General features: G+C 40.1%; 4 protein-coding genes, 1 long non-coding RNA gene, 1 other non-coding gene and 6 pseudogenes across 6 annotated transcripts; 3 read left to right on the plus strand and 9 right to left on the minus strand.

Moving 5' to 3' along the window:
* Positions 1-92,600: 92,600 nt before the first annotated feature.
* Positions 92,601-94,055, minus strand: LOC132229352 (F-box only protein 31-like). Its single transcript, XM_059686037.1, has one exon. It carries the CDS (start codon positions 94,053-94,055, stop codon positions 92,601-92,603), a length of 1,455 nt encoding a protein of 484 aa, XP_059542020.1.
* A 5,774-nt stretch (positions 94,056-99,829) lies between these two features.
* Positions 99,830-100,638, plus strand: LOC132231876 (N-acetylgalactosamine kinase-like; annotated as a pseudogene).
* Positions 100,639-136,252: 35,614 nt separating this feature from the next.
* Positions 136,253-136,532, minus strand: LOC132229353 (barrier-to-autointegration factor-like; annotated as a pseudogene).
* Positions 136,533-240,313: 103,781 nt separating this feature from the next.
* On the minus strand, positions 240,314-241,632 carry LOC132231877 (nuclear prelamin A recognition factor-like; annotated as a pseudogene).
* Positions 241,633-297,677: 56,045 nt separating this feature from the next.
* LOC132229354 (methylmalonic aciduria and homocystinuria type D homolog, mitochondrial-like) lies at positions 297,678-299,167 on the minus strand (annotated as a pseudogene).
* A 9,063-nt stretch (positions 299,168-308,230) lies between these two features.
* Positions 308,231-311,560, minus strand: LOC132230564 (liprin-beta-2-like). Its single transcript, XM_059688203.1, is given in 3 exon segments — positions 308,231-308,435; positions 308,437-308,486; positions 308,796-311,560. Coding segments are annotated over 3 exon segments (2,730 nt in total). The 5' UTR covers positions 311,385-311,560; the 3' UTR covers positions 308,231-308,344.
* Positions 311,561-375,604: 64,044 nt separating this feature from the next.
* LOC132232269 (U1 spliceosomal RNA) lies at positions 375,605-375,739 on the minus strand (annotated as a pseudogene).
* Positions 375,740-411,377: 35,638 nt separating this feature from the next.
* Positions 411,378-857,766, minus strand: LOC132229355 (uncharacterized). Its single transcript, XR_009451670.1, has 3 exons — positions 857,318-857,766; positions 598,106-598,218; positions 411,378-412,471 (listed from the first exon to the last, which is right to left on the minus strand). It is a non-coding gene; the product is annotated as an uncharacterized LOC132229355 (long non-coding RNA).
* On the plus strand, positions 706,995-710,342 carry LOC132231878 (small ribosomal subunit protein uS15m-like; annotated as a pseudogene).
* A 7,205-nt stretch (positions 857,767-864,971) lies between the features above and the next one.
* Positions 864,972-870,244, minus strand: ZIC1 (Zic family member 1). Its single transcript, XM_059688204.1, has 3 exons — positions 867,720-870,244; positions 866,166-866,329; positions 864,972-865,642 (listed from the first exon to the last, which is right to left on the minus strand). Exons 1-3 carry the CDS (start codon positions 868,699-868,701, stop codon positions 865,445-865,447), a joined length of 1,344 nt encoding a protein of 447 aa, XP_059544187.1. The 5' UTR covers positions 868,702-870,244; the 3' UTR covers positions 864,972-865,444.
* A 2,225-nt stretch (positions 870,245-872,469) lies between these two features.
* On the plus strand, positions 872,470-892,864 carry ZIC4 (Zic family member 4). Its single transcript, XM_059686203.1, is given in 6 exon segments — positions 872,470-872,562; positions 876,439-876,456; positions 876,458-876,527; positions 882,416-883,033; positions 887,715-888,039; positions 890,137-892,864. Coding segments are annotated over 6 exon segments (1,125 nt in total). The 3' UTR covers positions 890,138-892,864.
* An 83,203-nt stretch (positions 892,865-976,067) lies between these two features.
* On the minus strand, positions 976,068-976,175 carry LOC132232064 (U6 spliceosomal RNA). The gene has a single exon (XR_009452227.1). It is a non-coding gene; the product is annotated as a U6 spliceosomal RNA (small nuclear RNA).
* Positions 976,176-1,153,433: the final 177,258 nt, after the last annotated feature.

Genomic DNA, 1,153,433 nt, shown 5'->3' on the forward strand with positions numbered 1-1,153,433 from the left:
TTCTCTTGTTGCTTTTAAGATTCTCTGTTTGTCTTTTGCCCTCGGCATTTTAATTATGATGTGTCTTGGTGTAGTCCTCTTTGGATTCCTTTTGTTTGGGGTTCTCTGTGCTTCCTGGACTTGTAAGTCTATTTCTTTGACCAGGTAGGGGAAGTTTTCTGTCATTATTTCTTCAAATAGGTTTTCAGTATCGTGCTCTCTCTCTTCTTCTGGCACCCCCATAATTCGGATGTTGGTATGCTTGAAGTTGTCCCAGAGGCTCCTTATACTACCTTCATATTTTTGGATTCTTTTTTCCTTTTGCTTTTCTGGTTGGGTGTTTTTGCTTCTTCGTATTTCAAATCTTTGACTTGATTCTTGACATCCGCTAGTCTGCTGTTGGATCTCTGTATATTATTCTTATTTCAGTCAGTGTATGCTTAATTTCTAATTGGTCCTTCCTCATATCCTTGAGGGTCTCACTAAATTTCTCAGAGATTTCTAGAAGATTCTTGAGTAACCTTATAACCATGGTTTTGAACTCTATATCCAGTCGTTTGTTTTCCTCCATTTCTGTCATTTGTGACCTGTTTCTATGTCTCCACATTTTTTATGCTTTCCTGTGTTGGTAGAGTGGCTTTGTGTGCTAGGTGTCCTACAGGGCCCAGTGGCTCAGCCTCCCCAATCACCTGAGGCAGACACCCTTGGTGAACCCCTTTGTGGGCTGTGTGCACAGTCTTACTGTAGTTAAGCCTTGATTGCTGTTGGTATCATTGGGAGGAGTTGACCTCCAGGCAAATTGGCTGTGAGGACCAGCTTGTCTACAATGGGAGAACTACTGTGCTGGAGACACCCTTATGGGGCAGGACTTGCTTCAGTGGGGCTTTGGTGCTCACTGAGTCTGCCTCTTGAGTCTGTCTCTTATGGATCTGAAGAGTTGTAATCTGGTGTGGTCTCACTCTCACCACTGGGTACACTGGCTCTTGGATCTCCAAGGAGGTGCAAAGTCAGCCACTGCCTGAGGCCACCCAGCAAGAGCTACAGAGATATCTGCAGATTCCTCCTCTTTGTTTGGGATTTGGAGGTGCCCAGATGAGGCACAGCTATGAAGCAATGCAGGTTACTGATGAGCTCTAGGCCTTCTTTTGGAAGTTCTGCAGTTCTTTGACCCAGCTGCAGTTTGTTAGGTTTCAGATTGCAAAAGGCCAGGCCATTCATATGCAAAAGCTGCTGTGCACAGCTTGTGTTGGGTTGTAAATTGGGTGGGTGGGGTCTCAGAGCATCATGGGGTGTTGCAAACAGCAATGGTTGCCCGTTGGCCCTGCCCCAGATAGGTCCCTGGGCCTCTGTGTCCTGCGGCCCCGTGCAGGAACAATGAATGCTGCAAGCACCTCTGAGAGAAAGCCGCCCTCATGTTCTGGCCCAATGCCAGACAGTCCAGTTTCTCCCGGTATGAGTCTGGGTCCCCAGAGTCTCACCCGGAACTGGAATTCAGAGCAGTCGGAAGTTTGTATCTCCCTCCTGATTAAAAAAGACCACAGCATACCTAGTCGCCAACCTGTTTTTGTGCGCACCTCTGTACCTCTGCTCTTCCACACCTCTGCACCTCCTACCAATCTAGATGCTCTTTTCTCTTTCCCCCTAGTTTTCGAACTTCCACTCAGCCAGCCTTCCCATGGTTCTGGATGATGTCCATTTTGTCTTTTAGTTGTAGTTTTGATGTGGTTGTGCCAGGCAGCAAGTTCAGGTGTTTACCTATGCTGCCATCTTTGTTCCTCTCCCATGAGTGTGTGCTTTGCCACTCCTCAAATGCAATTGGAAAAATGCCACTCCCAGCTAAGCCTTCATTCTTCCCACTTTTCTATATTCAGTAAGAAACCCCTCATGTGTATATACATATGTAACTTGGAAAAATACATCTCGTGTTTTTCTTCCTAAGATGTCTATCACATTACACAATTAATGGTTTCTTGAACCATTAAACTTTACTTTGGAATAATACATATAAATATGTATATTTATACACAACAAATATTCAGCTGGTGGTATATTCAGCTGAAAAAAAGACTTTGGGGTCTTTTACTTAGAATTAACTTATATCTAGTGATGATTTATAGGGAATTCAGAGGATAGAATGCTACATAATGTTAATTGTACTGTACAAGTTAGTACCGATGTTAAAGTACATATTTAGAAATCTAGTCTCTCAGCTCCAAACACAAAACTCCACTCTTTCCTCCTACTCAATACAAAATTATTTTGGGAGAACAGGAAGAGAACTCATAGAAATACAGCAAAAGTACATATAGCACCAGGGCATATGTGTTCTTCATAAACAGTTCTTCGTGAGTCAGACTTCAAGTTTATAGTCTTGTTTTTTCTTTTGTCTGCATTTCAGTGGCCTTGCTATTTTTGTTAAACATAAGTGGGAGAAAAGTTTTATTAGAGGTTTGGACTAATTGCCGACTCTCATATGCCTTAAATGGCACATTGAGATCTCTCACTGCCAGGTACTAAAATAATGGGAAATATTCTGACATTTGCAGTGATGATTCTCCAGAACTCTCAAAAACACATGGTTTGAATTAAATACATTTGCTTTCTCTATAAAATTAATGTGATGTTTTCCCAGAAACACTGTAGAATTTCCAAGTCTGCACATGTATTTATTTTGTAGAACAAGACAGCCAATGAAGCAGTCACTGTGAAAAACTCATGAGAACAATCAATTAAGCTGATGACTAAATTTGGAGTAGGAAAATGTTAATGAGGTACTATCTTTAGCCCTTTCTAGAACAGCTCACTTTATTTTTTCCTCCAATTCCTTTAATCAAAATGAATAGTGCCTAGAACTAGAACTTTGGCAGATATGGATAAAAGAAGCTGACAAACATATTCTCAAAATTTCAAGCTCTTTTTTTTCTTTCTTTATACAAATATTTAAAAACAATCAAAATCTATTTCCATGAAGGTCTTTTTTCTTTAATAATGATCCTGAGACATGAGACCCAGCTGAGGCAGCGACTTATAGCAAGGAAGGAAGGAAAACACCTGGAGACCAGTAGGAAGGGAGAGGTTGTGAGAGGAGTGGGCCCAACTCCCAGGAGTGGCAAGCGGTGGGCAAGACAGAAAGGGAGTGCTGTGCTATGGGAGAGTCTGTTCCCTCAGAAAAATAGAAGCCAAACCCAAGCTGAGCACCAGAGCCACGACCTGCAGCAGCAGGCACAACATCCTACTGTGAAAAGGAAAAGCTGCAGAGCTGCTGGATGCTGGAGAGTCTGGTCCTGACCCCAGCCACCAAAGGTGGCACCAAGAACTTGTATGCATGCATATAAGCATAACCAATGGACATAAGACACTGGGGGGTAGGGGAGTCTAGGGGACTGTCAAGGGCCGGGGGGGGGGGGGAAGGACACATATGTAATACCCTTTGTAATACTTTAAGCAATAAAAAAAAATAAATGTCTAATGAAAAAAAAAGAAAGGGAAGAGCAGCAGTGCTAGTAGGAAAGAAAGTCCCAGTTTTGTTGGTGTTATTTGTTTGTTTGTTTGTTTGTTTGTTTGTTTGTTTGTTTGTTAATCTTGAAACCCAGAACACAGACATTATCAGTTGCAACTATTCAACTGAGGCTTTGGTGCAGGGAGGAAGGCTTGGACTTGAGGTGCCTGAGGAGAGGTGGGAGAAGGAAGCAGGGCAGGAAGAGGTGGCCAGGACTCCTGCATTGGGATGTTCATATGCTTCCAAACAGAAATCTCCAGAGAGGAGCTAGCCATTCCCTGTAGCCTCAGGGAACTGCTAGCTCCCTGCATTTTTAAAAATATATATATTTTATTGATTTCACAGAGGAAGGGAGAGTGAGAGAGAAATAGAAACATCAATGATGAGAGAGAATCATTGATCGGCTGCCTCCTGCATGCCCCCAAACTGGGCATGTGCCCTTGACCAGAATCAAACCCAGGACTCTTCAGTCCCTAGGCCAACACTCTATCCATTGAGCAAAACCAGGTAGGTCCACACCCTGCATTTTGAGCTTTACAGAGAAAAGAAAGGCAGAGGCCAAGCTTATGGGTCAGAACAGCTTCAAGGAGCTCTCAGTGACTATATTGGAGGAAAGGAATCTCTGTCCAGACAAGGGCAGAGTAATATCTTGGCACACTCACAGAGAAGTAGCACAGGGGCAAGAAAACACACACACCATACTCCCCGAAAATGAAATAGGACATCCCTCCCCTTGTAGAAACAGACTTTTGAGTGAGTAAGATTGACAAAGGGGGCCAGAGGTGAAGTCCCGGGAGCCAGGGAAAATATGACCTCACTCATATGTGGATTCTAATGAACAACATAAACTGATAGACAAAAATAGATCCAGAGACACAGAAGCATAGAACGGACTGTCAAACCTTAGAGGGAAGGCAAGAGATATTGGATGGGTGGGAAGAGATCAACCAATGTACTTGTATGCATATATGCATAACCTATGGACACAGACAATAGGGTGGTGAAGGCCTAGGGTGGGGGGCAGAAGGAGGTTGGGGCAGGCTGGGTGAGGTCAATAGGGTTAAAAGGGGACATATGTAATACTTTCAACAATAAAGATTAAAATAATAATAATTATTATTATCCTGAAAAAAAAGCCACATTAAACTTCATGGCTTTTTGCTATTCTATATTGGCTAGGTTTTCATAGTATTTTATACAGAGAAGAGAAGCAATTTATTATTTGTGTTCAGTCCTTGAACTCTAAGAATGAGGGTTGAAAATGATTAGGAGAGGCAGGAATAAGTACCCATAAATGAGTCTAAATATAAATGTGGGCTTCTGTCATTGAGTGAACTTCAGAACTGTTATAGATCTAAGTTGCCTACAGAAGAGTTAATCCAAAATAGTGTTTTCCTGTATTGTATCATGATACAAATATGTCATTATTCATTTGTTCATTTGAGTACCCACAACACACTAGAGGTTTTCCTAAGTCCTGAGCTACAGAACAAACAGTCTACCTTTAAGAAGCATCATTTAGTAAGGAGTCGGATACATATACATAGTTTTAAATATTTATGTGAATACTATGATAGAAATGTGCACAGAGTAATCTGAGAACATGAAAGAGAGACACCTCTTCTAGTATGAGGCCCCTAGAGCGGTTCTCAACCTGTGGGTTGCGACCACTTTGGGGGTCGAACGACCCTTTTTGACCATCAGAAAACACATGTATAATTACATATTGTTTTTGTGATTAATCACTATGCTTTAATTATGTTCAATTTATAACAATGAAAATACATCCTGCATATCAGATATTTACATTATGATTCATAACAGTAGCAAAATTACAGTTATGAAGTAGCAACGAAAATAATTTATGGTTGGGGGTCACCACAACATGAGGAATTGTATTAAAGGGTCATGGCATTAGGAAGGTTGAGAACCACTGTTCTAGAGTATATTTTTCAAACCCATAAGCCCACCTGGTTGACTGCAAGAAACTCCTTATCATGCTTTTTAGCACTGAGGAGCCCATGAGAATAATAAGAGAAGCTCAGAAATGGCTCCAGACCCAGACCCTGCCAGGGACATTAGACACAGACAGATGGGCCAGGGAGGCTCTCCCAGACGTGGAACCCAGATGGGACCTGAATTTGGAGGACAGGAGGGCCAGATTAGAGAGATATCAACTGGCCTTCCTCCAGGGGTCCAGGCTGGGGCCAAAAAGCCCACTAATATGGCCAAGACCTCTGAGGTTTTCCAGAGACCTGATAAAAGTCCAACAACCTTTTATGAGAGACTCTGTGAAGCATATTGACCCAGAGGCCTCAGAGAAAAAACTATGGTCAATGCAGCCTTAGTTAGTCAGGCTCAACCAGACATAAGGAGAAAGCTACAGAAGGTTGAAGGATTTTTGGGAAAGAATGCAATTGAGCTACTAGAAATAGCAAACAAGGTTTTCATTAATTGGGACAATGCAGCTAAAAATGAGGCTGAGGAGAAACTAAAAAGGAAAGTCACTCTGACTGCCGTGGCTGTTATAGAAGCTAGCTCCCAGAAAAGGAAAGGGAGACAGCAAGGAGCCAAGTCAGGAAAAGGAAGGATGTATCTTAAACGGGACCAGTGTGCCTATTGTAAAGAATTAGGACACTGGAAGAATGAATGTTTGAGCTGAAGCAGGCAAGGCCATCCAAACCACCCAGCTGCTATCAGCCAGAGCTGCCTGAGGCAGACCTCATTGGACTGGCGGCAGCCAACTCTGACTAGGACAGACCAGGCTCTTTCCAACTGGGCCCCCATGAGCTCATGGTTGACATGAAAATCGGGGGCCAGACTGTGAAGTTTATGGTTGATACAGGGGAAGAGCACTCAGTAGTTACTCAGAAAGTAGCCCCCCTTAGGACAGGAAGTCAACATTATTGGAGCTACTGGGGACCACAACCGCAGAACATTCTGCCGCTCCCACCAATGTCAGTTAGGCAGCCACCAGGTGATTCATGAATTCCTGTACTTGCCAGATTGCCAGACCCTCTAATGGGCAGAGACCTTTTAGCCAAAATGGGAGCAGAAATCACTTTTGCCCCAGATGGCTCAGCACAACTGTGCTTAGGTGAGGAGACCTCTCCAATGATCCTGTCTTTAGCAGTGTCTAGGGAAGAAGAATGGAAACTTAATACCTCCCAGTCAAAGGACTCACTATTAGAGCCTGAACTAGAGAAGGAATTACTGCTGGTCTGGGGAGAAAGAAATCCCCCAGGCCTGGCTAAAAACCATTCCCTAGTGCTCATTGACTTGAAGTCTGTGGCACAGCCTGTAAAACTTTGCCAGTATCCAATTCCAAGGAACTCACACTTAGGTATCCAGGGCCACCTAGAGCAATTGCTTCAATGGGGACTTCTTAAGTGGTGTCAGAATCCATGGAACACCCCTCTCTTACCTGTCAAGAAGCCTGGAACCAATGATTACCGCCAGGTACAATGAGGTACAATGTTAATGAGGCCATTATAACCCTGCATTCGGCGCTGCTGAATCCATACACCCTCCTGGGACTCATTCCGTCAGAAGCGGAATGGTTTATCTAAAAGATGCCTTTTTCTGCCTTCAGCCCTTGTTTGCCTTCCAGTGGGAAAACCCAACCACAGGGTCTAAGGAACAGTTCACCTGGACCAGACTGTCACCAGGGTTCATGAATTCCCCAACTCTTTTTAGTGGAGCACTAGCATCAGATTTGTCCAAACTTCCAGGACAGGATGTGGGGTGTATTCTACTCCAATATGTAGATGACCTCATACTGGCTAGCTCCATGAAAACTCAGTGTTGGGAAGGAACATGAACACTTCTAAGCCTCTTAACTGAAACAGGTTACCCGGTGTCCAAAAGGAAGGTTTAAATTTGTCAGAGGGAATTTAAATACCTAGGTTTCTGAATTACCCAAGGGAAATGAAGACTAGGGACTGGAAGAAAACAGGCAGTATGTGCCATACCAGTCCCCAGCACTGGAGTTCCTAGGGGCAGCATGGTTCTGTCAAATTTGGATCCCAGTATTCTCAGATTTAGCTAAGCCCCTCTATGAATCCTTAAAAGGGAAAGAAAAGGCACCCATTAACTGGGGTCCTGAACAGGAAAAAGCCTTAATGACCATAAAGACAAAGCTCACCAAGGTGCTGGTCTTAGTGCTCCAAGATGTGGCATGGGACTTTAACCTGTTCATTCACAACAACATCAGGGTAGCCCTAGGAGTTCTGACTCAGGAGTTGGGACCCAGGCAGAGGCCAGTAGCCTACCTCTCCAAACAGATTTACCCAGTTGCCTCCGGGTGGCCCCCATGTCTCAGGGCCCTTGAAACCACAGCCTTATTAGTCAAAGAGGCAGACAAGCTCACTCTGGGACAGAACTTAAATGTTAAAGTGCCTCATGCTCTTGTCACCCTAATGGAAGCTAAAAGGCAACATTGGCTGACTCATGCTCAGATGACTCAATATCAAGGGCTCCTATGTGAAAATCCACAAATAAGATTAGAGGCAGTAAGAACTCTTTTTTTAAAAAAATATTTTTTATTGATTTTTTTACAGAGAGGAAGGGAGAGGGATAGAGAGTTAGAAACATCGAAGAGAGAGAAACATCGATCAGCTGCCTCCTGCAAACTCCCCACTGGGGATGTGCCCGCAACCAAGGTACATGCCCTTGACCAGAATCAAAGCTGGGACCCTTTAGTCTGCAGGCTGATGCTCTATTCACTGAACCAAACCAGTTAGAGCGAGGCAGTAAGAACCCTTAACCCTGCCACTTTCCTACCCATTGCAGAGGGAACCCCTGAGCATGATTGTCTAGAAGTCCTAGAGTAGGTTTACTCTCCAGCTGGCCAGATCTAACAAAGGCCTCTACAGAATCCAGACTTAGTTTTGTTCACGAACGGTAGTAGCTTCCTTCCTAGATGAAGGAAAAAGATGAGCCAGTTATGCAGTGGTATCAAACTTTGGGATAATAAAGGCACAGGCCCTGCCTGAAGGATGGTCAGCACAGAGGGCAGAACTTTGGGCCCTAGTCAGAGCCTTAAATATTAGTGAGGATAAGCACACCAACATCTACACTGATGAGTGCTATGCCTTCACTACCCTGCATATTCATGGGGCCATATACATGAAAAGGGGGCTCCTGACTGCCAGAAGATGGGTTACTTATCAATTGCCCATCTCTCAGAGGGAAAGGAATCAAAAATCAGAATGAGATCTTGAAGTTACTAGAAGCAGACTGGGAGCCCAAGGAAGTAGAAGTCATCCATTGTAGAGGACACTAAAAAGGAAAAGATTCAGTATCAGAAGGGAACTTTTGCACATACACAGTCGCAAGGCTAGCTGCTAAGGAGCAGGTGGCACCATCGTAGATCATGCTCATGCTGGTTCCTGAATGACCTGAACCTCTGAAATACACCGCTCAAGAAGAAGAATGGGCCCAGCAAGAAGGGGGTAAAAGGACAAAGGAAGGTTAGTGGATATTCCCAGATCATAGGGTTTACATTCCAGAACAGTTAGTTCATAGAATAGTCCTCCAGCAGCATAAAATTATCCATTTAGGGAAAACGGCTCTAGAAGCCTTTTAAGCAGATATTATCTAATTGCCCATCTCCCCTCCTTATGTGCCTCAGTCTCTCAGCACACAGAACAATGCAAGGCAGGGTCCTGTAGGACCAATAGGAATTCAGTGCTGTGGGCAGGCTCCCTTTGAAGATCTAGAGGTAGACTTTACAGAAATAGAGGCTAGTAGAGGAAATAAATATCTTTTAGTTTTTGTCTGCACTTTTTCAGGCTGGGCTGAGGCATATCCTAACCACACAGAGAAGACAAGAGAAGTCACTAAGGGGTTACTGAAGGACATAATTCTGCAGTATGGAATGCCATTAATGATAGGATCAGGTAATGGCCCAGCCTTTATAGCTGAGATAGCACAGCAGGTAGCTAAGGCCTCAGGAATTAAATGGAACTTACATAGGCCCCAGAGTTCAGGGAAAGTAAAATGCATGAACTGGACTCTCAAACAGGCTATGGCTAAGCTATGCCAGGAGACGAACTTACCCTGGACAGATATCTTACCACTTGTGCTCCTGTGGGTGCACTGTGCCCCTAGACCCAGGGTAGGGTTCTCTCCCTTTGAAATTCTGTATTGCAGACCCCCCTCCCTTAATTTGGCCAAAGGGAGATTTGGGGGAAATAGGGAACTTAGAAATTCAGAAATAGCTACAAGTGCCGGGAGCCGGTCCATCCTTGCTGTTTCAAGGGACCTGGCATATATGGCATACGGTTCTTAATATGTTTGCTCACCTTCTTGGCGCTGTGTTTTAACCAAGGTCACCTCTCCGAGAAAGGTTGAATCCCCAGGTAGGGATTTTCCCCTGAAGTTAGGGAGGGAATAAAACCCCTCAATTAAGTGCCAGGCGGGTAATTAATCACTTTAACTATGAACAATCATGCTTAAGCTACATAATCTTTACTCCCTGGAATGGAGATAAGAAACTCCCTAACCTTTGTAATAGAGATTGATAGGATTGAATCAACTGGTATAAATACAGATGTAACAGGACAGCAACACACACAACTTAGAAGTCAGAATTCAGAAGACAGAACCTACGCGGAACCTGGAGATGGAGGAGCTTCGCTGGAGAGAACATGGCAAGGGATCCTGGACTGAACCTGACTGCAGAGGTTGGCAAGAGAGCCTGACTAGAACCTGGTGACTGAACCTGGCTGGAGAACCTAGCAAGAGAACATGGACACAGAACCTCTCTGGAGATCCAGACCAGAACTTGGCTGGAGATCCTGGCTGGAGATCCTGGCTAGGCTGCTGATCAACTGAACACTGTCTCCGTGTCCTTCCTTCTTCGCCGACTCCATCCACACCTTTGGGGACCCCTGGACATGCTGGGGTTGGACCCCGGCATCTGGCACCCGAACAGGGACCCCTAGGTAAGCGCCCCACACTCGGGACAGATAGGACTCCACCATAGGAAAAGGGTGGATAGTCTTCGCCGACTCCGTCCACACCTTTGGGAACACCTGGAAAAGGATTCCCCTAGGTAAGCCCCCCCCATTGAGAACCCCCACACTCGGGACGGATAGGACTCCACCAGGGTGCTACAGACCCCCCTATAGAGGATAAGTAGGGTAAGAAGGTGGATAGTACAGAACTTAGATTGAGAAGATGTGCCATACTGAGTCCAAAGAAAGAAGACTCTGTATTGATCTTTAGATTAAGAAGATGTGCCATACTGAGTCTAAAGAAAAAAGACTCCGTATTGATCTTTTAACACATATGCTTGCTAGCAGAGGAGTTAAGGTTACTCCCAGTCAGATGGAACATTTTATACAAGAAATACGTCCATGCTTTCCTGAGGAAGGAAAGGTAAATGTAATGGCATGGGAGAAGGTAGGCCCAAGGAGCCTTATCCTTAACCCCACTGCAGCCTTTCCACCCTGGGAAAGTGCAGGATTGGCAAGCTCTCCCTGGGATGATAGATCAGGACTCAGGTAATAGCGGAAAGTGCAGGATTGGCAAGCTCTCCCTGGGATGATAGATCAGGACTCAGGTAATAGCGGAAAGTGCCAATCCTACTCTTAAAATGGATACAAGAGAGCGTTTCAGGTTTTTCTTTTTAATGCCTGCTTTTAAAAAATAAAAAAGGGGGAATTTGCCGGGAGCCGGTCCATGCTTGCTGTTTCAAGGGACCTGGCATATATGGCATACTTTTCTTAATATGTTTGCTCACCTTCTTGGCACTATGTGTTTTAACCAAGGTCTCTGAGAAAGGTTGTTTTCCCCAGGTAGGGATTTTCCCCTGAAGTTAGGGAGGGAATAAAACCCCTCAACTAAGTGCTAGGTGGGTAATTAATCACTTTAACTACGAACAATCATGCTTAAGCTACATAATCTTTACTCCCTGGAATGGAGATAAGAAACGCCCTAACCTTTGGAATAGAGATTGATAGGATTGGAATCAACTGGTATAAATACAGATGCAACAAGACAACAACAGACAGAATTCAGAAGACAGAACCTATGCGGAACCTGGAGATGGAGGAGCTTCGATGGAGAGAACATGGCAAAAGATCCTGGACTGAGCCTGACTACAGAAATATGGCAAGAGAACCTGACTAGAACCTGGTGACCGAACCTGGCTGGAGATCTCAGACAGAACCTGGCTGGAGTACCTAGCAAGAGAACATGGACACAGAACTTGGCTGGAGATTGTGGCTAGAGATCCTGGCTAGGCTGCTGATCAACTGAACGCTGTCTCCATGTCATTCCTTCTTCGTCGACTCTGTCCACATCTTTGGGGACCCCTGGACCTGCTGGGGTTGGACCCCAACATACAACGACTTGGGGAAGCAACCCTGAAGTCCACAGATGGGTTATTGATCGATTGCCCATCTCTTTAGGAACAGCTGTGCACCCTCACAAGCCTGGGGACCAGGTTTGGGTAAAATATTGGAAAAAGGAACCCTGGAAGGGACCCTATCCAGTCATACTAACCACCCCCGCAGCTCTCAAAATTGCAGGACTGAACACCTGGATCCACAACTCCTGGGTAAAAGCAGCCCACCAGCTGAACAATCAGCACCCAGAGTAGATGGTGACGTCTGACCTGAACCAACCCCTGCAGATCATCTTCAAGAAGACAGTGGATCCGGCTGACTGACCTATATCTCCTTATCCCCTCCTATCTGGATAATTATTGTTTTTGTTTTTTTCTAACAGTTTTATTCTATCTTCATACAAGTTTCGCTTCAACCCCAGACTGGTACCGGGAGGAGAACTTCTCTGCCTTGCTACTCCAAAAACCCCCTTGGGGAACATGGGGAAGATTCGGGATACTGAACCCCCTTTTTCATCACCCCCCTTCAGCAGGAAGTAGCTAGAGCAGTCCTCGACCTTATCCCCAATTCCTGAGTCTTTTGTAATCACAAAGGCTAAGAATAGCTTGTGGAACAAGAGGGGGGAATGAAAAGGAAAATGAAGGGGCTTGCAACCTAGTTCAGTATCTAGTTAAAAATAGTCTTACTTCCCCACTCTGACTGACTTGGGCGTAGCTGCAGAGCTTGTCTTCAAGGCCCTCTGCCAAGACTAACTTGGGCGGAGCTGTGGGGACCCTCAGGGACACACTACAGGAGGAGATATATAAGTCAGAGCCTCCCCAGTAGTTCAGTTAAGGATTTGGATCCAGAATTCCCCTGGACTAGCATATCTGTGAAATAAAGGTTAAACTTTCCTCCCTCAGAGTGCTGGTTGATCATTCTCCTATGCATTCTGCCACAACACTAAAAATATATCTTTAGTACTAGAAATTTATCTTTAGATCTAAGAATTTATCTCTAGAAGTATTAATGTATCTTTAGATTTAGAAATTTATTATTTGGGATTAGTAATGTATTTATAGAATTAGGAATTTATCTTTAGAACACCTGAAATGAATATGTATAATATCGTATGTCCATTGTGATTTAAAAAAAATAAAAATTATTAAAAATAAAAAGAACTAAGAATTAAGTTGAGATCTATAATTTATTTTTAGAATGAGGAATTTATCCTGAGATCTAGAAATTCAGTCTTTGTTTGGAACTAGTGATTTATCTTTAGATCTAGGAATTAAGTTTTGGAACTAGGAATTAATTCTTCAGGACTAAAAATTATGACTTTAAATGTAATGCTATATGTAGGAATTTATCTTTAGATCTAGAAATTTAGTCTTTGGTATTAGAATTTATTTTTAGAGCTATGAATTTATCTCTAGAACTTAAAATTTATCTTTGTGTTAGGGGCAAAAAATAGAATATTGGGGACTAGTTATGGTTATGTGAAATATTAATCATGCTCTGTTAACCATGATTGCCTTGTGTTGGTTAAAGAAAGATATTCTGACCTGGCTGGGAGTTGTATGCCCCCAGGGCCTGGGAGTCAACCTTGGACCTGGGAGTCAACCTTGGAATGTGGTCCATTCTCTTTCAAGACCTGTCTATTATCATGGAAAGATTAACAACCTTGTTGCCCAAACAATGGAGTCCCACCCTACCTCCTACTTCCCTGTGTTTGTAATCTCTACTTCCCCATGTAATCCTTATCTTACTCTATATAAGCAGCTGGTTTATGGGGGACTGCAGATCAGATTTTTATGATGATCTGCTATTCTTCCATAATGCCTGAAGTATTGGAATAATTGCTCATATATGATTCAACCCTGTCTCTGCTTAATTGGCTCAAGTAGTGACAGGCAGCATGGACCCATTGATTGTCTGGTTACATTTAGGTCTATGAATTTATTATTAGAAGTAGAAATTTATCTATAGATGTAGGAATTCATTCTTTAAGACTAGGAATGTATCTATAGAACTAGCAATTTATCTTTAGAACTAAGAATCTGTACAGTTGAAACAAATATAATATTGTATGTCAACTGTAATTTAAAGATAAATATTACTTAAAGTCACCATAAGAAAACTAAAAATTTAAATTTAGATCTAATAATTTATCCTCACAACTAGGAATTCATCTTTAGATCTAAGAATTCAGTTTTTGAAACTAGGAATTCAGTCTTTGGAACTAGAAATTTATCTTTAGAACTAGGAATTTATAGTTATAACTAACTAGAGGTTCTGTGCATGAAATTCTTGCATGTGGTGGTGGGGGTCTCCTCTCAACCCAGCCTGCACCTTCTTCAATCCAGGACCTGTGGGATCAAGCCTAAACCAGCAGTTGGACATCCCTCTCACAATCCTGGACCACTGGCTTCTAACTGCTCACCTGCCTGCCGGCCTGATTGCCCCTTACTGCCCCCCCCTTCTGGGCTGGTCACCCCCAACTGCTCCCCTTGCTGGCCTAGTCACCCTAACTGCCCTCCCTGCCATCCTGGTTGCCCCTAACTGCCACCCCGTGCCGGCCTAGTCACCCAAACTGCCCCCCACTGCTGCCCTGGTTGCCCCTCACTACCCCCCCTGCTGGCATGATTGCCCCATCTGCCCCCCCACCAGACTGGTAACCCCCAACTGCCCCCCCGATATGGTCACCCCCAATTGTCCCCCCGATCTGGTTGCCCCCAGCTGCCCCTCCCTGCTGTCCTGGTCACCCCCAACTGCCCCCCCCCCCCACTGGCCTAGTCATCCCTCACTGACCCTCCTGCCAGCCTGGTCGCTCCTAACTGCCCCCCCTGACAGCTCAGTTGCCTCCAATTGCCCCCCCCCACCGACCTGGTCGCCCCCAACTGCCCCCTCCCCACCAGCCTGGTCACCCCCAACTTCCTCCTTGGCTGGCCAGGTTGCCCCTCACTGCCCCCCCTGCTGGCCTGGTCTCCCCATGCAGCCTGCTGTTCAGTCTTCCATCCGTTGGGTTGTTTTGGTTGTGACATTCCCTGGCTTTTTATATATTAGGATAATATAGTTTTAGATATAGGAATTTAGTCATTGGAACTAAGAATTTGTCTGTAGATTTAAGAATTCAGTCTTTGAAACTAGGATTTATTTTTAGATCTAGAAATTCAGTCCTTGGATCTAGAAATTTATCTTTAGAACTAGGAACTTTTCTTTAGAACTAGAAATTTATCCTTATATCTTTGAATTTATTTATTTATTTGGTTTAGTACTAGGAGTCTATCTTTAGTTTTATGAATTCAGACTTAGAAATAGGAATTAATCTTTAGATCTAGGAATACAATGTTTGAAACTAGGAATTCAGTCTTGGGAAATAGGAATTAATCTTTAGAATATCTGGAAAGGGATCTAATTCTTTCGAGCCAATGAGTAGAAAACATTGGTTCTTATCTTTAGATGCACTTTAGAATCAGCTGGAAAGCTTTTAAACTTTGGAAACCCAAGTCACACCCCACACTACTAAATCAGTATTGCTTGGATAGGAGCCAGTAACCAGTAGTTTTGAAAGTTTCATAAGTGATTATGATATGCAGTCAAGCAGTGGCTTTCAAACTTCAACACATATCATAATTATCAGCAGGGCTCAATAAAATAGAATCTTGTAATCCAAACCCAATTTCTAATTTATTATGTCTATGTTAGGGCTCAAGAATTAGAATTTAAAAAAAAAAATTATTGTTGAAAGTATTACATGTCCCCTTTTTCCCCCATTGACCCAGCCCAGTGGACGGCAAACTCATTAGTCAACAGAGCCAAATATCAACAGTACAATGACTGAAATTTCTTTTGAGAGCCAAATTTTTTAAACTTAAACTATATAGGTAGGTACATTGTTATTAACTTAATTAGGGCACTCCTAAGCTGGCCTTTGTTAAAAACGTCCTCAATCTGATTGAGGTACGTTCGCTGAGGTCGACCCCTTCCAACTCTCCCATCCACACTCGTCTTGTATACTTGTTTCGTCTATCTCCTTTCCAAAAACTGATTTCTGCACATGGGCCACAAAGTTTCAATTGCACTGTACATGCGCGCCCACACATGGCATTTTGTGGAAGAGCCACACTCAAGGGGCCAAAGAGCCGCGGTTTGCCGACCGCTGACCTAGCCTGTTCCTCCACGGTTAATGGAGTGGAGACTCCCCTACCCCAGGCATTCACCACCCTATTGTCTGTGTTCATGGGTTATTTCTATGTTGATACTAATGTTACTGATCCAGGGACCACACCAAAATGGAAAACACTAGTTTAGAAAGTAAGCTTAATAATAAAAAGATTAAAAGTGAGCCATGGAGAATTAAGTTTAACTTCCATTAGATTTTTCAGTATTGTCTATTTTACATGTTGTTGAATCATTTTAGTGGATATAAAGTTAGTATTTAAAATATCCTTGAGAATAGTAATCAACTATTTTAAGTTTTTCTTTTGTTTCCAAAATTAATTATTTTATTCAGATTCGCTTTCCCCTTTTTTATATCTTGGTATTTTGTTTTGTTTTTAATTCTTTCGCATTCAAAAGTGTAGATGAGTTGTGGATCAACAAGTTTGGAATCTAAATTCATGTCATTAACGCAAATGAGAGTACCTACATACCTGGCAGTAATCATAGTGTGTGCTGATGGAACCCTGACCACAGAAATTGTAGCTATACAGAGGGAAGATGAGCAGCTATAGCAGAACAGGCTCTCTGTTAAGGGATGAAGACAGTGTGTCTACGAAGTACCTATCTTCACAGAAACTCTACATTAAATAGTACCCTTGCTTTTCTCTGGCACCAGGGCTCGTTATGGGAGGCTCAGGTGTCTACTTTGGAGCACTACATGAAGGAAGTTACTGGCTTTGCCACTCCACAGCCAATCTTTTTTCTTATAACAGTCTGCATAATGATATCCCTCTCCCTCACCACCCTTCTCCAAAAAAAAGAAAGATAAGGATTAAACAATTTACTAAAAAACGAATTAGGGAATTAGGGAAGAAGATCAAACTGAACAATTAAAAAAACAATAAAAAAATGAGAGACAGAGAGAGAACAAGGGAGGGAGAGGGAAGGAGAGAAGAAGTTGAGGAGAGGAGAGGAAAGGAGAGGAGAGGAGAGGAGAGGGGAGGGGAGGGGAGGGGAGGGGAGGGGAGGGGAGGGAAAGATAGAGGCAGTGGTGTTCTCTCTATTGGACTGTTGCATGCTCATCTTCCTCTCATGTACCTCATAATTATATTGTATGATTTAGAATGTGATTGTATTAGTGCTATATCCTGTTGCTTGAAATGAAACAAAGGCATAATTCAGAACTGATTGGCCACGCCATTGTCACTGTACTAATGCTGGTTTCATTGCACTGGTTCATCTTCCCTCTCACATCACCTGTTGCCACTTGAAATATACATGGGTTCATTATGGTGCCAGGTGGTAACGTGGGAATGTTTAGAGAGGAGTTAGCTTGAAATACAGGCATATAGGGCAGGGGTCCAGTGGAAAACAAAGGCAGGTGAAACATAGGCAGGGGCAGACATGGAAGTTTGAGCAAGCCTAACCACAGGAACCAACCAAGCAGAAATAATAAAATTATTCTGGACTCAAAGCAGGAGGCATGGAAAACCAAGGAAGAGCCTGCAGTAAACAAGACAAGTATGAACACATAGAAACAGAAAAGGTTCAGCATAGGAACAGAGAAAGAACACACAGAAACAGGGAAAATTTAGGTCCATTGCTGGGCAAAAACAATTGAGGGAATCAATCAGATGACGACACCGATAGACATTGAAGCAGGCTTGTAGCAAATATATATGCCTGGACTACAAGGCTTTAATGGGCAGCCCATTCTTGGGTCCCCCGCCCCTTGTGGAGAGTCTGAATCTGCTTGTAATAAATTTTCCACACTTTTGCTTAAATCTTCTGGTCCATGTAGTTCATTCTTCGGTGTCGCGACACACGATCCCGGGGAAAAACCTCTGCTCATCATTTCTATAGAAGACATATCTATACATCTATATTAATATCTACATCTATGTCTACAAAATTTGAAACTGTGAATAGTGAGAGAAGTTAACTTGAAACGCAGGCAGATAGGGCAGGGGTCCAGCAGGAAACAAAGGCAGGTAGAACATAGACATGGCCCTAATATGGAGCCCTGACTGAAGAACCATAATATGGAACCCTGAGCACCTTATGCTAAGCAAAATAAGCTAGTCACAATAAAACAAATACTGTTTAATTTTATTTATATGAATATTTTGAGTATTCAAATTTATATAAACATAAAGTGGGTAGAGGGGGAAGTAGAAAATTGTTTAATGAGTATAGTTTCAGTTTTGTGAAATAGAACACTTTTAGAGGTTGGTTGCACAGCAATATAGATATATTTGACACTACTTAACTATAAACTTAGAAATAGTTAAGATGGTAAATTTTGTATGATATTTATTACCACAATTTTAAAAAAGAAGAAGCCCTAACTGCTTTGGCTCGGTGGATAGAGTGTTGGCCTGCGGACTGAAGGGTCCCAAGTTCGATTCCGGTCAAGGGCATGTACCTTGGTTGCAGGCACATCCCCAGTAGGGGGTGTGCAGGAGGTAGCTGATTGATGTTTCTCTCTCATCGATGTTTCTAACTCTCTATCCCTCTCCTTTCCTCTCTGTAAAAAATAAAAAATATATATATATTAAAATTTAAAAATAAAAAAATAAAAAAAGTGAAACAAAACAAAAAGCAACGACAAGGTGTCAGTACCTGTCTGGTTCTATTGGTTCTGAAACAAACTACGGAGTTAAAATTGGGAAATGTTTCCTATGACTTCAGTGGCAAGAAGAGGCATAAGTCAGAATGGATACCCAAACTGAACTGAATCAACAATTTCCAGGTTGTATAATAAACAGTATCAAGTAAACACACAAAAAGCCAAACAAATGAGATATTCTCCTATACACAGTATGCAAAAAGGCATGAAGCATGAGTAGGACTAATGCTTCTATTCTATTATCAGTGGCAAGTCCTCATGGGGTCTTTAATCTACTTAAGTCAACACAGGATATGTGGCAAAACTGTAGTGTGTTCAGAAAAAGTACTTCATAAGAACTAAAAGTATATATTACAGCAGATGTGGGGAACCTTTTTTCTTCCAAGGGCCATTTGGATATTTAAAACATCAGGCTATATAAAATTAACAACTTAAAATTTATGTTGTTATGAAAAAAGCTCCTAGATTTATTGAATTCTGAGTCCCGCCTGATATTGCCTTGGCAGGATCAGACCAAATGATATGGTCTGTGGGCCGGACATTCCCCACCCCTGTATTATAGGAACATTAAACAAGAGGATAAGTTAAAAATTTACATATAAAATATAAAATAATCCAGATTTATTCATGTATAGAATAGAGAGCTAGGGAAAATTACAAGATAGGAATTTTCCAACAACTATTTATTTCAACACAGAATTGAAGGCACAGACCTCAATCTGGCAAGAAATTTTCCTGGTAATAAAAGCAGATAAGCCCTGACAAAGAGAATGGTAGACTATCCTTACAGGCTGTGTAACAAATAAGTTTGTACCCCCACTTAGTAGTTTAAACAACACACATTAACCATTTATTATTTTACTCTTTCTGTTGAGCCTGGTTTACCTGGCTTCTTTGCTCAGGGTCTCACAAGACTTACATCAACCCATCAACCTGTTGGCTGAAGGTACAATCCTGTTATCTTGGAGTCCTCTTACAAGCTCACTAGTTATTAGCAGAATTCAGTTATTTGCAGCATGACCCTCTCCACACCACAGCAATTTGCTTCTTCAAGGCAAACAGGCCTGATTTCCAGGCCTCATCCTCCGAAAATTTTGTTTATTGCTAATGTTGTGGCCCCACCCCATAACAAAGAAACAGAATTTCCAGAGGATGAGGCCCAGAAATCAGGGTTTTAAAAAGATTCCCAGGTGATTCTAATGTGCAGCCAAGGTTGAGAACTAATGCTCTAGAACAGCCGTGGGCAAACTACGGCCCTCGGGCCAGATCTGGCCTGTTTGAAATGAATAAAACTAAAAAAAACAAAACAAAAAAACCGTACCCTTTTATGTAATGATGTTTACTTTGAATTTATATTAGTTCACACAAACATTCCATCCATGCTTTTGTTCCGGCCCTCTGGTCCAGTTTAAGAACCCATTGTGGCCCTCGAGTCAAAAAGTTTGCCCACCCCTGCTCTTGAACCTCTTTGAGAAGGCTCTCCTGATTAGTTCATTCCCACCTGGATAATACTTCTTTTGATTAATTCAAAATCAACTGATTAAGGACCCTATTCACACCTGTGAAATCATTTATTTTTAATCCCCACCCAAGGATATGTTTCTTGATTTTAGAGAGAGAAAAGGGTGGGAGAGAGAGAGAGAGAGAGAGAGAGAGAGAGAGAGAGAGAGAGAAACATGGATGTGAGAGAGACACATCAATTGGTTGCTGAGGACTGACCCTGAAATGCAGGTAACTGCCCTTGACCTGGAATTGAACCTGCAACCAGCCAGGGATGAAATCACTTTATTTTTATTATATAATAAAAAAGTCATGGAATTAATATCCCATGATATTCACAGGCCTCACTAAATTAATGGTGATAGGATTTTGCAAGGCATGTGCATAAAAGGGCACGACTCTTGGAGACCATCTTGGAATTCTTCCTACTATACAATCTCAATTTGGCATACCTGACCCCAAACGATAAGTCTTTTTGTATAATTACTGGGTATTTACCCTAAATATGGGCTAGGTGAAAGTCCCATTCATTTCTATCAATAATACTTACAGCACATTTTCTCAAGAGGAAATATTGTGGATAGGCCAGTTTAGCATGGAGGTAGAACAGTCAACATTATAATGTTTGAAGGAATGCCATATGATCATACCTGCTTAAAGATGTCCTCCCAGGCTTGCAATGAAATCTGACACCAGCTTCAATAGAATCTTTCTACACAATTTATCTCCAGAATTATACCCAGTTAATGGTCAATAGGTCACTGAGTTGGCTGGAATGGGTCAGAGGGGTCACTGATTTGAAATCAGTGTTGATGATACTCCCTTACAGAAAAACCTCAGTACTTCTGGACTGATATTAAAACGTCCATACATGTGCATCTCCTAAAGTAATATTCATTAAAGCATCACACTAAATTCTATGTTGACTTCAAAACCAAAATATCACTATAATTTTCCCTTTGTCAAATCTTGTATTATAGCATTGGGATTATTTTATTTCATGTTGTTCCCATATCTCCTAATTACCAATGCACAATGAAATGATGAGAATTGTACTGTTCCCTTTAGGAGTCATTTTTTATTTGTTTGTTTCAAATACAGCGGTGAAATTATGTTACATTTTCTTTTCCCCAAGGGGAAATTCCTTAATTTTGTATAATAAATGAGGTGTCATTTCATTATTTATAAATCTCAGAGATTCATCATTTGGTATATTACTTTAACTCAGTTATATTATTTTCTTCCCTCTAATAAAGAGCAATATGTGGTATTGACTAAAACATGACATTTATCCATTTTACATATTTTCATATTTACATGATAGAGGAACATAGCATGATCCAGAGCACACATGATGCTCTCTTTTAGGAAAGAAGAAGCACATGTTTATATAAACTACTAGAGGCCCAGTGCATGAAATTCATGCATGGGGGGAGGGGGTTGAGGAGGGGGGAGGTCCCTCAGCGTGACCTACACCCTCTCCAATTCGGGAGCCCTCAGGGGATGTGCTACTGACAACTTGGGCCCACTCCCCATGGTTCTCTGCTCTCTGTGGGGCCTGCCTGCTCCACACCACTGGGATGGGCAAGTTTGCCACCGTCACTGCCCAGCAGGCCCTGCTGGGTGCTGCCTGCAGCCCCACTTGCCTTTTGGGCTCACATTGCCGGGTTGACACCGCCAGTGTCCTGCCCAGTCTCTATGGGTGACGCCATCTTTGTTGCAGAGTTATGGTTAATTTGCATATTACTCTTTTATTAGATAGGACTAGAGGCCCAATGCATGAAATTTGTACAAGGCACTTGGCCCTCACAGCCCTGGAGGCTTCCCTCAGCCTTCACAACTGCCATGGCTATCTTGGCCCTTGCAGCCCAGGCTCCATCCAGAAGGACATCTAGAAGGTCATTTGGCTGTCTGGTCTAATTAGCATATTTATCATTATTATTATAGATTACTTTCAAGATATGTAGTGAGTTCTGATAAATTGCTGACTCATTGTCCTAGCTGATTGTGTATGTGTCTTTCATGCTATTTAAGGAAAGTGACCACATTGTATAGATTTTTTTCTTAGAGTCTGTTAAAGTAATAATACAGGAAGCATCTATATTTATAAAAGCCCAGTGACTAGAATGGTGGAATGACTAGAATGACCAGAATGACTAGTCGCTATAATGTGCACTGAACAGGCAGATAGGTGAGCAGTTAGGAGCAGGCAGGCAGGCAGGCAGGCAAGCAGTTAGGACTGGGCAGGCAGGCAGGCAAGTGGTTAGGAGCAGCGGGTGGGCAGGGAGGCAGATGAGTGCTTAGGGGCAGGTCCCAGATTGCAAGAGGGATGTTCTACTGCCAATTCAACAGTCAGACATCCCCTGAGGATTGTGAGAGGGTGCAAGCTGGGCTGAGGGATCTCCCCGCCCCCCATTGATGAATTTCACGCACTGGGCCTCTAGTGTTATTATTACTAAACCTATAGCATTTTTATTATCAACTTATATCAAAGACTATCTGGAACTCTTTTACACATAATATTTTCACATTAGTAAGCAGTTTTATATTACAGACAAAATATTTGTAAGCATTTTTACTTGGCCAGGCCACTGCCACTGTGTCACATTTGTTTTTTCTTATTTTATACTAGAAACCCGATGCATGGATTCGTGCATGGGTGGGGTCCAGAAGGGGATGGGGAGGGCTGGGATGTGATTGGCTCTCCAAGCGGGTGGTGGGATGCACTTGCTGGCCTGGGATCTGGATCTGTCCTGCTGATGTTAGCACTGATTGTCCCGAGCCACCTGGTGGCTGCTTTTATATCCTTTCTTCTTTGCAGAGCATCTAGGGAGGGGAAGCAGCCACGGTGCCCAAGGCTGATGTCCAGGAGGCTGGCAGTGCTGTCAGGATCCTGCAGGTGGTGCTGGTCTGCTGGTGCCTGGCCCATTCTCCAGAGATTGGACCTACAGGACTACTGAGGGAGGGAGTGGCTGCCACTGGGCTGGTGGACCACCAGGGCAGGTCTGTCAGCTGAGCAGTACTCCCACTGTGGGAGTACACTGACCACCAGGGGCAACTCCTGTGTTGAGCATCTGTCATTTGTTCAGGTCATTCAGTCATTCAGTCACAATGGTTGCTTAGACTTTTATATATACAGATGAAGTTATTTAGAAGAAATTGCATTGCCTTCCTCTCCTCTAGATGACAGATATGGTTTACTACCAGGCCACTTAGTGAGGCCTACTAAATAATGCTCTATTATGTACAGTAGCATAATTTGAAAATCACAAATCACTAACTCATAACACATGTCAATATGCCCAGTTAGTTCAAAGTCTAGCCTTGTACAGGTGATTTTATATCTCATTTTAAAAATCTTCTTTATTGCCTCCCCTACAAACAGTTTAGCTGATTATCTCTGAACTATTTTAACATTTTTTTCATACTTTTATGAGATACACAGCTATATATTACAATTGAACAAATAAACTAAAAAGAAGAAATCAAACTTTTAGCTAATAATAGTGTTGCAGCAACCTGTACTTAGAAAATCTATCAACTAAATTAGGAAATGCAATTTCTCTAATTGTGACTTCCTTTCCCACATTTCCTTATCACTTCCTTGTCAGGGTCGGCCTGACAGGTTGAACGGGGCTGAGGTAGGGAGGTGGGAATTGAGAAAAGAAAAGAAAGAGAGGAGAGCAGGATGGGGAGGACTACAGCTCAATCGAGGAGCTGCAGCAAGTTTATTAACCATGCAATGCCTTTTATACACAAAACACTAAATAGGAGGTCTGCCCAGAGGAATGTATTCTTTGTTCCTCTTAATCTCTAAGGGAGAGACAGAGCAGAAGGACAAATTCTCAGTACAGCAAATCTCAGTAAATAGTTACAGACTTCTTGGTAAGCCATGAAAGGCTGTACTCACTCTACAAATGTTGCTCTCATTCTACTGATAACCACCATCCAAACAAGTCTGGGAAAACTGTGTGGGTAAGGGTCTCAGCCTTGCTAGCCCCTTCAGGTGCAAGGACCATGTCAGCTTACACCCGGTCTCCAACACTTCCTCCCCCAGGCTATACTGTTATTATTCACTGATGTGGATCCTCTTTAAAATCCTGGTAGACAGGTAGCTCCTGACACCCCACATATTTCCACTGGCATCAAATAATATCAGCATGAGTGAGTCTACCATGGTTGTCCTTTCTAAATCTCCTCTCAAAAGCAGAGAGGATGAAACTGTCTCAGTAAGCATAATCAAATTCTCAGACTACATACTCCAGTATTAGTGTACAATGTGGGTTTTAAGGAATACTTTCTTGTCATGATTAATATGAAGGCTACATACATCTACTAGATAAGAACACCCCTCAACTCTGAGTAATTTAATAATGACTTTCCTGCACATCTGTTTACAGTAGGAGAGATCTTCACTACCCTGAAGACTCCAGGGGAAAAAATTCTGCTAAATTTTTCTGCTTTGCACTCTAATCTTTGTTTGACTGTTCTGGGTCTTAGCTATTGGTGCAGCTCCCAATTCAACTTTATCCTAAATACTTTGTAGCCCCAATTTTAGTTGATAACTTGCATGTACAGATATATTGAGTTTTTTAGATGGCAAAATTTTTTAGGACTAGAGCTACAACTTCAACTGAATAAAAGCAAATATAACATCGCAGAGCCCTATTAGCTACTATCCAACTTAGAAAATTCTCCAAGAATAATTTATCAGTGAATGATGAAAATGACAATTTAATGCATTAGAGCAATCCATAAAGTAACCCCAAGAGGAAAAAGCTACATCAGAAGTGTAGCTAAATTTGTATAAGTATAACACATTTCTCCTATAAATTTCTGATGAAGGGAGCAAGCAGAGTATAACTGAAACAAGACAATTAAAAAATGCTAAGGGTAGGCACATAATGCAATATACAGATCATGTATCATAGCAATGTACCCTTGAAACGTGTATGATCTTATTAACCAATGTCATCCTAATATTTTTAAAGTGCAAAAAGATACGGCCAGTAGTCCCAAAAAACATTCTTTTTATAATTATTACCTGTTACAAATTCTTAATGGAAACTAAGATTTAGAAATATATGGAAAGCTCTGGAGAATTTCCATTTAGTATTAAGTAACTAAAAAAAAATAATTGAGTTAATTATGAAGTGTGACATGTATTATTTGAATTTTAGATTCAACTGCAAACATTATTGAAAGAGATTATTGAAAGCATAAGTGTTTTGACTGAACTTAACACTATTAATTTTTTTCTAACTCAATTAGTTATCTGTTTTTAAAAGTCATATTTAGTAAGATGATTGCATAGTCAGCCACAAAATTATATAATTAAATCACAAGTAGTTACAGTTAGTGATAGATCCTATTGCCATAAAAATATCCTAAAGAAAGATTTACATGTATTCTGCCCATTCTCACCACTCCTGTTTGACATAGTATTGAAAGTGCTAACCATAGCGATCATACAAGAAGAAGAACTAAAATGCATCCAAATTGGAAAAGAAGTAAAACTGTCATTATTTGCAGATGACATGATATTGTACATAGAAAACCCTAAAGACTTCATCAAAAAACTATTAGATTTAATAAATGAATTTGGCAATGTAGCAAGATACAATATTAACACCCAGAAATCTAAGGCTTTTTTATACACCAACAATTAACTCACAGAAAGAGAAACAAACAAACAAACAAACAAAAATAATCCCAACTACCAATGAAACAAAAAATTAAGATACCTAGAAATAAACTTAACTAAGGATGTAAAAGACCTATACTGAAAAAAACTATAGGACATTGAAAAGAGAGATAAAGGAAGGTATAAACAAATGGAAGAACATACTGTGTTCATGGATTGCTAGAATCAAATATCATTAAAATGTCCATACTACCGAAAGCAATCTATAGATTTAATGCAATCTCCTTTAAAATAATCTATGGTCCTTTTATACACTAATAATGAACTCACAGAAAGAGAAGCAAAAAAAAAATCCCATTTACCATTGCACCAAAAAAATTAAGATAACTAAGAATAAACTTAACTAAGGACGTAAAAGACCTGTACTTGGAAAACTACAGGATATTGAAAAAAGAGATAGAGGAAGCCATGAACAAATGGAAGAATATACCATGTTCATGGATTGGTAGAATCAACATCATTAAAATGTCCATACTACCTAAAGTAATCTATAAATTCAATGCAATCCCCATTAAAATCCAACAGCATTACTTCAAAGACCTAAAACAAACTGCAAAAATTCATCGGGAATAAAAAAAGACCCCGAATATCTGCAGCAATCTTGAGAAAGAAGAACAATGTAGGAGGGATCACAATAAGAGATATCAAGCTATACTACAAAGCCATCATAATTAAAAGAGCCTGGAACTGGCACAAGAACAGGCAAATAGACCAGTGGAAAAGAACAGAGAACCCAGAAATCGACACAACCCATTATGCTCAATTAATATTTGACAAAAGAGGCAAGAGCATACAATGGAGATAAGACAGTCTCTTCAATAAATGGTGTTGGGAAAACTGGACAGATATTTGCAAAAAATGAAACTAGACTACCAACTTACATCATACACAAAAATAAACTCAAAATGGATAAAGGACTTAAATGTAAGATGGGAAACCATGAAAATCTTAGAAGAAGCCATAGACAGCAAAATAGCAGACATTTGTCATAGCAATATCTTTACCGATACAGCTGCTAGGGCAGGGATCCTCAAACTTTTTAAACAGGGAGCCAGTTCACTGTCCCTCAGACCGTTGGAGGGCTGGACTATAGTTTAAAAAAAAACTATGAACAAATTCCTATGCACACTGCACATATCTTATTTTGAAGTAAAAAAACAAAACAAAACGGGAACAAATACAATATTTAAAATGAAGACCAAGTAAAGTTAAATCAACAAACTTACCAGTATTTCAATGGGAACTATGGGCCTGCTTTTGGCTAATGAGATGGTCAATGTCTGGTTCCATATTTGTCACTGCTAGTCGTAACAAGTGATGCAAGTGTGCATCAGTTAGTCTAGATCTGGTTGGAGATTTCAGATGTTTCATTCTGGAAAAAGGCTCTCCTAACTTCAAAAAAAAAAAAAAAAAAAAAAAAGGCCCCACTAACTGCAAAATAAAAAAAAAAAAATAGACCTCCTAACTTAAAAAAAAAAAAAAAAATCCTAACTTGTTCTTACCTCGGTCCTCAGGCAGCAACAGGCTCTGCACAGGCAAGCTCGTGACTCATCTGATCACACCCGAGACTGAGAGGAGGAGTCGAGAGACAGAGAGAAGGAGGGGGGTCGGAGAGTGAGATGCACTGCGGGCCTGGGACAAGTTGGCTGCTAAGCAACAGGTAGTGGCGGCAAAAACACCCAGCAAGCCCTAACTGGTTTGGCTCAGTGGCTAGAGCATTGGCCTGCAGACTGAAGGGTCCCAGGTTCGATTCCAGTCAAAGGCATGTACCTTGTTTGCAGGCACACCCCCAGTGAAGCATGTGCACGAGGCAGCTGATCGATGTCTCTCTCTCATCAGTGTTTCTAACTTTCTATCCCTCTCCCTTCCGCTCTGTAAAAAAATCAATAAAAATATATTTAAAAACAAACAAACAATAAAACACCCGGCTGGCCGGATAAATGTTTTCGGCGGGCTGCATGTTTGAGGACCCCTGTCATAGGGCAATGGAAACTAAGGAGAAAATAAACAAATGGGACTACATCAAAATAAAAAGCTTCCACACAGCAAAAGAAAGCATCAACAAAACAACAAGAAAGCCCACTGCCTGAGAGAACATATTTGTCAATGTTATCTCTGATAAGGGTTTAATCTCCAACATTTACAGGGAACTCATACAACTTAACAAAAGGAAGATAAATAATCCAATAAAAAAATGGGCAAAGGACCTAAATAGACACTTTTTGAAAGAGGACATACATAACAATGAGAGACATATGAAAACATGCTCAAAGTCACTAATCATCTGAAGATGCAAATCAAAACGACAATGAGATACCATCTCACACCTGTCAGAATGGCTATCATCAACAAATCAACAAATGACAAGTGCTGGAGAGGATGTGGAGAAAAAGGAACACTCGTGCACTGTTGGTGGGAATGAAGACTGGTGCAGCCATTGTGGAAGACAGTATGGAGTTTCCTCAAAAAGTTAAAAATGGAACTCCCATTTGACCCAGTAATGCCACTTCTAGGACTATATCCCAAGAAAACAGAAACACCAATCAGAAAGGATATGTGCACCCATATGTTCATAGCAGGACAATTTACAATAGCTAAGATTTGGAAACAGCCTAAATGACCATCAGCAGATGAATGAATTAAAAAACTGTGGTACATCTACACAATGGAATACTACACTGCTATAAAAAAGAAGGAATTCTTATCATTTGCAACAGCATAGATGAAACTGGAGAGCATCATGCTAAGTGAATTAAGCTAGTCAATGAAATAAAAATACCACATGATCCCACTCATTTATGGATAATAAAGAACATTATAAACTGATGACCAAAAATAGATACAGAGGTAGAGCAGCATTGGACAGACTGTCAAACTATAGCAGGAGGCTGGGGAGGGTTGTGGGGAGGTAAGAGATCAAACAAAGGACTTGTATGCATGCATATAAGCATAACCAGTGGATGCAAGATACTGGGGGTTAGGGGAGGCTGGGGGAAGGTCAATGGGGAAAAAATGAGACATATGTACTACTCTTTGTAATACTTTAAGTAATAAAGTAAAATTAAAAAAATAATACCAATGGCATATTTCACAGCCTAGAACAAACTCTCCAAAAATTCATATGGAACAGAAAAAGACCCTGAATAGCCACTGAAAGACTGAGAAAGAAGAACAAAGTTGGAGGGATCAAATACCAGACATCAAGCTATATTTCAAAGCCACTTTTCTCAAAACTGCCTTGTACTGACACAAAAACAGACATATAGACTAATGGAACAGAACAGAGAACTCAGAAATCAACACAACCCATTATGCTCAATTAATATTTGACAAAAGAAGCAAGAGAATACAATGGAGTCAAGACAGTCTCTTCAATAAATGGTGCTGGGAAAATTGGACAGATACATGCAAAAAAATGAAACTACATCATCAACTTACACCATACACAAAAATAAACTCAAAATAGATAAAGGACTTAAACATAAGATGGGAAACCAAAATCTTAGAAAAATCCATAGGCAGCAAAATATTAGACATATGTCGTAGCAATATCTTTATCAATACATCCCCTAGAGCAAGGGAAACTAAGGAGAAAATAAACAAATGGGACTACATCTGAATTAAAAACTTCTGCACAGCAAAAGAAATCATCAACAAAACAAGAAGAACGCCTACTGGGAGAACATATTTGCCAATGTTATATCTAATTAGGGCCTAATTTCCAAAATTTATAGGGAAATCATACATCTTAATAAAAGAAGATAAACAATCTAATCGAAAAATGGGCAAAGGACATACTGTAAATAAACACTTTTTAAAAATGGACATACTGAAGGCCAAGAGACATTTGAAAACATGCTCAAAGTCACTAATCATCTGAGAGATGCAAATCAAAACAACAATGAGGTACCATCTCACACCTGTCAGAATGGCTATCATCAACAAATCAACAAATGGAAAGTGCTGGAGAGGATACAGAGAAAAAGGAACCCTCCTGCACTGCTGGTGGGAATGCAGACTGGTGCAGCCACTGTGGAAAATAGTATGAAGTTTCCTCAAAAAATTTAAAATGGAGCTCCCATTTGACCCAGTAATCTCACTTATAAGAATATATCCCAAGAAACAAGAAACACCAATCAGAGAGGATATATGCACCCCTATGCTCATAACAGCACAATTTACAATAGCTAAGATTTGGCAATAGCCTAAGTGCTCATCAGCAGATGAATGGATTAAAAAACTGTGGTACATTTACACAATGAAATACTCCACTGTAAAAAGAAAGAACTCTTGCCATTTGCAACAGCATGGATGGGCCTGGAGAACATTATGCTAAGTGAAATAAGCCATTCAGAGAAAGATAAATATCACATGATCTCACTCATTTGTGGAAAATAATGAACATCATAAATTGATGAACAAAAATAGATGCAGAGACAAAGAAGCATGGAACAGACTGTCAAACTATAGTGGGAAGGCAGGGGATGGTTTGGGGTTGGGGGGTGGGTAAGAGGTCAACCGAAGGACTTGTATGCATGCATATAAGGATAATCAATGGCCACAGACTTTGGGGGGTGGAAGGGGGGATGAGAGCATGTGCCTGGGGATGGGGGAGGCCAGGGTGAGGTCAATGGGGGGGAAAGGAGACATATGTACCACTATGTGTAATACTTTAAACAATAAAAAAAATAATAATAAAATAAAAATGGAGTCAGGTTATTTACTTTTCAGTATGTTAAGATCCTTAACCAATAAATAAAGCTTTTTCCTTTTTTCCTCTTAAACACAAATGAAGTGTGGACTTTTAGGGATAAAGAGAGGAAATAATAAGTACTTGTTTTTTTCAGTACATAATCCCAATTTCCAGATTTTATCTTTCATTAATTCCATTTGTCCAACTCAGTTTTAAAAATAATAAGAAAAACAAACTATTTTTAGAGCAGCATACACTAGGTTTTTAGTTTTCTTTGATGACTTCTAAAATCCCTTTGATATCAACTCCAAAAAAAGGCATTTTCATCCTTAGAAATGTGTTTTAAAACAGTATACCTTGAGAATTGTAGAATTGGATATTCTCAGCTGCAACTGTGAGAAAAATATGGGTACAGAGATTAAGCCTTAAAGTAAAATTTTAGAAGCTGGCTAAGAAGGAGATTTAGTGTCAGAAACTAATCAGCTGGTCAAATAATAAAGAGCCCCTCTCACAGGATAGTTTGAAGCCAGTTGAGTTATTTGGGAGATGGAAAGGCCCACATGACCAGTGCATGGATGGTGTGCACATGGCACTTCCCCCCACTGTGCTGTCCGCTCAGCTCTGCCAAATGTGTGCTAATGATTCAAACTGACAAGAACCTTGCTCCCTCCCTGATCCAGAAAGAAAGTCATGTCAAGTTGAATATCCTGATTTCTACACAGGAGCAGGGTTGCCAGAAACAATGGGGGGAACTCAGAATGTGCTCTCAATCAGCAAGAGGCCCTGGGCCCTGGCATGGCTGCTCGCAGGGCAGTGAGAAATGTAATTGTAACTTTAATGTCATTGCATTTGTTTTAGAAGAAATGCTGGTTTTGTCATTAAGTGGTTTTTTTTTGTTTGTTTTTTGCTTTTTGTTGTTTATTGTTTCCTCCTGGACTTTGAATATAAATGTGTAATATAAAATACTTATCTTTTTTTAAGGAAAATAAAATAACTAATAAACAAAATTTCCCCTGAAGAACACATTCAATCAAACCTGGAAATGTATGCATTAAATTCTATTTATGCCATGTAGAGAGCCACTGTAGGGTGTGGGTATAAAAATAAATCTTTGGTCTGGAGGAAACCAACACAGCCTAAAAGGAGGGACGTTGTGCATTTCTTAAGAAGATGTCTGGAGATCATGGAATTTGAAGGCGAGCTTTCCTTCAGATTGGCATTTATTTCCTACTAGATGCCCAATGCATGAAAATCCATGCAAGAGTAGGCCTTCCTTTCCCTGGCTACTGGCACTGGCTTCCCTCTGGCACCTAGAACCCCAGCTTCCCTCTTCTGGCTGCCAGCAGGCACCCAGGACCTGGGTTGCTTCCCTCCAGCCCGGGCTTTGTCAGGAAGGATGTCTGGAATGACATCCGGAAGATTTCCAGTCTAATTAGCATATTACCCTTTTATTATTATAGACTACAGTCCTGATGCATGAAATTCATGCATGTGGGGGCAGGGGGAATTCCTCAGCCTGGCCTGCAATGATGCCTGCATCCCTCACCTTGGACTCTGGTCCCAGGCCCCTGCCCTCCCCTCTCTTCACCTGGCCAAGCACACATGTTCAGCTTTAGAAGTTATTTACTTACTGATGGTTAGTAAATAACTTCTAAAGCTGAACACATTGCCGTGAGCCCAGTGTTCCTTGCTGCAGACTCCAGCCCGAGGCCCTTCCCTTCCCCTCCCCCAACCCAGCAGGGGTGTGGACCCTGGGCATCCCTGGAGGGGGACTCCACGAACCCAGCGTCCCTCGCCACAGACTATGGCCCGAGGCCCCTGCCCTCCCCTCTCTTTGCCTGGCTGAGCACACATGTTCAGCTTTAGAAGTTATTTACTGCCCTGACTGGTTTGGCTCAGTGGATAGAGCATCAGCCTACGGACTCAAGGGTCCCAGGTTCGATTCTGGTCAAGGGCATGTACCTTGGTTGCGGGCACATCCCCAGTAGAGAGTGTGCAGGAGGCAGCTGATCGATGTTTCTCTCTCATCGATGTTTCTAACTCTCTAATCTTCTCCCTTCCTCTCTGTAAAAAATTAATAAAATATATATTTTTTAAAAAAGAAGTTATTTACCTACTGATGGTTAGTAAATAACTTCTAAAGCTGAACGCATCACAGCAAGCCCAGCATTCCTCACCATGGACTCTGGCCCAAGGTCCCTGTCCTCCACTCCCTCCGCCCGGCTGGGGTGCAGATGCTGGGCATCCCTTGAGACAGACTCTGGCCCAAGGCTCCTCCCCCCCCCCCTCCCTCCACACAGCCAGGCCAGATGCTGGGCTTTAGTTGCCAGGGCAACACCGCCAGCATCCTGCCCCGGCCATTATGGGCGCCGTCATCTTTGTCACTGAGTTATGGTTAATTTACATATTACTCTTTTATTAGATAGGATACTTGCTGAATGATCTTTGGCCAGCCATTTGATTTCTCTGGAACCATAATTTATTATCTGTTGAATAGTGTGTGTGAGGGGGGAATCCCTCAGCCTGGCCTGGAATGATGCCAGCATCCCTCACCTTGAACTCTGGCCCGAGGCCCCTGCCCTCCCCTCTCTTCACCCAGCCGAGTACACATGTTCAGCTTTAGAAGTTATTTACTTATTTGTTATAACAACAAATTCACAAGGAAAGTGACAATTAAATAAAAAATTTTAAAAATGCATTTTGAATGTGTGAAGTAATATACAAATGTTAGTTAAAATTTTGTGGAAGGCAGGCATGCTGCCCTCAGGGTTTCTAGCTTATGCTGCTAAGTTACCTCACTCCATATTTTCAGAAATAAGGTCCCCTCAGAAATGAGGTCCCCTCAGTGATTAAAATCTACCTTCCAACAGAATATATCTCAAGAAAGCATTAAGTATGATAGATATGAGGAAGTGCCAAAATAAATAAATAAATAAATAAATAAATAAATAAATAAATAAATAAATAAATAAGCAAAGCCTGAGGAATAAATCATCAAATCCTGCTGAGGTAATAGCAGAAGTCTTCTCAATTAGAGCTAAAATACACCTAATGGAAATGACACAGATTCACAGAGAGGGACACTTTTTTCTGCTATAACTGCCTAGAAACAAATGTTCACAGTGTTCTAGGACTTCCATTAACAACTTCAATCCAGTTTGTGAGCATTTAAGAGATTGGTCATTAGCAATGAGGTGGTAGTATGCAGTGCACTGGCCCCTAAGCTCGGCTTTGCATTTCCTTTCTTTTTTCTTTTTTCTTTTTTCTTTTCCTAAAACAATTAAGAGAATGAGATCTTTGCTTAGAAGTTATACATTCCACCAAATGTAATTAATTCTTTCTGTTTTCTAAAGTGAGAATATCTTCAAAATAAGAATAACTTCTATGAAAATAAAGTTTCTGTAAAATAGTGAGGAAAGGGTGACATAAGTTTGTGGTTAGGTATCTATAAAACAATGTCTATAAAACAAACAGGTTAATGCTGATATTTGTGAAAAAAGCTAGATCTGTGGTCCTACAGTGTTAGAAATACCTGAACGCTTGTTAAAAAGAAAGCTACTGAAGCAATAGCTTTAGTGAGAGATTAGAGCCTGGACACTGCATTTGAAAAGAAACTCAGACTAAATTAGGTCTATAAATTTCCTTTTTCAAACATAACTTAGAATGTATTTAAGAACTTTTATCTCCTTCTGATTTTCCCATGATTAAACCTGTAGAGCACTTGCTTTCCATGGGAGAAGCACTGAATATAGAAAATTAAAAATGGCAACAGAGTAAGTGAATGTTGCACAAATACACTCCCAGGATAAAACTGGAATTACAATTAAATACAGAAAAACTTCCTGAATAAACAACAGAAGACTCACTGGAGAAAACCCTGGTAACCAAGGATAGAAGTGAAGACCCAATAGAGACTGGTAAGAGGGGCGGAGGCATGAAAGGGTTGGCTGGGCTCCCACAGGCAACAACTGAAGTTCCAGACAGATATCTCAGTTGTGGGAGATTGCCACTGAGGACTCTGGGGTTTAACTCCAAAGCTGGGCCCCCCAGCAGAGAGCACCAGAACTGAGAAGGGTACCCACATAACATTGGCTGTGAAAAGCAACAGGGTAGCTGTCTGCCAGGGAGAGATGGCTGGAAATGCAGGCACCCTCTTAAAGAGCCAACACAAAATCCCCTGTGGAGCCACTCACTTTGTGCTCTGGCAGAGGGAGGACAGAGTAGACAGGAGCTGTGTAAACAGACTCCAGGATCAGGTACTCTGGGATTAGAGCTCCAAAAGAAGAAACCCCAGTTACCTGTGCTGAGTCATTCCCTCACGTTGCGGAGGTCATCTTTCTCACAGACACCTGCTATACAGGCAGCTTTGCCTGGAGTGAAGACAGTTGACTCAGCCTATTGGAAAACACCTTGCCCCACAGTGTTTTGAGGCCCATTAAGAGACTGAGGGCGGCGATATAGGCAGACGCGTCCCAGGTCGTCTCCCGGAGCAAATGGAGTAAGCAGCTGAAACTAATAACACCCACCCCAAATTGGTGAAACTACTCAGCTGGTGAGACAGTTTGCAGCCGGGAAGGGCAGAGCTCCCCTGGAAAGGTAAAAAACCAGGGATCGGGGCAGGAAAGTTTGCCAGACCTCTGAGCCCAGAGGGTTAGAGGGAGACCACGTGGTAGATAGCAACGTCCCTTGGGACAGGCACAGCCCCTGACGGGGGAAAGGAGATCCGCAGGATTCCTGGCACCGCCGGGGGTTTTGAGAGCTGGGTTCTGTGAGCACGGAGGGCTGAGCCTACAGGGGAGCAGCTTGAAGAGCTGACCAGAGCATGCAGTGCCGGTAATAGAAGAGCTTATAGAAAGTCAGCCTTCCCCGTTTCCGTGGCTGGCTTTTACTTGTTTATTTTCACTGAATCCTGTTCATAAGACATTAGGATACAGACACTCACCTGTGCTGAAGAGAGGGAGAAGGTGCGGACGAGTGGAATCTGGGGAGAGACTGAGGAGAGGGGGGGTGGGTCGGGAGAGGTGGCAGCGGATTGAGTGCTGAGACACCCCTGGGCCCAGGATCGGGGCAGCCATTCTTTCCAGAGGGTGGGACTCCCCTACCTAGCCCCCAGGAAAGGAGCACAACCACACCCAGATTCCACCCTGAACAAGATCAAGGATTAAAATAATCTGATCACTCCCTGGGAGTTAACAGGGTCTGGACTATAGAGGGATTATCAATCCCAGCAACAACACAGAGTGGTGCCTGGTACGCGGTACCTTGTTGTGTTGTATTTTGTGCCTTTAAATCAACGCAGCAGATCCAAACAACAGCAGCCTCCTGAGCACCACACCCTCTGTCTGAGGAACAGCAGCTGTACGTGAAACCTCCCCCTATCAGCCAGAAGAGCTACCACAGCTGTGAACAGCACCCACTAGAGGAGCTGCTGCCAACTGAGAAGCAGCTGCTATGGCAACCGCCCGAAGAGCAACCACAGCCCAAGGAGTCACTGCCACCAAGGGAGTAGCCACTGAACGACTAAACTTCTAGATATGTCAGTGAGATCAAACATGGGTAGACAAAGAAACCCCCAAAGGAAAGAAAAAGAGGACTCGCCAGAAAAGCAGCTAAATGATACAGAGGCATGCAACATGACCGAAAAAGAATTCAGAAAAAGGGTCCTAGAGTTCATAAACTGGACGGAGAAAAAATCAATAACATGCAAGAAGCTAGAAGAAAGAGATGAAAAAATCAACAACTTAAGTAAGACCTAAGAAGAAATGAAGAGTGATATAGCTGCAATAAAAAAAAAAAAAAGTATCAACAGTAGACTAGGAGAAGCGGAGGACCGAATTAGTGAATTAGAACACAAGGAAGCAAAACACACCCAAACTGTACTGCAATTGGAGAAAAAAATTAAAAGACAGAAGGAGAGCCTAAGGGAGCTTTGGGACAACATGAAACAAAACAACATACGAATAATAGGGGTGCCAGAACAACAGAAAGAGGAACAAGGATTAGAAAACCTACTCGAAGAAATAATATCAGAAAACTTCCTTGAGGTGGGGAAGAAAATAGTCACACAAGCCCAGAGAGTCCCAAACAAGGTGAACCCAAAAAGACGCACACCAAGACACATCATAATTACCATGGCAAATGTTCAGGACAAAGAGAGAATCTTATAAGCTGCAAGGGAGAGACGGAAAGTTACATAAAAGGGATCTCCCATTAGATTATCAAATGACTTCTCAACAGAAACACATCAGGCCAGAAAAGAATGGATGGAAATTTAAAAAGTGATGCAAAGCAAAGGACTGAATCCAAGAATACTCTATCCAGCAAGGCTATCATTCAAAATTGAAGGGGAAATAAGAAGCTACACAGACAAAAAAAGACTAAGGGAGTTTATCAACACCAAGCCAGCAATGCATGAAATGCTAAAGGGACTGGTGTAAAAAGAAGAAATAAAAAGCTCAGAAAGAAAACAGCCACACAAAAAAAGAAATGGCTACAAACAAGTACCTTTCAATAATAACTTTAAATGTAAACGGACTAAATACTCCAACCAAAAGACATCGAGTGACTGAATGGATAAAAAAACATGACCCATACATCTGCTGTCTACAAGAGACCCACCTCATTAGAAGGGACTCACACAGACTGAAAGTGAAAGGATGGAAAAATATCTTTCAGGCAAATGGAAAGGAAAAGAAAGCTGGGGTAGCAATACTTATATCGGACAAAATAGACCTCAAAGTGAAGGCCATAACAAGAGATAAGGAAGGCCACTTCATAATACTAAAGAGATCAATACAACAAGAAGATATAACTCTGGTAAACATATATGCACCCAATGCAGGAGCACCCAAATTCATAAAAAAACTCCTGGAAGATATCAAAGGAGAGATCGACAACAATACAACCATACTAGGGGACTTAAATACACCACTGACATCACTGGATAATCCGCTAGACAAACAATCAGCAAAGATACAGCAATCCTAAATGACTCACTAGATCAGATTGACATAATAGACATCTTCAGAGCACTTCACCCCAAAGCCACAGAATATACATTCTACTCAAATGCTCATAAGACATATTCAAAAATAGACCACATATTGGGACACAAGAAAAGTATCCCCAAATTCAAGAAGATTGAAATCATAAAAAGCGTCTTCGCAGACCACGATGGCATAATATTAGAAATAAACTACAATAAAAACAAACCAAAATACTCAAACACCTGGAAGCTGAATAGCATGCTATTAAATATTGATTGGGTTACCAATTAGATCAAAGAAGAAATTAAAAACATCCTGGAAACTAATGACAACGAAAACACAACAATCCAAAACCTATGGGACACAATGAAAGCAATCCTGAGAGGGAAGTTTATAGCTCTACAGGCCTATCTCAAAAAACAAGAACAAATGGTAGTAAATCATCTAACTCTACAACTCAAAGAATTAGAAAGACAGCAACAAGAAAACCCCAGAGTGAGCAGAAGGAAGGAGATAATAAAGATTAGAGCACAAATAAATGACATAGAGACCAAAAAAACAATGCAGAAAATCAATGAAACCAAGAGCTGGTTCTTTGAAAGGATAAACAAGATTGACAAACCTCTAGCCAGACTCACCAAGAAGCAGAGAGAGAGGACCCAAATAAACAAAATCAGAAACGATAGAGGCGAAATAACAACAGACCCCACAGAAATACAAATGATTGTTAAAAAATACTATGGACAGCTCTACTCCAACAAACTAGACAACCTGGAGAAAATGGACAAATTCCTAGAAAAATACAACATTCCAAAACTCAATCAGGAAGAATCTAAAAACCTCAACAGGCCAATAACTATGGAAGAAATTGAAGCAGTCATCAAAAAGCTTCCATCAAACAAAAGCCCAGGACCAGACGGCTTCACAGGGGAGTTTTACCAAACATTCAAGGAAGAACTAAAACCTATCCTCCTCAGACTACTACAAAAAATTCAAGAGGAAGGAACATTTCCAAGCTCATTCTATGAAGCCAGCATTATCCTAATACCAAAACCAGGTAAAGACAACACAATGAAAGAGAATTACAGACCAATATCCCTCATGAACATAGATGCCAAAATCCTCAACAAAATCTTAGCAAATCGGATCCAGCAGTACATCAGAAAGATCATACACCATGACCAAGTAGGATTTATCCCAGGGATGCAAGGATGGTACAATATCCGCAAATCAATAAACGTGATACATCACATAAACAAATTGAAAGAAAAAAACCACATGGTCATATCAATTGATGCAGAAAAAGCATTTGACAAAATTCAACACCCATTTTTGATAAAAACTCTCAGCAAGGTGGGAGTAGTAGCATCATACCTCAACATAATAAAAGCCATATATGACAGGCCCACAGCCAGCATCATACTCAATGGCCAAAAACTAACACCATTTCCCCTAAGAACAGGAACAAGACAGGGATGCCCCCTTTCACCACTCCTGTTCAGCATAGTACTGGAAGTGTTAGCCATTGCAATTCGGCAAGAAGAAGAAATAAAAGGCATCCAAATTGGAAAAGAGGAAGTAAAACTGTCCATATTTGCAGACGACATGATATTATACATACAAAACCCTAGAGATTCCATCAAAAAGCTACTAGACTTAATACATGAATTTGGCAATGTAGCAGGATACAAAATTAACCCCAAGAAATCTGAGGCATTTCTATACACCAATAGTGAACTTTCAGAAAGAGAGATTATAAAAACAATCCCGTTTACCATTGCACCAAAAAAATTAAGCTACCTAGGAATAAACTTAACTAAAGAGGTAAAAGACCTCTACTCAGAAAACTACAGGACGTTGAAAAAAGATATAGAGGAAGACATAAACAGATGGAAGAACATACCGTGTTCATGGATTGGTAGAATCAACCTCATCAAAATGTCCATACTACCCAAAGCAATCTATAAATTCAATGCACTTCCCATTAAAATACCAATGGCATACTTCATAGATCTAGAACGAACTCTCCAAAAATTCATCTGGAATTAAAAAAAAGACCCCTAATAGCTGCACAATCCTGAAAAAGAACAAAGTAGGTGGGATCTCAATACCAGATATCAAGTTGTATTACAAAGCCACTGTTCTCAAAACTGCCTGGTACTGGCACAAGAATAGGCATATAGATCAATGGAATAGAATAGAGAGCCCAGAAATTGGCCCGAACCAATATGCTCAATTAATATTTGACAAAGGAGGCAAGAACATACAATGGAGCCAAGATAGTCTCGTCAATAAATGGTGTTGGGAAAATTGGACGGATATATGCAAGAAAATGAAACTAGACCACCAACTTACACCATACACAAAAATAAACTCAAAATGGATAAAGGACTTAAATGTACGACAGGAAACCATAAAAGTTCTAGAAGAATCCAAAGGCAACAAAATCTCAGACATATGCCAAAGCAATTTCTTCACTGATACAGCTCCTAGGGCACTTGAAACTAAAGTGAAAATGAACAAATGGGACTACATCAAAATAAAAAGCTTCTGCACAGCAAAAGAAACCATCAACAAAACAACGAGAAAACCCACTGTGTGGGAAAACATATTTGCCAATGTCATATCTGATAGGGGCCTAATCTCCAAAATTTATAGGGAACTCGTACAACTTAACAAAAGGAATATAAACAATCCAATCAAAAAATGGGCGAATGTCCTAAATAGACACCTTTCAAAAGAGGACATTCAGAAAGCCAAGAGACATATGAAAACATGCTCAAAGTCACTAATCATCTGAGAGATGCAAATCAAAACAACAATAAGGTACCATCTTACACCTGTCAGAATGGCTATCATCAACAAATCAACAAACGACAAGTGCTGGAGAGGATGTGGAGAAAAAGGAACACTTGTGCACTGCTGGTGGGAATGCAGACTGGTGCAGCCACTATGGAAGACAGTATGGAGTTTCCTCAAAAAACTACAAATGGAACTCCCATTTGACCCTGTGATCCCACTTCTAGGAATATATCCCGAGAAACCAGAAACACCAATCAGAAAGGATATATGCACCCCTATGTTCATAGCAGCACAATTCACCATAGCTAAGATCTGGAAACAGCCTAAGTGCCCATCAGTAGATGAATTGATTAGAAAACAGTGGTACATCTACACGATGGAATACTATGCTGCTCTAAAAACGAAGGAACTCTTACCATTTGCAACAGCATGGATGGACCTGGAGAGCATTATGCTAAGTGAAATAAGCCAGTCAATGAAGGAAAAATACCACATTATCTCACTCATTCGTGGATAATAGAGACCATTATAAACTGTTGAACAATAATAGATACAGAGGCAGAGCTGCCTCAAACAGATTGTCAAACTGCAGCAGGAAGGCCGGCGAGGTTTGGGGGGCAAGAGGTAGGGGGTAAGAGATCAACTAAAGGACTTGTATGCATGCATATAAGCATAACCAATGGACATATGACCCTGGGGGATAGGGGAGGCTAGGGGACTGTCTAGGGCGGGTGGGGGAAATGGACACATATGTAATACCCTTTGTAATACTTTAAGCAATAAAAAATAAATAAAAGAAAAAAAAAGAGACTGAGAATAACAATTAGCCTCCAGACAGAAGGAATTGCCCCACCATGTTGAAAGAACTCTTGCTACACCAGTGGATGATTGTCTGAGGGCTATTAAGACAGAATCCTCTCAGTGTGTAGGCAATGACGGTATCTGGAGGCTTTGAGTCTGTGCCTGATTTAATTAGTCAGAAACAGCATTGACACTCTCCCACACTAGAGATTGAGAGGTGTAGCACAGGGGTCCTCAAACTTTTTAAACAGGGGGCCAGTTCACTGTCCCTCAGACCGTTGGAGGGCCAGACTATAGTTTAAAAAAAAACTATGAACAAATTCCTATGCACACTGCACATATCTTATTTTGAAGTAAAAAAACAAAATGCGAACAAATACAATATTTGTATTTGCATGTAGTCTGCTGGCTGTAGGTTGAGGACCCCTGGTGTAGCAGATCTACCTAATACATAGGTAGTCACAAACCCAAGCAGAAAGCCAAAATGAGGAGACAAAGAAGCAACCCCCAAATAAAAGAACAAGAGAATTCTCCAGAAGAAGACATAAATGAAATAGAGATAAGAACTTTATCTGATATAGAGTTCAGAATAATTATGGTAAGGATGCTCAATGGCATGAGAAAAAATATGGTAACTATGAAAACAAAAATAAAGAATGACACAGACAAATAAAAAACACTTTGGAAGAAATACACAGCAAATAAGAGGAAGCTGAGGATCGAATCAGTGAATTAGAAGACAGGGTTGAAAAAACCCCTCAATCAGAGAACCAAAAAGAAAAAAAAAACAATTACAAAACAGGAGGACAATTTAAGGAAGCTGTGGGAAAGGTAACAATATTCTAATAGGCGTGGCCAGAAGAGGCAGAAAGAGAGATAGAGATAGAGAACGTGTTTGAAGAAATAATGGGAGAAAACTTTCCTAACCTGGTAAGGGAAAATGTCACACAAGTTTAGGAAGCACAGAGAGTCCCAAACAAGAAGAACCCAATAGGCCCATGCCCAGATCCATCATAATTATAATGCCAAAAATTAAAGACAAAGAGAGAATCTTAAAGGTAGCAAGAGAAAGGCAAACTGTTACATACAAAGGAACTCTCATTAGGCTGACACCTGATTTCTCATCAGAAACTCTGCAGGCCAGATGGGAATGGCATGAAATACTCAAGGTAATGGAAAGCAAGGACCTGGGACCAAGATTACTATATCCAGCAAGGCTATCATTCATAATAAATGGTCAGATAAAGAGCTTCCCAGACAATAAAAGACTAAAGGAGTTCATCACCACCAATCCAGCATTACAAGAAATCCTAAAGGGACTGCTGTAATGAGAAGAAGAAATTGAGAGATAAACCTAGGCATACAGAATTAAAATGGCAATAAATAAGTACCTATCAATAATAACTTTAAATGTAACTGGATTAAATGTTCCAATCAAAAGACATAGGGTAGTTGAATGGATACAAAAACTTAACCCAAATATATGTTGTTTACAAGAGATCCACCTCAGAACAAAAAACTCACACAGGATGAGAGTGAAAGAATGGAGAAAATTTTCCATGCAAATGGAAAAGAAAAAAGAAGCTGGGGTAGCAATACTCTTATCTGACAAAATAAACTTCAAAATGAAGGCCATCAGAAGAGACCAAAAAAAAGGTCACTACATAATACTAAAGGGATTGATCCAAGAAGAGGATATAACCCTGGTAAGCATATATGCAGGCAATGTAGAAATAAATAAATGAATAAATAAACAAGTAAATAAATCTCTTGTCTGATAAAAGAGTAATATGCAAATTAACCATCACTCCCTCATTCCATCACAAAGATGGCAGCAGCCATGGAGTTGTAGCAAGTAGTAGGCTTGGGTAGACCCCAGCGATGGAGGAAGCCAAGTTTCCCACCTGCCCTCGGCGAACCTGAGCTCCACTCAGGGCTAGAAAGTTTCAATTATAGAAGATAAATAAACCTCAGATACCTGCTGAAAAAGAAAACAAGGAGTGGTTGGGAGCTTGGGTTGCCTGGAGGCTTGGCCAGCCTGAAAATGGCCCTAAACCCCTCACCCAGGCTGGCCACACTCCCATGGGATGAGGGTCCCGAATGGGAGGCTTGACCAGCCTGAAAACAGCCATCAGCCTCTCACCCAGGCTGGTCAGGCACCCAGTGGGGATGCCCACACTGAAGGGTCTGTGGCCAGCCTGCAAACAGCCATCAGCCCTTCACCCAGGCTGGCCAGGCACCCCAGTGGGGATTCCCACCCTGAAGGGGGTGTGGCCAGCTTGAAAACAGCCCTGATCCCCTCTCCCAAGGCTGGCCAGGCACCCCAGCAGGACCCCCGACCTGATCTGGGGCACCCTTCAGGGCAAGCCAGCTAGCCCCTACCCGTGCACCAGGTCTCTATCCTATATAATAAAAGGGTAATATGCAAATTGACCCTAACAGCAGAATGACTGGGAATGACTGGTCACTATGACACACACTGACCACCAGGGGGCAGATGCTCAATGCAGGAGCTGTCCCCTGGTGGTCAGTGTGCTCCCACAGGGGGCGCTCTGCTCAGCCACAAGCCAGGCTGACAGCTGCCAGTACAGCAGTTGTTGTGGAAGCCTCTCCTGCCTCCTCAGCAGCACTAAGCATGTCTGACTGCAGCTAGGCCTGCTCCCCGCTGGCAAGTGGACAACCCCCGAGGGCTCCCGGGCTGCCAGAGGGATGTCTAACTGTCAGCTTAGACCCAATCTCCCAGGGAGCGGGCCTAAGCCAGCAGGTGGACATCCTCTGAGGAGTCCCAGACTGCGAGAGGGCACAGGCCGAGCTGAGGGACCCCCGAGTGCACAAATTTTTGTGCACTGGGCCTCTAGTGGTATCATAAAATACAAAAATCACATTCTACATAAGGCGGGTTCTCCATACCCATCCAGTTCTTACTCTAGGGCCATCCAGCTGTCACTTTAGAAGAAATAGCATCCTAATAGCAAAAAATAGAAAGTCAACCTCCCAGAAGCCTCTGCGCAGAGACTGTTGAGAACTGTGAAGGTGGAACCACATTCTTCTGTCCTACCCTTTCCTCCTCTTCCTGCTCCCTGGCTCCTCCTCAAGCCCCTGCTTGGCACCTGTCCCAGGACCCTAGTTCCCCTTCCCATGGCAGCAGGACTGATACTACTGGCTTCAGATGACATTGGGTCACGACCTGGGGATAGTGGTGAGGGAAACCCAGATTAGCCCAGATGCAGCCCCTTGTCCAATGGGCACCACTGGCAACAGTGGCAGGATCTGTGGCTGGAGAAGTTAGGTGCATGGCTACTTTCTTCCTGCTGGTACTCAGGGAGGCAGTGAGAGCAGAGTTACGTGGCATCCCATCACTCTTCAGGGCATTTAGGAAGTCAGGAACTTTTCTTAAAAAAGTGCTGGAGTGTGCTCTGTGCCTCTTCTTCATCTTGTTCTTCATCCTGTCACCTGGATATACCATCTTGGATAATGAGACCAGGAGTGGAAGGTTCCACAGGGTTTCATGGAACAGAGCTGTCCCATTAGCCATGGAAAGAAAATATGGAGAGAAGAAAGAAAAATTTACCTTGTTTATAAATATATATACTGGAGGCCTGGTGCACAAAAATTTGTGTACTCTGGGGGGGTCCCTGAGCCCGGCCTATGCCCTCTCACAGTCTGGGACCACTTGGAGAATGACCACCTGCTGGCTCAGGCCCGCTCCCCGGGGGATTAGGCCTAAGCTGGCAGTCAGACATCCCTCTGGCAGCCCGGCAGCCCTTGGGGGATGTCCACTTGCCAGCAGGGAGCAGGCATAAGCTGCAGTTGGACATCTTTAGTGCTGCTGAGAAGGCAGGAGAGGCTCCCACCACCACTGCTGTACTGCTGTACTGGCAGCCATTAGCCTGGCTTGTGACTGAGCAGAGCTCCCACTGTGGGAGCGCACTGACCACCAGGGGTAAGGCTCCTGCATTGAGTGTCTGCCTCCTGGTGGTCAGTGTGTATCATGGTGACCAGTCATTCCCAGTCGTTCTGCTGTTAGGGTCAATTTGCATATTACCCATTTATTATATAGGATAGAGGCCTGCTGCATGGGTGAGGGCCAGCTGGTTTGCCCTGAAGGGTGTTCTGCATCAGGGTGAGGGTCCCACTGGGGTGCCTGACCAGCCTGGGTGAGGGGCTGAGGGCCACTTTCAGACTGGCCACCCCCTCCCTTCAGGGTGGGGGTCCCCGCTGGAGTGCCTGGCCAGCCTTGGTGAGGGGCTGATGGCTGCTTGCAGGCTGGCTATGGCCCCCAGCCACCTAAGCTCCCAGTGGAGGCTGGCTGGAAGCAGGTATCTGGGATTTATTTATCTTCTATAATTGAAACTTTGTTGCCTTTAGCGGAGGCCACAGCTGGCCAGGGCAGATGGGAAGCTTGGCTTCCTCCATCGCCTGGGCAACCAAGCCTCCTGCTTGTTCCAGCTCCGTGGCTGCCATCTTGGTTGGGTTAATTTGCATATAGTCCCTCTGATTGGCTGTTGGGCGTGGCTTGGGGCATAGCAATGGTAAGGTCAATTTGCATGTTTCTCTTTCATTAGATTAGATATATATGCTATCTAATAAAGAGTAATATGCAAATTAACCATCACTCCGTGACAAAATGGCAGCACCCATAACAGCTGGGCAGGACGCTGGTGGCGTCACCCTGGCAACGTGAGCCCAGCAGGCAAGGGGGGCTGCAGGTAGCACCCAGCAGGGCCTGCTGGGTGGTCTTGGCAGCGACTGCAGAGCAGGCAATCAGGTGCCACAAGCAGCACCAATCAGGGCCTGTTGAGCAGTGGCGGCGGCGACCAGGGAGCAGGCAAGTGAGGACACAGGCAGCACCCCAGCAGGGCCTGCTTTCCCATGCCCATGGTGTGAAGCAGGCAGGCCCTCCAGAGAGCAGAGAACCACGGGGAGTGGGCCCAAGCTATGAGTAGCACATCCCCTGAGGGTTCCTGAATTGGAGAGGGTGCAGGTTGGGCTGAGGGACCTCGCCCCCCATGCATGAATTTTGTGCACCAGGCCTTTAGTATGTATATATATATATATGTATATAGATAGATAGATAGATAGATAGATAGATAGATAGAGAGAGAGGTAGGTGGGGAAAAGTAGTTTTACAGTTGTGAGTACGCAAAACACAGAATTAGTAAAGCTATTGTAATAATGGTAAACTACATGTCTTTTTCCATATGAACAACTGTAAACTCTCTTTTACCTAACTCATACAAACAGAATCCTGGAAAGATAAGTAGGCATTAGCCAAGAGAAGAATAGTCTACACATTTATAGAACAACATATCCAAAACCCCTGAAGTGTCAAAAGGCTTGTCACTTCAGAGGAAAGTTAAAATATCTTAAGTAAGTCATTACAACAGTTAACTCTTAATATTATTGGATCCAAAACAGGTCACCATTATTTCCTGTGGGTGGCAAAATCTGCCTACCTTAGCTACTAGAAAACCAGAAGCTCTAGGAGGACCTTCCAACTCTAGGCTACTCATCAGGTTGTTCTGTAATGGTAACATCTTCAACCACATTAGTCACCTGATTGGCATCCCCAGGGTCTGAGGATGGCGGATAGGAGGGATTTTTCTGGTGCTCTAGTTTAATCAAAATACTATATTAAAAAATTTTTTTTTGACACGAAAGAGGTTTCTGTAACCAAATTGTATTTTCTCCAAAAAGTAATGATTTTTACAGCAGGTTCACAAAAATCCATCTATTATAGTTGTGTGAGGTCATTTTGCACTTCCATGTCCAGAGTGTTAGCATGATGGAATACCAGCAGCCAGAGTTGTATTTCTTGGCAACTCTTTTTGCTTCACCCATTTTTTTTTTTTGCCACAATCATTAAATCAGTGCTGCCCCTTAATATTAATTGAGAAATATAATTTTCTTTTTTGAATGAAAGTTCTAGTTGAATTTCATTTTCTTATGGGTACACAATATGTCCTCAAGATTATTTTAATTCTACCATTTCCCAAGATTCCAATTGTCATCAAAATATTAGGGTTCTTGAATAGCTTCCTTCTCTTGTATAAAAGAAAAAATTTTATGCAATGTTTGCTCTTTGCTTTACAAAGGACTTATACACTCTTGTTTTGATATATGTGATATATGCAGTGTTTACCCACTAGCTGTTTCTGCCCAGAGAGAATTTTTACGACAAACTACCAAATGCTAAAACAGTATTTATAATGTAACTACTGATATGCCATTATTTATACTTCAGTTCAGTAGGAAACATTGGTTCTATGATAAATAAACTCGTTATCCAATCATTAGTTTATTGTAGCCACATTGACAAGTCATGCCACAGGCAATACAATATCACTAATGGAATGAATTAATTTATCTTTTTCAAAAGGCCATTGGGGAATTGGAAATGTGTGTTTTATAGCAACACTCCAAATAGAAAATACATCTAATAAATCAAGCAATTAAGTTTATTTTACTCAACAAATATTTATTGAGCACTTCTTATGTTTCAGGTACTTTTATAGAAAATGGGAATAAAATTCTAATTGGGGGAAAGAAAGCAAGGAAAGGAAATAAAGACTAGGCAACTCCAAATTCTGATAATTATTATGAAGAGAGAAGGAAATAAAAAAAGAGAGAAACTCAAGTTAATAAGAATAGTTTGACCAGAAGCTTCCATTTCATAAAGTGACCACAAAACATTTTACATTGTTTCAAGGCCCTTTTCTACTATAAAAGTCATGGTGATACGTTGGAATTCAATAAATTTCTTATAAACATTTTTTACCCATAAAAATAGCAAGTTAATGTAATTTAACCTAATAACTAATAACCTGAGAACTAATTACAGATAGAATTTTAATAGCTAGGATTTTTATATTAAAGTTTTATTTCAAATATATAATGTCTCTAAGCCTGAATTATGGAATATTCAGGGGTTTGTTTGTTTTTCAGACACTGTACCTAGAGGGATGGAAACCTATTATTCTGCAGGTCAGACAGATATCTCAGCAGTGTTTCCAGTCCATAAACAGGTTTCTTAGGACATGATATCTGATGATAAGGATTTCCAGTATTGGAAAGGGCCCTGGGAGCTTTTATAAACAATGCAGCCCCAACTAGAGCACTGCAGCTAGAATGCTAGCTGGAGAGCTTCCAGGCTCCAGTGGGAACACAATGTCCTCAGAGGCACTGCTCCTTCCCACTCAGCTCTACTGGCTGCACAATATATAGCATGTCATTTGACCTCTCCTAGCCTAGTGTTTTAGCTTTTCAATGAGAATAATTTCCCTACTTTGCAATGGTTGTTGCAAGTATTATAGATATAGTTTAATAATACCATATGTACATTCAATTCTTGGTAAAGCAAATTCAGCCTTACACATTTGGTTCTCAAGAGTGGAATAGAGAACCAGAAAGAGCACTTTTCAAAGACATAGGAGAGTACACCTACTTCAGTATTCAAAGGACATGTCCAGTGTGAGTAAGCACTGGCTAAGAGGTGTGAATCTGTGCTTCCATGGGTCTCAGATCTTGTGTATCTCTTGTGGTGTAAGCATCTTGACACCTTGAGTTATTTTTATAGTGTTTAAGATAATTGCTTCTCTTTAAGTACAATTTATTGAATCTGTGAATCAAAACAAGAAAAAATGATTTATTCTAAAGCTGATTGGTTCTGGATTTATTAAGAGATGTGATTTTAGTTTCCATGGTGAGGTTGTTATAAGAGAATTTCAGGAATAATTTTTATATTAGTGAATCTGGCTCTATAAGGTAATTTTATAGCAGAAGATGCAGCTCTAATGTAAGATATGTAAAATGCTCCCAGCAGTGTCTGTCAAACTACTGATGATCAACATAGTTATTTTCTCCTTGAGGAAAAACAAAACAAAAAAACAAGCTACTTATTCAGGTAAGGGATCCAGAGCTAGTGTGTCTGATGGCCACAATTTAAATTTACCTGGCAGTGTACTTCCTTGGTGCAATTTTGCACTTTTTAAGCTTATTCTTGTATGTCGCTGTGTTCTGACTAGCTCTATGACTTATACATGATGTCTCACACACTGGAAGGATTTGAACAAATTCATTTATTTCTTGGTTTGTGAAAGAATGTAGGGGGTTAGCAGACTGACTCTGTACCTAGTTAATCAGTATCCCTAATGCACATTCTTGTTAGCCTATGATTAAGTCACTGCCCCTTCCTTAACTATCTGGTTTGCAAGACCTATTTACCTAAATATTCCTAACTTACAAGGGCCATAAACCAAGGATGTAACAGCTTATCTAGAGGGAGGTCACTGGCACCATCCAGGTTAGGCCTTTAGATATAATCTAAATTCCCCATTCTAACTGACTGAGGAGGGGCTGTGAAAAGACACCACAGAAGCCCAGTAGTTAGGAAACAAAGAAACTCAGAAATATATATAAGGAAAAAGTTCATTGTATAAGTTGCTCAGGCTTTGGATCTTTTAAGTCCCTTGAGCCAGCAGTGCTGCTTTGATTAAAGGCCACTTTCCTGAGACCTCTGAGTGCTCAACTGTTTAGTCTTTCATGCCAATTCCACAACAGGTTGAATTAATATAAAGTTGATATTCTTTTGAAACCTTTTTTTAGTTATATTGAAGGACCAAATTTATAACCAAGTACTTTGTCCTATAGAGAATATGTAGAAAGGCAAAAACAGTCAATCACCTGTCTCTTTTCTGTGATTGTATTCTAGAAAAACAAACGAACAAAAAGAAAAAGAAAAACATAAATCACAATAAAGAGCAATTGTCAAAACTGTATCAGAGCAGGTATCATCCTATCAAATAAAAGAGTAATATGCAAATTAACTGTCACTCCACAACAAAGATGGCAGAGCCCATAGCTGCTGGGCAGGACACTGGCAGCGTCACCCCAGCAGCGTAAGCCCAGCAAGCAAGGGGGGCTGCAGGCAGCACCCAGCAGGGCCTTCTGGGCAGTGGAGGCTGTGACCCATAGGCAGGCAATCGGGGCCCACAGGAAGCACCCGTTAGGGCCTGCTGGGTAGTGGTGGTGGCGACCCATGAGCAGGCAAGCAGGGCCCGCAGGCAGCACCCAGCATGGCATGCTGGGCAGTTGCTGTGGCAACCCACAAGCAGGAAAGCGGGGTGCAGGCAGAACCCAGCAGGGCCTGCTGGGCAGTGGTAGCAGCAACCCGCAGGCAGCACCCAGCAGGGCCTGCTGGGTGGTGGTGGTGGCAACTGGGGAGCAGGCAATTAGTGCCCACAGGCAGCACACAGCAGGGCCTGCTGGGCAGTGGCAGCAGCAGCCCATGAGCAGGCAAGCGGGGTGCAGGCAGCACCCAGCAGGGCCTGCTGGGCAGTTGCCACAGAGACCCATGAGCAGGCATGGGGTCCTGCAGGCAGCAACCAGCAGGGCCTGCTTGACCATCCCCATGGTGTGGATCAGGCAGGCCCTGCAGAGAGCAGAGAACCACTGGGAGTGGGGCTCCAAAATTGGAGAGGGTGCAGGTTGGGTAGAGGGACCTCCCCACCCATCCCTCCCGCCCGGTGCATGAATTTCTTGCACCAGGCCTCTAGAGCTATTCCAATTGTCGGTACCCTTTCAGTTCAAGTGGTATCCATGCCTTTAAGATTTAATACATATGGAAATATCTCTCATGACAATGAGACAAAATTTTCTAATCAGAAAACTTTAAAAAGTTTTGTTTCAATTACAGTTGACATTCAACATTATATTAGTTTCTGGTGTATAGTATAGAGGTTAGATATTTATGTAACTTATAAGGTAATCCCCTTGATAATTCTAGTACCCGTCTGACACCATACATAGTTATTATAATACTAGAGGCCCAGTGCACAGAATTCATGCACAAGTCGGGGGGGGAAGGCGGGTGGGAGGTCCCTCAGCCCTACCTGCACCCTCTCCAATTTGGGAGCCCTCAGGGGATGTGCTACTGATGGCTTGGGCCCACTCCCCATGGTTCTCTGCTCTCTGCAGGGCCTACCTGCTCTGCACCACAGGGATGGGCAAGCAGGCCCTGCTGGGTGCTGCCTGCGGCCTCACTTGCCTGCTGGGCTCACGTTGCCGGAGTGATGCTGCCAGCGTCCTGCCCAACCGCTATGGGCGCTACCATCTTTGTCGCAGAGTGACATTTAATTTGCATATTACTCTTTTATTAGATAGGATTATTGACAATATTCCCAATGCTGTACTTTAGATTCCTATGACTATTTTGTAACTACCAATTTGTACTTATTCCTTCACCTTTTTCACCCAGCCCCCAAATATACCTACCATCTGGCAACCATCAGTTTGTTCTCTGTATCTATAAGTTTGTTTCTGTTTTGAGTGTTCACTTACTTTGTTTCTTAGATTCCACATATAAGTGAAGTCATTTGGTGGATGTCTTTCTCTGACTTATTTCACTTAGCATGTTACCCTCTAGGTCCATCCACATTGCTGCAAGTGGTAAAATTTTATTCATTTTTATGACCAAGTCATATTTTATTGTATACTAGAGGCCTGGTGCATGAAATTTGTGCACTTCGGAGGGGTCCCTCAGCCCAACCTGCACCTTCTTACAGTCCAGGAGCCCTTTGGAGATGTCCAACTTATGGCTTAGGCCCATGGGGATTGGGCCTAAGATGGCAATTGGACTACCTTAGCACTGCCGCAGAGGCAGGAGAGGCTCCTGCCACTGCTGCTGCACTCACCAGCCATGAGCCCAGCTTCTGGCTGAGCAGCGCTCCCCATTTGAGAGTGCACTCATCACCAGGGGACATCTCCTGTGTTGAGCATCTTCCCCCTAACAGTCAGTGCACATCATAGTGACTGGTCATTCTGCTGTTCAGTTGATTTGCATATTATTCTTTTATTATATAGTTATGTACCACATCTTTATCCAATTGTCTCTTGAGTGGACACATAGGTTGTTTCCATATCTTGGCTATTGTATATGAAATGTCCTTCTTTATCTCTTGTTATAGCCTTTGTTTTAAAAATTATTTTGTCTGATATGAGTATTGCTACTCCAGCTTTTTTTCTCCATTTATGTCTGTGTGTCTTTCAATCTGAAATGGATCTCTTGTAGAGAGCATATGTATGAGTATTGTTTTCTTATCCATTCAGCCGCCTTATGTCTTTTAATTAGAGCATTTACTCCATTTACACTTAAGGTAATTATGGGTAGTTTTATAGTTATTGCCATTTTATTATTCATGTTTTCTTCTCCTTCTTTTTCTTCTTCTTCTTCTTCTTCTTCTTCTTCTTCTTCTTCTTCTTCTTCTTCTTCTTCTTCTTCTTCTTCTTCTTCCTCTTCAAGAAGTCCCTTGAATATTTCTTGTACTACTGTACTGATTTGGTGGTGATTAATTCCTTTATCTTTTTCTTGTCTGGGAAGCTCTTTATATATCCTTTGATTCCAAATGCTAGCCTTGCTGGGTAGAATAATCTTGGTTGTAGTTCCTTGCTATTCCTCACTTTGAATATTTCTCACTAATCCCTTCTGAAATGAAAAGTTTCTGTGAGAAATCAACTGACAGTGTTGTGGGAATTCCCATATAGAGAACTAACTGCTTTTCTCTTGCTACTTTTAAGATTCTCTCTTTGTCTTTAACCTTTGCATTTTAATTATGATGTGTCTTGGTGTGGGTCTCTTTATGTTTATCTTATTTGGGACTCATCACTTCCTGGACTTAGATGTCTATTTTTTTTTTTTTTTTTGCCAGGTTAGGGAAGTTTAAAAATGACTTTTTTTGAAGTCATTATTTCTTCAAATATGTTTTCAACCTCTTGCTCTCTCTCTTTCTTTTCTGGTACCCCTATGTTGTGACTGTTGATATGCTTGATATTTTCTCAGAAGTTATTTACATTATCTCCATTTTTTTTTCTTTTTTGCTATTCTTATTGGATGTTTTCTGCTATCTTGTCTTCCAAATCACTGATTTGATCCTCTGCTGCATTTAATCTGCTGTTGATTCCATCTAATGTATTTTTCATTTTAGTTATTGTATTTTTTATTTCTGACTGGTTCTTTTGTATGCTTACTATCTCTGCATAATTTCTCACTGTCCATATGACCAGTGTGTTGAACTCTGCATCTATTACATTGCTTGCCTCCATTTTTTTTTAGTTCTTTTTCTGAAGTTTTATTTGGGATATGTTTCTTTGTTTACTCATTTTGGCTGCCTTCCTGTGTTTCATTCTATATATTAGGTAGATCTTCTATGTCTCCTAAAGTTTTGACAAGGTTGTCCTGTGGGTTCCAATGGTGCAGGCTTTCTGGTTACCTTTGTCAGCTGCTCCAGTGAATAAGTTTTTCAGCTTCTTTTTGTTAGGTCTGATCAAATAATTGAATCAATACCCCCTCCCCTGGTTCCTGACCTTTAGGCCACTTCACAATGGACATTCCACTTGCTTAGACCACATTCCACTTGCTAGAACCATTATCTCTCCCTTCTGGACTTCCCAAAGTCTGGACCTGCACAGAGAATTCTCTGTCCAGAAAAAGCCCTCCAAAAATCCTTTAAAAATGCTGACTCCTGTCACTGGGTGCTAGAGCCATCCAGGCTCAGCCACCTGGTGTGCAGATGATCAAATAAATTCATAAACCCTCACCATTCTGTCCTTGTGCATTCCTCCTTCAGCGACCTAACATTTGGTGCCAAAAACCCAGGAGGGTTCCACGGGGATGGGGAGCCATCTCCCCGGCTTTGGTCATCCCGAGTTTGGTACTCTGAGAGCAGTAGGCAGCAGCAGCTTGACCAGAGCTTACCTCCGAATCCTACTCAGATGACTCTATTGATGCCCTCAGTCAGGCCTCCCTCCCTTATGGGGTTCCCCTCACCCCACAACCAGTCAAGGAGGATGCCATATCAGGAATCTTTCCTTCTCCATTACTGAATCTCCATACCACACTGGCCAATCTTCTCTAGGTAAGTGACATTCCACAATTCCCCTGGTCCTGAGTCTTCTGCCTACTCACTCTCACTGACTTCTCAAAAGTCTCTCATCTCAAAAGTCCTAGTGCTAGGCCAGAAGACTCCTAAGCCATTTGGCTTTGGGTTCTTCTGGATTGGGGATGCCAAGTCCAGAGGGTCACCTCTCATTTCTCGTGGTGATTTGTTTAGCAGCAGGAACGCCTGCCGTAAACATTTACCTTTGGATTTGTGGTCTGTCACTCACCCTTCCTCTCTTGTGGGCCACGCCACACTCCCTCTGCACACTCATAGGGGAGATCACGCCCAATCATTTCACTTTATTTTGTAACACTGTTTGGCCACAACATAAACTAGATAATAAGTCTCAATGGCCTGAAAGCATCACTTTCAATTTTAACACACTGAGCAATTTAGATAATTGCTGTCACTGCAATTGAAAATGGTCAGAGATTCCCTACATCCAGGCCTTTTTCACCTTCAGTCCCAATCCTCTCTCTCAGTCCTGCTGTACCCATCAGATCTTTCTCCTTCACACAAAACATCATACCCCTAACACTTCTGATTCTGAATCTACTTTTGACCCAGCAGACCACCGACCTCCATCCCCTTACATATCCCCTCCCTCACCTGCAGTAGATTCCCAAAATCCATACCTTCCTAACCAGCAACCACCTTCTCCCCAGCCCCTGAGAGTTCAAATCCCAAGAATACAAGCTCCAAACAGCCTTTTCCCACCTAACACTTGCTCTCGGGCCACCAAAAGACCACCCTCCTCAGAAGCCTCTTCTATTCCCGTGCCCATTCCACCCCTGATGGAGGCAGCAGGAACTGAGAGTATTGTGGTCAATTATGACAAACTTAATGACCCTGACAAAAACCCAGCTCTCTTTCTCTTCCTCCTCAGGGAGGCCTTACAGAAATTTACCACCTTAGACTCCACCACCCCAGAGGGAGCCCTTCTTCTGAACACCCATCTTCTATCCCAATCAGCCCCCAACATATGCCACAAACTTTGAAAAATAGACACAGGTCCACAAACCCCTCAAAAAGACCTTGTTAAACCGACCTTTAAGTTCTTTAATAATACAGATGAGGCGACCCAAATCCAAAAACAAAGGTGAGATCAGGTCAAGGCTGAGGCCCAGAAAGAAGCCTTCCAGCTCCTAGCCACCACTCTTATGAAACCCAAATGAAGTGCCGGTCCTCTTACCAAGGGTAAGTTAGGGGTTAAACCTCCTCCAGACCCATGCTTCAAATGCAACAAGAAAGACACTGAGCCATGTCCTGCTCAAACTTGAGACCCCCACCTGGGCCCTGGCCAAGGTGTGGAAGGGAAAGCCACTGGAAATCAGACTGTAGTCTGGCCCCTCCGGGTCAGACCTCAGCCAGTCCAGAAAGGCTGCCCTCTGGATCCAGTTTGGAGCTTCCAGACCTCCTGGGACTGGCCACTGAAGACCGAAGCTGCCCAGGCCCTGACAGGGCCCCACAGACTTACATCATCAAGACAGAGCCTCAGGTAACGATTGTGGTGGCAGGTAAGCCGATCTCCTTTTTAATTGACACTGGGGCCACTCATTCTGTCTTCCTCCAATTCATTGGGACCCTTGTCCCCTCCTCAATCTCTATTATGTGGGTTGACAAATTCGTCTCACAGCCATTAGCCACCTCACCTCTACACTGGATCTTACTAAATACGCCCAATCACACTTTTCTCATTCTACCTCAATGCCCGGCCAGGCTACTATGCATTCCCTCATAAAACCCATTTGTCCCAAATCACAGTCACCTACCTTGGTTTCACTCTCTCACCCCACAAGGCCAAGCCATTCCTTGGACTGTAAACGCTTTATCTCCTTCATGACTATCCCCTCCTCTGAACAAGAATTTTTCTCCTTTCTCAGACTCACTGGGTACTCTTGCCTCTGGGTTCACAACTTTAGTCTTCTTGCAAAGTTCCTCTATGACATGACATGGCGAAGTGACCACCCTCACTTAGCCTTTAGATCCCAAGGCCAACATTCTCACCCCCTTTAATGCTCAAAAAATTGCTCTTACCCTCCCCCTCCCAAATAATAATTTCTTTACTAAAATTGCAAATGCTTACTTAATAGCAGGGCTATTTCAGGAGCTGAACTCATTATCACCCAAACCTTAGCATGTTATCTCTAAGGAAAATGTGGCAGTTTTAAGTCCAAGCCACTAGAGGCCTCGGAATAGGATGCTGGGCAAGCTCTCTCCTTCCCCCACCTTTTCTTCAGCCTCATATACCTATACATAATTTTCCAGTCTGTATTAAGTTAAAGGCTTTGGAGCATTGCTGGGTTAAATAATAAACTTCTAAATGTATTTTTAAAATAACATAAAATACTGAAACATTGATTGTTAGACAAGTTTTAATTCACCTGATCATAGTTTTTATTTCAGAAGGTCTCTTGTACTTTGTTGAATGTATATTTTCTTGAAAGTAAGAGTGTGTTTAAAGTATGGTCATAAGTGTAAATGCTGGTTGTTTACTTTTTGGCTAAAGCTGGTTATTTGTGAATGGGTAGAAGGTTTGTGTTGTCCAGTGAGTCAGGACCTGATCACCCCTGACATTCGAAGGGACCCCTCTCTCCTAGGAAGCTAAAGCAGCCCTGCCCAGGCTCTCTCCTGTTGCTTAAGTCCTTAGAGACTTTCTTTATTTCCACCGCTCATTCACAATCTTTGACACTGTCATTGAAAGCCTCAACAGGTTTTCCTGCTTGGTATTTAGGAACTTCTCTCTCCTTTTCTAGCCTTATTAAAAGTCATACACTGCAAAGAACACCGAGTCAAGAATGATCCCATAATACAGGGAAATAACACAGCAGACCAGGAGGCCAAAGCAGTGACTCAGAGGAAGCCTCCATCTCTCCAACTCTTAGCTATACCTCATATAACACCCTAATACACTTCAGAGGAACTTCAGTGCCTATTAACTCTTGGGGTCACTCAGGAAGAACCACGGTTAAAATTTCAGGGAAAATGCATCCTTCCCAGGGACAGGCTCCCGATATCTTACATGCTATTCACTATTCCCTACATATAGGATACAGAATGCTTTTACAGCTCCTAAAACCCCTCATCACATGTCCTAGCCTAGCCTCTCTACTGCAAGATATCACTAAAACCTGTTCTACTTGTTACTCAGTATCTCCCCAAGGACAGGTTAGACCTCCTTCTTTCCCTGCTCATCAGTCAAGGTGTCAAATCCCTGGACAAGACTGGCAGATAGACTTCACTCACACACCCCCTATTAAAATAACCAAATATCTTTTAACCCTCATAGATACTGTCTCAGAGTAGGTAGAAGCCATTCTCCACTATGTCTGACACACCTCATTACAGTCAGAAAATGGGCCTGCTTTCATATCTCAAATAACTCAACTGGTCTCCTTCACTCTGAATATCCAGTAGAACTACATTCCCCTACCAGCCCCAATCTTCAGACAAAATAGAAAAGGCAAATTCTTAATTAAATTTCACCTAACTCAGTGATGGCAAACCTATGACACGAGTGTCAGAGGTGACATGCGAACTCATTTTTTTGGTTGACTTTTCTTTGTTAAATGGCATTTAAATTTATAAAATAAATATCAAAAATATAAGTCTTTGTTTTACTATGGTTGCAAATATCAAAAAATTTCTATATGTGACATGGCACCAGAGTTAAGTTAGGGTTTTTCAAAATGCTGACGCGCCGAGCTCAAAAGGTTCGCCATCACTGACCTAACTAAATTAACTCTCAAGACTAAATAACCTTAAACTACTCTACTACCTCTACTATGCACATCAGGGCAATTCCCCCATGTAGCCTCCTTTCTTAGTCCATTTGAACTCACCCTTCTTATTAGGAAACTTCCCTTCCACAGAGACCCCTCTCAGAGACTACATCCCCATTTTAAATCTCATCATACAATTACTGAAGAACATGCTGATCAGGTCTTCCCTCATCTTTTACAGGAGACATCCCCCTACTCCTCCTAAAGGAAACACATCAATAATTTACAGCCCTGATGGCAAGGCCCTTATTAGGTACTCTTAACTGCCCCAATTGCAGCTAAACTATCAGGACATACCCCAAGGTTCCACCTTTCCTGATTAAAACCCATCCCCAGAACACCTCCATCACATGAGCTGGAGTCCCCTAAGTATTACAGCCACCTGATGAGGCCAACCAGAATCCACTTTACTCACATCCCAGAAAAAGAGCACAAATGAGTGAGCACCCCTGCAGGTTCTCCCTATGTGCCCTAATAACCCTGATATCCCTGAAAGTCCACCTCCTCTCCTAATAAAAATCCTCCAGGTCCTAGCTACTGCCCCCTCTCCCTTTGCATCAGGATTATCACCTTTCCATGGGACTGCCTTCCATAAAGAGACTTCAATTACCCATGGGACAAGATTTCCTTCTTTCTAGATCCTAAACATACCCTTTCCTCCCTTGGGACAATCCTGACCCTGAAAGTTTGAATTAGCTCTCCTTCTCATCATATTCCAGCCCTCCTCTCCTACACCCATAAGAAACTTTCTCACCTCTGCTGGGAGCCGGTCCATCCTTGCTGTTTCTAAGGACCTGGCATATATGGCATACTGTTCTTAAAATGTTTGCTCACCTTCTTGGCACTATGTGTTTTAACCAAGGTCTCCTCTCTGAGAAAGGTTGTTTCCCCAGGTAGGGATTTTCCCCTGAAGTTAGGGAGGGAATAAAACCCCTCAACTAAGTGCCAGGCGGGTAATTAATCACTTTAACTACGAACAATCATGCTTAAGCTACATAATCTTTACTCCCTGGAATGGAGATAAGAAACGCCCTAACCTTTGTAATAGAGATTGATAGGATTGAATCAACTGGTATAAATACAGATGTAACAAGAAAGCAAGACACAGAACTTAGAAGACAGAACCAAGAGGCACAGAACTTAGAACACAGAACCTACACAGAATCTGCACAGAACCTAGGCACAGAACCTAGAGACAGAAGAACTTTGCTGGAGAGAACATGGCAAAAGATCCTGGACAGAAACTGGCCAAAGAACCTAGAGACAGAACCTAGCGAGAGAACCTGGCTGAAGAACCTAGAGACAGAACCTGGCTACAGAACCTGGATAGAACATGGCAAGAGAACCTGACTAGAACCTGGTGACTGAACCTGGCTGGAGAACCTGGACAGAACCTGGCTGGAGAACCTAACGAGGGAACATGGCTACAGAACCTGGCTGGAGAACCTGGACAGAACCTGGCTGGAGAACCTGGAGAACCTAGCAAGAGAACATGGACACAGAACCTGGCTGGAGATCCTAACCAGAACTTTGCTGGAAATCCTGAACAGAACTTGGCTGGAGATCCAGACCAGAACTTGGCTGGAGATCCTGGCTGGAGATCCTGGCTAGGCTGCTGATCAACTAAACGCTATCTCCGTGTCATTCCTTCTTCGCCAAATCCGTCCACACCTTTGGGGACCCCTGGACCTGCTGGGGTTGGACCCCAGCACACCTCCACTTATCTCAAATGAACACTTAACCTTACCCATTCCCTCCTTAGCCAGGACTTGCTGGCTCTGCCTTTCCCTCTCCTCTTCAGCATATACCACCATTCCTATACCAATCAAAAGATAGAATCAGGCAAAATCACTCTAGCTTATGAAAAGGAAAAGGGAACTATATTTCTAAAAAAGGCAGACACCCTTCTAGGTAGTTATCCCAAAGCCCTGGCAAACAAAACCTCTCTTCTTTTCTGTTCTTACTAGAGGCCCAGTGCATGAAATTCGTGCATGGCGTGGGGGTGCCCCTCAGCCTGACCTGCACCCTCTCCAATCTTGGACCTCTCAGGATCAGGTCTAAACTGGCAGTCGGACATCCCTCTTACAATCCGGGACTGCTGGCTCCTAACTGCTCACCTGCCTGCCTGCCTGATTACCCCTAACTGCTTCTGCCTGACAGCCCAATTGCCCCCAACTGCCCTCCCCTGCCGACCTGATCACCCCCAACTGCCCTCCCCTGCTGGCCTGTTTGTACCCAACTACCCTCCCCTGATGGCCTGATTGCCCACAACTGCCCTCCCATGCCGGCCATCTTGTGGTGGCCATCTTGTGGGGACTATCTTGTGATGATGTGAGGATGTCGCACGAGGGCGTGAGGATCACCTAGGCTTTTTTTAGTATATATATTCTATCTCTTACTAAGGTAGCTCCTTCCTCCCTCCAAGTCACAGGTCCTATCACTCTACACATCCCACTAATTGCCCAAGGACCTTTATGCTTTACAAGTTCACAGGGCAATATAACAAAGGTCATCTCCCATCAACAGCTTGCAACACCACAGTTAACCTAGAACTACCAAATGGCCATTGGTCTCATTGGGTTGACTATCAGGTCTCCCCAGAAGCCAATGGTTATTTCCTACAGCCAGTCTGTTTTACTTCTTATGCAACCATCCAGGCCCAGGCTTAAACTACTACTTTCCTTCCCTTTCTCTTTTCCTTTAGATAACAGCCCATTCTAGCATTCCCTCCCACTTTCACTCCAATAAAATCTCAACCATTCATCTGTCACCCCTTATTGGTAGTGCCATTGTAACTACGTCTCAGCTTGGAGCATGGAACCTGGAAAGGGAATCTCATATCCTTTAGTCCACCTCTTCTCTCTCTACCTTTCATCTTATCTCCATGATCAGGGATTCTTCTTCCCCTGTGGGGAGAACACATACATCTGTCTTCCCACCATCTGGACAGGAACCTGTACTCTCATTTAACTCCCATCCAATGTAGATATAGCCCCCAATAATCAGTCTTTACATGTCCCCATAACACATCATATCTGACACAAAAGAGGAGTCCAGATAATCCCATTCCTAATAACCCTGGGCATCAGCAGGTGCTGGAACTGCCATAGGGAACTTAACCACTATTAGACCTATTTTGAAACCCTGTCTCAGGACCTACAAGAAAGCTGTGGATGCCCAGCAAGGAGAAAAACTGGGAAAACAAAAATCTCACCCCGAGGGTAACCTATTCTCCCCTTTCATATCACTAGTCAGGCAATTTAGACTCCTGATCTTTTCTTCCCTAAAGATAACATCTAGGCCTCAGTTGTCTTTCAGCTCCAGGCCCAGAAAAGCAGAAAAACCAGACAAGTGATGTTGTGGAAGCCTTAGGATCAGCTTTTACCTCCCAAGTCACTCAACAGGACCATTTTCGAGCCTTCACCAACCAATCTCTTGGGGAAATCATGCTACTGTGACCCCTCATCCAGCTGACTACTGTCAAAGTCCTTTCCCCTGTGATCTCAATGTCCACTTCAGCAGAAAGTAATTACAGAAGATATGACCTTTGTCCCTATTCCATAAAACAAAAAGGCTGGAATGTTAGGTCTGATCAAATAATTGAATCAATACCCCCTCCCCTGGAAACTGACCTTTAGGCCACTTCACAATGGACATTCCACTTGCTTAGACCACATTCCACTTTCTAAGACCATTATCTCTCCCCTCCAGACATACCAGAATCCAGATCTGCACAGAGAATTTTCCACCCAGAAAAAGCCTGCCAAAAGTCCTTTAAAAATTGCTGACTCCCATCACTGGGGTGCTGGAGCCATCCAGGTTCAGCCATCTGGTGTGTGGATGATCAAATAAATTCATAATCCATCACCATTCTGACCTTGTGCATTCCTCCTTTGGTGACCTAACACTTTTATGCATTATAAAGAGATGAAAGAAAGATTGGTAGAAAGCAAGGCAGGGATTACATTATAGGACAGTTAACAAGGTTATGTGCTATCTTGAGGGTTGATACCCCTTTGAGATATATTACTTCTGGTATCTCAAAAGTGTGTTAACCTAGATGCATAAGAACAATGGACAGGGCTGGTTTAAGACCTTTTATTAGAGAATTTATGGGATTGGGGCATGACTATCAGCCATGAACTGCTCCATTAGGAATTTATGATCAGATCACTCTGTAAGCTTACTTTCCATAAAACCCCTTTTTATCATCCACATTTCTCAGGGGTGGTTGTTCTATAATTTAGTTGTTATTGTGATGCGGTTGTGGGAAGAGGCAAGCACAGCATTTACCCATATTTAGAAGTTTTATAGTAAAGAAATTTGTAAGTTATTTTTTCCAACTCACTTTAAAAAACTATTCTGTGCATTGTTCAGAAATAAATATCTTCTTGTTTGTTACAGGAAAGACACATAATTCAAAGAATGAACATAAAAATTGTGTAGAGATATACTTTTTTACATTTATATCATTTTAATTAAAGACTGTAGATTCAAATAGATCTGATAAACTGAAATGTAGAAATAAACATAACAAAACCTGTGCTACATTTTCATATCTATACATATGGTTCACAATCCTGGTATGAGGGGCTAGAGAATAGGGGAGAAGGTATATATTTGAAGTAAGCCTTGAGAAAGAGATGGACTTTGTAAAAGTAATCAGCTTAGAAAACAAAGCTCTTATTCATATAAGTTCCCCAAGAAGTATTTATTTTGAGGAAGAAACTGGTCTTGCAAGGTGTGTCAGGCCATAAAAACTGCAAACAATGCATTGCCCTGGGGAAGGTCGTTATAGCTGGCCCCAGGACAGATCATTGGATATGGCCTGGAGACCCCCAACACCTGGGGGCCTTCCTGTAAGCCCACGAAAGGGGGCAGAACCATGTATGCAAGACAAAGACCCCAGAAGGTTATAAAAAGTGAAGCCCTCTGCATGTTACTCACTCTGATTTGGAAATTATTCCCGGAGTCCACTAGTGTTAATAAATGGGGTCCTTCCCTTTCTCTAGGAAGCGTGCTTGTTATTTCTTTGGTCTTCTGCAACATTTGGTTCTCTGACTGGGAAGCTAACCACGTTTGGCTCTTGCTTCCAGTGAGTGAATAGGGTTTGGGGTCCGGGGGCGCGGGACAGGCCTCCGGAAGCCGCGAGCTGCTGATTCTAGCAGAATTGAACCAGCGGGAACTCCAGATACTCCCAGACCTCAGCCCAGAACCCGCTGGCACCTGGAGAAAGTGGACGGACACCTCTGAACCTGTAGACAGATTTGGTAAGGTAGGGGCCCCAGTGAGTCAGGCCCATTCCAAGTGAGTGGAAGGGGGAGCTTGATCACCTCCCTGGAAGTCATAGGACTTCGTCAGGTAAATCAGGAATCAGGACTCTGGAGGTGAGTTAGTTCAGATTCGACTAAGGAATTATGGATTCACTCTTCTGTTTGTTTGTGTGTGGGACTAGCCAATTTGCTACCAAGAAGCGGGGCTGGGCGCAGTCTTAACTTCTCTGATAAGTTCTCACCGAGACATCGGTCGAGAATTCTATTCTGGGGTGTGAGTGCCAGGAGTGTCCCCATGCCCATCTGGGGAGTTGGGCATTATCTGCTCAGCTCCAGTCTGGGCCAGTCTACTGAGAGAGTGTGAGTACGGATGTTTGTCTGTCTTGGCATAATTATCTGCTGATTAACTGGTCTGTGTGAAAGCGAAAGCTACTTTGATTTTCTGTTTGCTCATCTGGTTAAAACGTTTGATTTACTGAAGGCTGAACCTGTGATGGTCTGCAAAAGTCTCAAGCAGCGCTGTTGAGTTAGTTTTCTCAGAGACATTTGCTCTCTATTACGGAGGGATAGTTGATAAAAATTTGTCTATGTTTGTATACTAGGGGCTTTTGTTTGCTCTGTGATTTTGCTGTGTTAGGTTGAAATTTTGGAATTCTGGGGTAGATTTAAAGATATTTATGGCTTTTCTTGTCTCTTTTGGCTGGCTGGGACTTTCAGGGGTGGGGCTCACAGCTCTGAAGGGCAGAGGGATTTTACCTGCCCTGCCCCTGTCTGTGCTGATTAAGGATCTATTCTTTAAGGAGACCCTCCAGACTTTTAGTAAATTTCCCTGCAACCTTGTCTGTCTCTCACCACTGGTCATCATGGGGTTGGGACAAAATAAACCCATTGTTCTTAATTGCATGTTGGAAAATTTTGAAAAGGGTTTTATTGAGGACAATGGTATTATAATGAACCCCAAAACATGAGGAAATTTTGTGAATTAGAATGGCCAGCCTTTGGGGTCAGCTGGCCCCTGGAAGGCTCTTTAGATGTAGGACTGGTCAGGGTGGTCTGAAATGTAGTCATGACAGACCCCCGGACACCCAGATCAGTTCCCTTACATAGACAGCTGGTTAGGAATTGCTCAAATCTTGCTGCCTTGGGTCCGGTTCTGTAAGGTTTTAGTAGTAGAAGAAAAGAAACAGGTCTTTCAGAAGGGAACCCAACCCCTTGTTTTGCCAGGATCCCCTGAGGAAGTCCCGCTAGTTTTACAATCTCTATATGTGCCACAGGCAGCACCAAGTGCTTCCCCAGCTTGTCTGAAAGGTCCAGAAACACCGCCCCTTTCCGTTTCTCCTCAACCAGGCTCTCCAGAGCCAGATGGGTGGTGCTTGCATTCAGCAAATCAAGGGCCCAGGCCACAACCAGCACGTCAGATGCCTCTAAGAAAGATTTGGGGTGCCAAAGTAGTTGGCCAAGATGGGACCTTGTAGTAGGGAGGGCCAGTCTATTATTATCAGCCCCTTGCCATCTTGAATTGGAAACATCACACCCCAGTTTATTCTGAAAAACCTCAGGCCATGATAGACCTCCTAGAAACGATCTTCCAGACCCAGAAGCCCACCTGGATGGACTGCAAGCAGCTCCTTTTCACGTTCTTTAACACTGAGGAGCGCATGACAGTAGCAACAGAGGCTTGGAAGTGGCTCCAGGCCCAGGCCCTGGCAGGAATATTAGATACAGACAGATGGGCCAGGAAGACCTTCCCAGATGAGGAACCCGATTGGAACTGAAACTCAGAAGATGGAAGGACCAGGCTAGAAAGATATCAGCTGGCCTTCCTCCAGGGGGTCAGGGCCGGAGCCAAGAAGCCCACCAACATGGCTAAAATCTCTGAGGTTTTCCAGAAGCCTGATGAAAGTTCCGCAGCTTTCTATGAGAGACTATGTGAGGCATACTGGATCTATACCCCCTTTAGACCTGAGGTCCCAGAAAATCAAACCATGGTAAATGCCATTTTTGTAGGCCAAGCCCAGCCTGACATCAGGAGAAAATTACAGAAACTGGAAGCGTTTGCAGGAAAGAATGCTACTGAACTGCTAGAGATAGCTAACGAGGTTTTCATTAATTGAGACAGTGCAGCAAGGAAGGAGGAAGAAAAGAGAATACAAAGAAGGGCCAATATAATAGCAGTGGCTTTTAGAGGCTCAGGCTCCCAGACAGATCAGCAAGGATACAGACCAGGGGGAAAAGGAAGAGTGAGCCTGAGATGAGACCAGTGTGCCTATTGTAAGGAAACAGGACACTGGAAGAATGAATGTCCCAAAGGCAAAGTAAAAAGACTGGACCCCCTTTTCCGCCCAGTTGCTATCAACCAGAGCCACCTGAAGCAGATCTCATTGGGCTAGCAATGGCTGATTTCAACTAAGACAGATGGGGCTCACTTCAGCTAGGCCCCCATGAGCCCATGGTCAGAATGAAAATTGGGGGCAGACTGTGGACTTTATGGTTGATACGGGAGCTGAGCACTCAGTAGTCACTCAGAAAGTAGAGTTTCTCTCAGGAAAGGAGGTCACCATTATTGGAGCTACTGGGGACCAGACCGTAAACCATTCTGCCATCCTTGCCGATGCCAACTTGGCGGTCATCAAGTAATTCATGAATTCCTGTACTTGCCAGACTGTCCAGTGCCTCTAACCTTATAGCCAAAATGGGGGCAGAAATCACTTTTGCTCCAGATGGCTCAGCACAACTTCGCCGAGGTGAGGAGACCTCCCCAATGATCCTGTCCTTAGCAGTACCAAGGGAGGCCGAGGGAGGAAGAATGGAGACTTTATACCCCCAACCCCCAGACAAAGGCCTCACCATTAGAACCTGAATTAGAGAAGGAATTCCCACTGGTCTGGGCAGAAGGGAATCCTCCAGGCTTGGCTAAGGACCATGCCCCGGTGCTAATTGAGTTAAAGCCTGGGGCACAGCCTGTTAAAATCCACCAATATCCAATTCCAAGGGAAGCATGCCTAGGAATCCAGGTCCATTTAGACCAGATGCTTCAGTGGGGACTTGTTAAAAGATACAGGTCTCCATGGAACACGCCTCTCTTGCCTGTCAAAAAGCCTGGGACTAATGACTACCACCCGGTGCAGAATCTATGGGCTGTTAATAAGGCTGTTATAATCCTAAATTCAGCACTGCCAAACCCCTACACTCTTCTGGGACTCATCTCATCAGAGGCGAAATGGTTTACATGCCTAGATCTGAAAGGTGGCTTTTTCTGTCTTTGATTAGGACCTTCCAGTCAGCCTCTCTTCGGTTTTGAATGGGAAAACCCAACTACAAGGGCCAAGGAGCAGTTCACCTGGACCAGACTGCCACAAGGGTTGAAGAACTCCCCTTCTCTTTTAAGTGGAGCACTAGCATCTGATCTGTCTAAGTTCCTAGGATAGGACTTGGGGTGTGTTCTACTCCAGTATATAGACGACCTCCTACTGGCCAGCTCCACACGAGCGCAGTGCTGGGAGGGAACACAAGCCCTTCTGAGACTACTAACTGAAACAGGTTATCGGGTGTCTAAGAAAAAGGTACCGATTTGTCAGAAAGAAGTCAAGTATCTAGGCTTCCGGATCACTCAAGGGCAACAAAGGCTAGGGACTGAAAGAAAGCAGGCAGTATGCGCCATCCCAGTCCCTTGCACCCAGCGGCAGATTCGGGAATTCCTGGGAGCAGCAGGGTTCTGTCGAATTTGGATCCCAGGGTTTTCAGACCTGGCCAAGCCTCTCTATGAAGCTTTAAGAGGAGAAGAGAAGGCACACATTGACTGGGTTCCCAAACAGGAGAAAGCCTTCATCACCATAAAGGCAAAGCTCACTGAGGCCCTGGCACTAGGGTTACCAGATGTGATGCGAGACTTTAATCTTTTTGTTCATGAGAACAGTGGCGTAGCCCTAGGAGTTCTAACCCTGGCAAAGACCAGTAGCCTATCTCTCCAAGCATATTGACCCAGTTGCCTCCGGGTGGCCCCGGTGCCTCAGGGCCCCTGCAGCCATGGAATTATTAGTCAATGAAGCGGATAAGCTTACCTTAGGACAAAACTTAAATGTAAAAGTACCTCATGCTGTTGTCACCCTGATGGAAGCAAGGGGGCAGCACTGGCTGACTCATGCTCGAATGACTCAGTATCAAGGGCTGTTATGTGAGAATCCACGGGTATGATTAGAAGCAGTGAGAACACTTAATCTTGCAACCTTTCTGCCCATTGCTGAGGGGGCCCCTGAGCATGATTGCCTGGAAATCCTAGAGGAGGTTTATTCCAGCCGGCCAGACCTAAGGGATAGGCCCCTGCAAAACACAGACTTGGTATTGTTCACAGACTGCAGCAGCTTCTTAGATAAAGGAAAAAGATGAGCTGATATGCAGTGGTATCACACTTTGAGACAATCGAGGCACAGGCCCTGCCTGAAGGATGGTCAGCACTGAGGGCAGAACTTTGGGCCCTGGTAAGAGCCCTAGAACTCAGTAAGAATAAGCATGCCAACATCTACACTGACTCATGCTATGCCTTTGCTACCCTGCATGTCCATGGGGCCATATATAAGAAAAGGGGGCTCTTGACACCAGAAGGGAAAGGAATCAAAAATCAGAATGAGATTTTAAAGTTGCTAGAAGCAGTCTGGGAGCCTAAGGAAATAGCCATCATCCATTGCAAAGGTCACCAGAAAGGGAAAGACTCAGTATCAGAAGGAAACCAGCATGCTGACACCACAGCCAAGCTGGCTGCTAAAGAACAAGTGGCACCGTCACAGATCATGTTGGCACCCGAATTACCTGAACCTCCAAAATACACTCCTCGGGAAGAGAAATGGGCCCAGAAGGAAGGGGGCAAGAGAATAATGGAAGGCTGATGGATACTCCCAGATCATAGGGTGTATGTCCCAGAACAGTTAGCCCATAAGGTAGTCCTCCAGCAGCATGAACTCACTCATTTAGGAAAGGCTGCCCTAGAAGCTTTGTTAGGCAGGTACTACCTAATTGCCTGTCTACCCTTCTTGTGTGCCTCAGTCTCTCAGCATTGCCTCCTCTGTGCTCAGAACAATGCTAAACAGGGTCCTGTGGGACCAATAGGAGTTCAGCGCTGTGGGCAAGCTCCTTTTGAGGACTTAGATGTAGATTTTACAGAAATAGGGCCTAGCAGAGTGAATAAATACCTGCTGGTCTTTGTTTGCACCTTTTCAGGTTGGGTAGAGGCATATCCCACTCGCACTGAAAAGGCGTGAGAAGTCATTAAGGCATTGCTGAAGGATATAATTCCACGGTACGGAACGCCTCTGACCATAGCATCTGATAATGGCCCAGCCTTTGTAGCAGAAATAGTACAACAGGTAGCCAAGGCTTTAGGAATTACATGGAATATACATACAGCTTACAGGCCTCAGAGTTCAGGGAAAGTGGAGTGCATGAACTGGACTCTAAAGCAGGCTAAAGGCTAAGCTATGCCAAGAGACAGCCTTACCCTGGACAGATATCTTGCCTCTTGTACTCCTGAGGGTACGCTGTGCCCCAAGGGCCAGGGTAGGTTTCTCTCCCTTTTAAATTCTATATGATAGACCCCCTCTCTTAATTCAGCCAAAGGGAGATTTGGGAGAAATAGGGAACTTAGAAATCAAAAAACAACTACAAGGCCTTGGAAAAACTGTCTTTGAAGTCCACAGGCGGGTTATTGACCGACTACCCATCTCTCTAGGAACAGCTGCACATCCTTATAAACCTGGAGACCAGGTTTGGATAAAGGATTGGAAAAAGGAGCCCCTCAAACCTACCTGTAAGGGACCCTATCCAGTTATATTAACCACCCCCACAGCTCTTAAGGTTGCAGGACTAAACACTGAATCCACCACTCCCGGGTGAAGGCAGCCCACCAGACGAGTGACATCCAGTCTGAGAGGAAGGTGACCTCTGTCCAGAAACACCCCCTGCAGATCACCCTCAAGAAGACAGTTCCTTGGCCGAGCAACCTGCTCCAAGGAATTCAGATAACACCCTGCCAAATTCTCCCTAACACTAATCTTTCTTTCTTATCTCCACCTAATGTAACATGCTCTAGTATTTCTGGATAATCACTGGTTTTATCTAATAATTCTTATTTTGTCTTTTTATGAGTACCAGCAGAATTGGAGACTAGTACCAGGAGGAGAACTCACCTGCTTTTGCTGGGACACAGAAGCACCATAAAATTACTGCTCCCCACACAGAAAGGAAACAAAGGCCTTATCATAAATTGTTGGATTAGACCTTGTCATGCCATCCTTTGCTCCTTGCTTAGAAACTCGCTACCCAAATATGCTAGACCGGGTAGTCCACAAGAAAACCCAATCAAGCCAGATTTTTGTTAGCTATACTTATCAGCCTACAGCATGTTACAACTCTACTACCAAATGCATGTGGGGGGAGGGAGGGAATTGTATTGGATAGGACCTGTCACAGCCAATGTGCAGCTAACTAATGGTGCTCCTATTTGTTTCTGCAGTACGCAGGGCCAACATCCAACAGGTCACCTCCCAGATGAACTCTGCAACTCTACCCCTAAGGCTGAAAACACCACCTGCCCCTGGTGCCCCCTGCAGGAACATTCTATGCATGTGGGACCACTGCTTACCTCTGCCTTCCTGAAACCAGAAGAACTCCCTACAAACCCCTCTGAGAGGACGAAGCGGGATGCTAACCCCTTGGTCATCATCTCTTTCCAGCAGGAAGTAGCTAAGAGCAGTCATCACCCCTGTTCACCATAACATCCCATGGTTGTTGCTCCACAAGGCTAAAAGAAGCTTGTATAACAAGGAGGGGTGGGGATGAGGAGGAAACTGGTCTTGCAAGGTGTGTCAGGCCATAAAAACTGTGAACAATGCACTGCCTTGGGGGGGGGGGTCATTATCGCTGGCCCCAGGACAGATCATTGGATATGGCCTGGGGACCCCCAATACCTGGGGGTCTTTCTGTAAGCCCACAAAAGGGGGCAGAACCATATCTGCAAGACAAATACCCTAGAAGGTTATAAAAAGTGAAGCCCTCTGCATGTTACTCACTCTGATTTGGAAATTATTCCCGGAGTTCACTAGTGTTAATAAATGGGGTCCCTCCCTTTCTCTAGGAAGCGTGCTTGGTATTTCTTTTGTCTTCTGCAACAATTTAAGCATTGAGAATAGGAAATATATGCTTAGTATGTGTACCAAGCAATTTGAGAAAACCTTTCTCATATATTATGTTTATAGTGTTTGGAATATTTATTGTTTTCAATTTTTCAAGAACTGTAGTAGCTTATTTTTCAAGTGAGAGCAAATTGTGGACCAAACTATTTGTTTGTATAGTTTGTTTTTATTTTGTTTGTTGTTGTTGTTTCATTGCAAATGTATTGACAAAAATATTTTAGTCAGAGCAATGAGTTCATTAATAAACATACTGAAAGAATAAATTAACTGTGCACAGACTCTGATAGACTTTGGGTCCTCAGGTGGGTTTCTGGTCAGCTCTCCCAAGAGCTTTGACCCATGCTAACTTTGGGGACCATGAACAGAGGCTATCCCAGACTACCCACATAACGCTGAAGACCACAAAAAGCTGTCAAAAGGAGAGTAGTGTCATGGACACATTTTCCAGTCCCCATGAGTCTCTAGGAAGCACTATGCAGTTTGCTACCTCTGGTGGAAGTAGTACCCAGAGGTCAAAGGCATGGAAAATTGTTTGATGAGGGCACGAAGAATTCCAAGCCTGCTCTATTAGAAAAGGAAAAGTATCTCTGGCCTCAGAAGTGTCACAGATGAGCTGGACATAGAGGTCCTGACTTCTCACATATGTAACCTGAAGAGTATCAGACAACTTTTGGACTCTGCCAATCCAGAATCTCTAACACTGGTCAGACATGTGAACAACAGGCAAAAAATTTCCTGTAGCTCGACAAGGAGAATAGAGTTGAGGGAAAATATGTGCTTATTCACTACGGGATACATTTCTTTGTTCATTTAGAAAGACATATCAGAGGTATCTTAAAAATAAGTTTATAAATGCAAGCTTTACAAGGAGTATTTATTTAAACAAATTGTTAAACACCCGACCAACACACAGTGACTAAAAAGGGACTTGAACTTAAAGATGCAGGTGGTCTAATATTATGAAAGGGTATTTTCCCAAAGGTCTCATATAATTTAAGGCATATGATTTAATGTGAATTTACTCATATGAATAAATGTAAAGGCTGTATTTTTGATGTGCATAAATCTCCAGACAATGTGGCTTAGGGGCAATTGACCTTATTATTATTACTTTTTATTTTGTCATGTCATGTCACACATTCTTTTTTCCTTTTATTTTTTAAAATTATCTTTTCTAAGTTATATAAAGTCTCTAAATCAAAAGAATCTTATTTTTGTAAGGCCTTCTCTAAAATTACTCTGAGTGCTCCCTCCTAAGTATAACACGGTATTGTGTGGGTTCTAGTTCCTCTTCAAAGGTTTTTAATCACATCTAAACATATTTCTAAACTTTTTCAAATTTTTAGCAACAGTGTTGAAACCACAACTTAAGGAGGACTCAAGTAATATTGTTATAGGAATAAAAAAGAAAATTTAATATTAATAAGACAATCATTACCAAAGCTATTCAGAAAATTTTTGATACATGTAAAGTGAGACCAATAATGTTAGATATTTTGTATCTATTTGTCAGAAAGTGATGTTGCCAAGTGACAATACCCAAACACAATGTCTAGTTAACTCTCCACCTGACCTTTTATCATTTTATTTTTAGGCCTTTTTTTTATCTTTAACCCTCACCTGAGAATATGTTTTTATTGCTTTTAGAGAGAGAAGAATGGGGAGAGACAGAGAGAAAGATCAATGTGAGAGAGAAACAACAATTGGTTGCCTCCTCTATGCGTCCCAACTGAGGATGGAACTCACAATGTAGGAATGTTCTCTGAACAGGAATCAAACCCACAATCTTTTGATGTATGGCATGACACTCCAACCAACTGATCCATCTGCCAGGGCTCTACCTGCCCCTTTAAAATTACACAATCTCTGACCATTTTTTAAGTTTGCTACACAAAATAACAATAATATTTTTCACACTTTTTGCTACTTACTTATTTCAAAATACACATAAATAAAAATAAAAATTATGCAACAGGTACTATGTTGAGTGATCATCATCTTTGATTATTCCCATTTTAAAGATAAAAATGAATTGAGACTTAGTTGGATTAAATAACTTGAAAAGATTTTAAACTAAGTTTTAGTGGATTCCATAGTTTACCTCTATTTTGCCCATATTTCTTTGAGAAGTATTTAATGGGGATTTAATGGTGATAGAAGGACTGATATTAGCTAAAGCCAAACTGTAGGATATTGAGAGGAGAGGAGGTGGTGAGGACACAAAGGCAGTAAGAGTCACCCTCTGGATGGAGCCTTTTGGGATCAAATGTTAGAGAGAGGTATGAGGTTCAAGTAGAAGTATTTTTTTTACCTTAGGATAGATAGAGATTTGTATATTTATAGGCAGATTCTTTTACAAAAAAAGGAAAACATTTCTCTCCTGTTAACAAGAGATACAGACATCTCCAGTCTAAATGTCTAAACAGTATAAATTATGAATTAGGCACAGTGTTTTTTCTTAAAACCCTTTTTCTTTTCCTCCATTTATTCTCCCAGAGTTATCACTTAACATAAATAACAATAATAATTATAACAGCTGCACATTAAAATAATTCAACTCAATATATATAAAACTCTAAGCAGTGTTCTAAGTATTTTACATAAATTAACTCATTTTATTTTCACAACACTTAAAATAGGATGGTATCATAATATCATTTTATAAATGAGGAAACCATAGCACAAAGTGATTAAGTAACTTTCTCAAATTACCCACAAACAAAAATACTTGCCTCCCAGGATCCTCACCCACTATTGTCATGACCCTCTCTCTTCTCTCTTTTCACCCTTATCAAAACATGTTTCCTGTTTCCCTAGAATATATCCAGCAATATATTTAATTGGCTGAGTAGATTCATGCTAACTCATTTAGGTGAATGTATTATGTTTCCAAGATATCATATTTGTGTAAAATAAAGAAGATAAGTGAATACTTGTGTGTTTTTTTCTATCAAAAATCACCAATTTGCAGAAATAAAAATACTTTCATATACCACAGAGAGAAGTTTATTAGTCTAACAGAGACACTGGGTTACAGAATTTGAAAACAATTTATTTTAGATTTGTTTTTTAATTAAAAAGTAAGGAAATATAAACAGACAACAGGTTTTATAACAATATGTCCTATATAATAAAGAGGTAATATGCAAATTGACCCTCACACCCTTGCGTCATCACAAGATGGTCACCCCATGTCGTCACAGATGGCCGCCCCCATATCAACACAAGATGGCTGCACCCACATTGTCACAAGATGGCTGGCAGGGGAGGATGGTTGGGGGTGATCAGGCCAGCAGGGGAGCAGTTAGGTGTCAATCAGGCCGGCAGGGGAGCGGTTAGGGGGCGATCAGGCAGGCAGGCAGGTGAGCGGTTAGGAGCCAGCAGTCCCAGATTGTGAGAGAGATGTCCGACTGCCCTATCCCTGTGGGCCAAACAGGCAGCCGGACATCTCCGAGGGGTTCTAGATTGGAGAGGGTGCAGACTGGGCTGAGGAATGTCCCCCGCCCCCTCACCCCAGTGCACAAATTTTGTGTACCAGGCAACTAGTTTTAAAATAAAAGTGTATTTGGCAGCCAGACAGTCCCGCTTCTCCCGTTTGAGTCTTGGTCCCCAGAGACTCTCCCGGATCTGGAGCTCAGAGTCTGAAACTCCCTCCCGATTGAAAACAACAACCGCGCCCTCTGCCTCCAGCCCGCTCCGTGCGCGCACTCCGCACCTGAGTATTTCACTTCAGCACTGCGCCTCCTCTGAGTCTGGGGAGACGGAAGATGGCGGCGATATAGGCAGACGCGTCCCAGGTCGTGTCCCGGAGCAAATGGAGTGAGCAGCTGAAACTAGTAACACTCACACCGAATTGGCGAAATTGCTCACCTGGTGAGAGGGTTTGCAGCCGGGAAGAGCAGAACTCCCCTGGAAAGGTCTAAGGCGAGCCACACTGAAGAATAGAAGAAACGAAGGACATTCACTACTGCAATTTTTTTTCTTTTTTCACTTTTTAACTAAGAAACCAATTTTTTTCCATTCTTTTTTTTCTGTTCTTTTTTTTTTCTTTTCTTCTTTTTCCATCATCTGATTTTACCCTTTTGATTACTACCTTCTTATTTTTAACCAGTATTATTACTGCTACCATTTTACCATTTTTTAAAGTGCCATTTTATTTTCTCTTTATTGTATTTTGGGATTAGTGTTCTCCATTCTATTTTCATCATTATATTATTGGTTGTTTCTAGTTTGCATTCATATCCAGGGAGCTGTTGCTGGAATTTGTTGGGATTAATGGCTGTTCTATAGGAGTATTCTCCTCATATAAAAAGTCTCTTCCCCTCTTCCACTTCATTATCTCTTTTCGCTCTTTTTTTTTTCTTTTCTTTTCTTGCTTTTATTTTCCCCCTTCCTTTTTCCCAATTTCATTTTTGCACTCCTTTTTTTGGTCCTTAGTTTTCTTTTCTTTTTTCTCTTTTATCTTTTTCTCTTCCTTCTTCCTTATCCCCTAATTCTCTTAATTCAGGTGGTCACCTTTATTTGGGGTTATTAATATCGTGAATATATTTGTGTATAGTGCCTGGTACGTGGTGCCTTGTTGTGTTGTATTTTGTGCCTTTAAATCAACGCAGCAGATCCAAGAAACAGCAACCTCCTGAGCACCACATCCTCTGCTGAGGAAGAGCAACTGTACGTGAAACCTTGCCCCACCAGCCAGAAGAGCCACCACAGCTGTGAACAGCACCCACCAGAGGAGCTGCTGCCAACTGAAGAGCAGCTGCTACCGCAACCGCCCGAAGAGCAACCACAGACAAAGGAGTCACTGCCACCAAGGGGGCAACCACTGAACGACTCAACGTCTAGATATGTCAGTGAGATCAAACACGGGTAGACAAAGAAACCCCCAAAGGAAAGAGAAGGAGGACTCTCCAGAAAAGCAGCTAAGTAATACAGAGGCATGCAACATGACAGATAAAGAATTCAGAATAAGGGTCCTAGAGTGCATAAACCAGATGGAGGAAAAAATAGACAACCTCTGCAAGAAGCAAGAAGAAACAGATGAAAAAATAGATAACATATGGAAGAAGCTAGAAGAAACAGATGAAAAAATCGATAACATATGGAAGAAGCTAGAAGAAACAGATGAAAAAATCAACAACTTAAGTAAGACCAAAGAAGAAATGAAGAGTGATATAGTGGAATGAAAAACTCCATTGAAAGTATCAACAGTAGACTAGGAGAAGCGGAGGACCGAATTAGTGAATTAGAAGACAAGGAAGCAAAACACACCCAAAATGTACTACAATTGGAGAAAAAAATTAAAAGACAGAAGGAGAGCCTAAGGGAGCTTTGGGACAACATGAAACGAAACAACATACGAATAATAGGAGTACTAGAACAACAGAAGGATGAACAAGAATTAGAAAACCTACTCGAAGAAATAATATCAGAAAACTTTCCTGAGGTGGGGAAGAAAAAAATCACACAAGCCCAGAGAGTCCCAAACAAGGTGAACCTGAACAGACCCACACCAAGACACATCATAATCACCATGGCAAATGTTCAGGACAAAGAGAGAATCTTACAGGCTGCAAGAGAGTGACGGAAAGTTACATACAAGGGATCTCCCATTAGACTGTCAAATGATTTCTCAACAGAAACACATCAGGCCAGAAAAGAATGGACTGAAATTTACAAAGTGATGCAAAGCAAAGGACTGAATCCAAGAATACTCTATCCAGCAAGGCTATCATTCAAACTTGAAGGGGAAATAAGAAGGTTCACAGACAAAAAACAGCTAAGGAAGTTTGTCACCACCAAGCCAGCAATGCAAGGAATGCTAAAGGGACTGGTATAAAAATAAGAAATAAAAAGCTCAGAAAGAAAACAGCCACACAAAAAAAGAAATGGCTACAAACAAGTACCTTTCAATAATAACTTTAAACGTAAACGGACTAAAAGCTCCAAACAAAAGACATCGAGTGGCTGAATGGATAAAAAAAAAACATGACCCATACATCTGCTGTCTACAAGAAACCCACCTCATTAGAAGGGACTCACACAGACTGGAAGTGAAAGGATGGAAAAATATCTTTCAGGCAAATGGAAAGGAAAAGAAAGCTGGGGTAGCAATACTTATATCGGACAAAATAGACCTCAAAGTGAAGGCCATAACAAGAGATAAGGAAGGCCACTTCATAATACTAAAGGGATCAATACAACAAGAAGATATAACCCTGGTAAACATATATGCACCCAATGTAGGAGCACCCAAATTCATAAAAAAACTCCTGGAAGATATCAAAGGAGAGATCGACAACAATACAATCATAGTAGGAGACTTTAATACACCACTGACAGCACTGGATAAGCCCTCTAAACAAACAATCAGCAAAGATACAGCAATCCTAAATGACTCACTAGATCAGATGGACTTAATAAACATCTTCAGAACACTTCACCCGAAAGCCAGGGAATACACATTCTACTCAAATGCTCATAAGACATATTCAAAAATAGACCATATATTGGGTCACAAGCAAAGTATCCCCAAATTCAAGAAGATTAAAATCATAAAAAGCATCTTCGCAGACCACGATGGCATAATATTAGAAATAAACTACAATGAAAACAACCCAAAATACTCAAACACCTGGAAGCTGAATAGCATGCTATTAAATATTGATTGGGTTACCAATGAGATCAAAGAAGAAATTAAAAACATCCTGGAAACTAATGACAAGGAAAACACAACAATCCAAAACCTATGGGACACAATGAAAGCAGTCCTGAGAGGGAAGTTTATAGCTCTACAGGCCTATCTCAAAAAACAAGAACAAATGGTAGTAAATCATCAAACTCTACAACTCAAAGAATTAGAAAGAGAGCAACAAGAAAACCCCAGACTGAGCAGAAGGAAGGAGATAATAAAGATTAGAGCAGAAATAAATGACATAGAGACCAAAAAAAAAAACAATACAGAAAATCAATGAAACCAAGAGCTGGTTCTTTGAAAGGATAAACAAGATTGACAAACCTCTAGCCAGACTCACCAAGAAGCAGAGAGAGTTGACCCAAATAAACAAAATCAGAAACGATAGAGGCGAAATAACAACAGACCCCACAGAAATACAAATGATTGTTAAAAAATACTATGGACAGCTCTACTCCAACAAACTAGACAACATGGAGGAAATGGACAAATTCCTAGAAAAATACAACATTCCAAAACTCAATCAGGAAGAATCTAAAAACCTCAACAGGCCAATAACTATGGAAGAAATTGAAGCAGTCATCAAAAAGCTTCCATCAAACAAAAGCCCAGGACCAGACGGCTTCACAGGGGAGTTTTACCAAACATTCAAGGAAGAACTAAAACCTATCCTCCTCAGACTACTACAAAAAATTCAAGAGGAAGGAACACTTCCAAGCTCATTCTATGAAGCCAGCATCACCCTAATACCAAAACCAGGTAAAGACAACACAATGAAAGAGAATTACAGGCCAATATCCCTCATGAACATAGATGCCAAAATCCTCAACAAAATCTTAGCAAATCGGATCCAGCAGTACATCAGAAAGATCATACACCATGACCAAGTAGGGTTTATCTCAGGGATGCAAGGATGGTACAATATCCGCAAATCAATAAACGTGATACATCACATAAACAAATTGAAAGAAAAAAACCACATGGTCTTATCAATTGATGCAGAAAAAGCATTTGACAAAATTCAACACCCATTTTTGATAAAAACTCTCAGCAAGGTGGGAGTAGTAGGATCATACCTCAACATAATAAAAGCCATATATGACAAACCCACAGCCAACATCATACTCAATGGACAAAAACTAACACCATTTCCCCTAAGAACAGGAACAAGACAGGGATGCCCCCTCTCACCACTCCTGTTCAACATAGTACTGGAAGTGTTAGCCATTGCAATTCGGCAAGAAGAAGAAATAAAAGGCATCCAAATTGGAAAAGAGGAAGTAAAACTGTCCTTATTTGCAGACGACATGATATTATACATACTAAACCCTAGAGATTCCATCAAAAAGCTACTAGACTTAATACATGAATTTGGCAATGTAGCAGGATACAAAATTAACCCCAAGAAATCTGAGGCATTTCTATACACCAATAGTGAACTTTCAGAAAGAGAGATTATAAAAACAATCCCGTTTACCATTGCACCAAAAAAATTAAGCTACCTAGGAATAAACTTAACTAAAGAGGTAAAAGACCTCTACTCAGAAAACTACAGGACGTTGAAAAAAGACATAGAGGAAGACATAAACAGATGGAAGAACATACCGTGTTCATGGATTGGTAGAATCAACATCATTAAAATGTCCATACTACCCAAAGCAATCTATAAATTCAACGCACTTCCCATTAAAATACCAACGGCATACTTCAGAGATCTAGAATGAACTTTCCAAAAATTCATCTGGAATAAAAAAAGACCCCGAATAGCTGCAGCAATCCTGAAAAAGAACAAAGTAGGTGGGATCTCAATACTAGATATCAAGTTGTATTACAAAGCCACTGTTCTCAAAACTGCCTGGTACTGGCACAAGAATAGGCATATAGATCAATGGAATAGAATAGAGAGCCCAGAAATTGGCCCGAACCAATATGCTCAATTAATATTTGACAAAGGAGGCAAGAATATACAATGGAGCCAAGATAGTCTCTTCAACAAATGGTGTTGGGAAAATTGGAGAGATATATGCAAGAAAATGAAACTAGACCACCAACTTACACCATACACAAAAATAAACTCAAAATGGATAAAAGACTTAAATGTACGACAGGAAACCATAAAAATTCTAGAAGAATCCAAAGGCAACAAAATCTCAGACATATGCCGAAGCAATTTCTTCACTGATACAGCTCCTAGGGCACTTGAAACTAAAGAAAAAAATGAACAAATGGGACTACATCAAAATAAAAAGCTTCTGCACAGCAAAAGAAACCATCAACAAAACAACGAGAAAACCCACTGTGTGGGAAAACATATTTGCCAATGACATATCTGATAAGGGCCTAATCTCCAAAATTTATAGGGCACTCATACAACTTAACAAAAGGAAGATAAACAATCCAATCAAAAAATGGGCAAAGGACCTAAATAGACACCTTTCAAAAGAGGACATTCAGAAAGCCAAGAGACATATGAAAACATGCTCAAAGTCACTAATCATCCGAGAGATGCAAATCAAAACAGCAATGAGGTACCATCTCACACCTGTCAGACTGGCTATCATCAACAAATCAACAAACGACAAGTGCTGGAGAGGATGTGGAGAACAAGGAACACTTGTGCACTGCTGGTGGGAATGCAGACTGGTGCAGCCACTATGGAAGACAGTATGGAGTTTCCTTAAAAAACTGAAAATGGAACTCCCATTTGACCCTGTGATCCCACTTCTAGGAATATATCCCAAGAAACCAGAAACACCAATCAGAAAGGATATATGCACCCCTATGTTCATAGCAGCACAATTCACCATAGCTAAGATCTGGAAACAGCCTAAGTGCCCATCAGTAGATGAATGGATTAGAAAAAATGTGGTACATCTACACGATGGAATACTATGCTGCTCTAAAAAGGAAGGAACTCTTACCATTTGCAACATCATGGATGGACCTGGAGAGCATTATGCTAAGTGAAATAAGCCAGTCAATAAAGGAAAAATACCACATGATCTCACTCATTCATGGACAATAGAGACCATTATAAACTTTTGAACAATAATAGATACAGAGGCAGAGCTGCCTCAAACAGATTGTCAAACTGCAACGGGAAGGCTGGGGAGGGTTAGGGGGCAGGAGGTAAGGGGGGTAAGAGATCAACTAAAGGACTTGTATGCATGCATATAAGCATAACCAATGGACATAAGACACTGGGGGGTAGGGGAGGCTAGGGGACTGTCTAGGGCGGGGGGATAAAATGGATACATATGTAATACCCTTTGTAATACTTTAAGCAATAAAAAAAGGGAAAAAAAGTGTATTTGGGTTCTTTGAAAGGATTAAAAAGATTGGTAAACCTCTCACCAGGATCACCAAGAAACAAAGAGAGAGGACCCAAATAAACAAAATCAGAAATGAAAGAGGTGAAGTAACAACTGACCTTACTGATATACAAAGGATTATCAAAAAATACTACGAACAACTCTACTCCAACAAACTGGAAAACCTCGACGAAATGGACACATTCCTAGAAAAATAAAAGCTTCCAAAACTCAATCAAGAAAAATCAAAAAACTTGAATAGGCCAATAACTACTGATGAAATTGAAACAGTAATCAAAATGCTTCCAGCAAACAAAAGCCCTGGACCATATGGCTTCACAGGGGAGTTTTACTGAACATTCAAAGAAGAACTAAAGACAATCCTTTTCAGACTATACCAAAAAATTAAAGAGGAAGGCACACTTCCAATCTCTTTCTATGAAGTCAGCATTACCCTAATCCCAAAACCAGATAAAAACACCACAAAGAAAGAGAATTACAGGCCAATATCCCTGATAAACATAGATGCTAAAATCCTCAACAAAATTCTAGCAAACTTGATCCAGCATTATATTAGAAAGATCATACACCATTACCAAGTGGGATTTATTCCAGAAATGCAAGGCTGGTACAATATCCACAAATCAATAAATGTGATACATCACATAAACAAATTGAGAGACAAAAATCACTTAATCATATTGATTGATGCAGAAAAGGCAATTGACAAAGTCCAACACCATTTTGTGATAAAAACGCTCAGCAAAGTGGGGATAGAGGGATCATACCTCAACATAATAAAAGCCTTATATGACAAAGCTACAGCCAACATCACTCAATGTGCAAAAACTAAAAACATTTCCCTTAAGAACAGGATCAAGAAAGGGATGCCCACTTTCACCACTCCTATTCAACATAGTACTAGAAGTGCTAGCCAGAGTGATCAGACAAGAAGAAGAAATAAAAGGCATCCAAATTGGAAAAGAAGAAGTAAAATTGTCATTATTCACAGATGACATGATACTGTACTTAGAAAACCCTAAAGACTCCATCAAAAAATTATTAGATGTAATAAATGAATTTGGCAATGTAGCAGAATAGAAAATTAATGCCAAGAAATATATGGTATTTTTATATGCCAATAGTGAACTTACAGAAAGAGAAATTTAAAAAAACAACACAATCCCATTTACCATTAATCCAAAAAAATTAAGATGCATAGGAATAAACTCAACTAAGGAGGTAAACGACCTCTACCCAGAAAACTAAAGGACATTGAAAAAAGAGATAGAGGAAGACATAAACAGATGTTCATGGATTGGTTGAATCAACATCATCAAAATGTCCATACTACCCAAAGCAATCTATAGATTCAATGCACTCCCCAATAAAATACCAACAGCATATTTCACAGATCTAAGAAAGAACTCTCCAAAAATTCATCTGGAATAAATAAAACAAAAAACAAAAAACAAACAAAAAAACACACAAATAGCTGCTGCAATCCTGAGAAAGAAGAACAAAGTAGGAGGGATCTCAATACCAGATATCAAGCTGTATTACAAAGCCACTGTTCTCAAAACTGCCTGGCACTGGCACAAGAACAGACATATAGACCAATGGAATAGAATAGAGGACCCAGAAATCGACCCAAACCACTATGCTCAATTAATATTTGACAAAGGAAGCAAGAACATACAATGCAGTCAAGACAGTCTCTTCAATAAATGGTGCTGGGAAATTTGATCAGACACATGCAAACAAATGAAACTAGACCACCAACTTACACCATACACAAAAATAAACTCAAAATGGATAAAGGACTTAAACGTAAGATGGGAAACTATAAAAATATTAGAGGAATCCACAGGTAGCAAAATCTCAGATATATGCCAAAGGAATTTCTTCACTGACACAGCTCCTAGAGCAATGGAAACTAAAGGGAAAATAAACAAATGGACTATATCAAAATAAAAAGCTTCTGCACAGCAAAAGAAACCATCAACAAAACAACAAGAACACCCACTGCATGAGAGAACATATTTGCCAATGATATCTCTGATAAAGGTTTAATCTCCAACATGTACAGGGAACTCATACAACTTAACAAAAGGAAGATAAACAACCCAATCAAAAAATGGGCAATGGACCTAAATAGATACTTTTTGAAAGAGGACATACATAATGCTGAGAGACATATGAGAACATGCTCAAAGTCACTAATCATCTGAAGATGCAAATCAAAACGACAATGAGGTACCATTTCACACCTGTCAGAATGGCTATCATCAACAAATCAACAAACAACAAGTACTGGCAAGCTTGTGGAGAAAAAGGAACCCTAGTGCACTGCTGATGGGAATGAAGACTGGTGCAGCCATGGTGGAGAACAGTTTGGACTTTCCTCAAAAAACTAAAAATGGAACTTCCATTTGACCCAGTGATCTCACTTCTAGGAATATATCCCAAGAAACCAGAAACACCAATCAGAGAGGATGTATGCATCCGTATGTTCATAGCAGCACAATTTACAGTAGCTAAGATTTGGAACCAGCCTAAATGCCCATCAGCAGATGAATGGATTAAAAAACTTTGGCACATCTACACAATAGAATACTATGCTGCTGTATAAAGGATGGAACTCCTACCATTTGCAACAGCATGGATGGAGCTGGAGAGCATTATGCTAAGTGAAATAAGTCAGTCAGAGAAAAGATAAATATCACATTCTCTCACTCATTTGTGGATTATAATGAACAACATAAACCGAAGAACAAAAACAGATGTAGAGACAGAGAAGCATCTATCAGATGCTCAAAACTCAGAGGGAAGATAGGGTAGGGTGAGAGTGAGGGGGAGAGATCAACCGAAGGACTTATATGCATGCATATAAGCATAAGCGATGGATGTGGACAACAGGGGGTAATGGTGAGGGCAGGATTGGGGGGATGAGGGGATATTGGGGGGATAAAGACACATTTGTAATATCTTAATCAATAAAGGGAAAAAATAAAAATAAATAAAATAAAAGTGTATTTAAGTTATATGTCATTTCCATATACTGATCATTTAAGGAAACAAAGAGGATATAAAGAGTAGATATCGATAAATACAAAATGTAGACACAGAGAGAAAAAGAGGAAAGATCCACTTTTTTATTTGTTTCAGCAAACAAGTCTCTGTAGCTTACAATCTCTCCATAAAGGCCCCAATCTCTTATGAGTGGTGTCGATTTCACAGCCCAATCTTCTCTACCCTCAACCTTCTTCCATCAGTGTTAGCTGGTCCTCATTCTTTCTTAAGACTGACCAGAGAAGGACAGCCCACCTTGGAAGAACAAGAGAGTCAGAGGGCCAGATTTAAGTCTATACCTCACCTTTTTTAGTTTGATGCACTTGGTAAATGGCTTTTCTTTCCTATGGTGGACAGAATACTTTCGCTCTCCCCAAAGGCATCTATGTTCCAATCCTTGAAATTTATAAATATACTATGATACATGGCAAAGGAAAATTACGTTTTCAAATGGAATTAAGTTTGCTAATCAGATGACTTTAAAATAGGGAGATTGTCTTGGATTATCCCAGTGGGTACAAAGGGTCTTTTAAAAGTTGAAAGGGAATGAGAAGACAGAAGCAGAGAGATGGCAGCCTGAGAAGGACTCAGCTCAGTGTTGCTGGTATTGAAGATGGATGAAAAGGTATGAGATAAAGAATGTGGGCAATCTGTAGACCCTGGGGAAGACAAGGAAATGTATTCTTCCCTATTATCTCCAGGGAAGATGCTGCCCTGCTGATACATTGACTTTAGTCCAATGACAACCATTTTGGATTTCTGATTTAAAGAACTGTAAATTTGTGTTGTTTTAAGTCACTATAACTGTGGTAATTTGTATAGCAGCCATGGAAAAGTAATACACTTCCTAAACTTTTTTACTTTTCCTTCTATAAAACAGAGATATGGAAAATAAGTTGTAACCTCACAGAATACCATGAGTATGAAGAGAGCACTGTAAATTAAAAACACCAAGCTAGTTTTAGATATTGTAATTCATAGGAATAGTAATCCCTCTTGCCCTCAAACTTTCTTTAAAGAATTTGCAATTGAATTGATTGCACTCTTGATTTTGCATTTGGCACTAATGATGCCAATTTGTACTTTATGAAGAAGTCATAAGCTGGCATTTTTTTATATCCATGATTTATAACTTGAGACTGAGAATAAAGTGTAAATTAAAGCACTATGAAAAAAAATTTAGATTTTACTGGTAAGTATGCTTAACTATTTCCTGCTTTCAACTAATCAAAATGACCCTAGATGTGATTTTTAGACATATATCATCCATAGTTCACAAAGATAGACTACTTCAAAAGCCAATGAAAAAACTATCAGATCTTCAAAACTTAAGTTTTTACTGAGTTATTAATAACTTTAAAATTTGTTCCTACATATGTATAAGAATTTATACTTGTGAAAAAACTTTTACTTTTGTTACTATATCCAATCCTTATAGCTATTCTATAAAGTATACGGCAGTGATGGCAAACACGTGTCAGAGGTGACACGCAAACTCATTTTTTTGGTTGATTTTTCTTTGTTAAATCGCATTTAAATATATAAAATAATATCAAAAATATAAGTCTTTGTTTTACTATGGTTGCAAATATTAAAAAATTTCTATATGTGACACATCCAGAGTTAAGTTAGGGTTTTTCAAAATGCTGACACGCCGAGCTCAATAGGTTCGCCATCACTGGTATATGGGAATACTGACATATTTCTCTTTTTCCTCATAGAAGCAGAGGCAGTTTGACTAGTTCTACATAAATGCTAGTTATTATTATGTGACCTCGGGACATTGCCACTCTTAAGGAGTCTGTGAGGTCAAAACTATTTTCAAAGCAATATTGTTTAATAACAACATTATTTAATTTTTCAATCTCTCTTGCAAGCATACAGTTTCCATTTCTAATATAGTGAATATTAATAGATAAAACCCACATAAACAAAAGTACTTTGGAATTTTTAATACTTTCAAAGAGTAAAAAGTGGTTGTGAGACATACTGATTAAGTCAATTCTCTAGATAAATTGCTCAGGATAAACCAGATGTAAGGAAATGTGATGGCTTTAATGTATTTTGATAGAAGGAGCCAGGAAAGAGAAACACAGTTGAAAGAGTCATTTAGATTTTTCTTTAAGGCTATGTTATCATGTGGAAATGGGGTAAGGGGTGGGAGAGTACAGTTTATTCCATAGAACCCTGATGGCCCCAAAAATAAAATACAAACTTCCTCAAAGTGCCTAATTTACTCCAGGGGAGCTGCTCATGCTTTTTTATGGGCCCTAAATTGCAAATAAATGCACAATAATAAAAGCAACAATAATATTGCAAGAATATGCCAGGATAACAACAGGAAAACAAATTTGTGCACAGAATGATTCCCAACCATAGAATAACCTTTGCTAATTCCTAATATCCTATATTAACTATTTCATCTAGGCATTGGAATATTTCTCAAAATTACTTTTGACTTATTCACTGATGATTACAGATGTACTCTCCTTTAATGTACTCTCCTTTGATTTCATTGCAACTCTCCATGTCTTGGCAGTGATAGGGTCTTATTGATTCCTTTCATGAAATATCTTGCAGCTTTCAATTCCTCTTTACTTTCAGTTTTGATATACAGAATCTCCCTGCCAGACTACTCTGACATGTGCATTTCCAATTTCATATAAATAGGTTAAAGTATTTTAATGGCTTCTTATTTTTATTCATTTAATTAAAATTACTATCCACCTATTACATTTAAGGAGTGCCTAGAAAAATGGTTTTTAGTTTCTGGAGACATTGTGGGGAACAAGAGTTGACATCCTGGTAGAAGGAGACAAATAATTAACTGGTAAAGTGATATAGGAGGTATTCTCACATAACTAAAAACTAGGAAGAAAATGCAATTGGGTAATAGAACATGATAGAGGTGGTATTTAGATAAGATGGTCAGTGAGGTTTCCCATGTGGACTTGGTATTTAAGGTGAGTCTTGAATAATGAGGAGAAAACTATGAAGAGATGAGTGAAAAATACTTAAGGCAGAGGGCATACCAAGAGCTAGGTTCCTAAAGCCTATTAATACCCCATAGTTTCTAGAAAATTAGGAACATAAAGAAGACATAGTTGGAGCTTGGTGAGACAGCAAGCTTCTTGGAAAAGATAGTAGGCAGAGTAGGTTATGCAGGATCTGTAGGTCATGGCAAGAAGTCTAAATTTTATTTTAAGTTCAGAGGGAAGTTATTGAAATGTTTGAACCTGTGTTGTGTGGAGAATATAATGTAAGGGTCCAAGACTGGAAATAGGGAGAAATGGTTTCAACTTGAATTGCACAGGCAGGAAAGGAGAATGGATTGGGTGAGAGAGAAGCTAGGTCCACCAAGCATTACAGCCCACTTTCATTGTTTGCTTCTTCTTATTGAAATTCCATTTTACATTATTTGTTGCTTCATACTAGTGAATATAATGCCCCAGATATACAGTTTCTTTATAGTAAGCACCATACCTTAAGTTATTTAGAAACCAGTACACCAACTAGCCATATTTAAGAAATAAATCCTTGCTGAATAATAATGAAAATTACTGAATATGAATTTCTGTTCTCCCATATGTTATATACCACTTAGCTTTTGACATAATTCTCTTTGAATTGCTATTTGTCTTTCAGGCTTCAGCTCAAATGTCACTTCTTAGGTCTAACCACTCAAGTATAAGTTCCCACTACCCATTACCACTGGTCACTCTCTATCATATTTCAGTAACATGTCATTCTTCATAGCATTTATCCCTAATTTTGCTATCTTATTTACCTGTTTACTTGCTTATTTTCTATTTTTCTCATTAGAGGATCAAGTCATGAGAGCATAACTTGTCTACCTTGTTTACTCTTAGATCCCAGATCTCAAAACAGTGACTGCCCTAGAGCATCATATTCTGTGTTAGGTACTATCCTAGAGCCTAAAAATCCTATATAATAAAAGCCTAATATGCTAAGTGTTCAGTTGTCCGGTCGTCCATTCAACCAATCAAAGCATAATATGCTAATGATATGCTAAGGCTGTCCAATCGCTCACTATGACGTGCACTGACCACCAGGGGCAGACAGTTGACTGGTCGACCAGTCATTATGATATGTACTAACCTCTAGGGGGTAGATGCTGCAACTGGTAGGTTATTTTGCTGTTGGGGTCCAGCCGATTGGGACTGAGCGAGAAGGCCAGACATGCCCTGGAGCCCTCCTGTGGTCCCTCCCCAGCTGGCTAACCTCCCATGTCCCTCCCCAGCCCCAATCGTGCACTGTTGGGGTCCCTCTCTCAATCCTGGACCCTTTGGGGAATGTCGGAGAGCTAGTTTCGGCCCAATCCTGCAGAACAGGTCAAGGGATCCCACTGGTGCACTGGGCCTCTAGTAAAGAAATAAAACAAGAAAATTCATTGTCCCATGAAGTTTATATTCTAGTGGTAGAGACTGACAATAAATAAGATTAGAAAGTAAAATATACAGTCTATTAGTAGTAAGTGTTAAAAAAAATCAAATCAGGCAAGGAAGATACAATCTGTGGGGAGTGGGGAGGTACCACATCTTGGGATGAGCAAGGAAGTCCTCAATGAGAAGGTGACATTTGAGTCAAAACCTGGAGAAAATGAGAAAGTGTGTCTGACAGGTAGCTGGGATGAGCTTTCCAAGCAGAGAAAACAGTCAATCAGAACATCCTGAAGCAGAAGCAAGGTGGGAAAGAGATGGGAGATGTAGTCAGAGAGGCAAAGTGAGGGTAGAGGATTAGAACAGGTCGTCTAGGGTCTTTGGGGCCAGCAGAAAGATTTTGGCTTTTACTCTTAGTGAAATGGGAAATGACTGAGAGATTTTGCAGAGAAGAGTCGTAAGATGACTTCTACTTTAACAGAATCATTCTGGCTGCTCTTTGACAAAAAGAGAACAAGAGTTCTATTCCAAGGCTACTGCAATGACCCCGGTGAGAGATGATGATAGTGCCCAATGGAAGAGGAGTAGTGAAATGGGGAGAATGAATAACTTCTGGTCTTCATTAAACTAATGAGTAGTAAAATGTTTTCCACTTAATAGTGATGGTTTACATTTTACTTAAACATATAATGTTCATAAATGGAATAAAAGATATGTACAAAGATTTTTATTAATTAGACAGTCTTTAAAAATGTCCATAAGTATATGTTTCTACTTTTGTTAATAAAAGTCATAGACTATTTATTTACAGACAGTTATATTTACTTTTACAGAATGACCAAATAGATTATCCATCTGGTTTATTTGCTCTTAAAACATATATTTCCCTTTGAAACTAATTCTAGATGTCAGCATTTATAGAAAATTCAAGAAGAATATCTTTATTTGGAGGGGAAAACAAATTTTACAAAAGCTTGAGGGCCCTGGCCAGGTGGCTCAGTTAGTTCCAGTGTCATCCTGATGTGCCAAGGTTGTGGGTTTGATCCCTGGTTGGGGCACATACAAGAGTCCACAAATGAATGCATAAATAAGTGGAACAACAAATTGATGTTTCTCTCTCTGGCCCTTCTTCCTGTTTCTCTCTAAAAATCTATAATAATAAAATGGTAATATGCTAATTAGACCAGATATCCTTCTGGATATCATTCCGGATGTCCTTCTGGATGAAGCCGGGGCCTGAATGAAGCCTGGGCCCCAGATGCCAGAGGGAAGCCAGTGCTGGCAGCCAGGGGAAGGAAGACTTACTCTTGCACAAATTTCATGCATCGGTAAATAAATAAATAAATAAATAAATTAATAGCACTGGCTGTTATGGATCAGTGGTTAGAGCATCAGCCCAGGCACCAAAGGATATCAGATTTGATTCCTAGTCAAGGGCATGTACCTGGGTTGCAGGTTAGATCCCTGGCCCCCATTGGGGCACATGCCGGAGACAACCAAATATCTGTCTCTCTCACATTGATCTTTCTCTCTCTCCCCCCTCCCTCCCTCCCTTTCACTCTCTCTAAAAATCAATGGAAAAATTATCCTTGGATGAGGATTAACAAAAATAAATAAATTAATTAAGTAATTAATTAAAAATTCAATAAATAATTTTTTAAAAAATTTGAGATCTGCCACTATTCTGTATGCTTTGAACATAACAGAGATGTTAATTATATCATTTAAAATTCTAAATTAATAGTTTTAGGAAAATGAAAATCATTTTCTTTCCTGTAGAACAGATTTGTTTATTTGGGTTTTTATAAACTAACTAGTAGCCCAGTGCACAAAATTTGTGCACTTGGTGGGGGGGTCCCTCAGTTATTAAACATTTTACGGCACAACACTGACCACATTGGTGGTGGTGGTGGTCTTGTCAGAATGTGTCATATTATGCAGATGAAAATCTATTTAAACAGATTTGATGTAGATATTTTCTAAGATGGAAGAATTGTCCCTGTCAACTATTTTAGCTGATTCATATCTTCACTAATTGTCATCATTGCAAAGTTTTCAGTCCCCATATGGATTGCTGGATATAAAAGGTCATGCGCTGTCCCTGTCCTTTGTAGCCTTTGTTACCTAAGGACTCTAGTTTTCCATTTATATGTTTAAGTACCAACCTTACTGGCTTAAAAATGTAAGCTTTTAACACTGCTCTCTCTGTTCTGTATCCTTCCGATGAAAAGTGGAGTTGGGTTGCAGCACAGGAGAGAAATTCAGAAGGGGAATATTGAAGTAATGACTACAGTAGGAGAAGAGGGAACCTGTTTCCCTGGCCACAGGGGCTGGCGCCCTGGACCACAGGGCTGGCAGCTTCTCTGGGTGGCTGCAGCCTGGGACCTCTGGCTGGTAGCTTGTCTGTCTCCTGGGCTGCAGCCAGCCCCAGGTGCTGGCACCTGGACCAAAGGTGGGCGGTTTCTTCTTCTAAATTCTTTTTCTTCTGTGCTTACAGGGAGGGCAGTCAGTTATGTGTCATCCAAAAATAGGCATCACCAATCGCAGAAGCTGGGCGTGGGGCAGGGAAGCTGTGGCCGGGGACGCTGGCAGGGCTGCTTCCCTGCCCACGCACCTGGCTTCTGTGATCGCCCCTGCACCTGGGTTCTGAGGTCACCAATTGCAGAAGCTGGGTGCAGGGCAGGGAAGCCGCGGCCGCTGGCGGCGGCCTCTTCCCTGCCCCTGCACCAGGCTTCTCGGTCACCTGCTGGTGGCAGGGCAAAGGTGGCCTCCATGGCCGACCTTTGCCCTGCTCTCTGGCTCTTGCCTGCACCTGGGTTTCTGATCACTGTCTTCCATCCTTCCCCTTTCTCCTCCCATCATTGCGAGTATGCAAATTAACCGCCATCTTTCTTGGCAGTTAATTTCATATCACCCTGATTAGCCAATGGGAAGTGTAGCAAAGTTACCATTAATTACCATGTTTGTCTATTATTAGATAGGATTTTTATTAGTGTTTTCATTTGATACTTCCTAATTACCTCTTTTGGATGAGTGTTAATATATTTTCACAGTGCTATCTGGTTGGATGTCAACTTTAGAGACAGATAGTTGAGTTCTACTCTGTGTTTATCAATAAAACTGTTTTTGATTGATTCTGCAAATAAAATGTGTGTTCTTGAACTATGGTCAAAAAATATTCAGAGCATGTGAATTTTTTTATATCAATTAATTAGTTTGTTAAAATTTCCTTTCTGTGCCTCTTTGAGTTGGTTTACACTCAAATTTTTTTCAAAACAGAAAAATCTGTGATCATCTGCAGTTAAAAAAAAATCTAAACAAAAGATCTCCAAGTTCCAAATAATGTAAAAGATAATATATGTGACAGTTTACAACTTCTTTTTCCCCAGTGGGAATATCCTGCATGGTTTATTGCAAGTCATCAAAAGCAGAGCTATCAAAAATTGCAATATGGTGTCTCAGTAGTTCTTACAAAAATTAGCTCAAGCTAATAGGTTGCAAAAAACTCAAACAACAAAAAAAAAGAAAATGCACCTAATATTTTGAAAATATGTTGCTGTGCACAAATCAGTCATATTCTCTAGATTCAGTGCTTATTTCTGATTTAGGCAGCTTTAGAAATACTTCAGGATATTGGACACATTGTAGCACATTTTGCCATCACCCAAAATTCACTGGCTTTTGATACTGGTATACCAATCACTTTCTCTGGTGCACAGAGACAATCTTGTTTACATTTCTAACATCTTTGGTTACATTCTGGCAGTAAGGGCACTATGATGACTAGAACAGAGAAAGATGTCATGGGCTTGCCACCACATGGAAGAGATTGAACTGCAATCTTCAGCACCATTCATACACAAGCGGTGAACAACAAAGGCCATTGAATTACAACCTGCCGAGCCCAGATTACATACCTCAAAAGCAAATGTTAACTCAGTGAAAACTCTTCTAAAATTTAAAATCAAACTCAAAATGTCCCAATATTTCCTTTAGAACTCAGACACTGTGTGTGAGAATGTTTTTCACAATGATTTTAGAGTGATTCGGTGATTAACCCTCTATTTATTCAGTTATGTGCAATCCCTAAATTGTTTGGCACAATTTTTCTCACAGTTGTTTTTCACACCCACAATACTGCCACATATGTTCTGGCCCTGGATATGGAAGCACTGTATGTTTCCTTTTATCTTCAGCATGTACAGTACTATTCATGTTAGAATTTAGAATTTGTTCTGCAATATGAGATTCAAAGATCATAGCACTGGACAATTATAAGCATACTAGTTGGCCCTCATGAAGTCTTATTTCTAATCATTCCAAACTAACTCTGCTTTATTGACATACACACACACAAATACATACACACACATACATGTACCACATAAATAAATTATTAACTTCAAAACAAAGGCAACATCAAAGTGAGAAAGATTCTTTTTTTTTGAATGTTTATAAAACCTTTATTTGTCATTCTGCTTATTTTTTTTATTAACTAAGATGTCTATTTATTTTTGTGTATGTGATTAATCACTATGCTTTCATTATGTTCAATTGGTAACAACATGAGGAACTGTATTAAAGGGTCGCAGCATTAGGAAAGTTAAGACCACTGGTCTAAGGTTTATTTCGACCTCAACTGCTGGCCCCTACCCAGCCTGGCCCTGTTCCGGGCTTGGGCAGGAGGCAACCAACTGATGTGTTTCTCTCCCATCGATTCTTTCTGTCTTTCCCTCTCTCCCCCACTCTCTCTAAACATCAAATATCCTCGGGTGAGGATTAAAAAAACAAACCAAGGTGGGTAACTTGGTCAGAAGGTCAGATCTTCAAAGTGCATGCCAGCCCGTCCTCCCAAGGGGTCAGGACTGAATGCTGGAGAGCATTTCCAGGAAGGCCTGGGGGGATGGCGCCTCCGCATTCCGGAAGGTGTTCTGGACTCTGCCGAACAGGCTGAAGGCTCTCTCCTGCAGACACAGGAACCCGAAGCGGTTCTCATCGAACAGGGTGACGACTCCAGTGCTGGACTCGGTGAAGCCATGTGAGGTAGAAGTGTGCACGCCATAGAAACACATCCTGCAGGTTCGGGGGTAGTTCTGGTCCATTGAGCGCACGCGCTCAGGCAGAACAAACGGGACAGGCTGCTCCTCCGCAGCTGCAGCCCCGGACTCCCTGACGCTGGGCTGGGCAGGGCTCTGCCAGCCATGGCCCTCGCTTTCCTCAGTCCCGTCTTCTTGCTGCTGCTGCTGCTGCTGCTCCCAGGTCACCTGCTCGGCAATCTCCTGGACCACGCGGGAGAGCTCGTCGACGTCCCAGAAGATCTCGCCATCTCGCATCTCGATGCGGCGCATGAGGTGGATTTGTAATGTCTGGAATAAGGTTCCGGTGATCTCCGTGACCCTGGCACACTTCCCGTGGAAGCTGAGCATGGCGATCATCGGGCCATAGCGATTGGATCTGCATTGGAAGAGGCCTGGCCTGATGAGGTCGTCCGGGTGGCTGGGCGGGAGGTAGAGGCGGCGGTAGGTCTGGCAGTCATACTGCTGTCTGTCCTCCTGCACCAGCATCCGCCCCCATTCCACCCGAAACTGCATTAGGAAATCATTCAGGTGGTCTGTCTTCTTGCACCAGGTTTGGAGCCTGTCCTTCCGAATCTGCAGGTGGCGGCCGTGGGGCCTGCGGTGGCGGCCTTCCATGCACTCCACCGCGGCTGATTTCCGCTCCGTCAGGCAGATTCGGAAAGCGGGTTTGAATGGCATCGGGCCGTCCACCTGGGTGTGAAGACAAGGCCTGTACGTCCACGCAGTGATGCCTAAGCCGTCCACCGCTGCATACAGCAGTGTTTTAAAACCCTCAGCATCTCGCTGCCACAATCCCAAAATGTGTCTGTATGGGTGGAGCAGCTTCTCATAGACTTCTCTGTAAGACGTACCCACCGTCTCCAGATTCTGCAAGTTTTCACAAACGCCAAACTCCTCCCGGCAGCGCTGTCTCCAGATGCTGTCAATGTGCAGGATGCGGCGAAATTTGGTGCAGACCTGGGCCAGACTGGCCAGGTCGGTGCCAGGGAGCGAGGCGAAGATCTCCACCAGCATCTCCACCGGCAGGTCCTGCAACGAGCAGTGCAGGGGCGGCCTGGGGCTCGCAATTCCTCCACTCCCCGCCCAGCAGCACGCTGCGGCATCCGCCTCGAGGTGCTTTTCTGCCGGAGCCTGCTTGCCCTCGGCCGCTGCCGTCTCAGCTGGGCCCCGGGGCTCCTGACGACACCAACATCCCCGCGAAGAGCCCAAGCCGCAGAGGCAAGCGCACTCCTCCATCCTCCTCGCTGAATAGCCACTGCAGAGTGGGCTGCTGCTCCTCCTCCACGGGCTTTTAAGCTGGCTGGGTCCGCCCTAAAGCCCAGCCACGCCCTCCAGGGCCTAGCCACGCCCCCTCAGAGAAGAGCCAATTGTAGGACTTTAAACCCATACCCATTAACAGTCACCTCCCTTTCCCAGTGCCCCCTCCCTGTCCTCCCGCCCTAGCCTCAGGCAGTCACTAATCTGCTATCTTTTTTTAAAATTTTTTTAATTAAATCTTTATTGTTCAGATTATTACATTTGTTCCTCTTTTTTCCCCCATAATTCCCCTCCTCCCAGTTTCCCCCCCCCACCCTCCGCCCTCACTCCCCATCCACTGTCCTCATCCATAGGTGCACGATTTTTGTCCAGTCTCTTCCCGCATCTCCCACACCCCTTTCCCCCCCAAGAATAGTCAGTCCATTCCCTTTCTATGTCCCTGATTCTAGTATGATCACCAGATTATTTATTCACTTGATTCTTAGATTCACTTGTTGATAGATGCATGTTTGTTGTTCATAATTTGTATCTTTACCTTTTTCTTCTTCTTCCTCTTCTTAAAGGATACCTTTCAGCATTTCATATAATACTGGTTTGGTGGTGATGAACTCCTTTAGCTTTTCCTTATCTGTGAAGCTCTTCATCTGACCTTCAGTTCTGAATGATAGCTTTGCTGGATAAAGTAATCTTGGTTGTAGGTTCTAGGTATTCATCACTTTGAATATTTCTTGACATTCCCTTCTGGCCTGCAAAGTTTCTGTTGAGAAATCAGCTGACAGTCGTATGGGTACTCCCTTGTAGGTAACTGAGTTTCTTTCTCTTGCTGCTTTTAAAATTCTCTCTTAGTCTTTTGCTTTTGGCATTTTAATTATGATGTGTCTTGGTGTGGTCCTCTTTGGATTCCTTTTGTTTGGGGTTCTCTGCACTTCCTGGACCTGTAAGTCTATTTCTTTCACCAGGTGGGGGAAGTTTTCTGTCATTATTTCTTCAAATAGGTTTTCAATATCTTGCTCTCTCTCATCTTCTGGTACCCCTATAATTCTGATGTTGGTACGCTTGAAGCTGTCCCAGAGGCTCCTTACACTATCTTCGTATTTTCGGATTCTTTTTTCATTTTGCTTTTCTGGTTGGGTGTTTTTTGCTTCTTTGCATTTCAAATCTTTGCCTTGATTCTTGCGCTCCTCTGGTGTGCTGTTGGGAGTCTGTATAGTATTGGTTATTTCAGTCCATGTATGCTTAATTTCTAGTTGGTTCTTTATCATAACATCGAGGGTCTCATTACATTTCTTGAGGATCTCACTACATTTATCGGCGGCTTCTAGACAGTTCTTAAGAGACCTTAAAAGTGTGGTTCTGAACTCAATATCCTCCATTGACAGTTCTGTCCTGTTTCTTTGTCTCCGCATTTTTTATGCTTTCTTGGTGCACCCCCTAGGGGTCTTTGTGCCCAGTCTTGTTGTAGTTAAGCCTTGATTGTTGTCGGCAATACCGGGGGGCGGGGGGTGATTTGACCTCCAGGCTAACTGGATATGAGAGTCTGCTGTGTCTGCAGTGGGAGAGCTTCTGTGCTGGATCTCTAGGGCGGTGCTAATCTAGCGTTTGCCTGAGGCTATCTGGCAAATGGCTCTGTGCAGGGCTTGGGCAGGGCGGGTCCCCGGGGATCTACAGGGTGGGCCAGAGCGAGCAGTTATGGCTGCTCTCAGTTCCGTCCCTAGGGGCTCTGCCTCACAGAGTCCCAGCAACCGCTGCAAACCTCAGAGAGAAAGCTGCCTTCGAGTTCTGACCGAAGCCAGACAGTCCCTCTTCTCCCGTTTGAGTCTGGGTCCCTAGAGACTCGCCCGGATCTGGAGCTCAGAGTCTGAAACTCCCTCCCGATTGAAAACAACAACCGTGCCCTCTGCCTCCAGCCCACTCCGTGTGCACTCCGCACCTTAGTATTTCACTTCAGCACTGCGCCTCCTCTGAGTCTGGGTATGATATTCTCTTTCCTCCTAGTTGTAGAATTTCCACTCAGCCAGCCTTCCTGTAGTTCTGGATGATGTCCGTTCCGTCTTTTAGTTGTTTTTTGAAGTGGTTGTTCGAGGCAGCAATCTCCGGCGTTAACCTATGCCGCCATCTTGGTTTCCTCTCTCAAATTGAGAAAGATTCTGTCAAAAAATCCTGTTTACTATGTTTACTTGTGCCCTTCAAAAAATAATTCCAAAGCAGGTTTGTTTTGCCCAGTTTTGTGTTTCCATCATGAGAACACATTTGTAAGAATGAGAATCACTCCTATTGAAAATGTACAAAATCATGTCCCATGTTATCATTAAGTTTATATATCCAGTACAGTTATTTGGAAAGGTTTCCAAAAATCTAAAAGAATTCAATAGGAAACGCCTCTCCATTCTCAAACTTCGGTTGTTTAAAGTGACTCCAACTGGACCCAAGCAGTCTATTTTCATCACTGTTCACTGCTCATGTTCACAGCCAGGAAGTGTTCAGTCCCAGGCAGTGCACGCCTGCAGTGATATTTTATCACCTCACTAGCTGAATCCATCGCTCCCCCACCTGTTACCTGATAACACCTCTCACATACCCCATCACAACACCTACCAGACTACATAACAATTATACGTCCTGTGTCCGTTTCCTCCCAGAGCATGGGGTTTTTGAGAGTGGGACCATATTTCTCATCTTTTATTCTAAACACTTAGCATGGTGCTTGGTACATAGGAAGTAGCTGATATCAGTAAACATTGATTAAACAAATGCATCTCAGCCCAAATCTGCTTTCTTAGTATCTCAGTGAAAAACTATATTGTCTAAAAATGTATGGTCTTGAACAATGGCATATTTTGAAAATGTGATTTCCAAATGAAGAAACTAAAAAATGCTTATGTTTATATCACAATTTTTGAAAATTATAATTTGTGCAGAACCTCTAAAGTTTGCGATAAATACATTTAAAATGAAATTCAATAATGATATACTGCTATGCACCCATTAGCAGTAATTAATAATTCTGACAATACCTACTGGGACTTCCAAATATCACTGATGTGAATGCAAAATTGTACAGCCACTTTAGAAAACAGTTTGTCAGTTTCTTACACATTTTAACATATATTTATCATGTGACACATAAATTCCACTCATAGATAGCTACAAAAGACAAATGAAAACTTATTTTCACACAGAACTTGTATACTAATGATTACAACAGCCTCTTCTATCTCCAAGAACTAGAATAACCCAAATGGCCTTCAAGTGGTGAATACATAAGCAAATCATGGCCCATTCTTTAAATGGAATGCTGCTCAGTGATCCACATAACAGTATGAATGAGTCTCATTGCATTTTTGTTGAATGAAATAAGCCTGCCCCTAAAGGCCACATAATCTATGATTTCCTGTGTATGACCATTAGTTTTCTATTGTTACCTAACGTTACCACAAAATCAGCAGCTTATACTTCTCTGTATGTCAGAAGTCCAAGGCAGGTTCAGTTGAGCTCCGGTTAGGATCTCACAGGCTAAAACAAGATGACATCTGGACTGGGCTCTTCCTGGACTTTTGGAGGAGAACAACTTCCAAAATCATTCAAGTTGTTGGCAGATTTTAGTTCCTTGTGATTGTGTTCAGGTGTTTGGCTTCCTGCTGCCTGTCAGTGAGGGTTTGCTTTCTGCTCCTAGAGGCTTCTTTCAGGTGACCCTCCTTCAACAGCAAGCAGCAGAGGTACCTTGAATCAATTTCCTTCCTGCTTTTTATATCTGATTTCCTTTTCTGTTATCAGCTGACAGAAATTCTCTGCTTTTAAAGGGCTTGTATGATTAGGTCCACCCATATAATGTAGCATAATAAGGAGTTTTTATTACCAGTGGTGACTGCCATCTTAAAATTGTGCCTCCCACAACTTTCTGAAAAAGGCAAAACTATAGGGAAAGAAAGCAGATGTGTTGTTGCCAATGGTTAGATGCAGGGGCGGGGCTGACTAATAAGGGACTAAGAGGACAGTGAGAGAAAATTTGAGAGGGTGGAGGAAATGTTCCAAATGTTGATTTTTGTGGTAGCCACATGACTTTCTGAAGTTCTCAATACTCTTAGAACTGTATACCAACAGTAGTGAATTCTACTGTTCCTTCATTAAAAAAAAAGTTGAAAAAGAAAAAAATAGACCAAATTTTAAGACATCTTTTCCTTCTAAGACTGAGCCACCTTAAATATCATTCTAAGTGAATTTGAACTTAGTTTTTCCTATTCTTGATCATCTTGGGTACAGTCTAAAGGACAGATTAATTTGTAACAACATATTTTCATTAGAAAACCTAGATGCAAATAGCAGAATCCTTCAATAATACATTTCCATTCTAGCTCACATTTTTACTAGGAATTCTTATTCAACTTTCAAATCTTTCAAATAAGCCTTTCCCTCTACTCCAATTCCTGATTGTTCTCTCCTGTGAACATCAAAAACAACACTTGATTTTATGTCATCAGTTATTTCTTATATTGGAACTTTATCTTCCTCCCCATTTTGGATAATTACACCTTCAGAGTATAAACCCTGAAGTCTAATAACTATTCTCCCTTTCTAATCTCCATGTCAAATCACTGTTCAGGTCTTATCCACTCTCCTACCGAAATGCCTCCCATGTTCATTGTACTCTCAGCTCTTCCTACCATATTCATTCATTTAGGAGTTCATTGCTTCTTAATTAAATCATTCTTTAAAAATCCATTTTTACTTTATATTTTCCATTTTCAAGCATTTTATTTTTTCTGCTACTTATTTAACCATTCTCAAAACCCAATTATTTCATTTTCTTCCTCAGAAATTTCAATGCCATCCCTCACACACTTTCCCAATTGAATAAAGTTTAAGCTTTCTAATCCTAGCATTTATGACTCTCCAAAGTCTGGCTGAAGCCTTCCTTTTTAGTTTTTTTTTTTTCATATATTATACATAAGATTTTACTAAAACCAAGCCTCCAATATTTTCACTATATCCATGCTGATTCCTCAATCTGGCATACCACATCTCTTATTGTAATCTCCTACCATATTTTTCAAGGCTGAGATGTAAAGGAATTCCTTCTAAGACCTTAGTGCCTCACCTTTCTCAACCAAAGTGAATCTCTTTTTCTCTCAATATTCACAGAATAGGTAGATAGATAGATTAGATAGATAGATAGATAGATAGATAGATAGATAGATAGATAAGAGATAGATGAGAGAGAAAAAGAAAGAAGAGAGAGAGAGAGAGAGAGAGAGAGAGAGAGAGAGAGAGAGAGCAAATTGAACCTGCTGCCTTACCCATAGCCTAAGGCCCAACACTGAGCCCAGTTGACTGTCACGGCATTGCTATGTGGTTTCTTTGCTTTTGGTATCCCTGAGATAGAATCTGGGAAGTCATGGCAGGAGTCAGTGCCACCCCAGAGACAACCGCCCTCTCCCCAGCAAGTGGTCCCTGCCTGCAGAAGAAGGTGGCCTGTGTCTCGGTTGGCCTGGCTCGGAAGCCAGCGTCCCGACCATGAGGTCTGCCGGGCTGTGAACTGAACGCTGCTTATGATTACACAGCACCACCTGTGGAGAAAACCCTGGTGAAGCCACCATTCGGACAGCTCTTCCTTCTGGTTCTGTGGAAGAGTAGCCCCATGGTCCCACTTGGCTGCCAAACATCTCCAAAATGCATGCACTGGTGTCCTAGGTGAGGATTATATAAGAGATATTGGTGTTCCGATTAATTTTGGCAAAGACAGGTTTCAAGAACATATGGATTACTGTGGATATTCTGTGCTTCCTCTGGCTATAAAACAAGATTGTTAATAGCTATGAAAATACTCTGTCCAACTTGCCATACCAGATCCTTGCACCTGGACTTCAGGACTCATGCTAATAACACTCCGATTGACAAAACTAGGCCTCTGTGGCGCAACTATTTTCTATGTGAATTTAAAGGAATTCAGGAACACTTTGGTCTTAATAACCAAAACTGGGATGAACTGCTTGGTGTACGGAACCTACCCACTCAGTCCTAGTCTCTCCTGCTCCAGTGCTTTGGTCTGTTGTGCTGACTTAGGGACATTCACAATTTGGGAATGGACCTATCCAAGGTGGAACTTGCAGAAATCTGCGTCAAGAGTGAGTGTTTTTACTGGCACCAAAGGAGGAGGGATGGACCAGTCTATATAATTTCTTACAGAAGAGGAACTGCCAATTTGATAGAGTTCAGTCCTTGGAAGGAAACTAATATGAAACTCCCAAGTGGAGAAGTGTTTGTGATTGCTAACAGTTGTATGGAAATGCATAAGGCAGCAAATTCCCATTTTAACATCAGAGAGACAGGGTGTCTGCTGGCCTCAAAGCTTCTGACTAAGTACAAAAGCTTGCAATGGGATAAAGTATAGAAGCTAGAGGAGGTACAGGCCAACCTAGGGTTCAGTCTGGAAGAAATGCTGTTGATCACAGATGATGCTCTTCACCCTGGACATGATAGTCCTGAGTAGATCTGCAGGTGTCTGGGAATCAGCCTCCTCAAGCTGCCCAGTTTTCTAGCAAATGGGCGTGAAGCTCATTACTAGAGGAGTGAAGCCTAGGACCTGAGAAACAGTTTGTTTGCTACTAAATCTGGAGGTGCGGCTGTGTTTTCCTCTGAGGCCTTAACAATGTCGGAATATCTCAGAGAAACTATTTAGGGCATTTAGGAACTTGCAGGACTGCTTATGCCAAAATAAAGTATCCCTTTTTGTTTTGTAATATGATGAACCGTTGCTGTTATTAAGATGTGTTTCTAAAGAAATGATTGAAAGCTCTCTATGCTTCATAATAATTATTTTCCACCTTAAATTATGTTTTCTATCAATAAGAGCCAAAATTATGGTTGTACCGGTATCTTAAGAATGATTTAGTGGATTTACTGATTTCAAAATTTTTAAAAGATGAATTATAAAATTCACTCAATACTGACCTCATAGTTTGGACTTGAATTAAACACACTGCTACAATTAAATTGAGAAAAAAAAGGAATTATTGAATGGATTAAAGTATTAATTTATAGTAATGAATTATTTTACAACTACTATTCCCTGGTACAAGCAGAAAGCATAACTTCAAAGTGGACTAAATTGTTAAGGCCTGACTGAAAGGAGAGGAGAGACATTGCTCTGTCTCATAGTGAATGGCTTCATCAGAGATTAAGAATACTGGTATATATCCACCTAGAGCAGTGGTTCTCAACCTTGGCTGCACATTAGAATCACCTGGGAATCTTTTTAAAATCCTGATTTCTGGACCTCATCCTCTGGAAATTCTGTTTCTTTGTTACTAATGTTGTGGCCCCACCCCATAACAAAGAAACAGAATTTCCGGAGGATGAGGCCCAGAAATCAGGATTTTAAAAAGATTCCCAGGTGATTCTAATGTGCAGCCAAGGTTGAGAACCACTGACCTACAGGGACCTGGAGAGCAACATGATAAGTGAAATAAGTCAGTCGAGAAAGGCAAGTATCACATGATTTCACTCATATATGGAATCTAATTTAAAAAAAATTAACTGATGAGCAAAGTGAATCCAGAGACATGGAAGCATTGAATAGTGTGGAATCTCAAAGGGAAGGCAGGGGACGGTGGGTGGGTGGGAGGTAATCAACCAAAGACCTTGTATGCGTATATGCATAACCCATGGACACAGACAGTGGGCTGGTGAGGGCCTGGGGTGGGGGTGGGGAGAAGGAGGGGCTGGAGGAGGTCAATGGGGAAAAGAAGGAGACATGTAATATTTTCAACAATAAAGATTTAAAAAATAAAATAAAAATAAAATTTTATTTAAAACAAAAGCATATATAACACAGATTCTGTTGAATATTGCAAACCCACATCTAGGCCAGATACAGGCAAGTCCTGTTCCGAGCAGAGAACAGATGCAGAAATCCAGGTCTTGAGAATGGCATGGTTTTTGTCTCTGCACTTATGTGAAATTAGCTAGAAAACTAATAATGGGGTTTAAAATTGTCATAATTGAGGTGAGTATTCACCTGAAAATATGAATAAATAGAGATGCAGTAATAAATTGAGATGCAGTACATTTGGTAATATTTCCTTACCTAATTGGCCTCGTTCTTTCCCCTAAAATCTCAATTTTGGAGAAGCAAGAGCCTCACTTTTATGATAGATATCTCCAAAAAGAAAAGAAGGGTAGGAGCATGGAACAGACGAATCTCAGAGGGAAGTGCAGGGAGGGGTCTTGGGAAGAGATTAACTAGAGAACTTGTATACTTATATGCATGACCCATGGATACAGATGATAGTGTAGTGAAGGCCTGGAGGAGGGGTGAGGGCAGGGAGTGGGAGGGGAGATGGGGATAAATGGGTAAAAAGGGGACATCTATAATACTTTCAAAAATAAAGATAAATTTTAAAAAAGAGAAAAAAATAAGGGTATATTAATACCAACCATCATAACAGGATGTTAAAGTAAAGTCTTTCTTAGTTTTAGACAAGACCCCAAACTTAGGGAACAAATGTTATAAGTGCTGAAGTACCCCAAAATGTGGGGTAAGGTCACTTATGTAAGACTTGTAAAAGAAGGTAGTTAAAAAACAGTTTTATAATTCTTACCTTAAAAAAATTTTTAAGAATATTTAAAGGTTGGAAAAACCAAGAAAAACAACTGTTTCTGAAGAAAGAATTTCTTTAGAGAAGAGTGTTGAATTTTCCTTTACTATGAGGAATGAGTGGGGATAAAAAAAAATGTGAAGGGACCACTCACAGGGAATTTCTAGAATCAGGTGGCTTTTGACCTGCACATGAAAAATTAAGAGGCTAAAGACTATGGCTAGAAGGCTCTGTGTAGCAGGAAAGCAGGGATGAGAGGGCTGTGAGAAAGCTTCATATATAGAAGCAAAGGCATGAATTTCTCATAGGCCAAATGTAGAACATGTGAGAGGAAGCCAGATGCAAGCCAGCTTGAGAAGGACTTTTGTTGTTATTAATTCTCACCTGAGAATATTTTTCCATTTAGATAGAGTGGAATGGAGGGAGAGAGAAAGAGAAAGAGAGAGAGAAAAATTGATGTGAGAGAGACACATTGATTGGTTGCCTCCCCAATGTGCCCTCACCCGGGGTCAGGGATCAAACCTGCAATCCAGGTACCTAACCTTGATGGGGAATCAAACCCTGGACCCTTTGGTGCATTGCCTGATGTTCTTAACCATTGAGTAACACAGGCCAGGGCTGAAAAGGACTTTTCTAAGAGAGATTCCTAGAGTGATAGTGGAGCTTCATCAGTGAGAGTCTGTGTGAAGTGGACCTTCCACACCCTGAAAACTGAGGTTATAAGCAGTTACCAAATAGAAACTTCATCACATTAGGTAACTGCAACTGAAATATCTCAGCAGGGTATTCTCCAACTAATTCATATAATCATCCTCTGGGAGAATCAGAATTAGAAATCTGGGGTGTCCTGTCTAAGAACAGTGAAAGGGTGAGGGCTACTCCCTCCATCTTGCACCAGAGCGAGGGCTATGCAATCCATCTTGCCCCAGAGCGAGGGCTATGCCCTCCATCTTACCCCGGATCCTCCATTTTTGGGCAGCAGCTATTAGCCATGTGCTCAGTAAGGAGCTTCTTCCCTTGTGGAAGCCCAAGCCTCTGGTAGCCACACCTAGGATTTCTTTAAACTAACCAATGATAATCAAGGGAAGTGCGTGCCATAGACACAACCACATCCTGTGTAACAAGACACTGACTTGCGCCCAGCCAATCGGCAGGGCCCACAGTCCTCTCTCTTCCCCTTACTCCAACCCCCCTATAAAACCCCTCTTCACACAGAGCTCCCTCTCTCTCTGCCTCCTGCTGCTGCGTCGGTGAGTGTGGTGGACGGGGAGCTTGAGCTAGCTCAAATAAGGACTCTTTGCTTTTGCATCGGACTCGGCTGGCTCCCTGGTGGTCTTTTGGGGATCCTGAAATCTGGGCATAACATTTGGGGGCTCGTCTGGGATCCCAAGACCCTCGAGGGACCCCCGATCCGGAGAGTCTGACTGGCTGCAGTAGGTGTCTGTGTGTTGTGTATTCTGTTCTGTGTGTTATATGTTCTGTCCTGTGTTGTGTGTTCTGTCCTGTGTGAGCTCACTTCTGAAATTCTGTAGTGCCCAAAGTGGTCTAGGTGGATGCACTGCTGAAGGACCACGGTCGAGGAGAGTCGGAAGACGTTCCGCTCCCCAGGAGGGACGTGTATTCCCCTCAAGGATCTGAGATGAGGTGGGTTGCTCCCGCCGGTTGGCATACGGCCATCATCTAGCTTTCAGTTTTGCTTCCATAGAGTTGGAAGACTGTACTTTTGGGCCCTTTAGTTGTCTGTGTTTGTGTTTTTTTTTCTGTTTTATTCTGTGGACTTACTGGACGGACATTATGGGACAGACTCAAACTACTCCTTTAAGCATGATGGTCATTTTAAAGTCAAGGGCTGGGCCAAACCTGCTTGCCAGCCTCAGGTGTGGTTTTCCAGAACAGCTGTGGAGTTGGGACCTTGGAGCTTACTAAATTCAAATGATAAAAACTTATGTCTAGGTATTTTGAAGTGAAATAATACTGAAATATTTCTAGAGGACAGAATTGAATCTGTTGGTTGATTATGTCTTGCATTTTTGAAGTTTACTCTTAAAAATGTTACTGATTGAGAAATGCTGAAAATTTGAATTGCCAGCTAAAAGTTTAAGGTTCAGATTAAATTGGGAAAAATTGTGTGTTGTGGTAGCTAAATGCCTTTGATTATTGGTCTGATTAAAAAAGAGGATTAATTTTATGACCTCAACTGAAAATTTTTAATACAAAAACCGGTTTAAATTTAATTGATATTCTTTGAGATAATTATAAACGGTATAAACAGCTAATGAGATTTCAGTTTGCCTGCAATATAATGTTGGCCATCTATCTTTTAGGGATTTTGGTTTACTCGGTCAAATAAAAAACAGTGTAGACAGCCACCATTTGGGGCTGCATGACTTGGCAGCCGCCATGTCAGCCACATGACTTGCTGTGCCCCTGGGGGCCGCCATCTAGAAACAGCAAAGGCCCCTCCCTCTGATTTAGTCAATCACAGAAGGAATGTCTGCTCACTGAGGCAGGATGGAATTTCAGGGGTGGAGCTTTAAGGCAAAGTTTTACTACAGAAATGTGGATGGGGCAGAAAGTGTGCTTGTCTCGCGGATTTATTTAATACTATTTTTAAGAAGATATTTTTAATACTTAATTAGCAATCACGGTCTTAATATCATTTCAGTGACATGATAAACCAATGTTTCTGAGCAGTTGGCTTTAAAAGGGCCGACAATAGTAAATCTAGAAAACCCTGCTTTCCTTAAACTAAGGACAATTAAAGGTTATATGTTCCCTCCCTAAACAAAAGTTAAGTAGCTTATGTCTAAGTCTTTAAAAGGGACTGATAGCAGTAATATGGTAACAATTATTTCAGGTAAAACATGAAAGGATTTATTCCCTTCCACTGTGTGGAAGGCCCCCTGGGAAGGCACTTAAGCATTCTGTATTGACCTCTCTTGACCTTTTTTTTTTTGCCAAGAGGATTCCAATTGTCTACAGCTGTTATCTGAGCTCTCCGTTCAAGCTGAGATCATGAAAAGCTGGTACCATGGATCTGTCTCTTGCCCAATGGTGTAAGCTGGGCCCTCTCTGGAGAAGAAACCTGGGCTCCCCATGATCAATGCCGAGGTCCTGCCAGCAAGTGAGGGGATCCAAAGGCAGTTGCTGGGCATGGAGGCCAGAGGGACATAGGTTAACAAGGAGACAGAACTGAACCTCACATCACCCTACTTGGCCCAGAGGATGGCTGGTAGTCAATGACGGGTAAGGACCCTCCCCCCTCAGGGAGGGGCGACCTAAGACAGGCACAGTCTTGGGGGCCAGTAGGAGAGAACTTGGGGTTCAACAGAGGTGGGGCACAGATCCTCACCCCCCCAATGGTGCAGGGGCTTGAACACTCGCCCCTTCTGAGGAAGGTCTCCTGTCCCCATGGCTGCTTCTTGCTTCCCATGCCCAGCCCACATCAGGAACCAAATAACAAAAGATATTTGGTCGAGCTGAAATCAGAATTCAGATAAACGGAGGCTTGGCTAACAGACCCTATGTCTAACTCTAGCCTAACAACAGGAATGCTCAGAGCCTTCACAAGGATGTAAATTAAAATTATTATTAGAGTATTAAATTTGACAGTAAAATAGTTGTCAAGTTTTCAAATTAATTAAATTTGGCTAACATAAAATAGGTAATTATTCAAAAGGTATTAACCAAAATTTTCATTTCATGGTAAGCTGCTGGAAGACATCTTACCCAGGTATGATTTTCCTGTTATGATAGGATTCGACAACGGAACAGCCTTTATTTCACAGGTAATGCAGGTAGTAGCTAGGGCTATTGGGGCAAATTGGAAATTCTTATAGACCCCAGAATTCAGGGCAGGTAGAAAGGATGAACAGAACTCTAAAGGAGACCCTTACCAAATTAACCATGGAGACTGGTGGGGACTGGGTGACTCTCTCACCATACACTCTTTACTGGGTAAGGAACTCCCCTTACACCCTGGGCTTTACTCCCTATGAAATCATGTTTGGCAGCTCACCCCCTATCATTCCTAACCCTGCCTGTGACTGTGTTTTGTTTGACTTGTTGTTTTCAATTGTTTGTTGGAATCCTCATGGAGGATGCGGCCTGGTCTTTCCGTTCCTCCCTCCTCCTGATTCTGAGAGCGTCTATTACTGGATTTCGGGTGATCTCCAGGCTTTCTGCCTGCAGGAGACCTCCCTATGCACACATTGCCTTTGCAGTCCGACTAGGAGTCATATTTCCCCACAGGTCGGACCCCAGCCTCCGGGAGGGAGGACTCTATGGGAGCAGTTTGCAGTTTTCTTTGAAACTTCCATTTCTTAAAGGGAGACAAGCAACCGGCCTGGGCTGAGACAAGAGGTGCGGAGGTGTTAGCAGTTATGTTATCAGCTGCAGACCGCTAGAAAAGCAGAGGAGGAACAAAGCTGAAGTCACAACACTGCCCAGCTCCTGAACCACCTGCTTGAGTCCATGGCACTGCGAGAGGGCAGCGGCTTCTGGGATTTGCTGGGGGACGTTCTGGCCGGGCCCCCGGGAGACCCTAGGCGAAGCAGCTGGCTCACAAGGGGGGCTGATGTCCCCTTCCGGTGCACTCCCTTGGAGGAGGCCTGGTTGCTGCTCTGCCACAAAGGGAACTGGTGGAAAGGCAGGAGAGTGGAGCGCTGTGGCTGATGGGAAAGTTTAACAAAGGAGCACTCTCCCTGGACCTGGAAGCCATCGGAACTTTGAAGTTCTCCAAGAGAGGAGGAGTCTGACTCAGAGACTGGCCGAAACCTCGTTGAGTTAGGAGAACTGGAGGCTGAATGTTGAGCTTGTAGACTGCAGTTTGCTGGGCAGAGATCCAAGCCCAGTTGTATAGGGGTTGAGCAACCTGTGTGCAGCAAAACAACTTTCTCCCATGCCAGAATACATTTTAAGGAAATTAGACAGACTGTGTTTGCCGCTAGAAAGAAGAACTGGCCACAGTGCACAGCCCTGACAGTGACCTGCAGAAAACTGTATAATAGACTCAGGTGATGCCTGCATCTTCATAGACATGGCTCCAGAGAGATGAGGACAATTTTGCCTTATATAGGAGGGTCAGGAGTGGACTTTAGTCACCTCCCTAAGATGTTTATATAGCCCTGCCATATCTCATGTTTAGTAGCGGAGGATTTGGCTGCCTGAAGCGGCCATGGTGCCAATATTATGTTTCACTGTATTAATATATTGTATTAACCTTTGATTCTCTTACAGGTTTAAATGTAGCTGTAGCTGCCAGCAGTTGCTGTAGACCGGTGATGGTCTACAATCCTTGATAGTCTTTGGGAGTAACTGGCAAGTGTCCAGTCTCCCACACTGAGGGACATTGTTATAACTATGTATTAGCTGTCCTGGAAGGTGGTCAGTTACCATTCTTGTTGTGTTTAAGTTGTTGAAGATGAAATGGTTTCTTTCCCTTCCACCGGACCATTTGTTGTAGTTTGTCTCTGCCAGGTCACAGGCCCAGCTCCTTCTGTGCCCAGGTCAGCAGGGAGCCTGAGTGGAAGGTGACCTCTGGCCAGACACACCCGCTGCAGATCACCCTCGGGAGGACAGCGGACCTCTCTGGACCCCTTGTAATCCTCCTAATACTGTTGACTTTCGTCCCTTGCATTATTAACAGACTAGTCCAATTTGTCAAGAAGCGTATAGGGGTGGTTCAGTTGATAGTTCTGTGACCCAGCACAGGCCTCTAGCAGCAGAAGGTGAAATAGAAATGCAAACTGACCCATGATTGGGCCTGTAAGTCTCAAGAGAAGGGGGCAATGAAAGGGCGAGTGCTACGCCCTCCATCTTGCCCCAGAGCAAGAGCTATGCCCTCCATCTTACCCCGGATCCTCCATTTTTGGGCAGCAGCTATTAGCCATGTGCTCAGCAAGGAGCTTCTTCCCGGAAGCCCAAGCCTCTGGTAGCCACACCTAGGATTTCTTTAAACTAACCAATGATAATCAAGGGAAGTGGGTGCCATAGATATGACCACATCCTGTGTAACAAGACACCAACTTACACCCAGCCAATCGGCAGGGCCCACAGTCCTCTCTCTTCCCCTTACTCCAACCCCCCTATAAAACCCCTCTTCACACAGAGCTCCCTCTCTCTCTGCCTCCTGCTGCTGCGTCAGTGAGTGTGGTGGACGGGGAGCTCGAGCTAGCTCAAATAAAGACTCTTTGCTTTTGCATCAGACTTGGCTGGCTCCCTGGTGGTCTTTTGGGGATCCTGAAATCTGAGCATAACAAACAGCACCTTAGAAAGGATTAAATTTATATCATCAAATAAAATCTTTACTAATTCTATTTTTTTTTTCCTTTTTCTCACTTCATCTGTGTAAAATTAGAAACCTCGACTAGCAAGAGAAGTAGATACAGGATGGAAGGGTTAAAGCTAAGGAATAAAGATAAAGCCAATCATGCTCTTCCTCTTTTTTGCCTTACATCTAAAGCAGTACCAACATTTAAAGGGTAAGAAGCTTTGATTGTATGTGAAATTCAGGTTATTTTTTTTTAAATATATTTTATTGATTTTTTACAGAGAGGAAGGGAGAGAGATAGAGAGCCAGAAACATCGATGAGAGAGAAACATCGATCAGCTGCCTCCTGCACATCTCCTACTGGGGATATGCCCGCAACCCAGGTACATGCCCTTGACCGGAATCGAACCTGGGACCTTTCAGTCCGCAGGCCGACACTCTATCCACTGAGCCAAACCGGTTTCGGCATGGTTATTTTTTAATATTCTCCTACTCTGGACATTTTCATAATACCTATGAGAACTTGTTTTAGCAAAATTGATTATAGGACTTATTCCAAGAATGCCAGGAAAAGTTATAGTATTTACTTGAGATTTTATCTGTGGAGCAGAGAAGTCTGGAGAAGTTTGAATGATTAAGGTGAGGATGGTGGGGGTGGGTAACAGGAAGAGGGGTGGGTGAGTTATCATCTGGTGGCATCCATGGATTCTCCCTCCTTTAGGGTACTGGATATACTCCAGGAGATGCCAGTGCAATGAACTAATGGAAGATACAGTGTGTAGAGGAAAGGGGCCACATGCTAACCTGCAAGCTCAGGGAAAGCCTGCATGGCAGTCTTGTAAACTCAAAGACCTAAAGTAACCACAAAGGATGGACTGAAATTGAACTTCAACTTAAAGCAGTTATGGTGGGTAGTCACTTTTTAGGCTATTATCTTCTCTGAAAAGGTCAATCTTTATCTTAACAGAGCTTATCATCTTTTTGCATATACAATAACATATCATTGAAATGTCGGAGTAACTTGTAACTTCCTTTTTCTCCCCAGAGAAACTACAAATTCCTTCATTATTAAGGTTATCATGTTAATTGTTGACTCTTAACTATCCTGTACCCACCTTAGTTTTCAGGGTGTGGAAGGTCCACTTCACATAGACTCTCACTGATGAGGCTCCACTATCACTCTAGGAATCTCTCTTAGAAAAGTCCTTTTCAGCTCTGGCCTGTGTTACTCAATGGTTAAGAGCATCAGGCAATGCACCGAAGGGTCCAGGGTTTGATTCCCCATCAAGGATAGGTACTTGGATGTGTTCCACTTCTATGGGAACGTATGCACAGGTGACCCAGTTCGCCTCATTTGGATATACCAATACAGACATCAAAGGGTACTTTATTATTTAGGCCGAGCTTAAACCAAAACTAAGAAGAGAGGAGACACAGGAGACAAACAGAGTGCAAGAATCACACAGGTTTATTTACCAGAGAGCTGATGTGTTTCAGTACTTGGCAGGCCACCCGGAGACACTTGCTGACAGAGACACACGGAGGTCGTCAGATACGCATCTGCAGGTGCTCGGTCTCTTGACATGAAGAGAGGCCTCTAACAATCTGGGCTCAGGGCAGAGCAGGAGTGGCAGAAGTTCCAGGGGCAAGGAGAACGTCTCGTCTGTGGAGGGCAGACAGGCGTCTGACTGCTGGTGTGAGAGTCCTTCTTTTATACCCGATGGATGGGCTTCTTCAGTGTCTCCTTTCAGTGTGCTCTGGTGGTGCCTTCTGGGCTTATCGAGGTATACATGCAGGGGTTTGCAAAGTACTTATCTGGGATGCACACACACACACACACACACACAGGTTAAGTTTCACTTCTAATACAAAATGAAGTTATGCCTCCAATATAAGATGGAGTTTTAGAAAGAACTTTATAATACCAAACCACACACTAATACAATTTTATTTCCTATCACTATAAATTCAAACTAATCTATAACAGATTGCAGGTTTGATCCCTGGCCCCTGGTGAGGGCACATTGGGGAGGCAACAAATCGATGTGTCTCTCTCACATTAATTTCTCTCTCTCTCTTTCTTTATCTCTCCTCCCATTCCACTCTATCTAAATAAATAGAAAAATATTCTCAGGTGAGAATTAACAACAACAAAAGTCCTTTCCAGCCAAAATTCTCAAAGGAAGTTCTCAGGTTGTTTAAAGTAATTGTCTACAACTTTATGTTTACCTTTTGAAGCAGAAGCAGAAGTCTAAATTTTTTAAAAAATTATCTTTATTGTTGAAAGTATTACAGATATCCCCTTTTCACCCCCCAATGGCCCCCCTCTCCTCCCCACCACCCAACTCCTGTTCCTTCCCAGGCCTTCACCTCATTATTGTCTATCCATGGGTTATGTATATATGCATATAAGAAGTTTAAAATTTAATGATCTCTTTCTGTACTCTTGCATTATTTCAGTGATATTTATTTGACCTCCTTTAGGCATCTAGTGTCTTCCTATCTACATCCCAGAGAAACTAGAAAGGAACTAGTAAACCTCTTAATTTTTGAATTAGCAAAACAAAGCATTTAAGCCCTCTATCTCTATTACTGAAATTGTGAATTCTCCATTCATTTTTTTCTTCTTTTTAGAAAACAATTCAAAAGGGAGAAATCAGTTGAGGAATTTTCAATGAAAAGTTCTTATTGCCCCTAAAACTTAAAAATGCCTAACATTGGCCTTGAAAGAAAAACTATTTTTGATGTGTAAAGGCTAGGTCAAGGAAGCAGAAACTCAGAACCTGTACTTCTCAATTATCAATCTACTTGGTTTTCAAATGTTAATTTCATTTTCATGTGGACTGGGATCATAATTTATGTTTTCTTACCACAGTTCTTGGAACTTCCTTTGTTCTACAAATATTTATTTAATAATACCTGTGTTATATTAACTGTGTCTAACACTAAGAAACTATGGATAATTAAACAGTGTTTATTTTTAGATATTTGTCTTCCAATCTAATATAGAACCGGTGTTACTTTCTGATACAAAGACTTTCCAGCTTGATTTCAGGCCAGCTTTGAACTTCAAGGTCCTAGCTGTTGCTGATGACTTCAGTCAAGGACAAATACAAGGTGACTCCAAGAATATTGGTGTGGATTACAGTTGAAAAAAATCCACACAAGTTTCCTTGGTTTTCATAGATCCTATCAAATACCAAGATTTTGTCATATTCTGACCTTGAATAAATTGCCAAATTCAGATCTAGATTTTTACCAGTTTGGCCTCAGAGAGTTATGAGTAAAAAATTAGGGCTGACATTGCAACAAAAAGAAAATATGCCTTGTTAAATTATCTTTTTTTTTGTCCCCAAACACTTTTTGTTACACATATGGTTCTAGAGGGAATAATTGCCATGTTCAATGTAATTTTTGAACATTTTTTCTATGCAAGAACTAATCCTTATATGTTTCACAAATTACCTGATATATTATGAGCATTTAAGACATGTTTTTTTAATATATATTTTTTATTTTTTTATTGCTTAAAGTATTACAAAGGGTATTACATATGTGTCCATTTTATCCCACCGCCTTAGACAGTCCCCTAGCCTCCCCTACACCCCAGTGTCTTATGTCCATTGGTTATGCTTATATGCATGGATACAAGTCCTTTGGTTGATCTCTTACCCCCCTACCTCCTGCCCCCCAACCCTCCCCGGCCTACCCGCTGCAGTTTGACAATCTGTTAGAGGCAGCTCTGCCTCTGTATCTATTATTGTTCAAAAGTTTATAATGGTCTCTATTGTCCATGAATGAGTGAGATCATGTGGTATTTTTCCTTTATTGACTGGCTTATTTCACTTAGCATAATGCTCTCCAGTTCCATCCATGACGTTGCAAATGGTAAGAGTTCCTTCCTTTTTACAGCAGCATAGTATTCCATCGTGTAGATGTACCACTGTTTTCTAATCTATTCATCTACTGATGGGCACTTAGGCTGTTTCCAGATCTTAGCTATGGTGAATTGTGCTGCTATGAACATAGGGGTGCATATATCCTTTCTGATTGGTGTTTCCGGTTTCTTGGGATATATTTCTAGAAGTGGGATCACAGGGTCAAATGGGAGTTCCATTTTCAGTTTTTTAAGGAAACTCCATACTGCCTTCCATAGTGGCTGCACCAGTCTGCATTCCCACCAGCAGTGCACAAGTGTTCCTTTTTCTCCACATCCTCTCCAGCACTTGTCGTTTGTTGATTTGTTGATGATAGCCAGTCTGACAGGTGTGAGATGGTACCTCATTGCTGTTTTGATTTGCATCTCTCAGATGATTAGTGACTTTGAGCATGTTTTCATATGTCTCTTGGCTTTCTGAATGTCCTCTTTTGAAAGGTGCCTATTTAGGTCCTTTGCCCATTTTTTGATTGGATTGTTTATCTTCCTTTTGTTAAGTTGTATGAGTTCCCTATAAATTTTGGAGATTAGGCTCTTATCAGATATGACATTGGCAAATATGTTTTCCCACACAGTGGGTTTTCTCGTTGTTTTGTTGATGGTTTCTTTTGCTGTGCAGAAGCTTTTTATTTTGATGTAGTCCCATTTGTTCATTTTTTCTTTAGTTTCAAGTGCCCTAGGAGCTGTATCAGTGAAGAAATTGCTTCGGCATATGTCTGAGATTTTGTTGCCTTTGGATTCTTCTAGAATTTTTATGGTTTCCTGTCGTACATTTAAGTCCTTTATCCATTTTGAGTTTATTTTTGTGTATGGTGTAAGTTGGTGGTCTAGTTTCATTTTCTTGCATATATCTGTCCAGTTTTCCCAACACCATTTATTGAAGAGACTATCTTGGCTCCATTGTATGTTCTTGCCTCCTTTGTCAAATATTAATTGAGCATATTGGTTCGGGCCAATTTCTGGGCTCTCTATTCTATTCCATTGATCTATATGCCTATTCTTGTGCCAGTACCAGGCAGTTTTGAGAACAGTGGCTTTGTGATACAACTTGATATCTGGTATTGAGATCCCACCTACTTTGTTCTTTTTCAGGATTGCTGCAGCTATTCGGGGTCTTTTTTTATTCCAGATGAATTTTTGGAAAGTTCGTTCTAGATCTCTGAAGTATGCTGTTGGTATTTTAATGGGAAGTGCGTTGAATTTATAGATTGCTTTGGGTAGTATGGACATTTTAATGATGTTGATTCTACCAATCCATGAACACGGTATGTTCTTCCATCTGTTTATGTCTTCCTCTATATCTTTTTTCAATGTCCTGTAGTTTTCTGAGTAGAGGTCTTTTACCTCTTTAGTTAAGTTTATTCCTAGGTAGCTTAATTTTTTTGGTGCAATGGTAAATGGGATTGTTTTTATAATCTCTCTTTCTGAAAGTTCATTATTGGTTTATAGAAATGCCTCAGATTTCTTGGGGTTAATTTTGTATCCTGCTACATTGCCAAATTCATGTATTAAGTCTAGTAGCTTTTTGATGGAATCTCTAGGGTTTAGTATGTATAATATCATGTCGTCTGCAAATAAGGACAATTTTACTTCCTCTTTTCCAATTTGGATGCATTTTATTTCTTCTTCTTGCCGAATTGCAATGGCTAACACTTCCAGTACTATGCTGAACAGGAGTGGTGAAAGGTGGCATCCCTGTCTTGTTCCTGTTCTTAGGGGAAATGGTGTTAGTTTTTGTCCGTTGAGTATGATGTTGGCTGTGGGCCTGTCATATAAGGCTTTTATTATGTTGAGGTATGATCCTTCTACTCCCACCTTGCTGAGAGTTTTTATCAAAAATGGGTGTTGAATTTTGTCAAATGCTTTTTCTGCATCAATTGATAAGACCATGTGGTTTTTTTCTTTCAATTTGTTTATGTGATGTATCAGGTTTATTGATTTGCGGATATTGTACCATCCTTGCATCCCTGGGATAAATCCTACTTGGTCATGGTGTATGATCTTTCTGATGTACTGCTGGATCCGATTTGCTAAGATTTTGTTGAGGATTTTGGCATCTATGTTCATGAGGGATATTGGCCTGTAATTCTCTTTCATTGTGTTGTCTTTACCAGGTTTTAGTATTAGGGTGATGCTGGCTTCATAGAATGAGCTTGGAAGTGTTCCTTCCTCTTGAATTTTTTGTAGTAGTCTGAGGAGGATAGGTTTTAGTTCTTCCTTGAATGTTTGGTAAAACTCCCCTGTGAAGCCGTCTGGTCCTGGGCTTTTGTTTGATGGAAGCTTTTTGATGACTGCTTCAATTTCTTCCATGGTTATTGGCCTGTTGAGATTTTTACATTCATCCTGATTGAGTTTTGGAATGTTGTATTTTTCTAGGAATTTGTCCATTTCCTCCAGGTTGTCTAGTTTGTTGGAGTAGAGCTGTCCATAGTATTTTTTAACAATCATTTGTATTTCTGTGGGGTCTGTTGTTATTTCGCCTCTATCGTTTCTGATTTTGTTTATTTGGGTCCTCTCTCTCTGCTTCTTGGTGAGTCTGGCTAGAGGTTTGTCAATCTTGTTTATCCTTTCAAAGAACCAGCTCTTGGTTTCATTGATTTTCTGCATTGTTTTTTTGGTCTCTATGTCATTTATTTGTGCTCTAATCTTTATTATCTCCTTCCTTCTGCTCACTCTGAGGTTTTCTTGTTGCTCTCTTTCTAATTCTTTGAGTTGTAGAGTTAGATGATTTACTACGATTTTTTCTTGTTTTTTGAGATAGGCCTGAAGCGCTATAAACTTCCCTCTCAGGACTGCTTTCATTGTGTCCCATAGGTTTTGGATTGTTGTGTTTTCATTGTCATTAGTTTCCAGGATGTTTTTAATTTCTTCTTTGATCTCATTGGTAACCCAATCAATATTTAATAGCATGCTATTCAGCTTCCAGGTGTTTGAGTATTTTGGGTTGTTTTTATTGTAGTTTATTTCTAATATTATGCCATCGTGGTCTGCGAAGACGCTTTTTATGATTTCAATCTTCTTGAATTTGGGGATACTTTGCTTGTGACCCAATATATGGTCTATTTTTGAATATGTCTTATGAGCATTTGAGTAGAATGTATATTCTGTGGCTTTGGGGTGAAGTGTTCTGAAGATGTCTATTAAGTCCATCTGATCTAGTGAGTCATTTAGGATTGCTGTATCTTTGCTGATTGTTTGTTTAGAGGGCTTATCCAGTGCTGTCAGTGGTGTATTAAAGTCTCCTACTATGATTGTATTGTTGTCGATCTCTCCTTTGATATCTTCCAGGAGTTTTTTTTATGAATGTGGGTGCTCCTGCATTGGGTGCATATATGTTTACCAGGGTTATATCTTCTTGTTGTATTGATCCCTTTAGTATTATGAAGTGGCCTTCCTTATCTCTTGTTATGGCCTTCACTTTGAGGTCTATTTTGTCCGATATAAGTATTGCTACCCCAGCTTTCTTTTCCTTTCCATTTGCCTGAAAGATATTTTTCCATCCTTTCACTTCCAGTCTGTGTGAATCCCTTCTAATGAGGTGGGTTTCTTGTAGACAGCAGATGTATGTGTCATGTTTTTTTTATCCATTCAGCCACTCGATGTCTTTTGGTTGGAGCATTTAGTCCATTTACGTTTAAAGTTATTATTGAAAGGTACTTGTTTGTAGCCATTTCTTTTTTGTGTGTGTGTGGCTGTTTTCTTTCTGAGCTTTTTATTTCTTCTTTTTATACCAGTCCCTTTAGCATTCCTTGCATTGCTGGCTTGGTGGTGATAAACTCCCTTAGCCTTTATTTGTCTGTGAAGCTTCTTATTTTCCCTTCAAGTTTGAATGATAGCCGTGCTGGATAGAGTATTCTTGGATTCAGTCCTTTGCTTTGCATCACTTTGTAAATTTCAGTCCATTCTTTTCTGGCCTGATGTGTTTCTGTTGAGAAATCTTTTGACAATCTAATGGGAGATCCCTTGTATGTAACTTTCCGTCTCTCTCTTGCAGCCTGTAAGATTCTCTCTTTGTCCTGAACATTTGCCATGGTCATTATGATGTGTCTTGGTGTGGGTCTTTTCGGGTTCACCTTGTTTGGGACTCTCTGGGCTTGTGTGACTTTTTTCTTCCCCACCTCAGGGAAGTTTTCTGATATTATTTCTTCGAGTAGGTTTTCTAATCCTTGTTCATCCTTCTGTTGTTCTGGTACTCCTATTATTCGTATGTTGTTTCGTTTCATGTTGTCCCAAAGCTCCCTTAGGCTCTCCTCCTGTCTTTTAATTTTTTTCTCCAATTGCAGTACAGTTTGGGTGTGTTTTGCTTCCTTGTCTTCTAATTCACTAATTCGGTCCTCCGCTTCTCCTAGTCTACTGTTGATACTTTCAATGGAGTTTTTCATTGCAGCTATATCACTCTTCATTTTTTCTTTGGTCTTACTTAAGTTGTTGATTTTTTCTTCTGTTTCTTCTAGCTTCTTCCATATGTTATCGATTTTTTCATCTGTTTCTTCTTGCTTCTTGCAGAGGTTGTCGATTTTTTCATCTGTTTCTTCTTGCTTCTTGCAGAGGTTGTCGATTTTTCCCTCCATCCGGTTTATGCACTCTAGGACCCTTATTCTGAATTCTTTTTCTGTCATGTTGCATGCCTCTGTATTACTTAGCTGCTTTTCTGGAGAGTCCTTCTACTCTTTCCTTTGGGGGTTGCTTTGTCTACCCATGTTTGATCTCACTGACATATCTAGACGTTGAGTCATTCAGTGGTTGCTCCCATGGTGGCAGTGACTCCTTGGTCTGTGGTTGCTCTTCGGGCAGTTGCAATAGCAGCTGCTCTTCAGTTGGCAGCAGCTCCTCTGGTGGGTGCTGTTCACAGCTGTGGTGGCTCTTCCGGCTGGTGGGGCGAGGTTTCACGTACAGCTGCTGTTCCTCAGCAGAGGATGTGGTGCTCAGGAGGTTGCTGTTGCTTGGATCTGCTGCATTGATTTAAAGGCACAAAATACAACACAACAAGGCACCACGTACCAGGCACTATACACAAATATATTCACGATATTAATAACCCCAAATAAAGGTGACCACCTGAATTAAGATGATTAGGGGATAAGGAATAACGAAGAGAAAAAGATAAAAGAGAAAAAAGAAAAGAAAAGTAGGGATCAAGAAAAGGAGTGCAAAAATGAAATTGGGAAAAAGGAGGGGGGGGAATAAAAGCGAGAAAAGAAAATAAAAGAAAAAAAAATAGAGCGAAAAGAGAGGATGAAGTGGAAGAGGGGAAGAGACTTTTTATATGAGGAGAATACTCCTATAGAACAGCCATTAATCCCAACAAATTCCAGCAACAGTTCCCTGGAGATGAATGCAAACTAGAAACAACCAATAATATAATGATGAAAATAGAATGGAGAACACTAATCCCAAAATAAAATAAAGAGAAAATAAAATGGCACTTTAAAAAATGGTAAAATGGTAGCAGTAATAATACTGGTTAAAAATAAGAAGGTAGTAATCAAAAGGGTAAAATCAGGTGATGGAAAAAGAAGAAAAGAAAAGAAAAAGAAAAGAAAAAAAAAGAAAAAAAATTGGTTTCTTAGTTAAAAGGTGAAAAAAGAAAAAAAAATTGCAGTAGTGAAGGTCCTTCGGTTCTTCTATTCTTCAATGTGAATCGCCTTAGACCTGCCAGGTATTCAGGAGAGTGTTGAGTTTCCCTGCGATATACTGTTCCTCTGTGTTGTAAACCACAGTCCTTATTGTAAAGCAGGCCGCATTTATTTCCCAGACTGCCTTATTTTGTGTTTAGCAAAGAGTCAGTTTGTGGGTCAGCCTCTGGGTGGCAGTGTTCTGGGGTTGGCCTCTGAGGCTATAGGGCCTCTCTGTCCAGTGGAAGTTCACTGCCCAGAGCTGACTGCGTAATAGTTAGTTACCGGCGCTGTGTTGTTGCTGGGATTGAAAATCCCTCTATAGGCCAGACCCTGTTAACTCCCAGGGACTGATAAGGTTATTTTAATCCTTGATCTCCTTCAGGGTGGAATCTGGGTGTGGCTGTGCTCCTTGCCTGGGGGCCGGGGGGAGGAGCCTCACTCTCTGGAGAGAATGGCTGCCCCAGTCTTGGGCTTAGGGGTGTCTCAGCACTCAATTCGCTGCCACCTCTCCCGGCTCCCCCTCTCTCCCCAGTCTCTCCCCAGATTCCACTCCTCAGCCCACTCTCCCTCTCTTCAGCACAGGTGAGTGTCTGTATCCGAAATGTCCCATGAACAGGATTCAGTGAAAACAAAGAAACAAATGCCGGCTGCGGAAGCGGGGAAGGCTTGGTTTCTGTAAGCTTCTTCTCTTACCGGGACTGCATGGTCAGGTCAGCTCTTCAGGCTGCCCCCTTTAGGCTCAGTCCTCCGTGATCACAGAACCCAGCTCTCAATTTCCCTGGCGGCGCCAGGAATCCCGCGGTTCTCCTTTCCCCCGTCAGGGGCTGTGCCTGTCCCAAGGGACGCGGCTGTCTGCCACGCGGTCTCCCTCCGACCCTCTGGGCTCAGAGGTTTGGCAAACTTTCCTGCCCAAATCCCCGGTTTTTTTACCTTTCCAGGGGAGTTCTGCTCTTCCCGGCTGCAAACCATCTCACCAGCTGAGCAATTTCGCCAATTCGGTGTGGGTGTTACTAGTTTCAGCTGCTCATTCCATTTGCTCCCGGACACGACCTGGGACGCGTCTGCCTATATCGTTGCATCTTCTAAAGTGTTAAGACATGTTTAATGATGAAACAAGGGCAACTAAGAAACTACACCCTGGTTGCCTGTGTGTGTTGTAATCTGGAGTGAAATTCTGCTTTGACAAAGAAGGAGGAAAAATCACTTCAGTTACTGCAATATTAGAGCCTGTTATACCTCCTGTATTACTTATTAGAGATTTCCACATTTTATTTTGTTTAGAAAACATTTGGAACACAATCTAGTTTTTCTGGAATGCTACAACTCAAATTACAGAACATTAGACTGGCTAGGGTATATATAATGAAACTCTGAGAGGATTTAGAAAAATAAACTTCTATTTCATTATCACAGTATGATTTTAGGAACAGGATTCTAAAAGCCTTGTTGGAAAAACGGCCACCTTCAAGAAATACACAGAGTATATCAAATCAGACTACTATGTTATCATTTTTCTTTCATAGATAAAATATTTTCATGTTTAACTTGACACAAGTAACAGACTCATGACTCTTAGAGGGAGAATATTAAAAATTCTGCAGCTCAACTTTGTAACCTGACATTTCCAGATGATTTACTTAAACAACATTGCCATTATTAAAGCCCTAGATGCAGAGATTCATATTCATATTTTTAAGAGCCAACATGACCAGATAAAAAAGGATTTTAGAACAATAAAATAAAAGATAGAGGGAAGAGACAAAAAAAAGTCAAAAAGATCTTCCCATCTCCCTTTAAGAAGACTTTACTTTATCTAAAGAGTAAAGCAAATGCTTTTAGATCCAAGGATACCTGGATCTAAAATCAGCAGGGGCTGATTTCTCAAAACCTAAAAAGGCACTCTCTCTATTAAAGAAACTGACTTAATACAGTTATGTGGACCATTACTGTACAGAATGGGAATTCACAAATTATTTTCTAAATGGGGTCTTTTTGTGAATGTACAGTAATTCTTAGAAAATCCTTTTAAAATAAAAAAAGGAAAAAATGGGGCAAGAATTTAAGATCCCATGATTTGAGCCTTTAATAACTACTGGTGAATTAGAGAGAGCCACCTGCAGTAACACAGCAGACCTGGTCCTCCTGCCAGTGATCTGAAAAAGCATTCTCCAGATAAAAGCTTAATATTTGTGCAGACCTCAGATGCATAGAAAAAGCTGAGCAAAATATGCATTGGCTTCAGTGCTGAACCTTGAAATGCATGGTCTCCATGGAACTTCATTAAATAGGAAGTAATACTCAAACAGTTCATCATAAAGACACTATTTTGCCTGGGATTCCCACAAGAAGACATTGTTGAGTAAATTTTCATATGACACCATAATTTCCTGAAAATCATCCTTAGCAGTGAAACCATGAAACACATGTGGCAAACATTCTATCTAATCCACCTTATAGGGGAACTCTGAGGAAACTGGTAGAAGTCTAATTCTACATAAACTTATATTTGGAGAGCAATCCTTGATCTAGACTCAACGTTTTTGTGGTAACTTGTATTAATGTCCCTGGGAACATCATTGAGGCTAGAACACTAACTTTTAAAAATACTTTTTCTTCACCAGCTTTATGATATAGAATTCTCTGGTACCTACTGGAGTCTAAATAATTGCAAATATGGGCAGAGATTCCAAAATATGGGTGTCCCAAACATCAATATTCTTTTCAGAAGTGAAATTTATTTCTTACAGAATAAATCTGAGTACTGGGTCAATATTTCAGGTAGAGAAGATAATTTATTTAAGACCTAAAATTCATTCCTACAATACCCAGAATTTTATAATAAATATTCTATCTGTGTTATATTAGCTTCAAGTGAAAACAAAAGAAATAAAATTTAAAAGTTCAAACTGGTTTAAAGAAAAAGATGTAGACAGTTTACATGATTAATAATAAGAACTAGCTTGAAAGCAAAATTAGATTCAGAAATTCAAAAGATGACATCAGAAGTCAGTCTATTCTCTCTGCCTCTCAGGTATTCTCTTTAGGTTGGCTCCTCTCTAAGACAGGCACCTCTCTCAGACTCACAACAAGGCTGTTGGCACCTCCAGGATTACACACATTTTCACAAACACGTATCCTGTGAAAACAGCTATTTCCTCCAATATTTTAAATTGAAATCTTTTCTCAGAAACTCAAGAAAACACAATTATTGTTTCATTGAATTGATCTATATGTAAATAGTAAAATATACAGGGATTTCATTTAATTTTAGCCAGGTGATATAACAGAAAACCATACATGTGGGTTTCCTATGAGTTTAAACAAACAAAAGAATAACCTTTGGTTTAAAATGTCATCTGCCTAAAAGCTATTGACTTAATAAATTCTGACATGAAAATAATATATCTAGGGTACATACATGAACATACACATACATACATATATACACACACACACCAAAATCATATAGTTTTGGAAATTAAGACTGAGAAATAATATAGGGTCAGAATATGGAAAAATTTTAAGTAAGTATAAAGCTATTGAATCCTGCTAAAAAATATAATCTTTGTAACATAAGAAAAGATAGGAGAACCATAGTCAATTCTCAATAAGTATTGACTAAATGAATAAATAAAGTAATTAGAATAAAAACAAGGTGATATGGCATGGAAGCTGACAGAAGAAGTTGTTTCAATGAAGGCAAAGAAATAAAATCTAGTTAATATTCTCAGTGTATTAAAAGTGACAGCGAGTGTGGGAAGCTCAGAAAAACCTGGATAAAAAATAAAATTCAATATTAATGAACATTTAGTTGAAGTTTGAAATTTTTGAAATTTTGGATCTGTAAAATTATTCATACATCAATTTAACAAACAAATAATTATATATTGAGCATACACTATATATCTGATATGATGATAATAAATTTTAATATGATATGAAATTACACGTCTGCTTATCAGGATATCTCTACTGAAAACAACAAGCAGGGAAATGTGGGAAAAAGCAGAGTAGGAAAAACTCAAGACAGATGGAGAGAATTGAGAGATTAAGCTGAATCATACCAAGTAGTGTGTGTGGGGTCAAGAATAACTTAGGAAATCAAGCTATTGGCTCTAAAAGAAAGCTAACCATTTTCCTTTCACACTAAGAAATTAATAGAGTGTGTCTATACGTATGGCAAGAGTGAGGTTTAGCATGGAACCTAGGAGACAGATGTAGACAATGAGTGTCTGGGACAAGGGGCATAGAATAAGGTGAATAAATAAGACAATGTCATCAAGAAAGAATCTCAGTGTGGTCGGGCACTTTATAGACAAATCTTAAACATTGTCCAGTGAAGCCCAATGTATCTTTCAGGTGTTTTATCTAGCATGTCTACTATTGTATTTCTTTGATTTGTGGGATTAATTATCTACTTAATAAACTCTGTTATTAATATTTTTTAGACTCACTAAAAGGATCCACTTCTGGAGAAGTGGTCTTCCAGTAGCCCTTAGGACAGCCATGTATTTAAAAATAGTCTTTGCTTTCATCAAAAGAAATTTGAGTTTGGGCCAAGGTGAACAACACATTAAGTCTAGCTAAATCAAGAGCTTGTAATCCAATAACATTTAATTTGAGGATTTCAAATCATAGTGCAAAGCATTTTGGCCATAAAACTTTTCTGAGCCTCACATACCTCAACTGTGTAAAGAAGATAATAGGTACTTCACAAGATCGTTGGAAAAATTAAATGAGATGCTGTAGGGAGCGGCTCTAGGGTCAAGCCTCAGGCTGACCTGTGGCAGGGCCATAAATAAGTCCCAGCCTGGAGGGCAGAGCTCTCCTAGCATAATTAAGCCAGACCTTGTAGTCCTCCCTAATCCTTCCTAAGTAGCTAATGGGCTGTGGGAGGTGCAGCAAGTGTTGCCAAAACAAGAACATTTGTATACATGTTAATCTACCCTTGTTTTAATCAGACTGTAAAATAAAGCATCAGCTTGCAGGCTGGGTCTTTTGTGTCCTCATCCAGGCACAGGAGATCCACTGAGCTCCAGCTGTATTCTCTTGTGTGTCTTTTCTTCAATCCTTCACTGCCCCTCTTCAGGTTCATCCTTGGCTGTGCTGGCACCGCACAAGATGCTATACGGTAAATTATAGTACAAAATGTACAGCACTCCACAAATTCATTTTTTTAAATATTGTTCTGCTTGATTTCCTAACCATACACCAAAAAATCCCCATTTGCCTTAGTTTTTAATAATTCATATTAAAATTTCTTTGTAGTAATAGAAAATTTCTGGCAGTGAACTTCTCAAGTGTTTAAAATCACTTGTCCTTTAGCCTCTTGCTTAAAAAATCTCAAGAGATACATTAAATGGTCCAGAAATAGATTGCCTGTTATGTTTTATTGCTTAATTAATGGCCAACTAAGATAACTTGAATGGACTGCCCTGAGTAATTGTGAGCCGATCCTCCAATCAGGGAAACTGTCTGGCTCCACACAGCAGCACTATCAGAGCGTTCATCGTGTGTAAGTTTCTACAACCCTTAGAAGAGACAGTGTATACAAGGGCTGGGTAACGGAACATGCAAACATCAGCAGAGCAGATAAACAATGTTCTGTTGCCTATTGTGCCAGACAAGGAATCATACATTGCCGGCTTCTGAAAACTGCTTTGTGAATCAAATAAAAAGCTACCAAGTAGGACTTTTTATTTTAGCTGCATTTGGGACAGAACTGGCCATCACCACATCCTATATAATAAAGAGGTAATATTCAAATTAACCCTCACACCTTCACAAGATGGCTGTCTACAACCAGGCTGGCAGGGGGTTTAGTGAGGGATGACCAAATGACTGAACAGCAGGCTGCATGGGGTGACCAGGCCAGCAGGGGGGCTCATGAGGGATGACCAGGTCAGCGGGGGGGGGGCAGTTAGGGGCCACCAGGCCAGTGGGGAAGGGTTGGGAGCAATTAGGCTGTCAGCGGGGCAGTGAGGGGCAACTAGGCCAGTGGGGGGACAGTTGGGGGCGGCCAGGCTGGCAGGAGGGGACAATTAGGGGCAACCAGGCTGGCAGAGGGGGTCAGTTAGGAGCGACCAGGCTGGCAGGGAGGGGGCAGTTGGGGGTGACCTGGCTGGCAGCAGGGAGCAATTAGGGGTGACCAGGCCAGCAGGGGAGGGCAGTTAGGGGCAATCAGGCTGCCAGGGGAAGGCAATTAGGGGCAACCAGGCTGGCAGGCAGGTGAGCAATTAGGAGCCAGCAGTCCAGGATTATGAGAGGGATGTCCAACTGCCAGACAAGTAAGTAAGTAAACCGGTAATCGGATAACCCCCAAGGGGACCCAGATTGGAGAGGGTGCAGGCTGGGCTGAGAGGGACCCCTGCCACCCCCTCCCCTATGCACAAATTTCGTGCACCGGGCCTCTAGTTTTTAAAATAATAATTTAAGGGGAGAAGAAAATGGCAGAGGTATAGACAGACGTGTCCCATGCCTTGTCCTGGAGCAGATAAGGGTGAGCAGCTGAAATGGGTAATATACAGCCTGAATAAACAGAAGATATTCAGCTGGGAGACAGTTTGCAGCTGGGAAAGACAGAGGACTCCCGGAGAAAGGGGACAGTTGGAGACTGCGGCTGAAATCTCTCCCAGAGTGCCACGGAGGACGCGCCATCTTGAGTGGCTGTTATTGGAAACATATACATCCAAAGACCCGGCATCCAGAGATCGGCTACTAACCCAGAAACAACGGATCACAAGCAGCACGACTACGTGAACTCAGACGAGCCCTGCTTCTCCTCAAGGAAAGGTCAGATTTCGCCTAACGGTGCAATTTGCAATTCAGGTTGGAGAAAGGAACACACGTGGGGGAAATCTGAACCCCACAAAGTCCACGGCTGTTGGGGCCAGCATGATCTGCGAGTGTGGAAGGGCTCCCGCAGGGCTGCTGGCGGAGGGGAACACTAAAAATAAGCCCATAGCTGGACTGGATGCAAAAAAGCAGCCTCGGATTTTGCCAGTGTGCCGGCTGCTTAGTGCCAGGGTAGAGAGGACGCGCGGAAGAGACTGCGCAAAGAGCTGGAAGGTGGAGGGTTGCGAATTAGCGCAACTTCTCAGGCTCTTGTTTTTTCCCTTCCCCTTAAATCTTTGCGTTTGATTATTAAACCCAGTGCATGGGATTGCCAAGTTGGGGTCACTCGCAGAGACTGCAGGGGAAAATTGTTTTTGTGGAACCTGGGAAACAGAGCAGGAGTAACGATTAAAGAACAGGCTCTAGGGCAGTGGACCCTCCCAAACCAGTTTTAAGTGCGATAGGGAAAATAAACCCTAACTGCTGGATAGAGAGGATTTATAGCCTCAGAGGTCAATCCAGAAACACCGCCACCCAGGGGCTGATCCACAAACTGACTCTTCTGTAAATACAAATAAAGGCAGTCTGGGAAATAAATACGGCCTGCCTTAAAATCAGGACTGTGGTTTACAACACAGAGGAACAGTGTATTGCAAGGAAATTCAACACTCTCCTGAATACCTGGTGGCACTAAGGCATTCCAGAAAGAAGAGTAGCGGACCTGAAGCACCTTCACTACTGCACATTTTTATTTTTAATTCTTTTCTCACCTTTTAATTAAGAAACTATTTTTTTTCTTTTTTCATCACCTGATTTTACCTTTTTAATTACTACATTTTTATTTTTAACCAGTATTATTACTACTACCATTTTACCATTTTTTAAAGTGTCATTTTATTTTCTCTTTATTTTATTTTGGGATTAGTGTTCTACATTCTATTTTCATCGTTCCTTTAGCATCATTTTTCTCTACCTCAACTTTACCTTTATGCCAAAACTCTCTTCCTCACTTTTCCCCTTTTGTTGCCCTGTTTCTCTTACCCTATTCCTGCTTTATATTTTCTCTATTCCTTCTTTTTACCCCCTGTCTAAATTACACCCTACTTATATATCTAATTTCCAATCCCCTGTTCTAAATCCATATTCACCTCTCTCTTATCTTTCTTCACTATCCAAATTTTTTTCTCTCTGTTGTTTTGTTATTGTTTGCTTGATTTTTGAGTATATTGGGTTTTTTTATACTTGTTTGTGAGATTGTTTTCTTTTTTCTTTTTATTTTTCTGTTGTATTTTTCCCTCTGGTTATTTTTGTGCTTCTGTTTTCCCTCGCCTCACTTGATATTAGTGGTTGTTTGTAGTTTGCATTCATCTCCAGGGATCTGTTGCTGGAATTGGTTGGGATTAGTGGTAGTTCTATTGAAGTTTTCTCCCCATATAGTCTCTTCCCCTCTTCTATTTCATTCTCTCTTTTTTCTCTCTTACTTTTTTTTCTCCCTTTTCCCAATTTCATTTTTGCACTCCCTTTTTATTCTTTTTCTCTTTTATCTTTTTCTCTTCTTTCTTCCTTACCCCCTAATTCTCTTTGCTCAGGTGGTCACCTTTATTTGGGGTTATTAATATCATGAATACATTTGTGTTCAGTGCCTTGTACGTTGTGCCTTGTTCTGTTGTATTTTGTGCCTTTAAATCAATGCAGCAGAGAGAGAACTACATAACCAAACACCTGGAGAAGAGAGATCATGGTGAAACAAAGAACCAGCCCACGTATGAAAGAAAAACAGGCATCACCAGAAAAGGAAGTAAACGAAATGGAGACAATGGAGGCAAACAACCTGTCTGAGAAAGAATTCAGAGAAATGGCCATAAGATGGATGAAAAGAATGGAAGAGAAATAAAATAATAATTTAAAAAAATTTAAATGTGGTTTGAAATTGTTCCATTGGAATATAAATAGAACTATGGAGAATGGGAAGCAAATGTATTGTGAGAGTTCACTGATTTGAAATGGGCAGTATATACCAACATAAAGGAAAAACTGGTGATATTTAAAATTATTTTTCTTTCAAGATAGACAGTAATATGAACCAACTTGTTAATAAAATACCACCAAATTTTTTGGATGTTTTATAATGAATACAAAGTGTTTATGATTAAATATGAATTTTAATCTCTCAGAGCTTATAACACTTAGTAAGAGTTTTAAAAGTGTGTTCTCTTGTGAGGTAAACCATCCTTTCTCCTTCTTTATTCTTATTTGAAGTATTCTTTGACCTCCCTCCCCATTCCTACTACAATCCATTGTTTTATTTCAGTGGGATAAAAATGCAGTGTGAAAATGAAAATAAGTAATGGATAAACCCTTTACCAATTGTGGACAACAAAAGGAAGATACTGTCCTGGTTGTGGAGGGTTATATAATCCATCAGCTAAATCTCCTAATTCTTCCTATCCTGATTCTTACATAAGTAAACTTACATTTTTCTGGTCTTGGAGAGTGTCCAAAGCTGAATTTAAGAGGTTTGTATTGTAGCCAATGAGGTTTATCCAAGATGTGATTATTGTTAATTGAAAACAAAACTGAATTTAAGTATGGTAGTGATGGTTTCCTCCTATTTCAGATATAAGTGGCAAGGGGAGAGAATGAGGCAGGGAGGCCAGTAAGAAGGCTTTAGTGAATATGAGAGTATTAAGTGATCAGAGTCTGGGAGAGTGCTGGCTGGTCCAAGGAACAGGGAAGGAGATCCTAGGTGGGAAGGATTCACAGAAGTAGTTGGTGGATTAAATCAACCTCCTCAGCAGGGGCAGTATAGTCTTTCTACGGCACATACCTGTGCCCATGTGCTACCCTTCAATCTACTCATCAGTATGTTAGAATACCATAGATGTATTACTAGAGATGAAAAATAATGGAGAAAGGAGTGGCCTTCTTTATTTTTATGTTAATTCAAATATAAAAATCATTGAGTTATACAGTGCTTTTCATTTCATACTATAGGAACAGAGAAAGATAAAAAAAAGAATAACATTTTCAGGAATAAAACAGTTAGAGTCCCTAGTTTACTCATCTCTGGAATATTGGGACCACTAGAATTCAGAGATTCATTATTGTATTTTCAAATAACATATTCATTATGTCCACAAAGCCACAAAGTTTTTAGCTTTAAAAACCTATTTTAAGATCCAATAAAAAAATGGGCAAAGGACCTAAATAGACACCTTTCAAAAGAGGACATACAGAAGGCCAAGAGATATATGAAAACATGCTCAAAAGCACTAATCATCCGAGAGATGCAAATCAAAACAACAATGAGATACCATCTCACACCTGTCAGAATGGCTATCATCAACAAATCAACAAACGACAAGTGCTGGCAACTATGCAGAGAAAAAGGAACCCTTGTACACTGCTAGTGAGAATGCAGACTGGTGCAGCCACTGTGGAAGACAGTGTGGAGTTGCCTCAAAAAGTTAAAAATAGCCAAGACCGGTTTGGCTCAGTGGATAGAGCGTCGGCCTGCAGACTGAAGGGTCCCGGGTTCGATTACGGTCAAGGGCATGTACCTGGGTTGCGGGCACATCCCCAGTGGGAGATGTGCAGGAGGCAGCTGGTCGATGTTTTTCTCACATCGATGTTTCTGACTATCTCTCTCCCTTCCTCTCTGTAAAAAATCAATAAAAATATATTTTTTAAAAGAAGTTAAAAATTTGACCCATTTGACCCAGTAATCCCACTTCTAGGACTATATCCCAAGAAACAAGAAACACCAACCAGAAAGGATATATGCACCCCTATGTTCATAGCAGCACAATTTATAATAGCTAAGATTTGGAAACAACCTAAGTGCCCATCAGTAGGTGAGTGGATTAAAAACTGTGGTACATCTACACAATGGAATACTATGCCACTATAAAAAATAAGGAACTTTTACCATTTGCAACAGCATGGTTGGAACTGGAGAGCATTATGCTAAGTGAAATAAGCCAGTCGGAGAAAGATAAATATCACATGATCTCACTCATATGTGGGATATAATGGACAACATAATTTGGTGAACAAGAATAGATCCAGAGAAAAATGACGGGGTCGGGAGGAAGGGTGTTTAGAGAGCAACCAAAGGACTTGTATGCATGCATATTAGCATAACCAATGAACACAGACACTGGGGTGGTGGGGGCTTTCCCTGGTGTGAATGGCTGGGTTGGGGGTGTTAATCGGGGGAAAAAGGAGACATATGTAAAGCTTTAGACAATAAATAAATAAATAAATAAATAAATAAATAAATAAATAAGCCTATTTTAAGCCACTTTGAGAGAGGAATGGTGTCCCTCAATCAGAAAGTGGCAATTCCCTCACCTAAATTTTGGGGAAGGAGGGAGGAGAGGGGAAAAAATGAGAGAAAAATAATTGCCAAGTAAAGATCAGTGAAAAAGAGACAGCAGGGCAAGGTCAGGGTGAGTGAGCCAGGATGAATGTAGAGTTCCTGGGAGAAAGGAAGATGGAGTTCATGCTGTTGGGACTAAGAAGCAGTGCCTTGGTGCTGTTTGCAAATCAAAATGCTGTGCTTTTAAAATAAGGTGACTTTTTAAATCATTAACTAATTCATTTTTTATTTTTATTTTATTTTATTGATTTCAAATAGAAAGGCAGAAGGAGAGAGAGATAGAAAAATCAATGATGATAGAGAATCATTGATCGGCTGCCTCCTGCATGCCCCCTACTGGGGATGGAGCCCGCAACCCGGGTATGTGCCCTTGACCAGAATCGAACCTGGGACCTTTCAGTCCACAGGCCAACGCTCTATCCACTGAGCCAAACCGGCTAAGGCTCATTAACTAATTCTTAAATTCATCTGTGCAAAATGACATTTTCCTCATTTCTTCATATTGATTCCTTTGAAGAAACAACAGATCTACTTAGGAGAGTAAATAGGCATAGCATGTGACCAGAAGTCAACAGCCTGTGGCAGTTACTGAGAGTCAACTGCAGGATCCATATATTGAGGACACCACACATGCCTTCAGTATTTGTTTTGTAGTTGGCTTATCAACCTGACCATTATCCAAGTCACCAAGTGTAACATTATGCCATTTGTAACTCAATGTTTCATCAACAGCATTCATATTTTATAGACATATATAAGACAGGAACCTTGAAACTAAAAGGTGGCTGGATTAATAGGACTGACATGAAGCCCAATGTTAAATGGCAAAGGACCAATAAACACAATCATGGTGTTCTGTGATTTGTTTTTTGGTAACTTTGCCTTCCTGCCTAGCGCATGGATTTGTATTATCCTTAAATTGCTACATAACATCAAGACATAAAATTTGAAGGATTTGAAATGAATGTAACTAAATGGAATATTTGGATGGGAAATCTCTGGTTTGTTCAGATCTGTTCAAGTAATAGGGGAAAGCACAAAAGGATCCAGGAAAGAAAGACCCCAATCTTTGTTGGATGAGTGATAAAGCAGCATTACTTAGGGTGAAATTGGCCTGACCTTCACCTGCATGATGCTTCTGCTGGCTCAGTGATTCTTGCTTCACTCTGATTAGGTAAAGATTGTCCCTTTCCCAGCAAGAAAAAGTCAAAGAACAAAAAGGGAAAAAAATTCTTGACTTAACTATAAAAGATTTTTTTTTAAACACAGTTGGGCTCAACCAAGCCAGTTTCTAATCTTATTTTTTAGGCTTAAAAGAAACAAAAACAAACAAAACAAACAAACAAAAAAACCCCTGCCTTTTAAAATAAATTCTTTGGATCATTTTTTTTACAACCTCTAGTCTAGATCTCAATTCACATTTCTTGGCTGTATTTTTTAAAAGTCTTCCTCACTTGAAAATATGGCTTTTTATTTCTCTCAGGCTATCCTCTAAGTTCTGCTGGGAGGTGACAGCAGGGAGACAGACACAGGACCCTCAGCTGGTTGGAATAGCAGGTGGAATGCATCAGTTGGCAGAGTCCTATCAATGTTCTGAGGAAACCTGAGGCAGCTCCCCACTCCAACTCCTCTGTGGATTCTTGGGAAAGGAGAGCTCTATGGACCCATGCTATTAAGTTGCAGACTCTGCCTAATCATATAGACCAGAGCTTTTCTGTGACGTTACTGTCAAACAGTCCTCTGTATGACTAATATTTTTAACAGCATGCTATTTAGTATTTGACAAGGGTATAATAATTCATTCTTCAGATACTCAACTATAAAAGTAAGTTAAGTTTTCCAAGTGTCTTTCAAAGGGGTTATTAAAAGTAGGTTAATTTTTCCCACTATAGTATGCAATTTCATTTTGGCTCTCCCACTTCAACCACATAAAATTAAATTTGACTTAAGAGTGACCTACTGAAAATCAGATGGAAAAATAAGGCGAGAGATTTAAATTACTGACTCAAAGGAAACTAACATGTCTGTCTGCAATTCAGCAGTTTGCTAAGCCCTCTGAGAATCTTATGTTTCTGGTAGTCAGTATTTTCCTCTTTGGCTTTAGATTTTGTTTTCAATGGAAATGATGTAGAACTTAATAATGGAACATAATATCTTGTGACATACAGACGTACGGTAACACAGGAAAAAATTATCTATACATTTTTCTGCCACAATCCTCCTCTTTACTCCCAGCCTTCTTATAACCTATGATCCAGCTCCCAGAGCACCTAGACATTCTCTAAAATAAACTATGCTCTTTAAAATTCCTATAAAGTTGTTACCTACTAGTCTCATTTGAAATTTTCCCCAACAATCAAAATTTATTCCAAATCATTATAAAACTATAATGATTTTGAAAACTCAAACTTCAGAAGGGCAACATAAATTAATGTGATTATCCTAATAAGAGTAGAATGTGTTTACAGAACTCTTAGAGACATTTACTGCAGAGCTATAGATAGTATATTCAATGGGAATGACAAAAATGTGGAGGACAGTTGACCTTTGAACAGCATGGATTTGAACTACACAGCTTCACTTATACACAGTTGTTTTAAATGCCTGTCAATAAATGCATGTTTGTTTTTTGATCTGTGGTTTGGAATCTGTGGATGTGAAGGGCCAACTATATGCATTGATTAATGCCATTTTATATAGGAGACTTGAGCATTCATGGATTTTGGTATCTGTATAAGGTCCTGGAATCAACTTCCCACTAATACTGAGGAAAAACTAAGTTTCTGGATAGTCAAAAGTTATATGTGGATGTTTGACTGTGGGTGTGGAGTTGGGAGTGTTGGTGTCCTTAACAGCTACATTGTTAAAGGATCAATTGAATTTCAAAAACAATTTTTGGTGTCTTTCATTTTGAGTTGTTTTTAATCACTAAGGTTTTTTTTTCTTTAAATGTTTGTATACATATATTTAAAAGTTCACATATAAAAGTTTATATGTGTGTGTGTGTGTCAATCTGGATAGGCCAGGGTGTGCTGCTGTAATGAGTAACACTAAAATCTCAATTATTTGATATAATAAAAATTAAATTTTTGATCAGAGAAGTCCACTGCAGTCTCCTTGGTCACTTTCCACAACACCTTAGTTCCTGAGTTTACTTGGAGTTAGTGCACCTTGTTCTGTGGCGTACATACTTCCATAGTCATCTCTACAGAGGAGCAAGAAGAGTGTTCAAGTAATCCAATGCTTCACCCAGCCCCTCTGTTCAGAGTTCACTGGCCATAACCTGTCACATGGATAAAAACCATTATCAGTGGGACAGAGAAGTGCAATTTTTCCATGTGCTGAACAGAAGATGAGAACCAAAGCTTACTGATCTGCAGCGATGCCTACAAGTGCAGACAGAATTTCACAAAGGCCTTGCTCTTCCTTTATCTCCAAATTACTCTCCAGTCTGTGACAAATAATTATTGCTGAGAGCAAAGTATATTGCAAAGCGAATATCTATTTTACTCCTACGTAAACAAAGAACATCATCCTTCAAGTTCTCAAATATTTTTGGTATCTAAATATATGTTTAACATAACTTTTTACAAAGTATTAAAAGTCTTAGAAAAAGTAAACCAAGTAACAATAATACTCTATAAATTCACCCACAATAAGAATAACCTAAGTAGAATATGAAATAAAATGCTTCAAACAGGCTAACATTTTTCTTTTCTATTATTTTATAGTAGAAATGTGTAGACTATACCTGCCAATTTTAACTGCTTGGCAATTTTTCCAAGGATTTATTCACGGCATGCATTTAATGACAAATGTGTCGGCATCATCTGAGATGGGAATTGAGATACTCGAAACTGCAGTCAGTATCTCCTATTGCTTTATACCCCATCAAAGATGATGCAAGCTGACTTCAAAGGGAACTCAGTCCTTGCATCAGCTCTGCAGGGGTGTTGAGAAAAATGAGGAATGAAAAAAGGAACACCATTATGTTTTGAATTTCAAGTCCTAAATCATTATTTCCTAGCTGTGCATGAGGTTACATAGACAGAAAGTAAAATAGCAAGTGGTCATGTTATTGGGATGATGATATAGGAGGATCAGGAAGAAGAATTTTTTTTTGTCACATTAAGAAAACTCTCTCCCCTGGTGTTCAAATATTCCTAGAACATTTCTCAGTGATGGAGAGACACTCTGGTACCCCCATAATGCCCAGGTGCCTGCTGGGGACTGACCTGTTTCAGAACTCTCTTCTCTGGAGCAGCAATCTACTACCTCTGAAGATAATTACATGTGAGGTATCTAAATAGTCACTTATATGTGCTGTCAGGCCTCTTTTTCTAAATGGAAATTTGTATACCTAATTGTCAGTAATGGGGTATTTGCTTGTCATTAATCTTAGGAAACAAAAATTCTTCAATTTTATTTTATAAACACCTTTATTTTGCCTTTCCAATGTGTGTACAAAATATTGTTCTCTACTGGCTGTATTCATAATGTGGACTTAATGGCTTCAAAGAAATATAATTCATTAATTTAAAAAATTTTAAAGTGCCTAAGTATTGTTAGAGTCAATTTCTAAAATAATATCTCTATTGAAATGTGTGTGTGTTTATATCTGTGTATTTAGTGACAAAAGGCAAGATAATTTATAGTAACAATTCTGGGTACATGTTTAAATAGGACAAAATTCGTATTTTCTTGAAAAGCAAGAATGCCTCTGGATTTAGTTAAGTATCTCAATATAGAAATATGTGATGGAAGCATTTTTTAAAGCATTACTTCTGAAAAATAAATGAGGAAATTCTCAGCCAAGGCTATACTTAAATTATGTTGTTATGATACATCATGAAGCACTACAAAGGCACAGAAGGCAAATGAAGCTGGAACTCAGTGTGTTTCTCACAGTGTCATTAGAAGAGAATTGGCCATTTTTTTGAATTAAACTTTTACATTGGGAGATCTTCGAAAATTCATTATATGAAAACACACACATCACCCCCATAGAATCGTGTGATCATTTTGACAAAGCAGGATAAGAAATCTTGATCCTAGGACATCTTAGGGTTATGTATTGTTAATCATTACACCACTGTTATGTCTTTATTTTTCTAGTCACTACTGCCACCATTCCTCATTGAAGTATCTAGTATTTTCTTCACACAAGTTACTAACCTGTGTCTTTTTTCCCATATATAGTTACTATTATGAATATCAGAGTATTTAGATCAGTTTTTAAAGTAGGGTACATGTAACAGCACTTCTGCAAGTCAACTCTTTTAAGTGAAAATAGACATAAATAAAAGTTATATTTCATTATATTTATTTTTGTAGGCTTTATGAAGTATATGTTCTATTACATATAAAAGTACATGTATTTTAATTTTAAAAATACATATTTTGGGAGTATACACTTCAACATTTATAAAGAAAAGGATGTACAACTAAAAAAAAATTCAAGATCACCAGTTCAAAATGAATAACCAAATACCAGATGTAGTTTCAGATTAACAAAGGATGGATTGTCAATGGAAAAATTATGGGATCAAATACTAATACTTTTGTCAGGGATTCAGCATTGTGTCACTTAAGAAGTATTCTAATGAATAGGACCAATACTTTTCAGGTACACTAGGTTTTGCTTAATATAGTATTTTATTTCCTAATGCAAAGTGCTTGATCTATGTAACTAGTTTAAAACTTTGATATGAGAAATTGTTTTTGCATATAAAATTGTTGACTAATAATTTGAAAGTCAAATGTTTATAAATATGGCTAATTACTTTCTTACTGAAGAACTTCTACTTCTGGTATCTACAAAGATGGTGAGTATAGAGAAACTGTGTCAATGTAGAAACATAGGGACTTGGTAGGTACCATTTAACATATTTTTAAAATATATTTTATTGATTTTTTACAGAGAGGAAGGGAGAAGGATAGAGAGTTAGAAACATCAATGAGAGAGAAACATCGATCAGCTGCCTCCTGCACACCACCTACTAGGGATGTGCCCGCAACCTAGATACATGCCCTTGACCGGAATTGAACCCAGGACCCTTCCTTCTCAGGCTGACGCTCTATCCACTGAGCCAAACTGGTTAGGGCTAACATTTTATCTTTGAATCTAAAAGATTTCATTTATCATTACTATAATTTCTCTCTTTTTTTTGGAAGGCTACTGACTTTATTGATTTAAAAAAGAATATATGGACAGTGACTGTTTTGCCAAAAGAGAAGCCAATGTCATTAAACAGATCAGAGATGAGAGTGGGGGTGAGGGTAGGGACCAGAAATCCACTCAGAAAAGCTGATTATTGACCTGAAATTGGCAGGGGACAGAAAAAGGAGATGCATGCAAGAGTGAGAATTCCAAAAAAGTTGAAATGGTGAGGGGAGAGAACTCCCGTAAAGACCAGGAGGACATTGGTGATGAGTAGACAGCAATCATTTCCTTTGTAGAGGACAAGGGAGTAGCCTATCACTCAGCTGCAAACTCTGAAGACTCAGGCTGGTGTTAGGGATTGGGGGCTCCCAGAGAGCATCACAAGAAGGTGTCACACCACTCTCAAAGGCACCTAAAGCAGTCCCAGGACTGCTTGGCATTGGCGCCACATGTGTCCTTTAGCCATTCCTGGAAGAGGTCTTCATCTTTCTTTAGCACCAGAAACTGGCTAAGGACCACATAAGCCTTGTTACAAAGGCCCTTTCCTCCAGCTTCATGCTCAGGACTTCACCAATCCTGGAAGGCTCTCCAATGGCTTTTCCCCCATGGGCTCTGCCATGAGCTCTCAGTGCTTCTGGGAGATTGTCATCTTGATCAGGATTAATAGGCACAGGCCGGAGCTGGCACACCTGTTCCCTGCCCTTCCAGGTCCATGCCTGGGCACTTATCGCGCCCCGCCAGCCCCTGCATTACTACAATTTCATAAGTCAATTTTGATGGAAATAGAATGCTAAGAAATATTTTACAGTTAACATTCTACAGGCTCAGGCTTCCAAAGGTGCCCAGGCCCCAATGAGGCTCCAGAGTAGAGGCCTCTGTCTGATGATATAAGGACAGAAGAACTGGTGTGATCCCTGGGCTGCTGTTGGCCTGGGGCTGGTGTCCTTCTGTGCTATTTGTACAAATTAACCTGAGACAGGAAAAAAAAATTGACATTCCATCCAGCTAGGTTTGTGAGTAAAAGGGTATGTTTTTTGCACCTTTATTTTTTCCTATTTGTGCATGGGTGGGGTCTGGCTGGCCTTGCTCCCAGGTCAAAGTGGAAGGGGGGGAAACTGGAGGTGGGGCTGGCTGAGGGGAGGGGCCACCCCCTGGTTTAACTCCCAGATGAACTCCTGGTAGAGAGGACAATTTGCATATTAGCCTTTTATTATATAGGATTATATAGGATGATAGATGTTTTGTTTGCCTTTTTGTTTAAAGCAATAGTCTTACTAGTATGCTTTAAAAGCACTGACATTTTTATTATTCTATTACATGTATTTCCCTGTCACAAAATGAAGAAATAAATTTTAAAAATATACATTTCTACAATGAATAATATAGTTTGACCAATTATTAGAGTAAGGAGTTATTAATTAATGATTTCTTGCTTGGTTTATTGGTATGTAAAGAGGTAAGAATAGGAATTGGGTCAAGCTAGGGAAATAAGGCTAAAAGATAAAACCTTAAGCCAAGAATAAAATATGTTAAATGCTACATTCCACAGACAGCATAACTCCTGAAAAAAAACTAAAAAAAGATCCCAAAAAATCACATTCTGATGAATAAATTTGAATGTCATCCATAGAATTGTGGAATGTTATCTGGACCTAGATTGATGAAATGGTGTCAAAAGGGTTTAGGGGAGGCTGGCTGTCAAAATAGGGGTGATGATTTCAGGTAGATTGTATGGCCTGGGCATGTTTAAATTTTAGGTTCTAAGCTATACCACAAATAACCATGCTGACCCTCTCCATTCCTACCTTCCAAGACCCTTCCATGGACAGAAGTGATCACATGTGATTTGGACATTAAGCCAACAGATTTTATTGGTCACTTACTATGTTCCTGCCACTCTTCTGTATATTAGGAGTACAGTAAGTCCCAACTTAATGTCAATAGGTTCTATAACATTAAATGACATTTAATGAAGCCAATTTTAGCGTAGACTAATTGATATAAACAAGAGTTGAGTTTCTACAGCATCTTATCAATGTTATAACAAAACAATGTTGAACATCATAATTAAATGACCTGTTTATATTTGTGAAAAAAACAACAACTCCCTTTCCCACTCCCATCTCAATCCATTTGAGACTGGAATATCTCTCCATAAAAAGCTATATCTTAAATGCCAGAAAATATTCTGAAGCACCATCACTGTGTGTCACATGAGATGACTAGTGTCATAGACCATCATAATATTCATTTGTGATCCCAGGAGTCCTTAGCTTTTCCACACCCTATGTATTTTGGGATTTAGACTGGGAATTGGCCTGTCACTTTTCAGTAATGCTACCAAGCTTCCAGCCTGCCTCACCTGTTACAATTTAATAAGAAAAATTAATGACAAGCAGGTGTTATAAACAGTTATATTAGGAGAATTGAACCCTTTTAGTTCTAATCGAGACATTTTTCACTCAGCTGAAGATAAGAGAAGTTACTTTTAAAGGGTTATGAATCAATGGGAAAATATGTGCTGAGAAATAAATCCTCCCCCAAAAAATAACCTCACTACTCCTGAGGGAAACATTTCTAAATGTTCCCACAATTCGATATGCTATTCTTTTAAAATAGTGTGAGTTATAAAATGATATATTATAGTTGGTATGAAGAGGAGTGGAACTTCTTTATACATTATTCATTTTAGCATTTATTTAATGAACATTCTTTGAGCACATTATATAAAAATAATTGTTGTGAACAGTAATGTTTGGAGTCCTTGCAGTCAACATAACTAACGTCTAGTTGAGTAAATAATTTATAGACTCAAGTAAAGTTAGATTGTAAATCCAATTAAGCAAGATTAAATAACAAAGTCTGATGAAGTTGCCACTCTTGATCTGAAACTGTGTGACCTTGGGAAAGTTAATTAATCTTCCTGATTAAGGAAATAAGTGTTGCAATCATAGATTTAAACAAAACAGTTAAGAGTTTGGGATTGTGAGATTTCTCTTAATTGTACCTCACGCTGGCTATTCCAAAATGAAAAATCATTTTCCTTTTTCATGTTTTCTTTCCTCCTTTACTTGCTGCCACATTGTGCTTGTTGTGTGTAGAAAAAATGTAGGGAGTTCTATTATTCATCTGGTGTGGCATTCTCTGTACCAGCATCCAATTTTCTTGTTACTACTATCATGACATCCAATGATTGCACATGAACTCTCTAGCCTTCTTTGTAATATACAACCCTAGCAGCAGATTCAGACCCTGGTGCTCTATTTCCAACCCACTACATTCCATCAAATAGAGGGGAGATTGAATAGGTTATGTATGCCAAAGTTATCACTAGAGCAGGACACTCTCTTATTGGCCTCTCCCATTTCCTTCTCATACTCAGGTTTCTTGTATCAGTGTCAGCTTAGAAACTACGCGTTCAATCCATTGAGGAAATTCTTATGTTCATACTCAATGGATTTCCCTTCAAATATTGCTTTGACACAGAGTGGATACGAAATTGATTCAGAATTTTTATAACTCAGGTGCTTCAGTTTCTCACCTTTTTTAGACTTCAGTTTTATCTATAACTGGCTGGACTAGAGGCGCCAAAAAGAATGGATCCTAATCAAGTCTTTCCCAAACTTAACTTCCCCCTCTGCAACATTGAGATAGTATGAAAAACACTTTTATTTGCTCTTCTCCATAACACACATTGTCTCCATAGATGCCCAAGTCAACTATATTCCCTGCTTCCTCTGTGACTAGATATCAACAAAAGATGTATTTTTTCCACAGGTAAAATGTGAAAAAGAAGTGAAGTGGTGGTGTGAAACTACTGCTTACAAGGCACTAGCCTTGGATATGCTGTTTCTCTTTCCTTCCAATTTGCCTGGAGATAAATGAAAATGGCTGGGATAATTTTGGAAATCATATGTAGAAGATGAGTTTTAGAGTTTCAAATGTGTAGTCCAGTAACTAGCATTCATAGTTGGCTGTACATGAGAATCACTTATCAAATTTTTGCCAACAAAGAAGTAACCACTTTCTACCTATGGTGGCTACCTGATATGGGGAAATTCTAAGGGAGGAAATCATTTAAAGCAAACATAACAAAGAATCAACAATTTCTTCAGTTGTTAAATTTGCCTCTCATCAGTTTCTTGCTCTTGCTTTTGTCCAAGCAGCCAAAGGAATCCCTTAAAATACTAAATCAGATCATGTCGCTCAAAGAGCTTCAATGTCTTTCCCTTTTAATCAGAATAAAAGCTAAAGTTTTTACATGTCTTACAAGGCTCCATACACTATGGTCCCTCAGAGCTCAACACCTACTTCTCTTCCCTTTGCTCACTCTGTTCCTTATCTATTGGCCTCTTTGATCATCATGGAACATGTCACATACACTCCATCCAAGGGTCATTACACATATTCTGCATATTTGGGTGCTTCTGCATATTTGGGTGCTCCTTGCATCCCTGGGGAAATCCTATTTGGTCATGGTGTATGATCTTTCTGATGTAATGCTGGATCTGATTTGCTAGAATTTTGTTGAGGATTTTTCCAACAATTGTCCATAATTGGAATACTCTTTTCCAAATAGCCAACAGATAAATTTCCTCACTTCTTTTGAGTATTTGCCTGTCACCTTTTCAATCAGTTCTATTCTGGCCATCCTACTTAAAATTGTAATGTTTTTCATCCCTCAGCACCTCAAATTGCTTTTGCTGTTCTATTTCATTTGAGAATTATTACATGATTACAAACCATATAATTTACTTATTTATGGGGTTTACTTTATTCTCTTTGTTGATTAAGACATTACATATGTGTCCTTATCCTCCCATTGCCCCCACCCCCGCTTGTGCCTTCAACCCTTAGTGTCTGTGTCCATTGGATGCATACAAGTCCTTTGGTTGATCTCTTCCCCTTACCCCCACCCTCTGCTACCTTCAGTCTGAGGTTTGACTGTCTGACCGATGCTTTTCTGTCTCTGGATCTGTTTTTGTTCATCAGTTTATGTTGTTCATTATATTCCATACTAGAGGCCTGGTGCACAAAATTCGTGCATGGAGGGGAGCGTTTCACGTCAGCCCAGTCTACCCCCGCTCCAATCCGGGACCCCTCGTGGGATGTCCGACTGTGGTTTAGCCCTGATCCTGGAGATAGAGCCTAAACTAGCAGTCGGACATCTCTCTCACTACCTGGGACCACTGGCTCCTAACTGCACACCTGCCATCCTGCATGATCACCCCTAACATCCCCCGCTGCCAGCCTGATCACCCCTAACTTCCTCTGCCTACCAGGCTGATTGCCCCTAACTGCCACCTCCTGCCAGCCAGGTCACCCCAAACAGCCCCTCATGCCAGCCTGGTCTCCCCCTACTGCCCTGCTGCCAGCCTGGTCACCCCCATCTGTACCCCCCAACAGCCTGGTTACCCTCAACTGCCCCCCCTGTCGGCCTGGTTGCCCCACAAAGCCTGCTGTTCAGTTGTTTGGTCGTCCAACACTAACCCCCCTGCCAACCTGGTCGCCCCACGCAGCCTGCTGTTTGGTCATCCATCTGGTGGTTTAGGTTATGATGGCCCCTGGCTTTTTATATATTAGGATATGAGTGAGATCATGTGATATTTATCTTTCTCTGACTGGCTTATTTCGCTTAGCATAATATTCTCCAGTTCCAACCATGCTGTTGTAAATGGTCAGAATTCCTATTTACCACAGTTTAGTATTCCATTGTGTAAATATACCACAGTATTCTAATCCACTCATCTGCTGATGGGCACTTAGGTTGTTTCCAAATCTTAGCTATGGTGAATTGGGCTGCTATGAACATAGGGGTGCATATATCCTTTCTAATTGGTGTTTCTAGTTTCTTGGAATATATTCCTAGAAGTGGGATCACTGGTTCAAATGGGAGTTCCATTTGTAGTTTTATGAGGAAACTCCATACTGTTCTCCACAGTGGCTGCACCTGTCTGTATTCCCACCAGCAGTGCATCAGGGTTCCTTTTTCTCCAGATCCTTGCCAGCTTTTGTCATTTGTTGATTTGTTGATGATAGCCATTCTGACAGATTTGAGCTGGTACCACATTGTCATTTTGATTTGCATCTCTCAGATGATTAGTTACTTTCAGCATGTTTTCATATGTCCCTTGGCCTTCCTTATGTCCTCTTCTAAAAAGTATCTATTAAGGTTCATTGCCCACTTTTTCATTGGATTGTTTATCTTCCTTTTGTTAAGTTGTCTGAGTTCCCTGTAAATGTTGGAGATTAAACCCTTATTCGTGATAACACTGGCAAATATGATCTCCCATGGAGTTGGCTTTCTTATTGTTTTGTTGATGGTTTCTTTTGCTGCACAGAAGCATTTTATTTTCATGTAGTCCTATTTGTTTATTTTCTCTTTAGTTTCCTTTGCCCTAGGAGCTGTATCATTAAAGATATTATTTCAGCATATGTCTGAGATATTGTTACCTGTGGGTTCCTCAAGATTTTTATGGCTTCCCATCTTATGTTTAAGTCCTTTGTCCATTTTGAGTTTATTTTTGTGTGTGGTGTAAGTTGGTGGTCTAGTTTCATTTTTTTTTGTATGTATCTGTCCAATTTTCCCAACACCATTTATTTAAGATTGATTCCATTGTATGCTCTTGCCTCCTTTGTTAAATATTAATTGAGCATAATTGCTTGGGTCAATTTCTGGGTTCTCTGTTCTATTCTATATGTCTGTTCTTGTGCCAGTACCAGGCAGTTTTGAGAACAGTAGCTTTGTAATATGGCTTGATATCTGGTAGTGAGATCCTCCTACTTTGTTCTTTTTTCTCAGGATTGCTGCAGCTATTTGGAGTTTTTTTTTTTATTCCAGATCAATGTTTGGAGAATTTGTTCTAGGTCTGTGAAATATGTCATTGGTATTTTAATGGAGATTTCATTGAATCTATAGATTGCTTTGGGTAGTATGTACATTTTAATTATGTTAGTTCTACCAATACAGGAACATGGTATGTTCTTCCATCTGTTTATGTCTTCTATCTCTTTTTTCATTATCCTGTGTTTTTCTGAATACTGGTCTTCTATCTCTCTAGTCAGTTTATTTCTGGGTATCATAATTTTTTGTTGTTGTTGCAATGATAAAGGGATTGGTTTCTTAATCTCTATTTCTGTAAGTTCACTATTGCTGTATAAAACTGCCATAGATTTCTTCGTGTTAATTTTGTATCCTCCTACATTGCCGAATTCATTTATTAAGTCTAATAATTTTTTGACAAAATTTTAGAGTTTTCTATGTACAGTATCATGTCATCTGCAAATAATTACAGTTTTACTTCTTCTTTTCCAATTTGGATACCTTTTATTTCTTCTTCTTTTCTAATTGTTATTGCTAGCATTTCCAGTACTATGCTGAACCGGAGTGGTAAAAGGGGGCATCCTTGTTTTATTCCTGTTCTTAGGGGAAGTGGTTTTAGCTTTTGCCCATTGACTATGATGTTGGCTGTAGGTTTGTCGGATAGGGCTTTAATTATGTTGAGGTATGATTCTTCTATTCCCACTTAGTTGAGGGTTTTTATCAAGAAAGTGTGTTGGATTTGTCAAATGCTTTTTCTGCATCAATTGATATGACTATGTTATTTTTATCTCTCAATTTGTTTATGCAATGTGTCACATTTATTGATTTGTGGATATTGTAGCATCCTTGCATCCCTGGGGAAATCCTATTTGGTTATGGTATATGATCTTTCTGATGTAATGCTGGATCTGATTTGCTAGAATTTTGTTGAGGATTTTGCCATCAATGTTCATCAGGGATATTGGCCTGTAATTTTCTTTCTTTGTGATGTCTTTATCTGGTTTTGGTATTAGGGTAATGCTGGCTTCATAGAATGAGCTTGGAACTCTTCCTTCCCCTTCAACTTTTGGAATAGTCTGAGGAGGACATGTTTTAGTTCTTCTTTGAATGTTTGGTAAAACTCCCCTGTGAAGCCATACGGCCCCTGGATTTTGTTTGCTGGAAGCTTTTTGATGACTGCTTCAATTTCCTCCTTAATTATTGGCCTATTAAGATTATTTTATTTTTCCTGATTGAGTTTTGGGAGGTTGTATTTTTCTAGGAATATGTCCATTTTCTCTAGGTTGTCTAGTTTATTGGAATAGAGTTGTTCATAGTTTTGTTGTTGTTGTTGTTGTTGTTGTTTTTACAGTCCTTTGTATTTCTGTGGGGTCTGTTGTTATTTCGCCTCTTTCATTTCTGATTTTGTTTATTTGGGTCCTCTCTCTTTGCTTCTTAGTGAGCCTGGCTAGAGGTTCATCAATTTTGCTTATCCTTTCAAAGAACCAGCTCTTGGTTTCATTGATCATTTGTATTATTATTATTATTATTATTATTATCATTATTGTGTTCGTGTGTTTTAATTCTGCTCTGATCTTTATTACCGCCTTCCTTTTGCCCACTCTGGGCTTTCATTGTTGCTCTCTTTCTAATTCTTTGAGTTGTAGAGTTAGATGATTTATTACAAATTTTTGTTGTTTTTGAGGTAGGTCTATGGAATTATAAACTTCCCTCTCAGGACTGCTTTTAATGTGTCCCAAAATTTGGATTGTTGTGTTTTCATTGTCATTCGTTTCTAGGATATTTTAAACTTTTTCTTTGATGTCTTTTGTAACCCACTCATTGTTTAATAGCATGCTATTCAACTTCCAAGTGTTTGAATTTTTATTGCTTTTATTGTAGTTTATTGCTAATATTATGCCATAGTGGTCAGAGAAGTTGATTGATATAATTTCAATATTCTTGAATTTGGGGAGACTTTTCATGTAACCTAATATGTGGTCTATCTTTGAAAATGCCCCATTTGCACTTGAACTCAATGTGTATTCTGTGGCTTTAGACTGAAATGTTCTGAAGCTGTCAATTAAGTCCATCTGATCTACTGACTTATTTAGGATTGCTATTTCTTTGCTGATTTTTTGTCTACAGCATTGGTTCTCAACCTTCCTAATGCCTCGACCCTTTAATACAGTTCTTCATGTTGTGGTGACCCCTAACCTTAAAATTATTTTCGTTGCTACTTCATAACTGTAATTTTTCTACTGTTATGAATCCTAATGTAAATATTTGATATGCAGGATGTGTTTTCATTGTTTGCAACCCACAGATTGAGAACCGCTGGTCTAGAGGATTTATCCAGTGATGTCAATGGACTAGTAAAGTCCCCTACTATGATTTTATGTTGTCAATTTCTCCCTTGATATCTTCCAGGAGTTTTCTTATATATTTGGGTGCTCCTGCATTGGGTGCATATATGTTTATCAGGGTTATATCCTCTTGTTGTATTGAATCCTCTAGTATTTTGAAGTGGCCTTCCTTATCTCTTGTTATAGCCTTCGCTTTGAGGTGTATTTTGTTAGATATAAGTATTGCTACACCAGCTTTTTTTTTTTTCCATTTCCATTTGCCTGGAAGATATTTTTTCATCCTCACTTTCAATCTGTGTGAGTCCCTTGTTCTGAGGTGGGTCTCCTGTAGACAGTATATATGTTTGCTTAACCATTCAGCCACTCAATGTCTTTTGATTGGAGCATTTAGTCTGTTTATGTTTAAAGTTATTATTCATAGGTACTTGTTTGTAGCCATTTTTATTTTCTGGTGCCTGTGTTTCTTCTTCCCTTTTTATTTCTTCTTTTTTACACCAGTCTCTTTAGCATTATTGCATTGCTGGCTTTGTGGTGATAAATTCCCTTAGCCTTTTTTTTTTTTTGTCTGTGAAGCTCCATACTTCCCCTTCAATTTTGAATGATAGTCTTGCTGGATAGAGTATTCTTGGATTCAGTCCCTTGCTTTGCATCACTTTGTAAACTTGCCTTCCATTCCTTTCTGGCCTGATGTGTTTCTGTTGATAAATCATTTGGTAATCTAATGGGAGATCCCTTGTACATAAATTTCTGTCTCTCTCTTGCACCCTTTAAGATTCTCTCTTTGTCCTAAATGTTTGCGATCATACTTACGATATGTCTTGGTGTGGGTGTTATTGGGTTCATCTTATTTTGGACTCTCTGTGCTTGTGTGTCTTTTTACTTCCCCAATTCACGGAAGTTTTCTGACATTATTTCTTCAAATTGGTTTTCTTTTTTAAAAAATATATTTTATTGATTTTTTACAGAGAGGAAGGTAGAGAGATAGTTATAAACATCGATGATAGAGAAACATAAATCAGCTGCCTCCTGCACAGCTCTACTGGTAATGTGTCCACAACCAAGGTACATGCCCTTGACCAGATTCAAACTTGGGACCCTTCAGGCCGCAGGTCAACGCTCTATCCACCGAGCCAAACCAGCCAGGGCACAAATTGGTTTTCTAACCCTTGTTCCTCTTCTGTCATCTGGCACCCCTATTATTCATATGTTGCTTCATTTCATGTTGTCCCAGCTCCCTTAGGCTCTCCTCCTGTCTTTTAAATTTTTTCTCCAATTGCAGTTCAGTTTGGGTGTGCTTTGCTTCCCTGTCTTCTAATTCACTAATTTGGCCCTCCGCTTCTCCTAGTCTACTGTTGAAACTTTCCATGGTGTTTTTTATTGTAGCTATACCACTCTTTATTTCCTCTTGATTCTTACATAATTTGTTGATTTTTTTCATCCATCTGTTTTATGATCTGCATGACCCTTATGCTGAATTCTTTTTCTGTCATATTGCATGCCTCTGTTTCACTTAGCACCTTTCCTGGCAATTCCTCCTATTCTTTCTTTTGGGGGTTTCTTTGTCTCCCCATTTTTGCTCTCACTGAAGGACCTAGGTGTCGAGTACTGCAGTAGCTGCTCCTCAGGTAGTTGCAGCAGCAGTAGCTGCTCCTCAGTTGGCAGTGTCTCCTTGGGTGGGTGCTGCTTGCATGGCTGCTCGCAGCAGTGATGGTTCCTCCAGCTGGTGGGGGTCAACTTCTAGCACAGGTGCTCTTCCTTGGATGGGGGCAGTCTGCACACAACTGCTTATCCTTGTATGGGGCAGCCTACTTGCACGGCTGCTACTCTTTGGATGGGGGTGGGCTTTGTGCAGCTGCTGCTCATTGGACAGGGGCCAGCTGCTCACAGCTGCTAATCCTCAGATGGGGGTGGCCTGCTCACGGGCCTGCTGCTTTTCAGACAAGGATGGGTAGCTCATGCGGCTGCTGCTCCGAGGATAGGGGTGGGCTTCCCACGGGGCTGCTGCTCCTTGGGCAGAGGAGGGAAGCTCGCACAGATGGGGGCAGGGTGCTTGCATGAGGTTTACTTTTATTTTCATCTTACCTCCACTGGAATATAGCCTCTATGGGGGTAGCAATATTTTTTAAGTATATTTTTATTGATTTCAGAGAGGAAGAGAGAGATAGAAACATTATGATGCACACCCCACACTAGGGATCAAGCCCACAATCCAGCATGTGTCCTGATTGGGAATTGAACCATGACCTCCTGGTTCATAAGTCAATGCTCAACACCTAAGTAACACCAGCCAGGCAGGAATAACTATTTTTATTTTCTAATTTGTTCATTCCTGTATTCCAAAGCTCTGGAAAAACACAGAATAAATATTCAAATATTAAAGAATGAATAAATGAAAATTACTAACTCATTTAGTTAAGTTTTATTGAGTATCTCCTATGGAAAGACCAAATAATATAAATGTTTTATGTTCTCAAGTATTTCAAAGAAGGGTAAAAATTTGATTTTGGAGTTAAAGAAGATGGTGCCATCATTGTATGATTTTCAGACCTCCAAGTAGAATTCTCACTCCAAACTACCATATTTTTCCACATATAAGATGCCCCCATGTATAAGATGCCCCCCACTTTTCCAACCCCAAATTAAGAAATCAATATTTTAAACATTTTGCTGATTTTCCTCTTAAGGCCTTCTTCTTTTATTTATTTTTTTTTTGGGGGGGGGGGCATCTTAAGGAGTTGTTCTTCCTGTTTTCTCCACTGTCTGATCATACACACAGTGGGAGGAGGTCCAAATTGTCTCTCTCTGCAGCTCTATTTCCATGCTCTTTTGCATAGCTTATTACATTCAGTTTGAATTTTGTAGAGTAAGATGATCGCTTACTGGTATTTATCTTTATTTTTTGACATCTTCATGTGCTCAGAATGCTTGGGTCCCTGTTGCATCTGAGCACTTGTCCACCTCCACCTCCAACTACAGCATCAACTGATTTCAGTAATAATCAGGATCATGATTGGAGGAAGCCTGTTTGACAAGGTATGGGCAGCTATGTCCCCTCAATTTTCAGTCTAATGACTTTAGAAAAAATTAGTGTCTTACACAATGAAAAATACAGTACTTTTTCACACACAAATAACATACATTTTCTTATTATTTTCTTATTGCTTTATGTTAGTATTGGATTTCAACAACTTGGGCCTTCATAAATAAATGTTTGAAATCAATTATAATTGATAGGAGAAAGTAAAGTACTAGAAGGTGGAATAAATGAACGATGAGTCCAGGAATTGAAGAGTCTTAGAAGAGAAAAGAGAAAGGTCTATAGAAAATTTGCTTGCTTCACAAATTGCTTAGAAATGACCCTGATTACACAATTCTGTATCAATAAACTGATGAAGGTTAAAAATAGGCTATGGCATAGTGTCCAGCACATAGTAGTAGTGATTCAATAAATATTTGTTTAATGAATATATGAATGAAGAGTAAATAGCATGATTTATGATTGCCTTTTCATTGCCTATCTTTTCCTATAAAATAAAGATTAATATGCTTACTTTATACTCTTTGTTTCCCCACAAAAAAAAGCTGTGAGGTAAATGAATAAAACAATTGTTTCCTGGTGATTCTGGCTAGAGGTTCATTATTTTGTTTATCCTTTCAAAGAACCAGCTCTTGGGTTTTTTTGAACGTTTGTATTATTATTATTGTTCTTGTTATTTTGGTCTCTATGTCATTTATCTCCACTCTGATCTTTATTATTTCCTTCCTAGTACTTACTCTGGGCTTTTCTTATTGCCCTCTCTCTAGTTCTTTAAGTTGTAAGGTTAGAGATACTTTATTACCAGTTTTTCTTGTTTCTTGAGGTAGGGCTGTAGTGCTATGAACTTCCTTCTCAGGACTGCTTTCATTGTGTCCCATAGATTTTAGATTCTTGTGTTTTAATTTGATTCCAGAATGTTTTTATTAGTGCTTTGATCTCTTTGACAACCCATTGTTTAATAGCATGTTACTTAGCCTCCATGTGTTTGATTGTTTTTGAGCATTTTTATTGTAGCTGATTTCAAATTGCATGGCATTGTGGTCTGAGAAGATCTTGATATAATTTCAATATTCTTGAATTTTTAGAGACTTAGCTTGTGCTAACATGTGGTCTATCTTTGAAAATGTCCCATGTGCACTTGAGAAGAATGTATATTATGTAGTTTTGCAGTGAAATGTTCTGAAGATGTCAATTAATTCCATCTGATCTAAGATGTCATTTAGGATTGCTGTTGCCTTGTTGATTTTTTGTCTAGAAGATTTATCCAGTGATGTCAGTGGGGTATTAAAGTCCTCTTCTATGATTTTATTGCTGCCGATCTCTCCATGATATCTTCCAGAAGTCATATATCCTATATAATAAAATGATAATACCCAAATTGACCCTAACAGCAGAACGACTGGGAATGACTGGTCACTATGACACACACTGACCACCAGGGGGCAGATGCTCAATGCAGGAGCTGCCCCTGGTGGTCAGTGCACTCCCACAGGGGGAGTTCTGCTCAGCCACAAGCCAGGCTGATGGCTGCCAGCACAGCGGTGGTGGTGGGAGCCTCTCCTGCCTCCTCAGCAGTCCTAAGGATGTCCGACTGCAGCTTAGGCCTGTTCCCCACTGGCAAGTGGACATCCCCCAAGGGCTGCCAGGCTGCCAGAGAGATGTCTGACAGCCAGCTTAGGCCTGATGCCCCAGGGAACAGGCCTAAGCCAGCAGGTGGACATCCCCCGAGGGGTCACAGACTGCAAGAGGACACAGGCCTGGCTGAGGGCCCCCCTCCCCCCAGAGTGCACAAATTTTTGTGCACTGGGCCTCTAATATATATATATATATTTGGATGCCCTTGTATTAGGTGCATATAGGTTTTCCAGGGTTATAGTCTCTTATTTTATTGATCCATTTAGTATTATGCAGTGGCCTTCCTTATCTCTTGCTATGGCCTTCACTTTGAGGTCAATTTTGTCAGATATAAGTATTGCTACCCCAGCATTTTTTTTGTTTTCATTTCCATTTGCCTGAAAAAAATTTTTCATCCTTTCACTTTCAGTCTGTGTGAATCCTTTGTTACGAAGTGGATCTCTTGTAGACAGCATATATATGGGTCATGTTTTTGTTTTTTTTTTTTTTTTTTTTAATCTATTCAGCTACCCTATGTCTTTTTATTGGAGCATTTAATCAATTTATGTCCAAGGTTATTATTAACTAGAGGCCCAGTGCATGAAATTCCTGCACTGAGAGGGGGTTGTCTCTCAGCCAAGTCTGCACCCTCTTCAATCTGGGACCCCTGTGGGATAGGGCCTAAACTGGCAGTCGGACATCCCTCTCACAATCCAGGACTGCTGGCTCCCAACTGCTTGCTTGCCTGCCTGCCTGATTGCCCCTAACTGCTTCTGCTTGCCAGCCTGATCATTCCCTAACCACTCCCCTGCCAGCCTGATCAATGCTTAACTGCTCCCCTGACAGCACTATCTCCCCCAACTGCCCTCCCCTGCATCCTCGGTCCCCCCCATCTGTCCACTCCTGCCAGCCCAGTCCCCCAAACTGCCCTCCCCTGCCAGCCTGGTTGCCTCTAACTGCCCTCCCTCCCCTGCTGGCCTGATCACCCCCAACTGCCCTCCCCTGCTGGCCTGGTTGTCCCAAACTGCTCTTACCTGTAGGCCTGTTCTCCCCAACTGCCCTCCCATGCTGGCCCAATTGCCCTCAACTGCCCTCTCCTGTCAGCCCAGTAACCCCCAACTGCCCTCCTTTGCCAGCCTTGTTTCCCCAAATGCCCTTTCCTGTTGGCCCAGTCACACCCAGCTGCCTCCCCTGCTGGTCTGGTTGCCCCTAACTTCCCTACTCTGCTGGCCTGGTCACCCCCAACTACCCTCCCCTGCCGGCCATCTTGTGGAGGCCATCTTGTGTGAGGGCATGACGGTCAATTAGCATATTACCTCTTTATTATATAGGATAGGTAGTTGTTTGTTGCAATTTTTATTTTTTATGCCCATGTTCCTTCTTCCCTTTCTATTCTTTTTAAAACAGTCTCCTTAACATTTATTTCATTGCTGTTTTGGTGGTAATAAACTCCTTTAGCCTTTTTTTTTCTGAGAAGCTCCTGATTTCACCTTCAAATTTGAATGATAACCTTGCTGAACAGAGTATTCTTGGATTCAGTAGCTTGCTTTTCATCACTTTGTATACTTCATGCTCTTCACTTCTGGCCTAATGTGTTTCTATTTAAAAATCGTTTGATAGTCTAATGGGACATCCATTGTAGGCAACTTTCTCTCTCTCTCTTGCAGGCTTTAAGATTCTTTCTTTGTCTTTAATATTTGTCGTTTTAATTATGAGGTGTCTTGGTATAGGACTTTTTGGGTTTATCTTGATTGGGACCCTGTTCTTCTTGGACTTGTGTGACTATTTTCTTCCCCAAGTCAGGGAAGTTTTCTGTCATTATTTCTTCAAACAGATTTTCTGTTTCTTGCTCAGCTTCCTCTCCTTTGGGCATCACTATTATGCAGATGTTGTTTCATGTTGTTCCAAAGCTCCCTTAAATTCTCCTCTTGATTTTTAATTTTTTTTCCAGTTGCTGCTCTGCTTGTGTTTTTATTCTACCTTGTCTTGTAACTTGCTGTTACAAGTTTACTGTTGAAGTCTTCCATAGTGTTCTTTATTGCAATTATGTCATTCTTCATTTACTCTTGATTCTTATTCATGTTACAGAAATTCTCATTCAGCTCCTTATAATTCTCATTGAGTTGCTTGTAATTCTTATTTAGGTGTTGAAGCATCCTTATAAGCATTACCTTGAATTCTTTGTCTGACAAATTACTTGTATCCATTTAGTTTAGTTTCTTTTGTGGTGATTCCTCCTTTGCTTTTATTTGGGAGTTGTTTCTCTTTTCCCCGTATTTGCTGTTCCTTTGTATTTGTTTCTATGCATTAGATCAAATTGCTATGCCAACCAGATTTTTTGGGATTGTTCTTATGTAGCAGATATTTTGTTGGACCCAGAGATGCAGTCTTTCAGGTCTTCTTGGCTGGGTGTTCTAGGAAGGCCCCCTACTTGAAATATTTGCATTCTCCTGTTGTAGTTGGGTCTTCAATGTTATTGTCCTGTTCATGGATAGAGTCTCCTCTCAGGGTGTCTGATTATGTGGATCACCCTGATCATGTTTTGCCAGCCATTGTGGAGGTGCTGATCAGACAACATAAAATACAACAAAAGGAAACACAACACAGAAGAAACAGTACCAGAATGTACACAAGACTCCTATGTTGCCAACAAAAGTGAGCACCAGAGAAAAGAGAATTAGGAAAAAGAAAAGAGAGCAAGAATGATAGAAAAAAGAAAGAAAATACATGGAGAAAACAAAACAAACAAAGAAATAAACCAAAAAGCACAAACTAAAAAAACACCAAAATATGGATGGGGCAGAATCTGCATATGTAGAGCTTAAATAAAGAAAATAAGACTAAAGAATTAGAGGAATAGGGGAAGGAACACAGTTTATACTAAAAGAGGGATAAAAGAAATGAGAAGACAAGAAAAAAAAATTGAAAAGGAGAACAAAGGATAGATCAGATGGGCCTAAACTTAGAAAGTGAAACAAGTTAATAAATTAGGAGAAGAAAAGAGAAAAAGAAGAGAGAGAAAAAATTGAGTAGTGATGAAAAGAAAAAGTGAAAGGGATATTGAGTAGGAGCAGGGAAGAGGAAAATTAGATACATGAACAAAACAACAGACACTAGAATAATAAATAAATAAATTTGATAAAGAAGATCAATTAATTTTTAAAATGGGAAAAAAGAAATGAAAGAAAAAAACTAAAAAGGAGAAAGAACAAGAAAAATGGGAGGAAAAAATAAAAGAGAGGAAGAAAAAGGTACAAAAAAATGAAGTGTCATTTGTGTCAGCTGAGTTTTTATGCCCCATGTTAGCTGTCTTGGGACCCCAACTATTCTGTTCTGTCTGCCAATTCTGTGCTTCCTGTTAGGTACTTAGGTGCTAAACACTGTCAGGCATTTTCTTTTGGCTTTTAGCACCCTGCTTGAAACTCCAACTGATACACTGCTCCACCACTTGTGTCTGTCTCCACAGACCTTGGCTATAAGCAGGAGGGACCAATCTACCCTCTAGAGTAGTCCGTTAACTGCCTGGGATCCATGGCTGGTTCAGCACACTTCTCCTGATTCCCCATGTTCAGCCTCTCCTGATCTTTACTTCTCAACCCGCTGTCAATCTTAATCACTCAAAAGTATGTTTTTGACAGTGCTTTAAGTTGGGTAGGTGCTCTTTTGCTTTCAGGGAATATGATAGGTGTGTTTTTGTGTCCCAGAGCTAATCCTCCACAAGTGGCTCAAAATATTACTCTGCCCTTGGTTGGACAGAGATTCTTGTATGGAGACTAATGAGGTCAACTGGGACCCTGAAGTTTTTATCAATCTTGCTCCCAGAATAGTGGGGCAGATGGCCCCTCCTTCAATCCAGTCACCAAGGGTTCCTTGAGACTGTTCAGACCCCTAAGCTTGACCTCTGCCTTTGTTTATTCAGTAAAGCTCAAAATGCAGGGTGTGGCAGGCTGTATCACCTAGTGTGGGTTCTTTTCCTTTACCTGCCCTCTGGGTGATGGGAGGAGATAGCTCCTCTCAGGAAAAATAGCCCTTTTGGAAGCATCTGAAAGACCCAATGCAGGACTCCTGGCTACTGCTTTTCCAAGTCTCCCTGCCTTGCTTCCGACCTCATCCTCTCTGATTCAGAGTTTTTGGACTGGATCACACTGTGTTCCCCTGGGCAGGATGGCTTCCCTGGATTCTTTGTCCGTTGGAGTTGAAGAATGAATCCATGGATGGAAGATGGTATAACAAAGGTGGAAATTTATTGAAGAACAAGTACAGACTCCCACATGGGGAAGGGGAAAAAAATTTCACAGCACAAACTTCCATGTAGAGAGGGGGAAAGAGTCCCACTGAGTTCCTTTTTTCCCTGGTTTATAAAGGCTGGAATATTTGTGCCTCAATATCCCCTCTGATTGGCCAATATTTCCCTTTGATTTAGTCACAATAGCAACTCGTGAGCTCAAAGGTCAAAGCACACATGGGACATGTGAGGTCCGCTTCTTTATTTTGTAAATACAGACTTTTGGCTACTCCCAGTTTCCTTGTCTTATGGAAATGTAAGTTCTGCTGGCTCCTTGCTTCCTTGTCTCTTTTTAAATTTTTTTTTCTTTATTGCATTAAAGTATTAAATATGTCTCTCTTTTCCCCATTGACCCCTGCTCCCCACTCACAGCCCAGGACAAGCCCCCACTGCCCCAAAGTCCGTGTCCATTGGATATGCTTACATGCATGCATACAAGTATTTTGGTTGATCTCTTGACCCTCCCCCCCGCTTTATCAGTTTATGTTGTTCATTATGTCCCACACATGAGTGAGATCATGTGATATTTATCTTTCTCTGATTGTTTATTTCGATTACCATAATGCTCTTCAGGTCCATCCATGCTGATGAAAATGGTAAAAATTCTTTCATTTTAACAGCAGCGTAGTATTCCATTGTGTAGATGTATCACTTTTTTTTAAATTCACTCATCTGCTGATAGGCACTTGGGCTGTTTCCAAATCATAGCTATTGTAAATTGTGCTGCTATGAACATAGGAGTGCATATATCCTTTCTGAATGGTGTTTCTGTTTTCTTGGGATATATTCCTAGAAGTGGGATTGCTGGGTCAAATGGGAGTTCCATTTTTAATTTTTTGAGGAATCTTCATAGTGTTTTTCACAGTGGCTGCACAGTCTGCATTTCCACTAGCAGTGCCCAAGGGTTCCTTTTTCTCCACATCCCCTCCAGCACTTGTCGTTTGTTGATTTGTTGATGACAGCCATTCTGACAGGTGTGTGACAGTACCTGATTGTTATTTTTATTTGCATTTCTCAGGTGATTAGTGACTTTGAACATGTTTTCATGTCTCTCAGCCTTCTGTATGTCCTCTTTTGAAAAGTGTCTATTTAGGTCCTTTGTCCATTTTTTGATTGGATAGTTTATTTCCCTTTTGTTAAGTTGTCTGAGTTGCACCCTGACTAGTTTGGCTTAGTGGATAGAGCATTGGCCTGTGGACTGAAGGGTCCCAGGTTCGATTCCAGTCAAGGGCATGTACCTTGGTTGCGGGCACAACCCCAGTGTGTGTGTGTGTGGAGGGGGTTAAGAGGCAGCTGATCAGTGTTTCACTCTCATTTATGTTTCTGGCTCTCTATCCCTCTCCCTTCCCCTCTCTAAAAAAAAAATCAATAAAATATATTTAAAAATATATATAAATAAAAAAATAAAAATAAGTTGTATGAAGGGGAAAAAAGATGGCGACTAGCAAGAAGGTAGAGAGGGAGTGTGTGTGAGAGAGCGAGGGAGCGATAGAGGGTCTGTGGATATGTGTGGTGTGTGTGAGTGAGAGCTAGAGACAGCTAGATCCTACAGATCTTCCAAAGGGGCTGCCAAACCGGGCAGTCTTAGATGGCAAAACCCCGCTGCCGCTGCTAACACTCCAGGGAGGAAACCGCCGGCACAGAGACCGCGCCACCATGAATAACAGAACTGCTTGAGACTAGGTTCCTAGCCTCTCCACTACCCAATCTGGTTTCAGCCACAACAGGACCCTACAGCCACTCAGGTAAAAGACCCGGGACCACAGCTGCAAACCCATGGACACCAAGAACCCAGGCACCCTGGCCTCAGATTTCTGTGAGTCACAGAGCCAATCCCCGCTGGCCCCGCAGCAGTGACATAAGAACTGCCAGACGCACTCTGCACAAACACACAGCAGTGGCAGCTCTACCTGAATTTGAGCCTGGGTGTGCGGACACGGGAAGTTTGTTTCCATGACAAGAATACTGCCCAGCAGGGAGGCTCTGCTGAATTAGAACCTGGGGCCATGAACTTTGGGAGTTTTTTTTCTGTGACCAAGCAGAGAGGCTACACTGAATTTGAGCCTGGGGACGTGGACTCTGGGAGTTTGTTTCTTGTGATAAGACGCCGTGCCCACACAGTGGGGCAGCGCTGAATTTGAGCGTAGCTGCACGGATACAGGGAGTTTGTTTCCCACAGTGCACACTCGCATGACCAGACCCCACGCCCACACTGGCAGTGCCACCTGACTTTGATTCAGGGGAAGCGCCCATGGAAGGCTGTTTTCTGCAGCGCAGGAGTGGACCTCCTGCTGACACAGTGCAACTGTGAAACCTGGTCCCCCAAGCAGACCGGGGATCCTGATTCTCCACACAACAGGCAGCACTGAGCACTAGTGACATGGCTCTGTTTCTCATCGCGTGCACCTGGGATCTTTGATTCCCAGTGCATTCACACTAACAGCCAATGACTCTAATTCTTGGCACATGCACACACTGATTCTCAGTGCAAGGCTGCACCGAGCAACAGAGACTCTGATATTTGATTCTTGGCGTGGACACAGGGGGTCTCTGACTCCTGACACTCACTAGAGCACTCTGATTTTTGGCACATGTCAGCAGGGTCTCTGTTTCAGCCTGGTGCAGGCAGGGTCCTTGAATCTAGGTGCACACATGAGGCCACACTAAGTGCGTGTGACTCTGATCCTGGGCGAGCGTGGCTCCCACCAACCTATGGCAACCACATGTCTTGGTGTCACAGCTCTTCAGTGACACTCGGGGGGTGCAAAGCTCCCACTGCACACAGCCCAGGTTCCAATAACTCGATATTTGAACCTTCTGGTAATAGTCAGAATGGGAAGAAAATGAAACAATCCACAGAGGAAAGAAAAAGAGGAATAGCCAAGAAAGAAAATAAGTGAAACAGAAGCACGCACCATGACAGAAAAAGAATTCAGAGTAATGGTAGTACAGTTCATACACCAGATGGACGAGAAAATCAACAACCTATGCAAAAATCAAGAAGAAATGAAAAGTGATATTGTGGGGAACTGATATAGGGTTAAGCCTTGGACTGACCTGTTGGCAAAGTCACAAACAAGTCCCAGCTTAGAGGGCACAGTCCTCTTAGCATAATTAGGCTTGACCTTATAACACTCCCTAGATCTTATCTGGGAAGCTAATGGGCTGAGGGAAGTGCAGGAAGTGTAACTATGCTCAAAACAAGTGAAGCTCACAAGAACTGTGTAACTATGGTGACCACTGCCCTGTTTACCTCTGACTATAAAAGGTTGGTACGGCCTGAGCACAAGTGGAAGTCCTTCCTCCTGAGTTGGACTTAACCTCCTGGCCCCCAATATTTCCAAATTATCTCGTGTCTTTTCTCTTTCATTTGTGTGTGGCTCTTCTTCCAGATCCTGAGCCCTGAACCACGTGGGATGTGGAGGGAAACATTTACAACATGGTATAGCTACAATCAAAAACACCATGGAAGGTCTCAACAGTAGACTAGAAGAAGTAGAGGACCGAATTAGTGAGTTAGAAGATAAAGTACTGAAAAAAGTCCAATCTGAACAGCAATTGGAGAAAAAAATTAAAAAGCAGGAGGAGAGCTTAAGGGAGCTTTGGGGCAATGCAAAATGAAGTAACATATGCATAATAAGGCTGGAAGGACAAGAAGAGCAGCAAGGATAATAAAATCTATTTGAAGAAATATTGATAGGAAACTTCCCTGATATGGGAAAGAAAAAAGTTACACAAGTACAGAGAGTCCCAAGCAAGATGAATCCCAAAGACCCACACCAACACCCGTCATAATTACAATGGCAAATGTTAATGACAAAGAGAGAATCTTAAAGGATGCAACAGAGAGACAGAGAGTTGCCTACAAAGGATCCTCAATCAGCTTATCAAATGATTTCTCAACAGAAACACATCAAGCTAGAAGGGAATGGAAGGAGATATATAAAGTGTTGCAAAGCAAAGGATTGCATCCAAGAATACTCTATCCAGCAAGACTATCAATCAAAATTGAAGGGGAAATCAGGAGCTTCGCAGAAAAAAAATGCTAAGGGAGTTTATCACTGCCAAGCCAGCAATGCAAGAAATGCTAAAGGGAATGCTGTAAAAAGAAGAAATAAAAAGGTAGTCAGGAACACAGTCACAAAAAAAAAGAAATGGCTACAAACAAGTGTCTGTCAATAATAACTTTAAACGTAAATGGACTATATGCTCCAATCAAAAGATATCAAATGATTGAATGGATAAAAAAACATGACCCATATATATGCTATCTACAAGAGACCCACTTCAGAACAAGGGACTTACACCGACTGAAAGGGAAGGGATGGAAAAATATCTTTCAGGCAAATGGAAATGAAAAAAAAAGCTGGGGTAGCAATACTTCTATCTGACAAAATAGATCTCAAAGTGAAGGCCATAATAAGAGATAAGGAAGGCCATTTCATAATACTAAAGGGATCAATACAATAAGAGGATATATCCCTGATAAACATATATGCACCCAATGCAGAAGCACCCAAATACATAAAAAAAATCTGGAATATATCAAGGGAGAGATCAACAACAATACAATCATAGTAGGAGGATTTTAATACACCACTGACATCACTATATAATTCCTTTAGACAAAAAATGAGTAAAGAAATAGCAATTCTAAATGACTCACTAAATCAGATGGATTAATTGACATCTTCAGCACATTGTACCCCAAAGCCACAGAATATACATTCTTCTCAAGTGCACATGGGACATTTTCAAAAATAGACCACATATTGGGTCACAAGCAATGTCTCCCCAAATTCAAGAAGATTGAAATCATACCAAGCATCTTCTTGGACCACAATGGCATAATATTTGAAATAAACTACAATAAAATCAATCCAAAAAGCTCAAACACTTGGAAGCTGAATAGCATGCTATTAAACAATGACTGGGTTACAAATGAGATCAAAGAAGAAACTAAAAACATTCCAGAAATTAATGACAATAAAAACACAACAATCCAAAATCTATGGGACACAATGAAATCAGTCCAGAGAGGGAAATTTATAGCTGTACAGGACTACCTCAAAAAACAAGAAAAAATGGTAGTAAATCATCTATCTCTACAACTAAAAGAATTATAAAGAGAGCAACAAGGAAAGCCCAGAGAGAGCAGAAGAAAGGAGACAATAAAGTTCAGAGCAGCAATAAATGACATAGAGACCAAAAAGAAACAATACAAAAGATTAATGAAAACAAGAGCTGGTTCTTTGAAAGGATTAAAAAAAAAATGATGAACCTCTAGCCAAGCTCATTAAGAAGCAAAGAGAGAGGACCCAAATAAACATAATCAGAAATGATAGAGGCAAAATAGCAACAGACTCCACAGAAATACAAAGGATTGTTAAAAAATACTATGAACAACTCTATTCCAACAAACTAAACAACCTAGAGAAAATGGACATATTCCTAGGAAAATACAACATCAAAAACTCAATCAGGAATATTCTAAAAATCTCAATAGGCTGATAACTAGGGAGGAAATTGAAGCAGTCATAAAAATTCTTCCAGAAACAAAAACCCGGGGCCAGACGGCTTCACCGGGGAGTTTTACCAAACATTCAAGGAAGAACTAAACCCTATCCTCCTCAGACTACTACAAAAAATTCAAGAGGAAGGCACACTTCCAAGCTCATTCTATGAAGCCAGCATCACCCTAATACCAAAACCAGGTAAAGATAACAAAATGATAAAGAATTATAGGCCAATATCCCTCATGAACATAGATGGTAAAATCCTCAACAAAATTCTAGCAAATCGGATCCAACATTTCATCAGGAAGATCATACACCATGACCAAGTAGGATTTATCTCGGGGATGCAAAGATGGTACAATATCCACAAATCAATAAACATGATACATCACTTAAGCAAATTGAGAGATAATAATCATATAGTCATATCAATTGATGCAGAAAAAGCATTTGACAAAATCCAACACCCTTTCTTGATAAAAACTCCCAGCAAGATGGGAATAGAAGGATAATACCTCAACATAATATGAGCCATATATGACAAACCCACAGCCAACATCATACTCGATAGATAAAAACTAAAACCATTTCTCCTAAGAACAGGAGCAAGAGAGGGATGCACACTCTCACCACTCCTGTTCAACATAGTACTGGAATTACTAGCCATTGCGATCAGACAAGAAGAAGAAATAAAAGGAACTCAAATTGGATCGGTAGAATCAACATCATCAAAATGTCCACACTAACCAAAGCAATCTATAGATTCAATGCAATCCCCATTAAAATAACGACATATTTTACAGACCAAAAATGAACTTTGCAAAAATTCGTCGGGAATAAAAAAAGACCCCGAATAGCTACAGCAATCCTGAGAAAGAAGAAAAAAGTAGGTGGAATCTCAATACCAGTTATCAAGCTGTATTACAAAGCCACTCTTCTCAAAACAGCCTGGTACTGGCACAAGAACTGACATATAGATCAATGGAATAGAATAGAGAACCCAGAAATCAACCCAAACCAATATGCCCAATTAATATTCAACAAAGGAGGCATGAACATACAATGGTGGCAAGACAGTCTCTTCAATAAATGGTGTTGGGAAAACTGGACAGACACAGGCAAAAAAATGAAACTAGACCACCAACTTACACCATACACAAAAATAAACTCAAAATGGATAAAGGACTTAAATGTAAGACGGGAAACCATAAAAATACTAGAGAAATCCACAGGCAGCAAAATCTCAGACATATGCCAAAGTAATTTCCTCACTGATAATGCTCCTAGGGCAATGGAAACTAAAGAGAAAATAAACAAATGGATTACATCAAACTAAAAAGCTTTTGCACAGCAAATGAAACCATCAGTAAAACAACAAGAAAACCCACTGCATGGGAGAACTTATTTGCCAATGTTATCACCAATAAGGGTTTAATCTCCAACATTTACAGAGTATTCATACAACTTAGCAAAAGGAAGATAAACAACCCAATCAAAACATGGGCAATGGACCTAAATAGATACTTTTTGAAAGAAGACAGAAGGAAGGCCAAGAGACATATGAAAACATGCTCAAAGTCACTAATCATCCAAGAGATACAAATCAAAATGACAATGAGGTAGCATCTCACACCTGTCAGAATGGCTATCATCAACAAATCAACAAATGACAATTGATGGCGAGGATGCAGAGAAAAAGAAACCCTCGTGCACTGCTGGTGGGAATGCAGACTGGTGCAGCCACTGTGGAGAACAGTATGGAGTTTCCTCATAAAACTACAAATGGAACTCCCATTTGACCCAGTGATTCCACTTCTAGGAATATATCCCAAGAAGCTAGAAACATGAATCAGAAAGGATATATGCATCCCTATGTTCATAGCAGCACAATCCACCATAGCTAAGCTTTGGAAACAGCCTAAATGCCCATCAGCAGATGAGTGGATTAAAAAAACCGTGGTACATCTTCACAATGGAATACTACATGGTGGTAAAAAAGAAGGAATTCTTACCATTTGAAACAGCATGATGGAACTGAAGAGCATTATGCTAAGTGAAATAAGACAGTCAGAGAAAGATAAATACCACATGATCTCACTCATTTATGGAATATAATGAACAACATAAACTGTTGAACAAAAACAGATCCAGAGACAGAGAAGCATCGATCACACTGTGAAACCTCAGAGGGAAGATACGGGAAGATGAGGGTAAGGGGGTGAGATCAACCAAAGGACTTGTATGCATGTATATAAACCTAACCAATGGACACAGACAACAGGAGGGTGAGGGCATTGGTGGGAAGGATTGGGGGTTAATGGGGGATTGAGAATACATATGTAATACCTTAATCAATAAAGAAATTAAAAAAATAATTTGTATTAGTTCCCTGTAAATTTTAGAGATTAAATCCTTATCTGAGATAGCATTCACAAATATTTTCTCTCATGCAATGGGATTTCTTGTTTTGTTGATGGATTCTTTGCTGTGCAGAAGCTTTTTATTTTGATGTAGTCCCATTTGATTATGTTCTCCTTAGTTTCCATTGCCCTAGTATCAGTAAAGATAATTGCTATGACATATGTCTGATATTTTGCTGGCTGTAGATTATTAAGTCCTTTAACCATTTTTAGTTTAGTTTTGTGTATGGTGTAAGTTGGTAATCTGTTTCTTTCTTTTTTTTTTTTTTTTTTTTTTTTTTTTTGCGTGTATCTGGCCAGTTGCCCCAGCACCATTTATTGAAGAGAGTTTCTTAAAATATTGCATGCTCCTGCCTCCTTTGTCAAATATTAATTGAGCATAATGGCTTGGGTCAATTTCTGGGTTCTGTTCTGTTCCATTGGTCTATATGTCTGTTCTACTGAAAATACCAGGCAGTTTTGAGAACAGTGGCTTCTTAATATAGCTTGATCTTTGGTATTGTGATCCCTCCAACTTTTTTCTTCTTTCTCAGGATTGCAGCAGCTATTGGGGGTCATTTTTTATTCCAGATGAATGTTTGGAGAATTTGTTCTAGGTCTGTGAAATATGTTGTTGGTATTTTAATGTGTAATGCATTGAATCTATAAATTTCTTTGGTTATTAATTACATTTTAAAGATGTTGATTCTACCAAACCATCAACACGGTATGTTCTTCCATTTGTTTATATCTTCCTCTAACTCTTTTTGAAATGTCCTGTAGTTTTCTGAGTACAGGTCTTTTACCTCCTTAGTTAAATTTAGTACTGGGTATCCTAATTTTTTTTGCTGCAATGGTAAATGGGATTTTTTTTTTGTTTAGTTTCTCTTTGTGTGAGTTTATTATTGGTGTATAAAAAAGCTATAGATTTCTGGGTGTTAAGTTGTATTCTACTACATTGCTAAATTTATTTATTAAGTCTAATAGTTTTTGATGGACTCTTTAGGGTTTTTTTATGTACAATATCATGTCATGTATGAATAATGACAGTTTTACTTCTTCTTTTCTAATTTGGATTGTTTTTATTTCTTTTTGTCTAATTGGTATGGCTATCACTTCCATTACTATGTTGAACGGGAGTGTTGAAAGTGGACATCTTTGTCTTGTTCCTGTTCTTAGGGGATAAGGTTTTAGTTTTTGCCCATTGAGTATGCTATTGGCTGTAGGTTTGTCATATAATGCTTTTATTATGTTGAGGTGTGATCCCTCTATTCCCACTTTACTGAGAGTATTTATTAACAATGGGTGTTGGATTTTATCAAATGCTTTTTCTGCTTCGATTGATATGATTATGTGATTTTTGTCTCTCAATTTGTTTATGTGGTATATCACATTTATTGATTTGTGGATGTTCTAACATCCTTGCATCCCCAAAATAAATCCCAATTGGTCATGGTGTATGATCTTCCTAATGTAAAGCTGGATCTGATTTGCAAGAATTTTGTTGAGGATTTTAGCATCTATGTTCATCAGGGATATTGGCCTGTAGTTCTTTTTTGTGTGGTGTCTTTATATGGTTTTGGAATTAGGGTAATGCTGGATTCATATAAAGACTTTGGAAGTGTGCCTTCCTCTTGAATTTTTTGAATAGTCTGAGGAGGATAGGTTTTAGTTCTTTTTTTGAATGTTTGGTAGAACTCCCCTGTAAAGACATCCAGACCAGGGCTTTTGTTTGCTGGAAGCTTGTTGATTACTGCTTCAAATTCTTTGGTAGTTATCACCCTATTCAGGTTTTTAGATTCTTTCTGATTGAGTTTTAGAAGGTTATATTTTTCTAAGAATATGTCCATTTCGTCTAGATTGTCCAGTTTGTTGGAGTAGAGTTCTTTGTAGTATTTTTTTTTACAATCCTTTGTATTTCTGTTAGGTAAGTTGTTACTTCACCTCTTTCATTTCTGATTTTGTTTATTTGGGTCCTCTCTCCTTGTTTCCTGTTGAACCTGGCTACAGGTTCATCAATTTTGTTTATCCTTTCAAAGAACCAGCTTTGATCTCTATGTCCTTTATTTCCATTCTGATCTTTAGTATTTCCTTATGTCTGCTTACTCTGGGGTTTTCTTGTTGATCTCTTTCTAAAACTTTAAGTTTTGTGATTAGAGAATTTATTACCAGTTTTTCTTTTCCTTTTTTTTTTTTTTTTTGAGGTAGGCTTGTTAAGCTATGAACTTCCCTCTCAGACTGCTTTCACTGTGTCCCATAGATTTTGGATTGTTGTGTTTCATTATTGTTTGTTACCAGAATGCTTTTTATTTCTTCTTTGATCTCTTTGGTGACCCAATCATTGTTTAATAGCATGCTATTTAGCCCCCAAGTGTTGTATTTCTTTCATTGTTTTTATTGTACTTGATTTCTAATTTTATGCCATTTTGATCTGAGAAATTGCTTGATATGATTTCTATCCTCTTGAATTTGAAGAGACTTTGCCTGTGTCCCAATATGTGGTGTATATTTGAAAATGCCCCATGTGCACTTGAGAAGAATGTATATTCTGTGGCTTTTGGGTGAAATGTTCTGAAGATGTCAATTAATTCCATCTGATCTAGCGAGTCATTTAGGATTGCTGTTTGCTGATTTTTTGTTTAGAGCATTTATCTAGTGTGTCAATGGGGTATTAAAGTCCCCTACTATTACTATGTTTTCCTCCCCAAGAGTATTGCTGTCAATATCTACTTTGATATCTTCCAGAAGTTTTTTTTATGTATTTGGTGCTCCTGTATTGGGTGCATATATGTTTACCAGTGTTATATGCTCTTGTTGTATTGATACCTTTAGTATTATGAAGTGTCCTTCCTTATCTCTTGTTATGGCCTTCACTTTGAGGTCTATTTTGTCAGATACACTGGTAAGTATTGCTACCCCAACTTTTTTTTATTTCCATTCATCTGAAAAAAATTTCCATCCCTTCACTATCATTCTGTGTGAGTCCTTTTTTCGGACGTGGGTCTCTTGTAGACAACAAATATATGGGTCATGTTTTCTTATCCATTCAGCTATCCTATGTCTTTTGATTTGAGCATTTAAGCCATTTATGTTTAAGGTTATTATTGATAGGTGCTTGTTTTTTGCCATTTTTATTCTTTATGACTGTGCTCCTTCTTTCCTTCCCTTTTCTTCTTTTTACTGCAGTCCCTTTAGCATTTCTTGCACTGCTGGCTTGGTGCTAATAAACTCCCTTACCCCTGTTTTATTTGTAAAGCTTCTTACATATCCCTCAATTTTGAATGATAGCCTTGCTGGATATAGTTTTCTTGGATTCAGTCCCTTGCTTTGTATCACTTTTTATATTTCATTTCATTCCCTTCTGGCCTGATGTGCTTCTGTTGAAAAAACAGTTGATAGTCTAATTGGAGATCCCTTACACGTAACTTTCTGTCTCTTTCTGGTAGCTTTAAGATTCTTACTTTGTTGTTGGTATTTGCCAATTTAATTATGATGTGTCTTGGTATTGGTCTTTTTCTGTTCATCTTGTTTGTGACTCTGTGTGCTTCTTGAACTTGTGTGAGTTTTTTCTTTCTAATATCTGTGAAGTTTTCTGTCCTTATTTATTCAAACAGGTGTTCTATTTCTTGCTCCATTTCCTGTCCTTCTGGTACCCCTATTATATGGATGTTGTTTCATTTTATGTTGTCCCAAAGCTCCTTTAGACTCTCCTCTGCTTTTTAAGTTGTTTCTTTGTTTTTTGTTTGTTTGTTTTTGTTTTTGGTTTTGTTTATGCTGTTGCTGCTCTGCTCGGGTGTTTTTTCCTACCCTGTCTTATTGTTTGCTGATGCTGCCCTCAGCTTCTTTTACTGTTGGGAGCCATTAGAGATATTGGCTTAGACAAAGCAATCTTAAGAACTATAAGTTTCTGGTTCCTCCAGAAACTCCTAATTACCAGAAAACACCTGTGTCTTGCAATTTGGCCAGCAGTTAAAAGGTAAACTACCCTCACACAGCCCCTAAATCACACATCTCCACTGATAAGCACACAGCCATCTGGAGCCTGCTAAATCACACATCTCCGCTGATAAGCACAGCCATCCCGAGCCTAATAAATCTTTAGTAATAGGTTACTGCCCATAGACCCCTTTACCCACCCCCCGTCCCTAAAACAGTATATATCCTGCCGCTGTAAGAATAAAATTTGAGGCTTGATCAGAACATTGTCTTGCCTCCATTCTTTCGTGTCCCTTGTTTGTCTCATTCTCCTAGGGTGTCTCTTCGTTCCCCCGTTGTTGTCCCGCGGGTTGGGGCAGTCTGGCGCCCAACATGGAGGCTTGGGGACCCCCTGCGAGAACGTCTGCTTGAAGCGCCTGGCCAGGCACCCCTTAGAGTCGCCACGCAGTATTGACTCGTGAGTGAAGACTCGGCATCTTGATCGCCATGGTTTCGCCCGCCCGTGAGACAGATCGTTGTGAAGGTAAGCAGACGAAACTTTTCAAACAAGAATCTCAAAATACCTCTTGAGAGCCTTCACCCTCTTTGGCACCCTCTTTTGGCTGGCCTTTTTAGTTTTCTTGATCTCCCTCCAGTCCACTAATAAGCGCTTCACCTCGCCGTTCGGGGAAGTTGACAGGTACCCGAAACCGGCAGTGAAAACTCTGAATCACTCAGAAGAGTAATTCTTCTCTGGCCCGACCTGTGTCACCCTCTCTGGCAAACTCTGAGCTCGCTAAGTCTTAGTGGTTGCCATCCTGGTATGGGGCTTATACATCCCGACCTATGACACGCGAGCAGAGGCCGTAAGGTAAAAGGAGAGCGGTTACATAAGGATCACCAGTGATTTAAGAAATTCCGAGCTGACCTGGAACGGGGTTTATACGGCCCAGAGGCTTACGTGGAGGAGGAAATCTTGAGAACTACCCAGCCAAAATAATGGGCAACTCATTGAACTCTCATGAGGTATTTCTAGATGGGCTCAGGGAGTCCCTCAGGACACGGGGAGTAAGGGTTAAGAGAAAGATTTAAGCATTTCTCAGGGGGCTCAGGGAGTCCCTCAAGGCACGATATTTTCGGGTTAAAAAAAAAAGATTTAAGAATTTCTCAGAGGACTCAGGGAGTCCCTCAAGGCGTGAGGATTTTGGGTTAAAAAGAAAGATTTAAGGAATTTTTTCACTTTCGTCACTGGCCTTTGCTCATGGTTTATTATAGACTTTTGATTTGCATGTTTAAAGTGTTAAAATTTTAGAAGGTAATCTTTTATAGTTTTTGCATGTTATTATAGAACATAACCCTTGGTTTCTTGAAAAAGGTACATTAGATCTTAAAAATTTGCCAAAAAGTTAATCAGAACTTGCCAAAAATTGTTTCCCCTTGTGGAACACTGCATTTCATTTCCTAGAGGCTTTAGGAGAGGTCAAGGAGGATGGATCTCCTCCCCCTTGCACCCTCCGCTCCTTAGGAGGAGCAGAAAGAAAAAAAAAATGGGAGAAATGGCCTTCATGGCTCCCTCCACCTCCATGTCCTAATCCTGAAATGTTTAATTTGCCGTTAATAGAATCACCTGTGCAAAAAGGCCAAATTATAAAGAAATTGGAATATTAAAAGGTACTCCTTAAAATCAGGCTGAAAAATAGTACCATGGTCATCTTAATGTGTTTTCTTATCTTAATTTTTATTTGGAATCCAAAATCTGTAATAAGAAATAAAATCCCGCTACCGAATCCGCCTCTGGTGTGGAGAGATTCAAAGGTGGCAAGAGAGAGCAGAGTTACAAGCTCTCCCGCAATGAGATTATTTAATGTTTTATTTAAAAATTACCGGAGAACATCTTATGACAACCAAACTTTGGCTAAGATAACTTTGGGTGCTAGCCATGACTTTAGAAAGCAAAATAGGAAAAAATTTAAAATGTCTTTTTCTATAAGCATGACTTTGGGGAAAATACGCCATCTGAGTCATTTGCTGAAACTTCCCCCAAAGCAGGATGTGGGGAAAGGAAAGAGGGAACACGTGGCGATCCAGTGTGGACGCCCCCTCCCCAAGTATTCTAAAATTAAAGTCCTTCTTGTAACTGAAAAGCTTTTACAAATTTAAAAATGCATCCGGGATTTCTGTGCACATGTAAAGGGAAAAGGCCAGTTTAAAATCGAGTGCGCATAGTTTTGAGCTGAACTTGACCTTTTGCTGAGTACAGAATAAAAACCCGAGACTGTTTTGGTCTTAAAAATGGCAAAGATGAACCTGAGAAAGAAATACAGACAGGTTTCCCAAGGCGATTTAAAGTAGCTCTTTTGAAATTTCCCGCCCCGAGGCAAAGTACCACCAGGAAGTCGATAGTCAAGTTTACATGTGAATAGCTATGGTTTTGCTTCTTAGCTGGAAACTTAAAACTTTTAAGTTCAAATCATCTAAAAGTATTGAGATTTATAATACTGAAATGTTGATCTGAATATGCCTAGTCTAAATGATAAAAGTTAATCTATTAATTGAAAATGCCTTATATTTTATTTGAAATGTATCCTTAAATGTAAAAGTATTGATTTGAAAAATGCTAAGCATTTAATTTGCTATCTAAGATTTAAAGCTCTGAAAGTTTTTAAAGTCTCTTTTTTTAAGAAGATATTTTTAATACTTAATAAATTAGCAATCACGGTCTTAATATAATTTCAGTGGTATGATAGACCAATGTTTTAAGCAGTTGGCTTTATAAGGGCCGACAATAGAGCTCATATTTCTTAAAAGGCTTGTAGATACATTTTTAAAAGATATCTTAAATTCTCAGTAGAACCACAGTTATGCATATATCATAAACAAATTAAGAGTAATTGATTCCATGGTCAAGGCTAGATCCTATTATGTTGAGAACTGTTTAAAAAGTGTTGAAAATGTTTTAATTAGATATGTATTTGGAAGTTTTTCCCGAGTGCAATATTTCAAAATATAATATGCTTGGTTGCATAAGGAATTTCTGCCAAATAAAAGAAAGAATTGATTTATTAGTAGCAAAGTCTTTATTTAAACTATCAATGTCTTTTATTTAAAAGCTCCTCACTATTGCATTTTAAATTAGGCTGGAAGTGGTGCAGCGTTTGCCCCTTGTGAATCAGAAGTTTACTAAATACTAAATTTACTTGCTTTGCTTTTTAAAAAATACTTACTTAAATTTACTAATCTTTGTAAGCAATTGAATCCTAGTAAAATAAAAATCTTCTAAAAAATTACTGAAGGCTTCCCATGATCCCTCTGTATATGCAAATAAGCCAAAAGGGAACGCTGTTTAAAAACATTATTTTAAATTTAATAAAAAGGAGAAATTTTAATATTTTGAAATATCTTCCACTAATATTTACAGGATAATCTAATGATTTGCTGTTAAAATACCAAATCTGAAAATAAATAGAGTCACCATAAATGTTTAATGACTTTGACTTGGAATACATGGCCTTGTGGCACTATCAGTCAACATCCAAGAAGTAACCCTATAGGTTACTTGGTATGAAAAAGAAAGATTTTTCTTTTTTAAGTTAAAGTTCTCCAAGTGTAATCCAGCAGGAGGAAGACAAACCAGACAACCAACAGCCCAGAGACCACCGGGGACACGGTAAAGTGAAGTATGTTAACAATTAATTCAGGTAAAAACTGTAAGTTTCATACTGGTCTTAGAAGGCACATTTTTCCTTTACCTGGGAAGGACAGCACAGCTATCCCAAACTCAGAAGGCTTCAGTTAGCGTGTCAACTCAGTGCTCTGGAGACCCAGAACTGTAATTTAGATAGCATGCTGTCTCTGCTTCTGTAAATTGCTTTTTTTTTTTTTTTTGGCTAACTAGGTTCCTCATTCCAAACCTTGAGTTTAAAATTAAGTTGTCATGACCTAAAGCAAAGAATATTCTTACATTATATTATTCTACAAATTTCATTAATAATTTTTGATGCTTTACAACAGTATATTGTGCATTTATCCCAAACAAACTTACAAATTAGTATTTACTTTGGATATTTTGAGAATTTGAAGGGATTTATTCCCTCCTGGGGAAGGCACTTAAGCATTCTATATTGACCTCTCTTGACCTTTTTTTTTTTTTTTTTTTGCCAAAAGGAGCTGTAGCTACCAGTTCCGCCGGATTAGGTACAGCATTACACAACTATAATAAATTATCTAACTAGCTAATTGATGATGTCCAAGCTCTCTCAGGCACTATCAATGATCTCCAAGATCAGATAGATTCATTAGCTGAAGTAGTACTTCAAAATAGAAGAGGGTTAGATTTGCTCACAGCAGAACAGGGAGGAATATGCTTAGCCCTACAGGAACGCTGCTGCTTCTAAGCCAACAAATCCGGGATCGTCCAAGACAAGATAAAGAAGTTACAAGAAGATCTAGTGAAGAGACGGAGAGAATTATTCAAAAACCCCCTGTGGAGCGGCTTAAATGGACTCCTACCCTACCTGCTTCCTGCTCTTGGCCCTCTTGCCAGCCTTTTCCTATTCCTAACCTTTGGCCCCTGGGCTTCTAGAAAATTAACAGACTTTGCAAAACAGCAGGTTGATAGCATCCTGGCTAAACCCATTCAGGTGCACTACCATCGTCTAGCCATGTTAGACCGTGAATGTGATTATAATGACTGCTAAAACTCCCTCCCTGCGGGGACAGCATGACGCCAGAGGGATGCTTGCCTACTCCCCATAGAAGGAGAAAGGCATGGGCACAGACCTGGGTGCATGGCAAAGCACTGCAAGGGAAGGTCACAAAAATTTTTTTTCGACCTCCTCTGGATTTCCCTGTGAGCACACCTGGTTTGAATAGAGGTTGGTATCCATACATAACTAGCGGCTCTGCCTCTCCTCCCCAAAAGATACCAAGAGCCACTGACGGTGGGATCCCACAATCCCACGGGAGGAACCAGGTCCCTACTCCCCCAGTCAGTTAAAGCCCACCCTTAATAAATAAAAAGGGAGGAATTGTTGGGAGCCATTAGAGATATTGGCTTAGACAAAGCCATCTTAAGAACTATAAGTTTCTGGTTCCTCCAGAAACTCCTAATTACCAGAAAACACCTGTGTCTTGCAATTTGGCCAGCAGTTAAAAGATAAACTACCCTCACACAGCCGCTAAATCACACATCTCCGCTGATAAGCACAGCCATCCCGAGCCTAATAAATCTTTAATAATAGGTTACTGCCCATAGACCCCTTTACCCACCCCCCATCCCTAAAACAGTATATATCCTGCCGCTGTAAGAATAAAATTTGAGGCTTGATCAGAACATTGTCTTGCCTCCATTCTTTCGTGTCCCTTGTTTGTCTCATTCTCCTAGGGTGTCTCTTCGTTCCCCCGTTGTTGTCCCGCGGGTTGGGGCAGTCTGGCGCCCAACATGGAGGCTTGGGGACCCCCTGCGAGAACGTCTGCTTGAAGCGCCTGGCCAGGCACCCCTTAGAGTCGCCACGCAGTATTGACTCGTGAGTGAAGACTCGGCATCTTGATCGCCATGGTTTCGCCCGCCCGTGAGACAGATCGTTGTGAAGGTAAGCAGACGAAACTTTTCAAACAAGAATCTCAAAATACCTCTTGAGAGCCTTCACCCTCTTTGGCACCCTCTTTTGGCTGGCCTTTTTAGTTTTCTTGATCTCCCTCCAGTCCACTAATAAGCGCTTCACCTCGCCGTTCGGGGAAGTTGACAGGTACCCGAAACCGGCAGTGAAAACTCTGAATCACTCAGAAGAGTAATTCTTCTCTGGCCCGACCTGTGTCACCCTCTCTGGCAAACTCTGAGCTCGCTAAGTCTTAGTGGTTGCCATCCTGGTATGGGGCTTATACATCCCGACCTATGACACGCGAGCAGAGGCCGTAAGGTAAAAGGAGAGCGGTTACATAAGGATCACCAGTGATTTAAGAAATTCCGAGCTGACCTGGAACGGGGTTTATACGGCCCAGAGGCTTACGTGGAGGAGGAAATCTTGAGAACTACCCAGCCAAAATAATGGGCAACTCATTGAACTCTCATGAGGTATTTCTAGATGGGCTCAGGGAGTCCCTCAGGACACGGGGAGTAAGGGTTAAGAGAAAGATTTAAGCATTTCTCAGGGGGCTCAGGGAGTCCCTCAAGGCACGATATTTTCGGGTTAAAAAAAAAAGATTTAAGAATTTCTCAGAGGACTCAGGGAGTCCCTCAAGGCGTGAGGATTTTGGGTTAAAAAGAAAGATTTAAGGAATTTTTTCACTTTCGTCACTGGCCTTTGCTCATGGTTTATTATAGACTTTTGATTTGCATGTTTAAAGTGTTAAAATTTTAGAAGGTAATCTTTTATAGTTTTTGCATGTTATTATAGAACATAACCCTTGGTTTCTTGAAAAAGGTACATTAGATCTTAAAAATTTGCCAAAAAGTTAATCAGAACTTGCCAAAAATTGTTTCCCCTTGTGGAACACTGCATTTCATTTCCTAGAGGCTTTAGGAGAGGTCAAGGAGGATGGATCTCCTCCCCCTTGCACCCTCCGCTCCTTAGGAGGAGCAGAAAGAAAAAAAAAATGGGAGAAATGGCCTTCATGGCTCCCTCCACCTCCATGTCCTAATCCTGAAATGTTTAATTTGCCGTTAATAGAATCACCTGTGCAAAAAGGCCAAATTATAAAGAAATTGGAATATTAAAAGGTACTCCTTAAAATCAGGCTGAAAAATAGTACCATGGTCATCTTAATGTGTTTTCTTATCTTAATTTTTATTTGGAATCCAAAATCTGTAATAAGAAATAAAATCCCGCTACCGAATCCGCCTCTGGTGTGGAGAGATTCAAAGGTGGCAAGAGAGAGCAGAGTTACAAGCTCTCCCGCAATGAGATTATTTAATGTTTTATTTAAAAATTACCGGAGAACATCTTATGACAACCAAACTTTGGCTAAGATAACTTTGGGTGCTAGCCATGACTTTAGAAAGCAAAATAGGAAAAAATTTAAAATGTCTTTTTCTATAAGCATGACTTTGGGGAAAATACGCCATCTGAGTCATTTGCTGAAACTTCCCCCAAAGCAGGATGTGGGGAAAGGAAAGAGGGAACACGTGGCGATCCAGTGTGGACGCCCCCTCCCCAAGTATTCTAAAATTAAAGTCCTTCTTGTAACTGAAAAGCTTTTACAAATTTAAAAATGCATCCGGGATTTCTGTGCACATGTAAAGGGAAAAGGCCAGTTTAAAATCGAGTGCGCATAGTTTTGAGCTGAACTTGACCTTTTGCTGAGTACAGAATAAAAACCCGAGACTGTTTTGGTCTTAAAAATGGCAAAGATGAACCTGAGAAAGAAATACAGACAGGTTTCCCAAGGCGATTTAAAGTAGCTCTTTTGAAATTTCCCGCCCCGAGGCAAAGTACCACCAGGAAGTCGATAGTCAAGTTTACATGTGAATAGCTATGGTTTTGCTTCTTAGCTGGAAACTTAAAACTTTTAAGTTCAAATCATCTAAAAGTATTGAGATTTATAATACTGAAATGTTGATCTGAATATGCCTAGTCTAAATGATAAAAGTTAATCTATTAATTGAAAATGCCTTATATTTTATTTGAAATGTATCCTTAAATGTAAAAGTATTGATTTGAAAAATGCTAAGCATTTAATTTGCTATCTAAGATTTAAAGCTCTGAAAGTTTTTAAAGTCTCTTTTTTTAAGAAGATATTTTTAATACTTAATAAATTAGCAATCACGGTCTTAATATAATTTCAGTGGTATGATAGACCAATGTTTTAAGCAGTTGGCTTTATAAGGGCCGACAATAGAGCTCATATTTCTTAAAAGGCTTGTAGATACATTTTTAAAAGATATCTTAAATTCTCAGTAGAACCACAGTTATGCATATATCATAAACAAATTAAGAGTAATTGATTCCATGGTCAAGGCTAGATCCTATTATGTTGAGAACTGTTTAAAAAGTGTTGAAAATGTTTTAATTAGATATGTATTTGGAAGTTTTTCCCGAGTGCAATATTTCAAAATATAATATGCTTGGTTGCATAAGGAATTTCTGCCAAATAAAAGAAAGAATTGATTTATTAGTAGCAAAGTCTTTATTTAAACTATCAATGTCTTTTATTTAAAAGCTCCTCACTATTGCATTTTAAATTAGGCTGGAAGTGGTGCAGCGTTTGCCCCTTGTGAATCAGAAGTTTACTAAATACTAAATTTACTTGCTTTGCTTTTTAAAAAATACTTACTTAAATTTACTAATCTTTGTAAGCAATTGAATCCTAGTAAAATAAAAATCTTCTAAAAAATTACTGAAGGCTTCCCATGATCCCTCTGTATATGCAAATAAGCCAAAAGGGAACGCTGTTTAAAAACATTATTTTAAATTTAATAAAAAGGAGAAATTTTAATATTTTGAAATATCTTCCACTAATATTTACAGGATAATCTAATGATTTGCTGTTAAAATACCAAATCTGAAAATAAATAGAGTCACCATAAATGTTTAATGACTTTGACTTGGAATACATGGCCTTGTGGCACTATCAGTCAACATCCAAGAAGTAACCCTATAGGTTACTTGGTATGAAAAAGAAAGATTTTTCTTTTTTAAGTTAAAGTTCTCCAAGTGTAATCCAGCAGGAGGAAGACAAACCAGACAACCAACAGCCCAGAGACCACCGGGGACACGGTAAAGTGAAGTATGTTAACAATTAATTCAGGTAAAAACTGTAAGTTTCATACTGGTCTTAGAAGGCACATTTTTCCTTTACCTGGGAAGGACAGCACAGCTATCCCAAACTCAGAAGGCTTCAGTTAGCGTGTCAACTCAGTGCTCTGGAGACCCAGAACTGTAATTTAGATAGCATGCTGTCTCTGCTTCTGTAAATTGCTTTTTTTTTTTTTTTTGGCTAACTAGGTTCCTCATTCCAAACCTTGAGTTTAAAATTAAGTTGTCATGACCTAAAGCAAAGAATATTCTTACATTATATTATTCTACAAATTTCATTAATAATTTTTGATGCTTTACAACAGTATATTGTGCATTTATCCCAAACAAACTTACAAATTAGTATTTACTTTGGATATTTTGAGAATTTGAAGGGATTTATTCCCTCCTGGGGAAGGCACTTAAGCATTCTATATTGACCTCTCTTGACCTTTTTTTTTTTTTTTTTTTGCCAAAAGGAGCTGTAGCTACCAGTTCCGCCGGATTAGGTACAGCATTACACAACTATAATAAATTATCTAACTAGCTAATTGATGATGTCCAAGCTCTCTCAGGCACTATCAATGATCTCCAAGATCAGATAGATTCATTAGCTGAAGTAGTACTTCAAAATAGAAGAGGGTTAGATTTGCTCACAGCAGAACAGGGAGGAATATGCTTAGCCCTACAGGAACGCTGCTGCTTCTAAGCCAACAAATCCGGGATCGTCCAAGACAAGATAAAGAAGTTACAAGAAGATCTAGTGAAGAGACGGAGAGAATTATTCAAAAACCCCCTGTGGAGCGGCTTAAATGGACTCCTACCCTACCTGCTTCCTGCTCTTGGCCCTCTTGCCAGCCTTTTCCTATTCCTAACCTTTGGCCCCTGGGCTTCTAGAAAATTAACAGACTTTGCAAAACAGCAGGTTGATAGCATCCTGGCTAAACCCATTCAGGTGCACTACCATCGTCTAGCCATGTTAGACCGTGAATGTGATTATAATGACTGCTAAAACTCCCTCCCTGCGGGGACAGCATGACGCCAGAGGGATGCTTGCCTACTCCCCATAGAAGGAGAAAGGCATGGGCACAGACCTGGGTGCATGGCAAAGCACTGCAAGGGAAGGTCACAAAAATTTTTTTTCGACCTCCTCTGGATTTCCCTGTGAGCACACCTGGTTTGAATAGAGGTTGGTATCCATACATAACTAGCGGCTCTGCCTCTCCTCCCCAAAAGATACCAAGAGCCACTGACGGTGGGATCCCACAATCCCACGGGAGGAACCAGGTCCCTACTCCCCCAGTCAGTTAAAGCCCACCCTTAATAAATAAAAAGGGAGGAATTGTTGGGAGCCATTAGAGATATTGGCTTAGACAAAGCCATCTTAAGAACTATAAGTTTCTGGTTCCTCCAGAAACTCCTAATTACCAGAAAACACCTGTGTCTTGCAATTTGGCCAGCAGTTAAAAGATAAACTACCCTCACACAGCCGCTAAATCACACATCTCCGCTGATAAGCACAGCCATCCCGAGCCTAATAAATCTTTAATAATAGGTTACTGCCCATAGACCCCTTTACCCACCCCCCATCCCTAAAACAGTATATATCCTGCCGCTGTAAGAATAAAATTTGAGGCTTGATCAGAACATTGTCTTGCCTCCATTCTTTCGTGTCCCTTGTTTGTCTCATTCTCCTAGGGTGTCTCTTCGTTCCCCCGTTGTTGTCCCGCGGGTCAGGGCATTTTACTCTACTGTTGATGTTTTCTATTGAGTTCTTTATTACAGCTATGGCATTCTTTATTTCCTCCTGGTTCTTCTTCATTTCCTCTTGATTCTTACACATGTTGTTGAATTTGTTTTCCATCCTTTTTAGCATCCTTATGACCATTGCTCTGAATTATTTCTCTGACAAATTGTTTGCCTCTATTTTGTTTACTTTCTTTTACGGTGATCCTTCCTTTTCTTTTGTATAGTGGCTGTTTCTTTGTCTTCCCATTTTTTACTCCTCTCAGGATGTCTTGATATGTGGCTCACTCTCTACCATGTTGACCAAAAGGCACAAAATACAACTTGACAAGGCACAACACAGAGGGAACAAAACATGAATGTATTCACAACACTGATAACCCCAATAAAAGTGACCACCAGAGAAAAGAGAATTAGGGGAGAAAAAAGAGCACAAAAATGATATTGAGAAAAGGGGAAAAGTTAAGAGAGAAAAGAAAAAGAAGAAAGAAGAAGGTGAAAAATATACATATATGGAGAGAAACTCCAAAAAACAAAGAAATAAACCAAAAATTGCCTACAACAAACACCAATAAAAAAAGGGGGGAACTGAATCTGAAGAGGCAAATCTTATTTCCAGAAGGTAAGGTAAAGGAATTGAATGAATGGTAGAATGGCCCTAGTTCAGTATAGAGGAGGTAGAAAGAGAATGAGTGGATAAAAAGAAAAGTAAAAAACAAAATAATCAATAAAAAATATCAATAAATAATTTTTTTCCCTTTCTTTAATCTATTTATATATTCATCTACGTTTGCAAAAGGAAAATAGAGTAGAGAGCAAATAGGCTTGAGTTTGGTGAGTGAAACCAATTAAGCAATTAGTATAGGTAGAGAGCAAACAAGGAAAGGAAAAATAAAAGCACAAAAAGTGGTTAGTGAATAAAGAGACAAGAGAAGGGTTCATGGACTTGGGGTGAGGAAATTAAATATATGAGTAAGCCAACAGAGACTACCATAATTGTAACATGTCAATAAATCAGATAAAGAAGATCAATATTTAATAAAGAATAAAAAGAAAAGCAAGAGAAAATCTAAAGCAGGTACTGGCGAAAAGAAACAGGATGAAAAAGAGAGAAGTGTGGAAGAAAGGTTGGCAAAAAGGAAAAAATGAGAAAAAGTAAAATAATGATTAAAAAATGAAAATAAAAATAGAATGCAGAACACTAACCCAGAAAAAATAAGAGGTTAAAAAAAAGATAATAACAATAATCCTATCTAATAAAAGAGAAACATGATAATTAACTGTACCTCCGTTACCCTTCCCATTGGCTAATCAGGGCCATATGCAAATTAACTGCCAGCCAAGATGGCGGCCGACAGCCAGGCAGCTTGAAGCGAACAGGAGGCTTGCTTGCATCAGTGACGGAGGAAAACAGGTTCCCTGCCTGCTGCTGCCGGCCTCTGAGCTTGCAGTTTGAAACACTGTTACAAATATAGAATCTAAACAAACTTCAGAAACCTGCTTTCAGCCAGCCAGGATCTCAGAGCTGGAGTTGAAACAGTGTTTGGATTATAGAACCCAAACAAACAAGATACCTGCTTCAGCAGCTGAGGCCTCAGAGCTGGAGCCAAGCCTTAGAGCTAAAGCTGGCCCAGAATAAAAAAAAAGAAAAAAAGGAGCGGTTGGGAGCTTCAGTCCCCTGCCAGCCTGAAAACAGCCCTCAGCCCCTCACCCAAACTGGCCAGGCACCCCAGTGGGGACCCCCACCCTGAAGGGGGTGTGACCAGCTGCAAACAGCCATCATCCCCTCACCCAGGCTGGCCAGGCACCCAAGCGGGATCCCCACCCTGATCCAGGACACCCTTCAGGGCAAACCAGCCGGCCCCCACCCGTGCACCAGGCCTCTATCCTATATAGTAAAAGGGTAATATGCCTCCCGGCACCGGGATCAGCTTGACAGGGGGCAGCACCCAAACCCCCTGATAGCCCTGCGGCTCTGTGTGTGACAGGGGGTAGGGCCACAACCTCCCTATCCGCCCTGCTCTGTTCGTGACAGGGGAAGGCACCCCAACCCCCTGATCAGCCCTGCTCTGCCTGATAGGGGGGAGCTCCCAACCCCCTGATCACCCTGTGGCTCTGTGTGTGACAGGTTGCGGCGCCGCAACCCCCTGATCAGCCCTGCTCTGTGTGTGACAGGGTGTGGCGCCCCAACCCCTCCCCCCCCACAGGCCCTGCTCTGTGTGTGATGGGGTAGAGCCATAACCTCCCCATCTGCCCTGCCCTGTGTGTGAGTGGCGGCGCCCCAACCCCCTGATCCGCCCTGCTCTGTGTGTGACAGGGGGCAGTGCCCCAACACCCCTATTGGCCCTACTCTGTGAGTGACAGGGGGGAGCTCCTCAACCCCCTGATGGGCCCTGTTCTGTGCGTGACAGGGGGCAGCGCCCCAACCCCCTGATCGACCCTGCTCTGTGTGTGACAGTGTATGGAGCCCCAACCCCCCTGATGGGCCCTGCTCTGTGAGTGACAGAGGGCAGCGCCCCAACCCCCTGATTGGCCCTACCCTGAGCGTGACTGAGGGTGGCATCACAACCTCCGGATCTGCCCTGCACTCTGCATGACAGGGGGCGGAGCCCCATCTCCTCAATCAGCCCTGCTCTGAGCCTGACCAGGGGCTGCACCTAGGGATTGGGCCCTCTGCCACCGGGAGCAGGCCTAAGCCAGCAGGTCGTTATCTCCCTAGGGGTCCCAGACTGCGAGAGGGCACAGGCCAGGCTGAGGGCCACCCCCTCCCCCAGTGCACAAATTTTTGGGCGCCAGGCCTCTAGTAATAATAATAAATAAAATAAGAAAATACTTTTCTTTCTTTAGAAAAAAATAAACAATAAAAATGTGAAGTAGTGAAGTGTCCTTTGCTTCAAATGAGTTTTAATGTCCCATGGGGGCTGGTTTAGGACCCTTCACTACTGCTTTGTCTGCCACCTCTCAGCTTCTTGTTAAGTAGTCAGCACTGTGTTGAAGTTCCCAGCAATCCATCACTCCTTTGTGTCTGTTTCCACAGCCTTGGTTTCAGACAGGGGGATCAATCTGCCTAATTTGTTAGTCTGCCTATTTTCAGTCGTATTTACACAAGTGTCTATTCCCGACATGGGCTCTAGGTGGGGTGTTGCTGTATTAGTTTCCAGGACCAAATGGCCCCCCAACCCAGTCCCCAAGGGCTCTCTGGGGATATTCAGAATCCTTGTTTCCTTGCAGAGCTCAAGGCTGGGTGCGGCTGTCTCTTATGGAGAAAAATTGCTGTTTAAGGTTGGAGGGATTGGACTGTTCATAGTTGGATTCCTGGTCACCTCTCCCTGCTTTGCTGCCCAGACTCCACAAAATCACTCCACCTGCATCACAGCCTGGGTGAGTGTTTGTAATTGAAAGATCCTATGCACTGGGTTTAGTGAGTAAAATCAAGGAAAATATAAAGACAGAGCAACCATGCCACTGCGTGTATCTCCCCGCAACACTGCACGGCTGGTGCAGAACTTCAAGCTTCCTTTCTGGGAGCAGCCTCCCATGGCTGTGGACTTAGATCTAGAGTTTCCTGCTGCTAGCAGCCCTGTGGACTCCCTTCCACAGTCTAGTGTTATGCGTGTCCCCAAGGAATGCAGACTTGGTGCAGCGCAGTTTCCTTCTGACCCTCTAGTCCTGGTTGTGCACGACTCTCTCTCCAGCTCAGATCCCAGATCCTACCATTCTCCAGGCATCCCCTGTCCTTTCCAGCCACGGATTGTCTTACCAGCTGTGTTTAATTTGCCAATTCCAGGTGGATGTTATTCTATTCAGCTGTTTCTTCTATCTGCTCCGTTAGAAGGCACAGGACCTGTCCATCTATTCAACTGCCACCTTGTCTCCCCCTGGACAAACTCCTTAGGCATCCACAGCCAGGGAGACTGGAGTCTCAGTGTTTGTGAGTTCACAGCCAAGTCATCAGGTCACTGGTTGGTGTGGCTGAGGGTCCTGGGTGGTGTCTGAGGGTTTCCAGGGTTGAGGTGAGGCTGGGCTCCCAGTAACAGCCACTCTCCCCTTTAAGATGGTGCAATCTCTGTAGCAAAGCCAGCCACCCCAGGAGAGACTGCAGTGGTAATAGAGGCTGCCCGGTTAGGGGAGCCTGGTCCGCCAGATTCCAAAAGTCCTGAGGAATATAACTGTCTCTCACTCCCACACACACACATGGCCCACACATCCACGCACTCCCCTTTTGCTCCCTCATTCACTCACACTCTCTTCCTCACTGCCATCCTGTAAGCTGCCATATTGGATTCCTGCTTCCTTGTTTTATGGAAATGTAACTGCTGCCTCTCCCTTGTCTTATGGAAATATAACATTTGTAGCTCTGTAGTTCCTTCCATACACTGGACTCCCTTAATTTTAAAAATTCCCTAAATATGCCTTTTTCACTCCTAAAAATTCCTATTTCATCTCCATAGGCAGCTCAAGTCCATGCTTCCCTCCCTGCACCAATGCGTCTGGTTTGTAGATGCAAAAGAAAACTCTTGTGCTGTAGGTTCAGAGATTAAAAAAAAAAAAAAAGCAATGAAACTGTGGCTCTGTCTCCCACTGGCTCCCGTCTGCCAGGTCTAGACTCTGCTGCCATGAGCAGTCCTGCCACATTTTGAAGCTGACTAGGTAATATATGTGTCATGGGTGTTGTGGGCTTCTGAAGCTCAACCTGTGCTCCAAGAATAGTTCTCCCGTAGCTCAGCATCCTCCTCTTTGGGCTCCCCACCTCTTGCGGCCTTACCCTTCCTACCAGTCTGCAGGTCTTTTCTGTTTTTTATTGTTATTGAAGCATAATAATCTCTATTTTGTAAAATTATTGTTTAAAATTCTCTGCTATTTTGAGATGTTCCCTTGTTTTATGTAATCAACTCTGTTATTTTTAGATGGTCCCTTATTCTGCAAATTAACATTGCTTTTTAGCTTGAATAATAGGGAAGATAAACTTAGCTGTCTGACCTTGCAAGCTAGCCATCTAATGTAAGGGGCTGATACGGATAATACTCCCATATTCTCATGCCATGTGTTTACTAGATATATGCTCAAGGTTACAAGCTGCCTGCAAAACTAACTTACGCAGAGCTCTTTGTAAAATCTGCAGAAGGTCTGGAAGAATCCTTATTTGGGAGACAAAGAGGTAGAAAGATATAAACGGGGAAAGCTTCCTCCATCTTTTGGCTCAGAATTTGACAATATATTGCTCTGATCCCACTAGCATAATAAAAGATTCCTAATTAATTTGGCTTGTTAAGGCGTTTTCTGTTAAGCTCGCTGACTTACATCATAAGTCATGTCCTCACCTGGACCTCAGTTGGTAATTCCAGGTAAATGTTCTCCAATTTAATTGTATTTCCAGTCTGGCCTGGGACGAGGTACCCGACAGGTTTGCCTACTTGGCCACCATTTTCTCCTCTCCATAAAACCAGTGTTACATGAAAGTTGGAGGGTATTCTTTAATGTTGAGATCTATTGTTGACTGAACATGGAAAGGAGGGGTAGAGTGATGGAAGGATGTTATTATTTGGAATGGGAGTCCCCTTCCATAAATACATCAGGTTCCTCTGGGCTTCTTTCTCTCTTTTGTCTTTTTGCTCCACAAGAACTTACTTTGGGCTCACTGGGCTTCTGTCTCACTAAAAACCTATTGCTAGACCCAATCTTAAATACAGAGAAGAGGATCTTTTTCAAAGTATTTCATGTGATACTTCAGGATCTACCTGCCAGGGGTTTCAATAATAGATAATGCTGATAAAAAATTAATAGTATTCCTCTGAATATGCACCCTCCTTCTTTTATCTACACTAATAAAAGAGAAACATGCAAATTAACTGTCCCTCCACTACACCCACAAGCCACGCCCACCAGCCAATCAGGAGTGAGTATGCAAATTAACCCAACCAAGGTGGTGGTGGCCTCGGAGCTGGAGTGAGCAGAAGGCTTGGGTTGCCCCTGGTAATAGAGGAAGCTAAGCTTCCTACCCACCCTGGCCAGCCCTGGCCTTCACTCAAGGCTACAAAGATTCAATTATAGAAGATAAATAAATCCCAGATACCTGCTTCCCTCTGCTCAAGGAGGAGCTGAAAAAAGAAAAAAAAAAAAGGAGGGGCTGGGAGCTTGGGGCCCAGGTCCATGGCCAGCCTGCAAACAGTCATCAGACCCTCATCCAGGCTGGCCACACCCTCATGGGGTGAGGGTCCCCGCTGGGGGGCTTGGCCAGCTTACCAACAGCCATCAGCCCCTCACCCAAGCTGGCCAGGCACCCCAGTGGGACCCCTCACCCTGAAGGGGGTGTGGCCAGCTTGAAAACAGCCCTCAGCCCCCACCCAGGCTGGCCATGCCCTCCCACCGTGGGGACCCTCACCCCATGGGGGCGTGGCTGTCCAGCAAACCACCACAGACCCCCTAGCCCAGGTGGCCCCACACCCCAAGGGAACCCCCACCCTCATCTGGGATACCCTTCAGGGCAAACCAGCTGGCCCCCACCAGTGCACCAGGCCTCTATTTATACTAATAAAAGGGTAATATGCTAATTAGACTCAGAGACCTTCCAGGAGACCTTCCAGAACACCATGGATAAAGCCATGGTGGTGGGGCCAAGGTAGAGGCAGTTAGCGGACAAGAGGGGAGGGCAGTTGTGAGTGATCAGGCTGGTGGGGGGTGAGGCCATTTTGGGTAAGCAGACCAGCAGGGGGGTCAGTTGGAGGTGATCAGGACAGCAAGGGGGGGAAGTTTGGAGTGAGCAGGCCAGGAGGGGGGTAGTTGGGGGCAAGCAGGACAGTGGGGAGGAGAGGTGGGGTGAGCAGGCCAGCAGGGGGGCAATTGGGGGTGAGCAGGCTGGCAGGGGGCATTTGGGGCAAGCAGGCTGGTGGTGGAGGGTAGTTAGGGGTGAGCAGGCCAGCATGCAGAGTGGTTAGGGGCAATCAGGCAGGCAGGCAGGCAGGTGAGCGGTTAGGAGCCAGTAGTCCCAGATTGCGAAAGGGATGTAGACTGCCAGTTTAGGCCCGATCCCTGTAAACCTGCAGTAGAACATCCTTTGAGGGGTCCCAGATTGGAGAGGGTGCAAGCCGAGCTGAGGAACACCCCCTCCCCCGTGCATGAATTTCGTGCACGAATTTTGTGCACCAGGCCACTAGTGTGTGTGTGTGTGTGTGTGTGTGTGTGTGTGTGTGTGTGTGTGTGTGTGTGATTTTCTTACATAGAGGAAGGGAGAGGGATAGAGAGTTAGAAACATCGATCAGCTGCCTCCTGCACACCCCCTATCGGGGATGTGCCCGCAACCCAAGTACATGCCCTTGACCTGGAATTGAACCTGGGACCCTTTAGTCCGCAGTTCTATGCTCTATCCATTGAGCCACACCGGTTAGGGCAACCCTCCCTCTTTTTTGGAAGTTCTCACTCTCTCTTCAAAATATTCAGTCATCTACTTGTGGAGTTCTTCAAGAGCTGTCTGCTGTGTATCAGCTGGCTTTATAATCTATTCTTGCTTAAATTCAAAAGCTGATTAGTAATCTGTTGCCAACGATGCTGAAGGTAACAGAGCTGCTCCAGAAGTTTGTGATTTTTGACAAGGTCTACATCAAAGCTGCCAATATTTGCTGCTCAGAGTACTGCCTGTAACAAAAGCTAAAATAGCTATGGTTTGGCACAAAGTCCCATCACTGAAAAAACCTTGGACACGGGGTCTCAAGGCTATATAAGCTGATAATAATCCATTCATATGCCAAGGCCACATTATAAATTCTGTCTGTTTTTGTTCTAAAACAGTGACAGATTTCATGCCAATGTGACATCAACCACTCTTTCCCACCTTTTGAATCTCAGTGTATTGAAAGTGTTCAATTTTGTGCTCTTGCAATATTTAAAACTTTATAGTCACAGCCTACATTATTATGGTTTTGGCTTAAATGCCTTAGTGGTGAATGGTGTGTATATTATGGAAAAAGGAAACACGAGGAAACCAAGCAGGGTTGTCAGTAAAGAAAGACAGTACAAACTAAATATTCTCACATATCAGTGCCTTCCACAACAAATACATTTTATACTCGGTCTCTCTTTCCGCAAAATAAATTCCTTCTAAAAGCCTCAAAAATCCCTGAAAAAATTAACCCTCTGGCAGTCCTGCCCTCAAGACTCCCCAGTTACTTCTATACACATTAACTTATGATAAGAGATAATATATATCACATAACCTCCACCCCACTATGTAAAACTCATTTCAGATACTCGGTTTCATTGCTAGAGTCTCAATCAAATATGGGATTATTATATGGCAGCTACAGTGACACAATTTTTAGTTATAACTTATTATTGATTATGCATTCAGATTTATAGTTTAACAATTCTTTCACAATAGAGAACAAGCCTACCAATATCATGATTTTAAGTAAAAGAGCACAGAGTTTAGAGTCCTTTTATTGGTAAAATATTAAAAAATACAGTAATCAGAACACTAAGAAAGAAAACTATAGATTTAGAGGCGAGAGAATGGAGGATCAAGCTTAAAATTATAGGCACTCTGGGGGGGGAGGAGGGAGGAAAAGAAAACAGACAAATAATGACATAATAGAAGAAAACTTTCCTGAGCAAAAGAAATATTTCTTCCTATAGATTAAAAGATATCAACATGTTTAAAATAATTATTTATAATCATGTGCTTTTATAAAAGTACATATACCTGAGCTCAATCCCTGGGGATTCTGATTAATTGAAAGTGGGGTGGTACCTTGTTAACTGTTTTATAAAAATTCTTCAGAAGGGATCTGATAAGCATAGCTAGGTTAAGAATGATTCTTCTACACATACTTTTAATATAAAATAATATATCTGAATAGCTTCTAAAGAAAATGAAGGCAGTAGAAGGGGGAGAGAAAGGAGGAAAGGAAGGCAGGAGGAAAATAAGGAAGGAATATGGGAGGAATGCAGGAAGGGAGAGAGAAAAGAAGTTGATATTTTAGAATCAGGAAGAGCACACTGGCTGGTGTGCTCAGTGGTTAGAGCATTGGCCTGTGCACTGAAGGGTCCTAGGTTTGATTCCTAGTCAAGGCACCTACCTGTGTTTCTGGTTTCCTCCCCTCCCCCAGTCAGGGCTTGTGGGGGAAGCAGCCAATAGATCTCTCTCTCTCTAGATCTCTCTCTCTCTCTGTCTCTCTCTCTCTCTTCCCCTTCCTCCTTTCTCTCTCTCTCTCTCTTCCCCTTCTTCCATTCTCTCTCTGAACAGAAATGAAAAAATATCCTTGGATGAGGATCAACAATAACAACAAAAATCAAGAGGAGAATATAAGAGTGGTTTAAATTAGCAGTCGCCAACCTTTCGGACCTCATGGACCACCAGTGGTCCGTGGACCACCAGTTGGCGACTGCTGGTTTAAATGACCTTAATTCTTTCATATTTTAATATGAATTTAATAAATATTGTACAAAATTAATAAATAAATAAACAGTAATAGTCACATCACTTAGAGAAAAAGAATCACTGAAAAAACAATTATCATTGTTATAAGTGGCTTCCTCTACAGACTAAGACTTTTGGTGTGAAGGATAGGCAAATATAAGACTGTATATAATATTTTTATTATTCCCATATAGTATTTTCAAAAGCAATGCTAAAAAATAATAACATTTATATTTATAATAATTACTAACATTTATTGAATATTTGTTTTTTTCCATGTTACTATTGTACTAAACATTTTAACTGTAATACCTAACTAAATATTCAAAAAACCCTATTAGGTACGTAAAATTATATCTATTTTCTATTGAAAAAAAACTGAGGCTTAATTAAGTTAAGTAACTTGCCTAAGGTCACAGAACTGGCAAGAGATGGATGTCTAACTTTCAAGCCCATGCTCTCAACTGCTTTAACAAATGAGACTCTAAATACTGTACTCATTTATTAATTGACTCTATAATAATTCACTTTATCACTTAACCCTCTGTAGCTATTATAAAATTTTCTCTATGAGACTTGAATCAAATAAATATAACATTTTTCTTTTCTAAACCAATTAAACCTGTGTAGATAGAGGAAATTCAGTAATAATCATGATTGAAAGGGCCCTTCTTTCTTTCTACTATCATGACAGAATTACAAGATGGGGTTCATTTTGTTGTCTTAAAGAACTGATAAGAGGGCACTGGGCTCAAAGTGCACAGTGATGACTATCATGGCCATTGTGCTTTCTGCTATCCAGCTTCAAGCTTGCATTTTTGCTGTCTTACAGATAACTTGCAGTGGTTTACCTGAGTGACCACAACCTCCCTGGACTCTGGACCATAGTGTCAGCAGTCCTTGGTCAAAGCGCCAGGTCTTCCAAAATTTCCTCACTTAGTCTGCTCCAAGTCCAGTGATTCTCAGCATCCTTCTTGGGATCTGGAGGGTTCATTTCTGCTTCTTCCAACCCTAGGATGCTTCTTCACCAGACAATCCAGCTCAAACACCTCATTAAGAGAGATTTTTTCCCCCTGATGCTGTCTGCAGTATTCTTTAGATGGAAGGGTGAGAGGAGAATATGTTCAGCTGTGAAAGCAAAATACAGATGAGTGTCTCAAAAAGCTATTCTGCCTCAATAAAGTTAAAGGAAAGCCAAGCCAAACTTTATTATTGACCTCTCTAGAAAAAAAAAAAAAAGACCAAAGGGGATATTTATAAAATTATATATATTCAAACTTAGGCCAAAGGAGAAAAAATAGAATTGTGAAGCAATTCATCACCCAAGTTCAACAATTATCAACTTACTAGAGGCCCAATGCACAAAAACCCGTGCAAGAGTAGGCCTTCCTTCCCCCGGCTGCCAGCACTGGCTTACCTCCGGCACCTGGGACCAAGCTTCCCTCCTCCAGATGCCGGTAGGCACTGGGGACCCAGGCTGGCTTCCCCCTGGCCACATGCAGGCACCCAGGACCTGGGCTGGCTTCCCCCTGGCTGCCTACAGGCACCCAGGACGAGGGCTGGCCTCCCCCAGGCCCTGACTTTATCTGGAATGATATCCAGAAGATGTCCAGTCTAATTAGCATATTACCCTTTTATTACTATAGATGGTTTTAATTGTATACCCACACATTCCCCCCATCTGGCATTCCTCAAAAGTATCCAGAAATCTCATTATTTCATCTACATTTTGTTATGCACCTTTAAAACATAGTCTATTTTTATTAACGTCACCACAAAACAATATCCAACCTTAAAAAATAATCTGACTTCTTAAAATGATGGAATATTCAGTCAGTGAAATTAAATTTTTAAGGACATTAAGCAAGAACAATACGTTATTAAAAATTCCTTTTAGAGATAATGAATGTTCATGATGATTTTACGTAATTATTAAGAACCTCTTTTATATCAATACTAGTAGCCCAGTGCATGAAATTCATGCACATTAAAAGGGAATTAATTAGCAGAAATATTTCAATATTGCTATTTGCCCTTTCTCTAGAATAGAAGTGTGAGTGATGAAAGGAAATTAGTAAAATGTATATGAAAATAATATATAAATTTATTAATAAATAAACAGTAACAAAAGGACATAACAACCGAGGCATGATATAAACACGATAAAAACATGATATGAAAACAACAAAAACATGATATAAAAACAACAGTGATGCAAACAATGACTGATAAAGTGATTAAACTTATTCTAATATCTCCCCTGTACACCACATTAAGAGTGAAAACACTTTCAGAGTGCTTGACTAATTTCCCTTGTGATGAAGTATTTAGAACTTTAACTTTAATGTCACATGCTCTTCGAACTCTAGAGAAAGCAACATATAACTGACCATGTGTGAAAACGGGTTCAGGTAAGAATATTCCTACTCTGTCTAGAGTTTGTCCTTGTGATTTGTTAATAGTCATTGCAAATGCTGGCATCACGGGAAACTGTCGTCGTATTAATTTAAATGGGAGGCCACTGTCAGATGGGGACAAATCAATTCTTGGAATCAGAACAACCTCTCCCTCTGAAGATCCTGTTAATACTTCAGCTTTGATAATGTTATGTTGTACTCTTTTGATAATAAATATGGTACCATTACAAAGACCCCACTTACTATTAAGATTTCTCAATAGCATGATGATTGAATCCACTTTCAATTTTAATTTATGACATGGCATTCCTGAAGGAGTAATACTATTAAGAAATCTGATGAGAAAATTTTCCTTTTCAGCATCATCTGTGGAATCAATGGAATCATCACTCAAATATGGGTGCAAATCTCCATCGAGTATATCCAAAATTTCTTCATTTAATTTTTGAACATGCTCATTTTTTGAACAAAGAATTGCACGTTTAGATATATTTTTAATATTATCTATAGATATACTATTTCCAAAGTGGATCAATAATAGATCCATTACAAATCATTTCACTGGGGATTTCAATAATATCCATTCCTAAATGAAAACTGCTATCAAGTTTGCCATCTCCAAGTTTTATTAACCATTAACTATAAGCAGAATCTTCTGATCTCATATTTGTTGTAAGAGAAAACTTTCTGACACATCCCCAAACATCACTGTACTTTAAACTCGTTTGTACTATGGCCAATTGCATAGCATGAGACATTGTCGAAAATCCCCTCCAAGAAGGAGAACTTTCCCACCAAATACAACATTCAAATTTCTCTTAGTAATCTGTCTATGGTGTTTATAGCATGACTGGATGTCATGGTGCATTCATCAATAATGAGAAGTTGGGCCTTTTTAATAGTTTTAGCAACTTCACTGTTTATATTGAGTCTAGAAATTGAAGTTTCACTTAGTGGAATGGGTAATTTATATTGGCAATGAAAGGTCTTCCACCGAGAAGCAAATTTGCATCAATTCCTGTAGACGCTGTGGGTAAAACAGTACTACTATGACCTCTAATATAATATATTAAAACTTTATAAAGATATGCCTCCATGCTCCGGGGGCCAGTTCCTCCCTCAAACCTTGCTCTTACTGGAAACAGCTCAGGGAGGGCGCAGCTGTGGCTAAGAGGACCCAGGACTCAGTGCATCCATGCTCTGAGGGAGGGTTCCTGCCTGAAACCTCACCGCCCTCATGGGAAACAGCTCAGGGAGGGTGCAGCCATTTCCAGTCAGTCTACAGGACTGACTTCCTTCCAGTTGGTTAAGCCTCGGTCTTGACATTACACCCAGGGTTTTTATATAAACAGATATTTATCATATTTTAATATTATTTTTCTAAAAATAAACTTTTACTTCAATATTAGAGTTTTAGAAGTAATGTACTGACTATTAGTCTGCATTTTATTCAGATTATGTAAATTTTCTTAACAAAAGCCACACAATAATGAGCAAGTTAGGGAAGCCATTATTTTTCTATTTCTCCAGAGGGTTTTGCATCATCATTGTTAGACCCTCAAAAGTCAGAATACAGCTTTTGTTTGGAAAAACAAAAATTCAGGTAGCTTTGCTTTCTTGATTTTTTACTGCAAAAGGCTTACTTTCTCACCTCTTCTTCTCTACTAGCCTCTCCCATCTCAAAAAAAAGAAATAAAAAAGAAATGTATATGTATAAATTTCAGAAATTTAGTGTGAAGAAATGTATAAATTGATTATTCAAGACAAACAAAATAATACACCAAAATTAATTTATAATGAACTGACTTGCTGGGCAAATATTTGTCCAATCATTTCTCTAGGACAGGGGTTGGCAAACTGGCCAAGTCCAACCCAGTGCTTGGTTTTGATTTGTACATCTCACTGGCTATGCATGGTTATCATATTTTCAAATGGTTGAAAAAAAATTGAAAGAAGAACAATGTTTTGTGATGTAAAAATTGTATGAAATTTTAATTTCAGTGTCCATAAATAAAATTTTATTGGAGCAGAGTAATACTCCTTTATATGTGGATTGTCTATGATTGTCTGGGGTTGCAACAGAGACTAGATGGCCTCAGAGTCTAAAATATTGACTATCTGATCTTTGCAGAAAAAAAAAGCCATCCCCTACTCTAAGAACAAAAAATTTTTCAAAAAAAATATTTTTTTATTGATTTCAGAGAGAGGAAGGGAGAGGGGGAGAGAGATGGAAACATCAATGATAGGAGAGAATCATTGATTGGCTGTCTCCTGCACACCTCACACTGGGAATGGAGCTTGAAACCCCGTCATGTGCCCTGACTTGGAATTGAACCATGAACTTCTGGTTCATAGGTCAACGCTTAACTACTGAGCCATGCTGGCCAGGCCAAAAAACCTATTTATGTGTCAATTATTAGCTGTTATTGACAGGACATAGACACTATCCAGTTATAGTGTTCTTAATGGCATCCTCACCGCTTCCAGGCAAATAACTTACCAAAGGTTACAATGTATATAAACACACCTATATTCATGCATGTACATGCATTCACAAAAAATATTAAGAAGACAAACACAATGAAAAAATTGTTTGCTTTTGTTGTGTTAATATTCAAATATGCACTGAATATAACTTAAGTTTCTTGGGGACATTATCTTCCATAGTTTTATTATGTTTAATAAAGAAACAATTGCTTCTGTAGGAAGAAAAACATATCCTTCTACAGCTGTATCAACAAAAGAGTCTTTTATTTTGGAATACAGCTGACATTTCATGTCAAGTTTGACATACTTGTCCAATGATGAAAAATATGATCTCCATTACCTATGAGCATAAGTTTGGAAGACTTCCCCTGAAATAGTTTTCTTTTTTGAAGAAAAAGAGCTGGAAGGTATAATTATTGTTCTTTAATTTATGATTCTATAATTTACTTAGTCTATTTAATTTATAATTCTATAAGCTATTTAATTAAACACAAATGTCTAATTTTCTACAATATATTTTTTCTTATATAGAATTATGTAAACACTATAGATTTATAATTTAAATTAAGTACTAATCACCACCTATGGTCAGTGTGAGGGCAAATACCTGAGAATTATTTTCTGTTGAACTAAATATAGTCCTCTTTTCAACCACTAATTCCAATAAATAATGTATAATTTTTTAGCATTCATAAATTCTCTTAGTGGACAATAAATAACGAATACAATGATAAGAAGAATACTGACATGATTCAAATGTGTTCTTAAATAATTCCACTTAAACATTCTAAACCCCCAGATCTGAAAATACTTACCAACAATAAAATAACTTTCTGTTGGTTAATGTTCTTGGTCTTAGCATATATTTTAATTGTTATTTTAAGTTGTTACAGTAAAAACACACTAAATTTTGAAACCTCCATTTTACTCTAAAATATTATAGTTAATTTACAGAACACTGACAGTGAAATTGTCTGACTTCTAGAAGAATTAAAAGTTATCTACATATACAACTGGAGGCTGATATGCACCTCTCTAAATAAAAAGCCATAGCTCGATTTACATTCCCTGTGAAGAGGTACTAAGATTGAGACACTCAGAAAGTCACATTCCTTATGCAAATATTCACAGCCTGAAGAGCACATTTATTTATAGGTCCTAGAAAGAACCACAACACAATAATTATTATGTAGGTATTAAAATGTTTTCCTAACCCATACACTATCATACCTTGATGTGGGGATGGGGTGATGAGAAGAGATAAACAAAAGAACTTATATACTTATTAGAGGCCCAGTGCACGAAATTCATGCACAGGTAGGGCCCCTACACCTGGCCGGCGATTAGTGCCAATCTGTGGGGTGACCGGGGGGGGCAATTGTACCCACTTTGGCCTGGCACCGCCTGCTCATCTGTTCCACCATCCCTCCACAATCCTGCTCTTGTGGGGGCCCACTGGGGCCAGCAGCGCCTCCACTGCTGCCTGCTGCCAGCACCATGTCACCGATGCCTGCCATGTTCTGCGCAACCCCTGGTGGTCTGCACACATCTAACTCCCAGTTTGGTCGAACTCCCACCTGTGGGGACAATTTGCATATTAGCCTTTTGATATATAGGAGTAGAAGCCCACTGCATGAATTCATGCAACAGTAACGTCCCTCGGCCTGGCCTGTGGGATCCTGCTAAAACCAGCTCTCTGACATCCCCTGAGGAGTCCTGGATTGTGAGAGGAAGCAGACTAGGACGAGGGACCCCACTGGTGCACGATTGGGGTCAGGGAGGGACACAGGAGGTTGGCCAGCCAGGGAGGGACCACTGGAGGACTCTAGGGTGTGTCTCGCTCAGTCCTAATCGGCTGGACCCCAGCAGCAAGCTAACCTACTGGTTGGAGCATCTGCCCCCTGGTGGTCAGTGCATGTCATAGCGAGCAGTTGAGCTCCCTTGGCATATCATTAGCATATTACACTTTGATTGGTTGAATGGATGACTGGACACTTAGAATATTAGGCTTTTGTTATATAGGATATGCATAGCCCATGGACAAGGGCAATGGGGTGGTGAAGACCTAGGGCTGGGAAGGGTGGTGGGTAAGGACTGGAAGGAAGGGAATAAAGAGAGAATGGGAGATGTTGAAATACTATCAACAATGAAAAAAATATTTTTTAATAAAGTGTTTCCCTGTGATCTAAATCACAGGACAGTAGATGAGACACATTTTAAACAGTCTTTCACTTCTTTGACCTACTGAAAGTGTCCATGCTGCTTATGCTTACCCTGAGGGTCTAGTATCCATTGTGAGTTATTAAATAAATTCATTTCCTATTGAAATGATACTGTTTTACATGATAAATACACTGCAATGAAAAAAGGCAAGTAATACTCCTTCAATACTCGGACACTGAACTTAACACTAAATCCTGCTAATCACAGAGGGACCCTAAATATGTGATTTCTTAAAGGGCGAGGACTATGCCCTCCATCTTACCCTGGGTCCTCCATTTTTGGGCAGAGCCATGTGCTCGGCAAGGCTTCTTCCCGGAAGCCCAAGCCTCTGCTAGCCACACCCAGGATTTCTCTGGACTAACCAATGATAATCAAGGGAAGTGCACGCCATCAATATGACCACATCCTGTGTAACGAGACATCGACTCGCGCCTGGCCAATCGGCGGGGCCCACAGTCCCCTCTCCTGCCCTTACTCCACCCCCCCTATAAAACTCCTCTTCCCATCTGGCTAGTTCTCTCTCTGCCACTGGGCTTACCGTTGCATTGTTGCATCGGTGAGTGTGGTCGGGGAGCCGAACTAGTTCGAATAAAGGACTCTCTGCTTTTGCATCGGACACGGCTGGCTCCCTCGCGTGGTCTGTTGGGGATCTTGAAATTGGGGCATAATATTTGGGGGCTCGTCCGGGATCCCCAAGACCCTCGAGGGACCCCCAATCTGGAGAGTCTGACTGACCGCGGTAGGTGTCTGTGTTGTTGTGTGTTCTGTTCTGTGCGAGCTCGTTTCTGAAATCTGTAAATGCCTGTAATAATGATCTAAGTGGATGCACAGGGGGATCACGGGTGGAGGAGTCGGGGGACGCCTCGATCCTCCATCTGAAGGGGTGCAGTTTTGCTTCCGCGGAGTCGGAAGGTCTGTAGGAGCCCCTCAATCTGAGACAAGGCAGGTCGCTCAGACTGGTTGGCGCGCAGCCATTGTCTAGCTTTCGGTTTTTGCTTCCATGGAGTTGGAAGGCTGTACTTTTTTGGGGCCCTTTAGTTATTTGTGTTTCCGTTTTATTTTGTGGACTTGCTGGACAGACATTATGATGGACTCAGACTGATCCTTTGGGTATTGTGATTGATCATTTCAAGGAGATTGGGGGAGGCTTTAGAGCTCCCTCAGGAATTGGGAAGTTGTTAGGAATTGAATGGATTCTTTAAACTCTGAATGAATGTCTGGTGAAAGTGTGTGAATGTGGAGGGAGGGGGCCTGCCTTCTCCCCTCCTTTGTGTGGCTATCTGAGTATACCTAGTATGAAGTATAGATGATAGAAGTTAATCTATTAATTGAAAATGCCTTATATTTTATTTGAAATGTATCCTTAAATGTAAAAGTATTGATTTGAAAAATGCTAAGTATTTAATTTGCTACCTAAGATTTAAAGCTCTGAAAGTTTAAGGTCTTTTTTCTTGCAGTTAAAAAGTTTAAAGCTACACCTTTTTTTAGTGGAGGGAGGGGTAGACACGCCCTTCCCCTAGCAGGCAGGTAATCCAATTTCCACCAGCAGCCATCTTAGGAATGTTAGTTTGCATTTAAATGGCTACACCTTTTGCTAGCCGACCTTCCCAGAAAAGGTCAAGCAGCCAAAAGGTGGCTCCTTTGAAATCAGCTTTCCACCAGTAGTCATTTTTTTTAATACCTACAAGTTTGCTTCTCAGTTTCCCTAGGCAGAAAAAACATGGTTTAAAGTTCTGCAGTATAATGTTGGCCATCTATCTTTTAGGGGTTTTGGTTTGCTCTTCCCTTGTTTATTGTGAGAATGAGGGCATCCGGGATTTCTGTGCACATGTAAAGGGAAAAGGCCAGTTTAAAAATGAGTGTGCATAGTTTTGAGCTGAACTTGACCTTTTGCTGTGTACAGAATAAAAACCCGAGACTGTTTTGGCCTTAAAAATGGCAGAGATGAACCTGACAAAGAAATACAGGCTGGTTTCCCAAGGCGACTTAAAGTAGCTCTTTTGAAATTTTCCGCCCTGAGGCAAGTATCACCAGGAAGTTGATAGTCAAGTTTACATGTGAATAGCTATGGGTTTGCTTCTTGAATTCCCCAGCAGGAAAATTGTGACCATTTTGAAATTTAGCAGCTATGCCAGGATAGCAGTAATCCAATTTCTAAAGTAAAGTACAATTATTTCAGGCAGAAACTGGTTTCATACTGATCTTAGAGGGCTCCAGTTCAGTGTTCTGGAGACCCAGGACATGCCTAAGTATAAGCAATGTTACCCAAGGACTCTAGATAATGTATTTACCCAAGTCTGTGGTTTAAATTGTATGCTGTCTCCGCTTCTGTAAATTGATCTGTCCGTATTGCTTAAATATGTACCTTTGTTGTTTAAAATTGTTTAGTGAAATTTCTGTGTCTCTTAAAAAAATTTTTGAATGTATTGCTAATCACCTAAAAATTAAGGCTAAGAGTTCTAGCTGCCTGGAAAGCATGGCCTTGGTGTGATGGGAGGAAAAAGAAATGTTAAATGGATGGTAGACCAGTGAGCTGGGACTGGTCACTGATGGTGGATTGTGAGAAGGGCTGGACGTGGCCTAACTTCTCCTTCCTTGGTACCCCTGAAACATCAGAGGGTACTTCTGGCCTTGGTTTTCCAATGTGTTTAATCTTTTGATTTTGTTGTTTCACTGAAATCCTCTTGAAGGACATTGAATGGTTCTTTCCTTCCTCTTTAACTTTTGGGAGATTGTGTTAATGGATTACTGATGTAGATTATCAAGGATCTCTAAGGGACTTGTCCTGTACCTGGAGGAATGGCTTCTAGATGGTATTCACCGTCTCTGGGACTTGTGGAGGGAAGTCAAAACTCAGAATGGCTAAAGGTTCAAATCTGGCCTATCTTTTTAAAAGGTAGAAAAGAAGCATTCCTAGGCAGTTTTCTACTGCCCTCTGTTCAGGGACTTGTTCTGTATCCCAACACAACTGAAACTGATTTGTTGGTATTTTGTGGTATAAATGTGGCATGCACCTCAAAGTTCTTAATGGGGAATGTATCTAGTTATCGTGTCTATTTAGTCTTGATTTCCTTATTCAATATGAGTACCATTTCTGACTGGATGAGACATAGGTCAAGAATCCTGTCCTGGGATGCGGGAAAGGGAGGCCCCCACATCTGTTCCTGTCAGGCCCCCATCAGGGGACTTGGGTGGTATTCCTGTTATCTGCTCAAGATCCCAAGACTGTAAAGGTACTTGTTCACTGAAAGGGTGTAAGTATGGATGTTTATTTGATGTTTGTATGTCTACTTGGATATAATTATTTGTTCATGTAAGTGTGGAAGTCTGTGAAAAAAAAAAAGGCACATGCTTGATTTCTTTAAGGCCAAGTGCTCTGACGGATAGCAAAGCACCTTGAGTGGCCACTGGGATCTTTCCCCAAGAGCGCTTGCTCTCTGTCAGAGGTGGAATCGGACCGCCTAACTAGTAAACATCCGTCTGTTTGTTTGCTGGGAACTTTGATTTGCTATGTGATATTCTGTGCTGGGTTGGGATTTTGGAATTCTGGGACAGATTTAAAAGGTATTTGTGGCTTTGCTAGTCTGATTGGGACATTTAAGGGTGGGGCTCACAGTTCCTCAGGGCAGAGATTTCATGGACCCTTCCCCCTGCCTGTGCTGAATTAAATAATACAGGCCAGTGTCATTTGGCTTGCTGGTTGAAGGAAAACAATGGGCCTTAGAATCCGTAAAGGTGGGAAGGAATGAAGCTGGTCAAATGTACTGAAAGGGTTTGGTACCTGTTGCTGCTAGCAAAGGAGGGGCTGACACCCTCTTCTAGCGCACTCCCTTGAAAGAGGCCTGGTTGCTGCTCTGCCACAAAGGGAACTGGTAGAAAGGCAAGAAAGCAGAGTGCTGTAACTAATAAACATGGTTACATAGAAGCCATCAGGACATTGAAGTTCTCCAAAAGAGGAGGAATCTGACTCGGAGACTGGCGGGGACTGGGTGGCTCTCCTATCATGTTTGGCAGGCCACCCCCTATAAAACCCTTTTCTTTAACTATCTAGTTCCTTGAGAGGGCGCACGAGGACATTTGGCCGTGCCTCCACTCTATCTATGAGACCAGCCCAACCCCAACTCCTCATCAGCACAAACCAGGAGATTGGGTCTACGTCAGAAGGCACCACTGAGAGACCCTTGAGCCACGTTTGAAGGGTCCCTACACTGTGGTGCTGACGACCCCCACCGCTCTCAAGGTAGACAGCGTCGCGACCTGGATCCATCACACTCACGTCCGGTCAGCGGACCCATCCATGACCTGGAAATACTTCATCACCAAATGGAGCATCGATCGAGATCAATGCAACCCACTCAAGCTCAAGTTACGGTGTGCTCGACCTGCCTGATGCTGGTAATATGACTCGCGATCACTCCTGTCACCAGGAGCCCCCACAATACTGTGTAATACACTTAGATAATGCCTGCATCTTCATAGATATGGCTCCAAAGAGACAAGGACAATTTATAGGATCACATGTTTAGTAGCAGAAGATTTGGCTGCCTGAAGCGGCCATGATGCCAATATTATGTTTCATTGTATTGATATGTTATATTAACCTTTGATTCTTTTGCAGGTTTGAATATATGTTGGCTGTCCTGGAAGGGAGCTGTGTGGGGTGACCCCCAAAAGTAAAGGGTGTCTAGCTGCCAAGAGGGCAGGTGCCCAACTGGGCCGGGAAGTGTGCCCATCAGGTTTTGGTCTCTGTTGAGAGACAGCTAACAGTTGGCAGCCTGTAATACTGTCTTGCAGGCCTGAGTCACCATGCCCATGTCAGGGGTAGTAATGCTGGAAAAAGCCTGTTTAGAATAGAAGGTCTGAGGCATGGTTATGCATAGAAAGAAGGTTTTATGCCAACAGTTACTGTTTTGTTTTAAATCCATGAAAAGGAATTAGCAAGGAAAGTCAGAAAATCTTAGAGTATATCAGTATGTTTTTCTCCTTATGTAATTCCTCCAAATCTGGCAATGCTAACTAAGTCATGGGAATACATTTCTTTGCATATATTCAATAAGACTGGTTCCTAATAGTGGTTTTATTAATGGAAAACTTTGACTGGAGTATCATGTTTTAAAGAGCCCTGTCTGAGCTCTAAAGACTTGAAGCCAGTAAGAATGCCACGAAGAAAGCCTAGTATCCTGCTTGGAAGCCCTGAAGATTGCTGGCGCTGTAGCATCAGGCCCAAGCCCTACCATCACTGGCGGTTGGTAAGAGTAGAAGGGGAGCATTAAAGATGCCTCTGCATCCCTGCGGAACCCCCACACACTCTGGGCCACAACAAGTAGGAGGGCTACTGAGATGGGCCTTAAAGCCTGGAGCGTGGGCTCAGGTGGAGTTGCTACAAGTGAGGGATTCACCTAACTCAGCAGATACTGCAGGTAGGCCTGATGGCAGCTGGATGGCTTGGCTTCCTGGCCCTACGGGGCACATTAAGGTTCAACCATGAAATTCCAGCAAAGGTAGTCAGTTACCATTCTTGTTGTGTTTATGCAAACATCAGGACAGTAGATAAATTAATCTTGATTTGGCTTTTTGATAGCCATGGAGGAATTTTAAGAAGAAAAATCCTATTTCAATAGAAGTTGTTAAATCTAAAATGGTTTCTTTCCCTTCCACTGGACCATTTGTTAAGCTTATAGGGATAGTTCAGTTGATAGTTCTATGTGCCCAGTATGGGCCTCTAGCAACAGTGGAATAAAAAGTCCGTTTCATGATTGAGCCGGAAGTTCCAAGACAAAGGGGGGAATGAAAGGTTGAGGACTATGCTCTCCATTTTACCCTGGGTCCTCCATTTTTAGGCAGAGCCATGTGCTCAGGAAGGCTTCTTCCTGGAAGCCCAAGCCTCTGCTAGCCATACCCAGGATTTCTCTGGACTAACCAATGATAATCAAGGGAAGTGCACGCCATCAATATGACCACATCCTGTGTAACGAGACACCGACTTGTGCCTGGCCAATCGGCGGGGCCCACAGTCCCCTCTCCTGCCCTTACTCCACCCCCCCTATAAAACTCCTCTTCCCATCTGGCTACTTCTCTCTCTGCCACTGGGCTCACTGTTGCATAGTTGCATCGGTGAGTGTGGTCGGGGAGCCAAACTAGTTCGAATAAAGGACTCTCTGCTTTTGCATCGGACACTGTTGGGGATCTTGAAATTTGGGCATAACAATTTCTCCTTATACCTCCACTTTCTCTCCACAGGAGACATCTCTGAGATGCACCAGATCCTACTTGCCATTCATTTCTTTTTATTTTTGCCACAAGTAGATCGTCAAAAATAGGTTGTTCTTTAGAAAGAACACCTGCAAGTTGTTGCCAACTTGTATAGACATCTAAAGTATTATTTGTGGTTTTCTCTTTTTAAAAAAGTTTAAGAATAAAAAGCCTAGAAGCTCTGAAATAGTCTTCACAGCACTCAGTTCTTTTCAGATACTCTTTAATGAAATGCTATTGCAAATGCAAGTTCCAATTGATACGGGATTTTTGGACTGGAACACACGGTGTTCCCCTGGGCAGGATGGTTCCCCAGATTCTTTGTCCATTGGAGTCAAACCATGAATCCAAGGATGGAGAGTATGGCAAAGGTGGAAATTTATTGAAGAACAAGTACAGACTCCCACGTGGGGAAGAGGAAAGATTCTCACAGCACAGACTCCCACGTGGGGAGGGAAAAGAGTCCTACTGGGTTTCTTTTTTCAGTGGTTTATAAAGGCTGCAGTTCCTGTGTCTGCTATCCCCTCTGATTGATCAATATTCCCTCTGATTTGGTTACTATAGTAACTCCTGAGCTCAAAGGTCAAACATCACATGGAACATATTAGGCCCTCCTCCCTCATTGTTCTTCTAGTCCCTCTGGGCTTTCTTCCTCCTTCTTTATTTTGTAAATATAGACCTTTTGTTACTCCTAGTTTCCTTGTAATATGTAAATGTAACTGTTGCCTCTCCCTTGTCTAATGGAAATGTATCTGCATCTGGCTCCCTTGTGTTATGAAAATGTAACCTCTGCTCTGTAACCCTGTGTTGTTTCTCTCCCTCCCCCTGCCCCCCATCCTTAATTTTTAAAATTTCCTAAACCTGCTTATTTCACCCCTAAAAATTCCTATTTCACAATGACTCATTACCTTAAATCACTGTTCTAAAAGATCAGTCCAAACAATATTAGAAGCCTGCCTAACTCATTACACTAAAGACACACAATAAAAAGGGGTGGGAGTTCCTGTATTTTTCTTTTTAAGAAATCATATCTATGGGACATGGAAGAAGTTATTTGGATGCATGTTGCAAATCTTCCAAGTTTATAATGAATGTCAATGAAGTTTGTGGCTGGATAACAGTAGTCCTGCATCAAGGAGATTTATGGGGAGGATGCATTTAGTATTATTCATGAGCTACTTAACAAGCTTCAGCCAAAGATACAATATGGCCTTCGTTTATAGTCCCAAGAAGTCTTTCTAGGGCTTTTGAAAATTGAAGAGATTTTTTGCTAAATGATAGAGAATCTTGAGGTGGGCCTGGAAAGCTGTACATATGTTTTACTATTACCTGGAAGAGTCCTACATTTCATCCTAACTTCCCTGTGTCCTCAATAAAAAATTATCATACATTCTGCTGGTGTTTTATTTTGCTATTGTTCTACTACATTAAATAACCAAGAGGGACAAGTTTTGTAGAAAAATGTTCATTTCACTCTCTATTACAGAAAATTGAAGCATCTTAACAGGCTATCCAGACTATTTGAACAGAAATGAAGCAACATATATTTGAAACTGTCTTTTATATTATATTCTTTATGTTTATTACCCACGTTCTTCTCAATGAATTGTCATTTATGGCAACTTTTGTATATAATAGCTTTAACTTAACCAAGAACTTCTGCAGCTAACTGAAAGACTTGAGAATCAGACAATTACCTTAGTGTGGCTTGGTTAAATTAAATTAGGAGAAAGATTCTGCCAGTCTTAGTGAGAGAGTGAGTAGCAAGTTAACTCATAGAATGGTTAACTGAAAGCAATAGTTGATATATTTAGAAAAAAATACTAAACTCTTGGAATATCAGTGGTTTTCTTAGCAATTTATAACCAAAAAATACCTTCAGAAGGTGACCATATCAACAAGGAAGAAATAAATAAATTTTTATTTTAGTGAGAGCATAGGACATGACTGAAAGGTTAAAATCCGCAGGGGGTGCAGGCTAACTAGCCATCTCAGATGGTGATTATGTTACAGAAGACCAAAGAAATACCAACCATGCTTCCTAGAGAAAGGGAGGGACCCCGTTTATTAACACTAGTGGACTCTGGGAATAATTTCCAAATCAGAGTGAAGAAACATGCAGACAGCCTGTCTATATATATCCCGCTGAGGTCTTTGTCTTGCAGATATGTCCCCTTCCCCCTTCATGGCCCTGCAGGAAGGCCCCCAGGTGTCAGGCCACATCTGATGGTCCCTCCGGGCACCAGCATAACAAACCCCACCCCCCCAAGGGCAGTGCATTGTTCATAGTTCCATGGCCTCTGCATTTAGATAACAAGTTCTGCAAGACCAGTTTCCTCCTCATTCCCCCCCCCCACCACCACTTGTCCCACAAGCTTATTTTAGCCTTGTGGAACAATGAATCTGCAAAGGGTGTTTCTGGTATCCAGGTGTTCGGTCCTGCAACCTTGAGAGCAATGGGGGTGGTCAGGATGACGGTATGTGGTCCCCTCCAGGTAGGAGTCAGTCCTTGGGTGGTCTTTACCCAAACAGAGTCACCAGGTTGGAAGGCAGAACATCTTGGACATGCTTCTGGATTGCTTTCTGGGTAGACTATAAAGCCTGTAAAAATTTGAGTAAAAATTAGTTATGGATTTCAGCCTTTACCCACCAGAATCTGTAGAGGCCCCACTGGTTTCCAGGACAGCCTTCCAGGCCGCTTCATCTGTGGCCCGGTTCCCTCTTGCCTCTGTAGAGTCCCCATACCCTGCAACAGCACTCCGCACGTGAGCTGTTTCAATTGCATACCTGCCATCAGCACAAATTGTCACTGATTCTTCTCTTGCCCACCAGGGAGCCTGAATAAGGGCAATCAACTCAGCCTTCTGTGCCAAAGTCCTATGGGCAAGCACCTGAGATCAGATGGTTCGGTCCAAAGCAACCACCACCGTCCCCACATACCTGATTCCTCCCTGGACAGAACTGCTCCCGTCCATGAATAGTACCTCATCCAGCAATGCTATTGGGGTGTCAGTGGGGCCCAGGTGGGCTGTCTTTACAAAGTCATAGACCTCTAAACAGTTATGTAGAGGTTCCTCAGGGTCATCATCAAGAAGGAGGCTGGTAGCAGAAGAACCTGAAACTGGATGACTCGAGCATTTGACATCCAAAGCTCTGGTGTGTTCCCGAGAAAAGCCTCAACTGCATAGCTGTGGCCGCTACCGCCCAGAGGCAAGCAGGCTAACTGGAGCAACAGGGTTGAGTTTCTTGGACAAGTAGGCTACTGGTCTTTTCCAAGGCCCAAGACTTTGGGCGAGGACCACTTTAGCTATGCCCCTTGTCTCACATACACATCTGGTAGTGCCAGTTGGCCGATCATCTTGCTCCGCTCATGTCTGTCTTACTGCCTAATATATTACCTCAAGGATCCTGGCTCTGAATTCTTTCAGGGAAAATGGGTATTGAAATTCTCTTCTGTAATTACTTCCATGCTGAGATGGGTCAGAAGTTTCTCTCAGAGCCAAGAGATCCTTGCTGTCTGTCAGAGGGATGATGAGACCTAGACACAGAAGGAGATGGGCTTGTGACCTGGCAGAGACAAACTGTAGCAATTAGAATAGTAAGAGGCACAACAGCCATGTCCATGAAGACTCAGGCATCTTCTAAATCTATTATACAGTTTTCTGCAGACCACTGTCAGGGCAGTGTGTGGCGGCTGGTTCCTCTTTCCAGCCACAAACACAGTCTGTCCAATTTCCCAAAATGTATTCTAGCACGGGAGAAAGTTGCTTTACTGTACACAGGTAGCTTAACCCCTATACAACTGGGCTTGGACCTCTGCCTAGCAAACTGAAGTCTACAAGTTCAATATGCAGCCTCTGGTCCTCCCAACCCAACGGGGTCTCATCCAGTCCCTCAGTCAGACTTCTCTCTTGAAGAACCTCAAAGTCCTGAAGGCTCCCTCCCGGGTCCAGGGAGAGCAGCTTTCCTTTGCCCTTTTGTTAACCCTGTTTACTAGCTACAGGGTCCTGCCATAAGCTGCCAGTCCAAAACAGCCAGAGGTGCAGTTAGAAACAGCCCTGCATATTACAGAGTGCTCCTGTGGCAGTGGGTTGGGTACCAGGCCCCTGCCTTTGTACCCGTCCCCTGTGCAGAGCAGCAATCAGGCCTCTCCCAAAGGAGTTCACTGGAAGGGGATATCAGCCACTCTTCTGCTAGCAGCAACAGGTACTGAACCCTTTCAGTACATTTGACCAGCTTCATTCCTGGCCACTTTTACAGATTCTGGGGCCCATTGTCTTCTTTTAACCAGCAAGCCAAATGACATTGGCCTGTATTATTTCCTATTGTGAGTTATAGGAAGACAATTCCTACAGAGGGGAGAAATAGAAACAGCGGGCGTTTCAGAGAAAATTACAGGCCATCACTGTAGTAGCCCAACCTCCTGGAGGCTGGGGTCCAACCTGTGGAGGAAAATGACTTAATCAGCCTGGAAAAGAAGGCAGAGGATGACAAGGGTGCAGGGAAATTTTACCTAAAGTCTGAAGGTTCTCCTGAAAGAAAAGATCCTCAATTCAGCACAGGCAGGGAGCAGGGCCTGTAAAATCTCTCCGCCCTGCGGAGCTGTGAGCCCTGCCCATGAAAGTCCCAGTCAGTCAAGAAAAACCACAAATACCTTTAAATCTACCCCAGAATTCCAAAATTTCAACCTAACACAGAAAAATTACAGAGCAAACAAAAGCCCTTAGTACACAAACATAGAAATTTTTATCAGCTATCCCTCCATGATAGAGAGCAAATGTCTCCGAGAAAACTAACTCAACAGTGTTGCTTGAGACTTTTGCAGACCATCACGGGTTCAGCCTTCAGTAAATCAAACGTTTTAACCAGATGAGCAAACAGAAAATCAAAGTAGCTTTTGCTTTCATACAGACCAGTTAATCAGCAGATAATTATGCCAAGACAGACAAACATCCGTACTCACACTCTCTCAGTAGACTGGCCCAGACTGGAGCTGAGCAGATAATGCCCAACTCCTCAGATGGGCATGGGGACACTCCTGGCACTCACGCCCCAGAATAGAATTCTCAACCGATGTCTCGGTGAGAACTTATCGGAGGAGTTAAGACTGCGTCCAGCCCCCCTTCTCGGTAGCAAATTGGCTAGTCCCACACACAAACAAACAGAAGAGTGAACCCATAATTCCTTAGCTGTATCTGAATTCTCTCACTTCCAGACTCCGATTCCTGATTTACCTAATGAAGTCCTATGACTTCTGGGGAGGTGATCAAGCTCCCCCTTCCACTCTCTTGGAGTGGGCCTTACTGACTGGGGCCCCTACCTTACCAATTCTGTTGACAGGTCCAGAGGTGTCGTCCACTTTCTCCAGATGCCGGCTGGGTCCTGGGCTGAGGTCCTGGAGCACCTGGAGCCCCCCGGGTTCAATTCTGCTAAAATCAGCAGCTTGCGCCTTCTGGAGGCCTGTTCCGTGCCCCTGGGCCCCAACTCCCGTCCACTCACCAGAGGCAAGAGCCAAACATGGTTAGCTTCCTGATTCAGGCAACCAAATGTTACAGAAGACCAAAGAAATACCAAGCACGCTTCCTAGAGAAAGGGAGGGACCCCATTTATTAACATTAGTGGACTCTGGGAATAATTTCCAAATCAGAGTGAAGAAACATGCAGAGAGCCTGTCTATATATATCCTGCTGGGGTCTTTGTTTTGCAGATATGTCCCCTGCCCCCTTTGTGGACCTGCAGGAAGGCCCCCAGGTGTCAGGCCACATCTGATGGTCTGTTCTGGAACCAGCTTAACAACCCCCACCTTCCAGGGTAGTGAATTGTTCATAGTTCCATGGCCTCTGCATTTAGATAACAAGTTCTGCAATATCAGTTTCCTCCTCATTTAAAGAGAATTGAATTTATTTAAGGAAAAAGGGATGGGAGATGGGATATCCAAAAGGAAGGGCTACACAGGGAAAAGGGGGCCTTGGAGATAGGTTTGGGTGGTTAGCCTGGGATGTACCGCCATTGCCCATTGCTTCCATGGTAGCAAGTCTCATGGGGTCCCTTAGAGGTTAGGGGCTATGTGCCTGTTGGGGAATAGCACAGGCATTGTCCTGAGTGTATTTATCTCTTTCTTGCAGATGGAAATCTTAGGAGAGTTCTAAGGGGAAGGTCTTAATAGAATATTCATCAGCTTTCCAGGTGTGCTCTTTCAGGGTCATGGTCTCCAATGATTGATTGGTGCCAGGGCAGGGGGTCATTATTCAATGCAGCTGGTCCTGAGGCAGCCATGGAGTCACTTGTCTGGTTTTGCTGCTTTTCTGGGCCTGGAGCTGAAATACAACTCAGGTCTAGAATCTATCTTTATGGAGGAAAAGATCAGGGGTTCAAACCACATGACCAGTGATATGCTATGGGAGTATAGATTACCCTGGGGGCATGTTCTTGTTTTCCTAGTTTTGCCCCTTGCTGGCACCTGTGGCTTTCTACCCTGGTGAGTTTCTGTACCTGGCCCCATTGGCCTTGCTCTGAGGGTCTAACAGTGGCAATGATTTACTTTATCTTACCTAATTCTTAAAAATGATTCCAGAAGTATGTTTAAGTATTTAATTCATTTTATGGCCACTTTGTATGAGATCTTGAATTGGAGAGCCTAAGTCTACAGACTTCAGTTTACAAAATGGACCAACTGTGTGGTTTACAGACTTATTTTATATCTGGTGTTCTTTATGCAGAGTCCTGAATGTTGGGTAAAACGCTTCACTCTCAAGCCCATCCTTCCCTCCAGTTTCAGTCATGGAGCTCTAGTCAAACCGTCAGAGGTAGGGCCTTGGGTTTCCTGTCCACTACGGTGTCTAATATGACTCCAATGTGGAAGTAACTAGCAGAATCATCTGTGTTAAGTCTGTTATTTATTAGATGTAGACATGGACAAATTAACTGCAAAAATCACACTGTGTGGGAGGTGACAGAAAACTTTTTTATAAGTTTGTTAATCTGTCTCTAATCAACTATCAGAAATGATTTAAATGCCCTCTGACAAAGTCAGAAAAGCTACTAAACTGATTTTTCTAGAGAAAAATCATGTTAAAGAAGACATGTCAACTTTTATCTGCTTGAAATTTAAGCCATGGCAATATTACAGAAATTTAAATATGGTGTGGCTGTTGGAAAAAAGATGAAGCTACCATCAACAACTTATTCACCAGATACTAAAAAATACACCACTTTTAATAATTTAACACACACACACACACAACATGTTAAGATAATTTGTAGGTTAACACATAAAAACTGGGGCAGAGAGAGGAGGGATAAAGAAGGTTTTTCTCAAAAATTCTATTAATCCTCACTAATGTTCTGTTTTGCCACCCCTAGGCTCTAATTCTCCAGGAGAATGCCAAATATTAGATGACATATTACCTTGGGTTTCCTGAGTGGGGAGCTCCTTTTTATAGTGTGATACAGCACTGCTTATGTCATAAAGGCAAATGAGTAAACAGGACTAATGATTGCAGAGAGTTAATCTGGAGTCTATGAAAGGTATTTTGTTTATACTTCAAATAAGCCAGTAGCTGGTCAAATAATGATCATGGTCTTCCTTACTTGTTAGCATCACTTGACATTAATACATGAAGTTAGGAATTTTGCTGCATTCTGCATTTTAAAACAAAAGACAAGCTCTAGAAGCATATTCATTTATTAACTCCTGTGGCCAGTGGCTACAGCCCTAGCTTGTGCAGTGAAATGGTGCATTTCTTCAGTTTAGTTGCTGGCATTTAGCTCCCCAACCCTACATTTTTAACAACCCATTAATTCAAATCTTCAAACTAATAACCTATATTGGCAAAGCAAGGGTACTTAAAAGTAAAGGTGCTGACAGTTTTCAGATAAAGGGGGCAAATTTCTATTTAAAATCCCTATAGTGGCTTACCTAATTTTGTCAAGGCAGTGAGTATAACACACAAACAACACAGGGTTCCCTAGTAAAGGTGATGTGAGTGATTGTCGACAGAGAATTGACAAAAAGAATATCTTCACCTGAAATTGTGTCTATATTCAACTTTAAACACACCCATATAGTCACTTTCTTGGCAGAATTAGAGGTCATTTCCAAAGGTAGAAACTTGATTGGCCTTCTCTCTGGACAAAATGTTAGCTCTTTCTTCACAAGAAACAAGTGATTTAGCTTCCAAATTTAAAGTTTATAATTTTAAAGTAAACTTATTTTTACTTATATAAATATCACATAGACTCAGTTCCAAGATCTCAAAAACACTGTAGGTTTTCATATGGAAATTCATATAGAAACATACTAGGACACAGGATATTGATGATGTGAAGTTCCCTTGTCCCTCTCCTCTCTTCAGAAGGCCCACTGACTTCAGAAGCTGCCCCAGCTTTAGGTTCTTCAGGCTCAGGCAACAGACAGGACACTGAGTGAAAGCCATGGAGAAACAGATGCAGAGAAAAGAGTGGAGTGATTATTCTGTCAACCTGTGAGAATCAAATGCCATCAATGACAACACTTTTGACCACATCTATATATTCACTTCTGTTCTTTCCTTCATCTGATATTTATTTAAGAGCAGTGACTACTGGACACTAGACAAGGTTATTAAGAGTATTAAAATAAAAGGAAAAAGAACACCTAACCCTGCCTTATATGAGAAACACTTGCATGCAAATGGCTCTAGTAATAATATATTGGTTTCACACTTGACATAACTTGCCAACTTAACATGCTCATCAAGCCAATAATTCAGATATCATGATCTCCACTTCACATATAAAGAAACAGAACATAGACAGGTTAAATAATTTGTCTGAGCTCACACAGCTGATAAATGAGACAGCCAAGTGTCAGACCCAGACCGTGGCTCCAATGTTCTGGTTCTTGCCTCTCATACTACACTGCCACATACTTAACCTACAGTAGAAGGACATGAGAGAAAAAGATACAGGTGAGGGTTAGGGGAGGCAGGGAAAATGGTGGGGGAGGGATTGCATGGCAGAGAAGGAAGAAAAAGCATTTAGTGTGATCAAAAAAACATTTCAGAGGAAAAGGAGGACATGAGTTAAAACTTTAAAATTTAATTTCACTAATGGCTGCTGTGAATAAGCAAAGAGTTCTTCTCAACAATTTTGAAAACTTTATTTTTTGCTATTTGTTTTCCTCTACTTGTATATATATATTGTGTTAACCCTTTCCTTTATATCAGTTTCTCAGCAACCTGAAAGTTTGCATTATGTCTCTCAGAAACAATGGTTATTCCGTATTCATAATTCAGTTTATTTAGAAAATGTTGTCATACTCCTCAAAATACATAAATTACTTCTTCACAACAATGGTTATTTTAGAGGATATACAATTTGATAAAACAGAAGGAAACTGTCTTGCTTCTAGTTATCTAAATTTAAATTTCATTAATTTAATTAAAGGAGGTGTTTTTACTCTTTTTTCCCCCCTCATTTCTCTTTAGTTGGTCAGAATTGCCTCACAATCTCATAGTCACACTTCAGTGTTCTGAGAGCCTGAACTCTTTTTGTTTTGGAAAGCTGGTAATCACAGAAAATGGAAGGAAGAGATGCATTTGATAAAGTATATTTATATAAAATTCCTGTAGACAGAGTTACAGGAAGGTATTTGATAGAATGTGCTATTTAAAATTACAAATTTGGGCTGGAGGCATTTTACACTCATTGTCATGGACAGATATAGCCTTTCCTTCTTCCCTTCCTTCTTCCACAGCAAATCTGTGACAACTAGAATCCAGCCATTTGGAGAGATGCTATACTGAATTGTAGGGTAGTAAGAAAAGTCTTGTGGTTAATATACTGTGAGGGGAGCAGCTTAATAGCAACTTTAACTGATAACTCCTAAATTTCTGTAGGTTCATTAGTGAAAACAGTGCAGAATTAGTGAAATGCTATCCTAAATCAGTACAGTTGTAAGTTAGGCATCAGGTGTTAGGATTTCCAGAAATTGGATCCCTGATGGCTCTTAGAGCTATAGCCTATGTCTTATTTCACTATCCTAAACCACTGGAAAAAATAATGGCCACAGCATGTTTAATTTCAATGTTATTTAAGTATTGGGGAAAAATTCTTTTAAAATCACTTTTTTGATTTTTATTAATATATTTGATAATTTCTTGAGAAATTTCTACAAGGCAGCCAGTGAGAATGTGATACTTATAAGGTCTAAAATATAATTAAGTATTTTGTTTGCTTTTTATTCAGGTATATAGAGTTGCACAAGGAAAATATTAATAATTTATGTTCTAACTTGTCAGATTTGAATTAAAATTGTCTTATACATCTAAATTGTACTTGCTAGAACATGATGATAAATTTCCAGTATTTGTGGACTAAGTGAAATTTCAGGATTCAAACTAGCAGTCACCCAATCCCACTTTGAAATAATGAAAATAACATAAAAATCAACCAATTACATGAAGTATGAAAGTTTAAGTATTCTGGTGACAGCCTGTAATAAGAATAGAAAGTGGAATACCATTAATCAAGTTATTTGATATGTGTAGAATGTGGAATTGGTGGAAAACAGATTTTCTCGAGACAGTAGTGTCTACAGGTATTCTTCTGAAGACTTCGCTCTGAGGACCCTTTTGTCTAAGCATTTTAGGAGGTCTCCTGTGAGCCCTTTCATTAATCATCAGCATAGTCTACAGGGTCATTTCTCAAGAGGGATGGAAGAGAGTCTTGTGTTGAGAGACCTTCAGAAATAGATGACAAGAGCACCTCTGGCCCAGAGACAGGGTCATGTAGAGTAGAAATATGAGCTCCTAACCCTTGACCCCTCTGCCTCTTTATTTTAATTCCTTGAACAATACGCAGTTGGCAGGCACAAGCAGTGGCAAGCCTTTCCCTCTTTTGTTAGGCTTGGGAAAAACTCAGGGCAGCTCACTGTGACTCCTACCTAAGGGCTTGCTTGTTTTTTAATTAAAAAGAATTACAACTCACACCATATTTTTTCACATCATGGTTTTTAAAGTGTCCCAAGCAATAACATATTTTGCAAATTTCCACAGTTAAATAAACTTGTTCCAAAGCACCATTATTTTGTGAATGGAATTTTTGTTTGGATGGATCTGCTTGGATATTTACAACTTGCTGTTTTTTTCTCCTATAGTTAATGCCTTTTTAATGTGATTTTACAAATCTAGTAGCCCCAGATCCTTCTGGAAAAGCAAAAATAACACTATCCATATATATTTTTACAATTGTGGAAAAATAAAAACAAAAATATTGTAACAATTTCTCATAGAACTGCCCATTCAAATATGACCCCAGAGTAAAAATTTTAAATAGAACTTGTCCTAAAAACTTACCTTACTCTAAATTAATGCTAAATTTATCTGGTTCCTACCCCTTTGCTAGGTTCTGAGATTCTAAAAGCTTGTGTTATTTGTTGCCTCAGTCAAGTTAGTTGCCATGGGTTTTTATCTAAAGAAAAGAAAAGAAAAGAAAAGAAAAAAATAACATACAAAAAAGCTGTGGAATAAGTGTCACATGACTCTGGTTCAAACATTTCAAAAAAGAATGAGCAGAGAGTTAATAGTCAACTAACATTCTGATACAAAATACAAAAAAAATTCATATTTTTAATTTTTCCTAGAGAAATACTTGTTCTTGTACCCCTCTCTTTTTAATTACCCCTATCACTTCGTCCTGTTCCCACACAAACAGAAATATGTAACTCAGTTTTACCATATTCATTTAGAGTTGTTTCACTGCTTAGTATTTACATTCCATAATCGATCTAGACTTTTACAAAAGTTATTTGAGGTTATTCCACACCTGGTGCTGATAAATCTATTGTCAAAGGTAATCAAAGTAGTTCCATTTGTTCAATTTCAGCTCAGGTTCAAATACAAGCACCAAAGCTGAATATTATAATTATAAATTTGATATTTTTATTACCTTGACACTTAATGATACTTTAAAATAGACTTTACAAATAGTGATTTTTGTTTTGTTTATTTTTGGCTACTCCCCAAATGCTAACCCATTACTTCCTCAATTAAATTACATAGGAAAAAAATTAAATATGATACGTTTCTTCTCTGGGATGCTAAACTCCTGCCCCAGCTTCCTGGAAGAATGAAGGATGCATTAATCAGTTACTCATTCATGGAAGACAAACCATGTCCGTCAAAATATTTTCAAGCATGCCATGTTATTTTTCAATTTAATTACATACTAAAAATAGTTAAAAATGTAAAAAAAAACACAGATTTACAGAGGTTATGGAGTTTGAGGTGAAAATATCTAAATAGAACTCCTATTGACAGTTAGAAACATGGTACTAAAACTAAAATACTGAAATTAGGAGAGAGCACACGTTCACATGGAAGACATCACAGAGAAAAAAGAAAAGATGCAAAGGCATATGATTGTGATTAATATCCTAATATTTTTAAGAATATCATAATATCAAAGATAAATTGTTGCTTTTTCCAGATTTGGAAACCTACTATAGACCCTTTAATTTTGTAACATGTTCTGGGAATATATCCTAAGAATCCAAAAACACCAATTTGAAAGAATATATGCACCCCTATTTTCATAGCAGCATTATTTACAATAGCTAAGATTTAGAAACAGCCCAACTGCCTATCAGTAGATGATGTATAGAAAAGTTCTGGTACATTTACACAATGAAATATTATTCAGCCACAAAAAAGAAGGAAATCTTATCTTTTGTGACAGAATGAATGAACCTGGGAGATTATTATGCTAGGTGAAATAATCCAGTCAGAGAAAGACAAGTATCTCATGATCTTACTTATATGTGGAATCTAATGAACAAAATAAATTGATGAACAAAATATGAACAGAGGCATGGATACATGGAACAGACTGACAGCTCTCAGGGATGAAGGGTAGGAGGAACTGGATGAAGGAAGGTGAAGGGATGATCTAAAGAACATATGTGCATAACCCATAGACACAGACAGCAGTGTGGTATTGTTTGGCCAGAGGGAAGAGTGGGGAAATGGCTGGGTGGAGGTGCGAAAGCAGGGGAGGGTGGAATGGGGACATATAGTAGTAGTGTAAACAATAAAAACAAAGTTTGCCCTTGCTGGTACAGCTCAGTTGGTCTGGCATCATCCTGCATCAGTAAGGCACATATCCAGGTTGCAGGCTCACAGTAAGGGGTATGCAGGAGGCAACCAACTGATGTTTCACTCTTACAAAATGTTTCTCTCTTTCTCCCTCTCTCACACCTCTCTCTCTAAATTCAATAAACTATTCTTTAAAAAAATTGTTGGAAAAAAACATGTTCTCTATATTAATATTAAACTATTTATCTTATTGTAATCTAAAAGATTTCAGAAATTGACTTTTCTTAAGAAAACCTAAAAGATGTTAATAATACTGTTTCAATTTTTAAAAAGGTCCATTTTTCAGTCAAATAGATTGAATTCAAAATTGTCTTGGTTTTGGGAAGATGGTGGCTAGCAGGACGGAGGTGAGGGAGAGGGTGTGAGTGAGTGAGTGAGAGGGTGAAAGGAGAGTGTGTGGTGTGTTGTGAGTGAGTGAAGGACAGTTAAATCTGACAGGAGTAGCAGGGGCTGGCAGACCAGGCTTTCCTAGACAGGGAGCACCTACCACAACTGCAAACACTCCCCAGGCTGCAGTGCTTGGGCACGGAGTCCACACCATCTTGTAGGGGAGAGCAGCCTCTTCTAGGAACTCATCAGCACCATCACCGACAACCCTGAAGACTGCAACCCTGCAGCCACTCAAACCAAAATAATGCTGCCCCACCCTCAGACTTGTAGACCCTAGGACAGCCAACTCCATGGGTGCTTGGCTCCTGCAGCAGTAAGTGCAACTTCTCCTCCCCAACTGCTGACTTCTGGACACCTCAGTTGCGCCTTCCAGCATTCAGGTTTGCTGAGCCCACTGCCCCAAAGGCCGCTCTTGGGTGCCGCTCTGAGCCCCCGCTGGGTGCACTTGTATCAAAACAAAGACTCATGGCCCCGGCAGTAGAAATTCGGATTTCCCCCTTCCCTGCTGCCTACCCACAGAAACCATAGTCCGTGGTTGCAGCATGCAAGTCCCCTGAGGCTGCCGCCCCAGCAGGCAACTCCCAGATGCCCCTGTGAGCTACCATTAGGTGCACTCGAATCCAACCAAGGATGCAAGGCCCCAGCAGCAGAAACTTGGACTTCCCCCTCCTCAGCTGCAGACCTCCAGTCACTGCAGTCACACCAACGAAGCACGCAAGCCGCCTGAGCCCGCTACCCTGGCAGGCAACCCCTGGGTGTTTATCTGAGCTGCCACAAGGCACAGCCCCGGGTGGTGGCATCCAATCCCTGTGGTAACACTGCTCTAGCACATGGGCCCCCTGAGCCCACTGCCCCAGCATACAGCTCCTGGGCACCTTTGTAAGCAGCTGCTGGGTGCACGTATCCAACAAAGGGTTCACATCCCCCAAAGGAGAAACTGGGACTTCTCCCTCCACGGGGCCTGTGGCACACCACAATTGCTCTGATCCAGTGTGTGCACCCCACAAGCACACACCCCTTGCAGACACCTCCTGGGCCCCTCTGTGAGCTGCCACATGGCCTGTGACTCTCCAAACAAGGGTGCATGGCTCCCTCAGCAGGATCCACAACAATCCCCTCCCAGGTACCTACTTCTGGACAGCTTGGTGAGTTACTGAGGACTTGCCTCCCTGGACAAGTTCACGTTGTTTCAGCCACGGTCTTTGAGAATCTCACATCCCCAGCTGCTGGATCCTAAACCCCCTTGTGATTCAGAGAAGGAAATCACATTGGTCAGTCTCACAGCCTCAACCACAGACTATGAGACACATGCTCCCCAGTGTCACAGGCTCCAGTACCCTAGTAGTGAGTTGCAGAGTGACACTATTCCAGCAAAAGTCACACTACACTACCAAAGTCACGTTGCCAGACCCTCAGGCCCCAAGACTCATTCCTCCCAGGCAGTGGACTCTGGGAACCTACAGTGAGCATACACCAGCAAGACCTCAGACAACCTTTTCCACAAGAACCAGAACCAAGATCACAAACCAAACAGCTTGCAAAACAAAGCTGGGGTGAGTCACATTGTCAACCCATGATGAGACTTCATCCAGGAATAAGAAAGTAACATTCATGATCCAACAATATCAAGAGAACCCAAATAGCTCAAGTGGGGAGCTCTGCTAAATAACCAAGTCCAGGAGACCTGAGAGATCACACCAGTAGCATCACCCTTAAAAGACCCTGGGTAGCAAAGAAGTTGGATCTAGGACACTAAAACATTACAGAAAAAAAATGGGAAGACAAAAAAAAAAAATCTCAAAGGAAAGAAAAAGAGAAATGACAGAAAAGGAATTAAATGAAATGGAGGAAAGTAATTTGTCAGAGAAAGAATTCAGAGTAATGGTTATAAGGATGTTCAAATGGCTGGATGACAAATACACACAACTCAATGAGAATTATAAGGAGCTGAATGAGAATGTCACCAACGCGAAAAGGAGCCAAGAGGAAATGAAGAATGACATAGCTGCAATACAGAACACAATGGAAGGCATCAACAGAAGACTAGAAGTGGCTGAAGACTACATCAGCAAATTAGAAGACAAGGTAGGAAAAAAAACACAAACACAGCAGCAACTGGAAAGAAAACTTAAAAAGAAGGAGGAGAGCCTAAAGGAGCTTTGGGACAACAGGAAATGAAAAAATATTCACATAATAGAGGTACCTGGAGGAGAGGAAGCAAAGTAAGAAATAGAAAACCTGTTTGAAGAAATAATGACAGAAAACTTCCTAGATGTTGGCAAGAAAAAAAGCATGCAAGTCAAAGAGACACATATAGTCCCAAACAACATGAACCCAAAAAGACCAACACCAAGACACATCATAATAAAACTGGCAAACATCAAAGACAAAGTTAGAATCTGAAAGTTACCTACAAAGGATTGCCCATTAGAATATCAAATGATTTCTCAACAGAAACACACCAGGCCAGAAGGGAATGGAATAAAATACAGAAAGTGATGCAAAGCAAGGGACTGAATCAAAAAATACTATACCCAGCAAGGCTATCATTCAAAATTGAAGGTGGAATTAGGAGCTTCACAGACAAAAAAAGGGCTAAGAGAGTTTATTACCACCAAGCCAGCAATGCAAGAAATGCTAAAGAGACTGCTGTAAAAAGAAGAAACAGAAAGGCAAGAAGGAACACAAGCATAAAACATAAAAATGGTGACAAACAAGTACTTATCAATAATAACATTAAATATAAATGGATTAAATACTCCAATCAAAAGACATAGAGTAGCTGAATAGATAAGAAAACATGACCCATATATTTGCTGTCTGCAACACACCCACCTCAGAACAGAGGATTCACACAAACCGATAGTGAAGGGATAGAAAAATTTTTTTCAAGAAAATGGAAATGAGAAAAAAGTTGGGGTTTCAATACTTATATCTGACAAAATAAACCTCAAAATAAAGGCCATAACAAGAGATAAGGAGGGCTTCTTCAAAATACTAAAGGGAGCAATTCAAGAAGAGGATATACTAGTAGCTCTTGTAAACATACATGCACCCAATACAGGAGCACCCAATTACATAAAACAACTTCTGGAAGATATCAAGGGAGAGATGAGCAGCAATATGATCATAGTAGGGGACTTTTAATACCCCACTGACACTACTGGATAAATCCTCTAAAAAAAAAATCAGAGAAGAAACAGCAAGCCTAAATGACTCATTAGATCAGATGGACTTAATTGATAGCTTCAGAACATTTCACCCAAAAGCTAGAGAATATACATTCTTCTCAAGTGCACATGGGTCATTCTTAAAGATAGACCATATATTGCGTCACAGGCAAAGTCTGTTCAAACTCAAGAAGATAGAAATCATAAAAAGCACCTTCTCAGATTACAATGGCCTAAAATAGAAATAAGCTACAATAAAAAGAATGAAAAAAATTCAAACACTTGGAGGCTAAATAGCATACTATTAAACAATTATTGGTTTACCAAAAAGATCAAAGAAGAAATAAAAAGCATCCTGGAAACAAATGACAATGGAAACACAACAATCCAAAACCTATGGGACAGCAACATGAGAAGCCCACAGACACCAGAAGGAAGGAAATAACAAAGATCAGAGCAGAAATAAATGATATAGAGACAAAAAAACAAACACAAACAAACAAACAAAAAAACACAATACAAAAGATCAATGAAACCAAGAGTTGGTTCTTTCAAAGGATAAACAAGATTGGTGAACCTCTAAGCAGGCTCACCAAGAGAAAAAGGGCGAGGACCCAAATAAACAAAATTAGAAATGAAAAAGATGAAGTAACAACAGACCCCATAGATATACGAAGGATTATAAAAAAGTACTATGAACAACTCTATTCCAATACATAGATATACAAAGGATTGTAAAAAAAAAAAAATACTATGAACAACTTATATTCCTAGAAAAATATAAGCTTCCAAAACTCAATCAGGACGAAGAAAAATACCTGAATAGGCTGATAAATACTGATGAAATTGAAACAGTAATCAAAAAAATTCCAACAAACAAAAGCCCTAGACTGGATGGCTTCATAGGGGAGTTTTACCAAACATTCAAAGAAGAACTAAAACCAATCCTTCCCAGACTATAACAAAAATTTCAAGAGGAAGTCACACTTCCAAACCCTTTCTGTGAAGCCAGCATTACCCTAAAACCAAAACCAGTTAAAGACACTACAAAGAAAGAGAATTACAGGCCAATATACCTAATGAACATAGATGGTTAAATCCTCAACAAAATTCTAGCAAACTGGGCCCAGCATTAAGTTTGAAAGATCATACACCATGACCAAGTGGGATTTACTCCAGGGATGCAAGCCTGGTACATTATCTGGAAATGAATAAACCTGATACATCACGTAAACAAATTGAGAGACAAAAATCACATAATCATATCAATTGATGCAGAAAAAGCATTTGACAAAGGCCAACATCCTTTTCTGATAAAAATGCTCAGCAAAGTGGCAATAGAGGGATCATACCATACCTCAACATAATAAAAGCCTTATATCACAAACCTACAGCCAACATCATACTCAATGGGCAAAAACTAAAGGCATTTGATTTAAGAACAGGAACAAGACAGGGATGCCCACTTTCACCACTCTTGTTCCACATAGTCCTGGAAGTGCTAACCATGGTGATGAGACAAGAAGAAGAAATAAAATGCATTCAAATTGGAAAAGAAGAAGTAAATTGTCATTATTCACAGATGATACGATATTATACATAGAAAACTCTAAAGACCCCATCAAAAAATTATTAGACTTAAAAAATGAATTCAGCAATGTGGAAGGATACAAAATTAAGGCCAAGAAATCTATGGCATTTTTATAAACCAATAGTGAATTTATAGAAACAGAGATTAAAAAATAATCCCATTTACCATTGCAGCAAAAGAATTAAGATACTGAGGAATAAACTTAACTAAGGAGGTAAAGGACAGGTACTCAGAAAACTACAGGACACAGAAAAAAAAGAGATAGAGGAAGACATAAACAGATGGAAGAATATACCATGTTCTTGGATTGGTAGAATCAACATCATTTAAATGTCCATACTACCTCAAGCAATCTATAGATTCAATGCAATCCCCACTAAAATACCAACGGCATATTTCACAGACCTAGAACAAACTATCCAAAAATTAATCTGGAATAAAACAAGACCCCGAATAACCGCATCAATCCTAAGAAAGAAGAACAGAGTAGGAGGGATCTCAATACCAGATATCAAGCTATATTATAAACCACTCATTTCAAAACTGCCTGGTACTGGCACAAGAACAGACTTATAGACCAATGGAATAGAATGGAGAACCCAGAAATTGACCCAAACCACTATGCTCAATTAAATTTGCCAAAGGAGGCAAGAGCATACAATGGAGTCAAACAGTCTCTTCAATAAATGGTATTGGGAAAATTGGACAGATACAGGCAAAATAATGAAACTAGACCACTAACTTCCATGATACACAAAAATAAACTCAAAATGGATAAAGGACTTAAACCTAAGACAGGAAACCATAAAAATCTTAGAGAAATCCACAGGAAGCAAAATCTCAGATATATGCTGAAGTAATATCTTCACCGATACAGCTCTGAGGGCAATGGAATCTAAAGAGAAAATAAACAAATGGGACTACATCAAAATAAAAAAGCTTCTGCACAACAAAGGAAACCATCAACAAAACAAGAAAGCCAACTCCATGGGAGAACATGTTTGCCAATGTTATCTCCAATAAGGGTTTAATCTCCAACATTTACAGGGTACTTATACAACTTAACAAAAGGAAGATAACCCAATCAAAAAATTGGCAATGGACCTAAATATATATTTTGAAAGTTGACTTAAGGAAGTCCAAGAGACATATGAAAACATGCTCACAGGCACTAATCATCTAAGAGATGCAAATCAAAACAACAATGAGGTACTATCTCACACCTGTCAGAATGGCTATCATCAACAAATCAACAAATGACAAGTGCTGGAGAGGATGCAGAGAAAAAGGAATCCTGTTGCAATGCTGGTGGGAATGCAGACTGGTGCAGCCACTGTGGAGAACAGTATGAAGTTTCCTCAAAAAACTAAAAATGGAACTTCCATTTGACCCAGTGATTCCACTTCTAGGAATATATCCCAAGAAATCAGAAACACCAATCAGAAAGGATATATGTATCCCTATGTTCATAACAGCACAATTTACACTAGCTAAGATTTGGAAACAGCCTAAGTACCCATTAGTAGATGAGTGGATTAAAAAAAAAAAACCGTGGTACATCTTCACAATGGAATACTATGCTGTGTCAAAAGGAAGGATCTCCTCCCATTTGCAACAGCTTGGATGGAGCTGGAGAGCATTATGCTAAGCGAACTAAGTGTCAGAGAAAGGCAAATATCACATGATCTCTCTCATGTGTGGATTATAATTAGCAACATTAACTGATGAACATAAAGAGATCCAGAGACAGAAAAGCCTCAATCAGATGCTCAGACCTCAGAGGGATGGTAGGGGAAAGTGGGGGTCAAGGGGAGAGATCAACCAAAGGACTTCTATGCATGCATATAAGCATAAACAATGGACACAGACACCAGGGTATGAGGGCATGAGCAGGGGGAGGGCACTGGGGGGAGAAGGACACAGATGTAATACCTTAATCTATATATATAAAGAGCCAAGGGCCATCATATCTGAAACAACCGAATGGACTTACAAGTAGGCTGCATGGGGCAACCGCACCGGCAGGGGGGTTAGTGAGGGATGACCAAATGACTGAGCATCAGGCCGCGTGGGGTGACCAGGCTGGCAGGGGGTGAGTTAAGGACAATCAAACGCCTGAGCAGCAGGCTACATGGGGCGATCAGGCAGGCGGGTGGGGGGGAAGTTGGAGGCAACCAGCCATTGGGGGGGCAGTTGGGGGAGACCAGGTCAGCAGGGGGGCAGTGAGGGGTGACCAGGTTGGCAGTGGGGCAATTGGGGGCGACAAGGCCATCAGGGGGGGATGTTAGGGTGATCATATAAGCAGGCAGAGGCAGTTACAGGAGATCAGGCTGGCATGGGGGCCAGTTATGGGTGATCAGGCAGGCAGGCAGGTGAGCAGTTTGGAGCCAGCATGCCTGGATTGTGAGAGAGATATCTGATTGCTGGTTTAGTCCTGATCCCCAGGATTGGGCGTAAACTGGCAGTCGGACACCCCCTGAGGGATCCCAGATTGGCGAGGGTACAGGCTGAGCTGAGGTGACCACCCCCATGCATGAATTTCGTGCACCAGGCCTCTAGTTAATAATAAAAAGAAATTGTCTTTTACATTATCCGAGTTTTGTATCCTATCTCCTATTTTTTCATTAGTCCTCTTCTTTTCTCAATTACTTCCTATTCATTTATCTATAACCCTTCCACCCTCTCACTGGCCAAAGGTGAGTCCCCATCACCATTTAAAAATCCTCTCACTTTTCCAATTTAAAGTCAAACAACAAACAAAAAACACAATTTATTTTCTAACTCCAGCTTCTTCCATACTTCTCTCATTTTCTTACAACTAAAATCCATGATTTGGTGCCACATCAGGTCTTTGCCACTTAATGGCAGGCAGTCTTCTCTCCCTACAAAGCCCTGGAAACTGGCATCACTAGCAATTCTCTGCTATTAAATGAAATCCAAATCCAAAATCTTACTTCTCTCTGTAGCATTTGACACTGCCAATGACATCTTCTTTTCTGAATTCCTCTGACAGCACATTTCCTCCTCCTTTGTTTAAACTTTATATTTTGAAATCATTCTAAACAAACATAAGTTGAAAAAATAGCACAAATAATTCCCTTTACCCAAATCAACTATCTGTCATAATTTGCTACTTCTGTGCTTTTTCCCAATACCTGATAGATAGATAAATAGATAGATAGATAGACAGACAGATAGATAGATATAGATATGTTATTTTCTCCTGAAACTTTTTAACATCTAAATGTCATACTTCATTTCTATTTAACCCATGTCACTTCTATATATCTTCCTTAAGAAAAAGAATATTCTTTTACCTATCCACAGTACAATGATAATATTCAGAAAATTTAATCCTATATAATAAAGAGGTAATATGTAAATTGACCGTCACACCCTCACAATATGGCTGCCTAAGACCAGGCTGGCAGAGGGGTTAGTGAGGGACAACCAAACAACTGAACAGCAGGCTGTGTGCGGTGACCAGGCCAGTGAGGGAGCCATGAGGGGCAATCAGGCCAGCAGTGGGGGGCAGTTGGGGGCAACCAGGCTGGTGGGGAGGGTGCAGGTGGAGCCGACTAGGCTGGCGGGATCAGTGAGGAGCGACTAGGCTGGCAGGGGGAACAGTTGGGGGTGACCAGGTTGGCAGGGGGAGCAGTTAGGGGCAACCAGGCCAGCAGAGGGGGGTATTTGGGAGCAACCAGGCTGGAAGGGGGAGCAGTAAGGGTGACCAGGCAGGTGGTGGGGGGCAGTTAGGAGCAACTGGGCAGGAATGGGGGTCAGTTAGGGGTGATCAGGCAGGCAGGCAGATGAGGGATTAGGAGCCAGCAGTCCAGGATTGTGAGAGGGATGTCTGTCTGCCGGTTTAGGCCCGATCCCAAGGGCCTAAACCAGCAGTCAAACATCCCCCAAGGGTCCCGGATTGGAGAGGGTGCAGGCTGGGCTGAGGGTACCCCCACGCCCTGTGCACAATTTTTGTGCACCGGGTCTCTAGTATTGATATAAAACTGTTATGTTATACAGCCCATTTTCCTGTCTTTTATAGCTTCTTTTTTTGGTACAGAAAGTCAACTTAATATGAACAAGTTTCTTAAGCTTTCTCTAACTTTGAAGGTATAGACATTTTGGAAGAACATAGGCCAAGTGCTTTTCTGTATGAATTTTCTGGTGTTTCCACAACATTATTCAATTTTCAAACATTTTGGGCTGGAATACTACATAGGGAACCTTATGTGTTTTAGGGGATATCAAAACTTGTGAACCATGATGTCCATTTGCCTCTTACTAATTATATTAATTTGGATCATTTGGTTAAAACTGTCCAATAGCTCCAGTGTCATTTTGTAATTATAGTTGAGTGCCATTCACAGTAGTTATATTCTATAAAGTTTCTGCAAATTTTGAGTGTTGCTCCCAGAGGAAATGCTGAATTAGATTCCTATGAGCCTCTAGACACAAAATTTTCATCAAATAGTTAATATATAATCTGTAGTATATGTTTTTTTGTTGTTTAAATATATGTTATTTAATATATATTTTTATTTTTTAGCATTAAACTTTAATAGCATTATAACTCATGTCTAATGAAGCATATCTAACTAATTTTCTCTGTAAAGCTTATCACAATGTTCTCACACTTAGGAACACTGGGAAAGACATCATTGCTATGTTTTGGAGACATTTTAAAAAGCAGAAAAACCAAGAAATATAAAAATAATCAACAAAAAGCACAAACATGCAAAGATCTGACGTCAAAAAAGACACCTGTTTAAAGTATAAGAGTTGAAACAAGAAGGCAGAGTGTGACCTCCTTCAACCTTAGCTGAGAACATGCACACTGTGTGACTCTGATTTTACACTCCTATGAGTGTTTCCATGAATGATCCAGAGAGTGCTGTGAGTATTGAATTCCAGTTTACAAATGAAATTTTCAAAGGTTTTTAAAAATATATACAAGTAAATTTAAGCAATGTTTAACATTCTCACCAGTGAGTTGGGTAGTTGTGCCACAAGATGTAAAGCAGATTATTGTTTGTAGAGGATACGAGGTAATAGGTGCAGGACGACCTCAAGTCAGCACCAATGCTGCAAGTCAGCACTCTCACAGGGATGGAGTTGTTTCTCAAGTATATAAAAAGGTCTGGACAGAGCAAAAAACACTCCAAGGTAAATGGTAAAACCATGCTAATAGACAAAAGAGTGGAAAGTAAAAATAATTGGTATAATTTATTTTTTCAATACACAACCCTAATCTGTAGTATTTGAATTTTTGCAGTAAATATAAAAATGGGTGAGGTAGAAGTGTAATTGCTGGTGTGGATTAATGGCGTTATCCATCATTATTTCACTTATTTTTTTGTTTGTTTTTAGTTCACTTGTTTTACTATCAGCATGGAGAAAAATAGTCAATTCAAGCGTGACTAAGATATTAATGGTCAAACTAGAATTGGAGGTTTCAGTGCTACCTCACGAAAATCTACTTTTTACTGGAATGTGCGTAAGTTGAATTTAAAAAAAAAATCTCAGCTTCTAAGATGCCAATTTCAATGTCCAGTTAAAATGGGAAATATTCTAATTTTTCAATTCATTGGGCATGTAATATTTTAATTTTCTCTTGATATGTTGACTAGACCCTACAACTTTAAATAGCTATATTAGAGTAATGAGTAGAAAATTTAAGGATCATAGTACTATATGATACTCAATTCCAGTTTATAACAAAGAAGAAAGAAATAATAAAGAAAAAAGAAAAATAATTAAAAATAAAGAAACACTATGGATGTGATTCTGCCAACATATATATCATTTAAAAGTCATTATGGATAGCAGTTTGTTTAGATGAGGTTCTCTATTGACCTAATATAAATTAGTTTCTATCTTTGTAAATGTTTAACTTACTAATCATTTATTAACATCTACTACATGGATGATTAAAAATCATATTCCTATTGTGAACACAAGGACTAATAAGCAGTCCAGGTCTATTGAAGGCAAGCCATAGCCTTGTTTGGGTAAGTACTTGTACTCAATAAACTCTTAAGTTCTATATAAATGGTATTTTAAAAGATATGCTTTGACTTCCTCTTTCAAATTATTCCTTGTTCTAGGACAAGCCTATAGCAAATAGAAAAGGAAAGTGGTAAGCAGAATTTGCTTTTTGGTTACTTTATTAAAAGACAAGAGAAAAGTTGAGCTTTTATATGTAGAAGAGACCTGCTTGACAATTTCAAAGAAGATGGATGGAAATCTGGAGTCTATAAATCACTGAAATGTTTTCCAGTTTTAGGAATTATGACACATGGAAATAATGTAGCTCTGGTAATGAGAAATCTTACACATCTTTTTCTAGGATTTGACTGTTTAGGTCACACTTTCTATAATAATATTTTAAATGTGGAATTACTAATCAATGAGCATAAAGTTTAAGTTAATCAAAATAAATATACTCTAGAGATCTGCTATTTAACATGGTATGTGGGGTCAACAGTAATGTATTGTACACTAAAAAGTTTATTAAGAGAGTTGATCTCACATTGTGTTCTTACTACAATAAAATAAAATAAAATAAAATAAAATAAAATAAAATAAAATAAAATAAAATAAAATAAAGAATGAAACTGTAAGATTAACTAATCACAGCAATTTGGTGCTTGATTACATTCAGAACATAAATACTGAAAGGGCGAGGGCTACGCCCTCCATCTTGCCCCGGATCCTCCATTTTTGGGCAGCAGCCATTAGCCATGTGCTCAGCAAGGAGCTTCTTCCCAGAAGCCCAAGCCTCTGCTAGCCACACCTAGGATTTCTTTAAACTAGCCAATGACAATCAAGGGAAGTGCGTGCCATAGACACAACCACATCCTGTGTAACAAGACACCGACTTGCACCTGGCCAAGCGACAGGGCCCATAGCCTCTCTCCTCCCCTTACTCCAACCCCCCTATAAAAACCCACAAGGCTCTCTCTCTCTCTGACCCCGCTGCTGAGTTGGCGAGTGTGTTGGACGGAGAGCTCGAGGTAGCTCGAATAAAGACTCTTTTTGCTTTTGCATCGGACTCGGCTGGCTCCCTGGTGATCTTCTGCGGATCCTGAAATCTGGGCATAACATTTGAGGGCTCACCAAGGACCCCAAGACCCTCGAGGGACCCCCAATCCAGAGAGTCTGACTGGCCGCGGTAGGTGTCTGTGTGTTGTGTATTCTGTTCTGTGTGTTATATGTTCTGTCCTGTGTGAGCTCACTTCTGAAATTCTGGAAGGCAGCTATGCTCACCACTATACCACCAACGCAACCTTACTTCTGAAATTCTGTAGTGCCCGAAGTAGTCTAGGTGTACTCACTGCTGAAGGACCATGGGCGGGGAGAGTCGGAAGACATTCTGCTCTTTAGGAGGGACATGGATTCCCCTCGAGGATCGGAGAGGAGGCGGGTCGCTCCCGCTGGTTGGCGTACGGCCATCGTCTACCTTTCGGGTTTGCTTCCATGGAGTTGGAAGGCAGTACTTTTGGGCCCTTTAGCTGTCTGTGTTTGTGTTTTTTTCTGTTTTTATTCTGTGGACTTACTGGACGGACATTATGGGACAGACTCAAACTACTCCTTTAAGCATTATGGTCGATCATTTTAAAGAGGTAAAGGGAAGAGCCAGCAACCTCAGTGCGGAGGTCCGGAAAGGCCGGTGGCAAACTTTCTGTTCCAGGGAATGGCCGACTTTTAATGTTGGGTGGCCGCCGGAGGGGACTTTTGACCTCCCCACCATCCGCTGGGTTAGGGACGTTGTCTCCCAACCCAAGGAGGGACATCCTGATCAACTCTCTTACATTGTTACTTGGCAGGACCTCGTGGAAGACCCGCCATCTTGGCTTAAGCCCTTCCTACCTCCACGCCCTCCTGGGCCGAAGCCCATTCCAGCAGGGCTTATTGATCTGTTAGATTCTGTCCTTTTCACCCACCAGCCTACATAGGACGACTGCCAGCAGCTTTTACAGGTCCTGTTCACAACTGAGGAGAGGGAAAGAATCCTCAATGAGGCCCTGAAAGTGGTTCCAGGCATGGACGGGGACCCAACCACCAACCAGACCCAGATATATGTCTCCTTTCCCTCAACTAGGCCTGCATGAGATCTCAACACGGCAGAAGGTAAGGAGAGGCTTCGGGTCTACCTCCAGACTCTAATGGGGGAGTCTCCGAATGGCTGCTAGAAAGCCAACTAATTTGGCCAAGGTGGGGAATGTTCAGCAGGAAAGGGATGAGTCTCCAGCTGCCTTTTTAGAATGGATCATGGAGGCTTACCGCACCTACACCCCCATGAATCCAGAAGCTCCTGAAAACAAGGCAGCTGCAATCATAAGCTTTGTAAACCAATCGACTGTGGATATTATATAGAGTTTTGAGCTGCAATCTCTTTACAAATGTTCAAAATAAAACCCAAGACTGATTATTTCCTAAGAAAAATGGCAAAATTTTACCCAAAGGAAAAAAAGATGCTGGCTAGATTCTAGCAGCGGGATTGGCATTTCCATAATAAAGAACAGTTTTTAAATGATAATGAAGGGTGTTAAAAAGTTAACTTCAAGGCCTAAAAGAAAATTCAGTAAAATTGTCACTGTTACAAAAATTTGCTAAAGAATATGCCTTAAAATAATAATTTGTATTTGAATCTCAAGAATTATTGAACTATATTAATTATAAAAATCTAAGTATCCCAGGTACAAGACAGCTACGCCCTTTAATTAAGGCTGGCTTCCCAAAGCAATTTCTAATGGAGGAAGGGCTAGCCTCCCTTCCCCCAACAGAACAAGCAGGTAGGCGAAATATTTCCCGCCAATGGCAACTTCTAAAGACAGGTTTGCTTCCCAGTTTCTCATCCTTGGGAGAAAGAATGTAACTAATTTGCATTTTAATGGTTACCTGTTTCCAGTCAATGGGAGCCCAAGGTTTTGGGAGTTTGCTAAATTAAATTAGATATCCTGAAACAACAAAATGCTAAAATATTAATCCAAATTTGCCTCATGAAAAATCTAGAGGACAGAATTAAATCTGTTGGTTGGTTATGTCTTGCATTTTTGAAGTTTATCCTTAAAAATGTTACTGATTGAGAAATGCTAAATATTAGACTTACCAGCTAAAAGTTTAAGGTTCGGATTGAATTGGGAGAAATTGTGTAGTTGTGGTAGCTAGATGCCTAAAGTTATAGAAATTTATTTTCAAAAAAATAATTTTTGTTTTCTCTGAAATAATTAGGAATTCAAAATATGTTACTCATTGGTCTGATTTTAAAAGAGGATTAATTTTAAGATCTCAACTGGAAATTTTTAATACAAAAACCAGTTTAAATTTAATTGATATTCTTTGAGAAAATTATAAAAGGTATAAACAGCTAATGAGATTTCAGTTTGCCTGCAATATAATGTTGGCCATCTATCTTTTAGGGATTTTGGTTTGCTCTTCCCTTGTTTATTGTGAGAATAAGGAAATCATCTTTTCTATCAGAGAACAGTTTAGACAGCCACAATGTTGAGTTGCATGACTTGGCAGCCGCCATGTTGGCAGCGTGGCTTGCCGCTCCCCTGGGGGCTGCCATCTTGAAACATCAAAGCCCCTCCCTCTGACTTAGCCAATCACAAAAGGAATGTCTGCTTACTGAGGCAGGGTGGGATTTCAGGGGTGGAGTTTTAAGGTGGAGTTTTACTACAGAAATGAGGATGGGGCAGGAAGTGTGCTTGCCTCGAGGATTTATTTAATACTATTTTTAAGCTAATTTCTTAAGTCTAGAAAACCCTGCTTTCCTTAAACTACAGACAATTAAAGGCTATATGTTCCCTCCCTAAACAAAAGTTAAGTAGCTTATGTCAAATTCTTTAAAAGGGACTGATAGCAGTAATCCAATTTCTAAAGTGAAGTATGGTTAAATTAAGTTGTCATGATATTCTTACATGGTATTAGTCTACAAGTTTCATTAATATTTTTTTTGATGCTTTATCCCAAACAAACTTATAAATTAATTCTTTGAATGTTTGGCAGCAATTTAAGGACATGAAAGGATTTATTCCTTTCCACTGTGTGGAAGGCCCCCTGGGAAGGCACTTAAGCATTCTGTATTGACCTCTCTTGACCTTTTTTTTTGCCAAGAGGATTCCAATTGTCTACAGCTGTTATCTGAGCTCTCCGTTCAAGCTGAGATCATGAAAAGCTGGTACCATGGATCTGTCTCTTGCCCAATGGCGTAAGCTGGGCCCTCTCTGGAGAAGAAACCTGGGTTCCCCATGATCAATGCCGGGGCCCCGCCAGCAGGTGAGGGGATCCAAAGGCAGTTGCTGGGCATGGAGGCCAGAGGGACATAGGTTAACAAGGAGACAGAACTGAACCTCACAACACCCTACTTGGCCCAGAGGATGGCTGGTAGTCAATGACGGGTAAGACCCCCCCCCTCAGGGAGGGGCGACCTAAGACAGGCAGTCTTGGGGGCCCGTAGGAGAGAACTTGGGGTTCAACAGAGGTGGGGCACAGATACTCACCACCCCCCTAATGGTGCAGGGGCTTGAACACTTGCCCCTTCTGAGGAAGGTCTCCTGTCCCCATGACTGCTTCTTGCTTCCCATGCCCAGCCCAGATCAGGAACCAAATAACAAAAGAGATTTGGTCCAGCTGAAATCAGAATCCAGATAAATGGAGGCTTGGCTAACAGACCCTATGTCTAAATCTAGCCTAACAACAGGAATACTCAGAGGCTTCACAAGGATGTAAATTAAAATTATTATTAGAGTATTAAATTTGACAGTAAAATAGTTGTCAAGTTTTCAAATTAATTAAATTTGGCTAACATGAAATAGGTAATTATTCAAAAGGTATTAACCAAAATTTTCATTTCATGGTAAGCTGCTGGAAGACATCTTACCCAGGTATGGTTTTCCTGCTATGATAGGATCCGACAACAGACCAACCTTTATTGCACAGGTAATGCAGGTAGTAGCCAGGGCTATTGGGGCAAATTGAATTTGAAATTACATTGTGCTTATAGTCCCCAGAGTTCAGGGCAGGTAGAAAGGATGAACAGAACTCTAAAAGAGACCCTTACCAAATTAACCATAGATACTGGTGGGGACTGGGTGGCTCTCCTACCGTATGCCCTTAACCGGGTAAGGAACTCCCCTTACACCCTGGGCTTTACTCACTATGAAATCATGTTTGGCAGGCCACCCCATATCATTCCTAACCCTGCCTGTGACTGTGTTTTGTTTGACTTGTTGTTTTCAATTGTTTATTGGCATCCTCATGGAGGAGGCCTGGTTGCTGCTCTGCCACAAAGGGAACTGGTGGAAAGGCAGGAGAGCGGAGCGCTGTGGCTGATGGGCAGGGTTAACAAAGGGGCACTCTCCCTGGACCTGGAAGCCATCAGGACTTTGAAGTTCTCCAAGAATAGGAGGAGTCTGACTCAGAGAATGGCCGAATCCTCGTTTGTTTAGGAGAACAGGAGGCTGCGTATTGAACTTGTAGACTGCAGTTTGCTTGGCAGAGGTCCAAGCCCAGTGGTATAGGGGTTAAGCTACCTGTGTACAGCAAAACAACTTTCTCCTTTGCCAGAATACATTTTAAGAAAATTGGACAGACTGTGTTTGCCGCTAGAAAGAAGAACTGGCCACAGTGCACAGCCCTGACAGTGACCTGCGGAAAACTGTATAATAGACTCAGGTGATGCCTGCATCTTCATGGACATGGCTCCAGAGAGACGAGGACAATTTTGCCTTATACAGGAGGGTCAGGAGTGGACTTTAGTCACCTCCCTAAGATGTTTGTATAGCCCTGCCATATCTCATGTTTAGTAGCGGCGGATTTGGCTACCTGAAGCGGCCATGGTACCAATATTATGTTTCACTGTATTAATATATTGTATTAACCTTTGATTCTCTTACAGGTTTAAATGTAGCTGTAGCTTCCAGCAGTTGCTGTAGACCGGTGATGGTCTACAATCCTTGGTAGTCTTTGGGAGTAACTGGCAAGTGTCCAGTCTCCCACACTGAGGGACATTGTTATAGCTATGTATTAGCTGTCCTGGAAGGTGGTCAGTTACCATTCTTGTTGTGTTTAAGTTGTTGAAGATGAAATGGTTTCTTTCCCTTCCACCGGACCATTTGTTGTAGTTTGTCTCTGCCAGGTCACAAGCCCTGCTCCTTCTGTGCCCAGGTCAGCAGGGAGCCTGAATGGAAGGTGACCTCTAACCAGACACACCCACTGCAGATCACCCTCAAGCGATAGTTCTGTATACCCAGTACAGGCCTCTAGAAGTAGAAATGCAAACCGACCCATGATTGGGCCTGTAAGTCTCAAGACAAGGGGGGAATGAAAGGGCTAGGCCTATGCCCTCAATCTTGTTCTGGATCCTCCATTTTTTGCAGCAGCAGCCATTAGCCATGTGCTCAGCAAGGAGCTTCTTTCCGGAAGCCCAAGCCTCTGCTAGCCACACCTAGGATTTCTTTAAACTAGCCAATGAGAATCAAGGGAAGTGCACGCCATAGACACAACCACATCCTGTGTAACAAGACCGCAACTTGCACCTGGCCAAGCGGCAGGGACCACAGTCCTCTCTCCTCCCCTTACTCCAACCCCCCTATAAAACCCCTCTTCCCACAGGGCTCTCTCTCTCTGTCCCTTGCCACTTCGTCAGCGAGTGTGGTGGATGAAGAGCTCGAGCTAGCTTGAACAAAGACTCTTTTTGCTTTTGCATCGGACTCGGTTGGCTCCCTGGTGGTCTTTTGGGGATCCTGAAATCTGGGCATAACAAATACCTAAAAGGACACCCAAATAGTCTGGCGAGCATGGCTTAGTGGTTGAGTGTCCACCTATGAACCAGGAGGTCACAAGGTTGATTCCTGGTCAGGGCATATGCCTGTGTTGTGGGCTCAATACCCAGTGTGGGGCATGCCAGAGGCAGCCAATCAATGATTATCTCTCATCATAGATATTTATATCTCTATCTCTCTCCCTTCCTCTCTGAAATCAATTTTAAAAAATCTTTTTTTTTAAAAAAAAGGACACCCAAATGAATATTCTGAGAAAAATTTCTTGAGATACCAGAATAGAAGTTAATTTCTTTTTTATTAATTAAGCCAAATATAGAAATGTCTAATTGCCAAGATATTCACTCCACATTGAGCCTCTAAGTTTATATTTTCTTTATTTAATCTCAGTAAAAACTGGGGGCATGTCCTAACCAGTATGGCTCAGTGAATAGAGCATCGGCCTGCAGACTGAAAGGTCCCAGGTTCTATTCTGGTCAAGGGCATGTACCTTGGTTGTGGGCACATCCCCAGTGGGAGGTGTGCAGGAGGCAGCTGATTGATGTGTCTCTCTCATCAATGTTTATAACTCTCTATACCTCCCCCTTCCTCTCTGTAAAAAATCAATGAAATATATTTAAAAAATTACTTAAAAAAACCCAAAAACTGGGGACATGCTATAGAATTAGAATGGGCTGTCAGCAGTTATCACACATACCATTAGATTGTCTTCTCAAATACCCTGATGTGTCTCTTAGGTGATGTAATTTTCTTCTGCACGAAAAAGCCTTTTCAGGATCCAGTAAATAACAGAACTTGGCACATATCTTCTAAACATAGGGTAAAATGCAAAACATACCTGTAAGTAAAATAATTTCAGTTTTTAATTAATAAAAATTTGCCTTCTTTTTCATCTTAATTCTTAATCTTGTAGAAATTCAAAATTTCAAACTCTGCGGGTGGGGGGGTAATAACAGACTTTGAGTTAAGTAAAATCCTCAGGAAAACAAAGTTCAATGTCCTGGGTTTAAAATATGCTTTAGAATTTCCAGCTAAAGAGAGACAAAGAGAGAATGTCTCCCAGTAAGTAGGGAAGTGACAGGTGTGGTGTGCAGATCTGAAACTGGATTTTGGCAGCTTTCTTTCCTAGTCATGGGAGATGGATTCTTTCCTATAGTGAAAATATACTTAATGACAGTCAGCCAAAATGTTAGAAATATCCATTAAGTGCAAGCACATACTCTTGACTATGTAATGGTTTGTTATGGGAATTAGAGGAATAACAATTTAGTTTTTCACTGTGCAAACATAAATTTCAGTTGAAGAACTTTCTCATATTTAGTTTCAGAATACCAACAGTGACAGGAAACATGACCAAAGTTTTCCCTTTTATAGGCACTCTCATTATTGGAGGGGTTTTAATTGTAGCCATGTGGTTCATATTGAATTTTGCATATGTGATTCACATTGAATTTGACAAGTCATGTAGTGATTAAAGACTGGAATGCTTTGACAGCAGGGTGAGTGAGCATGAATTTCAGTTTCCTTGTAACTCTCCATGATAAGGAGAGCAAATGACTAGGCTCCAGTCTGGGGAGTTTTTAGCATCAGCGCACAATGCTGAAACAACTGACAGTTCTCACCAAGACAGCACCTGGGGATGGCAGATACACTGATCAGTTCCACTACTTTCTAGTCTTTTCCTAGTGTTGTTTTCCTGTAACAACAAAATGGAAACTGAGTTTTTGCAACCTTGGAATGTAGGTATCAAATTAGTTCAGGTCAAATGAGGGGTTTGAATACAGCCTCATATAAAAAATATATATGTATTTACATATACATATACTTTCTTGTGAAGAGATATCACATTATCAAAGCTATTATATCAGTGAGCAAAACTTAAGGATGGGAGAATTACATAGTGTTCTAATTCCTATTCATTTTTATTCAATTTCAAGCAATCTCTAAGATAATTGTTTTATCAGTTTTTTCTACTTTTAGCATAAATTAAATTTTATTTTCATTTAACTTATGTCTTGGTTAATTATATAATATTATTTTGCTGGTACTGATTGATTTTCAGGGTTTTAGAAAGCATGGTACTAAAAACTTCAGGTTTAAAATTAATGCTATTTATAAGGGAAAGGAATGATTCTGAAAGTTGTTTCCATGTATGTGTGAATAAATTTGTTTACAGTTAACATTAAAAAATTATTTTTCAGGAGAACTAGTATGTTCTAAGTGTGGTTGAACCCATGGAATACAAATCAAAGAGACCAAAGTGGAAAGTTCAGAGAAGGAAGATAATAAACTTATGATAAAATAAGTAAATATTATTTACAATATTAAAATCCATATCATATATAAGACAAACTTTGTTGACTTGATGTGTAGTTGTATGCACTGTGAGGAACACTCAAATTTTTAACCTACACCTTTTTAATATTTTAGGCTTGATATAAAATGTCCTTAAGGTGCATCTCACTGAAAGAATTATAAGTAAATATCACATAGGCTAAATTGACCATTTGAAAAATGTAATTTTTTATAATTTTGTTTTATCAATTTTCAAAATAGTAAGATGGTGCCTAAGCAACCTCCAATGATAACTAATTGTGTGTGTTTTTATGTGTTTTGGTATCATTTTGAGCTCATATGTATCTTTTTTAAAGTAGACTTCATATCTTTTTATTGCTGAACTAGAGGCCTAGTGCACGAAATTCATGCATGGGGAGGGTGTCCCTCAGCCCAGCCTTCACCCTCTCCAATCTGGGACCCCTCAGGGGTTGTCCGACTACCAGTTTAGGTCCGATCACATGGATCGGGCCTAAACTGGCAGTCAGACATCCCTCTCACAATCCAGGACTGCTGGCTCCTAACCACTAGCCTGCCTGCCTGTATGATTGCCCCTAACCGCTTCTGCCTGCCAGCCTGATCACCCCCTAACCACTTCCCTGCCAGCCTGATAGATGCCTAACTGCTCCCCTGCTGGCCGATCATTCCCCAATTTCCCTCCCGTGCCAACCCGGTTACCCCCAACTGCTCTCCCCTGCCAGCCTGGTTGCCCCCAACTGCCCTCCCCTGCAGGCCTGGTCCCTGCCAACTGTCCTCCCTTGCCAGCCCGGTCACCCCCAACTGCCCACCCCTGCCAGCCTGGTCACTCCTAACTGCCCTCCCCTGCTGGCCTGATCTCCCACAACTGCCCTCCCCTGACAGCCATCTTGTGGTGGCCATCTTGTGCCCACATGGGGTTGGCCATCTTGTGTGAGGTTCATAATGATAAAGGGATCAATCCAAAAAGAGGATATAACCCTAGTAAACAGTTATGCACCCAACATAGAAACATCTAAATATATAAAGCAAATCCTGAAAAACATAAAGGAGAGATTGATAGTAATACAGATGTACTAGGGGATTTTAATACCCATTGACATCAATGGATATGTCAAACAACCAGAAAATCAATAAGGAAATCATGGCCTTAAACAACACACTAGATCAGATATTTTTAATTGATATTTTCAGAGCATTTTAGCCCAAAGTAGCAGAATATACATTCTTTTCAAGTGAACATGGAACATTTTCTAGGATATAACACATGTTAGGACATAAAACAAGTCTGAGTAAATTTAAGAAGATTGAAATTATGTCAAGCAACTTCTCTCACCGTATGGTATAAAAACAAAATCAATCACAAGAAAAAAAAACCTGAAAAACACACAAAAACATGGAGACTAAATAGCATGTTTCTAAACAATGAATGGGTTAATAGTGAGATCAAGGAATAAATCTAAATGTACCTTAAAACAAATGAAAATGAGAGCACAAAAACCCAAAATCTATGGGATACAGCAAAAGCAGTACTAAGAAGGAAGTTGATAACATTATAGGCCTACTTAAAAAAGAAAAATTCCAAATAACAACCTAACTTTACACTTTAAAGAACTAGAAAAAGAACAACAAACAAATCCCAAAGTGAGTAGAAAAGAATTAAAGATCAGAACAGAGATAAACAAAATAGAGTCTAAAAAAATTACAAAAGATCAATGAAACAAAGGGCTTGTTCTTTGAAAAGATAAACAAGATTGACAAACCTTTAACCAAACAGAGAGAGAGAGAGAACCTAATTAAATAAAATAAAAAATGAGAGAGATGTAATGATTGACACCAAAGAAATACAAAGGATTCTAAGAAAATATTATGAACAAATATATGCCAACAATTTGAACAATCTGGATGAAATGGATAAATTCCTTGAAATATGCACTTTCAAAACTGAATCAGAATGACTCAAAGAATCCAGACAGACAGATTACAATATGTGAAACAGAAGAAGTAGTAAAAAAAACTTTGCAAGAAACAAAAGCCCTGTACCAGATGGCTTCTGTGAATTTTACCAAACCCTCAAAGCAAACAAAAAACAACAACAACAACAACAACAACAACAACACACACACACACACCCACACACACACACACTAACCCGATTCTTCTCAAACTATTTCAAAACATTCAAGATGAGGGAAGACTTCTAAGCTCATTTTATGAGATGAGCATTGCCCTAATTCTAAAACCAGATAAAGAGACTACAAAGAAAGAAAATGATAGGCCAAACAGATTAAAAACTTAAAAGTATCACTTGAAATAATAAAAATACCAGAAGAATACATGCATAGTAAAATCTAAAGTATTTCTCGTATGAATGTTTTCTGATATAGCTCCTTGGACAAGCTAAACAAAAGAAAAAAAATAAGCAAATGGGACTATATGATGAACATAGATGAAAAAAATCCTCAACAAAATATTAGCAAACTAGTTTCAGCAATAAAATATGAAGATCATACACCATGATCAAGTGGGATTTTTTCTAGAGATGCAAGGTTGGTACAATATTAGTAAATCAATAAATGTGATTCACCACATAAATAAAATCAAGGCTAAAAACCACATGATCATATTAATAGATGCAGAAAGCATTTGATAAAATCTAGTGGACATGATAAAAACTCTCAGCAAACTAATAATAGAGGGAACATACCTCAAGGCCACATATGAAAAAATCTTCCACTCAGTGGTCAAACACTACCAGAGTTTCTCTTAAGATTGTGAACAAGAATTGGGATGTCTTCTTTTACCACTCTTATTCAACATAGTCCTGGAAATTTTAGCCACAACAATTAGACAAGGAGATATAAAAGACATTCAAATTGGAAAGGTAGAAGTAAAACTGTCATTATTTTCAGATGACATGATATAGTACATAGAGAACTATAAAGATTCCACCATAAAAAACTACTAGTATTGATAAATGAATTCAGCAGGATATAAAATAAATATGCAGAAACTAGTTGCCTGTTTATACACTAGTTGCCTGTTATACATTATTCTAATAATGAACTATCAGAATTGGAAACTAAGAAAACAATCCCATTCAAAATTGCATCAAAAAATAAAATACTTAGGAATAAATTTACCATGGATATAAAGGAACTGTACTGGAAAAATTATAATGTATTGATGAAAGATATTGAAAAAGATACAAGTAAGTGGAAGCAGATACCATCTTCATGGATAGAAAGAATTAAAATGATAAAAATGTCCATACTTCCCAAAGCAATCTATAGATTCAATGCAATTCCTATCAAGATACCAATGGTGTGTTTCACAGAACTAGAGCAAATATTCAAAAAGTTTATATGGAACAACAAAAGACCCTAAATAGTCACAACAATTTTGAGGAAGAAAAACAAAGTTGGAGGACTCATGCTACCTGATATCAAACTACTGTACCACAAGGCCACAATAATCAAAACAACTTTGTACTGGCATGATGAGGCCAGAAATAAACCCATGCTTTTATGGTCAATTAACATTTGACAAGGGAGGCAATAACATACAATGGAATAAAGACAGTCTATTAAATATATGGCAGTAGGAAAGTTGGACAGATACATGTAAGGAAATGAACCTAGACCACCTTCTTATACCATACACAAGAATAAACTCAAAACAGATTAAAAACTTAAAAGTATCACTTGAAATAATAAAAATACCAGAAGAATACATGCATAGTAAAATCTAAAGTATTTCTCATATGAATGTTTTCTGATATAGCTCCTTGGACAAGCTAAACAAAAGAAAAAAAATAAGCAAATGGGACTATATCAAACTAAAAGATTTTTTTTTTTGTACAGCAAAGAAAACCATCAACAAAATTAAAAGACAACTCACTGAAGGGGAGAACATATTTGGCAATGATACATACAATAATGGGTTAATATCCAAAATTTATGAAGAGCTTTTGTAGCTTAACACAAAAAAACAAACAACTCAATTTTTAAAATGGGTAAATGACTTGAAGAGACACTTCGCCAAAGAGGACATAGAGTAGGTCAATAAACATATGAAAAAATGCACAGCATCACTAATTATCAAAGAAATGCAAATTAAAACCGCAATGAGATGTCACCTCACACCTGTCAATATGGTTATTATCAATAAATATACAAACAACAAATGTTTGCCAGGAAATAAGGAACCTTCATGCAGTGTGTGAAGGCAGCCACTGTGGAAAACAGTATGGAGTTTCCTAAAACAATTTACAATGAAACTGCTTTCTGACCCAGCAATTTCATTTCTGAGAATGTAGCCAAAGAAAACCAAAACTCTAATACAAAAGACTATATGCACCCCTATCCTATGGTCATTGCAGCGTTGCTTTCAAGAGCCAAGATTTGGAAGCAGCCCAAGTGTCTATCAGTACAGTAGATGAGTGGATTAAAAACTATGGTACAGTGCAGATAGTGTGGCTCAGTGGTTGAGTGTCAACCTATGAACCAAGAGGTCACAGTTCAATTCCAGGTCAGGGCACATGCCTCGGATGCAGGCTTGATCCTCAGTGTGAGGTGTGCAGGAGGCAGCCAATTGATAATTCTCTCTCATCACTGATCTCTCTCTCTCTCTCTCTCTCTCCTCTCTCTCTCTCTCTCTCTCTCTCTCTCTCTCTCTCTCTCTCTCTCTCTCTCTCCATCTCTGAAATCAATAAAATATATTAAAAAACAATAACTGTGGTACATTTACATGATGGAATACTATTCAACCATAAAAAGGAAATCTTACACTTTGCAACAACATGGATGAACCTGGAGAGCATTATGCTCAGGGAAATAAGCCAGTCAGAGAAAGACAAGTACCACATGCTTTCACTCATATGTGGAATATAATGAACAAAATAAACTAACAAACAAAATAGAAACAGACTCATTTGTAGAGTACAGACTGACAGCTATCAGAGGGGAGGGGAGATGTGGGGCTGTGTGTAAAAGGTAAAGAGATTAAGCAAAAAAAAAAAAAAAACTGGACAAAACAAAAACCCAAAACTCATAGATATAGACAGTGGTATAGTGATTACCAGAAGGAAATGGAGGTGGGGGAGGTAGAAGAGGGTAAGAGTATATATGAGGGAAAAATGTTGATGGAAGGAGACTTGCCTTGGGGTGATACCAGTAAACACACAGCACAATATACAGATGATGTATCATAGATTTGTGCACCTGAAAGCTATATCATTTTATTAATCAATATCATCACAATAAATTAAAAGACATGTAAAATGAATTAATTAGCACGAAAAGAAAAAAAATTAAATTGAAACAATTAATCCACATCATTTATGGAACACCTATAAAATATCTAATCTTAAAGAATAGTAACCATCAATAAAATTTAAAAGGTAGAGTATAGTTGTTAATTATACTTTGGGATAAAGAGGTTAAAAATTTAAAAATACTTGAGCCTTTTTATCATATGTCTTTAACAAATAGGAAATTTGGATTTGTAAATAAGAGATCCAAAATAGGTTTTACTTCAGGACTATTTGCAAATGAGACATAATAGCAACAGCTGTTATTAAACAAACAAACCAAAAGATTTAAAGTTCATAGCTCACTGAGTTTGTGCCACAAATCAAGAGATCAACACACTAATAAATATATTAGCACTTGGTTCATTCTATAGTCAATTGTGGTTAGTAGTCAATACAGACATCAGCAGAATAATATCAGTTTTAGGAGAAAAAGCATATTATATCTTTAGAAACAAAAGGGGAAAACAAGTACTAAGAATACAATGCAACATAACAACATAATACAAAGTAGTTATACTCTTAAGAACTACATATAATTTACACTCAAACCACAATATATTATAAATATTAAGTCTTATTTAACAAATGTTGAATATTGCCATGTACCAGACATTAATTTAAGTGCTCAGAATATCAGGAGCACACAAAACAGATTCTAGGGAGACAGGCAAAAAACAATAGCCATAATAAATCACCAACTATAAAGTATGTTAGAAATTAATAAGTGCTAAAAATGTAATAAAGAGGGTCAAGGGGATTTGGATTGCATGGTTGAGGCTTGTGATTTTAAATATAGTTGTCATGGCAAGTCTCACTGAGAATGAGACATTTGAGCATCCTTGAAGGAGAGACAAATGTTCACTATGTGGCTGTCTTTGTGAGGAGTTTCACAGGCAAAGGTAATAGCTGGTGCACAGGGCCTAAGGCAACAGCATAAGTGGTGAGCTTGAGGAATAGGTAGAAGGCCAATGTGACTATAACAGAATGAGAAGGAAAGGAGGAGATGAAGTCATAGAAATACTAGAAGGTAGGTTCTTTAAGGACCTGTAAGTCGTTGTAAGTACTTAGCCATGTGTGATGGAAGAAATAGACATTAGAAGGTTTTGAACAGAGGGATAATAAGACCTGAGTTAAGTTTTAATAAAATCACTCAGAAATGTGTTAATACAATGTGGAATGAGGTTAGGCAAAGACAGAAGCAAGAGAGGGATTGTGGAAACTGAAATACTGGGGGAGCTATGAAGGAGGTAAAATTCTTTGATTCTAGATAAAGTTTAATATAGAGTAAATTAGAAGCCTGGTGCACGAAATTCATGCACTGGGGGGGGGATCCCTCAGCCTGGCCTGCACCCTCTCACAGTCCAGGACCCCTCAAGGGATGTCCCCCTGCCAGCTTAGGCCCGTTCAGGAAACAGGCCTAAGCTGACAGTTAGAAATACCTCTCGCAGTCCGAGACCTCTCGCTCCTTATAGCCCGCCTGCTCACTGCTCCTTACCACTCAGCTAGCTGCCCCTTAGAGCTGCCATGGAGGCAGGAGAGGCTCCCGCCACTGCCAATGTGTTCACCAGCCGTGAGCCCTATCTTTCTGTGTAGTTGTCTGTGGGCCAACTGCTCTCTTCCTTCTCACTTAGGGCAAGCAGCATGTGAGGGCAGAGTGCACTGTTGTGGAATGCAAAGGGCTGCCTGGAGCTGAGGGGAGGGCCCACGGAGTGAGAGGTGGACACAGAAGATGCTATCTCACCCAACTGTGGGGTGGGCTGGCTGGCCTTCATCTGCCTGACCCCACGCAAGGTGGGACCAAGCAGGGTGTCTGCTTCTCCATTCTCCATCCTTCCATCTGTGACACCTGTCACCCTTGCCAAGCCTCCCTCAAAGTGAGTTCAGCTTAATCACTGAGTGTAAAAGGGCACGGGGGCAGCAGGGTGCCTCCACTCCAGTGCCCCCTGATTCTCAGCAACAAGACCTGGTCGATAGGACCTGATCTCAGGACGATGACCACAGCTGCAGAACATAGATCTGTTTCAAGAAAAGTTGGAAATGCAGACTTTAGTATGAGCCCCTATTCCAAAAGGTGGAAGTTTATTCAAATTGTGGCAAAGACACCTTCAAGAGTAATATAAGTGGGTAAAGTCAGGGCCAAACCGGGCCATTTCCTCATCTAATCTCTCTGAGGCGCGTGGACAGAACCAAGTCTCAGCTCTTCGCAGGACACTTCCGGGGTTTTTTAAGCCTAAAGGACATTAGTTTGTCTCCATTCTTGTGCTTTGGGATTTTTTCATCCCAAAGATAAAAGGATACGTACATTGGGGCAATCCTCTTGAGATACAATATTCCAGTTGCACCCATGTGATGAGGACAGCACCCCTTAGAGGAAGAGAGCCGATAGATGGGGAGCAGGGAATTCTGAAAACCAAAGTAATGACAGAGATGCTAAGCCTTTCCTTCAAGTTTCAGACACCCCTCTTCAGGCAGCCTGAAGGCTGGGCATCTGTGGGACCTTTACCACTTGATGTCCTGGCAGGCTGCCCTGGGCCCTGCTAGATGGTGTGCAGGACCACCTGGACCCAGGGGGAGTCTAGTCTCCCTCACTCCAGCCACTCCTGGTACAACTCCTGCACATGGGCGCTGGTCTTGGGGGGTCACACCGGGATGGCAGCATAGATGCCTTCCATCTGCCACAGCAGAGCTCTGTCTGCACACCCATCATCTGCCTGGGCCTCACCCCTGCTGCTGAGGCATGCCTGGTGCAGGCCAGGACCTCCACAAAGTGGCAGGGGAACTTGCCCCTCTATAGTTTCAGGATAACTTCTGGATCTTCCGAAAGCCATAAGCAACCTCAAAGCTTAGCAGAACCTCTCTGTCCCTTTCAAGGGTGACCTCCTGGAAGTCTTTGTTCTTCAAGGTGCGGTAGGTGAGCACTCCCACATCCTCGTTGAACAGCTCTTTGGCCATGTGCCTGAAGATGTGTGCCAGGTACCCCTCAGAGCTGGCACCCTCGTGGAGCCTCACCTCCTTCTCCTTCATGTCTCCAAACAGAATGTCCACAGCGGCGTCATTCTAGGTAAGGTCATTTTGCTCCATTATCTGGACAATTTCACCTGAGATTAACATGCAGTCAGTGCCTTGGGAACTATGTAAAGCTGTGGGGACATCTTCTCAAAGGGCCTCCAGTTTCTTGTCATAACAGGGCCACAATGACATGAAAAATCTTGTCTGGGGACAGGTTCTGCCATCTGGTGAAGTAATCCTTCACCAGAGAGCCCATGATCTGCTGGGGAGACTTGGCCATTCAGAGGTGGGGGTGATGGGGTGACCCAGCACATGCTCTGCATATCGGTCCCAATTGGAGCAGGCAGAGGCCAGCATGGGTAACCAGGGCTCTTCCTCACGGTGCTGGCAGTACTGACACACAAAATCCTTCTGACTCTCCAGGATGCTGAAGCCCGAAGCTATCTTCATGTCAAAGACAGTGCACCCCAAGGCTTTTGAGGAAGCCGCAGAGCCTCTGGATGCATCAGTGACACTGAGGCTGAATTTAGCAGCAAAATAAGGCAGAGACTAAGGACACATGGACAGTGCTAGTGCTTTGTGCTGTGAGGTATCACATTTCTTAATAAGGTTCAGAACATGGAAAAAGTCCTTGGTGTTCTGTTGAGAAACTTGGATTCCTTCCTCTGTGGTCACACAACTGTCACACGCCAGGCAGTCACTCACTTGGCATTGGCCAACTTATGGAATTCTTTCTTCTCTCCGTTCTCCTGAGCCAGACTCCAGAAACGTTGACTGCGGCATTCTCTTGGTCATCGATTTTTGTTTTTTTACTACATTCCTTCTGTTTGCAGTAATCACACTTCATCTGGAGTGGGACGGGCGGGGGTTGGTTCAAGTGACCTGGAGGAAGCACAGGGAGAGAAGTCAGTCACTGCTAGTTGCCCCTGGCACTGCTGGCGGTATCCTTTCTTCCTTGTGGAGCATCTAGGCAGGGGAAGCGGCCACAGTGCCCAAGGCTGAGTTCCAGGTGGCCGGCAGTACTGTGGGATTGTGCCAGCAGCACTGGTCCATTGCTGCCTGGCCTGTCCTCTTCAGATTCAACCTGGAGGACTACTAAGGGAGCCAGTCCAAGGTAGGTGAAGTGGCCTCAGTGCCTGAGGCCGAGTTCCAGATGGCCAGCAGCACTGTTGGGATCATGCTGGAGGCACTGGTCCATTGGTGCCTGGCCTGTCTTCTGGAGATGGAAACTACAGGACTACTAAGAAGCCAGTCCCCAGTTCCACCCCACCTCCACCACTGATTGACTGGAGTCTGAGGGCCAGGAGGAGGGACCAAGAGGCCTGCTTCCAGCTGCTCACCAGTGCCACCACTCACTCTGGTTCTCTGCTAACCATCCCCTGATCAATGGGAGCCTTTGGGAGGGGGAGGGACCAAGTGGCCTGCCTTTTGCCTGCTCACCAGTTGCTGCTACCATGAATTCATTGGAGCCTGAGAGACCCTGGTTCCCCCATTAGCCATCTCCTGATCAATGGAGCCTGAGGGCCAGGGGATGGACCGGTCATCCATTCAGTCATTGTGGGCCCTGGGTTTTTATATATTAGGATAGTATGTTTTACCAAATTGGGGATGGAATGAGAAGGAATAACAGAAATTAAAGATAATCCTGCACAGCAAAAGCAAACATAAACAAAATGAAAAGGGAGCCCACTGAATGGGAAAACATTTTCACCAATGCTACATTTTATAAGGGGTTAATTTTTAAAATATATAAAGAACTTATACTGCCCAGCCAGTTTTGCTCAGTGATTGACCAATAACCATGAACCAGGAGGTTGAGGTACAATCTGGTCAGGGAATATTCTAGAGTTACAAGTTACTAGCTTGATCCTCAGTATGAGGTGTGTAAGAGGCAACCCATCAGTGATTCTCATCATTGGTGTTTCTATCCCGCTGTCCCCCTCCCTTCCTCTCTCTGAAATCAATAAAAACATATTTAAAAAAAGAACTTATATTAGTCAACACCAAGAGGACAAACAACCCAATTTAAAAATTGAAAAAAAGGGCCTGAATAAACACTTTTCCAAAAACAAACATACAGAGGGTCAACTTACATATGAAAAAATGCTCAACTTCACTAGTCATCAGGGAGATGCAAATTAAAACCACAATGATATATAACCTCACATATGTCAGAATGGCTATCATCAATAAATCAACAAACAACAAATGCTGGTAAGGATGTGGAGAAAAGGGAACCATTGTGCACTGTTGGTGGGAATGCACACTGCTGAAGCCACTATAGATAACATTATGGAGTTTCCAAAAAATTTAAAAATGGAACTGCCTCGTTTTTAATATATTTTATTGATTTTTCACAGAAAGGAAGTGAGAGGGATAAAGATTTAGAAACATCGATGAGAAAGAAACATCGACCAGCTGCCTCCTGCATGCCCCCCCAACAGGGAATGTGCCCACAACCAAGGTACATGCCTTTGACCAGAATTGAACCTGGGACCCTTCAGTCCACAGGCCAACACTCTATCCACTGAGCCAAACCAGTCAGGACTGGAACTGCCTCATGAATCAGTGATTCCACTTCTGGGGATATATCCAAAGAAATCCAAAACACGAATTTGATAGAATATATGTCCCCTATGTTAATTTTAGCATTATTTACACTAGCCAACTTTTGGAAGCAACCCAAGGGTCCATCATATATAAGTATATATAAAAGCCACGGTACATTTACACAATGGAATACTACTGGACCATAAAAAGAAAGAAATCTTACCATTTGCAACAGCATGGATGAACCTGGAGAGTATTATGCTAAGTGAAATAAGTTGGTCAGAGAAAACAAGTACCATATGATCTCACTTATATGTGGAATTTAATGAATAAAATAAACTGAAGAACAAAATAGAGCCAGAGGCACAGCTACATGGAACAGACTGACAGCTGTCAGAGGGAAGGGGAATTAGGAGATAAATGAAAGAAGGTGAAAGGACACTAATAAAAGAGAAAAATGGTAATTGGCGTACGACGCTACCCTTTTCATTGGCTAATCAGGGCTATATGAAAATTAACTGCCAACTAAGATTGGCAGTTAACTGCCAACAAGATGGCGGTTAATTTGCATATGTAGGCACAATGCAGGGAGGCGAAAGGGAAAGCAGGAAGAAGCCCCCTGCCACTGACAGTGATCGGAAACTCAAGGGGGAGCTAAGAGCTGGGGGGCAGGGCAAAGGTGGCCCTGGGGCCGCCTTTGCCCTGCCCCCCAGCCATGATTGGAGAATCAGGTGCCTTTTCCACCCTGGCCAGTGATAGCAGGAAGTAGGGGTGGAGCCAGTGATGGGAGCTGGGTACGGTCAAGCTGGCAGTCCCAGGAGCTAGGGGTCCCTTGCCTGGGCCTAAAGCAAAGCCCACGATCGCGGGGCCGCTGCAGCTGCAGGTCCCCGCTGCCCGGGCCAGCGCCTCAGCCAGAGGTGTCCTGCAGGGGCAGGGGCGGAGCCCGCATGATCGTGGCGCCCCCCACTGCCACTGCAGGTCCCTGCTGCCTGGGCTGGACGCCTAGGCCAGAGGCATTAGGCCTGGGCAGGGGCAGAGCCTGCAACCGCGGGGAGCTGGGGGTCCCCTGCCCAGGCCTGACACCTCTGCCGGAGGCCTCAGGCCTGGTCAAGGGGCCGATCCGGAGATTGGTGATTGGTGGGTGATGAAGGTCAACTCCTCTGGCCGAGGCATCAGGCCTGGGTGGGGGGCGGAGCCGGGGGTTGGGGGGATATAATGGTCCCCTTGCCCAGGCCTAAAGCCTGGGTCAGAGGCATCAGGCTTGGGCGGGGGGTGGAGCAAGCGATCAGAGGGAGATGGGGGTCCCCTGCCCAGGCATGATTCCTTGGCCAGAGGCCTCAGGCCTGGGCAGGGGCCAGAGCCAGTGATCGGGGTGAGATGGGGGTCCCCTGTCTAAGCCTGACACCTCTGGCAGAGGCGTCAGGCCTGGGCAAGGGGCCGATCAGGCGATTGGAGGGTGATGGGGGTCTACGCCTCTGGCCGAGGCATCAGGCCTGGGCAAGGGGCAGAGCCAGAAATCGGAGGTGCCTGGGAGTCCCCTGCCCAGGCCTGATGCCTGGGCCAGAGGCATCAGGCCTGGGCTGGGGACAGAACCAGTGATGGGGGGAAATGAGGGTCCCCTGCCCAGGCCTGACGCCTCTGTCAGAGGTGTCAGGCCTGGGCAAGGGGCCGATCCAGTGATTGGAGGGTGATGGGGGTCAATGCCTGAGGGTTCCCAGTATGTGAGAGGGGGCAGGCTGGGCTGAGGGACACTCCCCCCCACACACCCAGTGCACGAATTTCACGCACCAGGCCCCTAGTCCTATATAATAAAAGAGAAACATGCAAATTAGTGTCCCTTTGCTACACTCAAGCCACACCCATAAGCCATATCCACCAGCCAATCAGGAGCGAGTATGCAAATTAGCCCAACCAAGATGGTGGCAGCCACAGAGCTGGAGCAAGCAGGAGGCTTGGGTTGCGCCCGACGATGGAGGAAGCCAAGCTTCCTGCCTGCCTTGGGCTCCGCTCAAGGCTACAAAGTTTCAATTATAGAAGATAAATAAATCCCAGGAAAAAAAAAAGAGACTGGGAGCTTGGGTCTCTGGGGGGCGTGGCCAGCCTGAAAACGGCCTTCAGCCCCTCACCCATGCTGGCCAGGCACCCCAGCAGGATGCCCCCACCCTGAAGGGGCTGTGGACAGCCTGAAAATGGCCCTCAGCCCCTCACCCAGGCTGGCCACACCCCCAGGGAGTGAGGGCCCCCACTGGGGGGCTTGGCCAGCCTTCAAACAGCCATCAGCCCCTCACCTGAGCTGGCCAGGCACCCCAGCGGGACCCCCACCCTGATCAGGGACACCCTTCAGGGAAAACCAGCTGGCCCCCACCTGTGCACCAGGCCTCTATCCTATATAATAAAAGGGTAATATGCAAATTGACCCTAATAGCAGAATGAGTGGGAATGACTTGTCACTATGACACACATTGACTACCAGGGGGCAGGCACTTAATGCAGGAGCTGCGCCCTGGTAGTCAGTGTGCTCCCACAGGGGGAGCTCTGCTCAGCAACAAGCCAAGCTGACAGATACCAGCACAGCGGTGGTGGCGGGAGCCTCTCCCGCCTCCTCAGCAGTGCTAAGGATGTCCGAATGCAGCTTAGACCTGCTCCCTGCTGGCAAGTAGACATCTCCCAAGGGTCTCTGGGCTGCCAGAGGGATGTCTGACTGCCAGTTTGGGCCCTATCCCCCAGGGAGTGGGCCTAAGCCAGCAGATGGACATCCCCTGAGGGGTACCAGACTGTGAAAGGGCACAGGCCAGACCAAGGGAACCCCCCAAATGCACAAATTTTTGTGCACCGAGCCTCTAGTCTATTTATATAAAAACCCTGGGTGTAACGACTGAGGCTTGACCAATGAAAAGGAAGTCAGTCCTGCAGGGGTCATCTTGGCAAGAGCTGTGCCCTCCCCAAGCTATTTCCAGCGAGGATGAGGTTGGAGGCAGGAAGCCACCCTCAGAGCATGGACGCACTGAGTCTTGGGTTGCCTTGGCAAGGGCTGCACGCTCCCCAAGTTGTTTCTGGCCAGGGCAAGGTTTGAGGTGGGAAACGGCCATCGGAGCATGGAGGCATTATTTATAAAGTTTTAATACATTATATTAAAGGTCGTAGTGGTACTGTTTTACCCACAGCATCTACAGGAATTGATGCAAATTTACTTCTCGGTGGAAGAACCTTTCATTGCCAATATAAATTACCCATTCCACTAAATGAAACTTAAATTTCTAGACTCGATATAAACAGTGAAGTTGCTAAAACTATTAAAAAGGCCCAACTTCTCATTATTGATGAATGCACCATGACATCCAGTCATGCTATAAACACCATAGACAGATTACTAAGAGAAATTTGAATGTTGTATTTGGTGGGAAAGTTCTCCTTCTTGGAGGATATTTTTGACAATGTCTCAGTATTGTACCACATGCTATGCGATCAGCCATAGTACAAACGAGTTTAAAGTACTGTACTGCTTGGGGATGTTTCAGAAAGTTTTCTCTTACAACAAATATTAGGTCAGAGGATTCTGCTTATAATGAATGGTTAGTAAAACTTGGAGATAGAAAACTTGATAGCAGTTTTCATTTAGGAATGGATATTATTGAAATCCCCAGTGAAATAATTTGTAATGGATCTATTATTTATCCATTTTGGAAACAGTATATCTACAGATAATATTAATCCACTTTGGAAATAGTATAACTATAGATTATATTAAAAAAATATATCTAAACGTGCAATTCTTTGTCCAAAAAATGAGCATGTTCAAAAATTAAATGTAGAAATTTTGGATATACTCAATGGAGATTTTGACACATATTTGAGTGATGATTCCATTGATTCCACAGATGATGCTGAAAAGGAAAATTTTCTCATCAGATTTCTTAATAGTATTACTCCTTCAGGAATGCTGTGTCATAAATTAAAATTGAAAGTGGATGCAATCATCATGCTATTGAGAAATCTTAATAGTAAGTGGGGTCTTTGTAATGGTACCATATTTATTATCAAAAGAGTACAACATAACATTATCAAAGCTGAAGTATTAACAGGATCTTCAGAGGGAGAGGTTGTTCTGATTCCAAGAATTGATTTGTTCCCATCTGACAGTGGCCTTCCATTTAAATTAATACAACAACAGTTTCCCGTGATGCCAGCATTTGCAATGACTATTAACAAATCACAAGGACAAACTCTAGACAGAGTAGGAATATTCCTACCTGAACCCGTTTTCTCACATGGTCAGTTATGTGTTGCTTTCTCTCGAGTTCGAAGAGCATGTGACGTTAAAGTTAAAGTTCTAAATACTTCATCACAAGGGAAATTAGTCAAGCACTCTGAAAGTGTTTTTACTCTTAATGTGGTATACAGGGAGATATTAGAATAAGTTTAATCACTTTATCAGTCATTGTTTGCATCACTATTGTTTTTATATCATGTTTTTGTTTCTTTTATGTCATATTTTTGTTGTTTTCATATCATGTTTTTGTTGTTTTTATATCATGACTCTGTTGTTATATCCTTTTGTTACTGTTTATTTATTAATAAAATTATATATAATTTTCATATACATTTTACTAATTTCCTTTCATCTCTCGCACTTCTATTATAGAAAAAGGGCAAATAGCAATATTAATTAATTCTCTTTTAATGTGCATGAATTCAGTGCGCTGGGCCACTAGTACATATGTAAAACACATAGACACAGAAACAGTATGGTATTAACGAGCGTTAAGACGAGGGTGGGTGGAGTTGGGAAAAGAAGGGGAAAATTAGGATAGAAAGAGACTTTGCTTGGGGTGATGGGCTCATGATGCAGTGTGCAGATGATGTTTTCTTGAATTATACACTTGAAACCTTTATGGTTTTGAGAACCAATGTCACCCCAATAAATTCAATAAAAAACAAACAAAACATAATCCCAAAAGTTTTTGTTTGATCAACAGAAATGGAGTTGCCACAGAATTTGAGATGGGAATGGCTATAGGTACAGCAGTTTTAAGGAAGGGGATAAGGATATTGGTTTAGGGCCAAATGTAAGCTGGATCTTAATGTTAAAATAATGCATAGCCTCTAGGATCAAATTTTCAATTAAAATGTCCTTTAAATCAGAGACTATGTCTCTCAGCTTTTAAAATCGCACAAAATACCTTGCACAGGTCATTGCAAACAGAATATGTAATAAGAATACTTGATGAATGAAATGTACTCAGTTCTTGCAAATTACTCATCCTCCCAATACTCTGTGTAAAATATATAAATATAGCTTCTCTCAAATCATTGTTTAACATTTTGTTTATCCACTATTATAACCAAAGAAACATTTTTAATGGATAAAAAAGCCAAACTGATATTTCTAATATAATATAAAGGTAATATGCAAATTAACCCTCACAAGATGGGTACCTACGACCCCGCCAGCGGGTGGTTAGTGAGGGACAATTGCTGGGGTCCAACCCCAGCAGGTCCAGGGGTTCTCAAAGGTGTGGACGGAGTCAGCGAAGAAGAAATGACATGGAGACAGTGTTCAGTTGATCAGCAGCCTATCCAGGTTCTCTAGTCAGGTTCTCCAGCCAGGTTCTATCGCTAGGTTCTGTCTGTATTCTCCTGTTACATCTGTATTTATACCAGTTGATTTTAATCCTATCCATTCTATTCCAAAGGTTAGGGCCTTTGTTATCTCCATTCCAAGATCACTACTCTATTGTTCTGTTAAGCTATAAGGAAGTAACTGAAGGAGATTATCCTAAGTAAATATTATGTAGTTTAAGTGTGATTGTTTGTAGTTAAAGTGACCCGCCTGGCACTTAGTTAAGGGGTTTTACTGATTTATTCCCTTCCTTAGTCCTGTTAATCCCTAACTCCAGGGGAAAATCTCCACCTGGGGAAACAACCTTTCTTGGAGAGGTGACCTTCGTTAAAACACATAGCTTTAAGAAGGGGAGCAAACATATTAAGAACAGTATGCCATATATGCCAGGTCCCTTGAAACATATGCTATGCAGATGTTTCTTCCCTGTGTCAAGCAGCAAGGATGGATCAGCTTCTGGCAGACGACCAAACGACTAAAGAGCAGGCTGCTTGGGTCAACCACACTGGCGGGGGGTGGGGGGAATGAGGGGTGACCAGGCCAGCAGGAGGGCAGTGGGGGGTGACCAGGCTGGCGGAGGGGTAGTTAGGGGCAACCAGGATGGCAGGGATGGACAGTAAGAGGCGACCAAGCTGGGGGGGGGGGCAGTTAGGGGCGACCATGACAGCAGGCAGGCAGGTAAGCTATTAGGAGCCAGCAGTCCAGGATGGTGAGAGAGATGTTCAACTGCCGGTTTAGGCCCAATCCCCGGGATGGGGCATAAACAGGCAGTCGGATATCCCCCAATGGGTTCCAGATTGGAGAAGGTGCAGGCTGGGCTGAGGGGACACCCCTTCCTGCCATGCATGAATTTTGTGCACCAGGCCTCTAGTATAACAAATAATATTTATTTATTTATTTATTTATTTATTTACTTTAATATAAATTCTTTATTGTCTAAAGTATTACGAGTGTCATTTTTTCCCCATTGACCTCTCCCCAGAGACCCACACACCACAGCACATGCCCTCATCCCCCTACTGTCTGTGTCCATTGGTTATGCTCATATGCAAGCATACAAGTCCTTTAGTTGATCTCTTACCCCCTCACCCTCCCCTTCCCACATAGATTGGACAGTCTGTTCAATGCTTCCATGTCTCTGGTTCTATTTTTGTTCATCAGTTTATGTTGTTTATTATATTCCACAAATAAGTGAGATCATGTGATATTTATCTTTCTCTGATTGGTTATTTTAATTAGCATAATGCTCTCCAGTTCCATCCATACTATTGCAAATGGTAAAAATTCCTTCTTTTTTTTTTACGGGAGCAAAGTATTCAATTGTGTAGTTGTACCACCGCTTTAAAATCCACTCATCTGCTGATGGGCACATAGGCTGTTTCCAAATCTTAGCTATTGTAAATTGTGCTGCTATGAACATAAGGGTGCCTGTATCCTTTCTGATTGGTGTTTCTGGTTCCTTGGGATACATTTCTAGAAATGGGATTATGTGTTCAAATAGGAATTCCATTTTTAACTTTTTGAGGAAACTCCATATTGTTTTCCACAGTGGCTGCACCAGTCTGCATTCCCACCAGCAGTGCAGGAGTGTTCCTTTTTCTCGGCATCCTCTCCAGCACTTGTCGTTTGTTGATTTGTTGATGATAGCCATTCTGAAAGGTGTGAGATGGTACCTCATGGTTGTTTTGATTTGCATCTCTAGGATGATTAGTTATTTTGAGCGTGTTTTCATATGTCTCTTGGCTTTCTGAATGTCCTCTTTTGAAAAGTGTCTGTTTAGTTCCTTTGCCCATTTTTTGATTGGATTATTTATCTTCCTTTTGTTAAGTTGTATAAATTTCCTGTAAATGTTGGAGATTAAACCCTTATTGGTGATAACATTGGCAAATATGTTCTCCCATGCAGTGGGCTTTCTTGTTGTTTTGTTGATGGTTTCTTTTGCTGTGCAGAAGCTTTTTATTTTGATGTAGTCCCATTTGTTCATTTCCTCTTTAGTTTCCAATGCCCTAGGAGCTGTATCGGTGAAGAAATTGCTTTGGCATATATCTGAGATTTTGTTGCATTTGGATTCCTCTAGTATTTTTATGGTTTCCCGTCTTACATTTACATCCTTTATCCATTTTGAGTTTATTTTTGTGTATGGTGTAAGTTGGTGGTCTAGTTTCATTTTTTTGCATGTATCTGTCCAAGTTTCCCAACACCATTTATTGAAGAGACTGTCTTGACTCCATTGTATGTTCTTGCCTACTTTGTCAAATATTAATTAAGCATATTGGTTCGGGTCAATTTCTGGGCTCTCTATCCTATTCCATTGGTCTATATGTCTTTTCTTGTGCCAGTACCAGGCAGTTTTGAGAACAGTGGCTTTGTAATATACCTTGATATCTGGTATTGAGATCCCACCTACTTTGTCCTTCTTTCACAGGATCACTGCAGCTATTCAGGGTCTTTTTTATTCCAGATGAATTTTTAGAGAGTTCATTCTAGGTCCGTGAATTTGATGTTGGTATTTTAATGGGGAGTGCATTGAATTTATAGGTTGCTTTGGGAAGTATGTACATTTTAATGATGTTGATTCTACTAATCGATGAACATGGTATGTTCTTCCATCTGTTTATATCTTCCTCTACCTCTTTTTTCAACTTCCTGTAGTTTTCTGAGTAGAGGTCCTTTACCACTTTAGTAAAGTTTATTCCTAGGTATCTTAATTGTTTTGGTGTGATGGTAAATGCAATTGCTTTTTTAGTCTCTCTTTCTGTAAGTTTACCATTGTTGTATAGAAATGCTGTAGATTTCTTGGCATTAATTTTGTATCCTGCTACATTGCTGAATACATTTATTAAGTCTATTAATTTTTTATGGAGTCTTTAGGGTTTTCTATGTATGGTACCATGTCATCTGCAAATAAGGATAGTTTTACTTCTTTTCCAATTTGGATGCCTTTTATTTCTTCTTCTTGTCTAATCACAGTGGCTAATACTTCCAGTACTATGTCAAACAGGAGTGGTGAGAATGGGCATCCCTGCCTTGTTCCTGTTCTTAAGGGAAATGGTTTTAGTTCTTGCCCATTGAGTATGATGTTGGCTGTGGGTTTGTCATATGGCTTCTATTATCTTGAGATATGATCCTTCTATTCCCACCTCGCAGAGAGTTTTTATCAAAAATGGGTGTTGGATTTTGTCAAATGCTTTTTCTGCACCATTTGATATGACTATCTGGTTTTTTTTTTCTCTCAAGTTCTTTATGTTATATATCACGTATATTGATTTGCTGATATTGTACCATCCTTGCATTCCTGGGATAAATCCTTCTTGGTCATGGTGTATGATCTTTCTGATGTACTGCTTGATCTGATTTGCTAAGATTTTGTTGAGGATTTTGGCATCTATGTTCATGAAGTATATTGGCCTGTAATTCTCTTTCATTGTGTTGTCTTTATCTGGTTTTGGTATTAGGGTGATGCTGGCTTCATAGAATGAAGTGTTCATTCATCTTGAATTTTTTGGAATAGTTTCAGAAGGATAAGTTTTAGTTATTCCTTGAATGTTTGGTAAAACTCCCCTGTGATGCCATCTGGCCCTGAGCTTTTGTTTAGTGGAAGCTTTTTGATTACTGTTTCAATTTCTTCTCTAGTTATCAGCCTATTGAGATTTTAAATATCTTCTTGATTGAGTTTTGGAAGGCTGTATTTTCCTAGGAATATGTCCATTTTCTCTAGGTTGTCTAGTTTGTTGGAGTAGAGTTGTTCATAGTATTTTTTAACAATCTTTTGTATTATTGTGTGGTCTGTTGTTATTTCGCCTTTATCACTTCTAATTTTGTTTATTTGGGTCCTCTCCCTTTGCTTCTTTGTGAGCCTGGCTAGAGGTTAATCAATCTTGATTATCCTTTTGAAGAACCAGCTCTTTGTTTCATTGATCTTTTGTATTGTTTTTTGGTCTCTATGTCATTTATTTCTGCTCTAATCTTTATTTTCACCTTCCTTCTGCTCACTCTGGGCTTTTCTTGTTGCTCTCTTTCTAATTCTTTGAGTTGTAGAGTTAGATGATTTACTACCATTTTTTCTTGTTTTTTGAGGTAGGCCTGTAGAGCTATAAACTTCCTTCTCAGGACTGCTTTCATTGTGTCCCAAAGGTTTTGGATTATTGTGTTTTCATTTTCATTAGTTTCCAGGATCTTTTTAATTTCTTCTTTGATCTCATAGGTAACCCAATCAATAAATAATTAATTACATGCTATTCAGCTTCCAAATGTTTGAGTGTTTTGGGTTGTTTTTATTGTAGTTTATTTATAATATTATGCCATTGTGGTCTGAGAAGATGCTTGATATGATTTCAATCTTCTTGAATTTGGGGAGCCTTTGCTTGTGACCCAATATGTGGTCTAATTTTGAAAATGTCCCATGTGCACTTGAGAAGAATGTATAATCCATGGCTTTGGGGTGAAATGTTCTGAAGATGTCAATTAAGTCCATGTGATCATTTGAGTCATTTAGGATTGCTGTTTCTTTGCTGATTTTTTATCTAGAGGGTTTATCCAGTGATTTCAGTGGTGTATTAAAGTCCCCTACTATGATTGTATTGTTGTCGATCTATCCCTTGATATCTTCCAGGAGTTTTTTTTATGTATTTGGGTGCTCCTGCATTGGGTGCATATATGTTTACCAGGGTTATATCTTCTTGTTGTATTGATCCCTTTAGTATTATGACATGGCCTTCCTTATCTCTTGTTATTGCCTTCACTTTGATGTCTATTTTGTCAGATATAAGTATTGCCACCCCTGCTTTATTTTCATTTCCATTTGCCTGAAAGATATTTTTCCAACCCTTCCCTTTCAGTCTGTGTGAGTCCCTAATTCTGAGGTGGATCTCTTGTAGACAGCATATATATTGGTCATTTTTTTTTATCCATTCAGCCACTCAATGTCTTTTGATTGGAGCATTTAATCAATTTATGTTTAAAGTTATTATTGAAAGGTCCTTGTTTGTAGACATTTTTATTTTTTTGAGCCTGTGTTCCTTCTTACCTTTTTATTTCTTCTTTTTACAGCATTCTCTTTAGCATTTCTTGCATTGCTGGCTTGGTAGTGATAAATTCCCTTAGCCTTTTTTTTCTGCAAAGCTCCTGATTTCCCCTTCAATTTTGGTTGATAGTCTTGCTGGATAGAGTATTCTTGGATTCAGTTCCTTGCTTTGCATCACTTTGTATATCTCCTTCCATTGCCTCCTAGCTTTATGTGTTTCTGTTGAGAAATCATTTGATAATCTGATGGGGCATCCTTTGTAGTTAACTCTCTGTCTCTCTCTTGCAGCCTTTAAGATTCTGTTTGTTGTTAACATTTTCCATTGTAATTATGGCATGTCTTGGTGTGGGTCTTTTGGGATTCACCTTGCCTGGGATCTCTGTACTTGTGTAACTTTTTTCTTCCCCATATCAGGGAAGGTTTCTGTCATTATTTCTTCAAATAGATTTTCTAATCCTTGCTGCTCTTCTTGTTCTCCTGGCAGCCCTATTATACGTATGTTATTTCATTTTGCATTGTCCCAAATCTACCTTAGGCTCTCCTCTTGCTTTTTAATTTTTTTCTCTAATTGCTGTTCAGATTGGGCTTGTTTCTGTACTTTATCTTCTAACTCACTAATTCGGTCCTCTGCTTCTTCTAGTCTACTGTTGAAGCCTTCCATGGTGTTTTTGATTGTAGCCATATCATTTTTCATTTCTTCTTGATTTTTCATAGGTTGTTGATTTTCTTATCCATCTGGTATATGAACTGTATGACCATTACTCTGAATTCTTTTTCTCTCATGTTGCATCCTTCCGTTTCACTTATTTCCTTTCTCGGTGATTCCTTCTTTTCATTCCTCTGGGGATTGTTTCATTGTCTCCCAATTCTGACTATTACCAGAAGGTTCAAATATCAAGTTGCAGTAGCCTGGGCCATGTGCAGTGGGATTTTTGTACCCCCCAAGTGTCACTGTAGAGGTCTGACACCAAGACATGTGGCTGCTGTGGGTTAGTGGGAGCCACATTCGCCCCGGGTCAGATTCTCAGGCGCTTAGTGTGGCCTCGTGTGCACACCTAGTGTCCGGGACCCTACCTGCACCACGTTGAAACAGAGAACCTTCTGGGGTGTGCCAAAAATCAAAGTCTCCTAGTGCGTGTCAGGAGTCAGAGGCTCCCTGCGTCCACGCTGAGATTTGAGTATCAGAGTCTCTGTTGCTTGATGGTATCTCACACTAAGAATCAGGGTCCCTATGTACGCATGCACCAAGAATTGGAGTCGCTGGCTCTTAGTGTGAATGTACTGGAATCAGAAATCCCAGGTGCATGCACTGAGAAACAGAGTCTAGTCACTGTTGCTCATTGCTGCCTCTTGCGTGGAGGTCCAGGGTCTCCAATCTACTTTGGAGACCAGGTTGCACAGTTGCACTGTGTTGGCAGGAGGTCCACTCCTGTCCTGCGGAAAACAGCCTTCTGTGTTTGCTTGCCCTGACTCAAAGTCAGGTGGCACTGCCGCTCAGTGTGGGTGTGGGGTCTGGTCACGCGGGAGTGCACTGCAGGAAGCAGACTCCCCGTGTCCATGCTGCCAGGTTCAAATTCAGCGCTGTCCCCCTGCATGGGCATGGGGTCTGGTTGCAGGAAACAAACTCCCTGAGTTCACTCGTTCAGGTTCAAATTCAGCGCAGTCTCCCTGTTTGGGTGCCAGGTCTGGTCATGGGAGGCAAACTCACTGGGTTCGTGCCCTCATGCTCAAATTCAGCACTGTCTCCCCGCGTGGGCATGGGACCCGGTTGTGGAAAACAATCTCCCCAAGGTTGCGCACCTAGGCTCAAATTCAGTACACTCTCCCCACTTCAGCACAGAGCCTGGGTGAGGGCAACAAGCTCCCCAGGTTCGCATGTCTAGGTTCAAATTCAGTGCAGCCTCTCTGCTAGGGTGCAGGGTCTGGTCATGGGAAACAAACTCCCTGGGTCTGCACCCCTAGGCCCAAATTCAGGGCTGTCTTCCTGCATGGGCATAGGACCCGGTCACAGAAAACAGTCTCCCCAACAATGCACACCCAGGCCCAAACTTAGCACAGTCTCGCTGCCTGGGCACGGAGCCCACTCACGGGAAACAAATTCCCCGAGTTTGCACATCCAGACTCAAACTCAGCGCTGTCTCCCTACCCTGCATGGGTGTGGAATCTGGTCCTAGGAAACAGTCTCCCCAAGGATGTGCACCCTGGCTCAAATTCAGCACAGTTTCCCTGCCTGGGTGCGGATCCTAATCACGGGAAACAAATTCCCCGAGTTCGAGCATGTCCAGACTCAAATTCAGCACTGTCTCCCTGCCCTGCATGGGCGTGGGATCTGGTTACAGAAAACAGTGTCCCCAAGGATGTGCACCTAGGCTCAAATTTAGCACAGTCTCCCTGCCTACAGAGCCTGGTCGCGGGAAACAAACTTCCCATGTCAGACACCAATGCTCAAAGTCAGGCAGAGCTGCTGTTGCTAAGTGTGTGCAGAAAGCCCTATTGTGCAGCTGGGGTCTGGCAGTTCCTATGCTGCTGCCATGGGGGCAGTGGGGGAGGGGGATTGGCTTTGTGACTCACAGAAATCTGCCCTTGGGGTGCCTGGAGTCTTGGTGTCCCTGGGTCTGCAGCTGGGGTCGCAGGTCTTCTACCAGAGTGGCTATAGGGTTCCAGTTTGCTACTGAGACCAGACTGGGTAGTGGTGAGGCTAGGATCCTACTCTCAAGCAGTTCTGTTCTTCAAGATGGCGTGGTCTCTGCGCCACTGGTGTCCTCCCTGGAGTGTTTGCGGCAGCAGCAGGATTTTGCCGTCTAATACTGCCAGGATTGGCGGCTTCTTGAAAGACATGCGGGATCTAACTGTCCCTATTTCACACACACACACACACACACACACACACACACACACACACACACGTCCACACACTCCTCTATAGCTCCCTCACTCTCTCACACACTCTCACTCCCTACCTTCCTGCCAGTTGTTGTAATGTACCCCGCGAATCACAGAAGGACGCCTCAAGAAGTCGAATTAAAGAGTCACGTTTATTGCAATCCAGGACTATGAGGGGCCATTCCCAAATCTCATAGCAGCCATTTGGTCACAGTTCTAGGATTATATAGGCACAAAATCACAAAGGTATTGATTACATCTCAGGGTTTGGAATGAGGCACCTGGCTCGCAAAAAAGCAGATTACAGAAGCAGAATTAAGCATGTTAACTACAGTTTCGGGTCTCGGGGTCACTGAATTGACAGAAATACATTATCTAGAGCTCTTGGGCCTCCTGACCACTTAGTTGTCAGGAAAATTTAGAGTAATTGTGCTGTTCTGGTCTCGGGACCACTAAGTCAGCTGGAACGCACCACCTGTGGCCACTAAAACAATTTAGGGTAATTGTGCTGGCCTGTTTCCCAGGTACAGAAGAATGTGCTCTCTAAGACCAGTATGATAACAATCAATGGGATGGTTGCTGTGCCCAGATTTCAAGATTCCCAAGACCCCCAGGGAGCCAGCCAGTCCGATGCAAAAGCAAAGAGTCCTTTTAATTCAAGCCGGCTTGCGCTCCTCGTTCACCAGACTCACCAACACAACGGCAAGCCCAGTGGCTGAGAGAGAGAGGCCTGATGGGACAGGGGGTTTTATAGGGGGGTGGAGTAAGGGCAGGAGAGCGGACTGTGGGCCCCGCTGATTGGCCAGGCACGAGTCGGTGTCTCATTACACAGGATGTGGTCATAGTGATGGCGTGCACTTCCCTTGATTATTATTGGTTAGTCCAGAGAAATCCTGGGTGTGGCTAGCAGAGGCTTCTTCCGGGAAGAAGCACATGGCTCTGTCCAAAAATGGAGGACCCAAGGCAAGATGGAGGGTGCAGTCCCCACCCGGGCTCCAGGGGCTAGTCCGATCACCGGGGGTCCAGCAGATCGACCAGTTCCAGCCCAGACAGGAAGTCCACGTTCTCCGTCTCGTCCCCGGGGGCACCGGCGATCTCCTCCTCCTCCGTCTCCTTGGGCTAGGGCATGCGCCCCGCTCCGCTGCCACCGCTGCCACATGGGTCCGGTCCGGGGGGCAGTGGGCGGGTGGCAGCCCGCACTGGGCTCCCACTGTGGACCGGGGAGTCGATGCCTGAGGCCGCCGGCAGCACGGCCAGGCTGTGCCTCATGGGGCCCGGCGGCCGGCCCACGCAGGCCCCGGCCCCTCTGACCGGGCCCTGAGGGTCGCGTGGACCCCCAGCCCCAGTGTGGGCAAGCGGGGAGCCGACCACGGGGGAAGAGAGGAAAGAGCCAGGCGGTGAGGCCTTCCGCTCCCACAACCTCCCTGGTTGGTTCCCGCTTGGCCCCACCCCTCAGCCCGCCGCCTGCCACGCAGCCGGTCTGGACACTCGGACCCACTCCGGAGAGGCCAGGCCCTACGGCAGGCGCGGAGGGGTTCCAGAGGCCAGTGGCCGGACTCCTCCTCCCGCACTGCCCAGAGAGGCGGGTGGTGCGCCTTTCAATAGTCATTCAATCGAATGGGATGATTTATACAATTCAGAAAATCAAAATAACCTGTCCATTGTTAAACAAAGCAAATAGGTACATAAGCCAAACAGTAGGGTTAAAGTTAAACTATAGATGGTAGCTACCATACTTCACAGTCGCCATCTTTCCAGATCTCCTCTGTTAGTGATTCTCCATTTCTGCTGAGTTTTAATGCCCCATGGGGGTTGGTTTAAGATCCCACTCTTCTATATTTTCTGCCACTTCTCAGTTTCCTGTTAGATTGTTGAAGTTCCAAGCATTCCACCACTCCTCTGTTTGTGTCTGTCTTCACAGCCTTGACTGCCAGTTGGCGGGACCCATCTTCCCACTTAGCCTGTCTGCCCGCTTTCAATCTTAATTTTTCAAGCAGCTGTTTCTGACAGGACTATAGTTGGGGAGTTTGCCGTATGGCTTTTTGGGACTGAATGGCCTCTCTTCAGCCCAGTCCCTGAGGGCTCTCAGGGATTATTCAGATTTTTTTTTTTTTTGTATCCTTTGTAACACTCAGGGTGTAGTCTGGGTGTGGCTGTATTGGTTGTCTGGAGATTGCAAGTAGGGGCATCTTGTTCAGGAGAAAATGCCTGACTAGGTCCGGAATGTCAGGTATGTCTCAGTGCCAAACTCCCCACCATCTCTCCCCGACCTGCTCTTCTCCCCAGCCTCTCCCCAGACTTCACAAGTCCACACCTCTACCTGGACCTCAGCCATGGGTGAGCATTTGTATTTGAAAGGTCCTATCAGCTGGGTTTAGCGAATAAAGCAAAGACCAAAAAGAGGGGAAAGAGCTGTGCCACTGTGAGTTTCTGTCTCCCCAGCACAGTGGGCTTGGGCAGTTGTTCAGAATGCCCCCTCTGGGCTCAACTTTTTCTGGCTGTGGGCTCAGATCTAGAATCCCCTGCCACCAGCAGCCCTGTGGACTTCCTTTCCACAGTCAGATGTTACACCTGTCCCAAGGGATGCTGCCTTGATTCTGTGCAGCTTCCTTCTGACCCTCTGGGCTTAGAGGTTTCAGAATTCTCTCCAGCCAAGATCCCTGATTTTACCATTCTCCAGGCATCCTCTGCCCTTCTTTGCTGTGAATTGTCTCACCAGCTGTGTCTACTTCACCAATTCGGAATGGATTTTATTTGATTTACTTGTTCCTTCTATCTGCTTCAGGAGAAGGCTTGGGACACATTTACCTGTTCTGCCACCATTTTCTCTCTCTTGACCTTTGCTTTTTGATTTGTTAACAAAAAGGTAAAATGTGTGTGGGTTTGGTGTATCTAATGACAGTAATTAAATACATGTAAATATTTATTTATTTATTAAAACTTTGAGTAACATTATGTTAGCCACTGTGCAAGTAATACAGATACAAAGCTGAAGAGAGTCATTGCTCCAAGTGGTAGAGGGATTACAGAAAACCACTGATGAGTAAACAATCCTTATTGTTTGGTGCATTTATTAACCAAGTAAGCTTAGGTGGAGGGAAAGGTGAGGAGGGGATTCAGGCAAAGCTTCACAGAGAAATGGCTGCTTGGCAGAATGATGGGACTCAAGAAATGCTACCCCAAAATATGGCATCTTGACACAGTGAACATTTTAAGTTGAAGGTGTTTGAGGAAATGGCCAAAACAGGAAGGCCACTCTGACCTTTTCCCATTCTTCTCCCCAAAACACTTCATGACAGAGGTGCCCTCTCTGTAGCACATGAAAAAGAGCATCCTTATCTCTACAAAGGGGTGCTGAGAATCCTGACAAACAAACCCGCTAAGTTTCTTCAGTTTACAACATTGACTCATAATCCTTAACCTATCATATTTCTACCATAGTTGACTTACCCTCAAACCTAGCATAAAAATAATTAGTCCTGTTACTTCAGGTCTTTATTTTCTTATGAAGGTTCCCATGTCATGTCAAATTTATTTTTATTTTTTTGTTAATCCTCACCTGAGGATATTTTTCCATTGATTTTTCTTTTTTAGAGAGAGTGAAAGAGAGAGGGAAAGACAGAGAGAAATATTGATGTGAGAAAACACATTGATTTGTTGTCTCCTGCATGATCATTGATCAGGGCCTGGGCCAGGTAGGAGTCTGCAACCAAGGTATGTGCCTTTGACCAGAATCAAACCCGGGACCTTTTGGTCCGCAGGTCAACACTCTATCCACTGAGCCAAACCGTCTAGGGCTAAAATTGATATTAAATAAATTTGTATGCTTTTTCTTGTTAATGTATCTCTCTTTGTCAGTCCAATTTTCAGACCAAGCCAGGAACCTTAAAATATCAAGGAAAAAATATTTCTCCCCTAAGCAATATAGCAGGTTTAGCAAATAGTATGTTCATCAAATATAGTTATAAAGCAGCATAGTAGAATTGGGGAATTACAAATGATCCATCACAAATGAAATAGAAAGGAAGGAGGCAAGAGTTAAAATTTACTATGTCATTGTAAAGACTTTTTTGTGGGTAATGTGATAATATTAAATAGGGAAGAGGAATGATCAATGCATGTTAGAGAGCAATCTCTAGTCTGGAAGCTATGTGAAAGTGAATTAAGGGGGGTAAGGACTAAGAAGCCACTATATTCATTCAAATGACAAATTATGCCTTGAACTAAGTGGTCCTGGCATATTTAGGAGATTTTAAAATCAATTAGATGTGGAACTGTGAGAGTAGGGGGGATCAAGAATGGGCTTTAGAAAGTCTGTAAACCTTCCCCCAGAAAGGAAAACACATTTTTCTGGGGGAAATAATGTATTGTTTTCATCAGATCTCTAAGTAAGTTTATAACTAAAACAAGGTTTAAACTATCATACTGTGCTAGTATTATACTCACACTTCATTTAAAGCATCAAACCTTCCCTTCCTGGTATGGCTCAGTTGATTGAGCATCATCCTTGTCAGGGCACATGCCCCAGTAGGGGTCATGCAGGAGGCAGTCAATGGATGTTTTCTCTCCTTCATCAGTGTTTTTTCCTCTCTCTCTCTCTCTCTCTCTCAAATCAATAAAAAAATATTTAAAAAATAAAAATAAATACTGAAAACTTTTCACAAGTGTTTTTTTAGGGTAAGGTTGCCAGGGTCAACTAATGAAGACAGAGTAAGATACAGGATATAATAAGATACAGGATATAGCAAATAAAAATTTATGTTTAATTAGGTGTCTTGTACTTTTTTTTTTGTATCCCTCCTGAAAGACAGTCAATCTGTAAAATAACATTTCTCTGGGATAACATGCTATATCCCTCATTATTCAAGTACAAAGTTCCTTCAATTCACTTCCCTTAATTAATTTATTCATTCAACAAATACTAATTGGTTGCCTACTCTATCCATATGAGTACACATTAGTAAAAAAACAGATTATAGGCCTTTTCCCTAGGGATTTTACAATGTAATAGGGGAGATAATTTTTGGGGGAAAAGTATATTAAAGAATTAATAGTGATAGAGAACAGTGTGAACTTCACTCAGTGGTAAGGAAGCTGACCTAAGGTGAAGGGTTGTGAGGAACCTGGTCCAGCAGAAGGAAAGTTTTGGTGAAAGGACTAGAGGCAAGAAAGAACTATGGAGTTGTTAAAAAAAAAAAAAAAAAAAAAAAGATTTCATGTAGTGGTCAAAGGAGAAAGAGGAAGCAGGAAGCAGAGTCATTTTGTAAGGCCTATTGAATATAAAATTGTGTCTCCTTATTCAAAAGGCAGAAAAAGGTGTCATTAAAGGTCCTAACAGATAAGATCTTTTCCTTTGTTTCATCATCTCTTTTGATTTGTCATGATTTTTTTTACTTGTTATTTAATATCATTCTAACTTAAAATTTTTAAGTTATAGTATTAAATCATTACCATAAATCTTTCCATTTATTTTATATTGGACAATGCCACTTTTTGAATGCAAATATAAAAGCATTTACTAACAGGCAGAATCACCAAAATTACACAACTTGTATTTCATAGTTCATACACACATGCATTTTATTCTTACTAGAACAGTGGAAATGGTGTTCAAAACTAACTCAATATTTTTTATTAATCTTCTTGATACAAAGACATTTTTCCAATACTCTTTGATTTCAGCTTTTATTGATGGATAAGGAAGAAGGACTAAGTAGAAAGGAACTATAGGCTTCCATATCTTTCCCTTCCCCTCTATATCATCTCTTTCAGTGTAAGAGATTGGCTAATGCAGAGGAGTAAGAGTAAGGGTCCCTTGGTCCTTTGTATTTCTTAGAATGCTATTGCCTTTTTTCTGCAAAGGAAGTAAAGTCTGTTTTTTTGTTGTTGTGGTTGTTTTTGTTTTGTTTTAAGATGGCCTTTGGATGTTGTCAGCACTCTCTATTTACTCAGTTGTAGATACAACACACTTTAACACACCATTCCATTCTAGCTTTACTTCACTTTGCAGTTAGTATTCACTTTGAGCCTCACTAAACTCCCACATATTCATGAATCCAGTGGAATTTTGTGCTTTTGGGTATAGGAAACAAGCATCAAGGAATGGTGGGTTCATATGTTGCACATATTTCTCTTGCTTGTGAGCATGCTCTATTGTCTCACTGGACTTCACACCACAAAAACTCAAAGATGAAATTGAGAATTTCAGAATGGCAACAACAGAGCATTAAACCAAGTATGTGGTCCTGTGTGTCACAGGCCCATGAAGACAGCCTTACATGGGAGGAGATGGAGTGGAGAAAGGGAGAGGGACCAGACCATAAATTGTTGTTGTGCAGTTAGGATTTTTTGGTGTCTATAATTTTATCATAGCTTTCCACAACCTCAACTCCTCTTTCTCCTGTATGAAAAACCTATGCACACTTTAAATTTAACATTCCTTGCCCTAAATCTATGCTATTATACCAATATAATTTATTCCTTTCAACTAAAGAAGATGTGAAAATGATCAAAACCTTCAATATCTATCTCTAGATTTGTCACAAAATAATAATAATGACATAACAATAATAACATATCCTATATAATAAAGAGCTAATATGCTAATTAGACTGAACAGCCGAACAACCTTCCAGACAACCTTCCAGATGAAGGTGGGGCTGTGAGGGGCTGGGAGGGCCGAGCCCTTGCATGAATTTTGTGCATCAGACCTTTAGTTATAAAATAAAGAATCAACTATGAAGGGCAAATATTTGATGTGGTAGTTTGTAGTGAAAAAAAAAAGCATTCAGGAGCAGACCTCATGAGTCTCCAAGAACTCTTTCACGGATAAATTTTGCCAGTTTGCAGGACTGTTGGATCTGGGGTGTTGGCCTCTTAATCTGTGTTCTGACACCCATTAATTCATTTCCTCACTTCCATGACTGAAGTACATCATGCACTGGTCATTGATTTGGGGTGTGCATGTCCATTGAATTTTAAAAAGGAAATCTTTAACACTCCATTCCACTCTAGCCTTACTTCACTTTGCAGTTAGTTCCCAGTGTCAGTTGCTGCATCAGAACTAGGTAAAAGAAAGAAAGAGGGGGCAGAAGAAAGAAAAAAAATTAAACTTGTAGACAGAGGGCACTCTCTGAATATCTCCTTGATAGTATTTTTGCTTGTTTTTAAATTTTATTCTTATAGGACATGCACCATTGAATCACATTATAATTCTGCCCTGATCTTTTCCCTTCCTGAACCTCTGGAAGCTGGTTGTCATTATGGACTCATGACACACCTGTGCAATGTTAAACTGCATAGTCTGGAATCTTCCCTGTTCTTGGCAATCATAAATGTCTGGGCTGGGAGACTGGCATCAGCTGAGAATAGTAACAAAAGGTTGTACATTGTTTTTGTCTTTGTTTTCCTTTAGATGCTCCTGTCTTTTTTTTTTTTTTTAAAAATATTTATTGTCTAAAGTTTTACATATGAATCCTTTATCCCCAATTGACACCCCCACTCCCCAGCCATTCCCAACCTGGGCAAGCCCTCACTGCCCCAGTGTCTGTGTTCATTGGTTATGCTAATATGCATGCATACAAGTCCTTTGGTTGCTCTCTAAACGTCCTCCCCTCCCCCGGCCCCATCATTTGTCTCTGGATCTATTCTTGTTCATCAAATTATGTTGATCATTATATCCCACATATGAGTGAGATCATGTGATATTTATCTTTCTCCGATTGGCTTATTTTGCGTAACATAATGCTCTCCAGTTCCATCCATGCTGTTGCAAATGGTAACATTTGCATAGTGGCATAGTATTCCATTGTGTAGATGTACCACAGTTTTTTAATCCACTCATCTGCTGATAGGCACTTAGGTTGTTTCCAAATCTTAGCTATTGTAAATTGTGCTGGTATGTAAGATGGGAAATCATAAAATCCTACAAGACTGCATAAGCAGCAAAATAGCTGACATATGTTGTAGCAATATCTTTACAGACACAGCTCTGAGGGGGATGGAGACTAAGGAGAAAATAAACTAATGGAACTACATCAAAATAAAAAGCTTCTACACAACAAAAGAAACCATCAACAAAACAACAAGAAAGCCCACTGCGTGGGAAAACATATTTGCCAATGCTATTTCAGATAAGGGTTTCATAAATATAATTTTTTTTGCATAAGTTTAAATAAATTGAGTTTCTGCAAGATCATCTTCCCAGCACACTTCTGTCACTGAGTTTATCCTGTCTTATTTTTGCCAATTCTTCTCTCTGGGTCCCAGCCACAGATTTTTGACTGCTTGACTCTCTTTCCTTCTCTCTCTTCTCATTCCCATTTCCTCCAAGGTAGACAAGTTCTTTAAATTGTCCCAACTGTAGCCTTCATTTATCAGCAGCAGTAAGCCCCCTGGATTTGCTCTCTGCAGTCTAAAAGAGAAACATTTTTGTACCAAAAATTCCAGCAGCTCAGTGCTGAGCTTCTTAAAATATATATATGATAGTATTACAGATGTCTCCTGTTTCCAACACCCCACCTTTACCTCCCTTCTCCCAGCCCCTACCTCCCCTCCAAGTCTTCACTACCCTATTGCCCCTGTCCATGGGAAATGCATATAAGTACACACTTTATTTGGTTTATCTATTCTCATCCCCACAACCCTACATCAAGGTATGCCAGTCTGTTCCATGCCTCCATGCTTTGGTTCATATTTTATTGGTCAATTCATTTTTTTTCATTAGATTCCACAAATAAGTGAGATCATGTGATATTTGTATTTATTATATTGGCTTATTTCACTTAGCATAATATTCTCCAGCTCCACTCATACTGTCCCAAAGGGTAAGAGATCCCTCATTTTTACACCTGCATAGTATTCCATTGTGTGAATATTCCACAGCTTTTTTAGCCACTTATCTACTGATGGGCACTTGGGCTGTTTCCAAATCTTAGCTATTGTAAATAACACTGTTGTAAATAACATAGGGGTGCATATATTCTTTCTGATTGGTATTTTGGGGTGTTTAGGATACATTCCCAAAACTGGGATCTCTAGGTCAAATGGGAGTTCCATTTTTAATTTTTTGAGGAAATTCCATACTGTTTATCAAAGTGGATTCACCAATCTGCATTCCCACCAGCAGTGAACTAGTGTTCCCTTTTCCCCACAACCTTGACAGCACTTGTTGTTTGTTGATTTTTTGATGATAGCCATTCTGACCAGTGTGCGGTGATATCTCCTTGTGGTTTCAACTTGCATTTCTCTAATGATTAGTGACTGAGCATTTTTTCATGTGTCTCTTGGCCATTTGTATGTCCTCTTTGGAGAAATGTCTATGTAAGTCTTCTGCCTGTTTTTAAATAAGATTGTTTGTCTTCCTTTTGTGGAGTTGTATGAGTGCTTTATATAGCTTGGATATTAATCCCTTATCAGATGTATCTTTGGCAAATATGTTCTTCCATATAGTGGGTTCCCTTTTAAATGTTATGGTTGTTTCTTTTGCTGTGCAGCTGTTTTTTATTTTGATGTTATCCCATTATTTTCTTCTTAGTTTTCTTTGACCTAGGAGATGTATCAGCAAAAATTCTGCTACATAAGAATTCTGAAATTTTACTGTCTATGTTTTCTTCTAAGATTTTTATGGTTTTATGCCTTACACTAAAGTCATTTATCCATTTTGAGTTTATTTTTATGTATTGTGTAAGTTGGTGGTCTAGTTTCATCTTTTTGCATGTGTCTGTCCAGTTTTCCCAACACCATTTGCTGAAGAGGCTGTCTTTACTCCATTGTATGTTCTTGCCTCCTTTGTCAAATATTAATTGACTGTAATGGTGTGGGTCAATTTCTGGGGTATCTGTTCTGATATAGTGGTCTATGTGCCAGTTCTTGTGCCAGTACCAGGCAATTTTAGTTATAATGTCTTTATAGTACAGTTTGATATCAGGTAATGTGATCCCTCCAACTTTGTTCTTCTTTCTCAATATTGTTGCAGCTACTCAGGGTCCTTTTTGGGTCCATATAAATTTTTAGAGTATTTGTTCTAGTTCTGTTAAGTATGCCACTGTTATTTTAATAGGAATTTCATTGAATCTATAGATTGCTCTGAGTAGTATAGACATTTTAATGATATTAATTCTTCTAATCCATGAACATGGTATACATTTTTATTTATTTTTTGTATCTTCCTCTATCTCTTTCTTCAATGTCCTATAGTTTTCAAAGTACAGATATTTTACCTCCTTGGTTAAGTTTATTCCTAGGTATTTTATTTATTTTTTGTTGCAATGGTAAATGGAATTTTTTTTTCTTTCAGTTTCTCTTTCAGAGAGTTCATTATTGGTGTATAAAGATGACATTGATTTGTGGATGTTGATTTTGTATTCTGCTACCTTGCCAAATTCATTTACTAAGTCTAGTAGTTTCCTGGTTGAGTCATTAGGGTGTTCTATATGCAATATTATTTCCTCCTTTCCAATTTGGATGCCTTTTATCCCTTATTCTTGTCTGATTGCTATAAGATTGATGAACCCTAGCCAGGCTCATCAAGAAACAAAGAAAGAGGACCCAAATAAATAAAACCAGAAATGAAAGTGGTGATATAACAATCAACACCACAGAAATAAAAATGTGTGTAAACAAATACTATGAACAACTATATGCCAGCAAACTGGGCAACCTGGATGAAATAGACAAATTCCTAGAAACATACAATCGTCCAAAACTTAATCAGGAAGAATCAGAAAACCAGAGTAGGCCAATAACAACCGACAAAATTGAAGCAGTAATTTAAAAACTCCCAGCAATGCCCTAACCGGTTTGGCTCAGTGGATAGTGTCAGCCTGCAGACTGAGATGTCCCTGGTTCGATTCTGGTCAAGGGCATGTATCTTGGTTGTGGGCACATCCCCAGTAGGAGATGTTCAGGAAGCAGCTGATCAATGTTTCTCTCTCATCAATGTTTCTAACTCTCTATCCCTCTCTCTTCCTCTCTGTAAAAAATCAATAAAATATATTAAAAAACAAACAAACAAACAAAAAACTCCCAGCAAACTAAAGTCCTGGACTGGATGGATTTACAGGAGAATTTTACCAAACATTCAAAAAATAACTAACAACCATCCTCCTTAAACTATTCCAAAAAATTTAAGAGGAAGGAACACTTCCAAGCTCTTTTGACAAAGCCAGCATTATCCTAATTCCAAAACCAAATAAAGACACTACAAAGAAGGAAAATTATAGGCCAATATTCCTGATGAACATAGATGCTAAAATCTTCAACAAAATTTTAGCAAATCAGATCCAGCAACATATTAAAAGGATAATACATCATAATCAAGTGAGGTTTATTCTGGGGATACAAGGCTGATACAATATTCACAAATCAATAAATGTGATACATCACATAAACAAATTGAAAGATAAAAATCACATGATCATATTGATAGATGCAGAAAAAGCATTTGACAAAATCCAGCACCCTTTTTTAATAAAAGCTCTCAGGAAAGTGGGAATAGAGGGAGCATATGTCAACATAATAAAGGACATATATGACAAATCTACAGCCAACATAATACTCAATGGTCAACAACTAAAAGTGTTTCCCTTAAGAGCAGGATCAAGACAAGGATGTCCACTTTCATCGCTCTTATTCAACACTATAGGCTCAGTGCATGAAATTCATGCACGGGTAGGGTACCTAGGCCTGACCGGCAATCGGGGCCAATCTGCAAGGTGACCAGTGGGGCAATCGGGGGGGGCCCCGCTGGCACCCACCTTGAGGTGACCAGAGGGGCGATTGGGGGACAGTGCCAGCCCACTCGCAGGCCTGCCTCACCCCTTACTGCCATCCACTCAGCGGCCGGTCCTGCCCCTGTCGACTACCACTGGTTGCCTCCCTCTGTGGAGCGACTGGCAGGGTGATCGGAGGCCCCCTGCTGGCAACCACCTTGGCTGGCCTGGGGCCTGTGGGCTGGGGCAGCTCCTGCATTGAGCATCTGCCCCCGGTGGTCAGTGCACGTCATAGTGACTGATCGTCCCACCGGTCATTCTGCTGTTCGGTCAATTTGCATATTAGTCTTTTATTATAAGGATAGTACTGGAAGTGCTGAGGGTTTTTTTTATAGTTTTTTAAAATATATTTTTATTGGTTTCAAAGAGGAATAGAGAGAAAGAGAAATACAGAGACATCAATGATGAGAGATAATCACTGATCGGCTGCCTCCTGCATGCCCCCTACTGGGAACTGAGCCTGAAACCCAGGCATGTGCCCTTGACTGGAATTGAATCTGGGACCCTTCAGCCCACAGGCCAACACTTTATCTACTGAGCCAAACCAGCCTGGTCAGTGCTTAGATGTTGATATGTTAAATGGGTGAACAACGTAGATAGAAAATTTTCTCACAAGGCAATAGCCTGGCTTATGAAGCAACTGTCTTGATGCATAGTCCCATTTTGCATTTGTTCTTTTATTTGAGTGCCATCAAATACCCAATCTCTGCACATACATGTTTCAGGCAGATAGATGCATAACTGACTAGAGTGGATCCTTATATTTTCAACTTGAGTGGAAAAAGAAAAAGAAAAATTTTCAAATGATCTCCCTAATTTTAGTTATAAAGCCAAAATCCAATTTTATCGGAATTCACCTAACAGCTCAACTTACTTTTGCTTTTTATTTCATCTTCTTTTCACTCTACCTTCTGCCAAAACTTACAACAACAACAACTAAAACTTAAATATTATACTTCCTTAAAAAGTATGCACACAATTGATACTTCATTCTGGTGGTAAAATGACAGTACTAAGGCAGAATAAAGAGAGATGATGGTATAACTGAAATTGAAGCATAAGCTCCCCAGTTAGCACAATTTGTTTTATTAGTAATTGTTGTGTTAATATTTACAACAAATTATTGTCCACATAGCTGTTGTAGAAAATGAAAGAATGAAGTGAATTTCCTTTAGATCATGGCAGCTCCAAGGTTACCTTCATCAGATTACCAGGCCAGAACTCTTTCTATGCCATACTGTGGGCCACGGGGTAGGGGTGGGAGGATATTAAAAGGGAGCAGGTATTCCCCAGAAATACAAACACAGTATTGACCAGTCATGAGCTTGGCCCATGTGTGGGTTCTCTTCAGCTGCATCTTCAATGACAAATATCTCAGTGGCATTGAAAGCTGCTTGGGAAGCTGCTCCAGTCAGTGACTATGGAGGCTGACAGCTCCGGCTGAGGGAGTCTGGGCCCTAATTAGAAATAAACATCTGAGTTCAAGAAGGGTATAGAGGGAGAATATTTAGTTCTTCCTCCTCTCTTTTTTACATCTTAACAGGGTACATTATTTGGCAGTCCAGATAATGAATCGGGAGTGTATCAAAATTAGCATGACATTCATTTATCAGAGAAAAAATGTTTAATTTTCATCTCCAGATTGTATTATAGTCAAGGGCCAGTGTCTCTATGTTTGTGTATAAATACATCCATCCTCTGTTTGTCTTCTGTCCAGAGACACTGTAGGCAAATCTACTTTAATAAATTATTTTTGAAGTGCTTTGCAATTCATACATAGTTGGTTATCCATGTAAAAGGTTTTTACACAAACAGCTAATAGCAAATGATAATGCATAATGCTACTTGGTGTCTATATTAGTAACAGATTTACAATAGACTGTTTCACTGCTGATTAAATATCTGTCTTTAAAACCTATATTTACAGTTAAGATACTTATACCATATGGTTTAGGAAGGATTGTCCCTCTGTGGTCTTGAACTTTATTGAAAGCATCATTATTTATATGTAATGTAAATTTATGAATGGAAAACATTTATATTAAGTATTCTCAGTGGCAAATAACATAAAAGAGAGTGACTATATTCAGAACAGTAGGAAATAGAGACAAATAGGCTAGATAAAGGAAACTATTTCATAAAATGGGCCAAAAGCATATGGAATACATTAACAAAAACAAGATAGGTAACATGTACCACATGTTCATGAGTTTATATGTTCAGCAGGCTCCTAACTGAACTTTTGGAGAAAGAAGGACTATCAAACAGCATAAACTTTGCAGAGTTGGACAGACAGGGACTGAAATGACATATTGATTAAGCAGGACTAGATAATGAAGCTATGGAATCTGAAAATCACATTTCCAGCGAGTGGAAAAATGTCACAGATAAAGTTTTTGTTTTTAATTTTTTAAAAACCTCTGTGACAAAGTAAAAACACATTCTATTTTTCAAGAAAAAATACTTCACATTGAATCTTATTTATATTGTTTATTCACTTTTATTCAGTACTAGAGGCCTGGTGCATGAAATTATTCATGGGTGGGGTCTGGCTGGCCTGCCCCAATAGGGGCCGATGGGGCTGGACCAGTAGTGGGGAGGGAATGTGGGAGTTTGTCCAGTGGCCCTGCTGCCGATCGGGGTGGGGAGACTGATCAGGTGTAGGGCTGGCCAGAGAGATGGGCTGTGGGAGGTTGGGGGGGCCGATTGGGGCCCCCATTGGGCCAGTTGGCCGCCTCAGTGCACGTCATAGCAACTGGTTGTTCTGGTCATGCCGGTCTTTCCAGTCATTCCACCATCTGGTCACTTGGCTTTTATATATATTTAGATTCCCTCACCCCTACTTTTACCAAACACACACATATACTTACATATATACATGCATGCAATTTGACCCTAATGCCTCTGAGATATTTGCTGTTTTTGTGGATAGTCACCAATGAACACATCAGCTGACCATAGTCCTTATTCCCAGTTGCACTTGTCACTAACTTTTAAATTGACTATTCATGGAGGACCATTTAGAGAAGTCAAGACAATAAAAAATCAGAGGCCTCTGATGATTCAGTTGACCAAATAAAGAGCATAAAATAAAAGGGAATTTCTAAAACCACTTAGTTATTTTAAGGCAAAAATGGGACCATAGAATAAGAATTTTTAATGGCTTGAGAACAAGCACATTAAAGATTAAAAATAAATAAATATCTTAAAACAAAAAAAGAGAGAAAATGCAAATAAGTAAACAAAATAATCATGGGGATATAAAGTACAGTGTAGGGCGTGGCTATAGGGTTAAGCCTCGGACTGACCTGTTGGCAAAGCCACAAACAAGTCCCAGCTTAGAGGGCACAGTCCTCTTAGCATAATTAGGCTTGACCTTATGACACTCCCTAGATCTTATCTGGGAAGCTAATGGGCTGAGGGAAATGCAGCAAGTGCTGCCAAAACAAGTGAAACTCACAAGAACATTGTAACTATGGTGACCACTACCTTGTTTACCTCTGGCTATAAAATAAAGGCTCAGCTTGCCTCTGGGTCTCTCTCTGTGACCTCAGCCAGGCACAGGAAGATTCACCTAGACCAGTGATGGCGAACCTATGACACGGGTGTCAGAGGTGACACGCGAACTCATTTTTTTGGTTTATTTTACTTTGTTAAATGTCATTTAAATATATAAAATAAATATCAAAAATATAAGTCATTGTTTTACTATGGTTGCAAATATCAAAAATTTTTTATATGTGACACAGCACCAGAGTTAAGTTAGGGTTTTTCAAAATGCTGACACGCCGAGCTCAAAAGGTTTGCCATCACTGACCTAGACCCAGCTTATTCTCTCTGTCTGTCATTTCTTCATCTTTTGGCTGCCCTCACTCAGACTTTCAAACCCTTGGCTGAGCTGGCTCGGCACAGTACAGCATAGGAAATATAGTCAATAATATTGTAATAATGATGTATGGTGAGAGTTGGGTACTAGAAATATCAGGGGGAACACTTTGTAAAGTGAATGATTGTCTAATCACTACCTGTATACCTGAAACTAATACAAGATAATATTTAATGTAAACTTTAATTGAAATATATATTTTTTAAATTGTTTTTATTGATTAAGACATTACATATGTGTCCTTATCCTCCTATTGCCCCTCCCCCCCATGCTCATGGCCTCACCCCTTGGTGTCTGTGTCCATTGGTTATGCTTATATGCATGCATACAAGTCCTTTGGCTGATCTCTCCCCCTTACCCCCACTCTCCCCTACCTTCCCTCTGAGGTTTAAGCATCTGATCAATGATTCTCAGTATCTGGATATGTTTTTGCTCATCAGTTTATGTAGTTCATTATAATCCACAAATGAGTGAGATCATGTGATATTTATCTTTCTTTGACTGACTTATTTCGCTTAGCATAATGCTCTCCAGTTCTATCCATGCTGTTGCAAATGGTAGGAGATCCACCTTTTTACAGCAGTGTAGTATTCCATTGTGTAGATGTACCACAGTTTTCTAAGCCACTCATCTGCTGATGGGCACTTAGGCTATTTCCAAACATTAGCAATTGTAAATTGTGCTGCTATGAACATAGGGGTACGTATATCCTTTCTGATTGGTGTTTCTAGTTACTTGGGATATATTCCTAGAGGTGGTATTACTGGGTCAAATGGGAGTTCCATTTTTAGTTTTTTGAGGAAACTTCATACTGTTTTCCACAGTGGCTGCACCAGTCTGCATTCCCACCTTTTTCTCTGCATCCTCTCCAGCACTCGTCATTTATTGATTTGTTGATGATAGCCATTCTGACAGGTGTGAGATGATACCTCATTGTCATTTTGATTTGCATTTCTCGGATGATTAGTGACTTTGAGCATGCCTTCATATGTCTCTTGGCCTTCCTTATGTCCTCTTTCAAAAAGTATCTATTTAGGTCCGTTGCCCATTTTTTGATTTGGTTGTTTATCTTCCTTTTGTTAAGTTGTATGAGTACCTTGTAAATGTTGGAGATTAAACCCTTATTGGAGATAACATTAGCACAGTGGTTCTCAACCTGTGGGTCGTGACCCCTTTGGGGGTCGAATGACCCTTTCACAGGGGTCACCTAAGACCATCGGAAAACACATATATAATCACATATTTTTTTTGTGATTAATCGCTATGCTTTAATTATGTTCGATTTGTAACAATGAAGATAGATCTTGCATATCAGATATTTACATTTCATAGCAGTAGCAAAATTAAAGTTATGAACTAGCAACGAAAATAATTTTATGGTTGGGGGACACCACAACATGAGGAACTATATTAAAGGGTCACAGCATTAGGAAGGTTGAGAACCACTGCATTAGCATATATGTTCTCCCATGCAGTGGGCTTTCTTGTTGTTTTGTTGATTGGTTCTTTTGCTCTGCAGAAGCTTTTTATTTTGATGTAGTACCATTTGTTTATTTTCTCTTTAGTTTCCATTGCCCTAGGAGCTGTATCGGTGAAGATATTGCTTCAGCATAGGTCTGAGATTTTGCTGCCTGTGGATTCCTCTAATTTTTTATGGTTTACCATCTTACGTTTAAGTCCTTCATTCATTTTGAGTTTACTTTTGTGTATGGTGTAACTTGGTGGTCTAGTTTCATTTTTTTCATGTATCTGTCCAAGTTTCCCAACACCATTTATTGAAGAGACTGTCTTGACTCTGTTGTATGCTCTTGCCTCCTTTGTCAAATATTAATTGAGCATAGTGGTTTGGGTCAATTTCTGGGTTCTCTATTCTATTCCATTGGTCTATGTGTCTGTCTTGTTCCAGTACCAGGCACTTTTGAAAACAGTGGCTTTGTAATACATATTGATATCTGGTATTGAGATCCCTCCTCCTTTGTTCTTCTCTCAGGATTGCTGCAGCTATTCTGGGTCTTATTCCAGATGAATTTTTGGAGAGTTCATTCTAGGTCTGTGAAATATGCTGTTGGTATTTTAATGGGAAGTGCATTGAATTTATAGATTGCTTTGGGTAGTATGGACATTTTAATGATGTTGATTCTACCAATCCAAGAACATGGAATGTTCTTCCATCTGTTTATGTTTTCCTCTATCTCTTTTTTCAACGTCCTGTAGTTTTCTGAGTAGAGGTCTTTTACCTCTTTAGTTAAGTTTATTCCTAGATATCTTAATGTTTTTAGTGCAATGGTAAATGGGATTTTTTTTTTTTTAGTCTCTCTTTCTAAGTTCGCTATTGGTGTATAAAAATTCCATTGATTTCTTGGCGTTAATTTTTTATCCTGCTACTTTGACGAATTTATTTATTAAGTCTAATAATTTTTTTGATTGAGTCTTTAGGGTTTTTTACGTACAATATCATGTCATCTGCGAATAATGACAGTTTTACTTCTTTTAAATTTGGATGCCTTATATTTCTTCTTGTCTGAATGCTGTGGCTAGCACTTCCAGTTCTATGTCAAACAGGAGTGGTGAAAGTGGGCATCCATGTCTCATTCCAGTTCTTACGGGAAATGGTTTTAATTTTTGCCCATTGAGTATAATGTTGGCTATAGGTTTGTCATATAAGTCCTTTATTATGTTGAGGTATGATCCCTTTATTCCCAGTTTGCTGAGCATTTTTATCAGAAAAGGATGTTGAATTTTGTCAAATGCCTTTTCTGCATCAATTGATATGATTATGTGATTTTTATCTCTCAATTTGTTTATGTGATGTATATCATGTTTATTAATTTGCAGATATTGTACTAGCCTTGCATCCCTAGATTAAATCCTACTTGCTCATTGTGTATGATCTATCTAATGTAATGCTGGATATGGTTTGCTAAAATTTTGTTGAGGATTTTAGCATCTATGTTCAGGAGTGATATTGGCTTATAATTCTCTTCCTTTGTAGTGTCTTTATCTGGTTTTCAGATTAATGCTATGCTGGCTTCATAGAAAGAGCTTGGCAGTGTGCCTTCTGCTTGAATTTTTTGGAATAGTCTGATTAGGATTGGTTTTAGTTCTTCTTTGAATGTTTGGCAAAACTCCCCTGTGAAGCTATCCATTGAGGGCTTTTGTTTGCTGGAAGTTTTTTTATTACTGTTTCAATTTCATGAGTAGTTATCAGCCTATTCAGGTTTTTTGGTTATTCCTGATTGAGTTTTAGAAGCTTCTATTTTTCTAGTTATATGTCCATTTCGTCAAGGTTGTCCAGTTTGTTGGAGTAGAGGTGTTTATAGTATTTTTTTTTTACAATCCTTTGTAAATCTATGGCGTCAGTTGTTACTTCACTTCTTTCATTTCTTATTTTGTTTACATGGGTCCTCTCTCTCTGTTTCTTGGTGAGCCTAGCTAGAGGTTCATCAATCTTGTTTATCTTTCAAAGAACCAGCTCTTGGTTTCATTGGTCTGTTGTATTGTTTGTTTGTTTTGTTTTTGGTCTCCATGTCATTTATTCACCTCTGATCTTTGTTATTTCCTTCCTTCTGGTATCTGTGGGCTTTTCTTGTTGCTCTCTTTTTAATTCTTTAAGTTGTAAGGTTAAATAATTTATAATCATTTTTTCTTGTTTTTTGAGGTAGGCCTATAGAGCTATGAACTTTTCTCTCAGGACTGCTTTCATTGTGTCCCATAGATTTTGGATTGTGGTGTTTTATTGTCATTTGTATCCAGGATGCTTTTATTTCTCCTTTGATCTCTTTGGTAACCCAATCATTAAATAATAGCATTCTATTTAGCCTCCAAGTGTTTGATTCTTTTTCATTGTTTTATTGTAGTTGATTTTGAATTTTATGCCATTGTGAGCTGAGAAGATGCTTGTTATAATTTCTATCTTCTTGAATTTGAAGAGACTTTGCCTGTGTCCTAATATGTGGTCTATCTTTGAAAATGTCCCTGTGCACCTGATAAGAGTGTATATTCTGTTGCTTTGGGTTGCAATGTTCTGAAGATGTAAACTAAGTTCATTGATCTATTGAGTCATTTAGGATTGCTGTTTCGTTGTGGATTTTTTGTTTAGAGGATTTATTCAGTGGTGTCGGTGGAGTATTAAAGTCCCCTACTATCACTGTATTGCTGTCAATCTCTCCCTTCATATCTTCGTGCAGTTGTTTTAGGAATTTGGGTGGTCCTGTATTGGGTGCACATATATTTATCAGAGTTATATCCTCTTGTTAAATTGCTCCCTTTAGTATTATGAAGTGGCCCTCCTTATCTCTTGTTATGGTTTTTTCTTTGAGGTCGATTTGTCATATATAATTATTGCAACCCCAGCTTTTTTCTCATTTCTATTTGCCTGAAAATTTTTTTTCCATCACTTCACTATCTGTGTGTGAATCCTTTGTTCTGAGATGGGTCTGTTGCAGATAGGAAATATATTAGTCATGTTTTCTTATCCATTCAGATACCCTATGTCTTTTGATTGGAGCATTTAATCCATTTACATTTAATGTTATTATTGATTAGTAGGTTATTGCAGATGTCCCTCATTTTCCCCCCACAGCTCCCCTATACCCAGCTCCCACCCCACCCCAGACCCTTGCCACCCTATTTTCTGTGTCCATAAGTAATGCATCCTTGCATATAATCTCTTTGTCTGTTCTCTTTCTGCATGCCTCCTGCCCACTTCCTTCCCTCTGAGAATCGTCTGTTCCATTTCCATGCCTTTGATTCTTTTCCATTCACTAGTTTATTCTGTTCAGAAGATTTTTTATTCATTTTATTTTTTACATTCACTCATTAATAGGCACATATTCATTGTCACTTTGTTGTTTATAATTTTTTTTTATCTTTACCTTTTTCTTCTTCATTCTCTTCTTAAAGAATACCCTTCAGCATTTCATATAATACTGGTTTGGTGGTGATGAATTCCTTTAGCTTTTTCTTGTCTAGCAAGCTCTTTATTTGACCTTCAATTCTAAATGATAGCTTTTTTGGGTAGAGTATTCTTGGTTGTATGTTCTTGCTATTTATCACTTTGAATATTTATTGGCACTCCTTTCTGGCCTGCATAGTTTCTGTTGAGAAATCAGCTTACAGTCATATAGGTACTCCCTTATAGGTAACTAACTATTTTTTTCTTGCTGCTTTTAAGATTCTCTCTTTGTCTTTTGCTCTTGGAATTTTTATTATTATGTTTCTTGGTGTGGTCCTCTTTGGATTTCTCTTGTTTGGGGTTTTCTGCATTTCCTGGACTTGTAAGTCTATTTCTTTTATCAAGTAGGGGAAATTTTCTGTCATTATTTCTTCAAATAGGTTTTCAATATCTTGCTCTCTCTCTTCTTCTGGCACCCCCATAATTTGGATGTTGGTATGCTTGAAGTTGTCCCAGAGGCTCCTTACACTATCTTCATATTTTTGGATTCTTTTTTTCTTTTTGATCTTCTGGTTGGGTGATTTTTGCTTCCTCGCATTTCACATCATTAACTTGATTCTTGGGATCCTCAAGTCTGTTATTGGATCTCTATATATTATTCTTTATTTCAGTCAGTCTATGCTTAATTTCTGACTGGTCCTTTTCCTTTTCCTTTTTTTCTTTTTTCTTTTTTGGCTTTGTGACTAAAATCCTTGAAAGTCTCACTAAGTTCCTTGGAGGTTTCTAGAAGATTCTTGAGTAACCTTATAACTGTGGTTTTGAACTCTATATCCAGTAGTTTGTTTTCTTCCATTTCTTTCATTTGTGACATGTTTCTTTGTCTCCGCATTTTAGCTTCTTTCCTGTGTTTGTTTCCATGTATTGGGTAGCTGCTAATTCTCCTTGAGTTGATAGAGTGCCCTTGTGTAGTAGGTGTCCTCTGCAATCACCTGAGGTGGACACTCTTGGTACACTCCTTTGTGGGCTGTGTGCACAGTCTTGTTGTAGTTGAGCCTTGATTGCTGTTGGTATCACTGGGAGGAATTGACCTCTAGGCTAATTGGCTGTGGGAGAGCTGGTGTGCAGGAGACACCCTTATGGGGCAGGACTTGCTTCAGTGGGGCTTTGGTGCTTACTGAGTCTTCCCCTTGAGTGTGTCACTTATGGATATGAAGAGTTGTAATCTGGTATGGTCTCACACTGACAACTGGGTACACTGGCTCTTGAATCTCTAAGGAGGTGCAGAGTCAGCCACTGTCTGGGGCCACCCAGCAGGAACTACAGAGAGATCTGCAAATTCCTCCTCTTTGTATCAGGTTTGGAAGTGCCCAGAGGAGACTCAGCTGTGAAGCATGGCAGGCTGGTGCTGGTGTGGGCCTTGGGCCTTTTATTGTTAGCTTTGGGGCTCCCTTATCTAGCTGCAACTTGTTTGACAGGTTTTAGGCTGAGAAAGGCAGGCCATTCATATGCAAATGCCTCTGCACACAGATTGGGTGGGTTTTAAATTGGGTGGGGCTGGGTCTCAGGAAATCTCCAGAGTGGAGCAAACAGAAATGCCTGTCAGCCAGCCCTGCACCAAGGAGGTCCCAGCATGGGAACAATGACTGCTATGAGCACTACAGTTTAGAAGAAAGCCACCCCGTGTTCCTGTCCCAATGCCAGACAGTCCAGATTCTCCCCATATCTGTCTGGGTCCCCCAGATCCTTGCCCAACACTGGAGCTCTGAACAAGCAGGAGCTTATAAATTCAGTTTGCGGTGCTGGATTTTAAGAGGAGCAGCTGGGTCTCTAGCGGCCTGTATGTCACTCAGCCATAATCCACACTTGTTTTTAGTCTGTAATTCTTACTGCCTGTAGGGACTTCTTTCCGCAGCTCTAGAACCCTGGGCTGGGGGTCTGGTGTGGGGCTGGGACTCCTTGCTCCTCCAGGCGACCTCCAAAGAGGCGATCTCCCTCCCGATTAAAAAAGCGGCACACCCGGGTGCCGGACCAGCCTGTTCCTCCCCTCCACACCTCCTACCAGTCTCAGTGTGCTTTCCTCTTTATCTCTCTAGTTGTAGCACTTCCACTCAGCCAGCCTTCCTGGTTCTAGATCAGGGGTGGGCAAACTTTTTGACTCGAGGGCCACAATGGGTTCTTAAACTGGACCGGAGGGCTGGAATAAAAGCATGGATGGAGTGTTTGTGTGAACTAATATAAATTCAAAGTAAACATCACTACATAAAAGGGTACGGTCTTTTTTTTTCAATAGTTTTATTCATTTCAAACAGTCCGGATCCGGCCCGTGGGCCATAGTTCGCCCACGGCTGTTCTAGATGATAGTTGTTCTGTATTTTAGTTGTATTTTTGATGCGGTTGTGGGAAGCAGCAAGTACAGGTGTTTACATATGCCACCATCTTGGTTCCTCCTAAATTTTGTTTTAATAATTAAAAAAATACAAGATAAACGTGGCAAATAGAAAAAAAAATCATACTGAGATTTATTTGTCACAAAGAAATAAGAGATCTTGCTGAACTATTCTAGGATAACTGAGGGGAATAGAATGTAAAAAATATTCCTTACAAAGATTATTGTCCCTCTTGCAACTCATTATAGAAATTTATAGTACATTTTCTGAGAAATATTGAGTTTTGATGAGTACTTTTCCTCATATTAAGCTTGTATCTATCAAATTGCCCAAAGTACTATTAGGTGATAATATCCATTGTAGGTGAGGAAATGGAGTAATAAGAACTCATATATAATTGGTAAAGTATTTGTGAAGGCCTTCTTTAAAAATATTCTTAAAAGTCTTTGATTTTTTAAGTATAATTTTATTCAGCAATTATATTGCTAAGAAGCAATTATGGTACCACTTATGATAGGGGGGGAAAAAAGAAATAAAGAAAGGAGGAGATAAAAAAGTAGGGAAGGAAGGAAGGAAGGAAGGAAAGAAAGAAATGAAAGGGAAGGGAAGTAAGGGGGAAGGAGGAGCTGAGGGAAGGAGGGAAGGTGAAAAGTGAAAAAGCAGAGAAGGGAAAAAAGAAAGGAAAGAACAAAATTTAAAGTCTAAACACCACAAATTAGTAAATTAATTGCTTCTGAATTAAGATAAAACAATAAAAGTAATTAATTTATGTTAAACAGATGAGACAATTATGCTCTTTACTGACCAAGTCCCACAGTTGCACCAAGCATTTGGAGATCTGCCAACTGGTCACCTCTCTGATATTTGGAGGCTTTGAACAGTGCCTCTTCACCAACATGACTCACCCTCTATCAAATTTCACCATTCAGTGCCCTTATATATTTTGGCTAAGATCTATTTTAGCCCAATCCTCACAGCCAAAACCACAGTATCAACTCCATTTCCACTCCACTGATGGTCAGGTGTGGAGCACATACCTACTAACTCTTCAATGTCCCGTCTGTTTTCTTCTGACTCAACCACTGTACAGATCTTATCTCCTATGATGGGTTTTCTGGGTTTGACTCAGGAGGAAAGAACATCCCAGAAGTATTCATTCCTTTTAAAACACAAGAATAATGACAAGGACAATGATCTTAAAGATTTTGAGAGGAGTGACCTGGGGAGACAAAGAGACAAGGTAAATGGTTTAAAATATATGGATGGGCATTACATATGAAGAGCTCAGTCTCATGCTGATTGTGGGATTTTATTCAACAATCCAACTTAATCTCCAGAGTGATATCAAGTATCCCACACTGTCCTGTGTATTGTGACATTCTCCATATTCATCTACCCAAACCTTGGGGAAAGACCCATATAATCTAACAAACTCTTTACAACAACCAAGAATTAATTTGGAGTAAAACCCCTCAATATGGAAGAGCACATTAGTGAATACTTATTTCATCAAAACAAAAATAGTTTGGCATGAAGAAATTGTACCCTTATGCCAGTTTATTACCTTTGAAAAATCGGTTGGTTGGATTGCCGTCATTTGGATACCATTTAAGAGATCTAACTTCTGCAGCTCAAAAATCAGTTCCTAGGCAGAACACATACAATGGATCCTTAGGTGCAGTGAATGTGTGCATTATTGGCCTGCCTATGTTTAAAGTAAACACAGGTACATAGAATGCATACTAGCAGTATATATTTAATTATTCAAAGTATTTTGTAAATTACTTTGTGTGAAACAAATAACTTTTTAAAAACTTGGGTATATTTTATTATTATTAAGCTTTTATTGCCAGATAAAACCAACTTCAAAAAAAACTCAGAGTAGGCAGCTAGTTGTATAGAATAATTTAATGGTACCTTTACTATCAGCCTGCTACTATGCCTAAATTTACTGTGGTCAGCACAATACAAGAGTGATAGAAAAAAGTAGGCATTTTACCATTTGTAATGTTAATCTATCAGTTGGCTAGAAATTTAGCATGAATTACTTAAACTCAATATGACCTACTGTGATTTAACAGAGAAAGTGCCAAGGGAGTAGTATGAGACAGAAAGTGTTGAAAGGGAGATGACTAGTAAAGGAGAAAATAAATGTCCAGTAGAGTAGCATTCTGCACTGTTATTATGAAAGGGACCCTAGCTACCAGTATTTGACTTCAGGGTACCAGAACTCTAAATGAAGTTATGAAGATTTTATTATCAAGTTGATAAAATTAAGAGACAGTGAGCACCTAGTCTGTCTAGGAGAAAGTATTTTATCTAAGGCTAATAATGTTTTGAAAATGGAATGTATTTAGGATTTTACATTCGCCTTCTAATTCAAATTGTTTCACTAGTATTCCAATATTGAAGAAATATTAAAATTAAAATAAGGTAGTATTCTCTGTGTGTGTTTGTGCCTTATCTACCAAAATTTGAAGTAATAGATGGTAAACCTGTTATCATAAATTTGATTTAGGTTAGATATTACAAAGGAATTTATTTTTGCACCATTTTTTATTCTTTTATCTTGCCCTTTACTGTATTTCTATAAATTCATCACAGTCTTGATATAGAATGGTTCTTAGCAAGTAGTGTGAGGATTTAGCAGGTAGCCTTTTGTCTTTGAGAAAAATAATGTAGACATGTTCTTCCTAAGTAATTCTTAACTGTTCCCTGCAAGGTTTTGACAAACAGATATCCTGGATTTACTGACTTCCAATCCAAGTTACTTTGTTGTTGAATGAACAATTCAGAATTATTTGTGTGGTATTTAGTTCAAAGACTAAATGGTCATGCTGGAAAAGGTATGTGATTATTTATTTATTTATTTATTTATTTAGGTATGTGATTATTAAAACAAAATATTTCTCATTCTTTTGTCTCCACTTCCTGGATGCAATAGCTGAAAAGGGAGTCAAATCTCAAAATGACTATGCGCTGTCAAAATGAGATATTTTAATTTAAATAATAAATAAGCTCCATGGTTACCTTTTCTGTGTTCCGTGCTAAACATTAGCACCTGATCTGGTCGCCAGCATTATTGCAGCACCAGTTAAATGTACAGTATAAGATTGTACTTGATTTATTAAAGTAATGAATTAGTTTTATTACGAGTGATTAAATGCATTTTACTTTTTAAAGCACAAGAACTAGAAAAGAAGAGCATCGTTACAGTCTGAAAATAACTAGAAAGATAAGTTCATTAACTTGCCGACACTTGTGCATCATAAAAACCTTGTTAAAAATTACTCCCTAGCCTGCTGTATTAGCTTCTTTATGAGGTAATTTCTCCATACAGTAATAAGATTTTTCTTTTACTCTCCAGTGCATATTAAACCCACTAATCTTCTTTTATAAACTATAGTTTCAGCCACTTTCTCAATTTACTCACTTCAAAGATACACTCCTATTAATATTAAAGGTAGCAAATGCAGATATGAACTTTGCAAAACATGCTTTTGGATTTATGGCACAGTCTTTTAACAGTGTACTGGAATAGCACAAAAGGGAAAAAGCTGTAAATGTCAACGATGTCTCATAACAAACTAAACAATCTTAGTTCCATGAAAATTAATTTCCCACCCCATTCATTATGTGAATAAACTAGAATCATGTTTTCTGCTGTCAGCAAATAAAAACAAAATGAAAAGACTCCATTCACTGAAAGAAGTAAACTAAAATTTCGCAAAGGATCCACACAGATATCATTGATCTGATTGCTATGGTGTTCTAGATCAAGGACAGCTGGAGGGCATTCCTACCTATGCCTTCAGCCCTTGATTGCTAAGGAGCAAGATTATCATTCTGTGGCCAAAATCAGATAAGTCATAACATGAGAATGAAAATTAAGTCCTTCAAAGGTTAAATTCCAGTTCGTTGGGTTATATCCTTTGCTTCTAAATTTTTCTAAAATGTCTAATGTTTTAGATTCTGTATTATTTATCAATGCCATAAGAAATTAATACTGGGCTTCAACTATCATCAAATGATAATGTATCTTGGAAATAATAAATTAACTCAAATTGCTACAGAAATCTATTTTAAAGAGAACATAAAATAGCTGCCCCAATGTTTTCCCTTCCAGATGAATTTAAAGTGAAAAATAACGTTTTTATTGTCTTGTGGTTAAACTATTTTTGTTCACTGAAAAACAAAAAATTAATTTTTTTCTGTGGAAAAATATTGGAAATATATGAGAGACAAAAGGGCTAATATATAAAGTTTGTGGCAGATCAACAAAAACTGGAAAGGCACCTCCCCCCCCCACCCCCCCACCCCCCGGCTGGTGTTCAGAGAAGTACCTATATTTTTTATAATTTCTTGACATGGTGAAAGGATTTTACATTACAATCCAAGGGTGGTGGGGTGAGGAAAAGGAGCAGCAGGACAATCCAACAAACAAAAAGGGAAACAGAAATGCATGGTGGCAGGGATTTGAAGGGTGGGTAGGGGCATTGCCCAACTAAAATGCAATTGGTTTGTTTCTGAGTACTATTCATGGGAAGACAGCATCCTGACTCCTTCTCTATACAGCATATTGGGAGTATAAATGATGCACCCAGGTGGAAATATGATTAGGGGTTGGAAGACAGACAGGGAAAGAAGAAGTCAGAAATAGACACTGAGAGAGTCACTGGCTGGCTGGCTGCAAATACTGACTCTCCAGTAGTGATAGAATAAAAAAGTGGGGGATATCTCTGGAAGATTCAAGAGATAGTGGGCAACTCTTCTATGGTTTTGACTTACCCAGCAGATTTCCACATACACAGGTGTACACACCTATGTTTGCATGCACACACATAAACACATAACTGACTGCCCTCCCTGGAAGCACAGAAGAAGAAGAAGCTTCCAGAAGAAGCTGGCCATCTTTGGTCCAGGCACCAGTGCCTGCAGCTGGCTGCAGCCCAGGAGACAGACAAGCCACCCACCTGAGGTCCCAGGCTGCAGCCACCCGGAGAAGCTGCCAGCCTTGTGGTCCAGGGTGCCAGCGCCTGTGGCCAGGGAAATAGGTTCTCTCTTCTCCTACTGCAGTCATTACTTCAATATTCCCCTTCTGAATTTCTCTCCTGTGCTGCAACCCAACTCCACTTTTCATCAGAAGGATATGGAACAGAGAGAGCAGTGTTAAAAGCTTACATTTTTAAGCCGGTAAGGTTGGTACTTAAACATGTAAATGGAAAACTAGAGTCCTTAAGGTAACAAAGGCTACAAAGGACAGGGACAGCGCATGACCTATTATATCCAGCAATCCATATGGGGACTGAAAACTTCGCAATGATGACAATTAGTGAAGATATGAATCAACTAAAATAGTTGACAGGGACAATTCTTCCATCTTTGAAAATATCTACATCAAAGCTGTTTAAATACATTTTCATCTGCATAATATAACACATTCTGACAAGACCACCACCACCACCAATGTGGTCAGTGTTGTGCCAATAAATGTTTAATAACTGAGGGACCACCCCCCCCCCCGAGTGCACAAATTTTTGTGCACCGGGCTACTAGTATAATAATAATAAAAGATTAATATGCTCATTGACTGAACGGCAGAATGACCAGTTGCTATGATGAGCACTGGCCACCAGGGGGCAGATGCTCAATGTAGGAGCTGCCCCCTGGTGATCAGTGCACTTCCATATGGGGAGTGCCACTCAGCCAGAAGCTGGCTCATGGCTGGCCAGTGCAATGGTGGTGGCAGGAGCCTCTCCCACCTCCGTGGCAGCACTAAGAATGTCCAACTAATGGTTTAGACCCGATCCCTCGGGGGCCTAAGCCTTTAGTCGGACATCCCCTGAGGGCTCCCTGGCTGCCAGAAGAATGTCTGACTGCAAGCTTAGGCCTGATCGGCCGGGGAGTGGGCCTAAGTCGACAGGTGGACATCCCCCAAGGGGTCCTGGACTGTGAATGGGCACAGGCCAGGCTGAGGGACCCCCAACCCCAAGTGCAAAAATTTTTGTGCACCAAGCCTCTAGTTAAAAAATATAAAACAGAACCAGCCATTGTTTTATTTGCTGTTGAAAGATGTCCATGACATGCTTTATAGAAAAACAAATTACCAAACAGCACCTACTGTATAGTGTGGGGTTGTTTATAACAGATATGTGCATTCATTGAAAAAATGATATAAAAGAAAGACTATACACTAAAATGCTATCAAGAGCCCTCTCTGTGAAACAGAGTAATATGTAATATGTAGCAAGTGATGAATTTTTTAACATTCTACCATTCTTTTTTAACCTATCAAACACATTGAACAAATCAATGTTTTAGAAGCTAACTTGAATCTTCTATATATGATTACTGCCACAAGAAATCGAAGTGTAAATGTATCTTTAACTTTTGTGACATGGATTATTCTAGTATATGTCAATATATAAAAGATAGAATAATGACATCGTTAGTTATTCCTAGAAATCATATGAGTGAGGTCTCTATCTGACATTTAATTGATATAAAAATAAATAATGTCAATAATATTAGAAACAAATGAAGTTAATTTAACATATTAATGCCATTTTAATTAAATTAGCAGGTTAAAACCATAAGTAACTTTCTTTTTTTCGCAGTTTTAAATATTACAGATTAGAAATCATATGGCACTTGTCTTTCTCTGACTGGCTTAATTCACTTAGCATAATACTCTCCAGGTCCATCCATGTTGTCACAAAAAATAAGATTTCTTATTTTCTTATGGCTGAGTAGTATTCCACTGTGTGAATGTACCACAGTTTGTTTGTTAAATGTCACTTATATGTGGAATCTAGTGAACAAAATAAACTATCAAAGTGGAGACAGACTCATGGATACAGAGAACAGACTGACAACTGTCAAAGGGGAAGGGCTGAGGGGCTGAGTGAGAAGGGTGAAGGGATTAAGCAAAGGAGAAAAAAAAAAGACTCATGAAAGCAGATAACAGTATGGTGATTGCCAGAAGGGAGGAGGTTTGGGGGGAGGTAGAAGATTGTAAAGGGGGAGATAAATGGTGATAGAAAGAGACTTGACTTGGTGTGGTGAACACACAATACAATATACAGATGATGTATTGTAGAATCATACACCTAAGAACTACATAATTGCCCTAGTTCAGTGGTCGGCAAACTGTGGCTCGCGAGCCACATGCGGCTCTTTGGCCCCTTGAGTATGGCCATGAAGTTTCAATCACACTGTATGTGCATGCCCTCACGTGATATTTTGTGGAAAAGCCACACGCAAGGGGCCGCAGTTTGCTGACCACTCCCCTAGTTGGTTTGGCTCAGTGGATAGAGTGTCAGCCTGTGGACTGAAGGGTCCTGGGTTCAATTCTGGGTTCAATGCCTGGGTTGTGGGCTCAATCCCCAGTAGGGGTTGTGCAGGAGGCAGCCAATTAATTATTCTCTCTCATCATTGATGTTTCTATCTCTCTCTCCCTCTCCCTTCCTCTCTGAAATCAATAAAAATACATTTTAAAAAATAAAATTAAAACTACATAATTTTATTGACCAGTCACCCCAAATAAATAAATAAATAAACTTTACAGATTAGACTTTATAACATGTTTTAAGACATTTCTAAAATTTTATACACTTATTAAATCTAACATTTCAAACATTAAATTATTACTTATTCATTTAATATCAAAGCATAGAGCAGGTTTTTAAAATAAGCTTTCTTTAAATTTGCTTCTTCCATGTGTGCATATGTGTGCATGTGTGAGTTCTAAAAAGAAAATAGAAAGCCTTTTTTAGATAGGTCAAATGACTTATCTGCTGTATTCTCTGAACGTTTTAACTTATTTTTTTCAATAAGAATTTTAATCTTAATCTTTACATTTGCCTAACAAGAGTTTTGTCTTCTCATATTCCTTACTCTTGCTCTCTGCCTCCATTTCTTTCTCAGCCTTATTTGTTGTTCATTCCCACAACTGCATAAGACTACAGATATCTATATATATCTGTATATATAGATATAGTGAGAGGAAGCGAGAGAGAGAGAAGTATATTTGTGTAAATCTTCTTGAAGTTACAGTCATCTTTTTTTAGTTTAGGTATTTACATTTCTCTTTAGTATGTCTGTACATTTATATTCTGCTTCAAAATTCTTCTTTTCCATTTATCTCCTATATTCTGAATGATAGGCTTGTTCTTTGGCCCAATTCTTTCTCTGATTGCCTTGTTCAGATCCTTAAGTCATGTAAAACACATCTGGTCTTTACTGTTCCCTTAACAACATATTAACTTTCTGCCTGAAAAGACTTCTTCGTCCTAACATGAGCATTCAAACAGAATTACCTTGAACACTTCCATATTGCTAGTGGTTACTCTTATTGTTGGGATTCCACCTGACTCTTTCTGCAAAGATATCAGGGAAGTAGTTGTCGCTGAGATGATACCATAATTTTAAATTATGATACAATATTTTTAAAAATGATACAATAATTTTAAAAAATAAAACAGCTCCGGTATTGTAGAGAGGTGTGGAACGAGTTTCTCTGCTCTGTATTTTAGTAGGCCCTTTTGAAAAAATGGAACAAGGCACACAGGCGGTAGGTTGTTAAAAAATGAACTAAAATAGAAACCATTTCTAGGAGAAGTGAAAGATGAAAAAATACACACACTAAGAAAATCCAGCAGCTGTGCTTGGTAAGAATTATAGAAACCTTGAGCAGTAACTGTGGGGATATAGACCATAAGTCAGTGTGGACATTTAGACCCTTGTTATATTTCTGGCACTTTATGCCTCTCACATAGTAGGTCATTAGTAAGTGTTTTCTTAATGAATAAATAAGTGATGGTAAGTGAGCTGACTAATAAGATTTCAAAGATTTAAACACCAAAAGAAGGAAATAATACTCCTTTCTTTTTCCAAGAGAAATCTAACATTGTTTCATCATAGTCACTGTTCTTGTGTCGTCTTAATAAAAATATATATTTTATTGGTCTCAGAGCCATTTACATTTGGTATTCATAAACTGTTTTCACCCACAATCTTTACACAGGCTATAACTAAGCCTTTCTGGATTAAAGAAGGACAGAGAAGGTTAGAATCACTAATATGAACTATTCCTCCCTTCTGCGTACATATGTTGCTCCTAATAACTGATGGGAGCATTGGCTAGTTACACAGACTGCAAAAACTGACACATAGGGCAAAAGGAACACTAAAATAATTTTAAAAAATAAAACAGCTCCGGTATTGTAGAGAGGTGTGGAACGAGTTTCTCTGCTCACTTATCACTGGCCCCAGGACAAGGCATTTGGGGCTGGTGGGTGGGGGAGTTCTGAGGCAAGTTTTCTGACCAGATCATGTTGTGAGCAGCTGATAATTATGGGCTTAGCCTTATTTGTCTAAGACATTACAGTTACCCTTTTTAGCTAAGTGTTTTATTCTGGCATTTTGGAAAGATACATAATGCCAAACAGAATACTTATAACAAAACTTTAAAGGTTTATTCTCATCTATATTTGCCCTCAAAGGTCTTTTCATGAAAGAGATTAAAAGGCAGCTTCTTCCAGACCAGCGCAGTGGGTGACCAGGAACAGATGATGAAGTAAAAATCTGGGACTTGTTTTACCCAGCTCCATGGCACATTATTTAGATTACTGTGTCACATAATAACATGTATGAAGTAGTTCAATTATAACTGGTGTAAGAAAAAAGCATGAAAAATTATCTTGAAACAAGCTTGCCAACTGAGCTTCTTGAGAATATCTAAGTCCTTTACTGGTGGCAACTTAATAGAAAATTTTTAAAATCATCAGCAACCTTTACCTCATTTGGTGCTTAAACTCTATCTTCAAAATAGATCACATTTTTTCAATTGCTAAAATTTTGCTGTTAGGAAAATGTGGACTTTTGGGTTGTTTAATTTTTTTCAGACTGATTTAAGTAACTAAAAGTTTGGATTAGACATGTGTATCCCTAATTTTGCTTTTTACATCTTTTTGCTTTTGTAGGTCCATTCAGTAGGCACTATTGTGTGCCATCTGTGTGCAAGGTACTACGCTAGACCTTCTCTACAATATCAGAGCTGTTTAAGTAGTTAAAATGCAAAAAGAGAATCACACTTTTTTTTAAAAAAAAGTAAAGTTTCTCATGCATATAAAGAATGCTAAAAAGAAATAAGTAAAAAGTACAGGAGAGCTCAGAAGAGACAAGCAAACTGCTAAGGGGGTGCAGAGAAAGCTTAAGTCTTAACAAATGAGCAGCAGCTTAGCGGAGAATAGAAGAGTTTCAGAAGGAGGGAGAATTTAAAATCATTTGAAGGGAAAGACAACAGTGTGTGCACAAATAAAAAGGGAACTGCAAGGAGGGGGTATTAATAGACTGAAGGTATAAGAAGGGGAACAAGAAGGATGAGGATAAACAAGTATATAGAAATCAAGTCATAGACAACTCTCACTGTTCATAAAGAGCCATCAAACTATGTAACAAAAGAAGTGATAAAAGTTATATTAAAGAAAAATAGCTGGAAATGTATTGAAAAACAATAGGAAAGAAATATAAGGTGACAGAATGAGTATGAATATTTCATTAATTTAAATGAGAGATGAATATATCACTTGAGACAATACAAAAAGAAAGGAACATATTTGAAAAGATGGTAGATGAAGAAGCAAAAAAGACTTAACAAGTTCCAAATTAGTAAATAGTGGTGAGAGTAATCTCCAGGTTGGATGAGTGGGTGGGTTTTAGTGCCAATAACCACTGCTGAAAATAAGGTAAAGGAATCATAACACTGCTAGAATCAGCCTTCTTGGCATAATGATGCATTATGTCAGTAAAAGACAACCAGGAGCCCTGGCTGGTGTTGTTTGGTGGTTAGAGCATTGGCCTGTGCACTGAAGAGTCTCAGGCTTGATTCCAAGTCAAGGGCATGCACCTGGGTGGTGGGTTTGTTCTTCGGCTCTGATCGGGGCACATGTGAGAGGCAACCAATAGATGTGTCTCATATCATGTTTCTCTCTTCTCTGTCTCTTTCCCCCTCTCACCCTCCTTTCAACTTCTCTTTGACAAGCAATGGAAAAATATCCTGGGGTGAGGATTAACAACAACAACAAAAAGACCACCAGGTCTGGGTATAATTGGAATCTTGTATACATATGCCTAAAATAGAAAAATCCATATTATGACACAAGGGTATGGAAAAGTAGAAGTACAGTGACAAGTGTGGTCCCAAAGATGTCCATGACTGAATCATCAGAACCTGTGAATGTGTTACCTTACATGGCAAAATATTTTCCTGATGTGGCAGAGGTTAAGGACTTTGAGATATTGAGATATCAGGGGACCCAATCTACTCACACAAGTTTGTAAAAACGAAAGAGGTGGCAGAAGTGTCGGTCAGAGGAATATATTGTGAGGACTCAATTTGCTATTACTGACTTTGAAGATGGAGGGAAGTGGGTGACAACCTAAAGAATGCAGATGGCTTCCCAGAATTTGGATCACTTCTCAGTTGACAGCCTGCAAGGAAATTGGGTTCTCAGGTCTATATTAGCAATGAACTGAATTTTGCCAACAACCTGAATGATCAGGCAACAGATTCTCCCCTAGAAGAAACAATTGTTAGCAAAATCTCAAACATCTCTGGTAGCAATAGTTTACGGATACATCTCCTAGGACAATAGAAACTAAAGAGAAAATAAACAAATAGGACTACATCAAAATAAAAAGCTGCTGCACAGCAAAAGAATTCATTGACAAAATAACAAGAGAGCCCACTGCATGGGAGGACATATTTGCCAATGTTATCTCCAATAACCGGTTAATCTCCAAAATTTATAGGTAACTCATACAACTTGACAACAGGAAGATAAACAATCCAATTACAAAAATGGGCAAAGGACCTAAATAGACACTTCTCCAAAGCAGACATACAGAAGGCCAAAAGGCATATGAAAAAATGTTCATCACTAATCATCTGAGAGATGCAAATCAAAATGACAAGGAGGTACTACCTCACACCTGTTAGAATGGCTATCATCAACAAATCAACAAATGACAAATGCTGGTGAGGATGTAGAGAAAAGAGAACCCTCACAAACTGCTAGTGGGAATGCAAACTGGTACTGACTCTATGGAAAACATTTTGGAGTTTCCTTGAAAAATTAAAAATGGAACTACCATTTGACCCAGTGATTCCACTTCTAGGAACATATCCCAAGAATTCAGAAATACTTATCAGAAAGAATATATGCACCCTTATGTTATATGGAATATATGCACAATTAACAATAGCTAAGATTTGGAAACAGCCTAAGTGCCCATCAGCAGATGAGTGGATTAAAAAACTGTGGCACTATACTGTGCAGATGTAAAAATGAAAGAACTCTTACCATTTGCAACAGCATGGATGGACTTAGTGAGCATTATGCTAAGGGAAATACGCCATTCAGAGAAAGGTAAGTATCACATAATCTCACTCATATGTGGAATCTAATAAATAACATAAACCTAAACCTATGAACAAAAATAGACCCAGAGACATAGAAACATGGAACAAACTGTCAAACCTCAGAGGGAAGGCGGGGCAGGGGGTGAGGGAGGAAAGGGGGAAGAGATCAACCAATGAACTCATATGAGTTTATGCCTAACCCATAGACACAGACAATAGGGTAGTAAAGGCCTGGGAGATGGGGAGAATGGGGAAAAGGAAAATGTGGAAAAAGGGGACATATATAATACTTTCAACAATAAAGTTTTAAAAAATAAAAGAAAACAAACCAAATGTGGTTGGCACATTTCCTAAGTGTTTATTTTCCTTTATTTTTTTACATTTTTATTTATTGATTTTTAGAGAGAAAGAAGAAGGGAGAGAGAGGTAAGTATGGGTTTGTTCTTCTTATTTATGCATTTATTGCTTGATTCTTGCATGTGCCCTGCCCAGGGATGGAACCCATAACCTTAGAGTATCAGGTGGTCTCTCTAACCAACTGAGATACCTGCCAGGATTCTGTGTTTCTTAATTGTGCTCTTGCCCAGCATTCATTCCACACTTCCCTCTCATAACTGACACCCTCCCTTTGTTCCTCATCCACAAGATAGTACAGGGTCATTGAAAATACCAAGTTTTAATTTTACTGGAGTTTCCTGGTTAGAGACTGACTTTCCTTCCTCCTGCCTAAGCCCAAACCAAAGGAAAGAGATTCATTTGGTCCAGGTTAGGTCAGGGGTCAATTACCTGTGGCCAATAGTGAGGTTATGTCAGGTTAAGTAGATCCATGAGACTGTGGGGAAGGGGAAATTCCTACCTATTCAGTCGGTTCCATATATGTCCACTATAAATAAAGGGGACAGAACAGAAAATAAAGATAGAATAGCAAAATAAAGCCAGTGTTAAAGTTGACTCATAAAGATTCAGGTCAGTGGTGCTGAGCAGTTGTTAAAGGGAGTTCCATATTTGTTTTTAAGCTTTATGACTGTCAAACTAAAGGTGAAGACATAATAGGTGACAAAGTTCACCACCTATATGAGATAAAACTGTCTAATAGCTAAAGAAAAGCAAATCCTATTGGGTTTTCATGTTTGGGAGAAATTTTTCAGAATGAATTCTTTATGAGATATAATAGAAATATCCTGAAAAACATTAAGCAATACACCTGAAAACTTACATACAGCTGTTTCCAATGGTCCTCCACTGCAGTCAATGTCACAGAACTCAACATTTTTTTTTGCTGACTCACCACTTGTTAGTTGATTGACCATAGATCTTAAGTATATCTATTAATTCTAATTATTGTTTCTTATTTATTTTTAATTAAAAATGTCTTGACCATAGTCTTTAGTAAACCCCAGTTAATGTTTATTATGAAAGTTGAAAATATCAATTTCAAACTAAGGTAAAATATCATTATATGATTTTAATTTGTATGAAAGCCAGTGGTGTGCTGGTCAATGTTTAACAACAAATTGTAGATGGCAGTGGGGTGGGAGGGTTAGAGGGTACTTTAATTTGTAGTGTTCATCAATTTCTATGGTATTAGCAATTTCAAGTGAGCAATGTGATGTCAGTGATTATGGAGTTGGACAGATATGCCATAACACACCATTATAGAATATTTTCACCATGCAGATATAATACACATAAATTCAAGACATAGATAATAGTAAAATATAGTAATTAAACAGGAAGTAGGGAGTTTTTAATATTTGCTCCCCAATTTATTTATCCTTTAAATATTAATAATGGCTAAATTAATATCTGGTTCTCAAATTTTCTGAAAGTGTAGCAATCAACTCTTGCAAACTAGTAAGGGCCAGTTCTGTTACACTGCAAAAAACCAACAGCAATCAATTGCTTTTAAAATGTTAAATCAATTAATTTAGAAGTGCGATATGAACCTGACACAGTCTTTTCCCAGCAAGGGTTCAGGAATCTGAAGAAGGGCTGTGCATAAATGAAGAGCGACTAGACAAGAAATATAAATTTGGAAGGCATTTGGGGGAGCCAGGCAGAGGAAACACCCTCTAGTGAAGTGGGCTTCCCAAATCTCTGAATCCATGGCTTTTTATTTACTGGAAAACACATTGGCCCTTTAGGAATGCAAACAGGCATATCAAAGGTAAAGTTTGGTAAACAGGAAAAGATTGTTAGGTTAGGCCCTAACCGTTAGGGGAAATGTCTATAGCTGTTCAGCAACAGGTAATAATATGCAGATTTTCAACCCTGCTGAAAATGTCCATCAGCCTTCTGACGAACTTCTCACATTTATTATGCAAACTACTGTTCTTAGCCTCCAGCATGAAGTACAATTGGTTATAACATAATGGCAATCAGCAAATAGTACTGAGAAAAAAATGTTTTTTTAAGCAGGTGCCTTTATTTCAGTATAGGAATAAACATCAAGTGCTGAGAAGGTACTCACATCTGTTTGATTGCAAAGAGTACCTTCTCAGTACTGTCTCTTTGGTCTGCTCTTGACAGTTGTGAGCAGTGCAACAGTTTGTTTTGTTTTGATGGTCTATAAACCCATTGAATTTGGTCTGGTCCAAATGTTCTTTGAGGTTCAATTACTCTCTAGATTTGATTTTCTGATTGCTTTAGGTTTCAATAATAAAAGCTACTTTACTATTTTAAGTTATACCAGTACAGGAAATATAGTCTTATTATAGGTCCAAATCTTCTAAATTCCTAATGCCTTTTTCATCTACTGAATAAATGTTTAAAATAGAATTTTAGGAAAATATGAAATGCTAAGGAATGTGGCATTTTCTAATAGCTTAACATACTATATTTATAATGCTTTCTTAGATACTAGAGTCTTAAATTTCTTAAACATATTAAAACTAAAACAATGAGATAAAATGTGAAGATGAGACATTTTTAAAGAGAAGAGCATATAGCTCTGGTGAGTGTAGCTCAGTTGGTTGGAGCATCATCCTGTATGCCAAAAGGTTGATGGTTCCATTCCTGGTCGGAGCACATGCCCAGGTTGCGGGCTCTTTCCCTGGTAGGGGCCACATAGGAGTCAGCTGATGGACCTCTCACATCAATGTTTCTCTTTCTCCCTCTCCCTTTTTCTCTCTCTCTCTCAAAAAAAAAAAATTTAAAAAGAGAACATATAAAATTGGCTGATAAAACAACTCTATAAAAATATTGATATTAAATCTCATTACATGTATGTAGTAGACTAGTAAGTCATGTATAATGATGTGGAGATTTGGCATCTGGTTCAGAGATTTAAAATCCGGAGAAGAAATTGCTATACCAAAACCAAGAGTGAAATGATAACACTCAAATGTATGTGAAAATTTTTGAAAGTTGTATATGTAGTCAGTTGGAAATTTGCAATAATGAGTGCCCAGAAGGAAATAATATTTTGCACAGGTGTAAACAGGTAATTTGCAAAGGATTGTGTTCACTTACAATTGATGTAGTCTGATGAGGTATAAAAGGATAAAACAGAGTGAGGGAAATCCAATGGATGGTGCAGAAATGAAAGTGTGACACAGTCATGAAATTTTTGGTGAGTTTCCTCTCTCCATTTTGTTATGACCAACAGACAAGGAGTTAATGCAAAGTAGGTGGAAAGGAGAGATTATGATAGAAAAGAGTTTTGTATACAATTTTCAGCTGCTAGAGACCTCATCACAACAACTACTTTGTAATGACATCATTTCTCTTGTATTTCACCCATGTTATAAAATATAAAGTTACTCATACTAGTTTGAAAATATCTACTAGTATAATAATAAAAGCACAATATGGTAATTAGACCAGACATCCTTCCGGACATCCTTCTGGATGACCTTCTGGACAAAGCTGGGGCTGCGAGGGAAGCCCAGGTCACGGGTGCAGGAGGGAAGCCAGTGCTGGCAGCTGGGGGAAGGAAGGCCTCTAGTATATACATATAGTTTGAATAGCAATTAAGAGTGAGAAATCTGGGGAAGACTGCCTATGTACAATCCCAGCTCTGTTATTTACCAGTTGTATAAACTCAGCAAGATATTTAAACTGTTAATACATCAGTTTTCCCATCTATATAAAGGGGGTAATAGCTAACTCATAGGAATGAGGTAAAGATTTATTAAACAAATATACCTTTTAACAAATTTATATATTCACATATATTGGAACAGTCCTCAATAAATGTCATTGCTCATCATGATCATGATCATTATCATTATTATGGCTGTATTATTGTAAAAAAAACAACACATAAGTTCACATATATAGGACACCTAAAATGTTGAGAGAATGTCAGCTAAAAATGTTCTAAAATTGAAGCTTATGATTATTGTTCAGATAGTCCCCAGAGGAAAACTTCTATGTTAGGAACTATCTATCAAATTAAAGAATTGGTGGAGTGACCCCTATAAGACAGATGCAGAAGATAAAATCTTACAGCTGGGCTAATAGCCCAAGCTGCTGACATTGCTTCTATATCTTAACCTTGTCTGACCTGGTCGGAAACCAACCTGGGCAAGCTGCTCCCATAGTTTTGGGGAAACTATCTCTAGATAAAACAGTTTAATTGAAAATTCCAAAACTTCTTAAAATTCTATGATGGGATCATTATATCCTTGCCCAAAGTACCTAGAGCTGTTTTCTGCCACCCAAGGGATATTTATCTTGTACTGTGTTTTCTTCTCTTTTCTCAAAGGAGGATAAATGAGCTATTTAAAGAATTGTTACTTTTTAATTTTTTAAAATTTTGATGAATTGTATTATAATTTACAAAAAATGCCTATTTTTATGTCATTAAATTGCCACTTATTTTAAATATAAGAATATTGCCCTTTATGCCAGAATATGCAAGAAGTCATAAGTTAAATATAATCTTACACAAAATAAAATTAAAGCAATTAGAGCATCTATTTTTATATACGATAAGATCAAAGCAGATTATAACATCACAACCTCATCTTTCTAGCCTGTTTTCATTTTAAGGAAGCATATTTAATGACTATGGCATTTCATGTAAGTACACTGAAGTAAAATTGCAAATGTGAAAAAAATGAAGTAATTCATTTGATAGAAGTTACTTGTTCCCCTGAGATTTGTCTCTATTCCTCCTGGCAAAGCCTCACCAATGAAAACGTGTGATTTTCTAAAAAGTTCACAATGCTGTAAAAACTAACTCTGTCACAAAGGAGATATTGCTATAATGTATCACAGTTTGCATCTTATGCTAAAATTAGAGAGATATGATTTAACAGCTTGAGGCATAGTTTTGTCTCAAAATAATCCACATTTATTTATTACAAACAAGAAGTTAAGAATTATTCCTTTAGTATGTGTAAGGATGAGATTCATATGCCTTCATACATAGACATGTAGTATTATTCTTAGTCTTCTTTTCCTATATGTACATTATTTCAAAGCAATACTCAAGACTGGTTCAAGAAAATTAGGAAAAGTTAAATCTAGACTTTTCAATCACATTCATTAAAAAAACTACTTTATAAAGATTAATACAATTTTTTAGGAGTCTTAAGAACCACATTTATAAAATATTGCAATGAAAAAAAAAATACCATAAGCAAATGTATAATTTATTTTTGGAGAAAATAACTAAAACTAAGGTTTTTCCAATAAAGGGGAACAATAACAATAGGATTTCATACCATAGTTACATGTTAATTACCACATTCTGTACAATGTGGATGTGCTTAACATGCATTCATAGACAATATGAACTTTTGCTATTTAAAAATCACAAATCCCTTGTCAATGCTGTAAATTTACAAATGTTGAAATAAATAAATTTTACTAGAAATAAGTAAATTTTAAAAACTGAAGCCTTTGACAGTGTTTATAGATCAACCCAAATGTTAAGTAGAAATAGTACAGTAAGTAAATTGACATTACTATTAGTTTCCAATTACTTTCTTCATAATATAGCTATCTGATGTTACATTTGTGAAGATACTTCCTACAACCACATGGGTACCCCAGAGATTATGAGCAGCCAAGGTCATCAACAGAGAATCCCAAATGACAATAGAGTTCATCTGTTTCAAAGAGTGTTGTTTGTATATGGTCCAAAAAAACACCAAACCAGATCATGGGTCAGTAAACTCAGCCCAATAGCCTTCAGCTCAAAGAGCATAGCATATTTCCTTAGCACCACTGATAAACTTGTCTAAGAGCATTTCTCTTTCATTTTCTACCTCCTCAGTCCACATAGTCATATAATTCTTAGTTTTCTGTGTTACAGTCAGAATCATTAGTTTGCTGGTGGCCATTTCTGGAAACTGATTAAAAATCTCTTCGTAGCAATTCTGGACATGTTTGGATTACACACTCCACTTTGGCATTTTCAAAGTGAGTTTCTCATTGTTAATTTCTTGTTCAACAGGTGCATCATTACTCTGAAATTCATTCACATATTGTGCCATCACAAACTCATGTTTTCACTTCATAAAAGTTCTGCTAAAACATCAAGTAAAGTTTTATGAATCTGGCTTTTCTTTTGTGACATGGTCCCATTGAGATAACAATCAAAACCTATATTCCCAGGAAGCTGGAATCTCCGATCCTGGGGCCCAAATGGTCCCATTATTTCATCCGGCCACATTGTTCAAGAGCCTGGCTTGTGGGTTTAGCCCCAGGTTGGGGAGCTTACAAGAGGCAGCTAATGGATGTTTTTCTCTCTCTCTTTCTCTCTAAATATCGGGAGGTGCAGTGGCCACATGAGACTCATCAGAACCTGAAAATCCTGCAGTTGAAAAGGCTTTGGTATTGACAACCCTTTTAACTAAAGAGTAAAATCCTGGGAGATAGAAAACCAGTCTGTCTCTGTTGCAGAGTACATTGGCCATTTCTGGTGGAGAGGGCAGACGCAAAATATCTTCCCTTCCGTGAAGTTACTCCAGTCACTGCGGCCGCCTCCAGCTGTCCCAACCCTGATTTTTCCCACCTCGAAGATGTCGGCGGCCACAGCCACTTTTTAATTTTTTAAGTTAAGTTCTGTATGGGAAGACAACACTGAAAGGAAAAAGTTTGAAAGCCAAGATTAAAGAACTGAAATTCTATTCACATCCAAAATATAGGTTTTATGGGTTTTGTGTATGTATGTGTGCAAATTTGTATGTATATCTATGTGATGAATGGTGTGTGTGTTTGTGTGTGTGTGTGTACCCACATATGTAAGAAAATGTCTGTGGACAGATGCCTGGATCAATGTCTACAGAGAGTAACAAGACAGCACCCATGACACCTTCCAACAGGTGCTAGCCAATTCACAGATGTTTGGAGTGTAGAGTGGGGGACTATGATTTGTCAAAGCTCACAGACAGTTTTGCTGAAGGAATGTATCTGAACCATAATAATAAACGGTATGATCAGCTTCAAACTTGAGAATGATTCTGGAAAGTAATTTGAAGCATTTTGAAAAGAAAGTTATTAGGTAAGTTAAATAGCATGAGAAGAAAATTATTCCATTAAAACAGAAGAATCCACAAAAGCACACCTAGACATGAAAAGCTGAACTAAGCGTGATAGTGTACTGTTCAGTGCAGGGTAAGAGTCAAGACAGCCTTACTAATAAGTTATTTACATAGACTTAGAGTAGCAGTCAATGGAATAAATGTGTGCTCATATTCTTTTACTTAAACTTTCACAGAGAAAAAAAAATCACATGCCAATGCCACATAAAATTTAAAAATGACCTGTACTTCTTAATATTACTAAATATAAGTGCTCAAGAAAGACATTGTTTTTCCTTATAATTATATTGGTGCATTGTTTTATCAAAATGCATTAAATACCCTTGCCCCAAATATAAATTCTGCTTTTGGTCTTTTATCTGCAGTTTCATTTTACAGTTTCGATTAGTTCAGTTCTGTGAACAAGTTGTCATCTGTTTTTGATTATAGTAGCAGATCAAACACACTTTTTTATTTACCAAAGAAATAATAAGGTATATCACTTCTATCACTGGGCTCAAATAACTTCCAAAAAGCTCATCAAACACCAAGATCCATGTGCTCTGGCGCATCAGGCCACTGCCGTCTGAGTGAAAATTGACCTTTCACTGGGACAGACAAGTAGGAAGCACTTTAAGCCAATTTTAGTTAAAATTGGTTCCTTTAATATTTTACTAGCAAACTGCCATCTGCTTTGAAACTTGAACTTTATGACCTCACATTTATTTGCTGATTTGTGATCTGAAGCCTTGAAGGTTGGTACCTACCACCATTGATGATGGTACTTAAAGAAAACAAAATACATTCCTCACTATCAAATTATAAGAAAGATACTTTTTAGTTATATGTGTTCTTTCTATGCACCCAAAAGAGTTCCTGCAGTTTGTTTCTTGAGAAGTTATTTGTACTCTTATGATGTATAAATATTTTTCACTATGAAGTTGAGAGATGTATTTTATAAATACAGATCTAAAAATTAAGAAGGAAAAAGACCTTCTAGACAAAAAATTAACCTAAGGCAATTTAAAAATATTACCTATACTAGAGGCCCAGTGCACAAAAATTTGTGCACTCAGGGGGGAAGGGGGGTCCCTCAGCCGGCCTATGCCCTTTCTCAATCTGGGACCCCTCAGGAGATGACCAGCTGCTGGCTTAGGCCCGCTCCCCGGGGGATTGGGCCTAAGATGGCAATCAGACATCCCTCTGGCAGCCCGGCAGCCCTTGGGGGATGTCCACTTGCCAGTGGGGAGCAGGCCTAAGCTGCAGTCGGACATCCTTAGGACTGCTGAGGAGGCAGGAGAGGCTCCCACCACCACCGCTGTACTGGCAGCCATCAGCTTGGCTTGTGGCTGAGCAGAGCTCCTCCCATGTGAGAGCGCCCTGACCACCAGAGGGCAGCTCCTGCATTGAGCGTCTGCCCCCTGGTGGTCAGTGTGTGTCATAATGACCAGTCATTCCCAGTCCTTCTGCTGTTAGGGTCAGTTTGCATATTACCCTTTTACTATATAGGATAGAGGCCTGGTGCATGGGAGGGGGCCAGCTGGTTTGCTCTGAAGGGTGTACTGGATCAGGGAGGGGGTCCCACTTGGGTGCCTGGCCAGCCTGGATGAGGGGATGATGGCTGTTTGCAGCTGGTCACACCCCCTTCAGGGTGGGGGTCCCTACTGGGGTGCCTGGCTAGTCTGGGTGAGGGGCTGAGGGCTGTTTTCAGCCTGGTGGCTGACTGAAGCTCCCAACCTCTCCTTTTTTTTTTTTTATTCTGGGATTAATTTACCTTCTATGGATGTCACTGGAACTGAGAGCCGGCTTTAGCTCTGAGGCCCGGCTCCAGCTCTGAGACCTCGGCTGCTGAAAGCAGGTATCTGGGTTTGTTTGGCTTCTATAATTGAAACACTGTTGTAACTCCAGCTCTGAGGCCCGGCTGGCTGAAAGCAGGTTTCTGGGGTTTGTTTAGCTTCTATAATTGCAAAATTGTTTCTTAGAGTGCAGCTCAGAGGCCGGCAGTGGCAGGAGGGGAACCTTGGCTTCCTCCTTCACTGGAGCAAGCAAGCCTCCTGTTCACTTCAGTTGCCTGGCTGCTGGCTGCCATCTTGGTTGGCAGTTAATTTGCATATTGCCCTGATTAGCCAATGGGAAGCGTGTCGGAGGTATGGTTAATTACCACATTTGTCTATTATTAGATAGGATTATTTACTAATATATCATAAGCACTAATAACCTATTCTATTTTTTAAAGTCAACTTCAGAAAAAAGCCTATATAGTCACAATTTAAGAACTACTAAACGTATTTATTTGTGCCTTTGTTTTATTTAAGGAGATCTTTTATAAATATTTATGATATTGTGTTATAATCTCAATTTAAAATACTTATAAATATAACTGTGATTTTTCAAGTCCCTTGAAATTTCACTTATTTTCATTCAAGTTTTACTGTATAGTGGATACTTAAAGAATACTTGAGAAGATTAACTAATTAAAATTAGCAAATAGCCCAGATTTGTGACTCTATTTACTTGTTTTCTCATCCACTTATCAGGTGCTATGTCAGGTACTATGTTAAGCCCTATACACACTACAGAAAACAACCTAACAGGATCTAAAAATCTACATCAAGGGAATGGCTATAGCTGTTGATCAAACAATTTACTTCTGAAATTAAAAATACAAAATTAGACCTAAATAATTTTGTAAAATATTTGGTACCACTACTTGAAAAAAATTTTATCTGTTTTCCATCTACCTCATTTAATGCTCTATAATCCTATATCATAAAACCTTAATATGAAATCGGCTGAATGGTGGAATGACCAGTGGAACAACCAGTCCCTGTGCACTGACCACCAGGGGGCAGATGCTCAATCCAGGAGTTGCCCCCTGGTGGTCAATGTGCTCCCACAGGGGGAGTGCTGCTCAGTCAGAGGCCAGGCTCATGACTGGTGAGTGCAGTAGCAGAGGCGGGAGCCTCTCCTGAATCCACAGCAGTGCTAAGGAACAGCGAGTTGAGTGGTAAGGAGCAGCGAGCAGGCGGGCAGTAAGGAACAAGGGGTCCCAGACTGCGAGAGGGATATCCGACTGTCAAGTGGATCGGACCTAAGCCAACAGGTAAACCTCCCCCAAGGGCTTCCAGGATGCAAGAGGGCACAGGCCAGGCTAAGGGACCCCTTCCCCCAGTGCATGAGTTTCATGCACTGGGCCTCTAGTTTGCTTATGCTTGTCTGCTTTCTGCACATCTAGATTGATTCCTCTTGGCACATGTAGACTTATATTGATTTCTCCACTCACCCTTGTCTAGTTTCTCTTATAACCAAAAGCATACAATTCAAGGTGTCTGCCAGGATTTAAGATGGCAGTTTGTAAACTTTAAGTAGATAGAGGGTACTGGGCTATGTTCTTTTCAAAAACTCTATTGCTATAATTTGGCACTAATTAGAAGATAAATAGATGATAGATAGATGATAGATAGATAGATAGATAGATAGATAGATAGATAGATAGATACAGACAGACATGAAAGTTTATGGTAAAAGACCCCAACTTCCAAAAAGAAAGGTCTGCTTTTTAAGGAACCAGACCAGAGTGTGTTCTTCAGTGTGACAACCCCAGGAGCCCAGAAAAAGAAAAAGAATAGTGGGATTAAAGCACATTGGACATGCCAATAAATGAGTGATAAATTATTAAAGCATGATTGGAAATATTGCCATTTCTCATAGCTGTCACTTTAAGTATAAAAGCAGCAGCACATTAAACTAGTTACTGCTTTTTCATAATTGAGACTTTAGCTTCTAGCTGTGCCCTGCAGCTTTTCATTAATCACTGGGACTAAAGTTCAAGCTCAGTGACAGCTTAGAAGGCATTAAATGGGCAAAGTATTTTCCAGGTACAGTTAGGTAAGGCCTTTTAGACCTATAATCCACAGCTAATTGTTTTTCAAAGTCTCTAAACACATTCAACTTCTGGCATTTCTTAGTGACAGAATTAGCTCCAAACTGGTTTTCTTTTTATCTTCCCAGGCTTTATCTCACTAAAATCTATTGAGAGGCCTATTGTTAGCGGCATAAAACAGGTGCAGAATGACTGGGATATGTAAAACTGTAACTGATACTTAACCAAGGAAACATTTATTAGATTGCCTCTGAAACAATACTTCCTGAATACTTATTCTAATCATACCATTTAATTTGTCATAAAAGAAACAAGATGGCATGAAACTTTGCACAGGCCAAGTTCACTTTTCTAAAGGAAAAAAGAAATCCATTAGATTTTTAAAAATAAATGCAGCTGAATCTTCACCCAACATTAAATAAGGATGTGGCTTGCCACACTTACACTTGAATGGCAAGATTCCCAGCATAAGCTTGCTGTTGCTTTGATTCACCATTTTCCCCTTTTTCTGCAAAGTGTTGTATATTAGATTTTAATGGATGTGCCAAAACATTCTTTTTTTTTGTATAACAAATTATCAAGAGCATTGAGGTTCATTAATTATGTCATCTAATTGGATTGAGGCAGGTGCAAAATACCTTAGATGAAGTGGTCACTGGCAAGAAGGCCTAAGTGCAAGTTTTTCTATTAGAAACCAGCATGTCTCCAGACTCTTGGAATTACTTTGTACTTATTGATTAATGGCTATAATTTATTATAGTGCAGAAGATCTTGCATTGAGTTAAATGTGTGATTAATCAATTTTCCATCAAATTATGAACAGCAGACCAGTTGCCAGCAAGAAAATACCAAATGCATTTTCCCATGATGTAAATATATCAGGACTTCAGCTAATAACTGTCCATCAGTTGCTTAATATTCTCTGTCACACTGATAAATGTCAGATTCACAAATGGGCCACAGGTAGTAATGATGGAAAGACCACCATCATGTTTTATAGCTGCCCTTCTTATATAATGAAATACTCTGAATTCATCTCAAAACAATTTATTAATGCAAAATTCATTTCTGCCTTTAGCTTGAAATTCATCATGGCTAAGTCAACAATATTATATTAAACTAGTCACTTATATTGAGAAAAGAAAACCTTAGGCGAAAGAGAGATGAATTTTGGACTTCCTATGCACAGGAACTCATTTTTATTTTCATGTCAAAAATTCAGACATGTGACTCATTGTTGTCAGTTCTAATCTGCTTTTAAATATAGTGCATTTATGGAGTGGAAACACTACAGAGAACTGCTGATTGAAGAGGAAAATACATTTTGTTCCAAATGTTATATTTTCTGGTTAAATAATAGGTATTATGAAGGCTCACTAAATTAATTGTCACTTTTGAGCAAGGGTATTTTTAGCTTTCATAATAAACTAAGTTGATAATGCTTCCTAAAAAGAGAGTACAACAGACAAATGAAAGTGGTGAAATAAAGCAGCACCTAAATCAATCATGTTTTAGGAAAATGAATTTGTATAAAACCTCATATTGAACAAAAACCTGATAGGATATGAAAAGATTTAACTGGAGTAAATAAATGTAAACATTACAGAGATAAGTCACTGAGTCATCACAGTCCAGTAGTAGTAAAACAATACATAGCACAATTATAACGGAAGCTGAACCAATAATTGGACAATGTAAGGGTTCTAAAAATGCTAGAGCAGAAGAATCTTAAATATCATCATTAATATTTATGTGTATCACTGTGTACCAGTGGCTGCAGGTTTGAACTCCACTTTACAAATATCTACTGCTACCACAGCAAGAGAATGAGTGAATGCCCCTCTAGAGGGGCAATCATTACTTGTACTATGGACTGAAATGTTGGTGTCCTCCCAAAATTCATATTTTGAAATCTTATACCCAGTGTGATGGTATTAAGAGGTGGGACATTTATAAGGTAATTAGAATTACATGAGGTCATAAGGATGGAGTCCTCATGATTAGAACTCCTTAAGGATGTCATAAGATAGCTAGCTTCCCTCTCTGTGCTTTGGCCATGTGAGGACAGAGTAAGAAGACAGCCATTTATGAATCAGGAAGTGGGCTCACACCAGACATAATCTGTTCATGCCTTTATCTTGGATTTCCCAGCCTCTGGTACTGAGGAATAATGTCTGTTGTTTATAAGCCACCCAATCTATAGTATTTTGTTACAGCAGTCTGAATAAACCAAAACAACTCTCCTCCAAATGATTTGGCAGTGTGAAATAAAGGATGTATTGTCATCAGATCTTCTAATTTTTTAATAAAACCCCAAAATACAGTTTTAATATGTAAATATTGTAAGATAATCCAAAAAATTTTGCAATAATGTGCATTTTTTTTAGTTTGTGGCAAATTCAACCTTTGAATCATCAGTTTGTCCCTTCTGCTTCAATGGATTAGGCCAAATCCACAGTTATCTTTTATTTAAACCATACTGGTTAGAAGCTGTCTCTCCCATCTCAGAAGTCACAGACACACTGTTCATACCTTTAACAGATGTCATCATTCTTTAATTTTTTGTGTATATGTGTGTGTCTGTGTATTTGCACTTTTGACTACTAACTGCAAGCTTCTTGAAAAAAGAGTACAATTAATAATTCATATATATATATATGCATTATGTTTATTATATCTCACAATTATCTGCTAAATCAATACTCGCTAAATGTCAATGAATGTAACCTGAGGGAGGGCATGGACCTCAAATAACAGCCAGCATAATACTAGAAGTACTAGTATATTTCTAAAGTCCAAATTAGTTGTTCTGTTTTAGTTTTTAATTTTTAAATTTATTTTTACACAAAACTTATGTCTGTTTTTCTTTGTATCCCTCCCTCTCTTTCTTCCATGTACTGTGTTAAAATGTATTGATTAATTCTTTTAATTTTAATGAACTGTTAAGTGACATAAATTCTACATATTAACTAACTTAATCCTCATGCAAAGCTTATGATGCAGATGCTATTATTACCCCTGATTGCAAGTGAAGAAACCGATAGTTAAAGAAACTTGCCTATAGTCACACAGGGAATAGGTGACAGAATCAGAATTGGATCATAGGCAATGGCCTCTTCACCATATCATGCTGATTCTATTAAAAACAACAGCTCTGATAAGGGGCTAATATCCATAATATATAAAGAACTCATACAACTCAACACAAAACAAACCAACAATCCATTTAAAAATGAGTAGAGAACTGAACTGAACTACCAAGTAAAATAGAGACAGACTAATAGAGAGCATGCATACAGCTCTGGTAGGGAAGGGGTGTTGAGGAGTATTGAGAAGTAAAATTAAATTCAAATAAAATAAAGAGAACTCATAGACAACAGTGTGGTGATTGTGGGTGGAAGGGGGTGGTAAAAGTGGGTAGGTGCAGGTGAAAGAGGGTATAGAGGGGATAAATGGTGATGGGATAAAAAATGGGCATAGGACCTGAACAGACACTTCTCCCAACAGATATATGAAAGGACGTTCAACTTCACTAGCCATTAGGGAAATGCAAATTAAAATTACAGTGAGATATCACCTCACACCTATTAGAATGGCTATTGTCAACAGGACCAGTAGTAACAAGTGTAGGAGAGATTGTGGAGAAAGAGGAAGCCTCATTTACTGCTGGTAGGAATATAAACTGGTGGAGCCACTGTGGAAAACAGTATGATGCTCCTCAAAAATTAAGAATAGAATTGCCATATGACCCAGCAACCATTTTCTGGATATCTCCCCAGTAAAATTGAAGACATTTATTCACAAAGATATATGCAACCCTGTGTTCATTGCAGCATTATTCATGTTGGCCAAGACATCGAAACAACAAAAGTGTCCTTCGATAGATGATTGGATAAAGAAGATGTGGTACATATATACTATGGAATACTAGTCAGCCATAAGAAAAGATGAAATAATAGCATTTGCAACACATAGATGATGCTTGAGAATATCATGCTAAGTCAAATAAGTCAGACAGAAAAAGTCAAGAACCATATGATTTCACTCATATGTGGGATATAAAACTGAAAGCGACAAATGAACAAAAAATAAAAACAAACAAGAACTCAGACACAGACAACAGTATGATGGTAGTAAAGGGTGTCAAATATATGGTGACAAAAGATGATTTGACTTTGAATGGTGGGGAGACAATAATATATCATAAATACAGGAATGTACACTTGAAACCTATATAATCTTATTAACCATTGTCACCCCAATAAATTTAATTTAAAATATAAAAACTAAAAAAAAGCAGAGGGCATGGAAGAGGTAACAATTTAACTTTTTAATTAACATATAATTGACAAGGAAAACTGTACAAAAAAATGTTTAATGCCTGGAAGGAAACTGCTGACAGGAACTACTTCTGGTCCTGGAAATGGGAAAGGAGAATGTAGATAAAGACTTTCACGATTATCATTCTTTTATACTAAAATGTTTTTGATTTTTGCTTTTGTTTTCATTTTTATTTTCTTCTAATCCTTTACAATAAAAGATGCAATTGCATTTGTCACATTATAGTTGAGTTGAAACCACATATTGGTCATCAGTAAAAGAATTCAGCAAATATCAAGAGACATTTATTTTATTTTATTTTATTTTTTTTGCTTTCCACATAAATATTGTTTTATTACCAGGAGGACGTGACCACCTCTGTAGTAAGGCACAGCACAGTGACACTGTCATGGCGGCAGAAATCCCTGCTGCTGTCCCTTGGATCACAGCCGAGACAGTGGCACAGGCCTAAGGCACTTGAGATTGCCCCTCAACTGAAGCACAGTGGACGGGCCTGAGAGTGAGCCCTTGGCGATGGTCCAAGGTCTCGGGACCTGTGTCCAAGCTTGTATATTTCCATGAGTGCTGAAGATGGGACACTGAGAAGTACCAAAAATGTACAGGCATCTTTTAGTGTCTTTCCCCCTGAGTGAGAGCACCTTTGGCAACTGTTCCCAAAGTCTGGCCCCTCAGCAAAGGTGCGACTCCATGCCCTGGCCACCCTCGGGGTTCGAGAGACAGGCCCAGGGGAACACGATGGCTGAGTGTTCTCTGCGAACCATGCACACGCACGGGGGTGAGAGGCAGTTATGTGCTGACACACACGGTGTTACTGTGAGTTCTCAGGGTGCACATAGAGGACAGGTGACAGGGGCATCAGCTAGTCTGTCCCACCTGGTCCAGCCCATCCACTTCGGGGCCATCGAGTGGGCCGAGGCCCCGGTAGCCACTGTAGACCCTGTCACCGACACTGTCACTGGGCTCCATCGGGCAGATGTAGTCCGTCGATTCGTCGAACTTCTTTTTCCTTATGTTTCCAAAATGTGAGAATCCCAGTTTCCTTGGCCGGACTTTGGCTGTGGTGGTCAGTGGTGTGTAAGCTCGTGAGGTCATTTTCTCCCGCTTCTCCTGCTCAGCCTCAGGACCAATCAGAGCATTGAATTTGGTAGTTAGGTGGCGTCTGAGGAGCGTCTTTTGTGGGGGGATATTGAGTAGCATAGCCAGGGTGTCCCCAGTGAAGCGTGGCTCCAGGATAATGAGACCTCCATGGACGCCGCTCCCACGAAGGTTGGGTGCATACTCCGCCAGGTCCACGGACCGCAGCCACTCCATCACCCTGTGGTTGGACCACTGCACAACTTCTGAAGGAGAAAGGTTACCCTCATCAGCCGGCCGCCGGTGCAGGCAGTGGGGGTTGAACTTGTTGACGTGCAGCACGTGAATGGCACATTTGATGCTGAGATGATGTAGTTGGCTGGTGACTTTTAAGGAGAGTAGATCATTCACAGTCAGGTACTGCAGCATACATCCATCAACTCTGGATTCATGAAACTGGTCTTTGTACTGGGGTAAGCCAATATCATCAAGCCAACGTGTCACCCAGATGCGGTCTAGGAGTGCAGACTTCTCCTCCTGCTTGGTGTTGATGGCTTTTACTGCTAAAACCAGCTTCTTCCTGTGAAGAGGGTGCTTAATTCCTAGCTCCTTTTCCATGTCCTGAGGGGTAGCGGTCAGTAAAGTGTGGCCAGAAGTCACCCACTGTCTGGCAAAGATCACGTACTGAGCCAGGCCGAAGTCCTCCAGCCACAAGCACACGCGCTCCGTAGGCCACTGGGCGAAGGGGGCATTGGGGTCACTTTTCTGACCCTTGGGGTCTCTTGTCCTAGAGAGCCTTGGCCCTGCAGTCGCCCGGAGCCCACCTCGCCGAAACTCCGCCATCCCCGGTACGTCAGTGTTGAAATTTCCTGACTGAGTTCTTCGGATTTTTCCCCAGAATTTCTTGATGCCTTTGGGACTCGGTTTACCATCTGGTGTCAGGGGAGACTGGGGACCCGACTCAGTACCAGATGACATGGATGAGAAGTCGTTGGCCATAACAGTATCATCCCAACCGCTTTCTGTGTCTCTAAGCCTGCGCAGGCTGTTGCCTGTGGGGTCAAGCTTGGGAGTGGTGGGAGTAGATTTGGTAGCGTCTCCATTGGGCATGGCTCCTGGAAGCTTCCCAGGTAACGTGGGGTATTTGTGCTCCGCCAGGAAAGTGTTGTCCTTGGGTTCTCCGACCAGGGACAGTTTGTTCCCGTTGACACACTTATCCACAGGTTCACTTCTAAAGTCTTCTAGACTACAGGAGAGTTTTTTCTGAGCCCTGGTTTCCAGTGATTTCTGTGGAAGTGGAGGTGGCCCCACTACAGGAGAGCTACATCTTGGAGGCATCTCTTCCGGGCCTTTGTTTGCAGTGCTCCACTTTCTGAAACTTCCCTCCAGCTCTTCTTCATTGATTGAGAGATTTCTTTCTGAAGGCCCTTGCGCTGCCAGCACGATCTCCTTCACCCTTCGGTACTGGTTTAACAGCCCCGCGAGCTCCTCAATCCGGCGGTCCTTATCTTCATTGGCAATAAGCAAAGTTTCCATCCCAATTTTCAGACGTTGAATTTCTTGGTCTTTCTCTGCATGATCACTGTGGAGAGCTGCAGTCCGGGAGAGCTGGCTGTGTAGACGCTCAATTTCTGCATCTTTCAGGGCTACCTGCTCCTGCAGCTGGGCCACTTCAGCCTTAGTGGCCTTCAGCTTCCACTCATACTGATTCCGTTCATTTTCCAACTCTTCCACCTTGATTTTGAGGCGCCTGAGCTCTTGCAGTAACTCCTCTGCTTTTCTCTGTTTCTCCTCCTGCTCTCTCTGCTCCTTCTCCATGCCAACCAGCTTGAGTTTCAGGTCAGACACTTCAGTCATCAGATTGAGCTTCTGAGTCTCAAGAGATGTGCGACTTAGCAGCTCCTGTTGAAGCATCTCTTCAGCAGCATTGAGTTTCACCTGGTGTCCTTCCAGACACACCTCCAGGTCCCGAATCTTCTCTCCTTGGGCTTCCACTTGGTCTGTGAGGACACTCACCTGTAATATGAGGGATTCCTTGTCTCCTTCTAGACGTGCCAAGCGTTCCTGGTATGTTTCATTATTACCAGCACCGTGGTGATTTACCTGGGACAAGCTCTCCTCGAACCACTCCTTTATGTAGGCGGCTGTGGGGCCCGGGATCTGGCTCAGGAGCGCCGCTCTCTCCTGAGGACGCTCCAGCGTCTGCAGGGCCAGCCTCAGGTCCTCCACGAGATGGAGCACTGGCAAGGGGCTCAAGTAGGAGGCCGGGGAGGCCAGTCCAGGCTCACAGGTACCGTCACCAGTATCTGCACCCGTTTTCGTGCCTGCAGTGATCCCGTCCATCTGCTCCAGGGCAGCTGCCAGCGCGTGGCTGGCCTCAGAAGCCATGACTCCTTCTCCCTGCTCAGCGTCCTCCTCCTCCTCCTACTGGGTGCGGGACTCCTCCGGGCGGCTCAGGTGTGCGGGCCGCTCCCGTGTCCTTCCCACCTCCGAACATGAGAGCTGAGAGCCAAGCTGCAGGTCACTGACCCACCGACCAACTGACCGACCCACCAGCGGACTGGCCGGCGCGGCCGGGTCTGGAGCCCACGTGACGGGGGCGGGGAGCCATGGAGACTCATCCCGAGGCGCCGGCTTCCCCCGCCTTTCTTCCCCGGGGACCGCCCTCCGGCCCAAGAGACATTTCTTGAGAATCAATTGGTTATATTAGGAATTTACAATAGAGTAGTGTATATTTTATAATTATATTTATTACTAGAGGCCTGTTTCATGAAGAGATTTGTGCAATGGGCTTTCCCTTCCCTTGGCTGCTGGCACCAGTTTTCCTCTTGCACCCGGGATCCAGGCCTTCGCTCTGGCTGGGCTCTAGCCAGAGCCCCCGCCCCCCAGCCATCAGGCCTCAAGGCTCCGCTGATCCCAGGACCATCAGGCTTCACTGCTCCGCTGATCCTGGGGCCTGTGAGGTCTCATGGCTCTGCTGATCCCGGGGCTGTGAGGCCTCGCTGCTTGGCAGGCTTTGGGTACGTTTGGTTTCGCTCCACCACTTGGAGCATAGTATGCAAATTAACCACCATCTTTGTTGGTGGTTAATTTGCATATCGCCCTGATTAGCCAATGGGGAGCATAGCAAAGGTATGGTCAATTACCCTTTTTGTCTTTTATTAGATAGGATTATTTGTGAATTGTGCGTTACACATGCTCTCTATTAGTAAAATCTGCAATAGACATATGTACATATATATGTATGTATATACATATATGTATATACATCTATGTATGTGTGTGTGTATATATATATATATATTTTGTCCTGGAAAACTAGTAGTTAAACATTTGGCACACATTGAGGACATGCAGACATCTTCGAGATCCAGCCGAGGAGAAACTGGTTGGAAATACGTTTACTTTGACTCAAGGAGATGTATTCATGAAGTTTCAGTTACTTACATGTATAGCTAGGTTTTGTCAGCCATACACATGAAGGAGAGACTTCTATAAACATTTAAATTTCCCACTTGCTGACTTAATACAATGACATAAAAGTGCAGGCCAGATATTATATTGTGATCTGAACATACCCCATGGTGCAAGGCACAGAGAGTACTTGGGTTGCAGTCATGAAACAAGAGCCAGAAATTAGTCTGTGGAAAATTTCTCCAGTTATAAGCCATGGGTATTATTACCAGAGAATTAGGATATTCTTGACACCTAGTAAAATGTATGATTCTTTCCTGTCAAGAACATACATGATACTTGAGAGTTTACAATTATAAACACTTCATACTTTATTTTATTTATTTTTTCATTGTCAAGATATTGTATTTATGTTCAAGTCAAATATTTTTAAGGTTAAAATAAAACTTCATACTTTTTAAAAAAGAAATAGGTATTTAATTTAGAAAATAACTGTTTAAATGAGGTGGTGGTGGTGGGGGGGGGGGGTGCTGTATAGGAAGACCTCTTCAGGCTACTTTCTTTTCCTTTCTTGATTGAAATGGCATTTTTGATAAAGGTTTAATTCAATATTTAACTGCAATTTGAAAATGTTTTAAAACATTTCAATAAAACAACTAAAAATTAGTAATTACCTGACTTAGGCATATATGAAGGTGACCTTTTAATTTATTTTGTAAGAAAACAGAAAAGTCAGATAAAAGTAAAATATGAAAGTTAGGTAATAATGTTTAACAATAAAATCAATAGAAGTAGATTGCTAATTTTAATAAAACTTATCAGATCATAGCAAAAGTGGTAATTTATTAAGAAGAGATACAATTGAGAAAGATAAATTTCAAGTATAGTAAAAATTATACTGAAAGAAATTGCTAGACTGATAGCTACTCATTAAGAAATTTATAATGTGAGCAATGATGTGTTGGAAAGCACACTGGCCTAGGATTTGATGAATGTGGGTTCCAGCCCTAGCTCACCTTTAACCAATTGTGACACTGGGCTATTTGTGTTTCCTCACTGGTTAAAAAAAAAAAAAAAAAAAAAAAAGACATCAGTTGAGCCAATTGTCAATCAATCATCTGATTGAATCTTAAGTTCTCTCTCACTCTCTCCTTTAATCAATCAAGTCTGATATTTGTCATAAAGAATAAATTACGACCTTATACCTATAGGGTACATAATATCTACTATTTAATGTTGAATAATTCTTCAAATACATCATGCACTAATGCACTACTACTCTAAATTCATTTTATACTGAGCAGAGCTCTTGCCCTTCAGGGATGTGTCCTCCTCAATTCCATGTTTGTGCCACCTTGCCACCCAAAAACTCTTCCTAATGTTTCATTATAGCATTGCCAAGGGCATGCATTTGTGCTCTGATTACCAAAGTCTGCCTCAGTAGTTTAAAATGTTCAGGTTGGATAAACAGGTTGGAAATTATGTTCATTTCCCAGACTGTGGTGGCTGTGGTCAAGCATTAGAGAAATATTATTTCTTATTTATACATTTTGAGACACTAAGTAAAAATAACTGCTTGGATGTGTTCCACACTAAACAGTACTGAAGCAAAGGCTTTTACACATTTTATCCATGACTTGGATGATGAAACAGGGATCCTATTTATTCATTTCAAGCATAACATCCTGGAAAGAGGTGCTGCCTATCCTTTGGAAAATTTGATCAAAATTCAAGGAAATCTAAGTAATTTGGAAAAGCAACCAGGAAAGGGTTGAGTAATCTCAAGAGATATACATTGGATGGTACAATTTTAAAGTAAATGAAATTATTTAAATGTCAAAAATGTATTGTGTGTGTTTGTGAACAAATTTTAAGGGTCTGTTGTTCAGACTGGGTCGGCAAATTGAACAAGAGACAATTATATTTCAACCTAGCTTTTTCTCTTAAAAGAGTCATTGTAAATCTGGCTAACTTGAACATATACAAAGAATAGTTTCAAATTCATACACAATTTCATCCTTGAAATTAATAAAATAAATTTAAAACAAACAAACAAAAAAACCCAGCAGTATTTCCTTGAGGGAATTTTGATTTCAAATATCTCTGCATGTTAGATGTTACTGTAGAAATATATTTGGTTATTGAGTGCATAATTAATAGAAAAAAATAACTTAGAGGAAATTTGGAAGACAGCAGTGACACTGGTCAAAGAATTAGAATTAACTTGATACTGAATTTTTGGACTGGAACCCTGATTCTTTGTCCACCGGAATCGAAGAATGAATCCACGGACAGAGAGTGGTATAGCAAAGGTGGAAATTTTTTGAAGAACAAGTACAGACTCTCACGTAAGGAGGGGGAAAGGGTCCCACAGAACTGACTCCCATGAAGGGATGGGGAAGAGTCCCACTGAGTCCCTTTTCTCTACAGCTTATAAAGGCTGCAGTTCCTGTGTCCTGATATCCCCATTGGTTGGTCAATATTCCCCTTCAATTGGTCACTATAGCAACCCCTGAACTCAAAGGTCAAACCTCACATGAGACATGTGAGGCTCTCCTCCCTCATTGTTCTCCTAATTCCTTCTGGGCTTTCTTCCTTCTTCTTTATTTTGTAAATATAGGCCTTTCTTGGCTACTTGTAGTTCCCTTGTCTTATGTAAATGCAACTGTTGCTACTCCCTTATTTTATGGAGATGTAACTGCACCTGGTTTCCTTGTGTTATGGAAATGTACCTTCTCCCAGTCTGCAGTCCCTGCACTTTTCCATGGACCCCAAGTCTAAAAAATTCCTAAGCTTGCCTATATCCCCCTAAAATTCCTGCTTCAATATGACTATAGAAACAAATCCTGAAATTAAAATAGTTCAAAATATAAAACAGGATGCCTGAGAAATGACATAGTAAGGCTTTTAAATATATCTAATATTTTTTTTGAAACTATGAACAGAAAAAAATTGTTTTAAAAATGGAATTTGGACATAAAATAGCTATTTGGAAGCATCTACTTATAATCATTTCTGTAAGTGCAGGGGACAGTGTACAAAGATCCAGCTGCCCAGGTCTAAAAGTAGCACTCCTTGTTTCTCCTTCCAGAACTAAGGTTACCTTCAGCTCTTCTACCTCCTACACTCTCCTCTTAAATGCAAATCATTTAGGGAGGGGTTGCCCTTAATTGACTAATTTTATCTTTTAGTCAATACCTTTGAAACTTAACTAAAAGAGAAAGATAAACTGGTTAAGGGTTTTAGTGGTTATGCTGCCCTCCTGGAGATAAGGGTATGTGGAAGAAGGAAAGGAGTGTTTGTCAGAAAGAAGGAATGTACCGAAGATGTTGCCCCTCATATCAGTCCACTTTGGTGTGCATGCCAAAGGTCACCAACCCTTGACCTAGCATAACTTTGGGGTTTGGTATGAAATGATTAAAGAAAGTTTAAAGAACTCTCTTAAATTCCAAACTCCATAAAGTGCTTTCGTCTGTAGTGCTTCAGAGTTGGTAGAAATGGTGAAAAGTGAATAGCTTTAACATCGTCAGATTTCTTTAATTAAAAGTTTCTGGCAAAGGCTCTCAGCAACACTGTCTTATATTTTCCAGAACCGATTGTTGTTCTTGTGCTTTGCCTAAGTGTGTATGGGTAATTTCCAAAGTCAAGAGGTAGCCATTGTTAACGTAAAAAAAACCATTGAAACCTGTAAAGAATTTTTCTGAGTTTATTTGAGCCAAACTGTCAACATATGCCGGGAAGCAGAACCTCAATGAATTGAGATAGTGCTCCAGAGAATGGCAGGGTTACATCTGTATTTATACATGAAATTCATTGGTGACAGATTTAAGGAGGTGGGATTAAGTGAAGCGGGGAAACCTCTGTGATAGGATAAAAAGTAAAATGATGGACACATACTTAGGTGGGTGCAGGATCAATTAACATGATAATGAAAGAATCTGCTGCATCTGTCCTGGGCCCAGCACACCTGGCCGTGCCCCAGGGGCTCCAGATACAGGGAAATCACAAGTTACCCAGACATTTCAAGGGTATGTTATCATAGATGCAAAAAGACAGATAGGCTCAGTTACAGTAAAGGTTGACCTTATCAGTGAAGATATCGGCTTAGGACGTAACTGCCCACCATAACTGCTTTTAGTTAAAGTTTAATTTCAGACCATCCTTTGTGATTATTTTAGGTCTCTGAGTCTGCTAGGCTGCCACGCAGGCCTTCCCTGAGCTTGTCAGGTCAGCGTGCGGCCCCTTTCGTCCACACCATAAAGAGAAATAAGAAAAGCTATGACTAAATGAAGGAGCAAATCAAATCCACATGACTAAAATTCTTCTATGTAAACTTTATTAATCATTATTTCAGGAATGTAAGACTCCTCTGTGAGTGCACATAGAAAAACTAGTTTTGTGTTCCTGACATACACTATTAAAAACTGCCTCCAGTCAAGAAAGAGTTGGTTTACACACATAGAAATGGAAGTATTATTACTCCAGGGGAGTGTAGAGCACTTTCCTCTAAGTGTATGCTGATTTTCTCATTTAACATCCAATAAAATTCTGTTTCCATTGTCCAATGTGGTTATGCACTCTAAACTCTTTAGTATTAAGCAACTAAACTATGCCCAATTGAAAAGATGGAAATTGGGAAGACATAGTTCTTATAGTCATATGACATACATATTCATCAAAGGGCTTTGGAAGAATAATAAAAAATGTGAGAGTACAAGAGTGCCCTGGGATGGCTGAATATTACCTACTGTCCATTCAAGTGAAAAATTATTGAAGCACACACTTGTTCAGTATAAATATCAGATCAACATCACTTTTGACATATGTTCATTCTGACTGAGGAGAAAGAATACAATAATTTGGCAAAACACATTTTTTTTAAACTTACTTGGATCAAAACACAGGTTGGTAGAGGTATCTTTATAGTAGAACATACTTGACTTTCTGTGCTTGGTATCCCAACTACCCTTAACAAAATGGCTGCCTCTTCTCACTCTTTCTACAAAGTATGAATGGAAAATCTGTTCTGAATATGAAGTATGGTACCTATTTGCTTTGTTTAACAATGGACAGATTATTTTGATTTTCTGAATTGTATAAATCATCCCATTCGATTGAATGACTATCCCATTGATTGTTATCTTACTGGTTATCGAAGCACATTCTTCTGTACCTAGGAAACAGGACAGCAAAATTATCCTAAATTGTTTTAGTGGCCACAGATGGTGCTTTCCAGTTGACTCAGTGGTCCTAAGACCAGGACAGTGCAATTACTCTAAATTGCCTCGATGGCTCTAGAATAATGTGTTCCTGTCAACCCAGCGGTCCCAGATGATGTGTTTCTGTCAACTCAGTGATCCGGAGACCCAAAACTGTAATTAACATGCTTAATTTCTGCTTCTGTAAACTGCTTTTTTTGAGAACCAGGTTCCTCATTCTAAACCCTGAGATGTAATCAATACCTTTGTGATTTTTTTGCCTATATAACCTTGGAACTATGACCAAATAACTACTGTGAGATTTGGGAATGGCTCCCCCATAGACCCGGATTGCAATAAATGTGACTCTTTAATTCAACTTCTTGAGGCATCCTTCTGTGATTTGCGGGGTACATTACAACAAATATTTGTCATGACCTCTAATCCAGCTTTTTGAAAACATTTTAATTTTGCCTCTACTGTTATGTCTGTAAAATGTTTTAAAGTGAGAAAGTAGGAAGGGGAGCAGAAAAGTTTTATGGAAAGAAAACATAGTCTAAGATCTATGAAAAAATAAACTGCTTTTTGTCTTTAAATAAAACATTTATTTTCTTATTTCTTCCTTTTTTCTTTTCTTTCTTTCCTTCTTTTTTTCTTTCTTTCCATGAAGGTGGAACTTTGGGTCTGCCTTATTCACTGTTGTTTTCCCAATGCTCAGAACAGTGTCCAGCAGATAGTAGATGTTCAGAGACATGTGCTGAATAGATAAATGGTGTTTTTCTCTGTAAATAACATTCAATGGGTATTTTTCTAAGTATTTCTTTATGGTAGAAAATCCATTGACAGTAATAACTGAAAAACAGTCTTAATTTACCCCCACCCACGAAGGAATTATGTTAACAGTGCACATAAATTTCAGATGAATACACTTGAAGAGGTGAGAGATAAAAGTAATATCCTCTCCACATCCACATTTTCCCACTGACTAGGTAAATGCAAACCAACCCAGAGGTCAATGGAGTAACAATTTGCAATCTTCATTAAATTGCTATGTACAAACATTAGTAAGCATCTAGCATGTGTATGGAGCTTTACTGTGAGCCATATACAGCAATGAATAATAACTAGGCATGGACCTTATACTCACATGACTTCACGTCAGGTAAGGGAGAAGGATCTAAACACAAATAATTGCAATATAGTGTACAAATTGCAATAGCAGAAGTAATAAACCCTGTTTGGAGGAGCTAGCAAGCAGGGCATATTTCCTAAAGGATATTGTGACAGAGATTACAGAAGATATCTTGATGTTTGAATGTTAAACAGGAACTTGCTACACAGACAAGACTGAAAGGTCATTTAAAACATAGCAGCAGCTTGAGCAGTAGTGTGAAGGCAAAAAGCTACCTAACACATTAGGGAAACCACAAGTCATATCTGTGATGTGAAGAGGAATGGGAGTTGAGTTTGAAGAGATACACAGGTATAAATTCAAAAGGTAACAGAAAGCATTTAGAAGAGTTTAAATAAATTAGGGCAAAATATGATCAAATTTTCATTTAAGAAAGAGAACTATAACTCCAGTCAAGAATGGGTTTGAATAGATAGGGTGTGATCTAGGAGTCCTATATAATAAAGAGGTGATATGCAAATTGACCCTCATTCCGACATGCCATCACAAGATGGCTGTGCCCACAGCGGAGGTGGGGTTCCCATAACAAGCCTTAAAGTGCAATCAGCAGAAACCTGAGGCTGTGTGGCGCTGGGCCGGGGTGGGGGACCTGAGACTGTGCCCCCCCACCCATCCAGTGGGACTTGACAGGGGACCTCAGGTCATGTCCCCTGCCCAGTGGGGCTTGAAGGGGGACCTCAGGCCACACCACCAGCCCAGGCCGGGGGACCTGAGGCCATGCTGCCAGCTCCGCGGGGCTTGACAAGTGACCGCACGCTGTGCCCCCTGCCATGGCACCTGGCTGGGGGACCTCAGGCCGCGCCTCCTGCCCTGGTGCTGGGCTGGGATATGTGAGGCCACATCCCCGGCTCAGCAGGGCTTGAAGAGAAACCTCAGGCTGCACTCCCTGCCTGGCGGGACTTGAACGGGGACCTCAGGTCACGCCCCCCAACCCCAGCACTGGGCCAGAGTACCTCAGGCCATGCTGCCTGCCCAGCGGGGCTTGATGGGGGACCTCAGGCCATGTCCCCTGCCCTGGCACTGGGCTGGGGGCCCTGAGGGAGCCCCCCGGCCCAACAGGTTTTGGCAGGGACCTCAGGCCATGACCCCCCACCTTGGCATCGGGCCAGGGTACCTCAGGCTGCACCCCCTGCCCCATGGGACTTGACAGGGGATCTCAGGCAATGCCCCCTGCACTGGGCCAGGGTGCCTGAAGCCATGCCCCTGCCCTGGCACCAGGCTGGGGGACCTGAGTCTGTGCCCCTCACCCGGCGGGGCTTGACAGAGGTGGGGTTGGCCAGGTCTGGATATCACCCAATGGGGGTGGGGCTGGCTGGGTCTGGGTCTCGGGCGATTTTGAGGTGCACACAAGTGGGCGAGGACTTGACTCTGGGTCCCTCAGTATGCCCCAGACTCTGACAGGAGGAAGATTTTCATATGCATTTTACTAATTTTCTTTCCTCTCTGTCACTTCTATTACAGAGAAAGGGAAAATAGCATTATTAAAAGATTTTCTCTAATTCCATTTTAATGTGCATGAATTTCATGCACTGGGCCACTAGTGGAATATAAAAAAGGAACAATTTTAGGGTCTTGGACCCAGGTATCCATGAATACCTACGTATACATCATCATTCAAGAGACATTTCTGAGTTAAAAATGTAAATTGAGGAATATTTGGTACATATGGGGTCATTTAGGTCCATGATATGTGACAAAGTTAGGATATGAAAAAGCTAGATAGTCAAGAATAACAAAAAAAAAAAATAGCATAGAAATAAAAGCCTAGAAACCTAGGGAATGAAACAGAAAAGTGCTGGGCATAAAGATATGAGAAGAACCAGGAGATAAATTACTTATATTGTAAATACAAGGTGTCCCAAAAATGTAAACATACTATAAGGGAAATGTTTATAAACATACATTTCATTTTCAATATGTAATAGAATCTATAACTATCAGCTGTTTACATGTGAGTACATTTTGTGCAGGACACACTATATATCCACCTCTCTTGTCTCTACAGTTTGAAACATTCAGAAACTAAGCAAATGTTACATATAGCTAAATATTCCAATAGTTCAGAATAGAAGTGTAGAAGAAAAAAAATTTAGAAGGCATTAGTATCCATCAAGTCTGACTGTCCATTGGTTCCTGATTTCACCTATAAGCAAAGCATTAAAAAATGTCACTTGAGCCCTAGCCAGTTTGGCTCAATGGATAGAGTGTCAGCCTGAGGACTAAAGGGTCTTGGGTTCAATTTCAGTCAAGAGCACATACCTGGGTTGTGGGCTTGATCCCCAGTAGGGGGTGTGCAGGAGGCAGCCAATCAATGATTCTCTCTCATCATTGATGTTTCTATATCTCTCTCCCTCTCCCTTCCTCTCTGAAATCAATAAAAATATATTTTTAAAAATATTACTTGACATTTGTATAGTGGTTTAGTATATATAAAGTGTGGGTTTTTTCTAGGTACCCAGCTTATAATTAATTCTCACAACAAGCCTATAAGGTAGGAATTATTTTCAAATGGAGAAAACCAAGGTTCAAAACCTAAGTAAACAATCCAAGAGAAGTTCCCAGTCTCCTGACTGAGTCTCAGATTGCTTCTCCTAATGTTATTCACAGAGTCACAGGAGTAAAATCTTTCATTTACACCAAACAACTCTGGCTGATTGAAAATCAAGTTGAGGAGGTGGGAAGATGGTGCCTAGCAGAACAGGGGTGAGGGAGAGGGTATAAGTGAGTGAGGGGGTGAAAGGAGAGTGTATGGGTGTGTGTGGTGTATGTGAGAGTGAGTGAGGGACAGTTAAATCTGGCAGGAGTAGCAGGGGCTGGCAAACCAGACTCTCCTGGACCAGAGGCCCCTACCACCACTGAGGGCACTCCCCGGGCTGCAGGGCTCGGGCATGGAGCTCACGCCATTTTGAAGGGGAGAACAGCCTCTTCTAGGAACTCATCAGCACCATCATCCAGACTGGCCTTAGACACTGCCCGTGACCCTGTAGCCACTCCAGTCAAAATCCTGCTGCTCTGCCCACAGACCTACAGACCCTAGTACTTCCACCTCCAAGGGTGCACGGCTCCTGCAGTAGTAAGTGCGACTCCCCCCACCCTCAGCAGCCAACCTCCAGACACCTAAGTTGCACATTCCCAGCATGCAGGCCAGTGCCCACCACCCTACAGGCCGCTCTTGGATGCCTCTGTGAGCCCCAGTTGGGTGCGCTATTATCCAAACACAGGCGAATGGCTGTGGCAGTAGAAATTCTGACTTCCCCGCCTCCCGGCTGCCTGTCCACAGATACCACAATCACGTGGCTTCAGTGAAAGGTCCCCTATGAGTATGCCACCCTGGCAAAAGGCCCCTGGGTGCCTCCGTTAGCCACCACTGGACACGAGTGAATCCAACAAAGAGCACAAGGCCCAGGCAGAAAAAACTGAGTCTTCCCACTCCACAGCTGCCAACCTCTGGACACCCCAGTCACACCGTTCCAGCGTGCAGGCCTCCTGACCCACCGCCCCAAAGATGGATCTTGGGTGCCTTGTGAGCCCCTGTTGGGCATGTATGAATTCAACCAAGGGTGCAAGGCAGCAAAAATTTGGACTTCCTCCTCCCCAGCAGCTGACCTCTGGACGCTGCAGCTGCACCTTTACAGCACACATGCCTACTGAGCCTGCTGCACCTATAGGCGGTTCCTGGGTTCCTCCTTGAGCACCTGCTTGGCACGCTCATATCCAAACAGGGGCACAAGGCCCCCACAGTAGAAATTTGGACTTCCCCTTCCTGGCTGCCTACCCACAGACACCATAGTCACATGGTTTCAGCACACAGGCCCTCTGTGACCGGTGCCCTGGGTGCCTCTGTGAGCTGCCACTAGGTGCACTCATATTCAACCAGGGTGCAAGGCCCTGGTAGCACAATGTCGGACTTCCGCCTCCTTGGCTGCTGACCTCCAGTCACTGCAGTCGCACTGATCCAATGCACAAGCCCCCTGAGCCCGCTGCCCCAGCAATGGCCCCTGGGTGCTTCTCTGAGCCACCGCAAGGCACAACTCAGGCTGCTGGTATTGATCCCCATGGTAGCTTACTCTAACACATGGGCCCCCTGAGCCCACTACCCCAGCAGACACCTCCTGGGCACCTCTATAAGCAGCCACTGGGTGCATGTATCCAACCAAGGCTGCACATCCCCCAAAGCAGAAACTGGGACTTCTCCCTCCATGGGGTCAGTGACACACCACAATTACTCCAATCCAGTGTGTGGGCCCCATGAGCACACACCCCTTGCAGACTGGTCCGGAGCCCCTCTGTGAGCTGCCACTGGGTGTGTGCCTCTCCAAACAAGGATGCACAGTTTTCTCAGTAGGATCCATGATATCCCCCACCCGGCTACGTACCTCTGGACAGTTTGTGAGTTACTGAGGACTTGACTCCCTGGACAAGTTCACATTGTTTCAGCCATAGTCTCCGATAATCCCACATCTCCAGTTGCTGGATGCTGAACCCCCTCGTGATTCAGAGAGGGAAATCACTTTGGCCAGAGTCTCACTGCCTCAACCAAAGATTGAGACACCTGTCCCCCAGTGTCACAGGCTCCAGGACCGTCGTAGTGAGTTGCAGAGTGACACTATTCCAGCAAGAGTCACACCACACTGGCCAAAGTCACAGTTCCTGAGCCTCAGGCCGGAGACTCCATCCTCCCAGGCCATGGACTCTGAGAACCCACAGTGAGCACATAACAGTGAGACCTTAGACAACCTTTTCCACAAGAGCCAGAACCATGATCACATCCAAAATAGCTTGCACAATGAAGCTGGGGTGAATCACTTTGCCAACCTGTGACGAGACTTCATCCATAAATAAGAAACTAACAATCAAGGTCCAACTACATCAAGAGAACCCAAATAGCTCATGTAGGGTGCTCCACTAGATCACCAAACCCAGGAGGCCTGAAACACCACACCAGTAGCACCACCCACAAAAGAACTTGGGTAGCAAAGCTGTGGATGTAAGACACAGAAACAATTAAAATGTTACCACAAAAAATTGGGGAGACAAAAAAATAATCCCCCCAAAAAGAGAAAAAGCAAAATCACCACAATGGCAATTAAATGAAATAGAAGCAAGTAACATGTCAAAAAAAATAATTCAGAGTAATGGTTATAAGGATGCTCAAATAGCTGGATGACAAATACACACAACTCAATGAGAATTACAAGGAACTAAAAGAGAATGTCACCAACATGAAAAACAAAACAAAACAAAAAAACAAGAGGAAATGAAGAATGACATAGCTGCAATCCAGAACACAATGGAAGGCTTCAACAGGAGACTACAAGAGGCTGAGGACTGTATCAGCAAATCAGAAGACAAGGTAGAAAAAAACAAACACAATAGCAACTGGAAAGAAAACTTTAAAAAAAAGCAGGAGGAGAGCATAAGGGAGCTTTGGGACAACATAAAACAAAACAAAATCCACATAATAGGGATACCAGATGGAGATGAAGCAGAGCAAGGAATATAAAATGTGTTTGAAAAAATAATGACAGAAAACTTACCAGATGTTGGCAAGAAGAAAACCACACAAGTCCAAGAAGCACATAGAATCCCAAACAACATGAACCCAAAAAAACCAACACCAAGACGATTAAATTTGCAAACATCAACGGCAAAGTAAGAATCTTAAAGGCTGCCAGAGAGAGACAGAAAATTACCTACAAGGGATATTCCATTAGAATATCAACTGATTTCTCAACAGAAACAACCAGGCAAGAAGGGAATGGAATGAAATATACAAAGTGATGCAAAGCAAGGGACTGAATGCAAGAATACTATACCCAACAAGGCTATCATTCAACATTGAAGGTGGAATCAGAAGCATCACAGACAAAAAAGGGCTAAAAGAGTTTATTACCACCAAGCCAGCAATGCAAGAAATGCTAAAGGGACTGCTGTAAAAAGAAGAAACAGAAAGGCAAGAAGGAACACAAACATAAAGAATAAAAATGGCAACAAACAAGTACTTACCAATAATAAAATTACATATAAATGGATTACATGCTCCAATCAAGAGACGTTGGGTAGCTGAATGGATAAGAAAACATGATTGATATATTTGCTGCCTTCAACAACCCATCTCAGAACAAAGGATTCAAACAGAGTGATAGTGAAGGGATGGAAAAATTTTTTTTCAGGCAAATGAAAATGAGAAAAAACCTGGGGTTGCAATACTTATATCTGACAAAATAGATCTCAAAATAAAGGCCATAACAAGAGATAAGAAGGGCCACCAAATAATAATAAAGGGAGCAATACAACAATATATAACTCTAGTAAACATATATGCACCTAATGCAAGAGCACCCAAACACATAAAACAACTTCTGGAAGATATGAAGGGAGAGATTGACAGCAATACAATTAGGTAGGGGACTTTAATATTCCCCTGACACCACTTAATAAATCCTCTAAACAAAAAAATCCACAAAGAAACAGCAATCCTAAGTGACTAACTAGATCAGATGGACTTAATTGACATCTTTAGAATGCTTCACCCCAAAGCTACAATATATACATTCTTTTCAAGTGAACATAGAACATTTGCAAAGATAGACCACATATTAGAACACAGGCAAAGTCTCTTCAAATTCAAGAAGATAGAAATCAAAACAAGCATCTTCTCAGATCACAATGGCATAAAATTAGAAATCAACTATAATAAAAACAATGAACAAAATCAAACACTTGGAGTCTAAATAGCATGCTATTAAACAATGATTGGGTTACCAAAGAGATCAAAGGAGAAATTAAAAACATACAGGAAATAAATAACAATGATAACAAAGCATTCCAAAACCTTTGGGACACAGTGAAAGCAGTCCTGAGAGGGAAGTTTATAGCTGTACAGGCCCACTTCAAAAAACAAGAAAAATGGTAATAAATCCTCTAACTCTACAACTTAAAGAATTAGAAAGAGAACAAGAAAAGCCCAGAGTGAACAGAAGGCCATAATAAAGATCAGAGCAGAAATAAATGACATAGAGACAAAAAACAAAACACACAAATAAACAAACAAATAATCAATGTAACCAAGAACTGATTCTTTAAAAGGATAAACAAGATTGGTGCACCTCTATCCAGGCTCACCTAAAAACAAAAATAGAGGACCCAAATAAACAAAATCAGAAATGAAAGAGGTGAAGTAACAACCAAACCCACAGATATACAAAGGATTGAAAATAAATACTATTAACAATTCTACTCCAATAAACTGGACAACCTAGATGAAATGGACATATAACTAGAAAAATAAAATCTTTCAAAACTCCAACAGGAATAATCAGGAAACCTGAATAGGACAATACTACTGATGAAATTGAAACAGTAATCAAAAAGCTTCCAGCAAACAAAAGCCATCGACCGGATGGCTTCACAAAGGACTTTTACCAAACATTCAATGAAGAACTAAAACCAATCCTTCCCAGACTATTTAAAGTAATTCAAGAGGAAGGCACACTCCCAAGCTCTTTCTATGAAGCCAGCATTACCCTAATCCCAAAACCAGATAAACACACTACAAAGAAAGACAATTACAGGCCAATATCCCTGATGAACATAAATGCTAAAATCATCAAGAAAATTCTAGCAAACCAGGTCCAGGATTAAATTAGAAAGATCATACACCATGACCCAGTGGGATTTATTCCAGGGATGCAAGGCTGGCACAATATCCACAATTCAATAAATGTGATACATCACATAAACATATTGAGAGACAAAAATCACATAATTATATCAATTGATGCAGAAAAAGCATTTGACAAAGTCCAACACACTTTTCAGATAAAAACGCTCAGCAAAGTGGGATTAAAGGAATCATACCTCAATATAATAAATGACTTATATGACAAATCTACATCCAGCATCATTAAAACCATTTCCCCTAAGAACCAGAACGAGACAGAGATGCCCGTTTTCACCATTCCTGTTTGACATAGTACTGGAAGTGCTAGCCACAGTGATCAGACAAGAAGAAGAAATAAAAGGCATCCAAGTTGAAAAGAAGAAGCAAAATTGTCATTATTTGCAGATGACATGATACTGAACATAGAAAACCATAGAGATTCCATCAAAAAATTATTAGACTTATTAAATGAATTCTGTAATGTAGCAGAATACAAAATTAACGCCAAGAAATCTAGGGCATTGTTATACACCAATATTGAACTTTCAGAAAGAGATATAAAAAGACAATCCCATTTACCATTGCACACACACACAAGAAATTAAGACACCTAGGAATAAACTTAACTAAGGAGGTAAAAGTCCTGTACTCAGAAAACTATAGGACTCTGAAAAAAGAGACAGAAGAAGACATAAGCAGATGGAAGAACACACAGTGTTCATGGGTTGATAGAATCAACATCATTAAAATGTCCATACTACCCCAAGCAATTTATAGATTCAATGTACTGCCCATTAAAATACCAACAGCATATTTCACAGACCTAGAACAAACTCTCCAAAAATTCATCGGGGAAAAAAAAAAGACCCCAAATACCTGCAGCATTCCTGCGGAAGAAGAAAAAAGTTGGAGGGATGTCACTACCAGATATTAAGCTGTATTACAAAGCCACTGTTCTCAAAATTGCCTGGTCCTAGCACAAGAACAGACATATAGACCAATGGAATAGAATAGAAAACCCAGAAATTGACCCAAACCAATATGCTCAATTAATATTTGACAAATGAAGCAAAAACAAACAATGAAGTCAAGGCAGTCTCTTCAGTAAATGGTGTTGGGAAAATTGAACAAATACATGCAAAAAAATGAAACTAGACTACCAACTTACACCATACACAAAAATAAACTCAAAATGGATAAAGGACTTAAATGTTAGATGGGAAAGCATAAAAATATTAGAGGGATCCATAGGCATCAAAATCTCAGACATATGCCAAAGCAATATATTCACCGACACAGCTTCTAGGGCAATGGAAATTAAAGAGAAAATCAACAAATGCCACTACACCAATTAAAAAGCTTCTGCATAGCAAAAGAAACCATCAACAAAACATCAAGAAATCCCACTTCATGGGAGAACATATTTGCCAATGTTATCACTGATAAGGGTTTAATCTCCAACATTTACAGGGAACTCATACAACTTAAGAAAAGGAAGATAAACAATCCAATCAAAAAATGGGCAAAGGATCTAAATAGACACTTTTCAAAAGAGGGCATTCAGAAAGCCAAGAGACATATGAAGAATGCTCAAAGTCACTAATCATCTGAGAGATGCAAATCAAAATGACAATGAGGTACCATCTCACACCTGTCAGAATGGCTTTCATCAGCAAACCAGCTAATGACAACTGCTGACGAAGATGTGGAGAAAAAGGAACCCTCGTGCATTGCTGGTGGGAATGCAGACTGGTGCAGTCACTGAGGAGAACAGTATGGAGTTTCTTAAAAAAACTAAAAATGGAACTCCCATTTGACCCAGTAATCCCACTTCTAGGAATATATCCCAAGAAACTAGAAACACAATCAGAAAGGATATATGCATCCTGATGTTCAGAGTGGCACAATTTACCATAGCTAAGTTTTGGAAACAGTGTAAGTGCCTATCAGCAGATGAGTGGGTTAAAAAACTGTGGTACATCTACACAATGGAATACTATGCTGCTGTCAAAAGGAAGGATCTCCTACCATTTGCAACAGTATGGATCAAGCTGGAGAGCATTATGCTAAGCGAAATAAGTCAGTCAGAGAAAGATAAATATCACATGATCTCAGTCATTTGTGGTTTATAATGAACAACGTACACTGATGAACAAAAACAGATCCAGAGACAGAGAGGCATCAATCAGATTCTCAAACTTCAGAGGGAAGGTAGGGGAGTGTGAGGGTTAGGGGGATAGATCAACCAAAGGACTTTTATGCATGCATCTATAATAATAAAAGTGTAATATGCTGATTAGCCTGGACAGCCAGACGACCTTCCGGACATCCTTCCAGATGACCTTCGGAATGAAGCCAAGGTTGCAAGGGCCGAGGCAAGCCACCACAGCTCTGAGGGCTGAGCCCCTTGCTCAAATTTCATGAATTGGGCCTCTAGTATAAGCATAACCATTAGACACAGACACCAGGTGGATGAGGGCATGATAAGGGAGGGGCAGCCATAGTGGGATTAAGTACACATATGTAATACCTTAATCAATAAAGAAAGAAGAGAAATAAGAAAGAAAGAAAAAGAAAGAAGAAAGAAAGAAAGAAAGAAAGAAAGAAAGAAAGAAAGAAAGAAAGAAAGAAAGAAAGAAAGAAAGAAAGAAAGAAAGAAAGAAAACTAAGTTGATTTACATGTTGGCAACTCCATGAACTGCCTAACTTGCATCTCTGGAATTTAGCATAGAAATGACTTTTCCATTAAACAGACTCTTTAACAATAATACAAGGATGTTTAAGTAGATGTGTTGAAGAATCATCTTTAATTAACCTTTAAACTGTCAGAGAATTTGACGTATCAGCTTAACTCAGAAGTCTTAGTATACTAGCACAAATGGGCATACTTGACTGGGTGTGGTTATGAACGCTCATGAGAATTTGCAACCAATCAGTTTGCAAGGTATGAAGAAATAAGGAGAAAATTTTTAGCTCTCACAAAAAGAGAAAAAAAGCATTATTTCTGGTGCTGTTTGTCTGTCCCAGTTTCAAAGTACTGTATGTTTAAGACTGGCCAAAACTCTCATCTCAGCGGCTAATCCTGAGGTCTTCCAAAGGAACATCCCATAACAAAACCCAGACTCTGACCTCACTCATCCCATTGGGACTCCAGTGTTCCCTGCCATGTGTTCCACCTCTGACTGACCCTGAAGCCTCTGTTTCAACTTTGCTACTATCACTTGGTGCTGACAGCTCTTCACTCAGCATACTAAGACTGACACTGCATTGGAAGACTCTGGACTCAGCCCAGTGTCACTGGGAGGAGATGAGCCAAGGCAGCTACACCAGTCCCCTGCAGCCAGAGCATCCCCCTAACCTTCATGGAGGGTGTTCCAATTTGGTTAGCTTTCCTTCTTAATTAACCAAAAGACTCTTTTGTGTCACTATATAGTTGTTTTTAAAGCAACTTAAATGTTCATTTTTTAATGTAATATAGAAGTTATAAATCACTTTAACAAAACAAATACAAGAATCTTATTAATCTATACTAATAAAAGCCTAGGTGGTCCTCGCTCACGCCCTTGTGTGATGTCATCACAAGATGGCCACCACAAAATGGCCACCACAAGATGACCACATGCACAGCAGAGGCAGGGCCTGGCAGCCACTCTGCACAGAGGAGGCTGATTGGGTCGGCAGGGGAAGGCAGTTGGGGGCGATCGAGCCAGCAGGGGAAGGGAGTTGGGGGCGATCAGACCGGCAGGGGAGCAGTTAGGTGTCAATCAGGCTGGCAGGGGAGTGATTAGGGGGTGATTAGGCTGGTAGGCAGGTGAGTGGTTAGGAGCCAGCAGTCCCAGATTGTGAGAGGGATGTCTGACTGCTGGTTTAGGGTTGGGGCCTAAACCAGCAGTTGGACATCCTCCAAGGGTTCCCAGATGGGAGAGGGTGCAGGCTGGGCTGAGGGACATCCCCCACCCCCGCATGAGCCTCTAGTGTTATCATAAAAATTTTGTGTGTAAAATTATCCAAAGATGAAATGTATGAGATTTAAAAAATATATATTTTGCATCAATTATTAGCAAAATATTATTTCCTTCTAAAATTAATTTTTAAGTCATCAAATTTCAGAATACATGTAAAACTTTTTTTGTATAAAATAAAAGAGCAAAAAATAACAGAGAAAATTATTTAATACAGTCAATTCAGTAATTGTGTGTTCCTTAACAATATTTCCAAAGATATATATTTTAAGAAATGCTGTTGTGTTAGAATAAAATCCATTGTACAGGCAGAAATAGTGTCTTAAATCTTGATGAGTATAAATTATTATTCACAGTACTATCTAAACAGAAAAATTTTTTTGACTCAATAGGATGGCTTCTTGAAAAGTTTCACTTAAAAGTATTAGGCACCATTATACATGAATGTTTGAACCAAATCTTCAAATACACATTACTTTAATAGATTCTATTGAAAGAATATTTTACTATTATTTTAAGATTTTCCTATAATTATACATAGAAACTTTGTATTCAGCCAGAAAAATTTTACCTTCTCTCTAATCCACCTCCTTAATGGAAATATTTTCTCTATTTACCAGAGTTTAAAATTATAGTAGAGTATAAAATAAAAGGCACTATCAATATCCAGTGACTTAAAAATTAAAGTATATATATTTTTTAAATCTTCATTGTGGAGAGTATTACAGATGTACCCTCCCATTGCCCCCTCCACGCAGTTCCCACCCTGCCCCAGGACTTTGCCACCCTAGTGTCTGTGTCCATAGGTAATGCATATGTGCATATAAGACCTTTCATTGCCCTAGCCAGTTTGGCTCAGTGGATAGAGCATCGGCCTGCGGACTGAGGGGTCCCAGGTTCTATTCCGGTCAAGGGCATGTACCTTGGTTGTGGGCACATTCCCAGTGGGAGGTGTGCAGGAGGCGGCTGATTGATGTTTCTCTCTCATTGATGTTTCTGGCTCTCTGTCCCTCTCCCTTCCTCTCTGTAAAAAATCAATTATATATATATATATATATATATATATATATATATATATATATATATATATATGTGTGTGTATACATATATATATGTATATATTTTTTAAAAAAGACCCTTCATTAATCTCTCCCATCCCCTCACCCTCTGCCCTCTGAGATTTGTCTGTTTCATGTTTCCATGCCTCTGATTCTTTTTTATTCACCAGCTTATTTTATTCATTAGATTTCTTGTTTGTTTATTTTAATTTTTAGGTTCAATTGTTGATAGATATGTATTTATTGCCATTTTATTGTTTATATTTTTATATATTCTTCTTCTTCTTCTTCTTCTTCTTCTTCTTCTTCTTCTTCTTCTTCTTCTTCTTCTTCTTCTCTCTTCTTCTTCTTCTTCTTCTTCTTCTTCTTCTTCTTCTTCTTCTTCTTCTTCTTCTCCTCCTCCTCCTCCTCCTCCTCCTCCTCCTCCTTCTCCTTCTTCCTCTTCTTAAAAAATACCCTTTAACATTTTATGTAATACTAGTTTGATGGTGACAAAGTCCTTTAGATTTTTCTTATCTGTGAAGCTCTTTATCTGATCTTCAATTATAAATAAGAGCTTTGCTGGGTAGAGTTACCTTGGTTGAGACCCTTGTTATTCATCACGTTGAATATGTCTTGCCACTCCCTTCTGCCCTGCAAAGTTTCTGTTGAGAAACCAGCTGATAGTCCTATGTACCCTGCCTTGTAGGTAACTAACTGCATTTCTCTTGCTGCTTTTAAGATTCTCTCTTTCTTTTTAACCCTTGGCATTTTAATTATGATGTGTCTTAGTGTGGTCTTCTTTGGGTTCCTCTTGTTTGGGACTCTCTACATTTCCTTGACTTGTATGTCTATTTCTTTCATCAAGTATGGGGAGTTTTCTGTCATTATTTCTTCGAATAGGTTTTCAGTATCTTGCTCTCTATCTTCTCCTTCTGGAACCCCTATAATGTGAATGTTGGTATACTTGAAATTATCCCAGAGGATCCTTACACTATCTTCATATTCTTGAGTTCTTTTTTTCTTTTTGCTCTTCTAATAGGGTGTTTTTTGCTTCCTCATATTCCCAATCATTGATTTGATTCTCTGATTCCTCTACTCTACTGTTCAATCCTGTAAATTATTTTTTATTTAAATTGGTATATGCTAAATTTCTGACTGTTCCCTTTTCATGCTTTTGAAATTCTCAATAAGATCCTTGAAAGTCTCACAAAGTCCCTTGAAGCTCTCATTGATATCCTTGAGTAACCTTATAACCATTGTTTTGAACTCTGTGTCCAGTAGTTCACTTGCTTCAGTTTCTTTCACTTGTGACTTCTTTGTCTCTGCATTTTGACTACTTCCTTGTGTTTATTTCTATGTTTTAGATAGAACTACTATGTCTCCTGGAATTGGTAGAGTGGCCTTGTGTAGCAGGGGTCCAGTGGCTCAGCATCCTCAATCACCTGAGTTGGGCACTCTAGGAGCACACCTGTGTGAGCTGTGTGCACAATCTTATTGTAGTTGAGCCTTGATTGCTGTTGGTATCACTGGGAGAAATTGATCTTCAAGCCAATTTGCTGTGAGGACCAGTTGTGACTACAGTGGAAGAGATGCTATGCAGGGGACACCCCTATGGAGCAGGACTTGCTTCAGTAGGGCTTTGGTGCTTACTGAGTTTGCCCCTTGAGTGTATTGCTTTTGGATGTGTATTGCTTTTGGATGTGTAATCTGCTATAGTCTGAAGCTGCCCACAGAGTGTACTGTCTCTAGGGCCTCACAGGAGGTACAAAGTCAGCAACTTCCTGGGGCCACCAGACAGGAGCTACAAAGAGTTTTGCAGATGGCTACTACTTGTATTGGGCTTATAAGTGCCAAGGCGAGGACCAGCTATGAAACAAGGCAGCTTGGTGCCAGGTGCTAGTGCCAGGTCTTGGGTCTTTTACTGGTAGGTTTGGGGTATACTAACCCAGCTGTAGCTTGTTTGAAAAATTTTAGTAAAGTCGGAAGTCTGAGCCAGGACAGGCCATCCATATGGAAAAGCCACTGCAAACAACTTGAATGGGCCTACAAATTTAATAGGGTCTCAGGAAATCACCAGGGTGGAGTGAATAGTATGGACCATGCTGATGGAAACTCAGATATGGCTGCCAGTCATCCCTGCAACAGGGGAGGTCCCAGCACAGGAACAATGACCCCTACAAGCATCTGAGAGAAAGTGGTTTCCAAATTCCTGCCCTGATGCCAAACAGTCCAGTTCTTCCCCATATGTTCCTGGATCCCCCAAAGCTGCTGCCTGGTGCTGGAGCTCAGAGGAAGCAGGACCATGTAAGTCCATGAATCTGATCTGGTTTTTACAGCCCAGAGTTACAGGGACTTTTCTTCCCAGCTCTGGAACTCTGGGCTGGGGGTATGGTGTGGGGGTGGAACCCTTTGTTTCTCATGGAGGCCTCTGCCTCAGAGATATCCCTCCTGATTAAAAAAAAAAAAATGCCACAAGTGGATGTCAGACAAGCCCATTCCATGCCTTTGCCCCTCCTAACAGTCTCAATGTACTTTCTTCTTTACTTCTCTAGTTGTAGCACTTCCATTCAGCCAGATTTCAGGTGGTTCTGAATAATGGTTGTTTTGTATTTTAATTGTATTTTTTTATGTGATTTTGGAAGGCAGTGAGTACTGGTGTTTATCTCTGCTGCCATCTTGGTTCTCCCTAAATTTATACTTTTTGACTCATTTTCCTAGACTCTGCATTAATTATTCTGTGAATTCATGGTAGTAGCTCTAGACAGAATGCCTGGTAGAGTCCACAGCAGGATAAAGCAACTAGCACATCCATGAATTTTTCTTCTATTTTTATTTCAATTTTAAAGGTTAAATGTTATTTTGATAAAGATGCTTTATCTGTTGTTAAGAGATGTTTCTACAGGACAGTGCTGATTGGGTTTCTTTTTGGTATGAAATATAATTATATGAAAATCAAACATGCATAAGTAAAACAAACTTGGTTTTGTTTGTTTTTTACTATAAAACCATGAACATACAAAGCCTGTGGAATAAATAAATAATTTAATCCATTCTATTTAAAATACATTTATGAACTGTCCAAAGCACCATGCAAAGCAGTATGCTGCCTTTGTGAAGCTTACATTTAATAAATAAACCAGCTTGGCCATCATGGCTCAGTGATTGAGCATTAACCTATGAATCAGGATGTCACGGTTAGATTCTCAGTCAAGGGCACATGCCCGGGTTGTGGGCTCGATCCCCAGCAACCAATCAATGATTCTCTCTCATCGTTGATGTTTCTGTCTCTCTCTTCCTCTCCCTTCCTCTCTGATATCAATAAAAATATATTTAAAAATAAATAAGCCAGAGAGAGAGAGAGGGAGAAAGAGCTAATGCAGATTCAGACTAGAGGGATGTGTGTTTAAGGGTAAAACACTGTCCACTTTGCCTCAAATATAGGCAGGGATGATCTTCAGTGGGCAAGCACCAGCATAGCAGTCCTGCTCATTTAAATGTTGAAACAGGTCTCTACCAGATTGTTCTCCTTCATTTTGGTTGCTAAAGCCCCTCCCCCAGTCTCCCAAGGGTTCAGAAACAAAAGAGTTTCATTGGCCCAGCAAGAGACCCTGATGGTTGTACTGGGAAGGTGGAGGGGACACCTCTTTTCTGTCTAGTGGTTGGTGCCTGGTGGTTAGAAGCCAGTTTGCCTGCTAGTCTGATTGCTTGAGTATTTATCCTGAGAGAAAAGTGGAGGTGTTAGAACACAGAAGAAGTGAATTTGAAGAAGATAAAAACATTAATTTGTTTGAAATGTAATATAAAAACTATTTCTCAAGCCTGGGATAGAAACCTCAAAAACCTACAAGAGCTAAGCAAATAAAATAAGTTGGCAGAGAAAGACTGTGGCAAACTGGAGATTATGCATCCCCACAGATGCTGGATATCACTACTACTATGTCCATTATTGCAGTCTTTATATCTTTCAAGTGACACTGAAAATCTAGATTTATATGCAAAATCTATTCATTTCTAAATGTTCGCAATTTATCCAAGTAGAAATCAAAAGCTGAACCAGAACACTGGGAGAGCTAAATCATATACTGTATATCTGTTATTGAAATGCAGCTTGAAGTCCAATTGCTTTCAACTGCTCACTTAAAATCTTCATTCTTTTATGGTGAGGCATGAACCTGTGCTCTCTTTTGACCTAAATAGTGCAAGTAGAAAAAATCAGTAATTTGTGGCCCTTCATCAATTCATGGTTACACAAAACATTGTAGAATTTTATACCTTAAATATAATCAGGTGGATTAAAATTGTTTTACAAATTAAAAGAGTAGGCATTTGCCCTGACTGGTTTGGCTCAGTGGATAGAGCACCGGCCTGCAGACTGAAGGGTCCCAGGTTTGATTCTGGCCAAGGGTATGTACCTTGGTTGTGGGCACATCCCCAGGGGGGATGTGCAGGAGGCATCTGATCGATGTTTCTCTCTCATCAATGTTTCTAGCTCTCTGTCCCTCTCCCTTCCTCTCTGTAAAAAATCAATAAAATATATTAAAAAAATAAAAAATAAAAATAAAAGAGTAGGCATTCATGTGATCAAGAAAAAAGGCAAGTTTTTAGGTCCCAAGTCTTAATTGATACTTCCCTCATTCAATTTATAATGTTCAACAAATGTATATTATTCGACAAGAGCATAAGATGGTGTTCATTTTGCCTCTGACTTAATGAAACTCCAATATAAACTCTGGTCAGAAAATCACGCAAACTCTCTCTCTCTCTCTCTCTCTCTCTCTCTCTCTCTCTCTCTCTATATATATATATATATATATATATATATATATATATATCCTATCTAATAAAAGAGAAACATGGTAATTAGCATACAACGGCTACCCTTCCCATTGGCTAATCAGGGCGATATGCAAATTAACTGCCAGCCAAGATGGTGGCCGGCAGCCAGGCAGCTGGAAGCGAACATGAGGCTTGCTTGCTTCAGTGACGGAGGACTCCAACGTTCCCCGCCTGCCGCTGCTGGCCTCTGAGCTGCAACTCTAAGCAACTATGTTACAAATATAGAAGCTAAACAAAAGCCCAGAAACTTGCTTTAGTCCATCGGGCTTCAGCCAGCAGGATCGCAACATTGTTTCAAATACAGAAGGTAAACAAAGGCCAGAAACCTGCTTTCAGCAGCAGAGGCCTAAGAGCTGGAGCCTCAGAGATAAAGCTGGTCCAGAATAAAAAAGAAAAAAAAAGAAAAAAAGGAGCGGTTGGGAGCTTCAGTCACCCGCCAGCCTGAAAACAGCCCTCAGCCCCACACCCAGACTGGCGAGGCACCCCAGTGGGGACCCCCACCCTGAAGGGTATGTGACCAGCTGCAAACAGCCATCATCCCCTCATCCAGGATGGCCAGGCACCCCAGTTGGGACCCCCACCCTGATCCAGGACACCCTTCAGGGCAAACCAGCTGGACCCCACCCATGCACCAGGCTTCTATCCTATATAGTAAAAGGGTAATATGCCTCCCAGCACCGGGATCAGCGGAGCTGCGAGGCCTCCCAGCACTGGGATCAGCGTGACGGGGCAGTGCCCAAACCCCCTGATAGCCCTGCGGCTCTGTGTGTGACAGGCTGCGGTGCCCCAACCCCCTGATCGGCCCTGCTCTGTGTGTGACAGGGTGCGGTGCCCCAACCCCCTCCCCCGCCCCCCCCCCACGGGCCCTGCTCTGTGTGTGATGGGGTAGAGCCATAACCTCCCCATTGGCCCTGCCTTGAGTGTGACAGGGTGTGGCACTCCAACCCCCTGATCCGCCCTGCTCTGTGTGTGACAGGGGGGAGCTCCCCAACCCTCTGATCGGCCCTGCTCTGTGCGTGACAGGGTATGGAGCCCCAACCCCCCTGATTGGCCCTGCTCTGTGTGTGACAGGGGGTGGCGCTGCAACCTGCCCATCGACCCTGCCTTGAGTGTGACAGGGGGCGGTGCCCCAACCCCCCAATCGGCCCTACCCTGAGTGTGACTGAGGGTGGCATCGAAACCTCCCAATCTGCCCTGCTCTGTGCATGACAGGGGCGGCGCCCCAACTCCCCAATCAGCCCTGCTCTGAGCCCGACCAGGGGCTGCACCTAGGGATTGGGCCTGCCCTCTGCCACCTGGGAGCAGGCCTAAGCCAGCAGGGTGTTATCTCCCGAGGGGTCCCAGACTGTGAGAGGGCACAGGCCAGGCTGAGGGACCCCCCCTTCCCCCTGAGTGCACAAATTTTTGTGCACCGGGCCTCTAGTATATATAATAACAGCATGGTTAAATATTATGAAAATAAAACATACATGCCCCCTTCCTTGTTTAAACAAAATGAAGACCAAAGAAGAGCATCACTGCCCCAACAAAGGTTAAAGAATAATCTTGGGGCTTCCAGCCAAGACAATGGCATAGGTAAGCACAGTACTCACCTCCTCCCACAACCACATCATAATTACAACTAAACTACAGAACAATTGTCATTCAGAACCACCTGAAATCTAGCTAAATGGACATCTTACAACTAAGGATATAAAGAAGAAGCCACATCAAGACTGGTAGGAGGGGCAGAGATGCAGAGCAAGCTGGTCCCACACCCATGTGTGGTGGTAATATATCAGGAGGGATATCTCAACTGTAGAGTAAGAGGTCGCAGACCCCCACCAGGCTCTCCAAGTCTAGGGTTCCAGTGATGGAAAGAGAAGTTTCCATAACTATTGGCTGTAAAAACAAGCAGAGATTGTGGCCAGGTGGGAATGAGGGAGGGGAGCTTCTGCAGTTCCAGGAATTCCTCTTCAAGAGTCCCTGCACAGACTTACTAGGACTCACTCGCTCTGAGTTCTAGCACTGGGGCAGCAGCTCCAAATGTGTCAGGGACATACAAGGAAGAACTGAAGTGTTTGGAATCAGGGTGAGAGATGGAAGGGCAGCTTTCTCACAGATAATGCTAACAAAGTCCATTGTTTCTTAGCTGAGAAACACAGAGCTGACAGGCGGCACCATATCTGAGTCTTTATCAACCTGGCTAACCCTGTTCACCCCCATTTTGGTGATTCCCAAATTGTGGGCCCACCCAAACCCTTTCCACTAGCTTTTCCATACAAATAGTCTATCTTTCATCATGCTTCTGACTTTCCTAAAATCTCTCAAATAAGCAAAATCCTGCCTCAGTGTGCTTGGTACCTCTCTCCAAATGACTTCAGTCCCAGCACCAGCAGCAGCCATCTTCAGATCACTTTGTTGTTTATAATGGGTGGTTCTGGGCAGAGTCCAAGTAGTTGTTGACCTTGGCATGCACCTCTGAGAAGGCTCCAAAGCCAGGGAAGCAAGTGAAAAACTTCAGACCATGCCAAAGCACCATTCAACTACCTCCATAAATGATACACTCAAGGAGTGCACTCAGCAAGTACCTGAGCCCCACTGAAGTGAGTTCTGCTCTATGGGTTGGGCCCCAGCAAAGCAACTCCTCAGTCTGGGAGTAAATATTTACTAATAGCAATCAAAGTTCAACTTTAACAGGAGGGTGCACACAGCCCACACAGGGGCACCTGCAGTGCCCAGCTAGGGTGACCAAGAAAGCTGTGCCACTGGGCCCTATAGGGCACCTATTACATAAGACCACTCTACCAAGACCAGGAGATATAGCAGCTCTATCAAATATATAGAGACAAACACAAGGAGGTAGCCAAAATTAGGAGAAACATGTTCCAAATGAAAGAACTGAAGAAAACTTCAGGAAAAGAACTAAACAAGATGCAGATAAGCAATCTGCCAGATGCAAAGTTAAAAACTGCTTATAAGGAAGCTCAATTTGGTTGGCTTGTGTGCCTCAGTGACTGAGCATCAACTCAGAAACCAAGAGGTCAAGGTTCCCAGTCAGGACAAATGCCCAGGTTGCAGTTTTAATCCCTGGTCAAGTTGCATATGGGAGGCAACCAATCAATGTTTCTCTTTCACATCACTGTTTCTCTCTCCCTCCCTCTTCCTCCTCTCTCTCTAAAATAAGTCAATAATAATTTTTTTTTAAAATTTGAAAACCTTTTTGAAAAAATAATGCTGGAAAACTTCCCTAACCTGGTGAAGAAAATAGACAAAAATACAAGTCCAGGAAACATGGAGAGTTTCAAACAAGATGAATCCAAAGAGGCCTACACCAAGACAAAGTGTAATTAACATACCAAAGGTTAAAAACAAAGATTCTTATAGGGAACTCATACAACTTAACAAAAGGAAGATAAACAATCCAATCAAAAAATGGGAAAAGGACCTAAATAGACACCTTTCAAAAGAGGACATTCAGAAAGCCATGAGACATATGAAAACATGCTCAAAGTCACTAATCATCCGAGAGATGCAAATCAAAACAACAATGAGGTACCATCTCACACCTGTCAGATTGGCTATCATCAACAAATCAACAAACGACAAGTGCTGGAAAGGATGTGGAGAAAAAGGAACACTCATGCACTGCTGGTGGGAATGCAGACTGGTGCAGCCACTATGGAAGACAGTATGGAGTTTCCTCAAAAAACTAAAAATGGAACTCCCATTTGACCCTGTGATCCCACTTCTAGGATATATCCCAAGAAACCAGAAACACTAATCAGAAAGGATATATGCACCCCTATGTTCATAGCAGCACAATTCACCATAGCTAAGATCTGGAAACAGCCTAAGTACCCATTAGCAGATGAGTGGATTAGAAAACTGTGGTACATCTACACGATGGAATACTATGCTGCTGTAAAAAAGAAGGAACTCTTATCTTTTGCAACAGCTTGGATGGAACTAGAGAGCATTATGCTAAGTGAAATAAGCCAGTCAATGAAGGAAAAATACAACATGATCTCACTCATTCATGGATAATAAAGACCATTATAAACTTATGAACAAAAATAGATACAGAGGCAGAGCTGCCTCGACCAGACTGTCAAACTACATTGCGAAGGCCAGGGAGGGGAGGGGGGTAGGAAGGGGGGTAAGAAATCAACCTAAGGACTTATATGCATGCATATAAGCATAATCAATGGACATAAGACACTGGGGGGTAGGGGAGGCCAGGGGATTGTCAAGGGTGGGGGAAAAAAGGAGACATGTGTAATACCCTTTGTAATACTTTAAGCAATAAAAAAAAATGCAAAACAAAAACAAACAAAAAAAAACACACAAAGATTCTTGAAAGCAACAAAAGAAAGCAATTAGTTACCTACAAGATAACTTCCATAAGACTGTTAGCTGATTTCTCAGCAGAAAATGTGCAGGCCAGAAGGGTTTAGCAAGAAATATTCAAAGTGATGAAAAACAAGTACCTATAATTGAGACTATTCTATTCAGCAACACTATCATTTAGAATCAAAGGACAAATAAAAAGCTTCTCAGACAAGAGAAAGCTAAAGGAGATCATCACTACCAAACCAGCATTACAAGAAATGTTAAATGGGATTTTTTTAAGAAGAAGAAAAAAATCAGAAATGTGAATAAAATGACAATAAATGTATGTCAACTATAACTTTAAATGCAAATGGGGTAAATGTAATAAGGTTTAGCTAGCTAGCTTAATTAGGTAGGCAGAAAGAGGTGGAGGATCCAGGAAGGATAGAGGCATTTCTGGCCTTAGCAATTAAAATAGCCATAAACCAAGGGCAAAGTATCTTTGGCCTGAGCAAGTAAAGCAACCACAAGTTAGATCTAAAGCAGCCCTGACCCGAGCAGCTGGGAAGCCATAAGGGAGATCAAAAGCAACTCCAATATGAACAGATAAGATGACCAAAAAGAAGTACAGATTTAGGGACCATGGGAACTGATTATGAGACTGAAGTCTCATGGTGGGAAAGGCGCAATAAGGGAAAGGGTGGTCTCTAGGATATATAATACCTCAAGACAAAGAGAGCAGTGGCAACCTTCCTTAGGGGAACCCTCTGTCTCTAGAATTAGAAATTTAGGATTAGAGTTTTAGAGGCAGCACCTGCTTGCAATAAAGTTTCTGTACTTCTCACCTTCCACCTTTTGTCTGTGGCTTCATTTTTCGAATCCATCTGAACAAGAGCCTGGGGAAAAAATCACCCTTTCACCCTTGCTCATAAAAAACACACACAAAAGCACACACAAAGAAACAAACAAACAAACAAAAACAAACTGTTCCATCAAAAGGCATATGGAGGCTGAATGGATAACAAAACAAAATCCTTACCTATGCTATCTACATGAGACTCACTTCAGATCGAAAGACACACAGACTGAAAGGACAGGGATAGGAAAAGATATTTCATGAAAATGGAAACAAAAAGCTGGGCAAAATAGACTTTAAAATAAAGTTTATACTAAGAGACAAAGAAGGACCCAGCAATCCCACTTTTGAGTATTTACTGAAGGAACCCAAAACACTAAATAGAAAAGACACATACATCCATATGTTTATTGCTGCATTATTTACAATAGCAAAGATATGGAAGCAACCTAAGATGAATGGATAAGGAAGAAGTGGTGCATATATACAACAGTATATGATTCAGCCATAAAAAAATGATATATTGCTATCTGCAACATATGGATGAGCCTAGAAGATATTATTCTAGGTGAAATAAGTCAGACAGAGAAAGCAAATGCCAGGTGATTTCACTTACATGTGGAATCTCAAAAACAAAATAAACAAGCAGAACAGAAACAGACTCATAGATACATAGAACCTTTTGATGGTTGCCAGATGAGAGGAGGTTTTGGGGGATGGGTGAAAAAAGTGAAGGATTTAAAAGTACTAAGTGTTAGTTACATGTAAAGTACAGCCTATGGAATATCTATAATAATAAAAGGGTAATGTGCTAATTAGACCGGACATCATTCCTAACATGCTTCCAGACAAAGCTGAGGATGGAGGGAAGGCTGGGTCCTGGGTGCCAGTGGGAAGCTGGTGCCAGCGGCCGGGGGAAGGAAGGCTTACTCTTGCACGGATTTTGTGCATCAGGCCTCTAGTAGTCAATAATATTGTAATGATTATATATGGTGTCATATGAGTAGTAGTTGTATTGAGGTGATCACTTTGAAAGTTATATAAGTGTCTAACCACAAAGTTGTACACTTGGTGCATAGTATATATTATACATCAACTATAATTTAAAGATAAAATATATTAAAAGAATTGGAATTTAGTGCAGGGGGTACCTAAGTCTTTCCTAGAGCTTTCATCCTCTTTCTTGAGGAAACAGTGGTTCCTAGTCACTATTTAGGAGGGTCACAGTCTATCTGGTACTTTGAAATGTGTACATCTCTAAACACAAATTAGATACTATTGGAGAAATAATGCAAGTTGCCATGTCTCAGTACTTCTCACTGGCAGGCAATGTGAGTAAGATGTAACCAGTGAAGGCAAAGTTGGGGCATCAGAAAGACCTCTGTCATGTAATGATTACAAAGCATTTACAAATAATTGAATTTATTTAGAATGGTGTCAAGATCATATTAAGTTTTCTCATACTCCACACACAACAAAAACTGCACTTATTTGCAGTCAAGAAGCAAATGAGAAAACAACAGCAGCCTCCTGAGCACCACACCCTCTGTCTGAGGAACAGCAGCTGTATGTGAAACTTCCCCCTACCAGCCAGAAGAGCTACCACAGCTGTGAACAGCACCCACCAGAGGAGCTGCTGCCAACTGAGAAGCAGCTGCTACCGCAACCGCCCGAAAAGCAACCACAGCCCAAGGAGTCACTGCCACCAAGGGAGCAGCCACTGAACAACTCAACGTCTAGATATGTCAGTGAGATCAAACATGGGTAGACAAAGAAACCCCCAAAGGAAAGAAAAAGAGGACTCACCAGAAAAGCAGCTAAGTGATACAGAGGCATGCAACATGACCGAAAAAGAATTCAGAATAAGGGTCCTAGAGTTCATAAACTGGACGGAGGAAAAAATCAATAACATATGCAAGAAGCTAGAAGAAACAGATGGAAAAATCAACAACTTAAGTAAGACCCAAGAAGAAATGAAGAGTGATATAGCTGCATTAAAAAACACCATTGAACGTATCAACAGTAGACTAGGAGAAGCGGAGGACCGAATTAGTGAATTAGAAGACAAGGAAGCAAAACACACCCAAACTGTACTGCAATTGGAGAAAAAAATTAAAAGACAGGAGGAGAGCCTAAGGGAGCTTTGGGACAACATGAAACGAAACAACATACGAATAATAGGGGTGCCAGAACAACAGAAAGAGGAACAAGGATTAGAAAACCTACTCGAAGAAATAATATCAGAAAACTTCCCTGAGGTGGGGAAGAAAAAAGTCACACAAGCCCAGAAAGTCCCAAACAAGGTTAACCCGAAAAGACCCACACCAAGACACATCATAATTACCATGGCAAATGTTCAGGACAAAGAGAGAATCTTACAAGCTGCAAGAGAGAGATGGGAAGTTACGTACAAGGGATCTCCCATTAGATTATCAAATGACTTCTCAAGAGAAACACATCAGGCCAGAAAAGAATGGACGGAAATTTACAAAGTGATGCAAAGCAAAGGACTGAACCCAAGAATACTCTATTCAGCAAGGCTATCATTCAAAATTGAAGGGGAAATAAGAAGCTTTACAGAAAAAAAAGACTAAGGGAGTTTATCACCACCAAGCCAGCAATGCAAGAAATGCTAAAGGGACTGGTGTGAAAAGAAGAAATAAAAAGCTCAGAAAGAAAACAGCCACACACACACAAAAAAGAAATGGCTACAAACAAGTACCTTTCAATAACAACTTTAAACGTAAATGGACTAAATGCTCCAACCAAAAGACATCGAGTGGCTGAATGGATAAAAAAACATGACCCATACATCTGCTGTCTACAACAAACCCACCTCATTAGAAGGGACTCACACAGACTGAAAGTGAAAGGATGGAAAAATATCTTTCAGGCAAATGCAAAGGAAAAGAAAGCTGGGGTAGCAATACTTATATCGGACAAAATAGACCGCAAAGTGAAGGCAATAACAAGAGATAAGGAAGGCCACTTCATAATACTAAAGGGATCAATACAACAAGAAGATATAACCCTGGTAAACATATATGCACCCAATGCAGGAGCACCCAAATTCATAAAAAAACTCCTGGAAGATATCAAAGGAGAGATCAACAACAATACAATCATAGTAGGGGACTTTAATACACCACTGACAGCACTGTATAAGTCCTCTAGAGAAACAATCAGCAAAGATACAGCAGTCCTAAATGACTCCCTAGATCAGATGGACTTAATAGACATCTTCAGAACACTTCACCCCAAAGCCATGGAATATACATTCTACTCAACTGCTCATAACACATATTCAAAAATAGACCATATATTGGGTCACAAGCAAAGTATCCCCAAATTCAAGAAGATTGAAATCATAAAAAGCATCTTCGCAGACCATGATGGCATAATATTAGAAATAAATACAAACCAAAATACTCAAACACCTGGAAGCTGAATAGCATGCTATTAAATATTGATTGGGTTACCAATGAGATCAAAGAAGAAATTCAAAACATCCTGGAAAATAATGACACTGAAAACACAACAATCCAAAACCTATGGGATACAATGAAAGCAGTCCTGAGAGGGAAGTTTATAGCTCTACAGGCCTATCTCAAAAAACAAGAAAAAATGGTAGTAAATCATCTAACTCTACAACTCAAAGAATTAGAAAGACAGCAACGAGAAATCCCCAGAGTGAGCAGGAGGAAGGAGATAATAAAGATTAGAGCAGAAATAAATGACATAGAGACCAAAAAAAAAAAAAAATACAGAAAATCAATGAAACCAAGAGCTGGTTCTTTGAAAGGATAAACAAAATTGACAAACCTCTAGCCAGACTCACCAAGAAGCAAAGAGAGAGGACCCAAATAAACAAAATCAGAAACGATAGAGGCGAAATAACAACAGACCCCACAGAAATACAAATGATTGTTAAAAAATACTATGGACAGCTCTACTCCAACAAACTAGACAACATGGAGGAAATGGACAAATTCCTAGAAAAATACAACATTCCAAAACTCAATCAGGAAGAATCTAAAAATCTCAACAGGCCAATAACTATGGAAGAAATTGAAGCAGTCATCAAAAAGCTTCCATCAAACAAAAGCCCAGGACCAGACGGCTTCACAGGGGAGTTTTACCAAACATTCAAGGAAGAACTAAAACCTATCCTCCACAGACTACTACAAAAAATTCAAGAGGAAGGAACACTTCCAAGCTCATTCTATGAAGCCAGCATCACCCTAATACCAAAACCAGGTAAAGACAACACAATGAACGAGAATTACAGGCCAATATCCCTCATGAACATAGATGCCAAAATACTCAACAAAATCTTAGAAAATCAGATCCAGCAGTACATCAGAAAGATCATACATCATGACCAAGTAGGATTTATCCCAGGGATGCAAGGATGGTACAATATCTGCAAATCAATAAACCTGATACATCACATAAACAAATTGAAAGAAAAAAACCACATGGTCATATCAATTGATGCAGAAAAAGCATTTGACAAAATTCAACACCCATTTTTGATAAAAACTCTCAGCAAGGTGGGAGTAGTAGCATCATACCTCAACATAATAAAAGCCATATATGACAGGCCCACAGCCAACATCATACTCAATGGACAAAAACTAACACCATTTCCCCTAAGAACAGGAACAAGACAGGGATGCCCACTCTCTCCACTCCTGTTCAACATAGTACTGGAAGTGTTAGCCATTGCAATTCGGCAAGAAGAAGAAATAAAAGGCATCCAAATTGGAAAAGAAGAAGTAAAACTGTCCTTATTTGCAGACGACATGATATTATACATACAAAACCCTAGAGACTCCACCAAAAAGCTACTAGACTTAATACATGAATTTGGCAATGTAGCAGGATACAAAATTAATGCCAAGAAATCTGAGGCATTTCTATACACCAATAGTGAACTTTCAGAAAGAGAGATTATAAAAACAATCCCGTTTACCATCGCACCAAAAAAATTAAGCTACCTAGGAATAAACTTAACTAAAGAGGTAAAAGACCTCTACTCAGAAAACTACAGGACGTTGAAAAAAGACATAGAGGAAGACATAAACAGATGGAAGAACATACCGTGTTCATGGATTGGTAAAATCAACATCATCAAAATGTCCATACTACCCAAAGCAATCTATAAATTCAACGCGCTTCCCATTAAAATACCAACGGCATACTTCAGAGATCTAGAACGAACTCTACAAAAATTCATCTGGAATAAACAAAGACCCCGAATAGCTGCAGCAATCCTGAAAAAGAACAAAGTAGGTAGGATCTCAATACCAGATATCAAGTTGTATTACAAAGCCACTGTTCTCAAAACTGCCTGGTATTGGCACAAGAATAGGCATATAGATCAATGGAATAGAATAGAGAGCCCAGAAATCGGCCCGAACCAATATGCTCAATTAATATTTGACAAAGGAGGCAAGAACATACAATGGAGCCAAGATAGTCTCCTCAATAAATGGTGCTGGGAAAATTGGACAGATATATGCAAGAAAATGAAACTAGACCACCAACTTACACCATACACAAAAATAAACTCAAAATGGATAAAGGACTTAAATGTATGACAGGAAACCATAAAAATTCTAGAAGAAGCCAAAGGACACAAAATCTCAGACATATGCCGAAGCAATTTCTTCACTGATACAGCTCCTAGGGCACTTGAAACTAAAGAAAAAATGAACAAATGGGACTACATCAAAATAAAAAGCTTCTGCACAGCAAAAGAAACCATCAACAAAACAACAAGAAAACCCACTGCGTGGGAAAACATATTTGCCAATGTCATATCTGATAAGGGCCTAATCTCCAAAATTTATAGGGAACTCATACAACTTAACAAAAGGAAGATAAACAATCCAATCAAAAAATGGGCAAAGGACCTAAATAGACACCTTTCAAAAGAGGACATTCAGAAAGCCATGAGACATATGAAAACATGCTCAAAGTCACTAATCATCCGAGAGATGCAAATCAAAACAGCAATGAGGTACCATCTCACACCTGTCAGATTGGCTATCATCAACAAATCAACAAACGACAAGTGCTGGAGAGGATGTGGAGAAAAGGGAACACTTGTGCACTGCTGGTGGGAATGCAGACTGGTGCAGCCACTATGGAAAACAATATGGAGTTTCCTTAAAAAACTGAAAATGGAACTCCCATTTGACCCTGTGATCCCACTTCTAGGAATATATCCCAAGAAACCAGAAACACCAATCAGAAAGGATATATGCACCCCTATGTTCATAGCAGCACAATTCACCATAGCTAAGATCTGGAAACAGCCTAAGTGCCCATCAGTAGACGAATGGATTAGAAAACTGTGGTACATCTACACGATGGAATACTATGCTGCTCTAAAAAGGAAGGAACTCTTACCATTTGCAACAGCATGGATGGAACTGGAGAGCATTATGCTAAGTGAAATAAGCCAGTCAATGAAGGAAAAATACCGCACGATCTCACTCATTCATGGATAATAGAGACCATTATAAACTTTTGAACAATAATAGATACAGAGGCAGAGCTGCCTCAAACAGATTGTCAAACTGCAGCAGGAAGGCCGGGGAGGAATGGGGGGCAGGAGGTAGGTGGGTAAGAGATCAACTAAAGGACTTGTATGCATGCATATAAGCATAACCAATGGACATAAGACACTGGGGGATAGGGGAGGCTAGGGGACTGTCTAGGGCGGGGGGATAAAATGGACACATATGTAATACCCTTTGTAATACTTTAAGCAATAAATAAAAAAAATAAAAAAGAAAAAAAAGAAAAACAATTTTATATATAATATTACATGTAATAAACATTAATATTTCAAGAAAAAAAGATGTTAAATATGATTTTACCAAAACTATACTAACATAGTATATCACAAAAGTTGTAGGAAATATTAAAAAAAAGGAAAAGAAGAAGAAGCAAATGAGATATTAGGAAAAGTTTGCCAGTGAACAGGAAGAGAAGGTGCTACCCCAGATTACCTCTTTTGCCTGCACAGCTGGTCCATTACCAAAAGTTCTACTGTAGAAATAAAATACCTTTTAGAATGGATTCCTTACCATCCCCCTCTACTTATTTCCTATTTTTCCATCCCTTTCCACCACCTCTGGATTATTAAAATGTCTGCAGGGAATACGCCTTAAATAATTTAACAGTGATTAATTTTGTGACCATGGCATACTGACAAAGTGATGCTAAAACATTACAAATCTTCTAAGTAAGCTCCAGAATATACAAATTCATAAATGAGTGAGGTGGACAGGCTCAACAGAAGGGACCAAGAATGAAGACTTCCAGAAGTTAGCGAAGACGAAGACTTGAGCCCAGCCTATTTAATCAACAGGTGTGGAATGAAAAATAGCAGAAATTGTGCCTTATTGCTTGCTTATTCTGTTCCTATTACTGTGTAAAATGCATTTATAACAACTGTGGTTTTCATCCAAATACTTATGAAGATACTATTCTCCTCATTTAATAGATGTGGAAAAGGGAGCTAAGGGAGATTAAGTGATGTGTATTGCATTAAAGAGCTGTGTTCCTAACCAATTCTGTGTTGGGCCTCTCTCATAGAGGACTAGGAAATACATCTAGTTTCATGATTTAAGATATTCAAACAGTTCCTTCCATCAATGGTATGGAAACTAGTGAGGAGAACTGTTAATGGAGGGGGGAAAAGGACCCACACATTAGGTGAGGGAGAAATAGCTGTTAGAGAAGGGAGAAAAGGAAAGTGTCAGCATTGGTAGAGAGGAAAAGTGATAGATATGAGAAATAATTAGTAGAGGGAGATGAGAGAGAGAGGTAGGGGAGGCAGAGAGAGACAGAGAGAGAGAGATTGAATTATTTTCTCTCAGGAGAGTAGAAGTGTTAACAGAGCAAGCTGGGACACTGACAAGTGATAATAGATGGACATGATAAGAGGGAGTGCGGTGGCGACAGTAAAGGGATCCAGTTAATATGGCCCTGACCAGGAGTCGTGTTAATAAGCTCTGTTGAGACTACTACCTAACAGCTGTTCAGAGAGCTTCAATAGCCTCAGATTGCACTGTAACCCTAAGGGGCTCCCAGCATCAATTCTTGAAGCACAAGGTTGGAGGATTCATCCAGTTATCTCTTTTTCATTTTATTATCTAAATCAGTCTGTTGAAGAAAGATGCTTCATGAGGGAATATGCTTGTGCTTTGAGAAATGAAATTAGGATATCTCTTTCCAAATATACTAAATACGAAAACAGAAAGAAATGTATTTTTGTGGAGTTGCTTTTTATGTACATTTAAAGATGCATTTAATAAGATAATATTTAATTATTGCTAAATTATTGATCTATTATTTCATCTTGATACTTTGCATAATCTTTAGCTGAAATCTCAAAAATCCCATGACTGTGATCATTATTCTTCAGATGCTGCTGGAGGTAGGAAGAAATATTTGGGCTTTGAAATTGACACAGAGAGAATAACATAAACAAGATGAACTCATATTCCATCAAGTTTTGGCTTCATTTTTTCAGAAAATCATCACCAATACATTCTGCCAATAAATACCAGATGTTCTATTAAAAATAGCAACAAAAAAATGTATCTGAATTTCTTCCTAGGGTATGACTAGATATCTAAAGCCAGACTTTGGTGAGAAAATTCAGAGATCATGCAGACTTTTGAATTCAGAAATACCCCCCTATACACACAGTCTCATTCTAAGTGAGTCAACAGAAATTATTTTGAGTCTCTTACCCATAAATTCTATGTTTAGTCATTCATGTAGGATAGTCTTTAGTTCACTGAAACAGATGATAGATTTAGATTTAAAGTATGGTTTCAAAACATATACCTGGAAATGTAATATTTAAGTTACAATCATTCCTGAAAATTATTTTACAAAATGTGTTCTATAAATCACTTGGCTAACCTGTTTTTTCTTTAAATATTGAAATGTGTGTGTGTGCATGTGTGTGTGTGTCTGTGTGAGAGAGAGAGAGAGAGAATTTACATTATGTGACTGCTTGTATATCAACATTAGCTAAACATTGTCAAGAACACTAAGGTGCCCATTAACCCCATTCCTGAAAAGAGCATTAGTGGTCATTCTAACAAGAGTACTATTTGTCTCTAGGCATCTGACAAATAGCACGTGCCAAGGGGCAAGGGCTTTGGAATCAGAAATGCAAACTCTACTGCTTACTTACTGTATGAATGTGGGCAATCTCTCAAACCTTGATTTCAATATCTGTAAGATATATGACAATTGCTAATTACCTCATGGATTATCGTAAAGTTTAAATTAAATAATACAAACAGCAGGCATACATTATGTTTTTCCTGGGCATCTTTTAACACATTGACTTTTTTTAAATTATTACAATTATCCTATACTAGAGTCCCGGTGCACAAAAATCTGTGCACTCAGGGAGGTCCCTCAGCCTGGCCTGTGCCTTCTCGCAGTCTGGGACCCCTCGGGGGATGACCACCTGCTGGCTTAGGCCCACTCTCTGGGGGATTGGGTTTAAGCTAGCAGTCAGACATCCCTCTGGCAGCCCGGAAGCCCTCAGGGGATGTCCACTTGCCAGCGAGGAGCAGGCCTAAGCTGCAGTTGGACATCCTTAGTGCTGCTGAGGAGGCGGGAGAGGCTCCCACCACCACCGCTGTGCTGGCAGCTGGCAGCCTGGCTTGTGGCTGAGCAGAGCTCCCCCTGTGGGAGGGCACTGACCACCAGGGGACAGCTCCTGCTTTGAGCGTCTGCCCCCTGGTGGTCAGTGTGTGTCATAGTGACCAGTCATTCCCAGTCGTTATGCTGTTAGGGTCAATTTGCCTATTATCCTGTTATTATATAGGATAGAGGCCTGGTACATGGGTGGGGGCTGGCTAGTTTGCCCTGAAGGGTGTCCAGGATCAGGGTGGGGGCCCTGATGGGGTGCCTTGCCAGCCTGGGTGAGGGGCTAAGGGCTGTTTGCAGGCTAGCCACAGCCCCTTCAGGGTGGGGGTCCCCGCTGGGTTGCCTGGCCAGCCTGGGTGAGGGGATGAGGGCTGTTTGCAGGCTGGTCACAGCCCCTTCAGGGTGGGGGTCCCCACTGGGGTGCCTGGCCTGTCTTGGTGAGGGGATGAGGGCTGTTTGCAGTCTGGCCACAGCCCCTTCAGTGTGGGGGTCCCCACTGGGGTGCCTGGCCAGCCTGGGTGAGGGGCTGATGGCTGTTTGCAGGCTGGCCAAGCCCCCCAGCGGGGACCCTCACCCCATGAGGGTGTGGCCATCCTGGGTGAGTGGCTGATGGCTGTTTGCAGGCTGGCCAAGCCCCCCAGCGGGGACCCTCACCACATGAGGGTGTGGCCAGCCTGGGTGAGGGGCTGAGGAGGGGCTGATGGTTGTTTGTAGGCTGGCCAAGCCCCCCAGCGGGGACCCTCACCCCCATGAAGGTGTGGCCATCCTGGGTGAGTGGCTGATGGCTGTTTGCAGGCTGGCCATGGCCCCCAGCCACCCAATCTCCTAGTGGAGGCTGACTGGAAGCAGATATCTGGGATTCATTTTTCTTCTATAATTGAAACTTTGTTGCCTTAAGTGGAGGCCACAGCCGGCCAGGGCAGGCGGGAAGCCTGACTTCCTCCATCACTGGGGCAACCAATCCTCCTGCTTGCTCTAGCTCCATGGCTGCCAGCTGCCATCTTGGTTGGGTTAATTTGTATATAGTCGCGCTGATTGGCTGGTGGGCGTGGCTTGGGACATAGAGGATGTGCAGTCAATTTGCATGTTTCTCTTTTATTAGATTAGATAATAAAAGGGTAATATGCAAATTACCCTAATGGCTGAACGACCGAGAACGACCAATCGCTATAATGCTCACTGACCACCGGGGGCAAATGCTCAATGCTGGAGCTTCCCCCTATTGGTCAGTGTGCTCCCACAGGGGGCATTTCGCTCAGCCACAAGCTGGGCTGATGGTTGCAAGTGCAGCGGCAGTGCCTGCCTCCTCGGCAGCGCTAAGGATGTCTGACTGACAACTTAGGCCTGATCCCCAAAGGAGCGGGCCGAAGATGGCAGGTGGACATCCCCCAAGGGGTCCTGGACTTCGAAAGGGTGCAGGCCAGGCTGAGGGGCCCCTCTCCCCCCGAGTGCATGAATTATCATGCAGCAGGCCTCTAGTCTATATATATAAAGAGCCAGGGTCCTAACATCCACAATGACCAAATTAAATTACAGGCTGTGCACAGCAGGCTCATGTGTGTGGGAGGCCTGGTGAGCGGGCTGAATTGCTGACCTCGTGGTTCCCCCTCCCCAGGCTCTGATGGATCAGCAATGGTGAAGGGGGGTGGGGGGAATTGGGGTGGGTGGCGGGAGGATGGGGCTGGCTGTCAGGCCGTTGGGATCACCAGCTCATCCCCAGCTGCTCTGGTGCTCAGGCCTGTGGGAAAGCAGGCGCTGGAGACTTCACCTCCATTCACGGCGCCTGGCTGACCTCTGTTGGAAAGCACAGCCCGCTTTCCTGCAACACCATGGCCCCTCCCCCAGCTGGGCCCACCCTCCAGGGAGCACTTAGGAGCACCCCTAGGCAACATGATAGGGTGCGGGGTTGAAGGGGGAAAGTCAACAAAATAGGAAGGAAGGTCTTAAGGGTCTGCGGGGTTGGGGTGGTCCACCAGAGTAGGTTTGGAGTGTGCTGGGGAAGGAAGAGAAAGGTCCAGTTGGAAAACTGTTCAGCATAGTACCTTTCTCATTGAGAACTGGGAGGGCGCAACCTCCCAGGGGCCATCACATCCCACCTGACGGAAGTGCTGGGCAAAAATCTCTGCTCATCACATCCCTCTCTCATAAAATGGCCCCTGGAGGAAAGCATGCATGCATGCGGCATCACCCTCCATCCTCTCACACGCCAGCCCCTGAAGGAGAGCGCATATGCAGTGTCGCCCTTCATCCATGAGGTGAAGGGCCCTCAGAGGCGCTTTCACTTTCTGTGCCCCAAGAACTGCCCTCAGGTGCCGTGAGCTATCCAGGCACCACCAGAGTGCCGGGCCTGATGGCGGGATGATCTGTTGGGCTGGCCTGCTGCCTCTGCCAGGGGCACTGAGGGAAGGTGCCGAGCTCCACTCAGCTGCTGGCCTGGGGGCATGGCGAGGCCACAATGGTTCTGCTTTCCCCCGACTGGGGCAGCTTTCGCTTTTGATTCCCACCAGCATCTTCTTCCCCCGCCCTGCCAGCCAGGCGCCCGGTGGGCAGTGCGCCCAGTGCCCTGGCTATGGCCCATGCTGCTGTGCTGGCCCAGGTGATTCAGGTGCTGTGTGAGGCCAGAGGTGCCTTGGAGCTGGAGGAACTGCGGCACCGCTTTTGGGATGACATAGGCATGGACATGCTGGAGCAGCTGCTGCGGGAGGGGCATCCTGCCATTTCCTGGTGGCCACGCGGGTGAACACAGGCTTTGTGGCCGCCATCACCGAGTGGGTGGTGCTGGCTGTCTCTGCACTAACTCAAATTACATTAAAGATTTCAATTTTGGTTTGTTACATCTTTAATGGATATTAACTGAACCCAATGTGGTAATCATTTCACAATGTATGTAAATCAAACCATCGTGCTGTCTGCCTTAGACTTATACAGTGGTGTATATCAATTATTTCTCAATAAAGCTGGGAAAAATAAACAGTGCCTTAATAAATGGGGAAAAAGTGGTTATAGATGTAGTGAAATGCATAAACCATAACTGAAAAAAACAAATTAGGATATACACATAATAAATAGTATCATCTTCCCTGCCGGCGTGCTCAGTGCTTGTGCATTGATCTATGAACCAGGAGGTCATGCATGGATTCCTGTCAGGGCACATGCCCTGGTTGTGGGCTCCATCTCCAGTAGGGGGCATGTAGGGTGCAGCTGATCAATGATTCTTTCTCATCATTGATGTTATTATCTCTATCTCCCTTCCTCTCTGAAGTCAATACAAAATATATTAAAATAAATAAATAAATAAATAATATCACCTCAAAAAGGTATTTGGATATATAAAATTACAAAAGACAAAAGGAAACACTTGGAAATGTTGACAGTGGTTAACCTGGGATAGTGGAGAGAAGTGGTTTCTTTTACTTTATACTATTCTTTTAAAATTTCTACTAATGATCCTGTATTATTTTGATGAGGAGAAAAAAATCTTCTACAAATAACATTTAAGTAACTATTTTTTTCGTGTAAAATGCATTTTGCATCCATGTTCAGTGACCATCCATTTATCTTTGAGAAACTTAAAAAGTGCTTTGGGTTGTGAAATATCCTTTAAACAGCTCCTGAATGAGAAAAATGGGCTTTGGAGATGCTGAGTCTGCTTGGCAAAAATAATGGGACAGGAGCTGGGGGCAGGGCAGGGGATGGGGTGGATAAGGAAGCCTGAAGAGAGGCTCCTGGGCAGGATACCTCAGGGTCCACAGTTCAGGATGTATTTAAAGAATTCCTCATTGGAAGGCTGAGGTCTACAGTAAAGGTTCAGATTTGATAAATTTTAGACATGAGCCACAGCAAATTTTCTTTTAAAATGATTTTTGCCATTCTTATTGCAAAATCTATACTAATCAAAGAATAATATGCTAATTAGACCAGGAGACCTTTTGGAGGCCTTCTGGACATCCTTCCAGACAAAGCCATGGTGGTGAGGCCAAGGCAGAGACGGTTAGAGGCAATCAGGCCAGCAGGGGAGAGCAGTTAGGGGGATCAGGCTGGCAGGGGAGGGGTTAGGGGCAATAGACAGGTGAACAGTTAGGAGCCAACAGTCCCAGATTGTGAGGGATGTCTGACTGCCGGTTTAGGCCTGATCCCACAGGGACATCCCGCAGTCATCCCCCAAGGCATGATTGGAGAGGGTGCAGTCTGGGCTGAGAGAACCCCCTGTGCATGAATTTCGTGCACCAGGCTATATATATGAAAGCCCAGTGACCATTATGGCACAATGACCAGAACGACTGGGATGATCAGTGGCTATGACATGCACTTCAGCAGCCAACCAGCCTGACCTGGGCCCCGATTGGCCCCCCACTCCCTCTAGCCCCTTATCCCTTATCCCCCTTACTCCATTCCCTCATCCCCCCACTCCCTCCAGCCCCCTACATTCTTTACCTCCCACCCTCCTACCCCCCATCCCCACTCCCCCATCCCCAGTTGACCTGGCTCTGATTGGACCACAGCAGGAGGAGGAGCTGAAGTGGGGAGCACAACAAGCAGCAGCTTAGCTGGAGTTGTGGCGGTGGCAACACATGCACCGTAGACTCCCAAGACCTGAGTCCTAGGGTGGGGCAGCAGCAGGGAGCGCCAGCCAGTCCAGCCACTGCACCTCCATCCCCTCAGCTGCTGTCACCACACCTTAGGACCGCCAGCCATGGCTGTGCTGCCGGATCCCCAAGATCCTCAAGAAGAGTTGCTGTCACTGGCCAGCCCCAGGTCCCAGTGGTATAGGGACCAGGTGGAAGGGGAGGACAAAGTGGTGATGCCAAAAGGGGTGAGGTCAGTGCCATAGGCGGTGGGGAAATCCTGCTGGGGGCTGGGCATGGAGGCCGGGGAAGTGGCACCCTGGGAACTGGGCTTGAACCCCGCCCAGCTGCTCCATTGTCATGGAAACTGCATCCACAGGTAAGGTCGGCGGGCGGGTGCTACAGCCCTGAAAATGGCATCGGGGACCCCGGGTCCCCAGACTGCATCCTCCCCACAACATGCCTCTGCACCTTCCTCGTGCTCCCCACCTTGAACACCAATCTCCCCTCCAGCCCCCACATACACCACACTTCACCACAGGCAATTATAAATGTTAGTGGATAGGTAAAAAACCTGAATTTCATTTTCCCAAAGACTTGGAAGAAAAGAAAATACTATTAATTCTTTTATGTAATGGCTAGAGGCCTGGTGCACAAAATTCGTGCACTGGGGGAGGGGGTCCCTCAGCCCAGCCTACCCCCTCTCACAGACTGAGAGCCCTCAGGGGATGTCCTACTGATGGCCTCCCTCTGTGGGATGTGACCAGGCTGATCAGGGGAAGGTGCCAGCCCCATCACCCCGCTGCTGCGGCCACTGCCGGCCACTGCAGCCACCAAGGTGTTTTCATCAACACAGACTCCACCACAAAAAAATGACAACTTTCTTTAGGCATTTTCAAGATGTGTCTTTCATAGGATATGACATTTCTTTCTCTTTTTTTTATCCTCACCCGAGGATATGTTTCCATTGATTTTTCGAGAGCTTGGAAGAGAGAGGGAAAGACAGAGAGAAACATCAATGTGAGAGAGACACTTCGATTGGTTTTCTCCTGCATGAGCCCTGACCTGGGCCCCGGCCAGGGAGGAGCCTGCAACCTAGATATATGCCCTTGATCAGAATTGAACCTGGACCCTGCAGTCGGCAGGCCGAGGCTCTATCAACTGAGCCAAAGCAGCTAGGGCAGGATATGAAATTTCTTAGCCCCTCCAGCAGCGGACCTTAGTTTTTTACTCCAGGAGAGTGGAGGAAAAACCCTAGATCACCTTCTTATATTTTTATTACCCAAGTTACCAAGAACACTGCAAGTGGTGGCATACAGGAAGTTTAGCCAATGAGTGGTCAGAAAATGTATTTCCTCTGCAGCTCATGCACAGAAGCCTCCTGCATTGTGTCTGCTGGGCTGGGGGGAGTGCTGCCTGCCCAGATGCCCTCTCTCCCTCCGCGGCCCAGGCACGGGATGCTTGCCTCATTTCTGGGGCGATGATGCCAGCATCCTGCCTTGGCTGCTATGGGTGCCTCCATCTTTGTGTCGGAGTGATGGTTAATTTGAATATTACCCTTTTATTAGATTAGATCAGGGGTCCTCAAACTATGGCCCACAGGCCACATGCAAATACAACTATTGTATTTGTTCCCGTTTTGTTTTTTTACTTCAAAATAAGATATGTGCAGTGTGCATAGGAATTTGTTCATAGTTTTTTTTAAACTATAGTCCAGCCCTCCAATGGTCTGAGGGACAGTGTACTGGCCCCCTGTTTAAAAAGTTTGAGGACCCCTGGATTAGATCATCATTATTCTGGCTTTTAAAATGGTCCTCAAAAGCAAACCGCAGCACCTGGCACTGGAGTGCCTGTGTACAAGTTTCTTCCTTCTGCCAAGGGGTTGGGACTCTTATGGGACTGTTAGGGGCCTCTTGGCTGGTTGCAATGATTTCGGGGGCATGTTTGCATGCAGCGTGTGTGTCAGTAACTGGGGTGCTGACGACAAAATGAGGAGCAGGCCCACTGCCCCTAAACCCAGTTCTGTCCTGGGCAGAGAGGTGACTTTAACCAAGCCTTACCCATTCCCTCCATGAATCTCCACACCCTGCTCTTTCATGGTCCCCTGTCCCACCCTCCATTTCTCCCTCTCTCTGAGTAGGAAACAGAAATCCCAGGGTGTGTATGTCTAATTCAGTAGGGACAGCATTGCCAGAGGGTTGGGGGTTGCCTTTTATTCCCAGCTGCCTGTATGCAGGGAACACCAACTCTTGCAGAGAGCATTGAAAATTGCAACCCCTTCAAGTGGCCAGTCTGGCTGTGGTGTTATAGGACTTGGGTGGTGCGTGGGAGAGGTTCAGCTTACAAACAGTCTGGACTCGCCCAGGCTTTTGAAAATTGCCTTGGGTTCAGACTCCCTTCACCTGACTCTCCCGCTTCCAAACCAGAGCTCTTGGATGCCCAGAGGGACCAGGAGGTCTGAGGAATCCTGGCCTAGGGTTGCAGGAGGCACATTTGGGGAGGAGCTGCCGGCTTGGTAGTGCTGTTTTTCTAGGGACTGGGGAAGAGGGTGCTGTGTTGTGTGCTCTGAAAAAGCTTTAGTGTAGTGGGATGGGAGTGTGTAGTTTTGGAAATGTAGCTTTCCAAATGTAGGCCCTCATGTTCCAGCCTGATGCCAGACAATCCAGTTTCTCCCGGTATGAGTCTGGGTCCCCAGAGTCTCACCTGTTTTTGTGGATGCTTTTATAAGTGAAGGGAAAAAAAGTAAGATGACATCTCTCTCTTTTTAGGTGTTATTAACTAAGAAAAGTATATTAGCTCAAGAGACAAAGAGGCAGCTCTTTTTAGTGTAGTTTTTATCAGAGACACAATATGACATACAGGACTCCCAGCCTTTCCCTCTTTCTTCTCTGCCTACCTCCATGGTGACTTTGTCTTTAGGGTGTTCTTTTCTTAGTTGAAAGTTTCTGCCTCACTCTAGTCGTTAGTCATCTCAGTTATGTTCAAATGCAGAGCAGGCCAAAGTAGATGACATCTCCTAATTGTGACCTTCACAGGATGAGAAAATTTGTCCCACTATACCACCAGATGTAGACACCTCTTAGTTTTCTATCTCTCTCTTAATTATCTGTCTCTTTCTATTTCCCTCTCACTCACTATTCTTCAGTCACCCTGGAGGCCTCATTCTTCCTCCAACATGCCAGGCCTGGTCCAGCCTCTGAGTTTTTGCACTAGAACCCCTCCATGTTAACTTTTCAACCAAATCTCATAGTCTTCATAATCAAATAAAATACTTTTTTATGACAAACATCTGTCATGTGTTTAATTTTAAAATTCTGAGGTACCTATCTACAAACATTAGAAGATTTGGATTATAGCCCTGGACTGTGTGGCTCAGTTGGTTAGAGCATCATCCTGTGCACTAAAAGGTGGCGGGTTCTATTTCCAGTCAGGGTTACATAACGAGGTTATGGATACCATACATCCCTGGTCAGCAGTGGCATGTGGGAGGCAACCAATGGATGCTTTCCTCTCACATTGATGTTTCTCTCTCTCTCTTTACTCTATCTCTATCTCTCTCTCTCTCTCTCTCAAATCAATTTTAAAAAGTCTTGGATTATAAACAAGCAGATTTCCTCTGTGTTTATTTCTCCTATGTCCTTTCATTACCATTCTGCAAATTACCTTCCATCTTGTTTGTATCTTCAATTTCTTCCCTCTCCATTGATTTCTCCCACTCTGACCCCAAATGTATTTATTACTTTCTTAAAGAGCAACAATAACAAATATTTTCTTGATCTCTGATTTCAATCTCAAGTGCCTTTCCTATCTTTCTCATTCCCTTCTGCCTGAATTCTTGGAGAAGAATTTATATTGCAGCATCTAACTTTTCATCTTTCATTTACTCCTTTATCCAGGCTATGGTTTGCTCCTGCCCCTCTACTTCTCCCAACATCACTAACAATTTACTAATTGCCAAGTTCAGGTGCATCTTTAATATCTTCATCCCACTTGACTTCTCTCTAGTACATTCACAATGAGTGAGCTTTTACTCATCTTTGCTAGCCTCTCCCATTGCCCTGGCTTCATTCTTTATGGGCTCTTGCTGGGTTTCCCTTCATTCTGTCTTTCCCATAACCTCTAGTTTTTGTTTTTTGTTTCCTAAAACCCACATCAGTTCAATTCAAAATATAAAAAATGTAATTCATTTTTATTGAATTTTTGGTGTTGCATTGATTAATAAAAATTATATAAGTTTCAGGTGTATGATTCTACAATATATCATCTGTATATTGTATTGTTTGTGTACCACACCAAGTCAATTATCCTTCCATCACCATCACCATTTATCTCTCCCTTTACCCTTTCTATCTCCCACAACCTCTTTCTCTCTGGCAATTATCATACTGTTGTCTGCATCTGTGAGTCTTTATTTTTTTTTCTTTTTCTTTACTTAATCCCTTAAACCTTCTTACCCAGCCCCCTAACACCTTTCCCTCTGACAGCTATCAGTCCATTCTCTGTATCCATAAGTCTGTCCCCACTTTGTTAGTTTATTTTGTTCATTACATTCCACATATAAGTGAAATCATATGGTACTTTTTTCCTCTGACTGGTTTATTTCACTTAGCATAATACTCTTCAGTCTATCCATGCTGTTGCAAAGGGTAAGATTTCTTAATTTTTCATGCCTGAGTAGTAATTTTCCAATGTTTAAATATAACAGAACTTTTTTGTACACTAGTCTAGTAATGGGCACTTGGGCTGCTTCTAGATCTTGGCTATTGTAAATAAAGCTACTATGAACATAGGGGTGCATATATTTTCAAATTAGTGTTTTAATTTTTGTAGGGTATATTTCCAGAAGTGAAATCACTGGGTCATAAAGCAGTTCCATTTTCAATTTTTGAGGTGCTCCAAATTGCTTCTCACAGTGGTTGCAACATTCCTTGTGCAGTCCCAACAGTGTATGACAGTTTCTTTTTCTCTAGATCCTTGTCAACCCTTGTTGTTTGCTGATTTATTCATGATAGCCATTATGGCACTATGATGTGATACCTCATTGTGGTTTAAATTTTCATTTCTCTCATGATAAGTGACATTGAACATCCTTTAATAGTATGTCTATTGGCTATCCATATGTTCTTTTGGAGAAGTGTCTATTCAGATTGCCTATTTTTTAAAATATATTTTTTAATTGATTTCAGAGAAGAAGGGAGAGGGAGAGAGAGATAGAAATATCAATGATGAGAGAGAATTATCCATCAGCTGCCTCCTGTATGCCCCCTACTGGGGATTGAGCCCACAACCAAGCATGTGCCCTGACCGGGAATAGAACCATTACCTCTTGGTTCATAGGTCAATGCTCAACCACTGAGCCACACCAGCCAGGCCTTTACCCATTTCTTAATTGGATTATTTGATTTTTGATGTTCAGTGTTATAAGTTCCTTATAAATTTTGGATATTAACCCTGGTCAGATATATATGAGCAAATGTGTTCTCCATTGAGTCTGTTGTCTTTTCATTTTAGTGATGGTTTCTTTTGTTGTTCAAAAGCTTTTTAGTTTGATGTAGTTCCATTTTTTTTTTATTTTTTATGTTATTTCCCTTGCCAGAGAAGATATATCAGAAAAAAATATTGCTACAAAAAAATGTCGGTTTGATTACCAGTCAAGGCGCATGCCCAGGTTGCAGGTTTGATTCCCAGTGTCGGGGAGCAGGAGGCAGCCAATACATGATTCTCTCTCATCATTGATGTTTCCATCTCTCTCTCCCTCCCTCTTTCTCTCTGAAATTAACAAAAATATATTTTTAAAACAAGTCAGACATTGTATTGCCTATGATTTCTTCCAAGATTTTTATGGTTTCAAGTCTAGCATATGAGTCTTTAATTCATTTTGACTTTATTTTTGGTGTAAGAAGGTGGTCTAGCTTTTGATATATACATATCTGTCCAATTTGCCAAACACCATTTATTGAATAGACTATCATTACCCCATTGTATGTTCTTGCCTCTTGTACTAAATATTAATTGACCATAAAGGTGTGGGTTTATTTCTGGCTCTATATACTATTTCATTATTCTATAAGTTTGTTTTTACTCTAATACCTTGCTGTTTTGTTTAAAATGGGCCTATAGTATGATTAGATATCAGATAGCTTGATTCTCCAAATTTTGTTATTCATTCTCAAGATTGCTGTGGATATTCAGGGTTCAATATCAAATTTTGGAATATTTGTTCGAATTCTGTTAAATACGTCATTGGTATCTTAATGGCAATTATATTGAATCTATAAATTGTTTTCGGTAGTATGGACATTTTAATGATATAAATTCTTCCAGTCCATGGACATGATATATGCTCCCACTTATTTGTATCTTTTTCAATTTTTTTTTTGTTCAGATTATTACATTTGTTCCTCTTTTTCCCCCCCATAACTCCCCTCCTCCCAGTTCCGGCCCCACCCTCCGCCCTCACTCCCCACCCACTGTCCTCATCCATAGGTGCACGATTTTTGTCCAGTCTCTTCCCGCATCTCCCACACCCCTTCCCCCCCCCCAAGAATAGTCAGTCCATTCCCTTTCTATGTCCCTGATTCTATTATGATCACCAGATTATTTATTCACTTGATTCTTCGATTCACAGGTTGATAGATGCTTGTTTGTTGTTCATGATTTGTATCTTTACCTTTCTCTTCTTCTTCCTCTTCTTAAAGGATACCTTTCAGCATTTCATATAATACTGGTTTGGTGGTGATGAACTCCTTTAGCTTTTCCTTATCTGTGAAGCTTTTTATCTGACCTTCAGTTCTGAATGATAGCTTTGCTGGATAAAGTAATCTTGGTTGTAGGTTCTTGGTATTCATCACTTTGAATATTTCTTGCCATTCCCTTCTGGCCTGCAAAGTTTCTGTTGAGAAATCAGCTGACAGTCGTATGGGTACTCCCTTGTAGGTAACTGAGTTTCTTTCTCTTGCTGCTTTTAAGATTCTCTCTTTGTCTTTTGCTCTTGGCATTTTAATTATGATGTGTCTTGGTGTGGTCCTCTTTGGATTCCTTTTGTTTGGGGTTCTCTGCGCTTCCTGGACCTGTAAGTCTATTTCTTTCACCAGGTGGGGGAAGTTTTCTGTCATTATTTCTTCAAATAGGTTTTCAATATCTTGCTCTCTCTCATCTTCTGGCACCCCTATAATTCTGATGTTGGTACGCTTGAAGCTGTCCCAGAGGCTCCTTACACTATCTTCGTATTTTTGGATTCTTTTTTCATTTTGCTTTTCCAGTTGGGTGTTTTTTGCTTCTTCACATTTCAAATCTTTGCCTTGATTCTTGCGCTCCTCTGGTGTGCTGTTGGGAGTCTGCATAGTATTCGTTATTTCAGTCCGTGTATGCTTAATTTCTAGTTGGTTCTTTATCATAACATCAAGGGTCTCATTAGATTTCTTGGGGATCTCACTACATTTATCGGCGGCTTCTAGACAGTTCTTAAGAGACCTTAAAAGTGTGGCTCTGAACTCAATATCCTCCATTGACAGTTGTGTCCTGTTTCTTTGTCTCCACATTTTTTATGCTTTCTTGGTGCACCCCCTAGTGGTCCTTGTGTGCAGTCTTGTTGTAGTTAAGCCTTGATTGTTGTCAGCAATACCGGGGGTGATTTGACCTCCAGGCTAACTGGCTATGAGAGTCCCTCTTCTTCAATTTTTTAAAGTGTCTTATAATTTCCTGAGTAGAGGTCTTTTATATCCTTGGTTAAATTTATTCCTAGGTATTTTTTTTGGAAGCAATTATAAATGGGATTGATTTCTTGGTTTCCCTTTCTCATAGTTCATTATTGATGTGTAAAAATGCAACTTATTTCTGGATAGTTATTGTGTATCCTGCTATTTTACTGAGTTCCTTTATCAGTTCTAGTAGTTTTCTGGTGGAATTTTTAGAGTTCTCTATATACAGTATCCTGTCATCTGCAAATAATGACAGTTTTACTTCTTTTCCAATTTGGATTCCTTTTACTTTTTCTTGTCTGATTGCTGTGGGTAGGAATTCAGTGCTATGTTGAGTAAATGTGGTAAAAGCACACTTCCCTTGTTTTATTTTTGATCTTAAGGGAAGTGCTTAATTTTTGCTTACTGAGTATGATTTTGGCTGTGTGTTTGTTATACATGGCCTTTATTATATTGAGCTATGTTTTCTCTATTCTGAATTTGCTTCAAGGTTTTATGATAAATGGGTGCTGGTTTTTATCAAATGCTTTTCCTGAATCTATAGTTATGATCATATTATTTTCCTCTTTGTTTTGTTTTTGTGTTGTATCACATTTATTAATTTGCAGATAATGAACCAACTTGCATCCCCAGGATAAATTCCACTTAATCATGGTATATAACCTTTTGAATGTATTGCTGGATATGGTTTGCTATTATTTAATTGAGGATTTTAGCCTCTATGTCCATGAGGATTATTGGCCTATAATTTTCTTTTCTTCTTTTTTTTCTTTGTAGTGTCTTATCTGGTTTTGGAATTATGATCATACTAGCCTCATAAAATGAACTTGAAGGTCTTCCTTCCTCTTGAATTTTTAGGAATAGTTTGAGAATAAATCCGGTTAGTTCTTCTTTTAATGTTTGGTAAATTTTGCCTATATAGCTGTTCAGTACAGGACCTTTGTTTGCTGGGAGTTTTTTGTTGTGTTTTTTTTTTTTTAATTACTGCTTTGATTTCATTAGTTGTAATTGGTCTATTATGATTTTATATTCTTTCTGATTCAGTTATGGAAGATTGTATGTTTCTAGGAATTTATCCATTGAATCCAGATTTTTAAAATTTGTTTGCTTATAATTGTTCATAATATTTTCTTACAACCCTTTGTATTACTTTGGTGTCAGTTATTTACATCTCCACATTAATTATTAATTTTATTTATTTGAGATCTTTCTCTTCTTTAATTTAAATATTTTATTGTTTAAAGTATTACATAAGTCTCCTTTTCCCCCCATTGATCTCTCCCTAGCTGCCACCACCCCCCAGCACATGCTCTCACCCCCCCCCCCCACACACACACCCCATCTGTATTCATTGGTTATGCTCAAATGCATCCATACATGTTTTTTACTTGATCTCTTAACTCCTCAGCCCCTGCCTTCACTCATAAATTGGACAGTATGTACGATGCTTCTATATGACTCTCATTCTATTTTTCTTCATAAGTTTCGGTTGTTCATTATAGTCCACAAATGAGAGAGATCATGTGATATTTGACTTTCTCTGACTGGCTTATTTCGCTTAGCATAATGCTCTGTAGTTCTATCTATGCTGTTGCAAATGGTAAGAATTCCTTCTTTTTTAAAGCAGCATAGTATTTTATTATGTAGATGTACCACAGGTTTCTAAACCACTCACCTGCTGATGGTCACTAAGGCTGTTTCCAAATCTTAGCTATCTTGTAAATTGTGCTGCTATGAACATAGGGGTGCATATATCCTTTCTGATTGGTGTTTCTGTTTTCTTGGTATATAGTCCTAGATGTGGGATTACTGGGTCAAATGGCTGTTCCATTTTTAATTTTTTTGAGGAAATGACATACTATTTTCCACAGTGGCTGCACCAGATGACATTCCCACCAGCACTGAAGGAGGGTTCCTTTTTCTTCATATCCTCTCCAGCACTTGTCATTTGTTGATTTGTTGATGATAGCCATTCTGACAGGTGTGAGATGGTACCTCATTGTTGTTTGGATTTGCATCTATCAGATGATTAGTGACTTTTAGGTCCTTTGCCCATTTTTTTATATAGTTTTTATTTATTAAGATATTACACATGTGTGTCTATCCCAACGCCACCCCCTATCCCCCCGCTCATGCCCTCCCCCCCACCCTGCCCCGTTGTCCATGTCCATTGGTCAGGCCTATATGCTTGCGTATAAGTCCTTTAGTTGATCTTTCCCCCTTACCCCCACCCTCTCCTACCTTCCTTTCAAGTTCCGACAGTCCATCAATGCCTCTCCGTCTCTGGATCAGTCCTTGTTCATCAGTTTATGTTGTTCATAATATTCCACAAATGGGTGATATCATGTGGTATATATCTTTCTCTGACTGGCTTATTTAATTTAGCATAATACTCTCCACTTCCATCCATGCTGTGGCAAGTGGTAAGAGTTCCTTCTTTTTTACAGCAGCATAGTATTCCATTGTGTAGATGAACCAAAGTTTTCTAATCCATTCATCTGTTGATTGGCACTTAGGCTGTTTCCAAATCTTACCTATAGTAAATTGTGCTGCTATGAACATAGGGATGCATATATCCTTTCTGATTGGTGTTTCTGGTTTCTTGGGATATATTCCTAGAAGTGGGATCACTAGGTCAAATGGGAGTTCCATTTTTAACTTTTTGAGGAAATTCCATACTATCTTCCATAGTGGCTGCACCAGTCTGCATTCCCACCAGCAGTGCACGAATGTTCCTTTTTCTCCACATCCTCTCCAGCACTTGTCCTTTGTTAATTTGTTGATAATAGCCATTCTGACAGGTGTGAGATGGTACCTCATAGTTGTTTTGATTTGCATCTCTCAGATGATTAGTGACTTTGAGCATGTTTTCATATGTTTCTTGACTTTTTTTTTCATAGTTTTTTTTCTTTTTTTTTTATTGCTTAAAGTATTACAAAGGGTATTACATATGTATCCATTTTATCCCCCCGCCCTAGACAGTCCCCTATCCCCCAGTGTCTTATGTCCATTGGTTATGCTTATATGCATGCATACAAGTCCTTTAGTTGATCTCTTACCCACCTGCCTCCTGCCCCCCAACCCTCCCCGGCCTTCCCGCTGCAGTTTGACAATCTGTTTGAGGCAGCTCTGCCTCTGTATCTATTATTGTTCAAAAGTTTATAATGGTCTCTATTGTCCATGAATGAGTGAGATTATGTGGTATTTTTCCTTCATTAACTGGCTTATTTCACTTAGCATAATGCTCTCCAGTTCCATCCATGACGTTGCAAATGGTAAGAGTTCCTTCTTTTTTACAGCAGCATAGTATTCCATCGTGTAGATGTACCACAGTTTTCTAATCCATTCATCTACTGATGGGCACTTAGGCTGTTTCCAGATCTTAGCTATGGTGAATTGTGCATATATCCTTTCTGATTGGTGTTTCTGGTTTCTTGGGATATATTCCTAGAAGTGGGATCACTAGGTCAAATGGGAGTTCCATTTTTAACTTTTTGAGGAAATTCCATACTATCTTCCATAGTGGCTGCACCAGTCTGCATTCCCACCAGCAGTGCACAAGTGTTCCTTTTTCTCCACATCCTCTCCAGCACTTGTCGTTTGTTGATTTGTTGATGATAGCCAGTCTGACAGGTGTGAGGTGGTACCTCATTGCTGTTTTGATTTGCATCTCTCGGATGATTAGTGACTTTGAGCATGTTTTCATATGTCTCTTGGCTTTCTGGATGTCCTCTTTTGAAAGGTGTCTATTTAGGTCCTTTGCCCATTTTTTTTATTGTATTGTTTATCTTCCTTTTGTTAAGTTGTAAGAGTTCCCTGTAAATGTTGAAGATTAAACCTTTATCAGTGATATCATTGGCAAATATGTTCTCCCATGCAGTGGGTCTTCTTGTTGTTTTGTTGATGGTTTCCTTTGCTGTGCAAAAGCTTTTTATTTTGATGTAGTCCCATTTGTTTATTTTCTCTTTAGTTTACATTGCCCTAGGAGCAGTATCAGTGAAAAATTACTTCGGCATATGTCTGAGATTTTGTTGCCTTTGGATTCCTCTAGAATTTTTATGGTTTCCTGTCTTACATTTAAGTCCTTTATCCATTTTGAGTTTATTTTTGTGTATGGTGTAAGTTGGTGGTCTACTTTCATTTTTTTGCATGTATCTGTCCAAGTTCCCCAACACCATTTATTTAAGAGACAGTCTTGACTCCATTGTATGTTCTTGCCTCCTTTGTCAAATATTAATTGAGCATATTGATTTGGGTCGATTTCTGGATTCTCTATTCTATTCCATTGATCTATATGTCTGTTCTTCTGTCAGTACCAGGCAGTTTTGAGGACTGTGGCTCTGTAATACAGCTTGATATCTGGTATTGAGATCCCTCCTACTACGTTCTTCTTTCTTAGGATCGCTGCAGCTATTCAGGGTCTTTTTTTATTCCAGATGAATTTTTGTTGAGTTCATTCTAGGTCTGTAAAATATGCCGTTGGTTTTTTAATGGGTAGTGCGCTGAATTTATAGATTGCTTTGGGTAGTATGGACATCTTAATGATGTTGATTCTACCAATCCAAGAACATGGTATGTTCTTCCATCTGTTTATGTCTACTTCTACCTCTTTTTTCTATGTCCTGTAGTTTTCTGAGTACAGGTCTTTTACCTCCTTAGGTAAATTTATTCCTAGGTATCTTAATTTTTTTGGTGCAATGGTAAATGGGATTTATTTTTAATCTCTCATTCTGTAAGTTCATTGTTGGTGTATAAAAAGGCCATTGATTTCTTGGCATTAATTTTGTATCCTGCTACATTGCTGAATTCATTTATTAGATCTAATAATTTTTTGATGGAGTCTTCTGCAAATAGGGACAATTTTACTTCTTTAACAATTTGGATACCTTTTATTACTTCTTCTTGTATGATTGCATTGGCTAGCACTCCAGTACTATGTTGAATAGGAGTGGTGAAAGGGGACATCCCTCTCTTATTCCTGTTGCTAAGGGAAATGGTTTTAGTTTTTGCCCATTGAGTATGATGTTGGCTGTAGGTTTTTCATATAAGGCTCTTATTATGTTGAGGTATGACCCTTCTATTCCCACTTTGCTGAGCATTTTCATCAGTAAAAAGTGTTGGACTTTGTCAAATGCCTTTTCTGCATCAATTGATATGATTATGTGACTTTTGTCTCTCAATTTGTTTATATGATGTATCAAATTTATTGATTTGTGGATATTGTACAAGCCTTGCATCCCTGGAATAAATCCCACTTGGTCATGGTGTATGATCTTTCTAATGTAATGCTGGATCCGGTTTGCTAGAATTTTGTTGATTTTAGCATATGTTCATCAGGGAAATTGGCCTGTAATTGTCTTTCTTTGTGGTGTCTTTATTTGGTTTTGGGATTAGAGTAATGCTGGCTTCATAGAAAGAGCTTGGAAGTGTGCTTTCCTCTTGAATTTTTTGGAATAGTCTGAGAAGGATTTTTTTTAGTTCTTCTTTGAATGTTCGCTAAAACTCCCCTGTGAAACCATCTGGTCCAGGGCTTTTGTTTGCTGAAAGCATTTTGATTACTGTTTCAATTTCATCAATAGTTTTTGTCCTATTCATATTTATTGATTCTTCTTGGTTGAGTTTTGGAAGCTTTTATTTTTCTAGGAATGTGTCCATTTCATCAAGGTTGTCCATTTTGTTGGAATAGAGGTGTTCGTAGTATTTTTTTACAATCCTTTGTATATCAGTGGGGTCAGTTGTTACTTCACCTCTTTCATTTCTGATTTTGTTTATTTGGGTCCTCTCTCTTTGTTTCTTGGTGAGTCTGGCTATAGGTTCATCAATCTTGTTTATCCTTTCAAAGAACCAGTTCTTGGTTTCATTGATCTTTTGTATTTTTTTTTTTTTTTGGTGTCTATGTCATTTATTTGTGCTCTGATTTTTATTATCTCCTTCCTACGGCCTACTGTGGGCTTTTCTTGTTGTTCTCTTTCTAATTCTTTAAGTTGCAGGGTCAGGTAATTTATTACCATTTTTTCTTGTTTTTTTTTTTTTTTTTTTTTTTTTTTTTTTGTGGTAGGCTTGTAGAGCATTGAATTTCCCTCTCAGGACTGCTTTCATTGTGTCCCATAGATTTTGGATTGTTGTGTTTTCATTGTCATTTGTTTCCAGGATGCTTTTTATTTCTTCTTTGATCTCTTTGGTAACCCAATCATAGTTTAATAGCATGCTATTTAGCCTCCAAGTGTTTGTTTTTTTCCAATGTTTTTATTATAGTTGATTTCTAGTTTTTTTTTCTTTTTTTTATTGTTTAAAGTATTACAAAGAGTATTACATATGTATCCATTTTATCCCCCCACCCTAGACAGTCCCCTAGCTTCCCCTATCCCCCAGTGTCTTATGTCCATTGGTTATGCTTATATGCATGCATACAAGTCCTTTAGTTGATCTCTTACCCCCCTACCTCCTGCCTCCCAACCCTCCCCGGCCTTCCCGCTGCAGTTTGACAATCTGTTTGAGGCAGCTCTGCCTCTGTATCTATTATTGTTCAAAAGATTATAATGGTCTCTATTGTCCATGAATGAGTGAGATCATGTGGTACTTTTCCTTTACTGACTGGCTTATTTCACTTAGCATAATGCTCTCCAGTTCCATCCATGCTGTTGCAAATGGTACGAGTTCCTTCCTTTTTAGAGCAGCATAGTATTCCATCGTGTAGATGTACCACAGTTTTCTAATCCATTCGTCTACTGATGGGCATTTAGGCTGTTTCCAGATCTTAGCTATGGTGAATTGTGCTGCTATGAACATAGGGGTGCATATATCCTTTCTGATTGGTGTTTCTGGTTTCTTGGGATATATTCCTAGAAGTGGGATCACAGGGTCAAATGGGAGTTCCATTTTCAGTTTTTTAAGGAAACTCCATGCTGTCTTCCATAGCGGCTGCACCAGTCTGCATTCCCACCAGCAGTACACAAGTGTTCCTTTTTCTCCACATCCTCTCCAGCACTTGTCATTTGTTGATTTGTTGATGATAGCCAGTCTGACAGGTGTGAGGTGGTACCTAATTGCTGTTTTGATTTGCATCTCTCGGATGATTAGTGACTTTGAGCATGTTTTCATATGTCTCTTGGCTTTCTGGATGTCCTCTTTTGAAAGGTGTCTATTTAGGTCCTTTGCCCATTTTTTGATTGGATTGTTTATCTTTCTTTTGTTAAGTTGTATGAGTTCCCTATAAATTTTGGAGATTAGGCCCTTATCAGATATGACATTGGCAAATATGTTTTCCCACACAGTGGGTTTTCTCGTTGTTTTGTTGATGGTTTCTTTTGCTGTGCAGAAGCTTTTTATTTTGATGTAGTCCCATTTGTTGATTTTTTCTTTAGTTTCAAGTGCCCTAGGAGCTGTATCAGTGAAGAAATTGCTTCGGCATATGTCTGAGATTTTGTTGCCTTTGGATTCTTCTAGAATTTTTATGGTTTCCTGTCGTACATTTAAGTCCTTTATCCATTTTGAGTTTATTTTTGTGTATGGTGTAAGTTGGTGGTCTAGTTTCATTTTCTTGCATATATCTGTCCAGTTTTCCCAACACCATTTATTGAAGAGACTATCTTGGCTCCATTGTATGTTCTTGCCTTCTTTGTCAAATATTAATTGAGCATATTGGTTCGGGCCGATTTCTGGGCTCTCTATTCTATTCCATTGATCTATATGCCTATTCTTGTGCCAATACCAGGCAGTTTTGAGAACAGTGGCTTTGTAATACAACTTGATATCTGGTATTGAGATCCCACCTACTTTGTTCTTTTTCAGGATTGCTGCAGCTATTCGGGGTCTTTTTTTATTCCAGATGAATTTTTGGAAAGTTCGTTCTACATCTCTGAAGTATGCCGTTGGTATTTTAATGGGAAGTGCGTTGAATTTATAGATTGCTTTGGGTAGTATGGACATTTTAATGATGTTGATTCTACCAATCCATGAGCACGGTATGTTCTTCCATCTGTTTATGTCTTCCTCTATATCTTTTTTCAACATCCTGTAGTTTTCTGGGTAGAGGTCTTTTACCTCTTTAGTTAAGTTTATTCCTAGGTAGCTTAATTTTTTTGGTGCAATGGTAAACGGGATTATTTTTTATAATCTCTCTTTCTGAAAGTTCACTATTGGTGTATAGAAATGCCTCAGATTTCTTGGCATTAATTTTGTATCCTGCTACATTGCCAAATTCATGTATTAAGTCTAGTAGTTTTTTGATGGAGTCTCTAGGGTTTTGTATGTATAATATCATGTCGTCTGCAAATAAGGACAGTTTTACTTCCTCTTTTCCAATTTGGATGCCTTTTATTTCTTCTTCTTGCCGATTTGCAATGGCTAACACTTCCAATACTATGTTGAACAGGAGTGGTGAGAGGGGGCATCCCTGTCTTGTTCCTGTTCTTAGGGGAAATGGTGTTAGTTTTGTCCATTGAGTATGATGTTGGCTGTGGGCCTGTCATATATGGCTTTTATTATGTTGAGGTATGATCCTTCTACTCCCACCTTGCTGAGAGTTTTTATCAAAAATGGGTGTTGAATATTGTCAAAGGCTTTTTCTGCATCAATTGATATGACCACGTGGTTTTTTTCTTTCAATTTGTTTATGTGATGTATCAGGTTTATTGATTTGCGGATATTGTACCATCCTTGCATCCCTGGGATAAATCCTACTTGGTCATGGTGTATGATTTTTCTGATGTACTGCTGGATCCGATTTGCTAAGATTTTGTTGAGGATTTTGGCATCTATGTTCATGAGGGATATTGGCCTGTAATTCTCTTTCATTGTGTTGTCTTTACCTGGTTTTGGTATTAGGGTGATGCTGGCTTCATAGAATGAGCTTGGAAGTGTTCCTTCCTCTTGAATTTTTTGTAGTAGTCTGAGGAGGATAGGTTTTAGTTCTTCCTTGAATGTTTGGTAAAACTCCCCTGTGAAGTCGTCTGGTCCTGGGCTTTTGTTTGATGGAAGCTTTTTGATGACTGCCTCAATTTCCTCCATAGTTATTGGCCTGTTGAGATTTTTAGATTCTTCCTGGTTGAGTTTTGGAATGCTGTATTTTTCTAGGAATTTGTCCATTTCCTCCAGGTTGTCTAGTTTGTTGGAGTAGAGCTGTCCATAGTATTTTTTAAAAATCATTTGTATTTCTGTGGGGTCTGTTGTTATTTCGCCTCTATCGTTTCTGATTTTGTTTATTTGGGTCCTCTCTCTCTGCTTCTTGGTGAGTCTGGCTAGAGGTTTGTCAATCTTGTTTATCCTTTCAAAGAACCAGCTCTTGGTTTCATTGATTTTATGTATTTTTTTTTTGGTCTCTATGTCATTTATTTCTGCTCTAATCTTTATTATCTCCTTCCTTCTGCTCACTCTGGGGTTTTCTTGTTGCTCTCTTTCTAATTCTTTGAGTTGTTGAGTTAGATGCTTTACTACCATTTTTTCTTGTTTTTTGAGATAGGCCTGTAGGGCTATAAACTTCCCTCTCAGGACTGCTTTCATTGTGTCCCATAGGTTTTGGATTGTTGTGTTTTCATTGTCATTAGTTTCCCGGATGTTTTGAATTTCTTCTTTGACCTCATTGGTAACCCAATCAATATTTAATAGCATGCTATGCAGCTTCCAGGTGTTTGAGTATTTTGGGTTGTTTTTATTGTAGTTTATTTCTAATATTATGCCATCGTGGTCCACGAAGACGCTTTTTATGATTTCAATCTTCTTGAATTTGGGGATACTTTGCTTGTGACCCAATATATGGTCTATTTTTGAATATGTCTTATGAGCATTTGAGTAGAATGTATATTCCCTGGCTTTGGGGTGAAGTGTTCTGAAGATGTCTATTAAGTCCATCTGATCTAGGGAGTCATTTAGGATTGCTGTATCTTTGCTGATTGTTTGTTTAGAGGGCTTATCCAGTGCTGTCAGTGGTGTATTAAAGTCTCCTACTATGATTGCATTGTTGTCGATCTCTCCTTTGATATCTTCCAGGAGTTTTTTTATGAATTTGGGTGCTCCTGCATTGGGTGCATATATGTTTACCAGGGTTATATCTTCTTGTTGTATTGATCCCTTTAGTGTTATGAAGTGGCCTTCCTTATCTCTTGTTATGGCCTTCACTTTGAGGTCTATTTTGTCCGATATAAGTATTGCTACCCCAGCTTTCTTTTCCTTTCCATTTGCCTGAAAGATATTTTTCCATCCTTTCACTTTCAGTCTGTGTGAGTCCCTTCTAATGAGGTGGGTTTGTTGTAGACAGCAGATGTATGGGTCATGTTTTTTTATCCATTCAGCCACTCGATGTCTTTTGTTTGGAGCATTTAGTCCGTTTACGTTTAAAGTTATTATTGAAAGGTACTTGTTTGTAGCCATTTCTTTTTTTGTGTGGCTGTTTTCTTTCTGAGCTTTTTATTTCTTCTTTTTATACCAGTCCCTTTAGCATTCCTTGCATTGCTGGCTTGGTGGTGACAAACTCCCTTAGCCTTTTTTTGTTGTGAAGCTTCTTATTTCCCCTTCAAGTTTTAATGATAGCCTTGCTGGATAGAGTATTCTTGGATTCAGTCCTTTGCTTTGCATCACTTTGTAAATTTCAGTCCATTCTTTTCTGGCCTGATGTGTTTCTGTTGAGAAATCATTTGACAATCTAATGGGAGATCCCTTGTATGTAACTTTCCGTCTCTCTCTTGCAGCCTGTAAGATTCTCTCTTTGTCCTGAACATTTGCCATGGTGATTATGATGTGTCTTGGTGTGGGTCTTTTCGGGTTCACCTTGTTTGGGACTCTCTGGGCTTGTGTGACTTTTTTCTTCCCCACCTCAGGAAAGTTTTCTGATATTATTTCTTCGAGTAGGTTTTCTAATCCTTGTTCATCCTTCTGTTGTTCTGGAACTCCTATTATTCGTATGTTGTTTCGTTTCATGTTGTCCCAAAGCTCCCTTAGGCTCTCCTCCTGTCTTTTAATTTTTTTCTCCAATTGCAGTACATTTTGGGTGTGTTTTGCTTCCTTGTCTTCTAATTCACTAATTCGGTCCTCCGCTTCTCCTAGTCTACTGTTGATACTTTGAATGGAGTTTTTCATTGCAGCTATATCACTCTTCATTTCTTCTTGGGTCTTACTTAAGTTGTTGATTTTTTCATCTGTTTCTTCTAGCTTCTTCCATATGTTATCGATTTTTTCATCTGTTTCTTCTTGCTTCTTGCTGATGTTGTCGATTTTTTCCTCCATCCGGTTTATGCACTCTAGGACCCTTATTCTGAATTCTTTATCTGTCATGTTGCATGCCTCTGTATTACTTAGCTGCTTTTCTGGAGATTTCTCCTTCTCTTTCCTTTGGGGGTTTCTTTGTCTACCCATGTTTGATCTCACTGACATATTTAGACGTTGAGTCGTTCAGTGGTTGCTCCCTTGGTGGCAGTGACTCCTTGGTCTGTGGTTGCTCTTCGGGCGGTTGCGGTAGCAGCTGCTCTTCAGTTGGCAGCAGCTCCTCTGGTGGGTGCTATTCACAGCTGTGGTGGCTCTTCTTGATTTCTAGTTTTATGCCACTGTAATCTTAGAAGATGCTTGTTATGATTTCTATCCTCTTGAATTTGAAGAGACTTTGCCTATGTCCTAATATATGGTCTATCTTTGAAAATGTCCCATATGCACTGGAGAAGAATGTATATTCTGAAGCTTTGGGGTGAAATATTCTGAAGATGTCAATTAAGTCCATCTTATCTAGTGAGTCATTTAGGATTGCTGTTTCCATACTGATTTCTTGTTTATAGGATTTATCTAGTGATGTCAGTGGGGTATTAAAGTCCCCTACTTTGACTGTATTGCTATCAATCTCTCCCTTGATATCTTCAAGAAGTTGTTTTATGTATTTGGGTGCTCCTATATTGGGTGCATATATATTTATCAGAGTTATATCTTCTTGTTGGATTGCTCCCTTTAGTAATATGTAGTGGCCTTCCTTATCTTTTGTTATCGCCTTTACTTTGAGGTCTATTTTGTCAGATTAAGTATTGCAACCCCAGCTTTTTCTCTTTTCCATTTGCCTGAAAATTTTTTTTCCATCCCTTCACTATCAGTCTATGAGAATCCTTTGTTCCCAGGTGGGTCTCTTGTAGACAGCAGATATATGGGTCATGTTTTCCTTTTCCTTTCTTTCTTTATTTCTTTATTATGTTTTAATATATATATTTTTTAAAGTATGCAGTCGAGTTTCCCACATTTGGGGAAATTGCAGGGGTCAGCACATCCGGAGTGCAATGGATAAGCTTCGCCCTGGGAAATCCACCTTCGTGATCATGGTATCTCCCTGCCAGGTATGTATGAGGTTGTGTTTTCTTATCCATTCAGCTGCCCTATGTCTTTTGATTGGGGCATTTAATCCATTTACATTTAATATTATTTTTGATAAGTGCTTGTTTGTTGTCATTTTTAGTCTTAATATTTGTGTTTCATCTTGCCTTTCTGTTTCTTCTTTTTATAGCAGTCCCTTTAGCATTTCTTGCATTGCTGGCTTGGTGGTAATAAACCCTCTTAGTCCTTTATTGTCTGTGAAGTTCCTGATTCCACCTTCAATGTTGAATGATAGCCTTGCTGGGTGTAGTATTCTGGGATTCAGTCCCTTGGTTTGCATCACTTTGTATATTTCATTCCATTCCCTTCTAGCCTGGTGTGTTTCTGTTGAGAAATCCATTGATATTCTAATTGGAGATCCAATTTAAGTAATTTCTGTCTCTCTCTGGCAGCTTTTAAGATTCGTCCTTTGTCGTTGATGTTTGCCAATTTAAATATGATGTGTCTTGGAATTGGTATTTTTGGGTTCATCTTGTTTGGGACTCTCTGTGCTTCTTGGATTTGCATGGTTCTTTTCTTGCCAATATGGGGGAAGTTTTGTGTCATTATTTCTCCGAACAGATTTTGTATTCCTTGCTTCTCTTCCTCTCCTTCTGGTACCCCTATTATGCGGATGTTGTTTCATTTTCTGTTGTCCCTAAGCTCCCTTAGGCTCTACCCTTGCTTTTTAATTTTTCTTTCCAGTTGCTGCTGTGTTTGTGTGTTTTTTCCTACCTTATCTTCTAGCTAGCTGATGCGGTCCTCACCCTTTTCTAGTCTACTGTTCAAGCTTTCCATTGTGTTCTTTATTGCAGCTATGTCATTCTTCATTTCCTCTTGGTTCTTTTTCATATTGGTGACATTCTCATTCAGCTCCTTATAATTCTCATTGAGTTGTGTGTATTTGTCATTGAGTTGCGTGTATTTATCATCCAGCTGTTTGAGCATTCTTATAACCATTAGTCTGAATTCTGTCTCTGAGAACTTACTAGCCTCGGTTTCATTTAACTCCCTCTCTGGTGATTCCTATTTTTCTTTCCTTTGAGGGTTGTTTTTTGTCTTTCCTTGTTTTGCTCTGTTTTAATTGTTTCTGTGTCCTAGAACTGACTGTTTTGCTACCCGGTTCTTTTGAGGAGGGTGCTGCTTGTGTGATTTCTTGGATCTCCTGAGTTTGGTAATCTAGCGTAGCTCCCTACTTGAGCTGTTTGGGTTTTCTTGATGTAGGCCTGCGAGCTGGTAAGGTGCAACCCCGGTGTCCAGATGTCAGCAGCTTGCAGTGGCTCCCCAGATCTGCCTGTAGGATGGTGGTCTCCAGATGTCTGTCTGCTGGAAACCATGGCTCTGGCAGTGCACGCAGGGCTCTGACGTACCCTAAAGGGCCCTGGCGTTGAAATTGTGCAAAAGTGTCTATTGGCAGTTATTCAGGAGAGTGCATTCAGAATTTCTCCTGTGGGTAGTGTGCCACTCTCTGTACAATATCGCACCTAGTGGCAGGCTCCCAGCGGCTCCCAGGAACTGCCTGTGGGGTGGTGGTCTCCAGATGCCTGTCTGCTGGAAACTGTGGCTCTGGCGGTGCACGCAAAGCTCTGACGCACCTTAAGGGGGCCTGGCATTGAAATTGTGCGACAGTGTCTATTGGCAGTTATTCAGGAAGAGTGAATTCAGAATATTTACTGTGGGGCCGTGCACCTCTGTCTGCACAATATCGCACTCAGCGGGAGCCTGCATTGGCCTCTAGGGGCTGCCTGTGGGGTGGTGGGCTCCAGAGGTTTGCATGCTGGAAACGGACGAATGTGGTGCCCGGAGATCTGCTGCTGTAGAGGGGGAGGCCGCACTCACCCCTGCGGATGCGATGCTTCCCCGGACTTGGAAATCCCAGGGTCTTGGAGTCTGTGGGTGGGGCAGCAGGACATTGGCTGGAGTGGCTGCTGGGTCAGCGTCCAAGGCCTGTCTGGGTGGTGGTGTCAATGATCTCCCAGATGGCCGCTCTCCCCTTCAAGATGTTGTGGGCTCCGTGCCCGAGTCCTGCAGTCCTGGGAGTGCCCGCAGTGGCAGCAGTCTCTCCCTGTCCAGGAGAGTCTCCCCTGTCTGCTGGCCCCTGGCACTCCTGTCGGATCTAACTGTCCCTCACTCATTCACACACACACACCACATGCATACACACATTCTCCCTTCACCCTCTCACTCACTCACATCCTCTCCCTCACCTTCGTCCTGCCAGCCGCCATCTTTTTTTCTGCCCATTTTTTGATTGGATTATTTGTCTTTCTTTTGTTAAATTGTATGTGTTCCCTATAAATTCTGGAGATTAAAACCTTATTGGAGATAACATTGGCAAATATGTTCTCTCATGCAGTGCGCTTTCTTGTTGTTTTGTTGATGGTTTCTTTTGCTGTGCAGAAACTTTCTATTTTGATGTAGTCCCATTTGTTTATTTTCTCCTTAGTTTTCATTGCCCTAGGAGCAGTATCAGTAAAGATATTGTGCCGGGAGCCGGTCCCTCCTTGCTGTTTCAAAGGACCTGGCATATATGGCATACTGTTCTTAATATGTTTGCTCACCTTCTTGGCACTATGTGTTTTAACCAAGGTCTCCTCTCTGAGAAAGGTTGTTTCCCCAGGTAGGGATTTTCCCCTGAAGTTAGGGAGGGAATAAAACCCCTCAACTAAGTGCCAGGCGGGTAGCTAATCACTTTAACTATGAACAATCATGCTTAAGCTACATAATCTTTACTCCCTGGAATGGAGATAAGAAACGCCCTAACCTTTGTAATAGAGATTGATAGGATTGAATCAACTGGTATAAATACAGTTGTAACAAGACAGAAAGAGACAGAATTTAAAACACAGAACTGAGACAGATCTCAGAACACAGAACCTACACACAGAACTTAGGACACAGAATTCAGAAGACAGAACCTACACGGAGCCTGGAGACAGAAGAACTTCGCTGGAGAGAACATGGCAATAGATCCTGGACTGAACCTGACTATAGAACATGGCAAGAGAACCTGACTAGAACCTGGTGACTGAACCTGGCTGGAGAACCTGGACAGAACCTGGCTGGAGATCCTAAGCAGAACCTCTCTGGAGATCCAGACCAGAATTTGGCTGTTGGCTGGAGATCCTGGCTGGAGATCCTGGCTAGGCTGCTGATCAACTGAACACTGTCTCCGTGTCCTTCCTTCTTCACCGACTCCGTCTACACCTTTGGGGACCCCTGGACCTGCTGGGGTTGGACCCCAGCAATATTGCTACGACAAATGTCTGCTATTTTGCTGCCTATAGCTTCTTCTAGGATTTTTATAATTTCCCATCCTACATTTAAGTCCTTTATCCATTTTGAGTTTATTTTTGTGTATGATGTAAGTTGCTGGTTGAGTTTCTTCTTCTTTTTTTTTCTGTATGTATCTGTCCAATTTCCCCTAACACCATTTATTGAAGAGACTATCTTGATTCCATTGTATGCTCTTGCCTCCTATGTCAAATATTAATTGAGTATAATGGCTTGGGTTGATTTCTGGGCTCTCTGTCCTATTCCAGATGTCTGTTCTTGTGCCAGTACCAGGCAGTTTTGAGAACAGTGGATTTGTAGTATAGCATGATATCTGGTATTATGATTCCTCCAACTTTGTTCTTCTTTCTCAAGATTACTACAGCTATTCAGGATCTTTTTTTATTCCAGATTAATTTTTGGAGAGTTTGTTATAGGTCTTTGAAGTATGCTTTTGGTATTTTAATGGGGATTGCATTGAATCTATAAATTGCTTTGGGTAGTATGGACATTTTAATGATGTTGAGTCTACCAATCCATGAAAATGGTATATTCTTCCATTTGTCTTCCTCTATCTCTTTTTTTAGCATCCTGTAATTTTCTGAGTACAGGTCCTTTATTTCCTTGGCTAAATTTATTCCTAAGTACCTAAATTTTTTTTTTGTTGTAATAGAAAATGAGATTTTTTTTTCCTCTTTCTGTGAGTTCATTATTGGTGTATATAAAAACCATAGATTTCTGGGTCTTAATTTTGTATCCTGCTACATTGCTGAATTCATTTATTAGTTCTAGTAGTTTTTTGATGGAATTTTTAGGATTTTCTATGTAGAATATCATGTCATCTGAAAATAATCACAATTTTACTTATTCTTTTCCAATTTGGATGCCTTTTATTTCTTCTTCTTGTCTGATTGCTATGGCTAGCATTTCCAGTACTATGTCAAACAGGAGTGGTGAGAATGGGCATCCCTGTCTTGTTCCTGTTGTTAGGGGAAATGCTTTTAGTTTTTGCCCATTGACTATGATGCTGGCTATAGGTTTTTGATAGAAGACTTTTATTATGTTGAGGTATGATCCCTCTATTCCCACTTTGCTGAGAGTTTTTATCAGGACAGTGTGTTGGATTCTGTCAAATACTTTTCTGCATCAATTGACATGATCATATGATTGTTGTCTCTCAATTTGTTCAGGTGGTGTATCACATTTATTCATTTGTGGATATTTTACCAGCCTTGCATCCCTGGATTAAATCCCACTTGGCCATGGTTTATGATCTTTCTAATTTAATGCTGGATGCAATTTGCTAGAATTTTGTTGAGGATTTTATCATCTATGTTCATGATGGATATTGGCCTGTAATTGTCTTTCCTTGTATTGTCTTTATCTGGTTTTCAGATTAGGGTAATTCTGGATTCATAGAAAGAGGTTGGAAGTGTGCCTTCCTCTTAAATTTTTTAGAATAGTCTGAGAATAATAGGTTTTAGTTCTTCTTTGAATATTTCGTAAAATGCCCTTTCTGGCCCTGGGATTTTGTTTGCTGGCAGTTTTTTGATGACTCCATCAATTTCCTCCTTAGTTATCAGCCTGTTGAGATTTTTTTGATTCTTCTTGATTGAGTTTTGGAATGTCATATTTTTCTAGGAATATGTCTATTTCCTCTAGGTTGTTACATTTGTTGGACTAGAGTTGTTCATAGTAGTTTTTACAATCTTTAGTATTTCTGTGGGGTCTGTTGTTATTTTGTATCTTTTATTTCTGATTTTGTTTATTTGGGTCCTCTTTCCTTTTTTTAAATATAGTTTTATCCATTAGAGAGGAAGAGAGAGAGGAGAGAGAGATAAAAACATTAATGATGAGAGAGAATCATTGACTAGTTGCCTCCTGCATACCGCCTACTGAGGATTGAGTCCGTAACCCCAGCATGTGCCCTTTGAATAAAACCCAGGACCATTCATTCTGCAGGATGATGCTCTTTCCACTGAGCTAAACCAGCTAAGGCACTCTCTCTTTACTTCTTGGTGAGCCTGGCTAGAGGTTCATAAATATTGTGTATCCTTTCAAAGAACCAGTTCTTGGTTTCATTGCTTTTTTGTATTGTTTCTTTTTTTGTCTGTATTTCATTTATTTATGCTCTGATCTTTATTATTTCTCTCCTTCTGCTCACTCTGGGATTTTCTCGTTTCTCTCTTTCTAATCGTTTAAGTTGTAGAGTTAGATAATTTATTACCAGTTTTTCTTGTTTTTTTGAGGTAGACCTGTAATTCTATTCCCTCTCAGGACTGCTTTCACTGTGTCTCATAGCTTTTGGATTGTGTTTTCATTGCCATTCATTTTCTGGACATCTTAATTTCTTCTTTGATCTCTTTGGTAACCCAATCATTGTTTAATAGCATGCTATTCAGCCTCCAAGTGTTTGAATTTTTTGATAGTTTTATTGTAATTGCTTTCTAATTTTATGCCATTTTGGTCTGAGAAGATGCTTGATATGATTTCAACCTTTTTGAATTTGGAGAGACTTTGCCTGTGACCCAATATGTGGTCTATCTTTGAAAATGTCCCATGTGCACTTGAGAAGAATTTATATTCTGTAGCTTTGGGTTAAAATGTTCTGAAGATGTCAATTAAGTCCATCTGAACTAATGAGTCATTTAGGATTGCTGTTTGTTTGCTGATTTTTTGTCTAGAGGATTTATCCAGTGATGTCAGTGGGGTATTAAAGTCCCCTTCTGTGATTGTATTGTTGTCTTTCTCTCCCTTGATATCTTCCAGAAAGTGTTTTTTTGTTTTTAAATCTATTTGGGCACTCCTGCATTGGGTACATATATATTTACCAGAGTTATATCCTCTTGTATAGATTCCTTTAGTATTATGAAGTGGCCTTCCTTATCTCTTGTTATGGCCTTCACTTTCAGGTCTATTTTTGTCAAATATAAGTATTGCTAGCACAGCAGGGTTTTTTGTTGTTGTTGTTATTTGTTTGTTTTTCATTTCCATTTGCCAAAAAGTTATTTTTCAATCCCTTCACTTTCAGTCTGTGTGAGTCTCTTGTTCTGAGGTGGGTCTCTTTTAGATAGCATATATATGGGTCATTTTTTTTTTTTTTATCCATTCAGCCACTCAATGCCTTTTGTTTGGAGCATTTAGGCAATTTACCTTTAAAGTTATTATTGACAGGTACTTGTTTGTAGCCATTTTTATTTTTTGTGCTTTTGTTCCTTCTTCTCTCTCCCTTTTTTATTTATTTATTTATTTTTTTTACAATCGTCCCTTTAGCATTTCTTGCATTGTTGGCTTGGTAGTAATAAACTCCTTTAGCTTTTATTTTATTATTATTATTATTTATTTTATTTTTTTTGCCTGTGAAGCTACTGATTTCTCCTTAAATTTTGAATGATAGTCTTGCTGGATAGAATATTCTTAGATTCAGCCCCTTTCTTTGCATCGCTTTATATACTTCCTTCCATTCCTTTCTGGCCTGATGTGTTTCTGTTGAGAAATCATTTGATAATGGGAGATCCCTTGTAGGTAACTTTCTGTCTCTCTCTGATAGCCTTTAAGATTCTCTCTTTGTTGTTAACATTTGCCATAATAATTATGATAATTGCCATATGTCTTGGTGTGGATCTTTTCATGTTCTTCTTGTTTAGTACTCTCTGTGCTTGTGTGACTTTTTCTTCCCCACATCAAGGAAGTTTTCTGACATTATTTCTTCAAATAGATTTTCTAACCCTTCCTCCTCTGCTTGCTGTTCTGACACCTCTATATATGTATGTTGCTTCATTTCATGTTGTCCCCAAACTCTCTCACGCTCTCCTCCTGTCTTTTGATTTTTTTCTCCAATTGTAATTCAGATTCGGTGTGTTTTGCTTCTCGGTCTTCCAATTTCCTAATTCGGCCCTCTGCTTTTCCTAGTCTACTGTTGAAAGCTTCCATGTTGCTTTTTATTGTAGCTATACCACTGTTTATTTCCTCCTGATTCTTACATAGGTTGTTGATTTTCTCATCCATCCAGTTTATGAACTGGATGACTATTAATCTGAATTCATTTTCTGATGTATTCCTTGCCTCTATTTCATTTAGTTCCTTTTCTGGCAATCCTTTTCCTTCCTTTGGGGGTTGGTCTTCTGTCTCCCCATTTTTGCCCTCACAGAAGGATCTAGGTGTCGAGTTGCATGGGGCCTGTGGCTGTAGCGGTGGTTTTGGTGGCAGGTTGCTTGGAAGCGGATGGTGGCTGCTCCTCAGGTAGTCACAGGGCAGCTGCTCTTCTGGCGGTCTCAGGGTGGTGCTCCTTGTGAGTTCTTAGAGAAGCTGACTGTGAAGCTCAACTCCAATCATGACCCGCAAGCTGCTGTGCAGGTGCTGACCATGCAAACTGGAATTCACTGGCAGTGTTTGGTTCTGCCAAGATCTCCCTTTGGAATGTTTTCTTTGAAGCTTATTGGTTCTTGCTCTGATGTCTGAAGTTGGGTGTGTTTGTTGTGGGGTCTTTAGAGGGACTTCGGTGCAGGTCAGTGTCAGATGCTGTTTGTTCCTGGCCCTTGTCAACCTCTTTTGAGGTACTAGTTATCCACAGTTTGTGGCTGCTTCTCCTGGAGTTGTGTTCATGCAAAAAGGGCCAATTTGTGCATCAAAGACAGCTTTTATTGGCACTGGACCCAGGGACAGATCAGCAAAAGTCCCAAGGCATCCTGAGATCCACATCTACCTGCCTTCATCTGTGGGATGCCCGTTTGGCTCAGTCACTGAAAGAACCTCTGGTGGAGTTAGAAGAGTGGGACTAGTGGATGTCCTATGAGTGGAAGGTGCCAGTCAAGTTTAGGGGAAGGTGCTGGGTGTGGTTCCTATCTTAGAGCCACACAACTCAGTCTGTCCCAGATTTTTCCCCAAGCTTGGCAGGGTGAAGCCACTAGGAATTTGGGGAGAGGTGGAGATTCTAAAGCCTAGGGTTTGGGTCTACCAGAAGCTGGGAAGGTGGTTCCATCAAATCTACCAGTCAAGTTTATGGGAAAGTGGCCCCCTTCTCAAAACCAGATAATTCAGTCACTACAATCCCCTGAGTCAGCCCAGACTTGTACACCTTGGCTAAGGCAGGCGACTTCTCAGTAGGGCCTTTGTTCTCCAGGGTGGGGCTAGAATGAGTCCAGAGGGTGGGGAAATTGTTTTCTCCCAAGCTGATGCCACACTGAGGTAAGTCATCCACCCAAGCAGATGATGTCCAAAGTGAGTTCCTACTCAGCACTGGGCCCCACTCCCTTTTCATATCTCTGTCCTTCCTACCAGTCCTGATGTGGCTTCTTTTGTAAATCCTTAGTTCTATGATTCCAAAATATGTAATATTAAGGGCAAGTGCTTACAATATGATATTAAGTAAAAAACAAAACACAAAGTTTGACACTGCATCAATAGATTTTTTTTAAATTAAATCTTTATTGTTCAGATTATTACATTAGTTACTCTTTTTTCCCACCATAACTCCCCTCCACCCACTTCCCACCCCACCCTCCGCCCTCACTCCCCACCCACTGTCCTCATCCATAGGTGCACGATTATTGTCCAAACTCTTCCCTCACCCCACACCCCTTCCCCCCCCGCAAGAATAGTCCATTCCCTTTCTATGTCCCTGATTCTATTACAATCGCCAGTTCATACTGTTCATCAGATTATTTATTCCCTTGATTTTTAGATTCATTTGTTAATAGATGTGTATTTGTTGTTCATAATTTGTATCTTTACCTTTTTCTCCTTCTTCCTCTTCTTAAAGGATACCTTTCAGCATTTCATATAATACTGGTTTGGTGGTGATGAACTCCTTTAGCTTATTCTTGTCTGTGAAGCTCTTTATCTGGCCTTCACTTCTGAATGATAGTTTTGCTGGATAAAGTAGTCTTGGTTGTAGGTTCTTGGTATTCATCACTTTGAATATTTCTTGCCACTCCCTTCTGGCCTGCAAATTGTATAAATAGTATGATTTCAACTAAATATGAATGTATGTAATCTATACATTGTAAGTATATATGTGCAGATATGTGTATTTGTTTATGAGAAAAAATGATATCAAAATGGGTGTGTGTGGGTGGATGGGGAGTGATTAACTGGGGAACTTATATGCATGTATACATAGCCTCTGGATACAGACAGTGGAGTGGTGAAAGTCTGGGAGGGGCGGGTGCAAAGTAGAGGGAGTAAATGGGATAAAAAAGAGGGAACATCTGTAATACTTTCAACAATAAAGATAAATTAAAAAAAGAACAATAAAAAATAATTTTTTAAAATGGCAACATGGTATTCTCCAGTGGTAGGATCCTGAATGCTTATTTTCCAAATTAGCATTTATTACTATTGTAATTTAGAATGCAAGGTAGTGTATAGCATTTTAGAGAAGTTTTAATTTTTTGAGGCATAAAAAGTCCAGATGGGCTAACGATCTATAGTATCACTCCAGTCAGATTTTGAAGGATGAATGGGCATTTTCCAGGTAGACAAGAGAACAAGTGTATTTAGGAGGGTGGAGTGCAAGAAGTCACCCATTGTCTTCACGATCAGAGAAGTGCAAACAAGGATCCCAGAATGCTGGTGAACCTTGAACCCATGGCAAGGGCAAGAGTTATGCACCGATTATCTAGTCCAGACAATGGGGGCTCAAGTTATTTCCTGATCAAATAATCTCAGAGTAAACCCTTTTAATATTTACTGACCTTTAAGATAGTCTGTCTGTTACCTTAACTCTGTATCTCATTTGCCCATTTGCAAGTTGACCTTTAACATCCTTTCCAATGCTGCCATCAATTTTTACACATTGTTAACTGTGACAGATGAGATAAAGCAAATGTGAATACCCCTAAATATCAATATGAAGCGAGCTTTCTCAAACACTAGAAAAAATTCACTCTAGACCAGTGGTTCTCAACCTTGGCTGCACATTAGCATCACCTGAGAATCTCTTTAAAAATCCTGATTCCTGGGCCTCATCCTCCAGAAATTCTGTTTCTTTGTTATGGGTTTGGGCCACAACATTAGTAACAAAGACACAGAATTTCCAGAGGATGAGGCCCAGAATTCAGGATTTTAAAAAGATTCCCAGGTGATTCTAATGTGCAGCCAAGGTTGAGAACCAGTGCTGTAGACAGAGGTGGTCTCTGTAGGCTTTGAGTCTTTTCCTGATCCAATTAGTCAGAAACAGCCTTAACACTATCCAGCACTAGAGATTGAGAGATGTAAGGATCTACTTAATGCCTAGTTACAAACCCAAATAGACAACCAAAATAAAGAAACAAAGAAACAATCCCCAAATGAAAAAACTAGTGAATTCTTCAGAAGAAGAGATAAATGAAGCAGAGATAAGAAATTTATCTGAAACAGAGTTCAGAGTAATGATGGTAAAAATGCTCAACAGTATGAAAAAAGATATAGTAACTATGAAAAAAGAACAGTCTGAGAAAAAGAATGACATAACACAAATAAAGAACATATTGGAAGGAATACACAGCAGATTAGGGGAAGCTGAGGATTGAATCAGTGAATTAGAAGAGAATTGAAAATATCACTCAATTAGAGAACCAAAAAGAAAAAACAATTTAAAAAAAGGAGGACAGCCTAAGGGAGCTGTGGGACAATGTGAAACGTAACAATATTAGAATAGTAGGTGTGGCAGAAAAGGTGAAAGGAATAGAGAAGGTATTTGAAGATAAAATGGTAGAAAACTTACCTAACCTGGTAAAGGAAAAAGTCACACAAGTTCAGGGGGCACAGAGAACCCCAAACAAGAAGAACCCAAACAGACCCATGCCCAGACACATCATAATTAAAATGCCAAAAGTTAGGGACAAAGAGAGAATTTGAAAGGTAGCAAGAGAAAAGAAAACTGTTACCTACAAAGGAATTCCCATAAGGCTGACACCTGATTTTTCATCAGAAACTCTACAGGCCAGAAGGAAATGGCATGAAATACTCAAGGTAATGGAAAGCAAGGATCTGAGACCAAGATTACTATATCCAGCAAGGCTATCATTCAAAATAGACAGTCAATGCCCTAACCGGTGTGGCTCAGTGGATAGAACGTCGGCCTGCGGACTGAAGGGTCCCAGGTTCGATTCCCGTCAAGGGCATGTACCTTGGTTGCGGGCACATCCCCAGTGGGAGGTGTGCAGGAGGCAGCTGATCGATGTTTCTCTCTCATCGGTGTTTCTAACTTTCTGTCCCTCTCCCTTCCTCTCTGCAAGAAAATCAATAAAATATATTTAAAAAAAAAAAGAAAATAGACAGTCAAATAAAAAGCTTCCTAGACACATACACACACACACACACACACACACACACACACACATACACCAAAAAAAAAAAAGACTAAAGGACTTCGTCACCACTGAGACATCAAGACAGCATTATAAGAAATGGTAAAGGGATTGCTGTAAGGGATTCCTGAGGAGAAGAAACAGAGAGAGAAACCTAGCCATACAGAATTAAAATGGCTATAAATAAGTACCTCTTAATAATACCTCTAAATGTGAATGGATTAAATGCTCCAATCAAAAGGTGTAGGGTAGCTGAATGGATACAAAAACGTGACCCAACTACATGCTGTCTACAAGAGAACCAACTCAGAACAAAAGATACACACAGGATGAAAGTGAAGGGATGTATTGCTACTCCAGCTTCTTTTTTCTTTTCCATTTGCATGGAAAATTTCCAACAAAATAGACTTTAAAAGCATCATGCTAAGTGAAATAAGCCAGTCAGAGAAAGATAAATATCATATGACATCACTCATTTGTGAAATATAATGAACAACATAATCTGATGAACAAAAATAGAGCCGAAGGGGGGAAAATATTATAGAATATAATAAAAGTAATCCTGTTATTTGCAGATTTTTAATATTTCCTACAACTTTTGTGATATCATACTATGTTAGTACAGTTTTGGTAATACTATTATACTTAAAATCATTTTATTCTTGAAATATTAATGTTTATTGCATGTAATATTATTATATGTAAGGACATTTTTCTTGAATAATTGGTGTTTATTTTATGTAACATCATATTTAAAATCATTTTTCTTAAGATATTAATGTTTATTGCATATAACATTATTATATTTAAGATAATTTTTCTTGAAATATTAAGGTTTATTGCATGTAACATTTAAAAAAAAATGAAGAGTTAAAATCACAGCCTGACTCTACCCAGTGAGTGACTTTGACCATAGGGCTGTGTTTTCAGACTTTTAGGCTTATGATTGCTTTTTCTGATACTGGGTCCCTTTCTATGGAGAACAGTAAATCTCTTAGGCAATCTCAGAAGGCACCAGAGGATATGAAGGGACTGAAAGTGAGCCAGAGAAGGGGGCAGTGTTAGTTGGAAGTAACAGGTAGTGCTTTAGAACAGAACTGAATGTTCTGTACCTGGGGTAGGGATAAAGGATGTGATAATAGCAGAAATTTGTATATGTTAGACTCTTAGCAAGCACTGACTGATACAGTCTATATGTAAAAGGGAGATTCTCAGTTAGAAAAGGCAAATTCAGCCAAAATCCTCTGTTAAACTAAATAAGCCCCCACCAAAGTCTATCATATTCTCAGATATTCTTAGAGATTCTTATACAAAATCCATGATAAAGCCCATTAATATATATATCTACACTAATAAAAGAGAAACATGGTAATTGGCGTATAACTGCTACCCTTCCCATTGGCTAATCAGGGAGATATGCAAATTAACTGCCAGCCAAGATGGTGGCCGGCAGCCAGGCAGCTGATGCGAACAGGGAGGCTTGCTTGCTTCAGTGACGGAGGACTCCAACGTTCCCCGCCTGCCTTGCCGGCCTCTCAGCTGCAACTCTAAGCAACTATGTTGCAAATATAGAAGCTAAACAAAACCCCAGAAACCTGCTTTACTCGGCCGGGCTTCAGCCAGCCGGACCGCAACATTGTATCAAATACAGACGGTAAACAAAGGCCAGAAACCTGTTTTCAGCAGCCGAGGCCTCAGAGCTAAAGCTGGCCCAGAATAAAAAAAGAAAAAAAGGAGTGGTTGGTAGCTTCAGTCACCCGTCAGCCTGAAAACGGCCCTCAGCCCCTCAGCCAGACTGGCCAGGCACCCCAGTGGGGACTCCCACCCTGATCCAGGACACCCTTCAGGGCAAACCAGCCAGCCCCCACCCATGCACCAGGCTTCTATTCTATATAGTAAAAGGGTAATATGCCTCCCGGCACCGGGATCAGCATGACAGGGGGCAGCGCCCAAACCCTCTGATCACCCTGCGATTCTGTGTGTGACAGGGTGCAGAGCCCCAACCCCCTGATCGGCCCTGCTCTGTGGGTGATAGAGGGCGGCGCCCCAACCCCCCCCCCCCCACGGGCCCTGTTCTGTGTGTGACGGGGTAGAGCCATAACCTCCCCATCAGCCCTGCCCTGAGTGTGACAGTGGCGGCACCCCAACCCCCTGATCGGCCCTGCTCTGTGGGTGATAGAGGGCGGCGCCCCAACCCCCTGATCCGCCCTGCTCTGTGTGTGACAGGGTACGGAGCCCCAACCCCCCTGATGGGCCCTGCTCTGTGCATGACCGGGGCAGCACCCCAACCCCCTGATCTGCCCTGCTCTGTGTGTGTCAGGGGGCGGTGCCCCAACTCCCCTATTGACCCTACTCTGTACATGACAGGGGGCAGCGCCCCAACCCCCTGATCCGCCCTGCTCTGTGCGTGACAGGGCGTCGCAACTTGCCTATCGACCCTGCCTTGAGTGTGACAGGGGGCGGTGCCTCAACCCCCCAATCGGCCATACCCTGAGCATGATTAGGGGTGGCATCGCAACCTCCCAATCTGCCCTGCTCTGTGCATGACAGGAGGCAGCGCCCCAACTCCCCAATCGGCCCTGCTCTGAGCCCAACTAGGGGCTGCCCCTAGGGATTGAGCCTGCCCTCTGCCACCCAGGAGCAGGCCTAAGCCAGCAGGTCATTATCTCCCGAGGGGTCCCAGACTGCGAGAAGGCCCAGGCCGGGCTGAGGGACCCCCTCTCCCCCCTGAGTGCACAAATTTTTGTGCACTGGGCCTCTAGTATATATATAAAATTTTAGAGAGGAAGGGAGAGGGAGAGAGAGATAGAAGCATCAATGATGAGAGACAGTAATTGAATGGCTGCCTCCTGCACACCCCCTACTGGGAGTGATTGAGCCTACAGCCCGGGCATGCACCCTGACTGGGAATCAAACTGTGATCTCCTGGTTTATGGGTTGATGTTCAACCACTGAGATACACCGGTGCGGCAAGGCCCATTTTTAACATGTACCATAGGTGATTCTATTGATGTGGTCCACACACTTTGACAACCCACACTTTAAGAAACACAGTTTTATGAATAGTTTATTTTATCTTTTTACTATGATTTTTTTATAATTAAATATTCTGCTTTTTAAAATAAAAGTAGATGTTTTTTGAGAAATAAAGATAATTTTTTAAAAATATGTTTTTATTGACTTGAGAGAAAGAGGAAGGGAGAGGCATAGAGAGATAGAAACAGTCTACATTATTTTTAAAAAATACTTATTAAACAACATATTTGATAAAAAAAGAAAGAAAATCACTATGCCAATAGAAAACTTTAAAAGTAATTTAGAAATGTGGTATCTTTATTAGTAAATAGTTATCTCTTTATTTTATGGCTTGATCATATCCTAATTACAGATACATGACAAGGAAAGTCAATGGTATTTTCCAAGCACAAATCTGTTTAATATCCCCCAACCCAGGATTTAAGAATAATCCAATTTCCAACTACTTGCCACTAGTATGAATAAAAATTACCCCAAGACATTTATGGGCATATTGAAGTCTCTCTACTGAAACAAACAACCAGAAAGAACAAATTAGGTGCTGAAGACTCAAACACTTAAAAAAAAATACTATTTTTTTTCACTCACCACCAAAGCTAGGTCTAGCACAATAAACTATCATTTTAATCTGACTGTGCTTATAGGGAATTGAAAACTTTTATTTCCAAAACATAAAGGAAAGTGAAAACTTTAAAGGAATGTATCTAGCTTAGATATGTGATAAAATTTTTAAATCATAACACCTAATTTCAAGCAAAAAGATTTCAGAGATTCCATGATTGAATAATCAATGTAAACACATGAAAAATTTCTTTGTTTTCTAGATTTTTAAAGACAAATAAAAATATAATGGTTTGTACTAGAAAACATCAAAAATTGTTTCTTTATATCGATTGATTAAAGTCTGTTAACACGAAACTGTAGCCATCAGTTTTTTCTTTGTGTTGCAGAATTTAAAAATGCCTGAGAAACTTGGTCAAATAAACAGTAAAATTACATCCATGCATTAGTATTTTTACAAGGCAAAATAATGATATCCTATTTCCATGATGAGGCTAGCAGTAATCTAAATAACTTTGGGCTTGATTCATGAAATACAAAAATACTTATACAGGAAGGGGGCATTTTTTTCTGCATTTTTTATATGCACAAGTCATGGTCTGTATTCAATTTCCAATTCAAAAAGAAAAGTTGCAGATTTACAGAGGCAGGTTTTTGTGTGAGTGCACAGTTCCAAAGTGAGAAATAAATAAGCCTTTAGAGAACTTGGGCCCGTTAGCAGAGTGTTAAAAGGATTGCAGGCTGAACCCCAGGCAAGAAAATCTCATCCCAATAAATTATTGCCAAAATGTTAGCAAGCACCGCATTGTCACATTCAGGCAGCAGGGACATAATAGTGACAGAGAAGAAAACTGCCACATAAATCACTTTAAAATAGCCCTTTTGCTCAGTATAGGGGAGAAACTTCTATCCTCAGCTGAATCTCATCTCCCACCTTTTCATCTCTATGATAAAATGGCAACTGTCCAAATCACTGAAAGTAATTTAAAATAAATCCCTGGAGACACTGCTGCCAAACTTAGCAAAGCCTTTCGTGATTAAGAAGAAAATAAATACAGGATATGTAAGAAAAACTCTTTCCAGAAATGGTCTCCCTTTTAAATCTGAATTGATAAAGTAAATCATAGGTTTTTAACTAAATCAAAGGATATACAAAATTGTTTTCTCTTAATTTTTCTTGGGAAATATATCTTTTATAAAGTATAGAAATATAAAGAAATCTATTATACAAACAAAATAACTTGGCATTGTCAAGGGCATTTCCAGAGGTTAATGCATTTGATTCATGAAAAATGTTCTCGGGATTTTTATGTACATTTGTAAAAGCCAATTTTAAGCATTCAATGACATCTGAAGTTATATTTTAAAAAACTAGTTAGTAGAAAAAAATATATATATTGTCTATCTTTGAATAAAAATAGACTTTGTAATTAATGATCATGAGAAGTCATTCTAATAGTAAATAAAGTAAATTAGCATTATTTATAATCAAAAATTATAAAACTAAATTAGGCTATATTTGTTTTTAAATACATATTTATATATTTATAGAAATAGACTAGGTGTCAATAATAGAATTAATCAATTTTATTTTGACATAAAGTATTTTAAAACACTGTCATAACTCCATTGTTTCACACGTTTTTAAATAAATCATTTTTGTTGCTTCTTCCTATCCTTTAAACTTCCAGGAAATCTTAGCTACTTCATAGGTGCATCCTATGAAAATTTTTTATCTTCAACTTTATATGGTTTCTCTTTAATCATTTCTTGAAAATAACTGGAGAATAAACCTAGGCATTCAAGATAATTTCATTAATTCTGTGAAAACTATTGCATAATAACACAGACATCAGGTAACTTCCCTTGTCAATTTTGAAACCAGTGTTACTGTTACTGTCTTAAACGTAGCATCCTTCTTTAAACTGAAGGGGGAAGAAACCAACTTGAAATTTAGACAATTAACCAAATTACCAAAACTAGCATAGCAACACTTAATGAGGAAAATCATTAACAATTTTCCAACTGGAGCCCCTGTTCAAATACCTTGGACACCTTGTTAGCACAGAATGAGGTGTTCAATCAGGAGACTGAAAATTGGAAGTACCAGGGCACAGTTTTGAGTGGTGATTACAAGGGCGAGAGGGTGAGTGCCAAAGTAACAGTCTTCTGCCCTGCAGGAAGCTGAGAAACCTTCAAGTCTACATTTGTAAATCAGGCCTGATGATTACAGCAGTCACAAGCAAAGTACATATGAAACAATTATTTGCACCATTCTTTCACTGTTTTAATTTGCTCTTAAGATGATTCTCAGAGTCACTGGCATTTTGTTTATAAATGTCAGCATGCTATAGGATCTTTCATGCCACTATAAGAAAAGGAGAAACTAAAAGAATCATTTCAAAAGGCATTTTTTTTTCTCATGAGTTATATTATTCAGGGTTGCTATAACTTAAAATGTACAAAGCAGTGTGCATGAGTTTGTTTTATATATTTTAGTTATTGACTATTTTTCAAACAAAATATGTTTGATTTCTAATTTTTCTGTTATTGCTTTCTATTTAAATGAAATTACTGAGACATTGAAACTCTTGCATTAAATTAATGAGGAGTAACACTTTTCCTGTTTTTAGCTATCTTAATCTGCTCCTTGCCAACTAACAACTCACAAATAATTTACTACAAGATTTTTACTTTAGGCCTCATCAAACTTGTGTGCAAAAGAATAGATTTAAACAATATCAGTTGTAAAATAAGTATTATTTTTAACTGAAAAAGTTGCACTGGGGAAAAAAGCGCACAAAACTAAACAGAAAACTAAGCCTTTTAAATGGCATACATTGGATTAATTTTATTATCAAACACATTTTTTACCAACTTGATTATTGAGAGAAATTAAACCTCAGATGTCATAAAATGAATTATACTTTATAGTTAGAAAAAGGACTTGCAAATATATAGTTAAAATATTCTATGTTGTACAAAATTTTAAAATGTATAACGTGTATAACTTTTTTGCTCCTTAATTATCCAGGGGATACTATTCTAATTGTATTGGGGATAGTTTTGCTACTTAATCATAGATGAAGGTCCACATATGAGAAAATGGATTGTATTTAATATGTTTTTATAATTTCATAAACAACATAATTATGACTTAATCTAAAAATATTTTCAAAAGAATTTAATTTTATTTCATTTCCTGAAAACATAATTAATATGTAATATCTTAAGTTTGCATTTTTATTCAAATACCAAGATTTATAAAATTTTTTTACATAGCCTTGAATCCATTTCTGAAATTGAAAACATTTCAATGTCTTGTTTATATAAGTAAGAAAGAAAAATAATATAATTTTAACTACTTATAACTGATTTCTGAAAAGCTATTAAATTATATGATTAAGTTTATTTTTAAAATAGGTTTATGTATTTTCCTAGAGAGCTTTCCATTTCCTTGTCACTATTATTTCTGTCATTCTATTTGCTGAGTGGTACAATACTGAGTTTTTCAATTTTGATTTCCCATATTAATGCAATGGTTTAAAATATTGTAAAATCATACGAGAGACTATTGTGTAATTTTGTAATGGATCACAATTACATCATTTGTTCCCAAACCCACAGTGATTATTGTTAAAATGCTCCTTTTCTCAACCAGTAATACCTTTTTTTCTCATGTTATCCAAATTTAGAGGGCGCTATTGTTCATATATTTTGAAAGTGTTTCATAATGAAAAGGACATACAACTAATAGTTTATTACTTGTTTTTAAAAACCTGCCTATAAATTACAAAAGAAATAGCAAGATGTAAAGCCTGAATTTAAAGTAACTAAAATCTGCTTATGTAATAGATCATTAAAGTTGTTGTATTTTTATTAAATATATATATATATATATATATATACATATATATATATATATAAAATTCTTCCTGAGTTCTATTTTATCTTTAATTCATTTTAAACATTCTAATTAGTAAATTTTCTAAAACCATTTCAATTTTCTGATACTATAACTATGTAAGAAAATCAGTCTTGTACTTAGGAGATGCATACTGAAAAATGTAGGAGTGTCATTTTCAAATGGAAAGAAAATAAGGTAAATATGGCAAAAATGTTAATTGTTGATTATGGGTGAGGGACATACAAATGTTTTTTAAATTGTTTTTAACTTTTTCTATGTGTGTAATTTATCAAATTAAAAACTGGGAGGAGTATTCTGCTAACAGTGCATTTTAAATTTCTATGGTTATTTTAATTTTCTAGGTGAATATATATTTTAATCAATATTTCACTGTGCATGCTAGCTTCTTTATGGTTAGCTTCAAATGCACTATTTATTTTAATTGAAATTGAACAGGGAAAATTTTTTAAATAAAAATTTGTATTCACTCTTATCTTTAGAAGATGTTTAAAGAGTACTAAAAAAACATAGAATTCATGTTTTTTAAACATGTTTCCAATATGATGAAATCATATGAGCTCACTTCTCTTCTTTTGTTCTTTGATATTATGGTTAATGCAAAAAAAATTTAAAAATAGAGTAAAAAAGCTAAAAAAAATTATAGTAAATCTTGTTCTAAATGCAAAATTCAGGTAAGATATTTTATAAAATAAAAATTTAAAATCTAAAAATGTTGGTGCATCTCTGTACTGAAAACATTGAATAAACACTGTTTAAAACTAGTCATCTCCCTGCCATGAGTGATGCTGCATGAGTGTCACAATTTTACACTTAAAATGCATTAACTTAGAAAACTCAAACCAGACACTAAAACAAGGTTATATTCTAATGTAGTTTTTATCTTTAATTCTTTACATTTAATTTAATACTTATAATAAACCACTTCAAAAACTTTAGTTTTATCTATGTATATTTAATACATCTAAATGTATTTTTATATTGTGATATATGTTGAATAGAGTTAATAAGATTATATTCTCTCTAGCTAAATAAATTACATTTGAGATCACCCAGATTTTGACAGAAGATTTCTTTTTCATTTATATAATCAAGCACCATTAAAGCAGCAATAATACCTCTCTTTTTGTTTTTTAACTCTAACCTGCAGAAAGAAACAGAGAGAATGTTAGTGACTCATACTATGAACATACATTCTATGCATAGCCATGAAACTAATTCACTAGGAAAACACAAATAGAGCTTAAATAAAAGTTTTCATTTAGCTCAGGCATCACTTTACTACTGCAAGTATTTTAAAACTAAACCAATAATGGCAGAAAACAAGAGAAGAAAAATCAGTTCACAAAATGGCTCATAACTTGCCTTTAGAATAAGGTATCTGAAACTTTGGTTAAACTGCATCTAATCTAGCACAAATAGGTATTGCCTGATTTTTATGGTATTCATGAACATTCAAGAAGTTTTCCACCTTAAAAACAAGGAGATGGGGGTAGGGGGCTGTGTAGGGGGAGGGCTGATCCCTAACTGAGTAACAGTTTCCTTTTATGATTGGCAAGTGCTTTGGGACCAGGATACCCCCCAGCCTGACTGCCCAGGACTCTGAGATGCAGTTCAGCCCTGTCTTTGTGTCAAATCACTGTCATCAGAACAATGGCTCATATTACATGAAAATCTTGTGCAAATGAGCCGTAATGGGAGTGAATGACATCTCATAAGACCATGCAGCACGGTCCTCCTTTGATCTGAAATACTGTTAATCTTTCTCATACATTGCACCCTAAGTACACTTGGCAAATCCTATATAAGAAAGTCCCTATAGTGCAGATCTAGAGATAAACAAGCTGCAAGTGAAAGACATACCCAAAAAAAGTTTCATATTGGTCATGGATTTCCATTTTTTATCTTTTTCTAATTTTGTATTGCTGTTGCTGTTGTTTTGGTAGCTGTCATTTTTGTTTATTCTTTTACAGAATATTTATACTGTATACTTTCTTATTTTAAAATCTTGGTTACATTTACTTCACATATATTGGGTTGAATTTTAAATAGCTGATGTTAAAAATTATTTTGAAAAAAAACTTCCAAGAGTTATAATAATTTGAGAATGTATGAAATGCCTTATTTCATAGACTTTTGTCATTAATCATAGTGGACTCAGACTGATGATTTATATGATGTTGTGCCAAAACAGGAGAGAGAGAGAGGGAGTGGGGGGAGAGGAGAGGGGAGAGAAGGGGAGTAGAGGAGAGGGGAGGGGAGGAGAGGGGAGGGGAGGAGAGGAAACTTTTAAGAGCGATGTTTTCTAGTGTAAGAAACAAATAATTTAGGTGTTTCTATTTCTAAGGTGGTTTAAATAACCACTGCAATATCTCACAAGGAGTTGTAGATTGCCCGGGAGATAACAAAAGGTATTTTCTTTTGCTCTCTAATATCAAAATTAAATTGTTTGGTTAGGTAGCCAAATATGTGAGGCACATGTAGACTAACACAAGCTGAGTCAATCATGGTAATTCAGAGCTGGTAGGAAATATGCCTCATCAGTTGTGCTTTGCTTTTGAAGTGTTGCCTAAAAATCAGCTTTGGGCTTCAAAGACAGAAGGATTATAGCTTTTACCCAGCAATTAATATGGCTGGAATTCAAAATGTCAGCATCTAACCACCATCCTGGCTGGACAGTAGCATAACAGGAATTCCTTCTCTTCCAAGACTTGGAGTAAATCATAAAAAATTAATAAATAAGCAGTGAAATATTATTAACATGTGGCAGGAAATAAGAGGGGAAAAATAAGCCCTGCCTATTTTTTTCAGAAAAGCCCTCCCAAAAAACTGATGTCCTCAGACCTTTCACCAGTCTTCCCCATCCAGATAATTTTAATTTCCCACCAACTGTTAGGCAGAAAGGCATGCTATCAAAGAGAAAGCTATTTCATTTGCCTTATAACACAGATCAGATGACAGACTCTCTAAGTCCCTCCTCTCTCAGAGTTCAAGAGTTCAAACATGGTCAGAATATCAAACAATGGGAAAGCAGCAGGATTTTGCAGGAAGAGTTTAAGTACATTAGATTATGCAGTGTGGTCAGAAGAGACACTAGTGTTAGTTTTCATTTTAACTCTCAATCTTATTTTAAGTGCCCTTGGCTAATAGCCTGAAATAGGGGAGTGATCTCCCTCTGCTACTGGGTTACTGTAGAATGCAAGTCCTTAAAATAACAGTCATTTTTACTTAATACCCTGGTATGTTTGAAGTTGAATATTAAATGACAAAGCAACTTCACTTTTATAATAGTAGTTATTCAGAATTACTATTTCAACAGATATGCTTTTTTTTTTTTTTTTTTTTTTTTTTTTTGGTCTAAAGGTAGAGAGGTGTTATGTCATCTCTTCTAGGACTTGTGAACAAAAATTAAGAGAATCTCTCACTGAGTTTGGGGAAAATTCTCCCTTGGAATAGGCAGACCTCCCAGAACAACCAGGCAATTTGTCCTTCAACATCTTACAAAGCATTTGCTTTATGTTTCTTTACACATTTTTTTTACTGACTCAGAGGAAAAGCCATGCAAAAAGTATTTACAGAGTATCTCTCCATCATGACAGCCTAAGCAATGTGTTTCATGAATAAGCAATATTTATTGGGCAATACAGAGATTCTGTGTAGAAGATGCTTAAAGAATTATTACTATAAAATCTAATATTAACAAAAAATTTAAAATGTAGTAGCCTCTTTGATATCATATATAAATTCATCCCTCGATCACACACATAAATATAGATTTACAACCACATAGGCATTTGATTTTCTATATTCTTCTTGCATTTAAGACATTTTCTTTTTCATATTGCCTTGATTTGGCACTCATAGTGAACAGCATGACATTCTATTTAGTTCTACAGAAAGTTGGAAAGAAAATGGTGAATGATGAATTAAGTATCTAAGAAAAAGCCAAGTGAGGTCCACAGGACTCATTCTGTTGAGAATACAGGCAAAATGCGTATGAACTTAAGCAGAATCAATTTTTCACTTTCCATTTTGCCATCTCACTGTTGAAGAAGTGTGATTCCCAGGTCCTAACTCAAATATCACAGAACTACCATGAAATACTGCCATTTGTGACAACATAGAGGATTTTGTCATAAAACAACAAAGTCCTTGGTGATAGAAGATGTGAGTGAAGGAAAGATGGTTCAGGGAACAGAAAAACAAAAATCTTCAGCCAGTAAAAAGAAACAAGAACACAGAAGAAAACCTGCTGTTAAAGAATGCATCTGAATATTTTTTTTAAATAATAAAATCATCTGATAGTACACTATCATTATCCAAAAATTTGAGGTTTGGGCAATGTCTAAGTATACAAAGCATATCATGAAATATTCCTATAACATATTTAGTTATCAGTCGGACCCAATTGTTAGGTCCAAACTATTTAAAACTAGTTTCTAAAGAACCATAATCTATTTACACTTTATTGTTACTAGACCCACCCATAATCACCATTCTATCTCTACCCTATCAATGCCCTTCAATGACCCACAGCTATAAATTTATAGATTTATATAAAGAGATAAATATAAAAACAGATTTATAATAATATATAAATGTATTAAATAGAATCTACTTAATGGCATTACTTTGTCAACATACCTTGTTAGACAAGAAAATAGAAATATACTCTGCAACCATAGATTGGAAGAATCAACATAATTAAAATTTCCATTTTACCTAATGCAATATAGAGATTTAATGCAATCTACATTAAAATCCTAATGAAATTTTTTAAGAAATAGAACACAAAATTTATATGAAACCACAAAAGATCCCAAATAGCCAAATCAATCTTGAGAAAAAAACAAGAAAGCTGAAGGTATTACACTCTCTGACTTCAAATTGTACTTCAAAGTTACAGTAATCACAACACATGGTATTGGCAGAAAAAAACAGAAATATAGAAACAGAGAAAACTTAGAGCCCAGAAATAAACCCACATGTACATGGGCAACTAATTTTTGACAAAGGAGACAAAAACATACAATGGAGAAAAGAACACCTCATAATAAATGGTGTTGCAAAAATTGGAAAGCCACATGCAAAAGAATGAAACCAGACTACTACTTGACACCACACACAAAATTTAACTCTAAATGGATCAAAATATTAAATATAAGACATGAAACAATAAAATACATGGAATAAAACATAGATACTAAATTTATGAATATTGGTTTTAGAGAGGAATTTATGAACTTGACTCAAATGCAAGGCAAAAGTTACTACACCAAACTTAAAAGCGTCTGCACAGCAAAAGAAACCATCAACAAAACAAAAAGGCAACTAAATGAATGGGGAAAAATATTTGCAAATAATAACTTTGATAAGGGGATAATACCCAATATATATATATATATATATAAAGAACTCATACAACAACTAAAAGGAATAAGCAATCCTATTTTAAAAAATGGCAGAGGACCTGAATAAACACTTTTCCAAGAAAGGCAGACAGCCAACAGATTTATGAAAAGACTAGAGGCCATGAATTCGTGCACCAGTGGGGTCCTTAGGCCTGGCCTGCAGGATTGGGCTGAAACTGGCTCTCCAACATCATCCGAGGGGTCCTAGATTGCGCAGGTCAGGGCCAGGGACCCCACTGGTGCAAGAACAGGACTGAGGAAGGACACAGAAGGTTGGCCAGCCAGGGAGGGACTGCAGGATGGCTCCAGGGCATGTCCAGCCCATCTTGGTCAGTCCCAATTGGCCAGACCCCAGCAACAAGCTAACCTACTGGTCGGAGCATCTGCCTCCTGCTGGTCAGTGCACATCATAACAAGTGGTTGAGTGACCTTAGCATATCATTAGCATATTACACTTTGATTGGTTGAACAACCTACTGGTCGACTGGATACTTAGCATAATATGCTTTTATTATATAGGATATTCAGCTTAATTAACTATAAAGAAAATGCAAATCAAAATTCGATACCACCTCACACCTGTTAGAGTGGTGATTATCAATAAGACAAGAAATAACAAGCAGAGAGGATGTGGGGGTAAAAGAACCTTCATAAATTGTTGGTGGGAATGTAAACTGGTACAGCCACTATGCAAACCAGTATGAAGTTTCCTCAAAAAATTAAGAATAGAACTACCATATGACTCCACAATCCCTCTTCTGGGTATCTACCTGGAAAATTTGAAAACACTGATTTGTAAAGATAACTACTGTGCTCATTTCAGTATTATTCATGGTAACCAAGACATGGAAAAAACCTAAGTGTTCTTTAATGGATGGTTGGATAAAGAAGAGGTGGTACATATGTGCAATAGAATATCACTCAGCCATAAGAAAAAATTAAATACTGTCATCTGTGACAACATAGAGGATCTTGAAAGTATCGTGCTAAGTGAAATGAGTCATACAATCTACACTAATAAAAGACAAAGATGCTAATTGACCATACCTTTGCTACGCCCTAAGCCATACCCACCAGCCAATCAGAGTGTCTATATGCAAATTAACCCAACCAAGATGGCAGCCGACAGCCATGGAGCTGGAGCAAGCAGGAAGCTTGGTTGCCAGGGCAATGGAGCAAGCCAAGCTTCCTGCCAGCCCTGAGCCAGCTGAGGCCTCCACTCATGGCAACAAAGTTTCAATTATAGAAGACAAATAAATCCCAGATACCTGCTTTCAGCCAGCATCCACAGGGAGCTTGGGTGGCTGGGGGCCGTGGAGAGCCTGCAAACCGCCATCAGCCCCTCACCCAGGCTGGCCACACCCTCATGGGGTGAGGGTCCCTGCTGGGGGGCTTAGCCAGTCTGAAAATGGCCCTCAGCCTCTCACCCAGGCTGGCCAGGCACCCCAGTGGGGACCCCCACACTGAAGGGGCTGTGGCCAGTCTGAAAACAGCCATCAGCCCCAAACCCAGGCTGGCCAGGCACCCCAGGGGGGATCCCCACCCTGAAGGGGCTGTGGCCAGCTTGCAAACAGCCATCAGCCCCTCACCCAGGATGGCTAGGCACTCCTATATAATAAAAGGGTAATATGAAAATTGACCCTAACAGCAGAACAACTGGGAATGACTGGTCACTATGACACACACTGACCACCAGGGGGCAGATCCTCAATGTAGGAGCTTCCCTCTGGTGGTCAGTGCGTTCCCACAGGGGGAGCTCTGCTCAGCCAAAAGCTAGGCTGATGGCTGCCAGTACAGCAGTGGTGGTGGAGGCCTCTCCTGCCTCCTCAGCAGTGCTAAGGATGTTTGACTGCAGCGTAGGCCTGCTTCCTGATGGCAAGTGGACATCCCCCGAGGGCTCCCTGGCTGCCAGAGGGATGTCTGACTGCCAGCTTAGGCCTTATCCCCCAGGAAGTGGGCCTAAGCCAGCAGATGTATATCCCCTGAGGGGTCCCAGACTGAGGGAGTACACAGGCCTGCTCCCCGCTGGCAAGTGGACAACCCCCGAGGGCTCCCGGGCTGCCAGAGGGATGTCTAACTGTCAGCTTAGACCCATTCCCCCAGGGAGCGGGCCTAAGCCAGTAGGTGGTCATCCCCTGAGGGGTCCCAGACTGTAAGAGGGCACAGGCCAGGCTGAGGGACCCCCCTGAGTGCACAAATTTTTGTCCACCAGGCCTCTAGTAAAGAATAAGAACCATATGATTTTACTCATATGTGGGATATAAACCAGAAAGCAACAAATGAATGAAAAAACAACAGAAAGTTAATTGTCAGAGAGGAAGGTGGGATTGTGGGTGGAAGGAGGATGAAGAGGGTTAATGGGGTCAGAGATATGCTGACAAAAGGAAACTAGAGTTTAGGTGGTGAGAGCACAATGATATGTTATAGAATTAAACTTATATAATGCTATTAACCTATGTCATCCCAATACATTAAATGAAAATTTAAAAAATCTTGTCAGGTTAAACTTGTTCTTGTGTTATTCATATGAAATCAGTATTTTTATAAAGCTGAAATTTTCCCTCTCTCCAGTTAGGTAAACCATGTAATTGTTATGTGTCCTTTCATAGTCTCATGGATACACAAGAAGTACAATCAGCTAGAATAGTACCTCCTGAAATACCATCTGTTCCTCTGTCCTCACTCTTACCTTTGCCTTATACCTCATTTTCACTCATTTTCCCATCCATCCACTAACCTACTCCATGTGCATCCATCTTTTTCTTTTGCCTCCTCTAACAATGGAAAAGGTATCCTTTGTCCTCGCTAAGCCCAATTCTTTCACATAGGTTTAAGCACCATCTTCTGCACTATCTTCAGAACTTCACTCCTTCAGTTCTCCCCTTCCTCTCTGCTTTGCCAACATTTCTAGCTATTTAAATTAAAATAAAAAATTCACTTCCTAAGTGGCACCAGACACATTAAAAGTGCTCAGTAGTGACAAGTGGCTAGTGGCTATTGAGTTGAACTGCTCAAATACAAAGCAATCCCACCATTGCAGAGAGTTCTGTTGGACAATGCTGTTCTAGAGCATGTTTTAAAAGGAGAATGTGCCAATTCCATTATTCATTAGGTGTGATCTTGGTTATTTTCTCTACCAAGCTTCAATTTCTTTCTCTAGTAAAGTGAGAAAAACAGTAGTATCAACTTCATAAATTATTGTATACAAAGAACAACTCTCTATATAAAACCTTAATATGCAAATAGACCAAACAGTGGAACAACCGAAAAACTAAACAACTGAACAACTGGTCATTATGATGTGCGCTGACCACCAGGGGCTGCGTGTGGAACATGGTGGGCATTGGCAGCAGGCAGCACAGCACGGAAAATGCCATTGCTCCCACACACTGACGGTGCCAACCTTGCTTGCACCACTGATGGTGCAGAGCAATTGAGGCCGGTGCCATGAGTGGGTGCAAGCAGTGGCTGCTGTCCTGATCACCCCTCAGGAGCAGAGCGAGGTGGAGAAACCTTCAGGGGCAATTGGTGCCAGCAGCCACCGCTCACACCCGCTGATGGTGCCAAGCAATTGGGACCAACACTGGGTGCCGGCAGTGGTTGCAAGCGGTAGCTTCAGCACCGGCTGTGGGTGTGAGCTGGGCCGGCGCTAGCAGTGGGTGTGAGTGGCAGCTCTGGCACTGGCTACAGATGTGAGTGGGGCTGGCGCCAGCACGCAGCTTCCAGGACCAGAGAATTTATAGTAACCACCAGAAGCTCACCCCGATGACAGTGACCGGTGCCCTGCCATGCTCTGGCAGCCTCCCTCACTTGCTCCACTATCCCGCCATGGCCAACGCCCGCTATGTTCCACGCACACCCCCTGGTGGTCAGCGCACATCATAGTGACCGGTTGTTCAGTTGTTCGGTTGTTCCGGTTGTGCTGCCGTTTGGTCTATTTGCATATTAGCCTTCTATTATATAGGATGAGTCACCAAGAATTTTATTAGAAGCTGTGCTTTAGCAGGAAGAGCTTAAAGATTAGTGAAATTACCTTTTTGTTGTTGCAGGAAGCCCTAACATCTTTAAGGAGTCCCTTCCCTTCTTTGTGGTGTCTGAAATCTCCAAATGCTGAGCTTTTCCAAAATTTCTACATGGCAGACAGGTTGCCATACTGTTCATAGTTACCTCCTTCTGCAGGCATTTAGGTTTCTACTCCTTCCACTCTGTTGAGTCAATTATTACTTGTACACCTACTTTCCACTATTTAAAAATCTGCTGAAACCCTCTCAGTTATTTTTTTCTCCCTCACATTTCACCTTACGAGTTTATAAGTTTTATGTATCTATTAGAGGCCTGGTACATGAAATCCGTGCACTCGGGGGGGGGGGGGTCCCTCAGCTTAGCCTGCACCCTCTCGTAGTTCAGGAGCCCTTGGGGGATGTCCGACAGACAACTTAGACATCCTTAGTGTTGCCACAGAGGTGGGAGAGACTCCCGCCATCGACTCTGTGCTCGCCAGCCATGAGCCCAACTCAGGGCTTCTGGCTGAGTGGTGCTCCCCCTGTGGGAGTGCACTTACCACCAGGGGACAGCTCCTGCATTGAGCATCTTCCCCCTGGTGGCCAGTGCATGTCATAGTGACTGGTTGTTTTGCCATTTGGTTGATTTTCATACTAGCCTTTTATTATATAGGATTATTGCAGTTGAGAAGAGAATGGTGTTTAATATGTGTATTTAGTTTGCTATGTTTAACTGAAGAACATGTATTATTATATTATTACTAGAGGCTTGTTACACGAAATTTGTGCACTGGGTGGGGAGTGTCCCTCAGCCTGGCCTGTGCCCTCTCATAGTCCGGGACTCTGCCACCGCTGTTGCACTTGCCAGCCAGCCACGAGCTTGGCTTTTGGCTGAGCAGTGCTCCCCCTGTGGGAGTGCACTGGCCACCAGGGGGAAGCTCCTGCATTGAGTGTCTGCCCCCTGGTAGTCAATATGCATCATAGCAACCTGTCATTCTGCTGTTCGGTTGATTTGCATATTAGGGTTTTATTATATAGGATATAGGCAAATGGGGCCGGCCAGTGTGTCTCAGTTGTTAACACAATGTGGACAGATCATAAGAATTCTCACTTCATATTATACAGTGTTTTACAAATTATCAAACTTTAGAAAGATATTAGCTTGTAAGAACATGTAATAAATAACTTCAAAATGCAATTGGTATTTAATTTTAAAGCGTGCCTTTAACATTTATGTAAAATGTTTTTTGTACTTGTTCAATAGGAACTTATCTGGCCACTGGGTAAAGCTAGCAATAAAACTACTGGTCTGCAATGTGTTAAATGTGGACCTATGAACTAGGAAGTTGAAGTTCAATTCCTGGTCGGGGCATATGCCCAGCTTGTGGGCGCAACCCCCAGTAGGGGGCATGCAAGAGGGAGCTGATCAATGATTCTCTCTCATCATTGATGTTTCTATCTCTCCCTCTCCCTTCCTCTCAAAATCAATAAAAATATATTCTTTTAAAAATATTGAAATGTAGTTATCATAACTCTATTACTTTATAGGTGAAATAGCTTACATATAAAGAGGTTTAACAACTTATTTAAAGTTTTAAAGATAGTAAAATATATGTATGTAATTATTTTAGGATTTTGTTTGAAGGGTGGTAAGATTCTTTAAATTCTAAGATATAATTCATGACTAAGTATCATATCTCCACAGGTATTTTAGCTAATTCTTATTTTGATATGAATCGTAACTTATTAAAAAAACTTTATTTAAATTCTTCCCATAAAACCAATCAAAATTATTTTAATATTCCATCTGAAAGGTTTTATAGAACTAAAACAAGTAACAATAGTTTGATTATTCCTGATTAAATAATATCATCATTAATCTTTGTGAACTATTGGCAAGACAACCACCCTTAACCACCCACTTCACTTTATATATGTGGAACCAATAAAATGCTAAATTTATTTCAGGGGACATTTGCCCTGGTAATTTCCAAACACAAACTTTGACTCTTGTGGCCAGATATTTTTTTAGCTCTTTGACTTCACACATTGAAATTTATGGTGCATTTCACAGTGCTCCCTGCTGTTAACCTCATCAGGTCCTGGCTGCCACACCACTAGAAATGAATGCTGGAAAAAACTGTGGCTGTTCTTAACTAAAGAACTGCAAACATAGCCAAAGTTCCTGCAAATCCTGCTAGATTGTCAGAAGAAAAATGGCAACAATGAAGCAATATTTTTCTTATAACTTGCAACATTTTTTATTTAGCCTCAACTGTATCATATTTGAATGGAGGAAATACTTGGGTAGCCAATTGTTCTTTCATATTAGTTGTCAGATGTGTAGGGTGTTTTTAGTCAATGTTTTCAAATTACTTTAAAGTACCAACAAATTCAATGTTTGTTCATGGCAATGAGGACTATTTTCATGTTTTTATCCTAAACAAAATGTTGAATTTTCAATAATTTTATATTATCTTTATAGTCACTGGTGCTAATGGTAGATTCTAACTGACATGAAAAAAAAGGAAGGAAGAAAAGATGAGAGGAAGGGAGGAAGGGAGGAAAAAAAGGAAAAAGGAAGGTGCCCAAAATGTCTAAATGGATTTGGTATACCAGAGCTATCTTTGCACTTGCAATTTTAAAGGTAGACTTTAATTTGGAGATTTCTGCCTACCCACTGTTGCAAGCTCCTTTGGGGCAATGATCTATCAAGTCCTGAGTGTCTCAAACTGTTTTTGCAAGATTCCACATCGATTATGCTCACACTTGCTGCACTTTCAACCAAGAGCCAGAAAAACAATAATTTTCAATTAAGAAACCAGAAGACTTGGGGGTTTGATTTATGGTGCATGACTAATTATCAAATAGTTGGGCCTAATGAAAAGTAAGCTGCTGGTTACTGCAAAGATTTAACTTCATTTTCTTGAAGAGATACTGATATGATTCAGAATGTAATTTATTGAGTGGTATGAGGCATTTTAAAAGTCATAGATATGTAAATGAGATAATTATCATTTTTAAATGACAAGATTAATTATTTATATTATGATGAATTTTTTATTTGGAATGAATATACACCTGAAATAAAAGATTATCTTTGCTTATGATGATGATTTTCACTTCCTTCTTATGATACTGAGAGATCTAAAAATATTGCACTTAGGGTAAGGATTAAAGGATCTTTTTTTTTGAAAAAAGTCAAAATTAGTAGCTTTTTAATTTTTTAAAAAATTGTTGATGTAAATTATTCAGAATGAGTAAAAGAGTAAAAACTTTAAAACCAAACAAAATTCATCAAGTTAATGTGTCAGATTACATGTATATTTTATGCTAATTATACTTTTCTTCTTGTAGTGTTAAATACAGACTTACAAATACAAATGTTTAAATTCATAAATATGCTAGGATGCAGTTTACCTTTTTTCCATAAGTGAACAATTTAGTGCTATGTCCTATGTAATGTTCTTTGCCATGTTGACTTGGGCCCTACATAAAAATACTCAACTTTTCATCCCTTATTTGCTCTACTTTACCTCACACATTCTCCTGTGCAATCAAATTCAACCATTTCTTATTTCCTAAACTTCACATTCATTTCCTGCCAATCTTCTTCATTGAGGTAAGTCTATTTATTTATAGGCTTATCCCAAATTCATATCTCCAAATTCTATCATCTCTCAAGCTCAATTTTAGAGTTTGCATCCTCCATAGAAGGAGCAAACATTTTCTCTTTATCTTCCTGCCCCATCCTGCAAGAATGCCTCCTTTCTCTGAAACTCCGTAACTTTGTGTGCTTATCAGCCAGATCAGTGGGCTCAGTCTTGGTTGCTACTAGGGACTTGTCATATACTTTTTTTTAATGTCAATAATGGGTGTTTTTAGTTTACAAAAAATGTATTAAACTGTATTCTTGTGTGTATGTTTCTAAATGCATATGCTATAATCAATTAGCAGCATTTAAAAAATATCAGTGCAGTGATTTCATTCCAAATAAATTAACTCGGAATTTCTAGGGATGTAACTTTGGGCATTGCTATTTTTTGAAAGTTCCTCAAATAATTCTAACTTTCAGTCACTGTGTAAAGGAAACTTGGGCAAACAGCCTGAGTCCAGGTGCCCCCTCAACCTGCATCCTGATGCATATGCTTGCTAGCCTATAATTAAGCTCCAAACCCCTTCCCATCTTGGTTCTGGCCTTGCAAAACCTGTTTCCCCGAATGCTTATCTTGCAGGGGTCATAAAAGCCCCCACAGGACAACCGTATTAGGGGCTGCAAAAGCCCACGAAAAGCAGTCAAAGAAACTTAGGACTATATAAACAGACCCCCGCTGCATTGGGCTGCTCAGCTTTGGGAACCGATTCTCCTGAGCCACAAACTGGTACTCCTGCAATAAAGTGCCTTTTCTGAATCTTCCAAGTGCCTGGATGTGTGTCCTTTGGTTGCCTGGTAATTTCTGCAATAACTAATCTTGAGAAGTATCTTGAGAAGTTTTCTTCCTTTTCAAATGGATAATTACCACTGAGATAATTAATGTGAATGGACAATCAAAACTATAAAACCCTTAACCATAAATATTCTTCCAAGAAGTTTTATGTACCTGTGATTTATAATACTGGCATGTTCAGAACTGATCAGGTGTTCTTGAGAATACTCATTTCTAAAATGTGGTCATGTCTGTGGTGTTGATGTTATTGTAGTAGCTATACTTTATATGTGTTATAATAGCCTTACAAAAATAACATTCTTCCCTTCTGATTGTGTGCTTCTTGAGACCAGGAGCTAGTTCACTTTTTTCAATAAATATTCATCATAGTGTTAGTGTAAGTACCTAGATATTAATAAAGAAAGGGAGCAAAGGGAATCAGACAATGTTGAGCCTAATGGGCTGAGGAGCTGGAAAGTTACAGCATTCATGGGCTCCCCAGGGTATTACAGCATTGTCCTGCTAAAGGGATTACTGCCCTCCTTCCCTGTGTAAGGAGGACTGGATTTTCAATCTCCCCAGAATACAACTGGATTTTCAATCTCCCCCGCCCTGCACAACTGTGGGGGGAAGGAATGAACAATAAACGGGGAATTCCTCTGCTGGGCGCATGCCCATTAGAAGTCAAGACTGTTCAGGGGGAGGTGCTTTCACTTTCAGACATGTGCAGTAGTAACTAAGATAAAGACCTAAGAAGGATTGTCTATCCTGGGGAAAGGATGGATTGGATAAGGGACACAGAACCCTGGAAGACTGGTTAGGAGATGGACCCATCAGAAGCCCCAGAAAGATTGGGAAGTTAGTTTGGAAGGGTGACTGGTCTTTCCCAAGTCTGAGATAATATAACCCAAGCTTGATAAAGTTCTCTCTCTCTCTCTCTCTCTCTCTCTCTCTCTCTCTCTCTCTCTCTCTCTCTCTCTCTCTCTCTCTCTCTCTCTCTCTCTCTCTCTCTCTCTCTCTCTCTCTCTCTCTCTCTCAGAAACACGCACTTGCCTGGTCATTCACTTGCTCATTCTCTCCATAGGAGCCACCCTGGTCTGAAGCTGAGGAAACTCCAAGCATGGACTTTTGCATAGCAACAGACAGAGCTCAGCCAGGAGAGCAACTTATATTACCAGTACAGAGACTGAAGTGGACCAAACCAAATGGCAGAGAATCTCTGGACACTGGCCCTATTTTGGGGCCTGATGAAGGCAAGACTTAACTTTTTCCACAGTGGGATGGAGCTGAACCAAGGACAACCCTTTGTGTTTACTTCAACTTTAATAAATCTTACTAAGCCACAACCTCCCATATGTGGGTCCCTGAAATCTTTTCATTGCAATTCTGTGAAAAATACCATTTCCACTGGCAATAATACCACTATTTTGATATTGCTTTGTCAACTATGAAAAAGAAAAGTAAGAGGAAGAAAAAAAGTCAGAGTAGGGTAAGAAAGAAACTAATTTTGTGTCTGCCTATGTCATTTCAAAGGGATAAAATATTAGAAAAAATCTTCTAATTGTTTAAATTATGGTATGTCAGTGATCAGAAAACTTTCTTTGAGATAGCTTTCTTTGATTAAACTTATTTTCAGATGTCCTCTACATTGTTCTTAAATTTTTTCATACATGTATTTTTAATATGCATATTTTTATTGATTTCAGAGAGGAAATGAGAGAGATAGAAACATCAATGATGAGAGAATCATTGATCGGCTGCCTCCTGCATGCCCCACACTGGGGATTGAGCCTGCAACCCAGGCATGTGCCCTGACCAAGAATCCAATCATACCCCCTGGTTCATATGTTGATGCTCAACTACTGAGTCATGCTGGTGGGTCACACATATATTTTTAAGCTTCCATTGGAATAAAGCATCTCAATGACAACCATCCAATATATTTGCACCCCATACTATGTTCAGAGCTCACTTTCCAAAATAAAAATCTAATTGAGCTTCTACCTTGTTTTAGAATTTTACCACATACCCACTCCTTGCTACTCAAATTGAAGTTTGGAGGCCAGCAGGATGACTAGGAGCCTATTAGAAAGGCTGATTTGTGGTCCCACCTCAGAACCACTGAATAAAATGAATCAGATGCACACTGAAGTTTCAGTATCTCTGATCTAAAGAATAATAAAAGCCAAGCCCTTTACTTGTCTCTGATATTCTTCCCAGCCTTATTTCCAGCTCATCCTTTAGACCCAACCTGTATCCTTAGTGAAGCTGGCTGACCTAGAGTTTCTGGTATTTTCTTATATTTGCATGTTGTTTTCTCTGCCTTGGCTGTGCATTCATACATTCACCTGGTAATTCACCTGGCAAATTCCTCAATTCAGCTTACTTTCCTCTTTGAAGCAAGACCTTTCCTGACTCCTTAGGAGTTAGAGTATTTTTCTTCTCCTTTACAAGGCTCTAATTTAAGATTTATCAAACTGTATTATAAATAGTGTCTACCTCTTTGCTTTTCCTTAGACTGTAACTCCTTGAAAGCAGGAATTGCACCTTGTTAAATTTTACAGTCCTATTAAAAAATATTTTAGACATGAAGAAATAAGTCCACAAATGCTTTATGGGTGCAGGACCAAAGTCCTAAATGAAATCATTTCTGAGGAAAAAGTGTTGCAAAGCATTCTTTTTAGAAGAATGTACTTGAAAACTACTCATTTGATAGCACTTTATTGTGGTTATTTATTCTTCTATTGGTAGTGGAATAAGACTTACATTGAATAATGGAATTAGTAGTGACTCCAGACAAAATCTCATCATACACTCATTCTCTTTAGAAGATGATCCAGGATAATTAAATTTCTTCAATAACCAGAGAAAAGATGTATATTTACAATTATTTTTAACCTCTGTTTTATCTTCTGGTATATGTTTTATACACAGATGCTTAATAATTTCTAAATAATAATGTAAACTAATTAGCACTTTTAGTATTATTTCAAAGTCAACCCTCACTGACTTATATAAACTAACATATAAAAAGCATTTAGCGTAGTGTAAAGTAATTGATCAACTATAGATATATCCTCTTTCTCCCAGGCTTTCTTCTCTTTAACTTAGATCTCTCCTGCTAGAATTAAATATCCATTGTCTTTGTTTAATATTTAAGGAAGTTAAAAGTTAAAAATCTAAAATTAACTTCTAAACCTCATTTTAATTAAAAGGTAACAGAGCACCCACCCAACAAATGAATACTGTAGTCACTTGATTTATTTCTTTTGCCAAACTGCTGGAGAGCATTATGCTAAGTGAAATAAGCCAATCAGAGAAAGATAAATATCACATGAACTCACTCATTTGTGGATTATAATAAACAACATAAACTGATGAACAAAAACAGATCCAGAGACAGAGAAACATCGATCAGATGCCCAAAGCTCAGAGGCAAGGTAGGGGAGGGTGGGGATAAGGAGAGATCAACCAAAGGACTTGTATGCATGCATATAAGCATAACCAATGGACACAGACACCATGGGGGTGAGGGCATGAACGGGGGGAGGAAGGCAATGGGGGGATAAGGACACATATGTAATACTTCAATCAAAAGTAAATTACCAAGGCAGAGCTTGCTGCTGTTGTTGTTATTGTTCTTAAGAACATAGGAATTTTTATAATACAGAATTAAATACTGTATATCTGAAGAAGGAAACCCTGTGGTAAGTTGTAGATTGTTGGTCTGCACATCATCTGCTCACAAAATTTCAACTCTCTGTATTTTGTATTCTAGTCTTGCAGTACTCCTTGATTCCTACAAGAGAACGGATGGCAGAAGTTAAGTCTTCAATGGGCTTACAGTATAAGATAATTTAATCAGAGGGTCCCTATCAGAATCACACTAATCAATCCCAAAGAATCAAGCCCCTACATAGCTAATTAGTAAGACTCAAATCAGCATTAATTGTACCACAACCTAAAATACAAATTGACATATTGTTTTCATTATCTAGGTCTCTAAAACTGCCTTTAAGAAGAGAGGTACTATTTTACAGATTTTTTGGTTCTAATGCTGTTTTCATTTTTAAAATATTATGCTGTAGGACAATTACCAGTATCCCTCTCTTTGTTAAGTATTTCCTAATAAAATAATAATATGAACACTATCCAATAAGTCACAAATTGAGGATAACAGAACATAACTTTGTGTGTTTGTGGTGTCTGAGTGAATAGGAGACTTAATGGTAAAACCTAAAACTATTTTCAAAAACTTTAAATAAAAGTATAGGAGAAAAATCACTAAGTCATTAGCTCAAGGAAACATTTCTTAGATAATATACAAAAAGCAAGAAGCATTTAAAAATGTAAACTGAACTTCATTAAAATTAAGTTTAAATTTAAAACTTCTGTTTTTAAAGATATTCTTTAAAAGGAAAAATAAGTAATATACTAGAATAAAATATTTGCAAAAAAATATTGATAATGATTTTGTATTTAAAAGATGTAAAGGAATTTTGGAATTTAATAGTAAAATAACAACTTCTTTCTCTCCCTTAATAAAAAAAGGGGGGGGGGGCAAATGACACTTTACCAAACAAGATACATGAGGAGATAAAATGTTTATAGAAATGATGCTCAACAATGTTGTTATTAGGGAAAGCAAATTAAAACTACAATGAGAGCCTGACTTCGGCAGCTCAGTGGTTGAGTGTCAACCTGTGAACTAGGAGTTCATGGTTTGATTCCAGTCAGGGCACATGCCCAGGTTGCAGTGGGGGGCATGCAATAAGCAGCTGAGCCATGATTCTCATCATTAATATTTCTATCTCTCTCTCCCTCTTTGAAATCAATAAAAACATATTTAAAAAAACTACAATGAGATACTGCTACACAACTACAAGAATTATTAAAATTTTAAAAACAAACAAACATGGGACAACATGACAATGCAAGTACTTGTGAGGATGAAGAGCAACTGAAGCTCTAATACCCTGCTTGTGGAAATGAAAAATGGTACAGCCGCTTTGGAAAACATTGTAGCAGTTTCTTAGAAAGTTAAACATAGAATTAAAAAACAACCTCTAATCTTACTTTTAACTGGGATAATTTATTTTCCAATGAAAAAATGTATATATCTACAGAAAGACTTATATGCTAACTTTATATCAGCTTTATTAATAATTAGAGGCCCGGTGTACAAAATTTGTGCATGAGTAGGGGGGGTGGTCCCCTCAGCCCACCCTGCTCCCTCTCCAATCCGGGACCCCTCAGGGGATGTCTGACTGCTGATCCCTGTGGGATTGGGCCTAAACAGCAGTCGAACATCCCTCTCACAATCCGGGACTGCTGGTTTCTAACCACTCACCTGCCTGCCTGCCTGATTGTCCCTAACTGCTCTCCCTTGCTGGCCTGATCACCCCTAACCCCCTCTGCCTCGGTTCCTGCCACCATAGCTTTGTCCGGAAGTTATGACCAGAAAATGTCTGGTCAACCTGGTCATATTACCCTTTTATTAGTATAGATTAGTCAGCTCAGACAGCCATAAAAAAATATCATAAATTTGTACGGCTTAAACAACAGAAATGTATTTTTCTCACAGTTCTAGAGGCTGGAATTTGGGGTCAGGGTACCAGCATAGCATTGTCCCATACATCAGAAAGTGGTGGATCAATTGCTGGTCAGGGCACATGCCCAGGTTGCAGATTCAATACCCAGTCCAGTGAGTGCAGGAAACAATGAAACAATGTTTCTCTCTCTCTCCCTTCTTCTCTCTGAGATCAATTAAAATGAATGTTAAATAAATAATATTCTCTAAGTATGGTTTTAACAGAAAAGACATTAGTGATCTATGAAGTAAAAAACTCATTATAACATATATATATATATATACAGCATGACTCCATTTTTTAAAAAAGATATTTATTGATTTCAGAGGAAGGGAGAAGGAGAGATAGAAACATCAATGATGTGAATCATTGATCAGCTGCCTCCTGCACACCCCTATTGAGGATCAAGCCCAAAATTTGACCAGGGATCATATCAACCACTGAGCCACTGAGCCCCACCAGCCGTGCCTTATATTTATCAATACCAGGCACATGAAGTACATTGGCAAGATCTCACTCCTAGATGAAAGTCTGAAATTGCCCAAACTCCTTTGCTGCTAGGTTTCTGGATATGAATTTGTTTCTGCCGATAGGATGCGCTTGCACAGTATTTTGAAGGCAGAAGTGGGGAAGAGGCATCTTCCCACAGTTTGGGCTGTTTGCTGCTGGTGACCGTGTTTGCAGAGATGTGGAGGTTTTCTGCAGCAGAATCCAGGCTGTGCACAGGCAGTTGTGGCAGAGGCAGTGCCAGACCTGGTTTGTGGGAGCTGGTGGGCACTTGAGGGGGCAGCAATTTCCTGACCCCTGGGTCACAGCTATGCCAGAGTGTCCTAGAATTCAGTTGTGGCTGAGGGGGCAGCTCCTCCCTCTGGGAAGGGAGCCTTTCGGGGGGCCCAGCCCAATACCCACTCCTCCAGCTTTCCGATGATTTCCCAAGAACCGATTCCCTGTGCTAAATTCTTTTCTGCCTAAAATAGCAAAGATCTAAAAACATTTTGGATCCTCTACTTTCAATGGAAACAATGCTGTACAGGGTCAGGTCTGAGAAGTGGGTGAGGTATTGTGAGGGCTCCCTTCTTTGAATCTCAGCTTTCTCTTCTGTAGAACCAAGACCAAAAATTATCTGTTCATACTTACTGAAGACCTTGGCAGCTGTGTTTCCTAAAGATGGCCACAATATTTCCTATCCCTCCTGTGGCCTTGCCACTTTCCTCTACGTCCTCTCTCTTGAAGTGGGGCTCACCTCTGAATTCCAAGGCCAAGGCTGAAAAGGCATGGGGCTGCAGCCCTGCCCACCCTGCCAGGAAATCCAGCTCCAGCCCCACCCACGCTGCTCTGGGTTCTGTCTGGCCTGGGCCTTGCTCTCCAGGCTTGCTTCCCTTCCTGTCTACAGCCCAGCACCACACTGCACATCATGGCCCACCTGCTGGGCCCAGTGGGCAGCATAAGAGCCCAAGTTGGGCCTCCTGGTTCCTGTGTGCCACTGCCCCCTGTGCCTCACGGCCCCTATTGCTGCCGTTATTCCGACCAGGGCCAGATGCTCAGGTGCTGTGCACGGCCGGCGGGGCTGCTGTGGCCACCAGGAAAGCCTGCACCCCGCCCCACCCCTGACTCCAGAGCCCTGATCCTGGGTCCACTTCCACCAGAGGAGAGCTTTGCCCGCATAGCTGCCCAACACTGAGACCAAGCACCTCCAAGGTCGGCGGACCCCAAATTTCTGCCAGCCACAGTGGTTGGCCAGCTGGCCCTGCCGTGATCGGGATGTTGGGGGCAATCCGGCCCAGATCAAGCCAGTTTGCTGGCCACAATGGGTATCATAGCAACTGGTCGTTAGGTTGTTATGGCTGTTATGGTCACTGGCTTTATCTATATCTATATCTATATCTATATCTATATCTATATCTATATCTATATCTATTTCTATATCTATATCTATATCTATATCTATCTATCTATCTATCTATCTATCTATCTATCTATCTATCTATATGTATATATATATACACACTAGAGGCCCGGTGCACAAAAATTTGTGCACTCGGGGGGGTGGAGGTGAGGGGTCCCTCAGCCCGGCCTGTGCCGTCTCGCAGTCAGGGGCCCCTTGGGAGATAACGACCTGCTGGCTTAGTCCTGCTCTGGGTGGCAGAGGGCAGGCCTAATCCCTAGGTGCAGCCCCTGGTCGGGCTCAGAGCAGGGCCAACTGGGAGGTTGCGATGCCACCCTCAGTCACATTCAGGGTAGGGCCGATTGGGGGGTTGGGGCACCGCCCCTGTCACAAACACAGCAGGGCCGATCAGGGAGTTGGGACACCGCCCTCTATCACCCACAAGCAGGGCCGATTAGGGGGTTGGGGCGCCACCACTCTCACACTCAGGGCAGGGCCAATGGGGAGGTTATGGCTCTACCCTGTCACACACAGAGCAGGGCCCGTGGGGGGGGGTTGGGGCACCGCACCCCATCACACACAGAGCCGCAGGGCGATCAGGGGTTTGGAGAGCTCCCCCCTATCAGGCACAGAGCAGGGCCGATAGGGAGGTTGTGGCCCCGCCCCCTGTCACACACAGAGGCGCAGGGCGATCAGGGGGTTTGGGCGCTGCCCCCTGTCACGCTGATCCCGGTGCCTGGAGGCCTTGCGGCTCCACTGATCCCAGTGCTGGGAGGCATATTACCCTTTTACTATATAGACTAGAGGCCTGGTGCATGGGTGGGGGCCGGCTGGTTTGCCCTGAAGGGTGTCCTGGATCAGGGTGGGGATCCTGCTTGGGTGCCTGGCCAGCCTGGCAGAGGGGATGATGGCTGTTTGCAGCTGGTCACACCCCCTTCAGGGTGGGGGTCCCCACTGGGGTGCCTGGCCAGTCTGGGTGAGGGGCTGAGGGCTGTTTTCAGGCTGGCAGGGGACTGAAGCTCCCAACCGCTCCTTTTTTTCTTTTTTTTTTTTTTATTCTGGGCCAGCTTTAGCTCTGAGGCTCCAGCTCTGAGGCCTCTGCTGCTGAAAGCAGGTATCTGGTTTGTTTAGGTTCTATAATCGAAAAAATGTATAACTCCAGCTCTGAGATCCCGGCTCACTGAAAGCTGGTTTCTGGGGTTTTGATTAGCTTCTATATTTGTTACAATGTTTCTTAAACTGCAGGCTCAGAGCCCGGCAAGGCAGGCGGGGAACGTTGGAGTCCTCCGTCACTGAAGCAAGCAAGCCTCATTCATGTTAGTTTCAAGCTGCCTGGCTGCCGGCCGCCATCTTGGCTGGAAGTTAATTTGCATATCTTGCTGATTAGCCAGTGGGAAGGGTAGCAGTCATATGCCAATTACCATGTTTCTCATTTTATCAGAAAGTCTTTCTTAATCACATCAAGCATTCTTATTTTTTACTCTTACAGAGTAATATATTATTTATTTTGGCACTTAAATTAATAACTATATTTATTCATGAAGTAATTTAATTAGTATGTAACTCTCCCAGAAAACTACAGTATCCACAAAGGTAAGGATCTTGTCTGTTTTTGCTCATGTTATATATCCAGAACCTAGCACAGGACCTGACAAATGGCAGATATCTAATGAATACTTCTTATTAGTGGTTAAATGAATAAAAGGTGGCAGTGATGGTGACCATAACCATAGCAGAACATGAAATCCCTTTGATCTCAGCATCTCTGGGTTCAAACACATAAGGTAAAGACAAATTCTCCATCAAAATTGTAAGTCAGTAAAATTTGCCTTTCCATCCACTTGTTACCCTTTCTGGACCTTCCTCCCCAGTTGTGTCCTTCACCATCCACATGCCTAGTGCCTTCTTTTGTTTTTAACCAATTACATGATTTTTTATTTAGTTAGTTTACAAATATGGTAAGCTTGTGCTACACTCAAGACACCCTGCTAGATACTAGGAAATAAATAAATGTGTAATGGTAACTCCCACAAGAGGTAAAGATAACATGCTAATTGATGGCATCTATTACAAACCTACAATGTTCCAATCACCATTTTTTAAGATATACACAAAAGGCTGAGACAAGAAGTATAGCACTTACTAGAGTGAGCAGGGACTTCAAGACCAAATCCTCAGCAGCCAGCCTATCTTGTCCTTCTTACTTCTCCCATTTTCTACTAATAACTTCATTTGGGGGTTACCAAATACAGAAAAAGAAGCAATAAAACAGGAATGTTTTAGAAGCCATTTTTTAGTTCAGGCTCCCTTGCTAGCACATCTGCCTGGAAGGATAACAGAGGAGAGTCAATCAGAAGGAACACTTAAGGTTTAAGTTGGCTGTAGCTCTCCAAATTGTGTGTTTGTTTGTTGTTGTTGTTTTTTCTCAGAACTTTAGATTCTCATACAATCTGTTAATCTCCTACCTTGAATTAAAACTGTGGTGTAAGAATGAAGCAAGCATGGGAATAACTCAAAGTTAGAAGTCCTCTGTGTCTCAGTTCGTCAATCCAGTGGCAGAATTGTGCCTTTGCAGGGTCTTTATCATCAACCTAAACCATGACTGAGAAGCAGCAGTAAAACCATGGTTACAAGGAAGAAGAGCCTCCCTTTAGTGCCATAGGTTATCTCCAATGGCTACTGCAGCTCTGAAAGTGGGGCATTTATTGTCCAATACAGATAATAAAACTATCACAAATCATCCAACAAACTGTTGAGAGATAATTCTAACTTTGTTCTCTCTGTCTTGACATCCCAAATTCTTTCCATTATACTGTGTGATATCATAAAAACAAGCAATAAGGATGTTGTGTCGTAAATCAGTGAGAGAGATACAAGACACCTTAATGAGCTAACTAATTAGGAGTCATTTATTGTGTGCGGCCCAGAGGGAGGTGGTCTTCCAAATCTCTGAGCAAAGTCACACAGGAAGTTTTCCATATTTATACCTTTTGAGCTTCTTTGTAGATTTTATAAAGAACTCTGTGTGAGTTATTGTTACAGGCAGTTTGTAATCTTGAATACATAAAGAACAAACATTTGCATAAGAATATGGGAATTATTATTAGTATTAGTCCATTACGTTAGATGGCTAGCTTGCAAGGTCAGACAGTTAAGTTTTTATATTTTTCTATTATTCAAACTAAAACAGTTATTATACAGAATAAGAGACTGTCTAAAAATGACAGAGTTTACAGAACAAGGGACTATCTAACAATAGCAGAGAATTTCAAACAGCAGTTTTTATACAAGATGGAGGTTACTATGCTTCAGGAACATTTAAAATTTACAAAGTCCAGCTATCAATTTTTGAGGGAAAAGAAGAGCTCTTCTGACAAGAGGCCATCATGAAGCACCATAGAATGTTCTTGAGTAGAGTGACAGAAACAAACTTTTTAACTGAATTAATTGCTATGTGCAGGGGAGAGGTACTGTAAAGTTATGCTGGAACTTAAATGTCAAGACTCTGGAAGCTGGGATTAGGGTTATCATTGGAGCCCTATGCTTTCTCTCCTTCAATTCAGGTAGAATTGAGCTAATTAATCTATGTAGGAACACCTTGATAAAGACTTGTCATTAAAATTTGCCATTACAATAGCTCATTTGCTGGGCTACTTGTACTCTGACTCTTGGATATCGTAACTTATTTCTGGCTTTCATTAACTCCCTACTTGCATGAAGGTCAATAAACTTTCCCATGAGATGTTGAAGATTAAGTATAACAGTAAATAAGGAGCAAAGGTCACAAATTTTAATCTTCAGCTACCAGGTAATTAATGTAGATGTATGAAACTTACAAAGACAACAGAAGAACGTGAAAGGGAATTTGACAAACTAGATCATATATATACAAGGCATTCAAATTCAAACTTTTGATAAATATAGTCAATTTGTTTTTTTTAAAAAAATGTATCTTCATTGTTAAGAGTATTACAGATGCCCCCTCTCTCTTTTGTCCCCACATTGCTCCCTCTGCCTGGTTCCCACCCAGCCCCAGTCCTTCACCATTCTATTTTCTGTCTCTATGGGCAATGCATGTATGGATATAAGTTCTTTGGTGAATCTCTTCCCATTCCCTCCCAACCCCCTTCCCTCTGAGATCCATCATCTGTTCCATGTTTCCATGCCTCTGGAACTATTCTGTTCATGTTTATTTTGTTCATTAGATTCCACATATAAATGAGATCATGTGATATTTTTTATTCTTTGACCGGCTTATTTCACTCAGCATGATAATCTCCAGGACCCTCGGTGCGGTCTCAAAGGGTAAAATATCCTTCTTTTTTATTGCTGCATAATATTCCATGGTATAAATGTACCACAGTTTTTTTTTTTTTATCCATTAATCTACTGATGGCACTTGAGCTGTTTCCAGATCTTAGCTATTGTAAATAATACTGTTATGAACATAGGAGTGCATATATTTTTTTGAATTAATGTTTCAGAATTCTTAGGTTATAGTCCTAGAAGTGGGGTCACTGGGTCAAATGGCAGTTCCATATTTAATATTTTGAAGAAACTCCACACTTATCCATAATGGCTGTACCAGTCTACATTCCCACCAGGAGTGTTCTAGGGCTCCTTTTCCACCAAATCCTCGCCAGCACTTGTTCGTTGACTTATTGATGATATCAATACAAGCAGGTCTGAGGCAATACCTCATTGTCATTTTAATTTACATCTTTCTGATGATTAGTGATGTTGAACATTTTTAAAATAAATCTCTTGGCCATTTATATTCACTCTTTGGAGAAATATCTATTCAGGCTTTTTTAATGATTTGTTAAAAAAATGTATTTTATTGATTTTTTTTTACAGAGAGGAAGGGCAAGAGATAGAGAGTTAGAAACATTGATGAGAGAGAAACATCCATCAGCTGCCTCCTGCACACCCCCTACTGGGGATGTGCCCGCAACCAAGGTACATGGCCTTGACCGGAATCGAACTTGGGACCCTTCAGTCCACAGGCAGATGCTCTATCCACTGAGCAAAACCGTTTAGGGCCTCTTACTGATTTTTTAATTGGATTGTTGAGTTGTATGAGTACTTTTTATAGTTTGGAAATTAACCCCTTATGAGATATATCATTGGTAAATATGTCTCCCATATAGTGAGTTCCCTTTTCATTTTGATGCTAGTTTCTTTTGCAGTGCAGACCCTTTTTAGTTTGATGTAGTCATTTTTTTATTTTTTTTCCTTTGTTTCTCTAGCTCTAGGTGATATATCCATGAGCATTATGGTACATGAGATGTCTGAAATTTTGCTTCTAGGATTTTTATGGTTTCATAACCTACATTTAAGTATCTTATTAATTTTGAGTTTATTCTTGTGTACAGTGTAAGTTTCTACTTTAATTTTTTGCCTGTTCCTGTCCAATTTTCCCAACACCATTTACTGAAGAAACTGTTTACTCCATGTATGCTCTTGCCTCCACTGGAAAATATAAATTGTGAGAAATGGCTTGGTTCGATTTCTGGGTTCTCTGTTCTATTCCATGATTTATATGCCTGTTCTTGTACCAGAATCAGGGTGTTTTCATTATAGTGGCTTTGTATCATAACTTGATATCCAGTATTATGATCCTCCAACTTTGTTTCTCAAAATTGCTGCAGCTATTCGGAGTCTTTTTTTGGTTCCATATACATTTTTGGAATATTTGTCCTAGATCTGTGAAATATGCCATTGGTACTTTAATAGGCATTGCACTGAATCTATAGATTGCTTTGGGTAGTATGGACATTTTTATGATGTTAACTCTTCCAATCAAGAATACAGCATATTATTCAACTTGTTTGTATCTTCCTCTAATTTTTCAAAGTCCTATAGTTTTCTAAGTAGAGAATTTACCTCTTTGATTAAGTTTATTCTTAAGTATTTAATTTTTCTGTTGTAATGGTAAGTGGGGTTGTTCTTTTTAGTTTCACTTTCTGAGACTTCATTATCCTATATAATAAAAAGCTAATATGCAAATCGACTGAAAAGTGGAACGACTGGTCGCTACGATGTGCACTGACCACCAGGGGGCAGATGCTCAATGCAAGAGCTGCCCCCCTGGTGGTCAGTGTGCTCCCACAAGGGGGAGCATCACTCAGCCAGATGCCAGGCTCACAGCTGGCGAGTGCAGCAGTGGTGGCGGAAGCCTCTCCCATCTCTGTGGCAGCGCTAAGGATCCCTCGGGGGATATCCGACTGCCAGCTTAGGCCCACTCCTAAGCCAGCAGTCTGACATCCCCCAAGGGGTCCCAGACTGTGAGAAGGTGCAGGCTGGGCTGAGTGACTCCCCTCCCCCAGTGCACGAATGTTGTGCACTGGGTCTCTAGTTGGTGTATAAAAATGCCATTGCTTTCTGGATGTTAATTTTGTATCCTGCTACTTTGCCAAATTAATTTATTAATTCTAATAGTTTTTTAGTAGAGTCTTTAGGATTTTCTACGTACAATATCATGTCATCTTTGAATAATGACAGTTTTATTCCTCCTTTTCTATTTGGATGTCTTTTATGTTTTCTTCTTGTCTGATCACTGTGGTTAGGACTTACAATACTATGTTGACTAAGAGTGGTGAAAGTGGACATCTTGTCTTGTTCCTGTTCTTAGGGAAAATTGTTTTAACTTTAGTCCATTGAGTATGATGTTGGCCATAGGTGTGTCATACATGACCTTTATTATGTTCAGATATGATCCCTCTATTCACACTTTGCTGAGAGTTTTTATCAACAATGGGTGCTGGATTTTGTCAAATTCTTTTTCTGTGTCTATTGATATGGTCGTGTGATTTTTATCTTTCAGTTTGTTGATGTGAAGTTACATTTATTGATTTTCAAATATTGTACCAGCCTTGCATCCCTGGAATGAATCCACTGGGCCATGGTGTATGACCTTTTTAATATATTGCTGGATCTTATTTGTTAATATTCTGTTGAAGATTTTAGCATATATGTTCATCAGAGATATTGGCCTGTAATTCTATTTCTTTATAGTGTCTGTATCTAGTTTTGGAATTAGGATAATGCTGGCTTCGTAAAAAGACCTTTGAAGACTTCGTTCCTCTTCATTTTTTTTTTAAACAGGTTGAGGAAGATAGATGTTTTACCTTTTTGGTTCTTTGAATGTTCAGTAAAACTCCCCTAAGCAGCCATCCCAGACAAGGACTTTTGTTTGCTAGAGATTATCAATTACTGCTTCAATTTCATTAGCTATAACTGGTCTATTCAGGTTTTCTGAATATTCCTTGTTGAGTTTGGGAAGATTACATGTTTTTAGGAATATTTCCATTTAACTTAGATTGTTAAATTTGTTGGCAAATAGTTGTTTATAGTATCTTCTTATAATTCTTTGTATTTCTTTTATGTCCATTGTTATTTCTTCTCTTTCATTTCTGATTTTATTTATTTGGGTCCTTTCTCTTTGTTTCTTGATGAGTATGGATAAAATTTTAACCAGTCATGTTTTTCTTTTCAAAGAAGCAGCTCTTGGTTTCATTGGTCTTTTGTATTGTTGTTGTTTTTAATCTCTGTCATTTATTTCCACTCATGTTTATAATTTCCTTCTACTTACTCTGGGTTATTGTTCTCCTTCTAGTATTTTTTAGTTGTAGCATTAGATAATTTAGTAGAGATTTTTATTGATTTTTTGAGGTAGGCCTATAGTGCTATGAACTTCCCTCTAAGGCAGCTTTCACTGTGTGTCTGATAGATTTTGGGTTGTTATGTGTTAATTTTCATTTGGTTCCAGGAGATTTTTTATTTCTTCCTTGTTCTCATTGGTGATCCATTCATTGTTTAATAACATGATGTTTAGCCTTCATGTGTTTGAATGGTAATTTTGATTGTTTTTATTGTATTTGATTTCTATTTTTATGCCATTGAGATCCAAGAAGATGCTTGATATAATTTCAATCTTCTTGAACTTATGGAGACTATTTGTGTCCTAATATGTGGTTTATCTTTGAGAATGCTCCATATGCACTTAAGATGAATGCATATTCTGCAGCTTCATGGTGAAATCTTCTATAAATATCAATTAAATCCAGCTGATTTAGTGTGTCATTTAGGGCCATTGTTTCCTTGTTGATTTTTTTGTCTGGAAGATCTATCTAGTGATGTCAGCGGGGTGTTGAATTCCCTTACTGTGACTATGTTGCTATTGCTCTATCCCTTAAAATCTACCATAGGATTTTTATGTATTTAGGTGCTTCTATATTGGATGCATATACGTTTACCAGGATTATATCCTCTTGTTGGATTAATATCTTTAATATTATGTAGTGACCTTCTTTGTTTCTTTTGTGGACCTTGTTTTGAAGTCTGTTTTGTCAGATATAAGTATTGCTACCCCAGCTTTTTTTGTTTGTTTCCATTTGCATGAACATTTTTTTTCCCATCCCTTCACTTTCATCCTGTTTGAGCTTTTTGTTCTGAGGTGGATTTCTTATAGACAGCGTATATATGAGTCATGTTTTCTTATTCATCCAGCTACTGTGTCACTTACATTTAAGATTATGGATAGGTGCTTATTTATTGCCATTTTTATTCTTTATGCATATGTCCATATCTCTTCCTATTTCTTCTTTTTTCTTGAAGCAGTCCCTTTAACATTTCTTGCAATTTTGGTTTGGTGGTAACAAACTCCTTCAGCCCTTCTTTTAAATGATAGCCTTGCTAGATGGATTAGTCTTGGTTTCAGATCCTTGTTTTTCATTACCTTGAATACTTTATGCCATTCACTTCTGGCCTGTAGTGTATCTGTTGAGAAATCAGCTGACAGCCTTATGAGAACTCCTTTGTAAGTAACAAATTGCTTTTCTTTTGTTGCCATGAAGATTCACCCTTTGTCTTTAATTCTTGGTGTGTTAGTTATGCTGTGTTTTGGCATGGGTCTCTTTGGTTCTTCTTTCTTGGCCTCTCTGTGCTTCCTGACTTGTGTGACTTTTTCTTTCACCAGGTTACAGAAGTTTTCTGCCATTATTTCTTCAAACAGGTTTTCTATCCCTTCTCACTTTCTTCTCCTTCTGATAGTCCTACGATGTGGATGTTGTTCCAAAGCTTCCTTAAACTGTCCTCCTGCTTTTTTGGTTCTCTAAGTGATTTTTTTTCTACCCTGTCTTCTAATGCACTGATTTGATCCTTGGTTTTCTCTAATCTCTGTTTATTACTTCTGCTATATTCATTATTTCTACTATATCATTCCTCATTTTCAACTGGTTGTTTTTCCGTTTCTATGTCTTTTTTTCACGCTGTTGAGCCATCTTTATAGTGATTATTTTAAATTCTATATCTGATAAATTGATTATTGCCATTTCATTTAGCTCTTCTTCTGGATAATTCTCTTGTTCTTTCAGTTGGAGCACGTTTCTTTTTCTCCCCATTTTGGCTGCCTCTTTGTGATTTTTATCTATTTATTAAGTAGGTCTGCTCTGATTCCCATTCTGCTGGGCTGGCCATCTGTAGTGGGTGTCTTATGGGACCTTATAGTGTAGTTTCCTTGATCTTCTGGGCTGGATATTCTAGAAATGTCCCTAGCATGTGTCCTGTGGGCCTTCCTATTGCAAGTGGCTATTAATTGCTGTTGTCCTTGTCATGCATAGTCTCAGTCCTAGTGATGGCTATTAGGTTCAACACCAAACATGTTGTTTCAGCTATTATACAAGTGCTGACAGAAAAGGCAAGATAAAACAGGACCAAACTGAAAACCACACACTCACACACAGAACAAAAACTAACAACAAGAATCAAAACAACCCCACTACCAACAAAAAAAGAATAAGAAAATAGAAGAGGAAGGAAGGGAGATAAAAAGGAATACTATAAGAAATCAAAATATAGCAGAAAAGTGGAAATGAAGGAGGAGAATATGAAGGAAATGAAGGTGGAAATAAGACAAAAATAAGAATAGAGGAAGAGAAGAGAAATGTATGTGAAATAATAATAATAATGGGTAATGCTAATGAATAAAATAATATATGGAAAAGCAAGATAACAATGGAAAATAAATTAAAAATAAGAAAATAGAAACAAAAAATAAATGGAAAGAAGGAAAGAAATAAATGAGGAATATGAGAGAAAAAAAGAGAAGCTAAAACAAAGTGAAATTTAAAAAAATAAAGAGAAGTTTATAACAAAATAATATTAAAGAAAGAAAAAGAAAAAAAAGGTGGAATTCAGCTTCACTGGTGCCTACTGTGTTCACCCTTTGGAACTGCTATTTATGATGCTCACTGGATTTGCTCAGAAGTTGTCCAAGACTGACCCCTTGGTGTGCTAGTCACAGTCCTCCCGGTAGTTTCCCTGGTGTAATCAATGTCAGTTGCTATTCCTGCCTGTTTTATTAAAAAAATATATTTTATTGGTTTTTTTTTGTTTGTTTGTGGTTTTTTTTTTACAGAGTGGAAGGGAGAGGGATAGAGAGTTAGAAACATTGATGAGAGAGAAACATCGACCAGCTGTTTCCTGCACACCTCCTACTGGGGATGTGCCCACAACCAAGGCACATGCCCTTCACCGGAATCAAACCTGGGACCTTTTGGTCTGCAGGTTGATGCTCTATCCACTGAGCCAAACCAGTTAGGGCTCCCTGCCTGGTTTTTGACCACAAGTCTGACACTTGATATCACAGAGTCCCAAACAGTCCCAAACTAGGTCTTCCTCAGGTCTCGCCTCCTGAATATCTCTTTTCTAAGTTGCTCTCCCTTCCTCCATGGATCTTCACTCTTTGAGGATATCTGGTACTTGGCTCATGTGGTTTAAGCAGATTCATATTGCGGGTAGTGTTTGTAATCTATAGGAGTGGGGCTCTGCACAATTCCTTCCAAGAAAGTAGAGAGTCCCTCCAAGTCACTGGTGGGTGCAGGACCCAGGATCATCCTTTTTCTTTTAACACACACCCTATAGCACAGGCTTTCCAGTAGTCAGACCCCAGAGAAACCTTTGCAGGCTGGGGCTGTTAGCAATAGGCATGCCCTTTCAGTGGGAAGCTGTCATTCCAGTTTCCCAGGCAGACAGGATTACCCTGGTTCCCTCTTTCTGGTGCCACATGGGTTCTTGTTCCAGACTCTGCTGCTCTGGGTTTGGGATCTCTGAATGGGGGTGAGAGGCTACACTCCTGAGCTCTGCAGCCAATATCACTTGGGTCTCTCAGTCATGATCCAGCTCCAGGGGTTCTCCCTTCCATGACTCCTTCTCTTACCTGGCTCTATATTGCTTCTTAGATAGAATATGTCCAATCAGCTACACTTATTTTTTTTCCAAGTTGACTGTACAGTCTTTTAACTGTAAATCCTGTCCATGGCTGGGAGCAAGTGTACACAGCCTCCTGTTATTCTGCAGCTATCTTGCGCCTGCCCCCCCCCCCCATACTAAATATAGTCTTTACCTAAGTTTAGCCTACAAGCTACCTGGATGAAATATCTGTATATATATAAATATAATACTTGCTAACATTACTAAGGCTATAGTATGCACTGATAACTACTTGATATCTGATGACTCATTTATTCCTCACAAGAACCCTGTGAATTGGGGAAATGAGAATCATTCTCATTTTTTAAAAATATATTTTATTGATTTTTTACAGAGAGGAAAAGAGGGATAGAGAGTTAGAAACATCGATGAGAGAGAAATATCGATTAGCTGCCTCTTGCACACCCCCTACTGGGGATGTACCTGCAACCAAGATACATGCCCTTGACCGGAATCGAACCTGGGACCCTTGAGTCCGCAGGCTGACGATCTACCCACTGAGCCAAACCGGTCAGGGAGAATCATTCTCATTTTACGGATGAAAAACTGAGGTTCAGAGAGGTTAAGTGACTTACTCAAGGTCATTTAGAGGTAGATTGAAAATTTGAACCTATACCCTCTGATTCCAGAATGTATATCCTTAAGCACACACACACACACACACATACACCTCAGAATGCTGTTAATGCTGAATGATTTACTATGCATGACCATAAAACAAATTAGGATCAAATGTTGCCGAGTCCACCCTGTCCAGGTAGCTCAGTTGGTTGGAGTATCATTCCCATGCACCAAGATTATGGGTTCAATTTCTGGTCAGGGCACATACAGGAGTCAACCAGTGAATGAATGTGTGGGACAACAAATCCACCTTTCTCTCTTTCTCTCGCTCTATAATAAATAAATAAATAAATAAATAAATAAATAAATAAATAAATAAATAAAGTTTTAAATGTTGCCAAATCCTATATCACAACTAATTCTACCATCAAAAAAACACAGCACAACAACAACAAAACTACATGCCGTTCAACATATTTATGGCGAAGTTACTATGCTCAAAGTATTGGGTACCATCTATACAGCCTTCCTGACCAAAGCCAGAAAAACACACCCATGTACTTGCAACCTAGCTATCCATGACTGTTTCTTGACTAAAACTATTAAGCCCAAAACAAAAAAGAACCAAACATTCAATTGAATCAAATTACCACTCAACAAAACAGAAATTTTATTTAAAAGCTATTATTCTAAGATAGCATTTTGGTTGTTGGTGAGAAATGGGAGAGGTCTCAGAGTCATTATTTTTGTCAATACATCTGTTTACAAAAATTTCCACCACTTCATTACCCAGTCCAATCAGTCTAGACTCCAGAACAGTGTTTCTCAAGTTCACCTGTTTCAAATTCACCAGGAGTAATTATTTAAAATGCAGACTCATGTACAACCACACTATATCAGAAACTTTTACAAGGAATTCAAGGATCTGAATGTCTCACAAGCTCTGGTATTTTGTATACTCTAAAAAGTTTGAGAATCACTAATGAGTCAAAGAATGAGAAAGGAGACTTAAATTATTTTCAGAAAATGTGAGGCCTGTAAAAGAAGAATTTGTATTAAATTATAAATTCATGGTTTCTAAAATTAGACACTCTAGGTCCCCTGTGCTAGAATATAGATCATCATGTTTTTTTAATATAAAAATACCATTGTACAGTGAGCCCAGCTGGCATGGCTCAGTGGTTGAGCATCAACCTATGAACCAGGATGTCACAGTTCGATTCCTGTTCAGGACACATGCCTGGGTATTGGGGTGTGCAGGAAGCAGCCAGTCAATGATTCTCTCTCATCACTAATGTTTCTATTTCTCTCTCCCTCTCCCTCTCTGAAATCAATACAATTTTTAAAACTAAAAATAATAAATATATCATTGTACATTGAAAAAATACATTAGATAACTTAGCTATTCAGGATTGAGCATTTAAGTTGCTAGAGAAATATGTCAGAATTTCTTTCTTCTATAACTAACAACAACAAAATCAAAGTGATTTTAGACAACAGTTTGTTTTTCTTGTCTTTTAAGTCCAGGGACAGGCAGCTGCAGGCAATGGTCCAGCTGTTCAACTTTACCATGGAAAGCTCCATGTCTTTCTGTTTTTCCATCCTCAGCAGACAACATTTTTGCTTCATGGTCACATTATGACAGCTTTGCCTCAAACAAAGAATTAAAAGCAGAAAAAGAGAAGTAAAGGGAGTGCCAGTTGTAAAGATCTCAACTTCCTCTCATCAGGTGTCTACTGAGGTTTCATTTATTTGAAGTTTACCACAATATTACACCACCAGAGGCTGAATAATTGAGGAACCTGCTGGTCATGACTGGATTAGAGCAGGAGTCAGCAAACTACATCCCATCCCCATGGACTAAATGCTGCCTACAGTTTGTTTTTGTAAATAAACTTTTACTGGAACAAAACCACACACATCCTTTTTTCTGTGCTTTCATGCCACAATAGCAAAGTTGAGAAATTGCTAAATAAATTTTCTGGCTCACAAAGCCTAATATATTTATTATCTGTTCCTGTATAGAACATTTCTTGACCCAGGGTTTAAACTAGGAATGATCCATTACATGCATCTGGGAACACCCCCACATAGGGAATTCTGGTGGCAAAAATAAATATAGGGCACTCAATCCCAGCGTTTGTCACAGTGTGTTCTCCAGTGACATTCTGGCTTAAATACCACATTTGTCTAAAAAAAAGGAAAAGGTAGATGAAGTTGTACCTACCTCAAAGTCTTTGCTAGTATTAATTGTAAAAAAAGTATGGAAATTTTTTACACAGCACAGATTTACTACATAGTGAAGTCTCAATCATATTATCTATTGGAGCTACTATTTACAGAAAACCTTCTGTATTAGCTTTTCACATTCTTGAACTGCCCCCCAAACTGCTTTTGCCTCTAGCAACTATTGAAAGGCATTTTCATTTAAAAAATATAATTACAGAAATTATATTTGTCTAATCACCTTTGTGTTGATAGATTATGGTACTGTGAACTTGAAAGCGCATTCTAGACATGTTTGGACACAGCAACAAATTAATTAAATACTTCAGACCCACAAATTAACATACATATTTATCAGATATTATCTATCATCAAATGCAAGAAACCTCTTTACCTGTTTCATTATAGTAATCAATGTGCTACTGAAAATCTTTAAAGAAAATGAATGTTTTTGGCATGCTGCTATTTTCAAAAAGGGTTCCTACGAGGCTGCAGATGAATATTTCAGCAAATCACACTTAGCTTTTTGTGTTGTCCTGAAAGTATTCTTTGCAGAAAGGTATTTAGGGTTTAGGATGAGGCCAAAAAGATTGCTATGTAATTTATCTCAATTTGCACATATTCCCTATTCCTCATAGTAAAACAAAACAAAACAAAACAAATAGTATCATAAATGTTACCTTCCTTAAGAAATGAATTAGAAATGTCTGACTTAGAATATTTGGAAAGTTATTTTTTTAAAAATATGAATGCATAACCACAGGAAGCTGAACACTTATTGTATGATGGTTTCCAATGTACAATACTAAGTTTTGTATTAAAAAGACATGGAGAGAAAAAAAAAAAGATGTGGAGATCTACTTGTACAACATAATTTGAAACACAGAGAATAAAATTGTTATGTGCTAAGCAATGAAATTGATTTTTTTAAAAAGACCTATCCATTTCATTCAGGTTTTCCATAATTTTTAGTTAAAAAATAGAAATTTACAAAATATTTTGGTAAATCTATGGAACTCCCTAGGGGTCCAGGGAGTAGAATGATTTTTTCCCTACACTACGTGAATCACCCATCCTCATTTTACCCCCAATGAAATATTAACAGAGAGACTTGTATAAAACTAATTCTCTGTCCACTACAATCTCTTGTGTTTGTTTTAAAATTATTAATCAAAACCCAAACATCCTATCTAATAAAGAGGGAATATGCTAATTGACTGCCCCACCCTCAAAGATGGCAGCACCCACAGCCAATAAGGAGGGAATATGCTAATTGATTGCACGCCCTCAAAGATGGCGGTGCCCACAGCCACAAAATGGTATTGCCCAGTCTGGAGTCCCCCAGTTCCCTCAACCCCCCAGCCCCTGAGGGCCAGCCTCAGATGGCAGCTGCCCAGCTGCCCAGGGCTGCCAGAGGCTCAGGTAACCAGGGCTGGCTGAGGCTGGCACTACCGGCAGTGGCAGCAGCAGAGGTGTGATGGGATGTCACCTTCCCCTGATCTCCAGGTCGTCTCCCACCCCTGAGGGCTCCTGGACTGTGAGAGGGGCAGGCTGGGCTGAGGGACCTCCCTCCAGTGCATAAATTTTCATGCACAAGGCCTCTAGTGTTACATATACAAGACTAGAAAGAGTTATCCAGTGGCTTTAGGATTGTAGCTTGTATTTACAGATGACTTTCTTTGTGCTTGAGGGAAATACTCTATTATAATATAGGTGGCTATCAGAAGGAAAATTCATCATGAAAAACTAGCCTGGACAGAAATTTTAGCCTTAAAAAAAAAACCTCCATAATCAGCACCGTCAGATATCATCAGAAACACAGTTGTTTGGGACATAATTCATTGTACTGTAAAAAAAAACATAAACAAAATAACCCAACCAAACAAAAAAAAAACTATCCTCTTAGAATGTTTGTCCCATTTTCAATCAATAGAAATGTCAAATATTGATAAATGGAAGTTAACAAGATATTCTGGAGCAAGAAAGCTTTCTTGACATCTTGCAAATAATCAATTAGAGCTATGTAATCTAGCCATATTTAAAACTGTTCTTAACAATGACTTTGAGATATTACTTACATATCACCAAATTTCTCCATTTTTAAGTGTACTATCCAATGATTTTTAGTCAGTTTACAGAGATGTATAACCATCATTGCAATCCAATATTCATAGAAACATTATTCATAATAGCCAGAAGAGTGGAAGCAAGTCAAATTATGATCAACAAGCAAATGGAGAAATAAGCAAACAAACAAAACCTGGTCTTTTTAATGAGATCACAGTTAGCTTCATCAAATTTTAAATTTTAAATCTAATGGGTATTATTTGTTTATTTGTTCTTGGGTTCCAAAAAAAATTGTTTAAACAGAAATTCTCCAAAATCAGAGTGAAAAGTTTGTGCTTTAAGGAAAGGATGAGTCTTCGATGTTGAAAGTCACTGAAAACTAGCGGAAGATAATTTGACCATCTACATTTCACTAGTTTTGTTTACATAATGCATGTATTATTGTTTTTATATAAATAAAGTGGTTTGTTCTTTCAATGAATATCAATCCAATTACCCAGAATAAAACTCCAGAAAATTGGTTTCTTCTAGAGCCACGTCATAATGGTTTCAAAAATATTAAGACCCAGGTATGTGGCAATCCAATTATTTACAGGCAGAATACTATTTATACTTTGAAAATTTAAATGATTTATAGTTAGCAAAGAAAGATATGGAAATAAATTGTAGTACTAGAAATTATTTTATGTGTCTTATAGGATCAAATTCTGAAAAATTAATGTAATTTGAGTTCTTCTAGCTCCACCCTGGGAAAATCCTTTTTACCAAAATCTGGCCAAATTTTGGCTAAGAAGATTTCATTGGATGCAATCTGGGTCTATCCATGAGAAAGAAAAAAAAAATTACAAATACTGTAATTGTTATATATTCTACTTCTCCAACATTCAAAAATATATGTAAGATAGATTACCTTAAAGTAAAAAAAGCCACTGGGAAACACCTCCACCTCAACATGGAATGGCTTATGTCTCTACTACCTACTGAACTGAAAACCATATAAATCAAAAACTGAATTTAATGTTATTTATAATCTTCACTAAAGGCCCGGTGCAAGAAATTCGGATTCTTTTGTGGTTCCATACAAATCTGATGAATATTTTTGTTCTATGTCCTTAAAAAATAACATTAAGACTTTGATGGAGATTGCATTTGATCTGATCTGTATATTGCTTTGGGTAATATGGCCAGTTTAACTCTGTTGATTCTTCCAATCAGTGAACATGGAATACTTTTTCATGTTGTGTCTTTTTCAATCTCTTTTAATAATGCTCTTTAGTTTTCAGTATATAGGTTTTTCACATCTTTTGTTGATTCCTAGGTATTTTATTCTTTTGGTTGCAATTGCAAAAGGAACTTTTTTCATTTCTTCTTCTGTTGTTTTGTTGTTAGTGGACAGAAATTTTTATACATTGATTTTGTATCTTGCAAACTTACTGTATTTGTTTATTGTTTCTAGTAGCTTGTTGGTGGAATCTTTAGGGTTTTCTATGTACAGAATCATGTCATCTGCAAAAAAAAAAAAAAACAACACTTTTACTTCTTCCTCCCTGATTTGGATGCCTTTTATTTCTTTCTCTTGCCTTATAACTCTGACTAGAACTTCCAGAACTATGTTGAATAAAAGTGCTGAGAATGAGCATCCTTGTCTTATTCCTAATTTTAGAGGAAAAGCCTTCAATTTTTCACTATTGAGTATGACATTGAGTAAGGGTTTGTAATATATGACCTTTGTTATGTTGAGATACTTTCCTTTTATGGCTATTTTATTAAGTGTTTTAATCATAAAAGGATGGTGTATCTTATCAAAAATATTTTGTGGTGGAGAATCAATTACTATTTTTAAAAAAATGGTTCTGCCCCTACCAAATGTCAATGGATGCTTTTCATGAAAAGTTATTAAAGCTGTATTTCATCTCTATTTTGCTAGTATACCAGCATATCCATCTCCATAGGGGTTACCAAAAGCAATATTATTAACAATTTGGGTATATATAAAAAGCATATGTGGCTCCTTTCAAAATGTAATGCCTGGTAGCTAATCCATTCCCCTTGTAATTTATATCAAGAGTTCCAAACAAATTTTTTACACCTCATCAATCAATTCTGGAAACTACGTAATGTAGTCAATATCAATCCCAGTCATTCCCCAGTCCATAAATTTATAAAAGTCTTAGAGTAAAAATACCAATAAAACTCCTGGAAACCCCACCATCCTTGTATCATCCATTTGTAGAGAAGTTTATAGATATGCCAAGACTGGAGGCTGCAGGCACAGTTTCCCTGAACTTTCTCCCAATAGCTGATTACATATCTTACATAGATGCATGTTACAATCAACACCCGTGCTCTCCTCTCCTCCCTGAGGAAGACTCCAGGACATAAATTTTCACATTTCTTCAACTGGCTATTCACCTGTATCCTTTATTATGTCCCTTAATAAATAAATGTGTGTCCCTGAGTTTTGTAAGCTACTCTAACAAGTAATTGAACCCAAGAAAAGGGTCTTTGGAACCACTCACCTATTCCTGGTTGGTCAGAAGCACAAATGATAATTAGGGCTTGCGACTGGAGTCTGAAATTGGAGGCGGGTCAATTTTGTGGGACTAGAGCCCTTACTCTTTGGGATATGAGGCTCTCTCTGGGTAGATAGTGTGAGAAATTAGTTAAATTGTAGGACACCCAGCTTATTTCACAGATTTACTTCTTGTGGTTGGGCACAGGGGGAACTCACACACTTGGTGACCAGAAGTGTCAGTAGTGAAGTATGCTGTGTGAGTATGGTAGTGGTGTGAAAGCAAGAGAGATAGAGATACAAGGAAGAAAGATACAGAAGGTGGAAAACTGAGGTTTTTTTTTCATTTTACATGGTGTTTGCCAAACTAATACCTTATTTTGGAAGCAAGCAGTGGGAGAACATTTTACCTTTAAACCTTTGAATGATACAGTTACAAAATGCTGTAATATTATAAAAAATCTTGCAAAGTAAAGTTCTCTTAAATGAGCCCAAAAAATGATAAGAAAAAAACAAAAACAAACTTTGATGTGAAAAAAAAAAGTGTTGCTGGAAAGGTCTCTTTTTTTAAAAAAAATATATTTTATTGATTTCTTACAGAGAGGAAGGGAGAGAGACAGAGAGTTAGAAACATCGATGAGAGAGAAACATCGATCAGCTGCCTCCTGCACATCTCCTACTGGGGATGTGCCCGCAGCCCAGGTACATGCCCTTGACCGGAATCGAACCTGGGACCTTTCAGTCCGCAAGCTGACAATCTATCCACTGAGCCAAACCGGTTTCGGCAGGAAAGGTCTCTTGAATGCAATTTCAGTCTCTATGTTCCTAGTGTATTCTGCTGATACTAAGAGACCCATTTTGATTTTGGTGCAATGTTAGGTAATATAACAGACTCTCTGTTACATTATTCCCTTGTGCTCATGCCTTACCTCAGCCTCAAAGTAAACCATGTTCCTTATTTTGAGAATAGTAACCCAGAAATTTTTCCTTAAATCATTTTAAAAAAATATTTTGGTAAACTTCAAAAATTTACATTGAAAAGTATAAAATAACATAGACACAGTATTTTGACCTTGACATCTTATAACCTGTGGATATTGTGTATACAGACTCCAAAGTATTTCTGGGGATGCATATTTTACACTAGTAGCCTGGTGCATGAAATTCATGCACATTAAAAGGGAATTAATTAGCAGAAATATTTTTTATATTGCTATTTGCCCTTTCTCTATAATAGAAGTGTGAGAGATGAAAGGAAATTAGTAAAATGTATATGAAAATAATATATAAATTTATTAATAAATAAACAGTAACAAAAAGATATAATAACAATAGAGGCATGATATAAAAACGACAAAAACATAATATGAAAACAACAAAAACATGATATAAAAACAAAAAAACATGATATAAAAACAACAGTGATGCAAACAATGACTGATAAAGTGATTAAACTTAGTCTAATATCTCCCTGTACACCACATTAAGAGTGAAAACACTTTCAGAGTGCTTGACTAATTTCCCTTGTGCTAAAGTATTTAGAACTTTAACTTTAACGTCACATGCTCTTCGAACTCCAGAGAAAGCAACATATAACTGACTATGTGTGAAAACGGGTTCAGGTAAGAATATGACTACTCTGTCTAGAGTTTGTCCTTGTGATTTATTAATAGTCATCAAAAATGCTGGCATCACGGGAAACTGTCATTGAATCAATTTAAATGGGATGCCAGTGTCAGATGGGGACAAATCAATTCTTGGAATCAGAACAACCCCTCCCTCTGCAGATCCTGTTAATACTTCAGCTTTGATAATTAGGTGATAATCTTTTGATAATAAATCTAGTAGCATTACAAAGACCCCATTTACTATTAAAATTTCTCAATAGCATGATGATTGCACCCACTTTCAATTTTAATTTATGACACAGCATTCCCAAAGGAGTAATACTATTAAGAAATTCAAGGGGAAAAATTTTTTTTTTCAGCATCATCTGTAGAATCGTCACTCAAATATGTGTGAAAATCTCCATCGAGCATATCCAAAATTTCTTCATTTAATTTTTAAACGTGCTCATTTTTTGGACAAAGAAATGCACATTTAGATATATTTTTAATATTATCTATAGATATAGTATTTCCAAAGGTAGCTTCAATAATAGATCCATTAAAAATCATTTTACAGGGGATTTCAATAATATCCATTCCTAAGTAAATCTGCAGCAATTCCTGTAGATGCTGTGGGTAAAACAGTACTACCACGACCTCTAATATAATAAAATCTGCTATCAAGTTTGCCATCTGCAAGTGTTACTAGCCATTCACTATAAGCAGAATCCTCTGATCTCATATTTGTTGTAAGAGACAACTTTCTGAAACATCCCCAAACATTGCAGTACTTTAAACTAGGTTGTACTATGGCTAATTGAATAGCATGCAGTACAATACTGAGACATTGTCAAAAATCCCCTCCAAGAAGGAGAACTTTCCCATCAAATACAACATTCAAATTTTTCTTAGTAATCTGTCTATGGCATTTATAGCATGACTGGATGCCATGGTGCATTCATCCATAATGAGAAGTTGGCCTTTTTAATAGTTTTAGCAACTTCACTGTTTATATCGAGTCTAGAAATTGAAGTTTCATTTAGTAGAATGGGTAATTTATATTGGAAATGAAGGTGCTTCCACTGAGAAGTAAATTTGCAGCAATTCCTGTAGATGCTGTGGGTAAAACAGTACTACCATGACCTCTAATGTAATGTATTAAAACTTTATAAAGATATGCCTCCACACTACGAGGGCCGGTTCCTGCCTCAAACCTGGGCCTCCCGGGAAACAGCTCGGGGAGGGTGCAGCTGTGGCTAAGAGGACCCGGGACTCAGAGCGTCCACTTTCCAAGGGTGGGTTCCTGCCTGAAACCTAGTTGCCCTCGCGGGAAACAGCTTGGGGAGGGTGCAGCTGTTTCCAAGACAATCCCTGCAGGACTGATTTCCTTCCAGTTGGTGGAGCCTCGGTTGTGATATTACACCCAGGGTATTTATTCAGTTAGTTATTTAAAATTAAATCTTTATTGTTCAGATTATTACAGTTGTTCCTCTTTTTCCCCCCATAGCCCCCCTCCACCCGGTTCTCACCCCACCCTCTGCCCTTACCACCCCCCCCCCATCCTCATCCATAGGTGTACGATTTTTGTCCAGTCTCTTCCCACACAACCCACACCCCATTCCCCCACGAGAATAGTCAGTCCACTCTCTTTCTATGACCCTGATTCTATTATATTCACCAGTTTATTCTGTTCATCAGATTATTTATTCACTTGATTTTTAGATTCACTTGTTGATAGATGTGTATTTGTTGTTCATAATTTGTATCTTTACCATTTTCTTCTTCTTCCTCTTCTTAAAGGATACCTTTCAGCATTTCATATAATACTGGTTTGGTGGTGAAGAGCTCCTTTAGCTTTTTCTTATCAGTGAAGCTCTTTATCTGATCTTCAATTCTGAATGATAGCTTTGCTGGGTAAAGTAATCTTGGTTGTAGTTTCTTGCTATTCATCACTTTGAATATTTCTTGCCACTCCCTTCTGGCCTGCATAGTTTCTGTTGAGAAATCAGCTGACAGTCATATGGGTACTCCCTTGTAAGTAACTGACTGTCTTTCTCTTGCTGCTTTTAAGATTCTCTCTTTGTCTTTTGCTCTTGGCATTTTAATTATGATGTGTCTTGGTGTGGTCGTCTTTGGATTCCTTTTGTTTGGGGTTCTCTGTGCTTCCTGGACTTGTGAGTCTATTTCTTTCACCAGGTAGGGGAAGTTTTCTGTCATTAATTCTTCAAATAGGTTTTCAATATCTTGCTCTCTCTCTTCTTCTGGCACCCCCATAATTCGGATGTTGGTACGTTTGAAGTTGTCCCAAAGGCTCCTTACACTATCTTCATATTTTTGGATTCTTTTTTCGTTTTGTTTTTCCGGTTGGGTGTTTTTTGCTTCTTCGTATTTCAAATCTTGGACTTGATTCTTGTGATCCTCTAGTCTGCTGTTGGAACTCTGTATAATATTCTTTATTTCAGTCAGTGTATGCTTAATTTCTAGTTGGTCCTTTTTCATATCCTCGAGGGTCTCACTAGATTTCTTGAGGGTCTCACTAAATTTATCAGCAGTTTCTAAAAAATTCTTGAAAAACCTTAAAAGTGTAGTTTTGAACTCTATTTCCAGTAGTTAGCTTCTTCCATTTCTGTCATTTGTGACCTGTTTCTTTGTCTCCACATTTCTTATGCTTCCCTGTGTTGGTAGAGTGGCTTTGTGTGCAGGGTGTTCTAAAGGGCCCAGTGGCTCAGCTTCCCCAATTACCTGAGGTGTACACTCTTGGTGCACCCCTTTGTGGGCTTTGTGCACAGCCTTGTTGTAATTAAGCCTCAATTGTTGTAGGTATCACTGGGAGGAATTGACCTCCAGGCCAATTGGCTATGAGAATCAACTGTGTCTACAGTAGGAGAACTTCTGTGCTGGAGACATCCTTCTGGGGCAAGACTTGCTTCAGTGGGGCCTTGGTGCTCACTGAGTCTGCCCCCTGAGTGTGTCCCTTATGGATCTGAGGAGTTGTAATCTGGATGGTCCCACTCTGACCATCCTGGCCCTTGGGTCTCTAAGGAGGTGCTAATTTAGCCTCTGCCTGAGGCTATCCAGCAGGAGCTATGGAGAGATCTGCAGATTCTTCTTCTTTGTTTGGGGTTTGGAGGTGCCTAGATGAGGCCCAGCTGTGAAGCAATGCAAGCTGCTGTGGGGCCTTGGGCCTTCTTTTGGAAGTTCTGGGTCTCTCTAACACAGCTGCAGTTTGTTAGGTAATTTTCAGATTGCAAAGGGCCAGGCCTTTCATATGTAAAAGCCTCTGCGCACAGCTTGGGTGGGACGGGGTGTCAGGGAATCAACAGGGTGGAGCAAACAGCTATGGCTGATCCTCAGCCCTGCCCTAAGAGGCCCCGTGTCTCAGTGTCCCAGTAATTGCTGCAAGCACCTCTTGAGAGAAAGCCGCCCTCGAGTTCTGACAGATGCCAGACAGTCCACTTTCTCCCCGTATGAGTCTGGGTCCCCAGAGACTCACCCAGAACTGGAGTTCAGAGAAGTTGGGAGCTTGAGACTCCCTCCCGATTGAAAAAGACAACTGTGTCCTCAGTTCCAAGCCCTTTCCATGTGCGCCTCCATATCTCTGCACTTTACTTCCACACCGCACCTCCTCTGAGTCTCAGTGTGCTTTTCTCTTTCCTTCTAATTGTATAAATTCCACTCACTCAGCCTTCCAGTGGTTCTGGATGATGTCCCTTTTGTCTTTTAGTTGTATTTTTGAATTTGTTGTGGGAGGCAGCAATTTCCTGTGTTTACCTATGCCACCATCTTGGTTTCTTCCTCACACCCAGGGTTTTTATATAAATAGATGTTTTTGTAATTTTATACCACTTTCTCTCTTTATACTAAAACTTATTTTTCATAAAATGATATTGTCTTTCCTGTGTGGGAATAACTCTGATTCCCTATCATTCAGACCGTTCCTTAAGTTTCATTTCTCATAGCAGTGTTAGTTTTTCTGAGTGACACTGTACCCATAATTAAGCATGCCTATTATCAACTCATAGAAATATTTATTTAGCATTGTGTATGCATTGTGTATCGAACCAAAAAGACCCCAAATTGGCACAGCAATCTTGAGAAAGAAGAACAAAATTGGAGGGTTCACAAAACCATATATCAAGTTATACTACCAAGCAACTGTAATAAAAACCACCTGGTACTGGCAAAACAACAGACAGTCTCTTCAACAGATGGCGCTGGAAAAACTGGACAGATATATGCAAAGAGATGAAACTAGACCATCAACTTACACAATACACAAAAATAAACACAAATGGATAAAAAATTTAACTATAAGTCATCTTATATAATAAAAGGGTAATATGCAAATTGACCCTAACAGCAGAATGACCACTGGACCAGTCACTATGAGGTACACTGACCACTTCTCGGTCCCTTCGCCTAGCCATCAGGCACCCAGTGGTGAACAGGGAACTGGGGGTGGGTGGCAGCAGGGAGAGGGGCCAGCTGTTGGCAGCTGCGGAATATGGCCCTGATCACAGGCCAGGACTAGGGACCATACCTGCACATGAATTTCGTGCACCAAGCCTCTAGTGAAACCATAAAAATCCTCCAAGTCACCATAGTCATCAAAATCTTAGACACCCTTCTTAGCAGTATGTTTACTGATACATTTCCTAAGACAAAGGAAGCTAAGGAGAAAATAAACAAATGGGACTACATCAAAATAAAAAGCTTCTGCTCAGCAAAAGAAACCATCAACAAAACAATAAGAAAGCCCAATGTATGGGAGAATATATTTGCCAATGTTATCTCCTATAAGGGTTTAATCTCCAAAATTTATAGGGACCTCATACAACTTAACAAAAGGAAATAAATAATGCAATCAAAATATGGGCAAAGGAACTAAATAGACACTTTTGAAAGAGGACATACATAAGGACAATAGACATATGAAAAGAAGCTCAAAGTCACCAATCAGCTGAGAGATGCAACTCAAAACAACAATGAGACACAGTGAAAGCAGTACTGAGAGGGAAGTTCTTAGCTCTCCAGGCCAACCAAAAAAAAAAGAAAAAAAGAAAACATGGTAATAAATTATCTAACCCTGCAACTTAAAGAATTAGAAAGAGAGCAGCAACAAGAGTAAGCAGAAGGAAGGAAATAATAAAGATAAGAGTGGAAGTAAACAACATAGAAACAAAAAATATATAAAATATCAATGAAACCAAATGCTGGTTCTTTGAAAGTATTAACAAGATTGATGACCTCCAGCTAGGCTCACCAAGAAACAAAGAGACAGGACCAAAATAAACAAAATCAGAAATGAAAGAGGTGAAGTGACAACCAACCCTATTACATACAAAGTATTCTAAAAAATACTATGAACAACTCTACTCCAAAAAACTGAACAACTTAGACAAAATGGACATACACTTAAAAAATCCACTCTTCCAAAACTCAATCAGGAAGAATCAAAAAACCTGAAGAGGTCAATAACTACCAATGAAATTGAAGCAGTAATCAAAAATCTTCCAGCAAACAAAAGCCCTGATTCAGCAGGCTTTACAGGGGAGTTCTACCAATCATTCAAAAAAGGCCTAAAACCTATCCTCCTCAGACTATTCCAAAAACTTCAATAGGAAGGCACACTTCCAAGCTCTTCTATGAAACCAGCATTACCCTAATGCAAAACCAGATAAAGACACTACAAAGAAAGAGAATTACAGGCCAATATCTCTAATGAACATAGATGCTAAAATCCTCAACAAAATTCTAGCAAACCAGATCCAGCATTACATTAGGGAGTTCATAAACCATGACGAAGTAGGGTTTATTACAGGGATGCAAGGCTGGCACAATATCCTCAAATCAATAAACATGATACATCACATAATCAAATTGAGAGACAAAAATCACATAATCATATCAATTGATGCAGAAAAGGCATTTGACAAAATCCACACCTTTTCTTGATAAAATCTCCCAGCAAAGTGGGAATACAGGGATAATACCTCCACATTATAAAAGTCTTATATGACAAACCTACAGCCAACATCTAACTCAATGGGCAAAAACTAAAACCATTTCCCCTAAGAACAGGAACAACACAGGTATGCCCAGTCTCACCACTCCTGTTATAGACATAGTATTAGAAGTGCTAACCATAGCAATCAGACAAGAAGAAGAAATAAAAGTCATCCAAATTGGAAAAGAAGAAGTTAAACTGTCATTATTCTCAGATGGCATGATACTATACATAGAAAACCCCAAAGACTCCATCAAAAAACTACTAGACCTAATAAATGCATTTGGCAATGTAGCAGGATACAAAATTAGCACCCAGAAATCTATGGCCTTTATATACACTCACAGAAAGAGAAACAAACAAACAAAATAATCCCATATACCAATCGCATAAAAACATTAAGATACCTAGGAATAAACTTGACTAAGGACGTAAAAGACCTATACTGAGAAACTATAGGACATTGAAAAAAGAGATAGAGGAAGACATGAACAAATGGAAGAACATACTATGTTCATGGATTGATGGAATCAACATCATTAAAATGTCCATACTACCCAAAGCAATCTATAGATTCAATGCAATCCCCATTAAAATACCAATGGCATATTTCACAGACCTAGAACAAACTCTCCAAAAATTCATCTGGAATAAAAAAAGACCTCAAATATCCACAGCTGTCCTGAGAAAGAAAAACAAATTTGGAGGGATCACATTACCAGATATCAAGCTATATTACCAAGCCATGGTTCTCAAAACTGCCTGGTACTGGAACAAGAAAAGACATATAGACTAACGGAAGAGGACAGAGGACCTAGAAATTGACCCAAGCCATTATGCTCAATTAATATTTGACAAAGGAGGCAAGAACATACAATGGAGTCAAAACAGTTTCTTTAATAAATGGTGCTGGGAAATTTGGACAGATACATGGAAAAAAAATGAAACTAGATAACCAACTTACACCATACACAAAGACAAACTCAAAATGGCTAAATGACTTAAATGTAAGATGGGAAACCATAAAAATTCAACAAGGCAGCAAAATAGCAGACATATGTCATAGCAATATCTTTACAGACACCGCTTCTAGGGCAATGGAGACTAAGGAGAAAATAAACAAATGGGACTACATCAAAATAAAAAGCTGCACAGCAAAAAAAGCCATCAACAAAACAACAAGAAAGTCCACTGCATTAGAGAACATATTTGCCAATGATACTTCCAATAAGGGTTTAATCTCTAACATTTACAGGGAACTCATACAACTTAACCAAAGGAAGATAAATGATCCAATCAAAAAATGGGCAAAGGATCTAAATAGACACTTTTCAAAAGAGGACATACAGAAGTCCAAGAGACATATGAAAACATGTTCAAAGTTACTAATCATCTGAGAGATGCAAATCAAAACAACAATGAGATACCATCCTGTACCTGTCAGAATGGCTATCATCAACAAATCAACAAAAAACAAGTGCAGGTGAGGATGTGGAGAAAAAGGAACCCTCGTGCACTGCTGGTAGGAATTCAGACTGGTGAAGGCACTGTGGAGAACAGTATGGAGTTTCTTCAAAAAGTTAAAGATGGCCCTGACCAGTTTGGCTCAGTGCATAGAACATCAGCCTGCAAACTGAAGGGTCCCAGGTTTGATTCTGGTCAAGGGCATGTATCTTGGTTGTGGGCACATCCCTAGGACCGGGGTGTGCAGGAGGCAGCTGATCAATGTTTCTCTCTCATTGATGTTTCTAACTCTCTATCCCTCTCCCTTCCTCTCTGTAAAAAAAATCAATAAAATATATTTTAAAAAAAAGTTAAATATGGAACTTCCATTTGACCCTGTAATCCTACTTCTAGGACTATATTCCAAGAAACCAGAAACACCAATTAGAAAGGATATATGCACCCCTATGTTCATAGCATCACAATTTACAATTGCTAATATTTGGAAATAGCCTAAGTGCCAATCAGCAGACAAGTATGTTAGAAAACTGTGGTACATCTACACAGTGGAATTCTATGCTGCTATAAAAAAGAAGGAACTTTTACCATTTGCAACAGCATGGATGGAACTGGAGAGCATTATGCTAAGCGAAATAAGCTAGTCGTAGAAAGATAAATATCACATGATCTCACTCATATGTGGAATATTATGATCGACTTAATTTGATGAACAAGAATAGATCCAGAAACAAATGGTAGGGGAGGAGCAGGGTTAGAGAGCAACCAAAGGACTTGCATCATGCATATTAGCATAACCAATGGACAGGGACACTGGGGCTGTGGAGGGGCTTGACCAGGGTGGGAATGGCTGTGGAGGGGGAGACAATTGGGGAAAAAGGAGACATATGCAAAACTTTAGACAATAAAAAATAAAAGAAAATTGAAGTAACTTGCCCTATGTCACTATTGAGTAAATAGCAGAACCAGAATCCAAACCCAGAGTCTGATTCCTGAGCCTTTCCTTTTACCTGATATGTTAAACAAAGCTAAGATTTGTCTCTAAATGTCTCCAATTCTCCCCATTGATTTGTTTACATTTCAGCTGACTATAAAAGCTCTTACTATCTGAGTTTATAGGAATCTGCTTATATATTAGAGTATTTCTTTAAGAATAAATACTGGATTCTAAAAAAATAAAATAATAAAAATAAGCACTCAAAACAAATAAAAAAGCCCAACTAAACAAAAATAGAAGTAAACAAATGGTCAAAATCGACACATTGACAAACTCTATTAAAATGAAAGATTCTGCTTTTCAAAGACACTATTAAGGGATTAAAGGGTAATCCCCTGAGCTAGAAAAGATATTTTCTTCAAACCTGACCAACAAAAGACTAGTATCCACAATATGTAAATAACTACAAATAAATAAATAAAAACTGGATAGAAAGATGGCAAATAACCTACTTGTGCACTTCATAAAATAAGATGAACAAATGACTTGTAAACAAATGAAAAACATTATAAACTCATTAGATTATAAGAAAGATAATAGGAGATCTGCAATACCAAATATTTGCAAGGATGTGAGTGAATAGGAACTACCAAACATGACTAGTATGAGTGCAGTCAACACAAACACTTCAGCAAACAATTTGGCATCATGTAGCTAAATGTAAGAATCACTCTATACATTGTAACACAGCAATTGCAATCTAGTGTCAACTCTGAAAAAAAAAAAGTATGTGAACCTAAATCAATTCAAGTCCATAGTATGAATAAATAAATGTTATATTCATGAAATGTGCCTTCCTTGTATAACAGTGAAAATAAACAATTTTATTGTACTCACAACAACACAGCTGAATCTTACAAATCTAATGCAGGATGAAAGATGAAAAGGATCGAAGATTACTTATGCTGTTATTCCAATCACATACAGTTTGGAAACAAGATCATATAAAAATGGACTGATTTGTCTAAGATTCATCTATAAATCTCGAAAACTAAGAAAAAATGGTTCAGAGTAGGAATTAAAATAAGAGTCGAATGATGATCAAGAAGTGACATAAAGCCTGGCCTTGGTTGATCAGTGGTTAAGCATCAAGCTATAAACCAGGTGGTCACAGTTTGATTCCCTGTCAGGGCATATACCCTGGTTGTGGCATCAAGGCAGCCACTAATGATTCCCTCTTGTCATTGATGCTGCTGTATTGGAATTCTTTATTCTTAGAAACCTCAATCCTTTAATGACTAACACATTTTAAATGTACTTTTACTTTCAAGAAAACATACCTAGACCTTCTGTGATAAAACTAAGAACAGGTATCGATCTAATTTAGTATTGCAAGGGTTAAAAAGAATAAACCAGGGCAGAGAAAGATTAATTGTGCTTGCAGAAAACTTGCAACCTTGAAGTTAGTAACATTCCTGATAACACACCTGGTGGTAACCCCTACGCCTGCAGAGTGGTCTTCAGCCAGTAAAATCAACAAAACCTATCTCTCCCTGCTTCATAATTAACTGCCAACACCCTCCCGCCCCAACCCCTATCTCTCAGCCCAGGGCCCGTTGCTTTCCCTCACAGATTTTTCCTCTTTACTCTTAGAGGATCTTAAATCCTCCTCCTTTACTACTCTTGATCTCTCTGGCTAATCCCCCAGTCCAGTTGTTTGTCTCCCTTTAAACAGTGGGAGTTTTGGAGAAAACCACAGACTACTGCTGTAGTAGTCCTCCCTCTTGGAGGCTGGGATCCGACCTGTGGAGAAAAATGACTCTTAGTCAGCCTGGAAAGATAGCGGATGAGGATAAGGGAGTATAGGGAGATTTCTTGCAGACTGAAAGCCTGGAGGGCCTCCTGAAAGAAAAGATCTTTAATCCAGTTACAGATGCTGTCAGAATCAGGATGACGGAGGAAGGGAAAGACCAGGTTATGTCCTCTATGAGGATCCTAATAAATAACTGAAAACAGCAAGTCAAACAAAACACACAACCAGGGTTAATGGGGTCCATAGACAGTTAATAATAACTTCAGCCTTAGTTTCTCTACAGGTGGCTCACATTGGACTATGATGCCACAGGCAGGGTCAGGGTCAGTAAATCTCTCCACCCTTGCAGAGTTGTAAGCCCTGCCCCTGGAAGTCTCCATCCACCAAAAGAAATAAGAAAACCATAAATAGCAAGTTTTTTGTTCTTTGAAATTTACTTCTTTGTTAATTTGCTAAGCACATAGTTAACTTGAAAAGACTTCTCGATTGCTTTTTTTTACAAGCAATCTCAGAACCTAGCCAGCCTTTGTTCTAGCCTTTAAATCTACCCTAGAACTTTAAAAGTTCAATTTAATATAGCAAATTTAAACTCAGATAAAAGCAACTGATAGACAGAAATTTTTATTAGCTAAGTGATCGATTCCCTCTGTAATAGAGAGCAAAAGACTCTGAGAAAAATAAATCTCGCAGCTGCCAGAGACTTTTGCAGCCCATTATGGGTTCAGTCCAAACGTTTAGCTAGACCAGGGGTGGGCAAACTTTTTGACTCGAGGGCCACAATGGTTCTTAAACTGGACCAGAGGGCTGGAACAAAAGCATGGATGGAGTGTTTGTGTGAACTAATATAAATTCAAAGTAAACATCATTACATAAAAGAGTACGGTCTTTTTTTTTTTTAGCTTTATTCATTTCAAACGGGCCGGATCCGGCCCGTGGGCCGTAGTTTGCCTGCGGCTGAGCTAGACGAATCAACAGAAATGCAGAATAAATCAAAGTAGTTTTCTTTTTTTTTTTCTATTGCTTAAAGTATTACAAAGGGTATTACATATGTGTCCATTTTATCCCCCCACCCTAGACAGTCCCCTAGCCTCCCCTATCCCCCAGTGTCTTATGACCATTGGTTATGCTTATATGCATGCATACAAGTCCTTTAGTTGATCTCTTACCCCCCTATCTCCTGCCCCCCAACCCTCCCCGGCCTTCCCGCTGCAGTTTGACAATCTGTTTGAGGCAGCTCTGCCTCTGTACCTGTTATTGTTCAAAAGTTTATAATGGTCTCTATTATCCATCAATGAGTGAGATCATGTGGTATTTTTCCTTCATTGACTGGCTTATTTCACTTAGCATAATGCTCTCCAGTTCCATCCATGACGTTTCAAATGGTAAGAGTTCCTTCCTTTTTACAGCAGCATAGTATTCCATCGTGTAGATGTACCACAGTTTTCTAATCCATGCAGACCAGTTAATGAGCAGCCAAGACAGACAAAAACCCGTACTCATACTCTCTCAGTAGACTAGCCCAGAATGGAGTAGCAAATTGGCTAGTCCCACACAAACAAACAGCTGTTCACTCATAATTCCTCAATCGAATCCAAATCCACTCACCTCCAGAGTCCCACATCTATATACCAGACAGCCCAAGTTTTTACTTCTACCAGATATTTACCCAGAGTTTAAACAATCCAACCAATTCCTGGATAATTGCCTAAGGGAGCTCTATGGCTTCCCGGGAGGTGATCAAGCTCCCCTTCCACTCACTTGGAGTGGGCCTGACTGATAGGGGGTCAACAAAGACAACTGACCCTGACCCATTTTGACAAAGACAAATACAACAAAGAACAAAGACAAAACAAACCAGACAAATGCAACCTAAGGTTGCCCAGACCAGGACCCCCAGACGCCGTCGCGTCCAGGGGGTTGGGCTCCGAGGTTCCGCTGTGTCCAGCTCTCTTTTGAGTCCTAAAGGGAACATTCCACAGACAGATACCGGATTCTTACCTCCCCGCTGGAGGTCCAGGTGGCTGGTTGTTTTGGGATTGCAGCTTTGGGAGAAAAACGCTCCAACTCCCTGGGACCCGGGACAGAGACTGGAGTGTCCTCACCTGGGGCATCCAGGGTGTCCACTGGCAACTCGGCCAGAGTGGATCTCGCTGGGGGCCTCCAAATATAATGGAGACGACCACCAGGGACTCAGATCAAGATTTAGGAGCCTTTATTAAGCTGGTCAGCGACTACAGTTACAGCACCCTTCCGAAGCAGAGGCTGAACTGCAGTGCCAACTACAGGAGTTACAGCGTTTTTATTTGCAAAAACCACAAAGTTAGTTACAAAGCCTTGTTTACACAATTTGTTCCTGACAGTACAGCATCAGTACAGTAACTACCTTCCTATCTATGTGTTCTAGGAACAGAGAGCACAGCACGCCCCGTCTGGCCAAAGCACCAGATATGCAGCCCAGCACAAACCCATAACCATTCTGACAGATGTAAGATAATAGCTCATTGTCATTTTAATTTGCATTTCTCAGATGATTAGTGACTGTGAGCATTTTTTCATATGTCTCTTGGACTTCTGTATGTCCACTTTGTTGAAGTGTTTATTTAGGTCCTTTGCTCAGTTTTTAATTGGATTATTTGTCTTTCTTTAGTTAAGTTGTATGAGTTCCTTATATATTTTGGAAATTCAACCCAGATGTATCACTAGCAAATATGTTCTCCCACACAGTGGGCTCTCTTGTTTTGTTGATGGTTTCTTTTGCTGTGCAGAAGCTTTTTATTTTGATGTAGTCCTATTTGCTTATTTCCTCCTTAGTTTCCTTTGCCCTAGGAGATATATCAGTAAATATATTGCTATGAGAAATGTCTGAGATTTTTCTGCCTATAGTTTCTTCTAAGATTTTTATGGTTACATGACATACATTTAAGTCTTTGATCCATTTTGAGTTTATGTGTGGTGTAAATTGGTGGTCTGGTTTCATTTTTTTGCATGTACCTATCTAGTTTTCCCAGCACCATTTATTGAAGACTGTTTTAACTCCTTTGTATGATTTGCCAAATATTAATTGAGCATAATGATTTGGAACAATATGGGGGGAATCTGTACTGTTCCATTGATCTATATGCTTGTACTTGTGCTAGAACCAGGATGTTTTGCTTATGGTGGCACTGTAGTATAACTTGATATCTAGTATTGTAATTCCTCCAACTTTGTTCTTCTTTCTTTTTTTATTTTATTTTTTTATTTTATTTTTAATTGTTTTATTGATTAAGTTATTACATATGTGTCCTTATCCCCACATTACTCCCCATGCCCCCCACTCATGACCTCATCCCCCTGTTGTCTGTGTCCATTGGTTAGGTCAGTGGTCGGCAAACTGTGGCTCGTGAACCACATGAGGCTCTTTGGCCCCTTGAGTGTGGCCACGAAGTTTCAATTGCACTGTACGTGCATGCCCGCATGTGGTATTTTGTGGAAGAGCCACATTCAAGGGGCCGCAGTTTGCCGACCACTGGGTTAGGCCTATATGCTAGCATATAAGTCCTTTCATTGATCTCTCCCCCTTACTCCCACCCTCCCCTACCTTCCCTCTGAGGTTTGATGGTCTGATTGATGCTTCTCTGTCTCTGGATCTGCTTTTGATCATCTGTTAATGTTGTTCATTATATTCCACAAATGAGTGAGATCATGTGATATTTATCTGTCTCTGACTGGCTTATTTCACTTAGCATAATGCTCTCCAGTTCCATCCATGCTGTTGCAAATGGTAAGAATTCCTTCTTTTTTACTGCCACGTAGTATTCCATTGTGTAGATGTACCAGAGTTTTCTAATCCACTCATCTATTAAGGGACACTTAGGCTGTTTTCAAATCTTAGCAATGGTGAATTGTGCTGTTATGAACATAGGGGTGCATATATCCTTTCTAATTGTGTTTCTAGTTTCTTGGGATATATTCCTGGAAGTGGGATCACTGGGTCAAATGGGAGTTCCATTTTTAATTTTTTGAAGAAACTCCATACTGTTCTCCACAGTGGCTGCACCAGTCTGCATTCCCACCACCAGTGCACAGGGGCTCCTTTTTCTCCACATCCTTGCCAGCACTTGTCATTTGTTGATTTGTGCATGATAGCCATTATGACGGGTGTGAGATGGTACCACATTGTCATTTTGATTTGCATCTCTCAGATGAATAGTGACTCTGAACATGTTTTCATATGTCTTTTGGCTTTTCTTCTGTCTGTTTTGAAAAGTATCTATTTAGGTTCGTTGCCCATTTTTTGATTGGGTTGTTTTTCTTCCTTTTGTTAAGTTGTATGAGTTCCCTGTAAATGTTGGAGATTAAACCTGTATCAGTGATAACATTGGCAAATATGTTCTCCCATGCAGTGGGCTTTCTTGTTCTTTTGTTGTTGGTTTCCTTTGTTGTGCAAAAGCTTTTTATTTTTAGATTTTTTAGATTTGTTTATTTTTTTATTTTTGTTTAGTCCCATTTGTTTATTTTTTCTTTAGTTTCCATTGCCTTAGGAGCAGTATCAGTGAAGAAATTGCTTCGGCCTATGTCTGAGATTTTGCTGCCTGTGGATTCTTCTGGTATTTTTATGGTTTCTCATTTTATGTTTAAGTCCTTTATCCATTTTGAGTTTATTTTTGAGTATGGTGTGAGTTGGTGATCTGGTTTCATTTTTTTGCATGTATCTGTTCAATTTCCCAACACCATTTATTGAAGAGGCTGTCTCGACTCCATTGTATGTTCATGCCTCCTTTGTTGAATATTAATTGAGCATAGTGGTTTGGGTCAATTTCTGAGTTCTCTATTCTATTTTATTTATCTATATGTCTGTTCTTGTGCCAGTACCAGGCAGTTTGAGAACTGTGGCTTTGTAATACAGCTTGATATCTGGTATTGAGATCCCACATACTTTGTTCTTCTTTCTTAAATTTGCTACAGCTATTCAGTTTATTTTTTGGTTCCATATACATTTTTGGAGTATTTCTTCTAATCTGTGAAATATGCCATTCGAACTTTAATGGGGATTGCATTGAATCTATAGTTTGCTATGGGTAGTATGGACATTTTAATGATATTGATTCTACCAGTTCCTTAACATGGTGTTTTCTTCTACTTGTTTATATCTTCCTCTATCTCTTTTGTCAATGTCCTAAAGTTTGCCAAGTACATGACTTTTACCTCCTTGTTTAAGTTTATTCTTAAGTATCTTAATATTTTTGTTGCAATGGTAAATGGGATTTTTCTTTTAAGTTTCTCTTTCTGAGAACTCAATATTGGTGTACAAAAATGCCAAAGATTTCTGGGTATTAATTTTTTTATCTGCTGTATTGCCAAATTCATTTATTAAATCTAATATTTTTTTGGTGGAGTCTTTAAGGTTTTCTATGTACAATATCATGTTATCTGTGAATAATGACAGTTTTACTTCTTCCTTTAAAATTTAAATGTGTTTTCCTTCTTGTCCAACTGCTGAGTATAGGACTTCCAGTACTATGCTGTATAACGAAAGCCTAATATGCAAATTGTCCCCTTGACTGGGAGTTCGACCACTGGACCAGTCACCATGACACATGTTGACCATCAGGGGGCAGATGCTCCGACCAGTAGGTTAGCTTGCTGCAGGGACTGGTGGGCTGGATTGGAAAGTGAGGTGTGAGGTGAGAACTGTCAGGAAGCTCCCAGGGTTTGGCCCGAGCCCCAGGTGGAGGTGGGCGGGGCCGGGACCCAGGAGGAAATGGGTGGCATGGGAGGCTGCTATGCATTATCTGAGAGCTGTGGACTGCGTAGCCCTCTACAACCTGTGGTGTTATCAGTGCACAATTTATAATCTTCAGAGTTGCTTCTTTTTATTTGTTAAGTTTCACTAACTTCTCCAGGAGAGTGGGTAACACCATATTGGGGGATGGGCCAGGTACGCCTGCCTGAGGCTAAAGGGCAGTCTTGGGCTTCCAGGGACACAGCAGAGAGGCGGGTGGGGCTGAGTCAGAGAAACCAAGTCCAAAACTTGAAAGGAAGTGGGAAGCAGCAAGGGGCAGAGGATGACAGCTGCGCAGGGACCTAGAAAAGCTGCTGGGTGGCGGCAGCCAAGGAGCCGGTGCCTCTCCCACAGGACAGGGTCCACATCCCTTCCTTCTCCTCCTCATGACCTGACACCCCAACTCTCCTATGAGACCCCACCTGGGCTTGCCCCACACAGCTCCGCACTGCCTCAAAGCCCCCACAGCCCCACCCACACTGCCTCACCTGCACTGCCTAGCCCCGCCTCACACAGCCCCAACCCATCCCGCACAGCCTTTGGGGAGCTCCGCCCCCAGAGGAGAAAGGGGTTGGTTGCAGACAGGAGGTTGCAGGAGGAGGGGGCAGAGCAGGACTCACCAAGTTAGATGGAAGGGAGGGAGGGAGAGAACGCACAGGACTGAGGACAGAGATGGGTGGGGAAGGAGGGCCATGCAGAAGTGTTGCCCTTGGTTGAAGTAGAAATCCTGACCCCATTTTACAGACCCCAGCAGAGTGTCTGGGGGAGGGGCAAAGACACAAGAGGGTGTGAGGGGACTGGATGGATAGAGAGCAGCGACGTTTGATTCATGACTTATTTATTTTTGTTTTTGTTAATATATTTTTATTGATTTCATAGAGGAAGGCAGAGGGAGAGAGATATAGAAACATCAATGATGGGAGAGAATTGATCTGCTGCCTCCCTCATGCCCCCTACTGAGGATTGAGCCCACAACCCAGAAATGTGCCCTTGACTGGACTCGAACCCAGGATCCTTCAGCCCACAGGCCATAGCTCTATCCACTGAGAAAAACCTTGTAGGGTGGCCCATGGCCTAGTGAAAACCACTGCAGTAGGCTGAGCAGGGATCTTACCACGATGGTGCTACCTGATAATGAAGGTGTCTTTGCTTATGTTGGGGTATCGGAACTGCAGTGAAATAAAGACACATCCATGAAGCCTGAAAAGGGTTTCTATGTATATGATGCAATTTACTTTGTTTGGCAGCTGAAGAGGGTGAGCAGAGCTTTGGAAGGACATGAGGTCTACAAAACCAGGGGCTGGAGGGAAAGTGCATGCTGAGCATTCTGCACTGTGAGTTACAATCTATCCTATATAATAAAAGCCTAGGTGGCCTCACGCCATCATGTGACATCATCACAAGATGGCCACCACAAGATGGCCACCCTTATGTCATCACAGGATGGCCACCACAAGATGGCCATCAGGGAAGGGCAGTAGTGGGTGATCAGGTCAGCAGGGGAGGGCAGTTGGGGGCGACTGGGCCAGCAGGGGAGGGCAGTTGGGGGAGATCAGGCTGGCAGGGGAATGGTTAGGGGGCGATCAGGCTGGCAGGCAGAAATGGTTAGGGGCCATCATGCAGGCAGGCAGGTGAGTGGTTAGGAGTCAGCAGTCCCAGATTGTGAGAGGGATGTCCATGGGATCGGGCCTAAACCGGCAGTCGGACATCCCCCAAAGGGTCCCAGATTGGAGAGGGTGCAGGCTGGGCTGAGGGACCCCCCCATGCATGAATTTTGTGCACCAGGCCTCTAGTATATATATAAAAGCCTAATATGTTAAGTGTCTGACCAACTGATCGCTATGACGTGCACTGACAACCAGGAGGCAGATGCTCTGACTGGTAGGTTAGCTTACTATTAGGGTCTGGCCGATTGGGACTGGGCAAGACAGGGCTAGACACACCCTGGAGCCCTCCAGTGGTCCCTCCTGTGATCCCTCCCCAGCCACTGGCCCTGATCAGCCCCAATCGTGACTGGGCGAGATGGCCCTGATCGGCCCTGATTGCTGGCCAGGCGGAGGGACCCCACCCATGCACGAATTCATGCACTGAGCCTCTAGTACTAAATAATAGTGTTAAAAGAGGACATCCCTGTCTTGTTCCTGTTCTTAGGGGAAACGGTTTTAGTTTTTGCCCATTTAGTGTGATATTTCTTGTATGTTTTTCATATATGGCCTTTATGATGATGCAGTATGATGCCTCTATTCCCACTTTGCTGAGAGATTTTATCAAAAAAGGGGGTTGGATTTTGTTGAATGCTTCCTCTGCATCAAAAATCATGTGATTTTTGTCTTCCAATTGGTTTATGTGATGTATCACATTTATTGCTCTGTGAATATGGCATCAGCCTTGCACCCCTGGAATAAATCCCACTTGGCCATGGTGTATGACCTTTTTAATGTATTGCTGGATATCATTTGCTAGAATTTTGTTGACGATTTTAGCACCTATGTTCATCAGGGATATTGGCCTGTAATCCTCTTTCCTTGTATTGCCTTTATTTGGTTTTAGAATTAAGCTAATGCTATCCTCATAAAAAGAGTTTGGAATTTTTGGAAAAGTTTTAGGAGGTTAGATGTTAGATCTTCTTTGAATTGTCGTTTAAACTTTCCTGTAAAGCGATCTAGACCAAGGCTTTTGTTTGTTGGGAGGTTCTTTTATTTTGTTTTGTTTTGTGTTTTTTTATTTTATTTTATTACTGCTTCAATTTCATCAATAGTTATGGGCCTATTCAAGTATATTTATTCTTCCTGATTGAGTTTTGGAAGATTGTATTTTTCTAGGAATATGTCCATTTCATCTGGTTGTCCAGCTTGTTGGAATATATTTGTTCATAGTATTTTAATGATTTTTAGTATTTCTGTGGGGTCAGTCATTACTTCACCTCTTTGATTCCTCTCTCTTTGTTTCTTGATGAGTCTGGCTATAGATTCATCAATCTTGTTTATCTTTTCAAAGAATCAGCTCTCTGTTTTGTTTATCTTTTGTATTTTTTTAGTCTTCTTATCATTTTTTTCTGCTCTGAATTTTTATTATTTTTTTCCTTCTAATTAATCTGGGCTTTTCTTATTGTTCTCTGTGTGGTTCTTTAAGTTGTAGGGTAAAATATTTTATTAGAAGTTTTTAGAGGGTTTGTTGTTGTTGTTGTTATTCTTTATGAGGTCGGCCTGTAATGCTATGAACTTTTCTGTTTTAACTGTGTCCCATAGGTTTTGGGTTGTTCATTTTCTTTTGTTTCAAGGAAGTTTTGATTTCTTTAAATTTTGGAGATTAAACCCTTATCGGAGATAACATTGGCAAATATGTTCTGCCATGCAGTGGGCTTTCTTGTTGTTTTGCTGATGGTTTCTTTGGTTGTGCAGAAGCTTTTTATTTTGATATAGTCCCAGTTGATTATCTTCTCCTTAGTTTCAATTGTCCTAGGAGGTATATTGGTAAAGATATTGCTGCAGCAAATGTCTGCAATTTTTCTGTCTATGGCTTCTTCTAGGATTTTTATGATTTCCTTTCCATTTGATCCAGTAATCCCACTTCTAGGAATATATCCTAAAAAAACAGAAATACCAATCAGGCATGATATATGCACCCTTATTTTCATAGCAGCACACTTTACAATAGCTAAGATTTGGAAACAGCCTATGTGCCCATCAGCAGATGAGTGGATTAAAACCTGTTGTGCATCTATAGAATGGAATACTATGTTGCTGTAAAAAAGAAGGAATTCTTACCATTTGTAACAGCATGGAAGACCTAGAGAGCATTATGCTAAGTGGAATATAATGAACAATATAAACTGATGAAGAAAAATAGAACCAGAGTCATAGAAGCATTGAAATGACTATCCAACTGATGATGGAAGATGTGTGTGTGAGGGGAGTGAATGGGTAAGAGATCAATCAAAAGACTTGTATGCATGCATATGAGCACAACCAATGGACACAGACAGTAGGGGAAGGGCATGTGCTGGGTGGTGAGGGTGACTGGGGAGAGGTCAATGGGGGAAAAGGGAGATTTATGCAATATTTTAAACAATAAAGAATTTAAATTAAAAGAAAGAAATTTTTCTTGAATACATATATATATATATGGCCAGATTATTATGACCAGCTGACGTTTGTAGGCAAATAAGCTATAATTTCAAGCTGAAGTTGCTAGAGGGCCAGACCATTATAAATAACGAAGCAGGTTGTTTACCACGACAGTAGAAGTGATTTTTTTCTGAAGATATGGGTAAACAATGCGATTTAACAGCACCTATGTAAACACATATGTAAATATGTACACAGATCCACGCCCAAAAACTGTCTCTTTAAAGAAGATAGGCAGGCATGCTTGGGCCTAATTCATATTTAGTCTGTTTACAGAAGATAGGCAGGCTTGGGCCTATTTCACATTTAATAAGATGCAGTGTAGTTTATGCAGGTGAAGGATGCTCACTGTGGCATGAAACAGAGCCTGGCAGAGGATACAACTTCCTTATCTTTTCCAGCTTCTGGGATCCTGCATTCCTTGACTCCTGTTCCCTTGCTTCACTTTCAAAGCCACAAGGGAAGGAGGATGTAGAGCATGGGTGTCTTGCATTTCTAGGATATCCAACACTTAAGATCTACTCTCATAGAAGATTTCAAGTAAATAATTCAGCCCTGCTGGTGTGGCTCAGTGGCTGAGCATCATTCCAGGAACCAGGAGGTCACAGTTTGCCCCTGTTCAGGGCACATGCATGAGTTGTGGGCTTAATTCCCAGTAGGAGGCATGTAGAAGGCATGTAGGAGGCAGTTGATTATATGTTTCTCTCTTATTGATGTTTCTATCTCTCCCTCTACCTTCCTCTCTCTAAAATAAATAAAAACATATTAAAAATAATACAGCAAGTATTATTAACTATAGTCACCAAGCTGTACATTATATGCTTAGAATTTATTTATTTTATAACTGAAAGTTTATACCCTTTGACCAATATCTCTTCATTTCCCCTATTTCTCTGCCCTTGGTAATCACCATTCCACACTCTGTTTCTATGAGTAAAGGCATTTTCTTTACTTAAATGAAGCAATGGATGTTTAATAGGTTTATGTATAATGTTGGACAGAATTATATAAGTAAAACTTGCATTATGGACCCTCATTTTTAACAGAAGCATATAGGTGCCAGTAAAATAAAATATGCTCTATATACTGACGGAATTGGGCACACTATGTCATAGTGATTAAGGAATCTACTACCCTACAGTCTTCTCATTAGTTTTTGTTCATATTTGCAACTTTAAGCTCCAAAATCAGTTTTAGGTTATCTTAGATACTTAATACTTACTAGAATGTAAGTTAATTATCTCACACACAGACAAAAATAAAAAATAAAAGTATCTAGACCCAAAGCTTTGGGGAATCTCAAAAATAACTTTTCAAGGGCAATGAGAGTCAAAGATAATCAAACTAAGAAAAGGGGAAAATATATGAGTAAGAACCAGAATTATTTAAAAATTATTTACATATTGACCTTACCACAAACAGATTACAACATGACTATGCTTACTGTGCATGAAGAAATATTCAAGAAACTCACAAATATCTGCAGAGACTAGAAAGTGACAAAACAGACTTGAAAAATAACCAAATACAATTTGAAGAAGTAAAAAATTACAAAAATGTAATGCAATAAAAATGCAAAATATAAAATAATTTTAAAAATTAAATACAATTAAATAAACTGCAAAAATAAAATTTAAAAATATGCACAGGAGACATGTTTGGCAGCAAACCGGGAACGTTAGTATAGTAGAAAAAAGTAAAAAACTGAAAAATAGGTTTAAAAAAATCCAGAAAGCTGCAAATAGAGATAAAAACAGGTGAAAAATAAAAGAGAATGTGGAAGATAAGAGGGTTTAATAAAAAATTCCAGAAGGAAATTATATTTTTAAATTTGTATGTACCTAGTTACATATCCCCCCCCCCCAAAAAAAGAAGCAAACATTGATAGTAGCAAAAGAAAGGACAAATCTATAATTATAGTGGGAAATTGTGATACACCTCTTAGTTAATTGTAGAATTAACATAAAAAATAATTAAGGTACCCTAACCGGTTTGGCTCAGTGGATAGAGCATTGGCCTGCGGACTGAAGGGTCCCAGGTTTGATTCTGGTCAAGGGCATGTACCTTGGTTGCCAGCACATCCCCAGTAGGGGATGTGCAGGAGGCAGCTGATGGATGTTTCTCTCTCATCTATGTTTCTAACTCTCTATCCCTCTCCCTTCCTCTCTGTAAAAAATCAATAAAATATATTTTTTAAAAATAAGTAAGGCTATGTAAGATTTTAAAAATATAACTTAAGAAATTGACCTATGGCCATGATACATTACAATTGTAGAATACGTATTTTGAAAGTGTATATGGAACATTAAGAAAATTGTCTATCCTGTGTCATGATATACCTGTCAACAAATACCAAAGGATTAGAATCACAGAAAAAAATAGAAAGGGGCACAAGGTAACTTCTGTGGCTCTGGCTATTTTCTAGCTTACCCTGGTGGTAGTAACATGAACAGTCACTTTATAACAATCTGTTAAACTATATAGTTATGTTTTGTACAATATTATATGTGATTCATATTTCAAAGTATACTCTCTGACCAAAATGCATTTATGTCAGAAATTATTCAGAAACAGATAGCTAGAAAATGTCACATATTTTCAGAAATCAACAATATATTCTAAATATCACATGAGTCAAAGAGATCTAATACAAGAAATTAGAAAATATTTTGAACTGTTTCATATCAAATGCTATATAGCAAACCTTACAGGATTCATCTAAATTGACATGTAAAATATTATTAGAAGAAATGTATATAATAAAAAGGAGAAATGTTAAAGTAAGTACATTAAATATCTAAAGTACTTAGAAAATTATCAAAAAATAAAAGGAAAAAATGTGGAGGAAGAAGAAAACTGTAAATATACAAATTTAACAAATTGTTTAAAAACATAAAATATAGAAGAGCAACAAAGCTAAGCTTGTATATTTGAATAGATAAATACTGTGGTAAGTTTGATGAGAGACAGAGGGAGGGAAGAAAAGAGGAAGGGAGAATATTGGAAAGGACCAGGAGAAATCACTGAAGACATAAAATAGGAGGGTATTGTGAACAAATTTGAAAATTCCCAGAGAAGTGCAACAAAAATTTGACTCAAAAAGAAATGGAAAACCCCAAAAATCTTTTAAAAAACTTGAATCAAATGTAAAAAATTCTTCACATAAGGAAAACTACAATCTATTGAAATGAGTTTTCTAAGCATTCACTGAAGAAAGTATTTCAGAATGTTATAGACTGAGTTGTGCACTCCCCAGAATTATATGTTGAAGCCCTAATCCCCTAATGTGGTGGTATCTGGAGATGGGAGGTAATTAGGTTTAGATGAGGTCATAAGGGTAGGGCCCTGATGATGGCATTCCAAATGTTGGATTATGGTGAGCTTGTTCTCTCTCTCTCTCTCTCTCTCTCTCTCTCTCTCTCTCTCTCTCTCATTTCTTTCTCTCTCACTAATATGAGAATACAGTGAGAAGGCAGTCCTCTGAAAACCAAGAAGAGATTCCGCATCATAACCTAACAATGCTGCACTTTGATCTCAAATGTCCAGCCTCAAGAATTGTGAAAAAATAAATTTATATTGCTTAAGCCACTCAAGCAGATGTTATGGCAGATGGAACACAATTTATATAAGTTCTTTCAGAGCATAGAGAAACATGTTATACTCTTCAATGCATTTTATAATCAACTCTTTACCAAACATGAAGGAAAGCACAGGAAAGGAGAAAAATTAAGTCAGTGTCAAGTTTTACTTTGAGTAAAATATTATTTTTAAAAGGTTATCAAAGTAAATATAGTAATATTAAAATATATATATTTTATTGATTTTTTACAGAGAGGAAAGGAGAGGGATAGAGAGCTAGAAACATCGATGAGAGAGAAACATCGATCAGCTGCCTCCTGCACACCCCCCACCGGGGATATGCCTGCAACCAAGGTACATGCCCTTGACCAGAATCAAACCTGGGACCCTTTGGTCCACAGGCTGACGCTCTATCCATTGAGCCAAACCGGTCAGGGCCAAAGTAAATATAGTAATATTAAAAAGGATAATACAGTATGCCCAACTTGGTTTTATTCCATAATAAAAAGTTTGGCTTAACATTTTAAAAATCAATTAATATAACTCACCACTATATCAACATATAAAAGGAGATAAACATATTATTAGTTCAGCAGATTCAGCGAACACAATGATAAAATTCAAAATCCATTGATGATAAGAATTTATACCAGATTAGAAACAAAAGTGAGCTTTCTCAAGGTGATCAGGAGTACTTACAACATACCTATAACAAACATTGTATTAAGTGGTGAAGCATTGAAAGCTTTCTCTTAAAGAAAAAGGTAAAAATGTCTGCTGTCAGAATATCTATTCAATATTTTAAAGAGATCTTAGCCTGCTGGTACAAAAGGGAAATGAAATAGTAAGCGTTAGGTTTCAAAGGAAAAAACAAGTTGACATTGTTAGCAGATGATAAAATTAAGTGTATAGAAAATCCACTTAGTAAATTTAATAAGGATATTAGATTTCAATCAATATTCCAAAATAAATTTATTTTTACATACCAGCAAAAATAGATGTAAAATAAAATATATAATATTTCCATTTTAAAAAGAATAAAATATATCATGTACCTAGAAATAAATCAAACAAAAGTGTGCAAAACCTCTATAAAAATATTTTTAAGTTATCAAACTTTTCAAGGAAATTTTTTAAATAGAGTGCTATACCATAAAATGACCCTATTAATAATGATAATATTAATTAATAATGATGACAATCTGACATATACATAAAATACTTTATTAAGAATTTCTCAGTTACTAACATTTGTTCAGCCTAAAAACTCTATTTAGGGTAGGTAGATGTTCAGGGACTAAAAGACTAGGTATTGTAAGATGTTAAATTTTTCCTAATTTAATTATAACTTAAATGAAATCCCAAAGATGGGTTGTTTGTTTTTGGTTATGGTGGGCCTTGACAAATTTATTCTAAAACATATAAAAATGCAAAGGGCAAACAATAATTATTACAGACTTGAACAACCAGTTGTGAGTACTTTCTTTATAATAAATCAGGATTCAGGGACTGGGTTGAAGCGGGGCTGATCAGTCCAAGAAAGCAATACAGCACCACCCCCACCTAAAGCCCCATCAGAAACAGAAGTTTGAGTGATTAAGATTGACAGCAAGCAGACAGGCAAAATGGGCAGATTGGTCCCACCTGCTTGCAGCCAAGGCCTGTGGAGACAGACACAAACAGAAGAGCGGTGGATTGCTTGGAAATGCAACATGGTGCTAACTACCTAACAGGAAACTGAGAAGTGGCAGACAGAACAGAAGAGTGAGGGAATTAAAACTCAGCTGAAGTGAACGACACTTCACTTTTTTATTTTATACTAGAGGCCTGGTGCAAAAAAATTCATGCACATGGCAGGGGTGTCCCTAGCCCAGTCTGCACCCTCTCACAGTCCTAGAGCCCCACAATTGATAGCACCACAGAGGGAGGCCCCGCTCACCTGCCACAGCCTGCTGGCCAGTGGCCTGGGCCTCTCTCAGCGGGGCAGTCATGGGATGATGTCAGGGCCCCCCGAACAATCACATTGCACCTGCCTTGTCTGGCCTGGTGCCAGTAGGTGTCATAGTGTGGTCTTCCAGATGGTTGTTCCACTGTTCGGTCATTCAGTTGATTTGCATATTATGCTTTTATTATTATAGATATATAATTTTTAATTTTATTCTCTTTATTTTTTTATTTCTTCTTTTTGGATTATTCTTTCTTGATTCTATTTTTATGTTTTTATTGTTATTTTATCTTTTGTTATACCTTTCTCTTTCTCTCTTCTCTCTTTTTCATTGTTTTTTTCTTCTCCTGTACCTGTTTTAGTTTTCCTCTTTTGTTTCTTTTTTTTTAATTTAATTTTATTGTTTAAGTATTACAGATAGTAGTACATATGTCTCTTTTTTTTCCCATTGACCTCCCCCCGGCCTCCCCTACCCCCTGGCACATGACCTCCCCCCTACCCCCCAGTGTCTTCAATCCTTTGGTTATGCTTATATGCATGCATACAAGTCGTTTGTTTGATCTCTTACCCCCACCTCCTCAACCATCCCCTGCCTTCCCACTGTAGTTTGACAGTCTGTTCAATACTTCTTTGCCTCTGTATCTATTTTTGATCATCAGTTTATAATGTTCTTTATATTCCACAAATGAGTGAGATCATGTGGTATTTATCTTTCACTGACTGGCTTATTTCACCAGCATAATGCTCTCCAGTTCCATCCATGCTGTTGCAAATGGTAAGAATTCCTTGTTTACAGCAGCATAATATTCCATTGTGTAGATGTACCACAGTTTTCAAATCCACTCATCTGCTGATGGGCATTTAGGCTGTTTCCAAATATTAGCTATTGTAAGTTGTGCTGCTATGAACAGAGGGGTGCATATTCCCTTTCATATTGGTGTTTCTGTTTAATTGGTATATATTCCTAGAAGTGGTATTACTGGGTCAAATGGCAGTTCCATTTTTAATTTTTTGAAGAAACATCATACTGTTTTCCACAGTGGCTGCACCATCCTGCATTCCCACCAGCAGTGAAGTAAGGTTCCTTTTTTTCCACATCCTCTACAGCACTTGTCATTTGTTGATTTGTTGATGATAGCCATTCTGTCAGGTATGAGATGGTACCTCATTGTTGTTTTGATTTGCATCTCTTGGATGATTAGTGAATTAAGCATGTGTTCATATGTCTCTTAGCTTTCCTATGTCAGCTTTTGAAAAGTGTCTATTTAGGTCCTTTGCCCATTTTTTGATTGGATTGTTTATCTTCCTTTTGTGAAGTTGTATGAGTTCCCTGTAAATGTTGGTTATTAAACCCTTATCAGAGATAACATTGGCAAATACGTCCTCCGATACAGTAGATTTTCTTGCTGTTTCGTTGATGGTTTCTTTTGCTGTACAGAAACTTTTTTTTTCTTTTTTATATCATTAGAACCAAAATTTATTTTTTTAAATCAAGCTTTTGACAGTTGGAGGACTTAATTACAAACTCTCAAATATATCCATGTTTCAGGAAAAAATACTTAATCGGGAGCAGGGCCTGCCGGCCAATTGCCCACGGCCCCACCCCCAGTCGGCCCAGCCCTGATGAGGTCCCATCAGGGCAGGCCAGCCGGTCAACCTCCCCCTGTCTACTCCTTCCTACAGGCCCAGCCCTGATTGCCCTGATTGGGGCCAGGCTGGCCAGACCCCACCCATGCACGAATTTGTGCACTGGGCCTCTAGTCTTAACATAAAATTTATGTCATTTATCACAAACTTAGACAGTTAAGTATATACAGGGGAAACAAAACAGAAGCAGTATTTACAAATTTAGATTACATGAGACATTGTGAAGACTTTTTTATTAACGAGCAACACAATACATACTTTTACATTTCACATTTCAAAATGATGCATCTGTGAACAATATGATAAAAGTCATAGTGTTGAAGGCTTTAAATTAAGTTTAAGGTTATGTTGAAGATTTAAAATTAAATTTAAGGTTGGGGAGTTGAACACTAAATTTAAAGTCAAGGTCACATGATAAAAACTTTAAATTCAAAGATAGATTGTCTAAGAAAGGACAAAACAACTAGCATTCAAGCTGTTTAGTCAATTAGTACCCTGTGAGTACAAAATATATAGGAATTACTAAATGGATTAACCTACTTGCAAATTATGTTCAGTTCTAAATAACTTGCAACAGCAAGAAGTCTTTTTCAGTCACATAGTTTCTCTCTACCCTGGGGTAGTATCTGATATATTTTAAATCCTCATTCAAAAACAATTCCCTCCTACTTCCATATTGTAGAAGTATTAAATATTTTTTAATTGTTTTATTGCTTAAAGTATTACAAAGAGTATTATATCTGTCTCCTTTTTTTTCTTCCCTTGACCTTCCCCTAGCTTCCCATACCCCCCAGTGTCTTGTGTCCATTAGTTATGCTTATATGCATGCATACAAGTCCTTCGGTTGATCTCTTACCCACCACCCCTACCCTTCCCAGCCTTCCCGCTGTAGTTTGACAGTCTGTTCCATGTTTTTTTTGCCTATGTATCAATTTTTGTTCATCAGTTTATAATGATCTTAATTATCCATAAATGAGTGAGATCATGTGGTATTTTTCCTTTATTGACTGGCTTATTTCACTTAGCATAAGGCTCTCCAGTTCCATCCATGCTGTTGCAAATGGTAAGGATTCCTTCTTTTTTATAGCGGCATAGTATTCCATCTTGTAGATGTTCCACAGTTTTCTAATCCATTCATCTACTGATGGGCACTTAGGCTATTTCCAGATCTTAGGTATGGTAAATTGTGCTGCTATGAAAATAGGGGTGCATATATCCTTTCTGATTGGTGTTTCTGTTTTCTTGGGATATATTTCTAGAAGTGGGATCACGGGGTCAAATGGGAGTTCCATTTTTAGTTTTTTGAGGAAAATCCAAACTGTCTTCCATAGTGGCTGCACCAGTCTGCATTCCCACCAGCAGTGCAGGAGGGTTCCTTTTTCTCCACATCCTCTCCAGCACTTGTCGTTTGTTGATTTGTTGATGATAGCCATTCTGACAGGTGTGAGATGGTACCTCATTGTCGTTTTGATTTGCATTTCTCAGATGATTAGTGACTGAGCATGTTTCCATATGTCTTTTGGCTTTGTGAATGTCCTCTTTTGAAAAGTGTCTATTTAGGTCCTTTGCCCATTTTTTGATTGGATTTTTTATCTTCCTTTTGTTAAGTTGTATGAGTTCCCTGTAAATGTTGGAGATTAAACCCATATTGGTGATAACATTGGCAAATATGTTCTCCCATGCAGTGGGCTTTCTTGTTGTTTTGTTGATTTTTTTTTGCTGTGCAGAAGTTTTTTATTTTGATGTAGTCCCATTTGTTTATTTTCTCTTTATTTCCCAATGGCCTAGGAGCTGTATCAGTGAAGAAGTTGCTTCAGCATATGTCTGAGATTTTGTTGCCTTTGGATTGCCCTAGTATTTTTATGGTTTCCCATCTTAAATTTAAGTCCTTTATCCATTTTGAGTTTATTTTTGTGTATGGTGTAAGTTGGTGGTATAGTTTCATTTCTTTGCATGTATCTGTCCAATTTTCCCAACACCATTTATTAAACAGATTGTCTTGACTCCATTGTATGTTCTTGCCTCCTTGTCGAATATTTATTGAGCATATTGGTTCGGGTCGATTTCTGTGCTCTCTATTCTATTCCATTGATCTATATGTCTGTTCTTTTGCCAGTACTGGGCAGTTTTGAAAATAGTGGCTTTGTAATACAGTTTGATATCTGGTATTGAGATCCCACCTACTTTGTTCTTCTTTCTCAGGATTGCTGCAGCTATTTGGGATCTTTTTTTATTTCAGATGAATTTTTGGAGAGTTCATTCAAGGTCTGTGAAATATGCCATTGGTATTTTAATGGGAAGTGCGTTGAATTTATTGATTGCTTTGGGTAGTATGGACATTTTAATGATGTTGATTCTACCAATCCATGAACATGGTATGATTCCATCTCTTTATGTCTTCCTCTATCTCTTTTTTCAACGTACTCTAGTTTTCTGAGTAGAGGTCTTTGCCTCTTTAGTTAAGTTTATTCTTAGGTATCTTAATTTTTTTAGTGCGATGGTAAATGGGATTGCTTTTTTTTTTTTATCTCTCTTTCTGTATGTTCACTATTGGTGTATAGAAATGCCATAGATTTCTTGGTGTCAATTTTGTATCCTGCTACATTTCCAAATTCATTTATTAAGTCCAATAGTTTTTTGATGGAGTCTTTAGGGGTTTTTTTTTTTATGTACAATATCATGTCATCTGCGGATAAGGACATTTTTACATCTTCTTTTCCAATTTATATACCTTTTATTTCTTCTTCTTGTCTAATTGCAATGGATAATACTTCCAGTACTATGTCGAACAGGAGTGGTGAGAGTGGGCATCCGAGTCTTGTTCCTGTTCTTAGGGGAAATGGTGTTAGTTTTTGTCCATTGAGTATGATGTTGGCTGTGGGTTTGTCATATATGGCTTTTATTATGTTGAGGTATGATCCTTCTCTTTCCACCTCGCTGATATTTTTTATCAAAAATAGGTGTTGGATTTTGTCAAATGCTTTTTCTGCATCAATTGATAAGACTATGTGGTGTTTTCTTTCAATTTGTTTATGTGATGTATCACGTTTATTGATTTGTGGATATTGTACCATTCTTGCATCCCTGGGATAAATCCTACTTGGTCATGGTGTATGATCTTTCTGATGTACTGCTGGATCTGATTTGCTAAGATTTTATTGAGGATTTTGGCATCTATGTTCATGAGGGATATTGGCCTGTAATTCTCTTTCATTGTGTTGTCTTCACCGGGTTTTGGTATTAGGGTGATGCTGGCTTCATATTATGAACTTGGAAGTGTTCTTTCCTCTTGGATTTTTTGGAATAGTCTGATGAGGATAGGTTTTAGTTCTTCCTTGAATGTTTGGTAAAACTCCCCTGTGAAGCCGTCTGGTCCTGGGCTTTTGTTTGCTGGAAGCTTTTTGATGACTGCTTCAATTAATTCCATAGTTATTGGCCAATTGAGATTTTTAGATTCTTCCTGATTGAGTTTTGGAAGGTTGTATTTTTCTAGGAATATGTCCATTTCCTCCAGGTTGTCTAGTTTGTTGGAGTATAGTTGTTCATAGTATTTGTTAACAATCATTTGGATTTCTGTGGGGTCTGTTGTTATTTTGCCTCTATCATTTCTGATTTTGTTGATTTGGGTCCTCTCCCTTTGCTTCTTGGTGAGCCTGGCTAGAGGTTCATCAATCTTGTTTATCCTTTCAAAGAACCAGCTATTGGTTTCATTGATTTTCTGTATTGTTTTTTTGGTCTCTATGTCATTTATTTCTACTCCAATCTTTATTATCTCCTTCCTCCTGCTCACTCTGGGGTTTTCTTGCTGCTCTCTTTCTAATTCTTTGAGATGTAGAGTTAGATGATTTACTACCATTTTTTTTTTTGTTTTTTGAGGGAGACCTGTAGAGCTATAGACTTCCCTCTCAGGAATGCTTTCATCATGTCCCATAGGTTTTGGATTGTTGTGTTTTTATTGTCATCAGTTTCCAGGACGTTTTTAATTTCTTCTTTGATCTCATTGGTAACCCAATCAATATTTAATAACATGCTATTCAGCTTCCAAGTGTTTGAGTGTTTGGGGTTATTTTTATTATAATTTATTTCTAATTTTATGCCACTGTGTTCTGAGGAGATGCTTGGTATGATTTCAATCTTCTTGAATTTGGGGAGACTTTGTTTGTGACCCAATATGTGGTCTATTTTTGAAAATGTCCCCTGTGCACTGGAGAAGAACGTATATTCTGTAGCTTTTGGGTGAAATGTTCTGAAGATGTCAAATAAGTCCATCTGATCTAGTGAGTCATTTAGGATTGCTGTTTCTTTGCTTATTTTTTGTCTGGAGGATTTCTCCAGTGATGTCAGTGGTGTATTGAAGTCCTTTACAATGATTGTATTGTTGTCTATCTCTCCCTTGATATCTTCCAGGAGTTTTTTTTTAATGTATTTTGTGTTCCTGCAGTGGGTGCATATATGTTTATCAGGGTTACATCCTCTTGTTGTGTCAATCCCTTTAGTATTTTATGAAGTGACCTTCCTTATCTCTTGTTATGGCCTTCACTTTGTGGTCTATTTTGTCCGATATAAGTATTGCTACCCCGACTTTTTTTTCATTTCCATTTGCCTGAAAGATATTTTTCCACCCCTTCACTTTCAGTATGTGTGAGTCCCTTGTTCTGAGGTGGTTCTCTTGTAGATAGCAAATATACGGGTCATGTTTTTTTATCCATTCAGCTACTCAATGTCTTTTGATTGGAGCATTTAGTCCATTTACGTTTAAAGTTATTCTTGAAAGGTACTTGTTTGTAGCCATTTTTATTTTTTTGTGCCTGTTTTCTTTCTTAGCTTTTTATTTCTTCTTTTTACAGCAGTCCCTTTAGCATTTCTTGCATTGCTGGCTTGGTGGTGATAAACTCCCTTAGCCTTTTTTTTGTCTGTGAATCTTCTTATTTCCCCTTCAATTTTGAATGATAGCCTTGCTGGATAGAGTATTCTTGGATTCATTCCTTTGCTTTGCATCACTTTGTAAATTTCTGTCCATTCTTTTCTGGCCTGATGTGTTTCTGTTGAGAAATCATTTGAAAATGCAATGGGAGATCCCTTGTATGTAACTTTCCATCTCTCTCTTACAGCCTTTAAGATTCTCTCTTTGTCCTAAACATTTGCCATGGTAATTATGATGTGTCTTGGTGTGGGTCTTTTCAGGTCCATCTTGGTTGGGACTCTCTGTGCTTGTGTGACTTTTTTCTTCCCCACCTCAGGGAAGTTTTCTGACATTATTTCTTCAAATAGGTTTTCTAACCCTTGTTCCCCCTTCCTTTATTCTGGCACCCCTATTATTTGTATGTTGTTTCGTTTCATGTTGTCCCATAGCTCTCTTATGCTTTCCTCCTGTCTTTTAATTTTGTTCTCCAATTGCAGCTCAGTTTGGGTGTGTTTTGCTTCCCTGTCTTCTAATTCGCTAATTCGGTCCTCTGCTTCTCCTAGTCTTCTGTTGAAACTTTCCATAGTGTTTTTTATTGCAGCTGTATCCCTCTTCATTTCTTCTTTATTCTTACATAAGTTATTGATTTTTTCATCCATTTCTTCTTGATTCTTGCGTAAGTTGTTGATTTTTTCCTCCATCCGGTTTATGCATTCTAGGACCCTCAATCTGAATTCTTTTTCTGTCATGCTGCATGCCTCTGTTTCACTTAGCTGCTATTCTGGCGAGTTCTTTTCTTTCCTTTGTGGGTTTCTTTGTCTACCCATGTTTGATCTCACCAACATATCTAGATATTGAGTCGTTCAAGGGCTGCTCCTTGGGTGCCAGTGGCTCCTCGGGCTACGGTTGCTCCTCGGGTTGTTGTGGTAGCAGCTGCTCCTCATTTGGCAGTGGCTCCTTTAGTGGGTGCTGTTCACAGCTGTGGTGGCTCCTTTGGCTGGTAGGGGGAGGCTTCTCACACACCTGCTGTTCCTCAGACAGAGGATGTGCTAATCACGAGGCTGATGTTCCTTGGATGGCAGCGGCTATACATGCAGCTGACTATATGAACTGGGGTGTACTGCTCACGTGGCTGCTGTTCCTTGGATGGGGGCTGGCTGCACACTGCTGTTATTCCTCTGATGTGGTGGGTTGCTTGTGTGGCTACTGCTCCTTGGACATGGGCAGGTTAATTGCAAGGCTGCTGCTCCTTGGATGAGAGTGAGCTGCACACATGACTGCTCCTCTTTGGATGGGGACGGGCCACTCACCCAGCTGCTGCTTATCGGACAGGTGCAGGCTGTGTGTGGCTCTGCTCCTCGGACTGATGTGTGCTGCGCAGGCCTGCCGCTCCTCGGATGTGGGCGGTCTGCTCATGTGGTTGCTGCTCCTTGGACTGGGGTGGGCTGCTGCTGCTCCTTGAATGGGGATGGGCTGCTCGCAGAACTGCTGCTCTGCAGATTGGGCAGGCTGCTCTTGTGGCTGCTGCTGCTTGGATGAGGGCAAGATGCTTGTGCAGCTGCTGCTCCTCAGACTGGTGCAGGGTGTGGGCTGTGCGCAGCTGCTGCTCCTCGGATGGGGGTGGGCTGCACAGGGCTGCTGCTCCTCAGATGTAGGCAGACTGCTCATGGACTTGCTGCTCCCCAGATGGGTCAGGCTGCTTGTGTGGTTGCTGCTCCTTGGACGGGGGAGCAGGCTGCTCACACAGCTGCTGCTCCTTCGACAGGGGCAGGCAGCATGAGGCTGCTGCTCTTAGGCCTGGGACAGGCTGCTCGCTGGGCTGATGCTCCTTGGACAGGAGCGGGCTGCTCATGTGTCTGCTGCTCACGTGGTTGCAGTGCCCTGGACTAAAATGTTGGGCTGGTCAGAGGGGAGCGTGCTTCAGAACTCACAGGAACCTGTGCCCAGGGTGGCTGGAGACTCGGTGACCATGGGACCATAGCCGAGGTAGCAGGTCCCTGGCAGGGGTGGCTGTAGAGTCCAAGGTGTTACCTGAGGGCACCCTGGGTGGAGGTGAGGCTGGTCTCTCAGTTACATCACCTTTCCCCTTTGAAAAGGTGAGGCCTCTGAAGAAGAGCTGGCCTCCTGGTCCTGTTTGCAATGGTAGCAGAGGCTGTCTAGTTAGGCTAGCCTGGTTAGCCTGCCTACGAATGTCCTGAGGGGTCTAACTATGCCTCATTCACACACACACACACACACACACACACACACACACACACACACACACAGACACCACACACTCTTCTTTTGCTCCCTCGCTGCCGCCTTTTTCCTGCCTCTATAGCTCGGTCTAGGGTGTAATTGACCCATTCATTAATGAAATTTCCTCTCTAGGTGTCTGGTTATGTGGCTTGCTCTCTAGCACTTTAGCCAGACAGGATAAAATTCACCTTATCAAGACATTACCCAAATGGAACAAAGCATGAATGTACTCACAACACCGATAACCCCAATATAAGTGACCATCTGAGAAAATAGAATTAGGGGAGAGAAAAGAGAGCACAAATTATATCCAAGAGAGAAAAAAAAGATAGGAGAGAAAAGAAAAAGGAGAATATATATATATATATATATATATATATATATATATATATATGAGAGAGAGAGAGAGAGAGAAAACACCACAGAACCAATAGATAAACCAAACAAATACAAACACCAAACACTCAGTAAAGAGGGTGGGGGTAGAATCTGTAGAGGCTGAGCTGATATACAGGAAATAAGGTTAAGAGTTGGATAAATATGGGGAGGACCTCAATTCAGTATAGAGGAAGTAGAAAAGGGATGAGTGGATAAGAAGAGAAAGAAGGTAAAAAAAGTAATATATTTACAAAAAATTGATTTTAAAAATGGTATAAAAATAGAAAATAGCAAGTGAAAATAAAATAAAATTGAATGATGAATAAATAATGTGACAAGAAGTAGAAAATAAAGCAACAAACAAAAAAAAAGGAAAACAAAGAAAAAAAGAAAAAAGCAATAAACAAAAAAAGAAAAACAAAGAAAAAAGCAAAATAAAAGCTAACAAAATAATAATAAAAAAATAAAAATGGAAAATTGAAATGTCATTCCTTTGGCTGGCTTAAGATCTCAGTTTTCTAGAATGTCTGTGATTTTTTTGATTTTTTTTTTTCCTGTTTCTGGGACTGAAGGCCAGACCCTGTTAACTCCCAGGGACTAATCAGATTATTTTAATCCTTACTACCAATCAGGGTGGAATCTGGGTGTGGCTGTATTCCTTACCTGGAGGCTGGAGGGAGGGGTTATAACTTCAGGAGGAAATGGCTGCCCAGGTCCTGGGCTAAGGAGTGACTCAGCACTCAACTTGCTGCCACCTCTCCTGGACCCCCTTCTCTCCCCATCCTCTCCCCAGATTCCACTCATCTGCACCTTCTCCCACTTCTCAGCACAGGTAAGTGTCTGTATCCGAAATGTCCTATGAACAGGGTTCAGTGAAAAAAACAAACAAACAAAAAACAAATGCCGGCCGCAGAAACGGAGAAAACTGAGTCTCTGTGAGCTCCTCTCTTACAGGCACTGCATGGTCTGGTCAGCGCTTCAGGCTGCCCCCTCTGGGCTCAGTCTTCCGTAATTATGGAACCCAGATCTCAAATCCCCTGGTGCCAACAGTCCTGCAGATGTGCTTTCCCCAGCCAGAGGCTGTGCCTGTCATAAGGGACTCAGCTAGGTGCCTCACGGTTTCCCTCTGATGCTCTGGGCTCAGAGATCTGGCAATCTTTCCTGCCCAGATCCCTGGTTTTTATCTTTCCAGGGAACTCTGCCCTTCCCGATTGCAAACTGTCTCACCAGCTGAGTCTCCTTCACCAATTCAGGGTGGATGTTATTAATTTCAGCTGCTCATTCTATTGCTCTGGGACAAGCCTTGGGACACGTCTGCCTATTCCGCCGCCATCTTGTCTCCCAATCCTGTGCAGAAGCTTTTTATTTTGATGTAGTCCCATTTGTTTATTTCCTCCTTAGATTCCATTGCTCTAGGAGCTGTATTGGTAAAGATATTGTTACAACAAATGTCTGCTATTTTGCTGCCTATGGCTTCTTCTAAGATTTTTATGGTTTCCCATCTTACGTTTAAGTCCTTTATCCATTTTTAGTTTATTTTTTGTGTATGGTGTAAGTTGGTGTTCTAGTTTCATTTTTTTGCAAGTATCTGTCCAATTTCCCCAATAGCATTTATTGAAGTGCCTGTCTAGACTCCATTGTATGCTGTTGCCTCCTTTGTCAAATATTAATTGAGCATACAGGCTTGTGTCGATTTCTGTGTTCTCTGTTCTGTTCCACTGTTTTATATGTCTATTATTGTACCAGTACCAGGCAGTTTTGAGAACAGTGCTTTGTAATATAGCTTGATATCTGGTACTGTGATTCCTCCAACATTGTTCTTTTTTCTCGAGATTACTATAGATATTCAAAGTCTTTTCTTATTCCAGATAAATTTTCGGAAAGTTTGTTCTAGGTCTTTGAAGTATCCCACTGGTATTATAATGGGAATTGCATTGAATTGAAAGATTGCTTTGGGTAGTATGGACATTTTAATGATGTTAATTCTACCAATCCATGAACATGGCATATGATTCTATTTTTTTATGTCTTCCTCTATCTCTTTTTTCAGCGTCCTGAAATTTTCTGAGTGCAGGTCCTTTATCTCCTTGGTTAAATTTATTTCTAGGTATCTTAATTTTTTGGTACAATGGTAAATGGGATTGTTTTTTAACTTCTCTTTCTGTAAGTTCATTATTGGTGTATAAAAAAGCCATAGATTTCTGGGCATTAATTTTGTATCCTGCTACATTGCCAAAATCATTTATTAAATCTAGTAGTTGTTTTTTTTGACAGAGTCTTTAGGGTTTTCTATGTACAATATCATGTCATCTGTGAATAAGAACAGTTTTACTTCTTCTTTTCCAATTGTAACGCTTTTATTTTTTCTTCTTTTATGACCATTATGGCTAGCACTTCCAGGACTATGTTGAAAAGAAGTGGTGAGAATGGCATCCCTGTCTTATTCCTGTTCTTAGGGGAAATGGTTTTAGTTTTTTTTCCATTGAGTATGATGTTGGCTGTGGGTCTGTCATATATGGCTTTTATTATGTTGAGGTATGATCCTTCTATTCCCACCTTACTGAGATTTTTTATCAAGAATGGATGTTGGATTTTGTCAAATGTTTTTTTCTGCATCAATGGATATGATTATCCTTTCAAAGAACCAACTCTTGTTTTCATTGATCTTTTATTTTTTATTTTTTAGGTCTCTATGTCATTTATTTCTGCTCTGATCTTTATTATTTCCTTTCTTCTGCTCACTCTGGGCTTTTCTTATTGCTCTCTTTCTAATTCTTCAGGTTGGAGAGTTAGATGATTTATTATCAGGTTTTTTTTGTGTGTTTTTTGTTTGTTTGTTTTTTGAGGTAGGTTTGTAATGCTATGAACTTCCCTCAGGACTGCTTTCACTGTGTCCCAAAGATTTTGGATTGTTGTGTTTCCATTGTCGTTTGTTTCCAGGATGTTTTTTGTTTCTTCTTTGATCTCTTTGGTAACCCACTCATTGTTTAATAGCATGGTATTCCACCTCCAAGTGTTTGAATATTTGTGATTTTATTTATTGTAGTTGATTTCTAATTTAAGCCATTGTGATCTGAGAAGATATTTGATATAATTTCAATCTTCTCTAATTTGGAGAAACTTTGCCTGTGTCCCAATATTTGGTCTCCTTTTGAAAATGTCCCAAGTGTGCTTGAGAAGAATGTGTATTCTGTAGTTTTGGGGTGGAATGTTCTAAACATGTCGATTAAGTCCATCTGATCTACTGAGTCATTTAGGATTGATGTTTCTTTGCTAATTTTTTGTTTGGAGGATTTATCCATTGATTTTAATGGGGTATTCAAATCTATTATGACTGCATTGCTGTCAATCTCTCCCCTGATATCTTCCAGAGTTATTTTTACATATTTGGATGCTCCTGAATTGGGTGCATATATGTTTACCAGAAATATATCCTCTTGTTGTATCGATCCCTTTATTATTATGAAGTGGCCTTGTCTCTTGTTATTGTCTTCACTTTGAGATCTATTTGGTAGATATAAGATTTGCTACCCCAGCTTTTTTATTTTTCATTTCCATTTGCTTGATAGATATTTTTCCACCCCTTCACTTTCAGTCTGTGTGAGTCCCTTGTTCTGAGGTGGGTCTCTTTTAGACAGCATATATATATAGGTCATGTTTTCTTATCCATTCAGTCACTCGATGTCATTTCATTGGAGCATTTAATCCATTTATGCTTAATGTTATTATTGATAGATACTTGTTTGTAGCCATTTCTGTACATTATGCCTGTGTCCCTTCCTCCCTTTCTATTTCTTCTTTTTACAGCATTCCCTTTAGCATTTCTTGAATTGCTGGCTTGGTAATGAAAAACTTCCTTAGCACTTTTTTGCCTGTGAAACTCCTGATTTCCCCTTCAACTTTTATGGATAGTCTGGCTGGATAGAGTATTCTTGGACTCAGTCTTTTGCTTTGCATCACTTTGTATACTTCATTCCATTCCCTCTGGCCTGATGTGTTTCTGTTGAGAAATTATTTGATAATCTAATGGGAGATCCTTTGTTGGTAACTGTCTTTCACTTGCAGCCTTTAAGAGACTCTGTTTGTCCTTAACATTTGCCATTGTGATTATGATGTGTCTTGGTGTGGGTCTTTCGGGTTTCATCTTTCTTGGATCTCTGTACTTGTGTGATATTTTTCTTCCCCCTATCAGGGAAGTTTTCTGTCATTATTTCTTCAAATAGATTTTTAAATCCTTGCTGCTCTTCTCTTCTTTCTGGCACCCCTATTATATATATGTTACTTAATTTCATGTTGTCCCAAAGCTCCCTTAGGCTTTCCTTCTGCTTCTTAATTTTTTTCTCCAGCTGCTGTTCAGGTTGGGCTTGTTTCTCTACCTTCTCTTCTAACTCACTAATTTGGTCCTCCACTTCTCCTATTCTACTGTTGAAACCTTCCATACAGTTTTTGACTGTAGCTATATCACTTTTGATTTCTCCCTTGATTTAAAACTCTCAGCAAGGTGAGAATAGAAGGATCACACCTCAACATAATAAAAGCCATCTATGACAAACCCACAACCAACATCATACTCAATGGGCAAAAACTAAAATCATTGCTCCTAAGATCAGGAAGAAGACAGGAATGCCCACTCTCACCACTCCTGTTCAACATAGTACTGGAAGTACTAGCCATTGCGATATTGACAAGAAGAAGAAATAAAAGGCATCCAAATTGGAAAAGAAGAAGTAAAACTATCCTTATTCGCAGATGACACGTTACTGTACATAAAAAACCCTAAAGACTCCATAAAAATTAATAGACTTAATAAGTGTATTCGGCAATGTAGCAGTACACAAAATTAATGCCAAGAAATCTACGGCATTCCTATATGCCAATAGTCAACTTACAGAAAGAGAGACTAAAAAAGCAATCCTATTTAAAAATGCATCAAAAATTAAGATACCTAAGAATTAACTTAACTAAGGAGGTAAAATACCTATATGCGGGAAACTACAGGTCAGTGAAAAAAAAGATAGAGGAAGACATAAACAGATAGAAGAACATACCGTGTTCATGGATTGGTAGAATCAGTATCATTAAAATGTCCATAATACCCAAAGCAATCTATAGATTCAATTCACTCCCCATTAAAATACCTATGGCATATTTCACAGACCTAGAATGAACTTTCCAAAAATACATCTGGAATAAAAAAAAAAAAAAAAAAGACCCCAAATAGCTGCAGCAATTCTGAGAAAGAAGAACGAAGTAGGTGAGATCTCAATACCACATATCAAGATATATTACAAAGCCACTGTTATCAAAATAGCCTGGTACTGGTACAAGAACAAACATATGGATCAATGGAATAGAATGGAGAGCCCAGAAAGCTATCCAAACCACTATGCTCAGTTAATATTTGACAAAGGAGGCATGAATATACCATCGAGTCAAGACAGTCTCTTCAATAAATGGTGTTGGGAAAATTGGACAGATACATGCAAAAAAATGAAACTAGACAACCAACTTACACCATACACAAAAATAAAATCAAAATGGATAAAGGACTTAAACATAAGATGGGAAACCATAAAAATACTAGAAGAATTCACAGGCAGCAAAATCTCAGACATAGGCCGAAGCAATTTCTTCACTAATACAGGTCCTAGGGCAATGGAAACTGAAAAGAACATAATGAAATGGGACTACATCAAAATAAAAAGCTTTTGCACAGCAAAAGAAACAATAAACAAAACAACAATAAAGACCACTTTATGGAAGAACATATTTGTCAATGTTATCACCGATAAGGGTTTAATCTCCAACATTTACAGGGAACTCACACAACTTAACAAAAGGAAGATAAACAACTCAATCAAAAAATGGGCAATGGACCTAAATAGATACTTTACAAAAGAAGACAGAAGGAAGGCCCAGAGACATATGAAAACATGATCAAAGCCACTAATTATCTGAGAGATGCAAATCAAAATGACAATGCAGTACCATCTCACACTTGTCAGAATGGCTATCATCAACAAATCAACAAAGGACAAGTACTGCCGAGGATGTGGAGAAAAAGGAACCCTCGTGCACTGCTGGTAGGAATGCAGACTGGTGCAACCACTGTGGAAAACAGTATGGAGTTTCCTCAAAAAACTAAAAATGGAACTCCCATTTGAACCAGTGGTCCCACTTCTAGGAATATACCCCATTAAACTAGAAACATCAATCAGAAAGTATATATGCACCCCTATGTTCATAGCAGCACAATTCACCATAGCTAAGATTTGGAAACAGCCTAAGTGCCCATCATCAGATGAGTGGATTAAAAACCGTGTTACATCTACCCAATGGAATACTATGCTGCGGTAAAAAAGAAGGAATTCTTATCATTTTGCAACAGCATTATGCTAAGTGAAATAAGTCAGTCAGAGAAAGATAAATATCACATGATCTCACTTATTTATGGAATATAATGAACAACATAAACTGATGATCAAGAACAGATCCAGAGACAGAGAAGCATAGGTCAGACCGTCAAACCTCAGATGGAAGGTAGGTGAGGGTTGGGGTAAGGGGGAGACATCAACCAAAGGACTTGTATGCATGCATATAAGCCTAACTAATGTACACAGACAACGGGGGGGGGTGAGGGTATTACTTGAGGGTGAGGGGCAATGGAGGGATAAGACTACATATGTAATACCTTAATCAATAAAGAAATTTTGAAAAAGAAACAGCCAGCTCCAGATCTTTATCATTACCCTGTTCTTTAAATCTTTGATAGTGTTTATTTTTTTAGTCATTTAAAAACCAAACAAGTTAAAGACTAAACACCTACTGAGCCATTAATCTAGCTAATTCAAGTGAGACTTTGCTTCATTGCTCCCTTTCTGTTTCTGTACAGTGGATTTGGTCATGATTCTCCATAGAAGTTCTGATGAAGAACTTGATCTTATGCTTATTTTAATATTTAACAAAAGCCAATATAGACAAATATTTAGAGCAATAAAATAATTAAAAATTTAAAAAAATGGGCAAAGGATCTAAATAGACACTTTCCTAAAGAGGACATACAGAAGGCCAAGAGACAGATGAAAACATGCTCAAATTCACTAATCATCGGAGAGATGCAAATCAAAATGACAATGAGGTACCACCTCACACCTGGTAGAATGGCTATCATAAACAAATCAACAAATGAAAAGTGCTGACAAGGATGTGGAGAAAAAGGAACCCTCATCCACTGCTGGTGGGAATACAGACTTGTGCAGCCAATATGGAAAAGAGTATGGAGTTTCCCAAAAAATTAAAAATGGAAGTTCCATTTACCCAGTAATCCAACTTCTAGGAATATATCCCAAGAAATCAGAAACACCTATCAGGAAGGACGTATGCACCCCCATATTCATAGCAGCACATTTACAATAGCTAAAGATTTGGAAACATCCTGAGTGCCCATCAGCAGATTAATCGATTAAAAAACAGAGGTACATCTGCACAATGGCATACTATCCTGATGTAAAGAAGAAGGAATTCTTTCCATTTGCAACACCATGAATGGGTCTGGAGAGCATTATGTCAAGTGAAATAAGCCAACTGGAGAAAGATAAATACCACATGATCTCATTCATTTGTGGAATATAGTGAATAACACAAACCGATGAAAAAAATAGATCCAGACATAGAGAAACATCTAACTGACTGTCAAACCTCAGAGGGAAGTGGGATGGGGGAGGTAAGAGATCAACCAAAGGACTTGTATGCATACAGATAAGCATTACCAGTGGACACAGTCACTAGAGTGTGAGGGCATTTGTTGGGGGGGGGGGGAGTGGGAGTGCCTGAGAGAGGTCAATGAAGTAAAAAAAAAATATATTGTAATAGCTATGTATGGGCCAAGATGGGGGTACTTGCAATATTAGGAGGACCACTCTGTAAAGTATCTGATTTTCTAACCACTATGTTGTGCACCTGAAATTAAAATAGAATAATATTGAATGTAAAAAGAAATCGTCCAGCAAACAAAATCCTTGGTCCAGAAGGCTTCACAGGGAAGTTTTACCAATCATTCAAAGAACTAAAACCTATCCTCCTCAACTATTCCAAAAAATTCAAGAGGAAGGCACTCTTCTAAGCTCTTTCTATAAAGCCCAATTACCCTAATTCCAAAACCAGATAAAGATGCTACAAAGAAAGAGAATTACAGGCCCATATCCCTGATGAACATAGATGCTAAAATCCTCAACAAAATTTTAGCAAATCAGATCCAGAATTACACTAGAAAGATCATACACCATGACCAAGTGGGATTTATTTTGAAGATGCAAGGATGGTACAATATTCACAAATCAATAAACATGATACATCATATAATCAAATTGAGAGAAAAAAATCACACAATCATATCAATTTCTGCAGAAAAAGATTTGATATTATCCAACACGCTTTCTTAATAAAAACTCCAAGCAAAGTGGGAATAGAGGGATCATACCTCAACATAATAAAAGCCTCATATGACAAACCTACAGCCAACATCATACTCAATGGGCAAAAACTAAAACCATTTTCTCTAAGAACAGGAATAAGACTGGGATGCCCACTTTCACATTCCTGATCACTATGGAAGTGCTAGCCATAGCGATCATACAAGAAGAAGAAATAAAAGACATCCAAATTGGAAAAGAAGTAAAACTGCCATTATTTGCAGGTGACATGATATTGTACATAGAAAACCCTAAAGACTCCATCAAAAAAACTACTAGACTTAATAAATGAATTTGGCAATGTAGCAGGATACAAAATTAACACCCAGAAATCTATGGCTCTTTTATACACCAATAATGAACTCACAGAAAGATAAACTAAAAGAACAATCCCATTTACCATTGCACCAAAAAAAATAAGATACCTAGGAATAAATTTAACTAAGGAGGTAAAATATCTGTACTCAGAAATCTACAGGATGTTAAAAAAAAAAAGAGAGAAATAGGGGAAGATATAAACTAGTGGAAGAATATACTGTGTTCATGGATTGTTAGAGTCAACATCATTAAAATGTCCATAGTACCCAAAGCAATATATAGATTCAATGTAATCCCTATTAAAATATCAGTGGTATATTTCAAAGACCTATAACAAACTATCCAAAAATTTATATGGAATGAATAAAGACCCTGAATAGCCACAGCAATCTTGAAAAAGAAGAAAGTTGGAGGGATCACAATACCAGATATCAGTTGAGCTGCAAAGCCACTGTACTTAAAACAACTAGGTAGTGGCACAAGAACTGGCATATAGATCAACGGAACAGAACAGAGAACCCAGAAATTGACCCAAAACATTATGCTCAATTAATAATTCACAAAGAAGGCAAGAGCATACATTGGAGTCAAGAGAGTCTCTTCAATAAGTGTTGTAGGGAAAACTGGAAAGATACATGCAAAAAAAAAAAAATATGAAACTAGAACACCAACTTAGACCATACACAAAAATAAACTCAAAATGGATAACAGACTTAAATGTAAGTTGTGAAACCATAAAAATCTTCGAAACCATAGCCAGCAAAATCTCAGACATTTCTTGTAGCAATATGTTTATGGATACATCTCCTAGGACAATAGAGACAAGGGAGTAAATAAACAAATGGGACTACATCAAAATAAAAATCTTATGCACAGAAAAGGATACCATCAACAAAATAACAACAAAACCCACTGCATGGGAGAAAGTATTTGCTAATGATACATCAGATAAGGGTTATTCTCCAAAATTTATAGGGAAGTCACGCAACTTAACAAAAGGAAGGTAAATAATCCAATAAAAATGAGCGAAAGACCAAAATAGACACTTCTTCAAAGTGGACATATAGAAGGCCAAGAGGCATATGAAAAAATGCTCAAAGTCACTAATCATATGAGAGATGCGAATCAAAACAAATTAGATACCACCTCACACCTGTCAGAATGGGTGTCATCAACAAATCAATAAATGACAAGTGTTGGTAAGGATGTGGAGAAAAGAGAACCCTGGTACACTGCTTGTGGAAATGTAGACTGGTGCAGCCACTGTGAAAACAGTTTGGAATTTCCTCAAAAAATTAAAAATGAATTGCAATTTGACCCAGTGATTCCACGTCTAGGAATATATCCTAAGAAATCAGAAACACCAATCAGAAAGAATATATGCACCCCTATGTTCATCACAGCACAATTTACAATAGCTAATATTTGGAAACAGCCTAAGTGCCCATCAGCAGGTGAGTGTATTAAAACCTGGTGGTACATCTACACAATGGAATACTACACAGATGTAAAAAAGAAAGAACTCTTACCATTTGCAACAGCATGGATGGACCTGGAGAGCATTATACTAAGTGAAATAAGCTAGTCAGAGAAAGATACGTATCACATGATCTCACTGATATGTGGAATGTAATGAACAACCTAAGCTGATGAACAAAAAAAGATCCAAAGTCTTAGAAGCATAGCATAGACTTCAGAGGGAAGGCAGCAAAGGGTGGGTGGGTAGGTGGGAAGAGATCAACCAATGAACGTGTATGCATATGTGCTTAAGCTTGAACACAGACAATAGGGTGGTGAAGGCCTGGGTTTGGGGTGCAGGTAGGCTGGGAGAGGCCAATGGAAAAAAAAAAGAGACATGTATATTACTTTCAACAACAATGTTTTTTAAAAAGTAGAAAAAATTTTCTGGATGGATATCTCAACTGCAAAAGTCCCCCATGAGAGAAAAGGATCTCCACTTCACACCAGGCTCCTCAGCGTGGAACACCAGTGCCAGATAATGGAGCCCACATAACATCTGGCTGTGATATCAGTAGGGATTCCACCTTCCAGGGTGAGATAGTAGACTACTATAAACCCAGGCACCCTCTGTAACAGCCACTGCACAAAATCTCATTTTGGGGTACTCACCCTGGGCTCTGCCAGAGGTCAGTGGTTCAGAATGAACTGAAATCAGACAGGGAGAGATTGGGGAGAGGGATGGACATATATCCACCCATTTCCTTGTGCTGAATCACTCTCCCACATCAAGCACAGACCCCATCATTCCTGAGTTGAGCACTACCTTCTGTAGGGCATCTAGCTGGGAAAATGCAATAACCTCACTCTCTTGAACCTCTGTGTCCCCTGCTCTGTTAAGTTCCTGCCCTGTGAAGAAATTAGCTACTTGTGGCCAGGCTGGGCCCATGTTACAGACTTCCTTGGAAGGTTCTTGAGGCAATCCAGGCAGATTCAGAGGGTGTCAGAGACTCACAGGGAGAGACTGAGTTGAATGGCTTTGGGGTGAGCACCATTCCCCATACACATACACACCCTGACTATTCTTGTGCACAGAACTTCCCTTCACACGACCAAATATTAATCTATTTTAGCCTGAAGAACTGTACTAGCCCTACCCTAATGACTCACTGAGACCCCACTTAGGATGAAAGTCCACTGGCCTCAGATGGGTATCAGCTGGCCTTGGTGTTCCTTATGACTTTTGCTACATGCCCTCAGGCCCAGCACAGATGCCAACTTTGTATTTGTATCAACCTGATGAGCCTGGTGATTCAGAACCTGCCTCATGCAACTCATGTACACCAGGGGCTCTTTACTGAGCCTAATAGGTAGCCAGCAGATGGAGTTGAATTTCAAAGTACCTTACGCCTTATGCTGAACTTTCCTAGGCTTTGTAGTGGTGGGTGATATCCTCTGTATGCAGCTTGGTTCCTCCTACAAATGCCCAGACCTATCAAAGGCAACCATAAAACATGGATAGCTTTGTAGCTCCTACTGGGTAGCCCAGGGCCAGTAACAGGCAGCATCTGATATTGACCTGCACTGAAGTCCCTCCCAAGAGGCTCCAGAACCAATATAGTTGGTGGAAAGTTTCAGACCACATCAGAGCAGAACCCAATAATTTCTTTAAGTGACAAATCCAGAGGAAGTCTAACAAACAGCATAACTTATTGGAAATAATTCTGCTTTGTAAGATCAAGCCCCACACAGCAGCTTGGACACTGTAGTGAGGGTTGATACTCAAAGCTAGGCAGCCTGAAGGTCAACCCCACCCACAAACCGTCCAATACAAATCAAGAATCAACTACAACAAGAGGGTTCACATAACCCACACTAGGGACATTTCTGGAGCTTCTAGTTCAGATTATTATGGAGACTGCACCACTGAGCCTCACAAGACACCTACCAAATAAGGCCAACCTAGCAAGACTTAGAGACATAGAATATATACCTAATTCATAGATACAAACACAAAGAGGCAGTCAAGGAGAAAAAGGCATGAAGCAAATAAAAGAACATGAGAAATTATCAGGGGGGAAAAAAAAACAAACAAAAAAACAAACTAGATGAAATGGAGGCAAGCATTCTACCAGAATATATAGTACAAAACAATGGTCATAAAGATACTCAAGGAACTTAGTAGAAACTGCAACAACAAAGAAATAGTAAGCATGAAAAGGACAGAAAATAAATGGGGGAAAACACATCAAAAATGAAGACTACAATATCTGAAATGGAAAATACACTAGATGGAAACAAGAACAGACTAGATGAAGCAGAAGAATGACTCAACGATTTGGAAGCTAGTAAAAAACACTCAATCAGAGCAACAACAAAAAACAACAACATTTAATTGAAACTAGTTTAAGAAACCTCTAGGACAACAACAAGCATAACAACATCTGCATCATAGGGGTATCAGAAGGAGAATAGAGAGAGGAAAGGATTGAGAACCTATTTGAAATAATCACTAAAATTTTCCTTAACCTGGTGAAGGGAAAAGACATACAGTCCAGGAAATGCAAAGAGCCTCAAACAAGATGAATCCAAAGAGGCCCATACCAAGAAACATCATAATTAAAATGGAAAAATTAAAGACAAAAAAAGATCAACCAAAGGACTTATATGTATGCATATAAGCATAACAAATGAATACAGACACTAAGGGGGATGAGGGCATGTGCTGTGGGGGAGGCAGGGGAGAGTGGTCGGGGAGAGGTCAATGGGGAAAAAGGAGCCATATGTAATACTTTAATCAATAAAGAACAAATAAAATACAAAATATATAAAATAAAAAGGGAACCTATAAACAGCAAAAGGAAGACAGTTAGTTACCTACAAGGGAGCTAACATAAGGCTGCTAGCTGATTTCTTAAAAAAGCAAGGACATATAACCAAGACAATTCTATCAAGGTTATCATTTAAAATTGAAGTAAAAATAAAAAGATTCCCAGAAAAGAGAAAAGTAAAGATTATTACCACCATACCATATTACAAGAAATGCTAAATGGGCTTCTTTAAGAAAAATAATTTTAAAAAGAGAAAGAGAAACCTAAATATGAATTTTAAATAAAACAATAATAAATACATATCTATGAATAAATGTAAATAGCTTAAATGTCCCAATCAAAATACTTAGGGTATATGAATGGATAAGAAAACTAGACCCTTATATATGCTATCTACAAGAAACCCACTTCAGATCAAAAGACATACAGAGACTGAAAGTAAAGGGATGGAAAAAGATATTGCATGAAAATAGAGTAAAAAATTCTTGGAGTAGCAATACTTATACCAAACAAAATAGACTTTAACGCAAATCCTATAAAGGACAAAGAACATTACATAATGATAAAGTGATAAATCCAACAGGAGGAAATAACCCTTGTAAACTTTTAGGCACCCAACATAGGAGCATCTAAATATATACAGTAAATCTTGGTAGGTATAAAGGGAGAAATTGATAGTAATGCAGTCATAACAGGGAATTTTAATACCCCATTGACATTAATGGATAGATCTTCCACACAGGAAATCAACAAGAAAACAATAGCCTTAAATGACACACTAAAGCAGATTAATTTATATTTTCAGAGCATTTCAGCCTAAGGAAACAGAATATGCATTATTTTCAATGCACATGAACCATCTTCTAGTATAGACCACACATTAGGTCACAAAACTCAATACATTTAAGAAGATTGAAATTATATCAAGTATTCTCCTCCAACCACAATGGTATAAAATTAGAAATTAAATACAAAAAAAACAACACATCTGAACACATGGAAGCTGAATAACTTGTTACTAAACAATGAAAGGGTTAATAATAAGATCAAGGAAGAAATCAAAAGATACCATGAGACAAATGAAAATGAAAACACAACAACCAAAAATCTATGGGACAAAACAAAAGCAGTCCTAAAATAGAGAGTTTTAGCAATACAGGCCTCCCTCAAGGAACAAGAAAAATCTCAAATAAATATTCTAACCTTATACCTGAAGAAACTATAAAAAACAACAACAAATCCCAAAATAAGTATTAGAAGGAATAATTAAAGTAAAAGGAGAAATAAATGAAATAGAAACATTGCAAAGATAAACAAGATTAACAAACCTTTAAACAGACTCATGAGGAAAAGAGAAAATTCAAATAAATAAAATAAAATATAAAAATATAAAAAAGTAATAACTGACACCATAGAAATACATAGGATTATAAGAAAATGCTATGTGCCCGGCTGGCGTGGCTCAGTGGTTGAGCATCGACCTAGGAACCTGGAGTTCGCTGGTTTGATTCCCAGTCATGGCACATGCCCTGGTTGCGGGCTTGATCCCCTGTAGGGGGCGTGCAGGAGGCAGCAGATCCATGATTTTCTCTCATCATTAATGTTTCTCTCCCTCTTCCTCTCCCTTCCTCTCTGAAATCAATATTAAAAAAAAGAAAGAAAGAAAATGCTATGAACAACTATATGCCAACAAATTGGCCAATCTGGAAGAAATGGATAAATTCCTAGAAACATGCAAGTTCCCAAGAGTGAATCAAAAGGAATCAGACAAATCTAAACATACCAATTACATTCAATGAAATTGAAGCAGTAATAGAAACATTCTCAACAAAAAGAAGTCCAACTTCTGAAAAGATGGCAGATGGCAGGATGGAGGTGAGGGATAGGAAGTGAGTGAGAGAGGGCATGAAAAGAGAGTGGATGTGTGTGTTGTGTGTGTGAGTGAGTGAAGGACAGTTAAATCTGGCAGGAGCAGCAGAGGCTGGCAGACCAGGCTCTCTCAGACTGGAGAGATTACCACCACTGCGGGCACTCCCCGGACTGTGGGAATCGGGCATGGAGCCCATGCCATCGTGAAGGGGAAAGCAGTCTCTTCTAGGAACTCATCAGCACCACCACCCAGATAGCCCTTGGACACTACCCGCAGCCCAGCAGCCACTCCGCCCAAAATCCTGCTGCCCCACTGACAGACTTGCAGACTCCAAAGGCGCACTGTGCCCACAGCTGTAAGTGCAGCCTCCCCTCCCTAGCGGCAAACCTCTGACATCACATTCATGCATCTCCAGCGCGCAGGTCTCCCGGCACACCACTCCATAGACTTCTCTTGGGAGTCACTGTGAGCCCCAGCTGGGTGTGATTTTGTACAGACACAGGCGCACTGCCCCCCGTAGAAATTCTGAATTCCCACTGCCTGAATAACTGCCCCCACACACCCAGCTGCACAACTTCAGCTCCAGGGCCCTACAGCGCCAGGGTCCCTCAGAGTGCATCAGAGCTCAGTGCCCCACAACTGCACTGCCACAGTTGCTCACTCCCCCTGAGCCCATCTATCACAGGGCACTTTGGGAAGCCGCAGTAAGCCTCTGCTGTGTCAGATCTTGGACAAATAGGGACGCACTCCCCTGGGCAGTAGAAATTCTGAATTCACCCATCCTGGATACCTGCCCAAAGATGCCTCAATTAAGCGTGCCAGGGCCCTTCAGAGTGCTTCAGTGTACCTGCGCTAGCAAACTCACTGCGGGTGCTCCTCTGTGCCACCACTGGGAACGCGAGCCTATCCACCACAGGTGGATCAGCAAAAACCGAGTTTTTCCACCCCACAGCTGCAGAACTCTGGACACTACAGTTGCATGCTTTTCCAGCATGCAGGTCTCCCAAGACCACCACTCCACAGGGAGCCCTGGGGCCCTGCTGTGAGCCCCGCTGGACACACAATTAAACAAACAGGGATGCACTGCTGGGCTGTAGAAATGCTGAATTCCCTCTTCTGGGATACCTGCCCACAGACACTGCAATCCAGTGGCTTCAGTGCCAGGGCCCTTCAGAGTGTGTCAGTACACCCTGCTGGCAAACACACCACAGGTGCCCCTGTGAACTGCCACTGGGGTCACGTGTATCCAACCATGGAGGCAGCAGCAAAAGCTGAGTCTGCCCACCCCACAATTACAGAACTCTGGACACCACAGTCACGCCTTTCCAGAACGCAGGCCTCCTGAGCCCAACTCCCCAACAGACAGATCCTGGGTGCCACTGTGAGACCCACTGGGCACACATGATTTCAACCAAGGGCACAAGACAGCAAAAATTGAGACACCCCCTCCATGGCTGCTGACTTCTAGACACCTCAGTTGTGCCTTTCCAGCTCGCAGGCCTACATCAAGAGAACCCAAATAACTCAAGAAGGGAGCTACACTAGAGTACCAAGCCCAGGAGACCTGAGAGGTCACACCAGTAGCACCATACCCAAAAGAAATTGGGTAGCAAAGCAATTGGAGCTACAATTAAAACATTACAGCAAAACATGGGAAGACAAAAAAGCAATCCACAAAGGAAAGAAAAATAGGGATCACCAGAAAGGGAATTAAATGAAATTGAGGCTACTAACGTATCAGAGAAAGAATTCAGAGTAATGGTTATAAGGATACTCAAACAGCTGGATGACAAATACACACAACTCAATAATGAGAATTATAAGGAGCTGAATGAGAATGTCACCAACATGAAAAGGAACCAAGAGGAAATGAAGAACTAAATAGCTGCAATAGAGAACACAATGGAAGGCTTAAATAGCAGACTAGAAGAGGCTGAGGACCGCATCAGCGAATTAGAAGACAATGTAGGAAAAAAACACACAAACAGAGAAGCAACTGGGGAAAAAAAAAAACCAAACACTTAAAAACCAAGAGCAGAGACCTAAGTGAGCTTTGGGACAATGCAAAACAAAACAACATTTGCTTAATAGGGGTACCAGAAGGAGTGGAGAAGCAAGGAGTAGAAAACTTGTTTGAAGAAATAATGACAGAAAACTTCCCTGATACTGGCAAAGAAAAAACCACATAAGTCCAAGAAGCACATAGAGTACCAAGCAAGATGAACCCCAAAAGACCAACACCAAGACACATCATAATTAAATTGGCAAACACCAACGACAAAGTAAGAATCTCAAAGGCTGCCAGAGAGAGACAGAAAGTTACCTACAAGGGATCTCCTATTAGAATATCAGCTGACTTCTCAACAGAAACACACCAGGCAAGAAGGGAATGGAATGAAACATACAAAGTGATGCAAAGCAAGGGAATGAAGTCAAGAATACTATACCCAGCTAGGCTATCATTCAAAATTGAAGGGGAAATCAGGAGCTTCACAGAAAAAAAAGGGCTAAGAGAGTTTATTAACATCAAGACTGTAAGGAAGGAAAGGATAAAGGGACTGCTGTGAAAAGAAGAAACAGAAAGACAAGACAAACACAAACATTAAGAATAAAAGTGACCACAAACAAGTACTTTTCAATAATAACATTAAATGTAAATGGATTAAATGCTCCAATCAAAAGACACAGGGTAGCTGAATGGATAAGAAAACATGACCCATATATTTGCTGTCTGCAAGAGACCCACCTCAGAACAAAGGATTCACACAGACTGAGAGTGAAGGGATGGGAAAAAAAAATTCAGGCAAATGAAAATGAGGAAAAAAGCTGGGGTTGCGATATTTATATCTGACAAAATAGACCTCAAAATAAAGGCCATAACAAGAGATAAGGAAGGCCACTACATAATACTAAAGGGAGCAATTCAACAAGAAGACATAACTCTGGTAACTATATATGCACCCAATACAGGATGACCCAAATACATAAAACAACTTCTGGAAGATATCAAGGGAGAGATAGATAGCAATAAAGTCATAGTAGGGGACTTTAATACCCCACTGATACCATTGGATAAATCCTCTAAACAAAAAGATCAGAAAGCAACAGCAATCCTAGATGACTCACTAGATCAGATGGACTTAATTGACATCTTCAGAATATTCCACCCCAAAGAATATACATTCTTCTCCAGTGCACATGGGACATTTTCAAAGATGGACCACATATTAGGACGCAGGCAAAGTCTCTTCATATTCAAGAGAATAGCAATCATAACAAGCATCTTCTCAGATCACAATGGCATAAAACTAGAAATCAACTACAATAAAAACATTGTAAAAAATCAAACACTTGGAGACTAAATAGCATGTTATTAAACAATGACTGGATTACCAGAGAGATCAAAGAAGAAATAAAAAGCATCCTGGAATAAAATGACAATGAAAACAGAACAATCCAAAATCTATGGGACACAATGAAAGCAGTCCTGAGAAGGAAGTTCATAGTTCTACAGGAATACCTCAAAAAAACAAGGAAAACTGGTAATAAATGATCCAACCCTACAACTCAAAGAGTTAGAAAGAGAGAAACAAGAAAAGCCCACAGTATCCAGAAGGAAGGAAATAATAAAGATCATAGCATAAATAAGCAACATAGAGACCAAAAAAAAAAAAAAATACAAGAGACCAATGAAACCAAGAGGTAGATCTTTGAAAGGTTTATCAAGATTGATGAACCTCTCACTAGGTTCACCAAGAAACAAAGAGAGAGGACCCAAATAAACAAAATTAGAAATGAAAGAGGTGAAGTGACAACTGACCCTATTGATATACAAAGGACTGTCAAAAAATACTACTATAAATTCTACTCCAACAAACTGGACAACCTTGATGAAATGGACACATTCCTAGAAAAATACAAGCTTCCAAAACTCAATCATGAAGAATAAAAAAACCTGAATCAGCCAATAACTACTGATGAAATAGAAATAGTAATCAAAAAGCTTCCAGCAAACAAAAGCCCTGGACCAGATGGCTTCACAGGGGAGTTTTACTGAACATTCAAAGAAGAAGTAAAGCCAATCCTTCTCAGACTATTCCAAAAAATTCAAGAGGAAGGAACACTTCCAAGCTCTTTCTATGAAGCCAGCATTACCCTAATCCCAAAACCAGATAAAGACATCACAAAAAAAGAGAATTACAGGCCAATATCCCTGATGAACATAGATGCTAAAATCCTCAACAAAATTCTAGGAAACTGGATCCAGCATTAAATTAGAAAGATCATACACCATGACCAAGTGGGATTTACTCCAGGAATGCAAGGCTAGTACAATATCCACAAATCAATTAACGCGATGCATCACATAAACAAATTGAGAGATGAAAATCACATAATCAGGGGGAGAAACTAAGATGGCGGCATAGATAAACACCGGGAAATTGCTGCCTCCCACAACAACTTCAAAAAAACAACATAAAGACAAACCGGACATCATCCAGAACTACAGGAAAGCTGGCTGAGTGGAAATCCTACAACTAGAATGAAAGAAAAGCACACTGAGAGCCAGAGGAGCTGCGGAAGTAAAGTGCAGAGGTACAGAGGCGCACACGCGCACGCAGAAAGGGCTGGCACCTGAGGACGCGGCTGTCTTTTTGAATCAGGAGGGAGTCACAGCTCCGGACTGCTCTGAACTCCAGTTCCAGGAAGTCTCTGGGGACCCAGGACTCATACGGGGAGAAACTGGACTGTCTGGCAGTGGGCAGAACTCGGAAATTGAGGTCGGCTTTCCCTCAGAGGTGCTTGCAGCAATTACCAGGACACTGAGACACACGGCCCTTTAGGGCAGGGCTGAGAATCTGCCATAGCTGTTTGCTCCGCCCTTTGATTCCCTGAGACCCCGCCCCACCAAGGCTGCAGGAGAGGCTTTTGCATATGAATGCCCCGGCCCTTTGCAACCTGAAAATTACCTAACTGCAGCTGGGCCAGACAGACCCAGAACTTCCAAGAGAAGGACCAAGGCCCCACAGCGGCTTGCCTTGCTTCACAGCTGGGCCTCATCAGGGTACCTCCAAACTCCAAAAAAGGAAGGGGAATCTGCAGTTCTCTTCGTAGCTCCTGCTGTGCAACATCAGGCAGAGGCTAAATTAGCACCTCCTTAGAGATCTAAGAGCCAGTGTACACAGTGGTCAGAGGGGGACCATCCAGATTACAACTCCTCAGATCCATAAGGGACACACTCAGGGTGCAGACTCAGTGAGCAACAAAACCCCACTGAAGCAAGTCTTGCCCCAGAAGGGTGTCTTCAGCACAGAAGTTCTCCCACTGCAGACACAACTGATTCTCACTGCCAATTGGCCTGGAGGTCAATTCCTCCCAGTTATCCTACAACAATCAAGGCATAAGTACAATAAGACTGTTCAAAAAGCCCAGAAGGGGGTACTCCAAGAGTGTCCACCTCAGGTAACTGGGGCGGCTGAGCCACTGGGCCCTACAGGACACCTAGCACACAAAACCACTCTACCAACACAGGAAAGCATAAAAAATGTGGAGACAAAGAAACAGGTCACAAATGACAGAAATGGAGGAAAGCAAATGACTGGATATAGAGTTCAAGGCCACGTTTATAAGGTTTTTCAAGAATTTTATGTAAACCACCGATAAATTTAGTGAGACCCTCGATAAATCTAGTGAGACTCTCGAGGATATGAAAAAGGACCAACTAGAAATTAAGCATACACTGACTGAAATAAAGAATAATATACAGAGATCCAACAGCAGACAAGAGGATCCCAAGAATCAAGTCAAAGATTTGAAATACAAAGAAACAAAAAAGACCCAACCAAAAAAGAAAAAAAGAAAAAAGATTCCAAAAATATGAAGATAGTGTAAGGAGCCTCTGGGACAACTTCAAGCGTACCCACATCAGAATTATAGGGGTACCAGAAGAAGAGAGAGGGTAAGATATTGAAAACCTATTTGAAGAAATAATGACAGAAAACTTCCCCTACCTGCTGAAAGAAATAGACTTACAAGTCCAGGAAGTGCAGAGAAACCCAAACAAAAGGAACCCAAAGAGGACCACACCAAGACACATCATAATTAAAATGCCAAGAGCAAAAGACAAAGAGAGAATCTTAAAAGCAGCAAGAGAAAGACAGTCAGTTACCTACAAGGGAGCACCCATACGACTGTCAGCTGATTTCTCAACAGAAACCATGCAAGCCAGAAGAGAGTGGCAAGAAATATTCAAAGTGATGAATGCCAAGAACCTACAACCAAGATTACTTTATCCAGCAAAGCTGTCATTCAGAATAGAAGGTCAGATAAAGAGCTTCACAGATAAGAAAACGCTAAAGGAGTTCATCACCACCAAACCAGCATTATATGAAATGCTGAAAGGTATTCTTTAAGAAGAGGAAGAAGAAAAAGGAACTCTTACCATTTGTCACAGCATGGATAGAACTGGAGAGCGGATAAATACCACATGATCTCACTCATTTGTGGAATATAATGAACAACATAAACTGATGAACAAGGACTGATCCAGAGACGGAGAGGCATTGATTGGACTGTTGGGCCTTGGAGGGAAGGTAGGGGAGGGTGGGGGAGGGTGAGGGGATCAACCAAAGGACTTATATGCAAGCATACAGGCCTAACCAATGGACACGGACAACGGGGGGGTGAGGGCATTAGCCGGGGGCGGGGGGGGCGGGTAGAGGGTAACGTGGGGATAAGGACACATATGTAATATCTTAATCAATAAAAAATATATTAAAAAATAAAATAAAATAAAATAAAATGATGCTTGGCCGAAATCGGTTTGGCTCAGTGGATAGAGCATCGGCCTGTGGACTGAAGGGTCCCGGGTTCGATTCCGGTCACGGTCATGTTCCTGGGTTGCAGGCACATCCCCACTAAGGGGTGTGCAGGAGGCAGCTGATCGATGTTTCTAACCCTCTATCTCTCTCTCTTCCTCTCTGTAAAAAATCAATAAAATATTTTTTAAAAAAAAGAAAAAAAAAGAAAATCACATAATCATATCAATTGACGCAGAAAAGGCATTTGACAAAGTCCAACACCCTTTCCTGATAAAAAATCTCAGCAAAGTGGGAATAGAGGGATCATACCTCAACGTAGTAAAAGCTTTATATGACAAACCTACAGCCAACATCATACTCAATGGGCAAAAACTAAAACCATTTCCCTTAAGAACAGGAACAAGACAGGGATGTCCACTTTCACCACTCCTGTTCAACATAGTACTAGAAGTGCTAGCCAAAGGGATCAGACAAGAAGAAGAAATAAAAAGCATCCAAATTGGAAAAGAAGAAGTAAAATTGTCATTATTCACAGATGACATGATACTGTACTTAGAAAACCCTAAAGACTCCATCAAAAAATTATTAGACCTAATAAATGAATTTGGCAGTTTAGCAGGATACAAAATTAAAGCCAAGAAAGCTATGGCATTTTTATATGCCAATAGTGAACTTACTGAAAGAAAAATTAAAAAAAAATAAATCCCATTTATCATTGCACCAAAAAATTTAAGATACCTAAGAATAAACTTAATTAAGGACGTAAAAGTCCTCTACCCAGAAAACTAGAGGGCATTGAAAAAGGAGATAGAGGAAGACATAAACAGATGGAAGAACATACCGTGTTCATGGATTCATAGAATCAACATCATCAAAATGTCCATACTACCATAAGCAATCTTTAGATTCAATGCACTCCCCATTAAAATACCAGCAGCATATTTCAGAGATCTACAAAGAACTTTCCAAAAATTCATTTGCAATAAAAAAAGACCCTGAATAACTGCTGTGATCCTGAGAAAGAAGAACAGAGTAGGTGGGATCTCAATACCAGATATCAAGCTGTATTACAAAGCCACAGTTCTCAAAACTGCCTGGTACTGGCACAAGAACAGACATATAGACCAATGGAATAGAATAGAGAACCCAGATATTGACCCAAACCACTATGCTCAATTAATATTTGACAAAGGAGGCTAGAACATACAATGGAGTCAAGACAGTCTCTTCAATAAATGTTGCTGGGAAATTTGGTCAGACACATGCAAAAAAATAAAAGTAGACCACCAACTTATACCATACACAAAAATAAACTCAAAATGGATAAAGGACTTCAATGTAAGATGGAAAACCATAGAAATATTAGAGGAATCCACAGGTAGCAAAATCTCAGATATATGCCGAAGGAATTTCTTCACTGACACAGCTCCTAGGGCAATGGAAACTAAAGAGAAAATAGACAAATGGGACTATATTAAAATTAAAAGCTTCTTCACAGCAAAAGAAACCATCAACAAAACAACAAGAAAGCCCACTGCATGGAAGAACATATTTGCCAATGATATCTCTGATAAAGATTTACTCTCCAACATTTACAGGGAACTCATACAACTTAACAAAAGGAAGATAAACAACCCAATCAAAAAATGGGCAACGGACCTAAATAGACACTTTTTGAAAGAGGACGTACATAAGGCTGAGAGACATATGAAAACATGCTCAAAGTCACTAATCATGTGAGAGATGCAAATCAAAACAACAATGAGGTACCACCTCACACCTGTCAGAATGGCTATCATCAACAAGTAAAAAAATGACAAATGCTGTAGAGGATGCAGAGAAAAAGGAATCCTCATTCACTGCTGGTGGGAATGCAAACTGGTGCAGCCACTGTGGAGAACAGTATGGAGTTTCCTCAAAAAACTAAAAATGGAACTTTCATTTGACCCAGTGATCTCACTTCTAGGAATATATCCCAAGAAACCAGAAACACCAATCAGAAAGGATATATGCACCCCTATGTTCATAGCAGCACAATTTACACTAGCTAAGATTTGGAAACAGCCTAAGTGCCCATCAGCAGAAGTATGGATTAAAAAACTTTGGCACATCTACACAATGGAATGCTATGCTACTGTAAAAAGGAAGGAACTCGTACCATTTGCAACAGCATGCATGCACCTGGAGAGCATTATGCTAAGTGAAATGAGCCAGTCAGAGAAAGATAAATATCACATTCTCTCACTCCTTTGTTGGTTATAATGAACATAAAGCGATGAACAAAAACAGATGTAGAGAAGAGAAGCATCTAACAGATGCTCAAAACTCAAAGGAAAGGTAAGGGAGGGTGTGGGAGGTGGAGAGATCAACCAAAGGACTTGTATGCATGCTTATAAGCATAAGCGATGGATGTTGACAACAGGGGGTGAGGGTGAGGGCGGAATCTGGAATATGAGGGGACATTGGTGGGAAAAGCACACATTTGTAATATCTTAATCAATAATGGGGGAAAAAGAAGTCCAGGACTATTAATAGCCTCACAGGTGAATTTTACTAGACATTCAAATAAGAAATAACATCTCTCCTTATTGAATTATTCCCAGAAAATACAAGACAAAGAATGACTACCAAGCTGATTTTACATTAAAAGCATTATCCTGAGTCCAAAACTAGATCAAGACACTACAAAAAAAGAAAATTATAGGCCAATATCACTGATAAACATAGATGCAAATATCTTCAACAAAATATTAGCAAATTGAATATAGCAATATGTCAAAAAGATCATTCACCATTATCAAGTGGGATTTATTCCTGCAATACAAGGATGGTTCAACATCTACAAGTCAATTAACATGATACTACACATAGACAAAATGAAAGATAAAAATCATATAATCATATCAATAGATGCAAAAAAACACTTGATATAATTCAGCACATATTTGATAAAAACTTTCAGAAAAGTGGGAATACAGGGAACATATATCACTATATTAAAAGCCACATATGACAAACACAGAGCTACTCAACAAGAAACAACTAAAGGCATTTTCCTTAAGATCAGGAACAAGATAGCAATATTCACCTTCACCACTGTTATTCATCATAGTACAAGAAGACCTAGCCACAAAAATCAGACAAGAAGAAGAAATAAAAGGCATCCAAATTGGAAAGGAAAACCTAAAACTAGCATTATTTGCAGAAGACATGATACTGTATAAAGACAACTATTAGAACTGACAAAGAAATTCAGTAAAGTAGTTGGATACAAAATAAATATGCAGAAATAGGTAGCATTTTTATATGTCAACAATCCTATATAATAAAGAGGTAATATGCAAATTGACCATCATTCCAACACACAAGATGGCTGCCCCATGTGGACACAAGATAGCCACCACAAAATGGTCAGTAGGGGAGGGCAGTTGGGTGGGACCAGGCCTGCAAGGAAGGGCAGTTGGGGGTGATCAAGCCTGCAGGGGAGGGCAGTTAGGAGTGACTGACTGGGAGAGGAGGGAAGTTGGGGGCAACCAGCCCTGCAGGGGAGGACAGTTGGGGGGGAACCAAGCCTGCAGGGGAGGGCAGCTGGGGGTGACCAGGCCTGCAGGGGAGGGCAGTTGGAGGGAACCAAGCCTGCAGAAGAGGGCAGTTAGTAGTGACCAGGCCAGCAGGAGAGGGCAGTTAGGGGTGACCAGGCCAACAGGGGAGGGCAGTTAGGGGAAATTGGGCCAGAAGGGGAGCAGTTAGGTGTAAATCAGGCTGGCAGGGGAATGGTTATGAGGTGATTAGGCTGGCAGGCAGAAGCAGTTAGGGGCAATCAGGCAGGCAGGCAGGTGAGCAGTTGGGAGCCAGCAGTCCCAGATTGTGAGAGGGATGTCTGGGGATCAGGCCTAAATCAGCAGTTGGACATCCCCCAAGTGGTCCCAGATTGGAGAGGGTGCAGGCTGGGCTGAGGGACACCCCCTACCCCGTGCATGAATTTCATGTACCAAGCCTCTAGTAAACTATAAAAGGGAAACTAAGAAAACAATATCACTTATAATTCCATCAAAAACTATAAAATGCCTAGGCATAAATATAAGCAAGGAGATAAAAGACCTGTACTCAGAAAGTTATAAGGCACTTAAAGAAAGAAATTGATGATACAAATAAATGAAAGATTATACAATGAGAATTAATAGAAAGAACTAATATAATTGCAGTGTCCATACTAAACAAAGCAATCTGTATATTAAATGCAATTCCTATTAAAATACTAATGGCATTTTTCACATAATTAAAACAATCTAAAAATTTATATGGAAAAACAAAATATCTCCAATAACCACAACAATCTTGAGAAAGAAGAACAAATTTGGATGCATCATACTACCTAATATCAAACTATACTACAAGGCTATAAAAATAGAAACACCATGGTAGTGGCTTTTAAAAAAGATACACATATCACCAGATATTAAGTGATACTACAAAACCACTGTAATCAAAACAGCCAAATGTTGGCACAAGGACAGGCACATAGATCAATGGAACAGAACAGAAATCCTAGAAATCAACCCAAGCCATTATCCTCAATTATTATTTGGCAAAGGAGACAAGAGCATATAATGCAGTCAAAACAGTTTCTTCAATAAATGGTTTTGGGAAAATTGGACAGATGCATGCCAAAAAATGAAACTAGACCACCAACTTACACCGCACACAAGAATAAACTCAAACTGGATAAAAGACTTGGAATTAGAAAAAACGGTGGAGGTATAGATGGATGTGTCCTGTACCTTGTTCCAGAGCAGATAAGGGTGAGCAGCTGAAGAGGGTAACATACAGCCCAAATAAGCAGAGGATATTCTGCTGGGAGACAGTTTGCAGCCAGGAAAGGTGGAGGACACCTGGAGAAAGGGGACGGTTGGAGTCAGCGGCTGGAATCTCTCCTGGAACACCGGCTCAGCCACAGAGACTGCGCCATCTTGAGTGGCTGTTACTGAAAGCATATATACCCAAAGACCCGGCATCCAGAGATCGGCTGCTAACCCAGAAACACCGGACCTGGGACAGTGTGACTACGTGGAGCCCTGCTTCTTCTCACGGAAAGGTCAGACTTTAACTGAAGGTGTGGTTTGCAATTCAGGTTTGGGAGAAAAATGTGAGCGGGGAGGTCTGCGCCCCACAAAGTCCGTGGCCTTTGGGGCCAGCATGATCAGCGAGTGTGGAAGGGCTCTCACAGGGCTGCTGGCAGAAGGGAATGCTAAAAATAAGCCCATAGCTGGACTGGATGCAAAAAGGCAGACTCGGATTTTGCCAGTGTGCTGGCTACTTGGTGCCAGGGGAGAGAGGGCACGTGGAAGAGACTTCTCACAGAGCTGGAAGGTGGAGAGTTGCGAATTCTCGCAACTTCTCAGGCTCTTGTCCTTCTCTCCTCCCCTTAAATATTTGCCTTTGATTATTAAACCCAGTGCATGGGATTGCCCAGTTGGGGACACTCGCAGATACTGCAGGGGAAAGTTGTTTTTGTGGAAGCTGGGAAACAGAGCGGGGAGTAACGATTAAAGAACCAGCTCTGGGCAGTGGACATTCCCAAACCAGTTTTAAGTAGAATAGAGAAAATAAACCCTAACTACTGGATAGAGAGGACTGATAGCCTCGGAAGTCAATCCAGACACACTGCCACCCAGAGGCAGAGCCACGAACTGACTCTTCTGCAAATACAAATAAAGGCAGTCTGGGAAACAAATACGGCCTGCTTTAAAATCAGGACTGTGGTTTACAACATGGAGGAACAGTGTATTGCGGGGAAATTCAACACTCTCCTGAATACCTGGCAGGACTAAGGAGTGCCAGACTGAAGAGTAGAAGAACTGAAGGGCCTTCACTACTGCACATTTTTTTTTATTATTCTTTTTTCACCTTTTAATTAAGAACCCATTTTTTTTCTTTTTTCATCACCTAATTTTACCCTTTTAATTACTACATGTTTATTTTTAACCAGTATTGTTACTACTACCATTTTGCCATTTTTTAAAATGACATTTTATTTTTTCTTTATTTTATTTTTGGATTAGTGTTCTACATTCTATTTTCATCGTTCCTTTAGCATCATTTTTCTCTACCTCAACATTACCTTTATGCCAAAACTCTCTTCCTCAATTTTTCCCTTTTGTTGTCCTGTTTCTCTTACCCCATTACTGCCTTAGATTTTCCCTATTCCTTATTTTTACCCCCTGTCAAAATTTCACCCTAATTATATATCCAATTTCAAATCCTCTGCTCTAAATCCATATACATCTCTCCCTTATCTTTCTTCACTATCCAATATTTTTTCCCTCTCTCTGTTGTTTTGCTGTTTGCTTGATTGTTGAGTATATTGGGGTTTTTTATGCTTGTTTCTGAGGTTGTTTTGCTTTTGCTTTTTATCTTTCTGTTGTTGTTGTTTTCTTTTCCTTTTCTTTTCTTTTTTCCTTTTCTGGTTATTTTTGTGATTCTGTTTTTCCTTGCCTTGCTTGATATTAGTGGTTGTTTGTAGTTTGCATACATTTCCAGGGATCTGTTGCTGGAATTTGTTGGGTCTAGTGGCGGTTCTATTGGAGTTTTCTCCCGATATAAATAGTCTCTTCCCCTCTTATATTTCATTCTATCTCTTTTCTCTCTTACTTTTTTCCCCCTCCCTTTTCCCAATTTCATTTTTGCACTCCTTTTTTTTCTTTTTCTCTTTTATCTTTTTCTCTTCTTTCTTCCTTACCCTCTAATTCTCTTTGCTCGGGTGGTCACCTTTATTTGGGGTTATTAATATCGTGAATACATTTGTGTTCAGTGCCTTGTACATTGTGCCTTGTTGTGTTTTATTTTGTGCCTTTAAATCAATGCAGCAGATAGAGAACTACATAACCAAACACCTGAAGAAGAGAGATCATGAGGAGACCAAGAACCAGCCCGCATATGAAATAAAAACAGGCATCACCAGAAAAAGAAGTAAATGAAAGGGAGGCAATGGAGGCAAGCAACCTGTCAGAGAAAGAATTCAGGGAAATGGTCATAAGGTGGATGAAAAGAATGGAAGACAAATTCGACAATGTGTGAAAGAACCAAGAGGAAATGAAAAATGACATCACTGCTATAAAGAAAACAATAGAAAGCATCAACAGTAGACTAGAAAAAGCACAGGACCGCATCAGTGAGCTAGAAGACAAGGTAGGAAAAAATACCCAAGCAGAGCAGCTTCTAGAAAAAAAAAATTAAAAAGCAGGAGGAGAGCCTGAGAGAACTCTGGGACAACACAAAACAAAACAACATCCACATAATAGGGGTGCCAGAAAGAGAGGAAACTGATCAAGGATTAGAAAACCTATTTGAAAAAATAATGACAGAAAACTTCCCTGATATAGGGAAGAAAAAACTCACACAAATCCAAGGACCTCACAGAGTCCCAAACAAAATGAACCCCAAAAGACCGACGCCAAGGCACATTATAATTAAATTGGCAAACACAAATGACAAAGCAAAAATCTTAAAAGCAGCCCGAGAGAGACAGAAAGTCACCTACAAAGGAGCCCCCATCAGAATAGTGACTGATTTCTCAACAGAAACACAACAAGCAGGAAGGGAATGGAATGAAATATATAAAGTCATGCAAAGGAAGGGTCTGAATCCAATTATACTGTGCCCAGCAAGGCTATCAATCAAAATTGAGGGTTAAATCAGGTGCTTCATAGACAAAAAAGGACTTCAAGAGTTTATTACCACCAAATTAGCAATGCAAGAAATACTAAAGGGTCTGCTGTAAAAAGAAAAAAAAATAGGAAACAATGAAGGAACACAGGGGTAATGAATAAAAATGGCAACTAACAAGTATCTATCAATAATAACTTTAAATGTAAATGGATTAAATGTCCCAATCAAAAGAAATAGGGTAACTGAGTGGATAAGAAAACATAACCCATATATCTGCTGTCTACAGGAAACCCACCTCAGAAAAAAAGATGCACACAGACTGATGGTGAAGGGATGGAAAAAGATTTTTCAGGCAACTGGAAATGAAAAAAAAAAAGACGGGGTAGCAATACTTATATCTAACAAATTAGATCTCAAAGTGGAGGACATAAAAAGAGATAAATAAGGCCATTTCATAATACTAAAGGGAGCAATCCAACAAGAAGAAATAACTCTGGTAAACATATATGCACCCAATATAGGAGCACCGAAATACATAAGAAATCTTCTGGAGGAGATCAAGGGAGAGATTGACAGCAATACAATCATAGTAGGGGACTTTAACACCCCATTATCACCATTGGACAAATCCTCTAAACAAAATATCAGCAAAGAAACATCAATCCTAAATGACTCACTAGATCAGATGGAATTAATTGACCTCTTCAGAACATTTCATCCCAAAGCCACAGAATATACATTCTTCTCAAGTTTACATGGGTCATTTTCAAAGATAGACTATATATTGGGTCAGAGACAAAGTCTCTTCAAATTCAAGAAGATAGAAATCATATCAAGCATCTTCTCAGATCACAATGGCATAAAAATGGAAATCAACTACAATAAAAACATTCCAAAAAAATCAAACACATGGAGACTAAATAGCATGCTATTAAACAATGACTGGGTTACCAAAGAGATCAAAGAAGAAATAAAAAACATGATGGGAACAAACGACAATGAAAACACAACAATCCAAAACTTATGGGACATAGCGAAAGCAGTCTTGAGAGGGAAGTTCATAGCCTACTGCAAGAAACAAGAAAAATAACATAAATCACCTAACCCTACAACTCAACGAGTTAGAAAGAGAGCAACAAGAAAAGCCCAGTGTAAGCAGAAGAAAGGAAATAATAAAGATTAGAGCAGACATAAATGACATAGAGACCCAAAAAACAATACAAAAGATCAACAAAACCAAAAGCTGGTTCTCTGAAAGGATAAACAAGATTGATGAACTTCTAGCCAGGCTCACCAAGAAACAAAGAGAGAGGATGCAAATAAATAAAATCAGAAATGAAAGAGGAGAAATAACAACAGACCCCACAGAAAAACAAATGATTGTTAGAAATTACTATCAACAACTCTACTCCAACAAACTAGACAACCTTGAGGAAATGGACATATTCCTAGAAAAACACAACATTCCAAAACTTAATTGGGAAGAATCTAAAAATCTCAATAGGCTAATAACTATGGAAGAAATTGAAGCAGTCATCAAAAAGCTCCCAGCAAACAAAAGCCCAGGGCCACATGGCTTCACAGGGGAGTTTTACCAATAATTCAAGGAAGAAATAAAACTTATCCCCCTCAGATTACTCCACAAAATTCAAGAGGAAGGAACACTTCCAAGCTCATTCTATGAAGGCAGCATCATCCTAATACCAAAACCAGGTAAAGATAACACAATGAAAGGGAATTACAGACCAATATCCCTCATAAACATAGATGCCAAAATCTTCAACAAAATCCTAGAAAATCGGATCCAGCAGTACATCAGAAAGATCATACACCATGACCAAGTAGGATTTATCCCAGGGATGCAAGGATGGTACAATATCCGCAAATCAATAAACATGATACATCACATAAACCAATTGAGAGATTAAAACCACATAGTCATATCAATTGATGAAGAAAAAGCATTTGACAAAATCCAACACCCTTTCTTGATAAAAACTCTTAGCAAGGTAGGAATAGAAGGATCATACCTCAACATAATAAAAGCCATATATGACAAACCCACAGCCAACATCATAATCAATGGGCAAAAACTAAAACCATTCCCCCTAAGAACAGGAACAAGACAGGGATGCCCCCTCTCACCACTCCTGTTCAACATAGTACTGGAAGTACTAGCCTTTGTGATCAGACAAGAAGAACAAATAAAAGGCATCCAAATTGGAAAAGAAGAAGTAAAAATGTCCTTATTTGCAGATGACATGATACTGTATATAGAGAACCCTAAAGACTCCATCAAAAAATTATTAGACTTAATAAATGAATTCGGCAATGTAGCAGGATACAAAATTAATACCAAGAAATCTATGGCACTTCTTTACACCAATAGTGAACTTACAGAAAGTGAGACCTAAAAAGCAATCCCATTTAACATCGCATCAAAAAAATTAAGATACCTAGGAATAAACTTAACTAAGGAGGTAAAAGACTTATATGCAAAAAAACTACAGGACACTGAAAAAAAGATAGAGGAAGACTTAAACAGATGGAAGAACATACCATATTCATGGATTGGTAGAATCAACATCATCAAAATGTCCATACTACCCAAAGCAATCTATAGATTCAATGCAATCCCCATTAAACTACCAATGGCATATTTCACAGATCTAGAACGAACATTCCAAAAATTCATCTGGAATAAAAGAAGACCTTCAATAGCTGCAGCAATCCTGAGAAAGAAGAACAAAGTAGGTGGGATCTCAATACCAGATAACAAACTGTATTACAAAGCCACTGTACTTAAAACAGCTTGGTAGTGGCACAAGAACAGATATATAGATCAGTGGAATAGAATAGAGAACCCAGAAATTGACCCAAACCACTATGCCCAATTAATATTCAACAAAGGAGGCAAGAGCATACAATGGAGTCAAGACAGTCTCTTCAATAAATGGTGTTGGGAAAATTGGACAGATACATGAAAAAGGATGAATCTAGACCACCAACTCACACCATACACAAAAATAAACTCAAAATGGATAAAAGACTTAAACGTAAGATGAGAAACCATAAAAATACTCGAGGAATCCACAAGCAACGAAATCGCAAACATATGCCGAAGGAATTTCTTCTCTGATACTGCTCCTAGGGCAATGGAAACTAAAGAGAAAATAAACAAATGGGACTACATCAAAATAAAAAGCTTTTGCACAGCAAAGGAAACCATCAACAAAACAACAAGAAGACCCACTGCATGGGAGAACATATTTGCCAATGATATCACTGATAAAGGTTTAATCTTCAACATTTACAGGGAACTCATGCAACATAACAATAGAAAGCTAAACAATCCAATGAAAAAATTGGTAACAGACTTAGATAGACACTTTTCGAAAGTGGACATATAGAAGGCCGAAAGATATATGAAAACATGCTCAAAGTCACTAATTATATGAGAGATGCAAATCAAAACGATAATGCGGTATCATCTCACACCTGTCAGAATGGCTGTCATCAACAAATCAACAAACAACAAGTGCTGGAGAGGATTTGGAGAAAAAGGAACCCTTCTGCACTACTGGTGGGAATGAAGACTGGTGCAGCCACTGTGAAGAACAGAATGGACCTTCCTCAAAAAATAAAAATGAATCTCCCATTTGACCCAGTGATCCCACCTCTAGGAATATATCCCAAGAAGCCAGAAACACCAATCAGAAAGGATATATGCACTCTTATGTTCACCATAGCTAATATTTGGAAACAGCCTAAGTGCCCATCAACAGATGAGTGTATTAAAAAACTGTGGTACATATACACAATGTAATTCTACGCTGCGGTAAAAATGAAGGAACTGTTGCGTTTTGCAACAGCATGGATGGAACTGGAGAGCATTATGCTAAGTGAAATAAGCCAGTCAGAGCAAGATAAATACCTCATGATTTCACACATTTGTGGAATATAGAGAATAACATATACTGATGAACAGGGAAAGATCCAAAGACAGAGAAACAGCAATCAAACTATTAATCCCCACAGGGAAAGTAGGGGAGGGAGGGGGTAAGGGGAAGAGATCAACCAAAGGACTTGTATGCATGCATATAAGCCAAACCATTGGACATGGACAACGGGGGATGAGAGCATGAGTGGGGTGGGGGGGGGAGGATGGGGATTTAATGGGGGGGAAGAGGAAACATTTGTAATACCTTAACTAATAAAGAATTTTAAAAAAATAAAAATAAAAAATAATAATGAAATGGATAAAAGACTTAAATGCATGTCTGGAAAACATAAAAAATCTAGAAGAAACCATAGGCAGCAAAATATTGGACATCCTAGGGCAAAGAAAACAAAGGAGAAAATAAACAAATGGGACTACATCAAAATAAAAAGCTTCTGCGCAGCAAAAGAAACCTAACAAAACAAAAATGGAACCCACTGTATGCAAGAACATATTTGGCAATAATATACCTGATAAAGGATTAATATCCAAAATATATAAAGAACTCATACAACTTAACAAAAGAAAGACAAACAACCCAATTAAAAATCGGGTAAAGGACCTTAATAGACACTTCTCCAAAGTGGACATACAGATGGCCAAGATACATATGAAAAAATGATCAAAGTCACTGATCATCAGGGAGATGCAAATTAAAATGACAATGAGCTATCACCTCACACCTATCAAAATGGCTACCATCAACAAATGACAAGTTCTGGCGAGGGTGTGGAGAATATGGAAAACCTAGTACACTGTTGGTTGGAATGCAGACTGGTACAGCCGTATAGAGTTTCCTCAAAAGATTAAATATGGAACTACCATTTGACCCAGTGATCCCACATTTGGAATATATCATAAGAAACCCAAAACATCAATTAGAAAGAATGTATGTACCCTGATGTTCATAGCAGAAAATATGCAATAGCTAAGATCTATTGGAAATAGCCCAAGTGCCCATCAGTAGATGAGTGGATATCAAAGCTGCGGTACATTTACACCATGGAATATTATGTAGCAATAAAAAGAAAGATCTCTTACCCTTTGTCAGCCTTGAAGGACCTAGAGAGTATTATGCTAAGCAAAATAAGCCCATTAGAAAAACACAAGTATCACATGATCTCACTCCATGTGTGGAATCTAAGGAACAAAATAAACTGATAACAAAATAGATTCAGAGAAATAGAAGCATGGAACAGACTGTGGGTTCTCAGAGGGAAGGCAGGGGAGTGTGGGTGGGTGGGAAGAGATCAACCAAAGAACTTGTATGTATATAAACATAAGCCATAAACACAGACAATAGTGTGGTGAAGGGCTGGGGCAGGGTGTAAGTGGGTCAGAAGAGGTCAGTGAGGTAAAAAAGGGGACATATGTAATACTTTCAACAATGAAGTTGGTTTTTTTTTAAAGTCACACATATCAATGAAACAGAAGACAGCCCAGAAATACACTCAAAGCTATATGGTCAATTAATGACAAAGGAGGCAAGAAAGTCCAATGGAGTAAAACAGTCTATTCAATAAATTGTGTTGGGAACATTGGACACATACGTGAAAATCAATGCAACTAGATTACCTTCTTGCACCATTTACAAAAATAAACTCAAAATGGATTAAAGACTTAAGTGTAATACTCAAAACCATAAAACCTCTAGAAAAAAATACAGGGAGTAATATCTCTGAAATTTCTCTTAGTAATATTTATTTCTGATATATTGCCTTGATCAAGGGAAACAAAAGAAAAATAAACAATTGGGACTACATCAAATTTTTGCAGAGCAAAGGAAACCATCAACAAAAGAATGACAACCTACTGATTAGATAAATATATTTGTCAATAATACATCCCATAAAGGGTTAATATCCAAAATTTATGTTACTCAAACCACACAGCACCTACAAAAAATGCAAATAAGAAATGGGCAGAGGACCTGAATAGACACTTATCTAAACAGGACAAACAGATGACAAATAGATGTATGAAAAGATGCTCAACATCACATATAAGAGAAATACAAATTCAAACCACAATAAGATATTACCTAACATCTTTCAAAATAGTTATCATCAATAAATTAACAAACAAGTGTTTTCCAGGATGTGGAAATAAAGAACCCTAATGCACTATTGGTGAGAATTCAGATTGGTGTAACCCATATGAAAATGTTATGGAGGTTCTTTTAAAAGTAAAAATGGAACTGCTTTATCACTCGCTGATTCCATTTCTGCATGTATAGCCAAAGAAACCCAAGACACTAACTCAAAACAATAAATGCATTTCTATGCTCATTAGTATTATATACAAAGAGCCAAGATATAGAAACAACCATAGTGCCCATCATTAATAGACAAGTGCACAAAAAAATACTTGTACATATACACAATAGAATATTACTCGGCCAAAAAGAACTGAAATCTAACCAAGTGTGACAGCCTGAATTGACCTAGAGGTTATTATGCTTAGTGAAATAAGTTAGAGAAAGACAAATACAATATGATTTCACTTATATCTGGAACTAAAGAACAAAAAAGTGAACAAACAAAACAGACACATATTCATAGATCAGACTGATGGTTGCCAGATTGGAAGGTGTTTGAGGGGCTGGGTGCAAAAGATGAAGGAATTAAGAAGTATGAATTGATAGTTACAACATAGTCATATGGGGTGTAAAGTACAGCATAGGGAAATATAGTCAATAATATTGAAATAAATATACATGATGTCAGGTGGGTACTGGAAATGTTGGGTGGACCACTTTACAAAGAATATGATTGTCTAACCATTATATTGTAAACCTGAATTGAATATATAATAAATGTTGATTATAAAACTTAATCATATATTTGGATGTATTAAAGAGCCTGTTGTTTAAAGTTTCCTTACAAAGAAATGTATAATAAAGAGTACTTTTGTAAAGCAAATACATAAATTTAATAAATAGCCAAAAAATTCTTATTTAACAAAAATTAACTTAAATGTAAAAATCAAGTAACTTAAATTCTACATTGATTGTCTGGCTGCTTCATGAAAAATTATGCCAAAGAGAAGGGAACAAAGACTAGGTTTTTCGCTCTGGCATGTGTGGCTCAGTTGATTGGATCATCATCATGTGAACTGAAAGGTAATTGGTTAGATTGCAGGTCAGTGCACACACCCAGGTTGTGGGTTTGATCCCCACTTGTTCAGGGTGCATATGGGAGGCAACCGATTGATGTTTATCTCTCCTCCTCCTTCTCCTCCCGCTCTCCCTAAAATCAATAAAAACGTATCCTTGGTATGTTCTTCCATTTGTTTATGTCTTCCTTTATCTCTTTTTTCAATGTCCTGTGATTTTCTGAGAACAGGTCTTTTACGTCATTGGTTAAGTTTATTACTAACCTTAAGTTTATTAAGGTATCTTAATTTTTTTCATGCAATGGTAAATGGGATTGTTTTTTTCATTTCTCTTTCTGTGAGTTCACTATTGGTGTATAAAAAGGCCATAGATTGCTGGGTGTTAATTTTGTATCCTGCTACATTGCCATATTCATTTATTTGGTCTAATAGTTTTTTGATGGAGTCTTTGGGATTTTCTATGGATAATATCATGTTGTCTGCAAATAAGGACAGTTTTACTTCTTCTTTTACAATTTGAATGCTTTTTATTTTTTCTTCTTGTCTGATTGCTATGGCTAGTACTTCTAGTACTATGTCGAATAAGAGTGGTGAAAGTGGGCATCCTTGTCTTATTCCAGTTCTTAGGGGAAATTAATTTAGTTTTTTCCCATTGAGAATGATGTTGGCTGTAGGTTTGTCATATAGGGCTTTTATTATGTTGAGGTGTGATCCTCTGTTCCCACTTTGCTGAGAGTTTTTATCAAGAAAGGGTGTTGGATTTTGTCAAATGCTTTTTCTGCATCAATTGATATGATTATGTGATTTTTGTCTCTCAGTTTTTTTTATGTGATGTATCACATTTATTGATTTGAGGATATTGAACCATCCTTGCATCCCTGGAAAAATCCCACTTGGTCATGGTGTATGATCTTTCTAATGTATTGCTGAATCTGATTTGCTAGGATTTTGTTGAGGATTTTAACATCTATGCACAAATGGAAGAACATCCCATGTTCATGGATTGGTAGAATCAACATCATTAAAATGTTTTTACTACCTAAAGCAATCTATAGATTCAATGCAATACCTATTAAAATACCAAAGGCATATTTCAAAGATCAAGAACAAACACTTCAAAAATTCATCTGGAATAAAAAAAGACCCCAAATAGCCACAGCTATCCTGAGAAAGAAGAACAAAGTTGGAGGGATCACAATACCAGACATCAAACTATATTACCAAGCCACGGTTCTCAAAACTGCCTGGTACTGGCACAAGAACAGACATATAGGCTGATGGAACAGAATAGAGGACCCAGAAATTGACCCAAGCTATTATACTCATTTAATATTTGACAAAGGAGGCAAGAGCATACAATGGAGTCAAAACAGTCTCTTTAATAAATGGTGCTGGGGAATTTTGTTAGATACATGCAAAAAAATGAAACTAGATCACCAACTTACACCATACACAAAAACAAACTCAAAATGGCTAAAGAACTTGAATGTAAGTCGGGAAACCATAAAATTCCTACAAGACTCCATTGGCAGCAAAATAGCAGACATATGTCATAGCAATATCTTTATCACAGATCCTAGGGCAAGAGAGACTAAGGAGAAAATAAACAAATGGGCTTACATCAAAGTAAAAAGCTTCTGCACAGCAAAAGAAACCATCAACAAAACAACAAGAAAGCCCACTGCATGGGAGGACATATTTGCCCATGTTATCTCTGATAAGGGTTTAATCTCCAACATTTATAGGGAACTCATACAACTCAACAAAAGGAAAGTAAACAATCCAATCAAAAAATGGGCAAAGGATCTAAATAGAATCTTTTCAAAAGAGGACACTCAGAAAGCCAAGAGACACATGAAAACATGCTCAAAGTCACTAATCATCTGAGAGATGCAAATCAAAACAACAATGAGGTACCATCTCACACCTGTCAGAATGGCTATCATCAACAAATCGACAAATGACAAGTGCTGGAGTTGATGTGGATAAAAAGGAACCCTCCTTAAATGCTGGTGGGAATGCAGACTGGTGCAGCCATTGTGGGAAACAGATTGGCATTTCCTCAAAAATTTAAAAATGGAACTGCCATTTCATTCAGTAATACCACTTCTAGGAATATATCCCAAGAAAACAGAAACACCAATCAGAAAGGATATATGCAGCCTTATGTTCATAGCAGCACAATTCACATTAGCCAAGGTTTGGAAAAAGCCTAAATGCCCATCAACAGATGAGTGGATTAGAAAACTATGACACATCTACACAACAGAATACTATGCTGCTATAAAAAAGAAGGGATTCTTACCATTTGCAGCAGCATGGATGGAACTGGAGAGCATTATGGTAAGTGAAATAAGCCATGAAGTGAAAGAAAAACACCACATGATCTCACTCATTTATGGATAATAAAGAACATTATAACCTTATGAACCAAAAGATAGATACAGAGGCAGAGAAGCATGGAACAGACTGTCAAATTACAGTGGGAAGGCTGGGGAGTGTTGGGCGAGGGGGAGGTAAGAGATCAACCGAAGGACTTGTATGCATGCATATAAGCATAACCAATGGACAAAAGACACTGAGGGTGGAGTGTGGTGAGGGCATGTGCTGGGGGGTAGGTGAGGCCAGGGGGAAGGTCAATGGGGGGGGGAAAGGAGTCATATGTACTACTATCTGTAATACTTTAAACAATAAAATAAAATTTAAAAAGAACATATCCTTGGGTGAGGATTAGAGAGAAAAAAGAATGTTTCTTTATATTATTTGAAGAAAAACCTGATTTCTGAATTCTTACTCTCAAGAACATGAATGTTCATTTTTACTCTATAGAGTGCCCTACTGTGTCTGTTAATTCATGTGGCTTTGTTTAATTGCTAATTCAGTGCTGTTTCTGAGGTACTTAAAATTCAGTAATGAAGACTCACATAATGAAGTATTATGTAGACTAATTAATGAGTATATAATGCCACATAAAGCCATATAAAGTTATTGCAAATGCCAACTGTTATCATCATATATGTCAGACTTAATTTTGCTTTTGAATACTGAGCTAGGTTCTTCATTTAGTATAGCAATAGCCCTAACTCCTCATTATAGAAACCTTCCATTTAGCAGAAAATCAGAGACACACGCTGATTTTGAAGAAAAACAAAACATATATTTAATTAGTTTTTAAATTGGAGTATAGTTTACATGCAATTTTATATGAGTTTCAGGTGAACAACATAATCATTTAACATTTATAAATCTTATGAAATAATCACTGCAATAAATCTAATAATTATCTGTCCCTATATAAAATTACCACAATACTATTGACTATATTCTGTATGTTGTACATTAAATCTCCATGACATTTATCTTATAACTAAATATTTGTACTATGGCCCTCCCCTTTGGAAATGATCATTTTATTTTTTTGTATGTATGAGTCTGTTTCTGTTCTGTTGTTTCTTTTGCTTGTGTTTTATATTCCACACATAAGTAAAATGATATGGTATTTGTCCTTTTCTCTCTTACTTCATTTAATTAGTGTAATACCCTCTAGGTCCATCAATCTCATCATAAATGGCAAGATTTTATTATTTTTTATGGCTGAGTAATATTTTATTTTATATGAAATTATATGTATATATAATTTCATATATATATATATATATATATATATATATATATATATAGAGAGAGAGAGAGAGAGAGAGAGAGAGAGAGAGAGAGATGATGATGATGTCTTCCCAAAATGTATACATACACTGAATAATTACAAAGGGAGTGTTTATTAAAATACATTTTATTTTCAAAATTGAGCTATTGGTTATTAAAGTGTGTATATATTCTGGTGGAACACCATATATAGATTAGATATAGATTAGATGATATAGGTAGATATAGATATAAATTTAGAAATAAAGATATATAGAGAGATGATATAGAGATAATACTGGTATGTGCACACACACACCACATCTTCTTTATCCATTCATTCATAAATGGATTCTTAGATTGCTTCTGTATCTTGGGTACTATGAATATTGCCACAATGAACACAGAAGTGCACATATCTTTTTTAATTATTGTTTTCATTTTCTTCATATAGTTATCCAGAAGTGGAATTGATGGACCATTGGGTAGTTCTATTTTTAGTTTGTTAAGAAATCTCCATACATTTTCCATAGTGCCTATACCAGTTTGTAATCCTACGCAATACAAAAGGGTTTCCTTTTCTCTACATTCTCACCAACACATTACTCCTTGTCTTCTTGATAACAGACATTCTAACATGTGTGAGGTGGTTATCTCACTGTGGTTTTGATATGCATGTCCCTGAGGGTAAGTAATGTTGAGCATGTTTTTTATGTGTCTGTTGACCATCTGTATGTCTTCTTTGGAAAAAAAATGTTTAATTAGGTTCTTTGATGTAATCTCATTTGTTTATTTTTGATTTTGTTGTTTTTGCTTGGAATGACATACCCCCCCTCCAAAAAAAAAATACTATTTAGGCTGATGTCAAAAAGTTTACTGCCTATGTTCTCTTCTAGGAATACTATAGATTCTGGTCTCACATTAAGTCTTTTTTTTCTTTGCTTTTATAGATTTATTTTTATTTTATTTATTTATTGATTAAGGTATTACATATGTGTCCTTACCCCCCCCCATTTCCCCCCTACCCCCCACCTCATGCCCTCACCCCCTGGTGTTGGTGTCCATTGGTTAGGCTTATATGCATAAATACAAATCCTTTGGTTGATCTCTCCCCCTTACTCCAACCCTCCCCTACTACCTTCCCTCTGAGGTTTGAAGGTCTGATCGATGCTTCTCTGTCTCTGGATCTGTTTTTGTTCATCAGTTTATGTTGTTCATTATATTCCACAAATGAGTGAGGTCATGTGATATTTATCTTTCTCTGACTGACATTTTGCTTAGCATAATGCTCTCCAGTTCCATCCATGCTGTTGCAAATGGTAAGAATTCCTTCTTTTAACCACAGTGTAGTATTCCATTGTGTAGATATACCACAGTTTTTTAATCCACTCATCTGCTGCTAGGCACTTAGGCTATTTCTAACTCTTAGCTATGTTAAATTGTGCTGCTATGAACATAGGGATGCATATATCCTTTCTGATTGATGTTTCTAGTTTCTTGGGATATGGTCCTAGCAGTGGGATCACTGGGTCAAATGGGAGTTCCATTTTTAGTTTTTTGAGAAAATTCCATACTGTTCTCCACAGTGTCTGTACCAGTCTGCATTCCCACCAGCAGTGCACTAGGTTTCCTCACATTAAGTCTTTAATACATTTGGAGATAGAGTTTATTTTTGTATATGGTCCAAGGAAGTTTTGTGGTTTTTTGCATTTAGCTGGTCAATGGGGAAATCATATAATTTAAATGAGAGTTCTTTAATTTACTAGCTCTTTCATTTTGCCTAACCACTTTGAAATCCAGTATTATAAGTTTTAAAATGAAAATAGTTATATTCTTCTACTCAACAAATATTGGCTGAGTATATATTATATTTCAAATCCATCTCTAGGCACTGGGGATACAACAGTGGACACAATATAGCCCATGCCTCAAGGAATCAAGTGTAAAGTAGACAGATTTTGACAAATACACTAGAATATATGGATTCTTATGGGTTTGTTCCCTCAAATCTGAGGTCTGAGGAGAGTTACTGAAGAACAACTCAATTTATTTGACTTCTAGGTTGTTTACTTGCTAAGCCTGACCAATAAATGATTTCTGACATTTCTAAAAATTAAATTCACTCTTCAAGTTAGCCATTCAGATATATGTCAGAAGTGCTGAAAAAAAAATCTCAAAGAAGAATTTTAAAACAATCTGGAGTCAGTTGGTGATATCTACTATTTGTTAGTCATTGTTTCAGTTTCTCTATAAACAATATTTTATTTGATTTTCCCCATAATTCTATGATTAGATCCTTTAATATATTTCCATAGTAACTGGTTTTTGCAATCATCATGGCACTTAACATACTCTACTTCCCATTAGACTCCTTGAGACAGGGACTGCATTGTATCCACTGTTGTATCCCCAGTGTCTAGAGCAGGGGATTGAACATGACATACACTCAGCAAATTCTTGATGAGTAGAACAATATTATTGTCTTCATTTTAAAATGGATGACACTGAGTTTCAAAGGTGTTGGCAAGATCAGAGCTAGTAATGTCAAAACTATCATTTAAATTAAATATATTGTTTTCTTTATTAAAAATCCAGCTTCTCTCTGATTTTCTGCTAAATAGAAGTTCCTATACTGAGAAGCTAGGAAACAACTGTGATCCATGGTCATAAACTAAATGAAGTATTAAAGGTAGAATTAAGTATCAAATATTGTGATTAATTCAATAATGAAGACTCCAGTTGGGGTGCAATACTGTTGTGGGAATATAAAATGGTACAACTATATTGGAAAACAGTGTGGTAGATTTTTTTAGAGTTAAGTATATACATACCTCATGACCTAGCAATTCCACTCCTAAGTATTTACCTAACTGAAATGAAAATCTATGTTTACATAAAAAACCCATACATGGTTATTTACAGCAACTCTATTCACAATCACCAAAACTGGAAACAAAGTACATATCCTTCAACTATTGGATGCATAGAAACAAACTGTGCTACATTCCTACAGTGGAGTACTACTCAGGAATAAAAAGGAACAAACTATGAATAGATACAAAACAAGGATAAATCTCAAAGGTATTATACAAAGTAAAAAGTCAGATTTAAAAATTTAGTTACATATTATAAGATTCCATTTATATGATATTCTGGAAATGACAATACTACAAGAACAGAAAACAGAAAGAAATTGTCAGGGGCCAGGGTAGGAGGAAGGATTTACTACAATGTACTGTGAAAAAATTTGGAGGAACAATAGAACAATATCTTGATTGTGATGACTGGTACACTTGTTGGTGATCACAGTACTTTGCAATAAAAAGGTCAATTTTACAATAGTTTTTAATTAAAAAGAGCAAAAGACAAAAGAAACAAAAAGTTGTAATTAGGTACACATACAAGGTCCAGCAATTCAACTCCTAGGTATTTACCCTATTCCCCAAAACAACAAACCACTATAAAGAGGGTTTATAAAGCTAGAATCTATACTAATAATAGAGGAATATGCAAATTATCTGGGACTTCATCACAGAAACAGTAACAGTAACGGCCAAACAGCAAGCTGCGTGGGGCAACAAGGCTGGCAGGAGGGCAGTATGGGGCAACCAGGCTGATAGAGGGGTCAGTTGGGGGCTACCAAGCCAACAGGGGTAGCAGTTGGGGGTGACCAGGTTATCAGGGGGGCAGTTAGGGGCAACCAGGCTGACAGGGGTCAGTTAGGGGTGATCAGACTGGCAGGCAGAGGTGGTTAGGGATGATCAGGCTGGCAGGGTGAGTAGTTAGGGGTGATCAGGCAGACAGGCAGTTGAGCAGTTAGGAGTCAGCGGTCCTGGATTGTGAGTGGGATGTCCGACTGCCAGTTTAGGCCCAATCAGACAGTCAGACATCCCCCGAGGGGTTCCAGATTGGAGAGGGTGCAGGCTGAGCTGAGGGGACCCCCCCCATGCATGAAATTTGTGCACCGGGCCTCTAGTATAATAATATTGGGCTAAGGAGATAGGGTTGATGTGAGCTACTTCTAATCTTTTATAATGGGAAAACAATTTATATTGTCTTAAGCTGGTATATTAAGAAATTATAGATGTCTGCATATTATTCAGAAACAATTAAGAATGTTGCCTCTAGGAGAAACCAAGATGGCGGCATAGGTAAACACTGGAAATTGCTGCCTCCCACAACATATTAAAAAATATGACTAAAAGACAAAACAGACATCATCCAGAACCACAGGAAGGCTGGCTGAGTGGAAATTCTACAACTAGAAGGAAAGAGAAAAGCACACTGAGAATCAGAGGAAGTGCAGAGGTACGGAGGCACATGCAGCAGGGGCTGGCAACTGAGGACACGGCTGTCTTTTTGAATCGGGAGTGAGTCACAAGCCCCTGACTGCTCTGAACTCCAGTTCCAGGTGAGTCTCTTGGGACCCAGACTCATACAGGGAGAAACTGGACTGTCTGGCAGCGGGCAGAACTCGGAACTCGAGGGCGGCTTTCTCTCAGGGGGGGCTTGCAGCGATTACCAGGACACTGAGATGTGGGGCCTCTTAGGGCAGGGCTGAGGAACAGCCATAGCTGCTTGCTCCACCCTGTTGATTCCCTGAGACCCCGCCCCACCCAATCTGCGGCAGAGGCTTTTGCATATTAATGCCCTGGTCCTTTGCAATCTGAAAATTACCTAACAAACTGCAGCTGAGCCAGACAGACCCAGAACTTCCAAGAGAAGGCCCAAGGCCCCACAGCAACTTGCATGGCTTCACAGCTGGGCCTCATTTGGGCACCTCCAAACCCCAAACAAGGAAGGGGAATCTGCAGATCTTCTCATAGCTCCTGCTGGATAGCCTCAGGCAGAGGCTAAATTAGCACCTCCTTAGATCCAAGAGCCAGTGTACCCAGTGGTCAGAGTGGGAGCATCAAATTACAACTCCTCAGATCCATAAGGGACACACTCAGGGGGCAGACTCAGTGAGCACCAAAGCCCCACTGAAGCAAGTATTTCCCCAGAGGAGTGTCTCCAGCACAGAAGTTCTCCCACTGCAGACACAGCTGATTCTCACAGCCAATTGGCCTGGAGGTCAATTCCTTCCAGTGATACCTACAACAATCAAGGCTTAACTACAGCAAGACTGCACAAAGCCCACAAAGGGGTGCACCAAGAGTGTCCACCTCAGGTAATTGGGGAAGCTGAGCCACTGGGCCCTTTAGAACACCCTGCACACAAAGCCACTCTACCAACACAGGGAAGCATAAAAATGCGGAGAAAAAGAAACAGGTCACAAATGACAGAAATGGAGAAAAGCAAACTACTGAATATGGAGTTCAAAACCACACTTTTAAGGTTTTTCAAGAACTTTCTAGAAACTGCCAATAAATGTAGTGAGGCACTCAAGAAATCTAGTGAGACCCTCGATGTTATGTAAAAGGACCAACTAGAAATTAAGCATACACTGACTGAAGTAAAGGATATTATGCAGAGTTCCAATAGCAGACTAGAGGAGCGCAAGAATCAAGTCAAAGATTTTAAATACAAAGAAGCAAAAAACACCCAACCAGAAAAGCAAAAGAAAAAAAGGATGCAAAAATATGAAGATAGTGCAAGGAGCCTTTGGGACAACTTCAAGTGTACTAACATCCGAAATATAGGGTTGCCGGAAAAAGAGAGAGAGCAAGATATTGAAAACCGCTTTGAAGAAATAATGATAGAAAACTTCCCCAACCTGCTGAAAGAAATAGACTTACAAGTCCAGGAAGCGCAGAGAACCCCAAACAAAAGGAATCCAAAGACGACCACACCAAGACACATCGTAATTAAAATGCCAAGAGCAAAAGACAAAGAGAGAATCTTAAAAGCAGCAAGAGAAAGACAGTCAGTTACTTAAAAGGGAGTACCCATATAACTTCCAGCTGATTTCTCAACAGAAACTATGCAGGCCAGAAGGGAGTGGCAAGAAATATTCAAAGTGATGAATGCCAAGAACCTACAACCAAGATTATTTTATCCAGCAAAGCTATCATTCAGAATTGAAGGTCAGATAAAGAGCTTCACAGATAAGGAAAAGCTAAAGGAGTTCATCACCACCAAACCAGTATTATATAAAATGCTGAAAGGTATCCTTTAAGAAGAGGAAGAAGAAAAAGGTAAAGATACAAATTATGAACAACAAATACACATCTATCAACAAGTGAATCTAAAAATCAAGTGAATAAATAATCTGATGAACAGAGTAAACTGGGGATTATAATAGAATCAGGGGCATTGAAAGGGAGTGGACTGACTATTCTTGGGGGGAAAGGGGTGTGGGGGATGTGGGAAGTGACTGGACAAAAATTGTGCCCTATGGATGAGGACAGTGGGGGGGCAGGTGAGGGGGAAACCGGATGGAGGGGAGCTATGGGGAGGAAAAAGAGGAACAACTCTAATAATCTAAACAATAAAGATTTAATTTAAAAAAAAAAGAATTGAACCAGCAACCTTTGGTGCACAAGACAATGGTCAGCCAACTGAGTCACACTGGCCAGGGCTTCTTTCCCTATATTAAAAAAATCTGTCCTTGAGAAATTATATTAAACAGAAAATTTACCAAAAAAAAAATGTTGCCTCTAGTGAGTGAGATTAAAGGTAGAAAAATAGCAATTTTTTTTTATTATGTGTTTTTTACTACTTGACTATTTTATGTGGTCAATATATTAATTTGATTAAACATAATAAAATCAAGAAAATTTGATATTTCTCAAATGTACTATCAAATTAAATAATATTTTTCCAAGTAAATCTCATCATTACACCAAATATTTTAATATATAGCTACTAGTAGCCCGGTGCACAAAGTTCATGCACTGGGGTGGGCGGGGGGAAAGGGCCCCTCAGTCTGGCCTTCACCCTCTCCAATCTGAGACCCCTCAGGGAATGTCCAACTACCTGATTGTGCCCACACTTTTAACAGATAACAGTAACAGTTCCATTGTTGTTTCTTTCTTATGCTTAAAACCATTGGAATTAGTAGGTATTCAAAGTGTGTATACATTTTGGGGGGACACCCTGTATATCTCTAGTCAGCGGTGAAAGAAACCACCAGACAGGGAACCTCGCTCACTCTCCACATGTCTCCCCATTTCACTTTCCACCTTTGTGGGCAGCAGGAGAATCAACGTTTTCTCTCATTAATTTGGAAAAGCACGTCCTGTCACCCGCTGCCCAGCAGGAGTGCGCTAGGCCCCAAGCAAGCGAGGCTCAGTCAGGGCAGCCTTTGCTCATGGGTACTGGCACCCAAAGTGCACATTGCTCCTCTACAGTAGCCCCGACTATCCCACTGTTTCACTGAGAAGACGGAATTCCTCTCCACCTCTGGGCTCTTGATCTTGAACACTGACCGAAGACACCTCAGCGAGGGCCGCCCGTGCCCACCAGGTGTGTCTGTCTGCATCTGCCCCCACCTCAGCACCTGCATTAACCTCCTAGAGGTGATCTTGTAGCTGTACTGGCCTCCATGGGAACAGGGCATCACCACTCCACCCTCTCACTGTCATCTCACAGGCGCACAACCTCAGCACCCAGAACACCCAGGCACTCTCCAAAGGACGTGAGGGGATGTGTGCACATCAGAGGGGATGTGTGCACATCCTGTGGGGGTGTTAGGCATGCTGGGTGATGGGAGTGCAGTGGAGAGGTAGGGGAATATACAAATTGTGCATGCCTTGGTTTGCAACTGTTGCAGGCACAGGAGGGTGACAATGTGCTGGGGGATGTTTGCACGCCAGGGGGGGATGTGCACACCGGAGGCCTCTGGCTTTGCAGATCCGCAAACCCCCATGGTGCGGCCAGGAGGATGTCAGTCTGGCCCGCCACAGTGGCTGTCCCTGTGATCCTGAACCTTCTGGGCCAGGAGGCGGATCTTGCACAGCCACTCCTGGGCGCTGATGGCCTGCAGGCGCTACTTCAGCTCAGCCTGCAGGCTCTGCTTGGCGCGCTCACATCTGTCACCACCACCATGTGGGGAGTACAGGCCACCCTCCCCCGGCCTGCCTCCCCTGTCCAGAGGCTCTCTGCGCTGCTCACCTGCCCAGAGTGACTGGGGCTGGGTGGAAGCCAGGAATCCTGCCCTGCCCAACCCTGGCGATCCGCCCCTGTGCGAGCTGCCACCCCGCCAGGAAGGGTCACGGATCCGGGTCCTGGGACTGCGGACAGCCTCAAGCACTGCCCCCCACCTGCCAGGGTCATGGATCCGGGTCCCAGACCGTGGACAGCCTCAAGCACTGCCCCCTGCCCACCAAGGTCACAGATCCGTGTCTTGGTCCCGTGGACAGCCTCAAGCGCTGCACCCCGCCCGCCAGGTCACGGATCCGGGTCCCATACCATGGACAGCCTCAAGCGCTGCCCCCCGCCCGCCAGGTCATGGATCTGGGTCCCAGATCGCAGACAGCCTCAAGCGCTGCCTCCCGCCCACCAGGTCATGGATCAGGATCCCAGACTGCGGACAGCCTCAAGCACTGCCCCCACCCATCAGGGTCACAGATCCAGTCCTGGACAGCGGACAGCATTGCCTGCTGCCACCCACCTTCAGTATGCAAATTAGCTGCCATCTTGTTGCTTCAGGGTGGGGGTCCCCACTGGGGTGCCTGACCAGCCTAGATGAAGGGATGATGGCTGTTTGCAGCTGGTCACACCCCCTTCAAGGTGGATGTCCCCACTGTGGTGCCTGGCCAGTCTGGGTGAGGGGCTGAAGGCTGTTTTCAGGCTGGTGGGTGAGTGAAGCTCCCAACTTCTCCTTTTTTTCTTTTTTTTTAATTCTGGGATTTATTTACCTTCTATGGCTGTCACTGGAGCTGAGAGCCGGCTTTAGCTCTGAGGCCCGGCTGCAGCTCTGAGACCTCGGCTGCTGAAAGCAGGGATCTGGGTTTGTTTGGGTTCTATAATTGAAACACTGTTGAGATCCTGCTGGCTGAAGCCCGGCTGGCTGAAAGCAGGTTTCTGGGTTTTGTTTAACTTCTATAATTGCAACATTGTTTCTTAGAGTGCAAGCTCAGAGGCCGGCAGCGGCAGGCGGGGAACCTTGGCTTCCTCCTTCACTGGAGCAAGCAAGCCTCCGCTTCAGCTGCCTGGCTGCTGGCCGCCATCTCGGTTGTCAGTTAATTTGCATATTGCCCTGATTAGCCAATGGGAAGCGTGTCGGAGCTACGGTTAATTTACCATGTTTGTCTATTATTATATAGGATATTTTATAAACATAATTATACACATTAAGTTTTCAGCTGTACTTGAGATATAAATTAGAATGATAATTATTTATGAATGTACCTGTGTATTTAAACCTTTTGCTAGGCACCATACAGCGGAATAAGTAGAGAAGGAGCTCACTTTCTGGACAAGAACACATTTTGGGAAAACATAGAATGAGATTAATGTCAAGGAAGAAAAAACTTCCTTTTAATCTGTAAGGATGTGTAAGGCAAGTTTCTTTTCCCATTAACAGTGGTTCTCAACTTTGGCTGCACATTAGAATCACCTGGGAATCTTTTTAAAATCCAGATTCCTGGGCCTCATCCTCCAGAAATTCTGTTTCTTTGTTACTAATGTTGTGGCCCCACCCCACAAAAAAGAAACAGAATTTCCAGAGGATGAAGCCCAGAAATCAGGATTTTACAAAGATTTCTAGGTGATTCTAATGTGCATCCTGGGTTGAGAACCACTGCATTAAAACAAGCCAAGGCCAGAAGAGAAGTAAAATGGGTTCCAGGTGAGAAGGCTCTTAGGAAGTTTTATATGGCACAAAGGAAAGCAGAGCACATTCATTTGCTTCTCCTACCAGCTGTTCTAATGGCATAAAGTGCTGCTGTTCTACCCACATACATCTGTTTACAGACTGGCACCTGCAGATGATTTGTCTCAAGGTGTTTGCCTGAAGAAAGACCCTGAAAGCCAATGCAGGCTGGAAGCCTGGCCTCCAGGGGCAGGTACTGGCCTGCAGGCTTCCACAGACTCTGCAGATGTATTTTGAGAAATAAAGTTGAGATCAAGTTCTGAAAAACAGAAATGGTATAAATTAAGAACTTGAAAAAGTATCTTTGGTACATTTTAAATTTACATATTTAAAACTTTTTTTTATAAAGCTTCAGTGTGGCTTATGAATAAAACGCTTGGCTTCTATTTCTTCCTGAAGAAGACTCAGTCTGCAATTTATGCCAGATATTTTGTATTTGTTATGACAACTAGTCTAGAATCTAATAACTTAGAGATTCCAAAGGAGTAAAATCAATATAGAGTGAAGCAACTATGCAAAACTCAAAGACTGAATAATGGTAGGGATCACTACAATGTATTTCCATCAGTGAATTCCCCTTAGTTAAAAACAACAAAGCAAAATAAAACTTGTCTTAAAACAGGAAGAAATATCAAATGTCATATTTACAAACACCTCTTTGAAGAATATTGCTCCAAAGAACACCCTGAAATGACCCAGGTTAAGCTGCAGAAAAATAAAGCAGAATAGATCATTAAGTTTCCTGTTAAATAGAAATGAATGACACTTCTTTGTGCCTCCTGGTTGTCCCCATGAGAGTGCTCTTATGCTACATATTCTGTCACATGTTCTAGTAGAGTTAATTAATCAAAATCACAGTGGTACTGAAATTTGTATATTGTTGCAGAATATTGTATGTGTGTATACTAATGGTTAAGCACATTTTTAAAAAAGAATTTAAAAAATATTAGGATCTGAATAGGAAAATAAAACGTGTAAAACCCATAATGTAAGCTGGAGTATAAACAGGAGAGATTCTGGTGACGCATTAAGGGGTTAGGGGACTGGAAATGCCACAATTTTTATGGCACAGGCGGTATTAAGACTGAGTCTTGAAGATGGGTAGGATTTAGGGAGAGGAATGTGACAAAGAAATAACATTATAGGCAGAAGAAAAGGCTTGATATGTGTGGCTCCATGTCTTGTTTTGTTTGCAAAATATCTAAAATAAGCAGAAATACTAGATTACAACTTTTATGGTAATTAACTATTGGCAAAGAGAAACTAACAGAAATGTGCTCTAAAAGTCTAATTTCTTTAAGTAGGAATGTAGCAATTATATTAGATATGTAAATATGAAACATTATATTAGAGGTCTTATCTAACACAATAAGACAAGAAGAAGTAATAAAGATTACAAGAATTAAGAAACAAAAATAAAGTAGTCATTATTTATGCATGACATGATTTTCTATCGGGAAAGTGCAAGATTAATTACAGAACAACATACAAAAATAAATAAAATCTTTTAAACAGTAAAAACCAAGGTATATAAGTGAAAAGAATTGGAGTAGTGCTAATAATCCAAATATAATCAGTACTTTATTCTAGTTATGTATTAGCTCAGTTACTGTTCACAATAACCATATTGATAGTGTTATTATTGTTTCCAATTTGGAGTTAAGTAAATTGAGACATACCTTGTAAATGATAGAGCATGTATTTAAACTCAGGCACTTGAATCAAGAACCCAGACTTCTTAACTCCTACACTAGGAAATTCCATTAACAGTACCAGGATAATCAATGAGGGTTTTAGGAATAAATCTAACAAAAGAAGAATAAGGCATGTAAAAAATATTACTAAATTCTAAGAAATGACATAAAAATCTTCAATAACTGGAGTTGGAAAGACAATAGCATGAAGTGCTATTTTCTCTATAATTAATTTATGGATTCAATGAAATCCAATCAAAATACCAACACATTGTATTTAATAGGCTTATCCTAAAATTAATATGAAAAGTAAATGACCAAAACTGCCAATACAAAATGGTAGAACTTGCTCTAGCATATGTTGAGAAATAATATAACATTAGTTAAAAGAATGTAACATTTGTACACAAATAGACCAATAGATCAATGAAACATGATTGAGAGGACAAAAAAAACTCCACATATGTATGGAAATTTGGTATATGGCATCACAGTACAATGAATACAGGGTATTCTACTCCAGAAAAAAGGCCAGGAAAATTCTTTTTCCATGCGGCATAAAATAAAATGTCTAACACAGTACATCAAAATAGATTCCAGATAGAAAAGACTTAAATTACCTCTTTCATGTGAAAAGAAGAAAATATGGTAATACATATTTATGAACTCATAACATGTAGCTTGTTTAAATAAATCAAAAAAGATTGATAAATGTGTCTGCTTTAAAATTAAAATAACTATACAATAAAGATACTATAATCCTATCTAATAAAAGAGAAACATGGTAATTAGCATACGTCTGCTACCCTTCCCATTGGCTAATCAGGGCAATATGCAAATTAACTGCCAGCCAAGATGGCAGCCGGCAGCCAGGCAGCTTGAAGCTAACATGAGGCTTGCGTGCTTCAGTGACGGAGGACTCCAACCTTCCCCGCCTGCCTTGCCAGCCTCTGAGCTTGCAGTTTGAAACATTGTTACAAATATAGAAGCTAAAGAAAACCCCAGAAACCTGCTTTCAGCCAGCCAGGATCTCAGAGCTGAAGCTGATACAGTGTTTCGATTATAGAACCCAAACAAACCAGATACCTGCTTTTAGCAGCAGAGGCCTCAGAGCTAAAGCTGGCCCAGAATAAAAAATAAAAAATAAAAAAAGGAGCAGTTGGGAGCTTCAGTTACCCGCCAGCCTGAAAACAGCCCTCAGCCCCTCACCCAGACTGGCCAGGCACCCCATTGGGGAACCCCACCCTGAAGGGTGTATGACCAGCTGCAAACAGCCATCATCCCCTCACCCAGGCTGGCCAGGCACCCAAGCGGGACCCCCACCCTGATCCAGGACACCCGTCAGGGAAAACCAGCCAGCGCCCACCCGTGCACCAGGCCTCTATCCTATATAGTAAAAGGGTAATATGCCTCCCAGCACCGGGATCAGTGGAGCCGAGAGGCCTCCCGGCATCGGGATCAGCATGACAGGGGGCAGCACCCAAACCCCCTGATCGCCCTGCGGCTCTGTGTGTGACAGGGAAAGGCGCCCCAAGCCCTTGATCGGCCCTGCTCTGTGTGTGACAGGGTGCGGCACCCCAACCCCCTCTCCCACGGGCCCTGCTCTGTGTGTGACGGGGTAGAGCCATAACCTCCCCATTGACCCTGCCCTGTGTGTGAGAGTGGTGGCGCCCCAACCCCCTGATAGGCCCTGCTCTGTGCGTGACAGGGGGTGGTGCCGCAACCTCCCCATCGACCCTGCCTTGAGTGTGACAGGGGGCAGTGCCCCAACCCCCCAATCGGCCCTACCCTGAGTGTGACTGAGCCCGACCAGGGGCTGCACCTAGGGATTGGGCCTGCCCTCTGCCACCCGGGAGCAGGCCTAAGCCAGCAGGTCGTTATCTCCCGAGAGGTCCCAGACTGCGAGAGGGCACAGGTTTGGCTGAGGGACACCCCTCCCCCCCCCGAGTGCACAAATTTTTGTGCACCAGGCCTCTAGTTATTTATAAACTAGTGACCTGGTGTGCGAAATTGCACAAGACCCGGGACCCCAGGGGCTCCTCAATGGATTGCCCTAAAGAAGTAGGCCGGAGCTGGGGGTCCCGACTCCATGGTGTGCAGCCGCGGGACCCCCAGGCCTCACCACACAGAGCAGCGGCCGGGCCCGCCTCCATGGCACACTCAGCCCTGAGACCCCCAGGCCCCGCCCACCCACATGCACCAGCTGTGCACAGCCTCCTTGTGACCGAATGAGGGCATCATGGTGTGAGTGCTTGTTCACCACTGAGGTTATTATTAGTATAGATAAATCAAATAGGAAGAGGATATTGAAAATGCATACAACTTAAGGGTTTTTTAGTAAAGAAATGCGCAAAGAATGTGAATAGGCAATTCACAAAACAGCAAACTCACAGGGCAAATAAACCTATATTACTTTGCTGAGTCTTACTAGAAATTAGAGAAATGCTAAAGTAAATTAAAGTGACAATGAAATAAGACTTTATACATTTTAAGTTCACCTGATTTAGAAGAACATATAGAGGTTAAACCTTTTTTCATATGTTTATTGGCTGTATGTATGTCTTCTTGGGAGAGGTGTATTTTCAGGTCCTCTGCCCACTTTTTGGTTAGATCATTTATTTGTTTGCTGTTAAGTTTAACGAGTTCTTATATACTTTGGAAATTCAACTTTTGTTGGCGCTACTGTTTGTAAATATCATCTCCCATCTGGTTGGCTGCCTGTTTGTTTTGTTGTCCATTTCTTTTGCTGTGCAGAAGCTCTTCAGTTTAATATAGTTCCATTCATTTATTTTGCCTTTACCTCTCTTGCCTTTGGGGTCAAGTCCATAAAATGTTCTCTACCACCCAGGTCCATAAGTTTGGTACCTATATTTTCTTCTATGTAACTTAAAGTTCTGGTCTGATGTTTAAGTCTTTGATCCATTTTAAATGATTTTTTGTACATGGGGACAAACTGTAATACAGCTTCATTTGTTTACATGTGGCTTTCCAGTTTTCCCAACACCACTTATTGAAGAGACTATCTTTATTCCAATGTGCATTTCTGACTCCTTTGTGGAAAATTATCTGTCCACATGTGTAGTTTTATAGCTGGGCTCTCTATTCTGTTCCATTGATCTGTGTGTTTATTTCTCTGCCAATACTATGCTGTTTTGATTATCATAGCTCTGTAGTATAATTTTAAGTCAGGTAGCATGATACCTCCAGCTTTGTTCTTCCTTTTAAGGATTGCTTTGGCTATTCTGGGTCTTTTGTGGTTCCATACAAATCTGATGATTTCTCATTCTATTTCTTTAAATAATGATATTGGGATTTTGATGGGGATTGCATTAAATTTGTATATTGCTTTGGGTAATATGGCCTTTTTAACTATGTAGGGAAATGCAAAGTAAAACTACAATGATATACCACCATATACCTGTTAGAGTGGCCATTATCAACAAGACAAGCAATAACAAGTGTTGGAGAGGTTGTGTAATAAAGGGAACCTTCATTCACTGCAGGTGGGAATGTAGACTAGTACAACCACTATTGAAAGCAGTTTGGCGATTCCTCAAAAAATTAAGAATAGAGCTACCATATGACCCAACAACCCCAATCACGAAAAACTCTAAATTATTTATATGCAAGGATATATGCACCCCTATGTTCATTGCAGCATTATTCATGGTGGCCAAGACATGGAAACAGACATGTGATAGAGGACTGGATAAATAATATGTGGTACATATACACAATGGAATACTAGTCAGCCATAAGAAAGGATGAAGTAGGTCATTTAAAACAACATGGATGGACTTTGAGAACATTATGCTAAGTAAAATAAGTCAGACAGAAAAAGCTAAGAACCATATGATTTCACTCATATGAGGGATATAAAACTAAAACTTATGACCACAACCAGCAGTATGGTGGTTGCCGGGGGTGGGTCCTAATATGAGGTGACAGGAGAAGATTTGACTTTGGGTGGTGGACACATGGTACTGTATACAGACTTTGTAACTTAGAAATCCATACATGAAACCTATATGTTCTTGTTGACCTATGTCACCGCAATAAAATTTAATTTAAAAAAACACAACAAAAATATAGGACACATAGAACGCAACACCATTTATGTACATTTTAAGCATGAAAATCAATACACTATTTTATTTATAAATTACATTTTAAAATGCATTCAAAAACATGAAAAGTAAGTAAACAAACCAACATCAGAACAGTGATTGCCTTTGGGGAAGAAGGGATGTGAAGGAAACTGAAGAAGATTAAAGTTTTTAGCTACTTTTAAAAATGATTTGAAGCAAATATGGCAAACTGTCAACATTTGTTACAGCTATGTGTTTGCTACATTCTTGTTTTGTAGCTTTAAAAATTTTTAAGTATTTTTTAAATTTTAGTGATGGTTTTTCTAAAACCACTACATTTCCACAGTATTTTTTTCCCGAGTATTCCAATAAATGTACTTGTTGCTTTCGGTCATACAGTTCAGGGAAGGTAAATAATGAAATTTAATCCCTGCCCTCAGATTTCATAGTGTGGTTGGAGAGTTATATATGTTAAGAAAGGAAAGACAACTAGTCAGTGGGAAGTTCCTGAAGTTAATAAAAACAAAAAGGAAACAAGTTAGGAGTTAACAATATATTTTACCTATATCTGTTTTCTACCTATTTGTCTTTAAATTTCTTAAAGGGACTATATTTATCTATTTTCTCTCATCTAGCTCTAATACCATAATTTTAAACACTCTCTACCTCTTTATGCATCTACCACCTAAGTACTGATTCCTTTTGAAAGTCTAGTACCACTGGGCATTAAGGATGTCCACATTATTTTTTCTTCACTCACATTTTTGTTTGGACCAAACCAGACTCGCTAGGAGTAAGATAAATGATTTCAGAATAGTGAGTCATTTCCATGAGTATGAGCAATATGGGTTATTTTTTATAATTTAACGTAGGCTCATTCTCCAAATAGAATGATAAATGATAGTCACCATAATTCAAAGCACCGCTTCAGTTATTCATTGGTCATTCCCTTGTAGAGTAAATTCAAAATGGAGACAAATATTTTTAAAGACAACTTAATGTGAATTTGCAGCATACATAGACTTATAACTGCAAAACAGGAGAAATAAATCATTTGAAGCAATTTTGCAACAATATTTTATTTTTCCAGAAAAATAAACTAACTAACTAACTAACTAACTGAAAAGAGAGCATTGAGGACAGCTAATTTAAGAAAACTGAACAGGATTTTAGATACATGTGGACATTTGGTATAAAAGTTTGGAGTCTAAATAAGTGCATTTCTTGCACAGTGGCTTTTGAGATTGCTTTTCAGAGAAATTAAAAGGTATTTTTTAAAATCATGGGATTATGAAACAGGATACATAAACTTCTTGTTTTGATAGTATTTTAACAACTCTATTACATTGAAATTTAAAATATATTTATAACAGCTTGGTGTCCAACAAAGTAAATACTGATATTTCTAGAGTGCAAAATAGACCCAAGAATTTAAAACTACTATAAAATATAAATTATATATTTGTTTTACTAAGCCATAGTTTTCACAATGTACTTTCTAAAAAAAAAATTATGAGAATTTAAAAAAATTATTACTTTTACTTGTATTTTTTGATTACAGTTTACATTCAATATTATCTTGTATTACTTTCAGGTGTACAGCATAAAGAGTACACAATTATAAATTTTATTAGAGGCCCGGTGCACAAAATTCGTGCAAGGGTCTTGACCCTTGCAAGCTGCAGCAGCTTGCCTCAGCCCTCGCAGCCCCTGTTCCATCCGGAAGGTCATCCGGAAGGACGTCCAGAATGTCGTTCGGATGTCCAGTCTAATTAGCATATTATGCTTTTATTATTTTAGATAAAATCTTCCCCCTGATATTTTCAATACCATCTAGCACTATACATAGTTATTACACTATTATCAGTTGTATTCCCTATGTTGTACTTTACATTCCCATGTCCATTTTGTAACTACCAATATGCACTTCTCAATCCCTTGACCTTTTTTACCCAATTCCATAACCCTTTTCCTCTCTGGCAACATCAATCTGTTCTCTATATTTATGAGTCTGTTTCAATTTTGTTCATTTATTTTGTTCTTTGGATTCCACATATAAATGAAATCATATGTTTTTTCTCTGGCTGACTTATCTCACTTAACATAATACCCTGTAGGTCCATCAATGTCAGAAGGGTAAAATTTTATTCCTTTTTATGGCCAACTAATATTCCATTGAATATATGTAACACAACTTTGTTACCCACTCATCTACTGATGGGCACTTAGGTGTCTTCCAATTAAATAACACTCAATAAGTGTAGGAGTGCATATATTGTTTTGCTTCAGATATAAAGCAGTTCCATTTTCAATTTTTTGAGGAACCTGAGGATGTTTTTAAATGTTAACTCTGGCATAGAATTTGTACTGTCTTTTGGTAAAAAATTGTCATTACTAAAACTTCTCTAGCTATGTTTATGGAGATATATGAAAGATATTTTAAAAACTAACATCATAACAGGTTTTCTCCCTAGGGCTTTGTATCAAGTTTCAGGGTGTGGGGAAGAAGAGAAAGAATGATTGAGGCTGAGAACAAAATGAGTAAATGCCCTATGCTATATTCAAAACTATGCTTTTCAATCTCAACTAAACACAGATAGATGGAGGTAACATTTCTTTCCCATAAGATGCAATTTCCTCAGAAAAATAAAATGGCCCAGTGGACCTATCCTTTTGGAAATGTATATAGTCAGCCCAAATACAATTTAATTTGATGGAATCCTTGCTACAAATTTGTAAAAAATGATAATATAGGAGTAAATATAGATAAAGAGTTCAATCTGGGAGAGGAGAAATCAGGTTAAATATATATATTTTAAAGCCCAGGGATCATTACAGTGGAACGACTGGAAGAACCAGAGTAATTGGTTGCTATGACATGCACTGTCCACCAGGGGGCAGATGTTCAATGAAGAAGCTGCCCGCTGGTGTTCAGTGTGCTCCCACAGCAGGAGCAATGCTCAGACAGAAGCTGGGCTCACAGCTGGTGAGGTAGTACAACAGCAGTGTCAGGAGCCTCTCCTGCCTCCACAGCAGGGCTAAGTGGAGAGCCAAGTGGTAAGGAGCAAGCAGGTGGGCAGTAAGGAGCTAGGAGGCAGGCAGTTAGGAGTGAGCAGGTGGGAGGTTAGGAGTGAGGGCTCCTGGATTGTGAGAGGGATTCCAACTGCTGGTTTAGGCCTGACTGGGCCTAAACTGGCATACGGACATCCCCCAAGGGGTCCCGTACTGTGAGAGGGCACAGGTCAAGCTGAAGGACATCCCCCCATGCATGAATTTCATGCATCAAACCTTCAGTTTTAACATAAAATATTTAAATTAGGGGGCTTCCAAAGTGGAGACCAGCAGGAAGGTAGGGAGGGAGAGAGTGTGAGAGCACAAGGAAGTGATAGAGGAGTGTGTGGACGTGTGTGGTGTGTGTGTATGAGTTAGGGACAGTTAGATTCTGCAGGTCTTCTAAGGGGCTGCTAAACCGTGCAGTCTTAGGGGGCGGAGTCCCGCTCCCTGTGCGGACAATCCTGGGCAACCAGCATAGGCACGGCGACCACGCCATCTTGGGAAACAGAGCTGCTTGAGACTAGGATCCTGGCCTCAGCACCGCCCGGTCTGATCTCAGATGCATACCAGGACCCTGAAGCCACTGGGGACAGAGACCTGTGACCACAGCTACAGACCTGCGGACACCAAAAGTTCAGAAATCCCCGCTGCAGATCTGTGAGTAACAGAGCCCATCCCCCCTTCCCGCAGGCTTGTGGGCAGCGCCAGAGTAACTAACTGATAGACCCACCCCTTGCCGGGGCCTCAGCGCTCCAGGAACTTTAGCCTGGAAGTGCGCGAGCACCTTAGAACTGATCCCGCATAGGGCCGGTTCAGGAGTCCTGGGCTGGGAGCAAACACACGAACCCCAGGAACTGAGCCTATGCGCACTGCCCGCTTCGGAGCCCTGGGCTGGGAACACCAGTAATTTGTCCTGCTTATCACAGGCCCAGGGACCCCGATTCTCTGGGCAGGAGGCAGCACCAAGCACCAGTGACTTGACTGTGTTTCTTATCACCTGCACCTGAGATCCTGATTGCCTGTGCATTCATACTAAGAGCCATTGACTCCAATTCCTGGTGCAAGGGCACACAGGGACCCTGATTCTCAAGGCAAAGTCACATGAAGCAACAGAGACTCTGATTCTGGATTCTGGGGAACTCTGACTCCTGGCGCACGCTAGGGGGCTCTGGTTTTCAACACACTTCAGGGGGGTCTCTGTTTCAGCACAGTGCAGGCAGGGTCCCTGATTCTAAGGGCGTGTACGAGGCCACATTGAGCACTGACAACACTGACTCTGAGCGACCCTGGTTCCCACCAACCCACAACAACCACACATCTTAGTGTCAGAGCTCCTCAATGACACTAGGGTGGTGGGAGGTTCCCACTGCACACGGCCCAGGCCCACGCAACTCGACATTTGAACCATTGGGAGATAATCAGAATGAAGAGACGAAACAACACCCAGAGGAAAGACAATGAGGAGTCACCAAGAAAGGACATTAATGAAGTTGAAGCATGCAACATGACAGAAAAACAATGCAGAATAATGGTTGTACAATTCATTCACCGGATGGATGAGAAAATCAACAACCTATGCAAGAATCAGGAAGAAATGAAAAGTGATAGAGCTACAATCAAAAACACCATGGAAAGTTTCAACAGCAGACTAGAAGAAGCAGAGGACTGAATCAGTGAATTAGAAGATAAGGCAGAGAAACAAGCTCAATCTGAACAGCAACTGGAGAAAAAAATTAAAAAGCAGGAGGAGAGCCTAAGGGAGCTTTGGGACAACATGAAAAGAAGTAACATACGCATAATAGGGCTGAAAGAAGGACAAGAAGAGCAGCAAGGATTAGAAAATCTATTTGAAGAAATAATGTCAGAAAACTTCCCAGATATGGGGAAGAAAAAAGTTACACAAGTACAGAAATTCCAAGGCAAGATGAATCCCAAAAGACCCACACCAAGACACGTCATAATAACGATGGCAAATGTACAAGACAAAGAGAGAATCTTAAAGGCTGCAAGAGAGAAACAGAGAGTTACCTACAAAGGATCCCCCATCAGATTATCAAATGATTTCTCAACAGAAAAACATCAGGCCAGAAAAGAATGGACAGAAATTTACAAAGTGATGCAAAGCAAAGGACTGAATCCAAGAATACTCTATCCAGCAAGGCTATCATTCAAAATTGAAGGGGAAATAAGAAGCTTCACAGATAAAAAAAGGCTAAGGGAGTTTATCACCACCAAGCCATCAATGCAAGAAATGCTAAAGGGACTGGTGTAAAAAGAAGAACTAAAAATCCCAGAGAGAAAACAGCCACACACACACACACACACACACACACAAAATAGAAATGGCTAAAAACAAGTACCTTTCAATAATAACTTTAAACGTAAATGGACTAAATGGTCCAATCAAAAGACATCGAGCGGATGAATGGATAAAAAAACATGACCCATATATTTGATGTCTACAAGAGACCCACCTCATTAGAAGGGACTCACACAGACTGAAAGTGAAGGGATGGAAAAATAACTTTCAGGCAAATGAAAATGAAAAAAAGGCTGGGGTAGCAATACTTATATCAGACAAAATAGACCTCAAAGTGAAGGCCATAACAAGAGATAAGGAAGGCCACTTCATAATACTAAAGGGATCAATACAACAAGAGGATATAACCCTGATAAACATATATGCACCCAATGCAGGAGCACCCACATACTTAAGAAAACTCCTGGAAGATATCAGGGGAGAGAACGACAACAATACAATCATAGTAGGGAACTTTAGTACACCCCTGACATCACTGGCTAAATCTGCTAGACAAAAACTCAGCAAAGAAACAGCAATCCTAAATGACTCATTAGATCAGATGGACTTAATTGACATCTTCAGAACACTTCACCCCAAAGCCACAAAATATACGTTCTTCTCAAGTGCTCATGGGACACCTTCAAAAATAGACCACATATTGGATCACAAACAAAGTCTCCCCAAATTCAAGAAGATTGAAATCATACCAAGCATCTTCTCAGACCACAAGGCCATAATATTAGAAATAAACTACAATTAAAACAACTCAAAATACTCAAACATTGGAAGCTGAATAGCACGTTATTAAATATTGATTGGGTTACCAATGAGATCAAAGAAGAAATTAAAAACATTCTGGAAACTAATGACAATGAAAACACAACAATCCAAAACCTTGGGGACGCAATGAAAGCAGTCCTGAGAGGGAAGTTTATAGCTCTACAGGCCTATCTCAACAAACAAGAAAAAATGGTAGTAAATCATCTAAATCTATAGCTCAAAGAATTAGAAAGAGAGCAACAAGAAAAGCCCAGAGTGAGCAGAAGGCAGGAGATAATAAAGATTAGAGCAGAAATAAATGACATAGAGACCAAAAAAACAATACAGAAAATCAATGAAACCAAGAGCTGGTTCTCTGAAAGGATAAACAAGATTGACAAACCTCTAGCCAGACTCACCAAGAAGCAAAGAGAAAGGACCCAAATCAACAAAATGAGAAATGATAGAGGCGAAATAACAACAGATCCCACAGAAATACAAATGATTGTTAAAAAATACTATGGACAGCTCTACTCCAACAAACTAGACAACCTGGAGGAAATGGACATATTCCTAGAAAAATACAACATTCCAAAACTCAATCAGGAAGAATCTAAAAATCTCAATAGGCCAATAACTATGGAAGAAATTGAAGCAGTCATCAAAAAGCTTCCAGCAAACAAAAGCCCAAGACCAGACGGCTTCACAGGGGAGTTTTACCAAACATTCAAGGAAGAACTAAAACCTATCCTCCTCAGACTACTACAAAAAATCCAAGAGGAAGGAACACTTCCAAGCTCATTCTATGAAGCCAGCATCACCCTAATACCAAAACCAGGTAAACACAACACAATGAAAGAGAATTACAGGCCAATATCCCTCATGAACATAGATGCCAAAATCCTCAACAAAATCTTAACAAATGGAATCCAGCAGTACATCAGAAAGATCATACACCACGACCAAGTAGGATTTATCCCAGGGATGCAAGGATGGTACAATATCCACAAATCAATAAACGTGATACATCACATAAACAAATTGAAAGAAGAAAACCACATAGTCATATCAATTGATGCAGAAAAAGCATTTGACAAAATTCAACACCCATTTTTGATAAAAACTCTCAGCAAGGTGGGAATTGAAGGATCATACCTCAACATAATAAAAGCCATATATGACAAACCCACAGCCAACATCATACTCAATGGACAAAAACTAACACCATTTGCCCTAAGAACAGGAACAAGACAGGGATGCCCACTCTCACCACTCCTGTTCAACGTAGTACTGGAAGTATTAGCCATTGCAATTAGACAAGACAAAGAAATAAAATGCATCCAAATTGGAAAAGAAGAAGTAAAACTGTCCTTTTTTGCAGATTACATGATATTATACTTAAAAAACCCTAAAGACTCCATCAATAAACTATTAGACTTAATAAAAGAATTCGGCAATATAGCAGGATACAAAATTAGTGCCAAGAAATCTATGGCATTTCTATACACCAATAGTGAATGTGCAGGAAGAGAGACTAAAAAGCAATCCCATTTACCATCACACCAAAAAAAAATTAAGCTACCTAGGAATAAACTTAATTAAAGAGGTAAAAGACCTCTTCTCAGAAAACTACAGGACGTTGAAAAAAGAGATAGAGGAAGACGTAAACAGATGGAAGAACATACCATGTTCTTGGATTGGTAGAATCAACATCATTAAAATGTCCATACTGCCCAAAGCAATCTATAAATTCAATTCACTTCCTATTAAAATACCAATGGCGTATTTCACAGACCTAGAATATACTCTCCAAAAATTCATCTGGAATAAAAAACTACCCCGAATAGCTGCAGCGATCCTGAGAAAGAACAAAGTAGGTGGGATCTCAATACCAGATATCAAGCTGTATTACAAAGCCACTGTTCTCAAAACTGCCTGGTACTGGCACAAGAACAGACATATAGATCAATGGAATAGAATAGAGCGCCCAGAAATCAGCCCCAACCAATATGCTCAATTAATATTTGACAAAGAGGCAAGAACATACAATGAGGTCAAGATAGTCTCTTCAGTAAATGGTGTTGGGAAAATTGGAGAGATACATGCAAGAAAATGAAACTAGACCACCAAGTTACACCATACACAAAAATAAACTCAAAATGGACAAAGGACTTAAATATACAACGGGAAACCATACAAATACTAGAAGAATCCAAAGGCAACAAAATCTCAGACATATGCCAAAGCAATTTCTTCACCGATACAGCTCCTAGGACATTGGAAACTAAAGAGAAAATAAACAAATGGGACTACATCAAAATAAAAAGCTTCTGCACAGCAAAAGAAACCATCAACAAAACAACAAGAAAACCCACTGCGTGGGAAAACATATTTGCCAATGTCATATCTGATAAGGGCCTAATCTCCAAAATTTATAGGGAACTCCTACAACTTAACAAAAGGAAGATAAACAATCCAATCAAAAAATGGGCAAAGGATCTAAATAGACACCTTTCAAAAGAGGACATCCAGAAAGCCAAGAGACATATGAAAACATGCTCAAAGTCACTAATCATCCGAGAGATGCAAATCAAAACAACAATGAGGTACCATCTCACACCTGTCAGACTGGCTATCATCAAGAAATCAACAAAGGACAAGTGCTGGATAAGATGTGGAGAAAATGGAACACTTGTGCACTGCTGGTGGGAATGCAGACTGGTGCAGCCACTATGGAAGACAGTATGGAGTTTCCTCAAAAAACTACAAATGGAACTCCCATTTGACCCTGTGATCCCACTTCTAGGAATATATCCCAGGAAACCAGAAAAACCAATCAGAAAGGATATATGCACCCCTATGTTCATAGCAGCACAATTCACCATAGCTAAGATCTGGAAACAGCCTAAGTGCCCATCAGTAGATGAATGGATTAGAAAACTGTGGTACATCTACACAATGGAATACTATGCTGCTGTAAAAAAGAAGGAACTCTTACCATTTGCAACAGCATGGATGGAACTGGAGAGCATTATGCTAAGTGAAATAAGCCAGTCAATGAAGGAAAAATACCACATGATCTCACTCATTTATGGATAATTAAGACCATTATAAACTTATGAACAAGAATAGATACAGAGGCAGTGCTGCCTCGAACAGACTGTCAAACTACAGCAGGAAGGCTGGAGAGGGTGGGAGGGCAGGAGTGGGGTGGGTAAGAAATCAACCAAAGGACTTGTATGCATGCATATAAGCATAACCAATGCACATAAGATACTGGGGACTAGGGGAGGCCAGGGGATTTTCAAGGTTGTGGGAAAAAAAGAGACATATGTAATACTCTTTGTAATACTTTAAGCAATAAAAAAAGCAGTTTCATAGAAAAAAATATTTAAATTAGTCATGCTTGGAGTGGTTCCAGATTGTTACAGAGTAGGTGGAAGCAACATACACCTCCTACCAGCACCAAATTGTATTTCCAGATAAGTTACAGAGCAATCAACCTGAATGACCAACTGAAAGACAGCTGAACAGGAGTATAATATATAAGAATTTGCAGAAGAGGCTATATAGAGACTGGTAAGAAGTGCAGAGATTCAGTGAGGGCTGGCCCCTGTACCCATGTGAGACTGTGGAGAAGTCAGAGAAATATCTCAGCAGCAAAAGTCCCCCATGATTGAGTGTAGGGTCTCAACCCCATGCCAGGACCCCCAACCTAAATCAGTGAGAAGTATGACTTCCTGGAAGATAAGGAAGTTTGCTAGAAACCAAGGTGCTCTCTTAAAGAGCCAACCTTTTGGGCACTCACCCAAGGCTCTAGTAGAAAGAAGGTGACTAAGGGCACACTGGAGTAATAAAGGGAAACTCTAGGTTGCATGACCCCAGAAAGATCTGGAGGATCAATTACTGAGATCCCAGTCCTGAGCCAAATATTTCCCAAACCAACATCAGGCACCATCTTCCCAGGATCAGGTCCTACTATTCTTACAGCATCAACTTGGGTAGTGCATAAATCTAGTCCTCTAACTACTAGCAACACCACCATGCCAAGCTTGAGTCCAGGAGAAAGGTCTTTTGGCTACACCTAACAGAGACCTTTGGTCTGCTATTTTTCTTGAGACACTGTAGGTAAACACTCAGAAATTAATTGAGCTGTGTGGCTTTGTAATGGGGCAAGTCTTGCCTCCCATCTACAGGTTCAGCAGGCACCACCTCCAACAGGGAACTGTTTCAATCTGTTTTCCCCAAGTCCTGGTGGCCCTGCCCTGCTAAGCTCAATTCCCTGGGGGAAGGGACTGCCTCCCAGAGCTGGAATATTCAAAGCTTGTCTCCACCAGATCCTCCAGTTCAGGATTGACAGGCATGGCTGAGGAGCAATCTCTGTGGCTACCCCACGCTGAGCTTGCTTCTGCAGTGGGGATGGCTAGCTGCACCCAATCTGAACCTGTACTGTGTTTCCTATGGGAGGTAGAGTGGGAGACTCTGGCAGAGACTGAGTTATGGGGCTCTGCAGTAGGGGCCACATTCTCCCCATTGAGTGCCTGACCACACTGCTCCCAATAGGGGCCTCACTTGCTCCATTATTCTGACCTCAATGGCCCCCGTCTACCAAGCTTGTGCTTTGTGGAAGGGTCACTGGATCATGGCCATCTTTGGCCTACTCTATAGTGTTTCTTCAGAAGGCTCTGGATGAATCCCAGGAACCTACAGGGGGTAGAAGAATAGATGACAGATGGACACTGACAACAGGGAGCCTTGGACCTTTTATTGATTTATCCCCAGCTCAGAGCTGCAGGAAACTGACCCTTGTACACAGCTTGGCTCTTCCCATGCATACCCAGGCCCGGTAGATGCAGCCACAAATGGATAATAGTGTGGTAGCTCCAGACAGGTAGTCAAAGGTTGGTTACACACAATATCTGACATCAACCTGCACTGGAATGCTGCCCAAGTGCATCTATAGCCAACACAACCAGTGGTGGTCTTCAGATCACACCAGAATTTCACCCAACTAGTCACATACACAGAATACCCAAAGGAGGAGCCCATCAGGCACCAAACCCTACTGGAAACAACTGCACCTTAGTGGGCAGCCCTTGAATAGTGACTCATACTGGTAATTGAAGTGTATACTTATGGTCAGAGAGCCTGAGGGTTAACTCTGAATGGGCTAAAAGCATTTAAGACTCAACTACCACAAAACGGATCACATTATGTACTCAAGAAACATTTTTGGAGCACCTATCCCAGATGATCTGAAAAAAATATGCTAGTGAGTCCTATAAGAAACCTACATCAGAAAGCCCTCATAAAAAACACACACAAAACAAACAAACAAACAACCCTGGGAGACATAACAGATCAACCTAATACACAGAGGAAAACAAAACTAGGCAGACAAACTGAGAAAATAAATATACCCCCTGCCCAAAAGAGCAAAAAAAATTCCCAGAAAAAGAATTAAATAAAATGGAGGCAACCAAGATATCAGAAGCAGAGTTTAACAATGGTTATAAGGAGAATCGAGGACTTTATGGGAAGAACGGTTGATCTCAGTGAGAACATTAACAAAGAAATAGTAAACATTAAAAATTACATGGAAAACATAAAAAAGAACTAGTCAGAAATGAAGAATACAATATCAGAAATGAAGACTACACTAGAAGGAATTATCTGCAGGTTAGATGAAATGAAGAATTAAATTAGCAATTTAAAGGACAAAATCAAAGTAAGCACAAATCAAGCAGAACAACAAAACAAAAAGAATTTTTAAAAATGAGGAAAGTCTAAGGGACCTTCAGATGATATCAAGTGTAACAAAATCCTATCATAGGGGAATAGGTGTTCTAAGAGTAACATTGTAAGCAAGGGATTGAAACCTGTTTAAAGAAATAGTGACTTGCCAGGTGAGTCTGACTCAGTGGTTGAGCATTGATCCATGAACCGGGAGGTTACCATTTGATTATGGTCCAGGCACATGCCCTGGATGTGGGCCCAATCCCCAGTAGGTAGCATGCAGGGGGCAGCCGATGGATGATTCTTTCTGATCATTGATGTCTCTTTCTCTCTCTCTCTCTCTCTCTCTCTCTCTCTCTCTCTCTCTCTCTCTCTCTTTCTCTCTCTCTCTTTCCCCTCTCCTCTCTCTGAAATCAATAAAAACATATTTTTTTTTAAAAAAAGAAGTAATGACTAAAAATTTCTGTAACTTGTTAAAGAAAAAAGTCAAACAAGTTAAGGAAGCAGTGCCCCAATCAAGATGAGCCCAAAGGCCCAGGCTGGATAGCTCAGTTGGTTAGAGCATCATCCTAATATGCCAAGGTTGCAGGTTCAATGTCCAGTCAGAGCACATACCAGAAGCCAACAATTAATACATAAAAAAGTAGAAAAACAAATTAATATCTCTCTCAAACTAAAAAAACAAACAACCCCCCCCCCAAAAAAAAACCCTCAAGATGAACCTAAAAAGACTCACACCAAGACACATAATAATAAAAATGGCAAAGGTTAAGATAAAGAGAGGCTTTTAAGAGCAACAAGAGAAAGACAGTGAGTTACTTATAAGGGAGCTCCCATAAGGCTATCAGCTTATTTCTCAACTGAAACACTATAGGCCAGAAGGTATTGGCTTGAAGTATTCAAAATAATGAAAAGCAAGGAACTGAAAAAAAAAACAACAAAAAAACCCCCAGACTTTTCTATTCAGGAAGACTATCATTCAAAATTGAAAAAAAAAAAAAGAGCTTTCAAGACAAAAATAAAAATTAAAAAATGCTTAAAAAGTTTATTAGCGAGGGAACCAAGATGGCGGCGATATAGGCAGACGCGTCCCAGGTCGTGTCCTGGAGCAAATGGAATGAACAGCTGAAACCAGTAACACCCACACCGAATTGGCGAAATTGCTCAGCTGGTGAGAGGGTTTGCAGCCGGGAAGAGCAGAACTCCCCTGGAAAGGTAAAAAAAAAAACAGGGATTTGGGCAGGAAAGTTTGCCAGACCTCTGAGCCCAGAGAGTCGGAGGGAGACCGCGTGGCAGACAGCCGCGTCCCCTGGGACAGGCACAGCCCCTGACGGGGGAAAGGAGAACCGCGGGATTCCTGGCGCCGCCAGGGAAATTGAGAGCTGGGTTTTGTGACCGCGGAGGATTGAGCCTAAAGGGGGCAGCCTGAAGAGCTGACCTGACCATACAGTCCCGGTAAGAGAAGAAGCTTACAGAAACCAAGCCTTCCCCGTTTCCGCGGCCGGCGTTTGTTTGTCTGTTTTCACTGAATCCTGTTCATGGGACATTTCGGATACAGACACTCACCTGTGCTGAAGAGAGGGAGAGTGTGCGGAGGAGTGGAATCTGGGGAGAGACTGGGGAGAGCGGGGGAGCCGGGAGAGGTGGCAGCGAATTGAGTGCTGAGACACCCCTGAGCCCAAGACTGGGGCAGCCATTCTCTCCAGAGAGTGAGGCTCCTCCCCCCGGCCCCCAGGCAAGGAGCACAGCCACACCCAGATTCCACCCTGAAGGAAATCAAGGATTAAAATAACCTTATCAGTCCCTGGGAGTTAACAGGGTCTGGCCTATAGAGGGATTTTCAATCCCAGCAACAACATAGCGCCAGTAACTAACTATTACGCAGTCAGCTCTGGGCAGTGAACTTCCACTGGAAAGAGAGGCCCTATAGCCCCAGAGGCCAACCCCAGAACACTGCCAACCAGAGGCTGACCCACAAACTGACTCTTTGCTAAACACAAAATAAGGCAGTCTGGGAAATAAATGCGACCTGCTTTAAAATAAGGACTGTGGTTCACAACACAGAGGAACAGTATATCGCAGGGAAACTCAACACTCTCCTTAATACCTGGAAGGTCTAAGGCGAGCCACACTGAAGAATAGAAGAACCGAAGGACCTTCACTACTGCATTTTTTTTTTTCTTTTTTCACTTTTTAACTAAGAAATCAATTTTTTCTTATTTTTTTTTCTGTTCTTTTTTTTTTTCTTTTTCCATCACCTGATTTTACCCTTTTAATTACTACCTTCTTATTTTTTAACCAGTATTATTACTGCTACCATTTTACCATTTTTTAAAGTGCCATTTTATTTTCTCTTTATTTTATTTTGGGATTAGTGTTCTCCATTCTATTTTCATTGTTATATTATTGGTTGTTTCTAGTTTGCATTCATAGCCAGGGAACTGTTGCTGGAATTTGTTGGGATTAATGGCTGTTCTATAGGAGTATTCTCCTCATATAAAAAGTCTCTTCCCCTCTTCCACTTCATTCTCTCTTTTCGCTCTTTTTCTTTTCTTTTCTTTTCTCGCTTTTATTTTCCCCCCTCCTTTTTCCCGATTTCATTTTTGCACTCCTTTTTTTGGTCCCTACTTTTCTTTTCTTTTTTTTCTTTTATCTTTTTCTTTTCCTTCTTCCTTATCCCCTAATTCTCTTAATTCAGGTGGTCACCTTTATTTGGAGTTATTAATATCATGAATATATTTGTGTATAGTGCCTGGTACGTGGTGCCTTGTTGTGTTGTATTTTGTGCCTTTAAATCAACGCAGCAGATCCAAGCAACAGCAACCTCCTGAGCACCACATCCTCTGCTGAGGAACAGCAGCTGTACGTGAAACCTCGCCCCACCAGCCAGAAGAGCCACCACAGCTGTGAACAGCACCCACCAGAGGAGCTGCTGACAACTGAAGAGCAGCTGCTACCGCAACCGCCCGAAGAGCAACCACAGACCAAGGAGTCACTGCCACCAAGGGAGCAACCACTGAACGACTCAACGTCTAGATATGTCAGTGAGATCAAACATGGGTAGACAAAGAAACCCCCAAAGGAAAGAGAAGGAGGACTCTCCAGAAAAGCAGCTAACTAATACAGAGGCATGCAACATGACAGATAAAGAATTCAGAATAAGGGTCCTAGAGTGCATAAACCGGATGGAGGAAAAAATCGACAACCTATTCAAGAAGCAAGAAGAAACAGATGAAAAAATCGATAACATATGGAAGAAGTTAGAAGAAACAGATGAAAAAATCGATAACATATGGAAGAAGCTAGAAGAAACAGATGAAAAAATCAACAACTTAAGTAAGACCCAAGAAGAAATGAAGAGTGATATAGCTGCAATGAAAAACTCCATTGAAAGTATCAACAGTAGACTAGGAGAAGCGGAGGACCGAATTAGTGAATTAGAAGACAAGGAAGCAAAACACACCCAAAATGTACTGCAATTGGAGAAAAAAATTAAAAGACAGGAGGAGAGCCTAAGGGAGCTTTGGGACAACATGAAACGAAACAACATACGAATAATAGGAGTACCAGAACAACAGAAGGATGAACAAGGATTAGAAAACCTACTTGAAGAAATAATATCAGAAAACTTTCCTGAGGTGGGAAAGAAAAAAGTCACACAAGCCCAGAGAGTCCCAAACAAGGTGAACCCGAAAATACCCACTCCAAGACACATCATAATCACCATGGCAAATGTTCAGGACAAAGAGAGAATCTTACAGGCTGCAAGAGAGAGACGGAAAGTTACATACAAGGGATCTCCCATTAGACTGTCAAATGATTTCTCAACAGAAACACATCAGGCCAGAAAAGAATGGACTGAAATTTACAAAGTGATGCAAAGCAAAGGACTGAATCCAAGAATACTCTATCCAGCAAGGCTATCATTCAAACTTGAAGGGGAAATAAGAAGCTTCACAGACAAAAAAAGGCTAAGGGAGTTTGTCACCACCAAGCCAGCAATGCAAGGAATGCTAAAGGGACTGGTATAAAAAGAAGAAATAAAAAGCTCAGAAAGAAAACAGCCACACACACACACAAAAAGAAATGGCTACAAACAAGTACCTTTCAATAATAACTTTAAACGTAAACGGACTAAATGCTCCAACCAAAAGACATCGAGTGGCTGAATGGATAAAAAAACATGACCCATACATCTGCTGTCTACAAGAAACCCACCTCATTAGAAGGGACTCACACAGACTGAAAGTGAAAGGATGGAAAAATATCTTTCAGGCAAATGGAAAGGAAAAGAAAGCTGGGGTAGCAATACTTATATCGGACAAAATAGACCTCAAAGTGAAGGCCTTACCAAGAGATAAGGAAGGCCACTTCATAATACTAAAGGGATCAATACAACAAGAAGATATAACCCTGGTAAACATATATGCACCCAATGTAGGAGCACCCAAATTCATAAAAAAAACTCCTGGAAGATATCAAAGGAGAGATCGACAACAATACAATCATAGTAGGGGACTTTAATACACCATTGACAGCACTGGATAAGTCCTATAGACAAACAATCAGCAAAGATACAGCAATCCTAAATGACTCACTAGATCAGATGGACTTAATAGACATCTTCAGAACACTTCACCCCAAAGCCAGGGAATATACGTTCTTCTCATGTGCTCATGGTATATCTTCAAAAATAGACCACATATTGGGTCACAAGCAAAGTATCCCCAAATTCAAGAAGATTGAAATCATAAAAAGCATCTTCGCAGACCACGATGGCATAATACTAGAAATAAACTACAATAAAAACAACCCAAAATACTCAAACACCTGGAAGCTGAATAGCATGTTATTAAATATTGATTGGGTTACCAATGAGATCAAAGAAGAAATTAAAAACATCCTGGAAACTAATGACAATGAAAACACAACAATCCAAAACCTATGGGACACAATGAAAGCAGTCCTGAGAGGGAAGTTTATAGCTCTACAGGCCTATCTCAAAAAACAAGAAAAAATGGTAGTAAATCATCTAACTCTACAACTCAAAGAATTAGAAAGAGAGCAACAAGAAAACCCCAGAGTGAGCAGAAGGAAGGAGATAATAAAAATTAGAGCAGAAATAAATGACATAGAGACCAAAAAAAAAACAATACAGAAAATCAATGAAACCAAGAGCTGGTTCTTTGAAAGGATAAACAAGATTGACAAACCTCTAGCCAGACTCACCAAGAAGCAGAGAGAGAGGACCCAAATAAATAAAATCAGAAATGATAGAGGCGAAATAACAACAGACCCCACAGAAATACAAATGATTGTTAAAAAATACTATGGACAGCTCTACTCCAACAAACTAGACAACATGGAGGAAATGGACAAATTCCTAGGAAAATACAACATTCCAAAACTCAATCAGGAAGAATCTAAAAATCTCAACAGGCCAATAACTATGGAAGAAATTGAAGCAGTCATCAAAAAGCTTCCATCAAACAAAAGCCCAGGGCCAGACGGCTTCACAGGGGAGTTTTACCAAACATTCAAGGAAGAACTAAAACCTATCCTCCTCAGACTACTACAAAAAATTCAAAAGGAAGGAACACTTCCAAGCTCATTCTATGAAACCAGCATCACCCTAATATCAAAACCAGGTAAAGACAACACAATGAAAGAGAATTACAGGCCAATATCCCTCATGAACATAGATGCCAAAATCCTCAACAAAATCTTACCAAATCGGATCCAGCAGTACATCAGAAAGATCATACACCATGACCAAGTAGGATTTATCCCAGGGATGCAAGGATGGTACAATATCCGCAAATCAATAAACATGATACATCACATAAACAATTTGAAAGAAAAAAACCACATGGTTATATCAATTGATGCAGAAAAAGCATTTGACAAAATTCAACACGGATTTTTGATAAAAACTCTCAGCAAGGTGGGAGTAGAAGGATCATACCTCAACATAATAAAAGCCATATATGACAGGCCCACAGCCAACATCATACTCAATGGACAAAAACTAACACCATTCCCCCTAAGAACAGGAACAAGACAGGGATGCCCCCTCTCACCACTCCTGTTCAACATAGTACTGGAAGTGTTAGCCATTGCAATTCGGCAAGAAGAAGAAATAAAAGGCATCCAAATTGGAAAAGAGGAAGTAAAACTGTCCTTATTTGCAGACGACATGATATTATACATACAAAACCCTAGAGACTCCATCAAAAAACTACTAGACTTAATACATGGATTTGGCAATGTAGCAGGATACAAAATTAACCCCAAGAAATCTGAGGCATTTCTATACACCAATAGTGAACTTTCAGAAAGAGAAATTATAAAAAACAATCCCGTTTACCATTGCACCAAAAAAATTAAGCTACCTAGGAATAAACTTAACTAAAGAGGTAAAAGACCTCTACTCAGAAAACTACAGGACGTTGAAAAAAGATATAGAGGAAGACATAAACAGATGGAAGAACATACCGTGTTCATGGATTGGTAGAATCAACATCATTAAAATGTCCATACTACCCAAAGCAATCTATAAATTCAACGCACCTCCCATTAAAATACCAACGGCATACTTCAGAGATCTAGAACGAACTCTCCAAAAATTCATCTGGAATAAAAAAAGACCCCGAATAGCTGCAGCAATCCTGAAAAAGAACAAAGTAGGTGGGATCTCAATACCAGATATCAAGTTGTATTACAAAGCCACTGTTCTCAAAACTGCCTGGTACTGGCACAAGAATAGGCATATAGATCAATGGAATAGAGTAGAGACCCCAGAAATCGGCCCGAACCAATATGCTCAATTAATATTTGACAAAGGAGGCAAGAAATACAATGGAGCCAAGATAGTCTCTTCAATAAATGGTACTGGGAAAATTAGACAGATATATGCAAGAAAATGAAACTAGACCACCAACTTACACCATACACAAAAATAAACTCAAAATGGATAAAGGACTTAAATGTACGACGGGAAATCATAAAAATTCTAGAGGAATCCAAAGGCAACAAAATCTCAGACATATGCCGAAGCAATTTCTTCACTGATACAGCTCCTAGGGCACTTGAAACTAAAGAAAAAATGAACAAATGGGACTACATCAAAATAAAAAGCTTCTGCACAGCAAAAGAAACCATCAAGAAAACAACGGGAAAACCCACTGTGTGGGAAAACATATTTGCCAATGACATATCTGATAAGGGCCTAATCTCCAAAATTTATAGGGAACTCATACAACTTAACAAAAGAAAGATAAACAATCCAATCAAAAAATGGGCAAAGGACCTAAATAGACACCTTTCAAAAGAGGACATTCAGAAAGCCAAGAGACATATGAAAACATGCTCAAAGTCACTAATCATCCGAGAGATGCAAATCAAAACAGCAATGAGGTACCATCTCACACCTGTCAGACTGGCTACCATCAACAAATCAACAAACGACAAGTGCTGGAGAGGATGTGGAGAAAAAGGAACACTTGTGCACTGCTGGTGGGAATGCAGACTGGTGCAGCCACTATGGAAGACAGTATGGAGTTTCCTTAAAAAACTGAAAATGGAACTCCCATTTGACCCTGTGATCCCACTTCTAGGAATATATCCCAAGAAACCAGAAACACCAATCAGAAAGGATATATGCACCCCTATGTTCATAGCAGCACAATTCACCATAGCTAAGATCTGGAAACAGCCTAAGTGCCCATCAGTAGATGAATGGATTAGAAAACTGTGGTACATCTACACGATGGAATACTATGCTGCTGTAAAAAGGAAGGAACTCTTACCATTTGCAACGTCATGGATGGAACTGGAGAGCATTATGCTAAGTGAAATAAGCCAGTCAATAAAGGAAAAATACCACATGATCTCACTCATTCATGGACAATAGAGACCATTATAAACTTTTGAACAATAATAGATACAGAGGCAGAGCTGCCTCAAACAGATTGTCAAACTGCAGCGGGAAGGCCGGGGAGGGTTGGGGGGCAGGAGGTAGGGGGGTAAGAGATCAACTAAAGGACTTGTATGCATGCATATAAGCATAACCAATGGACATAAGACACTGGGTGATAGGGGAGGCTAGGGGACTGTCTAGGGCGGGGGGATAAAATGGATACATATGTAATACCCTTTGTAATACTTTCAGCAATAAAAAAAAAAGATAAAAAGAAAAAAAAAGTTTATTAGCACATAACCAGCATTGCAAGAAATGCTAAAGTGACTTTTGTTAGAATTAGAAGAAATATATATTTAGAAAGAGGCACATAGGCATAAAGAATTAAAATGGCCATGAATACTTATCAATACTAATCTTAAATGTAAATGGATTAAATGTTTCAATCAAAAGTCATAGGGTAGCTGAATTGATTTTTTTTAAAGTATGAATCTAATGGGAAAGAAATGGGATGACATATGTAATACTTTCAACAATAATGACTGTTTTATAAAAAGCTGACTCATATATATGCTGTCTACAAGAAACTAATCTCAGAAAAAAAGACTCATTCAGGTTGAAAGCGAAGGGATGAAGAAAAGTTTCCAAGCAAATGTAAACAACAACAAAAAGTGGGGTTACAAAATTCATATCTGACAAAATCGATTTCAAAATATAGGCTATAAAAGAGACAAAGAAGATTACCATATAATAATAAAGAGATTATTCCAAGAGGATATAACCCTGGTAAACATATATACACCTAGTATAGGAGCACCTAAATATATATATGTATATATATATTTACCCCCTGCCCAAAATATATATATAAATAATGGAGGACTGTAAGGGAGAGACAGACAGCAATACAGTCCTAGAAAGGGACTTTAAAACCCCACTGACATCACTAGATAGATCTTCCAGACAAAAAATTAGCAAGTAGATGTTAGGAGACAAAATGGCAGCCGAATAGGCAGACTTGTCCCGAGCTTTATCCTGGAGCAGATAGAAGGAGCAACTAAATTGAATAACATCCACCCAGAATTGATTAAGTAGACACAGTTGGTGAGACAATTGCAGCCAGTAAGGGTAGAGGACACCTAGAGAATGGTAAAATTAGGGATCTGGGCTGGAGAGAGTTGCGAGACCTCTGAGCCCAGAGGGTCAGAAGGAAGCCTCACAGCACCAAGGCCACATCCCTTGGTGACAGGCATAACATATGACTGTGGAAAGGAGGTCCACAGGGCTGCTGGTGGCAGGGGATTCAAGATCTAAGCCCACAGTCATGAGAGGCTGAGCCCAGAAGTGGCAGCCTGAATAACTGCCCAAGCCATGCTGTACCGAGGGGAGAGAAACTAACAGTGGCACAGCTCTTTCTCCTCTTATTGGTCTTTGCTTTTATTCACTAAACCCAAGTTCATAGGACCTTTCAAATGCAAACTCTCACCCATGGCTGAGGTGCAGGTAGATTTGTGGACTTGTGGAGTCTGGGGAGAGGCTGGCGAGAAGAGCATGTCAAGGACAGTTGGCTGGGAGTCTGGCACTGAGACATACCTGACACTCCAGACCTAAGCAGCCATTTTCTCCTAAAGAGATAGCCCCTCCCTGCCGTATCCAGACAACCAATACAGCCACACCCAAACTACACCCTGAGTGGTACAAAGGATACAAAAAAAAATCTGAATAGCTCCTGAGAGCTCTCGGACTGGGCTAAAGAGAGGCCATTTGGTCCTGGAAAGCCATACATCAACCTCCCTGACTATAGCCCTGTCAGAAACAGCCGCTTGAGATATTAAGATTGAAAGCTGGCAATCAGGTTAAGTGGGCAGATTGGTCCCGCCTGCTGGCAGTCAAGGCTATGGAGATAAACACAAACAGAGTAGCAGTGGATGCTTGAAACTTAAATACAGTGCTGACTATCTAATAGGAAACTGAGAAGTGGCAGACAGTACAGAAGAGTGGGATCTCAAACCAGCCCCGATGGGGCATTAAAACTTGGCGAAAATGAATGACACTTCATTTTTTTTAATTATTATTATTTTGTTATTTCTTTTTTTCCCCTTTATTTTCTTTTATTTTCCATTTGTCTCTTTATTTTTTATTTCTTTTCACATTATTTCTTCATCATTCTATTTTTATTATTATATCATACTAGAGGCCTGGTGCACAAAATTCATGCACTGGGGGGTGTCCCTCAGCCCAACCTGTACCCTCTCCAATCTTGGATCCCTTGGGGGAAGTCCTACTGCCCGTGGTATCCCTGTGGGATCAGGCCTAAACTGGCACTCAGACATCCCTCTCACAGTCTGGGACTGCTGGCTCCCAACCGCTCACCTGCTTGCCTGCCTGATTGCTCCTAACTGCTTCTGCCTGCCAGCCTGATCACACCCTGACCACTCCCCTGCCAGCCAAATAGACACTGAACTGATCCCCTGCCAGCCCGATCACTCCCAACTGCCCTCCACTGCCAGGCCAGACGCCCCCAACTGCCCTCCCCTGCAGGCCATCTTGTGGTGGCCATCTTGTGACCACATGGGGGTGGCAATCTTGTGGTGGCCATCTTGTGACCACATGGGGGTAGCCATCTTGTGTGAGGGCATGATGGTCAATTTGCATATTACCTCTTTATTATATAGGATTTTTATTATTTAAAATATTTTTAAATGTTTTTTTTCTTTCTCTTTCTTTTTCTTCTTATCCACTCATCCTCTTTCTACCTCCTCTATAATGAACTGAGGCCCTCCCCATTTTCATCCAATTCCTTCACATATCTTTCTGTATTCACTAAACCCAGTTCATAGGACCTTTCAAATACAAACTTTCATCCATGGCTGAGGTGCAGGTGGAGGTGTGGACTTGTGGAGTCTGAGGCGAGGCTGGAGAGGAGAGCAGGTCAGGGAGAGATGGTCGGCGAGACTCGGCCTCTATAGATTCTTCCCCCACACTCTTTTCTGGGTATATGTTGTTTCCATTCTATGGTTTATCTGTTTGTTCTGTGGAGTTTTCTCCCATATATATTTTTTTCCTTTTTCTTCCTTTTCTTTTCTCTTTTACCATTTTTTCTTTCATTGATATCATTTGTGCTCTTTTTTCTCTCCCCTAATTCTCTTTTCTCTGGTGGTCATTTATTTTGGGGTTATTGGTGTTATGAGTACATTTGTGTTTTGTTCCTTTTGTGTCATTTCTTGTCAGGTTGCATTTTGTCCTATTTGGTCAAAGTGGTAGAGAGTGAGCCACATAAGACAGCCAGAGAGGAGATTCCATCCTCAAATGAGTCAATAACACCCCAGATCCAACTACACGGGCAGGAAGGTGGTGGCCAGGAGGACAGCAGTGAGGAAGAGAGTGTGAGTGAGTGAGTGAGGGAGTGAAAGGGGAGTGTGTGGATGTGTGGTATGTGTGTGTGTATGTGATTGAGGGACAGTTAGATCCTGCAGGACCTTCAAGGGCTGGTGGACCAGGCTTGCCTAGCCAGGCAGCCTCTGCTACCATTGCAAAGAGTCCCAGGGTGGCCAGCTCTACTATAGAGGCCACACTATATTGAAGGAGAGAGCTGCTGTGACTGGGAGACCATCACAGAGTGCCCTCAAACACCACCTGGGACTCTACAGCCAACCCCACCAGGGACCTGCTGCCTCAGATACACTCTTATGGACACTGAGACTCCAAACTCCCTGGCCATGAGATCCTGAGGGTTCCAAAGTGCGCTCTCCTCTGGCTGGTGTGATGCATTGGCTCAGGGGACCACAAACACGAGATCAGTAGCAAAATGAGCAGCCCTCCCCCATCTGAGGAGCTGAAGCCATGCAAGGAACCAGTCCCTGTCCAAGGAGCAGCAGCTGTGCACAACCTGCCCCCATCCAAGGAGCAGCAGACCCGCAAGTGCCCCCCCCTCCAAGGAACACCTGATGCACAAGCATCCAACCCCCATCCAAGGAGCAGCAGCCATGAAAGCAGCCCACCCCCATCTGAGATCAGCAACTGCCCAAGCAGCCAACCCCCCCTCCTGGAGGAAGCACAACTGCTGTGAGCAGCCACGCAAGAGGTGCCCAACTGAGGAGCCACTGCCAACTGAGGAGTAGCTGCTAAAGCGACCATGCATGGAGCAGCCACTGCCCAAATAGCCACTGCTGCCCAAGAAGCAGCCCCCACATGACTTGAAAACTAGATCATTTGGTGAGAGCAAAAATGGGGAGACAAAGAAACCCCCAAAGGAAAGAAAAATCACCAGAAAAGGAGCTAAGTGAAATGGAGGCATGCAATATGTCAGAAAAAGAATTCAGAATAAGGGTCATACAGTTCATAACCGGATGGATGATAAAATCAATAACTTCTGTAAGAATTAAGAGAAAATAAAGAGTGATATAGAATAAAAACACTATGGAAAGTTTCAAGAGAAGTGGAGAACCACTTTTGCAAATGAGAACACAGGGCAGCAAAACAAACACAAACTGAACTGCAATTGGAGAAAAAAATTAAAAGACAGGAAGAGAGCCTAACAGAGCTTTGGGAAAACATGAAATGAAGAAACATACAAATGATAGGGGTGCCAGAATGACAAGAAGAGGAACGAGGGTTAAAAAACCTATTTGAAGAAATCATGTCAGAAAACTTCCCCTGACATGGGAAAGAAAAAATTCACAAAAGCACAGAGAGTCCCAAAAAAGAGGAACCCAAAAAGACCCATAACAAGACACATCATAATTATGATGGCAAACATTCAGGACAAAAAGAGAATCTTAAAGGCTGCAAGAGAGAGACAAAAAGTTATGTACAAGGGATCTCCCATTAGATTATCAAATGATTGCTCAACAGAAACATGTCTGGCCAGAAAGGAATGGAAGGAAGTATACAAAGTGATGCAAAGCAAGGGACTGAGTCCACGAATACACTATTCAGCAAGGCTATTATTCAAAAATTGAAGGGGAAATAAGGAGCTTTATGGACAAAAATAAGGCTAAGGGGGTTTATAACTTTTAAGCCAGCAATGCAAGAAATGGTAAAGGGACAGTTGTAAAAAGAATAAATAAAAAGGGAAGAAAAACACAGGCACAAAAAATAAAAATGGTTATAAACAAGTACCTATCAACAATAACTTTAAAAGTAAAGAGACTAAATGCTCCAATCAAAGCACATTGAGTGTGTGAATGGATAAAAAAAAAACAAAACAAAACATGACCTATATATATGCTATCTACAAAAGAGAACCTCAGAACAAGGGACTCACACAGACTGAAAGTGAAGGGATAGAAAAATATCTTTCTGGCAAAAGGAAATAAAAAAAAAGCTGGGGTAACAATCCTTATATATGAGAAAGTAGACCTCCAAATGAAAGCCATAACAAGAGATAAAGAAGGCCACTTCATAATAATAAAGGGATTGATACAACAGGAGGACATAACCCTGATAAACATATATGCACCCAATGCAGGAGTACCCAAATACATAAAAAAAAACCTCCTGGAATATATCAAGGGACAGATTGACAGCAACATAATCTTACTAGGAGACTATAATACCCCACTGACATCACTGGATAAATCCTCTGGACAAAAAAAAAAATCAACAAGGAAACAGCAATCCTAAATGACTCACTAGATCAAATGGACTTAATTGACATCTTCAGAACATTTCACCCCAAAGGCACGGAATATACATTTTTCTCATGTGCACATAGGCAATTTTCAAAGATAGAGCACATATTGGGTCACAGATAAAGTCTCTCCAAATAAAGAAGATTTAAATCATATCAAGCATCTTCTCAGACCACACTGGCATAATATTAGAAATAAATTATAATAAAAACAATAGAAAAATTCAAACACTTGGAAGTTGAATAGCATGCTATCAAACAATGATTCGGTTACCAAGGAGATCAAAGAAGAAATTAAAAACATCCTGGAAATGAATGACAATGAAAGCACAACAATCCAAAATCTATGGGGGCACAATGAAAACAGTCCTGAGAGGGAAGTTTATAGCTCTACAGGCCTCCCTCAAAAAACAAGAAGAAATGGTAGTAAATTACCTAACTCTACAACTTAAACAATTAGAAAGAGAACAACAAGAAAAGCCCAGAGAGAGCAGAAGGAAGGAGATAATAAAGATCAGGGCAGAAATAAATGACATGGTGACCAAAAAAAAAAAAAAAAAAAAAAAAAAAAAACAATACAAAAGATCAATGAAACCAGGAGCTGGTTCTTTGAAAGGATAAACAAGATTGATGAAACTTTCGCCAGGCTCACCAAGAAGCAAAGAGAGAGGACCCAAATAACCAAAATCAGAAATGAAAGAGGTCAAATTATAACAGACCCCAGAGGAATACAAAGGATTGTAAAAAAAATACTATGATCAACTCTATTCCAACAAACTAGACAACCTAAAGGAAATGGAAATATTGCTAGAAAAATACTACCTTCCAAAATTCAATCAGGATGAATCTAAAAATCTCAATACAATGTTAACTATGGAAGAAATTGAAGCAGTTGTCAAAGAGGTTCAAAAGCTAGGGAACAGCCATCTTCACTGGGGAGTTTTACCACACATTTAAGAAGAACTAACACCTATCATTCTCAGACTATTCCAAAAAATTCAAGAGGAAGGCATACTTCCAAGCTCATTCTATGAAGCCAGCATTACCCTAATCCTAAAACCAGATAAAGACAAAACAATGAAAGAGAATTACAGGCCAATATCTCTCATGATGCCAAAATCCTCAACAAAATTCTAGCAAATCGGATCCAGCATTACATTAGAAAGATCATATACAATGACCAAGTAAGATTTATCTCAGGGATGCAAGGATGGCACACTATCTGCAAATCAAGACATGTGATATATTGCATAAACAAATTGAGAGATAAAAGTCAAATAGTCATATCAATTGATGCAGAAAAAGCATTTGACATAATCCAACAACTTTTCTTGATAAAAACCCTCAGCAAAGTGGGAATAGAGGGATCATACCTCAATATAATAAAAGCCTTATACCACAAACCTACAGCCAACATCATACTCAATGGGCAAAAACTAAAACCATTTCCCCTAAGAACAGAAACAAGATAGGGATGCCCACCTTCACCACTCTTGTGAAACATAGTACTGGAAGTGCTGGCCATAGTGATTACAAAAGAAGAAGAAATAAAAGGTATAAAAATTGGAAAAGAGAAGGAAAACAGTCATTATTCACAGATGACATGATACTACACTTAGAAAACCCTAAAGACTCCATCAAAAAATTATTAGACTTATTAAATGAATTTTGCAATGTAGCAGGATACAAAATTAATGCCAAGAAATCTATGGCATTTCTACACACCAATAATGAACTTACAGAAAGAGAAATTTAAAAAAATTCCATTACCATTGCACCAAAAAATTATGATACCTAGGAATAAACTTAACTAAGGAGGTAGAAGACCTGCATTCAGAAAATACAGGACACTGAAAAACAGAGATAGAGGAAGACATAAACAGATGGAAGAAAGTACCATATTCATGGATTAGTAGAATCAACATCATTAAGATATCCGTACTACCTAAAGCAATCTATAGATTCAAGGCAGTCTTCATTAAAATACCTATGGCGTATTTCACAGAATTGGAACAAACTCTTCAAAAATTCATCTGGAAATAAAAAAGACCCAGAAATAGCTGCAGCAATCCTGAGAAAGAGAACAAAGTATGAGGGATCTCAATACCAGATATCAAGCTGTATTACAAAGCCACTCTTCTCAAAACTGCCTGGTACTGGCACAAAAATAGACATATAGACCAATGAAATAGAATAGAGAACCCAGAAATTGACCCAAACCACTATGCTCAATTAATATTTGACAAAGGAGGCAAGAACATACAATGGAGTCAAGACAGTCTCTTCAAATAAATGGAGTTGGGAAAATTGGACAGATACATGCAAAAAAAAAATATGAAACTAGACCACCAATTTACACCTTGTGGGATGCGGCTACAGTGTTTTGGCCAGGTTCAAGCCTCGGACTAATGAAAGGACAGGGTCATCTCATTGTCATGTGCAAGTCCTAGCTGGAGGGCAGGGCCCTCCCAGCACAATCATAGCCAACGGCTGTGGTTGTAAGCTGGAAGGTATGGTCTGAACACATAGCCCCACGTGCCTTGTGATAGAGTTCGGGTGCATGTGTTAAGTGAGGATGAAACTCACGAGAATGCTGTAAACAAGTTGATCATGCCCCTACTTTGCCTCATGGCATCTGCTATAAAATAAAGACACGGCTTGTGGGCGCTGGCACTGTCTCCTAATCAGGGAGCAGCGTCCCACCAAGACCCAGCTTTCATTCTCTTGTCTGTCCTTTCTCAATCCTTTCTCCTTCCCACTCAGGATCATCTTTGGCCGTAACAAGTGGCGCCCGAGCAGGCCCCCTTGGCTGTGCTGGCGCGTAACAACACCTTACACAAAAATAAACTCAAAATGGATAAAGGACCTAAATGTAAGATGGGAAACCATAAAAATATTAGAGAAATCCACAGGCAGAAAAATCTCAAACATATGCCAAAGTAATATCTTTAACTATACAGCTACAAGGGCAATGGAAACTAAAAAGAAAAGAACCAAATTGGACTACATCAAAATAAAAAGCTTCTGCACAGCAAAAGAAACCATTGACAAAACAACAAGAAAGCCCACTGCATGGGATAACATATTTGCCAATGATAAGGGTTTAATCTCCAGAGAACTCATGCAACTTAACAAAAGGAAGATAAATGATCCAATCAAAAAATGGGCAAAGGACCTATGTAGATACTTTTTGAAAGAGGACATACAAAAGGTACAGAGACATACGAAAATATGCTCAAAGTCACTAATCATCTGAGAGATGCATATCAAAACAACAATGAGATACCACCTCACACCTGTCAGAATGGCTGTCATCAACAAATCAACAAAAAACAAGTGTAGATGAGGATAGGGAGAAAAAGAAACCCTTGTGCACTGCTGGTGGGAATGCAGACTGGTATAGCCACTGTGGAGAACAGTATGGAGTTTCCTCAAAAAGGTAAAAATTGCACTCCCATTTGACCCAGTAATCCCACTGCTAGGACTATATCCCAAGAAACCAGAAACACCAATCAGAAAGGATATATGCACCCCTATGTTCATAGCAGCACAATTTACCATAGCTAAGATTTGGAAACAGCCTAAGTTCCCATCAGCAGATGAGTGGATTAGAAAACTGTGGTACATCTACACAATGGAATACTACACTGCTATAAAAAAGAAGGAACTCTTATCATTTGCAACAGCATGGATGGAACTTTAGAGCATTATGCTAAGCGAAATAAGCCAGTCAGAGACAGATAAATATCACATGATCTCACTCATTTGTGGATTATAATAAACAACATAAACTGATGAACAGAAACAGATCCAGAGACAGAGAAGCATTGATCAGACCGTCAAACCTCAGAGGGAAGTCAGGGAAGGGTTGGGGAAGGGAGAGAGATCAACCAAAGGACTTGTATGCATGCATATAAGCATAACCAATTGACACAGATACTAGTGGGGTGAGGGCACTAGACAGGGGTGTAGGGGGACAGTGGGCTGATAAGGACACATGTGTAATTCCTTAATCAATAAAGAAAAAAGATGAGAGAAACATCAACGATGAGAGAGAATCACTGATCAGTTGCCTCTTGCCCGCCCTTTACTGGGGATTGAGCCTGCAAGCCAGGCATGTGCCATGACCCAAATGGAACCTGTGACTTCTGGTTCCTGGGTCAATGCTCAACCACTGAGCTACACCAGCTGGGCAACACAGTTTTATAGATTCAACTAAATTAAAATAAAATGGAATTGTTATAAATTAAATAACAGTTGCCTAGGATGCTCAGTGCTAAAGTTCAGGTGAGTTTTATTATTTATATTATATATCTGTATTATTGAGTGTCATCTTACAACAAACTAATGGATATTTGGGTCAAAAATTATAAAATATCATGGTAAATGATTCTGTATGTAAATGTTTAATTCACACATTATAAAATACACAATGAATTCTAGATATTACACCTTGTTATATATGAGAATCAAATATTTTACATGTGAATCATCATTGAAGAATTTTGGAGCTTTAAGAACGTTTACAGATGGTCTATGTAATAATGTTTTTTGCAAGTAAGTTACAGACTAGTCCATTGGCTCTTTCAAGGCTACTTAGCAACTTGTTTATAGAAATTGGGAATCAAGCCAAAGGTATAGATTGCCTCATTCAGACTCTCTTCACTCATTTATTATTTACCTCTGAAGTTTTACTGCTGTTATCACAGACTAAATTAGCTTCCTTATATAAGCAAAGAGGGTTGAGTAAAAAACTTTTACCTTGTCTTAGTTAAAGATTAAAATAGTCATATCTATAAATACATTATGGATTATGTACATATATCATTTGATCTTAGATAGGGAGAGAATAAAGCTAGAAATAGATCTGTGGTTTCTTGACTCTTAGTTTAGGTACATTAGCCATTAAACCTCTATTGACTGTACTGAGATTTTACAGCTTATATCAGCAATTAAACGTGTATGGTTTTATAGGCATACAAAACAAATAAGATAATTTTATTTACCTCATCTGTTTTTTCTCAAGGGCTATTATATTGGCAAACAAATTGTGAATATGTACTTAAATATGCAAGATAGTGTGAATAGGATGAAATATCATGGTTTATAAAAAATTTCTTTTGCATTTCTTTCTATTAAAAAAATTAACAAGTAGACAGCGACCTTAAATGACACACTAGATCAGATGGATTTAACTTATATTTACAGAACATTTCATCCCAAAGATGGAGACTATACATTTTTCTCACATGCACATGGAAAATTCTAAAAGACAGAACACATGTTAAGACAGAAAAGAAGTCTCACAAGTTCAAGAAGGTTGAAATAATATCAAGCATTTTCTTAGATCACAACAACATGACACTAGAAATTAACTACAATAAAAAAAATCAAATACCTAGAGGCTTAATGGTATATTCTTAAACAATGACTCTGTTACCAATGAGATAAAAGAAGCAATAAAAAACTTCCTGAAAAAAAAATGAAAATGAACACATAACAAGCCAACATCTATGGGACACAACAAATGCAGTTCTAAGAGGGAAGTTCATAGTATTACAAACCTACCTCAAGAAACAAGAAAGAGGGAAAATAAATTATCTAACCCTACAATTAAAAGAATTAGAAAGAGAATAACAAGAAAAGCACAGAGGAAGTAGAAGAAAGGAAATAATAAAGATCACTGTGGAAATAAATGACATAGAGACTAAAAAAATGATACAAAAACTCAATGAAGCCAAGAGCTGTTTTGTTTTGTATTTTTAAGAAAAACAATACTGATGAACCTTTAACCAGACTGATCAATAAAAAGGAGAGGACCTAAGTAAATAAAATCATAAATAAAAGAGGCAAAGTATCAGCTGACACTACAGAAATACAAAGGATTGCAAGAAAATACTATGAACATCTATACCCCCAAAATCTAGGCAAAATGTACAAATACCTGGAAAAATACAACCTCCCAAAACTCAACCAGGGGAAATCAGATGGCCTGACAAGGCCAATAACAACTAATGAAATTGAAAGAGTAATAAAAAACAAAACAAAACAAAAAAACCACAAAACTTCCAGCAAACAAAAGTCCTGGACCTGATGAATTTACAGGCAAGTTTTAACAAACATTCAAAGAAGAACTAACATTTATCCTCATCAAAATATTCCCCAAAAAATTGAAGAGGAAGGAAAATATCCAAGCTCTTATGGGAGGACAACACTATCCTAATTCCAAAACCAGATAAAGTCACTACAAAGAAAAGAGAAAATTACAGGCCAATAACCCTGATGAACATTGATGCTAAAAATTCTCAATAAAATATTAGCAAATTGGGTCCAGCAATACATTTAAAAAATCATAAACTGGGATGCAAGGCACATACAATACTTGCAAAAAAATAAATATGATATATCACATAAACAAAATTAAGGATAAAAATCACATGGTTATATCAATGAGCACAGAAAACACATTTGATAAAATCCAGGACCCATTTATTATAAAAACTCTTAGCAAAGTGGAAATAGAGAGAACATATCTCAACATCATAATGGCCATATAACACAAACCTACAACCAACATCACACTTGATGGGCAAAAACTAAAACTGTTTCCCTTAAAATAAAGAGCAAGACAGGGATGTTCACTTTTACCACTCTTATTCAACATAGTACTAGAAGTTCTAGCCACTGCAATCAGACAAGAAGAAATAAAAAAAAGTCCCAATTAGCAAGGAAGAAGTAAAACTGTCATTATTTAAAGATGACATGATACAGTTATAGATAACCCTAAGACTCCACCAAAGAAAAACTACTAGAACTGATAAATGACTTCAGAAAAATAGGACACAAGAAGGAAAAGGAAAATTATAGAACACTGAAGAAGGAAATCGAGGAAGATACAAATAAGTGGAAGCATATAGCTTATCCATTGATAGGAAGAATTAACATAATTAAAATGTCCATACTACAACAAACTATCTACAGATTCAATGCATTTCCTATTAAAATACCAATAGCATATCTCAAAGAACTAGAATAAATATTCCAAAAAGTGTTATGTAACCTCAAAAGACCCCAAGGAGCCTCATCAATGTTCAAAAAGAACATAGCTGGAGGTGTCACACTACCTGATATCAAACTATATTACAAAGCCATAGTAATCAGACCAGCCTGGTACTGGCATAAGAACAGGCATATAGATCAATGGAACAGAACAAAAACCCCAGAAATCAATCCAAACCATTATGCTCAATTAATTTTTGACAAAGTAGGCTAGAACACACAGTGGGGTCAAGACAGTCTATTCAATAAATGGAGCTGGGAAAATTGAATGATTACATGCAAAAAATGAAACTAGACCACCTACATACACCATACACAAGAATAAACTAAAAATAAAGACTTCAATGTATGTCATGAAATCCATAAAATTCCTGAAAATAACACAGGCAATAAAATCTCTGACATTTCTTGTAGCAATATTTTTATATATCCCCTCAAGCAAGAGAAACATAAGAAAAATAAACAAATAGGACTACATAAAACTAAAAAGTTTTTGCACAGCAAAAGAAACCACCAATGGCATGACAAGACAGCTCATTGAATGAGAGAACATATTTGCCAATGATACATCTGATAAGGGGTTAATTTCCAAAATATTTAAATAACATACAACTCAAAACAATCCAATTAAAAATGGTCAAATGACCTGAATAGAAACTTCTGCAAAGAGGAAAAACAGATGGCCAATAGACATATGAAAAGGCATCACTAATCATTAGAGAGATGCAAATTAAAATCGCAATGAGATATCACCTCATGCCTGTAAGAATGGCTATGATCAATAAATCAACAAACAATCAGTGTTGGAAAGGATGTGGAAAAGAGGGAAGCCTCATGCATTGTTGGTAGAAATGCAGAATGGTGCCACTGTGGAAAATAGTATGGAATTTCCTCAAAAAAAATTAAAAATAAAACTGCCTTATGACCTAACAATTCCACTTCTGTAAATATATCCAAAGAAACCCGAAACACTTATTCAAAAGAATACATGCATCCTTATGTTCATAGCAGCATCCTATATAATAAAAGGATAATATGTAAATAGACAGAACAGCAGAACTACCGAACAACCAACCAAAGCATAATATGCTAATGATATGCTAAGGATGGTCATCCGCTCACTATGATGTGCAGTGACCACCAGGGGGCAGACAGTAAACTGGTCGACCAGTCTCTATAACATACACTGACCACCATGGGGCAGATGCTCTCACTGGTAGATTAGCTTGTTGCTGGGGTCTGGCCGATTGAGACTGAGCGAGATGGTACAGACATGCCCTGGAGACCACCTGCAGTCCCTCCCTGGCCTGATCGTGCATCAGTGGGGTCCTTCAGGCTGGCCTGCACCCTCTTGCAATCCAGGACCCCTCAGGGGATGTCGGAGAGCTGGTTCAAGCCCGATCCCACAGGCTACTCCCCTTAAGAAGGCGCCAGAAGCATGGCTCATGGCTGGTGAGTGCTGCTGTGGCAGCGCAAGCCTCTCGCAATAGGGACTGATTAAGCGTAAGCCCACAACAGATACAGTGGGGCCAGGATGAGTGGGAGCAGCAAGTAGGAGCTATAGGCTGAGTTGGACTGTGGGTTTTGGCCCGATCCCTGCAGGCCACCCAGAGGGACCTCACCTGTGCATGAATTTGTGCACCAGGCCTCTAGTCTATATATATAAAACCCTTATATGCAAATAGACAGAACAGTGGAACAATCGAACAACCGAACAACCAGTAACTATGATGTGCGCTGACCACCAGGGGATGTGTGTGGAACATGGCAGGCATCAGCAGCAGGTGGCAGAGCATGGAACATGGCAAGCATTGGCCACAGTGTGACGGTGGAGCAGGTGAGCAAGGGCAAAAGACCAAGGCAGGGCGCCGGTTCCTGTCATTGGGGTGAGCCTCTGGTGATTACTGAAAATTCTTTGCTCCTGTGCACCGTGGTCCCACCCAGTGCTTGCACCTGCCACTGGAGCCAGAGCTGCTGCTCACATCCACTGCCGGTGCCTAGCACCGGCCCCTATCGCTTGGCACTGATAGCAGGTGTGAGCAGCGGCTGCTGGCCCTGATTGCCCCTGAGGGCTTCTCCACCTCCCCCTGCTCCTGAGGGGCAATCAGGGCAGCAGCTGCCGCTCACACACATTGATGGTGCTAGCCCTGCTTGCACCTGCTGCTGGTGCTGGCCCCAATCGCTCTGTGCAGTCAGTGGGGCCGGCACCATCAGTGTGTGGGAGAAGTGGTGGCAGGAGTGGGGCTGCCAGCAGACAGGAGACTGGGGGCTGTGGCAGGAGGAACTGTGCTAGGGTGCAGAGGATAGACCGAGGCCCACCGCAGCCTCATGGCCCACAGTTTCTTTCAAGGTGCACGAATTCGTGCACTGGGCCCCTAGTTATTTATAATAGCAAGTATCTGAAAACAGCCCAATTACCCATTAGTAGAGATCAGTGGATTAGAAAGCTGTAGTACATTTACATGATGGAATATTATGCAGCCACAAAAAAAGAAGAAAATCTTACTTTTTGCCATAGCTGGTATGGGCGTGCAGAATATTATGCTAAGTGAAATAAGCCTGTCAGAGAAAGTCAAATACCATGTGATTTCACTTGTATGTGGTATCTAATGAACAAACGCATCTAACAAACAAAACAGAAACAGAAGAATAGATACATAACACAAACATCAGAATGGTGATTGCCAGAATGAAAGGCGGTGGGGGCGGTGGAAGAAAACAACAGTTGGATAAACGGTGGCGGAAAGAGACTTTAATTTGGTTAGTGAGCACACGAGACAGTATTCAGATGATGTGTTTTTTGAGTTGTACACTTGAAACCTATATGATTTTATTAACCAATGTCACCCTAATAAAGTCATAAAATAAAGTCATGTTACTAAAATATGCAAAATAACTGCCTAATTTTTTCTGCCTAATAAAATGCATATGATTTCTATGACTTTTCTATTTACTTTTTCTTTCTGTGTCTCTGCTTTCTGTCCACAAAATAAACTATTTAGTATAAAGGTAAAATCTGTATAGTAAAATGTATACTTACTACATAAATATTTAGAAACAGGCTAATATAATTTCTATAAGAAAAATGCATTTCACATTCTGCACTAGATTTAGTAAAATATAGAACAAAGGAAAAATTATATCCATTTTTTACATTTTAATTTTTTTCCTATTTTCCCACCAAAGATTCCTTTTTGAATTTTTGCTGTTTAACTGTATGACCCGAAAATTTGATATAATTCAAAGTTTTACAACTTTTGCACTATTGAGACTGTGCTTTATAGTTTTTTGTTGTCTTAGGATCAACTTATTTTCCCCCAAAGGGCCTCAAATTTCAGAAGGAAATAAAAGATGGAAAAGTTAGTACCTGGTAAGTTTATGTAAGAGTATGACAGGGAGGCAGGTGAATCATCCTGTACATTATTGAATGTTTAGTAACATCCCTGAACCTTTCCCCTGATGCTAATAGCATCTGCACTCCTCCAAAACCACCATCACCCCCCAGACACATCAATTGTAAGAAATGAAAATGTCTCCAAACATTGCCAAATGTCCAATTAGGGGCAACACCACCCCTGATTGAGAATCACTGAAGGAAATCTTTGTAAAGGATAAAAAGCAACAAATATTTATTGTGTGCCTATTACAAAGCTGTGAATTATGAGCTATCAATTGTGGAAATACAGAGTTTGCTTTTAAGGAAGTTACAATGTACTTGGAGGTACAAAATTTACTTGTATGATTATCTAAAGAATAGAAGGTTACAAATCTAAAGTCAAAACTACACATATATAATATAAGATATATCTATATCTATATCTATATCTATATCTATATCTATATCTATATCTATATCTATCTATCTATCTATATATCTATCTATCTATCTATCTATCTATATATAGATAGATAGATAGGTATATATCTATATAACATTACTATAGTAATGTTATATAGATATATACCTATCTAGGTAGATATAGGTATAGATATGTAGTTGTCCAAGGCATTATTGAGACAATCCTAATTCTGAAAGGCAAAAAGTGAGAAGACAGAAGACACATAATGGAAAAACAAAAGAAGGCTTTGTGGAACAGTACAATTTCAGTTGTACCTTCAACTGAAATTCAGTTGCATCTTGGGTTTGGAGAGAAAACACTGAATAAAAATCATTTTGTCCTTTTTTGCAAAGGGACATGTAATGCAATTCTGGAAACAAGGATTATAATTTTTAAATTTTTTTTTATTGATTAAGGTATTAAATATGTGTTCTTATCCCCCATTGCCCTCCTAATACCCCTATCCATACCCTCACACCCTGATGTCTGTGTCCATTGGTTATGCTTATATGCATGCATACAAGTCCTTTGGTTGATCTCTCCCCCTTTACCCACACCCTCCCCTACCTTCCCTCTGAGGTTTGATGATCTGATCGATGTTTCTCTGTCTCTGGATCTGTTTTTGTTCATCAGTTTATGTTGTTTATTATATTTGACAAATGAGTGATATCATGTGATATTTATCTTTCTCTGACTGAATTATTTCGCTTAGCATAATGCTCTCCAGATCCATCCATGCTGTTGCAAATGATAAAAGTTCCTTCCTTTTTACAGCAGCATAATATTCCACTGTCTAGAAGTACAACAGGTTTTTAATCCACTCATCTGCTGATGGGCACTTAGGCTGTTTCCAAATCTTACCTATGGTAAATTGTGCTGCTATGAACATAGGGGTACATATATCCTTTCTGATTGGTGTTTCTAGTTTCTTGGGATATATTTCTAGAAGTGGGATCACTGGGTCAAATGGGAGTTCCATTGTTAGTTATTTGAGGAAACTCCATACTGTTCTCCACAGTGGCTGCACCAGTCTGCATTCCCACCAGCAGTGCACGAGAGTTCCTTTTTCTCCACAAGGATTGTAAATTTTTTAAATGAAGAAAGGATTCTTCGCTTTCCATTTTTAAAAATAATTTATGCTTTAATTATGTTGTGAAGCAAAAATTTTTTCTGTAATTACTAACATTCATTTATATTTCAAGTTTTAATCATACAATTTTCAGAGTCTAAATATGTATTTTACATTTTAAGGTGTAGAGTTTTGAGTTTAGCATAAAGCAAGCTAACAGATCAATATTTTGGGCAGTCTTCAAAATACAACATAGTGTAAAGTCTTTGGTAGCTTGTTTTTTATTTTATACTGGAGGCCTGGTGCATGGGATTCATAAACTGGTGGGGGGCGTAGCCTGAGGGGATCACCCACTGTGGGAGTGCCACTCATCCCGGTCAGCCCAGCAGCATTCTCACTGTGGGAACTCAATTACCACCAGGGGACAGCTCCTGTGTTGACAGTCTGTCCCCCGGTGGTCAGTGCATGTCATAGCAACTGGTCGACTGGTCGTTCCTCTGTTCGGTCGCTGGGCTTTTATTATATAGGATATGTAGAATTCATATTATATATAACAATTATTATTGTTTTAACTTTTCAAAATTTAACTTTCTGAATATTACTGTCCTTAACCTTATATTAAATAATTAAATATTAATTACTAACATCCCAAACAAGTGGTTATATAAGAGATTAAGTTTCCATCAGTTGGTTTTAAGAGCTTCTATTTACTGAGTCTTTAAGTCTAGGCACTATACTAAAGAACTTATTCTGGTAGATAAATGTGAAAACATGAAAGTTTTTAATCATATGAACATGACATATTTCACATGAAGAAACATTACTTTGTGGAAAGAAATAACTTACTAAATCTTACTGATGTTCTTCTTTGCTAGTAGATAAATTTAGATATAAGCATTTAATGAAAAAAATGAAGTCTAGGAAAATATTATCTAGTTAATTTTTTCAATATTAATAATTTTTTTAATTTTAAAATTTTTTATTTTATTGACTTTTACAGAGAGGAAGGGAGAGGGATAGTGAGCTAGAAACATCAATGAGAGAGAAACATTGATTGGCCACCTCCTGCACACACCCCACTGGGAATGTGCCCACAACCAATGTACATGCCCTTGACCAGAATCAAACCAGGGACCCTTTAGTCCACAGGTCAGTACTCTATCCACTGAGCCAAACCAGATAGGGCAATTTTAATAAATTTTAATAAAGTTACACCTTGTGTTTTATCTCTATTCGTCTTTACTTGTATTTTGTTGAACTTCAGAATATGATGCAAATATATTTTTTTTTAATTTGTAGATATACTAAAGCAGGCTTTGCTTTATCTGAAATGATTAAGTAAATCAAACTGCAATTTTTTTAAGAAAAAAATTTTAAAGAAAATAGTAACTGAAAATCTTTATCTGTTTTAAAAAACCAATGTGCAAAAACCTAACTAATAAATTCTTTGAGTATAAATGTCTATAGTTGGATTAACATATGTCAAATGATACACTATAGCTTATAAATATTGTCAACATTCTTATTATCTGCTCAGGCTCTCAATTTTAATATGGCCAAAACAACTGCAAAAGGGTTGTGGTCAAATTATATCTACTAGTATACTTGTTAATTAAGAAACATCTAATAAAATGAGTTGGGAATAAACAATAATTTTTATCAATTTATGTAATAAATTCAGGGGGAGGTTGGGAACATGCTGACAAGCAGTGTCCAATCTTATCAAATTGGGTTTATGGTTATATTTTTACTTTATATTTGAGAGTAGTTCTCCTTAGAAGCAAAGGGATAGTAAAATAACCTCATAATGTTCAGCTGATACATGTAACTTCAAATACCAATTACATGGGAAACTTGGTAAAGACTTTATTCAAAGAGAAAAACAAAATTTTATAGAATACTGTATTAATGAGCGAGTGAATTTTACTAGTACATTAAGTAAAGAATTTACCATCATTACCAATGAAACTTTAAAGTTTGGAGTAAATGACTGCTTATAATTGTATATCTACTAAGTACATAGTACTTATTAAGAAAATTTAAAAATAAGTTTTCTATGATCCAAATAAACATCACTCCCAAATTAAGAAAGTTTTAGGTATTTGATACTAAACTCAATGATTTTCAATCATTACTTTCCTATTATAACTAGACAGTACCAACAATTTTGCTAGACATGTATAAAATGTTTCATGTAAAATACTATCTTACTGTTGCATCTTTATTTAACATCAAATTCCAGATGGAAACTATTTTTCATGGTTCATAAAGTCAAATCCAGCTGGTACATTTGGACCTACATAAGGAATCCACATTTTATTGCTTTCTTGGTAATTATAAAACAACTAAGGGCCCAATGCATGAAATTCGTGAAAGAGTAGGCCATCACAGCCCCAGCGTCGTCTAGAAGGTAGTTGAGAAGGTTTTCCAGATGGTTGTTCTACTGTTTGGCTGTTCGGTCAATCTGCATATTATTATTATAGATTGCTGTTGTTTCCTTAGCTGTGGTGTAAGTCACTCTGCTCAGTGCAAACAAGAGATCCAAAAAGAACTTCTAATGTCTTTATAGTTTATTACTTAGGAGTGCTATGGGTAATAGGATCCTGGTTTTACAAGATTTTCAAGATCTCTGAGCTAGCTTAAGCAAAAACAATATCCAAATGGTAACTGTAGATTGAGTGGATTACCAAAGTGTTCATACAATTTCCTATTAAAACCCACAGTGATTATTAAATACTTCTGACATCTCAGCTTTATTAAGAGACAGGAAGTCCACAGTTTCCTTTCCCTCCTCACTTGGCTAATCTGGCCCTTTGATGGTAATGCGTTTGAAATAACCATGGGGTTTCCACTGCAGCAAGGTCTTTTCACAGTTAAATAGAATTAATGCAGTCAAGCCTCAAAAAAAAAAAAAAAAGGAAAACAACAGAAGGAAGAGAAGAGAAAAGAAAGTAAAGGAATCTCATTATTACAATAGAAATACATTCTGAACTTAATTTGAGTGAGTAGCAGGGTGTTAAAATATAGTCAATTTGAGATAGAAAAAAAGGCTGAATCAAACAACACCCATCCAGAATGAGTGAATTAAACACAGCTGGGGAGGCAATCCATGAACAGAAAGGTCAAATATCGCCTAGAGAAATTCAACACAGGAGAGAGAGAGAGCTACATAACCAGACACCCTGAGAGGAGTGATCATGAAGAGACAAAGAACAGCCTGCATATGAAAGAAAAGGAAGAATCACCAGAAAAGAAAGTAAACGAAATGGAGGCAAGCAATATGGCAGAGAAAGTATACAAAGCAATGCTCATAAGTACACTGAAAAGGATGGAAGACAAATTCAACAATAAGTGTAAGAACCAAGAGGAAATCAAGAAGAACCAAGAAGAAATGAAAAATGACATTGTTGCAATAAAGAACTCAATAGAAAGCATCAACAGTAGACTAGAAGAAGCGGAAGGACCACATCAGTGAGCTAGAAGACAATGTAGAAAAAATAGCCAAGTAGAGCAGTGTCTAGAAAAAAAAAGACAACTTTAAAAAAAAACAGGAGAGGCTGTTACCAGCGTCCAGAGATCAGTTTCTAACCTGGAAACAAGGGATCTCAAGCAGCGTGATTGCATGAACTCAGACGAGCACTGCTTCTCTCACAGAAAGCAGAGAGAGAACTACATAACCAAACACCTGGAGAAGAGCGATCATGGTGAAACAAAGAACCAACCCACATATGAAAGAAAAACAGGCATCATCAGAAAAGGAAGTAAACGAAATGGAGGCAATGGAGGCAAGCAATGGCAGAGAAAGAATTCAGAGAAATGGCCATAAGGTGGATGAAAAGAATGGAAGACAAATTCAACAGTTTGTGTAGGAACCAAGAGGAAATGAAGAAAAACCAAGAAGAAATGAAAAATGACATCACTGCTATAAAGAACTCAATAGAAAGCATCAACAGTAGACTAGAAGAAGCAGAGGACCGCATCAACGAGCTAGAATACAAAGTAGGAAAAAACACCCAAACAGAACAGCTTCTAGAAAAAAAATTAAAAAGCAGGAGGAGAGCCTGAGAGAACTCTGGGACAATGCTAAACGAAACAACATCCGAATAATAGGTGTGCCAGAAGGAGAGGAAACTCAGCAAGGAATAGAAAACCTGTTTGAAAAAATAGTAACGGAAAATTTCCCTGATATATGGAAGAAAAAACTCACACAAATCCAAGAAGCTCACAGAGTCCCAAACAAAATGAACCCGAAAAGACCGATGCCAAGGCACATAATAATTAATTGGCAAACACCAACAACAAAGCAAGAATCTTAAAAGCAGCCAGAGAGAGACAGAAAGTTACCTACAAAGGATCATCCATCAGACTAGTGACCGATTTCTCAGAAACACATCAGGCAAGAAGGGAATAGAATGAAATATACAAAGTCATGCAAAGGAAGGGTCTGAATCCAAGAATACTTTGATTGATAGCAAGGCTATCAATCAAAATTGGTGGTCAAATCAGGTGCTTCAAAGACAAAACTGGTCTATGGGAGTTAATTACAACCAAACCAGCAATGCAAGAAATGCTAAAGGGTCTGCTGTAAATGGAAAAAAATAGGAAACAAAGAAGGAACGCAGAGGTAAAGAACAAAAATGGCGACTAACAAGTTTCTATCAATAATAACTTTAAATGTAAATGGATTAAATGCCCCAGTCAAAAGGCATAGGGTAACTGAGTGGATAAGAAAACATGACCCATATATCTGCTGTCTACAGGAAACCCACCTCAGAAAAAAAGATGCACACAGACTGATGGTGAAGGGATGGAAAAAGGGTTTTCAGGCCAATGGAAGTGGAAAAAATGCCGGGGTAGCAATACTTATATCTGACAAATTAGATCTCAAAGTGAAGGACATAAAAAGAGATAAAGAAGGCCACTTCATAATACTAAAGGGAGCAGCCCAACAAGAAGAAATAACTCTGGTAAATATATATGCACCCAATATAGTAGCACCCAAATACATAAGAAATCTTCTGAAGGAGATCAAGGGAGAGATTGACAGTTATACAATCATAGTAGGGGACCTTAACACCCCATTATCACCACTGGACAAATCCTCTAAACAGAAACTCAGCAAAGAAACATCAATCCTAAGTGACTCACTAGATCAGATGGAATTAATTGACATCTTCAGAACATTTCACCCAAAAGCCACATAATACACATTCTCCTCAAGTGCACATTTGTCATCTTCAAAGATAGACCATATATTGGGTCACAGACAAAGTCTCTTCAAATTCAAGAAAATTGAAATCATATCAAGCATCTTCTCAGACCACAAAGGCATAAAACTGGAAATCAACTACAACAAAAACAATCCACAAAAATCAAACACATGGAGACTAAATAGCATGCTATTAAACAATGACTGGGTTACCAGTGAGATCAAAGAAGAAATAAAAAAATCATGGCAACAAACGACAATGAAAACATTACAGTCCAAAACCTATGGGACACAGCAAAAGCAGTCTTGAGAGGGAAGTTCATAGCTCTACAAACCTACTGCAAGAAACAAGAAACAATGAAAATAAATGATCTAACTCTACAACTCGAAGAATTAGAAAGAGAGCAAAATAAAGAGCCCACAGTAAGCAGAAGGAAGGAAATAACAAAGATCAGAGCGGAGATAAATGACATAGAGACCACAAAACCAATACATAAGATCAACAAAACCAAGAGCTGGTTCTTTGAACGGATAAACAAGATTGATACACCTCTAGCCAGGCTCACCAGGAAACAAAGAGAGAGGACCCAAATAAACAAAATCAGAAATGAAAGAGGTGAAGTAACAACATACCCTATAGAAATACAAAAGATTGTTAGAAAATACTATGAACAACTCTACTCCAACACACTACACAACCTGGAGGAAATGGACATATTCCTGGAAAAATACAACATTCCAAAACTTAATCAGGAAGAATCTAAAAATCTCAACAGGCCAATAACTATGGAGGAAATCTAAGCAGTAATCAAAAAGCTTCCAGCAAACAAAAGCCCGGGGTCAGATGGTTTCACAGGGGAGTTTTACCAAACATTCAAGGAAGACCTAAAAAATATCCTCCTCAGACTATGTCAAAAGATCCAAGAGGAAGGAACATTTCCCAGCTCATTCTATGAAGCCAACATCACCCTAATCCCAAAACCAATAAAGACAATACAATGAAAGAGAAATATAGGGCAATATCCCTCATGAACATAGATGCCAAAATCCTCAACAAAATCCTAGCAAATCGGATCCAGCAGTACATCAAAAAGATTATACACCATGACCAAGTTGGATTTATCCCAGGGATGCAAAGATGGTACAATATCCGCAAGTCAATAAATGTGATACATCACATAAACAAATTGAGAGAAAAAACCACATTATCATATGAATCTAAGCATTCAAAGAAGAACTAAAACCTATCCTCCTCAGACTATTCCAAAAAATTCAAGAGGAAGGCACACTTCCAAGCTCTTTCTACAAAGCCAGCATTACCCTAATCCCAAAACCAGATAAAGACACCACAAAAAAAGAACTACAGGCCAATATCCTTCAACAAAATTCTAGCAAATCAGATTCAGCATTACATTAGAAAGATCATAAACCATGATCAAGTGGAATTTATTTCAGGGATGCAAGGAAGGTACAATGTCCACAAATAAATAAATGTGACACATCACATAAACAAATTGACAGACAAAAATCACATTATCATATGAATCAATGCAGGAAAAAGCAGTTGACAAAATCCAATACCCTTTGGAGCTGGACATTTGTAAACCAGGATCTGAAGTCCTGCCAAGAAGAAGTGAATGTTCTATCAGGAACACAGCGTGACTTGCAAGCGAGTCATGCTGGGTCAAGATTGCACACAATCTTGAGTTCCAGGCATATTTACCTCCCTGAGAAAGGCTAAGATTAAATAGTCGTAGGTGTAGAGCAGAAAGGGAGGGCACAACTGCAAGTTGTCTTCAATACACTATTCTAATACTATAGAACAAAACAAGATTTAGTTGATTAACTGCTAACGCACTAACCTTGTACCAAACCCCAATAAAAGCGATGGTGAGAGTGCAGAGTTTGCTACATGCCTGAGTGAGCTGTAGCACTCTGTCTGGCATCAATCATCCTGTGTGCTCGTCTTACCTCTGCATCTTCGGTTCATTAAAAATTCTCAGCAAAGTGGTAATCGAGGGATCATACCTCAACATAATAAAAGCATTATATGACAAACCTATAGACAACATCATACTCAATGGGCGAAAACTAAACTCATTTCTCCTAAGAACAGGAACATGCCAGGGATGCCCACTTTCACCACTCCTGTTCCATATAGTACTGGAAGTGCTAGCCATAGCGATCAGATATAAAAAGAAATAAAAGGCATCCAAATTGGAAAAGAACAAGTAAAACTGTCCTTATTCACAGATGACATGATACTATACATAGAAAATCCTAAAGACTCCATCAAAAAAATACTAGACCTAATAAATGAATTTGGCAATGTAACAGGACACATAATTAACACCCAGAAATCTATAGCCTTTTTATACACCAATAATGAACTCACAGAGAAATGAACGAAAAAAAACAATCCCATTTAACATTGAACCAAAAAACTTAAGATACCCAGGAATAAACTAAGTACATAAAAGACCTGTACTCAGAAAACTACAGGACATTTAAAAAGAGATAGAGGAAGAAATAAACAAATAGATGAACATACCATGTTCATGGATTGGTAGAATCATCATCATTAAAATGTCCATACTACCCAAAGCAATCTACAGATTCAATGCATTCCCCATTAAAATACCAATGTCATATTTCATAGACCTAGAACAAACTCTCCAAAAATTCATCTGGAATAAAAAAAGAACCTGAATAATCACAGCAATCCTGAGAAAGAAGAACAAAGTTGGAGGGATCATATTACCAGATATCAAGCTATATTACCAAGCCATGGTTCTCAAAACTGCCTGGTACTGGCACAAGAACAGACATATAGACCAATGGAACAGAATAGAGAACCCAGAAATAGTTCCAAACCATTATGCTCAATTAATGGGTGAGCATAGGAAGCTAGAGCATACAATGGAGTCAAGACAGTCTCTTCATTAAATGGTGCTAGGAAAATTTAGATACATCCAAAAAAGTGAAACTAAATCACCAACTTACACCACACAAAAAAGCAAACTCAAAATGGCTAAAGGACTTAAATGTAAGACAGGAAACCATAAAAATCCTACAAGACTCCATAGGCAGCAAAAAAGCAGACATATGTCGCAGCAATATCTTTACAGACACAGCTCCTTGGGCAATAGAGACTAAGGAGAAAATAAACAAATGGGACTACATCAAAATAAAAAGCTTCTGCACAGCCAAAGAAACCATCAACAAAACAACAAGAAAGCCCACTGCATGGGAGAACATATTTGCCAATGATATTTCAGATAAGGGTTTAATCTCCAAAATTTACAGAGAACTCATATAACTTAACAAAAGGAAGATAAATGATCCAATCAAAAAATGGGCAACAGACCTATGTAGACACTTTTCGAAAGAGGACATATAGAAGGCCCAGAGTCATATGAAAACATGCTCAGTCACTAATCATCCAAGAGATGAAAATCAAAACAACAATGATATAGCATCTCACACCTGTCATAATGGCTATCATCAACAAATCAACAAAGGACAAGTGCTGGAAAGGATGTGGAGAAAAAGGAACCCTTCTGCACTGCTGGTGGGAATGCGGACTGGTGCATCCACCGTGGAAGACAGTATGGAGTTTCCTCAAAAAGTCAAAAATGGAACACCCATTTGACCCAGTAATCCTACTACTAGGACTATATCCTAAGAAACCAGAAACACCAATCAGAAAGGATATATGCACCCCTATGTTCATAGCAGCACAATTTACAATAGCTAAGATTTGGAAACAGCCTAAGTGCCCATCAGCAGATGAGTGGATTAAAACTGTGGTATACCTACACAATGGAAAACTATGCCACTATAAAAAAGAAGGAACTTTTACCATTTGCAACAGCATGGATAGAACTGGAGAGCATTATGCTAAGCGAAATAAGCCAGCTGGAGAAAGGTAAATATCACATGATCTCACTCATATGTGGGATATAATGACCAACATAATTTGATGACTAAGAATAGATGCAGAGATAAATGGCAGGGGAGGGGGAATTAGAGAGCAACCAAAGGACATGTATGTATGCATAGTGGCATAACCAATGGACATAGACACTGAGGCAGTGGGGGCTTGCCCTGGGTGGGAATGGCTGGCCTGGGGGCGAGGGGGGGTCAACTGGCAAAAAAGTAGACATATGTAAAACTTTAGTCAATTTGTGCTTAGGACATTTTTGCTAAGGCCATCAATTAAAAAAGAAGCATCAATTTCATAAAATAGGTATTACTCAGCTTGCAAAATTACCCATGGTTATACTTTATTACTATCTATGGATGTAAAAAGTTTGGTACCTTTTCAATCATGTTCATGAAATACTTTTTAGGTTCTCAATTAATGTATTTTACTCTTTTTTAGCCAATAGACCTAAAATCCCAGAAGGGAAAAGTAGATGAAAAAGTCAGCACCTAGTGAGTTAATGTAAAAGTATGACAGAGAGGCAAGATTTTTATGAATCGGGAAGTACAGACTATAGTAACCTCCTGGATAATCCCTATCCTGCTGAGTGGTGCCCCAGAGGTCTGATACAGTGCCAAAGCCTCTTACACATATTGAGACAAAGCTTATTTCAAGCTGAATTCAGCTCCTCACACTACCTTACTGCTCATTGACAAACTCCAGTTGCACTGCCTCTGTATTTGGGTTTCTTGCTGTTTATATTTATTTGTTCCCAAAGCCACAATAGTGACAAAAACAAATAAATGTTATGCAATGCTTTGTATTGATGCAGATAAAGTGTTCTGCTCCCATTTTTCACTTGTACATAGCTTGTGCAAATAGGTTTTTAATATATTCTGAGATTAATTTTATTTTTAATTTTTTTAAAATATATTTTATTGATTTTTTACAGAGAGGAAGGGAGAGGGATAGAGAGTTAGAAACATCGATGAGAGAAAAACATCGATCAGCTGCCTCCTGCACACTCCCCACTGGGCATGTGTCCGCAACCAAGGTACATGCCCTTGACCGGAATCGAACCTGGGAACTACTGAGCCAAACCGGTCAGGGCGTGAGATTAATTTTATAATTATAAACTAGCTTGGAAACACACATTAACCAATAGGCCATACAGTCACCATTTACATTCCAGAATAATACTATTTTGACCCTTGAGCAAAGATGAGCAACTGTGTATTCAAAAAGAAATTTATTTGACTGGTCCACTTCCTTTGCCTTTTCAGGCCCTGATCAATATTCTGTTTGAATTTTTATTGCAATCTTTTCAACCTTTGGCAAGGGATTGTGCTGACTTTTCAGATTTAAATGTTTGCAACAAACTTTTAAGCTATTCTTTTAAATTGGACTAAATAGGATGTAGGGGATTTCAGGAAGGTATTTTTATTTTTAAGTCAATTCCATTCAGTCTTCATAAAAATAGGATTATGCTCATGTGGCTGCATAAATACATAGCTGTAGAAGTGTTTTTAGTTTCTCTAGTACAAGAATATCACCAAAAACCTCTAATGCAAGCTGACAGAGGTAATGGAGTACCTTTTTAATATAAAGAAAACAAATAAAGATTAACCTTAATTATATGTAAAATTCAAAACTGAAAAAATAGACGAAGCTTTTTATTATTTAAGGCTAACATAAGCACTAAGAATAATTGGATTGTGATTGTATTTCATATTTTAAGACTCTGTACTCACAAATATCCTCAGTAAGATGTAGGTTCCTTTAGTGCTTATCTTTCTACCTAGGCTATAACTACATAGATTATTTAAAACTGGATATTAATTAAATATTAATTAAACAGAAGATACTATGTAAAAGTTATTCCCTGAGTCCATGATGGACATAAGCTTTGAGAATCTAATTGGTTATCAGGATGTACTTGCCTTATTTTCTTTTTCAGTTATTTCTTCTTTATTTTATTTAGACCATTACTCAGATCCTGTATAAAATAATATGTTTTAAAATTTACCATGTTCCTTTCCAGAAGTAAATGTTCAATCCTAGAGATTCATGAAAAAATACACATAAATAATAATAAAATAGTAATCTTGTATTGCTCATTTTAGCCTTTATTGTTCTAGAAAACCACAAGTTTATTTTCAGACACTCTCTTTACCAGCCTGTCATGGACAGCTCATAGTCTATAACAGATACCCAAATACCAATATGAAGGATAGAGACTATTGAGAGACAGAAAAATAGGTGAGAATTATAGCACAAAAGAATTTAAAAATATAAACAGGAAGGGTATTGTATGGCATTTCATTTCACTTGGTTTATATCTTTAACATATTTGGCAATTACTCAATTTATTTAAATAACTAATGTTTGTTAATTCCAGAAATATTACACCAACCACGAAATATTTTAAGCCACTGTTTTAGTAATTTCTTTCTTAAACATTTTCAGATGAAAAGTGAATGTTTCACTAATATTATTTTAAATGGAAATAACAGTCAGGACAGAAGGGTTAAAAATAAATCAGTTAAGCAGAGATTAGAAAGTGATTCAATACTTCCAGAGAGAGACTGAAAAATGATAGAAACCCAGTTAAAGCATTATTATTTTCTTAGAACTTATTTGCAGTTTTATTTTATTGTATTCACATGAACATATATAGTAAAATGTCCTTCCATTTTTTCATACCCATGTTTTCATAGGCCAGAGAGGAAAACTTCAGGAAAGCAGTAGACCAATGGTTCTCAACAGGTGGATTTTTGCCTCCAGAAGACATTCAGAGACACTTTTGTTTATCACAAGCAAGGAAGAAGGATCTAACTAGTGGGTAGGGGCCAAGGATGCTGCTCAACATCCTATAGGTCAGAGGACAATCTTGGAAAACAAAGAATGATCTGGCCCAAAATGTCAATGGTGTCAAAGTTGGAAGACTGAAACAATACAAACAAAAATAAAAAGAAAACAAAAAAGTATTCTCAATTGAGATTTTCTTTCATATTGTTTACCTCCTTACTGGAGGAGGATAGATAAAAGCCACAATAAAATAACCATCATTATTACCATCATGATTTCATTGATGCCTCCCATTTTTCCTCTAAAATAATACTTCAAAGTTCCAAAGATGTCCTTGTGGATATCAACTTTTGAAGTGTTGGCATTTCCTCTTGGTATATAAATCATAGATGCTAGTCTGGCCTAGTTCTCAATCCTCAGGATCAGACATTTATAAAAGCAATATCAGCATGGATCAATCCAGTTAGGAAAATTTGCACTTTTAAAATGGGAGAGGAAAGCAGAGAATAAAAGAACCACAGTCTCTATACCTAGAAATTGCCTAGAAAGCTAGGTTTACAAAGATGTCCCCAAATGAAGTGAATAATGAAGGTGGGAATGTTGAACTTTCTAAACTCATTTGCCATCCTGGGGTTTAGATAAAATTTGTTTCTCTTTATTTAAAAATGAAAACACAATAATCTCTAGTCCAGCACTGCCCAAAACATATTTCTAGCTCCTCAAGAAAAGGATTAGATGGTCAAATAATATTAGCCAACATAGCAAACTTTCTACTGTCATCCTTAGAAATTCTCAATACACACTATGTAGCAAAAATTTGAGAAATGCTACAATAAAAGTCTTATTTTAGAGTTTTGATTAACCTATTTTTTCTCAAATTTTACCAGAGGAATTGCTTGTAGTTAGTTTTGCTATCCTCATTGCACCTGTTAATGTAGAATTAAAACATGACGTTCACCCCATCTTAAAGAGCATATGAACTTATAACCAACTGGACTACCTGGAGATAACCAAGGATGGAAAGTGGAGACCACATAGAAACTGGTAGGAAGGGCAGAGGTGCAAAAGGGCTGGATGAGCTTCCACAGATAGCAGTTGAAGTTCCAGAGGGATATCTCAGCTGTGGGGGGTTGACACTGAGAACACTTGGGTCTAAACCCCAAGCTGGACACCCCATCAGAGAGCACCAGAACTGAGAAAGGTGCCCATATAACAGCTGGCTGTGAAAAGTAGCAGGTTTGCTGTCTGCCAGGGGAAAATGGCAAGAAATAGAGGCACCCTCTTAAAGGCCAATACACAAAATTCTGTTCCTGCAGAGGGATGACAGAGTGAACTGGAGCCATGTGAGCAGAAGCTAGGGTTTTGGGCTCTGGGGTTAGAGCTCAGAAGGCAGAAAACCCAGTTGCCTGTGCTGAGTCATTTCCTCATGCAAAGAAGGACATCATTCTCAGGCAGACATTTGCTATCCAGGCACTTTTGCCTGGGGGAAGACAGTTGACACACCCTATTGGAAAATACCTTGCCTCACCCTGTGGAGTTTCTGAAGCCCATTAAGAGACTGAGAATAAAAATTAGCCTCCAGGCAAAAGCAAATGCCCCACCCTGTTGGAAAAAACTCTCCTCACTCCTGTAGATAATTGCCTGAGGGCTACTCAAGATAGAATCCTGTCAGTCTACAGGCTGAAGAGGTCCATGAAAGCTTTGAATCTTTCCTGGATCTAATTAGTCAGAAACAGCATTTGACAATTTCCTGCACTAGATATTGAGAGGCGTAGTAGATCTACTTAATACATAGTCACAAACAAAAACAGGCAAACCAAATGAGGAGTAAAACATAATAAAACTAAAATGAATGGACAAGAGAATTCTCTAGAAGAAGAGATAAATGAATTAGAGATAAGAAATTTATCTGACATAGAGTTCAGAATAATGATGGTAAAGATGCTCAACACATGAAAAAATATAGTAACTAGGAAAAAAGAACAGTTAGAAATAAAGAATGACATAGAATAAATAAAGAATACATTTGAAGAAATACACAGCAAATTAGGGGAAGCTAAAGATAGAATCAGTGAATTAGAAGACAGTGTAGAAAAATTACTTGATCAGAGACCAAAAGGAAAAAAAAACAATTAAAAAATAGGAGGACTGCTTGTGGGAGCTGTGAGACAACATGAAACATAACAATATGCACATAGTATGTGTTCCAGAAGAGAGAGAAAGGTAGAGAGAGATAGAAAACATTTTTAAAGAAATAATGACAGAAAACTTCCCTAACCTGGTGAAGGAAAAAAGTAACACAAGTTTAGAAGGCACAGATAGTCCCAAGCAAGAAGAACCCAAACAGGCCCACATCCAGACACATCATAATTAAAATGCCAAAATTAAAAGCAAAGAGAGAATATTAAAGGCAGCAAGAGAAAGGCAAACTATTACCTAAAAAGGAGCTCTCATAAGGCTGACACTTGATTTCTCATCAGAAACTCTGCAGGCCAGAAGGCAATGGCATGAAGTACTCAAGATAATGGAAAGCAAGGATCTGAAATCAAGACTATTATACCCATCAAGGCAATCATTTAAAATAAAGGTGAAATAAAGAGTTTCCCAGACAAAAAAAAAAAAAAAGCAGGGAGGGCGGGGGGCTAATGGAGTTTATAACCAACAAGCCAGCATTGCAAGAAATGCTAAAGGGAATGCTGCAATGAGAAGAAAAAATCGAGAAAGAAACCTAGGCATACAAAATTAAAATGGTAAAAAAGTAGCTACCAATAATAACCTTAAATGTAATTGGATTAAATTCTCCAATCAAAAGACAAAGGGTAGCTGAATGAATACAAATATGTGGCACACAACTACATGCTGTCTACAAGAGCCCCACCTCAGAACAAAAACACACACAGGATGAGAGTGAAGAGATGGAATATTTTTTTCCATGCAAATGAAAAAACAAAACAAAACAAAACCTGGGGTAGCAATAATCATATATGACAAAATAGACTTCAAAAAGAAGGCCATCACAAGAGACAACAAAGGTCACTACATAATACTAAAGGAATCTATCCAACAAGAGGATATAACCCTGGTAAATATATATGCACACAATATAGGAGCACCTAAATCCTATATAATAAAAGGCTAATGTGCAAATAGACTGAATGTTGCAACAACCAAACAACAGGTTGCTATGACATGCACTGACAACTAGGGGGTGTGAGTAGAACATGGCAGGAAGGTGGAGCAGGTGAGTGGAGGTGCAAGACCAAGGCGGGGAACCAGTCACTATCATCAGGACGAGCCTCTGGTGGTTACTGAAAATTCTTTGCTCCCGCATGCCACAGTCCCACCCAGTGCTCGCACCTGCTGCCTGCTCTGGCCCTACTCGCACCTGCTGCCATTGTCCAGCACCAGCCCCAACTGCTTGGCATCATCAATGGGTGCAAGAAGCAGCTGCTGGCCCCAATCACCCCTCAGGGCTTCTCTACCTCCCCCTGTTCCAGAGGGGTGATTGGGGCAGCAGCTGCTGCTCACACTCCCTGTTGTTGCTGGCCCCAATCACTCTGTGCCATCAGCGGTGTGAGTGGGGCAGCGCCAGCCAGCAGATAGGGGACTAGGGGCTGTAGTGGGAGGAGCCAAGCAGGGGCGCAGAGGATGGGATGAGACCTGCCCCTGGGCCCACCTTTTCAAAATGCAAAAATTGGTGCACTGAGCCCCTAGTATATATATTAAAAAAAAACTTCTAGAAGACTTTAATGTAGAAATTGACAATACATTGATAATGGGGGACTTTAACACCCTGCTAACTTCACTGGATAGATCTCCCAGACAAAAAATTAACAAGGAAACAGTGACTCTAAAAGACACACTGGATCAGGTGCATTTATTTGACATTTATAGAACATTTCACCCCAAAGGTACAGAATATACATTCTTCTCAAGTGCACATGGATCATTCACAAACATAGACCACATGTTAAAACACAAAACAAATTTCCACAAGTTCAAGTAGATTGAAATCATATTAAGAGTTTCTCAGATTTCAGTGGAATAAAATTAGAAATCATCTACAGTAAGAACACCCAAAACATTCAAATGCCTAGAGACTAAATATCATGTTACTAAACAATGAATGGGTTAGCAATGAGATCAAGAAATAAATTAAAAAAAAAAAAAACTCCCTGGGAACAAACAAAAATGAGCACACACAACCCAAAATTTCTGGAACACTGCAAAAACAGTCCTGATAGCGAAGATCATAGCAATACAGGCCTAACTCAAAAACAAACAAACAAACAAACAAACAAAAAAACAAAACAAAACAAGAAAAATCAATAAACCATTTAATCGTACAACTTAAAGAAATAGAAAGAGAACAACAAGAAAAGCCCAGAGTGAGTAGAAGGAAGGAAATAATAAACATTAGAGCAGAAACAAATGACATAGAGACTAAAAACATAATACCAAAAAAATCAATGAAACCAAGAGCTGGTTCTTTGAAAGGATAAACAAGATAGATGAACAGTTAGCCAGACTCATCAAGAAACAGAGAGAGAGGACCTCAATAAATAAAATCAGAAAAGAAAGCAGAGAGGTAACCACTGACACTACAGAAATACAAAGGATTGGAAGAAAATACTATGAATAACCATATACCAACAAACTGAACAACTATATGACAACAATGTGGAAATGGACAAATTCTTTAAAAAATACAATCTCCCAAAACTGAATCAGGAAAAATCAAAAAACCTAACTAGGCCAATAACAACTTATGAAATTGAACCAGTTATCAAGAAACTGCCAGGAAACAAAGCCCGGGTCTGGACAGCTACACAAAGAAGTTTTACCAAACATTCAAAAAAGAACTATCACCTATCCTCCTCAAACTATTCCAAAAATTTGGGGAAAAAAAGAACACTTACAAGTTTTTTTATGAGGCCAGCATTATCCTAATTCCAAAACCAGAATAAGACATTACAAAGAGAGAGAGAATTACAGGCCAGTCTTCCTGTTGAACATAGGTGCTAAAATCCTCAACAAAATATTAACAAATCAGATCCAGCAATACATTCATCCACTATGACCAAGTGGGATTTATTTCAGAGATGCAAAGCTGGTACAACATCTGCAAATCAATAATTGGGATAAAGTACATTAACAGATGGCAATACAAAAATCACTTGATCATAGCAATAGATGCAGAAAAAGCATTTGCTAAAATCCAACATCCATTTATGGTAAAAACTCTCAGCAAAGTGGGAAAAGAGGGATCATATCTCAACATGATAAACACCATATATGACAAATTTACAGTGAACATCATACTCAATGGGCAAATACTGAAACCATTTCCCCTAAGAACAGGAACAAAACAGGGATGTCTGCTTTCACCACTCTTACTTAACATAGTACTGGAAGTCCTAGCCACAGCTATCAGACAAGAAGATGAAATAAAAGGCATCCAAATTGAAAAGGAGGAAGTAAAACTCTCATTATTTACAGATGACATGGTTTTGTACAAAAATGAATTTGGCAATGTAGCAGGATACAAAATGAACACCCAAAAATTGATGGCTTTTTTTATGCACCAATAATGAATTCTCAGAAAGAGAAACTAAACAAATAATTTTATTTACCAGAGCAGCAAAAAAAAATTAAGATACTTTGGAATAAACTTAACCAAGGAGGTAAAATCCTATACTCAGAAAATTAAAGGACATTCAAAAAAAGAGATGGAAGACGATATAAACAAGGGGAAGAAGATACCATGTTCATGGATTGGTAGAATCAACATCATTAAAATATCCATACTACCCAAAGCAATCTACCAATTCAATGCAATCCCTATTAAAATACCAACAGCATATTTCACAGATCTAGAACATATATTTCAAAAATTTATTTGAAATAAAAAAGACCCCAATAGCTGTAGCAATCTTGATTTTAAAAATTTAAGTTGGAGGAATCACAATACCAAATTTCAAGTTATACTACAAAGCCACTACACAAAACAGGCACAAGAACAAGCATATAGATCAGTGGAACGAACACAGAACCCAGAAATCGACCCAAGCCATTATGCTCAATTAATATTTGACAAAAGAGGCAAGAGCATATAATGAATCAAGTGAGTATCTTCAATAAATGGTTTTGGGTAAATTGGACAGATACATTCAAAAAGAATGAAATGAGACCACCAACTTACACCATACACAAGAATAAACTGAAAATAGATAAAAGACTTAAATATAAGTTGGGATACCATAAAAATCCTAGAACAAACTATAGGCAGCAAAATATCAGACATCTCTTCAATATGTTTAAGGATACATCTCCTATGGCAAAGGAAACTAAGGATAAAATAAACAAATGGGACTACATCAAAATCAAAAGCTTCTGTTCAGCAAAAGAAACCATCAAAAAAATGAACCATCTCCCACTGTATGGGAGAACATATTTACAATGCTATATCTGATAAAGGGATAATATACAAAATATAAACAGAAGAAAGATAAATAATCCAATTAAAAATGAGCAAAGGACCTAAATAGACACTTCCCCAAAGTGGTCATACAGATGACCAAGAGACATATGAAAAAAATGCTTAAAGTCACTGATTATCAGAGAGATGCAAATTAAACTGACAATGAGCTATCACCTCACACCTGTTGGAATGGCTACCATCAACAAATCAACAAATGACAAGTGCTGGTAAGGATGTAGAGAGAAGGGAATCCTAGTACACTGTTGGTAGGAATGCAGCCTGGTGCAGCCATCATGGGAAACAGTATGGAGTTTCCTCAAAAAATTAAATATGGAACTGCCATTTGACTCAGTGATCCCACTTCTAGGAATATATTCTAAGAAACCCAAAACACCAATCAAAAAGAATGTATGCATCCCTATGTTCATAGCAGCACAATTTATAATAGCTAATATCTGGAAACCATTCAAGTGTCCATCAGTAGATGAGCGGATGAAAAAGCTGTGGTATATTTATACCATGGAATACTATGTATCAGTAAAAAAGAAGAATCTCTTACCCTTTGAGACAACCTGGAGGGACCTGAAGAGTATGATGCTAAGTGTAATAAGTCTGTCAGAGAAAGACAAGTATCCCATGATCTCACTCATATGAGGAGTCTAAGTAACATAAACTGATGACTGTAGTGGATACAGAGACGTGGAAGCATGGAACAGAGTTAGGAATCTGGAAGGAAGGTTGGGGGAGGGTGGGTAAGTGGGAGGTAATCACCAAAGAACTTGTATGCAAATATGCAAAACCCATGGACACGGACAATAGGGCAGTGAAGGCCTGGGGCAGGCAATGGAGTTGGACTAACGGGGGTCAATGTGGGGGAAAAGGGGACATATGTAATACTTTCAACAATAATGATTTATAAAAATTCACAAATAAAAAATGTTAAAAAAGAGCATATGAGCTTATGCATATGAGCTTTATATTATAAAACACAATATTTTATTTAAGATAATGAAGAATATCTCTGAATGTTCAAAAGCCATCTAGCTAATGTGGCATGCACTAATTACTAAAGATGTTAAAGAAATTAAACTCTATCAGGTAATTCAAAGCACCCTCTAATTAAAAACAGTATTTTCGGGGGGGGGGGGGACAAAATGGTGGCCAAATAGGTGGACGGGTTTGGCACCTTCTCACAGAGCAGATAGAAAACACAGTTTAATTGAATAATTTCCACCCAGAATTGGCAAATTAAACACAGCTGAAGAGAAATCTGTAGACAGAAAGGTCAGAGCTAGCCGAGAAACCTGTGGGATCTGGAATCTGGACTGAAAGAAGAAACGCACACAGCCTAGACCAGTGGTTGGAAAACTGCGGCTCGGCAAACTGCGGCTCGGCAAACCTCACAAGCCACATGCAGCTCTTTAGCCCCTTGAGTGTGGCTCTTCCACAAAATACCGACTTCTGCACATGGGCCACTAAGTTTTAATCACACTGTATGTGCACGCCCACACGTGGTATTTCCCCCCATATTTGGAAGGCTGTGCCCAGAAAGGCAGCCTGAAGTTCTGCATTGGCCACGCATTGCTGGGGTGAGAGAAACATGCAGTGATACAGCTGCTCTGTCTTTATAATCTCCTTGCTTTTACTCTTTAAACCCAGGATCTTTCAATTACAAACATTCACTGTGGTTGCGGTGTAGGGGAAGGTGACTTTGTGGAAGATGGGGAACAAAATAGGGATGAGGCAATCAGGAGGTCAGCCCTGGAACAGTCCGATCCCTCCAATCCTGAGCAGACTTTTTTGTCCTAAAGACTAGGCCCCTCTTAGCAGCACAGCTGGAGCCAGCCTTAAGCTTGGCAGGGAAACAAAGATTCCAAATACTCCCAGGGAGCCTTTGGAGACTGGGTTGAGGGGCCATTTGGTCCCAGAAACTAATACAGAAACACCAGCAGCTGGAGTCTGTGTCAGAAATAGACACATGTGTAAATACTACTGAAAGCAGGAAGACAAAGCAGGCAGAGTGGTTCTGCCTGGCTGACACCAAAGCTGTGGCATCTGACACAGAGGAGCGATGGGACACTGGGAATTTCAACACAGTGCTGACTATCTAGCAGGAAGCTGAGACGTGGCAGCTAGAACAGTGGAGAGGGGTCTTAGACCAACCACCATGGGACATTAAATACTCAGCTGAAGTGAACAAACTTCACTACTTCATTTTTTCTTAATCTTTTAATTAAGGAACTAAATTGTTTTTCTTTTCTTTATTTTATTTTTATTACTTATCATTATTATTGTTTTTTTTAACCTTTTTGTTATTATTCTTGTTTTTATTTGTTTTTGTTTTTTTGAATTAGTGTTCTACATTCTATTTTTATTTTATTTTATTTTTATCATTACTTTACTCTGTCTCATTTTTTTCCTTTATGCCAACCCTTTCTTCCTTACTTCTCCCTTTTTTCATCCTGTTTCTCTTCTGCGGTTCCTGCTTTAGTTTTTCTCTCTTATTTCCTTTCACTCTTTGCAAAAAATTGATCTTATTTATCTGCTTAATTGACACATTACTATTATAGTAGTCTCTACTGCCCTACTCATAAATCTAATTTCCTTTCCTCTGCTCCAAGTACATGCACCCTTCTCTTTTTTCTTTCTTCACTTGCCAATTTTTTCCTTGTTGTTGCTTCTTTGATAGCTTGTTAGTTTTTTTTGTTGTTGTTTTTATTTTATGCTTTTGTTTTTGCTCTCCTTGCTTGTTCTCTTCTTCTAATAGCTTAATTAGTTTAACTCACCAAACTCAGGCCTATCTGCTGCCTATTCTATTCTTCTTTTCCAAAAGTAGATGAAGATACAGATAGATAGAGGAAAGGGGGAAATTATATATATAAAATAATTTTTAATTTTTACATTTTATTATTTTTATTTTTTTAATTGAATATTTTGTTTTTAACTTTTCTTCTTATACACTCATTCTTTTTCTACCTCCTCTATACTGAATCATGGCCATTCCCCCATTCATTCAATTCCTTTACCTTACCTTCTGGGGGGAAAAAAGCTCTGCCTCATCAGACTCAGCTCCCCTCCTTTTTTTCTGGGGGTTTGTTGTTTGCGTTTTTTTGGTTTAGTTGTTGGTTTTGTGGAATTTGCTCCCCATACACATATCTTTTTTCTCTTTATTTCTTTCCTCTTCTTTTCCTTTTCTCTCTTACCGTTTTTCTCTTCCTCAATATCATTTTTGCACTCTTTTCTCTCTCCTAAGCCTCTTTTCTCTGGTGGCCACCTTTATTTGGGGTTATTGGTGGCATGAATACATTCATGTTTTGTTCCCTCTGTGTCATGTCTTGTTGAGTTGTTTTTTGTAGCTTTTGGTCAACATGGTAGACAGTGAGCCACATAACTAGACACCCTAAGAGGCATTAAAATGGGGAGACAAAGAAACAGCCCCCATATGAAAGAAAAGGAGGAATCACAGAAAAAGAAAGTAAACAAAATGGAGACAAGCAATTTGTCAGAGAAAGAATTCAGAGCAATAGTCATAAGGATGCTGAAAAGGATGGAAGACAAATTCAATAACATGTGTAAGAATTAAGAGTAAGTGAAGAAGAACCAAAAAAAAAAAAATGAAGCATGTCATAGCTGTAATAAGAAACACAATAGAAAGCATCAAGAGTAGGCTAGAAGAAGCTGAGGACCATATAAATGAACTAGAAGATAAGGTAGGAAAAAATACCCAAGTAGAACAACAACTGGGGGAAAAAAAAACTTAAAAAACAGAAGCAGAGCCTAAGGGAGCTTTGGGACAAAACAAAACACAACAACATCCACATAATAAGGGTGCAAGAAGGAGAGGAAACTAAGAATAGAAAACCTGTTTGAAGAAATAACAACAGAAAACATCCCTGACATTGCGAAGAAAAAACTCACACAAGTCCAAGAGGCTCACAGAGTTCCAAACAACATGAACCCAAAAATACCAACAACAAAACACATCATAATTACTTTGGAAAACACCAAAAATAAAGGAAGAATCTTAAAGGTTGCCAGAGAGAGACCGAAAGTTATCTATAAGGGATCTCCCATTAGACTATCAACTGATTTCTCAACAGAACCACAAGATGCCAGAAGGTAGGGAAGTGACATATACAAAGTGATTCAAAGCAAGGGTCTGAATTCAAGAATACTATACCCAGCAAGGCTATCATTCAAAATTGAAGGTGTAATCAGGAGCTTCATAGAGAAAAAAAAGGGGTAAGACATTTTTTATCACCAAATCAGCAATGCAAGAAATGCTGAAGGGACTGTTGTAAAGAGAAGAAATAGGAAGAGAAGAATAAACACAGGTGTAAAGAATAAAAATAATGACAAACAAGTACCTATCAATAATAACCTTAAATGTAAATGGATTAAATGCCCCAATCAAAAGACATAGGGTAGCTAAATGTATAAGGAAATATGACCCATTTTTCTGTTGTCTACAAGAGACCCACCTCAGAACAAAGGGATCATACAGACTGATGGTGAAGGGATGGAAAAAGGTTTTTGTAGGTGAATGAAAATTTAAAAAAAAAAAGCCTGGGTAGCAACATTTAAATCTGAAAAATTAGATCTCAAAGTGAAGGCCATAACAAGAGATAAGGAAGGCCACTTCATAATACTAAAGGGAGCAATTCAACAAGAGGATATAACTATGTTAAACATATATGCACCCAATTCAGGAGCACCCAAATACATAAAAAAAATATTCTGGAAGATAGCAAGGGAGATATTGACAACAATACAGTCATAGTAGGGGAATTTAATACCCCATTGACACCACTGGATAAAACCTTGAACCAAAAAATCAGCAAAGAAACAACAATCCTAAATGACTCACTAGATCAGATGGACTTAATTGACATCTTCAGAACATTTACCCCAAAGCTACAGAATATGCATTCTTCTCAAGTGCACACAGGACATTTTTAAAAATAGACTACATATTGGGATACACGTTAAGTTTCTAAAAATTCAAGAAGATAAAAATTATATCAAGCATCTTCTCAGATCACAATGACCTAAAATTAGAAATCAACTACAATAAAAACAATGAAAAAAATTCAAACACTTGGAGGCTAAGTAGTATGCTATTAAACAATGATTGGGTTACCAAAGAGATCAAAGAAGGAATAAAAAGCATCATGGCAACAAATGACAATGAAAACACAACAATCCAAAATCTATGGGACACAGTGAAAGCAGTCTTGAGAGGGAAGTTCATAGCTTTATATGCCTACCTCAAAAAACAAGAAAATATGTTAATTAAATTATCTAACCATGCAACTCAAAGAATGAGAAAGAGTGCAACAAGAAGAGCCAAGAGTAATCAGAAGGAAGGAAATAATAAAGATCAGAGCAGAAACACACTACATAGAAACCAAAAACAAACAAAACAAAAATAAACAAACAAAAAAATAAAAAAAGATCTATGAAACCAAGAGCTGGTTCTTTGAAAGGATAAACTAGATTGATGAACCTCTAGCCAGGCAAACCAAGAAGCAAAGAGAAAGGCCCCAAATAAACAAAATCTGAAATGAAGGAGGTGAAGTAACAACTGATCCCACAAAAATACAAAGGATAATGAAAAAATACTATGAACAACTTTATTCCAACAAACTGGACAATCCACAGGAAATGGACATATTCTTAGAAAAATACAAGCTTACAAAACTCAATCAGGAAGAATAAAAAAATCTTAATTGCCCAATAACCACCAAAGAAATTGAAGCAGTAATCAAAAATCTTCCAGCAGGTAAAAGATGGCAACTGGCAAGAAGGTAGGGAGGGAGAGTGTGCGAGAGAGTGAGGGAGAGCGATAGAGGAGTGTGTGGACATGTGGTGTGTCTGTTTGTGTGTGTGTGTGTGTGTGTGTGTGTGTGTGTGTGAGCTATGGAGAGTTAGATACTGCAGGTCTTCCAAGGGGCTGCCAAAATGGGCAGTCTTAGATGGCGAAACTCCCCTGCCACCACGGACACTCTGGGGATGGCTAGCACGGGCACAGAGACCATGCCATCTTGAAAAACAGAAATGCTTGAGACTAGGATCCTAGCCTCACCATCACCCAATCTGATCTCAGATGCAAACCGAGACCCTACAGCAGGGGTGGGCAAACCTTTTGACTCAAGGGCCACAATGGGTTCTTAAACTGGACCGGAGGGCCGGAACAAAAGCATGGATGGAGTGTTTGTGTGAACTAATATAAATTCAAAGTAAACATCATTACATAAAAGGGTACGGTCTTTTGGGTTTTTTTTTAGTTTTATTCATTTCAAATGGGCCGGATGCGGCCCGCAGGCTGTAGTTTGCCCACGGGTGCCCTACAGCCACTGGGAATGAAGACCTGCAATCACAGCTGTAGATATACAGACACCAAGAATCCAGACATCCTGGCCAAATATTTCTGAGTCAGAGTCTATCCTCCTCCCCACAGGCTTACTGCAGCCCCATAGGAACTGCTGGTCCTGCCCTGCTCAAGCAGGCCTCCTGCCCACATAGGGAAGCTCCGGCTCTGCTGCCCGAATTTGAGCCTGGGTGCGTGCAGACAAAGGGAATATGCTTTCCACAGAGACCAGACCCCACGCCCAAACAGGGTGGCTCTGGCTCCGCTGCCTGAATTTGAGCCTGGACACTTGGATAGAGGGACTCTGCTTCCCTCAGAGTACACACTCGAGACCAGACCCCATGCCCACTCAGGGCGGTAGTGCCACCTGACTTTGATTCTGGGCAAGCACACACTGAAGTCTTTTTTTCACAGCTAAGGTGTGCACATCCTGCCAACTCAGGGTGGCTGTGCAACCCCATCCCCCAAGTAGACCAGGGACTCTGATTTTATGCATGAGAGGCAGCACTGAGCACCAGTTACTTGACTCTGTTTCTCCTCATGCATGCCTGGGATCCCTTATTCCCATTGCATTCACATGAAGAGCCAGTGACTCCAATTCTCGGTGCAAATACACACAAGGACCCTGATTCTCAGTGTGAGGACACACCAAGTAACAGAGACTCCGATACTCGAAACTCAGTGTTGGCACAGGGGGACTCTGACTCCTGGCATGCACTAGGGAACTCTGCTTATCAGCACACACCAGTGGGGTTTCTTTATCAGTATGGCGCAGGCGGGAATCCTGATTCTAGGTGCATGCACGAGGCTGCACTTAGCGCTGGTGACTCTGATCCTGGGCAAACGTGGCTTCCACCAACCCAAGGCAGCCACAGGTCTTGGTGTCGGAGCTCTTCAGTGACACTCGGGTGGCGCGAAGTTCTCACTGCACACCACTCAGACCCCCGTAACTCAGCATTTGAACCTTCTGGTGATAGTAAAAGTGGGGAGATAATGAAATAATCCCCAGAGGAAAGAAAAAGAAGATTCACCAAGAAAGGGAATAAGTGAAATAGAGGCATGCAACATGACAGAAAAAGAATTCAGAGTAAGGGTCCTAAGTTCATGCACTGGATGAAGAATATCAACAATCTATGCAAAAATCAGGAAAAAATCAAAAGTGATATAGCCACAATAAAAAAGCACCATGGAAGGTTTCAACGGTAGACTAGAAGAAGCAGAGGACCAAATAAGTGAGTTAGAAGATAAGGTAGAGAAATAAGCCCAATATGAACAGCAGCTGGAAAAAAAAATTAAAAAGCAGGAGGAGAGCTTAAGGGAGCTTTAAGACAACACAAAATGAAGTAACATACATATAATAGGGCTGCCAGAAGTACAAAAAGAGAATGAAGGATTAGAAAATCTATTTGAAGAAATAATGACAGAAAACTTCCCTGATATGGGGAAGAAAGAGTTACACAAGTACAGAGAGTACCAAGCAAGATGAATCCCAAAAGACCCACACCAAGACAGGTCATAATTACAATGGCAAATGTTAATGACAAAGAAAGAATCTCAAAGGCTGCAAGAGAGAGACAGAGAGTTACCTAAAAAGGATCCCCCATCAAATTACCAAATGATTTCTCAACAGAAATAATCTAGCTAGAAGGGAATGGAAGGAAGTATACAAAATGATGGAAAGCAAAGAACTGAATCCAAGAATACTCTATCCAGCAAGACTATCAATCAAAATTGAAAGGGAAATCAGGAGCTTTGCAGAAAAAAAAAAAAGGCTAAGGGAATTCATCACTACCAAGCCAGCAATGTAAGAAATGCTTAAGGGAATGTTGTAGAAAGAAGAACTAAAAAGGGAAGAAGGAACACAGGCACAAAAAATAAAATGGCCACAAACAATTATCTATCAATAATAACATTAAACATAAATGGATTAAATGCTCCCATCAAAATACATCAAGTGAATAGATAAGAAAACATGACCCACATATATGCTGTCTACAGATGACCCGCCTCAGAACAAGGGACTCACACAGACTGAAAGTGAAGGGATAGAAAAATATCCACCAGGCAAATGGAAATTTTTTTTTAAAAAGCTGGGATAGCAATACTTATATCTGACAAAATGGACCTCAAAGTGAAGACCATAATAAGAGACAAGAAAGGCCAGTTTATAATTCTAAAAGTAACGATACAACAAGAGGATATAACTAGTAAACATTTATGCACCCAATGCAGGAGCACAAAATTACATTAAAAAACTCTGGGAAGATATCAGGGGAGAGATTGACAGCAACACAATCATAGTAGGAAACTTTAATACCCTGTTAACATCACTGGATAAATCCTCTAGACAAAAAATTAGCAAAGCAACATCAATCTTAAACGACTCACTAGATCAGATGGACTTAATTGACATCTTCAGAACATTTCACCCCAAAGCCACGGAATATACATTCTTCTCAAGCGACCATGGGACATTTTCAAAGATAGACCATATATTGGGACACAGGCAAAGTCTCTCCAAATTCAACAGGATTTAAATCATATCAAGGATCTTCTCAGATCACAGTGGCCTAAAATTAGAAATCAACTACAGTAAAAATAATCACAAAAATTCAAACACCTGGAAGCTGAATAACATACTATTAATCAATGAGTGGGTTACCAAAGAGATCAAAGAAGAAATAAAAAATAACTTAGAAACAAACAATAATGAAAATAATCCAAAATCTTTGTGACACAGTGAAAACAATCCTGAGAGGGAAGTTCATAGCATTACAGGCCTACCTCAAAAAACAAGAAAAACTGGTAATAAAATATCTAACGATGCAATTTGAAGAATTAGAAAGAGAGAATCAAGAAAAGCCCAGTGTGAACAGAAGGAAGAAAATAATAAAGATCAGAGTGGAAATATATGACACAGAGACCCCAAAAAAACAATACAAATGATCAATGAAACCAAGAGCTGGTTCTTTGAAAGGATAAACAAGATTTATGAACCTCTAGCAAGGCTCACTAAGAAGCAAAGAGAGAGGACGCAAATAAACAAAATCAGAAATGGAACAAGTGAAGTAACAACAGACCCCACAGAAATATGAAGAATCATTAAAAAATACTATGAGCAACTCTACTCAAAAAAAAACAAAAAAAAAAACAACTGGTCAACCTAGAAGAAATGGACATATTCCTAGAAAAATACGACCTTCAAAACTCAACCAGGTGGAATAAAAAAATCTGAATAGGCCAAAAACTATGGAGAATATTGAAGCAGTAATAGAAAAAACTAAAAAGGAACAAATGTCCTGGACCAGACAGCTTCACAGGGGAGTTTTATCAAACATTCAAAGAAGAAATAAAATCTATCTTTCTCAGACTATTCCAAAAAATTCATGAGGAAAGAACACTTCAAAGCTCTTTTTACAAAGCCAACATTACCCTAATCCCATAACCACATTAAGACAATACAAAGAAAGAGAATTACAGGCCTATATAACTCCTGAATATAGATGCTAAAATTTTCAACAAAATTCTAGCAAACCGGACCCATCATTACATTAGAAAGATCATACAACATGACTAAGTGGGATTTGTTCCAGGGATGCAAGGATGGTACAATATCCACAAATCAATAAATGTGATACACCACATAAACAAACTGAGAGTTAAAAACCATATAATCATATCCATTAATGCAGAAAAAGCATTTGACAAAATCCAACACCATTTCTTGATAAAAACTCTCATCAAGGTGGGAATGGGATTATACTTCAATATAATAAATGCCATATGTGACAAACCCACAGCCAGCGTCATACTCAATGGGCAAAATTAAAACCATTTCCCCTAAGGACAGGAACAAGACAGGGATGCCCACTCTCACCACTCCTCTTTGACAAAGTACTGGAAGTACTATCCATTGTGATCAGACAAGAAAAAGAAATAAAAGGCATCCAAATTGGGGAAAAAAGAAGAAAAAAATGTCATTTTTCACATATGACATGATATTGTACATAGAATACCCCAAAGACTCCATCAAAAAACTACTAGACTTAATAAATTCATTTGGTAATGTGGCAGGATACAAAATTAATACCCAGAAGTCTATGGCTTTTCTATACACCAAAGTAGAACTTTAAAAAGCTATCCCATTTACCATTGCAACAAAAATATTAAGATACCTAGGAATAAATTTAAACAAGAAGACAAAGGACCTGTACTCAGAAAATTTCAGGATGCTGAAAAAAGGATAGAGAAAGACATGAACAAATGGAAGAATATACCATGTTCATGGATAGATAGAATCAACATCATAAAAATGTCCATACTACCCAAAGCAATCTATAAATTGAATGCAATCCCCATTAAAATACCAATGGAATACTTCAAAGACCAAGAATAAATTCTCCAAAAATTCATCTGGAATAAAAAAGACCCCAAATAGCTTCAGCAATCTTGAGAAAGAAGAACAATACTGGAGGGAGCACAATACCAGACATCAAACTATACTACAAAGCCACTGTTCTCAAAACTGCCTGGTGCTGGCACAAGAATAGATATATAGACCAGTTAAACAGAACAGAGAACCCAGAAATCGACATAAGCCAGTATGCTCAATTAATATTTGACAAAGGAGGCAAGAGGATACAATGGAGACAAGACAGTCTCTTAAATAAATGGTGTTGGGAAAACTGGACAGATAGTTGCAAAAAAATGAAACTGTACCACCAACTTACACCATACACAAAAATAAACTCAAAATGGATAAAGGACTTAAACGTAAGATGGGAAACCATAAAAATCTTAGAAGAAGACATAGGTAGCAAAATAGCAGACATTTGTCATAGCAATATCTTTACTGATACAGCTCCTAGGGCAATGGAAACTAAAGAGAAAATAAACAAATGGGACTACATCAAAATAAAAAGCTTCTGCACAGCAAAAGAAACCATCAACAAACAACAAGAAAACCCACTGCATGGGAGAACATATTTTCAATGTTATCTCCGATAAGGGCTTAATCTCCAACATTTAGAGGGAACTCATACAACTTAACAAAAGGAAGATAAACAATCCAATCAGAAAATGGGCAAAGGACCTAAATAGGCACTTTTCAAAAGAGGATATTCAGAAAGCCATGAGACATATGAAAACATGTTTAAAGTCACTAATAATTCGAGAGATGCAAATCAAAACAACAATGAGGTACCATCTCACATCTGTCAGAATGGCTATCATCAACAAATCAACAAATGACAAGTGCTGGAGAGGATGCAGAGAAAAAGGAACCCTCGTGCACTGCTGGTGGAAATGCGACTCATGGTGCAGCCACTGTGAAAGACAGTATGGTGTTTCTTCAAAAAATTAAAAATGTTCCCTGACTGGTTTGGCTCTGTGGACAGAGCGTTGGCCTGCAGACTGAAGGGTCCCAGGTTGGATTCTGGTCAAGGGCATGTACCTTGGTTGCAGGCACACCCCCATTGGGGGTTGTGCAGGAGGCAGCTGATTGATGTTTCTCTGTCATCAATGTTTCTAGCTCTCTATCCCTCTCCCTTCCTCTCTGTAAAATATCAATAAAATATATTTAAAAAAATTAAAAATGGAACTGCCATTTGACCCAGTAATACCACTTCTAGGAATATATCCTCAAAAAACAGAAACACCAATCAGAAAGGATATGTGCACCCCCATGTTCATAGCAGCACAATTTAAAATAGCTAAGATTTGGAAACAGCCTAAGTGCCCATCAGCAGGTGAGGGAATTAAAACCATGTTACATCTACACAATGGAATACTATGCTGTTATAAAAAAGAAGGAACTTTTACCATTTGCAACAGCATGGATGGAACTGGAGAGCATCATGCTAAGTGAAATAAGCCAGTAGGAGAAAGATAAATATCATGTGATCTCACTCATATGTGGGATATAATGATCAGCATTAACTGAAGGACAAAAATGGATCCAGAGACAAGGCGGCACTGAGCAGACCATCCAACCCCCAGTGAGAAGGCAGGGGAGGGCTGGGGGTTAGAGATCAACCAAAGGACTTGTATGCATGTGTATTAGCATGACTAATGGACACATTTACTGGGGTAGTGAGGGTTTGCCCTCGAGGGTGGGAGTGGCAGGTGGGGGAGGATTTAATTGGGAGGAAAAGGAGACATGTAATACTTTAAAAGATAACAAAAAACTTTAAAAAAAAAAAACAACAACAGTATTTTCAGGCAAAGCCAGATAGACTTTCTAAAGCCACCTACTTTGTGCTCATATGCTATTTTCCAAGGAATATAGAAACCTAAATGACAAAAATTACTTCTTTCAGTTAATATTGCTCTAATTGGAATTACCCCATTACATGTAAATTTTAAATTTTGCATATGCACACACAATGTGTGGTTATTCTTTTCATTGCATTTAAAAAAAATAATCTCATTTCTCTACCATTCTTGTAATCTATATCAAGTATGTGTATTTGGTCTGCTTCTGAGTAAAAACAAAAGTCAGTGGACTAATAATAAAAAACATGTAAAGGTTCTCAGGAACTCTCCCAACTGTTTATACTATATGTATAGCTCCCTTCTAACAAGGGAGCAATAAGCACAATCATCATTTTCATTTGAGAGCCAAGACTCAAATTGATGGCACAATTAACAGTTTTAATAGATTTAAATGAAACAAGCATTTTACACTTAGCAAACTTTTTATACATAATCTTCCTTTTCTCATACCAAAAAAAAATGTAGAAAAACATGATTGTAAGGTAGACATTACTCCTTTTGTTCCCCATGTGAAGAAATGAAAGAAGATAAGTAACTTGTCCAAGATCACAAAGCCAAATATGAATCCCTAGAAAACGTTATCCAGGGCTTTTCTCATAAACAACTGCATCCTTAAGGCCTCTGGAAAACACTTCAGGCTGGCTCCCAGCACTTCCATAGGACAAAACAATCACTAATCTCTGAGCTGCTTGTCCTTTGTGGTGCTGCTTGGCTAAGACATGAGGAGAGACAGTTGAGAATCATAATTATTTGGATGCCTAGAAATAACCAACTGGTAAAAATTACCTGTAAAATAATGTGTTCATTAAATAGAAAAGGTCTTTCTGAATTTCTAGCTGGGGTTTTCTTTCATAAATTAACTTTGCTTAACCTTGTTCTAGTGCTCAGTGGTATTCATAAGTATCATTTCTTTGTAGCAATAACAACAACAACAATAATAATTAAAATAATGAGAAAATGATGAGGAAATGTGTTTCATAAAAAATGTTAAATATTTTCCATTGAAAATTCATCTAGAATTTTATATTAAAACAATATAATAATATTGCCTATTTGTTTTCTGGGAAATGTATCCTACATAATAAATGCCTAATATGCAAATCGACCGAATGGCAGAATGATCAGTTGGTGGGGGGTGGGGGTGGCAAGCGAGTGGCACCAGGCCACCCAAGGTGGGTGCCAGGTGGCAGAAGGAGGGGACAGCAATTGAAGGGTGGCGGTGACCGGTGGCAGCAGTGGGGTGATGGGGAGTGGGACCAGAGCTTCCCCCTGTTGTTCAGTGTGCTCCCATACGGGGAGCGCCGCTCAGCCACAAGCAGGGTTGAGGGTTGGCAAGCACAATGGTGGTGGCAAGAGCCTCTCTTGCCTCTGTAGTAGTGCTAAGTATGTCCAACTGATGGATTAGGCCCGCTCCCCAGGGGAAGCGGGCCTAAGCCATCAGTCAGACATCCCCCAAGTGTTCTCGAACTGTGAGAGGGCACAGGCCAGGCTGAGGGGCCCCCCACCCTGAGTGCATGAATTTTCATGCACCCGGCCTCTAGTATTTATAATTAGTTACGTAGAACTGGCATAGATTTGTCAAAGAACATTTTGTGCAATAGAAAGAAATAACCAGGATTTTTTGTTTGTTTGTTTTAATATTTTGTTTAAGAAACACAAAATGCTGAAGGACTTCTAAAAGATTTTCTTTCACTTACCTTAATCTAATTTCTCACAGAAATGTTATACAAGAACAATATAACATAAATTGGTTTCCTTCTTAAGCCACCTCTTCTTTTATGTAATACTAGTGGTCCAGTGCACAAATTCAACCTGTGGGATTGAGCTGAAACTGGCTCTCCAACATCCCCTGAGGGGTCCTGGATTGTGAACATGCGTAGACCAGGCCAGGAACTCCACCAATGCATTATCAGGGCCAGGGAGGGTCATGGGATGTTGGCCAGTTGGGGAGAGACCACAGGAGAGCTCCAGGGCGTGTGTAGCCCATCTCGCTCAGTCCCGATCTGCCAGACCCAGCAGCAAGCTAACCTACCAGTCGGAGAGTCTGCCCCCTGGTGGTCAGTGCATGTCATAGCGAGCAGTTGAGCAGCCTTAGCATATCATTAGCATATTACACTTTGATTGGTTGAATGGACAACCGGATGACCAGACACTTAGCATATTAGGCTTTTATTATATAGTATGTTGGTGCCCTTAAATATAATATCTAACTATAAAACCAAGGAAATGAGAGGTTTGTGCTTAAAAGTGAACAAAGTAAATTGACTCAAAACACAAAGTTTTCTTTACTCTAGATAAATTGGTTATGAATATTTAAATTCTAGCACCCACTTGCATTTTGAATTCTACTTATTGATGCACTTAGCTCTCTCTCTCATATATATATATATATATATATATATATATATATATATATATATATATGTATTCTTCACAACTGTTGTATAAAGTTTTTCTTATAATTGATAAAATGAGAAAAGCCCCAGTAGTCACTTAGCTATCACCAAATTATCCACTGATGCTTAGACTAATAACAGCAAAAATAACAATACTAATAGATGACCTTTATTTAGTGTTTACTTTGAGCTAGCACTGTGTTAATTTAGTGTAATCCTCACCATACTATGTTATACTAATGCCAGGAAGCACCAAGGAAGGCAGTGACCTTGATATTTCCCTTGTTTTTGTTTCCCCATTGTGCTGTCAGAGAAGATTGGTTTCCAGGGAAATTTTAGAACTTACCAGACTTTCTGGAAGAACTTCAGGGCAGGGATGCCTTGAGATCATGTCATATAAAACCTAGCTCTGAACAGTCATTCCAGCTTAAAGACATCCTAGAGCATCCCAGGTGCTGCCTTATGGAAGAAGGAAACCGTCAGTCACCTGAACATCTGTAACACTCAACAGCTATTTCAAGAACCAGGGCCTTACTCAGTGTATGTTAGGCCCTCTCTTGGAAACAGAAGGTCACCCTGCTGGTTTATAAATTTGAAAGCTCTTAGTCAAGTGAGAGATGTAGCATCATTGCACAAGATGTTCCTGCATAACATCATCCTGTTCTTGAATAACTTAAAAGAAAGTTAAATTAAAAAAAAAATAATAATCTATATTTACTAGATTCATGAACAAAAAAAGTTTACTACAAACTCAAATTATCCTAAATCCATAAACTAGAAACTTTCTGCAATAACCATAATTTTTTCAGTAACTACAGGAAGAAAAGGAAGGCTAAAGAAAAATGAGAAGTGGGAAGGAAGGAAGGAAGGAAGGAAGGAAGGAAGGAAGGAAGGAAGGAAGGAAAGAAGGAAGCAAGGAAGGAAGGAAGGAAAGAAGGAAGGAAGGAAGGAAAGAAGGAAGGAAGGAAGGAAGGAAGGAAGGAAGGAAGGAAGGAAGGAAGGAAGGAAAGAAGGAAGGAAGGAAGGAAGGAAAGAAGGAAGCAAGGAAGGAAGGAAGGAAAGAAGGAAGGAAGGAAGGAAAGAAGGAAGGAAGGAAGGAAGGAAGGAAGGAAGGAAGGAAGGAAGGAAAGAAGGAAGGAAGGAAGGAAGGAAGGAAGGAAGGAAGGAAGGAAGGAAGGAAGGAAGGAAGAAGAGAGAGAGACAGAGATTGAGGAAAGGAGGGAGCAAAGTGGGGTAAAGAAATAATTATTGAAAAACTTATAAAATTCAAGTCCCATAATCCCATAACAGAACCAACTATTTTTGCTGTTCCTCGCATGAGTTGAAAATATTGTGTAGTCCTAACATATTCCTGGGGAATAGAATATGGAAATGTGACAGATGTGATGAGGGGCACTATCACATAATATATGTAACTTGTTTTTTAAGATGGCATTTTAGTGATTTAAGGGACTCTATTACAGCATATTTATAGAAGCTCTGTAAATCTAATTTAGATATGTGAATTGAATTTTTACTTCTATATAATCATACTTTTAGAAACATATATTTTTCTTAGAACTGAATAAAATATGTGGGGGGTATAGATGTGTTTATTCCCCACAGAGTGTCTATCCTTTCATATGTTATCCCTTCTACATGTTTGTGTGTTGGCCTACATTCAACATATAAGGTGTATATTTGAAATATATGTAATTAAATGTTTTTAAATTTATACTTGTAAATAAATTAGGAGAGGTTATTTAATAAAATGTAATTTTATAAAGTAAAAAAATAGTCTCTTTGAGCACCCTGTTACATTAATTAAATAAAAATATTTAATTCATCAATTAATATAGCATAAATTCATCTTCTCACTTTTTAATTTTCAAAACCAATTGTTTAATGTCAAAAGACATTAAAATAATGTCTTTACTTTTTCTTTTTTATTGAATTTATTAGGATGACATTGGTTAATAAAATTATATGGTTTCAGGTGTACAAATCTAAAATACATCATCTGTATATCATATTATGTGTTGACCTCCCAAAGTCAAGTCTCCCTCCATCATTACTTATGCCCCCTTTACTCCCTTCTACTCCCCCCCCCAACCCCTTTCTCTCTGGCAATCATCATACTGTTGTCTGTGGGAGGTTTTTTGTGTTTGTTTTTTTGCTTAGTCCTTTCACATTTTTCACCCAGACCTACTATTTGACCTTTTGGTTAAGATAAAGTTTAGTATCTATTCATATCAGTTTATATTCATCTATTCTTATATCATGTCTAACTAACAGAAAACATTTGGCCTTGACCTAGTTGAACATAATCTCAAATATTTTAAATTACATTCTCTTCTCTTCTATTTCCTGAACTAAGAGAGAAAAGGGGTTTCAAGATGGTGGCTGGCAGTGAGGGACAGAGTGTGAGTGAGTGAGGGAGTGAAAAGGGAGTGTGGGGACGTGTGTGTTGTCTGTGTGCGTGTGCGTGAAGAACAGTTAGATCCTGCAGGATTTTGGGGGACTGACAGACAGAACCCTCTTTGACAGGGAGTCCCTGCTACCATTGCAAGCACTCCCAAGGGGCCAGTGCTGGCACAGAGATCTTGAAGGGAAGTTTAGCCTCACCACTACCCAGGCGGGCCTCAGACACCACCCAAGACCCTTCAGCCACTCCAGTCAAAGAACTTCCACTGCAGCTGCAGTCACACAACACCAGGACTCTAGCCTCTCTGGCTGCAGGCTCCTGTGAGTTCCAGAGTATGCTCCCTTCCCCTGCAGGACAATTATTTAGCCCTGGACCATGTGTGTCCAGGTGCCTGGGCTATCATGTGACTCTAGGGGCAAGTGACACTCCTGGTAACTCATCGCCATGGCACAGACCCTGGACATCCTGGTACCTGAGCACTCCCATGACTCTAAGGGTGCACGACTCTACTGCAAACCTGCCTCTACAACACAGATCCCAGGCATCTGGCGCCTAGGCTCTCCCATGAATCTGAGGGTGCACAACACTCCCACCAACCCACCGCCATGACCACAAGCCCCATGCATCCTGGCGCCTGGGCTCTCTGGTGTCTCTTGGAGTACATGACCCTCCCACCAAGCCCTCTGCTTCAGCCTCAGGGCCACGTGACTCAGCACCTGGACCCTTTGGTGATAGCAAAAATGGGGGGCAAAGAAAGAAAGAACCCCCAAAGGAAAGAAAAGGAAAAATTGCCAGAAAAGGAACTAAATGAAATGGAGGCATGCAATATGTCCAAAAAAATAATTCAGTTCATAATGGATGGATGAGAAAATAAACAACTTCTGTAAGAATCAAGAGGAAGTCAAGAATGATATTGCTACAATATAAAACACAAGGAAGGTTTCAATAGTAGACTAGAAGAAGCAGAACAACGAATTAGTGAGTTAGAAGATAGGACAGAAAAACATGCCCAATCTGAACAACAATCGAAGAAAAAAATTAGAAAGCAGAAGGAGAGCTTTGGGATACTATGAAAAGAGGTAACATACGTATAATAGAGGTGGCAGAAGGACAAGAAGAGAAGCAAGTATTAGAAAACCTATTTGAAGAAATAATGACAGAAAACTTTCCTGACTTGGGGAAGAAAATATCACACAAGAATAGAGAGTCCCAAACAAGATAAACCCAAAAAGACACATACCAAAACATGTCACAATTACAATGGCAAACTTTAAAGACAATGAAAAAATCTTAAAAGCTGCAAGAAAAAGAGAGAGAGTTACCTACAAAGTATCTCCCATTAGATTATTAAATAAGTAATTTCTCAACAGAAACACATCAGGCCAGAAGGGAATGGAATGAAGTATACAAAGTGATGCACAACAAGGGACTGAATCCAAGATTACTCTATCCAGCAAGGCTAACATTCAAAATTGAAGGGGAAATCAGGACCTACGTGGACAAAAAAAAGGCTAAGGGAGTTTATCACCACCAAGGCAGCACTGCAAGAAATGCTAAAGGGACTGTTGTAAAAAGAAGAAATAGAAAAGGAAGAAAAAACACAGGCTTAAAGACTAAAAATGGCTACAAACAGGTACCTATCAATAATAACCTTAAACACAAATGGGCTAAATGCTCCAATCAAAAGACATACAGTGGTTGAATAGATATGAAAAGATTATCCATATATACTATATCAACAAGGGACCCACCTCAGAACAAGGGACTCACAAAGAGTGAAAACGAATGGATGGAAAAACTTTTTTCAGGTTAATGGAAATGAAAAAAAGCTGGAGTTTCAGTACTTATAAATGACAAAATAGACCTTAAAGTAAAGACCATAACAAGAGATAAGGAGGGCCACATCATAATATTAAAGCGAGCAATTCAGCAAGAGGATATAACTCTGGTAAACATATGTGCACCCAATACAGGAGCAGCCAAATACATTAAAAAAAAAATTCTTGAAGATATCAAAGGAGAGATCCACAGCAATACAATCATAGTAGGGGACTTTAATACACCACTGACACCACTGGATAAATCCTCTCATAAAAAAAACCAACAAAGAAACATCAATCCTAAATGACTCACTAGATCAGATAGACTTAATTGACATCTGTAGAACATTTTAGAACATTTAAACCAAAGCTACAGAATATACATTCTTCTCAAGTGCACACGGGACATTTTCAAAGATAAACCACATATTATGACAAATGCAATGTCTCTTCAAATTCAAGAATATATAATTCATAACAAGCATCTTCTTAGATCACAATGGCATACAATTAGAAATCAACTACAATAAAAATAATGAGAGAAAAAACACCTGGAGGCTAAATAGCATGCTATTAAACAATGATTGGGTTACAAAGAGATCAAAGAAGAAATAAAAAGCATCCTGGAAACAAATGACAATTAAAACACAACAATCAAAAATCAATGGGACGCAATGAAAGCAGCCCTGAGAGGGAAGTTCATAGCACTACAGGCCTAACTCAAAAAACAACAAAAAAAAGTAATAAATTATCTAAACTTGCAACTTAAAGAATTAGAAAGAGAGTAATAAGAAAAGCCCAGAGTAACCAGAAAGAAGGAAATAATAAAGATCAGAGCATAAATAAATGTCAAAGAGACAAAAAAAAAATATATACAAAAGATCATTGAAACCAAAACCTCTGTCTTTGAAAGGATAAAGAAGACTGATGAACTTCTAGCCAGGCTCTCCAAGAAGAAAAGAGAAAGGACCCAAATAAACAAAATCTGAAATGAAAGAGGTGAAGTAACAACCGACCTCAAAGACATACAAAGGATTGTAAAAAAAAAATAATAATCTGAACAACTACTCCAACAAACTGGGCAACCTCAACGAAATGAACATATTCTTAGAAAAATGCAACCTTCCAAAACTCAATCAAGAAGAATCTGAAAACCTGAATAGGCTGATAACTACTGATGAAATTGAAACAGTAATCAAAAGCTTCCAGCAAACAAAAGTCCACGACCAGATGGCTTCACAGGGGAGTTTTATCAAACATTTAAAGAAGAAATATATCCAATACTTCTGAGACTATTCCAAAAGTTTCAAGAGGAAGGCACACTTTCAAGCTCTTTCTATGAAGCCAGCATTACCCTAATCCCCAAACCAGATAAAGACACTACAAAGAAAGACAATTATTGGCCAAAATCCCTGATGAACATAGCTGCCAAAATCCTCAACAAAATTCTAGCAAATCAGATCCAATATTACTTCAGAGGGATCATACTACATGACCAAGTGGAATTTATTACAGGGATGCAAGGCTGGTACAATATCTGCAAATCAATAAAGGTGATAGATCATGTAAACAAACTGAGAGATAAACATCACATAATCATATCAATTGATGCAGAAAAGGCATTTAACAAAATCCAACACCCCTTTCTGATAAAAACGCTCAGTAAAGTAAAGTGGGAATATAGGGATCATACCTCAATATATTAAAAGCCTTATATGACTAACCTACAGCCAACATCATACTCAATGGGCAAAACCTAAAATCATTTCCCCTACGAATAGGAATGAGACAGAGATGCCCTCTTTCACAAATACTGTTTGACATAGTACTGTAAGTGCTTGCCATAGCAATCAGACAAGAAGAAGAAATGAAAGAGTTCCAAACTGGAAAAGAATAAGTGAAATTGTAATTATTCACAGATCACATCATACTTCCCATACAAAACCCCAAAGACTTCATCAAAAAATTACTATACTTAATAAATGAATTTGAAAATGTAGCAGGATACAAAATAAAAACCCAGAAATCAATGACTTTTTTCTACACCAACAATGAACTCACAGAAAGAAAAACTAAAAACAAACAACAACAAAAAAACAATCCCATTTACCATTGCAACAGAAAAACTAAGACACCTAGGAATAAATTTAACCAATGAAGTAAAGGGCGGGTACTCAGAAAATTTCAGGACACTGACAAAAGAGATAGAGGAAGACAAAAACAAATGGAAGAATATACTGTGTTCATGGATTGGTAGAATCAACATTATTAAAATGTCCATACTACCCAAAGCAATCTATAAATTCAATGCACTCCCCATTAAAATACCAATAGCATATTTCACAAATCTAGAAAGAACTCTCCAAAAATTCATTTGGAATAAAAAACAGACCCTGATTAGCAGCAGCAATATTGAGAAAGTTGAACAAAGTAGGAGGGATCTAAACACCAGATATCAAGCTATATTACAAAGCCACTCTTCTCAAAACTGCCCGGAACTGGCACAAGAACAGACATATAGACCAATAGAACAGAACAGAGAACCTAGAGATCAACCAAAGACATTATCCTTAATTAACATTTGACAAAGGAGGCAAGAGCATACAATGTAGTCAACACAATCTCTTCAATAAATGGTTCTGGGAAAATTGGACAGATACATGCAAAAAAATTAAACTAGACCACCAACTTACACCATACACAAAAATAAACTCAAAATGGATAAAGGACATAAATGTAAAACTGGAAAACCATAAAAATCTTAGAATACTCCATAGGCAGCAAAATATCAGACATAAGTTGTAGCAATATCTTTACAGATACTGCTCCAAGCAAAATGGAAACTAAGGAGAAAATAAACAAATGGGACTACAACAAAATAAAAAGCTTCTCCACAGCAAAAGAAACCATCAACAAAATGACAAGCACACTACATGGGAGAACATATTTGCCAATGTTATCACCAATAAGAGTTTAATCTCCAATATTTACAGGGAACTCATACAATTTAACAAAGGAAGATAACAATCTAATTTAAAAATGGGCAACCGACCTAAATAGATATTTTTCAAAAGAGGACATAAGGAAGACCAAGAGACATAGGAACACACACTCAGTCACTAATCATCCAAGAGAGGCAAGTCAAAACGACAATGTGGTACTATCTCACACCTGCCAGAATGGCTACCATCAACAAATCCACAAAAGACAAGTGCTGGAGAGATGAAGAAAAAAGACCCTTCTGCACTAATGGTGGGAATACAGACTGATGCAGCCACTGTGGAGAACAGTATGGAGTTTCCTCAAAAAACTGAAAATGGAACTACCATTTGACCCAGGGATCTAACTTCTAGGAATATATACCAAGAAGCTAGAAACACCAATCAGAAAGGATATGCACCCCTATGTTCATAGCACCATAATTTACAATAGCTAAGATATGGAAACAGCCTAAGAGCCCATCAGCAGATGAGTGGATGAGAAAACTGTGATACATCTACACAATGGAATACTACGTGTTGGTAAAAACAGAAGGAATTCTTACCAGTTGCAACAGCATGGATGGACCTAGAGAGCATTATGCTAAGCGAAATAAGCCAGTCAGAGAAAGATAAATATCGCATGATCTCACTCATTTGGGGAACATAATGAACAACATAATCTGATGAACAAAAACAGATCCAGAGAAGCATTGATCAGACCTTCAAACTTCAGAGGAAAGGTAGGGGATGGTGGGGGTAAGGAGGAGAGAAGAACCAAAGGACTTGTATGCATGCATATAAGCCAAACCTATGGACACAAACACCAGGGAGGAGTGAGGGCATGAGTCGGGGTTTGGATGGAGGCAATGGTGGGATAAGGACACATATGTAATACCTTAATCACTAAATAAATAAATAATAAAAATTTAAATATGAAAATAATTAAAAATGGGACTTGCATTTGACCCAGTAATCCTACTTCAAGGAATGTATCCCATGAAAACAGAAACACCAATCAGAAGGAATATATGCACCCCTATGTTCATAGAAGCACAATTTACAATAGCTAAGATTTGGAAACAGTCTAAATGCCCATCAGCAGGTGAATGGATTAGAAAACTGTGGTACATCTACACAATGGAATTCTATGCTATTATAAAAAAGAAGGAATTATTACCATTTGCAGCAGCAGTGATGGAACTAAAGAGCATTATGCTAAGCAAAATAAGCCAGTCAGAGAAAGATAAATATCACATGATCTCACTCATTTATGGAATATAATGAACAACATAAACTTATGAACAAAAATAGAACCAGAGACATAGAATCATTGAACAGACTGTACAACCTATGAGGGAAGGCATGGTGTGAGGTGGTAAGAGATTAACCAAAGAGCTTGTATGCATGCATATGAGAAAACTCAATGGATACAGACAGTGGGGTGGGGGCACGGTGAGGGCTTTTGCTTGGCAGAAGGAGTGGTGGGGGAGAATCATATAATACTTTAAACTATAAAGAATTTAAAAAAGACCCACACCAAAACACCTCATAGTTACATTGGCAAACGTTAGGGACAAAAAGAGAATTTTAAAAGCTGCAAGATAGAGACTGCGAGTTACCTACATAGGATCTCCCATTAGATTATCAAATAATTTCTCAACAGAAACACATCAGGCCAGAAGGGAATGGAATGAAGTATACAAAGTGATGCACAACAAGGGACTGAATCCAAGATTACTCTATCCAGCAAGGCTAACATTCAAAATTGAAGGGGAAATCAGGACCTACATGGACAAAAAAAGGCTAAGGGAGTTTATCACCACCAAGGCAGCACTGCAAGAAATGCTAAAGGGACTGTTGTAAAAAGAAGAAATAGAAAAGGAAGAAAAAACACAGGCTTAAAGACTAAAAATGGCTACAAACAGGTACCTATCAATAATAACCTTAAACACAAATGGGCTAAATGCTCCAATCAAAAGACATACAGTGATTGAATAGATATGAAAAGATTATCCATATATATGCTGTCTACTAGAGACCCACCTCAGGACAAGGGACTCACACAGACTGAAAGTGAAGGGATGGAAAACATCCTTCAGGCAAATGGAAATGAAAAAAAAGCTGCGGTAACAGTACTTATAAATGACAAAATAGACCTCAAAGTGAATGCCACAACAAGAGATAAAGAAGGCCACTTCATAATACTAAAGGGATTGATACAACAAGATGATATAACTCTGGCAAATATATGTACACCCAATGCAGGAGTACCCAAATACATTAAAAAAAAAATACTCCTGGAATATATCAAGGGAGAGAACAACAGTAATACAATCATAGTAGGGTCCTATAACACCCCATTGACATCACTGAATAAATCCTCTAGACAAGAAAGTTATCAAAAAAAAACAGCAATCCTAAACAATTCACTAGATCAGATGGACTTAACCGACATCTTCAGAACATTTCACCCCAAAGCTACAGAATATACATTCTTCTCAAGTGCACATTTTCAAAGATAGACAACATATTGGGATACCAGCAAAGTCTCTTCAAATTAAAGAAGATAGAAATCATATCAAACATTTTCTCAGGTCACAATGGCATAATATTAGAAATAAACTACAATAAAAGCAATAACAAAAGTTTAAACACTTGGAGGATAAATAGCACGTTATTAAACAACTAGAGGCTCAGTGCACAACATTCGTGCATGGGAGGGGTCCCTCAGCTCAGCCTGCACTCTATCCAATCCGGGACCCCTTGGGGTATGTCCAACTGCCGGTTTAGGCCCTATCCTTGTGGAATTGGGCCTAAACTGGCAATCGGACATCCCTCTCCCAATCTGGGACTGCTGGCTCCTAACTGGTCTCCTGCCTGCCTGCCTGCCTGCCTGATCGCCCATAACCACTCTGCCTGTCTGCCTGATTGCCTCTATCTGCCTCTGCCAGCCTACCTCCCTGATTGCCACTAGCCCCTCTGCCTACCTGCCTGATAGCCCCTAACTGCTCTCCCCTGCCGTCCTGATCGCCCATAACTGCCCCCCTGCTGGCCTGGCTGCCCCCTAACTATCCCCCTGCTGGCCTGGCCATCCCCTAACTGCTCCCCTGCCAGCCTGCCTGATCACCCCTAACCACTCTATCTGCTGTCCTGATCACCCCCTAACTGCCCCCTGCTGGCCTGATCACCCCCTTACTGATCCCCTGCCAGCCTGGCTGCTCCCTAACTGCCCCCTGCCAGCCTGGTCACCCTCTAACTGCTCCCCTGCCAACCTGCCTGATTGCCCCTAACCACTCTACCTGCGAGCCTGATCGCCCCCTAGCTGCCACCCTGCCAGCCTGGTCACCCCCTAACTGCTCCCCCTGCCAGCCTGTTCGCCCCCTAACTGTCTGGAAGGAAGTTGGACATCAGGAAGATGTCTGGTCAACCTGGTCTAATTAGCATGTTACCCTTTTATTAGTATAGATAATTGGGTTACCAAGAGATAAAAGAACAAATAAAAAACATCCTGGAAACAAATGACAATGAAAACAGAACAATCCAAAAATCTATGGGAGACAGTGAAAGCAATCCTGAGAGGGAAGTTCATAGCCTTACAGGCCCACTGCAAAAAACAAAACAAAACAAAACAAAACAAAACAACAACAACAACAAAACAACACACAAAACAAACAAACAAACAAACAAAAAAAACAACTTATAGAATTAGAAAGATAGTGACAAGAAAATCCCAGAGTGAGCAGAAGGAAGGAAATAATAAAGATCAGAGTGTAAATGAATGACATACAGGCCAAAAAAACAATACAAAAGATCAATAAAACCAAAACTTGAGTCTTTGAAAGCATAAACAAGATTGTGGAACCTATAGCCAGGCTCACCAAGAAGCAAAGGGAGAGGACCCAAATAAACAAAACCAGAAATGAAAGAGGCAAATAACAACAGACCCCACAGAAACATAAAGGATGGTAAAAAAAGAATTCTATGATCAACTCTATTTCAACAAACAAGTCAACCAAGGAGAAATGGACATATTCCTAGAAAAATATGATGTTCCAAAACTTGACTAGGAAGAATAAAAAATCTGAATAGGCTGATAACTATGGAGGAAATTGAAGCAGTAATAATAATAATAATGATAATAATAATAAAAACTTCTGCCAAACAAAAGCCCTGAGGCAGATGGCTGCATGGGGGTTTTACCAAACATTCAAAGAAGAACTAAAACCTATCTTCCTCGGACTATTCCAAAAAAATTCAAGAGGAAGGAACACTTCCAACCTCCTTTTATGAAGCCAGCATTACCCTAAACCAAAACCAGATAAAGACACTGCAAAGAAAAAGAAATACAGGCCAGGATCTCTGATGAACATAGATGCTAAAATCCTCATTGAAATCCTAGCAAATAGGACCCAGAATTACATTAGAATGATATTATATCATGACAAAGTTGGATTTATCCCGGGGATGCAAGGTTGGTACAACGTCCACAAATCTATTAACATGATGCATCACATAAAAAAATTGAGAGATAAAAATCACATAGTCATATCAATTGATGCAGAAAAAGCATTTGACAAAATCCAGCACCTTTTCTTGATAAAAACTTTCAGCAAAGTGGGAATAGAGAGATCACACCTCTACATAATAAAAGCCTTATATGACAAACCTACAGCCAACATCATACTCAATGGGCAAAAACTAAAATCATTTCCCCTAAGAACAGGAGCAAGACAGGGATGCTCACTCTCACCACTCCTGCTCAACATAATACTGGAAGTGCTAGCCATAGTGATCAAACAAGAAGAAGAAATAAAAGAGTTCCAAATTGGAAAAGAAGAAGTAAAACTGTCATTATTCACAGATGACATGGTATTGTACATAGAAAACCCTAATGACACCATTAAAAAAAACTATTAGATTTAATAAATGAATTTAGCAATATACAAAATTAACACCCAGAAATATATGGCTTTTTTATACACCAACTGGAGGTCCAATGTCTGAAATTGTGCAATACCCAGACCTCCTACTCCACGGGACCCAGAAGTTCTGCCCACCATGGCTGCCATGGGACCCAGAATTCCTGCCCACCATGGCCTCTGCAGGAACCATCAATGCTCATCCTGGTCATTACAATGTTATGGCCAGAGGCCTTTTATAATATAGACTAGTGGCCCAGTGCACAAAATTCGTGCAGGAGGGATTTCCAATCAGGGAACCCTTGGGGGGATGTCCAACCAATGGGGGATGTCTCGAAATCTGGGACCACTGACTCCTAACCGCTCACCTGCCTGCCTGCCTGATCGCCCTCAACTGCTTTCCCCTGCCAGCCTGATCTTGCTCCCAACTGCCTCTGCCTGCCTGATCACCCCTAACTACCCTCCCTTGCTGGCCTAATCGCCACTAACTCCCCTCCCTTGCTGGCCTGGTTGCCCCCAACTGCCTTTCCCTGCTGGCCTGATCTCACCCCCAATGGCCCTCCCCTGCCAGCCTGATCTCACCCTCAACTGCCCTCCCCTGCCATCCTGGTTGCCCCTAAATGCCCTCACCTGCCGACCTGATCTAGCCCTCAGTGGCCCTCCCCTGCCGGCCTGATCTCGCCCCCAACTGCTCTCCCCTGCTAGCCTGATTGCTGCTAACTGCCTCTGCCTGCCTGTTCGCTCCTAACTGACTTCTCCTGCCGGCCTGATCTTGCCACCAACTGCCCTCCCCTGCTGGCCTGATCTGACCCCCAAGTGCCCTCCCCTGCCAGCCTGATCTCACCCCAACTGCCCTCCCCTGATGACCTGATCGCCCTTAACGGCCTCTGCCTCAGCCCACACCACCATGGCTTTGTCCGGAAGAAAGTCAGACATCCGGAAGTTGGACGGTCAACCTGGTCTAATTAGCATATTACCCTTTTAGTAGTATAGTTTATATAAGATAGGATTGCCTAAATGGCGGGGGGGGGGGCGTTCATCAGGAGGAGATGCTCTTGGCAGACAAAAATACATAATCCTTATATCTGGAGTGATAGCCAGCCACATGCACTATATTGCCAAATTGGTCATTAAAAAATGGAACTGCTTTCTTACACCTTACACCAAACAGCTCTTGCCCTTAAAGTTCCTCTCCAGCCTCCACCTTAAGTTCAGCCTTCACAGTTCACCCAGATTAGGTTCTGATTGGTTGGTTTCTATGCTAGTCAATGTCAAAAGCTTCACCTCCTGGGCAGCAATTGGCTAGTTGCAGTACACCCAGATTTGGTTCTGATTGGTTGGTTTCCATGCCAGTCAGCGTCAAAAGCTCCGCCTCCTAGGCAGCCATTGGCTGCTCACACTTCACCCAGATTTGGTTCTGATTGCTCGGTTTCTATGCCAGTCAGCATCTCTGGGCCTATCAACAGGCCGGATCCAAGAGGTGGGGCTGATCAGCAGCCCCAGCAGAGGCCAGAGGGAAAGAGAGGCAGGGCTGCTGGGCAGGCCCAGAGAGAAAGAGAAAAGCAAGTGGTGATCAACAGCTGACACAGAAGCTATGAATCAGACCCTGCTTCTCTTTCCAGGCCTTTTTGGAGCTTAATCTGCTGCCCCCTTGGCAGTCAGTGCTGGGTTGCCATGACTGCAGGACTGACTTCCAGTCAGTCGGGCCTTTGGTCATTTTGGATGTTACAGACCCTGGATTTTTATATATTAGGATAATGAGCTCACAGAAAGAGAAATACAAAAATCAATCCGATTTACCATCACACCAAAAAAATTAATATACTTAGAAATAATCTTAACTAAGGACCTAAAAAACCTGTACTTGGAAAACTATAGACATTGATAAAAGAAATCAAGGAAGACATCAACAAATGGAAGAATATAACATGTTCATGGATTGGTAGAATCAACATCATTAAAATGTCCATATTACCCAAAGTTATCTATAGATTTAATGCAATCCTCATTAAAATACCAATGGCATATTTCACAGACCTAGAGGAAACTCTCCAAAAATTTATATGGAATAAAAAAAGACCTCACATAGCTGCAGCAATCTTGAGAAAGAAGAACAAAGTTGGAGGGATCACAATACCAGATATCAAGCTATATTGCAAAGCCACTATTCTCAAAACTGCCTGGTAATTTCATAAGAACAGACATATAGATCAATGGAACTGAACAGAGAACCCAGAAATAGACCCAAGACATTATGCTCAATTCATATTTGACAAAGGAGGCAAGAACATACAATGGATTTAAGGCAGTCTCTTTAATAAATGGTGTTAGGAAACTAGACCATCAACTTACACCATACACAAAAATAAACTCAAAATGGATAATGTACTTAAGTGTAAGATGGGAAACTATAAAAATCTGAGAAGAATCCATAGGAAGCAAAATATTAGACATAGGTTGCAGCAATTTCTTTACCAATACAGCTCCTAGGGCAATAGAAACTAAGGAGAAACTAAACACATGCGATTACATCAAAATAAACAGTTTCTTCACAGCAAAAGAAGCCATCAACAAACAACAAGAAAGTCCATTCCATGGCGGAACATATTTGCCAATGATACGTCTGATAACGACCTAATCTCCCAAAATTTATAGGGAACTGATACAACTTAATGAAAGGAAGATAAACAATCTAATAAAAAAATAGGCAAATGACCTTAATAGACACTTTTTGAAAGTGGACATACCGAAGGCCAAAAGACATATGAAAACATGCTCAAAGTCACTAATAATCTGAGAGATGCAAATCAAAATGACCATGAGATAACCATTTCACAAGTATCAGAATGGCTATCATCAACAGATCAACAAGTGACAAGTGCTGGCAAAGATGTGGAGAAAAAGGAACCCTCGTGCACTGCTGGTGGGAATGCAGACTGGTGTAGCCACTGTGGAAAACAGTGTGGAGATTCCTCAAAAAGTTAAAAATGAAACTCCCATTTGACCCAGTAATCCCACTTCTAGGAATATATCCCAAGAAATCAGAAACACCAATCAGAAAGGACATATGCATCCCTATGTTCATAGCAGTACAATTTACCATAGCTAAGATTTGGAAACAGCCTAAGTGTCCATCAGCAGATGAATGGATTAGAAAACTGTGGTACATCTACACAATGGAATACTATGCTGCTGTAAAAAAGAAGGAATTCTTACCATTGCAACAGCATGGATGGAACTGGAGAGCATGATGCTAAGTGAAATAAGCCAGTTAATGAAAGGAAAATACCACATGATCTCACCCATTTATGGATACTAAAGACCATTATAAACTGATGAACTGTCAGGGCCAGCCTGACAGGGTTGAGCCGGGCTGAGGCAGGGAGGTGGGAATTGAGAAAAGAAAGACAGGAAAGCGGGGTCGGGAGGACCCCAGTTCTCTTGATGAACTGAAGCGAGTTTATTAGCTATACAATCCTATTTATACACAACACACTGAATCGGAGGTCTGTCAAGAGGAATGTATTCTTTGTTCCTCTTAATCTCTAAGGGAGAGACATAGCAGAAGGACAAGTTCTCAGTACAGCATATCTCAGTAAATAGTTACAGACTTCTGGGCAAGCTATGAAAGGCTGTTCTCATTCTACAAATGTTGCTCTCATTCTACTGATAATCGCCATCCAAACAAGTCTGGGAAAACTGTGTGGGTAAGGGTCCCAGCCTTTCTAGCCCCTACAGGTGCAAGGACCTTGCCAGCTTACATCTGGCCCCCAACAGATCCCCCTTCTTTGTTTTTTAGGCGAAGTTCATGTTTCAGTGTCCGACAGTTTTTTATGAGTACATGTCAGCAGTAATATTTCAGTTCTGGATGGTGGACAAATGGTGGCAATGTAGGTCCGACCCTCTCTGGTTTGGTCCTGGGCAACCTGCAGCGACGCACAGCTGCTGACTGCTAGCGTGATAAGGTGTCTTCACCATCTTTATTTCTGGACTGCTTCTCTTCTCGTTGTTTCATGGGGCCACTGTTATTCTGTGGCTGGAGCAGTCCTGATAATTCCTCTCTGTTGCAGGAATCCACATGGTCTTGGAGTTGTTTTCTGAAAATATAGAAATGTATTCTTGACCAAAGGTTAATAAAAGAATCATATCTATAATTTAGACTTGGGATTCTTTTAATTTTTGTCCAAACGATTTTCCTTTGGCTTGTTCTGAAACCACGTATATTTTCATGGGTGTCTTGCTATTAGCATTATAAATGAAAAAATTAATTTTCAAGTAAAAATATTAAAGCAATTAAGGCATTTACTTAACAGGTTATCATTTACTTAACAGGTTATTATTCCACTATCCCCCCTTTTTTATTTTTTAATATTAGGAGGTTTTAGGAAATTTTTTAGTGTAGTCTTGATAACTTTTAATTTTAATTTTTTGTATAAAAATTTGACTGTTTAGGTTTATAGTATGTTAAGCAATTTATCTATGAAATGAAAATTTTGGTTAATACTTTTTGAATAATTACTTATATTAATTTGTAAAATTTAATTAATCTGAAAACTTGACTACTATTTTACTGTTAAATTTAATAATCTAATAACAATCTTAGTTTACACTGTAAATATTAATGGAAAGGATTATTTTGCATCCTTGAGAAGGCCCTGAGCATTCCTGGTGTTAAGCTAGATTTAGATATAGGGTAGTTGCTGTTAGCCAAGTCTCTGTTATCTGGGTACCGATTTCAGCTGGCCTAAGTCTCTTTCTGTTATCTGGATCCTGATCTGAGCTGGGCATGGGAAGCACAGCAGCCATGGGGGCAGGAGACCTTCCTCAGAAGGGGCGAGTGTTCAAGCCCTTGCATAGTTGGGGGGGTTAGTGAGGATCTGTGCCCCACCTCTGTTGACCCCCAATTTCTTCCCTGAGGCCCCCTGCGACTGTGCCTGTCTTAGGTTGTCCCTCCCAGAGGGGTCTTACCCGTCGTTGACTAACCAGCCATCCTCCAGGGCCAAGCAGGGTGATGTGAGGTTTAGTTTTGTCTCCTTGGTAGTGTATGCCCCTGTGGCCTCCATGCCCAGTAACTGCCTTTGGATCCCCTCACCTGCTGGTGGGGCCCCGGCATTGATCATGGGGAACCCAGATTTCTTCTCTAGAGAGGGCCCAGCTTACGCCATTGGGCAAGAGACAGATCCATGGTACCAGCCACCATGAGGCTTCAACCTCAGCATGAACAGAGAGCTTAGGTAACAGCTATGGGCAATTGGAAGAGGGACCCCTTTGGTAAAAAGGTCAAGAGAGGTCAATATAGAATGCTCAAGTGCCTTCCTAGGGGGCCCTCCACACAGTGGAAGGGATAAAATCCTTTCATGTTCTTATTAAATTGCTGCCAAACAATTAGTTTGTAAGCTTGTTTGGAGTAAATGTTAATATGCTGTTATAAAATATTAAAAATTATTAATGAGCTTTTGTTATTTTAAATTATATCTTAAAATTCTACTGCTGTATTTTAAGAAATATTAAATAAGATAACTTGTTTTGCCCTTTCTTAGAGGCGAAAACTTAAAATATATATTTATTAATATTTATCTGATAAAGCTTTCTATGTGATTTCAGGTATATTAAATTGGCTTTATTAAAAAATTATTTAAGAAAAGAGAATAAACTTTTGAAAACATTTCAGGGCCCATGAAATGTCCTAAAGTCATTCCTTGATTATAGTTTTGAAATCTAACTTAAAAAACTATTAAATATATATGTGTATATATAATTTAAAGATTATATACCTTTTATAATTATTAAGAGATATCAATTAAATTAAAACTGATCTTTGTATTTAAAAATTTTGGTTGGGATTATAGAATTTATTCTCTTTTTTTTAATTAGATAAATGTTGAAATTTTATTATAATTATATGATTTCTCCCAATTTATGTAACCAGAACTTTAAACTCTTAGCTGGCAAGTTAAATATTTAGTATTTCTTAATCAGTAACATTTTTAAGAATAAACTTCAAAAATACATGACATAATCAATAGATTTAATTCTGTCCTCTAGATTTTTCATGAGGGACATTTAGATTAATATTTTAGCATTTTGTTATTTCAGAATATCTAATTTAATTTAGCAAACTCTAAGCCTTGTGGTGCCATTCACTGAAAACAGGTAACCATTAAAATGTAAATTATATTCTTTCTACCAAGGATGGGAAACTGGGAAGCAAGCCTCTCTTTAAAAGTTGTCACTGGCAGGAAATTTTTTGCCTACTTGCTCTGTTGGGGGAAGGGAGGCTAGCCCTTCCTCTATTAGAAATTGCTTGGGGAAGCCAGCCTTAAATAGAGGGCGTAGCCATCTTTTACCTGGGCTACTTATATTTTTATAATTAATATATTTTAATAACTCTTGAGATTTAAATTCAATTTATTATTTTAAGGCATATTCTTTAGCAAATTTTTCTAACAGAGACAATTTTACTGAATTTCCTCTTCAGCCTTGAAAATAATTTTTTAATATTTTTTATTAGTATTTAAAAACTGTTCTTTATTATGGAAATGACAATCCTGCTGCTAGAATCTAGCCAGCATCTTTTTTCCTTTGGGTTAAATTTTGCCCTCTTTGTTAGGAAATAATCAGTCTTGGGTTTTATTTTGTATATTTGTAAAGAGATTTTAGCTTGAAACTCTATCTAAATGTCCAAAATCGGACAATGCGCGCCTTAGTTCCAAGCCAGTTTTCTCTTTACACGTGTACAGAAATCCCAGAGGTATTTTTAAATTTCAGATCCGATGGCATTTGCTGTAGCTGTATCAGAAATGCAAGGAAATCATCATTTCTTCTCTATGTGGGAGGTTTTAAATCTAATGATATTTTGTTTATTTCAGTAGGCAAGGGCAGCACCCAGGGCAGACAGAATGTCTTATTCCTATGGATCCAAGGTCCAGCCCGGCACTTCCGGGGGTTGCTCGGAATAGTTCTTGTATCTATTTTGCTCTCTGGGGCAGGCTGGGTGCTGTGTAGCCTGCTGGCCTTGAGACAGCACAAGGACAGAAGGGTAAATAGACAATGCCCCTGTTATTTGCCGTGGCTGGGCCGGCCCCTTTTGGTAGTTTCTCGACTGGTGTTGAGGCAAAGAATTTCCCTGGATATCTGTCTTAGATTTACACTCATTTGCCCAATGTTTCCCTTTTTTACATTTAGGGCATAGTCCAGGTTGTTTGGGACCTCTGCCATTTCCTTTATAAACTCCTTTATTAGAAGGACACTGTTTTGCCATGTGTCCTGTTCCTCCACAAGTGTAACACTTGTATGTTTGACTTTTCCCTGTGCTAAATTGTTGCTGAAGAATTCCTTCAATGGTGGTTCCCTTTAATGCAGCCGCAATGGCAACTCCTTGTATATATGAGGGACCAATATCTGCGCAAATGCGGATATAATCTGAGAGAGTCCCCTGTCTTTGATAGGGCCGCAGTGCAGCTTGGCAGGCAGTGTTGGCGTTTTCATATGCCAACTGTTTAACTATCAACATGCCAGCCTCTCCATCTATCACTACTCGGCCAACAGCCTGTAATAGCCGAGAGACAAAATCCTGATACTTTTCATCTGGCCCTTGAATAATTTTTGAGAGCTCCTCTGTTTTCTGACCAGAGGTGGGTAACTTTTTCCAGGCTCTGATCCCAGCTCCATTAATCTGTCCATAAGCTTCCTGGGGGTATTGAATTTGATTGTGGGTATCAGCATAGACTCCTTCACCTACCAGCATTTCATAAGAAATATTAATCTGGGCAGCTCGATTACGAGCAGCTTGTTCCTTAGCCTTTTCATCATATTCTGACTTCCACAAGAGATAATCCCCTCCTGATAAACAAGCCTTGGCAATAGCTCTCCAATCATTAGGTGGGAGAGCCTCTGAGGCCATAGTTTCCAAGATAGTTAAAGTATAAGGGGAAGTGGGCCCATACTGAGCACAGGCTGTTTTTAACTCTTTTAAAGTTTGAAAAGGAAGCGGGTCATAAGCACGCTCACGCTGTCCCGTGTGAGGGTTCACCTGTTCCATAACAGGGAAGGCGTGAATGCTCAATTCCTCACCACACTTTCGTGCCTCCTGCAAGGCCATCTGGAGAGGGGAAAGTGGAACTGGTGCTGCACAAGGCAGCGGAGAGCGGCGGGAATGGCCCCCGCGGCTTCTCTTTTTCTTGCCAAGAAGCTTTAATGTTTCTAAAAAGTGTTCTAACACATCATCTATATCACTACCCTCTTCACTTCCAGCAGAAAAATATTCTTCCTCCTCCTTTGCCTGAACAATACCTGTATTATCATCATGACAAAGAGCAGCAGTTTCCGCAAAATCCTCCTCATCTTGAGGAGTTAAATTATCTTTAAAAGTTACATTATTTCTTTTTAATATACTGTCTTTTTTAGACTCCTGTTTTGTGCTATCACACTGCTTCTCCTTTTTTTCTGGCTTAAGAAATGGTTGATTATGGTCATGCCTGGGATCCAAACAATCCCGTATTAAATTCCATAAGAAAATGCAGACCTCCTGAATGAATTTTAAAAAAATTTCTACTTGCTTGTCATTAACCTTAGTTCCTCTACTATTGAGCATAAACTTTAACATTTGCCCATAAAGGGCATTTTCTCTAGATTCTAATTGCCCCATGCTTTACTCCCGATTACCAAAAAATTGCTCCTCCGTTACCTTAACGAGTGCACTCTTTATCCGGAGGAGTTCCTCACCGTCGTCTCTCCAAGCCCGACGGAGTTCCTCACAGTCTTTTTCCCAGTTCCTCAGTCCCTTAGCTCGGGCGCCAGATCTGTCAGGGCCAGCCTGACAGGGTTGAGCCGGGCTGAGGCAGGGAGGTGGGAATTGAGAAAAGAAAGAAAGACAGGAAAGCGGGGTCGGGAGGACCCCAGTTCTCTTGATGAACTGGAGCGAGTTTATTAGCTATACAATCCTATTTATACACAACACACTGAATCGGAGGTCTGTCAAGAGGAATGTATTCTTTGTTCCTCTTAATCTCTAAGGGAGAGACATAGCAGAAGGACAAGTTCTCAGTACAGCATATCTCAGTAAATAGTTACAGACTTCTGGGCAAGCTATGAAAGGCTGTTCTCATTCTACAAATGTTGCTCTCATTCTACTGATAATTGCCATCCAAACAAGTCTGGGAAAACTGTGTGGGTAAGGGTCCCAGCCTTTCTAGCCCCTACAGGTGCAAGGACCTTGCCAGCTTACATCTGGCCCCCAACAATGAACAAAAAAGATACAGAGGCAGAGCAGCATCGAACAGACTGTCAAACTACAGTGAGAAGGCCGGGCAGGATTGGTGGGCGGGGGGGGGGGGAGAGGGGGGGAAGAGATCAACCGAAGGACTTATATGCATGTCCTAACCTTTGGAATAGAATGGATAGGATTAAAATCAACTGGCACAGATACAGATGTAACAGGAGAATAAAGACAGAACCTGGCTGGAGAACCTGGCTATGCTGATCAACTGAACGCTGTCTCCGCGCCAATCATTCTCGCTGATTCCGTCCACACCTTTGGGAATGCCTGGACCTGTTGGGGCTGGACCCCAACAACCATGTAAAAAGTGAGACTGTTTACTCAAGTCACCTCCATTTATACTGGGACCATCCTTCACTTTGAGCTGCATAAGAATAGAGTCTATGTGCTTAAACTCCCAGAAAGCATTTTGGGTAAGTTCTACTTTCTCTAGAGGCACATAAACATAAAATAAATTACCAGAAATGAGGATTTACACTTGCCTACATCATCCCATAGGGAGATAAAAGTGTGTTTTTACTTAATTTTGAACCTGTGCTATTTTTATATTTCTAAAGAGGCTTAGTTCTAAAGATTAATATTTCTTCTAATTTTTAGGTTACAGCTTTTTTTCTTTGTACCTCTTTTCTGCCTTTTTTATATTAACAAAAAATATCCATAAATTGAAAAGCATGTGATGTTTGTTGAATCTTCATAGTTAGGTTTATAGTGTGGCAGCCTGGTTTAGAGTTTAGTGTATGGTGTGAGTGATACATTCGAACACACAGATCAACATTATGATCTGCTGAGTGAATATATTTATAAATGTCTGAATATCAGTGATCATTAGAATCATATTTAGAAAATATCTTATTTAGTTGCTTATTTTGTTAATTAAAGGCCAAATTTAGACTTTAAGAAAGTAAATGATTGCTATATTTTTACACATATATATGATTTTCTCAAGTTTTGCATTTGCATACCATATTGCCTAATTCAGAACTATAATCAAATAGACTAATTCTTGCAATTAAAAAACTCTCCACTGAGCTTTAGGAATCGAAATAATAGTTACAGCTTTTTTTATTTTGTTGTTCACATTGGTTTTTAAAGCTAACGGGAGTAAAAATCTTAGGTGCTCACCGCTGTGGCGGGTAGGGGCCAAGGCAGAGGCAGCCACCTCCGCAGTGGGGGCTGAGCCCCCTGCACAAATTCCATGCATTGGGACCCTAATATATATATCAGCCATATTATAAATTTTTAATTTATAATTGTATACTATTTTGTTATATATCATACATTTCATAAATATAGCTTGGCATACAAATTATTATAATCTATTTTGATCTATGACAAGCTTGTTGACTTTAGGCAGTTTTTCATCCTCTCTGTTTCAATTATTTATCTGCAAAGTGGGTCGATAACACCTGCCTCATAGTGTAATTGTCATCATAATTGTCAGGATTTGGTAGGACAATATATGTAGTGGCCAAGAGCTGACATTACGAAGAGTTCTTTCCACCAGCAGCAGTAGTGTCATCATTGCTAAACAACTCGGTTGCAAAGTTTGTTGCCAATAATAAATACAAGTCAGCTATCTGGGTTTCTGAAATTTGGAATTCACTTTGTTACTTAAACATAATACTTTACTCTCAGAACATCCATATACTAGTATAAGTGAAATTTTCCTATGTAGTCAGTTCTGAACATTTTAATTAAAATGCAATCAAATCCCTTTATTTCACATTCATATTAGAACACATTTCATTTGCTTAGACGTGGTGTAAGGCTCTGTAAATACAAAGACATGTTGAAGGAAAAGCCCTGTCAAGTAGTAAAATCTCAAAAGGAAAATACACTGGATACTACCAATGGCAATGCCTGGTTGCATAAGTTATTATAACTGGAAGAGAGTGATAATGTTAGAAGAAAAAATGGTTAGAAAAGGTTCTGTAGGGCTTTGCATATCCAAACCTTTGCAATAAATATTAATATTGAACTACTATGTCCTATAGGTTATATTTGGGAAAAATAAGACCAACACACACACACACACACACACACAAACACACGCACACACACACATTTTCTTGCTACATGCTTTCTAAATGCACACGCCTTCCATCTCAAACCAAGTAGGGCAGTTTTCTCTTATATTGTGTTAGACATTATCCAAGTAGCTGAAAATACAAAAGCATATTAAGAAATAAATGCATATGTTAATGCAGTTAGCATATGTGCTTATTGATACATACATCAATGTGAAAATTTTCTCAGATAATTCTTCCTGACCAAGCTAATTGCATCTTTTCACTGCTCTCTAATCGATCCACATTATGTTCTTCACAGACAACACTAATTGAAATTAATTGTTAATTTGTTTCTATATTTTTTTCTTTTTGTCTGTCTTCCAAACTAGAATATACACTTTATTTTCCTCATCTACAGTCTATACTTCTCTCATATGGAGCATCGCTAAAGCCCTTTCAGAACCGTGTACTATGTGTATACTAATGTTAATGGTTTATATATGTATATATAAAATTTAAAATTCTCTTAAAACTTACATGAACATTTATTTTTTAAATGTAGGTATGTGTATATCTTGTATATGAAAGAAAAATAATCCAATGGAATAAATTATTTTATTTTATTCACATAATTAAATAATTCCTACCATGTCATTTTTTTTCAATGATGTCTATATTGGAATTGTGGCTATAAGAACATCATTTTCATTATTTTTTTGGAAAGACTTCAACATCTCTATTCAAGGACTAACTGGATCATGTTTATAGAGGCTTTTCAAGGCATCTGTTCTTAGCGATGGCTGAGAATAGGGCCCACCTTGAGGACTGGAAGAATCCACCTAGAATTTGTTGATTAAGTCCTTGCACCTGGATGTAATTGTCATGCCACTGTGCTGGGGTTTTCTTAAGCTACTGGTAAAACAAATTAGCTCAATTTAAACTGGCATCCAGTGGAGAAGCCACAACTCACCTCATAAAATGTTTTCCAAATAATTATTTTTGTATTGCCAGTTTTACCTCATGAATATTTTGCAGGGGGCTGGGTAAAAAAAATAAAGCTAAACCAGAGATAAAAATTCTACTCATTTTATAGCCGTTAATATTGCAGTATAATTAAGATATGGGTAACTACGTGATTATAATTTCAGTTCAGATAAATTGTTTTCCTAGTAAACAAAACATAAATTCATATATTTAGTTGTGAGGTAGAATTTACGTATTAGTCTCATATTTGTATTCAAGTTTCATAAATCATTGACATATTTGCTATGGCTTTAATGACATAAATATTTTTACAGATAGAAAAGATGCATGTGAGAGTCATGATAAACAGCAGACGAAATTCATTTTTGTCAGTAAACTTCATGGAACTCATTTGGGTTTGCATTTCTGAAACATTTTATACTTAGAAACCAAATTCACACGATTTTTGAAAATCCAATAAATTTAAAAGTTTTATGGTTGGTAAGAATGTGGTTAGTGCTTGTGGGATTATGGGACTAATACATGTATGTATTTCTTTGTACACTCACTACTTATTCATTTAGTACACATTTCATGGGCACCAATTAGGTGTCAGGCAGAACAGAGCAGGGAAGCATGGTAAGTCCCCGCCTTCCCATGCTCATGAAGTAGCTTAGCTTGAGAGACCCCAGGCAATGGTGTAAATGCCCACAGCCTCTCCTTTTCAAAGTCATAAATTTTTAAAATTAAATAAATGTCATGTTCTTGCCTTATTTAGTTTTTAAATAACTTTCTTTAAATGATATCGAGCAAAATAAATGGAAGTATTTCGTGATTTTAGGGCAAGAAACATATAGCCATGTAATGACTATTTCATTTTTCCAGAATACTCATCCTGTATAATAAAGAGCTAATAGGTTAATGGTCGTGATGCCCTCACGCTAGAACATCTGATCAGCAGGTGCACACGATGGGCAGGAACTTGACTCTGGAGGACTTGACTAGAGGCACGGGTGGATTTCTGGGTCCTGCTGGCACAGCGGGTGGGTTTCTGGGTCCCGCCTCCCAGGCTGCTGGACTCTTTCTGGGCGGGAGAGTGGGGCTATGTGCTCGGGGAGGTACGTGCGAGGAGGGATTCTGGGACTCTCGTGATTTCAGGTGCCGGGAAAATAGTAGGTAATAATTTTCTCAGATCCTTGGTTGGTATATCACTCTTTTTGCTGATTAAGTTAGGAAGAAATCTCTAATTTAATATTGTAGCAAACTGCCTTTTTTAAAATTACCAAAATACTTACAGGTGTGCAGATGTATAATGGATTTAGACATGATTAAAATGTGCTACTATTAGTATAGCAAGACTAGCAGCAAAGTATTCTCTAAGTACCTCTCCATAACCTTCCCTTTGCTAATGTTGCTAAGTCTAAATATTTTAATAGATGACTTTCAAGATTATTTCATATTGAGAATTGTATCATCAGAAATAGTTACTTTGGCTACTCTGTCATTTCTCACTTTACCCCAACTAAAAGTTTTCTATCAAAATCAGGTTTTTTTAGACTTAATTTTTTCTTTAAAACTTCTAATAATTTCCACATTATTTTTTATTTTAAATTATTTTATTTGAATTATGTTATTATTTTGTTATTAAAATAAAAAGCTTTATTTTATAAAGAATAATCTGTAAACCTTACAATACAAATTAGAAATATGTCAGGCAATTTTAATTAAACCATTGGATAGTGCTTGTTCAAATCTAATGTGAATAGTCTGGACATTTTGAAAAACATCCAAATGGGATGCAAATAAAAAACTGTCAAAAACCTAAACCAAGTTCAGCCAGGCATACAAGACCAGTTCCCATGAACTGAGAGGAAAAATTAAACACAGTCAGAGGTGCTGAGAAATCTTAAAAGCTGGGTAACAACTTTTCTCATCTTTGCTAGTGGATCCTAAAAAAGATATTAATAATTTTAATAGACAATGAAAATCTGCAAGTCAGAGATTTTATATAATAACTAGAGGCCCGGTGCACAAAAATTTGTGCACTCGGGGGGGGGGAAGGGGGGTCCCTCACCCCAGCCTGTGCCCTCTCGCAGTCTGGGACCCCTCGGGAGATAATGCCCTGCTGGCTTAGGCCTGCTCCCCGGTGGCAGAGGGCAGGCCCAATCCCTAGCTGCAGCCCCTGGTCGGGCTCAGAGCAGGGCCGATTGGGGAGTTGGGGCGCCACCCCCTGTCATGCACAGAGCAGGGCGGATTGGGGAGGTTGCGTTGTCACCCTCAGTCACACTCAGGATAGGGCCGATTGGGGGGTTGGGGCACAGCCCCCTGTCACACTCAAGGCAAGGTCGATGGGGAGGTTGCGGCGCCACCCCCTGTCACGCACAGAGAAGGGCCAATCAGGGGGGTTGGGGCTCCGTACACTGTCACACACAGAGCAGGGTCAATCAGGGGGTTGGGGAGCTCCCCCTGTCACGCACAGAGCAGGGCCCATCAGGGGGTTGGGGAGCTCCCCCCTGTCACGCACAGAGCAGGGCCTATCAGGAGGTTGAGGAGCTCCCCCCTGTCACTCACAGAGTAGGGCCAATAGGGGAGTTGGGGCACCGCCCCCTGTCACACACACAGCAGGGCAGATCAGGGGGTTGGGGCAATGCCCTCTATCACCCACAGAGCAGGGCCGATCCGGGGGTTGGGGCGCCACTACTGTCACACTCAGGGCAGGGCCAATGGGGAGGTTATGGCTCTACCCCGTCACACATAGAGCAGGGCCCGTGGGGGGTTGGGGCGCCGCACCCTGTCACACACAGAGCCGCAGGGCGATCAGGGGGTTGGGGCGCCTTCCCCTGTCACAAACAGAGCAGGGTGGATAAGGAGGTTGTGGACCCGCCCACTGTCACACACAGAGCCTCAGGGCGATCAGGGGGTTTGGGTGCTGCCTCCTGTCACGCTGATCCCGGTGCCGGGAGGCCTCGTGGCTCTGCTGATCCCGGTGCTGGGAGGCATAGTACCCTTTGACTATATAGGATAGAGGCCTGGTGCATGGGTGGGGGCTGGCTGGTTTGCCCTGAAGGGTGTCCTGGATCAGGGTGGGGGTTCCCACTGGGGTGCCTTGCCAGTCTGGGTGAGGGGCTGTGGGCTGTTTTCAGGCTGGTGGGTGACTGAAGCTCCCAACTGCTCCTTTTTTCTTTTTTTTTTATTCTGGGCCAGCTTTAGCTCTGGCTCCAGCTCTGAGGCCTCTGCTGCTGAAAGCAGGTATCTGGTTTGTTTGGGTTCTATAATCGAAACACTGTATCAACTCCAGCTCTGAGATCCTGGCTGGCTGAAAGCAGGTTTCTGGGGTTTTCTTTAGCTTCTATATTTGTAACAATGTTTCAAACTGCAAGCTCAGAGGCTGGCAAGGCAGGCGGGGAACGTTGGTTTCCTCCGTCACTGAAGCAAGCAAGCCTCATGTTAGTTTCAAGCTGCCTGGCTGCCAGCCGCAATTTGCATATTGCCCTGATTAGCCAATGGGAAGGGTAGCAGATGTACGGCTAATTACCATGTTTCTCTTTTTAGATAGGATAACCTAACAATTTACATCCTCATTATGCACAATTTCCTCTTATGTAAAAGAAAAGTAATTTGGATGTAATATTCAACTCACAACAAAGAGATCATAATTCCATAATGATATCCATATCCAAATAAAATCTTAACTCAAAGAATCAAACCTTAATTGCTTCACTGTAAAACATTTGAGTTGTCAACTTTCTACTTGAGGGAGAAAAGATATTTGACACTGAAAGCAATTTGAAACAATATAGTAACATACAGAATGTCCAAAACCAGATATATTTTGATAATCATTCTTTTTTTTTCTTTTAACAAATATTTCTTGAACACTAATAAGTGCTAATATTCAGGTACATAAATACATAAACATTTAATTCTGATATTAAGGAAACTCAAATTCTCATAAGAAACAAAATTATAATAAACAAAATTATACTTTATTCAGTATTTTAATTAAAAATCATAATTATATAAATATTAGCTTTTAAATGTATTTTAAAATGTCTATATTTAAAATTCTAATCCATATCTAACATATTTGATGAGGTCTAAACATTCAAGGTAAGAAAATTCCACTTGTAAAATGAACCCCAAATAATTATTATAATCTAAAACTTAATGTTTTCACAGAATTTAAGCAGAGATACAAGAGGTAATTCCCAGTCTCATGTGATACTATTACAAAGCTTTCCACAAACATTAAAGCCTATAAATGACCTTATGGGTGACCTAATACAAAGCTCCCATTTCTCAGGTCAGAAAACCAAGGCCCAGAGACAATCAGTGACTTGCTGGCTAATTAGAGATACAGACAGGCCTGAGATCTCCTAGATTCCAAAATGGAGAATCCCAACACTGTTCTCAGGTAAGGTTTATAATTTTTTTTTTCACATGTAAAATACATATGCCGAAGTTGTTGGTAGTCTAACGAAAGAGGAGTCTCCAACTGCTTGACTTTACAAAATCAAATTGTATCATATGAAAATTGTATGCATATCACCACCCTCTATCCCAACTTATAGTGGGTAGTGTTACAGGAAAATTACTCTTTATTTTTTTTTACTTTTATAAACCCATTAGATAAATAAAGTAAGTATTAAAGAGTACTAAAATTATTTAAGTGGTAAGTAACCTGGAATTTCTTAACCATAGATAGGTAGTAGGAAGCCAGTAGGGGTAGGGGTGGGGGAATCTCAAGAAGAATGTAGGAAATATTTTCTGATACTAAAATTTACTTTAAATTCCTGAAATCACTGACAATTATACTGCCTACATTAACATAAATGTGCCAAATATAACTAAAGTTATACCTAAAAGTAAACATATATGTCCCATTATTCACACTTTTACTTCTGTACCTACAGGGTAAAACTGCAAAACATTGTAAAAACTAGTCTTTTGTAACTTATTCAAAACTGGTGGAGATGATTACAAAGTCATGAGATACCATTTAACTGTTGAGTTGTTAATATGATTTTTGGCATAGTTTAATAATATAGTTTAATTTTAACTTAAAAGAACATAGTTTTTTTTTTTCAATATTTTTCTGCTTATACTTCACAATAGATAATTGCATGTGTAATCATTATTGGTCATTGGCCATTAATTTGTTTCAGTGTATGTACCTCAGTGGGCAGTAATTACTGCACAGCCTTTAATAAGATATCATTAACAAAATGAGAAGACCAGAGAAAAGATATTAATTACTGTAGGTGCTCCATTGGTTTCTCCCTGGAATAAACAAATCTAACAATTAATATCACACTTACTTTTTGCCAGACTATATTACTCAGTGCAAAAAAAGGGGGGGGGGCGGGAGGGGAAGGGAATGCTACATATTTTGAGGAAAAGATATTTGAGGGAATTAATATTGTTTTCCCTTTAAATTCAAATCAGCAAATCTAAAAAATAGAAAAACAGCTGTTACACCAAACAGCAATTTCATAAATGCTCAGAAAGGTTTGCAATGAAGGAAAGGAGAAAAAAAATAACTACGCTATTATAATTACGATGAGAAATATCTCAAAATACAGAAATGTTTTAATATTTTTAAATTATTGTAGGGCAAGTTAAACTTATTTCCAATTAGTCTAAGTAAAAACAGACCAGGGAATTTTTTAAATGCTCCAGTGAAGAACTTGCAACATACCAGACTCACTAAGAACATAATAGGTTTTGGTGACCAGTGTAGAGTTCCAAATATTTCTTAGCATAGTATTCAAAGTATGTTGCTAATCTGAAAGCATAATAAAAATATCTGTCTATTCAATTATTTCTGGCTTTTAATCTCCATCCCTCCAGTTCATCACTCAGAACTTTCTAAACATGCTAATTTGTCCTAGCATTTGCTTTATGAATCTTCAGATATAAATACATATGTATGCATTTCTTGTCGCTGTTTATTTAGGCTTTCTCTGCAACTGGGTTTGCATGCATCTAAGATCCAGACCCTAAAGCTGTTCCTGCCTTTCTTTTATTGTCCTGAACAGGCACATCTCATTTCACCTTCATTATTCTGCAGTTTCAGGCCTTTCCAATCTCTCTTCCAGCTCTTCCAGCTGTACCTTTTACAACCCAGCTGGTGGGAGCCTTTAATAGAAATTCTGCCTTTTTCTGACCACAGGCAACTCTCACCCTAAGTTTCCTTTTACTTTTCTTATTTGGAATGGTTTACCCATAATTTTTTTTCTTTATTGATTAAGGTATTACATATGTGTTCTTATCCCACCATTGCCCACCCACACCCCCCACTAATGCCCTCACCCCACTGGTGTCTGTGTCCATTGGTTAGAATTATATGCATGCGTACAAGTCCTTTGGTTGATTTCTCCCCCTTTACCCGACCCTCCCCTACCTTCCCTCTGTGGTTTGACAGTCTGATCAATGATTCTCTGTCTCTGGATCTGTTTTTGTTCATCAGTTTATGTTGTTCATTATATTCCACAAATGAGTGAGATCCTGTGATATTTATCTTTCTCTGACTGCCTTATTAATCTTAGCATAATGCTCTCCAGGTCCAACCATGCTATTGCAAATGGCAAGAATTCCTTCTTTTTTACAGCAGCGTAATATTCCATTGTATAGATGCACAACAGTTTTCTAATCCACTCATCTGCTGATGGGCACACAGGCTGTTTCCAAAACTTAGCTATGGTAAATTGTGCTGCTATGAATATAGGGGTGCATATATACTTTCTGATTGATGCTTCCAGTTTCTTGGGATATATTCCTACAAGTGGGATCACTGGGTCAAATGGGAGTTCCATTTTTAGTTTTTTGAGGAAACTCCATACTGTTCTCCACAGTGGCTGCACCAGTCTGCATTATCACTAGCAGTGCACAAGGGTTCCTTTTTCTCCACATCGTCGCCAGCACTTGTCATTTATTAATTTGTTGATAATAGCCATTTTGACAGGTATGAGATGGTACCACATTATCATTTAGATTTGCATCCCTCAGATGATTAGTGACTTGCAGCATCCTATCTAATAAATGATAGCTTTGCTGGATAAAGTAATCTTGGTTGTAGGTTCTTGGTATTCATCACTTTGAATATTTCTTGCCACTCCCTTCTGGCCTGCAAAGTGTCTGTTGAGAAATCAACTGACAGTCGTATGGGTACTCCCTTGTAGGTAACTGAGTTTCTTTCTCTTGCTGCTTTTAAGATTCTCTCTTTGTCTTTTGTTCTTGGCATTTTAATTATGATGTGTCTTGGTGTGGTCCTCTTTGGATTCCTTTTGTTTGGGGTTCTCTGTGCTTCCTGGACTTGTAAGTCTATTTCTGTCACCAGGTAGGGGAAGTTTTCTGTCATTATTTCTTCAAATAGGTTTTCAATATCTTGCTCTCTCTCTTCTTCTGGCACCCCTACAATTCTGATGTTGGTATGCTTGAAGCTGTCCCAGAGGCTCCTTACACTATCTTTGTATTTTCGGATTCTTTTTTCATTTTGCTTTTCCAGTTGGGTGTTTTTTGTTTCTTCGTATTTCAAATCTTTGACTTGATTCTTGTGATCCTCTGGTCTGCTGTTGGGAGTCTGTATAATATTCTTTATTTCAGTCAGTGTATGCTTAATTTCTACTTGGTCCTTTATCACAACATCGAGGGTCTCACTAGATTTCTTGAGGGTCTCATTAAGTTTATTGGCGGCTTCTAGAAAATTCTTGAAAAACCTTAAAAGTGTGGTTTTGAACTCTATATCCAGTAGTTTGCTTTCCTCCATTTCTGTCATTTGTGTCCTGTTTCTTTGTCTTGGCATTTTTTATGCTTCACTGTGTCGATAGAGTGGCTTTCTGTGCTAAGTGTCCTATAGGGCCCAGTGGCTTAGTCTCCTCAATTACCTGAGGTAGACACTCTTGGTGCAACCCCCTGTGGGCTTTGTGCACAGTCTTGTTGTAATTAAGCCTTGATTGTTGTAGGTAACACTGGGAGGATTTGACCTCCAGGCCAATTGGCTGTGAGAATAAACTGTGTCTATGGTGGGACAAAGCTGAAGACACCCTTATGGGTCAAGACTTGCTTCAGTGGGGCTTTGTTGCTCACTGAGTTTGCCCCCTGAGTGTTTCCCTTATGGATCTGAGGAGTTGTAATTGGATGGTCCCACTCTGACCACTGGGTACACTGGCTCTTGAATCTAAGGAAGTGCTAATCTAGCCTCTGCCTGAGGCTACCCAGCAGAAGCCAGCTGTAAAGTGATGCAAGTTGCCCTGGGGCTTTGGGACATCTGCAGTTTGTTAACTAATTTTCAGATTACAAAGGGCTGGGCCTTTCATATGCAAATGCCTCTGTGCATGGCTTGGGCGGGGTGGGGTCCCAGGAAATCAACAGGGTGGGTGGAGGGAGCAGTTATGGCTGCTCTCAGTCCTGCCTTCAGAGTTCCTGGCAATCGCTGCAAGTGCCACCGAGAGAAAGCTGCCCTCGAGTTCCGACCAATGCCAGACAGTCCAGTTTCTCCCGTATGAGTCTGGGTCCCAAGAGTCTTGCCCAAAACTTGAGCTCAGAGCTTGAGACTCCCTCCCAATTGAAAAAGACAATCCTGTCCTCAGCCGCCAGCCCTCTCTGCATACACCTCCACACCTTTGTATTTTACTTCTGCACTGTACCTCCTCTGAGTCTCGGTATGCTTTTCTCTTTCCTTCTAGTTGTAGAGTTTCCACTCAGCCAGCCTTCCTGTGGTTCTGGATGATGTCCGTTCCATCTTTTAGTTGTATTTTCGAAGTGGTTGTGCAAGTCAGCAATCTCCGGTGTTTACCTATGCCGCCATCTTGGTTTCTCCCTGACTGTGATTTTTATCTCTCAATGTGTTTATGTGATGTATCACATTTATTGATTTGCAGATATTGTACCATCCTTGCATCCCCTGGATAAATCCTACTTGATCATGGGGTATGATCCTTCTGATATAATGCTGTACCTGATTTGCTAGAATTTTGTTGAGGATTTTGGTATCTATGTTCATGAGGGATATTGGCCTGTAATTCTCTTTCATTGTTTTGTCTTTGTCCCGTTTTGGTAGTAGGGTAAAGCTGGCTTCATAGAATGAGCTTGGAAGTGTTCCTTCCTGTTGACTTTTTGGAATAGTATGAGGAGGATAGGTTTTAGTTCTTCCTTGAATGTTTGCTAAAACTCCCTCATTAAGCCATCTGGCCCCGGCCTTTTGTTTGCTGGAAGCTTTTTGATGACTGCTTCAATTTCTTCCATAGTTATCGGCCTATTGAGATTTTTAGATTCTTCCTGATTGAGTTTTGGAAGGTTGTATTTTTCTAGAAATATGTCCATTTCCTCTTTTTTGTCCAGTTTGTAGGAATAGAGTTGTTCATAGAATATTTTAACAATCCTTTTTACTTCTGTGGGATCTGTTGTTACTTCACCTCTTTCATTTCTGATTTAGTTTATTTGGATCCTCTCTCTGTTTATTGATGAGCCTGGCTAGAGGTTCATTGATCTTGTTTATCCTGTCAAAGAACCAGCTCTTGGTTTCATTGATCTTTTGTATTGTTTATTTGGTCTCTATGTCATTTATTTCTGCTCTGTTCTTTATTATCTCCTTCCTTCTGCTAACTCTGGGCTTTTCTTGTTGCTCTTTCTAATTCTTTAGAGTTAGATGATTTATTACTATTTTTCTTGGTTTTTATTTTTTGTTTGTTTTTGTTTTTTGTTTTGATGTAAGCCTGTAGAGCTATAAACTTCCCTCTCAGGACTGCTTTCACTCTGTCTGATAGATTTTTGGAATGTGTTTTCATTGTTATTCATTTTCAGGATGTTTTTAGTTTCTTCTTTGATCTCTTCAGTAACCCATTCATTTTTTAATAGCATGCTATTCAAGATCTAATTGCTTGAATTTTTTATTGTTTTTATTATAATTTATTTTGAATATTATGTTGCTGTGGTCTGAGAAGATGCTTGATAGGATTTCAATCTTCTGGGATTTGGAGAGACTGTGCCTGTGACAGAATATATTGTCTATCTTTGAAAATGTCACATGTGCACTTGAGACGAATGCATATTCCTTGGCTTTGGGGTGAAATGTTCTGAAGATGTCAATTAAGTGCATCTGATCTAATGAGTCATTTAGGATTGCTGTTTCTTTCCTGAGTTTTTGTCTAGAGGATTTATCTAGTGACATCAGTGGTGTATTAAAGTCCCCTACTATGTATTGTTGTCAATCTCTCCCTTGATATTTTCCAAGATTTTTGTTTGTTTGTTTGTTTGTTTATGTGTTTGGGTGCTCCTGCATTGAGTCCATTTATGTTTACCAGAGTTATATCATCTTGTTGTATTGCTCCCTTTAGTATTATGAAGTGGCCTTCCTTATTTCTTGTTATGGCCTTCACTTGGAGGTCTATTTTGTCAGATATAAGTATTGCTACCCCCGTTGTTTTTTTGTGGGTTTTATTTCCATTTGCCTGAAAGATATTTTTTTCCTTCCATGCACTTTCAGTCTGTGTGAGTCCCTTATTCTGAGGTGATTCTCTTGTAGACAGCACATATATGGGTCATTTTTTTATCTATTCAGCCGCTCTGTGTCTTTTGACTGGAGCATTTAGTACATTTAATGTTTAATGTTATTGTTGATGGGTACTTGTTTGTAGCCATTTTTATTTTTTGTGCCTGTGTTCCTTTTCCCCTTTTTAGTTCTTCTTTTTACTCCAGTCCCTTTAACATTTGTTGCATTGCTAGCTTGGTAGTGATAAACTCCATTAGCATTTGTTTTTGTTTGTTTGTGCAGATCCTTATTTCCCCTTATATTTTTATTGATAGTTTTGTTGAATAAAGTATTCTTGAATTCAGTCCCTTGCTTTGCATCAATTAGTAACTTGCCTTCCATTCCTTTCTGCCCTGATGTGTTTCTGTTGAGAAACTAAATCCAATGGGAGATCTCTTGTATGTAACTTTTTGTCTCTCTTTTGCAGCCTTTAAGATTCTCTCTTTGTCCCTGAAAATTTGCCATCGTAATTATGATGTGTCTTGATGTGCGAATTTTCAGGTTCATCTTATTTGGGACTCTCTGTGCCTGTGTGCCTTTTTTCTTCCCCACCTCAGGGAAGTTCTCTGCCATTATTTCTTCAAATCAGTTTTCTAAACCTCTTTCCTCTTCCTGTCATTCTGACACCCATATTATTCATATGTTACTTCATTTCATGTTGTCCCAAAGCTCCCTTACGCTTTCCTCCTGTCTTTTAATTTTTTTCTCCAATTGCAATTCAGTTTGTTTGTGTTTTGATGCTGTCTTCTAATTCGCTAATTCAGTCCTCCACTTCTCCTAGTGTACTGTTGAAACTTTCCATGGTGTTTTTTATTGCAGCTATATCACTCTTTATTTCTTCTTAGTTGTTACATAAGTTGTTGATTTTTTTTCATCCATCCCTGTATGACCCTTATTCTGAATTCTTTTTCTGACAAATTGCATGCCCCAATTTCACTTAGCTGCTTTTCTGGCAATTTCTCCTTTTCTTTCCTTTGGGGGTTTCTTTGTCTCTCCATTTTTACTCTCACTGAAGGATCTATGTGTTGAGTTGTGCAGGGGCTGCTCCTCAGGCGGCAGTGGCTCATTGGGCAATGGCTGCTCCTCAGTTGGCAACTTCTCCTCTGATGTACACTACTTGCAGCAGTGGTGGCTTCTCTGGCTGGCAGGGGCAGGCTGCTCCTGCAGCTGCTGCTCCTCAGATGGGGGCACACTGCTCACAAGGCTGCTATTCCTCAGATGGTGGTGGGGGGGGGTCGGGTGCTGCTCACACTGCTGTTACTTATTGGATGGCAGCAGGATGCTCGCAGAACTGTTCCTCCTCATATGGGAGCAGGCTTCTTGAGTGACTGCTGCTCCTCAGATGGGGTCGGGCTTCTTCCACAGCTGCTGCTCTTCAGATGGGGGCGGGCTCCACATGGCTGCTACTCCTCAGATGGGGGCAGCTGCTCACATGGCTACTGCTCCTCAGACAAGGATAGGCTGCTTGCACAGCTGGTGCTCCTTGGACTGGGACAGGGTTCTCATGCAGCTGCTGCTCCTCAGATAATGGCAGGCTGCTCACAGGGCTGCTCCTCCTCGTATGGGAGCAGGCTGCTCATGGGGCTTCTGCTTTTTGCCTGGGGGTGGGCTCCACATAGCTGCTGCTCCTCAGATGGGGGCAGGTTGTCCACAGGGCTGCCACTCCTCATATATGGGAGGAGGGCTGCTCACGTGGCTTCTGCTTACGTGGTCTGGTACCCAGGGCTAAATCATTGGGCCGGCCAGAGGGGAGTGCACTTTGGAACTCACAGGAGCTCATGCCCAGAGTGGCTGGAGTCTCAGTGACTGCAGAACCACAGCCGAGGCAGCAGGTCCCTGGCAGGGGTGGCTGTAGAGTCCTGGATGTTGTCTGAGGGAATCCTGGGTGGAGGTGAAGCTTGGCTCCCAGTCACAGCAGCTCCCCCTTTCAAAAAAGTACGGCCTCTGTGGAAGATCCAGCCGCTCTGGGACTGTTTGCAATGGCAGCAGAGGCTGCCTGGTTAGGTGAACCCTGTCAGCCTGCCCCCGAGGTCCTGCAGGATCTAACTGTGCCTCACTCACACACATGCACACACTGCACATGTCCACACACTCCTCTTTCACTCCCTCACTCACTCACACTCTCTCCCTCATTGCCGCCTTCTTCCTGCCTCTATAGTTGTGTCTGGAGTGTTACTGACCCATTTGTGGATGGAGTCTCCTCTCTGGGTGTCTGGTTATGTGGCTCACTCTCTACCACATTGGCCAAACAGGACAAAATTCACCTTGACAAGACATGACACAAAGGGAAAAAGGCACAAATGTGCTCACAACACCAATAACCCCAATATAAGTGATCACCAGAGAAAACAGAAATAGGGGAGAGAAAAGAGAGCAAGAATGATAATGAAGAGAGAAAATATGGTTTGAGCGAAAAGAAAAAGGAAGAAATAGGAATACATATATCTACTTATATAAAAACCATGAGTGGTGTTCATCACATCCAGAAGAACCGCCGCGACCAAGTGAAAGGAAGTCAGTCCTGCAGGGGTTTTCTTGGCAACGGCTGTGCCCTCCTCCAAGCTGTTTCCTGGAGCTGTTTCCTGTATGGGTGGGCTTTGAGGCAGGAACCCTCCCTTGGAGCCTGGAGGCAGATCTTTCTAAAGTGTGCCACGCACCAGCATGGCCAGGGGAGAACCTGAATGGGGGCGGCTGAAAGGCTTAGAAAAGACAGACAAGAGGATGAAAGCCGGGACTCAGTGGGACACTGCTTCTCTGAGAGACAGCAACCAAGCCCACAGCCATGCCTTTATTTTATAGCAGATGCTATGAGGCAAAGTAAGGGTGTGACCAAGATGTTTACAACATTCTCCTGGGTTTCAATCCTACTCAATTACATGCACCTGAACTCTATCAAGCCTACATCACTCAGACACGTGGGGCCACGTTTTCCGACCATAGGTTCAAGCTTACAACTACAGCTGTTGGCTATAATTGTGCTGGGAGGGCCCTGCCCTCCAAGCTGGGACTTGCACGTGGCAATGAGAGGACTGTGCCCTCTCATCAGTCCAAGGCTTGAACCTGTCCAAAACACTGGTGTTGTGCCTGCAACCAAGGTACATGCCCTTGACCAGAATCAAACCTGGGACCCTTTAGTCCTCAGGCCAATGCTCTATCCACTGAGCTAAACCAGTTAGGGAAATTAATTTCCTTTTAATGTGCACTAATTTCATGCACAGGGCTACTAATATATATATATATATATATATATATATATATATATATATATATATGGAGGAAACACCAGATGACAAACAGATAAATCAAAATATACGAACACCAAATACCCAGGAAAGAGGGTGGAGTAAGAATCTGTAGAGGCCAAGCTTATATACAGAAAGTATGGTTAAGGAATTGGATGAATATGGGGAGGACCTCAGTTCAGTACAGAGGAAGTAGACACAGGATGAGTGGATAAGAAGAAAGAGAAAGAGAAGAAAAAAATATAATAAAATAATTTTAAAAAAGGATAAAATAAAAAAAATTAGAATGATGAAAAAATAATGTGAAAAGAAATAGAAAATAAAGAAACAAAGGGCAAAAAGGAAAATAAAGGAAAAATAAAAAATAGATAACAAAATAATAATAAAATAAAATAAAAATGAGAAAGTGAAGTTTTATTCCTTTCCGCTGGGTTTTAATTCCCCATGAGGGCTGATTTAAGATTTCACTCTTCTGTACTGTCTTCCACTTCTCAGGTTCCTGTTCCTGGGACTGAATGGCCTCTCTTTAGGCCAGTCCCTGAGGACTCTCAGGGACTATTCAAATGTTTTTTTTTGTACCACTCAGGTTATAGTCTGGGTGTGGCTGTATTGGTTGCTGGAGACTGCAGGGAGGAGCTATATCTTGCAGAGAAAATGGCTGCCTAAGTCCAGCAAGTCAGGTTTGACTCAGCGCAAGACTCTCCCCGACCCTCTCCTCTCTTCAGCCTCTCCCCAGACTCCACAAATCCGCACCTCCACCTGCACTTCAACCATGGGTGAGTGTTAGTATTTGAATGGTTCTATGAACTAGGTTTAGTGAATAAAAGCAAAGACCAAAAAGGAGGGAAAGAGCTGTGCCACTGGCAGCCCCTCTCCCCGTGGCAAGGCGCGGCTTGGGTAGCCGTCTAGGCTGTCCCCTCTGGGATCAGTCTCTCTTGGTTATGGACTTAGATCTAGAATCCCCTGCCACCAGCAGTCCTGCAGACCTCCTTTCCACAGTCAGACTCTACACCTGTCCCAAGGGACTCAGCCTTGGTGCCATGTAGCTTTCTTCTGACCCTCTGGGCTCAGAGGTCTTACAGTTCTCTCCAGCCCAGATCCCTGATTTTACCATTCTTCAGGTGTCCTCTGCCCTTCCCAGCTGCAAATTGTCTCATCAGCCATGTCTACTTTGCCAATTCGGGGTGGATGTTATTAGATTTAGTTGCTTGTTCTATCTGCTCCAGGACAAGCCTCAGGACACGTCTGCCTATTCCGCCGCCATTTTCGGTTTATCCCGTTCCTCTGCACTGAGCAGATCCATGGAAAGATGAAAGCTTTAGGATGGCCACTGTCTCCTGCATCATGGTCAGGAGTCTGGCTAGCCCACAGCCAACTCTTCAGACTGCTGTGAAGTCAGCAGCCGTACCATGCAGCCCTCACTCTAAATTTCTTATTCATTTCTGGGTTCTCTGGTCCTTTTTGACATGTTCTCAGGCCAATTCAAGTTCCAAATCTCCCTTGACTTAAGCAATTTCTAGTGAATTTGGACTTGATTATGATTATTTGTAAAATTATAGGATTGGCTATAAATAATTAAAACTTCTCACACATGAAGATAATCATTTTTGTAGTATAAATTTTCCTAAGTTTAGTATGTATACATATTAATAAGATTTTGAAATAGTATGATCTGGAATAGTAAGATCAGTAATAATTGGCCTTGGCCAGTTAGCTCCGTTGGTTAGAGCATCATCCTGATATGTCAAGGTTGCTGGTCCCATCCGGGGTCAGGACACATACAAGAATTAAGCGATAAATGTATAAATAAATGGAACAACAAATTGATGTTTCTGTCTGTCTGTCTGTCTGTCTGTCTCTCATCTCTCTCTATCAATTAATAAATATTAAAAAAAAATATAATAGCCCTGGGTGGTGGTTGAGCAATGCCTTATGGACCTAGAGTTTGCTGGTTCTATTCCTGGTCAGGGCAAATGAGTGGTTTGTGAGCTTAGTCCCTGGTAGGGGGTATGCAAGAAGCGAGTGATTATATTATACTCTCACATCGATGTTTCCCTTTCCCTCTCTCTTTCTCTCTCTCTCAAATCAGTTAAATCATATTTAAAAATTTTAAATAATAATATAATAATAATAATTGAAGTCAAAAGATGATAAGCTAAATGGACCACTGTGATTCATTATAGGCTGCATTCCAGTGCTTTTTATTTTACTTTTTCAGAAACTTGAACACCTAGATCTGCTCCTCTTTAATGGTCAGAAATGTCCTTAGCAATGGTAATAGGTCACTTAGATGTTTTAAAAACTAACATATCATCTAATGCTTCAAAACACAGCTCATACCAATGAAATATAAAATAATCTCCGACTTTTGATCTTTTCCTTCATGAAATCCTTCTCTGGTATTCTAGACTCTAGCTCTTTTTTATGTTCCCAGAAAACCCTGGTGCATTTTTCATTTTGAATTGTGGTTCTTCGTTTGCTTGTTTGTCTCCCAAGCAGACTAGGAAGTGTTAAGGAAAGTGTACTATGCATCTCACACACAGCATATACTTCATAAATTAATTGAGTCAATGACCTCAGGCAGACATAACTTTTTAAAAAGTTTTTGAAGTTAACAAGTAGTTCTGAGACACTGAGAGTTTTGTTAGACATTTTAAAAGGAGTGTGAATTAATTGTTAATGTGATTTGTTTGTTCTTGTTTGTGATTATTATCTTAACTCCAAGTGTACATATATATTAGGTTTGAAAACTATTCTATTATTTTTTGAACTTCAACAGGGCTATTCTGAGTATTTAAAGGCTGAAGTAGCTATTGGAAAATTGTCAGATTTCTACACAACATGCATTAATTTATCTGTTCATAGAAGTGCTTATATATCATATAGGTGCATATACACATATCTATAACTCATGAATCTACTAACAAAAACTATATTTCCATTTTGTGAAAATACTTTTCTACAGACACTGTATCTCAGGAAGACACAAGGTCTTTCTTCACTAAAAATCTTCATATCTTACAATAGAAAACAAACAAGAATCTAATTAATAAACTTGTAATAAATTATTTCCATATATGATATACAAGTAAAGCAAAGAATCTAAATCTGAGGAGCACATAATTTTAAAAATTAAACCCAAATATAACTTTAAATAATAGTAGAGAAGATAATAATTATCACTGAAATAAAATCAATCTATATAGTTTCAGAGTATATCCAAACACTGTATTTTTAAATGAGTATATAATGATGATTGGCTATTTGAAAATTGACCATCAAAATAATAAGAAAAAATTAGAAATCTCACAGAATACCTCAAATTTTACATCTCCTGAAAAATATTTTTTTATGTTTAAAATTAAACTTAAAAATTAATCTTGTCTTTGTGTATTACTGGTCATGGAAATTTATAACTAGCAATTACAATAGTAACCTAGTTATATATCCTGTTTTTCTCAAGAAATTCATGAAGCCAGAATGAGGTTCTTTCTAGTCATTCCCCAGATTTGCCTTGTTTCTACGTAATTTTCTGACTTGTAGCCATGTATACCTTGTAATCATTTTGAACGTAGTATTACAATAATTTTTAAGAATATATTTAAATACCTTATTTTTTATTTTAATTTGTTGTAGCGTAGGTATCTCATCCTTGATAATTGTAAGAAACACCCTTACTTCTCCCTACTCCCTTCTATAGGCACTGTAAAATCCAAAGCATCCATCACTGAATTGGGAAAAGGCAGACAAATGGAAACTCTCTTTCAGTGTTAAGTATATAGAATAGAGTACTGTTTCCCAATAAAAATAACCTAATTACTTTTCTTGAATTCCATATAGCATAAGCCAGTCACTTGGTAGGTATTAAAAAAATACTTGATGATTGACTCTTTAATTCACACTAAAGTCAAAAGAATACTGGAAGAGCAGCATTCAGCTTCCACCTACAGACTCCATTACCCAAGAGAAAAATGTCATCATCTGGTACCTTCATTGCTGATGAGACTACAAATTTCAGGAGTCAATTAGGTAATGTGTCAAAAGTCCTTTTTTTTCTTTTCAGTACATACCCTTTGACCCAACAATTCTACTTACGGGAATGTTTTAAGTAAGCAACCAGGCTAGTATGCAAAAGTATGAGAATGTTAGCAGATTGTTGCATACATTCATGAAAGCTATCAACCAAAATTTTTAACCAGAAATTGACTGAAGTAAAAAATTGTTATGCAATCAACTAATGATAATATGAATAAGGAAAGAAGTTGAGATATATTGCTGAGTAAATAGACAGTATTATACAGCAGAATGCATAGAACATGAGCCTGGTTATGTGCATATATGCTATGGCAAAGAAGGCAGTGTGCACATCAAACCTGCTTTCTCTCCAGACTGGTCATATATTTAGACTCCATTTCCCAGTGTAAACACTGAGGTGATTCACTATTTTTTGGTCTGAAATGTAAAAACATCTCAGTTGCCATTTTCTCTCGCTACCCCCTGGCTAGAGGTAGGTGGTCATGAGTCTCCATGAGCAGGTGTTAATAAGGGCCCTAAGTGACTGCATGGAGCAGAGCTTCACTGCACGGCCACCCCCACTGCTGGTAATCCTCTCCGGAGTTAGGAATAAACTACTGTCAAAGTCAATGATAATTTATTTTTAAATAAATTGTTATTGTTCAGATTATTATAGTAGTTCCTCTTTATATACCCCCATAACTCCCCTCCACTCAGTTCCCACCCCACCCCCTGCCTTTATCTCTACCTCCCCCACCACCACTGTCCTCATCCATAGGTGTATGATTTTTGGCCATATTCTTCCCGCACCCCCCACACTCCCTTTCCCCCAAGAATTGTCAGTCCACTCCCTTTCTATGCCCCTGATTCTATTCTATTCACCAGTTTATTTTGTTCATCAGATATTTTATTCACTTGACTTTTAGATTCACTTGTTGATAGATATTTATTTGTTGTCACTTTGTTGTTCATAATTTTTATCTTTACTTTTTCTTCTTCTTCCTCTTCTTATAGAATACCATTCAGCATTTCATATAATACTGGTTTGGCGGTGATGAACTCCTTTAGTTTTTTCTTATCTGTGAAGCTCTTTATCTGATCTTCAATTCTAAATGATAGCTTTGCTGGGTAGAGTAATCTTGGTTGTAGGTTCTTGCTATTCATCATTTTGATATTTCTTGCCACTCCCTTCTGGCCTGCATAGTTTCTGTTGAGAAATCAGCTGACAGTTGTATTGGTACTCCTTTGTAGGTAACTGTTTTTCTCTTGCTGCTTTTAATATTCTCTCTTTGTATTTTGCCCTTGGCATTTTAATTATGATGTGTCTTGGAATGGTCCTCTTAGGATTCCTTTTGTTTGGGGTTCTCTGCACTTCCTGGACTTGTAAATCTATTTCTTTCACCAGATAGGGGAAGTTTTCTGTCATTATTTCTTCAAATAGGTTTTCAATATCTTGCTCTCTCTCTTCTTCTGGCACCCCTACAATTCTGATGTTGGTATGCTTGAAGTTGTCCCAGAGGCTCCTTGCACTTTCTTCATATTTTTGTATTCTTTTTTTTCCTTTTGCTTTTCTGGTTAGGTTTTATTTTTCTTCTTTTTCTTCTTTGTATTTCAAATCATTGACTTGATTCTTGGGATCCTCTAGTCTGCTGTTGGACCTCTGTATATTATTCTTTATTTTAGTCATTGTATGCTTAATTTCTAATTGGTCTTTTTTCATATCCTTGAGGTCTCACTAGATTTTTCAGAGGTTTCCAGAAGATTCTTGAGTAGTCTTATAACCGTGGTTTTGAACTCTATATCCAGTAGTTTGCTTTCCTCCATTTCTTTCATTTGTGACCTGTTTCTTTGTCTCTGCATTTTGGCTGCTTCCCTGTGTTGATAGAGTAGCTTTGTGTGCTAGGTGTCCTATAGGACCCAGTGGCTCAGCCTCCCTAATTACCTGAGGTTGACACTCTTGGTACATCCCTTTGTGGGCTGTGTGCACAGTCTTGTTGTAGTTAAGCCTTGATTGCTGTTGATATCACTGATAGGAATTGACCTCCAGGTCAATTGGCTATGAGGACCAATTGTGTCTACAATGGGAGAACTTCTGTGCTGGAGACACCCTTATAGTGCAGGACTTGCTTCAGTGGGGCTTTGGTGCTCACTGAGTCTGCCCCCTGAATGTGTCGCTTATGGATGTGAAGAGTTGTAATCTGGAAGGTCTCACTCTGACCACTGGGTACACTGGCTCTTGGATCTCCAAGGAGGTGCAAAGTCTGCCACTGCCTGAGGCCACCCAGCAGGAGCTACAGAGAGATCTGCAGATTCCTCCTTTTTGTTTGGGGTTTGGAGGTGCCCAGATGAGGCACAGCTGTGAAGTAATGCAGGCTGCTGACAAGCCTCAGGCCTTCTTTTGGAAGCTCTGTTTTTCTCTGACTCAGCTGCAGTTTGACATATTTTTAGGTAGAGAAAGGCCAGGCCATTAGTATGCAAAAGCCTCTGTGCACAACTTGGGTGGAGTTGTAAATTGAGTGGGGCATGGTTTCAGGGAGTCATGGAGCAGTACAAACAGCTATGGTTGATGTCGGCCCTCCCCCAATAGGTCCCTGGTTCTCTATGTCCCTCAGCCCCTTGCAGGAACAATGAACACTGCAAGCACCTCTGCAAGAAAGCTGCCCTCATGTTCCAGCCCAATGCCAGACAGTATAGTTTCTCTCCGTATGAGTCTGGGTCCCCAGATTCTCACCCAGGACTGGATTTCAGAGCAGTTGGAATCTTGTAACTCCCTCCCGATTGAAAAAGACAACAGCGTACCCAGCTGTCAGCCCCTTTTTTGCGTGCCTCCGTACCTCCACACTTCCACATCTCTGTACCTCCTATCAGACTCAATGCGCTTTTCTCTTTCCTTGTAGTTGTAGAATTTCCACTCAGCCAACCTCCCCGGGGTTCTGGATGCTATTCGTTTTGTCTTTTATTCGTAGTTTTAATGTGGTTGTACGCGGCAACAAGTTCAGGTGTTTATCTATGCTGCCATCTTGATTGTCCCCCCAAAGTCACTGATCATTTATAAGGTATTTGTTTCAGGAGTTATGATATCCTGACTAATATCATCCATAGAAAAGAGTAAAAAATTATACATGTTGAAATACTAACAGTAGTAATAATTGAGCTTTTATGTGACATTTTTCTTACTTAAACATATATCTACACTAATAAAGGAGAAACATGCAAATTGGTGTCACTCTGCTATACCCACAAGCCACGCCCATCAACCAGTCAGGCACGAGTATGCAAATTAACCCATCCAAGATGGCAGCAGACATGAATCTGGAGTGAGCAAGAGGCTTGGGTTGCCCCCATCGATGGAGAAAGCCAAGATTCCCGCCGGCCCTGGCCGGCCCTGGGCTCCACTCAAGGCTACAAAGTTTCAATTAGAGAAGATAAATAAATCCCAGATACCTGCTTCCCTCTGCTCATGGAGGCGCTGAAAAAATAAAAGAAAAAAAGGAGGGCCTGGGAGCTTGGGTTCCTGGGGGCTGTGGCCAGCCTTCAAACAGCCATTAGCCCCTCCCCCAGCCTGGCCACACCCTCATGGGGTGAAGGTCCCCGCTGGGGGGCTTAGCCAGCCTGAAAACAGCCATCAGACTCTCACCCAAGCTGGCCAGGCACCCCAGTGGGTCCCCCCACCCTGAAGGCGGTGTGGCCAGCCTGCAAACAGCCATCAGCCCCTCACCCAGGCTGGCCACACACCCCCAGTGGGGATCCTCACCCCATGGGGGCATGGCTGGCCTGCAAACCACCACAGGCTCCTCGCCCAGGCCGCCCCACACCCCAAGAGAACCCCCACCCTGATCTGGGACACCCTTCAGGGCAAACCAGCTGGCCCCCACCAGTGCACCAGGCCTCTATCTATACTAATAAAAGGGTAATATGCTAATTAGACTCAGAGACCTTCCAAGAAATCTTCCGAACATTCTTCTGGACAAAGCCATGTTGGTGGGGCCAAGGTAGAGGCAGTTAGAGGCCAAGAGGGGAGGGCAGTTGTGGGTGATCAGGCTGGTGGGGGGCAGGGCCATTGGCAGTAAGCAGACCAGCAGGAGGGCCAATTGGGGGCAAGAAGGCCATCAGTGGGGGTCAGTTGGAGGTGATCAGGACAGTGGGGGGGGGCAGTTTGGAGTGAGCAAGCCAGCAGGGGGCAGTTGAGGGCATGCAGGCCAGTGGGGAGGGAAAGTGGTGGTGAGCAGGCCAGCAGAGGGGCAGTTCGGGTGAGCAGGCTGGCAGGGGAGGCAGTTGGGGGTGAGCACAGTGGCACAGGGGGCAGTTGGGGGTGATCAGGATGGCAGGGGGCATTCGGGGGCAAGCAGGCTGGTGGGGGGCAGTTTGGGGGTGAGCAGGCCAGCAGGCAGAGTGGTTAGGGGCAATCAGGCAGGCAGGCAAGTGAGCGGTTAGGAGCCGGCAGTCCCAGATTGTGAGAGGGATGCCCGACTGCCGGTTTAGGCCTGATCCCTGTAAACCAGCAGTAGGACATCCTTTGAGGGGTTCCAGATTGGAGAGGGTGCAGGCTGGGCTGAGGAACACCCCCTCCCCCATGCATGAATTTCGTGCACCAGGCCACTAGTTTTGTAATAAAAAAAGCATTTTAGAAAAAGAAAATCTTTGCTAATAAAAACTTTACAAATGGGATTTTTTACCCCTAAATACATGATTTCCAAGTATCTATACTAATAAAAGGGTAATATGCTAATTAGACTGGCCATCTTCCGGACGTCCTTCCGGACAAAGCCTCAGTGGCAAGGGCCAAAGCAGAGGCAGTTAGGGGCGATCAGGCCCACAGGGGAGGGCAGTTAGGTGTGATCAGGCCAGCGGGGAGGAACAGTTAGGGGTGATCAGGTCGGCAGGGGAGCGGTTAGGGGAATCAGGCTGGCAGGCAAAGGCAGTTAGGGACAATCAAACAGGCAGGCAGGTGAGCAGTTAGGAGCCAGTGGTCCTAGATTGCAAGAGGGATGTCCCCCAAGGGGTCCCAGATTGGAGAAGGTGCAGGACAGGCTGAGGGACCCCCCATGCATGAATTTCATGCACCAGGCCTCTAGTCTATATGTATAAAAGCCCAGTGACCCAGTGGCAGAACAACCAGAATGACTGGTCATTATGACACACATTGACCACCAGGGGGCAGTTGCTCAATGCAGGAGCTGCCCCCTGGTGGTCAGTGTTATGCCCAGAGTTCGGGGTCCCCAATAATCCACCAGCAGGGAGCCTCTTCCGATGCAAAAGCAAAGAGTCTTTATTAATCAAACCTAGGTTTGGCTCCCACCCTCTGTCCGACGCAGCGGTAAGGCGAGAGAGCGTGTCCCAGGAGAACAAAGGTTATATAGGGTAGGTTATTTGGGTGGGCTTTAGGGGTGACGTGAGTCACAGAGATTGGTCATTTAGGTCAGGGTTTTACAGCATAAGGGTCAGGAAGTGACCAACACATTCTGAAGGTTAGAGCCGTCCTCTTTATTAGGCCTTTAGCTACATTCCTGGAGCTTCATTGGCCCACTCAGGTGGTGGTTGGGGGAGTTAGGACAATACCAGCATTCTTGTGGTCACTCTCAGAAAGGAGGGGGGGGGCTCGGGCTGAGGGCCCAGCCTTGCAAGACAAGATAGAGGAGAGGGAGGAGAGTGTGTATCTGCTTCGTCCTTGAAGAGGGAGGAGGGTGTGTTTCTGCTTGGTTCTTTCAGTCAGCGCACTACCACCGTGAGAGCGCCGCTCAGTTGACTGGGATGAATGGAGTTCCCACAGCGGGCCAATCCCTTCAGGTCATGCCCCCCACCAGTGCACAAATACGTGAACTGGTACTCTAGTAGTAAAATGAATGCCTATCTTCCATTACCATACTACATTTATGAAATATAAGGAAAGTACAGAATTTCATTAATGCTTCTTAAATTATGCGATATTCTGATGAGATCATCTTCTTCAGAAAATGATTTAAACATAATATGTAATTAGTTGCTATATAGGAGCATTTTTACCTTGGTTAATGTTTTTTGTTTTATTTCTCCCTTGGTTAATGTTCTTAACAAAGCCATAATTATCCTCTCAATTGTGGCTAATATAGAGCAAAACTCTACTGTGAGTCCACTCTCATTTCTCAAATCCTGAACAAATGAAAAGCCATCCTGCACCATCTTTCCAACATCTCCACATGTGTCCACATTATCTTGACTAAACATGTCAGACCTGACAAATTCTTTAGCTCTTAGAATGACGTTAACTCCATTTTTAAGCCTTCTGATATACCAGTCAAAACTATGTTAATGTGATTTACAGTAAAATTAAACATTAAAACATCATTAAAATAATGATAGGTTTAAGATCTTGAACTAGAAATGCAAAGAAAGGAAGGCCATGCTTTGCTCAGGAGCTCAGTGAGCCTGGATCAGCCAGCTCTGTCTTGGCTGGAGCCTCAGGGGATCTTCTGTCAGGGACACCTCAGCTAAAGCCAAACAATAGCCAACTGAGCATTTCAGAGCATTTATAGTCTGTGCATAAAAACATTCTAGAAATTGTTTTGATTTGCAAAAACAAGAAATGGCATTTTTGTCTGTCTTACTTTGCTTTTGCACAAGAATTATACACTTCACTTACTTTTATGCTAGACTCACTTTACAGATGAGGAAACTGAAGTTTAGTTCATGTCAGTATTACAAGCTTGTAGGGAACAGAGGTGTAACCCTTCTACTTCCACCATCATAATCCAACTCAGGCAGCCTTTTTCACTGCTTCCTTCTCTTTCTTCCATGAAAGTCCTTTCCAGAAAAATACATCACATAAATCTTAGCTCCTGCCCACTCTGATGCTTTTTGAGAACTTCTGGCTCACTATCTTCTCCCACCTTGCTTCTCCCATCTGTGCCAGTTCAATCTGCAGATTTTACTTAAGTTGTCTGTTTTTCTTTGAAGGTCTTTCTGTATTTCCTAGGCTGAATTCTCATCACTCAAAACCTTTCATTTCCATATGACTGTCTGCAAGCCATAATATTACCTTTGACCAATTTGTGAACCCTCAGGAACAAAACATGTACTGTATATGCAGCATTATTTCTCTAGAGCAGTGGTTCTCAACCTTGGCTGCACATTAGAATCACCTGGGAATCTTTTTAAAATCCTGGATTTAAAAAAGATTCCCAGGTGATTCTAATGTGCAGCCAAGGTTGAGAACCACTGCTCTAGAGTCTAATGTAATGCTTTACTCATTAGAAGTTCTAAAAAATAAATATATAAATGAATGATATAAGCTACTCTACTTTTAAAAAGATAGTAAATGAAATCCACAATGTCTGAAGGATTTCTTACAGTGTGTCACAATATTTCTGGTTCTGTTAGAATGGTCATTTCAATGTATCCCTATCTACTAAGAATATCTTTCTTACCCTGGCTTAGCCTAGCCAGCATTAAAGGTTTTTAACTGAATCCCACACTTATCTCAAAGCTGGAACTGAAAAGATTTTTCTTTACAAAATGACCCAAGTCCATTTTTCTTAGGAGTAAATGCAGGCACTAAGTGAATAAACCTCAGTCATCCATTCTTTCTAACATTATTAATGAACATATGCTAAGTCTCAGGAATGTGGGTTCTAATGATCCAAGAGTATTTCAATCTAGTTTAATCCAGTTTCTACAGTTAAACAAGTCAGAGACTAATTAGGAAGAAAAATATTTAAAACGCAATTATAAAACAATGAAGGAGTGCAGTGGATATTAAGGGGGCACAGAGTATACTGACTGGAGGTGAAGACATCAAGGAAGGCTTCCTAGAGGAGGCAATCCTTGATCTGAGCTTTAATAACAAGCTTGTGTTTGATAAACCAAAAAAGAGGCTGAAGTTCCAAGAACAGGAGAGATGATATGCAAAGCTATAGAGTTGAGAGGGAAAAACACACACAAGTATGAGGGGAGAATAATAGGACCTTCATGGCTAATGGAACATAAAAATATGAGAGCAGAAAGACTTAAAAGAGGCAATAAGTAAAGCAGGAAAGGAGACAGCAAGCAAGGGATCACTGTATATGTTAGAGTTTAGTCTTTAATTTTGAAGAATTATTATGTACACAAAAATCTATTTTTGAGACAAAGATTTATCATTAAAATTTTATATACTGCCTAGTACTGCAGGATCTGATTATTTTATGCCTTGTATTATTTGGGAGGGAATATGGATCTCATCATTTAGATCTTGAGTTCTTTTTATTTCTTTCTAGGACAAAATAATGCACTTCTTAGATTCTTGAAGGTAACTTCTATGTATAAATAATTATTTTCTCAACCATGTTGGTTCTGTTAGTGTTCTCTCACTTTCTTGCATGCTTTCTCTCTCACTATAGATATTGTTGTTTCTCTTTTTTTCTTTACCAACCATGTGGCTTCAATGTCATTTCCACATATAGGCTTAGTAACCATCTTTGTTTCTCCTGAAATGGTTTAGTAGGCCAACAATATGGAATGTTGGGTCAGAATACAGCTCTCTACTGCCTATCTCCATGCGTCAGGCATTATCTTTCTCAGTTGTCATATTGGCACTCAGAAACACATCTGGGACATCAGGCTGCCCTGAGTCCTGAAAGAGTGGGACATAAACCAAATTTTGGAATCATCTGTTAATAGTAATCCATTCAATATACACCTGGAGTGATTTAGTGATTTTTTTTTTATTTTTTTTTAGTGCTGTGCTAAGCAACGGCAATGCAGTTTGATAGAGCTGCCCCTGAAATATAATAAAGAGCAGGAGACATGCTCCTCAGAATGTGTTTCTGAATTAAAAGCCAATTGTTTCTGAGTTCTCTGGGAAACCCAGTGGAGAGAGCTGCTTCCCCCATGGCTGCTAGCAAAACTGAGCATATCATTAATCTATGCTAGTTAGCCATTTACTTCCAAGTGCAACTTGAAGTGTACTGAAAAAAATGCAAAACTTTATATTATGTTTGGTCCCACCTAACATAGCACATTCAAGCCTGTATACTCTTCCAGTAGTGAAAATGAAGTTTCACTGCTAATAGGTTCAAAACATAAAAACCATGTCACTGGAAGATGTGTGATTCGTAACTCCCGTTCTCCTTGGTTTACCCTTAGGAGGTAAAGTATAAAATTTTGTCTTTTTTATTTAAAAACATAGCATTTGGGGGGAGAAAAATCTAAAATATTAATTTTTATTACTTTACTTGCAGTTATTATTAAAAGCATCTAAATATTCTTAATTTTACATGAAATTAGTAGCTCTAGTACTTACATTTTCAGAGTAAGAGAAAATCCAAGAGTATTTTAATCTAAACACTCAGGGGAAATTATTTGATGATAATGTTAAAGTCTAGCTTCATATTATTTAATTGAATCATGCTTTATTTAAACAAGAAATATTACAAAAGTCACTTAATAGTCCCTTCAGTAACTTAAGGCTGAAACTTTCATTTTAAAATACACATTGATTTTATTATTTCTCCCACCCTTGTTGAAGAGCATATTTTGCAGATTCAATGGACGTTTCCAAAAAGATTCAACATTTACATTAAATCACTCATCATATAAAATGAGGTTCTATATTTCAAAACATATTGGCTAATATTTCGCTACCATAGTCATGATCTTAATTTGAAAGTTTTTTAGTTATACTCATTACTGCTGACCTGTCTTCATTGAAAACATCAAAATAAATGTGAAATAAGCTTTTGAAATAATAATGTCAACTATTGGTATAAACTGTATTTATGATCAAAGAGCATAAGTTTAGAAACATAATTAGATGTTTTCTTAAGTACTAAAACCTCAACCCACACTTTTAAAAAAAATTAAATTCTCTGGATACTTCTGCATCACCTAGATAACATAGTTCAGTTTCCCCTAATGGCCCAACTCCTAAAACCTAATCCAAGTTAAATCCTATTTTAATTTATGAAAATGAAGAGGCTATTTTCATAGATTAAAATGTATACAACATCTGCATTATAGCTCCTATCTGTATTCCCTTTTAATGATAATAGTGTTTATGATATGGCTGAATAATTCATTTGTCTGCACTATTAGGGAAATTCTATATTTTCTAGAAAAATTTTGCTTTTAATTAACATGTATTATATGACATCAGAATTTTTCTTCTTTATTATGCCAAGGAAGCAGGCGGATGCTAGAGCTCTTTGCTCTCATGTAAACATTTCCTGTGACATGAATATAAATAGCTTTGTGCCCTAGAAAAGTCTGTTATTATAAATAGCACTAGAGGCTTGGTGCGGTGCACGAAAATTCATGCACTTGGTGGGTCCCTCAGTCTGGCCTGCACCCTATCGCAGTCCAGGAGCCGTCAGGGGATGTCCATCTGCCAGCTTAGGCCCACTGTCGGACATTCTTAGTGCTGCCGAGGAGGCAGGAGAGGCTCCCACCACCACTGCTGCACTTGCAGCTATCAGCCCGGCTTGTGGCTGAGTGGAGCTCACCCTGTGGAGCACACACCCTGTGGGAGAGCTCTGACCTCCAGGGGACCGCTCCTGTGTTGAGCGTCTGCCCCCTGGTGGTCAGTGTGTGTCATAGTGACCGGTCATTCCCAGTAGTTCTTCTGTTAGGGTAAATTTGCATATTACCCTTTTATGATATAAGGTAAGGTTTTAACTCCTGAACCATGAAGAATATAACAAAAACCAGTTTGCCAAACAAGTAATTGTAAACATTTGGTATACCCATAAATTAAGACAAAGATGATCACTGTATCTGGTTGTTGCTTTTTTAAGTAGCCAACTCAATTGTAATAATTTCATTGTTTCACATCTATTTTTTCAACAGCTGAGTTGAAGTCTCCCTGCAACCCCTTAACTCTGAGCACACAGATGTTTACATCAAGGCAAATGGCAGATGCATTCCACACCAATGCTTGTGTTTAGAGCATATGCCTTTTTCATTCAATCTTTCAATTTTAAAAATACACACTTTCACAAATGACATGGACTCTATCTTTTAGTTTATACTAAAAAACACAAAGTGATCCACAAAGGATAGAATTTTTATGACTTTTCAAAGGGCTTCTAACTCTTCTGAACCAATATAAGGTAGACATTACTTGTTAAATCATCCTAGGACAAGGAAACAGACACTTATTTGAGTTATTGTTAGATTCTTTGCATACAAGATCTAATATATGTATATAATATATATATATATTTTATTTATATATATATATATATATATATATATATATATATATATATATATATATATATATATATATATACAATGACAAAATGTTGAATTAGGAATTATTATCCTTGATTTATAGATGTAAAATCTATAGCTGTTGAAGATTTTGTAACTTTTAGCATTCATAATGGCCAGCAATCTGCACTAATAAAAGAGAAACATGCAAATTGGTGTCACTCTGCTACACCCACCAGCCAATCAGAGCAACTATACAAATTAACCCAACAAAGATGGCAGTTAATTTGCATACGCAGGCACGGAGCAAAAACTAAAGGCTCCGGCCGGAGTAAAGACTGAAGACTGAAGACTAAAGAGGCTTGGCTTCTCTGCTGCGGCTGCTCTTGCCAGTTTTATTCAACATAATACTAAAAGTATTAGAGCAATTAGGCAAGAAAAAGAAATAAAGACAGGAAGGACAGAAAGAAGTAAAGTTATCTCTGTTTGCTGATAATACGGTCTTAATCTATAAGCAATCATAAATAGTCCACCAGAACTAATAAAGAATTTCAGGAAGCTTGCAGGACACAAAATAATCATGCAGAAATAAGTTGCTTTTCTATACACTAAAAATTAACTATCCAAAAACAGAAGTTAAGAACCACGAAAGACCCTGACTACCAAAGCAATCTTCGGAAAGAAATAAAAAAAAAAAAAGAAGTTAAGAAAAACAATCTCATTTACAATTGCATCAAAAGAACAAAGTATTTAGGAATAAATTTAACAAGGAAGTGAAAGATCTCCACAATGAAAACTATAAGACATTGATGAAAGAAAATAAAGAAGATAGAAATAAATAGAAAGATATCCCATGTTCTTACACTTGAAGAATTAATGTTGTAAAAATGTCCATACTACTCAAAGATATATATAAGTTCAGACAATCACTATCAGAATTCTAATGGCATGTTTCACAGAATAGAAAACAATTCTAAAATTCATATGGAACCACAAAAGACCCTGACTACCAAAGCAATCTTCGGAAATAAATAAATAAATAAATAAAAAGAAATAAAAAAAAGCTGGAGGCATCAACTTCCTGATTGAAAACTATATTGCAAAACTATAGTAATAAAAACAGTATGTACTGTCATTAAAACAGACATATAGATCAATGGAATAGAACTGAGAGCCCAGAAATAACCCACACTGTCACCTAATCTATGACACAACTGGGAAATATGAGTGCCTTCAATTAATAGTGTTGGAACAATTGAATATTCAAAGAATGAAATTGGACCTTTCTCTTACATAATATATAAAAAGTCAACTTAAAATAGATTAAGTACTTAAACATAAGACCTGAAACCATTAAACTCATAGAAGAAAGCATAGGGAGAAAGCTCCTTGACATTGGACCCAGCAATATGTGTGGGTTCTTTTGTTTTGTTTTGTTTTGGATGTGATACTGAAAGTACATGCAACAAAAGAAAAATAAGCAAGTGAGTCTATATCAAACTAAAAAGTTTCTGCACAACAAAGGAAACAATCAACAAAATGAAAATGCAACCTATGGAATGGCAGAAAATATTCACAAAGCATGTATCTGATAAGGGTTAATATCCAAAATAAATACTAAACTTATATGACTCAATAGAAAAAAAAATCCAAATAACCCAATTTTAGAAATGGGAAAAGAACCTGAATAGACATTTTTCAGAGCAGACACACAAATAGCCAACAGAAAGTGGTAGTTGTGGTAGTATCATACTTTTCTGTGATGTGATATGGATAAATTTATTAGAATATTTTGAAACATACATAAATATTTTAAGAATAGCTTTCTATTTTTCTTTAATATGTCCACAAATAGATACTATAGTCACATTTGTAAGTATGATAGATCTTACTAGTGCTCCTTATAACAGGACAATTAAGCTTCCCTATACCTTGAAGTTTGTCAAAACCATGTGGCTTGATTCAGCAAATAAAATGTGAGCCTCTCTCTGGCCCTGATTCACAGCCCCCTCAACAGTCAGTGTTGGGGCACAGGCCTATAGCGGAAGCAGTCAGCCCTGGGTTGCCACAGCAACCCAGGGCTGACTGCAGGACTGACTTCTGGTTGGTGGTGCCTCCATTACTGGTCATTACGACTCCAGATTTTTATATATTAGGATGTCTTCCATTTGACTTTTAGATTTAAAAATCACTGTCTACTAATATTGATCATCAAAATTCTATTTGGGGTTGTCTAAATTGATAAAAAGATGCAATAACTACTTCTTATGAAGGCATATAATTTAATCCCTGCATGGCAATTCACAGTTTAAAAAATGCTTTTTTTAAAATTTAATTTCATCTTCACAGCATCCCAGTAAATTTGGCTTACAAATATTTTATTATCCTTATTCTCAGATGAGGAAACTGAAACTAGCTACATAAATTACTTCCCCAAGGTTATACAGATAATAATTAGCACAGATAAAAAGTCATGTTTCAGAAGGGCAAGACACTGTATTTCTGCTTGATCCAAAATGAGCACTAAGGAGAGAACATTAATAATCTGCCACTTAAAAAAAAGCATTTAATTTCAATGCAAAACAATATGACAAAGGAATAAGAGGTACAGGGTTGGAAAGAATGAAAAGAATATAATATGTAGACATAATGATTGCTTACCTAGAAAATACATATAAGTTAATTTATAAGTAAACTATTGAAAGAAATAAGTTTATCAAAGAGGCTGGATAAGACAGTGTTCCTATAAGCAATCAATAAAATTTCAAATATATATAAAATGTTATTTAAAATTATATTCACAATAACTAAAAATACCTACTAAAAATACCTAACAAAAATATACGATTGCATACAAAAATTTAGGAACTTAATTAAAGCCATAAAAAGAACACCCATAAATAACATTTCTTCTCTACCCCAGAGGTTGCCATTTTAATTGGAAAAGTCTGAAATATAAATGCTCATACATCATCAAATATTTCAAAAATGACAGCTATATAATGTACTCAAGTAAGGCTTTACCTTGTGACATTTTTTCCCTAATATTACTCTAGTTTAAATATTGACATAACCGGAATAAAGATTGTTTAACTTCTTAGTATCATTTTTAAGTAATTAATGGATAAAAATGGTTCAAAATACATCTTTCTACATGTACAAGTAGAGAAGAATATGGAAAAACTGGAAATCTCGTGTACTACTGGTTGGACTGTAAAATGGTACACAGTTGTTAAGGAATTTGATGATTTCTTTAAAAGTTAAACACATTATAATATGATCCAGCCATCCCACTCCTAGGTATTTGCCTGAAAGAAAAAAGTTTGTCCATATAGTAACTTGTACTAGTACATGAATATTCATAGCACCTTTATTTGTAATAGCCAAACACTAGAAACAACCTAGATATCTATTAATGGGAATATTTTGGGGAGGGGGGAAATTGAAGATACATACAATGGAATAGTAGTACTCAACAATTAAAAGGAATGGACTTTTGATACAAAAAACAAAGGGTAAATTTTTCTTAAATTATGCCCAGTCCAAGATGGAAGTGGGATAGGGGTATGTTGCTTGCAACACCTCCCAGAACCAAACTTGATGTTACAACTAAATTGGAAAACAATCACCCTGGAATACTAACTGGAGACTATCTAAAAAGGAGACTTATAACCTAGGACTTCAGAAGCCACATCAAGACCACACCTGTACAACAATGTATATGCTGTGGTTGGAGTTGAGCCTGACAGTCAGCCAGCCTGAGGGTTGATCCCATACCCAAATGGGCCAATAGCAATCAATACTCAATTACAACGGGGAGGGGGTGCATATAAGTAACACAAGGGACATTCCTAGAGCATCCAGCTCAGGAGATCAAGGAGACTGTGAGACCAGGCCCTATAAAACTCTTAGCACATAAGGCGACCCTACAAAGACTGGGAGGCATAGCAGTTCTATCTAATATATAGAAATAAACACAAAGAAACATCTTAAATGTGGAGACAAAGAAACAGACCTCAAAGGGCACAATGGAGAGGTCTTCAGAAAAATAGCTAAATGAAATGGAGGCAAGCAATTTATCAGATATAGAGTTCAAAGACGTGGTTATAAGGATGCTCAAGAAACTTAGAGAGAATTACAATGAACTTAGTAGAAACTACATCAGCATAAGCAAGGAAATAAAACCCATGAACAATATCACCAGTCTGAAATTAAGAATACCATATCTGACATATAGAATACATGAGAAAGAATTAAAAGTAGATTAAGTGAAGCAGAGAATCAAATCGGTGACTTGAAAGACAAACCAGGAACAAACATCCAATTAGAGCAGCAAAAAGAAAAAAAGATTAAAAATCAGTTTAAAGGTACTTTGGAACAATATGAAACATAACATCCAAATCATAAGAGTAACAGAGAAGAAAGTGAGCAAGAAAGAGATAACCTAGATAAGAAAATAACAACAGAAAACGCCTCAAACCTGGTGAAGAAAAAAGTCTCACACATTCAGAAAGCATAGAGTCCCAATCAAGATGAACACAAAGAGACCCACAACAAGGCACATAATAATTAAAATGACAAATGTTAAGGACAGAGAATCTTACAGGCAGTAAGAGACAGACAGAAAGTTACATACAAGGTAGTTCCCATTAGACTATCAGGTGATTCCTCAAAAGAAACACTTCAGGCCAAAAGGGATTGGCATGAAGTATTCAAAGTAATGCAAAGAAAGGCCCTGAATCCAAGACTTCTCTATCCAGCAAGGCTATCATTAAAATTGAAGGCAAAATAAAGAGCTTCCCAAACTAAATAAAAGCTAAAGGGTTTGTTACGACCAAACCAGCAATGAAAGAAATGTTAAAGGGACTGCATTAAGAAGAAGAAGGAATCAAGAAAGAGAGAGGAACATAGGTATAAAGGAAAATGGCAATAAATATACCAACAAATAATGACTTTAAATATAAATGGATTAAATGTTCTAATCAAAACACATAGGGTAGATGAATGGATAACAAAACATGATCCATATATACCGTATACTGTCTTCAAGAGACCCACCTCAGAACAAAAGACTCACACAGGATGAAAGTGAAGGGATGGAAAAAAAAATTCCATGCAAATAGAAACAAACAAAAACAAACAGAACTACCAATACTTTTTTCTGAAAAAAAAATACACTTCAAAACAAAGGCCATAAAAAGAGACAAAGAAGCTCACTATATAATACTAAAGGATCAATCTAACAAGAAAATATGACTCTTGTAAATATATATGCACCCAATATAAAAGCACCTAAATACTTTTTTTAAAAAACCTATTGGTGGACTTTAAGGGTAAAATATACAGCAACATAGTTATAGTATGAGGCTTTAATACACCACTGAATCACTGGATATATCTTCCAGACAAAAAATACACAAGGAAACAGTGGCCTTAAACACCATACTAGATCAAATGGATTTTATTGATATTTACAGAACATTTTATACCAAAGCTGCAGACTATACATTCTTCTCAATTGCTATGAACAAATATATGCCAACAAATTGGACAATCTGGGAAACATGGACAAATTCCTAGAAACATACACTCTGCTAAAACTTAAACAGGATGAATCAGAAAATGTGAGTATGCTTTTAATAACTAATGAAATTGAAGCAGTAATAAAAAAAAATTACACTCCCAGCAAACAAAAACACTGGACCACATGACTTTACAGGTGAGTTTTATCTAACATTTAAAGAACTAACACCTATATTTCTCTAACTATTCCATAAAGTTCAAGGAGAAGGAAGACTTCCAAGCACTTTTTTATGAGGCCTGCATTATCCTAATTTCAAAATCAAATAAAGACACTACGAAGAAAATGACAAGCCAATATCTTTGATGAACATACATGCTAAAACCCACCACAAAATATTAGCAAATCAGTCCTAGCTGGTTTGGCTCAATGAATAGAGCATTGGCCTGCAGACTGAAGCGTCCCAGGTTCGATTTCAGTCAAGGGCACATGCCTGGGTTGCAGGCTCAATCCCCAGTAGGGGGCATGTGGGAGGCAGCCAATCAATGATTCTCTCTCATCATTGATGTTTCTATCTCTCTCTCCCTCTCCCTTCCTCTCTGAAATCACTGATATTATTTTAAAATATATGTATTAGCAAATCAGATCTAGCGATACATTTTAAAAGAGCATATGCTATAAGCAAATGGAATTTATTACAGGGGTGCAAGACTGGTGCAATATTCACAAATTAATAAATATGATACATCACATAAACAGATGCAGAAAAATAGTCAACAAAATCAAGCACCCCTTTATGATAAAGACTCTCACCAAAGTAGGAATACAAGCATTATTCCCTAACATAAAGGCCATATATGACAAACTTATAGCCAACATCATAGTCAATGGGCAAAAACTAAAAACATTTCCCCTAAGATCAGGAACAAGACAGAGATGTCTGCTTTCACCACTCTTATTCAACATAGTACTGGAATCCCTAGTTATAGCAATCAGTCCAGAAGATCTTTTAAAGGCATCTAAATTTGAAAAGAAGTAAAACTGTCATTATTTGCAGATGACATGATATTGTAAATAGAAAAACTTAAAGACTCCACCAAAACACTGCTAGATTTAACAAATAAATTTGGCAAAGTATTAGGATACAACATTGATATCCAGAAATTGATGACAATGCTATATGAACTCTCAGAAAGAGAAACTAAATAAACAATCCCATTTACCATTGCAATAACAAAAAGAGATACCAGGGAACAAACTTAACCATGGAGTGCAAAGACCTGTACTCAGAAAACTATAGGATATTGATAAAATAAACATGGGTAGATAAAAACAAATGAAATCATGTTCATGAATTGGAAGAATTAACATCATCAAAATGTCCATACTACCCAAAGCAATCTGCAGATTGAACACAATCTCATCAAAATACCTGCAGTATATTTCACAGATCTAGAACAAATACTCCAAAAATTCATATGGAACCAAAAACGACTGTGAACAGTCTCAGCAATCTTGAGAAAGATGAACAAAGTTGGAGGTATCACAATACAGGATATAAAACTATACTACAAAGTCATTGTAATCAAAACAGCCTGGGACTGGTACAAGAACAGGGATATAGATAAATAGAACAGAACAGAGACCCCAGAAATCAGCCCACACCATTATGGACAATTAATGTTTTACTAAGGAAGCAAAGAGAGCCTACGGCGGAGTAAAAATAATCTATTCAATAAATTTTGTTGGGTACAGGTACATGCAAAAAATGAAACTAGGCCACCAACTTACACCAAATACAAGAACAATGTCAAAATGGATTAAAGACTTAAATGTAAGATGCAAAACCATAAAAATCCTAGAAGAAAACATAGGCAGTAAAATCTCAGACATTTCTCATAGCAATATTTTTTTCTGATATATCGCCTCAGGCAAAGGAAACAAAAGAAAAAATAAACAAATGGACTACATCAAACAAAAAAGCTTCTGCACAACAAAAGAAGCCATCTTCAAAATGAATAGAGAATGTATTGTATTGGAGAAAATATTCACCAATGATACATCTGATGAGGGGCTAATTTCCAAAGTATATAAAGAACTTGTTCAACTCAACACCAGGAAGACAAACAATTCAATTTAAAAAAATGGTCAAGGCACCTGAATAAACACTTTTCCATAGAGAACATACAGATGGCCAATAGACATATGAAAAAATGCTCAGTGTCACTAATCATCAGAGAGATGCAAGTTAAAACTACAATGAGGTATCACCTCACACTGGCCAGAATAGCTATCATCAATAAATCAACAAATGACAAGTGCTAGTGAGGATGTGAAGAAAAGGGAATCCTAATTCACTGCTAGTGGGAATGCAGACTGGTGCAGCCACCCTGGAAAAAAATATGGAGTTTCCTCAAAAGATTAAAAATGGTACTGCCTTTTGACCCAGTGATCCTACTTATGGAATATATCCTAAGAAACCTGAACCACCAATCAGAAAGAATGTATGTGCCCCTATGTTCATAGCAATGCAATTTACAATAGCTAAGATCTGGAAACTGTACAAGTGCCCATCAGTAGATGAGTGGATAGAAAAGTTGTGGTACATTTACACCATGAAATACTATGCAGCAATAACAAAGAAGGATCTCATATCCTTTGAGAGCATAGATGGACATAGAGAATATTATGTTAAGCAAAATAAGCCAGTCAGGGAAAGGTAACTATCACATGATCTTACTCATATGTGGAATCTAGTGAAAAACATGAACTGATAAACAAAATAGAACCAGATATGTAGAACCAAGGAACAGATTGTGGAATCTCAGAGGGAAGGGTGGGGGTGGGTGGGAAGAGATCAACCAAAGAACTTGTATGCACATTTGCATACCCCATGGACACAGGCAATAGTGTGGTGAAGGCCTGGGGTGGAGTGGGGCCCTGGTGGAGGAAAGCAAAGGTGGGAGAAAAGGGAACATATATAATACTGACAACGATAAATAAGAAAAATTATGCTGAAAGAATCCAGACAAAAAATGATACACTGTACAATTCCACTTATATAAAACTCTGAAAAAGACAAATGTGACAGAAAATAGGTCCATGGTTGCCTAGGAGGGAAGTGAAAGAAGGAAACTGGTGACAGGATGCTTTATATAGAGTAATGAAAACTGTAGGGTGATGAGCATGTTGCAATGGTTTCTCATGAGTATATTTATGTCAGACTTACCAAATTGTATACTTTTAAAATGTGAAGTTTATTGTATTTCAAGTATACTTCAGAATAGTTTAGGGTAAGTTTCCAACATAAAACAATCAGAACACTACACTGTTATTTTATTGATAATTTACTAAAAAAATAATTTTTCTCTGTAAAAGATATTTGTGTCATACATTAATAAATAAATAAATCTACATAAATTATGATAAGTCACTGAATTTGGCTAGTAAGAGACTTTAATTTCCCCCACTATAGGATTTTAATTGAATCTAATTTTTGTGAAACTCAACATTAAGAAATGGAAGTTTGTTATCATCCTTGCACTATGAAATGTGAAAGGACTTGAAATTAAGTCTAAATTGGCCCAAATTCAGCTACTCATTACCTGTGTAAACTTGTACAAGTCACTTCAATTCTATAAGCCTCCATTTCCTCATCTGTAAAATTGAGATAATTATGCAGCTCTTTTTTAGTTATTCTTATAAAGAGAATTTAAAACTTTTGGGTACTGCATGCAATAATAAGTATTAATAAATGGCTGATATTATTATTACACTAGAGACCCGGTGCACAGATTCATGCACCTGTAGGGTCCCTCAACCTGGCCTGCAAGTATTGGGCAAAAACTGGCCGGGTGCATGAATTCGTCCAGGGCACGTTCAGCCCATCCCACCCAGTCCCGATTGGCTGGACCCCAGCAGCAAGCTAAAAACTGTTGTACATCTACACAATGGAATACTACACTGCGGTAAAAAAGAAGGAACTCTTGCCATTTGCACCAGCATGGATGGAACTAGAGAGCATTATGCTAAGTGAAATTAGCCAGTCAGAGAAAGATAAATCCACATAATCTCACTCATTTTTGGAATATAGAGAACTACATAGACTGATGAACAGGGAAAGATCCAAAGACAGAGAAACAGCGATCAGACTATCAATCCCCAGAGAGAAAGTAGGGGAGGGTGGGAGTAAGGGGAAGAGATCAACCAAAGGACTTGTATACATGCATATAAGCCAAACCAATGGACATGGACAACAGGGGGATGAGAACATGGGTGTGGGGGGGAGGTTGGGGGTTAATGGGGGGATGAGGTCATATTTTTAATACCTTAACCAATAAAGAAAATTAAAAAAAGAGAAAAAAAATAACAAGAGAAACAGCCAGGAAAAAATGAACAATATGTACAGCATAGACTGAATACAAGAAAATTAAAAGTTTAATGACAAAATAAAAATCCATACTGGAGAAAGAACAGAGTTGAACCAATCCTGAAAAAATGGAATCAGTAACATGTAAAACAAAATTTAGAATGTTCTCTTAGAATAATGAGGATATAAACATAGACATGAAAATGACAGAAATGAAGATTATCATTTTGTAAAGCACAGAACAGAAAACTAACATATGATGACTTTCTAAAAAGAGACCTCAGAAAGTAGAACCAAAAAAGAAAAATAAATAAATGGCAGTAGGGTTAGGAGTGCATGAAATAATCTAAACTAAAAAAAAGTTTATGTAAACATTATACTCAATAGTTAATGACTGAAAGGTTTTCCCTAAGATCAGGACAAGACAAGGATGCCTGCTTTCACTACTTCTATTCAACATAGTCCTGAAAATTCTAGTAGAGCAATTAGGCAAGAAAATAAATAAAATGTATTCAAATAGGAAAGAAAGTATCTTTACCCACAGGTAGCATGTTCTTATATGTAGAAAAGCTAACTAATCAGCACACACGCATGCACGCACAAACACACACACACACACACACAAATAGCAGAATTAATAAACAAGCTCAGCAAAGTTTCAGGATACAAAGTCCACATGAAAATGTGTTTTGTATTTCTATACACTTACAACAAATATTCTAAAAAGAAAATTAAGAATGTAATTTGCAATAAGAAGAAAAAACTTGGGTAGATATTTAATCAAGGAGGCACAAGACTCATCTATTGTGAGCTAGAAACATTGTTGAAAGAAATTAGAGAAGACCTAAATGGAAAAATGTTCCATGTCCACAGGTTAAAAGACTTCACATTTAAAAAATGATAAGACTACCCAAAGTGTTATACAAATTCAATGCTATCCCTATCAACATCCCAGTAATAATTTTTGTAGACATGGAAGAGCCCATATTAAAATTCATATGAAATTTCAAGGGACCCAAAATAACTAAAACAATCTGGGGTAAAAACAAAGTTGGAGCACTTGTGTTCTCTGACTTTAAAACTTACTACAAATCTACAATAATCAAAACAGTGTGGTACTGGCATAATGATAGACCCATAGACCAATGGAAGAGAATCGAGAGCCCATAAATAGAACCTCATAACTATGGTCAATTGATTTCAACAAGGGTACCAAAACCATACAGTTGGGAAAGAACCTTCTCTTCAACAGTCCAACTGGAGAAGCTGGACAACCTCATGCAAAAAATAAAGTTGAACCCATACATTACACAATATGTAAGAATTAACTCAAAATGGATCAAAGCCTAAATTTAAGAGTTAAAACTATAGAGCTCTTAGGGAAAAAAAATCAAACATAAGGAAAAATCTGCGTGTTCTTGAATTTGGCAATGGTTCCTTAAATAGGACATCAAAAGAAAAAATAGATAAAATGGACTTCACTAAGATTAAAATTTTGGTATACCAAAAGAAACTATTAAGAGTGTGAAAAGACAACCCATCAAATGGGAAAAAAACATTTGCAAATCATAATTCTCATAAGGGTTTAATATTCAGAATATATAAAAAACTACCATTCAACAACAAAAAGCTAAGATGCTCATTTTCAAAATGTACAAAGAACTAGGATAGACAAATATACAATCTATCCTATCTAATAAAAGAGAAAAATGGTAATTGGCGTACGACGATACCCTTTTTATTGGCTAATCAGGGCTATATGCAAATTAACTGCCAACTATGATTGGCAGTTAACTGCCAACTAAGATTGGCAGTTAACTGCCAACAAGATGGCGGTTAATTTGCATATGTAGGCACAATGCAGGGAGGCGAAAGGGAAAGCAGGAAGAAGCCCCCTGCCACTGACAGTGATCAGAAACCCAGGGGGGAGCTAAGAGCTGGGGGGCAGGGCAAAGGCGGCCCTGGGCCGCCTTTGCCCTGCCCCCCAGCCATGATCGGAGAATCAGGCACCTTTGCCGCCCTGGCCAGTGATAGCAGGAAGTAGGGGTGGAGCCAGCGATGGGAGCTGGGCATGGTCGAAGCTGGCAGTCCCGGGAGCTAGGGGTCCCTTGCCTGGGCCTAAAGCGGAGCCCACGATCACGGGGCCGCTGCAGCTGCGGGTCCCCGCTGCCCGGGCCGGACACCTAGGCCAGAGGCGTTAGGCCTGGGCAGGGGCGGAGCCTGCAACCGCGGGGAGCTGGGGGTCCCCTGCCCAGGCCTGACACCTCTGCTGGAGGCCTCAGGCCTGGTCAAGGGGCCGATCTGGTGATTGGTGATCGGAGGGTGATGAGGGTCAACTCCTCTGGCCGAGGCATCAGGCCTGGGTGGGGGGCTGAGCCGGGGATTGGGGGGATATGATGGTCCCCTTGCTCAGGCCTGAAGCCTGGGTCAGAGGCGTCAGGCTTGGGCGGGGGGTGGAGCAAGCGATCAGAGGGAGATGGGGGTCCCCTGCCCAGGCATGATTCCTGGGCCAGAGGCCTCAGGCCTGGGCGGGGGCCAGAGCCAGTGATCAGGGGGAGATGGGGGTCCCCTGTCCAAGCCTGACACCTCTGGCGGAGGCGTCAGGCCTGGGCAAGGGGCCAATCAGGTGATCGGAGGGTGATGGGGGTCTACGCCTCTGGCCGAGGCATCAGGCCTGGGCAAGGGGCCGATCCTGCAATTGGAGGGTGATGGGGGTCAACGCCTGAGGGCTCCCAGTATGTGAGAGGGGGCAGGCTGGGCTGAGGGACACTCCCCTCCCCACACACACCCCGTGCATGAATTTCGTGCACCGGGCCCCTAGTATTAAATAAGATTTAAAACCCTAATATGCAAATAGACTGAATAGCGGCACAACTGGTCGCTATGACATGTGCTGACCACCAGGGGGTGTGCACGGAACATGGCGGGCGTCGGCAGCAGGCAGCAGAACACAGAACATGGGAGGCATCGGCTGTGGTGAGATGATGGAGCAGGTGAGCAGGAATGCCAGGTCAAGGCGGGATGCCGGTCGCTGTCATTGGGGCGAGCCTCTGGTGGTTACTGAAAATTCTTTGCTCAGCGCTGTCAGCGGGTGCGAGTGGGGCTGGCACCAGCAGCCGTTGCGAGAGGTGGCTGCCAGCCCCAATTGCCCCTGAGGGCTTCTCCACCTCCCCCTGCTCCTGAGGGGCGATCAGGGCAGTAGCTGCTGCTAGCACCTGCTGACGGCTCTCTCCCAAATCGTTCCGTACCACCAGTGGGTGCAAGCGGGGCCAGTGCCGTCAGCATGTGGGAGCAGCGGCAGTGGCAGGAGCAGGGTGCCAGCAGAGAGGGGACCAGGGGCTGTGGTGGGAGGGACTGGGGAGGGGTGCGGAGGATGAACCGAGACCTGCTCCTGTGCCCACCACAGCCTCATGGCCCACAGTTCCTTTCAAGGTGCAAGAATTCATGTACTGGGCCCCTAGTTGGTAAATAAAAGCATGATAAAATGCTCAACGTGATTAGTCACTAGAAAAATGCAAATCAAAACCACAATGAGATTCTACTTCACACTTATCAAAAATATCCCTTTTAGACTCAATTTGTTTTCTAAAGGGTCCCTTCACTCTCTTGCCTACCTTTTCACTTGGCTGGAGTTGGAGCATATGCCTTCTTATTCTTTGTCCCCATTCTCTACTTCCAAATCATTCTCCTTTCTTCACTCCTATGTAAATTCCCACAGCTTGCTGTGGGTTATCTGTCAAGCTACACTACTCCTCATTTTCCTATTATAATTCTTGAGTCATGGCCACTCTTTACCATACAGCCATCATAAACCTTGGCGCTTTCCCTATCCAATTAAATGAACCTTCTCATACCCTGGACTCTCTGTTCATTGACCTCATCTTCTCTAATGATTGTGCCATTTACCTTATTTCAGCTACTAACTCCAAAGATCACACCTAGATAGACCTGTACCATCCAATATGATAGGCACTGCTTATGTGTACTATTGAGCATTGGAAATGTGACCAGTGTAACTGAAAAATTTAAATCTTATTTAATTAATTTAAACGTATTTTTAAATATTTTTTCATTTTTTTTAGAGAGAGGGGAAGTGAGAGGAAGATATAGAAACAATAATGAGAGGGAAACATCAACATTGATCTGCTGCCCCTGCACAACCCCCACCAAGGATCCAGCCCACAACTGGGGCATGTGCCCTGACAAGAAATCCACCTGGTAACTTCTTGGTCAATGCTCAACCACTAAGCCACAATGGCCGGGTTTAAATGTATTTTTTATTATGATTTTTGATTTAGCTATTGAAAACTTTTAAGAATTTTGAATCAACTTGGGTATGTAAATTTACTTTTTAATTGTAAATGTCCTGAAATCTAAATATGTACCAAGTATTTCTGATAAAATTTTAACTTTCTACTTGAGCTGTCCTATAAACACAAAATATATACCAGATTCCAAAAACTTAGGATGAAAAAGAAAATGCAATATATTATATTAATAATTTTTATTGATTACATGTTAAATAAAACATATTATTAAAATTAATTTTATTTTTTTTATTTTTATGTAGCAACTAGAACACTTAAAATTACATAGGTGGCTTGCATTGTCTTTCTGTTGGACAGCGTTACCCTAGACCTTGTCATTACCAATAATTGCACTCAATATTAATCTCAACATTCTCACTCCTTGATCACAAGCTTTCTTTCCAACTGGCACCCAAACACCAGTCATTACCTAACCTACTGGGACAATCAAACCATTGATCCTATCACCTTAGAGTGTCCATCTTCCATGTTATCAGTTCCCTTTACTCAACTTAGACTCCATGCTCCATTATTATAATTAGTGAGTGAACAAATAAAAAAATGTAACAAAAGACATGTAAAGCAATAAAACATTTATAGCTAGTTTTAATTTGTTCTCTGTGCTTTCCATTATTTTCATTTGAATCTCTCAATACCAGGAGGTAGTTACTAGTTTTACTCTAATTTAACTGATGAATAAACAGAGACTTTGAGAGCCTACTTTGCCCAATATCCTACAGCTGATAGTGGCAGAGCTGGGACTCTAACCAGGGTCTGTCTGACTGTAAGAAGATGTTCTTACTTACTACTTTCTTCTTGATTTCATGTGCTTCTACACCATGATATAAAAGGGAAATATATAATAATAAAAGCATAATATGCTATTAGACTAAACAGCAGAAAGACCTTCCCGATGTCCTTCCAGATGACCTTCCGGATGAAGCCAAGGCTGCGAGGGCCGAGGCAAGCCTCCACGGCTGTGAAAGCCAAGCCCCTTGCACAAATTTCATGCATCAGGCCTCTAGTAAATGATAAGCTTGCTTCTCTGAGCTGGGGAATCTCTAGGTCTTTCATTTTCTGCCTGAATTTGGCCCACTCTTTTGATCCCCTTCTCTTGTCTCTGAATCTGACAGCCAATATTATATATGATTCAAAACTATGCTTGAATCTCTTCTCAGACCATTCTCCATAAGCTATTCTTTCCAAGAGCTCCAGCACTAATTCATTTATTTATTAATTTAACAAACTTTTTGAGGACCTTCCTTATACCAGGTTCTGCTGTAGATGTTGGTAATACAGCTATGAACTTATCCAGAGGTCAGTAAACTATCTGTAGAAGGTCAGATAATAAATATTTTAGGCTTTGTGAGCCATGGGGCAAAATCTAGGTTGTAAGTACTTACACAACAAACGAGAAAATAAATTTCCACAATTTTTATTGATGAAATTAAAAATATAATAATAAATATGAGTTTGTAATATAGGTCTACTAATGCAAATAAAGTTATTTTCTAGAAAGGATAACATTTTGCTTGATTTAAGTTCAAAATTAGCATTCTATAATCAAATTGATTCCAAATGTTCATCTGTACTAGTACATTCTGAGCTTGCCGGCTGTACAAAAATGGCAATCCAGACATGATTCATGGGCCACAAGTGAACCAACCACAGAACTAAACAGAAAAATGCTTGTTCACTTGAGGCATATATTCTGATGCAGGCCTGGAGGGATTAAGGCAATGAACATATATAATATGTCAGATGGTCATAAAACTACAAAGAAAAATAATTGAGGGAGCAAGGAATAGATAATGACTAATAGATGGTAAAAGCAATGATTTTTAAATAAAATTGTCATATAAGCTTTCTATGATTGAAACAGACCTTAAGAAAACTAGTAAAGCAAGAGGGAATGTGGGACAAGAGTGTTCCAGGCTGAAAGAACCTGGTGAAGGTTCCTGAGTGAAAAAGGGAGTGCTGGTGGAAACAAAGAGAGGTAATGCTTTTGATTGTAGAGGTCCTTGCCCACAGAGAGTGAAGTGTAAAATCATTGAAGGAAGAGCAGGGAAGGGTGGATGAAAACTGAAAGTTGAAAACATAAGTGAGACAGGCCACGGTTAATCACTTAATCTCTACTCTTAATAACTGTGATTTTGCATAGAAGACATTTAGCAGTTCTGAATTCATTCCTTCTGCCACCCTTTTATAGTATTTATTTTCTGACACTAAATGAACCAGTGAATATTTGATGAGCATAAAGCTTAAGAATAAAATCTTATTGTTTAAATTAATTCAACGAATGTATACAGACAACTGTAATATGTCTAAAATTTTTCTAAATGAGAAAAATACAAAGTAAAGCCTTATAATCATATTAGAGAGTCAGGAGATGCATTAAAAAGTGGGCAAAACCTCCTTCTGGGGAATCTCCTATTGTGCATAGTCTTTAAAGTAGTGCCTCCCATCCTAGCTGGTTTTGCTCAGTGGATAAAGTGTAGGCCTGGGGACTGAAAGGTCCCAAGTTCGATTCCTGTCAAGGGAACATGCCCAGGTTGTGGGCTCGTATCTCTCTATCCCTCTATCACTCTCCCTTCCTCTCTAAAAATCAATAAAAACATTATTTAAAAATAGAGAGAGAGATTATTGGAATTAAAGTTTCCCTGCAGCGTTAGGGAGATCATGGCAAAAATTTTTCCTCCAGTTTCATATTTGCTGTAGTGTAAACTGTCTAACCCTTGTGTTTTGTTCACTTTTCAGCCTGATCTTCAGTGTTTTTATGAGTTTATGAAATCCCTGATATTCACCCTTAAAAGCCAGATAGAAATTAAATGAGTTCAGAAAAGAAAATAAACATAGAATTCCAAAAAGAATATTACCAGGTGTGGCTCAGTTAGTTGAGTGTTGTCCTACCAAATGGTTGCTGGTTTGATTCCCAGTTGGGGCACATACCCAGGGTTTGGGTTCAACCAATGTTTCTCTCTCACATTGATGTTTCTCTATCCCTCTCCCTTACTCTTTTTCATTCAATATTGTTTTATATTAGCTTCAGGTGTATAGCACAGAGGTTAGACATTTATATAACTTACTAGAGGCCTGATGCACAAAATTTGTGCAAGAGTAGGCCTTCCTTTCCCTGGCTGCTGGCACTGGCTTCCCTTTGGTACCCGGGATCCAGGCTTCCCTTGCAGCTGGAAGGACATCTGGTCTAATTAGCATATTATACCTTTATTATGATAGATAAAGTGAACCCCCCTATAATTCTAGTACCTACCTTACACAATATATAGTTACTACAATACTAGAGGCCCAGTGTATGAAATTCGTGCACTTGAGGGGTCCCTCAGCCCGGCCTGTGCCCTCTGGCAATCCAGGAGCCCTTGGGGGATGTCTGACTGCTGGCTTAGGTGGGGAGCAGGCCTAAGCCAGCAGTCGGACATCCTTAGCACTGTCGCAGTGGCAGGAGAGGTTCCCGCCACAGCCACTGTGTTCATAAGCCATAAGCTTGGCTTCTGGCTGAGCAGCACTCCCCCTGTAGGAGTGCACTGACCATGAGGGGGCAGCTCCTGTGTAAAGCCTTCCCCCTTGTGGTCAGTGTGTGTCATAGTGACTGATCGTTCCACCAGCTCTCCAACATCCCCTGAGGGGTCCCGGATTGTGAGACAGTACAAGCTAGGCTGAGGGACCCCACTGGTGCACAATCAGGGCCGGGGAGGGACATAGGAGGTTGGCCAGCCAGTGAGGAACCACAGGAGGGCTCCAGGGAGTGTTCGGCAATCTCACTCAGTCCCAATAGGCCAGAGCCCAGCAGCAAGCTAACCTACTGGTCAGAGCATCTGCCCCCTGATGGCCAGTACATGTCATAGCAACTGGTTGACCAGTTGACTTTTTTCCCCCAGTGGTCAATGCACATCATAGCAAGTGGTTGAGCAGCCTTAGCATATCATTAGCATATTATGCTTTGATTGCTTGAATGGCCTACTGGATGACCAAACACTTAGCATATTAGGCTTTTATCATATAGGATTATTGACTATATTCCATCTGTTGTACTTTACATCCTGTGACTATTTTGTAACTACCAATTTATACTTCTTAATCCCTTCACCTTTTTACAAAGCCCCCCAACCTCCTCCCTATCTGGTAATCCTAGTTTGTTCTCTGTATCTATGAATCTATATGTGTCTATGAATCTATATATTTATTTATTTATATTGTTCTTTAGATTCCACATATAAGTTAAATCTTGTAGTATTTGTCTTTCTCTGTTTGATTTATTTTACTTAGCATCATTCCCTCTAGCTCCATCCATGTCTTTGCAAATGGTAAGATTTTATTCATTTTTTTTTTTGCTGAGTAATATTCCATTGTATACATGTACCTCTTATCTACTGATGGACATTTAAGTTACTTCCATATCTTGGCTATTGTAAATAATAATGCAATGAACATATGATGCATATATCTTCTTAAATTAGTGTTTTGGATTTCTTCAGACAAATACCCAGAAGTGGACTTAGCTGGGTCATAAGGTAGCTCTATTTTAATTTTTTGAGGCATCTCCATGCTGTCTTCCATTGGGCTACAGCAATTTATGCTTTAAAGGTTATTTAATTTGTTTGTTCTATGCATTATTCTTTCTGTGGCATATTGTATATATTGTTTTGTTGAATATCTTTTCTAATGTGCATGTGTGTGCTACAAAGGCAAGAAATTTAAAAGCTAAACTTCTCAGTCTCATGTTGGCCATCAGATGTGTTCATGCAAGACTAGAATTTGGACCTGAAGTAAATGGGAGTGAGGTGACATGAGACATCTACTCTGCTGGTAGGAACTAGAACAGAGGTAGCATGGAGCTGGGAGTGCAGCTCCCAGGTAAACATGGTCATGGGAGCCCTTTGGCAGCCCAGTTCAAGAGTGTGGCTCTTATAGGTGTCACTGGGAGCTCAACCTAGAGTCTGCCTTAGGCCTCCTCAATTTTCAGCAAGCCATTTCATACCCTCTACTAAATCTTGTTCAGCTGGCACTACTCATTGGGTTCTGTTCTCTGAAACTAACCCTGACAAATATTTGTCCTAACTGCACCAGTTTGAGAAAATGTATCATATAATAGTTTGTCAATGAACAACATTTTAACTACAAAAACATAGTAACATACTTATTTTCTTTCAAATTTGTGAAATATTAAAATTTACCACATTATAATCATACCTAGTGTCTGTCTCTCTGTACTATTCATGAAAGAAATGTTCTATTTATATAAATCATATTCAGTGTAGAATATCAGTGTTAAAACAGTAAGTATATGTATATGTTTTCTAGTATTTCTAAAATACTTTCCCTGTTTAATTAGAAAAGTATAAAGTAATTAATTCTGATTAGAAAATATTTATGTGATAGGAGTGAGACACAATTTTATTCAAGATGTTCTTTAATATATTATACTATTATTCACTGTTATAATGACAATAAAATTTACCAAAAAAAATTCTATGATGTTACTAACAATATGAGGGTTTTTGTTATATATCCTATTTGCAGAGTTCACTCGTGGATTTAAAGTTCTTTTTCTCATGGATCTCATAGATCAGTTACAGGGGCAAAAAATATATTAGTTGTGTTATAAAAAGATAATTTTTTTAACAAACAAAACATTACAGTGGTTGACAAATGCCATCATAAAGCTACCTGGTTATTTCCATTGTTTTTAAAAAGAGAAGGAGTTTGTGCATATGTGTGTGTGTCAACTATCTGAAAACTACTGGCTTCTCCTCAAATGTATGGTAAGTATTGGCTATGTGGATATGTTGGTTTGAATCCCACAATTAGGAAATCATAGAAAACTGACTTTATTATGGTTTTGCCTTTAGCAGCAAGCTATAATATTTTTTTAATTATGAAATTGAGCATTAGCAAACTGTGTACAGTTCAGATTGACAAGACTACTAGTACACAGTATGTCATGTGTACATATGTTGCTTGTGGATACATTAGAAAATCGTTACTACCACATGTCCCTGTTTTTGCTAGTTTAAACCAATAACTAAAAAATTTTAATCTTGTCATGCTAATATTGCTCTATGTATTTTTATGTTGGTCAAGTATTTAACACATATTTCTATTACCTTAAATATTAAGTATCTCATTTGTCTTGAAATGTTATGCTTTTTATAACTGTTTTTCAGCAAATACACCAACAGATGTTGAAGATATGAAGCCTTAAAAATAGAAACTTAGAAGCATAAATAAGTTTAAAAAAGTGAATTTGATAGAGTATTTATGATTCACCTGCTACATTGCATTGACTTAAATTTTGTAGGCTATGTAACGTTCACCTAGCCAGCACTACAAAGAATAACAGAGGAAGAGAAAAAAATATTGCTTCTAAATCTGAGATACACTCCAAGTCCATTTGATCATAGTTGAGATTTTCATACAATGAGCTATGCACCTGGTTTTCTGGACCATTTGCAAATATCCTCAGGGAACAGGGAAAAATGCACTCAATGTGACCTTAGATATACCTAACTGCATGATCCTCTTTTTATAAAATCCTTTTTTTATTTTTATGGTGAATCTGCTTCCTGGAATTTATGCTCAAATGCAATTTGGAGTTCTTATAAACAGAATCTCCTTAACTTAAACATTTTGCATCTGCATGAGACATCAGGGAATATGAAATGATGCACTAATTGAAACATGACTTAATAAGCATTCCATGAAACTTGGAGAGCCCCTGAACTATAATCCTAGCTTGGATACCACTTGCTGTGGGTTTGTTTGTTTGTTTGTTTGTTTGTTTGTTTAATTGAATGTTACACCAGAATATTAGCTCTTCTGTAGTTGAAAGAAATAAACTATGAAGGTATTAGTCACTGAAAAATTGAATAAATAGTCAAACATTTGCCATTTTGAGGAAAAACTATATATGCTTGCTGAAAACAGGGCTCACTGTCATAAAATAGAAAAATCTACCAAAAACTATAGATCATATGTTGGAGAGAGAGAGAGAGAGAGAGAGAGAGAGAGAGAGAGAGAGAGAGAGAGAGAGAGAGAGAGACTGACTCACTTTATTTTGTTATTTCTTAACTGTTATGATCTGGAACTGAACCTGCAATATTTAATGTATGCCTGTATAAGGGTTATAGTTTCTTCAGATGCTAACTAGCACTTACCTTTTATTTTTATATTAGCCACCCTATCAGATGTGAGGTAATATCTCATTTTCATTTGCATCTTTTCATATACCTGTTGGTTATTGTATGTCTTCTTTGGAGAAATGTCTGTTCAAGTACTTTGCCCATTTTTATTGTATTCCTTTTTTACCTATTGAGCTGCAGGAGTTGTGTATTTTGGATGTTAACTCTTTATCAGATATATGGTTTGCAAATATTTTTATAACAGTTCTTAATTTTAATATATGCCATTTTTTATTTTTATTCTCTTTGTGTTCTGGTTACAAAATCTTTTCCTACTCCAAGGACATTCAGATATCATACTTTTTTACCAAAAAGATGTATTGTTTTACCTTTCACATCTAGAATTGATTTTTGTCTGGTGTGAAGGAGGTCCAGATTCTTTCTTTTCACATGTAAAAAATGTCCAGTGAGACAGAATTATTTATTAAAAAGACCATTTCTTTGTCATCAATCAGTTGATGATCTATTTCTTGAATGTTTATGGGGTTTTTTTAGGTCTATTATCTATTCTTCTGCCAGTATCAAATTGTCTTGATTACTGTTGCTTTACAACAGGCCTTGATATGTAGTAATCAGCTATGCACTTTAAAATCACCTTAGCTATTCTTAGCCCTTTGCATTTCTACTTAAATTTCAGAATTTGACTTTCGAATATCCACAGGAAAAATCATGCTGGGATTTCTATTAGAATTTAGGATTGCATTAAATCTATAGTTTAGTTTAGGGAGAGCTAGCATTTTTTTCTTTTTTGAGACAATTTCTATTTTATTTTATTTTTAATATATTTTATTGATCTTTTACAGAGAGGAATGGAGAGGGACAGAGTTAGAAACATCGATGAGACACAAACATCGATCAGCTGCCTCCTGAACACCCCCTACTGTGTGCCCGCAACCAAGGTACATGCCCTTGATTAGAATTGAACCTGGGACCCTTCAGTCTGCAGGCTGACGCTCTATTCACTGAGCCAAACCAGTTAGGGTGACAATTTCTATTTTAATAGTCACCTGTATAGTGTATTATGTGTTCATCATGCAAAGTCAAGTCTCCTTCTGTCACCATTTATCCCCATTTATAGTCTTCTACTTATCCCCACTTCCCTTTCTCCCTAGTAATCAACATACTTTTGTCTGTGTCTATGAGGTTTTTTTTTTCTTTGCTTAATCCCTTCACCTTTTTCACTAGCCCTCTAACCCTCCACTCTTCTGATAGCTGTCAGTCTGTTCTCTATGTCTATGAGTCTGTTTCTATTTTGTTTGCTAAGTATACTTCTGGAGATTTTTCCAGTTCTTTCATTTAGGGCATTTCTTTGTCTCCTCCTTTTAGCTGCCTCTTTGTTTTTGTTTTGTTTTTTCCTATGTATTAGGTAAATCTGCTATGACTTTAAGTCTTGGTAGGGTGGCCTTGTGTAGTAAGTATCCTGTGGAACCCAGTGGCACAGTCTCCTTGATCACCTAAGCTGTATGCTCCAGGAATGTCTCTTATGTGGGCTATGCGGTCCCCCTTTTTATACTTAACTAAGGGCCCAGTGCACAAATTTGTGCACCTTGAAAGGAACTATGGGCCAGGAGGCTGCGGTGGGCACAGGGGTGGGTCTCGGCCCATCCTCCACACCCCCGTCTGGCCCCTCCTGCCACAGCCCCCGGTTCCCTCTCTGCTGGCAGCCCCAGTCCTGCTGCCGCTGCTCCCATGCGCTGATGGCACTGGCCCCACTCGCACCCATTGACACCAGAGCCGGCACCATCAATGGGTGCAAGTGGAGGCTGCCAGCCTTGATCACCCCTCAGGAGCAGGGGGAGGGGGAGAAGCCCTGAAGGGCGATCAGGGCCAGCAGCCACTGCTCACACCCACTGATGGTATGGAGCGATCAGGGCCAGCGCCAGGTGCCGGTAGTGGGTGTGAGCGGTGGGTCCTGCGCCAGCAGTGGGTGTGAGCAGGGCCAGCGCCAGCAGCAAGTGCAAGTGCTGGGAAGGACCACAGCATGCAGGAGCAAAGAATTTTCAGTAACCACCAGAGGCTCGCCCCAATGACAGCAACCAGCGTCCTGCCTTGGTCTGGCGCCCCCACTCACCTGCTCCATCATTCCACCACAGCTGACAACCACCATGTTCCATGCTCTGCCACCTGCTGCTGATGCCTGGCATGTTCTGCATGCGCCCCCTAGTGGTTAGCACACATCATAGTGACCAGTGTTTGGTTATTTGGTTGTTCAGTTGTTATGCTGTTTGTTCTATTTGCATATTAGCATTTTATATATATAGATGTCTTGATTGGCCTGTTCTTGTGCATAGTTGACCTTCAGCCCGGCTGACTGTGAGGGTTTAGGTGTATGAACTGCAGTACAGGTGCTGAACACATGAAGTGAAGTTCTTTTTGTTTTCACCTTCACTTTTTCATCTTTAATTAAGGTGGAAGAATTATGAGATGTTGTCAGCATTCAGTTTTCAGATACTCTTTTCTCAGACATTATTGTCCAATGGTTGTCTAGTTGTTTTGTTTGTTTTTTGGGGGGGTTGTAAATTTTTTGTTGTTGATAGTATTAGAGATGTATCCTGTTCACCTCCCCTCTTCCAGCCCCTACCCAAACACCTACAGATCTTCATCACCCTATTGCCCATGCCCATGGACTATGAATATAAGTATATAAGTTCTTTGATATATCTCTTCTCATCCCCCCATACCATATCAAGTTATGTTAAGTCTGTCCCATGCCTCCATACTTCAGGTCTGTTCCATCCCTCCATGCTTTGGGTCTTATTTTACTGATCAATTCATTTTATTCATTAGATTCCACAAATAAGTGATATTATGTGATATTTGTCTTTCTCAGATTGGTTTATTTCACTTAGAGAATAATATTCTCCAGGTCCATCCATGATGTCCCAAAAGGTAAGAGATCTCTCTTTTTTATACCTGCATAGTATTCCATTGTGTAAATGTCCCACAGATTTTTTATCCATTCATCTCCTGATGGGCACTTAGGCTGATTCCAAATCTTAGCTATTGTAAATAATGCTGCTATGAATAAAGGGGTGCATATATTCTTTTTAATTGGTGTTTCAGGATTTTTAGGATATATTCCCAGAAGTAGAATTGCTGGGTCAAACGAAAGTTCCACTTATAATTTTGTCAGGAAACTCCATACTGTTTCCCACAGGGGCAGCACCAATCTGCCTTCCAACCAACAGTAAACCAGTGTTCCCTTTTGCCTGCATCCTCACCAGCACTTGTTTGTCAATTTTTTATGAAAGCCATTCTGACCCATGTGAGGTGATATCTCACTATGATTTTAATTTGTATTTCTCTGATGATTAATGACTTTGAGGATTTTTTCATATATCTTTTGACCATTTGTATGTCCTCTTTGAAGAAATGTCTATTTAGGACTTCTGCCCATTTTTTAATTGGATTGTTTGTCTTCCTTTTGTTGAGTTGTACGAATGCTTTATATATTTTGGATATTAACCATATATATATGGCAAATATGTTCTCTCATATAGTGGGATCCCTTCTCATTTTGACTGTGGTTTACTTTGATGTGAAGAAGCTTTTTATTATAATGTAGTCCCATTTTTTTATTTTCTCCTTCATTTCCTTTGCCTTAAGAGATGTATCAGCAAATATTCTGCTACGTGAGTTGTCTGATATTTTACTGCCTATGTTTTCTTCTAAGATTTTTATGCTTTCATGTATTACAGTAAGTCATTTATCCAATTTGAGTTTATTCTTGTGTATGGTATAAGTTGGAGGTCTAGTTTCATCTTTTTGCATGTGTCTGCCCAGTTTTCCCAACACCGTTTATTGAAGAGGCTGTCCTTACTCCATTGTATGTTCTTGCCTCCTTTGTAAACTATTAATTTATTGTAATGGTTTCAATCAATTTTGGAATTTCTATTCTGATCCATTTGTCTATATTCTTGTTCATATGCCAATACAAGGCTATTTTGGTTATAGTATCTTTGTAGTATAGTTTGGTATCCGGTATTGTGATCCCTCTAACTTAATTCTTCTTTCTTAAGATTGCTGCAGCTATTTGGAGTCTTTTAGGGTTCCATATACATTTTGGGAGTATTTGTTCTAGTTCTATAAAGTATGCCATTGTTGTTGTTTTTTTATTATTTAAGCTATTGCAAATAGTAGTTCATATGTCTCTTCCCCTCCCCCGCCCCCACTGACCTCCGCCTGGTCTCCCCTACTCCCTGGCACTTGCCTTCGTGCCCGTGCCCCCAGTGTCGTGTGTCTGTTGGTTGTGCTTATATGCATGCATACAAGTCATTCGGTTGACCTCTTACACCCCCAACCCTCCCCTATCTTCCCACTATAGTTTGACAGTCTGTTCAATGCTTCTTTGCCTCATCTATTTTTGTGATGTTCTTTATTATACATAAACTAGTAGTCTGGTGCATGAAATTCGTGCACATTGAAAGGGAATTAATTAGAGGAACGTAATTTGGACTCACTATCTAATATCAATAATATGTGAGCGTGAGGCAGTCCGCATTTCTGAAATTCAATGGCATGAATTTTAGCTATTTCTTTGCCAAAGAAATGGAATTTACAGATATCATTTAAAAGAGCATTCAACTTCATATTAAAACCTCTGGCTACCAAGTCAGGTTTGTTTTCAACTTTTTTCCAGCATTGTAAATTGTTTGCAATATCTGCACGTCATGGTTGCACGTCATGGTTATGAATAAATCGGGCTTTCCATACCTTGTTACAATTGCCATAGCATCCTGATATCGCTGATGCATATTTCTGGGACTACCCTCAGAAGATGATGGAAGTATTATCATCTTACCAATTGGCACATTGTCCTTTTCAGGTCTAGATTTGAGATAATCCATTAAACCACTATATTTTTCAACTCTCAACTTAGATTGGTTTGCTTTGATGAAATTTATCTGATTGTTACCTCTGTGGGAGCAATACCTTTTGCTGCTGCTTCAGATTGGGCTTCCTTTTCTACCTCATGTAGCATCTTGTACAATTTTGTTAATTCATTGATTTCATGCATGAGGTTGTTGATGTTGATCATGAGTCTTTCTGAGCAGCCCTGGTTTTCTGGCATTGCTAATCTTTTACTTGTCACTTCGGCTGTATCCAAAATATAGAGTTGAGCAAACTTCCGAGAAACACCTTCCAAAGGATGTAAAGTTCCAGTACGGTGATAAATTGTCTGTGTATTCTAAAACAGTATGGCCCATATCCTGATGGCGATGCAATATTTGCACCCACGGAAGCAAACGCAAAAGAATTATTTAGGGAACAAATATTTTCCATGAAATTTTTACTGTCTGAATCTTCCTTTGTCATTAATCTTTTTACATATGTTGGTAATCTGGAAAATGTATATCATTTGGACAGACTTTCACTTTGCTACAACATCAAATAAATTTCCCATCGGATGGTTTTTCATCTGAGAAATTTAGTGATAGGCAAAATTCACATCGAACAGTCATTCCACCACAACTATGTTCGAGGATTGCATCCTCATGTACTTCATTTTCGCTGAGAAGGCATTTCCTACTGGTATTGGTAGTACTTGTTGATGATTGTTCTCTGAACATATTCTGTCAATGCCACCACCTTCTTTCAACCTCAAAGGCACACTGGTCTTCAGACATTTTTACGTCGATAACACCATTGTTTTTTGGCATCAGAGCAGCATTTTTCCAGTAGCTGGTGTTCAGATATATACTGTCACAGGTGCCGCCTTCTTTCAAGATCAGACGCACGCTGCTCTGAAGACACTTTCTGTTGATAACACCAGCATCTTTCGGCTGCAGAGCTACATTGTATCAACAGTTGTTCTTTGAACATACTCCCACCTCTCTACTGTTGCAGTCTGAGATGCAGGTGAATGAGAGTCCTGTCAATCAGGCCACTGAGAGCTGTCTGACCAATGGCTGATTCTGGCTGATTCTGTGGGGGTGGGACTTCCTCCTCCCTGCTGTCAGTTTCTACAGCTGTGATGAGGAAGCTTGGGTGAGAGATGGAGCTGCACCCCCCAAGCTGCCCTCTCTCTCTTGCTCTGCTCTATGTCCAGCAGTGTCCTCCTCTGCCAAGTCCTCCAAACCTCCCGCTCTTTGCCGGTAAAGTCCCAGGACTCCGCAGGCATGGATAGGCACAGGCGGCCGCACCTCCATGAGCAGTGGGAGCCCGCAGCTGCCATCACCTCCTTGGGTGCTTGACACCTGCGTATGCAAACTAACCTCTATCTTTGTTGGATAACCTGCATAGTCACTCAGATTGGCTGGTGTGTGTGGCTTGTGGGCATGCCTTAGCATAGCAGAGGGGTGGCTAATTTGCATGTTTGTCTTTTATTATATAGCACTAGAGGCCAGGGGCACAAAAATTTGTGCACCTGGGGGGGTCCCTCAGCCCGGCCTGTGTACTCCCTCAGTCTGGGACCCCTCAGGGGATATACATCTGCTGGCTTAGGCCCACTTCCTGGGGGATAAGGCCTAAGCTGGCAGTCAGACATCCCTCTGGCAGCCTGGGAGCCCTCGGGGGATGTCCACTTGCCAGCAGGGAGCAGACCTAAGCAGCAGTTGGACATCCTTAGCGCTGCTGAGGAGGCAGGAGAGGCTCCCACCACCACCGCTGTACTGGCAGCCATCAGCCTGGCTTGTGGTTGAGCAGAGCTCCCCCTGTGGGAGCACACTGACCACCAGGGGGCAGCTCCTGCATTGAGTGTCAGTCCCTTGGTAGTCAGTGTGTGTCATAGTGACCAGTCATTCCCAGTCGTTCTGCTGTTAGGGTCAATTTGCATATTATCCTTTTATTATAAAGGAGAGAGGCTTGGTGCATGGGTGGGGGCTGGCTGGTTTGCCCTGAAGGGTGTCTCGGATCAGGTGGGGTTCCCACTGAGGTTCCTGGCCATCCCGGGTGGGGGCTGAGGGCTGTTTTCAGGCAGGCACACCCCTTCAGGGAGGGGGGTCCTGCTGGGGTGCCTGGTAAGCCTGGGTGAGTGGCTGATGGCTGTTTGAAGGCTGGCCAAACCCCCCAGCAGGGACCCTCACCTCATGAGGATGTGGCTATCCTGGGTAAAGGGCTGATGGCTGTTTGCAGGCTTCCCAAAGCCCCTTCAGAGTGGGGGTTTGCACTGTGGTGCCTGGCCAGCCTGGGTGAGGGACTGAGGGCCGTTTTCAGGCTGGCCACATCCGCTTCAGGGTAGGGATCCCCGCTGGGGTGCCTGGCCAGCCTGGGTGAGGGGCTGATGGCTGTTTGCAGGCTGGCCACGACCCCAGTCACCCAAGCTCCCAGTGGAGGCTGGCTGGAAGCAGGTATCTGGGATTTATTTATACTCTATAATTGAAACTTTGTTGCCTTGAGCGGAGGCCACAGCCAGCCAGGACAGGCAGAAAGCTTGGCTTCCTCCATCGCCGGGGCAACCAAGCCTTCTGTTTGCTCCAGCTCCATGGCTGCCGGCCGCCATCTTGGTTGGGTTAATTTGCATATAGTAGCTCTGATTGGCTGGTGAGCATGGCTGGGGCATAGTGGAAGTGTGGTCAATTTGCATGTTTCTCTGTTATTAGATTAGATGAATGAGATCATGTGCTATTTATCTTTCACTGACTGGCTTATTCACTTAGCATAATGCTCTCCAGATCCATCAATGCTGTTGCAAATGGTAAGAATTCCTTCTTTTTACAGCAGCATAGTATTCCATTGTGTAGATGTACCACAGTTTTCTAATCCATTCATCTGGTGATGGGTACTTAGGCTGTTTCCAAATCTTAGCTATTGTAAATTATGCTGCTATGAACATTGGGGTGTATATATATTCTTCTGATTGGTGTCTTTGTTTTCTTGGGATATACATATTCCTAGAAATGGTATTACTGGGTCAAATGGCAGTTCTATTTTTAATTTTTTGAGGAAATGCCATAGTTTTTTCTACAGTGGCTGCACCAGTCTGCCTTACCACCAGCAGTGAATGAGGGTTCCTTTTTCTCCACATCTTCTCCTGCATTTGTCATTTGTTGATTTGTTGATGATAGCCATTCTGACAGGTGTGAGATGGTTCCTCATTGTTTTGATTTGCATCTTTTGAAAGATTAGTGACTTTGAGCATGTTTTCATATGTTTCATGGCTTTCTGAATGTCCTCTTTTGAAAAGTGCCTATTTAGGTCCTTTGACCATTTTTTATTGGATTGTTTATCTTCCTTTTGTTAAGTTGTATGAGTTCCTTATAAATTTTGGAGATTAAACCCTTATTGGAGATAATTTCCTTATAAATTCTGGAGATTAAACCCTTATTGGAGATAACATTGCCAATATGTTCTCCCATGCAGTGGGGGTTCTTGTTGTTTTGTTGATGGTTTCTTTTGCTGTGAAAAAGCTTTTTATTTTGAAATAGTCTCATTTGTTTATTTTCTCTTTTGTTTTCATTGCCCTATGAGCTGTATTCTGTATACATATTGCTATGCCTTGTTTGAGGTCACATCCCCAGTAGGGAGTGTGCAGGAGGCAACTGATCAATGTTTCTCTCTCATCCATGTTTCTAACTCTGTATCTCTCTCCCTTCTTGTCTGTAAAAAATCAACAAAATATATTTTTAAAATAATTAATAATAAAAGAGATATTGCTATGAGAAAGTCTGCTATTTTGTTGCTTATGGCTTCTTCTAAGATTTTTATGGTTTCCCATCTTATGTTTAAATCCTTTATCCATTTTGAGTTTATTTTTGTGTATGGTGTAAGTTGGTGGTCTAGTTTCATTTTTTTGCAAGTAACTGTCCAGTTTTTTCAACACCATTTATTTAAGAGACTGTCCTGTGTCCATTCTATGCTCTTGACTCCTTTGTCAAATATTAATTGAGCATACTGACTTGTGTCGATCTCTGGGTTCTCTATTCTGTTCCACTGGTCTATATGTCAGTTTTTGTGCCAGTACCAGGCAGTTTTGAGAATAGTGGCTTTGTACTATAGCTTATCTGGTATTGTGATCCCTCCAACATTCTTCTTCTTTATCAAGATAGCTGCAGCTATTCAGGGTCTTTTTGTATTCCAGATGAATTTTTGGAGAATTTGTTCTAGGTCTTTTAAGTATGCTGTTGGCATTTTAATGGGGATTGTGGTGAATTTATAGATTGCTTTGGGTAGTATGGACATTTTAATGATGTTGATTCTACCAATCCATGAACATGGTATATTCTTTCATTTGTTCATGTCTTCCTCTATCTCTTTTTTAGTGTCCTGAAATTTTCTGAGTACAGGTCCTTTGTATCCTTGGTTAAGTTTATTAGTAGGTATCTTAATTTTCTTGTTGCAATGGTAAATGGGATTGCTTTTTTAATTTCTCTTGCTGTGAGTTCATTATTGGTATATAGAAAAGCCATATATTTCTGGGTGTTAATTTTGTATCCTTTTATATTGCTTAATTCATTTAATAAGTCTAGTAGTTTTTTGATGGAGTCTTTGGGGTTTGCTATGTATAATATCATGTCATCTGTGAATAAGGGCAGCTTTACTTCTTCTTTTCCATTTTGGATGCCTTTTATTTCTTCTTCTTGTCTGATTACAATGGATAGTACTTCCAGTACTATGTCAAACTGGAGTGGTGAGAGTGGGCATCCCTGTCTTGTTCATATTCTTAGGGGAAATGGTTTTAGTTTTTACCCTTTGAGTATGATGTTGCCGGTGGGTTTATCATATGGGGCTTTTATTATGTTGAGGTATGATCCTTCTATTCCCACTTTGCTGAGATTTTTTATCAAGAAAGGGTGTTGGATTTTGTCAAATGCTTTTTCTGCATCAGTGGATATGATTATATGGTTTTTATCTCTAAGATTGTTTATGTGGTCTATCACATTTCTTGATTTGCAGATGTTGTACCATCATTGCATCCCCGGAATAAATCCCACTTGGTCATGGTGTGTGATCTTTCTAATGTATTGCTGGAATCAATTTGCTAGAATTTTGCTGAGGATTTTGGCATCTGAGTTCCTGAGGGATACTGGCCTGTAATTCTCTTTCTTTGTATTGTCTTTATCTGGTTTTTGGGTTAGGGTAATTCTGGCTTCATAGAAAGAGCTTGGAAGTGCTCCTTCCTCTTGAATTTTTTTGAATAGTCTGTGGAAGATAGGTTTTATTTCTTCTTTGAATGTTTTATAAAACTCTCCTGTGAAGCCATCTGGTCCAAGGCTTTTGTTTGTTGGAAGTTTTTTTTATTACTGCTTCAAATTCTTTCATAGTTATCGGACTATTCAGATTTTTTGATTCCTCCTGGTTGAGTTTTGGAAGGTAGTATATTTTTAGGAATATGTTCATTTCTTTTAGGTTGACCAGTTTGTTAGAGTAGAGTTGCACAAATTATTTTTTTTACAATTCTTCATATTTCTTTGGGGTCTGTTCTTATTACACCTCGTTCTTTTCTGATTTTGTTTATTTGGGTCTTCTTTCTTTGCTTCTTGATGAGCCTGGCTAGAGGTTCATCAATCTTGTTTATCCTTTCAAAGAACCAGCTCTTGGTTTCATTGATCTTTTGTATTGTTTTACTTATTTATTTCATTTCATTTTATTTTATTTTATTTTATTTTATTATTTTATTTTATTTTATTTTATTTTATTGTCTCTATATCATTTATACAAAATCAACATCCAGAAATCATTGGCATTTTTACATTTGATATTTATTATTTGATCTATATTATTTCCTTCCTTCTGATCACACTCAGCTTTTCTTGTTGCCCTCTTTCTAATTCATCAAGTTGCAAAGTTAGATGGTTTATTACCAGTTTTTCTTGTTTTTTGAAGTAGGCTTGTAGAGCTATGAACTTCGCTCTCAGGACTGCTTTCACTGTGTCCCAAAGATTTTGGATTGTTGTGTTTTCATTGTCATTTATTTCCAGGGTGTGTTTTATTTCTTCTTTGATTTCTTTGGTAACCCATTTATTGTTTAATAGTGTGCTATTCAGCCTCCAAGTGTTTGAATTTTTGTGATTGATTTTATTGTAGTTGGTTTCTAATTTTATGCCATATGATCTGAGAAGATGCTTGCTATGACTTCAATACTCTTGAATTTGGAGAGACTTTACCTGTGATCCAATGTGTGCTCTATCTTTGAAAATGTCCTATGTGCACTTGAGAAGAATGTATATTCTGTAGTTTTGGAGTGGAATGTTCTAAAGATGTCAATTAAATACATCTGATTTAGTGAGTCATTTAAGATTGTTGTTTCTTTGCTAATTTTTTGTCTAGAGGGTTTATCCAGTGATGTTAATGGGGTACTAAATTCTCCTATTATGATTGTGTTGCTGTCAATCTCTTCCCTGATTCAGGAAGTTTTTTTATGCATGTGGGTGCTCCTGCATTGGGTACATAAATGTTTACCAGAGTTATATCCTCTTGTTGTATCGATCCCTTTAGAATTATGAAATGGCCTGTATTGTTTCTTGTTATGGTCTTCACTTTGAGGTCGAGTTTGTCAGATATAAGTATTGCTATCCCAGCTTTTTTTAATTGCCATTTGCCTGATAAATATTTTTCTATCCCTTCACTTTCAGTCTGTGTAAGTCTCTTGTTCTGAGGTGGGTCTCCTATAGACAGCATATACATATATGGATCATGTTTTCTTATCCTTTCACTCACTGGATGTCCTTTGATTGGAGAATTTAATCCATTTATGTTTAATGGTATTATTGATAGATAATTGTTTGTTGCCATTTCTGTACTTTATGCCTGTGTTCCTTCCTCCCTTTCTATTTCTTCTTTTTACAGCATTCCCATTAGCATTTCTTCCAATCCATGAACAGGGTATATGTATTTCCATTTTTTAGTACCTTCTTCTATTCTTTTCTCAATGTCCTATCGTTTTCCAAGTAGAGGTCTTTTATTTCCTTGGTTAAGTTTATTCTTAGGTATCTTAATTATTTGTTGTTGTAATGGTAAATGGAATTGTATTTTTAGTTCCTCTTTTCGAAAGTTCATTATTCTTGTGTAAAAATGCCAATAATTTCTGGATATTGATTTTGTATCTTGCTACCTTGTTAAATTCATTTATTAAGTCTAGCAATTCCTGGTGGAGTGTTTAGGGTTTTCTATGTACAATATCATTGCATCTGCGAATGATGAGAGCTTCACTTCCTCCTTTTCAATTTGAATGCCTTTCATCTATTCTTGTCTGATTGCTGTTGCTAGGACTTGCAGTACTATGTTGATTAGGTGTGTTGAATGTGCACATCCTTCTCTTGATCCTGTTCTTAAGGGAAACATTTTCAAATTTTGCCCATTGAGCATTATGATGTAGGGTTGTCATATATGGTTTTTATTTATTTATTTATTTATTTATTTATTTATTTATTTAAATTTATTTTCCCTTTATTGATTAAGATATTACAAATGTGTCCTTATCCCCCCAATGTCCTCTCATCCCCTCAAACCTGCCTTCACCCTCACCCCCTATTGTTCACATACATTGCTTATGCTTATATGCATGCATACAAATCCTTTGGTTGATCTCTCACCCTCACTCCCACCCTCTCCTAACTTCCCTCTGAGTTTTGAGCATCTGATCAAGGCTTTTCTGTCTCTACATCTGTTTTTGTTCATCAGTTTATGTTGTTCATTATAATCCACAAATGAGTGAGATCATGTGATATTTATCCTTCTCTGACTGACTTATTTCACTTAGCATAATGCTCTCCACTCCATACATGCTGTTGCAAATGGTAGGAGTTCCTTCCTTTTTACAGCCCCATAGTGTTCCATTGTGTAGATATACCACAGTTTTTTAATCCACTCATCTGCTGATGGGCACTTAGGCTGTTTCCAGATCTTAGCTATGGTGAATTGTGCTGCTATGAACATAGGGGTGCATATATCCTTTCTGATTGGTGTTTCTAGTTTCTTGGGATATATTCCTAGAAGTGGGATCACTAGGTCAAATTGGAGTTCCATTTTTAGTTTTTTGAGGAAACTCCATACTGTTCTCCACATTGGCTGCACCAGTTTGCATTCCCACCAGCAGTGAACACGGATTCCTTTTTCTCCACATCCTAACCAGCATTTGTCATTTGTAGATTTGTTGATGAGAGCCATTCTGACAGATGTGAGATGGTACCTAATTGTCGTTTTGATTTGCATCTCTTGGATGATTAGTGACTTTGAGCATGTTTTAATATGTCTCTCAGCCTTATGTATGTCCTCTTTCAAAAAGTGTCTATTTAGGTCCATTGCCCATTTTTTTATTGGGTTGTTTATCTTCCTTTTATTAAGTTGTATGACTTCCCTGTAAATGTTGGAGATTAAACCTTTATCAGAGATATCATTGGCAAATATGTTCTTCCATGAAGTGGGTTTTCTTGTTGTTTTGTTGATGGTTTCTTTTGTTGTGCAGAAGCTTTTTATTTTGATATATTCCCATGTTTTTATTTTTCCTTTAGTTTCCATTGCCCTAGGAGCTGTGTCAGTGAAGAAATTCCTTCGGCATATATCTGAGATTTTGCTACCTGTGCATTCCTCTAATATTTTTATGGTTTCCCGTCTTACGTTTAAGTCCTTTATCCATTTTGAGGTTTTTTTTGTGTATCGTGTAAGTTTCATTTTTTGCATGTGTCTGACCAAATTACCCAGCACTATTTATTGAAGAGACTGTCTTGACTCCATTGTATATTCTTGCCTCCCTTGTCAAATATTAATTGAGCATAGTGGTTTGAGTCAATTTCTGGGTTCTCTACTCTATTCCATTGGTCTATATGTCTGTTCTTGTGCCAGTACCAGGCAGTTTTGAGAACAGTGGCTTTGTAATACAGCTTGATATCTGGTATTGAGATCCCTCCTACTTTGTTCTTCTTTCTTAGGATTGCAGCAGTTATTCGGTTTTTTGTTGTTTTTTTCCAGATGAATTTTTGGAGAGTTCTTTCTAGATCTGTGAAATATGCTCTTAGTATTTTAATGGGGCGTGCATTGAATCTATAGATTGCTTTGGGTAGTATGGACATTTTGATGATGTTGATTCTATCAATCCATGAACACGGTATGTTCTTCCATCTGTTTATGTCTTCCGCTATCTCTTTTTTCAATGTCCTATAGTTTTCTGTGTAGAGGTCTTTTACCTCCTTAGTTAAGTTTATTCCTAGGTATCTCAATTTTTTTGGTGCAATGGTAAATGGCATTGTTTTTTTTTTTAATTTCTCTTTCTGTAAGTTCACTATTGGTGTATAAAAATTCCATAGACTTCATGGCTTTAATTTTGTATCCTGCTAAATTGCCGAATTCATTTATTAGGTCTAATAATTTTTTGATGGAGTCTTTAGGGTTTTCTAAGTACAGTATCATGTCATCTGCGAATCATGACCATTTTACTTCTTTTCCAATTTGGATGCCTTTTATTTCTTCTTCTTGTCTAATTGCTTTGGCTAGCACTTCCAGTACTATGTCGAACAGGAGTGGTGAAAGTGGGCATCCCTGTCTTGTCCCTGTTCTAAAGGGAAATGGTTTTAATTTTTGCCCATTGGGTATGATGTTGGCTGAAGGTTTTTCATATAAAGCTTTTATTATGTTGAGGTATGATCCCTCTATTCCCACTTTGCTGATAGTTTTATCAAGAAAAGATGTTGGACTTTGTCAAATGCCTTTTCTGCATCAATTAATATGATTATGTGATTTTTTTCTCTCAAATTGTTTATGTGATATATCACTTTTATTGATTTGCAGGTATTGTACCAGCCTTGCATTCCTGGAATAAATCCACCACGGGGTCATGGTGTATGATCTTTCTAATGTAATGATAGATCCGGGATGCTAGAATTTTGTTGATGATTTTAGCATCTATGTTCATCAGGGATATTGGCCTGTAATTCTCTTTCTTTGTGTTGTCTTTATCTGGTTTCAGGATAAGGGTAATGCTGGCTTCATGGAAAGAGCTTAGAACTGTGCCTACCTCTTGAATTTTTTGGAATAGTCTGAGAAGGATTGGCTTTAGTTCTTCTTTGAATATTCAGTAAAACTCCCCTGTGAAGCCATCTGGTCCAGGTCTTTTGTTTGATGGAAACTTTTTGATTGCTGTTTCAATTTCATCAGTAGTTATTGGCCTATTCAGGTTTTCTTATTCTTCCTGATCGAGTTTTGGAAGCTTGTATTTTTCTAGGAATGTGTCCATTTCATCAAAGTTGTCCAGTTTATTGGAGTGGAGTTGCTCGCAGTATTTTTTGACATTCCTTTGTATATCAGTAGGGTCTGTTGTTATTTCACCTCTTTCTTTTCTGATTTTGTTTATTTGGGTCCATTCTCATTGTTTCTTGGTGAGCCTGGCGAGAGGTTCATCAATCTTGTTAATCCTTTCGAAGAACCAGCTCTTAGTTTCATTGATCTTTTTTATTGTTTTTTTAGGTCTCCATGTCATTTATTTCTTCTCTGATCTTTATTATTTCCTTCCTTCTGGATACTGTGGAATTTTCTTGTTGCCTTCTTTCTAACTCTCTGAGTTGTAGGATCAGATCATTTATTACCAATTTTTCTTGTTTTTTGAGGTAGGCCTGTAGAGCTATGAACTTCCCTCTCAGGACAGCTTTCATTGTGTCCCATAGATTTTGGATTGTTGTGTTTCATTGTCATTTGTTTCCAGGATGCTTTTTATTTCTTTTTTGATCTCTCTGGTAACCCAGTCATTGTTTAATAGCAAGCTATTTAGCCTCCAAGTGTTTGATTTTTTTTCAATGTTTTTATTGTAGTTGATTTCTAGTTTTATGCCATTGTGATCTGAGAAGATGCTTGTTATGATTTCTATTCTCTTGAATTTGAAGAGACTTTTCCTGTGTCCTAATATATTGTCTATCTTTGAAAATGTCCCATGTGCACTGGAGCAGAATGTATATTCGGTTGATTTGGGATGAAATATTCTGAAGATGTCAAATACGTCCATCTGATCTAGTGAGTCATTTAGGATTGCAGGCCATTTATATGCAAAACCACTACACATAGCTTGGATGGGGTCGTAAATTGGATGAGGCAGGATCTTAGGGAATCTTCAGGGTGGAGCAAAGAGAAATGGCCGCCAGTCAGTCCTGAAACCTGGGAGGTCCCAGCATAGGAACAATGATGATCCCTGTGAGCACCTCTGTCTGGGAGAAAGCCACCTATGAGTCTCTGCCCCAATGCCAAACAATCTAGTTCTTCATCTGTGTCTGTGTTCCCCAGAGTCTCACCGTGGTGCTAGAACTCAGAGGATGCAGGACCTTGTAAGTTCAGTGTGTGGTTCTGGCCTTTGAAGAGGAACATCTGGGTCTCCAGTAGCCTCTGTGTCACTGAGCCCCAATCAGCACTGGTTTTTACAGCCTGTAGTTATGGGGACAACTTTTCCAATCTCTGGGAGCCTGGTCTTGGGATCTGCTGTGGGGCTGGGCCCCCTTGCTCCTCACAGGCAGCCTCTGCAGAGAGGATCTCCCTCCCGATTAAAAAAGTGGCACATGTGGGTGTTGGACCAGTCCATTCCATACCTCTGCACCTCCAGTCTCAGTTTCATCTTTACTTTAGTTGTAGAATTCCCATTCAGCCAGCTTTCCATCAGTTCTTGATGGTGGTTATTTTGTATTTTAGTTGTAATTTTAATGTTGTTGTGGGAGGCAGTGAATACAGGTGTTTACCTATGCCACCATCTTCCTAGGTTCTGTTATTTTCTTTATGCCTATGATTCTCTCTCTCTCTCTCTCTCTCTCTCTCTCTCTCTCTCTCTCTCTCTCTCTCTCATTTTATTCTTCTTCTTAAAGTGGCCCCATTAACATTTCTTGCATTGAAGGTTTAGTGAAAATATACTCCTTTAACCTTTTCTTCTGTCTGGAAAGCTTTTTAAACTAACTTCAATTGTAATGATAGCTTTGCTAGATACAGTAGTTTTGAGTTTATGTCCTTGCTTTTCATTACTTTGATTACTTCATGTCACTCCCTTCTGGCCTGAAGTGTTTATATTGAAAAGTTAGCTGACATTTTAATGGAAAATTCTTTGTAGGTAATTTTCTGACACTCTCTTTTGCTGCCTTTAATATTCTTTCTTTGTCTTTAACATTTGTCATTTTGATTTTGATGTGGCTAGGTGTGGCTCTCTTTGGGTTCATCTGGATTGGGACTCTTTGTGCCTCTTGAACTTGTGTGACATTTTTCTTCACTTGGTTGGGGAAGTTTTCTTTCATTATTTCATTAAACGGGCTTCAGTTCCTTGCTCACCTTCTTCCCCTCCTGATATTCCTATAATGTGTATGTTGTTATGTTTCATGTTGTCCCAGAGCTGCCTTAAGCTATGTTCCTCTTTTTCAATTATTTTTTCTACTTGTTGTTCTAATTGAGTATTTATTTTTACCTTTACTTCCAAATCTCTGATTCTATCCTCTGTTTCATGCAATCTTTTTATATATTTTTTAAATTTATTGCAGAGAGGAAGGAGAAGGAAGATTAGAAATATCAATAATGAGAATAATTGATCAGCCATCTCCTGCATGCCCCACACTGGGGATCAAGCCCACAGCACAGGCATGTGCCCTGACCAGGAATCGAACTTTGTCCTCCTGGTTCATAGGTTGATGCTCAACTACTGACCCACGCTGGCAAGGCCAATCTACTTCTAATACCTTCCAGCATGTTCTGATGTCAGATATAAAATTCTTCATATTTGTCTGATTATTGTCCATGGCCTCTATTTCCTTTTACATGCTATTGTAATTTGCACTAATTTCCTTAAGCATCTTTACAACCATTGCATTGAACTCTATGTCTGATAACTTGCATGCCTCCATATTATTTAGTTCTTTTTCTGGAGATTCCTTCTTTTCATTCATTTGGGGATTGTTTCTTTCTCTCCCCATTTTAGTTGTCTCTCTGTGTTTGCTTCTATATATTATATAGAACTGTTATGCCTCTTTGTTCACCTGAGCTGAATGTTCTAAGAATACCCCTTGTGTGCATTATTTGGGCTCTCCTATTATAACTGGGACTTGATTGTTGATGTCCCATTCATGAGAGGGATCTCCCCTTCAACTTGCTGACAGTGTGATTCAACACCAACATCGTCTTTCCAGGTATTCTACAGGTGCTGACAGAACAGAATAAGATACAACAGGACCCCCAAAAATAGCACAAAAATCAAGCTACTCAATACAAGAACAATAGGAAAAACTAAGAAGGAAGATGAAGAGAAAGCAATCAAATAAAAAATAAAAATACTAAAAAAACACACAAACAAAGATTTAGAGGAGATATAAGAAAAAGGGAGAAAGAGGAAAATGAACAATGGCTGTATGGAAGCAAGAAGGAAGCTGAAAAAAACTAGTATAGGAGGAAAAAAGAACAGAAAATAAGTGAAATAAAAATAATGAATTTATAATGTAGTGACAATAGATATAAGGTATAGATCAGTGATGGCGAACCTTTTGAGCTCGGAGTGTCAGCATTTTGAAAAACCCTAACTTAACTCTGGTGCCGTGTCACATATAGAAATTTGTTGATATTTGCAACCATAGTAAAACAAAGATTTACATTTTTGATATTTATTTTATATATTTAAATGCCATTTAACATAGAAAAATCAACCAAAAAAATGAGTTCGTGTTTCACCTCTGACACTTGTGTCATAGGTTCGCCATCACTGGTATAGATAGAAAATGTGAATTGGAAAAAATAAAAAAGAGAGAAAAACAAAAGGAAATAAGGAAAATTAATAATAAGAATAAACAAAAGTAGAATAGAATCAAATGAAAAAGAGTAATTAGAGAGAAGAAAGAAAAAAAGTAGAAAAATAATATCCATTCACACACACACACACACACACACACACCCCAAAAAAACAAACCTGCACATAGCACATAATCACATACTTAAAAACCTTTGGGTCCACTATTTGTAGAGCTCACTGGCTTTTGCTATGATGTTGTAAAATCCGGTCCCTTGGTATGTCTATCCTTGGTCCCCTGGAAGCTTCTCTGCAGGTCAATGTGAGTTACTGTCCCTTCCTAGCCCTGAGCTACCTGATTGAGGTCCACAGAGTTGAAGCCCTTAGTAGTTCAGTGGGTGGGGACTCCTTAGCCCAGAGGGTGGGACTGCCTCAAATCTCATGCCTTGATTGTGTCTGTTCTAAAGTGTACTCCCTTCCCCCATAGAGGTGGGATTTCCTGGTCTTGACTGGGATGGTTTGATCAAACACGTATTGGGGGTGGTGCCAGTGGCTTGTAAGGGGTTGGGGGCAGGCCCTTCCTCTCCTAATGCCTTAGCTCTGTCTGGTTTGCTGGGACTTCCTCTGTGTCATCTGCAGGGGCTCAGATTTCCTGCTCTGAGGTGTTCCCCCTTGTCTCAGGTCACTGCAGGTTGGGTCAGAAGCAGCTGTTTTGCTGGCGGGAAAGAGGAGACCTACTCTGAATTCCAGGTGGACAGGGCTGATCTCCTTCCTAGACCTACTGTCCAGCCCCCTTCCTGCTCACCTGCAGTTTCCTCCAAGAAATAGAAGGCCCCAGATTCAATGTTAAGTGTGTCCTTCAGACTCTTCTAGTATAGGCTGACCCTGAGCTCCACTGTGTGGCCCTTCCCTCTGGTCAGAGGAGCATCCCAGGCTGCACAATGGTGGGATACTAGCACTACTCTATTCAGGGACTTCAGCCTCAGGCTTCCACTGCTGCACTTATCCCACAGTCTCTACAGCTAGTGTCCTGGAGGCCTCTTCTCTCAGTACAAGGTCTTCCATCTCACTTACATATCTAACACCTCTTCAGGCTCTGCAGGTCCTCAGTTCAATAGGTCCAGGATAGGAGAGGCTACATCCACCTCCTAGCTTTCAGCACCATCCCTGTCCCTGAGCCCTGGTGGTGGAGCCAAGCAGCTGGGTTCGAGGGCTGCAGTAGCAGCACAGTAGCAGTGACTGAGTACACAGCAGGGACAAGAGCCCTGCCAAGTCAATAGTGGTAACATAGTGGTGGCACAGCATCCCATTGGTGCACAAGTTAAGGTTAGATGCATGCCAAGTACACAGAGGCCCTGCCAATATCTGTTTCAGGCATGTGCGTCTGGGTTGTGACATTTGTGGGCACAGCCTCCTCCCAAGAATGACTTTGTAAACCTTTCAAGTTGTCACACACTCAAAGCTGGAGCTGTGCCCAGGGAGTGACCATAGCATGGGGTCCTGCTGCTGTTCCCTTAGGTGCACGGTCGGGTGTTATCTGTTTCAGTCGAGTGTTATCTGTTTCAGTGGAGTGCAGGCTCTCTCTGCTGCTGCTGCTGATGCTGCTGCTGCTGCTGTCTACCAGGTGCGCAGATCACAGTTTGTATCATTAGGGTGCATGGGATCTGGGGCAGGGGTGCAGGGTTCAGGCCCCTACAGCTGTTAGTCTGAATGATGGCAAGGCTGGGCACCTAGCTGCTGCTGTTCCCCACAGCCTCCTCCCAAGGAGGACATTGTAAACCCTTCAAGATGGCCTGGTCTCTGAACCAGAGCTGAGCCTGGGGAGTGCCTGTGGCCGTAGCAGGGGCTTTTTGGCCAGGAGAGCCCAAACTGCCTGCCCCCAAGGTTCCCGCTCGATCGTACTGTCCCTGACACACACACACACACACACACACACACACACACACACACGCACACTTGCACACTTGCACACATCCACACACTTGCCCTCTGAATCCTTTACTTACTAACTCCCTTCCTCATTCTAGTCCTGCTGGCCACCATGTTCCAATCCCTGGAAGTGGAATTTTCTTCAGTAAGTTCTGGTGTCTGGCAAGATCTCCCTTTGGATACGCTGCTTGTGAGGCTAATTGGATCCTGCTCTGATGTTGTCTGAAACTGGCCACTGGGTGTGTTGTTTCTGGGCCTCTTGGGAGGGACTGTGGTTCAGGTCAATGTCAGATGCTGCCTGTAACTGGCTCTGAGCAACCTGTTTGGAGTTACAAAGCAATCCAATTTCTGGCTTCCTCTGCTGTGCTTGAGTGTGCGTGGAAAAGTCCAAGCTGCGCACCAAGGTCATTTTTTATCAGCACCAGACTCGGGAGCAGGTCAGCAAAAGTCCCAAGGCACCCCAAGATCCAACCAATATCAGCCTCTGCCTGCTTGTACCATTGGCTTCTTGTTAGGATCATTCACTGAAAGTGCCTCTGGTGGTTCTCAAATTGCATGAGGTAGATTCTCAGTGAGTCAACTGGTAGGGGCCAGCTGTGTTCACCAAAATTAATACAGGGTCAAACTAGGTAACAGTGCTCAGTCTGATGACACTCAGCAAATGTCCCAGGGTATACCAAGTCTAGCTGCCATCCACTGGGCACTTGCACAACTTTGTGGTGGGGCAGGTCTCCCGTATGATCAGGGTGAGGCAAGCTGAGTTTATCAGGCCCAAAAGAGACCACAATTTGGCCATGTGAAGGGAAGGCTCTGTACTGGTCAGGCATGCTAGGGAAAAATGGCCCCCATCCTAGAGCTACAGAACTTAGTTCAGATTCTGCCAGGAGCCCAATATCAGTAGGGTGGGGCTGCTGGAAGTCAGAAGAACAGGGCTAATGGACCTCCTGTGAGAGGGAGGTGCCAGTCAGAGTCTGGTGAAGGTTGAGAGGAGTGACCCTTGCCCCTGAGCCACACAACTCAGTCACTGACACCCCTTGAGTCTTCCCAGAAATCTACACCTTATCCCAGGCAGCTGACTCCTCTGCAAGGCACAAGTTCCACAGGGTTGGGCTATAAGGTGGAGCAATTGCATTCCCTCAGAGTGATGCTATATGGATTGGGGTGCTCCACCCAAGATGGCATCTCTGGTGAGTGAGAGGAACAAAGCACAGGTTTCCTGTCTGAAACTCTTCAGCTCTCTCCTCAAAACCACAAACCTCAGTCTCTCCTCACATGACTCTAGTCCCCTTTGCCCTCCTTCTATGGGAGCCCATGGTGAGTTGCTGTTAACGGATTTTGTGTGTTGGCCCTTTAAGAGGGCATCTGTGTCTCTTGTGTACTCTGTTCTACCCTGCTGGACAGAATCCCCACTAATTTTCACAGCCAGATGTTATGTGAGCACCTCTTCCCAGCTATGGTGCTGTGGGCTTGGCAGCCTAGCTTTGGGTAGAGACCCCACACTCCCAAGGGAACCTTTACAGCAAAAGTACCCCTCCAGAATCTCAGCCATCACCCTGGGTGCTGGGCAAACCCTGTTCCTGTCTTCATCCTTCCTGTGTCTCAATGTGGCTTCTTCTGTGAATCCTTGGTTGTAAGACTTCTCTTCAGCTAGTCTTCAGTTGGCTATTCAGTTTGATTGCTCTGTATTTTAGTTGTAATTCCAGTTTGGTTCTGAGAGGACATGAGGGTAACATCTACCTACTTTGCCACCATCTTGGATCTTATAGATCGATTGTTATTTATTTAATTATCAAACTTGGTTGTCGGTATATTTATTTAATTGAATAATATGCTAATTTGTAATTCAACAAATTAAAATAGATGAGCCATTAAGAAGACTGAGGCAAATGGGTATATACTGATAGAAAAAAATCTTCAAATGTATTGCTAAATGAAAAATATCAAAGCACAATGCAAGTGTAGATTATTCTAAGACTTGTGCTTAAAAGAGGTGAAAGAGAGAGAAATTGATCACCAGCTACAAGTAATAAGTTATTTTAAGTGCTTAAGACCATGTTTATTCCAACTTCATAAATATAGCCCCTTCTCAATGATTGGTTCAAATTAGATGGTAAGTAAGTGCTTATGTGTGCTATGACTATCATCCCTAGGATGTAATTTAGTTATTCATAACTAAAGTAAAAATAGTTATACACAAAATTAATAAATATTTTTACAAGTTCTTTTTTAATGAGTTCTGAAATTTTAAGCCAGCAAAGTACCGAACAGTAAGAAACGGATTTAATAAACTGCATCATACCCCTTTACTAAAATATTGTGTAACTATTAAAAATTAGTTTTAAAGACTACGTAGTAATAAATAAAATATTAAGGTAGGGAGAAGGGAAGATGGCTGCCAATGGGAAGGCAGGCTGCAAGATAGTGTGTGAGTGAGAGAACCAAAGGAGAGGGTGTGGACATACGGAGAGTATAAATTTGTGGGTGAACGATAGCTATACTCCAGGGAACTGTTGGAGACTGCCGGATCGGGCTTCCCTAACCAGGCAGCCTCCACTGCTGCTGAAATCTCTCCCAGAGTGGCTGGCTCTGCCGTGGAAACTGCTTCATCTTGAAGGGGAGTGTGGCTGTTATTGGAAGAGTATACATCCCGGGACCTTGCAACCACAGCACCCAGGGACCAGCTATGAACCCAGGAACACCAGATCTCAAGCAGCGCGAAAACGTGGACTCGGATGAGCCCTGCTCCTCCTCATGGAAAGGTCAGATTTTGCCTAGATAAAGGTGAGGTTTGTAATCCAGGTTGGAGAGAGGAACACATTTGGGGGAAGTCTACGCCCCACAAAGCCGCGCAGAGCTGGATGGTGGAGGTAGCGAGCTCACACACTTACTCTGGATCTTTTTTTTTTTCTCTTTAAATCCTTGCTTTTGATTACTAAACCTAATACATAGGATCGCCCAATTGGGGACACTCATAGATACGCAGGGGAAAGTTGTTTTTGTGGAATCTGGGGATCAGAGCAGGGAGTAACAATCAGGGAACCAGCTCTGGGCAGTCAATTCTCCCAAACCAGTATTAAGTGTGATAGGGAAAACAAAACCTAAATACTGGCTAGAGAGGACTTATAGCCCCGGAGGTCAATCCAGAAACACTGCCACCCAGGGCTCAATCACAAATTGGCTCTTCTGTGAACATAAATAAAGGCAGTCTTGGAAATAAAGAAATACTTTGCTTTAAAATCAGGACTGTGGTTTACAACACGGAGGAGCAGTGTATCACAGGGAACTTCAATACTCTCCTAAATACCTGACGGGAAAAAGGTGTGCCAAACTGAAGAGTAGAGGAAGTGAAAGACCTTCACTACTGCACATTTTTATTTTTTCACCTTTTGCTTAAGAAACTAATTTTTTTCTTTTTTTCTCACTCGATTTTACCTTTTTAATTAATATATTTTTATTTTTAATTAGTATTATTGCTACTATTATTGTAACCTTTTTTTAAAGTGTCATTTTCTTTTCTCTTTATTTTATTTTGGGAATAATGTTCTCCATTCTATTTTCATTTTTCCTTTAGAATCTTATTACTCTATCTCAAATTTACCATTATGCCAACACTCCATCCCTCAAGTTTCCCCTTTTGTTGTCCTAAGCTCTTACTCTATTCCTGCATTAGATATTCCCTATTCCTTCTTTTTACCACCTGTTAAAAATTCATCCTACTTATAAATCTAATTTCTGATCCCCTGCTCCAAGTCCATACACACCTCTCTCTTTGCCTTCTTCACTATCAAAAATTTTTCCCCTTTTTTTTCTATTGTTGTTATTTGGGGGGGGGGGTGTTGTACTATCTTTTTTTGTTTTATTTTGCCTTGCTTTCTCTCTGTCCTATTGTTCTTGTTTGCTTGATTGTTGATACATTGTTTTTGGTTGTTTTGCTTGTTTGTGAGATTGTTTCCTTTTTTTGTTTTGTTTTTGTCTTTATTTTTTGCTTCTGTTTTTCCTCTCCTGGCTTGTTATTAGTTGTTGTTTGTAGTTTGCATTCATCTCTGGGTGTTTGTTGTTTGCATTTTTTAACATTAATTGTTGTTCTACTGGAGTTTTCTCCCCATATAAATAGTTGTTCCCTCCTTCTTCTTTATTCTCTTTCTTCTCTCACTTACTTTTTTCCCTTTACTTAATATCATTTTTGTACTTTTTTATTCTTTTCTTATCCTCTAATTCTTTTTTCTCAGGTGGTCACCTTTATTTGGGGTTATTAATATCATGAATACATTTGTGTTTAGTGCATTGTGCATTGTGCATTGTTGTGTTGTATTTTATGCCTTTAAATCCACGCAGGAGAGAGAGAGCTACATAACCAGACACCTAGAAAAGAGAGATCATGGGGAGACAAAAAAACAGCCCACAAATGAAAGAAAAAGAGGCTTCAACAGAAAAGGAAGTAAACAAAAAGGAGGCAAGCAATAGGTCAGAGAAAGAATTCAGAAACATGGACATCATGTGGCTGAAAAGAATCGAAGACAAATTCAACAATATATGTAAGAACCAAGAGGAAATGAAGAAGAACCAAGTAGAAATGAAAAATGACATTGCTGCTATAAATACCTCAATAGAAAGCACCAACAGTAGACTAGAAGAAGCAGAGGACTGCATCAGTGAGCTGGAAGACAAAGTAGGGAAAAAATACCCAAGCAGAGCAGCATCTAAAAAAAAAACAAAACAGGAGGAGAGCCTAAGGGAACTTTGGGACAACACAAAATGAAACAACATCTGCATAATATGGGTGCCAGAGGGAGAGGAAACTGAGCAAGGAATAGAAAACTTGTTTGAAGAAATAATTACAGAAAACTTCCCTAATAGAGGGAAGAAAAAACTCTCACAAATCCAAGAAGCTCACAGAGTCCCAAACAAAATGAACCCCAAAATACCGAAGCCAAGGCACATTATAATTAAATTGGCAAACACCTATGACAAAGTAAGAATCTTAAAAGTGGCCAGAGAGAGACAGAAAGTTACCTACAAAGGATCCCCCATCAGACTAGCAACTGATTTCTCAACAGAAACACATCAGGCAGGAAGGGAATGGAATGAAATATACAAAGTCATGCAAAGCAAGGGTCTGAATCCAAGAATACTGTACCCAGCAAGGCTATCAATCAAAACTGAGGGTGAAATCAGAAGCTTCACAGACAAAAAAAAGGACTAAGGTAGTTTATTACCACCAAATTAGCAATGCAAGAAATGCTAAAGGGTCTGCTGTAAAAAGAAGAAATAGGAAATGAAGAAGGAACACAGGCATAAAGAATAAAAATGGAGACAAACAAGTTCCTTCAATAATAACTTTAAATGTTAATGCATTAAGTGCCCCAATCAAAAGACATAGGGTAGCTGAGCGGATAAGAAAACATGACCCATATATCTGCTGTCTACAGGAAACCCACCTCAGAAAAAAAGACTCACACAGACTGACAGTGAAGGGATGGAAAAAGATTTTTCAGGTGAATGGAAATGAAAAAAAAAAAAACCTGGGGTAGCAATACTTATATCAGACAAATTAGATCTCAAAGTGAAGGACATAACAAGAGATAAGGAAGGCTACTTCATAATACCAAAGGGAGCAATCCAACAAGAAAATACCATTCTGGTAAACATTTACGCACCCAAATACATTAAAAAAAAATTTGGAGGATATCAAGAGAGAGTGATAGCAATACAGTCATAGTAGGGGACTTTAATACCCCACTATCACCATTGGACAAATGCTCTAAAGCTTACAAAAAAAATCAGCAAAGAAACATCAATCTTAAATGATGCACTAGATCAGATGGAATTAATTGACATCTTCAGAACATTTCACCCCAAAGCCAAAGAATATACATGCTTCTCAAGTACACATGGGTCATTTTCAAAGATAGACCATATATTGGGTCACAGGCAAAGTCTCTTCAAACTCAAGAAGATAGATATCATATCAAGCACCATCTCAGACCACAATGGCATAAAACTAGAAATCAATTTCAATAAAAACAATGAAAAAAAAATCCAACACCTGGAGGTTAAATAGCATGCTCTGAAACAATGACTGCATTATGAGAGAGATAAAAGAATAAATAAAAAGCATCATGGCAACAAATGACAATGAAAACACAACAATCCAAAATCTATGGGACACCGTGAAAGCAGACATGAGGGGGAAGTTCATAGCTCTATAGGCCTGCCTCAAAAAAACAAGAAACAATGGTAATAAATTATCTAACCCTACAACTCAAAGACTTAGAAAGAGAGCAACAATAAAAGCCCAGCATATGCAGAAGGATGGAAATAATAATGATCAGAGTGGAGAGAAGCGACATAGAGACAAAAAAAAAAAAAAATACAAAAGATCAACAAAACCAAGATCTCATTCTTTGAAAAGATAAACAAGATTGATGAACCTCTATCCAGGCTCACCAAGAAGCAAAGAGAGAGGACCCAAATAAACAAAATCAGAAATGAAAGAAGTGAAATAACTACTGATCCCACAGAAATACAAATGATTATGAAAAAAATACTGTGAACAACTCTATTCCAACAAATGGACAACCTAGATAAAATGGAAATATTCTTATAAAAATACAAGCTCTCAAAACTCAACCAAGAAGAGTCAAAAAACTTGAATAGGTTGATAACTACCGAATAAATTGAAACAGTGATCAAAAACCTTCCAGCAAACGAAAGCCCTGGTCCAGATGGCTTTACAGGGGAGTTCTACCAAGTATTCAAAAGAAGAACTAAAACCTATCCTACTCAGACTATTCCAAAAAGTTCAATAGGAAGGCACACTTCCAAGCTCTTTCTATGAAGCCAGCATTACCGTAATCCCAAAACCATATAAAGACCCCACAAAAAAAAAGAGAACTACAGGACAATATCCTTGATGAACATAGATGCTAAAATCCTCAACAAAATCCTAGCAAATCGGATTCAGCAATACATTAGAAAGATCATACACCATGACCAAGTGGGATTTTTCCAGGGATGCAAGGATGTTTCAATATCCTCAAATCAATAAATGTGATGCATCCCATAAACAAACTGAGAGACAAAAATCACATAATCATATCAACTGAAGCAGAAAAAGCATTTGACAAAATCCAAAACCCTTCCTAGATAAAAACTTTCAGCAAAGTAGGAATAGAGGGATCATACCTCAACATAATAAAAGCCCTATATGACAAACCTACAGCCAACATCATAGTCAATGGGCAAAAACTAAATCCATTTCCCCTAAGAATGGGAACAAGGATGACCACTTTCACCACTCCTGTTCAACATAGTACTATAAGTACTAACCATAGCAATCAGACAAGAAGAAAAAAATAAAAGGCATCCAAACTGGAAAAGAAAAAGTAAAACTGTCCTTATTTACAGATGACATGATATTATATATAGAAAACCCCAAAGACTCCATCAAAAAACTACTAGACCTAATAAATGAATTTGGCAATGTAGCAGGATACAAAATTAACACCCAGAAATCTATGGCCTTTTTATACACCAATAGTGAACTCACAGAAAGAGAAATGAAAAAAAAAATCCCATTTACCATTGTGCAAAAAAATTAAGATATTCGGGAATAAACTTAACCACGGACATAAAAGACCTGTACTTGGAAAATTACAGGACATTGTAAAAAGAGATAGAGGAAGACATAAACAAATGGAAGAATGCACCATGTTCATGGATTGGTAGAATCAACATCATTAAAATGTCCATACTACCTAAAGCAATCTATAGATTCAATGCAATATCTATTAAAATGCCAATGGCATATTTCAAAAATCTAGAACAAAATCTCCCAAAATTCATCTGGAATAAGAAAAAAGACTCCAAATAGCCACAACGATCCTGAGAAAGAAGAACAAAGTTGGAGGGATCACAATACCAGATATCAAACTACATTACCAAGCCACGGTTCTCAAAACTGCCTGGTACTGGCACAAGAACAGACATAAACCAATGGAACAGAATAGAGAACCTAGAAATTGACCCAAGCCATTATACTCAATGTATTCAACAAAGGAGGCAAGAGCACACAATGGAGTCAAAACAGCTTCCTTAATAAATGGTGCTGGGAAATTTGGTCAGATGCATGCAAAAAAATGAAACTAGATCACCAACTTACACCATACACAAAAAGAAACTCAAAATGGCTAAAGGACTTGAATGTAAGACGGGAAAACATAAAAATCCTACAAGACTCCATAGGCAGTAAAACTACAGACATATCTCGTAGCAATATCTTTACAGTCACAGATCCTAGGGCAAGAGAGACTAAGGAGAAAATAAACAAATGGGCTTACATCAAAATAAAAGCTTCTGCACAGCAAAAGAAACCATCAACAAAACAACAAGAAAGCCCACTGCATGGGAGAACATATTTGCCAATGTTATCTCCAATAAGGGTTTAATCTCCAGCATTTACAGGGAACTCATACAACTCAACAAAAGGAAGATAAAAAATCCAATCAAAAAATCGGCAAAGGACCTAAATAGAATCTCTTTGAAAGAGGACACTCAGAAAGCCAAGAGACACATGAGAACATGCTCAAAGTCACTAATATTCCAAAAGATGCAAATCAAAATTACACTTCACACCTGTTAGAATGGCTATCATCAACAAATCAACAAATGACAAGTGCTGGAGAGGATGCAGAGAAAAAGGAACCCTCCTTCACTACTGATGAGAATGAAGACTGGTGCACCCATTGTGGAAAACAGTATGGCATTTCCTCAAAAATTTAAAAATGGAACTGCCATTTGACTCAGTAATACCACTTCTAGGAATATATCCCAAGAAAACAGAAGCACCAATCAGAAAGGATATATGCACCACTATGTTCATAGCAGCGCAATTTAAAATAACCAAGATTTGGAAACAGTCTTAATGCCCATCGACAGATGAGTGGATTAGAAAACTATGGTACATCTACATAATGGAATACTACACTGCTCTAAAAAAGAAGGAATTCTTACCATTTGCAGCAGCATGGGTGGAACTGGAGAGTATTATGCTAAGTGAAATAAGCCAGGAAGTGAAAGTAAAACATCACATGATCTCATTCATTTATGGATAATAAAGAACATTAAAACCTGATGAACAAAAATATAGATTAAGAGGCAGAGACGCATTGAACAGACTGTCAAATTACAGTGGGAAGGCTGGGGAGTATTGGGGTGGGAGGAGGTAAGAGATCCACCGAAGGACTTGTATGTATGCATATAAGCGTAACTAATGGACACAAGATACTGGGGGGGGGGGTGAGAGCTTGTGCTGGTGGGTAGCGGGGGCCAGGGGAAGGTAAATGGGGGGGGGGGAAAGGAGACATATGTACTGCTATCTGTAATATTTTAAACAATAAAATAAAAATAAATAAAATACTAAGGTAGGAAATTAAATGAAAAATGAAGTATCTGAAAATGTGTACATATATATTGACTAGAAGATAGTGACAAGAATTTTCAAAGCAACATTATTTGTAATCACCAAAACCTACTTATGTGTTCATTCTACTATTGATAGAAAAGAGAAATGTCCTATGGCACCATCACATTTTTATTGTAATAATTTTCATAAGAAATATTTAATTGCCAACCTTTCAAGCACAAAATAATTAGAAATCATTTCAATTGGGATTCATATGGAATAATAATAACAGCCATTTAAAAAGTCTTAAAACTGTCATGATACTTAAAAACTGCAATACAATTACACAACATGGTTTGAGCACACATCTGTTGTCTGCAGTGGAGGAAGGGACATGTCAGCACATAATATAGGTGTGTCTTTTCCCAGTAATTCATACAGAGATCTTTGCTACACTCTGGACAACAGTACTTCAATTAGAGAGCAGCCTTTAGCGTCAGACTTGAGTTGAGCCACCAACTGCCAGAACCTATCTGAAATAGCAGGGAAAGTGATATGGAAATCCCTGGTTAGAGAGATTGCCAGCAAACAATGGGGAAGATGTCTACAGAACAACAGGCACTCTGAGCCACAGGAAAAGAGGCTGAGAGCTGCTAAATTGGTATAATGGCTGCACCAAGGTGAATGAATAAAAGTAACAAATCATGATATCACATTATAGTGTCAGCCCTCAATCAGCATGACTGACTGACACAAGCTGAAAATTAAACCAATTTTAAAAATCACCATTGCCTTGGTCTCTGACACTTCAGAGTGGTAGCTGCTTATGGAAGAGACAGCCATGGCCTTTGACAGTCTCAATTACTTCAAATAATAAACTTTAACTTAACAAGTAGATAAAATAGTTTGGAGAGATCCCCAAATCTCCCAGGACTAAACTTGAAATACAATTAAAACACAGAAAAATGACCCTGAAAAATCAACAGGAGACTAGCTGGAAAGAATGCTGATAACAAAGGACAGGAAGTAGAGATTGCATAGACTGGTAGGAAGTATGGAGACACAAATGGGCTGGCTGGGCTACCACAGACAGCAGCTGAAGTTCCAAAGGGTATCTCAGCTGTGGAGGATTCCCACTGAGAACTCTGCAGTATAAACCCTAAGCTGAGCTCCGCAGCCAACAGCACCAGAACTGAGAAAAGTGCCCACATAACACCTGGCTGTAAAAAGCAGAAGGGTTGCTTTCTGTCACCAAGAGACATCTGGAAAGGCACCCTCTTAAAGAGCCAATGAACAAAATTTCATGTGCAGCCTTGGACTCTGGCAGGGTGGACTGGAGCTGTGTGAGTAGAGCCCAGGGTTGGGGGCTCTGGGGTTGGAGCTCAGAGGACAACCATCCCATTTTCCTGTCCTGAAACATTCCTTCACACTACTGAGGACATCTTTCTCTGGTCCAACTTTGCTATCCAGGTGGTTTTTGCATGGGGGAAAGGCAGTTGCCCCACCCTATTGGAAGACCTCTCACCACACCTTGTGGTGAATAGCCTGAGGCTAATCAAGTGTAAGTGTCAACTGAACTAAAGGCAGAGGTGGATCTCTGGAGGATATGAGTCTTTGCCTGATCTACTTCTAAGTCCAGGGCTAGGAAAATCAGACCTTGGTGCATAAATTATTCCTTTCCAAAGGAACCCAGACCCAGTAGAGGGAGCCAAAAACTGTGGCTGGTGATAGCTCCAAAGATGGTACTCAGGGCCAGTTACAAACAACAGCATCTAACATTGTCCTAGAGATTGGAAGTCATACCAGATGTACCTAATACATAGACACAAACTAAAACAGGCAGCCAAAATGGGAAGACCAAAAAAAAAAAAAAAAAAAGCCCCAAATGAAAAAACACAAGAGAATTCTCCAGGAGAGGAGCTAAATGAAATGGAGCTAAGAAATGATCATATATAGAGTTCAAAATAATGATGGCAAAGATGCTCAACAGAAAATATATAGCAACTATGAAAAAAGTCTAGTCAGGAATAATGACATAGCACTAATAAAGAACACATTGGAAGGAATACACAACAGATTAGGGGAAGCCTAGGAACAGATCAGTGAATTAGAAGACAGGGTAGAAAAAAATCACTCCACTAGAGAACTAAAAAGAAGAAAAAAATTTAAAAAACAGGAACACAGCTTAAGGGAGCTCATGGGCAACATAAAACATAACAATATTCACATCATAGGAGTGCCAGAAGATGAAAAATGTGAGCAAGGGATAGAGAACCTGCTTGAACAAATGATGGCAGAAAACTTCCCTAACCTGGTGAAGGAAAAAGTCACACAAGTAAGTTCAGAAGGCACAGAGAGTACCAAACAAGAAGGAACCAAACAGGCCCATGCATAGACCACATCTTAAATAAAATGCCAAAAACTTAAGACAAAAACAGAACCTTAAAGGCAGCAAGAGAAAAGCAAACTGTTACCTAAAAGGAGCTCCCATAAGGCTGACATCTGATTTCTCATCAGAAACTCTGAAGGCCAGAAGGGAATGGCATGAAGTATTCAAGGTAATGAAAAGCAAGGATCTGTAACCAAGCCTACTCTATCCAGTAAGGCTTTCATTCAAAATGAAATGTGAAATAAAAAGCTTCCCAGACAAAAAAAGGCTAAAGGATTTTATCACCAGCAAACTAGCACTGCAAAAAAAAAAATGCTAAAGCAACTGCTGAAATGAGAAGAAGAAATAGAGAGAAACATAGGCATAAAGAATTAAAATGGCAATAAATAGGTGCCTACCAATAATAATCTTAAATGTAAATAGATTAAATGTTTCAATCAAAAGATATAGGGTAGTTGAATAGATAAAAAAAAAACATGACCCAATTATATGCTAGGTACAGGAAACCCACCTCAGAACAAAAGACTCAGACAGGATGAGAGTGAAAGGATGGAAAGATTATTCCCTGCAAATAATTTTTTTAAAAGCTGGAGTAGCAATGTTCATATCTGACAAAATAGACTTCAAAATGAAGAATATCACGAGACAATAAAGGTCACTATATAATACTAAAGGGATCAATCCAGCAAGAGGATATAACCCTGGTTAACATATATGCAGCCAATATAGGAGCACCTAAATATATTTAAAAACGTCTAGAGAACTTTAAGGGAGAGATCCTCAGAAATGCAATCATAGTAGGGGGCTTTAACATCCTGCAGTCTTCACTGGATAGATCTTCCAGACAAAAAATTAAAAAAGGAAATATTGACTCTAAAAGACACACTGGATCAGATGGATTTAATTCAAATTTATGAGACATTTCACCCATAAGATACAGGAGAGCGGACCCAAAGGTTTTTGAGTGTGTGATTATGTATGGGTTTGTTTTTGGTGTGTGTGTATGTGAGTGGATTTTTTTTTATTGTTTGTTTTTCTTCATTTTTTCTTTCATCTTTTTTTTCTGGCCTATCTCTAATTTCTCTCTTCCCTTTGATTCTATTCTACTTGGTCTGTTCTCATTGATATTATTAATTTTTCTTATTTTATTTTGTTTTCCTATTTTTTCATTTTATTTTCCTATCTATATCTTAATATACCCATTATTACTATGTTTTAAATTTATTATTATTTTATTTGTTTTCTGTTTCCTTTTCTTTTCTCATACTATACTAGTTCTTTTAGCTTCCTCCTTGCTTCCATATACCTATTTTATCATCTTACTCTTTCTACCTTTTTCTTACATCCCCTCTAAGTCTTTGCTCATGTGTCTTTTAGTATTCTTTTTATTTTTTTCTTTGCTTTTCTTTCTCTTCTTTGTCCTTCTTAATCATTTCTGTTGTTGTTGTATTGAGTAGCTTCATTTTTGTGTTGTTTTTTGTTTTATCTTGCTGTATCTTATTCTGTTCTGTCAGCACCTCTATAACAGTTGGCGCAACAACATTGGGGTTGAACCTCACTGGCAGTAAGTCAGAGGGGAGATCCCTCCCAACCATGGGACATCAATAGCCAGGTCCCAATTAAAACAGAAGAGCCCAAATAATGCACACAAGGGCCATTCCTAAAGCATCCAGCTTAGGTGAATAAAGAGACTGCACCACTCAACCCCTCAAGACACTTTCCACATAAGGCTATCCCACAAAGACTGGAAGGTATAGCAATTCTATCTAATACAAAGAAGCAAATACAAAAGAAAGTTAAAATATGTAGAGAAAGAAACAATTCCCAAATGAATGAAAAGAAGGAATCTCCGGAAAAAGAACTAAATGGAGGCAAGTAACTGATCAGAAAAAGAGTTAAAGTAATGGTTATAAACGGGCTTAAAGAGCTTAATGAAAAATACAAGGAACTCAGTGGGAACTACAGCAGCATGAAAAAATATATATAAACCATTAACCATAACAAGACGGAAATGAAGAATAACATATCTGACATCAAGAATACACTGGACAGAATTAAAAGTAGATTGCATGACACAGAGGATTGAATCTGCAGTGTGGAAGACAAAGTGGAAATAAATATCCATTTAGAGAAGCAAAAAGAAAAAAGAATTAAAAAGCAGAAAGATAGTTTAAGGGAGCTCTGGGACAACATGAAAAGTAACAATATTCACATCATACAAGTGCCAGAAGATGAAAAAAGTGAGTAAGAAACAGCAAACTGTTTAAAGAAATAGTGACAGAAAATTTCCCCAACAAGGTGAATAAAAATGCCACACAAGTTAAGGCACCACAGAGAGTCCCAATCAAGATGAACCCAATGAGAGCCACACCTAGACACATCATAATTTAAATAGCAAATGTTAAAGACAAAGAATCTTAAAAGCCCAGAGGAAGTAGAAGGAAGGAAATAGTAAAGATCAGAGAGGAAATAAATGACAAAGTGGGGAGGGGGGGTGGACCAGGACAAAACAGCAATGATTCCAAGAGCTGGTTAGTTGAAGATAGATGAGGTTGATGAATCCCTAGCCAGTCTTATCAAGAAAAAACAAACAAACTAAAAGGACTGCATAACCTGCTCGGAAAGTCCATGGAAAGGCCGCCTGCCAGTGTTAGAAGACACCAGGATGAGAGCAGTGTGGAGGGTGCTGAGTTCCATTTGGACCCAGGGCCTGGAACTTGGGCTGCTGAGTGGAAGGTGTGCTGGCTTCCCTTACCTTCCCCACAGTCTCGTTCTCCAAGCTAGCCATGGATATGCCATCCATAAACCAGTTTGGCACAGCCAAGAAGCTGACCCGCCCCCTTCCACACTCATCAAAAATTACCAGAATGTCCCTAGAACTGAGCAAGTTAATGATGTCATGAAAAAACTATTTCTGCATCAAATGATATGATCATGTGAATTTTATCTTTCAATTTGTTTATGTGATGTATCATGTTTGTTGATTTGCAGATATTGTACCAGCCATTCATCTCCAGAATAAATCCCATTTGGTCAAGGTGTATGATCTTTTCAATGTATTGCTAGATGCAATTTGCTAATATTTTGTTGAGAATTTTAACATCTGTGTGCATCAGGAATATTGGCCTGTAATTCTGTTTCTTTGTAGTGTCTTTATCTGGTTTGGGGATTAGGGTAATACTGGCTCCATAGAAAGAATTTCAAAGTGTTCCACCTGCTCGTATATTTTGGAATAGTCTGAAAATGATCAGTGTTAGTTCTTCTTTAAATGTTTGGAAAAATTCCCCTGTGAAGCCATCTGAACTAAGGCTTTGGTTTGTGGAAGTGTTTTTTGTTTGTTTGTTTTTTTATTGCTGCTTCAATTTCATCAGTTGTTACTGGCCTGTTAAAATACAAACAGCATATTTCACAGAGCTAAAACAAACTCTCCAAAAATGGATATGTAAAAGAAAAGATCCTGAATAGCCTCAGCAATCCTGAGAAATAAGAACAAAGTTGGGAGAGATTACAATACCAGATATCAGGCTATATTACAAAGTCACTGTTCTCAAAACTGCCTGGCACAAGAACAGACATAATAGACCAATGGAATAGAACAGAGAATCCAGAAATTGACCCAAGCTATTATGTTCCATTAATATTTGAAAAAGAAGGCAAGAGCATATAATGAAGACAGTCACTTCAATAAATGGTGTTGGAAAAATTGGATGGACACATGCAAAAAAAAAAAAAAAAAAAGGAAAGAAAGTAGACCATCAAATTACACCAGACACAAAAATAAACTCAAAATAGATAAAAGACTTAAACATAAAATGGGAAAACATAAAAATCTTAGAAGAATCCATAGGCAGCAAAATCTCAGACATATGCCAGGGCAATTGCTTCACTGATACTGCTCCTAGAGCAATGGAAACTAAAGTGAAAATAAACACATGGGACTACATCAAAATAAAAAGCTGCTGCACAAAAAAGAAACCATCAACAAAACAAGAAAGCCCACTGCAGGGGAGAACATATTTGCCAATGTTATCACTGATAAGGGTTTAATCTCCAAAATTTATAGGGAACTCATACAACTTAACAAAAGGAAGATAAACAACCCAATCAAAAAATGGGCAACGGGTCTAAATAGATACTTTTTGAAAGTAGACATATAGAAGACCATGAGGCTTAGGAAAAAATGCTCAAAGTCACTTATCATCTGAGAGATGCAAATCAAAACGTCAATGAGATAGCATCTCAAACCTCTCAGAATGGCCATCATCAACAAATCAACAAAGGACAAGTGTTGGCGAGGATGTGGAGAAAAAGGAACCCTCGTATACTGCTGGTGGGAATGCAGACTGGTGCAGCTACTATGGAAAACAGTATGAAGTTTCCTCAAAAAACTAAAAATGGAACTCCCTTTGACCCAGTAATCCCACTTCTAGGAATATATACCAAGAAACCAGAAATTCCAACCATAAAGAATATGTGCACACCTGTGTTCAAGCAGTACAAATTACAATAGCTAAGATTTGGAAACAGCCTAAGTACCCATCAGCAGATAAGCGAATAAAAAACTGTGGCACATCTACACAATGGAATACTATGCTTCTGTAAATAAGAAAGAACTCTTACCATTTGCAACAGCATGGATGTACCTGGGGAGCATTATGCTAAGTGAAATAAGCCAGTCTGAGAAAGATAAGTATCACATGATCTCACTCATTTGTGGATATAATGAGCAACATAAACTGATGAACAAAAATTGATCCAGAGACATATAAGCATCTAACACACCAATAAACCACAGAGGGAAGGCAGGAGAGGGGTTGGAGGAGGATAAGAGATCAACCAAATGACTTGTATGCATGCATATAAGTATAAACAATGGACATAGACCCTAGTGGGGTGCAGGCCTGTGCTGGGGGTGGGAATGGGCAGGGAGAGGTCAATGGGGTGAAAAGGAGACATATGTAATATTTTCAACAACAAATAATTTTTTAAAAACAAAAGACTCTTGTCTTTTTAAATGGGGAACCCTAAGAAGAACTAAAAATCAAGAAAGAACAATTGATGAGCAAGGTTATGGTAAACCTTGCAGCCTCCAGCTCCCTGGAGGCTTGAATTGTTGCCTTGACTGTCAAGATCTGAAATTATGCAGAACACATGCAGAAACATCAAAAGGACAAAGCTCTCAAGCGCTATCTGTCAAGATCTGAAATTATGCAGAACACATGCAGAAACATCAAAAGGACAAAGCTCTCAAGCGCTATCTGCTGATGAGCATTCACCAGAGGAAAAAGATGCTCAAAAACCTCCATAAGACCAACTACAATGTCTTTGAGAAGACATGCAAGGACCGGGGATGAGTACACCTTTTTCCCTCTTTACTATGGAAGCCCACCACCACGGGGTCACCTACAAGGCTCTGTGCATTTGGGATTACCAGGAGGTTCAAAAGCTGAAGAAGCAAAAAAGGGCTATATAAGCAGCATGAACAGCAGCTGGGAAACAAGCAAGATTAATACAGAAAGCTCTTCCAAAGATGAACTAGAGGCAATCAAGGAAACACAATGAATTTGGGTAAAGTTTAAAAACAAAATAAGAAACATAGAAAAAGGACCAAGATAAAATCAGAAATGAAAGAGGTGAAGTAGTAACTGACATCACAGAAATACAAAGGATTGTAAGCAATACTATGAACAACTATAAGCAAAAAACTGGACAACCTGATAGAAATGGACAAATTCCTAGAAACATACAATCATTCAAAACTCAATGAGGAACAACCAAAAACACTGAGTAGGTTAATAACAACTGATGAAATTGAAGCAGTAATAATAATAAAAAAAATCCCAGCAAACAGTAGTCCTGGTCTGGATACTTTTACAAGAGAGTTTCACCAAACACTCAAAGAACTAAAACCTATCCTCCTCAAACTATTCTGAAAGGTTTAAGAGAAAGGAATCCTTCCAAGTTCTTTCTATTGCCGGAAGCCGGTCCATCCTTGCTGCTTGACACAGTCGCTGCAGGAAAGAAACATCTGCACAGCATATGTTTCAAGGGACCTGGCGTATATAGCATACTGTTCTTAATATGTTTGCTCCCCTTAGCGCTGTGTGTTTTAACCAAGGTCACCTCTCCAAGAAAGGTTGTTTCCCCAGGTAGGAATATTTCCCTGAAGTCAGGGAGGGGATGCCTCTCCTAGAAAGGTTGTTTCCCCAGGTAGGAATTTTTCCCTGAAGTCAGGGATGGGATGAAACTCCTTAACTAAGTGCCAGGCGGGTAGTTAATCACTACAAACAATCATGCTTAAGCTACATAATCTTTACTCCCTGGAATGGAGATAAGAAACGCCCTAACCTTTGTAATAGAAATTGACAGGATTAAAATCAACTGGGATAAATACGGATGTAACAAGACAATAAACAGCAGAACCTCTCTGGAGATCGAGACCAGAACTTCGCTGGAGATCCTGGCTAGGCTGCTGATCAACTGAACGCTGTCTCCGTGTCATTCCTTCTTCGCCGACTCCGTCTACGCCTTTGGGAACCCCTGGACCTGCTGGGGTTGGACCCCTGCATTCTATGAAGCCAGTATTACCCTAATCCAAAAAGCAGATAAAGACACTACAAAGGAAAAAAATTATGGGCCCATATCCATGATGAACATAGATGCTAAAGTACTCATCAAAATATTAGCAAATCACATCCAGCAATATTATAAAAAGATCATACACCATAACAAAATAAGATTTTTTGGGGGGAAGCAAGGCTGGTATAATATTAGCAAATTAGTAAATGTGATACATCACATAATCAAATCAAAAGTTAAAAAATCACATGATATCAATAGATGCAGGAAAAACATTCAACAAAATCCGGCACCTCTTTTTTGATAAAAACTCTCAGAAACAGAGGAATGGGGGGAATAAAGGCCATATATGAAAACCTACAGCCAACATCATACTCAATAGCCAAAGGTAAAACCATTTCTCTTAAGAACAGGAACAAGACAAGCATGTCTGCTTTCACCACTCTTATTCAACCTAGTACTGGAAGTCCTAGCCATAGCAATCAAACAAGAAGAAGAGGTAAAAGGCATCCACATTGGAAAGAAGGAAGTAAAACTGTCATTATTCGTAGATGACATGATCTTGTACATAGAAAACCCTAAAGATCCCACCAGGAACTACTAGACTTAATAAATGAATTTAGCAAGGTAGCCGGATGCAAAATCAACATCTAGAAATAGATGGCATTTTTATACACCAATAATGAATTCTCAGAAAGAGAAACTAAAAATACAATCCATTTACCACTACAACAACAAAAAAATAAAATACCTAGGAATAAACTTAACCAAGGAGGTAAAAGACCTCTATTGGGAAAACTATAGAACATTGCAAAAATAAATAGAGGAAGATACAAAAAAATAGAAATGTATACTGTGTTCCTGGATTGGAAGTATTAATGTCATTAAAGTGTCTATTTGATCCAGAGGAATCTATAGATTCAATACCATCCCTATTAAAATACCAACAGCATATTTCACAGAGCAAGAACAAATATTCCCAAAATTTGTATGGAACCATAAAAGACCCCAAATAGCTGCAGAAAACCTGAGAAAGAACAAAGTTGGAGGAATCACAATACTGGATATCAAACTATACTGCAAAGACATTATAACAAAAACAGCCCAGTATGAAAACAGGCATATAGAATAATGGAACAGAACAGAGACCCCAAAAATTGACCCAAGATATTACTCTCAATTAATATTTGACAAAGGAGTCAAGAACATACAATGGAGTAAAGACAGCCTCTTCAACAAATGGTGTTTGAAAAATTGGACAGACACATGCAAAAAGATGAAATTAAACCACCAAATTACACCATACATAAGAATAAATTCAAAATAGAGAAAAGTCTTCAGTGTAACACGTGAAAACATAAAAATCTTAGAATAAAACAGAGGCAGTAAATCTCAGACATCTCACAGAGCAGAATTATTACAGATACATATCCTAGGACAAAGGAAATAAAGGAGAAAATAAATAAATGGGACTACATCAAAATAAAAAGCTTCTGCACAACAAAAGAAACCACCATTAAAATGAAAAGGGAACCCAGTGTATGGGAGAACATATTTGCCAATGATACATCTGATATGGAGTTAATATGCAAAATATACTCAAGAAAAGGAAGAAAAACAATCCAATTTAAAACTTGGCAGAAGACCTGAATAGACATTTCTCCAAAGAGGAAATACAAATGGCTAAGAGACATATGAAAAACTGCCCAAAGTCATTAATCATCAGAAAAAGGCAAATTAAAACCCAAATGAGGTTTCACCTCACACCTATCAAAATGACTATCATCAACAAATCAACAAACAGCAAGTGCTGCCAAGGATATGGAGAAAAGGAAACACTACTTTTCTGCTTGTGGGAATGCAGATTGTTTCAGCCATTATGGAAAACAGTATGGAGTTTCCGCAAAATATAAAAAACTGGAAATTCCATTTGATGCAGCAAACCAACTTCTGGAATATATCCTAAAAACCCCAAAACACCAGTTAGTAAGGATATATTCAAAGCAGAATTATATATAATAGCTAAGATTTAGAAAGAGCCCAAATGTCCATCAGTAGATGAATGGATAAAAAAGCTGTGGGACATTTACACAATGGAATACTATGCAGCTGTAAAAAAAAAAAAAAGAGGAATCTCTTACCCTTTGGGACACCATGGCTGGACCAGAAGAATATTATGCTAAGTGAAATAAGCCAATCTGAGTAAAACAAATATCAAATGATCTCACTTATTTGTAGAATTTAATGAACAAGATGAATAGACCAACAAATTATGACCTGAAGCATGGAGACATGGGACAGACTGACATAACTTATATGAGAATGGGGGATGAGAAGATATTAACAAAAGAACTTATATACTTATATGCATAGCCCAATGACACAGTTCATAGGAAGTTGAAGGCCTGGGGGCAGGGGAGGGAGGAAAAGTAGCTGGGAGGAGGAGGGCAAAGTGGACTAAAATGGGAGATATCTGTAAAACTATCAACAATAAAAAGTAAATACATATATACATACATACATACATACATACATATATAAAAATTTCCTGAAAACAAATGAAAATGAACGCACAACAACCAAAAACATCTGGGACACAGCAAAAGCAGTTCTGAGAGGGAAGTTTATAGATTACCGGGCTACCTCAAAAAAAAATACAAAAATTAATAATGAACTGTTTAACCCTACAACTTAAATAATTAGAAAGAGAACAACAAGAATAACTCAGAGTAACTCGAACATCCATGGGCAAACTACGGCCCGCGGGCCGGATCCGGCCCGTTTGGCTGTTCTATCCGGCCCGCGGAGCTGCAAGAGCGGAGGGTTCTCTTGCTCTCCCCTCTGCTCCTTCACCAGCAGCAGTGTTAACATGTATTAGTTCACACAAACACTCCATCCATGCTTTTGTTCTGGCCCTCCGGTCCAGTTTAAGAACCCATTGTGACCCTCGAGTCAAAAAGTTTGCCCACCCCTGAACTAGAAGGAAGGAAATAAAGATTAAAGCAGAAATAAATGACATAGAGGTTAAAAAATATATAAAAATATTAATAAAACCAAGAGTTCCACATTTAATTTGTCAGAAAAATAATTCATAAAATGAGTCATACAGTTCATAAACTGGATGGATGAAAAAAATTAACAACTTATGTAAGAATCATGAAGAAATAAAGAGTGATATAGCTGCAATAAGAAACACTACGGAAAGTTTCAAAAGTAGACTGGGAGAAGCAGAGGACCAAATTAGCGAATTAGAAGACAGGGAAGCAAAACACACACCAACTAAAGTTCAATTGTAGTAAAAATTAAAAGACAGGAGGAGAGCCTAAGGGAGCTTTGGGACAACATGAAACAAAATAACATACGAATAATAGGGGGGCCAGAATGACCCCCTATTGTTCACTAAATGTGCTAGAGTGAATAAAAAAATAATAAACTAGAATCAATCATATTCTCCATGAGTTTATAATCTAATAAGAAAATTGAAACACATAATAATGACAATTTAAGGGAATATTGTATGGCTTCTATGGACCTGACATTGTACCAGGTGCCAATATTCTGGATTCTGGGAACTCACAGTTTAAAGGAATTGGCAATAATACATGCTAACAAGTTAACAGAAAAACAACCTAGAAGGACTAAAGTGATGCTACATAAAATGTGCATTATAAAAACATGGATGAGAAAATGACTAATTGAGCCAGCCAGGGATATCAGAGAGGATTGCCTATGTCTGGCATTTGGCAATTAAATTAGATTTTGAAAAATGGGTAGGATTTTGCAGGGGAGAAAATGAGGTTGATAACAGAAAGGGTATTCCAAGCAAAATAAAGAGTATATGAGCTGGACCAGCATGGATCAGTGGTTGAGTGTTGACCTGTGAATCAGGAGGAGGTCATCACAGTTCGATTCCTGGTCAGGGCATATGCCTGGGTTGTGGGTTTGATCCTCATTGTGGGGCATGCAGAAGGCAGCCAATCAATGATTCTCTTTCATCATTGATGTTTTTATCTCTCTCTCCCTCTCCCTTCCTCTCTGAAATCAATAAAAATATATTTTTTTAAAAAGAGTATGTGAGAAATTGGGGAGATGATAGATACTGGTATCCAATATTTGTCTGTTGCCCTGACATAATTATTTACTAACATCCCACCCCCTTTCACTCTTAAAAATGCTGTCTTTTAAACAATATAGGTTTATTTTGCTGTGCAGAAGACTTTATTTTGATATAGATCCATTTGTTTATTTTCTCCTTAGTTTCCTTTGCCCTAGAATATGTATCTGTAAACATATTGCTACTAGAGATGTCTGAAATTTAGCCGCCTATGGCTTCTAGGATTTCCATGGTTTCACCACTTACATTCAAGTATTTTATCCATTTTAAGTTTATAATTGTATATGGTATAAGTTGGTAGTCTAGTTTCAATTTTTTGCATGTATCTGTCCAATTTTCCCAGCACCATTTATTGAAGAGACTGTTTTGACTCCATTACGTATTTTTGCCTCCTTTGTCAAATATTAATTGAGCATAATGACTTGGGTCATTTCTGGGGTCTCTGTTCTGTTCCGTTGATCTATATGGCTCTTTCTGTGCCAGTATCAGGCTGTTTTGATTACAGTGGCTTTGTATCATAACTGGATATCTGGTATTGTGATCCCTCCACCTTTGTTCTTCTTTCTCAAGATTGCTGCAGGTATTCGGGGTCTTTTTTGGCTCCATATAAATTTTTGGAGTACTTGTTCTAGTTCTGTGAAATATGCCACTTGTATTTTAATAGAGATTGCACTAAATCTATAGATTGCTTTGGGTAGTATGAACATTTTAATGATGTTAATTATACAAATACATGAACATGATATATTCTTCCACTTATTTGTATCTTCCTTTATCTCTTTTTCAACCTCCTGTACTTTACTGCGTACAATTTTTCACGTTCTTGGTTAAGTTTATCCCTAAGTATCTTATTTTTTGTTGTTGTTGTAGTGATGGTAAATGGGATTGTTTGCTTAGTTTTTCTTTCTGATAATTTATTATTGGTGCATAAAAATGCCATCAATTGCCTTAGCTGGTTTGGCTTAGTGGATAGAGCATCAGCCTATGGACTTAAGGATTGCAGATTCAATTCTGGTCAAGGGCACATGTCCAGGTTGTGGGCTCGGTCACCAGTATGGGCCTGCAGAAGGCAGCTGATTGATGATTCTCTCTCATCATTAATGTTTCTAACTCTATCTCCCTCTCCCACCCTCTCTGAAATAATAAAAATATATTTTTTAAAATGCCATTGATTTCTGGGTGTTAATTTTGTATATTACAACATTGCCAAATTCATTTATTAAATCTAGATTTTTGGTGGGGTCTTTAGTGTTTTTTATGTACAATATGATGTTATCTGTGAATAATGACTGTTTTAGTTCTTTCCAATTGGGGTTTTTTTTATTTTCTTCTGTGATCGCCATGGTTAAAATATTAGCTGATCGGGATTCAGCAATACATGAAAAAGATCATAAACCATGACCAAGTAGGATTTATATCAAGGATACAAAGCTAGTACAATATTTGAAAATCAATAACAAAGACAAACTTCAGGACAAAAAGAGAATCTTAAAGGCTACAAGAGAGAGACAAAAGTAGACTATATATATATATATTTTTTGTTACCTACAAGGGATCTCACATTAGATTATCAAATGATTTATCAACGGAAACATATCAGGCCAGAAAGGAATGAAGGAAGTACACAAAGTGATGCAAAGCAAGGGACTGAATCCAAGAATACTCTATCCAGCAAGGCTATCCATCAAAATTCAAAGGGAAATAAGGAGCTTCACAGGCAAAAAAAAAAAAAAAAAAAAAAAAAAAAAAAAAAAAAAAAGGCTAAGGGAGTTTATCACTAGCACCCGGCAATGCAAGAAATGCTAAAGGGACTGGTACAAAAAGAAGAAATAAAAAGGGAAGAAGGAACACAGGTACAAAAAATAAAAATGGCTACAAATAGGCAAGAACATACAATGCACTCAAGACTCTCTCTTCAATAAATGGTGTTGGGAAAATTGGAAAGATACATGCAAAAAAAAATGAAACTAGAATATCAACTTACACCATACACAAAGATAAACTCAAAATGGATAAAGGACTTAAACATAAGATGGGAAACCATAAAAATATTAGAGGAATCCACAGGCAGTAAAATCTCAGATATATGCTGAAGCAATTTCTTCACTGATACAACTCCTAGGGCATTGGAAACTAAAGAGAAAATGAACAAATGGGACTACATCAAAATAAAAAGCTTTTGTACAGCAAAATAAACCATCAACAAAAGCACAAGAAAGCCCACTGCATGGGAGAACATATTTGACAATGTTATATCCAAGAAGGATTTATCTCCAAGGGAAGTCATACAACTTAACAAAAGGCAGATAAACAACCCAATCAAAAAATGGGCAAGGGACCTAAATAAATACTTTTAAAAGAAGACAGAAGGAAGGCCAAGAAACATATGAAAACATGCTCAACGTCACTAATGATCTGAGAGATGCAAATCAAAACGACAATGCAGTACCATCTCACACCTGTCAGAATAACTATCATAAACATTTCAACAAAAGACAACTGCTGACGAGGATGTGGAGAAAAGGAAACCCTAATGTACTGCTGGTGGGAATGCAGACTGGTGCAGCCACTGTGGAGAACAGTGTGGAGTTTCCTCAAAAACTAAAAATAGAACACCCTTTGAACCAGTGATCCCACTTCTAGGAATATACCCAAGCAACCAGAAACACCAATCAGAAAGGATAAATGCATCCCTATGTTCATGGCAGCACAATTTACCATAGCTAAGATTTGGAAACAGCTTAAGTACCCATCAGTAGATGAGTGGACTAAAAAACTGTGGTACATCTACACAATGGAATACTATGCTGCAGTAAAAATAGGAGTTCTTACCATTTGCAACAGCATGGATGGAACTGGAGAGCATTATGCTAAGTGAAATAAGCCAGTCAGAGAAAGATCAATATCACATGATATCACTCATTTATGGAATATAATGAACAACATAAACTGATAATCAAAAACAGATTGAGAGACACAGAAACATTGATCAGACTGTCAAACCTCAGAGGGAAGGTAGAGGAGGGTGGGGGTAGGAGGGAGAGATCAACCAAAGGATTTATATGCAAGCATATAGGCCTAACCAATGGATACAGACAACCGGGGGGTGAGGGCATGAGTGGGGGGGATGGGGTAATGTGGGGATAAGGACACATATGTAATAACTTAATAAAGAAATTTTTTAATATATTTTATTGATTTTTTACAGAGATAAATGGAGAGGGACAGAGAGTTAGAAACATCAATGAGAGAGAAACATTGATCAGCCACCTCCTGCACACCCCCCACTGGGTATGCGCCCACAACCAAAGTACATGCCCTTGACTGGAATCGAACCCGGGTCCCTTGAGTCCGCAGACCGAAGCTCTATCCACTGAGCCAAATCAGTCAGGGCAATAAAGAAATTTTTTAAAAAAAGAATTAAAATCTAAAAAAAAGCAATGGGCAATGGTCCTTAATAGATACTTTTCGAAAGCAGACAGAAGGAAGGCGAAAAGACATATGAAAACATGCTCAAAGTAACTAATTATCCAAGAGATGCAAATCAAAATGACAATGTGGTCCATATCACATCTGTCAGAATGGCTATCATCAACAAATCCAGAAACAAAAAGTGCTGGTGAGGATGCAGAGAAAAAGGAACCCTCGTGCACTGCTGGTGGGAATGCAGACTTGGTGCAGCCACTGTGGAGAACACTATGGAGTTTCCACAAACAAAAAAAACAAAACAAAAAATGGAACTCCCATTTGACCCAGTGATCCCACTTCTAGGAAAATATCCCAAAAAACTATAAACACCAATCAGAAAGGATAGTTGCATCTCTATGTTCATAGTAGCACACTATACCATAGCTAAGATTTAGAAACAATCTAAGTGCCCATCAGCAGATGAGTGGAATAAAAAAAACTGTGGTACATCTACACAATGGAATACTAACCTGTGATAATAAAAATAAAAAGAAGGAATTCTTACCATTTGCAACAGCATGGATGGAACGGGAAAGCATTATGCTGAGTGAAATAAGCCTTTCAGAGAAAGATAAATATCACATGATCTTACTTATTAGTGGAATATAATGAACAATATAAACTGATGGGGAAAAAAACAGATACAGAGACAGTGAAGCATCACTCAAATGCTCAAACCTCAGAGGGAAGGTAGGGAAGGGTCAGGTTAAGGGGGAGAGATCAACCAAAGGGCTTGTATGCATGGATATAAGCCTAATCAATGGACACAGACATCAGGGTGGTAGGACATGACTGGTGCAGAGGGGGGAGGCAATGGAGAGATATGGACACATATGTAATATGTTAATCAATAAAGAAAAAATTTAAATGGCTACAAACAGTTATCTATCAATAATAACATTAAACATAAAAGGACTAAATGCTACAATCAAAAGACATCAAGTGGCTGAATGGATAAGAAAAGATGACTGATAGATATGCTGTTTACAAAAGACACACCTCAGAACAAGGGACTCACACAGACTGAAAGTGAAGGGATGAAAAAAAAACTTTCAGACAATTGGAAATGAAAAAAAAAAAAAAAAACCTGGGGAGCAATACTTATATCTGACAAAATAGACCTAAAGTGAAGGTCATAACAAAAGTATCACTTCATAATACTAAAGGGATCGATGCAGCAAGAGGATATAACCCTGGTAAACATATATGCACCCAATTCAGGAGCATTAAAATACATTTAAAAAAAAAACCTGGAAGATATCAGAAGAGAGATCGACAACATTACAATCATAGTAGGGGACTTTAATACCCCACTGACATCACTGGATATATCCTCTAAATAAAAAAATAGCAAAGAAACAGCAATCCTAAATGACTCATAAGATCAAATGGCCTTAATTGATATCTTCAGAACATTTCACCCCAAAGCCACAGAATATACATTCTTCTCAATGGACATGGGACATTTTACAGGATAGACCACATATTGGGTCACAGGCAAAGTCTCTCCAAATTCAAGAAGATTTAAATCATATCAAGCATCTTCTCAGACCACAGTGGCATAAAATTAGAAATAAACTACAATAAAAACAATCTAAAAAATTCAAACACTTCGAAGCTGAATCGCATGCTGTTAAACAATGATTGGGTTACCAAAGAGATCAAAGAAGAAATTAAAAACATCCTGGAAAGAATGACAATGAAAACACAACAATCCAAAATCTACGGGACACAGTGATACAGTCCTGAGAGGGAAGTTTATAGCTCTACAGGACTACCAAATAAAACAAGAAAACATTGTAATAAATTATCTAACCCTACAACATAAAGAATTAGAATGAGCAATGAGAAAAGCCCAGAGTGAGCAGAAGAAAGGAAATAATAAATATCAGTGCAGAAATATGTGACATAGAGAAAAAAATTACAAATGATCAATGAAACCAAGAGCTGGTTCTTTGAAAGGATAAAGAAGATTGATGGACCTCTAGACAGGCTCACCAAGAAGCAAACAGACAGGTCTAAAATAAACAAAATCAGAAATGAAAGAGGCGAAATAACAACAGAACCCACAGAAATACAAAGGATTTAAAAAAATACTACAAACAACTCTATTCCAATAAACTAGACAACCTAAAGGAAATGGACATATCCATAGAAAAAATACAACCTTCCAAAACTCAATCAGGAAGAATCTAAAAATCTCAATAGGCCAATAACTATGGAATAAATTGAAGCAGCCAAAAAAAGCTTCCAGCAAATAAAACCTGGGGCAGAGAGACTCACAGGGAAGTTTCACCAAATAATCAAAGAAGAACTAAAACCTATCTTCCTCAGACTATTCCAAAAAATTCAAGAGGAAGGAATACTTCCAAGCTCATTCTATGAAGACAGCATTACCCTAATATCAAAACCAGTTAAAGACAACACAAATAAGAATTACAGGCCAATATCCCTCATGAACATACATGCCAAAATCCTCAACAAAATTGTAGCAAATTGGATCCAGCATTACAGTGGAAAGATCATAGACCATGACAAAGTAGGATTTATTCCAGGGATGCAAAGATGGTACAATATGTGCAAATCCATAAATGTGACACATCACATAAATAAATTGAGAGATAAAAATCACATACTCATGTCAATTGATGCAGAAAGAGCATTTGACAAAATCCAACAACCTTTCTTGATTAAACCTTCAGCAAAGTGGGAATAGAGGGATCATACGTCAACATAATAAAGGCCTTATATGACAAACCTACAGCCAACATCATACTCAATGGGAAAAAACTAAAAACCATTTCCCCTAAGAATAGGAACAAGTTTTCAATCCCAGCAACAACACAGAGCGGGTAACTATTAAGGAACCAACTCTGGGCAGTGGACTTCCCCAAACCAGTTTTAAGTGCAATAGAAACGATAAACCCAAGCTACTGGACAGAGAGGCCCTATAGCCTCGGAGGCCACCCAGAGGCTGAGCCACAAACTGACTCTTAGCTAAATACAAATTAAGGCAGTCTGGGAAACAAATACGGCCTGCTTTAAAATCAGGACTGTGGTTTACAACACAGAGGATCAGTGTATCGCAGGGAAATTCAACACTCTCCTGAATACCTGACAGGACTAAGGCGAGCCAGACTGACGAGTAGAAGAACCTAAGGACCTTCACTACTGCAAATTTTTTTTTTCTTCAAATTTTTTTTCTTTTTTTTCTTCCTTTTTCTTTTTTCACCTAACTAAGAAACCAATTTTTTTTTCTTTTTCCATCACCTGATTTTACCCTTTTAATTACTACATTTTTATTTTTAACCAGTATTATTACTGCTACCATTTTACCATTTTTTAAAGTGCTCTTGATATTATTGGTTGTTTCTAGTTTGCATTCACCTCCAGGGAGCTGTTGCTGGAATTTGTTGGGATTAGTGGCGGTTCTATAGGAGTTTTGTCCTCATCTACAAAGTCTCTTCCCCTCTTCTACTTCATTCTCTCTTTTTGCTTTTTCTTTCTCTTTTTTATCTCTTTTCTTTCCCCCTCCTTTTTCCCAATTTCATTTTTGCTCTCCTTTTTTTTATTCCCTACTTTTCTTTTTTCTCTTTTATCTTTTTCTCTTCTTTCTTCCTTATCACCTAATTCTCTTAATTCGGGTGGTCACCTTTATTTGGGGTTATTAATATCGTGAATATATTTGTGTTTAGTGCCTGGTACGTGGTGCCTTGTTGTGTTGTAATTTTGTGCCTTTAAATCAACGCAGCAGATCCAAGCAACAGCAGCCTCCTGAGCACCACACCCTCTGTCTGAGGAATGGCAGCTGTATGTGAAGCCTCCCCCCACCAGCCAGAAGAGCCACCACAGCTGTGAACAGCACCCACCAGAGGAGCTGCTGCTAACTGAGGAACAGCTGCTACCGCAGGTGCCCGAGGAGCAACCACAGCCCAAGGAGCCACTGCCAACCAGGGAGCAGCCACTGAAAGACTCAACGTCTAGATATGTCAGTGAGATCAAACATGGGTAGACAAAGAAACCCCCAAAGGAAAGAGAAGGAGGACTCTCCAGAAAAGCAGCCTTAGCTGCTTGCAACATGAGGCATGCAACATGACAGAAAAAGAATTCAGAATAAGGGTCCTAGAATGCATAAACCGGATGGAGGAAAAAATCAACAACTTCTGCAAGAAGCTAGAAGAAACAGATGAAAAAGTCAACTACGTATGCAAGAATCAAGAAGAAAAAGATGAAAAAATCAATAACATATGGAAGAAGCTAGAAGAAACAGATGAAAAAATCAACAACTTAAGTAAGACCCAAGAAGAAATGAAGAGTGATATAGCTGCAATAAAAAACACCATTGATCAAAAGTTTATAATGGTCTCTATTATCCATGAATGAGTGAGATCATGTGGTATTTTTCCTTCATTGACTGGCTTATTTCACTTAGCATAATGCTCTCCAGTTCCATCCATGCCGTTGCTAATGGTAAGAGTTCCTTCCTTTTTAGAGCAGCATAGGATTCCATCGTATAGATGTACCACAGTTTTCTAATCCATTCATCTACTGATGGGCACTTAGGCTGTGTCCAGATCTTAGCTATGGTGAATTGTGCTGCTATGAACATAGGGGTGCATATATCCTTTCTGATTGGTGTTTCTGGTTTCTTGGGATATATTCCTAGAAGTGGGATCACAGGGTCAAATGGGAGTTCCATTTTCAGTTTTTTGAGGAAACTCCATACTGTCTTCCATAGTGGCTGCACCAGTCTGCATTCCCACCAGCAGTGCACAAGTGTTCCTTTTTCTCCACATCCTCTCCAGCACTTGTCGTTTGTTGATTTGTTGATGATAGCCAGTCTGACAGGTGTGAGATGGTACCTCATTGTTGTTTTGATTTGCATCTCTCAGATGATTAGTGACTTTGAGCATGTTTTCATATGTCTCTTGGCTTTCTGAATGTCCTCTTTTGAAAGGTGTCTATTTAGGTCCTTTGCCCATTTTTTGATTGGATTGTTTATCTTCCTTTTGTTAAGTTGTATGAGTTCCCTATATATTTTGAACAATAATAGATAAAGAGGCAGAGCTGCCTCAAACAGATTGTCAAACTGCAGCGGGAACGCCGGGGAGGGTGGGGGTGCAGGAGGTAGGGGGGTAAGAGATCAACCAAAGGACTTGTATGCATGCATATAAGCATAACCAATGGACATAAGACACCGGGGGATAGGGGAAGCTAGGGGACTGTCTAGGGCGGGGGGAAAAATGGACACATATGTAATACCCTTTGTAATACTTTAAGCAATAAAAATAAATAAATAAATAAATAAAAAAATAAATAAAAAAACACCATTGAAAGTATCAAGAGTAGACTAGGAGAAGCGGAGGACCGAATTAGTGAATTAGAAGACAAGGAAGCAAAACACACCCAAACTGTACTGCAATTGGAGAAAAAAATTAAAAGACAGGAGGAGAGCCTATGGGAGCTTTGGGACAACATGAAATGAAACAACATACGAATAATCAAATAATTGGGGTGCCTGAACAACAAAAAGATGAACGAGGATTAGAAAACCTATTTGAAGAAATAATATAAGAAAACTTCTTGAGGTGGGGAAGAAAAAAGTAACTCAAGCCCAGAGAGTCCCAAACAAGGTGAACCCGAAAAGACCCATACCAAGCAAGACACATCATAATTACCATGGCAAATGTTCAGGACAAAGACAGAATCTTACAGGCTGCAAGAGAGAGATGGAAAGTTACATACAAGGGATCTCCCATTAGATTATCAAAAGATTTCTCAACAAAAACACATCAGGCGAGAAAAGAATGGATGGAAATTTACAAAGTGATGCAAAGCAAAGGACTGAATCCAAGAATACTCTATCCAGCAAGGCTATCATTCAAAATTGAAGGGGAAATAAGAAGCTTCACAGACAAAAAAAGGCTAAGGGAGTTTATCACCACCAAGCCAGCAATGCAAGGAATGCTAAAGAGACTGGTATAAAAAGAAGAAATAAAAAGCTCAGAAAGAAAAAAGCCACACACACAAAAAGAAACAGCTACAAACAAGTAGCTTTCAAGAATAACTTTAAACATAAATGGACTAAATGCTCCAACCAAAAGACATCGAGTGGCTGAATGGATAAAAAATCATGACCCATACATTTGCTGTCTACAAGAGACCCACCTCATTAGAATGGACTCACACAGACTGAAAGTCAAGGGATGGAAAAATATCTTTCAGGCAAATGGAAAGGAAAAGAAAGCTGGGGTAGCAATACTTATATCGGACAGATTAGACCTCAAAGTGAAGGCCATAACAAGAGATAAGGAGGCCACTTCATAATACTAAAGGGATCAATACAACAAGAAGATATAACCCTGGTAAACATATATGCACCCAATGCAGGAGCACCCAAATTCATAAAAAAAAAACTCCTGGAAGATATCAAAGGAGAGATCAACAACAATACAATCATAGTAGGGGACTTTAATACACCACTGACAGCAATGGATAAGTCCTCTAACCAAACAATCAGCAAAGAAGCAGCAATCCTAAATGACTCACTAGATCAGATAGACATCTTCAGAACACTTCACCCCAAAGCCATGGAATATACATTCTACTCAAGTGCTCATAAGACATATTCAAAAATAGACCATGTATTGGGTCACAAGCAAAGTATCCCCAAATTCAAGAAAATTGAAATCATATAAAGCATCTTCTCAGACCACAATGGCATAATATTAGAAATAAACTACAATAAAAACAACCCAAAATACTCAAACACCTGGAAGCTGAATAGCATGCTATTAAATATTGATTGGGTTACCAATGAGATCAAAGAAGAAATTAAAAACATCCTGGAAACTAATGACAATAAAAACACAACAATCCAAAACCTATGGGACACAATGAAAGCAGTCCTGAGAGGGAAGTTTATAGCTCTACAGGCCTATCTCAAAAAACAAGAAAAAATGGTAGTAAATCATCTAACTCTACAACTCAAAGAATTAGAAAGAGAGCAACAAGAAAACCCCAGAGTGAGCAGAAGGAAGGAGATAATAAAGATTAGAGCAGAAATAAATGACATAGAGACCAAAAAAACAATACAGAAAATCAATGAAACCAAGAGCTGGTTCTTTGAAAGGATAAACAAGATTGACAAAACTCTGGCCAGACTCACCAAAAGCAAAGAGAGAGGACCCAAATAAACAAAATCAGAAACGATAGAGGCGAAATAACAACAGACCCCACAGAAATACAAATGATTGTTAAAAAATACTATGGACAGCTCTACTCCAACAAACTAGACAACCTGGAGGAAATGGACAAATTCCTAGAAAAATACAACATTCCAAAACTCAATCAGGAAGAAACTAAAAACTTCAACAGGCCAATAACTATGGAACAAATTGAAGCAGTCATCAAAAAGCTTCCATCAAACAAAAGCCCAGGACCAGATGGCTTCACAGGGGAGTTTTACAAAACATTCAAGGAAGAACTAAAACCTATCCTCCTCAGACTACTACAAAAAATTCAAGAGGAAGGAACACTTCCAAGCTCATTCTATGAAGCCAGCATCATCCTAATACCAAAACCAGGTAAACACAACACAATGAAAGAGAATTACAGGCCAATATCCCTCATGAACATAGATGCCAAAATCCTCAACAAAATCTTAGCAAATCGGATCCAGCAGTACATCAGAAAGATCATACACCATGACCAAGTAGGATTTATCCCAGGGATGCAAGGATGGTACAATATCCGCAAATCAATAAACGTGATACATCACATAAACAAATGGAAAGAAAAAAAACCACATGGTCATGTCAATTGATGAAGAGAAAGCATTTGACAAAATTCAACACCCATTTTTGATAAAAACTCTCAGTAAGGCGGGAGTAGAAGGATCATACCTCAACATAATAAAAGCCATATATGACAGGCCCACAGCCAACATCATACTCAATGGACAAAAACTAACACCATTTCCCCTAAGAACAGGAACAAGACAGGGATGCCCCCTCTCACCACTACTGTTCAACATAGTACTGGAAGTGTTAGCCATTGCAATTAGGCAAGAAGAAGAAATAAAAGGCATCCAAATTGGAAAAGAGGAAGTAAAACTTTCCTTATTTGTAGATGACATGATATTATACATACAAAACCCTAGAGATCCATCAAAAAGCTACTAGACTTAATACATGAATTTGGCAATGTAGCAGGATACAAAATTAACCCCACGAGATCTGAGGCATTTCTATACACCAATAGTGAACTTTCAGAAAGAGAGATTATAAAAACAACCCCATTTACCATCGCACCAAAAAATTAAGGTACCTAGGAATAAACTTAACTAAAGAGGTAGAAGACCTCTACTCAGAAAACTACAGGAGGTTGAAAAAAGAGATAGAGGAAGACATAAACAGATGGAAGAACATACCGTGTTCATGGATTGGTAGAATCAACATCATTAAAATGTCCATAATACCCAAAGCAATCTATAAATTCAACGCACTTCCCATTAAAATACCAATGGCATACTTCACAGATCTAGAACGAACTCTCCAAAAATTCATCTGGAATAAAAGAAGACCCCGAATAGCTGCAGCAATCCTAAAAAAGAACAAAGTAGGTGAATCTCAATACCAGATATCAAGATGTATTACAAAGCCACTGTTCTCAAAACTGCCTGGTACTGGCACAAGAACAGGCATCTAGATCAATGGAATAGAATAGAGAGCCCAGAAATTGGCCTGAACCAATATGCTCAATTAATATTTGACAAAGGAGGCAAGAACATACAATGGAGCCAAGATAGTCTCTTCAATAAATGGTGTTGGGAAAATTGGACAGATATATGCAAGAAAATGAAACTAGACCACCAACTTACACCATACACAAAAATAAACTCAAAATGGATAAAAGACTTAAATGTACGACAGGAAACCATAAAAATTCTAGAAGAATCCAAAAGCAACAAAATCTCAGACATATGCCGAAGCAATTTCTTCACTGATACAGCTCCTAGGGCACTTGAAACTAAAGAGAAAATGAACAAGTGGGACTACATCAAAATAAAAAGCTTCTGCACAGCAAAAGAAACCATCAGCAAAACTATGAGAAAACCCACTGTGTAGGAGAACATATTTGACAATGTTATATCCAAGAAGGATTTATCTCCAACATTTACAGGGAAGTCATACAACTTAACAAAAGGCAGATAAACAACCCAATCAAAAAATGGGCAAGGGACCTAAATAGATACTTTTTGAAAGAAGACAGAAGGAAGGCCAAGAAACATATGAAACATGCTCAAAGACACTAATGACCCGAGAGATGCAAATCAAAACGAAAATGAAGTACCATCTCACACCTGTCAGGATGACTATCATCAACGTTTCAACAAAAGACAACTGCTGGCGAAGATGTGGAGAAAAAGGAACCCTCATGCACTGCTGGTGGGAATGCAGACTGGTGCAGCCACTGTGGAGAACAGTATGGAGTTTCCTCAAAAAAACAAAAATGTATCTCTCATTTGACACAGTGATCCCACTTCTAGAAATATATCCCAAGAAACCAGAAACACCAATCAGAAAAGATATATGTATCTCTATGTTCATAGAAGCACAATTCACCATAGCTAAGATTTGGAAACAGCCTAAGTGCCCATCAGCAGATGAGTGGATTAAAAAACTGTTGTACATCTACACAATGGAATACTACACTGCAGTAAAAAAAAAAAAAGGAATCCTTACCATTTGTGACAGCATGGATGGAACTGGAGAGCATTATGCTAAGTGAAATAAGCCAGTCAGAGTAAGATAAATATCACATGATCTCACTCATTTATGCAATATAATGAACAACACAAAATCACGAACAAAAACAGATCCAAAGATAGAGAAGCATTGATCAGATGCTGAAAACTCAGAGGGAATGTAGGGGAGGGTTTCAGTAAGGGGGGTAGATCAACAAAGGACTTGTATGCATGCATATAAGCCTAACCAATGGACACTGACAACAGGGGGGCTAGGGAATGAGTGGCGTGATGGGGGGGTACTGGGGAGATAAGGACACATATGTAATACCTTAATCAATAAAGAAATTAAAAAATAATAATAATAAATAAATCATTTCAGCAATGTAAAAGGATACAAATTTAACCTCCGAAATCTATGGAAGATTTATATACCATTGGTGTACTTACTTAAAGAGAGATTAAAAAACAATCTCAATTACCATTGCACCAAAAAAATTAAGATACCTAGGAATAAACTTAGCTAAGGACCTAAAAGACCTGTATATGGAAAACTACAGGAAACTGAAAAATTAGATTAAGGAAGACATAAACACATGGAAGAACATACTATGTTCATGGAACGGTAGAATCAAAATCACTTAAATGTCCATACTACCCAAAGCAATCTATTAAAATACCAACAGCATATTTCACAGATCTAGAACGAGCTCTCCAAAAATTCATCTGGAATAATAGCTGTAGCCATCCAGAGAAAGAAGAACAAAGTAGGAGGGATCTCAATACCAGATACCAAGCTGTATTATAAAGCCACTGTTCTCAAAACTGCCTGGTACTGGAACAAGAACAGACATATAGATCAATGGAATAGAATAAAGAACTTGGAAATTGACCCAAACCACTGTGCTCAATATTTGACAAAGGAAAGAACATACAATGGAGTCAAGACAGACTTTTTGCCCTAACCAGTTTGGCTCAGTGGATAGAGCATCGGCCTGCAGACTCAAGGGTCCCAGGTTCGATTCCGGTCAAGGGCATGTACCTTGGTTGCGGGCACATCCCCAGTAGGGGGCGTTCAGGAGGCAGCTGATCGATGTTTCTCTCTCATCGATGTTTTTGACTTTCTGTCCCTCTCCCTTTCTCTGTAGAAAATCAATAAAATATATTAAAAAATAAAAAAAGACAGCCTCTTCAATAAATGGTGTTGGGAAAATTGGACAGATACATGCAAAAAATAAAACTAGACCACCAACTTTCACCACAAACAATAATAAACTCAAAATGGATATAGGACTTAAACATAAGCTGAAAAACCAGAAAAAGAGAGGAATTAGCAAAATCTCAGACATATGCTGAAGCAACATCTTCACTGATAGAGCTCCTAGGACAATGGAAACTAAAGAGAAAATAAACAAATGGGACTACATCAAAACAAAAACCTTCTGCACAGCAAAAGAAACCATCAACAAAACAACAAGAAAGCCCATGAGTGGGAGAAAAAACACTGGGTGGCCAGATTTTTATGACCTGCTGACGTTTGTAGGCAAATTAGCTATAATTTCGTGCTGAAGTTGCTAGAGGGCCAGACCATTATAAATAGGGAAGCAGGTTGTTTACCACAACAGTAGAAGTGATTTTTTTTCTGAAGATATGGATAAACAACGTGATTTAACAGCCTTTGAACGTGGGACATATTTGAACGTGAGTAGCCAGATTATTATGACCACCTGACATTTGTAGGCAAATTAGCCATACACTGCATCGTATGGGATATGGAAGCCGAAAGCCTGTTCGAACACCTTTGCTGTCTGCAGTTACCAAGATAAAATGTTTCCAATTCGCACAGGAACACAAAGATTGGACAGTCGAGCATTGGAAAAAAGTCTTGTGGTACAGTGAATCACATTTCCAGTTGCATCACGCAGATGGCAGAGTGACAATTTCCACATGCATGAGTACAAACCTTCAAGCTGGTGGGGGCAGTGTTATGGTTTCGGGCATGTTTTCCTGGCATGATTTGGGCCCTTTAATTCGTGTGGAACAACATCTAAATAGCACAACATACCTAAGTATTGTTGCTGATCAGGTTCATCCTATCATGTTGATGGCATATCGCCATGGAGATGGCTTCTTCCAACAAGACAATGCGCCATGCCACAATGCTTGTATTGTGCAGGAGTGGTTTCAAGAACATGAGAGAGAATTTACCTTGCTTAGGAGGCCCCCACAATCACCAGATCTCAATCCAATTCAGCATTTGTGGGACGAAGTTAAAAGAGCCATCAGGCAGCTGGTTCCACAACCATCAAATCACACAGAACTGGACAGTTCTATTCATCAGGCATGGTGTCAGATTCCTCGCATCACCTTTCAACATCTCAAAGAGTCCATGCCAAGAAGAATCACCACAGTATTGAAGGCAAAAGGTGGCCCAACGAAGTACTGATGGGATGGTGGCCATAATAATCTGGCCTCTCTCTCTCTCTCTCTCTCTCTCTCTCTCTCTATATATATATATATATATATATATATATATATATATATATATATATATATATATATCCCACATTCAAAGACTGTTAAATCGCGTTGTTTACCCATATCTTCAGAAAAAAATCACTTCTATTGTCATGGAAAACAACCTGCTTCCCTATTTATAATGGTCTGGCCCTCTAGCAACTTCATCGTGAAATTATAGCTAATTTGCCTACAAACGTCAGGTGGTCATAATAATCTGGCCACTCAGTGTATAATGCCAATGTTATATCCAATAAGGGTTTAATCTCCATGATTTATAGGGAACTCATACGACTTAACAAAAAGATAAACAACTCAATCAAAAAATGGGCAAGGGACCTAAACAGATACTATTCCAAAGTAGACAGAAGGAAAGCCAAGAGACATATGAAAACATGCTCAAAGTCACTAATTATCCAAGAGATGCAAATCAAAAGGACAATGAGGTCCCATCTCATACCTGTCAGAATGGCTATCATGAACAAACCAACAAATGACAAGTGCTGGCAAGGATGCAGAGAAAAAGGAACCCTCATGCACTGCTGATGGGAACACTCATGCACTACTGGTGGGAATGCAGATGGGTGCAGCCACTGTAGAGAACTATGGAGTTTCCTCAAAAACAAAAAATGGAAATCCCATTTGACCCAGTGATCCCACTTCTAGGAATATATCCCAAAAAACTAGAAATCAGAAAGGATATATGCACCCCTATGTTCATAGCAGCACAAATTTACAATAGCTAAGATTTGGAAACAGCCTAAGTGCCCATCAGCAGATGAGTGGATTAAAAACCTGTGGTCCATCTACACAATGGAATACTTTGCTGATGTAAAAAAGAAGGGACTCCTACCATTGCAACAGCATGGATGGAACTGGAGAGCATTATGCTAAGGGAAATAAGTCAGTCAGAGAAAGATCAATATCACATGATCTCACTCATTTGTGGAATATAATGAACAATATAAACTGAGGAAGAAAAACAGATCCCGAGACAGAGAAGCATCCAACAGACCTTCAAACCTCAGAGGGAAGGCAGGGGAGGCTGGGGTAATTGGGAGTGGTCAACCAAAGGACTTATAAGCATGCATATAAGCATAACCAATGGACAGAGAAACCAAGGAGTTGAGAGCATTAGCGGGGAGATTGTTGGGGGGGGGGGGCTGGCAATGTGGGGATAAAGACACACATCTAATACCTTAATCAATAAAGAAAACAAGCGGGGAGGAAAAAATGGCTACCGGCAGGAAGGTAGGGAGGGAAAGAGTGTGAGAGCACAAAGAAGTGATAGAGGAGTGTGTGGATGTGTGTGATGCATGTGTGTATGAGCTAGGGACAGTTAGATTCTGCAGGTCTTCTAAGGGACTGCTAAATTGGGCAGTCTTAGGCGGCAGAGCCCCGCTCCCTGTGGGGACACTCCAGGACAGCCAGCACGGGCACAGCGACCACGCAATCTTGGGAAACAGAGCTGCTTGAGACTAGGATACTGGCCTCAGCACCACCCAGCCTGATCTCAGACGCATACCAGGACCCTGCAGCCACTGGGGACAGAGACCTGTGACCACAGCAACAGACCTGCGGACACCAAAAGTTCAGAAATCCACGCAGCAGATCCGTGAGTAACAGAGCCCATCCCCCACTCCACAGGCTCACAGGCAGTGCCATAGTAACTGATAGACCCACCCCTTGCCCTGGCCTCAGTGCTGCCACAGGAACATTAGCCTGGAAGTGTGCGAGCACCTTGGAACTGGTCCCCCTCATAGTGCCTGCTTCAGGAGTCCTGGGCTGGGAGCAAACACACGAACACCAGGAACTGGTCCTGCACACACTACCTGCTCCAGGACCCCTGTGCTGGGAGCAATCACGTGAACACCGGGAATTTGTACCACGTAGCACAGGCCCAGGGACCCCGATTCTCTGGGCAGGAGGTAGCACCAAGCACCAGTGACTTGACTGTGTTTCTTATCACCTGCACCTGAGGTCCTTGACTCCCAGTGCATTCATACTAGGAGCCAGTGACTCCAATTCTTGGTGCAAGGATACACAGGGACCCTGATTCTCAATGCGAGGTAGGGCAAAGCAACACTCTGATATTGGATTCATGGGGAACTCTGACTCCTGGCACACGCTAGGGGGCACTGATTTTCAACACGCTCCAGGGGGGTCTCTGTTTCAGCACAGTGCAGGCAGGGTCCCTGATTCTAAGGGTGCACAGAAGGCCACATTGAGCACTGGCAACACTGACTCTGAGCGAGCCTGGTTCCCACCAACCCAGAACAACAACACATCTTAGTGTCAGAGCTCTTCAGTGACACTAGGGTGGCGTGAGGATCCCACTGCACACAGCCCAGGCCCATGCAACTCGACGTTTGACCATCCGGAGATAATCAGAATGAAGAGATGAAACAACAACCAGAGGAAACACAATGAGGAGTCGCCAAGAAAGGAAATTAATGAAGTGGAAGCATGCAACATGACAGAAAAACAATTCAGAATAATGGTCTTACAATTCATTCACCAGATGGATGAGAAAATTGACAACCTATGCAAGAATCAAGAAGAAATGAAAAGTGATATAGCTACAATAAAAAACACCATGGAAGGTTTCAACAACAGACTAGAAGAAGCAGAGGACCGAATTAGTGAGTTAGAAGATAAGGCAGAGAAACAAGCTCAATCTGAACAGCAACTGGAGAAAAAAATTAAAAAACAGGAGGAGAGCCTAAGGGAGCTTTGGGACAACAGGAAACGAAGTAACATACGCATAATAAGGCTGCAAGAAGGACAAGAAGAGCAGCAAGGATTGGAAAATCTATTTGAAGAAATAATGACAGAAAACTTCCCTGATATGGGGAAGAAAAAAGTTACACAAGTACAGAGAGTCCCAAGCAAGATGAACCCAAAAGACCAACACCAAGACACGTCATAATCAACTAAAGGACTTGTATGCATGCATATAAGCATAACCAATGGACATAAGACACTGGGGGATAGGGGAGGCTAGGGGACTGTCTAGGGCGGGGGGATAAATGGATACATATATTATACCCTTTGTAATACTTTAAGCAATAAAAAAAAATGATGATGGCAAGTGTTCAAGACAAAGAGAGAATCTTAAAGGCTGCAAGAGAGAAACAGAGAGTTACCTACAAAGGATCCCCCTCAGATTATCAAATGATTTCTCAACAGAAACACATGAAGCTAAAAGGGAATGGTAGGAAGTATACAAAGTGTTGAAAGCAAAGGACTGAATCCAAGAATACTATATCCAGCAAGACTATTAAATCAAAACTGAAGGGGAAATCAGGAGTTTGCAGACAAAAAAAAACGCTAAGGGAGTTTATCACTACCAAGCCAGCACTGCAAGAAATGCTAAAAGGAATGCTGTAAAAAGAAGAAATATAAAGGTAAGAAAGAACACAGGCATGAAAATAGAAATGAATCCAAGCACGTACCTTTGAATAATAAATTTAAATGTAAAAAGACTAAACACTCCAATCAAAATACATCAAGTGGTTGAATGGATAAAAAGACATGACCCATATATATGCTGTCTACAAGAGACTCACCTCAGGAAAAGGGGCTCACACAGACTGGAAGTGAAGGGATGGAAAAATATCTTTCAGGCAAATGGAAATGAAAAAAAGCTGGGGTAGCAATACTTATATCTGCAAAATATGCCTCAAAGTGAAGGCCATAACAAGAGATAAGGAAGGCCACTTCATAATATTTAAAAGGATCGATACGACAAGAGCATATAACCCTTATAAACATATATGCCCCCAATGCAGGAGCACCGAAATACATAAAAAACCTCTTCGCAAATAACAAAGGAGAGATCAACAACAACACAATCATAGTAGGGGACTTAAACAGACCACTGACATCACTGGATAAATGCTCTAGACAAAAAATCAGCAAAGAAACAGCAATCCTAAATGACTCACTAGATCAGATGGACTTAATGACATCTTCAGAACATTTCACCCCAAAGCCACAGAATATACGTTCTTCTCAAGTGCACATGGGACATCTTCAAAAATAGACCACATATTGGGTCACAAGCAAAGTCTCCCCAAATACAAGAAGATGGAAATCATACCAAGCATGTTATCAGATCACAAGGGAATAATATTAGAAATAAACCACAATAAATACAATCCAAAAAACTCAAACACTTGGAAGCTAAATAGCATGTTACAAAATAATGATTGGGTTACCTGTGAGATCAAAGTAGAAATTAAAAACACCCTGGAAACTAATGACAATAACAGTACAACAACCCAAAATCTATGGGACACAATGAAAGCAGTCCTGAGAGGGAAGTTTATAGCACAACAGGCCTACCTCAAAAAACAACAAAAAAATGATAGTAAATCATTTAACTCTACAACTCAAAGAATTAGAAAGAGAACAACAAAAAAAAAGCCCAGATTGAGCAGAAGAAAGGAGATAATAAAGATTAGAGCAGAAATAAATGACATAGAGACCAAAAAAACAATACAGAAAATCAGTGAAACCAAGAGCTGGTTCTTTGAAAGGATAAACAAGATTGATGAGCCTCTAGCTAGGCTCACCAAGAAGCAAAGAGAGAGGACTCAAATACACAAAGTCAGAAATGAAAGAGGCGAAATAAGAACAGACCCCTCAGAAATTCAAAGAATTGTTAAAAAAAAAAAATACTATGAACAACTTTACTCCAACAAACTGGACAACCTGGAGGAAATGGACATATTCCTAGAAAAATACAACCTTCCAAAACTCAATCCAGAGGATTCTAAAAATCTCAACAAGCCAATAACGATGGAAGAAATTGAAGCAGTCATCAAAAAGCTCCCAGCAAACAAAAGCCCAGGGCCAGAAGGCTTCACAGGGGAGTTTTACCAAACATTCAAGGAAGAAATAAAACCTATCCTCCTCAGACTATTCCAAAAAATTCAAGAAGAAGGAACATTTCCCAGATCATTCTATGAAGCCAGCATCACCCTAATACCAAAACCAGATAGAGACAACACAATGAAAGAGAATTACAAGCCAATATCCCTCATGAACATAGACGTCAAAATACGCAACAAAATTCTAGCAAATCGGATCCAGCAATACATCAGAAAGATCATACACCATGACCAAGTAGGATTTATCCCAGGGATGCAAGGATAGAACAATATCCGCAAATCAATAAACGTGATACATCACATAAACAAAATGAGAGACAAAAACCACATAGTCATATCAACTGATGCAGAAAAAGCTTTCGACAAAATTCAACACCCTTTTTTGATTAAAAAAAAAAAAAAACAAAAAAAAACAAAAAAAAAAAACCTCTCAGCAAGGTAGGAATAGAAGCATCGTACCTCAACATAATAAAAGCCATATATGACAAACCCACAGGCAACATCATAATCAATGGGCAAAAACTAAAACCATTTCCCCTGAGAACAGGAACAAGACAGGGATGCCCCCTCTGACCACACCTGTTCAGACTAGTACTGGAAGTACTAGCCACTGCGATCAGACAAAAAGAAGAAATAAAAAGCATCCAAATCAGAAAATAAGAAGTAAAACTGCCCTTATTTGCAGATGACATGATACTGTACATAGAAAACCCTAAAGACTCCATCAAAAATTATTAGAGTTAATAAATGAATTCAGCTATGTAGCAGAATACAAAATTAATGCCAAGAAATCTAAGGCATTTCTTTACACCAATAGTGAACTTACAGAAAGGGAGACTAAAAAAGCAACCCCATTTACCATCCCACCAAAAAAATTAAGATACCTAGGAATAAACTTAACTAAGGAGATAAAAGACTTATATGTGAAAAACTACAGGACACTGGAAAAAAAGAGATAGAGGAAGACATAAGCAGATGGAAGAACATACCGTTTTCATGGATTGGTAGAATCAACATCATCAAAATGTCCATACTACCCAAAGCAATCTATAGATTCAATGCAATCCCCATTAAATTACCAATGGCATATTTCACAGATCCAGAACGAGCTCTCCAAAAATTCATCTGGAATAAAAAAAAAGACCTTGAATAGCTGCAGCAATCCTGAGAAAGAAGAACAAAGTAGGTGGGATCTCAATACCAGATATCAAGCTGTATTACAAAGCCACTGCTCTTAAAACAGCTTGGTATTGGCACAAGAACAGACATATATATCAATGGAATAGAATAGAGAACCCAGAAATTGACCAAAAGCACTATGCCCAATTAGTATTTGACAAGGGAGGCAAGAGCATACAATGGAGTCAAGACAGTCTCTTCAATAAATGGTGCTGGGAAAATTGGACAGATACATGCAAAAAGATGAAACTAGATCACCAACTCATACCATACACAAAAATAAACTCAAAATGGATAAAAGACTTAAACGTAAGACAGGAAACCATAAAAATACTAGAGGAATCCACAGGCAGCAAAATCACAAACATATGCCGAAGGAATTTCTTCTCTGATAATGCTACTAGGGCAATGGAAACTAAAGAGAAAATAAACAAATGGGACTACATTAAAATAAAAAGCTTTTGCACAGCAATGGAAACAATCAACAAAACAACAAGAAGACCCACTGCATGGGAGAACATATTTGCCAATGATATCACCTGTAAGGGTTTAATCTCCAACATTTACAAGGAACTCATGAAACTTAATAATAGGAAGATAAACAATCCAATCAAAAACTGGGCAATGGACGTAGATAGACACTTTTCAAAAGAGGACATACAGAAGGCTGAAAGACGTATGAAAACATGCTCAAAGTCACTAATATACGAGAGATGCAAATCAAAACAACAATGCAGTATCACCTCACCCCTGCCAGAATGGCTATCATCAACAAATCAACAAACAAGTGTTGGAGAGGATGTGAAGAAAAAGTAACCCTTCTACACTGCTGGTGGGAATGCAGGCTGGTGCAGCCACTGAGGAGAACAGTATGGAGCTTCCTCAAAAAACTAAAATTGGACTCCCATTGGACCCAGTAATCCCACTTATTGGAATATATCCCAAGAATCCAGAAACACCAATCAAAAAGGATATATGCACCCCTATGTTCATAGCAGCACAATTTACCATAGCTAAGATTTGGAAACAGCCTAAGTGCCCACCAGCAGATGAGTGGATTAAAAAACTGTGGTACATCTACACAATGGAATACTACGCTGAGGTAAAAAAGGAGGAACTCTTGCCTTTTGCAACAGCATGGATGGAACTGGAGAGCATTATGCTAAGTGAAATAAGCCAGTCAGAGAAAGATAAATACCACATGATCTCACTCATTTGTGGAATATAGAGAACAACATAGACTGATGAACAGGGACAGATCCAAAGACAGAGAAACAGAAATCAGACTATTAATCCCCAGAGGTAAAGTAGGGGAGGATGGGGGTAAGGGGAAGAGATCAACCAAAGCACTTGTATGCATGCATATAAGCCAAACCAATGGACATGGTCAACAGGGAGATGAGAGCATGAGTGGCGGGGGGGGGGGGAAGGATGTGGGTTAATGGGGGGGAAATGAGGACACATTTGTAATTCCTTAACTAATAAAGAATTTAAAGATTAAAAAATAAATAAAGAAAGAAAACAAAAAAAATAAGTTTAAATATATCCTGGTGATGTAATGTACAACTATGATGGACTATAGTTAACAATAGCATATAAGGATAAAATTATAACAGTGTGAGGTAATGAGCAGTAACTAATTGTGGTAATTATTTTTACAGTGAATACATATATCAAAAAAAAAGATGTTTCAACTAAAAAAAAAAAAAAATCCAGCAAACAAAAGCCCTGGTTTGGATGTTTTCGCAGGGAGTTTTGCCAAACATTCAAAGAACTAAAACCAACCCTCCTCAGACTCTTCAAAAAAAATTCAAGAGGAAGGAACACTTCCAAGCTCCTTCTATGAAGTCAGTGTTACCCTAATCTCAAAAACCAGATAAAGACACTGCAAAGAAATAGAAGTACAGGCCCACATCCATGATAAACATAGATGCTAAAATAATCATCAAAATATTAGCAAATCACATCCAGCAATATATTAAAAAGTTCATACAATATTTCCAAGTGTGACTTACTCCAGGGATGTAAGGTAGGTACAATAATCATAAATCAATAATTGTGATATATCACATAAACAAATTGAAAGATAAAAACCACATGATCATATCAATTGATGCAGAAGTGTATTTGACAAAAATCCAACACCCTTTTTGATAAAACTCACAACAAAGTGGGATTAAAGAGACTGAAAGGGCGAGGACTACCCCCTCCATCTTACCCTGGATCCTCCATTTTTGGGCAGAGCCATGTGCTCGGCAAGGCTTCTTCCCGGAAGCCCAAGCCTCTGCTAGCCACACCCAGGATTTCTCTAAACTAACCAATGACAATCAAGGGAAGTGCACGCCATTGACACTGACCTGTGCCTGGCCAATCGGCAGGGCCCACAGTCCCCTCTCCTCTCCTTACTCCACCCCCCTATAAAACTCCTCTTCACACGGGGCTAGCTCTCTCTCTCTGACACCTGTTGCCGTGTCAGTAAGGAGGGTAGGGGAGCCAGACCCGGGTTTGAATAAAAGACTCTTTGCTTTTGCATTGGACACGGCTGGCTCCCTGGTGGTCTTTTGGGGATCCTGAAATCTAGGCATAACAAGATCATACCTCAACTTAACAAAAGCTTTATATAACAAACCTATGGCCAACATCATACTCAATGAGCAAAAACTAAAACCATTTCCTAAGTACAGTAACAAGACAGGGATGCCCATTTTCACCACTCCTGTTGGACATAGAATTGGAAGTGCTAGCCATAGAGATAAGACAAGAAGAAATAAAAGGTATCCAAATTGAAAAGACAGGAATAAAACTGTCATTATTCTCAGATGGCATGTTATTGTATATAGAATACCCTAAACACTCCATCAAAAAAACTGCTAGATTTTAAAAATGAATTCAGCAACGTAGCAGAATACAAAATTAACACCCAGAAACCTGTGGCATTTTATACACAAATAATGAACTCACAGAAAGAGAAACTAAAAAAAAAAAATCCCATTTACCATTGTAACAAAAATATTAAGATACCTAGGAATAAATTTAACTAAGGAGGTAAAAGACTTGTACTTGGAAAACTACAGGACACTGAAAAAAGTGATAGAGGAAGATATAAAGAGATGGCAGAACATACTGTGTTCATGTATTGGTAGAATCAACATCATTAAAATGTCCATAATACCCAAATCAATCTATAGATTCAATGCACTCTCCATTAAAACACCAACGGCATATTTCACAGACCTAGAACGAACTCTCCAAAAATTCATCTGGAATAAAATAGACCCCAAATAGTCGCAGCAATCCTGAGAAAGAAGAACAAAGTTGAAGCGACCACAATTACAGACTTCAAGTTATATTACAAAGCCACTGTTCTCAAAACTGCCTGGTACTGACAAAAGCTCAGACATATTTACCAATGAACAGAACAGAGAATCCAGACCCAAGGCATTATGCTCAATTAATATTTGACAAAGGAGGCAAGAGCATAAAATGGAGTCAAGACAGTCTCTTCAATAAATGGTGTTGGGAAAAGTGGACAGATAAATGCAAAAAAAAATGAATATAGACCATCAACTTACAGCATACATAAAATAAACTCAAAATCAATAAAAGAGTTGAACATAAAACAGGAGACCATAAAATCTTAGAAGAATCCAAGACAGCAAAATATCAGACATCACTGATAACAATACGTTGACAGATACATCTCCTAGGACAATGAAAACTAAGAATAAAATAAACAAATGGGGCTACATCAAAATAAAAAGCTCTGCACAGCAAGAGAAACCATCAACAAAACAACAAGAAAGCCCCCTGCATGGGAGAACATATTTGCCAATGTTATATCCAAAAAGGGTTTAATCTCCAAAATTTATAGGGAACTCATGCAACTTAACAAAAGGAAGATAAACAACCCAATCAAAAAATGGAAAAAGAACCTAAGTAGGCACATTTCAAAAGTGTACATATAGAAGGCCAAGAGACATATGAAAAATGCTCAAAGTCACTAATCATCTGAGAGATGCAAATCAAAACCACAATGAGGTACTACCTCACACCTATCAGAATCAACAAAGGACAAGTGCTGGTGAGGATGTGGAGAGAAAGAAACAGTACTGCTGGTGGGAATGCAGACTGGTGCAGCTACTGTGGAAAACAGTATGGAGTTTCCTCAAAAAATTAAAAATGGAACTCCTATTTGACCCAGTAATTCCACTTCTAGGAATATATCCCAAGAAATCAGAAACACAATCAGAAAGGATATATGCACTCTTCTGTTACAGCAGTAAAATTTATAATAGCTAAGATTTGGAAACAGCCAAAGTGCCCATCAGCAAATGAGTGTACTAAAAAACTGGTACACCTACATGATGGAAAAATATGCTGCCATAAAAAAGGAAGAGATCTTACCATTAGCAAGATGGATGGATCTGAAGAGCATTAAGCTAAGTGAAATAAGCCAGTCTAAGAACGATATGTATCACATGATTTCACTCATTTGTGGAATATAATGAACAATATTAACTGATGAACAAAAATAGATCCAGAGACAGAAGCATGGAACAGACTATCAAACCTCAGAAGGAAGGCAGGGGGGACGGGGTTGGAGGGTAAGAGATCAACCAAAAGACTTCTATGCATGCATATAAGCATAAACAATAGACACAGACAGTAGGGTTATGAGGGCATGTGTTGTGGGGCAGGAGTTGGTGGGAAGAGGTCAATGGAGGAAAAAGGAGACATATGTAATACTTTCAAACATAAAGTATTTTTTTAAGTACAATTTAAAAAATGAAACCTCCAAATAATAAAATAAATCCAATATAATAAAAGGGTAATATGCAAATTACCCATCACTCCACTACAAAGATGGCCCATAGCCACAAAGATGGCGGCGCCCGCCGGAGCCACGGAGCTGCCGGGCAGGAGGCTTGCCTTCCAAGCCTCCAACACACCCTGGCTGGCCACCAAGGGAGACATTTGGGGAGTGCAGTGGGGAGACATGCAGGGAGTGAGCAAGGTTCCCAGTCTGGGGGTTCCAAATCTGCCATTGGTTCCTTTCACTGCTGATTCCCCTCCTTGTAGGTATCCTCCACGCAAAAGTCGTTCCATGCAAACCTGTCATGTCCCAATGGGTGAATCATAAACTGAATGAGTGTCACACCTGGGCAACCTAACTCCCATTAGAAAAAGGACCTGGGAGGAGGCATTTAGGAATCACCAAGCCATTGTGACCTGCTTGATCTCCGCAAATGCTGTCAAACACAGGCAGTCTGAGACCCTCCCAAACACCACCTGAGCTAAACCTGAGAGCCAAGATATTTTCAAGGCCCAAAGTTGATGTGGGTAAGGGGGCAGGGGAGCAAAGCAAGCAGAATAGCCAACTCAACCAAAGACACAGGAGCCTAAGATAATGCAGAGAAATGTCCTGGCCACCGATGCTCTCCTGCAGACGTGGTGCCAACACCCAGCTGGGGGGAGGGGGTGTGTATGTGTGGAATTTAAGGCCACTGGCAGGAGGGAAAGTGGAGGCATGCCTAAGGATTTTTTTGTACATGTCCCACAGTCGAGAAGCAGAGTTAGAATCAAGAAGCAAACTCTTACCTCAGTGCTGGGGTGTTTAAAAGTATCTAAAAATAGCAGTTCCATCGCAGAGTCCACCACTATGTTTGCCCTAACGGGAGGCATGCAGAGGACTTCCAGGGCATCCCTATAACCTCCAGGCAGCAACAGCAGCTCTGGAGAGGGAAAAACTGCAGCACTTCCTGTGTCCAAATGGCCTATCTCCAGTGCAGCAGAAAAAGGCTGAGAGAGGAGAGGTGGGTACTGTGGCTCCAGTGGTCCAAATCCTGTCTTTGTCTCACATTACCTAGCCTCAGCGCCCTCCAGGGCAGCCTCAGTGCCAGTGTAGAGGAGGCTTTGGAAAGGGTGGTGGTGAGGAGAATGCTTCCGACTCTGGATACCCAGTGAAACTGCTGTCAAGAGCCTTTCTAGGGAGAGGAAAAATGGCGGTAGTATAGACAGACGTGTCCCGTGCCTTGTCCTAGAGTTGATAGGGTGAGCAGCTGAAAAGAGTAACATCCAGCTTAAATTGGCAGAGGAGATACAGCTGGGAGACAGTTTGCAGCCGGGAAAGGCAGAGGACTCCTGGCAAAAGGTAAAGTCAGGGCTCTGGGAAAGATAATCAACCTGAACTCTGAGCCCTGAGGATCAGAGGGAACCCACACGGCACCGGCTTGGGCCACATCCCTTGGGAGGAGCACAGTGGAAAGAAGGTACACAGAACTGCTGGTCGGCAGGGGATTCTAGATCTGGTTCCACAATCAGGAAAGGCTGAGGAGTGCCAGCAGGAGAGGAGTGCATAGAGGGGCAGCCTCTCCAGCCTCTATGGCTTGTGCCTTTCTTCATAGAGCCTAGGTCATAGGACCTTTTGGATACAGACACTTACCCGTGGCTGGAGTGTGGGAGAAGGTTCGGAATTGTGGAAACTGGGGAGAGAGGGGAATCCAGGAGAAGTGGCAGCGAGTTTGGTGCTGAATCATGTCTGAGCCTGGGATCTGGGCAGCCATTTTTTCCCTGAAGAGATAGCCCCTCCCTCCAGTATCCAGGCAACTAGTACAGCCACACCCAGATTCCACCCTGAAAGGTAAAAGGATTAAAAAAAAACCAACTAAATAGTCCCTGAGAGCACAAAGGGGCTGGACTAAAGAGGGACCTTCAGTCCCAGCAATCAGAACCTGAGAAACACTACAGTACAGAAGACTGGGATCTTAATCCAGCCAAAGGAACACTTCACTTTTTTATTTTTATTTTATTTTTTTTATTACTTTGATATCTTTTTTTTCTTTGTTTTTCCTGTTTTTCTTTGTTGTTTTATTTTCTATTTTTTTCACATTATTTTTGCATCACTCTATTTTATTTTATTCATATTTGCTATTTTTATACCATTCTTGAAATCAAATTTTTTTGTAAATTTATTATTATTATTTTTTCTCATTCTCTTTCCTCTTATCCACCCATCCCCTTTCTACTTCCTCTATACTGAACTGAGATCCTCCCCATATTCATCCAATTCTTAATGTTATCTTCTATATATAAGCTCAGCATCTACAGATTCTGCCCCCGCCCTCTTTGCTGGGGGTTTGGTGTTTGTATTTATTTTTAAAATTTTTTGTATTTTTTTATCATTATTACTATTATTATTTTTGTTTGATTGTTCACCTATTGGTTCTGTGGTGTTTTCATATATATATATATATATATATATATATATATATATATATATATATAATCTCCTTTTTCTTCCTTTTTCTTTTCTCTCATCTTTTTCACTCTCTTCAATATCATTTATGCTCTCTTTTCTCACCCCTAATTCTCTTTTCTCAGGTAGTCACTTATTGTGGGGTTATTATTGTCGTGAGCACATTTGTGCTTTGGTCCCTTAGTGTTGTGTCTTGTCAAGGTGAATTTTATCCTGTCTGTCCAGGTGCTAGAGAGTGAGCCTCATAACCAGACACCTGGAGAGGAAACTCCATCCACAAATGGGTCAATAACACCTCAGACCCAACTACAGAAGCAGGAAGAAGGCGGCAGTGAGGGAGAGAGTGTGAGTCAGTTTGGGACCTAAAGAGCAGTGTGTGGTCATATGGGATGTGAGTGTGTATATGTGACTGAGGCACAGATAGATCCTGCAGGACCTTCAGGGTCAGGTTAAACAGGCTCACCTAACTAGGCAACCTCTGCTACTGTTGCAAGCAGTTCCAGAAGGCCGGCTCGTCTTCAGGAGCTTAGCGTTTTTAAGGGGAGAGCTGCTGTAACTGGGAGCCAGACCTTACCCCAACCCAGGGTGCCCTCAGATATCATCTGGGACTCTACAGACACCCCTGCCAGGGACCTGCTACCTTGGCTGTGGTCCCATGGTCAACGAGTCTCCAGCCACCCTGGGCACAGGCTCCTGTGAGTTCTGAAGCGGGCTCCCCTCTGACTGGCCCAACAGCTTAGCCCAGGGCACTGCAACCATGCAAGCAGAAGACACATGAGCAGCCCACTTCTGTCCAAGGAGCAGCAGCCCTGCGAGCAGCCTGCCCCAGGCCTAAGAGCAGAAGCCTCAGATGGCCTAACCCTGTCCAAGGAGCAGCAGCTCTCAGCTGTGTGAGCAGCCTGCTCCCTCGTCCGAGGAGCAGCAACCACTTGAGCAGCCTGCCATGTCTGAGGAGCAGCAGCCCCAAGAGCAGCCTGCCCACAACTGAGGAGTAGCAGCCCCATGCAGCCTGCCCCCATTTGAGGAGCAGCAGATGCGCAGCCCACACCCTCCTCCTGTCTGAGGAGCAGTAGGTGTGTGAGAAACCTGCCCCCATCCAAGGAGCAGCAGCTGCACAAGTAGCCTGCCCCCATACAAGGAGCAGCAGCAGTGTGAGCAGCCCATACCCATACGAGGAACAGCATCACCGTGAGCAGCCCGCTCCCATTCAAGGAGCAGTAGCCACCGGAGCAGCCTGCCCAGTCCAAGGAGCAGCAGGCACACGAGCAGACCGCCCAAGTCCAAGGAGCGGCAGCCCTGTGCAGTGCGCACTGGTCCAAGGAGCAGCAGACACACACACACTGTGCACCTGTCTGACGAACAGTAGCTGGGTGAGTGGCCTGTCCCCATCCGAGGATCAGCAGACATATGTGCAGCTCACTCCGGCCCGAAGAGAAGCAGCCATGCAAGCAGCCCATCCCCCATCTGAGGAGCAGCAGCCACGCGAGCAGACAGCCCCCGTATGAGGAGCAGCAGCTGCAAGTGCAGCTCACTCTGACCTGAGGAGCAGCAGCCGCCTGAGCAGCTCGCACCTGCCCAAGGAGCAGCAGCCACACAAGCAGACAGACCGACCACATCTGAGGAGCGGCAGACCTGCACTGCCCACACTGGTCCAAGGAGCAGCAGCCACACGCAGTCTGCACACATCTGGTGAGCAGCAGCTGGGTGAGCATCCCACCCCCATCTGAGGAGCAGCAGCTGCACATGCAGCTCACTCCTGCCCGAACAGCAACAGCCAAACAAGCAGCCCTTCCACTATCTGAGGAGCAGCAGCTGAGTGAGCAGCCTGCACCCATATGAGGAGCAGTAGCCCTGTAAGCAACCTGCCCCTGTGCGAAGAACGGCAGCCTCACGAGCAGCCCGCCCCATATGAGGAACAACAGCAGCATGCAGCCAGTCCCAATCCAAGGAGCAGCAGCCATGTGAGCAGTCCGTGCCCATCTGGGGAGCAAAAGCCACGTGAACAGCCCCTCCTGTACAAGGAACAGTAGCTGTGCGAGCAGCCTCACCTATCATCCAGAGGAGACACCACTGCTGCGAAAAGCACCCACCTGAGCAGCCGCTGCCAACTGAGGAGCAGCCACTACCATGACCACTTGAGGAGCAGCTGCAACCTGAGGAACTACTGCCACCAAAGGAGCAGGCCCTGCAAGACTCAACATCTACATCAGTCGGCGAGACCAAAAAAGGATACACAAAAAAACCCCAAAAGCAAAGAAAAGGAGGACTCGCCAGAAAATCAGCTAAGTGAAACAGAGGCATTTAATATGTCAGAAAAAGAATTCAGAAAAGGGTCCTAGAGCGTATAAACTGGATGGAGAAAAAATCAACAACTTATGCAAGCATTAACAAAAAATGGATGAAAAATCAATAACTTCTGTAAGAATCAAGAAGGAATGAAGAGTGATATAGCTGCTATAAAAAACACCATGGAAAGTTTCAACAGTAGATTAGGAGAAACAGAGGACCAAATTAGCGAATTAGAAGACAGGGAAGCAAAACACACACAAACTGAACTGCAATTGGCGAAAAAAATTAAAAGACAGGAGGAAAGCCTAAGGGAGCTATGGGACAACATGAAATGAAGCAACATATGAATAATAGGGGTGCTAGAAAAACAGGAAGAGGAACAAAGATTAGAAAACCTATTTGAAGAAATACTGTCAGAAAACTTCCCTGAGGTGGAGAAGAAAAAAGTCATACAAGCACAGAGAGTCCCAAACAAGATGAACCCAAAAAGACCCACACCAAGACACATCATAATTACCATGGCAAATGTTCAGGACAAAGGGAGAATCTTAAAGGCTGCAAGAGAGAGATGGAAAGTTACATACAAGGGATCTCCAATTAATTTATCAAATGATTTCACAACAGAAACACATCAGGCCAGAAAAGAATGGACTGAAATTTAAAAAGTAATGCAAAGCAAGGGACTGAATTCAAGAATACTCTATCCAGCAAGGCTATCATTCAAAATTGAAGGGGAAATAAGAAGATTCACAGACAAAAAATGGCTAAGGGAGTTTGTCACCACCAAGACAGCAATGCAAGAAATGCTAAAGGGACTGGTGTAAAAAGAAGATATAAAAAGCTAAGAAAGAAAACAGGCACAAAGAAAATAAAAATGGCTACAAACAAGTACCTCTCAATAATAACTATAAACATAAATGGACTAAATGCTCCAATCAAAAGACATCGAGAGGCTGAATGGATAAAAAAAAAAAAAAAATGACCCATATATTTGCTGTCTACAAGAGACCCACCTCAGAAGAAGGGACTCACACAGACTGAAAGTGAAGGGATGGAAAAATATCTTTTAGGCAAATGGAAATGAAAAAAAAGCTGGGATAGCAATACTTATATAGGATAAAATATACCTCAAAGTGAAGGCACAACAAGAGATAAGGAAAGCCACTTCATAATACTAAAGGAATTAAAACAACAAGAGGATATAACACTGATAAACATATATACACCCAATGCAGGAGCACCCAAATACATAAAAAAAGAACTCCTGGAAGATATCAAAGGAGAGATCGACAAAAATACAATCATAGTAGAGGACTTTAATACACCACTGACATCACTGGATTAATCCTCTAGTCAAAAAATCAGCAAAGGGAAGAAACTAAGATGGCGGCATAAATAAACACCGGGAAATTGCCGCCTCCCACAACAATTGAAAAACACCGCAAAGGACAGAACGGACATCATCCAGAACAACAGGAAGGCTGGCTGAGTGTAAATTCTACAACTAGAAGGAAAGAAAAGCACACTGAGAGCCAGAGGAGCTGCGGAGGTGAAGTGCAGAGGTACGGTGGCTCACGCGCGCACGGAATGGGGGTGGCACCTGAGGACGCGGCTGTCTTTCTGAATCACAAACTCCCGACTGCTCTGAACTCCAGTTCCGGGAAGTCTCTGGGGACCCAGGACTCATAAGGGGAGAAGCTGCACTGTCGGGCAGCGGGCGAACTTGAGGGCGGCTTTCCCTCAGAGGTGCTTGCAGCAAGTATCGGGTCACTGAGATGCTCGACTCCTTAGGGCTGGGCAGAGAATCAGCCATAGCTGCTTGCTACGCCCTTTGATTCCCTGAGACCCCGCCCCACCCAGGCTGCGGCAGAGGCTTTTGCATGTGAATGTACCTAACTGCAGCTGAGCCAGGCAGACCCGGAACTTCCAAGAGAAGGCCCAAGGCCCCACAGCGGCTTGCATTGCTTCACAGCTGAGCCTCGTCGTGGCTCCTGCTGTGTGGCCTCAGGCAGAGGCTGAATTAGCACCTCCTTAGATCCAGGAGCCACTGTACCCAGTGGTCAGAGGGGGACCATCCAGATTGCAACTCCTCAGATCCATAAGGGACACACTCAGGGAGCAGACTCAGTGAGCACCAAAGCCCCACTGGAGCAAGTCCTGCCCCAGAAGGGTGTCTTCAGCACAGAAGTTCTCCCACTTCAGACACAGCTGATTCTCACAGCCAATTGGCCTGGAGGTCAATTCCTCCCAGTGATCCTACAACAACCAAGGCACCAAGAGTGTCCACCTCAGGTAACGGGGGAGGCTGAGCCACTGGGCCCTACAGGACACCTGGCACGCAGGGCCACTCTATCAACACAGGGAAGCAGCCAAAATGTGGAGACAAAGAAACAGGTCACAAATGGCAGAAATGGAGGAAAGCAAATGACTGGATATAGAGTTCAAGGCCACATTTATAAGGTTTTTCAAGAATTTTATGGAGACCGCTGATAAATTTAATGAATCCCTCAATAATTATAGTGAGACCATGGAGGACATGAAAAAGGACCAACTAGAAATTAAGCATACACTGACTGAAATAAAGAATAATTTACAGAGATCCAACAGCAGACAAGAGGATCCCAAGAATCAAGTCAAAGATTTGAAATACAAAGAAACAAAAAATACCCAACCAAAAAAGAAAAAAGAAAAGACATTCCAAAAATATGAAGATAGTGTAAGGAACCTCTGGGACAACTTCAAGCGTACCAACATCAGAATTATAGGGGTACCAGAAGGAGAGAGAGGGAAAGATATTGAAAACCTATTTGAAGAAATAATGACAGAAAACTTCCCCTACCTGGTGAAAGAAATGGACTTACAAGTCCAGGAAGCACAGAGAACCCCAAACAAAAGGAATCCAAAGAGGACCACACCAAGACACATCATAATTAAAATGCCAAGAGCAAAAGATAAAGAGAGAACCTTAAAAGCAGCAAGAGAAAGACAGTCAGTTACCTACAAGGGAGTACCCATACGACTGTCAGCTGATTTCTCAACAGAAACCATGCAGGCCAGAAGAGAGTGGCAAGAAATATTCAAAGTGATGAATAGCAAGAACCTGCAACCAAGATTACTTTATCCAGCAAAGCTATCATTCAGAATAGAAGGTCAGATAAAGAGCTTCACGGATAAGAAAAAGCTAAAGGAGTTCATCACCACCAAACCAGCATTATATGAAATGCTGAAAGGTATTCTTTAAGAAGAGGAAGAAGAAAAAGGAACTCTTACCATTTGCCACAGCATGGATGGAACTGGAGAGCGGATAAATACCACAGGATCTCACTCATTTGTGGAATATAATGAACAACATAAACTGATGAACAAGGACTGATCCAGAGATGGAGAGGCATTGATTGGACTGTCGGGCCTTGGAGGGAAGGTAGGGGAGGGGAGGGGGAAAGGCAAAAGATCAACCAAAGGACTTTTATGCAAGCATATAGGCCTAACCAATGGACATGGACAATGGGGGGGGGTGAGGGCATGAGCAGGGGGGGTAGAGGGTAACGTGGGGACAAGGACACATATGTAATATCTTAATCAATAAAAAATATATTAAAGAAAAAAAATCAGCAAAGAAACAGCAATCCTAAGTGACTCACTAGATCAGATGGACTTAATTGACATCTTCAGAACATTTCACCCCAAAGCCGCGGAATATATGTTCTTTTCAAGTGCACATGGGACATTTTAAAAAATAGACCACAGTCCTAACTGGTTTTGCTCAGTTGATAGAGCGTCAGCCTGAGGACTCAAGGGTCCCAGGTTCGATTCCTGCCAAGGGCATGTACCTTGGTTGTGGGCACATCCCCTGTAGGGAGTGTGTAGGAGGCAGCTGATCGATGTTTCTCTCTCAGTGATGTTTCTAACTCTCTAGCCCTCTCCCGTCCTCTCTGTAAATTAATAAAATACATTTTTAAAAATAAGACCACATATTGGGTCACAAGCAAAGTCTCCCAAAATTCAAGAAGATTGAAATCATACTAAGCATTGCAATAAGACAAGAAGAAGAAATAAAAGGCATCCAAATAGGAAAAGAAGAAGTACAACTGTCCTTATTCGCAGATGAAATGACATTGTACATAACAAAACCCTAAAGACTCCGTCAAAAAAACAATTAGACTTAATAAATGAATTTGGCAATGTAGCAGGATAAAAAGCTAACGCCAAGACATCTATGGCATTTCTATACACCAATAGTGAACTTACAGAAAGAGAGACTAAAAAAGTAATCCCATTTACCATAACACCAGAAATATTAAGATGCCTAGGAATAAACTTAACTAAAGTGGTAAAAGACCTCTACTCAGAAAACTACAGGACGTTGAAAAAAGAAATAGAGGAAGATATAAACAAATGGAAGAACATATCATGTTCTTGAATTGGTAGAATCAAGATCATTAAATGTCCATACTACCCAAAGCAATCAATAAGTTGAAAGCACTATTAAAATACCAACACCATATTTGAGAGATCTAGAACGAATTCTCCAAAAATTCACCTGGAATGAAAAAAGACCCTGAATAACTGCGGCGATCCTGAGAAAGAAGAACAAAGTAGGTGGTATCTCAATACCAGATATCAAGCTATATTACAAAGCCACTGTTCTCAAAACTGCCTGGTACTGGCACAAGAACAGACATATAGACCAATGGAATAAAATAGAGAGCCCCGAAATAGACCCGAACAAATATGCTCAATTAATATTTGATGAAGGAGGCATGAACATACAATGCAGCCAAGACAATCTCTTCAATAAATGGTGTTGGGAAAATTGGACAGATACATGCAGAAAAATGAAACTAGACCATCAACTTATATCATACACAAAAATAAACTCAAAATGGATAAAGGACTAAAATGTATAATGGGAAACCATAAAAATACTAGAGGAACCCAAAGGAAACAAAATCTGAGACATATGTTCAAACAATTTCTTCACTGATACAGCTCCTAGGGCAGGGGTGGGCAAACTTTTTGACTTGAGGGCCACAATGGGTTCTTAAACTGGACTGGAGGGCCGGAACAAAAGCATGGATGGAATGTTTGTGTGAACTAATATAAATTCAAAGTAAACATCATTACATAAAAGGGTACGGTCTTTTTTTTCAATAGTTTTGTTCATTTCAAATGGGCCGGATCCGGCCCGCGGGCCATAGTTTGCCCACCGCTGTCCTAGGGCATTGGAAACTAAAGAGAAAATAATGGGAGGACATCAAAATGAAAAGTTACTGCACAGCAAAAAAAACAAAACAAACAAACAACAAAAACAACAACAACAACAAAAAAAACATCAACAAAACAACAAGAAAGTCCACTGCATGGGAGAACATCTTTGCCAATGTTATCACTGATAAGGGTTGAAGCTCCAACATTTACAGGGAACTCATACAACTTAACAAAAGGAAGATAAAAAATCCAATCAAAAAATGGGCAAAGGACCTAGACACCTTTCAAAAGAGGACATTCAGAAAGCCAAGAGACATATGAAAACATGCTCAAAGTCACTAATCATCCGAGAGATGCAAATCAAAACAAAAATGAGGTATCATCTCACACCTGTCAGAATGGCTATCATCAACAAATCAACAAATGACAAGTGCTGGAGAGGATGCGGAGAAAAGAGAACCCTCATGCACTGCTGATGGTAATGAAGACTGGTGCAGCCACTATGGAAGACAGTATGGAGTTTCCTCAAAAAGTTAAAAATGGAACTCCAATTTGACCCAGTGATCCCACTTCTTGGAATATATCCCAAGAAACCAGAAACACCAATCAGAAAAGATATATGCATCCCTATGTTCATAGCAGCACAATTTAACAAGCAAAGATCTGGAAACAGCCTAAGTGCCCAACAGCAGATGAATGGATTAGAAAAGTGTGGTACATCTACACAATGGAATACTATGCTGCTGTAAAAAAGAAGGAATTCTTACCATTTGCAACAGCATGGATGGGACTGAAGAGCAGTATGCTAAGTGAAATAAGACAGTCAATGAAAGAAAAAATAACACATGATCATACTCATTTATGGATAATAAAGACCATTATAAACTGATGAACAAAAATAGATACAGAGGCAGAGCAGCATTGAACAGACTGTCAAACTACAGCAGGAAGGCCGGGGAGGGTTGGGGGGTGGGTGGGGTGGGTAAGTGATCAACCAAAGGACTTGTATGCATGCATATAAGCATAACCAATGGACAGAAGACACTGGGGGTAGGTGAGGCTGGGGGAATGTCAAGGGGGGAAAAAAAGGAGACATTAGTAATACTCTTTGTAATACTTTAAGCAATATTAAAAATAAATAAATAAATAAATAAATAAATAAATAAATAAATAAATAAATAAATAAATAAGAGCCTTTCTAGGGCTGGCAGGAAATGAGTGAAGAATAATGTCTCAAAATGAATAGGGTTTTTTTTTTAATTTTTTTCCTTATCAGCAAAATGTGAATATTACCTAACCCACAGACTTTGCAAGAATTAATTGAAATAAAATTCCAGAATTTGTATAATGGCCAGGCTGAAGTGGATAGGTTGGTTGAGCATGAGTGTGGTCCTGTGCATTGAAATGTTGCAGATTCGATTCTAGGTCAGGGCACATACCTGGCACATACCTGGGTTTTAAGTTGGATCCCTGGTCAGGGTTCATAAGAAAGGCAACTGAAGGGATGTTTCTTACATTGATGTTTCTCTCTCTCTAACCCTCTCACTTCCACTCTCTCTAACAATCAATGGAAAAATGAACTAATGTCATATCTACAAATGTGGATAATCTAAAAAAAAAAAAAAGTCTGTGGGGGGCCTTAACCAGTTTGGCTCAGTGGATATAGCATCGGCCTGCAGACTGAAGGGTCCCAGGTTTGATTCTGGTCAAGGGCATGTACCTTGGTTGTGGACAGATCCCCAGTTGGGGGTGTGCAGGGGGTAGCTGATTGATGTTTCTCTCTCATTGATGTTCCTAACTATCTATCCCTCTTCCTTCCCCTCTGTTAAAAAAAATCGATAAGATAAATTTAGAAAAAAAATACAGGGTAAAAGAGGTTGAATATGTACTGTATAATTTAAAGCATGTAAAATAATATAACTTTTTAGGGGCATATATGTTATCTATACTAACAAAAGGGTAGTATGATAATTAGACCAGGCATCTTTTGGGCATCCATCCGGACGCCCTTCTGGAAAAAAACCATGGTGGTATGGGCCGAGGCAGAGGTTGTTACGGGCGATCAGGCTGGCAGGGGAGGGCACTTAGGGGTGACCAGGCTGGCAGGGGAAGGCAATTAGTGGTGATCAGGCAGGAAGGGGAGCAGGAAGGGGTGATCCAGCTGGCAGGTGAGCACTTAGGGTGATCAGGCCGGCAGACAGGGGTGCTTAGAGGTGATCAGGCAGGCAGGCAGAGAGGATAGGGGTGATCAGGCAGAGGTGGTTATGAGTTATCAGGCAGGCAGGGAAGCAATTAGGGGCATCAGGCAGGCAGACAGGTGAGCGGTTAGGAAACAGTGGCCCCAGATTGCGAGAGGGGTCACGGATTGGAGATGGTGTAGGCCGGGCTGAGGGACCCCTCCCATGCACGAATTTCATGCACCGGACCTCTAGTAAAATCTAATCTAATAAAAGAGAAACATGCAAATTGACCGCACCTCCGCTATGCCCAAAGCCACACCCACCAGCCAATCAGAGTGACTATATGCAAATTAACCCAACCAAGATGGCAGCCGGCAGCCACGGAGCTGGAGCAAGCAGGAGGCTTGGTTGCCCCAGCGATGGAGGAAGCCAAGCTTCCTGCCTGCCCTGGCAGGCTGTGGCCTCCACTCAAGGCAACAAAGTTTCAATTATAGAAGATAAATAAATCCCAGATACCTGCTTCCAGCCAGCCTCAACAGGAGCGTGGATGGCTGAGGGCCATGGCCAGCCTGCAAAAAGCCATTAGCCCCTGACCCAGTATGGCCAGGCACCCCAGTGGGGACCCCCACACTGAAGTGGCTATGGGCAGACTGCAAACAGCCATCAGCCCCTCACTCAGGCTGGACAGGCACCCCAGCGGAGACCCCCACCCTGAAGGGGCTGTGGCCAGCCTGAAAACGGCCATCAGCCACTCACCCAGGCTGGCTAGGCACCCCAGCAGGACCCCACTCCCTGAAGGGGTGTGCACACCTGAAAATGGCCCTCAGCCCCTCACCCAAGCTGGCCAGGCACCCAAGCGGGACCCCCACCTTGAACCGGGACACCCTTCAGGGCAAACAAGCTGGCCCCCACCCATGCACTAAGCCTCTATCCTATATAATAAAAGGATAATATGCAAATTGACCCTAACAGCAGAACAACTGGGAATGACTGGTCACTATGAGACACACTGACCACCAGGGGGCATACGCTCAGTGCAGGAGCTGTGCCCTGGTGGTCAGTGTGCTCCCACAGGGGGAGCTCTGCTCAGCCACAAGCCAGGCTGATGGCTGCAAGTACAGCGGCAGTGGTGGAAGCCTCTCCTGCCTCCTCAGCAATGCTACGGATGTCCAATTGCAGCTTAGGCCTGCTCCCCACTGGCAAGTGGACATTCCTCAAGGGCTCCGGGTTGCTAGAGGAATGTCTGACTGCAAGCTTAGGCCCAATCCTACAGGGAGTGGGCATAAGCCAGCAGGTGGTCATCCCCCAAGGGGTCCCAGACAGTGAGAGGGCACTGGCCGGGCTGAAGGACACCCCCCCCACCCAGTGCACACATTTTTGTGCACCGGGCCTCTAGTAATAAAATAGTAAAAAAATAAAATAAAATAAAATAAAATAAAATAAAATAATCAACAAAGGAAGACACTGAGCACAGGCCCTGTTCTCATTCCCCACTGGAACTGTTTCTAAATTTTCACTGTGTCCTTCATTCCCCCAATCATGTGTGCCAGACCCACATAAGGGTCTAGGAACATGTCCACTAATCTTCCTGGCCTTAGTTTCAGGATTTTTTTCATCTCTCTCTTATATCTTCAATTTATAAACCTACCCATTTCTCCATATATTAAAAATCAGTGTTTCCTTTTAGGCTTTCTCATTTCTCTCCTGCTTGTCATTTCTATATGTCTTTCAGGAGTGGTTTAACTCAACATCACCAGCCCTCTACTAACTTTGCTCTTAAGCAAATATAAACAACAACTACAATGTTAATTAACATAATTGAGCACTTACTAGGTTCCAGGAACAATGATTTATATGCTCTGTCTAATCAATCTTCTCACCTAAAACCCATAAAGTAAGTGCTATTGTTATTTCTTTTTCTGTTTTTCTTCTTTCTACTGATAAGCAGACTTATTAAACACTAGAGGCCTGGTGCATGAATTTTGTGCACATTGGGGGAGGGTCCCCTCAGCCCAGTCTGCACCCTCTCCAATCTGGGACCCCTTGGGGGGTGTCTGATTGCCGGTTTAGGCCCGATCCCAGAGATCAGACCTAAACCAGCAGTCAGACATCTCTCTCACAATTCTGGACTGCCGGCTCCTAATCGCTCACCTACCTGCCTGCCTGGTTGCCCCTAACTGCCCCACCTGCTGGCCAGATCATCCATCACTGTCTCTGCATACCAACCTGATCACCCCTAACTGCCCCCTGCTGCCATCCAGGTCACCCCCAACTTCCCCCTCCCTACTGGCCTGGTTGCCCCTAAAGTACCCCCCCCCACCAGCCTGGTTGCCCCTTACTGCTCCCCCCTGCTGGCCTAGTAGCCCCAAACTTCCCCCTTTGCCATCCTAGTTGCCCCTCAGTGCCACCCCTGCCAGCCTGGTTGCCCCCAACTGCCTCCCTGGCTGGCCTTGTCACCTCCAACCACCCCCCCCCACCCCCACCAGCCTGGTCATCCCTCATTGTGCTGGGCTGCATATCTGGTGCTTCAGCCAGACAGGGCGTGCTGTACTCTCTGTTCCTAAAACACATAGATAGGAAGGTAGTCACTGTACTGATGCTGTACTGTATCGGGAACAAATTGTGTAAACAAGGCTTAGTAACTAACTTTGTGGTTTTTGCAAATAAAAACGCTGTAACTCCTGTAGTCGGCACTGCAGTTAAGCCTCTGCTTCGGCAGGGTGCTGTAACTGTAGTCACTGGCCAACTTAAGAATAGCTCCTAAATCTTGATTTGAGTCCCTGGTGGTCGTCTCTGCGGTTCACCCCATTACATTTGGAGGCCCCTAGCGAGATCCACTCTGGCCGAGTTGCCAGTGGACACCCCAGATGCCCCAGGTGAGGACACTCCAGTCTCTGTCCTGGGTCCCAGGGAGGTTGAGTGTTTTCCTCCCAAAACTGAAATCCAAAAACGATGAGCCACCTGGACCTCCAGTGGGGAGGTAAGAATCTGGTATCTGTCTGTGGAATGTTCCCTTTAGGACTCAAAAGAGGGCTGGACGCAGTGGAATCTTGGAGTCTGACTGCCTGGACATGACAGCTTCTGGGGTCCTAGTCTGGGCAGCCTTAGGTTGCATTTGTCTGGTTTGTTTTGTCTTTGTTCTTTGTTGTCTTTGTCTTTGTCAAAATGGGTCAGGGTCAGTTGTCTTCGTTGACCCCCTATGAGTCAGGCCCACTCCAAGTGAGTGGAAGGGGAGCTTCATCACCTACCAGGAAGCCATAGAGCTCCCTTAGGCAATTATCCAGGAATTGGTTGGATTGTTTAAACTCTGGGTAAATATCTGGTAGAAGTAAAAACTTGGGCTATCTGGTATATAAATGTGGGACTCTGGAGGTGAGTGGATTTGGATTTGATTGAAGAATTATGAGTGAACAGCTATTTGTTTATGTGGGACTAGCCAATTTGCTACTCCAGTCTGGGATAGTCTGCTGAGAGAGTGAGTACAGGTTTTTGTCTGTCTTGGCTGCTCATTAACTGGTCTGCGTGAAATGAAAACTACTTTTATTTATTCTGCATTTCTGCTGATTCGTCTAGCTAAATGTTTGGACTGAACCCATAATCGTCTGCAAAAGTCTCTTGCAGCTGCAAGATTTATTTTTCTCAGAGTCTTTTGCTCTCTATTACAGAGGGAATCAGCCCACTTAGCTAATAAAAATTTCTATCAGTTGCTTTTATCTGAGTTGTAAATTCGCTATATTAAATTGAACTTTTAAAGTTCTAGGGTAGATTTAAAGGCTAAAACAAAGGCTGGCTAGGTTCTAAGATTGCTTGTAAGAAAAGCAAGAGAGAAATCTTTTCAAGTTAACTATTTGCTTAGCAAATTAACAAAGTAGTAAATTTCAAAGAACAAAGAACTTTTTATTTATGGTTTTCTTACCTATTTTGGTAGATGGAGACTTCCAGGGGTTGGGCTTACAGCTCCGCAAGGGCGGAGAGATTTACTGGCCCTGACCCTACCTGTGACATCATAGTCCAACGTGAGCAACCTGAGGAGGAACTAAGGCTGATGTTATTATTAACTGTTTATGGACTCCGTTAACCCTGGTTGTGTGTTTTGTCTGACTTGCTGTTTTCAGTTATTTATTAGGATTCTCATAGAGGACATAACCTGGTCTTTCCCTTCCTCCGTCATCCTGATTCTGACAGCATCTATAACTGGATTAAAGATCTTTTCTTTCAGGAGGCCCTTCAGGCTTTCAGTCTGCAAGAAATCTTCCTATACTCCCTTATCCTCATCCGCTATCTTTCCAGGCTGACTAAGAGTCATTTTTCTCCACAGGTCGGATCCCAGCCTCCAAGAGGGAGGACTACTACAGCAGTAGTCTGTGGTTTTCTCCAAAACTCCCACTGTTTAAAGGGAGACAAACAACTGGACTGGGGGATTGGCCAGAGAGATCAAGAGTAGTAAAGGAGGAGGATTTAAGATCCTCTAAGAGTAAAGAGGAAAAATCTGTGAGGGAAAGCAATGGGCCCTGGGCTGAGAGATGGGGGAGGGGGGTGTTGGCAGTTAATTATGAAGCAGGGAGAGATAAGTTTTGTTGATTTTACTGGCTGAAAACCACTATGCAGCCGGAGAGATAAGTTTTGTTGATTTTACTGGCTGAAAACCACTATGCAGCCGTAGGGGTTACCACCACCAGGTGTGTTATCAGGAACATTACTAACTTCAAGGTCACAAGCTTTCTGCTAGCACAATTAATCTTTCTCTGCCCTGGTTTATTTTTCTTAACCCTTTCAATACTAAATTAGATCGATACCTGTTCTTAGTTTTATCACAGAAGGTCTAGGTATATTTTCTCGAAAGTAAAAGTACATTTAAAATGTGTTCATAAATATTAATCTAAAAATGCTGACTGTTCACTTTTGGTAGTCATTAAAGGATTGAGGTTTCTAAGAATAAAGAATTCTAATATATTAAAAAACAACTAAACTCCCAGGAGCCAAGTGGAGGAGAAACGGAGCTGAAGTCCGCAGCCGCCCTGGTGATTTAGAACTGTTTTCTAGGCAGACTCAGCTCCCGAGATCCAGGACAAAGAATGGGGGCTGGATGACCGAGGTGCCTGCAGTGTCCCTAAAAAAAAGCAGCAGCAGTGAGAAAAGTGGGGGACAGCATAAATTTACTTGACACTAGAGCTGCCCCGCTGCTGCCCAATGAGTAATGAGTGTTTTACAAACAATACAAGACTTAGGCCTTTAGCTTGCTGGCTACAGCAGTTAAACCAGAAACCAGTGACTGCTACTAACCTTCGTGCAGCCCCAGGAATAGAGCAGCGAGCTTGGGATCTATGAAAGCTGAAGATAGAGCTAGTGAAAGCTCCCTGTTTGCAAATGTACTGAAAGGGTTCAGTACCTGTTGCTGCTGGAAGAAGAGGGGATGATATCCCCTTCCAGTTCACTCCTTTGGGAAAGGCCTGGTCACTGCTCTGCCACAAAGGGTACTGGTGGAAAGACAAGGATAGCAGGGCCCTGTAACTAATAAACAGGCTTAACAAAAGGGCAAAGAAAAGGGCACGCTCCCTGGACCTGGGAGCCATAAGGACTTTAAAATTCTCCAAGAGAGGAGGAGTCTGACTCAGAGACTGGCCAAGACCCCCTTGGGTTAGGAGGACTAGAAGCTACATATTGAACTTATAGACTTCAGTTTGTTAAGCAGTGGTCCAAGCCTAGTTGTGTAGGGGTTAATCTGCCTGTATACAGCAAAACAATTTTCTCCTGCACCAGAATACATTTTAAGGAAATTGGTCAGACTGTTTTTGTGGCTAGAAAGAAGAACTGGCTGCAACACACAGCCCTGACAGTGTCCTGCAGAAAACTGTATAATAGACTTAGATGATGCCTGCATCTTCATGGACATGGCTCCAGAGAGACAAGGACAATTTTGCCTTGTGTAAGTAGGTCATTTCCCTAAGATGTTTGTATAGCCCTACCATGTATGGTAGCAGAAAATTTGGCTGCCTGAAGTAGCCATAGTGCCCATATTGTACCTCATTATGTTGATATGTTAGATTGTGGGAAACTGTTTATTGCCTTCACTATCTGATAAGCATAGATAGAGAACCCCCCAAAGGCTGGGTGCTTTTGAAGCCCTAGCAAAGATTGGAGCTAGATGCCACCTCTGTTTGTCCAGACAGTGGTAGCTGAAACTACTCCCCCATTCATTATTATGTAAATCCTTGCTGATGGGCTAGTCTGCCTGTTGCAGGGGGTCACCTGCCTAAGGGCTATGCTATGGGTGCATCCCACAATCAATAAAAGCTTGGTGAGGCCTGAGCAAGGGAGGAAGTCCTTCCCCTTGAGTTGGACTTGCTCGCCTGGCCCCCCAATATTCCCAAATTATCTCTTGTCTTTTCATATTCATTTGTGTGCAGCTCTGCTTCCAGTTCCTGAACCCTGACCCACGTGGGACATGGGAAGGAAACACACAACATTAGATTAACTTTAATTCTCTTACAGATTTTCTGACAGACAGCAAGGATCTCTTGGCTCTGAGAGAAACTTCTGACCTGCCTCAGCAGGAAGTAATTACAGAAGAAATCCAACGTCCATTTTCCCTGAAAGAATTCAGCGCCAGGATCCTTGAAGTAATATAGTAGGCAGTTAGACAGACATGAGCAGAGCAAGGACGATGGGCCAATTGGCACTACCAGATGTAACTAAGTCTTTCCACCTCTATGTATGTAAGACAAGGGGACTCCTCAGAAGCAAGAGGGAACCAGTGTGCAGACAAAATAGCCAAATAGACTGCAAAAAGACCAGTAGGGCCACTTGAAGTACTGGTAGCAGTACCACCCCGGAATCTACAGCCAAACCCTGTTTATACCTCGGAGAAAAAGGAAACAGCCACAAAATTACATGCAAAAGGGTCTTCCCAGAGATGGCTACTATTACCAGATGGGAGGCCTTTTGTTTCAGAGGCTTTGGGCCGAATCATCGCCTCCCAGACACACCAAAGTACTCACCTGGAAGGAACCAAACTAGCTGAACTCCTGGGAAGGGAATACTACATACCAAGGCTACATCGGATAACCCAGGATATAGCCAGAAGGTGCCAAATTTGTGCACAGTCCTTACAGGCACTCCAGGCCAGCTCAGCGTCTGTGCACCAAATCGCCCGGGCCCCTCATCAGGAAGCCCATGCGCCCAACCCAAACAGCCCACCTGTGTGTGCCCCTGGTGATTTGGTCTGGGTGAAGTGACACGATCCAAGTACTCTTGAGCCTTGGTGGTAAGGGCCTTTCCAAGTCATCCTAAGCACCCCAACTGCTTTCAAAGTCGGGGGAAAGAAGCGCTGGATTCACTGCACACAAATCAAGAAGGCTGAAGACCCATTGGGACAATGGACTGTAGACGCACAGCAGACCCACTCAAGGTCAGACTGAAAAAGGACCCTGTCTAGGCATCCTCCTTTTATGCCTCCTGGTTTTGGCAAGCAGGAATCCCCACCAAGCCCCAGTTTACTCCTGGGAGGTCACCCGCATGCTGGACAGTAAAATCATTGGGAAGGCCACCACCTCAGGGCCCCCTGAAGCTACATACTGATCTTTGCAAAATTTGGGAAAGAATGGAACTGCCCCCTCACCATAAGGGCATCTAGGATATTAAGGGGAAATGCTGGGTATATATCTACACAGACATATGGGTGTGGAATCCTTAACCTTGAACAAGACCTATGCAAACCCAGCACTATGTCTGCCCCCGAGAAGGGCTCCTGGAGTATGGGGGTAAAGATGACTTTTACTGTGCTTCTTGGGGCTGTGAAACCTTAGCCCCATGGAAGACCACTGACTCACTACTCCGGCTTACCAGGACAGTGAGGCCTGGGGCACCCACTACCAACAAATCCCTAAAGAAGGCTGGCAGGAAGAAGAATCAATGATTTGATTCCCAATAAGACCAGTAGGGAATGTGCTGGGCTGCATATCTGGTGCTTCAGCCAGACGGGGCATGCTGTGCTCTCTGTTCCTAAAACACATAGATAGGAATGTACTGGTGCTTTGGCCAGGCAGGGTGTACTGCGCTCTTTGTTCCTAGAACACATAGATAGGAAGGTAGTCACTGTACTGATGCTGTACTGTGTCGGGAACAAATTGTGTAAACAAGGCTTTATAACTAACTTTGTGGTTTTTGCAAATAAAAACGTTGTAACTCCTGTAGTCGGCACTGCAGTTCAGCCTCTGCTTCGGCAGGGTGCTGTAACTATAGTCGCTGGCCAGCTTAATAAAGGCTTCTAAATCTTGATCTCAGTCCCTGGTGGTCGTCTCTGTGGGTCGCCCCATTACACTCATGGCCCACCCGCCAGCCTGGTTGCCCCACGCAGCCTGCTGTTCAGTCATTTGGTCATCCCTCACTAACCCCCTGCTGGCCTGGTCATAGGCAGCCATCTTGTGAGGGTGTGAGGGTAAATTTGCATATTACCTCTTTATTATATAGGATGATTACCTTGACCCTCAGAAAATGAGAGGTAATAAAGAAACAGCTACTCACCCAACCAGCATGGCTCAATAGTTGAGCATCACACCTATGAACCAGAAGGTCACCAGTTGTTTTCCTGATGGAGGCACATGCATGGGTTGTGGTCTTGATCCCCAGTGTGGGGCTGCCAATCAGTGATTCTTTCTCAACACTGATGTTTCTATCTCTTTCCCTCTCTCTTCCACTCTGAAATCAATAAAAATATATTTTTAAAAAATAAAGAGCCCTAACCGGTTTGGCTCAGTGGATAGAGTTTCGGCCTGCAGACTGAAGGATCCCAGGTTCGATTCCAGTCAAGGGCATGTACCTTGGTTATGGGCACATCCCCAGTAGTGGGTGTGCAGAAGGCAGCTGATCAATGTTTCTCTCTCATCAATGTTTCTAACTCTCTATCCTTCTCCCTTTCTCTCTGTAAAAAAAATCAATAAAATATATTTTAAAAAGATAGAGAAAAGAAAGAGCTACTCTCTGGGGATCATCAGTTAAAAAGGCCTCAGCCATAAGCTATATACTGATGACTCCTAATAGAAATAATTCCAGAACTGGTTCTTTCCTCCTGAGCTCCAGACCTATACTTTAAACCTCCTACACAACATTTCCACTTGACTGGGACCCACTATTTTTTCCCTTAAGAGAGAAAAAAACCCAAAAAACTAGTAACAAAAAAAAATGAAAAAAAAAAATAAAGAGGTACTTGAGAGTAAACTTTGATTTTTTTCTTCTCCACCTTCCTTCCATCCTCAACCTCCATTATCAACTGATCATCATGTCCCATGAGATATACCTCCAAAATCTCTCTTCTTTTCATGCTTCCCTTCCCCTACACTGCCCAAATCTCACAACTATAACATTATCATAGCTACACACTTCTATCTGTCAACAACGCCATTCCTCCTCAATACACCAATAATCGCCATCTCTCCTACATACCGTAGAGGACTCTGTCTGTGAATTTCCTACACAGATCTGGTTATTGCCATGCTGTACACCTTTACTGGCTCAAAGCTAAGCTCTTTTTTGAAATCTGACTGTGCTCCCTGCCTGAAGGAAAATTAGTCATTACTACCTTCAGAGTTTTCCCATCTTAGTTCATATGCCAGGACAGTATTTATAGTGTATGTTGTGTTTCTCCCCTGACCCCCGCCAGATGTGCATCCCTTAATGATAAGGATATAGACTTATTCACCCTTGCATAACCTGAATCAAGCATAGTGCTTAGCATCCATGCTAAATAAATGTTCATCTAACTCATCAATATGGAAATGAGATGATAATCAAACAGTATCACATCCATGTGCTGAAACAAGCTCTAATTGCATGCATTTCCAAATATAAGGACATTCTTGAGGCTTTTTACTATAAAAATCTCATAGGAGAAAAATAGTAGTGAGCCACAGTGCTAGTATTTCTAGACTGAAGCAGAAGATGCCAAACCTCATAGAAACTTTGCTATGAAGGGATTTTTCAGACCAGGCTTGTATTCTACAAAGATGTAGAGGTTAAATAACTAGCAGACTAACTTCTCTATGCACTCCCATTTTGAAGACTTATCTGAGCATCTCTAAGGTTTCTCCTTCCTGTTTCCCTTTGCTTTATCTTTCACAATCCATCATTGAGAATGTTAAAGGCTTTTAAAGAAATCAATATTCTGCCATTGGGCTCTCACATGGAATGCAGCACCAGTATGGCAGGTGAGCCATTATAGCACTGGTTCTGAAAACATCTGCAGGCCTTTCCTAGAGACATCAGTTGGTATGCAGAAGGGCAGAATGTGGCCTTGAGATGAAACTGACTACAAAGTCAAAATTAATTTAAGTCATATTTTATTTATAAGTCAATAAATTAATAATAAGAATATTTGCATAGGCAAGTTTTTTAAGAATATCCTTTTATTGAATTAGTATTTCCCTTCATAAGATATTTAAAATATTATATAATAGAGTATATTAGAGTGAAATAAAAAAATCATTTGTGAAAATCATTCATACCTGAGGCAGGTAATATTAATCCAAATTAGTGAGTGGGTAAGCAAGTAATGCCACAGTACTTTATAAAGGCTAAAGCCTGTCTATGACAAATTTTGGTTTGATGGAATTTTATTATAGTAAAATTATATGAAAAATATAAGATTTATTGGTCCAATAGTTTCTGACCTAAATCAATATCCTTAAGAATTATTTTTCTAACTTATGTCCAAGAAATCTTTTCAAGTAACAGTCTACTTAGGTTCAAGAGTAATAGAGAAGGCAGGAACAAAAACTATTCATTTATCAGGAAATTGAGGCATACCCCAGTGGTTCTTCATTTCCCAAAAGACATAACTATTATCAACACTAATAAAAGAGAAAAATGGTAATTGGCGTACGAGCTACCCTTTTCATTGGCTAATCAGGGCTATATGCAAATTAACTGCCAACTAAGGTTGGCAGTTAACTGCCAACAAGATGGTGGTTAATTTGCATATGTAGGCACAATGCAGGGAGGTGAAAGGGAAAGCAGGAAGAAGCCCCCTGCCACTGACAGTGATTGGAAGCCCAGGGGGGAGCTAAGAGCTGGGGAGCAGGGCAAAGGCGGCCCTGGGGCCGCCTTTGCCCTGCCCCCCAGCCATGATCAGAGAATCAGGCGCCTTTTCCGCCCTGGCCAGTGATAGCAGGAAGTAGGGGTGGAGCCAGCGATGGGAGCTGGGCATGGTCGAAGCTGGCAGTCCCAGGAGCTAGGGGTCCCTTGCCTGGGCCTAAAGCAAAGCCCACGATCGTGGGGCCACTGCAGCTGCGGGTCCCCGCTGCCCGGGCCGGACGCCTCAGCCAGAGGCGTCAGGCCTGGGCAAAGGGCCGATCCTGCGATTGGAGGGTGATGGGGATCAATGCCTGAGGGCTCCCAGTATGTGAGAGGGGGCAGGCTGGGCTGAGGGACACTCCCCCCCGCCACCCAGTGCACGAATTTCGTGCACCGGGCCCCTAGTTAATAATAAATTGGAGGTCTCCTGAGCCACCCAAACTTCTAATTTCTGTTTGATCTTTCCTCTGCAATTATTTTCATATTATTCATATGCAGAAAAAAATAGTATTTGAGGCCTTTATATTTATACTAGAGGCCCGGTGCACGAATTCATGCACAGGTGGGGTCTGGCCAGCCCGCCCCGATCGGGGCCAATCAGGCTGGGCCAGCCAGGGAGAGGGGCTGCAGGCAGTTGGCCAGCAGGCCCTGCTCCTGGTTGAAGTCCCAGTTGAACTCCTGGTCAAACTTCTGGTTGAGGGGGCAATTTGCATATCAGCCTTTTATTATATAGGATCAGTGTGATAGCATTATTCTGCAACTTATTTTCACTTAATCTTGTCTGTGGTTAACAGACAGCCTAGAGCAGTGGTTCTCAACCTGTGGGTCACGACCCCTTTGGGGGTCGCACAACCCTTTCACAGGAGTCACTTAAGACCATCGGAAAACACATATATAATTACATATTGTTTTTGTGATTAATCACTATGCTTTAATTATGTTCAATTTGTAACAATGAAAATACACCCTGCATATCAGATATTTGCATTATGATTCATAACAGTAGCAAAATTACAGTTATGAAGTAGTAATGAAAATAAATTTATGGTTGGGGGTCACCACAACATGAGGAATTGTATTAAAGGGTCGTGGCATTAGGAAGGTTGAGAACCGCTGGCCTAGAGTCAACTCCCAACTCTTCTTATTTAACACCTGTGTAACATCAAGCAAGTTACTTAATCTCTTCCCTGCCTCAGTTTTGTAATCAGAAAAGTGGGAATAATAATGTGACCTCTCTCATTGAATTTGGTAAGGTTTTAACACAATCTTTTCATAGCATGAGCTCTATGTGTGTTGGCTTATTAGTATTATCAAATGCTATTATCTCTCTTATTCTTTTTAATTTCTGAATATTATTCCAAATTGTGAAATCCCCAGGGATTATTCCATCTCATGACTTTAAATACCATCCACACAGTAACAGCTTTCAAATTTATGTCTTTGATCTGGATCTTATCACTAAACTTCAGATTCACATATAAAACTGCCTACTCCATATCCGTAACAGGATTCTAATAGACGTGAAAGTAACTATGCCAAACCTGTACCCCTGACCTTCCCCCAACCCAGCCTCTGTTCACTGTTCCCTCTTTCCTTCTTGCTGATCAGGCAAAAGCCCTCCAAATCCTCTCTCTCTCTCTCTCTCTCTCTCTCTCTCTCTCTCTCTCTCTCTCTCTCTCTCCTTACCCTATATGTCAGGAAATTCTACTGGCCCTTTCTTACATAAAGCTATATCCAACATCCAGGCTCTTCTTACCACATCAATCACCCAGCTCTGGTCACAGCTACAATCATTCTCATCCAGATTATTATAATATCCTTCAAACTGATTCCCTGCTTCCACCCCTTTCAATCTGTTCTCCACAAAGCATCAGCAAGATCCTATTAAAACATAAATCATTCTGGCTGGTGGGGCTCAGTGGTTGAGCATTGACCTATGAACCAGGAGGTCACAGTTCAATTCCCTGTGAAGGCACATGTTGAGGGCTCTGTCCCTAGTGAGGGGTGTGCAAGATGCAGCTAATGAATGATTCTCTCTCATCATTGATGTTTCTATATTTCTCTTTCCCCTTTCCTCTCTGAATTCAATAAAAAAATATTTTTAAAAGAAAGCAGACTGTCATTCAAAACCCTGCAATGGCTGGGTCCCCAAATTCAGAGACAAAGCCAATAACCTCACAACAGCTCCAAGTTCTACCTACAAAATCCCCCACTTCTGACCACATCTCCACTAGTCTTTCCTCACTCATTCTGTTCCAAGTACATGGTCTCCATGCTACTTCATGAACCACTGGACATGCTCTCACTGTAGGGTTTTTGTACTTATTACAATCATAACTATATACAATTCCCAAAAATATCCACAGTGATCCCTCCTTTATATTCTTGAGGTATTTGTTCAAATGTGACTTTCTCATTGAGGCCTCTCTTATTATACTATTTAAAATTACAAGTCATTCTGCCCATGTCCCCACTCTGACTCTGAACTCTCTAATTCATTTCCAGTTTTTTATTTTCTCTATAACACTTATCATAACCTTTCTCTTTTCACAATTTTGTTTTTGCCAATCTCACCCCCAACCCCACTATAATGTATGCTCAATTAAAGCAGACAATTTTCATGTTTTGTTCAATGCTTTAGGGTAGTGCTTGGTATTTGATAGCTACCCATAAATATCAATACTAATGAATATCAGTAAATACTTGATAACTAAATAAGTTAAGGTAGTATGACTTATTTACCCACTGTCTTCTGTAATGTGAACATGTGCATGTGTGTCATCCTAAAGTAGATATCAAAAAGTGAAAACACAGGATGGAATATTTGTACAAAATCATTTTACTGTCCACATGACCTCCAAAAAGTCTATAATATTTTCAAGAATTGTATGTAAAATCACTCCTTCAAAATCCAATTCTCATATTTATGTATTTTTATTTATAGTTACTATTGTTTGGAGTATCTTCTTTGTCCTCAACTCCCATTCTTTCCTTGGTAAAATTCTACCCATCAAAACCCACTCAACTGCCAAAGATAAGCTATCCTTTTTGATTTTCATGGGTGGTTCAATTAGTCATTTCTTTCTCTATGCTTTTCTTCCATACATTATATATACCTCTGTTATTAACCCTTATATTATTGTTTAGGTATTTGTATATCTAGCATTTGCATTATACAATGAGCTCTCAGATTCTAGAATATTAGTAAATCCTTAAATTTTGGATGAAGTGTGGGCAGAGAAGTCAGTTAATCAATACAATAATATATTTCCTGAATAATATTAATTCTTGGTCCTCCATCTTCTCCAGAGATTCTGATTTAATAGCTCCTAAGTGGGACCCAGGAATCTGAATTTTTAAAGCACTTGCAATGATTGTAACTTAAGTGATTTGCAGAGAAATCCTGAAGGAATGCAATTAATAATAAATACCAGGGACAGACTATTCCAAAAAATTCAACAGGAAGGAACACTTCCAAGCTCTTTCTATGAAGCTAGCATTATCCTAATCCCAAAACCAGATAAAGACAATACAAAGAAAGAGAATTACAGGATTTTAGCTGTCAGGGCCAGCCTGACAGGGTTGAGCCGGGCTGAGGCAGGGAGGTGGGAATTGAGAAAAGAAAGAAAGACAGGAAAGTGGGGTCGGGAGGACTCCAGTTCTCTTGATGAACTGAAGCGAGTTTATTAGCTATACAATCCTATTTATACACAACACACTGAATCGGAGGTCTGTCAAGAGGAATGTATTCTTTGTTCCTCTTAATCTCTAAGGGAGAGATACAGCAGAAGGACAAGTTCTCAGTACAGCATATCTCAGTAAATAGTTACAGACTTCTGGGCAAGCTATGAAAGGCTGTTCTCATTCTACAAATGTTACTCCCATTCTACTGATAATCGCCATCCAAACAAGTCTGGGAAAACTGTGTGGGTAAGGGTCCCAGCCTTGCTAGCCCCTTCAGGTGCAAGGACCTTGCCAGCTTACATCTGGCCCCCAACAGATCCCCCTTCTTTGCTTTTTAGGCGAAGTTCATGTTTCAGTGTCTGACAGTTTTTTATGTGTACATGTCAGCAGTAATATTTCAGTTCTGGATGGTGGACAAATGGTGGCAATGTAGGTCCGACCCTCTCTGGTTTGGTCCTGGGCAACCTGCAGCGACGCACAGCTGCTGACTGCTAGCATGATAAGGCGTCTTCACCATCTTTATTTCTGGACTGCTTCTCTTCTCGTTGTCTAATGGGGCCACTGCAATTTTGTGGCTGGAGCAGTCCTGATAATTCCTCTCTGTTGCAGGAATCCACATGGTCTTGGAGTTGTTTTCTGAAAATATACAAATGTATTCTCGACCAAAGGTTAATAAAGGAATCATATCTATAATTTAGACTTGGGATTCTTTTAATTTTCGTCCAAACGATTTTCCTTTGGCTTATTTTGACACCACGTATGTTTTTCATGGGTGTCTTGCTATTAGCATTATAAATGAAAAAATTAATTTTCAAGTAAAAATATTAAAGCAATTAAGGCATTTACTTAACAGATTATCATTTACTTAACAGGTTATTATTCCACTATCCCCCCTTTTTTATTTTTTAATATTAGGAGGTTTTTGGAAATTATATAATGCAATCTAGATAACTTTAAATTTTAATTTTTGTATAAAAATCTGACTGCTTTAGGTTTATAGTATGTTAAGCAATTTGTCCATGAAATGAAAATTTTGGTTAATACTTCTTGAGCTAGTTTTAATTAATCTGAAAACTTGACTATTATTTTACTGTTAAATTTAATAATCTAATAACAATCTTAGTTTACACTGTAAATATTAATGGAAAGGATTATTTTGTATCCTTGAGAAGGCCCTGAGCATTCCTGGTGTTAAGCTGGATTTAGATATAGGGAAGTTGCTGTTAGCCAAGTCTCTGTTATCTGGGTACTGATTTTGGCTGGGCTAAGTCTCTTTCTGTTATCTGGGTCCCGATCTGAGCTGGGCATGGGAAGCACAGCAGCCATGGGGGAAGGAGACCTCCCTCAGAAGGGGCGAGTGTTCAAGCCCCTGCACAATTGGGGGGGGGTGAGGATCTGTGCCCCACCTCTGTTGACCCACAAGTTCTCCCTTGAGGCCTCCTGCGACTGTGCCTGTCTTAGGTTGCCCCTCCCAGAGGGATCTTACCCGTCGTTGACTAACCAGCCATCCTCCGGGGCCAAGCAGGGTGATGTGAGGTTTAGTTTTGTCTCCTTGGTAGCGTATGCCCCTGTGGCCTCCATGCCCAGTAACTGCCTTGTGATCCCCTCGCCAGCTGGTGGGGCCCCGGCATTGATCATGGGGAACCCAGATTTCTTCTCTAGAGAGGGCCCAGCTTATGCATTGGGCAAGAGACATATCCATGGTACCAGCCACCATGAGGCTTCAACCTCAGCATGAACAGAGAGCTTAGGTAACAGCTATGGGCAATTGGAAGAGGGACCCCTTTGGTAAAAAGGTCAAGAGAGGTCAATATAGAATGCTCAAGTGCCTTCCTAGGGGGCCCTCCACACAATGGAAGGGATAAAATCCTTTCATGTTCTTATTAAATTGCTGCCAAACAATTAGTTTGTAAGCTTGTTTGGAATAAATGTTAATATGCTGTTGTAAAATATTAAAAATTATTAATGAGCTTTTGTTATTTTAAATTATAAAATAAGATAACTTGTTTTGCCCTTTCTTAGAGGCAAAACCTTGAAATATATATTTATTAATATTTATTTGATAAAGCTTTCTATGTGATTTCAAGTATATTAAATTGGCTTTATTAAAAAATCCTTCAAGAAAAGAGAATAAACTTTTGAAAACATTTCAGGGCCCATGAAATGTCCTAACGTCATTCCTTGATTATAGTTTTGAAATCTAACTTAAAAAACTATTAAATATATATGTGTATATATAATTTAAAGATTATATACCTTTTATAATTATTAAGAGATAACAATTAAATTAAAACTGATCTTTGTATTTAAAAATTTTGGTTGGGATAATAGAATTTATCCTCTTTTTTCAATTAGATAAATGTTGAAATTTTATTATAATTATATGATTTTTCCCAGTTTATTTAACCAGAACTTTAAACTCTTAGCTGGCAAGTTAAATATTTAGTATTTCTTAATCAATAACATTTTTAAGAATAAACTTTAAAAATATAAGACATAATCAATAGATTTAATTCTGTCCTCTAGATTTTTCGTGAGGGACATTTAGATTAATATTTTAGCATTTTGTTATTTCAGAATATCTAATTTAATTTAGTAAACTCCTAAACCTTGGGGTGCTATTGACTGAAAAGAGGTAACCATTAAAATGCAAATTAGTTACATTCTTTCTACCAAGGATGGGAAACTGGGAAGCAAGCCTCTCTTTAAAAGTTGTCACTGGCAGGAAATTTTTGGCCTACCTGCTCTGTTGGGGGAAGGGAGGCTAGCCCTTCCTCTATTAGAAATTGCTTTGGGAAGCCAGCCTTAAATAGAGGGCGTAGCCATCTTTTACCTGGGCTACTTATATTTTTATAATTAATATATTTTAATAACTCTTGAGATTTAAATTCAATTTATTATTTTAAGGCATATTCTTTAGCAAATTTTTCTAACAGAGACAATTTTACTGAATTTCCTCTTCAGCCTTGAAAATAATTTTTTAATATTTTTTATTAGTATTTAAAAACTGTTCTTTATTATGGAAATGACAATCCTGCTGCTAGAATCTAGCCAGCATCTTTTTTCCTTTGGGTTAAATTTTGCCCTCTTTGTTAGGAAATAATCAGTCTTGGGTTTTATTTTGTATATTTGTAAAGAGATTTTAGCTTGAAACTCTATCTAAATGTCCAAAATCGGACAATGCGCGCCTTAGTTCCAAGCCAGTTTTCTCTTTACACGTGTACAGAAATCCCAGAGGTATTTTTAAATTTCAGATCCGATGGCATTTGCTGTAGCTGTATCAGAAATGCAAGGAAATCATCATTTCTTCTCTATGTGGGAGGTTTTAAATCTAATGATATTTTGTTTATTTCAGTAGGCAAGGGCAGCACCCAGGGCAGACAGAATGTCTTATTCTTATGGATCCAAGGTCCAGCCCGGCACTTCCGGGGGTTGCTCGGAATAGCTCTTGTATCTATTTTGCTCTCTGGGGTGGGCTAAGTGCTGTGCAGCCTGCTGGCCTTGAGACAGCACAGGGACAGGAGGGTATATAGACAATGCCCCTGTTTATTTGCCGTGGCTGAGCTGGCCCCTTTTGGTAGTTTCCCGACTGGTGTTGAGGCAAAGAATTTCCCTGGATATCTGTCTTAGATTTACACTCATTTGCCCAATGTTTTCCTTTTTTACATTTAGGGCATAGTCCAGGTTGTTTGGGACCTCTGCCATTTCCTTTATTAACCCCTTTATTAGAAGGACACTGTTTTGCTATGTGTCCTGTTCCTCCACAAGTGTAACACTTGTATGTTTGACTTTTCCCTGTGCTAAACTGTTGCTGAAGAATTCCTTCAATGGTGGTTCCCTTTAATGCAGCCGCAATGGCAACTCCTTGTATATATGAGGGACCAATATCTGCGCAAATGCGGATATAATCTGAGAGAGTCCCCTGTCTTTGATAGGGCCGCAGTGCAGCTTGGCAGGCAGTGTTGGCGTTTTCATATGCCAACTGTTTAACTATTAACATGCCAGCCTCTCCATCCACCACTACTCGGCCAACAGCCTGTAATAGCCGAGAGACAAAATCCTGATACTTTTCATCTGGCTCTTGAATAATTTTTGAGAGCTCCTCTTTTTTCTGACCAGAGGTGGGTAACTTTTTCCAGGCTCTGATCCCAGCTCCATTAATCTGTCCATAAGCTTCCTGGGGGTATTGAATTTGATTATGGGTATCAGCATAGACTCCTTCACCTACCAGCATTTCATAAGAAATATTAATCTGGGCAGCTCGATTATGAGCAGCTTGTTCCTTAGCCTTTTCATCATATTCTGATTTCCACAAGAGATAATCCCCTCCTGATAAACAAGCCTTGGCAATAGCTCTCCAATCATTAGGTGGGAGAGCCTCTGAGGCCATAGTTTCCAAGATGGTTAAAGTATAAGGGGAAGTGGGCCCATACTGAGCACAGGCTGTTTTTAACTCTTTTAAGGTTTGAAAAGGAAGCGGGTCATAAGCACGCTCACGCTGTCCCGTGTGAGGATTCACCCGTTCCATAACAGGGAAGGCGTGAATGCCCAATTCCTCACCACACTTTCGTGCTTCCTGCAAGGCCATCTGGAGAGGGGAAAGTGGAACTGGTGCTGCACAAGGCAGCGGAGAGCAGCGGGAATGGCCTCCGCGGCTTCTCTTTTTCTTGCCAAGAAACTTTAATGTTTCTAAAAAGTGTTCTAACACATCGTCTATATCACTACCCTCTTCAGTTCCAGCAGAAAAACATTCTTTCTCCTCTTTTGCCTGAACAATACCTGTATTATCATTATGACAAAGAGCAGCAGCTTCCTCAAAATCCTCCTCATCTTGAGGAGTTAAATTGTCTTTAAAAGTTACATTATTTCTTTTTAATATACTGTCTTTTTTAGACTCCTGTTTTGTGCTATCACACTGCTTCTCCCTTTTTTCTGGCTTAAGAGATGGTTGATTATGGTTATGCCTGGGATCTAAATAATCCCGTATTAAATTCGATAAGGAAATGCAGACCTCCTGAATGAATTTTAAAAAAATTTCTACTTGCTTGTCATTAACCTTAGTTCCTCTACTATTGAACATAAACTTTAACATTTGCCCATAAAGGGCATTTTCTCTAGATTCTAATTGTCCCATGCTTTACTCCCGATTACCAAAAAATTGCTCCTCCCTTACCTTAACGAGTGCACTCTTTATCCGGAGGAGATCCTCACGTCGTCTCTCCAAGCCCGATGGAGTTCCTCACCATCTTTTTCCCAGTTCCTCAGTCCCTTAGCTCGGGCGCCAGATCTGTCAGGGCCAGCCTGACAGGGTTGAGCCGGGCTGAGGCAGGGAGGTGGGAATTGAGAAAAGAAAGAAAGACAGGAAAGCGGGGTCGGGAGGACCCCAGTTCTCTTGATGAACTGAAGTGAAGTTTATTAGCTATACAATCCTATTTATACACAACACACTGAATCGGAGGTCTGTCAAGAGGAATGTATTCTTTGTACTCTTAATCTCTAAGGGAGAGATACAGCAGAAGGACAAGTTCTCAGTACAGCATATCTCAGTAAATAGTTACAGACTTCTGGGCAAGCTATGAAAGGCTGTTCTCCTTCTACAAATGTTACTCCCATTCTACTGATAATCGCCATCCAAACAAGTCTGGGAAAACTGTGTGGGTAAGGGTCCCAGCCTTGCTAGCCCCTTCAGGTGCAAGGACCTTGCCAGCTTACATCTGGCCCCCAACATTTAGCAAAGTCTGAAACCTGAGCCAGGACAGGCCATTCATATGGAAAAGCATCTGCAAGCAGCTTGGGTAGGGCTGAAAATTGGATGGGATCAGGTCTCAGGTAATCCCCAGGGTAAGGCAAACAGATATGGCTGCCAGTAAGCCCTGTGACCAGGGAGGGTCTCAGCATAGGAACAATGATCCCTGTGAGCAGCCCATTTGGGAGAAAAACATCCCTGAGTTTCAGCCCTGATATCACACAATCCTGTTTCTCCTCATATGTGTCTGGGTTCCCCAGAGCTGCCTGGTGCTGGAGCTCGAGCTCAGAGGATGTGGGACCTTGTAAGTTCAGTTTGTGCACTGATCCTTTAAAAGCAAAACCTGGCCAATGGACATGGACAACAGGGGGATGGGAGCATGAGTGTGCGGGGTGGGGGGGGGGAGGTTGGGGGTTAATGGGGGGGATGAGGACACATTTGTAATACCTTAACTAATAAAAAAAAATTAAAAAAAAATAAAAGCAAAACCTGGGTCTCCAGCAGCCTCCGTGTCACTGAGCCCCAATCCCCACTCATTTTTACAGCCCATAGTTATGGGTATGTCTTTTCCCAGCTCTGGAAGCCTGGAGTGGGCATCTGGTGTGGGGGTGGGATCCCTTGATCCTCATGGGTGGCCTCTGCAAAGATGATCTCCCTCCTGATTAAAAAAACAGCACAGGTGGGTGCCGGTCCAGCCTGTTCCATGACTCTGTCCCTCCTACCAGTCTCATGGTGCTTTATTCTTACTTCTCTAGTTGTAGGACTTCCATTCAGCTAACTTTCAGGCAGTTTTGAATGATGGTTTTCTGTATTTTAGTTGTGATTTTGATGTGATTGTGGGAGGTGGCGAGCACAGGCATTTACTTATGCCACCATCTTTTTTTCTCTTCATATGACAATATTTGACATTAGAGTCCTGGGTACAGTCCCTAGGTCTGGCCTGTAATCAGGGACATCTTCCCCAGCTGCCTGCAGCTGGCCCCGCTACCCACTGCCATCCACCATTCGCCATTGGGTGATCAGTGCCCGGCGGACAGGAGAAGGGACTGAGAGGTTGGCTGTTCCCGCCCATTCGCTGGCCCCGCCCCTACCATGGGTCATCTTCTGTGTGTGTGGGGCAACTGGCAGGGTAGGGGCCTTGGCCTGGTGCCACCAGCATCCCCCCCCCCGGTTCCCTGTTCGCCATCAGGTGATCAGAGCCTGCAGGCCAGGGAAAGGGACTGAGAGGTGGTCAGTGCACCTCATAATGACTGGTCCAGCAGTCATTCTGCTCATTCTGCCATTAGGGTCAATTTGCATATTACCTTTTTATTATATAGGATAGAGGCCTAGTGCACGAATAGGGGCCAGCTGGTGTGCCCTGATGGGGGCCCCCACTGGGGGTGGGGCTGCCCAGGGCAAGGGGCAGTGGGGGGTTTGCAGACCAACCCCACCCAAATTTGGGTGGGGGTGCCCCTGGGAGGGAGGGGCCAGCCTGGGTGAGGGCCACAGGCAGTTTGCATGCTGGCCACACACCCGATCAGGGAGGGGATCCCTCCTGGGGGGGGCAGGGCCAGCCTGGGCAAGGGGCTGCAGGAGGTTTGCAGGCTGACTATGCCCCTGATTGGGGTGGAGGTCCCCGCTTGGGGGAAGGGCCAGCTGGGGCGAGGGGCTGCCAGGGATTTGCAGGCTGGCCACACCCCCAATCAGGATGGGAGTCCCCGCTGGAGGGCAGGGCCAGCCTGGGCAAGGGGCCACAGTCATTCTGGTCTCTGGTCATTCTGGTCATTCCACCATTTTGGTTTCTGGGCTTTTATTATATAAGATTATATTCTACATATTATATAAGAATTGTTGAATGCCCACATTGTACAAATATTTGTAAAGTATGGGTTTAACCCTCACATAATAATAGTTTATTCTTTTAAAATTAAAGTCAAGCCTTGGCCTGGGTGGCTTAGTTGATTAGCAACACTCTGAAGTGTTGCTGGATGGATTCCAAGTCAGGGCACATGCCCAGGTTGAGGCCTTAAACACCAGTAGGAGGAAGGCAGAACTCAGCATTTTGATATCTTAATCGATGTTTCTCTCTCTCCCTCTCCCTTCTTCTTTCTCTCTAAAAAAATCACTTAAAAACCTTTTTAAAAAGTATATCAAATTAAAGCCAATTAAATAAAAACATTCTTTCTGGCAAAATTTATTGTTCACCAAAAAACATAACTATGTAACTGAATTAAAACTTCGATTTCTTAATGTTCAAGTATATGAGGGACATCTATCAACACTAATAAAAGAGAAAAATGGTAATTGGCGTACGGCGATACCCTTTTCATTGGCTAATCAGGGCTATATGCAAATTAACTGCCAACTAAGGTTGGCAGTTAACTGTCAACAAGATGGCGGTTAATTTGCATATGTAGGCACAATGCAGGGAGGCGAAAGGGAAAGCAGGAAGAAGCCCCCTGCCACTGACAGTGATCGGAAACCCAGGGGGGAGCTAAGAGGTGGGGGGCAGGGCAAAGGTGGCCCTGGGGCCACCTTTGCCCTGCCCCCCAGCCATGATCAGAGAATCAGGTGCCTTTTCCGCCCTGGCCAGTGATAGCAGGAAGTAGGGGTGGAGCCAGCGATGGGAGCTGGGCACAGTCGAAGCTGGCAGTCCCAGGAGCTAGGGGCCCCTTGCCTGGGCCTAAAGCGAAGCCCACGATCGCGGGGCCGCTGAAGCTGTGGGTCCCCGCTGCCCGGGCCGGACGCCTCAGCCAGAGGCATCCTGCAGGGGCAGGGGCGGAGCCCGCACAATCGCGGCGCCCCCCGCTGCCACTGCAGGTTCCCGCTGCCCAGGCCGGACGCCTAGGCCAGAGGCGTCCGGCCTGGGCAAGGGGCCAATCCTGCGATTGGAGGGTGATGGGGGTCAACGCCTGAGGGCTCCCAGTATGTGAGAGGGGGCAGGCTGGGCTGAGGGGCACTCCCCCCACCCCGACACACCCAGTGCACGAATTTCGTGCACCGGGCCCCTAGTATATATATAAAAGCCTAAGCGACTGAATGACCATTCAACCATTGGACCATTCTATGTAGCTATGATGTGCATTGACCACCAGGGGGCAGACAATCAATGCACAGGCATGAAAACATGGAACAGACTGATGAATCTCAAAGAGAAGCAGTGAGGGGGGAGGGCAGGAAGAGATTAACCAAAGATCTTATATGCATACTAGAGACCCTGTGCACAGATTCATGCACCAGTGGGGTCCCTCGGCCTAGCCCACAGTGATCAGGCCAAATCCATGCACCAGGCCTCCGACATCACACAAGGAGTCCCAGATTGCAAGAGGGTGCAGACCAGGCCTCTAGTATACAATATTTTGTTCAGTAAAGGTAATTGTTATTTAAGGTTTGAGGAAAGATGTAAATGTATTTATTGCCACATATAAAGGCTTATACTTCATTAAGAAGTAATGGGGGTATTCAAAATGTGGCTGAATAGGCAGACGTGTCCTGCCCCTTGTCATAGCACGGTTAGAAAGAACAACTAAATCGAATAACATCCACCAAGAATTGGTAGATTGGACACAACTGGTGAGACAATCCACAGCTGGAAAGGACAGAAGACACCTGGAGAACAATAGGACTGGGGAATCTGGGCTGGAGAGAGACATATGGCCACAGGGACAAGAGGGTCAGAGGAACCTTCACTGCACCAAGTCTGTGTCCCTTGGGACATGCGTAACACCCAACTGTGGAAAGGAGGTTCACAGGGCTGCTAGTGGCCCAGGAATCTAGATCTAAGTCCACAGCCATGTGAGGCTGCACCCAGAAAGGCAGCCTGAAGAGCTGCTTGAGCAGCTAGCTATCCAATTTTGGCATAATAGAGGCAGAAACCTATTTCCTTAATAGTGACTAGACTCTGATTCACTAAAGAGTAATCTAGTAACAGTGAGAGAAACAAGTGTCAAGCCTAAAGGGTGTCCAGAGGACATTGGAGCTCATAGGATAATGCAGTGTCAATAGGGATGTGTTTTTGTACTGAGTATTAATAATTCAGATGGTAAGGCCATCAGGTCATTGGAATTGGTTTCTAAATGGTAACAGTGGTTCCCCTGACACCTGAGTAGCATTTTTAGAGAAAGCATGTTATAATGAATTTTCTTTATTGTTTACCTTCAGGATTTGGAAATACTGTCTCACACTTGATCTACTTTGGTTAGAAATAAATATAAGACTTTAGACAGTTATATCCTCTTCTCATAATACTCAGACACTTTTTAAATTCCTACTTACCAGTCAACAAATATTCATTGAAAATTGTGCTATGTGCCAGACAGTGATAATTAAAATTTGTTTCTCCTTTGTCACGTTAAATTCTAGGCCTTGGTCCTTTTTGCCCTATAATTAGGAAGGTGGCCTCTTTTCTTATTATTCATTTTTTGTCCCAATTACTCCTGACTTTTTGTGTGGGTCGGGATCTCTTAGGTTTAAAATCTTCTATGATTCCTCTCAATCCTCAGGTGTTTATTAAAGAGCCCACAGGTGCAGTGAGTCACTCTTATTCAGGGAGCATATTGCCTGGGAGTTCAGTCTGGTGCTGGGTTCTTACCCAGCAGAAATGTCACCTGTCATCAAAGTACATTCTCCATAGACCACCAGCATACTCATCTAGACTTCTTACTGTAAGATGTTTCCTTCTTTGGATTAACATGAAAATTGTCTTTTGTCCTAAGTCTCCAGGTCCCATTAGTCATCATCCTGACCTATTGGACTTAAATTTGATGCAAAGGCAGGTTTAGATCCCTCTACTCCAGACACCTGGTTTTGAAATTTAGCATATAACTCTTTGTGCTGGCCTTGTTTTCAGAACTGTCCAACCTCAGAGGGAAGTGAGTGGATGAGGGGTGGTAACAGATCAACCAAAGGACTTGTGTGCATTCATATAAGAATAACCCATGGAAACAGACAGTAATGGGGTGAGGGCATGTTCTGGGGAGTAGGAACAGCTGAGGAAAGGTCAATGGGGGGAAAAGAAGACATATGTAATACTTGAAACAATAAAGAAGTTTTTTTTTAAAAAAGAAGAAGTAATGGGATGGTGGCATAGGTAAACACCTGTATTCACTCCCTCCCACAACCACAACAAAATTACAACTAAAATGCAAAACAACCATCATTCACAACTGCCTGAAAGCTGGCTGAATGGAAGTCCTACAACTAGAGAAGTAAAGAAGAAAGCACATTGAAACTTATAGGAGGGATGGAGGCATGGAACAGGCTGGACTGGCACCCATGTGTACCACCTTTTTAATTGGGAGGGCTATCTCCAAGTCTTTGCAAGAGAACCAGGGGCCCCATCCCCACACCAAACCCCCAGCCCAGGGTTCCAGAGATTGGAAGAGAATTACCAGGAACTGTGGGCTATAAAAAACAGCAGAAATTGTGGTTGAGTGGCACATAGGTTGTTGGAGTCCCAGGTGTTCCTCTTAAAGGGCTCACACATGAACGTACATGGTCTCCCTTCCTCTGAGCTCCAGCACTGGATGGCAGCTTTGGAGGAATCCAGGGACTTAGGGAGAGGAATTGAACTGCCTGGCATCATGGTAGGAACTTGGGGGCAGCTTTCTCCCAGACATGGGTACTCACAAGACTCATTGTCCCTGTTCTAGAACCTCCCCTATCACAGAGCTGACTGGCAGCCATCTCAGTTTCCATTAGCTTGGCTCACACTATCCCTCTGCCCTGGTGATTCCCTGACACCCTGCCCATCCAATTTGTAAGCCCTATCCAAGCTGCTTGCAGCCACTTTTCCATATGAATGGCCTGTCCTGGCTCAGGCTTCAGACTTTGCTAAAATCTGTCAAACAAGCTGCAGCTGGGTCAGCATGCACCAAACCTATCAATAAGAGGCTTAAGAACCAGCACTAGGACCAGCCTGCCTTGCTTCATAGCTGCACCTCCAAGCCCAATAGAAATAGCTCCTTCAGGGTGGCCCCAGGCAGTGGCTGACTTTGTACCTCCTGGGAGGCTTCAGAGCCAGTGCACCTAGTGGACAGCTTCAAAACATAACAGATAACAACTCTACACATCTACAACCACCGCATTCAAGGGACAGATTCAGTGAGTACCAAAGCCCCATGGAAGCAAGTCCTGATCCATAGGGGTATCTCCTGCACAGCAACTTTTCCATTGTAGATGGAAATTGGCCTGCAGTTCAATTTCTTCCAGTGATGCCAAAAATAATCAAGGTTCAACTACAACAAGATTGTTTACACAGCCCACAAGGGGTACACCTAGACTGCTCAGCTAAGGTGTCCACTGGACACCTTAGACATAGAAACAAGCATGTGGACACCTAATACACAAGGCCACCCTATCAATTCCAGGCGACATAACAGCTCTACCTAATACATAGAAACAAGTACATGGAAGCAGCCAAAATGTGTAGACAAATAAACATGTTACAAATGAAAGAAATGGAAGCAGGCAAACTATTGGATACAGAGTTCAAAACATTTGTTATAAGAATGTTAATGAGAACTGCGAAGGACTTAATAAGAGTGTCAAGGAACTTAGTGAGATTTTTAAAAACCTTAGTGAGAATGTCAAAGACATGAAAAAGGACCAGTCATAAATTAAGCATACACTAACTGAAATATATATATATATATATATATATATATATATATATATATATATATATATATATATATATATTTTACAGGGACTTAACAGTAGAGTAGAGGATTCCAAGAATCAAATCAATGATTTGAAATATTAGGAAGCAAAAAACTCCCAATCAGAAGAACAAAAAGAATCCAAAGATATGAAGAAAGTGTAGGGAGCCTCTGGGACAACTTCAAGCATGCCAACATTCGCATTATGGGTGTGCCAGAAGGAGAAGAAAGAGAGCAAGATATTGAAAACCTATTTGAAGAAATAATGACAGAAACTTTCCCTACCTGGTGAAAGAAATAGACTTAAAAATCCCGAAAGCACAGAGAGTCCCAAACAAAAGGAACCCAAAGAGGTCCACATGAGGACACATCATAATTTAAATGCCAAGGACTAAAGACAAAGAGAGAATCTTAAAAGCAGTAAAAGAAAAGCAGTTAGTTACATACAATGAAGCATCCATACTACTGTCATCAATTTCTGAACAGAAACTTTACAGGCCAGAAGGGAGTGGCAAGAAATATTCAAAGTGATGAATAGCAAGGACCTACAATCATGATTACTCTACCCAGCAAAGTTATCATTTAGAATTGAAGATCAGATAAAGAGCTTCACAGACAAGAAAAAGGTAAAGGAGTTCATCATCACCAAACCAGTATTACATGTTGAAGGGTATTTTTTATAAAGAGGAGGAGGAGGAGGAGGAGGAGATGGAAGAGGAGGAGGTGGAGACAATAAAATGGCAATAAATACATACCTATAAACAATTGAATCTAAAATCAAAATAAATGAACAAGAAATCTAATGAACAAAATAAACTGATGTATAAAATAGAATCAGAGGCCCTGACTGGTTTAGCTCAGTGGATAAAGCGTAGGCCTGCGGACTGAAGGGTCCCAGGTTCAATTCTAGTCAAGGGCATGTACCTTGGTTGTGGGCACATCCCCAGTAGCGGGTGTTCAGGAAGCAGCTGATCAATGTTTCTCTCTCATTAATGTTTCTAACTCTCTATCCCTCTCCCTTCTTCTCTGTAAAGTATCAATAAAAATATATTTAAAAAAAATAGAATCAGAGCCATGGAAACATGGAATAGACTGAGGAACCTCAAAGGCAAGGGGCTAGGGGAGCAGGGAGAGATTAACCAAAGATCCTATATGTATATATGCATTACCTATGGACCCAGACAATAGGGTGGTGAAGGCCTGGGGCAGGACGGGATCCCAGTGGAGGGGAAAAGGGAGGAAGGACATCTGTAATACTCTCAAAGATAATTTTTTTTTTAAAAAAAAGAAGAAGTAATGACTATGGTGTCCTGTAACTTTTTGGAAAACTGAAATATTTTGAGATTAATTTTCTGAAAGATAATAGTTTTGAATTGAGCCAAGAAAATAATGTTTAATTACCAATCAATTGCTTGGAATTTATAAACTGCACAAGTCCCCAAAAGTGTCTTAGTGTCTTGTTTAATACAAAGCACGTGAAACAGTGATCAAAAATTTCATCTTTGCACTTTCCAATTATTTAAACTTCTATACTTTCTTATGAAAAATCAATTCAAAAGAGTACACTTTTCATATTATTAGTTACTGTTAATTAGAGATTACTTTTATCCACTATCTCAAAATATTTTGAAAAAAGATGAAAACTATTTCAAGACTTAGTTCATTTATATTTCTAAGTTTATTTTTCATGCTATCAATGTTCTTACACTTAACTTTCTACTTTTACAATGAAGTAAGTTCATATTAAAACATTAGATTGCTTTGTAAACAGCAAATTTTTTGGTTATCATTTTAGAGGATAAATGGGGTATCAAAGTAAAATTTTTATTTTTATTTTCTATAAGACCCAAAATTACATTTCAGTGATTTATATTCAAACTCACCACTGCTTAACTGCAAAATTTTTCTTTGTTCTTATGACCGTGACAGAGAACTTTATCTGCATTCAAATTGCCTACTGGTTTGTTGTACTTCAATAATAAAACAGCAGATTGAAGGCTCATGATGAGAAATCTGAGTAATTACCTGCTAGATAATAGATGGTCGCAACTCAGGCAGTGCCAGTCACTGCAAAGAAAGCACTTTGAGATATCAATTAGGTTCCTGACAAATTCAATTTCCCTCATTTTTAGTGGATGATAAATGGGAATTTTACATTTACATAGTGCAAAGTTTTAACTTTAAAATATCCATAATAGTAATTCAATAAATACAGATTTTAAAAAATAAATTAGAATTTAAATACCTGACATATTTCTATTTTAATCTTAAAACTTTTAAATAGATAGATGGTGAAAATAATTAACATTGTAAATCTGTTTTTATTCCATTGAGGAGGGCAAAGTATACTTAACAGTAGTTTTCCTATTTTCTTTCTGCATTTACATTTAACTCAAATTATTCACAACTTTAATAGCTGTGTTCATTCTCTTTATTTTTTTTCTAATTTTGTAATAAATGAGTTAGATGTACATTCTACATGGAATTCAAAAAGCAGAATGCCCAATTATTACTGCCACACAACTACATGTGGGCAAAGTAAAAGCAAAGAGTGAGTGAAGCATGCAAATTAAATGTAGGCCCAGAAGACACCTTTCTCCCTTATAATCACTATGTGGTTATGTGACTACATAGTCAATATTTGGAGCTTATGGTTATCCCTTATAAATTATAACCTTCAATATCTTTTCCTATGATTAAAAAAAGAAAATTAAAAGTGGTAGAGAAATGGAAAAATGAAAAGAGATTATTTGCATCTTATTAACTGAAGAAAAACTAATTTTTAGGCAAAGATTGAAAATTTTGATAGCACATTGGCTGAAACCAGGCACTTTCAAAATGCATGCTGTAGTGGGAGGTAAGTGGATTCAACTTCACTGAAGGGCAATTTTGCAATAACTATCAAAATTTAAATTCTTAGGTATAGCAATTCACTTTAGGGATATCTCCAGTAACTAGCCTCACAAATCTTTATGAATGCTCACTGTAATATTGTTACTGGAGAAGTTAGTGGTCCAGATTTCCCAAACATTAGTGAGTGGGGGGGAAGAGGAGGGGGAGCTCTTGCAGTATCTTCAGAAAATGAATTTGCTAAAATTCACATGGGAAGATGAATGTTTTTTATTGAAGTGGAATTAAATTCCTCTGGTTGTAAAGTCCTATGCTCCTTACCGTAGTTGTGAAAAGGGGCAACTGTGGATTCAGCAAAGACAAAGGCAAAGCCAGTGTCTAAAGCTTACATTCTATGTTGCAGTTGGTTCAGCAGAGCATCAGGCTAATTAAAATCCACTAATCCATGTGTGGGTTCCACATTACCCTGGGCCATGTGGGCCAGTGGAAGGGGAATGTGCCCCCTGCAACAGGAGAGCCAGGAGTTTGATGTATGAGAGAGTGAGCCAAGAAAACAAATTCCCTTTGTGCAGAAATTTAAAAATTCAAGTTTTGTATCCTTGCAGTGGCCATGCCTATCCTTACCAATAACCTGTTCCCAGGTATGATTGACAGACAGTTAAGCACTTTCCCATAACATTCAGAACTTTTTGGGCATTGGTCCAAAATGCCTTTGTCCAGTACCTTCCCCCATCAATTAGTGGGGAACAGAATTAAATTAGCAAAGATGTATAAATGGCATGTGCATGTTATCTAGTCTTCCCTTTATTCCTTTTCTGCTAATAATAATAAGATTATTACAACAGTATCAATGTTTTCTTTAATAACAAAAATTATTTTTAACTGGAAATAACTTGATGTCCCTCTGTAGAAGATTGGTTCAATAAAATATGTACAGTCATACAATAAAACACAATGGAGAACCACCGTGTTCAAAAAGAATGAGATGGATCAGTATGTGCTGTTTTGGAACAATATTTAAGACACATTTAAGTGAAAATAAAGTAAATACATCTGAACGTTTTCAAAGAATATAAATTAAAATGTACAAATATAAATACATGTTTGATCATTAATAAAAAATTATTGAAAAATATATAAGGTAATTGCTAGCTGTGGTTGCCTTTGTGAAAGGAGTTTAAGAGACCCGAGATAGAGAAACTGCTTACTTTCTTTCCATTACATACTCTCTTATACTGTTTCAATTTTTATCATGCTTTATCTTCTTTTTAATAACAAATAAATGAAGAAAGGAAAAAATGAAGGAAGGAAGGAAGGAAAGAAGGAAGGAAGGAAGGAAGGAAGGAAAGAAAGAAAGAAAAAAGGAAGGAAGGAATGGGAGAAAGAGAGAGAGAAAGAAAATACAGATACAAAGATAAATCTCTATGACTCCAAAGTTTATCTCTCTCTAGCTGTTCCACAGTCAAAATCTTGGGTAGCCTAAATCCTGCACTGTCTTTTTTTTTTTAAAATGTATTTTATTGATTTTTTAGGGAGATGGAGAGGGATAGAGAGTTAGAAACATCGATGTGAGAGAAACATCGATCAGCTGCCTCCTGTACACCCCCAATTGGGGATGTGCCCGCAACCAAGGTACATGCCCTTGTCCAGAATCGAACCGGGGACCCTTCAGTCCACAGGCCGATGCTCTATCCACTAAGCCAAACCAGTTAGGGCAGCCCTGCACTGTCTTAACATAACATTGATAACAAAAACAAACAAACAAACAAAAAAACAAAAAAACTAGACTGGGTTAGTACTAATGAGCTGAACTTAAACATGACCATCCCTAAGGCTGACTGCATGGTTTTGATCTAGCCTGTGATTAAGAATTAGGGTTGAAAATGACAAGTGCTGTTGAGGATGTAGAGAAAAAGGAACCCTCGTACACTGCTGGTGGGAATGCAGATTGGTGTAGCCACTGTGGAAAACAGTATGGAGTTTCCTCAAAACATTAAAAATGGAACTCCCATTTGACCCAGTGATCCTATTTCTAGGAATATATCCCAAGAAATCAGAAACACCAATCAGAAATAATATATGCACCCCTATGTTTATAGCAGCACTATTTGCAATAGCTAAGATTTGGAAACAGCCTAAGTGCCCATCAGGAGATAAGTACATTAAAAATGGTGGTGCATCCACACAATGGACTATGACACTGCTTTAAAAAAGAAAGAACTCTTACCATTTGCAACAGCATGGATGGACCTGGAGAGCATTATGCTAAGAAATTAAGCCAGTCAGAGGAAGAGAAATATCACATAATTTCACTCATGTGTGGAATATAATGAATAACATAAACTGATGAACAAAAATAGATCCAGATACATAGAAGCATCAAACAGACCATCAAACCTAAGAGGGAAGGCAGGAGAGGATGGAAGAAGGGGTAAGAGATCAACTGAAGGACTTGTATGCATGCATAGAGCATAACCAATGGACACAGAGAGTAGGGTTGTGAGGGAATGTTCTGGGGGGCGGGAGTGGGTGGAGAGAGGTCAATAGGGAAAAAGAAGACATATGTAATGCTTTCAACAATAAAGAATTTTTGCAAAAGAATTGAGAATGAGTGTTTGAGGACTGTAGTATCCAATTCAAGCCACTTGGGAAAATGAAAGGTCACTCTGGCAGTGGAGCACGTCAAGCTTACACTTCATCCCCAGTCAGGCAAAGAAGGGAAAATACAAGGACTGAAGAATTTAGAAAATTTTGGAGAACCAAGATGACGGCATAAGGTACAGACCTGTGCGTGCTGCCTCCCACAACAACATCGAGACTACCAACTATAAGACAAACAGCTATCATTCAGAAACATGGGAAAGCTGGCCCAGTGAAAGCTCTACAACTGGAAGTAAAGAAAGAAGAGCATTGAGACTGAGTAGGATGTGCAGAGGCACCAAGAACAAAGGTATGGAGTCGCGCGCCAGGTGGGCTGCAACTGGATGCACGTTTTTTTTCAATTGGAAGGGGCTACAAACTCTCGAATCCACTGAGCTTGTTTAGGGCGGGATTCTGAGGTCCCAGACTCCTATGGCGAGAGGTGGGACGGCTTTGCAACGGGTCAGAGAGCAAGGGTGGCTTTCTCGTGGAGCTGTTCACCAGCACTCAGGGACGTGGAGATGCGGAGTCGCGGAGAGGCGAGGAGCCGCGGAGACACCATTGCCCCTTGCTCCCCCCTGGTGATTCACCAAGAACAGAGGTACAGAGTCACACGCCAGGCGGGCTACAACTGGATTCACGGGTTTTTTTTTTTCAATCAGAAGGGGTTACAAACTTTAGAATCCACTGAGCTTGTTTGGGGAGGGATTCTGAGGTCCCAGACCCCTACGGGGAGAGGGGGGACGGCCTTGCAATGGGCCAGAAAGCAAGGATGGCTGTCTCGCGGAGCTGCTCGCCAGCACTCGGGGATGTGGAGACATGGAGTCACAGAGAGGCGAGGAGTCACGAAGAGGCGAGGAGCCGTGGAGACACCATTGCCCCTTGCTCCGCCCTGGTGATTCCCGGAGGCCCTGCCCTACTCAATTTACATCCCACCCAAGCTGTGCCAGTGGCACAAAAGGAACCACCTGCCCTTTTGCAGCCCAACCCAACAAACTGCAGAGTCCAACTCCTCACATGCATAAGGGACACACTCAAGAAGCAGAATCAGGTTCGGAGGAAGCCGGACCCAGCTGGGATGGCGACGTGGAACTGCTGTACCAGCAAATGCACAAGCAGGTCCACCAGATCCAGTCTCACATGGGACACTGGGAGACGGCAGACAAGCAGTCTGTGCACTTAGTAGAAAATGAAATCCAAGCAAGCATACCAGATATTCAGCCACCAAGAACGCCTGGAGATTTTTTCCAGCAAGGAGCCACCCAACAAACGACAGAATGCCAAACTTCGTGTTGCTGAGATGGCCCCCGTGAGGCTGAGACGGCCCCTGTGAGGCTGAGAAAGCCCTGGTGAGGCTGAGATGGCCCCGGTGAGGCTGAGACAGCCACAGTGAGGTTGAGATATCCCCTGAGAGGTTGAGATGGCCCCTGAGAGGTTGAGACGGCCCCAGTGAGGTTGAAATGGCCCCGGTAAGGTTGAAACGGCCCCGGTGAGGTTGAGACAGCCCCAGTGAGGTTTAGACAGCCCCAGTGAGGTTGAAATGGCCCCGGTGAGGCTGGGACGGCCCCTGTGAGGCTGAGATGGCCCCTGGGAAGCTTAGAAAAATACCACATGATCTCACTCATTTATGGATAATAAGGACCATTATAGACTGATGAACAAAAATGGATACAGAGGCAGAGCAGCATTGAGCAGAGTGTCAAGCTACAGTGGGAAGCCTGGGGAGGGTTGGGGGGGGGGTAGGAGATCAACCGAAGGACTTGTATGCATGCATATAAGAATAACCAATGGACACAAGACACTGGGGGTGGGGGAGGCCGGGTAATGTCAAGGGGGAGAAAAAGGAGACATGTGTAATACTCTTTGTAATACTTAAGAAATAAAACAAAATTAAATTTAAATTAAAAAAATTTAGAAAATTTCAAAAAGTAGGAAACGCCTCCCCAACTCATCCTACACTAGAATACTACAAAGATAGACGAGAGAGATACCCCTTCTTTCCAGAGCAATAAAATACATGTTGGTAAACACACACACACACATACACACTGCCTTGCAATTTCATGTACTCTGCAGAATGGGAATTAGACACCTGAAAAAGTCAGAACAAACTTAGGAATGACCAAATGCATTTTCAGAGCTAACTTTATCAATAGAAGGGATGTCTTCAAACAACACACAATTAAGGAGTATTTATGTATTTCCCTGGAAATCACTACCACTAAAGGCATTAAATAGCACATAAAACACAAAATAAGAAGTCCAAATTGTAAAAAGCTTTGTCCCCAAAGTGATGAAAAACTGAGGTGGACATATGGCTTATCAATGACAGACCAACATGGAATGATGAGGTATAGAATTCAAGATAGACTTCAAGAGAAAAGAGGAAATTTAAAGCAAAATGTGTACTTGTTTCAAAATTTTACTTAGGGATAGTCCAGGTCATAAAATTTGTAGACACAGTAAGGCTATGGATACCTGCAGCAATAACAAGAAAAAGAATAATTATTTTACCTTTTAATATATCTTCAATTATACACATATTTCCAAAATATAAATATGAACCATGAAGGCCAAAAAGCATCACAAAATTATATTAAAAAGAAAATAAAAATAATTATGTTGCACATGAGGATGTAGAGCAACTAGCACTCTCTTATATTTCTGATAGAAAATTAAAATGGTATATACTTTTTTAGTTTATGCAAAATAAACCCTATATACTTACCATATTGACCAATAGTTCCACTCTTAAGCATTTACCAAAAGGAAATGAAAACATATATCCAAAAAGGAATTGTTATACCTGAATGGTCATAGCAGCTTTATTCATAAAATCCTAAAACTGGAAACAACCCAAATATCTATCAACAGGAATATGTATACAAATTGTTGTATATTCACACAATAGAATATTGTACAGCAATATAAATGAATGAATTGCTGATATAAGCAGCAATATTATGCTGAGCAAATAAAGCTACATACAAAAGAAACATATCATATGTTTGCAATGATAGAAAACTCTAGAAAAGGCAAAGTTATTCATTTATACTAATACAGAATTTATCAGGTTTTGCCTATATTGAGGGCTGTAGGAAACTGATTGTGATGGAATGATGAAATGTCTTTTATATTTTGGTTGTAGATGTTATATAGGTATATATATTTTTCAAAACTTTTGAAATTTTTTTCAAGATGTACACCAAAAATAGGTTCATTCTGTTGTATGTAATTCATATTTTAATAAAGTTGATTTTAAGATCCACCAAAGGTCTTGTATGCATGCATGTAAGCATGACCAATGAACATACACTACGGGGGTGAAGATATGTGCTGGTGGGTGTGGGTGGATGGAGAGAGGTCAATGTGGGAAAAAGGAGACATATGTAATACTATAATTAATACTTTAAACAATAAAGAATTTTTAAAAATACATTACCATTGGAAGGTGCAGAGTTATAAGATAAAGATTTGTGTTTTGGAAACTTAAAATTAATTAATTAATTAATTAATTAGATAAAGTTGTTTTTAAAAATTATATATATATATAAACAAACTGGCGGCGGAATAAACGGACATGTCCCGAGACTTGTCCCGGAGCAGATAGAACAAGCAACTAAATCGAATAACATGCACCCTGAATTGGTGACGTTAACACAGCTGGTGAGACAATTCTCAGCCAGGAAGGGCAAAGGATGCCTGGAGAGTGGTAAAATCAGGGATCTGTACTGGAGAGAACTGCGAGACCTCTGAGCCCAGAGGGTCAGAGGGAAACCGTACGGCACTGAGGCCAGGTCCCTTGGGTCAGGCACAGAGTCTGACTGTGGAAAGGAGGTCTGCGGGACTGCTGGTGGCAGGGGATTCTAGATCTGAGTCCACAGTCACGAAAGACTGAGCCCACAGGGGGCATTCAGGACGGCTGCCCAGACCACGTGGTGCAGGGAGGAGGGGGGCTCCCAGAGGTGCAGCTCTTTTCACTCTCTTTGGTCTTTGCTTTTCTTTGCTGAACCTAGTTCATAGGGCCTTTCGCCTGAGGTGCAAGAGAAGACACTCACCCGTGGCTGAGGTGCAAGAGAAGATGTGGAGCTGTGGAGTCTGGGGAGAGGCTGGGGTGAGGGGAGGACCCGGGAGAGGTTGCCGCAAGTCTGGCACTGAGTCATACCTGATGCGGGGGACCTAGGTAATCATTTTCTCCTGAAGAGATAGCCCCTCCCTGCAGCCTCCAGGCAACCAATAAGCCACACCCAGACTATGCTCTGAGTGGTACAAAGGATAAAAAAAAAATCTGAATAGTCCCTGAGAGTCCACAGGGACTGACCTAAAGAGAGGCCTTCAGTCCCAGCAACAGGAAACTTATAAGCCACAGACAGTGCAGAAGAGTGGGATCTGAAACCAGCTAAAGAAATGACACTTCACTTTTTCATTTTTATTTTTATTTTATTTTATTTTATTATTATTTTGTTATCTTTTTTATTTATTTTCCTTTTTTCATTTGTTTCTTTATTTTCTATTTCTTTTCACATTATTTTTCCATCGTTCTAATTTATTTTATTTTCTATCCTATTTTTAATCAATTTTTTTAAAAAATTTATGATTATATTTTCTTCTCTTTCTCTTTCATCTTATCCTCTCATCCTCTTTCTACTTCCTCTATACTGAACTGAGGTCCTCCCCATGTTCATCCAATTCTTGACCTTACTTTCTGTATATAAGATTCTGCCCCCACCCTCTTTACTAGAAATTTGGTGTTTGTATGTTTTGGTTTACCTGTTTATTCTCTGGTGTTTTCTCCCCATATATATATATATATTTTCTTCCTTTTTCTTCTTTTTCTTTTCTCTCATAGGATTTTTTTCTCTCTTCAATATCATTTGTGCTCTCCTTTCTCTCTTCTAATTCTCTTTTCTCTGGTGGTCACTTATATTGGGGTTATTGATGTTGTGAGTACATTTGTGTTTTGTTCCCTTTGTGTCGTGTCTTGCCGAGGTGAATTTTATCCAGTTTGGCCAATGTGCTAGAGAGTGAGCCACATAATCAGACACCCAGAGAAAAGACTCCATCCATGAATAGGTCAATAACACTCCAGACCCAACTACAGAGGCAGGAAGAAGGCGGCAGTGAGGGAGAGAGCATGAGTGAGTGAGGGAGGAAAAGAGGAGTGTGTGGTCATGTGGTGTGTGTGTGTGTGTGTGTGTGTGTGTGACTGAGGCACAGTTAGATCCCACAGGACCTTCAAGGGCAGGATAACTGGGCTCGCCTAAGTAGGCAGCATCTGCTACCATTGCAAACAGTCCCAAAGTGGCTGGTTCTTCCTCAGAGACCTCACCTTTTTGAAGGGGAGAGCTGCTGTGACTGGGAGCCCAGCCTCACCTCCACCCAGGGTGCCCTCAGATAACACCCGGGACTCTATAACCACCCTCACAAGGGACCTGCTACCTTGCCTGCAGTCCCCCGGTCACCAAGACTCCAGCCACTAAGGGCGCAGGCTCCTGTGAATTCTGAAGTGTAATCCCCTCTGACTGGCCCAACATTTTAGCCCAGGGCACTGTGACCACATGAGCAGCAGACACCTGAGCAGCCCCTTCTCATCCGAGGAGCAGCAGCCTCACAAGCAGACCGCCCCAGGCTGAGGACTGGAAGCCACACACAGCCTGCACTTATCCAAGGAGCAGAAGCTGTGTGAGCAGCCTGACCCCTGTCCAAGGAGCGGTGGCCATGCGTGTAGCCCAACCCCATCTGAGAAACAGCAGCTACGCAAGCAGCCCACGCCGGTCCAAGGAGCAGCCTGCCCCCATCCAAGGAGCAACAGCCACACACAACCCGTAACCATCAGAGGAGCAGCAGTCCTGTTGAGCAGCCCACCACTGTCCAAGGAGCAGCAGCCATGCAAGCAGCCCAACATCATTGGAGGAGCAGCAGCTGTGCGAGCGGTCCCGCCACTGAGGAGCAGCAGCCTCACGCACAGCTCACCCCCGTCCAAGGAGCAGCAGCCTCGCAAACAGACTGCCCCCATCCATGAAGCAGCATCCAGGCAAGAAGCCCACCCCTGTCCAAGGAGCAGAAGCTGCACGGGCAGCCCACTCCCACTTGAGGAGCAGCAGTTACCCAAGCAGCCCGCTCTGGTCCAAGGAGAAGCCCGCCCATGTCCGAGGAGCAGCAGCCGTGTGAGCAGCCCGAACCCACCCAAGGTGCAGTAGCCATGCGCACAACTGGCCCTCATCGAAGGAGCAGCAGCTCTGTGAGCAACCCGCCTCTGTCCATAAAGCAGCAGCCCCACAAACAACCGTGCTCCTGTCTAAGGAGAAGCAGCCACACGCAGCCCGCCCACATCTGAGGAGCAGCAACCCTGTGAGCAGCCCACCCCTGTCCAATAAGTAGAATAGCCGTGGCATAATATTAGAAATAAACTATAATAAAAACAATCAAAAAATATTCAAACACTAGGAAGCTGAAAGCATGCTATTAAACAATGACTGGGTTAGCAAAAAGATGAAAAAAAACATTAAAGACACCCTGGAAATTTTTTTTTTTTTTAGATTCTTTTTTTTTTTTTTATTGCTTAAAGTATTACAAAGGGTATTACATATGTATCCATTTTATCCCCCCGCCCTAGACAGTCCCCTAGCCTCCCCTATCACCCAGTGTCTTATGTCCATTGGTTATGCTTATATGCATGCATACAAGTCCTTTAGTTGATCTCTTACCCCACTACCTCCTGCCCCCCAACCCTCCCCGGCCTTGCCGCTGCAGTTTGACAATCTGTTTGAGGCACCTCTGCCTCTGTATCTATTATTGTTCAAAAGTTTATAATGGTCTCTATTGTCCATGAATGAGTGAGATCATGTGGTATTTTTCCTTCATTGACTGGCTTATTTCACTTAGCATAGTGCTCTCCAGTTCCATCCATGACGTTGCAAATGGTAAGAGTTCCTTCCTTTTTACAGCAGCATAGTATTCCATCGTGTAGATGTACCACAGTTTTCTAATCCATTCATCTACTGATGGGCACTTAGGCTGTTTCCAGATCTTAGCTATGGTGAATTGTGCTGCTATGAACATAGGGGTGCATATATCCTTTCTGATTGGTGTTTCTGGTTTCTTGGGATATATTCCTAGAAGTGGGATCACAGGGTCAAATGGGAGTTCCATTTTCAGTTTTTTAAGGAAACTCCATACTGTCTTCCATAGTGGCTGAACCAGTCTGCATTCCCACCAGCAGTGCACAAGTGTTCCTTTTTCTCCACAACCTCTCCAGCACTTGTCGTTTGTTGATTTGTTGATGATAGCCAGTCTGACAGGTGTGAGATGGTACCTCATTGCTGTTTTTATTTGCATCTCTCGGATGATTAGTGACTTTGAGCATGTTTTCATATGTCTCTTGGCTTTCTGAATGTCCTCTTTTGAAAGGTGTCTATTTAGGTCCTTTGCCCATTTTTTGATTGGATTGTTTATCTTCCTTTTGTTAAGTTGTATGAGTTCCCTATAAATTTTGGAGATTAGACCCTTATCAGATATGTCATTGGCAAATATGTTTTCCCACACAGTGGGTTTTCTCGTTGTTTTGTTGATGGTTTCTTTTGCTGTGCAGAAGCTTTTTATTTTGATGTAGTCCCATTTGTTCATTTTTTCTTTAGTTTCAAGTACCCTAGGAGCTGTATCAGTGAAGAAATTGCTTCGGCATATGTCTGAAATTTTCTTGCCTTTGGATTCTTCTAGAATTTTTATGGTATCCTGTCGTACATTTAAGTCCTTTATCCATTTTGAGTTTATTTTTGTATATGGTGTAAGTTGGTGGTCTAGTTTCATTTTCTTGCATATATCTGTCCAATTTTCCCAACACCATTTATTGAAGAGACTATCTTGGCTCCATTGTATGTTCTTGCCTCCTTTGTCAAATATTAATTGAGCATATTGGTTCGGGCCGATTTCTGGGCTCTCTATTCTATTCCATTGATCTATATGCCTATTCTTGTGCCAGTACCAGGCAGTTTTGAGAACAGTGGCTTTGTAATACAACTTGATATCTGGTATTGAGATCCCACCTACTTTGTTCTTTTTCAGGATTGCTGCAGCTATTCGGGGTCTTCTTTTATTCCAGATGAATTTTTGGAAAGTTCGTTCTAGATCTCTGAAGTATGCTGTTGGTATTTTAATGGGAAGTGCGTTGAATTTATAGATTGCTTTGGGTAGTATGGACATTTTAATGATGTTGATTCTACCAATCCATGAACACGGTATGTTCTTCCATCTGTTTATGTCTTCCTCTATGTCTTTTTTCAACGTCCTGTAGTTTTCTGAGTAGAGGTCTTCTACCTCTTTAGTTAAGTTTATTCCTAGGTAGCTTAATTTTTTTGGTGCAATGGTAAACGGGATTGTTTTTATAATCTCTCTTTCTGAAAGTTCACTATTGGTGTATAGAAATGCTTCAGATTTCTTGGGGTTAATTTTGTATCCTGCTACATTGCCAAATTCATGTATTAAGTCTAGTAGCTTTTTGATGGAATCTCTAGGGTTTTGTATGTATAATATCATGTCGTCTGCAAATAAGGACAGTTTTACTTCCTCTTTTCCAATTTGGATGCCTTTTATTTCTTCTTCTTGCCGAATTGCAATGGCTAACACTTGCAGTACTATGTTGAACAGGAGTGGTGAGAGGGGGCATCCCTGTCTTGTTCCTGTTCTTAGGGGAAATGGTGTTAGTTTTTGTCCGTTGAGTATGATGTTGGCTGTGGGCCTGTCATATATGGCTTTTATTATGTTGAGGTATGATCCTTCTACTCCCACCTTGCTGAGAGTTTTTATCAAAAATGGGTGTTGAATTTTGTCAAATGCTTTTTCTGCATCAATTGATATGACCATGTGGTTTTTTTCTTTCAATTTTTTTATGTGATGTATCACGTTTATTGATTTGCGGATATTGTACCATCCTTGCATCCCTGGGATAAATCCTACTTGGTCATGGTGTATGATCTTTCTGATGTACTGCTGGATCCGATTTGCTAAGATTTTGTTGAGGATTTTGGCATCTATGTTCATGAGGGATATTGGCCTGTAATTCTCTTTCATTGTGTTGTCTTTACGTGGTTTTGGTATTAGGGTGATGCTGGCTTCATAGAATGAGCTTGGAAGTGTTCCTTCCTCTTGAATTTTTTGTAGTAGTCTGAGGAGGATAGGTTTTAGTTCTTCCTTGAATGTTTGGTAAAACTCCCCTGTGAAGCCGTCTGGTCCTGGGCTTTTGTTTGATGGAAGCTTTTTGATGACTGCTTCAATTTCTTCCATAGTTATTGGCCTGTTGAAGTTTTTAGATTCTTCCTGATTGAGTTTTGGAATGCTGTATTTTTCTAGGAATTTGTCCATTTCCTCCAGGTTGTCTAGTTTGTTGGAGTAGAGCTGTCCATAGTATTTTTTAACAATCATTTGTATTTCTGTGGGGTCTGTTGTTATTTCGCCTCTATCGTTTCTGATTTTATTTATTTGGGTCCTCTCTCTCTGCTTCTTGGTGAGTCTGGCTAGAGGTTTATCAATCTTGTTTATCCTTTCAAAGAACCAGCTCTTGGTTTCATTGATTTTCTGTATTGTTTTTTTGGTCTCTATGTCATTTATTTCTGCTCTAATCTTTATTATCTCCTTCCTTCTGCTCACTCTGGGATTTTCTTGTTGCTCTCTTTCTAATTCTTTGAGTTGTAGAGTTAGATGATTTACTACCATTTTTTCTTGTTTTTTGAGATAGGCCTGTAGAGCTATAAACTTCCCTCTCAGGACTGCTTTCAATGTGTCCCATAGGTTTTGGATTGTTGTGTTTTCATTGTCATTAGTTTCCAGGATGTTTTTAATTTCTTCTTTGATCTCATTGGTAACCCAATCAATATTTAATAGCATGCTATTCAGCTTCCAGGTGTTTGAGTATTTTGGGTTGTTTTTATTGTAGTTTATTTCTAATATTATGCCATCGTGGTCTGGGAAGACGCTTTTTTATGATTTCAATCTTCTTGAATTTGGGGATACTTTGCTTGTGACCCAGTATGTGGTCTATTTTTGAATATGTCCCATGAGCACCTGAGAAGAACGTATATTCTCTGGCTTTGGGGTGAAGTGTTCTGAAGATGTCTATTAAGTCCATCTGATCTAGTGAGTCATTTAGGATTGCTATATCTTTGCTGGTTGTTTGTCTTTAGGACTTATCCAGTGCTGTCAATGGTGTATTAAAGTCCCCTACTATGATTGTATTGTTGTCGATCTCTCCTTTGATATTTTCCAGGAGTTTTTTTATGAATTTGGGTGCTCCTACATTGGGTGCATATATGTTTACCAGGGTTATATCTTCTTGTTGTATTGATCCCTTTAGTATTATGAAGTGGCCTTCCTTATCTCTTGTGAAGGCCTTCACTTTGAGGTCTATTTTGTCCGATATAAGTATTGCTACCCCAGCTTTCTTTTCCTTTCCATTTGCCTGAAAGATATTTTTCCATCCTTTCACTTTCAGTCTGTGTGAGTCCCTTCTAATGAGGTGGGTTTCTTGTAGACAGCAGATGTATGGGTCATGTTTTTTTATCCATTCAGCCACTCGATGTCTTTTGGTTGGAGCATTTAGTCCGTTTACGTTTAAAGTTATTATTGAAAGGTACTTGTTTGTAGCCATTTCTTTTTTTGTGTGGCTGTTTTCTTTCTGAGCTTTTTATTTCTTATTTTTATATCAGTCCCTTTAGCATTCCTTGCAATGCTGGCTTGGTGGTGACAAACTCCCTTAGCCTTTTTTTGTCTGTGAAGCTTATTTCCCCTTCAAGTTTGAATGATAGCCTTGCTGGATAGAGTATTCTTGGATTCAGTCCTTTGCTTTGCATCACTTTGTAAATTTCAGTCCATTCTTTTCTTGCCTGATGTGTTTCTGTTGAGAAGTCATTTGACAATCTAATGGGAGATCCCTTGTATGTAACTTTCCGTCTCTCTCTTGCAGCCTGTAAGATTCTCTCTTTGTCCTGAACATTTGCCATGGTGATTATGATGTGTCTTGGTGTGGGTCTTTTCGGGTTCACCTTGTTTGGGACTCTCTGGGCTTGTGTGACTTTTTTCTTCCCCATCTCAGGAAAGTTTTCTGATATTATTTCTTCGAGTAGGTTTTCTAATCCTTGTTCATCCTTCTGTTGTTCTGGTACTCCTATTATTCGTATGTTGTTTCATTTCATGTTGTCCCAAAGCTCCCTTAGGCTCTCCTCCTGTCTTTTAATTTTTTTCTCCAATTGCAGTACATTTTGGGTGTGTTTTGCTTCCTTGTCTTCTAATTCACTTATTCGGTCCTCCGCTTCTCCTAGTCTACTGTTGATACTTTCAATGGAGTTTTTCATTGCAGCTATATCACTCTTCATTTCCTCTTGGGTCTTACTTAGGTTGTTGATTTTTTCATCTGTTTCTTCTAGCTTCTTCCATATGTTATCGATTTTTTCATCTGTTTCTTCTTGCTTCTTGAAGAGGTTGTCGATTTTTTCCTCCATCCGGTTTATGCACTCTAGGATCCTTATTCTGAATTCTTTATCTGTCATGTTGCATGCCTCTGTATTACTTAGCTGCTTTTCTGGAGAGTCCTCCTTCTCTTTCCTTTGGGGGTTTCTTTGTCTACCCATGTTTGATCTCACTGACATATCTAGACGTTGAGTTGTTCAGTGGTTGCTCCCTTGGTGGCAGTGACTCCTTGGTCTGTGGTTGCTCTTCGGGCGGTTGCGGTAGCAGCTGCTCTTCAGTTGTCAGCAGCTCCTCTGGTGGGTGCTGTTCACAGCTGTGGTGGCTCTTCTGGCTGGTGGGGCGAGGTTTCACATACAGCTGCTGTTCCTCAGCAGAGGATGCGGTGCTCAGGAGGTTGCTGTTGCTTGGATCTGCTGCGTTGATTTAAAGGCACAAAATACAACACAACAAGGCACCACGTACCAGGCACTATACACAAATATATTTACGATATTAATAACCCCAATTAAAGGTAACCACCTGAATTAAGAGAATTAGGGGATAAGGAAGAAGGAAGAGAAAAAGATAAAAGAGAGAAAGGAAAAGAAAAGTAGGGACCAAAAAAAGGGAGTGCAAAAATGAAATTGGGAAAAAGGAAGGGGGAAAATAAAAGCGAGAAAAGAAAAGAAAGAAAAAAAAAAAAGAGCGAAAAGAGAGAATGAAGTGGAAGAGGGGAAGAGACTTTTTATATGAGGAGAATACTCCTATAGAACAGCCATTAATCCCAACAAATTCCAGCAACAGCTCCCTGGATATGAATGCAAACTAGAAACAACCAATAATATAACGATGAAAATAGAATGGTGAACACTAATCCCAAAATAAAATAAAGAGAAAATAAAATGGCACTTTAAAAAATGGTAAAATGGTAGCAGTAATAATACTGGTTAAAAATAAGAAGGTAGTAATTAAAAGGGTAAAATCAGGTGATGGAAAAAGAAGAAAAAAAAAAGAACAGAAAAAAAAATTTAAAAAAAATGGTTTCTTAGTTAAAAAGTGAAAAAAGAAAAAAAGATTGCAGTAGTGAATGTCCTTCGTTTCTTCTATTCTTCAGTGTGGCTCGCCTTAGACCTTCCAGGTATTCAGGAGAGTGTTGAGATTCCCTGCGATATACTGTTCCTCTGTGTTGTAAACCACAGTCCTTATTTTAAAGCATGCTGCATTTATTTCCCAGACTGCCTTATTTTGTGTTTAGCAAAGAGTCAGTTTGTGGGTCAGCCTCTGGGTGGCAGTGTTCTGGGGTTGGCCTCTGAGGCTATAGGGCCTCTCTGTCCAGTGGAAGTTCACTGCCCAGAGCTGACTGCGTAATAGTTAGTTACCGGCGCTATGTTGTTGCTGGGATTGAAAATCCCCCTATAGGCCAGACCCTGTTAACTCCCAGGGACTGATCAGGTTATCTTAATCCTTGATCTCGTTCAGGGTGGAATCTGGGTGTGGCTGTGCTCCTTGCCTGGGGGCTGGGGGGAGGAGACTCACTCTCAGGAGCGGGTGGCTGCCCCAGTCCTGGCCTCAGGGGTGTCTCAGCACTCAATTCACTACCACCTCTCCCGGCTCCCCCTCTTTCCCCTGTCTCTCCCCAGATTCCACTCCTCAGCACACTCTCCCTCTCTTCAGCACAGGTGAGTGTCTGTATCCGAAATGTCCCATGAACAGGATTCAGTGTAAACAAACAAACAAATGCCGGCCGCGGAAACGGGGAAGGCTTGGTTTCTGTAAGCTTCTTCTCTTACTGGGACTGCATGGTCAGGTCAGCTCTTCAGGCTGCCCCCTTTAGGCTCAGTCCTCCGTGATCACAGAACCCAGCTTCTCAATTTCCCTGGCGGTGCCAGGAATCCCGCGGTTCTCCTTTCCCCCGTCAGGGGCTGTGCCTGTCCCAAGGGACGCGGCTGTCTGCCACGCGGTCTCCCTCCGACTCTCTGGGCTCAGAGGTCAGGCAAACTTTCCTGCCCAAATCCCTGGTTTTTTTTTTTTACCTTTCCAGGGGAGTTCTGCTCTTCCCGGCTGCAAACCCTCTCACCAGCTGAGCAATTTCGCCAATTCGGTGTGAGTGTTACTAGCTTCAGCTTCCATTTGCTCCGGGACACGACCTGGGACACGTCTGCCTATATCGCCGCCATCTTGGTTCTCCACATCCTGGAAATTAATGACAATGAAAACACAACAATCCAAAATCTATGTGACACAATGTAAGTAATCCTGAGAGGGAAGTTCATAGCTCTACAGGCCTATCTCAAAAAACAAGGAAAAATGGTAGTAAATCATCTAACTCTGCAACATAAGGAATTAGAAAGAGAGCAACAAGAAAAACCCAGAGTGAACAGAAAGAAAGAGATAGTAAGGATCAGAACAGAAATAAATGACATAGAGAACAAACAAACAACAACAAAAAATACAGAAAATCAATGAAAGCAAGATTGTCAAAATGCAGTGGGAAAGCCAGGGAGGGTTGGGGGGCAGGAGGGAGTGGGGCAAGAGATCAACCGAAGGACTTGTATGCATGCATATAAGCATAACCAATGGACATAAGACACTCGGGGGTAGGGGAGGCCAGGGGATTGTCAAGGGTGTGTGGGGGGTCAGGACACATACATAATACCCTTTGTAATACTTTAAGCAATAAAACAATTAAAAAAAAAGAGCTGCTTCTTTGAAAGGATAAACAAGATTGATAAACCTCTATCCAGGGTCACCAAGAAACAAAGAGAGAGGACCCAAATAAACAAAATCAGAAATGAAAGAGGTGAAATAACAACTGACCCCACAGAAATACAAAGGATTGTTTAAAAATACTTTGAAAAACTCTATTCCAACAAACTAGACAAAAATGGAGGAAATGGGCATATTTCTACAAAAATACAACCTTCCAAAACTCAATCAGGAAGATTTTAAAAATATAAACAGGTCAATAACTATGAAAGAAATTGAAGCAGTCATCAAAAAGCTTCCAGATAACATAAACCTGGGGTCAGATGGATTCACAGGCGAGGTTTACCAAAAATTCAAAGAAGAACTCAAACCTATCCTCAGACTATTCCAAAAAATTCAAGAGGAAGGAACATTTCCAAGCTCATTTTATGAATCCAACATTACCCTAATCCCAAAACCAGATAAAGACAACACAAAGAAAGAGAATAACAGGCCAACATCCCATATGAAAATAGATGCCAAAATCCTCAACAAAATTCTAGCAAATTGAATCCAGCATTTCATCAGAAAGATCATACACCATGAGCAAGTCGGATTTATCCCGGGGATGCAATGATGGTACAATATCCGCCAATCAATAAACGTGATACAACACATTAACAAATTAAGAGATAAAAATCACAGTCATATCAATTGGTGCAAAAAAAAAACAACCAAAAAAAGAAAACATTTGACAAAATCCAACATACTTTCTTGATAAAAAAAAAAAAAAAAACAAACAAACTCTCAGCTGGGTGGGCATAGAAGTGTCATACCTCAACATAATAAAAACTATATATGACAAACACACAGCCAACATACTCAATGGGTAAAAACTAAAACCATTTCCCCTAAGAACAGGAACAAGACGGGGATACCCACTCTCACCACTCCTCGTCGACATAGTACTGGAAGTACTAGCCATACAATCAGAAAAGAAGAAGAAATAAAAGGCATAAAAATTGATAAATAAGTAGTAAAACTGTCCTTATTTGCAGATGACATGATACTGTACATATAAAACCCTAAAATTATTAGTCTTAATGAATTTGGCAATGTAGAAGGATACAAAATTAATGCCAAGAAATCTATGGCATTTGTATGCACCAATAGTGAACTTACAGAAAGAGAGACTAAAAAAGCAATCCCATTTACCATCGCACCAGAAATATTAAGATACCTAGGAATAAACTTAAGTAAGAAGATTAAAGACCTATATTCTAAAAACTACAGGACACTGAAAAAATAGATAGAGGAAGACATAAACAGATGGAAGAACATACTGTGTTCATGGATTGATAGAATCGACATCATTAAAATGTCCATACTACCCAAAGCAACCATAGATTCAATCCACTCCCTATTAAAATACCAATGGCATATTTCACAGACCTAGATCAAACTCTCCAAAAATTTATCTGGAATAAAAAAAGACCTCGAATAGCTCCAGCAATCCTGAGACAGAAGAACAAAGTAGAAGGGGTCTCAATACCAGATATCAACCTGTATTACAAAGCCACTGTTCTCAAAACTGCCTGGTACTGGCACAAGAACACACATATAGACCAATGGAATAGAATAGAGAACCCAGAAATTGACACAAACCACTTGCTCAATTAATATTTGACAAAGGATGCAAGAACATACAATAGAGTCAAGGAAGTCTCTTCAATAAATGGTGTTGGGAAAATTGGAAAGATACATGCAAAAAATGAAACTAGACCACCAACTTACACCATACACAAAAATAAACTCAACATGGATAAAGGACTTAAACATAAGATGGGAAACCATAAAAATACTAGAGGAATCCACAGGCAGCAAAATCTCAGACATATGCTAAAGGAATTTCTTCACTGATACAGCGTCTAGGGCAATGCAAACTAAAGAGAAAATAAATGAATGGGACTACATCAAAAGAATAAGCTTTTGCACAACAATGAAACCATCAACAAAACAACAGGAAAGCCTACTGCATGGGAGAACATACTTGCCAATGTTATCATCGATAAGGGTTTACCCTCCAACATTTACAGGGAACTCATACAACTTAACAAAAGGCAGATAAACAACCCAATCAAAAAATGGGCAATGGACCTAAATAGATTCTTTTCGAAAGAAGACATAAGGAAGGCCAAGAGACATATGAAAACATGCTCAAAGTCACTAATCATCAGAGAAATGCAAATCAAAACAACAATGCGGTACCATCTTACACCTGTCAGAATGACTATCATCAACAAATCAACAAACGACAAGTGCTGGCGAAGACGTGGAGAAAAAGGAACCCTCATGCACTGCTGGTGGGATTGCAGACTGGTACAGCCACTGTGGAGAACAGTATGGAATTTCCCCCCAAAAAAAACTAAAAATGGAACTTCATTTGACCCAGTGGTCCCACTTCTAGGAATATATCCCAAGAATCAGAAAGGATATATGTACTACTATGTTCATAGCACTACAATTCACCATAGCTAAGTTTTGGAAACAACCTAAGTGCCCATCAGCAGATGATTCGATTAAACCCTGTGGTACATCTACACAATGGAATACTACTCTGGTGTAAAAAAGAAGAAATTCTTACCATTTTCAACAACATGAATGGAACTGCCAGCATTATGCTAGGCGAAATAAGCCAGTCAGAGAAAGATAAATATCACATGACCTCACTCATGTATGGAATATAATGAACAACATAAACTCATGAACAAAAACAGATCAAGAGACAGAGAATCATTGATCAGACTGTCAAACCTTAGAGGGAAGGTAGGGGTGGGTGAGAGTAAGGGGGATAGATCAACCAAAGGACTTGTATGCATGCATATAAGCCTAACCAATGGACACAGACAACAGGCGCGTGAGGGCATAAGTGTGTGTGTGTGTGGGGGGGGAGCAATGTGGCAATAAGGACACATATGTAATACCTTAATCAATAAAGAAAAAATAAAAAATAATAATAGTATATATGTGAGTAATTGTATCTGTATAGAAATTTTTGCCCTTATGTTAAGTAGCAATTTGGAAGGGAAATGGATTAATGAAATAAGTTTGATATATCAAATGGTGGAATTGTGGCTAAAACTTTCAATGCTTTATTTAGAACTCCATTAATGTTGCTAATGTTTTAGGACCATAACATAAACATATTATGTTTACCAAGTGCATAAAACATGTAATAAACATGATTTTTTCCTCTAGATTTTAAATCAACAAATATTTGAAGACTCTGCCATTTTTAAACTCTATGTTGATACACTGATACAAAAATATAAAAGATTGAAGTTCTGGTCTCCAGGAGCTTCAATCTAGTATGATAAATATATGTTCATTAAGAATATATTGAATCACCCTGACCAGTGTGGCTCAACTGGTTAGACATCATCCCATGCACCAAGAGGTTGCTGGTTCCACTTCTGGTCAATTGCACATGCCTTGGTTTGCTGACCTGATCCCTGGTAAAGTGTGAGCAGGAGGCAACCAATTGATGTTGTGCCATCACACTGATGTTTCTATCTTCCTCTTCCTCTCTTTTCCGCTCTCTAAAAATCAATAAATTCCTTAAAACAGCAGTTCTCAACCTCTGGGTCCTGCATATCAGATATTTACATTACAATTCATAACAGTAGCAACATTACAGTTATGAAGTAGCAACTAAAATAATTTTATGGTTGGGTCACAACATGAGGAACTGTATTTAAAGGGCCAGAAGGTTGAGAACCACTGCCTTAAAAGAAAGAATCCATTGAATCAATGTCATCCCGATAATTAGATTAATTACTTAATTAATTAAGATAAACAAAAGAGCACATTGAATTATTTAGTTTGGTTTAATATGGGTAAAGTTCATTCTTCAGTTTTAATCTATAAATAGTGTATGTACATAGAAAATGTTGAAGTTGGACCTGAATGAAGACTGAATAACCGGGGGAAAATGCAGAGGGGGATTACCAACATATAAAAAAAGGGGGGAAATGTAAGACTCATTTGAAGAGAAAAATCTTACTATGTTATTGAAAATAAATCATAGAAAATAACAATATAAATAAAACACAAAAGGAAATCTGGAAGGAGTAAATATGTACTCTGTTTTACTCAAGGTTCCCAAGTAGATCAAAGACAAACTAGCAAAAAAAGCTTATTTGAGGAATCAATTATTTGCATTATAAAAGTATACATATATGTAATATATAACATGAATCCATAGGTATTAATAAAAAAATTTAAACTATTAAGAAATTTTAGGAAATAAAATATTTTGAGTCCTTAATAAAGTTATCAAAGTTTAACAGTTATGCCTGCTCTCTCTCTGATCATTTGCAATTCATAAATTTTTTCAAAGGACAAATTTACCAGAAGTAATTCTTGACTAGAAATATCAAATGAGCCTTAAAACTAGGCCCTAGGATTAGTCCACTATAGACAATGGACATCTTCAGAGAACTGAAATTTGGCAAGTATTCCAACTTTGTAACAAGGCAAGAAGATAAATTCACCAAAAATTATTCAAGAGGCAAACCAATGGGCAAATCAACATTTGAGAAGATGGATGGAGTTGAAGAACTGGAAAATATAAGTTTAACCTAATAATAATAATAATAATAATAATAATAATAATAATAATAATAATATAAATAATAACAATAGTATAAATTATTTTTAGACACAAATATTTGTTATCTCCCTAAGCAACAACAAATATTTTATGACTCTTGAAGCGTTCTTGAAAAATGCTAATGAAATGCCTCAATATTAGTATGGTACTCAGGAATAAAAGGACAGACTCCTGGTGGACAGTGGGAGGTGGTGGGGGAAGAGAAGTCAAGGCACTGAAAAAAGGTGAGAAGGATTTGAAGCAAAATGGGTTAAAATTAAATGTTTAGTAATAGACTGGTATTTAGATAATATTGATTTAAAGGTCACAGGAAGTTATGGATAAAATCATATGGAATCTTGGATTTTCTTCAAAATAATACAAGAGTGGAGAGTTGGTGAGTATATGGGAGAAACATGTGCACCATTAGTGACTAGCTGCTGAAACTGAATAATGGTTACATGACGTTTATGATAATACTAGAGGCCTGGTGCACAAAAATTTGTGCACTGAAGAGGGGGGCAGGTGTCCCTCAACCCCACTTGTGTCCTCTCACAGTCTGGCACCCCTTGGGAGATAACGACCTGCTGGCTTAGGCACACTCCTGGGTGGCAGAGGGCAGGCCCAATCCCTAGGTGCCTGCCCCACAGCTCCTGGTCGGGCTCACAGCAGGGCCAATTGGGGAGTTAGGGCGCCGCCCCCTGTCATGCACAGAGCAGGGAGGATCAGGAGGTTGTGATGCCACCCTCAGCCACGCTCAGGGTAGGGCCAATAGGAGGTTGGGGCGCCACCCCCTGTCACACTCAAGGCAGGGTTGATGGGGAGGTTGGGGCGCCATCCCCTGTCACACACAGAACAGGGCTGATCAGGGGGTTGGGGCACTCCCCCTTGTCACACTCAGGGCAGGGCCGATGGGGAAGTTGCGGCTCCACACCTTCACACACAGAGCAGGGCAGATAGGGAGGTTGTGACCCCGCCCCCTGTCACACACAGAGCCGCAGGGTGATCAGGGGGTTTGGGCACTGCCCCCTGTCATGCTGCTCCAGGGGCCAGGAGGCCTCGTGGTTCCGCTGATCCTAGTGCTAGGAGGCCTCGCTGCTCTGCTGATCCCGGTGCTGGGAGGCATATTACCCTTTTACTATATAGGATAGAGGCCTGGTGCACGGGTGGGGGCCGGCTGGTTTGCCTTGAAAGGTGCCCCGGATCAGGGTGGGGCTCCTGCTTGGGTGCCTGGCCAGCCTGGATGAGGAGATGATGGCTGTTTGAAGCTGGTCACACCCCCTTCAGGGTGGGGGTCCACACTGGGGTGCCTGGCCAGCCTGGATGAGGGGATGATGGCTGTTTGCAGCTGGTCACATCCCATTCAGGGTCCGGGTCCCCACTGGGGTGCCTGGCCAGTCTGGGTGAGGGGCTGAGGGCTGTTTTCAGGCTGGCGGGTGACTGAAGCTCCCAACCTCTCCTTTTTTCCTTTTTTTAAAATTCTTGGATGTATTTACCTTCTATGGCTGTCACTGGAGCTGAGAGCCGGCTTTAGCTGTGAGACCTCGGCTGCTGAAAGCAGGTTTCTGGCTTTGTTTACCTTCTGTATTTGAAACTTTGTTGCAACTCCAGCTCTGAGATCCCGGCTGATGGAAAGCAGGTTTCTGGGGTTTTGTTTAGCTTCTATATTTGTAACAATGTTTCAAACTGCAAGCTCAGAGGCTGGCAGCAGCAGGCGGGGAATGTTGGAGTCCTCCATCACTGAAGCAAGCAAGCCTCATGTTCGCTTCAAGCTGCATGGCTGCCGGCCGCCATCTTGGCTGGCAGTTAATTTGCATATTGCCCTGATTAGCCAATGGGAAGGGTAGTGTAGGTATGGCTAATTACCATGTTTCTCTTTTATTAGATAGGATTAGTCCATTTTTTATATATATTTAACAGTCTCCAAGAGAGCTTTTTTTTCTTTTCTTTTTAATTTTTATTGATTAAGGTATTACAAATGTGTCTTAATCCCCCCATTGTCCTCTCATCCCCTGAGTCCTGCCCGCACCCTTACCCCCTGTTGTCTGCATCCATCCCTTATGCTTATATGCATGCCTACAAGTCCTTTGGTTGATCTCTCTCCCTACCCCCACCCTCCCCTACCTTCCCTCTGAGTTTTCAGAATCTGATCGATGCTTCTCTGTCTCTAAATCTGTTTTTGCTCATCAGTTTATGTTGTTCATTATAATCCACAAATGAGTGAGATAATATGATATTTATCTTTCTCTCACTGACTTATTTCACTTAGCATAATGCTCTCCAGCTCCATCCATGCTGTTGTAAATGGTAGGAGTTCCTTCCTTTTTACTGAGGCATAGTATTCCATTGCGGAGATGTGCCAAAGTTTTTTTAATCCACTCATCTGATGATGGGCACTTAGGCTGTTTCCAAATCTTAGCTATTGTAAATTGTGCTTCTATGAACATAGGGGTGCATAAATCCTTTCTGATTAGTGTTTCTGGTTTCTTGAGATATATTCCTAGAATTGGGATCCCTGGGTCAAATGGAAGTTCAATTTTTAGTTTTTTGAGGAAACTCCATACTGTTCTCCACAGTGGCTGCACCAGTCTGCAGTCCCACCAGCAGTGCATGAGGGTTCCTTTCTCTCAGCAACCTCACCAGCATTTGTCATTTGTTGATTTGTTGATGATAGCCATTCTGACAGGTGTGAGATGGTACCACACTGGCACTCTGATTTGCATCTCTCAAATAATTACTGGCTTTGAGCAAGTTTTCATATGTCTTTTGGCCTTCTTTCTGCCTTCATTGAAAAGTATCTATTTAGGTCCATTGCCCATTTTTTGATTGGGTTGTTTGTCTTCCTTTTGTTAAGTTGCATGAGTTCCCTATAAATATTGGAGATTAAAACCTTACCAGAGATATCATTGGCAAATATGTTCTCCAATGCAGTGGCTTTTCTCATTGCTTTGTTGATGGTTTCTTTTGCTGTGCAGAAGCTTTTTATTTTGATGTAGTCCTATTTGTTTATTTTCCCTTTAGTTTCTATTGCCCTAGGAGCTGTGTTGGTGAAGATGTGCTTCAGCATATATCTGAGATCTTGCTGCCTGTGGATTCCTCTAATATTTTTATGGTTTCCCATCTTATGTTTAAGTCCTTTATCCATTTCGAGTTTATATTTCAGTATGGTGTGAGTTGGTGGTCTAGTTTCATTTTTTTGCATTTGTCTGACCATATTTCCCAGCACCATTTATTAAAGAGTCTGTCTTGACTCCATTGTATGTTCTTGCCTTCTTTGTCAAATGTTAATTGAGCATAGTGGTTTGTGTCAATTTCTGGGTTCTCTATTCATTTCATTGGTCTATATGTCTGTTCTTGTGCCAGTACCAGGCAGTTTTGAGAACAGTGGATTTGTAAAACAGGTTGTTATCTGGTATTGAGATCCCACCTACTTTCTTCTTTCTCAGGATCACTTGCAACAATTCAGGTTTTATTGTTTTTTGTTTTTGTTCTTTCGTGTTTTTTTTTTTATTATTCCAGATGAATTTTTGGAGAGTACTTTCTAGATCTGTGAAATATACTGTTGGTATTTTAATGGGGAGTGGATTGAATCTATAGATTGATTTGGGTAGTATGGACATTTTAATGATGTCGATTCTACCAATCCATGAACACAGTATGTTCTTTTATCTGTTTATGTCTTCCTCTATCTCTCTTTTTAAAAATATTTTATGATTTTTTACAGAGAGGAAGGGAGAGGGATAGAGAGTTAGAAACATCGATGAGAGAGAAACATTGATCAGCTGACTCCTACACACCTCCCACTGCGAATGTGCCCACAACCAAGGTACATGCCCTTGACCGAAATCGAACCTGGAACCCTTCAGTCCGCAGGCCAATGCTCTATATGAGCCAAAACGGTCAGGGCTTAGCTCTTTTTTCAACATCCTGCAGTTTTCTGAGTAGAGGTCTTTTACCTCCTTAGATAAGTTTATTCATTGGTATCTTAACATTTTTTGTGTGTGGGTGCAAAGGTAAATGGAATTGTTTTTCTAATTTCTCTTTCTGTAAGTTCACTAATGGTGTATAAAAATGCCATAGATTTCTTGGTGTTAATTTTTATCTTGTGACATTGCCATTCATTTATTAAGCCTAATATTTTTTTCATGGAGTCTTTAGTGTTTTCTATTTACAGTATCATGTCATCTGCGAATAATGACAATTTTACTTCTTCTTTTCCAATTTATAGCTAGTACTTCTAGTACTATGTTGAACAGGAGTGATGAAAGGGGGCATCCCAGTCTTGTTTCTGTTCTTAAAGGAAGTGGTTTTAGTTTTTCCCATTGAGTATGATGTTGGCTATAGGTTTGTTATATAGGGCTTTTATTATGTTGAGGTATGATCCTTCTATTCCCACTTTGCTGAGCGTTTTTATCAGAATAGTGTGTTGGACTTTGTCAAATGCCTTTTCTGCATCAGTCGATATGATTATGTGATTTTTGTCTCTCAATTTGTTTATATGATGTATAACATTTATTGATTTGCAGATATTGTACCAGCCTTGCATTCCTGGAATAAATCCCACTGGGTCATGGTATATGATCTTGCTAATGTAATGCTGGATCCGGTTTGCTAGAATTTTGTTGAGGATTTTAGCATCTATGTTCATTAGGGATATTGACCTGTAATTCTCTTTTTTTTGTGGTCTCTTTATCTCGTTTTGGGATTAGGGTAATGCTGGCTTCATAGAAAGTGCTTGGAAGTGTGCCTACCTCTTGAATTTTTTGGAATAGTCTGAGAAGGATTGGTTTTAGTTCTTCTTTGAATGTTCAGTAAAACTCCCCTGTGAAGCCATCTGGTTCAGGGCTTTTGTTTGCTGGAAGCTTTCTGATTACTTTTTCAATTTCATCAGTAGTTATAGGCCTATTCAGGTTTTTTTATTCTCTCTGATTGAGTTTTGGAAGCTTGTATTTTACTAGTAATGTGTCCATTTGGTCGAGGTTGTCTAGTTTTTTGGAGTGGAATTGCTCATAGTGTTTTTTACAATCCTTTGTATATCAGTAGGGTCAGTTGTTACTTCACCTCTTTCATTTCTGATTTTGTTTATTTGGATCCTCTCTCTTTATTTATTAGTGAGCCTGGAGAGAGGTTTATCAATCTTGTTTATCCTTTCAAAGAACCAGCTCTTGGTTTCACTGATCTTTTTATTTATTTTTTTCTTTTGGTTTCTATGTCGTTTATTTCTGCTCTGATCTTTATTAATTCCTTCTTTCTGGATATTGTGGGCTTTCCTTGTTGCTCTCTTTCTAATTCATTAAGTTGCAAGGTTAGATAATTTATTGCCAGTTTTTCTTGTTTTTTTGAGGTAGGCCTGTAGAGCTATGAACTTCCCTCTCAGGACTGCTTTTATTGTGTCCCTACATTTTGGATTGTTGTGCTTTCATTGTCATTTGTTTCCAGGATGCTTTTTATTTCTTCTTTGATCTCTTTGGTAACCCAATCATTGTTTAATAGCATGCTATTTAGCCTCCAAGTGTTTGATTTTTTTTCATTGTTTTTATTATAGTTGATTTCTAGTTTTATGCCATTGTGATCTGAGAAGATGCTTGTTATGATTTCTATCCTCTTGAATTTGAAGAGACTTTGCCTGTGTCCTAATATATCGTCTACCTTTGAAAATGTCCTTAGTGCCCTTGAGAAGAATGTGTATTCTGTAGCTTTGGGATGAAATATTTTGAACATGTCAATTAAGTCAATCTGATCTAGTGAGTCATTTAGGATTACTGTCTCTGCTGACTTTTTGTTTAGAGAATTTATCCAGTTGTGTCTGTGGTGTATTAAAGTCCCCTACTATGACTGTATTGCTATCGATCTCTCCCTTGATATCTTCCAGAAGTTGTTTTATGTATTTGGGTGCTCCTGTATTGGGTGCATATATGTTTACCAGAGTTATATCTTCTTGTTGAATTGCTCCCTTTAGTATTATGCTGTGGTCTTCCTTACCTCTTGTTCTGGACTTTACTTTGAGGTCCATTTTGTCATATATATATATATATATATATATATATATATATATATATATATATATATATATATCACAACCCCAGTTTTGTTTTGTTTTTTCATTTCCATTTCCCTGAAATTTTTTTCCCCCATCCCTTCACTCTCAGTCTGTGTGAATCCTTTGTTCTGAGGTGGGTCTCTTGCAGACAGCAAATATATGGGTCATGTTTTCTTACCCATTCAGCTACAATATGTCTTTTGATTGGAGCATTTAATCCATTTACATTTAATATTATTATTGAAAAGTACTTGTTTGTGGTCATTTTTATTTTTAATGTTTGTGTTTCTTCCTGCCTTTCTGTTTCTTCTTTATAGCAGTCCCTTTAGCATTTCTTGCATTGCTGGCTTGGTGGTAATAAACACTCTTAGCTCTTTTTTGTCTGTGAAGCTCCTGATTCCACCTTCAATGTTGAATGATAGCCTTGCTGGGTAGAGTATTCTTGGATTCTGTCCCTTCCTTTGCATCACTTTGTGTATTTCATTCCATTTCCTTCTGACCTGGTGTGTTCCTGTTGAGAAAGCAGTTTATATTCTAATAGGAGATCCCTTGTAGGTAACTTTCTGTCTCTCTCTGGCAGCCTTTAAAATTCTTACTTTGTCATTGGTGTTTGACAATTTAATTATGATGTGTTTTGGTGGCGGTCTTTTGGGGTTCATCTTGTTTGGGACTCTATGTGCTTCTTCGACTTGCATAGTTTTTTTCTTGCCTATATCAGGGAAGTTTTCTGTCATTATTTCTTTAAAAAGGTTTTCTGTTCCTTGCTTCTCCTCTTCTCCTTCTAGTACCCTTATTAACTGAATGTCGTTTGTTTTGTGTTGTCCCAAAGCTCACTTAGGCTCTCCTCTTGCTTTTTAATTTTCTTTCCAGTTGCTGCTGTGTTTGTGTATTTTTTCCTACCTTGTCTTTTACTTCACTGATGCAGTCCTCAGTCTCTTCTAGTCTACTGTTTTAGCCTTGCATTGTGTTCTTTATTGCAGCTATGTCGTTCTTCATCTCCTCTTGGTTCCTTTTCATGTTGGTGACATTCTCATTCAGCTCCTTATAATTCTCATTGAGTTGTGTGTATTTGTCATTGAGGTGTGTATTTGTCATCCAGATGTTTGAGCATTCTTATAACCATTACTCTGAATTCTTTCTCTGATATATTGCTAGCCTCAATTTCATTTAACTCCCTTTCTGGTGATTTCTCTTTTTCTTTCCTTTAGTTATTGCTTTTTTGTCTTCCCATGTTTTGCTGTAACATTTTAATTGTAGGTCCGATTGCTTTGCTGCACAGGTTCTTTTGGTGATTGTGCTACTGATGTGATCTCTCAGGTCTCCTGGGCTTGGTAATCCCTACCTGAGCTATTTAGTTTCATTTGATGTAGGTCTGCAAGCTGGAAAGGCGCAACTGTGGTGTTTAGAAGTCAGCGGCCGTGGATGGGGTGTGCCAATTTTTGCTGTCTTATGCCCTTGGTTTAACTCGCACGGGCCCAACGAGGACTCACAGTGGCACCTGGAAACCGTCTGTTGGGGTGATGGGGCTCAGGAGGCCTGCACTCTGGACAGGCGTGACTGTGGTGTCCAGAGTTCTGTAGTTGTGGGGTGGGCAGACTCAGCTTTTGCTGCTGCAGCTGAGGTGGATAGGCACGTGCTCCCAGTCGTGGCTCACAGGAGTGCATTTGCCAGCATGGCACACTGAAGCACTCTGAAGGGCCCTGGCACTGAAGCTGTGTAATTGAGGCATCTGTGGGCAGTTATCCAGGATGAGTGAATTCAGAATTTCTACTGCCAGGGCAGGTGCATCCCTGTTTGCCCAAGGTTGCACCCAGCAGGGGCTCACAGCAGCTCCCACAAGTGCCCTGTGGATAGATGGGCTCAGGATGCCATGCTCATTGGAAATGCGCGACTGTGGTGGTGCGTTTGCCAGTGCAGAGCTCTGATGCACTCTGAGGGGCCCTGACACTGAAGTTGCACAGCTGGGTTGTCTGTGGGCAGTTATTCAGGAAGAGGGAATTCAGAATTTCTACTTCAGGGCAGCGTGCCCTTGTCTGTACAAAATCACACCCAGCAGGGACTCACAATGGCTCCCAAGCACTGCCTATGGAGTGGTGTACCCTATATGCCTGCGAGCTGGGAACGTGCGAATGTGGTGTCCGGAGTTCTGCTGCTGGGGAGTGGGGATGTTGCACTTACTGCTGGGGGATTGTGCACCTTTGGAGGTGGAGGTTCCAGAGTCCACAGGTTTGTGGGTGGGGCAACAGGATTTTTGCTGGTGTGGCTGCTGGGTCATGGCCAGTGTCCAAGGCCTGTCTGGGTTGGTGCTGATGAGTTCCTAGAAGAGGCTGCTCTCCCCTTCAAGATGGCATGGGCTCCATGCCCGAGTCACACAGTCTGGGGAGTGCCTGCAGCAGTTGTAGTCTCTCCCTGTCCAAGAAAGCCTTGTATATCAGCCCCTGCTGCTCCTGCCAGATTTAACTGTCACTCACTCACACACACACACACACACACACACACACACACACACACACACCACACATTCATACACTCTCCTTTCATCCCCTCACTCACTCACTTCCTCAAATTCACTTCCATCCTGCCAGCCACCCTCTTTTATTTCTCTCCAAGACAGCTTATTTAAAAAATTAATTAATTAAAAACAAATGAGGGAAGGAACCAAGATGGCGGCATAAGGTATAAACTTGTACGTGCTGCCCTCCCCTCCCCCACAACAACATTAAAACTACAACTATAAGACAAAGCAGCTATCATCCAGAACCACGGGAAAGCTGGCCAAGTGGAAGTTATACAATTATAAGGAAAGAAAAAAGTGCATTGAGACTGGGTAGGAAGCACAGAGGCACCAAGAACAGAGGTACAAAGGCGCGCGTGAGGCGGCTGCACCTGGGTGCGTGGTTTTTTTTTTCAATCAGAAGGGAATACAAGCTCTCAATGCACTGAACTTATTTATGGCAAGACTCTGGTTTCTCAGACTCCTACAGGGAGAAACTCGACTGTCTTGCAGCAGATCGGAAAGCGAGGGTGGCTTTCTCGCAGAGCTGCTCACAGGGATAATTGTTGCTGTGGGGGCATGGGACTCAGGGACACAGAGACGCAGAGTCTCAGAGACGCGCAGAATCGTGGAAAAGCTGACGACAGCCATTGCTGTTTGCTCCACCCTGGTGATTCTCTGAGACCCCGCCCCACTCAATTTACATCCCCAACCAAGTTGTGCGCAGCGGTGCAAAGGAATCACCTGCACTTTTGCAGCCTTACCTAACAAACTGCAACTGGGTCAGAGAGCTCCAAAACTTCCAAACCCCAAACAAAGAGGAGAAATCTGCTGATATTGCTGTAGCTCCTGCTGGATGGACTCACACAGTGGTTTATTTGGAGATCCATGAGCCAGAGTACCCCTGGTCAGATACCAGATTTCAACTCCTCACATCCATTAGGGACACACTCAAGAAGCAGACTCAGTGAGCACCAAAGCCCCACTGAAGTCAGTCCTACCCCATAAGTTTGTCTCCAGCACAGCAGTTCTTCCACTGTAGACACAGTGGGTCCTCACAGTCAGCCAAAAATGCAGAGACAAAGAAACATGTCACAAATGAAAGAAATGGAGGAAAGCAAACTAATGGAGGACATAGAGTTCAAAACCACAGTTATAAGGCTACTCAAGAATCTTCTACGAACCTCCTAGGAACTTAGTGAGACCTTCAAGGATCTTAATGAGAATGCCAAAAAAATTGGAAAAGGACCAGTCAGAAATTAAACATAAACTGACTGAAATTAAAAGTAATATACAGAGATACAGCAGCAGACTAGAGGATCCCAAGAATCAAGTCAACAATTTGAATACGAAGAAGCAAAAAACACCCATCCGGAAAAGCAAAACGAAAAAAGAATCCAAAAATATGAAGATAGTGTAAGGAGCCTCTGGGACAACTTCAAACGTACCAACATCCGAATTATTAGGGTCCAGAGGAAGAGATAGAGCAAGATACTGAACGCCTATTAAAAGAAATCATGACAGAAAACTTCCCCTACCTGATGAAAGAAATAGACTTACAAGTCCAGGAAGTGAAGAGAATCCCAAATAAGAGGAATCCAAAGAGGTCCACACCAAGACACATCATAATTAAAATTCCAAGGGCTAAAGACAAAGAGAGAATCTTAAAAGCAGCAAGAGAAAAGCAGTTAGTTACCTACAAGGGAGTACCCATACGACTGTCAGCTGATTTCTCAACAGAAACCATGCAGGCCAGAAGGGAGTGGCATGAAATATTCAAAGTGATAAATAGCAAGAACCTACAACCAAGATTACTCTACCCAGCAAAGCTATAATGTAGAATTGAAAGTCAGATAAAGAGCTTCACAGACAAGAAACAGCTAAAGGAGTTCATCACCACCAAAACAGGATTATATGAAATGCTGAAGGATATTCTTTAAGAAGAGGAAGAAGAAGAAAAAGGTAAAGATAAAAATTATGAACAACAAAGTGACAACAAATAAATATCTATCAACAAGTGAACCTAAAAATTAAGTTAGAATAAACTGGTGAATATAATAGAAGCAGAGACATAGAAAGGGAGTGGACTGACAATTCTTGAGGCGACGGAGTTGTGGGGGGTGTGGGAAGAGACTGGACAAAAACCTTACACCTATGGATGAGGACAGTGGCAAGGGGTAAGGGCATGGGGTGGGGTGGGAACCAAGTGGAGGGGAGCTATGGGGGGGAAAGAGGAACTTCTGTAATAATCTGAACAATAAAGATTTATTAATTTAAAAAAATGAGATGGGTTATTAAGATGACGACCAACAGGACAGCAGTGAGGAAGAGAGTGTGAGTGAGGGAGGGAGTTAAAGAGGATTGTGTGGATGTACATGGTGTGTGTGTGTGTGAGAGAGAGAGAGAGAGGAACAGTTAGATCCTGCAGGAGGCTTGGGGCTTGTTGACCAGGCTCTTCTGGATGCGGAACCCCTGCTACCACTGCAGGCACTCCCTGGGCTGTCTGGCTATAGCACAGACACCATGCCATCTTGAAAGGGAGAGCTGCCATGACTAGGAGCCCTGCCTCACCACCACCCAGAGTGGCCTCTGACAACCCACTGACCCCAGGACTCCTGGCCCTCTACCACCACCACCCTGATCCCTCAGTGAGTCAGGCCTTTCAGGCTCCAGGATCGCTGCAGGGATTCACAAGGTGGTGCCACCTTGGCAACAGTCACCTCACACAGGCCACACTCGCAGGTAGGAATATTTCTGGGGTCTCAGTTCTTTCCAATAAAACTATATGTCTGTTCTAATGCCAATACCAGGCTGTATTGAGTACAGTGACTTTGTAGTATAACTTGAAATATGGTGTTTTCATGCCTTCAACTTTGTTTTTCTTTCTCAAGATTGCTGAAGCTACTCAAGGTATTTTTTTATTCCATACAAATTTTTGGAGTATTTGTTCCAGGTCTGTGAAAAATACTTTTGGTATTTTAATAGGGATTGCATTGAATCTATAGATTAATTTGGGTAGTATGGACATTATTATTATATTTATTCTACCAAGCCATGAACAAGGTATATTCTTCCACTTGTTTATATCTTTCTTTATCTCTTTTTTCAACCTCCTATACTTTTCTGAGTACAAGACTTTTCCCTTTTTGGTTAAGTTTATTCCTAAATATAGAATTGTTTGTTTAGTTTCTCTTTCTGAGAGTTCATTATTAGTGCATAAAAATGCCATCGATTTCTGGGCATAAACTTTGTATACTGTTATATTGCTGAATTCATTTATTAAATCTAATAGTTTTCAGATGGAGTCCTTAGGATTTACTATGTACCTATCATGTATCTGTGAATAGTGACAATTTTAATTCCTCCTTTCCAATTTGGATGCCTTTTATTTTTTCTTCTTGTCTGATTACAATGGCTATCATTTCTAGTGCTATGTCAAACAGGATTGGTGAAAGTGGGCATCCCTGTCTTGATCCTGTTCTTATTGGAAATGGTTTTAGCTTTTGCCCATTGAGTATGATGCTGGCTGTAGGTTTGTCATATAAGACTTTTGTTATGTTGAGGGACAATTCCTCTATTTCCACTTTGTTCAGAGTTTTTAACAAAAAAAAGAGTGTTGGGAGACAAAATGGCAGTGGAATAGGCAGACATGTCCCGAGCCTTCTCCCGGAGCAGATAGAAGGAGCAACTAAATCAAATAACATCCACCCCAAATTGGACAAGTAGACACAGTTGGTGAGACAATTTGCTTTCAGGAATGGCAGGAGGTGCCTGGAGAACAGTAAAATAAGAGATCTGGGCTGGAGAAGGGTGTGAGTCCTCCAAGCCCAGAGGGTCAGAGGAAGCCACACGGCACCAGAGCCGCATCCCTTGTAACAGGTATAACATCTCACTGTGGAAAGGAAGTCCACGGGGATGCTGGCAGCAAGGGATTCTAGATCTAAGCCCACAGCCATGAGAGGCTGATCCCAGAGGGGGCAACCTGAACAACTGCCCAAGCCATGCCATGCTGGGGGTAGAGGGCTTCTCAGTGGCACAGCTCTTTCCCCTCCTTTTGGTCTTTGTTTTTATTCATTAAACCCTGTTCACTGGATCTTTCAAATCCAAACACTCACCTATGGCTGAGGTTCAGGTAGAGGTGCAGATTTGTGGAGCTTGGGGAGAGGCTGGGGAGAGGAGAGGGTGGGAGAGAGGTGGCAGCGAGTCTAGCACTGAGACATACCTGACACGTGGGACCTAAGCAGTCATTTTTCCTGAAGATATAGCCCCTCCCTACAATGTCCAGGCAACCAATACAGCCATACCCAGACTACCCCCTGAGTGTTACAAAGGATACAAAAAAAAAATCAGAATAGTCCGTGAAAGCCCTCAGGGACTGGGCTGAAGAGAGGTTGTTCAGTCCCAGAAACCTTCCCAACTATAGCCCTGTCAGAAACAGCTGCTTGAGAGATTAACATTGACAGCAGGCAGACAGGTTAAGTGGGAAAATTGGTCCTGCCAGCTGGCAGTCAAGGCTGTGGGAATAGATACAAACAGAGGAGCAGCGGACTGCTTAAAACTTCAACAATCTATCAGGAAACTGAGAAGAGTGGGATCCTAAACCAGCCCCCATGGGGCATAAAAACTCAGTGGAAATTGATGACACTTTTTCATTTTCATTTTTATTTTATTTTATTATTATTTTGTTAGCTTTTTTTTTCATTTGTTTCTTTATTTTTATTTATTTTCAGATTATTTTTTCATCATTCCATTTTTATTTTTATTTATTTTTATTTTATCCTATTTTTAATTATTTTTTTAATTTTTTTCTTTTTCTTCTTTCTCTTTCTCTTTTTTCTTATCCGCTCATCCTCTTTCAGCTTGAACCGAGGTTCTCCCCATATTCATCCAATTCCTTAACCTTACTTTCTGTATATAAACTCGGCCTCTACAGATTCTTCCCCACCCTCTTCTCTGGGTGTTTGGTGTGTGAATTTTTTGGTTTACCTGTTTGTTCTGTGGTGTTTTCTCACCATATATATATATTTTTTTTTCCTTTTCCTTCCTTTTTCTTTTCTCTGTTACCATTTTTTCCCTCTGAGATATCATGTGTGCTCTCTTTTCCCTCCCCTAATTCTTTTTCTTTGGTGATCACTTATATTGGGGTTATTGGTGTCGTGAGTACATTCACATTTTGTTCCCTTTGTGTCATGTCTTGTCGAGTTGCATTTTGTCCTGTTTAGTCAATGTGGTATACAGAGAGCCACATAACCAGATACCCAGAGAGGAGACTCCATCTACGAATGGGTCAATAATACTCCAGAGGCAACTACAGAGCAGGAAGATGGTGGCAGTGAGTGAGAGAGCATGAGTGAGCAAGGGAGCAAAAGGGGAGTGTGAGGACATGTGGAGTGTGTGTGTGTGTGTGTGTGTGTGTGTGTGTGTGTGTGAGTGAGGGACATTTAGATACCACAGGACCTTCGGGGGCAGGCAGACTGGGCTCGCCTTGCAAGTTAGCCTCTGCTACCATTGCAAACAGTCACAGGACGGCTGGCTCTACCACAGTGGCCACAACTTCTTGAAAGGGAGAGCTGCTGTGACTGGGAGCCCAGCCTCACCTTCACCCACAGTGCCCTCAGAAACCATCCGGGATTCTCCAGCCACCCCTGCCAGGGACCAACTGCCATAGCTGTGGTCCTATGGTCACCAAGACTCCAGCCACCTTGGGAACAGGCTCCTGTGAGTTCCTAAGAACATGTCTCTCTTGCTGGCCCAAGGCTTTAGTCCAGGGAGCTATGACCAGCAGGAGCCTCAAGAGCAGGATCCCCATCCAAAAAGCAGTAGCCCCCCTCCATCAGAGAAGCAACATACCCATGCAGCCCAACACCGTCCGAGGAGCAGCAGCCACTTGAGCATCACACACCTGTCCAAGGAGCAGCAGCTGCACAAGCAGCCTGCCCCCATCTGAGGAGCAGCAGCATGTGAGCATCCCGCCTCTGCCCGAGGAGCAGCAGCCATGTTCAGCCTGTCCCCATATGAGGATCAGGAGCCTAGCAAGCAGCTGCACCCACCAGCCAGAGGAGTCACCACTGTTGCAAGCAGCCATGCGAGAAGCACACACCAGAGGAATGGCCACTAACTGAGGAACAGCCATGGCCATGACCGCACAAGGAGCAGCCACTGCTCATGGAGCCACTGCCACCCAAGTAGCAGCCTCTGCACGACTCAACACCTAGATCCTTCAGTGAGAACAAAAATGGGGAGACAAAGAAAACCCCAAAGGAATGAAAAAGAGAAATCACCAGAAAGTAGCTAAGTGAAATGAAGGCATGCAATATGTCAGAAAAAGAACTCAGAATAAGAGTCATACAGTTCATAAACCCAATGGATGCAAAAATCAACAACTTATGTAAGAATCAAGAAGAAATAAAGAGTGATATAGCTGCAATAAGAAACACTAAGGAAAGTTTCAACAGTAGACTAGGAGAAGTGGAGGACAGAATTAGCAAGTTAGAAGACAAGGCAGCAAAACACACCCAAACTGAACTGCAATTGAAGAAAATAATGAAAAGACAGGAGGGATGTCGAAGGGAGTTTTGGGACAACATGAAACAAAGCAACATCTGAATAAAAGAGGTGCCAGAATGACAAGAAGAGGTACCAGGGTTAAAAAATCTATTTGAAGAAATAATGTAAGAAAACTTCCATAATGTGGGGAAGAAAAAAGTCACACAAGCACAGAGAGTCCCAAACAAGATGAACCCAAAAAGACCCAGACCAAGACACATCATAATCATGATAGCAAACATTCAGGACAAAGATTGAATCTTAAAGGCTGCAAGAGAGAGATAGCAAGTTATGTACAAGGGATCTCCCATGAGATTATAAAATAATTTCTCAACAGAAACACATCAGTCCAGGAAGGAATGGAAGGAAGTTTATAAAGTAATGCAAAACAAGGGACTGAATCCAAGAATACTCTAACAAGCAAGGCTATCATTCAAAATTAAAGGGGAAATCAGAAACTTCACAGACAAAAAGAAAATGCTACCAAAGCAGCAATGCAAAAAATGCTAAAGGGACTGGTGTAAACAGAAGAAATAAAAAGGGAAGAAGAAACACAGGCACAAAATTAAATGGCTACAAACAAGTACCTATCAATAATATTTTAAATGCAAAAGGATTAAATGCTCCAATCAGAAGATATGGAATGGCTGAATGGATAAGAAAACATGACCCATATATATGCTGTCTACAAGAGACCCACAACAGAACAATGGACTCACAAAGACTGAAAGTGAAGGGATGGAAAAATATCTTCCAGGCAAATGGAATTTTAAAAAAAAGCTGGGGTAGCAATACTTATATCATACAAAATGGACCTCAAAGTGAAGGCCAAACCATGAGATAAGGAAGGCCACTTCATAATACTAAAGGAATTAATACAAGAGGATATAAACCTGATAAACATGTATGCACCCAATGCAGGACCACCCAAATACATTAAAAAAAAAAAAAAACTCCTGGAAAATATCAAGGGAGAGATCAACAACAACACAGTCTTACTAGGGAACTTTAATACCCCACTGACATCACTTGATAAATCCTCTAGACAAACAATCAGCAAAGAAACAGCAATCCTAAATGACTCAATAGGTCAAATATACTTAATTGACATCTTCGGAACATTTGACCCCAAAACAAGGGAATATATACGTTCTTCTCAAGTACACATGGGACATTTTCAACAGTAGATCGCATATTGAGTCACAAGAAATGTCTCCACAAATTCAAGAAGATTAAAATCATATCAAGCATTTTCTCAGACCACAATGGCATAATATTAGAAATAAACTATAATAAAAAGCAATCCAAAACATTCAAACACTTGGAAGCTGAAATGCATACTATTAAACAATGATTGGGTTATCAAAGAGATCAAAATAGAAATTAAAAACATCCTAGAAAATAATGACAATAGAAACACAACAATCCAAAATCTATGGGACACAATGAAAGCAGTCCTTAGAGGGAATTTTATAGCTCTACAGGCCTACCTCAAAAAACAAGAAAAAATGGGAGTTAATCATCTAACTCTACAACTTAAAGAATTAGAGAGCAAAAAGTAAAGCCCAGAGTGAGAGGAAGGAAGGAGATAAACAATATCAGAGCAGAAATGAATGACATTGAGACCAAAAGAACAATACAGAAGATCAATAAAAACAAGAACTGGTTCTTTGAAAGGATAAACAAGATTGACGAACCTCTAGCCAGGCTCATCAAGAAGTAAAGAGAAAGGACCCAAATAAACAAAAGGAGAAATGAAAGAGGCAAAATAACAACAGATCCAACAGAAATACAGAGGATTGTTAAAAAATTCTATGAACAACTATTCTAACAACCTAGAAAATCTGGAGGAAATAGACATATTCCCAGAAAAATACAACCTTCTAAAATTAATCATGAAGATTCTAAAAATATCAATAGGCCGACAACTATGGAAGAAATTGAAGCAGTCATCAAAAAGCTCCCAGCAAAGAAAAGCCCAGGGCCAGACGGCTTCATAGGGGAGTTTTAAAAATATTCAAAGAAGAATTAAAACATATCCTCCTCAGACATTTCCAAAAAATTCATGAGGAAGGAACACTTCCAAGCTCATTCTATAAAGCCAGCATCACCCTAATACCAAAACCAGATAAAGACAGCACAATAAAAGAGAATTACAATCCAATATCCTTCATGAACATAGATGCCAAAATCTTCACAAAATTCTAGCAAATCAAATCCAGCAGTACATCAGAAAGATCATACACCATGACAAAGTAGGATTTATCTCTACTTGGGGATGCAAGGATGGTACAATATCCACAAATCAAGAAACATGATACATCACATTAACAAATTGAGAGATAAAAATCACATAGTCATATCAATTGATGCAGAAAAAGCATTTGACAAAATCCAACACCCTTTCTTGATAAAAACTCTCAGCAAGGTGGGAATAGAAGGATCATGCCTCAACATAATAAAAGCCCTATATGACAAACCCACAACCAACATCACACTCAATGAGGAAAAAATAAAACCATTTCCCCTAAGAACAGGAACAAGACAGGGAATCCCACTCTCAAAACTCCTGTTCTACATAGTACTGGAAGTACTAGCCATTGAAATCAGATAAGAAGAAGAAATAAAAGGCATCCAAATTGGTAAAGAAGAACTAAAACAGTCCTTATTTGCAGAAGACATGATACTGTACATAGAAAACCCTAAAGACTCCAACAAAAAATTATTAAACTTAATAAATGAATTCGGCAATGTAGCAGGATACAAAATTAATGCCAAGAGATCTAGGGCATTTCTATACACTAATAATGAACTTACAGAAGGAGAGACTAAAAAAGCAATCCCATTTACCATTGCACCAAAAATATTAAGATACCTAGGAATAAACTTGACTAAGGAGGTAAAAGCCCCATATGCTGAAAACTACAGGACACTGAAAAAGGAGATAGAGGAAGACATAAACAGATGGAAGAACATACCGTGTTCATGGATTGGTAGAATCAACGTCATCAAGATGTCCATACTACCCAAAACAATCTATAGATTCAATGCACACTCCATTAAAACACCAACAGCATATTTCACAGACCTAGAACGAACTTTCCAAAAATTCATCTGCAATAAAAAAGGCCCCGAATAGCTGCAGCAATCCTGAGAAAGAAGAACAAAGTAGGAGGGGTCTCAATAGCAGATATCAACCTATATTACAAAGCCACTGTTCTCAAAACAGCTTGGTACTGGCAGAAGAACAGATTTATATATCAAGGAATAGAATAGAGAATCCAGAAATTTACCCAAACCACTATACTCAATTAATATTCCACAAAGGAGGCATGAACATACAATGCAGTCAAGACAGACTCTTCAATAAATGGTGTTGGGAAAATTGGACAAATACATGCAAAAAATGAAACTAGACCACCAACTTACAGCATACACAAAAATAAACTCAAAATGAATAAAGGACTTAAACATAAGATAGGAAACCATAAAAATAATATAGGAATCCACAGGCAGCAAAATCTCACACATATGCCAAAGCAATTTCTTTACTGATACAGCTCCTAGGGCAATGGAAACTATAGAGAAAATAAATGAATGGGACTACATCAAAATAAAAAGCTTTTGCCCAGAAAAAGAAACCATCAACAAAACAACAGGAAAGCCTACTGCATGGGAGAACATACTTGCCAATGTTATCTCCAATAAGGGTTTACTCTCCAACATTTACAGGGAACTCATACAACTCAACAAAAGGAAGATAACCCAATCTGAAATTGGGCAATGAACCTAAATAGATACTTTTGAAAGAGGACATACAGAAGGCCAAGAGACATATGAAAACATGCTCAAAGTCATTAATCATCCAAGAGTTGCAAATCAAAATTCCAATGAGGTACCATCTCACACCTGTCAGAATGGCTATCATCAACAAATCAATAAACGACAAGTGCTGGCGAGGACGTGGAGAAAAAGGAACCCTCATGCACTGCTGGTGTGAATGCAGACTGGTGCAGCCACTGTGGAGACCAGTATGGAGTTTCCTCAAAAAACTGACAATGGAGCTCACATTTGACCACGTGATCCCACTTCTAGGAATATTTCCCAATAAACTACAAACACCAATCAGAAAGGATATATATGTTCATAGCAGCACAATTTGGAACCAACCTAAGTGCCCTTCAGCAGATGAGTGGATTAAAAGCCTGTGGTACGTCTACACAATGGAATACTACACTGTTGTAAAAAGGAAGGAACTCTTACCATTTGCAGCAGCATGGATGGACCTGGAGAGCATTATGCTAAGCAAAATAAGCCAGTCAGTGAAAGATAAATATCACAGGATCTCACTCATTTGTGGAATATAATGAACAACATATACTGCTGAACAAAAACAGATCTAGAGACAGAGAAGCAACAATCAGATGCTCAAACCTCAGAGGGAAGGTAGGGGGGCGTGGGGTAAAGGGGAGAGATCAACCAAAGGATTTGTATGCATGCATACAAGCATAATCAATGGCCACAGTCACCAGGGCGGTGAGGGCATGAGGGGGAGGCGAAGTGGGGGCACAATGGGGGGATAAGGACACATATGTAATACCTTAATTGATAAAGAAATAAATAAAAAATAAAAAAAGGTGTTAGATTTTGTCAAATGTTTTTTCTGCATCTATGGATATGATCATGTAATTTTTATCTTTCAGTTTGACTATGTAATGAATCACATTTATTGATTTCTAGATATTGTACCAACCTTGCATCCCTGGAATAAATGCCACTTGGTCATAGTGTATGATCTTTCTAATGTATTGTTAGATCTGCTTTGTTAGAATTTTGTTTAGGATTTTAGCATCTATATTCATCAAGGATACTGGCCTATAATTCTCTTTCTTTGAAGTGTCTTTATCTGATTTTGAGATTAGGGTAATGCTGGCCTCTTATAAAGAGCCAAGGACTCTTCCTTCTTTCTGAATTTTTTTGGAATAGTTTGAGGAGTATATTTCTTCTTTGAATGTTTGGTAAAACTCTCCTGTGAAGCTTTCTGGACCAAGGCTTTGGCTTGCTGGAAGGTTTTTTTTGTTTGTTTTTGGTTTTTGTTTGTTTGTCTTTTTACTGCTTCCATTTGTACAGTAGTTATCAGTCTATTCAGTTTTCTGATTCTTGCTGATGGAGTTTTAGAAGATTGTATTTTTCTAGGAATATGTCCATTTGATCACTGTTGTTCAATTTATTGTAGTAGAGTTGTTTATAGTGGTGTTTGTTTGTTTTTTAATGAACCTTTGTATCTCTGTGATGTCAGTTGTTACTTCACCTCTTTTATTTCTGATTTTGTTTATTTGGGTCCTCTCTTTTGCTTCTTGGTGAGCCTGGCTAGAGATTCGACAATCTTGTTTTTACTTTCATAGAACCAGCTCTTGGTTTTATTGATCTTTTGTATAGCTTTTTTTGGTCTCTATGTCATTTATTTCTGCTATGATCTTTATTATTTTTTTCCTCCTACTTACTCTGGTCATTTCTTGTTGCTCTCTTTCTAGTTCTTTATGTTGTAGAATTAGATAACTTATTACCAGTTTTTCTTGTTTCTTGAGATAGGCCCCTAGTGCAGTGGTCAACAGAGCCAAATATCAACAGTACAACGATTGAAATTTATTTTGAGAGCCAAATTTTTTAAACTTAAACTATATATGTAGGTACATTGTTATTAACTTAATTAGGGTACTCCTAAGGCTTAGGAAGAGCCACACTCAAGGGGCCAAAGAGCCGCATGTGGCTCGCGAGCCACAGTTTGCCGACCATGGCCCTAGTGCAATGAACTTCCCTCTCAGTATTGCTTTCACTGTGTAACATCGATATTGGGTTGTTGTGCTTTCATTGTCACTTGTTTCCCAGATGCTTTTTATTTCTTCTTTGATCTCTTTGGTAACCCATTTGTTGTTTAATAGCATGCTATTTAGTCTCAGTATGTTTGATTGTTTAAGTTTGTTTTTATTGGAGTTGATTCCTAATTTCATGCCATTGTGATCTGAGAAGATGGTTGATATGATTTTAATCTTCTCGAATTTGTAGTGACTTAGCCTATGTCTTAACATGTGGTCTATATTTGAAAATGTCCCATGTGCACTTGACAAGAATGTGTATTCCATAGCTTTGGATTGAAATATTCTAAAGATGTCAACAGTTCCATCTGATGTAATGAGTCATTTAGGATTGCTGTTTCTTTGCTGACTTTTTGCCTTGAGGATTTACCGAGTGATGTCAATGGGGTTTTAAAGTCCCCTACTATAATTGTGTTGCTGTCAATCTCTTGATATTTTACAGAAGTTTTTTTTTTATGTATTTGAATGTTCCTGTATATGTGTACCAAGGTTATAGCCTCTTGTTATATTGATCCCTTTAGTATTATGAAGTGTCCTTCCTTATCTCTTGTTATGGCCTTCACTTTGAGGTATATTTTGTCAGCTATAATATTGCTACCCCAGCTTTTCTTTTTTCATTTCCATTTGCCTGAATAATTTTTTCCATCCCTTCACTATCAGTCTGTGTGAGTCCTTTGTTCTGAGGTAGGTCTCTTGTAGACAGCATATATATGGGTCATGTTTTCTTATCCATTTGGCTACCCTATGTCTTTTGATTGGAGCATTTAATCCATTTACATTTAAGGTTATTATTGATAATTACTTGTTTTGTGCCGTTTTTATTCTTTATGCTTGGGTTCCTCCATTTCTATTTCTTCTTTATAGCAATCCCTTTAGCATATCTTGCATTGCTATTTGGTAGTAATAAATTCTCTTAGCCTTTTTTTGTCTGTGAAGCTCCTGATTTCACCTTCAATTTTGAATGATAGCTTTGCTGAATAGAGTATTCTTTCATTAATTTCATTGCTTTGCATCCCTTTGTATACTTCATTCCATTCCCTTCTGACCTAATATGTTTCTGTTGAGAAATCAGTTAATAGTCTAATGCAACGGTTCTCAACCTGTGGGTCGCAACCCCTTTGGGGGTCAAACGACCCTTTCACAGGGGTCACCTAAGACCATCGGAAAACACATATGTAATTACATATTGTTTTTGTGATTAATCACTATGCTTTAATTATGTTCAATTTGTAACATGAAAATACATTCTGCATATCAGATATTTACATTATGATTCATAACAGTAGCAAAATTACAGTTCTGAAATAGCAACAAAAATAATTTTATGGTTTGGGGTCACCACAACATGAGGAACTGTATTAAAGGGTCGCAGCATTAGGAAAGTTGAGAACCACTGGTCTAAGGGGAGATTACTTATAGGTAACCTTCCATCTCTCTCTTGCAGCTTTTAAGATTCTTTTTATGTCTTTTATGTTTGCCAATTTAATTATAATGTCTCTTGTTGTGGGTCTTTTGGGCTTCATATTGATTTGGACTCTCTTTACTTCTTGGATTTGTGTGACTTTTTTCTTCCCCGAGTGTGGGAAGTTTTCTGTCATTATTTCTTCAAACAGGTTTTCTATTTCTTGCTCAGCTTCCCCACCTTCTGGCACCCCTATTATGTGGCAATTGTTTCATTTCAAGTTGTCCCAAAGCTCCCTTAGACTCTACTGTTGTTTTTCCATCACATAAACAAATTGAAAGAAAAAAACCACATGGTCATATCAATTGATGCAAAAAAAAGCTTTTGACAAAATTCAACACCCATTTTTGATGAAAACTCTCAGCAAGGTGGGAGTAGAAGGATCATACCTCAACATAATAAAAGCCATATATGACAGGCCCACAGCCAACATCATACTCAATGGACAAAAACTAACACCATTTCCCCTAAGAACAGGAACAAGACAGGGATGCCCCCTCTCACCACTCCTGTTCAACATAGTACTGGAAGTGTTAGCCATTGCAATTCGGCAAGAAGAAGAAATAAAAGGCATCCAAATTGGAAAAGAGGAAGTAAAACTGTCCTTATTTGCAGACGACATGATATTATACATACAAAACCCTAGAGATTCCATCAAAAAGCTACTAGACTTAATACATGAATTTGGCAATGTAGCAGGATACAAAATTAACCCCAAGAAATCTGAGGCATTTCTATACACCAATAGTGAACTTTCAGAAAGAGAGATTATAAAAGCAATCCCGATTACCATCGCACCAAAAATATTAAGCTACCTAGGAATAAACTTAACTAAAGATGTAAAAGACCTCTACTCAGGAAACTACAGGAGGTTGAAAAAAGAGATAGAGGAAGACATAAACAGATGGAAGAACATACCGTGTTCATGGATTGGTAGAATCAACATCATTAAAATGTCCATACTATCCAAAGCAATCTATAAATTCAACGCACTTCCCATTAAAATACCAACGGCATACTTCAGAGATCTAGAACGAACTTTCCAAAAATTCATCTGGAATAAAAAAAGACCCCGAATAGCTGCAGCAATCCTGAAAAAGAACAAAGTAAGTGGGATCTCAATACCAGATATCAAGTTGTATTACAAAGCCACTGTTCTCAAAACTGCCTGGTACTGGCACAAGAATAGGCATATAGATCAATGGAATAGAATAGAGAGCCCAGAAATCGACCCGAACCAATATGCTCAATTAATATTTGACAAAGGAGGCAAGAACGTACAATGGAGAAAAGATAGTCTCTTCAATAAATGGTGTTGGGAAAATTGGACAGATATATGCAAGAAAATGAAACTAGACCACCAACTTACACCATACACAAAAATAAACTCAAAATGGATAAAGGACTTAAATGTACGACAGGAAACCATAAAAATTCTAGAAGAATCCAAAGGCAACAAAATCTCAGACATATGCCGAAGCAATTTCTTCACTGATACAGCTCCTAGGGCACTTGAAACTAAAGAAAAAAATGAACAAATGGGACTACATCAAAATAAAAAGCTTCTGCACAGCAAAAGAAACCATCAACAAAACAATGAGAAAACCCACTGTGTGGGAAAACATATTTGCCAATGTCATATCTGATAAGGGCCTAATCTCCAAAATTTATAGGGAACTCATACAACTTAAAAAAGGAAGATAAACAATCCAATCAAAAAATGGGCAAAGGACCTAAATAGACACCTTTCAAAAGAGGACATTCAGAAAGCCAAGAGACATATGAAAACATGCTCAAAGTCACTAATCATCCGAGAGATGCAAATCAAAACAGCAATGAGGTACCATCTCACACCTGTCAGACTGGCTATCATCAACAAATCAACAAACGACAAGTGCTGGAGAGGATGTGGAGAAAAAGGAACACTTGTGCACTGCTGGTGGGAATGCAGACTGGTGCAGCCACTATGGAAGACAGTATGGAGCTTCCTCAAAAAACTGAAAATGGAACTCGCATTTGACCCTGTGATGTCACTTCTAGGAATACATCCCAAGAATCCAGAAACACCAATCAGAAAGGATATATGCACCCCTATGTCCATAGCAGCACAATTCACCATAGCTAAGATCTGGAAACAGCCTAAGTGCCCATCAGTAGATGAATGGATTAGAAAACTGTGGTACATCTACACGATGGAATACTATGCTGCTCTAAAAAAGAAGGAACTCTTACCATTTGCAACGTCATGGATGGAACTGGAGAGCACTATGCTAAGTGAAATAAGCCAGTCAATAAAGGAAAAATACCACATGATCTCACTCATTCATTGACAATAGAGACCATTATAAACTTTTGAACAATAATAGATACAGAGGCAGAGCTGCCTTGAACAGATTGTCAAACTGCAGCGGGAAGGCCGGGGAGGGTTGGGGGGCAGGAAGTAGGGGGGTAAGAGATCAACTAAAGGACTTGTATGCATGCACATAAGCATAACCAATGGACATAAGACACTGGGTGATAGGGGAGGCTAGGGGACTGTCTAGGGCGGGGGAATAAAATGGACACATATGTAATACCCTTTGTAATACTTTAAGCAATAAAAAAAAATTAAAAAGAAGATTCTTTTTTTGTCTTTTATGTTTGCCAATTTAATTACAGTGTCTCTTGTTGTGGGTCTTTTTGGCTTCATCTTGCTTTGGACTCTCTTTACTTCTTGGTTTTGTGTGACTTTTTTCTTCCCCGAGTGTGGGACGTTTTCTGTCATTATTTCTTCAAACAGGTTTTCTATTTCTTGCTCAGCTTCCCCACCTTCTGGCACCCCTATTATTTGGCAATTGTTTCATTTCAAGTTGTCCCAAAGCTCCCTTAGACTCTACTGTTGTTTTTTAATCATTTTTCCAGGTGCTGCTCTGCTGGAGTGTTTTTAATACTTTGTCTTCTGACTGATTCAGTCCTCACCTGCTTCTAGTCTACTGTTGAACCCTTCCATTGTGTTTTTTATTGCTGCTATGTCATTCTCCATTTCCTCTTGATTCTTATTCATGTTCGTGAAATTCTCATTCAGCTCTTTATAATTTTCATTGAGCTGTGTGTTTTTGTCATCCACACATTTGAACATCCTTATAACCATCCCTCTGAATCTTTCTCTGACAAATTGCTTGCCTCCATTTCATGTAATACCTTTTCTGTCAATTCCTCCTTTTCTTTCCTTTGGGGGTTGTTTCTTTGTCTCCCCATTTTTTGATGGCTTTTTGTAATTGTTTCCATGTCTTAGATCCAATTGCAAGGCACTCAGGTTTTTTCTGGGGTGGTCTTATATAGTCAGTGATTTATGTGGTCCAACAGTGCAGTCTCTTAGATCTCCTGAACTGGGTGTTCTATTGGAGCCCCCTAATTGAGATATTTCAGTTCTCCTGATATAGCTGGGTCTAAAATGTTAGTTTCTCGATTGTGGATGTGTCTCTGCACAGGTTGTCCAACAGTGTGAATCACCCCTGACTTCATCGTGCAAGCTGTTGTGGATGTGCCTGTGGTTCCAGCTCTTGTGATATGGGTTGCCTGAGGTCTCACTGACATGTGGCTCACTGTGGAGTCCCAGAGCTTTTTGGCTTCTCCTAATGTGCTGTGTATTCCTTCTAATGTGTTATTTATTAGTGCTATGCCAGTCTTTATTTCTGACTGGTCTTTTCTCATGCTGTTGAGCTTCTTTTCCATCATTATTCTGAAATCTACATCTGATCAATTTCTTATCTCCATTTCATTTAGCTCTTCTTCTGGAGAATTCTGTTGTTATTTCTTAATTGGGGCTTGTTTATTTATCTCCCCACTTTTGCTGCCTGTTTGGCTTTGTGTCTATGTGTGTTTTTTTAAATAAATATGATTTACTGAAAATGAAAAGTGTAGTACAGATACATCAAACAATTATAATCACATTTTCCTTGTGAAAAATACAACTATTAGTGAAATAAAATATACAATTGAAATTTTTTCCAAAGGAAAAAAAAAACAGTATAGAGGAAAATACTTTTCTTCAAGATAAGGAAAATAGTGTGTCATTGTTGTTTTTTATCACAATATTTGTGTCTATGTATTATGCATATCTACTATGACTCCCAATCTCTAGTGCAAGACAATGTCACAAGCTTTTGTGACTGGCCTTGCTTACCCTGTTTGGAGCTATAAGCAATCCACAGCTTGTGGCTCCGTCTGCTGCAGCTGGGTGCTTTTTCATTTTTTAAAAAATATTTTTTTATTGATTTCAGAGAGGAAGGGAGAGGAAGAGAGATAGAAACATCAATGATGGGAGAGAATCATTGATCTGCTGCCTCCTACATGCTCCCCACTGAGGATTGAGCCCACAACCTGGGCATGTGCCCTTGACTGGAATCAAACCCAGGACTCTTCATTCCTCAGGCCAATATTCTATTCACTGGCCCAAACCAACTAAGGCTTGGGTGTCTTTTTAAAGGACCAAGATGTGCACTTGGGTCCAAAAGGAAATCAGGCAAAGACTCAAAGCCTCCAGAGATCTGTCTCTGCCTTCAATGGGATTATCACTCAGTCTTGATTAGCCTTGGACTATTTACCACAGGGTATAGGGAGAGTTCTTCCAATAGGGTGGGGCAACTGCCTTCCCGCTAGGCAAAAACTGCCTGGATAGCATTGTTCTTCCAGAGAAAGATGTCTTCAGCAGCATGAAGGAATGTTTCAGGCCATGAAACTGAGGTGGTTGCCCTCTGAGCTCCAATCTCAGAACCCTCAACCCTGGACTCTCCTCACACTGCTCCAGTCCACTCTGCCAGAGCCCAAGGCTGCACACAAACTTTTGTGCATTGGTCCTTTAAGACAGTGCCTACATTTCCAGCCATCTCTCCCTGGCAGACAGCAATCCTGCTGCTTTTCACAGCCAGATGTTATGTGGGAACTTTTCTCAAGTTCTTGTGCTCTGGGCTGGGGAGCTCAGCTTAGGGTTTAGACCCCAGAGCTCTCAGTGAGAAGCCCCCCAGCTGAGATATCCCTCTGGAACTTCAGTTGCTGTCTGTGGTAACCCAGCTAGCCCTTTAGCATTGCCACACTTCCTACTGGTCTCTAAGCAGTCTCCACTTTCTGTCCTTGATTATAAGGGTTCTTTCCAGCTAGTCTTCTGTTGATTTTTCAGGGTGGTTTTTATGTATTTTAGTTGTATTTCCAATTTGGTCCTGGGAGAGTGTCAGTGTAGCTTCCACTTACTGCGCTGCCATTTTGGCAATCCTCTCCCAGTGACTTTTAATGCTGGCTTGCTTTGCTTGTTTTCTCTTTGCCTCATAGAGATATTTGACTTTTCAACCTTGGTGTTAGCTCAAGCTCTCTTTTTGTTAAAAAAATTATCTTTATTATTGAATTTATTACAAATGCTCCCCCCCCCCTTTGATCAAGTTCTCTTTATTACAACAGTGAAAGTGAGGTTGGCTGCAAAAGGTGTCATTTTATATACAATTGACAATATAAATCAACAAAGCCAGACAATTAATCTGGAAATTCCTGAAGATTTGAAGACCTTTTAATAGGCTCAATGGAAGAAGATAATTCTATTTTGAAAATTACTCTTTAATTTTTCTACATTTCAGACAATTTTATTTTTCCCACAGTAATTTAGCCTGAACTATAACAGTAGGACTCCCAGATATTTTCTTACTAAAAAAAAAAAGACAATAGCCAATCTCCAGCCCACTGGCCAATTGCACATTTAAAGACCCCAGCCCAATGACTGCTACCCACTCTGTTTCTTTCAACAAGCTGGGAAAAACACTTGGTATGTGACTGTTAACAAAATCTTCATTAATTATAACTTTCAGAAACAGCTGTGCAGTGTGGGAGGTTGGGGAGAGAGGACCTCTCTTCATAAGAGAGAGCTATAAACTAAAAGGGGTTTCTAGATACAAAGCATTTCAAAATAGAATGAGTTGTTTTTAAAGTAGAAAAAAAATAGCATCAGAAACAAGGATGCTTATCCTGGAGATTGATTCCCAAACAACAACTAAAATGAACTATCTCCCTTCAACACACATGAAATGGAGAGGTATAGTGGGCTTCATAACCAACTTATAGGGACTTATATGTTTTGAAAAATATTACTGGCTAAAGTATCTATGGCCTCAATTATTATCCTTTGTGAGGCAAAGGCCTGTTTGCCTGCTTAGTGTGTATCCTAAGCCAAGGAAGAGAGCTAACAGAAACTACTTTTGGAGACTTTATTTCCTATTGGTTTTCATTGTGACATCTGAACTCCAGGATGAATTATATCCACTCTTTTTTAAAAAATATGTTTTTACTGATTTCAGAGAGGAAGGGAGAGGGAGAGGTACAAACATCCGTGATGAGAATCATTAATCAGCTGTCTCCTTTATACCCCCTACTGGGGATTGAGCCTGCAACCCTGGCATGTGCATTGACTGGGAATCAAACCATGACCTCTGAACCACACCAGCTGGGCACAATGTTCACTCTTATTCCACATAAAATATTAAAAATGCTTTGGTCTCTCCCACTATTTCTGGATTTCTAATGAACATTTTATCTATATTAGTGTTTTAGGGTAGGGATGATTTATAGTCTCAATACTAAAACAGCCAAAACCGGTTTGGCTCAGTGGATGGAGCATCAGCCTGCGGACTGAAAGGTCCCAGGTTCGATTCTGGTCAAGGGCATGTACCTGGGTTGCGGGCACATCCCCAGTAGGAGATGTGCAGGAGGCAGCTGATCGATGTTTCTCTCTCATCGATGTTTCTAACTCTCTATCTCTCTCCCTTCCTCTCTCTTAAAACAATCAATAAAATATATTTTTTTAAAAAATACTAAAACAGAAGATTTAATAACTATTTAGAGAACCATCCTAAACATTTTATGGTCATTCATATAATTTAAAACTAGGCAATTATTAAGAGAAATAAACCAGAGCTATAAATAATAATGTGACTACCTAGCAAATATTGCTCCATTAAAATGTTTCAGAATACAACAATGAGGTACCACACCTGCCAGATGGCTATCATCAACAAATCAACAAATGACAAGTGCTGGAGAGGATGCGGAGAAAAAGGAACCCTCCTTCACTGCTGGTGGGAATGCAGACTGGTGCAGCCACTGTGGAAAACAATATGGCATTTCCTCAAAAAATTAAAAATGAAACTGCCATTTGACCCAGTAATACCACCTCTAGGAATATATCCCAAGAAAACAGAAACACCAATCAGAAAGGATATATGCACCCCTATGTTCATAGAAGCACAATTTACAATAGCTAAGATTTGGAAACAGCCTAAATGCCTATCAGCAGATGAGTGGGTGAGAAAACTGTGATACATCTACACAATGGAATACTATGCTACTGTAAAAAGGAAGGGATTCTTACCATTTGCAATAGCATGGATGGAACTGGAGAGCATTATGCTAAGCAAAATAAGCCAGCCAGTGAAAGATAAATACCACATGATCTCACTCATTTGTGGAATATAAAAAACATTATAAACTGATGAACAAAAATAGATACAGAGGCAAAGAAACATTGAACAGACTGTCAAATTACAGCGGGAAGGCAGGGGAGGGTTGGGGGAGGGTAAGAGATCAACCAAAGGACTGTATGCATGCATATAAGCATAACCAATGGACACAAAACACTGGGGGGGGGGAGTAGAGCATGTTCCAGGGGGTAGGGGAGGCTGAGGGAGGTCAATAGAGAAAAAAGGAGACATATATATTACTATTTGTAATACTTTAAACAATAAAATAAAATTTTAAAAAAGAGTTTATTGGATTAAAAAAATGTTGCATAATACATAATGTTACCATTTTATTTATTCTATAAATAATTAACTCCAATTCCTCCCCTGCTATTGTTTTCTTCAAACTCAGTCTAAGTAGATCTTTAAATTTCCTGACTGTTCATATCAAATCACTAATAACCTCTATATTACTGAATTAAGTAATAAGTTCTGTTCTCATCTGACTTACCCTATCATCAATATTTGACATAGCTGATCATTCCTTCCTTCTTGAAACATTTTCTTTTCATTTGACTTCCTGGATACCACCCTCTCCTGGATTTCCTCCTTTCTCACTCATTGCTTCTCCTTTGCAGGTTCTTCCTTGTCTCCATGACCTCTAAACATAGGCATGTCCAAAGCTTGGATCTTATACCTCTTCTCTACTATCTTTACATTAATTTCTAGGTAGCCTTATTCATTCTCAAGTTTTTAAATATTATCATTATGATGATAACTCAAATCCAACTGTCTACTCAACCACTTCATGAAAATATCTAAAGCCATCTGTAACTTAACATTTCCAAAACTGCTTTCCTGATTTTTACAAAAAACACACACAGTGAATAACTTCCCCTTCCACATTTTTCTTTATTTCAGTTAATGAAAACTCCATTCTTCTAAATATTCAAGGTCAAAAGCTTGTTGTCAACCTTGACTTCTCTCTTTTGCTCATATCAACATTTGATCCAGAAGAAATCTCTGTTGTATCAACCTTCAGAAACAGTCAAGAATTTTGAGCACTCGCTATTTTTTGTCCAAGTTCTGGGTCCAAGTCATTTGATCTCTTGCCTGAATCAACACCATCCTAACATCTGGCTACTGCCAGCCTCCTTTAGACTAATCTCAACACAGAAACTATAATGATCCTCATGAAATATGTAACATCAAGTTATTTTTTTTCAAAACCGTACCATGTCTTCTACCTGTTGAAAGCATTAAACTTGTTAACAAGAACCTGAATCGTCACTCCCAGTATCTCTTAAACTCTGATCTCAGCTCCTTTTCTTCCTCTTGTTTATGCTTCAGACTCACAGAACACCTTCCTCTTGTTTGAATGTGTAGGTAACTTGCTGTTCCCTCTGCTAATAATATCATTTGTCTAAATCACCTCTTACAAGTCTTGGCTCAGATGTCACCTTAAAATTGAGCTGTCTTCTTACAACTCTATTTATTTCCTATTTATCTTCAGTATTTATTTTTCTGAATAGCACCTATGATCTTCCCAAGAACCATATAACACATTTATTCAGTTTTATGTCCTAGTTCTTTGTCCAAGTCACTGTGATCTTTTGTCAAGTCACAATGATGTCTGCCTCCCCTAAAAGTTAAGCTCCTTGAAGGCAAAGATTTTTGTTCATTTTATTCAATTCTAAATCCCAAGTGTATTCAACTAATATTTGTTAAATGGAGAAATGAATTTAAATACTATTATACATTTTCCATGGAAAGTATATGGTATGTGTGTATCTCCAAACCAAGTTTAGCACTAGGCAGAGCAGTGAGCAGGAAAAGGTAAATGGAATCATGATTGGTGTGGAGGAAAAGACTATCAAAATGGTACTTTAACCTTATACAAATTGCTTCAAGTTTTTTAAATATGTTTTTATTGATTTAAGAGAGAGGAAGGAGGAAGAAAGAGAAACATCGGTAAGAGAGAAACATTGATCAGATGCCTCCTGCAGGTTTGCTGCAGGACTAGGAATCAAACTGGTGACTTTCTGGTACATGGGACAATGTTCAACCAATTGAGCCACACTGGCCAGAAAAAAATTGCTTCAAGTTTTTAAAAGTGATATAGTCATTAATTATTTTCATATAATGGTGGATTCATTATTTGTCAATAGTAACATAATGTATCACAAGTACACATTCTATAGCCCCTATCTCCTTCTTCCTTCCTCCAGATACAGCTGATTGGACCAGGATATATATACACCTAATTCAAACTGGATAAATCAGATTATCATTCCAAGAAATTTGGACTGGGGTCATTGACAGACTATGCCAGTCAGAGAACTGTGAGGACTGGAACTGTAGGCCATATGGAATTTGAGACCAACATCAAGCAATGCCATATGTAAAGTGAATTTTTGGAGAGACAAAGAAACTATGAATAAAAAAAATAGAGTGTTTATGAGAAGAGAAACAGGAGACTATATGGGGCAGATGTGGAGAGAGAAATATATGTGGCCGGTCAACCAAGATGGCGGCATAGGTAAACACCTGAAGTTGCTGCCGCATACAACCACATTAAAACTACAACTAAAATACAAAACGAATAGCATCCAGAACCATGGGAAGGCTGGCTGAGTGGAAATTCTACAACTAGAAGGAAAGAGAAAAGCACATTGAGTCCTATAGGAGGTGCAGAGGTATGGTGGTGTGGAGGTACAGAGGCGTGCAAAAAAGGGGCTGGAAGCTGGGTACGCTGTTGTCTTTTTCAACTGGGAGGGAAATACAAGCTCCCCACTGCTCTGAAATCCAGTTTTGGGTGAGAATCTGGGGACCCAGACTCATACGGAGAGAAACTGTATTGTCTGGCATCAGGCCCAATGTGAGAGTGGCTTTCTCACAGAGGTGCTTGCAGGGTTCATTGTTCATTGTTCATTGTTCATGGGGCCAAGGGACATAGAGACTCAGAGATCTTTTGGGGGAGGGCCGACAGCAGCCATTGCTGGTTGCACCGCCCCATGATTCCCTGAAACCACACCCCACCCAATATACAACGCCACTCAAGCTGTGCGCAGAGGCTTTTGCATACTAATGGCCTGGCCATTATCTGCCTAAAAACCTGTCAAACTACAGCTGGGTCAGAGAAACCCAGAGCTTCCAAAAGGCCTAAGGCTGCATTACTTAACAGCTGTGCCTCATCTGGGCACCTCAAAACTCCAAGCAAAGAAGAGGAATCTGCAGATCTCTCTGTAGCTCCTGCTGGGTGGCCTCAGGCAGTGGGTGACTTTTCACCCCCTTGGAGATCCAAGAGCCAGTCTATCCAGTGGTCAGAGTGAGAACATCCAGAGTACAACTCTTCACATCCATAAGAGACACACACAGGGGACAGACTCAGTGAGCGTCAAAGCCCCACTGAAGCAAGTCCTGCCCCATAAGGGTGTCTCCAGCACAGAGGTTCTCCCATTGTAGACAAAACTGGTCCTCACAGCCAATTGACCTGGAGGTCAATTCCTATCAGTGATATCAATAGCAATCAAGGCTTAACTACAACAAGACTGTGCACAAAGCCCACAAAGGGGTGCACCAAGAGTGTCCACCTCAGGTAATTGGGGAGGTTGAGCCACTGGGCCCTATAGGACACCTAGCACAGAAAGCCACCCTATCAACACAAGGAAGCAGCCAAAATGCGGAGAAAAAGAAACAGGTCACAAATGAAAGAAATGGAGGAAAGCAAACTACTGGATATAGAGTTCAAAACCACGGTTATAAGGTTACTCAAGAATCTTCTAGAAACCTTTGAGAAATATAGTGAGACCCTCAAGGATATGAAAAAGGACCAATTAGAAATTAAGTATACACTGACTGAAATAAAGAATAATATACAGAGATCCAACAGCAGAATAGAGGATCCGAAGAATCAAGTCAAAGATTTGAAATACGAAGAAGTAAAAAACTCCCAACTGGAAAAGCAAAAGGAAAAAAGAATCCAAAAATATCAAGATAGTGCAAGGAGCCTCTGGGACAACTTCAAGCATACCAACATCCGAATTATAGGGGTTCCAGGAGAAGAGAGAGAGCAAGATATTGAAAACCTATTTGAAGAAATAATGACAGAAAATTTCCCCTACCTGGTGAAAGAAATAGATTTGTAAGTCCAGGAAGCGTAGAGAATACCAAACAAAAGGAATCCAAAGAGGACCACACCAAGACACATAATTAAAATGCCAAGAGCAAAAGACAAAGAGAGAATCTTAAAAGCAGCAAGAGAAAAACAGTTAGTTACCTACAAGGGAGTACCCATAAGATTGTCAGGTGATTTCTCAACAGAAACTATGCAGGCCATAAGGGAGTGGAAAGAAATATTCAAAGTGATGAATAGCAAGAACCTACAACCAAGATTACTCTACCCAGCAAAACTATCATTTATAATTGAAGGTGCTAAAGAAAAAGCTAAAGGAGTTCATCACTGCCAAACCAGTATTATATGATTCGTGCACTTGTGGGGTCCCTGAGCCTTGCCTGCACCCTCTCGCAACCCAGGACCCCTCGGGAGAGGTCAGACTGCCGGTTTCAGCCTGATCCTCACAGGCCAAGCGGAGGGACCCCACTGGTGCATGAATCCGTGCACAGGCCTCTAGTACGTATATAAGATCTTTGGTTAAACTCTTCCCACTGTCCCCCGTTCCCTCTGAGATTCATCAGTCTGTTCCATGTCTCCATGCCTGTGCATTGAGCGTCTGCCCCTGGTGGTCAGTTTGCATCATAGCTACCAGTCAAACCGTCACTTAGGCTTTTATATATATACTAGAGGCCCAGTGCACAAAAATTTGTGCATGCGGGGGGGAGGGGAGGGGTCCCTCAGCCTGGCCTGTGCCTTCTCGCAGTCTGGGACCCCTTGGAAGATAACGACCTGCTGGCTTAGGCCTGCTCTCGGGTGGCAGAGGGCAGGCCTAATCCCTAGGTGCAGCCCCTGGTCGGTCTCAGAGCAGGGCCGATTGGGGAGTTGGGGTGCCGCCCCCGGTCATGCACAGAGAAGGGCGGATTGGGAGGTTGCGATGCCACTCTCAGTCACGCTCAAGGTAGGGCCAATTGGGGGGTTGGGGCACCGCCCCCTGTCACACTCAAGGCAGGGTCGATGGGGAGGTTGCGGCACCACCCCCTGTCACGCACAGAGCAGGGCCCATCAGGGGGGTTGGGGCTCCGTACCCTGTCATGCACAGACCAGGGCCAATCAGGGGGTTGGGGAGCTCCCCCCTGTCATGCACAGAGCAGGGTTGATCAGGGGTTTGGGGCGCCTTCCCCTGTCAGGAAGAGAGCAGAGCCAATAGGGAGGTTGTCCCCCCCCCCTTCACACACAGAGCCGCAGGGCAATCAGGGGGTTTGGGCGCTGCCCCTTGTCATGCTGATCCCGGTACCGGGAGGCCTCGCGGCTCTGCTGATCCTGGTGCTGGGAGGCATATCACCCTTTTACTATATAGAATAGAGGCCTGGTGCATGGGTGGGGGCTGGTTGGTTTGCCCTGAAGGGTGTCCTGGTTCAGGGTGAAGGTCCCCACTGGGGTGCCTGGCCAGCCTGGGTTAGGGGATGATGGCTGTTTGCAGCTGGTCACACACCCTTCAGGGTGGGGGTCCCCACTGGGGTGCCTGGCCAGTCTGGGTGAGGGGCTGAGGGCTGTTTTCAGGCTGGCGGGTGACTGAAGCTCCCAACTGCTCCTTTTTTTCTTTTTTTTTATTCTGGGCATGCTTTAGCTCTGGCTTCAGCTCTGAGACCTCTGCTGCTAGAAGTAGGTATCTGGTTTGTTTTGGTTCTATAATTGAAACAATGTATAACTCCAGCTCTGAGATCCTGGCTGGCTGAAAGCAGGTTTCTGGGGTTTTGTTTAGCTTCTATATTTGTAACAATGTTTCAAACTGCAAGCTCAGAGGCTGGCAGCAGCAGGCGGGGAATGTTGGAGTCCTCCATCACTGAAGCAAGCAAGCCTCATGTTCGCTTCAAGCTGCATGGCTGCCGGCCGCCATCTTGGCTGGCAGTTAATTTGCATATCTCGCTGATTAGCCAATGGGAAGGGTAGCGGTCATACGCCAATTACCATGTTTCTCTTTTATTAGATAGGATAGATGCTGAAGGGTATTCTTTAAGAAGAGGAAGAAGAAGAAAAAGGTAAAGATACGAATTATGAACAACAAAGTGACAACAAGTACATATCTATCAACAAGTGAATCTAAAAATCAAGTGAATAAAATCTGATGAACAGAATAAACTGGTGAATAGAATAGAACCAGGGAGTGGACTGACAATTCTTGGGGAGAAGGGAGTGTAGGAGATGCGGGAAGAGTCTGGCCCAAAATCATTCACCTATGGATGAGGACATTGGGGGAGAGGGTTTAAGGGCAGGGCGTGGGCTGGGAATTGGGTGATGGGGAGTTATGGGGGAGGGGGAAAGAGAAACATCTCTAATAATCTGAACAATAAAGATTTATTTAAAAAATAAATAAATAAAATAAAATTATTTAAAAAAATAAATATATATGGCTTTCTACTTTTCAGAGCCATCCACATGCAGAAACTATGCTCTATTTCCTTTCCATGCTCTTTCTTATCAATAACTAGCCTTTAACATCAACTGCTTTAAATAGAATTCTACTCTATTCTATTGTAACGTTAGAATCCTGACTTAAATATTCAATATCTCTTCTACAGTGGAAACTCAATATTTCAGCATTTGAAAAAATATATATCAAATATACGAAAATGTGCTCATTGTTAAATCCACTGCTTTTAGTTAAAAAGTACAAGAAAGCTAAGATCAAAGCTGATCTACCTTTTCATTCAGAATTGTTAAAATCTATATTAATTTGCATGCTCTCATAATTTTATTTTAAGTGTTATTGCTGTTAAAGCTATTCACTAATATTTATTTAGCAAAAGCTCCTTAATTCTGCTATACATTCCCCTCAATTGAAACAGCTGTTTTCAGCCTGAGTACCCCAAACTCTTGGTGAGGAGAGTTGCATGAATTTACTACTATAATAAAGCACATAAATTTATGAATCATTTCTCTTTTTCATACACTTGAACAGTTTTGGTTCCTTGCATTCCCATAGGCATTCATACGTGGAACGAAGGTGGTGGCGTTACAAGTGGATTCACAGGAATCATACATTTTCTGCAGCCTCTTTCACTATGTTCCAACCATAATTTAAAATATCCAAGGGGAGTATGTAACACAAATTTGAGCTTCATGTTGCCACCTTCCTTTGGCCCATCACTGAGCTAAGATGTCCACCAAAACATAACTAACTAACTGAATAAATAAATAAATACACACACAAAAACTATCACATTATCACATTGCTCCATCTCACTTAGTATTAATTTATTTATTATTATCTGATACTTTCTCCTCCTTATCCTTCTTCTTCTGCTCCTGCTCCTGCTCCTGCTTCTGCTTTTATCTTTCTTCCCCCTAGAACATAATTCTATGAGAGCTGCAAATGAAGATTTCTGTTTTGTTCATCACCATTTCCCCAGCACCTTAAAATATGTTGTATCTGGCACAAAACAGGCACTCAGCAAATATTTGTGTAGAGAAATAGGTGGATGGTTTAATTAACATGCTAAGCTAGTTCCCACACCAGCCCCTTTATATTTTCATTCCTCAGCCAAAATTCCCTACCCCTTGTCCTTCTAATGGCTGATTCCTTCACATCACTTAGGTCTCAGCTTAATGTTAACTCTTCATAAAGGCCACTGATTACACCAGCCTCTCTACCCCTCCAGACTCTCTCTAACTCATCATGCAATTTTAACTTAAGCACAATACATGGATATCAGAATTTCGCTTTTATGTGTATTATTTCTATATTTATTGTTGTCACTCATTCCCCCACTAGAATGTAAGCTCCATGAGGAACCTTGGCTTGCTTATCACTGCATCTTCAAAATCTAGATGAGAACCTGGCACTTAGAAAGCATTTAATAAATCTTTGTTAAAAGGGTGAGTGGAAGGTTGAAAATTGCAGTTTAAAAATATATTTCTTTAAAAATATAGTTCACTATTCTTCAGTGTTAGAGTACATACAAACTAGATTACTAAATGAGCAAGTACTTTTTAACATTTAAAAATTCACACAGGCCCTAACGGTTTTGCTCAGTGGATAGAGTGTCCGACTGCGGATTGAAGGGTCCCAGGTTCGATTCCAGTCAAGGGCATGTACCTTGGTTGTGGGCACATCCCCAGTAGGGAGTGTGCAGGAGGCAGCTGATCAATGTTTCTCTCTAATCGATGTTTCTAACTCTCTATCCCTCTCCCTTCCTCCTTGTAAGAAATCAATAAAATATATTTAAAAATAAAAATTCGCACAGAATAGTTATCAAAAGATAGTCAAATTATATTTCCAGATGTAGTTAGAATCCTGGTTGGGTGCAAGTGCCTTATAATCAGGAGCTGGTTCAACTTTGACTATCCTCACTTAGTTTTCAAGAAAAACAAATCTCTCTTTTCTCAAAGATTGGAAATAAAATTGCAAAGGAGACTTTACTACAATTAAACCACAACTATTTAGAGTTGACAAATGTGTGCCACTGTTCAATGTTCTTTTGTATGCAAACATACACAATTCCTAAAGGAAGAACATTTTCAATTCCAAAAACTCTTTCCCATGACTATGTCTCCAAACAGAATTAAGTCCCACTTATAACAGTCTTTAAAAAATTATAGACTCTAGAGAGAAACCAAGATGGCAGCGTAGGTTAACACCTGAAATTGCTGCCTTGCACAACCACTTCAAAAATACAACTAAAAGACAAAACGAACATCATCTAGAACCACAGGAAGGCTGACTGAGTGGAAATTCTACAACTAGAAGGAAAGAGAAAAGCACACTGAGACTCAGAGGAGGTGCAGAAGTAAAGTGCAGAGGTACGGAGGCGCACGCCGAAAGGGCTGGCAACTGAGGATGTGGTTGTCTTTTTTAATCAGGAGGGAGACACACACTCCTGCTCTGAACTCCAGTTCCGGGCTAGTCTCTGGGACCCAGACTCATACGGAGATAAACTGGACTGTCTGGCAGCGGGCGGAACTTGAGGGCAGCTTTTTCTCAGAGGTGCTTGCAGTGATTACCACAGGACACTGAGACCCAGGGCCTCTTAGGGCAGGACTGAGGATCAGCCATAGCTGTTTGCTCCTCCCTGTTGATTCCCTGATACCCTGCCCCACCAAAGCTGTGCGCAGAGGCTTTTGCATATGAATGACCCGGCCCTTTGCAATCTGAAAATTACCTAACAAACTGTAGCTGGGTCAGAGAGACCCAGAACATTCAAAAGAAGCCCCAAGGCCTCACAGCAGCTTGCATTGCTTCACAGCTGGGCCTCATCTGGGCACCTCCAAATCCGAAACAAAGAATAGGAATTTCCAGATCTCTCCATAGCTCCTGCTGGGCAGCCTCAGGCAGAGGCTAAATTAGCACATCCTTAGAGATCCAAGTGCCAGTGTACCCAGTAGTCAGAGTGGGACCATACAGATTACAACTCCTCAGATCCATATGGACACACTCAGGGGGCAGATTCAGTGAGCACCAAAGCTCCACTGAAGCAAGTTTGCCCCATAAGGGTGTCTCCAGCACAAAAGTTCTCCCACCGTAGACAGAGCTGATTCTCACAGCCAATTGGCCTGGAGGTCAATTCCTCCCAGTGATACCAACTACAATCAAGGCTTAACTACAACAGGACTGTGCACACAGCCCACAAAGGGGTGCACCAAGAGTGTCCACCTCAGGTAATTGGGGAGGCTGAGCTACTGGGCCCTATAGGAAACCTAGCACAGAAGGCCAGCCTATCAACACAGGGAAGCAGCCAAAATGTGGAGACAAAGAAACAGGTCACAAATGACAGAAATGGAGGAAAGCAAATTACTGGATATAGAGTTCAAAACCACTGTTATAAGGTTTTTCAAGAATTTTCTAGAAGCCGCCGATAAATTTATTGAGACCCTCAAGAAATTTAGTGAGACCCATGAGGATATGAAAAAGGACCAATTAGAAATTAAGTATACACTGACTGAAATAAAGAATATTATACAGAGTTCCAAAAGCAGACTAGAGGACGCATCAAGTCAAAGATTTGAAATATGAAGAAGTAAAAAACACCCAACTGGAAAAGCAAAAATAAAAAAAGAATCCAAAAATATGAAGATAGTGTAAGGAGCCTCTGGGAAAACTTCAAGCGTACCAACATCCGAATTATAGGGGTGCCAGAAGAAGAGAGAGAGCAAGATATTGAAAACCTATTTGAAGAGATAATGACAGAAAACTTCGCCTACCTGATGAAAGAAATAGACTTAAAAGTGCAGGAAGTGCAGAAAACCCCAAACAAAAGGAATTCAAATAGGACCACACCAAGACACATCATAATTAAAATGCCAAGAGCAAAAGACAAAGAGAGAATCTTAAAAGCAGCAAGAGAAAAACAGTTAGTTACCTACAAGGGAGTACCGATAAGATTGTCAGGTGATTTCTCAACAGAAACTATGCAGGCCAGAAGGGAGTGGCAAGAAATATTCAAAGTGATGAATAGCAAGAAACTACAACCAAGATTACTTTACCCAGCAAAGCTATCATTCAGAATTGAAGGTCAGATAAAGAGCTTCACAGATAAGAAAAAGCTAAAGGAGTTCATCACCACCAAACCAGTATTATATGAAATGCTGAAAGGTATTCTTTAAAAAGAGGGAGAAAAAGAAACCATCAACAAAACAACAAGAAATCCCACTGCATGGGAAAACATATTTGCCAATGTCATATCTGATAAGGGCCTAATCTCCAAAATTTATAGGGAACTCATACAACTTAACAAAAGGGAGATAAACAATCCAATCAAAAAATGGGCAAAGGACCTAAATAGACACCTTTCAAAAGAGGACATTCAGAAAGCCAAGAGACATATGAAAACATGCTCAAAGTCACTAATCATCCGAGAGATGCAAATAAAAACAGCAATGAGGTACCATCTCACACCTGTCAGACTGGCTATCATCAACAAATCAACAAACGACAAGTGCTGGAGAGGTTGTGGAGAAAAAGGAACACTTGTGCACTGCTGGTGGGAATGCAGACTGGTGCAGCCACTATGGAAGACAGTATGGAGCTTCCTCAAAAAACTAAAAATGGAACTCCCATTTGACCCTGTGATCACACTTCTAGGAATATATCCCAAGAAGCCAGAAACACCAATCAGAAAGGATATATGCACCCCTATGTTCATAGCAGCACAATTCACCATAGCTAAGATCTGGAAACAGCCTAAGTGCCCATCAGTAGATGAATGGATTAGAAAACTGTGGTACATCTACACGATGGAATACTATGCTGCTGTAAAAAAGAAGGAACTCTTACCATTTGCAACGGCATGGATGGAACTGGAGAGCATTATGCTAAGTGAAATAAGCCAGTCAATTAATGAAAAATACCACATTATCTCACTCATTCATGGATAATAAATACCATTATAAACTTATGAACAAAAATAGATACAGAGGCAGAGCTGCCTCAAACAGATTGTCAAACTGCAGCGGGAAGGCCGGGGAGGGTAGGGGGGTTGGGGGGGGTAAGAGATCAACTGAAGGACTTACATGCATGCATATAATCATAACCAATGGACATAAGACACTGGGGGGTAGGGGAGGCCAGGGGATTGTCAAGGGTGGGGGGAAAATGGAGACATATGTAATATCCTTTGTAATACTTTAAGCAATAAAACTAAAAAGAAAGAAAGAAAGAAAAAGTGCTGACTGATGCAAGCAAAAAAGATAAAAAGAGGAAGAAGAAGAAAAAGGTAAAGATAAAAATTATGAACAACAAGTGCATATTAATAAGTAAATCTAAAAATCAAATGAATAAAAAATCTGATGAACAGAATGAACTGGTGAATATAATAGAATCAGTGGCATAGAAAGGGAGTAGACTGACAATTCTCATGGGGAAAGCCTTGTGGGGGGTGCAGGAAGAGACTGGACATAAATCATTCACCTATGGATGAGGACAGTAGGGGGGGGGGCGGTAAGGGCAGAGGGTGGGGTGGGAACCGGGTGGAGGGGAGCTATAGGGGAATAAAAGAGGAACAACTGTAATAATCTGAACAATAAAGATTTAATTGAAAAGTAAATGAATAAAGTAAACAGGTAATGGTAAAAAAAAATGTCTAGACTCTAGAAAGTGTAGGCATCAGGAAGTTTAAAATCACAGCAATAGGCCTCTCCACTGTACTGTACATTTAAAACTAATACAAAATAGTGTAAAATTCAAACTGTACTATAAAAAATAAAATAATTATTTTTAAAATCACAGTAATAGAAGCAAGAGGGGAAAAAAGAAAACTTGGGCCTAGAGAAAAACTAGAATCCAAGTGCAAAGTCTAGGGCTTTAGTCAATGATTTTTAAACTTCACTTTGATAAAATGCAGATTCCTAATGCAGACATTCTGATTTGTTAGACCTGAAGCAAAGCCTGAGAATATAAATTCTTATAAACATTCCCCTATTGATTCTGATACAAGTCTTCTGAAAAACAGTGGCCCGGAGAGAGCTTATCTTACTGCACAGGTTGGGCAGGGATTGTCAATGAGTTCAATGGATGGCTTCTACAGTTTGGCATGTTCAGGAATGGTTTGGTCTCAGAGGTGTATTATCACAGGCATAACACAGTGATAAGAAAAGCCATCATTGCTGAGTGCTGTCAGAAGAACCACTGCTGCTGGAGGTGTACAGTCCCATGGAGGAAAAAACTAGAGTGCTTCTAATGTCCTAGTCTCATGGTACAGTCTGGTTTGTACCTAGGGAAGACTTGGGGTCAGGCAGGAACATCTGGCATTATCAGTACATGAAAAAGAAAAGAAAACAAAAAACTAAGATGGAATTCCAATCTGTAGGAAGGACAGGCTTAAAAGAATATTATTTTGCCACATTGAAGGATATACTTGTTTTAATTCCTAATAGTCCAGATATGGTTAGAAGACGGGGAAGGGTAATATAAGCTAAAAATAGAGGCTTGCTATAAAAACCCAAGTCTGAAAATCATGATTCAATCTCAAGTTCCATAATGAATTACAGCTAAAGATGCTGATTTGTTTCTACCTTCAGCAAGAATGGCCCAGAAATGATGTCTGAAGGGCAGATATGTTATGAAAGAAGAAACAATAGGTGAGGAGTTATCTCTGAACTTCAAGAGTACATCTCTCACCAGGAAATTGTATGACCCAGCATTATCCTATCTTATTTTAAAATCTAAAGCCATCATTGCTTTCCCCACATCCTGAGAGGTTCTATCATAATCAACACACTAAACAACTACAAGTAGAACATAACAACTAGATTTTTCATAGATGGAAAGCATTCAATTAACTGCAAGTTTAAATTATTAAGCAAAATTTTTGCTTGCAAGGTGATAGGAACTGATATCTAATATATAAAAGTATCTGGAAAAATAATATCTGGTTTATTTCAACCAAAGGGAGTATTTTTGTACATGTAAAAACCAAAGTTGAGAGAAGTTCCTTGACTCTTCCAGGTGTACTCATACATTGTCCAAGATGAAGGAAATAAACTTCTTTCTTTTTTATTTTAAAGTTCATTTTCATTCATTCTGCCTTTTGACTTCTCTACTGATAAATAAATGGGTAGGTAGACATTTTAGTAAGATTTTTTCTAACTTTTAAAAAATGTTATTAAGAAAAAAATTAAAAATATATACAGAAGTAGAATATTATCATGAACTCCAAGTACCCATTGCCCAGCAATGAAAATATTTAGTTTTCTTTCACTCATTCATCCCTACCTCAAGGTTATTTGGAGCAAATTACAGACATCATATCATATCAATAATAGTTTGGTTCAGATCTCTAAAAGATCAATACTTGTTTTTAAAAAATTAATCACAACATATGGTTTCATATAACTTAATTAGATAAGAAAACATACATTGAAATCACAGTGCATGACTTCATATTTATTATTTTATCAATAATTGGGGGATTTCCTTGGGTGGTATGAAGCTGAAATCCAAGGTGTTTTAGTGGTAGTTTTTCAAGCGCAATTTTTATATTAGTATAAGATCATGTGATTTTTTTTATAAAGGGAATTCTTTGTCATCACATTTACCAAAACTCAGAAACTTTTGAGTGAATTATTCTGATTCCACTATGGCTACTGGGCTCTGGGAATTGTTAGATTTCCCACTTCTATCTTCGTTGATTATGATGATAATTGACTGAACTATTGTTTTCCTCTTGAGAACTACAGAGCTTCTAGACTCCAGTGGCTAAAAAGGTTCTGGCATTAGAAGCAAAACTTAAAGGATCGAGAACAGCAACCCAAACCTCAAACCAGGCAGTGTTTCAGAAAAATATACTGATTGCCTTGAAGAAAGTCAGTCTGCTTTGTAGGAAACATAAACTATATATTAGTTAAACAATAAACATTCACATATTAATCTTGGGGGAGAATAGTGAGTGAAAGTATAGATAAAACTAAATTGGCTCTAAGTTGGTAAATGTTGAAGTTCAGTGATGGAAGTTTATTAAAGTAGTCTCTCAATTTTTGTATCTTTGAATTTGTTCAGAATGAAAACTTTTAATAAAGAGGATAAGAATCATGTGGAAATGACAAAACAAAGTCCTCAAACACACTTTGCAACCTCTCCTGTCTGAATCGACTTACCCAAACAGCCAGCAAGTACTAACAAGACTAGTCTGTGTTGGACCACTCTCCAATCGACCCAAAGAGCAACAACAAAGAAGAACAAATAAGAATCTGAATAATATATAAACTGGTCAGTTTTTCCTACCTCTTTGATTAATTACAGATTAGCCCTATTTAGAGCTTCTAAAGAACTTGAATGTAACCCATTTCAGAGAACATGAATTATTTATTCCTTGGTTTCATGAAGTGACTATCAAATATTATAAGAATAACATAAAATTTCCTTGGGAAATACCAGAAAATCAAGTCAGCCTCAGGGAAAAGAGAAACATGGCTTACTATTTCAGAACAGATAAAAAAAATCCACACACACACACACACACACACACACACAAATGGTATTCTGATACTTTTATAGTAAATAGTTTTAAAACTGAGTAAAAAACAAAGGAACCATATTAAAAACAAGAAAAAGCTTACTTGTTAGTGACAAGGGAATCTATTTAAATCAAACAAATAATAAAAGAGAGTGAAATTGTGCATAATTCTGCGAAGTGTAAATGTCCTGCTGAACAATCATTGTCATCTCCCAAATGTTAGGCTAGAGGTGTCAGAACTTGGTCCCTGGATGGTCTGACCCACCTCAACCATAAAAATGGACACCTGGTTGCTGAAAAGTTCTGACCAGCCTCAAGGCACAGAATTCACACAGCTTAAGCTGGTCCCTGACTGCAAGGGACTGAGAAAACTACCCCAAACAACAAAGGCCTAGCGAGCATTCAGGCAGCCAGCTCATAACACCATTGCCAACACCCTGAGAAAGTCCTTTTGAAAATTTCATATTCCCTTAGGTTCCAAAGCAAGGGAGACGAGCAGAGAAAAGGATGGAGCTGAGGGGAAGGGAAAGGAGGAAAGGAAAGCATAAAAAAGGAGAAGGAAAACTTTGTGATATGATATTTTGTTCTGATTTTCTAAATCAGCAATTGACATTTGATATCTTTTTAAGAGAATAAAAAAGTTAAATATTCCCCAATCAAATTTTGTTTATGCCTCTCTTATGACCAAAACCATATTTTACCTTGTATTTGAACTGTTTGTGTCCCTCCTTTCAAATTTCTGAAAGGAAGAAAGCACTTGGAATTCATTTTTTTAAATATATAGTCTCTATAAAAGTTACCATATTTGTCTTTAATGTTTGTTGGGTTAATTAATTAATCTGTCCACTCAAATGCTATCAGCTGATAGGTAAGTAACAAGCATCAGCTGCAGAACCTGTAGTTGGATAATACACTCAATGTATTTAGCTCTTCATACTGATCCAGCAATGAGAGAGCATAGGATTGTGTTTTCTTCTTTTTGTTACTTTATATAATGGGATTTGTATAGCTGTCAGTAAATTAATACATATAGCAAATATATTTTATATCTATTTACATATGACCAGAACTTAAAGTTCATACTTCCCAAATCCATGCCCTTAAACAATTGAATTTAATGGTGTTTCCATCTCTTAAGCACCCTTTGCCCCAGTTTATGAAAATATTCTTTATAATCAATATAAATAAAATAATAGAAATGTATTTTATTTACTTTTCAAACTAAGAAGCATAAGTTTCCTGTATCCTCCCTTGTTTCAAAGAATATATGTTTCTGAAATAGGACTTGAAGAAAAGAAAAACCTTAAAATGAGATATTACAATGGAAATTGTTAGTCAATTGCATTTACAGCCAAATTAATTAAGTAGATTTTCCCAATTTAATTTTTCACAAATAAAATTCTACCTTTAAAAGTTTTGATTTTTATCTATAGGCAAGAGTAAAGGAAACCACTGCTTTGAGAACTACATAAAACTTTAGTGAGCATCTTGTCTAGGGTACTGATGCCCACAAATGAAAAAGGGAGGAGCCAAGGATATCAACTGACTCCATCAGGTCAGTTGATGGAGTGAAATTATGACCAAAAGTTATGACCAAAAATCACATAATCTCCATAAAATACTGTTTCATTATACAAATCACTTATTTGAAGATATATACACAGACATAATAATCTTGGAATTTGGCACTTCCATTTAATTATTGCCTTAATTCTGTAAATATTTATTCAGAAACTATATTAATATTAGCTAAGTTTTAAATCTAATGAATATCCTTGGATTTTTTTTCTCAGCCACAGCATTAATACATATTCTGGAATATATTTTAGGCCCATAAATTTTACCCTGCTGTACCAAAAATAGCAGAGCCCTCTGTAAAGATTTATAGTATATAATAGAAGTAGTACATACAATAGAAACACAGCACTAAAATTGTTGAATACTGATTAACTGTTGTCCTGAACTCCAAATATTTTTTATTGCAGTTAAGACACATTTTTGGAATTTTAAATAAATGTAGCTATTCCAAGTCATAAAAATAGGTAATAACCAACAAAGAAAAAATATTTGGACCCTATACCTCTATTTGTTTTTATTTGAGGTTATTTCAAATTATGAGGTTATTTTTCAATTATCTTTCTGTGTGTAGGTATCTCTTTTCTTAATTTTTTAAACAGACAGTTCCTAAAATATTTATTAGTGCATGTTTGTAGAATTTTGTATATTTATTCGTGGAACTTTTAAATTTCCAATTTCTCCTTCATAAAGACTTCAATACTACAAATATATTTATACTTTGTATTAAAAAATGAGCTCCATTTTTACTCATACTTTACAAAATAATTATCACACACTTCTGAGGGATGGATATTTATTTTTCATTGTTTACCATATAACTATTGGTTAAAATAAATTTTAATTTCAGAATGAAATGATCACTATCACAGTTCTAAATCAAAAGCTGCCTACAGGGCTCTAAAAGCTCCAAAAGAAGAATTAAAATTCAGTTAGTTGGTTTTTGTTGTTGTTGCTCTTGTCTGTGAAATATTAAACAAACTATACTTTTTAATGTACTTTTCAGGATGTTTCCACCTCCTATAGATATAACTAGAAAAGCTTTTTATTCTGACTTTGTAGGTATTGACAAACACATTTTACATTCATATGTATGGAGAAAATTTTATATTTTTGAGAGCTGCTATTTACAGACTATGCTGTGATACATGTGTTTTATTTTTATATACGGATCTTCCAAATGTTAATTCCATTAAGGAATTTCATGGAAATTACTCATGACAAATAAGATAATATTCAAGACATTTGAACTTGAGGATGATTGTTTCCACTCACATAAAAATTGCCTTAATTTGGATGAGTTTTTAGTTTAATTCTATTTCATTTTCTTCTTTTTCCAGAAAATCACTTCACCATTACCTGTGGAATTCTGTCTTATATGACGTGATTTTTTTTTTTTTTCCTTTTGCAGGGTAGAGCCCAAGAGACAATTCTCACAATGACCTGCTGTGCCCTGTTTACTTCACAGTGATACCCAGAGAAAGGAGTTTGAAAATGTATTAGAGCTAGAACCAAGAACTGGTGTGATTTTGTAGAATTTATTGATGCTTAATATTCTATTTTAAGCCATATAAAAATAATTCCTTTTCAAACAAAAGGGGGGGGGAGGAAAGCTACTTTGTTCCTGACATCAAATTGCACTGTTCATTTATTTTGGCCCTATCCGTGTGAGCAGAGTTTTTTCCTCTTCCTTTTTACTCAACAACAATAATGGTAGTAGATCTTTTGTAGTAGTAGATCTTTTGGATCTGAACAAACGGAAAGGTGGCCTGAATACACTGGATCCAGCTTTATAAAGCAATGTCCATCCTCTTTGATTGATAGAGATGAAAAAACTCCTGGAGCTTGAATCTCTAGGGAAGTTGTAGCGATTTTCGGTTCCCATATGAACAAATATTGACACTTCCACCAAGGATCCCCCAAACCAGGTACAAAGTGAGAAGTTCAGACCTACAAATGAGTGGACCCAGGAAGCAAACCTGCCCTCAGATGAGTGCGAAGTTAGTAACTATGCTTTAAGAAACCTAATCGCTGTTTCTCATTCCACTTACACTTTTCCCTCTTCCTACTCAAATATATATATATATATACCAGCTCCCACCTGAATTTGGATAGCTTGAGCTTACTTTTCAGCATTTACTGCCTAATAATTAATGATGCCCACGCCAGGTGCCTTGTGGCCAGGGCTTGGGGTTCCGGCCTCATGAAGCATCTGACATTAGCGCCACCCCCTGCCTCCATCAGTCCGCCCTCCCCATCTTCCTCCGCCCCTCCCCGCGGTCCCGGTTGGCCAAGACCACCAGACCCGGACAGTTGGGGCTGAAGGGAGGGAGCCCGAGCAGGGCTGAATGAAATCCCAAAAGGGGAGAAAGGGGCTTCCCTCACGCCAGCCTGAAAGTCCAACCTCAGAACCGCAAAGTTCTCACAGTCACCCCAGACTTGAGACCGTGTCTGAAGGTCCAGCCCCAAAGTGTAGCTCCCAGGGTTAGACAAAGGTGGGGTTCTAGAGAAGAGAGCCAAAAAATGTCAGGGTAAGCCTGAAAGCTGGAGCGTTTCCTTTCTTCCACTCTTTTAAGAGTCAACGTTGTATTGTTTCCATTGGCTCCAAAAGTGAACCATAAATAGAAAGAGACCCATTGCTCTAACTCGGTCACACCACTTGGAAGTTGGTAATCCTGAGGAGTTTCCGTGCACTGGTCCCTGGTGATCACAACATGGGGATAGGGTGCTGGGACCCGCCCAAGCGGAAAATGAACTCGATCTAGGCACAATTTTTCCTTTCTCCTTCCTCTCCCAAACTATTCCTTCTTTCCTCACTTTCCTCTGCATCCTCAGAACAGCTTTTGCAAACCCTTCAAGTCTGGGGAGTTCTCACTTGTCCTAAGGGTCGGACCGAGTTTGGCAAACGGTGGTCCTATGCTTAGGACAGAGTCTACAGAACTGGCTCTGGAACAACTCCTGTAGCTCTCCTGGGCCTGTCTGGATTTCTTCAAGGTAGATAGACCCTTGGAGAAATATATCTTTCCCCTAGAACCCTATTTGTTAAACTATCTTTTTTATTATATTAGATTCCCTTCTCCTGTAATTTTCCAGGTTTCCATCTACACTCAAAGGACAGAAGGGAGTCTTCTTGAGCAAAATTTGAGGCCAAAAACTGTTTCCTGTTGTTTTTGCCTGGGATAAACTCGGGTCCCAGTAACAGCCTTTGTGTAACCCAAACAAAACCAGGCAGCGGATGGTGTACAAAACTGCCACTGTAGCTGCGACCCTTTCTCCAGGACAGAAAGGGAAGGAGTCAGCGGTTACTGGACTGCGGGGCACAGGCCAAGAATCCGACTTTGCTTTTTCCTCCCCCTTGCACTCTGAAAGTGGCTGGGCACTAGGGCAGGAGAGAATTTCTGCCCCTTTCCAATTGAGAACAGATAGCGGGTTCAGTTACTGGGAGAAAGAGAAGAAAAGAAGTTTCTGGTTGGTTTGGGTTTTGGTTGTTGTTTTTTTGTTTGTTATTGTTTTTTTGCTAGTGCTTTAATGTCAACTTAAATAAAATGACACCTTTCCAGAATCAGTTAAATACCACAGGAGCTGCTGCACCATCTGAGTGGCCTCCCACTCTGTGGACACAGCAAAATCCCCAACTCCAGCCTTATCCATGAGGCCTGGGAGCTGCAGGTACAGCCACCCTCGCACCAGGCCAGGGTCCTTATACCCAACCTGCCTTCCCTTTCTGGGCTCCAAAGTCTGAAGACAAGCTGAAACATTAAATCTAGGGGGGTCAAATTTGAATTGGCTTTAATATCTGTGACACCTCTCTGTATGTGCCCCACTGCCTAGCAGATATAAATTGTCACACTCTAGTGTCTCCAGAGTGTGTGTGTGTGTGTATATATATATATATATATATATATAAATTATTATTTCCATGCTATGACACTGCCTTCATAGCCTTTCCTGGTGTTAGGAATTAAGACAACATAATTCTTTATAGCAAGATGATCAACCTTATTTATAAACATTGCCTCAAAATGGCAACTTGGAGGATTTCAGGAATTAATCAAAGATTTTTTTGTTTGATTTTGTTTCTTTGTTTTAGAAGGAGCTAGGAATGTGCCTTTCCCAGTGTCCATCGCTGCTCTTTACAGGTAGCCATTAGTTGGCCTGACACTTGGTTAAGCCTCGGGACTTAAAAAAGATCACTTCCTTGTACACTAATTTGAGCAAAATCTGGAGTCAGAGTGTGGGTTTACACGCCCAGCTCGCATGTCTAATGTATCAAATCCTTGTTAAGGAGCAGCCAGGTCCGTGGCTGTGTCAGCCAAGGGTCAGCCCTGTGCAACAGGGCGTCGCGGTTCAAAAGCACTCTTCCAGCGTCCTGCCTCTCTCACACCCATCCTCAATCCATCTTTCACGTTTCAATAATAGAGCACAACGGAGTTTCAACAAGAAATCCCAAGGTTGTTTTTCTTTCTTTCTTTCCTCACATTTGTGACATGTAAATGACGTTGTCCTAAGGCAACTACTGAAAAATTAAGTTTATTTTTTTCCAGTGGGAAGGGAGTGGAGTTAGTGGACAAAGTAATTGTCAAAATATCCTCAAGAGTTATGAATACTTGAGAAGCTGTGGCTCTTATAAATCATCACTTAAAATAGTAATAATAACAATAACTTCACAGAATTGAAATGGAAAACAACAATAAACTTTGTTGAAGACCTTAGGGATTAGAAACTACTCAGAGAAAGAGGCAATTCCCTTTCCCTTCTCCCCTCCCCCTCCCTCCTCCGCCCCCCCCCAAACATATATACATACACACACACACACACACACACACACACACACACATACACACACTTTAGAGCCCAACAGAAAGCTTATTTTTAAAAGGCAGCTTTGGTGTCCACAGGGACAAAGAGGATCCAGAAGAGCGAGGCCGGACCCTTTGCGCTCCCGCCGCACTGGGAGCCCCGCGACATTTCTGACTACCTTAGGTCCTTGATGTTCATACACACCAGCCCCACAGATCGGGTTGGCGCGGCTGCTACACTCAGCCCAATTTCTCGGTGCGTGCCTCGGGCCACTCGCGCGCACGCAGTCACAGGCAGAGTCGACTGGGAAGGTGGCTGGACGGGTGAGGAGAGAACGAGACTTACCACGTCTGGGGTCTAGATTTCAGGCAAGGTTGTCGGTAGAGAGAGAACCGGAAGATAGTCCTACCGTAGATGAGTAATTTAGGCAAGGACTAAGGCGCTAGTGGGGAGAAGTAAAGCGCCTTTCTGCTTTGGGGTCCTTCTTCCTTTGGCCTGGGCCCACGCCCCCGCTGTCGCCTGCGCAGACTAAACTCGGCCTGACCTGGGGAGGCCCCAGAGCCCACCTCGCCGCCATCAAGCCAGAGCCTCCCGGATTCGGGTCTCTGGCGCCGACCCTGGTGGCGCCGGGGCGGGAACCGGGGCCCGGAAGGAGCGTCCCCACTCTCTGCCCTGGAAGAGGGCAACCGCACCGCCAGCACTGACACTGGCGGCCAACTCCGCTGCGACAGTCCCCTGGCTTGCAGACTCCGGCCTGCTCCCGCCCCGCCCCTCCCTTTCCGCAAACCCCTCGCCAAAAGAAAAAGGTTCTTAGAGCCTTGACCTTTGGGGTAAGAACGCTGGAACCCAAGATCGTTTTGTTCTTTCTGCCCAGAGCGAGCTCGACTAGGTTATTGTCATTAGCGTGGAGTCCTTGAGTTTAGACCACACCCCCCGCAACACATTCAAATAAAAAAGGACCCAAATTGGTAAGAGATTTGGTGGATGGAGTGCCCTGACCAGACGCTTGGTGGTCGCAGGCTGGGACTAGATAACTCATGCTCCCTCCCCTTTCCAGCCAGTCCCCAGGAGTGAGCAGCTTCTGCCAAGCTCCCCTGAACCCAGGTGGTCCCGATGGGTCTTCTGGCACCATTCTCACGTTAGTGAGCTCTGAGGCTGTATAGGAGGAAACACTTTGTCCTGGCAGGAACATTTCTGAAAGTCCTTTGCCTTACCCTCTGGTTCCAAGCTGAAGACTTTGAGAGTGGTGGTATCAGGTGAAATGATACTCTGGCCCCCAAAACTGTCAGGGTTGGACCTGGCCCTAGGTTAGACTGAAGTGTGACACAATGCCTCTCCTGTTGGAAATGGGAAAACAAGAAAGTGGGCACCATGGGATGAGTCTACCCATTAAGTTGAAAGTATTATCCAGAGGAGGATTGGAACCTGCCAGCAGACATTTTCTGATATCCTGATACCTAGAATTTTGACTAAAATATCCAAAGGCAAAACTAGAGTTACCCCAGGACCCTCCCCTACTCCTCCCCTTTGTTTACAAATGTTGTTCACTTCATCAGACAGGTTATGCACTGCTCTGGAAATATCAGTACATTGGCCACAAAATATCCTACAACGTGTAGATACCCTAAGAATGTCACCAGAAGAGGAAGGCAAAAGCCCCATACCACACCTGAACTCCTTCAAACGTACTTTGCAGGTCTCTGGGCCAGGACCATTCCTCTACCAGTTACCATGGTTGCACCACACAAGTACCTTTGAGCTTAACAGAAGTATACCAGCTCAAAAGCCTGAGAAGCCCAGCCCAGTGTGGCTCATCAGTTGAGTGTCAACCCAGGAACCAAGAGGCCACTGGATCTATTCCTGGTCAGGGCATGTGCCTGATTGCAGGCTTGATCCCCAGTGTGGGGTGTGCAGGAGGCAGCCGATCGATGATTCTCTCTCATCATTGATGTTTCTATCGCTCCCTCCCTCTCCCTTCCTCTCTGAAATCAATAAAAATATATATTTTTTAAAAAGCCTGAGAAGTGACAAGTATTATTTGGGAAGGGTTGAGTAAAAACCCTAGATAAGCCATTGAAACGAGCAGGTGCTAGTCCCGAACCTGGAGAGAAAAAGCAAAAGGAGGGGGCGCGGGGGGTGGGGAGGGAGGGAGAGAAATGGATGCAAGGGTAGATAGATAATATGATAGATAGATAGATGATGATAAATGATAGATAGATAGATGATAGATAGATAGATAGATAGATAGATAGATAGATAGATAGATAGATAGATAGATAGATAGATAGACAGATAGATAGATAAGGGATAAAGACAGGTAGCAACTCAGCTCAGGCCTGAATCTGTGCAAAGAAAGAGGGTGGGCACTAGGAAAATCTCTAGTGTGCATCCTCCCCCCCCCCCCCCGCCACACACACACACACACACACACACACACACACACAACTCAGGCTTAAGCTCTGTCTTGGTGCCAGGTGAGTAGAAGGGGGATGTCCTCTCCAAGGAGCTAAGGGATATGAGAATAGCCAGGGTGCCAGTTTCCAACTTGGAAGGAGACAAGAGGAAGAGGAATTTTCAGTGGTGTGGCTTGTGGTCCACTGGGGCTCTCACACTTCGCAGCCAGCAGCCCTTGGGATACGGGGGTCAGCCAGGCGCTCTCCGCTCGTGTTTCTGATGGCAGAAGCAACAAATTGTTCCAGCCTACGCTGTCTGCCTGGCTTTGTGAATTCACTTAAATGAGCGCGGTTTGGAAACAAACACGTGCAGCTTCATCGCCACACTATTTTGGCAGCAGGACCAGCGGATTTCACAGACCAGAGCCTCTGAGCAGCTCTCTCTGCTGTCCGCGTGGGAGGGGTGCCTCCTGGATAGCAATAAGAAGCTAGGGTCGCGAAGCGCGCATGCGCACTGCCGTCCCAGCCGCAGCTCCAGCCTTTGGCAGGCACTTGGAAAGCTCACTGCAGGAGTGCAGGGTCTCCTAGAGGGCCCCTCAAAAGCTGACCTTCCGGCCTTCTCTAGAGGTGATGTGGCAAACTCTTGTTATTCCCCTCACCACACTCTTCCTCCACAACTTTTAGTTTTCTTTCCCAGAGGCTAGTGTTTTCCCGGAAAAACAAAAAGTTTTAAAAAGAATCTGTTGTGAGCTTCTCTCACCCTAGTTAGGTCCTATGTTTTCTGTAGCTTAATGGGAATTGTTACACAAAAGACAAATGTGTTTTATATATATTTTGGTTTTTTTTTAAAAGATATGATTTCCATGTGTTTATATTCACACTTAATAGTTGATTGTTATGTATGCTATAGGTGAAAATGTCACTGTGTAAGTTTCACAGCCTGTGAATTCTCTGGCATATACTTACAAAGATGCCCCACAAACCATCAGAGGCAGCCAAAATATTTTTGACAGTTTTAAGTCTCTAGCAACTTCACTGCCAATCTAAATTTCATACTAGATTGATAAATCTGATTTCTTATTCTTTAAAAATCCACCTCCAGTATAGCATCAATTAGAAATTCATATTATTTTAGCTCCTTGCTCTAAAGTGGAAATAAATGTTAGGAACTAATGCCAGGATTCAGCATGCATGGTAAAAATAGTCCTTGTTTAGCTTCCTCATGTATCCTCTTGCTCAGGCAGAGACTCTGGAGCAAACTGGCCTTGCACACATTAATGGAGAACATTGCCCATATTTTGCGTATATTATGCCATTGTATTTGCAATAAACTTTGAGGAAAAGACTCAAATGAGATGTGTTATAGGAAGTTGACATGTTTCTTATTTCTTGTCCCAAATTAGAGAATCTCATTTGAAAACATTGATAAAGTCTTACTCTCTGTATCTAACCAGTTTAAATGGGTACATATTACTGAGGGTGAGATGCGTGGTAAAAGCTGATAAAGAACACCATAAATAATGTGAACTTTTAGTGACTGGATGAGCATAGAAGGAATATATCTTTCCATTGCCACTCTATTTCCAGGAATTCTAAAACCAAAGAATATCAGCTGTGGCCATCTTTATGAAAACACTCTCCCCGCCTAATTTGAATACATAGCTCTAAGACCTACATTTGATGCTAGGAGTAGGCAAGAACTCTGTATATAGAGAGAAGATAAATTTCTAACCAGCATTTTGAGTTGGAATATATATATATATATATATATATATATATATATATATATATGAAATTTCTAAAATCTGATGGTTTTATATTTATTTTACAGATAATCAGTGTCTTCATTTTGAGTTTGTCAGATCACATACAGTTACTTCCCAAACCATCATAAACAGATGCTGCTTTTTAAGGACCAGGGCCTTCTCTAAGCTACTTCCTGGAAGGCAGTGTGCTCAGGTACCAACTCTACCAGCACTGATTCACAAGGGGTCCAGGACACTGATTACATCTTGGCCTCAAAAGGAAACATCTAGAAGGTTTCTGGGCTGGGAAAGGAATTTGGGGAGTATAATTCTGTTACCAGCTGTTTAAAGGTCCTGAGAAAACATCAAAATCAACAAATAAATAAAAACATCTAAAGGCCAAACCCATCAGCAAAGAAGGTTAGTGCTATTTCATTGTCAGTTGAAGAAAGAAAAAAAAAAGGATAAGCATATGGGGCAATTGAAAGGTTACATCTTTCTTTTGGAGGTGGTTTGCTTCTTAAAGGTTAACTTGAATGCTTGACTTTAAAAAATCAAAATCATCAGCTGCAAATGCTTAAAGCAGTTGGGGGTACCTTTTGAAGAAGAAAACAAAGGGTCTGAAATGTTTGAAAATCACTTAGCCCTCATACAAATGGTGCTTGTATATTTATATGCTTACTCTATAAATATACACACACACCACAACTCATTTCTCTTCAGTTCTCAAATATGATTGCTTATACACAGGCATTTTTTGTTGACACAATATAACTTTTTAATAACTTGTCAGGTACTCTAATCATTAGACAGTATCCAGAAAACAATGCAGTCGAAATATGAACCAGGATGGCTTTCTGCCTAAATCAAAATACACAGCTATACACAGAAACCAGTCATTTGCAGCATCTTCAGCTCCAGCTAAATAGGGTCTAACTATATTTTGCTGTTCACATTCATGTATTTCAGAATCTAATAGCCCATGAAGAAAAGTATGAAAAATACATCTCAAGAAGCAGACATTAAAGGTACCAGCAAAAATAATAGACTACATTTAAGTTTGAAGCATTATTTTAGGCAACCTACATCATTAATGACTTTTTCTTTGTGGTGGGTGTTACAGAAAAGAATGCATAAGGCAGTTTGGCATAAATATTGACTTCTACTATAAAAGTTCCTTTAATGTGAGATTATTCACACACACACACACACACACACACACACACACACACACACACACAGCTGTTCTCAAATGCCTTTTAAAAAATTATTTGGCCTTCAAAGTCTAAAAAATATGTTTAAAATATGACGTATTTTTGAAGTACATATTTATTTACCCCTAAATTTATCTTTAAAATAACTTACTTAAATCATATATCATAGGATGACATTTAATTATTATACCATGGTATTAAAATAAAAAGGGCACCAGGTACATAACAAATGTGACATTCATATTTTCAAATTTGAAAATAACTGCATTTAGAAAAAATGCATTCACTTATTATCTTCCTAAATGCACCAACAAAGTTACAAAAGTACTATTGTTGTTTTGATTATTATTATCATACTCATATCATGTTCTCACACATTCTGATCTCTGATGGGAAAAGGAGGTATTGTTAATTGAGATGTTTATCTTTCTTTCCTAGAGAAGTGAGCTATATTTAATTCCTCCAAATGCTACACTGTTAATAAATTTCAAACCTCCAAAGCTAATTGGAGACAGTTTTGGTCTCACAAATTTTTGAAGTCAGCAGCAATTCCTGTTTAGGTGTTCAATTTCCTTAAATCTTGCAAAGTGGCATTCTTCATAAAAGGTAGATATTTGCTCTTGTAATCACAATAACATGCTTTTAAAAGTTAAACACCACCATTTCCAGGTTTTGATGTGTTAAATACAGAAAGTTTACCAAATGCCCTGAGCCAATAAAACTTTGTTGACTAAAAGTGACAAATACAAATAGCAAAAGATGAAAGAACAAGTCAACATTTTTTTAAAAGAGAATTTAACATTTCTATTTTGTATACTCTGAAAAATTGTCACTTTTAAATAGATTTGAGGTTCTTAAGGGGTTGTCATACTTTAGAGGGGTTTTTCCACTTGTTTTTCTCAGTCATTTCCTGAACTCACATAGTATACTAATGAAGCAGATCAAGGTTCCTCCTTGCCCATAGTGAGGTCAGTCTCTGCCTCCTGCTTGAACAAATCTATACCCTTGCAACTACAGCCAAGGCCCTGATTTGTAATCTCCAGCTACGTTGTCTACTTAATGGAGCGATCATGCAAGCTACAACCAGAGACAAAGAATCTCGAATTCCTACCAGGGCAGCTAACTTGGAGGGAGCAGTGTAGCTTGCAAATCTATCAAACTAAACTGCAAGAAAGACAATCTGATTTAGAGAAAAGGCGTTCCGCTACAGTCATTAAGCACAAGTAATTTAGATTTTTTATATTGTCTCCTCATTTACAAATTTACTGTATCAACGCCAACCAATGGAACGAATTTCTTAAGTAAATGAGAAATAAATAAAAGAGATAGAAAGATAATAAGATTACATAAAATAATTCTCTTTCCTACATATATTTTTGAGAGAACTAATAATAGTAGTAAAATTATAGTGATAATAACATATCATAGGAAGTAATTAATTTAAATTAGCATCATGTTTAAAGAAATATAAGTAAAACATTTTATGGACATTTACTTTTGTACAAAGAAGTAAGGCCTGGAAAGCATGCATTGGCATCCTGAAAATTAGTTATAACCATAAATGGTTTAATTGAAGATGGCAGTTTAAAATATGATATTGTAAATCTGCAACTTGGTTTCAGCCTGGGGAATTTAATTTTGGGGCAGTGGAACCTTTGGCTTCAAGTTCACTTGCAATGCTGTGAGCACTGAGCTTCTGACAATTCTTCTACATTAATATTGATGTCACTTGTGCAATCTATTTCTGTTATTTTTATGGTTGTTATTCTACATCTGCAAAGGTCATTTAAATTATACTGCGGCCTGAAATTTGTTTCATAAATTTTGATATAAATACTAATTACACTCTCTCAGAGAGCCAGCAGGGTAGCATTCATTTATCACGTTTATACAACCTGCAATGACAGAAAGGGAAGACAAGGGAGACCGGAGAGCTTTTCCCAAGAACCGCTAAGAGTGGCAAAAGAGGCTGCAGGTTGCTGGGGTGAGGGCGAGGATAAAGAAGAAATTCCTACTACAATCACTGATATTTAAGAATCTTTAATAAGGTACGAAAAATTACCAAACAGTTCTGGAAACTAAAGTGTACATAACGAGTTCTTCTAGCCATAAATATTGAATAGCTGTAACATGAATAATCTGGCCCTTTACATGCGGGTAAATATGGTAAATATGGAAACTAGGAATTATATACATTACATGGTTGTATTTTTTTTGCTAAAAGCAACTGACAGTTATAGTTTATATCTTTTTTAATATCACTTTACATAAACAAATGGGCCAGTTTTGACACGCAGATCCAGGCTCCTACAATACGAATTCTTGACAGGACGTGAAACAACATTTTACTGCACTTAAGTACTTAGACTTTGGGTCGAAATGTTTGCACTTTATAGCAAAATAAAAAAATTTAAAAAAAAAACTACACACACACACACACATCAATACCAATAATATTCTTTTAGGTCGACGTGGAGACTGTAATCGTACAAATTCACATTTTGGTACACATTTACTAGAACATTCTTGCCATTCAGTACAAACAGTTGGCTTTCGCCACCCACCCCTCCCCCACCTTCCCACCCTCCCCCCGCCCTCCCGGCCCCTCCCCGACCCAATGCAAAGACCACAACGCCACGATCCCACCCGCCCGCTCAAACCCGAGATATAACTATTTACAGAATCCAACGTACAATTTTAAGCTAATAATTCTGTATTTACAAGAATGCAAAGCTAAAAAAACAAACTAAAAAAAAACAAAAACAAAAAACCAAGCCGAAGCCCAGACAGCCTGTTCTAATTCTGTCGAGAAACTGGACCCCCGGGTTGTCAGCATTTGGTCAGGTGGTAGCCTGGTCCTCGACCCCCATCCAGCCCCTTAGCTACCAAGCCTTTGCCAAAAAAGAAAAAGAAAAAGGCGGGGGGGGGGGGGGGCGGATAACGAAAGGTTTGGTGCTTTCTCTCGCTCTTACTCGGACCTGGGTCTACAAGCAAGTTCAAAAAAATAGAATTGAGGAGTGGGGTAGTTGTGTTGATTCGCAGGGATCTTTCAGTTATATTTTGCATACGTGTGTGTTCAGTCTCTTAAATAGGGTTTTGATCGGTGTTTTGCTTCTGATTTTAAACGTACCATTCATTAAAATTAGAAGAAAGCGCGCTGTGACCGCCTGTGTGGTGGACCGCGGAGGAGGAGGGCGACAGGGAACTGGTGGTGGGGTTGTCTGTGGAGGGAGACACGATGGTGGGCGGCGTGGAGGACTCGTAGCCGGAGCTGGCGGCCGGCGAAGGCTGTGAGCCCTGGGAGGAAGATTCGTGGACCTGCGGGAGTAAAGTCGAGTTTTTAAGGAGAAAGAGAGCGGGAGCAACAGCCGCATTGGACCCGTGAAGGCAGCGCGCTGCCTCTCCCGGGAGCCCAGCATTCACTGGACCTCTGGGGATGCCTCACCAGGGGCACTTGGGATCGATTGCCCCTGCCACGCCCGGCAGCAGCAGTTCTCCCCGCCACCCTGCCCCGCCGCTGAACTTTGCTTGCTCAACTCTACGTGCAAAACCTCAACTCTTCTGCAAACGCTTCCAGCCCCAATTTCGGCAGCTTCGTCAGCGTCACCCAGCTAGCATAGCCCTCCCTCCTTATCTGGGCCAAATTCCTTTTTACTTTTCTTATTAAAAAAATAAATTTATAACAGTTTGGTGGTCACCCGCCCCCTTTTCCACTCTCTGCCCAGCCCCACACAGCCTGCACCAGCTCCTTCCACCACCCGGCTGCCACTCGCCAAGGACTCAGCGGAAGAGCAGAGCCGGCTCCCATCTCGAAGGCGGGCGTCGGGAGCGTGGCAATTACCTTCATGTGTTTGCGCAGTGAGCTGGGGTGCGTGTAGGACTTGTCGCACATCTTGCAAAGATAGGGCTTGTCGCTCGTGTGCACATGCATGTGCTTCTTGCGGTCGCTGCTATTCGCAAAGCGTCTGTCGCAGCCCTCGAACTCGCATTTGAAGGGCTTCTCCCCTAGTGTGAGGGGCGATAAAGAGAAAGGTCTGATTAGAACAAATTCTGTGGTTGTATTTTTAAATGTAAACAAATAAAAAAATAAAAAATAAAAAAAGGTTGCAAGTTCAAAAACCCGGGTCTTCAATGAAGTCACATATATGCAGTGAATTTATAAATATTTTAATTATTTTAACTATTAATCTAATTAGGTCCAGATTTTATTGTTGTTGCTATTATTATTACTATTAGATTTTTTTCTTTTTGGATCCCAGAGCAGTAGCAGGTTTTTCTGCCTGTGGCTATACAAACAACTTAAGGCGGCAGGCAATACCTGCCTCAAGGTTTCTAATTTTCACTTTGGGGGCTTATTCTCCTGCTGTTTTGCTCCTATCTCTTCCCCCCACCCTTTCCCTGAGGCTCTGCAACCCCCTTTTAGTTTCCCCACCACACCCCCTACACGCAGTCACATTTTATAAGGTAATCTGAGTGGAGAGCTTGGCACCACAAATTCTTCCCTGGCTGTGGCCATAAACTCAAAATTCCAAAAGCAGTTCTCAGAAATCACCGGGGAAAAAAAGAATAGGGAAGCAGACCGGATTCCAGGCTTTGTTGGAGCAAGAGGCCCAGAATGGCCTTACCTGACCCATACTACAACCATGAGCTCACCACCAACTTTTCTTTTAACTGTTCCGACCAGTCTCTATTTTAAAGGTCAATGTAGGGGGATTCAGTGTTTTTAAAACCACCTCATAGAATCTAATTGACTGGGGGGAAAAATACTTCTCTGCCTTCCACTGACTCTCCAACTCCTCAAGCTTACTCACAAACAAGTCACTACTAAAATTCTGTTCTTTAAATATGAGCAACCTCCAAAAAGCCTCCTCTGGTCAGACTTACTTGTTTTCAACACTCCCTCCCTCCTTTATGTCTTTCTGTTTTTATTTCTTTCTGTGCTTCTTCGACCGACCCTCCAATTTCATCAGTTCATCCTTTGGGAAAGTCCTCACTAAGGTGCCTAGAGAAGGATGTCGGCGGGAAGCAAACATTTAGACTTAAATTGTCTGCTGCTAGAGCAGCTGGAATTTCCGCCACCTCTATCTGCTTCGAGCGCACCTCAGCTTTTCAAAACCAGGTTTGTCTCTATGCTCTCCGGCCTTTTTTATTCTTCATTTTAAAATCTATATCCTAGGATCCTTCCCATCTGATCGTCTTATACTTTTTTCATAATTCTAAACCTGAAACCAAAAACCAGCGTACACTTTTGCTGCCTGCTTGCTGGAACCTGACGCCCACACTCAACCAAGGCCCAGTTTGTGCCTGGCCGATGAAATTTGGATTTCCGGTCCCAGGCCCAGGATGAAGCGGGAGTGGGGTACAGGGGGTGGGTCAAAGAAAGAGGTTTCCATACCTGTGTGTGTTCTTTTGTGGATCTTTAAGTTCTCAGAACGCGCGAACACCTTGCCGCAGCCAGGGAAGGGGCAGGGGAAGGGCTTCTCTCCCGTGTGCACGCGGATGTGGTTGACCAGTTTGTATTTGGCTTTGAAGGGCTTGCCCTCGCGCGGACACTCCTCCCAGAAGCAGATGTGGTTACTCTGCTCAGGTCCGCCGACGTGCTCCACGGTGACGTGCGTAACCAGCTCATGCATGGTGCTGAAAGTTTTGTTGCACGACTTTTTGGGGTTGGCCAGCTGCTCTGGCTCAATCCACTTGCAGATAAGCTCCTGCTTGATGGGTTGGCGCATGTAGCGGAAGAAGGCTCCAGCACCGTGATGCGCGGCCATGTTCACGTTCATGGGTCCGTAGCCATGAAGCTGAGGCGCGGCATAGTGCTCCGAACGTGGGCTTGTCACCTGGCCGTACTGCTCGGGTCGCGGGTACATGTCCCCCGAGAAGCCAAGCCTCATCTGCCCATTGACCACATTGGGCGATGCGTGGCCCGCCGCCTGCTCGTGAAGGCCAGGGAAGAGGAGGTGGCCCGCAGCGTCCGTGTGGCCGTGTGGGCCCCCGAAACCCCCTGCCGAAGCAGCGAAGAGGCTGTGCTGAGCGCTGGCTGCCGCCGCCGCGTCTCCAAAGCCCCGGTTGCGGAACAGAAAGTCCCGAGTGGAGTTGAAGGCTGCGCTGGAATAGGAGCCGACGTGGCCCGGGTGGTGGTGATGGCCAAGGGCCGCAGCAGCCGCATAGCCAGGAGCCTGAGACGTGAAGGCTGTCTGGCCCGCGGAGGCCAGCTCGTGCGAGCTGGGGTTGAGCTTGAAGGCTCCCATGCCGTCGGCGAACGGGTTGATGCCCAGGCCAACGTCGCGTTCGGACACGTCGCCCGCGGAGTGGTGGCGGGACGTGCCAAAGGTGGTCACGCCGATCGCGGGGTACTGGGGGCCGGCGTCCAGGAGCATCGTGGCTGCTCCGGGCGAGCTCCGGCCTCCCCCAACCCCCCCACCCTTGCCTACAGAGGAGGGAAAATTAGGAGGAGGAGGAGGAGGAATGGGAGGCGGAGAAAAAGGAGGAAGAAGATGCGGAGGGAGGGAGAGTCCACCCACCTCTCAAAGTCCTAGCCCACAGGCAGCCGCTCCGCGCGCTGGGGAGCCCGCCTGGCCAAGCTTGGATAAGCCAGACGGCTGCCGGCAGTGGGCAAGGCGGGCTCCGGCGCCCTCGGAGCAGATCCCGCCGGCCGGGCTCGCACTTTCTCGCCGCTCAGTCTCTGTCGAGAGGACCCCGCGTCAAGGCTGCCCAGGGAAAGCCATGGAGCATCTCAGCCCACTCCCCCCCCCACCCAAAACACACACACACATACCCCAAAAAAAACTTCCTCCCGGTTTTGTAGCATAGAGGAATGTGAGCACAGGAGCCGCAACTGCTCACTCTCCGCCTCGCGCCGTATGCCCCTCCTCACTTCTCCACTAGACCCTCGCCCTTGCTCTCTTTTTTCTCAGGCTCGCCTTCTCGCTCCTTCACTCTCCCCTTTCCCCCTCTGCTTTCTGTAATAATAATAATAATAATAATAATAATAATAATAATAAGCGGAGAGCAAAAAAGAAAGAAAAAGCCAAAGAAAAGGCGCAAATCATGCACAATATTGTCTTTTGCGGTTTATCTTCCTGGGGAGAAACTTTCACCTCCTCAGCCGGGCGGTGAGCGCGAGACTGATAGCAGCAATCATTCCTGCAGATAAATGAATTGAAAGGACGACACCGTCTTTCCCCCCCCCCCACCCCTCCCTGATGAATGGAAGCAGGGGGAGGCGTCACGTGCGGCTAACGCCGGCTCCCATTGGTGCGTCCGCACTCACCCCGCCCGCAGCCGCTGTGTCAACTGAGGGCGCGCCTAGGCGCCGAGCGCTGTTCATTGGCCCTCCCGCCTCATCAATCCCAGGTATTGTAAAGCGCTTGACATCCCCTTTTGACAACCCCGGCTGCCAAGAGAAGCAACTTTTTTTTTTTTTTTTTAACATTTCCCCCTCGTCTCATGGAAAAAGAAAAAAAATCGGGGGGGGGGGGGCATGATTCCTTTTTCTTCTCGCAGTCATATACATTTTTAAACCTGATTCTTTCTTGCTCTTCCTCTCCCATTCTTCTCTCTCTCTCTCTCTCTCTCTCTCTCTCTCTCTCTCTCTCAGTCTCTCTCTCCCTCTCTGTCTCTCCCTTTCTATCTTTAGCTCTATCTCTATCTCTATCTCCATCTCCATCTCTATTTCTATTGCTAATCTCTTTTTCTCAGTCTTGTCCTTTTTCAAACCTGCTCTTAGCTGAGCGATTAGCGACTTCGGGTGTGTGGGAGAGCAGGAGACCGGGCTGGGGCTGGTAAACACAGCTAAGGCACTTCTAGAATGTTCGGATTCAGCAACTTTCTTTTCTTTCCCCCATCTTCCCTCCCTTCAAGGGCAGCAAAGGAGGCTTTTGTTATTTGCTCTTTTTGAAGTTTTCTTTCCTCTTGCCTTGCTCTACCCTCCCCCCCCCACCCCGCCCTGTTTATAATTTAAGATCCCGGGAGCACATGGACACTCCACTCTCTCTTTACAAAATATCAGGATAACCGATTCCCTCAGCTTTCTTACTTTTATCAAATCCATCAGGTTTCCTGCCTCGCTCACCCCCCACCCCACTCCCTCAAATAAACATGGGTGGATGAGAGCTCTTAACTTTCTGGTTTATTGAGGTTTGGGGTTTTTATAATAGCAAATTGGAAACATTGTTGCTGAGTTTTATCCCCCCCCCCCGTGTTATTATTCTCTTTCCTCCCTTTTCCCTAGTTTCCCTGGTCTGCCCCCATGACCCCCTCCTTCTGCACTACTGTTTCCAGCCGGAGCCCCTTTCATTCAGGTAAAACTGTAAATTTCCCAATGTGCCATTGTTCTTCAAAACTGTCCAAAGCTCCCTAGAAATCCCCAAATACTTTTTTGGTATTTAAATCCCCGATAGATAGAACCAATGTAAATTTTGTGACATTCAAACCTTTTTGACTTCACAAATCAGTCACCCTTGTCACAGTTATTGAAATTCCACAACTCGCCACACCAGGACGGTGGAAAAAACGGGCGCAGTCTTTGTTGCCGACCAGGCTTTTGATCGCCAGAGAAAATTTACTTACCTTCAGATGAGTGAGCAGAAAAAGAAATAACACTCCCTTTGATTTAGTTAGGAAAATGCAGACATTTGGATTCAGTGCAAACATACAACACTCGCTTGTTTTCGCGATACGGCCCTCGATTAACCTGTCTTTGCCCAGCGCAAAGTCTATTCAACAACTGCCCGTAGTTGCTTTTTGTCCGGTCCACAAAGAGCCATTGACCATATATTAAAATGATTGTTGAAAGGTAGAAGAGTATGGCACTTAAAAGTAGGAAAAAAATCCCTGTGACTCAATCAATTAAGGCCAGTAACATTTATGCATTTCAAAAAAATGCACACGGATTCGGGGGTGGGGGAGATAAAGGTTGCATTTCTCCGCAGCTCTGTTTAAAACCCAGCAGCCTGGGCTGAGGATTTAGCTCAAATGTCTGCATATTCATTAGGTCTAATTATTTTCTAGTAAGGAAAACACAAAAAGCCAAGAGTCGGAATCTTTCAATTTGCCCTTTGTTTCTAACTTCATTTGGCTTATTTGCAGCTGAATCAGCCCTAAACTCTTTTTCCAAACAAAGAAACCTCAACTCATCCTTTCACAGGCAGCTCAGCTAGGAAACTCTCCAGTGCTTGGGAGAGAGGAAAATGAAAATGAATTTGTTTTGCCCAGTCTCCCACCTTAGTGGCATAAGCTGAAGGAAGACAGGATCAGCACTTTCTCCTGGGGTTGGCAAACAGCTGCCCTTTTCCTGCACTCTCCACTCTCAAAACCGGACTTGTGTAACTGGGATGGTTTCCCAGTATCTAAAAAGACCTGGCGGAGCATTTGTGCTTGGGCTGGGAAATAGAAATTTGAGAGAGAGAGAGAGAGAAAAAAAAACACAAACAAATATACTGTCCCCAGCAACAAGTCTGAGTGCAGCAGCCCAGTACCAACTTTGACTGGACCTGGATGAGAAATGGAAAGAAAGGGATCAGCTTAAGAAATGGTTTTTAAAAAAATAAAGTATACACTTTGAGTGGCTCTGATATATCTTTTTTGAACAAAAGGTTTTCTACTGTCTATAAGGGGAGTTTGGACCTGGCTCCAGCGCAGCTATAAAAACCTTACCTGCAACTTTTCTCTAGAGGCTAAACTGCTATCCTAGGGAGAACAAATATTGAACCCATTTCTCTCGCCTTTCCAAAAAAACAAAAAACAAAGAAACAAACAAAAAAACACAACAAAACAAACAAACAAAAAAAAAACAAGGAGGGAAAATGAGGGGGGAGGGTAGCCATTAAAAAGGGGGAGAGCAAAAATAATTCTTCAAAAAAGAAAAGCCTTCTTCTCTCCAGTCCAGGGACTTCAACAAGAATATTTTTAGGAAACGCGTCCAAATATACAGGGTAAGAGTGAATGTACGGGGAGGGGATAAAAAAAGTTGTGGATTGTAGAAGTTATCAATTGGGATTTGCTGCGCTCTCTGCAGGAAACGAAAGAGGCTCCAGTTCAAAGCCACATGCACCAACGTGACATATAAGCCATTAAAATATCCTGACGGCTCATTTCTGCTTCATCATACATTCCCTAACTGCTTCCCGAAAGCTGGAAAAAGAGAAATGAAGGATGACCGCATCGCTGTAACCACGAAGAGAGGCTTGGATGGGTTTGTGGTTCCCCCTCCGCACCCCAAAGTGATGTGCAGAAATGAGGTGACCCCAGCAACAGGTGGAGTGGGGTAAGTGCGTGAGTCCAGGGGGCAGGCAGAGGAGACCTGTACCCCCCAGCAGTTGGGTAGCAAGCTCCCTTACGGGAGCTATTAGCACCCAAACCCTTGTGGGGGAAGAGGCCCATCTAGACCCCGCCCCCCAATGCCTTCCCTCTTTAGCCCCAGAACCGTGGGTATTGATTCTACCCCACTGACACTGAGGGGGGAAGGGGGCCCTTCTACCAAGGGGCAGTGATCGTGGATGAGTCCAATCCTTCTCCCCAGGAAAGGGGGAGCGGTAAGGGGACCGGAAGGAGCGCCAACTGGGAAGGGGACCAAGAGCAGCTTGTTGTCCACCTGCCCTCCCTACCTCTCTTCTTGTAAATTGCCTGGGTGTCCAGGTGGGCACAGGATGGGGAGTCGTGGCCCTGAACTTCCCTCTCGCGGAGTGAGCTGGGAAGGGACTCCTGCAAGCAGCTTCTCTGCTTTGCCCCCAGGAGGATTGCCGGAGGGACTCCGCTGCTCCTTCCCAGGGTCAAGGAGCCAAGTTATCCTGGCTGGCAGCAAGATGATGGAATTTCTCCGCCCCAGCCTGACGGCGGATGCGGATGCTGGCTGGGTCAGCCCCGGGGCTGGTTCACTGCTCTCACCCGCGTCCTGGTCCTGCCTCAGGACGCTGACCGCTGAGATCCACTCTCTGCACGGCGCTGCCTGCCATGGATTTGGGACTTGGCTTTTTTTCTCTCAGATGCATACGAGGGCTAGGACTAGCTCTCTGGGGAACAGGCTGCAGCCACCTAGGATTCTGGGCACTACACTAAACATCTAGGGACACTGTAAATTAGGACAAGAGAAGTGGAACGGCGTGGGGCAGTGAAAGAAAGTAGGACTGCCTCAAAGCCTTGACCATGAGGACACCTGGGATCTAGTGAGGTCTTAGGAAAGGAGAAATGGAGTTGGAAGGCTGGCACCATCTGCAGGAAGACACCTTTGGATTTCAAGGTCATACCTCTCCCCGCTTGGGGAGAAAATTTCTGACAGCATTGGCGGCTCAGCAACCCACAGAAAGGCACCACTTTTCTTTCCTCCATCTAGCCACAGGCTGATTTAGGGGTAAGGGGTGGTTCAAAGGCATAGTTAAATATCCTTCAAGGGACTTACTAATGCAAACTCTAAGGTGGACACAAGAATGTCACCAGCCTTCAGCCATGAGCTGGGGAAAGCCCAGCTCTTCCCTCTAGGGAATAGAAGAATGAAAAAAGGCACAACCCAGACTCTCATCCCAACTTCTTGGTATGCAAGGATCCAGTGGAGGGGATCTAGGGAGGTGCCTGGTGCAGCTGACAACAGCAGGCCGTTGTGGAGAGGGGTTTTGGATTTGGAGCTCTGAGGCAGCCCATAGGGTCCCTGCTCTGCACCCACGCTGGCTGAGCTGTGGCGGTCAGGCTGGCATGCCTTCTTAGGAAAGTCTGCAGGTTAAGCAGTGTGGAGCAGTGTTGAAATCTTGGGGACTAGAGGCCCTAGTTTGGGAATCAGACTGCAGATGACCTCTGACCTTGAATAGGACCACACAGGCTAGAGTGAACCCACAAAATGGTACCCTTTGCATGTAACCCCTTCCCCCTCCCCCAACCTACTTTCTTGGCTCTCCCCCAGCACAATTAACTAACTAGGGTTTGCTGGCCCCTCTTCTCAGGGTGTAGAAATGCAGGCAGACTTCAATAAGTCTCCAGACTGTGCTCCTGACTGGTGATTCATTGTTCAGGGCCAGTGTGAGAAGAGGAGTCAAGAGCAATCATTCGGGAGGAAATCAAATCTAGCATTTTCAGGGCTTTTAAATTCTTGGATTGGTGGAGATCTCAGGTCCAGGGGCCCACGAACTGCTCCTCATTTCTCTCACCCCTCTTTTAATAAGATGACTAGCTTGCTAAGTGGGGTCAGAGTTTGAACCAAAGAAGATATTTACTTTTGTTTCCTGCACTGGCTGGTGATGGAGCTGCCACAGAGAGCAGCTTAAGGTCCCAGTTGCCTGCCTGAAGTCCAGCCTCTGCAGCAATTGTTTGCATGCCTGTGGGTTTGTAACATACAAAAGACTGCCAAGTCCTGGGAGTGGAAGTGGCCTAGGCCTCTTAAATGGAGGGCTTGGGCAGCTTTGTGGGTGAACAGAGTTCTCTAGGGAAATTCACACCCATTTTCTTCAGAAGCAAAAAAGTAAATTCTATTAGTTCCAACCAACCAGGACTTTTCTCATGCCAGATATCCTGCCATGAAGAAATTTTAAAGTCATCCAGCATGCCACCCTTCTGTAGGAATGCAAAGTTGGGTCTGCTTTCTTTTCTGATTTGTGTTTATTACCTTTGGAGATGGATGCCTTTTGGTTAGGAAAAACTGAAAATAAATAAAATCCTCTGGGAAATGGTGAGTCTACCCCCCCCTCCCCCCCCCCCACACACACCTCTCAGGCTTGAACCTAGAAAAGAAGGGAGAGGGAAGGGTGAAAACACCCAAGCTAATTCAAGTCCCAATTGGGGGTTGAGGGAGAAAGAAAGAGATCTTTGAACATAGAGAACTGGAAAGCCTTTGAGATAGCAAAGCCCCACTTGGATTTGGCCTGCAGTTCAACAACTTAAACAACCGCTTGTTCTGTGGACTGGAGTGTTAAGACAAGCAGACTTCCTCATTGATAGAGGGCTTGTTGTGTTTGTCCAGCCTGAGACCTTTACAATGACTGTTTGTTTTTCTAGTCCAAATTGAGGGCTGGGGTTGGGTGGATTGCCTCTGTTTGGCTGCTCCACTGCCTTTCCTTCCCTAACAGATGCAGAAGTCCCCAGGGTGGATTTCAGGCTTTAAGATGGCCAGTGGCTTACTGAGTCTATCCACAAAGTGAATCTGATATGTAAATATCTTGTGGGGGTTATGGGGAGCAGGTTGTTTCTGACTTTCTTTATTATTATTATTATTATTATCATTTTTAAAATATATTTTTATTGATTTCAGAGAGGAAGGGAGAGGGAGAGAGAGAGATAGAAAAATCAATGATGAGAATCATTCATTGGCTGCCTCCTGCATGCCCCTACTGGGGATCTAGCCCGCAATCAGGGCATGTGCCCTTGACCTGAATCAAACCTGGGACCCTTCAGTCCTCAGGCCCAATGCTCTATCCACTGAGTCAAACCAGCTAGGACTGTTTCTGACTTGCTTAAATAAGAAGTGGGACAATCAGGACCAGATGATAGAAATGAGACCCACCCCCCAAATCTGGGAAATTTTATATTAACTTTGAAAAGTCAACCAGTAATGGCTTCCAAAGGGGCCTGGGGGAAAAAGCCATGTGAGAGATTCCACACCAGCAGAACAGAACAGGATCTAGAAATTTGCAAAATAATTTCTCTCCTCCCAGTTATGAGTTACAACTCAATTTTTAATCTGCTAATGTCCCAGCTCTCCCCATTCCATTTTACTAAACTCAACTAGTACACTTAAAGAAGATAATGGCAGCTTCTCATACAATAAATTCAAATTCTAGAAGTTAGAGATGTTTGAACACTGACTGACTGAATTGAGTGCTTACTTCTACCTGCAAGACAGAATAACATGAGTTTAAAATAAAATACAAAACAAAACACAACTTGTTGGGGAATGATGATTTTAATATTTTTTATCTTTAAGGATATGTTGTTTTGCAATAAATACAGGAAGTTCCCAGCAGAGTTCTTTTATTTTCATTGCCAAATTTGAAAATGGTCAAAGACAGACTGAAAGACTTTTCAGATCCACACTTTTTTTTTTCACTCACACATGCGGGTTACAAGACCATTGCATACAAATATTTTTATACATATTTATAACCAGTAACTGTTTCTCTTTTTACCCCCAACAGGCTCAAAGTCAGGAAATGAGATAGATATAAGACATCATTGGGGATGAGGAAACGATTGCGACTTTACCAAACAGCTCTGAAAGAGTTGAGTAAGTTAAAATCCCCTTTGGTTTGCTGAAGTTATTTCTCTTTTAAGTAGGAAATTTTGTTTTGTCTTTTGCTTATGTTGGTTGTGAGTTTGGAGATATGTCTTGAGGAGTTCAAGTGAAACTTAGAACAACACCTTGGTGTTTAATAAATTTGCACACAAATCAGCAACTCAACGTCCCACCAGCAGCTGACTAATCTCCCTCAAAGCCTACTCATCTGGATGTTCTAGAATTAATATTTGATGACACTCTCATTGAAACAACCACCCCTGACCTGCAGTTTCACTGTCACATTAGTCTATGACATATTCATCTTGAATTCATTTCCAGATGATTTGATTGGAATGAGGTTTGACATGTATTGGCTTCCATGAAAGAAGCATACTTTGATCTTGGTGATGGGGTTTACATGATCTGCATCATCTTTACCAGAGACACCAGCCTTCTGCAATGTGGTGGTGATGATCTTCCTACAATGTGGTGTCTGAACAGAGAGTGACTGACAGCTGCTCAGACAGGAATACCTTCATTGTAAAGAATTTAATATAATATTCCATTTAGAATAAGCATTTGATTTAGGGTTGGGTGTTTCCCCTTCCAAGCATCCAGTTTTCCTCATTTTAACTACACCACTAGCTGATGGTTGCCTCCAAGGTGTTTATTTGTTGTTATTGGTAGAAAAAGCAACCTTCTTAACAAAAGTTAAATGACTCAGGAAATGGTTATCTTCTATTATTTTGGGATGATTTGATGACAGAATTCTCAAGGGAGGTGTGGTTATTATGTAAATTCTATTGTTTTAGTTTTTCAATGCTGTTCTGAAAAATCCTTTAGCCATGTTTCTTAATCTTTTGTTGAAAGATGTTTTGCAGAACCATTGTTTGAAAATTAAATTCTATCCAAGTGTATTTTCTTTCATACTTAGTTCCATTAATAATAACTAAAGCCTGAACTGGCATAGCAAAGGGGAGGAATGTCTCTAAAATCCTCATAGATCTCATCTCCTTTGTACAATTTGGACCTGGACATATGGTGGCCTCCTGGGGCTTAAGTTATTTAATTATTTTCCCATAAGAACAGAGACAATCTCTCACTGCAGGAATCCTCAAGTCTGTCTTTGACTAGGATCTGAAGAGATTTGTCCCTAGTTTGGGTTGGTAACCTGGTCAGAAGTGAGGAAGAAAAGATTGAACAGATGACTGCAGATTTAGATGCAGAACATCCAGGCAACAAGGCTTATGCTTACCCAGGCTCTGTGCAGTGGCCCTTGGCTCCTAGGATACTGCTGGATAATCATCATTTAACATTGTTTTAAAGAGCAAAATTGGAAAATAGCCCAGTTATGCATCTGAAATTTTCCTGATTTCTTTCTTTCCCGAGGGAGAGAGATCAGACATTTTCCCATTTGAGCCAATGATGTGAGGAGCTCTGGCAGATGATAGCATCATCAACTGTCATATTTCTATACAGTAGGATTAGAACATCAGTTTAGTTTATGCTATTGCATTGGTTTGGCTTAGATAAACAAGGGTATATAGGGCATGATTCTGGGCATTGGAGGAATGTTTACGGTCTTTTGTGCTCCAAACAGTCTCCCATGAAGGCCTCCAGAGCTTCTCTGACCACTACTGAAAGATCTCTGGACTCTAAAATATGTCTTTTTTTCCTGCAAATGAAGCAGGAAAGTGGAATCAGTAATGTTATAAACTGCAGAATGGTTAGGAAAAGAATATTCCAGCTACGCATTTGGTATTGGAAACAAGTATGGTGAGATAAAGTTCTGAAATTCTGATCACCACTGAGGGGGATAATACTCCTCAGCCTGCCCAATCAAAAATTAATGATACCTGAACTACTTGCTACCTGGGCACTAGAAGACCCAAAGGAATGTTTCTGAAAACTAAAATATGCCTGCTTACATTTGTGTCCCACCTGTCTTTTGTGATTAGCTGGATACAACTTTGTTGCTAACTTCAGAGATAAGCCTTGAAGACCCTTATGTAATTGCCCCAAATTTCCTGTTTATAAATATTAGTGGGTGAAATCAATTTTTTCTACCTACTTCTGTCTCTCGGGGAAATGTCCAGATGTTTTCAGTGCTTCAAGAGAAGGCTGCATATGGGAGGGAGCTCCACAGGGCCAGGTAACTGTCAGTGAATTTGACTGAATCAGATAAATCTGCCCTTTTGCTGTTGGCACAAAAAGTCATACACATGTTCAAAGCTTTTCAAGGTAAAGTTAGTAAGAGAGAGTGTGTATAAAACCTCTGCTTATCCCTAGAGTCCATGGAGTCAATCCGTAGAATTCAAGTAGTCTGCAAATATGGATGGGGAAAAAAAAGAATCTTTATTTTCACCACCTTCTAATGGAAAGTTATCATTTTCTTCTTTACAAGCATGGGCAACACACACAGTACTATTAGAATTCACTAGTTCAAAAGGGTTCCAATAGGTTTCAAAGCCTAAAACAACTTAAATACCCTTGCTCTGCACAATTATTCAATGCTTTTGATACAGGTGGGATCACCATGTGTATATTAAGAGATACATTTTTGTGCAAATCAGAGTTTTAATGGAAGTCAAAGTGGATGATGAGTTTGACAAACATCCTGAACAGTAGATTGTAAATGACCTATGATCAGGTGGGAAAGAAAACTTTTTAATTGCTGAACTATTGCAAAAGTGCCCTGCACTTAGGTCTGAATGCTACCAGAGGAGGTGACTAAGTTCTGTGTTGAAGGATGCCTAGGAGAAACAGCTAATGATCCTAGGGAGGAACACACACCTTTGGGTTTTTGGTTTTGGTGTTTGTTATTTTCTGAGCCCTACTTGGGTTCAGCCCAGACTTGCCTAGTAAGCTGCATCACTCAACAGACACCTGCACCCAGAGGAGCCTTAAAATCACTCACAAAGAGATCTTTCCTGACCAGGCTTAGAGGAAGGGAAAACAGGATGGGAGACCAGAGGAGGTGCCTTTAGGCAGAGGGATAAGCCCAAGAAAGTGGGAGTGTTAGAGAGCATGAAAGCCAAGAAAGAAGACAAATCCTCAAAGCCTAGTCTCAACACTGCTGTGGAAGCCCTTGGTTTCCAGAGCAGACAAGGTTAGGCTGTCAAATGCTCTCCTTCAACATATATATATATATATATATATATATATATATATATATATATATATATATATATTGATTTCAGAGAGGAAGGGTGAGGGAGAAAGATAGAAACATCAAAGATGAGAGGGAATCATTATTTGGCTGTCTCCTACATGCCCCACACTGGGGATCGAGCCTGCAACCAGGTCATGTGCCCTGACCAAAAATGGAACTGTGACCTCCTAGTTCACAGGTCAATGCTTAACCATTGAGCCATGCCAAGCCCAGCCAATTTTTTTTTCAATGCTAACCATAGCACCTATTGGTTGTGTTGCTTAAGCTGTACCAGCTGGAGGAGCAGAAAGACCAGCACTTGCCAAAGTCAGGGGAAATTGTTGTGGAAGCTAATCACTAAATAAAATGCACCCAGAGCAGGAATGAAGAAAGTCTCAAAGAACCTGCTAACCATTATAAATAAGTAAATTATTTTTAAAATTTAAAAGAAATCCTTATTTATACTGACCAGGGAATGTATAATGGTTCTTGCTGCTGGAAACTGCTGGAAATGGGTGAGAAAACTCAAAAAACCTTCATCAGAGTTCATAATAATCTGCCCAAACTTCTCACCTCTGCTACCGGTATGGGAATTTTTACCCAGTCTTTAAAACATCTCTTATAAAACCCTTTTCTCAGCGTTTGGGTGCTTTCTATGGCTACCAGAGAAGCCCAAGTACTTAGGCTGGCATTTTTGGCTGGAGACCAAGACAGGGGTAGAAGCCAGCTGACCATTACATCGCCAGGTGATGTAGCTCATCCTAACTAGTGGGTTGACACAAACAAAGGATACCCTCAACCCCTTTGCCCAGACCTGAAGGGTGTTTTTTTTTTCCACCTCACACCCCCACCCCAAGACTGTATAACCCAAAGGCCAGGAAGCCACAGTCCTCTCACAGCCTAGCCTCTACTCTTAACATGGCCTCTACTCTTATCAGAACCCTAAAGACAAGCGAGGAAGGAGGCAGTGACTCTGGCAACAGGCAACAAGTGGTGGGAGCTGAGAGTGGAATTGATACCTAAATCTACCCTTTTTCAAAGGCTCCATTTGGCGTCAGGGAGAACTAAGAGAGTAAGGAAATGGAAGAGTGGGGAAATGTTCCTTTTTGCCATGCTACCCTTTTTTCTTTGGCCAGTCCACCTGAGGGGTGCTGTGATTTATGGCTGAGAAGTTCCTTAGCCCCTCTCAGGAGGGCTGTGTGGGTTTGAAGTCAGCCTCTCCAGGTCATCAACTCCTCCTGCTCACTCCTGGCTCTGGCCAGGACTGGATTCTGGGTTTCAACAGTCTGTGAGAGCGCTAGGCACTGGAGGGGGGACCGCCAAGGTTAAGTGGGAAGAAGAGAGCAAGGGAGGGGAGAAGGAAGGATACATGTTGGAAGGCATAGTGTGGTCTGGGCTTGGGAGAAATGAGAGAGAGAGAGAGAATGAATTTCGGAGAAATCAAGAAAATAAAATTAGGCTCCAGGACTGCTAGCCTAGGTATTTTTTTGCTCCAGGCCGTCTGGCCTGCAGTCATCTTTCCTCCCTAGATCCCGCCTTCGCTTTCACATGGCTCCTGAGACAAACCGCTGAAGCTGTCCAGGTGCTGCCTATCAGTCCTGGCAAGATTGGGTACAGTAGGTCTGCTCCGAGGACATGTGCAAGGCAATACCCGCCCCCAAAGTCGTGGAGAATAGCGGTATTACCGAGCTCCGCTCACTTTCAAGAGCATATCTATCCAGCTGTTGGGAGATAAGGGGGAGGCTCAGGAGGAGAGAATCCGTGCCTGGGTCAGAGTGCAGGAGCAGAATTGGGAGCTGATAGGGGGCGAGGGGAGGGGCGGGGAGAGGAGGATCTGGAGCAGTTGTGCGCGTGTGTGTATGTGTGTGTGTATGTGTGTGTGTGTATGTGTGTGTCCGCGAGCGGCGAGACCTGTCATCTCTGACATCGGGCACCACGGCGGGCCAATGGGAGACCTAGGCGATTGTTCCTCTCCGAGAGCCCGGACGGGCCCCAATCTCTATTCACTTCCTCAGGCGCTCTGCTGCCGCCTCTGTAGCGTTCGGGTTTCAAGTAGGCTTTAAAGATGGGGAGGGAGGGGGGGGCAGTAGGGGAGGAGTAAAGTAACAATCCAAAACTTAAAGGGAAAGAAAAAAAAACCTCTTTAGAAGTTGTTTTGTGGTTCTTTTTTCCCCTCCACACTGTCAGGTGACAGTGGCCTGAGTGGCTCGACTCTGGCAACTCTGGGGAGTCTGAGTCCGGATGCAGGCCGCCCACTCCCAGCAGACCTGGACGCTGAAATTAGTGTATATGCCCGGGCCCTTCAGTAGCACCCCCACCACCTACAACATCCCCACTGCCCTTATCCCCAATCCCCCGCAGGGTGGGGTTGTTGGCCGCCAAAGCGTACTTGGGGAGCAGGTCGGACTTCTCTGGAGCAGAGCCTAGGGGCTCCCATCTGCCCACAGACTCAGCATTGAGTGTCCCACTACCCCTTCCACCAGCCAAGCCGCCACCATCCATCTAAAGCTCTTGGAGTGGTTGGGGGCTCTACCCAACAGCCACCCAGCCTGACCTTGGCGGCGGAGGCACTGGACCTCACGTGGCCTATTGGGTTTGCTGCCGTGGCTGTCTGGCTCCAGGTCTGGGCTCTGAAGACAGAGGCTGTAGTGAGGCTGGTCTAGATGTCCCCCTCACCCACCCCAGCCAGGTGGAACGCTCAGCTAATGCCACCTGTTCTCACGCTCGCTATTTGTCTTGACAACAGGTAGTAGCTCCGGACATCATGACCCCCAGCTCATTGCTGCCTCCAACTCCTTGGTGTTCCCTGGCCTTCACAAACAGCCTCCTGAGGCCTCCGCCAGTGGCACTTTGAATGGACTCCTGCGACTGGGGCTCCCCAGAGAAATGAACACGCGCCCTGAAGCCTTCTCGCCAGGACCAGTGGCCCACAGCAACGCCCTAGCAGCTACAGGGGCCCTGCATGGCTATGGGAGCATGAACCTGACCGTGAACCTCGCTCTGCCCCAGGGTCCCGGTGCCTTCTTCCGTTACATGCGCCAGCCCATCAAACAGGAGCTCATCTGCAAGTGGCTGGCGGTCGATGGCTCCGAGCTCCCGCAACTCTGCTCCAAAACTTTCAGCACAATGCACGAGCTGGTCACGCATGTCACTGTGGAGCACGTCGGCGGCCCAGAACAGGCCAACCACATCTGCTTCTGGGAAGAGTGTCTGCGCCGGGGCAAGCCCTTTAAAGCCAAATACAAACTTGTAAATCACATCCGCGTTCATACAGGCGAGAAACCCTTCCCCTGTCCTTTCTCGGGGTGTGGGAAGGTCTTTGCTAGATCAGAAAATCTCAAAATACACAAAAGAACTCACACAGGTCAGTATTCAGCACTACCTCGTTTAGATCCTCTGGGGAAATAGGGGGGCCTCTTCCGGGCCCTCAGGCTGGATTTCCTCAAGGTCCATCCTGGGAGTGTGTGTGTGTGTGTGTTGGGGGGGGGGTGGTATTTGGTGTTTCCATGAGCCAAGCCCATAAAATATTAATTATGCTCTTCTATTAGAGTCACAGAAGTTCCCAAGACTGAGTGTGGGAAGGCAATAAGGGACTTTTGCTCTGGGAGGCAAGGGTGAAGGTGTTTGTGTCTCTGAGTGTGTGAATGTGTGCTCCTTGCCCATTTAGTTTGATTTTAAGGTATTTAAATTGTATTGTTTTTCTATCTTAAATATATAGGAATAATTTAATTTTTCCCAGGTTTTTTTTTTTGCCAACACTCTTCCAGCCTTACAACCTGACCACCACCTGAACTGAGGGGTCATCAGGCCCTTGGCTACTTCTTTAGGATTTGGGGTCTCTAGGCTAACTTTTGGAGCCTTGATAACTGGACACTTGGGACAATTGACAAACCTCTCTTCTGCTTTAGCAGAGATCCAAGGAGACTCATCTGCCTTAAATGTCATTTACCGAGCTGTTAAGTGAAATGGGGACATGTGTCAACCACATCTGTCAGTTCTAGTTAACAGACAGGAAAGGAACCAGGGCAAGAGCCTGCAAAGTTGAACTTCTCTGGCCAGGAGCATCTCTAATTAGTGCAATTGCAAGGAGAAAGTTTTCACACTTTCCAGAACAGCCTGTGAAGTTACATTAATTAGTTTAGCAGTCATGTTTATACTCCAGTTAGCCAGGGTTTTCTTGCTCACCCTCCTAGTTTCAGAAATCAACATTTCCCCTCTCCTGTTTGTTTTTGTGTTTGTTTGTTTGTTTCCTGGGGTGGGGGGCAGAGAGAACTGGACCGGTGGCCAGAACCAGGGTATGAAATAAGTTCCACCTTGGTGCTCCACTTCTCCTACTCCCTGGCTCTCTGTTTTACTCACCTCTATTATTGGTGGAAACAGCGGCAATTATTAGAGTCAAAGAACTCTTCCAGGCTGGTTGCCAATGCCCGAGAACGAGTCTTGCTAAATCCCGCCTTCTCTCGCAAACCCTGCAATCTTGAAGAAGGTCCGGGCCAGGACAATGGCACAGGCGGAGGCCAGACCACCAAAGTCCACTTTTAGTTTCCTACTTTATTTCTGGAGCACGTCTGGAAACGTATGGTTTTCTGGAGTTGTTTCCAGGATGCCTCCTCCCCATCAGAGTTTCATTCCGGTGTGAGGCAGAAAGAAGTGAGGTACTGTTCACCGCCCAGGCTGGCTACTCCAGAAGCTGGCGGTCCACACCGCAAAGGTAGACACGCAGTCCTGAGCCAGAGGAGGAACTGATTTTTAATTACAGGGGAGTTCTAAACAAACACATTCTGCCGGCCTACTGTTTGAAGGCCGTGAAGCAGAAAATGGTTTAAATTCTTAGTTTAATCGACCTACAGCGGAGAAGCAAATTCTGTGCGCCCGGGCTGGCTCAGGTTTTTTCTATCCGGGACCAAATTCTAAGTGCGTCCTTTGAGCTGGCAGTCCCGATTCATTACCGCTGGGGTTAAAAAAAAAACCTGCAGGGCCTGGTCCACCGTTTCTCTCGCCCCCTCCTAAGCAATGAAAAGACGGGGGGCGGGGGGGCAACAAAATGTTTCTCAAATGGCAATAGACCTCACGACAAATTATTCATGAAGACAGTTCAACAGGAAAATAATTGCCTTTTCAAATATTAATGGCGTTTCATTTTCTCGAGTCGCGGAAGCGGCGAATGATTATTTTTCCGGAGTTAAAATTCGTCCGGATCTGAATCCCAGGCCTGGCCTCGGATGCGGCTGCCCGGGGCCCAAGCAGAAAGGTTTCACTTTGTGGCGGTCCCCGCAGTCCCGGAACAAAGGTGCCGCCGCGAGGGAAACGCAGGCGAGCCGCCGCGCTCCGGCCGGTACCCGCCGCCTGGCGCCCTTCCCCGGACCCCTGTGCCGCGGACTCGCCCCGCCTTCCCAGGCGGTGGGCAGGGAGAAGCAGGGCTGAGGTCTGAGGTAGAGACTGCGCCCGAGCGGAGGCGCTCGGACAGCCCCGCACAGCCACAAGTGCGAGAAAATGGCGTTAGCGCGCCGCCCTGCCGCTGCCAAACTTGGTCTGGCGGGCCTGGCGCGGGGCTGGAGAAGGGGCCTCTCTTGGTGGTCGAGCTTCTGGGAGGAAACTCCGGGCCTTTCACTCAGCCCCAGGACCCGCTTCTCGGGAAGGACTGCAAGGCTCTGGAACAACTCTGCCTCTCCACATCCACCCTCTCAGGGTTCAGAGCCCAGACACGGTGGGAGGGAGGCGGTGGGTGGGAGTGGGGGTGGAGGGTAGTGTTAGACGGGGAAACCAGGGCGGCTCCAACAACCGCGGTGAGGCCGCGAGGGTATGCGGGCATGCGGGCGCGCGGGCGCCGCTTCTCTTGGCCTCCCAGCGGCCTCGGAACTTCCAGGCCCATATCACCTTCAGTGTCCTGCTTTTATCCGCCTCTGCTCCTCGTCTGGGACGAAATCATTGTTTCTGTTTTACGTGAATGTCCAAGGAGGTGCTCACAAAATGGGATAAGTCTGTGTGTGTGGGGGGGGGGGGGGGTGGGGGGCAATCACGCTTACATTCCACACCTCCTCTGTTTTCTCAGCAAGTCTTGTTTCCTTTTGAGGGTCCTAAATTGCATGGTTCTCGTTAGATGTTTTTTGGGGGGCGTCGGGGGAGAAAATGAAAAGTTTTAGTTTGGCAAATACAGGGATTACAGGGAAGAAAACGAGGGGCAAATAAGGGCACTGATTCATTTTGCATATCTCTTTATTCATTTTTATAAAACGGTACCGATGTCCCGAGAAATAGCAGATTCTAGCACCGTTCACTGTTATATTGTACTTGCAATAGTCCTTCAGGGGAAGGGCGCAACGGCCGGGCGGGGACCAAGCTCTGGGTTTACAAACCTCTGCCGCCCGGAGGCGAGGGTGGTGCGCAAACCTCTGGCTCAGCGTGAGCCTGGGTGAAGATGGAGAATAGGTGCTTTGTTTAAACCTGACCCCAAAGCTCTCCGTCTTTCCTGGGAGTCACGGGAGAAGCGACCACAAAGGCAACAGTCCTGCAGCCGTGCACCTCTTTCTTCTCAACCAGAAGCTTGGGAGCGGTTCCCTCTATCCATGGAGCATGGCGGCATCCAATTATTTAAAGTGTCTATAGTACACTTTCTCGCCTCCTTCCCGCAGCGCCTGCAGCTCCGCAGGAACCTGGGCTTCCGGCTTCTTAGGGTTCTTTCCTCCACAACAGGCCAGCGAATCCAGCCGACGGTGAGCTCCCAGACTGGAGCTCGGTCTTCGGCCAGTATTTCCAACCTAATACGCACTCGCGCCTTCCCGCGGCTCTACAGGGCATCGCACCAGGAAGCCGAGTCTCTCGCGGGTCTACCCCCGCTGCCTGCTGGCCTTCGGTTCGCGGGAACGGACCTGTAGTGACCGCAGCAGCTGCGCTCACACCGAAGCCTCCACGTTCAAGGGTTCGATTGCAAGATAGGCTGCGGATCCCACTGGGCCCGGGCAGATCCTGACGCACGGGCCTTTCACCTCAGGTCTGCTAGGCCCAAATCCCGGGCGTGGTGGTCTGGGAAGGGTCAGTTGACCACACAGCCAATTGGGACTGGGAGAGCTGGCTGCCCGCGGCAGCGTCTCCCGGAAACCTCAGGAACAGCGTAATACAGTAGTATTGACGGCGCTCTTACGTGGGGGGATCCCGAGCAGTTTAGGCAAGATTTGAAGAATGCTGCTAAACCAGTGGTTCTCCACCTTCCTAATGCCGCGACCCTTTAATACAGTTCCTCATGTTGTGGTGACCCCCAACCATATAATTATTTTCATTGCTACTTCATAACTGTAATTTTGCTACTGTTATGAATCGTAATGTAAATATCTGATATGCTATATGTGTTTTTCGATGGTCGCGACCCACAGGTTGAGAACCGTTAACAGTTTGCCCTCGGGATGGAAGGGAAGGGGGAGGAAATTCCCATTTCCTGTAAAAATAGCCTCTGAAGTGAATCATTGCTCAGAATACCTTTTCCTACGGCACGAATCCACACTGCGCACTTGTCATGTGCATCGGGTGCGCACTCTTAAAATTATCCCATCGCCTTGACATTTACAATAAACCTCCTTTAGGAAACAGTTTGGGCCAGGATGGAGTGTGTGCGGGATGGTCCTCTGAGCGGGGAACTTTGGCTGGAACAGCAATTGTAAATTGAGCAGAAAAAACCTCCTCGGTCAACTCTGTTTTCTGGGCAGAGGAGCTTCTGGCTCCGAATGGAGAAAATTTGGAGGAAAACAATCGGAGTAGATCAGGATTTTCCAGGATGGAAACTCAACTAAGATGGGTTCTTTGTCGCTCCTCCTCCGTCCTCTCCCCCAGGCTTAGGCAGGAGAGGGGGGCGGGGTGGAGGTCTATAGGAGGCAGCTTAGCGGGCGCATTCCGACCCGGGAAGAAGGTACCAGCCCTAAGGGGCCGTGCACGAAAGTTTCTGAAAATCTTTACGGGTTCTTTTCCAAATAATGGAAAAGAAATTTAGGGAGGTTTGAGGCCGAGCCAGGCTCGGGTCACATGCACTAATGTCTCTGCATTGCCTCCATCAGGGGAGAAGCCCTTCAGGTGCGAGTTCGAGGGCTGCGAGCGACGCTTCGCCAACAGCAGCGACCGCAAGAAGCACTCGCACGTGCACACGAGCGACAAGCCATACACGTGCAAAGTACGCGGCTGCGACAAGTGCTACACACACCCCAGCTCGTTGCGTAAGCACATGAAGGTGCACGGGCGCTCACCGCAGCCTCTTAGCTCTGGCTACGTCTCTGCCACGCAGTCTGCCGTTGTGTCGCTTTCGCTTTCATCGAACTTCGGCCGCGAGCCCCTGGTGGCCTCCTCGGCGGCAGTAGTGGCGCGTGGCGTCGAATTGAGAGAATGGTATGTGTGTCAAGGCACTGGCCGGGTTATAACTGTTCCCGCCGCGCCAAGTCCGGCGCCAGCACCTGGCCCTGCCGCTTGCCGCCTCTGCCTGTGGTATTAGGGCTACTGCTGCGGTTGCTGCTCGTGTGCAATGACTGCTCGTGTAGATCCGGTTCTTGAGGCTTAAAGAGAAGGTGAAGAAGCAAGAAGGGAAGGAGGGAAAGAGGGATGGCAGGAAGGCAGGAAGGCAGGAAGGCAGGAAGGAAGGAAGGAAGGAAGGAAGGAAGGAAGGAAGGAAGGAAGGAAGGAAATTCACTACTAATGGTTGTTAGAGGTCATTGACTATGCTGACAGAACGTAAATATGTTACTCATTTATTCTACAGTAACACCGCCCCCCCCCCACACACACACATCCACACAGACACCTTCATGACCTGGTAGCATGAAACCAGTGTTGGGTTAAAGAAGGTAGATAAACAGATGGACAAAAGATAATATATATATATTAGAGAATTTATGTGCAATCTTGGCAACTTCAGGTGACAAAACTAAGACTACAAAGTCTTCCCGAGGTTCAGATAATGGGAAATATTTTCCTTCAGGATTGGGCCACTTGTATTGCCAGGGCCCACTCCTTTCTCAGTTCCCAGTTGCAGTTTCCACCAAAGTTCAGATCACTTATATCTTACCTCCTATTTCCTTCCTCTTTTGCTTCCTTACAATTTCACCTTACAGCTGTCTTTTGAAACAAAAGTAACACAAGTTCCAGATCCCAAAATTTTCCAGCACTTCTATAAAAGAGATAAGAGAGTTTCAGCACCACTGCTGGGACTCACATGCCTTTCCCCTGCGAACTGACCCAAGCACACAGACACATCTGTCTGCTAGTCTGCTTCGTATATACATCATATACTTGGGATAGGGGGTGAGTAGAAACAATGGGAAATTCAGACAAAATAGTGTTAGAGGGGCTTTAGGATTCAGTGCTCTGAGGTCTCCCCAGACCAATCTTCCTCTCCTCCTACCTCCTACCCTTGTCTAGCCTTGGCTTATGGAATCTTGTGGCTGCTTGGAGCTAGGAGTGCAGAGAGCCAATGATGTCACTGAGCCTAGGTCTCCACTAGACAGGTATCCGACCTAGGCCACAGTGTCTATATAAATCCAGTCAATTCTGTGATGAACTTTCAAAAATCGGACAATGTTGATTTTTTTTTTTTAAGGTGAAGAAGGGGACAAAAGATGCACTGCAATAACAAATGTTTTAAACGCAAATACCCAAATGGGTTTAGATTGAATGCGTATTATTTATTTATTAGAGAGGGAGAGAGAGAGAGAGAGAGAGAGAGAGAGAGAGAGAGAGAGAGAGAGAAACATCAATATGTTGTTCCACTTATTTATGCATTCATTGGTTGACTCTTATATGTGCCCTGACTGGGGATCAAACCCATAACCTTGTTGCATCAGGATGATGTTCCAACCAACCGAGTTAACCATCCAGGGCTGAATGTGTATTTTATGTGCTGGGTACTAAGTCCCCAGAAAGAGAACCAGATGCTGGTGGCAGGGGAAGGGAAAATCTTTGCAACTGTTTCCAAGGGGGTGGGGGGGAATTGGGGCCTATTTTGCAGTCTAACACCCTTAGAATAGGGTTTCCCAGAAATCCTTGTTGAGATTTAGAGGGGGGAAAAAAGAAAGAAAAAGAAGGGGGGGAAATCTTGCACAGATCCATTCCAGTCCCCAAAAAGTACCCCTAATAAAAACCAGAATCTTCCCAACACATCCTTAGTGAATCTCTCCTTGTGGAAGGGGGACTACAACCCCCTTTCCCCCCAGTACAAGAGGGCCCAGATGCTGCCTGGTCAAGGGCTGGGTTGGCAGCAAACCTTGTTCCCCTCCGGAAACACCTGCCCATGGCCAACGTGCAGAGGGCATCTGGTAGATTTGCGTCTTCTGACAATGTTTAAAAATTCTCTGATCCCCAAATTGGACTAGGTTCTTTCTCTTGTGTTTCTAGACCCAATTGGTCTTCCACCCACATCCAAAATAATAAAATAAAAACAACAATGTTTGGTAGGCCACTAATCGCCTATAATTTTTCATTTGCTTGTTACAGATGTCCACCGCGTTGCTCCTAAGGTAATCTCGTCCGGCGCAGCTGAGAGCCCACATCTTGCGCCTGTGACATCAAAGGGCCCGCACACAAAGCAATGTTTCTTCGCCACGGTGCATCTTCATGGTAAGTTAGGATTTCTATGGCAATGGGCAAGTCGCACTGAAATCCTGAAAGGCCAAGCCTGGAGCCCATCCAGGCTTTTCATTAAGGACATAATATTTACGTCTAACAGGCCTTTCCCCCTGTGTATACAAGTATATATTTTTGTTTGACGCAGACTAAATCATTTTCATTTAATTTCCGGTAAACAAAACCCACACGAATGGGCACTTGTTCTCGATCATAATAAAAATGGATAATAATGGGAGAGAAGAAAAAGGCCGTTTGAATTGCCGCTCAGCCCTCTTTGTTTCTGCTTTCTGCGGTGATCAGAGGGCGAGTTTCTAAAGGCGAGGAAATGGTTTTTAAGAGGGGAAAGAAAAGGAGAAGGGTCTAATCAAGCTCGGGTTGTTCAAAGAGTTGAGTTTTGGGGTTGAAAGTGTGAGTTTGACGGTGCATCAGCACGCCAAGTTGGTCTCGCCATGGAAATGCGCTCAGGGAGCGGCCCCTTCAAAGGCAGCACACACTTCATTGCAGATGCTCTATGAAGATACATTTGCACTGACCTTTGCTTTTACGCCATTTGATACTGTCACTACGTTCTCCAATATATACTTCCCCCTTAGGACCTGCCTTGCTGACGTTTTAGGTGCTCACTCTGCACTCTAACATAGGTGGGTGCTTTGGTGCCAGGGTTGCTTTCAGGAAAAGGAAGAACCTGACTCAGCACACAGAATCCGCACATCTTGGCTGTCCCTCAAAGAGGCTCCAAGGTCAGGAGTAAATAACATTAGGGCAACCTCACAAGCTTAACTAGTAAGCATGTCAAGCTAGATTCTGTGCAATGCACCTCTCTGCATCTTGAGCAAGGTGGAGACCTGAATTTGAGTGAGACTTGCAGGGCAGGGGAGCCACCCTGGATGAGTCTGAGAAGTTCAGACTGTGGTTTTCAGTCATTTCCACTCTGGCCCCAGCCCAGCCCATTCTGACCCTCTATCCCAGAAGTCTCTTGCAGCTCCCCAAACTTACTTCTCCCTAGAGTGCTGTGTATGGTATCTCTCAGGCCTGGGCTGGCCCTGGGCATGAGCTTAAGAGTGCAAGGCCAAGGAGATAGGGAAGATGGCAAGAAAGCTAGAAGTCCATGTTCCCTTAATTGTCATGTTGTTTATTTTATCCAAGTACCCTAGAGAATAGGGGAAAAATAAACATGGTGGAAAAAAAATCAAACAGTGGAGTCTTCTTTAGTGTCAGTCCTTGTGGTTGAATAAAAAGGATGGTCCACTTTCTATTGAGCTGAGAAATCTTTGAAGTGAGAGTTATTATCTGAGACATTCTTGCTTGTCGTCCTAACAACGCTGATGAAATGTAAAAGGTTCTTTGTCAGCGATTTGTTCTCCTCTCTGTCAAACTCTCTCTGCCCTGTTCGTTTCAAAGCGTTTCTAAAGAGATAAAAATCAAACTTCATTAAAAAAGAAAAGACATACAAACTAACTGGTAACTTTAGGGCTAAGTCCTGCTTACGGGAAAACAAAAGTAATGCAGAGACATCAGGTCCAAGGCCTGTGGAGGTATGCAGATGTTGAGGGGCCCTTTGCACAGGTTCTGACACAGGCATGTAGGCTTCTCCAAGCTCTGGCATGCACGCAATCAGTCCAAGTCGGGTCACTCGAGCCTCCTCTGGGGACCCCTCAAGATCCCAATATTCTTGCCTGGGATCGTAAGGTTGCAGCCAAGGTATGGTTAATATTTCCTGTTCCTCCAAAGACAATCTCTGAAAAAAAAAATAGACCCATTGTGTGTTTCTTCTCATTAGCAGCAATCAGCAAGTCTTGTCTGCCATTAATAGGAGAGTGGCTTGAGGGAGAGAGACATTTTTATAATTTCATGTTTTCTTCAGAATCTTGGCAATTGGAGTTCAGAAGATTCAGTTTACAAGATAGTGACCCCAGAGTGCATGCAACACCCCCTCCCATCCACATATGCAGTTCTTCATGTTATACTGTGCCCAGGAAAAAACTTTCACCATGTCCAGCTTTCCCCAAATCTCCTTCATGTGGTTTTAAAGGTGGTTTAAACAAGCAAGATGTCCCAGCCTCTCCACTCTGTATGTGCTGACTAAATTATTTGTAAAGTAGTTTTCCCCCCGAGCTGTAACCCATGCTGTTATTATAGTTGCAACAAAATTTTGTCTCTTGTATTGATTTTTAGTTGCTTACTCAAGATCCCCATATGTTTATTTATATTGCTAATTTATGGGAAAATGTAATGATTACAGTAAATGTTAATTATACAGACAGGCAAATGTTTTGTAATCATAATTCACACACACACAAATCTGACTGAAACCCTAGACTGTTTAGTACCCTCTTTACCCACACTGTTTGTGATTTATCATCTGTCCCCTTCCTAAATTATGAACTAACTTGAAAAGTTGTTATATAGTACTTGATTGAAAGTGATTGTTAAATGAAAACACAGTTGAAAAAGGTGGCTTAATCTTGCTGTAAATATGTAAAACTGAATTAAAATCTGTGAATGTTTTCCCTTCAAATACCTTTGTGTACATGGAGCTTCATTTGACTATTTTCTTTGGAAATAAAGGATGTGATGTTTTCCTTCCTCTTTTGAATTTGAGTATCTTGTTATTGTTTCATCATCCTGGGAAAGATTTGGGACTCTTCCACAGCCTCCAGTGCTCTTCCCTGCCTTCCTCATGGCTTCATAGGAACATCTCTGAAGCCTAGTTGTTCAGGACAGAAAAACAAAGGGACCAACCAAAGGTGCCATCCTGGAAGAAACCTCCCTCACCTCCAATTTCCCCCCAGTGAGATTGGCACTCATCAACCGATTTCCATTATGGAAGGAGAAAAAGTAAAATTTTCTCATTGTCTCCCTGGAAAGGCTGCCTTCCCTGTGGCTCCACAAGGCTCACCCCTCACCAACTACCTCTGCCTTTCTAGAGAAAAGTCTAGTAGTTTGGAGGGAATAAAAACAAGGAAAGAAAACCACAGGCCAGGGTGGCTTCAATCCCTGCCTAAGCCCTGATGGGGCACGGCTGGCTGCAAGTCCTAGCTGCTTTCCACTCCCTCCAGAAGTAGCCGATGTTCAGAAAACAGCGAAGGGCCAAGCCTTCAGACTGTGTGCCTACGCCGCCGGCTCGCACGACTCTTTCCTGGGCCCCACTGGAACCTTCATTTGGCCCTGCCACTGGAGAAATAATTTCATATTTTTCAGAACCACAGGAATCACTAACGCCTTCCCCACCTACCCGGCGGTTAGGGAGTCTCTGGGCCCTCGCGTCCTCACATTCCCCCTCCCACTGCGCAGGCGTGGGGTCCAGCGCCGTTGCCCCGGCTCAACTCCCAAGTAGATTCCCGCTGGCCTGTCTGGGGTCGGGATCGCACTGAGTGAAAGGACGATGCTTTAGGGGCCAGAATGCTAGGTCTCCTTATAGAATACTTTGGAGACCCAGCTCCTAGCCCAAGGGTGGCAGTGCTGAAGACAAGGTTGGGGGAGAGACCCCTGGACGCAAAGGCGAAAGGGGGACTCGCGTGTGGGTGTGAAATGAGCGGCCACAAGGGAAAGGCCCCTGGAAACGCTGTCACACATCGGATCGGTGGGGACCATTAAGGAGGAGGCCACTGGACATCAGTGCTGGGGTTAACGCCCCCTCCAGCCGCTTGCAGAAGGAACACCCTCCTCTGGCTCTGGGACAAGTTGGAGGGGGTCTCTCCCTTTGCACGTCTTCTCCCCCCACCCCCCTCCTCTTTGGGAGGGCGCGCTCCTTAAGGCCCTGTCACTGACAGAATCGGTGTGGTGGGGAGCCGGTAGGGACCCGGTGGGCACCCGGGCTGCCTAGAATCCGCAGGGCCCCGCCAGGAGAGACCCCAATCCTTCTACCCGATTCTCTCCATCCCGCCCAGGACAGCGCGAGGCTGCCCATGCAGCGGGGAGTGGTGGCCAAGTTCATTTCTGGGAGTGGATTGAAAAGAGTCTTCGGAGGTGGCTGCCCCAGGCATCCCGTGCTGGTCTCTCGGAGAGGGAAAGCCTTTCCTTTGAATCTTTTTAGTCAGAATTGGGGCGGAGGAATCCAGGGATTAGGAGGGGACGGAGGAAAGGGGAAGTGCTCTGGGACACCTCAGCGCCCTGCCACTAGGACAGCTCATACTTCTTGGCAGAGGGTTGAATTCACTACTTCTCAAGTGTCCGAGGCTTAGCCTCACCCTACAGACAAACTCCCTTGTCCTCCGGGGAAGTTACATACCTCCCACCCAGGAATGGTAGGGCCGAGGGCAGTTTGGGGAAATCTTATATGGTTAATGATTTCTACTGGGTCTCTTATCTTCCCTACGTGGAATAAGAGCACCAGGTAAAAACCTCGGGCATGGTGGGAAGACTTTGGCTAGAGGCCAGTCTCTCAGGGTTCTCCACCTATGGCTCTCTGCCCTCTGCCCTCCCCGACAATAAGTGATGAAACATTCCCTTGGTTATTTTCTCATCTACTAAAATAGAATTTTACAATTTGTTTTTTATTGTTTTTAATTGATTTTAGAGAGGAAGGGAGAGGAAGAGAGAGACAGAAACATTAATGATGAGAGGGAATCATTGACTGGCTGTCTCCTGCATGTTGGCCCGGGCCGTAACTCAGGCATGTGCCCTTGAACAGAATGGAACTTGGGACCCTTCAGCCTGCAGACCAACACTCTATCAACTGAGCCAAACTGGTTAGGGCTTAAAATTTGTTTGGAGCACTAAGTTAATCCTTGAAATATTTAAAATCTACATGTTAAGTGCCTATTATTATTATTATTATTTACATTACTCCACCTTTCAGACACATTCCCTAGCATCTTACTGAATCAGATCTCCAGACCCTCCTAGAAAATGTGGCATTGGCAGGGGCCTTGAACCCGAAAGTAGGGTTTACTTCTCCTGGGAGTCCCATATTGGACATTTCAAGACCCAGGTGTGGAGGGTGGGAATATACAAATGGGGGTGGGTGGGTGACCAAGTACAGAGTGTTTGGGTGGGCGAAAGTCACACAAAAGCACATTTTTTCTAGGAAGGCATGAGGACCTGTTTCATAGTAATATTTTTCTGATACTGAATCCTCATTCTGAGAAAATAACATCTTAGTTACCAACTGGTCAGAGGATCCCACAATAACATGATTCACTTGTCACCTACTTCCTGTCTGGGCATCAGGGTGGCCTTGCCTTTTTATCCAACTATTTTCAATGAGGAAAATGCCTGAGAGTTTTCTAGGAACTTTATCAATTTTGAACCACTAAACTATTCAGAAAAAAAAAAAAGAGAAACTCAATGGACAATTTAGGGGAGGTTTGGTGGTCTGTCTCTGAATCTTCCAGTGCCTTTGCAAACATCCAAACAGCTGGAATATATATATATATATATATATATATATATATATATATATATATGGAAAAAATTACAACAGGACGCACATTAATCAATGTAAATGTGACCAGGGAGGAGGACTTGAAATCTGTTCTGCATTTTTGCCTTCCTTAGAGCCAGTGTAGACTCTGTGTGAGCCAACAGGGAGGACAAAAATATTGATTCATATAAAATAAGTAGAACAGGGACGTGCATGATTTTGTATCTCAGTGAACTGGCAACCTTGGAAAATGCATAGAAAAGAAAGCAAAATTGGGTCAAATTTCTGTGGCTTTGGTTGGACCAGAAAGTTTCAGAATAATGGCAAAAAAAAAAAAAAATAAGGGGGGGGGGACAAACAAGAATACTATCAGATGATTTATACAATATCAGAAGGATGATCCAGTTTCTTCTTGTCTGTCACTGAAGGCTGGCCCATGCAAGATCAGATTAGCCAGATGAGGATAGTATTCTTTGCCAGAACTGGGGAAAAACTGCAGAAAGCTCAAGTTTCCTGGCTTGGGTAACTGCAAAGTCTAGCCCAAGGTATAATGAGGCTTTTAGTTTTTGTACTCATCAATATATTCATTAAGTGTTTTAAAAAATACACCCAGCATCTTAGTGAAAAGTGTTTTGCCTGAAATATGCATATTTCTAAATTATGAAAAATAGGCATCTGTCCCCCAAAGCTTTGCTTATTTATTTTCTCTGAGAAAAATGAGGAGAGTCACCTGCTACATGATGCACATAAAGAATTCTGAATCACACTATACCCACTTTCACCTGAGAAATTTTAAGTATTCCAAACTTACCATAAGAATTTTCCCTACATTTTCTGCCACTGCATTTAGTATGCAAGGATTCCATGATCAAATTCTTTCCATCATTAAAAAAAAAAAAAGGACAACTTTCTTATTTGGAAAAAAAAAAGTGTTGTAGAAAAATGGAGCTTTCTTTAAATGTGAAATATTTCATTGTAAAAAGTGAGAAAGAGGGATTGGGAGAGCAGTAATCCAACTTCCAGATACTATTCTGAATTATTTCACCAGACCCGTTTAAAAAGGGATTAGCAGGGCTTTGGAAGCAAAGTCCTGTTTTATTCAATCTTTGATTTTATGTTATAAATGCTGGTTGTAAAGTGGTTGTAAAGGCTCTGGAATTAGTATGCAGGCACTGTCAGGACACAATGCAGGTACTATTCTAATGGTTCAGCTTTTTAATTAAGAGAAGAGGTAAGAAAATTGAATCATAGAAACACTTTTGTGAGAGCTGGGAACATAACAGAGACTGCATAAATAAATCCTTTATACCTTCCCCTGACAGGTCAGCTACCAGGGCATTGATTTAGGACCTTTTCAGTGTCAGACAATAGTTAATAGCTTTCTCACCTTGTTCCTACTGAACCTTTTCTTCTTGGACAGATCTTATGGAAATTTCCTTAAGTAGCTTGACTTGAACAAAAGATACTGCATTTAGAATAGATACATATCCAAATTGAAATGCCTATTCTTAGGTCCCAAGCACAGATCTCTTGTTCTCTGTATCTCTTCTCCTGGATGGGGTTTGGGGGTGTCTGGAAGGCTCAAATAGTGTATGGAAAATGGTATCTGCCCTCAAATATCCACACAGAGGAAACAGAACCAAGGCCAAGGTGGACCTCCCTCTATCCTTGGGAAAACAAAACAGGGAATGTGTAGAGAAAGAGAGGCAGGGACAAGTAGTTCTGAATTTCTCTGAAATGGGCTCTTCTTGAAGCAAGAGATTTGGCCTGAACATGATGAATGGTTTTCTTGGAGACAAGGCAGCTCAAGTCAGTGGGTGTGGCACGGTTCTTTGTATGTTTCTTCAGCTCTCTAGGTACCCTCAAATAATCATCACCTGTGGGTAAAATTATTTCTGCCTAGGACACTTAAAGATAAATCCTCTAGCTCTTCCACATACTCTCCCACAAAAGTTATATTGGAACCACTCCAGCCTTGAGACACTAAATCATTGGGGCTGTCTGAGAACCTGGATCCTCCATGATTCTCCTATTCCAGTCTTCATTAAAGCTGGGATCCCAGATCTGACTCTCAGGGAAAACTCCACTCTATTTTTCTTAGACCCCAGTAAAACTCCCAGACATCACCCTTTCTTTTAAAATCCTGCTGGATGTGTGATTAGGGACCTGGTCCACGGCCAGCAACCCAGTCATTGCCCTTGCACAGGAGGCCAGGGCACCCCTGGGCCCAACTGAGAACAATGTATTAGGATATCAACCGCCCTCGCAATGATCACGCATTCAACGATTTTGTTTTCAGGGCTGAGGAGGCTTTTTTTGCCCCCCTCAATGTAAATCAAGCGCTTTAGTTATTAAGGCTGAACACTAATCTCAAACAACCTTAACATAATGTGGCCAAGCGAGCTGGCCCACTTCGCACCTGCAGTCTGAATAGGGTGCCTTGTCAACAGGGGACACGCTTGTTGCCCTGGCTTGCAAAGGAGGGGAGTGAATAAGTCAAGCTTTGTGAATGTCCTTGCGAGCTCTCTCTTCTGCCTTTGATCATGGAAAATGTCTTCTAATTTGTCCCTTTTTTATTGTAACAACGTTTTCAAGGCTCTATTTTTCCAAACCACATTTTTTTTTATAAAGAACATAAATCGCCCCCTGAAAACAAAAGGGGCGCTCCGGCCCACTGGCGCCATCACACTTCAGTGTTCCGTGGCTCTGGAAAGTTTGTTGCTTCTTGAAGCTGTCCTCACAGTAGACACTGGGCTGGAAGACCCCAAGTCTAAATATCCAGACCCCGGCTTCTGTAAGGAGGGTGGTAACAGACTGTGAGAGGCAACCATACAAGGCACTCCCTTTTGGGGGAAGAGAGAAGGACCCGGCCTGGGGGAGGTGATCTGAAGGGTCATAGGTCTAAGATTCTTATGATTGGGACCAGGGGCAGATGTGCCCTTAGGAATATTATTCCACTGCCTCACTCTCCTGAATTCAGCAGGCAGCTCGGGTCTCTGTGAGAGTAGAAATGGACGATCCACCTGTTCTTACACAAGGCAAATTCTGGTGCTCACTCCTCTCTAACCACATTTCAAAACCGCTTTTCTCTCCACCTCACTCCAGCACTCCACCGCAGTGGTCCCCAGTCCTCCACAGAACTTGGGGAATTGGGGGTAGGGGGCATCTGGAGAGGTTTCCTGTCTGCACACAATCCCCCAGATCATTTATGGGGTGCCAGAACATTTAAAAAATAAAATAAAAATGCTACAGAATCACTTCCATTTTACTGGAGGCTATGAAGCAACCTCCTTGCAGAATGTGGATTGCAATTCATCCAAATTCTCTCTTCAAGAACACACAGGCATTAATGACTTTGATGTCTTGTTTGATGGGATATGAATTATCATGTTTTGGGGGACCTCTTGCTAGGAACACTTTTATCCTAGTGTTTTAAATTTCTCCTCTTCTTCTAGAAAGATCAAATAATTTTTTATTTGATAGAGGCAGACTAGACTTCTTTTTTCTTTTTTCTTCCATTAGTTATTACTTTAGCGCAGGCTCTGGGTAAGAAAACTAACATAACTCACTAATACAGTTTAAAAGACTTTGATATCTTACAAAAAAACACACTTCCTTCAAGAGAGAAGTCAACATTTGTTTTTCACATTAAATGGCATTTAGTTGCCAGTGGAAAAAGAATAATTCTAAGAACCACTTTTTAATTCGATGGATAACAACCACAGGGGTCTAAAAGAAAATAACACGATAGCTATAGACACAAATAACTAAATTACCAAAACGTTAGTATATCTCCCAGCTTCATTAATATGTAACAGACTCCCCAGTTAATCTCCAAAAGCTAGTGTTTCCCCTGTAAAATAGCACTCTGGGACGAATTGTACATGAGATCAATCACTGCTAACGCACGAAGGTTTACTGCAGGAAAGAAAAAAAAAAGCTATTTACACCTTCAAATAGAAGCTTTTCAGGTTTAAGAGTAAGAGCCATACATCACCAAGAATAAATGATTATGAATTGGTAAATGCGCCCTCCAGCGATTAGCTATGCAACACTATTTATCATTTCTTGGGTGGTGATTGTGGTGGTGGTTTTTTTCTACCTCTCCTTTGCCTTCTTTTTAAATTCACCTGACTGTTTGGAAAGACAAGCTTGATAAGCGGAGAAGAATTACACACACACACACACACACACACACACACACACACACACACACCACAACACACACACACACACACACAGGGGGAAAGTTTGTTTTTGCCTATACTGTAAGTCATAAAAACATGGCCTTGCAGATATAAATGCGGTCATGTACGGAGAGGTTAACAGGAAACAATGCAGCCCTTTCATTGTTTCGTTTGTTATTAGATGATTGTATTTCCATTGCAGCCGACACATCAGCAGGTATTCTTTTGTAGTCTCTCTCCTCTCTTAATTAATCCTCTCCATTATATTTCCCCTTTCATCTAGTCCACGTATTCAGGTAATTCACCATCAGTGTAAATGCAACGCTCTCTCTTTCCTCTCCTCCTCTCTTCCTCTCTTTTCGAACTTTGTATGTGTTTGTGTGTGTGTGGGGGGGGGGGGGGTGGCGGCGGGATCTGGGGAGGAGGGAGTCGCTTGGTGTCTACGCTTGCTCACGGGGTGTGTGGCAGCGTGCATGAACAAGACCACCACCGCCTGGAGGCCCGCTCAGCCACAGTTGTCCTGGGAAACCGTGCTCCCATCAAGGCACGGGGTCAGGGACTCCTGAGGACCCTGCTTGCTGTTTGCAACACAAAAGCATATGCAGCCCTTAAACATTCCAACGGAGACAAAAGCTGGAGCGGAGGACTGACTTAACCCTGGTTAAAACTAACCCACAGGCCAATCTAGCGTTGGAGGCAAGGGGAGGCGCTGAGACCCTGTTAGGGCCAAGGGCTAGAATTAAGTCCCAGCCTTCGCTGGGGTAGGGATGGGCAGTGGAGCAGATTCCAGACGTTAAAGTGAGAATCTGCTCTGAAGCACGGTAGTAGAGCGACCCGTGCCTCTGAAGGAATAGGGGAGGAGTGAGTGATCAGTCTTGGAGCCAAAGCCCATTGAACTGCTGGCCTGACTGCCAACAATGTCGACCTGAGGGACCTTTGGCGGAGAGCAGTGGTGCTAGGAGTGTCAGCCCTTTAGTCGGTTATGACACCAAATGTTTATCAGAAGGCAGGGTAGTGCAAAAGTTCTTGCGCAGGGACTTCGGAAGTCTGCCTCACTAGATCCTGGGCTCACCTGCCCACTGTTCTGAGCAGGTTGGCCACGTTTGCGATGACCTCCCTTTGGTAGTTGGGGTAGACTCTATGGGCACACTTTAAGGGCCTCAGTGCTTCTATATCCAGTTGGGGTGTTGGGCATTGGAACTGGTTAAGAGTGGGAAAAGGAGGCATATGTAATACTTTAAACAATAAAAAAAGAAAAAAGAAAAAAAAAGTGGGAAGCTTTGGGGACCAGTTATTATGGGCTGCTAGGACCCCCAACTGAAAGAGAAGGTGCCAGGGCAATTATTGCATGTTCCCTATGGCCCACAAATACAGATTTGAGTTGTGCCCAAGGCCTTTTTTCTTAGGTTGGATAAATTAAATAGGGTTGGAAGGGGAGTTGTGTCTGTAAGTCTGAACACTCCCTAAAAGATCTTTCAAGCAAACATACAGAAGGCCTTTCAGTTAGTCCCAGGGTGTGGAATAAACCTAGGGCATATATCCCATAGGCAGGGAAAGGTCCTGTTTCATGAATGCTTTATGATTGACTGTTAAAGCTAAAGCATTTGCAAAGCATTGTATTTATAACTACAGAGGAAGGTTCTTGTCCAGCCCCAAAGTTGATTAGAATAGTTGGAGTCTGAATCTAATGTATCTAATCATGCATTCTCAGTTTCAAAACATATTATGAAATTATTACAAAATAAATTAACATCTGGGGAGTGGGAGGAGAAATGAAACATCCCTCATTTTTATATGATTCTCTATTATGTAAACTTTCTCTTCCCTTTCCCCATGGAATTTTCTCCCATTTTGATAACTCATGACAGGCTGGTGTAGAAAACCTGCTTAACGGATAATATGTTCAGACAGTATTAAACCTTCTGATAATCAATTTCTCTTTTACTTTGCAAAGCTGGCACAGTATTGTGCTTTAGAAAAGAGACATGGAGAAAAGGAATGAGATAAGAACTTTGAAAGATGAAATGTACTTTCATTCCTCTTATATCTCCCTCCCAAGATACCTTTAATACTTTGCACCTAACAATGACTTCAGAAGGGGAAAAAATTGTCATCATAAAGATTTAATTTTGAAACTCCAACAAAGGGTTTCTATTGTTTAAGATTTTATTCTTAATTTTATATTTTAATTCCATTATTTTATCCAGTACAATCCATTTTTGAAATAAAGGGTTTCCTTTATGATGTTTTCAATAGTGAAACTCTCTGAGGATCTATAATATTATTATTTATCAGATTTTTGTAGCTATGAGGGTTGTACACATGCTGTAATTGCTTTAACATGTTTTCATAAATTACATTCAGAAATGTGTCATAGTAAATTACCTTTGTAATAAAATCTAAAAGATGCAAATGGCTGTTGTCTTTATTACGTTTTAAACCATTGGTTTATCTGCCCTATTTCACTTGTCACTTGCACAATATGTTGGCTAAAGGGGCGGCACAGTTTGATAACAGGGAGCTGGGTCCTGTGTGTAATCTTGCAGGCATGTACAGTTTGGGTCATTTCCTCATCTCCCGCAGGAAAGACATTATCCCACTCATATTTACATACTTTTCAATATTTGTCAAACAATCATAAATTATAAATTAATGAAATGTTTGACAGTCTTCAGAGATCAGACTAATGAAGACATTTACCTTTTTGGTGATTTTGAGTCTCATTTTTGTAAGTTTAATGACATTTTGATGCTCATGCTTTATTAGGCTTTATTAGATTTGTCCTTCACTCCTGCTGTCATTCAGATGTCTCTGCAGAAACATCACCTGCTTCAGGTACAAGAACAAATTGACTTTGACCAGGAAACCTTCAAAAACAGGTTCTCTGCAACCTTAGTTTTAAGAATTAATGTGGAGTTGGGTTTAAAAGATCACTGGAAATGTTTACCCTTCTTAAAATTTTTAATGAGACTGTTGTTACATTTACTTATTGTTGGCAGGTAATAATGTAGATAATCTGACAGAGGTGCAGCTGAAATGCAATGTAAGTTCAAAGTGATTTGCAGCAGCACTATCAAGAAGGAGGGGAGCAGCTTTGATCAGGATTTCACCTTTTGGACTTTTATGAATTTTTTTTGGATTAAGGCTAGGCACACAGTTTGTAAATCTTTTGAGTCCAGAGGCAGAGGGCTCATTTACAACTTTGCCTAAATGAGAGGAGAAGCAGCATCTTACCCAACTATAGTCCTATGCAAGCAAAGGACTCCTTTTCCAAAATGTTACTACCCATTCATTGGGTGCTGCACTGAACCTAGATTCTCAGAGGGAAGCCCAGGTATGTGCCTGCTCAGCCCAGGACAGGAAAATAATGGTGTAAATGCCTTGTATTAGTGAGGGTAACACATTTTCCTGAAAAATATTGGTTCCTCGTGCTCTCATTATGATCGATAGCCATGGGGCTTTTAAATAAAATTATAGGTGATGAATTTAGTTCAATCCAGAGAGGCCAAGTGATCAGCCTTGACTTAAGATTCAAATAGTAAATCTCATGGAAAAATGCACATCTTTGTCACTCAACCCCAGCCACAGTTTAAGTGATCTGGGGCTTTGGTACCATATTGTTCTAAACAAAGGGCAAGGAGCCCAGGAAGTTGGAATGTCAATGTCTCTGTCATCAGGTTGGGTAATTTCATTATCCCTTTTGCAAATTGTATCAACCTGTGGTGGTACACATTACCCCGCAGTTCCACCAGAAGTCTTGCTTTTCTTAGCCTTGCCTAAGAGGAATATGCATTCTTTGAGACATAGGGACATTTGTGGAAGTGGGAAGGGCCTGCTGGAGAGAGGGGGCACTCTTAGTGGCTGGATTATCTTTAAGTAAAAGGAAATGTGTGTGTAGGTGTGTGGGGGGAGAGAGAGCAGAGAGAGACTATTTTAGAGGTGGCTGGATGTCCTGCTACAAGCCTTTAAACTGGTCCTCTTCAGCCAACTTGTCTGGAGCATAAGTGAGAGGCATTCTCTGGAAGGGGCATGGACTTAGAGTTTAGCCTTTGCACTTTTATAAAATATACATCAAGAATAAATTGGCTACCCACTAAAGGCCACAATCAGAACCTATAGAAATATTGAGAGTGATTTAAAAATATTTTCAAATACCGCTTTTTAAATACACAATGGAGAATTATTAAGAGGCTTCTGAAGTGAGCATTGCTTCCACAATCATAAAAATTTGATATGTACTGCTAGTAATTATGCGCCATTCTGAAGATAGGGAGTGAACAATTGTCAATCTACTTGCACACCAATTGACTAGCAGCAACAAGTTGCAAATAGCTTAATTAAGTCATACACATGGACTATAATCACATTGCTCCATTGCATTATGCACACTATATCTCAATTTATTGGGACAATTAATGGGAGAACTCCATCTCATCCATCCTGTGTCCACATTTCTTTCAAATGATATTTGCCCAACCTACAAAGCCAAGAACAAGGGAGAATTAAGAGAGAGGTGTGGGTGGAAGTGGAGGTGAGATTTATCTGGGCAAACTTTGGCCCAATTGAGTTGTCTGAATGGGGTGCCTTAAAAACTGAGGCAAAACCAGTGCTTTGGACAGACTACAATTAATGTCACATATTTAAGTGGGCAGAATCCCCATTAGATTAATTATAATTGTAAAGAGCAGAGCCAAGCCCATTAATTGATCATAAGAAATCTTCAGCTCAGAAGGTCAGGGGTCTGTTTAGATAGCTATTTAAATCAGCACTGTTTTATTGCCCCTTCTCTCTCCACCCCGTACCCCTTCCCTCCCCCTCCCCCCACATCTCTGCTAGCCATAGGTAGTTTGTTTTTCTAAGATAAACTACAGAAACTTTTAGGTGAAACTCAATCTATTTCTCCCCATTTACAAACCAGCAAGACATAATTTCTCTCTAGGAATTCCTCTCTATTTCGTCTACATTCTTGAGGATTGTAATTATTTCAGGTGATGAAAAGGAGCTTTGGAGGCAGGGGGAGTCAGGGTGAGGGGCTGACTTCGCCCTGAGCCAGTTCCCATTGCAGGTAGGAGAGGACTTTTGGTGTCCCCCTTCTCTTGAGGACATGGGGATCTGCCCTATTTGGGAGCCAGGCAGTGTTCTAATTTGGTTCTGAGGTGTGAGGTGTCCAAGATAGGCAAAACAGTGACGAAAAATCTAGTCCTCAGAGGGGGTGGAGTGCGGGCATCCTTTCCGTATTTCAAACATCTTAAATAAATGGGTAACTCCAACGGTCATATTACTTCTCATATATGTGCCAGTAAATGCTGGTTGATATGGGTCAGCCCCGGTCTTGTAAGATTTTTATTTTGTTTGCCATTTTATTTTGTTTGCCACACAAGATGGGAGCATTAATTTTGACAGCAGATTTTGGAGGTCTGTCTTGGATTCTGAGCTGCTGTTGTGTCTTCTCCCTTCGAGCAGTTGGGGGTCAGCGACTCTCACTCCAGAGCCACCTCCGCTCCCTCTGCTTTCCCCCTTCGCGAAGGTCAGCTGGGGAGAGGGCAGAGATTTCCTCCTAGAATCTTCTGCAAAAAATACTTGAGCTGGAAGACCCAAAGTGTGAATTTGGAGTGTGCTGGATAGCTGGTCTGACCCTCTCAGCCGGCCCAGACATCTTTCTCCAGTTCCCCTCCAGTTGCTTTTTTCTTTGCTTCCAAAAGGTATCAAAGTGAGTACCTTTCCCCAAAATGTCTTTTCCAACCCAGCTTTGGAGTCTTTTTCCAGGGTCTGGGCACCTATGAGAGACCAGGTTGGGGATAATCCAGGCCTTCGCAGAGATACTTGGGGTTCTGCAGCCTCACACAGGGAGAGCAGGGGAGCGACCAGGCACACACTGACCTGGGCTGATGCGCTGATGTGAGCAGGGAGAGCTATTCCAGTCCTCGGATCGTTGGGGTCTCTGTCAGGTTTCAGGGGTCCCAATCTGAACACTTTTGGATCTCCAGAGCCCAGGAAATGAGAACATGGGCTCAGAAAACCGCTTGTTGGGAACATATGTTTCAGGGTACAATAGTGGCAGAGCCTTCACCAGCATTTATAGTAAAAACAACAGCAGCAGTAATACCGACAGCAGATCAGTAAATAGTTATTGCTCACATTCTATACACGCTTTGCATTCAGTCTTATTTAAAATGATCAAACAAACAAAAAATCTCATGAAATGTTCTATTTTTTGTGTGCCCATTTTAGAGATAAGGAAACAAAGGGTTGGGGTGGTTTAAAGGACTTTGTTCAGGGTCCCTCAGTCAGGAAGTGGCAGGGCAGGTACTTGAATTGAAGCAGCCACCACCAAAGCCTCCATTCTTCTCTTTCCTGGAGCTGCATCTCCTTTCTGGAAGGTTGGGGCAATTTAGACATTGCCTCCCCCCTTTTCACCCACCGTAAATTGATACACACCCAATACTAACCCTTGCTCTCATGGATCTCATGGTCCTCTTTCCCAACCATGCTTCAAAATCCCTGCATGTGGGCAGGGGTATTCTGGACTTAGACCTGAGCCTTTGAAACCCGAATCTCCAAATCCTTCTAAAACCCCACCCCTCCACCACACTAAGTTCCTAAGACTGGGGAACTGTAGTTGGGCTATGGTGGAATCCATCCGGAGACCTTCCTGGAGGTGGTGACCAAACTCCCAGACCTCACTAAATTTTGTGGGTTAACTCCAATCTCCAGGGTCAGAGCCTCAGGCACTGTCTTACTTCCATTCCAAAGTTGGAATGGAGCAGGTGTGGCCATACCAGTCGGTGACTCTCTGACCCCTAAGTATGTTACTGGGGACTCCTAGGATACAATGCTCTTCAGGTTGAGATCAGTGATCCAAAGGGAGGGAGCCATGGAGGTCCAAGACTGAGGGATGACCCATGTTCTTCTGATTTTCTGCGGCTACATGGGGGGAAGGGTCGGGAAGGGGATGGTGCTGGTGAGAACATATTTGTTCTTATATTCAAAAGCTTTAGCTGCCTGGAGATGGCAAAGGCCCAGGCATTTCAACCAAGAACCTGATGGTAGCCTGCAATGAACTGGCCTACCGCTTTCAGAGTTAGTTTCACACCCGGCTGCGCTGCCAGCTGGAAAGTTAAGTCTATTATCAAATGGGAAATTGAAAAGTTTCTTCTGCAAATCCCAAGGCAATGTGCCACCAGCAACTTCTTGGATGGGGAGCAAGGTAGGGGACCAAAAGAGAGGTGTAAAAAAGAGTGGGGGAAATCAATTGGAAAAAAAAATAAAGATACATGTGGGATTAAATAAATCAAGAAGCTCAACCACTGAAATTCTAGATCTGGGTTTTAAAGTACAGAGTGTCCCTCTGCCTTTGGCCATCTGACTGTTTTAAGCTCTGCCCCATGCTGTATGATTTTAGCTGAAAAATCTCTTCCTTTGCAGCTTTGATTTTATTTAATTCATCAAAAGCAAACTTTCCCTAAGTTTTTTTAGTTTTTTATTTTTTAAGAAGGCTAAAACAACACACTAACTACTGTGACATTCTCCATGCCCAGGCCATTTTTCATAACGCCTTGGATCAGCTGAGGCGATGAATAAGGAGCAAATCTCCCGAAAGGGAGAGAGCTATGAAGATACAAGACTAAGCAGATAAATAAGGACCAAAATCCCCCAAAAGTAAGCTAACAGTTTTCTCAGCTTGAAAAAAGTTAACTGAAATGAGAGGTCCATGTAAACACCTACACCCAAAGATGAAGCCACACTTTTATTTCCCCGAATGATGACTAAGACGTCTTTTTAAAAGCAACTACCTCTCATGGCAGCACCAGCATGCTTGCACACACACACACACACACACACACACACACACACACACACACACACACTCACACTAGCATACTTAGGCACACAAACCACACAAACTTTATTAAGCCTTGTGAAGCTGCCCAGGTGGCGGTTAGTGAATTTTGTTAAAGAAGGAATAAAGAAGTATTTGAGGCAGATTCTAACTTAGCAAGATGTGAGAAGTGTAAAACCAGGTTTTATTTAGTGCTTAAAAATAATTTTTTTTTAAAAAATCACAGCTAGTTTGTAAAGGTTTCTGGCAAAAGGAGGAAAAAAGCTGCAGCACTAAAGGAAGAATCAATGTGTTAAGAGGACGCTCAAAATGTAGTATTGTGGCAGGTGGGGTAAGTTTACTTTTTTTCTCTTTGGTTTTGGAACACAGTGAAAATGCACTTCGGGCGAGAGTTTTCCTGTTGTGCTTAGGGAGGAGAAAATAACTCCAGGTTCCTACCAGGGATGACTGTCTCCTGAGACTTTGCTTCGGATTTGCGGGTGTTTTACAGAGAGATGCTTTCTTTCCCAGCCTTGTTATCACCTCTCCTGAGGCCGTGGAGCCTGGAGTTTAGAGAGCGGCGGGTTGGGCGGCAGAGGCAACAAGTCCTGAGCTGTAGCCCCCGGCCAGCGCCCGGCCGTGCCTTTCGGCAGCTGAGTCAGTAGCTCGCCTGACTGTCAGGAATGAATTTTGCACATATAAACTACTTGCTAATGCACGCGCACAGCTGCGATCCTCGGGTTTATCACGGGGGGAAAACTATTGCCTTAAATGGACGATTTGGAAAGAGTCAGCCATTGGTTCTCTCTAGGATGATTATTGATGCTAAGTAAATCCTCTGGATTGGAACGCGCGCACACGCGCGCGCGTATTTGTTTAACCCCAAAAGTATTCCACATCGGAGTTATTCAAGTTGACATCCACTCGAAATCGTTTGTATTTTTTTTTCCCCAGGGGTTGGGAAAATAATTATAAGTGATCTGTGGGAGATGGTGTAGACATACTAGGTGAGAGGAATATTTTGCCAGAAAGCGTTGCCCTGTGTTCTCTGAATTGTAGGAAAGTTGCCTCAAAGAAGATCAAAAAGCGGTTCCCAGCCCGGGCACACATTTGTGCAGACGTGGGTTACAAATGCTTATTTATGTACACTTTCCTGCCACTAACCCTCGGCTTTAGGATTCAGTTCTGTGCTTTGAATAATATTGTTGGTCTGCTGTGTGTTTTAGGACATGGCTATTTAGGCACACGTGCGGAGTGGTAGTTCATTTAATTACTAAACAGCGACCTGCTAGCGTCTGTTGTAAGCCAGATTTTATGTGTTATTATCAGTTTTCCCCTACTGAAGAACGTGGAATAAACATGTGCGGCACCAGAAGTTGGGCAGAGCTGATCCAGATGTTGACAAACGCGTCTTTGCCAGTTATTTCTGAGGAAGCCAAGAGACACTGACTGGGCAGCTGGTGAGAAATTGACAAAGGAGTTGATCCTTTATTGGAGGCGATTTTGTTCATTAGCAGGCAGGACTCCTGCTTTTGCGTCTGGCGGGCTAGCATATAAAATGCAACTTTTGCCCCATTGGTTCGCTAGGTGAATTAGCACATACTGGGACTGAAGAGTCCTTGACCTTTGCCTTTATGTTTGCGCAAATGTTTGCCTAAAATACAATTGGCCTCGACAAGGGAGCATGCTACCGTGTGACACTGCCTATTCACCAGATAGATGTTCCCTGCCACACAGGATCCAGAGAAGCCTTTTAGATAGCTTAGGTATTTATACAAACCGTATAAATTAATGTCGGATGATTGCCAGTTGCTGGTTAAATGGAAAACAATTAGATGTGAGATACACATCTCTCTCTCTCTCTGATCTTTTTAAAATTTTTATTAGAAAAGCCAATCGAATGATTAGGAAACAAAACTGGTGGTGGAGAAAAGTTTGTATTTGCTGGAGTCAACAGATTCTTGTTTGATCAAATGGGCATGTTGAATGTATTTCTCTTTTTTTACAGATGACTTTTCCACAAAGATGGGGAGTCGATTATGGAAGAGAGAGAACAGTGGGGAGAACTGTGAGGAACTAATATTCAAGGACAATTGGTGATGGGGAGGTTTGGAAAACGAACCCCAATATCGTAGAAGATTTATTGTTCCTGGAGGAGCTATGAGAGTCAAGAGACTCTCAGAACCCCAGAAACCCATGGGTCTTGAGAAATTATCTACATTCCTGAGGTACTTCCTCCAATAAAATTAAATCCTTTAGCAGGAGAAGCAAAACATCTTGTAAAAATTTAAAATTGGTTTAAATCCTCTTTTAACTCCCTCATTGTAGATTTGAAATGATTATAGCAGCAATTTTCAACCTTTTTCATTTCATGGCACACATAAACTAATTACTAAAATTCTGAGGCACACCAAATATATATATATATTGCCGATCTGACAAAGAAAGCTGTAATTTTGATTCATTCACACCAGATGACTATCATTGGGTTGGTTGTTGTCATTTTTCATTTGACAACCTAGGAGAAAAGAGGTCAGTGTCTCTGACTAAATAGTCAGGTATTGCATGTTTTAAAAACCTTTTGCACCAGTGTTTCACAGCACACCAGTTAAAAAATAGCTGATTTAGAGGACTGGACTGTTTTCCTCTGAACTTTGACATAGAACACCCTCCCACCGACTTCAAATAGCTATTGTTTCTAGCTGGGTTCAAAATTTTACACATTTTTTCCATTACCAGAAAGATGGAAAAACATCCCCAATTTCCAGGGCTTAATTTCTGGACAGATTGTACCTTAGAGTCAGGTCCATTTTCAGTTACATTAAGAAAAAACGGGGCATTTGCAGTATTCATTCAGGGAATGTCATTCCTTTTGGAGAGAGGAGTGTTTGCTTTCTTCTTACAAAAGGATGCAGTTGACCAGAGCAGCACCAACTCAAGCCATGGTTTTGGGGTGCAAATTTGAATGTCTGATAGCTTCTGTCTTTTATCCAAATATTGACTTGGCCTCTTTCAGGGTTTCTTTAACCATCTGCAGGTAAAAGGGCTAGTCACCAGTTTTCTGTTGGAAGCCTTTTCTTTGGTTCTTTGGGCAAATTTTATCATCCCTCTGGAGGGCTGTGGGTCTCAGAGGAGGGGGAAGTTTACCAAAAGCTATGTTCTACATAGAGTTTTAGTGTACCATAAAAGTAGCAGAAACGTATAAACAGCAACCCCAGAATGCCAAAGATAATTTTAAGAACAAGAACCTTGCAAAGAATTGTAATGTGGAGAGGCTTGCAAGAAAATTAAACACAAGTGATATAGGAGAAAATTAAGGAGAGTACCTCTATTTTCTTAATTAACAGATCAGATTCATTAGTCTACCCTTATTATTTAGTTAATAATGTAGCAGGTGTGAACTATTTCAAAAACAGTTCTGTTTGAAAAGAAACAATGGGAATGGTAGTCTGTATATTTTGGTTTTAGATTTAGAAATGCAGACAACTGAATATATATGCACAGAAATTGCATTTGAGTTCTCAGAGAATATTTGCCCATTACCTTAAACTTACAATCATCCTATTTTTTAAAAAAGCTGTTTCATTTTAAAGCAAATTTACTCCAGTCATTTTCTTCTCTCTCTGCCCCATTTCACCATCCCCTAATCTTTTAGAGTATTTAGGAATTAAACATATACAAATATATAGATATTCTACAGTGACATGTAGAAAGCCAGGCAGTAGTAATATGTTTCTGGCTTTCAGCAATATGTTTCCAGTGATCCTGTGGCTGTGCTTGTGGTAGATGAAGCTTTTTCAGGCTTATGGGTGAATTTTGACCTAGAATATACAACCCATGATGATGACTATTAGGGACTTAGTTTGAAATATGTATATTTTAATAAAACACATCAAGTTAAAATATCTACATATATACACATTATATAAAACATAGGATTTACAAAACATATCTTATAAAACATATAGGATGTAGGTGAACTATATCTTAGGCAGCAACGAATTAAGTATTTAGCCCAGCTATTCAATTACTTATCTAATTATAATGAATCTAATTGAAGATGAGAGATGATTAATTCAATCTATTGCAAACAGACATCTAGACATTGTACATATTTCTGGCAAAAAAACCCCTATTGAATATTTATATTGTAAAATCTGTAGTTGGTTTAATATAGCAGTGTTCAGAAGATATGTAGTAATTTGTTAAAGACATAGAATAACTGCCAAAACTGTTCTCATTAAAATGAATAACAACTTTATTTTTTTAATAGTTTAAAGCATTACAAATAGTAGTACATATGCCTCCTTCTACCCCCCCTTGATCTACCCCGCCCCCCCACCTGCCCTACCTCCCTGCACATGCCCTCACCACCCCCAGTGTCTGTGTCCATTGGTTATGCTTATATGCATGCATACAAGTCCTTCGGTTGATCTCTTACACGCCCCCCCAACCCACCCCTGCCTACCCGAAAATGAATAACAACTTTAATGGAGAAGAAAGTAAAAATTTAAAAACTATTTCTGGAAAAATTGACATTTCATAGTAATGTTATTTTTCTTAGAGCAAAAGAGGTAAAAATATTAGTTTATAAATATATTTGAAAAATTAAGGTAACTGTTTTGTTCTTATGATTTGAGTATTTGAGAAACAACTATGCTGAAAATTTCTTTTTATATTAAATTAATATTTATTAAAGGTAAAATAACTGCCAATAGTTGACACCAAAACTTTAGAATCTTTTAAATAACTCTATAGTATATATTAACCTCTATGTTGATAAATTTTTTTACTGACTTGATTATTAAATGGCATCTGCCAGTATCTGTGAAATTTTATATTTTATTATGGAATAAAATTAAAGTGAAGAAGTAAGTTTTGGTTTCAGGTGCTAGACCTTCCTCCCATTCTAGCCCTTCCAAGATAATTATTTTCTCCTAATTTATGTAGACATGGCTTATATTATTTAATAATCCTCATAAATTACTTGCTATTAAATTTCATTCTATTCTACACATGAAAACTTAGCTATTGCCCTAACCGGTTTGGCTCAGTGGATAGAGCATCGGCCTGTAGACTGAAGGGTCCCAGGTTCGATTCTGGTCAAGGGCTTGTACCTTGGTTGCAGGCACATCCCCAGTAGGGGGTGTGCAGTAGGCAGCTGATCGATGTTTCTCTCTCATCGATGTTTCTAACTCTATCTCTCTACCTTCCTCTCTGTAAAAATCAATAAAATATATTTTAAAAAACTTAGCTATTAATTACAGAACTTGAGTTTGAATAGTCCAAATATGCCACTTTCAGGCACTGTGTTTGTGCATGCAAATAGCCAGACCATGCCCAAGTCTGGGTAGTCTGGGTTCAGAGACCAGCCATTCCCTATTTGGTGACAAGCCTACCTGTTCTCTATACAGAGGACATAAGAGTCCTTTCACCTGCATTTTGATTCACAACCCAATTACCTACTGCTGGCAAAGAGAATGGGGAAGCTGGGCAATTCAGAACAAGGATTGGGTTACAAAGGGCATTCAGAAGAGGGCAATGCAGTGCCTTGCCCAGGAGGCGAGATTTAACACCTGGAATCATGGAATTTTTTCCTATGGACAGTCATGGAAAAGCCTGAACTTGAAGGAGTCTAGAACCCCATCTTAATCCCCTGCCCCTTTTTTAAAGTTGTGAATTCAGAATTAGAGAAGAGTGTGAGAACCAGTTCTTACCTGACATTTTAGGAGTCCTATAATTTGCCAATAGGGCATGGCCAAGCACCTGTGTTAATCAGTCACTCAAAGAAGGTGATCCCCACAGAGAACGAGAGCATGGCAGTTACCAAGAGTGTTCAGAGGGGTGGGGGCTCCTTCTCTGATTTATCTGAAAGCAGCCTGGTGGCAGAGCAAGGCCCAGTAGTTTCCTGGCTCCCAACTCAGTCACTCACACATATCTGATCCCTATTCATTTATATGCTCAGCCTCTCTGCAGCAGCTTTGCAGGAAGCCCTTGCCTACTCCACCATCTCCTCACCTTCTCCCACTCCTCTGATGCCTCACAGCTTCTCATCCTTTACTACTCCCACAACCCTTCACAAACCCTTTCTTCCTCACACTTCTTTACAGTCTTTCCTATGTTTTTCCTACCCTCTTCTTCCCTTCCACTGCCCCCAACACTCAAACCCCTCAGATCTCCTCCACCCCCCTTACTTCTCTTACCCCTCTCATACCCTTTACCACTTCATACTTCATACTGCCACCCCCTTCTACTCCTACACACCTTTTTACAGTCCCATAGACTCCCCTCATCTTCTGACATCTCTGCACCTCCCTTTTAGTCACTCCCGTCTCCTGCCTTCACACACCTTCATCCTTCACAGTCCTTATATACCTCTTGGACCCGCTCAATTTCTCGCACCCACCAGATTCACATCTTTCACCACTTTCACACATAACCCATCCTCTGATTCCTACTCTCACGCATGTGCTCAAGCCACTCCCTCAAACTGCCTTTTCCCAATGTTATTTGAACTCCTCTCTGTTTTGGAGAGCTTCCTTCTTTACCTGAGAACCAGCATCTTACCTGCCCCATCTTGGACTTGTCTTTGGAGAAGAGAACATAGCTGCCTCCCCTTCACCTTTTTTATCCATGGTGACTCAACTTCAGAGCCACCTGGTACTGGCAACGATAGAAGCTGTTTCCCAGTAACCTGGGCTCAGCCAGGACCAGAGAGCAGCCAGAATCTCTGATGTGACTTCTCTGCTCTTAGTCTTCAGCTTCAGAGAGCTTTTCCTTGACTCTTCTTCCAGATTTATTTTGAAGAGTTAGCGACAAAAACTCATAAGTATAACATTTCCATTAGCAGGGTGGGTGGTAGAGTCCTATAAACTGGTGGATTTCAGCTTGCTCAAGCTTCACAATCACCCAGAGTCTGCTCAACACAAAACAAAACAATCAGAAATTGCTCAGCCCATAACCAGAGTTTCTGGTTCAGTGGACTTGAGGTGGGACCTGAGAACTTGCATTACTAACAGGCTTCCAGGCGGTGCTGAGGCTGCTGCTCTGGAACCACATTTTGAAGAAATTTAAATGACGTCTCAGTAGTATGAAGTAATCCTATTGTACAGTTAGAAGACAGAGGAAAGTTCAAAGAACATCAAAGTTCAATAGCAGAATGATGCTGCCTAGATGGAAACAGTCTCTAAAATGTTCCCAAGTTAGAAAATTCAGGGTGGGGCAAAGTAGGTTAACAGTTGTTCATACGAAAAATATAATAATTAATGACATTTTGGAAAAACAAACCTATAGAGACAATGAAAAAGAACAGTGGTTGCCAGAGGTTAGGGAAGAGGGAGGAATTAATAATAGGAGCAGAGAGAATTTTTAGGTACGTGAAACTATTTTGTTTGACAGTATAATGGTGGCTATGTGTCATTACACATTTGTACTAACCCTTAGGATGTACAACAGGGAGTGAAGCCTAATGTAAACTATGTACTTTGAATTGTATGATGTGTCAATGTACGTTCATCAGTTGTAACAAATGAACCATTCTGGTGTGGGATGTCCATAGTGGAGGAGGATGTGCATGAGTTGAGGAAGAGAGCTCTGTAATTTCTACTTAATTTTGTTCTGAACCTAAGTCTGCTCTAAAAAAATAAAGATATCTAAAAGGAAAAAAATAAAAAAATAAAAAACAATAATTAATAAATAACAATACAAGAATAAACTCTGTTAGCATGCTCACAACTGTAAACCTACTTTTGCCCAACCCTGTACTTTGGAAATGTGAATTCATTCTGATGCATATTTGGTTTCTCAGAAAATAACCAAATCATCTCCATTATTAGAGCTTTTACCATGAGAGGAAGGAAGAAAGAAAGGAGATTTTGTCTAGGACAAGTCTTTTCCTAGTTTTCACCATTTTTTTATGAGGCTAATGATGTATAGAATTGAGGGGATTGGGTCTTGGATTTCTCAAAATGCTAATTACTCTAAGAAGGTTTGTTTTTGAATCTTAGGTTGTGTGTTCATGTGAGAGAGAGAGAGAGAGAGAGAGAGAGAGAGAGAGAGAGAGAGAGAGAGGTTTGATGACTACGTTTATGGTTAGACTTCATTATAAATGGACAGGAGGATCCAGGCTCTAAGAATTACCTTTTCTAGCCTGGGTAGTAGTTACCATGGTTACTCTTTGTTCCTTCTCCATCTGCTTCTGAAGAGTCCTCACAGACCTCCTCCTTCAGTCCTTCTTAAAAACTAGAAGGTGGCCCAGAAACTTTTGGCCAGTTTATGTTCTGCCTTTTCAATTCTTTATGGACTGGTTTTCTTACTTTATTTTGAACTTCAAAGTTATGGGTATAGTGAGGAAAAACATAAAAAGGAAAAATTTAAAATCCCTCAAGTTCAACATTTGTATGTGTGTGTCTATATAATATGTTTCATCAGTCATGATGTTGGCCAAAAGCTTTTTTCATTTTTTATTTGAGTTTATTTGACAATATAAATTCTAAAGCCTGGCCACCTGTGCCAAGTGTGTCTACATATTTGTCTTGCAGATGATTTTGCCAATGTCATCCCCCCCGCCCCCCAGGCTTCATGACCAGGGCAGAAATTTGTAGTCTGCCTTTAGAGATTAGAATCTAGGGATTCGAGTTCTGAGACCTTTGCCAGAGTTCATACAACCTTTTCCATATTCACAAATCCTTAGCAAAAAACAGTTCAATACTTGAAAATTTTTATTTTCTCCTCATATTTCAAATAATTATGGTGTTCTAATATGCATTAGGAAAAATGTAATTGCATTAACACATTTATCTTATAGTCTTGTATATAAAAATAACAAGAATTTTGTTAATGCATCGTTTGTATCCTGGTTTACTGGTATACATTAAACTTAATCTTGTCAAATGTCCATTTGTTAGCACATTTTCTTAGTTGCATTCTAGCAAAAAAACATTAGACATTGCTAAAATGTTTCAAGGGATTATCATCACATCAACTCCTTGAGAAATGTTAGGGTAGATATTACACTACCAAAACTACCTAGTTGACGAGATTTTAAAGGTTTCAAGTTGGTCTTGCTTTCCTGTTCCCATTTTATGTCTGTATATTATTTTATTTTAAATTCCAACTTTTACTTAACTTTATTTTAAATTGCAGCTTTTTAATATGGAAAAGTAAGAGGTTATAAATGAGATTGAATATTTAATGTTGAATACAAACTGAATAGATTTTTGAAGTATATAAAATCCACTTTTTTATATTAACTTGAAATTGAGATAAATGTAATACAAATCTATTTGCATTTCCTGTTATCTAAAGAAAAAGTTCAATAGGACAAAATCAATCTCTAAACGTGTCATCTGAGTATTAGACCCAGATATAACCAATTCAATTAATATTATTGCTATATTTAGGTTGTGGGTGCTGAATATATTACCTAAAGAAATGCTCCAAGTACTAAAGGTTGAGGATCTTACAATGGTCTTGGCTTTAGTATGATGGACCAGATATGTTTTGGCTCAGAGATGGTCTCATCAGAAATATATTGTAGCAAATGACATAACGATAATATTAGTATTACTGTCACTTTGGAAAAAACAACAACACTGAATTTAGTGTTTCTTTACAGATGATTTGGCATTTCCCCCAACTTTGCCTTTACAGCAAAGTATTGCTGTTGGTTGTTTCTTGACTTTTAGTGTGTAACCATTTCCCCTCTCTAGATCCCTAGAGGAGGATTTGGCAGTGTACTAGCAGCTAGAACACGCAGCAATTATTTACTGATCACCTGCTGTATGCCAAGTACTGTGGAAGAAGCTGAAGTGTATCCAGATCAGGGCAGAGCCCAGTGCCACGCAGGGACATTGTAAGATGACCTACATTTGAGTAGCTATTCTAACTTTGGGTCCTTGTGGCTCCTCTACAAGGGCCTCTTCAGAACCCTGATCTCAACCATGTTGCACTTGTACCCTGACTGGAGGCACCTCTGGCCATCAGAATCTCCTAGCTACAGACAGGTTGGGACAGAATGGGTCTGGTTATAATTTGCATCCTCTTGTATAGTTTGAAATGTAGGTACAATTGATTTAGGGTCAGCATTGTCAGACCTTGGTTCTAACACACTCTGTTGGAAGAGCCCCATTTTGTGGAGTGGCAGCCACAACAAAATCTAACTTTCCTCTGTGACTATGTTATTTTGATTTTTAATAGATCAAAGATGTGTTGGGAGGAAGGAAACACAGGAGAGGGGGCAAAAGAGACGGGGATAGGGATTGTTGTCGTGTCAAGATGCAGCGCCCATTTGAAGCCACTAGCCTCATTAGATGGGAAAAGTGCTCAGAAAAGGGCAAGAAACCTGCACATTGTTTGGGGGATTGGAGATGTGGCCACCGCAGCTGCACAGTATAGTCTCCATGGCAACGCAACCTACAGCTGCTGCCGCCAAAGTTGAAGGCACTTGAAAAGGCTTGAGAAGAGAAGAATCACAACCCTATTTCAGTTCCCAAGAACAAGGAGAGAAAATGAGGCAGAAGGAAAGGAAGAGGGAATGAAGGGAGGTGGGAGAGAAAGAGAGCAAGAGCCAAACAGAGAAATGAATATGAATGAAGGAATGAAAGAAGGAGGGAAAGAGAAAAGCAAATGTGAGAGAGAGGGAGGGGAAGGCCCATGAATACTGGCATTGTCCCTTCTTTTCTGAATCTGATTTACCATATCATAACCCCCAGGAAGAAGAACACATCAATATTCTGAAGGAATGGAGATGTTTCTATGGAAAACCTAGGAATTTTAGTCCATAACAGATCTGGTGTAAAAAAAGCAAAGAGATCAAAGACAGAGCTCCCTGGAGTATGATGCATCTCTGAATTAAAGATGGACGATGCAGACTACAAAGTATTTTTTTTCTTCTTTATTCAGTCCCCTGTTTCCATTGCAAGGGAGATGTTGGCCTCCTCATCTCTGAACTAGACCATTATTGCAAACAATGTCATGAAGGGGAATGAAAGGGGGAGTGGGCACACCAGGAACGAGCTTCCTCTGGCCTAGCTAGGTTTCCAACCATTTTCTCTAGCCAGTTTCAGTGGAGGTATCAGCTGGGCCCTCCTCACAGAAAGACCATCTGGAAAAACCCATCCCAACCCTCAGTCCTAGAGGGACACTTAGGAAAAATGAGATACTCTGAAATCAGGGGAAGGGAAGTGGTGTCAGGCTGACACCACTTCTTGATTCACCAAATTAAGCTCAGGACACTATTAATGGCTCAGTGTGGCAGTTCTGGTGTGATTGGAAGACAGCAGGCTCTTTAAGCCTAGATGTGGACTGGTGTGGGGTATAGGGCATTCTGGGTGGGGGATTTGGGGGCAGCCCCAACAGTTGTCTTTGCAGATGTGGGTTCCTGGCAGCTCCAGAGGAGGGTCCCCTAAAGGGGAAGACACTGAGGGGAACACAGTTAAATAAGGCATCTCCTTGCCTGATAGCTCCTCAATTTGCACATCTAAGAAACAAATTCTAAGTGTTTTGTGTTTGTTTGTTTTTGATTAGATACTCATGGCAGGAAAGATTACCTGACTTTCCACTTTTCTTTTTAAACCTAAGGAAAGTTGGAAAGTCAAGGATGGGTTTCCTGAGTGAATCAGTAGAAGACCATGGAAAAGAATAGATCAGGAACAGTTCTAGATGAATGTCTCTTCCACACGCACAGAGAATTCTCTGGCCTGGCCTGCAACATGTGTGTGTTGGCATACGTGACCTCTGTGCTCTGAGAAGGGATGCCCTATCCTCTGAGAGGCTTGTGGGCTTGCTGTCCTGCTTCTTCTGGATCTTGTGGCTGGGATATTAAAAGAGTAAATTTTCAAAAGCTGGAGACTCTCAGCTTCCTCCAGAAAGAAGCGAAGATAATCAGCCGGGGGGACATGTGTGTGGGAAGTCAAACCTCCAGTGGTTGTGTGCCTTTGCCCCACCTGTTTCCCCTTCAATTTCTCCAAAGCCAACACTAGCAGATGAATGTTAGAGATGTCAATTAAGCTGTTTGCAAACACATGTGGGCCCGTGCAGACCAGGGAGGAGAGAAAGCCAGTTCCTAGGGTGGGATCAGCACCTGTACAGGCCTCAAATGGCCTGGAGTCAGGCCCAACACTAAGTAAACAGTGAAGGGCTGAGGGGTTCCTTTGTAGCAGTTGCAGCTGTCCAGCCTTCTATTGTCTGGCCAGGACTGGAGATTGTTGTTACCTGCCACCAACTCTGTGCACAAAAACAGATGAGGGCTAGCAGCATGTACTTCCACCCCACCTCCCCCGCTACCCCCACTGCTGGGCCTTCTCTTCTGTCTCTCCTTCAGCAGCCCAACCAGCCTCCAGATACATTTTCCTTCAGTGACAGAGCATGGGTGCAAAAAAGTTCTGAGCCTGCAGGATAGTGGGGGAAATGAAAAAAGGCCCCTCTCTTCCCAAGAATAGGGGTGGGAAGAACATCATCATAGAACAGAAGAAAAGGAGGTTGGAAATCAAAATAAAACTGAAAGCAAAAATGATCATGTTAAAGAGGGAATCTGTTTTTAATCCCCAGTTATTAGTCTTGGAGTTTTGCATGTGTCCGATGACAGAAGATGGGTGCCAGGGGCTAAAGCAATACCTTTTGTGAGCTTCCGGGCAGGAAGAGATTGGGTAGGAGGGGATCAGCTTGGGTTTTGATGGCTTACTCAGGGGGCCAGACAGAAATGTGCCAAGGGCTAGACCCCCTCGGTGGCTCCTTGTAGGCCTGCATTTTTGCTTAGGGTGAAACCTGAAATTCCAACACCCTGTCCCCCAAGGATATCTGCTTTCCCCGACCCTTGGTGGTGGGTGGTGAAAACACTGGGGAAGGGTAATGGGGAAGGTGAGGCCTGGGTTTAGTCAGGCTCACACTCTCCCAGAACTACCCTGGACTTCAGCCTGTGCTGTGGAGCCTGAGCTGCTTGGGGTGAAATGAATTTTCCCTCTTGAAGCCTGGAGCCCGAGGGAGGGGTGTCGGCTGAGGGGACATTTCCAAAGCAGCTAGCATATGATGAAGTAAGAAGGTGATTCCTAAAAAGAGGCCTTTTACAGCTTCCAGACCCATCTCCACCCAAAGCACTCTGCACTCTGTGGCTCCCACTTCAGAGTGACTTGTGGGACACACTTCTGAGAATTATGGCCTGAGTGGCCAATTAGGAGGCTTGTCCAGCTGCCTGGGGCCTGCCTTTTAGGCCCTCACTGAGCCCAAAATAAACAGAGATTCAGATCTTCAGAGAGCCAAACTTAAGCTACCTCAACCCCAAGAGGTGCCCAAATTCAGAGCTGTGGCTAATGGTACTTGCCAAATAGCCACCTGCCTCCATGCTCTGAGGGGAGGGAGGAATTGGCTGCTCTTCTCTTGGTGTTTGGCACTAATACCCTCATTATCGTGTTTTGTTTTGTTTTTGATATTTAGAGAAAAAAAACCTTAAATCCCCCTTTCAATAACAACTGTGTCCCAGAGATTGGAGAAAACGAGCATTCATCTGGCTTCTTTCTTATCCTTTTTATTTAGCAAACACTTACATTTAGAAAATTGGAGGGGAAAAAATCATGCCAAAATAATAAAATGTTATCAGGATATTGCTGCTGAAAAAAAAAAAAAAAGCCTTAGGATGGTTGACTAGGACTCAAGGATTTCAAGGACTCAAGCTTCTGCCATCTCTTCATTAATGCTCTAGAAATTGGATTAAACATTTTTTATTTATTTTATTTATTTTTTTTTTAGTGACTGAGGAAATAGTGGAGGGTTCTGAGTAAGGGAAGTTACTATGTTTCTGACATATAGGTGCTGGAGAAAGTATTGACTTCCTGGCCCAAGGCAGCTTAATTGTCAAAGTCTAATTAACCAGAAGAATGCATGAGCTTTAGGCATTCTGACCTAGGCTCTGGTCGCGCTTGTGTGAGTGATTCGCCTTGGGGTGGGGGCTGGGCATCAAATCAACTTACTGGATTCCAGGAAGCCTGTCTTCCAGTTTTCCAACCAGGAAAGTTGTAGGAGTTAAAAGAAAACTTTGGAATGAACCTTAGAGTCTGTGGTTCTGGCCAGCTGGGGAGGGGATGTGGGTCCTGTGGGCAGATGTACATGGGGGCCATTTATGAACCTCCGAATATCGTCCCGTGTGTAGAGCTTTTCAGCAGCCCTCTTTCAGAACATTTATCTGCAAGTTGTAAGCTTTTGTTTCTGTTTGGTGAAAATCATTCCTAAAGCAGTTGTCCAAATTCGTCAAACAGCTGGCACTCCGGGTTGCGCGAGGCTGAGACTGGAAGCCGTGCTGGCTCAGCCTCAACTTAGAAAATGCTGCGCTTATTCTCTGGGTTGAATGCACACCTGTCCCGCTCAAAAGTTTATCCTAAGAGTTAAAAAGGTTATGGGAAAATATTGGGTAACTTTGCCACACCACCAACAATAAGAAGGGCAATTAAAATGACGCAGATGATAGTGCTGGACTTTATGGTTTCTAGATTATTAAAGTCAGCTACCTAAAAAAAACTTAATTAAGTCTAATGACGGAGCTTTTCTTCTCGTGGATAACGAGTTAAACCAATTAGACGCATTCATCAAATTCTTTCCACCAGGTTCTTATGGAATTAGGATATGTTCTCAATACCGCGCAGAAACTCGCACATTCTTAATAGCCCAGCGCCTGGCAAGTGGTGGGGGGAAGCACTTAGATTGGTTAAGGAAATGCCATCCCTCCATCCCGTGCCAGGAGACTGATCGCGCTGAGGCTAGGAGGGTTCACGCTTGAATTTTTCTAGCGTAACACCGACCCCACCCAACTCTCTTTTCCCAAACATCTCTTAAAATTAACATTTTTTTTCCGTTGTCCAAGTCCCTCTGAGTGGTCAAGTTTCCTGGGAGTGAGCTTTTGGCATAATCTGTTATTAGCTCCTAGAAAAGGCCAAAGTTAAGAACACTCAGAATGGAACTTGAATACTAGGAAAATAATCTTAATTCTCCTTTGCATTTCCCCCAGAATCTCTGGAGGAGGCCTAGAGACAAGTGTTTCCAAAGGTCCCAAACCTGCAGGAAGGGGACGGGGAGCCCCAGGGAGAGCAAGTATGGAGTATTTATTCCCTGAAGCCCTGAGAGTGGGAGCCTCTTGCTCCTCCCAACCCCTAGGTAAGGCGGCCTAGGTGAGGGGTGATTTTCCAGAGCTAATTTAAGACACTTAATGGCTTCCTGAAGTTAGAGTTCCATAGCCAGTCTCTCCCATCCAACACCCCATCCCCCAGCTGTTGGAGTTGAACTTCCACAGAGCTTTCCCTTGGCTGGGGCAGGGCTGTCAGAGCCTCTGCTGGAATAGGAGTTCTATCTTTTGGCTCAGAAGCCCGTGGTCCACGATTTGAACAAGGATTTCCTTTCCATCACCACTGGAGTGATAGATAGTGCTGGAGCATGTGGGCAATAGAAAAACCATTCTTTGCTCCATTTCCTGTTTATGGCGACCACAGGCATTTCCACAACCAATGAAAGGTAGTGGAATGCGGCTTCAAAGCAGACCCTGGTATCTAATATGCATCATCTAACTTATGCCCATAAGTGTAACATTTACATAAACACACATTTATATATATATGTCTATATATTTATCTCACCTAATACAATCATTGTATTTCGTATATATCCATAAACTTTCATTTCTTTCTATTACAAGAATACATTAAGTAATATGTGTATTTGTATGTGTGGTACATGTTATTAGGATATATATGTATATATGGTGATAAATATACTAATGTGTATTGCCCTTTGAGAACTATATTGTATGTTGAGATGACAAGATTGCATGTAGGGACCAATATACCATTATATGGTACATTAGATGATATATACTAGGCTGGAGATATATATGTATTTATTTTTGAAGTGTATCTACAAACAATTTTGGATGATGCATAGTGGAACTCCTTAAGCTCCAACTCTAGCAAATGACCAACCCTGACTGACCAGCCAAGACAAAATGGCTTCTTTGTAATGCCATTTCTAACCTCTTCTTGACCATCTCTCCTACATCACCTGTACTACATTTATATAAATAAGAAAATCACAAAAAATATGTAGACATAAAAATCACTCCAACCTTCTCTCCACTGGGCCAAGTGTGCTGTTTCACCTCAAAGCTAGTTTCTTTCCCCCCCCTTGTTGTTGTTTGTTTTGTTTTTTTGTTTGCTTCAGTGCCAAAATGGTCCCTCTGCATGGCGACTTTGGAGGGCCAAACTCCGCTGGAGTAGGTTTTGAGATCTGGGGCAAGCAGATCTGAGCAGAAGGCGTGACTCAGCCCTAGTCCTCTACTAGGAACCGTGGTGGCTAAATCGAAGGGATAAGATTCAAGTTCAGAGTCAGTATTTGGACTATTAGAAATGCATGCGAGGAGAGTTCCTAGGTGGATTTTTTTTATTTTTTTAAAGAGCCAGAGGTTCTTGAATGTGAGTCTGTGACACCAGGTTTCAGATGATTAGACAAACAGGGGCGAAGCAAGTTTGAAAAGCTTCGGTTGGCAAGAGCACAAACTTTTTGAACTCTTCACGGTGCAAACTCTCCATGTTGCAATTCTGTTTTTAATCATTTTCAGCTCATCCGGAAGCTGCTCTCCAAGCAAAGTTCCGAGGTAAATGAACACCCCGTCCCTTTCCAAAATCATGCCTTTAAAGGGAACACCGTGGGCCTAATTATGCTTGCATTATGCAAGGAGCTCCACGGATAATGTAACTTTAGACAAGTAATTGCGCGGTCAAGTGCGGCGGCCAGACGGCGGCCTGTACCAGTTTTCATCTCTGAGCGCTGGTAAGGCTGCGGGGATAGCTGCCACCTGAAAACTGCAGCCGGGTGCCTGCTTAATTAGCCCACGTTTCCTACCGGTGAATGTCAAGATTTTAGAAAAAAGGGTTGAAGGGAGGAAAAGAGGGACAACAGGGTTTTTTTCCCACCTCCCTGGAGTCGAAGCAAAGTGGCTTTGCTAAGTTTTGTTGTGATTCCTTGAAAGCTTTTGTACTTAAGGCAAAAAGCTTGAACTGCCCAGAGAATTGTTTGGAAAAGCTTGGGGACCATCAGAGGGAGCCTTGGGGAGACAGAACCTTTCAGAAAATGAATGTCTTCTGTGTTGTCCTGGTGATTATGTAAACCTTTTCAGTCAAACAGGTTCTCAAAATTTGGGAATAAATGAGGAAAATGTAAAGACCTTTATAATCTCTAGGTGAAGAATTAGATCAATTTTCAAATAAAAATACAATTAAATTAATCTCAGATATAACTTCCTGACTGAGTAGCAAAAAGCAGGGATTTTAACTCAGAATGATTCTGCTGGCCACCCAGCTGCAATTATTTATGATATCTACTTACTATCAATTCCCTATTCAAAACCAAATAATTCATTTCCATCTACTTTAATTTGAATAGGACTGCAATTGTATTTTCAGGATAGGGAGTTTTAGATTTAGATGGTGTTCTCAAAAAAGAAATATCTGTCTGTAATTACCTCCAAACTTCATAAGTTCATATGGAAACCCTGCATTAAAACAATGGAATAACACCTAATTTGGCTGATTAAGTTTCTCCTTAAATATATTCTTACATTAGCAAAATCCACAATATACTAGCCCTCTATGAAAGTAACTTGGAAGAATGTATATAGGCTTTGAAATTTATAGAAGCTAAGGGCTTGAATGAGCATTAGTACTGAAAACTGAGTCTTTGTAGATTGTTAGAAATATTTTCTTATAAAATATAGATGCTTTGCTATTCAATTAGTTTATCCCCTCCAGCTTTAAAAACTCCACAGGACACTCACTAAAAGTGTACACAAACATTTCCCCAGAGGACTTATGTATATTTATTTATTCATGAGCCCAAGGCAATCAGTGTTTTATGAGCAGAGATAGCAATGGGGTGAGAGGTTGGTGGAGATAAAATTCTTCTGAAGTAGTTCCAGAGAAGCAAGTTCCTAAATGGTGTTCCTTCTTCAGGAAAATGATTTATCAACACACGAAGGTTTCAGTGAAAATAGTCAAGATGCCTTGAGTTAATAGGTTTTGGGTCACACAATTAACAATACTCTGCATTTTTCAGTGACCTTTTTCCTAGTCACAAGCATGAATATAAACCCCTGTGTAACACAGGTATATAGACCAACTGAAAATATAGTTCAAAAGATGTTATACATGCAAACATAAAAATAGAGGTGGCTGGGGAAGCACCAGAGTAAGTAACATAGAATTAGAAAATATGAGGGTTGTATGGAATGTCAGCTGAGTCAGTGACTTTGGAAAGTGGTTAGCTATGAAATCCTGCCTGGCTGAAGGGAGCCCCTGACAAAGTACCTAGGTTCCACAGAAACTGCAAAGTGAGTACAAGAACCATAACATATGCTTCCTCTAGAGTAAGAATTTAAATTGGGAAAATGGTTCTAATCTCACATTTAATAAACACTTAGGACTCTGGAAGACCTAGCAGAAGCTGTTTATTTTTGAATCTATAAAGTTTTTGCATTGATTGCCAGCACTCCTCCCAAACTTTTCTGTATATAATTTCCCGTTCAGTTGAAACTCCTCTAAATTTTTATGAGAAATCCTGATAATCTACATAACCTCTGAAGCTTTTATACCCAACCCCTTTATCATCACTTTTAAAAGTAAGATATATTCATTTTGAATGAATGATCTAATTCCTAGAATTATATAATGGTTTATATATTTTTTTCTATTGATATCAGTAGTTACCTCTGAATTTTACCTCTATAATTCTCCTTTAATATTAGGATAAGTTTAGTTTTTTCTAAGTATGTTTGTAGCATGGTTCCTTGACTATAAGTTATTTTTATTCCCAATGTTAGTTGTTAATGCTGTTTCCTGAATACAATAAATATCCGTAGATCCTGAAATGTCATGAAGCTCTGGTCCACAGTTATGGTCAGAGACTCAGATTATTTTTCTATATTATTATTGTTGTTTTATATTTCAACAAGTGAGTAAAACCATTATTTGGTTATTAATATAGATGATTTTCTATCCATACATTTTTTCACATTTCCTACAAAAACTTTGCTTGTAATGGCTTAATATGCCGTTTTTTGTTTTGTTTTGTTTTGTTTTTTTAGCTTAGACATCCCCTCTCTCTTATGAAAATTTCAAGGCAAAATCACAGCCCAGCAATTGGAATGAGGACAACAGGGCAAATAAAGTTTTCTAAATATGCATGGGCTTTACTCTGTGGTTGGTCAGACTGTTAAAGAATACACATAATTGTCTAAGCTTATAGGTAGTCTAAGAGAATACTTCAGGCAAGTGTCCTGGTATGCTTAGTGATCAGGATGGGAAGTTAATTATAATTTCTTTCCCAAAGGAAACATTTCTCTGTAATATTTGTTGCTTTCAATATCAACAAACCTTATATTGGAAATCTGGGTGTGTGACCTTAACCACCTAAGGTGAAAGAATAAAAAGTTTGTATTATTGCCTTATATTATGAAGTATAAATGTGAATTAAATTAATATAATAATTAAATAGCCAATGTTTAAAAAATATTAGCTTTATATATGCATCTGTATATAACTACATACATATACACAAATATGTATACACACATGCACAGATTGAAGCAAATTTAAAAGATGTTAAAACCTTTTTTATATTATAGATTGTTCATTTTACAAAAGTAAAGGTACTTTAAAAAGATAGTCTTTATAAACTTATTTAGTCCAAGTAACAAATTATAAAATTAACTATATGTTAAGGCATAAGATTGATATAATGTATGATACTTTCTCTAATGATCATTTTAGATTTCAAATTTTAGATATTCTGCTGTCTTATTAAATAAGCTTCTCTTGCAGGAGCTTTGATTTAGATATTGGTTGAATCACACCTTTATTATGTTGGTTAATTAAAAAACATAATATTATATTGCAGCCGCCTGGGAATAGATTTTATGTGTCTATGCTTTGTAAATGTGGGAAGTATTTGTTCACAATTACCTCTTTCGTTATAGCAATATCTTAACTATTTTCCTAACTTAGCTTAATAAATCTTTAAAAATACATGTTGTTGTTGTCTTATAATACAACTCTGGAATTAAAATAAAAGCTACCACAATCAGTGTATTCACATTGTCTGCAGTGATATTTACGTCACACTGGACACATGATTTGGAGATAAAACTGGTATCTCAGAACATGTGCCAACCTGCATTGAAATCCTCAGTGGCAAAACCAAGGGTATAGCCAGCACAACTGCATTCCTGGGAGCTGGGAGCCTTTTATAAGCTTCAGGTTTGTTTTTTAGGTGCTTACTTGAACATCTTTTTCAGTCATGGTGAACCCTATGAGCTAAACATCTGTGTATAACATGTGAAAGAGTACTCAGGCCCTTTTGGTTCTAAAAGAGCAAATATTTTCCCAAATTTTTATAGTGTTGAAAGTTAAGAAAAAACACAATGATTTCACATATGAAATCATTCTGATGAGCTCTGTTCATATTTACATAGCATATATATGTGTGTATATACACATATTAAATCAAGAGGATGATTTTACACCCTCAGAGAGAATTATAGGTAGAGACTTAGAGATATTCATGGTTTTATTTTATTATATTAAAATAACCATTTAGAGAACTTTTATAAAATTAATAATGCCTGAAAGAATTGTAAGGGATCCATCTATATTTAAGGATGTAGTGAAAAAGGTAACATCAAAGTTGGCTAAAACAAATTATGAGAATCTAGAGGATTTGTCTTCATTTAAGCAACTTCAGAAGCAGTAAGAGGCATGTCTTTGGTGGAATTCCAAATGTCACTTATATCAGACTAGAGGCCCGGTGCACAAAAATTTGTGCACTTGGGGGGGAGGGGGGGGTCCCTCAGCCTGGCCTGTGCCCTCTCGCAGTCTGGGACCCCTTGGGAGATAACAACCTGCTGGCTTAGGCTTGCTCCCAGGTGGCAGAAGGCAGGCCCAATCCCTAGGTGCAGCCCCTGGTTGGGCTCAGAGCAGGGCTGATTGGGGTGTTGGGGCACCACCCCCTGTCACACTCAAGGCAGGGTCGATGGGGAGGTTGCGGCACCACCCCCTGTCATGCACAGAGCAGGGCCGATCAGGGGGTTGGGGAGCTCCCCCCCCCCGTCACGCACAGAGCAGGGCCCATCAGGGGGTTGGGGAGCTCCCCCCTGTCACTCACAGAGTAGGGCCGATAGGGGAGTTGGGGCACCACCCCCTGTCACACACAGAGCAGGGCCGATCAGGGGGTTGGGGCACCACCACTGTCACACTCAGGGCAGGGCCAATGGGGAGGTTATGGCTCTACCTCATCACACACAGAGCAGGTCCCGTGGAGGGGGGGGGGCGGTTGGGGTGCCGCACCCTGTCACACACAGAGCAGGGCTGATCAGGGGGTTGGGGTGCCGCACCCTGTCACACACAGAGCCACAGGGCGATCAGGGGGTTTTGGCACTGCCCCCTGTCACGCTGATCCCGGTGCCGGGAGGCCTTGCAGCTCTGCTGATCCCAGTGCTGGGAGGCATATTACCCTTTTACTATATAGGATAGAGGCCTGGTGCACGGGTGGGGGCCAGCTGGTTTGCCCTGAAGGGTGTCCTGGATCAGGGTGGGGATCCCCACTGGGGTGCCTGGCTAGCCTGGATGAGGGGATGATGGCTGTTTGCAGCTAGTCACACACCCTTCAGGGTGGGAGTCTCTACTGGGATGCCTGGCCAGTCTGGGTGAGGGGCTGAGGGCTGTTTTCAGGCTGGCGGGTGACTGAATCTCCCAACCGCTCCTTTCTTTCTTTCTTTCTTTCTTTCTTTCTTTCTTTCTTTCTTTCTTTCTTTCTTTCTTTCTTTCTTTCTTTCTTTCTTTCTTTCTTTCTTTCTTTTTATTTTTTTTTATTCTGGGCCAGCTTTAGTTCTGCGGCTTGGTTCCAGCTCTTAGGCCTCCAGTGCTGAAAGCAGGTATCTGGTTTGTTTGGGTTCTATAATTGAAACACTGTTTCAACTCCAGCTCTGAGATCCCCGCTGGCTGAAAGCAGGTTTCTGGGGTTTTGTTTAGCTTCTATATTTGTAACAATGTTTCAAACTGAAAGCTCAGAGGCCAGCAGCAGCAGGCGGGGAACGTTAGTCCTCCGTCACTGAAGCAAGGAAGCCTCATGTTAGCTTCACGCTGCCTGGCTGCCAGCCGCCATCTTGGCTGGCAGTAAATTTGCATATCTCGCTGATTAGCCAATGGGAAGGGTAGCGGATGTACGCTAATTACCATGTTTCTCTTTTATTAGATAGGATGCTTCATTTTACAGATGAAGAAAATGAGACTTTTGAAAATGAAGTGATTCTAAGAAGCATAACTAGCTAGTCCAGGGCCAGATCTAGGTCTTCTGATCTCCCTCTAGCTTTTATTTATGGGATGAGCTACATTAATGATACCTGTAATTTCTTTGAAAGGCAAACCTGTGCCTATCAGAACTTTATTGTACCTGCGCATGACTCCAAACAAAAGCTCCCAATGAAAACAATGAAATTAAAGTCTTGAGTATGGACTGCATTTCTTAAGGACTACAAGACCAAATTACTCACCAGAAACCTATTTAATTTTGGAAACCTTGGAGTAAGGGTGCAGTAGGTAAGATAAGGGTAGACACTATTTTAGTAGGCTCTAATTTGAGAGAGAAAGAGGACCTCAGTCCTTAGTCCATTGATAATTATGATTCCATACATGAAAAGAGCTTTTAGAAGCCATAAGAACAAAGATTAGTGCCAGAATATACATATAGATAGGGCTTGCAAAAGGACAATATACACTCAGCAGGTAGAATTTTGAAGTACAATTTAACAGAATAAATTATCCAAATACTATACACTTAGTAGCTCAAAACTTAAAATATATACTTCATTGTCATTTTATATTTCTGTATGTAATTTAGGGAGTAAAAGCTCTTTTGTGGCCTAGATTGTAACTCATTTTGTAACGACTGACCAAATTAGTAAAATTTTGCATTAAAAATCATATATTGGTCCTATTCCTACTTTTTAAACTGACAAAGGTAAATCTCCCCCCTCCCCCAAGTAGATCATTTTTTCCAGAGAAATGTTGGGATAAACAATATTTGATAAATTAATGGTTATACAAAGGGCTCTTTATGATAGTGTGGGGAAATGGTTTATTATTTGAAATAAATAAGTGCTGATAATTTTGATGCTTCAGTAATATAGTGTGTTCATAAGCCAAGAAAACTATTTGGAATATATAGTTTGGGTTTGGAAAATGCTGGGTTTTTTTTGCCTATGAAACAGTCAGGCATTTGCCAACATCTGCCTTATATAATAGAAATTTGTTGCCCCATTCTGGGGGATGGAAATTTGGAAAGATAATCAATATGCTGCCCCTCAAATGTCCTCTCTGTTAGCTTGAGAATTAGCCTGGCCTTCTTAATACTCAAACTAAATTGGAAGTATTTACATCAATTCCTGTATTTGGGGTTTACATAATCTTTTGGGAATTGAGAATTTTGCTTATCCCAGGTCACCAGCTTACTTCAGCCTTTTTTCCCCCTAAATGTGTTTTTATTGATTTTTTATTCTTGAGAGAGAGAAAGAGAAATATCTATGTGAGAAAGAAACATGGATATGTTCCCTCCTGCATGCATCCCAACCAGGGATTGAACCTACAACCTGGGTATGTGCCCTGAATGGGAATCAAACCAGTGACCTTTCTGTGCACTGGACTATGCTCAACCAACTGAGCCAGACAGACCTGCCAGGCCTTGGTTTTTATTTATTTTAATGTGATTTTATCCCACTATAAAATATAATTCTAGTTGATGGTACAACCTAGATGCTGCTGAAATTTTTCCCAGGTATTTTTAGTTACTGGGAAAATATATCCCTATTGCTGTTGGCACACTTTAATTAGGATGCTAAATTAAAAAAAAAAAGAATTAAAATTGGATTATAAAATAAGTGGAAGATATCAGGATCACATGATACTGCCACAGAGAGGCTGTATTTGACGTTTTCAATGCAACAGATTGACTTGATTTTACTTAGATATGGCTTAAAGCATCAGAATACAGGAAGGAATTAGTTAATTCTGCCCATAATGACTAGTGGCCCCTTCCAGAAAATGTTGCATTTGGATAATATTTAGAAAATGTGGATAGATTGTGTAGTGAATTGGATTACAAGTTACTAAAATCACTGAAGAAGCAGATGTATGTATGTGAAAACGTTTCCTCCTTTCATTCATCTTGGATAGTGAGGCAGTTTTAATACCAAAAGTGGGTGAGAATGGCAAAATTAGTCACCTTCTTTGGGAGTGCCCTTCACCTGAATGTGGTGCTGAAGTTGTTATACCCAGCCACTTTAACAGACATTATTGTGACAAATGTTGTCTGACCTACTGCTTCAACAAACCAGAAGACAAGTAATTGCATATGGATTAACAAACGACATAAAAAACAATAACAGCAAAGAGAGCTGTCATCCATTTCAGATCAATCAGATATTGGACACTTTACATAACACATCCCATTTAATTCTCATATGGACCTCGTTGAAAAGATATCATCTTCATTTATAAAGAAAACGAGGGCTCAATGAATGAAGAAACCTTTTCCATGACATCCAAGAGAGTAACCATATAATTTCTCATTCAGAGACACGTTTGAGTATGAAAGGCATAATTATGCCTGGGCAATGGGAGTAAAGAGGAATTTCCTTAGACAAACCAGGATACAAAGTTATCCACTCAGTATGTATTTGATCAATTGGGTTCCAACTCTCTGGAGCAGGGGTCCTCAAACTACGCCTCGTGGGCCACATGCGGCCCGCTGAAAACATTTATCCGCCCGCTGGGTGTTTTTGCTGCTGCTGCCTGTTGCTTAGCAGCCGACTCCTCCGGGCTGGCAGTGTGCATGCGTGGAATGTGTGCCACACTCTCCGACTCCCCTCCTTCTCTCTGTCTCTCGACTCCTCCTCTCAGTCTCAGGTGTGATCAGACGAGTCATGAGCTTGCCTGTGCAGAGCCTGCTGCTGCCTGAGGACTGAGGTAAGAACAAGTTAGGAATTTTTTTTTTTTTGAAGTTAGGAGATCTATTTTATTTTTTTTTTTTTGCAGTTAGTAGGGCCTTTTTTTTTTTTTTTAAGTTAGGAGAGCCTGTTTCCAGAATGAAACATCTGTAATCTCCAACCAGATCTAGACTAACTGATGCACACTTGCATCACTTGTTACGACTAGCAGTGACAAATATGGAACCGGACATTGACCATCTCATTAGCCAAAAGCAGGCCATAGTTCCCATTGAAATACTGGTAAGTTTGTTGATTTAACTTTACTTGTTCTTGATTTTAAATATTGTATTTGTTCCCGTTTTGTTTTTTTACTTCAAAATAAGATATGTGCAGTGTGCATAGGAATTTGTTCATAGTTTTTTTTTTTTAAACTATAGTCCAGCCCTCCAATGGTCTGAGGGGCAGTGAACTGGCCCCCTGTTTAAAAAGTTTGAGGACCCCTGCTCTGGAGCAATGCTGTAGCCACTTTTGATAAAGAGGAGTAGTTGATTAGCTGAGGAAAATAGAGAGGAAGGAAAGAGGTTGTTTTTTTTGGTGACCATATTGATACACCCTGTCTCCAACCTTCATGTTAAATGGATAATAAATATCCTTACTATTTAAATATTTTATTTGGTATTCTGTAACTTAATGCTGACTATACTTAAACACAAGGAAATGCAGTAAATTATACAAGCAATAGCAATAATGTGTGATGTTTGGTAGGATAAGAGGAGTGCAGGACACTTTGAGAGATCACTTAAAACCACCTGATATAATCTTTTGCTGGTGTGTGTGTGTGTGTGTGCGTGCGCGTGTGTGGTAAATAAAAGATTCCTGGAGGAATAACATAAAATAGAAAATTGGACATTGAATTGAATTCTGTTTACCTATATTATTATATTTAGAAAACAGTAAGTTTTCCCTTCCAAGAACATTTGGCCTCAGTGATTCACAAGTGCTTTGCTTTGCAATTTACTTGTCTTGAAAGACAAGTAATCTGAGACTGAGTTGCAAGGCTCAAAGTGATTCAACTTGCAAAAGCATCTGAACATTTTGCTTTTATTTCCATTATGTTTTCTCTTTCAATAGTTTGTATCAACTTTTTTTTCCAAGCTTGATGGTGTGAAGTGTTTTTATGCTGGTTATTTTTTGGCTTCTATTTTTCCTTCATAAAATCTCCAGCTTTTTTGGGTGACTCTTAGTTGAGCTAGAGTTTTAAAAAAGGAAGACCTCTGAATTCAGGAGTGATTTGTTAAAAAGAGGAAATGTACTGAGCAATTCAGAATTATACAAACAATGCCCATTCTAGGTAGATCATCTGTTCCAAGAAACCAGTCCTCAGACATTTCAAGCACACTTTCTTTCCAGCCTTAATTGCCTCAGGATGAGGCAATCCTATCTATCTGTTCAGAACCATTAATAACCTACTTCACTTGATTGCAGCAAGTGTGTTTTTTTTTCCTTCAAATTTGTCAAATGGTAAGTGGAAGGACTTTATGCACTGCTAAACAACAAAATTGACCAAATTTATCAGTAGATCTCAGCAAAAGGCGATTTTTTATTTCATCTTTCACCTAATTGGACAACTAATGGTTTTTGAAAATTTAAAGCTGGATGATTTCTCCAGCACACTTGCTAGGTTTTGATTAGATTAAGTACAATCTGCTTCTGCTTTGTTTTGGAGAATTTTTTTCTGGGTGCATTTATTCCCATGTTTTTGTGATTCAATACAGATTAACAAATTGCCATCTTTTTGTCTTATGAAGATGATATTCTGCTCATCGTTTATTCTTGTATTCTTACTATTACTATTTATTTAATGTGTGTGACTTTGAACAAGTCACATAACCTCTCTGTGCTTCAGATTTATTATTATTTGTGAAATCACAATGAGGAAGCTAATTAGATGATTGTATGTATTTTCTGGGCATTTAACTTTAGAAATCATCAGGTTTGAAAAAATTCTGGAATTAGCAAACATACAATCACTCTATGCACTTTGTTTTTCCAGCCATTCCTAGAGCTTTTCCTTAAAGGGTGGAAGGCATAACACTGTGGTTCTCAGCCCCAGCATTTTCTGTAGTTGATGTTCATTTTACATTGATTTTATAAACAACTTAAAAGGGAAAAGCAAATACAAAACAATTACAGTTTTTTTTTATTGCTTAAAGTATTACAAAGGGTATTATATATGTGTCCATTTTATCCCCCTGCCCTAGACAGTCCCCTAGCCTCCCCTATCACCCAGTGTCTTATGTCCATTGGTTATGCTTATATGCATGCATACAAGTCCTTTAGTTGATCTCTTATCCCCCTACCTCCTGCACCCCAACCCTCCCCGGCCATCCCGCTGCAATTTGACAATCTGTTTGAGGCAGCTCTGTCTCTGTATCTATTATTGTTCAAAAGTTTATAATAGTCTCTATTGTCCATGAATGAGTGAGATCATGTGGTATTTTTCCTTTATTGACTGGCTTATTTCACTTAGCATAGTGCTCTCCAGTTCCATCCATGACGTTGCAAATGGTAAGAGTTCCTTCCTTCTTAGAGCAGCATAGTATTCCATCATGTAGATGTACCACAGTTTTCTAATCCATTCATCTACTGATGGGCACTTAGGCTGTTTCCAGATCTTAGCTATGGTGAATTGTGCTGCTATGGACATAGGGGTGCATATATCCTTTCTGATTGGTGTTTCTGGTTTCTTGGGATATATTCCTAGAAGTGGGATCACAGGGACAAATGGGAGTTCCATTTTCAGGTTTTTAAGGAAACTCCATACTGTTCTCCACAGTGGCTGCACCAGTCTTCATTCACACCAGCAGTGCACAAGTGTTCCTTTTTCTCCACAACCTCTCCAGCACTTGTCGTTTGTTGATTTGTTGATGATAGCCAGTCTGACAGGTGTGAGATGGTACCTCATTGCTGTTTTGATTTGCATCTCTCGGATGATTAGTGACTTTGAGCATGTTTTCATATGTCTCTTGGCTTTCTGGATGTCCTCTTTTGAAAGGTGTCTATTTAGGTCCTTTGCCCATTTTTTGATTGGATTGTTTATCTTCCTTTTGTTAAGTTGTATGAGTTCCCTATAAATTTTGGAGATTAGGCCCTTATCAGATATGACATTGGCAAATATGTTTTCCCACACAGTGGGTTTTCTCGTTGTTTTGTTGATGGTCTCTTTTGCTGTGCAGAAGCTTTTTATTTTGATGTAGTCCCATTTGTTCATTTTTTCTTTAGTTTCAAGTGCCCTAGGAGCTGTATCAGTGAAGAAATTGCTTCGGCATATGTCTGAGATTTTGTTGCCTTTGGATTCTTCTAGAATTTTTATGGTTTCCTGTCGTACATTTAAGTCCTTTATCCATTTTGAGTTTATTTTTGTGTATGGTGTAAGTTGGTGGTCTAGTTTCATTTTCTTGCATATATCTGTCCAATTTTCCCAACACCATTTATTGAAGAGACTATCTTGGCTCCATTGTATGTTCTTGCCTCCTTTGTCAAATATTAATTGAGCATATTGGTTCGGGCCGATTTCTGGGCTCTCTATTCTGTTCCATTGATCTATATGCCTATTCTTGTGTCAGTACCAGGCAGTTTTGAGAACAGTGTCTTTGTAATACAACTTGATATCTGGTATTGAGATCCCACTTACTTTGTTCTTTTTCAGGATTGCTGCAGCTATTCGGGGTCTTCTTTTATTCCAGATGAATTTTTGGAAAGTTCGTTCTAGATCTCTGAAGTATGCTGTTGGTATTTTAATGGGAAGCGTGTTGAATTTATAGATTGCTGTGGGTAATATGGGCATTTTAATGATGTTGATTCTACCAATCCATGAACACGGTATGTTCTTCCATCTGTTTATGTCTTCCTCTATCTCTTTTTTCAACGTCCTGTAGTTTTCTGAGTAGAGGTCTTTTACCTCTTTAGTTAAGTTTATTCCTAGGTAGCTTAATTTTTTTGGTGCAATGGTAAACGGGATTGTTTTTATAATCTCTCTTTCTGAAAGTTCACTATTGGTGTATAGAAATGCCTCAGATTTCTTGGGGTTAATTTTGTATCCTGCTACATTGCCAAATTCATGTATTAAGTCTAGTAGCTTTTTGATGGAATCTCTAGGGTTTTGTATGTATAATATCATGTCATCTGCAAATAAGGACAGTTTTACTTCCTCTTTTCCAATTTGGATGCCTTTTATTTCTACTTGTTGTCGAATTGCAATGGCTAACACTTCCAGTACTATGTTGAACAGGAGTGGTGAGAGGGGGCATCCCTGTCTTGTTCCTGTTCTTAGGGGAAATGGTGTTAGTTTTTGTCCATTGAGTATGATGTTGGCTGTGGGCCTGTCATATATGGCTTTTATTATGTTGAGCTATGATCCTTCTACTCCCACCTTGCTATGAGTTTTTATCAAAATGGGTGTTGAATTTTGTCAAATGCTTTTTCTGCATCAATTGATATGACCATGTGGTTTTTTTCTTTCAATTTGTTTATGTGATGTATCACGTTTATTGATTTGCGGATATTGTACCATCCTTGCATCCCTGGGATAAATCCTACTTGGTCATGGTGTATGATCTTTCTGATGTACTGCTGGATCCGATTTGCTAAGATTTTGTTGAAGATTTTGGCATCTGTGTTCATGAGGGATATTGGCCTGTAATTCTCTTTCATTGTGTTGTCTTTACCTGGTTTTGGTATTAGGATGATGCTGGCTTCATAGAATGAGCTTGGAAGTGTTCCTTCCTCTTGAATTTTTTGTAGTAGTCTGAGGAGGATAGGTTTTAGTTCTTCCTTGAATGTTTGGTAAAACTCCCCTGTGAAGCCGTCTGGTCCTGGGCTTTTGTTTGATGGAAGCTTTTTGATGACTGCTTCAATTTCTTCTTTTTCCATCACCTGATATTACCCACTTCATAATACTAAAGGGATCAATACAACAAGAAGATATAACACTGGTAAACCTATATGCACCCAATGTAGGAGCACCCAAATTCATAAAAAAACTCCTGGAAGATATCAAAGGAGAGATCGACAACAATACAATCATAGTAGGGGACTGTAATACACCATTGACAGCACTGGATAAGTCCTATACACAAACAATCAGCAAAGATACAGCAATCCTAAATGACTCACTAGATCAGATGGACTTAATAGACATCTTCAGAACACTTCACCCCAAAGCCAGAGAATATACGTTCTTCTCAGTTGCTCATAGTACATCTTCAAAAATAGACCACATATTGGGTCACAAGCAAAGTATCCCCAAATTCAAGAAGATTGAAATCATAAAAAGCATCTTCGCAGACCACGATGGCATAATACTAGAAATAAACTACAATAAAAACAACCCAAAATACTCAAACACCTGGAAGCTGAATAGCATGCTATTAAATATTGATTGGGGTACCAATGAGATTCAAGAAGAAATTAAAAACATCCTGGAAACTAATGACAATGAAAACACAACAATCCAAAACCTATGGGACACAATGAAAGCAGTCCTGAGAGGGAAGTTTATAGCTCTACAGGCCTATCTCAAAAAACAAGAAAAAATGGTAGTAAATCATCTAACTCTACAACTCAAAGAATTAGAAAGAGAGCAACAAGAAAACCCCAGAGTGAGCAGAAGGAAGGAGATAATAAAGATTAGAGCAGAAATAAATGACATAGAGACCAAAAAAACAATACAGAAAATCAATGAAACCAAGAGCTGGTTCTTTGAAAGGATAAACAAGATTGACAAACCTCTAGCCAGACTCACCAAGAAGCAGAGAGAGAGGACCCAAATAAATAAAATCAGAAACGATAGAGGCGAAATAACAACAGACCCCACAGAAATACACATGATTGTTAAAAAATACTATGGACAGCTCTACTCCAACAAACTAGACAACATGGAGGAAATGGACAAATTCCTAGAAAAATACAACATTCCAAAACTCAATCAGGAAGAATCTAAAAATCTCAACAGGCCAATAACTATGGAAGAAATTGAAGCAGTCATCAAAAAGCTTCCATCAAACAAAAGCCCAGGACCAGACGGCTTCACAGGGGAGTTTTACCAAACATTCAAGGAAGAACTAAAACCTATCCTCCTCAGACTACTACAAAAAATTCAAGAGGAAGGAACACTTCCAAGCTCATTCTATGAAGCCAGCATCATCCTAATACCAAAACCAGGTAAAGACAACACAATGAAAGAGAATTACAGGCCAATATCCCTCATGAACATAGATGCCAAAATCCTCAACAAAATCTTAGCAAATCGGATCCAGCAGTACATCAGAAAGATCATACACCATGACCAAGTAGGATTTATCCCAGGGATGCAAGGATGGTACAATATCCGCAAATCAATAAACGTGATACATCACATAAACAAATTGAAAGAAAAAAACCACATGGTCATATCAATTGATGCAGAAAAAGCATTTGACAAAATTCAACACCCATTTTTGATAAAAACTCTCATCAAGGTGGGAGTAGAAGTATCATACCTCAACATAATAAAAGCCATTTATGACAGGCCCACAGCCAACATCATACTCAATGGACAAAAACTAACACCATTTCCCCTAAGAACAGGAACAAGACAGGGATGCCCCCTCTCACCACTCCTGTTCAACATAGTACTGGAAGTGTTAGCCATTGCAATTCGACAACAAGAAGAAATAACAGGCATCCAAATTGGAAAAGAGGAAGTAAAACTGTCCTTATTTGCAGACGACATGATATTATACATACAAAACCCTAGAGATTCCATCAAAAAGCTACTAGACTTAATACATGAATTTGGCAATGTAGCAGGATACAAAATTAACCCCAAGAAATCTGAGGCATTTCTATACACCAATAGTGAACTTTCAGAAAGAGAGATTATAAAAACAATCCCGTTTACCATTGCACCAAAAAAATTAAGCTACCTAGGAATAAACTTAACTAAAGAGGTAAAAGACCTCTACTCAGAAAACTACAGGACGTTGAAAAAAGAGATAGAGGAAGACATAAACAGATGGAAGAACATACCGTGTTCATGGATTGGTAGAATCAACATCATTAAAATGTCCATACTACCCAAAGCAATCTATAAATTCAACGCACTTCCCATTAAAATACCAACAGCATACTTCAGAGATCTAGAACGAACTTTCCAAAAATTCATCTGGAATAAAAGAAGACCCCGAATAGCTGCAGCAATCCTGAAAAAGAACAAAGTAGGTGGGATCTCAATACCAGATATCAAGTTGTATTACAAAGCCACTGTTCTCAAAACTGCCTGGTACTGGCACAAGAATAGGCATATAGATCAATGGAATAGAATAGAGAGCCCAGAAATCGGCCCGAACCAATATGCTCAATTAATATTTGACAAAGGAGGCAAGAACATACAATGAAGCCAAGATAGTCTCTTCAATAAATGGTGTTGGGAAAATTGGACAGATATATGCAAGAAAATGAAACTAGACCACCAACTTACACCATACACAAAAATAAACTCAAAATGGATAAAGGACTTAAATGTACGACAGGAAACCATAAAAATTCTAGAAGAATCCAAAGGCAACAAAATCTCAGACATATGCCGAAGCAATTTCTTCACTGATACAGCTCCTAGGGCACTTGAAACTAAAGAAAAAATGAACAAATGGGACTACATCAAAATAAAAAGCTTCTGCACAGCAAAAGAGACCATCAACAAAACAATGAGAAAACCCACTGTGTGGGAAAACATATTTGCCAATGACATATCTGATAAGGGCCTAATCTCCAAAATTTATAGGGAACTCATACAACTTAACAAAAGGAAGATAAACAATCCAATCAAAAAATGGGCAAAGGACCTAAATAGACACCTTTCAAAAGAGGACATTCAGAAAGCCAAGAGACATATGAAAACATGCTCAAAGTCACTAATCATCCGAGAGATGCAAATCAAAACAGCAAGAGGTACCATCTCACACCTGTCAGACTGGCTATCATCAACAAACCAACAAAGGGCAAGTGCTGGAGAGGATGTGGAGAAAAAGGAACACTTGTGCACTGCTGGTGGGAATGCAGACTGGTGCAGCCACTATGGAGGACAGTATGGAGTTTCCTTAAAAAACTGAAAATGGAACTCCCATTTGACCCTGTGATCCCACTTCTAGGAATATATCCCAAGAAACCAGAAACACCAATCAGAAAGGATATATGCACCCCTATGTTCATAGCAGCACAATTCACCATAGCTAAGATCTGGAAACAGCCTAAGTGCCCATCAGTAGATGAATGGATTAGAAAACTGTGGTACATCTACACGATGGAATACTATGCTGCTCTAAAAAGGAAGGAACTCTTACCATTTGCAACGTCATGGATGGAACTGGAGAGCATTATGTAAGTGAAATAAGCCAGTCAATAAAGAAAAAATACCACATGATCTCACTCATTCATGGACAATAGAGACCATTATAAACTTTTGAACAATAATAGATACAGAGACAGAGCTGCCTCAAACAGATTGTCAAACTGCAGCGGGAAGGCCGGGGAGGGTTGGGGGGCAGTAGGTAGGGGGGTATGAGGTCAACTAAAGGACTTGTATGCATGCATATAAGCATAACCAATGGACATAAGACACTGGGTGATAGGGGAGGCTAGGGGACTGTCTAGGGTGGGGGGATAAAATGGATACATATGTAATACCCTTGTAATACTTTAAGCAATAAAAAAAACAAACAAAAAAAAAAGAAAGCAAAACACAGAGTTAGAAAGCATAGTGTAGAAACATGAGATTATGCCACAGAAGAACAGGGAAGCCCATAAAGTGTGATAGTTCAGTAGTAAAGAAGAATTTAGATGTTTCAAAAAGGAATCTTGAGTGGTTTAAAAGACTCTAAAACTAATACTAGAATTTCACTTTAAATATGTATTAAAGACAGGAAAATTACTGAAAAGTCATTTAGGTTCTTTATTTTAGGAGTAAAAATATGTATGGAAAAAGGCTGAAGTTTTCCAAGTTGATATGATCTTTCTGGTTTGCAAAGCTCTTCTTGATCTATTTCTGCTCTAAGACTTGCTGACTTGTGACCATGTGCATGTTATAAGCCACTCTTTTTGCCTCAGATTTTAAATAAGTAAACTAGGGAAAATAATAATACCTACCTTACAAAGGTCTTTGCAAGAGTGAGATGAAATTATAACTGAAATATACTTTTAAAATAGTATAATAATAAGCACTCATTTAAAGTAGCTATTATTAATGATGCTAATGATACCATTATAATTAACCCAGTTATTAATTAACTGGAAAGGAACAAAGGGAAGGTTAGATAATATAGGCATGCCATTTGAGCCAGAAAGCTGTAATATAGATGCATGCCCAGTAAAGTCTAGGTGATGTGGAGAGGGTGTTTGTCAGTCATATCTGGGAACAGGATATTGGCCAGAGTAGTAGGCATATAAGCATGGCCACTGCAAGCAGGGGAAGATTTGATATTTAAGCTCCTCTCTCTTGCTTCTCTTGCTTGTCCACTATCCTGGATCTCTTGTTGTAGGGCCATACTCCCCTGCATTCACTTACATGGCCCACAGCCATGTGGACCCCACACACAATGAATGATGAACTGGAATTAGTCTGATGCTATGCTAGATTTAGCTCCACCATGGAACAGAAACTCTGGAAACTGGCTTTGCTTTTATCTTTGCTGAATCCCCAGCTACACCTTTTCCAGGACTGGTTTAAGGAAAATGGAACTTTGGAAACCAAGGGATATAATTCCATGCAAATAAAGCTGTCTATGACATCTCATCCTCCTGTGGGGGCCTCTGGAAATTCTTATTTCTTAATTCTTGGCACCCCAAGAACCCCACTTCCACTACCAATGGAGAAATTCTACCCACTCAATTTTCTGATAATACTATCCTCCTCCTCCTCATCATCATTGAAAATGTTTTGCAACCATAGACATTGGATCCAGATTGCTTGGCTTTGAATCCTGACTCCATTGCTTGCTACCTTGGATCTTTGGTCAAGTTACTTAAGTCTCCAGGTTTTTGTTTCCTCACTTGTAAAATGGAAAAAATAGTATTTCCTTCATAGGGTTATTGTAAATATGAAATGCATCAAGATATATAAAGGGTTTACAACTGTGCTTGGCTCATGGAGCATTGTCATTATGATTATTATTTTTCTGATTTCATTTTATCTCACTCTGCCCTTCAGTCACACTGACTCGTGCACTGTTTCTTAAATACAGGTTCTCTGTTTCTTATGCTGCATCTTATGCTGCTTCTTATGCTTTAGGATTTTTGCCCTTGAATCATCTCTTCAGCCATGCGTTCCCTGCCTACTCTGTCTGTCTTGCTCTCCACCCACAGTATTCTCCAGGCCAGTTCCTGTCTCAGTTTTGTCCCAGAGTTTTCTATCTGACATTATCTTTGCTACCCTGATTATTATCTGACTCCCCACACTCTTACAAAATATAAACTACATGCCTTAATTGCTCTTTGTCCCAGGGCCTGCAACAACAGATAGTAAGCATTTAAAAATCATTGTCAAATGAATGGGCACAGTTGTGATAACGTGACTTAGAAATTGGTAAGGGCCACTTTCTGTCCTTAACAGTGTAGAATAGGGGCCTCAAAATGTAATTCATGTGGGTGATACAATTTGGGTCCAATTTTTGTTCAAACAAGGATACTTTGAGAATAAAAGTGGATCCTGTTAGTAATCATGTTAAGACAGTAAGAAGACACTGGAATGGTCCAGGGTAAACCTTATCCATAAACTATCTGCATTATAATTACAGGTAGGGATGATTCATTAAAATGCAGACTCCTGGGACTCACTCCAGCTCCACAGCATCAGAATCTTTGGTAAAGGGGCCTTGGCATCTATATTTTAGGAAGAGACCCGGGTGATTCTGAAATCTGCCCAACATGCCAGAGTTTGAGAACTACTGGAGCTGAGGATTAGAGAGTTTTGTCCTCAATCTAGGAAGCATCACTAATGGTGTTAAATAATTATTAATGCTGTGGTGTGAGAGCTGCAGTGGTGAGATTGCTGTGTGCAGGAGCCAAGAGCTCATTAGCACTTGTATAGGAACCTCTGCCTGTTCTTGAGAGTTAATTTCTTGGCAAACAATGAGAGTCTTCATGAAGTACTTCTGCAGAGTAAAGACAAATTTGGGGTAATGCAGTGCAAATTATAGGAAGTGAGTACATTAGCACAGTAGAGATTTAATACGTTTGCAAAAAATATTTAATATGTTGGCAAAAAGATGTCATTTTTTTTGGAAAAAAGGTGAATTCTAGTAACAAATAAAGGCTAAACACTTATAGTTGAACCCCTTCTTTTTAAAACTCAGTTTTTTGAGAGTGTGTTGGAGTTTATAGATCAGACTAAAACTGTAAAATATGAATTTTTGCCACATATATGTTAGCGTTGGTGGCATGGGGGATGTTTTCTGATTATGGGAATAATAGTAAACCTATACCACCCTCTGACTTTTTAAAAAAATTATGTTTTTATTGATTTTTTTTAGAGAGAGAGGAAGAGAGGGGAGATAGATGATAGATAGATAGATAGATAGATGATAGATAGATAGATAGATAGATAGATAGATAGATAGATAGATAGATAAACATTGATCAGCTGCCTTCGGCTCATTCCCCAACTGGGGATTGAACCACCACCTGAGTATGTGCTCTGACCAGGAATTGAACCAGTGACCTTTCAGTGCATGGGATGATGCTCAACCAACTGAGCCATGCTGACCAGGCTCCTCTGACTTTTTATTTCCCACTTCTATCAAGAATTCTCCTACTTGTCCATTTCATCTTCCTACAGTAGGAATGAACTACTGATAGCCCTTTTGGGTTTTCCTCATGCCATCATTAACCTTATCTCTTTCCTATCCTTTTCTAACATCTTTAAATTAATTCCTCTTTTGCACATCCCTCATGCAGAAAGATAATGTATGAATTTATATCTTCACAACTTAAAACCCCACAAACTTGTTGATTTCAACAGTAAGTCTTCATTCAAACTCCAATCTTTGTTAAATAGCTTATTAATGCTTTAAACAAAACTATTAAATCATAAAGATGCCATTTTATAAAGAGATATATTTAAGAGATATAGAGATGTCATTTACATACCTTGGTTTACTATCATTTCCCATGAAGGAAAACAAAATAGAAGAATAAAATGTTCTTGTGAGGTCTTTATTTAACATAATACAAAAAATAAAAATTCATCTACAGACATGTTAAAACAAAATTGGAAAGTGCATCTTCCTCTCTGGTTACCTTCAGTTTGTATAATTTATTTCTCACTATGTAAACCTAATCATGAGGTTTGGCAACCACTCCAAGAATCTGAATTTTAAAGGTAAAAGTAAGAGGTTGTAGACAGCTATTTCTAATGCCAGGGATAAGAATACTGTGTATGGAGTTTATAGAAATGGTTCTCATAATTACCTATATGGTAATATAAGTAATAAACAAAAAAACAAAACCAGTATCATTGGAAATTGGGTATATGTGACTTTACAATTTTTTGGCTTATAGCCAGCCTTTCACCAGCAGATTGACTACTTTGGGTAGCAGTTGGAAACGCCTTTCCCAGGTTTTCCAGTTGATGCAGTTTTTTTAAAAAATATATTTTTATTTATTTCAGAGAGGAAGGAGGAGAGAGAGATAGAGATAGATAGAAACATCAATGATGAGAGAGAATCATTGATCGGCTGCCTCTTGCACGCCCCCTAATGGTGATCAAGCCAGAAACCCTGGCATGTGCCCTTGAGTGGAATCGACCTTGACTCTTCAGTCCCCAGGCCGACACACTATCCACTGAGCCAAACCAGCTAGGGTAGTTGATGCAGTTTTAATCAGCAGGAGGGTGACCTTATTCAGAATACCTAACAATCCCTGATCAACACAGATTTCTGCCTCTTCAGCTCACCAAGAAAGATTGTTTCTCTGAAATCTCCTCTAGAGACATGGAGCTATGTTAATTACTTCCAACATTAGCTGAGTATTTAAAATGTTACATCCTATATAATAAAGAGCTAATATGCTAATTAGACCAAACAGCAGAACAACTGTCTGGATGACCTTCCAGATGAAGCCGAGGCTGTGAGGGGCTCTGTGGGGCTGCGAGGGCCTGCTGGGGCTGTGAGGACTGAGCCCCTTACACAAATTTTGTGCATCGGGACTCTAGTATTACAATATTTAATGAGCTATGTCTCAGGGCCTCCTCCATCCAAATAAATAAGCATCAACACACTAAGATAATCCATAAGCATAGCATTTGTCAAAACCATTCCTTAAATAGAAAATAAACTAACATTTTTTAGTGAAACAGTGTTCTAAATGGTAGACATGTTTGTTCTGGAATCAATGTCTTCAATCTAATAAAATCTAGTTTGCAGAGCCAAGTTTTGTTGAAATGGAGCTTCTATTTAAGAGAATCGCAATATATATCTCTCCTTGCCACCTTTGAATTTATTGAAGTTTAACTGTAATTGACTTTAGGTGTTAGTCTTGGGATTGTGGTCTGGGCGTGTTGGAAGTATAAATTTGCCATAATTCAAAAGGCACACCTGAGACTGCTGGAGGCCTCTGGTTGTCATCTTTTGGAAACTAGAGCAGAAAAATGCACATTTAGTAAAATCAGATTGAGCACCATTTCTTTTTATAATCCTTGTGGATACAACTGAAATTATTTCTTTGCATAGGTTTTTCTCTTAGATATAATCTGTAGTTTAATTTTCAGTGTGACATTAAATTATATTTTAACCAATAATTTTTCATTCATGGTATATATTTCCATGAACTTTTAAACCAGAATAGGGTGTTAAGCTTAAGATTTTGTCTTGGTTCCAGTTTAATTATAAATCACCGGTACAAAATTTCTCTCATATTCAGAATTATAATTTCTCCTTTCTTTTTTTTAAAAAATATGTTTGTATTGATTTCAGAGAGAAGAAGGAAGAGAGAGAGAGAGAGATTAATGGTGAGAGATAATCACTGATTGGCTGCCTCTTGCACACTCCCCCGCTGGGGATCAAGCCTGCAGCTCAGGCATATGCCCCGACAGGGAATCGAACTATGACCTATATTTTCTCCTTTCAACTCACTTTCTTTCTAAAAAAAATGGACAGAAATAATTTCAAAGTTTTATGGCTTAAATTTCAAGGCCATGTAAAAATACCAGACATTACATCTAGTATATTTATAGTTGAATATACAAAAGGAATATCATATTTGCTTGATACATATATTGATAATTTTGTTATTCAAATGGTATATTTAGGTTGGGATTAATTCCTAAAATATCTTTCAATTTTTCTAACCTACCTAGAGAAAAAATCCATAGAGAATAACTTTTTTTTAAATTTTATTTTATTGCTTACAGTCTTGCAAAGGGTATTACATATGTGTCCCTTTTTTCCCCCTGCCCTTGACAATCCCCTGGCCTCCCCTACCCCCCAGTGTCTTATGTCCATTGGTTATGCTTATATGCATGCATACAAGTCCTTTGGTTGATCTCTTACACCCCTCCATCCTGCCCCCCACCCCTCCCTGGCCTTCCCGCTACAGTTTGACAATCTGTTTGAGGCTGCTCTGCCTCTGTATCTATTATTGTTCAAAAGTTTATAATGGTCTCTATTATCCATGAATGAGTGAGATCATGTGGTATTTTTCCTTCATTGACTGGCTTATTTTACTTAGCATAATGCTCTCCAGTTCCATCCATGCCGTTGCAAATGGTAAGAGTTCCTTCTTTTTTACAGCAGCATAGTATTCCATCGTGTAGATGTACCACAGTTTTCTAATCCAGAGAATAACTTTTTATAAATCCCAATCCTGGTTGGCTATTTCTACTTTGAAAGAAGTACAACAAAATCCTCTATAATAATAAAAGTGCAATATGCAAATCAACCAAATGGCCAAGCAGCAGAACAACCATCCGGACAACCACGCTATGAGAGGCACTGGCACCAGGCCAGCCAAGGCAAGTGCAATGCGATTGGTCAGGGGTCCCTGCCACCGCCCCACAATCACCCCGCAGAGGGAGAGCCAGGCCACCGGCCAGGAGGGCAATCAATTGGGGAGGCTCTGCGATTGCCCCAAAGAGGGAGGCTTAGGCCACCCTCTGTGGGGTGATCGATCACAGGGTTCCCTGACTGCATGAGGGTAGAGGCCAGGCTGAGGGACCCTCACCCTCCACACCGACTGCACGAATTTCATGCATCAGACCTCTACTATATAATAAAAGCCTAATATGCTAAGTGTCCAGATGTCAAGTCGTCCATTCAACCAATCAAAGCATAATATGTTAATGATATGCTAAGGCCACTCAACTGATGTGCACTGACCACCAGGGGCCAGACAGTCAACCAATCAACCAGTTGCTATGATGTGCACTGACCACCAGGGATCAGATGCTCCAACTGGTAGGTTAGCTTGCTGCTGGGGTCTGGCCAATCAGAACTGAGTGAGATGGGCCAGACATGCCCTGGAGCCCTCCCACAGTCCCTCCCTGGCTGGCCAACCTCCTGCATCCCTCCCTGGCCCCAATTGTGAACTGGTGGGGTCCCTTGGTCTGGCCTGTGCCCTCTCGCAATCTGGGCTGAGGGCCCCCCTCCCTGAGTGCATAAATTTTGTGCACTGGTCCTCTAGTAGAATAATAAATAGGACAGTAATTTAATACTCACTTCATAAGAATTCTAAATTCTTCAGGTTTTATGTTCAACATATAATATTTCTTTAAGTAGGATAAATCATGACATGTTGGTTTTTGTATTTAAAGTACATTTTGACTCACTTTTCTTAGAATTTAAAAACATATGGTCTTTGAAATAATTTATTTTCCACTAATGTTTACACAATTTCCATACTTACACTGATTTCACATGGTCAATCAATTAAAAAAATTCAGAGTTATGCATTATAGTCATCTAATTACTCAAACTTTTCTAAATAAAGTTTAAAAGCTATATTGAAAATAGTGTGATGATAGAAATAATGAGAGCCTCAGAAAATAATGTCAATACATTATATATTTGAAAGAATGGAGGTGAGCCTGGCGAGTGTGGTGCTTATATTCTTTCTGATTGGTGTTATGGGATTTGTAGGATATTTCCAGAAGTGGGATCACTGGGTCATATGGTAGATCCATCTTTAATTTTTTGAGAAATTTCCATGATGTTTTCCAAAGTGGCTACAGTGTACTAAGGTACACTTTTCTCCATATCCTCACCGGTACTTGTTTTTATTTATTTATTGAATATAGCTATTTTGTCAGGTGGGAGGTGACACTTCATTGTTGTTTTAATTTGCATTTGCAGAAGCCTTTTATTTTTATGCAGTCCCATTTGTTAATTTTTCCTTCATTTCATTTTTTGCTTGTAGCTGTCCAATTTTCCCAACATCATTTATTGAAGAGACTATCTTTACTCCATTGTACAATTTTACCTCCTTTGTCAAATATTAACCATAAAAATTGGCCATATTGGCATAGGTATCTGCTCTGTTCCACTTGTCTATGTGCCTGTTCTTGTGCCAGTACCGGGCTGTTTTAATTACAGTGGCTTTGTAGTATAGTTTGATACACTGTATTGTGATCCCTCCAACTTTGTTCTTCAGTTTTAAGATTGCTGTGGCTATTCAGGGTATTAGGTTCCATATAAATTTTAAGAATATTTGTTCCATATCTGTGAAATATGTCATTAGTATTTTAATAGGGATTGTGTTGAAGGTTACTTTATTTTTAATTTTATTTTTTATTTTGTTTTTATTGTCTAAAGTTTTACACATGTCTCCTTTTTCCCCAATTGACCCAACCCTGCCCCAGCCATTCCCACCCTGATCAAGCCCCAACCACCACAGTGTCTGTGTCCATTGATAATGCTAATAAGCATGCATGCAAGTCCTTTGGTTGCTCTCTAGCCCCCCATCCCTTACCATTTGTCTCTGGATCTATTCTTGTTCATCAAATTATGTTGATAATTATACCCCGCATATGAGTGAGATCATGTAATATTTATCTTTCTCCCACTGGCTTATTTTGCTTAGCATAATGCTCTCCAGTTCCATCCATGCTGTTGCAAATGGTAAAAGTTTCTTCTTTTTTATAGTGGCATAATATTCCATTGTGTAGAAATACCATAGCTTTTTTTTAACTTTCTTTATTGATTAAGGTATTATATATATGTCCTTAACCCCCCATTGCCCCCATCCCCACTCATGCCCTTACCCCTCTGTTGTCTGTGTCCATTGGTTAGGACAAGTTCTTTGGTTGATCTCTCCACCACCCTCCCCTACCTTCCCTTTGAGGTTTGAGCATCTGATAGATGCTTTTCTGTCTCTGGATCTGTTTCTTGTTCATCAATTTATGTTGTTCATTATATTCCATAAATGAGTGAAATCACGTGATATTTATCTTTCTCTAACTGGCATATTTCACTTAGCATAATGCTCTCCAGTTCCATCCATGCTGTTGCAAAGGTAAGAATTCCTTCTTTTTTACAACAGTGTAGTATTCCATTGTATAGATGTACCACACTATTCTAATCCACTCATCTAGTGATGGGCACTTAGGCTGTTTCCAAATCTTAGCTATGGTGAATTGTGCTGCTATGAACATAAGGGTGCATATATCCTTTCTGATTGGTGTTTCTAGTTTCTTGGGATATATTCCTAGAAGTGGGATCAGTGGGTCAAATGGGAGTACCATTTTTAGTTTTTTGAAGAAACCCCATACTCTTCTCCATGGTGGCTGCACCAGCCTGCATTCCCACCAGGAGTGCACAAGGGTTCCTTTTTCTCCGCATCCTCACCAGCACTTGTCATTTGTTGGTTTGTTGATGATAGCTCTTCTGACAGGTGTGAGATGGTACCGCATTGGCACTTTGATTTGTATCTCTCAAATAATTACTGACAAGTCTGAGCAAGTTTTCATGTCTTTTGGCCTTCCTTCTGTCCTCTTTTGAAAAGTGTCTATGTAGGTCCTTTGCCCATTTTTTGATTGGATTGTTTATCTTCTTTTTGTTAAGTTGTATGAGTTCCCTGTAAATGTTGGAGACTAAACCCTTATCAGAGATAACATTAGCAAATATGTTCTCCCATGCAGTGGGCTCTCTCATTGTTTTGATGATGGTTTATTTTGCTGTACAAAAGTTTTTTTATTTTGTTGTAGTCTCATTTGTTTATTTTCTCTCTAGTTTCCATTGCCCTAGGAGCTGTATCAGTGAAGAAATTGCTTCAGCATATGTCTGATTTTACTGCCTGTGGATTCCTCTAGTATTTTCATGGCTTCTCATCTTATGTTTAAGTCCTTTATCCATTTTGAGTTTATTTTTGTGTATGGTGTAAGTTGGTGGTCTAGTTTCATTTTTTTTTTTTGCATGGATCTGTCCAATTTTCCCAACACCATTTATTGAAGAGTCTGTCTTGACTCTATTGTATGTTTATGCCTCCTTTGTCAAATATTAATTGAGCATAGTGGTTTGGGTTGATTTCTGGGTTCTCTATTCTATTCCATTGATCTATATGTCTGTTCTTGTGCCAGTGCCAGGCTGTTTTGAGAATGGTGGCATTGTAGTACAGCTTGATATCTGGTATTGAGATCCCACCTACTTTGTTCTTCTTTCTCAGGATTGCTGCAGCTATTCGGGGCCTTTTTTATTCCAGATGAATTTTTGGAGAGTTCATTCTTGGTCTGTGAAATATGCCGTTGCTATTTTAATGGGGAGTGCATTGAATCTATAGATTGCTTTGGGTAGTATGGACATTTTAATGATGTTGATTCTACCAATCCATGAACATGGTATGTTCTTCCATCTGTTTGTCTTCCACTATCTCTTTTTTTCAGTGTCCTGTAGTTTTCTGCATACAGGTCTTTTACCTCCTTAGTTAAGTTTATTCCTAGGTATCTTAATTTTTTTGGTGCAATGGTAAATGGAATTGCTTTTTTAGTCTCTCTTTCTGTAAGTTCACTATTAGTGTATAGAAATGCCATAGATTTCTTGGTGTTAATTTTGTATCCTGCTACATTGCCGAATTCATTTGTTAAATCTAATAATTTTTTGATGGAGTCTTTATGCTTTTCTATGTCCAGTATCATGTCACCTGCAAATGAGGACAGTTTTACTTCTTCTTTTCCAATTCAGATGCCTTTTATTTCTTCTTCTTGTCTGATCACAATGGCTAGTACTTCCAGTACTATGTCGAACAGGAGTGGTGAGAGGGTGCATCCCTGTCTTGTTCCTGTTCTTACGGGAAATAGTTTTAGTTTTTGCTCACTGAGTATGATGTTGGCTGCGGGTTTGTCATATATGGCTTTTAATATGTTGAGGTATGATCCTTCTATTCCTACCTTGTTGAGAATTTTTATCAAAAATGGTTGTTGGATTTTGTCAAATGCTTTTTCTGCATCAATTGATATGACTATGTGATTTTTATCTCTCAATTTGTTTGATGTGATGAATCACGTTTATTGACTTGCAGATAGTGTACCATCCTTACACCCCCAGGATAAATCCTACTTGATCATGGTGCATAATCTTTCTGATGTACTGCTGGATCCAGTTTGCTAGAATTTTGTTGAGGATTTTGGCATCTATGTTCATGAGGAATATTGGCCTGTAATTCTTTTTCATTGTGTTGTCTTTATCTGGTTTGGTATTAGGGTGATGCTGGCTTCATAGAATGAGCCTGGAAGTGTTCCTTCCTCTTGACTTTTTTGGAATAGTCTGAGGAGGATGGGTTTTAATTCTTCCTTGAATGTTTGGTAAAACTTCCCTGTGAAGCAGTCTGGCCCCAGGCTTTTGTTATCTGGAAGCTTTTGGATGACTGTTTCAATTTCTTCCATAGTAGTCGACCTATTCAAATTTTGAGATTCTTCCTGATTGAGTGTTGGTAGGTTGTATTTTTCTATGAATATGTACATTTTCTCCAGGTTGTCTAGTTTGTTGGAACAGAGTTGTTCATAGTATTTTTTAACAATCCTTTGTATTTCTGTGGGGCCTGTTGTTATTTCACTTCTTTCATTTCTGGGGAGAACCAAGATGGCGGCGATATAGGCAGACCTGTCCCAGGTCGTGTCCCGGAGCAGATGGAACGAGCAGCTGAAGCTAGTAGCACTCACACCGAATTGGCGAAATTGCTCAGCTGGTGAGAGGGTTTACAGCCGGGAAGAGCAGAACTCCCCTGGTAAGGTAAAAAAAAAAAACAGGGATTTGGGCAGGAAAGTTTGCCAGACCTCTGAGCCCAGAGAGTCGGAGGGAGACCGCGTGGCAGACAGCCGCGTCCCTTGGGACAGGCACAGCCCCTGACAGGGGAAAGGAGAACCGCGGGATTCCTGGCGCCGCCAGGGAAATTGAGAGCTGGGTTCTGTGACCGCGGAGGACTGAGCCTAAAGGGGGCAGCCTGAAGAGCTGACCTGACCATGCAGTCCCGGTAAGAGAAGAAGCTTACAGAAACCAAGCCTTCCCCGTTTCCGCGGCCGGCATTTGTTTGTTTGTTTTCACTGAATCCTGTTCATGGGACATTTCGGATACAGACACTCACCTGTGCTGAAGAGAGGGAGAGTGTGCTGGGGAGTGGAATCTGGGGAGAGACTGGGGAAAGAGGGGGAGCCGAGAGAGGTGGTAGTGAATTGAGTGCTGAGACACCCCAGAGCCCGGGACTGAGGCAGCCACCCGCTCCTGAGAGGGAGTCTCCTCCCCCCAGCCCCCAGGCAAGGAGCACAGCCACACCCAGATTCCACCCTGTACGAGATCAAGGATTAAGATAACCTGATCAGTCCCTGGGAGTTAACAGGGTCTGGCCTATAGGGGGATTTTCAATCCCAGCAACAACATAGAGCTGGTAACTAACTATTACGCAGTCAGCTCTGGGCAGTGAACTTCCACTGGACAGAGAGGCCCTATAGCCTCAGAGGCCAACCCCAGAACACTGCCACCCAGAGGCTGACCCACAAACTGACTCTTTGCTAAACACAAAATAAGGCAGTCTGGGAAATAAATGCGGCATGCTTTAAAATAAGGACTGTGGTTTACAACACAGAGGAACAGTATATCGCAGGGAAACTCAACACTCTCCTGAATACCTGGAAGGTCTAAGGCGAGCCACACTGAAGAATAGAAGAAACGAAGGACCTTCACTACTGCAATTTTTTTTTCTTTTTTCACTTTTTAACTAAGAAACCAATTTTTTTTTCATTCTTTTTTTTTCTGTTCTTTTTTTTTTTTCTTTTTTCTTTTTCTTTTTTTTTTCTTTTTTTTTTCTTTCTTTTCTTCTTTTTCCATCACCTGATTTTACCCTTTTAATTACTACCTTCTTATTTTTAACCAGTATTATTACTGCTACCATTTTACCATTTTTTAAAGTGCCATTTTATTTTTTCTTTATTTTATTTTGGGATTAGTGTTCACCATTCTATTTTCATCGTTATATTATTGGTTGTTTCTAGTTTGCATTCATATCCAGGGAGCTGTTGCTGGAATTTGTTGGGATTAATGGCTGTTCTATAGGAGTATTCTCCTCATATAAAAAGTCTCTTCCCTCTTCCACTTCATTCTCTCTTTTCGCTCTTTTTTTTTTTCTTTTCTTTTCTCGCTTTTATTTTCCCCCTTCCTTTTTCCCAATTTCATTTTTGCACTCCCTTTTTTTGGTCCCTACTTTTCTTTTCCTTTTTCTCTTTTATCTTTTTCTCTTCCTTCTTCCTTATCCCCTAATTCTCTTAATTCAGGTGGTCACCTTTAATTGGGGTTATTAATATCGTGAATATATTTGTGTATAGTGCCTGGTACGTGGTGCCTTGTTGTGTTGTATTTTGTGCCTTTAAATCAACGCAGCAGATCCAAGCAACAGCAACCTCCTGAGCACCTCATCCTCTGCTGAGGAACAGCAGCTGTATGTGAGACCTCGCCCCACCAGCCGGAAGAGCCACCACAGCTGTGAACAGCACCCACCAGAGGAGCTGCTGCCAACTGAAGAGCAGCTGCTACCGCAACCGCCCGAAGAGCAACCACAGACCAAGGAGTCACTGCCACCAAGGGAGCAACCACTGAACAACTCAACGTCTAGATATGTCAGTGAGATCAAACATGGGTAGACAAAGAAACCCCCAAAGGAAAGAGAAGGGGGACTCTCCAGAAAAGCAGCTAAGTAATACAGAGGCATGCAACATGACAGATAAAGAATTCAGAATAAGGATCCTAGAGTGCATAAACCGGATGGAGGAAAAAATCGACAACCTCTGCAAGAAGCAAGAAGAAACAGATGAAAAAATCGATAACATATGGAAGAAGCTAGAAGAAACAGATGAAAAAATCGATAACATATGGAAGAAGCTAGAAGAAACAGATGAAAAAATCAACAACCTAAGTAAGACCCAAGAAGAAATGAAGAGTGATATAGCTGCAATGAAAAACTCCATTGAAAGTATCAACAGTAGACTAGGAGAAGCGGAGGACCGAATAAGTGAATTAGAAGACAAGGAAGCAAAACACACCCAAAATGTACTGCAATTGGAGAAAAAAATTAAAAGACAGGAGGAGAGCCTAAGGGAGCTTTGGGACAACATGAAACGAAACAACATACGAATAATAGGAGTACCAGAACAACAGAAAGATGAACAAGGATTAGAAAACCTACTCGAAGAAATAATATCAGAAAACTTTCCTGAGGTGGGGAAGAAAAAAGTCACACAAGCCCAGAGAGTCCCAAACAAGGTGAACCCGAAAAGACCCACACCAAGACACATCATAATCACCATGGCAAATGTTCAGGACAAAGAGAGAATCTTACAGGCTGCAAGAGAGAGACGGAAAGTTACATACAAGGGATCTCCCATTAGATTGTCAAATGACTTCTCAACAGAAACACATCAGGCCAGAAAAGAATGGACTGAAATTTACAAAGTGATGCAAAGCAAAGGACTGAATCCAAGAATACTCTATCCAGCAAGGCTATCATTCAAACTTGAAGGGGAAATAAGAAGCTTCACAGACAAAAAAAGACTAAGGGAGTTTGTCACCTCCAAGCCAGCAATGCAAGGAATGCTAAAGGGACTGGTATAAAAAGAAGAAATAAAAAGCTCAGAAAGAAAACAGCCACACACACACACAAAAAGAAATGGCTACAAACAAGTACCTTTCAATAATAACTTTAAACGTAAACGGACTAAATGCTCCAACCAAAAGACATCGAGTGGCTGAATGGATAAAAAAACATGACCCATACATCTGCTGTCTACAAGAAACCCACCTCATTAGAAGGGACTCACACAGACTGAAAGTGAAAGGATGGAAAAATATCTTTCAGGCAAATGGAAAGGAAAAGAAAGCTGGGGTAGCAATACTTATATCGGACAAAATAGACCTCAAAGTGAAGGCCTTAACAAGAGATAAGGAAGGCCACTTCATAATACTAAAGGGATCAATACAACAAGAAGATATAACCCTGGTAAACATATATGCACCCAATGTAGGAGCACCCAAATTCATAAAAAAACTCCTGGAAAATATCAAAGGAGAGATCGACAACAATACAATCATAGTAGGGGACTTTAATACACCATTGACAGCACTGGATAAGTCCTATAGACAAACAATCAGCAAAGATACAGCAATCCTAAATGACTCACTAGATCAGATGGACTTAATAGACATCTTCAGAACACTTCACCCCAAAGCCAGAGAATATACGTTCTTCTCAGGTGCTCATGGGACATATTCAAAAATAGACCACATATTGGGTCACAGACAAAGTATCCCCAAATTCAAGAAGATTGAAATCATAAAAAGCGTCTTCGCAGACCACGATGGCATAATATTAGAAATAAACTACAATAAAAACAACCCAAAATACACTTCTTTCATTTCTGATTTTGTTTATTTGGGTCCTCTCTCTTTGCTTCTTGGTGAGCCTGGCTGAAGGTTCATCAATCTTGTTTATCCTTTCAAAGTACCAGCTCTTTCCCTAACTTGTTTGGCTCAGTGAATAGAGCGCCGGTCCATGGACTGAAGGGTCCCAGGTTTGATTCTGGTCAAGGGCATATCCCTTGGTTGCTGGCCCATACACGGTAGGGGGTGTGCAGGAGGCAGCTGATCGATGTTTCTCTCTCATTGATGTTTCTAACTGTCTATTCCTCTCCCTTCCTCTCTGTAAAAAAACAATAAAAATATATATATAAAAATAAACCATCTCTTGGTTTCATTGATCATCTGTATTTTTTTTTTTTTTGGTCTCTGTATCATTTATTTCTGCTTTGATCTTTATTATCTCCTTCCTTCCACTCACTATTGACATTTCTTGTTGCTCTCTTTCTAATTCTTTATGTTGTAGAGTTAGATGATTTATTACCATATTTTCTTATTTTTTGAGGTAGGCCTGTAGAGCTATAAACTTCCCTCTCATGACTGCTTTCATTGTGTCCCATAGATTTTGGATTGTTGTGTTTTCATTGTCATTAGTTTCCAAGATGTTTTTAGTTTTTATTTTTTAAATTTTTTCCCCTCTATTGATTAAGATATTAGAAATGTGTCCTTATCAACGCAATGTCCCTTCATCCCCCCCAATCCTGCCCTCACCCTCATCCCCTGTTGTCCACATCCATCACTTATGCTTATATGCAGATCTCTCCCCCTCACCCCCACCCTCCCCTATCTTCCCTCTGAGTTTTGAGCAGCTGATCAATGCTGCTATGTCTCTGCATCTGTTTTTGTTCATTGGTTTATGTTGTTCATTGTAATCCACAAAAGAGTGAGAGCATGTGATATTTATCTTTCTCTGACAGACTTATTTCACTTAGCATAATGCTCTCCATTCCATCCATGCTGTTGCAAATGGTAGGAGTTCCTTCATTTTTACAGCAGCATAGTATTCCATTGTGTAGATGTGCCAAAGTTTTTTTAATCCATTCATCTGCTGATGGGCACTTAGGCTGATTCCAAATATTAGCTATTGTAAATTGTGCTACTGTGAACACAGGGATGCATATATCCTTTCTGATTGGTGTTTCTGGTTTCTTGGGATATATTCTTAGAAGTGGGGTCACTGGGTCAAATGGAAGTTCCATTTTTAGTTTTTTGAGGAAATTCCATACTGTTCTCCACAGTGGCTGCACCAGTTTGCATTCGCACCAGCATTGAACGAGGGTTCCTTTTTCTCCACATCCTTGCCAGCATTTGTCATTTGTTGATTTGTTGATGATAGCAATTCTGACACATGTGAGGTGATACCTCATTGTCGTTTTGATTTGCATCTCTCAGATGATTAGTGACTTTGAGCATGTTTTCATATGTCTCTCAGCATTATGTATGTCCTCTTTCAAATTGTATCTATTTAGTTCCATTGCCCATTTATGATTGGGTTGTTTATCTTCCTTTTGTTAAGTTGTATGAGTTCCCTGTAAATGTTGGAGATTAAACCTTAATTAGAGATATCATTGGCAAATATGATTGGTGTTTCTGGTTTCTTGGGATATATTCTTAGAAGTGGGGTCACTGGGTCAAGTGGGTTTTCTTGTTGTTTTGTTGATGATTTCTTTTGCTGTGAAGAAGCTTTTTATTTTGATATAGTCCCATTTTTTTATTTTTCCTTTAGTTTCCATTACCCTAGGGGCTGTGTCAGTGAAGATATTCCATTGGCATATATCTGAGATTTTGCTGCCTGTGGATTCTTCTAATATTTTTATGGTTCCCCATCTTACATTTAAGTCCTTTATCCATTTTGAGTTTATTTTTGTGTATGATGTAAGCTGGTGGTCTAGATTCATTTTTTTGCATGTGTCTGACCAAATTTCCCAGCACCATTTATTGAAGAGACTGTCTTGACTCCCTTGTATGTTCTTGCCTCCCTTGTCAAATATTAATTGAGCATAGTGGTTTGGTTGACTTCTGCGTTCTCTATTCTATTCCATTGGTCTATATGTCTGTTTTTGTGCCAGTACCAGGCAGTTTTGAGAACAGTGGCTTTGTAATACAGCTTGATATGTGGTATTCATATCCCTCCTACTTTTTTCTTCTTTCTCAGGATTGCAGCAGCTATTCGGGTGGTTTTTTTTGTTGTTTTTTGTTTGTTTGTTTGTTTGTTTGTTTTAATGCCAGATGAATTTTTGGATAGTTCTTTCTAGATATATGAAATATGCTGTCGATATTTTAATGGGGAGTGCATTGAATCTATAGATTGCTTTGGGTGGTATGGACATTTTGATGATGACGATTCTACCTATCCATGAACACAGTATGTTCTTCCATCTGTTTATGTCTTCCGCTATCTCTTTTTTCAATGTCCTGTAGTTTTCTGGGTAGAGGTCTTTTACCTCCTTAGTTAAGTTTATTCCTAAGTATCTTAATTTTTTTGGTGCAATGGTAAATGGGATTGTTTTTTTAAATTTCTCTTTCTGTAAGTTCACTATTGGGGTATAAAAATGCCATAGATTTATTGGTGTTAATTTTGTATCCTACTACATTGCCAAATTCATTTATTAGGTCTAATAATTTTTTGATGGAGTCTTTAGGGTTTTCTAAGTACAGTATCATGTCATCTACAAATAATGACAATTTTACTTCTTCTTTTCCAAATGGATGCCTTTTATTTCTTCTTCTTGTCTGATCACTTTGACTAGCACTTCCAGTTTTATGTCAAAAAAGAGTGGTGAAAGTGGGCATCCCTGTCTTGTTCCTGTTTTTAAAGGGAAATGGATTTTGTTTTTGCCCATTGATTACGATGTTGGCTGTAGGTTTGTCATATAAGGCTTTTAATATGTTTAGGTATGATCCCTCTATTCCCACTTTGCTGAGCGTTTTTATCAGAAAAGGATGTTGGAATTTGTCAAATGCCTTTTTTGCATCAATCGATACGATTATGTGATTTTTGTCTCTCAATTCTTTTATGTGATGTATCACGTTTATTGATTTGTGGTTATTGTACCAGCCTTGCATAAATCCCACTGGGTCATGGTGTATTATCTTTCTAATGTAATACTAGATCCGGTTTGCTAGAATTTTGTTGAGGATTTTGGCATCTATGTTTATTAGGGATATTGGCCTGTAATTCTCTTTCTTTGTGGTGTCTTTATCTTGTTTTGGGATTAGGGCAATGCTGGCTTCATAGAAAGAGCTTGGAAGTGTGCCTTACTCTTGAATTTTATGGAATAGTCTGAGAAGGATTGGCTTTAGTTCTTCTTTGAATGTTCAGTAAAACTCCCCTGTGAAGCCATCTGGTCCAGGGCTTTTGTTTGCTGGAAGCTTTTTGATTACTGTTTCAATTTCATCAGTAGTTATTGGCCTATTCAGATTTTTTTGATTTTTCCTGATTGAGTTTTGTATTTTTCTAGTAATGTGTCCATTTCGTCGAGGTTGTCCAGTTTGTTGGAGTAGAGTGTTCAAAGTATTTTTTTGACAATCCTTTGTATATCTGTAGGGTCAGTTGTTACTTCACCTCTTTCATTTCTGATTTTGTTGATTTGGGTCCTTTCTGTTTCTTGGTGAGCCTGTGGAGAGATTCATCAATCTTGTTAATTCTTTCAAAGAACCAGCTTTTGGTTTCATTGATCATTTTTATTTTATTTTTTTGGTCTCTATGTCGTTTATTTCTGCTCTGATCTTTATTATTTCCTTCCTTCTGGGTACTGTGGGCTTTTCTTGTTACTCTCTTTCTAACTCCTTGAGTTGTGTGGTTAGATCACTTGTTACCAGTTTTTCTTGTTTTTTGAGTTAGGCCTGTAGGGCTATGACTTCCCTCTCAGGACTGCTTTCATTGTGTCCCATAGATTTTGGATTGTTGTGTTTTCATTGTCATTTGTTTCCAGGATGCTTTTTATTTCTTTTTTGATCTCTCTGGTAACCCAGTCATTGTTTAATAGCATGCTATTTAGCCTCCAAGTGTTTGATATTTTTCCAATGTTTTTATTGTAGTTGATTTCTAGTTTTATGCCATTGTGATCTGAGAAGATGCTTGTTATGATTTCTATTCTCTTGAATTTGAAGAAACTTTTCCTGTGTCCTAATATATGGTCTATCTTTGAAAATGTCTCATATGCACTGAGAAGAATGTATATTCTGAAGCTTTGGGGTGAAATATTCTGAAGTTGTCAATTAAGTCCATCTGATCTAGTGAATCATTTAGGATTGCTGTTTCTTTGCTGATTTTTTGTTTAGAGGATTTATCCAGTGGTGTCAGTGGGGTACTAACATCCCCTACTATGACTGTATTGCTATTGATCTCTTCCTTGATATCTTCCTGAAGTAGTTTTATGTATTTGGGTGCTCCTGTTTTGGTGCATATATGTTTACCAGAGTTATATCTTCTTGTTGAATTGCTCCCTTTAATATTATGTAGTGGCCTTTCTTATATCTTGTTACTGCCTTTACTTTGAGGTCTATTTTGTCAGATATAAGTATCGCAACCCCAGCTTTTTTCCCATTTCCCTTTGCCTGAAAATTTTTTTTCCATCCCTTCACTCTCAGTTTGTGTGAATCCTTTGGTCTGAGGTGGGTCTCTTGCTGACAACAAATATATGGGTCCTGTTTTGTTATCCATTCAGCTACCCTGTGTCTTTTGATTGTAGCATTTAATCCATTTACATTTAATGTTATTATTGAAAAGTACTTGTTTGTGGTCATTTTTATTCTTAATGTTTGTGTTTCTTATTGTCTTTCTGTTTCTTCTTTTTACAGCAGTCCCTTTAGCATTTCTTGCATTGCTGGCTTGGTGGTAATAAACTCTCAGCCCTTTTTTGTCTGTGAAGCTCCAGATTCCACCTTCAATTTTGAATGATAGCCTTGCTGGGTATAGTATTTTTGGATTCATTCCCTTGCTTTGCATCACTTTGTATATTTCATTGCATTCCCTTCTTGCCTGGTGTGTTTCTGTTGAGAAGTTAGCTGATATTCTAAGAGGAGATCTCTTGTAGGTAACTTTCTTTCTCTTTCTGGCAGCCTTTAAGATTTTTACTTTGTCGGTGGTGTTTGCCAATTTAATTATGATGTGTCTTGGTGTTGGTCTTTTTTGGTTCATCTTGTTTGGCACTCTATGTGCTTCTTGGACTTGTGTAGTTTTTTTTCTTGCCAGTATCAGGGAAGTTTTCTGTCATTATTTCTTCAAACAGATTTTCTATTCCTTGCTTCTCCTCTTCTCCTTCTGGTACCCCTATTAAGTGAATGTTGTTTCATTTTGTGTTGTCCCAAGCTGCCTCAGGCTATCCTCTTGCTTTTTAAGTTTTTTTCCAGTTGCTCCTGTGTTTGTGTGCTTTTTCCTACCTTGTCTTCTAATTCACTGATGTGGTCCTCAGCCTCTTCTTCTCTGCTATTTAAGTCTTCCATAGTGTTCTTTATTGCAGCTGTGTTGTTCTTCATTTCTTCTTGGTTCCTTTTTCATGTTGGTGACATTCTCATTCAGCTCCTTATAATTCTCATTGAGTTGTGTGTATTTGTCATCCATCCATTTGAGCATACTTATAACCATTACTGTGAATTCTTTCTCTGATAAGTTAGTAGCCTCAATTTCATTTAACTCCTTTTCTGGTGATTCCTTTTTTTCTTTCATTTGTGGCTTGCTTTTTTGTCTTTCCATGTTTTGCTGTAATGTTTTTTTTTGTTTGTTTGTTTTTTTTAATATTTTATTGATTTTTTACAGAGAGGAAGGGAGAGGGATAGAGAGTTAGAAACATCGATGAGAGAGAAACATCGATCAGCTGCCTCCTGCACATCTCCCACGGGAGATGTGCCCGCAACCCAGGTACATGCCCTTGACCGGAATCGAACCCCGGACCTTCAGTCCGCAAGCCGACGCTCTATCCACTGAGCCAAACCGGTTTCGGCTGCTGTAATGTTTTTATTGTAGCTCTGATTTCTTTGTTACCCAGATTCTTTTGGGTATGGTGTTACTTGTGTGACCTCTCTGGTCTCCTGGGCTTGGTAGTCTAGTGTAGCTCCCTACTTGAGCTATTTGAGTTATCTTGATGTAGGCCTGAGAGCTGGAAAGGTGCAGCTGATGTGTCTAGAAGTCAGTAGCCTTGGATGTTATTTCTCAATTTTTGCTGTCTTGTGCCCTTGGTTGAAATCACACATGCCCAGCATGGACTCACAATGGCAGCCAGGAACCATCTGTTGTGGTGGTAGTGCTCTGGAGGCCTGCGTTCTGGAACAGATTGACTGTGGTGTCCAGAGTTCTGTAGTTGTGGGGTGGGCAGACTCAGCTTTTGCTGCTTCCTCTGTGGTTGGATACATGCGATCCCAGCGGCAGTTCACCAGGGCACCTGTAGTGTATTTGCCAGCAAGGTGTACTGACTCACTCTGAAGGGCCCTGGCACTGAAGCCACTGGATTGCAGTGTGCGTGAGCAGGTATCCCAAAAGAGGTGATTTCAGCATTTCTACAACCCAGTAGTGCTCCCTGTTTGTTTAACTGCGTGTCCAGCAGGGCTCAGAGGGGCGCCCCAGGGCTGCCTGTGGAGCTGTAGTCTTTGGAGACCTGCATGCTGAAAAAGCATGCAACTGTAGTGTCCGGAGTTCTACAGCTGTGGGGTGGGGAACCTCAGTTTTTGCTATGCACCTGTGGTGGATAGGTGCGTGTTCCCAGTGGTGGCACACAGGCGCACCCTCATTGAGTTGGCTAGCACAGGTGCACTGAAGCACTCTGAAGGGTCCTGGCACTCTTAATTGAGGCGTTTTTGGGCAGGTATCCGGGATGGGTGAAATCAGAATTTCTACTGCCCAGGGGGAGTGCATTCCTATTAGTCCAAGATTGGGCCCAGCAGAGGCTCACTGCGGCTTCCCAAAGTGCCCTGTGGATAGATGGGCTCAGGGGGAGTGAGCAACTGTGGCAGTGCAGTTCACTGGCACTGAGCTCTGATGCACTCTAAGGGGCCCTGGTGCTGAAGGGCCCTGGCACTGAAATTGCATGGCTGGGTGTGTGTGGGCAGTTATTCAGGCAGAAGTAATTCAGAATTTCTATTGTTCTACTGGGGGAGGGGGGAGGGCAGTGCGCCTGTGTCTGTACAAAATCACACCCAGCTGGGGCTCACAGTGACTCCTAAGAGAAATCTATGGAGTGGTGTGCCTCGGAGACTGTGCACTGGAGATGCTCGAATGTGGAGGTCTGCTGCTGGGGAGAGGGGGGCTGCACTTACTGCTGCGGGGGTGGTGCTCCTTTGGAGGTGGAGATCCCAGTGTCTGCGAGTCTGCAGGTGGGGCAGCAGGATTTTGGCTGGAGTGGCTGCTGGGTCAAGGGCAGTGTCCAAGGCCTGTCTGGGTGGTGGTGCTGATGAGTTCCTAGAAGAGGCCGCTCTCCCCTTTAAGATAGCATGGGCTCCGTGCTGGAGTCCAGAAGTCTGGGGAGTGTCCGCAGCGGTGGTAGTCTCTCCCTGTCCCAGAGAGCCTGGTCCGCCAGCCTCTGCTGCTCCTGCGGGATTTAACTGTCCCTCACTCACTCACACACACACCACACACATCCACACACTCTCCTTTCATCCCCTCACTCACTCACTTCCTATCCCTCACCTCCATCCTCTCCAGGATGTTTTTAATTTCTTCTTTGATCTCTTTGGTAACCCAATCATTGTTTGATAGCATGCTTTTCAGCTTCCAAGTGTTTGATTTTTTTCTCATTGTTTTTACTGTTGTTTATTTCTAATATTATGCCTTTGTGGTCTGAAAAGATGCTTGATATGATTTCAATCTTCTTGAATTTGGGGAGACTTTGCTTGTGACCCAGTAATGGTATATTTTTGAAAATGTCCCATGTGCACTGGAGAAGATTATATAGTCCTTGGCTTTGGGGTGAAATGTTCTGAAGATGCCAATTAAGTCCATCTGATCTAGTGCGTCATTTAGGATTGCTGTTTCTTTGCTGATTTTTTGTATAGAGGATTTATCCAGTGATGTCAGTGGTGTATTAAAGACTCCTACTATGATTGTATTGTTGACAATTTCTCCCGTGATATTTTCCAGGAGGTTTTTCTGTATTTGGGTTCTCCTGAATTGGGTGTTTATCAGGTTTATATCCTTTTATTGTACCGATTCCTTTAGTATTATGAAGTGATCTTCCTTATCTCTTGTTCTTTGAGGTCTATTTTGTCAGACATAAGTATTGCTACCCCAGCTTCTTTTTCATTTCCATTTCCCTGAAAGATATTTTTCCATCCCTTCTCCATTGGTCTGTGTGAGTCCTTTGTTCTGAGATGGGTCTCTTGTAGACAGCAAATATATGGTTCATGTTTTTTTATCCATTCAGCCACGATATCTTTTGATTGGAGCATGTAGTCTGTTTATGTTTAAATTTATTATTGACTAGGGGCCCAGTGCATGATATTTGTGCACTGGGGTACCCTCAGCCCAGCCTGCCCCCTCTCACATACTGGGAGCCCTCAGGCGATGTCCTAGTGACAGCTTAGGCCTGCTCCCTCTCCCCTTGGAGTCAGCTGCGACCCTGCCCCCTCTGATTGCTGACTCCACCCCTGCCACCTCTGATCGCTGGCTCCGCCCTTGCCCCCTCTGATCACTGGCTCTTTCCCTGCCCAGGCCTAAGGCCTCTAGCCAAGGCCTTAGGCCTGGGCAGGAGACCCTCAGCACCCTCTGATCGCAGGCTCTGCCCCTGCCCCCTCTGATCACCAGCTCTGCCCCTTGGCCTCCTCCTGCCTCCCCCACCACCTGCCTGGCCAACAGGCCTGGACACTTCAGCAACTGGGCTGAGGGGACTGGGTGCCGCCACCTTGTGGCTATGGGCACCGCCATCTTTGTGATAGAGTGATGGTTAATTTGCATATCACTCTTTTATTAGATAGGATAGTTACTTGTTTGTAGCCATTTTTATTTTTTGTGCCTGTGTTCCTTCTTCACTTTTTAGTTCTTCTTTTTACACCAGTCCCTTTAGCATTTCTTGCATTGCTGGTGTGGTAGTGATAAACTCCCTTAGCCTTTTTTTGGTCTGTGAAACTCTTTATTTCCCCTTCAATTTTGAATGATAGCTTCACTGGATAGAGTGTTCTTAGATTCAGTCCCTTGCTTTGCATCACTTTATAAATTTCCTTGCATTCTTTTCTGGCCTGATGTGTTTCTGATGAGAAATCATTTGATATTCTAATGGGAGATCCCTTGAACATAACTTTGTGTCTCTGTCTTGCAGCCTTTATGATTCTCTCTTTGTCCTGAACATTTGCCATGGTAATTATGATGTGTCTTGGTGTGGGTCTTTACGGGTTCATCTTGTGTGGGAATTTCTGTGCTTGTGTGACTTTTTTCTTCCACACATCTGGGAAGTTTTCTGACATTATTTCTTCAAATAGGTTTTTTAACCCTTGTTCCTCTTCCTGTTGTTCTGGAACCCCTATTATTCATATGTTGCTTCATTTCATGTTGTCCCACAGGTCTCTTAGACTCTCCTGTCTTTTAATTTTTTTCTCCAATTGCAGTTCAGATTGTGTGTGTTTTTCTTCCCTGTGTTCTAATTTGCTAATTTAATTCGGTCCTCTGATTCTCCTAGTCTACTTTTGAAACTTCCCTTGGTGTTTTTTATTGCAACTATATCACTCTTTATTTCTACTTGATTCTTACATAAATTGTTGATTTTTTTCATCCATCTGGTTTATGAACTGTATGACCTTTATGCTGAATTATTATTCTGACATATTGCATCCCTCAGCTTCACTTAGTTGCCTTTCTGGCAATTCCTCCTTTTCCTTCCTTTGTGGGTTTCTTTGTCTACCCATTTTTGTTCTCACCAAAGGATCTAGATATCGAGTTGTGCGGGGCTGCTCTTTGGGTGGCAGTGGCTCCTTGGGCAGCAGTTCCTTCTTGGGTGGTGGCAGCAGTGGCTGCTCCTCAGTTGGCAGCAGGTCCTCTGGTGGGTGCTTTTTGCAGCAGTGGTGGCTCCCCTGGCTAATGGAGGGAGGCTGCTCACACAACTTCTGCTTCTCGGATTCGGACAGGCTTCTTGCACAGCTGCTGCTCCTCTGACGAGGGCCAGGCTGCTTGCATAGCTGCTGATCCTCAGATGGGAGTAAGCTGCATGTGCAGTTGCTGCTCCTCTGATGGGGGCGAGCCACTTGCACCGCTGCTGTTTGTCCAATGGGTGCAGGGTGCATACAGCTGCTGCTCCTCAGATGGAGTCTGGCAGTGCAGGGCTGCCACTCCTCAGATTGGGGCATGCTGCTCCTGGGATGTGGGCGGGTTGCTCACAAGGCTGCTGGTCCTTGGATGGGGGCAGGTTGCTTGCCCAGTTACTTCTCCTTGGACAGGAGCAGGCCACATGAGAGTGCCACTCTTTGGCCTGGGGCAGGCTGATCGCAGGGCTGTTACTCCTCAGACAGGTGTGGGCTGCTCACTTGTCTGCTGCTCAGTTGGTCGCAGGGTCCTGGGGTAAAGTATTGGGCTGGTCAGAGGTAAGCGCACTTCGGAACTCACAGGCGCCTGCACCTAGGGTGGCTGGAGTCTCAGTGACCATGGGACCACAAATGAGGTAGCCAGTCCATGGCAGGTTTGGCTGTAGAGTTCCAGTTGTTATCTGAGGACACCCTCGGTAGAGGTGAGGCTCGGCTCCCAGTCACAGCAGCTGTCCTCTTCAAAAAGACAAGCCCTTTCTGGGACTATTTGAAATGGTAGGAGAGGCTGCCTAGTTAGGCGAGCCCAGTAAGCCTGCCCCTGAAGGCCCTGTGGGATCTAACTGTGCCTCACTCACACACACACACACACACACACACACACACACACACACCACACGACCAAACACTCTTCTTTTGCTCCCTCACTCAGTCATGCATTTCCCTCACTGCTACCTTCTTCCTGCCTCTGTAGTTTGGTGTGGAGTGTTATTGACCCATTTGTAGATGGAGTCTCCTCTCTGGGTATCTGGTTATTTGGATTGCTCTCTAGCACATTGGCCAAAAACAGGATACAATTCACCTTGGCAAGACACGATACAAAGGAACAAAACATGAATGTACTCATGACACCAATAACCCCAGTATAAGTGACCACCAAAGAAAAGAGAATTAGGGTATAGAAAAGAGAGCACAAATGATATTGAAGAGAGAAAAAAAATGGTATGAGAGAAAAGAAAAAGAAGAAAAAGGAAAAAAAAATATATATGGTGAGAAAACACCAGAGGGCAAACAGGTAAACCAAAACGTACAAAACCAAATTCCCAGTAAAGAGATTGGGGGCAGAATCTTATATACAGAAAGTAAGGTTAAGAATTGGATGAATATGGAGAGGACCTCAATTCAGTGTAGAGGAAGTAGAAAGAGGATGAGTGGATAAGAAGAATGAGAAAGAGAAGAAAGTGATAATAACAATAATAAAAATTTTTAAAAGTTGATTAAAAATTAGGATAAAAAATAAAATAAATTGGAATTATGGGAAAATAATGCTAAAAGAAATAAAAAAAGTAAATGAAAAAAGAAAAGAAAAAAGAAAAAAGAGATAACAAAATAATAATCAAATCAAATCAAATAAAAATGAAAAAGTGAAGTGTGGTTTCTTTGGGTGGTTTCAGATCCCACTCTTCTGTACTGACTGTGGCTTCTCATTTCCTGTTTCTGGGACTGAAGACCTCTCTTTAGGCCAGTCCCTGTGGGGTCTCAGGGACTATTCAATTTTTTTTTTCCCTTTGTAGCACTCAGGGCATAGTCTGGGTTTGGTTGTATTGGTTGCCTGGAGACTGCAGGGAGAGGCTATCTCTTCAGGCGAAAATGGTTACCTAGGTCCCATGCATCAGGTATGAATCAGAGCCAGACACAGGTCTGCTTCTCCTGGGCCCTCTCTTCGCCCCATCCTCTCCCCAGACTCCACAAGTCCTCATCTTCTCTTGCACCTCAGCCACGGGTGAGTGTCTGTATCCGAAAGGTCCTATGAACTAGTTTCAGCAAAGAAAAGCAAAGGCCACAAAGAGGGTAAAGAGCTGTGCTTCTGTGAGCCCCTCTCCTGCCGGCACTATGTGGTCTGGGCAGCCCTCCAGGTTGGCCCCTCTGGGCTCAGTCTTTCGAGACTGTGGACCCAGATCTAGAATCCCCTGCCACCAGCAGTCCTGCGGACCTCTTTTCCACAGTCACATGCTGTGCCTGTCCCAAGTGATGGAGCTTGGTGCAGTGCAGTTTCTCTCTTACTCTCTGGGATTGGAGGTTTCACAGTTCTCTCCAGCCCAGATCCTTGATTTTACCTTTCTGTAGGTGTCCTCTGCACATCGCGGCTGTGAATTGTCTCACCATTTTTATGCTTACGTTTGTGTTTCTTCTTGCCGTTCAGTTTCTTCTTTTTACAGCAGTCCCTTTAGGATTTCTTGCATTGCTGACTTGGTGGTAATAAACTCTCTTAGCCTTTTTTTTGTCTGTGAAGCTCCTGATACCACCTTCAATTTTGAATTATAGCCTTGCTGGGTATAGTATTCTTGGATTCATTCCTTGCTTTGCATCACTTTGTATATTTCATTCCATTTCCTTCTGGCCTGGTGTGTTTCTGTTGAGATATTCTAATGTCTCTCCCTGGCAGCCTTTAAGATTCTTAATTTGTTATTGATGTTTGCCAACTTAATTATGATGTGTCTTGGTGTTGGTCTTTTGGATTCGTCTTGTTTGAGACTTTATGTGCTTCTAGGACTTGCATAGTTTTTTTCTTGCCAATATCAGGAAAGTTTTCTGTCATTATTTCTTCAAACAGGTTTTCTATTCCTTGCTTCTCTTCCTCTCCTTCTGTGGAGAGGAATATCCGATTATGTGGATGTTTTTTTTATTTTGTGTTGTCCCAGAGCTCCATTAGGCTCTCCTCTTGCTTTTTAAATGATCTTTCCAATTGCTGTTGTGTTTTAGTGTTTTTTCTTACTTTGTCTTCTAATTTGCTGATGTGGTCCTCAGCCTCTTCTAGTCTACTGTTTAAGCCTTCCATTGTCTTCTTTATTGCAGCCATGTCATTCTTCATCTCCTCTTGGTTCCTTTTCATGTTGGTGACATTCTCATTCAGCTCTTTATAATTCTCATTGAGTTGTGTGTATTTGTCATCCAGCCATTTGAGCATCCTTATAATCATTACTGTGAATTCTTTCTCTGATAAGTTAGTGGCCTCAATTTCATTTAACTCCCTTTCTGGTGATTCCTCTTTTTCTTTCATTTGTGGGTTGCTTTTTTTGTCTCCCCATGTTTTGCTGTAACGTTTTAATTGTTTCTGTGTCCTAGATCCAACTGCTTTGCTATCTAGGTTCTTTTAGGGATGGTGCTACTGGTGTGATCTCTCAGGTCTCCCAAGCATGGTAATCTAGCATAGGTCCCTATTTAAGCTATTTGGGTTATCTTGATGTAGGCCTGCAAGCTGGAAAGGTGCTACTTCGGTGTCCAGAAGTCAGAAACAGGGGGATGTCCCAATTTTTGCTGCCTTGTGCCCTTGGTTGGACTCACACATGCCCAGTGGGTGCTCACAGAGGCACCCAGGGTGGTGGGGTTCAGAAGGCCTGAGCTCTAGAAAGGTGCGACTGTAGTGTTCAGAGTTCTGTAGCTGTGGGATGGGAAGTCTCAGTTTTTGCTGCTGTTTTCATGGTTGAATCCACACACTCCCAGTGGCGGCTCACAGGGGCACCTGCAGTGCGTTTGCCAGAGTGGCTCACTGATGCACTCTGAGGGACCGTGTGCTGAAGCTGCATGACGAAGGTGTCTGTGGGCAGGTATGTCAAACAGGAGTGGTGAGAGTGGGCATCCCTGTTGTTCCCATTCTTAGGATAAATGGTTTTAGTTTTTGCCAATTGAAAACGATGTTGGCTGTGGGTTTGTCAAATATGGCTTTTATTATGTTGAGGTATCATCCTTCTATTCCCACCTTGCTCAGAGTTTTTATCTAGCAAGGGTGTTGGATTTTGTCAAATGCTTTTTCTGCATCAATTGATATGATTATGTGATTTTTTTCTCTCAATTTGTTTACGTGATGTATCACGTTTATTGATTTGTGGATATTGTACCTTCCTTGCATTCCCTGGGATAAATCCTACTTGGTCATGGTGTATGATCTCTCCAATGTACTGCTGGATCTGATTTGCTAAGATTTTGTTGGGGATTTTTGGCATCTATGTTCGTGAGAGATATTTGCCTGTAATTCTCTTCCATTGTGTTGTCTTTATCTGGTTTTGGTATTAGGGTGATACTGGCTTCATAGAATGTGCTTGGAAATGTTCCTTCCTTTTGAATTTTTTGGAATAGTCTGAGGAGGATAGGCTTTATTTCTTCCTTGAATGTTTGGTAAAACTTCCCTGTGAAGCCGTCTGGCCCCAGGCTTTTGTTATCTGGAAGCTTTTTGATGACTGCTTCAATTTCTTCCATAGTTATCAGCCTATTGAAACTTTTAGAATGTCCCTGATTGAGTTTTAGAAGGTTGTATTTTTCTAGGAATATGTCCTTTTCCTCCAGGTTGTCTAGTTGGTTTGAATAGAGTTGTCCATAGTATTTTTTAACAATCCTTTGTATTTCTGTGTGGTCTGTTGTTTTTTGCCTCTTTCATTTCTGATTTTGTTATTTGGTTCCTCTCTCTTTCCTTCTTAGTGAGCTTGGCTAGAGGTTCATGAATCTTGTTTATCCTTTCAAAAAACCAGATCTTGGCTTCATTGCAATTCTGTATTGTTTTTTGCTTTTTGTTTTTGGTCTCAATTTCATTTATTTCTGCCCGAACCTTTATTATCTCCTTCCTTCTGTTCAGTCTTGGATTTTCTTGTTGCTCTCTTTCTAATTCTTTGAGTTGTAGAGTTAGATGATTTATTACCATATTTTCTTGTTTTTTGAGGTAGGCATGTAGAGGTATAAACTTTCCTCTCAGGACTGCTTTCATTGTGTCCCATAGATTTTGGATTGTTGTGTTTTCATTGCCATTATTTTCCAGGATGTTTATACTTTCTTCTTTGATCTCTTTGGTAACCCAAACATTGTTTAATAGCATGCTTTTCAGCTTCTAAGTGTTTGAATATTTTGGATTGTTTTTATTGCAGTTCATTCGTAATATTATGCCATTGTGGTCTGAGAAAATGCTTGATATGATTTCAATATTCTTGAATTTGCAGAGACTTTGCTAATGACCCCATATGTGGTCTAATTTTGAAAATATCCCATGTGCACTTGAGAAGAATGTATATTCTGTGGCTTTGGGGTGAAATCTATTGAAGATGTCAATTAAGTCCATTTGATATAGTGAGTCATTTAGGATTGCTGTTTCTTTGTCAAGAGAAGTTATCCAATGATGTCAGTGGTGTATTAAAGTCCCCTACTATGATTGTATTGTTAATCTCCGTCTTGATATCTCACAGTTTTTTTTTTATGTATTTGGGTGCTCCTGCATTGGGTGCATATATGTTTATCAAGGTTATATACTCTTGTTGTATCGATCCCTTTAGTATTATGAAGTAGCCTTTTTTATCTCTTGTTATGCCCTTCACTTTGAGGTCTATTTTGTCAGATATAAGTATTGCTACCCCAGCTTTTTTTTCAGTCCATTTGCTTGAAAGATATTTTTCCATACCTTCACTTTCAGTCTGAATATGTCCCGTATTCTGAAGTGGGTCTCTTGTAGCCAGCATATATATAGGTCATGCTTTTTAATCCATTCAGCTACTCAATGTCTTTTGATTGAAACATTTATTCCCTTTACATTTAAAGTTATTATTGAAAGGTATTTGTTTGTAGCCATTTTTATTTTTTGTGCCTGTTTTCTTTCTTAGCTTTTTATTTATTCTCTTTACATCAGTCCCTTTAGCATTTCTTGCATTGCTGGCTTGGTGGTGATAAACTCCCTTAGCCTTTTTTTGTCTGTGAAGCTTCTTATTTCCCCTTCAATTTTGAATGATAGCTTTGCTGGATAGATTATTCTTGGATTCAGTCTCTTGCTTTGCATCACTTTTTAAATTTCATTCTATTCTTTTCTGGCCTGATGTGTTTCTGTTGAGAAATCATTTGATAATCTAATGGTTGATCCCTTGTATGCAAATTTCTGTCTCTCTCTTCCAGCCTTTAAGATTCTCTCTTTGTCCTGAACATTTACCATGGTAATTATGATGTGTCTTGGTGTGGGTCTTTTTGGGTTCATCTTGCTTGGGACTCTATGTGCTGTGTGACTTTTTGCTTCCCCACCTCAGGGAATTTTTCTGACATTATTTCTTCAAATAGTTTTTCTAACCCTGGTTCATCTTCCTGTCATTCTGGCACCCCTATTATTCGTATGTTGCTTCGTTTCAAGTTATCCCATAGCTCCCTCAGGGTGTCCTCCTGCCTTTTAATTGTTTTCTCCAATTTCAGTTCAGTTTGGGTGTGTTTTGCTTCCCTGTCTTCTAATTCGCTAATTTGGTCCTCAGCTTCTCCTAGTCTACTGTTGAAACTTTCCATGGTGCTTTTTTTATTGCAGCTATATCACTCTTCATTTCTTCTTGATTCTTACAGAAGTTATTAAATTTTTATCCATTTATTGTTGATTCTTACATAAGTTGTTCATTTTTTCCTCCATCAGGTTTATGAACTGTATGACCCTTATTCTGAATTATTTTTCTGCCATATTGAATGCCTCCGTTTCACTTAGCTCCTTTTCTGGTGATATCTCCTTTTCTTTCCTTTGGGGGTTTCTTTGTCTACCCATTTTTGGTCTCACCAACTGATCTAGATATTGAGTCCTGCAGGGGCTGCTCCTTAGTTGGCAGTGGCACCTCTGTTGATTTCTGTTCACAGCAGTGGTGTCTCCTCTGGCTGATGGGGGAGGCAGCTCACATAGCTGCTGTTCCTTGGACAAGGGTGGGCTGATCCCAAGGCTCCTACTCCTCAGATGGGGGTGGGTTGAGCATGGCTGCTGGTCCTCGGGCGGGAGCAGGCTGTTCAAGTGGCTTCTGCTCCTCAGATGGGGGTGGACTGCTCACATGGCTGCTGCTCTTTGGATTGGGTCTGGCTGCACGCTGCTGCTGTTCCTCAGATGGGGCAGTCTGCTCTTGAGGTGGCCGTGTCTTGGACAGGGGCAGGTTGCTTACAGGGCTACTGCTCCTCATACAGGTGGGGGCCTCTTTTGCAGCTGCTGTTTCTTGGATGGGAGCTGGGATGCTTGTGTGGTTGCTGCTCCTCACATGGGGGAGCTGGCCACTAACACACCTCCTGCTCCTTGGACAAGGGCAGGGCACATGAGGCTTCTGCTCTTAGGCCTGGGGCAGGCTGCTCACAGGGCTGCTGATCCTTGGACAAGAGTGGGCTGTTCATGTGTCTGCTGCTTGCATGGTTGCAGTGCCCTTGGCTAAGGTGTTGAGACGGTAAGAGTGGAGCATGATTCAGAACTCACAGGAGCCTGCATCCAGGGTTGCTGGAGACTCGTTGACCATGGGACCACAGCTGAGGTAGCAGGTCCCTGACAGGGGTGGCTGTGGGGTCCCAGGTGTTATCTGAGGGCACCCTGGGTGGAGATGAGCCTGGGCTCCCAGTTACATCAGCTCTCCCCTTCAAAAGGCTATGCCTCTGAGGATGAGCCTCCCAGTACTGTTTACTACAGTAGCAGAAACTGCCTCTTTAGGCAATTCCAGTTAGCCTGTTTCCGAAGATCCTTTGGGATCTAACTGTGCCTCACTCATATACACACACACACACATCCCACATGACCACACACTCCATTTCTCTCCCTCACACACTCACACTCTCTCCCTCACTGCCGTCTTCTTCCTACCTCTGTAGTTAGGTCTGGGGTGTTATTGACCCATTTATCAATGGAGTTTCCTCTCCAGGTGTCTTGTTATGTGGCTTGCTCTATAGAACCTGGCCAGACAGGATAAAAATCACCTTGACAAGACACAACACAAAGGGAACAAAGCATGAATATACTCACAACACCAATAACCCCACTCTAAGTGACCACATGAGAAAAGAGAATTAGGGGAGAGAAAAGAGCACAAATGATATTTAAGAGAGAGAAAAAGATAAGAGAGAAAAGAAAAACAAAGAAAAAGGAGAATATATATATATATATATATATATATATATATATATATATATATACACACACAGAACCAATAGATAAACAACAACAACAAAAATACAAACACTAAACACTCAGCAAAGAGGATAGGGGCAGAATTTGTAGAGGCTGAGCTTATATACAGAAAATAAGGTTAAAAATTGGATGACTATGGGGAGGACCTCAGGTCAGTATAGAGGAAGTAGAAAGGGGATGAGTGGATAAGAATTAAGAGAACAAGAAGAAAATAATAATAAAAAATAATAATAAATTTACAAAAAAATTGATTTCAAAATAGTAAAAAAATAAAAAATAAGAAATAAAAATAAAATAAAGTAGAGTGAGGGAAAAATAATGTGAAAAGATAGAAAATAAAGCAACAAACAAAAACAGGAAAACAAAGTAAAAAGAAGAAAAAAGAGATAAGAAAATAATAATAAAATAACAATAAAAATGAAAAAGTAAAATGTTCCTTTGGCTGGCTTAAGATCCCAGTCTTCTGTACTGTACTCTTTCTCAGGTTCCCATTGCTGGGACAGATGCTCTCTCTTTAGGACAGTCCCTTTGGAGTCTCAGGGACTATTTAGATTTTTTTTAATCCTTTGTACCATCCAGTGTGGAATATGGGTGTGGTATTTGTTGCCTGGATACTGGAAGGAGGGGCTATCTCTTCAGGACAAAATGACTGTCCAGGTCCCGGGCTCAGGCATGACTCAGCACCAAACTTGCTGACACTTCTTCTGGACCCCCTTCTCCCCCCAAATTCCACACGTCCACACCTTCTCCTGCACTTCAGCCATGGGTAAGTGTCTGTATCCAAAAGGTCCTATGCACTAGGCTCAATGAAGGAAGGCACAGGCCCCAGGACGGGGAGAGGCTGCACCTCTGCGTGCTCCTCTTCTGCCAGCATTCCTCTTCAGACTTTCCTGACTATGGTCCCAGATGTAGAGTCCCCTGCAGTCCCGCAGTTCTGCAGACCTTCTTTCCACAGTCAGACACTGTGCCTGTCCCAAGGGATGTGGCTCAGTGCCTGTGCCATGCGGATTCCCTCTAACCCTCAGTGCTCAGAGGGCCAGCAGATTCTCCTTTCCAGAGCCTTGATTTTACCTATCTCCAGGCATCCTCTGCCCTTCCTGGCTGCAAACCATCTCCAAGCTGAGTCTCCTTTGCCAATCCAAGCTGGATGTTACTCATTTCAGCTGCTCACACTATCTGCTCCGCAACAAGGCTCAGGGCACGTCCCTCTATACCACCGACATTTTGTCTCTCTCTCTTAGCCTTTTTTTTTGTCTGCAAAGCCCTGATTTCCCCTTCAATTTTGAAGGATAGCCTTGAAGATAGAGTATTCTTGGATTCAGTCCCTTGCTTGGTATTACTTTGTATACTTCATTCCTTTTCCTTTTCCTTCTGACCTGATGTGTTTCTATTGAGAAATCATTTGATAAAAATATGGAATGCTTCACAAATTTGTGTGTCATCTTTGTGTAGGTGTCCATGCTAATCTTCTCTGTATCATTCCAATTTTAGTATACGTGCTGGTGAAGTGAGCCCTGAACATAACTTTAGATAATATGGATATTTTAATGATGTTAATTCTTCCAATCCATGAACACTGCTTCCACTTGTTTGTATCTCCCTCTAGTTTCCTTTTCAATGTACTATAGTTTTCCGAGTACAGGTCTTTTATGTCCTTGATTAATTCCTAGGTATTTTATATTTTTTGTTGCAATAGTAAATTAGATTATTATTTTTTAAATTTCTCTTTCTGAGAGTTCAGTATTGGTGTTTAAAAATGCCAACACCTTCCAAGTGTTAATTTTCATCCCCCTACGTTGCTGAACTTATTCATTATATCTGGCAGTTTTTGGTGGAGTCTTTAGGGTTTTCTATGAACAGTATCAAGTCATCATTGAATAATGACAGTTTTACTTTCTCCTTTCCAATTTGGATGCCTTCTATTTCTTCTTGTTTGATTGCTGTGGCTAGGACCTCCTGTACTATTTTGAATAAGAATGGTGAAAGTGGAATGCTTGTCTTGTTCCTGATATTAGAGAAATGTTTTCAGTTTTTGCCCATCGGCTGTAGGTTTGTCATTTATGGCCTTTATTAAGTTGAGGTATGATCCCTGTAGTCCAATTTTGTTCAGTGTTTTTATCATAAACTAGAAGCCTGGTGCACGAATTCATGCATGGGTGGGGTCTGGCCAGCCCATCTCTATCTGGGCTGATCAGGTGCAGGGCTGGATGGGAGAGGGGCTCCAGGTGGTTGGCCAGCCAGCCCTCTCCCATATTGGGGGGGGGAGGCTTTCTGGGGGTGGAGCTGGCCAGGGGGAGGGGCCATGGTCTGTTGGCCGGCCAGCCCCAAACCCTGGTCAAACTCCTGGTCAAAGTCCCAGTCACAGGGACAATTTTCATATTAGCCTTTTATTATATAGGATGGGTGCTGGATTTTGTTGAATGCTTCTTCTTCATCTATTGACATATAGTTTTCATGCTTCATTTTGTTTATGTGGTGTATCATGTTTATTGACAAGCAGATATTGAACCATGTTTGTATCCCCAGAATAAATCCTTCTTGGTCATGATGTACAATCTTTTTAATGCATTGCTGAATCCAATTTCCTAATATTTTGTTGAAGATTTTAGTATCTATGTTCATTATTTGCCTATAATTTTCTGTCTTTGTAGCGTCTGTCTGGTTTTGGAATTAAGGTAATGCTGGCCTCATGAAAAATGCTTTGCAATCTTTCTTCCTATTTCAGTTTTTGGAAGTGTTTGAGGAGGATGGGTGTTAATTCTTTGAATGCTTGGTAAAACTGTGAAGCCATCTATTTCAGACCTTTAGTTTACTGGGAGGTTTTTTTTGTTTTGTTTTGTTTTTTTAAATTACTGCTTCAATTTCATTAGTTGTTATTGGCCTATTCAAGTTTTCTGATTCTTCCTTTTGGCAGAATGTGTTTCTAAGAATTTGTACATTTTGCCCAGGTTGTCCACTTTGTTGCATATAGTTGTTCCAAGTATTTTTTTTTTTAGCAATCATTTGTATTTCTGTGATGTCAATTGTTCCTTCACCTCTTTTATTTCTGACTAGAGGCCCGGTGCATGAAATTCATGCATGAGTGAGGCCCTAGTACTGGCCAGTGATCAGGGCTGATTGAGGCCAGGCTGATAGGGGCTGGGTCAATTGGGGCCTGCCAGCTGAAGGGAGGGACTGGGGTAGGGATAGCAGGAGGTTGGCTAGCCAGGGGGAGGGACTGAGGGAGGTTGACCAGCTGGGGGGAGGGACCACGGGAGGTTGGCTGGCCAGGATAAGGGACCATGGGAGGTTGGCCGACTGTGGTTGGTTGAGTGTGGGAGAGCACTGATCACCAGGGGCAGCTCCTGCATTGAGCATCTTCCCTCTGGTGGTATGTGCACATCATAGTGATTGGTTGATCAGTTGTTTTGGTTGTTCGGTCATAATGGTAGCTTAGGCTTTTATATATATAGATTTTATTTATTTGGGTCTTCTCTCTTTGTTTCTTGATAAGTCTGACTAAATGCTTATCAATCTTGTTTATCATTATTTCAAAGAAGCAGCCCTTGATTTCATTACTTTCTAAAATGTAATTATTTTTTATTTTATAGAATTTTTATTATTGAAAGGATTACATATGTCCCTCCTTTTCATCTATTGACCCTTTCTAGTCCTCCCTCACCCCCCTGTCCCAGGCCTTTACCACCCTATTGTTTGTGTCCATGGATTATGCATATATGCACACAAGTTTTTTGTTTGATCTCTTCCCACCCACCCACCCCCAACTTCCCTCTGAGATTTGACAGTCTGTTTCATGCTTCTATGTCTCTGGATCTAACTTTTTTATATTGCTTTTTAAGTTTCTATGTCATTTATTTCCACTCTGATAGTTATTATTTCCTTTCTTCAACATACTCAGGGCTTTTCTTGTTGTTCTCTTTCTAAATTTTTTTTAAATATATTTTATTGATTTTTCACAGAGAGGAAGGGAGAGAGATAGAGAGAGTTAGAAACATCAATGAGAGAGAAACATCGATCAACTGCCTCTTGCACATCCCCCACCGGGAATGTGCCCACAACCCAGGTACATGCCCTTGACCGGAATGGAACCTGGGACCTCTCAGTCCGCAGGCTGACGCTCTATCCACTGAGCCAAACCGGTTTCGGCCTAAATTTTTTTGTTGTAGGGCAATATTGTTTATTTGAGATTTTTCTTGTTTCCTGAGGTAGGTGTGTAATACTATGACCTTCACTCTCAGAACTACTTTTTCTGTGTCCCATAGATTTTGGGTGGTTCATTCTCGGTTGTTTCCAAGATTTTTTTTTTATTTATTTCTACCGTGATCTCATTGGTAATTCATTCATTGTTTAATAACAAGCTACTTAATCTCCATATGTTTTAGTGCTTTTTTTATTGTAATTGATTTCTAGTTTCATGACATTGTGATTTGAGAAGATGCTTGATATTATTTCAATATTCTTGAATTGTTAAGAGTTATTTCTTGTCCTAACATGTGGTCTATCTTTGAGAATGATCAATGTGCACTTGAGAAGAATGTGTATTCTGCTGCTTTGGGAATACATTTTCTGTAAATATCAATTGAATCCATCTGATCTAGTGTTGTTTAAGGCCACTGCTTTGTTGTTGATTTTTTGTTTAGAAGATCTATCCAGTGATGTCAGTGGTATGTTGCATTCCCCTATTATGATTGTGTTGCTATCAATCTCTCCTTCAAAGTTTTCCAAGAGTTTTTAAAAATATATTTAGGTGCTTCTATTGTAGGTGTGTATATGTTTACAAGGGTAATATTTTCTTGTTGGATTGATCCCTTTGGTATTATTCAGTATTCTTCTCTGTCTTTGTTGGTCTTTGTTTTGAAGTTTATTAGATATAAGTAGTGATACCCCAGTACTTTTTCATTTCCATTTGCATAGAATATATTTTTCCATTCCCCCACTTTCAGTTTGTGTGAATGTTTTGTTTTAAGGTGGGTTTCTTGTAGACAGCATACATATGGGTCATGTTTTCTTATTCATTCAACTACTTTATATCTTTTGATTGGAGCATTTTTTCCATTTACATTTAAGGTTATTATTGATAGGTACTTATTTATTGCCATTTATTTCTTTATAGTTGTGTTCCTCTCTCTCTCCCTTTCTTCTTCTTCTAAAAGAAGTGATACTTTTTAAAATAATTTTTATTTCTTGAAGTATTACAAAGAGTATTACATATGTCTCCTTTACCCCCCCCCCCTTGACATTCCCCTGGCCCCTTCCCCCTAGTGTCTTGTGTCCATTGGTTATTCTTATATGCATGCATATAAGTCCTTCGGTTGATCTCTTAACCTCCCTCACAAACCCTCCCCAGGCTTCCCACTGAAGTTTGACAGTCTGTTCAATGCTGCTCTGCCTCTGCATCTACCCCTGTTCATCAGTCTATACTGGTCCCCGTTATCTGTCCCAACCTCACTGGAGCCATCCCAACCTCACCGGGGCCATCTCAGCCTCACCGGGGCTGTTTCAACCTCACTGGGACCGTTCCGTCTTCACCAGGGCCCTCTTGGCATCACTGGGGCTGTTTCAACCTCACCGGGGTCTTCCCGACCTCACCGGGGCCATCTCAACCTCACCGGGGCCGTTCCAGCCTCACCGGGAAACACAAAGTTTGGCACTCTGTCCCCTGACGGGCGGCTCCCCACCAGACAAAATCTCCAGGTGTTCCTGGTGGCTGAACATCCAGTACGCCTGCTCGGACTTTGCCCTCCACCAAGTGCACAGACTGCCCATCTGCCTTCCCCAGTGTCCCACGTGAGACTGGAACCAGTGGGCGTGCTTGTGCGCCTGCTGGTACAGTGGTTCCGGCCTGCCCCGAACCCGACTCCGCCCCCCAAGTGCATCCCTCCCGGATGCGAGGAGCCAAAATCTGCAGCCTGCTGGATTGGGCTCTGTACTTGGTTCCTCGGCACATCCTACTCAGTCTCAATGCTCTTCTTTCTATGCGAGGAGTTGAAATCTGCAGTTTGTTGGGTTGGGCTCTGTACTTGGTGTCTCTGCACATCCTACTCAGTATCAATGCTCTTCTTTCTTTCCTTCCAGTTGTAGAGCTTCCACTGGGCCAGCTTTCCCATGGTTCTGTATGATAGCTGTTTTTCTTATAGTTGGTAGTTTCGATGTTGTTGTGGGAGGCAGCATGCACAGGTCTGTACCTTATGCTGCCATCTTGGTTCTCCTGGGTCTGCTTCTTGAGTGTGTCTCCCATGGGTGCGAGGAGTTGAAGTCCACAATTTGTTGGGTTAGGCTGCAAAAGCGCAGGTGGGTCTTTTTGTGCCCCTGGCACAGCTTGGATGGGGATGTAAATTGATTAGGGCTGGGTCTCAGGGAGTCGCCAGGGTGGAGCAAATAGCAACGGTGGTGTCTCCATGGCTCCTCGCCTCTCCGGGACACTGGGGCTTTGCATCCCCCAGTGCCGGTGAGCAGCTGTGTGACAGAGCCTTCTTTGCTTTCCGATGGTTGCTCAGCTGTGCCGCCTCTCCCTGTAGGGTCTGGTGCCTCATGATCCCGCCTGAACCAGCTCAGTGGATTCGAGAGTTTGTAAAAGCGCAGTTGTTTCCTCTTGTGCCTCTGGCACAGCCTGGATGGGAATGTAAATTGAGTAGGGCGAGGTCTCAGGGAGTAGCCAGGGTGGAGCAAATAGCAATGGCGGTGTCTCTGCGGCTCCTCGCCTCTCCGGGACACCCGGACTTCGCATCCCCAGTGCCGACGAGCAGCTGCATGCCAGAGCCTCGCTTGCTTTCCGACTGCTGCAAGGCTGCGCCGCCTCTCCCTGTGGGGTCTGGGGCCACAGAGACCCGCCCGGAGCAAGCCCAGAGGATTCGAGGGTTTGTAACCACTTCCGATTGAAAAAAAACCGCGCATCCAGTTGCAGCCCGCCTGGCGTGCGACTGTGTACCTCTGTTTTTGGCGCCTCTGTAGCTCCTACTCAGTCTCACTGCACTTCTTTCTTTCCTTCCAGTTGTAGAACTCTCACTGGGCCAACTTCCCCATGGTTCTGAATGGTGGTTGTTTGTCTGATAGTTGGTAGTTTCAATGATGTTGTGGGAGGCAGCATGCACAGGTCTACTCCCTATGCCGCCATCTTGGTTCTCTTTGAAGTGATACTTCTTTAGCCTTTTTTTTTTTTTTTTGGTCTTTTTTCACCTTCAATTTAAAATGACAGCTTTGCTGGATAGAGTAGTCTTGGGTTCAGGTCCTTGCTTTTCATTACTTTGAATACTTCATGCCAATCCCTTCTGGCCTAAAGTTTTTGTAAAAAAAATCTGCTGATATTCTAATGGGTACACCCTTGTACGTAACATTCTATCTCTTGCTGTTTTTAAGTTTCTTTGTCTTTAATATTTACCATTTTAAAGATGATGTGTCCTTGTATGTTGGGTCTCTTTGAATTCAACTTGATTCAAAACCTCTGCTGCTTTCTGAACTTGTGTGACTTTTTCCTTCACCAAGTTAGGTAAATTTTCTGTCATTATTTCTTTAAACAGGTTCTCTATTCCTTGCTCAATTTCTTCTCCTTTTGGTTATCCTATGATGTAGATATTGTTACATTTCATGTTGTTCCAAAGTTCCCCTATATTATCCTCCTGCTTTTTAATTCATTTTTCTTTTTGTTGCTCTCATTGGGTGATTTTTTTCTACCTTGTCTTCCAAATCACTGATTATTTCTTCCTTAATCTATTGATTTTGATTCCTTCCAGTGTATTCTGGATGTCAGCTATGCTATTCTTCATTTCTCCCTGGTTCTTGTTTATGGTTGCTATTTCTTGTTTCATGCTGTTGTAGTTCCCACTAAGTTCCTTGGAATGCTTATTGAATTCATTCAGCATCTTTATAACCATTACTTTGAACACTATATTTGATAAATTGTTTGCCTTTATTTCATTAACTCTTTTTTCTGGAGATTCCTCCTTTTCTTTCATTTGGGGCTTTTTCTTTGTCTCCCCATTTTTTTTATCCCTTTGTATTTGTTTCTATTTATTATATCAAACTGCTGAGCCTCCCAGTCTTTGTAGGATGGTCTTATGTAGTAAGTGTTCTGTAGGATCCTGTGGTACAGTCACTTTTATTTCCTGAGCTGGATGATCTAGAAATGTCCTTTTGGTGGGTTATTTGGGCTGTCTTGTTGTAATTGGTTCTTTATTGTTGTTGTCCTGTTCATAAGTGAGGCTCACCCAGAGTACATCATTTGTGCTATTATGCAGGTGCAGACAGGCCAAAACAAACCACAACATAACAAAACAAGAAACAAAACAAAAAACATACCATACAAAAGACCTCTATAACAACAATAAAAGCCACCACAAAAGAAAAGAGAATTAGGAAAGAGAAAAGAGAATGAGAATAGTAAAAGAAAAAAAATATGAGAAGAAAAAAAGAGGGATAAAAAGAAATATGTAATACCCTTTGTAATACTTTAAGGAATAAAAAAAAAGAATTCATGTTTATAAAGCTCAGAATTTGTGTATAAAGCCTTAAAAAAAAAGAAATATGAAAGGGCAGAGTGTAAAGAAAGAAAATAATAAAGGATGAGGGAAGGAACATAGTATAAATAAAACAGGCAGAAAAATAATTATGAATAACTAAGAAAGACCAAAAAGAAGAAAAGGAAAAAAGAAGAGAAAACAGGAAACAGAGGAAAAAATACAGAAGAAAAGAAAAGGGAAAATTAGGGATATGAAAAAAAAAGAGACAAAAGTAATAAAGCAATAAAGAAGATAATTGAAAATTTAAAAAAAATAAGTGAAATGGCATTTATCTCAGTAGAGTTTAGTTCCTGTTTGGAGCTCCCTTTGGATCTTGGTCTTTGTTGACTGAGGTTGACTATTTTGTCTGCCATTTCTAGGCCTCTTGGAAGGTACTTTGGTGCCAATCACTGTCAGAAGCTGTCCATATTTGGCTCTCAGCAAACTGTTCTAACCTGTAAGTGATCCACAGTTTGTGTTTACCTTCATAGGACTTGGCCACAGGTGAGGCCAAGCTGCACTCTAAGGCTGGTTTGTTATTAGCACAGGGCTCACGGATGGGTCAGAAAAGTTTCCCAAGTTCCCTAGGCTCCATCTAGGCCTGCCTTCACATGTAGGCCAACTGTCAGTCTTAATCATTGAAAAGATTTTTTTCTGAAAAGGCTTTTCATGAAATGGAGAATATGAGACCTCTCAGTCTCCCATGAGAAGGAGATGCTGTTCGGATTTCAAGGTAAAGGGAGAGTGTGGTTTCCTGTCTCAGAGCTTTCTTCTGAGAGTGTCCCAGAATATTTCCCTGTCTTCAGCTGGGCGCAGATCCTCGTATGCAGTCCAGGGGGATCTGCCGGAAACTGGGAGTTTTTATCAGCTCTCCCATGAAGGGGAAGCACCAGTCAGATTCCCAGTACAGTGTGGTGGATGTCCCCGTCCCCCAAACCACTCACTAATGCTTCCTGTGACTGTTAAAACCCATAGAGTTGGCCTCTGCTGCTGTCTCCTTTGTAGGGGTCAAAATGCAGGGTGTGGCAAACTGGTTTCCTGTGGGTGGGGTGAGCTATATCTCCTAGGATGGGGCATTTGCTCTTTCCTGAGCTGTGGCTTTTGGGAGGGGCCTGTGCCTCTCAGGAAAAATGGCCACGTTGGTTTTGTGGAGTACGACCAATTGCAGGTCTCCTGGTTGATGCTTCTCCATGTCTCCCCCGAGTGCTTTCACTTCAGCATCTCCTTAGCAACTTCAGCCTGCACTGCCCTCCCTCCCCCAAAGCCTCAGGTGAGTAGCTGCAAATGAAAATCCTGTGCCTTGGGCTTTAAAAAAAACAAAAACTGTCTTTATCTCAGACCAGCTTTAGTCTCCCCAACAGTGGCCAGAAGTCTTGCCCCCTTTCATAGCTGGATATTGTATGGGTGCTATTCTTGGCTCTGGTGCCTGGGTTCCAGGCTTGGATCTTCTCTGGGAATCCTGTCTCCCTCCACAGACAAGATATCTTTGCTCACTCTTGGTCTGCAACTGTGGAACCTTGGCCAGTCCTTCTTGCAACTTTGCCCTTCCTACCAGTCTCCAGATGGTTTCTGCCATTCCTTGTTATAAGTCTCGTCCTCAAGTGGACCTCAGGTAGTCATTCTGGGGAAATGTTCCCCAATTTAGTTTTATTTCCAGTCTGGCCCTGGGAGAAGGTGCAAGAAAGTTCGGCCTACACTGCCGCCATCTTCCTTCAACCTCATGACCTGAGAATTTCTTTTAAATTTTAAAATTACACTTGGCATTCAATATTATTTCGTATTAGTTTCAGGTGTACAGCACAGTGGTTACACAATAATATACTTTACAAGTTATCTCCCTGATACTTTCTGTACCCACATGGCATCATACATAGTTATTACAATATTATATATATTAACTATAATCCTTATGCAGTACGTTATATCCCCATGATATTTTGTAACTACCAATTTGTATTTCTTTTTTTTTCCACTTTGTTTTACTTCTTAAAGTATTACAAAGAATATTACATAGGTCTACTTTTTTTTCCCCCATGACCTTCCCCCGACCTCCCCTACACGCCATTGTCTTGTGTCCAATGGTTGTGCTTCTATGCATGCATAAAAGTCCTTCAGTGGATCTCTTACCCCCTGCTCCCCGCCGCCTTCCAACCCTCCCAGGCCTTCCCACTGTAGTTTGACGGTCTGTTTGATGCTACTCTGCCTCTGTGTCTATTTTTGTTCATCAGTTTATAATGGTCTTTATTATTCATAAATGAGTGAGATCATGTGGTATTTTTCTTTCATTGACTGGCTTATTTCACTTAGCATAATGTCCTCCAGTTCCATCCATGCTGTTCCAAATGGTAAGAATTACTTCATTTTTACAGCAGCATAGTATTCCATTGTGTAGATGTACCACAGTTTTCTAATCCATTCATCTGCTGATGGGCACTTAGGCTGTTTCCAAATCTTAGCTATGATAAATTGTGCTGCTATGAACATAGGAATGCATATATCCTTTCTGATTGGTGTTTCTGTTTTCTTGGGATATATTCCTAGAAGTGGGATCACTGGGTCAAATGTGAGTTCCATTTTTAACTTTTTTAGGAAACTCCATACTGTCTTCCATAGTGGCTGCACCAGTCTGCATTCCCACCAGCAGTGCACAAGTGTTCCATTTTCTCCACATCCTATCCAGCACTTGTCCTTTGTTGATTTCTTGATGATAGCCAGTCTGACAGGTGTGAGATGGTACCTCATTGTTGTTTTGATTTGCATCTCTCAGATGATTAGTAATTTTGAACATGTTTTCATATGTCTCTTGGCTTTCTGACTGTCCTCTTTTGAAAAGTGTCTATGTAGGTCCTTTGCCCATTTTTTGATTGGATTTTTTATCTTCCTTTTGTTAAGTTGTATGAGTTCCCTATAATTGTTGGAAATTAAACGCTTATCGGTGATAACATTGGCAAATATGTTCTCCCATGCAGTGGGCTTTCTTTTTGTTTTGTTGATGGTTTCTTTTGCTGTGCAGAAGCTTTTTATTTTGATGTAGTCCCATTTGTTTATTTTCTTTTTAGTTTCCAATGCTCTTGGAGCTGTATCGGTGAAGAAATTGCTTCAGCATATGTCTGAGATTTTGTTGCCTTTGGATTCCTCTAGTATTTTTATGGTTTCCCATCTTATATTTAACTCCTTTATCCATTTTGAGTTTATTTTTGTGAATGGTGTAAGTTGGTGGTCTACTTTCATTTTTTGCACGTATCTGTCCAATTTTCCGAACACCATTTATTGAAGAGACTGTCTTGACTCCATTGTATGTTCTTGCCTCCTTTGTCAAATATTAGTTGAGCATATTGGTTCAGGTAGATTTCTGGGTTCTGTATTCATTCCATTGATCTAAATGTCTTTTCTTGTGCCAGTACCAGGCAGTTTTGAGGACAGTGGCTTTGCAATACAGCTTGATATCTGGTACTGAGATCCCACCTACTTTGTTCTTCTTTCTCTGAATCACTGCAGCTATTCGGGGTCTTTTTTTATTTCAGATGAATTTTTGGAGAGTTCGTTCTAGGTCTGAGAAATTTGTCGTTTGTATTTTAATGGTGAGTGCATTGAATTCATAGATTGCTTTGGGTAGTACGGACATTTTGATGATGTTTATTCTACCCATCCATGAACATGGTATGTTCTTCCAACTGTTTGTCTTTCTCTATGTCTTTTTTCAGTGTCCTGTAGTTTTCTGAGTAGAGGTTTTTTCCATCTTTAGTTAAGCTTATTTCTAGGTATCTTGATTTTTTTGGTGTGATGGTAAATGGGATTGCTTTTTTAGTCTCTCTTTCTGTAAGTTCACTATTGGTGTACAGAAATGCCATAGATTTCTTCGTGTTAATTTTGTATCCTGCTACATTGCCAAATTCATTCATTAAGTCTAATAATTTTTTGATTGAGTCTTTAGGGTTTTATATGCACAATATCATATAATCTGCAAATAAGGTCAGTTTTACTTTTCTTTTCCTATTTGGATGCCTTTTATTTCTTCTTCTTGTCTAATTGCAATGGATAATACTTCTAGTACTACTTCGAACAGGAGTGGTGAGAGTGGGCATTCCTGTCTTGTTACTGTTATTAAAGGAAATTGTTTTAGTTTTTGCCCATTGAGTATGATGTTGGCTGTGGGTTTGTCATACATGGCTTTTATCATGTTGAGGTATAATCCTTCTATTCCCACCTTGCTGAGAATTTTTATCAAAAATGGGTGTTGGACTTTTTCAAATGCATTTTTGCATCAATTTATATGACTATGTGGTTTTTTTCCTCAATTTGTTTATGTGAAGTATCACGTTTATTGATTCGTGGACATTGTACCATCCTTGCATCCCCTGGATAAATATTACTTGGTCATGGTGTATGAACTTTCTGATGTACTGCTGGATCTGATTTGCTAAGATTTGGTTGAGGATTTTGGCATCTATGTTCATGAGGGATATTGGCCTGTAATTCTTTTTCATTGTGTTGTCTTTTTCTGGTTTTAGTATTAGGGTGATGCCTGCTTCATAGAATGAGCTGGGACATGTTCATTCCTCTTGAATTTTTTGGAATAGTCTGAGGAGGATATGTTTTAGTTCTTCCTTGAATGTTTGGTGAAACTTCCCTGTCAAGCTGTCAGGCCCCAGGCTTTGGTTTGCTGGAAGCTTTTTATTACTGCTTCAATTTCTTCCATAGTTATTGGCCTATTGAGATTTTTAGATTCGTCTTGATTGAGTTTTGGAAGGTTGTTTTTTTCTAGGAATATGTCCATTTCCTCCAGGTTGTCTAGTTTTTGGAGTAGAGTTGTCCATAGTATTTTTTTAAACAATCCTTTGTATTTCTGTGTGGTCTGTTGTTATTTCACCTCTTTTACTTCTGATTTTGTCATTTGGGTCCTCTCTGTTTGCTTCTTGGTTCGCCTGGCTAGAGGTTCATCAGTCTTGTTTATCCTTTCAAAGAACTAGCTCTTGGTTTCATTGATCTTTTGTATTTTTTTTTTTTTTTGGTCTCTATGTCATTTATTTCTGCCCTAATCTTTATTATCTCCTTCCTTCTGCTCACTCTGGGGTTTTCTTTTTTTTTAAATTAAATCTTTATTGTTCAGATTATTACATTTGTTCCTCTTTTTTTCCCCCATAACTCCCCTCCTCCCAGTTCCCGCCCCACCCTCCGCCCTCACTCCCCACCCACTGTCCTCATCCATAGGTGCACGATTTTTGTCCAGTCTCTTCCCACATCTCCCACACCCCTTTCTCCCCCAAGAATAGTCAGTCCATTCCCTTTCTATGTCCCTGATTCTATTATGATCACCAGATTATTTATTCACTTGATTCTTAGATTCACTTGTTGATAGATGCATGTTTGTTGTTCATAATTTGTATCTTTACCTTTTTCTTCTTCTTCCTCTTCTTAAAGGATACCTTTCAGCATTTCATATAATCCTGGTTTGGTGGTGATGAACTCCTTTAGCTTTTCCTTATCTGTGAAGCTCTTTATCTGACCTTCAATTCTGAATGATAGCTTTGCTGGATAAAGTAATCTTGGTTGTAGGTTCTTGGCATTCATCACTTTGAATATTTCTTGCCACTCCCTTCTGGCCTGCAAAGTTTCTGTTGAGAAATCAGCTGACAGTCATATGGGTATTCCCTTGTAGGTAACTGAGTTTCTTTCTCTTGCTGCTTTTAAGATTCTCTCTTTGTCTTTTGCTCTTGGCATTTTAATTATGATGTGTCTTGGTGTGGTGCTCTTCGGATTCCTTTTGTTTGGGGTTCTCTGCGCTTCCTGGACCTGTAAGTCTATTTCTTTCACCAGGTGGGAGAAGTTTTCTGTCATTATTTCTTCAAATAGGTTTTCAATATCTTGCTCTCTCTCATCTTCTGGCACCCCTATAATTCTGATGTTGGTACGCTTGAAGGTGTCCCAGAGGCTCCTTACACTATCTTCGTATTTTCGGATTCTTTTTTCATTTTTCTTTTCTGGTTGGGTGTTTTTTGCTTCTTCGCATTTCAAATCTTTGCCTTGATTCTTGCGCTCCTCTGGTCTGCTGTTGGGAGTCTGTATAGTATTCATTATTTCAGTCCGTGTATGCTTAATTTTTAGTTGGTTCTTAATCATAACATCGAGGGTCTCATTAGTTTTCTTGAGGATCTCACTACATTTATCAGCAGCTTCTAGACAGTTATTAAGAGGCCTTAAAAGTGTGGTTCTGAACTCAATATCCTCCATTGACAGTTTTGTCCTGTTTCTTTGTCTCCGCATTTTTTATGCTTTCTTGGTACACCCCCTAGTGGTCTTTGTGAGCAGTCTTGTTGTAGTTAAGCCTTGATTGATGACGGCAATACCGGGGGTGATTTGACCTCCAGGCTAACTGGCTATGAGAGTCCACTGTGTCTGCAGTGGGAGAGCTTCTGTGCTGGATCTCTAGGGCGGTGCCAATCTAGCGTTTGCCTGAGGCTATCTGGCAAATGGCTCTGCATAGGCCTTGGGCGGGGCGGGTCCCAGGGGATCTACAGGGCGGGCCGGAGCGAGCATTTATGGCTGCTCTCAGTTCCATCCCTCTGGGCTCTGCCTCACAGAGTCCCAGCAACTGCTGCAAACCTCGGAGAGAAAGCTGCCTTCGAGTTCCAACCGAAGCCAGACAGTCCCGCTTCTCCCATTTGAGTCTGGGTCCCTAGAGACTCACCCGGATCTGGAGCTCAGAGTCTGAAACTCCCTCCCGATTGAAAACAACAACCGTGCCCTCCGCTGCCAGCCCACTCACGCGCACTCAGCACCTGAGTATTTCACTTCAGCACTGCGCCTCCTCTGAGTCTGGGTATGATATTCTCTTTCCTCCTAGTTGTAGAATTTCCACTCAGCCAGCTTTCCTGTGGTTCTGGATGATGTCCGTTCCGTCTTTAGTTGTTTTTTGAAGTGGTTGTTCGAAGCAGGAATCTTCGGCATTAACCCATGCCGCCATCTTGGTTTCTCTTCTCTCTTAAAGTTTCTCTGGGGTTTTCTTGTTGCTGTCTTTCTAATTCTTTGAGTTGTAGAGGTGGATGATTTACTACCATTTTTTCTTGTTTTTGAGGTAGGCCTGTAGAGCTATAAACTTCCCTCTCAGGACTGCTTTCATTGTGTCCCATAGGTTTTGGATTGTCTTGTTTTCATTGTTACTAGTTTCCAGGATGTTTTCAATTTCTTCTTTGATCTCATTGGTAACCCAATCAATATTTAATAACATGCTATTCAGCTTCCTAGTGTTTGAGTGTTTTTGATTGTTTTTATTGTAGTAGTTTATTTCTAATATTATGCCATTGTGGTCTGGGTAGATGCTTGATATGATTTCAATCTTCTTGAATTTGGGGAGACTTTGTGACCCAATATGTGGTCTATTTTTGGAAATGTCACATGTGCACTTGAGAAGAACGTATATTCTGTTGCTTTGGGGTGAAATGTTCTGAAGATGTCAATTAAGTCCATATCATCTAGTGAGTCATTTAAGATTGATGTTTTTTTGCTGATTTTTTTGTCTAAAGGATTTATCCAATGATGTCAGTGGTTTATTAAAGAAGTCCCCTACTATGATTGTATTGTTCTTGATTTCTCCCTTGATATCTTCCAGGATTTTTTTTTTTTATGTATTTGGGTGCTACTGCATTGGGTGCATATATGTTTATCAGGGTTATATCCTCTTCTTGTATAGATCCCTTTAGTATTATGAAGGGGCCTTTTTTTTTTTATCTCTTGTTATGCCCTTCACTTTGAGATCTATTTTTTTCCGAAATAAGTATTGCTCCCACAGAGTTTTTTTTCATTTCCATTTGCCTGAAAGACATTTTTCTAACTGTTCACTTTCAGTCTGTGTGAGTCCCTTATTCTGAGGTGTGTCTCTTGTTAACAGCAAATATATGGGTCATGTCTTTTTATCCATTCATCCACTTGATGTCTTTTGATTGGAGCATTTTGTCCATTTACATTTAAATTTATTATTGCAAGGTACTTGTTTGTAGCCATTTTTATTTTTTGTGCCTGTTTTCTTTCTTAGCTTATTATTTCTTCTTTTTGCACTGGTCCCTTAAGCATTTCTTGCATTGCTGGCTTGGTGGTAATAAACTCCCCTTACCCACCCCCACCCCCATTTTTTTTTTGTCTCTGAAGCTACTTCTTTCCCATTCAATTTTGAATGATAGCTTTGCTGGATAGAGTATTCTTGGATTCAATCCCTTGCTTTGTATTACTTTTTAAATATCCATCCATTCTTTTCTGGCCTGATGTATTTCTGATGAGAAATCATTTGATAATCTAATGGGAGATCCCTTGTATGTAATTTTCTCTCTTTGTCCTGAACATTTGCCATGGTAATTATGATGTGTCTTGGTGTGGGTCTTTTCAGGTTCATCTTGTTTGGGACTCTCTGTGCTTGTGTGACTTTTTGCTTCCCTGGGCAGGGAAGTTTTCTGACATTATTTCTTTTTTTTAATTAAATCTTTAATGTTCAGAATATTACATTTGTTCCTCTTTCCCCCCCCATAACTCCCCTCCTCCCAGTTCCCACCCCACCCTCGCCCTCACTCCCCACCCACTGTCCTCATCCATAGGTGCATGAATTTTGTCCCGTCTCTTCCCCCATCCCCCACACTTCTTTCTCCCCCAAGAATAGTCAGTCCATTCCCTTTCTATGCCCCTGATTCTATTATAATCACCAGTTCATTCTGTTCATCAGATTATTTATTCACTTGATTCTTAGATTCACTTGTTGATAGATGCATATTTGTTGTTAATAATTTGTATATTTACATTTTTTTCTTCTTCTTCCTCTTCTTAAAGGATACCTTTCAGCATTTCATATAATACTGGTTTAGTGGTGATGAACTCCTTTAGCTTCTCCTTATCTGTGAAGCTCTTTATCTGACCTTCAATTCTGAATGATAGCTTTGCTGGATAAAGTAATCTTGGTTGTAGGTTCTTGGCATTCATCACTTTGAATATTTCTTGCCACTCCCTTCTGGCCTGCAAAGTTTCTGTTGAGAAATCAGCTGACAGTCGTATGGGTGTTTCCTTGTAGGTAACTGAGTTTCTTTATCTTGATGCTTTTAAGATTCTCTCTTTGTCTTTTGCTCTTGAAATTTTAATTATGATGTGTCTTGGTGTGGTCCTCTTTGGATTCCTTTTGTTTGGGGTTCTCTGCGCTTCCTGGACCTGTAAGTCTATTTCTTTCACCAGGTAGGGGAAGTTTTTGTCATTATTTCTTCAAATAGGTTTTCAGCATCTTTCTCTCTCTCATCATCTGGCACCCCTATAATTCTGATGTTGGTACGCTTGAAGCTGTCTCAGAGGCTCCTTACACTATCTTTGCATTTTCGGATTCTTTTTTCATTTTGCTTTTCTGGTTGGGTGTTTTTTGCTTCTTCGTATTTCAAATCTTTGACTTGAATCTTGCGATCCTCTGGTCTTCTGTTGGGAGTCTGTATAATATTCTTTATTTCAGTCAGTGTATGCTTAATTTTTAGTTGGTCCTTTATCACAACATCGAGGGTCTCTTTAGAGTTCATGTACGTCTCATTAAGTTTATCGGCAGTCCCTAGAAGACTCTTGAAAGACCTCAAAAGTGTGGTTTTGAATTCTATATCCAGCATCCTGCTTTCCTCCATTTCTGTCATTTGTGGTCTGTTTCTTTGTCTCGTCATTTTTTATGCTTCGCTGTGTTAATAGAGTGGCTTTCTGTGCTAAGTGTCCCAATTACCTGAGGTAGACACTCTTGGTGCACCCCCTTGTGGTCTTTGCGTGCAGTCTTGTTGTAGCTAAGCCTTGATTGTTGTAGGTAACATTGGGAGGGATTTGACCTCCAGGCCAATTGGCTGTGAGAATCAGCTGTGTCTGCAGTGGGAGAACTTCTGTCCTGGATCTCTAGGGTGGAGCTAATCTAGGCTTTGCCTGAGGCTAACCAGCAAATGCCTCCCTGCAAGGCTTGGGCGGGGTGGGTCACAGGGGATCAACAGGGTGGGCAGAGCTAGCAGTTATGGCTCCTCTCAGTCCCATCCCCAGAGGCTCTGCCTCTCAATGTCCTGGTAATCGCTGCAAGTACCTCTGAGCGAAAGCTGCCCTCGAGTTCCAACCGATGCCAGACAGTCCCGCTTCTCCCTTTTGAGTGTGGGTCCCTAGAGACTCGCCCAGAACTGGAGCTCAGAGCCTGAGACTCCCTCCCGATTGAAAACGTCAACCGCACCCTCAGCCGCCAGCCCGCTCCACACGCACCTCCGCACCTTTGTATTTTACTTCAGCACCGCGCCTCCTCTGAGTCTCAGTATGCTTTTCTCTTTCCTTCTAGTTGTGGAATTTCCCCTCAGCCAGCCTTCCTGTGGTTCTGGGTGATGTCTGTTCCGTCTTTTAGTTGTATTTTTGAAGTGGCTGTGCGAGGCAACAGTCTCTGGTGTTTACCTATGCCGCCATCTTGGTTTCTCCACATTGTTTCTTCAAATAGGTTTTCTAACCTTTGTTTCTCTTCCTGTTGTTCTGGCACTCCTATTCTTCGTATATTGCTTCATTTCATGTTGTCCCATAGCTCCCTTAGGCTCTCCTCCTGCCTTTTAATTTTTTTCTCCAATTGCACTTCAGTTTGGGTGTGTTTTGCCTCTCTGCCTTCTAATTCGGTAATTCAGTCCTCCGCTTCTATTCTACTGTTGAAACTTTCCATGTTTTTTTTTTTTAATTGCAGTTATATCACTCTTCATTTCTTCCTTATTCTTACATAACTTGTTGATTTTTTTCCTCCATTCAGTTTATGATCTCTAGGACCCTTATTCTGAATTCTTTTCTGACATATTGCATGCCTCTGTTTCACTTAGCTGTTTTTCTGGCGATTCCTCCTTTTCTTTTCTTTTGGGGTTTCTTTGTCTACCTATTTTTGGTCTCACTAACTGATCTAGATGTTGAGTCATGCAGGAGCTGCTTCTTGGGTGGCAGTGGTTCCTTGGACTTCCAGTGGTCACGCTAGTGGCTGCTCCCCAGTTGTCAGTGGTTCCTCGTTTGGGTGCTGTTTGCAGCAGTGTTGTCTTCTCAGGCTTGTAGGGGAGGCTGCTTTCAAAGCTAATGTTCCTTGAACAGGGATGAGCTGATCATGAGGCTGCTGCTCTTTGGATCAGGGCTGGCTGCATAGTGCTGCTGTTCCTCAGATGGGGAGGGCTGCTTGTGAGGCTGCCACTCATTGGACAGGGGAAGGTTGCTTACATGGCTGCTGCTCCTCAGACAGGACTGAGATGCATGTGCGGTTGCTGCTCCTCGGATGGGTGCAGGATGCTCACCCAGCTGTTGCTAATCAGACAGGTGCAGACTGCGTGTGGCTGCTGCACCTTAGACCAGTGTGGGCTGTGCAGGGCTGCCGTTCCTCAGATGTGAGCAGTATGCTCATGTGGCTGCTGCTCCTCGGTCAGCGGTAAGCTGATCACATGGCTGCTGCTCCTTGGATCGAGGCTGGCTGCACGCTGCTGCTGTTCTCAGATGGGGTGGGCTGCTTGTGAGGCTTTTGCTCTTTGGAGAGGGGCAGGTTGCTTAGAGGGCTACTGCTCCTTGTACGGGGGCAGTCTGCTTGCGTGGATGCTGCTCCTAGGACAGGAGATGGGCTGCCGGCATGGCTTCTGCTCCTTGGACAGGAGCGAGCTGCATGAGTGGCTGCTGCTCCTTGGAGGGAGGCAGGCCACTCATCCAGCTTCTACTCGTCCGACAGGTGCATGCCAATTTGTATTTCTTTTTTTTTTTATATACCACATTTCCCCCCTTTATTGATTAAGGTATTACAAATGTCTCCTTATCACCCCAATGTCCCCTCCTCCCCCCAATCCTGCCCTCACCCTCACCCCCTGTTGTCCACATCCATTGCTTATGCTTATAAGCATGCATACAAGTCCTTTGGTTGATCTCTCCCCCTCACCCCTACCCTCCCCTACCTTCCCTCTGAGTTTTGAGTATCTGATCGATGCTTCTCTGTCTCTACATCTATTCTTGTTCATCGGTGTATGTTGTTCATTATAATCCACAAAAGAGTGCAAGCATGCGATATTTATCTTTCTCTGACTGACTTATTTCACTTAGCATAATGCTGTCCAGCTCCATCCATGCTGTTGCAAAAGGTAGGCGTTCCTTCCTTTTTACAGCAGCATAGTATTCCATTGTGTAGATGTGCCAAAGCTTTTTAATCCATTCATCTGCTGAGGGGCACTTAAGCTGATTCCAAATCTTAGCTATTGTAAATTGTACTGCTATGAACATAGGGATGCACATATCCTTTCTGATTGGTGTTTCTGTTTTCTTGGGATATATTCCTAGAAGTGGGATCACTGGATCAAATGGAAGTTCCACTTTTAGTTTTTTGAGGAAAATCCATACTGTTCTCCACAGTGGCTGCACCAGTCTGCATTCCCACCAGCAGTGCAGAAGGGTTCCTTTTTCTCCACATCCTCTCCAATACTTGTTTTTTTGTTGATTTGTTGATGATAGCCATTCTGACAGGTGTGAGATGATACCTCATTGTCGTTTTGATTTGCATCTCTCATATAATTAGTGATTTTGAGCATGTTTTCATATGTCTTTCAGCCTTCAGTATATCCTCTTTTGAAAAGTGTCTATTTATGTCTGTTGCCCATTTTTTTTAAATTAAATCTTTATTGTTCAGATTATTACATTTGTTCCTTACCCCCACCTATAACTCCCCTCCTCCCAGTTCCCGCCCCACCCTCCGCCCTCACTCCCCACCCACTGTCCTCATCCATAGGTGCACGATTTTTGTCCAGTCTCTTCCCACATCTCCCACACCCCTTTCCCCCCCAAGAATAGTCAGTCCATTCCCTTTCTATGTCCCTGATTCTATTATAATCAACAGTTCATTCTGTTCATCAGATTATTTATTCACTTGATTCTTAGATTCACTTGTTGATAGATGCATATTTGTTGTTAATAATTTGTATCTTTACCTTTTTCTTCCTCTTCCTCTTCTTAAAGGATACCTTTCAGCATTTCATATAATCCTGGTTTGGTGGTGATGAACTCCTTTAGCTTTTCCTTATCTGTGAAGCTCTTTATCTGACCTTCAATTCTGAATGATAGCTTTGCTGGATAAAGTAATCTTGGTTGTAGGTTCTTGGTATTCATCACTTTGAATATTTCTTGCCACTCCCTTCTGGCCTGCAAAGTTTCTGTTGAGAAATCAGCTGACAGTCGTATGGGTATTCCCTTGTAGGTAACTGAGTTTCTTTCTCTTGCTGTTTTTAAGATTCTCTCTTTATCTTTTGCTCTTGGCATTTTAATTATGATGTGTCTTGGTGTGGTCCTCTTTGGATTCCTTTTGTTTGGGGTTCTCCGCGCTTCTTGGACCTGTAAGTCCATTTCTTTCACCAGGTGGGGGAAGTTTTCTGTCATTATTTCTTCAAATAGGTTTTCAATATCTTGCTCTCTCTCATCTTCTGGCACCCCTATAATTCTGATGTTGGTACGCTTGAAACTGTCCCAGAGGCTCCTTACACTATCCTCGCATTTTTGGATTCTTTTTTCATTTTGCTTTTCCGGTTGGATGTTTTTTGCTTCCTCGCATTTCAAATCATTGACTTGATTCTTGTGCTCCTCTGGTCTGCTGTCGGGTGTCTGTATAATATTCGTTATTTCAGTCCGTGTATGCTTAATTTCTAGTTGGTTCCCCAATATAAGATCGAGGGTCTTATTAGTTTTCGTGTAGATCTCATTAAGTTTATCGGCAGCTTCTAAACAGTTCTTGAGAGACCTTAAAAGTGTGGTTCTGAACTCTATTTCTTCCATTGACAATTTTGTCCTGTTTCTTTGTCTCCGCATTTTGTTATGCTTCCTTGGTGCACCCCCTAGTGGTCTTTGTTCGCAGTCTTATAGATAAATCTTGATTGTTGTAGCTAATTCCAGGGAGGGTTTGACCTCCAGGCCAAGTGGCTATGAGAATCAGCTGTGTCAGTAGTGAGAGAACTTCTGTCCTCTAGGGAGGTGCTAATCTAGCCTTTGCCTGAGGCTATCCGGCAAATGCCTCTGTGCAGGGCTTGGGTAGGGCAGGCCGCACAGGATCAACAGGGTGGGCCGGAGAGAGCAGTTATGGCGGCTCTCAGTCCTGTCCCCAGGGGCTCTGCGTCTCTGAGTCCCAGCACCCGCTGCAAAGCTCGGAGAGAAAGCTGCACTCGCTCTGACCGAAGCCAGACAGTCCACTTCTCCCGTTTGAGCCTGGGTCCCTAAAGACTCACCTGTATCTGGAGCTCAGAGTCTGCGACTCCCTCCCGATTGAAAACAACAACCGCGCCCTCTGCCGCCAGCCCGCTCCACGCACTCCGCACCTCAGAATTTGACTTCAGCACTGCGCCTCCTCTGAGTGTCCGTATGCGTTTCTCTTTCCTCCTAGTTGTAGGACTTCCACTCAGCCAGCGTTCCTGTGGTTCTGGGTGATGTCCGTTCCGTGTTTTAGTTTCACTTTTGAAGTAGTTGTTCAAAGCAGCAAACTCCGGCATTAACCTATGCCGCCATCTTGGTTCTCCCTCTGTTGCCCATTTTTGATTGGATTATTTATCTTCCTTTTGTTAAGTTGTATGAGTTCCCTGCAAATGTTGGAGATTAAACCCTTATCAGTGATAACATTGGCAAATATGTTCTCCCACGCAGTTGTCTTTCTTGTTTTGCTGATGGTTTCCTTTGCTGTTCAAAAGATTTTTATTTTGATGTAGTCCCATTTGTTTATTTTTCCTATAGTTTCCATTGCCTTAGGAGCAGTATCAGTGAAGAACTTTCTGCAGCATATGTTTGCGATTTCACTGCCTGTGGATTCCTCTAGTATTTTTATGGTTTCCTGTCTTATGTTTAAGTCCTTTATCCACTTTGAGTTTATTTTTGTGTATGGTATGAATTGGTGGTCTAGTTTCATCTTTTTGCCTGTATCTGTCCAATTTTCCCAACAACATTTATTGAAGAGATTGTCTTAACTCCATTGTATGCTCTTGCCTCCTTTGTCAAATATTAATTGGGCATAGTGGTTTGGGTCAATTTCTGGTTTCTCTATTCTATTCCATTGATCTATATATCTGTTCTTGTGCCAGTACCAAGCTGTTTTAAGAACAGTGGCTTTGTAATACAGCTTGATATCTGGTATTGAGATCCCACCAACTTTGTTCTTCTTTCTAAGGATTGCTACAGCTATTCAAGGTCTTTTTATTCCAGATGAATTTTTCAAACGTTCGTTCTAGATCTGTGAAATATGCCATTGGTATTTTAATGGGGATTGCATTGAATCTATAGATTGTTTTGGGTAGTATGGACATTTTAATGATGTTGATTCTACCAATCCATGAACACGGTATGTTCTTCCATCTGTTTATGTCTTCCTATATCTCTTTTTTCAACGTTCTGTAGTTTTCTGGGTAGAGGTCTTTTACCTCCTTAGTTAAGTTTATTTCTAGGTATCTTGATTTTTTTGGTGTGATGGTAAATGGGATTGCTTTTTTAGTTTCTCTTTTTGTAAGTTCACTATTGGTGTAAAGAAATACCATAGATTTCTTGGCATTAATTTTGTATTCTGCTACATTGCCAAATTCATTTATTAAGTCTAATAATTTTTTGATGGAGTTTTTAGGGTTTTCTATGTACAGTATCCTGTCTTCTGCAAATAAGGACAGTTTTACTTCTTCTTTTCCATTTTGGATGCCTTTTATTTCTTCTTGTCTGATCACAATGTTTATTATTTCCAGTACTACATTGAACAGAAGTGTTGAGAGTGTTCAAACCTGTCTTGTCCCTGTTTTTAGGGGAAATGGTTTTAGTTTTTTGCCCATTGAGCATGATGTTGGCTGTGGGTTAGTCATATATGGCTTTTATTATGTTGAGGTATGATCCTTCTATTCCTATCTTGCTGAGAGTTTATTTCAAGTAAGGGTGTTGGATTTTGTCAAATGCTTTTTCTGTGTCAATTGATTTGACTATGTGATTTTTATCTCCCAATTTGTTTATGTGGTGTATCACGTTTACTGATTTGCAGATATTATACCTTCCTTGCATCCCCGGGATTAATCCTCCTTGGTCATGGTGTATGATCTTTCTGATGTACTGCTGGATCTGATTTGCTATAATTTTGTTGAGTATTTTGGTATCTATGTTCATGAGGGATATTGGCCTATAATTCTCTTTCATTGTGTTTTCTGTACCTGGTTTTGGTATTAGGTTGATGCTGGCTTCATAGAATGAGCTGGGAAGTGTTCCGTTTTCTTGAATTTTTTGGAATAGTCTGAGGAGGATATGTTTTAGTTCTACTTTTAATGTTTGATAAAACTCCCCTGTAAGCAGTCTGGCCCTGGGTTTTTGTTTGCTGGTTGCTTTTTAATGACGGCGTCACTTTCTTCCATAGTTATTGGCTTTTTGAGATTTTTATAATCATCTAGATTGAGTTTTGGAAGACTGTATTTTTCTAGGAATATGTCCATTTCCTCCAGGTTGTCTTGTTTGTTGCATTAATGTGGATTGTTGTGCTTTTATTGTCATTTGTTTCCAGGATTCTTTTAATTTCTTCTTTGATCTCTCTGGTAACTCATTCGTTGTTTAATAGCATGCTATTTAGCCTCCCAGTGTTTGATTTTTTTCCAATGTTTTTATTGAAGTTCATTTCTAGTTTTATGCCATTGTGGTCTGAGAAGATGCTCGTAATGATTTCTATTTTCTTGAATTTGAAGAAACTTCTCCTGTGTCCTAATATATGGTCTATCTTTGAAAATTTCCCATGTGCACTGAAGAAGAATGTATATTCTGAAGCTTTGGGGTGAAATATTCCAAAGATGTCAATTAAGTCCATCTGATATAGTGAATCATTTAGGATTCCTGCTTCTTTGCTGATTTTTTGTTTAGAGGATTTATTCAGTGGTGTCAGTATGGTATTAAAGTCCCCTACTATGACTGTATTGCTATCGATCTCTCCCTTGATATCTTCCTGAAGTTGTTTTATGTATTAAGTGCTCCTGTATTGGGCGCATATATGTTTACCAGAGTTATATCTTCTTGTTGAATTGCTCCCCTTAATATTATGTAGTGGCCTTTCTTATCTCTTGTTATTGCCTTTACTTTGAGGTCTATTTTGTCAGATATAAGTATTGCAACCCCAGCTTTTTTCCCATTTCCCTTTGCCGGAAAAAATTTTTTCCGTCCCTTCACTCTCAGTTTGTGTGAATCCTTTGTTCTGAGGTGGGTCTCTTACAGACAGCAAATATATGGGTCTTGTTTTGTTATCCATTCAGCTACCCTGTGTCTTTTGATTGTAGCATTTAATCCATTTACATTTAATGTTATTATTGAAAAGTACTTGTTTGTGGTCATTTTTATTCTTAATGTTTGTGTTTCTTCTTGTCTTTCTGTTTCTTCTTTTTACAGCAGTCCCTTTAGCATTTCTTGCATTGCTGGCTTGGTGGTAATAAACTCTCAGCCCTTTTTTGTCTGTGATGCTCCTGATTCCAAGTTCAATTTTGAATGATAGCCTTGCTGGGTATAGTATTCTTGGATTCATTCTCTTGCTTTGCATCGCTTTGTATATTTCATTGCATTCCCTTCTTGCCTGGTGTGTTTCTGTTGAGAAGTCAGCTGATATTCTAAGAGGAGATCCCTTGTAGGTAACTTTCTGTCTCTCTCTGGCAGCCTTTAAGATTTTTACTTTTATTGTTGGTGTTTGCCAGTTTAATTATGATGTGTCTTGGTGTTGGTCTCTTTTGGTTCATCTTGTTTGGCACTCTATGTGCTTCTTGGACTTGTGTAGTTTTTTTTCTTGCCAGTATCAGGGAAGTTTTCTGTCATTATTTCTTCAAACAGATTTTCTATTCCTTGCTTCTCCTCTTCTCCTTCTGGTACCCCTATTAAGTGAATGTTGTTTCATTTTGTGTTGTCCCAAGCTGCCTCAGGCTATCCTCTTGCTTTTTAAGTTTTTTTCCAGTTGCTCCTGTGTTTGTGTGTTTTTTCCTACCTTGTCTTCTAATTCGCTGATGTGGTCCTCAGCCTCTTCTAGTCTGCTGTTTAAGCCTTCCATTGTGTTCTTTTTTCAGCTATGTCATTCTTCATCTCCTCTTGGTTCCTTTTCATGTTGGTGACATTCTCATTCAGCTCCTTATAATTCTCATTGAGTTGTGTGTATTTGTCATCCAGCCCTTTGATCATCCTTATAACCATTACTGTGAATTCTTTCTCTGATAAGTTAGTAGCCTCAATTTCATTTAACTCCCTTTCTGGTGATTCCTTTTTTTCTTTCATTTGTGGGTTGCTTTTTTGTCTTCTCATGTTTTGCTGTAATGTTTTGATTGTAGCTCTGATTTCTTTGTTACCCAGCTTCTTTTGGGTATGGTGCTACTGGTGTGACCTCTCAGGCCTCCTGTGCTTGGTAGTCTAGTATAGCTCCCTACTTGAGCTATTTGGGTTCTCTTGTTATAGGCCTGTGAGCTGGAAAGGTGCAACTGAGGTGTCTAGAAGTCAGCAGCCGTTCAGGTGGTGTCCCAATTTTTCCTGTCTTGATCCCTTGGTGGAAATCACTCGTGCCCAGCGGGGACTCACAGTGGCACCCAGGAACTGTCTGTTGTGGTGGTGGGGCTCCGGAGGCCTGTGTTCTGGAAAGGTGTGACTGTGGTTTCCAGAGTTCTGTAGTTGTGGAGTGGGCAGAGTCAGCTTTAGGTTCTGCCTCCTTGGTTGGATACTGGCGATCCCAGTGGCAGTTAACAGGGGCACCTGTGGTATGTTTGCCAGGAGGATGTACTGACACACTCTGAAGGGCCCTGGCACTGAAGCCACTGGATTACAGTGTCTGTGGCCAGGTATCCCAGAATAGGGAATTCAGTGTTTCTACAACCTAGCAGTGCACCCCTGCTTGTTTAAGTGCGTGTCCATCAGGGCTCTGGGAGGGACCCCAGGGCTGCCTGTGGAGCAGTGGTGTTGGGAGACCTGCACGCTAGAAAAGCATGCAACTCTAGTGTCCAGAGTTCTGCAGCTGTGGGGTGGGGAAACTCAGTTTTTGCTGATGCACCTGTGGTGGATAGGCGCGTGTTCTCAGTGGTGACACACAGGAGCACCCTTATTGAGTTTGCTAGAGAAGGTGCAGTGAAGCACTCTGAAGGGCCCTGGCACGCTTAATTGAGGTGTTCTGGGGCAGGTATTCAGGATGGGTGAATTCAGAATTTCTACTGCCCAAGGGAGTGCGTTGCTATTCATCCAAGATCGTACCCAGTGGAGATTCACTGCGGCTTCTCAAAGTGCCCTGGGGATAGATAGGCTCAGGGGGAATGAGCAACTGTGCACACTCTGAGGGGCTCTGGTGCTAAAGGGACCTGGCACTAAAGTTGCACAGCTGGGTGTGTGTGGGCAGTTATTCAGGCAGAAGTAATTCAGAATTTCTACTGGGGGGCAGTGCATCTGTGTCTGTACAAAATCATACCCAGCTGGGGCTTACATGACTCCCAAGAGAAGTCTATGGAGTGGAGTGCTTCGGAGACCTAGAGATGCGCGAATGCGTTGTTGCAGGTCTGCTGCTGGGGACGGGGGTGGTTGCACTTGCTGTTGCTGGCGCGGTGCACCTTTGGAGGTGGAGATCCCAGTGTCTGCGAGTCTTCTGGTTTGGCTGCAGGATTTTGGCTGGAGTGGCTGCTGGGTCAAGGGCAGTGTCCAAGGCCTGTCTGGGTGGTGGTGCTGATTAGTTCCTAGAAGAGGCCGCTCTCCCCTTTAAGATGGCATGGGCTCCGTGCTGGAGTCCAGCAGTCTGGGGAGTGTCCGCAGCGGTGGTAGTCTCTCCCTGTCCCAGAGAGCCTAGTCTGTCAGCCTCTGCTGCTCCTGTCAGATTTAACTGTCCCTCACTCACTCAAACACACACCACACACATCCACACACTCTCCTTTCATCCCCTCACTCACTTCCTATTCCTCACCTCTGTCCTGCCAGCCGCCATCTTTTTTTCCTATCCAATTTGGATTTCTTAATCCTTTCACCCTTTTCGCCCGCCCCCTCTCATCTCTCAACCATCAGTTTGTTCTCTGTGTCTATTGTCCTCTGTTCCTATTTTGTTTGTTTGCATATTTTGTTCTTTTGATTCCACATACATGTGAAATTATATGGTATTTTCCTTTCTCTGTGACTTATTTCACTTAGCATCATACCTTCTAGGTCCATCTATGATGTCAAAAATGGTAAGAATTTGTTCTTTTTTTATGGATGAATAATATTGCAATATATATATAGCTTTTTTATCCACTGGCCTATTTGTTTGACATAGATGAGCAGGAAGGGAAGTAGTCAGGCTGTTATGAATCATATCTAGAGGAGAGAGATCCTTAAGGGTGATAAAAACAAAAAGGGACTGATGAAAGAAAACTAAAGAAGAAAAATAATAAGCAGGGTGAAGATAGCAAAAGGAAAATGCTCAAAGGAATTTAAGCTCAAACAATAATCCTATCTCAATTTGCACAAGTATTTACTTAATTGTAATCAGCATACTTATCTTGTTATGCTCATATCTTATACCCCATACCGGTATTCTTATGCTCAGTGGAGAATAAACTGAAAGCATAAACTTGGTAATTTACTCTACAAGCCCATGAAGCACCAAGGGTCTTTGCACTGTTTGGTCTCTTTCACCCTTCTCCATCAGTCTGTGAGAAATAGGCAAACTGGATTATCTTTTTCTACGCATCTGTCTAGTGTCCAGCCTCTTATTAAGATCCAGATTTATTTAGCTAGTTGAATATAAGAAACTCCTTATTGAGGTTCGTTAACTTACAATTAAAAACAGATTGTCTAGAGAACATTCTAATGGCTCTGTGGAAAATCTCTTTACTCCATTTACAATTTATGAAATTAGATATTACAATTAATAGAGACTGTGCCAGGGCAACCTTTTCTCTGACCGCATTGCCTGTTCCCACATGGGAGTGGGTAAATATTTTCTGATGATGGCTAAGTTATGGCCTTTTGCTATCTCCATCAGCTTTTTTTTTTTTTTCACATACCTTCCGTTTCTTTGGCGTGAATCTGCCCTTTTGTGGTTTTTGGGGCTGAGTTTTGGAGTCTCACACTCGTTTAATTATCAGACTGAGGCTTTGTTACTCTCAGTGCAAATCTTTACAAGTTTGTTTGCTTCTCCTTTTCTGTATTGAACGTGTTTGCTCCCACTACTGAATGTCTGTCTCATGCAGTTGTCACTGGGCATTTCATGACTACTGAGCTGTCTGTCCATGCTGCTCCAGCCTTTTCTGTCCCACCGTGGCTTTCATCCTGAGCTGAGCCAGTGCTTCAGTGTTTGTCTCTTGGTGACTCATGGCATATACCCACTCGTTATTCATAGTATCACCCATAGTTGGAAAAGAGAAGCTTTTATATCACGGAGGCCAAACTCTCTGATCATTTCCATTTAAAAAGGATGGTTCTTCCGAAACCGGTTTGTCTCAGTGGATAGAGCGTCGGCCTGCAGACTGAAAGGTCCCAGGTTGGATTCCGGTCAAGGGCATGTACCTGGGTTGTGGGCACATCCCCAGTGGGGGGTGTGCAGGAGGCAGCTGATCGATGTTTCTCTCTCATCGATGTTTCTAACTATCTCTCTCCCTTTCTCTCTGTAAAAAATCAATAAAATATATTAAAAAAAAAAGGATGGTTCTCAGGGCATCTGACTGACTAGGAGGTTAGTGGCCACTCACTCCAATTTCATTGGCCTTCTCTTTCTGACTTTCCCCCTTTCTTTCATGGTGAGGTCTATCTCCCTTCTTTGGAGATTGAAGCTAAAAATGTCTAGTTGCCTATAGGACCTCTTAAAAGCTTATGTCCATTTTTCTGATCCAGGAAACCAACTAAGCACTGTCTCAATATACTTTTGCTTACTGACTGTTGTAACCTAGGGTAAAGTACTTAATCTCTCTGTGCTTCAGTTGCCTTCTTTATCATATATGAGTAGTGATTTCCACCTATTGTCCAAAGTTAAAATGAGTTGAGAAAGGATGACTAGGGATGAAATGAATGGCACAGTGTTTGGCACACAGAAAGTGCCACAGAAGGTTTACTAGTTTTATTATTATTCTCTCAAGAGAATATCTAGGAGTATAAATTATGGACATATATGCTTGTTGGATTGTAAGGTTAGAAAGAGACATTTTCATCACTCATGGTCGTAATATGTATCTTATATCCTGAAGTAATAATAAGCTTAATTTCATTTCATGGCAACATGTTTTATAATGACATCTTTAGGCTGTAAAATATGCGTCTTCTTTCCTGAAATAATGATTGAAATTATGTGGCTTGAATTTATGCTTCACCCAGAACTATAGAATTCACTTTTTTTGAGGGGTGGTGGTGGTGGTGCACCACCTTCATTATTGTACCAGGGAGATGTACATTTAGCAGAAACAGTTTGTATAAGATTTAGGATTCCTAACATTTCCAGATTCAATGAAAGGGAACTACCACTCCTAGTAGAACTGTAATCTTATGATGAGCAAGGGAATAGTTTTTTCTTCAATTTAGTTGCTCATATGGTAAAATATGAAAGAGAAATATTGAAAGATAGTAATCAAATTTTGATACTACATGAATTAGACTCCATTTTCAAAATTTGAAATATTTTGAAGGGAAGTGACAAAAGAGTTTTGAGTTTGGCTCAAAGCATAGCTTTAGAAATTTATGAAATAATTAACACATTTTTTACAAACTACCCAAATTGTGGATGGTGGGGACAGCTGGGGAGAAAATGAAAGCTTTTTGTTTTGCTTTTGTAAAGCATGCCTTTAGAGAACAATAGTTTTTATTTCAGATCATGAAACTGCTAGAATCCTCTGTTGTCACATTTTATGGAGTATGTGTGTTTATCTGTTGTTTAAAACTTGACAATCTCATATGCATTTGTAACCTGTAAGAAGAGGAGAGGCTATTTTGTTGGTTATAATTGACATGTAACATGTTGAGGTATAAATGCTAGTTATATGTGTTAACCATATGTTATATAGTTTTGTGTATTCACTTTTTGATATTTAAAACCTCTAAGATATTTTAAATGGTAAGGGATATTAGATAAATACTCAACCTATATTTTTTTCTTAAAAATAACACATTTTGAATTTAAGATGCCTGGTTTGTTGATCTTTCTATAAATTATTTAAAGAGAAATAATAATTTATAGGCATTTTTGAAGCCTCACAGGATCAAAAATGGCTTTATAACATGCAATTAAGCCTATGCATTCCAAAGAGAAGGCTAAGCTTATTTCCACATTGTGGTGTCAGTGTTATTGTCAAAAACCAAGAAACATTGTTTTACTAATTTCTTCTCTCTCTCTCTCTGCCCCGTCCCCATATTTTGGCAGTGATGGCAATAATCTATTGGGCTTTTAAAAGGGAGACATAATTTTACCCTTTAAAAAGTTTAAAATAGTACCTCCAGCATAGGTATGTGTGCCATATAGGCACCTAATAAAGAGCTATATGACTAGTAACACAATCATTCTAGTAGGTAGAGTGAAACTTTAAGAATTTTTTGCTATGGAAAAAACAAAAAACAAACAAACAAAAACAACTGCTAGTAAACTATAAATCTATAAATGTTTGTAATAATCTTCCAAATAAATTTCTCTCTATAGGAATACATCACTGTAGGCTAAAATTTCAGTAATAAGTTTTTTAGACTTGGGAGAGATAATTTTATCTTGACAATAAAGACCTATCACATTTTGTAGTTCTATCATATTTTAAATATTATGGAATCTTAAGGCAATTCTATATGACATTTAAAAATTAAATCTATGTTAGACTTTCTTAGTAATTAAACAATTTCTACAGTATGTGACCAATAAAGTAATTTTGGTTTAAAATAGCAAATGAATTAAAGGACTAATTACCAAGGAATTACTCTGTATTATTTGATTGCTCCCTAAATAATGCAGATGCATTTTTTAATACATCATAGTTTTATTTTCATCTGATAAAATCAAGTGGATGTAGGTAATTCAAAAGCATCTATCTAATGCAACTAGAAATTTGCCTTCTAGGCATACTGAGAGACATTATTTCCTTGCCTTTTCTTTTTATGATCACCACAGGAATAGTCCAGGTATACGATCACATTTAATTTGAACTGCAGAAAAATATAAATTATTAATTTGTCTAAAGGCATGAAAAAGATTTAATTACCTTTATTCTGCAATTAATATTTCCAGAATTTGAGATTAGGAACATTTGACATTGGAAAATGGGAAATTAAAAGAGAAAACAATGTAAATAGTTTTTTAGCCAAATTATAATGGAAGTGGGGAAGCAAAAACTCAGTAAATAAGAAAGCACATATCTATCTTTTAAATATTTCTGAATGTTATTGAGTATATAATAGTGAAATATAGCACATTTACTTCTAAAGGTTTTATATTTATCTGAAAGAATCAGGACATTATTATTATTGTTGTTTGTACATAAGAAAAGCATTCTGGCCAATGTGAAATTTACACAATAAATCCATTTTCCATTGTAAGTTTAGATATTAATACTATCAGGTCAATTACAATTAAATGTACATGTTTTGTGTACATATAAAAGCAAAATACATTTTTGCATATTGCAAAAGTGTTTTAGAGATGAGCAACATCACCATTACCTTGATAGGGTATAGAAATTGTTTGCTATTAAACTGTGCTTCAGTTTGCAAACTAAAACGTGTGCTATAGGAGGACATCAAAGGCTGTCCAGCTGTCATTAAAAGACATCAAAGGGCAGCCTCCTTGAAGCCTTTAAGTTTTATGGCAGGTGCCTCATGGAGATGTCAGTTCATCTTGGGAAACAAGGACAAGACTCCATCTAAACTCAATTGTCTGGTTCCTTTCATCTGTTTGGGAAAGTAGGCATCTTGGGTTAGAAAGTTTTGCAGTGACGAATACTGGACATCAAGCTTCTCTGATTTCAGTTGCTCTCAGCATGGAGGCTGCAGTCATGGTCTCTCCTGATGGACACATCTGGGGAACAGAAAAATGATCCTTGTGATTATGTCGACTGTCTATGAGGCATGGAGGTATACACCTTTTTTTGTGGGTCCTCTCAGGACACAAACACAAGGGTATTTTTTATACACTTCAGCAACTTAGGATAAATTTGGAGAGGGACCATATCCAAATTCTAATGCATTACTTTCATTTGCTTAACATGTTGCAGAGACATTTTCTACAGAAGAACAGAATAATGGGATTTCTTTTTAAACAAAGTAGCACAATAAATTTAATTTATATTCTTTTAAAACTGATTCATATAATCTTACCTTATGGAGCATTATAATAACCTACATGGAAAATAATATCTTTACAATGAAATTAGGGGGCAGCTATGGCTAATTTTTACCCGATTAAAGGAGTGCATGAGAACAAATACTTATGGTGGTAGATTACTTTGATGTTTTTATTTTCCAGCCACATCTGTACCATCTCAGGGTGCATGCAGTAAGTTAATTTTGCTTAATAAGTATATCCTTCCTATTGTCATAAACCTAAAGCATACCTTGGCTAGTTGTTTCCACTTTATTAGAAACCACCTATTTATCATGAGGTCTGAAGGTTTATTTACTTATTTATTTATTTATTTATTTATTTACTTATTTCTAAAGAATGAATATATTTAAAGAATTCAGTTAAAACCATTTTGTGCCGCTTTGATCATTCACTTACATGTCATCGAGTAGTCCAAGCATTGTGTTATGAAAGGGTTCTGTTTACAAATTAGACCAAAGAACATGTTTCACACTGAAGATCAGCATATATATTGTATTTTGTTTCGGATGCACATGACACAACCTTAATATTACAGCCAGATGATTAAAAGAACATTACCTGAGCCATGAGAGTCACTGAATGAGCTATGCTAAATTGGTTGTTTTCTGTTTTGTGATTAATTGTGCTTCTAAACCATATTTTAGTGTGCTTTGTTTTTCTGTCCCCAGTCATCCCATATTATTAAAGAGAAATTCTGCATATCTCTCCTGGAGTCCAATTAAGGATTTGCATCATGACTAGATTTTTCACTTTAATTACTGTATATAAAGTAGGTTTTGACTTATTTCCATATTTATCAAACTATGCAGAAGATGCAAAATTTATCAAATAAACAGATATCTGTGGCTATAATTGCAGCCTGCATCAAGCATGTAAGAAGAAAATATGAGGGTCCAAATTTCATTATGTAGAATATAATAAACATCTGAATAATTAAACTGTGTGTAAATCATAGGTTTGGTTCTAGTAAGAGTAGGTGAGACATCTTCATTTGATCCAAAAAATATTTAAAACATATTTCTAAAAAACAACTTAACTTTAAGACAAACGATGAGTTTAAATTCTTACATCTCTAATCAAATAAGTGAAAAATATAACATTGGATAATGTACATTAAAATTACCTTTTTATTAATTATTATCTATAATAAAATTTATGTGTGCATAGATTTTCAAAAGTCCTTTTCTTCTTATCAAATAAGAGAGTAAAACAAAAAGAAAGTTAATATTAACAAATTATTTTGATGATTTTTCTTTGTAAGTAATTATCAGTGGGAAAGTAATCCATTAATTTCTAGGACTATAAAAATAATACTTTCTTCTAAATATATGTAATTTAAAGCTCCAAATAATCATTTGACTTATAAATGTTTAATCATACTTCTTATTCTGTGTGCTTAATAGTGTATTAAAGAAATTGTAACTAAATAAATATATTAAATTTTTTTATTATATTAAAAATTTAATGATTAGAAATATATTAATATTATGACCAAGATACAACTTATCACAAGTGGAAAACACAGAACTTCTTACTTAAGCATGATTTTTCAACTTTTGAGACATTCAGAAAAAAATATTTTTAATAATTTTTCATTCGATTATTTAATTACAAAAACTCAAATTGTCTTTATTATCACAAATGAATTATGCTTATTAATTTCAAAATTTTCACAGAGACATTTTTTAATTTAAATTTTACCTTACTTAAAGGTTTTCTGACAAGGAAAGTTTAATTCTAATTATTGTAAGGTTGCTAAGGCCTTTGAATTAATTTATCTTCTAAGCCCTGCTGTGAACATAGCTGGTTACTTTTGAATTAGATGTTTTAGGACAGATAAAATGATGAGCCTGCTTGGCTTCTTCTATGTGAAGATTCATCATATTTTGATTTTCAAAGGCTCCCAGAAGTGAGGGTGTCAGGAAATAGGATCTACTTAATGATGTCTGAAATCATTCATTTTTCTCTTGCAATTGATATAGAAATTTTCTTTTATGTTACAAAATGAGAGAATGTGGCCTTTTATTTATTTATTTATTTATTTATTTTTTATATAAATATATTTTTATTATTGATAGTATTACAGATGTCTCCTGTTTTTCTTCCCTATACCCCCCTCCTTGCAACCCCTCCCCACTAAGCTCTTCAACCAACCAACATATTTCCCATGTCCATGGCCTATGCAAATCCTATATAATAAAAGCCTAATATGCTAAGTGTCTGGTTGTCTGGTTGTCCATTCAACCAATCAAAGCATAATATGCTAATTATATGCAAAGGCCGCTCAACTGCTCTCTATGATGTGCACTGACCATCAGAGGGCAGATGCTCCAAACGGTAGGTTAGCTTGCTGCTGGGGTCCGGCCTATTGGGACTGAGGGAGATGAGCTGGACATGCCCTGGAGCCCTTCCACGGTCCTTCCCCTGCTGGCCAACCTCCCTCATCCTTCCCTGGTCCCAATCGTGCACTGGTGGGGTCCCCTGGCTTGGCCTGTGCCCTCTTCCAATCCGGGACCCCTTGGGCAATGTTGGAAAGCTGTTTTTGGTCCAATCCTACAGGCATAAAAGGCTAATATGCAAATCGACCAAATTGCAGAATGACCAGTCACTATGATGCACACTGACCACCAGGGGCAGACTCTCAATGCAGAAACTGTCCCCTGGTGGTCAGTGTGCTCCCACAGGGGGAGTTCTGTTCAGCCACAAGCCAGTCTCATGGCTGGTGAGCACAGCAGCGGTGGCAGGAGCCTCTCATGACTCTGCAGCAGTACTAAGGATGTCCAACTGCCTGCTTAGGCCCACTCCCTGCGGGGAGCAAGCCTAAGCCATCAGTCGGACATCCCCCAAAGGCTTCTGGACTGTGAGAGTGTGCAGGCTGGGCTGAGGGACCCCCCCTCGCCAGTGCACGAATTTTGTGCACCGGGCATCTAGTAAGTATCTTAGTGCTTTGGTTTATCTCTTCTCATCCTCCAATCCCCACATCAAGATATATCAATCGGTTCCATGACTCCATGCTTTGGGTCTTATTTTGTTGCTCTTTTAATTTTGTTCATTAGATTCCACAAATAAGTGAGATCATGTGATATTTGTGTTTTTCAGAATTGCTTATTTCACATAGCACAATATTCTCTAGGTCAATCCATGCTGCTCAAAGGGGCAGAGATCCCTCTTTTTTTTATAGCTGCATAGTATTACAGTGTGTAAATGTCCCACAGCTTTTTTATCCACTCATCTACTGATGGGCACTTGGGCTATTTTCAGATCTTAGCTACAGTAAATTGCACTGCTATAAACTTAGGAGGTACGTATATTCTGTCTGATTGGTGTTTTGGGACCCAGGGGTGCAATCTCGCAAATCATCTGGGTTGGGTATTCAAGGGATGACCCCTACTTGGGATATTTGGGTTCTCTTGGTGTAGTTGGGTCTTGAGTGTTATTGTCCCATTTGTGGATGAAGTCTCCTCTCATGTATCTGGTTATGTGGCTCACTCTCTACACATTAACTGAACAGCACAAAGTACAACTCTACAAGACATGACACAAAGGGAACAAAACATGAATATACTCATGACATCGATAAACCCAATAAAAGTGACCACCAGAGAAAAGAGAATTAGGAGAGAGAAAAGAGAAAAAAATGATACTGAGAAAAAGAAAAGAAAAGAAAAATAAAAGGTAAGAGAGAAAAGAAAAAGAAGAAAAAAATTATGGGGAGAAAACACCACAAAACAAATAAATAAACCAAAATAATGCAAACAACAAACACGCAGAAAAAGGGGGTGACAGACTCTGTAGAGGCAGAGCTTATATACAGAAAGTAAGGTTAAGGAATTGGATGTATAGGGGAAGGACCACAGTTCAGTATAGAAAAGGTATAAAGAGAATGAGTAGATAAGAAGAAAAAATATATATAAAAAATAAAAAGATAAAACAACAAAATATTTTTAAAGTTTATTTATTTATTAATTCATTTATTTTTGGAAAAGGAGAATAGAAGAGAGAGCAGATAGGCTTGAGTTCAGTGAGTGAAACTAAAACAATTAGGAGAAGAAGAGAGCAAGAGAGGAAAGGAAAAACAAAAGCATAAAAAAATTGAATATGTAAGAAAGAGAAAAGAGAAGGGTACATGGACTTGGAGCAGGGGAGAAGAAATTAGATATATGAGTAAGCCAATGGAGACTACAATAATAATAATATCTCAATAAAGCAGATAAAGAATACCAATTTTTGACAAGGGGTAAAAAGAAAGGAAAGAGAAAAACTAAAGCTGGGACAGGAGAAGAGAAAACAGGATGAAAAAGGGAGAAGTGAGGAAGAAAAGGGAGGAAAAAATAAAAAAAATGAGATAAAATAAAACAATAAAAAATAAAAATAGAATGAAGAAAAATAATAGAAAAAAATAAAAGATAAGAGAAGAAAACAATTGAAATAAAAGATAAAAAAATAAAAAAGAGAAGTATCATTCGCTTCAGCTGAGTTTTAATGGCCCGCAAGGGCTGGTTTACGACCCCACTCTTCTGTTCTGTCTGCCAATTCTCAGTTTCTTTTAGGTAGTCAGCACCATGTTGAAGTTCCAAGTGATCCACAGCTCTCCACAGTCTTGGCTGCAAGAGGAGCAATCTGCCCGCTTTGCCTATCTGCCTGCTGTCAATCTTAATCACTCAAGCATCTGTTTCTGACAGGGCTTTAAGTGGGTGTGGTGCTGTATTGCTTTCAGGGACTGAATGGCCCCCTTCAACCCACTTCCTGAGGGCTCTTTCGGGCTATTCAGAGTCTGTGTTTTCTTTGTAAAGCTCAAGGTGTAGGCTGGGAGTGGCTGTATTAGTGGCCTTGAGGCTGCTGGGAGGGGATGGCTCTTCAGGAGAAAATGGCTGCTTAGGTTTTGAACGTAATGAATGTCTCATTGCTGGATTCCTGGGTACCTCTCCCTGCCCTGCTCTCCTTCACAGCCTCTCCCCAGGCTCCACAAATCTGTACCTCTAACTGCACTGTAGCTTCGGGTGAGTGTTTGTAATTGAAAGGTCCTATGAACTGAGTTTAGTGAATAAAGCTCAAACAAAACAGAGGCAAAACAACCACTCAAGTGCAAGTTTCTCTCCCCACAGTAACACATGGCTTGGACAGTTCTTCAGGCGGCCTTTCTGGGTGCAGCCTCTCACAGCTGTGGACTTAGAACTAGATTCCCCAGCTGCCAGCAGCCCTGTGGACTTCCTTTCCACAGTCAGATGTTACACCTGTCCCCAAGGGATGTGGACTTGGTGCCATGCAGCTTCCTTCTGACCCTCTTGGCCTGGTGGTCATGCATCTCTCTCCAGCCTAGATCCCTGATCCTACCATTCTTCAGGCCTCCTCTGCCCTTCCTGGCTAGAAATTCTCCAATTCTGGGTAGATGTTATTTGATTTAGTTGCTCCTTCTATCTTCTCCAGCATAAGGCGCAGGACATGTCTGCATATTCGGCTGCCATTTTTCTTCTCTCCTGGAGTAAAATCTTGGGTATTTATTTCTACCTTGTCTTCCAAATAGCTGATTCTATTCTCTGCTTCATGCAATCTTTTTCAAAAATTTTTTTTATTGATTTCAGAGAGGAAGGAGGAGGGAGAGAAAGAGCTAGAAACTTCAATAATGAGAGAGAATCATTGACCGGCCACCTCTTGCTTGCCACACACTTGGGATTGAGCCCACAACCCAGTCAAGTGCTCTGACTGGAAATTGAACTGTGTACTCCTGATTCATAGGTCAACTCTCAATCACTGACAGTGGCAGGGTCAATCTACTTTTAATACCTTCTAGTGTGTTCTCTTTAAAAGATATATCATTCTTCATACCTGTCTGATTATTTATTTTTAATTTAAATTCTTTATTATGTAAAGTGTTACATGAGTCTCCTTTTCTCCCATTGCCCTCTCCATGGCCACTCCCACCCACCAGCACATGCCCTCACCCCCCTACTGTCTGTGTCCATTGCTTATGCTCATATACATGCATACAAGTCCTTTGGTTGAAATCCAACTCCCTCACCCCCCGCCTCCCTCACAGATTGCACAGTCTGTTTGATGCTTCTATGTCTCTTGTTCTATTTTTTGTTTATTAGTTTATGTTGTTCACGATATTCCACAAACAAGTGAGACCCTGTGATATTTATCTATCTCTGACTGGTTTATTTTGCTGAGCATAATGCTCTGCAGTTCTATCGATGCTGTTGCAAATGGTAAGAATTCCTTCTTTTTTACAACAGCATAGTATTTCATTGTGTAGATGTACCATGGTATTCTAATCCAGTCATTTGTAGGGCACTTAGGCTATTTCCAAGTCCTAGCTATTGTAAATTGTGCTGCTATGGACATAGGGGTGTCTATATCCTATCTGATTGGTGTTTCTGATTTCTTGGGATATATTTCTAGAAGTGGGATTACTGGGTCAACTAGAAGTTCTGTTTTTAATTTTTCCGGGAAACTCCATACTGTTTTCCACAGTGGCTGCCCCAGTCTGCATTCCCACAATCAGTTCAAGAAGGTCCCTTTTTCTCAACATCCTCTCCAGCACTTGTTTGCTGATTTGTGGATGATAGCCATCCTGAAAGGTGTGAGATGGTACTTCATTGTTGTTTTGATTTGCATCTCTTGGATGATTAGTGACTTTGAGCATGTTTTCATATGTCTCTTGGCCTTCTGTATGTTCTCTTTTGCAAAGTGTCTATTTAGGCCATTAGTCCATTTTTGATTGAATTGTTTATCTTCCTTTTGTTAAGTTGTATGAATTCCCTATACATTTTGGAGATTAAATCCTCATCGAAGATAACATTGGCAAATATGTTCTCCCATGCAGTGGACTTTCTTATTGTTTTGTAGATGGTTTCTTTTGCTGTGCAGAAGCTTTTTATTTTGATGCACTCCCACTTGTTTATTTTCTCCTTAGTTTCCATTGCCCTAGGAGCTGTATCGGTGAAGGTATTGCTTCGGCATGTGTCTGAGATTTTGCTGCCCATGGCTTCTTCTAAGATTTTTATGGTTTCCCTTCTGACGTTTAAGTCCTTTATCCATTTTGAGTTTATTTTTGTGAATGGTGTAAGATAGTGGTCTAATTTCATTTTTTGCATGTATCTGTCCAAATTTCCCAACACTATTTATGGAAGAGGCTGTCTTGACTCCATTGTATGCTCTTGCCTCCTTTGTCAAATATTAATTGAGCATACTGTCTTATGTCAATTTCTGAGTTCTCTATGTCTGTTTTTGTGCCAGTATCAGGCAGTTTTGAGAACAGTCGCTTTATAGCATAGCTTTATATCTGGTGTTGTGATCCCTCCAACTTTGTCCTTCTTTCCCAAGACTGCTGTGGCTATTTGGGGTCATTTTTTTTTCCAGATGAAGTTTTGGAGAGTTTGTTCTAAGACTTTGAAATATGCTGTTAGTATCTTAAAGGAGATTGCATTGAATCTATAGATTGTTTTGGGTAGTATGGGCATTTTAATGATGTTTATTCTGCAATCCATGTACATGCTATATCCTTCCATTTGTTTATGTTTTCCTCTATCTCTTTTTTCAGTGCCCTGAAATTTTCTGAGTATGGGTCTTTTATCTCCTTGGTTAAATTTATTCCTATGTATCTTAATGTTTTTGTTGCAATGGTAAATGGGATTTTTTTTTTAAATTTTAGTTTCTATTTCTGTGATTTCATTATTTGTGTATAAAAAAGCCATAGATTTCTGGGTGTTTCTTTTATATCCTGCTACATTGCCAGATTCATGTATTAGTTCTAGTAGTTTTTTGATGGAGTCTTTGAGGTTTTCTATGTAAAATATCATATATGGAAATAATGACGATTTTACTTCTTCTTTTCCAATTTGGATGCCTTTTATTTCCTCTTCTTGTCTGATTGCTATGGCTAGCACTTCCAGTACTCTGTCAAACAGGAGTGGTGAAAGTGGACATCCTGGTCTCATTCCTGTTCTTAGGGGGAAAGGTTGAAGTTTTTGTCCATTGAGTATGATGGTGGCTATAGGTTTGTCATATAAGGCTTTTATTATGTTGAGTATGATCCCTCCATTCTCACTTTGATGAAAATTTTTATCAGGAAAGTATGTTGGATTTTGTCAAATACCTTTTCTTTATCAATTGATATGGTTATGTGATTTTTGTCTCTCTGTTTATGTGGTGTATCACATTGATTGATTTCTGAATATTACACCATCCTTGAATACCTGAAATAAATCCCACTTGGTCATAGATGTATTATCTTTCTAATGTAATGCTGGATCTGATTTGCTAGAATTTTATTGAGGATTTTAGCATCATCAGGGATATTGGCCTGTAATTCTCTTTCTTTGTGTTGTCTTTATCTGGTTTTGGGATTAGGGTAATGCTGGCCTCATAGAAAGAGCTTGGAAGTGCTTCCTCTTGAATTTTTTGGCATAGTCTGAGGATAGGTTTTAGTTTTTCTTTGAATGTTTAGTAGTAGTGTCCTGTGAAGCCTTCTGGTCCCTGGCTTTTTTGTTTGCTGGAAGTTTTTTGATTACTGTTTCAATGTCACCAGTAGTTATTGGCCTATTCAGGTTTTTTGTTCTTCCAGTTTGAATTTTGGAAGCTTGTATATTTCTAGGACTATGTCCATTTTACCAAGTTGTCCAGTTTGTTGGAGTAGAGTTGTTCATAGTATTTATTTATTTATTTTTTACAATCTTTTGTATGTCTGTGGGGTCAGTTATTTCACCTCTTTCATTTCTGATTTTGTTTATTTGGATCCTCTCTCTGTTTCTTGGTGAGCCTGGCTAGAGGTTCATCAATCTTGTTTATCCTTTCTAAGAATCAGTTCTTGGTTTTATTGATCTGTTGTATTTATTTTTTGTTTTGTTTGTTTTGGTCTCTATGTCATTTATTTCCTCTCTGATCTTCTTTATTTCCTTCCTTCTGCTCACTCTGGAATTTTCTTGTTGCTCTCTTTGAATTCTTTACGTTGCAGGTTAGATAATTTATTATGATTTTCTTGTTTTTTTGAGGCAGACCTGTAAAGCTATAAACTTCCCTCTCAGGACTGCTTTCACTGTGTCCCATAAATTTAGGATCTGTTTTATTTCTTTTTTGATCTCTTTGGTAAACCAATCATTGCTTAATAGCATGTTATTTAGCGCTCAAGTGTTTGATTTTTTTGGATTATTTTTATTGTAGTTGATTTCTAATTTAGTGCCATTTTGATATGAGAAGATGCTTGATGTGATTTCTAGCTCCTTGAATTTGAAGAGACTTTACCTTTGTCCTAATATGTGGTCTATCTTTGGAAATATCCCATGTCCACTTGAGGAGAATGTATATTCCGTGGCTTTGGGGTGAAATGTTCTGAAGATTTCAATTAAGTCGATCAGATCTAGTGAGTCATTTAGGATTGCTGTTTCTTTGCCGATTTTTTGTTTAGAGGATTTATCCAGTGGTGTCAATGGGGTATTAAAGTCCTGTACTATAATTGTATTGCTTTCGATCTCTACTTGATATCTTCCAGAATTTTTTTTTATGTATTAAGTGCTCCTGTATTGGGTGCATATATGTTTACCAGAGTCATATCCTCCTGTTGAATTACTCCCTTTAGTATTATGAAGTGGCTCTCCTTATCTCTTGTTATCGCCTTCACTTTGAGGTCTATTTGTCAGATATACGTATTGCAACCCCAGATTTTTTCTCATTTCTATTTGCCTGAAAATTTTTTTCCATACATTCCCTATCCATCTGTGTGAGTACTTTGTTCTGAGGTGGCTCTCCTTTAGACAGCAAATATAAGGGTCATGTTTTCTTATGCATTCATCTACCTTCGGTCTTTTGATTGGAGCATTTAATCCATTTATGTTTAAGGTTATTATTGGTAGGTACTTGTTTGTTGCCATTTTTCTTTTTTTTTGCCTGTGTTCCTTCTTCTCTTTCTATTTGTTCTTTTTACAGCAGTCCATTTAGTACTTCTTGCATTGCTGGCTTGGTGGTAATAAACACCATTAACCCTTTTTTGTCTGTGAAGCTACTGATTTCACCTTCAATTTTGAATGATATCCTTGCTGGGTATAGTATTCTTGGATCCATTCCTTTTCTTTACATCACTTTGTATATTTCATTCCATTCTCCTCTGGCCTGATGTTTTTTTGTTGAGCAATCCATTGATATCTAAGGGGAGATCCATTGTAGGTAACTTTCTGTCTCTCTCTGGCAGCCTTTAAGATTTTCACTTTGTCATTGATGTTTGCCATTTTAATTACGTGTCTTGTTAATATTTTGGGGTTCATCTTGTTTGAGACTTTATGTGCTTCTTGGACTTGTATGGCAATTGTAGTTTCAACATCATGGAAATTTTCTGTCATTATTTCTTCAAACAGGTTTTCTGTTCCTTGCTCAGCTTCTCCTCCTTCTGACACCCCTATTATGTGGATGTTGTTTAATTTCGTGTTCTCCCAAAGCTCCCTTAGGATCTCCTCCTGTTTTTTAAGCTTTCTTTCCAGTTGCTGCTATGCTTGGGTGGTTTTTTCTACCTTGTCTTCTAACTCAGCAGTTGCCAACCTGTGGTCTGTGGACCACTGGTGGTCCATGAGGTTCAAAAGGTTGGCAACTGCTATTCTAACTCACTGGTGAGTTTCTCATCTTCTTCTAGTCTACTGTTGTAGCGTTCCATTGTGCTCTGTACTGTGGCTATGTCATTCTTCATTTCCTCTAGATTCTTACACATATGAATTTGTCTTCCATCCTTTTCAGTGTCCTTAAAACCACTGCTCCTTATTCTCTGTCTGACAAATTGCTTGCCTCGATTTCATTTCTTTCCTTTTCTGTTTTTTCCTCCTCTTCTTTCAAATGGGGTTTTTCCTTTGTCTCTCCATTTTTGCTGTTCCTTTGTGATTATTTTTACATGTCAGATCAAACTGCTCTGCCACCCAGATTTTTTAAGTTTATTATATATAATGGATGTTTTGTGGGACCCAGTGATGCAATCTCCCTGCTCTTCTGGGCTTGGCAATCTAGGGATGTCTCCTACTTGGGATATTTGGGTTTTTTTGGTGTAGTTGAGTCTTGAGTGTTATTGTCCCATTTGTGGATGGAGTCTCCTCTCAAGGTGTCTGGTTATGTGGCTTGCTCTCTACCACATTGACCAAGCAGCACAAAATACAGCTTGTCAAGACATGACACAAAGGGAACAAAAGATTAATGTACTCCTAACACCAATAACCCCAATATTAGTGAGCACCAGAGAAAAGATAATTAGGGGAAAGAAAAGAGGGCAAAAATGATATCGAGGAATGAAAAAATGGTAAGAGAGAAAAGTAAAAGAAGAAAAAGGAAGAAAAAATATATATGGTGAAAACAGCACAGAACAAACAGATGAACCAATAATGCAAACAACAAACACCCAGAAGAGAGGGTGGGGGCAGAATCTGTAGAGGCAGAGCTTATATACAGAAATTAAGGTTAGGGAATTGAATGAATATGGGGGGAGGGGGGAGCCTCAGTTCAGTATAGAGGAGATAGAAAGAGGATGAGTGGATAAGAAGAAAAGAGAAAGAAAAGATAAAATAACAATAAAAAATAAAAATAGAATGATGAAAAAATAATGACGAAAAAAATCAAAAATAAAGAAACAAACAAAAAACCCAAATAAAATTAAATAATTTTTTAAATAAAAGATAAAATTAAAAAAAAGGGAAGTGTGATTTGTTTCAGCCAATTTTTAATGCCCCATGGGGCCTGATTTAAGATTCCACTCTTCTGTACTGTCTGGCACTTCTCAGTTTCCTGTTAGGTAATCAGTACCATGTTGAAGTTCCAACTCCCCTACTGTGTCTATCTCTACTGCCTTGACTGCCAGCAGGCAAGACCAATCTACCCACTTAGTCTGTCTGCCCACTCTCAATCTTAATGTCTCAAGCGGCAGTTTCTGACAGGGCTATAGTTAGGGAAGTTGCTGTTATAGCTTTCCAGGACTGGAAGGCCTCTCTTCAACCCATTCCCTGAGGGCACTTAGGGGCTATTCAGATTTTTTGGCTCCTTTGTATCATTCAGGGTGTAGTCTGGATGTGGCTGTGTTGGTTGTCTTGAGACTGCTGGGAGGGGCTACCTCTTCAGGAGAAAATGGCTGCTTAGGTCTAGAGTGTCAGGAATGTCATAGTGCTGGACTTCTGGTCACCTCTTCCCGAACCTGTCTTCTCCATAGCCTCTGCCCAGACTCCACAAGTCCACACCTCCACCTGCACCTCAGCCACAGGTGAGTGTTTGTATTTGAAATGTTCTATGAACTGGGTTTTGCAAATAAAAGCAAAGACCAAAATGAGGGAAAACAACTGTACCACTGCGAGTTCCTCTCCCCTGGCACCATGTGGCACCTCTGGGCTCAGCCTCTCATGGCTGTAGAGTTAGATCTAGAATCCCCTTCTACCAGCAGCCCTGTGGCTTTCCTTTCCATAGTCAGATGTTATGCCTATCTCCAAGGGAGAAGGACTTGGTGCTGTGTGGCTTCCTTCTGACCCTCTCAGCTTGGAAGTCTTGCAACTCTCTCCAGCCCAGATCCCCGATCCTACCATTCTCCAGGCATCCTCTGCACTTATTGGCTGTGAATTGTCTCACCAGCTGCATCTACTTTGCCAATTCCAGGTGGATGTTATTTGATTTAGATGCTCCTTCTATCTGCTCCAGGATAAGGCTAGGGACATGCCTGCCTATTCAGCCACCTTTTGTCTCCTTCTCTGTTGGATTATTATTCATGGCCTCTACTTCCCTTTATATGCTATTTTAGTTACACTAATTTCCTTAAGAATCTTTATAATCATTGCATTGAACTCTATGTCTGATAGGTTGTTTGCCTCCATATTATTTCATTCTTTTTCTGGAGATTCCTTTTTTTCCCCCCTTTCATTTGGGGCTTGTTTATTTGTCTCCCAAGTTTAGTTGTCTCCTTTTGCTTCTATGTATTAGAACTGTTATGCCTCCCAGTCTTTGTGGGGGAGTTTTATGTTGAAAGTGTCTTGAGGAGTCAAATGGTGCAGTCTCTTTGTTCACCTTAGCTGAATTCTCTAGGAATACCCCTTGTATGCCTTATTTGGGTTCTCCTGTTGTACTTGGGACTTGATTGTTGATGTCCCATTTGTGAGAGCTGTCTCCCCTCCTACTGGCTGCCAGTATGATTCAATGCCAACATTGTCATTCCAGCTATTATACAGGTGCTCACAGAACAGAATAAGACAAAATAGGACCAAAACAAAAATACCACAAAAATCAAGCTACTCAATGCAACAACAACAGGAAATAGTAAGAAGAAAAAAGAAGAGAAAGAAAAGCAAAGCAAAAACAAACAAACAAACAAAATTGAATAGTAAAATACACACAAAGACTTACAGGGGATATAAGAAAAGAGAGAAAGAGGAAGAAATGGCTATATGGAAGCAAAGAGGAAGCTAAAAGAACTAGTATAAGAGGAAAAAAGAAAAGGAAACAGAAAATAAGTCACATAAAATAATGAATTTAAAATGTAGTGATAATGGATATAAGGTATAAATAGAAAATGTAAAATGAGAAAAAAGAGAAAAACAAAATGAAATAAGAAAAAAAAAATATATATATATATAAAATCCTAAGCGACCATTATGACCCAACTACCAGAATGACTGGAAAAACCCATCAACCAGTAGCTATGATGCACACTGACCACCACGGGGCAGACAGTCAATGCAGAAGCTGCCCCTGGTGGTCAGTGCACTCTCACAGCCAACCTACTGCAACCCCTACCCTCCCACAAGCCAACCTCTCATGACCCCTCCCCACAGCCAGCCAGCCCCCCAATGGGCCTCGATCGCCGGCCAGGCTGAGGGAACCCACCTGTGCATGAATTCGTGCACCGGGCCTCTAGTTTATAATAATAAGAATAGACAAAAGTAGAATCAAATCAAAGGGAAAAGAGAAATTAGAGATATGCAAGAAAAAGAGAAGAATTTTAAAAAGTGGAAAAACAAGCAAACAACAAAAAACAAAAGAATTCATTCACACACACACACACACACACACACACACACCAAAAAACAAACAAAACCAAAGAAAACAAAACAAAACAAACCACACATAATCACACACTAAAAAATCTTTGGGTCCACTCTTTGTGTAGCTCACTAGATTTTGCTGTGATGTTGTTGAATCTGGTCTATCCTGGACCCCCTGGAAGCTCTTCTGCAGGTCATTCTGAGTTATTATCCTTTTCTGGCCCTGAGCAATCTGATTGAGGTCTAAGGAGTTGAAGCCCTTAGTAGTCCAGTAGGTGGGGACTCTTTAGCCCAGAGGCTGGGTCTGCCTTGAGCCCCATGCCTTGATTGACCCTGTTCTAAGCTTTACTCCCTTCCCCCATGGAGCTGGGCTTTGTGAGGGTTTCTTGTTCTTGACTGGGATGGTTTGATCAAACACATATTGGGGGTGGCAACAGAGGCTTGTAGGAGAGGGTGTGGGCCCTTCTTCTCCTTCTAATGCTTCAATTCTGTCTGGTTTCCTGACACCTCCTCTCTGTCACTTGCAGGGGCACAGATTTCATGCCCCAGGGTGTTCCCCCTTATGTCCAGTCACTGAAGGTCAGTCAGAAGCAGCTGTTTTGCTGGATGGAAAGAGGAGACCTCTCCTGAATTCTAGGAGGGCAGGGTTGATATTCTTGGACCTACTAACCAGCCCCCTTTCTGCTCACCTGCATAAGTTCCTCCAAGAAATAGAAGGCCCCCCAGATTGAGTGTTAAGTGTGTCCTTCAGACCCCTCCTATGTATGCTGGCCCTTAGCTCCACTGTGTGGTCCTTCCTACTGGTCAGAGGAGCTTCCCAGGCTGCAGCATGGCAGGCGCTAGTGCTACTCCATCCAGAGACTTCAGCCCCAAGCTTCCACTGCTTCATTCACTCTGCAGTCTGCACAGCTAGTGTCCTGGAAGCCTCCTCTCTCAGTCCCAGTCCTTCTAGTCTCACCTACAGATCTGCAGCCTCTTCAGTTTCCTCCGGTCCTCAGTTCAATAGGTCCAGGTCAGGGGAAGCTACATCCATCTCATGGCTTTCAGTGTAGTTCCTGCCCCAGAAGCCTGGCTTTGGAGCCCAGCAACTGGACTCTAGGGCTTCAGTGGCAGCACAGTAGCAGTGGCAGTAGGTGAGTACACAGAAGGGCAAGAGCCCTGACACGTCAGTGGTGGTCGCAGGGTGGTGGCACTGTGTCCTGTCAGGCACACGGTTTCAGGCTGGATGTGTTGCCAGGAGCACAAAGGCCCTGCCAGAATCTGTTGCAGGCATGAGAGTGCTGGTTGTGATCTTTGTGGGCACAAGGTGGGGTGCATGTGATTTCGGGCTCAAGCCATTGTGAGTCCTAATGGTAGCAATGTTGGCTACCTAGCCACTGCTGCACCTGGCAGCCTCCTTCCACGGAGGACCTTGTAAACCCTTCAAGATGTCGTTGTGGTTTCTGAGACACAGCCATGCCCAATGAGTGCTCGTGGCAGTAGCAGGGGCTCTTTGGCCGGGAGAGCCTCAACCACACTCCCTCGAGACTCCTGCATGATCAGACTGCGCCCCGCCCCCCCCCCCCCATACACACGTCTACAAATGCCCTCTCACTCCCTCCATCCCCTACTCTTTCTCCCTCACTTCAGTCCTGCCGGCCCGATGTTGGAATCAGAGAATCTGGCCTTTTAAAGGTAACTGCATCTAATCATAGCAAGGCCACTATGTTATATTTCATCCAAATAATGATTATGTTCCCATGTGCAATTCATAGGGACAGTGAATGTATAACATTAGTTATGGAGGTGCAGTATGTGCCTTTTATTTTGGGGAGAAGTGAAGAAATAGGTTTGAATTTACTTGATGAGTTACTGTCCATCTCTTTGTAAGAATTCTGGTAAGTGTATCAATACCTTTCTTTATCCATTTAAATGTTTTTGCTGGCCTTTCTGGGCAGGCTCACTATTCCCTTCTTTACAATTTATATGCAGGGAACTATTGAACAATAAGAACATAGCATCACAAGGGATTTTTATGTAAACACATTAAAAGTCAGTAGCAGAGTTGAATGGAATCAGTAATTGGATATCTAATGGCTTCTTATCAGAAATGACTAGATGATTTATTTAGAACTGTTTTCAAAACCCATGTGTATGGATAAAGTCATTTAGATTGTCATAATCTAAGGTTATCACATCATGAAACCAGGAGAAAAAGTTTCAAAATATTTTTCAGTATGGGGGTAGAAATATTGATAAAATAATAAAGGGGCAGTTAGAAATATGGAAGTTATAAATTTCAATGGTGAGTTATAGGTAAGTTTTCTGAATAGAGAATACTTTAGTACAACATTCTGTGATCTATCTTTACCTTAGGGTTGAAAACAACTGTCAATAGTATTAGTTTTCTAGAATAATAATATTTAAAAAACCTTATAATAGGCCTGGCTAGTGTGGCTCAGTTGGGCATTGTTAGTTCAGGGAAAGGTTAGCAGTTCAATTCCTGGTCAGGGCACATGCCTGGATTTTGGGTTTGATTCCAAGTAGGGGGCATGCAGAAGGTAGCCAACTGATGTCTTACTCTCACATTCATATTTCTCTCTCCATCCCTTTCTCCCCCTCTTTCTCTAAAAATCAATTAAAAATCTTAAAAAACAGTTTAATAAACATTCATATTTCACGAATAATTCTGAAATAGCTTCTTATTTTCATACTGGTTTTGACTGCAGTGGCAGTGTTAAATGAATAATATAGGAAATAAGCATTTTTTGAAGAAAAATATTTTAATCTTAATTTACAAAATAGATTTGCTTTGTCTAATACCCAGTGGAAAATCATGAACATAGATTATTTTCCATCCTCAAAAAGAGAATGTAACCCCTTTTATTGGTACCTGTAGATTTCTTTTTAAAGAAAGCATTTACTGATATCTAGAACTCTTCTAAACTCAAACAAGATATATTTAATTCTGTTATTTTTCTCTTCTCCTTAATCATACCTAAGGCTCATACTGTAGAAAAGAAATGTTTTAAGAAAAGATTGCTGGGCCTCACCCCAGATGCACTGATTTAGAATCTGAGGGATTGAGTCCTGGGAATTTCATGGTAAACAATTATCCTACGCCGTACTATGCTGGAAAATGTTTAATAACTTGTTCCATGAAAAAGTTCATGTGCATGTGTAAACATATATACATTTATTTCATTATAAATTTAAAATTTTGTTTTATAAAAAAATTATGTATATCTATACATATATACACATATTATAAAGTTGTTAGATATAAAGAATATATAATGCACAACTTAAAAATAATAAAATATGCAATATTCTTTATTACAAATTTTATATAGCCAATTGATTTTCACAGAATGATTTCTTTAACTTTTGCTGAACTCTTATCTGCAGGCACACTACAGTTGCAGCTGATGAACAAATATCTTTCCATGACTCTTGGTTGATATTTTTGTTTATGGTAAGACAAAAATGAACCAATGATGAAAATATTGGAACTCCCTTGTTAGGCAACGTTCTTGCTGAATAAGATAAAAACTTTTAAAAATTAAAAGAATATTTCTTCAATTTTATGTGTTATGCACAATGTCTTAGTTATAGACATGTTATACTTTTAATTTTAATCAGCATTTGACAACATAAACATTAAAATCAACAAAATAAAAAGGCCTATTTTATGGCATTTAAAAAAATTTCATGGTGTGAACACTCCACCTTAGCCAGTTTCAAGCCACCAATATGATGTACTTAAAGCAGAGTTAGGAAGGGATGCCCAGTTGAGCACAATTATTTATTTCCACCCTAGTGATATGATAGATGTAAATAAACTGAAGATCAAGATATTAGTAAAATGTGGCAAATAACTAGGCAAGGATGATTTTGTGTATTTATTAACTTTGTCTTTAAGATAATTTATTTTAATAATTTTAAATATATAAGGTAATTTATATTTAAAAACAACTTAATTTTTAATGGCTGTATTTTAACATTGACTTGCAAAATTCCTGAAAGTTTAACAATTTAAATATTAATTTAAAATTCATAATAAAATATTAAAAATTATTAAGATAATATATATAAAAAGACTATCCTATATAATAAAACCCTAATATGCAAATCAACTGAACCAGAGAATGACTGGCAGAAGGATCGGTCACTATGTTGTGTACTGACCACCAGGGGCCAGACACTCAATGCAGGAACTGGCCCAGTGGGGGCCGGTGAGAGGGTGGAGCCAGACCACCAGTCAAGGTGGGTGGTAGCGGGTGCCTCCCGATTGCTCGGCCCACTGGTCGCCCTACAGAGGGAGGCAACCAGTGGTGGTCGGGTGTGAGGCCAGCCAGTGGGCAGTGCCAGGCCACCAGACAAGATGGGTGCCAGTGGGGAACCCTGATCGCCCCTCCAGTTGCCCCACAGATCAGCTCTGATCTCTGGCCAGGCCTAGGGACCCTACCCTATGTATTGGGGACAGTCTCTTAGATTTAAAAATTAAAACCTGGCAAGGCTAACACTGAAAAAACAGGATGATGCAGTGATGACATGCATGGACTCTAGCTTACACATTTTGTGGTCAGCCTGATTCTGACACTTATAACTGTGTGACAAAGACAATTACTTACTTTTCTCTGCTTCAGTTTTTCCACCCATAAGATGGGGGAAATGGTACTATTGCTTCAGAAGGATCATGTTATGTACTACTTTTTATAATCAGGGCAAAAAGATGTAGCTGCCCATGCAACAGCAAGATGTCTTTCACATGTATGAAAAGTATGGTCACTGATGCAGGCAGCATCCCAGATTGGAAGAGGGATGTCTAACTGCTGGCGTTGGACATCCCCAGAGGGGTCCTGGAATGTGAGAGGGCACAGACGAGGCTGAGGGACTCCCTGCCCCTGTGAGATATATATATATATTAGAAGCCTGTTACACGAAGATTTGCGCAATAGGCCTTCCATCCCCTGGCTGCCAGCACCAGTTTTTCTCCGGCACCTGGGACCCAGGCCTTTGGTCCGGCCACAGCGGAGAAGCCAAGCCTCTTCAGTCTTTAGTCTGCAGTCTTCAGTCTTCAGTCTTCAGTCTTCACTCCCGCTGGAGCCTTCAGAAGGTCTTTCCATGCCTGCATATGCAAATTAACCACCATCTTTGTTGGGTTAATTTGCATAGTTTCTCTGATTGGCTGGTGGTCGTAGTGGAGTGACACCGATTTGCATGTTTTTCTTTTATTAGTGTAGATATATGTAAATATGTATACATACAGAGTACTTTTATAATGGGTTGAACACAATTTATAGACATAGGCATGTGGTAGGTTGCTGTGTATGTGCATTAACATCAAACTATAAAATGTTTACCCAGGGCCTTGAGGTACTTAGCTTTGTGTTAATATTTGTGGAAAATGCAAAAACATTAAAACTTTAGGACCGCATAAGAATTTTTCATGAAAAACTTTAAGACAAAAGAGTGATTAATGAAAAATGAAGTGTTAAAGTATGAGGGCAGACAGTATCTCTGTGAGAACTTGAAGTGATATGGAAGATATTGTGGACCAGGTGGAACTTACTTGGAAACCTGAAAAATCAATAGTCAAAGCCATACATTGGTCTCATATTATTTTAAATTTCTTTATTGATTAAGTTATTACATATGTGTCCTTATACCTACATTACCCCCCATACCCCCCCTCATGACCTCAACCTGTATTGTCTGTGTCCATTGGTTAGGCCTATATGCATGCATATAAGTCTTTTGGTTGATCTCTTCCCCTTACCCCCACCCTCCCTACCTTGCCTCTGAGGTTTGATGGTCTCATCAATGTTTCTCTGTCTCTGGATCTATTTTTGTTAATCAGATTATGTTGTTCACTATATTCCACAAATGAGTGAGATCATGTAGTATTTATCTTTCTCTAACTGGCTTATTTCACTTAGCATAATGCTCTCTAGTTCCATGCATGCTGTTGCAAATGGCCAGCATTCCTTCTTTTTACCACAGTGTAGTATACCATTGTGTAGATTTACCAGAGTTTTTTAATCCACTCATCTGCTGATGGGCACCTAGGCTGTTTCCAAATCTTAGCTATGGTGAATTGTGCTGCTATGAACATAGGGGTGCATATATCCTTTCTGATTGGTGTTTCTAGTTTCTTGGGATATATTCCTAGAAGTGGGATCACTGGATCAAATGGGAGTTCCATTTTTAGTTTTTGAGGTAACTCCATACTGTTCTCCACAGTGGCTGTACCAGTCTGCATTCCCACCAGCAGTGAAAAAGGATTCCTTCAGCATATGTTTGCGATTCCGCTGCCTGTGGATTACTCTAAAATTTTATGGTTTCCCGTCTTATGTTTAAGTCCTTTATCCATTTTCAGTTTATTTTTGTGTATGGTGTAAGTTCGTGGTTTAGTTTCATCTTTTTGCATGGATCTGTCCAATTTTCCCAACACCATTTATTGAAGAGACTGTCTTGCCTCCATTGTATGCTCTTGCCTCCTTTGTCGAATATTAATTGAGCATAGTGGTTTAGGTCGATATCTGGGTTCTCAGTTCTATTCCATTGATCTATATGTCTGTTCTTGTGCAAGTACCAGGCAATTTTGAGAGCAGTGGTTTTATAATACAACTTGATACCTGGTTTTGCGATCCCACCTACTTTGTTCTTCTTTCTCAGGATTGCTGCAGCTATTCGAGGTCTTTTTTTTTATTTCAGATGAATTTTTGGAATGTTCGCTCTAGATCTGTGAAATATGCCATTGGTATTTTAATGGTGATTGCATTGAATCTATAGATTGCTTTGGGTAGTATGGACATTTTGATGATGTTGATTCTACCAATCCATGAACACGATATGTTCTTCCATATGTTTATGCCTTCCTCTATCTCTTTTTTCAGTGTCCTATAGTTTTTCGCATATAGGTCTTTTACCTCCTTAGTTAAGTTTATTCCTAGGTATCTTAAATTTTTTGGTGTGACAGTGAATAGGATTGCTTTTTCAGTTTCTCTTTCTGTTAATTCACTATTGGTGTATAGAAATGCCATAGATTTCTTTGTGTCAATTTTGTATCCTGCTACATTGCCAAATTCATTAATTAAGTCTAACAATTTTTTGATGGAGTCTTTAGGGTTTTCTATGTACAGTATCATGTCATCTGCGAATAAGGACAGTTTTACTTCTTCTTTTCCAATTTTGATGCCTTTTATTTCTTCTTCTTGTCTGATCATAATGGCTAGTATTTCCAGTACTATGTCAAACAGGAGTGGTGAGAATAGGAATCCCTGTCTAGTTCCTTTTCTTAGGGGAAATGATTTTAATTTTTGACCATTGAGTATGATGTTGGCTGTGCGTTTGTCATATATGGCTTTTATTATGTTGAGGTATGATCCTTCTAGTCCTACCTTGCTGGGAGTTTTTATCAAGTAAGGGTGTTGGATTTTGTCAAATGCTTTTTCTGCATCAATTGATATGACTATGTGATTTTTATCTCTCTCTTTGTTTATGTGATGTATCACATTTATTGATTTGTGGATATAGTACCATCCTTGCATCCCAGGGAAAAATCCTACTTGGTCATGGTATATGATCTTTCTGATGTACTACTGGATCTGATATGCTAGATTTTTTTTTTTGAGGATTTTAGCATCTATGTTCATGAGGGATATTGGCCTATAATTCTCTTTCATTGTGTTGTCTTTACCTGGTTTTGGTATTAGGGTGATGCTGGCTTCATAGATTGAGCTTGGAAGTGCTCCTCCCTCTTGAATTTTTTGGGATAGTCTGAGGAGGATAAGTTTTAGTTCTTCCTTGAATGTTTGGTAAAACTCCCCTGAGAAGCCATCTGGTCCGGGCTTTTGTTTGCTGGGAGCTTTTTGATGACTGCTTCAATTTCTTCCATAGTTATTGGCCTGTTGAGATTTTTAGATTCTTCCTGATTGAGTTTTGGAATGTTGTATTTTTCTAGGAATTTGTCCATTTCCTCCAGGTTGTCTAGTTTGTTGGAGTAGAGTAGTTCATAGTATTTTTTAACAATCCTTTTTGTTTCTGTGGGGTCTGTTGTTATTTTGCCTCTTTCATTTCTGATTATGTTTATTTGGGTCCTCTCTCTTTGCTTCTTGGTGAGCCTGGCTAGAGGTTTATCAATCTTGTTTATCCTTTCAAAGAACCAGCTCTTGGTTTCATTGATCTTTTGTATTTTTTTTTTTTTTGGTCTCTATGTTATTTATTTCTGCTCTGTTCTTTATTATCTCCTTCCTTTTGCTCACTCTGGGCTTTTCTTGTTGCTCTATTTCTAATTCTCTGAGTTGTAGAGTTAGATGATTTTCTATCATTTTTTCTCGCTTTTTGAGGTATGCCTGTAGCGCTATAAAATTGTCTCTCAGGTCTGCTTTCATTGTGTCCCGTAGATTTTGCATTGTTGTGTTTTTATTGTCATTAGTTTTCAGGATGTTTTTAATTTCTTCTTTGATCTCATTGGTAAACCAATCATTATTTAGTAGCATGCTAATCAGCTTAAAATTGTTTGAGTTTTTTGGGTTGTTTTCATTATAGTTTATTTCTAGTATTATACCATTGTGGTCAGAGAAGATGCTTGGTATGATTTAAATATTCTTGAATTTGGGGAGACTTTGCTTGTGACCCAATTTGTGGTCTATTTTTTAAAAATATATTTTATTGATTTTTTTACAGAGAGGAAGGGAGAGGGATAGAGAGTTAGAAACATCGATGAGAGAGAAACAACGATCAGCTGCCTCCTGCACACTCCCTACTGGGCATGTGCCCGCAACCAAGGTACATTCATTTGAAGAGAATCAAACCCGGGACCCTTGAGTTCACAGGCTGAAGCTCTATCTACTGAGCCAAACTAGTTAGGGTATGTGGTCTATTTTTATAAATGTCCCATGTGCACTTGAGAAGAACATATATTCCGTAGCTTTCGGGGGAAATGTTCTGAAGATATTAATTAAGTCCATCTGATCTAGTGAGACATTTAGGATTGCTATTTCTTTGCTGACTTTTTTTCTAGAGGATTTATCCAGTGATGTCAGCGGTGTGTTTAAGTCCCCTACTATGATTGTATTGCTGTCTATCTCTCCCTTGATATCTTCATGGAGTTTATTTTATGTATTTGGGTGCTCCTGCATTGGGTGCATATATGTTTATCAGGGTTATATCCTCTTGTTGTATGGGTCCCTTTAGTATTATGAAGTGGCCTTCCTTATCTCTTGCTATGGCCTTCACTTTGAGGTCTATTTTGTTAGATATAAATATTGCTACCCCAGCTTTTTTTTTTTCATTTTCATTTGCCTGAAATATATTTTTTCATCCCTTCACTTTCAGTCTGTGTAAGTCCCTTGTTCTGAGGTTGGTCTACTGTAGACAGCATATATATTGAGCATGTCTTTTTATCCATTCAGTCACTTGATGTCTTTTGATTAGAGCATTTAGTCCCTTTATGTTTAAAGTTATTATTGCAAGGTACTTGTTTGTAGTCATTTCTATTTTTGTGCCTGTGTTCTTTCTTACCGTTTTATTTCTTCTTTTTACAGCATTTTCTTTAGCATTTCTTGCATTGCTGGCTTGGTTGTGATAAACTCCTGTAGCCTTTTTTTTTTTTTTTCTGCAAAGCTCCTAATTTACCCTTCAGTTTTGATTGATAGCCTTGCTGGATGGAATATTCTTGGATTCAGTCCTTTGCTTTGCAACACTTTGTATACCTCCTTCTATTCCCTTCTAGCTTGATGTATTTCTGTTGAGAAATCATTTGATAATCTGATGGGGGATCCTTTGTATTTAACTCTCTGTTTCTCTTGCAGTCTTTAAAATGTTCAGTCTTTGTTGTGAACATTTGCCATCATTATTATGACGTGTCTTGGTGTGGGTCTTTTAGGATTCCTCTTGCTTGGGACTCTCTATACTTGTGTAACATTTTTCTTTCCCATATCTGGGAAGTTTTCTGTCATTATTTCTTCAAATAGATTCTCTAATCCTTGCTGCTCTTCTTATCTTTCTTCCAGCCCCATTATGCGTATGTTACTTCGTTTCTTGTTGTCCCAAAGCTCCCTTAGGTTCTCTTCTTCCTTTTTAATTTTTTTCTCCAGTTGCTGTTCAGATTGAGTTTGTTTCTCTGCCTTATCTTCTAACTCACTGATTCAGTCCTCTGTTTCTTCTAGTCTACTGTTGAAACCTTCCATGGTGTTTTTGATTGTAGCTATATCACTTTTCATTTCTTCCTGATTCTTAATATAGGTTGTTGACTTTATTATCCATCTGGAGAATGAATTGTACAACCATTACTCTGAATTGTTTTTCTGTCACGTTGCATGGTTCAATTTCACTAATTTCCTTTCTTGGTGACTCCTCATTTTCTTTCCTCTGGGGATTGTGTCGTCTCCCCATTCTGACTACCACCAGAAGGTTCAAACGTCGAGTTGCATGGGCCTGGGCCATGTGCAGTGGTAGCTTCTCACCACCTTAGTGTCACTGAAGAGGTCTGACACTAAGATGTGTGGCTGTTTGTGGGTTGGTGGGCACCAGGCTCGCTCAGAGTCATTACCAGCACTCAGTGTGGCTTGTGTACACCTAGAATCAGGGATCCCGCCTGCACCACACCAAAAAAGAGACCCCTCTGGTGTGTGTTGAAAATCAGAGCCGCCTAGCATGTGCCAGGAGCCAGAGTTCCCCAAGAATCCAGTATCAGGGTCTCTGTTGCTTCGCGCGGCGTTGCACTGAGAATCAGCATCCTTGTGTGTGCATGCACCAAGAATTAGAGTCACTGGCTCTTAGTGTGAATGGTCTGGGAATCAGGGATCCCAGGCACACATGATAAGAAACAGAGTCAAGTCACTGGTGCTTAGTGCTGCCTCCCGCCTGAAGACTTGGGGTCCCATTCAGCTTGAGGGACTGGGTTGCCCAGTAGCACTGTGTTTGTAGGAGGTTTGCTCCTGTGCTGCAGAAAGCAGACTTCATCGAGCACTTGCCAAGAATCGAAGTCAGGTGGCACTGCCACCCTGCATGGGCTTCTGGTTTGGTCGCCCGATTGTGTTGCGGGGAACAAATTCCCAGTGTCCGCACGCTCCCAGGCTCAAATTCCTGTAGCGGCACTGCAGGGAACAGATTCTGAGTGTCCACCCACTCCTAGGCTCAAATTCCTGTAGCGGCACTGCAAACCCTTGCAAGCGGGCGTCTATCAGTTACTATGGTGCTGCCCACAAGCCTGCGGGGAGGGGGATGGGTTCTGTTACTTACAGAAATCTGTGGCCGGGATGTCTAGACTCTTTGTGTCTGTGGGTCTGTAGCTGTGGTCTAGATTCTCTGTCCCCAGTGGCTGCAAGGTCCTGGTTTGCTTCTGAGACCAGACTGGGTGGTACTGAGGCCAGGATCCTAATCTCAAGCAGCTCTGTTTCTCAAGATGGGTGGTCTCTGTGCCTGCACTGGCCACCCAGGAGTGTCCGCGCTGGAAGTGGGGCTCCACCGTCAAAGACTTGTCTGGTATGGAAGCCCTTGGAAAACCTGCAGAATCTAACTGTCCCTAGTTCATACACACACACACCACACATATCCACACACTCCTCTATCGCTCCCTCACTCTCTCATACACTTTCCCTCCCTACCTTCCTGCCATCGCCATCTTCCTCTCTTTTTCCATTTTTAGTTTTTTGAGGAAACTCCATACTGTTCTCCACAGTGGCTACACCAGTCTGCATTCCCAACAGCAATGCATGAGGGTTCCTTTTTCTTTGCATCCTTGCCACCACTTGTCGTTTGTTGATTTGTTGATGATAGTCATTCTGATAGGTGTGAGATGGTACCTCATTGTTGTTTTGATTTGCATCTCTCATTTGATTAGTGAATTTGAGCATGTTTTCATATGTCTCTTGGTCTATCTTATGTCTTCTTTCAAAAAGTATCTATTTAGGTCTGGTGCCCATTTTTAGATTGGGTTGTTTATCTTCCTTTTTTAAAGTTGTATGAGTTCCCTGTAAATGTTGGAGATTAAACCCTTATCAGTGATAACATTGGCAAATATGTTCTCCCATTCAGTGGGCTTTCTTGTTGTTTTGTTGATGGTTTCTTTTGCTGTGCAAAAGCTTTTTATTTTGATGTAGTCCCATTTGTTTATTTTCTCTTTAGTTTCCCTTGCCCTAGGAGAAGTATCAGTGAAGAAATTGCTTCGGCATATAACTGAAATTTTGCTGCCTGTGGATTCCTCTAATATTTTTATGATTTCCCATCTTATGTTTAAGTCCTTTATCCATTTTGAGTTTATTTTTGTGTATGGTGTAAGTTGGTGGTCTAGTTTCATTTTTTTGCATGTATCTGTCCAATTTTCCCAACCTCATTTATTGAAGAGGCTGCCCTGACTCCATTGTATGTTAATGCATCCTTTGTCGAATATTAATTGAGCATAGTGGTTTGGGTTGATTTCTGGGTTCTCTATTCTATTCCATTAATCTATATGTCTGTTCTTGTGCCAGTACCAGGCTGTTTTGAGAACAGTGGCTTTGTCATACAGGTTGATATCTGGTATTGAGACCCCAGCTACTTTCTCAGGATTGATCCAGATATTTGAGGTCTTTTTTTATTGCAGTTGAATTTTTGGAAAGTTCATTCTAGATCTGTGAAATATGCTGTTGGTATTTTAATGGGGATTGCATTGAATATATAGATTGCTTTGGGTAGTATGGACATTTTGATGATGTTGATTCTACCAATAACATGAACATGGTATGTTCTTCCATCTGTTTCAGTCTTCCCCTATCTCTTTTTTCAGTGTCCTGTAGTCTTCTACATATAGGCCTTTTACCTCCTTAGTCAAGTTTATTCCTAGGTATATTAATTTTTTATGTGTGATGGTAAATGGGATTGCTTTTTTAGTCTATATTTCTGTAAATTCATTATTGGTGTATGGAAATGCCATAGATTTCTTGGTGTTAATTTTGTATTCTGCTACATGGCCGAATTCATTTATTAAGTTTAATAATTTTTTGATGGAGTCTTAAGAATTTTCTATGTACAGAATCATGTAATCTGTGAATAAGGACAATTTTACTTCTTTTCCAATTTGGATGCCTTTTAATTCTTCTTCTTGTCTGATTGCAATGGCTAATACCTCCAGTACTATATCGAACAAGAGTGGTTAGCGTGGGCATTCCTGTTTTTCCTGTTCTTAGGGAAAATAGTTCTAGTTTTTGTCCATTGAGTATGATGTTGGCTGTGAGTTTGTCAAATATAGTTTTATCATATTGAATTATGATCCCTCTATTCCCACTTTGCTGAGCATTTTTATCAAACAAGGGTGTTGGATTTTGTCAAATGCTTTTTCTGCATCAATTGATATGACTATGTGATTTTTATCTCTCAATTTGTTTATGTGATGTATCACGTTTATTGATTTGTGGATATAGTACCATCCTTGCATCCCCAGGATAAATCCTACTTGGTCATGGTGCATGATCTTCCTGATGTACTGCTGGATTTGATTTGCTAGAATTTTTTTTGAGGATTTTAGCATCTATGTTCATGAGGAATATTGGCCTGTAATTCTTTTTCATTGTGTTGTCTTTTTTTTTTTTTAAAACTCCAGCATAACATTTATTGAAAATTATTTTTCCAGGAATTACATTAGGCCTCGAGAGTATAGTAAGAAGCATAGTTCTAAAAGAGGTCACCTTCTGGTGGACCTGAACTTGAATTTACTTCAGATATGCACTATTCATTTACTTAAAACAACTGGCACACTTCACATATTTGGGTATCCTCTATTCCCAACTAGAATCACTTGACTGGACTTTTTGGAATGATTCTTTTTTTTTTTCATTTCTAACTAGTTTTATTTTTATTTATTTTTATTTATTTTTTTTTATTGCTTAAAGTATTACAAAGGGTATTACATATGTATCCATTTTATCCCCCCGCCCTAGACAGTCCCCTAGCCTCCCCTAACCCCCAGTGTCTTATGTCCATTAGTTATGCTTATATGCATGCATACAAGTCCTTTAGTTGATCTCTTACCCCCCTACCTCCTGCCCCCCAACCCTCCCCGGCCTTCCCGCTGCAGTTTGACAATCTGTTTGAGGCAGCTCTGTCTCTGTATCTATTATTGTTCAAAAGTTTATAATGGTCTCTATTGTCCATGAATGAGTGAGATCATGTGGTAATTTTCCTTTATTGACTGGCTTATTTCACTTAGCATAATGCTCTCCAGTTCCATCCATGACGTTGCAAATGGTAAGAGTTCCTTCCTTTTTAGAGCAGCATAGTATTCCATCGTGTAGATGTACCACAGTTTTCTAATCCATTCATCTACTGATGGGCACTTAGGCTGTTTCCAGATCTTAGCTATGGTGAATTGTGCTGCTATGAACATAGGGGTGCATATATCCTTTCTGATTGGTGTTTCTGGTTTCTTGGGATATATTCCTAGAAGTGGGATCACAGGGTCAAATGGGAGTTCCATTTTCAGTTTTTTAAGGAAACTCCATACTGTCTTCCATAGTGGCTGCACCAGTCTGCATTCCCACCAGCAGTGCACAAGTGTTCCTTTTTCTCCACAACCTCTCCAGCACTTGTCGTTTGTTGATTTGTTGATGATAGCCAGTCTGACAGGTGTGAGATGGTACCTCATTGCTGTTTTGATTTGCATCTCTCGGATGATTAGTGACTTTGAGCATGTTTTCATATGTCTCTTGGCTTTCTGAATGTCCTCTTTTGAAAGGTGTCTATTTAGGTCCTTTGCCCAGTTTTTGATTGGATTGTTTATCTTCCTTTTGTTAAGTTGTATGAGTTCCCTATAAATTTTGGAGATTAGGCCCTTATCAGATATGTCATTGGCAAATATGTTTTCCCACACAGTGGGTTTTCTCGTTGTTTTGTTGATGGTTTCTTTTGCTGAGCAGAAGCTTTTTATTTTGATGTAGTCCCATTTGTTCATTTTTTTCTTTAGTTTTAAGTGCCCTAGGAGCTGTATCAGTGAAGAAATTGCTTCGGCATATGTCTGAGATTTTGTTGCCTTTGGATTCTTCTAGAATGTTTATGGTTTCCTGTCGTACATTTAAGTCCTTTATCCATTTTGAGTTTATTTTTGTGTATGGTGTAAGTTGGTGGTCTAGTTTCATTTTCTTGAATATATCTGTCCAATTTTCCCAACACCATTTATTGAAGAGACTATCTTGGCTCCATTGTATGTTCTTGCCTCCTTTGTCAAATATTAATTGAGCATATTGGTTCGGGCCGATTTCTGGGCTCTCTATTCTATTCCATTGATCTATATGCCTATTCTTGTGCCAGTACCAGGCAGTTTTGAGAACAGTGGCTTTGTAATACAACTTGATATCTGGTATTGAGATCCCACCTACTTTGTTCTTTCTCAGGATTGCTGCAGCTATTCGGGGTCTTTTTTTATTCCAGATGAATTTTTGGAAAGTTCGTTCTAGATCTCTGAAGTATGCCGTTGGTATTTTAAAGGGAAGTGCGTTGAATTTATAGATTGCTTTGGGTAGTATGGACATTTTAATGATGTTGATTCTACCAATCCATGAACACGGTATGTTCTTCCATCTGTTTATGTCTTCCTCTATCTCTTTTTTCAACGTCCTGTAGTTTTCTGAGTAGAGGTCTTTTACCTCTTTAGTTAAGTTTATTCCTAGGTAGCTTAATTTTTTTGGTGCGATGGTAAATGGGATTGTTTTTATAATCTCTCTTTCTGAAAGTTCACTATTGGTGTATAGAAATGCCTCAGATTTCTTGGGGTTAATTTTGTATCCTGCTACATTGCCAAATTCATGTATTAAGTCTAGTAGCTTTTTGGTGGAGTCTCTAGGGTTTTGTATGTATAATATCATGTCGTCTGCAAATAAGGACAGTTTTACTTCCTCTTTTCCAATTTGGGTGCCTTTTATTTCCTCTTGTTGTCGAATTGCAATGGCTAACACTTCCAGTACTATGTTGAACAGGAGTGGTGAGAGGGGGCATCCCTGTCTTGTTCCTGTTCTTAGGGGAAATGGTGTTAGTTTTTGTCCATTGAGTATGATGTTGGCTGTGGGCCTGTCATATATCGCTTTTATTATGTTGAGGTATGATACTTCTACTCCCACCTTGATGAGAGTTTTTATCAAAAATGGGTGTTGAATTTTGTCAAATGCTTTTTCTGCATCAATTGATATGACCATGTGGTTTTTTTCTTTCAATTTGTTTATGTGATGTATCACGTTTATTGATTTGCGGATATTGTACCATCCTTGCATCCCTGGGATAAATCCTACTTGGTCATGGTGTATGATCTTTCTGATGTACTGCTGGATCCGATTTGCTAAGATTTTGTTGAGGATTTTGGCATCTATGTTCATGAGGGATATTGGCCTGTAATTCTCTTTCATTGTGTTGTCTTTACCTGGTTTTGGTATTAGGATGATGCTGGCTTCATAGAATGAGCTTGGAAGTGTTCCTTCCTCTTGAATTTTTTGTAGTAGTCTTAGGAGGATAGGTTTTAGTTCTTCCTTGAATGTTTGGTAAAACTCCCCTGTGAAGCCGTCTGGTCCTGGGTTTTTGTTTGATGGAAGCTTTTTGATGACTGCTTCAATTTCTTCCATAGTTATTGGCCTGTTGAGATTTTTAGATTCTTCCTGATTGAGTTTTGGAATGTTGTATTTTTCTAGTAATTTGTCCATTTCCTCCAGGTTGTCTAGTTTGTTGGAGTAAAGCTGTCCATAGTATTTTTTAACAATCATTTGTATTTCTGTGGGGTCTGTTGTTATTTCGCCTCTATCGTTTCTGATTTTATTTATTTGGGTCCTCTCTCTCTGCTTCTTGGTGAGTCTGGCTAGAGGTTTGTCAATCTTGTTTATCCTTTCAAAGAACCAGCTCTTGGTTTCATTGATTTTCTGTATTGTTTTTTTGGTCTCTATGTCATTTATTTCTGCTCTAGTCTTTATTATCTCCTTCCTTCTGCTCACTCTTTGGTTTTCTTGTTGCTCTCTTTCTAATTCTTTGAGTTGTAGAGTTAGATGATTTACTACCATTTTTTCTTGTTTTTTGAGATAGGCCTGTAGAGCTATAAACTTCCCTCTCAAGACTGCTTTCAATGTGTCCCATAGGTTTTGGATTGTTGTGTTTTCATTGTCATTAGTTTCCAGGATGTTTTTAATTTCTTCTCATTGGTAACCCAATCAATATTTAATAGCATGCTATTCAGCTTCCAGGTGTTTAAGTATTTTGGGTTGTTTTTTTTGTAGTTTGTTTCTAATATTATGCCATCGTGGTCTGCGAAGTCGCTTTTTATGATTTCAATCTTCTTGAATTTGGGGATACTTTGCTTGTGACCCAATATATGGTCTATTTTTGAATATGTCTTATGCATATTTGAGTAGAATGTGTATTCCCTGGCTTTGGGGTGAAGTGTTCTGAAGATGTCTATTAAGTCCATCTGATCTAGTGAGTCATTTAGGATTGCTGTATCTTTGCTGATTGTTTGTTTAGAGGGATTATCCAGTGCTGTCAGTGGTGTATTAAAGTCTCCTACTATGATTGTATTGTTGTCGATCTCTCCTTTGATATCTTCCAGGAGTATTTTTATGAATTTGGGTGCTCCTCCATTGGGTGCATATATGTTTACCAGGGTTATATCTTCTTGTTGTATTGATCCCTTTAGTATTATGAAGTGTCCTTCCTTATCTCTTGTTATGGCCTTCACTTTGAGGTCTATTTTGTCCGATATAAGTATTGCTACCCCAGCTTTCTTTTCCTTTCCATTTGCCTGAAAGATATTTTTCCATCCTTTCACTTTCAGTCTGTGTGAGTCCCTTCTAATGAGGTGGGTTTCTTGTAGACAGCAGATGTATGGGTCATGTTTTTTTATCCATTCAGCCACTCGATGTCTTTTGGTTGGAGCATTTAGTCCGTTTACGTTTAAAGTTATTATTGAAAGGTACTTGTTTGTAGCCATTTCTTTTTGTGTGTGTGTGTGGCTGTTTTCTTTCTGAGCTTTTTATTTCTTCTTTTTATACCAGTCCCTTTAGCATTCCTTGCATTGCTGGCTTGGTGGTGACAAACTCCCTTAGCCTTTTTTTGTCTGTGAAGCTTCTTATTTCCCCTTCAAGTTTGAATGATAGCCTTGCTGGATAGAGTATTCTTGGATTCAGTCCTTTGCTTTGCATCACTTTGTAAATTTCAGTCCATTCTTTTCTGGCCTGATGTGTTTCTGTTGAGAAATCATTTGACAGTCTAATGGGAGATCCCTTGTATGTAACTTTCCGTCTCTCTCTTGCAGCCTTTAAGATTCTCTCTTTGTCCTGAACATTTGCCATGGTAATTATGATGTGTCTTGGTGTGGGTCTTTTCGGGTTCACCTTGTTTGGGACTCTCTGTGCTTGTGTGACTTTTTTCTTCCCCACCTCAGGGAAGTTTTCTGATATTATTTCTTCAAGTAGGTTTTCTAATCCTTGTTCATCCTTCTGTTGTTCTGGTACTCCTATTATTCGTATGTTGTTTCGTTTCATGTTGTACCAAAGCTCCCTTAGGCTCTCCTCCTGTCTTTTAATTTTTTTCTCCAATTGCAGTACATTTTGGGTGTGTTTTGCTTCCTTGTTTTCTAATTCACTAATTCGGTCCTCCGCTTCTCCTAGTCTACTGTTGATACTTTCAATGGAGTTTTTCATTGCAGCTATATCACTCTTCATTTCTTCTTGGGTCTTACTTAGGTTGTTGATTTTTTCATCTGTTTCTTCTAGCTTCTTCCATATGTTATCGATTTTTTCATCTGTTTCTTCTAGCTTCTTCCATATGTTATCGATTTTTTCATCTGTTTCTTCTTGCTTCTTGCAGAGGTTGTCGATTTTTTCCTCCATCCGGTTTATGCACTCTAGGATCCTTATTCTGAATTCTTTATCTGTCATGTTGCATGCCTCTGTATTACTTAGCTGCTTTTCTGGAGAGTCCCCCTTCTCTTTCCTTTGGGGGTTTCTTTGTCTACCCATGTTTGATCTCACTGACATATCTAGACGTTGAGTTGTTCAGTGGTTGCTCCCTTGGTGGCAGTGACTCCTTGGTCTGTGGTTGCTCTTCGGGCGGTTGCGGTAGCAGCTGCTCTTCAGTTGGCAGCAGCTCCTCTGGTGGGTGCTGTTCACAGCTGTGGTGGCTCTTCCGGCTGGTGGGGCGAGGTCTCACATACAGCTGCTGTTCCTCAGCAGAGGATGAGGTGCTCAGGAGGTTGCTGTTGCTTGGATCTGCTGCGTTGATTTAAAGGCACAAAATACAACACAACAAGGCACCACGTACCAGGCACTATACACAAATATATTCACGATATTAATAACCCCAAATAAAGGTGACCACCTGAATTAAGAGAATTAGGGGATAAGGAATAAGGAAGAGAAAAAGATAAAAGAGAAAATGGAAAAGAAAAGTAGGGACCAAAAAAAGGAGTGCAAAAATGAAATTGGGAAAAAGGAGTGGGAAAATAAAAGCGAGAACAGAAAAGAAAAAGAAAAGAGAGAATGAAGTGGAAGAGGGGAAAAGACTATTTATATGAGGAGAATACTCCTATAGAACAGCCATTAATCCCAACAAATTCCAGCAACAGCTCCCTGGATATGAATGCAAACTAGAAACAACCAATAATATAATGATGGAAATAGAATGGAGAACACTAATCCCAAAATAAAATAAAGAGAAAATAAAATGGCACTTTAAAAAATGGTAAAATGGTAGCAGTAATAATACTGGTTAAAAATAAGAAGGTATCAAGATTGATTTGATTGAGAGAGAACCAAGTTGGCAGCATAGGTTAACGCCGGAGTTTGCTGCTTTGAACAACTACTTCAAAAGTGAAACCAAAAAACGGATGGGACATCACCCAGAGCCACAGGAATGCTGGCTGAGTGGAAGTCTTACAACTAGGAGGAAAGAGAAACGCATACGGACACTCAGAGGAGGCGCAGTGCTTAAGTCAAATTCTGAGGTGCGGAGTGTGCGGAGCGGGCTGGCGGCCGAGGGTGCAGTTGTTGTTTTCAATCAGGAGGGAGTCGCAGACTCTGAGCACCAGATCCGGGCGAGTCTTTAGGGACCCAGACTCAAACGGGAGAAGCGGGACTGTCTGGCTTCGGTCAGAGCGAGTGCAGCTTTCTCTCCGAGCTTTGCAGCGGGTGCTGGGACTCAGAGAGACAGAGCCCCTGGGGACAGGACTGAGAGCCGCCATAACTGCTCTCTCCGGCCCACCCTGTTGATCCTGTGCGGCCTGCCCTACCCAAGCCCTGCACAGAGGCATTTGCCAGATAGCCTCAGGCAAAGGCTAGATTAGCACCTCCCTAGAGGACAGAAGTTCTCTCACTGCTGAAACAGCTGATTCTCATAGCCACTTGGCCTGGAGGTCAAACCCTCCCTGGAATTAGCTACAACAATCAAGATTTAACTATAAGACTTCGAACAAAGACCACTAGGGGGTACACCAAGGAAGCATAACAAAATGCGGAGACAAAGAAACAGGACAAAATTGTCAATGGAAGATATAGAGTTCAGAACCACACTTTTAAGGTCTCTCAAGAACTGTTTAGAAGCTGTCGATAAACTTAATGAGATCTACACGAAAACTAATAAGACCCTCGATCTTATATTGGGGAACCAACGAGAAATTAAGCATACACGGACTGAAATAACGAATATTATACAGACACCCGACAGCAGACCAGAGGAGCACAAGAATCAAGTCAATGATTTGAAATGCAAGGAAGCAAAAAACATCCAACCGGAAAAGCAAAATGAAAAAAGAATCCAAAAATGCGAGGATAGTGTAAGGAGCCTCTGGGACAGCTTCAAGCGTACCAACATCAGAATTATAGGGGTGCCAGAAGATGAGAGAGAGCAAGATATTGAAAACCTATTTGAAGAAATAATGACAGAAAACTTCCCCCACCTGGTGAAAGAAATGGACTTACAGGTCCAAGAAGCGCGGAGAACCCCAAACAAAAGGAATCCAAAGAGGACCACACCAAGACACATCATCATTAAAATGCCAAGAGCAAAAGATAAAGAGAGAATCTTAAAAACAGCAAGAGAAAGAAACTCAGTTACCTACAAGGGAATACCCATACGACTGTCAGCTGATTTCTCAACAGAAACTTTGCAGGCCAGAAGGGAGTGGCAAGAAATATTCAAAGTGATGAATACCAAGAACCTACAACCAAGATTACTTTATCCAGCAAAGCTATCATTCAGAATTGAAGGTCAGATAAAGAGCTTCACAGATAAGGAAAAGCTAAAGGAGTTCATCACCACCAAACCAGCATTATATGAAATGCTGAAAGGTATCCTTTAAGAAGAGGAAGAGGAAGAAAAAGGTAAAGATACACATTATGAACAACAAATATGCATCTATCAACAAGTGAATCTAAGAATCAAGTGAATTAATAATCTGATGAACAGAATGAACTCTTGATTATAATAGAATCAGGGACATAGAAAGGGAATGGACTGACTATTCTTGGGGGGAAAGGGGTGTGGGAGATGTGGGAAGAGACTGGACAAAAATCGTGCACCTATGGATGAGGACAGTGGGTGGGGAGTGAGGGCGGAGGGTGGGGCGGGAACTGGGAGGAGGGGAGTTATGGGGGGAAAAAAAAAGAGGAACAAATGTAATAATCTGAACAATAAAGATTTAATTAAAAAAAATAAGAAGGTAGTAATTAAAAGGGTAAAATCAGGTGATGGAAAAAGAAGAAAAGAAAAAAAAAAGAACAGAAAAAAAAGAATGAAAAAAAATTGGTTTCTTAGTTAAAAAGTGAAAAAAGAAAAAAAAAATTGCAGTAGTGAAGGTCCTTCGTTTCTTCTATTCTTCAGTGTGGCTTTCCTTAGACCTTCCAGGTATTCAGGAGAGTGTTGAGTTTCCCTGCGATATACTGTTCCTCTGTTTTGAAATCCACAGTCCTTATTTTAAAGCAGGCCGCATTTATTTCCCAGACTGCCTTATTTTGTGTTTAGCAAAGAGTCAGTTTGTGGGTCAGCCTCTGGGTGGCAGTGTTCTGGGGTTGGCCTCTGAGGCTATAGGGCCTCTCTGTCCAGTGGAAGTTCACTGCCCAGAGCTGACTGCGTAATAGTTAGTTACCGGCGCTATGTTGTTGCTGGGATTGAAAATCCCCCTATAGGCCAGACCCTGTTCACTCCCAGGGACTGATAAGGTTATCTTAATCCTTGATCTCGTACAGGGTGGAATCTGGGTGTGGCTGTGCTCCTTGCCTGGGGGCTGGGGGGAGGAATCTCACTCTCTAGAGAGGATGGCTGCCCCAGTCCTGGGCTCAGGGGTGTCTCAGCACTCAATTCACTACCACCTCTCCCGGCTCCCCCTCTCCCCAGTCTCTCCCCAGATTCCACTCCTCAGCACACTCTCCCTCTCTTCAGCACAGGTGAGTGTCTGTATCCGAAATGTCCCATGAACAGGATTCAGTGAAAACAAACAAACAAACGCCGGCCAGGGAAACGGGGAAGGCTTGGTTTCTGTAAGCTTCTTCTCTTACCGGGACTGCATGGTCAGGTCAGCTCTTCAGGCTGCCCCCTTTAGGCTCAGTCCTCAGTGATCACAGAACCCAGCTCTCAATTTCCCTGGCAGCGCCAGGAATCCCGCGGTTCTCCTTTCCCCCGTCAGGGGCTGTGCCTGTCCCAAGGGACGTGGCTGTCTGCCACGCGGTCTCCCTCCTACTCTCTGGGCTCAGAGGTCTGGCAAACTTTCCTGCCCAAATCCCTGTTTTTTTTTTTTTTACCTTTCCAGGGGAGTTCTGCTCTTCCCGGCTGCAAACCCTCTCACCAGCTGAGCAATTTCGCCAATTCGGTGTGAGTGTTACTAGCTTCAGCTGCTCACTCCATTTGCTCCGGGACACGACCTGGGACGCGTCTGCCTATATTGCTGCCCTCATTGTGTTGTCTTTATCTGGTTTTGGTATTAGGGTGATGCTGGCTTCATAGAATGAGCTTGGAAGTGTTCCTTCCTCTTGAATTTTTTGGAATAGTCTGAGGAGGATAAGTTTTAGTTCTTCCTTGAATGTTTGGTAAGACTACCCCGTGAAACTGTCTGGCCCTAGGCTTTTGTTTGCTGGAAGCTTTTTGATGACTGTTTCAATTTCTTACACAGTTTTTGGCCTATTTAGATTTTTAAAATCTCCCTAATTGAGTTTTAAGAGGTTGTATTTTTCTAGGAATATGTCCATTTCCTCCAGGTTGTCTAGTTTGTTAGAATAGAGTTGTCCATAGTATTTTTTAACAATACTTTCTGTTTTTATGGCTTCTGTTGTTATTTCACCTCTTTCATTTCTAATTTTTTTTATTTTGGTTTTTGGTGAGCCTGGATAGAGTTTCATCAATTTTGTTTATTCTTTGAAAGAACCAGCTCTTGGTTTCATTAATCTTTTGTATTGTGTTGTGTGTTTTTTTGGTCTTTTGTCATTCATTTCTGCTCTGATCTTTATTATCTCCTTCCTTCTGCTCACTCTGGGCTTTTCTTGTTGCTCTCTTTCTAATCCTTTGGGTTGTAGTGTTAGATGATTTATTACCATTTTTTTTTTAGGTGGGCCTGTAGAGTTATGAACTTCCCTCTCAGGACTGTTTTCATTGTGTCCCATAGATTTTGGATTGCAGTGTGTTTTTTTGTCATTAGTTTCAGGATGTTTTTAATTTTTTTTTGATCTCTTTGGTAACCCAATCATTGTTTAATAGCATGCTTTTCAGCTTCCAAGTGTTTGAATGTTTTGGATTGTTCTTATTGTAGTTTGTTTCTAATATTATGTCATTGTGGTCTGAGGAAATGCTTGATGTGATTTCAATCTTCTTCAATTTGGGGAGACTTTGCTTGTGACCCAATATGTGGTCAATTTTTGAAAATGTCCCATGTGCACTTGTGAAGAATTTATATTCCATGGCTTTGGGGTTAAATGTTCTGAACATGTCAATTCAGTCCTTCTGGTCTAGTGAGTCATTTAGGATTGCTGTTTCTTTGCTGATTTTTGTCTAGAGGGTTTAATCAGTGATGTCAGTGGTGTATTAAAGTCCCCTACTATGATTGTATTGTTGTCGATCTCTCACTTGATATCTTCCAGGAGTTTTTTTTTTTTTTAATGTATTTGGGTGCTCCTGAATTGGGTGCATATATCTTTACCAGGGTTATATCCTCTTCTTGTATAGATCCCTTTAGAATTATGTAGTGGCCTTCCTTATCTCTTGTTGTGGCCCTCACTTTGAGGTCTAATTTGTTAGATGTAAGTATTGCTACCTCAGCTTTTCTTTCAGTTTCATTTGCCTGAAATATATTTTTCCATCCTTTCACTTTCAGTCTGTGTAAGTCCCTTATTCTGAAGTGGGTCTCTTTTAGACAGCATATATATGTGTCATGTTTTTTTATCCATTCAGCCACTCAATGTCTTTTGATTGGAGCATTTAGTCCATTTACGTTTAAATTTATTATTGCAAGGTACTTGTTTGTAGCCATTTTTATTTTTTGTGCCTGTTTTCTTTCTTAGCTTTTTATTTCTTCTTTTCACACCAGTCCCTTTAGCATTTCTTGCATTATAGGCTTGGTGATGATAAACTCCCTTAGCCTTTTTTAGTCCATCAAGCTCCTTATTTCCCCTTTCATTTTGAATGATAGTCTTGCAGGATAAATTATACTTGGATTCATTCCCTTGCTTTGCATCACTTTGTAAATTTCCTTCCTTTCTTTTATGGCCTGATGTGTTTCTGTTGAGAAGTCATTTGATAATCTAATGGGAGATCCTTTTCATTTATCTTTTGTCTCTCTCTTGCAGCCTTTTAGATTCTCTCTTTGTCCTGAACATTTGCCATTGTAATTATGATGTGTCTTGGTGTGGGTCTTTTTGGGTTCATCTTGTTTGGGACTCTGTGCTTGTGTGACTTGTTGCTTCCCCAGGTCAGGGAAATTTCCTAACATTATTCCTTCAACTAGTTTTTCTAACCCCTGTTCCTCTTCCTGATGTTCTGGCACCCCTATTATTCATATGTTGCTTTTTTTCATGTTGTCCCATAGCTCCCTTAGACTCTTGTCCTGTATTTTAATTTTTTTTCCAATTGCAGTTCAGTTTGTATGTTTTTCTTCCCTGTGTTCTAATTTGCTAATTTGGTCCTGCGCTTCTCCTAGTCTACTGTTGAAGCTTTCCATGGTGTTTTTTATTGCATCTATATCACTCTTCATTTCTTCTTAATTCTTACATAAGTTATTGATTATTTTCTTCCATTTCTGTTGATTTTTACACAAGTTGTCAATTTTTTCAACGTTAACAAATAATTTAATAACAATGATAAAGATTTAATATAAAAATATGTTCACAATATACCAGGTGAAAAGCATATTACAAAGCAATATTTTTGTCATATTCTTGTTTTTATAAAATATGTGTGTTATATATGTCCAAACATAGAAAAAGAATAGAGATAATCTCAAGAAAATATTATAAATAAACTTGTACCTTTTTTTCCTTATTCTTTTTTTAAAATCTTTAAATACTTTATTAGTTAAGGAATTACAAATGTGTCCTCATTCCCCCCCCCATTAAACCCCATCCTCACACCGCCCACCACTCCTGCTCTCATCCCCCTGTTGTCCATGTTCATTGGTTTGGCTTATATGCATGCATACAAGTCCTTTGGTTGATCTCTTCCCCTTACCCCCACCCTCCCCTACTTTCCCTCTGGGGATTAATAGTCTGATTGCTGTTTCTCTGTCTTTGGATCTGTCCCTGTTCATCAGTCTATGTTGTTCTCTGTATTCCACAAATGAGTGAGATCATGTGGTATTTATCTTTCTCTGACTGGCTTATTTCACTTAGCATAATGTTCTCCAGTTTCATCCAAGCTGTTGCAAAAGGCAAGAGTTCCTTCTTTTTTACCACAGCATAGTATTCCACTGTGTAGATGTACCACAGTTTTTTAATCCACTCATCTGATGATGGGCACTTAGGCTGTTTCCAGATCTTAGCTATGGTGGATTATGCTGCTATGAACACAGGGGTGCATATATCCTTTCTGATTGGTGTTTCTGGCTTTTTGGGATATATTCCTAGAACTGGGATCACTGGGTCAAACGGGAGTTCCATTTTTAGTTCTTTGAGGAAGTTCCATACTGTTCTCCACAGTGGCTGCACCAGTCTGCATTCCCACCAGCAGTGCAGAAGGGTTCCTTTTTCTCCACATCCTCTCCAACACTTGTTGTTTGTTGATTTGTTGATGATAGCCATTCTGACAGGTGTGAGGTGATACCACATTGTCGTTTTGCTTTGCATCTCTTTTATAATTAGTGACTTTGAGCATGTTTTCATATGTATTTCGGCCCTCTGTATGTCCTCTTTCGAAAAGTGTCTATCTAGGTCAATTGCCCATTTTTTGATTGGATTGTTTATCTTACTATTATTAAGTTTCATGAGTTCCTTGTAAATGTTGGAGATTAAACCCTTATCAGTGGTATCATTGGCAAATATGTTCTCCCATGCCGTGGGTCTTCTTGTTGTTTTGTTGATGGTTTCCTTTGCTGTGCAAAAGCTTTTTATTTAAATGTAGTCCCATTTGTTTATTTTCTCTTTAGTTTCCATTGCCCTAGGAGCATTATCAGAGAAGAAATTCCTTCAACATATGTTTGCTATTTCCCTGCCTATGAACTCCTCTTGTGTTTTTATGGTTTCCCGTCTTATGTTTAAGTCTTTTATCCATTTTGAGTTTATTTTTGTGAAGTTGTTTATTTTTGTGAGTTGGAGGTCTAGTTTCATCTTTTTGCATGTATCTGTCGAATTTTCCCAACACCATTTATTGAAGAGACTGTCTTGACTCCATTGTATGCTCTTGCCTCCTTTGTCGAATATTAATTGGGCATAGTGCTTTGGGTCAATTTCTGGGTTCTCTATTCTATTCCATTGATCTATATGTCTGTTCTTGTGCCAGTACCAAGATATTTTAAGAACAGTGGCTTTGTAATACAGTTTGATATCTGGTATTGAGTTCCCACCTACTTTGTTCTTCTTTCTCAGCATTGCTGCAGCTATTCGAGGTCTTTTTTTTTTTTATTCCAGATGAATTTTTGGAACATTCGTTCTAGATCTGTGAAATATGCCATTGGTAATTTAATGGGGATTGCATTGCATCTATAGATTGCTTTGGGTAGTATGGACATTTTGATGATGTTTATTCTACCAATCCATGAACACGGTATGTTCTTCCATATGTTTATGTCTTCCTCTATCTCTTTTTTCAGTGTCCTGTAGTTTTTTGCATAGAAGTCTTTTACCTCCTTAGTTAAGTTTATTCCTTGGTATCTTAATTTTTTTTGGTGCAATGGTAAATGGGATTGCTTTTTTAGTCTCCCTTTCTGTAAGTTCAGTATTGGTGTAAAGAAATGCCATAGATTTCTTGGCATTAATTTTGTATCCTGCTACATTGCCGAATTCATTTATTAACTCTAATAATTTTTGATGGAGTCTTTAGGGTTTTCTTTGTACAGTATCATGTCATCTGCAAATAAGGACAGTTTTACTTCTTCTTTTCCAATTCGGATGCCTTTTATTTCTTCTTCTTGTCTTATCGCAATGGCTAGTACTTCCAGTACTATGTTAAACAGGAGTGGTGAGAGGGTGCATCCCTGTCTTGTTCCTGTTCTTACGGGAAATAGTTTTAGTTTTTACCCATTGAGTATGATGTTGGTTGTGTGTTTTTCATATAAGGCTTTTCTTATGTTGAGATATGATCCTTCTATTCCACTTTGCTGAGAGTTTTTATCAAGCATTATCAAATGCTTTTTCTGCATCAATGGATATGATTATATGTTTTTTTTTATCTCTCAGTTTGTTTATGTGGTGTATCACATTTATTGATTTGCTGATATTGTACTATCCTTGCATCCCCAGAATAAATCCCACTTGGTGATGGTCTATAATATTTGTAATGTAATGCTGGATACAATTTGCTAGAATTTTGTTGAGGATTTTGGCGTCTATGTTCATGAGGAATATTAGCCTGAAATTCTCTTTCTTTGTAGTGTCTTTATCTGGTTTTGGAATTAGGGTAATCCTGGCTTCGTTGAAAAAGTTTGGAAGTGCTCTTTCCTCTTGGATCCTTTGTAATAGCCTGAGGAAGAGAGGTTTTATTTCTTCTTTGAATATTTGATAAAACTCCCCCATGAAGTCGTCTGGTCCAGGGCTTTTGTAGTTGGAAGTTTTTGATGACTGCTTCAATTTCTTCCATAGTTATTGGACTATTCTGATTTTTTTATTCCTCCTGGTTGATTTTTAGAAGGTCCTATTTTTCAAGGAATATATTCATTTCTTCTAGGTTGACCAGTTTGTTGGAGAGAGTTGCTCATATTATTTTTTTATGATTCTTCACATTTCTGTGGGGTCTGTTGTTATTTCATCTCTTTTGTTTCTGATTTTCTTTATTTGGTTCCTCTCTCTTTGCTTCCTGGTGAACCTGGCTAGAGGTTCATCAATCTTGTTTATCCTTTCAAAGAACCAGCTCTTGTTTTCATTGAACTTTAGTATTTTTTTGTGGGGGGGGGCGGGGTATCTATGTCATTTATTATTTCCTTCCTTTGGCTCACACTGGGCTTTTCTTGTTGCTCTCTTTCTAATTCTTCAACTTGCAGAGTTAGATGGTTTATTACCCGTTTTTCTTGTTTTTTTTTGTTTGTTTGTTTGTGTTTTTGTTTTTGTTTTTTTTGAGGTAGGCTTATAATGCTATGAATTTCTCTCTCAGGATTTTTTTCACTGTGTCTCAAAGATTTTGGATTGTCATGTTTTCTTTCTTCTTCTTTTTTTTTTAAAAATAAATATTTATTGTTCAAATTATTACTGTTGTTCCTCTCCCCACCCCATAGCTCCCCTCCACCCAGTTCTAACCCCACCTGCTGCCTCCCCCCACCCCACACTGTCCTCATCCATAGGTGTATGATTTTTGTCCAGTCTCTTTCTGCACCCTCTTCCCCTTGAGAATTCAGTCCACTCCCTTTCTATGCCCCTGATACTATTCTATTCACCAGTTTATTCTGTTCATCAGATTTTTTATTCACTTGATTTTTAGATTCATTTGTGGTCACTTTGTTGTTCATAATTTTTATCTTTACTTTTTTCTTCTTCCTCTTCTTAAAGAATATTCTTCAGCATTTCATATAATCCTGGTTTGGTGGTGATGAACTCCTTTAGGTTTTTCTTATCTTTGAAGCTCTTTATCTGACCTTCACTTCTAAATGATAGCTTTGCTGGGTAGAGTAATCTTGGTTTTAGGTTCATGCTATTTATCACTTTGAATATTTCTTGCCACTCCCTTCTGGCCTGCATAGTTTCTGTTGAGAAATCAGCTGACAGTCTTATGGGTACTCCCTTGTAGGTAGCTAACTGTTTTTCTCTTGCTGATTTTAATATTCTCTCTTTGTTTTTTGCCCTTGGCATTTCAATTATGATGTGTCTTGGTGTGGTCCTCTTTGGATTCCTTTTGTTTGGGGTTCTCTGCACTTCCTGGACTTGTAAGTCTATTTCTTTCACCAGGTAGGGGAAGTTTTCTGTCATTATTTCTTCAAATAGGTTTTCAATATCTGCTCTCTCTCTTTTTCTGGCAACCCTATATTTCGGATGTTAGTATACTTGAAGTTGTCCCAAAGGCTCCTTCCACTATCTTCATATTTTTGTATCCTTTTTTCCTTTTGCTTTTCTGGTTGGGTGTTTTTTGCTTCTTTGTATTTCAAATCTTTGACTTGATTCTTGGGATCTTATAGTCTGGTGTTGGATCTCTGTATATTATTCTTTATTTCAGTCAATGTATGCTTAATTTCTAATTGTTCCTTTTTCATATCTTTGAAGGTCTCACTATATTTCTTGGAGGTTTCTAGACGATTCTTGTGTAACCTTATAACCGTGGTTTTAAACTCTATATCCAGTAGTTTTCTTTCCTCCATTTCTTTCATTTGTGACCTCTTTCTTTGTCTCTGCATTTTGGCTGCTTCTCTGTTTTGATAGAGTGACTTTGTATGCTAGGTGTCCTATAGGGCCCAGTGGCTCAGCCTCCTTAATTACCTGAGGTGGACACTCTTGGTGCACCCCTTTGTTGGCTGTGTGCACAGTCTTGTTGTAGTCAAGTGTTGATTGCTGTTGGTATCACTGGGAGGAATTGGCCTAGAGGCCAATTGTCTGTGAGGGCCAGTTGTGTCTACAATGGGAGAACTTCTTAGCTGGAGACACCCTTATGGGCAGTTCTTACTTCAGTGGGGCTTTGGCACTCACTGAGTCTGCTAAGTTTTTAGGCAGAGAAAGGCCAGGCCATTCATATGCAAAAGCTTTTGCACACAGCTTGGGTGGGGCTGTAAATTGGGTGAGGCGGGTTCTCAGGGAATCACTAGGACAGAGAAAACCTTAATGGCTGCCAGTCTGCACTGCCTCAGAGAGATCCTGGGTTCTGTGTCCCTTGGCCCCATGCAGGAACAATGACCGCTACAAGCACCTCTGTGAGAAAGCTGCCTTCAGGTTCCGGTCTGATGTCAGACAGTACAGTTTCTCTCTGTATGAGTCTGCGTTCCCAAATTTTCCCCCAGAGCTGGAGTTCAGAGCAGTTGGGAGCTTGTATCTCCCTCCTGGTTGAAAAAGACAACAGTGTTCCCAGCTGCCAGCCCCTTCATGCACGCCTCCGTACCTCCGCACTTCCACACCTCTGCACCTCCTACCAGACTCAATTGCTTTTATCTTTCCTTCTAGTTGTAGAATTTCCACTTAGCCAATCTTACCATGGTTTTGGATGCTATTCGTTTTGTCTTTTAGTTGTAGTTTTAATGTGGTTGTGTGCGGCAGCAAATTCAGGTGTTTACCTATGTCACCATCTTGGTTGTCCCCGGATTGTTATGTTTTCATTGTCATTTGTGTTCAGGATGTTTTTTATTTGTTCTTTGATCTCTTGATAACCCACTCATTTTTTAATAGTATGCTATTCTGATTCCAAGTGTTTGAATTTTTGTGATTGTTTTTATTGTAGTTGATTTCTAATTTTATGCCATTGTGGTCTGAGATGATGCTTGATATGATTTCAATCTTCTTGAATTTGGAGAGACTTTGCCTTTGTCCCAATATGTGGTCTATCTTTGAAAATGTTCCATGTGCACTTGAGAAGAATGTATATTCTGTATTTTGGGGTGGAATGTTCTAAAGATGTCAATTAAGTCCATCTGATCTAGTGAGTTTTTTGGATTGCTGTTTCCTTGCTATTTCTTTTCTAGAGGATTTATCCATGATGTTTATGTGGTATTAAATCTCCTACTATGATTTTATTGCTGTCAATCTCTCCCTTGATATTTTCCAGAAGTTTTTTTATGTATTTGGGTGCACCTGCATTGGGTGCATATATGTTTACCAGAGTTATATCCTCTTGTTGTCTTGATCCCTTTAGAATTATGAAGTCGCATTCCTTGTCTCTTGTGGTCTTCAATTTGAGCTCTATTTTGTCAGATATAAGTACTGCTATCCCAGCTTTTTTTTTCATTTCCATTTTCCTGATAGGTATTTTCCATCTCTTTGCTTTCAGTATGTGTAAGTCCCTTGTTCTGAGGTGGGTCTCCTGTAAACAGCATATATATGGGTCATGTTTTCTTATCCATTCAGTCACTTGATGTCTTTTGATTGGAGCATTTAATCCATTTATGTTTAATGTTATTATTGGTAGATAATTGTTTGTAGCCATTTTTATTTTTTGTGCCTGTGTTCCTTCTACCCTTTTGATTTCTTCTTTTTACAGCATTCCCTTTAGCATTTCTTGCATTGCTGGCTTGGTGGTGATAAACTCTCTTAACCTTTTTGTTTTCTTTTGCAAAGCCCCTGATTTCCCCTTCAATTTTAATTGATAGTCTTGCTGGATAGAGCATTATTGAATTCAGTTCTTTCCTTTGCATTACTTTGTATACTTCATTCCATTCCCTTCTGGCCTGATATGTTTCTATTGAGAAATCAGTTGAATATCTAATAGGAGATCCTTTGTAGGTAACTCTTTGTCTCTCTCTTGCAGCCTGTAAAATTCTCTCTTTGTTGTTAACATTTGCCATTGTAATTATGACGTGTCTTGGTGTAGGTCTTTTGTGATTCATCTTGCTTGGGACTCTCTGTACTTGTGCTACTATTTTATTCTCCACATCAGGGAAGTTTTCTGTCATTATTTCTTCAAATACATTTTCTAATCCTTGCAACTCTTCTTGTCCTTCTGGCACCCCTATTATACATATGTTACTTCATTTCGTGTTGTCCCAAAATCCCTTAGGCTCTCCTCCTGCTTTTTTTAAATTTTTTTTTCTCCAGTTGATGTTCAGATTGGACTTGTTTCTCTACCTTCTCTTCTAACTCACTAATTTGGTCCTTCATTTCTTCTAGTCTACTGTTGAAACCTTCCATAGCGTTTTTGATTGTAGCTATATCACTTTTGATTTATTCCTGCTTTTTGCATAGATTGTTGATTTTCTCGTCCATCTGGTTTATGAACTGTATGACCATTACTCTGAATTATTTTTCTGTCATATTGCATGCCTCAGTTTCACTTATGTCCTTTCTTGGAGATCCCTCTTTTTCTTTCCTCTAGGGATTGTTTTGCTGTCTCCCCATTCTATCACCAGAAGGTTCCAATGCCGAGTTGCTGGGGCCTGAGCCATGTGCATTTGGAGCATCATGCTACCTGTGTGTCATTGAAGATCTCCGACACCAAGACGTGTGGCTGCTGTGGGTCAGTGGGAGCCAAGCACCCTGAGAATCATAGTCACCAGCGCTCAGTACCACCTCGTGTACACACCTAGAATCAGGGACCCTGCATGCTCCACGCTGAAAACAAGTTTCTGTGGGTGTACACCTGGAGTCAGAGACCCTATGTGCATGTGCCAAGAATTGAGTATCAGAGTCTTTTTCCTTTGTGAGACCTCACACCATGAATCAGGGTCCCTGTGTGCATGTGCACCAAGAATTGCAGTCATAGGCACTCAGTGTGTGTGCACTGAGAATCAGGGATCCCATGCCTGCAGGATGAGAAATAAAGTTTCCATGTGTGCGCACCGAGTGTCAAGTCACTTGTGCTCAGTGCTACCTCTAGCACAGAGAATCAGAGTTCCCGATCTGCGTGGGGGGCCGGGTTGCACAGCCGCCCTGTGTCGGTGGGAGGCCGACCATGTGCGCACTGCGCCCTGAGTCAAAGTTAAGTTGTACAGCCTCCCTGTGCTGGCAGGAAGCCTGCTTGTATGGAGCGGATCTGGCAGGTCCTATGCAACTGCAGTGAGATGGCGGGGAGCGGGAGGGGATCTGTGACTCATAGTAATCTGTGTCAGGGATGTCTGTAGTTTTGGTGTCTGTGGGTCTGCAGGTCTTTGTCCCGAGTGGTTGTAGGGTCCCAGCTTGTGTCTGAGACCAAATTGGGTGGTGGTGAGGCTAGGGTCATAGTCGCAAGCAGTCCTGGTCTTCAAGATGGCGTGGTCTCTATCACATCCCTTGTTTTTCACCTGACACATAGTATGCTATAATTAAATACTTGTTGAATAAATGAATACTTTTCCTTTGTCTTCTCTTCCTTTTCTTTGCCTTACCTTTTCTTCATCTTTTTTTCATTTTCTTTCTTTCTTTCTTTCTTTCTTTCTTTCTTTCTTTCTTTCTTTCTTTCTTTCTTTCTTTGTTCTTTCTCCTTTCTTTTTTTCCTCTTTATTTCTGCTGTATATGTGCCATCTACCTTCTTATTAACACCTTTAAAACACCTTTCTTTCTTTCTTTCTTTCTTTCTTTCTTTCTTTCTTTCTTTCTTTCTTTCTTTCTTTCTTTCTTTCTTTCTTTCTTCATTTTGGATTAATCAAGAAAACAATGCAGACAAGAAATCATTTAAAAACCTTTCAGTTTTCAATTAATAAAATCGTTATACTTACAGTGGCCATTGCAATAACAATGTTTATTTATTTTTTTTATTTCTTGTTGATAGTACTACAGATATCCCCCATTTTCCCCCATTGCCCCCCTCCACACAGCCCCCACTTCACCGCAGGCCTTCTCCACACTATTGTCTATGTCAATGGGTTACGTCTATATGTTCTTTGGATAATCTCTTCCCATCCCCTCCATTCCCATGCCTTCTGTGATCTGTCATTCTATTCCAAATGCTTCTGGACCTAATTTGTTTGTCAGTTTATTTTGTTCATCAGATTCCACATATAAGTGAGATCATGTGATATTTGTCTTTCTACTACTGGCTTATTTCACTTAGTATATAATATCCATACTATGAGGCTGTAAAAAAGGATCTCTTATCCTTTGCAATAGTATGGATTAACCTGGAGATTATTATGTCAAGCAATGTTTAATTTTGAGGTATATTTATTTGGAAGTTTATGGTGCAAAATATATTAAGTATATAAAAAAAGAAATTAAGGGTATTATAAACTTTAACTTGACAACATTTTACAAATGTTCAAGGAGTCCCTTTATCTTGCTTAAGGGCTGTAAACACAGCAAGGAATGATTCATTCATTCTGTCAGACCATTTCTTACTTCCTATTATGTATGTAATAAGATATTTTTCAGCTTTGTGAGAAAACTATCTATGTAACTCATGATTTAATAAACAATATTTTTACATATACATGTAGGCACACCTTAGCTTTCTGCTTGAGAACTATAGGTAGCATAATGTAGTGTGGCTGAAAATGGTAATGGTATTACTTTGTGTGCTTCCTTGTAGGACCACACTTATAATCGGCAAATCTTTTGTACTTCTACCCACAATTTTATTTGTGACAGTTTTTTTCTTTTATCTGTAAAAACCTGATTCACCTTGTATTGAATTATAGCTTTCTGAATCAGACTATGGCTTATGCTACATTCCCAAAAGGCAACTTTATGAATTTTAGATAAATGGCATGTATTTTTTGTTTAATTATCTCAAAATATATACTACAGCAGGGGTGAGTGACAGCTGCATGAGAATGTGTATATTCAATAATTTTCTTGCTGGGTTTGGAATAGCCTGCTGTAGTTTCAGTCTCTTTGTTTACCATGTGCAAAAGGCTGGATCAACTTTCAAACATTTTTATTATGGTTTAATGGGGGAATCATTAGTAGATGAGCTTAACACACCCAAATGCTAGATACTTAGTGGTTTTTTCAGGATTAAAATAATGTCTCTTTCTAACCTTCAGTAGTTTAATGCAAATTTGCATACAGCTGTATCCAGTTAAGTGCCTTTCAGTCTTCTTGTTACATTAAGAATGTACAAGCATTAAGAGTGCTTGTAATACAATTGACTTTAGGCTGAATTTTACTTTAATGGCCCCCATTGTTATTTAGCTGGCATTAAAGGCTTAAGTACAAGAAAATCCATGTACAAAGTGTATCATTTTTATTTTAATTTAAACGCCCAAGAAACTTAGTGACTAAAACATCCGTTATGCCATTTGGAATAATCATCCCTCCTCCCCCCAAAGCTCTTTGTAGCAAGAGACAAAATGTTAGCAGAATCCTGAAATGCCCAGTTACCTCAGGATTGCTGAGCAAATTGATAAAGACTGCAGTGATACAGATTGGAACCACAATGGCCAGGGACACAAAGCTGATGGAGTGTGGGCCTCTCTTTGGATGCTGTTAGAGAAAAGGGCCATTAACACTGGAAAATAGGAAAAAGAGCTGTGAGTAGGATGCTAACAAATACAGCAATGTAGACCAGAACAGGAAGTGATTTCAGTGAATCTCTAAGGGAAATCTGTTAGACAATCTTTCTTTATCAAATCCCAGAAATTATGCTGTATATGTGACATATACCTGCTTATTAACACCTTTAAAAGAATGATTCAATGTTAATAAAAATCTTTACTTTCCTAGAAATGTTAGGATATCCTAGGTGATTGAATTTTATGGTTCACTTTAACATTGCAACTCTGTAAAATATATTAGTCTGTATTTCATTGTATTCATAAAAAATTAGGACATGACTCTGCATAAGGCCAGGAACTTTCTTGTCTTGGTATGTAGGAAATGCATTGAATATAACAGTAATTTCTTTGATGACCTGGGAACTAGTAGTGCGTCCTGTAGCCTTCATTCTGAATGTTTATTCTATTTGAAAATTTGTTCAGAAATTACTGTAAAAGGTGAGACTACACTGAACTCTATGATTACCTCTGGAAATATATAACTTTGTGTTTAACACATTATTTGCTTCTTTTTGTAGAAGTAAAGTACTAAGAAAAATTTTGTTAACTGAGGGGACTGTATAGTTGAGCTCTAAATAATTGGGTGTTTATCACAAACTCATCCCCTCATATGTTTTGTTTATTTTTTTAAAGAGTGCTTATTGAATCCAAGCTACCTAATATAATTTGAGAAATGATGTTTCATTGCCTAATGAAATTAAAAGATTGAAAAGATGGATGGGAAGACAGATGTGGTTATATCTGTTGGCTGGGATTAGTATATTACTGGACTACTACTGAACTATAAATCCACTGGAAGGCAAATGAATATCTGGAGAGTATGGTCAAAGAAAACATTTGGTAGAATAAATAAATATAGCCAGGACCTCCCAATAAGTGGGTAGAAAATAGCAACTTGGGGAGCTTGCCATAGTCAGAGATCCCTGTGCTAGATGTACAGGAGGATGACACTTATCTTAGAAAATATTTCAGAAGGGCTAGATATCAAGATGTAGTCACAAGAAGCAAGGTGGTAATTTACTCACCATAGCAGTCACAAAATTGGGGCTGGATCTGAGGGCTCATGCCTTGTCTACTTGGTGAAGTGATATTTATCTATTGTCTTCCTGTGGAAATGCAGGCCCAATGTGGCCAGATCTTATAGTTATGGGGTTATAAAAAAATTAATATCCTGAATTTTAAATGTTGTAATTAGTGCACACTAAAACAATAGAAAGCAGGTTAAAAAATTGATAGACCAGATGTATGTCTTCCATATTTATGTATATTCTTAAAATGACCTGTAACATTCTTACTTCTCTTTACCCACTGTGCTAATCCTTCATCACTTCACACTAGGGACACTTCCCTCTAAGTTCGTCAAATGATTCTGCTTCAGGAATGCTCTTCAGTCATCCTTTTTGTTTGGTTATCTTTCATTTATTCCTGAGATATTAGGAAAACAAAATATTACCTCTCAGAAAAATTATTCCTGATAATCACCCCAACTCAGCTCCCCCAAATTTGGTAAACATTCCTCTCTTAGGACTTTGAACTTTTTGTTTATCATAACTGAGAAAAGTTAGCTTGAAAAGCAGGCAGATAGGGCAGGGGTCCAGTGGGAAACAAAGGCAGATGCAGACATGACAGTTTGAGCAAGCTTAATCACAAAAACCAACCATGCTGAAATAATAGAATATTTTTGGACACAGAGCAGGAAGCATGGGGAAGCAAGGGTGGGCCTGCAGCAACAAGGTGTACTGATGCACACACACACAAGCAGGGAAAGTCCAGGTCCTTTGCTGGGCAAGAACAATAAGGAAATCAATCAGATGGTGACACAGGTAGACATAGAGCAGGGCAGGCTTTTAGCAAATATAAACCCCTGGAACTATAAGGCTTCACCAGCAACCCATTATTTGGCCCCCTTCCCCATTGGAGAGTCTGAATCTGCTTGTAATAAATTGTCCACACTTTTGCTTAAATCTTCTGGTTCGAGGAGTTCATTCTTTGGCATCACAAGACATGACCCTGGAAAAACCCTTGGCTCACCATTCTTGTCATCATAACTATTCAGTTAGTAGTTGTAATTTTTGGGGGGTGATGTTGAAAGAGTCAGATTATTATTATTTTTGATGTCTACTTTTCCATTAAACAATAAGCATCACAAGTATGGGGACTTGTCTACTTTGTTGGATGCTGTTTTTTTCACAGAACTTAAAATAGTGTCTCTATAAAACTTCAAAATATATTTACTGAATGAATCAGCAAACTACCCATAGGCACAGAAAAAATTATATATTTTGTGGGAAAAGGCATTCAAGATCTCTCTAAGATCCTGAAAAGTATTTGTAAAAAGACTGCCACTTGATTGAAATACTTTAGGTAGAGAGATGTATGACACTAGCAGCAACTGACAAAGAAAGGAGAAAAGATGAGAGCAAAAGAGAACTAATAAAAGGAACTAATATTTATCGAGACCCTTCTACATCTATGAATCTTTGCTTTACATACATAATCATATTTAATCCTTACAACAACACACTAACATAGATATTTTTACCCTCATTTTGTAGAAGAGGAAACTAGGGCTTAAAGAGATTAAATGGTTTACAGAAGTACCAATTCTCAAAAGGGAATGAAATGACATTCCAACAATAATTTGTTGGATTTCAAAGACCATTTCATTAGGATACTGAGTCATGTGGGTTGATAGAGCGTAAATGCTTTTTGCCTAAAGGGAGGATTAGTTTGTATTTAAATTAAAATAAGAGGTTTAGCCTGTTGGTGTGGCAAGGAGGCCTATCTCAACTGCAGGGAGAAAAAGGCAGCAAAGTCTGTCAATCAGCTAGGATCTACAGTAAGTACTAAACAATTGATAACACTTGGCTTTTCCAGGATGAGTTTTTTAAAAATTATATTTATTGATTTTAGAGAGGGAGAGGGAGAGAGAGACAGAAACATCAATGATGAGAAAGAATAATTGATTGGCTGCCTCCTGCATTCCTCCTATAGGGGATAGAGACCACAACCCAGGTATGTGCCCTTGACCAGAATCAAACCTGGGACCCTTCAGTCTAATGGGCATTGCATTGAATCTGTAGATTGCTTTGGGTAGTGTGGACATTTTAATGATGTTGATTCTATCAATCCACGAACATGGTATGTTCTTCCATTTGTTTACGTCTTCCTCTATCTCTTTTTCAATGTCCTATGGTTTTCAGAATATAGGTCTTTTAGCTCCTTAGTTAAGTTTATTTCTAGTTATCTTAATTATTTTGGTGCAATGGTAAATGGGATTTTTTTTAAATTTCTCCTTCTGTGAGTTCATTATTGGTTTATAAAAAGGCCATAGATTTCTGGGTGTTAATTTTGTATCCTGCTACATTGCCAAATTCATTTATTAAGTCTACTAGTTTCTTTGATGGATTGTTTGGTGTTTTCTATGTACAGTATCATGTCATATGCGAATAAGGACAGTTTTATCTTGTCTTTTTTAATTTGGATGCCTTTTATTTTTCTTCTTGTCTGGTCACTATGGCTAGCACTGCCAGTACTATATGTAACAGGAGTGATGAAAGTGGGCATCCCTATCTTGTTCCTGTTCTTAGGGGAAATGAATTTCATTTTTGCTCATTGAATATGATGTTCGCTGTAGGTTTGTCATATAAGGCTTTTATTATTTTGAGGTATGATCCCTCTATTCCCACTTTGTTGAGAGTTTTTATCAAGATAGGGTGCTAGATTTTGTCAAATGCTTTTTCTGCATCAATGGATATGATTATGTGATTTTTGTCTCTCAATTTGTTTATGTGATGTATCATATTTATTAATTTGGGGATATTGTACCATCCTTGCATCCCTGGAATAAATCCCATTTGGTCATGGTGTATGATCTGTCTAATGTAATGCTGGATCCGATTTGTTAGAATTTTGTTGAGGATTTCAGCATCTATGTTCATCAGTATATTGGCCTGTAGTTTTCTTTTTTTTTTGTGTGGTCTCTTTATCTGATTTTAGAATTATGGTAATGCTGGCTTTATAGAAAGAGCTGGAAGTGTGCCTTCCTCTTGAATTTTTTGGAATAGTCTGAGGAGGATAGGTTTTTAGTTCATGTTTGAATGCTTGGTAGAACTCCCATGTGAAGCCATCCCAACCAGGGCTTTTGTTTACTGGAAGATTTTTGGTTACTGCTTCAATTTCTTCGGTAGTTATCAGCCTATTCCAGTTTTGGATTCTTCCTGACTGAGTTCTTGAAGCTTGTATTTTTCCAAGAATATATCCATTTCATCTAGGTTGTCCAGTTTGAAGGAATAGAATTGCTCAAAGTATTTTTTCATAATCATTTGTATTTCTGTGGGATCGGTTGCTACTTCACCTCTTTCATTTCTGATTTTGCTTATTTGGGTCCTCTCTCATTGCATCTTGATGAGCCTGGCTAGAGGTTCATCAATCTTATTTATCCTTTCAAAGAACCAGCATTTGGTTTCATTGATTTTTTTTTTTTTTACCTCTATGTCATTTATTTCTACTCTAATGTTTATTATTTCCTTCCTTCTGCTTATGCTGGCCATTTTTGTTGCTCTTTATCTTAACTCTTTGAGTTGTAGTGTTAGATAATTTATTGCTCTTTTTCTTGTTTTTTGAGGTAGGCCTGCAGAGCTATGAACTTCCTTCTCAAGACTGCTTTCACTGTTTCCCATAGATTTTGAATTGTTGTGTTTTCATTGTCGTTTGTTACCAGGATGCTTTTCATTTCTTCTTTGATCTCTTTGGTAATCCAATCATTGCTTAATAGCATGCTATTTAGCCTCCAAGTGTTTGATTTTTTTCATTGTTTTTATTGTAGTTGATTTCTAATTTAATGCTGTTATGATCTGTAAAGGTGCTTGATATGATTTCTATTTTGAATTTGAAGAGACTTTGCCTGTGACCCAATATGTGGTCTATCTTTGAAAATGACCCATGCACACTTGAGAAGAATGTATATTCTGTGGCTTGGGGTGAAATATTCTGAAGATGTCAGTTAAGTCCATCTGATCTAGTGAGTCATTTAGGTTTGGTGTTTATTTGTTGATTTTTTCTTTATAGGATTTATCCAGTGGTGTTAGTGGGGTATTAAAGTCCCCTAATATGATTGTATTGCTGTTGCTCTCTCCCTTGTAATCATCCATAATTTTTTTTAATGTATTTGGGTGCTCCTGCATTGGGTGAATATATATTTATCAGAGCTTTATCTTCTTGTTGAATTGCTCCCTTTAGCATTATGAAGTGGCCTTCCTTATTTCTTGATATGACCTCCATGTTCACATTTAATTCGTCAGATATAAGTATTGCTATCTAAGATTTTTGTTCATATCTATTTGCCAAAAATTTTTTTCCATCCCTTCACTACCAGTGTGTGAGTCCTTTGTTCTGAGGTGGGTCTCCTGTAGGCAGCATATATATACATTATGTTTTCTTATCCATTCGGATACACTATGTCTTTTGATTGGGACATTTAATCCATTTACTTTTAAAGTTATTATTAATTGGTAGTTGTTTGTCACAAATTCTATTCTTTATGCCTGTGTTCCTTCTTCCCTTCCTATTTCTTCTTTTTACAGCAGTCCCTTTAGCATTTCTTGCATTGCTAATTTGGTGGTAATAAACTCCTTTAGTCCTTTTTTGTTTGTGAAGCTCCTGATTTCAACTTTAATTTTGAATGATAGCCTTGCTGGGTATAGTATTCTTGAATTCAGACCCTTACTTTGCATGACTTTGTATATTTCATTCCATTCCCTTCTGGCCTGATGTGTTTCTGTTGAGAAATCAATTGATAGTCTGGTGGGAGATTCCCTATATGTAACTTTCTGTCCCTCTCTGGCAGCCTTCAAGATTCTTACTTTGTTGTTGGTGTTTGCCAATTTAATTATGATGTGTCTTGGTGTTAGTCTTTTTGGGTTCATCTTGTTTGGGTCTCTGTGAGCTTCTTGGACTTGTGTGTTTTTTCTTCTCAATATCAGAAAAATTTTCTGTTATTATATCTTCAAGCAGGTTTTCTATTCCTTGCTTAGTTTCCTCTCCCTCTGGCACCCCTATTATGCAGATTTTGTTTCATTCATGTTGTCCCTAAGCTCCCTTAGGCTGTCCTACTGTTTTTAAGTCTTTTTTTCCAGTTGCTGCTCTGCTTGAGTGTTTTTTTCCTACCTTATTTTCTAGTTCACTGATAAGGTCCTCAGCTTCTTCTAGTCTATACTGATGTATTCTATTGTGTTCTTTATTACAGCTATGGCATTCTTCTTTTCTTCTCGGTTTTCTTCATTTCCTCTTGGTTCTTACACATGTTGTTGAATTTGTTTTGCATCCTTTTCAGCATCCTTATGACCATTGTTCTGAATTCTTTCGCTGACAAATTGCTTGCCTCCATTTCATTATGATCGTTTTCCAGTGATTCCTCCTTTTCTTTTGTATGGTGGCTGTTTCTTTATCTCCCCATTTTTGCTCTTCTCAGGGTGTCTGGTTTTGTGGATCACTCTCTATCACATTGCTTTAAAGGCATAAAATACAACTCAACAAGACACAACAAAGAAGGCAGAAAATATGAATGTATTAATGATACCAATAACTCCAAACAAAGGTGACCACCAGAGAAAAGAGAATTAGGGGAGAGAATAGAGTACAAAAATGATATTGAGAAAAGAAAATAGGTAAGGGAGAAAAGAAAAAGAAGAAAAAATAAGGGAAAAAATATATGTACTAGTATATGGGGAGAAAAGTCCAAAAACCCAACGAATCCAAAAAATGCAAACAACAAACACCCAGATAAGAAAGAGGGAAGCTGAATCTGAAGAGGCAGACCTTACTTCCAGAAGGTAAGGTCAAGGAATTGAATGAATGGGGAAATGGCCACAATTCAGTTTAGATGGGGGTAGAAAGAGAATGTATAAGAACAAAAGTAAAAAAACAAAATACTGAAAAAATAAAATAATAATTAAAAAAATAATTAGAAAAAAATATGTAAAATAAATTTTCCCTTTCTTTAATCTATCTATCTATGTAGTCATCTATTTTTGGAAAAGGAGAATAGAGCAAAGATATGCCTGAGTTGTTGGTTAAGCTATTAGTAGAAGAAGAGAACAAGCAAAGAGAAGAAAAACAAAATCTTAAAATAAAGGACCCCAAACCCAAACCAAAAAAAAAAACACAGACTAACAAACAATCAAAAAAACAACAACAACAAGAGAGGAAAAAAAATTGGCTAATGAAGGAAAAAAAAAAAGAGAAGTGTGCATGGGCTTGGAGCAGGGGAGAGGAAATTAGATATATGAGTAGGCCAACAGAGACTTTAATAGTAGTGCATCAATAAAGCAGATACAGAATATCAACTTTTAATAGGGAGTAAAAAGAAAGTATAGAGAGAGACTATAGCAGGAACAGGAGAAGAGAAACAGGATAAAAATGGGACAAGTGAGGAAGAAAGTGTTGGCAAGAAAGAAAAAATGAAATAGAGTAAAATAATGATAAAAAACAAAAATAGAATGTAGAACACTAATCCAAAAAAATAAAGAAAATGGTAAAAAATTATAATAATAATAAATAAAAATATAATAATAATAAAAAAATAAAACGAAAAAAATTTTTAGTTTCTTAACAAAAAGGTAACAAATAAAAAAGTGAAGTAGTGAAGTTTGTTTGCTTCAGCAGAGCTTCAATGTCCCATGGGGGCAAGTTTAAGACCCTCTCTACTCTTCTGCTTGCCACGTCTTAGTTTCCTGTCAGGTAGTCAGCACAGTGTTGAAGTTCCCAGTGATCCACTGCTCCTCTGTGTCATATGCCACAACCTTGGTTTCAAGCAGGTGGGATCAATCTTCCCACTTTGATTTTCTGCCTGCTTTTAGTTGTATTTACACAAGTGTCTATTTCTGACACAGCCCCTAGGTGATGGTGTTTCTGTATTAGTTTCTGGGACTAAATGGCTCCTCAACCCAGTCCCCCAGGGCTCCGTGAGGGTATTTAGAATCTTCCTTTCCCTGCCACACTCAAGACTGGGTGTGGCTGTGCTGCTAGGAGGAGCCTGGTCTTCAGGAGAAAAATGTCTGTTCAGAATTGGAGGGACAGACTGTCCCAGAGCTGGCTTCCTGATCATCTCTCCTTATTGTGCTCCCCAGTTTCCACAAAACCACCTTCTCCTGAAGTCTCAGTGAGTGTTTTTAATTGAAAGACCCTATGCACTGGGTTTAGCACGTAAAAGGAAGGGAGTTTTAATGACAGAGCAACCACGCCACCTCACGTCTTTCTCCACTCAACATTGTGCATCCAGTAGAGAACTTCAGGCTGCCTTTCTGGTTGTAGTCTCCCATGATTGTGGGCTTATATTTAGAGTCCCCCACTGCCAAAAGCCCTGTGGACCCCTTTTCACTTTTGAGGACTACACTGACCCCAAGGAACATGGATTTGGTGTAGTGCAGTCTCCCTCTGAGATTCTAGTCCCAGCTGCACATGTTTCTCCCTCCAGCCCAGATCCCTGATCCCAGCTCTCTCCAGGCAATCTCCGACCTTTCTGTGCATGGATTGCCTCACCAGCTGTGTATAAGTTGCCCATTCTGGGTGGATATTGTTTGATTCAGCTGTTCCTTCTATCTGCTCTGTGAGAAGGTGCAGGACCCGTCCTTCTTTTGGCTGCCACCTTGTCTCACACTGGACAAACTTTTTAGGTGACCACGGCTGGGGAGGCTGTAGTCTTGGTGTTTGTGGATTTGAAACCAATATAGCTGGTCCATGGGTGTTATGGTTGTAGGGTCCCAGGTGGTATCACAGGTCTCCCCCGGTGAAGGGAAGGCTGGGCTTCCAATCACAGCCACTCTCCCCTTCAATATGACATGGTCTCTGTGGCAGAGACAACTTCCCGCCCCCCACCCCCCTACCTGGGAGAGATTTCAGTGGTAGTAGAGGCTGTCCAGCCAGGGTACTCTGGTCTGTGTGTCCCTGACAGTTCTGTGGAATATAACTGTCCCTCACTCACAAATATACACACTCCCCGTACATCCACACACTTTCCTTTCACTCTCACTCACACTATCTTGCTCTCTGCCGTCCTTTCAGCCGCCATCTTGGATCTCAATTGTCAAATGCCTTTTCTCCATCAATTGATACGATTATGTGATTTTTGTCTCTCAATTTGTTTATGTGATGTATCACATTTATTGATTTGTAAATATTGTACCAGCCTTCCATCCCTGAAATAAATCCCACTTGGTCATGGTGTATGATCTTTCTAATGTAATGCTGGATCAGATTTGCTAGAATTTTGTTGGGGATTTTAGCATCTATGTTCATCATGGATATTGGCCTGTAATCCTCTTTCTTTGTAGTGTCTTTATCTGGTTTTGGCATTAGGGTAATTATCAGGGCCAGCCTGACAGGTTGAACCGGGCTGAGTTAGGGAGGTGGGAATTGAGAAAAGAAAGAAAGACAGGAGAGCGGGATCGGGAGGACTACAGGTCAATCAAGGAACTGCAGTAAGTTTATTAACCACGCAATGCCTTTTATACACAAAACACTGAATAGGAGGTCTGTGAAGAGGAATGTATTCTTTGTTCCTCTTAATCTCTAAGGGAGAGACAGAGCAGAAGGACAAATTCTCGGTACAGCAAATCTCAGTAAATAGTTACAGACTTCTTGGTAAGCCATGAAAGGCTGTTCTCATTCTACAAAGGTTGCTCTCATTCTACTGATAACCGCCATCCAAGCAAGTCTGGGAAAATTGTGTGGGTAAGGGTCCCAGCCTTGCTAGCCACTTCAGGTGCAAGGACCATGTCAGCTTACACCCAGTCTCCAACAGGTAATGCTGGCTTCATAGAATGAGCTTGGAAGTGTGCCTTCCTCTTGAATTTTTTGGAATAATCTGAGAAGGATAGGTTTTAGTTATTCTTAGAATATTTGGGAAAAAATCCCCTGTGAAACCATCGGGTCCAGGGCATTTATTTGCTAGAGCTTTTTTTGATAATCTTTTTTCTTTATTGATTAAGGTATTACATATGTGTCCTGATCCCCCCATAACCCTCCTCCCACCTTCTGCTCATGGTCTCACCACCCTAGTGTCTGTGTCCCTTGGTTAAGTTTATATGCATGCATCCAAGTACGTTGGTTGATCTCTCCTTCTTCCACCACCCTTCCTGGCCTTCTCTCTCAGGATTGATGTTCTGATCAATACTTCTCTTCTCTGGATCTGTTTTTGTTTATCAGTTTATGTTGTTTATTATATTCCACAAATGAGTGAGATCATGTGATATTTATCTTTCTCTAACTGACTTATTTTTCTTAGCATGATGCTCTCTAGGTCCATTCTTGCTGTTGCAAATGGTAGATGTTTCTTCCTTTTTACATCAGGATAGTATTCCATTGTGTAGATGTTTCTCAGGTGTTTTTTTTTTCTCATTTTCCCCCCTTTATTGATTAAGATATTACAAATGTGTCCCTATCCCGCTAATGTCCCCTCATCCTCCCAATCCTACACTCACCCTCAACCCCTGTTGTTCACATCCATCGCTTATGCTTATATGCATGCATACAAGTCCTTTGGTTGATCTCTTCCCCTCACCCCCACGCTCACCTACCTTCCCTATGAGTTTTGAGCATCTGATAGATGCTTCTCTGTCTCTACATCTGTTTTTGTTCATTGGTTTATGTTGTTCATTATAATCCACAAATGAGTGAGAGCATGTGATATTTATCTTTTTCTGACTGGCTTATTTTGCTTAGCATAATGCTCTACAGCTCCATCCATGCTGTTGCAAATGGTAGGAGTTCCTTCCTTTTTACAGTAGCATAGTATTCCATTGTGTAGATGTACCACAGTTTTCTAATCCATTCATCTGCTGATGGGCATTTAGGCTGTTTCCAAATATTAGCTATTGTAAAATATGCTGCTATGAACATAGGGATGCATATGTCCTTTCTGATTGGTGTTTCTGGTTTCTTGGGATATATTCCTAGAAGTGGGATCACTGGGTCAAATGCGAGTTCCATTTTTAGTTCTTTGAGGAAGCCCCATACTGTTCTCCACAGTGGCTGCACCAGTCTGCATTCCCACCAGCAATGCATGAGAGTATCTTTTTCTCCACATCTTTGCTAGCAGTAGTCATTTGTTGGTTTATTGCTAATATCTATTCTGACAGGTGTGATATGGTACCTCATTGTCATTTTGATTTGCATCTCTCAGATGATTAGTGACTTTGAGCATGTTTTCATGTCTGTCGGCCTTCTGTATGTCCTCTTTTAAAAAGTATCTACTTAGGTCCTTTGCCCAGTTTTTGATTGGATTGTTTACTTTCCTTTTGTTAAGTTGCATCAGTTCTCTGTAAATTTTGGATATTAAACCCTTATCTGAAATAGCATTGGCAAATATGTTCTCCCATGCATTGGGCTTTCTTGTTGTTTTGTTGATGACTTCTTTTGCTGTTCAGAAGCTTTTTATTTTGATGTAGTCCCATTTGTTTATTTTCTTTTTAATTTCCATTGCCCTAGGAGCTATATTGGTGAAGATATTGCTTTGGCATATGTCTGAGATTTTTCTGCTTTCCTGTCCTATGTTTAAGTCCTTTATCCATTTTGAGTTTATTTTTGTGAATGGTGTAAGTTGGTGTTCTAGTTTCATTTTTTGCATGTATCTGTCCAATTTTTCCAGCACCATTTATTGAAGAGACTGTCTTGACTCCACTATATGCTCTTGCCTCCTTTGTCAAATATTACTTGAGAATAATGGCTTGGGTAGATTTCTGGGTTCTCTGTTCTGTTCCATTGGCCCATATGTCTGTTCCTGTGCCAGTACCAGGCAGTTTTGAAAACAGTGTCTTTGTAATATAACTTGATATGTGGTATTATTATCCCTCCTACTTTTTTTTCTCTCATGATTGCTGCAGCTATTTGGGGTCTTGTTTTATTCCAAATGAATTTTTGGAGAGTTCGTTCTAGGTCTGTGAAATATGCCGTTAGTATTTTAATGGAGATTGCATAGAATCTATAGATTCATTTGGGTAGTATGGGCATTTTAATGATGTTGATTCTACCAACCCATGAACAATGAATGTTCTTCCATATGTTTATGTCTTCCTCTATCTTTTTTTTGCAGTGTCCTGTAGTTTACTGAATGGAGGTCTTTTACCTCCTTAGTTAAGTTTATTCTTACGTATCTTCATTTTTTTTGTGTGTGCAATGGTAAATGGGGTTGTTTTTTTTTTAATCTCTCTGTAAGTTCACTATTGGTGTATAAAAATGCCATAGATTTCTGAGCATTAATTTTGTATCCTGCTATATTGCCAAATTCAATTATTAAGTCTAATAATTTTTGAATAGATTCTTGGGGTTTTCTATGTTATGACACCTGTGAATAATGACAATTTTAATTCTTTTCCAGTTTGGATGCCTTTTATTTTTTCTTCTTGCCTGATCACTATGGTTAGCACTTCCAGTACTATGTTGAACAGGAGAGGTGAAAGTGGGCATTTCTGTCTTGTTCCTGTTCTTTGGGGAAATGGTTTTAGTTTTTGTCCATTGAGTATGTAGGTTTGTCATATAAGGCTTTTATTATGTTGAAGTATGATTCCTCTATTCCCACTTAGCTGAGAGTTTTTATCAAGAAAGAGTGTTGGATTTTGTCAAATGCCTTTTCTGCATTAATTGATATGATTATGTGATTTTGTCTCTCACTTTGTTTATGTGATGTATCACATTTATTGATTTACGAATATTATACCATCCTTGCATCACCGGGATAAATACCACTTGGTCATGGTATATGATCTTTCTAATGTAATGCTGGATTGTTTTTGCTAGAATTTCTTTACTATTATTGATTAAGGTATTACAAATGTGTGGTGAAAACCTCCCCCCAAACCTGCCCTCATCCTCATCCTCTGATGTTTGCATCCATTGGTTATGCTTATATGCATGCATACAAGTCTTTTGGTTGATCTCTCCCCCATACCCCAACCCTCCCCTACCATTTCTCTGAGGTTTGAGCATCTGATCGATGTTTCTCTGTCTGTGGATCTGTTTTTGTTCATCAGTTTATGATGTTCAATATGATCCACAAATGAGGGAGATCATGTGATATTTATCTTTCTCTGACTAACTTATTTGACTTAGCATAATGCTCTCCAGCTTCATCCATGCTGTTGCAAATAGTAGGAGTTCCTTCCTTTTTACAGCAGCATAGTATTCCATTGTGTAGATGTAGCAAAGATTTTTAATATACTCATCTGCTGATAAACACTTAGGCTCTTTCCAAATCTAAGCTATGGTGAATTGTGCTGCTATGAACATAGGGGTGCATATATCCTTTCTGATTGGTGTTTCTAGTTTCTTGGGATATATTCCTAGAAGTGGGATTGCTGGGTCAAATGGGAGTTCCATTTTTAGTTTTTAGTTTGTTTGTTTTTGTAATTTTGTTTTATTGCTTAAAGAAGTATTACAAGGAGTATTACGTATGTCTCCTTTTTTATTTTTCCCCTTGACCTTCCTCGGCCTCCCCCACCCTTCAGTGTCTTGTGTCCATTGGTTATGCTTATATGCATGCATACAAGTCCTTAGGTTGATCTCTTACCCCTCCCTACCCCCAACCCTCCCCGGCCTTCCCGCTGTAGTTTGACAGTCTGTTCAATGTTGCTCTGCCTCTGTATCTATTTTTGCTCATCAGTTTATAATGGTCTTAATTATCCATAAATGAGTGAGATCATGTGGTATTTTTCTTTCATTGACTGGCTTATTTCATTAGCATAATGCTCTCCAGTTCCATCGATGCTGTTGCAGAATGGTAAGAATTCCTTCTTTTTTACAGCAGCATAGTATTCCATCATGTAGATATTCCATAGTTTTCTAATTTATTCTTTTGCTGATGGGCACTTAGGCTGTTTCCAAATCATAGTTATGGTAAATTGTGCTGCTATGAACATAGGTATGCATATATCCTTTCTGATTGGTGTTTCTGGTTTCTTGGGATATATTCCTAGAAGTGGGATCACTGGGTCAAATGGGAGTTCCATTTTTAACTTTTTGAGGAAACTCCATAATGTCTTTCATAGTGGCTGCACCAGTCTGCATTAGCACCAGCATTACACATGTGTTCCTTTTTCATTGCATCCTCTCCAGCTGTTGTTGTTTGTTGATTTGTTGATGATAACCATTCTGACAGGTGTGAAATGATACCTCATTGTTATTTTGAGTTGCATTTCTCAGACGATTAATGACTTTGAGCATGTTTTCATATGTCTCTTGACTTTCTGACTGTCCTCTTTGAAAAGTGTCTATTTAGGTCCTTTGCCCATTTTTTGATTGGATTGTTTATCTTCCTTTTTTAAGTTGTATGAATTCCTTATAAATGTTTGAGATTAAACCCTTATTGGTGATAACTTTGGCAAATATGTTCTCCCATGCAGTGGGCTTTCTTATTGTTTTGTTGATGGTTTCTTTTGCTGTACAGAAGCTTTTTATTTTGATGTAGTCCCATTTGTTTATGTTCTCCTTAGTTTGCAATGCCCTAGGAGCTGTTTCGGTGAAGAAATTGCTTCGGCATATGTCTGAGATTTTGTCTGAGATATGACTATGGATTTCTCTAGTATTTTTTATGGTTTCCTGTCTTACATTTAAGTCCTTTATCCGTTTTGAGTTTATTTTTGTGTGTGGTGTAAGTGGGTGTTCTAGTTTCATTTTTTTTTGCATGTATCTGTCCAATTTTTCCAAAACCATTTATTGAAGAGACTGTCTTGACTCCATTGTATGTTCTTGCCTCCTTTGTCGAATATTAATTGAGCATATTGGTTTGGTTCGATTTCTGGGTTCTCTATTCTATTCCATTGATCTATATGTCTGTTCTTCTGCCAGTACCAGACAATTTTGAGAACAGTGGCTTTGTAACACAGCTTGATATCTGGTATTGAGATCCCACCTACTTTGCTCTTCTTTCTCAGGATCGCTGCAGCTATTTGGGGTCTTTTTTTTATTTTTTTTATTCCAGATGAATATTTGGAGAGTTCGTTCTAGGTCTGCAAAATATTCCATGGGTATTTTAATGGGGAGTGCGTTGAATTTATAAATTGTTTTGGGTAGTATGGATATCTTGATGATGTTTATTCTACCAATCAATGAACATGGTATGTTCTTACATCTGTTTATGTATTCCTCTATCTCTTTTTTACAATGTCCTATAGTTTTCTGAGTAGAGGATTTTTACCTCTTTAGTTGTTTATTCCTAGGTATCTTAATTTTTTTGTGCAATAGTAAATGGGATTGTTTTTTTAAATCTCTCTTTCTTTAAGTTCACTCTTGGGTGTATAAAAATGCAATTGATTTTTTGGCGTTAATTTTGTATCCTGCTACATTGCCGAATTCATTCATTAGGTCTAATAATTTTTTGATGGAGTCTTTAGGGTTTTCTAAGTACAGTATCATGTCATCTGCAAATAAGGACAGTTTTATGTCTTCTTTTCCAATTTGGATGCCTTTTTATTTCTTCTTCTCATCTGATTGCATTGGCTAGCACTCCCAGTACTATATTGAACAGGAGTGGTAAAAGCGGGCATTCCTGTCTTGTTCCTGTTATGGGAAATGGTTTTAGTTTTTGCCTATTGAGTATGATGTTTGCTGTAGGTTTGTCATATAAGGCTTTTATTGTGTTAAGGTATGATCCTTGTATTCTCACTTTTCTGATTGTTTTTATCAGTAAAGGGAGTTGAACTTTGTCAAATGCTTTTTCTGTATCAATTGATATGATTATGCGATTTTTGTTTCTCAATTTGTTTATATGATGTATCACATTTATTGATTTGTGTATATTGTACCATCCTTGTATCCCTGGAATAAATCCCACTTGGTCATGGTGTATGATCTTTCTAATGTAATGTTGGATCTGGTTTGCTAGAATTTTGTTGAGGATTTAGCATCTATGCTCATCATGGATATTGGCCTGTAATTGTCTTTCTTTGTTATGTCTTTATCTGGTTTTGGGATTAGGGTAATGCTGGCTTGGAAGTGTGCCTTCCTCTTTTATTTTTAGGAATAATCTGAGAAGGATAGGGTTTAGTTCTTTGAATATTTGGTAAAAAATATCCCCTGTGAAGCCATATGGTCCAGGGCTTTTTTTTTGCTGGAAGTTTTTTGAGTACAGTGTCAATTTCATCAATATTAATCTGCCTATTCAAGTTTTTTGATTCTTCCTCATTGAATTCTGGAATCTTGTATTTATCTAGGAATATGTCCATTTCATAAAGGTTGTCCAGTTTGATGGAATAGAGTTGTTCTTAATATTTTTTTTACAATCCTTTGTATGTCTGTGGGGTCAGTTGTTTCTTTACTTCTTTAATTTCTGATTTTGTTTATTTGCGTCCTCTTTGCTTCTTGGTAAGTCTGGCTAGAGGTTCATCAATCTTGTTCATCCTTTCAAAGAACCAGCTCTTGTTTTCATTAATCTTTTGAATTTTTTTTGCATGTTTGTTTGTTTTTGTTTTGTTTTGTTTTGGTCTCTATGTCATTTATGTCTGCTCTGATCTTTATTATTTCCTTCCTTCTTACTTTGGACTTTTCTTGTTGTTCTCCTTCTAATTATTTAAGTTGTAGGGTTAGATAATTCATTACCATTTTTTTTTTTTTGACATAGGCCTGTAGAGCTATGATCTTCTCTCTCAGGACTGCTTTCATGGTGTCCCATAGATTTTGGATTGTGTTTTCATTGTCATTCATTTTCAGAATGTTTTGAATTTCTTCCTTGATCTCTTTGGTAACCCAATCATTGTGTAATAGCATGTTATTCAGCCTCCAATGTTTGAATTTTTTTATTGTTTTTATTGTAGTTGATTTCTAATATTATTCTATTGTGGTCTGAGAAGGTGCTTGATATGAGTTCAATCTTCTTGAATTTGGAGAGACTTTGCTTTTGACCCAATATGTGGTCTATCTTTGAAAATGACCCAGGTGCATTTGAGAAGAATGTATATTCTGTGGCTTTGGGATGAAATCTTCTGAAGATATCAATTAAGTCCATGTGATCTAGTGAGTCATTTAGGATTTCTGTTTCTTTGCTGATTTTTTGTCCAGAGGATCTATTAGTGATATCAGTGGGGTATTAAAGTCCCCTACTATGATTATATTGTTCTCAATCTGTCTCTTGCTTTCTTCCAGAATTTTATTTTTTTAATGTATTTTGTGTGCCTGTATTGGATGCATGTATGCTTACCAGAGTTATATCAGCTTGTTGTACTTATCCCTTTATTATTATGAAGTAGCCTTCCATTATCTCTTGTTATGGCTTTCACTTTGAGGTCTATTTTATAGAATGTAAGTATTGCTACCCCAGCCTTTTTTTTTCATTTCCAGTTCCCTGAAAGATATTTTACCATCCCTGCCCTCTCAGTCTATGCACTTCCCATGTTCTGAGGTGGGTCTCCTTCAGACAGTATATATATATATCGGTCATGTTTTCTTATCCATACAGACACTCTATTTTTTTTTTGATTGGAGCATTCAGTCCATTTATGTTCAAAGTTATTATTGATAGGTATTTGTTTGTAGCCATTTTCACTTTTTGTGTCTTTGTTACTTCTTCCCTTTTTATTTCTTCTTTTTACAGTAGTCCCTTTAGCAGTTCTTGCATTGCTAGCTTGGTAGCGATAAGTTTAAGCATAAGATGGGAAACCATAAAAATCTTAGCAGAAGCTATAGGTAGTAAAATAGCAGGCACTTGTCATAGTAATATCTTTATTAATACAGCTCCCTACGGTAATGGAAACTAAGGAGAAATAAACGAATCGAATTACATGAAAATATAAAGTTTTTGCATAGCAAAAGAAACCCTCAAAAGAGCCACAAGAATTATCTCTGGTAAGGGTTTAATCTCCAAAATTCATAGTGAACTCATACAACTTAACAAAAGGAAGATAAACAATCCAATCAAAATATGTCCAAGGACCTAAATAGACACATTTTTGAAAGAGGATATACAGAAGGCCAAAATCCTTGCACAAAACATGCACAAAGTCACTAATCATCCAAGAGATGCAAATCAAAATAACAATGAAGTATCATCTCACACCTGTCAGAATGGCTATCATCAACAAATCAACAAACCACAAGTGCTGGCAAGGATGCAGAGAAAAATTAACCCTCTTTCACTGCTGGTGGGAATGCAGATTGGTGCAGCCAGTGTGGAAAACAGTATGGCATGTCCTCAAATAACTAAAATTGGAAATTCCATTTGACCCAGTAATCCCACTTCTAGGAATATATCCCAAGAAAACAGAAACACCAGTCAGAAAGAATATATGCATCTCCATGTTAATAGCAGCACAATATACCATAGCTAAGATTTGGAAACAGTCCAAGTGCCCATCAGCAAATGAATGGTTAAAAAACTGTGGTACATCAACACAATGGATTACTATACTGATGTAAAAAAGAAGAAATTCTTACCAGTTTGAACAGCATGGATGGAGTTGGAGAGCATTATGCTAAGAGAAATAAGTCAGTCAGAGAAAGATAAATATCACATCATCTCACTCATTTGTGAAATATAATGAACAACATAAACTTATGAAGAAAAATAGAAGTAGTATCATAGAAGCATCAAACAGACTCTCCAACCTATGAGAGAAGGCAGGGGTTGAGAGGGTAAGAGATCAACCAAAGGACTTGTATTCATACATGTGAGCATAACCAATGTTTACAGATAATAGGGGTGTGAGGGCATGTGCTGGCAGTGGGGGTGGCCAGGGAGAGTTCAATGGGGGTAAAAGGAGACTTATGTAATACTTTAAACAATAAAGAATTTTTTAAAAAATAAAATAAAATAAAATAAATAAAAGATAATAGCAAGGAACCAAGATGGCAGCATAGGCAATCACCTGTACTTGCTACCTCCCACAACCACATCAAAATTACAACTAAAATACAGAACAACCATCATCCAGAATCACCTGACTTCTGGATGAATTGAAGTCCTACAATTAGAGAAGCAATGAGGAAAGCACACTGAGGCTTGTAGGAGGTGTGGAGACACAGCACCCTTGTGTGCCACTTTTTTAATCGGGAGGCAGATGGTCTATGCAGAGGCTATCGGTTAGGAGCAAGGGGTCCCAGGCCCACAACAGAAGCCCAGCCCAGGTTCCCAGAGCTGGGAAAAGAAGTAAGAACTTTGGGCTATAAAAAACAGTGCAGATTGAGGCTCAGTGAGACAGAGGCTGCTGGAGACCCAGCTGTTCCACTTACAAGGCTGGTGCATGAATTGAACTTACAATATCCCACTTCCTCTGAACTCCAGCTCCAGGGTGATACACATAAGAGGAGGAACTGGATTGTCTGGCATCAGGGCAGGAACTCTGGAGCAGGTTTCTCCCAGATCGAGTCGCCCATAGGGATCATTGTTCCTGTGCTGGAACTTCCCCGGTTACAGGGCTGGCTGGCAGCCATTTATGTTTTCTCCAACCTGATGATTTCCTAAGACCTCATCCAATTTACAGTCCCCCCCTAGCTGTGTGCAGTGGCTTTTGCATATGAATGACCTGTCCTTCCTCAGGCTAAAATCAAACAAGCTGCATCTGGGTCAGGGAGCTCCAAACCTATCAATAAAAGGCCCAAGACCATACACCCACCTGTCTTGCTTCATAGCTGGTCCTTGTTTGAGCACTCCCAAACCCCATGCAAAGAGGACAAATATGCAGATCTCTCTGTAGCTCCTACTGGGTGACACTAGGCAGTGGCTCACTTTTCACCTTCCTGAAGACCCAAGAGCCAGTGGATACAGTGGTCAGTGTCAGACCATAGCAGACTACAACTCTACACATCCATAAGTGACACACTCAAGGGGAATACTCAGTGAGCACCAAAGCTCCACTGAAGCAAGTGCTGCTCCATAGGGGTATCTCTTGCACAGCAGCTCTCCCACTGTAGTCAAAGCTGGTCGTAGTGACAGCCAATTGGCCTGGAGGTTAATTTCTCCCAGTGATGCAAACAGCTATCAAGGCCCAACTACATCAAGACTGTGATCACAGAATATACAGGGGTGCACCTAGTTCCCAACTCAGGTGACTGGGGAGACGGAGTGACTGAGCCCTTCAGGAAATCTACTACAAAAGGCCACTCTACCAGTTCCAGAAGACATAGCAGCTCTACTCAATACATAGAAACAAACACAGAGGAGCAGCCAAAAGCAGATACAAAGAAACATGTCACAACTGAAAGATATGGAAGAAAGCAAACTACTGGATATAGAGTTCAAAAACACACTTATAAGGTTACTCAAGAATTTTCTAGAAACCTCCAAGGGTCTTAGTGAGGCCTTCAAGGATCTTAGTGAGCATGCCAAAAAATGGAAAAGGACCAGTCAGAAATTAAGCATGTACTGACTGAAATAAAGAATAATATACAGAGATTCAACAGTAGACTAGAGGATCCCAAGAATCAAGTCAAAGATTTGAAATACAAGGAAGAAAAAGAACACACCCAACTAGAAGAGCAAAAAGAAAAAAGAATCCAAAAAATATGAAGATAGTAAGGAACCTCTGGTACAACTTCAAGCATACCAACATTCGTGTTATGGGGGTGCCAGAAGAAGAGATAGAACAAGATATTGAAAACTTATTTGAAGAAATAATGACAGAAAATTTCCCCTACCTGGTGAAAGAAATAGACTTACAAGTCCAGGAAGCACAGAGAGTCCCAAACAAGAGGAACCCAAACAGGGCCACACCAAGATACATCAAAATTAAAATGCCAAGGGCAAAAGACACAGAGAGAATCTTAAAAGCAACAACAGAAAAACACCCAGTTACTTACAAGGCAGCACCCATAGGACTGTCAACTGATTTCTCAACAGAAACTATGCAGGCCAGAAGGGAATGGAAGAAATATTCAAAGTGATGAATAGCAAGAACCTGCAACCAAGATTATCCTACCCAGCAAAGCTCTCATTTAGAATTGAATGTCAGATAAAGAGCTTCACAAACAAGTAAAAGCTAAAGGAGTTCATCACCACCAAACCAGTATTATATGAAATGTAGAAGGGTATTCTTTAAGAAGAGGAAGAAGAAAATTTAAAAGATAAAAAGTATGAACAATAAAATAGCAACAAATACATATCTATCAACAATTGACTCTAACAATCAAAATAGACTATTAAGAAATCTAATGAACAGAATAAACTGGTGAATCAAATAGAATCAGAGGCATGGAAACATGGAACAGACTGACAATTCTCAGAGGGAAGGTGGTTGCTGGGGTGGGAAGAGATTAAACAATCATCTTATATGCATATATGCATATATGCATTACCTATGGACACAGACAATAGGGTGGTGAAGGCCTGGGGTGGGGCGGGAATTGGGTGGAGGGGAGCAATGAGGGGAGAAAAGAGGGACAACTGTAATACTCTTTACAATAAAGATATATATATATATATATATATATATATATATATATATATATATATATGAATGATAGTTTTTTTTAGTAGTAAATAATGGACATATTACAAAACATTAGTTACTGAATACAAAGGATGTTGCTCTTTGTCATCAGAAGTCACATTTTGATAAAGTTTAATACTGAGAAGTAAAAGTAATAATTTCATGATTGTAGGGCTTTTTTTTTTTTTTGGTTGAAAGGCCCTTAGAAATGCCTAGAGATATATTCTGTATTCTAATGATATTAATTACCTAAATTATTCCTCAAATATCTTTAATTCTGGAACTGGCAATGTATTCCTTGTAAAGGATACTCACAATAGCAAACATTTACTTGCATTTGCAGTGTTTGAAAAAGGAGTGAACTATCTAGCTGTGCACAAGGGACTCCTTTGATATACCTAGTAGGGTCCTGATGCACGAAATTCATGCACTGGGGGGGGTCCCTCAGCCCAGCCTGCCCCATCTCACATACTTGGAGCCATCAGGAGATGTCCTACGGATGGCTTAGGCCCACTCCGTGTTCCCCTTGGAGTCAGCTCAGTCCCTGCCCAGGCCTGAGGCCTTTGGCCAAGGCCTCTGGCCTGTCAGGGGGCCCCCAGCCCCCTCTGATTGCCGGCTCCACCCCAGTCCCCTCTGATCACCAGCTCCACCCCTGCCCAGGCCTGAGGCCTCTGGCTGAGGCCTCAGGCCTGGGCAGGGGACCCCCAGCACCCTCCAATTGCCGGCTCCACCCCGGCCCCTCCAATTGTCAGCTCCGCCCCTCGCCCCCCCCCGCGCCTCCCCTGCCACCTGCCTGGCCAACAGGCCTTGACACTTCAGTGGCGGGGCTGAGGGGACTGGGCACCACCATCTTATGCCGATGGGTGCCACCATCTTTCTGACAGAGTGACGGTGTGATGGAGTGATGGTTAATTTGCGTATTGCTCTTTTATGCGATAGGATGAGTGGAGTACAGATGGTGTCTTTGAGGAATGGATTCAAGTTCAAGGCCACTAAGAGAATTTCAGATGGGGAGAAGAGAGAAGAATATGATGATGGGTCCAAGTTCAAGTTCAAAGTAAGTCCCGGGTACTGATCCAGGGGCATAGGGAGACCCTATAGTCACACCCACAAACCCCAATCATTAGAGAGGCAGAAGCAAGAGATATCTGATTATATCTCATACTCAGTTCACATAGTATCACTTATGGATAGTTCAGATGTTATAGATAAACATCCCTGCTGGTCAACCCCTTATTTATTATTTTTCCCTTTGGAGACCTCAACCTCAATGCATCCTCTCTCTACTCCCTTCCAGCTGTAATTTTATATACTGCATAAAAAAACAACAACACAGTGATTTGACCTGGGCTCTCATTACTGCTGGAAGTGGGGGAGTAATAGAGTACATGTGGGTGCTTGATAATATCTAGTTCTGGAAGACACACAAAAATTTTAAGAAGACCCAACTAATCCTATCTAATAAAAGAGTAATATTCAAATTAACCATCACACCCTCACTTCATCATTCCATCAGAAAGATGGCTGCGGCCACGGAGCTAGAGCGAGCAGGAGGCTTGTGTTGCCCCCCGCAATGGAGGAAGCCAAGCTTCCCACCTGCCCTGGCCATACCTGAGCTCTGCTCAAGGCTACAAAGTTTCAATTATAAAAGATAAATAAATTTCAGATACATGCTTCCAGCTGACTTGGCCTCCACTCAAGGAGGGGCTGGGAGCCTCAGTTGCCAGGGCAACCCGACCTGGGCTCCGCTTAAGGCTACAAAATTTCAATTATAGAAGTTAAATAAATCCCAGATGCCTGCTTCCAGCCCACGGTTGTTCCCAGCCTGAAAACGGCCATCAGTCCCTCACCCAGGCTGGCCAGGCACCCCAGTGGGACCCCCAACCTGATCCAGGACACGCCGATCAGGGAAAACCCGTCGGCCCCTACTCATGAACCAGGCCTCTATCCTATATAATAAAAGAGTAATATGCATATTGACCCTACCAGCAGAACGATTAGGAATGACTGATCACTATGACACACACTGACCACCAGGGGGCAGATGCTCAATGCAGGAGCTGCCCCCTGGTGGTCAGTGTGCTTCCACATAGAGAGCTCTGCTCAGCCACAAGCCAGGCTGATGGCTGCCAGCACTGCGGTGTTGGCAGGACCCTCTCCCGCCTCTTCAGCAGCGCTAAGGATGTCCGACTGCAGCTTATGCCTGCTACCTGCTGGCAAGTGGACATCAACCGAGGGCTCCCAGGCTGCCAAAAGGATGTCTGGCTGCCAGCTTAGGCCTGATTCCCCGGGGAGCAGGCCTAAGCCAGCAGGTGGACATCCCTCAAGGGATCCCAGACTGCCAGAGGGCACAGGCCAGGCTGAGGGACCCCCTGAGTGCACAAATTTTTGTGCACTGGGCCTCTAGTGAAGTAATAAAAAACTTTCCTCATTTATTACAGTGAGAATGACCAGATTCAGGTTGAGAATCTATTAAATTGTTTTTATTTCTCACTTATTTTAGAATATGCATACAAAGGGTCAATTAAAACATCATCTAAACCTGTTGATATATTTCATTTTTCTAGAAATAACAGGTATTTTGAGGGGGGATCTCATGTACTCATTAAATCTTATGTAATTTTATGTAATTTCTTTCTGATGAAAAATTACAAAGATGTAAGCATTATAGGCAGAAAATTATGGTCTGGATGTCAAGATTCCAACAAGTAGCTGCTTCATGACATAAAAGATAAAGAATCCTATCTAATAAAAGAGAAAAATGGTAATTGGCGTACGACGATACCCTTTTCATTGGCTAATCAGGGCTATATGCAAATTAACTGCCAACTAAGATTGGCAGTTAACTGCCAACAAGATGGCGGCTAATTTGCATATCTAGGCACAATGCAGGGAGGCGAAAGGGAAAGCAGGAAGAAGCCCCCTGCCACTGACAGTGATCGGAACCCCAGGGGGGAGCTAAGAGCTGGGGGGCAGGGCAAAGGCGGCCCTGGGGCCGCCTTTGCCCTGCCCCCCAGCCATGATCAGAGAATCAGGCGCCTTTGCTGCCCTGGCCAGTGATAGCAGGAAGTAGGGGTGGAGCCAGCGATGGGAGCTGGGCACGGTCGAGGCTGGCAGTCCCAGGAGCTAGGGGTCCCTTGCCTGGGCCTAAAGCGAAGCCCACGATCGCGGGGCCGCTGCAGCTGCGGGTCCCCGCTGCCCGGGCCGGACACCTCAGCCAGAGGCATTAGGCCTGGTCAAGGGGCTAATCCGGTGATTGGTGATCGGAGGGTGATGAGGGTCAACTCCTCTGGCCAAGGCATCAGGCCTGGGTGGGGGGCGGAGCCGGGGATTGGGGGGATATGATGGTCCCCTTGACCAGGCCTGAAGCCTGGGTCAGAGGCATCAGGCTTGGGCGGGGGGTGGAGCCAGCGATCAGAGGGAGATGGGGGTCCCCTGCCCAGGCATGATTCCTGGGCCAGAGGCCTCAGGCCTGGGCGGGGGCCAGAGCCAGTGATCGGGGGGAGATAGGGGTCCCCTGTCCAAGCCTGACACCTCTGGCGGAGGTGTCAGGCCTGGGCAAGGGGCCGATCAGGTGATCGGAGGGTGATGGGGGTCTACGCCTCTGGCTGAAGTGTCAGGCCTGGGCAAGGGGCAGAGCCAGCAATCGGAGGGGTCTGGGGGTCCCCTGCCCAGGCCTGATGCCTCTGTCAGAGGTGTCAGGCCTGGGCAAGGGGCCGATCCTGCGATTGGAGGGTGATGGGGGTCAACACCTGAGGGCTCCCAGTATGTGAGAGGGGGCAGGCTGGGCTGAGGGACACTCCCCTCACACACACACACACACACACACACACACACACACACACCCAGTGCACGAATTTCGTGCACCGGACCCCTAGTATAGTATAATATCTTATGCTGCTTTCTTCTTATTTCACTTTGTGTAAGGTAATAAATATGGTATATATTTAAAGCAGATTGCTTTTCAAGTACAGGGTTTGACTAGAAAATGAGATGGATTTCAAAATCTCCTGTTCTAAAAATGGCACATTCACAAACATGAGCTACAATGAACCTTCAGATAAGATAAGTCTGGGGCTTTTTGAAGTAATAGCATTAGAGCAATAAAGAATGTTAATTGTAGCAAAATTTGATTTGTCATCCTTCTGTGATTTAGACCTGCTAAAAATATAAACTTTTTAAAAGGTGTTATTTAGTAGTTTCCATTATGCAGCTGTCTATTTAAATCATTCCAACTATCGGTCTCCATCAGAGACAAATAAGAAACTGTATGAAAAGGCATCTGTAGAAACCTTCATTTTATTTATGACAAATTAAAGTAAGACTTTTGATTTCAGTTATTTAACAATAAGACACATTCCTTCATACCTATAGTGCTGGGTTACTTGGGCATATCCCTCAGTGGTATCTTATACCTACTGCTGTTTGCTTCATTATATACAGATTCACAGCAGTGGAGACAGTAATAGTCTTTCTTAATTAAATAAAGCTAAATGTTAATTAGTCCAAAATTGATTTATTTTCAAGGCATGAAACATTTCATACTCAGCCTTCACTTTTAAAAAACAGGATGTAGTCTCATTTAGAACTTTACATATTTCCCCTTTATTTGGGGTTTGTATTTGGAGTCTTGTGGTGGGCTCTAATCGCCATAGAGAAATTATAGGTCTACAGATGTTTTCAAGATGTTCCTCTGTCAGTAGCAGATTATCCCCTGTAGCAAAATCTCATTAAAGCGCAATTTACAGAGCTCTGCTGATGTTGCCATCAACCAAAATTAAAGGCATTAATTTTTCAAAGTTCACAGAAGTCCTTACATAAATGATGTAGCAGTTTGCAAGAACAATTTACAGAAGTGCTATTTGCAGAATTAACCTACATTAACAGAACAAATGTTGTAAGGGTTGAAGAAAGGGCTGGACAGTGAAATTGCAGCTGTTTCCATTCTATATTAGGTACTTGATATAAAGAAGTGTTGAAGTGTAACAATGACTGCTTGCTCGTTGAAAAGTTGAGAAGGGAAAATAGGAATTTGAATGAACTTGCTAAAGAGGTAAGCTTACAATAGAGTGATCACCAGTTAGGGACACCCAGTGAGACCTAAAATTCTACTTTGAAACATCTGTAGTCAGAATCTTTTAAAATATTCTCATTTAGAGGATGAGTTTATGTAGCTCATGTTGTGAGTATTCCTCTTCAATAAACTGCCAAATGTTTGACAATTTATTACCTATACCTCAACAATATTAGCTAAAGGTTATGTGCATAGTGGTGTTTGTGGCCCAAGATACTAAGGTGCAACTTTCTAGACATTCTTTCTTCTATTGTTATAATATTTATTTTTCTATATCTCCATTTTTCTCTAACGAACACTTAATTGTTGAATTTAAAACATTATTGTTGAAACTTCAAAAGGATTAGAAATTTCAGAAATTAAAATCAGGAAAAAAAACTTTTTGAAGCTATAACTATTTTCCTCCCACATTTGTTTCAGAACAGAGGGATCAGTCCTTAAAACTCATTAATCTTTACTAGTATTTTTCCTTCATTCTATTCATTATTTCAGCCTGGATTTGAATCTCATTGTATAAATGAGAGGGCTCATCAATCACACCTGGTCTCAGCCACTCTTTCTCTGTAAGTCTCTTGCGTTCAGGATCTCAGGCAGGGATGTCTTTTTTTTTTTTTTTTTTTTTTCATTTCAAAAAACATCTGGGTGATGCATGGTGGTCACAGGAAACTGTTGGGATGATATCTGTGCTGGTGAAAGGTTGGCCTTGATAGTTCATGCCAATGCAAACACAAGCTGTTTCTGTTTAGCCATTGAATGTGAAATTGTGTTCCTCATGAACAGGTGTGCATATAATACAATTACCCCCACAAATGCTCTTACATCCATATCAATTTTTGTGGTTTGACTTGTTTCGTGCATGCCAGGCTCCATGTGCTTTGTCTGAACTTTGGGTGAAACCTGGTTTGATTACATAGTTGGGTTTATTCCCCTGTGAATCTCAAGAAGTTCACGGATTTTTGTCAGGAAATTCACCTTTGCGTGAGTTACTATAATAAATGTGCCTTTTAGAAATCTTAACCATTATTCAACTGACAACATGATTACAAATATAAAATATATTTTACAAAATTACAAATATAAATTATAAAATTTAAAATATATCTGGACGGTATGAAAAGTCAGAATATGAGGGGAAATTTGGAAAGAGTACTTTTGCTTTTAGTAAGCATGACATTTAGGAATTTGACAATAAACACTGTTGTTTGTGAAAGTTTCCTTTCTGAAATGAGAATCCCTCAAGGGACCAGGTGGAATACATGTCCATCAGCCTTTCAGTTGAGATTTTCAAAGAGGATATCAATTATGTTCCAGAATGATAGGGCCATCTGTTAACTAAGGTCTGATTTCAAATCATTAAATATTGTTAGGAACCTTAAGCCTTGCTAATTTGTATAGTATCATTATCTTTAATACCAAAAATACATTTGAGAAAAAGTATTCTTTAGTCCATTCAAGTATAAAGATATCTAGTTGGGTACTTTAATATATACAATGGGTAATGTCTACAGATATTACTCATATCTGCCTTGACACAGTAAAGGCAGCAATTGTTACTTTATTATATCTTAGATAATAAGTGTGAGAAACAAACACAGATGAACTATGAATTTGATGCTCTGTCTTAGTCAAAATATTCTTGAATTCTACTCTAAATTTTCCTTGATTATATGTTTCTTAAGCTTTTTTAATAATCTACAAATACATGTAGATGCCTTTTTATAATATTAGTAAGATAAGTAATTTGATCATTAGATGAGATTTTATGCTTTGTTTAAGGTGACCAGCCTATGGAAATATTGGCTGAATAATTTATTTTTATTTATATTTGATAATAAATTTTCCTTACTCATACAGAACCTCTCTTTTAAAGAAATAATTAACCAATAGAAATGTTAAATAATCTGACACAATAAGTATATGTATATTTATATATCTCATTCATAAAGATGATTATATAGCATCAACACAACAGAATTAAAATTGAAAATAGTAATTTTGTGAATGATTTGAAAAACATGAATGCAGTAATAACAATGAATAAAACAAATGTGTTTTTGAAATGTTCCAATTAACCAACAAAATGTTAAAATGAGACATATACATATTAAGCAATATTGAATGTTACATTTGTAATATTACTAAACATTGATACCAGCTTTGTTTCTTTTTTCATAAGTGGAGTTTTTTTTTTTGTTTTTTTTTTACACTTGACTGGTCAAAACTGAATTCCATTTAAATAACAGATTCTGAAAGATCTATGTTTAAGAAAAGGTAACTTGAACTCATCCAGACTGCTCACAATTCCTGGAGTTAACTAATAATTTGGACAAATGTTAATCCTTGCAGTTTGTGCAAGTGATCCACAGACTTTCTTCACAGGGGCAGCTTGCACAATATTTCAGTAGCTTGCTGCTAGTCTGACCTAGCAACACCTAGCCTAGTTTTATCTTATGCTCAGAATTGATTTTAACCAATTTCTTGCCAGATACTCAGGTTTTTACCAGCAGTTTTGTTCCCCTGTCCTCTTTAGAAGTTTTCTCCATCCAGAGTCCCTTTCTTGAATATTTTACTTTAAGACAACAAAGTAGCAGAGAACTAAACATGTATTTCTTTTGGCAAATTTAGTCATAATCAGCCCACGCCTTTGGCAATTATTGTGGAAGGAATGGACATACACATGTTAAATGATATAATGAGCAGATGAAATAATGTCTATTTAGGTAATGGATATTTTTCATAATCTCGGGAAATTAGTTGTTCACAGTGGAAGGCACCATAGCTCTATTCCAGACAGATGGGGTGTGTGGATTCTCTTCTGCCCCAGAACTAACCACATGATTTTGAGGAATGATTTAACCTCTTAATGCCTCAGTTTCTTATTAGAAAAATGGAGGGGGTAATAGTATTTACCTCATAAGGTTGTTGTGAGATTAAGTATTTTCAGTGCCTGGCACACAGTAACCACTTCACGAATGCCATTTAAAAAGATAAATTGGCTGTTATCCTTAGAACTGGAAAAGTAAAGACAAGACAAGTTCATGGCCTATACAACCAGAGTAAAGAATTCAGAACAATATGTAAAAAGCAGAAAGTTTCTCCTTTGGTTGTACATATGCATGAACTATACTATTTTTTGAAAATGTCAAGTTAATTTGCTTTCAGAAAACTTTCGTAATGTGCATTAAGAAACATGCTTTCTTCTATGCTTTTTGAGCCCAATCAAATGGGTAAAACTGCGGTTTTTCATTCAGAGAACTTCAGGAATAGCTTGTTGGTAAAGCTGACATCTGGAATGAATTCAACACATTGCTTATTTGTTTAATTTTGGTTAGAGAGGTCCTAAAAGCTTAGTGATGGAAATATCCATCTAAATCTTAAATATTAGAAAAGTTGAATTTTAATAATATTGAGGACTCCTCCCCCAACCCCCTTCCACCAGTATTTGTTTGTGGGTTTGAGAGCAATTCATTGATCTAAATCAAAGCCATCTTTTAGAAAATAATTATATTTCATATAGGTTAAATCAATAAATGTTTTTGCAGGAACAGTGCTAAAAATAGTGGTACCCACAAACCAAAAGGTAATACGATCTTACAGAGAGGGGAAACTGATATGTGCATAAGTAGAGATCATGAAGAACTATAAAGAGGTGGAACAAAAAACTCTGGGAGTGCATAGGGAGACTGACTCACTGTAGCAGGTGCTGGCACATAAGGAGGGCCTAGAAGGCATCATAGAATTGAATTAGGGTGAAAACTAAGGAGGTGGGATGTAAATAATGAGGCATAAAAACACATGATGACTTTTATTGGATTACAATAATAAAGTTAGAAATTAATTATTATAAAATCATGAGTATATGTCTATATTTTGAGGCATTTGACCAACATGTAAATTCACTTTTCTTTCCCTAAATACTTTCTCTTTCTGTTTTGTGCAAAATCATTTTATACATTCAAAACCTTTATGTTGTATAAAATAATATTAATCAAATAGTGTGTCACAGTCTTTATGACATTCCTTGTGTCATGTTTAGTGTTATCTGTAAAATTTTACAAATAAATAGTATATTGGTCATAATAAAAGCCATAAGTTATTTATATTATTCATACATTAACATCCAATTATATATGAGAAAGAAACAGAGAGAGCAATTATTTTCTTGGATATAGAAAATTTTTTCTTATATGTAGGAAAATACTAAAGGTTAAATTGACTAATCTTCTAAAAATATAAAATCAATTACCTCCTGCAAATTCATTAGAAATGTAGACTTTTACAATTACTTAATCTCTTAAATATAATAAAATTAAAAGTTTATATCCTATTTTAAAATCTCTAAGGAATAATCTATTGTAATAAAACTACCTAATATATAAAATTAAGCATGCTTTCACCTTTAGGGTACATTATGGATATAGCATAACATTCAAGAGCAATGGATACATTACTTTGGAAACTATAAATATTTTTAAGAATACTGTTTAAAAGTGTTTTACAGATATAAAAATTATTTAACACATTTCCTTGTATATGGAAGCCTTCCAACAGTAAGCCATTTTACAGAAAATTCTAAGAATTGATCAATACTGAAGGCATAACTGTATTATCTTCTGGTCACTTTCAAATTGAACAAAACCTTTTATTTTCTACATGATTAATATAAACACTTAAATCTCTAAGATGTTTTGAAATATAAATTGCTGGTCATGATAATTAAGAGAAAATATTTCTCTATTGAATTTTTAGAAACTAAAAAGAAGGCTTGGCACTGATTTCAGAGTTCAGTAACCATAATCGGTTATAAAATAGGAAGTGGACCTCACAGCCATTTTGTAGTTTTTACTAAAAGCTGGAACCAAAAGGTGGGAGGGGATAAAAATGCTTTATACACAAACATATAGCAAATAATTGCAATACTTTTTTATTTCACCAGTTTTAAATTTAATTTTTAAAATATATTTCATAATTTTAATGTCAACAACAGGGGAAATTAAGTAATGACATATGAAGGTGATTTGTGTTTCTGTTACACTATGAACTGACTAGTCAGAATGATAATGCACCGAGCTCTGGTGCTGGGAAGCTCTGTGCTCAAATCAGGCTGATTTTACCAGATGTGTGACTAAGAGCAAGTCATTCACTCCAAGTCTCAGTTTTCTCTGTTATATGTGTATAATAATAGACTATCATAATAATATAGCACATGTAAAAAATTTAGCACATTGTTTTTGGGTAAACATCCATACATGTTTAATATCAACGATAACAATATAACAAATACATAAATAAAGTTAATAATATTAATGATAAAAAAGTAATATGAACAAAGTAATATGAAAAATAAAGCCAGTTTCAAAATAGTATAAGGATCAAGTTAAACTAGCTCATATTCCTCCTGTAGATATTATAAACCCTGAAAGCAAGTATTATTTAACAAATATATATCAGTTAAATATAATTTATCAGAATATATTAAAAATAAATACAAGTTGAAAATATTCTATAACAAAACTCTGAAATCAAGTATTTTTAGAACACATTTTGTCCTAACACTCTATATGTTGTGTTTTAAATTATATATAGTTATATCTATATCTAGTTATATATTTTTAGTTGTGAGTATACAATTCATCTTGAAAAAGCAACTGTTTGTTTATATAGGAAAAATATGTATAGCATAACAAAAATGAAACTTTTATTAATGTTAGGTTGTATACTAGTACTCAAATAAGATTGCCTTATCTGTAAGAATGCTTTGCCCCCTGTAGGAGGTTCTTGTGAAATTGGAATTGGCCTACCAATAATCAGCGTAGTGGGATTTTCATTACCACAGAGGAAGCATTTTAGTTTTCAGATGTATATGTAACAGTACTGGCTACTATTGGGAACAGAAATGGAAAAAACAGGCACACGCTATTTTAAAAGTATATATCTCTTTGTATCTATATATGAAATTTAAAGAAAATTTAGGATATATACATATATATATATAATGTAGATTATATTATCTACTATCTATATAAATATATATGGATCTCTATATAAATATATATGTACTTATATGAATACCTGGATCATAAATACAGGGTGTCCCTAAAATATGTATACACACTTTAACAGCTGATAACTCAATGTTGAAAATGAAATGCATCTTAATAAACACTGCCTTTATAATTATTCAGTGTGTATATATTTTGGGATACCCTATATATGTATATATTTATATACCTGGATCATGCATATGGATTGTATATCTACATTTATTCTTTAAAATTCAGATCTATAGGTGTCAGATCTCTATAAATAATCTGGATGGGGATATATGTAGATATGGATCCAGATTATCATCTATCTATCTATCTGTCTATCTATCTATCATCTATCTTTATCTTTATCTTCCTAGCAATCATCTATCAATATATTTTGAATCATACAAATATATATATATTCTTTAAAATTCATATATATATATATATATATATATATATATATATATATATATATATATATAACATTTGTTTTACAGCAGCAGAGAGTATACGTGTATGGGGGTGTGTGTATGAGAGTTTTATTTCAGCCTTCCCCCACCCCTATTTCACAGTGTTATGACAGTAACTCTTCTGACTAATGACAAAATGCATGGCTTCTGTCAGGTATGCCTTTCTTCAGTTGGGGAGAGTGGCCAGACATAGTGAATGCAAGAGATACTCCATGCTTTCTCCCCTTTGCACTTTTCACTCTTTCCACCCTTTCCATGACTTCTCCTGTACTCTCCTCCTAATCTGTCATTTATTGCACTCATTTTCAGCTTTGCATGTTTTCTGATTCCAATCCTTGTCACCTGTTTTGTTAGTAGGTAAATTATAGGAGGGCATTATATAGCAAATCAAGATGTGACCATTTGATCCACCTGTGTTCATTCCTTTCCAGAGTCATTTGGGATGATAAACTGGTTAATAACAGTCTTGCCAGCACACTATGTACTATGCCTATAGTGTAGTAGAAACAACAGCAGAACCTCATTCACTGAGGGACTTTCAGTGCCAGGTAATGCACATAACTCGGTGTGGTGATTATTACTCTCTTATTTTTGTGAATGAGAAATCTGAAGTTTACAGAAGTTGAAAACTTAATGAGAGGGGCCCATAGATTTAAACCCATCTTTATCTCCAAAGTCCATGGCCATAATCACTAGGGTTATTTCCTCAATTTTATTTTATTTAAAAGTCCATGTTTCTCTCTGCTTCTTCTGTCATGCCCATAATGTGAATGATGGTACACTTCAAGTTGTACCAGAAATTCCTTACACAATCTTCATATTTTTGGATTATTTTTTTTTCTTTTTGCTCTTTTGGTTAGATGTTTTTTGCTTCCTCATATTCCAAGTCATTGATTTGATTCTTGGAATCCTCTACTCTACTGTTGAATCCCTGTAAATTATTCTCTATTTCAGTTAGTGTATGCTTAATTTCTGACAGGTCCTTTTTCATGTCTTTGACATTGTGAGAATAAATAAGTAATCTTTTCTGTCAAAGAAGGGAGTTTTAAACAGCCACTGTTTTGAAACCACAAATGTCAACACTTCCTTGTCCTTTGAATTAACCAATTGTGCAAGAATGTGAACCTAAGCTCTGACCAATCAAGAGTGAGGGACAGACAGCATGCATCAGGGATAAAACCTGAGCAGACTTCCTGTTTTGTGTGTGTGCTTACCAGACCTTGTGTTGGTTGCACAACCTTCTGCAGTCGTAAAGATATTTGCTTTGTTGTCTGGCTCCTGAGTATCCTTCACCAGGACCCCTGGTTCTGGGGTTTTCCTTCTTTCTAACAACATTCTCACTAAGATCCTTGAAAGTCTCACTAAATTCCTTGAAGCACTCATGAAGATCCTTGAGTAACCTTATAACAATGGTTTCGAACTAAGTATCCAGTAGTTTGCTTGGTTTCATTTCTTTCATTTGAGAAATGTTTCTTTCTTTCTTTCTTTCTTTCTTTCTTTCTTTCTTTCTTTCTTTCTTTCTTTCTTTCTTTCTTTCTTTCTTTCTTTCTTCCTTCCTTCCTTCCTTCCTTCCTTTCTTTCTTTCTTTCTTTCTTTCTTTCTTTCTTTCTTTCTTTCTTTCTTTCTTTCTTCCTTTCTTTTTTTTTTTTTTTTTTTGAGAAATGTTTCTTTGTCTCTGCATTTTGGCTGCTTTCCTGTGTTTGTTTCTATGTATTGGGTAGAGCTGCTATGTCTCTTTGAGTTGGTAGAGTGACCTTGTGTAGTAGGTATCCAGTAGAGCTCAGTGGCTCAGCTTCTCAGTCTTCTGAGCTGGGCACTCTAGGTGCACGCCTTTGTGGGCTGAGTGCAAAGTCTTGTTGTAGTTGGGCCTTGATTGCTGTTGGTGTCTCTGGGAGGAATTGACCTCTAGAGCTGCAGTGCAGGAAAAACTCCTATGCAGAAGGACTTGCTTCAGTGGGACTTTGGTGCTCACTGAGTATTCCCCTTGATTGTGTTGCTTGTGGATGTGTAGAGTTGTAATCTGCTATGGTCTAAAGCTGTCCACTGGGTGCGCTGGCTCTAGAGCTTCCAGGGAAGTGAAAAGTCAGTCACTGCTTGGGGATACCCTCTAGGAGCTATTTGTATTGGGTGTGGAGGTGCCCAAGTGAGGCCCAGCTGTGAAGCAATGCAGGCTGGTGCTAGTTTGAGGTCTTGGGCCTTATATTGATAAGTTTGGGGCACGCTGACACCAGCTACAGCTTATTTAAGAGACTTTAGCAAAGTTTGAAGCCTGAGCAAGGACAGGCCATTCATATAGACAAGCTCCTGCAAATAGGTTGGGTAAGGCTGCAAATTCGATGGGGTGGGGTCTCAGGGAGTCACCTGGTGGAGCAAACAGTGTGGGCCATGCTGATGGAAACTCATATATGGCTGCCAGTCAGCCCTGTGCAGTGGAAGTCACAGCACAGGATTAACAACCCCTAGGAGAAACCTCATCTGGGAAAAAGACACCCCTGAGTTCCTGCCCTGATGCCCGACAATCCAGTTCTTCCCCATATGTGTCTGGGTCCCTTAAAGCCACTGCCCAGTGCTGGAGCTCAGAGAAAGTGGGAACTTGTAAGTTCAATTCATGTTCAGACCCTTGGAAAGTAACATCTGTGTCTCCAGCAGCCTTTGTGTCATTGAGGCCCAACCCCCACTGATTTTTACAGCCCCTAGTTACAGGGACTTCTCTTCCCAGCTCTGGGACCCTGGGCTGTGGTCCTGGGACCCCTTGCTCTTCATGGCAGCCTCTTTAGAGGCGATCTTTCTCCAGATTAAAGAAACAGCCCCCTTGGGTGTTGGACCAGCCCGTTCTGTGCCTCTGACCCTCCTACCAGTCTCAATATGCTTTCTTCTTTACTTCTCTAATGTAGGACTTCCATTCAGCCAGTTTTCAGGTGGTTCTGGATGATGGTTTTTTTGTATTTTAGTTGTAATTTTGATGTGGTTGTGGGAGGCGGCAAGTACAGTTGTTTAGCAGTGGTCGGCAAACTCACTAGTCAACAGAGCCAAATATCAACAGTACAATGATTGAAATTTCTTTTGAGAGCCAAATTTTTAAAACTTAAACTATATAGGTAGGTATATTGTTATTAACTTAATTAGGGTACTCCTCAGGCTTAGGAAGAGCCACACTCAAGGGGCCAAAGAGACGCATGTGGCTCGTGAGCCATAGTTTGCCGACCATGGACTACCCCATTATCTTGGTTCTCCTTTGGTTGAGAACAGTTTAAAGATTTAAAAGACAGACCATCCTATATAATAATAGACAAACATGGTAAATAACCATAGCTCCGACACGCTTCCCATTGGCTAATCAGGGCGATATGCAAATTAACTGCCAACCAAGATGGTGGCCGGCAGCCAGGCAGCTGAAGTGAACAGGAGGCTTGCTTGCTCCAGTGATGGAGGAAGCCAAGGTTCCCCGCCTGCCACTGCTGGCCTCTGAGCTTGCACTCTAAGAAACAGTGTTGCAATTATAGAAGTTAAACAATCCCCAGAAACCTGCTTCGGCCAGCTGGGCTTCAGCCAGCAGGATCGCAACAGTGTTTGAATTATAGAATCCAAACAAACCCAGATCCCTGCTTTCAGCAGCCAAGGTCTCAGAGCTGCAGCCTGGCCTCAGAGCTAAAGCCGGCTCTCAGCTCCAGTGACAGCCATAGAAGGTAAATAAATCCCAGAATTAAAAAAAAAAAAAAGAAAAAAAGGAGAAGTTGGGAGCTTCAGTCGCCTGCCAGCCTGAAAACGGCCCTCAGCTCCTCACCCAGACTGGCCAGATACCCCAGTGGGGACCCCCACCCTGAAGCAACAAGATGGCGGCTAATTTGCATACTGAAGGAGGGTGGCAGCAGGCAAGGCTGTCTGTGGTCCCGGACTGGATCTGTGACCCTGCCGGGCAGGGGGCAGTGCTTGAGGCTGTCCGCTGTCCTGGGACCCGGATCTGTGACCCTGCTGGGTGGGGGGCAGTGCTTGAGGCTGTCTGCGGGACCAAGACACAGATCTGTGACCCTGCCGGGTGGGGGGCAGTGCTTGAGGCTGTCCGAGGTCCCGGGACCCGGATCCATGACCCTTCCCGGTGGGGCAGCAGCTCGCACAGGGGTGGATTGGCCGGGGTTGGGCAGGGCAGGACGCCTGGCTTCCACCCAGCCCCAGTCACTCTGGGTAGGTGAGCAGCGCAGAGAGCCTCTGGACAGGGGAGGCAAGCCGGCAGGGGGCGGCCTGTACTCCCCACATGGCGGTGGTGACAGCTGTGAGCGCACCAAGTGGAGCCTGCAGGCTGAGCTGAAGTAGCACCTGCAGGCCATCAGCACCCAGGAGTGGCTGCGCAAGGTCTGCCTCCTGGCCCAAAAGGTGCAGGATCGCAGGGACAGCCATCGTGCTGGGCCAGACTGACGTCCTCCTGGCCGCACCACGGGGGTTTACGGATCTGCAAAGCTAGAGGCCTCCGGTGTGCACATCCCCCCCTGGAGTGCGCACATTCCCCAGCACACTGTCACCCTCCCGCACCTGCAACAGTTGCAAACCAAGGCATACACAAGTTCCCCCTGCCTCTCCACTGCACTTCCATCAACCCAGCATGCCTAACTCCCCCACAGGATGTGCACACATTCCCTCTGATGCGCTCACGTCCTTTGGAGAGTGTCTGGGTGTTCTGGGTGCTGAAGGTGGGTGCCTGTGAGATGACAGTGAGAGGGTGGGGTGGTGATGCCCTGTTCCCATGGAGGCCAGTGCAGCTACGAGATCACCTCTAGGGGGTTAATGCAGGTGCTGAGGCGGGAGCAGATGCAGACAGACACACCTGCTGGGCTGAGGTGCCTTTGGTCAGCCTTCAAGATCAAGAACCCAGAGGTGGAGAGGAATTCTGTCCTCTCAGTGAAACAGTGGGATAGTCAGGGCGACTGTAGAGGAGGAATGTGCACTTTGGGTGCCAGCACCCATGAGCGAAGGCTGCCCTGACTGAGCCTCGCTTGCTTGGGGCCTAGCGCACTCCTGCCAGGCAGCGGGTGACAGGACATGCTTTTCCAAATTAATGAGAGAAAACATTGATTCTCCTGCTGCCTACGAAGGTGGAAAGTGAAGTGGGGAGACATGTGGGGAGTGAGCGAGGTTCCCTCTCTGGGGGTTCCAAATCTGCTGTTGGTTTCTTTCACCGCTGACTAGAGATATACAGGGTGTCCCCCCAAAATGTATACACACTTTGAATACCAATTCCAATGGTTTTAAGCATAAGAAACAACAATGGAGCTGTTATCTGTTAAAAGTGTGGGCACAAACAGGTAGTTGGACATTCCCTGAGGGGTCTCAGATTGGAGAGGGTGAAGGCCAGACTGAGGGGCCCTTTCCCCCCCTACCCCAGTGCATGAATTTTGTGCACCAGGCTACTAGTGTTAATAATAAAGGATTTACAATAGAAGTAATCGGTTTTCAGAAAATTTAGGTTACAAATTAATAATAATAAAGATCCAGTGTCTTTGCTCTTAGATGATTTATAAACCAGACCCAGATGATTTATAAAAGTGAAGTTAAACATCATTTTACTTCCACTTAAACCAGAACAAACAGGTTAACCAATAGTGAGCAGCTTGCTGGAACCACGCTTTCTACAGAGCCCTGGAATAGTTGAGAGTTTCCTGTGGCAAATGTCAAACCTGATTTAACAATTAATCACTTAGGGAATAAAAATCTAGGTTCTTTTTCTGCTTTTAGAAAACTGCTAATTGAACAAATAACAATAAAGCTTGTGATTTTCATTTACCTGGTCTCTATAGAAATTAAAATTTAGTGTTCTATTTGTTACAAACTACAGAAATACATACATATATACACCTGCTTAATTTGAATCAATATGGGTGCAATAATATGTGCATGCATGTAAGTATAGGAATTTTTATTTTAAAAAGTCTTTTAGTTTTTATAGAAAAAGAGGTGTGTTTATTTTCAGGTGTGTTTCTTCCCCAGTACTTTCTAAGTTGACTGGTGCTTCTGAATGAAAATAATGACTAATTAGTGTGAAATCCTACTTGAATGATAGGATTTCTGGGAAAAGAATTACCAGATTATTTTATACATTCTAGTCTTTTGTAAATCGTTGTATGTGACTCTCCAGAAGAACTAAAATTTTTTAATTTCTTTTTTAGTTCTGTATCCATTTGCTTAGCAATTTAACTGAACGAAAATAAAAATTTGGACGAGGTTTTATTCTTAACCTTTGATTGACTTCTAAGCTTTTGCCTTGCGTAAGGATGTGCATATGGAACTTCTTAGAGGACCATGGGATACCATAATCCCACCCTGGGGTAGGAAGAGCCTTGAAGCCACATTTGCATAGAGGTGACTCCAAACCACACAGGGACTTTCCAGGGAGCTGGTAGTGTCACAGAAGTAGCCTAAACTATATTGATGTTTCTCTTTACTGCCACTCAAATTTATATACTTTCCTGTTTATGCTACATACTCATAGATCTTGAAATCTTTTATATAAATACTAGGGGCCCGGTGCATGAAATTCATGCACTGTGTGTGTGTGTGTGTGTGTGTGTGTGTGTGTGTGTGGAGTGTCCCTCAGCCCAGCCTGCCCCCTCTCACATACTGGGAGCCCTCAGGCATTGACCCCCATCACCCTCCAATCGCAGGATCGGCCCCTTGCCCAGGCCTGAGGCCTCTGGCCTAGGCGTCCGGCCCGGGCAGCGGGGTCCCACAGCTGCAGCGGCCCCGCGATGGTGGGCTTCGCTTTAGGCCCAGGCAAGGGACCCCTAGCTCCTGGGACTGCCAGCTCCACCGTGCTCAGCTCCCATTGCTGGCCCCACCCCTACTTCCTGCTATCACTGGCCAGGGCGGAAAAGGCACCTGATTCTCCGATCATGGCTGGGGGGCAGGGCAAAGGCAGCCCCAGGGCCGCCTTTGCCCTGCCCCCCAGCTCTTAGCTCCCCCCTGGGTTTCCGATCACTGTCAGTGGCAGGGGGCTTCTTCCTGCTTTCCCTTTCGCCTCCCTGCATTGTGCCTACATATGCAAATTAACCGCCATCTTGTTGGCAGTTAACTGCCAATCTTAGTTGGCAGTTAATTTGCATATAGCCCTGATTAGCCAATGAAAAGGGTAGCTCGTACGCCAATTACCATTTTTCTCTTTTATTAGTGTAGATGATTTATGGAAACACTTGTGTACTGGCAGAATTCTAATTCAACTCCCAGGTTTTTCTACCCTGCAATGAGGTTAAATTTGCTTTCTTTATGGCTGCAAGAACAGTCTTTCAAGTTTCACATACATGAACCACTTCATTTCATGTGTGAATGAGACAACAGGTGATTTGGACAAAGCAAAAGCCTGGGCTTAACCTCTAAGTTCAAGTTTTAGCTATGCTCTTAAATAATTCTCTAGCCTGGTGACCTTGAGTGAGTTACTGACTTTAGTTTAGTGAGGCCTCAGTTTTCTTTCTGTTAAAACAAATAGAATCTCATATCTGGAAGAAATGTTGGACTATGGCAAGGGTCATAGACTCAAGTGTCTAGGCTGAGCAGCCACAGGTAACCTATGAAGTGGTCCTGATGTAAGATAAGAGGATATGAGGACTGTGATCACCCAGAGATACAATGCCCATTTTAGGAGAGGTAGTGGCTCATAGCTGATTGTTGTCATGTGAGAAGCTGCCCAGATTTGACTCAAGACAGGACTATAAAGCCAGATTTGCTGTGAAATCCTCTGGTTTTTAAGTGTCTTTAAATCTTTGAAAAACAATGTAAAACAAACCTTATCTGCCAGAGGAATTTGGTATGCAAATAGTCAGTGGCTTCTAGTATGGGGTCCATGGAGTCCCCACACTGCCTTCAGCCACAGGATCATGAGATCAGTACAGACCACCCGGAAGCTATGGAAAGGGCTGCTGAGGACATTGTTCCTTTCTTCATCTAGTATGTGGGAATGTGAAATTTTGATTCTGATTCCATCAGACCTTCAGTAGTTATGTTAGCATAGAAGAAATTTCCCGGACCATTTTTTTTTATGTTTTCACTGAAATTCTGTGCAACTCTTTCTGGTTCCAACATATTCAATAATTGTACAAGCAGAAAAGACAGCATGGCAGATGACTGGTGTTCAGATCTTACAACTGCACATGTGGCACTGAAAAGAGGACTGTCTCAGTAGCAGACACCTGGAGAATTAGTGGGGAAAAAGGACTCTGGAAAAGAAATCTAAAGCTATTTCAGTGTAGGCCTGTATAAAATAAAAGATAGATGTTTTAAAATCTCAGTCTTCCATGCTAATAAGCAATAAGGCAGTGTCTTGAAGAGACCTGCTTTGGGATTTTAAATTCTCTTTGCCTCAGTTTCATCATCTGTAAAATGGATATTTATAATAGCAATATTAATACCTATCTTACCACACTTGTTATAAGGATATGATAAATGAAATAGTGCATGAAAAGTGCAGAATCAAAGGTAGAGATTAGGCAGACAGCTTTGGTGGTTTGTGTGTGTGGGGAGTTGTTGGGAGTGGGCAGAGGGATTGAGTAAAAAAAAGAAAGAGAAATAACTCATTGCGGTGGAGAGGGGGGTGAATGAGATGGAAGAGGGTTTAGAAGGGATAAATGGTGATGGAAAAATAAAATAAAATAAATAACTTTTAAAAAATGCTTAGAAAAGTGCCTACTACATGAGCACTAAACAAATGTTAGCTATTATTTTACTTTCTCCTTACATCATCTCAGACTTAGCTCTACTCATACAACCTGAGGTAACAGTATTAAAAGATCTTTTGCTTTATGAAGATTCTTTAAAAATATATGTTGATTATATATATATATATGTATATATATATATATATGTATATATATATATATATATATATATATATATATATATATAGAGAGAGAGAGAGAGAGAGAGAGAGAGAGAGAGCAAGAGAGAGAGAATATATATATATATATATATATATAATAAACTGATGAATATCTATAAATGATTAGCAAATTAATAAGTTGGGTTTGTATTAAGTGTTGTTTCCTACCTAGTGCTTTGTGCATTTAAACTGAGGATTGTTGTTCATATTTTTGGATGTTTGAATATCAAAATAGTGCTGATTATATTATATTAATATTTTACTAACTAGCCAATATATTAACATTTTAAAATATTTAATGTTATAAGGGCAAATAATTAGTAGGGCAAAGGCCAGTTAGATATTGTAATCATTAGGTTCAAAACTTAAATGTGCAGATGGCTCCTGAGCCCCTCTGTGAGTTGCCACTGGGTGTGTGCCTTTCCAACCAAGGGCTCACAGCTCACTCAGCAGAATCCATGACATCCCACACAGCAACCTACTTCTGGACAGCTTGGTGAGTTAATGAGGACTTGCCTCCCTGGACAAGGTCACATTGTTTCAGCCACATTCTTTGAGATTCCAACACCCCAGCTGCTGTATCCTGAACCCCCTCTTGATTCAGAGAGGGAAATCACTTTGGCCAGAGTTCCACTGCCTCAACCACAGACTATGGGACACCTGCCCCCCACTGTCATGGGCTCTAGGACTCTCATAGCAGAGCATCGCTATTCCAGCAAGAGTCACACCACACACCGGCCAAAGACACAGTACCTGCGCCTTAGGCCCTGAGACTCCATCCTCTCAGGCCATGGACTCTGGGAACCCACAGTGAGCACATGCCCACAGTAAGACCTCAGACAATCTTTACCACAAGAGCCAGAACCATGATCACATCCAAAACAGCTTGCACAATGAAGCCAGGCATGAGTCACATTGCCAACCTGTGATGAGATTTCATCCACAAATAAGAAACTAACATTCAAGGTCCAACTCCATCAAGAGAACCCAAATAGCTCAAGTAGGGAGCTTGGCTAGATCACCAAACCCAGGAGAATTGAGAGACTGCAGCAGTAGCACCCCCCCCCCCCAAAAAAATAAAAGAACGTGGGTAGCAGAGCAGTTGGATCTAAGACAGGTAAACAATTAAAACGTTACGGCAAAAAAATGGGGAGACAAAAAGCAATCCCCAAAGGAAAGAAAAAGAGAAATCACCATAAAAGTCATTAAATGAAATGGAGGCAGGTAACATGTCAGAGAAATAATTCAGAGTAATGGTTATAAGAATGCTCAAACGTCTGGATGACAAATACACACAACTCAATGAGAATTACAAGGAGCTGAATGAGAATGTCACCAACATGAAAAGGAGCCAAGAGGAAATGGAAAATGACATAGCTGCAATAAAGAACACAATGGAAGGATTAAACAGTAGACTAGAAGAGGCTGAGGACCACATCAGCAAATTAGAAGACAGGGTAGGAAAAAACACACAAACATAGCAACAACTGAAAAGAAAACTTGAAAAGCAGGAGAGAGTCTAAGGGAGCTTTGGGACAACACAAAACAAAAGAGCATCAGCATAATAGGAGAGGAAGCAGAGCAAGGGATAGAAAACCTGTTTGAAGATATAATGACAGAAAACTTCCCTGATGTAGGCAAGAAAAAAGCCATGTGAGTCCAAGAAGAACACAGAGTCCCAAACAAGATGAACCCAAAAATACCAATATCAAAACACATCATAATTAAATTGGTAAACATCAATGACAAAGTAAGAATCTTAAAGGCTTCCAGAGAGAGACAGAAAGTTACCACAAGGGATCTCCCATTAGAATATCAACTTATTTCTCAACAGAAACACACCAGGCCAGAAGGGGATTGAATGAAATATACAAAGTGATGCAAAGCAAGGGTCTGAATCCAAGAATAATATACCAGGCAAGGCAAACCTTCAAAATTGAAGGTGGAAACAGGAGCTTCACAGACAAAAAAGGGCTGAGAGTATATTACCACCAAGCCACCAATGCAAGAAATACTAAAGGGACTGCTGTAAAAAAACAAAACAGAAAGGCAAGAAGGAATACAAACATAAAGCATAAAAATGGTAACAAACAAATAATAACAGTAAACGTCAATGGATTAAATGCTCCAATCAAAAGATATAAGGTAGCTAAATGGATAAGAAAAATTGATCCATATATTTTCTGTCTGCAAGAGACCCACCTCAGAACAATGAATTCACACAGACTGATAGTGAAGGGATAGAAAAATATCTATCAGGCAAATGGAAATGAGGAAAAAGCTGGAGTTGCAATATTTATATCTGACAAACTAGACCTCAAAGTAAAGGCCATAACAAGAAATAAGGAGAGCCACTTTAAAGGGAGCAATTCAACAAGAGAATATAACTATGGTAAACATATATGCATCCAATACAGGAGCACCCCTATACATAAAACAACTTCTGGAAGATATCAAGGGAGAGATCAATAGCAATGCAATCATAGTAGGGAATTTTAATACCCCACAGACACCACTGGATAAATCCTCTAAACAAAAAAATCAGCAAAGAAACAGGAATTCTAAATGACTCACTAGACCAGAAAAACCTAATTGACATCTTCAGAACATTTCACCCCAAAGCTACAAAATATACATTGTTCTCAAGTGCACATGGGACATTTTCAAAGATAGACAACATATTAGGACACACGCAAAGTCTCTTCAAATTCAAGAATATAGAAATCACATCAAGCATCTTTTCAGATCATAATGGCATAAAATTAGAAATGAACTACAATAAAAACAATGAAAAAAATCAAACACCTGGAGGCTAAATAGCATGCTATTAAACAATGATTGGGCTACCAAAGAGATCAAAGAAGAAATGAAAAGCATCCTGGAAACAAATGACAATGAAAACACAACAATCCAAAATCTATGGGACACAGTGAAAGCAATCTCAGAGGGAAGTTCATAGCTCTACAGGCCTAACTTAAAAAACTAGAAAAAAATGGTAATAAATTCTCTAACCTTGCAACTTAAAGAATTAGAAAGAGAGCAAGAAGAAAAGCCCACAGTAACCAAAAGGTATAAAATAATAAAGATCAGAGCAGAATTAAATAACATAGAGACCCCCCCAAAAATTGCAAAAGATCCATTAAACCAAGAGCTGGTTCTTTGAAAGGATGAACTAGATTGATGAACCTCTAGCCAGGCTCACCAAAAAGCAAAAAGAGAGGACGCAACTAAAGAAAATCAGAAATGAAAGAGGTGAAATCACAGCTGACCCCACAGATATACAAAGAATTGTAAACAAAAATACTACAAAAAACTCTACACCAACAAACTGGACAACCTAGACAAAATGGACATATTCCTAGAAAAATACAAGTTTCCAAAACTCAATCAGAAAAAAAAAAAACCTGAATAGGCCAATAACTACTGATGAAATTGAAACAGTAATAATAATAATAATAAATTCCTTCAAAGAAAAGCCCTGGATCAGATGGTTTCACAGGAGAGTTTTACCAAACATTCAAAGAAGTAAAACCTATCCTCCTCAGACTATTCCAAAAAATTCAAGAGGAAGGCACACTTCCAAGCTCTTTCTATGAATCCAGCATTACCCTAATTCCAAAATCAGATAAGGACACAACAAAGAAAGACTATTACAGGCGAATATCCTTGATAAACATAGATGCTGAAATTCTCAACAAAATTATAGCAAATTGGATTCAGCATTACATTAGAAAGATCATACACCATGACCAAATGGAATTTATTCCCGGGATGTAAGGCTGGTACAATATCTGCAAAACAATAAATGTGATACATCACTTAAACAAATTGAGAGACAAAAGTAACATCATCATATCAATTGATGCAGAAAAAGCATTGACAAAATCCAATACCCTTTCCTGATAAAAACTCTCAGTAAAGTGGGAATAGAGGGATCATACCTCAACATAATAAAAGCCTTATATGAAAAACCTACAGCCAACATCATACTCAATGGGCAAAAAATAAACTCATTTCCTCTAAGAATAGGAACAAGACAGTGATGTCTGCTTTCTCCACTCCTGTTCCATATAGTACTGAAAGTGCTAGCCATAGCAATCAGAAGAAGAACTAAAAGGCATCCAAATTGGAAAAGAAGTAAAATTGTCATTCCCAGATGTGATGATATTGTACATAGAAACCCTAAAGACTCCATACAAAAATTATTAGACTTAATAAATGAATTCTGCAATATAGCAGGATACAAGATTAATGCCAAGAAATCTATGGTATCTTTATACACCAATAGTGAATTTACAGGAAGAGAGATTTAAAAAAAAATCTCATTTACCATTGCAACAAAAAAAATTAAGATACCTAGGAATAGCTCAAAAGTGGAAGTGAGACAAAGGAAAGGAGGTTTGAGTGATGCCATGAGAGGGTCCAACCTGCCATGGCTGGCTTTGAAGAGGAAGGAAGAGGTCACGAACCAAGGAATACGGGTGGGAGAACCAAGATGGCGGCGATATAGGCAGACGCGTCCCAGGTCGTGTCCCGGAGCAAATGGAATGAACAGCTGAAACTAGTAACACCCACACCGAATTGGCGAAATTGCTCAGCTGGTGAGAGGGTTTGCAGCCGGGAAGAGCAGATCTCCCCTGGAAAGGTAAAAAAAAACCAGGGATTTGGGCAGGAAAGTTTGCCAGACCTCTGAGCCCAGAGAGTCGGAGGGAGACCGCGTGGCAGACAGCCACGTCCCCTGGGACAGGCACAGCCCCTGACGGGGGGGAAAGGAGAACCGCGGGATTCCTGGCGCCACCAGGGAAATTGCGAGCTGGGTTCTGTGACCGCGGAGGACTGAGCCTAAAGGGGGCAGCCTGAAGAGCTGACCTGACCATACAGTCCCGGTAAGAGAAGAAGCTTACAGAAACCAAGCCTTCCCCGTTTCCGCGGCCGGCGTTTGTTTGTCTGTTTTCACTGAATCCTGTTCATGGGACATTTTGGATACAGACACTCACCTGTGCTGAAGAGAGGGAGAGTGTGCGGAGGAGTGGAATCTGGGGAGAGACTGGGGAGAGAGGGGGAGCCGGGAGAGGTGGCAGCGAATTGAGTGCTGAGACACCCCTGAGCCCAAGACTGGGGCAGCCATTCTCTCCAGAGAGTGAGGCTCCTCCCCCCGGCCCCCAGGCAAGGAGCACAGCCACACCCAGATTCCACCCTGAAGGAGATCAAGGATTAAGATAACCTTATCAGTCCCTGGGAGTGAACAGGGTCTGGCCTATAGAGGGATTTTCAATTCCAGCAACAACATAGCACCAGTAACTACTTTCCTGAGGTGGGAAAGAAAAAAGTCACACAAGCCCAGAGAGTCCCAAACAAGGTGAACCCGAAAAGACCCACACCAAGACACATCATAATCACCATGGCAAATGTTCAGGACAAAGAGAGAATCTTACAGGCTGCAAGAGAGAGACGGAAAGTTACATACAAGGGATCTCCCATTGGACTGTCAAATGATTTCTCAACAGAAACACATCAGGCCAGAAAAGAATGGACTGAAATTTACAAAGTGATGCAAAGCAAAGGACTGAATCCAAGAATACTCTATCCAGCAAGGCTATCATTCAAACTTGAAGGGGAAATAAGAAGCTTCACAGACAAAAAAAGGCTAAGGGAGTTTGTCACCACCAAGCCAGCAATGCAAGGAATGCTAAAGGGACTGGTATAAAAAGAAGAAATAAAAAGCTCAGAAAGAAAACAGCCACACACACACACAAAAAGAAATGGCTACAAACAAGTACCTTTCATTAATAACTTTAAACGTAAACGGACTAAATGCTCCAACCAAAAGACATCGAGTGGCTGAATGGATAAAAAAACATGACCCATACATCTGCTGTCTACAAGAAACCCACCGCATTAGAAGGGACTCACACAGACTGAAAGTGAAAGGATGGAAAAATATCTTTCAGGCAAATGGAAAGGAAAAGAAAGCTGGGGTAGCAATACTTATATCGGACAAAATAGACCTCAAAGTGAAGGCCTTAACAAGAGATAAGGAAGGCCACTTCATAATACTAAAGGGATCAATACAACAAGAACATATAACCCTGGTAAACATATATGCACCCAATGGAGGAGCACCCAAATTCATAAAAAAACTCCTGGAAGATATCAAAGGAGAGATCAACAACAATACAATCATAGTAGGGGACTTTAATACACCATTGACAGCACTGGATAAGTCCTATAGATAAACAATCAGCAAAGATACAGCAATCCTAAATGACTCACTAGATCAGATGGACTTAATAGACATCTTCAGAACACTTCACCCCAAAGCCAGGGAATATACGTTCTTCTCAGGTGCTCATGGTACATCTTCAAAAATAGACCACATATTGGGTCACAAGCAAAGTGTCCCCAAATTCAAGAAGATTGAAATCATAAAAAGCATCTTCGCAGACCACGATGGCATAATACTAGAAATAAACTACAATAAAAACAACCCAAAATACTCAAACACCTGGAAGCTGAATAGCATGCTATTAAATATTGATTGGGGTACCAATGAGATTCAAGAAGAAATTAAAAACATCCTGGAACTAATGACAATGAAAACACAACAATCCAAAACCTATGGGACACAATGAAAGCAGTCCTGAGAGGGAAGTTTATAGCTCTACAGGACTATCTCAAAAAACAAGAAAAAATGGTAGTAAATCATCTAACTCTACAACTCAAAGAATTAGAAAGAGAGCAACAAGAAAACCCCAGAGTGAGCAGAAGGAAGGAGATAATAAAGATTAGAGCAGAAATAAATGACATAGAGACCAAAAAAACAATACAGAAAATCAATGAAACCAAGACCTGGTTCTTTGAAAGGATAAACAAGATTGACAAACCTCTAGCCAGACTCACCAAGAAGCAGAGAGAGAGGACCCAAATAAATAAAATCAGAAACGATAGAGGCGAAATAACAACAGACCCCACAGAAATACAAATGATTGTTAAAAAATACTATGGACAGCTCTACTCCAACAAACTAGACAACATGGAGGAAATGGACAAATTCCTAGAAAAATACAACATTCCAAAACTCAATCAGGAAGAATCTAAAAATCTCAATAGGCCAATAACTATGGAAGAAATTGAAGAAGTCATCAAAAAGCTTCCATCAAACAAAAGCCCAGGACCAGACGGCTTCACAGGGGAGTTTTACCAAACGTTCAAGGAAGAACTAAAACCTATCCTCCTCAGACTACTACAAAAAATTCAAGAGGAAGGAACACTTCCAAGCTCATTCTATGAAGCCAGCATCACCCTAATACCAAAACCAGGTAAAGACAACACAATGAAAGAGAATTACAGGCCAATATCCCTCATGAACATAGATGCCAAAATCCTCAACAAAATCTTAGCAAATCGGATCCAGCAGTACATCAGAAAGATCATACACCATGACCAAGTAGGATTTATCCCAGGGATGCAAGGATGGTACAATATCCGCAAATCAATAAATGTGATACATCACATAAACAAATTGAAAGAAAAAAACCACATGGTCATATCAATTGATGCAGAAAAACCATTTGACAAAATTCAACACCATTTTTGATAAAAACTCTCAGCAAGGTGGGAGTTGAAGGATCATACCTCAACATAATAAAAGCCATATATGACAGGCCCACAGCCAACATCATACTCAATGGACAAAAACTAACACCATTTCCCCTAAGAACAGGAACAAGACAGGATGCCCACTCTCTCCACTCCTGTTCAACATAGTACTGGAAGTGTTAGCCATTGCAATTCGGCAAGAAGAAGAAATAAAAGGCACCCAAATTGGAAAAGAGGAAGTAAAACTGTCCTTATTTGCAGACGACATGATATTATACATACAAAACCCTAGAGATTCCATCAAAAAGCTACTAGACTTAATACATGAATTTGGCAATGTAGCAGGATACAAAATTAACCCCAAGAAATCTGAGGCATTTCTATACACCAATAGTGAACTTTCAGAAAGAGAGATTATAAAAACAATCCCGTTTACCATTGCACCAAAAAAATTAAGCTACCTAGGAATAAACTTAACTAAAGAGGTAGAAGACCTCTACTCAGAAAACTACAGGACGTTGAAAAAAGACATAGAGGAAGACATAAACAGATGGAAGAACATACCGTGTTCATGGATTTGTAGAATCAACATCATTAAAATGTCCATACTACCCAAAGCAATCAATAAATTCAACGCACTTCCCATTAAAATACCAACGGCATACTTCAGAGATCTAGAACGAACTCTCCAAAAATTCATGTGGAATAAAAAACGACCCCGAATAGCTGCAGCAATCCTGAAAAAGAACAAAGTAGGTGGGATCTCAATACCAGATATCAAGTTGTATTACAAAGCCACTGTTCTCAAAACTGCCTGGTACTGGCACAAGAATAGGCATATAGATCAATGGAATAGAATAGAGAGCCCAGAAATCGGCCCGAACCAATATGCTCAATTAATATTTGACAAAGGAGGCAAGAACATACAATGGAGCCAAGATAGTCTCTTCAATAAATTGTGCTGGGAAAATTGGACAGATATATGCAAGAAAATGAAACTAGACCACCAACTTACACCATACACAAAAATAAACTCAAAATGGATAAAGGACTTAAGTGTACGACGGGAAACCATAAAAATTTTAGAAGAATCCAAAGGCAACAGAATCTCAGATATATGCCGAAGCAATTTCTTCACTGATACAGCTCCTAGGGCACTTGAAACTAAAGAAAAAATGAACAAATGGGACTACTTCAAAATAAAAAGCTTCTGCACAGCAAAAGAAACCATCAACAAAACAACGAGAAAACCCACTGTTTGGGAAAACATATTTGCCAATGACATATCTGATAAGGGCCTAATCTCCAAAATTTATAGGGAACTCATACAACTTAACAAAAGAAAGATAAACAATCCAATCAAAAAATGGGCAAAGGACCTAAATAGACACCTTTCAAAAGAGGACATCCAGAAAGCCAAGAGACATATGAAAACATGCTCAAAGTCACTAATCATCTGAGAGATGCAAATCAAAACAGCAATGAGGTACCATCTCACACCTGTCAGACTGACTATCATCAACAAATCAACAAACGACAAGTGCTGGAGAGGATGTGGAGAAAAAGGATCACTTGTGCACTGCTGGTGGGAATGCAGACTGGTGCAGCCACTATGGAAGACAGTATGGAGTTTCCTTAAAAAACTGAAAATGGAACTCCCATTTGACCCTGTGATCCCACTTCTAGGAATATATCCCAAGAAACCAGAAACACCAATCAGAAAGGATATATGCACCCCTATGTTCATAGCAGCACAATTCACCATAGCTAAGATCTGGAAACAGCCTAAGTGCCCATCAGTAGATGAATGGATTAGAAAACTGTGGTACATCTACACGATGGAATACTATGCTGCTCTAAAAAGGAAGGAACTCTTACCATTTGCAACGTCATGGATGGAACTGGAGAGCATTATGTAAGTGAAATAAGCCAGTCAATAAAGAAAAAATACCACATGATCTCACTCATTCATGGACAATAGAGACCATTATAAACTTTTGAACAATAATAGATACAGAGGCAGAGCTGCCTCAAACAGATTGTCAAACTGCAGCGGGAAGGCCGGGGAGGGTTGGGGGGCAGGAGGTAGGGGGGTAAGAGATCAACTAAAGGACTTGTATGCATGCATACAAGCATAGCCAATGGACATAAGACACTGGGTGATAGGGGAGGCTAGGGGACTGTCTAGGGCGGGGGGATAAAATGGATACATATGTAATACCCCTTGTAATACTTTAAGCAATAAAAAAAAAAGATACCTAGGAATAAACTTAACTAAGGAGGTAAAAGACCTCTACTCAGAATACTACAGAACACTGAAAAAAGAGATAGATGAAGACATAAACAAATGGAAGAACATACCGTGCTCATGGATTGGTAGAAGCAACATCATAAAATGTCCATACAACCTCCAAAAATCTATGATTCAATGCACTCACCATTAAAATACCAATGGTATATTTCACAGACCTAGAACAAACTTTCCAATAATTCATCAGGAATAAAAAAAGACCTTGAATAGCTGCAGCAATCCTGAAAAGGAAGATCAAAGTTGGAGAGAAATCATTACCAGATATTAAGCTGTATTACAAAGCCACTGTTCTCAAAAATGCCTGATACTGACACAATAAAGACATATAGACCAATGTAATAGAATAGAGAACCCAGTAATTGACTCAAACCACTATGCTCAATTAATATTTGACAAAGGAGGCAAGAGCATTCAATGGAGTCAAGATAGTCTCTTCAATAAATGGTGTTGGGAAAGTTGGACAGATACATGAAAAAAATAAAACTAGACCACCAACTTACACCATACACAAAAATAAACTCAAAATGAATAAAGGACTTAAATGAAGGTGGGAAACCATAAAAATCTTAGAGGAATCCACAGGCAGCAAAATGTCAGACAATGTCGAAGAAATATTTTCACCGACACAGCTCCTAGGGCAGCGGTTCTCAACCTGTGGGTCGCGACCCCTTCGGGGGTCAAACGACCCTTTCACAGGGTTCGCCTAAATACATCCTGCATATAAGATATTTACATTACAATTCATAACAGTAGCAAAATTACAGTTATTATGTAGCAACAAAAATAATTTTATGGTTGGGGGTCACCACAACATGAGGAACTGTATCAAAGGGTTGCGGCATTAGGAAGGTTGAGAATCACTGTCCTAGGGCAATGGAAACTAAAGAGAAAATAAACAAATAAGACTACATCAAAATAAAAAGCTTCTGAATTGCAAAAGAAACCATCAACAAAATAATAAGAAAGCCCACTGAATGGGAGAACATATTTGCTAATGTTATCTCCGATAAGGGTTTAATCTCCAACATTTACAGGGAACTCATACAACTTAACAAAAGGCAGATAAACAACTTAATCAAAAAATGGGCAACTGACCTAAATAGATATTTTTCAAAAGAGGACATAAGGAAGGCCAAGAGACATATGAAAACATGCTAAAGTCAGTAATCATCTGAGAGATGCCAATCAAAACGACAATGAGGTACCATCATACACCTGTCAGAATGGCTATCATCAACAAATCAACAAATGACAGGTGCTGGTAAAGATGTGCAGAAAAGAGAACCCTTGTGCACTGTTGGTGGGAATGCAGAATGGTGCAGCCACTGTAGAAAACAGTATGGACTTTCCTCAAAGAACTAAAAATGAAACTCCCTTTTGACCCAGTGATCCCACTTCTAGGAATGTATCCCAAGAAACCAGAAACACCAATTAGAACGGATATGTACACCTCTATGTCCATAGCAGCACGATTTACCATAGCTAAGTTTTGGAAACAGCCTAATTGCCCATCAGCAGTTGAGTGGATTAAAAAACTGTGATACATCTACACAATGGAATACTACGCTGCTGTAAAAATAAAGGCTCTCCTACCATTTGCAACAGCTTGGATGGACCTGGAGAATATTATGCTAGGTGAGATAAGTTAGTCAGAGAAAGATAAATATCACATGATCTCACTCATTTGTGGAATATAATGAACAACATAAACTGATGAACAAAAACAGATCCAGAGACAGAGAAGCATCGATCAGACCATCAAACCTTAGAGAGAAGGTAGGGGAGGGTGGTCATAAGGGGGGAAGATCAATCAAATTACTTGTATACATGCTACATGCATATAAGCATAACCAATGGACACAAACACCAAGGTGTGAGGGCATGAGTGGGTGGGGGGACAATGTGGGGATAAGGACACATATGTAATACCTTAATCAATAAACAAAGGTAAAAAGTTTTCTCATGCACTGGGGGCATAATTAGCACATCTTTATAAAAACTAATCCAGTCTTATTGCGCAAAATGTGTTGAAGAAGAGGGGCTGGATATACAAAGAACTTTTGGAAAGATACTTTAAAAAGCCAAGTGTAAGGACAAGAACTATAGTATGGCAACAGTAGTCATTTGGAAGAGGAACATGATGGACATTTGGCAAATGATCCGTAAAATCTGAGGTGGAACCCATTGATAGAATGAAGATGACATGAGTTCAACTCCAAGGTTGTGTGCTCAGGTAATGAATCATGGATATACAAAACTGTATATCAGTTGGGATCACATCTAGAGACATAATTTTATTCATCACCTATAAAGAGGTAATGAATAAAGGTATGGGAAAGGATTAAAAATTTGGGGTCTGTTTTGGGAGCAGGAGAAAGAATCTCTGATGCTGATCACACCCATTAGAGCATTTAGCACTTCTGCTAATAAAATTTCTATTTCCTTGCTTATAGATTAAAGACCACCTGCCGGGCACAGATAGATGTTGGAAAGGGTTTTATTTGATCTTTAACCTATTTCCACAGACAATGATAGTTCACATCCATCTGTACCCCTCTGCACCATAAACTATAAAATTGTATACTGGTGTGGTTTGGGTGTCTGTTTTTGGTGATTGATGGCTCCTATAGAGAGGCAGAGCAACATACACTAAGGGGAACAGAAGAAATTTCAAGAGATCAATATCCATCCTTCATCCCCTAAGTCTCAGCATGTAAAACTTGCATTAAACATAAAAGTACCTAAAATTAAGCTGATGGTGCTAGAGAAGAGGTTCAAAGTCTGAAATGTTATGAGTTTGTGAATATAAATCATTTGGTCATGAAAATCATAGTCCTTAACCAGTATTGTACCAGTTTCAACAAGCAGCAGTTATGATAAAAGACCTGAAGATTTTCCCAGGGAAAGGAAAATCCCATGGTCCAAGGGATATCTACAGTTCCTTCCTCTGATCTTGGAGTTTTCCTGTTTGGTAAAGTCTGTCCGCAGTAGGTCCCTTTCTTCTTGGTATAGTTCAAAGCCTACATGATCCTCTCAGCCTACACAGACCATGACAAAGGACAGAAGTCACTATGACACACTCCTTCATCCCAGAGGGCCTGATAGGAAAATCACCAAAGAGCTTGACCAAGTTTAATAAAGATGTGCCAACAGATTGGCAAACTGCAAAACCAAAGAAACAAAACTTAAATATCAGCAGAGGCACAAACTTCTAATTTATAACAATTATCTGGTTCATTGACTTTTGCTGTGACATATATCATGAGTATCATCATATACATCCAAGGTAGGGCTTAGAGAAGACAATTTTTTTTCTTTTTTTTTTTATTTATTGCTTAAAGTATTACAAAGGGTATTACATATGTGTCCATTTTATCCCCCCGCCCTAGACAGTCCCCTAGCCTCCCCTAACCCCCAGTGTCTTATGTCCATTGGTTATGCTTATATGCATGCATACAAGTCCTTTGATTGATCTCTTACCCTCCTACCTCCTGCCCCCCAACCCTCCCTGGCCTTCCCGCTGCAGTTTGACAATCTGTTTGAGGCAGCTCTGCCTCTGTATCTATTATTGTTCAAAAGTTTATAATGGTCTCTATTATCCATGAATGAGTGAGATCATGTGGTATTTTTCCTTCATTGACTGGCTTATTTCACTTAGCATAATGCTCTCCAGTTCCATCCATGACGTTGCAAATGGTAAGAGTTCCTTCCTTTTTAGAGCAGCATAGTATTCCATCGTGTAGATGTACCACAGTTTTCTAATCCATTCATCTACTGATGGGCACTTAGGCTGTTTCCAGATCTTAGCTATGGTGAATTGTGCTGCTATGAACATAGGGGTGCATATATCCTTTCTGATTGGTGTTTCTGGTTTCTTGGGATATATTCCTAGAAGTGGGATCACAGGGTCAAATGGGAGTTCCATTTTCAGTTTTTTAAGGAAACTCCATACTGTCTTCCATAGTGGCTGCACCAGTCTGAATTCCCACCAGCAGTGCACAAGTGTTCCTTTTTCTCCACATCCTCTCCAGCACTTGTCGTTTGTTGATTTGTTGATGATAGTCAGTCTGACAGGTGTGAGATGGTACCTCATTGCTGTTTTGATTTGCATCTCTCAGATGATTAGTGACTTTGAGCATGTTTTCATATGTCTCTTGGCTTTCTGAATGTCCTATTTTGAAAGGTGTCTATTTAGGTCCTTTGCCCATTTTTTGATTGGATTGTTTATCTTCCTTTTGTTAAGTTGTGTGAGTTCCGTATAAATTTTGGAGATTAGGCCCTTATCAGATATGTCATTGGCAAATATGTTTTCCCACACAGTGGGTTTTCTCATTGTTTTGTTGATGGTTTCTTTTGCTGTGCAGAAGCTTTTTATTTTGATGTAGTCCCATTTGTTCATTTTCTATTTAGATTCAAGTGCCCTAGGAGCTGTATCACTGAAGAAATTGCTTCGGCATATGTCTGAGATTCTGTTGCCTTTGGATTCTTCTAGAATTTTTATGGTTTCCTGTCTTACATTTAAGTCCTTTATCCATTTTGAGTTTATTTTTGTGTATGGTGTAAGTTGGTGGTCTAGTTTCATTTTCTTGCATATATCTGTCCAATTTTCCCAACACCATTTATTGAAGAGACTATCTTGGCTCCATTGTATGTTCTTGCCTCCTTTGTCAAATATTAATTGAGCATGTTGGTTCGGGCCGACTTCTGGGCTCTCTATTCTATTCCATTGATCTATATGCCTATTCTTGTGCCAGTACCAGGCAGTTTTGAGAACAGTGGCTTTGTAATACAATTTGATATCTGGTATTGAGATCCCACCTACTTTGTTCTTTTTCAGGATTGCTGCAGCTATTCGGGGTCGTTTTTTATTCCAGATGAATTTTTGGAGAGAATGTTCTAGATCTCTGAAGTATGCCGTTGGTATTTTAATGGGAAGTGCGTTGAATTTATAGATTGCTTTGGGTAGTATGGACATTTTAATGATGTTTATTCTACCAATCCATGAAAACGGTATGTTCTTCCATCTGTTTATGTCTTCCTCTATATCTTTTTTCAACGTCCTGTAGTTTTCTGAGTAGAGGTCTTTTACCTCTTTAGTGAGGTTTATTCCTAGGTAGCTTAATTTTTTTGGTGCGATGGTAAATGGGATTGTTTTTATAATCTCTCTTTCTGAAAGTTCACTATTGGTGTATAGAAATGCCTCAGATTTCTTGGGGTTAATTTTGTATCCTGCTACATTGCCAAATTCATGTATTAAGTCTAGTAGCTTTTTGGTGGAGTCTCTAGGGTTTTGTATGTATAATATCATGTTGTCTGCAAATAAGGACAGTTTTACTTCCTCTTTTCCAATTGGATGCCTGTTATTTCTTCTTGTTGTCGAATTGCAATGGCTAACACTTCCAGTACTATGTTGAACAGGAGTGGAGAGAGTGGGCATCCTGTCTTGTTCCTGTTCTTAGGGAAAATGGTGTTAGTTTTTGTCCATTGAGTATGATGTTGGCTGTGGGCCTGTCATATATGGCTTTTATTATGTTGAGGTATGATCCTTCTACTCCCACCTTGCTGAGAGTTTTTATCAAAAATGGTGTTGAATTCTGTCATATGCTTTTTCTGCATCAATTGATATGACCATGTGGTATTTTTCTTTCAATTTGTTTATGTGATGCATCACGTTTATTGATTTGTGGATATTGTACCATCCTTGCATCCCTGGGATAAATCCTACTTGGTCATGATGTATGATCTTTCTGATGTACTGCTGGATCCGATTTGCTAAGATTTTGTTGAGGATTTTGGCATCTATGTTCATGAGGGATATTGGCCTGTAATTCTCTTTCATTGTGTTGTCTTTACCTGGTTTTGGTATTAGGGTGATGCTGGCTTCATAGAATGAGCTTGGAAGTGTTCCTTCCTCTTGAATTTTTTGTAGTAGTCTGAGGAGGATAGGTTTTAGTTCTTCCTTGAATGTTTGGTAAAACTCCCCTGTGAAGCCGTCCGGTCCTGGGCTTTTGTTTGATGGAAGCTTTTTGATGACTGCTTCAATTTTTTCCATAGTTATTGGCCTGTTGTGATTTTTAGATTCTTCCTGATTGAGTTTTGGAATGTTGTATTTTTCTAGGAATTTGTCCATTTCCTCCATGTTGTCTAGTTTGTTGGAGTAGAGCTGTCCATAGTATTTTTTAACAATCATTTGTATTTCTGTGGGGTCTGTTGTTATTTTGCCTCTATCGTTTCTGATTTTGTTTATTTGGGTCCTCTCTCTTTGCTTCTTGGTGAGTCTGGTAAGAGGTTTGTCAATTTTGTTTATCCTTTCAAAGAACCAGGTCTTGGTTTCATTGATTTTCTGTATTGTTTTTTTGGTCTCTATGTCATTTATTTCTGCTCTAATCTTTATTATCTCCTTCCTTCTGCTCACTCTGGGGTTTTCTTGTTGCTCTCTTTCTAATTCTTTGAGTTGTAGAGTTAGATGATTTACTACCATTTTTTCTTGTTTTTTTGAGATAGTCCTGTAGAGCTATAAACTTCCCTCTCAGGACTGCTTTCATTGTGTCCCATAGGTTTTGGATTGTTGTGTTTTCATTGTCATTAGTTTCGAGGATGTTTTTAATTTCTTCTTTGATTTCATTGGTAACCCAATCAATATTTAATAGCATGCTATTCAGCTTCCAGGTGTTTGAGTATTTTGGTTTGTTTTTATTGTAGTTTATTTCTAATATTATGCCATCATGGTCTGCGAAGATGCTTTTTATGATTTCAATCTTCTTGAATTTGGGGATACTTTGCTTGTGACCCAATATATGGTCTATTTTTGAATATGTGTTATGAGAACTTGAGTAGAATGTATATTCCGTGGCATTGGGGTGAAGTGTTCTGAAGATGTCTATTAAGTCCATCTGATCTAGTGACTCATTTAGGATTGCTGTATCTTAGCTGATTGTTTGTCTAGAGGACTTATCCAGTGCTGTCAGTGGTGTATTAAAGTCCCCTACTATGATTGTATTGTTGGTGATCTCTCCTTTGATATCTTCCAGGAGTTTTTTTTATGAATTTGGGTGCTCCTCCATTGGGTGCATATATGTTTACCAGGGTTATATCTTCTTGTTGTATTGATCCCTTTAGTATTATGAAGTGTCCTTCCTTATCTCTTGTTATGGCCTTCACTTTGAGGTTTATTTTGTCCGATATAAATATTGCTACCCCAGCTTTCTTTTCCTTTCCATTTGCCTGAAAGATATTTTTCCATCCATTCACTTTCAGTCTGTGTGAGTCCCTTCTAATGAGGTGGGTCTCTTGTAGACAGCAGATGTATGGGTCATGTTTTTTTATCCATTATGCCACTCGATGTCTTTTGTTTGGAGCATTTAGTCCATTTACGTTTAAAGTTATTATTGAAAGGTACTTGTTTGTAGCCATTTCTTTTTTTGTGTGGCTGTTTTCTTTCTGAGCTTTTTATGTCTTCTTTTTACACCAGTCCCTTTAGCATTTCTTGCATTGCTGGCTTGGTGGTGATAAACTCCCTTAGTCTTTTTTTGTCTGTGAAGCTTCTTATTTCCCCTTCAAGTTTGAATGATAGCCTTGCTGGATAGAGTATTCTTGGATTCAGTCCTTTTCTTTGCATCACTTTGTAAATTTCAGTCCATTCTTTTCTGGCCTGTTGAGAAGTCATTTGATAATCTAATGGGAGATCCTTGTATGTAACTTTTCGGCTCTCTCTTGCAGCTTGTAAGATTCTCTCTTTGTCCTGAACATTTGCCATGGTAATTATGATGTGTCTTGTTGTGGGTCTTTTCGGGTTCACCTTGTTTGGGACTCTCTGTGCTTGTGTGACTTTTTTCTTCCCCACCTCAGGGAAGTTTTCTGATATTATTTCTTCTAGTAGGTTTTCTAATCCTTGTTCCTCTTTCTGTTGTTCTGGCACCCCTATTATTCGTATGTTGTTTCGTTTCATGTCGTCCCAAAGCTCCCTTAGGCTCTCCTCCTGTCTTTTAATTTTTTTCTCCAATTGCAGTGAAGTTTGGGTGTGTTTTGCTTCCTTGTCTTGAAATTCACTAATTCGGTCCTCCGCTTCTCCTAGTCTTCTGTTGCTACTTTCAATGGTATTTTTTATTGCAGCTATATCACTCTTCATTTCTTCTTGGGTCTTACTTAAGTTGTTGATTTTTTCATCTGTTTCTTCTAGCTTCTTGCAGATGTTATTGATTTTTTTCTCCGTCCAGTTTATAAAATCTAGGACCCTTATTCTGAATTCTTTTTCGGTCATGTTGCATGCCTCTTAGTGATCTGTATCACTTAGCTGCTTTTCTGGCGAGTCCTCTTTTTCTTTCCTTTGGGGGTTTCTTTGTCTACCCGTGTTTGATCTCACTGACATATCTAGACGTTGAGTCGTTCAGTGGCTGCTCCCTTGGTGGCAGTGACTCCTTGGGCTGTGGTTGCTCTTCGGGCGGTTGCGGTAGCAGCTGCTTCTCAGTTGGCAGCAGCTCCTCTGGTGGGTGCTCTTCATAGCTGTGGTTCTCTGAATGACTCTTATGAGTACCAGATTCTCACTTTATTCTGTTTTCATGCAAGCCTGTGTTTCCACTGAGCCCAAAACAAGGGCAAAGAAATAGGCTAGGACAACACTGACTTGGGCAGTTGATAATCAAACATATAAGAAAGATATAAAAAAGCCCACAATGTTTCCTAATCCAAAGCTGTGTGTTCTCCCCCTCCAGCCTCGGTGGTCGGATGCTGGACAGGTGGATGGTCTTGTAGTCACCGGAGTTCAGCTTCACAACAATGGCATCAGCATTCAGCACCTGCATCACCTTGGCAACAAACTGCTTGTCCTTTTGGTCCAAGTTAGCAGTGGGAGCCACGTAGTCTCTCCATATCTGCAGCCTGCGTTCCTTAGCAAACCCAGCAAGGGCTGGCAAGTGAGGACTCGGCTGTCTTTTTTAATCTTTTTGAATCGGGAGGGAGTCAGAAGCCCCTGACTGCTCTGAACTCCAGTTCTGGGTGAGTCTCTGGGGACCCAGACTCATACAAAGAGAAACTGGACTGTCTGGCAGCGGGCAGAACTCAGAACTCGAGGGTGGCTTTCTCTCCTAGAGAAGACAATTTTTTAATCTTTATTGTTCAGATTATTACAGATGTCCCTCTTTATTCCCCCATAGCTCCCCTCCACCAGGTTCCCACCTCACCCCAGTCCCTCGCCACCCCACTGTCCATGTCCATAGGTACGGCATACATGCATATAAGATATTTGTCCCATCTCTTCTCACACCCCCACATCCTCTTCCCCCCGAGAATTGTTAATTCACTCGATTCCCATGCCCCTGATTCTATTACATTCACCAGTTTATTCTGTTCATCAGATTTTTTTATTCATTTGATTTTTTAGATTCACTTGTTGATAGATATGTATTTGTTGTTCATAATTTTTTATCTTTACCTTTTTCTTCTTCCTTTTCTTAAAGAATACCCTTCAGCATTTCATATCATACTGGTTTGGCGGTGATGAACTCCTTTAGCTTTTTCTTATCTGTGAAGCTATGTATCTTACCTTCAATTCTAAATGAGAGCTTTGCTGGGTACAGTAATCTAGGTTATAGGTTCTTGCTATTCATCACTTTGAATATTTCTTGCCACTCCCTTCTGGCCTGCATAGTTTCTGTTGAGAAATCAGCTGACAGTCATATGGGTACTCCCTTGTAGGTAACTAACTGTTTTTCTCTTGCTGCTTTTAAGATTCTCTCTTTGTCTTTTGCCCTTGGCATTTTAATTATGATGTGTTTTGGTGTGGTCCTCTTTGGATTCCTCTTGTTTGGGGTTCTCTGCGCTTTCTGGACTTGTAAGTCTATTTCTTTCATCAGGTAGGGGAAGTTTTCTGTCATTTTTTCTTCAAATGATTTTTCAATATCTTGCTCGCTCTCTTCTTCTGGCACCCCCATGATTCAGATGTTGGTACGCTTGAAGTTGTCCCAGAGGCTCCTTACACTATCTTCATATTTTTGGATTCTTTTATCTTTTAGTTCTTCCAGTTGGGTGTTTTTTGCTTCCTTGTATTTCAAATCTTTGACTTGATTCTTGGGATCCTCTACTCTGCTGTTGAATCTCTGTGTATTAGTCTTTATTTCAGTCAGTGTATGCTTAATTTCTGACTGGTCCTTTTCCATTTTTTTGGCATTCTCACTAAGATCCTTGAAGGTCTCACTAAGTTCCTCAAAGGTCTCACTAAGCTTCTTGGAGCTTTCTAGAAGATTCCTGAGTAATCTTATAACTGTGGTTTTGAACTCTATTCAGTAGTATGCTTTCTTCCATTTCTTTCATTTGTGACATGTTTCTTTGTCTCTGCATTTTGGCTGCTTCAGGGTGTTTGTTTACCTCCAGGCCAATTGGCTGTGAGGACCAGCTGTGTCTACAGTGGAAGAGCTGCTATGCAGGAGACACCCTAATGGGACAGGAATTGCTTCAGTGGGGCTTTGGTGCTCACTGAGTCTGCCTCTGAGTGTGTCACTTATGCATGTGAAGAGTTATAATCTGGTATGGTCTCACACTGACCACTGGGTACACTGGCTCTTCAATCTACAAGGAGGTGCAAAGTCAGCCACTGCCTAGGGCCACCCAGCAAGATCTACAGAGAAATCTGCAGATTTGTCATCTTTTTATGGGGTTTGGAAGTGTCCAGATGAGGCCCAGCTGTGAAGCAAAGTAGGCTGCTGCAGTGCTGGCCTTTGCCTTCTTTAGATAGCTTTGGGGCTCTCTGACCCAGCTGCAGTTTGACAGGTTTTAGGCTTAGAAAGGACAGGGCATTCATATGCAAAAGCTGCTCAGCACAGCTTGGGTAGGGTTACTAATTGGGTGAGGTGGGGTCTTAGGGGCTCTCCACGGTGGGGCAAACAGCAATGGCTGCCAGTCAGTCCTGCACCGGAGGGGTCCGACCGCTCCTGCGTGCACCTCCATCTGAAAGAAAGCTGTCCCTGCATTCCTGCCCCAATGCCAGACAGTCCAGTTTCTCCCCGTATGTGTCTGGGTCCCCCAAAGTTTCACATGGCACTGGAGCTCAGAGCATGTGGGAGCTTGTATTTCCCTCCCTATTAGAAAGCGGCACACCTGGGTGCCAGCCCCTTCCACACCTCCATGCCTACACACCTCCTACCAGTCTCAATGCTCTTTCTTCTTTATTTTTCAGGTTGGAGTGCTTCCACTCAGACAGGTTTCCTGCGGTTCTGGATGATAGTTGTCATATATTTTAGTTGTAATTTTAATATGGTTGTGGGAGGCAGCAGGTACAGGTGTTTACCTATTCCGCCATCTTGGTTCCTCTGAGAAGACAATTTCATTAGTTTTTTTTATTTATTTACACTTATGTACCTTAAATTAGTAAAAAATAAATGCAATGAAAAAGTTGCTGTGCATATGAATTATTAAAACTTAAAAACATAATGAAATGTATGTATAAAGCATGCTGTTTATTTTAGAAGAGCAAATAAGCATGATTCTTTTTATAGAAGACATGCCAGCATCATTTATTTTGATATTCAGAAATACACTAATCCCAATGCAGTGTTTAATATGCTACATTAAAAAATTAGATGCTATAACTACAGAAGAAATTGAAGCAGTGATCAAAAATCTTCCAGCAAACAAAAGCCCTGGTCTAGACTGCTTTACAGGGAGTTCTACCAAGCATTCAAAGGAGAGGTAAAACTATCCTCCTCAGAATAGTCCAAAATATTCAAGAGGAAGGCACACTTCCAAGCCCTTTCTATAAAGCCAGCATTACCCTAATTCCAAAACCAGATAAAGACACCACAAAAAAGAGAACTACAGACTAATATCTTTGATGAACATAGATGCTGAAATGCTCAACAAAATTGTAGCAAATTGGATTCAGCATTACATTAGAAAGATTATACACCATGACCAAGTGGGATTTATTCCAGGGATGCAAGGCTGGTACAATATACACAAATCAATAAATGTGATACATCACATAAACAAATTGAGAGACAAAAATCACATAATTGTATTAATCAATGCAGAAAAAAACACTTGATAATATCCAACACCCTTTCTTGATATAAACTCTCAGCAAAGTAGGAATAGAGAGATCATACCACAGCATAATAAAAGCCTTATATGACAAACCTACGGTCAACATCATACTCAATGGGCAAAAACTGAACTCATTTCCCCTAAGAACGGGAACAAGACAGGAATGTCCACTTTCACCACTCCTGTTCCATGTAGTACTGGAAGTGCTAGCCATAGCAATCAGACAAGAAGAATAAATAAAAGGCATCCAAAATGAAAAAGAAGAAGTAAAACTGTCTTTATTTGCAGATGACATGATACTATACAGAGAAAACCCCAAAGACTCCATCAAAAAACTAGTAGATATAATAAATGAATTCAGAAATGTAGCAGGATACAAAATTAACACCCAGAAATCTATGGCCTTTTTGTACACCAATAATGAACACATAGAAAGAGAAATGAAAAGAAATCCCATTTACCATTGCACCAAAAAAATTAAGATACCTAGGAATAAACTTAAATAAGGAGGTAAAAGACATGTATTATGAAAACTATAGGACATTGAAAAAAGAGATAGAGGAAGACATAAACAAATGGAAGAACATACCATGTTCATGGATTGGTAGAATCAACATCATTAAAATGTCCACAGTACCCAAAGAAATTTATAGATTCAATGAAATCCCCATTAAAATACCAATGGCATATTTCACAGACCTAGAACAACCTCTCCAAAAATTCATCTGGAATAAAAAAAAAATACCCCGAATAGCCACAGCAATCCTGACAGAGAACAAAGTTGGAGGGATCACAATACCAGATATCAAGCTATATTAGCAAGCCATGGTTCTCAAAACTGCCTGGTACTGGCACAAGAACAGACATATGGACCAATGGAACAGAAGAGAGAACCCTGAAATCTACCCAAGCCATTATTTTTTTTTTAAGTAATATTTGACAAAGGAGGCAAGAGCATACAGTGGAATGAAGACAGTCTCTTCAATAAACGGTGCTGGGAAATTTGGTCAGATATAATGAAAAAAAAAAAAAAAAAGAAACTAGATCACCAACTTACACCATACACAAAAACAAACTTAAAATGGCTGAAGGACTTAAATTTAAGACAGGAAACCATAAAGATCCTACATGACTCCATAGGTAGCAAAATTGCAGACATATGTCGTAACAATATCTTTACTGACACAGCTCCTAGGGCAATGGAGACTAAGGAGAAAATAAACAAATGGGACTACATCAAAATAAAAAGCTTCTGCATAGCAAAAGAAATCATCAACAAAGCAATAAGAAAGCCCACTGCATGGGAGAACATATTTGCTAATGCTATTTCCGAGGGTTTAATCTCCAAAATTTACTGAGAACTCATATAACAACAAAAGGATGATAAACAATCCAATTAAAAAATGGACAAAGGACCTAAATAGACACTTTTAAAAAGAGGACATACAGCAGGCTGAGAAACATATGAAAACATGCTCAAAGTCCCTAATCAACTGAGAGATGCAAATCAAAAGAACAATGAAGTACCATCTCACACCTGTCAGAATGGCTATTATCAATAATGACAAGTACTGGGGAGGACGTGGAGAAAAAGAAACCCTTGTGCACTGCTGGTGTGAATGTAGACTGGTGCAGCCACTATAGAAGACAGTATGGAGTTTCCTCAGAAAGTTAAAAATGGAACTTCCATTTACCTAGTAATCCCACTTCTAGGACTATATCCCAAGAAACCAGAAACACCAATCAGAAAGGATATATGCATCCCCATGTTCATAGAAGCACAATTTACAATTGCTAAGATTTGGAAACAACCTAAGTGTCCATCAGCAAATGAGTGGATTAGAAAACTGTGGTACATCTACACAATGAAATACTACAGGAATACTACCCAGTTATAAAAAAGAAGGAAATTTTACCATTTGCAATAGCATGGATGGAACTGGAGAGCATTATGCTAAGCCAAATAAGGCATTTGGAAAAAGATAAATATCATATGATCTCACTCATATGTGGGATATAATGATCAACATAACTTGATGAACAAAAATAGATCCAGAGACAAACGGCAGAGGATATGGGGGGGGGGGGGTTTAGAGAGCAGTCAAAGGACTTGTATGCATGCATATTAGCATAACCAATGGACACAGACCCTGGGGCAGTGGGGGCTTGCCTGAGGTGGGAATGGCTGGGTGGGGGGTCAATCGGGGGAAAAAGGTGACATACGTAAATCTTTAGACAAATAAATAAAAGAAATCAGATGCTATAACTTCTATTGACTCCAATTTTGAGTTGTTAATAAGCTGAATATCCCCCTATGAATGCAAACACTATAGAGTAGTTTGTAAATGACTTTTAGTGGTTTCTTCAAATGTGGGTTCAGTTGCTTCTGGATTAGTCTTAAATCAAAAATTTAGAATATAGTCTAATTTGTAATCAACGTTATTATCCTTTGTACAGCACAAATATCAAACAATACCCATGGTTTTTCTCTTAATTGAGTTATTTTTTTTTATATTTTATTGATTTTTTACAGAGAGGAAGGGAGAGAGATAGAGAGTCAGAAACATCGATGAGAGAGAAACATCGATCAGCCGCCTCCTGCACATCCCCCACTGGGGATGTGCCCGCAACCCAGGTACATGCCCTTGACCGGAATCGAACCTGGGACCCTTCAGTCCGCAGGCCGACGCTCTATCCACTGAGCCAAACCGGTTTCGGCGAGTTATTTTTTATTGTAAAAGAAGTAGTTCCTAAACCAAGTTAGAAACTTAATTGAGCACTGAGAAGCAGATATATTACCACGCATGCCATTTCATTAGTTATTATTTTTATTTAAATCTTTATTGTTGAAAGTATTACATAAATCCTCCCTTTTCCCCCCATTGACCTCTTCCAGCCCACCCTTACTCCCCACCTCAGGCCCTCACCACCCCATTGTCTATGTTCATGGGTTATGTATATATGCATATAACTTCATTGGTTGATCTCTTCCCACCCACCCTCTGAGATTCCAGTCTGTTCCATGCTTCTATGCCTCTGGTTCTACTTTTGTTTATCAGTTTATTTTGTTCATTAGATTCCACATATGAGTGAGATAATGTGATACTTACCTTTCTCTGACTAGCTTATTTCACTTAGAATAATACTCTCCAGGTCCATCCATGCTGTTGCAAATAGTAAAAGTTCTTTCTTTTTTATTACCACGTGGTTATTTCATTGTGTAAATGTACCACAGTTTTTTTACCCACTCATCTGCTGATGGGCACTTAGGCTGTTTCCAAATCTTAGCTATTGTAAATTGTACTGCTATGAACATAGGGGTGCACATATTATTTCTGATGAATGTTTCTGTTTTCTTATGACATATTCCTAGAAGTGGGAACACTGGGTCAAATGGGAGTTCCATTTCTAATTATTTTAGGAAACTCCATATTGTTTCCCACAGCAGCTTCACCAGTCTGCATTTACACCAGCAGTGTACTAGGGTTCCCTTTTCTCCACATCATCTCTTACACTTGTCTTTTGCTGATTTGCAGGTGTGAGGTGATACTTCCTTGTCATTTTAATTTGCAACTCTGAGATGACTAGTGACTTTGAACATTTTTTCATATGTCTCTTGGTCTTCTGTATGTCCAGTATGGATAAGTATCTATTTTGGTCTTTTAACCGTTTTTAAATTGGATTATTTGTCTTCCTTTTGTTAAGTTGTATGAGTTACCTATATATTTTGGAGATTAGCCCCTTATCAGATGTATCATTGGCAAATATGTCCTTCCATGCAGTGGGCTTTCTTGTTGTTTTGTTGATAGTTTCTTTCACTGTAAAGAAGGTTTTTATTTTGATGAAGTCCCATTTGTCTATTTTCTCCTTAGTTTACATTGTCCTAGGAGATATATCGGTAAACATATTGCTACAAGAGATGTCTGATATTTTGGTGCCTATAGTTTCTTCTAGGATTTTTATGGTTCCACATCTCACATTTAAGTCTTTTATCCATTTTGAGTTTATTCTTGTGTATGGGTTAGTTTTATTTTTTTGCATGCATCTGTCCAATTTTCCCAACACCATTTATTGGAGAAACTATCTTTGCTCCATTGTATGCTCTTGCCGCCTTTGTCAAATATGGCTTGGGTTGATTTCTGGGTTCTCTGTTCTGTTCCATTGATCTGTATGCCTTTTCTTGAGTCAGTATCAGGCTGTTTTGAGTACAGTGGGTTTATAGTATAACTTGACATTTGGTATTGTGATTCTTCTTACTTTGTTCATTCTCAAAATTGCTGCAGCTAATTTGGGGTCTTTTGGGGTTCCATATACATTTTTGTAGTGTTTGTTTCAGTGAAATATGCCATTGGTATTTTAATAAGGACCGTGTTGAATTTATAGATTGTTTTGTGTAGTATGGACATTTTAGTGATGTTTTTTTCTACTAATCCATGAACATGGTATATTCTTCCACTTGTTTATATCTCCCTCTATCTCTTTTTTTCAAGTACAGGTCTTTTACCTCCTTGATTAAGTTTATTCCTAAGTATATTAGTTTTTTGTTGCAATGGTAAATGGCATTGTGTATTTTTGGTTTCTCTTTCTGAGAGTTCATTATGGGTGTATAAAAATGCCATGAATTTCTAGGTGTTACACACATGCCATTTTAACTCTTTCTTTTCATTTTAGCTTAATACTGACAGGGTCCTCTTTACGGATATATTTCTTTAAATTCAGTGGGTACTCATTCCACTGTTACTATCCATGTATATGTGAAGAAATCTATTTTTGAAGTAGCTTTAAATATAATAGTTGAGCATAATTTAATTTGTATTTCATATTTTGTAATTACTTATTCAATTATATGTTTCAACTAAAGTTATTTACAGAACAGTAAAATTAGAAGAGAAATTATGCATGAACTGTATACAAGACCATAAGACCACAATTATTTTACATGTAAGGGTATGTATTTGTAAAACATGATTGGCTTGGAAATTGAATTCTTTGGACATGGTTGTCAATGTTTTAGTTTGTTGATCTATTGCAAAAGAAGAATAAGACTATGTTTGTAATGGAATATTTCAAGAAATGGATCTCTGCTCTAAACTAATTTATTCATTGCCAATTATAAAATGTCTTTGTCAATAATTCTGTGCTTTTGCTGATTGGCAATCTCTATGAAGGTAGGGACCATCTTGGCATTAATACCTTGGCCTACTCAGCCCTACATGCCCAGGATCTTCCCTCCTTTCCTGTCCTACTCCTCACCAACTACACTCTAGACACAATGATCTTTTTCAGCTTCTGAAAATCACTCTGCTCCTTTCTGTCTCAGAGCATTAGCTAACTCTTACTCATCTTAAGAAGACCCCAACATAAGATTAATTTCCCCTTATATGTGGCTCTCATGGTAATTGTCTACTTCCTTAGTCAGAATGTGAGCATAGTGAAGATGGGATTCAAACATTTCTTATTAATAACTATGTTCCACTGATGGGGTGCAGTATCCTGCATATAGCACATACTTGCTGAATAAATGAATGAATGAATGTTTGAAAAATCATATGTCAAATAAATTGTTATTAAGCAAACATGTTGTTTCCAAATTTTTTCTAGCCATAAAATCCAAACTATTTTTGTAAAAACTATTCATGTACAAATGTAATTATATATATATATATATATATATATATATATATATATATATATATATATATATATATATATATATATACTAGAGGACTGGTGCATGGAATTCGTGCACAGGGGGTTGGGTCCCTCAGCCTGACCTGTACCCTCTCCAATCTGGTAGCCTTCAGGGGTGCCCTCTACAATCCAGGAGCCCTGACGACTTAGGCCCACTCCCCATGGTTCTCTGCTCTCTGTGGGGCCTGGCCACATCACACCCACTGCCCAGAGGCTTTCCGAGGCCCAGAAGCTCTCCACAGCCATGGTGGGATGCTTGCCTTGTTGCCATGGCGACAAAGCAAGCATTACGCCAGGTTGCTCACGCTGCCTGCTCTCAGCGGCCCTCCCCGCTAGGACTGGGGTACTCTGGCAGTGCTGAGGAGACTGGGTACCGCCATCTTGTGGCTATGGGTGCTGCCATCTTTGTGATGGAGTGATGGTTAATTTGCATATTACCCTTTTATTAGATAGGATATGTATGTGTGTGTGTGTATATATATATATATTTACATGCTCACTCTGAGCTCTTGAAGGGCACAGTAACATGCTCAGGTGCAAATGCTAGCTGGGTCATGTGCTAGTTGTATGAATTTGAGCAAATAAATGTTTAAAGTCTTTTTCTGTGAAATGGCTATAATAATGTGTTCCTTCTGTGTTATGAGGCCTGAATGAAATAGGTACATAAGGTAGTGCTGACATGTGACAGGTACTAAATATTAGTCTTTTTGGATTTATACAATGAATCCTAATAGCAGTAGAATCTCTTGGTTTCTCAGAGAGGCTGTGTATCAGGTAGTTACTGTGGTCAAATCTGCTTCTTCTGTAGTGTTGGACTTTCTTCAGAAATGATATTTTTTAAATCTCATTGTAAACCATAAGAAAGAAGACATGATGTTGTCGAAAATGTAGCATGTGACTGTGATTTCGTGACCTGAGTTACTAGGCAGTTGTGTGACTCCAGCAAAGCAATGTAACTCTTGGCTTTGAAAAAACCACTTAAACAAAATGATTTCAGGATGGGAATTTTATGATTGAAGCTTAAATGTCTAAATCATTGCCTGGAAACTCAGACCCTCTTTGAGACTTCAAGTTCTATAGGTGTAATGACAATCATTTTTTTGTCATTTGAGGGCAAGGAGGATATGCTAAGGTCTTGGTTATAAAACTACCAATATTTTACCCAGTGAAGTATGGGTTAAATAAACCTTGTGGCAACCTGAAATCTAAAACACCTCATTTGAAACATTTTTTTCCTATTGCCAAAGCTCATTATTATGGAGAGAAATTTTAAATACAATCCAGTAATGAATTGATCTTACCAACTGAGTCTCTTTCTCTTTCTCAACCTATAAGTAAGTTGAATTATAGAAAACATTTTTAAATACTAATAACATCTTTTATATAACCTAATATAGTTCTCAACCATGGCTACTGTTCCCCACATAACAGGAAATGGCCTGCTCGGTCATTTGATTTTTTATTTGTGACTGAATGTGGACATATATAAGTAGAGAACAATGGCAAAAACAAAGGGAATGTTCACAATCAGAAGTGGAATTTAATACATAAAGGGAGGGTGTACTCACACAAATAAGCAAAGGAAGGCAACTAATGAATAAAACATATTTTTAGAAGTGCAGAAAAGTCAGTAGCACTATGGTAAGGCTGTTGCCAGGCAACACATCTTTTCACAATAAAGTCTTGTGAGTCAGATAACTTATGGAAACACTAAATTGGAAGATGTAGATGCTCTCAGGCAACTTCTGCAGGGTAGAGAATGCTTCCAATCTTCTGCACAACATCAGGAACACATCTCTTCTTAGAACGACCTATCCTTTGAACCACATCGTTTGTTTTTGTCCTTCATGTTAATTCCCAGTCTCTATGTCTGAAACCCTCTTTATCTTTCAGGAAGCCAAGGATGCACATGCAGATCAGGAATGCATTCTTCATGGTCTAGGGCTGGGAGAATGCATGCATCCCATTTCAGGTGTGGAATCTGCAACCTCTGCAGAGGAGTTTATAAGTATGAACAACTATTGCTAATTGATGTCTATATTGGTGAAAGACAAAACTAAAATAAAACAAACCTCAAGGTTTTTTGTTTTTGTTTTTTTGTTGTTGTTGCTTGTTTTTTGTTTTTGAAATAAATGTGGTGATAGAAGAAAAATCCCTCAAAACTTGGTCATCAGGAAAGACACAGGACACATCAGGAATAGTGATTGTCTTTTTGATGATGGAATGAGATGACCTCAGGACCACCCACCCTAGTATTAACAGAGCAGACTGAAAAAGCAGGTTTTGAACAGTAACTTGACTTACAAAAACATACTTCCGTCTTAAATTTATTGCAACATAATGTATTCCCTTTATGCTTTCCAGATCATTCCAATTGCCAAATGTGACCAAAGCATCATCACATTGACTAAACAAATTAAATGTTCTGTTAAAGACAAGCCTGAAAAAAAATGAGTAAGGAAAAAAAAAAAATCCCCAAGATTGGTAACAACACCATGTCAGACTTTTTAGTCGTTAGCTCCAGCCAGATATTTAAAGAGCTACCATAGTGCCATGTGGTCCAAGTGGGCAAGTTTCTCTCCAGGGTTGGAACTGCCCTGCACAGGCCAGTGCTGAGCTCAGGTCCTGCTTTAAATAGTATATACAACAACAGTGGCCAGCTTTAAACATATTTGTGGTTATTTTCATATTATACTTTAGAGAAGATTCATTTTTATGTGTGATAGCATGACAAAATCTTTGGTTCCTTTAAGAGAAATGAGACTTCAATGTTCCTGATGTTTATTGACTAAGATTAAACATTTATTATTATTATTACTAGAGGCCCGGTGCACAAAAATTTGTGCACTCAGGGGGAGCGGGGGAGCGGTCCCTCAGCTCGGCCTGTGCCCTCTCGCAGTCTGGGACCCTTCGGGAGATAACGACCTGCTGGCTTAGGCCTGCTCCCGGGTGGCAGAGGGCAGGCCCAATCCCTAGGTGCAGTCCCTGTTTGGGCTCAGAGCAGGGCCGATTGGGGAGTTGGGGCGCCACCCACTGTCATGCACAGAGCAGGGCGGATCGGGGAGGTTGCAATGCCACCCTCAGTCACGCTCAGGGTAGGGCCAATTGGGGGGTTGGGGCACTGCCCCCTGTCACTTTCAAGGCAGGGTCGATGGGGAGGTTGTGGTGCCACCCCCTGTCACTCACAGAGCAGGGCCCATCAGGGGGGTTGGTGCTCCATACCCTGTCACGCACAGAGCAGGGTCGATCAGGGGGTTGAGGAGCTCCCCCCTGTCACGCACAGAGCAGGAACCATCAGGGGGTTGGGGAGCTCCCCCCTGTCACTCACAGAGTAGGGCCGATAGGGGAGTTGGGGTACCGCCCCCTGTCACACACAGAGCAGGGAGGATCAGGGGGTTGGGGCACCGCACCCTCTCACACACAGAGCCACAGGGTGATCAGGGGGTTTCGGCGCTGCCCCCTGTCACGCTGATCCCGGTGCTGGGAGGCATATTACCTTTTTACTATATAGGATAGAGGCCTGGTGCACGGGTGGGGGCTGGCTGGTTTGCCCTGAAGGGTGTCCTGGATCAGGGTAGGGGTCCCGCTTGGGTGGCTGGCCAGCCTGGATGAGCAGATGATGGCTGTTTGCAGCTGGTCACACACCCTCCAGGGTGGGGGTTCCCACTGGGGTGCCTGGCCAGTCTGGGTGAGGGGCTGAGGGCTGCTTTCAGGCTGGTGGGTGACTGAAGCTCCCAAGCACTCCTTTTTTTCTTTTTTTATTCTTTTTTTATTCTGGGCCAGCTTTAGCTCTGAGGCTTCGCTCCAGCTCTTAGGCCTCAGCTGCTGAAAGCAGGTATCTGGTTTGTTTGGGTTCTATAATCTAAACACTGCTTCAATTCCAGCTCTGAGATCCCGGCTGGCTGAAAGCAGTTTTCTGGGGTTTTGTTTAGATTATATATTTGTAACAATGTTTCAAACTGCAAGCTCAGAGGCCAGCAGCGGCAGGCGGGGAACGTTGGAGTCCTCCGTCACTGAAGCAAGCAAGCCTCATTTTCGCTTCAAGCTGCCTGGCTGCCGGCCGCCATCTTGGCTGGCAGTTAATTTGCATATCACCCTGATTAGCCAATGGGAAGGGTAGTGAAGATACAGCTAATTACCATGTTTCTCTTTTATTAGATAGGATTATTATTATTGTTATTGTTATTGTTATGAGAGGCCCGGTGCATGAAATTCATGTATTGGAGGGGCGGGTCCCTCAGCCCAGCCTGCACCATCTCCAATCAAGGACATCCCTCTCATAATCCGGGACCACTGGATCCTAACTGCTCACCTGCCTGCCTGCTGATCTCTCCTAACCACTTCTGCCTACCAACCTGATTGCCCCTAACTGCCTCTGACAGCCTGATCGTACCCTAAAAGCAACACTGCTGGCCTGATTGTCCCTAACTCCCCTCCCTTGACTGCCTGATCACCCCCTAACTGCTCCCCCCTGCCAGCCTGATCGCCCCTAACTGCCTCTGCCTCGGCCCCTGCCATTGTGGCTTTGTCCGGAAGGATGTCCTGAAGATGTCCGGTGAATTAGCATATTACCCTTTAATTATTATAGATTATTTTTTCTTTATTGTTGAAAGTATTACAGATGCCCCCTTTGTTGTTGTTGTTTCCCATTGACCCCTTTTACCCCAAACCTGCCCCTCCCAGGTTTCACCACTCTATTGTCTGTGTCCATATCTAGTCTAATAAAAGAAAAACATGCCAATTGTCCACACCTCGGCTATGCACTAAGTCACACCCACCAGCCAATCAGAGCGACTCTATGTAAATTAACCCAACCAAAATGGTGGCCAGAAGCCATGTAGCTGGAGCAAGCAGGAGGCTTTGTTTCCCCGGCGATGGAGGAAGCCAAGATTCCCGCCTGCCCTGGCTGGCTGTGGCCTCCCATCAAGGCAACAAAGTTTCAATTATAGAAGATAAATAAATCCCAGATATCTGCTTCCAGCCAGCCTCCACTGGGAGCTTGGGTGGCTGGGGGCTGTGGGCAGCCAGTAAACAGCCATCAGCCCCTCACACAGGATGGCCATAACCTCATGGGGTGAGGGTCCCCGCTGGGGGGTTTAGCCAGTCTGAAAACAACCATCAGCCCCTCACCCAGACTGGCCAGGCACCCCAGCAGGACCCCCCACCTTGAAGGCGGTGTTGCCAGCCTGAAAAAAGCTCTCAGCCCTTCACCCAGGCTGACCAGGCACCCCAGGGGTTACCCCTACCCTGAAGGGGGTGTGGCCAGCCTGAAAACAGCTATCAGCCCCTCACCCAGGATGGCCAGGCACCCCAGTGGGGACCCCCAACCTGAAGGGGCTGTGGCCAGACTGCAAACAGCTATCAGTCCTTCACCCAGGCTGGCCAGGCACTGCAGCGAGGACCCCCACCCTGAAGGGGGTGTGGCCAGCCTGCTATGAGCCCCTCACCCAGGCTGGCCAGGCACCCCAGCGGGACCCCCAACCTGATCCGGGACTCACTTCAGGGCAAACCAGCTGGCCCCCACCCATGCCCCAGGCTTCTATCCTATATAATCAAAGGGTAATATGCAAATTGACCCTACCAGCAGAACAACTGGGAATGACTGGTCACTATGACACACACTGACCACCAGGGGCCAGACGCTCAATGCAGGAGCTGCCCCCTGGTGGTCAGTGCGCTCCCACAGGGGGAGCTCTGCTCTGCCACAAGCCAGGCTAATGGCTGCCAGTACAGCGGTGGTGGTGGGAGCCTCTCCCATTTCCTTAGCAGTGCTAAGGATGTCCAACTGCAGCTTAGGCCTGCTCCCCGCTGGCAAGTGGACATCCCCCGAGGGCTCCCAGACTGAGAGGGCACAGGCTGGGCTGAGGGATCCCCCTGAGTGCACAAATTTTTGTGCAACAGGGCTCTAGTAAGCATATAAGTTCCCTGGTTAATCACTCTCCACCCACTCCCCACTCCTACCTTCCCTCCTTTTTATGTGGAAATTCCCTCCCTCACTTGTTAAGTGTTAATATTATAAACATACTTTCAAATGTTTTACTATCCTTTCATTATCCATTTTTTATGTGTACTAATTTTCAAAATATGATTATGTTAAACAATATAAAAATTTCCTTTCAGGGAAGAATGAATTAAGTTGACAAATATTGAAAAGTAACAAAGCTGAAGGGGAAAAAAAGCCTCTTATACATTTGTACAAATTCTGGAGCTGGATATGACCCTTAGAATTTATATATTCTAATAATTTTGTGTTATAGTTGTAGAAATCAAGACGCTGAAATATGGAATAAATTGCTTCAGTTAATCGGTGTAGTTTATTAGCTGTCAGAGAGGTTGGTCTTTTAGAGTCAGCAGCACTTCCTTACATTTCTGCCTGTTTCTTATAATAAAGTATAAGACTACAAAATACAAATGAAAGAGTAGTATCCTCAAACTTTAAAAAGAAAGGGAATAAAACTGCAATGCCATTTAAAAATAATAACCTACATTTTATATTTCTTCACTAATTTTTAAGATAAAAATTTATTTAGGAGAGAATTCTATCTAAACCTGTGTCTTGAGTATAAAAATATAGAGCAACGAATATCGAATACTTGTATTGTGCAGCTATTTGTATAGTTATTATTCACTTTAATCAGAATGTCCATGCCTTATTCAATATATTTTTCTCTTTTTCATTTTATAAATGTAAAAAAGGAACAAGTTACAAAACACTTATAAAAGACTTTAAATGTTGTTAGTGACTGATGTGAATTGGTTGGTGACCTAAAAAATATAGTGTGTTAAAGTTGATTGTCCAATTCTATAAATAAACTTGAATTTTTCCTAGAACTAAATATTGTCACTTTATTACATATCTCTTAAATTATACTGAGTACCTGGCATATGAGTTAGTCATTTTAAGAAGCTAATCTTGGACAAGATACTAACCTTATTAACCCATGAGATAGAGATAGTAATATTTGCCATAAACATTTGCACAGGGGCAAAATGCAATCACAAATATAAACATTGCCAATTGTAAAACACCATACAACCATAAGGAAGTATTATATTCCTTACATACAAATATCAGGAAACAAAGAACTATATTGAATTTTCTTTGCTTTGTCTCAATGAGCAAATAAGTAGCAGAAAATTAGTGTGGCAAAACATATTCTGCCAGTATCTCTGGTCTTTATGGCCATCTTGGAGTTTAAGAGCATGGGGTAAATATGTTTGGTAAATTGTTTCTTCTTATTATATGTCCATGAAGGTTTTCCATCCATTTGTCACTGTTTTAAAGTAATAAAATTTAAACTATGTATTCTGAATAAACTTAAAATTTCACTACGAATTGTGTTACAATAGAAATAATAATTTTGTTACAGAAATTCATATCAAATTATAATAACTTTAGTGTATCTTTTGTAACTGCTTGTTTCTCCTATTGCTTCAAAGCTAATTTAGGCCACATTATATACAAAATTAAATCTTATTTTTAGAGCTACACCATTGGGGTTCAATGAAAAGGCTTTATGAGCTAGAAATTAAAAGTACTGGTTGAAAACACTATTATAGGAGTAGAACACCGCAACAGAAATGGAGATGTCTGTGAATTATTTTAGTAGAAGCAATAGGCAAGGTTGCAGGAAATTAGCTCCCAACTTATTTTTACCGTCCAAATAATTGTGTTTTGCTATGTAATCTGTGGGAATCCAGAGGCCTGCCTGAAGAAGGTCTCAGGGTTGTTTTTCTATAGTTTCTAATGTTGGAATGACAGAAGCTGAAAGTAGGGGAAACCTGGGATGAGAACTTACAAAAAGACTGAAATGCCGATCTGACGTTCAAAGAGGCAAGTGGCAGCTTCTGAGGTGTGTGCTGTTGAGCTAATTGATCCAGGTGGCTTACAACTGCACCTTACAATTAACTGTGATCCATACGAAAGAACTCCAGGTTATAAAGCATGCTAATGGGTGCTTTCCATGGTAGGTGAACATTGTCAGTACAAAACAAAAAGTGATGGGCAAGTAAACTTGATTAGCCAGCTATTTTAAACAGAACTTTTTTTTTTTTTCTGCCCTAAAATGCATGTGCTTTATATCTGGACTGGAAAGAAGAAAATAAGATTTATTAAACACCAATTATGTATCAGGTACTGTAGTAGGTGCTTTTACCTAAGTTATTTCTTACTATAGTGAGAAACAAAGCAGATTTCTAAATACCCCCCACCCAAAAGACATTTACATTAATTATATGGTAGTTATTAAAGTAGAAAAATCAACGTTGTTTTTTTTTTTTAAAAGAAAGAAAATACTATTATAGTATACCAGCTATTATTAAGGCAATTTACAAAGTTGGTGCTAAAACTATGCACATTTTTCGTTAGCCCTCATATATTCAGTAAGCCCATAGGACAGTTTGGTATACAATTTGGCAAATAAAATCAATTGGAAAGTAAGTAGCAAGTCAATGGAATTTATCACAAAAGAAAATGACACTGTTCCAACAATAACATTTATTTAATCAAATTTTGTTGTGATTTAACACATTTATTCTAAATGATTCCAGAAAGGCATTGGATCCTACATTCTCAGCTATAAATGAATATGGTTTAAATATGGCAATTTCTTCTTTGAATTTGGAAAAAATAATGAAATCTATCAGTGTACTTTTAACAAAATATACTGACTTTTTTGTAGTTTCTCTATAAAAGTATGGTGTGATGTGTACACATGTTTATGTCATACAAAAGTCTGATAGTCCTCAGAAAAATTTAAAATATATTTCAGAATTATAAAATAAGTAGTTTAAGCTATATGCAAATATAAATTATTTTTAAAGACTTGAAAAGATCAGTAATATTTGAATTCTATGAGCATACCTATGCAAAGTTGTGATTTGTGATTTTAGCATCTTTATTTTTGCATGTTAAAGTGCTTTACAATTATTCCCTGTGACTCTTCAAGTCCCTATAGGAAAATATAAAAACAAAAACCAATAAAAAGCAAAACAAAAGACACTTTGAAGCACTCCTGAATTTATTTTGTTAAGTGCAGCATAAAATTTTCGATAGTAGACGATGTTATGGTATTTCATAACAAAAAAGCTTCTTCATCAAGAGAACAATATTTGACTGCTTCCAACATGAAAAATGGCTATTAATATTTTCTATTGAAGGAAAAAACAATTTAATGTTCTAGTTGATAAACAATTGACATATAATATCTTTTAGAATTTACTTTTTCTGTTGTTACACGGTAATAAATTATATTTCCACATGAAAATGCCTTTTTTGGTTTCTTTTATTTAGGATGGTTGGTAGTTTTGAACAGATTGTGGTAACTACGTTGCAGATTAATAAAAGTAAAGTTGTCTTCATACTGTGACAACCTTCAGGGTTAGGAAGAAGTAATGGATAATTTTAAAATCTAAGAAATGTCCACAGAAAGAATGGAGTGAAAACAATGGGCCTTTTCTAAGTCAAGAGAGTCCAATCTTTTTGTGAGAACATAATACTTTGCCAGGCCAAAGCAAGGGTAACAAATTCAAATAATGGCATGCACCTGGCACTGTGTGAACTGTGCCAAACATAAGCCCACAGGAAATGATGGGCTTGTAATAAATTGACCAACCAGGGATTCCTGCTTAGATGCAAGCAAATTGAGAATTTTTAAAACCCTCTTGAGGCCAAAGCCAATCCTTCTGCAGGCTGAGTTTACCCAATGGTATTACCATTCAGCAATCCCTAAGCGTTTAGCATTATTCTCTGTGTGTGTGTGTGTGTGTGTGAATGTGTGTTCATGTGTGGGTGCATGTGTATTTTCTAGCCATGAGTTTCTAAACAGATAAAAAGTGGAAAGGGGCACTGTTACTGGTTGAAATGTTCCACATTGGCATTTCCACAAGATTTCAGGAAGAATGTAGGTTACAAGTAGTGTAGAAATGTATCACATATATATTGTAGATACTTGAGTAGATTTTGGCTGACTAATAGATAACTTTTGGTGAGGGCAAAGTAAAGCATATGAATGATACATGTTAAAGTAGTGAATTATTTAAAATTTCTACTTACTCTTTAGGGAAATTTCCTTATTTCCCAAAACACAAAGAAAATGGATTTGTAACTGTTTACTTATAAAAGCTGAAAATAGTTTCTTTACTGGATTTCCATATTTATAACTGCAGCAAATAATGTACCTAATTTGATTACATGAGAAGTAATTCAATTTTATGATGTCTACAATTAAATTTATCAAGGTTCATAAATTATGAAAATAGAGTAAAGCATAATGTGTGAAATTTCAACTATTTAAAATGTTCTATACAAGATAATTTATTTTTATATATTAGTTCTCTAAAACATTTTATAATTTTATAAGAAAACACTATTGGTTTTTAGTTTAAGATAGTTTTAGTTTGAAATTTGGATATTACCTTTGAACAGTTTTATGTAATATTAATCATATATATTATTTATTTAAAATATTGTGTTTATTTCTATTTATGGAACCATTTATTTGGAGTCATTAATCCAGGAACTTTTTTGCTCTAAGTAGGAAGACTAAAGATCAAAACTCTATATTGATGATGAAAAAGAAGATAGCCATAGATTTAACATTTAATTCTCTAAATAATTATTGTATCCCTAAACAATTAGTTTACATGCCTTTTCTAGTGTCTCTAAATGAATGATTTTAAAATATGACTAATAAGTAAATGGGGGAAATGACTACAATACTTAGGAATTTTATTAGTCTGTCAATTTAAATATTAATTCCTTGGGCAAAGTGCAACTTCATATTTAAATAAATGTATATTAAACACTTTAAATTGATAGCACCAATTCTTCCCTGAGGTATGAGTCATTTAGACTTTTCTAGTATACTATTGCAAATCATGACATTACACTACATTATTCTAGTATATTAATATTTTTATTATGAATTCATCAGTAAGAGTACCAAAATTAAAATATATTTCTGTTACATCTAGAAAAATATTATGTTTCAATAGCAGTGGTATCAATTATTTTAAAGCCAATTTTTAAAACAACATATCTTTAAATCTGCTCTATTAAATGGTCTTTAATATGTAGATCATCAGACAATTAAATTTGACTATTTATTCACACAAGAATTCACAATCAAAAGGCATAAGATTTTGTTCCCTACCCTTAGTGTTGTTAGCATATGATTTATTTTATCTTGTTACAACAGATCAGTTTTTGGACACATCAGAAAATCAAATTTTGAGAGAAAGTAGAAATGAAATATTCGATGACATACTGTATTTTTTCTCTCTCTTGAAAGCTCAGATTTTTAAATTTCAAACTATACTGGACTGATTTGTTAGTTTTAAAGCTTGTTTGACACTAACATATTTTAAATGGAAAGAAATAGAACAGCACCAAACTATTCCTCAGGTACAGGAATACATTTAAATATTTGAATAACAGTGAGTTCTTTACTACATGACAGACAATGCCTACATATTGTTGACTGCTTAAGAAAAAAATATGAAAACAGCATTTAAAGATGAACTATTTCCATAACTAGAAGCAAATTGTTTCTAATTTACTTCATTTAAAGACTGAGGAAAATTGCATTGTTTAAAATGTTAATGTATCATTTTCTGCTTGACCTTTTATATCTGGGGAGAGTGAATACTTAAAATGAATGGGAAGATTGTTTATTTACTAATTTACCTAGATTATTTGTCATCAATAGCAAATTAATATTATATTAATTACAGATAATATGCTCATAAATATTTTTAAATAAATTTTTATTGATTTCAGAGAGGAAGAGAGAGGGAGAAAGAGATGGAAACATCAATGATGAGAGAGAATCCTTGATCGGCTGCCTCCTTCATGCTCCCTTCTGGGGATTGGGCCTGCAACCCTGGCATGTGCCCTTGACCAGAATCAAACCCGGGACTCTTCAGTCCACAGGCTGATGCTCTATCCACTGACCCTAACCGGATAGGGCATAAATATTTTAATAAGTTAAATTCCACCAAAAATAATTACAAATAATATGCTCATAAATATTTTTATAAGTTAAATTCCACTGACATTATTTTTGTAAACCTTTTCATGTTTATAAATATATAATAGCTCACCAAGTTTACTAAGTGTTTACTTCAAATCTGACAGATAGCCTATATATCTTCCCAAGTTGTTTTTTTAAAGACATATCAATGAATTCAAATTAGTTTGTGAAATGGTAGGCAAATCAAATTTGGATCCCCCCTACTTTGAATATCCACTTGTCTAGATTCTTCCCACCTGCTGTCATGTGTAAATTTTTTAAAAGAGCTTTATCTATTTGGAAAAAAAAGAAAGAAATTGATATTGTCTTGTGTTGTTTCATCCTTAAAGAACAACCATTTGCAAGAAAAATTATAGGTCCTTAGTGTTGAGTTTCTTTGCATATTAATTTTGTTAGCATTACCTCCTGTGGTCTTTAGTTCTGGAGTGCCTATTAGATAATACACAAGATACATTTTTTCCTTGTATCTTTGTATATTTTATTGATTTTTTACAGAGAAGAAGAGAGAGGGATAGAGAGTTAGAAACATCGATGAGAGAGAAACATTGATCAGCTGCCTCCTGCACACTCCCTATTGGGGATGTGCCCGCAACCAAGGTACATGCCCTTGACTGGAATCAAACCTGGGACCCTTGAGTCCGCAGGCTGATGCTCTATCCACTGAGCCAAACCAGTTAGGGTTTTCCTTGTATCTTTGAACTAGTATAAAATACATTCATTTTCTCTTAAGACTGAAATTTGCAGTCACACATATTTTTCCTTATTTTACAAATAGAGATTTATTTAATTAAGCATGGTAAGCACTGTAATAATTAATATTAGTTATATTTCTGTAACCTAAGTTCCTGAGAATATATGTTATAAGTAAATACAAGTATTACACAGTGTTCTAAACTAGTTAATGTAATACCATGGAATCTGAACTTTAAAAAAAATCTGAAATCATAAGAATTACCTTTTACTGTAAATAAGTAATAGCACAAATAAGTTTAGAAAAACAAATCATTCATGTATATTGAAAATGTAATTATATAAACAGCAGTCTATTTTAAATGAAAATCATCCATTCCTAGTGACATAAGCTTATGAGGATACGCTGAAAGAATATGTACTTATCACTTTTTAAAATTTTGAATAGCACTTCTTTTATCTCAAATTAGCTTATACCAGTTAGGTTGGTCATATTTGAATGATCATATATTGAAAATTTCTAAATTTAACTTAAAAATATTGAAACCAATTTAAGAGATTAAATATGATAATGAAGAGAGAGTAAAAGAGGGTGAAATAGTGATTCAATTTGTCATTCGATCTCTGTTGAAAGTTGGACTAAGAATAAAGAATGTAGAGTGAGTTTCAGATAGATTTTCCTTTTAAAAGCCAGGAGCACATTTTTATTCAAAACACAGAAACTGAGTCTTTTAAGGCAAATGACCACTACATATTATTAGAAAGAGGCTCAGGGGCTTCCACATTGATAATTTTATAAAATTACAGGATAATTTTAGGTTTTGAATTTTTTTTTAATGTTTTAGGAAGGAAGCAATAAAGATATTGTTACTGAACTAAAAAAAAAAATAATTCTTTTGTGATATTATTTAAAACAAGTCGATAGCCAGTTAGCCTGGAGGTCAAATCACCCCCAGTATTGCCAACAACAATCAAGGCTTAACTACAACAAGACTGCGCACAAAGACCACTAGGGGGTGCACCAAGAAAGCATAAAAAATGTGGAGACAAAGAAACAGGACAAAACTGTCAATGGAGGATATTGAGTTCAGAACCACACTTTTAAGGTCCCTTAAGAACTGTCTAGAAGCCGCCGATAAATGTAGTGAGATCCTCAAGAAATCTAATGAGACCCTTGATGTTATGATAAAGAACCAACTAGAAATTAAGCATACACGGACTGAAATAACGAATACTATACAGACTCCCAACAGCAGACCAGAGGAGCGCAAGAGTCAAGGCAAAGATTTGAAATGCGAAGAAGCAAAAAACACCCAACCGGAAAAGCAAAATGAAAAAAGAATCCGAAAATACAAAGATAGTGTAAGGAGCCTCTGGGACAGCTTCAAGCGTACCAACATCAGAATTATAGGGGTGCCAGAAGATGAGAGAGAGCAAGATATTGAAAACCTATTTGAAGAAATAATGACAGAAAACTTCCCCCACCTGGTGAAAGAAATAGACTTACAGGTCCAGGAAGTGCAGAGAACCCCAAACAAAAGGAATCCAAAGAGGACCACACCAAGACACATCATAATTAAAATGCCAAGAGCAAAAGACAAAGAGAGAATCTTAAAAGCAGCAAGAGAAAGAAACTCAGTTACCTACAAGGGAATACCCATACGACTGTCAGCTGATTTCTCAACAGAAACTTTGCAGGCCAGAAGGGAATGGCAAGAAATATTCAAAGTGATGAATACCAAGAACCTACAACCAAGATTACTTTATCCAGCAAAGCTATAATTCAGAACTGAAGGTCAGATAAAGAGCTTCACAGATAAGGAAAAGCTAAAGCAGTTCATCACCACCAAACCAGTATTATATGAAATGCTGAAAGGCATCCTTTAAGAAGAGGAAGAAGAAGAAAAAGGTATAGATACAAATTATGAACAACAAACATGCATCTATCAACAAGTGAATCTAAGAATCAAGTGAATAAATAGTCTGGTGATCATAATAGAATCAGGGACATAGAAAGGGAATGGACTGACTATTCTTGGGGGGGAAAGGGGTGTGGGAGGTGCAGGAAGAGACTGGACAAAAATCATGCACCTATGGATGAGGACAGTGGGTGGGGAATGAGGGAAGACGGTGGGGCAGGAACTGGGAGGAGGGGAGTTATGGGGGGAAAAAAAGAGGAACAAATGTAATAATCTGAACAATAAATATTTAATTAAAAAAATTAAAAAAAATAAAACAAGTCACTGATTACTTGTATTAATCGAGAAAACTTTTAACCAGAGATTTATTAGATTTTAATATTTGTACTAGATTTTAATATTTGTATGTTTTTAACATTATGAGCTTACAGATATATCCTATATAATAAAAGGGTAATAAGCAAATCGAAGAATGGCAGAATGACTGGTCGCTATGATGCTCACTGACCACCAGGGGGCAGACGATCAACATAGGAGCTGTCCCCTGGTGGTCAGTGCGCTCCCACAAAGGGAGCACCGCTCAGCCAGAAGCCGGACTCATGGCTGGCAAGCACAGTGGCGGTGGCGGGAGCGTTTCCTGCCTCTGCAGCAGCACTAAGGATGTCCAACTGCCGGCTTATGCCCACTCCCACAAGCCTAAGCTGTCAGTTGGACATCCCCCATGGGGTCCCAGACTGCGAAAGGGTGCAGGCCGGGCTGAGGGGTACCTGCCCCCCCCCAGTCCGTGAATGTTGTGCACCAGGCCTCTAGTAAAGGTATAATACCAAGGAGAAAGCAAAGTGCTTTATTATTGAAAATGATATACCTAATATTGACCATTTAAAAAATTGTGGATTTTTTTAAAAAATAAAACCTCCTCAAGCCCTGGATGCCATTGCTCAGTGGTTAGAGTATGGTCTGTGCACCGAAGGGTCATGGTATCTATTCTGGAGGGCCGACCAATCTATATGTCTCTCTCTTGCTTTCCCTTCCCCCCATCCTTTCCACTCTTTCTGAAAATCAATGGAAAAAAAATCCTCCAGTGAGGATTAAAAATAATACATACGAAGACCCATCTATTTAATAAAATTATTTAAAAACAAAATAAAACCCTCTTCAAGCTCTTGGAACTTTCTAAGAGTTGACCCTCTATGTATTCTAAATAGGTCAAAGAAGAGAAAAGTAGAATGCCTAGTGATGAAACCTCGTCATTTGAATCTAAGATTATGTTACTGCTAGAAGCTCAGTGCATAAAATTCATGCACGGGTGCAGTCCTAGGCCTGGCCTGTGATTAAAGCGTGAGCATCTGGCATGTAAGGGCAGATCCCAGCTGAGCTCCGGGCCCTGGGCAGCACCTGGGCTTCTGGGCCGCCATTGATCCTCCTCTGCCTGAGTTATGGTGTCAGAGTCCCCACACAGTGATGTGATGAGCGTGGCTGGATGCCGTGGGTTGGGGTGCAGCATCAGCCTCTGGGCCGCCTAACAGTGCTGCATGGAAGCCAGACAGGCAGCACGCTCTCTCCTAGCCAGCCTCACAGACTGGCTTCTGCATGAACCCATAGGGAGTCCAACCGGCCTCTGTGGTCCCAGCGGCTGTGGCCTTGCTGGCTCATAAGAGGCCACGTGGGTGTGGAGTGGGCTCCTTGTGGGTGCCTGGCACCTAAGCATGGGGGCTTCCCCGGCGCGGGAGCCTTGGAATCCCAGGGAAGGGTAACAGAAGGAGTGAACTTGGCGGACACCCCGCATTCTCACCACACCTCCATCACCGTCACTCCCGCCCCCAGGTAGCTGGCTAGAGGTTGCAGTCCCCCGTCCAGGCACCATGGAAGGTTGCTTGCTGTCACCCACTCCTAGTTCCCCATCCCAGCCCAGGGCCTAGGTCCGATTGGGTGATCAGGGCCTGCTGGCCACAGGTTACCATCTGCAGGGCGATTGGTCAGTGCCAGCTCCTCCCCCGACCCAGCTCCCTCAGTGCATGGGAGCTGGGCGGCAGCCCCACCCCCTGCCACCACTGCTGGTTGCCATCTTCAGGGTGATTGGCGGGTGATCGGGCCCCTGCTTGCACCTGCCTAGGCCTGGCGCTGCCCACTTACCTGCTCCACAATCCCACTGCACTGACACTCTCGTCAGGGTCCCATTGGGTCAGCAGTACCTGCACTGCAGCCCACTGCTAGCGCTGCATTCCTGATGCCCACCATGTTCCATACTACCCCTTGGTGGTCAGCACACGTCATAGTGAGTGGTCAAACTCCCAGCTGAGGGCACATTTGCATATTAGGCTTTTATTATATAGGATGACCTTTTGAATGTATTTTCACTATGTTGAAGTAAAAATTAAAATGGGTTTTGCAATATATAAAATCATTCAAAAATCCAACAAAATATTTTGATGGGAATTAGCAAACCCTTGCTTCTATATCTAAAATATATATGCTTTTTATGCATCTGGAGTAGAAAAATCACAGGACATATATATTTCAGAAGTCAAGTAAAACATAAAACAAAGAAATGTATTTAAATAACATTACTATTATTCTTAAGTTATCAATATTAAGTTTTAAGGCAGATATACACAAAATACTTGAAGAATGACTGTTAACACATTTTTGGTTCTCAACTTAAAGAAAAAATCTTTATTTTTGAGAATATTACAGATGTCCCTCTTTTTCCCCTGATTGTCCCCCTCCATCAGGTTCCCTCCCAGCCCTAGGCCTTCACCACCCTATTGTCTGTGTCCATATGTAATGCATATATGCATATAAGATATTTGTTTAATCTTTTCTTGCTGAGAATTGTCAGCTTGTTCCATTTTCATGCCTCTGTTTCTATTTTATTCACCAGTTTATTCTGTTCATTGGATTTCTTATTCATTTATTTTGATTTTTAAATTCAATTGTTGATAGATATATATTTATTGTCTTTTTTATTACTGATATTTTTTATCTTTTCCTTATTTTCCTTCCTCTTCTTAAATAAGGCCTTTTAACATTTCATGCAATACTGGTTTGGTGGTGATGAACTCCTTTAGCTTTTTATTGTCTGTAAATCTCTTTATCTGACCTTTAATTCTAAATGATAGCTTTGCTGGGTGGAGTAATCTTGGTTGTAGGTACTGCTTTTCATCACTTTGAATATTTCTTGCCTCTCCCTTCTGGCCTGCATGGTTTCTCTTGAGAAATCAGCTGACAGTCATATGGGTGCTGTCTTGTAGGTAACTAACTGCTTTTCTGTTGCTGCTTTTAAGATTCTCTCTGTATCTGTAGCCTTTGGTATTTTAATTATGACGTGTTTTGGTGTGTCCTCTTTGGGTGCCTCTTGTTTGGGGTTCTCTGTGCTTCCTGGACTTGTAAGACTATTTCTTACAACAGGTAGGAGAAATGTCATTATTTCTACAAATATGTTTTCAATATCTTGCTCTTTCTCCTCTGGCACTTCTGTAATACAAGTGTTGGTATGCTTGAAGTTGACCTGGAGGCTCCTTACACTATCTTCATATTTTTGGATTCTTATTTCTTTTTGCTCGTCTGGTTGGATTATTTTGCTTCCTCATATTTAAAATCATTGATTTGATTCTCAAAATCCTCTACTCTACTGTTGAATCCTTTATATTCTTTATTTCAGTCAGTGTATGCTTAATTTCTGACTGGTCCTTTTCCAATTCTTTTTTCCTTTCTGACTAAGATACTTGAAAGTCTCACTAAGTCTCTTGGAGGTTTCTAGAAGATTCTTGAGTATCCTTATAACTGTGGTTTTGAACTCTATATCCAGTAGTTTGCTTTCTGCCATTTCTTTCAGTTGTGACATGTTTCTTTGTCTCCACATTTTGGCTGCTCCCCTGTGTTTTTTTTCTTTTTTTTTCTTCAGGTAGATCTGCTATATCTGCTTGAGTTGGTAGAATGGCCTTGTGTACTAGGCGTCCTATAGGGCTCCATGGCTTAGCCTCCCCAGTCCCCTGAGCTGGATATTCTAGGAGCACCACTTGTGGGCTGGGTGCACAGTCTTGTTGTAGTTGAGACTTGATTCCTATTTGTGTCACTGGGAGGAATTGACCTCCAGGCCAATTGGCTGTGAAATCCAGCTGAGACTACAGTGGGAGAGCTGCTGTGTAGGAGACACCCCTATGGAGCAGGACTTGCTTCAGTTGGCTTTGGTGCTCACTGAAGTGTGGCACTTATGGATGGGTAGAGTTGCAATCTGCTATGGTCTGACACTGACCACTGGGTGCACTTGTTCTTGGGTCTCAAGGGAGGTGCAAAGTTAGCCACTGTCTAAGGCCACCCAACAGGAGCTACAGAGATATCTGCAAATTCCTCCTCTTTGTCTTGGGTTTGGCAGTGCCCAGGCGAGACCCAGTTGTGAAGCAAGGCAGGGTTGTGCCAGTGCCAGATAGTGGGCCCGTGGTTGATAGGATTGGGTGTCGAGTGAGACTCCCTCCACGTTCTGCGTGGAGTAGGGTTCGGTATCTGAAAGAGGAGCCACACAGCAAATGAGAGAAAAAGACACGAGATAATTTTGCAATATTGGGGGACCAGGCGGCAAGTCCCAAAGGACTTCCCCCGTGCTCAGGCTTCACCAAGCTTTTATTGATCTGGGATGCACCCATAGCATAGCCCTTAGGCAGGTGACCCCCTAGTAACAAGCAGACTAGCCCATCAGCAAGGATTTACATAATAATAAATGGGGGAGTAGTTTCAGCTACAACTGTCTGGACAAACAGAGGTGGCGCCTAGGTCCGAGCTTTGCTAGGGCTTCAAAGGTACCCAGTCTTCGGGGGGTTTGGGGGGGTTCTCTGTCTATGCTTATCAGATAGTGAAGGCAATAAATAGTTTCCCACATCTCCCCCTTATTTTTTCTTTAAAAAATAATCAAGTCCCAATTTCAATGTCCAAAAGTTCTGAGTCCATGTTTCAATGTCCAAAAGTTCATGTGTACATGCCAGCAATGAAATGTTGGTTCTGGATGGTGGAAAATGCAGGTCCGGTCCTTTCTGGTCTGGTCCTGGGCACCCTGCAGTGCTGCACAGCTGCTGACTGCTAGCATGGCAAGGCGTCTTCCACCATCTCCATCTCTGAACTGTCTCTTCTGTCTTTGTGGCTGGCTTTCTGTGATCCATTGTTACAGGAATCCACATGGTCTTGTAGCTGTTCTCTGAAAGTATAAAAACATATTCTCGACCAAAGGTTAAAGGAAAAAAAAAACCTTACTTGGGGTCTTTTATTTAACATGATCTTTCCCTGGCTTACCCTGGCATAATGTGTGTTTTTTCTGGGTGTCTCACTATTAGCATTATAAATGAAAAAATTTTCTTTTTCTCTAAATGTAATTTAGTTACAGGATCTATTTCCTTACATGGTATTCTTCCACTATATTTTTCCACTATCCCCCCCCATTTTTTTTATTTAATTAGGAGACTTATTGGACATTTTATAATGCAGTCTAGATAGCTTTAAATAATAATTTTTGCACGCAAAAAAAAAATGAACCTGAACATGCTTTAGGTTCATAGCATGTTTACCATGAAATGAAAATTTTTGTTAATACTTTTTGAATAATTACTTATTTCAAATTAGCCAAATTTAATTAATTTGAAAACTTGAATTTAATTAATTTGAAAACTATTTTGCTGTCAAATTTAATATTTTAACAATAATCTTAATTTACACTGTAAATATTAATGAAAAAGATCACTTTACATCCTTGTGAAGGCTCTGAGCATTCCTGTTGTTAGGCTAGATTTAGACATAGGGTCTGTTAGCCAAGCCTCTGTTTATCTGGATTCTGATTTCAGCTGGACCAAATCTCTTCTGTTATTTGGTTCCTGATCTGGGCTGGGCATGGGAAGCAAGAAGCAGCCATGGGGACAGGAGACCATCCTCAGAAGGGGCGAGTGTTCAAGCCCGTGCACCATTGGGGGGGAATCTGTGCCCCACCTTTGTTGCACCCCAAGTTTTCTCCCACTAGCCCCCGGCTGTGCCTGTCTTAGGTCACCCCACCCTGTGGGGTCTTACCCGTTGTTGACTACCAACCATCTCCGGGCCAAGTAGGGTGATGTGAGGTTCAGTTCTGTCTCCTTGGTAGCCTATGTCCCTCTGGCCTCCATGCCCAGCAACTGCCTTTGGATCCCCTCACCTGCTGGCGGGGCTCCGGCATTGATCATAGGGAACCCAGTTTTCTTCTCCAGAGAGGGCCCAGCTTATGCCATTGGGCAAGAGACAGATCCATGGTACCAGCTTTTCATGATCCCAGCTTGAACAGAGAGCTCAGGTAACAGCTGTAGGCAATTGGATTTCTCTTGGCAAAAAAAAAAGTCAAGAGAGGTCAATACAGAATGCTTAAGTGCCTTCCCCAGGAGGCCCTCCACACAGTGGAAAGGAATAAATCCCTTCATGTAAAACATTCAAATTCATTTGTAAATTTGTTTGGGATAAATGCACAATATACTGTTGTAAAGCATCAAAAATTATTAATGAAACTTGTAGAATAATACCATGTAAGAATATTCTTTGCTCTAGGTCATGACAACTTAATTTTAAACTGGCTGTCTCAAGGTTTGGAATGAGGAACCTAGTTTTTAAAAAAAGCAATTTACAGAAGCAGAGACAGCATGCTATCCAAATTACAGTTCTGGATGAACACATTATCTAGAGTCCTTGGTGACCTAGATTAAACTTAGGCATGTTATCTAAATTACAGTTTTGGGTCTAGAACCCTTGAGTGACCTGGGTTAAACTTAGGCACTTAGGCAGTTTTGGGTCTCCAGAACACTGAGTTGACATGCTAACTGGAGCCTTCTGACTTTGGGATAGCTGTGCTGTCCTTCCCAGGTAAAGGAAAAATGTGCCTTCTAAGACCAGTATGAAACTATAGTTTTTACCTGAAAGGATTGTTACCATACTTCACTTTACCATGCTCCAGGTGGTCTCTGGGCTGTTGGTTGTCTGGTTTGTCTTCCTCCTGCTAGATTACACTTGGAGAACTTTAACTTAAAAAAGAAAAATCTTTCTTTTTTACACCAAGTAACTTATAGGGTTACTTCTTGGATGTTGATTGATAGTGCCGCAAGGCCATGTATTCCAAGTCAAAGTCATTAAACATTTATGGTGACTGTACTTATTTTCAGATTTGGTATTTTAACAGCAAATCATTAGATTATCGTGTAAATATTAGTGGAAGATATTTCAAAATATTAAAATTTCTCCTTTTTATTAAATTTAAAATAATGTTTTTAAACAGCATTCCCTTTTGGCTTATTTGCATATACAGAGGGATCATGGGAAGCCTTCAGTAACTTTTTAGAAGAATTTTACTTTACTAGGATTCAATTGCTTACAAAGATTAGTAAATTTAGTAACGTTTTATGTCTGATACACGAGGTGCAAACGCTGCTTCACCTCCAGCCTAATTTAAAATGCAGTGGCATGGTGCTTTTGTTAGTTTAAATACAGACATCGCTACTAATAAAATCAAATTTTTCTTTTATTTGGCAGAAATGCCTTATGCAACCAATCATATTTTAAAATATTGCACTTGGGAAAAACTTCCAAATACATATCTAATTAAAACATTTTCAACAATTTTTAAACAGTTCTCAACATAATAGGATCTAGTCTTGACCATGGAATCAATTACTCTTAATTTGTTTATGATATATGCATAACTGTGGTTCTACTGAGAATTTAAGATATCTTTTAAAAATGTCTCTATCTACAAGCCTTTTAAGAAATAAAAGCTCTATTGTCAGCCCTTATAAAGCCAACTGCTCAAAACATTGATCTATCATACCACTGAAATTGTATTAAGACCGTGATTGCTAATTTATTAAGTATTAAAAATATCTTCTTAAAAATAGTATTAAATAAATCTGAGAGGCAAGCACACTTTCTGCCCCATCCACATTTCCGCAGTAAAACTCCGCCTTAAAACTCCACCCCTGAAATTCTATCCTCCCTTAGTAAGCAGACACTCCTTTTGTGATTGGCTAAGTCAGAGGAAGGGGCCTTTGTTGTTCCAAGATGGCGGTCCCCAGGGGTGCGGCATGCCATGCGGCCAACATGGCAGCTGCCAAATCACACGGCTCAACATTGTGGCTGTCTAAACTATTCTCTGACAGAAAAGATGATTTCCTTATTCTCACAATAAACAAGGGAAGAGCAAACCAAAATCCCTAAAAGATAGATGGCCAACATTATATTGTAGACAAACAGAAATCTCATTAGCTGTTTATACCCTTTATAATTATCTTAAAGAATATTAATCAAATTTAAACTGGTTTTTGTATTAAAAATTTCAGTTGAGATCTTAAAAATTAATCCTCTTTTTTAAAATCAGACCAAGAAGTAATATATTTTGAATTCCTAATCATTTAAGAGAAAACACATTTTATTTTTTCAAAAACAAGTTATACATTAGATATTTAATTAATTTCTCCCAATTCAATTTGCACCTTAAACTTTCAGAGCTTTAAATCTTAGGTAGCAAATTAAATACTTAGCATTTTTCAAATCAATACTTTTGCATTTAAGGATACATTTCAAATAAAATATAAGGCATTTTCAATTAATAGATTAACTTCTATCTTGTAGACTTCATACTAGGCATACTCAGATCAACATTTCAGTATTATAAATCTTAATACTTTTAGATGATTTGAACTTAAAAGTTTTAAGTTTCCAGCCAATAAGCCTGGCATAGCTGCTAAATTTCAAAATGGCCACAATTTTCCTGCTGGAGAAGTCAAGAAGAAAAACCATAGCTATTCACATGTAAACTTGACTATCAACTTCCTGGTGGTACTTGCCTCAGGGCGGGAAATTTCAAAAGAGCTACTTTAAATCGCCCTGGGAAACCTGTCTGCATTTCTTTCTCAGGTTCATCTTCACCATTTTTAAGGCCAAAAACAGTCTCGGGTTTTTATTCTGTACACAGCAAAAGGTCAAGTTCAGCTCAAAACTATGCCCACTGGTTTGTAAGCTGGCCTTTTCCCTTTACATGTGCACAGAAAACCTGGATGCATTTATAAATTTGTAAAAGCTTTTCAATTACAAGAAGGACTTTAATTTTAGAATACTTGGGGAGGGGGCGTCCACACTGGATCGCCACGTGCTCCTTCTTCCCTTTCCCCACATCCTGCTTTGGGGGAAGTTTCAGCAAATGACTCAGATGGCGTATTTTTCCCAAAGTCATGCTTAATACAAGACATTTTAAATTTTTTCCTATTTCGCTTTCACTTTAGAAAGCACCCAAGGTTATCTTAGCCAAAGTTTGGTTGTCATAAGATGTTCTCCGGTAATTTTTAAATAAAACATTAAGTAATCTCATTGTGGGAGAGCTTATAGCTCTGCCTTTACCTGCCACCTTTGAATCTCTCCACACCAGAGGTGGATTCGGTAGAGGGATTTCATTTCTTATTACAGATTTTAGATTCCAAATACAAATTAAGATAAGAAAACACATTAAGATGACCATGGCACTATTTTTTCAGCCTGATTTAAAAAGTACCTTTTAATATTTCAATTTCTTTATAATTTGGCCTTTTTGCACAGGTGATTCTATTAACAGCAAACTCAAAATTTCTGGATTAGGACATGGAGGTGGAGGGAGCCATGAAGGCCATTCCTCCCATTTTTTTCTTTTCTTTTTGCTCCTCTTAAGGAGCGGAAGGTGCAAGGGGAGGAGATTTATCCTCCTTCACCTCTCCTAAAGCCTCTAGCAAATGAAATACCATTTTCCACAAGGGGAAACAATTTTTGGCAAGTTCTGATTAACTTTTTGGCAAATTTTTAAGATCTAATGTACCTTTTTCAAGAAACCAAGGGTTATGTTCTATAATAACATGCAAAAACTGTAAAAGATTACCTTCTAAAATTTTAATACTTTAAACATGCAAATCAAAAGCCTATAATAAAGTTTCTTAGTTTTTAAAAGCCAAATATACCTTTTTAAAGCTGAATCTACTTTTTTAAAGCCAAATCCTGCCCCGTTTGTTAGCCTGGTTAAGAAAACATTCCCAGTTACTTACAGACCCGGGCTTCTGTAGTTGATCCTGGGCATTGCGTGCGGTAGACTTCCCCTCACCTTTTTTCGGTGAGTTTTCCACACCTTTTTGGTGAAAACTTCCTTTTCTCGCTCCAGCGAGGCCTGCACTTCCAGATTACCCGTCGGGCACCAGATGTCGAGTGAGACTCCCTCCACGTTCTGCATGGAGTAGGGTTCGGTATCTGAAAGAGGAGCCACACAGCAAATGAGAGAAAAAGACACGAGATAATTTTGCAATATTGGGGGACCAGGCGGCAAGTCCCAAAGGACTTCCCCCGTGCTCAGGCTTCACCAAGCTTTTATTGATCTGGGATGCACCCATAGCATAGCCCTTAGGCAGGTGACCCCCTAGTAACAAGCAGACTAGCCCATCAGCAAGGATTTACATAATAATAAATGGGGGAGTAGTTTCAGCTACCACTGTCTGGACAAACAGAGGTGGCGCCTAGCTCTGAGCTTTGCTAGGGCTTCAAAGGTACCCAGCCTTTGGGGGGTTTCGGGGGGTTCTCTGTCTATGCTTATGAAATAGTGAAGGCAATAAACAGTTTCCCACAATTGGGCCTCCCTGATACAGTTGCAGCTTGTTTGAGAGATTTTAGCAAAGTCTGAAACCTGTGCAAGGACAGGTCATTCATATGCAGAAGCTACTGCAAATAGGTTGGGTGGGGCTGAAAATTGGATGGGGCAGTGTTCCAGGGAATCACCAGGGTGGAGCAAACAGAAATCACTGCCAGTTAGCCATGTGACAGAGGAAGTCCTTGCATAAGAAAAATGACCCCTGTGAGCACATCTGTGTAGAAGGAAGCTGTCCCTGAGTTCCTGTCTGATGCCAAATAATCTAGTTACTCCTCTTATATGTCTATGTCCCCCAGAGCCTAGCCTTGCTGCTGGAGCTCAGAGGAAGTGGGACCTTGTAAGTTCAGTTCATGTGCCAGCCCTTTAATAGGAACTGCTGAGTCTCCAGTAGCCTCTGTGTTACTGATCCCCACTCCCCACTGGCTTTTAGAGCCCATAGTTATAAGGACTTCTTTTCCCATTTCTGGGATCCTGTGCTGGGGGTCTGGTGTGGGGCTGGGAGCCATTGATCCTCAAGTGGGGCTTCTGCAGAGATGATCTCCCTCCCAATTAAAAAAGGTGGTGCTCTGGTGTCAGTCCAACC

This window comes from Myotis daubentonii, chromosome 3 (assembly GCF_963259705.1).
Source record: "Myotis daubentonii chromosome 3, mMyoDau2.1, whole genome shotgun sequence".
NCBI classification, from domain to species: Eukaryota; Metazoa; Chordata; class Mammalia; order Chiroptera; family Vespertilionidae; genus Myotis; species Myotis daubentonii.

Coding starts and splice junctions, on each gene's coding strand:
- LOC132229352 (XM_059686037.1), bottom strand. CDS start 94,055: ATGGAGGAGTGCGCTTGCCTCTGCGGCTTGGGCTCTTCGCGGGGATGT.
- ZIC1 (XM_059688204.1), bottom strand. CDS start 868,701: ATGCTCCTGGACGCCGGCCCCCAGTACCCCGCGATCGGCGTGACCACC. Junction 866,330..867,719: donor CCACAAAAGAACACACACAG/GTATGGAAACCT, acceptor CCCTCACACTAG/GGGAGAAGCCCTTCAAATGC. Junction 865,643..866,165: donor CACTGCGCAAACACATGAAG/GTAATTGCCACG, acceptor TTACTCCCGCAG/GTCCACGAATCTTCCTCCCA.